The sequence below is a fragment of the Typopeltis vanoorti genome, chromosome 16 (genome assembly GCF_054136105.1).
Source record: "Typopeltis vanoorti isolate ZY-2024b chromosome 16, IOZ_Tvanoo_1.0, whole genome shotgun sequence".
Taxonomy (NCBI): Eukaryota; Metazoa; Arthropoda; class Arachnida; order Uropygi; family Thelyphonidae; genus Typopeltis; species Typopeltis vanoorti.
In genome coordinates, this window is record NC_143564.1 from 80,746,786 (window position 1) to 81,732,500 (window position 985,715).

The following is a 985,715-nucleotide window of genomic DNA, read 5'->3' on the forward strand; positions in this document are numbered from 1 at the left end:
TGAGAAATAAATGGTCTTGATAGCAACTCTTTTCTCCAGTATTTTTAACATTTTCCAATCTCTCATCTCTACCTTCAGTTTTGCACTATTTCACATCACTGAAAAGTGTAGTCTGTGCTTCCTTTCATCAAGAGTTTATAATGGAGGGTGAATCAATATAACTTATCCATAAACAATAGGATAATTAACAGTACTCGTGTTTCACCATGGTGTTCAGTCAAATGATCCAGTTTGACTTATCTTTGCAAGATAATTGTATTTTTTAAATAACATTATTAAAGTTTTTTGATTATGTAAAATGTTCAAGTATATAACTGCACTATTTCATTGGAAAAATAAGAATATAAATTGGTCTTTTTTTTTTATTACAGGTTACAGTGAAACAAATGAAAATAAATTGTATTAAATTAATTTTTTTTATGTTTAATGGTATTTGCTGAAGAATGGTGATCATTTGCAAATTATGTAAAATAATGATTTTTGACAATTCTTGACAATTTATTTCAAAATGAAGTCGCAACTGCCAGGTAAGCTTGAGATAAATAGTGCCTTCTGAATGCAGCACCAACGCATATTTTTTTAGACTATCTCGTGTGAACTAACTTTTAGCAGGAGCGAAACAGTCTGTGAAGGAATTAACTTGATTACATAAGATACTACATCCTGGTTTGTATTTTTTTTTTAAATGGCATTTGAATTTGAATTTTTTTTTTTTTTTTAAATGGCAATTATGCAAGTGATATATATTTTGAATGCATTTACAACTAGGCTGAAAATTCACTTATCTTTCGTATCCAAGTGGCAACTGGATTTCTTTTGCCCTGTTCTTAGGCAAAGAATGATTACAGTATTTAGTTCATGAAGCAGGAAATAGGAGATATATTTTAATTATCTCTGGTTTCAAAATGTAAATGTAACTTGAAGCAAAAGTTGGCAGCTGTTGAGCAAATTATTCTATGTATTACCTAGTATGAAACACAAGTTACAAAATGCCAGTGTCAGTTGGTTTGCAATAATTTATAGAATGTTCAACCTATCTGTCACATTGGAGGCAGATCTTCTAATAACAAATTCATGCAAAGTTTGCAGTAGAGGAAAAAACCTCCATCCCAGTATGACATTTGCTAACTCACCATTTGACTGAAAGGGCCCCAATAAAGTTTCCCAGTGTAATGGAAAAGATTCAAACCCAGGTCTTTCCGATCAACTAAATACCAACTGAGCCATGCAGGCTCTAGATAATAGTATAAGCCAGAAGAATACATTTTTACAACATAACCAAAGAAGAATTAAAGATACCAAGAAATTACATTCTTGGTTTAATCCTTAATCCAAGTGTAAGCAAACAGAAGTATCTTTAATTTATAGTATGACCAAGTAAAAATAATTTCAACATATCTAAGGAAGACGGCAAATGTCACATAGTAATCTTATAAGAAACTAGCAGAAGTTCCATGTGCTAAGATGTTATTAGCAAGTGTCAAATTTGTTCAGGACACAGACAAATGGTACCAATTTTGAAGTCCAAAATCTAGCAACATGGCCATATTTTGGACTTCTCAGCTAAGAAAGTTTCTTTTCAAAATGCTTTAAGAAGATAGTTAATGTAAGCCAATCTCAAACATATGCTGTATGCCACCAAATGCAGATTATCCTATAGAGGTTCACTGTAATAACTAAAAATAAATAATTTATTAAAACACTTAAGGAATTGAACAACGTAGTTACGGATATAAATTAAATTAAACTTTAATAAATATTTTCCGATATTTCGGCAACGTCACATTGCCATCTTCTAAAGGAACTTACAAAAAACGTTACTTGCACGTAGGCACTACAACACAGAAACTGGGAATGAAGATATTGTTCTCCTAACAGTCCAGATGGTGCCCTCTAGCGGGCTAAGTAGGTGTTCTTGGCCGTTGGGCTGAAGGTCTGCTGATGTAGGCCTCCCAAATTTGGGGCAGTCACATACAACCAAATTTGTTGAGGTTTGGAGAATTTCTTAGGGCTGAGGCTGATTCCATAAAGAGTCTTTCAAATTTGTATTTGCTACGGTGTATCACTGTAGCTTTCTTCCACCGTATTCTGTGGCGTGTATCCAGAGCATGGTCCACAAGTCCAGAATGACCGTATTTGTGAAAACGGATGTAGTCCTTGTGTTCCGAAATTCTGATATTTGCTGTCCTGCCTGTCTGGCCAAAGTAAGACAGTTTACAACTGCAAGGGACCTGGTAAACACCAGGTAGGTCTAGGGGAAGTGGTTGGTCTTTAGTGGAGCGGATAAGGGATGCCAATTTTCTATAAGGTTTGTAACAGGAGGTCAGGTCATGTTTTTTTTTTTAAGATTTTGGTAATCTTTTCTGAGGTGCCTCGGATGTAGGGAATGGTGATGGATTTAGAGTAATCTTTGTTGTGAAGGGGGGGGGGGATCTGTGGTTTGTAGGTTCTAATATTTTTTGGATTTTTTTTGGGGGGGGGGGTAGCCATTGGCTGAGAAAGTGTTGAGGATGTGATTTAGTTCAGTGTTTAGGGCCAAGTCGTTTGATCAGATTAGTTTAGCCCTGTTGTATAGTGTTTTCACTACTCCATATTGTTGTGAGGGGGGATGGTGGGATTGTTGGTGAATGTATCTGTCTGTATGGGTGGGTTTTCTGTAAACTGAGAGAACCAAGGCTCCATTAGGCTGGCAGGTGACTAGTGTGTCTAGGAAAGGGAGGCTGTTGTTTTCCTCTTTTTCCAGGGTGAACTTGATTCTGGGGTGTTGGTTGTTTAAGTGTGTTAAGAAGGAGAGAAGTGTTTCAGAGCCATGTGGCCAAATAGCGAACACATCATCAACGTAACGAAGCCATAGGGTTGGTTTTTGTGGGGCAGAGGCTAAGGCTTTTTCTTCAAAGGTCTCCATAAAGAAATTGGCCAAGGGTGGGGAGAGTGGTGAACCCATGGCTGTCCCTTCTATTTGTTTGTAGAATTTTCCCTGCCAAACGAAATAGCCTGAGTTCATTGTGAATACGGGGGGGGGGGGGGGGTATAGAGTTAAACGGCTTTAATCTGTTGGTAACTTCTACAGGCCAAGAAGTGACTCTCTTAAGGAGCTTGTAAAGTTTTCTAATTTGAGAGTTTGTGGGATTGTAATTGATAGGGAGGTAAGTGGCCCGATCTAATAGAAGAGCATTCAGCTTATCTGTGTAGTCCTTTTGGTTAAGTACTACAGTTGCATTTCCCTTATCCGCTTTGGTGATAACTAATTCTTTATTATTCTTCATTTCCTGTAGAGCTTTATATTCCTTGTTTGATATGTTGGTTTTTGGTGGTCTTGCTTTGGAAAGGACACAGGCTACATCCAGTCTTACCCTGTTGGCGACTTGATGTGGAAGGTGGCGGATTCCGCATTCGATCTGGATCATAATATCCTCACTAGGTATTTTATTGGGAGCAATCGCGAAGTCGTGTCCACGTGACAGCGTGCTGAGTGCTTCAGGCTGACTGAAGAAAGGTTGATTACCGTGTTGGTAGCAGGTTTTGGAAGGACGGTAGAGTTCTTTTTTAATTTCTCGAACTTTTTCATCTGTCGGCCTCGTATTTTTTTAAATTCTTTTTCGGCAGCAGTACATGAGACGTCATGTAAGATCGACCAAAGATCGTGGTTCAAAGTGCACGAAAGCTCATCTTCGACGGCACGAATAGCTTCGTTAATGTCCGCTAAGAGAGACCACGTGGCGGTGATTTGTTCGCGTAGCAAGCGCGGTTATATATTCGGAAAGCTTTTTGTGACACAAACCGGTGCTTAAATTTTACACAGTTCGGGATTACTTTATTATCCTGGCAGCGTTTCAGGAACGCTAGAGCTAATCCAAGCTAAATTTTCTCCCGACATCTCAGCCTTATTTCAGTTCACAATGAACTCAGGCTATTTCGTTTGGCAGGGAAAATTCTACAAACAAATAGAGGGGACAGCCATGGGTTCACCACTCTCCCCACCCTTGGCCAATTTCTTTATGGAGACCTTGGAAGAAAAAGCCTTAGCCTCTGCCCCACAAAAACCAACCGTATGGCTTCGCTACGTTGATGATGTGTTCGCTATTCGGCCACATGACTCTGAAACACTTCTCTCCTTCTTAACACACTTAAACAACCAACACCCCAGGATCAAATTCACTCTGGAAAAAGAGGAATAGGCAGAATCATTGAAAATGTCAACTGTGTTGTGAATGGAGAACCTGTGGAACAAGTAAAACATTTCAGCTACTTAGGCACAATTTTTACTGAAGATGGTAAACTAAATATAGAAATAGACAACAGAATCAGCAAAGCTGGTATGGTGGGAAGTCAATTGAATAAATTCATATGGAATAAGAAAGAAATTAGTCGGAACACTAAATTAGCTGTATACAAGACTGTGTTCAAACCAATTTTAACTTATGGATCTGAGAGCTGGGTCAGAAGTAAAACACTTGACCAAAGACTAGAGACCGCAGATATGAGAGTCCTGAGAAAGATTAGAGGCGTGAACAGATGGCATCAATGGCAATATCATATTAAAAATGAGGATATTAGGAAAGAACTTGACATTGTCAGCATCCAGGAATGCGTTAGCAGAGCTAATCTCAGATGGTATGGTCACTTAAATAGAATGGGAGAGGAAAGATTAGCAAAACAAGTGTTCTCTGCAAGGTTGGCAGGAAAACGACCCAGAGGAAGACCAAGATATAGGTGGATTGATACGGTACAAAGTGCCTTAGACGATAGAAATATAAGATCTGATAATGTTGGAGTCTTGACAAGTAACAGACTGATTTGGAGGAAAATTGTAGATAGGAAGTTAGTAATGATGTAATTTTTTCATGTAGTACTGTCATATCCTGTACACCCCTTGAGGGTACATGGCAGGAATTTGATGATGATGATGATGATGAATAATTCATCATCAATGACAGGAGTGAAATTGCTTATGATGGGATAAAATTTCAGCAAAAGCTCTATGGTTGTATATTTTTAATCTCAGATGCAGTTCCTCTTCTTCGTCTTAATATCTACAATGGCCAAAAATCCAACTTCACACATATGAACTTGGAAATGGTAAATTAAACCTTAGAGCTTTATCTATTAATCCAGTAAATTTATTCTGTATTTGTAGCCAAAATGATGATAATGTATTCTCATTGTATTTATTTTTTTAGGAAACTATCAGAAGCCAGTTCTAAAAGTTGTTCTTCTATTGACACCAGGCCCTTTAGCATAGATCTGTTGATACTGAAAGGGTATCTTATTCACTCAATATTAATGTCTAATTCAGGGAAATACTTTTCTAGATTCATTTGTAAGCTTTGTAAATGCTGCATGATTGTAATTTTCACAACATCATCAATTTGTTCATTTGAACTTGCGAACAATTCCTGAAGCGATGGAAACATGTCAAATTCTCCATTACCAACCCGCTTTTGCCATAACTTCATCTTTGCCAATGTGGCATTCACTTTATCTTGGATATGAAATATAGAAATTTCCTTGCCTTGTAAAGACAAATTAAGATTTAATATAGTAAATATATCTGCCAGGTATGCTGAGTAATGTTTTTTCAATTAAACATTTCCATCAAGATAAACTTGTAGTTCATTCCAAGGCTCAAACAAACGAGTAAGGACTTTTCCAAGAAAGCCAACGAACATCAGTATGAAAAGAAGTTGTGTATGATTACTTCCCATTTCTTTGCAAAGTTGAGAGAAAAGTTTGGCATTTAGAGATCTGATCTGATTTTCCCTTTCGGTCGTTTCTGATCATAGGTGACTCTGTGGGCAATGACCACAAAGTATTCCTGGTGAGATTTTTACAGGGTAGTTCACCCCCAACCCCTCCAATTTTTTCCGAGCTCAGGACCATGGCTGGGACATATTCACGACTGTAATCCATGTGTGTTCACGGGGCCGGTTTGCCTGTTCTAGGGAACGAAAATCCCGAGTTTCCGGGTGAACCCCCCCCCCCCCCAACCTCCGCATGAGACCGGCTAACTCACCTTTAGTCAAAAGAGATCAGATAAAGGTTCCTCACGTCACGGACGGGAATCGAACCTAGGGCTTTCCGACCAAAGGGTTTCGTCTATAGTGACTGAGCTACGTAGGCTGTTGGCATTTAGAGGATGGCCTTGAATATAATTTATCATTTTTACAGCTTCATCTAGAAGTTTTCTTAGGTTTGTAGACATGTGTAGCCAAAGCCTCCCTGTGTATGCAGCAGTGTGTCGCCTTTGCATCTGGTGCAACAGCTTGAATCCTTGAAAGAAGCCCATTTTTAAGATCCGACCATGGATTTTGCTCTGTCTGTGCTCGTTCAAACAGAACTTTTCCAATCAGGTTTGTTTTGATAGATAAATGTATTTATATTGTCGAATACTTCTTCTCCTGTTCTTTGTTTTGGCAAGGGTTGGCAAAATAAAAGGTTGTCATGAAGTTTTTGATTTTTTCATACCTAACAAGCACTAGAAGATTGGCAAAATTTGTAATGTCGGTGGATTCACTGACATGCAACCCATAATAGCAACTTATGTATATCAGATAACAATGTTTGTTTCATATTTTCAGCCATTTCAGTGATTCTTCGATGAACAGTACTATTTGCAAGGCAAATCGGATCAAAGACCTTTTTGCATTATCTCCGATCATAATATCTGCTATTATTTTTGCTGCAGGCTTGACCAAAGTTTCACCACTGCATCACTTTTTTGATATTAATAGCAACACATATGAAGCTTCTTTATATTTTTACCTCCTGACATGATTGACATCATTTTTTGAGATTCTTTTAATTTTTTTAGTTTATTTTGAAAAAATTTTACAGGTTTGTAAAATTTTTCACGTATTCATTATGTTTCAATTCAAACTGGCAATTTAGATTAGATGGTTTCACCTTCCTTTTTTAAAGTTTTAGCACAAATGACACAATGGAATAGGTTCCTCTCCATTTCCCATAAATGAAAATCCACATTTCAAGTAATTCATATCGTACTTACGAAAGTTTTTCATCTTCTTTCTAGTTGGTTCTTTAGAGATGTCAGACGACACACCCTTATCAATTTCATTTGATCCAGATACAATATCAATGTTTTCTTGTTGCTTACAGCTGCTTGTATCTGCTATATTGCTCTTTTGTGCATTTTATAAATCCAGTCCTTAACTAATGATCCATACTTAAGAATTTGAAAGCTAAAAAATTATAATATTTATTATAGGTATTGTAACTTATGTACATTATTAAAGCAATTATATCACTGTAAAAGTAGTACAAACCTATTAATTGTTATTTTAACTAACAATAAATTTTAATATGATCAAATAATGAAGCACATTGATTATTATCTGCATAACTGTCTTAATTACATCTACTAGTGATTCATGTAATTACTTTTTTTTTATCAATCGATATTGTACGCTCTTCGCATTGTTACAGGCTTGCAATATATGAAGCTGAACGAAGATTCACGAGTGATCGCCCACGAATTTGCAAACTATTAAATAATTTATTGAGAAATGTACACATTTAAAATAATTCTTTCTTTCCCTCATACACGCATAGCTGAAAATTGCCACGTACTCCCCCTTGAAGACCTTTCACATACCCTGGGGGGGGGGGGGCATGCGTGCCACACTTTGAGAAACACTTACCTAGGAGATATCCTGTTGGTCACATCTTAGATACTAGCAGTCTCTTGAAGTTTATAGTAAGTTTTTAATCAGGATACCAGGTATTCCTGATTTAATTTTCATTTGATATGGCATATGATCTGTCAATCTGGGTGCTGCTCTCCCTAAATTTCCATATTTGATGGTGGTGAGAGTTGCATGTAAATACCTCTTCCCCATGTTCATTTCTTTCTGTGCTGCATATATAAGGTTCTTCTGGGTGGAGGATAAGCTGGTTGAAAATTCCATGTCTGTTTTGTAAAGGAGGGAAACAACTGTATACCATTATATCTTATATATAATTTAATATAATCTTTTCTCCAGAAGATGATTGTTTGCCTGAGTTATAGTAACGATGTTAATCATTATTTTAACTATATAATTTTAACATTTATGGTAAAAACCATAAATGTTAAAATTATTTCTTCAAACAGAATCTGAAAGGCAACACAAACTACTTAAATATCTTCCTGCAGGCATACAGTAAAGCTATTGAGAAGTTTCTAAATATTGAAGCAACATTATCACTATTTCATGGACTTATTTGCCTCTGCTATCCATCATAAAAACAAACAAGACTTGGTGTTCTAGGATTAATATCTTAGAAGAATATCCATATTTATCAGTACAGAAGAGTTAAAATCTCATATGCCTATACCAAGAAACAGCAACACTAAGGGTGAAAATAGATGAATTTTTATGGAAAACTTCCTTCTGAATAAAGCATAAAAAATTAAGCAGTTTCTTTAATGGTTTCAATTAATAGAAGTTTACAAAAGAGTATGGCAATGATTTAATTTGCAATGTTGATGGCACTATTAATGCATAATATATAATTACAATACTACAAACAATCACTGCCTTAAATATAAAACATGACAAAAACATCTGAATACCTTTAGATGCCAGGTTTCTACTTTCTTTTTAATAAAGAAAATTGCAAGACTTTCATACATTCTCACAGAAAAAGAATTTTAAGAAAATATGTAATAATCAATGGTTGCAGCTGCAACATTTTTTGTTAATTCTAGATGAGGAGTTATCTCTGATTTGAGATTGCTGTAGACCCTAAAAATAACAACACAGAATCATTCCTAAATTTCATACATTACAAAACTGAATATAAAAGCAAGCACAAATATATCAGCTTTCATTTGACCTTTACACTTTGAATTTAATTTCTATTCATTCTAGAAGATGTATTTTATATAAAGAAGTTTTTGCAAAGCTGTTACCAAACTATTAAATTATTTTACATATCACCTTAAACATTAATTTTATTCATAAATCAAATATGCAAGAAAAGGGAACTAAGATCACGAGTTTCCATTAATATTTCTTCTTTTCTATCACCATCCATACATCAGCAAACTTCTAATTATCTAGGTGTATAGGAACTAATACTCTGATAACATTATCAAAATATTATGTACTGCAAATCATCACACATCAACCAAGAAATTTTTTTTCTTGAAAATTGGATACACAAAACAAAAATCTGTAAATGTGACACTTTTTTGTACTACAATTCATATATTCTGCCAATTTACATTCAGTGATAGTTATTAAATGCATTTATATTATCTCTCTATATGACCAATAAAACTCCAATACCTGATCAATGATCAACACTAGCATTATTAATAACATCCTACTAAATGCCAGGGTATGGCAAAGCACTTGTGTAGTGAGGAGTAAAATAAAAAATATATGTCAATGGTTTTTTTTGAAACTCTGTGATTAAATTTAATTTAATCTTAGAATTTAAATTACTTTAAATTCCAAGTTCTACAAAAAGGCCAGATTATGTAAATTAGTACAGTACAGTCGATTCCAGTTAATCAGGGCAACCATTATATTGAGACAAGCTTGAGAGAGAATATGCTTCTCTATTTGGGACACAATGCCATTTAATTGAGCCAGCCAGTAATCTCTACCACAAGGAGTGTTAGAAAACAGTCATGGATATGCCATACCACCAATACTGAAAATGGCATCCCATTAGATATGAACCACACCAGAAACTATGAAGAGTTTGCATCTGTTGATGGCAGTCTTCAATACTATAATGAAAATGAAGATTTTGAGGATGAAATTGCAGCAAAGCATCAGAGGGCATTTGAAAAACAAGAAAGTGATGTGTATGATACTCATGAGTTTGAACAATTGTGATTCAATTTCATGAAAGAAGGCAATAAGGCAGTGCTACATCTGCTAATTTTGTTTAATTGTGTCAACAAATCAAAAAGTCAAGCTATGATCATTTCGTACATCATTAACTGCTAAGTGCTGCATAATGTGACCAAATTAACTGGAATCCACTGTATTTAACAGTAAATCACAAACATCCTCTGTACAAAAAACAGATTCCCTAAAGCATCATGACAGCTTTATTAAAATAGCAAATGCTTATTAGATTCCTAGAAAAAGGTTGAAGTACCAGCTCCCAAAAGGGACCTAATCACATAGATCAGACATGTTCAAGCTAGGATAACGTAATAATGCTTCAGAGCTTTATTTATAAAGATTCTATAAGGTATTTACTTGTATGTAGAATTTGTTTTCAAACAGGATTCTATGCTTAGTCAAGATTGTATTGTTCTGCAAAGCAAGATTGTTCATGATACTTGATGCATAAACTACAGTTTGTAGACTGTCTTATATCGAAACCACGTTGTATACCGCATTCAACAAGGGTTACCTGTATTTATAATAGCTTTTAGAATATCATTTGGTATTTATCTTTTTTTTTTTTTAATATGTTAAATGAAATACTTCTTTTAACTTTATCAGATGCTTTTTTTTTCTTCGAAGTCAATAAGTGTAATGTGTTTCTAAATTGTATTCTCTTCTTTTCTCTATTTTTAATTTTAGGCCAAAAGCTGGTTCTATACACGATCATCCTTTTCTAAATCCATTTTGTTACTTCTAAAATAAAGCTTTCAGAATATTTTATTAGTTTGTTATTTAAAATTCTGCTATATATTTTGTAACAGGAATTTAAATACTTATACCTCTATAATTTTTAGGGAGCCTTCAAAGGAATGCGGAGAACCAAGAAGAATTTCTGACTTAATGTCCAATCCTCACCTTCTCCTGGTGCACCCTGTTAGGTATCTATCTGGATACTGAAGAGACGAGGATGGGCTGGCATTTTGGGATTTAGCGAACCAAATTGTATACTCACTGGCTTAAACCAAAATAAAAAATGATGGAACAACATGACAGAATTTCATGCTGGCTGGGGCGTCGGCCGGTTAAACAAGGCCCCCGTTGTTTTAGCCAGGGAACCATGGCGAACAGCGAAAAGTCAGCTACTGGAACAAATCTGAAAACACACCCCAACTCAACATCACCAGAGTTAAAGATTGGTACTATCAACATAAGAAGCTTGAATGGCAAAGAAATGGAGCTACCTGAGGAATTGGATAAGTACCAGATTGACATAATAGGGGTGACTGAAACAAAAAAGATAAAAACTGGCGAGATCTTCCTGAGCAATAAATACAAATTATTATATTCAGGCAATGACAATTAAAGAAAAGAAGGAGCAGCCATAGTATTCAATACAAAATAAGAGGCTAATCTTCTTAAATGGCAGGCAGTCTCAAGTAGAGTGATGTGGACAAATATGAGAATGGAGAACTCGACAATGAGACTTATTTGTGCCTATGGTCCCACAGAAGGTTCTGCTAAAGTAGAAGTGAAGGAATTTTTTTTAAGGCTTTAGAGAAAGCAACTGACACAATGAAAAAGGAAAAGTTAGTCCTTGTTGGGGATCTAAATAGTAGAGTAGGAAATGATTGTCAGACATACAAAAATATTTTGGGAAAATTTGGAGAAAAGAACAAAGCTAATAATAATAATAATGGCAAATACTGTTGGACTTCTGCTCAGGACATGGACTGGTTATTACTAACACCATGTTCGAACATAAAAATGTGCACAAATTCACACGGAGAGAAGAGGCAAGGAATAGGAAAAGTCTCATTGACTATATTCTTGATGATAGTGATGTTATCTCCCTGGTGCAGGACACCAGAGTGTACAGAGGATTTGAAATGAGAAGTGATCACTATTTAGTCTTGAGCAGGATGAAATTGAATTTCATATTGAAAAGAATAACATGTAAGAAAGTTTTAAAGCGAATAAAAGTTGAGCAGTTCTCAGATGTTAACTGTAGACTAAAATACAAAAAGATAATTGAAGAAAAAATAAAAGAGTTTGAGAACAGGAACCAAACCTTGGAGATTCAGTGGCAAGCCCTGAAAAAAACACTGATTGATTAAGTCAGAGAGGCATGTGGTGAGGTTGTGTCTAGGACACTGGAAGTTAAGGAGGCAGTGAAGGAAAAGAAAAAAGCATATAAAAAGTTCCTGGCAAATAAGTCAGCTTGTGCTCTTAGAGAATACAGAGATAAATGTAAGAAAGCTAAACACTGTGTACAACTGGCTATACAAAAGTCATGGGAGGACTTTGGCAAGAACACAGAAAATAAATATCAAGAAGATATTTGGAGGTTCTTCAACAACTGGAGGTTGTTGAAGAAGCTTAGGAATGGGGGAAAGAGCGCAGTAAAAGCAATTAGAGATGATAAAGGTGACATGTAAATGGGAGAAAACCATATCCTTGAACTATGGAGTAATTACTTCGAAAAATTGCTAAATGAAACAAGCAGTGATAGCACAGTGGTAAAAAAACACTCAACAGGCATACACATCCATACTTGAATTACAAAAAGCCATCAAAGGCTTGAAATGTCGAAAGGCAGCAGGAGTAGATGATATTCGACCACAAATGCTTAAGTATGGTGGTATAAAAGTCTTACAGTGGATGCACTGTATAGTTCAGAAGGCCTGGACAGAGAGAGACAAATTCCAGATGATTAGAGTAGAGCTCTCATAGTACCCAGATATAAAAAGGGAAATAAACTGAATGTGAGAATTACAGAGGTATTTGTAATTCTGAGTGTACCTACTGAGTGTTCCTGGTAAGATTTATTCAAGCATACTTGAGAAACGGTTGAGAAGGATTGTGGAAGAGAAGCTTGGTGAAGAACTAGCTGAATTCAGGCCAAATAGAGGCTGTCAGGATCAGATTTGTGCTTTACAACAAATAGTTGAGAAATCATGGGAATATAACAAAGCTCGGTATTTAAGTTTTGTAGATCTGGAAAAGGCATATGACAAGGTGCCAAGAGAGAGAGAGAGAGAGAGAAGCTATTCAATACGCTGCAGTTATATGGTGTCAATGGGGCATTATATCAAGCAATACTTAGTCTTTATTTGAGTTGTGAGTCAGAAGTTAGAATTGAAGAAAGTACAAGAAGGTGGTTTAATGTTAAATCTGGTGTCAGACAAGGATGTACGTTATGCTCTCTCTTATTCATTATCTATATGGATCACATTATGAAGGAAAGTGGTATTAAACCTGATATGAAAATTGGAGGTGTTAATCTCAGCTGTTTACTTTATACAGATGATGTTATACTTCTAAATAAATCTGCTACAAGTCTGCAAGATTCCCTGACTAAATTGAATAACTGTTGTAATAGATATGGTATGAAGGTCAGCACTAAAAAGACAATGAAAATAGGCAGAAACATTGAAAATATTAACTGCATTGTGAATGGAAAACTTATAGAACAAGTAAAAACATTTCAGCTACTTAGGCACGATTTTTAGTGAAGAATAAGCTAAATATGGAAATAGACAACAGAATCAACAAAGCTGGTATGGTAGGAAGTCAATTGAATAAATTTATATGGAATAAGAGAGAAATTAGCCAAAACACTAAATTAGCTGTATACAAGACGGTGTTCAAACCAATTTTAACTTATGGATCTGAGAGCTGGGTCAGAAGTAAAACACTTGACCAAAGACTAGAGACTGCAGATATGAGAGTCCTGAGAAAGATTAGAGGCATGAACAGATGGCATCAATGGCAATATCATATTAAAAACGAGGATATTAGGAAAGAACTTGATATTGTCAGCATCCAGGAATGCATTAGCAGAGCTAATCTCAGATGGTATGGTCACTTAAACAGAATAGGCGAGGAAAGATTAGCAAAACAAGTGTTCTCTGCCAGGTTGTCAGGAAAACGACCCAGAGGAAGACCAAGATATAGGTTGATTGATATGGTACAATGTGCCTTAGACGATAGAAATATAGGATCTGATAATGTTGGAGTCTTGACAAGTAACAGACTGATTTGGAGGAAAATTATAGATAGGAAGTTGGTAATGATGTAAATTTTTCATGTAGTACTATCATATCCTGTACACCCGTTGAGGGTACATGGCAGGAATTTGATGATGATGATAATATAATGTCCCATTGACACTATACAACTGTAACTTTTTTCTTGCCACCTTGTCATTTGACTTTTCCAGATCTACAAAACTTAATCACAGATCTTTGTTATATTCCCGTAATTTCTCAACTATCTGTTGTAAAGCAAAAATCTGATCCTGACAGCCCCTATTTTTTTCTGAATCCAGCTTGTTATTCACCAAGCTTTTCTTCCACAATCCACCATTTCTCATATACTTGTGTAAATCTTACCAGGAACACTTAGTAAGGAAATATCTCTATTATTTATTTATTTAGCGCATGACATGGCTGTCCAAACTCTGCCCGTGGTGCTATTTTGTGCGGTGTTGATTTTCATGAGTAAAAAAATAAAATAGCAAATTTGAATCGAATGCATATTAGATATTTTAATTATATCACAAATCGATAATCTCAATATTGGTTATTTTATTCAGTGTTTTTACATCACTATATACCCATGTGTTTTTCAAATATTAGATGTGTCAAAGAAGTGTTCTTACACTGATCTGTTCTAACGTGTAAGTTCCGGGCGCTCACAGGGAACGCAAGCATGCGGTTAGTTGTTTGTTCAGCTATTGAGATTGTGTCGCTACTGTCATCAAATTACTAGAATGCATTGTGATGCGGCCCTCGGATAACCTAAAGTTGGACATCCCCGGCGTATGATGTACAGGTCTTAGGATACATATTACATAAAATAACATAAAAACAATTGTAAAAATAATTAAAAGGGGTACAATAGGTTGAAATGATTAAGCATTAAAATTAAGAATCTGGAATCAGAGCTTAATCCTTAAATCTTGGATCCACTCCAGGGATTCTGGGGTCAGTTTATAAAAGTCCTCTTTAGTACCTGAGAATGAGTAGATAAGGCACTCATGCACAATGTGATTGATAGTCTGGATCTAGCTTCTGCATTCACAGTTTGGAGTATCGGACCAGTTCAATTTATGCAAGAGATGCTTACATCTCCCATATCCTGTCCTGTTCTGATCTGATTTAAAGTGGTCCATACATGTCTAGGGAGATCGAAGCCCTCCAGAAGAGATGTTGGATTTGAAATGGTAATTTGAAGATTAGGGGTACGCTGAAGCCAATACTTTCCCCATGACTCGCATAAGTCGAAGTCCCGGTCATTCATTTGTATTGCACTTCTCAGGCCTGGATTTCAGTCTTTGTGAGGTATAGAAGGAAATGTCTTGGTGGATTGGCAAGAAACTATTTCCAATTATTTATGTCCAAAATTTGCTTAAGGCTTGGTCTTGCAAAGCAAGGGAGGGACTATATTACTGAGAGTTGGGAGCCAGTAGCCAGGAGTAGATCTTAGAGCTCTAGAGATTATCCTCATAGTTTGATTCAGCTAGACATCAACTAAAGAAGCTCGTGCACTGTTCAGCCACACAGGAGCCCAATACTCTGCTGTAGAATAGACCAAAGACAGTGTGGTAGTATGCAGTGTTTGGCATCAGCACCCCAAGAAGTACAAGCGAGTTTATACATTATATTATTACGACTTTTTAATTTTCCAGCAATATTTTCTAGATGATATTTAAATGTCAAGCTTCTGTCTAGGGTAACTCCGAAGTATTTTGGATGATTGTTAAATTTCACCAGTTTTGGCCTGGATATTACTTAAATCAAAGGATGCTACTTGAGTTTTGTTCAGGTTAGGTTGCAATCGCCATCATCTAAAGTATTTACCAAGTACAATGAGATCTTCAGTTAAGATGTTCTCAGCTTTTTGGAATGTTGAGTTGCAATGGCAATATTGTCAGCATACATGAATCTCCATGATGTCTCTGGGATATCACTAATATACAAGTTAAAGAGCAATGTGGCAAGATTTGACCCATGAGGTAAGCCATTTTTTATTTTAAAGAATTTATTTTTGGATTCATTGAGAGATATTTGTATCCATCTGTCTGCTAGTATTTGATTAATTAGGTTGGCTAGTTTTGGTGATGGAATAGTTTCTAAGAATTATATAATAAGACCCTCTCTCTCCACACTGTGTCATAGGCAGCAGAAAGGTCCATGAATACCACTATTGCTTTCAACTGTTTTTCATAACCGTTGTCAAGGCCTGTACTTGATCGCAGCAACTTCTGTCAGGTTTGAAGACAACCTGTTCCTGGGGAGTTCTATTATGTATGCTTGAAGAAATTATGTTGTATATCATTCTTTCGAGAATTTTCAGGTAGATGCTTAAGGCGATAGGACGGTAGCTAGCTGAAGCAATTGTAGGGTCTTTGCCAGGTTTTAAGACTGCAATGATTTTAGATCTTTTAAAAACTGATGGAAGCATGCCAGAGTCCAGGATATTATTATACATAGCAGTAAGCCATTTAATAGTTTTTGATCCACAGTTCTTAATGAATTCAGGGTAGATGTTATCGAGTCCAACTGCCTTCTCAGTCCTCAATGAGATAACTGCCTGGGTAAGTTCCTGGGAAGTGAAAGCCTGAGATACTGGAAGATCTGTTTTAAGATTTTTTAGTTTTTGTTTCACCTCTCTTGTAGCTACTCTATCTTGAGGATATTTAATCACTGAAACTATATGTTTTGCAATGTGTTTTGGATCTAGTGGGCAGTTTACCAGAAGTTCTTGTATTAGGGTCAAGCTTCCTAATCAGGGAAGCTTGACCCTAATTCTTCCTAACCAAGCTTTCCTGCTGGAATAAGTAAAATTAAAATTGTTCATTGTCTTAATCCATTTGTCTTTTCTAGCATTGTCAAGAGACTTCAGTAGCTCAGTGGCTATTGTAGGGTTATTATTAGTAGAGGATGACAGCCTGGGATATAATCTTCCCTAAAACCTCTTCTCTTGGAATGGTTTGTTTGACAGCACCAATAATAATGCCAACAAATCTATTGTAATTGTTTATAGTGGGCTTTATAAATCTTATTAGTGTCAACCTGTTTCTTAAAAGAATCCCAGTCAGCTTTGAGAAAGTTCCACCTAGGTTTTAATACTGTTCTTATGATTGGAATATTTGGGCCTACTTTATAGATTATAGGTCGATGTTGGCTATTTGGAAAATTGTCTAATACTTTCCTAGAGATGAGAATGTGGCCGCCATTATCGTCCGCAGTACAGAAGCACAAATCAGGGTTATATATATATACATACCTCTTTCCCATCTAGAGGAGAGAAAGCTTGGTTTATCTTTGGTATCAAAGATCAGATAGAGGTTCTGGTTTTTCCATCCAGTTCATTAGTCACCACTCCCTGGAGGTGTCACAAAATAATAATAACCTATCCTTAATTCAATATAGGAATGAACTTCCATTCCTATCCACCCATTTCTGAAGTTTGCCTTTAAATAACCCATCCAATATGCAACAGAACTATTTCCTCGTTCTTTCACATTCCCTTGGGATTATAGCAGAACCGAGACTCAAATCTAGTCAAAGGCACTACCAGTTTCCAAGCACATACTTGTAATATATGAAGTGATTTACCATCTAATCTGACAACTGTATTTACATCACATTTCTTTAATGTCCTATGCATCTCCACTTCATCTACTTCTGTTTTTACATCTGCCCTTGTCACACCTATTGCTACATTACCAGGATGATACATTTTTGCAAAGTGACCACTCAGTAATTCAAATATTTTGTTTGCTTTTGGTTCACCTCCCTACCATCACTATGAACTAACCTATGTAAAACACTTCCTCAATTCTGAACATTTCTGGTATAGTGTACACAAAGTGTGGTAACCTTATGCCAACAAATATCCTTACATCTGCACTAACCCTCTCATTCTAATTTGCTACCTTAAGAAATAAATTCTGCATCCATTCACACACACTTTGTCAGTCACGTCTTATTAATAACATGAACTTTTGTCCAGATAATAACTAATTAATGTCAGAAAATATCTTTCTTGTTCCCAATGCTTCTGGCATTACTATACATAATGTGGTAGCTTCCTGGGCCCACAATTACCGTTACACTTCTACTGACCATCTCATTCCAATCTGCTATTTCAGGAACTAGATTTAGCATTTCTGTCCATTCACAACTTGCCTTATTGGTGCCTGCATCCTCTTTAACAGCTCTTGATTTTGCGTGTTCAATCTCACTTCGGTCAAGTCAACAGTACTTTTTCTGGACTACTAACGTCAAATCCAACAGCCCTATTATAAGTCTTTCATCCATGAAACTAACTCCACAACCAACTGCGTATCATTCCTTCAACTCAACCTCTCCATTGACTCATTTTAAATCATGGTTCTCTCCTTCTTAATTTGCCTCTTTCATAATAGCAACAGACTCACTATCTTTACTCTTCTCTTACGTCTACTGCCAGTAATTCATCTTCCCTCTATCAGATTTGTAAAAATAATCTGATAGAAGGAATATGAAATTTTTCACTTTTTTTTGATGACATCTCTAACATAATCTTCAATACCTGGGGAGCCCAATTTCATGACATTCATCAAGTACTTTTCTTATCATGGAATCTTCATACAGATTCTCACCTACCTTTCCTTTTTAGTCAATGCATTTCTTTCTCTCCTCAGCATACTATTCACCATGTTTTGCAATCTCTCAAAATGTCTTTTTCATTCTGTGATGGACTTGCATAAGTGCTTCCTTTTTCTCTCATTACAACTGACTTCATTCTTCCCATTGTCCATGTATCATTATCATCCTCCCCGCTCCTCTCCCACACTGATCACATCTTCCATTCATCCCTTCCTTCTTTAGTTTCACTTGATGATCCTCCACATGAAAGGTCACAAGAATTATAACACTACAGTGCCATATGTGGGCAAGTGAAATGTAGCCTGTGGATATGTTCCTTAAAGAGTGGGAGGTTGTACTCAATGGGAAAAACAGCATGAGAGAGATTGTTCCGAGGAGAAAATGCAGCTCCTATCACTTCATTTCTGACCACTTATTTTCCCATTCCGCAGAATGAAGGGTAGGCAATGCAAAGCCAGAAGTGAACAGCAGGTCATCTTCACATGGGTTCTAAACAATCAAGGTTTGAGTCAGCTGGTCAGTGCAGATTTCTTCCAAAGCCTTTTGGATATAGGTCTAATCATTAATGCTTCGAATATTTCCTCTCTCTCACAGAGAGATCTTCAGGAAGTACAATACAAAAGCTGTAACACACACACACACACACACACACACACACACACACACACACACACACACACACACACACACACACAAGGCAACACAAACTTAAGTGAAATGTGGATGAAAAACTAGAGTCCTAACTATGCATGGCATCAACATTGAAGGCCTTGTCTTGAAGTGAAAATTGACAGAAGAAATAACCTCATCAGATATATGACAAAGTCTCATATCTCATACAGCTTCATATGATTGAAGCTAATATGCTGATATAACATCTGCAGCAAGATAATCACACTAATGTTGTGACAAGAACTTGCTTCCAAGGATGATGAAATGAATCATGCAACTCCTCATCTGGTAAACCTTGTAGTTTGGAAGCATCGAGGCAGCTGTTAAGACCATTCAGGTGTGACATGCGGGCACCAAATCGTCTGCAAATGACCTAGATACTGGTCTGGGTGTTGTGCTTAGAAGAGCAGCCACCATACTGTGATCTATTGAGACTCATCCTCTTTAGGTCCTTAATGTGAGACAGGGGCATATTGCCAAGAGAGTATGACCTGATATTATAGTAGACCAAGAGAATCTAACTAAAAATAAAGATAACTAAGAGAGTATAACCTGATAAAGATAACAGGTTAGTTTTACGCTACTGATGACTAGTCATTGCGATAGTAATCCTGCTCAGTACGAGAGGAACCGCAGGTTCGGACACTTCCTTCCATCCAAAGCTACCATCCATAGGATTATGACTGAATGCTGCTAAGTCAGAATCCCATCTAGCAACTGCAATGATACCCTTTGCACCTCGCATGTTAAAAAGCAGCACTAGCTGGAGTTGCTTTTGTACTGTCACAGTGCGATCGCTCTGGTGATGAGGCCACTAGAATGGAAGCATCAAAGCAGCCGTTGAGACTATGCAGCAGCTGCTTCCTACATTTTGGTGCCCGCACGTCGCACCTGAAAGGTGTGACGTGTGGGCACCAAAAGAGAACAAATTCATATTAATCCTTTAATAAAGCAATAGTCATGGCCTAATCAGTATTTCATGCAAGTTTTATGGATTGTTCATAAATATACTAAGGCTAAGATCCTGGAGTACTACAGTTCCTAATTATAACAAAAGTTTAAGTGGGTTGAATATCTGCCATCCACATTTTTGAGATTTTTAGACCATTATTAATGTCGAAATTAGGATGGTTGATTAGAATTTCACAGATTTCTCTAAATTCGCATTCATAGCAGGTTTTGGAAAGTGTATGAAAATTAAAGTAGAAACTTCAAATTATCTTCTTTTTATTCCACTGATTTAACTCCTTTGGATGGGATGCTATCACAATGGAATCATTTCTTTTGGAATGCCCATCATAATATTGCAAAACTGCAGTGATCTCATCTCCCTCTCTACACATTTTTGTCAACTATGCCAAAATTTTCACAATATCTTTCACATCTCTAAAACCTCTTTCCACAAATAGTGAACCTCCTCCACATGGTCTGAGTGCAGTGATATCTCAGAACCTTAAATGATCTAAGAAATGGGCAGGTTTTATAGGCAAAGTTAGTTGAAAGATGCAACATGCAGAGATTTCTGAACAAGGGGGATAAAAAAAAGTAAAACCTGGCAATTTTTTAATTTTAAAATCTGGTTCTTTCATCAATTTAATGTTTAAAATTCTGGAATGTTGAGTGAAAGTGCTGAATCAATATTCAATATTAACGATTCTTGTAATAAGAACAGTCAGCTTCTATATTATAGAAAGTTGCTAACTTCTGTGATCCTTATGGGAAATAAATTACCAGGTATAGAAAAGTTTTGTTGAATGATGATAGGCTGCAAATCTGCAGCCTATCATCATTCATTCAGTCAGCTGATTAGCTCAGGGCAAAAAAATTGATGGTATGAAACATTGCCTTGCTTGGCAAGGAAAGAACTCTTGTTGTGGAATTCCATATCACAGTGTAAGAGATGAAGTGACAGTTTACAGCCAATAAAAAATCTTAACTGGGCATTAATCATTAACTCCTACTATGAAATAAGGGTTAAAATACAATTTTCATGAAACTATTCAGCATACAGCCTGTTCATATAGGTAATCAAATAGCTTTGAGAGCGCAAGTTAGTAAAACAGCTTTTAACCAAAAAATGGCATGCAAAACAACTTCTAGTAATAGCAGAGATCTTGTAACTTACTTGATAATAACCTGTATGGTATCCAGTCATATACCATGACATCAACATTGATGCCAAAGCTTCATCATCAGATATCCGTCCATCTTCAGGAGGAAAAATTGGAGGTGGTGGCAGTGGTGGTATTTTGGAAAACTATGGAAATAAATTATACAAAGAGAAAAGAACATGAATATAACTGGAAATAGAATTGCAGAAAGAATCACAAACACTGGATTACAATAGTGTAAGATGGTGTTTGCAATTCTTCCTTTAAATGTATAATTTGATATACTTTTGAAGAAAATTCAAATAATTTCATTAAACATCTTTTATAATTTGAGCAACTAGTTTCATCTTCTTAGAAGACTAAACATGAAAAGAGAAATAGAAATACACATTACAAAGGAACACAGTATAAATTAACTTGCAAACATACTGCTAACATCTGAAGGTATGGTATTGTTGGGCATGTTCATGTGGATGTGATCTTGTGTATACCAAGGCTGAATAGCTAAAGAGTGACAATATATCAGTACTAATGCTGCTTTCTGGTCACTATGCTTGAAAACAAAGATAGCTATCAAACTATCAACAAAAAAATTTTTTTTCTGTGTTTCGGCAGTGAACCTGAAAATGATGACTTGACTTGCTCATTTTCAGATAATGAAGGAAGTTGCCCATCAAAAGCAATTAACCTTCTCTTTTTATAATTTTCTTCTTACTTCTATTCCATAGCTTCTTTCTTTTCAAGTACCCTGTCTATACTTCCCATTTTCACTTTATGATCTTTTTCTCTCTGTGCCAACAAGAATTCCCCATCTTCTAGATTTTTTTTTTTCCCCCTGAGATAATGGTGCCAATAACTCCAAGGGTCCAAACTCTAGGAGTAGAAATTCTAGGATGTGAAGAGCTAGACAAGTGACCAAAGTTTTAAGAGACAGTAGGGCTAGTAAGATCAACTCTTTCATGCTAAACAATTTAGGGAAATATTTAGATATAGTTAAAGATATGAAAACCAGCGATAAACTATTACATGATTTTACGTTCTAAGGTAGCAACAATAAATTCTTGTAATAGTAGGAAGCCACATTGGAAAAGTAAAAATTGAAGAGTTTCAGTGGAATATATAGAAAGCAGTCACTGAACAAATAATGAGCTGGCAATTTGGAAATTAGGCAACCAAATTGTATTCTTTTTGGCATAAATCATAATGTAAAATGATGGTACAACATGACAGAATTTCGTGCCAGTTGGAGTGTCGCTGGTTAAATAAGGTCCCCATTGTTTTTGTCAATGGAACTAGCAGAACTGAATAAGTATCAGATCAACATAACCATGACAAACAAAAACAGGTGAGATCAAGTACAGAATGTTATGTTCAGGCAATAACAATCAGAGAAAAGAGGAAGTAGCTATAGTATTCAACACTAAACCCAAGGATAATCTTCCTGAATGGTAGGCAATATCAAGAAGAATGGTGTGGGCAAATATCAGAATATGAAACAGAACAATGAGAATTTGTGCTTATGGTCTCACAGAAGGTTCTACTAAGAAAGAAATGGGGGAATTTTCTGAGGTATCAGAGAAGGCAGCTGAGATGAAAAGAAGGAAAAGTTGGTCCTTGTTGGAGATCTAAACAATCTTTCTCAGAACTGAGTTCTAAGAAAGATTAGTGGAGTCAATACTAATCTTTGGCATCAATGGCAGTATCACATTAAAAATGAGGATATTAGGAAAGTACTTGTCATTGATACCATTCAGGAAAAGTTGGTCCTCTTTGGAGAAAAGAACAGCAGAGTAGGAAATGATTACCAGACACATAGAAATGTTTGAGGAAAATTTAGCAAAAAAGGAAAAATGTAATAATAATGGTAAATGCCTGTTGGATTTCTGCTCAGGACATCAATTAGTTATTACTAACACTATGTTCCAACATAAAAATATGCACAAATTCACATCAAGAGAAGATGTAAGGAATAAGAAAAATCTAATTGACTATGTTATAGTTGATAGCAATGTTTTCCTGCTAGTTCAGGACACTAGAGTATTCAGAGGATTTGAAATAAGAAGTGATCACTATTTAGTCTTGAGCAGGATAAAATTGAATTTCATATTGAAAAGAATAACATGTAAGAAAGTTTTAAAGAGAATAAAAGTTGACTCTCAGATGTGAACTGTAGACTCAAATACACAAAAATTATTAAAGAAAAAACAAGTTTGAAAACAAAAACCAAACCTTGGAGATTCAATGGCAAACCCTGAAGAAAACATGAATTAATTCAGCCAGAGAGGGCATGTAGAGAGTTTGTTTGTAAATATGGCAAAATCAGTAGATCCATGGTGAACTCAGGAAGAGGCAATCATGGAAAAGAAGATAGCACAGTTTGGAGAAGAGCTCATAACCATCTACAAAAAGGTAAATAAAACTGAATGTGAGAATTACAGAGGTATTTCCTTACTGAGCGTTCCTGGTAAGATTTATGCAAGGAGACTTGGGAAACAGTTAAGAAAAATTGTAGAAGGAAAGCTTGGTGAAAAACAAGTTGGATTCAGGCCAAACAGAGGTGTTGTCAGGATCAGATTTTCACTTGAAGGAAATAGTTGAGAAATCTTGGGAATGTAACAAGAATGTGTATTTAAGTTTTGTAGATATGGAAAAGCATATGACAAAGTGCAAAGAGGAAAGCTCTTTGAAATGCTACAGTTATATGGTGTAAATGGGACATTATATTGAGCAATACATAGTCTCTACGTAGGCTGTAAGTCAGAACTAAAGGAGGCACAGAAAGTTGGTTTGATGTTAAATCAGGTGTGCACATTATCTTCACTGTTATTATCTACATTGATCACATTATGGAAGAAAGTGGTATTAAATCTGAAATTAAAATTGCGATGTTAATCCTACCTTTTTAATTTATGCAAATGCTATACTTCTGAATAAACCCAGTACAAGTCTGGAAGATCCCCCCCCCCACCTGCTGAGTAAACTGAATAACTATTGCAATAAATCTGGTATAAAATTCAGCAATAAATATAGACAGAAACAGCAAATTCATCAACTGCATTCTGAATAAAACATTTCAACTATATTTAGGCAAAATTCTTAGTGAACATGGTAAATTAAATATGAAAATAAAATGAGTAAAGCTGTGATGGTAGGAAGTCAGTTGAATGAATTTATATGGGATAAGAAAGAAATTAGTCAAAACACTAAATTAACTGTATACAAGACAGTGTACAAATTAATTTTAATTTAATGATCTGAGAGCTGTTAGAAATAAAATGCTTGATCAAAGACTGGAGATCACAGATACGGGTTGTGAGAAAGATTAGTAGAGTGAACAGATGGTATCAATCGCAGTACCACATTAAAAATTAGGATGTTAGGAAAGAACTCTCTATTGATCATTCTGAAATATGTTCAGAGAGCTTAACTCAGGTTATATGGTCACTTAAACAGAATGGGAAAGGATTTGCAAAATAAGTATTCTTTGCCAGGTTGGCAGGAAAAGACTCAGAGGAAGATCAAGATGAAGATAAACTGATATAGTAAAGTTTCTAAAATGACAGAAAGATAAGTTCTGATAATGTTGGAGTCTTGACAGATAAATTAATTTGAAAAGGGAAACTGTTGATCAGAAGTTAGTAATGGTGCAACTTTTTTATGTAGTACTATCGTAATTATCCTGTACACCCACCCTCTTAGGATACATATTAGGAATTTGATGATGAGAAAACAGTCAGACATTCTTAAAATGGGGTGAAATCAGTAACTTAGTTAAACGTAATACATAATTTAACTTATGTAAATATTTTATTGGTGTAAAAATTTCCCTAGCCAATGCAGTTCTAACTTTTGTAAGTCCATATAAACAAGGAGGATACCCATGGTAGCACTAGAGTTTCTTGTTGGTTTTCTCATCCCATTTAGAGATGTTATCTATAACAGCATTTAATTTTCTAATTTGGAATGTCATCAGCAAGAGGACAATACGTAAAATAGTCAAACATCAAGTTAAATTTCGACAGTATTAATTTCAATCGTGAGCTACTAATGTGTTTCCTTTATCTACCTTTGTAATAATAAGTTTATTATTTCATATGAGAATGTAAAACCTTCATTTCTATGTAAAACAATTTGGGGAATAAGGTTTGGACTTGTAAAGTAGTTGTGCTATTTGGAACTGAAGCCAGTTAGCAACATCTGAAGAAATATCACAATGCTTTGTCAGCCAAAAAAAATTACGTTACTAAAATGACTTTTGGTGCTAATGTAGAAAGTGCATTTAATTCCTCAGTAGAAAGGGACTACCCTAAAATATTAACTGGATTTTTTTGGATCTCCAGTGGATGACAACTGATAATGGGTAGTCCTCTTTCTCCCACACTAGCTAATTACTTCATGAAATAATTTGAATGGATACTGAATAGCATCCTTCCTAAAACATCCATATAGTACAGATATGTTGATGTTTTCACACACGGGTTCTGTACATATCTACAAGAGTTTATCAACAAGATCACCACTTTTTTCCATTATATCCAGTTCACTCTTGAGTTAGAAGAGAACAATCAGATTGCCTTTTTAGATCTCCTGTTACTCCGTCAACCAAATGGTAACTTTCGTTTCGCAGTTTTTAGAACGGAAACACATACTGGACTTAACAGTTCAGTTCCATGATTGATACACTGAGAGCACTCTCTTTTGCTCCATAGAAATGCTGTTCTCTCAAGAAAGAAATCACATTATTTTTTACATTAAAGGTGTCTCAGAAGGTATAGCCAATCTACCCAGATCTGTTGACCTACAGATGTCTTTTTTCTATCGACAAGATATCTACTTTTCTAGGCTCAGCTGAAGATATCAGCAAAAAACATCCACATCCACTTCACTAACATTTCTGACCTTAATCCAATATAAAAGACATGTTCCCCCATTTAGACATTTTTACACTGCCTTGCGCAAGGCAGTGTTTGCATGAGTAAAACTACCAGTGGGAACCAGCTTCAGGGTATGTATGCTGCTTCCACATTGGACAGTCATATTTTCACAAAGCTTATACAGCATGTTAGTTGCAACTTTTTTGGTAGAGTTTCATGTGTGAAATGTCTTAATGATATCGAAAATCTCAAATGTAATTCGAACTGATTTCAAATTACACACACCTTTGTTTGCTTTAGAAAATTTGCTTTATATAAATTGTGTGCTTTCCATACTTAATGACTGCATTATAAATAGCTCTAAGAGGTATTTTCTGCAAATGAAAATTTGAAAGAACATGTTAGGGCAAATGCATTTAGTTAGATTCTGTATTTGGCACTACAATTAAACTGTTTCTGGTAGGGGACATGTTTTTCATTATGACGGTCCTTACAGCTGTCTCTGTACTGTATTTAGTGACAGAATAAAACTGTTTATTTTTCTTGCTTCTGCAATATAGTGTCTGTTGGAGATGGAATGTGTCCAGTTTTCTAAAAGAACAGACATCTATCCATTTCATCTATCCTTCAAAAATCAAATCCTATGTGTTATATGAAGTGAACTGCATTTGTTAATCTTCAACAAAACAATGGAATATGCAAGATATTCATTATTGATAAGACAGAAGAGCCCCCAAAAAAGTAAATAAACATAGGATTCGCAAAACTGTGGATAATTCCAGTGATTTCCAACAATAACTCCAATAACCACACATGAGCATCTATCTCCTCCAGCTGTCTATCCCAATTCTAGTATATTGAAATTAATACATAACTATATTCACTATGAATAATCCCCTCTCCTTTTCTAAGGTTCACTACCCCCAAATAATTACCAGATCATTTTTTTATTTTTAAATGAACATCCCATTCATGAGGTTGTCAACCTATGATATATTAAAACCATGGATAAGCAAAAAATACTAGCACTGTACTCTAGGAAATACATAAGAGGAAAAGCCAATCCAATACACACAGTGGAAGGAAGGAATGAAGAGAACAAATAATTTGTGAGTATGGAGTTGAACTGAGAAGAGATGTTGAATAGCTGGACATGCTTTCACAGATTCAGAAGAGTGAGAGAGTTGGTACTGAGAGAGTTATCAGTACCAATTCTAATGAACAACGTGAATGGAAATATTTGAAGAAAGAGCAAACAAGTCAGAGATGGTAATTTATCTACCTAATTGTTCTCTTCTACTGAGAAGAGTATTTTTTAGGGAGTTCTTAATTTCATGTGAGAATGGTTTAATGGATGTCATTTGTATAGTTAACAGATGTTCAGAGATAAATCAATTAATTTTTTGAATGGAAGTGATATTCTTAATATGTTTATGCCAAAATCAGAGTGCTCCTAAGAAGAGAAGAAAATATTCTATTTTTTTTTTCCTACTGAGATAAATGAAAGAACAGAGCATATCGGCTGCATATTTTGAGGACAAAGATCCATCAGCCACCACGATTGATGTGCATCCTGACAACAAAAAGCCAACTCAGTTGCATAAGTCAAGACCATATAAGTGGAGCTTACCCTTAAGCTAAACCTGACCAAATGCCTGACAACTTAGATTTGCAAAATTTTCCACAGCATCTGTCAAAAGGTGAGTAACAAACTAGAAGATTCCCTGATGATTGACAGAGATGCAATTCATACTGACAACAGTTTACTGGTTGAGAGGCTAAGTTAGCACAGACGTTGAGTGTTGCTGGTTTTTTCCTTCACCTTATAAACTAAAGTGAAATTGGATGCTAATTACTCCCAGTTCAATTTTCTCATAGCATACTCAATGGCTGAAGTAAACAGTTGCCTGACTCCTCTGTTTATTTCTTTTTCTTTTCCACTTAAATTTATTACTGCTGAACTTCTCTCATATGAGTTCTAAGAAAACTCATATAATGCCTTTTATTCCCTTATATATAGGCAAGGCCATTTTTAGCCATGTGACAGTTTTTAGTCCTACCTAAATTTTGGAAAGAGAGCAATGAATCAGATGGTTCAATCTCCACCAGCAGCCAATCGCAGATAACCGGCCCAAGACTAACACTCATTTTAAGTGGAATCCAGTGAAGAGATGGCTTACAAGTGCCATATCTCGTGGTCCCTAACCGTAACACTTTTTTTTTCTTTTTTTTTTTAATTATTCATTATGTGGAAGAATGCGAGTTCGTTGATTTATGGGACAAAAAAAAAATGGGAGTTTCTGTGGAAAAAACCCACTTGCTTATGCCAAAGATCGGCTTAACTCAGGAACCAGTCGAAAAAAGACTCTCTATTCAGCAATTAGAATTGAACCTAGGTCAATCTTCAGGCGGCCTAGTGCTGAAAAGTGCAAAACAAACTTTCACTGAGCTACGCAGGCTCTTGTAGCAGTGAGTTAATATGGTAATATAAATATCGCCTATTCCTATATATATGTTTTAAAGCTTCTTTTCTAAGGCTTGAAGGCTTTTTTTCTAAACTATGAAAGCCAAAGAAATTGGTATATTTTTTTTTGTTTTTTCTCCATTCTGAATATTTAATATAGCACTAAGTTCCTCAACAGACATAATATTTCATTTTACAATGAAATACCTTGGGGGCATGGTTCCCATGCTGCCAAGCATATCTCCAGGTTGCGGATAGGGGAATGGCTTCTGGATATAGAGGTTAGCTGCAAATAAACAGGAAAACCTGAGAATAATCAGGAGTGGACAATGGGATGGCATCTATCAACAGGAAGTGGTGAGATAGATGGTGGCATGGATATCTCTATACAAAGCAACACCCAATGATGGGGATGTGACATGGCGAGATGTAACCGCCATTCAATAAGTTACAGCCCGTTGGAAGTTGGAGTAGCAGCAACAATAAAACTTAATATCACATTTCAATAATTGCTAGGATTGTCCTAAATCTAGGATAAATCCTAACAATTATTGAAATGCAATCTGAAATTTACAAAGCTGTCACAACCAAGGAAAAGGCCCAAATGAGACATAGATAATCTAAAAAAAGAGGAAAATCATAGAAATTGTAAACAGCAAACTAATGAGAAGCATTAAAACTGGAGAGATGGAAAAGAAAAACAGAGGAAAAATGGACTCACTTGAAGGATGCAATCATTGAGGCTGCCAATTACTGCATAGGATAAAGGAACAAGCAAATAAAAAGCCATGGCCTACCCAGGACATTCTAGACACCTAATAGATGAAAGAAGAAAATACAAAATCTCCCTAAATGAAGAAAGCAAAGACAAATATAAACATATAAAAAATATATGATAATAGAAAGTAAAGAAGCAAAAGAACGATGGTATATAGAGAAATGTAAAGAAATAGAAGATCTAACAAAGACTGGGAGAATCGATAAAGCTTATAACATTATAAAAGGAATAAGCCAGCAAAACAAGAAGCACAATTATCAAAAATAAACAGGGGAACATACTTATAAATAAGGAAGAAATTTCAGAAAGATGGAAGGAGTACTTAGAAGATCTATATAGTGAAAAAGATCTAGATGCCAAGGCTATAGAAGATAACACAAGACTTGATGTGGAAGAAATTGATCCAACTATATTATAAGATGAATTTGAATGGGCACTAAGCGAATTGTCAGCCAACAAGGCACCAGGCATTGATAACATCCCCCCAGAATTAATAAAATATTCAGGAAATATAACTAAGTCACACCTTTTTCAAGATCATAAAGGATATATATGAAACGGGGATTATTCCCAAAGACTTTACACAATGCTCTATCATACCCATTCCTAAAGTAAATAATACAAAGAAGAGGTGAAAATCATTGAACAATAAGTTTAATATCACATGCTTCGAAAATACTACTAAAAACTATACAAAAAAGACTAACAAAGAAGGCTGAAGAGTATATTGGCAATGACCAGTTTGGATTCAGGAAACAGCAGGGTGTAAAAATAATCATAATTTAAAATTCTGAATACTTTGTCAAAAATGTAAAGCAGTTAAAAATTTATATACTTACTGGATTTGGATAGTTGTGTTACTTTCAGAAATTTTATTATGGTTTAAAATTATTAAGTGCTGTGTTTTGTAAAGACATTCTCGTAACACGAATGGAGACATGTCAGCCATTATACCCAACTTCTTGCTTGTCACTTTCATGGAGTGTGCATGCTCACCGAGGAGTTTGATGGGTGATTGACAGCTAACAGAGAGAGAGAGCGTTCAGTATCAAAGTAACAAAAACAATAAGAGAGCATTCAGTATCGAAGTAATTGAGAAAAAACAGGAGAGAGCTAATGGAAATTTAAGAACCCAGATGGAGAAATGCAGATGGATGATCTCTAAATAAACTTCTTAGGAAGTTTATTTAGTTGTATGTGACAGTGGGAGGAATATTAACAGAAAATTCTGAAAAAGGAATCGTAGAACTGTTAGTGTTTAAAGTCGAGGAGTTAAGACTGTAAATAAGTATTGATAAATAAAAGAAAATATTGCAATCGAAGTTCTATAGGAATGTTCGAGGAAACGCTGATTAGAAAATTTCATGTCTTAAGGATGCCGGATCTGTTATTTCTACTGGAAAAGGTGACGGAATTTAGCAACTTAGATAAAGCAGTAGAAGAAACCTTTTTTGCTGATACAAAAATTAACAAAATTGTTATACTTTAGAGTCAGGAGGAATAATATGTGCTACATAAGAATGATGAGAAAGGATTCTATGGAAAAGAAAAAGAGAATCTTATATCTTCAGAAAAGGGACTTAACAAAGAAACTGACTGAACATTTTCTTATTGTGTAAACAAGGTGTTTAGTCCAGTAGACATGATTAAGTATATGTGAAATAAACCAGTAATAGAATGAGTTGGAGAATGGGTGATCTCTAAAGTGTAAGTTTATTTTAAAAGGCCTTGAATCCAGTTAATTTTGTAGTTAGTTGTGTAATTTTATGAAGTGCATATATTGTTTTTGTTTTATTAAATGTGTATATTTTGTATTTGGTCTTGAGTCAGTAATTTTTCAGATTCTGAGAGAAACAGTTAAAAGTCATTGCACCAATCAGAATTGAACCCTTGTGCATATATAAAAACACTTGGAAATAGAAATAATCATTATAGAGAAAATCTCATAACAAATGAGGATTGATAATAATAATTAATTAATAAATAATCCCTCCATATAACAAATGGCTACAGAGATTTAATCTCTTTATAACAAGGGGACAAGAGAAGCCATCCTAGCTCCAAGAACAGTTATCAAAAGATGATTTGAGAAGAATCAATACTCTGATAGTCTTTCTCAACTTGGAGAAAGCATTCGATTATTTATAGTTAACAGATTGATAGTTAATAAATTAACTATTAGATTAATAGTTAATTTAATCTAAAATTAATACTTAATTTTAGATTAACTACTAATCTAAAATTAATAGTTAGCTTTTTATCCCCTTAATTTACTTATTGACAGTCTTAACTCTTCCACTTTATAAAATTCACAGTTCTACGATTCCCTTTTCGGAATCTACTATAAATTTTCCAATTAGAATTCGTTTCCTCGAATATTCCTTTTAAAACGATCTATAGCAATATTTTCTTTTATTTATCAATACTTATTCCGCTTTGAAACTTCATAGTTCCACGATTCCTTTTTTGGAATATACAATTGATTTTCCTCTGACTGTCACATAAAAAAAATCTCAAATTCCTCTAAATCTAAATATCTGCCGACCTGAGTTCTAATTACCTTCCAAATGCTCTCCTTGTCAGCTGTCAATCACACATCAAACTTCTCGGCGAGCATGCGCACTGCATGAAAGTGGCAAGCGAGAAACTAGATATAGGCTGACATGTTGCCTCCGTTAGCAACAAGAGAATGTCTTCATAAAACACAACTTAATATTTTAAAATACAATAAAATTATTTAAAGTAACACAACTATTCAAATCTGGCAAGTACATCAATGTTTTAACTTCTCAATAACGGTCAAGTGCCAAGTGCCAACAATGCATGTTATGAAACTAAAACTAATAAACAATACTAACATAAACAATATAAAAATATTCAGAATTTCAAATTATGATTATTTTTACAGATTCATTCAGCCAGAAAAGCATGTGGTTGCAGTTGTCTGCAAGGATAGAAAAATCACAACTCCATGGTGAACACAGGAAGAAAAAGAGGCAGTGAAGGACAAGAAGAAAGCATATCAAAAGTTCCTGGCAAATAAGTCAGTTTGTGCTCTTAAAGAATACAGAGACAAATGTAAGAAAGCTAAACACTAAACAAATGTAATGAGAAGACTTTGGTAAAAACATAGAAAATAAAGATGGTGGAAAGATATTCTTGAGGCTATTAAAAAAGCTCAGAAATGGAGGAAAGAGTGCTGTAAAAGGAATTAGAAATGATAAAGGTGACATGAAAACTGGAGAAAAAGATATCCTTGATGTATGGAGTAATTACTTCTAAAAATTGCTAAATGAAACAAGCAGTGACAGCACAGTGGTAAAAAACACATCAGGCATGCAATCAGGAATACATATCAATACATGAAGTACAAAAACCATCAAAAGTGTGAAATGTGGAAAGGCAGCTGGAATAGATGATATTCGACCAGAAATTCTCAAGTATGGAGGTATAAACATCTTACAGTGGCTGCACTGCATAGTTCAGAAAGCCTGGACAGAGGGACGAATCCCAGATGATTGGAGTAGAGCTCTCATGGTACCCATATATAAAAAGGGAAATAAAACTGAATGTGAAAATTACAGAGGTATTTCCCGACTGAGTGTTCCTGGTATGATTTATGCAGGGGAACCTTGGTGAAGAACAAGCTGGAATCAGGACAAATAGAAGCTGTCAGGATCAGATTTTCACTTTACGACAAATAGTTGAGAAATCACGGCAACATAACAAAGATCTGTATTTAAGTTTTGTAGATCTGGAAAAACTCATATGACAAGGTGGCAAAAGAAAAGCTATTCAAAACACTACAGTTGTATAGTATCAATGGGGCATTATATCATGTCTTTATTTGAGTTGTAAGTCAGCAGTTAGAACTTAAATACAGGGAGATAGTTTAGTGTTAAATCCGGTGTCAGACCAGGATGTACGTTATGCCCTCTATTATTCATTATATGGAACACATTATGAAGGAAAGTGATATTAAACCTGATATCAAAACTGGAGATGTTAAATCTCAGCTGTTCACTTTATGTGGATGATGTTATACTTCTAAATAAATCTGCTACAAGTCTGCAAGATTGCCTGACTAAATTGAATAACTGTTGTAACAGATTTAGTATGAAGGTCAGCAATAATAAGGCAAAGACAATGAAAATATCACCTGCATTGTGAATGGAGAACTTATAGAACAAGTAAAACATTTCAGCTACTTAAGCATGATTTTTAATGAAGATGGTAAATTAAATATGGAAATGACAACAGAATCAACAATGCTGTTATGGTAGGAAGTCAACCAAATAAATTTATGTGGAATAAGAGAGAAATTAGTCAAAATACTTAATTAGCTGTATACAAGAAAGTGTTCAAATCAATTTTAACTTATGGATCTAAGAGCTGGGTCAGAAGTAAAACACTTGACCAAAGACTACAGACCTCAGATACGAGAGTCCTGAGAAAGATTAGGGGCATGATCAGATGGCATCAATGACAATATCAAATGTGGATATTAGGAAAGAACCTGACATTGTTACTATGCAGGAATGTGTTAGACAAGCTAATCTCAGTTGGTATGGTCACTTTAAACAGAACAGGAGAGGAAAGATTAGCAAAACAAGTGATCTCAGATAGACTGGCAGGAAGAAGACACAGAGGAAGACCAAGATATAGGTGGATTGATATGGTAAAAAGTTCCTTAGAAGACAGAAATAAAATCTGATAATGTTGGAGTCTTGACAGGTAACAGACTGATTTGGAAGAAAACTGTAGACAGGAAGTTAGTAATGATGTAAATTTTTCATGTAGCACTATCATATCCTGTACACCCCTTGAGTATGCATGTCAGGAATTTGATGATGATAATAATCCTTTATAAATGATTGCAATTAATTTCATAATTGTTTATACTGAATATATAACATTTTTTTTTTTTTTTTTAAAAAGTTACTCAAAACTAATTTCATACATACAGATGGAAGAGAGAAATTTGCATTTATAGGTGGCACAGGGAGAGGACGAGGAGGTAGTGGTGGAATCTGAAACCAGTTGTGATAAGCAGATGGACCTGTAGTTCCTTTTTCTATGTTATGGTATCTCCTGTTCCGTCCTTGCTTAGTTTGTTTTTTACAAGGTGGACTATTTGTTCTGCTACTGTTTAAACTATAATCCTGCAACAAAGGTAAAAATATTGTAAATGAATATCAGTGTTTAAAAATAGAATTCTTATTAATGGATAGTATGAATCATTCACAATTATTCAACCTTTTTTAGATGTTCACAGCCTTAAGTTTTTAAAGAACTCTTCCATACATTCTTGTTGTAGGTTTAATGGAATAATTATCAGCACTGAAAAAGGATAAAAAATAATTTTAATACTTCCAATATTTCATCTCTGTCAGAGAGACATCTTCAGGGATTACAAAAAACTTTTTGTAACAACACACACACAAAAGCGATACAGCAGTGAGTGAAACTAAAGTCCTATCTAGGTGGTGCACCTTCTATGGGCATTTGCAGGTGGCCTAGGATGTAAAGAGAGATCTCTAATAATTAATGTTTCTAAATTTTGGGAAGTTTAATGCAACCGTATTTGTTTAAATTAGGTTCATTCCTGGGTGCCAATGCAGATTCAAAAAACAGTCTTTCTCTTTTGAATTTACTATAGTGGAGCATGTCATTTTTTCCCAGGAGATCCTGTGGATAGTATCCAAAACATGGTCTGCAGCCAGATTGACCATAATCGTGATTGCAGATGTAAGATCTGTATTCATCTAACTGGATGGATGCTGACCTGCCTGTCTGTCCAAAGTAAGTCAGTTTACAGGAACAAGGTACTCTATATACTCCAGGCACTGAGAGAGGAGGGGAGCTGGACTTTGGTGGAACGGATAAGAGTAGCAAGTTTACAGTAGGGCTTAAAAGCTGTATGGAGGTTGAACTTTTTTAATGATTCTCGTAGACAGGCTTATATGTTGGTTATGCATTTCTAAATCACTTAGGGAACTGAACAACCTAGATCCGAATATACATTAAATTATACTTTAATAAATATTTCCAATATTTCGGCAACGTCACGATGCCATTTTCAAAAGGAACTTACAAAAATGGCACGTGCACGCAGGCACGAAAATTACAGAAAATTGGCATCCCTTATCCGCTCCAGCAAAGACCAACCATTTCCCCTAGACCTACCTGGTGTATACCAGGTCCCTTGCAGTTGTAAACTGTCATACTTTGGCCAAACAGGCAGGACAGCGAATATCAGAATTTCTGAACACAAGGACTACATCCGGTTTCACAAGTACAGCCATTCTGGTCTTGCAGACCATGCTCTGGATACACGCCACAGAATACGGTGGAAGAAAGCTACAGTAATACACCGTAGCAAATACAAATTCGAAAGACTATTTATGGAATCAGCCTCAGCCCTAAGAAACTCCCCAAACCTCAACAAATTTGGTTGTATGCGACTGCCCCAAATTTGGGAGGCATACATCAGCAGACCTTCAGCCCAACGGCCAAGAACACCTACTTAGCCCGCTAGAGGGCACCATCAGGACTTCTAAGAGAACAATACCTTCATATCTTCATTCTCAGTTACTGTGTTGTAGTGCCTGTGTGCACGTGCCTTTTTTGTAAGTTCCTTTTGAAAATGGCAACGTGACGTTGCCGAAATATCGGAAATATTTATTAAAGTATAATTTAATTTATATTCGGATCTACGTTGTTCAATTCCTTAAGTGATTTAGAAATACTTTTTTTTTAATGATCTGGCTATTTTTTCTGATGTACCACAGATGTAAGGTATGGTGATGGCATTTCTGTAGTCCTTCTGAAGAGGTGGTCGGGGAATGGGGAAGGATTTGATTATTTTTTTAATCCTGTAATCATTGTAGCCATTGGAAAGGAAGGTGTTGTGTATGAGTGTGAATTCAGTTGAAAGGGCAGTTTCACTGAAACAAAGATTGTGGGCAATATTGGTTAGAGTTTTAATAATGCCATATTGCTGAGAGGGGTGGTGGTAGGAGAGTTTGTGAATGTATTTGCATGTATGAGTAGGTTTCCTATATACCAAGAAAGAAAGGTTATCATTAGGAAGGCATGTTACTAAGGTGTCCAAGGAAGAGTAAACTATTGTTATTTTCCTTTTCCATCGTAAACTGGATTCTTGGATGTAGACTATTGGGTGACTGAGGAAGGAATCTAATGTGTCTGGGCCATGAGGCCAAACAGAGAGCACATCATCTACATATCTTAGCCAGATATAATAAGGTTTTAGAGTGGAAGAGTCTATGGCTCGTTTTTCAAAATTTTCCATGTAAAAATTGGCAAGAGAGGTGAGGAGGGAACCCATGGCAGTTCCTTCTATCTGCTTGTGGATTTTGTTCTTCCAAGAAAAATAACCAGAGTTGATGACAAAAAGGAATATCAAGAAGGAAAAACGTTTTTTAAGCATGTTAAGGTGTCGGTTAAGGGAATATTGGTCAGCTTACTTTAGCTTATTTAAAGTAAGACTTTCAATTAAGTTTTTAAAGTGAGTAGAGTTTTTTTTACATAAGATGTGGTAAGACCAGTGGGGGGGGGGGGGGGTCAAAGAGTTAGCTAGCTGCTTTGACAATTTGTAGCAAGGTGCATTGGTGGCATCTACTATAGGTCTTAGGGAAGAATTAGGTTTATGGATTTCAGGTAAACTGTATATACGAGGGGGGGGGGGGTGAACTGAATGGTTTGAGTTTTTTTTTTGTAATGTAAGGAGGCCAGGAGGACACTTTTTTAAGAAGTTTTTTAATTTTTTAAACTCGAGTTGTTGTGGGATCGTGTTCAAGTGGTATGTAGGTAGCGCGATCACGGAGAATAATATCTATTTTCCGATTATATTCTGGGGCGTTAAGAACGACAGTGGCATTACCCTTATCAGCTCTGGTGATAACGATACTTTTTTCTTTCTGTAATTTTCTCAGGGCAGAGAGTTGTCTGGAAGATAAATTCATTCTTGGAGGTGACAGCCAGGAGAGAATGTTAGCTACATCAAGTCTAATGTTATTGGCTGTTTCTGGAGCTAAGTGACATATTCCGCATTCGATATTGTACATAACATCCAATACCGGAACTTCTTTAGGTGCGACAGCAAAATTGGGTCAGAGGATTAAGGCATTAACGGCATCTTCACTGAGTCGTTTTGACGATAGGTTGACTACTGTATGGAGCGGGTGAGCTTGAGGTGGCGGTTTAGATTTACAGAGGTTATTAAACTCTTTGATGTGCTTATTTTTTATTATTTGGAATTCTTTCTGAGAAGAAGCTTCTGATATGCCAAAGAGAATGGACCAAAGTTCAGGATTGAGTATAGCAGAGAGCTCTGATTGTAACGAGCCAATGGCGGCGTAGCGAGGCTGGTGTGAGTTGCAGTAATCTGTTCTCGTAATAGTGCCAGACTAGCACATTTGTATATCCAGAGGGCTTTATTTGATGTAAATTTGGTTTTAAGTCTAACACAGTTAGGAATAACTCTTGAGTCCTGACATCTTTTTAAAAAGGCCAGCCGATTTAATTGACTGGATAAGCGTAGTTTCGACTTACCGTATTGTTTGGCTGTGCATACTATTTCTTCACCATGAATGATCAGAATCCGTGTGTTGAGGCTTAAGTGCTGTGCAGAATTCATGTTGGAGGTTTAATGGAATAATTATCAGCACTGAGAAAGGATTAAAAATAATTTTAATACTTCCAATATTTCGTCTCTGTCAGACATCTTCAGGGATTACAAAAAACTTTTTGTAACAACACACACCCAAAAGCAATACAGTATGAGTGAAACTAAAGTCCTATCTAGGTGGTGTGCCCTCTATGGGCATTTGCAGGGGGCCTAGGATGTAAAGAGCGATCTCTAATAATTAACGTTTCCCAAATTTTGGGAAGTTTAATACAACAGTATTTGTTTAAATAAGGTTGATTCCTGAGTGCTGATGCAGATTCAAAAAACAGTCTTTCTCTTTTGAATTTATTAATAAATTCAGTGTGTTGGAAAGCTCCTCCTCTAGTGCCCGAATAGCTTTGTTTGCATCAGCTAGGAGAATGCACGTGGCAGTAATTTGTTCTCGTAGTAAGGCGAAGCTAGTGTGGTCATAAATTCGGAGAGCTTTCTGCAAAAAGAAACAGTGCTTAAATTTCACACAATTTGGGATTACCTGATTATCCCTGCAGCATTTCAGGAAGGTCAAACAATTCAGTTGTTTCCATAACTTCAGCTTCAGTTTACCATATTCAGTTTACTGAATCATGAACTTCGGACAATTCTATATGACATCTCGTGCACTTCAGCAGATAAAGAATTTGAGAAAATACGGAGTCGACATATCAAGAAATTTGATAATTTAAAAAAGAACTCTACCTCCAAACCAAAACTACCACTCAACACTGTAGTCAACCTTTCTTCCGTTATTTTGAAGCCTGAAGCACTCAATGCTCTTACACGTGGCCACGATTTCGCCACTGCTCCTAGAAAAATACCGGCCAAAGAAATAATGATCCAGATTGAAAGGGGTATCCGCCACCTTCCACACTACATCACCAACAATATTAGAATGGATGTAGCCTGTGTTCTCGCCAAAGCAAGACCACCAAAAATCAACAACAAAAATCCAATAGTGAATATAAGGCTCTAGAGGAGATGAAGAAAAACAAAGAAATAGTAATCACCAAAGCTGATAAGGGGAACGCCACGTGGTGCTCAACCAAACTGACTACACTGGTAAGCTTAATGCTTTATTATTAAATCGGGCTACTTACCTCCCTATTGAATACAATCCCACCAACTCACAAATTAAAAACTCCATAAGCTCCTTAAGAACGTCACTTCTTGGCCTGTGAAAGTTACTAACAAACTAAAACTTTTTAACACTAGAAACCCCCCCCCCATATATATGGGCTCCCAAAAATACATAAGCGAAATGTGCCATTACATCCCATAGTGGATGGCACTGATTCCCCCATGCACAAATTAGCCAAAGCACTCACACACTATACTCACCATCACACATAAAAATACTCAGCTCACTTCAAAGCCAGTGTAGAAAATCTTACACTCCAACATACTGACATAATGGTCAGTTTTGACGTCTCCTCCTTATTCACAAATGTCCCACTCAAGGAAACCTTAGAGCTCGTCCAAGCCAAATTTCCTCTCGATATCTCAGCCCTATTTTGTTTGGCAGGGAAAATTCTACAAACAGATAGAGGGGTCAGCCATGGGTTCACCACTCTCCCTAACCTTGCCCAACTTCTTTATGGAGACTTTTAAAGAGAAAGCCTTAAACTCTGCATCACAAAAACCCACTATTTGGTTTCGTTTACGTGGATGATGTGTTTGCTATTTGGCCACATGGCTCAGATACACTCCACTCCTTAACACACTTAAACAACCAACATTCCAGAATCAAATTCACAGTGGAAAAAGAGGAAAACAACAGCCTCCCTTTCCTAGACACAATAGTCATACAACAGTACCCATACAGGCAGGTACATTTACCAACACCCCCCCTCCTCACAACAATATGGAGTTATTGTTGTGAGGGGGGGTTGTATTAAGACACTATACAACAGAGCTAAACTAATCTGTTCAAATGATAGTGCCCTAACCACTAAACTAAATCACATCTTTAACACTTTCTCAGCCAATGGCTACAACTCCCATACTAAAACCAGTAAACCACAACCCCCTTCACAATAAAGATTACTCTAAACCCATCACCATTCCCTACATCCGGGGCACCTCAGAAAAAATTACTAAAATCCTAAAAAAACATGACGACCTCTTGTTACAGACCATAGAGAAAATTGGCATCCCTTATCTGCTCCAGTAAAGATCAACCACTTCCTCTAGACCTACCTGGTGTATACCAAGTCCCTTGCAGCTGTAGGATGTCCTACTTTGGCCAAACAGGCAGGACAACGAATATCAGAATTTCGGAACACAAAGACTACATCCGGTTTTACCAGTACAGCTATTCTGGGCTTGCAGACCATGCCTTGGATACACGCCACAGAATACGATGAGAGAAAGCCACAGTAATACAGAGCAGCAAGTTCAAATTTGAAAGATTATTCATAGAATCAGCCTCAGCCATAAGAAACATGCCAAACCTCGACAAATTTGGATGTCCCAAATTTGGGAGATGTACATCATGAGAACTTCAGCCCAACGGCCAAGAATACCTAATATAGCCCACTATGGGGCACCATCAGGACTTTAGGAAAAACAGTAGTTTCTCTTTTCAACCTCATTTTACTGTTTCTAGTGCCTGCATGCACGTGTTTTAATCTTATGTTCCCATTAAGATGGCAATGTGACATTGCCGAAATATAGGAAGTATATATTAAAGTTTATTTTTAATTTATATTACAGTATACATTGTGAATTCCTTAAGTTATTTCGTATGTGCAACCAACATATAAGCCTTTCTACAAGAATTTTTAAGGTGTTATGGCTCATAAAAGAAGAAATATTTTTAACCAATTCAAACATTAAATTAGCAAGGGGAGTCAATACACTCAGTATCATCATTTGAAGCTGAAGAATTGCAAGAGTTATATACTGTAATAAATTTAGTTTAATTCTTTATTCAAGTGTAAGCACACAAAATTTGTGGCTGAAGCATCTTCAGGACTGAGGCAACTGGTGGTAAAGGTGTCTTAGTATCCCCCATAATGCAAAACACATCTTCTTGCGGACATGCATAATACTATGCATTAAGGGAAGGGCCACTACCCAGAGGTGGTGATACTAAGGTGGAAGTAATGGAGAAGTCATATTTACCTAGAGTTGCCAAAAAGGTGTCTCACCTTATTACTCTGGATTAGAGAAAGATGTCAGAAGTTTTTTCCCCATTTGGTTAGACTATAATAAAATTAGTTCAATCCTTTATCCAAGTGTAACACAAGACAAGCGATGAGAGCTTAGTCCACCTTTACCACGATTTGCCTGTCCTGAAGATACTTCAGGTGCAAACTTTGATTACACTTAGATAAAGGATTAAATTAAATTTATTATAGTCTAACCAAGTGGGGAAAAAAAAGAAAAAACGGTGCAAACTTTGATTACACTTGGATAAAGGATTAAATTAAATTTATTATAGTCTAACCAAGTGGGGAAAAAAAGAAAAAACTTCCAACAAAAGTTATGTACTGTTATCTAGTTATTGCTTGAAGGCGAAGAAGTTTGCAAATCATTGCTTTACAGTGTTGCAAAACAGTGTTGAATGGAGATGAATTTTATTCCAGGGTCTTGCTGTATATGTATATACATGCACCTCCAGTTATTTGTAATGTGAATAAGTAAAAGTTCCTTATCAGTTAGAATAAAGCATTTCTGATACTAGTGGCCTAATTTCAGGACAAATATATACATACCTGATCATAGCAAAAAGTTTTATACTCCTCAGCAACTAGTTTCTTAATAATGTAGTCTGTGGTAAAAGGAGAGGGATACAAATCTAAGAATATGAATCCCTGGGAATTTTTTTTTATAATCCTTCTTGAATTTGATGTTTTTACTAGATGAGAAGTCAAAAGTAACTTAAGTTACTTTTGTCAATGTTTGAATTGGTTAAAAATATTTCTTTTATGAGCCATAACACCTTTAAAAAAAAAAAAAAATAGTGAAAGGTGAAAAATGAAAACCATAAAGAAAGCATATTCATGGACAGAAAATTGCAACCATTAAAGCAGTTTACCCGTTTTATGTTACATATATCTTCTAGATGATGGTTGTAAGAAAGTTACTGAAAATTAATATTAAAAGAGAAAGAATAAGAAAGACTATTTATATATAAAAGAACCAAAAAAAAAGTTACTAATACCAAATCAGAATATCCAGCTAGAAGTTTTAAGCATAAGCAAATCATAGGATGAGACATTTAATCATATTTATTTTGGAAGTTTACCTCATTATTAAGTTCTTGTCTAAAGTCTATGTCTTGATGAATTCTAGCACTTCTTCCTTGAGATGGCAGCAATTCCTCCAAATTTACATCTTCTTCATTTTCATAGCCAACATAATGAACTGTAGCTAGTCCGTCTGGTTCATTAATGTCTTTAATTAAAGCTTCATAAAACAGGCCATCTTCAGAAAACATGGCTTGACAAAAGTCACCAACTTTCCACTTAAAAAAAAAAAAATAATAATATTGTGAAAATCAGATAAGTTACAAACATAACATACATCAAAAATTAACTAGACGTGTTCTCTAGTAATAAAAACAAAATGATACCAATAACAGATTCCTACAAATGCCATAATCTCTTCACTAAAAACTCACTTCACATTCACTATACATCTATGGCAATTAACACAAAAATATGAAGTTCACCAACAGTCATTGCATTTATCACTTTCCAAACACTGATAACCATTCAGACTTCGTATTTCATGAAACTTGACCATCTGCAATCTACCTATCTGAATAGTGAGATCATCTTCCTGGACAACCTCAACATCCACAATTCCAACACTCCCAACCAAGTTGGATGAGAAGCAGAAGTCCTTGCAACAAGTAACAACCTAATGCAAATTGTACACCAACCTACTTGAATTCTTGATAACCCACTTCACTCCCCCAAATACTCAAGCTTTTTTTTTGACCAGTTCGTCCAGATACACCACAGTTCACCTTTCCTCTTGGTCTGAGATCAATTTTGTACAACTCTCCACTTTCACATAACACCCCTCCTCCAACCACTCCCAACAATGCATCCTCTTACACTACAAAAAAGAAAATTGGGATGACTTCTGGAATTTCTACTCCTCCTTTCCCTGATCTGACTATTGCAGCAGGTTACAGAAATTATTCTCACTGACATGAAGACCTTGATCCCCTCTTCAACTCATAATCCCCACCTGCTTTCCACGTCCTAGTTCAACCAAAAGTGTATCAAAGCAATTGAAAAAAAAAAAAAAAAAAAAAAGGGAGCTTATTGCATGTGGCTTGCATCAAGAACTCCAGCTTCATACTTTGACTATCCCAAAGCAAACAACATGCAAATCCAAATCTGATTTCATAAAGTCTAACAGCAAAAAAAAATTTCCTCCTGTCCAAATGGAAGACATTCTCGTCCTGTACTTCAACCTCTTTCTCATAACATCACTGTTACTTCACCCAAAGATAAAACTGACTTATTGGCATCTTCTTCTCAAACTCCTCCAGATATGACCAAAGGAAATCACCAGAAGTTTTTCACTGAAAAGAAATCAGAAAATTATTAAATAACTTGGATACTAGTCTTCTGGTCCTGATGGCATCTCACCAAATGTTCTCAAGTGTTTCAGAGTTAACACTCATCCTGCATCATTACTATAATCTCATAATCATGCTATTCCAAAAAAAGGGAGATAGCAGTCTACCAACCATCATCTCAGTCCTCTACAAAATAATGGAGAAAGTCATCATTTAGATTATACTTGGTCTTTCTCTATTGTCTTTCTTTGCAAGTTATTGTAGATGGCTTTGGGCTTCACCATCGATGCTACAGTGCCTAAAGGCTGTGTCCCATCACCTACTCTTTTTCTCATGTTTATAAATTATCTACTCACAATCACCACTAACCCAATCCTACAGATTCTCTTTTGTTTAAGAGGCTAATTTACACCCAACCAGCTCTTAACGATATACAAATGCCAAATATGCCCATGCTTAGAATACTGCTAACATTAGCTCGATGAGCCTCTCTTACAGATGCAGTGTTTCAGCAATGTCTATTCTATAGGTATTTCCAGTCGCTTCTCTAATGAACTGGGAACCATCAATCCTCCACTTTCTGTTGCCCTGCTAATACAAAAGCAGCAGCTGCCCAGCATCACCTTACAACTGCAAACACACCAAACCCTGCTTCTCTTCTATTCTATCCATCCGTGTTCGCTGAAAGTCTTCCTCAAGTATTCCAAAACAACTACAACCTGCAGCTCTTAAAAAACCATTTCCATCCTATTCTGTCGCACACATATCACTGATATGTTTATAGGTCCCTCGACTTCTTTAAAAATTTACTAAATAAAATGAGAATTGCACATCTATTCAGCTTTCCTGAACTTATTTCCATATCTTCTGAAATGAAAATGAGAAGTTCTGAAACAGGACTAACTGCTCATCAAAACTTTCAACAATTAGCTCTGATCAAGAGTATTTTAATAATAAGATGTGATACCTTTTCATTACTTGAAAATGGGAAATATATGACTTCTGCATTAATACCTTGGTTTCGCTTCTGGTCTAGTTCCCACTGATGATACCTCAAAGGTCAAAACCAGTCTGGGTAGCGGCCGTTAGCATTACACACACCCAAAAGGATGTGTGCTTTGCATTATGGGATATTAAGGAAAGTAATGAGAACTCAGTCCACTTTTGCTACGAGTTTCCCTAGTCCTGAAGATATTTCAGGCGCAAACTTTGTTTGCCTACACTTGGATAAAGGATTAAAATAAATATATAATTTATAGTCTAACCAAGTGAAAAAAAAAAAAAAAAAAAACTTCCAACAAATTTAACTTCTCATAGTTGACAGTGAAGGTTGGTGGAAACGGAACACCCATGTAAGTGATATGTTGGGTAGATTTCAGCAAAAAAATGAGAAAATTGGCAGACGGTATTTTTTATTTTATTTTTTTACTTGTTTATTAGGTCTTCAATACTGTCAGATCTAACATTAATGTCTTCTAGGGCACTATTAATTGCATTTATAGATACAGCTCGGTGTCCTCGTAGACAGGCTTATATGTTAGTTATGCATTACTAAATCACTTAAGGAATTGACAACGTAGATACGAATATAAATTAAATTACACTTTAATTTCCGATATTTCGGCAACATTGCAACCTCAACAAATTTGGTTGTATGAGAGTGCCCCAAATTTGGGAGGCTTACATCAGCAGACCTTCAGCCCAACGGCCAAGAACACCTACTTAGCCCGCCAGAGGGCACCATCAATACTTTTAGGAGAACAATAGCTTCATCACTTCATTCTCAGTTACTGTGTTGTAGTGCCTACGTGCATGTGCCTTTTTTTGTAAGTTCCTTTTAAAGATGGCAACGTGACGTTGCCGAAATATCGGAAATATTTATTAAAGTGTAATTTAATTTATATTCGTATCTACGTTATCAATTCCTTAAGTGATTTAGCTCAGTGTCTTGTCTGCCATTTTTAATCCAAACACTTGCTTTGCTCTTCATTCCATTCTCATTTTGTTTAAGTTACCATACTACTTTAGATCAGTTCCTCTTCAGCATTCTTAAAAGCTAGTAATGTCAAGTTGCCTTTATTATTTTCAAAATAGTTCTGCAAATAACATCATTATTCACTCCTTACTTCTCTCATGTGCAGTCTACAATCTACGATTTTACGATCACTTTAAAACTGATTTGAGCATAGGCTTACATGGTCAACTTTCAATATAGTAAACACCATCATAAACAAACAAAACAACAGTCATCTAAAATCCTATGGCATCAATGCTATTCCAAAACCAATATGCCACAGAATCAACCACTATAAAAGTAACTAATGATTTTGTCATTCACAAGTTAACTACAGTTAAATTTGACTATACATTGGAAATTTTTATTTTAATTAAGTCTATACCATAATTTTAATTATGGTATAGACATGACATTATACCATAAAATGTAGGACCCCCTTTTCCTGCAATGACTACAGCAATTCTATGGAGCATGCTTTCTGCAAGCGTGCAATAAACAATCAATGGGAATTTTGGACCATTCTTCTTGTATTCATCCCGCAAATTTTCAATAACGTTGAGATCAGGGCTCGGTGGAGGTAAGTCGAGTGTGGTGATGTATATCCATAAACCATGCAGTTACAGCAGAAGCCTTATGACATCTCTCTGAAAGAGACAATAGTCAGTTTCGTAGAAAGGGCCCAAAATAGGAAGAATTGCATTATCCAAAATGTTCAGATACCTCTTAGAGTTCAATGTTCATGGCACTACTAACAGTGAACCAGGAAACAGCACCATACCATCACACTGCCACCTCCGAATTTCACAGTTGGGGTTATGCACTCTGGTAAGACACTCCATCAGGCATCAGCTGCACCCACAACCTGTCCATCTACTCGGTAGAAGGTATAGCCTGATTCGTCGCTACATAACAAAGTTTTCCAAGCTTCCACGTCCCACTGTACAAACTCTTTGCACCACTAAAGACAATGCTGCATGTTTGTTCAGGTAATGTGAGGCTTGCATATTGTGGTCTTACCATGGAAACTCATGTTGTGAACCTTGGTTCTGAATGTTTTTGTCAGATTTGTGTTCCAGTTAATGCCCAGAACTCTGCATTCAACATGTCGACCAATAAATGATAGTTTTTACATATTATCCTTCACAGCACCCTATGGTCAAATTTGGTGAGTGTGGTGGATTGTCCAATGCAAATGCAGTTGACCTGGGATGTCTCAATTTGCCAAACAGATAAGCATGCAACATGTCATTTTATCACAATGCCTCTTTCAAACTCCATTAGTTCTTCTTGCAGCCATTTCACCCAGACACAGTTGCACCTACTTGGGAGTATCATATTCCTCCAATTTAAACAGCTACAAACACTTGACTCATTACATGGCATGATGCACCTTTCCCATGGGGGATGTCTGTTATGTTCTTTCCAAGCAATGTATATACAGAGCTTGACAGATTATATAAATCCTACTTGACAAACAAATTTACTCACCCAATAACCTTGTTGTTTTTTTAATGATATTAGAAATAAGCTAGAGACCAAACATGGAACTTTTTCAAGCCACTTCAGGCCTCCAAATAAGCAGGATGATGCTTTCACATGCTGCAATGACATTCATCTCCCAACAACAAATGGGAAAGGAATATGTTCAATTTTGTGTTTAGGTGGGAAAGAATTTCACTGTTCAGTGTGAGACTACCACATCGCTTAATGGATGCTGAAATGACTTGAGAAGAGTGATGTGTTTGGTCTCTACAGATACTGCTATGGCCACTGTTCATCAGAATTGGCATTCAATACCCCCCCCCCCCCCGTCCAAACACACACACACACACACACACACACACACACAGTGCATCACCAAACTTAACTTTCTCTACCTCTTTGTCGACTCCTTTCACTGCTACTCTCTGGAATAGTCTGCTATTTTATGTGTTTCCCAAAGAATACAATCCACAGCTCTTCAAGTCAAGTATGAACAAGTTTCTTCTTATCCGTCGACAGTACCTAGTGTAATATAGGTTAACTATCCTCTGTAGACATGCTCTCCCATATATAAAATTGATATATATCAGAGAGTAAATGTTTTTATATTTCTCTCACACATACACACACAAAATGGAAAATAAAAGATAACACAACTGTGATACATGGAGCAGTTAAGGGGAGAGAGAAGAAACCTGCTAATGTTTTCTTGGACATCTTGAGTTTAATCTTTGGGGGAAAATAGTATGAGGAAGGCTGTCCAAAGAAAAAGAGGCAGATAAAAGAGGAGAAACAAAAGTTGGTAAGTTTGACCATCAGATACTTGAGTCTTAACCAATTTCGAGTTAAGGGGAAAATGGTGGATAGTACCAATTGAAAACAACGAGGGAAAAGATATAGCACAGAAAAAAAAAGTCAATGAGAAAAATGATTGGAGTGAGACTGTAAAACATTATCTCTTTAATAAATTACCTCCTCAGTAGCGCAAGCATTTTTGTAGGGAAAGAAAAATTTTAACAGCACTTCTCCCAATGTGAGAAAAGCATTATAGGAATGGAATGAATTTGGGGTTTTCTGGAAGCTGAGAAGACTACAGTGTGGTGGTACCGGCCCAAGAAGAGATGAATTTGAATGGGGATCTGAGTATTATCAAAAGTGAAGCGGTACCTTAATTATGAAAAATAAGACAGGAACTATGATTTGGTAGAATTAAAGTTAACAAGTTTCCATCAGCCAACTAGGGAATGGAAAGAAGTTTAATGTTTAAGGCAGCAATTATATAGATTTTCAAAGCATAGAACAGCTGACTACCAAGATCAGCATGGAATAAACTAGATATTTTGAACAGCAGAATGCAGTCAATTCAAACTTCAAATATAAAAGCATATGCTGGTCAGCTGCAAGACAGAATAACTGGATGGATGGTCAGTTGTTAAGTAACTTCCTGTACATTTATACTTTTATCAATATGAGAGTACAAAGTGGATAACTAATGAACTCAGATCAATTCTTAAGATAAACCATACAAACAGCACTGTTAATGATACCTGAAATGCCCAAATGCAAATTTTTTTTTTCTATGGTAAGCACCATTGACAATCTTTCATCATCACACCTGTATCGCAAGCTCTCTAGACACCTAACACTGAAATCAGCATTATATAAATCCTTCTTTCCATTAAACACAGACCACAGATCCTACATCACTCTTTCTACATGTGTATTGATTCATTTCATTAACCATCATAGCGTGGTAGGAGACTTACAATCTTCACCTTCTTGCTTTTCAGTTTTTGCCCTTTCTCTCCTAACAACTCCTTTACATCCTCCCTCATAGAATACATCTCACCTTTCGAATCATTTGTGCCACCCAAGACAAATCAGTTCCTCCGTCTTATCTTTTTGCATTTGGATGGCATGACTAATATCAGGAATTTTTACACCAGGGAACATGATTTTGTCACACTTTCATTAAGTACTCCACTGATCGCTGAGGTTCCATTTGTAATTTTTTCCTTCACTTTTTTTTTTTGTTGTTGTTCGCTCGATCTTTATTACTACTTTGGACCACCTGCTTCTTTTTCTTCTTAGCCCTGGTAATTTCTTGCTGCTTCTGCCATTTTTCAATTTTGCACTTTGTCCTGTGAAGGATAACATTCAAGTGCACTATTTCTTTATTTCCATTTCACTCTCCTCTATTTCCACAGCTGCAATGTTCAACATTAATTCTGATATTTTCCAACCTACCATTTATATTGTCCACTCTACTAGCATTTGCTGCAATCATCTAACAGGCACTCACTTTTGAAACATTTAATACACTCTTATCCAGTTTCAATTTCCTTCCACATATCCTTTAATTTTCACAATGAATACATTTCACACACACTGCATACATTTCACACACAAAGGTCGTGGGTTCGAGTCCCACCAGACATGGATGTTTTGATTGTCTGTGAAAATGCTAGGGTGGTGCGCAGTAGATGGCATTGGTGTAGATAATGGTAGCAACAGTTCGCTGTAGTTGGTGGAGAGTGAGAGCTATCCACATTGAATGGTGAACTACATGGAGGTGTAAAAACATGGTTATATTTTTATATCCGCGTCAGCTGCAGCATTTGTAAAATTTGCTGTTATTTTAATTTTTCCTTAATTATTGTATATACATATATATGCTACCTAGAGCCAATTCTTTTTCCTTTATGTTTCTAACTCACTTATGCTGAATTGACGTTCCCCCCCCCTTCTGCCTTGCCTTAATCCTTATCGCAAATATGACCGGCTTCAAATTAATTGCCGCCAGCCACACATCTGTGACTTATTCAGTCCCTTAAGCTCTTCAAGCCTGGCAAATTTATTTATTTTTCGACTGCACTAGCCAGACTGAATTTCTGAGGGTGAGGGATTGAAATTTGAAATATCAGCAATGCAAGGGCTCGTAACTATAACAGATACTTCTATTTACCTTATTTAACACTTAAGCTAGTCGTGGCTATATCCCACCAGCACACAAGTTCGTAATTTTTTTTCGAGATAGTGCATTGGCAAGACTCAGATCAGTGTTTTGTTTAAAAAGTCATTTATTTTAATAATGATATAAATACATGTTAGACAAGTATTTAGTTATGGCTATCCTTCCTAGCTTACCTAAATCCTGATTATCACACTATTAAATATCATATACCATCATACATTCCAATACTATACATTACTCTATTATACAACACAGTATTATACATAATTAAGACAAACACTTATTTCATACCTTCACACAGTTGCACATATCCCTAGAAAAGGGTATCAATATATTACAGCTGCAATCTACTCACAGATCTTTCCTTACAAACAGTCTGTTTTTTGTAAGGAAAGTTCTGTTAGGATACCTCATACCTTTGTCTTGATTAGGATGCTTCTTGTTCTCACCTGAACATCACAGCTATTCATTCATCTTTAGTAGCAGCTCGAGCAATATCTTTCCTTTTCTTCTGTGGTCGACAACTGGATGCTTTTTCTTACAAATAAATTACTGGGGAGACTGAATGCTCCCCAGGAACAATCCATAACTGAGGTTTCACTCTCAAGACCTTTCCATTGGTTCCCAGCCACAGGTGCTGACGGCCGCAGAGAAGCATGGCAACTTTGGAACTTCTCAGAACACTCGAGAAGTCCGGGGATTCTCAGGCGAATCCTGGAGACCGAGTGAATGGCATCTCCTACTCACCAGGTCGTTTAAACAAACTTTCCATTCTTTGTCTTTTCCTCTGCAAATTTCGCACCTATCCTCAGGCATGCCGACGTCACTTTCACACTATTTTTCCAAGGTCTGTTCTTGATGGGTTTTTTTTCAACTTTCTGTGACATTTTCCTTCAGTGAGTTTCTTTTGTTCTCTACTAATCTGGGCAACTTGTCTGCTGACTCATTTCAAAGAATAATTCTTCTCCTTTGTTTTGAACATAATAGTTTTACAGGTAATATTAAGTCATTCATATATTATACATTACAACTGATTTTTCATTTATATTTTACATCACTTTACATTATAATTTATGTAATATTATGATTTGAGACCCTTGTAAAATCGAGTCTGGTAAGTAATGGAATAACTTCTTGTGTAGAGGCTTAAGTGCTGTGAGGACATTATGTTGGAGGTTTAATGGATTTTTTACAACACTCAAAAAGAATTAAAATAGAATTTAATACTTCCTATATTTCGTCCTAGTCACTAGGACATCTACAGGGATTACAAAAACAATTAATTTGTTTTTGTAATCCCTGTAGTTGTAATCAATCTAGTTGTTTCCCGCTCACAAGTCCGAAACAGTGAATTGTAAAATAAAGGATCAGGCAGCACTTTTTAACAAAAAATTAAAACACATTATTAAACACATAACATGCACACAAAAACTTACAATACTAAGCCCAATCACGTGGGTGACACTAAAGTCCTATCTAGGTGGAGCGCCCTCTAAGGGTGGTCGTAGGTGGCCTGGAATGTAAGGTGGGACCTCTGGTGATGAGTGTTTCCCAAATCTTCGGAAGCTTAATGCAACAGTATTTATTTAGATTTGGTTGGTTTCTGAGAGCTGCTGCTGCTTCTAAAAAAAGTCTCTCTTTCTTGAATTTGCTGTGGTGGAGCATGGTGGTTTTCTTCCATGATACTCTGTGGGTGGTGTCCATCACATGGTCAGCCAAGCCTGAATGGCCATAGTTGTGTTTAACGATGCACGACTTGTGTTCCTCCAGGCGGATGGATGCTGATCTGCCTGTCTGTCCAAAGTACGCAAGCTTACAGGAACAGGGTACTTTGTAAACTCCAGGCAGAGAGAGAGCTGATCTTTTGTAGACACTTGCTACCCTTATCCGGTCTATGAAAGATCAGCTCCCTCCTCTCTCTCTCTCTCTCTGCCTGGAGTTTTCCTTTTCCCGAATGTTGAAAGATTTCGATGTCTGAAAATTCCTGATCATTCATGAATACTTCCATGTTTAAAAATACATGGCTTGGTCACTGACATTTGCTACACAGATGTTAGTTAGGCGTTCTGGGTCTGACCTTATCGACGCATTCACAAATATTCTCCTCAGATTATTTCCACTATAAAATATTTATTCATGAAAAATGCTTAGAAAACTAAAATGACAAATTCCAGGAAGACACCTCGCGGCCTGACAGTTGAGAAACACTGATATAGAGGAAGCAATATTAAATTGTATACCTAAGATAAGGTGGTTCATCAGGTAGGAGTCAGATGAGTAAAATTAAATGTGAACTGCAGAAGAAGAAAATGCTGTGAAGAAAATAGGTGTCAGTTTAATGTTGAGAAATGTGAAGTTATGCATTTTGGAATAAATAGATTACAAGCTGTATACCACATTGATGGAACTCTACGCCAGAGTAAAATTATTCTGTCAGCTGCGTTATTGTAATATATTCTTTTCTATTCTTTATTACTAATTACGTGTCTTTACTCTATACACTGTTATTCTAATTAGCAGTGTGCGCTTTCTCTCTCGTAACCTTTCTCACTTACCCTACTGTATATTATGTTTATCCACCTTCCGTATTTACTAGTCATATGCCTATGAACACTAGAAAATTTATTTGTAAGACTGTGCCATCCAATATATCAATATTCGGCAATAGACTCAATAAAACGTCCAGTAGATCTCTCTCTCTCTTACTAGTGTAAATTCCTTCAACAAAGTTTACATAAACAGTCGTGGTTCTTAAGTAGTAAAACTGCACTTTTAATATCTAGTTGTTTCCCGCTCACAAGTCCGAAACAGTGAATTGTAAAATAAAGGATCAGGCAGCACTTTTTAACAAAAAATTAAAACACATTATTTACATTAATATGAAATATACATGAATCAAACGACAGGGAGATTGCTTTCTCTACCCATCTATAAAATCTTTAGCATAAAATTAGAATGCTTTTACTTCAACACTAAATAATCTCTTTAACTCCAAAACTTATTTACTCTCTGCTTACAAATTCAACTTATTAAACTTCTAGTTTACTCACAAAGAGGTTAGCTAACTCTCTGCTAAGTTATTTTTACAAATTTGATATCAACTTTTAACATGCCAATTGACTCTCTTATGGACACTTTTTATTACTATTAAACTAATTCTTAACAGTCCATATATAACATAACTCCTAGATTATAAGAGAAAATGTACAAAAAGGATGGAACTTACAGAAGCTGTGTCGTACATTCAGTCAAGAGTCTTACACTAAAGTCTTTCAGGTATTTCTTTCATCTGGAGTTTTAGGCTTCCTTCAGGAGTGTCTTGCTTCAGCGGTATCACGTCAGGATACTGGCAGGCTTTTGGACTGCAATCTGCGGTACTCAAATGGCATATGCATATGGGCAAATTCACCTCTGGATCCTACTTTGGGAACTGGTGTCTCTAACTGCCGACTGCAGATGACTGTAACTGCCGCCGACTGGCTCTCTTCGGTAACAGCGCTTTGCCTTGCTCTCTCAGCAACTGGATCTCAGCTCTCCTCTGTTGACAATTGGACCTGAACACTCTTCTCTCTACCACTGGACCTGGGCTGTCCTGCTTAGTAACTGGGGCCTTGCCTCTCCTCTTTCTCTGTCGCACTGCTCTGGTTCTGACTGCCTCTCCTCTGACGACAACTGGAAGCCACTTATGCTCGTCTCAGTCCCCTTTTATTTTCCTGTTCTCTGGACCATGCACTAAGGGTCGTAAACCCTGAAGAATTCGGCATGACTCTTTCATCTTCTTTTAAGTTCGACCTGCTCTTTGTTCTCCTCTGAGTACTCCTTTTTTTTTTTTTTTTTATCTTGCCGGTCAGCAGAAACTTGTCCGAACCTAGTGGCACTCTTAGATATTAACTTTAAAGGTGTTATGTGCCGAGCTCGCAAACAACTTTCTCATACACATAACTGTAAACAACTTTCTTGTGCTCTTACATATAGCTATATACAAAGTTCCGATGGCAAAGCATTGCCTTTGACATTAATATTTAGCAAAATATACATAGAAACAAATAAGGTTATTTACAGTTCTCATGAGACTTGACCTAAAAACTAAGGTAGCGCCCCCCTTAAGATTACTTGACTATTTATAAAGTCTTGATACATTCATGTCTGGATTACTGTGCTCAAGTCTGGTTCCCTAGGTTTCTTGGGGGATGAAGAAGCAGCAGAGAGGATTCAGAAGCAAGTGACCAAGATGGTGAGTGGCCTGTAGAATGTTCCCTATGAGGATAGATTGAGGAAGTGAAGTTGGTGGATAGGAGAAAAAGATGGGATACGACTATATTATTACTCTATATAATTCCCATTTTACACCATAACTGCAAAGTTTTGAACCACACCGCTTTCAATACCTTATCATATGTCTTTTCCAGATATACAAACATAAATACAAATCCATGCTAACTTTGTTATATTTTCATACATAAACTTGTCATCTTCCCACATTACAAGTGATCTGTATTCAGGGCTGCACTTACTTTTCCTGAGGTGGACAGGGCCCGAGATGCTAGAGTGCCCTTGGGCCCCACTCTAGTTGTTTGGGGCTTTTAAATTAGTCCTAATTTTTCAGGGTACCCAGCTACAGTTTCATGCATCTGTGCATAAGTATAGCCCTGTCTGTATTAAGTTTTGCTGATTTGGAAAAAGCATAAGTCAACAGACGAATCATAAGAGTTATAGCAAAATGGTTTGATGCACAATTAAATTTGTAATAAGCGGGGGAGAGAACCATTTTCATTATTATTCACCATCAATATGAATTATATTATGAAAGAAAGTGGCATTAAACTTGGTATCTACATTTGAGATACTCAACTCTTAAATAAAGAGAGTAGTGATAGCATTCAACACCAAACATGAAGATAAACTTCTGGAGTAGAAGGCAATTCCAAGTAGGTCAAATGTGGGCACACTTTAACATGAGAAAGTGAACAATGAAACATTTGTGCCCATGGTCATACAAAAGGTTCTTTTAAGGAAGAAGTGAAAGAATTTGAGTCATTACAACAGGTAAAGAAAATGGAAAAGGTAATTATGGGAGATCTAAATATCAGAGTAGGAAATGAATTCTGCCAGGCATATAAGAATATTTTCCAAAAATTTGGAGAAAAGGGAAAAGCTAATAATAATGGTAAGTATTTGGTGGATTTCTGTTCAGGAAAGACTATTCACTACTAACACTATGTTTCAACATAGAGATGTGCACAACTTAAGAAAAGACTCTGACTACATCATTGTTGGTAGCAATAAGTTCGTGCTGGTTTAAGATACCAGAATGTACAGAATTTTAAATTGGAAGTGATCATTACTTAATGGCTAAGCAAGATAAAAATGGATAGTGTGTATGGAGGTTTTAAAATGAATCCAAGTTGAGCAGCTTTCAGTATTGTGTATTTGTGACTCAAATACACAAACTTCACTGAAGAAAAAAATGAGTTTTAAAACGAGAACCAAACCTTGGATACAATGGTAAACCCTGAAGAAAACATAGCTTGATTCAGCCAGAGAGACATGTGCCAAAGTGTTTAAGTATAGAGAAATCAGATTCAGGAAGTTAAAAAGGAAGTCAAGGAAAAGAAGAAAGCATATGGAAAGTTCCTGGTATGTAAGTCAGTATGTGCTCTTAGGGAATACAGAGAAAAATGAAAAAAAGCAAAACACTGAGTAAAACAAATCATGGAAAGAGTTTGGTAAGGACACAGAAAATAAATATCAGGAAAGTGGCAAAATTTTCAGGATGCTATTGAAAAAGCTTAGAAATGGAGAAAAAAAAAAGTACTACAAAAGGAATCAAAGATAATAAAGGTGACATGAAAACTGAACATAAGGATATCCTAGAGTAATATGTCATTGCTAGTTTTGAAAGACTTAAATGAAACTAGAAGTGACAGAATCATACTAAAAATTTTTCAAGAGGAATGCAAAGAAGAGTACATGTCAATAATTGAGATAGAAAAAGCAATCAAAAACTTGAAATATAGAAAATATTATTATTATGGGTATCTCCATAGAGTCAGTAGACCCATCGCGGGAAACCCAAACTAGCAAAACAATATCTGTCATCTCTCTTACTGAATTCATTTACAGACGAAGAGCTCATAACTAAGTCAGGCAATGAATTCCACTCATTCACCACCCTCCAGGCAAAAAACCTTGTTCTGACACCTTTGTTAACCACACTCTTCTTTAATTTCCAGGGATGACCTCTTGTTCTTCCATCACTATCACACAGCTGAAACATTTCCCCTGCATCAATCCTATAAAAACCTTTCAGTAATTTAAATGTTTCTATCATATTCCCTCTTCTTCGCCTATCAACCAATCTCTGCAATCCACAAACTCTCAATCTATCAATGTAGGGAGCATTTTTTACATCACTCACCAACTTGGTCACTCTTCTCTGAACCCTCTCCACAGCCTCCTCATCTCCAAGGAATCCAGGTGACCAGACCTGAGCACAGTAATCCAAATGTGGAAGTATCAACGCTTAATAAAGGGAAATAATAACCTCTTTATCTCTGGATGTCAGTGTGTTCCTCAACAACCAAGACATTCGACTAGAAATGCTTAGGTATGCAGGTATAGAAGTTTTGCAGTGCCTACACTGCATAATTCTGAGGGCCTGGTCAGAAGGTCACATTCCAGATAACTGGAGTAAAGCCCTAATAGTTCCCATCTGTTAAAAGGGAATGAAATTGAATGCAAGAATTATTACAATGGAATTTCCCTGCAGAGTGTTCCTAGTAAGATTTATTCGAGTATACTTGAATAGAGATTGAGAAAGATTGTGAAAGAGAAATTTGAAAAAGCTGGTTCAGGACAAATAGAGGTTATCAGGATCAGATTTTCACTTTAAGACAAACAGTTGAGAAATCATGAGAATATGACAAGGATCAAGTTTTTCGAAAAAACACTACAATTTTAATGGGGTAAATGGAACATTATATACAATAAAAAAAAAAAAATCATCTAACGCCTTTTTATTCCCGTATACGGGGAGTAGGCGAGGCCATTTAGCCCTATCTAACTTTTGGAGACTGAGTGGGCAGTTCAATCTCCACTGGTACCAATCAGAGATAGATGGCCCAAGGCTATCACTAATTAAGCGGTACGCAGTGAAGAGAGACGGCTCAAATGTGCCGCCATCTCGTGGTCCCTAACCCTAACACAATATATTTAATGTCTGAAATAATGTGGGTTCTACGGTCGATTTTCTTGAGTTTACGGAACGAAAAACCCGAGTTTCCGGGAGGAAAAACCGGCTTGCCCGTGCCAGAGATCGACTAACTTGGAAACCGGTCGAAAAAAAGCTTAGAAAAATTTCCTCTAGTCGCCGACTAGACTCGAAACCAAGTCTTCCTTCGTGCGGCCAAGCGCCGTGGTGTGTAAACGCCACATCCACTGAGCTACACAGGCTCCTTATATACAATAATACATAGTCTATATTTAAATTTTAAGGCAGCAGTGAGATTTAAAGGAAATACAGGAAGATGATCTGATGTAAAATCAGGGTTAAGACAAATATACACATTATCTCCACTCTTAATCATCATCTATATGGCTCACACCATGAAAGAAAGTGGCATCAAAGATGATATTAGAATTGGATATGTTAAACTTAGCTCTGCTTCTTGCACATGATGATGTACTACTAACACATCTAGTGCAAATCTTCAGGATCCTCAAATTTGAATAACAGTTGAGACAAATTTGGCATGAAAGTCAACAATAAAAAGACCAAACTATGAAATTAGGCAGAAACATTGAACACATCAATTGCATTTTGAATGGAGAGCCTATACAACTATTAAAATGTGGAAATAGATAACAGAATAAGCAAAGCTGGTATGGTAGGTAGTCAGTTGATTAAATTTATATGGAATAAGAAAGATATTAGTCAAACCAGCTTTAAGCCATGGATCAGAGTTCAGTTAGAAATAAAGCTCATGATATCAAAGAGTAGAGATCACAGAGTTTGAAAAAAATTAGGAGAACAGATGGTATCAATGGAGAATCATTAAAAATGAAGATATTAGAAAGCAACTGGACATTGTGAACATTCAAGAAAGTGTAAGCAGAGTTGAGCTAAGGTGGAATTGGCCACTTAAATAGAATAGGTGAGGAAAGGTTAGCAAAACAGGTGTTTGATGCCAAGATGACAGAAAAGACACAGAAGAAGATGAAGGTCTAGATCAGTGGTCGCCAAAGTGGTCAATATCGACCCCCAGGAATCGATATAACATTGTTAGTGTTCGATTCGTTCAGGGGTCGATAGATAGCAAAATATAAGACATCATTGTACAGGTAATATTTAATTTGGTTAACTTGGATTACCTCCATCCTGAATGACAACGCAATTAAGAGTGAATCGTGGGAACAGTGACATGAATAGGACTTGTAAGATGGAGCAAGGTCATGAAAATAGTTACGGAGGCCAATCAAGTAGGCCAAAAGTGACGTATTTACCAATAAACGGATGTTGGTGATTCCTCCCGGCAGGAGCGAGATTGCAACATATGCGTGGTTCTTATTTGATTGAATACGTGTAAGTAAATAAGAACCACGCATATGTTTTTTTGCACATCGACATACAAGTGAGCGTTAATGTTCTAAAATTCATCAACATACATATTATAATTCAACGTTATTCATTCACGAACTAAACTTCTCTATGTTGAAGAGTTGAGCAGGACTGGTAGTAATACCAGTGATATTGATACCAGTAGTTTATTAATATCACTAGTGATAGTAGTAGTAATAGTAATATATACTATATTATACATACAATAAACACTGTAACTATAAAATAAACAATCAAAACTCACATAAGCATCTTTTTTTGCTTGTCCTATTATAATTACATAATAGTAAAATAGAGGGGGTCGATAAAAAGTCAAGAAACTCTTGAAGGGGTCGACGGTCAAAGAAGTTTGGTGACCCCTGGTCTAGATGGATTGATTCATTCAAAAGTGCCTTATAAGCAGGAAATGTTAGACACAACAATATTGGAGTGCTGACAAGCAATAGATTAATGTTAAAAATGAGCTAATTGAAATATGCAGCAGAAAATAGAGAAGGAAATGAAAATGACTAATAAATGTGAGAAGATCAGATCAAATATGTGTAATGACAGTAATGAGTAAGAATTTATTATAATGCTACATCATACTTTACAATTATTTGTGTTTGAATGAAATATTATTATAACCTAGCCCAAAATTGACTTCACCTGAGTAGCGGTATACCAGGGTTACTGAAATTTTTTTCAAAGGCATATGCAGGTACTGAGTTTGGGAAACACTGCCCTAGAGTAAGATTTCTGAATAATGTAAAATATATAATATAATAGAATTCACAAAAATCAAAATCTCTCAACTCACCATAACACTAATGTACTATAAGTTTAAGAAGAAAAGCCAAATGGCTATTTTTTTCTGGCGAAGTTGATAAATTAAGGGGATAAAAATCCCTTATTGTTTTTCAGCCAGTATGCGAAACTCTAAGATCGAAAACTACGATCTAAGCGTTTCATGCCGATGAACTATCGGCGAATCCAAGCGTAAATGACCACTTGGTAGTACCACACCAAGCCAACTCAATGCAAAGGTGGAGTGAGCTCCCTCAGTATTCTTGATATTTTCTCATAATGTAAAAACACACAGCTCCTAGGAGATGTAATACTGCTTTGCATTATGAGGAGAGGTCACTACCCAGACCTGTTTCAACCTTTTTTTGAGGTCTCATCAGTGAGTAGCTAGACCTAGATGATGTCAAGGTTTTAAGTGAAAAGAACTTACATACCTTCTCTATACGAATGCCACTATATGTGTGTGCCACTATATGTATTATAACATATTATAATTAAGAAGAAAAGCCAAACAGCTATTTTTTTCTGGCGAAGTTGATAAATTAAGGGGATAAAAATCCCTTATTGTTTTTCAGCCTTTATAGTCTTCGATCTTAGAGTTTCGCATACTGGCTTTTTGTATGTCTGACAATCATTTCCTACTCTGCTATTTAGATCCCCAACAAGAACCAACTTTTCCTTTTTCATTTGTCAATTGCCTTCTCTAAAGCCTCAAAAAATCCCACCACTTCTACCTTAGAACCTTCTGTGGGGGGACATTGGCACAGGTAAGTCTCATTGTCCAGTTCCCCATTCTGATATTTGCCCACATCACTCTACTTGATACTGCTTGTCAATCAAGAAGATTAGCCTCATATTTTGTGTTCAGTATTATAGCTTCTTTTCCCTGAATATAACATTTTGTATTTATTGCTCAGAAAAATCTCACCAGATTGTCTTTTTTGTTTCAGTCACTCCTATTATGTCGGTCTGGTACTTATCCAATTCTTTAGCTAGCTCCATTTCTTTGAAATTCAGAATTCTTATGTTGATAGTACTGATATTGAACTCAGGTGATGTTGAGTTGGGGTGTGTTTCAGGATTTGTTCCAGTAGCTGACTTTTTGCTGTTCGCCCTAGTTTCCTGGTGAAAACAATGGGGGCGAACTTAACTGAGCAACACCCCACCTTAGCATGAAAATCTGTCATGTTGTACTATCATTATATATTTTGGTTTAAGCCAATAAGAATTCAATTTGTTGAATTGGATTTAAACAGTATTGATGCGAACACAAATTGATAAGAAAACTATTTATTAACTTAAAAGCTAATATTTCGCTGGTATTATATCCAGCATCTTCAGAGCACACAAACAAAGTTTGTTGCAAATGCAAGACAACCACAATTCGTTGTAATAATGGGGCTAGTATAAGTAATTGCGGCATGCAACACAAGACTAAAGTCCTAATACGATGCCATCTAAGTTAAAAAAAAAATAGTAGTCCAAATAGTAGTCTTTGAAAGTTTTGAAAAATAGTAGTCCAAAGTTTGAAAAAATTAAAAATAAATATTAATTTGGTCTTTGTCTCCCAAATCTTTGGTAGATTTATACAGCCATACTTGTTAAGGTATGGAGTATGTTTTAAGGCTTCAGTTGATTCCAGGAACAACCTCTCCGACTTGTAGAAGCTTCTGTGCAGTACTCGTTTTTTTCCCAATTGATCCTGTGTGCTGGGATATCCAAAGCATGGTCTGCCAGACCTGACTTGCCATAACAAAAGTGTCAGATATATTTTTTGTGTTCACTGAGGCAGATGTCCACAGTTCTTCCTGTCTGTCCGTAGTAGGCTCGTTGACAAAAACAGGGCACTTCATACACTCCTGGATGTGATAAAGGAGTGAATTTGTCCTTAGGTGAACAGATGAGAGTTGCCAATTTCACATAAGGTTTAAATACAGTGCACAGTTGGTGTTTGTTAAGTATCCTGGATATCTTTTCAGGTGTGCCTTTAATTTATGAGTTGGTGATAGTTTTGTTACAGTCTTCTGTGGTAGATAGTGGGGGGGATATCTGGGTAGCATTAAGTATTTTATCTATCTTATGGGGATTATAACCATTGGTTAGGAAGGTGTGGTGCAAGTGAGAAAGTTCAGCAGTGTAACACATCTACCTCATTCAGATGTGTTATACACTGGGCTATTTATTGAAAGTTTTTTTTTCACTTAGTTATACCAAGAAATTATAATCTTGTTTTCATTCTTTATCCAAGTGTAAGCAAACTAAGTTTGCATGTGAAGCAACTTCACGATCCTGCTACTTGTATATAACAACTAATGACTCCACATTAATTGCCTCATAATGTCTACGCATTATGGGAAGGGCCACTACCCAGACCAGTTTTGACATTTGAGGTCTCACTCAGTGGGAGCCAGAACTTTCAACAACTAGCTCTAATCCAGTTTATTTTAGTAAAGAGGCATGACACCTTTTGACTACTTGTATATGGGCAATATGACTTCTGAATCACTTCAACCTTGGTATATTTTCTGGATCTGGCTCACACTGGTAACATTTGGGTTTACTTGCTTCCTGGGAAGGTGGTGGAGCAGTTCTGCTCAGTGGCAGGTTTTTGCCTGTTGCTGAATGGAACCACTGCTGAGTTTCCTGTCCTGGAACAATTCAGATCTCGAGTAACGAGTTTAGTAGTGATCCTTTAGGGTCAATAATTGAGATTTACAATGATCTTGTAGATCACTCAGTTTTTGGAGAGGTATCTCTGCATCAATAAAGGTCAAAAAGTCTGGGTAATGGCCCTTCCCATAATGTAGCATTATATGTGTAAAGATATGTGCCTTGCATTATGGGATAAGGCAATTGATGTTGCCTTATCCCATAAGTAGCCCAGCATAAGTATATACAAGTAGCCCAGTTGTAAAGTTACTTCACACACAATGTTTCTTACAACTGGATAAAGGATGAAACCAAGAATATAATTTCTTGGCATCTAACTTATTGGACAATTTAGTGCATTTAATTCTTGTAGACAGGCTTATCAGGTAATCCCAAATTGTGTAAAATTCACACATCGTTTTGTTTCACAAAAAGCTCTCCGTATCTATAACCACGCCAGCTACGCTTTGCTTCGGGAACAAATCGCCGCCACGCGGTTTCTCATAGTGGACATTAACAAAGCTATTCGTGCTTATGAAGAAGAGCTGTCGTGCACTTTAAATCACGAGCTTTGGTCAATTTTAAATGATGTCTAATGTACCACAGCAGACAAAGAATTTGAAAAAATATGAGGTCGACAGATCAAAAAATTCGAAAAATTAAAAAAGAACTCTACCGTCAATCCAAAAATTCCTACCAACACCGTAATCAACCTTTCTTCAGTCAACTTGAAGCCTGGAGCACTCAACACGCTTTCACCTGGCCACAACTTTGGCAATGCTCCTAGAAAAATACCTAGTGAGGATATTATGATCCAGATTGAACGTGGAATCGCCAACCTTCTGAATCAAATCACCAACAGTGTAAGACTGGATGTAGCTTGTGTACTTTCCAAAGCTAGACCACCAAAAACCAACATATCCAACAAGGAATATAAAGCTCTGCAGGAAATGAGGAATAATAAAGAAATAGTTATCACCAAAGCGGATAAGGGAAATACAACTGCAGTACTTAACCAAAAGGACTACACAGGTAAGCTTAATGCTGTTCTATTAGATCGGGTTACTTACCTCCCAATCGAATCCAATTGCAAGCTCCTTAAGAAAGCCACTTCTTGGCCTGTAGTAGAAGTTACCAACAAACAAAGTTTTTAACTGTAGACCCCCCCCAATATTTATGCACTCCCAAAAATACATAAAAAAATGTGCCATTACATCCCATAGTAGATGACATTGATTCTCCCACATACAAATTAGCTAAACATTTGGCCACTTCAAAGCCAGCACAGAAAACCTTACACTCCAGCATACTGACATAATGGTCAGCTTTGACGTCTCCTCCTTATTCACAAATGTCCCACTCAAGGAAACTTTAGAGCTAATCCAAGCTAAATTTTCTCCCCATATCTCAGCCCTATTTCAGTTCACAATGAACTCAGGCTATTTCATTTGGCAAGGAAAATTCTACAAACAAATAGAGGGGAAAGCCATGGGTTCACCAATCTCCCCACCCTTGGCCAATTTCTTTATGGAGACCTTTGAAGAAAAAGCCTTAAACTCAGCCCCACAAAAACCAACCATATGGCTCCGCTACGTTGATGATGTGTCCGCTATTTGGCCACATGGCTCTGAAACACTCCTCTCCTTCCTTACACACTTAAACAACCAACACTCCAGAATCAAGTTCACCCTGGAAAAAGAGGAAAACAACAGCCTCCCTTTCCTAGACACACTAGTCACCTGCCAGCCTGATGGAACCTTGGTTTTCTCAGTTTACAGAAAACCCACCCATACAGGCAGGTACATTCACCAACAATCCTCCCCTCCCTCACAACAATATGGAGTGGTGAAAACACTATACAACAGGGCTAAACTATTCTGTTCTAATGACAAGGCCCTAAACACTGAACTAAATCACATCCTCAACACTTTCTCAGCCAATAGCTACCCTCCCCAAAAAATATTGAAACCAACAAACCACAATCCCCCCCTCCTCCCCTCCACAACAAGGATTACTCTAAATCCATCACCATTCCCTACATCCGAAGCACATCTGAAAAAAAAATTACCAAAATCTTAAAAAAACATGCCGACCTCCTGTTACAGACCATACAGAAAATCAGCATCCCTTATCCACTCGACTAAAGACCAACCACTTCCCCTAGACCTACCTGGTGTATACCAGGTCCCTTGCTGTAAGCTGTCCTACTTTGGCCAAACAGGCAGGACAGCGAATATCAGAATTTCGGAACACAAGGACTACATCCGTTTTCACAAGTACAGCCACTCTGGTCTTGCAGACCATGCTCTGGATACACGCCACAGAGTAAGGTGGAAGAAAGCGACAGTAATACACCGTAGCAAATACAAATTCGAAAAAATATTCATGAAATCAGTCTCAGCCCTAAGATTCTAAACTTCAACAAATTTGGTTGTATGAGACTGCCCCAAATTTGGGAGGCTTACATCATCAGACCTTCAGCCCAACGGCCAAGAACACCTACTTAGCCCGCTAGGGGGGCACCATAAGGACTTTTAGGAGAACAATAGCTTCATCACTTCACTCTCAGTTTATATAGAACAGAATAGTTTAGCCCTGTTGTATAGTGTTTTCACCACTCCATATTGTTGTGAGGGAGGGGGGAATTGTTGGTGAATGTACCTGCCTGCATGGGTGGGTTTTCTGTAAACTGTGTTGTAGTGCCTACGTGCCTTTTTTTGCAAGTTCCTTTTGAAGATGGCAATGTGACATTGCCAAAATATCGGAAATATTTATTAAAGTGTAATTTAATTTATATTCTTATCTACGTTGTCAATTCCTTAAGTGATTTAGTAATTAAGGTAGTGCATTTAAATTAGCATTCTACCAATGTTATACAGTCAACTCTTGTGACAGCAATATTACAGTGGATGAATGCACTATAACAAATTACAAACAGTCCTATCCAAAGTCTCACATTGTGATAAATGAAATTACAGCATCATATATACTATAAAACAAACTGTATACGTTTGGTCCTCATTTGTTTCAGAGAGTTGACCATACTTCCCAAAATGAATCAAATACAACTCTTCAGGAATCTTTAAGCAAACTGAGTAGCTGCTGTAACAAATTTAATATGAAAAACAATAAAAAGTCCTATGATATAGGACAGAAACATGAGAGAAAAATGATCACTAGTGTAAAATAAAATCTCTCATGATATGACATCATAATTTATGTTCGTTTTTAAGTTTTTTTTTTTTTTGTTTTTTTTTGTCGTTGTTTAGGAGAATGTGCTTAGAATGATGTTACATTTTTTGACTGAAATAATCTTTTCTGTAAAAATATTGTATTGAACCTTTTTTAAAATAACGTGGTACGTGAAGTCATCATAAGGCTATTAAGTAATGTTAAATCAGTAAGTCTAAGATTAATGACATTTTCATCTATGGCAATTCCAAGAATTGCCATAGATGAAATTTCCAAAGATGCACAAAAGATAACATCATCATGCCCAAATGTCAATACATGACCATAGTTGCAACGGATGAAGAGTTCCAAAGAAGCATGAAGAATGATGTCAGCACGTCCAAAGGTTAATAGGTGACCACTGTTGAGAAATGAGCACAATGGAGGTCTGGGCCTATATATGGAAGTTCATCAGAAAGAATCTCATCTTAGGATTTTTTTGCTGTTCTCTTACCTGAGTTGCCATCACCGTTCACTGTCAGAAGTTGAAAGAGAAGTGTTATTTGTCTTAGGATTTTATATGTCTATTGTCTCAAAAGGAAGGAGCTGTATGCCATGTTAAGGATCCTATAAGAAAAGGCATAGTCAACAATTCTGACAAGAAATTTAGCAGGAAAACAGGAACCAGTCAGCAAGTAGAAAGAAAGACAAGAAGACTTACATGTAAACAAAAGGTTAATGTGAAAGACTGTCTGCTGATTAAGAACTGTAAGTAGTTGTAATGCTGAACAATGTATATCAAGTGTATGTTTGCGAGATATTGTATATTAATGGTGAATTAGGCATAACCAAGGTATGTCATATATTCAAGTAATGTTATGACAAATTGTGAGTTAGCCTAGAACTAAAGCTTAGAGTGGGAAGAATTGAGATTAGCAAGATAACTAACTATTTTGTGTATATACTGTATCATTCTGTAAATATTCCTTTAGACATAAATGATTTGTAAATAACACATCGGACTGAACCTATCAATGCACTATCCTAAAAAATTCGAACCTGCATAAGATAGAAGTTTATGATTTATATTTAAGCTATGACTAGTTTAAGAATAATATAAGCATGGAATAAGGACGATATCTGTTTGTCTTTGGTTTAATATCTTATTATCTCACACTCAACATATAGTCTAACTCGCACAGTCATTAAACAAATAAATTTGTTAAACTACAGAGCACGAGAAGTGGGATGTAATAGAAATAGATATATGGCAGCAGGTCCATAGCCAAGGCAGCTGACTATTAACAATAATTTAAAGAGAAAGCAAAGGCAGAGCATGGTAGTGGAAGTACGTAGTATAACAAAAAGCACAGTCAACAAGATTAAATATACTTTAACAACGGAGACCCTACAGAAAAGTATTTTCGGCTCCTTAGGTGCAATTTTCAGTAACAATGGCAAATCAAATATCATATCCATCTTACTTTTGTTTTAGGCTCAGAGGTGGTCTGTCATAGCCAAGTAATTTCTTAGAAATCTGACTATTAAAAACTTAATATAAGTTTGATTATGATGGGACAGTTAAGCCTACCTTCATTGTCTGATATGAGTAAAATTGCACACATTCTTCTGGTCAGGAGGCTTGCTTTGTGTTATGAAAAATCCTGCTATCCTGTATGAAATTATCTAACTCACTTTCACCTGAAAAGCCCTAATAAAGCTATACTGTAAAGAATTTGAATCCAGTTCTTTCCAACCAGAGTACTGTTAATATCAAGCAATGGAGTCTTCATAAAATCTGGAAATAGATAATACAATAGGCAAAGTTTGGATGCGGGAGCCAGCTGAATAAATTTGTATAGAATAAACAGTAAACTAGTAGTACGATGGGTGGTCTGAAAAGTTCTTGGCCTAACAATGAAAAAACGAATTTATAATTTCAAAATTATTTTTATTTTTCAACATAATCTCCCTTAAGACTCATACATTTATTCCAGCAATGCTCCAGCAACATTATCCCGTCCCAGTAGTGGTTCTCAGTAAGATCTGCAAAATGCCCATCTACAGCTGCAATCACCTCTTGATTAGAAGAAAAATGCTGACCAGTGAAGAAGGTTTAGTTTTTGAAGAGATAGAAGTCAGAAGGAACCAAATCTGGGGAATAAGGCAGATGTTCCAACAATTCATAGTGCAGATCCCTTAATTTTCCCATTGCCAAAACACCTTTGTGGGCAGATGAATTGTCCTGATGAAAGATGATTTTTTCTTCTGCAAACCGGGTCTTTTCTCGCGAATTTTTTCGTCTAGTCTGGTTAAAGGAGCTGTCTGAAGTAAAAATGTTTTTACTTCAGACAGCTGTATAAAACAAATGGATGCTTGTAACAGATGTACCAACTTAAAAAAAAAAAAAAAAAAAAAATCTTGTCGATAGAGTTACCATCTATGGTCGAGGCTGAGAACTTTTCACACCACCCTCATATACAGCACAGCATTCAAACGAATTTTAACTTATGGATCTGAGAGATAGATTAGAAATAAAACATTTCATCGAATACTAGTGATCACATCCATACACACAAAGGGTCTAAGAAAAAGCAGCAAGGTGCATAGAGATGGCATCAATGGTAAAATCACGTTAAAAATGAAGATATTAGAAAGGAAGATGAAATTGGTAGCATTCAAAACTATTCATGGAGAGCAAATAATCTAAGGTGGTAATAATCACTTGAACAGAAAGGGAGAAGAAAGGTTGTTTAGCAAAACAGGTTTCACATCAGGAGATGAGAAGAGATAAAGATCCAGAGGAAAACATCTCAGGGATTGATGCAGTTAGAAGCATCATATATAAGATTAAATGCTTCTGAAGATCTGACAATTAAGATTAGCTTTTGGAGAAAACTATTGATAGGAAGCTAGTAATGATGTAGACTCAATCCCATAGTATAATCAAATTATCCTGTACATTCCTTGAGAATATAAATAAGGAAATTGATGAAGTTTTTTTTAACCTAATGTCCTTATCTCACCAAAGCATGATGGCTTACATGAGCAAGAGATGAAATATGATTCAAGTGATAACAAGGTCTTTGGGTGAGTGCATAATGGCAGCTAATTTAAAATAGGATGTGAAAGTGGTCTGGACATTACTTTTTTTTTTTTTTTTTGAGGCTTCTGTTTAATTTTTCAGAAATGCACTAGATTAATGGCATGATCCAAACTTATTCGAATCAGATTTCTTTCGTGAGTACTCATTGTGTATATACAGTTAACCCTTGAAGAAAGCGGGTTTGAACTGCGCAGATCCACTTATGTTTTTTTGTTTGAATAAATATATTGGAAATTTTTTTGGAGATTTGTGACAATACGAAAAAACTCTCAGATGAACTGCATAGCATATAAATACCGAAAAAATTAAGAAAAAAGTTAGGTGTGTCATGAATCCTTAAAACATATGTAGATACCAGTCTATTTTATAATTTAATACCATAAAATATACACAAATCTATTATAAAAAGTTAAAATTTATCAAAACTTAAACACACAAACACTTAGACCAACCATACATGGCACCATTCACAGTCAAGAAATGTGAACATAAAGATGCAGTAATAAATCATAACTGCATAAAGTTAGCTGTTACTAATTAGTTAAATTAATTAGCATAAAATAAATTTTATAACCATTCATTAATTAGCGTATAGGCTAGGCTACCACTAAGTAATTGTATTGATCGCACTAGGCTACCAAAAGGCCTAGAATGAATCCTACCTTTAATCGTTACCCCTGTAAATAAATTTAATTTCTTTTTCACATATTTTCATTTTCAATGTCTAGTGTTAGTAATACGTAAAACCATCAACAGTGTTTTGTATCACATAAGACAATATTGAGGTAGGCACTGACAGACATATGATTCATCTTGTAAACTTACAGTACCAATAAATACAGTAAAGTATTTATTTTAAAGTAATGTATTTTCACTTCCTTGTGATTTTCTTTTCTCTAGCTTGCTTTATTGTAAAAATATTATTTCATGACACCTCCATTATATTATATAGTATATAATCCATACATGCCATACAAAATATGTATTAATCAACTATGTTATTGGTAAGGCTTTGTCAACAGTAGGCTATTAGTTAAGCTTTACATGGATTTTCGAACAACACGGGGGATCGGCACTCCTAACCCATACATTGTTCAGGGGATCAACTGCACTTGTAAAGCTTCCTTTTCATGCCCTCCCAACGAAAGGTGTCTCTTATCATTCATTAAGGTTATACCAAGTTCCTTGTTCTTGTGAAATTCTGGCAGATTAGAAGTTGCAAAATTATATGAATTAAACTGAATCTGAATCTAATATTGTAGTGAAAGTCATGCTATAGCTGACTTTCACTACAATTAACATTATAAACACTCATTATACTAAGCAGTCCTGGTCAAATCCTATAAACAATGCTATTCTTAAAAAAATAACAAACTGCCACAATTACGAAATATTACGAGTGTTCCTGTAAGTTTTCTATACAGAAAGTAAATTATGTATAGTGCTGGTCTGAAACTATTAGCACTACATAGAGGAATAAGTGGAAGAAAACCAAAACACTTCACTACAAAAAATTCTAATCTGAAAAACTAAAGAATATAGTGAGGTTCTTGTGAATATGCCTCTAAAATTCTCATTAACTTTTAATATAAATGAATGTATGTGATCTGTAAATTTAGGAATACTGCTTTTGGAATTAAAAGCAGAAGACAGAAATATCCACTACTAATTTTGACACTCATCTGCACTATATTTACTTTCCTCCTAGAAGCCTATTTACTAACTTTAAAAAATCAGCAGAAATATGCTACTAAAGCAAACACCAGGGCTCAACAAATACACTCATCCCTTGCAAGTAGCAGCAGACTGGAAAATTCCATTTAATAAACAAAGTTTTTAAGGAAAAAAAAAAAAAAATAGATGCTACACTAGTAATCACACAATGTAACTTTGACTTACTAAGAGATATTAAAAACTGGGATCTTTGGCAAGCAGTTTTTTTTTTTGTGGCAATAAATTCCTACCTTAGGCAGAATAGATAAGTATCTACGTCTCTTGGCATAGAAAATTGATTGGTTAAGTTGATATTTTGCAAGTTTACTACAGAAAAATGAAACCTATGAAATGATGATTCCCTGTTTAGTGATTTAGAACTACCACATTATTAAAAGGTAGATTGCTTTTTTAAGTGAAGTGCACGTTAAAAGACCTGCAATTGGGATTATTTAAGGTAATCATTTCAGGCAGAGCAATATTACAGTACTCAGGAGACTTTTTGCAGCAGCAGTATTATGCTGTTTTTATTTATTTGTTTTTACAAAATATCAAGAGTTCAACTGGGTGATAATTATTTGAAATACTATTTTTTTTCTTAAATAATTATATTAGATTTCTAAAATGCATTCATGTCATAAACCAAGAAACTAAAAAAACGATTTTCATCAAATCATCCAGCTTTTACCTTGTGGGTAATTTTCTGTAAAGTTCTTATAGAGAAATTCATAATTTTTATTCAAAAAACTATTGTGAGCTGTCCAACACTAGTCATTCAATCTCTCTCTCTCTCCTCCCTGCACACATCTCCTGCATATTAACCGCCCTACTGGCCGAGGTGGTCGAAATAGTCAGCCCATCCTAGCATTTTTCAAATCAAAACTACATCAACGTTCTAGTTGTTTTTCTTTTTATGAACAATATATGATATTCAATTGCATTACTCTGTTTCCGATTCTCAGACTTAGATTTATATCCAATGATATTTCAGCAGGCACTCTTCATCTTATTCTTAAAATTGCAACAGATGATTTTATTTGTAGGCTGCACATTACTATAATATTGTTATTTTGTTATGAGATTAATTGTATTATTTAATCTCTGTTTCTAACAATTTTTTTTTATTTTTTTATTTCCGAGTGTACCTATATATGTAGAAGGGTTCACTCCAATTGGTGCTATGACTTTAACTCTTTCTTTCAGAATCCAAAAAAAAAAATCACTGACTCAAGACTAAATACAAAATAAACACATTTAATAAAACAAAAACAATATATACACTTCAAACAAAATACACAATTACAAAATTAATTGGATCCAAAGGCCTTTTAAATAAATTTACAGTTAAGAGATCAGCCATTCTCTGACTCAATCTATTACTGATTTGTTTAACATATACTTCATCTCATTTTACTAGGTTAAACACTTTGTTTACACAATAACAAAATGTACATAGCCAGTTTCTCTGTTAAGGCCTCATGTAGCACACATTAATTCTTCTTGACACTGAAGTGTAGATATTCTGAATTCACCTAAGTATAAACACTTTCACTACATGCAATTCTTTCCAATCAGCATTTCTTCGAACATTCCTTTAGAACGTCATTAACAATATCTTTTTTTATTTATGAATACTTATTGACAGTCGTCCACCTTAAAACTCAATTCTACAATTCCCTTTTCGGAATCTGCTATTAATCTTCTAATTAGCGTTTTCTCAAACATTCCTTTAGAACGTCGATTGCAATATCTTCCTTTATTTACCAACACTTGCTGACAGCCTTAAATCTTTAAAAACTCATAACTCTACGATTCCCTTTATGGAATCTACTATTCATTTTCCTCCTAACCTAAATATCAGCCGGCCAGCGTTCTCTTTTCTTCCCGAACGCTCTCTTGTTGATTCTCGTTACCTCGATACTGAATGCTTTCTCTGTCAGCAGTTAATCGTCCATCAAACTCCTCGGCGAGCATGTGCACTTCATGGAAGTGGCAAGTGAGAAGCTAAGTATAATGGCTGACACGTTGCACGTTGTCTCTGTTAGCAACAAGAGAATGTCTGAAAGTAACACAGCTCTAAAAATCCAGTAAGTACATAAATTTTTAACTACTTTACATCTCATTTTGACAAAATAACATCAATAATGGGCACATCACAAGTGCCGACAATATGTATTATGAAACCAAAACTAATAATGTACTAATATAAACAATTTGTAAAAATATTCAGAATTTTAAATTATGATTATTTTTACAATATCCCATCTTTAACTGCTGTAGATATGCTGAAAATATATGAAGGATATTCTTTAAGGACTGATTCAAAATTTATGCTGATTTTGAACATTTAACTGCCCCCCCCCTCCTCTCTAATGGAATGAATTACATAACTACAACTATTTTCTACTGGTTTGAAAGTCTCCACAAATAATATTCAAAATCTATTACTTCATTTTATCATTCTGAAAAAGAAATAAGACAATAATATTGTCATATCTGTCGAAGCAGATAATTCCAAATTTCTTCAATCTAAAATCAGCTGTTTGGCTGTCTGCTGAAATTATTCTAAGTTTTAGAATCACTATACTATACTTCACCAATGTAAAATTGTATATGCATGCCACAAAAAAGAAAGTTCAATAATGCTAGTTCTTAAAATGTTTTTTTAAAAACACCATATAAAACTGACACTTTTTTTTTTGTGTTAACAAAAAATGTTAACACAAAAAACAGAGTACAGTGTTATTATCAAGTGATCCCTCCTGGGAGTCCAAAGACACCTACTCTACAACTCTCTGTCTCAACCACTTAAACCATCAACTACAACGAACCACAACTACCATCATCTACTCCAACGCCATCTACTGTCCACCACCACCACTAGTATTTTCACAGACAATCACAAACATCCATGCCCACAGCAAGATTCAAACCCGCAGCCTTTTGGCTGGAGAGTGGATAAGCTAACCGCTCGTCCAACCATGTTATGCTCTTCTTTTTCTTAAAAAATAGAAATCTAAATATTACTACTTTTGCTGGTTGCTATTTCTGAAATAATCTATGTCACAGAAACACTTGATAACAATTCTCTTAGCTGGAAGAAAAGAGAACATTTTCCCAGAAGTCACACTAAAGTGCCTCAGGCTGTAATGCAGAATACATCAATGTCCTATTTCATTTTCAGTTGTTGATTAGTTAATACAGTATTTATGCAAAATAATTTAATTTATAATAATCACACTCCCTTTTATTATTAAAAAATTATGCGACACCTCCAAGGAGTCCAAAGACCCAAGAGAAGCTATCTACTTTACAACGCTGTTGCCACCACTTAATACTACTAAATAATTAGGAATAATTTTATACAATTATCTTGAAGGAAAAAAAAAAAAAAAAGATTTGAATTCTTTAAGAAAAGGTGCATGTGTTACATAGCTGTTTAAATTTTTTGGATGGGTTATTTACCTATTCAACCTGCAGATATTTCAGAGAATTTATTTTCAAAATCGTTTGCAAGGCAATTGTTACAAATATATGAGCATGATCCCTAAATGTAAATCACTTGGGGAACATGCTCATACATTTTAGTGTAAAATAGTACTGAAGTATAGCTACTCAAACAATGCCACATATGTAAACTAGTAGAAAATGTCTTTAAAATGTGCAGTGATTTCTTCTTTGTACTAAAAAAAATAAAGATAATAGTAAGAAGAAAAATATGTACTATTTTCTTTTTCATCAGGTAAATTTGCAATGTTCTTTGTGTTTTGAAAAGTGCACATGATCACTTTATTGATATTTTTGCCAACAGAACATCCAATATAATTATAAGAGTACCATTTTACCATTTTTCTCCAACACGAGAAAAAGAAATAAGGCAATAATATTGTTGAATCTGTTGACCTTTATTGTAGGAGTTGAAACCTTTATGACCTCTTGACTTAAAAAAACGTTGAAAACAAGAAAGATTTGTTGAGTGCGCATTTCAATAAGAATTCTATTAATTAACTGTCATAAAAATACATGACTAAATTATCTGAGATATGTCCTATATGGAATTGATTTACATTTTGTTAGATTTGAAGTATTCCAATCACCCCCATTTTATTCTTTTGTATTTCATACTTTTCGCAGTATGTACTTCAAATTTCAGTATCTAAAACCATAACTTCATTTTACCCATCGAACAGCAAACTTTTTTAACAATGAACAATAACAGGTAATGTATTAGTAATAATGTACAATTTTAGCTTATCGCTATTCCCAAAACAACAATACTGGGACTCAGCAAGTAGTAGTTGGAATAATCAAATAGCAAAGAAATAGTGTGGATACAGACAAATATGAGAATAATTATTTCATTGCTATTTGAATATTCCGACCATTACTTACTATTCTTGGTGAGTCCCAGTAACGAGTTGTTTTGGGAAGCAATAAGTTAAAATTTTTACCAATACATTACCTGTTATTGTTCATTCTTAAAGTTATCTTTATATGACGAAAGTTAGATATGAAGGTTAATATTATTTTCCACCCTTAAAAGAAAAAGGAAGGAAGCTGAACTGCATGAAATAATTTTTCTGCATTTTTTTATACAGAATCTTATTTTTCTCCCCTTTGAATGTCTTAACATTTTTTTTTTACTTTGCTGTTTTGTAATAAAACAATTATTAGTGCTACTTTGAAAATTTCTAATCTGTAGCAGACACTCCTGAAAATTTAATAGAGTTTGACTATATTTATTAAAAACAATCTTATAATAGGCGAATTTCAAAAACCAGTTACATTAGATGGGATTGTGGTACACAGGATGTTTCAAAAATTAAGAAACGTCTCAATGATTTAGCCTATTATTCAGAAATCTTTGTTATATAATTAAGGCAACTTATATATAAGATGCCTTAATTATATTCCAAATATATATCTCACATAAGAAATTTGGAACCCATATCACATCAATTGCTGTGTGGAGAAGATGGTAAAATGTTCACATTATTATTATTATTTTTTTTTTTGTGAAATAATTTACTTTTCAATTTTAGCATGTTTCCCTCCCCTGATAAAAAAACTGAGATTTCTTGAAAAAATTTGAGTATCATGAGCATCTTCTGTTGAGGATTGCTTTGTAGGTATTCACAAAACTGCATGTTCTGATAGTAACTGTTTTTTTTTCCCCATTAGAAATAAAAATTTGATAACAGTAAGAGTTAATTTTTTTTATTCATTTTTCCAGAATGAATGAGAATAATTCCTAATTTACGCTCATGCATAGACCTACACTTTTTACCGTGTGTAGGCATTCGGAACCGAAATCCTATGGAATAGGTTGGTTACTCCTTATTCCTGGAGGTATCCTATGACTGGAGCCTGTGTATTCAGAGCCGGTTTGCCTGCTTATTGGATGAAAAACCCTGCTGCCCACACCCAAGACACTCCTTCCCCAGGCATATGGTTGCGAAGCACATAGCCACTAAGCTAACCGTGTGGACATGAGAAAATAGAATTTAAATTATTGTTATGTAACTATTATTATTATCACTATGCTGTTAATATAGAATACAATTTGCATTATGATAACACAATATAAGTTTTTTGATATAAATTGATATGCACATAAAAAGTCTCTTTATCCCACTTTTAGTAAAATATTACAACAATAATAATGTTATTTTGTATGTTCTATATTCTGAAAGTAGCCATATTTATTTTTTCCTTTCAAGTAAAAAAAAAAAAATTGAAACTGTGCTAGGATGAACAGCAGAAACTCATATATCCAGAAAACTTTGCTTTGCAAGAATTGTGACTAAGAGTGTTTTTATAAACACTGTTTCTAAAACAATAGAAATATCCCAATTTCATTCCTTTTTAGAAATTAGGACTCTTCCCCATGCAAAACTAATCAGTCAGCAAATATGCATTTCACAGATGAGATATGTGGTCCATAGTTATGCCTCTAAAGCAAATGTGAGGAGAGTGCAACAGTTTTCTTCAGTTAGAAAACTTGGGTTCAAAATTATGTAGTAATATGAGAACCTTCATAAGGGCTTTTCAACTGAAAATAAGTTAGTCTCATACTGAAATGGTTTTTCCTTACCAGGAAGTTATTACATTTTTCAGCAAATAGACAAAGCACTGGAAAATATCAAACGCACAATGTACTTGCCTCACAGTTGCTTCTCCATAATTCCAATCAAAACAAAATCACGGCCTTAGTTGTCTCATCATTTTCTTGATTGAAATAAGTAAGTTTGAGTAGCCAACTGGAGAGGGTCGCTGCTTTTATACTAAGTGGCTGCAGATTAGGATCTCAATACTGGCACAAATGCTTATGAAAATATTTAGAAAGGTAGATGAATTTGGTCCTGTAATTAGCATAGTGCAAGGCAAGGCCATCACCCAGTTTATTGGAGGCTTGAAAAAACATGTTTTGTCTTATCTCTGATGTTAATTACCATATATATAGCATTAACATATTATAGATTTCTAAACTTTTGTGGTTGTGGATTAAAAAAAAAGTATTTGCATGTAGAAGGCATGTGTCCTGATGGTCCTCCCTATATTTATTTTATTCCTTCAACAAAAAAGGCACTTCAAGAGGAACAATATATTATTCTGTATGTTATAAAAACAACTTGAACAAATTCCTCTTCAAGAGGAATTGGAATCAGTGCAGTCAGGCATCTTTCCATCAATATTCGTAATCTGGAAAAGGACTTTTGATGATCCTGAAGGGGAACATTTTTGTTTTCATACTGTTCCAAATTTATACATCTTGAACAATATAGAACACCCTAAAACAAGGGTGAACGCACTAAGCAGTTTTACATTCGGGACATCACATTGTCTCCTTTACGATTTTTTTTTAAGCAGACATAACATTTGCCTTTTTTTTGCCTTTTTTCTTTTTTTAAAGCTGTGGGTGATAGTTTCTGAGAAATGGTTCGAGTTACTAACGCTCAACAACAAAAGTCTGAAAGAAATGCCTGTTTTCCTGCTTGCTGTAGAAGGAGCATAAATTTGTAGTAATGCTTTTGTAATTTCTACTCTGTAATCTAGATATGTTATAGTACATTTGTTTTTTCTTCTTGTACAGCAGAAAACCGTTCCCAACAATAAAATCCAATACATGTCAAGACACATTTTAAATATTTATATGTTGTGTCCTCATTACAGAGTAAAATGATAGCTACTGACTGATCGTACCTGTAGACTCCACCCATAGTGTCATTGTATGCACTGAATAGCATAGCAATGAATTTGTCTTTCTTGAAACCATGATTATCTCTGGATTGTGCAGGGAAGACAGCAGAAAACCATCTTTTTGGTCTTTCCAACATAGTGCAAAGACATTCCCACTGATAAGCTCAGATATCTCCCTTGACAGTTTTCTTGATGCCAGTCTGGAGGCATGCCTCACCTTTTTGCATTTACATACAATAACCATAGTGGCAGCTCGTACATAAGCACTGACACTGCAGCACCCCCAAGGAAAAAATGAAAAAATTAAATTTTGTTTATGTTTATAAATAATAACAATGCTTACATTATATAAATGCAATACAACATGTTAAAGGTTACAGCTTATGTTTGACATTGATTGAATAGTTAATAATTGGAATTGTTCGATTAATGCTTTAGATTATGAAACAAATGCACTGCGATCTAATGCAGTGTCAGAATTATCACATCTGACCAATTGCAGCTAGACTCGCCGATATTCGTTTGCGCTTCTCATTGCACATTACAAGATTCCAACTATGTGGAATGATTCCAGTGTTGGAATCTGTGAGATATGAAACTTTTATTATTCGTGCACGTTCAGGTGAGAGTGAACTATTTTTTGTAAATCTTATTTTATTTTGTTAAAATAACATATAATTATTTATTTATTATAGATACAAGGCTGAATAATGATGCGTGTCACTGTTGAAAATATGAAAAAAAATTAGATTTTTTCAATTATCGTTACATGAAACAAATGCACTGCAATCTAACACAGTGTGAGAATTATCGTGCCAATTGCAGCTAGACTTGCCGATATTCATTTATAAGTTTTGTCATTGCATGTTACAAATGATTCTGACACTGCTCGTTTGGGCAGTATATCGTATGCTTGCACGTGTTATTTCTGTGAGATACGAAACTTTTATTATTGGCGTTTGTTCGTTGTGAGGGCGAAATATTTTTAATAAAGCAATTTTTTAATATGTAAATTTATTTATTAAATTGGTTACTGATTAGGAAAAAAAGAATTTTTTTTTTTATTTTGTATATGCAGCACCCGCACTTAAAATTTTCACCGGCCGCCACTGAATAACCGTTTACAATGTTGTAAAAGCAAATATGCAAGTTCAAGACCCATAGTAGTTACCATTGTAATTTGGTAACATTTCCAGTAAGAGGTCTAGTAACTCCATTACTACACGCATCGATAGTGGAAGATCCGAACAGTTATGATAAGTACACTCTGCTCTCCCATATAAGGTTTGAAATCCTAAAGATATCCACTTTGCACTTCTCAAAACATAAATTTGCCAAATATTTTGCTTTCTTTTGGGGAATATACTGCTTACATTTCAATGGCATAAAGCTTTCATCAATACATCTCTCTCAGGAATGTATAGTGATCTAAATTTTACTATTTTTCATCATAACATCATAAATTTCGTTGAGGACTGGACAAGGATGTGTTGCCTGATCATATTCCTCATTATTCTGAAAATGCAAATACTTCACAATAAGAAAGAATTGCTTTTTGGTCATAACATGACAAAACATTGGCATGTTCAGAATCTATTCTGCAGACCATACGCATAGAAATACATTTCGAGAGCGAGTTTTTTCGTGATACCATGCACAATTAAAAGGGCTATAAATGTAAGTAGCATGTTGATATCTATTGAGTTCCAAAGTGTACTGTGAGAATGCAGACTGTACCCAACTTGCTGATGTTGGCAAGGATAAATAGTTCTAGAAATAGATGGAAGAAGCCTAAAATTTGCTGTGTCTAAGACTTCAGTAATTACTGGCTTACCTATGAATGGAAACTGTGGACAAGCTGGTGTGCATTTAGTGACAATCACCCATCTTCTGCACGAAGACACGTCTAAACTAAAGACAAATCACTATCTTCAGAGCTGGAAAAGCTTGCCTCATCATCAGTATAAAGTAAGAGCTACTTGAAAGGTGAAGGCCCCAACTTTTTTTTTTCTTTATCCCTAATGGCACTGCTATTGTTTCTGCTATTTGCCATCTGAGAAACAAATTGCATCTTAGATACTTGCTAATGTTCCTTTCTGCTCAAGTAACAAGTTGTAAGCTAAGATTATTGAGAAAGAGGAAAGAACATGTCCCAGTAGACACACTAAAAAGTCTCAAACAGTAATCAAATATATGTAGAAATTTGTTGTGAGAGAGAGAGGAGAGGGGGTAGCCAAAGGCAAAATACAATTTTAATTCTATTATGAATATATTGGAAATGAAATTTCATTTTTGATACATGTACCTAAACATGTTTTGAATAATAAACTATAAGGAAATTATCATTACTTCAAAACTGCTGCACAAATATCTAACTTAACAGAAAAACACATACAGTTTACTTCATAACAGCCATTTATTTCAATCTGTAACAAGCAATTACAAATGCTGGAAACCAGCACTTCTGTAGCACTTCAAGAAGTTGAAGGGCTACAGATTACATTATAAAGATTATACATTAGGTGGTATGATTCAAGATATGTATATGACTAGTTCTATATATGTGACAATCACCCATCTTCTGCACGAAGACATGTCTAAACTATGTATATGACAAGATATGTATATGACTAGTTCTATATAAAATAAAATCATAAAAAGTGCGAACCTTCACACAATCTGTGATGTAATCTCTGAACTAAGATAATGAACAAAAAATTAACTTATTTGGAACAGATTTGGCTGAATATTTTTAAGAAGTGGATTTTCATTAAGTTATAAAATAATTGTTTGACAAAAATAATTATCTTGAATCAAGTTAATTGTTTTGCTAAGATAATTAGCAAAAAAATTTATATCAGTATTGGTCTTCCAAGGTGATAAAATATTTAAGTGAAGAAAGTATAAAAGGATCTCTTATTTTGCACTGGCATTAAAAATTATTATTATACCATAAAAGTGGAAAAAATAAATATAACTTGTAGTATTTAGTCTAATATAACTAAGATTCCAGTAAGACTCCAAGCAAATGCATTTCTTGCTATAGGTAACTGAACACAGCTACGCTGAACACGAGCTAATCTAGTTAAGTGTTCTCGTCGGCGTGAAGGATTATCACACCTAAAGACATAATGGCCAAACTGCATTTTTCATGTTCTTTCAACAGGTAGTACGAATCGTATCCAGGATTTGGTGGATGTATATATACATCTGGGCTGGTAGGGAGGTTAAGGCAATCGGGAAACCAACTTATGCATACTGCTGTTACCTATGGTATGCATACATACCACTCGTGCAGCCAAGCACAAGTGGTCAGTAAAATATTTCTTATCTATTTTCTACATATGTTTTATTTAGTTCTTTAAGATAAAATATTTTTTATGTTTTATACAGTATTTGATATCTTTTTCATAATATTTTTTATTTTTGTAAATAGTAAACCAATTGTGTTGTGCACAGTGTCTGATTTACCTAAACTTGTCTGACTTACGTTCAGATCACTTTATGAACTGTCGGTTGGAACTAACATGGTCGTAAGTCGACGACTACCTGTAATAATTATGGCTAACTGAAGAGATACATATGTAAATCCCTTCTAAACAATATGGAAACTAATTTCATACTTTCTATTTGTATTTTTCATTAATCCTGCATGTTAGATATAATGAAACAGTCCAGCATAAATGTTCTGTTTTACTAGCCATAAAGTTAAATTTTACCTAAGTGATGTATGATCTGTGAAATTTTTTCACACTGCAAGATTTTTTTAAAATGTAATAACAATACTCAGTATGAAATCATAAGGTGACAAAATAATCTAGTTTAATCCTTAGCTACTCAATGTTTAAAATGGCTGATTGCTATCAGCTACCAATTCTGAAGCGCATGGGACTAAGCAAATTAAGGACCAGTTAATGCTTTCTTTCAAAGTTATACAGTGAACAGCATTAAAGTATTGAGACAACTGTGTACAGTAAATTACTTCAATATAAACCAACATAATTCTGACATTTTGCATTTCACATTGAGGTAATCATTGAAGTATAAATATAAAGAGACTAGCTACGTTACAATCCACACAGTATGCCAAAGCCCAGTATTATCACGCTACCTCGGTCAACCATTAACATTACTTACCTGACCTCTGGTGGGGAAGAACATCAGTTACTGTTATTTATATGGCTAGAGATCATTATTAGTTAAGAGTAGTGGTGGCCAGATTAATATTTGAAATAAAAGCTGAAATTGTCCAGTCCTGGAGCTTGAAACAAAAGTTTTATGTGAGTTGAATGTGTGCTATCTATATTCTTGAGATTTTTAGGCTATCATTATTGCTGAGATTTAGGGTGATTGATTAGAATTTCATAGGCTTTAAAGTTGTGTTCATACAAAATTTTTGTATGAGGTAAGGATCGAGTTTCCATGTTATTTCAATGTAGAATGTCCAGGACATTATCAGAAAAGTTCAATTTTCCATAATTATTAAATTTAATATTTTGTTGTGTTCCTTCCAGATTGGAATCATGCATCCTGTTTCACTTATATATATATATGGCAAGTTGCAGTATACGTTGGATACTTTGGCATACTGTGATATAGCTTTTGTGTGCGTGCACGCATGCACTCCAGATCTTAACAAGAAAGTTGAAACATCAAGGTAATTATCTTCAAAATTGATCACAATGCTTGGAACAAATTAAAATACTCTAAGCATTCAGTAGAGATGAGTGGAATGATGATGATACAAAAAGATATGCTAAAGTTTAAAGCTTAGTGTGAGAAGTTCAAGAAGTCAGTTATGAAACATAATGCCAATATCTTCAGAATGGAAGGGAGAGGAGAGACAATCTTTGTTTTTTCCCCCTAAATTCACTGTAATGAGCCTTTCACTATAATAAACTACATATTTGGTCTTAAGGGTTTGCTATTAAAAAGTGCCTAGTATAAATAACATTTTTAAACCACACATGACAAAATCAAGAATTAAGTCAGGATTTTATCTGGATGCATATAGTAAAATTCATACATTAAGAGAAATATTTATATACCATTATTTGAAAAACTAACAATTAAAAAAAAAGCAATAAAAGGTATAACAGTATTTATTACCTTCAGTTTATTTTTTCCTTTCTTTATTGATTTTGGGATATTCTTTCCATTGACACTAACAAATTCTTTGTTGCGTTGTGCAATTTCCTCCTTCAAAAAAAATTCAATATCTTTCTTAAAATCTGATGACTGCAAACAACTTAATACAGCAAGTGATAATTCCATGTTAACAGTGAAACAAATAGTAGAAATGAATTAAATGTAAGATTAATAGCCCAAGTATTTTGTGTCTGGATATTACTGGGGATACAATATAACCTGTAATGTGTACACAACATAAAATCAAGTGTTAATGATTAAACTGTAAATCTGAAGTGTAGCCATTAAAACTAATATTTAATTCATTCCTAAGGATTTTTTTTTAATTCCATTAAATTTAAAAATATTTTGGTTTAACCAATAAGAATACAATTTGGTCGGCTAAATCCCAAATTGCTAGCCCATCCTCGTCCGTTCAGTATCCAAGTAAAACTGCATGTGAGAATTAAAGAGGTATTTGACTACTGAGTGTTCCTGGCAAGATTCAGAACAAGTCTATGAAGGCTAAACAATAGGTCATGGGTTTCACCAAAATATCAATGACATCAAGCACCTGCTGCAGAAACAAACCTTTGTTTCTGTTTGCAGGAAACTTATTTAAAACACAGTGAGGATCCTATCTTGAGGAATATCGCTCTTGTACATATGGACAGAAGTAAAGATGCTCCTTTCCATCATGTTCAGCTTAATACTGCTCTGGAAGCAGTAGCAATTTGCTTACCTGTGGGATTTCAAATCCCAGCATGCTCAATATATTTACCACTGGGTTCCGAATCAAATGAAACTGAATTATCTAATAATGCAACATCAGACCTACTCATAACGGGGGACTTTAATGGATATTAAAGTCCCCCGTGTGGAGTAGTGCCAACACAGATAGATAAGGTCATATTATCATCGAGCAAATGCACAACAACCATAACCTATCCTTTATTAAAAACACAGCCTTCTCCATAAGCCTGGTCTTTTATACTTTACGGTCTGCTCCCTTGCCATTTTTCTACTGACCACATGGGATGTTGATGAAAACATATGCAGAAACATGTTTTGGGGGTGCTTAAGGGTCAAAGCTGTATAACTGAGAGGAGACCTCCACATAGCCTTTAAAGGAATGCAGAGAACCGACCAGGGCTTCTGATCTAATGTTCAATCCTCACCTTCTCGTGGTGCACCCAGTTGGGTATCTACTTGGATACTGAACGAACGAGAATGGGCTGGCAATCTGGGATTCAGCCGACCAAATTGTATTCTTATTGGTTAAACCAAAATGAAAAATGATGGTACGACATGACAAAATTTCTTGTCGGCTGGGGCATTGCCCGGTTAAACAAGGCCCACGTTGTTTTTGCCAGGGAACCAGGGCGAACAGCGAAAAGTCAGCTACTGGAACAAATCTGAAAACAAACCGCAACACAACATCACCAGAGTTAAAGATCGGTACTATCAATGTAAGAAGCCTGAATGGCAAAGAAATGGAGCTAGCTGAGGAATTAGATAAGTACCAGATCGACATAATAGGGGTGACTGAAACAAAACAGACAAAAACTGGTGAGATCTTTCTGAGCAATAAATACAAAATGTTATATTCAGGCAATGAATATAACATTTTGTAATGTGGGCAAATATGAGAATGGGGAACTGGACAATGAGACTTATTTGTGCCTATGGTCCCACAGAAGGTTCTACTAAGGTAGAAGTTGAGGAATTTTTTGAGGCTTTAGAAAAAGCAACTGACACAATGAAAAAGGAAAAGTTAGTCCTTGTTGGGGATCTAAATAGCAGAGTAGAAAATGATTGTGAGACATACAAAAATATTTTGGGAAAATTTGGAGAAAAGAGCAAAGCTAATAATAATGGCAAATATCTGTTGGATTTCTGCTCAGCACATGGACTGGTTATTACTAACACCATGTTCCAACATAAAAATGTGCACAAATTCACATGGAGAGAAGAGGCAAGGAATAAGAAAAGTTTCATTGACTATGTTATTGTTGATAGTGATGTTTTCTCCCTGGTGCAGGACACCAGAGTGTACAGAGGATTTGAAATTGGAAGTGATCACTATTTAGTCTTGAGCAGTATAAAATTGAATTTCATATTGAAAAGAACGACATGAAAGAAAGTTTTAAAACGAATAAAAGTTGAGCAGCTCTCAGATATGAACTGTAGACTAAAATACACAAATATTATTGAAGAAAAAATCAGAGTTTGAGAACAGGAATCAAACCTTGGAGATTCAGTGGCAAACTCTGAAGAAAACATTGATTGATTCTGCCAGAGAGGCATGTGGTGAGGTTGTCTGCAAGGATACAAAAAAATCAGAACTCCCTGGTGGACACAGGAAGTTAAAGAGGCAGTGAAGGAAAAGAAGAAAGCATATCAAAAGTTCCTGGCAAATAAGTCAGCTTGTGCTCTTAGAGAATACAGAGACAAATGCAAGAATGTTAAACGCTGTGTAAAACTAGCTAAACAAAAGTCATGGGAGGACTTTGGCAAGAATATAGAAAATAAATATCAAGAAGGTGGAAAAAAATACTGGAGGTTGCTGAAGAAGCTTAGGAATGGAGGAAAGAGTACTGTAAAAGGAGTTAGAAATGATAAAGGTGACATGAAAACGGAAGAAAAAGATATCCTTGAAGTATATGGAGTAATTACTTTGAAAAACTGCTAAATGAAACAAGCAGTGATGACAGCACAGTGGTAAAAAACACTGACCAGGCATGCAGTTAGGAATCCATATCCATACTTGAAGTAGAAAAAGCCATCAAAGGCTTGAAATGTGGAAAGGGTGCAGGAGTAGATGATATTCGACTAAAAATGCTGAAATATGGTGGTATAAGTCTTACAGTGGCTGCACTGCATAGTTCAGAAAGCCTGGAGAGAGGGACGAATTCCCGATGATTGGAGTAGAGCTCTCATAGTACCCATATATAAAAAGGAAAATAAAACTGAATGTGAGAATTACAGGGGTATTTCCCTACTGAGTGTTCCTGGCAAGATCTATGCAAGTATACTTGAGAAACAGTTGAGAAGAATTGTGGAAGAAAAGCTTGGTGAAGAACAAGCTGGATTCAGGCCAAATAGAGGCCGTCAGGATCATATCTTCACTTTACGACAAATAGTCGAGAAAGCATGGGAATATAACAGAGATCTGTAGTTAAGTTTTGTCGATTTGGAAAAGGCATATGACAAGGTGCCAAGAGAGAAGCTATTCAATACGCTACAGTTATATGGTGTCAATGGGGCATTATATCAAGCAATACCTAGTCTTTATTTGAGTTGTAAGTCAGCAGTTAGAACTGAAGGAAGTAATGGAAGATGGTTTAATGTTAAATTTGGTGTGAGACAAGGATGTACATTATCCCCTCTATTATTCATTATCTATATGGATCACATTATGAAGGAAAGTGGTATTAAACATGATATCAAAATTGGAGATGTTAATGTCAGCTCTTTGCTTTATGCGGATGATGTTATACTTCTAAATAAATCCGCTACAAGTCTGCAGGATTCTCTGACTAAATTGAGTAGCTGTTGTAATAGATATGGTATGAAAGTCAGCAATAAAAAGACAAAGAAAATGAAAATAGGCAGAATCATTGAAAATGTCAACTGTATTGTGAATGGAGAACCTGTGGAACAAGTAAAACATTTCAGCTACTTAGGCACGATTTTTACTGAAGATGGTAAATTAAATATAGAAATAGACAACAGAATCAGCAAAGCTGGTATGGTAGGAAGTCAATTGAATAAATTCACATGGAATAAGAGAGAAATTAGTCAGAACACTAAATTAGCTGTATACAAGACAGTGTTCAAACCAGTTTGAAATTATGGATCTGAGAGCTGGGTCAGAAGTAAAACACTTGACCAAAGACTAGAGACTGCAGATATGAGAGTCCTGAGAAAGATTATAGGTGTGAACAGATGGCACCAATTGCAGTATCATATTAAAAATGAGGATATTAGGAAAGAACTTGACATTGTCAACATCCAGGAATGCGTTAGCAGAGCTAATCTCAGGTAGTATGGTCACTTAAACAGAATCGGCGAAGAAAGATTAGCAAAACAAGTGTTCTCTGCCAGGTTGGCAGCAAAACGAACCAGAGGAAGACCAAGATATAGGTGGATTGATACGGTACAAAGTGCCTTAGATGATAGAAATATAAGATCTGATAATCTTGGAGTCTTGACAAGTAATAGACTGATTTGGAGGAAAATTGTAGATAGGAAGTTAATAATGATGTAATTTTTTTCATTTAGTACTATCATATCCTGTACACCCCCCCCCCCCCTTGAGGGTACATGGCAGGAATTTGATGATGATGAAACATGTTTTCATCAGCATGTCGATGATTTTACAATTTACCGCTATTCCTGCAATATGAGGGTCATTAAAAGGCAACTTCAACAAGCCATTGACTGTATCTTCATGAGCTCTTTGTCATGGGTTAAAGTTATCTGCAGAAAAAAAAAAAAAAAAAAAACTATGTACACTTCTGGAAATGCACTCTTCACCCCAATCCTGATTTAAGAATGGGACAAACTATTATCTCCTTACTTTCAGATGCCAATTTTCTGGGACTCATTTTTGACAAAAAGCTAACTTTCTTTACACACATTCATCATCTTTGGGATAAGTGCTAAAAAACACTGAACATATTCTGCACTATCTTCTACAGATTGGGGTGCTGATCGATATTTATCATGCACTTTTATGTTGAAAGGCTTTATACACACAAAAGAAAACTCCTTCCAACCACACTTGGGGATGGAACACCGAGTTTTACCCTGGACACCATGAGCACCACAGCAAGCTTTGGGCCCATCCCCAGACCATGGGGTAAATCTTCTTATGACCTGTGGACATCCAAGAAAGGGGAGGGGGAAAATCCAGGTAGTCCTTTCACTATTTTGACTTCTGCTTTGGTAAGCCGAGCAGTCCTCGATAGTCTAGCAAGAATCAACCATCTTTTAACCATCTTTCAAAGTGCTGTGTACCTGCTGCAATATAAAGGAGCTCAAGTCTGGTCTTCATCTCCTACTATAGATCTAAAGTACACCTCATACACTTTTCTTGCTAAGTGTGATTACTGGTTTCACATATTTTAAATGCCATTTCACTGCAAACAGCAAAATGAAGCTCCACTGTTCATCCACTTAAACTGTCCAACATGAAAATATACTCCACAAAATCACTTTAAATGCATAGCACCAGTTAAAATTAAGATAATTATACATCGCATGACCACATGTAGAACTCTGATAGCTTGCTCTCACTCTTCAATGCAGTATAATCATGACATGCAAATGATATATGACTGAACAACAGTGCATGAGTAACCCTCACAGGCCTTGAACTGATCCATAATGTTGCAAAAATATAATTTTTGTGTTCATCATCAATCTCCAGATACGTACCCCTAAGAGGTGTTCAAGGCTAATATGACAGCACTGCATGATTAAGTTTATATTATATCTCCTAACAACAATTTTCCTCCAAATCAGTCTATTATTTATGAGAACTCCAAAATTGTCATATCTAACCTTTCATGCTTCTAAGGCACTTTAACTGAATCGATCCACCAAGACCTTGGTCTTCCTCTGGGTCTCTTTCCTGCTATCTTGGCAATAAATACTATTTTGCTAATCTTTCCTCACCCATTCTATTTAAGTGGCCATACCACCTTAGATTTGCTTTGCTGGCACATGCTTGAATGCTAATAATGTCAAGTTCCTTTCTAATATCTTTTTTTAATATGATTCTGCTATTGATGCTATTGGGTCACTCTCTTAATTTTTATCAGAACCTTCATATCTGTGGTCTTTGATCAAGTGCTTTATTTCTAAACCAACTCTTAGATACATAACTTAAAACTGGTTTGAACACTTGTGTACTGCTAGTTTGGTGTTTTGGCTAATTTCTCTCTTATTCCATATAAATTATTCAGCTGGCTACCAACCATACCAGCTTTGCTTATTCTGTTGCCTATTTCCAGAATTTAACCTACCATCTTCACTAAAGACGGACTAAATATCCGAAATATTTTTCTATAGAATCATCATTCAGAATGCAGCTGAAGTTTTCTATGCTCCTGCCTATATTCAGTTTTGGTCTTTTTATTGTTGATTTCATGCCATATTTGTTACAGCTGTTATTCAATTCAGCGAATCCTGGAGACTTGCACTAGATGTTCTCAGGAGCACATCTACATAAAACAAAGAGCTAAGTCTCACATCTCCAGTTCTAATATCAGGCCTAATGCCACTTTCTTTCATGTGATCCATATAGATGGATAAGTTTGGAGATGTGCATCCTTGTCTTACCCCTGATTTTACATTACCATCTCTTCCTTTATTTCTTTCAATTCTACTTGCTGACTGACAACTTAAATATATACTATGTATTGCTCTGTATAATATTCCATTCACTCCATATAACTGAAGTATTTTGAAAAGCTTTTTTCTTGGCACCTTACTGTATGCCTTTTCCAGATCTACTAAACAACAGATTCTTATCATATTCTCATGATTTCTCAACTATTTGTCGTTAAGTGAAAATCTGATCTTGACAACCTCTATATGGCCTAAACCAGGCTTGTTCTTCTCTAAGTTATCTTCCATAATCTTTCTCAACCTCTTTTCAAGTATGCTTGCATAAATCTTACTTAGATGATTACTATGAGAGCTCTGATTCAATCATCAGGAATTGGATCTTCTGATCAGGCCCTCTGAATTATGCAGTGCAATCACTGCAAAACTTTTATGGCTCCATACTTAAGCATTTCTGGTCGAAATGCATCTACTCCAGCTGCCTTTCTACATTTCAAGTTTTTGACAGCTTTTTTCCATCCCAAATATTGATATGTACTCCTCTTTGCATTCCTCTTGGAAATTTTTTTAGTATGGTTCTGTCACTGCTTAGTTCATTTAACAGTCTTTCAAAGTAATATAAACAAAGAATTTGTGTCAATGAAAAGAATATCCCAAAATCAATAAAGAAAGGGAAAAATAAACTGAAAGTAATAAATACTGTTATACCTTTTATTGCATTTTTTTTTATAATTGTTAGTTTTTCAAATAATGGTATATAAATATTTCTCTTAATGTATGAATTTTATCATATTCATCCAGAAAGATTACTCCAGACATCTAGGATATCCTTTTCTTCTTCAGTTTATGTCACCTTTATCTTTGATTCCTTTTACAGTACTTTTTCCTCCATTTCAGAGCTTTTTCAATAGCCTCCAGAACATTTTGCCACCTTCCTGATATTTACTTTCTATATTTTTTACCAAACTCATCCCATGACTTTTGTTTATCTACTTTTACACATAGCTTAGCTTGCTTACATTTTTTCATATTTTTTTAGGACACCTGCTGACTTATTTACTAGAAACTTTTGGTATGCTTTCTTTTCGGGGACTGCTTCTTTAACAGTCCAACATGGTGTTCTTATTTTTCTATCTTTGCAGACAACTTCACCACATACTTCGCTAGCTGAATCAACCAATGTATTCTTCAGAGTTTGCCACTGAGACTTCAAGGTTTGGTTCTTGTTTTCAATTTGTTTAATTTTTTCTTCAATATTTCTATAGTCATGTTTACAATTTACCCATAAAAGTTGTAACTTTAATTATTTTTAAAACTTTCTTACATAATGTTCTTTTCAATGTGACATCCATTGTTATCCTCTGTACACTAGTATCCTGAACCAGCATGAAGATATCACTATCAAAAAATTATGTACTCAATAAGGCTTTTCTTATTTCTTGTCTTCTCTTCTCTCCATGTGAACATCTTTATGTTGAAACATTGTTAGTAATGACTGTCAGTGTTTTGACCAGAAGTCCAATAAAGACTCACCATTATTATTAGCTTTTCTATTTTCTCCAAATAGCAAAGTTTTTCATATGTTTCATTCAAACATACCCCACCAGGCATATGTTCCTATATGCCTGTGGGATTTATTTCCTACCCTGCTTTAGATCTCCAACAAGGACCACTTTTTCCCATTTTCTTTACCTCAGCTGCCTGTTCTAATGACTCAAAAATTCTTCCACCTCTTCCATAGAACCATAAGCATAAAATTTCATTGTTCATCTCTCCATTTTGAAGTTTGCCCACATAACTAACTCTACTTGAAACTGCCTTTCAATCAAGAAGTTTATCTTCATGGTATTGAATGCTATTGTTACTCATTTCTTTACTTGATCATTATTGCCTGAAAATAACATCCTGTGCTTATTATTTAGTAAGATCTCTGGTTTCTGTCTTCTTCTCTCAGTAATACCAATTATGTCCTTGTGGTATTTTTCCAATTCTTCTGTAAGTTTTTGTGTTCAGTCCATTGTTAAATCAGCTACTTTTTCCTAATGACAAATTTCAGTATTTTATAGTAGTATTGAAATGCCCTGTGTAATAATAACCCTTATTTTTTTTTTTGTTTAGATTTCATGATTACATTATGAGTGAAGATGAATTGATAATTTCCCTTTCAAGGTAGATTCATCTGTTTTAAATTCCAAAACGTGCATCCTTAGGAATGTTATTACTGATCTTCAACTCAATACAAATAATCCTAATTTAGATAATAACTAAAGGTGTTTAATTATTATTTCCTATATTTTACCAAAATTAATTCTGCATCTTCAGGAATGTTTAATACCCAAATAGTGGTATTAAACATGTGCACAAAAGCACACTTCAGTAACAAAGATGAACAGGAGAGATGCAGGAACACCTCAAGTCCTATAATTATGCCATCAACTGGCTCTGGTTGGGTGTTCTAGCTGTTGGGTTGATTATCTGCAGATGAGAATTTCCCCATGAGAGGCAGTATGATACAATATTTGTTCAGACCAGGATTTCCAAACTGTGTTCTGCAGAAGGTGAAAATAAAAGTTCAGCTAGACACTCTCCTGGAATTTGTCATTTTAGTTTTCTAAACATTTTACATGAATAAATATTTTATAGTGGAAATATTCTGAGGAGAATAATATTCGTGAATATGTTGAAAAGCTCAATAGATTATATCCAAAATCTTGAGTGGACACGTTTGGGAATCCCACCAGAACACCTGAGCTTGGTGGCAGAGGATCGTAACCATTGGTTGATTCTCTTGCAGTTGTTGCCCCCACAACCCAATTAGGAAAGGTAGGCCTTGAAGATGTATGTATGTATGTCGAAAAGCTCAGACCCAGAAAGCCTAATAACATCTGTGTAGCAAATGTTGGTGACCAAGTCGTGTATTTTTAAACATGGGAGTATTCATGAATTATCGTTAATTTTCACACATCAAAATCTTTCAACATTTAGAAAAGGGAATACCACTGTTTATGACTGGTCATAAAAATTGCCTGCAAGAGGATTATAACAATGGACGGCATATCCTCTGTTCTCAAAACTGAAGAAAATGACATCTGTGTAGCAAATGTCAGTGAATATTTCTATGTTTAATGGAAATATTCATGAATATTTCTTCCCCAACAATTTGAAACTATAAAAAATCTTAGTCCACCAGAGAAAATTAATTTCCTCAGATAACACTGCACTCACACAAAAACACCTTTTTTTTGGGCAATGGTTATTCCTCCCACCAAATAAAAATAAGTTTAAAACCACATACCCTCCCCCCATAACAGATTACAGGAAATCAATTATATATTGAGTTTTATCCTTTATCCAAGTGTTAGCAAACAAAATTTGCACCTGAAGTACTTTCAGGACTGAGGCAACTCGTGGTAAAGGTGGTATAAGTTCTCATCGCTTTCCTTAATATTATGGGAATAATGCAAAGCACATCTCCTTGTGGACATGTATAATGCTATACATTAAGGAAAGGGTCACTGCCCAGATCAGTTTCGACCTTTATTGAGGTCTCATCAGTGGGAGCCAGACCCAGAAGTGGCAATACTAAGGTGGAAGTAATGGAGAAGTCATATTTACCTATATGAGTTGTCAACGATTGTCACACCCTATTATTACGATTCTCTGGATTAGAGATAAGTTTATGGAAGTTTTTTCACTTGGCTATGCTATGAATTATATATTGGGTTTTATCCTTTATCCAAGTGTTAGCAAACAAAGTTTGTGCCTGAAAATGATCAGATTACTGTTTTCATTCTCCTGATCCAAACATCTGTACTGAATTAATACTGAAATAATCCTTAACAAATGTGAACCTTCATTTCCCATTCCACTGCAAATCCCTGACCAGTATCCAAGGAATGTAAAAATAAAATAAAATAAAATAAAAACCTCTAAAGGCAGCACGTGTTCAATGGCTTAGAATAAAAATTCCAGCTTCTCATTCAGCTTATGCTACAGCCAGAAATGTGTAAAAAAAAAAAGGTTATCATTTCCAAACAGACTTCATAAGAATGAAATTCAACAAACTTGCCTCCTTGTCACAACTGGCAAACAAGTCTTCTGGTCTCTGACTAAGACTGTTAGGTAACTTCACACTTTCCTATTCCCACCTCTCCGGAATCCTGATGGTATCATGGTAACCTCACCCAAGGAAAAGGCAGAACTCTTAGCAGTGTTTTCCTCCAACTCTTGCTCAGACAGCTAAAGCAAGTCACCTCCCACCACTACAAACTGCCCACAGCATGCCTAATCTGAACTTTCACTAGAAAGAAATCAGGAAAAATCCTGATTAATATCAATACTAATAAGACTCCTAGTTCAGATGGTATTCCTCCGGTTGTGCTCAAAACTTTTGCCCCAGAATTAATACCCATCTTGTATCACCTAAATAAGATATTATATTATACTTGCATCTATCAAAAGCATGGAAGCAAGTCTTCATCCAGCCTGTATCTAAAAAGGGAGACAGAAGTCAGTCATCTATCTTTCCAAAACTCTCAGGAGAAGATTATCAAGCCAGCTTCTTCACGACTTGGAGACTCATCAGTTAATCAGTGATCACTGATATGAATTCTGCCACACTCATTCTACAGCTGACCACTAATCTCACCTAGTTTTGGACATCATGTCTGCCATAGAGGTCTCCTGAATATGACATGCAATGTGTCATGGTAGATAATATGCAATCATAAAATACTACAGCCCTACTGCTCATACCCAACACCTGGAGAAATATCAATGAATCAGTAACTATCAGGGGCAAATATTCCGGGTGTGCTAAGTGTGCGGTGCTCATCCACGAAATATCAGTATCACTGATTTTTTTTTTTTTTCATTTATTCCCCCAATTGTTTGCAGACTTAAAATTGAACACAATACAGGGTGTTCAAAAAGAATAGTAGTTAGTTTTTTTTTTTTTTTTTTAGTAGTTAGTTTTTCAAATAGAATAGCAGCTAGTAGTGGCATCTAGTGGTCGTCATATCAAACTCTGGGCCAAGGCCGTTCACATGGTTCGTGGTTGCAGAAATATACAATTTTCAAATCAGGACATTCTTTTTGAAACACCCTGTATACTAATGCTTCATTGCCCTCTTCATGAGGGTAATAAAGCATTAGTGTTTCATGAAGAGGGCCCTTTTCAACGCGTAAGCATTGAGTCCCATTCACATTAATAGCCCAGGTGTGCTTTCAAAACACATACACCTTTAAGCCATTCTAAAAGATGTAAAGAGGGAGCAGCAGATGAAATTCTTAGCTTTCTAGTATTTTTAAACTGCTGAGAAGGCATGGCTAGGTGAGCTAACATTTTGAGCTCACCCAGCATCTGTGATTGGTTATTGTTTCAACCAATCCAACTGAACATTGTCACTTGTCATGAGTTGAGTGCTTCCTGTATCCGAAGGCTGTATTACAAACAGCTGTTACACGTTTTCTGGAACTGAAAATTTGAAAATGGATGTTAAGAGAAAAAAAGCTAATTGTTTTTTTCTTTTGCTTGTGCAGTATAGCATCTGTTGAGGTTGCGAGATTTTTTTTTAACAGTATATAGAGACATTTTTATTCTAGTCTTCGGAAACAACAGACTAAAAAATATCTATTCTTGAATAAAAATGAATATTCTGTGTATTATAAGATGTTGCTGATCTACAATAAAATACCAGCATATGTGAGATTGATAAGACAGAAGAACCCCTGATACTAAAAAAAAAGACTAACGAATGTAGGATTCCCGAAAGTGTGGATAATTCTGATAATGATCGGATGTTATGTATACTGAGTCTCAGTAAACAAAATAAAATTCTTGGAAAATGGAGCAAAATATACACACCCAGAGAAATACACATAACATGTGTAACAAATTTTACGAAATGATTTGCTGCTCCATCAAACCATATTTATTCCCGCAATATTATGTCTCTCTCTTCATAAGTTTTTTTTTTTTTTTTATTACGCCATCATAAATTCACTTATGGTTAGACTTTATAGGATCATCTTTTTCTGATTTGTGCAGTTAGTTTGCTCTCTGTGTCTAGTGAGTCATTGAGTGAAGTGTGAATTGTAAATTTATAGTGAAACAAATTTAAACAGAAAATACATTTTTAAAGGTAAGTGTGTGTGATTTAATATTATTTTAAATGTTAGTTTTTATGATTTTTTTGCTTTTAAACTGAAATAATTTAATTTAGGATTAATTAAATAGTTGATTTTTAATAAAATATCCGGTCAATTTTTTTATATATGAAATTGTGCTAAAAACTTAATTCTGAATACTTTTCTTTCCCAAGAATTAAAGATCATTAAAATCGATGCAAAATGAAATTAACGTATTTATAGATTACATCGACAAATAATTACATCAAATAAAAAAAAAAGGCTACAAGTTGTTTATTAATGTAATTATTTAATTAAATCAATAATTATAAAATTTATTGATGTAATTATTTGTCTCCAAGCTTTTCCCCCCCTTCTGGAAAATTTTCTGCAGACGCACGACCATGCATACGGTCAAATTGACATAAAATTTGTAGTGGAGGTTGCATAAACTACACGACAGCACACCCAACCGAAATGTGCACGCGACGCCACTGATGACCATAATACAAATTTCACCAATCAAGATCCACAGAAGATGTCTTAGCCTGCATCACCTATTTCAGGACATGCCAAGGAAAGGTTTGGAGAAACTTGTGCTGTTGAACTTAGCAAACTGTTATCTTATGGTTTGCCTTCTTCCTTTTATAACCAGATTGCCAGTTTCTCCAGGGCTGTTCACTATATAATGGTGGAGGGTGTTCTCTTCAGATTTTCAAACTAATGCATGTATTAATTCTTAAGAGATTATTTCACACACTTTCTTCCTCATACATAAATGTATCTGCTCACTAACCTCAAGCCCAATTCAGTTTTGTTAATGATCGCACTCTCCACTCTTTCTACTTATATGACATACCTTGAGTGCTCAGCCATCTCACACTTCAAGATTTATAATGTGTCCTCAATATTGATCTTCACACTGTACTTCAGAGCAGCAATCTACCCACCTTTCATTACCTTTGATAATTCTCAACAATCAGGTCCAGATCTCTTCAGACTGCCTTTTAATTTGTCATATCACTTCTATAACATCCTCAGCTTCTCTTTCTGAGCACCTATTTCCTTTGAATACGTGTTCAAATTTAAAGTATCACTGATGTAAAAGAAGTCCAACCAGAAGACCATAGCATCAACTCTGTGCTGAGCTAGACCATGATTTTGGCTTTTCTCTTTTTTTAGAGAGAATGTAGAATTGATATTCTTGCAGCCATTTCTCAACAGAAAATCCTGTTTATCCAGAGTATAAGAGAAAACAACATGGAACCCAGCCAACACCTGTTTAGTCTTGAAGGAAGCTAACGTAGAGGAAAATTTATTGAAAGAAAGTGGGCACGAGTTATTTTTTAGGATCTTTGAAATTGGTTCAGATTCCAGCAAAGTACAGGAATGAGACTCTACATACAGAGCCAGAGTTCCTGGGATGCTTAAAGAACAAAACTAGACAACTGGGAGAAGACCTCCACATAGCCTTTTAAGTAATGCAGAAAACCAAACAGGGCTACTGACCTATTTGGTTTTCCGCATTCCAATGTTCACCTTCTTGTGGTGCACCCCTGTTGGATGTCTATTGCAACAATGAATGAATGAGGATGGGGCAGCAGCAATTAGTGCCATTGAAATTTTATTTTTATTGGCTTAAACTGTAATACAAAATGATAGTACAACATTTTGCCCAGTTAATTTGCCTAAATTGCACAGTTAAACACAGCCCCAGGTGTTTTCATAAGGGAACTAGGTCAAACAACAAAAAGTCAGCTACTGTAATAAATCCAAACATAATTCAAAATTGACATTATCAACATAAGATGCATCAATGGAAAAGAAATAGAACTAGAAGAATTGGATAGGTAATAGATCGATATAACAGGTGTTATTACCTAAACAAAGAAGGTAAAAATGAGCAAGATTTTTCTGAGCAGCAAATATGAGATGCTATATCCAAGCAATGACAATAAAGGAGATTTTATAATATGCAACACTAAATATGAGGATAATCTTCTTGAATAACTGACAATGTCAAGCAGCGTGATGTGGACAATGAGATGTAACTACCAATGATACTACACAAGGAAGAATTTTTAAAGAAATTAGAAAAGGCAGCTAACATAAAGAAAAATTCTTTGTTGGAGATCTAAGCAGCAGAATAGGAAATTAAAACCAGTAATGTTTTGGGAAAATTTGGGAAAAGGAACAAAGTAATAACAATGGTAAGTATCTACAGGATTTCTTTTCAGGGCATGGAATTATCACTAATACCATATTCAACATAAAGATGTGTACAAATTTACATGGAGAGAAGATGCAAGAAATAACAGTGATATTTTTGCACCTTATTCAGAACACAAAAGAATTGAAAACTAAATTGCCATTTTGTTTTGAACTGGATAAAGCTGAATATCATACTGAGAAGAAAAGAAAGTATCAAAACAAATTAAAGTTGAACAGCTTTCAAAAGCGAACTGTGGACCAGGGGGTGGCCAACCTATAGCACAATGGATCTCGATGATAATAAAAATTAAGTCTACTTATACAAAAAGTATTAACCAAAAACAGATTTGTAGGAAAAAAAACAACAACTAAACTTAGTCATTTTTATATTTTGTTTGCACATATCTTACACATTCACTTCTTTAAGGTATGACTTAACGCGAAATGTCTCGTTTGGAAAATTTCAAAATTGCACGACACACAATCCCTTATCTGCAGAATGTCACAGCGCAACCAACTGGAAATACGGATAATCCTTAGTTTTTGAATTAATCCATTTTTAGAAGGGACTCAACGGTCTGTTTTTTAACACTGAAGTCTATGGAAGACCACTGTGCACATCGTGATGCGTTAGCAGGCGCCTAGTATGTAGAGAAGACTAGCTTTGCGCTACTGGAATAATGGCGCCCACCGATTTTGAAATGGATATGCCTTTACCAGAGGAACTGAATGTACATAGGATATAAAGAAAATAGCTATAACACAAATCAGAAGCATTTTTGCTGGATGTCACCACATATAAAACATATTATTGAAGAACTTAAGAACTACCCTAACCTAACCATGCAATGTCTCTTGCAATTTTCCGGTAGTATACATGGTAGTCCATGGGGGTCTGCTGCGGTCTCCCGTACACTACCATGTTAAAGAACCGGCCGTTGAAAGGGAAGGAGTCCAATTAATCCATTATATTAATTCCCAAACCTGGAACAACCTGGAATTTTAGTAAGTTGCGTTATTCACACTAAAGTCTTTAAATTCGGTAAATTTGTGTATGGCCGTAATCGTGCAAGTAGTTATAAGTATCGAATTTAGTTTTACTGTATCCCTGAATAAGGTACGTACTGTACAGAGGCTTTTGCAGTCTTTGTAATTCTCAACAAATAGTGCAATTAGAGACAGCTGGACTAAAAACGGCACTAATTAATCACATTTCCCCCTCTCACAGAAACTAATGCTATATAGACTCAAACAAAACCATATGTTGCACTGAAACACAGTATCTAACTAAAAACTATTGTCCAATTTTTCAATTATGAAAAAATAAGTGTATATTTTATTGCATTTGAAATTCTCAATGTCATTATGACAGATCACAAAGGCTAACTTCAAATAAAATTCTACCAAGAATTGAAACATGCCATTTAATGAGTGTGTGAGTTCGCCTGCCATCTCAAATGCAAACAAGCAGCCATAAAATTCAACAAAGGGCTGAAACTTTGCGTGAGTTGAGCCTGCCATGAGCCAGCAGGTAATGAGAAGTTCCATCGAAACAATAAATGACACCCTGTCATGAATATGTTAAAACTAATTGTGAATGTTGTTATGCCAGTTGCAGATGTTATGGAATTTGATTGAAGAGAATTAGCATTTCAACTCAACACTTGTCGGTTGCCTTTGACTTTGGGTCGTGCAAACTTTTTACCGCACCAATCATATGCACATCTTCATAGCTACTCTCTCATGTAAAACAAAATTCAACTTGTATGTAAATGTAATAATTAAAAAAAAAAAGTTGAATAATTTATAAACACATAAAAGGATATCACCTGTAAATCGTTGATGTGTCACCTCTGGCACAAATACCATATGTTTGCCATCTAGGGATTACTGTATAAAGTGTTTAATGTTGAAAATTGTCTTTGTTTTCTGCTAGAAAAGCGCATTAAAAATCATAAGTGTGTTATTCTCAAGCTGAGCGGTTTATTTTCTAGTGGGTTACATACATATGTAATATGTTCTTTTTTGTAAAAGTTTATTTTTTTTTATAATGGCCACTAAAACTGCAACGAAAGAGAAAAACCACCCTACCTGTTTATTGGGGGGGGGGGGCAACATTGAAGAGGAAATTCATTTCTCTCGAAGAAAAAATTAAAATCTTGCATCGGTTGAAAATTGGAGAAAAACCAGGAATTGTTGCAAGGACTTCGAATTTAAATGGGTCAACAATTCAAACAATCAAACAAAATTAACATAAAATCTGACAAAGTGCTATTGCTGGGCCAACGATAAGTGCAAAGTGCATTGCTCGTGTACGCGATATTCTAATAGAAAAAAATGGAGAAACCTCTAATGATTTGGATAGAAGATTGCATCATCATCATCAAATTCCTGCCATGTACCTTCAAGGGGTGTACAGGATATGACAGTACTACATGAAAAAATTATATCATTATATTTCTATCGTCCAAGGCACTTTGTACCGTATCAAACCCAGAGGAAGACCACCTATATCTTGGTCTTCCCCTGGGTCGTTTTGCTGCCACCCTGGCAGAGAACACTTGTTTTGCTAATCTTTCCTCTCCCATTCTATTTAAGTGACCATACCACCTGAAATTAGCTCTGCTAACACATTCCTGGATGCTGACAATGTCAAGTTCTTTCCTAATATCCTCATTTTTAATATGATATTGCCATTGATGCCATCTGTTCACGATTATAATCTTTCTCAGGACTCTCATATCTGCAGTCTCTAGTCTTTGGTCAAGTGTTTTACTTCTGACCCAGCTCTCAGATCCATAAGTTAAAACTGGTTTGAACACTGTCTTCTATACAGTTAATTTAGTGTTCTGACTAATTTCTCTGTTATTCCATATGAATTTATTCAACTGACTTACCACCATACCAGCTTTGCTGATTCTGTTGTCTATTTCTATATTTAATTTACCATCTTCAGTAAAAATCGTGCATAAGTAGCTGAAATGTTTTACTTGTTCCACAGGTTCTCCATTCACAACACAGTTGACATTTTCAATTATTCTGCCAATTTTCATTGTCTTTGTCTTTTTATTGCTGACCTTCATACCATATCTATTACAACAGCTATTCAATTTAGTCAGAAAATCTTGCAGACTTGTAGCGGATTTATTTAGAAGTATAACATCATCTGCATAAAGCAAAGAGCTGACATTAACATCTCCAATTTTGATATCAGGTTTAATACCACTTTCCTTCATAATGTGATCCATATAGATAATGAATAACAGAGGGGATAACATACATCCTTGTCTCACACCAGATTTAACATTAAACCATCTTCCTGCACTTCCTTCAATTCTAACTGCTAACTTACAACTCAAATAAAGACTAAGTATTGCTTGATATAATGCCCCATTGACAGCATATAACTGCAGCGTATTGAATAGCTTCTCTCTTGGCACCTTATCATATGCCTTTACCAAATCGACAAAACTTAAACAGATCTTTGTTATATTCCCATGCTTTCTCGACTATTTGTCGTAAAGTAAAGATCTGATCCTGACAGCCTCTATTTGGCCTGAATCCAGCTTGTTCTTCAAGCTTTTCTTCCACAATTCTTCTCAACCGTTTCTCAAGTATACTTGCATAGATCTTGCCAGGAACACTCAGTAGGGAAATACCTCTGTAATTCTCACATTCAGTTTTATTTCCCTTTTTATATATAGGTACTATGAGAGCTCTACTCCAATCATCGGGAACTCGTCCCTCAGTCCAGGCTTTCTGAACTATGCAGTGCAGCCACTGTAAGACTCTTATACCACCATACTTCAGCATTTCTGGTCAAATATCATCTACTCCTGCTGCCTTTCCACATTTCAAGCCTTTGATGGCTTTTTCTACTTCAAGTATGGATATGTATTCCTGACTGCATGGCTGGTCAGTGTTTTTTTATCACTGTGCTGTCATCACTGCTTGTTTCATTTAGCAGTTTCTCAAAGTAATTACTCCATACTTCAAGGATATCTTTTTCTCTCATTTTCATGTCACCTTTATCATCTCTAACTCCTTTTACAGCACTCTTTCCTCCATTCCTAAGCTTCTTCAACAACCTCCAGAATATTTTCCACCTTCTTGATATTTATTTTCTATATTCTTGCCAAAGTCCTCCCATGACTTTTGTTTAGCTAGTTTAACACCCTGTTTAGCCTTCTTACATTTGTCTCTATATTCTGTAAGAGTAAAAGCTGACTTATTTGCCAGGAACTTTTGATATGCTTTCTTCTTTTCCTCCACTGCCTCTTTAACTTCCTGTGTCCACCAGGGAGTTCTGATATTTTGTATCCTTGCAGACAACCTCACCACATGCCTCTCTGGCAGAATCAATCAATGTTTTCTTCAGTTTGCCACTGAATCTCCAAGGTTTGATTCCTGTTCTCAAACTCTTTCATTTTCTTTTCAATAATCTTTCTGTATTTTAATCTACAGTTCACATCTGAGAGCTGCTCAACTTTTATTCACTTTAAAACTTTCTTACATGTCATTCTTTTCAATATGAAATTCAATTTTATACTGCTCAAGACTAAATAGTGATCACTTCCAATTTCAAATCCTCTGTACACTCTGGTGTCCTGCACCAGGGAGAAAATATCACTATCAACAATAACATAGTCAATGAGACTTTACTTATTCCTAGCGTCTTCTCTCCATGTGAATTTGTGCACATTTTTATGTTGGAACATGGTGTTAGTAATAACCAGTCCATGTCCTGAGCAGAAATCCAACAGATATTTGCCATTATTATTAGCTTTGCTCTTTTCTCCAAATTTTCCCAAAATATTTTTGTATGTCTCACAATCATTTCCTACTCTGCTATTTAGATCCCCAACATGGACCAACTTTTCCTTTTTCATTGTGTCAGTTGCTTTTTCTAAAGTGTCAAAACACTTCTACTTTAGTAGAACCTTCTGTGGGACCATAGGCACAAATAAGTCTCATTGTCCAGTTCCCCATTCTCACATTTGCCCACAATACTCTACTTGAGACTGACTGCCATTCAAGAAGATTAGCCTCGTATTTTGTGTTGAATACTATGGCTACTCCTTCTTTTCCTTGATTGTCATTGCCTGAATATAACATTTTGTATTTATTGCTCAGAAAGATCTCAACAGTTTTTGTCTTTTTTGTTTCAGTCACCCCTATTATGTCGATCTGGTACTTATCTAATTCCTCAGCTAGCTCCATTTCTTTGCCATTCAGGCTTCTTACGTTGATAGTACCGATCTTTAACTCTGGTGATGTTGTGTTGCGGTTTGTTTTCAGATTTGTTCCAGTAGCTGACTTTTCGCTGTTCGCCCTGGTTCCCTGGCGAAAACAAAGGGGGCCTTGTTTAACCGGGCGACGCCCCAGCCAGCATGAAATTTTGTCATGTTGTACCATCATTTTTTATTTTGGTTTAACCAATTAGAATACAATTTGGTCGGCTAAATCCCAAATTGGCAGCCTATCCTCGTTCGTTCAGTATCAAAGTAGATACCCAACATGGTGCACCACGAGAAGGTGAGGATTGGACATTAGGTCAGAATCCCTGGTCGGTTCTCCGCATTCCTTTAAAGGCTATGTGGAGGTCTCCTCTCAGTTATACAGCTATGACCCTTAAGCATTCAAAAGAAAATTCCTTTGATTGGTCATCTTATTAAGCAAAAAGCCCTCAAAGTTTATAAACATTTAAAAGACCTTGATCAAGATTCTTCAGAAAAAAATCTCTCAGCATGGATTTTGTGCCAGTAAGGGTTGGTTCGAAAACTTTAAAAAGCGGTTTTCTTTGTATAATCTTAAAATCCAGGGAGAATCAGCATCAGCAGATGTTGAAGCTGCTCAGAAATACCCAGCAGAACTTTTAAAATCATTGAAGAAAGTGGTTATAGTGCAGACCAGGTGTTCAACGAGGATGAATCTGGGTTATATTGGAAAAAAAAAAATGTCGAAACGCACCTATATTTCGAAAAATGAAAGATCAGCTCCTGGATTCAAAGTTTCCAAAGATAAAATTATTCGACTGTTTTGTAGTAATGCATCAGGTGATTACATGACAAAACCAATGTTTATTAACCTACCCGCAAATCCTTATGCGATGAAAGGCCTCGACAAGTCCATCCTACCTGTTTATTGACAGGCCAACAAAAAGGCACGAGTTACAACTAGCATGTTTGAAAATTGAATTTTCAAGTGTTTTGTACCCGATGTAGAAAGTTACACAAAGAAAAAGAATATTGACTTCAAAATTCTACTAACTTTAGACAATGCACCAGACCACACAAAATTTAAGCCATCCGAATATTAAAATAACTTTTTTGCTGACTAATACTACTTCACTTATTCAACCACTTGACCAAGGAATAATATCAACGTTTAAGTCATATTACATTCATCGAACATTGCAATTAATTTTGGAGAAAATGGAATCTAATTCAAACATGACGCTGCCTCAAGTGTGGAAAGTTTTCAATATTGAATTGTGTGAAAATTATTTCTCTGTCCATTAAGGAATTACAACCCTCTATGCTGAATGCTTGCTGGAAAAAAATTTGCCCTGAAGCCGTTCTGGAACAAAATTGCGTACCTCCAGTGGATGCTGAGCTAAGTCATATAATAAGCGTTGTACACATTTTTGGTGGAGAAGGCTTTTGCGATATGGTTGAAAATGAAATTAGTGAATTAAGTGATGGGGAAATAAGTTTAAATTAGGAGGAACTGGTACAATTAATAGATGACATCGAACCAAATGGTGGGGAAAGTTCTGCCGAAGATTCTGATTGTGATGAATCTGTTAAAGAATTCAATTTAAAGAAACTAGCAGAAGGATTGGACTTGGCAAGAAAGTTAGGAAGCTATTTTACGGATAATGATCCCTCAACGGAGCACTCTGAAAAATTCACGTGACAATTGGATATTTGTTTAGTTCCATATTATGAACTTAATAAAAACTTGCAACATAGTGGTACGCAAGGTCTTATTACTGACTTCTTGATAACTAAAACAGCCAAAGTATGCAATGAGAATTATATAAATGATGTCCAAGAGATTTCAAGTGATGATGGCGTCCAACCACTCTTAAATAAAGAACATCTGCGAAATGTTATTCTTGAAGACAGTGATGACGATTAAAAAATATGCACTTTATTTTATTTTGCCTAAAGTATTTTATGCATTATAAGCAATGAAGTTTACGTACAATTTATATTTTTATAAGTGTACACTATGTATTTTGTTTCATAGTTTATGTTTTCTTTACTTATATGAATTACCTGAATTAAATAAAAATATTTTTTTTTGTATATTTCAGTGTTGTTCATATAATTACAAAAAAAAAAAACTATTTCGGAATATAACTCTACTTTTTCAATGTGATCTAAGTCTCGCATAACGTGATTTATATAATGCAGCATTTCTATGGAACCTAACATCCACGTTATATGAGAGTTACCTGTACTTTCTCTTGCGTCTGCAGTATTGTAGCTGGTAGTGATTTATATTACGCAAACAAATCCCTTTTCCATTTTTTTCATAAGTTTTTGATTATGCCCATCATAAATGCAAATATGAAAGTCTGGAGTTCATAGGATCACGTATTCTTCACTCCATCCCCAGATACTAATAACACAAGTGCACACATATCACAGATGTAAATTATTCATAATCCATTTTACAGTACTGAAAGTATTTTTATTCACCCCTATTCTTTCTTTTCCTTATATTTATTATTCTTTACATCTTTTAGCAAATCAAGTATAGTAACTAATAATCAAATATATCATTCTCTTTAATTATTGTTTAATAACTATATTCTGAAAAGAACATTCCTTTTCACCAATCCCCTCCCCTTTCCTCAATGCAGGATTAGTTACAAATGAAGAAACTACATCAAGAATATCTTTTTCTCCAGTTTTCATGTCACCTTTATCATTTCTAATTCCTTTTACAGCACTATTTCCTACATTTCTGAGTTTCTTCAACAACGTCCAGAATAAAATTGCCAGTAAATTCGCTCGCTTTGACAGATGGCTGGGTTCATGGTGAGCAAGCTATGATCACCAACCTGAACATGTTAATAAGTAGTTTGATAGTGTCTATATTTTTAAATGAATGATGTGCAGTACTGTTTAGCATGAGAAGGTAGGTTTACAATATATTGAACCCATCAGTGTGCAAGATCAAGAACAAGAAAGGAGCATGTCCAGAAATGCTAATTTCTTTCTCTGTAGAAAATTTGACATCAAGTATAGGCTATTAATTTTTGTTAAGGTATGACAGAAGAGCAGCTGCTTAAGGATGTGGCCATTCAAAAATATCATCCACCTAGCATACATAGAATAATGGTTGAAGCTGGAAATAATGGGACAAATAATGATCTTCTGGATGCTCAAATTAGTAATCTGCTAAGGAAGGGAAGGAGGGGTGGGGGAGGCATGAAGAGAGGACTCTTCCATGTAGCAGTATCCACAATCAGCTGCTTATCCTTCATTTTAATATCATACTTATGCCAAATGGAAGCCTTTTGGCTCTGTACTTTAGTAATTAATTATGTACATACTGAGAGTTTACTTATTATAAATATAACTTTGACATCAGATGGCCAAGGTGTAAAGAGTTTTGCTATCTTTAGGCTTCTGCCTAGTCTCTGATAAGAACCAACAGTTTGAAACACTGTCAAGTCGGTGAAACCTAATTTAACCACTACTATAAGCAGAACATATAGCTTCTGATTAGAGCTTATGTTATCTAAATAGTAAACACTAAGGCAACTCTGATGCCAAAGGTTATATTATCATAAGCATTATAGTAATCGAAGCTTTCTTTCTAATTGAAATATATTTTTCTATATTTTTCCATAAAAGATGGACAGATCCATATCCTTCAATTTAATATCTTACTTATGCCAAACTGAAATCCTTTTGCTCTGTACTTCACTAAGTAATCTTTTTTTAATCATATATTTGTATCAATCTTATATCTACTGTACTATTGTAAAAGTTCGATGTTGCCAAAATATAAATTATCTAAAACATCAACTTTTTACAGTGGGAACACACCTATATTTTCTTGTACAAATGTACAGGTAACCCTCGTATAATGCGGATGTTAAGTTCCATAGAAACACCGTGTTATATAAATCACGTTATGCGAGACTGAAGGTTACAGAGAAAAAGTAGGGTTATGTTCCGAAATAGTTCTTTTAATTATATAAACAATGGCATACCCAACAAAAATATATTTTTATTTCTTGTAATTCATGTAAGTTAAGAAAACATAAACTATGAAACAAATACATAGTATAAACTTATAAAATTACAAATTGTACGTAACCTTCATTGCACATAATAAAGTGCATATTTTAATCATCATCAATCTCATCAAAACGAACATTCGTAGAAGTTCTTTATTTACGAGTGGTCAATGTCATCATCACTTGAAATCTCTTGGACATCATTTGTATAATTCTCATTGCATACTTCAGCTGGTTTAGTTATCAAGAAGTCATTAATAAGACCATGCTTACCACTATGCTGCAATTTGTTATTAAGTTCATAATAGGGAGCTAAAAAATTATCCAATTGTCTCATGAATTTTCCGAATGCTCCATTGAGATCATTATCCGTGAAATAACTTTCTTGCCAAGTCCAATCCTTCTGCTAATTTCTTTAAACTGAATTCTTTAATGGATTCATCGCAATCGAATTTTCGACAGAGCTTTTCCTGCCATTTGGGTCGACGTCATCTATTAATTGTACCAGTTCCTCCTGATTTAAACCTATTTCCCCATCAATTAATTCACTAATGTCGTTTTCAACCATATCGCAAGAGCCCTCTAAATGGCCATCACTATAAAAATAAAAGTTTTACATAAAAAAACATTACATATTGTATGTAACTCACCAGAAAATAAAGTGCTCAGCTTGAGATTAACACATTTGTGATTTTTTATTTTTTTAATGGGGAGCCTGTGTAGCTCAGTGGATGTGGTGTTTGCACACCACGGCGCTTGACCGCACAAAGGAAGACGTCTTGGTTTCGAATCTAGTCGTCGACTAGATGAAATTTTTCTAAGCCTTTTTTCGACTGGTTCCCGAGTTGGTCGATCTCTGGCACAGGCAAGCAGGTTGTTCTCTTGGGAACTCAGGTTTTTCGTCCCGTAAACTCAAGAAAATCGACCGCAGAACCCACATTATTTCAGACATTCAATATGAGTGTTAGGATTAGGAACCACGAGATGGCAGCACTTGTTGAGCCGTCTCTCTTCACTGCATGGCGCTTAATTAGTGATAGCCTTGGGCCAGCTATCTCTGATTGGGTACCAGTAAAGACTGAACTGCCCACTCAGTCTCCAAAAGTTGGATAGGGCTGAAACGGCCTCAACTACTCCCTATATATGGGAATAAAAAGGCGTTAGCTGATGGGGTTTTTTTTTTTTTGATTTTTAATGCGCTTTCCTGTAAGAAAACGTTCAACAATAAACACTTCATATGGTAAACAATTGACGCACATGCGTGCTAAAGAGTATTTCCCCTAATATAAATTCACTACTTATCACTACATGCGCGATATGGGCAAACACAAATTTAACGAAGATAAAATTAGATTTTTAAGTTGTGCGGTGAAAAATATATGAAAAGATAAAGGATTACTGCAATTTGTAGACAGCGTTACAGCGAAACCGCATTGTATAAGTATCGTGTTATACAAGGAACCTACCCTATATCCCGCCAGCTGCTGTAACTATTCATCAGTGCCCTGTATCGCTTCGAGGAGAATTCCAAAACACAGAATGGAGGAGAGCAAAACCCCTCAAGCGCTGGAATAAGAAAAAAGGTACGGAAGACACATGCAAGATAGGAAGAGACCCATGTGAGTCTATCTATTCATTAATTGTTTGTGAATTAAGAAAGAATTCATTCCCTATCAAACTGTTAAATTGTCTAGTTAAGGAGATAGCATTCAGAGTGTTAACATTACTCATAAATGCGTATAATCACTAATGAGTAAAGCATGAGTGCAGTTAATTTCCCTCGGAGAAAATATTGAGCTATTGAAGTTTTTTTGATTAATTATGTGTGTACTTATGATTGATTATGATAGAGTATGTTCTTGCTATCATATCATTAGAATGTTTGAAACTCAATGAGGTGGATTGTGTGATATGATTACCTAGATTATGATTAAGTGTTTGAAAGGAATGAGATTCTGAGAGATATATATTTGTATACATGTATGTTGTATTTTGATTGATACTAAATTAGGAATGTCAAGCACACCTGACAAATTCATGTTATGTGTATAATTTCCTGATAGTTGTAATATAAAGTATGCTTGTTGATATGCAAGTCTAAACTAAATTAGTGTGAAAGAATATACTAGAAAACAAGTTGAGTGATTGAGAAAGACTAAGAATTACCTTTCATAAATGAATCTTGTGATTTCATGTGATATGTACAATTATTAGACCAGAAATTAAACTTATTGTTATTGTTGATAAAAATAGTTGTCTGATTCAATCTTTTGCAATGCACTGATCCTAAAAACACTATTCGGACCTGATAATGGAACCCCAATGATTAGTAGTGATTTAAGATAAAAAGTGAGTAATTTTGCCATGACTGCAAACCTTGGCTAAGATAGGATAAGTGATTATTTGATCTACTAGGATATGAAAGCTTTCTTTTGCCTATAGGGGAATTTCAGAGATGCAGTCTTCAAACAAATAAATATCTGGAGATCCCAGGCATGAGAAAAAATACTTAAGGTAGAATAGGAAAGAAAATTACAAAATATTAAGTTATAGAAAATAAAAGGGTTTTTAAATAAATAAATAACATTATATTACAACGGCACAGCCGACATAGATAGAAAACCTAAATAGAAATGATAAGATAAAGATAATATTGTTAATAAGACATAAATATAAAAGAAAAAACCCCATTTACACTATGACAACCTAGATGTGGCTCTTACCTCTTTAGAAATACACCGCTCTCAATCACATAAAAGATATTATTTAAAATAAAGAGCCAACAGGCTTCATTTCGGTGATGTAAACATTATTTAAATTAAGGGGATATTAACGTGGGATTTAATATCTCCTTAATTTAAACACAAAAGATAGTTTCAATATAAAGATTTGGTTACATATTATTAATAAATGGGTAAAAATATCAATGTATCAGTATGGAGTCAATACTTCATTGTCTTACCTTTACACGATTAACTGCACGGTCATAAGCTTTAATTAATGCAGTGTCATCCCAAACATCTTCATGGTCAGCATCATGCTTTGTAGGAAAGATGAAAAAAAGTTAAAATATTTACAATTTACAGTAAAATATAATTAATATCTCATATACTTACTTTACAGTATGCAACTGCTTCAAAATGGTAGAAACATAAAACAAGAAATTCTGGTACCAAAGTAATGAAACTAACTAGATAAATTTAATTCACATATTATATATTTCACTTAAGGAGAGAAAGTGCCAGAAAACTGAAGCAATTAGAAGCAAAGGGAACATATGTCAGAATCACAAAAAATAAATTAAGAGTGATGACTTAAATTTCAGAAGCAAACTGATAAAGAGAATGTAAACTCAGTTATACAAGATAACTGGCTGAATGGAGTATCTCCCACTTTACAACCCAGATCAGTGGGTCTTAACCCTTTTAGTGATCGGCACCCCCCTTGAATCTAAAAATAAGTTCTCGCACCGCCTTGAAAAATGTGTTTATATTCCTTTATTTAGGAAATTACATCTATTGCAAGATAATTTATTTATTTAAAAATAAAGACATACATTTACACATACATACAATATTGTTTTATACATATACATAAAATATTGTTTTTATGTGCAAAAGTGATGAAAATCCCATTTCACACAGGTAGGTGGTGACAAATGGTAAAAGTGTCTGCAATGCTGCTTTTGCTAGCCATGGATAAGGTTCTAACTGTGTACACCAGAATTGTTCTAAGTCCAGTTTTTCAAATTCCATTCGAATACGTGCATTGGCTCGTATTTTAATAAGATCTTCTTTTATTAAATAGCTGTCGTCCATCGAATCTGGGTCAAAATTTAGAAACTTCTCTCACACCCCCAGGTTAGGAACCACTGACCTAGATGATGTAAATTCAAATTCCACCATGGCATTCATGTCTGCAAGTGTCTTTAGATAGTAGCTAATTTTCATCATTCAGATGTTTGACCTCATGGTTTAACCCAACAGGCTAGGACGTATATATATATATATATATATATATATATATATATTGTGTGTGTGTGTGTCCAGATAAATCTGGATACGATTCTGTAACACCTATTGCATAACATGGATAAGAAGTGCAAGTTGGCTCGCTATTTCATCCATCTCGGCCAGTACAGAGGTTAAGGATTATTTAATCCTCGACTCATTCATTGTATTAAAAATTAAGGATGCACCAAATATTTGATTTTGCTTTGGTATTTGGCCTTGGCCGAATTAAAAAAAAAAAAATTGGAAAAAGCCTCCCCTTAATTTTCATGACCAGATACAAAGGCTTGTCATTTGTGATAGGTACTTTCCTTGGTCCTTTTTATTTTGGCATATATTATGCAGTCTTAAAAACTGTTTACATTATGTAGTATTAAAATTTATCTTAAAATATTGGAAAATAGTAGTTTTGACCATGAATAATAAAAAAAAAATATTTGAAAATTTTAAGATTTATATGCAGATGCAAAATATACAAGGAATAAAATATGTGGATGATACAGAAAAAAAGGAATTACTGTATTTGCCAGCATATAAGATGCGCTTTTTTCTTTGAAAATAGGTCTGAAAAACAGGGTGCATCTTATACGCCGTTTTTTATTACTTTCATTTCTGGAAATTCTCTGTTCTGATTTACGTGATTTCTTTCTTACTTCCTTGTGGTGTGGGAGAGCATTTCCAGTTACGTTAGTTATGTATTCCAGTTACTGGAAGAGATTCTAGTATTCCAGTTATGGATAGATAACATTTGGTCTAGGCACTCTGGCGGACTGTCGAAGCCTGCCCTGCTAGTATGGGATCAGTTTGGTTCTCACAGAACAGAAGATGTTAAAAATAAACTGAAAACTCAGTTAGCTGTAATTCCTGGAGGTCTAACTAGTCAGCTTTAACTGTTAGATGTCTGTATTAATAAATCATTTAAAAGGGATTTATGAAGGAGAAGTGGAACACTGCATCCAGAAGACTGCTGGATGCAGTCTTCAGACTTTGAGGTTACGCCATCAGGAAGAAGCCTAGCATTTTGCAAGTTTGTGAGTGGGTCAAAGCTTCATGGGATGCTATGAAAACTGAGACAGTGGTTAAATCATTTAAGAAGTGTGGCATTAGTAATGCACTGAATGGTACAGAGGATAATTTGTTGTATGAGGACTCAGATTCTGATTTAGATAAGGTGTCAAGTGTCTCTTCATTTAGCTCTGGAGATGAATTTCGGGGGTTTGATGAAGAAGATTAAAAGGTGGGTACTCTTTCCTAGTTAGATTAGGTATTTGTTGAAAGTAGATCTACTTGTTACTTTATATTTGAAATATTCTAAATTCATTACAATATTCAGTGATGAAGTTTTTTTTTCCTAAAAAATGTGTACCAAAAAGGGAGTGCATCTTATACGCCGGCAAATATGGTATACGTATTGTTTCTGGAAAACTTTCCATGTTACTACACTAAATAAACATTAATTTTTATGCTATATTGCCTATTTTTGATTAGGAGTACCTTTTGTTTTTTTTAAATGTCATTGGCTTTTTAATCAATTTTTAGGGCACATTACTGATGTTTTAAAAACAGATACATGAACATATGGGAAGAATAATTTTGGACATACCATGTATGTCGGCGTATAAGACGAGGCCTAAATTTTAGGCTATTTTTAGGTTTTAAGCTTATGTCGGTTGTATACGATGACCCCCCCCCCCCAATTTCTTCTTTCTTGTATTAATGCAACGTTAGGTATTGTTGTTATATCCGTTATTTTTATATCTATGCGTATCTGTTTTTTTTTGCATAGCATAGATTCAGTATTTACACAAATTGCCGCAATTAAAAGTAATTAGCCCCAATTTTAATTAATTATTAATTTTGCATTTTTTTTAATTTTAGGATTATTAAATTGTTATCATTTAAAATCATGGAACCAGCAACAAAATGATGAAAGTATGAAGCTCGATTTAAAATAAGGGTAATTGAAAAGCAAACTAATAACTGTGCTGCTGCAAGAAAGAAGATATTTAAAAAAAACTGCCAAAGAAAAATGTGTGATGAGAATGGGGATCACCCGATGGCTGCAACTGGAAAATCATGTTGCAGAATGAGTATTTGAACAAAGGCAGAATGGTTATCTTGTTACAAGAAATATGATTAGAGCATATGCAAAATGGTCAAGATTGAATCCAGATGAAAGTATAGAATTTCAATCTACTTCAGGATGGTGTAATCATTTTATGAACAGACATAATAAGCAATAAAACAGTGGAGTCTAAAGGTAGTAAGAGTGTGCTAGTTCGAAGTACAGGTCATGAAAAAACAAGGTTCATGGTTGTGTTGGCATGTTTGGCCAATGGAACCAAGTTAAAACCAATGATCATCTTCAAACGTAAAACTAAACCTAAGATAAAATTTCCTTCGTTGTTTTTGTACATTTTCACAAAAAAGGATGGATAGACGAAAATGGTGTGAAATTATGGATAAATAATGTGTGGAACACGCGATCAGGTAGTATAATGAAGAAACAGTTTATTAGTATGGGATATGTTTTGTAGTCATTTAACCGAGAATTCTAAAAGTCTTCTAGAAAAAAAATAACACAAAAATTGCTGTTATACCAGGTGGTTTAACTTCTATATTGCAAACACTAGACGTCTGCTTGAACAAACCATTTAAAGATCACATGCGAGAAGAGTGGAATAATTGGATGTTGACTGGTGAAAAATCATTTACAAACAGTGAATCTATGCACGCTGCATCACTTGATATGTTGTGCAATTTTTTGATCAAAGCGTGGTATCTCTAATCTTATGGATGGTACGGAAGATGAGCTGTTGTGGGACACTGATGACAAAACTAAATCAATTCACCGGATTCGAACTGGGATCCATATGACTATCATTTAAACAATGAATCTGAAGAACTAATTTTCAACAGATGAAAAAATTAACATGAAAATTTAGATTAATAATTATTATTAGTTTTTTAAGACTTACATCTATTGTAATATTTTAAATAAATTTATGTAACAAAAAATTAATGCGATTTGTTTATAAACACTGTCTATTTTCTTATGTAACAATGTATTGTAACTACCTGAATGTTCATCCAAGAAATTAAGCTTCCCTTTTCATACTCACTGTATAAGATGACCCATGATTTCGAGGGATTTTCTGCAGTACTTGAGAGTCATCTTATATACCTTTGTAGGATGTTCCTGGTTGTCTTCTTATTGAGCAAGATCTGGCATATGGTGATATACATTTGCATTACTGCTTAAGTATGAATGAAAGGAAGGGGGTTGGAAATGTGGAGATGTTAGAGAATTGCAGGTGAGGCAAGGTGTTTTAAAATTTATATACCTCTTGCCTCAGCAATTCTCTCACATCTATCTGCACATTTCCAACCCCCCCCCTTTCCTTTCAGTCATACTTCAGCAGTAATGCAAATGTATATTGCCATATGCCACTCAATAAGAAGATAACCAGGAACATTCTAGTCCAAAATTATTCTTCCTCATGTCTAAAACATCAGTAATGCCCCAAAAATTGAGTAAAAAGCCAATTACATATATGGATGCCCAAGCATCCATATATTCACCTTTTACTGGTCCATTTTGATAAGGTTTCACTGGCCTGACAGCTGTTTTGAACTCAATGGTTCTCCTCAGAGACCAGGCAGAAACTTAAGAAATCAAAAACTCTCGTTCAGTACTAAGGAACTCGAAGTGTCGGAGAGGTGTATTTTTCGTAAGCAAACTCTCGGTTGGTGCATAAAGTATTTACTAAAATAAAGAACCAAAAGGCTTCAGAGAGAGAGGGGGGAGGGAAAGGTGGGAAATCTTCAAAATTGGCTTAAATTTTGAATTGGTCTGTGAATATCTTTCATATATTTTCACCATATCTATGGAGGTTAAACAATAGATATTATAACTATATACATCATACAAAAAAAAGTAAAGAAAAAATCAATTATTGCAATTTCAAAAAGAATAAGTTCCTGCTGAATTATCACTGGATATACATTTTTTATACATAAACACTGGATATACATGTTTAATATGAAAACAAGGCCTCACAATGGTAATGTCATTTTTTGTTCATAAAAGTAGAAACTAGTTTCTAAAACTGAAGCATAATGATCAATATAACTGGGGTATTTTCCAAGGAAACAAAACAAAAGCTCATATTTATTTTAATGAATGTGATGTTTAAAAAATACAAATCCTTAACATAATGATTTTCAAAGCAAACATTTGAAAATTATGCAAGAATAATAGCTACAGTAAATGAAAGAATAAATGCCGACCAACCAGCCTGGCATTTATGTCTGGTTAGCATATCTGCTCTCCAGCCAAAATGCTGTGGGTTCGAACCCCACCGTGGACATGGATGTTTGCGATTGTCTGTGGAAGTGGTGGTAGGCATGGTGTAGTTGCAGTTCGATGGACTATCTGGAGGTGTCATATAATAATAAATCTTCTGTTCATTGTATTGATCTGAAGAATAAAATACAGCAAATTTACTACTACCATTAAATAATTTCGTTGCAAAGAAGAATCTACTGCCATTACAGGATCAACTGTTTATTTTCAAGCATGTCAAATTAGTTTTTATATTCGGGAAGAAACAAATAAGTTGTGCAGCAAAAATCTGAAATTTTGAAAGACGAAGAAAATTCCAAGTAACTCAGTACACGTTACCTCAACTCAACCTTGTGTAGCTCCATGATAGAGCAACACAAGGTATTGCCATTAGTAGATTAACGACATTAGTTAATCCACTAATGGAAATACAATTGCTGTTAAGGGATTAACGGCAGCGAAGAGTAATTACGTGATAAAAGACGGAATGCTGATGAGGTTTTGATCCATGAAATCCTAAGGTGCTCTAGTATTTCATTCACATCAGCCAGTTGGGAGATTAAACCTCCAAACATCATGGTGGTTTTTTTTTTTTTTGGTTTTTTTTATGTTGGGCCCATATACGAGAGGTCTCCTTTCCCATCCTACTACCCATATACGATATATGGGTAGCGGGATGGGAAAGGAGAAACTTGTTGCTATTTGATTTAAAAGCCTGTATATTGTATTCCTTGAGAAATACATCAGGGGGAGGAAGACTTCCACAGTACAGCAATAGCAGGGATGAAGGAGAAAGAAAATAAAATTGTTCTGTGGGTTTCAAGGTGTACTGTGAAGGGATGTTGGGAGGTAACTGTACATGTTCCAATGGATTTAGTACAGATTGGGGAAATTATTGATGCTGTTTCAGATGAGCATTTTCCATGAAAATATTTGTAGAATATACAAATTGCAGAGACTAAACGTCTATGTGAAAGTGGGGGGAGTAAGTTGGTAAGAGATGACTCATTTATCAGTCTAATTGCTCTCCTTTGTATTGAGTCAAGCATTTTGAGGGAGCTTTTAGGAGTCCCACTCCAAATGTGGGAACAGTATTCGATAGCTGGGCGGATTTGATTTGTATAAGGTTAACAGATGTTTTGAAGTGAAGTAATGTCTTGAGCAAAGGAGAAAGCCTAGTTTTTTGGAAGCTGAGGATGGAATAGTTGTGATGTGTTTATGCCTGGAGAGGCCTGATGTCATGGTAATTCCGAGAAGAGAAATTTCATCTTGTCTGGGAATTTGACTGTTATCAAAAATAATACTGGGGGGAAATAGTTCTTTTTTGTGAAAAATAAGACAGAACGGGTTTTACTAGCTTTGAAGTTGACGAGGTTATCTGAGCCCCATCGGAAGATGTCTTGGAGGTCTCAATTAAGGGAAGTTGTGGTTGATGTTCTGAAGTGAGTTGTGTAGGGTAACACTAAAAGAAAGGAAAAGAAAGGATGTGTAGGGTAAGGTTTATCTAATGTTTAGTTGGATACCAGAAAAACCTCAACAGAAATGAGGATTGCTACCACAATGTATAAAGAATCAATCAGGAAAAAGATGAACTAGCAGAAGAATACTATTTGGGTATAACTGGTATTATGTTAATTTCTTTCTTTTAAGGGGCAACATCTGATGGGTTCAATCCTTAGTATATATTTGTTGCTAATAATCAATAAAGTTCAGTCTGAACTGAAAATAAATAAATCATGTAGCTCAAAATAATTAGGGTCAAGGAGATTTGACCATGATTTTTTTATTAAATTATTTTTAGTTGTTTTTAATTTTTTTTTAATTTTTAAATCATGTATTCATTGCAACCCAGGTTGGCTAAGTTGTTAGCAAATATGCTTTCCAATCAACAAATGGTGGGTTGAAATCTCACTGTGAGCATGAATGTTTGTAACTGTCATCAGGTGGTAGATGAATTTCACTGCGCAGTGAGAGACTCCGTAGTTACATTATCAAAGCCACTTGAAAAGTTCTATGTTGTCCCTAGAACAGGATTTCTGATATGTAAATCACACACACACACAAATATATATATATATATAATTTTAAAAAAAATCCTTGGTCCACTCGTGGTAATGTACGATGGGTGGGCTTTATCTTTCCTGGAACTCTTCACAGTTCAGTATCAATGATGGTCTTTAGCAGGATTTTGAATCCAGCCAAAAATCTGGATCAAAAGATCTGGATTCAAATCAAGCCACAATATAAAGAACCTTTATCAAGGCATTTCAACTGAAAACAAGTTATCTAGTTTCGTATACAGAGGTGGTAGGGTTTTTCCTCCTGGAAACTCAGGTTTTTCAATCCACTAGAGGCGAACTGGCCAGAACAATATATGCAATTTACAGGTATTATAACCTGGTCCAGTAGCCTTAGTTTCTTCAGTTGTAAATCCAAAAAACCTTTGTGTGAGATAACAAAAAAAAATTTTTTTTAATAAAAATAAAATAATTTTCACTGATTATGTCAGTGAAATTGAATTTGAAAGTGGAATTTGAAAAGAAGTAGTAACTATTAATTTCAAGACATACAACAGTATAGAGGAGACTAAAAAAAGGCACAGTTTCCAATAGGTGGATTTGTACTTTTCTGCCACCTTGGTCAAAGAAGTTTAGAAAAGTCAAGACTTTCAGATGCACTGAAGTTATCTGCAAAGATAAAACAATAAAAATGCCAAGGTGGATACCCTAAGAACCAGTCTACGGAAAGAAATAATAAAATTTGCCAGCCAGGTTGGCCAAGTGGTTAAACCAGCATACCCACTCTCCAACTCAGGATGCAGCTTCAAATTCTGCCGTGAACATTGATGTTTGTGTTTCGGTGGGATTTCATCACTCAGTGTAAGAGCATTGCTCTACAGGCCAGGAGTAGCTTGAAAAAGTGCCATGTTTGATCTCTAGAGCAGGATGTCCAAATCTAGGAAAAAAAATAATATTATATATTAATATAATTAACGGCTATTTTAGCCTGTTTTTGTTTAGGAGTGTCCCTTATATTTAATACATTGGCTAACATAACTCAAAAAGGGGTATATATATATATATTTTAGGGCATTATGGGCGAGTATAGAAGGCAATTATGGAAAAATAAAAAATGTGGAAAAATTTTGTACATACCAAACTGGGATCCCAGTTTCCACATAAGGATACCCTTCCCCTTCGTTTTCCCCCCCTCTCCCCACAACAAAATAATATATATATAAATATATATATATTATTAATAGTAACCCGGGTTTCCAAACTTATTTCACGTGTCCCAAGCACTCCCCCGTGTTCTTCCCCCCCCCCTTAAAAGCATGTTACTTTTAACATGTAAAAAAAGCACTGTTACTTATCAATGCATGAGCACAAATGCTTTGCTTTTTGCAGTATATTAAACTACGATCAGTGGCACTGGCACAAATTCAAATTGTATTACTCAGTTTCGACATGAATTTTGGTAAGCTGCTTCATAATTTTGTTAATGAATTTGTTTTCTGTTTTCATGAAATACTGCTTTCACTTATATATCACACATAACGAAAGATGGCCGTGTAGTGATACCGCCAATGCTCTAGCTCAAAAAGAAACCACCAACGCATGCTGTCAGCCTAACAGCAGTAAAACCGATGCTACCAATTCAACTCAACGTAAGCAAGAATACCAGAAACTGAATTTGGTGACTTGTGCGCAAACTTCAATATACTTGACAAGAATGGAAAGGAAAGCAGAAACTTTTAACTCTTGTCACTCTTATCCAATAAATCACAATGCAAGACACCGCACCATTTCAACGAATTTAGTCAATTCAAATAAAATTTTGTATTAAAAATAATTTTCCAAAACGCATTTAATTACCTTACTCCCTTTCCTCCAAACAATATCACCATCACAAGCCATGACAAATTACACCAAAGCAAAAGAAAAGAAACATTAACCAGAAATAGCACATGTACTGAATACAACAATGATAGTTACATCCCCCAAGTGGGAATAATTGGATTTCAATCCGCGGTTGTACAAAAATAAATATATTAAAAAAAAACAAAAAAAAAAAACACCGATTTCATATCATGAAATTTTTAGCACAAAAATTACACACACATACGATAGTTAGATAGATTCGATGCAACGGATTTATTTGACTATTTAACTTAAATAAATTTAATGACTATAAGTTGAGAGATACCAAAATAGAAAAAAATCAAAAAAAAAATTTTAAAAAAAATCAGCTAACGCCTTTTCATTCCCGTATTTCATTCCCGTAGTAGGCGAAATTAGTTTCGTCTCCTTAGAAGACTTCATCGGATGCATAACATGAAAAGATAAATACAAAAATATACTTTACAAAAGAACAACAGCCATAAATTAGGTTCCAAAAATACTGCTGATATTTGAAGGCGTTCTGGATGCCATTATAGTTGGCCACGTTTGAGCAACCATGATAAGGTGTACGACAAAATTGTAAAGCTGAAGAGTGACAATCAGATAGGTTATAGGTAGGATTAATATTAAGATTATTATTATTAACATTTGACCTCCATGGAGTCAGTGACTCATCTTGGGAGGTACACACTATTGCCCATTGCTCATCCAACCGGGCCTTAAACTGATTCAATGCGTCTACATACAGAACACACTCAGGCAATGCATTCCACTCACCAACCACTCTCCATGCAAAAAAATCTATCCCTCACTGACCGGATTAAGGACGATTTCTGTTGTTACTAAATTTTTTCTCTCCTGGTCATATCCGATATTAGGGTTCGCTTGTTATAATATATTTGTTACAATTTACAAATATATTTTAAAATATATTTGTAAATTGTTGAAATATCCAGACAATTATTTAGATAATCATTTTTAGATGAGCAGGAGAGAAAAAATTTAGTAACAAATACCAGCTGAAACGTTGTGGCATTGTGCATTGTCGTCTTGATAGTAACACAGGGCCGTTCCATAAAAATTCCATAGCATAGGCACTACCTGATTCTCCATAATATCAAGGTACTGAGCTGCCTTCATGGAACAATGCACAATGACCAGTGGTCCCAACTAAACTAGCTAAATGCACTACACACCATTACTCCTCCGCCCACCAAACATCTGTTGTAACAACACACTAAGATAACAATCACAGACTGGACCTGATTGTCCAGAATATCAAGGTACTGATCTGCCTTCATGGAACAATACACGACGACCAGTGATCCCCCACTAAACTAGCTGAACATGCTCCACACCATTACTCTTCCGCTCACCAAACTACTGTCATAACGACACACTGTTATAATAAGCACAGACTGGAAACAGTTGAACCTTGATTCATCACTCCAAAGTACCGCTTTCCACAAGTTGTCCAGTTCGCATGCTCTTTGCACCAGGCTAGACGAGTTGTCTTGTTCGCTGTTGTGATATTTGGCTTGTGTGCCACAGCTCTACTGTGGAAACCCAGTCACTGGAGTTATTTGAGTAGAGTATTAGCGCTCACCAAGTTGTTATTGGATCTGGAACTAATCACGGGTGGTCTGTACCGATTGCAACCGATTTTTGCGTGCCTCATATTTTAACATCCTCCTGTCCCTATCAGTCATTTTCGGATAACAGTGTAGACACACACACACACACACACACACACACACACACACACACACACACACACACACACACACACACACACACACACACACACACACACACACACACACACACACACACACACACACACACACACACACACACACACACACACACACACACACACACACACACACACACACACACACACACACACACACACACACACACACACATTCGGTCAGTTGCTGTCCCTGTTAGCAGAAAATGTTTTCCTACACTAGAGATGCCAGAACGTCTCCATTTGTTGACCATATCGCTAACCTTTTATTTTGGAAGGTCCAGTCAGGCAGTGGCACGTATGGACATGCCACCAATGTGACGGCCCAAGATGACACTTCTCTGGAAATCAATGAGTTCACGTCGTATTGCCAAACCATGTATATTCAACTGTGATGAAATATTGATACCTACTATCTCTACACCGTTTTTTATGTTATTAACAAACCTGGAATGTTCCAAAACTTCAAATACTAGGAGTATTCTTACAATTATTGATGTATTGCACACACACACACACACACGCGCTCGCGCGGGGTGTCCATAATTAAAGAGGAAAAGTTCAGAGCCGTGTACACTCTGGAACATGGGGTTTTGATTTTCAGAAAAAAATAAGTACAAAATTCGACCACCACCACCAAAGGAAAATTGGCGCTAGAAACGCGTAATATTTGAATAATCACACTGTGATTATTCAAATTATTTTATATAAATAAAGAAGACCGTAATGGAACGCGTCATTCCGATAAGACTGAGGTACTATGGACCTCACCTTCATGCTTTGCTATCAGCAACGCGGAAAGGCTAATGTTACGCCTCAAGAATTTCGCCGTTTGAAAGATAGGGGAAATGACGATAACAAATCTTTAAAAAATTATATTACGATTTGAAAATAGCGGTTAGAGGCCAGGATGAGAGCAGAAACGATTTAGTGCTGAACAATTTGCAACTATCATTGTGGAACACGGAATGAATAACGCAAACAAGACGACCAGCAATGTTTGAGCAATGAGTCTTTTAAATCCATGGGATCTTGGAATAATAATAATAATAATAATAATAATAATAATAATAATAATAATAATAATAATAATAATAATAATAATAATAATAATAATAATAATAATAATAATAATAATAATAATAATTATTATTATTATTATTATTATTATTATTATTATTATTATTATTATTATTATTATTATTATTATAAGACAACTGGGCATGCTATACTCAACTATGTGGAATATCCTACTTAAAATAGTGATGCCGAAACTCAACTGCGTTTGGCCCTCACGTTCTTATCTCGAATGGAGGGGAATAATGCATGGACATGGGAGAACTTCTGTAGTGACGAGGCACATTTTTATCTGAACGGTAGTGTTAGCTCACAATTGCCGCATTTGGACTGAGATTAACCCTCGTGTGTTCCATCAGACGCCAAGAAACTCACCGAAAGTCAGAGTGTGCTATGGTTTCACTGCATCGTTCATTATCGGTCAGTATATTTTCGAAGAAATTTGCACCACAGGACCAGTAACTTGTACTCTCTCTCTCTCTCTCTCTCTGCTATGAGGTACAGAAAAATTCTGCGCAACTTTGTTGTCTGCAAGTGCAGCAGCAGCAGCGAAGATCCATTGACTCTACCATACCGTAATTCGAAGGAAATGACTCTTGTGGTTGGTACAAATGATTTGAGTGGCGAGAAGTATTTAATGAGAGAGGATGTAAAGGAGTTGTAGAAAAGGCAAAACTGATCAGAGATAATGTGAGGATTGCAATTCGCCTTACAATCCTCACCTTATGATAGAGACAAACCGAAGGAGTGGGATTGATAGCCAATGAGTCTATACATAGATCATGCAGAAGAAATGAAGTAGGATTTGTAGATCTATGTCTTGTGTTGAAAAGAAGGATTTGTACAATGCTGATGGACTACATCTAAATGGTTCTCGTGTTATGCATCTAGAGAGAGAGAGAGCTTTGTTCACCGAACATGCTGAAGTGCAAATTCAGAGAAACGCAAGCAATTAGGAGCAAATGAGTTCGTGTTGTACACATTAAGTGAGTGAGTGTTAGAATCACCAAGTGATGAATTTAGTCTCTCAAGCAAAAATATACAATGGGTTAGTCAATTCAGAAAGTAAGGTGGGTAAGGGCATAAAGCAATGCCCTAGTTTATATACTAATGCCAGTAGTATCAGGAACAAGAGGGAGTAGATTTTGGCATTTACTGATGAAACTTTGCCAAACATTATAGGCATTGGCGAGTCTTGGCTATAGTTACACGAATAGATTGTGACGAGATTAGTATTTTTAGAGGAGATAGAGAAGTCAGGATATGGGGTCGATTACTGCTGATGATAGCGAGAGAATTGCAGCCAGAAATAATAGGATACAGATGGGAGGTGGCTATTCATTTCATGCAGCCTGGTGTAAGATTCAAGCCGGTAAGACAAAATATCGTCATTGTTATTAATATTTCATAACACCTCCATGGAGTCCAAGGGATCATCAAGGAAAGGCACCTAATCTACAAACCTCCGTCTTCACCACGAAATGTACCAACTAATGTACCAACTACACCAATTGCTACTCAATTATCATCTACACCAACGCCATCTACTGCTCACCAGTACAACCAGTATATTTTGTCAGCTAAAAAATCAGCTACCGCCTATAGGGAGTAGGCGGGGCCGATTACAATTTTTTTAACTTTTGGAGACTGAGTGGGAAGTACAGTCTCCACTGGTAGCCAATCAGAGAGATAGCTGACCCAGGCTATCACTAATTCATCGGTACGCAGTTCGTTCGAATTCTTTAGTTCGAATAAAGGAACTTATTCGAACTAAAGGAACCGAATAAGTTCCTTTAGTTTCGAACCCACACTATTAAAATAGTGTGGGTTCGACGGTCGATTTTCTTGAGTTTACGGGACGAAAAACCCGAGTTTCCGGGAGCAAAAACCCACTAACCCGTGCCAGAGATCGACTAACTCAGGAATCGGTCGAGAAAAAGGTTTAGAAAAATTTCCTCTAGTAGGCGACTAGATTTTAACCACCAAATCCTTTCTTCATGCAGTCAAGCGCCACTTCTACTAAGCTACACGGGGTTTCGTATAAAATCATTAGCTACTAGTTCACAAATCTCTGCGTGATGTTTAATTGCCGATATTTCATCAAATGTAGATAACAACACTTCATCTCTGATGCCGTCTTTAGCAAATTTGTGTCGCAATCAGTGGCGGCCCGTAGATAAGCACTGCAACACCCAAGGAAAAAAATGAAAAATTTTAATTGTGTTTGTGTTTATAAATAATAACAATGCTTACAACATTATATAAATCCAATACAACAAATTGCATTTATAATAGTTGTATTTATTTAGTTGTATATATATAGTTGTATATATATAGTTGCATTTATAATATTGCATTTATAATAGTTAATAATTGGAGTTGTTCGATTAACGCTTTAGATTACAAGATTGCGCTTGTGATTGTAAGAAACAAATACACTGCGATCTAACGCAATGTCGGCATTATCACGTTCGACCAATTGCAGCCACTCTCGACGATATTCGTTTGCGCTTGTGATTGCACGTTACAAGTCATTCCGATCTACTTAAACGAGCAGTGCATCGTATGCTTGGCGCGTTATTTCTGTGAGATAAGAAACTTTTATTATTGGTGTTTGTTCGTGGTGAGGGTGAAAGATTTTTAATAAAGCAATTTTTTAATATAAAAATTTATTTATTAATAAATTGGTTACTGATTGGGGGAAAATTTTTTTTTTTATTTATTTTTATTTTTTTTAAATTTGAAAATGCAGTACCCCCACTTACAATTTTTACCGGCCACCACTGCTCGCAATGTTACAGGCTGGACGCAAAAGAAAGGCCAGCACCCCCTGTCGCAACTGGAAGAATTGGATATATAATTCCAGATGAATATAAATCTCTAGAAATTGTTGAGAAGTTTTTATTATACGATAGTGGTGAAGATGATAAAGAGAGAATTTTAGTGTTTGGTACAAGAACTGGATTAGAATACCTTGAAAATAATAAGGATTGGTCATGGGACGGTACTTTTAAATGCAGCCCAAATACAATTTATCAGTTATCTCTACATATAGTACTATGAAGTATTGGCATCCCACGTCTTTTTGCTTTGCTTCATGGTAGGTTAGAGTTAACTTACAGCAGATTATTCAGTGCCTTAAAGGCTTACGTTCATCATTAGATCCCGAAACATTAATAGTTGACTTCCAAAAAGCAACTATCGACGATTCTTCTAACATATTTACATTAACAACTATAACAGGTTTTTTATTTCATAGTGCACAAAATATTTATCTAAATTCTTGGCATTGGTTTAAAGTTACGCTATCAAGCAGTTGCTGAATTCAACATGAAAATTAAATGCTTCTGAGCATTAGCATTTCTTCCAGTGAACGATGTTATTGATGGATTTGTTGAATTGACTGATGATGATGATTTGTCCCAAGAATTTCTTTCTTGCTTTGAAAAGCACTATATAGGAGTAGAACAGGACCGTACCTTGCGAAAACGAAGAATTGAGCCGATATTCCCTATAGAATTGTAAAACATTGTTGAATGAACTTATAATAATATACCGAGAACGAATATTATTATTATTATTATTATTATTATTATTATTTTAACGGTGTCTCCATGGAGTCAAAAGACTCATCGCGGAAGACCCGACATTGACACACTAACCATTATTTACACAATACCTGTCATACCTCTTCTTAAATTCATTCACAGTTAAAGCATTCACAACCAGTTCTGGCAAAGCATTCCACCCATTCACAACCCTCCAAGTAAAAAATCTAGTCCTAACTCCCTTGTTAACCACACTCTTACACAATCTCCAGGGATGGCCCCTCGTTCTCTCACATCCTGTATTGGTCTTAAGAATATCATCAGTATCAATCCTGTAAAATCCCTTTAACAATTTAAATACCTCTATCATATCTCCTCTCCTACGTCTATCAGCTAGTTTTTGGAGCCCACAGATCATCAATCTATCCTCATAGGGAACATCCCACAGACCTGCAACAATCTTTGTAACCCGCCTCTGAATCCTCTCTACCACTTCCGCCTCACCAAGAAATCCTGGCGACCAGATCTGTGCACAATAGTCCAAATGCGGCCTTATTAATGCCTTATAGAGTGGAATAATAACTTCCCTATCCCTGCTTGTTAGTGTGTTCCTCAACAACCATGTAATTTGATGTGATGTTTTGGCAATCTTAGCAATATGCTCTTTAAACTTAAGTTCTCTGTCCACAATAACTCCCAAGTCTCTTGTCTCATCAACTTCCTGCAGTTCAGTTCCGTTAATATAGTAAACAGCATGCGATGTCATCCTCCCGAAGTGCATCACCTTACACTTAGCCACGTTGAACTGACAGCCATTTACCTCAGTCCATAGCGTCAGCCTATTTAAGTCATCCTGTAAAATATCCACATCATTTGAATTGATTATCGCTCTTCCCAATTTTGCATCATCAGCAAACAAGTGGATATTTCCATTCAAGGTATTTCCAATATCATTGATGTACAAATTAAACAATAGAGGACCAAGAACTGAGCCCTGAGGTACACCACTAGTCACTTGCCTTTTCCTGGACTCAGCTCCTCCGTAAACCACTCTTTGATATCTGTCCGCCAGCCATCCTTTAATCCAAATCACCATCTTCGGATCCAAACCCATTTGCTCTAATTTATGTAACAGAGTTCCATGTGGAATCCTGTCAAAAGCCTTTGCAAAGTCAAGCAGTATCATTGAGTAAGGATTTCCTTTATCCAACTCCACTGTTACTTTATTATAGAACGTAAGTAAATTACTTAGGCAAGACCTACCTTTCACAAAACCATGTTGCCCCTTATAAAGTATCATATTGCTGTCCACCCAGTCCTGAATTCTAATTTTAACTAATTTCTCCAAAATCTTAACCACCACTCCAGATATATTGATTGGTCTATAATTTGCAACATCATTCTTAGAGCCTCCCTTGTGCAATGGAACTATTTTCCCCTCTTTCCACTCTATTGGCACTTTACCAGAACTGAGGCTTAAATTAAACATCCTGGTTAGAGGAGTCGCTAATTCTCTTGCACATTCTCGTAACGCATGGGCCGATATGCCATCTAACCCAATGGCAGTGTTAGCATTAAGGTTCTTTAATATATTAAGCACCTCAATTTCATCTATCTCTATACTCTCATCAGTCAATGGCACATCTGACACTGCACTATCACTACGAAGATGGTACACTTTTGCGAAATGATCACTAAGCAACTCAACTATTTGATTAGCTTCAGTAATTTCCTTACCATCAACACTTTTTAAAGTAATCTTTCCATGGATATTCTTCCTTTTACTAGCCACATAGCGAAAGAACTCTTTAGGGTTTCTTTTGGATTCATCAGCTAGCTTCCTCTCATAATTAGCTTTGGCTTTCCTTACCATACAGGTTACTCTCTTTGCCTGTACCTTATATTGCTCATTGGAACGCTCATCACCTTTTTCTTTATATGTCTTCCACAACCTTTTCTTTATCTGCAACTCTTGTTTAATAGTATTAGTCATCCATTTTATTCCTACTTCATTTCTCCTTCTGACTCTGGGAATATAGTCTGATACAGCTTTCTTCAAATACTCCTTGAGAATCTCCCACGCACCATCAACATCTCTCCCCTTGAATTTCTCATCCCATAATACAGCTGAAAGCTGACTTCTCAGCTTGCCATAATCACCAGCCTTGTAATTCCACATATACCCATTCTTAATAGAATATTCAGTACGTCTTTCAATCTCCCAGGTCAAGACCACATGATCGCTTTCCCCAAGTGGAGACATTGTAACTAAATTACTTATTGATATGTTCTCCGATGTTATGACCAGTATATACGAGAACCAGTATATACAGAATATATACGAGAACAGTATAAAAGGGTTCCATAGGGCAATGCAAAAGCTCCATTAGCAACATGCATCTAACTATCTGGAAACCCATAGCTAAGTTGATGAGGGAAGACAGTTTAGCGAAGTGTGATGCAGATCAAATAGACATAGCAGAAATGAAGAAAAAGTATAACGATGTTAATTCAAGACTTCAGCGACAAATACTTCGATATAATCCGCAGCAAAAATTTAATTATTTACGCAGCATTTCTTTTAATTTGCACAATTTTCAAATGACTTAGTAACACTGACATTCACCTTAATAAAGGTTTGCCTTTTTATTGGTTTTATGATGCCAATAATCATCCAGTGATTATTTAAAAAAAAAAAACAGTAAAATGTGTTACTGGGTAAATGTTTACTGCGAATTTTCCTAGAGTCATATTTTGTTTGTAAATTGCATGTGTTATGAACGCCGATTTTTCAGTATGCAGGATGAAAAACACGAGTTTCAGGAAGAAAAATCTCTCCCTACATCCCGTATGAGATCGGATAACTTACCTTCAATTGAAAAAAACCTGCAAAAATTATTCCCGTTAGACGATAATAACCGAACTTCACCGTTTTGCAATCGAATGGTGCATAGTACCGTCATTCTTCCAATTGCGATACGGAAGCGCTGAATGCCAGACGTATAGTTAATTGTTGCTATATGCCAGGTAATCTGGAAGGCAGGTATCACCAGATTACTATAATGAATACAGGTCGAGTGTTTATTATGGGGAAGTTCAACTAAGAAGTTATAGACTACCTACCTAGCTACCATCCGGGGTTACAGCCCGATCTGAGTATTAGCCTCCTTTACAACTTTTCTCCACAATCTTCTATCATTAACTAATCTTTCCCAGCCTTTCACTTTCATAATAGTCAAGTCTTGGATTACGTTGTCAATCCATATCTCTTTTTATTATTTTATTCTTATTTTTCTGCTTATTTCGTAATTTAATAATATCCTTTTTTCCATTCCAGGTCGATTGCCATTGAATACTGTTCTGAAGTTAAGTTTTTACCGGTTTGGTATCACAAAAAAAATAATTATGTGCTTGAGTTAGTATCCCAATGCACAACCCTCATTATCCAGGCTGAGATCTAGCTGAAGTGATTATTACTCAGAGGAACCAACTTCTGGCAGAGTTACGGTATTATAGACTAGAAAGAAGAAAAATGACATGGCAGGAAGGAAATAGAATTTATTCACCTACTTAAGTGATATTCATTTAACTCAGCATATTATGGGATGAGACTAGGAATAAGAGAGTATTCGATCTAGTCATATAATTAGAAGAGCTATCCATCACCAAGGTAATAACATTGCCACCAATTGATCAAAGTCACCATGCCATCTTCATGTGGGAGAGAGCAAAACATGAGAAATATTCTGTAAAAAAGAAGCAGTGGTTAAATTCAGCCGTGGTTCTCCTGGGGAACGTCCCTGGAACTTTTTTATGCACCAGACCTGGAACATTTTCTGTTTTGTGACTTTTCTCCCTTTATGGTAATTACGTCTAACGCGAAACAGACAGCAAAGGAAAGTTATTAAGACGTGCATATGATTGGTGCGGTATTAACAAAAGATCGAGCGACGGAAAGATAAAAGCATAGCCGCCAATTGAGTTCAAATTCTAACTCTCTTCAACCGAATTCCATATGTGAAACTGCCATAATAACATTCACTATATATATATTACGAATTTTAACATGTTCGGTTGAATTTTATTGCTGCTTTGCTGTAGGCGAACTCACACATATCTAATTAATAACAATCGTTTTTAGTTAAATACTGTGTTTTCCAGAGCAGTATATGGTTTTGGAGGAGTCTATCTAGCATAGTTTCTGTATGAGGGGGACATGTGATTCCTCAATTAGCATTTGTTTTTATCCCAGTTGTCTCTAATTTCACTATTTATTGGGAAATATATTACACAGACTGCTCATACCTTATTCACTGACATAATAAAAGTACTTGTTTTTTTTGCTTCTGCAGTATAGGGACTATTGGGGAGGACGTGTTGCTTAACCCGGGAGCAAGTTTCTATCGCATGGACATGAAGTGTTTAAGCTTTTTTTAATATGCGAGGTATACGCGAAACATTTTAATTTCTTTTTCGAAAAGTGAAATTAGGGGTGAGAGTTATATGCGATGGTGAGTTATAATCGAGTAAATACGGTATTTCAACTATGGATAAGTACATTGGTACTTTCTTTAAACGGAAAAATTGCTCAATGACAGTAATAAAACAAAAAGAGTTTGTAATATGTAGTTTCTGAAGAGAAAGAGATCTGCAACGAATCCACAGAAACACAGAATTCCTATAATTTGCAATGCGATAATATTAATATGCTGAACGAAAAGAAAGATTTGCTGACTTGCTTGACACTCGAACAGTGGATCGCATTCAAAAGTAAATACAGGGTGGTCATAAATTAACTTTCACTCTATGAAGGTATCTGAAGGTAAAACTTCAGATACCTTCAATGCCTTAAAGGTAAGGCATTAATTTTACCTCTCTGAAGGTAAAACTAATGCATGGAATGAAAGCACATTTTATATTGAGACTTTAAAAGGCATAGGGAGATGAATTCCACGAAAAAAAAAGATTTAGTACCAAAAGTCGTCGATAGGGAAAATTTTGGAGCTGGTGTAGCCGAAAGCAGTCAAATATTGGCAGTAAACGCAGGTAAAAAGGATAATCAAATAGTACTGTACATACGTGACAGCAGTGGCACCATTTCCACTTAAAAAGGGATTAGGAACGTTCAGGCAGTTATTCGAATGACGGATGAATTGTGCTCAATATGCATGCTACCTTGCCTCAGGATGCTTTACCTGTTAAGTTGATTTCCCTTAAACACTGCAACACTGTAGTGGCCCTTCGGTAATTTAGAAGGCTTCATAGCCTGCGTACAGGTCCTATGTCAGCTGTAGCACTAAGAGCTGTGATTAAGAAGTTTGAAGAAACTGGATCACTAGGAGTTAGACCTAGCAGAGGACGAAAAGCAGCACCAGAAGAGACAGTAACAGACGTTGTACTGCGGTGTTCGACAACACGAGCGGTTGGACCAGTACTGGTCCAACCGCTCGTGTCATAGCTCGCCAATCTGATATGCTTATGGTAGTCTGGAAAATCTTATGGAAAATGCTTCACTTCTATCAGTATAAGTTCAGTCGTGTGCAAGCACTAACTACTGCAGATTATGATAAGCGCATGACCTTCGCGCTAACGTTTCATGCCCGAATGGAGGTCGACAATGACTGGCCTTGGAGAATATTGCGGGGATCGAGGCTCATTTTTATCTGAATGGACCGGTCAACAATCACAACTGCAGAATTTAGGAATCTGAACATCCCCAAGCGATCCAGCAAATACCACTGCATTCTCCAAAAGTAACCATGTAGTGGGGCTTCACAGCCGATTTCATAATAGGACCATACTTTTTTGAGCGTATTACCCCTTCATGTCCAGTAACCTGCTCTATTACTGGAGAGATTTATCTATGAATGCTGGAAAAATGTGTTATGTTTGGAGTCCAAACAATCAAAGCCAATGTTTGTACTCCATAATTTTTATGCAGGAGTACTTCCACACATAGAACGTTCAGTACAACGCCTTTTACGCCATCATTTCAGTAATGAGAGGGTTATCTGTCAGTTCTTTCCAAAGGGAATTAACGCCTCGATCCCCGGACATCACTCCATGTGACATTTGGCTCTTGGGGATATTTGAAATCCGTTGTGTATGTTGGAGGCATTCCCAACTTGCATGTCTTGAATGAGAACATAAAACAGGCTGTTATGATCATCCAGTCAGACTCCTTATGCACAGCTGTAGAGTATGTCGCACACCGTTTGCAATTTGTTGTACACAAGAAAGGTCAGCACATTGAAAGTCGTGTATGTCGTCCAGGGGACCCTGATTCTGATGAATGAAACATTATTTCCTGAGAGTTCAATCACTACATTCATTTCTGTGTCTCTGTCAAGTTGTTGTTTTTATTCTTATTATCATTGTAACGCGTCACATATCCAGCTGGAAGGAGTGACGCGGCTCTCGCTTACACCGTCGAAATGTTATTATTCCATTTTATCAGCCTTTAATGTAATTATCCACTTGTTTTTAGCTCCACCAGCATAAAATTTTGTAAAATTTCCCATATAGGCGACTTTTGGTACCAAATCTTTCTTTTCCCGGGAACCATCTCCCCATGCCTTCAAAAAGTCTGAATATAAAATTTGGTCTCATTCCGATTGTTGGTTTTAGCTACAGATGCCTTCAAAGAGGGAAAGTTATTTTATGGCTACCCGGTACAATTGGTTATTTTGTAGGAAAATTTTTCTGTTTTGTGACTTTTCTCCCTTTATGCTAACATTATTCTGTTATTATTCAACCACTGTTTACAGCTTTGAATTTGTATATAAAGTCAATAGCAACAGTTGCCTGATTACGATCGCGTGATGAAAGGTACGGGGAGGTTTGTAGCTTCTCCAGAGAACCTCCAAAGGTAAATACAATTGGTTATTTTGTATAATGCCCCGGATCCTATTCGCTTAGAATTTAACCACTGAAAATGAGGAGCTACGAGGCAGGTGATTATGGGAGTCTAACAATGAAGCTTAAATCTTGATATGGCATTAAACACTACAGGGTAATTTTACTAGTTCATGAGATATACCTAAGAGTCATTTAGAGCAGTGCTTCCCAAACTTATGGAAATAAAGGCCCCTTTACAAAAAATTTAAATATTTCACGGTCCCATCCAAAAAAAAAAATCTTAATACAGACATATATCATTATAATATTTATTGTATTTATTTATATTCACTACAAAAATATTGTACATATTTATATTCACTACAAAACATACACAGCGAATATTGCAAAAATCAAATGCAATTATTACATTTTTAGCAACTACTTATACATTTGACATGAAACACTTAGTCTTAACACATTTTAAATTTGTTTTCATTATTTTACAGTCCAATTCAACAAAACTAACGGCCCACGAGGGGGCCGCGGCCCACAGTTTGGATAACGCTGATCTAGAGGAAGTAATATTAAATTGTTTACCTATGTTTTGGAGGGTTAATGAGGTAGTAGTTAGATGGATGAGTAATATCATTAATAAGAAGAAGCTATCTAAGCACACCAAAAGAAATCACAAAGAGTTCTTTCGTTGTGTGGCAAGTAGGAGGATGAATGACTATGGAAGATTCACCTTAATGAGTGATGATGGTCATGCAGAAACAGAAGCAGATAAAATAGTTGCGTTCCTGAGTGACCACTTTGCAAGAATATATCATCTTAGTGAGGTTAGTGCTTTAACATATGTGACAGTCAGTGACATAGGAACGGAAGTTGAAGAATTATATGTTCTTAGGAAAATTCAGCTGGAGATTAGCTAGGATATCAGCTAGGGTTTTGCGCGAATGTGAAAGGGAACGGGCAATACTTCTGACTAGGCTATTTAATTTAAATCTCAGCCCTAGTAGAGTTTCCAGAGAGTGGAAGGATTGCAAAATAATTCTCTTTCATAAAGTAGGTTCTAAGAGGGCAGTAACAAATTATGGACCAATCAGTATCTCAGTTATGGCAGTAAAAGTACTAGAAAAATTGGTCAAAAACAGAGTGATACCATATAGAGGTCAACATAATTAAAATTTAAATAACGAAACCACAGGCTTCGTTATTTAAAAAAGTTATTTAAAAAAGAAGTCAACATGGATCTGTGAAGGGTTGGTTAATCCTGAGTAATTTACTAACTTTTTATAATAGAGTTACAGCTGATTTGGAAAAAGGAAATTGCTATATGTTGATTTTACTGGATTTTTACAAAGGTATATGACAGAGTACTACATGGATAAGAGGGTGACTGCTATACAGATATCAAGAAGTGGTTTATGGAGGGGCAGAATCGAGTCAAAAACAGGTGATTAGTGTTGTGGTACAAGGTTCATGTTCTGGGACTATTGCTTCTTACATAAATGATATAGATAATAACCTGAAAGGAAATATTGAGTTGTTTGCTGATGATGTGAAATTACGTAGAGTAATAGTTAATCAAGACAACATAGGCAGCTTGCAGGATGAAGTAAATAGACTGTCAGCATCGGTAAAAGATACTGGATATCAGTTTAATCTCGAACAATGTAAAATTATGCAATTTTAGAAAATTAGATTACACGCTGTGTATCAGATTAATGGCAATGCTTTCCAGGAAACAGATGAATTTAGAGATTTAAGGCTGGTGGTAGACAGAGAGTTAAAGTTTAGATGACATATTCCTAAGGTTATTAAAATATCCTATAAGATTTTTTGGCTATTGTAGAACACGTTAACATGTAGAACGATAATGAAATTGTTTTCTCTTTATAAGGCCTTGATATGTCCACATCTGGATTACTGTGCTCAAGTCTGGTTTTCTGGGTTTCTTCAGGATGAGGAAGCAGTGGAGAGGATTCAGAGTTCAGTGATGAAAGTGGTGAGTGGTCTGTGAAATGTTCTATATGAGGATATATTAAGAGTGTGTGATTGCAGTAGTTATTGGATAGGAGAAAGAAAGGGGATATTATAGAAACATTTAGGTTACTTCAAGGGTTTTATAGGATTCATTCAGAGGAAATGTTTCAGCACCTGACTAGAGGGACCAGAGCAAGGGTTCATCCGTAGAAGGTGAATCAAAGTGTGGTTAGTAAGGATGTGAGGACTGAATTTTTTTGCTTGGATGTTTTGCTCAGTTGTGAATGGGAATAGGTTTCCCGATCAGTTCTGGGTGTTTTGTCTACTAACACTTTCATTGCCAAGCTGAAAATTGGAATTTCGTGTGGTGGCCAAATTTATTTAAATTTTTTATTTAGTTAGCGACGTCCACGCGATAACGCGTGATCGGCCGTTTGGTGAGAGCTCACATCACGCGAATCGTTCATTGCCAAGCTGAAAATTGGAATTTCGTGTGGTGGCCAAATTTTTTTTATTTTTTTATTTAGTTAGCGACGGAAACGCGATAACGCGTGATCTACCGTTTGGTGAGAACTCGCATCGGGCGATATTGCGTGATTGGCAATGAACATGTTAATGGGTTCAAGGAGAGGTATGATAGATTATGTGAATATATTTGGTCTCCCACAATGAGTTTTTGAATTCCATGGAGGTGCTCATGTAATAATAATAATAATAATATTTATTATTATGATTATGCAGGATGGAGTGCCATCTCACAGCGAATGAGGCCATCTGAAACGCTTGGTGTTATGATTATTATTATTATGTTAGACCTCCAGGAAGTCCAAAGGCTCATCGAAGGAGATTGTGCCAACAGCAATCGAACCAATTACCCCTTCCAACTACTAACCGCGCTGAGACTTACTTAACATTTTGCATGAGCCATTAGAAACGGAGGCTCTACCAATCGACCAACTTTTCCATGAATGATGTTTCAAATTTAGCCACCTTGAAAGACAGAATAACTCAGCATATGAAGATCAATACAGATCTGTTAGGTTCCGCTGTAGAAAATGCCATTCTCTGAATGCATTTCTTAGAAAATCTGAAAGACGGAAATATTGAATTATACCTGTAAGTTATACTAACACGAAAATTGATTTGTCGTGTTAGTGTTAAATTAATGTACCCTTACTGTTTAACTAATCCTATACCTCGCTTATCACGCCATATGTTTCGTGGTGGAAGAATTTTGTACAATTGTTTACCATCCGTAAATCAAAACCCCATGTTCCAGAGTGTATTTACACTTGTTTGGTCGAATTTCGTCCAATACATTTTTCGCTACAGGGCTCTGAACATCTTCTCTTTAATTATGGCCACCCGGCCATAATTATATATATATATATATATATATATATATATATGTATGTGTGTGTGTGTGTGTGTGTCTGTGTGTGTGTGTGTGTTAAAGATGCCCAGCTATTTTAAACCTGGTTTTACTCCATTTCTCCATAGCATAGCATTAATATGCTATTTTATGGGCTTTGCATTAAGGATAAATATTAAGAATAGTGATCAGAGCTTATTCTACCTTTACCACGAGTTGCCTAGACTTTTACTACTTTGCGGGTTACTTAAACTTGCACTACGTGCAGGCGCAAACTTGACTTATTTGTCTGATTGTTTACTTGGGAAATTGAGTAAAACCAGGGTTAAAATAGCTTGGCATCTTTAACATATATTATGCCCAAGTTAAAAAAACTTTCTCCATCTATCTCTCATCCTGAGATTTTTATTTAATAAGGTCAAAGCACCTTATGGTAACTTGATTTGGTAAAATACTTATAAGCTCTGTATCACTTAACCTTGGTATTTGTAAGCCTGGCTCCCACTGATGAGACCTCAATAAAGATCGAAACCGGTCTGGGTAGTGGCCCCTTGCCTTTAATGCATGGAATCATACATGCAAACTTGACTTATTTGTCTGTTTGCTTACTTGGGAAATGGAGTAAAACAAGGTTTAAAATAGCTTGGCATCATTAACATATATTATACCCAAGGTAAAATACTTTCTACACACACACACACACACACACACACACAGATATATATATATATATATATATATATATATATATATATATATATATATATATATATATATATATATATATATATATATATATATATATATATATATATATATATATATAAAGCTCTTTTCGGTGTGATAATTAAGTTCATCTGTAAAAAGTCACGCTCACATTGACCAGTAGAAATGAGGATACTGTAGATAGTGTTCATTAACTGCAGTAGTGCAGCAGGCATTTTCTTTTCTGTCAGGAATTCACGAAAACCTCTAACAATATGTCGTTCTGGAATTCCTAGCCTCTTACACAAACTCTCTACTTTAGTCTCACCGAAAGTAACATTCCTTTCAGCACCGTCTGGCCAACATTCTGGATACAGCACTTTTGTCCATTCTGGAATTTGTATCTCTTCTGCAGATAGAAGGCGATTTTCCATTCGTTGTCTCAAGCAATCATAACATTTTGTAGGATCAAGAGAACGATTCACATTTATTGATCGACTGGTTACCCTCTTGTCCAAAGTCACTCCTTTAAAGTTCAGATTTTCAACTGCTTGTACAGCTTCACGATAAAAAGTCCCCCATTGACTTTCCTTCCTTGATATAGTGCTATGAGCTTTTGTAGAGTGTAATATCCCTTGCTTTCAGTTCAACACTAAGCTCTGACAATTCTTGGAGACCATCTGACATCAATCCATGATCCAAAACAAAAATCAACACTAGTTATTTTCTTCAAAAGGCCTTCATGCATTACTCTTTCAGACTTGTCTCTGTTTTCATCTTGTTTTGCTGCTTTAAAATGAGCCACAAGTGCTTCATAATCTCTCCACACTGTGGAAACACTTCTAAAACTAGAAGCCACCCAACTTAAAACTCTTCCAATTTTGAAGATTTCCTTATCAAGTTCTTCAACTACTTTGCCTAGTTCTCTGACATTTTTGTTAACTGGTGATAGAGAACGGTAAAGTTTGCCAAGGAATGACTTGAAGTGGTTGATTTGTTCTGGGAAGTCTTTTTTTTACAACATCACCAATAGATAGCTCAAGTCTATGCTGGGTACAATGCCTAACCAAAATATGTGGATAACGTTCCTTAATCAAAGCGACTACTCCTTTTTTCATACCCAACATCACAGCTGCTCCATCACAGGAAATGGCAACAAGATGTTTCTTCAAAAATCATTATGAAACCCCAATTCATTAGGGGTATAAAGTTATAAAGCTATGAAAAATACCTTGTTCGGATATATTTTCTAATTCTACAATATCAATGAAAATATTTGTGTGTTGCTCCATATCAGGTAGCATTATGCATACATATATTGTTGATGTTGACAACTAGCTAATAGGGGTGCTTTCATCAATCAAAAGGCAAATCTCACAGTTTGACTATTATTTTTTTTTAAATATTTTTTCATTTCAGTTCCAATATGATTTGTTATATTGATATAATCACTTGTAGAATGTAGAATTCGACCCATGTCACTGCCATTCAATTCTTAGTCAATTTTGTTTGAAAGTTTTGAAAGCCTGGGTTTTCTCCGTAACTTTATATGCTATTCTGAAGATTCGATAAGTGACTTCTTTCTCATGTTCAAATGCTTTTGAATAAGCTACCTCCAGTTTTCGTTCTATTCCATAATTTTAGCGGCAGCAATGTGAGCTGAACTGTACTCATGATCGTGAATTTTTTTAAGCAGTGAAGTCATTTACTCTTTTTTATTCCTACGACAATGAGAAATTTGAATATTTTTCCATGACTTTGAAATATTCATACCGTACTTATTCCTTTCTACTTCCAAACTTGCGACTTCCTTACATATTTTACAACCGATGTTTTTATTCTCTACCAACTGCCATTCATTTTTGTTGCAAAAATCAGCTTTTAGGTGTAGAGTTCAACAGTCGGGCAGATCTCCTTAGGCGTCATTACTCGTCGTTGTAGCAACCGTAGTAGTGTTTTATCCCTCCAGTTTTTGTATCACTGTCAGTCTGGTTTGTTTTTTGCCCTATCACTACACTACTGTTCTCGAGTTTTAACTTTTTAGTTGCGGGAGCGAAAGAGGAAAATTATGTTATTTTACTATTCATCGCGTAAACGGGTGAAACTTCCATGAAACACGTTAACCTCACTTATCCACGTTGTGAAAGTGCGACTCTACTTGCGCAGAGAACATCTGCTTGCATGCTTGTTCACATAGAAGTTCCGCTTCCGGTAACTACCATAACTTCCGGCAGACTATCGATTCTATTGGATAACTTCGATCTTTGAGGGTCAGTGTCAACAACACAAGATGGCAGCACTAGATTGTTTGAACCAAAGATAACCCTTGATTTACATTGTCAACGACCATAACTGAGAAATTAAAATGGAGGCAGTCCTAGTTTTGAAATTATTATTATTATTTGTCACCTCCAAGGAATCCACAGACTCATCGAGGGAGGGCATCTACTCTACAACTCCATCTCCATCACTCACAATCCACCAACTGACCGCAACTACACCAACGCCATCTATCGCTGACCACCACTAGTATTTCCACAGACAATCACAAACATGCTCACTGCGGGATTCGAACCCGCAGCCTTTTGGCTGTGGAGGCAAATACGCTAGCCACCACTCGGCCAGCCAGGTTGGCAATACCTATGAAATATGTGTTTAGGGACCATTAAAGTTCTAAAAATTTACAGGAACGCGTTCCGGCTGAAAAAAAAAAGCTCTGTATATATATATATTTAAAAAATTATAATTATTATAGTTGTTGTTATTATTTGGCCTGTGTAGACTTGCAGAAGTAAAATTTACATCTTCTGTGCTTTGCCTCCCAAAGAAAGATATACCTAGTCTACTCGCCGACTAAATGAAGAGATAGAATAAAATGGATTAGCCTGCTCCCAATAAGGCAATAATATACTTTAGTTGATTTATTATTGTTATTAAAATTATTATTATTAGATATCATATTATATAAATATAATAGAGCCTGTGTAGTTCAGTGGATGTGGCGTTTGCATACCACGGCGCTTGACTGCATGAAGGAAGACTTTGTTTCGAATCGGGTCGTCGACCAGAGGATTTTTTCTAAGCTTTTTTTCGACCGGTTCCCGAGTTAGTCGATCTCTGTCACGGGCAAGTGGGTTTTTTCTCCCGGAAACTTGGGTTTTTCGTTCCTTAAACTCAAGAAAATCGACCGTAGAACCCATATTAATTCGGACATTAAATATATTGTGTTAGGGTTAGGGACCACGAGATGGCGGCATTTGTTGAGGTGTCTCTCTTTACTGCGTACCGCTTAATTAATTATAGCCTTGGGTGAGCCATCTCTGATTGGCTGGCAGTGGAGATTGAACTGCCCGCCCAGGTTCAAGATAGGACTAAATGGCCTTGCCTACTCCATATACGGGAATATAAAGGCGTTAGCTGATTTTTATTATTAATATTATATAAATATTGAACTGCACGCTCCGTCTCGAAAATTTAGATAAAGCTAATATGGAATCGCCTATTCTCTCTAATGGAATAAAAGGCGTTAACTGTTTTTTTTTTTTATTAATTAACTAAAATAAATATTATTAAGTAAACCCCATGCCTCTGAGACTCGGGAACATGACACACGACACTAGCACTATTTTCCAACAACTGCGATAATTACACCGGTTTACAAAGGCAGCGAAAGAAATAAAACCTGGAACTGCAGTCTTGTGGACAACCTACCAGTCATTTCCGAATTTTTGAAAAAACTCGCAGTAGACTACAGAACTACATACACTAATAAATTTTCCCAAAATCTAAACGGTTTTAGAAAAGAAAATGCCCTATCTCCTTATTAGCTTTTGACATACCACCAAAACTTTTTACCCACTGAACGAAATTCTGCTCACGTATCTATACTTAATCGGAATCAGAGGAATGCTATATACTTGGTATTTATATATGTATATACAGTTAAAATATTTTTATTACATTTTTATTACTAAAAAATCTGCTACAATTATTGAGTACTGTTGCATTTACTGTTCAATGGAAAATGCTGAGAACGTACATTTTTGAGAACTAGTTAAAGCGATTGTTTTTGCTACATCAGCACAAAACTCGATTTTTTTTATATTTTTTATTTTGTTCAGGTAGCGATTTTTCCGACGTCTCTCAAACCTTGTGCAGAACTTAACTCAGGAAGATATTAGATGGAGATGGTTTTGTAGTTTTGTTTTAGTATTATAGCGAGTCACTTGTCACTTTAACTGTTCATATGTATGCGCACAGATTCACACATATAAAGATATATTTAAGTGCTTTTTTTTTTTTTTTTTTTTTTTTTTTGTACCTAGCATGTAGGAGCGAGTAGACACGCTCATGAACCACTACGTTCGCGAGCTTTAATCTTTTTGGAGGAGGGGGTGAACAGGGTGTGTCCGTGTATTAATGTTCGAGAGAAATTCGTGACTTTTTTTTTTCTTTTCTTTCTTTCTTTCTTCTCCTTTTTCTTTTTCATTTTTTTGGTTAATTCTCTCTAATTTTTCATCTCATTAGACTACATATCGCCAATTTTCAGCTCTTTGCAAGTCCCTAGTTTACACTTATTGAATGGTCGTTTGTTGATCATGTCAGATATGTAAAAGATCCAAATGGCTTTTCCGTAGTAATTATTATCATAATTATATGCTTTGCAGTTTGTCGACCGTCGTATTGTTATCTGATGTGTTCTAGTTATTCTGCAGGTTGGAGTGAAGCAGTGTTTTACTATGTCTCTGCAGTGGCATTATTATTATTATTATTATTATTATTATTATTATTATTATTATTATTATTATTATTATTATTATTATTATTATTATTATTATTATTATTATTTCGTGATGCCTCCAATGAATCCAAAGACTCATCAAGGGAGGGCACCTACTATACAAATCTCTGTCTCCACCACTTAATTCACTGATTACACCAACCACTACACCCATCACCATCTACACCAACGCCATCTACTGCCCATCACCAGCACAACCACCACTATTACTTTTTGTCTGTAAATTGCGTGTGTTCTGAAGGCCGATTTGTCTGTTTCAGGGATGAAAATCCTCATACAGATAAACCGCGATTTGTGGTTTGTCTGTATGAGGATTTTCAGTGAAGTTTGTTCAGTAAAGTTTTGTGTGTCAAACGCGTTTATTAGGTCCATAAAAACGACCTATACGAATCTGTTTTTATCTAACTCGTCATTTCTTAGGTCTGTGAAATCTTCCAGGAGCACTGTTGTTCCTTTATTCCTTTGAAAACAATATTGTGTTTTGGGGAGGATGTGAAGAGTTTGCCATACATAATGCACTGCATAATTTGGAGGATTGTCGCCAATGTGGCCTTCTTTTTCTGTGTTTATGTATGAGAGTGATTACTTCAGTTTTTTAGTGTTTCATGTATGTACCTCATTTCGAAGACTTTATTCCATGGGGTGGAATACTTTAAGTATAACAGGACATAGATTAGTTGAATGTCTTTTGATATCTTTTTCTCTGATTCTGTTTGTACCTGTGCCTTGGTTATGATTGTTTGATGAACTGCAAGTGATATTTCTTCCTTCATACTGTTGAGAACGGCATTAACTGGATTGTCCGTGGTCCTAGTTGAAAATATTTTTGTGTGAGGGGGAGAATGTTTTTTGTCGTTTTTGGAGTGAGTTCACAAATTGCTAATTAAAGTTGTTTGCCAGCAATTTGTGGGATTTGGGATCGCAAGCAAAGCTATGTTTTATCGTTTCATAGGCAGTGTTGTTCGAGGTATATTGTAAAGCATTTCATTGATCAGGTGCCAGGTTTCCTTTAAGTCGCTGTGAGCTGTTGTTGATTTTTTGTATAATAGTTGCTTTTTGTGCTTCTGATCTGTATTGTTAGAGTATTATATTTTCTTTTTTATTTACCTTGTAATAGTGTATTGTTATGGGACCTCTTATGTTGTTTCCACCGGCACCTTTTCTTTGTATATCATTTTTCTTTTGTTGTTGTTATTTATGAACTCTGTCTGGTTTGCAAGCATCTTTTTATTTTTATTTTTGTTATTGTTTTGTTATATGTTTTATTAAATGTAAGTTGATGACTGGTATATATTGTATCACTAGAGTTTGAAGAAACTATCTGCATGCAGTAAATTTTTACCGATTTCGTCATTTACAATAGTTTCATTTATGATGTTATTATGCTGCTTTGTAGTCTCAGTAAGTTTTGTGGCTTTTGGTTTAGTATACAGCTGTGGTGCAGTGATATGATGGTCTGCTAATTTGCATGTTATTAGGGCTGTAGTATAGCCATTTAGAAGCGTTCGTATGTTTATGTGATCAATATAGGATGAGCTCATTCTGTTTTCGACTACCTCATCTCTAGTATACGGCCTCATAGATGAGGTTCAGTTATATAGTAATAGAAGGTCTAGGTACTGTGCTGTGTTGTTTATAATGTGTATATTTATGTCATCAATTATTATCAGGTATTCTGAGGCGGCTTCTTCTGTGACAGAAAAGCATCTGCTTAATTCATCAAGAAATTTTATTGTATGCTTAAATTTGGTAATTTGTAGATAGCGTTTATTATCAAGGAGATTTCTTGTTTGGTATGTTTTTCTTCAGTGGATATATTCTCGCGCATATTCTAACCGTTTATTCTTTTACTTCTAATTTTTGTTTTCTAATTATTACTATTCAATTAATCGTTTGATTTGTCTACAGTGTTTCTGTTGTTCAAAAGTTTGGCATTTGGTAACTGGTTGATTCTTCACTGTTGTAGATACTTCTGTTAATACTGAGATGTCTGTTTTCTATATCTTTCTTCAGATAAGCTTGGATGGTAAGCCAGTATTTTCTTATAGATCTAAAGATAGCATATGACACAGTACCAAGAAAAGAGATATGGAGGAGTCTAAGAGAAAAGAAAATACAAAAACTATGTTTGGCTGATACAGGAAATATACAGAAATGTGCAAGCAACAGTTAGGAGCTATTTGGGAATAACAGAGTTTTGAGGTAACAGTCGGTTTGCATTAGGGACCAGCACCACTGTCGGTGCCAGGTTATTTTGCGTCCTAGGCAAAGTTTAAAAGTGTGCCCTTATTTCACAAGTTGGATATTTTTTTAAAATGAAATTTTAAATATAAAAAGTAAAAATTATTTTGGCATGCTTTATTAATAATATACAAAGTAATGTACAATATGTATAATATATGAAAATCAAATTTTAATTTTTCTTGTCTTCAATTTTGCAAACTTTTCTACCATATCCTTTAAATCTAGTGTAGAAGCTAGTTCGTGTTCGATAGTAAAATGGTATGATGTGTGAGGGAAATGAGAATGCTTCGATTGCTGTGTGGAGTAAAAAGAAGAGATCAGGTGAGGCATGAACACATCAGATTATTGTAAAAGTGACTGCAAATACAAACAAAATACAAGAAGCGCGATTAACATGGTATGGACATGTAATAAGGCAAAATGAAAAATATATTGGATGAAGTATCATCATGATGGAAATATAAGGAGGAAGAAAAATAAGAGGAAGACCAAAGTCAATTTTCTTGAGTATCTCCTGGAAACTTAAGAAAATCGAGCTTCGAACCCAGACTGGGGTGAAAAGATTAGCAGCATTATATCACATTGGTGGAACCGTATTCCAGGAGATTGAAGAGGCTAGGGATTTGGAAGTGTTGGTGGAGAGGGAGTTGAAGTTTAGGGGTTACATCACAAAAGTGGCTAAATGAGCTCATCAAATCACTTGGTTGCTGAAAAATACTCTAACAAGCAGAGACAAACAGGTTATTGTTCCTCTGTATCGAGCCTTGATAAGACCTCATCTAGACGACTGTGCCCAGATTTGGGCGACGGGGTTTCTTCTGGATAGGGAGGAGGTGGAGAGGATCCAGAGGCGAGTGACCAAGATGATAGCAGGTCTATGGAATGAACCTTATGAGAACAGGTTGAAGATTTATATATATATATATATATATATAAGTTAGATAGGGCTAAAAACGGCCTCGCCTGCTCCCTGTATATACTGGAATAAAAAGGCGTTAGCTGATTTTTTTAATTTTATATATATATAATTATAAAATAAGAATATACTTTTGAGAATAGGACTGGTGATGGGAGGACTAGGGTCCATACATGGAAGCTGAGCAAGAGTGTGGTCATCAAGGGTGTTAGAGCTAAGTTTTTTAATTGGAGAGTAGTGAATGAGTTGAATAAGCTGCTAGAGTCTGTTGTGGGTGCCATGACTGTAAATGAGTTCAAGGCGAAGTATGATAGATACTGTGTGAATGTCGAATAGTTGTTCTTGACATGATGTTAGGGCCTCCCTCGATGAGTCTATGGACTCCTTGTTGTCCGTAATAATAATAATAATGTTATTATTATTATTACGGGCAACTTGTCTGTTTCCCTTCATCGGATCTTCATCAGCCATTTTCTGTCCACTTCTGGATGAAGTCCTCCATTCACTCATATCCTTAGCTTTTCTATCCTACTAAATAGATCGGATGCCGTTTATAATCAGTGATAATCTCCGGCCATCTGTCTCTGATTACTGGCAGATATTAAACTTCCCCTCATTCTCCAAGTTATATAGGGTTAATAAGACCTCGCCTATTCCCTATAAGGAATAAAAGGCGTTAAGGGACTTATTTGTTTTTTGTTTTTTAATCATGTAGACAAAATTGTGATAAACATATCTGTCAAAAGCACTATTAAAAGACAAATATACATGTCCTGCGCAGAACCCGTCGTCGTTAAATAGTGCATTACCATCGTACCTATTATTATTATTATTGCTGTTCATGTAACATCTACAGAGAGAATTCAATGATTTGTCGAGGGTGAGCCCTTTTTATTCACTCATAAACAACTACTCGGCATGAATTCCGATATATCTAATAATAACATCTGTTTTGGATTTCCCGAATACTGTGATTTGTCCTTTCTTAGTTACATTCGCTGTAAAACAATAATGGATTTTATTCTTTCTTTTAATAGCTTTTGAATCAAATGAAGTACTTTAAACTCTTTTCAGTTCGTTACTTTCATAATCCCTACCGTCATCTAAAGCGCTACCTATTCTTTCTGGTTACTGATTGAGTTTTATGAAGTGTACATGTCAAGCACTTGGTAGTTTTAATAGCAACTAGTGTAATGAAACTTAATCAGTTCTCGAAAGGCATTTAGTTTTCATAGCTGCTATGTAAAATTGCATGTTGTACATTTTCTCCGTAGTTTCGTATTTGTGTTTTTATTGATATGGCTGTTACTTTGTACAACTTATTCGAAGCCACGTTACTGTGTATTAATGCCATCGCAGTTTTGCATGAAGAAAGGTTTTTAGCCAAAGGTAACTGTATATAACTATATTGAAGGTTTAAAACCTTAGGTAATTACTCGAGCCACATGCGATTCTTGATTTCTGTTAAATGTCATCTCTTGTCTCCCCCCACCCAACCTTTTTAATTTAATGACTTAGATATATATGCGATATGAAGTTTCGATACATATTCCCCAAGTTATTACTAGCTTCTGTATGTGGAAAAGTAATATGGTGAACAAATTTTCTAGTTGTCGAGATCATTTATTAGTTTTGATGGAACATTTATTAATGCCCATCAAAAGTGAGACAAACCGGGTTTCTTAAATTCTGTTAGTAGCGGTTTTCAGGATAGAAATAAATCAGCCTTTGTGTCAGTTGCATAAGTACGATTCTTCTATACAACATACTTCTATTATGAGAAGTATGTTATGAAGACAACTACGACACTTTGCTGCAAGGATAGTCGTGGATATCCTTGACTATCCACGGGTCAAGGATAGTTAAAAGTTAAGGTATGTACAACGAAATTGAGATGCATTTGTGGTATTAAATAAGACCAGGGGTTTTGGTGTCACCAGGTTAACTCGTTGGAGCATTCCCTTAAGACATGGTGGTATGATATTGACTCATATTGCCTTATTGACAATTCACTCCTCACATATTTTGCCAGCCTGGTTGATCGAGTGGTTAACAACTCCGCTCTCCAGCCAAAAGGCTGCAGGTTTGAATCCCGCCGTGGGCATGGATGTTTGTGATTGTCTGTGAAAATGCTAGTGTGGGCAGATGGTGTTGGTGTAGATGATGTGGTTCACTGTGGTTGGAAGATTAAGAGCTGGAGAGTTGGTATCCTCCCTTGATGAGTCTTTGGACTCATTGGAGGTGTCAAGTAATAATAAATATTTCTTGCTTGCTTACTGGTGAGGCTTCTCCCATTTCCTCTACACTTATGATTTCACATTAGGATGAAATGCCTTGATTAACTGCTCACTGAATACCTCAACCATTAACATCATATTTCCATAATCATTCTTTCTTGCTACATATTGAAAAATCTCTGTTGGGTTTTGCCTGGCCTGATTTGATCATTTCTTCTTGTACTGCACTTTTATACCAACTGAGCCGTTCTTCTGGCCTGCTCTTTATACTCTTTGTGCAACTGATTTATTACCATCATTCAGCTTGTGCTGCCTTCAGAATGCCTTCTTCTAGGTTTCATGCTTAATCCTCTTGGTCATTCATTTGCCTCTTATTGTATTCATCCTTTTTGATCATCGGAATACATTCAAACATTGTTAAGTATTTTTGTCATTTTCCAAGCAGCGTTTATTTCTTTTCTACTCAACTCCTTGTTTCATATCAGTAGCTCCAAGCTGTCTCCTAAGATTCTCATAATCACTAGCCTTGTAATTCATCATGTATCCTTTCCTAAGAGAAGTCTTATGGCTAGCCACAACTAACTTGATCACTTCATGATTACTCTCACCAACTGGAGGGAAGTGCAACACCCCACTCACAATTGCATCCTTCGATGAAATAATCAGATCTAACACTCTCGATCCTCGCGTGTCGTCGTTACATATTTCATGGAGCTAAGAGCATATACACTTTCACTGATGTAAAATGTTGAAATGGAGGTGACACTATTTCCACTTCCATGATAATGACAGATTTTGCTTACATAACATAACAGTAAGATATGTACTGTTATTTTCAAACATATTGTTAGAGGTCATAATACCTATAACATAACAGTGCTCTGTGTGAGCAAGTGATTTAAGGAGAAAGAAATAATCTAAATAAACTTACTCGAAAAGCTGGGATTGTACTCATTAGGGAAAAACGATATCCAAAGAATGGAGGTAGGTGGAATGAAGGAAAATGATGAAATTGGAGTTGGACTGTGCACAGACAATGACCAGTGTCTTCTCTAGTTCTTACATGATTAGATCAAAGCAGAGGAAAGGTAGTAACTACTCCTGCTGAAGACAGTCCACAAAAGTAACTATAACAGTGGCTATGGGGTAAGGTGACTGGAGGGAGTCTATTAGAGAGGTGTCATGTGTTAGGTAGTTTGCTGTCTTCTGTATATATATTATAATCAACAATTCTTAGGGAGGTGTGGATGCACCACTACAATGTGAGAATGATGTTGTGAGGTTGGTTTGATTTGAGATTTATGAACTGCAAAGAATTGGGCCGGAGAGAACTGGTATTAAAAAAAAAAATTTAACTCCTTTATATAGGGAGTAGTCAAGGCCTTTTTACCCTGTCTAGCCTTTAGACTGAGTGGGCAGTGCAGTCTCCACTGGTAGCCAATTAGAGATAGCTGGCCAGACTCACTAATTATAAGCAACAACCAATGAAGAGACAAGCAAACAACTGCTGCCATCTCTTGGTACCTAATCCTCACAGGATATGTTACTATCTGAAAAATAACGGTCAGTGGTCAATTTTTCTTGAATTTATAGGATGGGAGAAAACTTGTCCGTGCCAGATATCGACCAACTTGGAAACTGGTCGAAGAAAGATTTAGAAAAATTTTTTTTAACCAGCAACTATACTTGAACGTAAGTCTATCTTTGGGCAACCTAGCACAGAGGATGCAAGCGTCACCTCCCCTGAGCAACACAGGCCTGAGAACTGGTGTTTAGAATAAAAAAAAGAGTGAAGGTTTTTTTTTTTTAGAGGCTGAGGATGCTCTTGATGGACATTAAGTTTATCCTGAGAAACATTACAAGTTGGTCTAAGAAAGGAAAATAAACTTGAAAGGATATCAGAAAATTGTAAAAAGGAATGAAGTAGTAACTTTCTTGAAGGTAATAAGACAAGACTGTGTTTTAATAGGATTGAAATTCACCTAGTTCTTCACGCTACATGAGAACATTTAAAGAGATCAATGATTTTAAGACTCTTTATTTTATTTTTTTTTTATCGTTAAGCTTTAAGAAATCCTCAAATGTTCTTCATTTGAGGATTTCTCAAATGAAGAACAGGATTAGCAAGTACTCTCATTAGTAAAACTGTGAATAGGATTTGAAGTCAGAAGAGAAGGCATTGATGTAAATGAGGAATATCATTTAATTAATAATTAAGAAATCTGAGTGGAATCTCTCCACACAGCAGTAGAAAAACAAGTATCGTCAAAACATTTGCCATAATTTATTCTTATTTTTTCTTTCATCTGATTTTCCGACTGTCTCACTTTCTTTGATAAAGGAATGTTATTGATTTCTATCTTATTATGTCCTTATCTGTCCCGTTAGGATCATTTGAGTCCCTTAATGAGGGGCTTATGACGAATTAATGCAGCTGGCTTGTCACTTCTCTGCATCCCCCTAAGGGCAAGTATTAATGACTGTAGATCTGTGTGTGTGTGTGTGTTCATGGGGCTGGTTTGCCTGTTCTGGGGGACGAAAAACCCAAGTTTCTTGCTGAAAGAATCCCCCTACTCTGTATGCGACTCGCTAACTCACCTTTAGTCAAAAAAAGAAAACAGATAAAGATTCCTCACGTCTTGAATGGGAATCGAGCCAGGTCTTTCCAACCAAAGGGCTTCGTCTATACTGACTGAGCTATGAAGGCTCGTTATTGATTTCTCACCACTTGATGTTTCCAAAATCATATTCAGATTTCTTATTAATTTGAATGCTTTATTTGTAATAAATTTGGATGACTTGAAAAATGCTACTTGAAATCTGGGATCTAATATAGAAATAGTTATATTTGAATAAGTATCAAATCTTCTGTTCATTTCTTCATGGAGAAAATTTTTTTCCGCCATTCTTACTCCCCCTCTCCAAAAAAAAAAAAAAAAGTATCACCTTTAGATATAAATTTTCAGCCTTAATAGCTGAGAGTATTGAACTTAAAGCAATATTTGCCCAATAAATTTATTAATGGTTTCATTCAAGACCACTGATTTGCGCTTGATGTATTTAAGTTGTCATTGGCAGAGATTTACCTCTTTTTTGCTCTTGTATTCACTGTAATATAGAAGGTAGTTTCACCTAGTAGTTACATTTTTGTGGCTGAATTTAATTCAGTTTGAATATCTTTTTAATTTTGAGCATGCAGGAGAAGAATGATTAAAAAGTCCTATTATTTTTCTCCATGCTGCTATTAAATTTCAAATCAGTATCTCTTCGTTAAGTCTTATTGCTAACTGCAATGAATAAAATGTAGAATACACTTAAATTTTCAGCATCATTGCATTCCTTAATGATAATTGCACCATTTTCTTGAACCATTATGTGAAGGTGTGAAATGTGTATATCCTATATTTGCAACATAAACTTTTCTTTGCCATCTGACTTTCCAGGAAAATTCTGATGGTTCAGAACTGCATGATTATGTTTGAAATTTGTATGAAGCTACCTGGAAAGCTAATGAAACTTTTTGGTTCATATACAGGTTGATCTGTATCTAATATATGAGAAGTATTTAGCATATGCAAGCTTATTTTAATAGTAATAACTAAGAATCATTTTTTTTTATTGTTAAACGTTTTCTACCAAGCAGATTGTACTGTGTAGCAAGTTTACTTATAGCCTCTTAAATCCTTCATTTTAAACTATTAAGTATGTCATGTTATCCATTGCATTAATTTCAGGTATGGCATTATGCAATGATTTTACAAGTTTGTCTAATTCCTTTCTTTGGATTGTAATAACATTTAGTTTCAGATTTTTTGCTTTTTCTTGCAGTCTGGGTTTATTTGCTAGCCTGGTTGGCCGAATGGTTAGGGTATCCGCTCTCCAGCCAAAAGGCTGTGGATTCAAATCCTGCCGTGGGAATGGATGTTTGTGATTGTCTGTGAAAATAATAGTGGTGATGGTGGTCAGTAGATGGTGTTGGTGTAGATGAGGCGGTTAGTGGATGAGGTTGAGTGGTGGAGATGAAGAGTTGTAAAGTAGGTGCCCCCCCCCCCCCCCCCCCCCCCCCCCGATGAGTCTTAGGACTTCCTGGAGGTGTCAAATAATAATAATCACAGTTTCACTATTCCATTTTACAAATTCATCATGTTTGTGCTTTACATGATTAAACATAGATGTTCGTGCATTTTTGCCTGTACCATCCCAAGATGTACTATTTGCATATTTTACATTTTGCAAATTTTGAATCTTCGCATAAATTGTAAGTTCCAAATATTATTATTATTCATATCCACAGCTGTACTCCTTTGTTATTTTAAGACTGCATATTATCATGCATATTACCTATAGAAAATGCAAAGCCTTTCTGTCACCTATAAGGAATAAGCTTTACCCAAGTCATTGCATTTGTTGTGACACATCTTAACAAGAAGTTTTATGCTTTGGCCTGCCAAATACTGAATCTCTCTTCTGATTAAGCTGAATATTTCATTCATTACTAATTAGTAGTTATATGCTTTTATTTCTCCACCCTGATAGTTCCTTTAAATAAATTATACCACTTCATTTAATTTATAACTGGGTGAATTAGCCTGATAATTGGCAAAATTCTTGATTGCAGGAAATGCTGACTCAAATCTTGCATACCGTCAAGTAAATGTTTGGTTGCCCTGTTGCCATCTCAACACCTATTGATTGGAATTACTGAAATGTGCATAAAAGTTAGGCAAATTGTTAGGTTAGATACTATAGCAAGTATGTTGAAAAATATTCACATTTAAAATACCAGATTCTTTTGTAGAAACCCTGTATTTGTTTTTGTGTGTGGTGAAATCTCACTTGTAGAAGTGTTAACTTAGCATTATAAGGACTAAGGATTAAATCTAACTTTAGTCTAGATAAGCGCTTCCCAAACTGTGGGCCGTGGCCCCCTTGGGGGCTGTAGGTTTTGTTGAGGGGGGGCCATGAAATAATGAAAACAAAGTTAAAATGTTTTAAGACTAAGTAGATTTTTTTTATTTTAAAAGAAATGTATTTAACTTTTATTATTTATTATTACTTTTTTGTTATTTTTTATATTTTAATGGAAAAATTCACACATTGGTGTTGGTTCACAAACTTTGCTTCCTGCGTATTTCGACGCTTAATGAATATTAGTAAATATTGCTTATTCATATGTTTCATTTCAAAGCAGTGGTTAATTGTATTTACTTCGAATGCTCTCCAGGGAAGCTCCAAATCTTGCTGTCCCTTTCACCAGGCATTCTTAATCAGGGACTATTGATATTGACTTATCAAAACTCATTTTATATTATCACTGTCATCCGAGCTAGTTTTCTGTTACCAATAAAAGTTTCGCATATACTTCACACATGAAAAAAAACTTAAACAAGTTCATGTGGGGAGATAGTAACTCGCTTGCAGTGGTAAACAACACGCCCTCCCTAACAGCCACTATACTGCAGAGGCAATAAAAACAAGTACTTTTATTATGCCAGTGAATAAGGTATGAGGAGTCTGTGTAATATATTTCTCAACAAATAGTGCAATTAGAGACAACTAGGATAAAAACACACTAATTAATGAATCACATGTCCCCTCATACAGAAACTATGCTGTATAGACTGAAACAAAACCACATGTGTTTTGTTTCATATCTTACTTTTTAGTTAGATACTGTGTTTGCCCATGCAAAAACATTTGCATGGGCAAACACAGTATCTAACTAAAAAGTATTGTTATTAATTAGATGTGTGTGAGTTCGATTTCCAAGGCAGCAATAAAATTCAACCAAATGTGTTAAAATTCGTAAAAGTGTTAAAACTAAGTAATATATATATATAATGAATGTTATGGCAGTTTCACATATGGAATTCGGTTGAAGAGAGTCAGCATTTCAACTCAATTGTCAGCTATGCTTTTATCTTTCGGTTGCGAGATCTTTTGTTAATACCACACCAATCATATGCACATTTTAATAACCTTCCTTTGCTGTCTGTTTCGCGTTAGGCTTAATTACCGTAAAGGGAGAAAAGTCACAAAAGAGAAAAATATTCCTGGTCTGGGGATTCCCTTATTCAGGTAATATTCACTAATTTCATGTTATCAGTCTGTGGTATTATTTGATCTATTCTACGTTAAAAAATTTAACCCTGAGATGGATAAGTGGCTGATAAAAAAAATTAAAAAAAATCCCGCGAACAATCAGAAGAAGCAGAAACAGACTAAAAAAAAAAGGACCGTATTTCATATTTTACCAGAACAGCCCGCATCGTCTTCAGAACCAAACGGTAAGAGGTAAATAAGAGGTAAAATGTAATATTTGCATTTGATTTTTGCAATATTCGCTGTGTATGTTTTGTATTGAATATAAATACAATAAATATTATAATAATATATCTCTCTATTACGATTTTTTTTCGAGGGGGGGGGGGGGCGTGAAATATTTTAATTTTTGCAAAGGGGGACCCCTGACATCCAGAAGTTTAGGAAGCACTGGTCTAGATCACACAATTTTTTATTCAAGCTACAGGAGGTCTCTAGTAAGCAGATGGTGGTCTTAGACAATTTATATGCCATCTGAAAGCTTTCACATCCATGTTAATATTCAAATTGTTAAAAAAAACTGTTGGAGAGCAGAGGTGCTATCCTCATGATGAACCAGGTTAGCAAATTATTATCACATGACACCTCCAAGGACTTGTTGCAGGAGGTCCCTCTAATCCACTATACACATCTCCCTGTATTCCTTATCTTTTTAGTTTTCTTAAATTCTAATTAACCACCCTCAATAATAATGGTCTATGCCTTAATATAACAAACACTTACAATAATAATGGTCTAATCCAAGGGTCGCCAAACTTCTTTGACCGTCGACTCCTTCAAGAGTTTCTTGACTTTTTATCGACCCCCCCCTCTATTTTACTATTACATAATTATAATAGGACAAGCAAAAAAGACACTTTTGTGAGTTTTTAGATTGTTTATTTTATAGTTACAGTGTTTATTGTATGTATAATATAGTATATATTATTATATTGGCTTACGTCAAAGGGATGCATTTTTGTTTTTGACATCCTTCTTAACATTACATATTTGATAGGATTGATAAATAATATGTAAAATATAAAATTTAATTTAGATAACAAAATAACAATAATACAATCTTCCTTATATATATGAAAATAAGACTTAAATAAAAGAGCCAATGGGCTTCACTTCGGCGATGTAACATTATTTAAATGAAGGGGATATTAAATCCCAGATTCGGCATGAAATTCTTTGATTCCGATCTTTGAGTTTCTTATTCGGCTTTGAAATAATGTGGGATTTAATATCCCCTTCATTTAAATAATGAAAATAAGACTTTTATTAATTTAGTATACAATTTACTAACGTTGTCAATGTGAAGAGTGTGCTTCGTGACTCTTGACAAGATTAGAAATGTTGAGTTCAAAATTAGTAAGTTTCAGCCTTAAATCGCCACGGAATTCTATATCTAGCTTATTTCTTTGTTTTGTTAAAATGGAATTAACATGACTGAAACCAGCTTCAACCATGTACGTGCCGGCAGGGCGGGAACCACCAACATCCATTTATTGGTAAATACGTCATTTTGGCCTACTTGATTGGCCTCCGTAACTATTTTCATGACCTTGCTCCATCTTACAAGTCCTATTCATGTCACTGTTCTCACGATTCACTTTTAATTGTGTTCTCATTCAGGATGGAGGTAATCCAAGTTAACCGAATTAAATATTACCCATACAATTATGTCTTATATTTTTCTATCGACACCTAACAATGTTATATTGACCACTTTGGCGACCACTGGTCTAATCAATAATTTAAGGTATTAAAAGATGTTAAAATAGGATATAGTTGATGTAAGGTTTTTTCCACTAGAGGTCAGGCCAGTTGGCATGCTGTTTGAATTGTAACGTAGCTTGTCTATTTATAAATATATATATATATATATATATATATGCTCTAGATGATGACCTTAATGTGAAATCAAAATGCCAGGATATTATTCTTGGCATGGTAGTAGTCTCCATAATTTTATCAAAATGTCTTCCTATTACTTAATCCTCCAACTACACACAATGATGTTACTACTATAGTTCGCCCACCGATTAGAGATCCTTCGACACTTCTGTGCAGGTCAAAAAAAGGAGAATCCATTCCGATAATAGGGTAATCAGTCCGTATTGTGGGATGAGTTGTTTATTATTACAGGTCGGGAAAATTAACTTCTCTTTTATGATTATCGTAGTTACTATGTTGCTTGTATAACAGTTGGAAAATTTTACCTATAAAGCACGTGATTTTGCGTGTTGGTGACCGATTTGTACATTCTTCATTTCTTTCTCTCCTTCAGCATGAATAGACTATTCTTGGCAAGACTCCAAGCAGAGACCTACAAACGGTGGGTGAACTATACCAACAATGCATAATGCTATCTATTGCCTGCCACACCACTACCAACAATAACATATTTTGTTCTCTTGGCCAATTTGCCTGTAAACTAATTTTTCTTTCTTGTATGTTTATTTGTGTTAAACAAGTTTCATGTACAGGTATCCTTAAATAACAAAAACAGAATATTTTTTTTATTAACCCCTGAAATATACCTGATGATAATGACTGAAATATATTAGAGATACTAACAGAGTTGTCCTTCTATTACAGTAGGATGGGGAAGAGATCAGACTAATCGGGGATTTGGAGAAGAACCAGGGATTAAAGGCCAACTTGTAAATTTAATTCACTCTGTTCGAACCGTGATGAGGAGTAAGTATTAAGCGATAAACGTTTACTCTAGCAATGTATTATGATATTGACTTCATAATTTTTTTATTTTTTTTTATTTTAAATAATTAAATGGAATTAATGGGCTCCTACAAAATATTCTATTTAAACTGTGATGTCAAAGAAATATTCAGTACCCTTTCTGCCTTAGTAACAATTTTGGAAGTTGGTTTCTGAAAGGAGGTTGATATCTTTTTAAATGTCCCATGTCTCTGTGCTTATCTGGCCAGGTAAGCACAGAGACATGGAATAAGTACAGAGAGCTGGCCACCCGGCTGGCCGAGTGGTTAGTGTATCTGCTCTCCAGCCAAAAGGCTGGGGGTTCAAATCCCACCGTGGGCATGGATGTTTGTGGAAATACTAGTGGTGGTGGTCGGCTGTAGATGGCGTTGGTGTGGTTGTGGTCAGTTGTTGATGAGTGGTGGAGTTGTAGAGCAGTGCCCTCCTTCAATGAGTCGTTGGACTCCCTGGAGGTGGCATGTAATAATAATTAATTTATAATGATTCCTTCTGCTGTGGCCTCTTTTGGAAAATGAAGTTGGAAACATTGAGATTCAGGAAACATAGGTGCTCAAGCACAGAAACTTTTTTCGAAGCCAAAAATTTCTCACAGCAGGTTGTATGTGTTATTTTGCTTCAGAATTCATCTTAATTTCCAGTCATATTTTTGAAGGCATGTGAAGACTCCTACATGAAATTGTTGATTTGTGAATTTTCAGAGACTGGAAAGTTGAAAATTCAATTTGAATGATTTCCCTTATGGTCAGTCAAATTATTGTTTTGACTACAGAGAATTGGACAATTTCTGTTGACTTGTTTTCATGATAACGAAAAACTCATTCATTTTTGGTTGCTTCATCGATTTAATAACTGGATCATTTTGTAGTTTTTCCTCTTTGTGCAGTGACCGTCTCTGTTTGTGTTGCTCTTCATGTAGTTTTTTTGGTGCAAACTTTCAGATTAACTTGAACTGTCGCTTCTGTCTACATTATCTGCCACCATTTTAACATTTGTCTCTGACAAATAATTTTCTTATCCTTTTTGTAATGATATCAACCTGGAGGGGGGGGGTGACCTAAATACTGCTTTCTCTATTCGAAAAATTTTTGTATAATCTAAAAGTTTGTGTGCTCTTGACATCAGCTTGTCTCTAAACATTTCTGTTTTTGGTTTCAGTATTTCATATTTACTCATTTCCCTTATTGAATATTCATCAAGTTTGTATATCCACATACTGCTAAATACTTTATATAATAAACTGAGTTCCCCCTAACTCCCACAAACAAAAGGCTGCGAAACCTACACCAGATCAATTCACTATGTGAGCTGAGATTAAGAGGAAAGTAATAATGTGATTATTCATTTTGAAACAGCTGGAGATTGCTCATAAAACGTTTTCCAAAGATTACAAAGCTATTCCTCAGAACCACGGTTAATGAAATAAAAGCTGAATGAAAGTAGCAGTTTTGGAAGATTTGTTATTATACGTGCACCTCCGTGGACTCCGAAGACTCATTTCAGGGGACCCTATCTATCCACACAATCTATCATACCTATCTTTTTCCTTCCATTAACAGACAGAGTACTTACAACTAACTCTGGCAACCCATTACACTCATTCAAAACTCTCCAAGCAAAAAATCTAGTCCTCACACTTTTATTAACCACACTTTTATTCAACTTCCAGGAATGATCCCTTGTTCTGGTTCCCCTTAGCCAAGTACTAAAACATTTCCCCTGCATCAATTCTATAAAACCCTTGTAGTAACTTAAATGCTTCTATCATATCCCCTCTTTTTTTCCTATCAACCAACTTGTGCAATCGCACACCCTCAATCTATCCTCATAGGGAACATTCTACAGACCTCTCTCCTCTAAATCCTCTCCACTGCTTCCTCATCCCCAAGAAACCCAGGCAATCAGACTTGAGCAGAGTAATCCAGATGTGGACATATCAAGGCCTTATAAAGAGGAATAACTTCCTTACCTCTACATATTAATGTGTTCTTCAATAGCCAAGTAATCTTATGGGCTTCCTTAATAACTTAGCAATATGTCATCTAAACTTTAACTCTGTCTACCACCACCCCTAAATCTCTAAATTCATCTGTTTCCTGGAAAGTATTGCCATTAATCTGATACACAGCTTGTAATCTAATTTTCTAAAAATGCATAACTTTACATTGTTCAAGATTAAACTGATATCCATTATCTTTTACCGATACTGACAGTCTATTTACTTCATCCTGCAAGCTGTCTACGTTGTCTTGATTAACTATTACTCTACATAATTTTACATTATCAGCAAACTCAATATTTCCTTTCAGTTATTTCCTATATCATTTATGTACAAATTAAACAGCAATGGTCCCAGCCCTTGAACCTTGTGGCACACCGCTAGTCGCCTGTTTTTGCCTCAATTTCCCACCCTCCATGTATTCCACTTTTTGATATCTGTCCAGCAGCCACACTCTTATCCACTTAACTAGTGTCATATTCATCTCCATTTATTCTAATTTGCATAACAGAGTTCCATGTAGTATTCTGTCAAATGCCTTTTGCAAAATCATTGTGTAGCCATTTCCCTTAATCCAACTCAGCTGGTACTCTGTTATAAAAGGCTAGTAAATTCAGGCATGACCGACCCTTCATAAAGCATGTTGATTCTCATATGGTATCATATTTTTATCTACCCATTCTTGAATTCTGTTTTTGACAAATTTTTCTAGTACTTTTACCACCATGCCTGAGATACTGATTGGTCTATAATTTGCTACTGCCATCTTATGCATGGGAATTATTTTGTCCTCTTTCCACTCTCTTGGAACTCTACCAGAACTGAGACTTAAAGAGCCTAGTCAGAGGAATTGCCAGTTCCCTTGCACATTCGTGCAGAACAGTAGCTGATATCTCATCTAATCTCTCATCTGAACTCTCCAAGCATACAATTCTTCCACCTCTGTCTGTCACATATGTTAAAGCAGTAACCTCACTTGGATGATATATTCTTGCAAAGTGGTTACTCAGTAACTCAACTATTTTATCTATTTCTGTCTCCTCAGTCATTTTTCCTCTTACTTGCCATGAAATCAGTACCGTCGATAGGGTGTGGCATAGTGGCAGCCTGCCTCACGGCGTGGCTTGATAAGGGTGCTTGTTTAGCCCTATTGCGGTAGGTGGCATCACTACGCTAACAATTCCTGTTAGCGTAGCAAGTGTGGAAAGAAGTTCTTCCAAGCTTAAACTGATTAAAAATTATTTGCAAACAGCAATGACCCAAGAAAGATTGGTTGATCTAGCAAGTATATCGATAGAGGCAGACAGAGCTTATAATTTAAATTTAGAAGTGCTTATAAACAGTTTCATTGTGCGATATCCCTGCAGAGCAAATATTTAATTAATATTATTATGTAATCGTTTTGCATTAATGTTTCTCTTGTAATAAAAACAATAGTATTTGGAGATATTTTATATTTTTGTCTTATAATCCATCAGGGATGATATTTAATTGTTTGCCTCAGGGCGCAATCTAATCTGGTGACGGCCCTGACATAATGAAAGAACTCTTTAAGATTTCCTTTGACCTTTTTGGCAGATTATTCTCATAATTTGATTTTGCTTTTCTTCCTTGAGCTTTGTACTGTTCATGAGCTTGTTGGTCCCTTTTCTCTTTATATACTCTCCACAGCATTTTCTTCTTCTGCAGTTCATGCCTAATGATATTACTCATTCATCTAACTCCTATCTGATTAACCCTCCTTGTCTTATGTATCTTCTTCTTTGAGTGCCATCTCCTATCGGAGGTCGGCGACCACCTTGGCAAATTTTGAGCGACTCTCAGCTATTCTGAGCAGTCTCTCAGAGTTCATACCAGTCCACTGTCTGATATCTGCCAGCCAAGATTTTCTTCGTCTTCCTTGTCCTCTTCTTCCATTTATCTTCCCTTTTATAATCAATTGAAGTATCTTATATTTTTCATTACGAAGTAGGTGACCAAGATATGCAGTTTTCCTTCTTTTTATGGTATCTAAAAGTTCACGTGATTTCCCCATTTGTTTCAGTACTTCCTGATTGGATGTTTTTGCTGTCCATGGGATTTTTAACATTCGTCTGTATAACCACATCTCAAAGGCTTCAAGTCTTTTTATTGATGTTGTTTTCAAGGTCCACGTTTCTGCACCGTACAGCAGTACAGACCATACATAGCATTTAACCATGCGTACTCTAAGCTCTAAGTTTAAACTGCGGTTACACAGTGTTGATTTCATCAAGAGAAAATTTTTTCTTGCCATTTCAATTCTCACTTTTATTTCCATTTCTGGATTGCAATCTTCATTTAACCAGCATCCGAGATATTTAAACTTTGCCACTCTTTCTATTTGTTTCTTGTTTAAAGAAAGTGCTAAATTAAGAATTGGTTTCTTACTTATGACCATGAATTTAGTTTTGGTGATATTTATTTTTAATCCCATTTTTTCACTCTCTGCATTTATTAGCTCCAAAAGATTTTGAAGAGCTGTATCATCGGCATATCGGATGTTACTGATGATTTCACCATTTACACTAATCCCTTCCTTTCTTCCTTCCAAGACTTTTTGAAATATGGCTTCTGAGTAGATGTTAAAAAGAAGAGGTGACAGCACACATCCTTGCCTTACTCCTCGTTTGATGTTAATGGAGTCTGTAATAATGTCATCAACTTGAACAGATGCCTTTTGGTTCCAATATAAGTTTTCAATGATCCTGATGTCTTTACCATCTAATCCAATTCTTTTTAATAGTACAATCATTTTAGCATGTTGGACTTTGTCAAATGCTTTCTCGAAGTCGATGAAGCAAATGAATATTACCTTGTTTTGGTCAGTACATTTTTGAAATAAGATCTGAGAACAGAAAAGGGCCTCTCTTGTTCCCAAGCCATTTCTAAAGCCGAATTGGGTATCGCTGATGGTGTTTTCACATTTTCTGTATATTCTTTTTTGAATTATTTTCAGAAACATTTTGAGAACGTGACTCATTAGGCTGATCATTTTATAGTTATTACAAGTTTTCGCATTTACTTTTTTAGGTAGCATGATGAAGGTCGACTGTAACCAGTCTTGAGGGATTATGCCTGTATCGTAGATCTTATTAAATAGCTTTACTAATATGTTAATGTTGTCACCTTCTAATAACTTTACTATTTCTGCCGGTATTCTATCTGGTCCTAGGGCTTTACCATTTTTAGCTGAGTTCAATGCACATTCTACCTCTGATTTTAGAATGCATGGACCTTCCATATGTTCATAAGTATTTTCTGGGTTCTGTCTGTCATCAGTAAAGAGTTCTTCTATATATTTCACCCATTCTTGTATTTTGTCATCCTTTTTGGATATAATTTCTCCCTTTTTGTTTCGAAGGATGCAGAATTGTTTTTTCTTATATATACCTGAGGTCTCTTTCATCTTTTTGTGTAGATTAAAATTGTCATGTTTTTCCTGTAGAATTTCTATTTCTTTACATTTTTCATTCATCCAGATTTCTTTTGCTTTTTTGATCTTGTGTTTAATAATTTTCTGAACCTCTGTATATTTTGTTGGATTATGATTTTTATATGATCTGCGTTGATCCATGAGAGAAAGAATTTCATCAGTCATCCAATCTTTCTTTTTTACTGCTCTATTAGGACATAAGATATTGGTACATTTCTCTATGAAGACAGATTTCAATTTGTCCCACGATTCATTAACCCTCATGATGTCATCATTCTTGATAAGTGCTAGCTCTTGATTCAGATCTTGACTCAATTTGCTTCTTATCTCTGTGTTTTTTAATTTTCCCAAATCAGACCTTTTTTGTTGATGTTTCTTAAGCATAGCTTTCAGTCTAAGTTGTAACTCTGCCACCAGTAGGTTATGATCAGAAGCAATATCTGCACTAGGATAGGTTTTTGTACTCTTTATAGAACTTCGAAATCGTTGATTAATTAGTAAGTAATCAATTTGGTTTCTGACTATATTCCCATTATTATCCTGTGGTGATCGCCAAGTATACAATCTTCGAGGTGGTAGCTTAAACCATGTGTTTGTGATTATTAGCTCCTCTTCCTGGCAGAATTGAAAAAGACTGTCACCTCTCTCATTTCTTGTGCCCAGTCCATGTTCGCCAACTACATCTCCACTTTTACCTTTCCCAATTTTAGCATTGAAATCACCCATGACTATGTTAATATCATGCTTTTTTGTATTTTTCATTAGTTCTTTTAATTGATCATAAAATTCTTCAATCTCGGTATCACTCTTGTCAGCAGTAGGGGCATAGACTTGTATAAGATTAACATCTAGTGGTTGTCTTTTCAGTTTTAATAACATCATCCTATCTGAGTAAGGGATGAAGCTCAACAGTGACTTATTGATCTCTTTGTTTATTATTATTCCAACTCTGTTTTGATGGTTTTTTTCACAACTTCCAGAGTAATACATTCTCATGTCATTGACTTGAGTTTTGCCTGATCCTGGCCACCTAACTTCACTCATTCCTAAAATTCCAATTTCAAGTCTTTTCATTTCTTGGATAGCATTTCTTAGCTTACCTGCTTCATATAAGGTTCTCACATTCCAGGTTCCTAGTTTTACTGAGCGCACCATGTTGAGCCCGGGGATTCTTTGCACCCTTGTCCCATTTAAGGGACGCCGGTAACTCGGAGCCATTTGTGTAGATTTGCTCGCCATGGTGGTTAGTCTGGAGAGAGAGTAGAGCAGTAGTTTCTCCATTTGCTTTCTGCTCTGCAGTATTACAGATGTACACAATAAACTGTATTGCCATCTGCAATTTTCTAATCACAAGCTTTACCGTCATCATGAGACTTCAACCTTGTGTCAGTACTGACAAAGCTGCTTCCCTTTGCCAGAGGATTGAATCCTTTATTTTTCCTTGTAACCCTAGGTAGGGGCACTAACTGGGTACTGACAGCCGGAGCCAGCTGAGCCCGGGTTGTTTATAGAGGTCTGCTCCTCTGAAGATTCTTCCGCACATTTCACTGTTGGGATACAAATCCTCTTCCACTGATTTGTCCGTTGTTCTTCACAGAGGTCCGTTAGCATCCTTGTAGGGAGTGTACCCTACGGAAGGTCCCAGGGAGCACGACGTGGACGTGGACTTGCCTCACTCCCCTATGTCTTATGTATACAATTTAATATTGTTTCCTGTAATGTCCCTTAAGTATATCCCATGCACTATTAACATCCTTACTCTGCAATGTGTTATGTCATGGCACAGATTTATGCTTCTTCCTAAGCTTGTCATAATCACCTGTCTTGTAGTTCCTCATATATCCTTTCTTGACAGAATATTCCTCATGTTTTGCAATTCCTCAACTGAAGACCACATGGTCACTTTCACAAATTGGAGGCAATATAGTCACTTTCATTATTAGTAGCTCTTCTGTCCCTATAAACAGGTCAAATGCTCTCCCACACCTAGTTTCTGTTATTACATGCTGCCTTAAGTAATTATCTCTTTAGGTGTATTAATTATATTTCCTTCCTGCCATGTGATTTTTCTAGTCTATATCTCTATAGTTGAAGTCCCCCCATAATAATTACTCGACTTGTACTCATTGTACTAATTTGGCTATATATGTCTTCCAGATCCTCTGTGAAACTCCCTGGCTTATTGCAACAATCAACTGTATATTTTTTCTTACTGACCTTATTCTCACACCAGACTGCTTCAAATGAACAGCCCCTCCTGCATATGTCCTATTCGTTTTGGCTGCAATTCATCCACTATCATCAGCAGTACCTGTTCTATCTTCCCTGAAAATACTAAACCCTTCACATTCCATCCCTGTAATTACATCATTTGCTGTTAGCCTAGTCTCACTAATGCCTATAACTTTTGTTGAGATTGCACTAACTGATGCCAAAAACTACTCCCTCTTGTTCCTAATACTTCTAGCATTAATATATACAAACTTCGGCATCCCTTTAGGCCCTCACCCACCTTTACTTTCTGAATTGACTGCCTTATTCAATATTTTTGCTTGAGAACTAGATTCCTCAGTTGGTCATTCTCACACTCACTCACTTCATGGGTGCCTTCACACAAACTCCCTTGCGGCCCCTAATTGCTTAAGTTTCCCTTAATTTGCACTTCAGCATGCTCTGTGAACAAAGCTCTCCCTCTAGACACCTAACACCAAAACCATTTAGATGCAATCCATCAGCATTGTACAAATCCTTCTTTCCATCAAACAGAGACCACACATATCCACAAATCCACCATCATTCTTTCTGCACAATCTACGTATAGACTCATTGGCTATCAACAGCATCCTCCTTAATTTGCCTCTATGATAGCTTGGTAGGAGACTTATAATCTTGCTTTTCAGTTTTGTCCTCTTCTAACAACTCCTTTCCATCCTGTTTCATAGAATACTTCTTGCCTCTTAAATCATTTGTATCAACCAAGACAATCATTTCCTTCAAACTTACCTGTTTGCTTTCTGATGGCATGGCTAATATCTTCAAGTTTTGCACCCAGAAAACACTATTTTGGCCCACTTTCATTAAGTACTCCTCTGATCATTGTCTCCATACATAAAATTTTCTCTTTAACTCGTTTTTCTTGTTGGTTTGGTCTTTATTATTCCTTTAGACCACCTGCTTCTTTCTCTTTTCAGCCCTTCTAATCTCTTGCTACTTCTTCAATTTTTAAGTTTTGCGCTTTGTCCTATGAAGGATACCATTCAAGTGTGCAATTTCTTTATTAATGTCCATTTCATTCTCCTCTATTTCCAGGATTGCACGTTTGGCATTAATAACATATATTTTCCATCCTACCATCAGTACTGTCCATTCTACTAATATTTGCTGCGTTCTCAGCACCTAACACACAAACACTCGATTTTGAAACACTTAATACTATCTCTCCAGTTTCAATTTCCTTCTGCATATCCTTTAATTTTCTTAACAAATACATTTCGCACATTACACTGAATAACATCCCGCAAATTCAGATTGCCAAACACGTGGTCTTTCTCACATTGTTGCCATGCTGACAATATCGTATTTAACAACAACAACAAAAAAAAAAAACATTTACTTAAAAACTAACTAGCTGGGTCAATTTCATACCCGTTTTAAAACAAAAGCTACAAGAAGTTAACCTAAAATACGAAATAGTTACTTATCTTTCGGGAGGAAAAATTCCGCTCTACACACACAATACGCCACCTGGCATAAATAGCAAATGGACTTTGAGCAACTGTTTCTTGTTTATTGTAGGTTTAGCAGAAATGGAAGGAATGATGGATGCTAATATTACTGAACTCCACCCTGGAAATATCTGTAGAAGAGTTAAGATATTGAAACTGCAAGAAAGAAAGTGACTGGAGAGTAAGAAAAGATGGTTAGTCAGTTAACCACAAACTGTCCTTTTGTGGATAGCATCAAGAATTGTTAGTTTTGGTGCACCACCCAAATGTAAGTACTATTCCATGGTTAGGTGGATTTGGGATTTTTACTGAGTTAGTAACTAATTCAGTATGGATACTTGCATTGATTATCATTGATGTCGTTTAGTGGAATGAACATATCTACAAATAATAAACTAAATTTATTTAGTTAATAAATTATGCCAGTATTTTTCTGGGCATGTGCACACAGGCACACTGGTAAGAATGCAAATACAAATTGAGTACAAATAGTAGGATTTTACATTCCTAACTGGCGCCTTCTGAAGGTGCAATGATGGAAGCTAGCTGAAGGTCCTATGATGATGGTCTCCCATATTTTAAGTAAAGTGAGGCAGTGGAGGATTCTAAGGGGTGTGATTGCGTAATATTACGAAGTCCTTGACTTTATGATATATAACATATAGCCTCTCCCACTCAAATACCATCCTCACCATCTCATGGTAGAACTTGTTCTCACAAAAGAGACTCTGATGACCGGGTATCAGTGGTATAACCAAAACATCTACACAAGAGTAAATGCTTGTGTATAAAATGCATGTCTGGATGTTGAGGTAGTAGTCCTACCACCCAAATAGGAACTGTGCAGGCTAACAACCTGCAAGTCTCCAAAAATTTAAATACTGTTTTCAAGTCAGATAAATGCAGAAATTGGACAGACTCCTTGGTATCGATAAAGCTTGGAAAATTAGGACACAAATTCGCCAATGGAATGTTAAAACATTCTATCAAAGAGGAAAACTAGTACAGCTAAGAAAGGAGATGGAAAAATATAAAATTTAATTATTGGGGTTAGCGAAGCAAGATGGAATGGTACTGGTAGAATAAATTTTCCCCGTGGGAATGTGTGTTTCTTTATTCAGGGATCCCTAATATAACTGATATACATTAATATGGATTTGGAATCCTTATGAGCAAAGGATTTAGTCAAGCAATGATTCTGTGGGAATCAATTTCAGAACGAATAATAACAGTAAATCTAAAAACTGAGTTTGGGAGGCTAAGAGTTGTTCATTGCTATGCCTGAACTGAGAATGCATCCTTTGAAGGAAGAGAAAGGTTTTATAGTCTGCATGATAAGACTTTGATCATGCATGGTAACAAGAGCATACTTCTCATTGGTGACTTCAATGCTAAAGTTGGTACAAATAAGGAAGGGGCTGGAGAATGTAATTGGCAAGCATGGTTTGTAAGGAAGAAATGTAAATGGTGAACTGTTGGTGGAACTGTATGGCAAATATAACTTTATAATAGGTGGTGCAATCTTCCAGCATAAGAGAATACATAAAATAACCTGGGTATCACCAGATGGCAAAATGCTGACTCAAATAGATCATATCGCTATCAGCCAAAGATGCAGGAAAATGATACTAGATGTCTGAAATAAAAAAAAAAAAAAAAGTGCTGATGTTGGCTCAGATCATCACCTAATAAAGGGATCTATGCAGTTATATATTTGAAAAAAATCACCATTTAAAACATTTAATAGATGGAAATTTGATATTGTTAAATTACAAAATGCTGAAATCTGCAATGAGTTTAAAATAAAGTTAAGAGAAAATATGGATATTAATTTTGAAGGAGGAGAGGATATATATAAGGAATGGTGATATAGAGACTAAATGGGAAAAAGGTAAAAGTCCTTAGTGATACAGCAGAACATGTTTTAGAATATGGTAAAAGAAAGAAGAATGGTTTTCGATGGAAACTTGGAAGCTAGTGGATGAAAGGGGAAAAAAGCTGAAATTATGTGCAAGAAATGTTCTCCAAAAGGAAAATGAATTTAAAGACAGGTGAATTTAAAGAGAAGTGCTAGAAAAGATAAAGCGCAATGGTTTGAAGAATAGCATTGAGGGCACAAGCTGCAGACAAACAAACAAAAAAAAAGCTGGAGCTTTTTTTTCCCCCCAAGCTATTTATGCAGTGCGAGGAATGCTTTGGAATGCTTCCACTGAGCTACACAGCAAAAAGCTGTGTAGCTCGGAAGTGACGTTTTTTTAAAAAGTGTACTCAGTTCGATTCTAGTCGCTGACTTAAAGAAATTTTGTAAGTCTTTCTTTGACCTGTACCAGAGTTATAAAGAGTTTTTAAATCTTCCATCTCGATCGGAACCTCTGGTTTTGCCAGTCTGGCTGGCTGAGTGGTTAGTGTATCTGCTCTCCAGCCAAAAGACTGCAGGTTCAGCCTTTTGGCTGGATACTAGTACTGGTGGTCGGCTGTAGATGGCATTGGTGTAGATGATGAAGGTAGTTGCGGTTGGTGAAGATGGAGAGTTATAGAGCAGGTACCCTCCCTCGATGAGTCCTTGGACTCCCTGGAGGTGTTATGTAATAATAATAAAATAATAATAATAATATTGAGTGAGAATTTTGAACATAAGGGGAAATGAAGGTCCTTGTTCTAGTATGGTTAATCTTTGTAACACAACTGTAACAGATAAATAGATAGGTATCTGGAGAGTGGAAACAGTATTCTATAGAATAAAAAATTCTTGCAGATCTTTCCACTTTGCATGGTTTTAGTGCGAAAGGATATATGAGATTGTGAATTGCTAAGGGGGGAGGATGTTTCTGTAGAGTACAAAACTTGTATTATATCATGATATGAATTACCAAGAGAAGTCATCTCAACAGTGTACCTGGAAGGAGAACTGATTAAGAAAAGATCGCCACTATCAGGCGAGTGAAGATGATAAGCAAAGTATTCTAGTTAGCAGATGAAGCATATGCTTGTCATCCTTCAAGAATCCCTTCATCTCTTAGTCAGTGGACTTGAGAAAAGGGAGACATTTGGAGATGTGGACAGTCACCAAATAAGGTGACATTACTATTAATGTAGTTGGATTGCAGAAAAAACAAAGTTCAAGATGAAGAAATTAGAAACAGTGACTTTCAGAATGGGAGTATGGTAGATGGATTCTAGTTAGATTTTCTTACACCATTTATAACGGTGAAAGAAAATCTTATGCCATGGAAAGTCAAAAGAAGATTAAAAACAGGTTTTTTCGAAAGGAATCATATGTTGGACAAATTAGGTGGATTGTTGTTATCAGTAATTTGGTGTTGGATCAAAATGATCAGGTTTGGATATAAGTGAGGGTGCACATCATGAAGTTCTCATTTATATCTAATTCTTTCTAAGCAATTTTTGCATCATCCTAACTTGCATTCATTTATCACAATGCACTCTATTTCATTTTCTCTGACTTCATATCATTACTCAAAACAGCACATACCTTATTCTTTAAAACTTGTCTCCATGCTGCTTTCCGTATTGCTGTCTTTCTCAGAAACTTGACAGCATATGTATTCTCACTTTTGTTCCACCCCTTGAACAAAAAAAGGATTATTTTAAATTATGTAGACTGTTTTGATTTAATAATTCTGCTGGAAACAAATGCAAAAAATCAGTAAAACAATGTTAAGCAAATAAGTAATTATATAAGTGAGAAATTATCTTGGTGTCGAGGCTTATATGTTGATTCTCCAGACCCAAACCACACACGGATCACAACCATCCATAGATGCTGAAAAATGTCACTTGGTAACCAGCAGATATGACCAACAAACTAAAACCCTACAATTCTGTTTTTATGGACTTCCAAAAATCCATAAAGAGGGTGTACTACTGGTAGTACCTCATCATATATCAAAAACTCTGCTCACTCTAAGTCCATATGACCATATTTAAGTCCAGTATACAAGACTTCATGCTCCATAATACTGACTTAATGGTCAGTTTTGATATCTTCTCCTTGTTCACAAATATCCCATTTAAAGACACCTTGACATTTATCCAAGCAGAATTTCCTCCTACTATCTCAGCCCCATTTCAATTCACTATGAACTTGGGGGCTATTTTGTTTGACAAGGAAAATTCTATAAACAAATTAAGGGTACAGCCATGGGGGCTCCCCTCTTTCTTCTCCCGTATATAACTTTTTCATGGAGATATCCCTTAAATGAAAGGAATGCCCTAAATTTTTTCTCCCTTAAACCCATTATTTGATTATGCTATGTGAAGATGTGTTTTCAGTTTGGCCACATGGCCAGGATACCTTACACTTTCCTATCCCATTTGAATAGCAAACATCCAAGGATCCAATTCATAACAGAAATTGAAAGGGATAACAGTCTGCCCTTCTTAGACACCTTAGTTACAAGACAACCAATCTCTGACATTTACAGCCCACAGAAAACACACACACACATGTAAATACATCCATCAACAGTCACATCCCCCCCCCCCATTAAGGAATTATAAAAACCTTAGTCCACTGAGCAAAATTAATTTGCTCAAATAACATTGCACTCAACACAGAGCTCACCCACATAAACACCTTTTTGGCCAATGGCTACACCTCCCACCAAATAAAAAGAATTTTAACATGTATACCTCCCCTCTCCTCCTTCAAACAGAGATTATAGCAAATCCATCACAATCCCCTGTATTCATGGTGTCTCAGAAAAGGTGTCCAAGATCTTTTTTGAATGAAGAAGAGAAATGGTGTGAAGATTATTAAGAGTATAGTTTTTCATCTAAATCTCTGAATTGCGATACATAAAACTACCTATGGGAATCTGTAGCTCATTTGGTATAGGTGAACCCTTTGTTTGGAAAGACCTTGGTTCACATCCTATCTAGAATGAAAAGAATTTCTATCAGTGATTTTTCAGCTGAGGGTGAGCTAGCCAGTTTCATATGAAGTTGTAGGGTTTTTCCTCCTGAAAACATGTTTTTTTCATCTGTGAATAGGCAAACCAGCCCTGTGAATATGCATATCTACAGACATAATATACTTTCCCTTAAATGAATGCATCAGAGGAATGGCTAGCCAGCTGCATTAAAATTACCTAAAATCTCTCATTAAGGGGCTAAATCTGGCTAAGGACAGAGGAGAGAATTGGATGGATAGAAAACATGCTTCACATGTGGTGAATGGGGGAGAAATGTACATCTTCAGATCACCAGCCCAACAGTAAACAGTGCTTGATCAAATCCATTAGGTAGTGCAGTTTTGTAGTGTTACTTTGTTACTCAAGTAGTTTCTCTACTCTTCTATTTCCTTGGGTTTCTTAATTAGGTCCTATAATTCCAAATTATAGGAGATAGTTTGTTTTCCTAACTTTATCCATAAGAAGCAATATCAAGGGGTGGTCAAGACCAAGATACACACAATCGCGTCTGATTATAATAGATCTGAAATTTATTAACTTTATATTTCCTTAGTATGGGGGGTATACATGTTAAAATTCACGTTGACAAATTATTCCTTAGAAATTGTGTAAATCTATCCCGTATGCTCAAAATCGCCTCGGACTTCATAATCAGGTCCAGCACTCCCTTACCTAGAGTTCTTCCATCTGTCACATGTTACTTGAGGAAGTTACCTTGCAACAGGCTCAATAAATGAGACTTCTTGTGTGATTTCATCATTATTCAAGCAGTGTTTGGATAGGACTTATTTTATTATAATGTATTTCTTTTGTTAAATATTGATAGTGTGAAAGTGGCCAAGAGTGAATGTATATTAAATAATTGTGTAGAGTGTAGGTACTATTAGCACATACTAATATTTGATAATTTGATATTACAGCAGAACAGTTCAGAAACCAAGAGAAATTTTAGATATATGAAGCAAGAAAATACTGAAGAGGAGTGTGTTGTGTGAAGGTGACATGAAAACTGGGGATAGGCATATTATCCTAAATGCCTGGAGTAATTACTTTGAAAGACTGTTAAACAAAATAAGCAGTGACAGAATCATACTAAAATATTTCCAAGAGGAATGGAAAGAGAAGTACATATCAATACTTGAGGTAGAAAAAGCCATCATAAACTTGAAATGTGGAAAAGCAGCTGGAGTAGTTGATATTCAACCAGAAATGCTTAAGTATAGAGGTATAAAAGTTTTGCAGTGGCTACACAACATAATTCAGAGAGCTTGGTCAGAAGGTTGAATTCCAGATGATTGGAGTAGAGCTCTAATAGTTCCCATCTATTTTAAAAAAAAAAAAAGCGACTAAAGCTGAATGTGAGAATTGCAGATGAATTTCTCTACTAATCATTCTGGGTAAGATTTATGCAGGTATGCTTGGAAAGAGGTTGAGAAAGATTGTGAAAGAGCAAGCTAGGTTCAGGCCAAATAGAGGTTGTCAAGATAAGATTTTCACTTTATGACAAATAGTTGAGAAATCAGGGGAATATAGCTAGGACTGTCCTTAGGTTTTATAGATCTGGAAAAGGCATATGACAAGGTGCCCAGAGAAAAGCTTTTCAAAACACTACAATTATATGGGGTAAATGGAACATTATATAGAACAATACATATTCTATATTTAAGTTGTAAGTTAGCAGTTAGTATTGCAGGAAATATAGGACAGTGGTTTGAAATAAAATCAGGGGTAAGACGAGGATGCATATCATCTCCACTCTTATTCATCATCTATATGGATCCCATTATGAAAGAAAGTAGCATTAGACCTGATATTAGAATTGGAGATGGCAAACTTAACTCTTTTGCTTTATGCAAAATTGTACTCCTAAACACATCTAGTGCTCCAGGATTGTCTGATTAAATTGAATTAACAGTGCAACAAATTTGGTATGAAAATCAGCAAAAATAAGACCAAAACTATGAAAATAGGCAGGAACATAGAAAACTTCATCTGCATTCTGAATGGTGATCCTATAGAACAAGTAAAATATTTCAGCTATTTAAGCACAGTTTTTAGTGCAGATGGCAAATTAAATCTGGAAATAGACAACAAAATTAGTAAAGTTGGTATGGTGGGTACCCAGATGAATAAATTTATATGTAATAAGAGAGAAATTAGCCAAAACACCAAACTAGCAGTATACAAGTGTTCAAACCAGTTTTAAGCCAGGATCTGAGAGTTGGGTTAGAAATAAAGCACTTGATCAATGACTAGAGACCACATATGAGAGTTCTGAGTAAAATTAACTGTGTAAACAGATAGTGTCAATGGCAGAATCATAATTAAAAATGAAGATATTAGAAAGGAACTTGATATTGTTAGTATTTAAAAATGTGTAAGAAGAGCTAATCTAAGGTGGTATGGCCACTTAAATAGAATGGATGAGGAAAGGTTAGTGAATCATGTTTGATGCCAAGATGGCAGGAAAGACACCCAGTAGAACACCAAGGTGTAGGTGTATTGATCCAATTAGAACTGCCTTTAGAAGCACAATATTAAAGTGCTGAAAAAGTAGTAGACTAATTTAGAGGAAAATTATGGATAGAAGATTAATAATAATGTAAACTTAAGCATGTAGTGCTGTCATAGTAGCTCAAACACCCCTTGAGGGTACATATATCAGGAAATTGATGAAGAGTATTGTAATAATATTTCAGTGAAGATTTTGGAACATGTTTAACTTTGGACAAAAGCAAGTGTGGACAGGCACCTGGATCTAACTGTTGCAATCTCTCCTGATGTCATGCAGTATCACATTCACTAGCCATGAGGAATGATGAGAAAAGTAAGGTAGAGTCAAGGCATAGCATTCAGAGAAGTAAATTCTAGTATAGAATAATTTGGATTTAGAATTTTCATTAAATTTAAAGAATGAAACTGAGGTTTTAGTTAAAAAGTGCATGGACCTAGTCTGTTAGCAAATGGTATATGCCAATGTTTTTCAATTACTGCTTACAGGGATTTGTTCAATTAAAGTAAAGTAACTGTTGATAATTCCTGCAGTGATTGGAGTAGAAAAAAAGCTAACCTGTACTTGCATTATGTTATGTGATAACTTATATTCTTCATTTTGGAATGGAGGTGATGTTTGTCTGTTTCTTGACTGCTAGAAGGTTGTTTTCTCAGTTATATTCTTTTCTCATGGTGAAGGCAGTGGATAGTTATTAATACTTTGAATGCAGAACAGGCAATTGGTGTAATTATCTGCTCTGTTTAGTTCACTTAGAACTGCTGAATTTTTGTAGTTTTTTAATGTGATATGATAACTTGACTTTCATAATTGTCATGAGTTAGTTTAAACTCTTTAGTTGCACTCATTACACAATTTATCTCCAATTGTTTGTACAGTTAAATTGAGACAGTGTGGAAGTGATTTAATATTTTATTTCTTGATATAATGAATTGTCCTTATGTCTTTTACATGATAACTGTAAATATTTGATTCAGTAATGCTTTTTTATTAAATTTAGAATAACTGACTTCAGTTATAATAGACAATAAGTTTTTTTGAATTGAGTTAATACTTGAGTTTGAGATCGCTAATGTTTCCATAAGAGACTAACTTGATTGGTGATTTGGTAAATACGATAGATGATTTGAATACCATAAGGGAAACATTCATTCATCTTCAAGGCCCACCTTTCCTAACTGGGTTGTGGGGGCAGCAGCTGCAAGAGGAACTTCACATGGTCACGATTCTTCGCCACTAAGCTCAGGTGTTCTGGTGGTACTCCCAAACGTGTTCACCCAAGGTTTTGGATATAATTTATCCAGCGAGTCCTTGGCCTTCCATGTGGCCTCCCACCCTCTGGCTTGGCAAGGAGGGCCTGCTGGGGGAGCCTCTCTTGTGGCATTCTGACCAGGTGCCCGTACCAACGTAACTGTGATCTGTCAACACGGAGAAGCAATGGTTAAGTATTGAGGGTTTCCCGAATTGCAGAGCTTCTGACTCTGTCGAGTCTTGTCAGCCCTGCAACCCCTCGAAGGAACCTCATTTCAGCCGCTTGGATTCGTGTCTGCATTCTTTCGGTCATTACCCAACTCTCATGATCATAGGGGAGGATGGGGACATAGACCTTATTGAAGACAGCCAGCTTTGCCTTCTAGCGTAATTCCCGCTTCAATACTAGCGAAGGGCCAAGCTCCCGCAATATTGCATTTGCTGAGCCAATCCGAGTATCTGGCTCTACATCCCACTTTCTATCACTTGTGAATATGGACTCCAAGGTATTTAAACTTCTCCACCTGCCTCAGTGGGACTCCACTCACATGTAGAGTGAAGATCGGTTGTCTTGAGACCGCAAATGTTTCAGTTTTGGCCACACCGATCTTCATTCTGGCTTCTGCACAAACAGCTGCAAACCTATCCAGGGTCTGCTGGAGGTCATCTGTGGAAGAGCTAAGCAGAACTAGGTCATCTGCAAAAAGCAGACGTCCAATGCTACATCTTCCAATTCTGACACACTCACTGCCTCGGCTGTGCCTATCAATCCAGTCCATAAATATTATGAAAAGGAGGGGTGACAGAACACACCCTTGGCAGAGGCCAATGGAGACTGTGAAAGGTTCAGACTTTGTGCTGTTTACCCTGACACAAAAATTCAGGCATTCATACAGGGACTTGATGGCAGCTAATAGTTGGTCATCCACTCCATACTCCTGTACTATTTGCCAAAGCTTATCCCGAGGAACCCGGTCATATGCCTTCTCCAAGTCTACAAAACGTGTAGACATTCTTGGCATATTCCCAAGATTTTTCAAAGACTTGCCTTAAAGTGAAGATTTGGTCAGTTGTGCTTCTACCAGGACAAAAGCCACATTGTTCTTCTTGGAACTTTGACTCAACTATGCTCCTGCACCTTCTTTCCAAACACCTAGCATATACTTCCCAGACAGGCTGAGCAGAGAGATGCCACAATAGTTGCTGCAATCTCTCTGGTCTCCCTTCTTGTAGACTGGCATTATTATGCATGTCTGCCATTGCTTTGATGCTTGCCCAGATATCCAAGCAGCCTGACACACTCGAGTCAGCCAGAGAACTCTGTCTCGATTTAAGGCTTTTAACATTTCGGGCCGAATTTCATCATTACCAGCAGCCTTGCCTGATTTTAGCGATTTTATTGCTAAATGGACCTCTTCTGCTGTGATACTAGTCATCACCCTGATCTGCAGCTCTTGGATGTCCACAACTGCTGGACCACCTGGGTTAAAAAGGCTCTCAAAGTATTCCCTCCATCTGTGGAGGATATCCTTCTCAGTTGTTAAAAGTGCACCATCAGAGGCCTTAATTGCCCTTGCTGTCACAATTTCCTCCCTCGAAGGCAGCAGATAGTCTGCCAGAATACTTTGTTTGCATTTGCATAGGATGAGTCTAATCTTTCTCCAAAGGATTCCCAAACCTTTTGCTTTGCTGTCTTTACTGCCTCAGCAGCAGCTTTTCGTGCCTCAGTGTACCGGAAACATCTCAGGTGACCTAATCCTAAGCCATGTTAGGTAGGCCTCCTTTTTTGCCTGGACAGCTTTTTGGACCTCTTGGTTCCACCAAGGTGTCCTTTTCTCACTGCCCGTCGCCACGCCAAGCCGTTTCTGCCGCATCATGAGCGTGCAAAGGCATTGACAGCAGTTCTGAACAGCTTCCACTCCTCAACATCTGCAGTATGCTTGGGAATCTCTTTGAACCTAGAGGAAATGTCATCTGCAAAATTCTTCCTCAGAGCCTCATTTTCCAGTGGCTCCCATTTCACGCTGTATAGCTGCTTAGGCCTACCAGCATTGATGGTAGCATCTGGTTTCTGAAGCCGTAGAGTGCAGACAACAAAGTCAGTTGACAGTTCTGCCCCTCTTCTCACACTAATGTCCAGCACTGAGGAAAATAGGTCTGCTGAGACTATAAAGAAGTTAATCGGAGACCTTTGTCCAAGTGTATCCCTGTACAGGTATACTTATGGACTTCTCGGTGCTGAAAGAAGGTATTCATTATGGACAAGCTGTTAGTACAGTAGAAGTCCAAGAATTTCAACCCATTTGCATTAAGGTCAGGGTCTCCGTTCCTCCCAACCACACCCCCTCCACGTCTGGTCATCTGTTCCATCAGGTGCATCGAAGTCGCCCATTAGCAGGACTGATTCCATGTCTGCTACCCTGTCAAAAGCAGCATCCACTTCCTCTAGGAAGGCAGAGTATTCTGACTCCAGATTAGGTGCATAGGCTTGCATCACAGCCAAGTCATGGTTTTTCATCTGTAGCCTTAACACACATACCCCCCCTTCAATGGGATCCACTCAGCAACACACTTTGACAGCCGGGGGCTTGTGAGTATCCCCACACCCACCTGAACAGACATTGTCAGGCACACACACCAGAGTAGTAGAGCTTCCATCCCTCATCCAGGTCGACAGTTCCAGAGCCTCTCCTCTTGATCGAAGAAAGGCCTCCTTTTTTGTTCTTGGTCGAAGAAAGGCCCGACTAAATCTAGTTGGTAGTGCTTGGCTTCCTCGACCAGTTCCTTCTCCTTCCCTGTCAGAGAGAAGAGGTTCCAGTTGTCTAAAGCCATAGTCTGGTGCCATTGTCATTGCCATTTCCGCCCTTTTGCAGAACTATTTCTTTGCGCTTCCCCTAAACACCTCCTCATACAGATAGTGGGCCCATTGATGGGGTTTCCTCTAGCTGAGTGCTGAGGAGTGGTGTCTAAGGGAGACTGTAACATATTTTTCGAATGGGTCCCTCTGCCTAAAACCCGAACATGTCCCTTGGTAACCAGCTTGGCAAACGATGCAGTATGACCATAGTTTGATGACTTGACCATGTTACAGTGTTTGGTAATGCCCTGTTAGCATTACCCTGTTTGCATAAGATGAAATGACACAGCAAAATAGAAAAGATTCACCCCTAGCCCTTGAATACTCTAATAGCATTCGGGGGGGGAGGAGCAAGAAGAGAAGAAAGAAACAAGGAAGAAAGAGGAGGGACCAGTCTACAGATAATATAACAGATGTATATTACATGAAGTAAGGAATGGTCCAGCATCAGATACCTCAGGTTTGCCGTGCCTGTACTCACTAAAGTGAGTCCCTGAGGAGTCTCATCATATAAAAAACAAACTTTGCATTTCATGTTTGGCAGCAGTTGATCTAATAGGTAAGTAATAACACTCCTACTGTTCATCTTATTCTATCTATACCAGATATCTTCAAACTCACTGTTGCAACATGAAACATTGTTCTGCCTTGGCTGGAATCAAATTTTCTGCTATCATTAGCCATGCGTCTTTCTTCTCCTTTCTGTCTGCCCTTTTTGACGGTACTGTATGTTTTACACTAACTCCAGTTGGTATATCTGTCTCATAAAGCCAGGTGTCACTCTCTTCAATCAGAGGGTGCAGCTTATTCCCCAAATCAACAATGTCAACTTTTGTTTCTGATATTCCTAGCATTTGTATAACATAAGTTACCTCCAGTCTGTTTCTTTGTATACTCACCTCTGTTGTTTGCTTATTTCAGTTGGACAGTCGAATTGATTGGCATATCTTTATTTAAATCTGGACCTGCTGAACACACAATTGTCCTTTCATCACACCTATCTTCCCTCACTCTGCATTTTCATATCATTATCATAATTACATACCTTAGTTATTCTTATGTGTAGATACTTATTCCTCCCAACACATGGTTTTCTGACTCTCCGTATATTGGTCTTGCACCAATAATTTCTCCAGACTTTTTTGATACCAAACACAAGTTCAAGCAGTCTTATATAAATCCATTCTTCCATCAAAATTGCTTCACACATACTCAGTTCCTTTTACATAGCATGCATATCAAATCATTTCCCGTCATCACCCCTCTTCTTAATTCATTGCTATCATGTCTTGATAACAGATTGACTTTTACTTTAATCCTCCCCCCCCATATGACTTTTTACATGCTTTATTTATCACTAGTTAATCATTTGTACCTACAACTACCACCAAAATATCAGTGATTGTTCTTAATTCATGTCTTTTAGCAAGTTGGTCTCTCTCCCCACCCCATATATACGAGGTCCCAAGACCTATCCTGTAGAGCTGGTAAAATTTCCTAAGTATTAAATCCATAACAGGTTGCTATTTCTCTACTCATGGCTTGTGTTCCCATTTGTCATGCAATTAAGTCTTAAGACCTATGACAACATTGCCATGTGTGGTTGGAAGGAAAGAATTTGTTTCTTGATAACTTGAGAGTTGTAATCATTAAACATGGGGAAGACTATTCCAAAGAGCAGAGGTGTTAGGATTGAAGGCCAGAGGATGAGAAGTTGGTTTGATTAGTTCAGAGTTGAACCATATATTGAGGCCAGCAGCTGCTCATGTTCATATATGATTAAAGTGGAGGGAGGGAGGGTTGCAGCCAGTTCATTATGGCAAAGTGACTGGAAGGGATCATCAAGTTAGTGAATTATTCACTTCTGAATAGTCAAGAATTTAGAGGGAAATCTTAGGTGCACCATCCCAAATGTGGGAACAATTTTCTAAGGTTGGGTGTGTTTCAGCTTTATGAAGTGTCAGGAGTTGAGCAGGAGAGTACTCTTTTGGAACACAAAGAATACTGGGACATTTTGGAGGCTAAAGAAGCCATGGTCATGTTCTTATGCCAGATTGGATGTGAAAGTTAATCCAAGAAGAGAAAAACTGATCCTGGTCGGTGAGAAGAATATTCTCAAAAAGTGAGGGGGGGGGGGAAATGACTGGGAAATGAAACATGATTGTTTTGGTGGCAATATAATTTACCAGGTTGTCCTCATCCCACTTAAGAATGATAAGATGGTCTGCATTTAAGACATTGGTTAAAGATCTTGAAGTGTGACTTCAAGGTCATTAGCAAAGCTATGAATAGGATTGAATGTTGAAGAGACATCGTTGATGTATTGGAGGAAGAGTAAGTGACAGCAATTCAGTCCTGGGGTACTCAGAATTAATTGAAAAATCTGAAAGGAAACCATCCTCCATGACCTACAGTCAGGGCCGGCGGGCATGCAGGCGCTGCGGCCGGGGCACTGTTCATAAGTTCATTTTTAAGAAACAATTTTTATCATGAAAACAAAAAATTCTTAGAATGATCAATATTAAAATAAATAAGGCTGGATACACCGAATAAAAAAAAAAAAAATTGTATATTGCCGCCTCTTTGATCAGTCGGCTGTTTATAATTTTGCAGCGAGAGTAGGCTAAATGCTTGCCTAAAGAATGTTGTGTCTACTGCAGTCTATCTAAAGTGAAATGTTGAACGGTTTTTATGTGTAGAAACGAATTTTCGTAGAAAACATTTGTTGCTAGTTAACCAGTCATATGGTATGTGTCTCAGTAGGCTACTGACAGTGTAGCGCAGTGCGGATTATTATTTCGTCTCTGTGTCGTGTTGTGTAATAATTTCTTGTGGGTATAAAATAGAAATGGAATCAAAAATTAAAAAAAAGTTATCCGTTGCACAAAATCATAAGTGTCATGCTGCGAAAGAAGCAGATGTTAAGAAACAAACTGGGGCTCTTAATAAATTTGTTAAAATATTAAAATATTCTGATGCAGATTGTAACCAACTCGATACATCAGAAATCAGAGTTGAAGAACTGTGCACATCATCCAGTTTGCATGAAAGTACTATTTCAACTATTGAACAAGATAACAAGATGCATGATTTAAGTGAAAAACAGGAGAAGATTTAGTTGTAGTTGACCATGAAACTAACACATTGTTAGTCTCTGTAAATTTAGAAGATCCAGGTGAATGGGGAAATATTGATGAAAAATTATGAGTTGTGTTAATTGAAATGGGGCCTGTTCAAAAGAAAAATATAATATATCCCATAGATACATATTATATTATATGAATATGGTCATTAATTTGGCGACACATATTATAATAGAAAAATGGAAAATGATGAGCTCATGCTAAGAACATGGCTCATTTATTCCGAAACTTTAAATTCTGTTTTTTGTAGAAGGTTATAACGATTGGAGAAATGTAAGTACAACTTTGCATAGACATGAGACTAGTTTAACTTGCATGAAAAATTTCTTAAAATGGAAGGAAGTTGATAAAAATTTAAAAAACAAAACTAGTATTCATTGCCAGACTCAATGGAAAAGAAACATTGGACGAGTGTTTTAGAACGCTCAATTGAAATTATAAAATTCCTTGGTAGCCAAAATTTAGCTTTTTGCGGATCATCTGATAAATTATATGAAAGGAATAACGGCAATTTTTTAAAATTAGTTGAACTGTTTGCGAAGTTTGATCCTGTTATGGAAAATCATGTTGAAAGGACCCTACAACGAAACAATAGAGTACACTATTTGAGTAAAGACAGTCAAAATGAAATATTGGAAACTTTAAGTGATGCAATCAGGGATACAATTTTATTATCAATTCGAAAATCTAAATGTTATTCCATAATTTTTGACTGCACACCTTATGTAAGTAAAACAGAACAAATGACCATTATTATTTGCTTTGTTTCCTGTGACAATGGAATTGTCAAGATCAGGGAAAACTTTTTAGGTTTTGCAGATATATCAGATTCCGCAGGACGTGGTTTATGTGCAACAATAATGGAACAACTGGAAAAATGGAACATTCCCATTGAAGACATGCAAGGTCAAGGATATGACAATGGGGCAAATATGAAAGGGGAAAAATATGGACTCCAAAATTTGCTTTCAAACAAAAATCCTCGAGCTTTTTACGTGCCATGTGCTGCTCATACTCTAAATTTAATCATTAACAATGCAGCCAAAGTGAATCAGATACAATTAGTTTCTTTGCAATTATTCGAGAAATATACAGTTTCTTTTCATTCTCTCACAAACGTTGGACAATCCTTTTAAAGGTTTGTAAGAGAATGAAATGTCCTTCATGCTGAGTTCGTAAAAAAATTAACATTGAAACAGCCGTCAGAAACATGATGGGAAAGTAAAATTAATGCAATCCGCCCTCTACGATATCAGTCAGGAGAAATTTACGATGCACTTTTTGAAATTTTAAATAATGAAAATTTTAATAAAGAAACTCAGCATGAAGCACAAACATTATGTACTAAAATAAAGGACTACAAATTTATTTGCTCTCTTATAACTGGGCATGATTTACTTAACAGAATAAACCCCATGAGTAAAATGCTTCAAGACAAAAATATGAACATTACACTTGCTTTAGAATCTATCAAAAACTTAAAAATATTCTTACAAGAGATCAGATACAAATTTTAAAGAAGTTCTAAAATGGCAAAAGAACTGAGTGAAGAGGTGGATGGAGAACAAGAATTTAAAACTGGTACAGAAGTCCGACGACAAAAGAAGACACGACAATTTGACTACGTGCATCATAACGAAACGCCACAATCGCCAGAAGATAAATTTAGAGTGAATGTGTTTTATAGCCTTCTAGATGTTGTAATGTGTTTGTTAATAGAATGTTTTGAACAACTAGAAACATATTATGATAATTTCAATTTCTTGTATAGATTACTATACAATTAATAATGAAGATTTACGAAAAAATTGTGACGATTTAGAGATTCTCTTGAAGGACGGTGACAATAAAGACGTAAATGCAATAGAACTATATGATGAGTTATGTGCTTTCCAGGATATTTTTCGGAAGGATAATTTAAATATTCAAAACTATTTTGATATTCTTAATTTTATTGTGTCCAATAATTTATCTTTCCCTAACTTTTCAGTTTCTTTAAGAATACTATTAACCTTACCTGTTAGTGTAGTGAGAGGTGAACATTCCTTTTCCAAGTTGAAATTGAATAAAACCTACTTAAGAACAAGTATGTCACAAAAAAGGCCTATTAGTTTGGCATTAATAGCTATTGAAAATGATATATGTCCGGAATCAGACGTTAAGACCATTATTTCTAATTTTATGAATATGAAATCAAAAACCCTAAAATTTTAATTAAAAAAAATTTCAAGTATGTTTATGTAATTTAATTTATTTTTTGTTATTCTGTAAAGATGTTATTTTTTGAATACTTATATTAAATGTTCTAATTATTTCTGAATTCTTTTCTTATTTTCTCATCTATCTTGAGTTTCTTTTATTTTCCTAAAAGATAGTTCCATTTACAAAAAATTATTAAACATTTTTTACAAATTACTAAGAATTTAGTAACTTGTAAAATGCAAGAATTTTTTAAACCTTAGTTCAAATAAATTTTAACTTTAATTAAAATTCATTTTAATTTTGTTAGCGATTTGGGTCGGTGAGAAGGCTACCCTGTATCATTATATTCAAAGATTAAAGTGAAGTGGCTTTATCAAAATTTGCCTTAACTTTTGAGAATTTTTTGAATATTTGGGTTTCTAACGATTATCCTGCCTAGTCAACAACCCCCGTTCGTTACATTTAGCGAACCAACGTGTGGCTGTTTTGGCAAAATTTATTTAAGAAATTTCAAATAATTTAAATTTTTATTATCATAAAAGAACCACACACTCTTGGATTGTTACAAGGGTGCTTAGATAGACATTGCATGCGGGCAGCAAAGACCCTAGCTCCGGCTCTGCCTACAGTGAATGACCAGAGAGGAGGCTGGCAATTTATTCACAAAGAGGAGGAATACCATAAGATGCTAGCTTGGTAAGAAGGCCACTATGTTAGACTCAGTCAAGCATGTCACGTAAACCTGGTTTTCGTGTAATATTTTGTTTAATGAAATGGCAGTCCCAAGTGTTAATGAATAAGCCTCTAAAGAATATGATGCTGATGTTGGAAGTTTTTTCCCACTTGGTTAGACTAATAAATTTAGTTTAATCCTTTATCCAAGTGTAAGCAAACAAAGTTTGCACCTGAAGTACAGGGTGCCATAAAATAACTCCCTCTTTGGAGGCATCTGTAGCTAAAACCAATAAATGGAATGAGACCAAATTTTATATTGAGACTTTTGAAGGCATGGGGAGATGATTTCTGCAAAAAAAAAAAAAAGATTTAGTACCAAAAGTCGCCTATAGGGGAAATTTTGGCACTGGTTGAGCTGAAAACAAGCAGATAATTACATTAAAGGCAGATAAAATGGAATAATAACATTTCAATGGTGTAAGCGACGGCCGCATCACTCATTCAGGCTGGTTGTGTTGCGCATTACATTGATGATAATAATAATAATAATAATTAAACTAAAACAACTTGCGAGAGACACAAATTAATGTAGTGATTGAACTCACAGGAAATAATGTTTTATTCATCAGAATCAGGGTCCCCTGGACCACATACACAATTTTCAATGTGTTGACCTTTCTTGTGTACAACAAATTGCATCCGGTATGCGACATGCTCTACAGCTGAGCGTAAGGAGTCGGATTGGATGTTCATAACAACCTGTTTTATGTTCTCTTACAAGACATGCAAGTTAGGAACGCCCCCAACATACACAACGGATTTCAAATACCCCCACAGACAAAAGTCACATGGAGTGATGTCCGGAGATCGAGGCGGCCATCCCGTCGGAAAGAACCTACTGATAAACTTCTCATTACTGAAATGCTGGCGTACTAACTCCTGGTGATCCAGTTTCTTCAAACTTCTTAATCATAGCGCTCAGTGCTACAGCTGACATAGGACCTGTATGCAGGTTATGAAGCCATCTAAATTCCTGAATGGTCGCTACGGCATTGTACTGTTTAACGTAAAACAACTTAACAAGTAAAGCATGCTGAGGCAAAGTAGGATGCATATTGGGCCCAATTCGTCAGTTATTCGAATAACTGCCTGAACATTCCCAATCCCTTTTTAAATGGAATTGGTGGTGCTGCTGTTATGTACGCACAGTAAAATTTGCATAATCTTTTACCTGTTTACTGCTAATATTTGACTGATTTCGGCTCTGCCAGCGCCAAAATTTCCCTTTTCGGCAACTTTTGGTACTAAATCTTTTTTTTTTTGCGGAATTCATCTCCCTATGCCTTCAAAAGTCTCAATATAAAATGTGGTCTCATTCCGTGTATTAGTTTTAGCTACTGATACCTCCAACGAGGGAAAGTTAATTTATCGCCACCCTGTATCTTAGGACTGAGGCAACTCATGGTAAAGTGAACAAACTCTCATTGCTCCTTGTCTTAGTATCTCCTATAATACAAATCACATCTTGCGAACAGGTATAATGCTATGCATTAAGGAAAGATGGTTTAGGTTTAGCAACAACCTTTCAGACTGTCAGACAACTTTGATACTCCAGGGGAAATCGTACATTGTCATTCTTCCCTTAATGCATAGCATTATACATGTCCGCAAGGAGATGTGCTTTGCATTACGGGAAATAATAAGACAAGAAGTGATGAGAGCTTGGTCCACCTTTACCACGAGTTGCTTCAGTCCTGAAGATACTTCAGGTGCAAACTTTGTTTGCTTACACTTGGATAAAGGATTAGACTAAATTCATTACATTCTAACCAAGTGGAAATAAAATTTCCAACATCTTTCTCTAAATCCAGATAATTTAATAATAAGTTGAAACACCTTTTGGCAACTTGTATAGGTAAATATGACTTCTCCATTGCTTCCACTTTAGTATCACCACCTCTGGGTCTGGCTCCCACTGATGAGACCTCAATAAAGGTCGAAACCGGTCTGGGTAGTGGCCCTTCTCTTAATGCATAGCATTATACATGGCCGCAAGGAGATGTGGTTTGCATTATGGGAGATACTAGGACAAGGAATGATGAGAGCTTGGTCCACCTTTACCACGAGTTGCCTCAGTCCTGAAGATACTTCAGGTGCCAACTTTGTTTGCATACACTTGGATAAAGGATTAAACTAAATTTATTATAATATGATGTTGAGGTTATTTTATCAGTTTGTGTGTACATTTTGACATTTATTCAGAAGATGACAATGCACGATTTCCCTTGGAGAATCAAGGTTGCCTGACAGTCTGAAAGGTTGTTGCTAAACCTGAACAACTACATCTGTTTCAAAATTGAGAATGGCTGTCTAGGGTAGATCTTCAAGAGAGGTTGTCATTGGTGTGTATTGTAACCTTTTGAATTAAATATAATCTCCTTTACATGCTTTTGCTTTTGTCTTTAGTATGTCTAAATTTAAAGTAAAAGTTCTTAAATTGGATGAATTTGACTAGATGATTTAATGAGAGCTTATTATAAATCAGAAAATATAAAATCACTTCAGCATCATGCTTCATAGGTTGGTGATTTATCATTTTTACTTGCAAGAATGAGCTTTTTATATTAAATGGATAAGAATCCTATATTGTTATATAGCCAGTAAGTGAAACTCAAGATCAATAAATTTATTAATTACAAATGAGCTCTTTAGTTTCATATATACACCAAGTTAGATATACAGAAATGTATAATTGACTCTTTTTTTTTTTTTTTTTTTTGTTCAAGTAATCGTAGAATTCTCTCTTGATAACAATGTTACTTTTCATTATAAAGAATACATAACTGCTTTCTTGAAAGTTAAATGTCCTTTTTCTTTTTCAGTACCTCTTGTGCTTCTCAATGTAATTACTATCTTTTTTAAGTTGATACTAGGATGAGAAATGAAGAGGTATATGTATATCCAAAGCATGACCATTTTTTTTTAAAATCTGAATTGTTATTGGTATGTAATATGTAACGAACTGCAAAATATGAATCTGTGTTTGTATATTGACATACACAATTAAATTTCATATAAATATTTATACTCATTTTGCCAAATTAATAAACAATTTCTTTCTAAAAATTGAAAATAATTGTTATATTCCTCTTCTGAAATGCCAAAAAATCAAAAATAATAATGAAGACTGCTGTTGACTCTGGAAAAGATGCACTGTAATGATTATTCTTCATTGGTGTATTGTGTGAATGGCAGAAGACGGATAATATTTAATATAAAGTTAATAAATCACAAAGTCATATTGTTAGTGAATAAAAATGCTGTTGAATAGTGTTACTGCCATTTAACTTCATAAATAAATTGTCCTGTACACTTAGTACAAGACAATTTTTACTAAGGCCAGACATCTGCCTTATCAAATCTAATAAAGCAGGATCCAATGGCAAAATGCTAAGCTACTACATATACATAGATCCATATATAAACATGAACATTTATATAAAGAAAGTGCTGAAGCCTTACTTCATAGACCTAATCTTAAATCAATTGTATTAAATAATTATCTGCTATATTTTAATTTAATTGAATTAATTTTAATTTCAGCCCAATAGTTTTAATCCATGAACCAGTGACTGTATATGTAGAGGAATTCCAATTTAAGCTAATGTGCACTATTGTTTTTTGAATTCAATTCCTTTTGTTGTTCAATAGTTGTGTTGATGTCTTATGATACATAAGACGAAATATTTACATATTTATTATTTACACATTTACATCATAAAAAAGTTATTTACTATGACATACCTGTTATGCATAATTCACTATTTACTCTATACCAACTTTGGAATTTGAGTATTCCAGTCTTATTTGTTCTGTTCTTTATTTCCATATTTAATTTGCTGTCTTCACTAAAAAGTGACTGAACAGCTGAAATGTTTTGTTTGTTCTATAGTCCTTCTGTTCAGGATGCAGCTCTCTGTGTGTTCCTGTCTATTTTCATAATTGTCTTTTTATGGCTAACTCCCATACCAAATTTCTGTGGCTTATTCAGTTTTTTGTTGTTGTGATCCCCAACCATGAGAGGTTGAAACCTATAGTAGGTTAGTACCATGAGTGAACTAAGGATTTTTTTTTTTTTTTTTTTAACCTGGAAACCTGCTCTAGAAGCGACAACATGGAACTTTTTCCAAACTATTGTAGGCCAACAGTAAGCCAGGTGGTGGTTTTACACCTGGAAATGAAATTCATCTCCCACCTGAAGATACTGTCCAACCATAGATCCGAGACTTTAGTTTGGCAACTTGCCAAGAAGAATCAGTTCATGTTGAAGGGGAAAAAGAAATAAGCTGATATATGAATTGGTCATCAACACCAAAATCACGTGCTTTATATGTAAAATTTTGCAGCTGTTATACAAGCAAAATAGTTACCACTTTAAAAACTATAATGTTCATAAAAGAAAAGTTAATTTTCCGACATGTAATAATAAACAACTCATCCCACAAGACTGTTTGATTACTCTTATCGGAATGAATTATCCTTCTTCTAACATGTGCAGAAGTGTCGAAGGGTCTCGTGTCTGTGTGTGGGGGGGATACAGTAGTCACAAATATCCATACCCAACAGGATTTAAACCAGCAGCCTTTTGGTTGGAAAGTGAATGTGCTAACTACTCAGTTTAGTTAAGAAATCTTGAAGACCGAGTGGAATTTGTTATAGGTGTAATATCTCATAATAGCTGAGATTTAATATCTTCAGTTTTGATACCATGTCTAATACTACTTTCTTACATGATGTAATTCATGCAGATAATGAATAACAGATTTTACATGAAACCATCTTCCTTTACCTCCTCGAGTTCTAATTGCTAACTTAAAATTTTTAAAGGAGTAGCAGCATCTATAGTATTCAAAAATAAATGAAACGGGGATAACCATAATGGTCAGCAATATTAAGCAATGACGTGAGCAAATATCAGAATGGAAAATTGGACAATGAGATTTACTTTTGCCTATGAACCCACAGAGTCTGCTAAGGAAAAAAAAGGAGGAGTTTTTTTTGAGACATTTGATAAGATAGCTGGTACAGAGGGGGGCAAAAAAAAAGCTTGTCCTTGTTAAAGATCTAAACAACAGAGTAAAAAATTATTACCAGACATAGGAATGTTTTGGGAAAATTTAGAGAAGAGCAAACTAATAATTTATGGATTTCTGTTTAGGACATAGTATAATGACTATGTTAGAACATTAAAATGACCACAAATTCATGTGGAGAGAAGAAATTAGTCATGTTGACTGTTATTGTTGATAGCGATATTTTCATTCTGGTTTAGGACATAAAAGTATACAGAGGATAGGAAATGAATTGTTATTGAAATGGTAAACATACTGAAAGATGTGTGATTTTTTATTTTTTTAAATGGCATTGAGCAGCTTTCAGAAGTGAACTGTTAACTCAATTGCACAAATATAATATAAGAGAAAATGAAATATAATTAAAGATGCCAAGAAATTATATTCTTAGTTTAATTCTTTATCCAAATGTAAGCAAAAAAAAAAGAAGTGAAAACAAGAACCAGATGTTGGAGATTCATTGACAAACTCTGAAAAAAACTGATCCAGCCAGAGAGGTTGGGGTGGGTGGGGGTGAACACACTTTGTGGCAGACTCAGGAAATTAGAGACAGACAGTCGAGGAAAAAAAGAATCAAAACTTCATGACAAGTTAAATTAGCTTGTACTCTGAGAGAATACAGAGAAATGTAATAAATCGAAACACTGTAAAACTAGGTAAGCAAAAGTCATGGGAAGACTTTAGTAAGAACATAGAAATTGCTGGAAAGGTGGCAAAAAATATTCTGGAGGCTATTGAAACAGCTTATAAATGGAGGAAACAGTACGTACTGTAAAAAGGAATAACATAAGTGTGTGAAAACTTAAAGGTATTTTAGATATCTGGAGGAATTATTTGGAAAGATAAGATGTGAAACAAGTAGTATAAAATGCCCAAAAGCAATGCAGACAGGATAATATTTCAATAAGGCAGAAAAGGCCATCAAATGTGAAAAAGCAAATGGAGTAGATGATATTTGACCAGAAATGCTGAAATGTGGAGTAGACTAGACTAGACTAGATAAGTATCCTAAATGGAAAATCTATAAACAAGTAAAGACATTTCAGCTATTTAAATGCAATGTTTAGTGGTGATATTAAATTAAATATGGAAGTAGACAGCACAATTTGCAAGGCTTGTATGGTGAATAAATTTATATGGAATAAAAGAAATTACTCAAAACACTAAACTAGCTATAAGCTATATGTGCAACAATGTCCAAACCAGCTGTAAGTTCTGGACATGAAGCTTGGTTAGGAATAAATACTTGAATGAAGACTGAAAACAACAGTTATGAGAGTTTTCAGAATGATTTGGGGAGGGAGTGAACAATGGATCATTTGCAGAATCATATTAAATGTAACTATTCAAATCATATATAATTTTACTTTTTGGCAATTCCTTCTGAATTAGGCAGTGTAGCTAGTAAAATATTTGTGCTACAGATTCAATTCATGTTGAAGGGGAGAAAGGAATAAGGCAATGTAAGAATTCGTCATCAACACATGAAATTATGCTTATACGTAAAATTTTCCAACTGTTGTACAAAAAAAAAATAGTTTAGACTTCGAAATCTAGAATTTTCATAAAAGTAAAGTGATTTTCCAACATATTGTAATAATAAACACTCATCCCAGAAATGCATGATTACCCTATTATTGGAATGGATTCACCTCTTTCTGACATGCGCAGAATTGTTGATGGGTTTCGTGTCTGTTGTCAGATAGTACCTCTGGTTGAATATTTCTAGTGAAATGTCTACTCCATCTGCCTTTCCACATTTCAGTTTTCTGGTGGCTTTTCCTGACTTCATTCCTCTTGAATATTTTCTACCATTATTCTGTCACTTGTTTAATTAAGTTTGCAGAGTAATTATTCTATTTACCTGAAATGTCATCTCAAATTCCTTTTTTATACTTTTTCATTAGCCTTGCTCATTCGGGTTTCAACAGTGCCATTTGGTCAGAAGGATCTGGGTTTGAATCTCGTCTAGGCTATGAAAAACCTTTATCTGGAACTTTTCAGTTGAAGGTTGAGTTGGCCAGTCTCATACAGAGGTGGAAAAGGTGCCCCCCCCCCTCCTGGAAACCTGGAACATTTTTTTGTTTTCACTCAGTTAAACTGTAAATTAAAGATGCCAAGAAATTACATTCTTGGTTTCATCCTTTAAGCAAACAAAGTTTGTAAGTGAGGTAACTTCACGACTGGGCTACTTGTCTATAGAGACTAATGACTTCACATCAATTGCCTTAGTATCCCATAATGTAAAGCACACCCAGTGAAGTGATGTGAAGTCATTAGTCTATATACAAATAGCCCAGTCATAAAGTTATTTCACATGCAAACTTTGTTTGCTTACACTTGGATATAATTTCTTGGCATCTTAAATTTTTAGTTTAATCGAGTGAAAAAAAAAATGTTCAACTAAAAGTATAGGCAACATGGTTTACTAAAGAAAGGTCATATTTTAGCAACTTTCTCACACTCTATACAATGTTACCATTGAACTAGACAAGCCAAGGGGAACGGATACACCATACTGTTGAATTTTGCTAAGGCATTTGACAGAATACAGCAAGTAGACTTGCATAAATTGTAGAATATGGGTTTGCGTTATAGAGTATTAGCGCTGACTTACGGATATCAAAAAGTGGTCTACGGGAGATGTAAGTCAGTCTGAGATTTAAGGTAACCAGTTGTGTACCACAAGGATCAGTGCTTGGTTCACTGTTTTTAATCTGTACATTAATGATATTGGGAAGGATTTGACAAGCGACATACAGCTATTTGCTGATGATACAAAGATAAGTAGGGTAATGAGGAATGCTGTTGATATGCAGTACTTGCAGAATGATTTGAATAGGCTGAAATTGTGGGTATGGGAAAATGGATATCAGTTCATTGTCAGTAAATGTAAAGTCATTCACTTTGACATGATTAGATATTCAATGTCATATTATATTAGTGGGATTATGTTAGAAAAAACTGAGGCTAGGGATCTTGGAGTCTTAGTATAAGTTAAAAATGAGTACATGGGATTGAAGTTCAGGGGCCATATAGCAAAGATTGCGAATACAATTTTTTTTGCAAAGATTGCAAAAAATAATTGCAATACTGAAACAAAGATTGACATGTAAAGATAAGGATAGCTGGTGCATGTAGTATGTGGCCTCCCTCAATGAGTCCCTGACTCCCTGGAAGTTTCTCTTAATAATAATAATAATAATTATTATTATTATTATTATTATTATGCATAGTGTGGCAGATCTGCAGCGAAATTTGTCACACCAGAATTAATTACGAACCAAAGTGGACAAAAGTGGATTAGCATACCAGGTACTCAACATCCTACACGGTTAGATGGAGAAAAATTGGTAAAAAGAATACCTTTCAAGAAAGTGAGATTTTTCTGTGAATCTATTTATGCTTTACAGAAAACTCCAACTTAAATGAGTACATGGATGTAAACTTCCAAACACATCTGAGAGACTAATTCTGTGTTGGGGGAAAAAAAACTGCCACGTTTTGTGTCCAGAGGGTTTTCAATGTTTGCTTGATGTTTTATTTTCTTGTTCAAATTTATCTTTTTATCTTTATCCTTGAAAATATCTTAATTAAAAAAGTACTGGATTGAAATATTAACCCCCCCCCTCTGTATTTTTAATAAATCATTAAAGTTCTTCATTAACATGTAAACTAATTTTCTAATCAAGAGCATTCAGACTGCTATATAGTATGTAAAATTAGCCAAGCAAAATCTTTACAAATTTTGCTTGGCTAATTTACTACATATATATAGTACATTTCTTCAGGAGAATTAGAAAAAGTGCATTACCATAACAAGAAAGAAGTCAAGAAGGTATTTTATCACATATCTGCTAAGTAAAGAATCTGAGTTCCCTTAGTGCCTCAGTAACTTTGCTCACTATACCAGAGGAAATACCTAACTTTTCCATTTATTAAGTAGTTAGGTCCAAACTGTGTGCATGGCACCCTGGTGCACAATTTGGGAACCACCGGGTTAAATAATTCATCAAATTGCATTGCAAAATAGTACTATACGAGGCCTTGTTTGCTTAAAGATATAGTATGCAAACTTATGAGCTTGAGATTTTTTATGAATGAGGAGCAGACTTATATATAATCTCAATTCTTCCCTTCCTCTTATGTTCATCATATAACATTTCAGAGGCTTTTCTGAAATTCTGAACAGTATTTAGTATAGGGAATTTCTGTTCGCTAATGTATTTCATTCATTTTCATTTGTTCTATGGAATGCTAGTCCAGTTTTTTTCTTTAACATTTTTGATGTTCTGATGAACACAAATTAGCTTGTTTATCCTATATAGCATAATATGTCATAAGAACAGTGGATTTTTGTTAACATCAGTTTTTTTGAGGATAAGAGGTTTCAAGGATGCAAAAAATCTTTACATTCTTAACGTCAAAAGTTCTCATTAGTGTCATATCTGAAGACTTTAATTTTGCTTTTGCTCCCAACAGTTATAAACAGAAAGGACTAGAAACTCTCAAGAGACTCAACACAATTTGCATTTAGACAGCAATATTATTTAAAGCAAAAGGCTTGCAAGAAATATATACAAACTTGAGTTTACATCACTTCAAAATTACTGTAAATATTGTGTTAAAAGAAATGAAGGAAACTGCACAGCTTTTTTGAATGCAAATGGATATTCTTTCAGAAATAACAGCTACTAAGCAATGCTAATACTTAATGTTTATCTGATTCCAATCTGACATGCCTGCAGCAACAGAACTAATAATCTAATCAAAGGCGTCATGAAACTATTAATGAGACTAATTCCAAAGAAAATTGTTCAGTGCCTTAGCCCCAAACACTTGTTCTGTGAATTTATGCTGCTCCAAAAATATGAGAAACAAGATACCTCTGTGGCCTGTTGTGACTACTAGAATTGTCCATCTCAAATCTCTCTAAATATCTAACAAACTCATTAGTCCACATATAACAATGTTTCTGGGGTAAAAAAAAAAAAAAAAAAAAAAATATTTAGCAGAAAAAAAATTATTAATAGCATTATTTAGGCCCTGCATCGAGTATAAATATAAATATGTTCAGTGTTTTCCCACAGAAGAACGAGTCTATTAAGTACTATTCTTGCATTACACTAAAATTGTCAGTGTAGGTCATTTCTGGTTTTTGCCAAGATATATGATCTTTGTTTGTACACAAAGCTAGTGCAGATTTACATTTACTTTTAAATGTTTAATCTCTAAAGGTACCCGTGGCATAAAATATAAAACGAAATTGCATGATAATCACAGTTTTTTAAGTTTAATAAGGATCTCTCTCTCTCTCTCTCAATCAGATGGTTTCATAGGTATTATTTGCTGCTTGTGAATTTTGTAGGCACAGTTTTTTCAGAAGATGGGAAGGTCCCTGAATGTAAAATTCTTGATTTTGCATAGAGGAGTGAAGACTGCTTATATTTCTTAAGTACCTTATATTTTCTCTTTTTATATATTGAATGTGAGTAACTGTTTCTCCATAGTCCTGATTATTGGAAGTTTCCTCAACAGGCAGTTGGAGGATATTCAACATGATCATATGCATGATCAAAATTTTTGCGTCCTCTTTTTAGATATGGAGATGTTTGACCAATAACTGTAATTAGAAGTAAACTAGGCTTTATTTGGTCATAAAAGACTATAAAGATCTGTTTTTGAGATAGTGTTAAACTTGCAGAAATTCTTGGAGATTTTTTTTCTCCATATCCTGTACCTTAGGATTTTGATGTGGTAGGATGTAGCATGGAAGTACCTTCTGGAATGCATGCAGTTTTCTCTACATAGAATAAATGAGTCTGTTTTGCTTAGAGACATCCAGAACAATATTTCAAAGTGGAGGACCAGTTTTTCAATTCCAGCATAATGTTTATAGGTTGTTTAGGTATCTTGTAATTTTTTTTTTTTCTTATGGATTGAGAGCCAGTTAAAATGTTGTCAATGCAGCAGTGCCATATTTTTGGTTTGAAATTGTAGTTATTCAGCACTTGCTTCTTAGAGGTGTGTAAATAAGCTTTCTTAAAAAATAATGCATCCATTGCTAAGCCTTCTTTCTGTTTGTAATATTTTTCTATAAACTGAAAAAAAATGTATTGTCTGTAAATTAGGCCGGAATGGTTCTTGCAAGATGTATGGTTTCTTCTCTGGAAACATTTGCTAAGTAGGATTGTTTAGGCTTCCTGGATGGTCTAATGGTTCTGTTAATGAATCCTGTGTTTTCAATGAAATGTTGATTATTTTGGACTCCGGAATCATTTTTTTTTTTTTCTTCCTATGTGTGGAGCTGTTACTGCCAGATGTGTAGAGAGAAAGAGATTAGAAGTAGATGAGTTTATCATCTCTATTGGCCATAGTGTATCTCTGTTTTATGTGTTTTTGGAACTTTATAAATTCCTGGATTTGTATCTTTGAAGGTAAGGCATTTAGTGATTTCTTCAAGTTATATTGTGCACATGTCATGTTGGAATCGAAAGAGCATTATATTAGCATTTGCTAAGGGATTTTTAATTTTTTATGAATATTCATCTGCATCCATAATAGCTGTGGAGTTTCCTTTATCAGCTTTTAACACATTTTTATTAGTATAATTTCTGAAGGGCTTTTTACTCCAGTTTGAATATATTTCTAGAAGACCATTTTGCTTTAAGTAAAATTGCTGCTGTCTAATGCAGATTAAGTTTTTCTCTTAATAGTCCTTTTCTCTGTCACAAAGTGATGCTAACTTTAGGAATAATGTTAGAGTTGAGGCAGAATTAAAATCTTGTTACGCCAAATAATATTCATGATATGTATATGCATGATCAAGATTTTTGCATCCTCTGAGAATTCCAGTCCTCTTTTTGGATATGGAGATGTTTGACCAATAACTGTAATTAGAAGTAAACTAGACTTTATTTGATCATAAAAGACTATAAAGATAATGAAACTCACTAGTTTTGCCACTAAAACTTGTTGCTACTTCCTGGTAAAATATAAACAAATACAATAAAGGAAAACTTCCTAAAACTAGATAGGAACCATTATAATATAAATGGAAGAAATCACATGAAACAAATGTGGGAGATGGCACTTGTCAGCTGTTGTTCAGTTGTATGCCAGATAGTTGACTGAAAAGTTGAAGTCTGATGTATGGAAAGATCTGATAAGTTATTTCCAAATGTCACACAGGATAAATCCTTTTATCTTGTGTGATATGTATTAAGTGTGCCTTGCAAAATGACAATTTTGGTAAATTCTTCTATGTTGTGAGCAGTATGAAAAGCCAGGTCCAAGTTGGCTTCTCTGTTGTTGACATCCCCACTCAAAACTTCTTGTGTAAAAAAAAAAAAAAAAAATACCACAAAAGCCTGGACTAATATAGAATCCAGGATGTTTGTAGGAATTGTTTTTAGGAGAATGAAGTAAACATGTTGTCAAAATAGGCTGAAAAGCCACCATTATTATTATTTTCGTGACACCTCCAAGGAGTCCGAAGACTCATCATGGGAGGACACCTCTTGTACAACTCTCCATCTACACCGAACCTCTACTACCAATCATCTACATCACCACGATCTACTGCCCATCACCACCACCATCACAGGCTAGTATTTTTTGTCTGTAAATTGCATGTGTTCTGAAGGGCCGATTTGTCTGTATGCGGGATGAAAAACCTGAGTTTCTGGGAGAAAAAACTCTGCTTCCTCCGTATGGTAGCAAATTTGTGATATTTTAAGCCAACTATCTATGATGTCATGAGCTTTGAGGAGACTGGCAATTTTGACTGTCTACCAGTGTAAGGGATGGAAATTGAAGAAGTCCTGTGATGAATGTTAGGATTTTTCTGTGGATATATTCCATACTCTTGTAGTCTGTTTTACATAGTCCAGACATCAAGAAGTTTTGAAATAACATTGAATGTGTTGGAGACATTAACAACAGAACAACTGATGCCTGGATTTTTATTTTTCAAAAGCACACCACAGCAATGAGTGGAATAAGAGTTCCATGCTTTAAGTAGCAAACAACTTTACTGCTTGTAACATAAAAAAATCTACCATGGCAATCTTTTCACGAGGCACACTTAATGGGAATGCAGGATTAATTCTGTGTGATATTTGGAAATCGCTTATCAGATCTTCCATACATCAGATTTCTGCTTTTAATTATTATTTAGTTATTATATTATTATTATTGAACAAGTTAGCTTGAACAGCTAACTTGTTCAAGGTGGTTTTGGTCAGTTTATGTTGTAATGGTTCCTAGATACTTTTAGTAATATTATCATAGTTCATGTTTGCCTTATTTGCATTATTGTTCATGCTGCATTTATTTTTATGTATTTTTTACCCAGAAGAAGCAACAAGTTTTAGTGGTGAAACTAATCTTGGTAGCTATGTCTTTATCTTGGTAGCTATGACCCAAATAAAAACCCCAGTTTATTTCTAATCCTGTAATTAAAAAGAAAAAGAACAGAAAAACACCAGATAAACTCAACCATTTGTGTAGCATATATTATGTAGGACAGAACAGTTTAAACTCAGAGCTTCGTGTATCAGACCTCATCGGAAATTTGTGTTTGGCATCAGAGAAAAGGGGATGGGGGTATCGGAACCAGCATACAAGAGATCATAATCAAGTACTTGAGCAACCAACAGATATCCTGTACTCATTATACTGCTTTGTTAAGAACTTCAAAGAAACTTCCAAAATGTTTACATATCCTGTCTCACTGTAACACACAAAATAAAACTAGGAGATTATCCCAATGCAAAGTCTAGTATGCAAACATAGTTAATGTGGGAAGGCCTACACAGTACCATTGTACTTTCCCTTGAATCTGACAGAGCACTCCCAAATGACTCTGGCACCCATTCTACTCATCTGCCACTTCGTAATTATTATTATTTGACACCCCCAGGGAGTTCAAAGCCTCGTTGAGGGAGAGTGTGCCAACAGCATCGAATGATTGACTTTTTGCATGAGCCATTAGCAGCAGAGGCTCTACCAATCGACCAACTTTTGCTGGCAAGGTTGGTCGATTCCCAAATGAAAAATATTGCCCCCTGCCCTTCCTACTAACCACATTTTCCAAGGTTGATCTGTTTAGTCATGTTCTAATAATAATAATTAGTCTGCATTAGTCCTATAAAACCCTATTATCATGTTTCTGTGATATCCCCTCATGTCTGCCTGCCAACTAGGGATTGCAATACCATTATACTGATAAATGGAGAAAAAAAATCCTTTAAAAAAATTACTTATAATTTTGTAGTTTTTACTGGTGTTTCAGTAAATCAAAAACATTTTTAGCGCATGTTGTAATAATTTTAACATTTCCTAATTTTGTAAAATATATTTCAATTTTGAATAAACCACTCGGATCGTCTCCTGACTTTATGACCACATGCCCTCAAATATTTCATGATTAATTCAACTGGCTAGTACAAGTAATAGTACTCCCATTTGTGTGTCATCTGCTATCTAGGAGGTTGGCTACCATGATGTGACTCATGATTGACTACGGACATAATTACATGTGGTGAGGACCCTGTCTCTTCCGCATATCATCATAAATATTCATGGCTGTAAACCAGTATGTATTCGCAGGGCTAGGTTTGCCTGTTTCCGGATGAAAAAAGACCCTCTACCTCTGTATGAGACTGACTATCTCACCTTTAGTCGAAAGAGACCAGATAAAGGTTCGTCATGGACTGGAATCGAATCAAGGTCTAGCTGCTTGTAAACTTAACACATTCATGCCATGCTGTCTCACTTGTTTTATTTCACGAGGGAACTCACTTGGCCTTATGACATATCCCTGTGGCATCTTGCAGGCACAATTTTTACAAATTGTTAACATATATGGCATGCCAAATTCAATTCATTTGTTGCAATAAAACCATTTTACTTAAAGCTGTGCAGTTTTTTTTTTTCAGAGGGAGATGTTTTTCACTACATAGGTTCATTTTCATTATAGTACTGAGCTACCAATATGTACAGTCACTTTTTTTATTATTCGTTAGTTTAAATATACCAAGCAAATATAGAATTCCCTGTAATTATTGGTTTCTAATATATTCTGAAACAGATTCCTGCCTTCCCCACCCCACATGTATTTGGCTTTGATGGAAGCATTTGTCTCTGCCCATCAGTTAAAGATATCAGTGTTTTTTAATATTTTGATAGCATATATTAACAAAATTATATTCCATGATTCTGTGTTCTGATTGATCATTGAGAGAGTGGTAAGTAATGTTTGTGTCAGATAGTGATAAGTCATAGATAAGAATAAAAATACTTCATTTGACTTAATGCTTCATAAAAAGAGTATTGTGTAAACATTGTTTGGCTTACACACTCTTTGTTTTGTAAGCACTTGCACAACTAAAGAGCCAACACAAAATTAATGTATTAAAAACTGGTAATAGCGCTTTATCAATTATTAAATTATCATTATCAAGACTGACTTGGATTCTCGATCAGGTACATCATATTTTAACAAAACAATTGACTTTTTTTCAAGAAGAAAAATAAGAGGAAAATTATTTTAAAATGACTTTTGATTGCCTAATGACCAGTCATCTAATAAGTGTCAAATCTGTGAGAACTTTTTTCCACTGCTGAATTAATTTGAAAAAAAAAAAGTCATTTTTAAGGGGACCACAGCTTCTATAACTGTTTTATATTTGATCGTTTTATTAAAAAGGATGCTAAATAAAGTTTGAATTATGTTTACATTTTCCTTATCTTTAAAGTTACTGTTTGTTTTGAAATAAGTTTATTTATAATTTATACTAATCATATTAATCTTTTTCTTTAGAATAATTGTTTTTGACATGTTTTGTTCCAATAAAATTTTTGTTTATTAATATTTGTCTTTCAATATAACACTTTTGGAAGATGTAAAATTATTAGTTATTTACCAGGATTTACGAAAAATTTTACAGACTTGCCTGTAATTGAAAATGTCTATAAATTTGCAATCCATACCACCAACCAATTTATGCCAAAAAATCTCCTTCCCCATAAGAAGCATTTCACAGACCAAACACCATCTTAGTCATTTGCATTTGGAAATTTCTCTTACCACCTACCAAGTTTACGTAGGATAAAGCACACAAGGTCTGTCATTACGGTAAGCTGAAATAGAAGTTTTCTAGGCAACTGAATAGATTGGCCTTTCTAAAATGCTGCTAGGATAATATCATCCCTGATTGTGTTAAATTGAAACACTGGTTTAATTTAAAAAAAAAAAAAAAAACTGCATATACAGATGGAATTTAAAAAAAAAAAAAAACTGCATATACAGATGGAATAGCTTTTCCCTCTTACCTGAACAGGTTGGCGCTACTCACATTCTACTTGCTGACACTAACAAAGCTATTTGTGCACTAGAAGAGGAGCTCTCAGCAATGCTGAAGACCCTTGGATGATCCTTTTAGACATCTCTAACACATCTGCCGCCAAAGAATTTCTAAAAAAAAAGTCGGCACATCAAGTAAACAGTGTAATAAACTTATCTTCCTTCCTATCCATATTGCCAACAATATCAGCCTGGATGTTGCCAATTTTCTAATTCAAGCAAACCATTCAAAAAGTAACCTCTCCTAAAAAATATTGAAAATCAAGAATAATAATAAAACCATAATTATGTAATCTGATAAGGGAAATGCTACATTTTAATGTGTAATCATAGTAGTTAATTACTATGATTACATACACTGTCGGTGCCAGGTTATTTTGTGCCGTAGGCAAAGTTTACAAGTGCGCCCCTTATTTCATAAACTAAAATGTTTCTAATTGACATTAAACAAAATAAAATAGTCTTTCAGGTTAAATTAATAGGACTTTTTTTTATTTTCTTTTTTAATTAATTTGAAAATTCTCTGTTATAATTCATTTACAAAAAAAAAAGTTATAAAATACCGAAATTTAATATTTTAAAATATTTAACTTAACTGAATTTTAAATAGCAGTAAGTTCAAATCATTTAGGTAAGGAACAAAAAAGAACCAAGAATTAAATAGTGTGAGGGATAAGGAAAAATAATTGATACCTAAATTATATATCACTATTTAATTTTGATATTTTAGTCAAGTATGAATAAAGCATAGCTTAAATTAAGGGGATATTAAATCCCACATAGTTTTAAAACCGAATAAGAAACTCAAAGATTGGAATTGGAGAGTTTCTTGCCGAATATAGTAAAACTATAAAGTATCGGCGACACTAGCGTTAGCCAATGCAAGTGACCCTAGTACGTAGTACAATACCGGACGACTCGTTGCAAAGGTGGGGGAAGTTCAGATCGCTATTCTTAGGTATTTTCCATAATGTGAAAACACATTTCCTAGGAAATGTATGCTGTTATTACATTATGGAGAGAGGTCACTACCCAGACCGGTTTCAGCCTTTTTTGAGGCTTCATCAGTGAGTAGCTAGACCTAATACCAAAGTGTATAGCGAAAAGAACTTATATACTCTGCGAACGAGTTTTCCAAATAGGTGCAACCATTAAGTTACTTAAGTATAAAGAGCTAATAAGCTTCATTTCGGCAATGAAAACATTACTTAAATTAAGGGGATATTAAATCCCACATAGTTTTAAAACCGAATAAGAAACTCAAAGATTGGAATCAGAGAGTTTCTTGCCGAATATAGTAAAACTATAAAGTATCGGCGACACTAGCGTTAGCCAATACAAGTGACCCTAGTACGTATATAAGCATAGCTTGAAGTTTTGCACCCTCGGCGATTGCCTAGTTTGCCTAAATGGTAGCGCCGGCCCTGATTACATGTTAAAACTTGCTGCTTCTTTTAGAAGACCTGTTCAACCTATCTTCCCATGATAGGTTGCGCTATCTTTTAATTATGATCCAACCATTATACAGATTAGATCATTTCAGATTCTATAAAAAGGTCACCTCTTGGCATGTTGAAATTATTTCATCTGCCTTCTATTTCCTCCTGCCCATTAAACACATCAAAATTATTCTTCTGTGGTCATACTGCCTTTTACTTGCCTTATTAGCAAGTCTTTGCTTGCCATATCTTACATCAGTGGCGCACCCAGAGGGGGGGAAAGGGGCCCAGCCACCCCACCCCCCAAAGAAAAGGAAAAAACACTAGAAAAAATTCCAAAAATCTTTTCCTAATTAAAATTCATTTTTTTTTTATTTATGTTGTGTGCTACTTATGAATTAGCGAATCACTGCAGATGCTCAGTTATAGGTCGTATGCGATGTGTAGTGTGTATTCGCAAAATGTCTACTCAACTCACCCCTCCCCAAAGGTTAAATCCTGAGCGCTCGGCCCCCTCCAACATTAAATCCTTAGTGCGCAACTGTCTTACATAGTCCCATTCAAAACTGTCAAGTGATCAGATTTCAGATATGATGCCACTATACTTCTTAGACAAAACACTACCTCTTATGCATAATTTTACCCCATGCTTAATTGTTGAACTATTTAGCCATTGATTCCTCTGCTCTGTTTAACATATATGTGGTAAATACCTCTTCTGTTATTCTAATTAATTATTTTTTTGTAGAAATCACTGCAAAATAGAGTAGTTGAGGGCTAGGAGTGAATCTTTCCCATTATAGTATGTTTGTTCCATCTCATGCAGTGGGAGTCTGCTTTCTCTTCCAAAAGGCAGGTTTGGAGGCTTTAAGGTGGCAGCCCCACCACCGAACTCACCCTGCGATTGGTTGATAGCCTATCCAGGGAAAATTTACAATTACTCGTGAAGCTCTGAAGATGAAAGATAGGGTGGATTTTATCAGAATTGATCCGGCTAATGGACAGGGACTTCTCTTTGAGAAATTAAAAATAGCTACTTGGAATGTCCGTGGAATTGCACACAAAATTGATGAGCTAAACCGAAACTAAAAATTAGAAACATTGATTTAGCAGCAATAACTGAGACGAAAAAGAAGGGATCTCAAATTCTGGAAGATTATGTCATGATCTTCTCCAGAATTCCAGAAGACAGATAGGCTTCATCTGGGGTTGCAGTTTGGATTAATAAAAAATAATCAAAGTTAAAATAAAAGTTATGAATCAAACATTCAATATTTTCGGAATTTATGCACCAGTAGATGGAAAAGAGGAACAGACAGAATAATTCTACGGAAAACTTCAGGAATGTATTGATGAAACAAATAAAAATGAAGCAACAATCTTGATGGGAGATTTCAATGCTAGAGTGGGAAATAACCCAAGAACAGGATGCATTGGATTCAGAGGGAGAATCAGTAATCAATAACAATGGAATTTTATTTAAGAGACTTCTGCATATTTAAGTCTAAAAATCAGGCATAAAAATATGCATAAGTACACATGGGAAGCAAGAGGAACTAAATCAATAACAGATTGCATTATTATTAACAACAAACTAAATAAAAATATCAAGGATACAAGGGTTTTTAGAGGAAGTGAAATTGATAGTGATTACATGGTTGAAAGCAGATTTGAATTCATAAAAAAGAACCACATATTCAAAAGAAAAAAAGATCATATACGAACATCTAATAAAGAGTTTAAAATTCACCTCCTAGAACAGGAGAGTATCAGAAACTGGCTGGAAAAATATAAAGGAAACCATATTAAAAGTAGAAGAAGAAAGTTTAGGATATAAATCAAGGAAAAACAAAAAATGGCTCATAACTTGGAATGATGACTTAAAGGAATTAATCGAATGGAAAAAACAGACTTTTAAAATCTATCTGCAGAGTAAAAACACTGCTGACTATACAGAATATAAGAAACTACAGGCTGAAGTCAGAAAGCTTTCCGGAAGTATATGCAGAGAAGATTGGATAAATATGTTAAATCATTAGAGCAGGATATCACTGGACCACAAAGATTAGGTTTTAAAATTTTCAGGCAAGTACAAACAGCAGAAAATGACAAATTAAAAAATCTAATTTCTAAAGTGGATTGAATAGAACACTATAAAACTATGCTGTATAGACTCAAGCAAAACCTTATGTTGCACCTAAACACAGTAACAAAAAATTTTGTCCAATTTTTCAATTACATGGAATAAGTGTTTGTTTTATTGCATTTGAAATTCTCAATGTCATAATGACAGATCATAAAGGCTAACTTCAAATAAAATTCTATCAAGAATTGAAACATGCCATATAATGAGTGTGCGAGTTTGCCTGCCAGCTCAAACGCAAACAATCAGCCATAAAATTCAACCAAGGGTTGAAACTGTGTGAGTTGAGCCTGCCGGTAGTGAGAAGTTCCTTCGGAATGATAAATGACACCCTGTCGTGAATGTGTTAAAACTAAGAAATATATAGTGAATGTTGTTGTGACAGTTTCAGATGTTATGGAATTCGGTTGAAGAGAATTAGCATTTCAACTCAACAATTGTCATTTGCCTTTGGATCGTACGATCTTTTGTTGATACCGTACCAATAATATGCATGCCTTCATAGCTGCTCTCTCTCATATAAAACAAAATTTAACTTGTACGTGTTGTAATAATTAAAAAAAAGTTGAATAATTTATAAGAGTATAAAAGGATATCACCTGTAAATCGTTGACATGCCAGCAAAATTTTCAGACGTACCACCTCTTGCATACTTGCCAGAGGTTCGCTATCTATGCCCTAAGGTGTTCCTTAACAAATAGCATTATACAAGATTTTGAGCATAATTATGGAAATGTGTGTTTAGGGAAAGACTTTCAGCATAAACTAGTCATTTATGTAGTGTAAGACACTCGGTATTTCTATATTAGTAGAAATTGTATTCATTGTATGCTGCATTTGTTACTGTGTGACTTTCTCGGTTTTAGCCCAACATTAAGGATTTATGATGAAGGTTATTTCCTTGATCATAAATTAGTAAATAATAATATTTTTTGGTTTACCGATCAAGTGTTGATCAATTTTATTAACTGAACCAACTAATTTCGCCATACTTATCTGTTGGCATCTTCAGGGCTTACATTTTTTTTTTTTTTTTTGTAATTATTCTAGTCAGTTTTTTACAGTTATTCTTGTCAGTTTGCAGTTACGCATAATTGTGAGATTGTTTAAACCTCTATGTAAGCCCTGAAGATGCCAACAGATTAAGTGTGGCAAAACTAGTTGGTTCAGTTAATAAAATTGATCAACACTTGATCGGTAAACCAAAAAATATTATTATTTATTAAGGATTTATGGTTTTGTTACGTCAGTATTAGAGAGAGGGGGGGGAGGTGGGCAGGGGAGTTGGAAGTCATTTAATGGCCAAATAACTAGAAGACATCCACATAGCCTTGACACTGAACAAGAAAGGATGGACTGAAAATTTCAGGCTTGGCCAACCTCTGTATTGGCTTAAATCATGAACAAAAAATACAATTTGATGGAATATCTCAGATGTTGCATTGCCCAGTTAAGTCAGTTTCTAGTACAAATTCAGACTTTGTTGGCATAATTGATATGAGACACCATAAACACTAAAGTGGAACTTGTAGAATAATTAAAAAAGTACCATGTTGACGTAACTGATGTAGTTGAAATAAATAAAACTGGCAAGATAATACTGCTAAATAATAACTAAGATGTTATTCAGGTAGTAGTTTTCAACACTCAACATGAAAACAAGCCTGAATGGCAGGCAGTTTCAAGTAGTGATGTGAACAGATTTCAAAATGGAGAATAAGATGATGAGAATTGTTTGTGCTTATGGCCCTGCTGAAGGTTGTACTAGTACAAATTCAGAGATTTAATAATCATTCTCCAGTTATTATTAAAGTTCTACTTTAATAATCGTTGGAGAAGAACTGACAGTACAGAGTAAATATTGGATATGTAAAAAATTGTTGGGAAAACAAATTTGTTAGAAAAAACTGCACAAGAACTAGTCATTATTGACACTTCATATAAACATAAAAATGTGGATTAACCCACATGGTGAGAACATGCAAGGAAGTAGAAAAGTGTTATTGACCATGTTATTATTGATATCTTCACTTGTGTTTAGAATGTACAGTAGATGTGAAATAGAAAGTGATCATTTTATTTTGTTGGTAATGTTTAATGCTTGATTTGTTATATCAAGGAGATTGGAATGTGTATTATACCCATCATTTTTGAAAGCTTATGGTCTGATTTTCCTGCTTTTGTTTGATCTGTTGCTATTTTTAGTTCTTTCTCATTGAAGTCTTCACAATTTATTGGTAGAGTGATGGTTACAAGCAGGTCTGCTATCTGGCTTGAATGTTGGAGATTATCAACATTCAGTAATTCTTGAAAGTAGTTGCTCCATTCTTTCATCAAGTTCAAATTTACTGAAAACTGTCTGCTGTTTTTGTCATGTGACAATCTTTCCATTTGTTGTTTTGTGATAACAAATATGGTTTATCATTTGAAAAGTGTTTCTAGTATCTCCAGTTTTACTATAATTTTCAAGTTCCTCACAGTATTTATTTGATTTTCTTTGTCTCTGAACATTAGTTCATTGACTTTGTTATTTAAAATATCTAGTTTATCTTTATTTCTTTCATTCCTGTTTAAGTGGTAGTTACCTTGCTTTATTTCTTTCATCTGTATATTTTTCAATTTCAGGGGGTAATCCATTTTTCTGAGTCTTTTTTTTTTTTGTTGTTGTTGTTTCTAAGAATTTTGTTGAATGCTATGTTTATTGCTTCAATGATACCCTTATACTTTTCATTAACTGGATCTTTAAGAATATTTTCCATATTGTCTTCTAATGTGCTGTGGAAAGATGCAACAATTTCTGGTTATTTAGTTTGTCCCAGTTGTATTGTTTCCTTGTAGGCCTGTTATTTTTAGAGGCTTTTTGTGAAAGTGTAATGTGGACACTGATTATTCTGTGGTAAAAATTTAGTTCAATGTGATGTAGTTTACAACATGTGATGTAGATGCAATAGATGTATTTGAAGAATTAAAAATTCCCTCAAAAATAATACAAGAGAAAAATTATCTGATTAAAAATTATTTGCAAACAGCAATGACCCAAGAAAAATTGGTCTAGCAACTATATTGATAGAGGCGGGCATAGCTTATAATTTATATTTAGAAGAGCTTATAAGCAGTTTTATTGTGCAATATCCCCGTAGAGCAAACATTTAATTAATATTATGTAATTGTTTTGCATTAACGTTTCTCTTGTAATAAAAACAAAATAGCAATTGGAGATTTTCTTATATTTTTGTCTTATAATCCATCGGGGCAATATTTAATTGTTTGCCTCGGGGCACAGTCTAATCTGACGATGGCCCTGTTGACACATCATCTTGCATTTGCTCTTCAGGTGCTAGCAGATCTTCACTGCTGAGAAGCTGAAATGGGACTGCCTAAGTTCAGCTACATCTTCTGGCTCCACTTCTAGCTCCAACTGCCTTGCCATCTCTACATTATTGTTATTGACTAGTAAAGGAACATGGTGACTAGTTTGATCATTTATGCATACTGTTAGTTTCTCTATGATTATCCGAACAAGATTATCCCTTTTCCTAATTAAAGTAGTGGTCACTGGAGTAGCACTTTTATTTTCGAGAATTTTTTGTTTGCTTTTAATCAGTGTTAACAGTGGTGGGGGAAGGCCTAGTCTTTGGCTAACCTCAGATTGTGATTGCTAATGAGTCCATGAGAAGAATGTTGTGTAGCTTATTGATGTATGGAGTGAATTTGATGGGTGGAAGGACTTAAATATGCCTGACAGATTACATTTAAATGCTTTTGGAGTTAGATGTTTGAAGAAAGTGTTGTTTATTGAGAGTTTGGAAGTGCGAAACTAGTGATATTAGGGAAGATGCATCTAGTGTAATTTGATCTTTGAATCTAATGTAATAAAGTAAGGAGGTGAGTGAAATTTTGTAAGCAGTGAAATAGTGCATTTATGTTGCATCCTTCAGAACAAATCAGGAGCTACAGTGACTGGAGAAATGATTGTAATGTTGTATATGAAGAGCAAGGAAGCAAAAATTGTGAGTATGCTGCCTTGGTATGATAGGACAGAGTTGAGAAGAGCTATGATTGTTAATGAGTCTGTGAGAAAATTGTGCAGCTTATCGATGTGCAGAATGAATTTGATAATGGAAGGACTTGCATATGTCTGAGAGATTACATTTAAATGGTTTGGGAGGAAGTGTTTATTGAGAATTTGGTAGTTCAAAACCAGGGAAACTAGAGATATTAGGGGGGATACAATTGGCCACCCTTATGATAAATGAGCATGTGTACAAAAATGATTATACAATGCTGAATGCGATTTCACATGTTTTCGATTCAAATAGGTTGGTAATAACTAAACAAAGGTAATTTTGTGTACAATGGAATGTTGAAATGCATGCACATGAATGCAAAAAGTATCAGGAATAAGGAAAAGAAGTTTTTAACATTGGTTAGCTTGACTTTGTCAGAAATTAGAAACATCAGTGAGACCTGGTTGACAGAAAATTATATAGCTCAGGGATAGAATGAAAAGAGTATTATATTTTCAGGGAGGATAGAGGGAATAGGACAGGAGGTGGAATATTGCTGATGATAGCTGAAGAATTACAACCATCAGGATTAGACGTTAGTGGATTTTAGGTCTGGGAAGATGGTTTATTTGAGGCTGGTGTGAGATATGGACCAATAGAACAAAATTATTGGGTACTGCTGTAGACCAGGGGTCCCCAAGAAGATGTGTAGATGTCCTGTAATTTTAGACCTATGCTTCCAGTAGGAGAGAGCGACCATGCAGTCTTGTTACAGGAAATTGTCAAACATGTGCAATTTTCTGGCAAGATAGTGTTGAACTATAAAGCTGGTAATTATGACAGAATTAGGAGTCATCTTGGAGCACTGCCATGGCTTGCGAGGCTAGGAAAGAATGTCAGTAGTGCATGGGAAGTAATCTGAGACTGCTTGAGAGAAGCAGTATCAGGCTGCATACCCAAGATCAGGATAAACCAAGTGGGAATTAAGTGGATGAATAGATATATAAAGTAAGAGCTGGAGAAAAAAAAAAATCTGTAGAGAGAATATAAAGAAGAGGGTGATCAGTATACTCATGAGCAATACATAGTGAAAGCAACAACAGAGACTACTATGGTAAGAAAGTCCAAATCAGATTATGAGAGAATTAGCACACCAAACTCCCCACACACACCAAAAAAAAAAAAAAAAAAGATTGTTATGTAGCAAGTAAGAAGATAAATGGCTATGGTAGGATGACTTTAAACAATGCTTATGGTAATGGTAGGAATGTGACAGATGCAAAAGAAGTTGCTGAGTAATCATTTTGCAAAGGTATATATCAGCAAGGTGGAGATTTTGCAGTTGACCATATCAGAATTGAGCTAAATCAACAGGAAGTTTTCAGCATATTAAAAAAAATATGAATGTGAGCACAGCGATGGGATGTCAACTTGTGTACTACGTAAATGCAAAAGAATTGGCATTGCCTCTAATGTTCAATCTAAGTCTCTGCTCTGGCAGTGTTCCAGGGGAGTGAAAAGAGAGTAAAATAGTTTCATTCCATAAAGGTGGCTTCAAGACAGAGGTAGCAAACCACAGACCAACTAATATATCAGGAGTGGTTGTTAAAGTATTGGAAAAGTTGGTTCAAGTTAAAATCCACCATTGAGTGGACAGGGATAGGATACTCTATAGTGGGTAGCACAGTTATGTAATAGGTAAGGCCTGTCTTAGTAATTTATTCACATTTTATAATAAAGTGACAGCAAAATTGGATAAAGGAAGTGAGTATACCATGATATTGCTGGACTTTGCAAAGGCATTATGACAGAATACCACGTGGAAAACTATTACAAATGGATATGAAGCTAGTAGTTTGGATTGGAGATAGCCGACAGACACCAGAGAGTGGTATATAGTGAAATGGAATTTAGAAGAATGAGGGCGACTAGTGGAGTACTTCCAGGTTCTGTACTAGGGTCACTACTCTTTAATTTGTATATCAGTGATGCAGGGAAAAATTTAAGGGATATTCAGTTGTTTTCTGGTGATGCAAGACTGGGGAGAGCATAGTTGATAAAGGTGATGTAGATATCCTGCAGGATTTAAATAAATTGGCATTGTGGGCAAAGGATAATAATTGCAAAATGCAAGGTTATGCACTTCAGATTGAAAAGGTTGCATATGGTGTATCATATTGATACTGGATTGTAGTAAATTGATGAGACTTGGGAATAATGGTAGACGGGGAGTTGAAGTTCAGAGGACATATTGCAAAAGTTGGTAAAATAGCTGAATGAATTACTTCGATATTGAAAAACATGCTAACAAGTAAAGATAGGGAAATTATTATCCCTCTTTATTAGGCCATGATTCGGCCACATCTCGACTACTATACAGAGATTTAGTCACCTGAGTTTCTTGGAGACTAGGTGGTGATAGAGAAGATTCAGAGAAGAGTGACTATACTGGTTACAGGTTTGTGGTATATTCCCTATGAAGATAGTATGAAGGTTTGTGGCTTACAAAGTTTAGTTGATTAGTGGAAAAGAGGGTACCTGATAGAAACTTTTAAGATATTTAAAGGGTTTTATAAAATTGCAAAGGAAATTTTACAACATGACAAATGGTCAGAGAACTAGGGCCATCCGTGGCAGTTGTTTAAGAGTGGTTAGTAGGAATGTGTGCAGACCAGATTGTGTGGATTGTACTGAATGAGTGGAATGGATTGTCAGAATTAGCTGAGAGTGCCCTGACAGTGAAGGAATTTAAAGAAAAGTATGATAGGTTTTGTGTGCATAATAATTCGTTTTTGTCTCCTACAGTGAACTCCAGACTTCGTGGAGATACCCTATAATAATAGTCCTACAACTTTTCAGTTTTATCTTCCATTATATTAAGTTTAATCGCAAAAAAAAATAGTAGAATAAAAAATGAAAGGAGTTTAATATTCATACAATTGCAGACTTGCGACATGATGCTACTACATGACACCTTTCATGTAGTAGCATCATGGTGCTAAAAAGCCATAACTGAAGCAAGTGACATAAATTCGGGATAAATGGCAATTCAAAAATGTCTCGAGTGTGACATGCCTTAAGTTGTGGTATACCTGTACCTCAATTAAACAATATTTGATCAAATATATCCAGATACCTACTCATTGCAGCTCTCACTCCAATATGAAAGGCAGTAATGTGGAGATGGTCCACCCTTTGCTGCTATAACAGCCTTCGGTTTACTGGGAAGGCTTTCCACTAGATTTTGGTGTATTGCTGAAGTAATTCCCCTTCATTCTTCCAGAAGATAGTGAGGTTGATCACTGAGAGTGGGTGATTTGGCTAACTTCTTAGTTGGCATTCCAATTCATCTTACAAGTGTGTGGTGAGGTTCATCCTGCAGGCCAGTCAAGTTCTTCAATACACACATCATTCCTGTATGACCTTGTTTTATGGATGGGAGCATTGTCCTGTTGATACAGGAAAGGACCTTCACCAAACTGTTGCTGTAAAGGTGGAAGCACAGAATTGTCCAGAATGAGTGGTCCATTAGACTATGTTAAAATTCTTGGTCAATGGAACTAATTCCCTTCTCACCCCAACACACTTTCAATCAGACTCCTGGGTGGTGAAGCACAATTCACTCCAGAGAACTTATTTCTACTACTACAGAATCCCAGGGTGCAGAACTTGACATCGTTCCAGGCTTGTGTGTGTGTGTGTGTGTGGCTGCACAGCAACCAATTGTGATGCTGGTGTTGCAGAAGCATTTTGGAACTCAGTAATGAGTGTTTCAGCTGAGAATCAATTTTTTTCACACTACATCAGTTTTGGTCTGATTTTGTGCCCTAGCAGGTCATGGGTGTGCTGCTGCGTTGCTCCTAGATGTTTACACTTCCAATCACTTTTTGTTGATCGGGGCAGCTGCAGCAAGGCACAAATTTCCCCGAGCCCTTACAGAGGTGGCATCCTATGATAGTGCCATGTCGAACATCATTGATTTCTATAGTGACTCATTTACTGTTCATGTTTCTTTGAAGACGAAGACTGCATGTGTGCTTTCTTTTATACCTACATGAGCCATGATGGTTTTGTAAATAGCTTTATCCACTAATAGAAAGGCGGGGGGGGGTCTAGATATTTTTGGTCAAGATAGTGTGTTGCCTAAGTTTAACTTCGCTAAATCATCTGTTTTCTGACTGCTTCATTTCAAAAAAAAAAATTCCTTTGTTTCCATGTTTTTAAAGAAACATGGTCACCCATGTTTCTTTAAAAACATGGAAACAAAGGAATTTTTTTTTTTACTCTTAAAAAAATATATCTTATCTATATACAGTTGATTCTTGAAAAATGCGGGGGTTATTAGGCGTCAACCCCATCCGTGCTGGAGAAAATCTGCTTATAACTTTTGACTTCCCAAAACTAAACTACTAATTGCCTAGTGTTGACTGGAAGCCTTACTGATTAACACATATTTTGTATATTGTGCGAGGGTGTGCTGAAAAGTGATGATCACCATTAAAGATTTGAGGTAGAATCTCAATTGAGGCGTTTATCAGAATTTTTCAGCTCCCCTCTCCTTATGTATTAAAGTAGGCTAGAGAAAAAATGTTAAGAAAATCAAGAAAGAAAAGACATTTCCGATCCTGTACTGTATTTATCAATAGCACATAAGTTTGTCATCTGCTTACAAGATGAATCGTCTGTCAGTACCTACATCATTCTTGTCTTATACAAAACTCCGTAAATGTTATAGTTATTACTAACAACAATGATAAGGAAATGTGAAAAAGAAATTCCTCCAATTGGCGAAAGTGATCATGCGGTATTGACTTGGAAGGTTGCAAAATTTGTGGATTTCTCTCTTAAGAAGGGATATATACGGAACTACATGTCAGGTAATTATAACAAGCTTCGGAGGCAGCATACAGCCGTCCCATGACATGAAAAATTGCAGGAGAAAGATGCCTGGGATATAATCAGCAGGTATCTGAGTTAAGCAATATCAATGTATTTCCATGGTCAGGAAGAATATAAGGTAGGTGTTAGATGGATGAGTAGTGACTTTATCTGCATAAAAAAATGTTATGGAGATTTTACGAGAAGAAAGGTGTTCAGTACACTTACGAGCAGTACAAAGCTCTTTCCTTACCAACATAGTAAGGAAAGCTAAATCAGATTATGAGAAGACCTTAGCCAAGCAGGTCAAAGGAAATTCCAAAGAATTCTGCTGCGTGGCAAGCAAAAGGAAGAATGACTTCGGAAGGGTAACCTTAGTGGGCTCTCATGGTATCGAGGTGACTGAGTCAGATGTAATAGTGGAGTTACGAATGACCACTTTTCAAAGCCTATCACCCGATTGAGGATATTTCTGTGTCTTCTGTAGCAATAACTGATATGAAAATTGAAGTTAATGAATCAGAGGATATTGCAGAATTTAAATGCAAACAACTGCTGTAGGCTTTAATGGAATATCAGCTCGGGTATTACGTGACTGTGCAAAGGAATTGTCAATTCCTCTTTGGCTATTTAACTTAAGTTTGAGCTTTGGTATGGTCCCTAGGGAGAAAGGTAAAATAGTTCATTTGCATAAAGGAGGCTCGAAGACGTAGCATATTACAGACCAAGCTCGGGAGTGGTGGTAAAAGTATTGGAAAATTGGTTAAAGACAGAATTCAGGAATGAGTGGATAAGAATATGATATTCTATGGGGCCAACATGGTTTTGTTCAAGTTCGGTATTGCCTTAGTAATTTATCAACTTTTTATAATAGTGACAGCTGACTTCGACAAGGGGAATGGCTAACTGCTGGATTTTTCTAAGACTGATAGGATATCCCATGGAATACTGTTATGCAAATTAGAACAAATGGGGATGGATATTAAACTGGTAATGTGGATAAGAGTGGATCATGGCCAGATACCAAAATATAGCATATGGAGGAGCGGAGTCCAGGATGAAGGAGGCGAACGGGTGGTGTGCCTCAAGGCTCTGCTTGGGCCATTATTGTTTAATTTATGCACAAATGACGTAGGAAATGACTTGAAGGGAGATATTCATTGTTTGCTGATGATGCAAAGTGGTGTAGCGCAATGATTAACCAAGCTGATGTAGAAAGCTTACAGGATAATTTAAATAAGCTGGCGATATCTGCAAAAGATAATGGATGTCAGTTCAATATGGGAGAGTGTAGTTATGCATTTTGGGATTAAAAAAAATAGAAGGTATGTACCATATTGATGGCAGAGTACTCCAAGAGATTGAAGCTAGGGACTTGTGGGTGTTAGTGGATAGAGTCGAAGTTCAGAGGACATATTGCTAAGGTTTCCAAGATAGCTCATAGGGTTACTTGGTTATTGAAGAACACACTAACATGCAGAGATAAAGAAATTATTTCTCTTTATAAGGCATTAATACGTCCACATCTGGATTAATGTGCTCAGATCTGGTTGCCTGGATTCCTTGGAGATGAAGTGGTAGAAAAGATTCAGAGGCAAGTGACCATGTTGGTGAGTGGTGTAAAGAATGTTCCCTACGTTGATAGATTGAGAGTTGTAGTTACAGAGTTTGGTTGATAGGCAGAGAAGAGTGGATATGAGAACCATTTAAGTTACTAAAAGGTTTTTATAAGATTGATGCAGGGGAAATATTTCAGCAGTGGGATAGTGGTGGAAGAACAAGAGGTCATCCCTGGAAATTAATAAGTGTTGTTTAGCGGGTGAGGATTAAAGAGTTTTTGCTGGGAGAGTGATGAATGAATGGAATGTGTTGCCCGACTCAGCTGTGAGTGCTTTGTCTATAAATGAGTTCGAGAATAGGTATGATTAGATTCTGTGGGGATAGTTTGGGTATCCCGCGATGAGTCTACTGGCTACACGGAGATACCCATGCAATAATATTTATTTACAGGTATAACTTCATGCATTGATAATGAAGAAGCAGCAATATGACTGCTTTCTGGTAGCATAGTGTAATCAATACAATTGCTTCATGCCAGCTTAGCCTATACACTAATGAAGGAGTTATAAAATGCTAAAAACCCTGAGAGCAATGGCGGTGGTAGCTATGCTTCCAATAGGGCCTCCCAAGCTGGACTGGTCAAAGGGGATGGTCCAGACTAAGAGAGACACCCTGGTCCTCCAGGTTGGGGATTGAGCATGAGGCAGACAACCTCATCTTGTAAAAACCTTACTTGTTAGGAACCAAGTACCAAATAAGCCTCAATATCGGACTGTACAAGATGGAACTTGCCCTGAGGCTTATTATAAAGGATTACGACTTGGAATGTGGAATGAAATGTCAGAAGCGTATATATATAGAGCACGGGCACTGTAAAAGCTAAGTGATGAACTTAAAAAATATAAAATGGACGTACTGGCAATTCAGGAGATTATTTGTTATTATATATCGTGGAAATAACACAGGAAGACATGAACTAGGAACAGGATTTATGATACAAAGAAGGCGATGGGACTCAAGTATTGAGGCTATCAATTAAAGACACTCAGTAAAATAAGATTGCTAACAAAAAAATTTTCAAAATAACTAATTAGTCCTGCTTCTAAATCTTTCTAGTAAAATAGGAAGAAAGAAATCTATAGACAATCAGAAATAATAGCCTACATGAAACTTCAAATGTTAATGGTATAAGGTTAATAAAGTTAGCAATATCCAAGAACCTGATAATAAGTAATACAACATTTATTAGGAGAGACATTCTTAAGCAAACGTGGACATCACTTAACAGAATAACTCACAACCAAATCGATCATATTTTAATAGAAAGATTTGGAAGCAGCATTCAAACTGTTTAGAAGCTATAGGGTGCTGACTGTGATTCAGATCATTATTTGGTAGGATCAGTAAGGAAAATTTTAATGAAAATTATTTCAATAAAAATAAACGTCCTAAACTCAATATTGGTAACCTGAAAAAACAATAACAACATTAAATTACTTTATGGAATGGAATTAAGTTGTGTATAAACAGAGCATCTGAAAAAAGTTTTAGGATTCCAAAATACTTCATACTATAATAAATGGTTTAATAATGGTGGGGATAGTATGCATAGGCAAATAGAAGAAATGAGTGGAAGAAGGGTTATTATTATTGGTGAGTTCAATCATGGTAACATTGACTGGAAGGAGGAGAGGGCACATGGGAGGAAGGAATTGGATTTTATGCAGTTATTAAGGGACAACTAACTGCGACATCATGTAGTGGAAAATACTAAGGGGAAGAGATTACTTGACCTAGTAATCGCATCTGAGAATGTGACTAAAGAACATGACCACGTTGCCACCAATTGGTGAAAGTGATCATGAGGTCATGACTTGGGAGGTGGCTAAAGGAGTGGAATTTACAATTAAGACAGGGTACGTGTGGAATTATCGGGCTGGTAAGTATGGCAAGCTTAGGAGTGTGCTTGGCGCAGTGCCATGGGATGTAAACCTGCAAGGGCTGGATGTTGATAGTGCATGGGAGGTGCTTAAGAACTGTTTGCAGGAGGCAATGGTTGACTGTATACCAAGAGTCTGAATAATAAATCAAATAGCGGTTAAATGAATGAATAACACTACTAAGCTTGAGCTGCAAAAAAAAGAAACAATTGTGGATGGAATTTAAGGAGAAAGGTGACCAGCAGGTGCAGGAACACAATAAAGCTCAGGCCAGAAAGGTAACAGGGTGGTAAGAAAAGTAAAATCGGGTTATGAAAGAAAATTGGCCATGCAGGCTAAAGAGAATTCCGAACAGTTTTTTCAATATGTAGCAAGTAAAAGGAAAAATGTTCATTGCAGAATGATTTTAAAAAATGCTGAAGGTAGGGAGGTAACCGAATCAGTCAATATAGTGGAATTACTAAGCGAGCACTTTGCAAGAGTATATCATCCTGGTGGTGACATTGCAGGAGGAGAAGAACCAACAGCTTACTGGAATTGTGATGAATGAAGTAGAGGTAAATAGTCTATTACAGAACCTCAATGTCAATACTTCTGTGGGATTGGATGGTATACCAGCTCGTGTCGTACGAGAAGCGGCTAAAGAATTGTCAGTGCCCTTGACCATTTTGTTTAATTTGAGCCTCGGGTCTGGGTCAGTCCCAAGGGGGTGGAAAGAGGGGGAAAATAGTTCTGCTGCATAAAGGTGGTTCCAAGGCTGCTGTTGAAAATTACCGGCAAATCAGCATAACAGGAATCGTTATCAAGGTCTTGGAGAAAATAGTTAAGAGGAAAATACAAGATTGGATAGATGAAAATGCGATACTGTATCGGGGACAGCATGGTTTTGTGAAGGGAAGGTCATGCCTCAGTAACTTGCTCACGTATTATAACACAGTGACGGCTGAACTGGTTAAGGGTAATAGGTTTACAGTGATTCTACTGGACCTTGCAAAGGCCTTTGACAGGATACCACAAAAAACAAATCAGCTAACGCCTTTTTATTCCCGTATACGGGGAGTAGGTGAGGCCATTTAGCCCTATCTAACTTTTGGAGACTGAGTGGGCAGTTCAATCTCCACTGGTACCAATCAGAGATAGATGGCCCAACGCTATCACTAATTAAGCAGTACACACAGTGAAGAGAGATGGCTCAAATGTGACGCGATCTCGTGGTCTCTAACCCTAACACAATATATTTAATGTCTGAAATAATGTGGGTTCTACGGTCGATTTTCTTGAGTTTACGGGACGAAAAACCCGAGTTTCCAGGAGGAAAAAGCCGCTTGCCCGTGCCAGAGATCGACTAACTCGGGAACCGGTCGAAAAAAGGCTTAGGAAAATTTCCTCTACTCGCCGACTAGACTCGAAACGAAGTCTTCCATCGTGCGGCCAAGCGCCATGGAGTGCAAACGCCACATCCACTGAGCTACACAGGCTCACATGGAATTCTAATCAGTAAAATGCAGCATATGGGGATGGATATAGGGTTGGTGAGATGGATAGGAGGGTGGTTGATGGAGAGATATCAGAGAGTGGTTTATTTAGGAGTAGAGTCCACAAGACAACCTGTGATTAGTGGTGTGCCACAAGGATCTGTTCTTGGACCACTGCTGTTTAATTTATTCATTAATGATATAGGGAATGATTTGAGACGAACAGTTCATTTGTTTGCGGATGATGCAAAGTTGGGTAGGGCAATAGTGAATGTAGATGATGTCAAAATTTTGCAGGATGATTTGGATAGATTGGAGGTCTAGGATAAGGAGAATGGATGTCAAATTAATGTGGCAAAATGTAAGGTTATACATTTTGGGGTGAAAAGATTAGCAGCAGTTTACTACATTGGTGGAACTGTACTCCAGAAAATTGATGAGGCACGAGATTTGGAGTGTTGGTGGATAAGGAGTTAAAGTTTAGGGGGCACATTGTGAAAGTGGCCAAATCAGCTCATCAAATCACTTGGTTGCTGAAGAATAATTATTATTATTATGATTTCAGGAGACTTCAGGAGTCCTTAGACTCATCGAGGGAGGCCCTAAACATCATGTCCACACAACTATGCGATTACATTCTCACAGTATCTATCATACCTTGCCTTGAACTCGTTCACCGTCATAGCACCCACAATAGACTCTGGCAGCTTATTCCACTCGTTTACCACTCTAAAAGTAAAGAACCCAGCTCTAACACCTCTGATAACCACACTCTTGTCCAGCTTCCATAGGAGTCCCCTAGTTCTCACATCACCAGTCATCTCAAAAATATCCTCTGAATTAATCCTATAGAATTCCTTTAGCAATTTGAATGTCTCAATCATATCTCCCGTTTTCCGCCTATCAACTAGTTTCTGCAACCCACATATCTTCAACCTGTTCTCATATGATTCATTCCATAGACCTGTTATCATCTTAGTCACTCGCCTCTTGATCCACTCCACCACCTCCCCATCAAGAAGGAACCGAGGTGACCAAATCTAGGCACAGTAGTCGAGATGAGGTCTTATCAAGGCTCGGTACAGGGGTACAATAACTTGCTTGTCTCTGCTCGTCAAGGTATTTTTCAACAACCAAGTGAGTTGATTAACTGATTTAGCTACTTTTGCAATGTGCTCCCTAAACTTCATCTCCCTATACACCAACATTCACAAGTCTCTAGCCTCATCATTCTCTTGGAGTAGAGTTCCACCAGTGTGGTATACTGCTGCTAATCTTTTCACCCCAAAATGCATAACCTTACATTTTGTCACATTAAATTGACATCCATTCTCCTTAGCCCAGAACTCCAATCTATCTAAGTCATCCTGCAAGACTTTGACATCTTCTGCATTCACTGTTTCCTTACCCAACTTTGCATCATCAGCGAACAAATGAATTTTTCCACTTAGATCCTTCCCTATATCGTTAATGAACAGATTAAACAGCAGTGGTCCAAGAACAGAACCCTGCAGCACACCATTAGTCACAGGCCGTCTTTTGGACTCTACTCCTGAATAAACTACTCTTTGATATCTCTCCATCAACCAACCACCTATCCATCTCACCAACCCTATATCCATTGCCATATGTTGTAGTTTACAGATTAGTATTCCATGTGGTATCCTGTCAAACGCCTTTGCCAGGTCCAGCAGTATCACTGTAAACCCATTTCCCTTCCAGTTCAGCCGTCACCTTGTTATAAAATTTGAGCAAGTTACTGAAGCATGATCTACCCTTCACAAAGCCATGCTGTCCCCCATACAGTATCTCATTTTCATCAATCCATTCTTGTATTTTTCCCTTGACTACTTTCTCCAAGACCTTGACAACGACTCCTGATATGCTGATCGGTCGGTAATTTGCAACCGTAGTCTTGGATCCTCCTTTATGCAGTGAAACTATTTTCCCCTCTTTCCACACCTTCGGGACTAAACCAGACCTGAGACTCAGATTAAACAACATGGTCAAGGGCACTGATAATTCCTTAGCCGCTTCTTATAAGACCCGTGCCGGTATACCATCCAATCCCACAAATGTGTTCACATTAAGGTTCTGTAATAGACTAGTCACCTCCACTTCATTCATCACTATTCCCGTATAAACTAATGGTTCCTTCATTTTTTCAATGTCACCACCTGGATGATATGCTTTTGCGAAGTGCGCGCTCAGTAACTCTACTATCTACTGATTCAGTGACCTCCTTACCATCGTCATTCCTTAAAATCATTTTGCCGTGTACAGTTTTTTCTTACTTGCAGCATATTGAAAGAACTGTTTGGGATTCTTTTTTGCTTGCATAGCTAATTTCCTTTCATAATACGCTTTTGCTTTTTTTACCACACTCGTTACCTTTCTGGCCTGCACTTTATACCGTTCGTGTGCCTGAAGGTCACCCCTTTCTTTAAATTCCCTCCACAGTTGTTTCTTTTTTTGAAGCTCAAGCTTAATGGTGTTATTCATCCATTTAACCCCTACTTGTTTTACTGTTCGGACCCTAGGGGTACAATCAGCCATAACCTCCTGTAAATGCTCCTTGACCACTTCCATGCTCTATCGACGTCCAGCCTTTGCAGTTGGACATGCCATGGCACTGATCCAAGCAATCTCCTAAGCTTGTCATACTTGCCAGCATGGTAATTCCACATACACCCTGTCTTAATCACAAATTGCACACCTTTAGCCACCTCCCAGGTCAAGACCTTATGATCACTCTCACCAATAGGTGGCAACATGGTCATATTCATTACAGTCAAATTTTGAGATGCAATTACCAGGTCAAGCACTCTCACACCCCTAGTATTTTTAATTACATGCTGTTTCAGATAGTTATCCCTTAATAATTGAATAAAATCCATTTCCTTCCTCATATGTGTCCTCTCCTCCTTCCAATCAATGTTACCACAATTGAAATCCCCCATAATAATTACCCTCCTTCCACTCATTTCATCAATTTCCCTATGCATACTATCTCCACCATCTATTCCATCACCTGGTCTATAGCAGCACCCAACTGTATATTTTATTCTGCCAGTCTCAATCTCACACCAAATAGAATCAAATGAGCTCCTTTCACTATCCTGCGATACAACTTCAATTCTCCTTGGCTGCAGTTCATCAGCTATCATCAACAATACCCCCCCCCCATTTCATTCTCTCTGTCCCTCCTAAACACACTATAACCTACACATTCTATCCCACTAACTATATCATCTTCCGTCAGCCATGTTTCATTAATGCCAATAACCTGTGGCCAGGAAAAGCCAATCAAGGCCAAAAATTCTTCCTTCTTGTTCGTAATACTCCTGGCATTAGTATACATGAAATGCAGTGATCCCTTAGTCTCACCCCTATATTGATGCGTTATTCTAAATGACCCATTCCCATTTTTTGTCCTTAGTGCTAGCTCGGGTACATTATATACATAATTCATAATCACTTTTATCAGCAAAAACAGTTAAGATTACCTGTTTCTCTTCCATATTGTTAGTGGTTAAATTCAGCCGGCGCCCGGCCTCGGAACTTTTTTTTTTTTTTGTATGCACCGGGCCCGGACACAGAACATTTTCTGTTTTGTGACTTTCCTCCATTTACGGTAATTATGCCTACATTATTGTGTTATTATTCAACAATTGTTTACAGTTTTGAATGGTATATAAAGTCAATATCAACAGTCGCCTCATTACGAACGCGTGATGAAAGTGACGAGGAGAATTGGAGTCATATAGCCTTCTTGCAAGATTGACAAGCAAACATTATTGCAGACTGGTAGCGATATTTTGTCTTTTCTGGTTGGCAAAGACAAAAAATCAGCAACAGTCAGTAACCAATAACAGAACAGCAGATTAGCAGTTGTTTATCAGAGCTCGTGATTGTGAGAAGCACAAAGAAAATCGCAATATTTTTATGTTTATGTAGGCCTACTATCTCAACTATGGATAAGTACATTAGTACCTGCTTTAAACGGAAAAATAGATCGGATGACAGTGATAATACAAAACGAGATTGTAAAGTAGTTTGTGTGTAGTTTCTGAAGAGAAAGAAGTCTGACGAATCCACAGAAACACAGGATTTCCATCAGTTGCAATGCGATAATATTAATATGTTGAACAAAAGGAAAGATTTCCCGCCTTGCTGGACAGTCGACTAGTGGATAACATTCAAAGAGAAATACACTAATTATTTTATCAGAACGGAGGTTTGGAGTGTATAACATGTAATGAGGTAAAGACCCTAGGCGCAAATTCTTCACTCAGGGTATCCACTTATCATCAGAGCAGATAAATGGATTAATACATATTAAAGGGGAAGGGTCTAAACCAGAGTTTCCCAAACTGTTTTCCACGGAAAGTGAATAAGTGTTCTATAAACAATTATCAAAATTAATACGAGTCTGGAATGGTTTTAAATGCTGCGACAAGTTCAAACATGTTTGAAAATCAGTTGCTCCTCATTGTGCGAGTGGATTGTGCTATTAAGGCCAGCGCGCACTGGCCTTGACACAGGAGCTGGCTGAGAGCCGCCCGCGGTTGTCGACACCTCCTAGCGCAAGTGAAGTACAGAGGTATTTATTCTAGGAAACGTGCGGTCACAAGCAAGGTCAAAGCGCGTATTACAGGCACGCCTGTAGTACGCGCTGTCGCATTTTTGCAATGCGATGCAGCCTCCTTCAGCGATAGTGTGCGCTTAGCTTTACACTGAATACGGGACCGATGACACTCGACTCTAACCAAGGTTTTCCGTTAAAATTTCAGGATTGTGAAGTGTTCAGTCGTAGGAAAAATTTGGGAAACGCTGATCTAAACAATGCCAACAAAAGCAACTCGGAAAGAAAATTTAAGAAAATAGAGATACCAAATCTCACAAAAGTGCAGAAGCAATTATTAGAAGTAAAAGTGAGAATTCATTGCGACACATTGTAGAATAACAGATCTCTTTAGCTCACTAAATCATGTGTTTCGCACTGCGTATCATATCGCACAGCATAATTGTCCTTTTAGATCATCCAAAATTAATTGATCTTCAGATTCTTAATGGGCTAGATGTGGAGTGTGCTTTACATAGTAATGTGACATGCACTGAGATAGTGAATCATTGCAAAACAAACGAAACACAAAATTGCGGACAGCATTATAAACCATAGAACCAAAATTTCTAATATTCTGCATGAAAATACATCCATATCTAACCAGACTTCTGATAGTGTACATACAGGGTGCAATACCTTGTAAATGGTGGTGATGTTACAACACTAATCTTTGATTTAATTCAACTAGAAAGCACCAAAGCAATTGGTATTAAGAACTCACTTATGAAGTGTCTTGAAAAGCACGTTCTGAAAAAAGAAATCCTGCAGGAAATTCCAATTGGATTATGTACGGATGGGGCCTGAGTTATACTAGGGAAACGAGCAGGTTTGGCAACATTGACGAAAGAAGATTTTCCAACAATTTTAACATGACACTATATTAATCATCGCTTATAACCTGAAAGATATTACGACAACAAATCATTTTGTGGTGTTTCTTGATGAGGTATATTCAACTTATGTCTCCAAAGAACTTACATGAACTAAGGAAATGTGAGGAACAGTTGTTCTGTAGTTTTACCAAAGTGGGAACGATGTTGTCAACTCGTCAGGTTGCATCAAGTTTTCGGGCTGTGAATTCTATTTGGAATAACTATGCATCATTGCACAGTTTCTATACTATGCACAGTTTCTATGCAGCTCATGATGGAAATCGAGATAGTAAAGAAAGAGCAACATTTCAAGGGCTAGCCTGTAAACTTGAAGAAATGTACTTCATAAACAATTTAGGAATAATGATGGATGCGTTATCTGAGCATGCTAGCCTCTCAGAATCTTTGCAAAAACCAACTCTAACGTTACCTAGAGCAACCAACTCCTGCACATAACAAGAAAAGTATTTAAAGATCACAAAGAGAGAGGAGGTATTACTGGAGTTCCCTTGAAAGTATTTGGGAATAGGAACAACACAATGGAAATAATTAAAGGACAATTTTTTGAGAGTATAATCACAAATTTGACAAGTCGGTGCATGACAGATAAGGACACAAAGTACTCAGAAATAATGAAAGTAGTTTTACCTGAGTACTGGCGGGATGATATTGCCGTGGACTATGGTGAACAAGAAATGAAAGATCTGTCTGATTTGTTTTCTCTGTGTTATCGTGAGGCCATTCAATCTTATAGGGATTTTAAGCATAGTGGAGGTAAGCATGTGTCAGCACCATGAAGAAACTTCTGAAGTGTGTTGAAACAATACCAGTGAGTAATGTATAGTGCGAGCGGGGGTTCAGCATTATGAACAATATTGTGACACCAACAAGAAATTCACTCATGGTTAAAAATGTCTCATTTTTGCTGACAGTAAATAGTTGTGGTCTACCAATTTCCCAGTGGGGTCCTCTTCCATATGTTAAACGCTGGATGTCCCAAGGAAGAAACATTGCCCTTGCTTATTGTAAAAGAGACTTTTTGCAGAGACAGACAATCGAAGGAAGCCTTGTGGAAATTATTGTAGACCTCTTGCAACTGTTAACTGAGAGTATGCTATGATATTTTTGTGCACTTTCCTGTGCATTTCACTAGTTATATAATATTTCACTAGTTAAAGTGTGATGGTTTTAACTCCACCAGAATAAATAAATAAATCAAATTTAAAAAAATCTTGCGACAATCTAGCAATAGCCTCACATTTATGATCCTTAATTTAAAGGTCCGGGAGCTTATTCGTTTGGAATTTAACTACTGCACATCGTCCCTCATTCTAAACAGGTCACTTCAAATAATTTGTAGTCATGGTAACTAGCTGCAAATGATATTCAACATATGGCTAATGGGATGTTGATGACATGTTATCCATTTGTCCACACGACTAGGATACATTAAAAGCGCTTATTGTACACCTCAACGTGTGCTCAACAAATAATAGCCAATGTACGAGGATCTGTTTCACCATTGAAAAGGGAAACAGTAACTGTCTGCTCTTCTCTGACATTAGTTATCAAGATACCAAACGGATCCTTACTCTTTTCAATATACAGAAAACAAACTCACACCGGTAGATCCACAACCTATTAGACTTCCACCCTTCCCAGATATATGGTGTTATTAAGGCCTTAACAAATTGAGCCAGGACCATAATAGCCTCTAGATGGAAATCATTCATATTTGGGACACATTTTTAGCAAACGGCTTTTCCTTTAATAGAATCAACAGAGCTCTCTGTATATCCACTCAACCAAACCTTCACCAGAATCCAGAACGCAAAAAAATTTATCGCCATTTCCTACATCCAGGGCATCTGAGAAAAAAAAATTGCTGGTATTCTGTTTTTGAGAGAAACTTGTCACATGAAATTAAGAATTATCAACACGTTAGCACAAGAAGATTATTTAATACACTGCCAGATATTTCAGTTTGAAAATAACAAACTATCATCAGTGGCTTGACAGGAAACAGTCTTTTACATGGTAGAATATAAACAATTGATCATTTAAAATTAGAACGAGCCACGTGATGTTACATCGCTAATCACGATATCATTTCACCGAAGAAATGTAAACATAAGAGTGTAGAAATAAATTACATGTATAAGTTCACAATGTCATACAACAAACTTAATTTATGAAATCCTATTAAATAAATCATTAAACAGATGTAGTATCTAGAATTTATTACAAAAAATAACAATGAATAAATAAATTAAATTAAAAAAAAATGGCTAATGCCTTTTTATTCCCGTATATATAGAGAGAGTAGGCGAAACCGTTTTTGGCCCTATCTAACTTTTGGAGACTGAGTGGGCAGTTCAATCTCCACTGGTACCCAATCAGAGATAGCTGGTCCAAGGCTATCACTAATTAAGCGGCATGCAGTGAAGAGTGACGGCTCAACAAGTGCCGCCATCTCGTGGTCCCTAACCCTAACACTCGTATTTAATGTTTGAAATAATGTGGGTTCTACGGTCGATTTTCTTTAGTTTACGGGACGAAAAACCCGAGTTTCCGGGAGAAAAACCCGCTTTCCCCTGCCAGAGATCGAATAACTCGGGATCCGGTCGAAAAAAGGCGTAGAAAATTTTCCTGTAGTCGCCGAAATCGAGTCTTCCTTCGTGCAGTCAAGCGCCACTGAGCTACACATTAAATAAAATAAAATAAATAAATAAATATCAATGTGTTATTCGGATCAAATTTTCTCATATTTTTGCCAAGGATATGCAGTCATTTCGGTTCAAGTTAGGGCGCTGAAGTAAAGCCTCAGCATTCTCTTTGAATAGGCGTTCAAATTTATATCGGCAACTGTATAGAGGGCGAGTTTTAGAGCAGATAATGTTGTAGTTTGTCTCTATTCCGTGTTGCGCCAATCCAGACTTTTCAGATTTGTTGTGAAGAATATAAGATTGATATTCTTGTATTCTTTTTTCTATAGAGCATGTGGTTTTTCCAAAGTAAGAAAGATGGTACTTACATGGAACTTGGTATACCAGGAAGAGACATAGTAGAGCGTTTATCTTTAGACGATGGGAAATAGGTCTATATTTTATTGATAGGAATATTTGCAACTGTTAGCTCATGTTTCTTCAGAAGTCTTGAAATTGGTTCTAAAATTCCGGAGATATATGGTATTGGAACTCAACATATAGATTCTCTGTTGTTTTGGTTTGGCTTGTAGAATTCGAACAGCTGTTGTGTGGTTCTTTCGGAGAAACCATTCAACTTAATGTAATGTTTGATAGTAGAAAGTTCTTTCTGTAACTGCTGGGAAGTTGAACAATTAGTTCTAGCTCGTCGAATTAAACATTTAATGATTCCTGTCTTTTGAAAAGGATGATAAGCAGTTTGTTTGAGAATGTAACGCCCAGTAAAAGTGAGGTTTCTGTAAACCCCACTTTTTATTACCTGATGGTTAAATTATCTGATGTTGAGCAGAAGAGAAGGATGTCTAAAAAGAATAATTTGTTATCTTTTTTCATTTTCCATGGTGAACTTGATACGAGGGTGTAAAGTATTGATTTTGGCTAAAATGGAAGGTAAGGAATCTCTGTTGTGAGGCCACACAGCAAAAATGTCGTCTATATATCTAACTCAGAATGAAGGGTGTGGATATATATATAGATGAAAAAAGGATGTCTTCTAAATGCTCCAAATAAAAGTTGGCTAGAGCAGGGGAAAGTGGACTTCCCATGGCAGTTCCTTCTATTTGCTTGTAAATAATCTTCTTGTGCTAACGTGTTGATAATTCTTAATTGCTGACATTATTAAAAAGTATAACATGGATAAGGTATAACTTCAGGCTTTACCCGCTACTATTATCCGTCGACCAAAAGATCTATCTCGACCATCTTACTGTCTACAGCATCCCTTGCCTCTGAAGTTTATGCCAATATCTGCCTGGAAGAACATAGAGAATATGTCTTTCATTCTCACTACAGTCGTTCTGGGATGGCAAACAATGCCATGGATATGGATCGTTGAATCCTTTGAAACAAAACTCTACAGAAATTGATTCTAATCAGAAAGACTAGTTCTGGAATCCGCCAAAGCACTAAGACATTCCCCAAACTTAACAAATTCGACTGCCAAAAATTGGAGACCACTATTTTGAGATCTTCAGCTTGTGCACATCACTGCACCCCCAGAGCACCAGTTAGAACTGTAGGAGCTCACTGTTACAGCTGTTTGTCTGCCTCTACTATGTGCATGCGTGCACGTGCTCAGTATATTTCTGTGCAAGTGATTTGCCTTGGTGTCTAAGGCAAATATTGGCTAAGTCTTAATTAGTCAAATAGATGTAGTTAGCTAATTATTAGTTCAGGGACTCATTTTAGTGAGTACGGGAGTGGCACACACCCAAGGTACCCGATGCTGGACCATGACTTAATTCATGTGATATACATCTGTAGACTTGTCCCTCCACTTTCTTTTCCTAATGATCCTTCCTCCATATGCTAATGGAGTATTCAAGGGCCAGGGAAGAATCTTTTCTATTATACTATTTCACTTCGTCTTATGGAGTGGAAGTCTGCCTTTTATACTAGGTATTTGTCTAATCAAATTGACTGAATCTCAATCCACCGATGGCAAAACTTTCCATATGTGTGAAAAGGGCCTCTGCAATCCTACCACTTCTTTTTTTGCAGTGACTTCACTCCAAAATGCTAATATATGTTATTGCAGTGGCGTAACTAGAGCTGTTGCCGCACGGGGCGATCCCTGAGTTTGTCGCCCCGTCTCAATACACACCAAAAATATTACAGAAAGTCAAAACGACGTATATGGAAATAAATTAAAACTCTATGTTTATTTTTGAAGTAAAACTTTAATTTCAACATTCTAAAATGATATTTTTCTTGTTTTTCTGTTAGTAAAATCGTCGATGACATTGGCGAAGTCTTTCCCTTTTTTCATAGTAATGTAGGTAATTCTTAATAAATTTTAATTTAGAAAAACTCCTCTCACATCTAGCAACACTTACAACAATTGTGAGGAAAGTTCGAAGTAGTATTACAATATTGGGAACTGAGTTCTCGAGAGTGTATTTTAGAATTAACTGCAAAAGTTCAAAAAGGTTCAAAGTGTCGCCTGGGTGTACGGCCCCCTCCGCACTCCCCTAGCTACGCCACTGTGCTATTGCCTTATAAAACGTGCATCTCATGCTGCATAAGTTGTTGCGCAGAATAACCAGAGCCGTATTCAGGGCTAAGGAAAAGGGTCCTGTTCGAGAAGTACATTACAGTCCCTAACAAAAGTCAATGATATTGTGAATGTGGAATACAGGAGGCATGGGAATTAATTTTACAGGGGAATTTTGCAAAGGAATAGTAAAGTTAAGGATGGTATGCTATGCTAAGGATGGTATGCTAGTTATTTATTTATGAGGCGACTCAAAGCATCATTGGGTAGCTACGATACTGAATACAGTTCAGGGAAGAGCTGTTGGTTATAAACCAGTTAATGGAAAATACTTTGTATTACACTTAAGCCTCATCCTACCAATGTGTCAATTGTAGTAGTTTGTGCACATCACACAGATAAGCCTGATAAAGAGAGTGAGGAATTCTAAGAAACCTACAGTTTTTGGACTACCCACCAAGGAGAGATGTATCTTAGGGAATTTTAATCCAAAAGTTGGAAAGAGTACGAGAGTTAGGCCTGAGTGTAGCATGTTTGGTCTGGATAAATGTAACACCTGTGGTGAAAGATTTTTAGAATTTGCCCAAGCTAACGATGAACCTATACTTGGACATCTAGCACTGATCGGCCAATGCATTACATTAATTACATCCTGGGTCGCGAATGGAGGAAGACAAGGGGGGGGGGGGTCGAGCACTGAAGATTTAATCTTCGAGGGGGGGGAGCACTCGTGATTTAATCTTGGTTGGGGCCGAAGTTGAGTAGACGATTTGAGAATGCACACTATATAAGAATGCATATGACCTATGATTGAGCATCTGTGATTGCCAATACATGATACCAGTGATCTCCTCTGGCCCGACTCGGGCAAACAAAGTAGCGCTCGGTCCGCAAGAGCACTACTTCGTTCACCTTGCTTTCACAGCGGCCGGGAATCCCGAGAGCTATAGGGTATTCCTACCTTATGTGGCCGCTAATTCATAAGTAGTGTAGAAATAGAAGACACGACACAACATAAATAAAAAAATGAATTTTAATTAGGAAAAGATTTTTGGAAATTATTCTAGTGTTTTTTCCTTTTTCTTTTTTTTTTTTGAGGGGGGGGTAGGGCCCCATGGCTCCCTCCCTGGGTGCGCCACTGAAGACAACCATCAACGATGTGTATACGTTTGTCCTGAAGCAGACGATGATACACACCATCACTTAGTAAAAGCAAAAATAAGACTATCCGAAAACTTCCAAGTCAGACACATCCAACTAGACTGGATGTCAGAGTAATCCCTAGCGGGTTCACAGGGGGAAACATCAACTCGGTTGGATGATCTTTTGGAAACTAGTGAGGAGACCTCACCTGAAGTGCTTAGAGAAGGTTATAATACAGGACCTAGCTAAGAAGTAACTGGGCCCCATTGACCTCAAGTCACAAGGCTTAGAACCGGAAAACGTCTGTATGTAAACTTCTCGGTAAACATCTGCAGGACAATGCCACTGCTGCCAGAAATACAGGCATGCGCAGAAGCTCTGTAGAGCACAGTACAAATGCGTAAAATGCGGAGACAATCACCCCTCTCATACATGTTCCAAATCAATCATTACTCCCGCTAAGTGCGCAAATTATGGCGGTCCGGCGAACTACAAAGGCTGCACACTCCACCCATCTAACCTGATGAAAGCGAGGGAAATAGAAGCCCCATCAACTCAGAAGCGTACAACACCTTCTGCAACAGAATGCCCCTCTGCGGACTACTACAACTATCGTACGCCTCAGTGGTTTCCTCGCGCACAAATCCGGCAGAACCCGTGCCAAGCAGTCAAAACTCTGCTGTTATTCTAGCCGCTACCTTAGGAGAGATGTTAACTGCTTTCAGCAAAACAAACCGCAACCAGAGTGATACAAACAAATTCCTTAAAAATACCCAAGTCATATTCTCAATGCGTAATGGATAATTAACGATTCCAGATTGCATTCTGAAATGCTAATGGTTTCAGCACTTTCGGTGCTAGGTTATTTTGTGCCCTAGGCAAAGTTTACAAGTGTTCCCCTTATTTCACAAGTGCGCCCCTTATTTCATAAATTAAATGTTTCTAATTGACATCAAACAAAATAAAATTGTCTTTCAGGTTAAATTAATAGGTAAATTAATATGGCTTTTTTATTTTATTTTTTAATTAATTTGAAAATTCTCTGTTATAATTCATTTACAAAAAAAGTTATAAAATACCGAAATTTAATATTTTAAAATGTTAACGTTTTAAAATATTTATCTTAACTGAATTTTAAATAGCGGTAAGTTCAAATCATTTAGGTAAGGAACAAAAAAGAACCAAAAGAAATAGTGTGATGTGTGAGGGATAAGGAAAAAGAATCGATACCTAAATAATATATCACTATTTAATTTTGATATTCTTAAAGTATGAATAAAGCATAGCTTGAAGTTTTGCGCCCCTTCATGGCTTGCGCCTTAGGTGGTTGCCTAGTTTGCCTAAATGGTAGCGTCGGCCCTGGGTCTCAGTAACAAACTCCTGGAGCTACAAGAATTTGCAGACCACTTAAGAATTGATAATCTTTGGCCCTGCGAAAACCCTAAACTTCGATATTATTCGCTACTCAGAAATGACAGACTCAATGCCAGAGGTGGCGCACAGCTATTTTTGTCAAGAAAAACATTCTTTATAACGAAATCAAGAAGAGCACTACAACAAATCTGGAAGAAACTGGTATTGAGATCCATACCAATAATGCAAGCAGCCTAAAAATATACTCAGTTTATAACCTTCCTGGCGAACCTCTCCTAACTTTCTTCTCTCTCAACTGCTCGATACTAATGAAGCAACAATTGTGGCAGGAGATCTCAACTCAAAACATTCCTTATGGAACAACAAAAGCTTCAATAATAATGGGATGATTCTGTACAACTTTGCTATACTAAGAAACATTGTCATTGCAGGTCCGGTTGAACCAACGCACTACGGACCGCAAGACAGACCTGATGTACTAGATATAGGGAAAGTTCTTTAAGAACACCTCTCATCAATTCCAGCTACAGGTGATTAACGATCTTAGTTCTGATCACAATCCAGTACTACTAAGCCTAGAAGGGAACCCTGAACTCATCCCCAGCCAGAGCTGCACAAGCTTCACTAAATTCAATGTCGCGCTCCGTACTCTTATAGGCTCAGTATCAATTATCTCCTCCTGTGAAGAAATTGACTCAGCGGTCAATGATCTAGAAAATACAATTCATGCTGGCTTGGCAGCAGCCTTCACCGTTGCTACCCCAGCTCAAGCAAACCTGCTTCCGGAAGATATTCTAACACTAATCCGTAATAAAAAAAAAGGAATCAGATGCCGTTATCACAACACATTATCTCTCCAAGAACTTCAAGAGCTAAATAGGGCAAAAAATTTAGTTCGCTATTCGCTGAAAGATCACAGGAACCAACAGTGGGTAAGAAAGCTATGTTCCTTAAAGGCCGAGGATAACCCGCTGTGGAAGTTGGCTAAAGCTCTCCGAACGGATCGTTCCAACATCCAGCCCATTCACGATCAACGATCAACATTAGTGGCATAAAGGGTGAACCAAATACTTTTCATATTCCAAGCTACCTAGTAAGGAAATGGTGAGTAGGGAAAAATTTATGAGTCAATTGCTCGCCCTGAGCGGGCTTGAAGATTAAATGTCAGAATTGGAGTTTAAGATAGCTTTTGGTCTTTTGTGTTTGAAGTAGTCCTTTGAGTCATAATTTGCAGCTAGTTGAACCAATTTGTTAGGATTCACAGATGCTTTTTCTAAGAACTTTGTTGCTATAGTCTGCATGTAAGTGTAAATATTGGGGACGTCTGTGTCCCAGTGGAGTTGCACATTTCGTACGAACCATGGTGCGTTAAGGATCATTCATAGACATTTGTTTTGTACACGTTGTAACTTGAGAATATTAGTATCAGCGGTGTGGCTCCGAGCCGGAGAAGCGCAAGTGAGTATACTACGAACCATCAGTTTATAGATAAGTAGTTTGATTCTGGTGTTCAGCATACTGTTCCTGTGATCAGAGGATAAAGCTGGGCAATGGCTTTTGATGCCTTTACACAAAGAGTCCTGATATGGCTGTTGAAAGTCAACCTCCTGTCCAGCAGTACACCAAGGATTATGGTCTCTGTTTGCCACGGGATATTTGTGTTGAGTAGGAAGATGTCCCCTTTAGGAAGCATCGATATTCTGGAGAATAGCATGGCTATGCTTTTCTTGGAATTCACTTTCAGTCTCCATGTGGCAAACCACCTTTCAATCAGCAGCATGTTTTCTTGCAGTTTCTTGATGGCAAGATGTGGCTGTAGAGATTTGGCTAATATCGCTGTATCATCCGCATAAAGGGCTTTGATAGATGGCAATGGATTGTGCGGGATATCATACATATATATAGAAAACAAAATCGGGGCCAGTAGGGATCCTTGTAGGACTCCAACCAAGATGCGTTTCTGCATAGATAGCACACCGCCGAACTGAACTTGCATACGCCTGTCTAAAAGATATGATTTAATTAAGTGAATCATTTCCAATGGTATTCCAGTTGAGACATTTTATATAGTTGTCCGAAATTCCCAATTTATTATTATTATTATTATTATTATTATTCCTGATACCTCCAAGGAGTCCGAAGACTCATCGTGGGAGGACATCTACAATTCTCTCTACACCTAACCTCTACTACGAATCATCTCCATCAACGCCATCTACCGCCCACTTCCAACACCACCACAACTAGTAATTTTTGTCTGTAAATTGCGTGTGTTCTGATGGGCCGATTTGTATGTATGCGGGATGAAAAACTCGAGTTTCCGGGAGAAAAAACCCTGCTACCTCCATATGAGATCGGCTAACTCACCTTCGATTGAAATCGACCAGATAAAGATTCCTCCCGTCGCGACGAGAATCGAACTTAGGCCTATTCCAATCGAAGGGCGCAATGTACCGTCGTTCTTCCAATTGCGCTACGGAGGCGCTTTAAATGCATTGGCAAATGCTTATCAAATGCTTATCAAATGCATTGGCTATGTCAAGGAAAACAGCCCCAGTGCATTGATGCCAACTGTATCCAATGGAGATGTATTCGACTCGTCTATATATTTGTTGTGTGGAATTGAACGGAACTCAAACTGCTCATTGGGAAGAAGGTTTCACTTTGGTGCAGAGGCTTGGAATCTGTTAAGAATAACTTTGTCTGTAATCTTACCCAGATTTGAGATGAGACTGATTGCTCTGTAACTTTGAGGCAGGTGCGGGTCTTTTCCAGTCTTGTGAATTGGAATTATATCTGCCACCTTCCAGCAGGAAGAGAAATGTTTGAAACGGAGGATGGAATTTATTATGCTGGTCAGATAAACTATAACTAAATGTGGTAGTAGTTTTATCACCTTGTTGGTGATACCGTCAGGTCCAGGAGCCTTTTTGTTTTTTAGTTTCTTGATTATATCATATATGTTTGCTGGTGATGTGGGTGCAATTAGATTGGAGCATGTTACAGAAGCTTTTAATGAATTTCTGACATGTCTGTGGATCTTGTAGATGTGATTGAAGTCTAGATGTTCATATGAGGATTATGGTTTTTGGTTTTGTGCAGATGTTGGTTGGGTGGCTGTCCCCACATTTTAGACATTTAAATTCAGCTTTACACATCTTCTGGGCGTGTACAAATTTTTGACATGTGTGGCACTGTCCTGTTGGAGCCCTTTTCCTTAAGGGTTCTAGGCCGATTTTCAGACCACAGATGGACTTTAGGTCATATATGTGATTATAAGCATGACCGATCTAGAGTGGCATCGGAGTCTTGTCTTTTATGATCATTTTGCTGACCTTAATAGGTGATAAGTCTTGTTGGTGTCGATCAGCAGCCACTTGTTCTATGGATACATCTTCAGATACTCCTCTAAATACTACCTTCAGGTTTTTCTCCGATCCAAGTGAAAAGGTGTGATACTGAATGCTTCTGGTACTCATTTCACCTGAAAGTTTACGGTAATCCATCATTGTGGTACTCTGAATCTTGATGCCGTCAGTGACTTTTTTTTGTATATTTGTAAGATATCTATAGAATGGAAATGATAGCTCTTAAAGACATCCATTTCTGTTTTTAACGCAAAATAATTGAAGATATCTTCTCTGTAGTGGATGAAGAGGAGTCTGAAACAGGACTGTCTTCCTCCATTCCATCCTCTTTTGGAGGCTCCGAGGCTGTGGTTTTGCGCTTCTTGCCCGTGCAGATCTCCGTGAAATCTGAATCTGAAGATCACCAAGTCCCGCCTTTCGTCCGCCAGAGTACTGTCGTCTTCCTCGTCATCATCATCCAATTGTTTATCCAAACCTTCCGCTATTGCTTCGGCTTTATCTGCAACAGTGTGAATGAGGCCTAGATCTCTTTGGAGAGGGGGAAGAGATTTGTTTTTGTTTTTGATCTTTCAGATTAGGTTCCATATGAGTGGTTGTCAGGAGAGATAGAGGACAATCTTTCTTACCAAAATTGACTTCTATGAGCTTTAAGGGAATCTCTCACTGCAGAGTTGAGTCTGTTTAAGATTCGTTTGTCTTGTGGTGCTCACTCGGGTATTGTGATATATCTTTCTTGCTTTCTTTTTCTCGCTGATCCGGTTCATGATATCACCTGGCAAGTGATTGGGTCTAAGGGTAGTTGTTGAAGTAGTAACTGCTGCACAGGCTGTGTTAATTTGTTGAGTCAGATCTTTTACAGTTGTTTCGATTTATTCTTTGGATTTTATAAGCGGATGGACCAATATATTTCGGGAGTACCTTGGTCAACCTTTCCCATGATATGAATGAGTTGGGTACACAGTTTTTCTTGGCTTCCCAACTGTAGTAGTATTGGATTGTGATCAGATGAAAGATCATTAAGTGTCAATATACTGTACTGGAGTCACATTCTGCAGTATGACTATGTCCAAGACATCAGCCCTGCCATATGTACTATGATGGGTAAGTTCAGTGGGATCTGCCGCAACCACGTTGTTGGATCCAGTATAACTGGCAAGTATGTCTCCATTTTTATTGGTAGTTCGACTATTCCAGGCAAGATGCTTGGCGTTTAAATCACCGGCAATGATGACAAGCTGTTTGATGTCCTGTATGGCGTCCAAATCCGAGGACAGTAATGTTTTTAGTGGAGGATTCTATGCTGCGAAGATTTTTAATCTACCAGATGAGGTTGTGAGAATCTCAATGCCAGTAACCTCTAGATTAGTATTAGATGGGATATTTATAGAGTGGTGACTGATGTAATTCTTGATGAAAATGGCAGAGCCGCCACTTCTGTGGGTCAGCCAATCCGTTCTGTACAGCTGATATCCCCAGAATTTGGGGTTGTCCGATGATCTCAGATGTGTTTCATTTAGCAAGAGTACATCCAGCTGATGTCTTTGAGTGAACACTTGAAGCTCCACGATTTTATTCTTGAGGCCGTTCGAGTTCCACGCTATGATCTGCAGTGATTCTGGATTTATTTTATTCCTGTTCATGAGTGAGTGCTGTGATGATGGCTTGTGTATCTTTTAGGAATCTGTTAGTAGAGGATGGTGAGGGGGTTGGATCTGCTAAAGTCTAGGTGCATATTTGCCAGAGAAAAGGTAATAATAGTTGAGAAGTTTGTGTATGGTGCTGGCTGATCCTGTCCAAGGGTTGTCTGTTTAGAACGGACAACTTCTGCGTATGTCCTTGCCTGTCATTTTTGAGTTGTTCTTTTGAAGACCTCTGGCTGTGGCAGATGGGCGTCTGCCATTTTTGCTGATCTTTGAGAGGCTGAGAAGCTCGGACCTCTGAAGTAGATCTGAAGTACATTAAATTGACATACATTCTCCTTAGCCCAGAACTCCAATCTATCTAAGTCATCCTGCAAGAAATTGACATCTTCTGCATTCACTATCGCCCTACCCAACTTTGCATCATCAGCAAACAAATGAACTGTACCACTTAGATACTTCCCTATATCGTTAATGAACAGATTAAACAGCAGTGGTCCAAGAACAGAACCCTGGGGCACACCACTAGTCGCAGGACTCCTGAATAAACTACTCTTCGATATCTCTCCATCAACCACCCACCGATCCATCTCACCAACCCTATATCCATTCCCATATGTTGTAGTTTACGGATTAGAATTCCATGTGGTATCCTGTCAAACGCTTTTGCCAGGTCCAGCAGTATCACTGTAAACCCATTTCCCTTATCCAGTTCTGCTATCACCTTGTTATAAAACGTGAGCAAGTTACTGAGGCATGATCTACCCTTCACGAAGTCATGCTGTCCCCCATACAGTATCTCATTTTCATCAATCCATTCCTGTATTTTTCCCTTGACTACTTTCTCCAAGACCTTGACAACGACTCCTGATATGCTGATCGGTCGGTAATTTGCCACCATAGTCTTGGACCCTCCTTTATGCAGTGAAACTATTTTTCTCTCTTTCCACGCCTTTTGGACTAAACCAGACCCGAGACACAGCTTAAACAACATGGTCAAGGGCACTGATAATTCCTTAGCCGCTTCATGCAAGACCTTGCCGGTATACCATCCAATCCCACAGATATATTCACATTAAGGTTCTGTAATAGACTAGTCACCTCCACTTCATTCATCACAATTCCGTATAAACTAATAGTTTCTTCATTTTTTCAATGTCACCACCTGGATGATATACTTTTGCAAAGTGCGCGCTCAGTAACTCCACTATATCGACTGGTTCAGTGACCTCTTTACCATTGTCATTCCTTAAAATCATTTTGCCATGTACAGTTTTTTTCTTGCTTGCAGCATATTGAAAGAACTGTTTGGGATTCTCTTTTGCTTGCATAGCTAGTTTCCTTTCATAATCGGCTTTTGCTGTTTTTACCACACTCGTTACCCTTCTGGCCTGCACTTTATATCGTCCGTGTGCCTGCAGGTCACCTCTTTCTTTAAATTCCCTCCACAGTTGTTTCTTTTTTTTCAGCTCAATCTTAATGGTGTTATTCATCCATTTAACCCCTACTTGTTTTACTATTCGGACCCTAGGTATACAATCAGCCATAACCTCCTGTAAATGGTCCTTGACCACTTCCCATTCTTTATTGACGTCCAGCACTTGCAGTTGTTCATGCCATGGCACTGATCCAAGCAATCTCCTAAGCTTGTCATACTTGCCAGCACGGTAATTCCACATATACCCTGTCTTAATCAAAAATTCCACACTTTTAGCCACCTCGCAGGTCAAGATCTCATGATCACTCTCACCAATAGGTGGCAACATGGTCATATTCATTACAGTCAAATTGTGAGATGCTATTACCAGGTTCAGCTCTCTCATACCCCTAGTATTTTCAATTACATGCCGTCTCAGATAGTTTTCCCTTAATAATTGAATAAAATCCATTTCATTCCTCACATGTGTCCTCTCCTCCTTCCAATCAATGTTACCATAGTTGAAATCCCCCATAATAATTACCCTCCTTCCACTCATTTCATCAATTTGGTTATGCATACTATCTCCACCATCTATTCCATCACCTGGTCTATAGCAGCACCCAACTGTATGCCTATAATATATGCCTGCAATAAATCGAATTATGCAATTGTCCAGCTCTACTCTCTTCTCAACCGGAGAAGCCAAGTTAGCACTGAAAACAAGCTACGGATTTACAAATCAATCATCAGACCCACTTTAACATACGGATCACTGGCTTAGGGTCACACTTCCCCCAGCATCATCAAAATACTACAAAAAATTCAAAATAAGTGTCTCTGTATGATTTATGATGCTTCGTGGTTTGTCAGGAACTCTCTCTCCTCCATCGAGATGCTAACTACCGGATATACCCACGTTTCTTCGCGAGACTTCCCCTACATATTTTACACAGGCGTTTATTCACCATAATCAACTCATTCCAGAGTCATCCAACTATGATGAGAACGACAGATGGAAACACAAGCGCCAGAAGTCAGTTCTGCTCCTCGGTACAAGCGCTCTCACACGGCCCTAAATTCGGTGAACCAAGTGCTTGATAATCATTTGTACATATAGCCAACTCCTTAGCGTTGAAGGGATAAAAATCATTCATCCATCTTTCCATAAAAGTTAACAGTTAAAAGTTGAGATAAAAACATGAAATTGGGATGGCAAAAAAAAAAAAAAAACGGGACGGGGGTTATGTAAGATACTATATTCATGAAAAAGACGATAAAAAAGTTTTATTACATAAGCATATTGAGCTTACCATTATTCTTCGGTGACAGAACTCATACAAAAAATTAGGTAGACGTAGAGTGGGACTGTATTTCACCACGATCGTGCCATAAATATTTCTCTGATGAAGCGGTCCTTTGCAGCAAAATTCGGTCTTTCAACACCTAATCATAAAACTTCTCAAACTCCATGAAACAATTTGGTCTTACAACTAACATAGCTCTCATTGTCTCAACATTTAATCTAGATTTCTCCTTTGATCACATCGTGTTCATAGCAGAAAATATTCTCTCAACAGGTGCTGTACTTTCTGGAAGACAAAGAATAAACTACAATATTACAAAAGTCTTGAAACTCTAGGCGTTTATTGCTCATTTAAGAAAAAAACTGTACCCATCTATCAGATACACGAATGTTTTCTTTATTCCATGTATCTAATTGTCTCACAGTTATAGATTTTATGAGGGTCCAATGACACGAGTTTCTTCTGTTCTGTGCATGTGATGAGTTCCTCGTTCAGGCTGTCCTATACAGGGTGTTCGGGATAAATTTGACAGTTTCGTAAGGAAAAAGAAAATCTTCTTTGTATCTATTAAATTTAATGAATTGACAAAAAAACATTACAGGCAGAGTTAATTACAATACTATCAACAAGATTTACTCAAAATAACCACCATTAGCATCGATCACAGCTTCAATTCTGCTTCGGAACCTCGAACAAGCTGATGCTACAGTCTCCCTGGGAAGGGCCGCAAAAACTGTTTTAATTTTATCCATTAACTGAGCTTTTGTATTACTGGAAGTGCGATTGGTGTCTTTTTCAACTGCGCCCCATACAAAATAATCCATGGGGTTAAGGTCTGGGGAGTTTGGAGGCCAAACATTTGGACTGGTGAAGTCGTAGAAATTTTCAGACAACCATTTTTGACTTTTCCCAGAGGTGTGGCAAGGGGCCGAATCCTGCTGCCATACATACGGCCTACCATTGGCTACCCTTGTTATCCAGGGCTTGACTACAGTTAGCAACTCCACGAACAAAGCCCGAATTCCAATGCCAGGGTTCTTCAACACCTGTTCCTGCAGATTTGCGAGGAATTCTGCTGTACGAACGCAATCAGATCGTCTGCTAGGGATCTTTCTTCTTGCTACATCCTCGTAGTCACCATTGCAAGTCTCTAGTTCATGCCTGATTGTTTTTACTGTATTCAGGGAGCATTGGGCAGCAGTCGTAATATCCTTATTTTGATGGCGGGCACGAATCATCATGATACAAGTTATTCTCTTCCATGATTCAGGTGGGTTCCAGCTATCCATCATTTCTGACATCTTGTATATGAATGAAGAAGGGTCCAAACTTTTAAATGAAGAGAAGTGTGTGTTAATACATGTAACTTACGGAAAAATATAATTAATTATAAATATGTGAAATTTATCCCGAACACCCTGTATTTGTTTTCATTTTTGTTTTCATTCAGATGTCTTCCTTAGCACCAGCTTGAACTTCTCAGTGTTTCCTAAACTGCTCTTCCACTTATTGACATATTCTAAGCTGTTTTCATAGAAATTCTGAACTACCTCAAAAAACTAGCCGCATTAATTTCTCCTGAATCTACTATCATTTCAGTTAGTAGATTCAAAAAACTACTATCAGTTTTTTTTTGACACAGTAATTACAAACACTTCACTTTTTCTGGACTCTAAACTGTTTACAAGATTTTTAATGTTCATGGCTACTTCTGTAGCTGATATATTATCTTTTTTCAATTAAGCTAATGTGCTTGGAACGTAGACACTTGTTCTCGTGCAAATGACAACCGCAATATCAAATAGGGATCTTCAAACAATTTTCTCAACATAATAGGGCATTTTCTTCAGAAAATAAAATAATAATAACAATAAAGGGTTTTAAAATGAATAAGCAGAAAGGGAATTGGCCCCAGTTGAGCATGGGGATATCACATCAAGTGAGTGGTATCAGTAGAACTAGCTGTAGATCCAGAAATGAGCTGCTGTGTTTGTATACAAAAGCTAGAAGTATAAGAAACAAGGCAGATGAAAGTGGCATTAATTACGTTCTGTTCACCAAAAGATTGTCAGAATAAGTGAGACATGGTTGGAAGAGGACGAAATCCTGACAGGAATAGAGGTTGAAGGGGTATGATGTGTTTCGTGAGGATAGAAGAGGTAAACAGGGAGGGGGTAGTGCTATTGATGATAGAGAGAGAGTTATGTCCATACAAAGTAGAGATGCAAGAGGGAAATAGTGCCAGTGGTTTTGAGGCAGTATGGTGTGAGATAGAGGTGAATGGAATCAAATACTTGGTTGGATGTTTGGATGTTGTTATAGACGAGGTAATGTGGATGGTGGTGGTAGTATAATCAAATTAGTCAAGCAAATAAGAAACGGCTGATCATTATGGGCGATTTTAATTATGGCAATATAGACTGGAATGATGAGATAGCAACTGGAAACAAAGAAAATGAGTTTCTTGAGTTTTTGAGGGATAACTACCTCAAACAGTATGTAACTGAGGTCAGGCGAGGATTGAGGGTATTGAATTTGGTCATCTCATCAGAGGATCTAATTATAAATGAGGTGTCAAATCACCCACCAATTGGTGAGAGTCACCATGAAGTGATTACCTAGGTGGTTGCTAGCAGTGTTAGGAACTCTGTGAGAAAAGGGTATGTGTGGCACTACAAGGGGGAGTGATTATGAAGAGCTCAGGAGACAGCTTGCAGGTGTAGCATGGAATGAGGAGTTAGCTGGAAAAGAGATCAATGCAGCTTGGGGGATTTTCAAAAACTATCTAGTAGATGCAGTGTTCAAGTGTATTCCAAGGGTGAGAAGGATAAATAAAGAGATTAAGCATGCGATACAGAGAAAGGGGGCATTGTGGAGGCAGCATAAGAGAAGTGGAAATAACCAATTCCATGAGGTGTACAAAGACCAAGCAAGGAGGTAACTTGGTTGGTGAGGGTAGCTAAAGAGCGGTATGAACAGCAGTTAGCTAATGAAGCCAAAAAAAAAAGAACCCTAAGGAGTTCATTCGATATGTAGCCAGCAAAAGAAAGATTGATTATGGAAGGATGATATTGATAGGAGAAAATTGTATAAAGACAGCTGTTGCAGAATGTGCGTTGGAGATACTTATTGAGCAATTCATAAAGGTCTTTCAATCTTGTGAATGTGACTTCATGGAGATATTGAGAGCAGTAGATGATGGGGAGGAAAGACTGACTGTAAGTGAGCAAGAGGTGAATGGGGCGTTGAGTAAACTAGATGTTAATAAGGTTGTGGGACTTGATAATATATCCCCATGTATTCTGAAGGAATGTGCCAGGGAGTTGACACCTGTCTTTGCATATTTTTTTTAACGTGAGTCTTGCACTCGGTCAAGTACCTAAAGAGTTGAAGGATGGCAAGATTGTGCCACTTCATAAAGGAGGTGATCGAACTCAAGCATCAAACTATAGGCCTATCTGTGTGTCAGGTGTTGTGGTTAAATTGTTGGAGAAGCTTGTGAGAACCAGGATCCAGACCGTCGACAACAATGGTATTATCTTTGATGGACAGCATGGATTTGCTGAAGGGAGGTCATGTTTTAGTAATCTACTTACTTATTACAATAAAGTGACTGCTTCCTTGGACAGAGGAGAAGGATACACAGTAATATACTTGGATTTCGCAAAGGCTTTTGATAGAGTACCTCATAAGTTGACAGTCAAACTAGAGCAGATGGGGTTGGGTATTAGATTAGTGCATTGGATTGGAGACTAGCTATCTGATAGGTATCAACAAGTTGTGTATGGGGGTGCGATATCTAGGAAAAGGAAAGTCACTAGTGGAGTGCCTCAGGGGTCTGTTTTAGGGCCATTACTATTTAACTTGTATATTAATGATATTGGCGAAGATTTGGATGGAGATATTCAGTTGTTTGCAGATGATGCAAAGTTGGGACGAACCATAAAGAGTAGTGAAGATGTTGTGGCCTTGCAAGAAGACTTGAATAAATTGAGTGATGGGCAAGCACATGGGGATGTGAGTTCAATGTTGCAAAATGTAAGGTTTTAAAATTTGGAACATAAAGATGGGATGCAGAATTTATGCTTGGTGAGAATATATTGTTGGAGGTAGAGGAAACAAGAGATCTAGGGGTGATAGTGGATAAGGATTTAAAATTTAGGGGACACATCGCCAAAATTGTGAAGACAACACAAACACTTCAATGATGCGGAGGACACTGACGTGTAGAAGTAGGGAGATTCTTGTTCCATTGTATAAGGCTTTGATTAGGCCACACATGGACTATTGTGCCCAGATTTGGTCACTGGGTTTTCAGAAGGATGAAGAGATGTTGGAAAGGGTCCAAAGGAGACTGACTAAGGTAGTTTCTGACCTCTGGAATATTGAGTATGAGGAAAGATTGAGAAGATGTAATTTGCAGAGTCTGGTGGACAGGACAAAGAGGGGAGATATGATAGATACCTACCAGTTGGTAAGGGGTTGTTATAGGATCAATGATGGAGAAGTTGTACAGAAAATTGTGGGAGATCGGGAGAGAACCAGAGGGTCATCCCTGGACTCTGTATAAAGAGGATGTGAGTAGGTGAGTGAAGAGGCAGGTATTTTTCGTGTAGAGTTGTAAATGATTGGAATGCCTTGCCTGAGAGTGTGGTGTCTGCAAAGAGTTTGAATGTGTTCAAGGCACAGTATGATGAGCTGTGTGTGTGATAAAAGGACCTCCTAGATGAGTCTTTGACTCCATGAGGTCTTGGGGTAATAATAATAATAATAATAATAATAATAATAATAATAATAATAATAATAACGAAGGCCATCAAACATGCTTATAATTTTGTGAATTGATGGACCAAAGCACAAAAATCGTATATTTCCGTATTCTAACAATTTAGCGTAATTGTTTCCTGCAAAGTCACAAAAGGTTTTCAGTTCTTCAACTCTGACTGTATATATATATACATATATATATACATATATATATACATATATATATATATATATATATATATATATATATATATATATATATATATATATGTAGAAAGTATTTTTACCTTGGGTATAAATATGTTAAAGATACCAAGCAATTTTAAACCTGGTTTTACTCCATTTCCCAAGTAAGCAAACAGACTAAAAGTCAAGTTTGCGCCTGTAATTGATGCAAGTCTAACTGATCCCACAGGTAGTGCAAGACCAGGGCAACGCGTGGTAAAGGTGGAACAAGCTCCGATCACTAATCTTAATATTTACCCTTAATGCCAAAAACACATCTCCAAGAAGGGGATGTATGAAATACATCCCAAATACTTACAAGCTCTGTATTACTAAATCTTGGTATTTCTAGCCTAGCTCCCACTGTCGAGACCTCAATAAAGGTCGAAACCCGTCTGGGTAGTGGCCCCTTGCCTTTAATACAAAACATCTTCTTGGAGATGTGTTTTGGCATTAAGGGTAAATATTAAGATTAGTGATCGGACTTGTTCCACCTTTACCACGAGTTGTCCTGGTCTTGCACTACCTGTGGGATCAATTAGACTTGCATCAATTGCAGGCGCAAACTTGACTTTTAGTCTGTTTGCTTACTTGGGAAATGGAGTAAAACCAGGTTTAAAATTGCTTGGTATCTTTAACATATATATATATATATAGAAGTACTTGGATACTTTCACTGCAAAAGATTCAATCTCAATTGATAAGTTTTAACTGAGGTTTGGCTATTGCATTACCCGGGGAAGTGGAGTTTCACTCTCTTATATTTCTTCCGAAATTTTGATCCCCGTTAAGTGGGGGGGGGGGCTTAGATTTCGGGGGTTTGCCCTGAGAGAGCATTTTGATTTTAAGGATGGCAAGTAGATTCCCAGGGTAACAGATGGCAATGCTATAGCTAATGAAGTTTTAACTTATTTTGTGGACTGGTTGGCTGAGTGGTTAGCGTATCCACTCTCCAGCCAAAAGGTGCGGGTTCGAATCCCGCCGTGGGCATGGATGTTGTGATTGTCTGTGAAAGTACTAGTGGTGGTAATCGGCGGTAGATGATGAAGGTTGGTGGAGTAGTGAGATGATGAGTTGTAGAGTAGCTGCCCTCCCTCGATGAGTCTTTGGACTCCCTGGAGGTGTGATGTAATAATAATAATAAATAGTCGACTGCATGGCTGCAGCAGAACTGACGCCTCGTCTGAGACGCGAAAGTGTTGCCAACATTTTTTTTTTTTAATTTTCTCTGAATAAATTACATACTGCATATTCGATATTTAGTATCGCACAATGTGACTCCATGGTTATACAAGTTACTGATATCCATGATACTGATATACGATTATAGGTTATGAATAATAATTTATGATTAACCAATATTAAAGTATATTCATAGTTTTTATACTGTCCCGTTCAAAACGATACATGTCAGCCTAGGTATTAGCCTTCCGACATATATCTCAGCTCCTTCTATAAACATTTACTTTCTATTTTTCGTTTTTGTTATTAAATTCTAGTTCTAGGCAAACATCAGAATAAATGTACATTTCATTTAGAAGATATAGCTTTTACATATAAATGGCAAGAAGCCACTTTTTTCTTTCTCTCTCTTAAATTTTTTATTTTTGTGAGTTATTATTAAATATATATATATATATATATATATATATATATATATATATATATATATATATATATATATATATATATATATATATATATATATATATATATATATATATATATATATATATATATATATATGTGTTTTTTAGGGGGTGGGGGGGAGAAAGACGGCGCTAATGTATAACGCCCGATTTCCTAATACTGTACATACGGAAGATGGCGACGTAAGCGTATATATTTTGTCCGTCATGTATAACAGAATGATTCTGTGGGTTGTAAGTAGTCCGGAATTATATATAACAAGAATCCCGAATATAAAATTGAACAGTTCCGATTCACATAATATACGATCACACAATGTTGTCTAAGGTAAGCCGCGCTTTTATATTCATTAATCAGAAAGGTACCGTTCCCTGTATAGTTCAATACATTAATTGTGAGACGTTAACATTAGTTGCTCTACTGTAGTACTCCTGCAATGTGTGTGTGGTCAGTGGCAGTGAATTGTTGATATTTTAAAACTGAATAATTTGTTTTCCTGGAATAGTATGTTTTAACCATAAGGGTGGTTATTTTTGTACTCCTTCCAGCTGGTTCGCTTCTGCGTGCCCGTTTAACCTCAATTTTAATACAAGTTTAAATTCATTCCGAGAGAGAGAGGAAGAGAAAACAATATTTTGTGGTATATGTATGTATTTTTCTGAATAATCTTAAAAGGGAAGAAGAAAGAAAAATCAGTTTTGTGACTTTTTCCTGATTTATTCGAGCAGTTGAATTGACAATCTTTTGAAAGCATGATTTCTATTAGACGGCAGGCATTTGAATCAATCTTAACTTTTAAGAGTGAGGATTTATATCTTTAACAACACGTTTGGGATCTTTGGTGTCATTTATGGCATTGGGAGATAGATTTTGTCATTGTTTGGCAAGCTAGTGGATGGTATTATTATTATTACATGTGAGTGCCTCCATGAAGTCCTTACTCATTGCAGGAATTCCGTTTCAGAACATTAATTATTAGTAACGATCATATTTTGCATTGCAATCATTCACTGACAAAATGCACACAACTGACTCTGGCAATCTAATCCAATCATTCACTACTCTCCAAGCAAAATATCTACTCCAGACTGCCTTACGAACCACAGTCTTACTCTGTTAACTGTAGTTTTCCTCGTATTATTCATGTAATGAAAGATTTCTGCCACATCAATCCTATAACCCCCCCCCCCCTTTCCACATCAGCTTATGTCTCTATCATATCCCTCCTTATCCACTGATCAACCAGCCTCTCTTCTCTCCTCATGTGGAGCATCACCCAAGCAGTAACCAAGATCACACTATCTTGGTTACTCGCCTCTGAATCTGCTCCACCATGTTAACATCTCCAGGAAACTCAGGCAACCAGATGAAGCCTTATCAAAGTCTCATAAAGAGAATAACTTGCTTATCTCTATGTGTCAGGGTGTTCTTCAGCAACCAGGTAATCCTGTGGGCTGTTGTAGCCACTTCTGAACTTCAACTCCCTCTCCACCAACACCCCCAAATTTGTCATACCATTTGATCAAGATCTTGTATTGAGTTAAGTAGGTACTGCTTAAAAAATGTGTGTGATGATAACAAATATAATAAAGAGGGACTGGGGAATGTAAGAATATATCAGCAGAACCAATCTGTTTTTAAAAAGCAGCCCTTAACTTGTCATTAAGCTGGATTTCTAGGTATTCTGTTTCCTTCTAGATATACAGTTTAATATTAAACTAGTTCATCCTAATTTACAGTGAATATGCATCGAAATAATTCAGATATACTTTATATATGCTGTTCATTTTGACTTTCTGCATTTTAAATAAATATATTAATTTTTAATTGTTTTTCCAATAAGCAAAGCATATTTTCACATAAAACATTTCCATTCACATGTAAAACACATGAAGTAGATTGATACAAATTGATGCATTATATACAGACAAAAAAAAAATTGATCTCGTGATGGAAAGTTCCCACTATCAGAACACCTTGATCATTGAACTTGTCCACTGTTTCTACTCTTGCCCAGTATTTTCCAAGGGAAAAAACCATTGCTTCCTTATGCATCTCAGAGAAGTAGCTTTTGGTTTTATCTCTCTCTGTAGTCTATGAAAAATCTTTTCTATATGAATGTGGTGCAAATCTTTCATTAGTTTATATGTATCAGTGATATTACTCTTCCTCTTCTTTTCCATCAGATTCTATAAATGGGATTCCCAATGTTGGTCTTTATAACCAGCATTCTAGACCTTTCCTGAAGTTGTAATCAAATTACATGACCAAATCTGCATGTAGTAGCCTATATACTTCTTGATCAGGACCTTATACAGTACATGTGTGTGGGTAGATTTTTTTTTTTTATGTGACCCACCTGCAGAAGGTTGTAAACTTATAGTGCATTAATACCATAGATGGGATAAGGGTTTCTTTTAAGTTTTTTATTTTTTTATTTATTTTACAGTGTGGTGTGCAAAAAATAAAAATACTATATAGCTACAACAATATATGTTATGCAGTAAATGGGTTTATTAACAAAGAAATATACGTTTTACACATGATGATATGTACATCCACAGCTATTGATGGAATCAAATCTTGGTCAAATAAAGCATTAACAATGATAGCTGCTCGAAAAATTGAGTGCCTCATCTTTCAAGATAGGTTTCATGACAGAGAACCTTTGCATGTGCTACAAAAGACCTTATCTTGAAAGATAAAGTCTTTTGTAGCACATGGCCGGCCTGGCTGGCTGAGTGGTTAGCATATCTGCTCTCCAGCCAAATGGCTGCGGGTTCGAATTCCACCAGGGGCATGGATGTTTCTGATTGTCTGTGAAAATACTAGTGGTGGTGGTGGTTGGTGGTAGATGGCATTGGTGTAGAAGATGATGAAGGCAGTTGGTGGAGTGGTGGAGACGGAGAGTTGTAGAGTAGGTGTCCTCCTTCGATAAGTTTTTGGACTCGTGGAGGTGTTATGTAATAATAATAATAATAGTCTTTTATAGTGCATGCGAAAGTTCTCTGTCATCTTAGAGGATAAGGGTTGGGACATCTGCTGGACATGTTGTGTAATTTTATCCCTTAGTCCTTCAAAGTTTGAAGGTGGGTCATGGTGGAATACTCATTCCTTTAACGTATCCCCAAAGTGATGTGAGATCAGGAGAACGTAAAGGATATGGGAATTCTATGAACCTCGAAATTGGCCTCCTGTGGGAGCTGTTCTAATAAATATGCTCTAAAACAACATGATGAGTGTCAGGTTGCTCCATCCTGTTTGAATACTTGTGCATGAAATGGAATATTTTTTGCATGGCATATCCTATGCAAATCCTGGGTGAATGGAACCAACACATTCGTTCAAGGTCATGGTTACACCACCTTCAATGAAGTAAGAGCCAATTATTCCATGGCCGGAAACCCCACACTATGTGGTGACCTTCTTGCTGTGAAGAGGTTAATCTTGGACAAATTCAGGTTAGTGTTTAATAGCAATGAATTATGCTGCCACGCAGCATAATTCATTGCTGTTAAACACTAACCAACCTGAATGATGTACAAAAAGGCACCCAGCTCCATAAGGATTCTCTGTAGTGACCACTGTTTGGCATTGACTGCGTTCCAGAGACTGTAACACTTGCTCCATGATTCTCATTTGTGTTACTAGTTCGTGGTCTCCCCCAAATGCCTGTTGCGTTGTGGCAGAACATTCTCAGTACATCAGAACCTCTTGATTAAGGCAATGGTGATGATGCTCAACAATAAACATCTTTTCTTCCAATATCAACACCATTGCTACAGCTAAATATAATGGCATAGACTCTACATATACTCTTCTATTAATGTGCATGCAGTCGAATGGCATATCTCATAGTTCGTATACTGACGGGCATGTTGAAGTTCAGTACTGTTTTTAATGCACCATACCATATATATTTTTATATAATCCAGAACCTACTCTAGAGACCAACATGGAACCTGTTCAGACTAATTCAGGTCTCCACTAAGCAGACAGTGATCTTGCACTGTCTGATGAAATTGATCTCCAACCTAAATGACAATTATTTAATCCTACAGCAGGCATTGAACCTGCAACCTGTTGGGTGGAGATGTTCCGTATGAATTATGGAACATACGGGATGTTCCATAATTCTTAATGCAGTTTTAAACTTTAATAGGTCCAACATTATAAAAGTTACAGCTTTATAGTATATAATAGCTTAAAGAGTGTGTAATTAAGTTTTATCTACAATGATTTGTTTCTTATTAGTGCTCAACATGACTGTCATCTTGTGTGATGCATGTAACTAGGTGATTTTTGAAGTTATGGAAAACGTTTAGTAGTTGCTGAGCAGTGACTGCATTGATTGCTTTTGTAATTTTGGTCTTAAGGACATCAAGAGAAGGTTTAGAAGCATACATGACTGTTTTGATGTGACTCCATACAAAAAAGTCCAACGGAGTCAGGTCAGGTGACCAAGGTGGCCATGCAAGAGCATCTCCTCTACTGATCCACCTGTCTGTGAAAGTGTCATTCAGAAACTTTCATACCTGTGTTGTATAGTGAGGGTGCCTCATCATTTTGGAAAATGGTTTTATTCATAAGATTTAATCTCTTTAATTTGGGAATAAAAAAATTCTGAAGCATTGCTAAATAAGATTCACCCCTGACAGTGGGCTCATAAAAAAAAGAATGGCCTGATAATACAATGCCTCCTAACCATGCACGACACATTAATTTTTTGGTGAGTCTCTTTTGTGTTGCCACATTTCCTTTAGGCTTCTCTATACCACAAATGCAGCAATTGTGATGGTTAACTTTCCCATAAGTGGAATGTTGTTTCATCTGAAAAAGTCAGCTTGTCAATAACATCTGTGCCATTTTCCATTTGCTTCTTCATCAATTGACAGAAATCCAACCTGGCATGATAATCCTCTTCTTCTAGCATTTGAACAGTTGTAATTTTGTAAGCATGTTTATGGAGTTGTCCGGTTAGAAATCTGTGCACTGTGGTTTTTGGTACATTTAACTCAGCAGCAGTATGTCGCACAGATTTCTTGGGACTCTTATCAAATGCCCTTTCAATTTCGACCACATTTGCTTCTCTTGATGAACGCCTCCATGATATGGGTTTGTCGTGAATTGATCCAGTTTCTTTGAATTTTTTCATCCCGTTATTAATTAAATTTCTATGGGGAGTCTCCTTGTTATAATGGACAGAGAATTTTTTTCTTAACTGCTGTTATGGACTTGAGTTTAGCAAGCCACAGGACACAATTGACTTTTTCTTCAACATTTGCCATCTTCAATTTGCCACCATTTAAAAAAATAAAATAAATAAATAAGAAAAATGTAATGAAATAATAATATTCATGCATCAAAAATTCTAATAGTTATACTTTCAAATGATATTTATTGTAACTCTGTATCTGTGAGACTTTTGAAGCATTTAAAGATCAAAATTGCACTAAGAATTATGGGACACCCTGTATTTATAACTGCACAAAATAAAGTAGAAATGAATAGGTGGCCTCCTTTATTGGCTAAAAGGTTTATACAGATTACCTAAAATTTTTTAAAATTAATAAACCATTCTGATCCTGTAGTAGACACTACTGATGCCTGTCTCAGTAGTGTCTACTACAGCAGAATCACTTAACCTCTCTTCACTAGCCATACCTTTCTTACATTAAAAATTATACATATTTTAAACTTTTTATTTAATTTCAAGTGGTTCTGATATGATATGCTTATTTTCACCAGTATCCCTGTGAATGATATTTTATTACTTATTTAAAAAAAAAAACCTGATTTCAGATATGCATATTTGCCATCCATGGAAATCACTTCCCTTGGAAGACTGCTGCCAGAAGTTTTTTAAAAAAAAGAAAAAGTAAAAAATCCCTCTGACAGCTTCTCTCAAGGTCAGATATAAGTATTTTTTCAAATCCAGGGAAGAATCAGAAATTCCAACAAATGGTTGTTGGAATGCAAAATGTTGAGAAGAAGATAAAAAAAAAAAAAAAGTCCTCATCCTCTTCTGGTTTCTGAATAGCAACACCTGTATTCAAAACAGCTCAGTTTGTAAAAAAAATTAATCCACATTGAAAAAAATTATAAAAATGCAGGAAAACTTGCATAAAAAAACTTGAACATAGAATTTTTTTCTCTGTATCATAGGTATTATTTGTCAGTACAAGATTGCAGAATGGTAATTAAACAATAGCAGACAATTCTAAAAGAGCACTACCTGAGTAGTTAATGTAATATAACTAAAAAAGGTCAATAATTGTGTGTGTGTGCGCACACACACACACACAAAACGAAGTTAGTACTTTTTAAATCTGGTAATCTTTCCTGTCCCCCAAAGGGGATAGATGTAGACCATCGGATCTGTTTAAGTTTGGACAATGAAGTCAAGTTTCACATCTTTCTTTATAAAGATGTTCTATGAGGAAATGACTTATATGAAGGCCTCTTTTTCTTGTTCCTATGAACTCTGCTTAGTGTCGAGAGCATGCTCTGCAAGTCCAGACTGTTCAGACTCGTGGTATTTAATACAGGATTTGTGTTCTTCTAGATGAATAAAAGCAGATCTTCCTGTTTGTCCAAATTAAGATAACTCACAAGAGCAAGGAATCTGGTATATGCTTGGATAACTGAGTAGCAAGAGACCTTAATATCATGCATTGTGATATCATAAAATATCAGTTTCCAAAAAGTTATTAGCATAGCAAACAATGCATATATAATTAACTGTCCTTTTATAAACAGTGTGAGGTGTCTAAGAAGCTAAATTACTTAAATGTGATAGGGCCATTGAACCTAAAAACAAAAAGATGCTCTTTTTTTTTTGATAGCTACATTCTTCACTGAGAATGCAGATGGTAGTTTCCATGTTCAGGCCTATTTTCATAGATTTTTCATTTAGGAGAGGTGAGAAAGGTGAAGATTTTTATGATGGGGTGAAAGGAAACAAAAATATTTAGTGGCTTTTTAAAAAATTTTGCTATGCATTCACTACTGCCATGCACCACATAAGGTATTGGCATGTGAGTTATTTCTTGTGTATTTGAAGAGGTAGAGATACTATAACTGTAAAAAGCTATTTTGGTGAAAGAATCCTTAAAACCATTAGATAAAAAGGTGGAATTAATATGTCGTAAATCTTTCTGTTAAAGTTCATCTGAAGAACATAAAGAATGAACAGGATGTACCCAATTCTTAATAGTTCCAGCCTTTTGATTAGGATAGTGATGAGATTCAGCATGGATATAACAGCCTGTATGAGTTTTCTTCTGAAAAACTGAAAAATGTAGGCTACCATCTGGTCGATGAAGAATTAGAAGATCTAAAAAGGCTAATTGTTTATTTACTTCTTCTCAGGTGAATTAGATCTTGTAATGGAATGCATTTAATTTAGAAAAATAACTGCTTGAACTCAGAGGAAGAGCCATTCCAAATTGCAAAAATATCATCCACATACCTGTATCAGTGTGTAGATCTAGGTGAAATGTCATCAAAAATACATTGTTCAAAGTGTTCCACAAAGAAGTTGGCAGTAGTAGGAGAAATAGGCTTTCCCATGACTGTTCCTTTGATTTGTTGATATAATTTGTTTTTAACACGTTCGCTGCCAACTACGAGCATACTCGTAGTTGGTAAACCAGCTACACAAGCCAGCTATGAGTATACTCTTATGACGCTTACCGCCGCAACGAGATTACTGTACTGACCATGAAGAAGTGAAAATGCTTGGCTTGTGGAGCTAGCATCAATACTGTGTATTCTATTACAGAACCAAATAATTTGACAATATCTGAAGAAAATTCTTCTTGAAGTAATTCAGTGGTGTTAGATAACGGAATATTAGCAAACAAGGATACATCTAAACTAATCATAATATCTGGAGCTTCCATATGAAGATTAGAAATTTTATTTTTAAAATCCAAAGTATTTTATGGCTGGCCTGGTTGGCTGAGTGGTTAGCATATCCGCTCTCCAGCCAAATGGCTGCGGGTTCAAATCCTGCCGTGGGCATGGATGTTTGTGATTGTCTGTGGAAATGCTAGTCATGGTGATGGGCGGTAGATAGCATTGGTGTTGTTGGTGGAGGCAGAGAGTTGTAGAGTAGGTGTCCTCCCTCGATGAGTCTTTGGACTCCCTGGAGGCATCACATAATAATAATAATAATTTTTTCACTAGAAACATCCATGAGATGCTTTTCTGGGAGGAGGGGGGAAAAAACAGCAGGTATTGGTTTTGATATGCAAAAGTATGCAATTAGCTTGGCATTGTTAAATACCCATGCAACTTTATTTTTTGAGGGAATCCCCTTGTTTTTTGTCAAATTGTCTGTTCAGTTGAATTCAAGTTCCCACAATTCTTAATTAGAACTAATTAAGTGGGAATTTGAATTTTAGGACAATGTGAGGAGTGTACATAAGAATTGACCCTCCTTCCTAATCAGTAAACTACTGACTGTCCATTAACATTTTATTAGTAGAAATAGTAAATAAAAAAAAAGAGATATTCATGACCCAAAGTGAATGTAATTGCAATAGTAAGAGTTTGGCCATGAGGACTTTATTTTTATTTTTTTTTATACTTACTCAGTACCGTATGTGGGCTAGGGGTTAGATAATCTGTAAACTGATAATCTAACCCCTTCAAAGAACATTCTCAAGCTGTATCAAGCCTTCTGTAAGCAGGTTAGTGGTGGTCCATGGTCCAGTAACCATGATCCTGTTACTGAAGTGCTCTGGGTGGATGATCATGATATTCATATACCACCTAAAGACATTCACAAACATCTAGGCCATAGGGGGGATTTGTAATTTATAGGCTGCTAATTGGAGAAAGAAAGAGAGAGGGTGCTATCCATCCAGCCTATCAGCAAACTAGGCATGATCAACTGAGAGTAAGAATTATAGAGTATTTAAATACTAGAAATATAGAATAAATATCAGTAGTAAAATTGAATGTGCTTATTGAAGAAAATACTTGGTGATGTAACAGTTGAATGGATATATGATGTATTTAAGGAATGTTTTTTATTTTATTTTTTTTATGTGGTTGTTTTAAATGTGGCATAGTATGATGAGAGAAATAAACAGTAGTGCTGTTAGCTCTGTACCAGTGAGCAGAGGCCACACACGCAATCCTTTTGTAGAATTATAAAAAAAAAAAAAAATTTTTAAATAAAAGGATATGTAGAGAAGACATGAAATAACAATTAGAAGAGGTTAATATTGTAAAAGAAATTGAAAATTATTAGAAGAAATGCTTAAGATTCACTTTTTTAATAAACCATCAGGAAAAGGAGATCTTGTATGCTTACAGAAAAGATAGAGTAATTAAAGTCTTGGAACAAGTCTTTATGATCCAAACTTTTGAAATGGCAGGAGCAAGCTATTCATCAGTATACTTTCAACTAACATCTGCTGAAAGGCTTGTCAGTTTACAGGATTTATTCTGACATGCAGATTTAACTGCCATCTGGAAAATAGATGCAAACTAGATTATTTCACTCTCCCTAGGAGGCAGTCATGTCCTACAGTCCTACTTATATTTTCCAGTCATGAATGTTTAAAGCTTGCATGTCTGTATGTATTATGTGTATCACCGAAGATAGTGTTGATGTGGAGGCTGAAATGCAGAATTACTGTTGATAAATTTTTATTCTACAGATGGTCGTTGGATCTGCAAGTCATTTACAGCAAACAGTGATTAACTTGTTGGTTTTTGAATACTGATTTTTCAACATAGTAGTACACATTCTTCTGAAGTAGTGGACCCAGATTCCATGTGTACCCTCAGTCTGGGAATTTTTCGCTAGAGACAAAGTGGTTTTAAGTTGTCAAAACCATCTCAAGACATTTATTAACATCCAAACTACAGTTATATTTGAATCCATAGCTAGTAGATTGGAAAACATGCTATCCACTTGGCCAATAAGGTGTACTTGATTTAAAAAAAATATCAGAAGTGATTAATCTTGCCATTTCTGAATATTTTCTAATTTTATTTTTACAAACATTTTTTCATATCCATACTTTACAATATGCTCTGCACAGTTTTTGTATATTTAAGTTTACTTTCCTTTTCCAGAAAATGAGACTTAACAAATAAGATGGTCCTTCTACTAAAACACGGGATGTAAAACTTTATCCAATGGAAGAAAAACGGGTAGCTGATTATTTTGTCATTGCTGGTCTGTCAGATAACCCATCACCTTTAGAAGAATTTTCTCAGGATGGCACAAGTCCAAAGAACACACATTCCCTGCTTCCAATCACTGATATTACCGTCATCATACGTAGTCAAGGAGAAATAATTCCTCGTGGCTATATATGTATTGAAATAACACCACTTGGGTTTCCCGCAGATCTTAATCATGGAAGTTTACGGAGTCCAAGTATATATTTGTGTTATCGACGAGGAAGAGATAAACCTCCTCTTGTTGACATTGGGTAATAAAATACTTTTTAATTATTTTATTCATTTTTCACACTGAATAAACAAAAATTTAGTTCAAAATTATTCTTGGTAATTTTATAGCTAAGCAAAAAAAAATTTTCGCGACTAATTAACAGTTACATTATTTGTCATGCTCGTATTATATCATATGCAATACAAATATTGTTTTGCATATATATATATATATATATATATATATACATATACACATACACACATACACACACGGTAGAATCCGCTTATTGTAATTGCAGATAATATTATCAATCAGCTGTTGTTATCAAAATCAGTTGGTCCCAAACACCATTTAAAATGAATTAAAAATAATCTGTCTATTATAATCAAAGTTCCAGTTATTGTTATCAAAATCCTCGAATGTTTTAGCCTTTTGTATCTCAGAATTCTAAGAAATAATGGTTAATCAGAAAAAAATTTGACAAAGAATATTTGTCAAAATCTGACTTTTGTTAATCTTTCTTTAATCTTATTCTTCCGTAAATCTTGTCTTCCAGGCAAATGCAGGAGGGTAATCTTAACCTTTTTCTAATCTCAATCTTATCATCATCATCATCATCATCATCAAATTTTTGCCATGTACCCTCAAGGGGTGTATAGGATATGATAGTACTACACGAAAAAAATATCATTACTAGCTTCCTATCTACAATTTTCCTCCAAATCAGTCTGTTACTTGTCAAGACTCCAACATTATCAGATCTTATATTTCTATTGTCTAAGGCACTTTGTACCGTATCAATCCACCTATATCTTGGTCTTCCTCTGGGTCGTTTTGCTGCCACCCTGGCAGAGAACACTTGTTTTGCTAATCTTTTTTCGCCCATTCTGTTTAAGTGACCATACCACCTGAGATTAGCTCTGCTAATGCATTCCTGGATGTTGACAATGTCAAGTTCTTTCCTAATATCCTCGTTTTTAATATGATATTGCCATTGATGCCATCTGTTCATGCCGATATTCTTTCTGAGGACTCTCATATCTGCGGTCTCTAGTCTTTGGTCAAGTGTTTTACTTCTGACCCAGCTCTCAGATCCATAAGTTAAAACTGGTTTGAACACTGTCTTGTATACAGCTAATTTAGTGTTTTGGCTAATTTCTCTCTTATTCCATATGAATTTATTCAATTGACTTCCCACCATACCAGCTTTGCTGATTCTGTTGTCTATTTCTATATTTAATTTACCATCTTCAGTAAAAATCATGCCTAAGTAGCTGAAACGTTTTACTTGTTCCACAGGTTCTCCATTCACAACACAGTCGACATTTTCAATTATTCTGCCTATTTTCATTGTCTTTGTCTTTTTATTGCTGACCTTCATGCCATATCTATTACAACAGTTATTCAATTTAGTCAGAGAATCTTGCAGACTTGTAGTGGATTTATTTAGAAGTATAACATCATCCGCATAAAGCAAAGAGCTGACATTAACATCTCCAATTTTATCATGTTTAATACCACTTTCCTTCATAATGTGATCCATTTAGATAATGAATAACAGAGGGGATAATGTACATCCTTGTCTCACACCAGATTTAACATAAAACCATCTTCCTGTACTTCCTTCAATTCTAACTACTGACTTACAACTCAAATAAAGACTATGTATTGCTTGATATAATGCCCCATTGACACCATATAACTTTAGCGTATTGAATAGCTTCTCTCTTGACACCTTGTCATATGCCTTTTTCCAAATCGACAAAACTTAAATACAGATCTTTGTTATATTCCCATGCTTTCTCGAGTATTTGTCGTAAAGTGAAGATCTGATACTGACAGCCTCTAATTGACCTGAATCCAGTTTGTTCTTCTTGCTGTTCTCAAACGTTTCTCAAGTATACTTGCATAGATCTTGCCAGGAACGCTCTGTAGAGAATACCTCTGTAATTCTCACATTCAGTTTTATTTCCCTTTTTATATATGGGTACTATGATAGCTCTACTCCAATCCTCAGGAATTCATCCCCTTGTCCAGGCTTTCTGAACTATGCAGTGCAGCCACTGTAAGACTCTTATACTACCATTCTTCAGCATTTCTGGTTTAATATTATCTACTCCTGCTGCCTTTCCACATTTCAAGCCTTTGATGACTTTTTCTACTTCAAGTATGGATATGTATTCCTGACTGCATGCCTGGTCAGTGTTTTTTTACCACTGTGCTGTCATCAGTGATTGTTTCATTTAGCAGTTTTTCAAAGTAATTACTCCTTACTTCAAGGATATCTTTTTCTCCCATTTTCATATCACACCTTTATCATCTGTAACTCCTTTTACAGCACTCTTTCCTCCATTCCTAAGCTTCTTCAACAAGCTCCAGAATCTTCTGTAAATCTTAAATCTTCGAGGCAAATGCAGGGGGGGGGGTATAAAAGCAGTCTAAATGTGATTTTTCGAGTTTATTTTCATGCTATCTTTCAGTAAGTGAATTTGACTTTAAAAGTGCTTGTTAAAACAGCCCTTAGCATTATGACAGAAGCGAGTAAAAAACATAAAGGTTTATCTTTTTAACAAAAGCAAAGAATTTTGGAGTGCTATGATAAGTTGCCCAAAATGAGTCAGCGTACTGCAGCTGTACATTTAAAACTTTCACAACCACTCGTGTAAGATCTTAACAAACAGATCAAACATTGAAATTTCAGCTCTTACTAATGAGAACATGGATCGGAAGAGAGCCTGATCTGGTAAGGATACTCAAGTTGAATCAGCATTAAAAATTTGGTTTAGTAATGTTCATGAAAAGATTGCTTTGATTAATGGGCCTTTAATGCATCAAAAAGCAGAACTTGCAAAAATAAAGGGCAAAGAAAATTTCACTGCAACTGATGGATGGTTTAACAGGTGGAAAAATCAAGAGAATATTGTGTAGAAGTGTATTCATGGTGAAGAAAAAAGTGCTGATTTTTTTATCAGCTGATGCGTGGATTAAGACTGAGTGGCCAAAACTTATTGCTGAATATTCTTCCAAGGATGTTTACAGTGCAGACGAAAGGACTCAATTTTCGTGCAGTGAAAATAGATTATTATTTGTTTAAAAATGAAAGTACTAAAATGATTTAAATCTTCAAAAGAGCAAGTGATTTGTTGTGCTAATATGAAAGGTGAGAAACGAGAGCTCCTAATGATTGGAAAAAGTAAAAATCCTCGGCACTAGCTTCAAGGTGTCAAAAGTTTGCCTGTTGACTTCTGTTCTAGTGCAACTGCTTGGAAGACTAATGACATTTTCAACAATTAGTTACTTAAGTGAGATCTTAAATTAAAGCGAAAAATTGTCTTGTTAGTAGACAACTGCACAGCACACACAAACAATTTATCATTAAAGAACATCAAAATCATTTCTTGCCTTTGAACACTACATTGTTAATTCAACCATGTGACCAAGGCATCATACGAGCTTTTAAAGCTTATTACCGCAGGGAATTTTAAGAATTATAGTTGAACTTGATTATATAAATGACCAACCTGATGCAAGTGCAATTGCAAAAAGATTTCCCTTCTTGATGCATTACATTTGGTAGCAGCATCATGGAACAAGTCTCAGAGAAGGCTATTGAAAACTGCTTCCAAAAAATGGATTTTTTAAGACAAACTCTGAAACTCCTTCTTCCAAAGAATCAGAGTATCTTACAAATGAAATTTTTGATAAAACCCCAGATGGTATGTCCAAAGAAGAATTTGAAAATTGGTTGGATATTGATAACATTGAAGTGGTGGCTACAATGACAGTATCTGAAATATGTAAAACTGCTGCCAATGAGAACTTTAAACTAATGTAAGAAAGTGAACCTAATGCAAGTGTATAGCAAATGTAGAAGAACATCACAACTAAGTATTCTATGAATACTTCGTTGCGATGCAACATAGAACAACAAACTTTGAAAGGCATTATGAGTATGAGCAATTTATTCATGAACTACAATACTGTATTCAAAGACAACACTAGATAAGTTCAAAAAACGACTGTCCCAAAGTGATCATAATAAGCAGTGTCTACTGTATATATTTATATATATATATGTATTATTGCGCTTCTACTCGGTTGTAATGGTACATTTTAAAGAATAAATATTTAATGACTTAAATCGTGATAAAATATGAAGTTTTAATGAAAATGATACAACTAGTTTCAGCCTTTTACAGCCTTCTTCAGGTACACTAAAAGTAGAACACAGTAATAAAAATTGAAGTTACAAAAAAACAAAAAACAAAAAAAGCTGAGAATTACAGCAAAAAATGCAATGCATAATTGACACAAAACCGTTGTATTTTTTATTTTTATTTTATTTTATTTTATTTATTTATTTTTTTTTTCAAGTTGTTCTACCGAACCGCGCTATTGTTTATATATATATATATCTTGTCTTGTTTGAAAATTTTCTTTCCTATCATATATGTTGAAGAAGTGCTTAAAGGTCAAAGCTGTATAACGGGGGGGGGAAGACCTCCACATTGCCTTTTAAGGAATGCCGAGAACTGACTGGGACTTCTGACCTAATGTCCATTCCTTGCCTTCTTGTGGTGCACCCCTTTTAGGTATCTACCTGGATTCTGAATGAATGAGGATGGGCTGACAATTTAGGATTTGGCCGACCAAATTGTATTATTATTGGCTTAAACCACAATGTAAAATGACAGTTTAACATGACAGAATTTCATGCCAACTGAGGCTTCACCCAGTTAAACAAGACCACTGTTGTTTTTGTTGGGAATCAGGGTGAATAGCAAAAAGTCAGCTACTGGAACAAATACCAGAACATGCCTCGACTCAACATCGACTGAGTTCAAGATTGGTACTATCAATATAAGAAGCATCAGTAGAAAAGGAACTAGCAGAAGAATTAGATAAGTACCAGATCGACATAGTAGGTGTGACTGAAACAAAGAAGACAAAAAAACAGGTGAGATCTTTCTAAGTGACAAATATAAAATGTTATATTGGGAAAAGAGGAAGTCGCTGTAGTATTCAACACACTAAATATGAGGATAATTTTCAGGCAATAGAAAGTAGAGTAATGTGGGCAAATATCAGAATGTGAAATTGGACAGTGAAACTTATTTCTGCTTCCCACAGAAGAAGGATTTTTTGAGGCATTAGAGAAGGCAGTGAAATGGAAATGAAAAAGAAAAAGTTGGTCCATGTTGGAGATCTAAACAGCAGAGTAGGAAATGTTATCAGACATTTAGAAATGTTTTGGAAAAATTTGGAGAAAAGCACAAAGCTAATAAAGCCTGCTAGATTTCTGTTCAGGACATGGATTAGTTATTACTAATATTATGTTCCAACATAAAAATGTGCACAAATTCACATGGAGAGGAGATGAAAGAAATAACAAAAGTCTCATTGACCGTTATAGTTGATAGCAATGTTTTCCCACTGGTTCAGGATGCAAGAGTATACAGAGGATTTGAAATAGGAAGTGATCACTATTTAGATTTGAGCATGATAAAATTGAATTTCATATTGAAAAGAAGAGTGTGTAAGGAAGTTTTAAAATGAATCAAGGTTGAGCAGCTTTCAGAGGTGAACTGAAATGCAGAAACGGCATTGAAGGAGAAAAAAATGAAAGAATTTGAAAACAAGAACCGATCCTTGGAGATTCAGTAGCAAATCTTGAAGAAAGCATTGATCAATTTAGCCAGACAGGTATGTGGTGAGGTTGTCTGTAAGGATAGAAAAATGAGAACTCCATGGTGGACTCAGGAAAAGTTAGAGGCAGTGAAGGAAAAGAAGAAAGCATTTGGAAAGTTCTTGGCAAATAAGTCAGTTTGTGCTCTAAGAGAATACAGAGAAAAATGTAAGAACATAAAAAATAAATATCAGGAAGGTAGCAAAATATTCTTTAGGCTATTGAAAAAACTTAGAAATGGAGGGAAAAGTACTGTAAAAGGAATCAGATGATAAAGGTGACATCAAAACTGAAGTTAAAAGATATTCTAAATGTCTGGAGTAATTACTTTGAAAGACTGCTAAATGAAATAAGCAGTGTCAGTATGATGGTAGAAAAGTCCCAACAGGAATGCAGTCTGGAATATACAGCCATACTTGAAGTAGGAAAAAAATCATCAAAAACCTGAAATGTGAAAAGGCAGATGGAGTAGATGAAATTTGGCCAGAAATGTTCAAATATGGAGTTATAAAAGTTTTGCAGTGGCTCCATTACATAATTCAGAAAGCCTGGTCAGAGAGCTAAATTCCAGATGATTGGCATTAAACTCTCACAGTACCCATCTATAAAAAAAGGGAAATGGAACTGAATGTGAGAATTACAGAGATTTGTATTTTAAGCGTTATTGATCTGAAAAAGGCATATGACAAGGTGCCAAGAGGAAAGCTGATCAAAATGTTATAGTTATATGGTATAAATGGAACATTACGTCAAGCAATACATAGTCTTGATTTAAGCTGTAAGTCAGAACTGAAGAAGGTACAGGAAGATGGTTTAAGGTAAAATCAGGTGTATGATAAGGGCACACATTATCTCCACTGTTATTCATTATCTATATGGATCACATTATGCAGGAAAGTGTTATTAAATCTAATATCAAAATTGATGTTATTCTTAGCTCTTTACTTTATGCAGATGATATACTTCTGAATAAATCCAGTACAAGTCCTGCAAGATTTCCTGACTAAATTGAATAACTGTTGTAATAAATTTGGTATGAAAATAAGCAGTAAAAGGACAAAGAGAGTGAAGATAGGAAGAAGCATTGAAAACATCAACTGTATCCTGAATGGTGAACTTATAGAACAAGTTAAACATTTCAGCTATTTAGGTGCAATTTTTTGTGAAGATGGTAAATTAAATATGGAAATAGAAAACAGATTAGTAAAGCTAGTATGCTGGGAAGTCAGCTGAATAAATTTTATGGAATAAAAAAGAAATTAGTCAAAACACTAAATTAGCTATATACAAGACATTGTTCAAACCAATTTTAACTTATTATTATTATTACTACGGGCTACTCCAGGGAGTCCTTAGACTCATCGAGGGAGGCCCTAAACATCATGTTCACACAACTGTTCAACATTCTCACAGTATTTATCATACCTTGCCTTGAACTCGCTCACTGTCATAGCACCCACAACAGACTCTGGCAGCTTATTCCACTCATTTACCACTCTAAAAGTAAAGAACCCAGCTCTAACACCCCTGCTAACCACGCTCTTGCCCAGCTTCCATGGGTGTCCCCTAGTTCTCCCACCACCAGTCCTGATCTCAAAAATATCCTCTGAATTAATCCTATAGAATCCTTTTAGCAATTTGAATGTCTCAATCATATCTCCCCTTTTCTGCCTATCAACTAGTTTCTGCAACCCACAAATCTTCAACCTGTTCTCATATGGTTCATTCCATAGACCTGCTATCATCTTAGTCACTCGCCTCTGGATCCTCTCCACCTCCTCCCCATCAAGATGGAACGAGGTGACCAAATCTGGGCACAGTAGTCGAGATGAAGTCTTATCAGGGCTTGGTACAGAGGTACAATAACTTGCTTGTCTCTGCTCGTCAAGGTATTTTTCAACAACCAAGTGAGTTGATGAGCTGATTTAGCTACTTTCGCAATGTGACCCCTAAACTTCATCTCCCTATCCACCAACACTCCCAAGTCCCTGTCTCGTCAATCTCTTGGAGTACAGTTCCACCAATGTCGTATACTGCTGCTAATCTTTTCACTCCGAAATGCATAACCTTACATTTTGTCACATTAAATTGACATCCATTCTCCTTAGTCCAGAACTCCAATTGATCTAAGTCATCTTGCAAGACTTTGACATCTTCTGCATTCACTATCGCCCTACCCAACTTTGCATCATCAGCGAACAAATGAACTGTCCCACTTAGACCCTTCCCTATATCGTTAATGAACAGATTAAACAGCAGTGGTCCAAGAACAGAACCCTGCGGCACACCACTAGTCACAGGCCCGTCTTTTGGACTCTACTCCTGAATAAACTACTCTTTGATATCTCTCCATCAGCCACCCAGCTATCCATCTCACCAACCCTATATCCATTCCCATATGTTGTAGTTTACAGATTAGAATTCCATGTGGTATCCTGTCAAATGCCTTTGCCAGGTCCAGCAGTATCACTGTAAACCCATTTCCCTTATCCAGTTCAGCCGTCACCTTGTTATAAAACTTGAGCAAGTTACTGAGACATGATCTACCCTTCACAAAGCCATGCTGTCCTCTGTACAGTATCTCATTTTCATCAATCCATTCCTGTATTTTTCCCTTGACTACTTTCTCCAAGACCTTGACAACGACTCCTGATATGCTGATCGGTCAGTAATTTGCAACCATATTCTTGGATCCTCCTTTGTGCAGTGAAACTATTTTCCCCTCTTTCCACGCCTTCGGGACTAAGCCAGACACGAGACTCAGATTAAACAACATGGTCAAGGGCACTGATAATTCCTTAGCCGCTTCTTATAAGACCCGTGCTGGTATACCATCCAATCCCACAGATGTATTCACATTAAGGTTCTGTGATAGACTAGTCACCTCCACTTCGTTCACCACAATTCCCGTATAAACTAATGGTTCCTTCATTTTTTCAACGTCACCACCTGGATGATATACTTTTGCAAAGTGCGTGCTCAGTAACTCCACTATATCGACTGGTTCAGTGAACTCTTTACCATTGTCATTCCTTAAAATCATTTTGCCATGTACAGTTTTTTTCTTGCTTGCAGCATATTGAAAGAACTGTTTGGGATTCTCTTTTGCTTGCATAGCTAGTTTCCTTTCATAATCGGCTTTTGCTGTTTTTACCACACTCGTTACCCTTCTGGCCTGCACTTTATACCGTTCGTGTGCCTGCAGGTCACCCCTTTCTTTAAATTCCCTCCATAGTTGTTTCTTTTTTTTCAGCTCAAGCTTAATGGTGTTATTCATCCATTTAACCCCTACTTGTTTCACTATTCGGACCTTAGGTATACAATCAGCCATAACCTCCTGTAAATGCTCTTTGACCACTTCCCATGCTCTATCGACATTCAGCCCTTGCAGTTGTACATGCCATGGCACTGATCCAAGCAATCTCCTAAGCTTGTCATACTTGCCAGCACGGTAATTCCACATATACCCTGTCTTAATCACAAATTGCACACCTTTAGCCACCTCCCAGGTCAATGATCACTTTATGATCATTGACCTGGGAGTGACAATGATCACTTTATGATCATTACAACCTTATGATCACTCTCACCAATAGGTGGCAACATGGTCATATTCATTACAGTCAAGTTTTGAGATGCAATTACCAGGTCAAGCACTCTCACACCCCTACTATTTTCAATTACATGCTGTTTCAGATAGTTATCCCTTAATAATTGAATAAAATACATTTCCTTCCTCACATGTGTCCTCTCATCCTTCCAATCAATGTTACCATAGTTGAAATCCCCCATAATAATTACCCTCCTTCCACTTATTTCATCAATTTGTTTATGCATACCATCTCCTCCATCTATTCCATCACCTGGTCTATAGCAGCACCCAACTGTATATTTTATTCTGCCAGTGTCAATCTCACACCAAATAGCCTCAAATGAGCTTCTTTCACTATCCTGCAATACTTCAATTCTCCTTGGCTGCAGTTCATCAGCTATCATCAATAACACCCCTTCCCCAATTTTATTCTCTCTGTCCCTCCTAAACACACTATAACCTACACATTCTATCCCACTAACTATATCATCTTCCGTCAGCCATGTTTCACTAATGAACCTGTTTCACTAATAACCTGTGGCCAGGAAGAGCCAATCAAGGCCAAAATTTCTTCCTTCTTGTTCCTAATACTCCTGGCATTAGTATACATGAATTGCAGTGATCCCTTTGTCCCACTCCTATCTTGATGCGTTATTCTAAATGTCCCATTCCCATTTTTTGTCCTTAGTGCTGGCTCAGGTACATTATATACATTTTTACACTCAACTGTCTCAATGATGTCTGGATATCCACTTCCTTGGTAGTTCTAGTTTCCCTGGTTCTGCACATCCATTTTCAATTCATTCAGCAACATTTTTTCCAGTCTCCGCACACCAAGTCCATTCAAATGCAGGCCATCCATCTTGTATAAGTCCTTTCGCCCATCAAACTCATTCCACACGTCCACAAATTCTACACCACACCGTCCGCATAACTTGCGCATAATGTCATTTGCGATTATGGCCCTCTTTCTAAACTCCTCTCTGTCATACCGCAGTAACAGACTCGCCATTCTAACTCTGTCACTCTTTTCTTTCGCTACCTTTAACAATACTTTCAAGTCCTCTCTCATAAAAAATTTAACACCTTTCAATTCATTCGTACCCGCCACAATTATTAATTCTTTCACCCTCTGTTTTTGCACTCTAATACTCTCACTTACATCCTTAAATTTCGCACCCGGTAAGTACGATTTAGTTACACTCCCATCTATTACTCCTCTTAATAATGAGTCACCATACAACATTCTTTCCTTCATTTCGGAAACTCTCCCACGCTGTTTATTTACGTTAGCCGAATCACTCTGGAAAGAGTTTTGCAGGTGCTCTAATTGCCGCTGCGCATTTTGTATCACTGCTCGCAACCTAGCGATCTCACTTCCTACAAATAATTCCTCATTTTTTTTATCATTCAAACCATTTTCTCTTTCTGTATAATTTCTCTCACTCTTTCTTAGATCACCGCTCACATTGCCATCTTGTACACCGCAATTCCCTATCAAACCACTATTTTCACTCGCATTCCGGCTTTCTTCAACCATAACTGTCTCACAACCTGACACATACTTCGACTTCTCACTTTGCATACACTTTCTACACATTCTCCCACCACTATCATTTTCAATCCAAACTCCAGCCTCATTCCACACACATCACATTGGACAAATTCTCTCACATTATAGTTTTTGAACAATGGTGTCGTATTTTTGGAGGCCATTATCTTACGTCGCATTGGCACCATATTCAAATCTATGAAACGTATCGTTAAATACTAAATTAATTAACGGAATTTACACCAAAATCACACAGACACAACAAGCTACCAAATTTAGACAATATTACGTTATGATTTTAACATATATTCTAATTTCCATTCAAAATTGTACTCAGCTTTCGGGAGCTCCCTGAAAACACGACCGTTCACCTGACCCTCTAGCGGCGATTTTATGGATCTGAGAGCTGGCTAAGAAATAAAATACTTCATCAAAGACTAGAGACCTCTGATATAAGAGGTCTGAGAAAGATTAGTGGAGTGAACAGATGGCATCATTGTCAGTATCACATTAAAAATGAGGATATTAGGAAAGAACTTGGCATTGTTATCATTCAGGAATGAGTTAGTAGAGCTAATCTCAGGTGGTATGGTTACTTAAACAGAATGGGAGAGAAAAGATTAGCAAAACAAGTGTTCTTTGCCAGGACAGGAAAAAGACCCAGATGAAGACCAAGATGTAGATTGATCGATATAATAAAAAGCACCTGACAAGATAGAAATATAAGATCTGATAATATTTGGAATCTTGACAGATGAAAGATTAATTTGAAGGAAAATTGTTGATATGAAGTTAGTAATGGTGTAACTTTTTCATGTTGTATTATAATTATCCTGTTCACTTCCTGAAGGTACATATCAGGAATTTGATTATGATCATATTTAAAAATATGACTATATTAAACAATTTACAGAAGAAAATTCTGCAAGAAGTAAAATTGTGATAATAAAATATTAGAACAAGCTTGAATATCCCAAAGGATTTTTTTTTCCTTCCAAAATTGGTGCTTAGTAGCATAATGAATATTGTAGAAAGTTTGCTTCATCAAGTATTCCTAAATTGAAAGAACCAGGGTTGTCAAATTTATTATAGTTTCTTCTGATCAAACATAGAGCAGTGTATGAATAGGAGTCATACACCTGAACAGTAATCTTTCTTATATAGTGAACCTCGGGTATCCATAACTATAAAGTAACACCTATGCCACAGTAAATAATTTTTTTAATATGACTTAATTGTGATAACAGAATATTAGAACAAGCTTGAATATCCAAAAGGATAGGAGGGTTTTTTTTTTTCAAAATGGGTGCATGTACATAGCAGCATAATAAATATTTGAGAAAGTTATACAGTTATGAACATTAATCTCTTTGACCACCAAATTTGGGGTACTGCTTTTACTCATAATTTAAATCATCTTGATTTGGTTGGACTCTCTAAATCCCTGAATTGTAGGACTGATTCTAGCTAATATATGTGAATTGTCATGTTGGTTTGTGTATCTACAATTTTCTGCATTAGTGGATTTTGATGTAACAGTAAATAAATAAAGACTTGAAAATTGCAGGCATGGATTTTAACAGAGGATTCAGAGATTCATTATTCAGGATTGATTCCTTTGAACATCCAGTCATACATTGCTTCTGTTCTAGCTAAAGAAAACTCATTTTCTACTAATAACATCTGAGTAGCATTTGATCCCTTCAATTTCTTTATTAATATGAACTTTTTGATTAATTCCTGAGAAATAAAATTTAAGAAAGCTTGTGCATTTCTATTTTTATTAAAATGGATTCAGGATCTAAACACCACTAGGTAGTTTTGATTGTAAATTAAATATAAAACATCCTTAATATGAAGGCATAACAAGAGTAAAAGCACACTTAAAGTAATATTTAGTAATGGATCACACACACACACACGAAAAGACGTTATTCAGTAATTTCTGGATTTGTGTTGAGGAAAACTATTTTCTTCAACACAGTGGAAACTCAATTTCATTATTATAATAAATTAGTTTAATCCTTTATCCAAGTGTGAGCAAACAAAGTTTGCGCCTGAAAGTATCCTCAGGACTGGGGTAAGGTAGTACAACATCGGGGAAATTGTTGCAAAGGTGGAGCAAGCTAACATCACTCCTATCTCAGTATCTCCTATAATGCAAAACACATCTTCTTGCTAGTTGAGGTCTCTTCAGTGGGAGCCAGGTCCAGAGTTTGAGATACCAGGCAGAAGCATTAGCAAGGTCATCTCTACCTATAGGAGTTGCCAAAGGATGTGCCACCTTTTTATTAAATTAGTCTGGATTTAGAGAAAGATGTTGAAAGTTTATTTTTCTCTTGGTTAGACTATAATAAATTTAGTAGCAAGACTTATACTTTGGTTAGACATAACTGGTAATTAGTTTACGGAATTAACAACGCATATAAAGTATATTAATTAAAGGTAACTTTAATGAATAACTTCTATATTTCGGCAATGTCACATTGCCATCTTCAGGAACATAAAGATATGGTATGTGCACTCAGGAACTAACACAAAGCAAATGAGGAAGAAAGCAAGAAACTAATATTGTTCCTAAAGTCCTAATGGTGCCCTCTTGCAGGCTAATTTGGTAGTCTTGGCAGTTGGGCTGAAGCTCTCATAATGACAGTCTCCCAAATTTGGGGCAGTTTCATGCACCCAAATTTGTTGAGGTTAGGAACGTTTTTTAGAGCTGCTGAAGATTCTTTGAATAATCTTTCGTATTTAAACTTGCTGTGATGAATTATTTTTGTTTTCTTCCAACGAATTTTATGGTGGGTATCCAAGGCATGGTCTGCCAGCCCAGAGCGGCTGGCAGACCATGCCTTTAATCACCCAGACACTTTAATCACATGCCAGCTTGATGGATCTTTGGTTTTCTCTGTTTACAGAAAACCCACCCACACTGGCAGATACATTCACCAGCAATCCCCCCTCCCTCACAACAATATGGGGTGATAAAAACACTATATAACAGGGCAAAATTAATCTGCTCAGATGACTAGGCCCTGACTATTGAACTAAACCACATCCTCAACACTTTCTTAGCCAATGGCTATAACCCCAAAAAAATCCAAAAAAATACTAAAACCTGTAAACCACAACCCCCCTCCCCCCCTCCACAATAAAAATTACACCAAGTCTATCACCATCCCCTACATCCAGGGCACCTCTGAGAAAATAACCAATATCCTCAAAAAATATGACCTTCCTGTTACAGACCATATAAAAAGTTGGCATCCCTTATCCGCTCTACCAAAGACCAACCACTTCCCCTAGACCTACCTGTCTAGGGGAAGTTAATTCCATATACCAGGTCCCTTGCAGCTGCAAATTGTCCTACTTTGGCCAAACAGGCAGAACAACAAATATCAGGATTTCAGAACACCAAGACTACATCCGGTTTCACCAGTACAGCCGCTCTGGGCTGGCAGACCATGCCTTGGATACCCACCATAAAATTCGTTGGAAGAAAACAAAAATAATTCATCGCAGCAAGTTTAAGTACGAAAGATTATTCAAAGAATCTTCAGCAGCTCTAAAAAACGTTCCTAACCTCAACAAATTTGGGTGCATGAAACTACCCCAAATTTGGGAGACTTTCATTATGAGAACTTCAGCCCAACTGCCAAGACTACAAAATTAGCCTGCAAGAGGGCACCATTAGGACTTTAGGAACAATATTAGTTTCTTGCTTTCTTCCTCATTTGCTTTGTGTTAGTTCCTGAGTGCACATACTTTATCTTTATGTTCCTGAAGATGGCAATGTGACATTGCCGAAATATAGAAGTTATTCATTAAAGTTACCTTTAATTAATATACTTTATATGCGTTGTTAATTCCGTAAACTAATTACCAGTTATGTCTAACCAACGTATAAGTCTTGCTACTAGAATCATGATCATCCACGGAGATGCAATCGCACGAAAGGCACGTCAATACGGCAAATTGAGGATGAAGATATCGAGGCAAATAAATCGTCTGACGTTCCTAAAACGCTGCCGGGATAACAAAGTGATCCCTAATTGTGTCAAATTGAAGCACCGTTTTACTTCCGAGAAAGCTCTACGCATTTATAACCGCACTAGCTTCACCCTGTTAAGAGAACAAATTACCGCGACGCGCGTTCTCCTTGCCGATGAAAACAAAACCTTACGGGCGCTAGAGGAAGAGCTGTCGAATACACTCGGCCTTGATCTATGGTCTATACTTCATGACATCTCATGCGCATCGGCAAGAAAGGAATTTGAAAAAATACGTAGTCGGCACGTGAAAAAATACAAAAACCTGACAAAGACTTCTACTTCCATACCTCAGCCACCACTCAACACTGTAGTCAACCTCTCGTCGGCAGTTTTAAAGCCTGAAGCACTCACAGCACTTTCACGTGGTCACAATTTCTCCCTAGCTCCTAAAAGGATACCTGCTGAATAAATCATGATCCAAATAGAGCGTGGAATTCGCAACCTGCCTAACCATATCGCCAACAACGTGAGACTGGATGTAGTCGGTGTTCTCACTAAAGCCAAACCTCCAAAATCCAACTTATCCAAAAACGAATATACAGCCCTACAAGAATTGAAAAACAACAAAAAGATAGTAATCACCAAAGCTGATAAGGGAAGCGCCACTGTGGTACTCAATCAAAAAGACTACAAAGGTAAGCTAAATTCTTTAGTACTAGACCATACTACTTACCTCCCTATTGAATATAATCCGACCAGCTCTCAGATTAGAACTATCCACAGACTCCTTAAGAAAGTCACTTCTTGGCCTGTGGAAGTCACCAACAAACTTAAACCTTATAACTCTAGACCCCCCCCCGATTATATGGACTCCCAAAAATACATAAACAAAATGTGCCATTGCGTCCCATAGTAGATGGCATTGATTCCCCCACATATAAATTAGCCAAACATTTAGCCAAAACGCTCACACACTACACTGGCAACACACCATCACACTTAAAAAAACTCAGCCCACTTTAAAGCCAGTATAGAAAACCTCACACTCCAACACACTGACATAATGGTCAGTTTTGACGTCTCCTCCCTATTCACTAATGTCCCACTCAAAGAAACCCTTGAGCTCATCCAAGCCAAGTTTCCTCCCGATATCTCAGCCCTATTTCAGTTCACAATGAACTCAGGCTATATCGTTTGGCAAGGAAAGTTCTACAAACAGATAGAGGGGACAGCCATGGGTTCACCACTTTCCCCACCCTTGGCCAATTTCTTTATGGAGACATTTGAAGAGAAAGCCTTAAACTCTGCCCCACAAAAACCCACTATTTGGCTTTGTTATGTGGATGATGTGTTTGCTATTTGGCCACATGGCTCAGACACACTTCACTCCTTCCTAGCACACTTAAACAACCAACACCCCAGAGTCCAGTTCACCTTAGAAAAAGAGGAAAACCACACACTCCCCTTCCTAGACACTTTAATCACCCGCCAGCTTGATGGATCTTTGGTTTTCTCTGTTTACAGAAAACCCACCCACACTGGCAGATACATTCACCAGCAATCCCCCCCCCCTCACAACAATATGGGGTGATAAAAACACTATATAACAGGGCAAAATTAATCTGCTCAGATGACAAGGCCCTGACTATTGAACTAAACCACATCCTCAACACTTTCTTAGCCAATGGCTGTAACCCCCAAAAAATCCAAAAAATACTAAAACCTGTAAACCACAACCCCCCTCCCCCCCTCCACAATAAAGATTACACCAAGTCTATCACCATCCCCTACATCCAGTGCACCTCTGAGAAAATAACCAATATCCTCAAAAAATATGACATTACATCCTGTTACACACCATATAAAAAGTTGGCATCCCTTATCCGCTCTACCAAAGACCAACCACTTCCCCTAGACCTACCTGGTGTATACCAGGTCCCTTGCAGCTGCAAATTGTCCTACTTTGGCCAAACAGGCAGAACAACAAATATCAGGATTTCAGAACACCAAGACTACATCCGGTTTCACCAGTACAGCCGCTCTGGGCTGGCAGACCATGCCTTGGATACCCACCATAAAATTCGTTGGAAGAAAACAAAAATAATTCATCGTAGCAAGTTTAAATGCGAAAGATTATTCAAAGAATCTTCAGCAGCTCTAAAAAACGTTCCTAACCTCAACAAATTTGGGTGCATGAAACTACCCCAAATTTGGGAGACTGTCATTATGAGAACTTCAGCCCAACTGCCAAGACTACCAAATTAGCCTGCAAGAGGGCACCATTAGGACTTTAGGAACAATATTAGTTTCTTGCTTTCTTCCTCATTTGCTTTGTGTTAGTTCCTGAGTGCACATACTTTATCTTTATGTTCCTGAAGATGGCAATGTGACATTGCCGAAATATAGAAGTTATTTATTAAAGTTACCTTTAATTAATATACTTTATATGCGTTGTTAATTCCGTAAACTAATTACCAGTTATATAATAAATTTAGTTTAATCCTTTATCCAAGTGTGAGCAAACAAAGTTTGCACCTGAAAGTATCTTCAGGACTGGAATAAGGTAGTACAACATCGGGCAACTCATTGCAAAGGTGCAGCAAGCTAACATCACTCCTATCTCAGTATCTCCCATAATGCAAAACAGATCTCTTTGCGGATATGTATAATGTTATGCAAGGGAAGGGCCACTACCCAGACTAGTTTTGACCTTTATTGAGGTCTCTTCAGTGGGAGCCAGGCCCAGAGTTGGAGATACCAGGCAGAAGCATTAGCAAGGTCATCTCTACCTATAGGAGTTGCCAAAGGGTGTGCCACCTTTTTATTAAATTACTCTGGATTTAGAGAAAGATGTTGAAAGTTTATTTTTCACTTGGTTAGACTATAATAAATTTAGTTTTGCAACTCCTATAGTAGCATGCTCCACCTTTGCAACGAGTTGCCTGATGTTGTACTACCTTACCCCAGTCCTGAAGATACTTTCAGGCGCAAACTTTGTTTGCTCACACTTGGATAAAGGATTAAACTAAATTTATTATACTCTAAACAAGTAAAAAAATAAACTTTCAACAATTTCATTATTCTCTGGTACATACATCCACAACTTTCTTTCCAGCAAGTTAATTTGCACTTTTCAACTTTATAAGAAAAGAAAAGGTGCTCTGTTGAGAAATTTCTAGATTCAGAAAGTCTAAAATGTGCCAGATCCCTTTCGTAAAATAGTAACAAAATCTCTTAAGACAGATGTTAGACATTTTTTGACACACCTTTAGGTTAAATGTGAAGAGCTTCATTTTCTCAGTCAGTTTCGATAATGCCATTTGGTCAGAAAGCCCTTTGTTTGAATCCTGCCCTAAGACACAAAAAACGTTTATCAGCATTTCAACTCAAGATGAGTTAACCAATCTAATATGCAGGTGGCAGAGTTTTTCATCCCACAAAACAGGCAAACTGGCCATGCAATATATACAAACATGGAGAGTAAGGGAATAAGGATTAACCATTCTGTTCTGCTGGCTTTGTCTATAAAAGCCTTCATAGTATGGTGTGGTGCAGGAATTTTAAAGTTTAGTGTGTTAACTTCTTCAGTGCAGTTCCATCACAGCTAACACTGAACTCATTATTTTTCATAGCATCTAATGCTACACAAATATCTCTTACTTTATATATACAGTGATCCCTCAAATGAAAAATAACCTTCAGTTATCTGTCTGGTACATTGCTCTAATCATGGTTGAATAATTAAGGTATTACTCTGTATAGCTTAATCGTTCCCATGCAGAAAGATTGTACACCAGTGCTATGCATTGTCAGAAGTTAAGGAGAAGCCTATGGACATTTCTTGACGAGTTGGAAATTGTAGGTGTTGGAACACTTTGTGAGGAAGGCTGTTCCAAAGAACAAATAGATGAATTGAAAGAGAAACAGGTTTGTGGGTTTGAAATTGGATTATAAAAGAATGTTTTTTTTTTTAGCTTCTACTTCTTATGTGTTAACAGGCTTAATGTAAAACCGAAGAATGATAACTGCCCATGCCTTTTTAATAAATTACTATCCACTAATGCCTTTTATTTCTAAATGATTTGACATATGGTACCACATATCAAATTAGCAACTTTGATCTGTTCTCCTATGGACAAACTCCATCCTCTAGCATATCATGGAGTGTATGATGTCCCTGTTACTGTGACTTGTCTTAATATGGACAGATAGGAAAATCAGTTAACATCCACCTTGGAGATTATAAGAAATACATTTGCTGCCATTCTTATGGCAAGTCTGGAGTGGCAGACCATGCTTTGGACCCCCTTCGCATTGGATTAGATGGAAGAACACCTGTGTGTGTTATATAGAAGTAATTACAGGTCATAAAGAGTCAACAATGGCTGTGATGCATTCTCCTACCTTAATAAGTATGGATGCATTAATTTGCCAAAGATTTGGGAGATTGCTTCCTAAGAGCAATCCCTACACAACAGCAATACACAGGTGTCTAAAAGCTAAGGATGAACTACATTTTTACCTGTATATGAAACAATTTTCATGGCTACAGCCAAATGTGGACAAAAATTTATTGCCAGTATGCTAATAAATTATATTACACAAAAAATGTGTTATAAATTTCGTACAAATTGCAATACATTTTTGGCAAAAGTTACAAATTTCCTGAGGGCCTAGTTAAGAAATTAACGTACAGTTCTTACAGAAAACTGTGTGGAGAAAAATTTCAGTATGGAATGTGTTCACCTCGAATTGTGCTGCAGCTCTCACAACGTCGTACCATGCTTAGCACCAAGTGATTCAGGAGTTCTTGAGGCAAACTGGCCAATTCCTCTTTAAAGCAAGGATAAGGTCTTGTTTGTTTTCTGGAGGGGAATTTTGATCAGCATTCCATCTCCCTATTGCATCCCACGTGTTCTCTGGGATTGAGATCTAGGGAGCATGCTGGCCACTTGATTCGATTAATATCCTTGGTCTATAGACTGCTCATGTATGATGTGTGTTATTTTATTGTCCATAAAAATGATTCTTCACCTGCATCCCCACGGGACAATTAAACATGACATTGAAGAACTTCGTTGCAATGTCGTTGACCAGTCATAGTCCCTTTTTCCAGTACTTGTAACTCGTTGGGTTCATTAAACATAATGCCTCCCCGATGCCATGATCCCAGCACCAGTGTATCTATCCCTTTCAAGAACATTCTTGTGATGATAAGCAGTGTTGCTTTCATGCCAGATCAAGTTTATCTAGAATCAGAGAAACACTAAAATGACTCTCATTTGTAAAGAGTACATTAACCCATTAGTGTCTTGTCCAATTTTTATGGACACATCACTGAAAACATTCTCTGTGATGAGCTGTGGATAAAGGACACAGGCTACAGGTCTTTGAGTGTATAGGCCTGCTTGTTTCAGATGTCTTGCCACAGTTTGTTGAGATATCTGCGTACCTGTGCTTGAATGGAATTGACTTGCAAGATGGCCTGCCATGATGCGTAGATTTTACTATTATAATAAAAAATCTGTCTTCATGCTATATGGTAGAGTGAGGGTGACCTCTTAGCAAACATGGAACACATTCTATTGGTTTGAAATGTTGCCCAGAGCCTGGATATAACACTATATGAGATTCCAAACTCTTTGGCAATATTCGTAATTCCGTGGCCTTCTTCATGCTTTCTAATAATTCTCTGTGTGAAATCATCTAGATGATGCTTGGAGACATTACAAGACATCCAAGTTTGAAACTTTTTCTTTCATAAAAAAGCGCTTCCTTCAAATACAATTCACTTAGCACAACTTTTTACCTTTTCTCCTGTTGAGTGCTACAACTTGACTTCTTTGCATGATTCAAAAATTTGGATGTGTACTCACTTTCTAATCAGTCGTCAGTTATTATTAAAAGCACATGTAAGACCACAGAAATAACTTTTTAATTAATAAGGTACAGATTTCATACTAAAACTAATAGTACATCTTCAGTGTCACATTCCTTTCCTATAAGTGTCACACAGTTATAGGAAAGGAATACAAGTGTGTGACACTGAAGATATACTATTAGTACATCTTCAGTAACGAACATTCGGTGGCTCACCTATTAAAATACAATTGTTGCTGCATGCTAGGAAATGATAGACAATGATAATCAATATTTAAGATAATTGTTTTTTTTTTAATTGATTACATAAAATAAGTCTCCCAGATCTTCAAGAGAGAGAGACAATCATTTCGATTTAAATTCAGTCGGTGTAAAGTAGCTTCACAACTTTCTTTAAAAAGGCGTTCATATTTGAACCTACATCTATGGAGGAGAATAGCTTTATCCCACTGGATAGTATGAGTAGTGTTCATACTGTGTTGTGCTAGACCAGACTTCTGAGGTTTGTTGTATTGAATATAATATTGATGTTCTTTAATTCTTTTTTCCACAGAACGGCCAGTTTGTCCAAAATAAGAAACATCGCATTCACATGGTATTTGGTAAACGCCAGCCAAAGATAGAGATGACAGCTTATCCTTTGTAGAAGACAATAAAGAGGAAGTTTTGTTGATAGGAACATATGTGGGAATCAATTGGTACTTTTTCAAAATTCTACCTATAGGTTCTGAGATTTCTGGAATGTAAGGGATTGGAACTCTGTGGACTGTTGAAGAAACCTTAGATATTGAAACATAAGATTCAATTATCTGTTGGATTTGATTGGGGTTGTAATTATTCGATTCCATTAACTTTTTAATGATGGAAAGTTCTTGTTATAAGATTACTAGAGAAGAGCAAACTTTATGTGCTCTATTAATTAGAGATTTAAGAATGCCAAATTTTTGAGATGTGTGGTGAGCAGACTTTTTATGAATGTATCTGCCAGTAAATGTGGACTTTAGAAAGACGCTTGTAGATAAGGTACCAGAAGAAGTTCGAGTAAGGAGGATGTCCAGGAATGGTAAAGTACCAGAATTCTCTTTTTCCATGATGAATTGAACACGTGGGTGAAGGCTATTTATCTGTTGTAGAAAAGTGGAAAGCTCATCTTCAGTATGTGACCAAATAGCAAAAACATCATTGACATAATGATACCAAAGAGATGGTTGAGGATGAATGGATGAAAACATAGTGTCTTCAAATTGTTTCAAAAAGTAGTTTGCCAAAGGCAGAGGGCTACCCATGGCAGTACTTTCAACTTGTTTGTAGATTTTGTTTTTCCAGCTGAAATAACCTGAATGGATAACAAATTCGAAAATCTTTGCGATATCTGGAGGGTAATCTTTACATAATAATTTGACTGTGTCGGCTAATGGGATATTGGTAAGAGAAACAATGTTGAAACTGACTAGCAACTCAGACTCTTTGATTTTTATATCCTTGATTTTTTTCAAGAAAATCTGTTGAATTTTTTATGTAGGATCTGGAATGTCCAGTGAGAGCACTTAAAGAATGTGACAAGACTTTTGCAATTCGATAGGTAGGAGAGTCAATGCAGTTCACGATAGGTCGCACTGGATAGCCTTCTTTATGGGTTTTCTGGAGTTCTTCCAAAGTAGGTGCATAATTTATCCACATAATTTGGGTCCCAACTGATAACCTCATCAAGTAATTTATTTAATTGTTTAATTTGTAGGATTATGCATAATCATTTGGTAGGTAGAGGTGTCTTCTAAAAGGCTGGATACTTTTGTCTCATAGTCAATCTTATTCATGATTACAATAGCTTTTCCTTTATCGGCCTTAGAAATAGATATGTTATTATCTCTCCTTAAAGAAGTTAGCCCTTTGATTTCAGCATTTGATAAGTTGCATGGAAGTAATTTGCTTTTAAATAACGAAGTCACAACTTCATAACGAAGTTTGTTAGCATTGTCGCTAGAAAGTCCTCACAGATTGCATTCTATATTATGTAAAAAATCAAGATATGGAATGCATGTTGGAATAACTGCAAAATCAAGGCCTTTTGCTAAAGCACTGGTTTTGACGTCGGATAGAAGGCGATCAGAAATATTAACAATCGATTTATTAGTAGAAGTGATGTCAGAGGTTAAGTTTTTCTTTTGCTTGTGATATAAAGAATTATGTTTTTGCATAAGTCTGAAAATTTCTTTCGTAAGAACGGATTAAAGATTGTTTTGATAAACAAAGAACAATATCTAGTAATTCATCATTAAGAATAGCTGAAATTTCTTCTTAGATTCCAAAATAGACTTAATATTAGAAGCTAATTCTTTTTAGGCAGTATGAAGTTGATTATGAAGTAAGGAAAAACTTGCACGAATGATTACATAAAATAATTTTATTTTATGTAATCAACAAAAAAAAAAAAAAAAAAAAATCTTAAATATTAATTATTATTTTCTATCATTTCCTAACTCGGCAACAATTGTATTTTAATAGGTGATCCACCGAATGTTCGTTACTTGTATTCCATTCCTATAACTGTTTGTGTGACACTGAAGATGTATTATTAGTTTTAGTATGAAATATCTGTACCTTTATTAATTAAAAAAAGTTATTACTGTGGTCTTACTTATTCTTTTAATAATTATACTATGCCACAGGTACCTCTAAAAATAAGTCGTCAGTTATACAAATTGCCACAAGCTGATTCGTTTGAATTTACTGTTGTAATCTTCAGAAATGGTGTTTATTCTTTGGACACCAGTGTACTTTTTCTTTTTGTTACAAAATTAGTGTGTGCTACATTAGAATTTTAGATTTTTTGTCCATTACAGTTTGAATTGTTTCGCTTACTCATTGTTGCATGTAAACTATGACATGTTTATTCTGAAGATGCTGGTTTGAAATCCAGCGAAATATAAGCCAGTTAATAAACAACTTTTTATAATTTATTTCATCTGATAGCAGAGAGATGCTATGGAAGAGCAGTGAGTGAGTGGTAAGAAAGTTATGAAAAAGTGGCTAGTGATCTGATGAAAGAAGCAACCAACAGTAGCATGAATAAGATGAACAATGAGAGCATAGTGAATGTGGTACCATTGTAGTAAGTGAACAACAGAGAGTAGTAAGACAAATTGAGATGCAATAGATGGTAGAACTGTAGAATTAAAGTAGAGTAATAAAAAAAAAAGCTAGTATGAAATATATGAATATTATTGAGGATATTAGGAAAGAATTTATAAGATTGAGATGAATTGATACTTGCATTGTGAGATAGGACATTTAGTGAGGTGATAAATGTATTTGGAAGTGTGAGAAGTAAGGTGACAGTGGTAAATGAGTCAGAGATGAATGATTGCAGTGGAAAGTTAGGGAGTGGTAAATGTGAAAATGAAGCAGTTGTCAAAGTATTTGTCTGAGAGGAGCAATAATAAAATCAGCGACCGAGGCCGTGGAGAGGAGAGAAAAATGCAGAGTAGTTGGCTGTGCTAGTAGGAACAAATTATTTGTGAGGAAGCATGAGTAAGATAGCATGGGATTTGCAAGTCCTGCTGGAGACATTGAAGTGGAAGAGTGTGAAAAGGACAATTGTGAGTTTCCAAGGTATGATAGAGCTGAGGAGAAGAGCAGTGATTTCAAATGGCATGATATCTGGAATTTGTGCAGGAAGACAGAACTTGACTAGGAAGATGTACAGGATGAGTTTGAAGGTAGGAGAGAGCTGTATTTTTGCAGATGGGCTTGTATTTGTAAGAGAGCAAGTGTGATGATGAGAGGAGTGTGTAGCCAGTCAGGGCAATGATAATTAGACAGTGGGGTTGTGAGTGTAAGATACCAGAATTGATGCAGGATGAAGGAAGACAAGAATGCAGGGATAGTCTCAATAGGATCAACATGGTTATTTTACTCAATCATTTGAGTCCTTTAATTGGGTAGGAAAGAGGGACCAGAGGAAAGCTAATTATTGTTATAAGACAGGTATCTTCATGGGGTTAAAAGACTCATCATGGGAGATCCATTTATTTTTACACTAGCCATCATTCACACAATACTTAACATAGTTCTCCTTAAACTCATTCGCTGATGAAGCACCAACAGCCACCTCTGGCAACCCATTCACCACCCTTCCAGCAAAAACTATTTCTAACAGCCTTGCTAACCACACTCTTATACAGTTCCTACTGGTGACCCCTTGTCCCTTCTTGTCATGTACTGAAAAAAGTCAATGTCAATCTTATAAAACCCTTTTAACATGTCCAAATCGGAAAGGTCAAGTCGCACATTTATCTTCCCAACGGAAATTTGGACAAATATTAGGACAATTGTTTTTAGTCAGATGCTGTGTTTGATGGTACAATGAACAGTTTTGTTTGAGTTGCCATATAGTTTGTGAGAGGAGACATGTTTCATTAGGTAGTGCAGTTTTTATCTGAGTTCTTTCTAATTTACACTATTTGTTGACAAATATATTACACAGACTTCAAATGTCTCTCTGCCTTATTCAATGATACAATAAAACTGCTTTTTCTTGAGTCTGCTGTATAGTGACTGTTAGTGATTTATATTTCATAAACAAATCTCTTTCCAACTATTCATAAAATTTTTATTTTTTTTTAAAATGAATTTATTTTTTAAATTACGCCCATCATAAATGCAAATATTGAAGTCTAGAGTTCATAGGATCGCATTCTTCACTCCATCCCCCAGATACTAATAACACAAGTGCACATATAATATCACAGATGTAAATTATTCATAATCCATTTTACAGTAATGAAAGTATTTTGATTCACGCATGTTCTTTCTCTTCCTTATTTTTGTCATTCTTTACATATTTTAGTAAATCAAGTATAGTAACTAATAATCAAAGATATCATTCTGTTTAATTATTGTTTTTTTAATATATTTATATTTTATATATAGACTTTTTATTAAGATATTCGAAGTGTGACACACAAAAAAAAAAGAGACTAACCCTATAGCTTGGGAACAGAGAGTGGGAGGGGAGAGACAAAGAGATGGTTATAGAGCATGTTCTAACCTGTCACCATGAGACAAGGTTCAACTCGATTGCTTTACTCAGTACGAGTGGATGCTTGTTCAAATATAGACGTTTTCTTACCCTCAGTTGGAAAATGTTGGAGTGCAAGAGTGAACAGCAAGTTGACATCAAGTTTCTTGTGAAACTGAAAAAATCTGCAATGGAAAAAGCTTCAGTTATTGACTGAGGCTTATGGTTAAGAGTGCATGTCTCGTGCACATGTTTTTGAATAGCACAAACAATGTTTGGAAGACAGAGAAAATGTGAAAGATTATGATCGCCCAGGCCACCCACGCACAGCAGTTACTGATGACAACATTAAAAAAGTGTGATATGTGATTTGAAAAGACAGAAGGTTGGGTGTTTGAGCTGTAGCTGAGAAAGTTCATTTGGACAAGAAAAGTGTTCGATGCATTTTAATGGAAGAAATGAACATGGGAAAGGTTTGTGCAAAAATGTTTTCAGATGATTCTTTGAACAAAAAGAATGTTGCAAGGGACTTTGTTTGGACCTTTTGCAATGCACCTACCCAGAAACCCAGATTTGTTGAATGTGGTAATTATTTGTGATGAAACTTGGATATTTATGTATGATCCTGGAAATCAAGTGACAATCAGTGCAGTGGAAGTCAGCAACATCCAAGACCAAAAAAAAGCATGCATGAGTTGTTCAAAGTTCAAGGCCATGTTGATTGTTTTCTTCGATATCCAGGGTATTGTACTGGCAGAGTGGGTTCCCAGCAGTCAGATGGTAAATCAGCAGTATTACAATGAAGTTTTGACGAAATTGCACGAACGTGTGAGAAGGAAACGACCAGAATTGTGGAGAAATCAGGGCCGGTTTTATCATTAGGCAATCGCTTAGGGGCGCACCAGATTTTGCTACATAGTTGGGGGAAAAATTACAACCTTCGAAAAAAATTAGTAAAATTAGTTAAATTGCATGTACAATCAATATAGATGAATTAATTCAAAACTTTGCCAAAGCAAAAGCCCGAAAGATTAATTTTTCATAATTTTTGTATTTAAGATGTAATAATTTTCTTGCTATACAGATATTAGGAGTCATCATTTGTGTACATTTTGATTAATAAATTTTTTTAATGTTCAAATGATATTATTTTTATAAATATCCACATGTGTAGGTGTACGTGTGAGTATGACAATATATATATGTATATATAGAGACAATGTATAGGGGCACCTAAATTTTCTTTGCCTAGGGGCTTCAGATACTCTCAGACCGGCCCTGGGAGAAATGGTTGGATTTTGCACCAAGACAACGTGCCAGCCCACAACGCTTTGTCTGTGAAGCAGATTTTAGCTAATCACAACATCACTGTACTTGAGCACCCACCCTGTTTGACATACCTGGCTCCCTGTGACTTCTTCCTCTTCCCAAAGATCAAGTCGGTGCTCAAAGGAACCCATTTTTTGTCAGTAGAAGATGTGAAAGCAAAAATGACGGAGATCCTCAACAGCCCTTCTGAAAATGATCTGCAGAATTGCTATGAATGTTGGCAGCATCGTATGCAGCTGTGTATCAACTCAGAAGGGAACTATTTTGAAGGAGATCATAGTAGATTTTTTAAATTTTCTAAATAAAAAGAGATACAGGCTTGGTCCCTTTTTTTTCTGTGTCAGACCTTGTAAAGTGCAGGCTAAAAAAGATGGCAAGTGTAGTGAGGAAGGAGAATTTTGCATATGAAAGGTTGGCTGAAGCAGTAAAGTAAAACTCTAAAGAATTCTAGTTACATCATTAGTAGTAGAAAGGGTGAATATGAAAGACTGACTTTGGTCTGGAGGTGAAACATATGTCTTATCTCCACTATATCTTCAGATGTACCATGAATATCTTGTTAGTGTATTCCATTTGTGTATGTATTGGGGGGGGGGATTAGGAGTATTGTTTGTTAACAAAATAGGAAAGACAGAAGACAGAGTTTAAGAATGGCAAGTGTTTAAAATATTAAGTAACCTTGCTGAGGTTGTGGGACTGGATGGGATATCATCATATATATTATGGGAATGTGCAAAAGAGTTTGCCGTTCCCTTGATTTGGTTGTTTCACAGAAGTCTGGCAAAAGGAACTGTCTTAGAAGGAGCAGAAGGAAGGGGAAAAAAAAATAATAGTGTCCAATTATAGGTCATTGTGTATATCTCATGTAGTGGCACAGGTGTTAAACAGGCTGATCAGAGACTGAATCCAAACCTGGATTGATGAGAATGGGAAATCTTTAGAGAGTGAGAGAGCAGAATGGCTTTAAGGAAAGGTTGGTTACATTATCAAATGACCACATTATAAAATGACCAAAATGACCATGTTGCCACCTATTGGTGAGAGTGATCTTGACCTGGGAGGTGTCTAAAGGTGTGGAATTTTCGATTAAGACAGGGTATATGTGGAATTACCGTTCTGGCAAGTACGACAAGCTTAGGAGATTGCTTGGATCAGTGCCATGACATGTAAAACTGCAAGGACTGAATGTCGATAGAGCATGGGAAGTGGTCAAGGAGCATTTACAGGAGGTTATGGCTGATTGTATACCTAAGGTCTGAATAGTAAAACAAGTAGGGGTTAAATGGATGAATAACACCATTAAGCTTGAGCTACAAAAAAAAGAAACAACTGTGGAGGAAATTTAAAGAGAAAGGTGACCTGCAGGCACCCAAACGGTATAAAGCGCAGGCCAGATGGGTAACGAGTGTGGTAAAAAAAGCAAAAGCAGATTATGAAAGGAAACTAGCTATGCAAGCTAAAGAGAATCCCAACCAGTTCTTTCAATATGCTGCAAGCAAAAAAAAAAACTACACGGCAGAATGATTTTAAGGAATGCCGAGGGTAAGGAGGTCACTGAATCAGTCGATATAGTGGAATTACTGAGCAAGCACTTTGCAAGAGTATATCATCCAGGTGGTGACATTGAAAAAATGAAGGAACCATTAGTTTATACGGGAATTGTGATGAATGAAGTGGAGGTGAATAGTCTATTACAGAACCTTAACGTGAATACATCTGTGGGATTAGATGGTATACCGGCACGGGTTTAGATGGTATACTTCTTACGTGAAGCTGCTAAAGAATTGTCAGTGCTCTCGACCATGTTGTTTAATCTGAGTCTCAGATCTAGTTTAGCCCCGAAGGTGTGGAAAGAGGGGAAAATAGATCCACTGCATAAAGGAGGATCCAAGACTACTGTTGCAAATTACCGACCGATCAGCATATCAGGAGTCGTTGTCAAGGTCTTGGAGAAAGTAGTCAAGGGAAAAATATAGGAATGGATTGATGAAAATGAGATACTGTATGGGGGACAGCATGGCTTTGTGAAGGGTAGATCATGCCTCAGTAACTTGCTGAAGTTGAACTTAGGGGTAATGGGTTTACAGTGATACTGCTGGACCTGGCTAAGGCATTTGACAGGATACCACATGGAATTCTAATCCGTAAACTGCAACATATGGACGGATATAGGGTTGGTGAGATGGATAGGTGGGTGGTTGATGGAGAGATATCAGAGAGTAGTTTATTCAGGAGTAGAGTCCAAAAGATGGCCTGTGACTAGTGGTGTGCCGCAGGGTTCTGTTCTTGGACCACTGCTGTTTAATTTGTTCATTAACGATATAGGGAAGGATCTAAGAGGAACAGTTCATTTGTTCGCTGATGATGCAAAGTTGGGTAGGGCAATAGTGAATGCAGAAGATGTCAAAATTTTTCAGGACGACTTGGATAGATTGGAGTTCTGGGCTAAGGAGAATGTATGTCAATTTAATGTGACAAAATGTAAGGTTATGCATTTTGGGATGAAAAGATTAGCAGCAGTATACTACATTGGTGGAACTGTACTCCAGGAGATTGATGAGGCCAGGAACTTGGGTGTGTTGGTGGATAGGGAGATGAAGTTTAGGGGGCACATTGCAAAAGTGGCTAAATCAGCTCATCAACTCACTTGGTTGTTGAAAAATATTTTAATGAGCAGAGACAAGCAAGTTATTGTTCCTCTGTACCGAGCCTTGATAAGACCTCATCTCGACTACTGTGCCCAGATTTGGTCACCTAGGCTTCTTCTTGATGGGGAGGAGGTGGAGAGGATCCAGAGGCGAGTGACCAAGATGATAGCAGGTCTATGGAATGAACCTTATAAGAACAGGTTGAAGATTTGTGGGTTGCAGAAATTGGTTGATAGGCAGAAAAGGGGAGATATGATTGAGACATTCAAATTGCTAAAGGGTTTCTATAGGATTAATTCAGAGGATATTTTTGAGAACAGGACTGGTAGTGAGAGAACTAGGGGACACCTATGGAAGCTGTGAAAGAGTGTGGTTAGCAAGGGTGTTAGAGCTGGGTTCTTTAATTTTAGAGTGGTAAATGAGTGGAATAAGCTGCCAGAGTCTGTTGTGGGTGCTATGACAGTGAGTGAGTTCAAGGTAAGGTATGATAGATACTGTGAGAATGTCGTATAGTTGTGTGGACATGATGTTTAGGGCCTCCCTCGATGAGTCTAAGGACTCCCTGGAGTCGCCCGTAATAATAATAGGGTGACTAATATGTTGAACAGAGGAGATATTTATATAGTGACTTATCTAGATTTTGCTAAAGTATTTGAGTACCACATGATAAACTACTTTTGAAATGACGAACTATTGTTGATAATTATTTGGTAGCTTGGTTTCAGGAATGGTTGACTGATAGGAGCCAGCAAGTTGTATATGATGGTGTTGGGTGCCAAAAAGGTAGGTGATGAATGGGGTACTATTCTCTTCTGGTAATTAGTTTACCGAATTAACAACGCATATAAAGTATATTAATTAAAGGTAACTTTAATGAATAACTTCTATATTTCGGCAACGTCACATTGCCATCTTCAGGAACATAAAGATATGGTATGTGCACGCAGGCACTAACACAAAGCAAATGAGGAAGAATAGCAGGTCATCTCTACCTATAGGAGTTGCCAAATGGTGTGCCACCCTTTTTTAATAAATTACTCTGGATTTAGAGAAAGATGTTGAAAGTTTATTTTTCACTTGGTTAGAGTATAATAAATTTAGTTTAATCCTTTATCCAAGTGTGAGCATGAGAACTTCAGCCCAACTGCCAAGACTACCAAATTAGCCCACAAGAGGGCACCATTAGGACTTTAGGAACAATATTAGTTTCTTGCTTTCTTCCTCATTTGCTTTGTGTTAGTGTCTGCGTGCACATACCATATCTTTATGTTCCTGAAGATGGCAATGTGACATTGCCGAAATATAGAAGTTATTCATTAAAGTTACCTTTAATTAATATACTTTATATGCGTTGTTAATTCCGTAAACTAATTACCAGTTATGTCTGACCAACGTATAAGCCTTGCTACTAGAAACTATTCTCTTCTGTTCTGGGACCATGGTTGTGTAATTTATATATCATTGATATAGTTCAGGGTATGAAAGGAAATGTTCAGTTTATTAAATTAAAAAGAGAAATATCAGGAAGTTCTGAAGTAATCTTGTTACAAGAGGATTTGAATAGGTTGCTGCTTTGGTCTGAAGAATGGCAATGCCATTTCATTGTTGTGAAGTGTAAAGATATGTGTTTTGGTCAGAGAAGATGGAATTAGGTTTATCATAATGGAGGCTCTTTGCTTCAGGAGGTGGAGGAGGCAAGGGATCTAGGTATCTTTGTGGTAGCCAACTGAAGTTCAGGGGACACATTACAAACATTGTAAAGATTACTCTGAAAATTGCCGCAATAATGCAAAGAATGCTGATATGCATAAGGCACTAATCAGTCATTTGTATTTCTGGGCACAGATCTGGTCAGAGCCATAGTTATTCACAGGCACATGAGGCTCAAGCTAAAGGGTGATGGGGCTGAAAAATTAGGCCCAATTTAAGGTCCCCAAACAATGAGGGAGAGGAACCAGAGAACTCTAACACTTTGGGCACCACCCTCCTCAGGAAAAGTATAGCCCTAGATCTAGTCACATGACTATTGTCAATAAGGAAATGTTGGAGAGAGTGCAGAGACAATAACTGAAACTGTCTAAGTCTTAGTTGTTGAATATTGACTAAGGACAGATTGAAGCTTGATGGATTAGAGGAAGGATGATATAATTGAGACGTATAAGTTGGTGAGAAGAGCCTATCAAATAGATACAGTAGAATTATTGCATAGGATAATTGGTGATGCAAGACTTCGAAGTCATTTCTGGGGACTGTACAAAGTTCACATGAGTAAGGAAGTGAAAAGGAGATTTTTTGCAGCTTGATGGAGTTTGAGTGGAATACATTGCTGGAGTGGTGGTGCCAATGCTGAATGTCTTCTAAGCAAGATATGATAGTTATTGTGGTCTGTGAGTGTTTGACCAATGGTGAGTCTTTGGTCTCCATGGAGACTAAGTAATACTAAAAAATACTCGAGGTATTTTTGCCACAAAAATTTTCTTTTTACTTTTCACTTCTGTCTGCCAGGTTGTCTGTTTTCCACAAACCCTCTTTTTTTGCAGAATAATGAGTCTAACTAGCAGGTTTTTTTTCTCCTGGAAACTTGTGTTTTTCATCCCACATAGACACAAATTGGCCTTCAGAGCACACACAATTTACAAACAAAAATACTGTTGTTGGTGATGAAGGACGGTAGATGGTGTTGATGGTAGTAGTGTTGTAGTAGGAGAATTAAGTAGTAGGAGGGTGAGATGTATTTAATGAAGTAGAGTGCCCTCTCACAATGAGTCCAATTATTACATGACACATATTATTATTATTATTACATAATGTAATAATAATAACTTTCTAAATAATTTGTACATTTCTTATCTCCTAGGTTTATGATCTTTTGTGCTATCTTTTCTTGGATTTCTTGGTTCTTTATTTTTAGTCCCCAGTGTAGGTATTTTTTAATATTATTTCCTTTTGTCTTTTTGCTTTTAATTTCTGTAGTAAGCAAGTATTTTTCACTCCCAGTTTTTGGTTTTCATAAAGCAAGCATCTCTTGCATACTTCAGAGCTTCATTATTAATTCATTATTAAAGCTGATAATGGCCCATGATATGGGCCATTATCAGCTTTTCATTCTTGCTGGTTCTACTTCACTGTAATTTTACTTTACTGTAACTATTTCTTTATGTATAAATTTGGTGTTGTGATGATTAGATTGTTAGCAACCCCCCCCCCCCCATATTATCCATGTGTTTATTTACTATTTTTGTCAGTTACATTCCCATATTTTTGGTCTTTCTCAATTTTGCATTGAAATTCCTTAACAGGATGATCTGCATTATTTTCGTAGGCTTTAAAAATTTTTTGACAGTAATGGGATTAGCATAATGCTTCATTTCTTTTTCTAACAAAATTCTTGTAAAAGCCTCTGTGTATTTCACCAGATTTCATTAATCTTTATTCTCATTGGCTCTATTTTTGTAAGTTTTAGTTCATCTGGAAAGGCAAACCAAAACTTGGAAACTTCTGGAATTATTATGTGAACTGCAGATTTCTGTAATTGGTTGTGTAATTACAGAAATTTTTTTCTTTTGCTTTCTTAATTACATTGAAAGAAATATATGTGCCACTGGATGTATTCTTTCATAGAGATTATAGTACTACAGATTTATAAATTTCGTAATTAGTTCTGGATATAAATTTGCAGTTGTTGTAAGATTTAGTCTGGTTTGTAATAATTCTTCAGTGTTGTGATTTTAAGTGTTAAATGGCCTTCTGAATATATTTTGGTTATTATCACAGTCTCCCCCTTTCTATCTAATATTTTCAGTGGGATGGTGATTTCTGTTGTTCTTGTCATACAATTATATTCCACTTGATTTTTTATGTTAGTATATATGCAAAGTTTAATGATTTTTAGTCTCTAATTTCATAACATTTCTCTAGGTAGTAGTGTGCTTCCTTGTCTTTATTTTTAGTAATATTTTTGTACTGTTTAGTTTTTCTTTCTGACTTTTATACATAAATTGTTTATTATATATTAACATTGCAATTTTTATAATTTCATGATTAAAATTTTAATTGAACTTGCTTATAATAAATTATTTTTGGCATATGTCGAGTGGTTAGTGTATCTGCTCTCCAGCCAAAAGGCTGCTGGTTCGAATCCCGCCATGGGCATGGATGTTTGTGATTGTCTGTGAAAGCACTAGTGGTGGTAGTCGGCAGTAGATGGCGCTGGTGTTAAATGATGAAGGTTGGTGGAGTAGTGAGACGAAGAGTTATAGAGTTGATGCCCTCCCTCGATGAGTCTTTAGACTCCCTGGAGGTGTGATATAATAATAATAATATTTTTTAATGATTATTTTTTGTACACGAATTTCATTCTTCTCTAAGTATCTGGGAAAACATTTGTCATGGACTTTTTAAAGTTGTCACATAAACAATTCACATAGGGATGATAGATGATCTGCATTGTAAGTTTCATTAATTCATTCCAGGGCACATTATTTTCAGATCACTTTTAAATTTTTGAATGCTGTGTTCAATTCTCTTTCTGTGAGGACTCTCATCTCTGAATCTTGCAGCTGTTTTTTCCTGGCAGTTTTTGAGTTTGTATATTTATCATTTATATCATCTTGTGCTATTGTACGGAGGCTGTTCAATAAGTTATAAGACTATATTTATACAGAAAATAGATTACCTTTAATCGTCATCATTTACATGGTCTTTTTCAAAGTAACTACCGTGAGACGCGATGCATTTTTCCCAATGTTGCGTCCACTTCTTAAACACATGTGAAAGTCCATTTTTTTGAGAGTTCTTTCAAAACTGCCTCAGCAGCTTTTACACATGCTTTGTTGCTTTCAAAATGGCCGCCTCTTACTGGTTTCTTGAGCTGAGGAAATGGCCAGAAATCGCACGGTGTGAGATCAGGACTATATGGAGGGTGTGGTAGGATATCTATGTTGTTCTTCTGCAAAACATCCACTACACAACCAGCAATATGTGGCCTTGCATTATTGTGGTGCAATAAGAAGCCATTCTTCAACAATGGATGCTTTCTTTTGACATGTTGTACCATTGTCCGTAAAACATCCGCATAGTATGAGCCGTTTACAATATTCCCGGGTTCTACACATGTTGGTAAACAATGCCTTCGTAGTCAAAAAACATGGTCATAACTTTACCAGCCGATTTTACAGTTTTTGCTTTCTTGGGGATAGGCGAAGACAGATGCTTCCATTCACTGCTTTGTTTTTTCATTGTAGGGTCATGGTGATACAACCAAGCTTCATCTGCTGTAATGATGCATTTTAAGAAGTTGTCGCCTTCTTATTCCAGTCTTTCTTTCCATTCTGTGCACACACACATCCACTCGATGCTGCATTTGCTCCGGTGTCAAGAGTTTGGGAATCCATCAGGTGCAAACACGTTTCAGTCCCAAATGTTCAGCCATGATTGAGTGAACACTTCCCACTCAATTCAGGACAATTATTCAGGACAACATGCAGCTGGTGTACTGTAATTCTGCGATCCTCCTTGATGATAATCGCTGCTATGTTGATCATTGTCTCTGTGATGGATGTTGAAGGTCTTCCTCACGTTCAAGATCTTCCACATTTTGCCTTCCTTCCTTAAAAGTTTTATGCCAGCGAAAAACACTTTCCCTCGACATTGCTTCATCGTGGAAAGCTTCGCGTATCATGTTAAAAGTGTCCGATGCCGATTTTTGCAAACGCACACAAAATTTAATCGCATAACGCTGTTCCAAGGACGCTTCCATTTCGACGACTGGTCGCGGCTCGCATGTGCGCCAAAACAAGCTTGCATTTAGTCACGTGACACTCTGGCACATCAGCCCGTATACGCCATCTATCAACCTCTTTTGTTAATACAGACAGCAACATTTCTTTATTCCACAGAAATTAATATTGTGATGAGTGGTTTCGCGACAGTAAAATTAGTCTTATTACTTATTGAACAGCCCTCGTACTTTTACACTCTCAGTTAGTTAGTGTAAGAGTGAAGTATTATTGGCATTGGGTTCATGGGTAGGCCACTCTGGATATACATGCAGTTAGCATGAATTAATAGTCATTTACATTTGATATATATTTATTCATCTGATTAAGCATATCTTTGTGCAAGTTTCCTGCTAACATAATTTCAGTTTTTATTCTGTTTTGAAATATCAGTTGCATTACTCCATAAGAGTATAGTTGTAATCATAATAATCATAAACCATCTCACTGCTCATGTTTGTAATCTTGCTTGTAGATCTGTTCAGGTCTACAGATTCATAACCTTCAATATGTAAAGGCATCTTCTATTAGCAGTCTTTTGAACACTAGGAAATCAGAATGATGTTTTTAGTCTATAGAAGTGATTATTTAGGTTAATTTTTAGACTTATATAGAAAATTGTATGTGCACTATCACTAATACTATCATCTTGCCATATTTCTTATGGATCTTCAACAGCATAATGTTTATATATCCCAATAATTATTCTGTGGGGCGAAGAAGATATTGGTATAATCTCTGAATAGTTTTTTTTTTTTCTTTTTCCCTTGGACCATTCACATTCCCTGTAGTGTTTGCACTCCAGTTTCTGTACTGGCTATTCATCATCATCAGTTGCATCAGTCTTAGGACTGGTAGCACAGCAGCAATTTCCTCCATTCCACTCTGCCATTGGTTTTCTTCTGGTGACTCCTCAAACTTTATGCTTTCTTTGACTTGGTGAACAAAGCTTTTCCTTGGTCTGCCTCTTCTTCTTTTCCCCTCTATTTTGCCTTCAGTTATTCTTTTCACAAGTCCATCATGCTGAAGTATATGTCCATACTACCTATCCCTTCTAATTTTGACCGATCTAAGTAGACTTCTTGTTTCGCTTATCTTTCTCAGGACTTGTTTGTTTGATTTTTTTTCTGTCCATTTTATTTTGTTCATGTGGCACCAGCACCACATTTCAAAAGCCTCCAATCTTCTTACGTCTTCTCTGCCTAGAATCCAGGTTTCACATCCATACAGTGCAATGTTCCATATCAATGTCTTTATTATTATTTTTTTTCAATTGTAGGTTGAGGTTTCCTGTTAAAATGCTTTTCATCTTGGAGAATTGGGCTTTTGCATTGTTTATTTTTGATCTTATGTCTTCTCTTGTTCTGCCATCTTCTGTTTATTTAAAGTTTTTTTTTTTCTTGTTTTATTTGTTTCCCGCTGATGTCTATATGCTCTATATTGATAGGGGTTTTGCCCTGTAACAAGGATTTTAGTCTTATCTGTGTTGATTTTCATTTTATATTTTTCAAGATTATTATTTAGTAATTCTAGTTTTGTTTTTAATGTTCTTCTGTTTTCTGCCACAAGGGCTTTGTCATGAGCAAATCACATACACATGACTTGCTCACCATTCATCTTTATGTTGCTATTTGTTTTATCTTTAGTTTCCTGAATGGTATTTTCAATATATAAATTAAAGAAAAGTGGTGAAAGTATGCATTCTTGTCTTACTCCACTCCTTATATTTATTATTTTCTGCTTATCATTGATTTTAATCAGTCCATTTTGATTTTTATAAATTTGATAAATTATTTTCCTATCAGTCAGGTCTATGCTGATATTAGTTAGACAATTTAGGAGTATTTGCTGGTTTACTTTATCAAACGCTTTTTCTAAATCAAAGAAGCAAATGTAAGTATTTTGGGTATAATCTCTGAACTGTTTTTTTTTTTTTTTCCCTTGGACCATTCACATTCCCTGTAGTGTTTGCACTGCAGTTTCTGTACTGGCTATTAGTAATGTTTAATTTTCCCACTAGTATTCTGTTTTGCTGTATGCTTCATCATCATTTTGGTGATTTTCATCCAGTTGTTGAATGTGGCCAAGATCCAGTTTCTTGCTGGGTAAAGCTATGATCTTGCCTAGCTCGTGTATATGATTACATTGGTGTGTTGTATGAGGGGCTTATATTTATTCGTTGACATGTCATAAGTCACTTATCAAGCAGAACAAATTTTTTTTTCCATTTGTTAGTAGGCCAGTGGAGGAATAATAAGTTCACTGAAACATGTCCATGTCAATACTTGTATAAGAAAACATACAGCAGAACCTAAACATTTGTGAAAGAATGATATGAGTGAATCTGTCATCTGTTAACCATATTGATCTCTTCTGGATAGTGTCAAACATTCTGAAGTGCACCACATCGAATATATAAACAGTATTCTTAGGTTGGACTGATTTGAGATTTATATAATGGTATCTTGAGCAGAAGATATACTAGTATTTTTTAGGCTGAAGAAACTGCTGAAATGTGTTTGAGGTCTAGAGGCACAGGAAGAGAAATCTGATCATGTTTAGCAATCTAGATATTACCAAGAGTAAGGGGAAGTGAAGTATGATTTTTCTTGTGAGAAACAGACCATGTTTTGATAGCATTGAAATTCACAAAAGTTATCTTTACTCTTCTGAAGGATAGCAAGCAGATAAGTGTTTAAGGCATTAGGAAGATCTCAAAGCCTCATGATTGTACACTATTAGATCTATCAAATGATGAAGAGGAATGGAGCATACTGTTATCAGCAGAGCCATGGATATGATTTCAGGTCAGCAAGAAATAATTTTATGTGCAGGAGAAAGAGCAGATAAAGTACAGAGCCCTGTGGTTTTCTTAGCATTTAGTGAGGAAATCTGAAGAGAGTAAGCCGCTAACCATGACACAGGAAATGACTATATAGGAAGCTGGCAACTCGGTTGCAAAGGATAGAACGCTGATCTTAAGATAGTTTGCTGAGCAGACCTGTGCAAACTGATCGCATGCCCTAAAAATGTGAACAATGACAATGAGTTTCTCCAAGTTTTTCCGTGACATGTCGAAAGAAGGGTATTAATAGCTAGGAAGTGGGCTGTGGATTGAGAGAGGTAAAATTCATATTGCTAGTCACCAGTAAGGTTAGATGGTGAACTTCTTGCAGGTGGCAAAGAAGTTGGCTGTTGACCTTTTCCAGTCATTTTTGGGAGAACTTAGAGAAATTTGGAACAGTACGCTGTTAGTTGATTTTTATTGTTATTCTTTCCTTTTTTGAATTAACTGTAGGATAGGTTAATTCTGAAGCAAATAAGTTAAGTACAAGAGATTCCATTAGAATCAGGTGACTTATTGGTATCTAACGGACGAATATTCAGGGGTGTGCTAGGTGTGCAGTGCTCATCCACCAAATTATATTTTTGCATTTATTCCCGTTAAAGACTTCCCTAATTGTTTCCAGACTTAGAGTGATTCCTAAAAGTAAACACAATATACTAATGCTTCATGAAGAGGACATTTTACAACGTGTAAACATTGCATCACATTCACATTAATAGCCTGGGTGTGCATTCAAAATACATACACCTTTGAAAAGATGGCGTAGTGGGTCAAATTCTTAGCATTCTAGTAGTTTTAAACTGCTCAGAAGGCAAGGCAGGGTGAGCTCCGAGACAGTAGCATCTAGAGGCTGTGATTGGTTATTGTTTCAACCAATCTAATTGAGCATTGTCATGAGTTGCTGTTTTTGTTTTCTGAGTTTCATCTGTTTTGCATGCATAAGTGTGAACTGACGTGGTAGGCAGGTTTTTATATATAACATAGACAAGTTTTTAATATATAATTTTAGATAAATTTATATAACTTTTTTTGCCCATATTTACAATGTGAAACAGTATTGTAGTTGAAGGAGTAAGCCTCCTCTCCTCTTCCACATTTTATGCCTTTTGAATAATTCAAATATACCAACCAAATATAGCATTCTCCATCATTGTTTTCTAATATACAATATCTTAAAACAAACACATTGTCCCCCATTCTGTGCAGATTTGGTTACAATTAACTGATAAATTAAAGTATTCAAAGTCTCCTACAATTAATTGCATTAGCCCAATTAAGGTGAGTGCTAATGTACTATACACTCCTAGAATTTTCATACATCGATAAAATGCAATCATGCAGTCACACTGACATGAATTTTGCAGCGTGGGTTACATAAGGCATGAGAGCACACTCAGTTGAAATGGGCACGTGATGCCACTGGTATCTAAGGTATTCAGAATTCTTCTGAGGTCTTGCTGATGATAGACTAAGGAATAGGCATGCATTGAGCAGCTGTTGGTAAAGTGAGGAGTAATTTGCTTCAGTTAACACTGAAGGAGAAGAATGGCAACATTCAAAGGTTAGCCTGGTCTTTGGATGTTATTACAGTGGTATTATTAAAGGTTCCCAATTGCCTTTGGGTGAATAGAATTTTAATTGCCATTTGAATATGAGACTATCTGAACTTGTGCCTTTCAAAATCAGATTTGGATTTTTTTTTTCCACTGTTGCCAGCTAAATTGCATTAACATATTTTTTCATTGTGGGTTTTCATGCAATATCATTTAATATTGGATCAGCCAATGCCTTTCATTCCCATATAGCAGTGGTGTTCAACCTTTTCTACTACGTGAGCTACTTTTCTATAAAAAGTTATTTGGCGATCTACTCTCTTATATAGATCATGTTCCCCCAACCTGATATCTGATTACGCACAAATAAACAACTAAAAAAAAAATACACAACTAAAAACTTTATTTGTGTATTTAAAAATTTATTTATCACTTTTAATTATTTTAATACAACAAAAAACAAATATGTTGGAATAAAATATTTATTTCTTTATTTTGGAAAACTAAAGTTAGAAAAAACAACAGATTGATTACAAACTCACAAGTTACAGGAAATGCTGGTTGATTAAAAAAAAAAAAAGTTAATGGGAAATTTAGCATTGTTTGGGCCTCGCAATATTTTCATAGTCAAGTTGATATGAAGAAGTGGCCAATCACAGACAATCATCCAAATGATCATTTGTAATTTGGTTTCTTAATTGATTTTTTATGACGTCCATATTTGAAAAAGTGGATTCTGATAAGTATGTCGATACAAAACACGACAGAATTTTTCGCGCAATATCAGTTAATATTGGGAATTTTTCATGTGCATACTTCCAAATGACTCATTGTTTATTGATTTTAAATGTAAACTATTCTGAATGTTTATTATCTCAATTTCTACTTCAGCCTGGTTTATATCAAACAGCCCACTAATTTTATTTGAAATTCCTGTGATGTTCAAGTTTTCTTGAAATGGATTATTGATAAAAGATACAATCATTTCAGTTTTATTAAAATCTTTAAATCTTGAATTTATTTCTTCCTCAACTAATTCTATTTCATGAATAAATTCTTTTAAATCATAGTGAAGCATTTCTTGATTTTGTTCAAAAAATTTTAATAAATGTGGGAGATGTCTAAATTTGTGGTCATTTATATTTTTCTTTAATAAAAGTAAGTATTGTTGGAAACTTTTTATTGAACTTAACATGTAAATTAAATTTTTATCTCTACCTTGTAACTCTAAATTTAAATTGCTTAATTTTACAGAAATCTACTAAAAATGATAAGTGTAACAACCATCTTTTATCACTCAATTGTGGATAAATATCTCCTTTTTCATCAAGAAAATGTTTTATATCGTTAATTAATACAAGAAATCTTTCTAAAAATTTACTTCTGCTGAGCCAGTGAACATTATTGTACAACAGAAGTTCACTATCATCATTTGCCTGTAATTTAAATAACCGCCGTTGCAGGGCTTTTCCTCGAACAGAATTTACAATTTTAAATGTGATATCCAAAACATCTTTTGTTTTTAATCTTTTACTACACAGTACTTGTTGGTGAATAATACAGTGGTACGTTAAAAAATCTGGATATTTGTCATCGTTTTCACATAATGAAATGAAGCCTGATTTATTACCTATCATTGCAGGATCACCATCAGTAGTAATAGACATAAGTTTAAAAAGCGGAAGTTTGTGTTGTTTCACAAATTCATCAAATGCCGAAAAAATGTCTTCTCCCCTAGTCCTTCCCAATAATGGTATAATTTTCAAAAGTTCTTCTTTACTTAAATAATCTTGAAATACCATGCAAATAAATACCATTAACTGAGCAATATCAGTGAAGTCGTTTGATTCATCAAATTGTAATGAAAACGCAACACACTGGTGAATGTCTGACATTAACCTGGCCTGGAAACTTTTCTCCGGCAATTGGAACTCTTCCTTTCGGCAATTTGAAACCTTGTCTGCGGCCTAGAAGTAGTCTCTCTCTAACAAAGTCTCGAACCGAGAAGCTCCTTTCTGGAAGCGGAGAAACTCCTCTCTTAAGCAACGTGGATCCGGGCAATCTCTCTGATGACGACTCTGGACCATGCAGCCTCCTCTCTGACAGCAATTCTGGAACCGGAACCCCTTCTGCTTACTTCAGTCCCTTTTTATTAGGCCTCCTCTGAGACCTCACATGAAGTTTGGCAACCCCCAAAGAATCAGTATGAATCTTTCATCTTAAGTTTCAAGTTCGGCACGCCTTTTGTTCTCCTCTGCTTTCTTTTGATTGTAAGTTGTTGACCATTGGAAAGTTGTTTGAATTCTTTCTGACTGACTTCGGAGATGTTTATACTTAGAGCCTGCAGGCCTTTCTCATACATACAAGTTTCAGTAACAATCTTTCTAATGCCGCCATGTACAGCTTCGGCGACAAAAACATTGCCTTTGTTTTTAACACTCTAACATATTCTTATTAAAGCAGTATATACAGTTAGCTTCCAAAGAGTTATTTACAAAAACATCTAATACAAATTATACCGAGACAAACAAAGACTATTTTGTTACAATATTCACATGGGACTTAACCTAAGTAAAAAATCGATGTAATGTGCTTTGGAATATTTAATATTTCAGCTACAATCAAGTTTTTACACTTTGCTTATAATCGTATTCACTCGGCTCGCTGTTTGACTTCCATTGATCCAAATTAATTAATTTACCTGACTTATAAGAAAATTACTGATTTGACAGTTTTAACGAAAAATAAATAAACAATACACTTAAAGCGAATTAAAAATAATACAAAACAATGATAAATAAAATGTTTTCAGTTTTAATTAAATTTGTAAGCAAAGAGGAATACACAAGAGATCGACCAAAAATCGCTCCGCGATCGACGGGTTGAACACCCCTGTTCTACAGGTTCTCCATTCACAATGCAACTGATATTTTCAATGCTTCTGCCTATTTTCATTATCTTTGTCTTGTTATTACTGACCTTCATATCATATCTATCACAACAGTTATTCAATTTAGTCAGGGAATCTTGCAGACTTGAAGCGGATTTATTTAGAAGTATAATATCATCCGCATAAAGCCAGGAGCTGACATTAACATCTCCAATTTTGATATCAGGTTTAATACCACTTTCCTTCGTAATGTAATCCATATAGATAATGTACATTATCACCCCGAATAACAGGGGTGATAATGTACATCCTTGTCTGACAGCAGATTTAACATTAAACCATCTCCCTGTACTTCCTTCAATTCTGACTGCTGACTTACAACTCAAATAAAGACTAAGTATTGCCTGATATAATGATCCACTGACACCATACAACTGTAGCGTTTTGAATAGTTTCTCTCTTGGCACCTTGTCATATGCTTTTTCCAGATCTTTTCAACTATTTGTCGTAAATCCCGCCGTGGGCATGGATGTTTGTGATTTCTGTGGAAAAACCAGTGTGTGGTGTTGGTGTAGTTGGTAGAGAGCTGTAGAGTAGGTGTCCTCCCTTGATGATTATGGACTCCCTGTAGGTGTCTAATAATAATAAAGTGAACATCTGATCCTGACAGCCTCTATTTGGCCTGAATCCAGCTTGTTCTTCACCAAGCTTCTCTTCCACAGTCCTTCTCAACTGTTTTTCAAGTATACTGGCATAAACCTTACTAAGAACACTCAGTAGAGAAATACCTCTGTAATTCTCACAATCAGTTTTATTTCCCTTTTTATATATGGGTACCATGAGAGCTCTACTCCAATCATCTGGAATTCTTCCTTCTGTCCAGGCCCTCTGAACTATGCACTGTAAAATTTTTATACCTCCATACTTGAGCATTTCTGGTCTAATATCATCTACTCCAGCTGCCTTTCCACATTTCACACTTTTGATGGCTTTTTCTACTTCAAGCATGGATATCTATTTCTGATTGCATGCCTGGTCAGTGTTTTTTATCACTGTGCTGTCATCACTGCTAGTTTCATTTAGCAATTTTTCAAAGTAATTACTCCATACTTCAAAGATATCTTTTTCTCCAGTTTTCATATCAGCTTTGTCATCTCTAATTCCTTTTACAGTACTCTTTCCTCCATTTCTGAGCTTCTTCAACAACCTCCAGAATATCTTGCCACCTTCTTGATATTTATTTTCTATGTTCTTACCAAAGTCTTCCCATGACTTTTGTTTAGCTAGTTTTACGCAGTGTTTAGCTTTCTTACATTTGTCTCTGTATTTTCTAAGAGCACAAGCTGACTTATTTGCCAGGAACTTTTGATGTGCTTTCTTCTTTTCCTTCACTGCCTCTTTAACTTCCTGTGTCCACCATGGAGTTCTAATTTTTCTATCCTTGCAGATAACTTCACCACATGCCTCTCTAGTTGAATCAACCAGGAATTTCTTCAAGGCTTGCCACTGAATCTCCAAGGTTTGGTTCCTGTTCTGAAACTCTTCCATTTTTTTTTTCAATAATCTTTGTGTATTTTAGTCTACAGTTCACATCTGAGAGCTGTTCAACTTTTATTCGCTGTAAAACTTTCTTACATATTATTCTTTTTGATATGAAATTCAAATTTTTTCTGCTTAAGACTAAATGGTAATACTTCTAATTTCAAATCCTGTTTTAATAATAATGGCAAGTATTTGCCATTATTATTAGCTTTGCTCTTTTCTCCAAATTTTCGCAAAATATTTTGGTATGTCTGACAATCATTTCCTACCCTGCTATTTAGATCCCCAACAAGGACCAATTTTTCATTGTGCCAGTTGCTTTTTGTAAAGCCTCAAAAATTCCTCCACTTCTACCTTAGGAGAACCTTCTGTGGGACCGTAGGCACAAATAAGTCTCATTGTCCAGTTCCCCATTCTGATATTTGCCCACATCACTCTACTTGAAATTGCCTACCATTCAAAAAGATTAGCCTCATATTTAGTGTTGAATACTATGGCTACTCCTTCTTTTCCTTGATTGTCATTGCCTGAATATAACATTTTGTATTTATTGCTCAGAAAGAGCTCACCAGTTGTGGTCTTTTTGTTTCATTCACCCCTATTATGTTGATCTGATACTTATCTAATTCATCAGTTAGCTCCATTTCTTTGCCATTCAGGCTTCTTATGTTGATAGTACTGATCTTCAATTCTGGTGATATTGAGTTGGGGTGTGTTTTAGGATTTGTTCCAGTAGCTGACTTTTCGCTGTTCGCCCTGGTTCCATGTCAAAAACAACTGAGGCTTTGTTTAACCAGGCGACGCCCCAGCTGGCATGAAATTCTATCATGTAGTACCATCATTTAATATTGTGGTTTAAGCAAATAAGAATACAATTTGGTCGGCTAAATCCCAAATTGCCAGCCCATCCATGTTCGTTCATTATCCAGGTAGATACCTAACAGGGTGCACCACAAGAAGGTGAGGATTGGACATTAGGTCAGAAGCCCTGGTTGGTTCTCCACTCAGTTATACAGCTTTGACCATTGTGCAACTTCTGATTTTGAAATTTGCCTAAATCACTAATTGAAATAACTTGTAATTCAAGAAGTTTGAGTACTCTAGCTTTTGCTTCATTTCTGTAATCACTGATGCCTGAATATAATATTATGCAATTTTTATTTAAAGTATCTTGCTTTTTTCAGTCATCTTTTTCTGGTAACACCAAATATGTTAGCATGGTATTTCTGTAACTCCGGTCCCTCCCCTTTTTTTTTCCAGTGAATTTTCGTTCATCGATAGTGCCTGTTTTGAGCTTGGGGTTATCAGCAGCTAATTTTTCACCATTCACTCCTATATTATTATTATTATTATTATTCCTGATACCTCCAAGGAGTCCGAAGACTCATCGCGGGAGGACACCTACATCTGTCTCTACACCTAACCTCTACTACGAATCATCTCCATCAACGCCATCTACCGCCCACCTCCAACACCACCACAACTAGTAATTTTTGTCTGTAAATTGCGTGTGTTCTGAAGGGCCGATTTGTATGTATGCGGGATGAAAAACCCGAGTTTCCGGGAGAAAAAACCCTGCTACCTCCGTATGAGATCGGCTAACTCACCTTCGATTGAAATCGACCAGATAAAGATTCTTCCCGTCGCGACGAGAATCGAACTTAGGCCTATTCCAATCGAAGGGCGCAATGTACCATCGTTCTTCCAATTGCGCTACGGAGGCGCTTCACTAACAAAAACGGGGGGGGGGGGGGAGTGGGACTTCTTTAATTTGGGTGGTTTCAATCATTAACATATTTCACCTTGTACTTTGAAGTGAAAGCTATACGATTGAGGCAGATACCTGAGGAACAAACAGGTTTTAGAAAAGATAAGGGTATCAGAGAACAGATCATAGAAAAATATAAAGAATTTATACCCCCATATGATAATGTTTCATAGATTACTCTAAAGCTTTTGACTGTGTTCAGCATGTAAAACTGTGGGAAATAATAAAAGTAACGAGTTTTCCTCAACTCATCAGGTTGTTAGCTGACTTGTACAGTGTTCAAGATACCACAGTAAGAAAAGGTGTTGGGTTAACTGATTGGCTTCAAGTTGGAAGGGGAATTAGGCAAGGTTGCCAACTTTCTCCTCATCTGTTTGGTATCTATGCTGACGATACCATGCGTGTAGCATTGGATGTGCTTAAGATAGGAATTAGGATAGGTGGTAGATTGATCAGTAATCTGAGGTTTGCTTATGATACAGTACTCCTTTCTAATGATAAGAACTAGGACAAATCCTTGACAAAGTTAATGAGATCAGTAAGAAGAGTGGACGTGAGCTCAATCCTAGCAAGATAAAGATTATGGTTCTCAAAGGAAATGCAGACAGGGAAGCTCCTGAGAAATAAGCATACCTTAATGGAGAAAGAATTGAGGAAGTCAGCAAGTTCGATCCTGGGATCCATTATTAATATGAGAATTGCTGTTCAGACACCAGAAGAAGAAGAATATTAGTAATGGCTAAAACAGTCTGATCCCTCCTTCCAGATTTTAGACAAGTCCCTATCTCCACAGCAACAAAGTTGAGGATTCTGGATGTAGCTCATCCATCACATCCATAAGTCAGTGTTGGAAACACTGACTTATGGATGTGAGATTTGGAACCTAATGAAGTCTGATCGGAAAAGGATAGGCTGCTTTTGAGATGTGGTGTTAAAGAAGACTGTTGAGGATATCATATACTGAAAGACAGACAAACATGTATGCTAGAAAGGATTGTTAGAACTTTTAAGGCATCTTAAGAATATTGACAGAAGAAAGTTGAAATACTTTGGATAGAAGTAGAACATCTCAACATAGTAATAGAATGTAAAGTTCCTGGGGAAAAGAGGAAGGGGGTAGACTATCAATGAGATGGATGGATGCATGTCTGGAATGACTGATCTTCAGAGTTGAAGTCTCCAGGAAAGTATACAATAGCACAACCTGGCAAGGACTGGTGTGGCACATCACCAAGGAACTCAATGTTCATATGGCATCTGAACATTCTGCTCCATCTCCATCTATTCACTGAGCATCTGATGATGTTCAGTGAATAGATGGAGATGGAGCAGAACAGTTATGTAATTTTTTGGATGATGAGGCAGGTGTATGTGATATGTTTATGCCAGAAGAAAAGTTTTGTCATAGAATTGCTTGTTGCCAGTATTATTCAGTATTAGTGTCATCAATTAATTTTGAAGTTTAACACTCTTAGCAGGAATGGTATCTATATGAAAGCAAGAACATACGCTCACATTTTCTAGGAATATGTCAACTCATAATATGAATGCAGGAAGGCTTTTCTGAACCCGCTACTTTAATGTTAATATAATATAACATGTCGTTCTGGTTGGCCGAGTGGTTAGCTTATCCTCTCTCCAGCCAAGAGGCTGCGGGTTCGAATCTTGCATAGTCACGGATGTTTGTGATTGTCTTTCACCTTCATACATTCATTCGTCCAAGTATAGATATGCTCTCCCAATTTGGACTGGATCACCATGAGAGTAGTAGATCCAAAAACCTCCCTCAATGGGAAAGGCCTTCACCTTGCAGCGGGTAGAAAAATAGGCTGTCATCATTCATAATATAACAAATGAATGAAACCTGTTGTCCTGCATGCATCTTTAGTATTGTTGGTTTATTTAGCTATTTGTGCTTTTTTAATTTTTTCTTTTTGCCGATGTTGTATTTTCAGCATTTCCTTGATAATTTATTTTAACACTAAAGTATGTTTACTATCGTAGTGTATTATATGAAGGTAAGGAAAGAGTCATGGCAGATAGTGAGGTGGTTCACACCACTCCATATGGACGTCCAGCTAATGTTAATAATAGTGGCTCAAGAACATTTCTTACATACAGAAGGGCTCCTGAGAATGCTCCATGTAATCAGCTTGTCGTTACAGATATACGTGTAATTCTAGCAAACAAAGTAAGTACTGTATGTTTTTTTTTCTGTTATCTCAAAATTTTATAGTTATGTAACAGTTTTTTTATTTATTTATTCATTTGTGTATTTTCTACTTGCTAATTATGTCTATTATACTACCAGTAGGCAGAGTTTGGGCTTCTGCCAAACTCTGCCTACTGTGAGTATACAGAACAAGGTGTACCATATCTCTTCAGACATGACTTTTTTCCAGTTTTCCAGTGTCTGGTCACGGTGTTCCTGACACTGCTGTAGACAAACTTTCTGGTTCTTCGCAGAAATCGATAATACAGGCATGGGACTGCCAGTACTGATCCTCCTCACTTCCCTTTGCATAGTTTGGTGAGATATGATTCAGGAAGTGAAGATTAATGCATGCACAAAGTTCTGTTTGTTTGTACAAGCCTTCTCAGTTGAAGGTAATCTCCTTCCTGAATAGACTGTCAAAGGACCACAGTTATTCCTGTGAGTTATTTTTCCACTGATTAAACACTTGGATATCTTACCTTTTGAGAAACCTGTCAGCTCTGCTGTTTTGAAAATCGTGACTCCAGCCAGATGGGTACCCACAAGTCCTTTATTGAACTCCAAAAGATCCTTTGTTTTTCTTGTTGTGATCAACAGTTTTAACAATTACTGACCAGCAGCCTTCTTAAATAGTTGCCTATAACATGTGACCAAGTATTTTGTATATATGCTGTTTAATTGACATTTATGTACATCTGTATGAAGGATTCTTCATTTGGTATGTGTATAAGTAAACTAGTCATGAAGATACTTCATGCACAAACTTTGTTTTCTTACACTTGGATAAAGGATTAAACCAAGAATATAATTTCTTGGCATCTTTAATTTTTAGTATAACCATGTGTAAAAACTTGCAACACACTAGAAAACCACCCCATCCTTATGTCATAAGGAAGAAATGTCTTTCCAATTTGTGTTCATACCAAAACTTGGTATAAGTGCAAATGTAAAGAATTTTGTAAAATTCTAATCAAGTACCCTATTCTCAACAATAATCATGGCCTAAACATCTCAAGAATATGGTTCACACACATTTAATCTACAATTTCTGTTTCAGATTCTCCAGCAATCCCCTCCTCCAAGACTCTAGCAATAATTTCAGATACTGTAATTTCTCCTGTAATGCATGTGTTTATTCATGTGTGATAAATAAATATGGGTATAAAAATCACAAAAATGCAAATTTGTGTTAGCTCATGATTTTTCACAAGATAGATATGCACAAAGCATATGAAAAATTGTGCAGTCATCTAATAAAAATCAGATGTTTTAGGAATACGTACTGCATTATAGGAGAAATGCAATTACTGATTAATTTCAGCTCTTAATTCAGATATTGTTTTGGCCACTTCAGTTTTTTTTTTTTTTTTTTAATTTAATTAGTTGATAGTGATCTCTAGCCATATAAATAATAGGACACTTGTGTTTAATGTATGTTTTCCACCATAGGTTAGGCTAATAGTTTTAATCAAACTATTAGTTGAATTAACAGTTGATCAAATTATTGATACTTGGGCATACTGTTTTCACTGCAATATAGCTTGTTTCTTTATTTTATATATACCGTATTTTTCCGTGTATAAGACGATACTTTTTTCTAAAATTTTTAGACCAAACATTTGGGGTCATCTTATACATGGGGATGGGGGTAACTGGTTGAGAGACCTGCAGTTGCCGTGGCAAAACTGCCAGTACCTTGTCTCTGTGAACAGGCTTCTGCCAATCACTAGCCTTTGTTAACTTTGTTGATTGATGTCATTCATGACCGATTCTGAATAAACCAATCAGAACTCTGAAAGCATTCATACGTCTGCAACTTGTTGGTGGGGTAAGTTAATGCATTAACAATATTTTGAACACTAGCCCTGAAAATAAAAAAACAATAAAGAAAATGATATGCCTGGAACTGAGAGTGATGCATAATTTCTTAGTATCTTAAAAATATTACCTAATTACTAAAGATACTTTGAATATTTTAAAAATATCAAATGCTTTCTGTTTTATGTTTAAAATATTGATTTCTTAATTTTGAGTTCGAAAAAGTAGGGTTCATCTTATACATGGGGCCAGGGCCGTTGCCAGATCAGATTGCGCCCTTAGGCAAACAATTAAATATCGCTCCCTGATCGATTACAAGACAAAAATATAAGAAAATCCCCAATTGCTATTTTGTTTTTATTACAAGAGAAACATTAATGCAAAACAATTACATAATAATATTAATTAAATGTTTGCTCTATGGGGATATCGCACAATAAAACTTTTATAAGCTCTTCTAAATTTAAATTATAAGCTTAGAGCAATATGGCTGAACGAGCTCCCTTGTTAAGCTGCACCGTGAGGCAGGCTGACTCTATGCTACACCCTATCGACGGTACTGCATGGGGCGTCTTATACATAGAAAAATACAGTATATATGTATGGTGTGTGCGTGTACTGCTGATGCTGATCTTAATATCAGTGTTAATCAAAATGGTAATTATCTTTTTTTTTTTATATTAAAGTTATTACTCTGACATGGTGGTTTTTTCATAATTTACCCATATTGAATCACTGTGTAGCCACGAAAAAAAAAAAAAAAACATCAGAAGATAACTTGTGCAGAGGTCCCCCCTCTTTGGCTACAATAACTTATCCTTTTTTTAAGCATTGGAAGTAACACTTTTTTTTTTTTTTTTTTACATGCCTGCCTGAACATTCATTGTGATTGCCTTAATGATTTGTTCGCCATTTCTTTTCCCACTATTTAAATGGGAATTTGAAGGCAACATTTATGAAAGCAATAATTTTCCTGTGATATTAACTCTTTTACACTGGACAATCACTTATTCCTTCATGGACATCATGATGGAAAATAGGTCAAACTGACTAGAATATTTTCTCATTCTTGGCAGAATTTAATTTTGCAACAATCAGCTCCTCTGCTATTAATGAAGCTGTGAATCATATTATAGAGTTTATAATCCAAGCAACAATAACTACAATATTCAAGTCAGTTTCTGCCTTTTCCCAAACCATTCTGGATTTCAGAATGTGAAGCAGCCAAGGAAGCCTAAATCAAAGCTTTGAGGTATTTTCTGGAGATATTATACTGTATGAAACTTGATTGCTTTCCAGCGTGCTCATGCCCGAACATGATATGTTTGCTGTCAGAGCTAAAAGGACTTGTGAATTCAATTAATGTATATCACCAGATCAACAAACATCAAGGAGGTTTGAGACAAAATCTGGAACTTGAGACTAAGATTTCTGCTTTTGTTTTAGAGAGAATTGACATCTCTCACAGGATCCTCTTGTTTGTGTTATCAGATGCATAACTGGAAGGTAAAAATCGGTATCCAGCTTGCAAATATTATACTGTACTTTTAGGTCCATCAAAAGTACAGTATAATATTTGTACTGTACTTTTGTACAGTAGTATTTTAGTATAGAATTATTCTTCCTTCAGTTTATTTCAGGTGCTTTAGGAACTGATATTGTAGCTGATAAGTTTGGATATTTTCTTACATTTTTCTGCTTTGAGAAACTGGAAATGTTAGATTAATCACTTACATGGTCTCAGGTGGTGGTGGTGTAGCTAGGATTTCAGTGCACATTCACGATTAACTACCTTAGTTATGAATGTAGTTAAAGCAGTTAGTTATGAATGGCAAAATATCTTCATCATAAAATTGGTAAAATATCCTGTCATTAATGCCCTTCTGACACTGACACCTTTGGCGACTGCCCCAATGCCAAAGTGCATGCCACTGTTCTCAGGCAACCTCTATACCACCGAGATAATAGAGTATTCAATCTGTCAACTATTTTAAATATTATTCATGCACACTTCCTGCAACATGAGGAGATAGGTTAATTTTTGACCCTATTTGACCTCCTCCCAACTATATAATTTCTTAATATCATGCAGAATTAAGAAAGTGCATGCTTTTGGAGGAAAGAAATTCAAATGCAGATGCTTGTTTCACAGAGTTTAATGACACACACACACACACACACACACACACACACACACACACACACACACACACACGCGAAGCAGAATAATTCTGCACTGTTCATATACTCATGAAATATCATGTGTAACTTCAGATGGTAACCAGAATCCACATTCTGCCTCATGTGCAACGACAAATGATTAACTACAGCAGTCGAGTGAATGCATATGTTAAATCACATAGATACAGAATAATGTATCTTGTAACTGACCCATTATTAACTCATTGCTGCTAATTTCTCTGCAGACGACAAAAGTTTTTTTCTTAAGCAAACTGTGGGGGTGATGGAACAATATGGATGTCATATTTGTCTTTGGTGCTTAGTTACATGGAAAACTACTTTTCCCAAAGTCAAATTTCAGTGATATTAAAAACTCATCTACTGCATTTTTGTATTAAATTTTCCTTGCAGTTTTAATTTTTTCTGTTATCTTGAAAAACTACTAGTTTTTGGAGTAGCAAAATGTTGGTAAGTTAATTTATATATATTAAGCGGCATTCAATCCTTCATTCCTAATTAATGTTAATCAGACCTTCTTAGAGTAGAAAGAAATCACATATATTTTTATTTTATTTTAGGGTGAGATACCTCCTCATGCATTCTGCATGATAAACAAAAATTTGAACAAAGGCATGGTAAGTATATAAAATTATAAAACTTTCATTAGTTTATAGTAGTCAGCATTCTTGTTATTACAAGAAAACCTTACTTCATACATTATAGCTTGAATCTTTTAATTCAGTGAAATAACTCAGTTGGTATTGATAGTAATGATTCCAACTAATCAGTAGGTATTGATTAGTTGGAAAGAAGTAAGTTTGAATCCTATCTAGGAAATACATTTATATGGCTTTTCAATTGAAATCGAATTAGCCAGTCTCCGACTGAAAAAGTAGTTTCCACTCCCTGGTAACTAGATTTTCATCACACATACACAAACTGGCTTGAATGTACATATAATTACCATAACTATATGCTAGCCTAATCATAGTTTATTGCTTCAGCCATAATTCTAAAATGACAATCGTTCATTGAAAAACATCGAGTAGGCTATATCATATTCGTAATTAAAAATATACCTATTTAGAAATACAGTAACCCCCCCCCCCCGAGTTACGTAAGTAATACGTTCCATAAACCTTTACGTAACTTGAATTTTACGTAAGTCGAATTTATAAATTGCTTAAGTGTAACTTTTCTTAAGTGTAACTTCATAAAAAACTGCAATATTCATTATTATTATGTGTATGTATATATACAGATATGTACAGTATATTATTTACACAGTATTATTTTATAAATGAAACATCATGCAGCAGTATTTACTCAGATATAAACTATAAAAGTATGAAAAATATATAAAAGAATATAAAAACAAACTGAAATAACACTTTTCAAATAAAAAATGTCTTGTGACAGCTAATTTTTACCTTTTTTTGTAGACCTTTGTTTTTTAGATTTATTACCAGTGCATTCGGTTTTACATTTCGAATCCATTTTAAGGGTAAATAAACAACGAACACTAACGGTGATAAACAAGTGACTAAACTAATCGCGCGAGGCATGGACTACTGATGGGTCAGGGAAAGGAGGAATTGTTTACGGAATCCTTATTTCTAATAGGTAAGTTTCAATTTAATGTTACGGCTTTTGCACACTTGCCCTCTGCTGCTCTCTGCGTTTACCGGTAACCTGTCATTGCCTGTTACTATTCATTACATTTGCTGTGAATGCCGAGTCTAGTTAACATTATGTCGTTGCATACTGCAATGCATGTCAAAGACGCAAAAGCCACAAACATGTTCATACACGCTAGTAGTTGTAATTTTCGAGATTTATTACGTAATTGCGAATTTACATAAGTTGCGTATTACGTAAGTCGGGGGGGGGGGTTACTGTATAACATTTCTAAATAGGCATTAAAAAAAAATCAACTAATGGCTTTCGTTCTACTATATGGAGTAAGCAAGGCTGTTTTAACCCTATCCAACTTTTGGAGACTGAGAGGGCAATTCGATCTCCACCGGTAGTCAATCACAGATAGCCAACCCAGGGCTATTACTAATTATACATGTTACCGATGAAGAGATGCAGCTGACAAGTGCTGCCATCTCGTGGTCCCTAATACTATGTTTTACTGTCTGAAAACAGTGTGGGTTCTACAGCCAATTTTCTTTGGATTATGGGATGAAAAACCTACTTGCCTGTGCCAGAGATCAACTAACCCAGGAACCAGTCAAAAAAAACAAAAAACTTAGTAATAGTTCCTCTAGTTGGCAACTGGAATAGAACTTGCTGTGTTCTTCCTTCGGGTGGTCTAGCACTGTAGGCAGCACACGTCACTTCCACTGAGCTACACAGGCACTCAAAGATACTGATTCCACTGACCTAATGCCAAAACCTGAATCGAACCAGGGACCTTTAGATAGGCATAATGAACAATAGGCTTTTGAACAAAAATTTGTTTTATTCTAAATAATATTTAAAAGGAAATACCTTTTTCAAAAAATAACTTGCCACCCTCCATTTTGGGTCTTAAATATTAATTCAAGTTAATTCACAACTTATAAACACACAAGTAAGTTTGTTAGCTTACTCACACACTTACATATGTGTGTGTGTGTGTGTGAGTAAGCTTCTGACCATAAAGAAACACTTTACAGTCAGTCATTGATGATTCAGTCTTGATATTCCATCTTTTACAAACATTCTCTGACTGAAATCATTGAAATGATAGTTTTCCTCAAGATATAGTTTATCATTTTGATATCACTGCATTGTGACTATAAATTTTTGTGCAAAGTAAGGAACTGTAATACTTTCTTCCATTTCTATAACCCTTGCTAATTATTTTACAAAAAAATTAGAACAATAGCTCTTCTCTTCTATCAATCCACATCTTTGTTTTCTTTAGGTGTGAGGTTAGGTCAATAACGTGTTTTTAGTCTCCTACCTTGGTTAAACATTTTGTTTCTCAGATAAAATGCTTGCAACATTTAGGAATTTAGAATAAAAATGTAATCAGAAATGAAACATCTCCCCCTTCCCAGGCTGCTCTGTTAGTGGGGAGGGAAGATTTTTTTTATTCCAGAATTCATAAATCCCACATGATGTGAAAGTACTTCATGTACTATATTTTTAGCTAGCCTGCTCACACTGGGGAATAAAAGTCTTAAAGGATTTAAAATTTTTCATTGACTTCATATTTTGATTATATTTCTATTTTTTGCTTCGCAAATTTTCTGTATATAATAACTCAGATTTCAGTAATATTAAACTTGTATGAGTACATTTTTTTTCCCTAATGTTCTATTTTACTTTTATTTGCTCTTCAACATAAGATTTCCCAAATCTCTTACACTGTGTGATTGCTGTTTACCGAAATTGCTTAAAAAATGATAGAGCATTAATTTTTTTTGTGTGTTTTCTGTTTCCTCTGACTTATTCTTTGCTTGATTTTAGGTTTGTAATTCCTTTCATGTTCATTCATAACTATTTTTAATGTGCATAGAGCCGTTGGTATAAATGAAGCCTTTTGGTTGGAAAGACCTGGGTTCAATTCCCATCCATGACACGAGACACCTTTATCTGGTCTCTCTTGACTAAAGGTGAGTTAGCTGGTCTCATACGGAGTAGGGAAGGTTTTCCCACCTGGAAACTCAGATTTTTCTTCCCTCAGAACAGTTAAACTGGCCCGTGAACACACATGGATCTACAGTCATAAAATACATACTTAATCCCTCACTAGAAGGACTCAGCCAGTCCTAAGGGATGGTGGAGGAATGAGGGGAATACTGCATGAATAAATAAATAGTGTGTGTGCATATATGCCGGAACCCTGCAAGGATAGTTAGTGCGAGGGGATATTGCAATTAATGCACTAAACCAGACTCTTCAGGAATGAGTTGAGGATTCATTTGCATTGGTCAGTTCTGCTTGGCAAAAAATGTATTGATATTAATAAGACTTCGTTGACAGATGATGTATGGATAGAATGTAAGGTGTCTTTCATTTTCAGGGAGGATAGACAGAACAGGATGGAAGGTGGTGAATTTGCTGATGATAATAGTAGCCAACAAGGGTAGAAATTTAGCAGATATGCAAGAATATCTGCTTTGTTGCTTTGTTCACCAAGTGATTACGTATACCTATTCCCCAGCTAATACCGTATTTACTCGAATATAACTCGCCTTTGCGTATATCACGCACCCCTGATTTTACCTTACGAAAAAAGAAATTAAATTTCGCATATGCCTCACACTTGAAAAAAAGTTCAAAACTTAAAGAAATAGATAGTGAATGTTATGGCATCTTCAGATGTTTTGGAATTTGGTTGAAGAAAATCAGCATTTCAACTCAACAATCGTCAGCTTGCCTTTGTCGTTGAGTCATGCGATCTTTTGTTAATACTGCACCAATCGTATGCATAGAGATGGAAGCAACCAGTAGAGAAATGTGGGAGTGAGAGCATTGATTTCTACTCGATATTTGACTGCACAGGGGTGGATTAAGATTAAGAGACTATCATTAGAAATGTTGCACAACTGGATTTTGAGAGCTTGGGACATGATTTCACCAGAAATAATTAATTTAGTTACAGAAGCATTGTCGCTAAACTTCAAATATATTGCATGATAAAGATGAGTTTAATAATCAATGTTAATAATCAATTAACATTGATTATTAAAATTTAAATGCATTAATTTTATAAAAATGTGAGCAATTATAAGTTATAATGAATACCGAGGATTTAATTAATTATATTTTGGGGCATGTGTTGAGGAAAGAAGATAAAATAATAGTAAAACATGCTCTAGATTGGAACCCACAGGATAAAAGAAGACTGGGAAGGCCAAAAAAAACATGGAAAAGATCAATACTGAAAGAAATAGCAAATATTAATAAAAACTGGAACCAAATAAAAGCAGAAGCAAAAAACAGAATCCACTGGAAAACAGTGGATTCATCAGAAAACCAGAAAAGAAACAGCTGATGAAATTAGTAAATACGGGCCAATCAGTCTCATAAATGTTGCTGGTAGGGTACTAGAAAAACTTCTGATAAACTGAATAATGCACTTTGTCTACCCAAGAGATCTATTAAGCAGCAATCAGTATGCATTTAGACCTTAATCAAGCACAGTAGATGCAATTATGGAGGTTAAAGAGTTCACAGAAGATGGTCTACAGCAAAAAAAAAGAAAACACATAATAAACAGTGTGAATCATGAAAATTATAATTATTAGACAAAAAAGGTCGATTTGCCTTTAAAAAAATGCTTTGCATTAAGAGTGCGTAGATTAAAAAAAAAACACTAACATTTATTATTATGTGACACCTCCAGGGAGTCCAAAGACTCATCGAGGGAGAATGTGCCAACAGCATCTAACCATTGATCCCCTTCCAACTACTAACCGCTCAAACTTGCTTAATTTTTTGCGCCATTTTAGAGCCATTAGTAGCAGAGACTCTACCAATCAACCAACCTTTGCTGGCAAGCTAAACTTTTTATTTTTATTTTATAAACCTAAAATTTAGCACTGCTAAACAACTTTGTGAGAGGTAGAAGAAAACATATAATAAACAGTATTATGACTCATGAAAATTATAATTATTAGACAAAAAAGGTCAATATGCCTTTAAAAAAATTCTTTGCATTAAGAGTGCTTAGAAAAAAAAAAAAAAAAAAAAAAAACACTTTAACATTTAGCAATGTTAAACAACTTCCAGTAAGAACTCAGTTCACCTCCTCAAGTCTTCTAATTTATTTACGTATGTAATACAAAAATCTGCATACCAGTAAATCCTTTATTTTAATGTCACATGGTGATCAGCATTCATTTTGTTAAAATCATGGAGACTACCACTGTGTTAAGGGTAATAACTTTAATTTCTTTGATGTTTTGACCTTCATATTAAGATCATTTGGAGTATGCATATAAACATACAGAGAAACAATTGACATTACAATTCCAAACAGTATGCCAGAGTAATTTGGTCAACCTGTCTATACTTGCCTCATTTCTGGCATTGTTAGACCATCACTGTTGTTGAGATTAGGGTGGTTGAATTTTTACAGCCTCTTTAAATTTTACATCACACCTGGTTTTGGTGTGATGTAAGGAACAGGTGCATTTCCAGTCAGTTCTCTGTGGAGTTTCCAGGACATGATCAGAAAGGCCAGATTTGCAATAGTTAGCATTAAAATTTAATGTGTTTAATGTGTTCCTAAACCAGTTTTGCCTATACAAGGCAAGTTACATGTGTGCTGAATGCAGTTACACTCTAGGGTGAGCTAGTGGAGGAAGGAGATTCTTGGCAAAGTTAAATAAGTTCTTTAATTTTGCAGTAAGTTTAAAGATGTCAGCATTAAGGTTGTATTCGTATAGTAGTCTGTTTATTTTATCCAATATTCCTTTAATATATGGAATGGCTACAGTTTTATTGTAATCTAGTTTATTTTTATTTTGAGATTAAAATAAACTTGTTAATTTAGGTGGCATAGTTAGGTGTCTAAAGTTTGGGTCATGAGGGGGGGGGGGGATAACAAAAACATCAACATATCTGAGCCAAACATTGGATTTTAAAGTCAAGTAATCTAAAGCATGTTGCTCAAAAGCTTCCATTTAAAAGTTGCCAATAGTGGTGATTCAATCAGTATTTAAAATAAGGTATGTACACTGGCTCACCACTATTGGCAACTTTTAAATGGACGCTTTTGAGCAACATGCTTTAGATTCCTTGACTTTAAAATCCAATGTTTGGCTCAGATATGTTGATGTTTTTGTTATCTCCCCCCCCCCCCCCATGACCCAAACTTTAGACATTAATGATACAGCAATAGTGGTATCATTAAAGGTTAATAAGAATGATTTCTGGCCATGTAAAACAGGATGTGGCTTTGATGTAATGTATCGTCACCGGAGGTTATGCCAATTTAATGGGTTGACCAAATTACTATTACTCTGGCATACTATTTGAATTGTGTGTGATGATGATAATCTTAATGTGAAGGACAAAATGTGAGGAAATTAAAGTTATTAATTACTCTTAGCATAATAGTAGCAGTGGCCATAATTTTACCAAAATGAATGCACACAATGATAGTTTTTGAATCCCTTATTTATCCTTAGTATTTACTTCATTTTATTAAGTTTTTAGGCATTTTGAAATTTGACATTCCTTTATGGAAGCTATTTTTGGGTATATTTAGAATAATTAGTCACTTAATTTTCTTTCTAAGGTTGGATCAGATGTGTACTTGTGTTACAAGAAATCAATGAATAGACCGTATTTACTCTCTTATAAACCAAGTAAGTGTTTTGCATAATTTTTAATTAATGGTTTAACTTTTATGTAATTCATTAGAAAATAAAATAATTGAATGGTCCTTTAGGATAATTCTACCCATAACACATTGGAAACCTGTAATATATTAGTATTGTGAATTGGTTAAGGCTAAGATAATCTGGGAATTATGCTCTTATGCTGGAATATTGTACTTCTCAATCACTGCAGAACTCTAGCAAACCGAGTAGCAGTCTCCCATGTTTCTGGAAATTTAAGTTCAGTGAAAATCATTTAATAGATTTGTGAAGACTTTCAAGAACAGCCATCATTTTTAATGGTACTTGTGACATAAAGTTATGCCAAGACTGGTGAACTCTGCAGACTTTCTGTTCAACAAGGTAAGCTACTAGCAAGGATTTTTCCTTTTTAAAACAATGCAGTGACTCAAAGATACTTCTTAACTTTGTTAAATTTAAAGAAACTATGAAATCATTTTGTGCTCACCTCATTTATGGCAATGCTAGCTATGTGCTTATATGAAACCAACTACAAGTCACCAAACGTGATCTCACTCTCAACATTCACTACATCTCTTTTCTTCAAGAGAATATATTCTCAATCTTAAACAGTAATAACCTTTTCAACTTAGTTTTAGACTTATCTAGGCAGTCTCTCCAACAATCTTATAATAAAAAACTTATTGTTTGCCACAAGTTTTGACTCACTTGCTCAAAAGCAAAAATCAACCAAGGTCAACCCTGAAAAAACAGATGGATTGTTCACATAATATGACCTCACTCATGAAGAAACTTCATCATCATCAAATTCCTGCCATGTACCCTCAAGGGGCATACAGGATATGATAATACTACATGAAAAATTTACATCATTACTAACTTCCTATCTACAATTTTCCTCCAAATCAGTCTGTTACTTGTCAAGACTCCAACATTATCAGATCTTATATTTCTATCGTCTAAGGCACATTGTACCGTATCAATCCACCTATATCTTGGTCTTCCTCCGGGTCGTTTTGCTGCCAACCTGGCAGAGAACACTTGTTTTGCTAATCTTTCCTCACCCATTCTGTTTAAGTGACCATACCACCTGAGATTAGCTCTGGTAACGCATTCCTGGATGCTGACAATATCAAGTTCTTTCCTAATATCCTTGTTTTTAATATGATATTGCCATTGTTGCCATCTGTTCACGCCTCTAATCTTTCTCAGGACTCTTATATCTGCAGTCTCTAGTCTTTCGTGAAGTGTTTTACTTCTGACCCAGCTCTCAGATCCATAAGTTAAAATTGGCTTCAATTTTAACTTATGGATACAGGTCTTGTATACAGGTAATTTATTGTTCCGACTAATTTCTCTCTTATTCCATATGAATTTATTCAATTGACTTCCTATCATACCAGCTTTGTTGATTCTGTTGTCTATTTCCATATTTAATTTACATCATCACTAAAAATCTTGCCCGAGTAGATGAAATGTTTTACTTGTTCCACAGGTTCTCCATTCACAACACAGTTGACATTTTCAACGATTCTGCCTATTTTCGTTGTCTTTGTCTTTTTATTACTGACCTTCATACCATATCTATTACAACAGTTATTCAGTTTAGTCAGGAAATCTTGCAGACTTGTAGCAGATTTATTTAGAAGTATAACATCATCCGCATAAAGCAAAGCGCTGACATTAACATCTCCAATTTTGATATCATGTTTAATACCACTTTCCTTCATAATGTGATCCATATAGATAATGAATAACAGAGGAGGGGATAATGTACATCCTTGTCTCATTCCAGATTTAATATTAAACCATCTTCCTGTACTTCCTTCAATTCTAACTGCTGACTTGCAACTCAAATACAGAATAAGTATTGCTTGATGTAATGCCTCATTGACACCATAATAACTGTAGCGTATTGAATAGCTTCTTTCTTGGCACCTTGTCATGTGCCTTTTCCAGATCAACAAAACCTAAATACAGATCTTTGTTATATTCCCAATATTTCTCCACTATTTGTCGTAAAGTGAAGATCTGATCTTGACAGTCTCTATTTGGCTTGAATCCAGCTTGTTCTTCACCAAACTTTCTTCCACAATTCTTCTCAACTGCTTCTCAAGTATACTGGCATAAATCTTACCAGGAACACTCAGTAGAGAATTACCTCTGTAATTCTCAAATTCAGTTTTATTTCCCTTTTATATATGGGTGCTATGAGCTCTACTCCAATCATTCTGAACTATACTTCAGCATTTCTGGTCGAATATCATCTACTCCTGCTGCCTTTCCACATTTAAAGCCTTTGATGGCTTTTTCTACTTCAAGTATGGATATGTATTCCTGACTGTATGTCTGTTGAGTGTTTTTTACCACTGTACTATCACTGCTTGTTTCATTTAGCAATTTTTCGAAGTAATTACTGCATACTTCAAGGATATCTTTTTCTCCAGTTTTCATGTCACCCTTATCATCTCTAACTCCTTTTACAGCACTCTTTCCTCCATTTCTAAGCTTCTTCAACAATCTCCAGAATATTTTGCGACCTTCTTGATATTTATTTTCTATGTTCTTGCCAAAGTCCTCCCATGACTTTTGTTTAGCTAGTTTTACGCAATGTTTTACTTTCTTACATTTGTCTCTGTATTTTCTAAGAGCACAAGCTGACTTATTTGCCAGGAATGTTTGAAGGAAGAACTGAAGAAACTTCAGTACTTGTGAAAGAATATGATTGTTATAGTGCCTAAAGAAAAAATACCTGGATTTCCTGCATAACATTGAGAGGAGCAGCCTAATCGCACTCTCAAAAGATGATGCTAATAAATTCCAAATAGTAATCTCCTTAGTACTACTTAGAGCTAAACTTCCTCTCCCAAACTTATCTTCAGCTTAAATCAAGGCCCTAAAATCACTGAAATATAACAACCAGCTCATCATAACTAAAGCAGAGGAAAAGCTGTAGTAATTATGGACACTATCAAGTACAACAGAAAAATTTCCCTTCTATTACAAGATCAGTCCATGGATGAAGACATCATCAGTTTCCTGATAAATACCCTCAGGCTACTCTGACAGCACTACATGATTAAGTTTACATTATTATTAATCTCCTATTAACAATTTTCTTCCACATTAGTCTAATTTCAGCACTCCAATATTGTCATATCTAACATTTTGTGCTGCTAAGTTCCTTCTGACTGAATCAATCCACCTTGGCATTAAACACCTCTTTTGCTAATATGATTCTGACATTGCCATATGTTCACTCTCCTAATCTTTTTTAGAACTAGCCTACCTCTCAGATTCATAACATAAAACTGTTGGGCTTTAACTGTATACTTTTAGTAGTATACACTGTCTTGTATACTGCTAGTTTTCTGTTTTGGTTAATTTCTTTCTTGTTCCTTATCAATTTATTCAGCTGGATGGATCCCCACAATACAAACTTTGCTTATTCTGATACTTGCCTTTACAGTAAAACCCCGCTTAACGCGAATTCGATATGCGCGATAATCAGTTAGCATGATTGAGTGGAATGATGCCATTTCCTGCTTTACATGAGTGATTAATCAGTTAATGCAATTTTTTTTACGTTATGCAAAGTTTTATGTTACATGAAATTTTTTGTTGCCAATCTGCAGCGAGTGGAAAAGCTGGAAGTCATTAAAAGACATGAAAATAGTGCTAGTAATATAATGATTATGCAAGACCTGGGATACAATGAGTCTATAGTTTGGACTATATTAAATAATAGCAAAGTATACAAAGAACAAGGAAAAGTTGCTATTGTTCTATAAGCATGCAGATCACCTGAAATAGAAGCCATTTACTGATCGAGATGGAGCGTCTTCTATCACTCTGGATTGAGGATTATAACCAAAAAAGAATACCTCTTAGTACAGGATATGTTCAGGCAAAAGCTCTCTATATTTTTACCTCATTGAAAGAGACCAAACATTCAAGAGGAATGTGAAAGCTTTACTGTGAGTTTAGAATTGTTTTGACCATTTTAAAAATCGAAGTGGACTACATAACATAAGAATAACTGGGGAATCTGCTAGTGCTGATAAAGATTCTGCAGCCAACTTTCCTGAAGAATTGCAAAGGATAATTCAGGAGGATGATTATGACAATCGACAAATATTCAATGTCGACAAAATTGGTCTCTTTTGGAAGTGTATGACAACAAAAACTTTCCTACTAAAACTGAAGCATCTCAACCAGAATATAAAGTATCTAAAGATCGTCTTATACTCATATTAGGAGGCAATGCAGAATGGGACCTTAAACTCAAGCCTATGTTAGTTTATTGTGCGCAAAATCCAAAATTTAATATTTTGAAGAAATCACCACAATTGGAAAAGAACTTGGATTTAATTTAATTCCTAGGTCTTCTTTTAATCTCTCGTACTTTCCACACAAGCTTTTGCGAAAAATTCATCAGAATTTCTGACAAAAATAAAAAATTTCAGCCTTCTGCATACAGACATCTTGATCTGCTTTGATATCCTATTTTGATATTTTATGTTATTTGATATCTTATTTACTGGTGTACCTCTGGCTGACACTCCAACTATTATCAGAAGAGCTCCAGACAATAGTTGAACTCTTCGACTTTGCCATGCACTCAGGCTATTTCGTCTGTAGAAATCAATTTTATAAACAGATTGAAGGAACCACTATGGGATACCCTTTTTCACCTGCACTTGCCAATATCTACTTAGATCATCTTGAGTAATCCCTGTTCTCTTCAGTACACAATCTCAACTTTCATTTTTGGGTATGATATGTGGATGATGTGTTTGTCATCTGGCCAGATTTATTTAGACGCATCTCTACCTACTTTTTAACCAAAATTAACAGCTCTCTCTCTCTCTCTCTCTCTCTCTCTCTCTCTCTCTCTCTCTCTCTCTCTCTCTCTCTCTCACTCACTCACTCACTCACTCACACACACACACCAACTTCACCATGGAAAATTATCCTTTCTGGACATCTTCCTTTTTGGAATACTTGCTACATACAACAGGATTCAGCATGTGATATATCTAAAAAAAAATAGACATCTTCAAATCTTTGTTCAGTAGAGCACATGTTATCTGCTCCAGTTCTCATTCTCTCCAGCAAGAATTGAGAACCATCAAGAAAGTTTAAATGCATTCTGGGCACAAGCCTATCCTTAAGAAACCTGAATGGCAAGTCCCTATCCCATACATCACAGCCATTTTGGAGATAATTGCAAAGATCATGAGAAGGTATATTTTAATTCCTACATTCTTCCCTTTCAACAAAATCTCCTCTTGATTACCATCCATGAAAGATAACAGCTCTCTCCCTCCCTGGTATTTACCAAGTTCATTGTGAGTGCCTCTGCTTTTACTTTGGACAAACAGGACATTCTGCCTAAAAACGATTACAGTAAAACCAGTCATCAGTCATATCAATAACAATAAACCTGAAAAATCTGGCCTTGCTTAGTATGGAGCAGACGCTGACTACAATATCCTCTGGTCCAATACTTGCCTTTTACATTGGTGCAGGTTTAGGTTTGAGCAGTTATTTAGAGTACTGAAACACTTCTACACTGCCCAAACTTTAATCGGATTGACTGTCTCTCTATTGCCAAGATTTGGGGATCTCATTCTCATAAATGGCAAGCAACAGTGCACTCCCCCCCCTTTTTTTTTCACTATAATGATATGTCATTCAATTAATTATCTAAATTTTGTTAATTTCAAATCACTTAAGATTACAATTAAAGCCAAAATTAAAAATATTTTATTTCGTAACCACCCATAATGTGGCACTCCAGCACGTGACTCAGCTCTGTAAAGAGGATTGACATTCTTTGTTCTAACCTCACCTTGTGATATGTGCACTAATGATGGCCAGTTAATTTCTGGTCAAAATATTTGCGATAATAAAGATATTATATAAATTATTTATTCTTGTGAATACATGTTTCTAATACACATCCATGATAGTGTGATTTAAGCTAATAGACTGTTGGCTGTAGACCACAGTATTACTACTAGCTAAGTCAGCAAAGGAGAAATAAATATGCTTTTAATTGGCTGAATGAATTTTTAACAGGTTGGCTTTAGGACAAGTATTGTTCTGTCACTCATTTTTTACATATTACTCTGATTTTCCCTGAGTTAATCTCATCTTCCCATTAACATGTTACATGCAGTAGTCTCTCACGACTGTCTAACGTGAACCACATAATCTCAATACGCTTATAGCATGGTTGTTCTTATCTGCATCATGTGTGATGGTGAGGGATTGGCTGGAAGGCAGGTTCTAATGGACAGTCACTTAAGACTTTCACAGATGACTCAGTGGTATTTGAACAGCTTTTTAGTTGTAAAATGGATGTTATCCAACCCATATAATCCTATATACATAGTCTGCTTTGTCTGTCAGTGCATGTGTTCTGTCAATTTTAGAAATAGAAAGTTTTTTTTTGCTTAATTACAAGGTTAATATATCTAGTAAATTTTATCAGATGAAAATTATATTCTTATTTGAATCCTTTACCTCTTATAATTGGTGGAAACCACACCCAGGATAATAATTTTCCACATATATATATATATATAGCTATATATATCTATGTAGAAAGTTTTTTAACTTGGGTATACTGTGTTAAAGATACCAAGCAATTTTATAAGCTAGGTTTTAATCCTTTTTTTCCCAAGTAAGCAAACAGACAAGTAAGTCAAGTTTGTGCCTGAACGTAGTTCAAGTCTGAGGCAACTCATGGTAAAGGTGGAGTAAGCTCTGATCACTTTCCTTAGTATTTCACCCTAATGCAAAGAACATCCCCTTACGGAGATGTATGATGCTATGCATTAAAGGCAAGGGCTACTACCCAGACCGGTTTTGACCTTTATTGAGGTCTCATCAGTGGGAGCCAGACCATAAAATGCCAAGGTTGAAGTAATGTAGAGCTTATAAATTTTACCTAAACAAGTTGCCACAAGGTGCTTTGATCTTATTAAAAAAAAAAAAAAAAAAATCTCAGGATGAAAGTAAGATGTAGAAAGTTTTTTAACTTGGGTATACTATGCTAAAGATACCAAGCAATTTTATAAGTTAGGTTTTAATCCTTTTTTCCCATGTAAGCAAGCAGACAAATATATTCAGTAAAATATTATATCACTGTTATTAAAATACACTGGATTGTAGATGGTTGTAGAAAGTTTTTATGCTTTGGTTAAGAGGTAAATTATACCAGACAAATATACCAGACAAATTTATTGGGGTCCCAGCCCTATTGAGACTTCAAAGGTGAAAACCAGTCTGTGTAGTGACTCATCCCATACTGCATTGCAGTCTTGAAAGGAAGTGTGCTATGCATTTTGGGATACTAAAGCAGTTGAAGCAAAGTCAACAGCCTCTTTACAAATAGCCTAGTCATGAAGATACTTTATGCACAAACTTTGTTTATGCTTGGATAAAGGATTAAAACATGTAATTTCTTGTTTGCTATAATTTTCTCTGTCTGTGTCTTATTTTGCATGAAACAAAAACCTGTTTCTGGTGGGGAATTGCTGTTTTCATACATGACCACCTAACTAAAGTTGAATTATCTATAAAAGCTCGTGTAGCAGACAGAATTTGAACTACGTCTTTCATTTGAGGACATTGTCACCAATTCCCTCTAATTTTTTCTGGCCTATGCAGTCATGAAAAAACATTTTGTGTACAAGTCTCAGATTCACTGTGTGTGTGTGTGTGTGTGTGTGTGTGTGTGTGTGTGTGTGTGTGTGTGTGTGTGTGTGTGTGTGTGTCTGTGTCTGTGTGTGTGATAAGTAATATTTCTCGTATTAATGTTGCTTTTTTTTTGTCTAGCTATAACCTGTAAAATTGCAAGTACTAAATTAATTTGCTTAAATTTGCATAGCTACAAAAATCCATCGCTGTTTGCATGAGTTCAAGTGACTACCTTCTAGACAGACGTTCTAGACAGATATGCCTCTATAACTTACTGACATCTGCATTAGTTTGCCCACACAGCACAGGCTAAAAGTAATAAATAGAATGTATTAAGTTGGAATAGATTAAAATAATGTTGAAGACATTACTAAATAAAATGACAAGTATGATTTATCATATAATTCATTTTTATGGTACATACAGAAATTACTAATTGTAATTATAAATTCTGAAAGGAAAATTTTTGTATGTGCAGTTACTAAGTGTTTGTGTGCTCCCTTTTTGACTGCTGTATATTCACATGCACAACTTGGAAGGAACATTGTCACTATTAACTGTATGCAGAGGTTCTGTCTGAATTAGAACATTTTTATTGCTTTGGTTTCATCGTTAGTAATAATCTACGAACTCAGTAGTAAACTTAACAAAGCAAAGCTTTGTTAAGTTTACTATTGAGCTTCGTGTCCAGATTTTTTTTTAAAAAACACGTTTAAATAGCCAGCATTCCTGAATACTCTTTAAAAAAAATAATAATAATAAATTAGAAAAAGCAATAGTTGTCTTTCATAGACATGTAGGTACTTTTTTTTTAATTGTTTAGAGAAATTCCCCCCTCCCATAAAAGGTGTGCATGTGTCTGTAATGTTTATATATATATATATATATATATATATTTATTTATTTATTTGTATTTTATATAATAAACACATCACATTGTTAACCCAACAGTATCAATATGTTGTTCTAGAACAATTTAATTTTGAATTCTGTCGATGAAGGACTTTTTTTCAACTAAATATCAGTTAGCTAGTTTCATACAGTGGTTGCAGAGATTTTCCTCCTGAAAACTTGGGTTTTTCATCCCTGAAGAAAGATAAACTGACTAGTGAATATGTACAGTTCAGACATACAAGCTTTAGTGCAACAGGGCAGTTAATTCCATTAGTGATTAGGTTTCTATGAAACCTAATTGATTGGCACCGACAGACTTTCTAGTTTAGCATGTTGATTAACAGAAGATGAGGCAATGAGAAATGATCAGTGGAAATAATTTTGTGTGTAAATGTATTCATATGAGATGAAGGATCCAAAGAGTAATATTATATATTACTGTTTGGATCCTTCATTTAGTTATGCATTTTTTGGGAAAAGTTCATGTTATTGAAAAGAATTGCACTGGTCCAGTATATAGCATTTGGTTAAGCAACTAAAATGAATAATCTGTTTATATCAGTGGGATCTGTAGTCATGTAATGCTTTGAGATTTCAGAATGCCCTCCCCAACCTGCTACAGTATTCTGCTATAGAAGGTAACCATATATCACATTTGCTGTTTCAAGCTCTTCATTTAATTAAGACAAAACTGCAATGAAGGGCACTATTACTTAATGCTGCTTTAAGTTAATGCAGATATATATACCTAAAGGTATATATATCTAATTTGGTAGTCCTACTTATTAACATTGAGATAACACCAAGCTGAGTAACATGAGGTTGCTATTTGGAAGCAGCCACTACTATTTAAATGAAACATGCAAGATATTACTTACCCTAAACTTTATCTTACTTTAAGTTAAGATTTGTGGAAGTTGTATATCAAATTTTGTGGTCCTTGCTATTACCATTGAGCTACACATGCAAAGAATTATTTTGGCAACCACAGAGATGGCATTTATATTATCCAACCAAGACTTTATGCTGCTGTAAATTTTGATAAGACAAAGTTGCACATGAAATTGGGATTGTAAATTTTACCATTTAGCTAAAATCAGCAAGATTTTGACCTTCCCTCCCATTTGAAGGATATCAGTATTTGTTCATTGAAAATTGTGGCTTTTTAAAAAAATTTTTTATTGGACTCCTATGGAATGGAGATGAAGATTGCATTTTTCCACTATTTTAAGAAGCTAAATTTTTTTTTTGTGTGTGTGCGTGTGTGTGTGTGTGTGTGTGTGGAATGTTTCAAAGCTTTTATCAAACTCCTTAAAAAGTGTCTGGGGTGCTTAAGGGTCAAAGCTGTATAACTGAGAGGAGACCTCCACATAGCCTTTAAAGGAATGCGGAGAACCGACCAGGGCTTCTGACCTAATGTCCAATCCTCACCTTCTCGTGGTGCACCCTGTTGGGTATCTACTTTGATACTGAACGCACGAGGATGGGCTGGCAATTTGGGATTTAGCCGACCAAATTGTATTCTTATTGGTTAAACCAAAATAAAAAATGATGGTACAACAGGACAAAATTTCATGCCGGCTGGGGCGTCGCCCGGTTAAACAAGGCCCCCGTTGTTTTCGCCAGGGAACCAGGGCGAACAGCGAAAAGTCAGCTACTGGAACAAATCTGAAAACAAACCCCAACTCAACATCACCAGAGTTAAAGATCGGTCCTATCAACGTAAGAAGCCTGAATGGCAAAGAAATGGAGCTAGCTGAGGAATTAGATAAGTACCAGATCGACATAATAGGGGTGACTGAAACAAAAAAGACCAAAACTGGTGAGATCTTTCTGAGCAATAAATACAAAATGTTATATTCAGACAATGACAATCAAGGAAAAGAAGGAGTAGCCATAGTATTCAACACAAAATACGAGGCTAATCTTCTTGAATGGCAGTCAGTCTCAAGTAGAGTAATGTGGGCAAATATGAGAATGGTGAACTGGACAATGAGACTTATTTGTGCCTATGGTCCCACAGAAGGTTCTACTAAGGTAGAAGTGGAGGAATTTTTTGAGGCTTTAGAAAAAGCAACTGACACAATGAAAAAGGAAAAGTTGGTCCTTGTTGGGGATCTAAATAGTAGAGTAGGAAATGATTGTGAGACATACAAAAATATTTTGGGAAAATTTGGAGAAAAGAGCAAAGCTAATAATAATGGCAAATATCTGTTGGATTTCTGCTCAGGACATGGACTGGTTATTACTAACACCATGTTCCAACATAAAAATGTGCACAAATTCACATGGAGAGAAGAGGCTAGGAATAAGAAAAGTCTCATTGACTATGTTATTGTTGATAGTGATGTTTTCTCCCTGGTGCAGGACACCAGAGTGTACAGAGGATTTGAAATTGGAAGTGATCACTATTTAGTCTTGAGCAGGATAAAATTGAATTTCATATTGAAAAGAATAACATGTAAGAAAGTTTTAAAGCGAATAAAAGTTGAGCAGCTCTCAGATGTGAACTGTAGACTAAAATACAGAAATATTATTGAAAAGAAAATGAAAGAGTTTGAGAATAGGAATCAAACCTTGGAGATTCAGTGGCAAACTCTGAAGGAAACATTGATTGATTCTGCCAGAGAGGCATGTGGTGAGGTTGTGTGCAAGGATAAAAAAATCAGAACTCCCTGGTGGACACAGGAAGTTAAAGAGGCAGTGAAGGAAAAGAAGAAAGCATATCAAAAGTTCCTGGCAAATAAGTCAGCTTTTATTCTTACAGAATACAGAGACAAATGTAAGAAAGCTAAACAGTGTGTAAAACTAGCTAAACAAAAGTCATGGGAGGACTTTGGCAAGAATATAGAAAATAAATATCAAGAAGGTGGCAAAATATTCTGGAGGTTGTTGAAGAAGCTTAGGAATGGAGGAAAAAGTGCTGTAAAAGGAATTAGAGATGATAAAGGTGAAATGAAAACAGGAGAAAAAGATATCCTTGAAGTATGGAGTAATTACTTTGAAAAACTGCTAAATGAAACAAGCAGTGATGACAGCACAGTGATAAAAAACACTGACCAGGCATGCAGTCAGGAATACATATCCATACTTGAAGTAGAAAAAGCCATCAAAGGCTTGAAATGTGGAAAGGCAGCAGGAGTAGATGATATTCGACCAGAAATGCTGAAGTATGGTGGTATAAGAGTCTTACAGTGGCTGCACTTCATAGTTCAGAAAGCCTGGACAGAGGGACTAATTCCCGATGATTGGAGTAGAGCTCTCATAGTACCCATATATAAAAAGAAAAATAAAACTGAATGTGAGAATTACAGAGGTATTTCCCTACTGAGTGTTCCTGGCAAGATCTATGCAAGTATACTTGAGAAACGGTTGAGAAAAATTGTGGAAGAAAAGCTTGGTGAAGAACAAGCTGGATTCAGGCCAAATAGAGGCTGTCAGGATCAGATCTTCACTTTACGACAAATAGTCGAGAAAGCATGGGAATATAACAAAGATCTGTATTTAAGTTTTGTCGATTTGGAAAAGGCATATGACAAGGTGCCAAGAGAGAAGCTATTCAATACGCTGCAGTTATATGGTGTCAATGGGGCATTATATCAAGCAATACTTAGTCTTTATTTGAGTTGTGAGTCAGCAGTTAGAATTGAAGGAAGTACAGGAAGATGGTTTAATGTTAAATCTGGTGTGAGACAAGGATGTACATTATCCCCTCTGTTATTCATTATCTATATGGATCACATTATGAAGGAATGTGGTATTAAACCTGATATCAAAATTGGAGATGTTAATGTCAGCACTTTGCTTTATGCTGATGATGTTATATTTCTAAATAAATCCGCTACAAGTCTGCAAGATTCTCTGACTAAATTGAATAGCTGTTGTAATAGATATGGTATGAAGGTCAGCAATAAAAAGACAAAGACAATGAAAATAGGCAGAATCATTGAAAATGTCAACTGTGTTGTGAATGGAGAACCTGTGGAACAAGTAAAACATTTCAGCTACTTAGGCACAATTTTTACTGAAGATGGTAAACTAAATATAGAAATAGACAACAGAATCAGCAAAGCTGGTATAGTGGGAAGTCAATTGAATAAATTCATATGGAATAAGAAAGAAATTAGTCGGAACACTAAATTAGCTGTGTACAAGACAGTGTTCAAACCAGTTTTAACTTATGGATCTGAGAGCTGGGTCAGAAGTAAAACACTTGACCAAAGACTAGAGACCGCAGATATGAGAGTCCTGAGAAAGATTAGAGGCGTGAACAGGTGGCATCAATGGCAATATCATATTAAAAATGAGGATATTAGGAAAGAACTTGACATTGTCAGCATCCAGGAATGCGTTAGCAGAACTAATCTCAGATGGTATGGTCACTTAAATAGAATGGGAGAGGAAAGATTAGCAAAACAAGTGTTTTCTGCCAGGTTGGCAGGAAAACGACCCAGAGGAAGACCAAGATATAGGTGGATTGATACGGTACAAAGTGCCTTAGACGATAGAAATATAAGATCTGATAATGTTGGAGTCTTGACAAGTAACAGACTGATTTGGAGGAAAATTGTAGATAGGAAGTTAGTAATGTAATTTTTTCATGTAGTACTGTCATATCCTGTACACCCCTTGAGGGTACATGGCAGGAATTTGATGATGATGATGATGATAAAAAGTGTCTTCCCTCCCTACAACCAAATCAAGTTGTATATACATCACCTTCCCTTGTTAAGGTCCAACTGATAAATTAAGATTATCTTCAGAAACATTACAGGATGGGAACAGTCTACAAACTACTCGACAAAATTTCTGATCCTGTCGGATTACCCCCCCCCCCTCTTCAGGTTATTGTTTTGGAATATGACCAAAGCATCTAAGGCTATGAGATCAGTGTGTATTATCTGCTAATTGTGTGTTATCAAGCCATCTGCGCTGTGCTGTTTCATGGAAGAAAAACCATGCCGCTTTCACATGAGAGGAGCTTTTGTAGGGACTTCCCACTTGAAAAATCCTTATAAATGTTCTCTACATGAGATTAGAAAGGTTTTTTTCAGCCAAAGGACATAGTCATTAATGCTGTGGAGTGCCCCCCCCCCCCCAAAAAAAAAATTATCTGCAATTGCTTGCTATAGTGAACTTTATGGAGAAAAGAAGAAAACTTGTGTAGATTAAGCAGGACGTAAAGTACAATTTTTTTTAAGAAACCATCTTCTGCTGTCATCTCATCCTCCAAACATGAGCCTAGATTTTCCACAAATTATGCATTTTGGTGCATCATCCTCAGAATGCTTTGTTGTATTTCCTGAATTTGAAGAATTCAGGAAATTATGAAAGTGTCCCCACATCTTTATGGTTCATACAGTGATTTTTGACTTAAAATGACTTATGGTGGGCTTGTCGGAATGGAATCTTTCAGAGGTCAAGGACTGTATACTTTGAAGCAAAAAAAAAAAAAAAAAAAAGAAAATTATCTTATTCTGTTTACCTTTTTTTTAGCAAAAAAAAAAAATCTACTGCTAATGAACACTTGTTTATAGTAATGACACTTTCATAATTAGGCAGGTGACATGCAAAGACAGGAACCTGCTATCCTTAGTGGAAATTATGATGTGAAGCGATTTATCTATAGAAGGCAGAGGCATGCCCATGAGATGGTTAATAAATTATTTTAATCATGTGAATTTTTCTAAAATCAGCTGTTGGTAATGTCCAGCTGCCTACCAGAAAAAAAAAATACTGCCAACTTTGAACAGCTAAAGGAACATTTGGAGGTTGTAGTCCTTGAGTGCTTCTTGAGGAGGGCTGTTGCAGAGTAATTGAGGGAGGATGTGGAAATGTTAGTCCACTGAGTTTTGTAGGCTGCACTATTGTCAGTGAATGATAACGAGCAGTTGCATCCACTTTTTTATTAGCTTTAAGCAGGGGTGAGAAATAATAGGAGCCAGTTCACTAGTTGGTTGTAGAACAGACATAGGATAGAGGTAGACTGTCTGTGAGAAAGTATTTCCATCGAGTTTGAGATGGGGGGGGGAGGTCATCACTTGATTTGTCCTCTTGTAAGGGCAAATCAAGTGATGAGCATTTTTGTTAGATTTTTAGTGCATCACTTCATATGTGATATGCATGAAATATTGGATTTTTTATCCTGCAAAGCATAAACTAGCTGGAGAAGACATAGAATTAACTGATATAATATATGAACATAGTAGTCTTAACTGCTTAAGCTTTCATTCTATTGTATTTAAAAGTTCACTGTTCTAAGTTTGGGCAGATTTAGGATTTGTAGAAGATAAAATCTGCTATTTGGTGTGAGGTGGGATCTAACAAGAACAAATACACATTGGGGTGTTGTTACAGACCTAGGATAGGTTGCTAGTTATGAAGGAATGCGTGATCAAATAAAGATGAGTGGAACGAGAGGATGGGGAAATCATTATACTTAATACATATATATATAATTAATATTCAACTATGCTTTGCTGCAATCATAATGGGGATATTGATTGGGTATCAGTGAAATCTCATAAGAAGAAAACTGAATTTATTGAGATGTTGCAAGACAACTTCCTTAAGCTGCATGTGACAGAAGGAACCTGAGGTCAAAGAGTGTGAGATCTGATTATAGTGTCACACGGGGGTTTCAGTTAAATAACTTTCTGCCTCTGATGGAACTCGCATTTCCTCCAGCAGTTGGTTATTAATTTTAAGAATCTGTGATGTAACTATTCTCTACCATATTTCCAAAGTTCTGTATTTATGCCATCTCAACCAGTTTGATTTTCTGTTTTTTGATACTTTTATTACTTCGTTTAGTTCTTCCAATTTTTTTGGTCAGTGTTGATTTCCTCATTATTATTTTTTGTTATTAAATTTGGGTCATAATCTAAATTCTTATAATGTTCTATTCCATTGTTTCTCTTGTACTATGATGATTTATGCTGTAACTCTTTCTTCATTGTTTAATTTTCTCAATATTTTGTAGGCTATTTCTTGTTTTCAATGTATGTGTTCAATTTTATTAATCTGTCCTAAGAATCTTGGTGAGCTTTCTGTACTATGGTTTTAGCTATATTTCTTCTGTTTTCTTTGTATGTTTTTTGAAGGAGTGATTTGTATGCCATTTGTTTTTCTCTTATTGCATTTTCTATATCTGCATTCCAGATTTTTAATGTCTTTCTTTTTAATATTTTATTTTTCTTTCCAAGTACTTCAGAGCCTGCTTTCTAGGTTATTTTTATTAAACTTTTCCATTCTTCTTTTATATCTTCACTGATTTGGGCTTCTTTTAGGTAATCTGTTAATCATGATTGATATAACATTCTAATGCTTTCTTCTTGTAATAGATATACTTTGTATTCTTGTTCTATTTTTTTTTATCTTATTTACTTCCTTTCTTTGTTTTGCTAGTATTTCTATTTTAGAGACTACTAAATAACGATCTGAAAAAATTTCACTTCCTCTGTAAACTGTACATCTCTCACACATGGACTACTTTTTGATTAGTAATGATATAATCAATTATAAATCTTGTTCCTCTGCCATTCCAAGTATATTTATTTATTTATATATATATATATATATTTTTTTTTTTTTTTTGAAAAAAGCATTGATTATTTTAAAATGATTGAAAGTACAGAAGTCTAATAGTTCTTGACTGTTGTTATTCATGCAAATTTCTGTATATTTTCCTAAGACATTTGGGATCGGATTATTTCCAACCATTAAGATCTCCTGCTAGTAATGTATAGTCATTTTTATTACATTTATTTAACTGTTTTTGTAGTTCTTCATAAAATTGTTCAGAATCCTCTTTCATATACCTTCTTCAGGGGCATATACTGCTATGATGTTTTTAATTTAACTGTTATAATTCAATCACTTACGAAATTGTACATTTGTATTCTATATTTCCATTTATTATCGATTAAAATGGCCACAGCACTAGAATCTCTTATATGTTGGTCTACTCCACTATGTAGCATAGTAAAACCATCTATATCTTGTGTTCCCTTTAATTTCTTTTTTGTTTCTGTTATTATTATTATTTGACACCTCCAGAGAGTCGAAAGACTCATTGAGGGAGGGCACCTACTTTACAACTCTCCATCTCCACCACTCAACCTCATCCACCAACTTCATCATCTACATCAATGTTTCTCAACGTGGGGCAATTTGAAAATGTACATATACATATTTATATTATACTTTTTCAGAACTTGGCTGACTATTATGCTAGAGGGGGGGGCATCAAAATCTTTGAGACGTTGAGGTGGGGCATGATTCAAAAAACATTGAGAAACACTGATCTACACCTAATGAATGGTGTAGATCAGTGTAGAAACACTGATCTACACCATTCATTAGGTAAGGTGTATTTGCTTGCAGGACATTTTTAACTTCATAGTTCATTTCAGGTGATTGTACTATCTACATTTATTGTTAGCTTATGGATTGTAGAAGCACCAGATGTATTGAATATATTCTGCACTGTTGTGAATGCATCTGTCAATTAGATCAGAATTATATCCTGTTGATAAGAGGGTGTCCCATAAGAATAATGGTACAAGCCATCTAAGAAAGCTTTAATTGCTCCCAATTTCTGTGTTGTTAATAGAGCAGAGAAATTGGCAGGAGAAATATTGTGAGATTGAGAAAGAGTACCTTGGAAAAGAATAAGCCAGGTTCAGGCCAAATAGAGGTTGTCAAGATCAGATTTTTACTTTAAGACAAATAGTTGAGAAATTGTGAGAAAATGACAAGGATCGGCACTTAAGTTTTGAAGATCTGGAAAAGGCATATTTTGCCCAGAGAAAAGCTTTTCAAAACACTTCAATTGTATGAGGTGAATGGAACATTATTTAAGTTGTCAGTCAGCAGTTAAAATTGATGCAAATACAGGAAGATGATTTGATGTAAAATCAGGGGTAGGACGAGGATGCTCATTTTCACCACTCTTATTCATAATTTATGTCACATTATGAAAGAAAGTGGCATTAGGCTTGATATTAGAATTGAACATGTCAAACTTAGCTCTTATCTTTTAGGAGTACAATCATCTTTATGCAGATAATTGTACTCCTAAACACAACTAGTGCAAGTCTCCAGGAATTTTCTAACTAAATTGAATAACAGTGTAACAAATTTGACAGGAAAATCAGCAGTAAAAAGACCAAACTATGAAAATTGGCAGGAACATAGAAAACTTCAGCCGCATTCTGAATGGAGATCCTATAGAACAGGTAAAATATTTCAGCTATTTGAGGCAAAGTTTTTAGTGCAGATGGCAAGTTAAATCTGGAAATAGACAACAGAATAAGCAAATAAATTAAATTATATTCTTGGTTTCATCCTTTATCCAAGTGTAAGCAAACAAAGTTTACATGTGAAGTCACTTCATGACTGGGCTACTTGTGTCTAGAGCCTGATGACTTCACATCAGTTGCCTTAGTATCTCATAATTCTACTTGTATATGGAAATAAGACTTCTGCATTACTTCAATCTTGGTATCACATTTGGGTCTGACTGCCACTGATGTGACCTCAATAAAGGTCACATCAGTGGCAGCCATCGGTCTGGATAGTGGCCCTTTTCATAATGCATAACATTATACATGTCCATAAGGATATGTGTTTTGCAATATGGGACTAAAACAATTGATACGAAGTCATCAGCCTCTAGATACATGTAGCCCAGTTGTGAAGTGATTTCACATGCAAACTTTGTTTGGTTACGCTTGGTTAAAGGATGAAGCCAAGAATATAATTTTTTGGCATCTTTAATTTATAGTATAACCAGGTGAAAAAAACTTTTAAGAATAAGCAAAGCTAGCATGGTGAGTACCCGTCTGAATAAATTTATATGGAATAAGAGAACAATTAGCCAAAACACCAAACTAGCAGTATACAAGACAATGTTCAAACAGTTTTAAGTTATGGATTCAAGAGCTGGATTAGAAATAAAGCACTGATCAAAGACTAGAGACTGGATATGAGGGTTCCAAGAAAAATTAAGAGTGAACAGATGGCATCAATGGCAGAATCATATTAAAAATGAAAATATTAGAAAGGAACTTGAGAATTGTTAGCATTGAAGAATGTGTAAGCAGAGGTAATCTAAGGTGTTACAGCCAATTAAATAGAATGGGTGAGGAAAGGTGAGCAAAACATGTTTGATGCCCAGATGACAGGAAAGAGACCCAGAGGAAGATCTAAATAGATTGATTTTGTCAGAAGTGTTCAAAAGTATGAAATGTTAAACATGACAATATTGGAGTGCTGATGAGTAATAGACTAATTTGGAGGAAATTGTGGATAGGAGATTAATAATAATGTAAACTTAATCATGTATTGTTGTCATAGTAGCCAGAACACACTCCTTGAGGGTACACATCAGGGAGTTGGTGAGAAATTAGTCGGTTTTCAATACGAAGAAAATTAAATGTTAAGGGGGAGAAAAAAACTTCTTTCCTTTCAGGGATTTAAACAAGAAATGTGGACAGAAACTTAAAAAAAAAAAGAAATCAGTACATTAAAACAGATGGATGGCTTAAAGATGGTTTAATAAAGAGAAAAAATTGTGGTTATAAACTTTTCTGTAAAAAAAGTTTTCCAAAGGTGGAGACAAATGTGAGCATAGTGGAAGTGTCATCTGTGTGCCTATAGACCTAACCAAGTGAATTAACTATGCATCTGAAAGGGAAATGTTTTGATAAGTCTTTAATATCTCCTAAAGGGATATTGTAAGCAGTGAAGCTACATCAGTGCTTTGCTTCTTACAGATTATTGGTAGCATTGCCACCCAGTTGGTTTAGATTTTTTTTTTTCTTTCTAATAAATGGGCGATGATCATTTGAAAGCTTGGCAGTGTTAATTATTTTAATACATATTTATCCTGTAATTATAAGTATTGTTAGATAATTAAGAACCTACTCTATGTCACCATATTAACTTTATGTACGTAATATTGTTGTAAAACTAATTTTTGTTCATTTACCTATCTATGCTGAAGTTAATTTTTTAATAGATAATATTAGTGAAATTGTTATATGTATTTTGTTTATTTTGACTGTGTAGTTAAGTCATGTTGTTTTAGCCATCTATTATTAAGTGATATCTTTTCAGAATATTTTTTTGTTATGGCACCGATACACACAAGAAAAATGGCAACCAAGACGATGTTGGCTGATATCAGCATGCAGGGTTTAGTTCAACGGATTTTGTGTTTGATGTATTCGTTGCTGAGAGTGAATGGTTTGTAGTACGAGAACCAGAACAGAGAAAATATTTGATGGAAATGTTTTGTAAATGAATATATGAAATGCGAGTTGTGAAAGAATGAAGTGACTGATGATAAGGATATAAGGTAGGATTGTCAAGGTGTTGTGAAGAAGGCAGTATTGGAAGCAATGAGTGATAGTGCACAAAATATGGTTAGGAGTTTGAAGGAAGTGGTTGAAAGTAATGTGGATGATGATATGCTAATGCGGAATGAGCATGCTTACGTGGACTCCATCACAGGACAAAACATGAGTGTGAGCGACTGGAGAAATAATTGGCGAGTGGTAAGGAAGGACAGTAGGAAAGAAAGAGTGAATGGAAAAAGCATAAAAGTGCAAGTGACTGGGAGAAAAGAGAGAGTATTGTATGGGGACTTGATGATAAGAGATGTACTTAATGAGAAAGTGACGAAAGCATGTTTTCCAGGTGTAAAGATAAAGGATTCTCGTGGAAAGGCTTAGAAGTTGGTTATGCATTTTTTACTAAATAATTTAAGGAAATTACAACGTCAACTTAGGATATACATTAAAATAAATTTTAATATACTTCAATATTTCGGCAACGTCACATTGCCATTTTCAAGAAACTTAAGAACAAGACGTGCACACAGGCACAACAAACAGTAAGTGAGGAAGAAGCAGGAAGCTATTATTTCTCCTAAAGTCCTGATGGTGCCCCTAGTGGGCAATGTTGATATTCTTGGGCGATTGGGCTGAAGGTCTTCTGATGTAGGTTTCCCAAATTTGAGGCAGTCTCATGCAGACAAATTTGTTGAGGTTTGGATTGTTTCTTAGGGCTGAAGCTGATTCCATGAAAAGTCTTTCATCTTTGTATTTACTATGGTGTATTATTGTGGCTTTCTTCCACCGTATTCTATGGCAGGTATCTAGCGCATGGTCCGCAAGACCAGAGTGGCTGTATTGGTGAAACCGGATGTAGTCCTTGTGTTCTGAAATTCTGATATTTGCTGTCCTGCCTGTTTGGCCAAAGTAGGACAGTTTACAGCTGCAAGGGACCTGGTATACACCAGGTAGGTCTAGGGGGAAAGGAGGTTGGTCTTTAGTAGAGCGGATAAGGGATGCCAATTTTTCATATGGTCTGTAACAAGAAGTTAAGTCATGTTTTTTTAGGATTTTTGTAATTTTTTCCGAGGTGCCTCGGTTATAGGGTATGGTGATGGATTTAGAGTTTCCGAGAACCTTGGAAGGTAAACCACAACCCCCCCTCCCCCCTCACAACAAGGATTACTCTGAATTCATCACCATACCCTATATCCGAGGCACCTCGAAAAAAATTACAAAAATCCTAAAAAAACATGACTTAACTTCTTGTTACAGACCATATAAAAAATTGGCATTCCTTATCCGCTCTACTAAAGACCCCCCCCCCCCCCAGAGACCTACCTAGTGTATACCAGGTTCCTTGCAGCTGTAAACTGTCCTACTTTGGCCAAACAGGCAGGACAGCAAATATCAAAATTTCAGAACAGAAGAACTACATCCGGTTTCACCAATACAGCTACTCTGGTCTTGCGGACCATGCACTGGATACCTGCCATAGAATGCGGTGGAAGGAAGCCACGATAATACACCGTAGTAAATACAAAGATGAAAGGCCTTTCATGGAATCAGCTTCAGCCCTAAGAAACAATCCAAACCTCAACAAATTTGTCTGCATGAGACTGTCTCAAATTTGGGAAACCTACATCAGAAGACCTTCACCCCAATCACCCAAGAATACCAACATTGCCTGCTAGGGGGCACCATCAGGACTTTAGGAGAAATAATAGCTTCCTGCTTCCTCCTCACTTACTGTTTGTTGTGCCTGCATGCACATGTCTTGTTCTTAAGTTTCTTGAAAATGGCAACGTGACGTTGTTGAAATATTGAAGTATAAAACTGAGAACTTTTATTGTTATAAGACCATGAGATTTAATGATTACAAATACAAAGAGCCAACAAGTTTCACTAGCCACTGTTTAGCATTTTCAAGGCTGTACTGGTGTGAAAACAAATGCATCACGTTACATGAAAACATACACTTTAGTAACTGTTCGGCCGTTACATTTGATAATTCACGTTTGATGACGTGCATGCATTCGAATGCTTCAGTCAGAATCCGCTACATGACCACGTGTTGTGTAGTTTTTTGCATATTGTAGTTCTGTTGAGCTGAGAGAATTGATGAGATATTTCCATATGTCTTTAAGAATAGCACCTTGATTTCTATTTAAATTATTGCCTGTGCATAGCACCACTGCTGCTTTTTTGAAAGTTCTGTGTCTGTAGTCATTCTCGATGTAAGGCATAGAACTGTTTTTCCAATCTATAACGTGATATGATGTTGAGAAATGATGAGCTAAACCAGATGTGATGATTCTATTGTGATTGACATCCCCCATGGGTTCTCCACTCTCCCCACCCTTAGCCAACTTTTATATGGAGACTTTTGAAGGGAAAGCCTTAAACTCTGCCCACAAAAACCAACCATTTGGCTTCGCTATGTTGATGTGTTCACTATTTGGCCACATGGCTCCGATGCACTCCTCTCCTTCCTAACACACTAAAACAACCAACACCCCAGAATCAAATTCACCCTGGAAGAAGAGAAAAACAACTGCCTTCCTCTCTTAGACACACTAGTCACCTGCCAGCCTGATGGAACCTTGGTTTTCTCAGTCTATAGAAAACCCACCCATGCAGGCTGATACATTCACCAACAATCCCACCACCCCTCCTCGCAACAATATGGAGTCATTAAGACACTACACAACAGGACTAAACTTATCTGTTCAAATGACAATGCCCTAACTACAGAACTAAACCACATTCTTAACACTTTCTCAGCCAATGGCTACTCCCCCCAAAAAATCCAAAAAATATTGAAACCAATAAACCCTTCCCCCCCTCACAACAAGGATTACTCTAAATCTATCACCATACCCTATATCCGAGGCGCCTCAGAAAAAATTACAAAAATCCTAAAAAAACATGACTTAACTTCTTGTTACAAACCATATAAAAAATTGGCATCCCTTATCCGCTCTACTAAAGACCAACCTCCCCCCCAGACCTACCTGGTGTATACCAGGTCCCTTGCAGCTGTAAACTATCCTACTTTGGCCAAACAGGCAGGACAGCAAATATCAGAATTTCAGAACACAAGGACTACATCTGGTTTCACCAATACTGCCTCTCTGGTCTTGCGGACCATACACTGGATACCTGCCATAGAATGCGGTGGAAGGAAGCCACGATAATACACCGTAGTAAATACAAAGATGAAAGGCTTTTCATGGAATCAGCTTCAGCCCTAAGAAACAATCCAAACCTCAACAAATTTGTCTGCATGAGACTGTCTCAAATTTGGGAAACCTACATCAGAAGACCTTCGCCCCAATCGCCCAAGAATACCAACATTGCCTGCTAGGGGGCACCATCAGGACTTTAGAAGAAATAATAGCTTCCTGCTTCTTCCTCACTTACTGTTTGTTGTGCCTGCATGCACATGTCTTGTTCTTAAGTTTCTTGAAAATGGCAACGTGACATTGCCGAAATATTGAAATATATTAAAATTTATTTTAATGTATATCCTAAGTTGACGTTATAATTTCCTTAAATTATTTAGTAAAAGATAAAGGATGTTAGTGATGCTGTATGCAGAAGAATGGAGTGAATGAGTTGATTGTATTGGCTGGCACAAATGATTTGAAAGGTGAGATATATGCAATGAGAGAAGATATGAAAGAGTTGTTAGTGGAAGCAAAAATGAAGATCAAGAAAGTAAAGAATGTGATTCTGCTGCCTCAGTATGATAGGACAGAACTGAGACGAAGGGCCATCATTCCCAATGAGTCAATGAGAAGATTGTGCAGGAGGAATGGTGTACAGTTTATTGATGTATAGTGTGAGTTTGATGGATAAAAGGACTTGTATATGCCCGATGGACTGCATTTGAATGGTTTTGGAGTTAGATTTTTGGAGAAAGTGTTGTTTAGTGAGAGTGTGTGGTAGTGCAAAACCAGGGAAATTAGAGATATTAGGGAGGATGAAATCTAGCGTGTGTCTGTTCACCGCCTGTGATAAATGATCATAGGTATAGTAATGATTATGCAGTGCTGAATGTGAATTACAAGTCTCCAATTTAAATAGTTGGTAATGACATTACACAAGGGTAACTATGGATACAAAGGGATGTTGAAATGTATGTACATGAATGCAAGAAGTATCAGGAATAAGGATGTGGAGTTTTTGGCATCGGTAAGCTCAACTTGAGCTTATCGATTTATGCATAAATTATAGGCATCACCGAGACTAAAAATGATATAGTGATATAGTTACAGGGATAGAATGTAAAGAGTATTATATTTTCAGGGAGGGTAGAAGGAACATGACAGCAGGTGAGGTATTGCTGATGATAACTCCAGAATTACAAGCAAAGAAATTAGAAGTTAAAGAGGATATTAGGTCTGAAGGAGATGGTCAATTTGAGGCTGTCTGGTGTGTGAGATAGAGGCAAATAGGACAAAATATGTGTTGTTGGGTGCTGCTATACACCGAGGGAGGGGGGGTTACAGAAAAATGTAGATACCATGTATCAGCAATTCAGCACAATGGGTGTAAGCTGAACAATTATTATTGGAGACTTTAACTATGGGGACATCGATTGGAGGGAGGAAAGAGGACATAGCAAGATCAAAGTGGGATTTATACAGTTGCTAAGAGATAGTTACATGAAACAACATTATAGAAGGTACAAGGGGGTTTGAGGGTGTTGGATTTGATTATAGCATCAGAAGGTGTATCATTAACCAAGATAGTCACTCCGCCTCCAATTGGAGTTCTCTGTCAAGAAGAGGGTTTATGGTCAGTTATAAGTTTGGTGATTATGAGAGACTCAGGAGTCATTCTGGAACAGCGACATGGCTTAAGAAGCTATAAGGAAAGAATGTCAGTAGTGCATGGCAAGTGTTCAGAGATTTCTTGATGGCAGCAGTTTCAGACTGCATACCCAAGGTCAGTGGGATCAACCAAGTTGGAATTAAGTGAATGAGTAGGGATATAAAGCAAGAGCTGCAAAAAAAAGAAAACATCGTGGAGGATATATAAAGGGAAAAAAAGTGATCAGCATACTCATGAGCAGTACAAAGTGCAAGCAAGATGGGCGACTACTATGGTAAGGAATGCCAAATCAGACTTCGAGAGAGAGAATTAGCCAAACAGGCCAAAGTAAACCCAAAAGAGTTTTTCATTATGTAGCAAGAGGAAAAATGGACTATAGTAGAATGACTTGAAACAGTGCTCATGGTAGGAAGGTGGCTAAACCAAAAGAAATAGTTGAATTGCTGAGTGATCATTTTGCAAAGGTATATCATCCAGGTGTGATTTTACAGTTGCTGATGTCAGAGATGCATATCAACATTGAGGTAGATGAACAGGAGGTGTTCAGCATATTTAAAAATACAAATATGAACACAGCAGTGGAACTGGATGGCACATCAGTCTGTGTACTACGTGAATATGCGAGAAAATTGGCATTGCCTCTGACAAAGTTGTTCAATCTAAGTCTCATCTCTGGCAGGGTTCCAAGGGAGTGGAAAGAGGATAAGATAGCACCATTGCATAAAGGTGGCTCCATGACAGAGGCAACAAACTACAGACCAATTAATATATCAGGAGTGATTGTTAAAGTATTTGAAAAGTTAGTGAAAGTTAAAATACAACAGTTTGTGGATAGGGATGCAATACTCTATAGTGGGCAGCATGGTTTTGTAAAAGGTAGGTCCTGTCTTAGTAACTTATTCACATTTTATAATAAAGTGAGAGAATTGGATAAAGGTAATGGCTACACCATTATACTACTAGACTTTGCCAAGGCATTTGACAGAATACCCCATGGAAAACTATTACGAAAACTGGAGAGGATGGGAATGGATGTGAGGCTAGTAGCATGGATAGGGGGATGGTTGACTGACAAACACGAGAGAGTAGTATATGGTGGAGTGAGGTCTAGATTGATGGTGAGTGGAGTACCTTAGGGATTGGTCCACTACTCTTTCATTTGTATATCAATGACATAGGAAAAGATTTAAGAGGGGGGCGGGGTATATTCAGTTGTTTGCTGATGATGCAAAACTGGAGAGAGCAATAGTTGATAAAGGTGATGTAGATATCCTGCAGGATGATTTAAATAAATTGGCATTGTGGGCAAAGGATAATGATTGTCAATTCAATGTTGCAAAATGTAAGGTTATGCACTTCGGGTTGAAAAGGTTGCATATGGTGTATCATATTGATATTGGTTTGCAGGAAATTGATGAGGCTAGGAACTTGGGGAAATGGTGGACAAAGAGACTACAGATTTGGTCACCTGAATTTCTTGGGGGGGGGGGGGGTGTCATAAATATTCAGAGAAGAGTGACCAAGATGGTGATTGGTGTGTGGAATACTCCCTACAAGGATAGGTTGAAGTTTTGTTGGTTACAAAGTTTAGTTGATAGGTGGAAAAGAGGGAACATGATAGAAACTATAAATAATAGTTTATTATAAAATTATTATAAATAATTTTTTATAATTTATTATAAATAATAGTTTATTATTAAAACTATAAATGAATAAACTAGAAATAAAAACTATAAACCATGATAGATAAAATTTAAGATATTAAAGAGGTGTTATAAAATTGATGCAAGTAAAATTTTTCAATATATGACAAATAGAGTACTAGGGGCCATCCTTGGAAGTTGTGTAAGAGTGTCGTCAGTAGTGCTATGTGGACCAGATTTTTTACATGGAGAGTTGGCAAGTGAGTGGAATGGATTGCCAGAATTGGTTATGAGTTCCCTGACAGTGAATGGATTCAAGGAGAGGTATGATAGGATTTGTGTGTATGATGGTTGATTTGGATCTCCTGTGATGAATCTCTGGACTCCATGGAGATGCTATAAATGATTTTAACATGAGTATTATTTTTTTTAATAATAATCTTAAAATCTCTTTTGTGACACTGTTTATTTTTTGAAAGAGGGTATAGTTATATCATATTTGTCACTAGTAAGTTGCAAAATTTGCATTGGACATGTCAGAATGAATAGTTGATTTTTTTTTTTTTTCTGTAAGCCTCTGTTTATATCAGTTCTATAAAAGTTTTTGAGAGATACAGTAGCAAAATATAAGTAGCCTATGATTTTTCTTCAGCATCATTTAGTAATATGAACAAATTTATTACAAATCATTTCATATCTTGATACACTAAGACCTCACATGCATTTATGGATATGTTTTTATAGATTTGTTACTCAGTGAAATCCCCAAATATTAAAAGATGCCATTTTTAATGTTGTACATATGCTAAACTACAAGTGTTTTTCATCCTAGCCATCTTAGGGAGATATCCTCTGGAAGATTACCAGAATTTCCCTCTCCTCCTGTCTGTACCTCTTTTCTGTCTCCCAATGGGAGCTACTATAGAATGTTGGCCCAGAAAAGCACAACAACCAAAACCTGTTTTTTCTACGTTTGTTCTTACATCGGATAGTGCTGAAAAAGTAAGCAAATAATTTTACTTAACATGTTGAATTGAATTGAATCTACCATTAGATAATGCTGTCCATTTCCTTGTACTAAATGAAATTACTTTGATTATGCATTACATTGTTTTCATTTCATTAATGTTGCTGTTATAACATATTATGTCTTGTATACAGTATTCAAGTTAAAGCTAAAAATTTTCATTCAAAGGCTGAATCTTAAGACATTCATTTGTCTTTTTCACCTAATGAGTATTTTTCTTATGCTGTGTTTATTGAGATCGTTTATTTTAGTGGCTTTTGTAACAACATCTTTGTGCTCCTCTTATGTGTTGTTGATTGATATACCTAGTTTGGCAATAAATACTATTACAACTTGAACAGTGCATAAACCTTTAATCTATCAGTAAATCATTTACAGCTTTCAGCACATACAAACCTCATGTATAATGTGCATATAGCAGCATGCAATGTTCGAAATGTTCCCCTTTTGCCTTTACATGCCTGAAGTCTGTGAGGCAACATATTAATGGTGACATTCACACCATCCAAAAGAAATGCTGTCACTACTCACTCTATATCCACTTTCAGGCTAGCAATGCTGGGGGATGTCGTTTCTTGCAGGCTACTCTCTCAAACTCTGACCACAATTTGAAGCCCAATGAATTCATAGATTGGGACTTCCAGGCAGCCAATCAGATGGTTGGGCACATTTGCCTCCAACCACTGTTATGTGGTCCTTGCCTGGCGTGCAGGTGCCGAGTCCTGTCGGAAGATTCACAGCCTACTGTGAAACAAGGTTTTGTTCAGGGACATTACCACAATGTCACGTATACTTACTGATGACTTGGGGGTGAGAGCCTTTGGCAGTGGTTTTGACCCCTTTTTCACAGAAATGAAACTTTCATACTCCCAATACCTCCACCCCCTCCCCCATTCACACCAAACCATCATTGATGCAGCATGATGACCTCTCTGAATCCTGGATGCTATGGCACATTCTGTGTGACCATCTGGGGCATATACTCAATTGTTTTGGTAGTTAAATAACTCTTGAATGGTGAAAATCTTCTCATCTGTGAAGAGGATATCTCTGTGTCTGTTTGTTTGTGCTGCTGGGGAAGTACCTTTTGATTTTATCACCCTATGTCAATAAATTGTGGTGTTAGGAAGTGTCCAGTAAAACAGTAATAGGCTTTCACCCCAGGTCATCATTCTTTGTGAAATGTTCATCTCTTGCAACATCACTTTCTGTGTTCTCACAGTATTACAGCTGAGACATACCTTCACAGTCCTCCCAAATTTGTGCATCCTAACACAGGATAGTGGACCTGTTCTTTGGCAGTCAGATGCACACTCTTTATCATTATAATGGTTAATAGTCTGATACACAAACATCCTACTGATCCTAAGTGTTTTTAGCATGTTGAAAATAACAGGTAGCTGCATTCATCTAATTTCTCCGTTATTCCGTATAAATTTATTCACTTGACTTCCTACCATACCAGCTTTCCTAATTCTGTTGTTAATTTTCATATTTAATTTGCCATCTTCATTAAAAATTGTACCTAAATAGCTGAAATGTATTACTTGTTCTCCATTTTGGATGCATTGATGATTTCAATGTTTTTGCCTATAGTCTTTGTCTTTTTATTGCAGATTTGTCATATCAAATTTATTATAACAGTTATTCAGTTTAGTCAGGGAATTTTGAAGAATTGTACTGGATTTATTTAGAAGTATAACTTTAAAGTAAAGAACTTAGATTAACATCTCCAGTTTTAACACAGTTTCCTTCATGATGAATAAGTTGAAGTAATGTACATTCTTGTCTCACACCTGATTTAAAACATCAAATCATAGTCCTGTATTTCCTTCAGTTTTATCTGCTGACTTACAACTCAAACACAGAGTAAGTATTGCTTGTTATATTCCTGGTAAGATTTATACAAAGTATACTTGAGAAACAGATAAGAAAAGTTGCAGAAACTAAGTTTGTTAAAACTACCTGGTTCATGCCAAATAGAGGTTGTCAGGATCAGATTTTCACTTTAAGGAAATAGTTGAGAAATCTTAGGAATGTAACAAGGATTTCTATTTAAGTTTTGTAGATCTGGAAAAAGCATATAACAAGGTGTCAAGAGGAAAGCTCTTCAAAACAGTACAGTTATGTCGTGTAAATGGAACATTATATCGGGCAAAAAGTGGTCTATATTTGAGTTGTAAATCAGCAGTTAGAATTGAAGGAAGTACAGGAAGATGGTTTGATATTAAATCAGGTATGGGACAAGGATGCACGTTATCTCCATTGTTACTCATTATCTGTATGGATCACATTATGAAGGATAGTGGTATTAAATCTGATATAAAAATTGGTAATATTAATCTTAGCTTTTACTTTATGCAGATGATGTTATACTTATGAATAAATCCAGTACAAGTCTACAAGATTCCCTGACTAAATTAAATATACTGTTGCAATAAATTTGGTATGAAAATCAGCAATAAAAAGACAAAGACAGTGAAAATAGACAGACACTGAAAACATCAACTGCATCTTGAATGGAGAACCTATAGAACAAGTAAAATATTTCAGTTAATGGCAAATTAAATTTGAAACAGGCAGTGGAATTGGTAAAGCTGGTGTGTTAGGAAGTCAACTGAGTAAATTTATATGGAATATTGGAGTATTTAGTCAAAACTCTAATCTGGCTGTATACAAGACAGTGTTCAAACCAATTTTAACTTATTCTGAGATCTGAGTTAGAAATAAAAAAACACTTGCTTAATGACTAGAGATCGTAGATATGAGAGTTCAGAGAAAGATTACTGGAGTGAACAGATGCCATCAATGGCAGTATTGCATTAAATATGAGGATATTAGGAAAGAACTTTACCATTGTTAGCATTCAAGAATGTGTTAGCAGAGATAATCTCAGATGGTGGTCACTTGAACAGAATGGGATAGGAACGATTAGCAAAACAAGTGTTCTCTGCCAGTTTGGTAGGAAAAATTCCCAGAGGAAGACTAAGATATAGTTGGATTAATGCAGTGAATGTGTTTTTGAAGACAGAAATATGAGATCTGATAATGTTGGAGTCTTGACAGATAAAAGATTGATATTGAGGAAAATTGTTGATTGGAAGTTGATTACTATCATAATATCTTGTACATCTCCTTGAGAATACATATTATTATTATTACATGACACCTCCATGGAGTCCAAAGACTCATCTAGGGAGGATATTCTCTGTCTCCACCACTCAATCCACCAACTACAATGAACCACAATTACCATCATCATCTACACCAATGCCATCTACTGCCTTCCACCACTAGTATTTTCACAGACAATCACAAACATCCATACCTACGGCAGGATTCAAATCCATAGATGCGCTAACCACTTGGCCAACCAGGCCAGCACATATCAGGAATTTGATGATGATGAACTGTAATGTTTTGAACGACTTTCCTCTTGGCACCTTGTGCTTTTTCCAGATCTACGAAACTTCAATACAGATCCTTCTTGTATTCCCATGGTTTTTCAACTATTTGTCTTAAAGTGAAAATCTGGTTCCGACAATCTCTATTTGGAATCCAGCTTGTTCTTCTCCAAGCTACCCTTCCATAATTTTCTTAACTTTTTCTTAAGTATATTGCATATTATCATCCTGGAAACATTCAGTAAGGAAATACCTCCATAATTCTCACATTGTGTTTTATTTGACTTCTTAGATGGGTACTATGAGTGCTCTGTTACAGTCATCTTGAATTTGACCCTCTGACAAGGCCCCCTGAATTATGCAGTGCAACTACCATACAACTTTCTTTTTGCATCTTGTCTTGCATCTCTTGTATCATTGATGTACAAATTAAACAGTAATCGACCAAGAGCCCTATGGTACTGCTATCTTGTATATTGCATATTATCATCCCAGGAACATTCAGTAAGGAAATACCTCCATAATTCTCACATTGTGTTTTATTTGACTTCTTAGATGGGTACTATGAGTGCTTTGTTACAGTCATCTGGAATTTGACCCTCTGACGAGGCCTCTTGAATTATGCAGTGCAAATACTATCATTGTATCATTGATGTACAAATTAAACAGTAACAGACCAAGAGCCCTATGGTACTGCTATCCACCTGACTTCTCCTGGATTCATTTCTCCCATATACTACTGTTTGATGTCTATCAGCTACCCTTTATTCAAATCACTTACTTTGTGTCCCTTCTTATCTACTCCATTTAAGGAAACAGTTACCTGTATATACTATTCTGTCAAAATGCCTGTTCAGTCTAGCAATATCACTTTGTAGCCATTTCCTTTATCCAACTGAAGCAAGCATCACTTTATTATAAAAAATAAATTACATATGGCAAGCCCTATCCTTGAAAAAGCCATGTTGACCTCCATAGAGACTGAAATTCTTGTGTATCCAGTCCTGAATTCTGTCGTCCCAACCTAGCTAACTGTTCCATTTATATTGGTTATTTATTCTTATCTTTTAAATTTCTGGTTTTTCTTGGTTAGTTGTTGATTGATGCTTATCTGAATATAAAGAAATTTATATTATACTGCACCACCCTAGATTCAGATTAGTCTAAATAATATAGAGGAATCAATCTCCAACTATACTTATATTATCACTTTAACTTCAGGCCGAGGTTATTACTAGTATTTAAGGCTTCCGCAAAGGTCCATCAATTTTATGAGTGCTGCAGTGAAAGAAAATCAGGCAAACACCAAGTTTAATTCAACAAAAGAAAACATTTAATGTGGGAAAGTACAATATATACATTTAAATATAACTATCTGCAAAATGTTATCCAATTAAAATATAAGAATTCACATTCAGACATTAATAACTTCTCAATTAGGTTTCAGGATAATGACTAACGTTAACAATTCTTAAAGCATTGGTATTTCTCTCTATCCAATTAGATGAATAATATCATAAATATATTAGCTCAGTTTAAAGTATTCATGATCCTCAAACCTAATTGAGAAGTTATTAATGTCTGAATGTGAATTCTTATAATATTTTAATTGGATAACCTTTTGCAGATAGTTATATTTAAATGTATATATAAATATAACTACGAAGTTAACTGTTATAGCTTCACATGTCACAGAAAGGACAACTCTTACCGGGTTACTGCTTCTACACATCGAATTCGCATAGGCATATTTGAAATTCTTGTTGACTTTTACTTTATGGCAACACAATTCTAAAGAAATCTTGCACTGTAATAACTGAATTTTAGACACAGAAATACACAAGTCTTGATGCACGAGGTTTTAGTTATCTACTAATTCCTTATTTTCTTCTATGTATTAACTTCGGTTCTGCACTATTCTTCCACAAACCATTTGGAAAATATTGTAGTATCAGAACTCCCATAGAAGTAATTCACGATGCCTATTAATTCCTGGTCCTTTCATAGTCAGTTGATGGCATATATCAACTCCCCTTCTGTTACACACCACCGGTCTCTTTGCTGTCTCTAAGCTTTCTCCTTTACTTACTTTTGTTTTCCAATCAACTACATTCCTTCTTCCTGCCAAAATCCGGTTCTAACCAGTTCAGCTTATATCCACTGGCTTCTCTGTTTATACACAGTAGCTCACATTCTCAGCACGAGCTAACTAAAATAAACTCTGTTTCTCCTTCACTAGCCAATCAAATCCAATCAGAAGAATTACATAAAATCACTCTTACATACAGAAATAAAAAGATATATCACAATTCATATAATATACGTTTAAATTTATATACAAACAGTTTCTTATAATAAATTTTACAGAGTAAACTAATTACAATGAATGACATATTTATATAGAGTCTTTTCATTATTATTACATATTCTAAGATTAAATAATTAATTAATAACAAACAAAACTCAAAGCATTTATATGAATAATATATTACAAGCAAGAGACTTACAACAAATAATATTTACAAGTCTTGCTTATGACATGGTGGATTATGTTAAATGCGAATGAAGTATTAAAACATATAACATATCTTCATTCACAATTTAACAAAAGCCTACTCTTTCTCTGAAAAATTTTTCTTTAAAGAAAAATTTTTCACTTAAGATCCATTGGTGGAGGAATCAGATTTCTCATCTCCTTTTTGAGTTCTTAAATAGTTCCTAGGTTGAACCAAGCCTGATTTGTTGTAATGGTTTATATTTTTATTTCTCTCTGTATTTCCTCTTAGATCCTTGCTGTTTCTATCATAAGGAAACATTTGTTCTCTGTGCGTATAGTGAGGTAATGTCTTTTCAGAGTAGAAACTCTGTTCTCTGTCACTAATACCTAGCCTCAGTTGTCTCACGTCTTGGTAATCTGTTCTTTTAGTCTTCCTTATGTGATCACTCATTCCCTTGTATTTCCATTGACTTCCCAAATTTTTAATTCTATTATGTAAGGTAGCTGGCAAAATTAACTTTAACTGTTAGTTGATTTTCAGTATCAACATCTGGCTTAGGTATGGATATTTGTTGCTGTGATGGCTCATCAGTATCTAGTAGTGTTTCAGTCTGATAAAGCAAATCAGAATTTACATCACCATCCTTTTTAGTTGATTTACTTACAGATGACTTTACTTTAGTAGGCAGTTCCAATCCATTTGGTGAATAAAACTCCTTTGTCTGTCACCTTGTTCCATCATATATATGATCACTATTTCTTCTGATACTTCTTTTCCTGTTCATTAGGGAGATTTCCCTGTTAGAAAAATTACAGGAGAATTGATACTTTGCTAAGAAATTTGTTCCTAATATAATGTGGGAGCTTAAGTTGGTTGTTGTGGGGACAACAAGCAAATCCTGCTAGACACATGGTCTAAATTCTGATAGGTAAATCCTTGCACGAACTTTCTCATAAGCTATGAAGCTTGAGTCCGAGAGAGTAGTAATTCTCACAGATTCTCTCAGTTTGATAATGTTCTTCCATAATTTGTGTTTTATACTTAGGAAATAGTCCTTTCTAATGGTTGAGGCATTGCATCCTGTATCCAATAAAATATCAAACTTAGAGTCTAGGATTTCTCCTCTAATTCTCATCAATTGTTCATTAGATCTTTGGTGTTTCTGAATTCTATTATATCTTCTGTGAGGTGTGTCCAAACTTTGAATCCCATTGTTGTTTGAGTAATTTCTTTTGTTATTAAAACTATTAAGCAAGATGTCCAACTTTATTGGAACTATAACATTTGGGAGGATCTCTATGTTCTCTCTCTGTCTGAGGTTGAGAGACAATGGGTATCTGTTGTTTAACATTTTGTAGTCCTTGTAACAACTTACTTAGATTTGCTAAAATGGGTTGATTTTGTCTTTCTACTTCTAGTTTGATTCTTTCATTAATCTTTGCTGTGGGGTTTTGGTCTTCTTTAGACTACAGTGATTGCTGTCAATTGTCTCATCACTTCATTAAGACTATCCATAATTGGTTGTGGTGCTTAAGGGGGGTGAAATAAAAAGACAAAGACAATGAAAATAGGCAGAATCGTTGAAAATGTCAACTGCATTGTGAACAGAGAACCTCTGGAACAAGTAAACCATTTCTGCTACTTAGGCATGATTTTTAGTGAAGATAGTAATTTAAATTTGGAAATAGACGACAAAATTAGTAAAGCTAGTATGGTAGGAAGCAATTGAATAAATTCATATGGAATAAGAGAGAAATTAGTTGGAACACTAAATTAGCTGTATACAAGACAGTGTTCAAACCAGTTTTAACTTATGGATCTGAAAGCTGGGTCAGAAGTAAAACACTTGACCAATGACTAGAGACTGCAGATATGAGAGTCCTGAGAAAGGTTAGAGGCGTGGACAGATGGCATCAATGGCAATATCATATTAAAAACGAGAATATTCGGAAAGAACTTGACATTGTCAGCATCCAGTAATGTGTTAGCAGAGCTAATCTCAGGTGGTATGGTCACTTAAACAGAATGGGCGAGGAAAGATTAGCAAAACAAGTGTTCTCTGCCAGGTTGGCAGCAAAACGACCCAGAGGAAGACCAAGATATAGGTGGATTGATACGGTACAAAGTGCCTTAGACGATAGAAATATAAGATCTGATAATGTTGGAGTCTTGACAAGTAACAGACTGATTTGGAGGAAAATTGTAGATAGGAAGTTAGTAATGATATAATTTTTTCATGTAGTACTATCATATCCTGTACACCCCTTGTGGGTACATGGCAGGAATTTGATGATGATAATTGGTTGTTGCAATTTCTTAACTTCCTGGTGAACTAAGCTTTGTACATCTTCCATGAACTTCTTGTTGGATTGTTCTTTATTCACAGTCATGTGATTAACACTGATAGGACTTTCTCCCATATTCTTTATTTTCTCCTCTTCTTCTTTATTCTTCCCTCCAACTTTAGACTGGTCCAAGGGATAATCAGTTTTATTCACAACATTTACAAGGCCTACATTGGATGAGGGACAAAAGTCTCCAATCACCTGTTCTCTTTCTTTGATAGCCTTAAAACATTCTTCTAAGGTGTTAATTCTCTTCTTGTAGGCAGTCTCTCTTAACTCTAATTTTACGCCGTGTCGAAACTGTTGGAATACAGCCCAATCTAAATGTGGTTTATCTTCATTAGACACATTTAGACTGTTGGAAAGAGTCAACATGCGATTGAAAAAATCTGTGACACTTTCTTTATCCTTTTGTGTGGCTCTCTATAGTTTCCTTAAGTTGAGACCAATACTTCTTAATCTAGAATACTGTGAAATCAAAACATCCTTAAATTTCTGACTCTAATGTTTCTTTAAGAATTGGGGATGAATATAAAAATGTTTTTGCCTTACCAGTTAATTTACTTCTCAGCAATATTAATAATTGAAAGTCAGTTCAGTTAGCTACTTTCATAAGCTTCTCAACAAAAGAAAAAAAATTAGTACATCATCTGATTCTTCTCCTGAAAATTGAAGAAAGACCTGTTGGAGGTTTACAGTATGGAAGAATTCACTATCTTCCATTCCCGTATTAGATGAAACAGTCATATTAATTTATCAGATACAAAACTTAATTTTATAATCTCAATTCTAAAATAACTTCTTTCTTTGCCTGATTCTGGTTCACAACCTGCTCACTGTGATTCACTTAAATTTACTATTAAGGTTTTAAAGATCACTTCTACTTATACTATTACCCCAAATTATTCAATTGCTTAATTTACGCTAGTGAATTCACATCCTGCTGACTGCGCCATTTTGTTGTGTCGTCCTACCTAGCTAACTGTTCCATTTATGTTGGTTATTTATTCTTATCTTTTAAATTTCCAGTTTTTCTTGGTTAGTTGTTGATTGATGCTCATCTGAATATAAAGAAATTTATATTATACTGTGCCACCCTAGATTCAGATTAGTCTAAATAATATAGAGGAATCAATCTTCCACTATACTTATGTTATCACTTTAACTTCAGGCTGAGATTATTACTAGTATTTAAGGCTTTCACAAAGGGAGCCTTAAATACTAGTAATAATACTAGTAAAAAGGTTATCCAATTAAAATATTATAAGAATTCACATTCAGACATTAATAACTTCTCAATTAGGTTTGAGGATCATGACTAATGTTAACAATTCTTAATTCTTAAAGCATTAGTATTTTTCTGACATATTTCTCTCTATCCAATTGGATGAATCATATCATAAATATATTAGCTCAGTTTAAAGTAGTCAGAACAATAACAATCCATAAATTATCAAATGTTCATTTATCAGTTCTTTTTGTTCAGTCAAACAAGTTGAAAATAGTTTTTAAAGGCTTAACTTTCTTATTGTCACAATAACTAATTTTATGACAAGCTACACTAAATTCCTTTTCAGTCAGCAAACATTTAATAGAATAACATGAGACTTATTATTTCGAGGTGAAAGTACTTCAGTACATCTAACATCCGACCAATGATTGACATAACACCACAGCTAACGTCAAAATATATCCGACGGAGTTAACTGTTATAGCTTCGCATGTTACAGAAAGGACAACTCTTACTGGATTAGTGCTTCTACACATCGAATTCGTGTAGGCACATTTGAAATTCTTGTTGACTTTTACTTTATCTCAACACAATTCTAAAAAAATCTTGCACTGTAATAACTGAATTATAGACACAGAAATACACAAGTCTTGATGCACTAGGTTTTAGTTATCTACTAATTCCTTATTTTCTTCTATGTATTAACTTCGGTTCTGCACTATTCTTCCACAAACCATTTGGAAAATATTGTAGTATCAGAACTCCCATAGAAGTATTTCACGATGCCTATTAATTCCCGGTCCTTTCATAGTCAATTGATGGTATATATCAACTCCCCTTCTGTTACACACCACCGGTCTCTTTGCTGTCTCTAAGCTTTCTCCTTTACTTACTTTTGTTTTCCAATCAACTACGTTCCTTCTTCCTGCCAAAATCCGGTTCTAACCAGTTCAGCTTATATCCACTGGCTTCTCTGTTTATACACAGTAGCTCACGTTCTCAGCATGAGCTAACTAAAATAAACTCCGTTTCTCCTTCAGTAGCCAATCAAATCCAATCAGAAGAATTACATAAAATCACTCTTACATACGGAAATAAAAAAATATATCACAATTCATATAATATACATTTAAATTTATATACAAACAGTTTCTTATAATAAATTTTACAGAGTAAACTAATTACAATGAATGACATATTTATATAGTCTTTTCATTATTATTACATATTCTAAGATTAAATAATTAATTAATAACAAACAAAACTCAAAGCATTTATATGAATAATATATTACAAGCAAGAGACTAACAACAAATAACATTTACAAGTCTTGCTTATGACATGGTGGATTATGTTAAATGGGAATGAAGTATTAAAACATATAAAATATCTTCATTCACAATTTAACATTACCTTGTACTAACTTGTCCAATACTCTAAGTACCACTACTGTGATGCTGATTAACTTTAATTTGCTACCTTTTAATTAATGCTCATTCATACAAATACATATCACATATGCTGCAGCAAAAACATTGTCATTATCGAATTCCTGACATATACCCTCAAGGGGTGTAGAGGATATGATAGTGCTACATGAAAAATTTACATCATTACTAACTTACTATCTACTATTTTCCTCCCAATCAATCTGTTACCTGTGAAGATTCTAACATTCTCAGATCTTATATTTTTGTCTTCTAAGGCACTTTTTACTGTATCAATCCATCTATATCTTGATCTTCCTCTAGGTCTTTTTCCTGGCAGAGAACACTGTTTTGCTAATCTTTGCTTACCCATTCCGTTTAAGTGACCGTACTACCTGAGATTAGCTCTCCCAACAAATTCCTGTATGCTAACAATGTCAAGTTGTTTCCTAATATCCTCGTTCTTAATATGATATTACCACTGATGCCATCTGTTCATGCCCCTAATCTTTCTCAGGACTCTCATATATGTGGTCCCTAGTCTTTGGTCAAGTGTTTTATTTCTAACTCAGATCTCAGATCCGTAAGTTAAAATTGGTTGTTTGAACACTGTCTTGTATACAGCTAATTTAATGTTTTGACTTATTTCTCTCTTGGAAGTTTTTTCTTTTGGTTATTCTATAAATTAAGGATGCAAAAAAATTATATTCTTCGTTTAATCCTTTACCAAAGTGTAAGCAAACAAAGTTTGTGCTTGAAGTAACTTCATGACTGGGCAACTCGTGTATAGAAGCTAATGATTTCACATCACCTACCTTAGTATCCCATAATGCAATGAACATATCTTTATGGACATGTATAATGCTATGCATTATGAGAAGGGCCACTAATCAGACTGACTTTGACCTTTATTGAGGTCTCCTCGGTGGGAGCCAGACCCAGAGGTGATACCAAGATTGAAGTAATGCAGAAGTCATATTTTCATATGAGTAGCCATATGGTATCACACCTTATTACTAAAATACTCTGGATTTAGACTCAATGTTGGAAGTTTTTTACTTGGTTATACTATAAATTAAAGATGCCAAGAAATAATATTTTAGTTTAATCTTTTATCCAAGTGTAAGCAAACAAAGTTTGCTCCTGAAGTAACTTCAGGACTGGGCAACTTGTATATGACTAGTGTGACACCAGATTTAATATCAAACCATCTTCCTATATCTTCTTCAATTCTAACTGCTGACTTAGAACTCAAATAAAAACTAAGTATTGCTTGAAATAATACCTTCATGGACACAATATAACTGTAGCATTTTGAATTGCTTTTCTATTGCAACCTTGTCATATGCCTTCTCCAGATTTACAAAACTTAAATACAGATCTTTGTTATATTACCATGATTTCTCAACTATTTGTTGTAAAGTGAAACTCTCATTCTGACAGCTTCTATCATCATCATCAAATTCCTGCCATGTACTCTCAAGGGGTGTACAGCAGTGCTTCCCAAACTGTGGGCCGCGGCCCCCTTGGGGACCGTAGGTTTTGTTGAGGGGGGCCGAAATAATGAAAACAAATTTAAAATGTTTTAAGACTAAGTAGATTTTTTTTATTTTAAAAGAAACATATTTAACTTTTATTATTTATTATTTCTTTTTTGTTATTTTTTATATTTTAATGGAAAAATTCACATGTTGGTGTTGGTTCACAAACTTTGCTTCCTGTGTATTTCGGCACTTAATGAATATTAGTAAATATTGCTTATTCATATGTTTCATTTCAAAGCAGTGGTTAATTGTATTTACTTCGAATGCTCTCCAGGGAAGCTCCAAATCTTCCTGTTCCTTTCATCACGCGTTCATAATCAGGGACTGTTGATATCGACTTTATATACATATCAAAACTCGTTTTATATTATCACTGTCATCCGAGCTAGTTTTCTGTTACCAATAAAAGTTTCGCATATACTTCACACATGAAAAAAAAAGCTTAAACAAGTTCATGTGGGGAGATAGTAACTTGCTTGCAGTGGTAAGCAACATGCCCTCCCTAACAGCCACTATACTGCAGAGGCAATAAAAACAAGTACTTTTATTATGCCAGTGAATAAGGTATGAGGAGTCTGTGTAATATATTTCTCAACAAATAGTGCAATTAGAGACAACTGGGATAAAAACACACTAATTAATGAATCACATGTCCCCTCATACAGAAACTATGCTTTATAGACTGAAACGAAACCATATGTTGCATGGGCAAACACAGTATCTAACTAAAAACTATTTATTAATTAGATGTGCGTGAGTTCAATTTCCCAAGGCAGCAATAAAATTCAAACGAACGTGTTAAAATTCGTAAAAGTGTTAAAACTAAGTAATATATATATATAATGAATGTTATGGCAGTTTCACATATGAAATTCGGTTGAAGAGAGTTAGCATTTCAACTCAATTGTCAGCTGTGCTTTTATCTTTCGGTTGCGCGATCTTTTGTTAATACTGCACCAATCATATGCACGTTTTAATAACCTGCCGTTGCTGTCTGTTTCGCGTTAGGCTTAATTACCTTAAAGGGAGAAAAGTCACAAAAGAGAAAAATGTTCCTGGTCCAGGGATTCCCTTATTCAGGTAATATTCACTAATTTCATGTTATCAGTCGGTGGTGTGCCAGTATCGGTAAGTGGTGATATTATTTGATCTATTCTATGTTAAAAAATTTAACCCAGAGATGTATAAGTGGCTGATAAAAAAAAAAAAAAAATTCCTGTGAACAATCAGAAGAAATAGAATCAGACTCTAAAAAAAAGGACAATATTTCATATTTTATCAGAACAGCCCTCATCGTCTTCAGAACCAAATGGTAAGAGGCAAAAAATGTAATATATGCGTTTGATTTTTGCAATATTCGCTGTGTATGTTTTGTATTGAATATAAATACAATAAATATTATAATAATATATCTCTCTATTACGATTTTTTTTCAAGGGGGGCCGTAAAATATTTTAATTTTTGCAAAGGGGACCCTGACATCCAGAAGTTTGGGAAGCACTGGTGTACAGGATATGATAGTACTACACGAAAAATTTACATAATTACTAACTTCCTATCTATAATTTTCTTCTAAATCAGTCTGTTACTTGTCAAGACTCCAACATTATCAGATCTTATATTCCTATCGTCTAAGGCACCTTGTACCGTATCAATCCAACTATATCTTGGTCTTCCTCTGGGTCGTTTTCCTGCCAACCTGGCAGAGAACACTTGTTTTGCTAATCTTTCCTTGCCCATTCTGTTTAAGTGACCATACCACCTGAGATTAGCTCTGCTAGCGCATTACTGGATACTGACAATGTCAAGTTCTTTCCTAATATTCTCATTTTTAATATGATATTGTCATTGATTCCATCTGTTCATGCCTCTAATCTTTCTCAGGACTCGCATATCTGCGGTCTCTAGTCTTTGGTCAAGAGTTTTACTTCTGACCCAGCTTTCAGATCCATAAGTTAAAACTGGTTTGAACACTGTTTTGTATACAGCTAATTTAGTGTTCCAACTAATTTCTCTCTTATTCCATATGAATTTATTCAATTGACTTCCCACCATACTAGCTTTACTAATTTTGTTGTCTATTTCCATATTTAATTTACTATCTTTACTAAAAATCATGCCTAAGTAGCAGAAATGTTTTGCTTGTTCCAGAGGTTCTCTTTTCACAACGCAGTTGACATTTTCAACGATTCTACCTATTTTCATTGTCTTTTTATTGCTGACCTTCATACCATATCTATTACAACAGTTATTCAATTTAGTCAGGAAATCTTGCAGACTTGTAGCAGATTTATTTAGAAGTACAACATCATCCGCATTAAGCAAAGTGCTAACATTAACATCTCCAATTATTAACCACAGATATGAGAGTCTTGAGAAAGATTAAAGGCATGAACAGATGGCATCAGTGGCAATATCATATTAAAAAACGAGGATATTAGGAAAGAACTTTACATTGTCAGCATCCAGGAATGTGTTAGCAGAGCAAATCTCAGGTGGTATGGTCACTTAAACAGAATGGGCGAGGAAAGATTAACAAAACAAGTGTGGCAGGAAAACGACCCAGAGGAAGACCAAGATATAGGTTGATTGATATGGTACAAAGTGCCTTAGCCGATAGAAATATAAGATCTGATAATGTTGGAATCTTGACAAGTAACAGACTGATTTGGAGTAAAATTGTAGATAGGAAGTTAGTAATTATGTAAATTTTTCATGTAGTACTATCATATCCTGTACACCCCTTGAGGGTACGTGTCAGGAATTTGATGATGATGTACATCCTTGTCTCACACCAGATTTAACAGTAAACCATCTTCCTGTACTTCCTTCAATTCTAACTGCTAACTTGCAACTCAAATAAAGACTAAATATTGCTTGATATAATGCCCCATTGATACCATATAACTGTAGCATGTTGAATAGCTTCTCTCTTGGCACCGTTTCATATGCCTTTTCCAGATCGATAAAACTTAAATACAGATCTTTGTTAAATTCCCATGCTTTCTCAACTATTTGTCGTAAAGTGAAGATCTGATCCTGACAGCCTGTATTTGGCCTGAATCCAGCTTGTTCTTCACCAAGCTTTTCTTCTACAATTCTTCTCAACCGTTTCTCAAGTATACTTGAATAAATCTTACCAGGAACACTCAGTTGAGAAATATCTCTGTAATTTTCACATTCAGTTCTCACATTCAATTCATGACAGCTTCTATTTGGCCCGAATCCAGCTTGTTCTTCACCAAGCTTCCCTTCCACGATCCTGTTCAACTGTCTCTCAATTATACTTGCATAAATCTTACCAGGAACACTCAGTAGGAAAATGCCTATGTAATTTTCACATTCAATTTTATTTCCATTTTTTTATATATATATGGGTACTATGAGAGCTCTATTCCAATCATCTGGAATTTGTCCCCCTGCCCAGGCCTTCTGAACTATGCTGTGCAGCCACTGTAAGACTTTTATACCACCATACTTCAGCATTTCTGGTCGAATATCATCTACTCCTGCTGTCTTTCCACATTTCAGCTTTTTCTACTTCAAGTATGGATATGTATTCCTGATTGCATGCCTGTCGAGTGTTTTTTTTACAACTGTGCTGTCACTGATTGTTTCGTTTAGCAATTGAAGTAATTACTCCATGCATCAAGAATATCTTTTTCACAAGTTTTCATGTCACCTTTATCATCTCACATGACTTGTGTTTAGCTAGTTCTATACAGTGTTTAGCTTTCTTACATTTGTTTCTGTATTCTCTAAGAGCACAGGCGTACTTATTCGCCAGGAACTTCTGATATGCTGTCTTCTTTTCCTTCATTGCCTCTTTAACTTCCTGTTTACATCATGGAGTTCTGATTTTTATATCCTTGCAGACAACCTCACCACATGCTTATCTGGCTAAATCAATGTTTTCTTCAGGACTTGCCACTGAATCTCCAAGGTTTGGTTCCTGTTCTCAAACTCCTTTATTTTTTCTTGACTTATGTTTGTGTATTTTAGTCTACAGTTTACATCTGAGAGCTGCTCAACTTTTATTCGCTTTAAAACTTTGTTACATGTACTTCTTTTCAATATGAAATTCAGTTTTACCCTGCTCAAGACTAAATGGTGATCACTTCCAATTTCAAGTCCTCTGTACACTTTAGTATCCTGCACCAATGAGAAAAGATCACTATCAACAATAACTTAGTCAATGAGATTTTTCTTATTCGTTGCCTCTTCTCTCCATGTGAATTTATGCACATTTTTATGTTGGAACATTATGTTAATAATAACCAATCAATGTCCTGAGCAGAAATCCAACAGATATTTGTCATTATTATTAGCTTTGCTGTTTTCTCCAAATTTTCCCAAAATATTTTTGTATGTCTGACAGTCATTTTATACATTGAAGTTTTGCTGATTTTCTACCCAGCATCTTTCTAAATTGAAGTTTTGGTGGTTTTCTACCCAGCACAAATATAATTGTGAGAAGCACACAGCACTGAACTAAATAAGTGAAACAGTCCAACTTCTAACTGAAACTGAAATAGATCTAAGGTCCTTACATGGTGCCCTCTGTGAGCCAGATAACCATGAAGTTAATTTGAAAAAGTCAGACTGTCTACTTTCAGAATGACTGTTTCCCAGATCTTTGGCAAATTAATGCAACCTTACTTGTGGAGGTTTTGGGGGTGGGGAATGCTTCAAAGCAGATGCTGATTCTAATCGTAGTCTCAATGTCTTCTTTCATTCAATCCTATGTGGAGTATCCAGAGCATGATGTGCTAGTTCTAACTTGCCATATAGATGATCATGGATGTAATTTTTGTGTTCTTCAAGGTGAATGTTGACTGATCTACCATTGTGTCCAAAGTAGGCTAAATTGCAAGCACAAGGAACTTTATACACTCCAGGAGAACAGATGAAAGTAGCTAGCTGAGTAAATGGTTTGAAAGTGGTACGAAGATCATACATGCAGAACTTTAGCTGTCTTTTCTAATGACTAGCATGGAATGTATCTATGATCTCTCACCCATGATGGCTAATAACATTCCTATTGATGTGGTCTGTATTCTTGTGAAATCCAAACTTCCCAAGAGTAACATTTCACATAAAGAAATATCAGCACTTAAAAAAGTTATATAGGAACAAAAAAATTATAACAAAAGCTGATGAAAATGCGACTATAATTATGGACCAAACAGATTATGACAGAAAAATGAATTATCTACTTAAGGACTCCTCTCCTTATCAGATAACCTATAAGTATCTTATCAGATACTTATAGATTTGCATCCTACCAAATATCAAAAGAAAAAAATGTATAAATTATTTAGAAAAGTTGCCTCTTGGCCTGAAGATATTATCAAAAAACTATTACCTTTTTAATGTTAAACCATCAGGACATAAGGTTCTTTCAAATTCATAGACCTAATTACCCCTTCGTCCAATAGTTGATAGCATACATAGCCCTTACCCGCAGACTGGCCAAACATTTATCCAAATCGCTTGCACATCTCCAGCAGGTATCTCTCCTTCTTTTATTAAAATTCCCTGCACTTTAAAACATTAATAAATATTTTACCTTGACATCACTTTACTGTTCACTAATGTACCTTTCACAGGGACCCTTCCCTTCATTAGCTACATTTTCCCTCTGATATAACAGAATTATTCAAATTCACTATTTGTTGTAGTTATTTCTTTTTGAAAGTAAAATATATGAATAGCTGGATGGAAATGCTATGGATTCCCTCATCTCTCTCTCTCTCTCTCTCTCTCTCTCTCCCTCCCCCCCCCCACCTCCCACACACACACTAGCCAACTTCTACATAGTACATTTTGAAAAGCAAGCGCTCAACACAAACCAGTACTCAAACTGTACTCAAACCAGTGGTCTGGATGCATTATGTTTGTGTGTTTACTATTTGACCTCATGGTCCAGACACACTGGATACATTTTTAGTGCATCTCAACAGCCAGCATTCTAAAATAAACTTCATGATACAACAAAAAAGTAAGAACTATCATCCCTTTCTAGATACACTAGTGCATCGGTTCCCAACCGGTGGTACGTATACCCCCCCCGGGGGGCATGTGCTGGGCCGTTCAGGGGTACACGAAAATAATCAGTAATGGCGGAAAAACAAGTAAAGTAAACAAAATGCAAATTAATAATAAATCAAAAGTGTTAAATACTTGATCATCATTATCAATACTTAACATGAAGCTATACTTATTTCTGTTACAGATATTGTAAAATTAAATCTGTGGTTTGTACTTTTAGTGTAGTAATTTTCTTTTCCCATCAGTTGCATTGTGTTGCTAGTTTGGGTCTTCTGCGATGAGTCTACTGACTCCATGGAAATACCCGTAATAATAATAATAATCTCACTACCTCATTTTCACTATTTTACATTAAGATAGTCACTGAACAAAAGTGTCAGTATTTAAAAACAGCTATTTTAAAAACAAGGGATACAATTTATAGAAATGGGTTTAAAAGGGGTACACAAGTGGAAAAAAGTTGGGAACTACTGCACTAGTGATATGATTTCTTAATGGCTCGTTATTTTCTATTTACAGAAAACCCACATATACAGGAAAGTATGTGTATGAGCAATCACATCATCATCCATCCCAACAGTATGGCATCCTCACACCACTCACTCAGCCATGACCCTTAAAACTGAGCTGCTCAGGAACTTTTGCAACACATTTTTAGCAAACAGCTACAACTGATAAAATGGGTAAAACACTGCATACACATCCCCATTCTTTTTGCAGCCAACAAAAGACCACAGCAAAATTATCCCCATTCTATATTAAAGGTACATCAAAAAAAGATAGCTAAACTCCTTTACAAATACACAGGGCACTATGTAAGGACATTAATTCTATTGCAGTTAAAATTTGAATTGTTTCTGCAATTGTTTAGTTCAGTGATGTGTGTGTGTGTGTGTGCGTGCGCATACCTTGTCACAGTCATAATTTGTGCTCTGAAGATGATGGAGAGAAAACCTGCAAAATATCAATAAGTTTAAATTAATTTGTTTTTTTCTCTTGGTGTTTACCGTGAAGTGTTATTATGAATTTCTTATGCCCAACATATTATTTTCACATATTATTGTGCTTCCCCCCCCCCCACCATGTTTTTGTTTATTGCTCAGAAAGATCTCACCAGTTTTTGTCTTTTTTGTTTCAGTCATCCCTATTATGTCGATCTGGTACTTATCTAATTCCTTAGCTAGCTCCATTTCTTTCCATTCAGGCTTCTTATGTTGATAGTACTGATCTTTAAATCTGGTGATGTTGAGTTGGGGTGTGTTTTCAGATTTGTTCCAGTAGCTGACATTTCGCTGTTTGCCCTGGTTCCCTGGCGAAAACAACAGGGGCCTTGTTTAACCGGGCGATGCCCCAGCCAGCATGAAATTTTGTCATGTTGTACCATCATGTTGTATATTGGTTTAAGCCAATAAGAATACAATTTGGTCCGCTAAATCCCAAATTGTCAGCCCATCCTCGTTCATTCAGTATCGAGGTAGATACCCAATGGGTGCACCACGAGAAGATGAGGATTGGACATTAGGTCAGAAGCCCTGGTCGGTTCTCTGCATTCCTTTAAAGGCTATGTGGAGGTCTCCTCTCAGTTATACAGCTTTGACCCTTAAGCACCCCTTGATGTAGGCATATGCCTTTTGTTAAACTTGTTGGCTTCAACCCTGTACCATAATGATTAAGACATAAATGTAATAGAATATGCACTAAAGTAGTTTCCAAAATTAAAATAGAAATAATAATAATTATTATTATTGCACAGGCACCTCCATGGAATCTTAAGACACATTGTGGGAGATCCAAGCTATCAACACAATATCTATCATACCTCTCCTTGAAATCAAACTTGTTCTGCCCCCTTAGGTCAAGTGCTGAAATATCTTCTCTGCATCAATTCTATAAAATCCTTTAAGTAACGTAAATGTTTCTATCATCCCCCCCCCCACTCCACCACCACCATTTTCCGCCTGTTGACTAACTTTTGCAATATCCACAAACCCTTAAACAATCCTCATAGTGAGAATTTCACAGACCACTCGCCTCTGGATCCTCCCACCACTTCATCCCCAAGAAACCTAGGTGATCAGACCTGAGCACAGTAATCCAGATGTTGCCATATCAAGACTATAAAGACGAATGATAACTCCCCTATCTCTGCTTGTTAGTGTGTTCTTCAATAACCAAGTAATACTGTGAAATACCCTGGATACTGTAGCGATATGTCCTCTAAACTTCAGCTCTTTATCTAAAACTACCCCCCAAATCCCTGGCTTCATCAATTTCTTAGAGTACAGTTTCCTCTTTGTGATACACAGATTGTAATCTTAATAATATCCTGATTACAATTTGTAATAGGGCAGTTTATCCATTGTGCACAGTGCATTGTCTGCTATAGTTTTAATTTCCATCTGTTCTTCTACAGCCTGTTGGCATGTTTTGCAGAATGAAAGATCCCAGTTCTGGGGAGTTAAAAACCTTGCCACCCATGTATGAGACAACTAACTCACGTTCATATTGGATATGGAGACTATCAACCAATAAGTGTAATTAGAGAAAAATGGATTTTATTCGTTCATGGATAACTACAAAGTTAATGAAACCTTTTTGCCACTAAAACCTGCGGTTTCTCTGGGTAAAAAATGCATGCAATAAAAGCAATAAATAAACAAACAGAAGAACTGCAATTTCCGGTCTGATGTCTTTATGTCTTAATTTACATTATGTGTTAGCAAGCTCCACAGATCTTTGTTCTTTTTTAACAATGTGATCAATTCTTTTTATAACAGCATTTTTATCCTGTAAAAACAGACAAATCAGCAAGTTTAACACTCTTTAAAATAAAAAGATTTGTTTCAACTGTCACCTTACCTAATGAAAAAAGTGTCAATCAACATCTCCAATTATAACTTGACAAAAACTGGAGCTAGTATATTAAAGAAAGGTTTTAACTTTGTAGTCATGCCTGAATACTTTCCTAAGGTCGATTTTATTTGCAATGTAGAAAAGGCCCTTTACTCACCCAAAAATGACATCAAACTGAAGACAGCAATTTATCTCACCCTCCAAAAACCAACATTACTATCTCAGAAAAAAGGGCAGTCTCTATCATGAGAGATAAAGAAAAACTTAATGACAAACTACAAACTCTACTTCAACAACCCTGTTTGCAACAGATCTTCACAGAAACTCATACACAAATTGCTATTCTCTAATCCTGCTTCACTGCAAAATCCTGGCATTCATTACAGGGCTTCAGTTTCCATTATTGGGGTAGCATTCAAGCCTATTTTCACTATATGATGTTTACTATATTCTTCTAAAAACCACAACCCCATCTCCAAATATCCTGTGGTCTATAATATTCCATGCTCATGTAGCCTTTCTTACACAAGCCAGACATCAAGAAGTTCTCAAATAAAAGAAATAACGCATTGTAGATGTAAGAACAGGTAAGACAACTCAGGCTTGGCTTTTCATTTTTTTCACACAAACCACAACAATGAGTGCAGTAAGAGCACTATGCCTTACAATGCCAGACAACTTTAGTGCTTCAAAATAAAATATTCTACTGTGGTCATCTTTTCACAAGGCACACTTAATAAGAATCAAGGATTAATCCTGTCTTAAATTTGGAAATTGCTTATCTGGTTTAATGCCACTTTCTTTCAAAATGTAATGCATACAGATGATGGACAAGAGTAGAAATAGTGTGCACTCTTGATTTAACATCAAACCATATTCTCAAATCTCTTTCAATTCTAATGGCTGCCTTATAACTTAAATACATCCTATGTATTTCTTAATGTAACATCCCATTTACATCATGTAATGGTAGTGTTCTGAATGGCTTTTCTCTCGGTACTCTGTCGTTTGCCTCTTCCATATTTATGAAACTTAAATACAGATCCTTGTTACATTCTCATGGCTTCCCCATTATTTGTATTAAGTCATTCTGATCTAAACAACCTTTATTTGGCCTCAAATGTGTTTGTTCTTCTCCAAGCATCTATTCTACAATGTTTCCTACCCTCTTTCTCAAGTGTGCTTAAATAAATCTTAACTGGAACTCTTAGAGGAAATTCCTCTGCAATTCTTATACTGTTTTATTTCACTTTTTCATAGATGAGTCCTAAGAGCTCTATTTCAATCATCACGAATCAAACTTCCACAGAATCCCTTTTGAATGATGTAACACAACCACTGTAAAACATTTAACATTTATACCTCCATATTTGAATATTTCTGATTGAATATCTACTCCTGCGACTTTTCCACATTTTTTTTTAATGTTTTCTCAAATAGTGATGTCCTTCTGATGGCATTTCTTTTGAATCATTCTGTCACTGCTTGTTTCATTTAACATTCTTTCAAAGTAAAAAAATATTAGGAATCGGAACCAGCTAGCAATGTAATACTGCCAGATGAATGATTAAGGGCATATATAACAAATGAAGAAATATAAACTTAATAGAATAACCCTTTGGGGCATAAAGATATCCTGCTTTTTTTTCCTTTATATATATATATATATATATATATATATATATTTTTTTTTTTTTTTTTCATATTTGTCTTCCAACAGAAACGAGAAAATTGCTGGCCTTGTACAGTCTTCCTGTACAAGACATTGCACATCTCTGTCTTAGTCTTTATCACAAACCTTTCTCATGTCTGCTATGTAGCAATATGACAATTTCTTTATGCATTTTTTTTATTCTCACATATTTATCAGAAGTTCCATATCTTCCAATGATTATCCATATTATATACATATAATAAAATTGAGATATACATGAAGGTTCCAAATTCTGTATTCTGTCTAATGCTATTCCTTAATCATGCTACCAGCCAAGACATATATATACGTCAAGGTTATCATGGATTCGAAGTGCATATTAAAATTGCAATACTATTGATATTACATTGAAATATATGATGGATACGAAACGTTTGAGGATGCGTATTTAACCCATAATGGCCTGTAAGGTGGTTAAAGCAAAAATATGATGTTCAGTACTTTCACCTGTTTCGCAAATTATTCATGTTATATCATTTCTCTTTCACTTTTAATCATATTTCTAAGTTTTACAAAATTTTTTTGCAGTACAGACAAATTCCTTTCCAATTTTCACATTTAGTGAGATTGATTTTCTTTGGAATTATGGTTACTGTAACTTCTTTGCAATTCCAGGTAACTTTTCAGTCGCTAGCAAGTACATCATTCCAGATAACTTGGAATTTATTAGCAGCAATTTTAGATGGATTAAGCATTTCTCTTGCTACTTGTCACTCTTCATATTCTCTATTACATTCATTTTTAGATCTCGGTTCTAGTGTAATATTTTAATCTATTATTATAGGAGGTTCCTCCATCACTATACTTTTGTCAGTTATTGTTTTTTCTCTCTCTGTCAACAATCTTATCTTCTCATTTTTTTTTTTTATCCCTCATACATATTCTTGCATCCTTCTTTAAAAACAATGTCACCAAAAGCAATTTTCCTTGTCACCTTTTAAAAACAATTTCCTAGCATGATTAATATTGCAGCCTTCAATACTTTTGCATACTGCCTGCATAATTTCTTTCTCACGTATTTATTAGAAGTTCCATATCTTAATCTTATCAAACATTAGCTTGTCTTTCTATCAGATGAATTTCTTTAATTTTCCGAGTCTCACCATTTTCAAATAGCATTTTAATTTTATGCCTTTGAGTTTCCAAGTTTTGTGAGATTGCTTTTCTTTGAAATTATGGTTATCATATTTCAAAGTTTCACAAAATTTTTTGGCAGTACAGACAAATTCCTCTCCAATTTTCACATTTAGTGAGATTGCTTTTCTTTGGAATTATGGTTACTATAACTTCTTTGCAATTCCAGGTATCTTTTCAGTCTCTAGCAAACACATCATTCCAGATAACACCTGGTCCCTTGCCAGCTTGTTATTCACTGCCCTGAAGTATTTCCATCTCCTTTCTATTGTATCTTCTAAACTTCCTTGTTCTCCACTTTCCAGTTTCTCATTCTCTAAAATTTGAAATTTAGTCTTTATTATAAGAGAAAAAGTTTCCTTTATTTCATCTATGTTTAAAACAGAGGTATCTTATCCTTATGTTTTGATTTTTAATTTTCTTATTCCTACACAGCTTTAATTTAAGTTAGCTATTACTAAGTAATGATCAGATCCTACAACAGCTCTTCACTTTGCTCTAACCTCTAAGAGGTAGCTTTTAAAAGCATGCTTAATTACAATGTTTGTTTTTATTGGCTTTTGTTTTTATCATCCAGTGATGTCCAAATCATTTTATGTATGTTTGAATAAGCTTCCTCTTATCGCAACGATTCATTTCACAAAATGCTATCAGTTAATAACCATTCTAATTTCTTTGATTATATGCCTCATTACCTACTGTTCCCTTATCTTCATTATTTCTTTCAGAGTTTAGCATTCATATCACCCATAAAAATAATCAAGTCATGCTTTCAGATTTCTATACACTTCTGCAACTTTTCATAAAAGATTTCCTTTTTTTCAAACTTCTCGTTGTCTGTTGATGAATGAATCTCTATGATGGTTAATTTAATGCATCTCAAATATAACCTAGACATCATTATTCAGTCACTTCATTCAGAAGACCTGGTCAGAAAGTTGAATTCCATATTTCAGTTTTCATGTCATCTTTATCATCTCTGATTCCTTTTACAGTACTCTTTCTTATATTTCTAAGTCTTTTCAATAGTTCTTTTTCCAGAACATTTTGCCACATTCCTAGTATTTATCTTTTATATTCTTACTAAAGTCTTCCCATGACTGATGTTTAGCTACTTTTATTATTATTATTATTATTATTATTGTTCCGGGTAACTCCAAGGAGTCGACAGACTCATCGAGGGAGGCCCTAACATCATGTCAAGAACAACTATTCACCATTGACACAGCATCTATCATACCTTGCCTTGAACTCATTCACGGTCGTAGCACCCACAACAGAGACTCTGGAAGCTTATTCCACTCATTCACCACTCTCCAAGTAAAAAACCTAGCTCTAACACCCTTGTCAACCACACTCTTGCCCAGCTTCCATGCATGGCCCCTAGTCCTCCCACCACCAGTCATATTTTCAAAAATATCTTCTGGATCAATCTTGTAGAAACCCTTTAGTAATTTGAATGTCTCAATCGTATCACCCCTCCTTCGCCTATCGTCCAATCTCTGCAACCCACAAATCTTCAACCTATTCTCATAAGGTTCATTCCACAGACCTTCTATCATCTTGGTCACTCGTCTCTGGATCCTCTCCACTTCCTCTCCATCACGAAGAAACCCTGGTGCCCATAACTGGGCACAGTAGTCCAGATGGGGTCTTACCAAGGCTCGATACAGAGGAACAACAACTTGTTTGTCTCTGCATGTTAAAGTATTTTTCAGAATCCAAGTGATTTGATGAGCTGATTTAGCCAGTTTTGCAATGTGCTCCCTAAACTTCAATTCCCTATACACCAACACTCCCAAATCCCTGGCCTCATCAATCTCCTGGAGTACGGTTCCACCAATGCGATATACTGCTGCTATTCTTTTCACCCCAAAGTGCATAACCTTACACTTTGCCACATTAAATTGACATCCATTTTTCCTAGCCCAGTCCTCCAAACTATCCAAATCATCCTATAACATTTTGACATCCTGTGCACTCACAATTGCTCTACCCAACTTTGCATCATCATAGCTTTTTACATAGCTTACCTCTAGTACAGTTTTCTCTGTATTCTTTGAGGATATTTGTTGATTTATTTAATAGTAACTTTTGGTATGCTTTCTTCTTTTCCAGGACTGCTGCTTTAAATTTCTTGTGCACACCATGGTGTTCTTATTTTTCTATCCTTGCACACTACTTCACCATATGCCTCCCTAGCTGAATCAATCAACATTTTCTTTATAATTTGCCAGTGAGACTCCATGGTTTGGTTCTTCTTTCATTTTTTTTTTCTTAAATGAAGTTTTTATAGTTGAGTCTACAGTTCATCTGTAAAAGCTGTTCAACTTTAATTCTTTTTAAAGCTTTCTTACATACTGTTCTTTTTGATGTAATATTCATTTTTATCCTACTTAAAATTGAGTGATTACTATTGATTTTAAATTCTCTATATATACTCTTGTATCCTGAACTTGCATGAAGATATCACTATCAATAATAATATAGTCAATGACACTTTTCTTATTCTTGCATCTGCTTTCCATATGAATGCGGTTTTTTTTTGGAATGCTGTGTTAGTTATGAAGCACAGTATCTTGAGCAGAAATCCAGCAGATAGCTAGCCCATCTCCATTTGTTCAGTACACAGCAGATACTTACAAATACCTTACCTGACATGGACCACACCATGTGAAGGTGAGGCTGCCTCTGCATTTCTTAAAGGTGATGAAAAAGTTTCTTCATAGATACCTGGCCCAGACCCATATCCCCCCCCCCCCCCCCCCCAAAATAACGATCTTATGGAAACAAAAAAGGTGTGCTTAAACTCAAATGGATAGAACACAAAGAAAAACTTTGTTATTGATTATAGTAATATCTTCACACCAATTTGTTGCATAGTATATGAGGTATATGATTTCCACATCTAGTTGCTTGCAGAGGTGAATTTAGACACAAATCACACTGGAGAAAAAAAGTAGGAACAAACTCTAAAGATAGAGTGGAAAAATCTGAGGAAAACACCGATTCGGTCAAGAAAATGTGTGAAGTTGTTTGCAAGAGATATAACACATTGATACACCTCAGCAGTTTAGATGTCAGAGCATATCATCAACATCAAATTCCTGATATGTATCTTCAAGGGATGTTCAGGATACTATGCTAATATTACATGAAAAATTTACATTATTACTAAATTTCTATCAACAATTTAAATCTAAATTATTCTGTTACCTGTCTCAGGATCCTGATATCGTTAAATCTTGTATTCTGATCTTCTAACACATTTCCAACTGCATCAATCGACCTAAACCTTAGTCTTCATGTGAATCTTTTTCCTGACATCCTAGCATCATATATCTCTTCACTAATTTTTCCTCTCCCATTCTATTTAAATAATTAAAACACATCAGATTACTTCTACTCACACATACTTTCATGCTAACATCGTTCTTTCCTACTATCTTCATTTTTAATATGCTTCTACCATTGATTTAATCTGTTCACTACCTTAATTTTTCTCAGAACTCTTATTTGTAATCAAATCTCTGACCAACTGTTTTACTCCTATAATAAAATTAGTTTAATCCTTTATCCAAGTGTGAGCAAACAAAGTTTGCACCTGAAAGTATCTTCAGGACTGGGGTAAGGTGGTACAACACCAGGGAAACTCATTGCAAAGGTGGAGCAAGCTGCCAACACTCCTATCTCAGTATCTCCTATATAATGCAAAACACATCTCCTTGCGGATATGTCTAATGTTATGCATTAAGGGAAGGGCCAGACTAGTTTCAACCTTTATTGAGGTCTCTTCAGTGGGAGCCAGGCCCAAGTGGAGATACCAGGCAGAAGCATTAGCAGGTCATCTCTACCTATAGGAGTTGCCAACTGGTGTACCACCCTTTTTTAATAAATTACTCTGGATTTAGAGAAAGATGTTGAAAGTTTATTTTTCACTTGGTTAGAGTATAATAAAATTAGTTAATCCTTTATCCAAGTGTGAGCAAACAAAGTTTACGCCTGAAAGTATCTTCAGGACTGGGGTAAGGTGGTACAACACCAGGACAACTCATTGCAAAGGTGGAGCAAGCTACCAACACTCCTATCTCAGTATCTCCTATAATGCAAAACACATCTCCTTACAGATATGTCTAATGTTCCCAGCTCTCAGATCCATGTGTTAAAATTGTTTTAAATGCCATTTTGTAAACAGCTTGTTAAGTGTTTTGAATAATTTTCCTTATTACACACTCATTCAGTTGATTCTCCACCATACCAGACTTGCTTATTCTGTTGTAATTTTCATATTTAATTTGCTGTCTTACTAAAAACTTTTACTTGTTCATAGGTTCTCCATTCAGAATGTAGTTGATGTTTTCAATGTTCCTGGCTATTTTCATCTCTTTTTATTGCTGATTTTCAATGGCTGTCATTCAATTTAATTTAGAAATTCTGTGGATATCAATTAGATTTATTTAGAAATATAACATTATTTGTAAAGAACTGAGAGCAACATTGCCAATTTTAATCATCATCAAATTTCTGACATGTACCCTCAAGGGGGTGTATACAGGATATGATAGTACTACATGAAAAATTTACATCATTACTAACTTCCTATCTACAATTTTCCTCCAAATCAGTCTGTTACTTGTCAAGACTTCAACATTATCAGATCTTATATTTCTGTCGACTAAGGCACTTTGTACCATATCAATCCACCTATATCTTGGTCTTCCTCTGGGTCGTTTTCCTGTCAACCTGGCAGAGAACACTTGCTTTACTAATCTTTCCTAGCCCATTCTGTTTAAGTGACCATACCACCTGAGATTAACTCTGCTAACGCATTCCTGGATGATGAAAATGTCTAGATCTTTCCTAATATCCTTGTTTTTAATATGATATTGCCATTGATGCCATCTGTTCAAGCTTCTAATCTTTCTCAAGGACTCTCATATCTGTGGTCTCTAGTCTTTGGTCAAGTGTTTTACTTCTGACACAGCTCTCAGACCCATAAGTTAAAACTGGTTTGAACACAGTCTTGTATACCGCTAATTTAGTGTTCTAATTTCTCTCTTATTCCATATGAATTTATTCAATTCACTTCCTGCCATACCAGCTTTGTTGATTCTGTTGTCTATTTCTATATTTAATTTACCATCTTCAGTAAAAATCGTGACTAAGTAGCTGAAATGTTTTACTTGTTCCACAGGTTCTCCGTTCACAATGCAGTTGACATTTTCAACGATTCTACCTATTTTCATTGTCTTTGTCTTTTTATTGCTGACCTTCATACCATATCTATTACAACAGTTATTCAATTTAGTCAGGGAATCTTGCAAACTTGTAGCAGATTTATTTAGAAGTATAACATCGTCCGCATAAAGCAAAGAGCATACATTAACATCTCCAATTCTGATAAAATGTTTAATTCCACTTTCCTTCATAATGTGATCCATATAGATAATGAATAACAGAGGGGATAATGTACATCTTTGTCTCACACCAGATTTAACATTAAACCATCTTCCTATCTGGTGATTTTGAGTTGGATTGTGTTTTCAGATTTGTTCCAGTAGCTGACTTTTTGCTGCTTGCCCTGGTTCCCTCGCGAAAACAATGGGGGCCTTGTTTAACCTGGCGGTGCCCCACCCGGCATGAAATTTTGTCGTGTTGTACCATCATTTTGCATTTTGGTTTAAGCCAATAAAAATACAATTTGGTCGGCTAAATCCCAATTTGCCAGCTCATCCTCGTTCGTTGGGTATCCAGGTAGATACCCAACAGGGTGCACCACGAGAAGGTGAGGATTGGACATTAGGTCAGAAGCCCTGGTTGGTTCCCCGCCTTCCTTTAAAGGCTATGTGGAGGTTTAACATTAAACCATCTTCCTATCTGGTGATGTTGAGTTGGATTGTGTTTTCAGATTTGTTCCAGTAGCTGACTTTTTGCTGCTTGCCCTGGTTCCCTCGCGAAAACAATGGGGGCCTTGTTTAACCTGACGGTGCCCCACCCGGCATGAAATTTTGTCGTGTTATACCATCATTTTGCATTTTGGTTTAAGCCAATAAAAATACAATTTGGTCGGATAAATCCCAAATTGCCAGCTCATCCTCGTTCGTTCGGTATCCAGGTAGATACCCAACAGTGTGCACCATGAGAAGGTGAGGATTGGACATAAGGTCAGAAGCCCTGGTTGGTTCCCCGCCTTCCTTTAAAGGCTATGTGGAGGTCTCCTCTTAGTTATACAGCTTTGACCCTTAAGCACCCCTTTGTAGATTATATAACCATGTAAACACATAAAAATGTAATATAAATTATAAAAAAATTATTTGAAACAATTCACAAAATTAGAATAATTTTTAACATCGTTCAAAATATTAGAATAATTTTTAACGTCATTCAAAATATTAGAATAATATGAAAATAAATGCACAAAAATTAGTCAAAGGGAAACAAAATGATAATTAGTACTCTATTGCATCCCCACCTCCCTAGCTTTTATGACCATTCATAAATGGTTGGGCCCAACAATTCAGTTTTTTTTTTTTTTTTATTTTTTTTTTTTATTTTTTTTATATATATATCAAAAGGCACCCATATGGTCTGCAGACTAGAAACAAGTTCATTTTTGTCTCTTGGGACAACTTCTTGAAGATGTTTCTTCATAATTCTCCACAAATTCTCAATGGCATTTCAATCTGGTGAGTTTGCCAACCAAGGTATTACATTGATTTGCCTTTCTTTGAGCTATTCAGTAATGGTCTTGGAAGTGTGACAAGAAGTTTTAAGAAATTTCTAATAATAATAATAAGAAAGATTTCTTTTTAAGAAATCTTGCTTAAAAAGGAAATCATCATCACATAAATCTTCCGATGCTGGTAACATAAAGTGCTCAAGTATTTCTTGATACACTTTGGAATTGACTCTTTTGTACATACACAGCCTACCTGGACCCTCTGCAATCATATAAGCCAATACCATGACAGAGGTTGCAAATTTCACCAAATGTTTCATGTGTTCTTTATCAAATGCTTTTTGCTTAAGACACCAAACATGTATCCCTTGATGTCCATGAGACACACAAAACATACTTTCATTGCTAAAAAGTACCTTTTTTTAGTCCTCTTGACCCCACAACAGTGCACTCTAGCTGCCTTTTGCTTGAAAGTCATAAGCAGCTTCATCTTATGCACATGTGATTTAAAACCCAATTTGTGAAGTCATCTCAATGTTGTAGATTTACACATTCACACCTAGTTCTTTCCATCTCCTGTGAAAATACCTTGCACTTCAGAAGCAGTTTTTCTTCACGATATTTTTCAAACTCTCACCTCTTGATGTAGTTATTACTTTTCGACCGCTATTGTAGCAATTATTTTGAAAACTCCGGTTATTAGAATACCGTCTCAACTCTACTCATGTTTGCTTGAAAACATTTCAATTTCTTAGCTATAAACTGTTGAGTTTGGCTTTCTCTACACAAAGAAAGCCAAACGAAACTTCTTAGCTTCTGCTATGTGACGCTCTCGACTCATGTTTAGCAATTAATTAACTGAAATTCATGCGCAAATGTTTCCTCACACACGAGTCAGTCCCACAGCTACTCAAATCTATGCTATTTCTCTCCTCAAAACCAATTGAAAAAATTTGGAATATTCCTTAATATTTTGAACCATATTCAAAATTATTCTAATTTTGCGAATATTTTCAAATAACAGTTTTCTTATAATTTATATTACATTTTTATGGTAATAATTATTTTCTATGTAATAAATTAGAATTACAAATCATTCAACACACATTTTCTTTGGTTATTCTAATTTTTAGATTCGGAGGTGTAAGAAGTGGAATAAAATGCAATCCGACATTACACCAGGAAGATCTAGATTATTTAGATTACATAGTTTTAATATTATCTAGATACTAAAATACTGATTATCAAAGAAATTGAGATGCATTGTATAAGACAGCTGAAAAATCTGACTTAAATATGAATTTAAAAAAAAGTCCCTAAATTGAACACCGACTTCAAAAGAGAAATTACAAGTTACCAACGTATGGCAGAAGAATTTTGCTTAGACTAATTTTTATACTTCAAATGAGACAAGGACATAGCACATTCACGAAAGCAAATACTGTTTTCAGAACATTGAATAATTTATTATTATTTTTACGTGACACCTCCACCGAGTCCAAGGACTCATTGTGGGAAGGCACACTACTCTACTTTGCTAATACATCTCATCCTCTCTACTACTAATTAATTCTCCAACTATGATACAATTACCATCAATGCCATCTGTTGCCCATCATCACCAACAACAGTATTTTTTGTCTGTAAATTGCATGTGTTCTAAAGGCCAATTTGTCTGTATGTGGGATGAAAAATTGGAGTTTCTGGAAGAAAAATATCCTGCTATCACCGTATGAGATCAGCTAACTCACCTTCAAACTAAAAAAGCCCATATAAAGATTCCCCCCGTCACAACGAGAATTGAACTCAGGTCTTTTCCAATCAAAGGGCGCAATGTTCCACTATTCTTCCAATTGCATTACGATGGCTTATGATATATGTATATGGAAATTATTCCAAATATAATAAAACCAAAATGAAAATCTTCGTTTGCAATGTGAACACCATATTATTATAGGGATCAGAGACAGAAATTTAATAAAACAGGTTGTGATCAGCCAAATTAGTTTGCACACAAAGCGTTTGCATAAAATCTGTAAAATATTTTGGCCACAACATATAAACCAATGACAAGTTATATAACCATAGAGCATAAAAGTATTACCTGTGAAATAGATGGAGATTGAAATACATTGAATATGTGCTGAGAATGGGCAGAAAAGAACTTAGTGGTGGGTAGTTTAGTACAGTTATATGGTAAATTAATACTGCTTTATTTTTTTAGTTCATGCTCTCTCTTTTTTTAGAATTCTGAGTTAAAAAAAACAATAGTATATCATAAATAGTGCTGAATTACATTTATGTAATCCTCATCACTTACTGTTAATTATGTTCTGAAAATGACACATAACAGATCATTAGATAATGGGACTCTTTGTATAATGGGATTATTTTTTTTTTTAACGTATAAAACAATCTAAAGGAGAAATAATTACTATTTGTGTAATCAAAAACAAGTAGTTAAAATTGACAGTTTATTGTTTATATGGAGTGAGCATACAACTTCAAGAAAAAACAGATCAGCAGTATGATGACAATAGGTAGGGTTGCCTGTCAGATCAGTAATTCTGGAGATCATGGTTTCAGTCTGGCTTTTCATTAAGTTAAATTAATCTTAAAGTTGTGGTATAAAAAAAAAAAAAAGCACCGTTTTCAAGAGGAAAATTCTATCTCCATACGATTTTCAATCACTGGCTAACTTGATTTCAGTTGAAAATCACTGATAAATGTTCTTTGTGTCTAGATCGTTTGAGCATTGGTCTCTTTCCAGCTAAAGGGCATTGTCAAAATCGATCAATGGAGGCTCTAGCAGATAAACTGGCTAGAAGAATAGACTCAAGTGACAGCTATAATACAATATGCACAGAGGATTTAACCATCCAATCAGAGCATTAGTAATGTTTCAAACATGCAAAGTTACTTGGATGTGACAGGCCATTGAACATAATGTGCAAGGTAAAATGAGAATCTCAACTTGTTTGTTTGTCTTTCTTTTGCAATTTTTGAAATAAAATTGCACTGTCACAAATAACGTTATCTTGATTTATTATTCAATTTTTGTAGTATAGTCATATAATGGATCATTTTCTCACAAATATTTTTGTGCTTAATTTTTTTTCTTTTTTGAAATGTCTATTATTCCTTTACTAAAAAGTTCTTTGTTATCTCCTGTTGTGATATCATAATTTTCTTTAGTTTCATGAGATATATTTTCCAGATCATTTGGTTATGACTATATGTTTGATTTTTGCAATGCTTCCATATTGATTTTATCTATTCAGTTGAATTTAGAACAATCGATTTTAATTGTTTTTCAGTTTGAATCTCAGTATGAACAACTCTTTGGATATAATTTTTTCAACTGCTATTCATTAATGATTAGAGGCCTCATCCCAAGCTTGGTCCACAAGTTCAACAAAATTAAAAATGCTACATTTCCAAAACTCTTCTATTTTAATTTGAATGTTTGTGCCTGTTTTGTCATTTAATTTTCTGAATGTGAGGTGTAAGCAATAAGCCTTTAAGACATCTGCTCTATGGGTTGCATGGAGCAGTAAAAATTATGATGTGGCAGTAAAAGAAACACTTAGGTTAGTATACACATCATCCAAGTTGGATATAAGCATTATCCAAAATGAAAGGAATCCTAAAATCTGATTTCTTCAGAGTCACAGAATCAAAATTTCAAGCACAAAATAGTTAATGAACCAATGCCAGAAAGCTTTTGTCACTATTGCTTTGCCTGCGATGTCCAAATTACTGGAAGTTTATTTTAAGCTGGAGCACTTCCACTTCTACAAATTTGTCACTGTTTGTATTGCCAATGAATCCAGTATTTTGGTAACTGAAATCCTGTTCTTTTTTAGATGTGTTCTTGATGGCATTCTTTTCCAGAAAAAGCCTATCATCGTCATTGAAAATTTGCTTTAGAACTGTATCTGTCCTCTTGACTAATTTCTTAAATTTGCCAAGATATACTTGTTTCTATAGAAATGGCACTAGCAAGTTAATCTTTACATGTTTAAAACTATATCATTTCTGGAGCTGAAATTGGTTCACGATGTGAAAATGTTTATGTTCTAGTTTTTTTTTTTCTCCATGAACATCTTCATGTAAACTTAGGCTTTCTTTGATAAGGCTTTACTTGCAGGCGTTTCTGTCCATGTTGCTAATCATCTTACTATTTCCATTTTTTCTCTTATGCATTAACTCAGTGGTACCCCCCCCCCCCACACACACACACCAAAGTCGCAAAAAATTATGTTGATCACAAATCCTGCATGTTGTACTCTATATTCCATCCCCATTTTTTAAATAAATTATAATACTGGAATTAATTCGCATAAAATATTATTTATTAGTATAATTTTCGCCTGAGTATCACAGGCATCTTCATTACTAGGTTGAACAATAACTGACAATTCCAAAAGGCGGCATCTAAGTAGCTAATGCAAGATACCTAAAAAAAGGTCATTAAATTTCCTAACTTACTAAAAAGAATAAAAAACTTACATAAAATAAAAATTAAATAATTAATTAAATAATATATACAATTAAAAAAAGTTAGTATTTTTTAAATCAGCTAATCTTTCCTATCTCCCACAAAGGGGATAGACGTAGACCACTGGATCTGTTTAAGTGAGGAGAGTGAAGTACAGTTTCACATGTTTCTTTATAAAGCCATTCCATGAGGAACCAACTTTTGTGAGGGACTCTTGTCTTGTTCCAATGAACTCTGTCTAGTGTTGATGTCATGCTCTACGAGTCCAGACTGTTCTGGTTCAAGATATTGAATATAAGACTTGTGTTCTTCTAGTCGAATGAAAGCAGATCTTACTGTTTATCCGAAATAAGATAACCCACAGGAGCAAGGAATCTGGTAGACACCTGGATAATTGAGATGTGGAAGCTTGTCCTTTGGAGAAGTGAGAAAGGTGGAGATTTTTCTGATGGGACGAAAGGCAACAAAAATATTTAGTGGTTTTAAAACTTTTGCTATGTATTCACTGATGCCTTGCACATAAGGGATAGGAATAAGAGTTTTTTTATGTATTTAAAGAGGTAGAGATACCAAAACTGCTCAAAGCTCTTTTGATGGAAGAGTAGTATGTTGTAGATCAGAATAGTATGTTGCAATTCTTTCTGTAATAGCTCATCTGAAAAACATAAGGAATGGGCCTGATGAACCAGTGTTTTAATAGTTCCAGTCTTTTGACTGGGATGGTATAATAAATTTAGTTTAATCCTTTATCCAAGTGTAAGCAAACAAGTTTTGCGCCTGAAAATATCTTCAGGACTGAGGTAAGGTTGTACATCCCTTGGCAACTCGTAGCAAAGGTGGACCAAGCTCTCATCACTCCTTGTCTCAGTATCTCCCATAATGCAAAGCAAATCTCCTTGCAGACATGTATACTGCTATGCATTAAGGAAAGGGCCACTACCCAGACCAGTTTCGACCTTTATTGAGGTCTCATCAGTGGGAGGCAGACCCAGAGTGGTGATACTAAGGCAGAAGCAATGGAGAGGTCATATTTACCTATACGAGTTGCCAACCGGTGTACCACCTTATTATTATATTACTCTGGATTTAGAGAAAGATGTTGGAAGTTTATTTTGCACTTGGTTAGACTATAATAAATTTAGTTTAATCCTTTATACAAGTGTAAGCAAACAAAGTTTGTGCCTGAAAATATCTTCAGGACTGAGGTAAGGTGGTACATCCCTTGGCAACTTGTAGCAAAGGTGGACCAAGCTCTCATCACTTCTTGTCTCAGTATCTCCCATAATGCAAAGCACATCTCCTTGCAGACATGTATACTGCTATGCATTAAGGGAAGGGCCACTACGAGTTGCCAAGGAATGTACCACCTTACCTCAGTCCTGAAGATATTTTTGGATAAAGGATTAAACTAAATTTATTATAGTCTAACCAAGTGCACAATAAACTTCCAAAGACTGGGATGGTGATGAGATTCAGCATGGATATAATGGCCTGTATGAGTCTTCTTCCTAAAAACTGAGAAATGTAGGTTACCATCTGGTTGGCTAAGAATTAAAAGATCTAAAAAGGCTAACTGCTTATTTACTTCTTCCTCTAGGTTGATTGGATCCTTGGATGAAGTGCATGTAATTTTCAGAGAAACTGTTATAATTCATAAGAAGAGCCATTCCAGATAGCAGAAATGTTATCTACATATCTGAACCAATGAGTAGGTCTAGGTGAAATGTCAAAAATATATTGTTCAAAGTGTTCCATAAAGAAGTTGGCGATAGCAGGAGAAATAGGATTTAACTTTGGATTGTTTTATTGATTTCTTAGCATGGTCTTAAACATCTTCAGAATTTGAATATTTTGTGAATGGTCATTTCTGGAATGCCAAGAGAATTTGTAGTGTCTGTTATTGTTCCCTGCATTTTTATGATGAATAAAGACTAGTTTCACATCATGTCCATAGCAGAGATTCCATTTAAACTCAAATATGTAAAGGTTTTGTAATAGTATGATCTGGTATTTTAAGTTCAGTGATGTGTGCAGTGCATTCATTGTTTCTACAAATTTTCAGAGTGCATGAATAACTTGTATTTGCAATACAGGCTCAGTTCATCAGTTTGAAAAATTTCCACAAATGCAAAAATTGTGAATATGGGGAATTGAATAAATAGAATGACCACCTATATTGAGTATAATAATGTTTCCTAAAAAAGTGAAATAGTATTTTCATATTTTTAACACTGTATATTTTGGTTTCATAAATCTAAAGGGTATTAAAATCATATATCCTATTAGAGTTGGCAGGTGTTTACTTATTTTAGGACATTAATTTATAATGTAAGGAATTTAATTATGTAACTGCAATTATTTTTACTCTTATATGTAGGTTTATGGTGCTGCTGTAACTTTCTATGAAAAATTTTCTGAACTCAAACTGTCTCCAACACAATGTACTCAGCTTGCCTATGTGACCTCAGATGATAAACAGAAGAAAGCTCTACATACAAATAAATCCATATGTATTTTGTCACGTTGGCCCTTTTTTGATACATTTGAGAAATTTCTTCGTTATTTGCATCGGATGTCTGTTACTGGACCTCATAAAGTTCCTCTGGAGAGGTAATTATTTTTAAGTGGAAACTAATTTTTTTGAAGATAGACATTATACAGAGTTCTCTGTTAATTTCTTCATCACTTAAAAATTGAGATTAGCTTTAGCATTTAGAGAATTAGTGGTGCAGTATCCTACAAATGTTTTGCTTGTTGGTATTGATGGATGCAATGCATTTCCATTAAATTTACATGTAAATTAAATACAAAAATTGTATGACATATATGGCATTGCACTTGTTTTAATTTTTGTACATTTCATTAACATATAGATTTCATGGAAGCAGCATGTTGCATCTATCAACAAACAACACTTGAGTGATATTTATACATGCTTCTACCAGTAATTGTCCGAGCACCTGTTATTTGAAGTTATGGAACATTTCAGGTTTGTTAATAACATAAAAACTGGTCTACAGATAGTAAGAAGCAGTAATTCATCACAACAGTTGAATACAGGTGGTATGGCAATATGACACGAGCTCAGTGACTTTGAGAGAGGTGTTCATCATGGACTGTCATATTCGTGGCATGTTCATATGTGCCATTGCTGCTCAACTGGAGCATCCAAAATTAATGGTGGTGATGTGATCAACAAATAGAGATGTTCTAGCATCACTAGTACAGGAAAACATCCAGGGAGGCTGCCAAAAATGACTGACAGGAACAGGTGGGTGTTAAAACAGGTGGCATACAAAAACTAGCTCAGGCCACCTGTGATGAGTTCCAGAGCACCAGTAACACAATGGTGAGCACTAATACTGTATGCTAGGTTTCCATGGAAGAGCAGAGGCACACAAGCCAAACATCACAGCAATGAATAAGGCAGTTCATCTGGCTGGTGCAAAGAGCATGTGAACCAGACAATTGATCAATGGAAAACAGTACTCTGGTGTGATGAATCAAGGTTCACCTGTTTCCAGTTTAATGCAGGGTGTGGGTGTGGAAAAAGCCTGGTGAACTGTTACCACAGTGTGTTGTACCTACAGTAAAGTTTGGTGATGGAGGAGTAGTGGTGTTGGGTGCAGTCAGCTGGTTTTGAGCGGGACCACTGTCATTGTCTATGGTTCCATGAAAGCAGCTCAGTACCTTGATATTCTGGATAATCAGGTGCTGCCTACACTGTGACACGGTCCTATGCCACAGAGCTGCAGCTGTTATGGAATGGTATGAAGAGATGGGTGTTAAATGCCTGCCCTGACCTGCTCAGAGTCCTGACCTCAATCCCATCGAACACCTAGGGGTGAATTGGAGCAGCAGTTGAGGGCAAGAGCAACATGTCCTCAATCTCGCTGAATTCAGTGCTGCTTTGATGGAGGAATGGAGACAAATTCCACCTGATGTCTGCTGCACATTGGTGGAAAGCCTCCCTCAAAGGATGCAGGAGGTGATCAAAACTAAAGGTGGACATACCTAATATTAGGTTTCTCCTGCTGGTATCAATTATGAATTGTTAATGTGTCCTGACAGTTATTGGTAGATAGCGTATATCATGCTATATTCCACTAGCATTTCATGCTATTGGAGTATAGCATGAAAGTTATGTACTTCCATTTTATTTTATTAAATTCTTTGATATCTGAATCAACCAGGTAGATCTAATAGAGATCTGGATAATTAAATATCTTGAGCTCATTGTGGTCATCAGAGGTTGTATGATCACTTCAGTATGTGTTCACATTGTTGCTGCATGAAAGGTATAAAGATTGTGAAATATCTTCATTGGTTTCTTTAAATCTTTTAAAAATGAAACAAAATTAAAATTGCAGTATAATATTGTGGTAAAATTTATGATATGGTATTATCAGGCCATGCTGCTACTAGTGTAGCAGAATGGCCTGATATCACTAGCCTTGCTATTCCAAAATAATTTACTCACAGAAAGTTTATCCATGAAAAAATCTCCAGTGCAATACAAATAATATCCAAGAAATGATATAATCAAAGGAAAAGAAAATGATACACACACACACACACACACACACACACACACACACACACACACACACACACACACACACACCATTCTCGACAGACAAGGTCATGTTTAAAATTATATTCATTCATTCTCAATTGAAATCTGTTTTCTATATGTGTGGGAGAGAGAGCAAGACAGATAGCCATATACCATTGTCTAAAGTAGTGGTAAAAGTTTTTGTTCATAGAATTTTATACGTGGGGGGGGGGTACCTTTTACGTCACTTCTTCAAGTTTACACTTTTAACATATAATATTTTAATTAGAAGGCAAGTGAGTTAGGAGTTTATTACTATTAATTCTGTAAACCAAACAGATTATTTAGAGAAATGTTTTTTTTGCATTCAAATGAAGGCTTAAGTTACAGAAGGAAAATAGTATGTGAAGGCTCCTTGTGAGCAATTTAAACCTTAATATAAAGGTTTATATTGCATAATTTTACACTATGAAAAATACAGGAAATTATACTATTAGCCCCAGTTCAAATCCAAGGCTGGGATGTTTGCTAATTTCTTTAAGAGAAATAGTGTAGGTTACTCTGCTAATTGGAGACCTCAGGGTTTGATATGGATCCATGTGTGGTCTCTAAAGCAAGTTGTTCCCAGATCACACTATCCTTTGGTTTATTTATGGTCTTGCTCTTCTCCCCCTCTTTTGCATGTGGATAGATGAATGCTGTTTATTGTAGGAAGCAGCATTTAGTTTATGAGCCTTTGACAGTCTCTTCTTGAAGAATAAAAGCTGTAGCTCAATAGTTCAATACTAAGAAACAGAACTTATTCTGTTTCTTAGTATATCTACTATTAAAACTTATTGAAAATCAGTGACTGGTCAAGGGAGAACCTCTTTTAGATCATAAGTACTTAAATCTTTCTCTTTGAAAACATTAGCTTTGAAGATGTGCTCATGGATCCACTGGTTGTCCATTCCACACAACACATGGGAAGAACCAGGAATTCAGATGCTTCCTAACCATACTTAATTTTCAGGAATGATCCTGAGTACTCCCCTCCTCCCAACTTTCATGAGTTGTAAAATCCCACTTGTGTCCTTACTGTAAGAGATCTCATTACCACCTTATGTTTCTCTCACATCACCTCTCTTTTATCTTACTCTCTTCAGACTTTGAAGACTGTGTTCTGTCAATCTGATGTCATATATGTGATTTCATAGGTCCACTGTTATCTAGGTTATCCCTGCTAGATCTTTTCATTTGTCTCATCTCCTCTGAACCAAATTGATTGTATCTGAGCACATCAGTCAAAATGTGTTCTTTGCTGTATTCATGATCTTATCTAATAACTGATTTTATTTGCTTGCTGTTGTGTGGGGTTCCTTTAAAGAAAGGATATCTGCTATTTAGTGATATCAGATTATCTTACATTATTTTTTTAGTAGTGTGCAGAAGATATGAAAGAAGAAATACATTCTCTCTTAAGAAAAGTTGTGCACAAATTATTTTTTTGTTTTAGAAGAAAAACAGGTATGAGCTAAGTAATTATATTTTAATGTACATTACTGAGAGCAGAAGAAATTGTACTTTAAGTTTGAAGTTTATTGTTTTAGTTTGTGTATTCTCATCAAATCCTGTGATCTTGAAGAGACTACAAGGAATTTTGCATGATGTTTATGTTTACAGAGTTCATCATCATCATCAAATTCCTGCCATGTACCCTCAAGGGTGTACAGGATATGATAGTACTACATGAAAAAAATTACATCATTACTAACTTCCTATCTACAATTTTCCTCCAAATCAGTCTATTACTTGTCAAGACTCCAACATTATCAGATCTTATATTTCTATCGTCTAAGGCACTTTGTACCGTATCAATCCACCTATATCTTGGTCTTCCTCTAGGTCGTTTTGCAGCCAACCTGGAAGTGAACACTTGTTTTGCTAATCTTTCCTCGCCCATTCTGTTTAAGTGACCATACCACCTGAGATTAGCTCTGCTAACGCATTCCTGGAAGCTAACAATGTAAAGTTCTTTCCTAATATCCTCGTTTTTAATATGATATTGCCATTGATGCTATCTGTTCATGCCTATAATCTTTCTCAGGACTCTCATATCTGTGGTCTCTAGTCTTTGGTCAAGTGTTTTACTTCTGACGCAACTCTCAGATCCATAAGTTAAAACTGGTTTGAACACTGTCTTGTATACAGCTAATTTAGTGTTCTGACTAATTTCTCTCTTATTCCATATGAATTTACTCAGTTGACTTCCCACCATACCAGCTTTGCTGATTCTGTTGTCTATTTCTATATTTAATTTACCATCTTCAGTAAAAATCATGCCTAAGTAGCTGAAATGTTCCACAGGTTCTCCATTCACAGCACAGTTGACATTTTCAATGATTCTGCCTATTTTCATTGTCTTTGTCTTTTTATTGCTGACCTTCATACCATATCTATTACAACAGTTATTCAATTTAGTCAGAGAATTTTGCAGACTTGTAGCGGATTTATTTAGAAGTATATCATCCACATAAAGCAAAGAGCATACATTAACATCTCCAATTTCGATATCATTTTTAATACCACTTTCCTTCATAATGTGATCCATATAGATAATGAATAACAGAGGGGATAATGTACATCCTTGTCTCACACCAGATTTAACATTAAACCATCTTCCTGTACTTCCTTCAGTTCTAACTGCTGACTTACAACTCAAATAAAGACTAAGTATTGCTTGATATAATGCCCCATTGACACCACATAACTGCAGCGTATTGAATAGCTTCTCTCTTGGCACCTTGTCATATGCCTTCTCCAAATCGACAAAACTTAAATACAGATCTTTGTTATATTCCCATGCTTTCTCGACTATTTGTCGTAAAGTGAAGATCTGATCCTGACAGCCTCTATTTGGCCTGAATCCAGCTTGTTCTTCACCAAGCTTTTCTTCCACAATTCTTCTCAACCGTTTCTCAAGTATACTTGCATAGATCTTGCCAGGAATACTCAGTAGGGAAATACCTCTGTAATTCTCACATTCAGTTTTATTTCCCTTTTTATATATGGGTACTATGAGAGCTCTACTACAATCATCCGGAATTCGTCTCTCTGTTCAGGCTTTCTGAACTATGCGGTGCAGCCACTGTAAGACTTATACCACCATACTTCAGCATTTCTGGTCGAATATCATCTTCTCCTGGTGCCTTTCCACATTTCAAGCCTTTGATCCCTTTTTCTACTTCAAGTATGGATGTGTATTACTGACTGCATGCCTGGTCAGTGTTTTTTTACAACTGTGCTGTCATCACTGCTTGTTTCATTTAGCAGTTTTTCAAAGTAATTATTCCATACTTCAAGGATATCTTTTTCTCCTGTTTTCATGTCACCTTTATCATCTCTAACTCCTTTTACAGCACTCTTTCCTCCATTCCTAAGTTTCTTCAACAACCTCCAGAATATTTTGCCACCTTCTTGATATTTATTTTCTATATTCTTGCCAAAGTCCTCCCATGACTTCTGTTTAGCTAGTTTTACACAGCGCTTAGCATTCTTGCATTTGTCTCTGTATTCTCTAAGAGCACAAGCTGACTTATTTGACGGAACTTTTGATATGCTTTCTTCTTTTCCTTCACTGCCTCTTTAACTTCCTCTGTCCACCAGGGAGTTCTGATTTTTTTATCCTTGCAGACAACCTCACCACATGCCTCTCTGGCAGAATCAATCAATGCTTTCTTCAGAGTTTGCCACTGAATCTCCAAGGTTTGATTCCTGTTCTCAAACTCTTTAATTTTTTCTTCAATAATCTTCGTGTATTTTAGTCTACAGTTTATATCTGAGAGCTGCTCAACTTTAAAACTTTCTTACATGTTATTCTTTTCAGTATGAAATTCAATTTTATCCTGCTCAAGACCAAATAGTGATCACTTCCAATTTCAAATTCACTTCTAATTCCTCTGTACACTCTGGTGTCCTGCACCATTGAGAAAACATCACTATCAACAATAACATAGTCAATGAGACTTTTCTTATTCCTAGCCTCTTCTCTCTATGTGAATTTGTGCACATTTTTATGTTGGAACATGGTGTTAGTAATAACCAGTCCATGTCCTGAGCAGAAATCCAACAGATATTTGCCATTATTATTAGCTTTGCTCTTTTCTCCAAATTTTCCCAAAATATTTTTGTATGTCTCGCAATCATTTCCTACTCTGCTATTTAGATCCCCAACAGGGACCAACTTTTCCTTTTTCATTGTGTCAGTTGCTTTTTCTAAAGCCTCAAAAAATTCCTCCACTTCTACCTTAGTAGAACCTTCTGTGGGACCATAAGCACAAATAAGTCTCATTGTCCAGTTCCCCATTCTCATATTTGCCCACATTACTCTACTTGAGACTGACTGCCATTCAAGAAGATTAGCCTCATATTTTGTGTTGAATACTATGGCTACTCGTTCTTTTCCTTGATTGTCATTGCCTGAATATAACATTTTGTATTTATTGCGCAGAAAGATCTCACCAGTTTTGGTCTTTTTTGTTTCAGTCACCCCTATTATGTCGATCTGGTACTTTAATTCCTCAGCTAGCTCCATTTCTTTGCCATTCAGGCTTCTTACGTTAATAGTACCGATTTTTAACTCTGGTGATGTTGAGTTGGGGTTTGTTTTCAGATTTGTTCCAGTAGCTGACTTTTTTGCTGTTCGCCCTGGTTCCCTGGCGAAAACAACGGGGGCCTGGTTTAACCGGGCAATGCCCCAACCAGCATGAACTTTTTTCAAAAACGGATTATCCTTTTTTAATTCATCCGTAAACACACAGTTTCTTTTTTGGGGTTAAATTAATTCAATGAAGTAAAAAAAATCACAAACAACACGCCGAAAAGAAACACCGACTTGCAATCTAAACTCAACTAAGATTGCACATGCTCAACAATGACTTGCGACACAGCGTACAGGCCAGAGTCAAAGTGGGGTATTCGTGTTGCCTAATCGGCATTTTCTGAAGCTGCACTTTTTGTACTGCATGTATATTCTGCACTTTGAAATTTTTACCAAATAACCGGGACAAAATGACAAACTGGCCGGGACCATACTTTCAAACCGGGATGTATGGTAAGCCTATTAATGATGATTTCCAGATGGGGCGTAGTTTGTTATGGAAGGCTAGAGCCAGATGTTTACGTTTACTAATATTTTCTGTATTGCTGATGTATGATCCAAGATGTTGAAGGTTCTTTTCTCTTTCTAAGGGTTGTTAATATGAAGTATAAAATTTTCATAACCTATTGAGAATACTTTGGACTTTTGGATGTTGATCTGCAGACTGATAAGTTTAGCCTTTTTGAGTATGAGTCCTTATATCAGAGTCCTCAACAAACCCCAGCCTGTTTCAGAAACAATTTCTCCATCAACATTTAGCAAGATCAAAATGCAGAAACATCTGAGAGAACTGCAATTATCCTATCTTTCCTCATATATTTTACAGGTGATAATCTTATTGGGAAAATGTTACTACCCTTTACCCAGAAAAGTTTAGAAGTTTGGTAGATAGGCTTATACATTGGTTGTTACTCTCAGAACTGTTATTCTTCAGGAAATAACAACATATACTCAAGTATTAATTACAGTAACTTTACTACTTTCCTATATTTTGACAACATTACACTGCCATCATCAGGATCACAAAAACAATGTGTATGCAGGCACTAATGGGCAAATGAGGCTTAAGAAATTCAACCATAGTCAGACCTAGAGTCCTAATTGGTGTCCCTAGTGGGTAGATTGGATGGTATTGATTGTTGGGCTGAAGATTTGAGGATGAGTGCTCCCCAAATTTGGGGCAGTCTCATGCACCAAATTTGTTTTGAGGTTTTGCTAAGTTTTTCAAGTCTGAGGCAGATTTGAGGAATAGCCTCTCATATTTGTATTTGCTGCAGTGTAAGGGTGGCCTTCTTCCAGCATATCCTGTGATGGGTGTCTACAGCATGGTTAGCAAGTCCTGAGGAGCTGTAAGATGTTGAAACCAGAAATAATTCTTGTGTTCAGAAATTCTGATGACTATCCTGCCTGTTTGGCCGTAGTAGGACAGTTTGCAACTGCAGGGACGTGGTAGATATTTTACCTGAGGAAGAAGTGATTCACTGTCAATAAGTTCCCCAAAAAGTATAATCAAAGATTGACAAAAGCACAGCTTCACCAATCTGGGAGCCAAATGATTCCACCCTTCTTAACACCTTCCTCCAATGGAATTGCCATGGATTCTGCCAAAAGTGATATCCAGGATCCCTTAAAGAAACATAACTCTGTGCTTTGGCATGCAAGAGCCCTATCTGAAACAAAATAGACCATGAACTTGCCTAGAGAGTAGCCACCATCTTTGTGAGCAACTATTTCCTCATTCCAAAATAGTCCCATTCAGTACTAACATAGATTAACATCTATCTACCTTGTATAGCCACTGCATACTAAACTAATCTAATGCAGAAATGCATCCCCCCCTCTTAATTGTATGTTATCTGGTCAGTTTTTTTTTTTTTTTTTTTGCTGGATTAAAAATCAGTATTTCCATGAGAAATAATCTAGTTTCCTCCACATGAAATTCATCTTCATTTGAGAAAACCCCACATAAAACTTCTTGCATAATGGCAAGAATTGAACCAGGTATAGATGCTTAGAAGTTATTGCTCATGTTGATGTTTAATGGAGAAAAATAATTAACTAGTTCATTTTTAGTGAATTGTTATCTTTAGACATGTTTTCTCCATTAAACCTCAACATAAGAATTGTACCCAACTCTTTTCAAATCAACTGGCACATATGTTGTTATGGCATTTTCTGTGTTAAAGAGCCACATTTTTTTATCATACAGTTTTTGTTTATAGTTACACATTTATTTTGACCTTCAAATGCATGTTTGTATTCGCAATTTGATACTTTTTTTTTATTTAACATAATTCGTACATTTTTTCCCACTGAATCACAACTGCTTCTCAACCTATGGATTGCAACTCAATGTTGGGTCATGGAATGATTTCAGATGGATTACATCAATCCCTCGATTAGTGTGCCTGATGCGTTCTTTAAAACAGGGGCATTAATCGAAAATGCACTAATCGAATATAATAACCTATGGGAAAATGTATAATTCGTTCCTCAGATTTCTTTTTTGACCCTTAATTTTTTTAATAAAAGAATTAGGGTATGTCTCAGGACCTAGTTAAAGGAAAACCATGAAGCTGAAAGACAATAAAACATATTCAGAATATAAATTTATTATTCTGCTTCTTAACAAAGAATTGAGCTAATGTAGTTTGCAAGCATTCTGTTTCTTTTTTTTTTTTTCATACAACTGACGTATGGCCCTATTGCCTCTTCTGCAAATTTTACTGGTTCTCTCTCTTCACCAGGGTCAGTCTCTAAGCATTGCTGCTTAAAATCTTCGATTGTACAAAAACTATTTTCAAATTGTTTCTGTGAAACCTCTTTGGGCTTGTCAGTGATTAAATTTTCTTCATATTCTTTAGGATCTTCCCGCTGTTCATCTGAATTGAGCAGGTCGGAATCACTCAGCTTCTCAGAATGAGATTTAATTAACTTAGATTCATTTGAAAAGCCTCTAAAATCATTTGCACAATGTGGAAGAATGTGCTTCCAAACGGCTCGCATATTGCTAGCAGTAATTTCATTCAACTTTGCGACCTTGATAACCAAGCTGAGATTTCTCTGATTTGGCTAGAAAAGTCTTGGAAGGCATTCACTTCCAAAAAAAAGGCCGGTTTCATCGACATTAAATATTTGTTGATCACATTAGTCTCCTTCTTACACAAATTCTTTTACTCATGATTAAAGGTTAGGAAAATAATTTAAAATAAAAAAGTAAGGAAAACAGTTGCATATGATCAGCAAAATGCTATGTAAAGCAGATGACATAAATTTTGGCTGTAAATTTGGAACATAGTGTACATGGAAATAGTGTAGTATGCCATTAAAATATAACTTTGTAATATGTTTCAAATCGGTAACTAAATTATTTCATCCTGGTGAGTGATTTTTTTAAATAGTTCAAAAATCTAGCCATAAAAAATGTATAGATTGAAAATTTTTAAAATCTGTAACATTTATTTTAAACATGTATATAGGCACACTAATCGAATTTGAGTATCGAAAAAAAATGACTCGCTAATCAGGGGTGCATTAATCGAGGGATTGCTGTACTATTTTATCTCCATGAACATTAACATAATGAGTATTTTATTAGCTGTAAGGAAATATTGTTAGATAACTGAAACAGAAAAACAAAATAATAAAAAAACATTCTGTTCATAACTACATGTAACTTTATTTCTAATTGGTACTCGATTCAGCCTGCTATAGAGAACAGGGGGGGGAGCAGCTTATTTTTCTAGAGGAGTGGAGCATACCTCCAGCTAAACTGGTTTGAGTCTGATTGAACAGGTGCTTCTCAAGCTTACTTGTTTGTTCTGTTGAGTATAGTTTATCATCACATGTTACTTGTTAGTACAGTAGCTGTCATAGTGGCACTGTGTTTTTAGATTTCAATGCCTGTTTAATAATTTGATTGCAATCAATGGTAGGATCATCGAATGGAAAAAAAGAGAAAATATTCAGAGGAATTGCAGTTTGCTTTACCTCATTAGTTACCAATGGAAAGGAAATACAGCAATGTGGAATATGTTCGCGGTTTTAGCTAATGTGTCATTTAAGGGAAATAAACTAATGCAACAATTCAGAACAAAGCACAGTTCTTTAGCTGACTGTTGTACAGATTATTTTAAGAGAAAATCTGAAACCATAAACAAAATAGAACTTGATAGGTCTGGATTATACTATCTCCCCCCCCCCCCCCAAAAAAAAAGAAAAAAAAATTCCACAAACATTGTTGCTGTCTGAGTGACATATTTAGTTGCTTAGTGAATTGCAAATGCTAAAAACCACACATGTAGTAGCAGGGGAACTAATACTAATCTGACTTGTGCTAAAGATATTTTTGCCATTGTGATTGAAAATGGCCTGCTTAAATAAACTACAGTTTGTCAAACTACCCAGTAAGTGGAGGATTCACAATGAGGCGCATGGTATTTTAACATATGCTGTTGATGGAATAAAAACTTGCCCATGGGATGTTTTAACTTTCAGCTGGAAATGCCAGCTAGATGTTGCTGATCTAGCTGAGCTTATCATTTACACTCTGTACTTACTCTTGTTTTCTCCACTAGACAACAACATATCTAAAGATAATAAATAACTAAATTTATTTAGCATATTGGATTATTAAACCAATATTTCAACTTTGTCACCAAGGTATCTTCATTGGCACAAAGAAATATACAAAGCATGTGCACATAGTCATGCCAACAGGAAGGCAGACATAAACTCTGAAGCATCATCTTCCAGAATAATGCCATGTCTAAAACCTGTTCAAGTTTATATTTCTTCTCCTCTCTGTGCTTCTTGAGTTGTGCAGGGATAGACCTTAGCAGCCTCATGATCAGTTAAGCAGACTTGCCTGTAATCTTTACATTATGAGTGAATAACCCTCTTGAATATCTGGAACCAGCTTTTGCTGACAATGAAAATGGTCTCCACAGTGCTGCTTAAATCTGTAAAGAACAAGTTCTATAATAGAAATCATACTAATGCTAGCAGGCAAATTTTTCTTGTGCTGGTCTACGATCCAAATGAACAGTGCATTCTCCATTTTAACGTTACTATCACATACATAAGCCGCGTATTTAGCAGTAAGAATTTCACCAGTTTGCACTGCCTCTGTGATCTCAGTTTCTTCTTTCCTTATGTATGGTAAGGTGCTTTTGTTGATACCAAAAATGTCAAAGGTGTCACATAAGTGACATGCCTTAGGCTGCATAAGTGATCTCTTCTCAACCTTTATCTAGAATATGCACTTTCTCATTCAAAGTCATCAGTTTCTTGTCTATCATTAGATGCACTTTATGTAGAACCTATAGGTGTTCACATGAGCACAGTAGTATTTTAAGCACAAGTAGCCTTAACACTCACTGCAAGACTTGAAGACGCATGATTTCGTGACTGCCAGTGCATTCCATGAATATGGAGAGCCTACTGTAGTTCTCAGTCATCCCAAACATTAAAATCATCTGCAATTAGTGCCTTAAACACTGATCTCCATACTGTCCTTCAGTGGGGCAAGGATAATCTGGTCATCTTCAATGGTGGGATTGAAGATGACCAGATTATCCAACCCCTTTTCTCTCACAAAAGAGATCTCAGCTCACCTTCTATTTCCTCAGTAATACAGACAGATCAGAACTTTCTCCTTGGACTGGCCTTTACACATCACATAAGTAGCTTCCTTAGCCTCTTAAAAAAAAACAACAAAACAAAACAAGTAGACATTCTTTTCTGCTGAAGCTGTTTTAGACCCAACCAGCTAATAAACATATAAATCCCAAATCCCCCATTCTTAGAATGCTGTTCACATATTTGGGGGTGGTGCACTTAAATCTCTCTCTCTAAAAGTTCTTGATGTTCAAGAACTCCCTAAAAATTCAGAAGAGAGAAATTCAACTCATGACCCTTCCCTCACAGGGTCACTTCACCTTGTATCTCTCAGATGCATTGTTTCAGCTTTGTTTCTTCTGTACTTCCATGGTCACTGCTCCAGTGAATTGACAAACATTATTCTTCCACTTACTGTTAGGCTTTTTAAAACAAGAGTAACTGCCCAACATCCTTTTACAGTATGCAAATATACCTGCTTCTCCTCTTTCTCATTTATTCCATCTACCTCTGTCCTCTGGAACAGCCTTTCCCATGATTTGTTTCCCAATTACTTCAACCTCCCACTCTTTATGAAAAATGTCATTCGATTTCTTTCTCAATTCTTATCTGCACCTCACATGGCACCGAGTGTTACTGGTTCTTGTATCTTTCATGTGCCGGATAAATAAAATTTTTAAAATTTTTTCCCACTTGGTTAGACTATAATAAATTTAGTTTAATCCTTTATCCAAGTGTAAGCAAACAAAGTTTTCGCCCTAAGTATCTTCAGGACTGAGGGCAACTCGTGGTAAAGGTGGACCAAGCTCTCATCACTCCTTGTCTCAGTATCTGCCATAATGCAAAGCACATCTCCTTGTGGACATGTATAATGCTATGCATTAAGGGAAGGGCCACTACCCAGACCGGTTTCGACCTGTATTGAGGTCTCATCAGTGGGAGCCAGATCCAGAAGTTGTGATACTAAGGCAGAAGCAATGGAGAAGTCATATTTACCTATATGACTTGCCAAAAGGTGTACCACCTTATTATTAAATTATTCTGGATTTAGAGAATGATGTTGGAAGTTTTTTCCACTTAGTTAGACTATAATAAATTTAGTTTAATCCTTTATCCAAGTGTAAGCAAGCAAAGTTTGCACCTGAAGTATCTTCAGGACTGAGGCAACTCGTGGTAAAGGTGGACCAAGCTCTCATCACTCCTTGTCTCAGTATCTCCCATTATACAAAGCACATCTCCTTGCAGACATGTATAATGCTATGCATTAAGGGAATGGCCACTACCCAGACCAGTTTCGACCTTTATTGAGGTCTCGTCAGTGGGAGCCAGACCCAGAAGTGGTGATGCTAAGGCAGAAGCAATGGAGAAGTTATATTTACCTATACTAGTTGCCAAAAGGTGTACCACCTTATGGTACACCTTTTGGCAACTAGCTCTGGGTCTTCTGGGTCTGGCTCCCACTGACGAGACCTCAATGAATGTTGAAACCAGTCTGGGTAGTGGCCCTTCCCTTAATGCATAGCATGTCTGCAAGGAGATGTGCTTTGCATTATGGGAAATACTGAGATAAGGAGTGATGAGAGCTTGGTCCACCTTTACCACGAATTATCTCAGTCCTGAAGATACTTCAGGCGCAAACTTTGTTTGCTTACACTTGGATAAAGGATTAAACTAAATTTATTAATATGATAAATAAAATCCTAACTGGCACTGTGAGTGCAATAATAGAATTTTGCTGATTTCAATGTGTCGATTTTTGTGATGTGATGCAGTGGAATTTATTTAGGTGTGGAGAATATCGTATTGCTGTGGCAGATTGCAAAAATAGTCTCTCTGATATATATTTGCTTTTGTATAAGAGGAAGGGCTCTCCCCATTGTTTACCATTCCAGAACTGCTGGAGTGCAGATAATGGACATCATTTCTGTGCTCTTCTAGAGCGATATTAGCTGAAGTATGCAAGTTTGCAGGAGCAAGGGACATCAGGATGGTCTAGACGACGGAGACGATCTTTTGGTGATTGGATAAGGATAGCTAATTTTTCATATAGTTTGAAGGAGGTTGAAGGATTTATAAATGTTGGCTTCATCACACCAGCAATATTGGATGTGTGCATGGGGGGGGGGTATAGATTCTTTTTTCTATTTTTGCTATAATTTACAGCGTGGGTATTTATTTTGGGGCAACGTCATGGCTGAGACTGAGGGTGTCAATAACTTTTTTCTCAAATCTAATCTTTAAAAGTACCTGTGGCATAACGATAAAAAAAGATTACTATAGTAATAAACTTGAATGAAAAGCATATATATTTCCAAGATAACTGGTTTATAATAATAAACTTGAATAAAAAGCATATTTATATATTTCCAAGATAACTGGTTAATTACAGTATGTTCTAGAGGTAAGTGGGACTTATTTTCCTGACTAAATTATTATTTTTTTTAAATTAAGGCCCACTCTATTTCAAAAAAAAAAAAAAATTATCTTATGTTGAATCACTGCACTTAATAGCTATGCCAGAACTAGAATATTATCATCAAGATTACTAGATCACTCTGATTGAAAAATGCCGGTCTACTCAGATATCAATCTGCATACCACCTAATTAATAATGAGCCTAATCAAATGCAAATAAAAAAAAACAGCTATCAAAAAATAAAATTATTAGATGGTGTATTCTGGCATCCTGAAATTTTCCAAAAACTTAAACCATATAATCCTAGCCTCCCAGAATTTATGGTTTACCAAAAATGCACAAACAGAACAAACACAACCTTTAGACCTATAGTGGATAGTATGGATTGTCCTACTTATCAAATGGCCATTCCTTTTAGCCCAAGAACCCTCTTATTACAGGCCACATTTCTTCAAATGTTAAAACTTTTGTGTTTTAACATTTGCATTTCAAATCATTTTGCTTGTCAAGTATGATCCTTCCTATATATAGCCTTCCTATTCACTCAATCTTTAAAAGCATTATTTAAAGATTTATTCACTTTTACCTTGCATTCTATTTTACTTGGCAGAAAAAAAAATTGAAAATACAGCCATCAACTCTCCCATGTTCAAACCCATAATATGGCTACACTACATTTGGCTCTATGTCAGAGCTATGTATGCTAAAAATGAAGATGTTAGAAACTGAACATTATCATTCAAAAAGATGTAATCTAATTCTGTCACTTGAACAGAATGGTTGAGAAAAGTTTAGCAAAATAGGTGTTTGATCCAAGAATGGTGAAAAAAAAGATCCAGAGAAAATTAAGAAGTGGATTAAGTTCATAGTGCTTTAGAGACCAAAATATAAGATTTAGCAAATAACAGATTAATAGAGAAGAAAATTGTTGATAGAAAAGTAATAATGTATCGTTAATTATCTGGTACCATGATAGAATCACAGGAATCATTTGTGGATATAAAATGCAGAATTACTGATGATAATGTTTTCAGTTTCTCATTTCTCTACTCAGTCTTTTATTTTTAATTGCTTTTAATTGCTCTGAATTAGTTCTTACAGTTTAGCTTTGATCTCTTGATCAATAATACTTGAAAAAATCTCTTGATCAAAGACTGGAGAGCAGATATGAGAGTCCTAAGAAAGATTAAGGGACTGAACACATGGCATCGATGACAGCATCATATTAAAAACGAGGACATAAGGAAAGAACTAGCCATTGTTAGCATTCAGGAATGTGTTAGGAGAGGTAATCTCAGGCGGTATGTCAATAAAACAGAATGGGAGAGGAAAGATTAGTCAAACAAGTACTCTTTCAGGATGGTGAGAAAAAGACCCAGAGGAAGACCAAGATGTAGGTGGATTGATACAGTAAAAAGTGCCTTAGAAGACAGAAATATAATATTGGAATGTTGACAGTTAACAGATTGATTTGCAGGAAAATTGTTGTTAGGAAGTTATTAATGATATAACTTTTCATGGAGTACTATCATAATATCCCCCCCCCCCCGAGGGTATGTGTCAGGAATTTGATGATGAGCTTTACTTTGGTGATTCTTCTCTCCATTCCCAATTGTTAAAGGAAAAAAAAACTTCTGAAAAGGCTACACTTTTGTCTTTGTGTGTGTGTCTGTGTCTCATTATTCATGTAATTATCAAATTTATGAGTATTACAGTGTATGGTTACAAGAAGTTACAAGATGGCAGGGAAGAAATATTTTTAGGAAACTTCTTCCAGATTTAGTTCAGATTGATTTCATTATTTAGTTTTAAATAAATTAATTTGAAACACAATCAAGAATATATTGTATAGTATTTTATGTTTTCTTTGTTTTTCTTTAAATGTATGTTTCTCTATGCAAATACAAAGAGTATCATAAGTCAACATTTGAAAATTTAATGAACAAATTCTTTGAAATTAGCATTGTCATGCAGTTTATTTAACACGTTGACTGCCGTATGAATCAAATACGATTCACACAATATTTTTCCAATGCGTTGCGTGAATCATATTTGATTCGCATAAAGATTTTTCTTTAAGGCTGCGTAGTTCACCTATGATTCATATCTAAATGAACCGCTTGTGGGTAATGGAAATTTGGGTCCTGGTAAACAGGTTTATATAGTTAGCTCAGTAGAATTTCAACTACATGTACAACAGGTGGCCTATTACAGAAGTAAAAAAATTGTAAAATTGTAAAAATTGTAAAACAAAAAGAAGTTGGCCTGGGGATCACAAATTTTTTTAACATTACGGCAGTCAATGTGTTAATAATGACAATAAAAAAGTTTCTTTATGGAAAATTTCATTTACATTGGGTCTTTTGAGATGTGAAGAAGCATGTTTTCAATTTATCTGAAGAATAAATGTTTTCTTTCAGATATATTTCACACTTCATGTTAGATATTCCATTTCCGTCCCCCCAGAGACCAAGGATTCTTATTCAGGTATTGTAATCATTCAAATGTTGGATGTGCTTGCATATGCTAAAGGCCAAAGATGTTCACTTTAAATCACGTTTCAATTTTCATAATACTTTTTATTATCTTTTCATTTTTTTAAATGATTCATTTCTCTACTTTTTCATGCTTTCTCATATTTTTTGCTCAGTAGTGCAGTCAGCTTTAATTAAAGCTGCTGTTATAATTTTAGGCTACCAGAAAATCTTTTCTGAAGTCCTTTCCATTAGTACAGTAATAAAGCTATAGGGCATTCACTAGAGCAGATTTTTCAAATGTGAGAAAAAAATATCAGAAAATATGAGGAAAAAAATTAGAAAATTTTCAAATATGAGAAAAAATATTTGTTATATATTTTGCTCAGTGTACAGTCAGCTTTAATTAAAGCTGCTGTTATAATTTTAGGCTACCAGAAAATCTTTTCTGAAGTCCTTTCCATTAGTACAGTAATAAAGCTATAGGGCATTCACTAGAGCAGACCAGTCTTTTGGAGCCTGCAAGTTTGGTGTAGTGATTATTATTAGACCTGCCCCCATGGAGGCAGAAAACTCTCCATGGGAGTCCCACACTAGCAATTATTCACACAATGCTTGTCATACCCATCCTTAAACTTATTTACTGACTAAGCACTCTTGATCACCTCTGGCAACCTGTATAACTTTTTTACCACTGTAAGCAAAAAATTCATTTCTTAACCACACTCTTAACAACTTCCAAGGGGGGGGGGGGTGACCCATTGCTCTTTTCCAGTCATGTTTTGAAATATTTCTTTAGTATCTACTTAATAAAATCCCTTTAGTAACTTCTGTTTCTATTGTATCCACCTCTTTTCTGTACATCAGTCCTTTTGTAAGCCGAATTTAACCAACAAACCTTCAATCCACAAACTAGTCACCATTTTGGTCACTTACCTCTGGATCCTCTCCACCACTTTCACATCTTTAAGAAACCCAGGGAACTCAATATGTACACGTGTGGTCATATGATTGCATTGTAAAGAAGGATAATAACTTCCTTGTGACTGCTTGAAAAAGTATTTCTGTAGTCTAAGTGATTCTTTTGCCCACTTTTGCAAATGTCTTCTGAACCTCAATTCATATTTTCCTACCAGTGCCAAGAGTATCCCATGAGGCTGACTAACTTCCAGTCATATGCATATGTTGTGATAATGGTACCCTCCATTCCTATTTTTTATTTGATTACTTTGCAATGCTCCAACAGTCCAAACTTCGAAATCATCCATCACCAGTGAATTAAACTCCCTCCTTGACATTTTCCAGTGGAAAAAGTGGAAAAACTCACAAAGAGGATTCACAAATATATATTTGTGAACCCTCTGCAATCCAGCTATTTATTTGACCTTTAAGCCAATTAAATTTGATGAGTTAAATTGCTAGGATAGTTTGTGATACAGTCACTTGCTTATTATCTCATTGGGTATCCTAGCAATTTTTTTAAGAAGCAGTAAAATTTCATGGAAATTTTACGGCTTCTTAAAGGCAAAGTAGAATTGGTAGAACATAGAATCCATAAGGCATGAAAAGAAGCTTGGAGATCTCTTCCACAGATACCCCACCACAAGAAGCTGAGTTGCCTTTAAACTTGCTCATGCATGATAAACCCACAGAGCCAAAACACTTCGATCCAGTTTACCTCTTCTATAACATGGTTCTTCAACCAATGCCTGAAGTCCAGAACAAAATCCAGAAAATGAAGGGCAGATATACCATTCATGTACTTTAGTTTTTGTAACAATAATAGATGTACATTCATTGATCTAAAAGTAATCGCTGATACACTAGGGGATTGCTTTGCCAAAATTTTGGCAATATCTTGTTATACCTCAAGTTTCTTGTCCTAAAAAAATATAGCAGAAAAACATCAAATTCTTCTCTTTCTTGAAACAGCCCTAGAGAAACTGAAAGCTGATTTGTGTCAATGTTGACTAAGTGCCCTAGAATCAGATGGCATCCGTTATATGGTCAAACATCCCTCATTGTCTATTGATCAGCTGCTCTATCTTTACAACAGTTCCTTACCAGTTGAATCCTTACCTGTTCTGCAGGCAGGTAAGGATTCAACAAATGATCATCTAGTTCTGACCAGATGCAAAAGCAGTTTTTCCCAAAACCTTGGGAAAAACTGGTTTTGTGGTTTCTAGAAAAAGTAACCTTTTTTTTTAAGATGTATCCTGACTTGATACATATATAATTAAATACATATAAAAATTATTCAACATTGCAACATTTTATCAGGCTGGAAACATCCATTAGGATGCTTTTTTAATACACAACTAACTTAGTATTTGTTTTCTTGGTCTTGGAGAAAGCATATGTCACAGCTTCAAGCATATGTGTGCACAACTTTGGAATTTCCTTTTTTGACCAAATCTGCCAGTTTTTTGTGCCCCCCCCCCCTTCTTTAAGAGGAGGCACTACTACAAGGCTTTGTGTTAAGTGTCATGCTATTTGTTGTCAAACTTTCAATTAATTAAAAAAAAAAACTTCCTGAAACTCTAAGCACTGTCTTCTTGCGTTGATGAGTTTATGATCTTTTGACATTTGCAAAAAAAGCCATTACATCTTTCTGTTTGGAACATCTGCATATTGATTTTTCACCACAGATTGTTTGCATGTATTTTTGCAAAACATTCCTCATCCTGATCCAAAATTAAGACTAATATAAATGATAGACCCACTTGTGATAGAAGCAAAGTTTCCTCCCTGTATGGAAACTGACATAGGTGTCCTAGAACAATGAACATCCTTTACAGCCTCTCTCACCTCTTGAGGTGCAACAGTGTTCATAGCTACACCTATACTGAGTACTTAAGACTTGATTATAGGTCTCTAGTCTATGTATCTACAAGTGCTAGTACATTTTGGTAGTTGGATCTTATTGACCATCAAGGAATTAGAACTATAGTTGATGCATTTTGAACATCACCTAATTGTTAGTCTTTAGGTTAAAGTAAATGAACCATTACTCTTCTTTTGACAGCAACAGCTGCCTTTGCAGTATGCATTTAAAATGTAATTCCTGTCAGAGCATCCCACATGAACAAGTTTTTTTTTTTTTTTAATCCACATTAGCCAAACTGATAATGTCAGGCTGCCATATACATAACATTAGACAATACTGCAAGCATGCCACAAAATATCTTTCCACCGTTACATGCCCACAGTCTGTCATGTAGTTTTTTTGTCGGCCATTTAAGGAAACACTACACCCTATCTTCTAACATCTAATCTTTGCCTTCTCACATTACACAGCATTAGCTTACATAGCATTATCTGCCTGGATACCTACTAACACTGTGAGGATAAGCTTGCAGTTTTAGGATTTGCCAACCAAAATTGTGTTCTCTATTGCCTTAAACCAAAAGATAATGAAATTCATGCTGGCAGTAGTAGAAAAGTCTTCTACTGGAACAAGCTAATGCAGCATTAGCAGAAATCAGGATAAGCACCATTAATGTAAGAATTACATTAATGGTGATTAGGGAAAGGAGCAGCTTTATAGCATTCGATACCAAGTAAAAATAATCTTCTCTAATGGCAGGCATTTTCGTATAGAGACAGAGATGAGTAGACATCAAATGAGGATTAGGATAATGAGACTTATTTGCCTATGGTTCCACAAAAGATTTTATTAAGGAAGAAGTGTGATCTGGCAAAGTTCCAGTAGGAATCATACTGATTCTTTGCTAGTTTTTTCAGTCATTAAAGAAAGGCAGTCGGCATTAATTGGAGATCTAAACAGGAGAGTTTGAAATGAATACTAGATGTATAAAAATTCTTTGAGAAGAGGCAAAACTGATAATAATGGCAAAGTACCAGCAGGATTCCTATTCAGAGTGTCAGTCATTACTAATATAAGTCATCACTGTGTTCTTACATATAGATGTGCACAAGTTCATGTGGAGAGAAGAAATAAGTTATTGATGATAGTGATATCTTAATGTTTATTCAAGACATGAGTCTACAGAGGATTTGAAATCAGGTTGGGGATGGGGAGAGGAATCACCATTTAGTAGCAGGATAAAGAGAATTTCGTACTGAAAAAATATATATATGTAAGACAGTTTTCAGCCAGTCACCTTTCAGAGGTGAACTAAACTTAAACATGCAAATGTTATTTAAGAAAAAAAATGAGTTTGAAAACAATCAGACCTTCAAAGGGAACCATGTGACAAAGTCATTTTGCATGGATAGAAAAATAAGATCCCCATGATAGACTCAAGACATTAAACAGGCTGTCATGCAAAAAAAGATTGTTTCAAAAATTCTTAGCAAGAAATTCAGCACATGAAATACAAAGAACAAGTAAGAAAGCAAAGCAGTATGTAAAAGTAGTTGAAAAGAAGTCAAAGGAAGACTTCAGTTAGAATATGAAAAGTAATTATCAGGAAGATGGCAAAATGTTCTGGAGGCTCTTGATAAAGTTAAGAAATGGATGAAAGAGTAGTATAAAAGGAATCGAATGAAAAGGTGACTTGAGTCTGGAGTAATTAATTTGAAATATTGCTAAATGAAAGAAGAAAATGACAGAATAGTTACAGAAAGCATTTAAGAGGAATGCTTTCAGGAGCACATGAGGTTGAAAAAGTCATCAAAATGTGGAAAGGCAGCTGAAGGGAATGATATCAGACATGCTCAAACATGGCCAGGATGTTATTGCTTAGAGGATTCAAATTCTGGATGATTGAATAAAGTTACATTTTTTTATGTGGCTTCCACCCATGAAAGATCTTTTTTGTAAAACTTATAGTACATTCATTCCATGGATGGGCTAAGTATTTTTCTATTTTTTTTTTTTTATTAATTTTACATATTTTTTGTGGTTTTTATTTATCTTTATCTTAAAAGTTATAATAAAGACAGTAAAAAGAAAATTTTGAAAATTACTTTAGATACCAAATGATTAGAACTTTTTCAAGCCACTTGTAGGCTTTCAGTAACTAGGCAGTGGTCTCACACCAGGCAATGAAATTCCTCTCCCACCTAATGACAATCAGGCATCTGTGCCCACAGTGGGATTTGAACCCACAGTCTCTTGTTTGGAGAGCAGATATGCCATTTGGATTACCAGACTGACACTGTAGCCATCATCATAGCACCCATTTCTTTAAAAAGAGAAATAAAACAATGTGAAATTACAGAGAAATTTCCCTACTGAGATTTATGCAGGCATACTTTAGCCAAATAGCAATTATCAGATCAGATTTTCTATTTAAGACAATAGTTGAAAAACATGATGTAACAAGGATCTGTATTTAGATCGTGACCCTAGCGTGGCATACCAGGATGCACTGTCTTTCTCTCTTATTCATCATCTGTATAGATCACATTATGAAGGAAAGTAACATTAAATCTGATATCAAAATTGGAGATGTTAATCTCAGTTACTTTATGCTGTTGATGTTATATTCCTGTTGTTGTTGTTATAAACAGGGTCTGAGTTTATAGGATTCATAAACTGAATTGAATAACTGCTATAACACATCTGGTAAAAATTAGCAATAATATTAAGAAAGACTATGAAAATAGACAGGAATGTTGAAAATGTGATCTTCATTCTGAAAAAGTAAGGTGATAGATATATAAATGTTTGCAATAAAAACTAAAGACAAATAGATTTACAGCCTCATGCCAATTTATTTGTCACATTTCTGTAATGTATGCTATTATTACTACTTTTTTGTTTATAGTTTATTTTTTACAATATTTTTAACTTTTCTCCTCACAGACCCCACCCCAAAGTACATGCAATATCAGAAATTTATATACTTTATGAACTTGCTGTGAATAATAGTTTAATTCCTTCAGGAATTAAACTGTTATTAATTATGCTCATTTAAGATCTCTCTCTCACACACACACACACACACACAGTTGAGATTAACACGTTCGTTGCCAAGCTGAAAAGTGGAATTTCGTGTGGTGGCCAAATTTTTTTTTACTTGACAGCGACGTCCACGCGGCAACGCGTGATCGGCCGAGCGGTGAGAACTCGCATCACGCGATATCGTGTGATTGGCAATGAATGTGTTGAAGACAAAAGATTGTCACAGTTTCACTTTCTTTAGTGACAGTGGTGGCATTACCAGCACTTGATAATATAAGGGAGGGACCCTTAAAAGATATTTGAAAATTGAGTTACTTGAATAAGAATTTCAAATTCCTGATATGTATCCTCTAGGGCAAGGTTTCTCAAACTTTTTCTATAACTAAACACTTAACAAATCCTGAAATTTTTACGGAACACCTTGGTTGTTTTGTAATGTATTAATTAAAAATTAATTGATAATTTAGCTGATTTTTATTATTAATTAATTAAATATCAATTAAAGTTTAATTTAATTGATGTTTTAATTAATTTAATTTATTTAATTAAAGCATCAATAAACCATCATCATTAAATTAATTTGTGCTGATTTTCATTGACATATCCTATTCTGATCACCAAATATATTTATAATATTATTATAAGTACGTTCGAGTGAATGCAGACTTTTTTTCCTGTGTGCTGGTAGTTTTCCCCTCCTTTTGTACATCTTGGAGATTTTTGTAGGCTTGAGGTGGATGACTCGCTATCTGTTCTGTCGCAAACACCTTCAATAAGAGATTTCTTAAGACCAAAATTAAACAAAGTGCCTTGTCTCTTATTCATATTAGAATTTAAATCCGTATTCCTATTACTTTTAAAAAAATCACGGCACTTCGGTTTCAGAACAAGCACTTACCCACTGCAATACAAACTTATGAAGAAAGTATTCAGCATTACTAGATCTGAGAACCAGATACAGACTACCTTGAGCTTCAATTTCAGTGGAAAAATTTTCTTAATACTTCCTTACTGATTGGTCACTGACATTTGCAACACAGATGTTATTTCGTTCAGTTTTGAGAACACACCCCCCATTGTTGTAATCGGCTTGCAGGCAATTTTTATGATCGGTCATGAATGGCAGTATTCTCTTTCCCGATTGTTGAAAGATTTCGATGTGTGAAAATTGATGATAATTCATGAATATTTCCATGTTTAAAAATATGCTGCTTGGTCACTGACATTTGCTACACAGATGTCATTTCCTTCAGTTTTGAGAACAGAGGTTATGCCACCATTGTTATAATCCGCTTGCAGGCAATTTTTATGACCTGTCATAAACAGTGGTATTCCCTTTCCCAAATGTTGAAAGATTTCGATGTGTGAAAATTAATGATACACAGATTTTATTAGGCGTTCTGGGTCTGAGCTTTTCGACATATTCACGAATATTATTCTCCTCAGAATATTTATACTATAAAGTATTTATTCATGAAAAATGCTTGGAAAACAAAAATGACAAATTCCAGAACTTCTCGCAGAACACCTATCCACCTTCCATGGAACACAGTTTGAGAAACCCTGCTCTAGGGATGTACACACTCATAACAACAGGGTAGTAATTTGTAGTTCCTTATTGCTGCAAGTAAAAAAAGAAAAAGAAAAAAACAGCAACAAGGAAATCATTTGAGCCTTGTTGACCAAGTTGGTAATTCTTCCACTTTCCAGTCATTAGGCTGCTTGTTGCATGATGTTTGGGAACACCTTTAGGTGGGAGCTAGGTGTCCTCTTCATTGTGAGACATTATCATGCTTATTGGAGATGTGAATTGGCTTCAAAGAAAAGTGTCATGTTTGGTTTTTTTAGAGCAGGTTTTGTGAATATCTAACCCACAGTACTAATGTATGATTATTTATAGCCTTTTGTGGTTGGTATTCATATTATTAAAAAAATGCTTATCATAACATCTGTTTATCGTAATTATAGTATTTTAACACAGTAGGTGAACTGCTGATTAGAAAACACACCAGGGATTATCTCAAAGGCAAAATCAATCAAATGTGAATGTTTTCAGTAGTTGGAGAATGTAATTCTGGTTTCTGTGTATGCACTCTCTGAAATTGAAGTAGATCAATATTTTTTAATCAGTATTTGAATAATTACTTCGGCTTTATCATTTAGTTATTTTTCTCGATAAATTGCTGAAATTAATCTTTTCATTTACTTTAGTTAGCAGATGATACAGTCTCTCTGGCTCAACCTGAAGATACTCCACTTCCTTTAAGGTAAATTTTGATCCTTATTTCGAATATATTTTTAAAATGAGAAAAATACATTTTCCAGGCTTTCCTGTCCCCAGATGTTCACACAGTTTATGCATAGGAAATTTTAACTGAAGAAGTATTTACAGCAAATTGCTATTATAGTAGCAAACACTTTTAAATATTCTACCAAAACGTATTCTCTATAGGTGCAGAAACATTTCTGTGTACCATGAGAAGGTGTCTGCAAAAATGGAAAGAATCATGTGAAGTTATGCTTTTTATATACAGTACAGGTTTTACAAAGGTGCATAGTGTGTGTTCGTGCATACGTAATTAAAAAGGAGCATGTAATATTTCTGTAGCAAACACACACCACTATAAGAAAGTTGCTCACTATAACTATTGAAAAGTGCTTACCATAGGCACTCTGCTGTTCTGAAAAAAATCACTACAGCAAATTGTCATATAACAAACTGTCCCTACAGAAGTCATTATCCATATACAAGTAGTAAAACAGTGTATGACTATTAAAATACACTGGATCAGAGATAGATGTAGAAGCAATTGATGTGAAGTCAGTAGTTTATATACAAGTAGTCTAGTCGTGAAGATGCTTCACATGCAAACTTTGTTTGCTTACAGTTGGCTAAAGGATTAAACAAGAATATGATTTCTTGGAGTATAACTTGTAACCAAGTGAAAAAAACTTTATATAGAACTATTTCTTGTTCAGAGTATTTTAATCATAAGGTGATGTACCATTTTATTTATGTTTGGATAATATGACTTCTGCATTCATTCAATTTTGGTATCCTTCTGGGTCTAGTTTCCATTGATGAGACCTCAGTAAAGGTCAGACTCTTCTGGGTATGGTTTTCACTGATAACACCTCAGATTTTGGCAAGATAAGTACTTTGGTTTTCTTTCCTTTGTTTTTCACTTTGATATTTTAATTTTATTTTACTGGTGCTAGTAGTAGTGGTTTTTGTCTCCACTAGTACTGTTTTTTTTTTTTCAAAGTAACTATTAAGATCGCTGATAGTGCAATTAACATCTACATTATGGGATTACTTTTGGCTGTATCATGGCCGCCATTTTATAGTAGCCTGACTATTGCATTTGCTGGTGGTGTAGAATTGTTTCTATATCATGGGATTATTTAATTTTCATTCTTACAACTGAAAGTTTTTTTTTTCTCTTATAGTCAATTGCAGAGGTTTTTTTCTGAGATAATGGTACCAATTCCTCCAAGAGTGCAAACTCTAGGAATTGGAATTCTTGGATGGGAAGAAGCGAGACAGATGACTAAGGTTTTAAAAGAGATAGTTGGGGCTGGTAAGATTTATTCTTTCATGCCCGTATGGTGGAGAGAAATATTTAATTGTAGTTAAAAATGTGGAAACAAGGGATAAACTATTACATGTTTTTACATTTGAAGGTAGCTCAGTAATTCCTGTAATGGTGGGAAGTCAGGTTAAAACAGTAAAAATTTGAGATAATTCCAATGGAATATATAGAGAACAATAATGAAATTCTTATTCAGACATTATCGAAATGGGGTAAAATCATTAACACATGAAAGGGTATATCTGGTGAAGATCCAAACTGGTTTTGTGTTGAGGTCACCTTCATAGTGGATATGAAGATGCTCACACCAAATTTTGTCAACATCAGTAAATTATGGTTAACTATTCCCAGAGTACAGAGGCAGTATCTGCATCGTTCATATGATCACTTGGGTGGCAACTGCCACAAATGTCTCAACTGTATAGAGATCAGACATATCACTAATCAGTGTCTCACACCCAGTCAGTAATGTGGAAGTTTTGAACATCGCATTGACACCTGTTTTTTCAGAACATTCACAGAAAAAGTTGGGGCTCTGGTAGAGGCATAAAAAGCTTTCCTGGATCTTCCAGGAACAAACAAACAAACAAACTATACTTGGTAAAATCACAAAGTGTGACCAAATCAGCCAGAAATTAGTCTCAAAATTCCAGAACTGCAGGAGCCACTTTTCCATTCAAATATGGTTGAAATAATGTTAGTTGAAATTATCAATAATGAACCTAATATAATAACTGAACAGATACAAGATGAAATGCAAACAAATGAAACTGTTATACAAGGAGAAACTGGAGAAGAAACATAAAAGCAAGTAAGACAGCTGAAAGAACTTAATATGCAGACAACATCATCAAAAAGAGAAGCTGAATTAATAAAATAAATTGAGGATAAACTAAAAAAAAACAACTTAAAATACATTAAAAAAGGAACTAAATCTAAAAGAAAAAGAAATAATAAAAAATGTAAAGGTGGAGAAACTTGTGGATATTGAAATGAAGAATCTTCAAGATCAGAAGAGTTTATGGACTATAATAAACCATCTCATGCTAATAAAAAGAAAGCAAGAGATACAATTAAAGAAAAATAATAAAGTTTACTGATTCATAGTTTTCTCAGTACAGTTATCATCTATGCAAAAGGAAAATAACTAGCTTTCAAATCAAGAATGATAGGCATGAAATTGAAATAATGAAAAGCAACTGTAAAAAAACTGAAACCAATTTACAAGAGGCATTCTATACAATTGCTCCTTCACAGATTGATGGAGTTTCATTCATAATCTAGAAGTTAGACTTACCAGTGACACTTCACTAATCATATCATCTCCTTTCAAAATTGCCTCATTATGTGTATGAGGATTCCACAGGCAAGTTAAGCAAGAGCTATATGGAAACTTATGCTATGCCGTAACATCAGGTTTTTGTTTCTCTAAGAAACATACTTCTGCAGATATAAAGATATAAAAACTTTAACGAATAAATATCCACTTCTTATTGGAGCTTTGGAAGATTTAACAGGACTAGAGTAGGCGTTCTTATTCTTCCCCATCCCCCCTCCTTTGATCATTCTGTAATATCCAAAGGGATGCAGAAGGGAGAATCGTAACAATAGACTGGAAATACTCATCATCATCAAATTCCTCACATGTACCCTCAAGGGGGGGGGGGGGGTACATGTGAGGAATTTGATATGATATGAATGTGAGGTACAGGATATGATAGTACTACATGAAAAATTTACATCATTACTACTTCCTATCTACAAATTTCATCCAAATCAGTCTGTTACTTATCAAGATGCCAACATTATCAGATCTTATATTTCTATCATCTAAGGCACTTTGTACCGTATCAATCCACCTAATTCTTGGTCTTCCTCTGGGTTGTTTTCCTGCCAGCCTGGCAGAGAACACTTGTTTTGCTAATATTTCCTTGCCCATTCTGTTTAAGTGACCATACCACCTGAGATTAGCTCTGCTAACACATTCCTGGATGCTGTCAATGTCAAGTTCTTTCCTGATATCCTTGTTTTTAATATGATATTGCCATATGATATGGATGAAATAATGTTAGTTGAAATTATCAATAATTAACCTAATATAATAACTGAACAGATACAAGATGAAATGCAAACAAATGAAACTGTTATACAAGGAGAAACTGGAGAAGAAACATAAAAGCAAGTAAGATGTCATCTGTTCATGCCTCTAATCTTTCTCAAGACTCTCATATCTGTGGTCTCTAGTCTTTGGTCAAGTGTTTTACTTCTGATCCATCTCTCAGATCCATAAGTTAAAACTGGTTTGAACACTGTCTTGTATACAGCTACTTTAGTGTTCTGACTAATTTCCCTCTTATTCCATATGAATTTATTCAATTGACTTCCTACCATACCAGCTTTGTTGATTCTGTTGTCTATTTCCATATTTAATTTACCATCTTCACTAAGAACAGCCTAAGTAGCTGAAATGTTTTACTTGTTCCACAGGTTCTCCATTCACAACACAGTTTACATTTTCAACAATTCTACCTATTTTCATTGTCTGTCTTTTTATTGCTGACCTTCATACCATATCTATTACAACAGTTATTCAATTTAGTCAGGGAATCTTGCAAACTTATAGCGGATTTATTTAGAAGTATAACATCGTCCGCATAAACCAAAGAGCATACATTAACATCTCCAATTCTGATAAAATGTTTAATTCCACTTTCCTTCATAATGTGATCCATATAGATAATGAATAACAGAGGGGATAATGTACATCTTTGTCTCACACCAGATTTAACATTAAACCATCTTCCTGTACTTTCTTCAATTCTAACTGCTGACTTGCAACTCAAATAAAGACTAAATATTGCTTGATATAATGCCCCATTGACACCATATAACTGTAGCGTATTGAATTGCTTCTCTATTGGCACCTTGTCATATGCCTTTTCCATATCGACAAAACTTAAATACAGATCTTTGTTATATTCCCATTCTTTCTCAACTATTTGTCGTAAAGTGAAGATCTGATCCTGATAGCCTCTGTTTGGCCTGAATCCAGCTTGTTCTTCACTAAGCTTTTCTTCCACAATTCTTCTCAACTGTTTCTCACGTATGCTGCCATAAATCTTGCCAGGAACACTCAGTAGGGAAATACCTCTGTAATTCTCACATTTAGTTTTATTTCCCTTTTTATATGTGGGTACTATTAGAGCTCTACTCCAATCATCAGGCATTCATCCCTCTGTCCAAACCTTCTGAACTATGTAGTGTAGCCACTGTAAGACTTTTATATCGCCATATTCAGCATTTCTGGTCGAATATCATGTACTCTTGCTGCCTTTCCACATTTCATGCCTTTGATGGCTTTTTCTACTTCAAGTATGGATATGTATTCCTGACTGTATGCCTGTTGAGTGTTTTTTACCACTATGCTATCACTGCTTGTTTCATTTAGCAATTTTTCGAAGTAATTACTCCATACTTCAAGGATATCTTTTTCTCCCGTTTTCATGTCACCTTTATCATCTCTAACTCCTTTTACAGCACTCTTTCCTCCATTTCTAAGCTTCTTCAACAACCTCCAGAATATCTAACCACCTTCTTGATATTTATTTTCTATGTCCTTGCCAAAGTCCTCCCATGAAAACTTTAGCTAGTTTTACAGAGTGTTTAGCTTTCTTACATTTGTCTCTGTATTCTCTAAGAGCACAAGCTGACTTATTTGCCAGGAACTTTTGATATGCTTCCTTCTTTAACTTCCTGTGTCTACCATGGAGTTCTGATTTTTCTATCCTTGCATACAACCTCACCACATGCCTCTCTGGCTGAATCAATCAGGGTTTTCTTCAAGGACTAAATAGTGATCACTTCCAGTTTCAAATTCTCTGTACACTCTAGTGTCCTGCACCAGGGAGAAAACATCACTATCAACAATAACATAGTTAATGAAACTTTTCTTATTACTTGCCTCTTCTCTCCATGTGAATATGTGAACATTTTTATGTTGGAACATTTGGTTAGTAATAATCAGTCCATGTCCTGTGTAGAAATCCAACAGGTATTTGCTATTATTATTAGCTTTGCTCTTTTCTCCAAATTTTCCCAAAATATTTTTGTATGTCTGACAATCATTTCCTACTCTGCTATTTAGATCCCCCAACAAGGACCGACTTTTCCTTTTTCATTGTATCAGTTGCTTTCTCTAAAGCTTCAAATTCCTCTCCTTCTTCCTTAGAAGAACTTTCTGTTGGACCATAGGCACAAATAAGTTTCATTGTCCAGTTCTCCATTCTGATATTTGCCCACATCAATCTACTTGAAATTGCCTGCCATTCAAGAAGATTTACCCTCGTATTTAGTGTTGAATACTATGGCTACTCGTTCTTTTCCTTGATTGTCTTGGATATGTTATAAGGTTTATAAATATGTATGCTCCATCCAGTGGAACAGTTACACAAAAAATCTTTCAGGAATTGCAGCCGTATTTATATGGTGCTCACTACATCACAGCATCTGGAGACAGGAATTGTATTGAAAACCCCACATGAGACAAAATAGGAGGACTCTCCAGGAAAAGTGGGATGTGCCCAGTTAAAAATATGTCTCGATAATATTCAACTAGTAGACATATGGAGGATTCACAGTTCTAATCTCCAGACTTAAACTTACATTAATCAAGGTATTTGTACCCATCTTGATGAAATTTATATCTTTTCTTTTCTTATAAATAGGATATAATATCTTGACATCAACATATCAGATCATAACCCAGTTATACTTAAATTCTGCGACAAGTAGAGATCAGTTCTGGACCATGGAGACTTCCACCAAATTTTCTGTTGATCTTTTCAACCAAATTCCAGACTCTCTGTTTAAACTGGAATAATGTTACCTTGAACTGGGATATGTGGTTAAAATTCAAACAAGCAGTAAAATAGAATATAATTGAATGTAGAAAGGAACAAGTTTTCCTGAAAAGAAAAAAGTTGAAAGACCTGTATAAAGAGAGATTCTGGTTCATAGCAAACCAGTGCAGTGGTATAAAATGTAGCAACAACATTAGAAACATTAACATGGAGAACCTGTGTAGCTCAGTGGATGTGGCTTTGCACACCACGGCGCTTAACCGCACGAAGGAAGACTTGCTTTCTAATCTAGTCGGTGACTAGAGGAAATTTTTCTAAGCCTTTTTTTGACTGGTTCCTGAGTTAGTCGATCTCTGGCACGGGCAAGCGGGTTTTTTGTCCTGTGAACTTAAGAAAATCGACCGTAGAACCCACATTATTTCAGACATTAAATACATTGTGATAGGGATAGAGACCACGAGATGGCGGCACATGTTGAGCCGTCTCTCTTCACTGTGCGACGCTTAATTAGTGATAGCCTTGGGCCATCTATCTCTGGTTGGATACCAGTGGAGATTGAACTGCCCACTCAGTCTCCAAAAATTAGATAAGGCTAAATGGCCTCACCTATTCCCTATACAGGAATAAAAAGGCGATAGCGGACATGGAGATAGAAGTGAAAAGGCAGAAACGAGTAGATGAAAGAAATTTTAAATAAGAATATAGCAGCACTCAGCAGATGATCCTTCAAATGCATTTTTCAGTAGACAATTCACTAAATTTCACAAAGAAAGGACTATCACTCAAATCTGCATTGATGGTGAAGGCATGTCCACCACTGAAGACATCCTTGACTCCTTTCAAAAGCACTATAAAATATTTGTTTGAAGACCATAGTACTGGAAAATTATCACTCTGGGAACATTAATGCCTTTGTTGTTCATATCCAAGATGGGCTTGACAGACCCATTGCAGCATCTGAAGTTATCCCAGCCTATAAAGAATGCCAAACAAGAAAATCCCCAGGGCCTCATGGTCTGGGGATAGAACTTTACCATGAGGCCTGTGATTTTATTCTTCCCATTCTAATTATACTGTTTAATTCTTTTCTCTTGTCAGGACACGTACCAAATCATTTGGTACGTGTCCTGACATCCATTTCTATGAAGATGGAGGTTACGTTACAGTCATGAACAAGTTGGGAACATGGATGAAACCAGCCTTTTCTGGAAAAAAATGCCAAACAGAACTTACGTATCAAAAATGCAAAAAACTGTTGGTGGGTTCAAAGCAGCAAAGGATCGCATAACAATCCTATTTTGTTCGAACGCTTTAAGAGATTGAATGTTAAAACTACTGCTCATAAATCGATCATTAAGACCACGGCCAATGACAGGTGTAGATTTTCAAAAATTGTCAGTTCATTGGATGGCCAACAAAAAAGCTTGGGTGACCATTGATATTTTCACTGAGTGGTTCCACAAATATTTTGTCCCAGAAGTTAGAAGCTATTCGAATGAAAAGGGTCTTGAATTGGGGTGCTTAAGGGTCAAAGTTGCATAACTGAGAGGAGACCTCCACATAGCCTTTAAAGGAATACAGAGAACCGACCAGCACTTCTGACCTAATGTCCAATCCTCATCTTCTCGTGGTGCACCCTGTTGGGTATCTACCTCGATACTGAACGAACGAGGATGGGCTGACAATTTGGGATTTAGCCGACCAAATTGTATTCTTATTGGCTTACACCAATATACACCATGATGGTACAACATGACAAAATTTCATGCTGGCTGGGGCGTCGCCCGGTTAAACAAGCCCCCCCCGTTGTTTTCACCAGGGAACCAGGGCAAACAGCGAAATGTCAGCTACTGGAACAGATCTGAAAACACACCCCAACTCAACATCACCAGAGTTAAAGATCAGTACTATCAACATAAGAAGCCTGAATGGCAAAGAAATGGAGCTAGCTAAGGAATTAGATAAGTACCAGATCGACATAATAGGGGTGACTGAAACAAAAAAGACAAAAACTGGTGGAATCTTTCTGAGCAATAAATACAAAATGTTATATTCAGGCAATGACAATCAAGGAAAAGGAGTAGCCATAGTATTCAACAAAAAATACGAGACTAATCTTCTTCAATGGCAGTCAGTCTCAAGTAGAGTAATGTGGGCAAATATGAGAATGGGGAATTGGGCAATGAGACTTATTTGTGCCTATGGTCCCACAGAAGGTTCTACTAAGGTAGAAGTGGAGGAATTTTTTGATGCTTTAGAAAAAGCAGCTGACACAATGAAAAAGGAAAAGTTGGTCCTTGTTGGAAATCTAAATAGCAGAGTAGGAAATGATTGTGGGACATACAAAAATATTTTGGGAAAATTTGGAGAAAAGAGCAAAGCTAATAATAATGGCAAATATCTGTTGGATTTCTGCTCAGGGCATAGACTGGCTATTACTAACACCATGTTCCAACATAAAAATGTGCACAAATTCACATGGAGAGAAGAGGCTTGGAATAAGAAGTCTCATTGACTATGTTATTGTTGATAGTGATGTTTTCTCCCTGGTGCAGGACACCAGAGTATACAGAGGATTTGAAATTGGAAGTGATCACTATTTACTCTTGAGCAGGATAAAATTGCATTTCATATTGAAAAGAATAACATGTAAGAAAGTTTTAAAGCGAATAAAAGTTGAGCAGCTCTCAGATGTGAATTGTAGACTAAAATACACAAAGATTATTGAAAAAAAAAATGAAAGAGTTTGAGAACAGGAATCAAACCTTGGAGATTCAGTGGCAAACTCTGAAGAAAACATTGATTGATTCTGCCAGAGAGGCATGTGGTGAGGTTGTCTGCAAGGATAAAAAAATCAGAACTCCCTGGTGGACACAGGAAGTTAAAGAGGCAGTGAAGGAAAAGAAGAAAGCATATCAAAAGTTCCCGTCAAATAAGTCAGCTTGTGCTCTTAGAGAATATAGAGACAAATGCAAGAATGCTAAACACTGTGTAAAACTAGCTAAACAAAAGTCATGGGAGGACTTTGGTAAGAATATAGAAAACAAATATCAAGAAGGTGGCAAAATATTCTGGAGGTTGTTGAAGAAGCTTAGGAATGGAGGAAAGAGTGCTGTAAAAGGAGTTAGAGATGATAAAGGTGACATGAAAACAGGAGAAAAAGATATCCTTGAAATATCGAGTAATTACTTTGAAAAACTGCTAAATGAAACAAGTAGTGATGACAGCACAGTGGTAAAAAACACTGACCAGGCATGTAGTTAGGAATACATATCCATACTTGAAGTAGAAAAAGCCGTCAAAGGCTTGAAATGTGGAAAGGCACCAGGAGTAGATGATATTCGAACAGAAATGCTGAAGTATGGTGGTATAAGAGTCTTACAGTGGCTGCACTGCTAGTTCAGAAAGCCTGGACCGAGGGACGAATTCCCGATGATTGGAGTAGAGCTCTCATAGTACCCATATATAAAAAGGGAAATAAAACTGAATGTGAGAATTACAGAGGTATTTTCCTACTGAGTGTTCCTGGCAAGATCTATGCAAGTATACTTGAGAAACGGTTGAGAAGTATTGTGTAAGGAAAGCTTGGTGAAGAACAAGCTGGATTCAGGCCAAATAGATGCTGTCAGGATCAGATCTTCACTTTACGACAAATACTTGAGAAAGCATGGGAATATAACAAAGATCTGTATTTAAGTTTTGTCGATTTGGAAAAGGCATATGACAAGGTGCCAGTAGAGAAGCTATTCAATACGCTGCAGTTATATGGTGTCAATGGGACATTATATCAAGCAATACTTAGTCTTTATTTATTATTATTATTATTATTATTATTATTATTATTTAGGCCTCCAAGGAGTCAAAAGACTCATCGACGGAGGTCCTTCCTAAGACATAGTCTGTCAAGACTCATCGAGGGGAGGTCCCCCCCTCCCTGAGAAACACAAAGTCTATCATACCACTGTTTAAACTCACTGAACGTTCTCGCTCCCACCACTCCATCAGGCAATGCGTTCCACGGCTCAACCACCCTCCACACAAAGAAACCACTCCTTACCCTCTTGCTCACAGTTTTCTTTCGTAACTTCCAGGGATGGCCTCTTGTCATCACTCCTTGAGTTGTAAATCAGCAGTTTGAATTGTAGGAAGTACAGGAAGATGGTTTAATGTTAAATCTGGTGTGAGACAAGGATGTACATTATCCCCTCTGTTATTCATTATCTATATGGATCACATTATGAAGGAAAGTGGTATTAAACATGATATCAAAATTGGAGATGTTAATGTATGCTCTTTGCTTTATGCGGATGATGTTATACTTCTAAATAAATCCGCTACAAGTCTGCAGGATTCTCTGACTAAATTGAATAGCTGTTGTAATAGATATGGTATGAAGGTCAGCAATAAAAAGACAAAGATGATGAAAATAGGCGGAATCATTGAAAATGTCAACTGTGTTGTGAATGGAGAACCTGTGGAACAAGTAAAATATTTCAGCTACTTAGGAACGATTTTTAGTGAAGATGGTAAATTAAATATAGAAATAGACAACACAATCAGCAAAGCTGGTATGGTGGGAAGTCAATTGAATAAATTCATATGGAATAAGAGAGAAATTAGTCAGAACACTAAATTAGCTGTATACAACACAGTGTTCAAACCAGTTTTAACTTATGGATCTGAGAGCTGGGTCAGAAGTAAAACACTTGACCAAAGACTAGAGACCGCAGATATGAGACTCCTGAGAAAGATTATAGGCGTGAACAGATGGCATCAATGGCAATATCATTTTAAAAACGAGGATATTAGGAAAGAATTTGACATTGTCAGCATCCAGGAATGCATTAGCAGAGCTAATCTCAGGTGGTATGGTCACTTAAACAGAATGGGTGATGAAAGATTAGCAAAAAAAGTGTTCTCTGCCAGGTTGGCAGCAAAACGACCCAGAGGAAGACCAAGATATGGGTGGATTGATACAGTACAAAGTGCCTTAGACGATAGAAATATAAAATGTGATAATGTTGGAGTCTTGACAAGTAACAGACTGATTTGGAGGAAAATTGTAGATAGGAAGTTAGTAATGATGTAGTGTTTTCATGTAGTACTATCATATCCTGTACACCCCTTGAGGGTACATGGCAGGAATTTGATGATGGGTCTTGAATTTAAAGTGCTTTTGATTCTTGATAATGCACCCTGTCATCCTGCCATAGACACCCAAATGTGCAATTTTTTTTTTCTGGCGTCCAATACCACATCATTGCTACAACCTATAGATCAGGGTATAATTGCAAATTTTAAAACATGTTATGTCCGACGAACATTTCAGTACGTTTTGAACAAGCTAAATGATGATGAAACACTGTCGGTTATGGATGATGAAATTTTCAATTATGGATTGTATTGATCAGGTTCGATTATCATTATCTGAATTGAGACCAGAAACTATGAATGCATACTGAAAAGCTATTTGGCCCACATGTGTTAAAGAGAATGCTCCTGTTCCCTTCAATCATACTGCAGAATTACCCGATATAATAAGTTTGGCATGTGAAAGTTTGGCGGAGAAGGATTCGATTATCTTACGTCGGCAGATATCGAAGAATTGTTAATTGATAAACCTCTTAGCGAAGACGAAATAGTGGAGATTGTTTCTGAGACTCCTGAAAGCGAAGAAGAAGAAGATAACGATCAAGATAATGCTACTTTTACTGCTGATATAATTAAAGAAGATCTTAAACTGGCCAGTAATTTAGGCAATTATTTGGCCCGATATGATCTAAATGAAGAACATGCTGGGAAGTTTTCACGTGAGCTTAAGTTGTTAATGTCTTCATACAGAGAATTATATCGTGACTTATCTAAAGCATCATCACAGTGATTAATAACTGAGTTCATGCCTAAAACTACTGAAACAACCAGTAGTACTTTTGTTCAAGACATGACGAGAAGAATTCCACAAGTTGAGGCAGAAGTCGATGACGATAATACCATATCTAGTAGTTCCACTGATATTACAGCCTCACGAAAATGAAAGCTTTCGCGTTTATTGTCAGAAACTGATAGCGAATAACATAATTTTTTTATAGAATCCTTAGCAAACAACTGAAATGCATATGTTTTTTTTTAAAGTTATTAAAATTCATTATATGTATATGTGTTCTCCATGAAATGTAAGAAAAAATCTTATGATCCTAACGAATCTAATGTTTGTTTTTTCATTATTTTGTTTATATTTCAGGTTTGGAACCAATCTTCATTTTTTCTATGGAGTCAGTAGTTCTTTTTACTCGAATTCTATTTACGCGTAATTTTTAGGAACGTATCTATCGCATAAAAAGAGGTTTAGGCGTATTGTTAAAGTCAGACGATTTTTGTATTTAGAAAGAAGCATTCTAGGAAATATCAAATTTTGGCTAGATGGTGCAGACTAGTAGTTCTTAACCTGTTAGTAGTCGCGGTCCCCTAAGTATCCTAAATATTTTTGCGGCCCTCTAGTTTGTAGTAACGTAATAATAATAATAATTAAACTTTTACTTGCTAGTGGTTTTACTTGCAGATTATAATAACAAAAAAAAAATCAGAAAACAGAAATCAACTTTACTTAAATGTATTTTAATGAGACTTCTGTCGTTGATCACAATGTACTAATTTGTCTGTTCTTGCTTCAGTTGTGTTACTCAATGCTATTTGCATGCAGGAGTCTATTTAGAGTTGATTTCATTCTTTCGTTTTAATATTTACAATTGTGGAAATCCCTTTTCACATAAATATGTAGAAACAAAAGGCAACAAATTTTGAATGGGAATTGTAAACAGTTGCAGATATTCTCTTTGGATATGTAACCAGTGGACCAAAATTTTCTTCTTGAAAATGGAGATCAGATTTCAATCCGTTGTCAATTCCAGTAATGTGTCATCGTCCGTTGGTGATAAATTTATATTTTCACAGTTATTATATGGATTGATTCGCAGTGTTTGCCAGCAGCGAGACTTGTGGCGCCTCCACAAAAGAAACTACTGAATTAAACTGCATAATTCAGATTACTAATACAAAACAATACAACTTTGAAACAAAGTAAAATAAAGAACAAAAAATAATTATTTTGAGAGGTTTCAAAATTTTAAGCACTAGAAACGTTCTATAAATTTTCCACAGTCCCCCCCGGTTAAAAAATCACTGGTATACACTATCCACATTATGCAGTATTTACCAGCGGGAGATAAGTCTATTTTTACTATGATAGTTTTTTTTTTTTTTTTAAAAAAATGGTTCTATCCTCTTAGTTCAATGCGGTCTTATGATCATTTGCAGGGATAACTGGAGAGCAATCCCAAGCAGAGAAGGCCAACTCAAGGTGGTTAACTCAGATAAGGCTAACCACCTGGGTAGTATCAGTAATCTTTGCGCTTTAGTTTCATTTGATCTTTTTGGTTGTTCATCTGCATGAGACTGAAAAGAAAAACTGATAACCTTTAGCTATATGATGATATAAAAGAGCTGAGGCTTTTTTTTCTTTCTCTATCTCTCATACTATCTATCTGTCTTTTCTTTCTCTTAATACTATCAGGCTCTCTTGCACTCCTATACTAACTACTTTAGGCCTGTGATGAACATCCTTTACTTTTTCACCTGAATTAAGGTTAGGCTCCCATTAATGGAGCCTGACCAAAAACTGATCTACAAGAGTAATCTTATAGATCAGTTTTTGGAGAGGTATCCCTGCATTTAAATGTACCTCAGTAAAGGTCAAAACTGGTCTAGGTAGTGGTCCTTCCTATAATGCATAACAGTATACACTTCCTAAAGGAAGTTTGCTTTGTATTATGGGATACTGAGGTAATCGATGAGAAGTCAAAGCCTCTATATACAGGTGGTCTAGTTGTGAAGATATTTCATGTGTAAGCTTTCTTTGCTTACACTTAGGGATAGGATTAAATAAGAGTATAATTTCTTGGCAAGTATAATTCAAATAACTTTTCTTTCTTTCCTTCTTGCCCCAGTCTTTACTATTTTACTTTTCTTTATCTCTTGCAGAGGGAGTTTGCCTTCTTTCCCAGGTATTTGCCTTACCTAGTAGGCTAAACAAACAAGAAGAAAGCAATGACAAATCACTGCTGTATATATATTTTGCCAAGAAACTCTTATAAACTGAGGCTTAAGTTATTATTGCTTATTGGAAGTTTTTTCCCACTTGGTTAGACTATAATAAATTTAGTTTAATCCATTATCCAAGTGTAAGCAAACAAAGTTTGCACCTGAAGTATCTTCAGGACTGAGGCAACTCATGGTAAAGGTGGACCACGCTCTCATCACTACTTTTCTTAGTATCTCCCATAATGCAAAACACATCTCCTTGCGGACATGTATAATGCTATGCATTAAGGGAAGGGCCACTACCCAGATTAAACTAAATTTATTAAGGCAATTTGGGATTTAGCCGACCAAATTGTATTCTTATTGGTTAAACCAAAATAAAAAATGATGGTACAACATGACAAAATTTCATGCCGGCTGGGGCGTCGCCCGGTTAAACAAGGCCCCCGTTGTTTTCGCCAGGGAACCAGGGCGAACAGCGAAAAGTCAGCTACTGGAACAAATCTGAAAACAAACCCCAACTCAACATCACCAGAGTTAAAGATCGGTACTATCAATGTAAGAAGCCTGAATGGCAAAGAAATGGAGCTAGCTGAGGAATTAGATAAGTACCAGATCGACATAATAGGGGTGACTGAAACAAAAAAGACCAAAACTGGTGAGATCTTTCTGAGCAATAAATACAAAATGTTATATTCAGGCAATGACAATCAAGGAAAAGAAGGAGTAGCCATAGTATTCAACACAAAATACGAGGCTAATCTTCTTGAATGGCAGTCAGTCTCAAGTAGAGTAATGTGGGCAAATATGAGAATGGGGAACTGGACAATGAGACTTATTTGTGCCTATGGTCCCACAGAAGGTTCTACTAAGGTAGAAGTGGAGGAATTTTTTGATGCTTTAGAAAAAGCAACTGACACAATGAAAAAGGAAAAGTTGGTCCTTGTTGGGGATCTAAATAGTAGAGTAGGAAATGATTGTGAGACATACAAAAATATTTTGGGAAAATTTGGAGAAAAGAGCAAAGCTAATAATAATGGCAAATATCTGTTGGATTTCTGCTCAGGACATGGACTGGTTATTACTAACACCATGTTCCAACATAAAAATGTGCACAAATTCACATGGAGAGAAGAGGCTAGGAATAAGAAAAGTCTCATTGACTATGTTATTGTTGATAGTGATGTTTTCTCCCTGGTGCAGGACACCAGAGTGTACAGAGGATTTGAAATTGGAAGTGATCACTATTTAGTCTTGAGCAGGATAAAATTGAATTTCATATTGAAAAGAATAACATGTAAGAAAGTTTTAAAGCGAATAAAAGTTGAGCAGCTCTCAGATGTGAACTGTAGACTAAAATACAGAAATATTATTGAAAAGAAAATGAAAGAGTTTGAGAACAGGAATCAAACCTTGGAGATTCAGTGGCAAACTCTGAAGGAAACATTGATTGATTCTGCCAGAGAGGCATGTGGTGAGGTTGTGTGCAAGGATAAAAAAATCAGAACTCCCTGGTGGACACAGGAAGTTAAAGAGGCAGTGAAGGAAAAGAAGAAAGCATATCAAAAGTTCCTGGCAAATAAGGCAGCTGTTACTCTTACAGAATACAGAGACAAATGTAAGAAAGCTAAACAGTGTGTAAAACTAGCTAAACAAAAGTCATGGGAGGACTTTGGCAAGAATATAGAAAATAAATATCAAGAAGGTGGCAAAATATTCTGGAGGTTGTTGAAGAAGCTTAGGAATGGAGGAAAGAGTGCTGTAAAAGGAATTAGAGATGATAAAGGTGAAATGAAAACAGGAGAAAAAGATATCCTTGAAGTATGGAGTAATTACTTTGAAAAACTGCTAAATGAAACAAGCAGTGATGACAGCACAGTGATAAAAAACACTGACCAGGCATGCAGTCAGGAATACATATCCATACTTGAAGTAGAAAAAGCCATCAAAGGCTTGAAATGTGGAAAGGCAGCAGGAGTAGATGATATTCGACCAGAAATGCTGAAGTATGGTGGTATAAGAGTCTTACAGTGGCTGCACTGCATAGTTCAGAAAGCCTGGACAGAGGGACGAATTCCCAATGATTGGAGTAGAGCTCTCATAGTACCCATATATAAAAAGGGAAATAAAACTGAATGTGAGAATTACAGAGGTATTTCCCTACTGAGTGTTCCTGGCAAGATCTATGCAAGTATACTTGAGAAACGGTTGAGAAGAATTGTGGAAGAAAAGCTTGGTGAAGAACAAGCTGGATTCAGGCCAAATAGAGGCTGTCAGGATCAGATCTTCACTTTACGACAAATAGTCGAGAAAGCATGGGAATATAACAAAGATCTGTATTTAAGTTTTGTCGATTTGGAAAAGGCATATGACAAGGTGCCAAGAGAGAAGCTATTCAATACGCTGCAGTTATATGGTGTCAATGGGGCATTATATCAAGCAATACTTAGTCTTTATTTGAGTTGTGAGTCAGCAGTTAGAATTGAAGGAAGTACAGGAAGATGGTTTAATGTTAAATCTGGTGTGAGACAAGGATGTACATTATCCCCCCTGTTATTCATTATCTATATGGATCACATTATGAAGGAATGTGGTATTAAACCTGATATCAAAATTGGAGATGTTAATGTCAGCTCTTTGCTTTATGCGGATGATGTTATACTTCTAAATAAATCCGCTACAAGTCTGCAAGATTCTCTGACTAAATTGAATAGCTGTTGTAATAGATATGGTATGAAGGTCAGCAATAAAAAGACAAAGACAATGAAAATAGGCAGAATCATTGAAAATGTCAACTGTGTTGTGAATGGAGAACCTGTGGAACAAGTAAAACATTTCAGCTACTTAGGCACAATTTTTACTGAAGATGGTAAACTAAATATAGAAATAGACAACAGAATCAGCAAAGCTGGTATCGTGGGAAGTCAATTGAATAAATTCATATGGAATAAGAAAGAAATTAGTCGGAACACTAAATTAGCTGTATACAAGACTGTGTTCAAACCAATTTTAACTTATGGATCTGAGAGCTGGGTCAGAAGTAAAACACTTGACCAAAGACTAGAGACCGCAGATATGAGAGTCCTGAGAAAGATTAGAGGCGTGAACAGATGGCATCAATGGCAATATCATATTAAAAATGAGGATATTAGGAAAGAACTTGACATTGTCAGCATCCAGGAATGCGTTAGCAGAGCTAATCTCAGATGGTATGGTCACTTAAATAGAATGGGAGAGGAAAGATTAGCAAAACAAGTGTTCTCTGCCAGGTTGGCAGGAAAACGACCCAGAGGAAGACCAAGATATAGGTGGATTGATACGGTACAAAGTGCCTTAGACGATAGAAATATAAGATCTGATAATGTTGGAGTCTTGACAAGTAACAGACTGATTTGGAGGAAAATTGTAGATAGGAAGTTAGTAATGATGTAATTTTTTCATGTAGTACTGTCATATCCTGTACACCCCTTGAGGGTACATGGCAGGAATTTGATGATGATGATGATGATGATGATGATATTATTAAAGTTATTATTGTTATTATTATGTGACACCTCCAGAGAGTCCAAAGACTCATCGAGGGAGGGCAAATACTTCACAACTCTCTGTCTCTACCACTCAGTCCACCAACTACAATGAACCACAACTACTTTCATCATCTACACCAGTGGCATCTACCGCTGACCATCAGCACCACTATTATTATTGTGATATAGTGCTGGAAGATGGAACACCCATGCAGAGCAGAATTTCCAATGAAGTTAACAAGAATGAAGCTGGATCAGTGCCTACTGGAAGTTCAACTTCTGATAGAGTTAATCTCAGAAGAAGAAGATGTCACCGCTTTATTGATTTACATAAAATAGGAACATGGAATCTAAGAAGCATGTATCAAGGAAAACTGGAACTAGTAAAGAAAAATTAGAAGAATTTGAGTTAAAATTTTAGGAATCAGTGAACTGAGATGGACAGGAATTGATGCCAATGATTTCATATTATATTACTCTGGACATGAAAATCTTTGAACAAATGAAGTAACATTCATAGTTAGAAGAGAATACATTTTTGGTTACAGCCCAGTGTAGGATAGAATAATTCTAATCAGAATAAAGGCATATCCAGTGAATGTTACATTAATACAGGTATATGAACCCACTACAGATTCAAGTGAAGATGAAGCCGAAGAATTTTACAGTATATTGCAACAAGTATCATACAGTATTGATAAAAAAACAGATTTTCTCTTGATATTAGGTGATTGGAATGCAAAGGGAGGGAGAGAAAAAGAAGAATGTGGCATCATTGGAAAATTTGGTTTAGGACTGTGGAATGAAGCAGGAGAAAGGATGTTTGCAATAGTTGCTTTATTGCACAGCATAAAAGAAGATTGTACACATGGACTTCACCTAATGGAGAATACAGAAATCAGATTGATAATACTGTTGCCAGTAGAAGGTGGAGAAGTGCTATCTAAGCATTAAAAACTACTAGTGCAGACTGTGGGACAGATCATGAATTATTGATAGCTGAAGTTAAATTGAAACTAAGGGCTATGAAGAAAAGGACAGTATCTAATTTGACTTAAATCCTATAAATGAAGCATTTAAAGTAAAAGTCAGATAGAAATTAAAAAGTTTTGAAGAAGACAGGAGGAGGAGAATTAGAACTATGGGAAGAAACAAAATGTACAGTCATAGAAGCAGCAAAGAAGACTCTTAAGTAAAGCAACAAGAAAGAGTCTACATGGTTGTCAGAAGAAGAAGCTATTCAAATAGCAGAGGAAAAAAGAAAAATGAAACTTCAGAGAAACAAAGAAAGGGTTAGACAACTGAGTGTAGTTTCCAAAGACATGCTAGGAAAGCTAAGAAAAAACATCTAAACAAAAGGTGCAAGGAAATTGAAGAAAATAGTATTATGAGTACAACAAGAGATTTTTTTAGAAAAATAAATGATGTTACAGTGAAGTTTATCCCTAGATTTGGAGTTGTAATAAGTAATTTAGGAAAATGTCTGATAGAAGAAGCAATTGGGGAAAAAAAAAAAAAAAGGATGGAAAAGAGTATGTAGAGGATTTGTACAAGAAAGATAATAATATCGAAGGAGAATTTGTTCAGGAACCCATAATAAGGAAAAGTGAAGTGATATCAGCAATGGAACAGCTGCTAAGAGGAAAAGCTCCTGACGCTGATGAGCTGTCAGGGGAATTATTGAAAGCAGCTTTGGATGAAGTAGTGAATATATTAACTGAAATTTGTCAACAGGTTTGGAAGAATATATATTCGCCTAGAGATGGGAAAACATCAGTATTTATCCCAATTCAAAAAAAAAAAAAAAATTCTGGAGATTGTTAGAATTATAGAACCATTGCTTTAATTTCACATACAAGTAAAGTTATGCTGAAAGTGATCCAACAAAGGCTGGAGCCGTATGTGAATAGAGAAATGCCACAAGAACAGGCAGGCTTTAAGAGAGGTAGAGGAACTAGAGACGAAATAGCAAACATGAGATGGTTTATGGAAAGAATAAGAGAATTTCAAAAGGAAGTATTCATCTGTTTTATTGATTATAAGAAAGCGTTTGATTGTGTGGATACAACAGACTGTGGATTGTAATGAGATAAATTGGAATAAGTTGAATTCTCTTGATTCTATTTATTTATTTGTATGGCATGAATAAAAAAACATGCAGTACAATACACTGTCATTTTAAAAACGTAAAATTAAGTCATTTTAAAAACCAATAAAATTAAAAGGTTACATCCATATCTGTCAAATAGTTCATAGCTTCAGGTGTAGCTCTTAAAAAGTCCAATTTGTCTCCTGGATATGCTCTAAGATAACATTGGGTCACAATATGGTCCACAGTTTGTCTTTGATCTCCACAATCACAATGTGGAGATGGTCATTTACCCCATTTAAAATGCATGTCCACACACACACACCATGACCAGTTCGTATTCTGTTAAGCTGAGTCCAGGATTTTCATGGGAGGGGTGAGCAAGCATAAAAACTTTCTTGTAATTTGTTGAGAGAAAATTTTGTGATATCATCTGTCTGGCTCTTCCACTGTTCTTGCTACTTTTGCTTCAGGATGAAGTAGTGGTTGGGCTAATTGTAGTGGTGGATGTCTCAATCTCAATCGTCGTTCACTTAAGTCTGGGAGATCTAAGTGTATTGGTAGGGCTGTGTTCTCCAAGATTTTCTTATACTCCTGTAAGAGAGCTTTAGTCCTGCGCAGACTTGCTGGAACAATGTTGCTAAGAGCTTTAAGCCAGTGTGTGTGGACGTTGATTTAATTGTGCCAGAAATTAGTCTCATTGTTTAGTTGTTTATCAACAAGTTTAACACGTGTGCTATTTAGCCACACTGGTGAGCAATATTCGGCAACAGAGAAAACTAGACCAAGAGCTGTAATCCATAGATTGTCGGCTGTTGCTCCTTGTCGTGCTTATTAGTTTTTGTATTATGTTATTACGGGTTCTTAACTTAGCAGAAACATTTGTTAGATGTTGCTTGTAAGAGGGCGTGCGGTCCAGAGTCACTCCAAAGTACTTTGGAAACTTATTCTCTCTTAGTAAGCATCCATCAAAGCAGATATGCAAAGTGACATCTGCCATGTGATTATTAAAGTGAAAGCTTGATACTTCTGTTTTGTCAGGATTGAGCTGGATCCTCCATTTTTTGTAATATTCACCTATTGTTTTCAGATCTTGTGTAAGTACCTCTTCAGCTTGACTCATGTTTTTGTGTCGAACGGCAATTACGGTGTCATCAACATAACAGAACTTGCGTGAGATGGTAGCGGGCAAGTCATGTGTATAGGTTATAAAGTAAGGGCACCAATACTGACCCTTGTGGAAGACAATTATTAAGTTTTCATTGTCAGGACATTTTATTTCCTAATAGAACTTGAAAGAAACGTTCTGTGAGCATGAAGGAAATTAGGTGCGCAGCCGTTTACATGGGACAATGCTAAGAAATTTGTATATAAGACCTTCAACGCCATACTGTATCATAGGCTGCTGTTAGGTCCAAGAAGGCAGCTGATGTTTTTTCTTGCTTCTGGAATCCAGCTTTCATGTATGATGTTAAAGTGAGCACTTGATCACAACAACCACGTTTTTCTCTAAAACCAGCTTGTTCATTCGGGTCATGCTGCATGATTGGTATGGACAATCTGTTGTACAGAAGGCATTCTAACATTTTATAGGTGCAACTCAATAAAGCAATAGGTCTGTAAATTTTTGCTTCCTGGGGCAGTTTTCCAGTTTAACAATATTCTCTTGATAAGTGAGCTGTATGACAATCAAGAAGCTTCATTAAAAACAGTCTTTGGAGAAACAGTGTTTGAGTAGAAAAAGGGGTGCAGCAGGGTTGTATACTGTCTCTCCATCTTTTTAATATTTATAGTGAATATATTATGAGACTGGCTAATTAGAACAAAATGCAGCTGGAATTAAGACTGGTGGCAGAAAAATAATTTAAGATATGCAGATGATACAACCCTCATATCGGAAACTAAGGAAGATCTGGAGTAGTTGATTCTATTGGTTAAGAGGGAAAGCAGCACTTAATTTAAACATCAGCAAAACAAAATTAATTGTCAAAGCAGTGGTATTTCCATTAGTGATGTATGGATGTGAAAACTGGATTATTAAGAAGAAAGACAGAAAGCGGATTGATTCATTTGAATTATGGGTGTGGAGGAGCCTTTACGAATGCCATGGACCTCAAGAATGACCAATAGGCAGGTTTTAGATAGTATAAAGAGAGAATGCTCCCTGGAGGCAACAGAAGTTGATGTTCTTTGGACATATTATGCAAGCTGATGAATCGTTGGAAAAGACAGTTATGTTGTGGAAGATTGAGGTAATGAGAAGAAGAGGAAAACCACAAAAGAGTTGGATGGAGCATAAAAGAACTTACCAACTTGAACTTACAATTGCTGAAAGAAAGGACAAGAAGACCAGTGGGGTCGAGAGCCTTTGTTTACAGGATCACCAAGAATCAAAAATGACTGAATGGCACATTACAACACCAACATCATCATTCAAATTATATTCTGTATTGGCTTTACAAAAAAAAAAAAAAAAAAAAAAAAAAAAAAAAAGCGCACACACACACACACACTGTAAAAACCTCATTTTATGAACTTAAGTCATTCCAGAAGGCTGTTCATATAACGAAAAGTTCATAATGCGAAACTATTTTTATCATAGTAATTAATGTAAAATAATCTCTTCCACATGAAAAATTTTCACCTATTATCATAATTAAAATAAAATAAGAATATATGAACTTTACCTTTACTGAAGATATATGGGGAGGAGGAGGGACAAAATTATTGTTTTGAAGGTGTCATCCTCCATAAAAATGTCGGGTAACTGCCCCTCCGGTGTCACTGCTATTTTTAATAATAGTACACATTGTCAATTTTGCCATGTTATAATCTTTAGGAAGTTCAGAAATAAGAGTTCCATTTTCCCATTTAGCTGTAAGCTCTTTCTTGAGTTCAATAAGATATGCAGATGATACAAGTCTGGGTGCTCTCTTTTTCTATTTATTTTCATCACTACACTTTTTAGGAGCATATTAACTAATTATTAAATAAAGACAACAAAACTGGAGAAAAAAAAAATTTTGATTTAGAGAGTAAATTTATCAAAATTACAATACATACTAAAGAGTGGATTCACACCACTTGAATAGAACCAAATGCACTGACGCGAACCAATCAACAACTGCGGAGATAATGCTGGCTCACGTGAGCGTCGGCGCATTTGTAAAACGAACAGCATTTGCCAATTGATACAATTATTTTTCAGTGGAAAAGTTCGTAAAACGATTTGTTTGTATAAGGAGGTTTTACTATATATATATATATATATATATATATATATATATATATATATATAGTCCCCCCCCCTTCTTTTTTTTCATGGGAACTGAGGTGAATAGTTAAGCCAGCTGCTATGACAAACTCCTCAACTTCAGAAGTGAAGATTAGCACCACTATAAGAAGTAACAAGAAAAGAAGTGAAACTGGCATAAGAATTGGAGAATGCACACCAGCAAAGTAGGTTAGTTACCAAGACAAAGAAAATACTGAAATAGGCAAGATGCTACTTAATAGTAAACAAAACATGGGATTGTTACCTACAGGTAGTGGTGATAGAGAAAGAAAAGAGTAGCTATAGCATTCAGCTAAACATAAAGATGAACTTGAATTGCAGGCACTTTCAAGTGGAAGGGGGGGGGGTGCCTGGTCAAAATTCAGAATGAGGAATACCCCTCTGATTGGTTGGTGGAAGAGTTTTTAGTCATTAAGTAGGCAGCCAACATAAAAATGAAAAGTTGGTTCTTATTAGATATCTAAACAGAAGAGGAGGGGGAGGAAGAATACCAGACAAATGTTTTGGAAAATGGAGAAAAGAGCAAAGCTAAGAGTAATAATAAGGTAAGTTAAGTACTAGCTGAATTTCTGTTCAGGAGAGCGACTAGTCACAACAAATATCATGTCCTATCACAAATTCATATGGAGAAAAGGACTCAAAAAATACAAATAGTCTTGACCGTGTTATTGTTGATGGTAATATGTTCACATGGGCTCAGGATTCAAGAGTATGCGGTGGACCCTCGGTTGTCGAACAACTCTCATCTCGAACAAATCAGTTCCCAAACATATTTTCAGAACAAAAAATGCACTGGTTCCCGAACAAGCAAACCGGCAACCACGTGCTCCACAGGCTGAGATTACGGGGGGAGAGAGAGCATCCGTTACACCATAGCCTCTGCTTAGTGGAATTTCTGGAGAATTAATTTAAGACACCTATTGTATGTTATTATTATTATAAGGTGCCTCCATGGAGTCAAAAGACTCATCATGGGAGACCCAACATTGCTTACTAACCATTATTCACATAATACCTGTCATATTTCTCCTTAAACTCATTCACATTCTTGATTTTATTCATATTTTGTGGGTTTTTTTTATAAATTATTATTAAATAAGCCACTGTGGGGGCGAAGAAGGATAGTGATAGCAGCAAAGCGAAAAGAAAAGTTGTTAGAACCATGATAGAGGTGAAGAAATAAATCGTATATAAACATGAAAATGGCATTCGTGTCCCGGATCTTGCTATGTAGTTCAGTATGGTGAAATCAACAATCTGTACAATACTCAAAAATAAAGAGCCAATCAATTTTCGTCTATATTTTATCTATTTATTGTGTTTATTCTTTTTGTGTAACATTTTCATTGTTTTTGTATGCAATTTTATGCATGAAGTACTGTTATAAAGGTTTAAATAAACAATCTTCTGGGGTTCGGGAACGAATTGATCCATTTTACATTAATTTTTTATGGGAAAATGGTTTCAATTTTCAAACAAATCGGTTTCCAAACAGCTTTTAGGAACGAATTATGTTCGACAACAGAGGTTTCACTGTATATCAACAATTTCCTGATATGTACCCTCAAAGAGTGTACAGGCTACTATGACAGTACTATATGATTGTCTGTATCATTAATTGCCTTTCAACTTGACTTCAAATTAGTCTGTTACTTGTCAGCACTCCTTTACTGTCGTGTTTAACATGGTTTTGTTCCCTAGCTGGCCTGGCTGGCCGAGTGGTTAGCATATCTGCTCTCCAGCCAAAAGACTGCTGGTTCGAATCCCGATGTGGGCATGGATGTTTGTCAGTGTGGATTGAATAATGGAGACAGTGGTAGAGCAGGTGCCCTCCAGTGAATCCTTGGACTCACTGGAGGTGTCAAATAATAATAATAAAATAATAATAATTTTCCATAGATCTCTCTCTCATCTCTGGTCTCTAATCTTTCATCAAGTGCGTTAGTTCTAACCCAAACTCTCAGATCCATAACTTAACATGTTTGGGGCTTAATGGAGTGAAGTAACATTGAGAAAAGAGTTAACGTTAAAAAAAAATTAAGAAAAATTTAATATTTAATTCTTTATCTGTATTTCATCTGTCACTGAGATATTGTCAGGGAGTACAATATGAAACTTGTAATGCACACACAAAGGCAGCACAAAACTAAGTGGAATACATGGACGAAAGACTAGAATTCATCCTAGTCCACAAACAGTTGACCTCTGTGGACAATTGTTGGTGGACTAGGATGTAACCTGGGCTCTCGAAGTATTAGTGTTTTCCATATTTTGGGAAATTTAATCAACCATATTTATTTAAATAAGGCTTATTTCTGAGAACAGCTGCAGATTCCAAAAATAGTTTCTCTTCTAAATTTAGGCAATGGAGCATGTGGTCTTTTCCAATTGATTCTCTGAGCCAAATCTAAAAGCATGGTCCTCAAAGCCGGATTGACCATATTCATGACTGCAGATATATTGTTTTCTTCGATGTGGATGTCGGCTGATCTTCCTGTCTGTCCATAGGATTAAAAGTATTATTTAATTCTTCTAATATTTTATCTCACTCACTGAGACATCATCAGGGAGTACAATATGAGACTTGTAATGCACACAACACAGAACTAAGTAGAACATGTGGACAAAAGACTATTGACAGACAGGAGTCCTAACTAGGTGGGGTGTCCTCTGTGGACAACTGTTGGCAGCCTAGGATATAAACTGGGATACCTGCTTTGCTTATTCTGTTGTCTCTTTTCATATTTAATTTGCCATCTTCGCTAAAAACTTACCTAAATATATATATATATATATGGCTTGAGCAACTGATGTTTTCTATACTCCTACCTATTTTCATAGTTTTGATGTTTTATTGTTGATGTTCATACCAAATTTGTTACAGCTGCTATTCACTTGAGAAGCCCGGAGACTTGCACCACATTTGTTTAAGAGTACATCAACTTACATAAAGCAAACAGCTAAGTTTAATCAATTCAATTCTAATATCAGGTTCAATGCCACTTTCTTTCACGATGTAATTCATATAGATGGTGAATAAGAGTTGAGTTAGCGCTCATGCTTGTCTTACAATTTATTTTAAGTCAAACCATCTTCCTGTATTTCCTTCAATTCTGACTGCAGACTTACAACTTTTTACAATGTAGACTGTATTATTTTGTATAATGTTCCTTCTTCTCCATATTTTACCCCATTTTAAAAGCTTCTCTGTGTGTTGTATATCTTTACAAAATCTACAATTAAGTATAGATCCATCTCGTGTTCTTACAATTTCTCAACTATTTATTGAGAAATCTCAGTTTCTTCTTCTTCCACAATTTTTCATACATACAACATTTTACATACAACTTACTTGGAACACTTAGGAGAGAAATTCATCTGTAATTCTCAATTCAGGGTTATTTCCCATTTTATAGATGGGAACTATGACAGCTCTAGTCCAATCATCTGTAATTACTTTCTGATCAAGCCTTCTGAATTATGCAATGTAAACCCTGCAAACTTTTTAGACCTCTGTATTTAAGCATTTTTGGGCGAATATCATCTACTCCAGCTGCCTTTCAACATTTCAGGTTTTTGTCAGCTTTTTCTGCTTCAAATATTGATATGTACTCCTGCTTGCATTCTTCTGGAATATTTCCTGCTGCTGTTCTGTCATAGATCATTTCATTTATCATTCTTTCAAAATAATTACTCCAGATATCTAGAATATCCTTATCTTCACTTTTCATGTTACGTTTATCATCTTTGATTCCTTTTCCAGTACTGTTTCTTTCATATTTAAGCTTACTCTAGTCATGTATGTGTTGGACATGTCATGTATCAGCACATACATGACTGACTGACTGTCTTCAGTGTGTTCTTGTACTTTATATCCAAAATCCTCCACACAATAAAGAAATTTTAGTTTTTGAATTGCTCTGCAACATTATTAACCATGAAGCACCAATATCATTCACATATGAAAATTATAGTAAACCTTTCATTGAAAGACAGTTTACCAAATGCAATTCATCAAAAAGGCAATTTGTCGAATAAACATTTGAAGAACAATTTTTATGAATGGCAGTTCATTGAAAAGCAATTTATCGAATAAACAATTCGTTTAATAATGGTTCATCACATGACAATTAGTCACAAATGCAATTAATGAAAAAAAAATTCACTGATAATTTTTAGATGAATTCTTTCATAATTCATCGAAAGATTAATTTTCTTGAAAACTGTTGTAAAGTGTTTGATAAAAATATCTAACGTCACCCAAGATATGTAAGTGGTCATTGAGACATAATTATTTTGTTGTTTTTTACAACATAATTCTGTAAGCGTACTTGATACTTCATTGTGTAGATAGTGATTTATCTCTAGACAAAAAAAGTTCTTTCTACATAATTTTTTCACAACAGTGATCAGATTGAAATCAAAACTGACAAATTTTAATATAGATCTTAACTGTAAAATTTCACTAAATTTCATCCAGCTAGAGCGACATTATTAATATCAATTTTAAATTTCTTTACCAAAATTTTCCAATAAAAGTGATCCAGTTGGAACTAAAACTGAACCACACAGACTTTTTGTACGTTTTACAAATTCTGATGTTTATGTGTATTCCACTAGTCAGAGTTTTTGCAATATAAAATATCGACATGTCTGTTTGTATCTCCTTCTATAGTTGCACTGAAAGCTGGAACTATTTTGACAAATTTTTGTAAGATTCAAATACCAAATCAGAATAAAATTCATCCCCTATAACAGTGTGTGCGTGCATGCAAGCATGCACAAAGATGTTGCATACTAATACTACTAGTATTACTACTAATAATAATAGAACCCTTTAGCTAGAAAGACCTGAGATTGAATCCCTTGCATGATGCAAAGAATTTTTATCCTCTTCAACTGAAGATGAGTTATCCAGTCTCATATGGGGATGGCAGGGTTTTACCCCCAGAAATGCGGGTGTTTCATCCTGCAAATCTGGTCCCCATGAACACTCATACAAGGGTGTGCTGAAAAGTTGTGATAATCACAATGAAGGAATAATTGAGTTGGAGCCATGTAACTTACACATTATTCTACATATTCCCCACGAAGTGTTATACACTTGTTACAGTGTTGCTGCATCATTTGCAATTCTCTGAGAAAAAAAAAGTTTCCCTTGTTGCACAAACCAGTCCTCAGCAGTAGATATGACTTCATCATCTGTGGTAAATTTTGTTCCTTTTAAGTGTTTCTTTAAATTTGGGAATAGGAAATAGTCAGATGGGACCAGGTCTCGCAAATAGGCTGGGTGAGGTAGACATTGAAAAGCCCAAGTTGTGTATTATCTGTTGAGTTTCGTGAAGGTGTGTCATCCTGCATTAACAACATGTCTGCTCAGTTTCCTGCAGAGTTTTTCCTTCACTACTTCAATTCCTTCACAGCTGTTGAATAACTACTGCATTAACAATTTCACCTTTTTTGAGATACTTGGTAAGGATTGAACCATCCATATCCCAAAATACAGTGGCAAGAACCTTCCCTACTCACTTTTGTGTTCAGAACTTCTTTGGTCATGGATAACTTTTGTGTCTCCACTCCATTGACTGTTGTTTGGTCTCTGAGAAATAGTGATGAAGCCATGTTTCATTGACAGTCACAATATGAACCAAAAAATTTGCACCTGATTTCTCAAAATGACTCAAAATCCCTTGAAATTATAACACATGTTCGGCATTCAAATATTTGGGGGACCCACTTCGCTGAGAGCTTCTGGATGTCCAGATGGAGGATAATGACCCAACTTGATACCTGGATATCCCCAGAGTCATTGCAATGTTTTTGGCTGGTATCTATCACCAAGGATCATAGCATGCACTGCATTGATGTTTTCAGGTATGATTGCTGTGGAAGGTCTTCCTGACCTGGGTGACATCTGTTGTCCCAGGATGCCCAGTTGTAAACTTGGCCACCCATCTTGTAATTGTTGGATATGCTGGGACACTGCATATCCAACAATTCCTAAAGTCTCACACAAAGTTTGGTGAATCTGAGTTGCAGAATTTTCTTGCAGCATGAAAACCTGGATGATGGCCCACCTCTGTGTCTTTGAATTTCTTCAAAATCTCTGACATGTCTTTATATATATATTCTGAAAGAAAAAGAACAAATTATTACAATTTAATGAAACATGGGGGGGGGGGTTTAAAGGGTTTTAAGATATGTTCTTTCTTGTAGTTATATCGTTGCTTTAATATAATTTTTGTTCTAGGTGTTTACTAGAACTCCCCCCCCCCCAGCATCTGTAGTTATAAAACACTTACTGGATAAAGAAAACAATGGGAAACTTGTTCTCTAATTATTCCCTGGTAAAATACCATTCCTACCTCACCAACCACTTGGTTGATGAGAGAAGAGAATAAGGGGGAATAATAATTATAATAATAATTAAGATTTTTTACATACTGTATTTACTTGAATATAACTCTTCCCCCTGATTTTACTTTATGAAAAAATAAATTAAAAAGTTTTGCATATACCTCACACACAAAAAAAAATTGTAAACGCGTTCATGTTGGGGTTATAGTAACCAACTCGCCATTGTAAACAATACGCCCTCCCAACGGCCACTGTACTGCAGACACAAGAAAAACAAGTAGTTTTATTGTATCACTGAATGAGGTACAGAGATATTTGTAGTCTGTGTCAACAGATAGTGCAATTAGAGAACTGGGATAAAAACAGCACTGACTAATGAATCACATGTACCCTCCCACAGAAAATGTGCTGTATAGACTCGAGCAAAACCATATGTTGTACCGCCAAACACTGAATATAACTAAAAACTGTTGTCCAAACATTTGTTCAAATTTTCAATTACATGAAATATATGTGTGAGCCTGTGTAGCTCAGTGGATGTGGTGTTTGCACACCACGGCGCTTGGCTGTACGAAGGAAGACTTGGTTTCAAGTCTAGTCGGCGACTAGAGGAAATTTTTCTAAGCCTTTTTCAACCGGTTCCCGAGTTAGTCGATCTCTGGCATGGACAAGCGGGTTTTTCCTCCCGTAAACTTGAGAAAATCGACCGTGGAACCCACATTATTTCAGACATTAAATATATTGTGTTAGGGACCACGAGATGGCGGCACATTTGAGCCGTCTCTCTTCACTGTGAACCGCTTAATTAGTAATAGCCTTGGGCCATCTATCTCTGATTGGTACCAGTGGAGATTGAACTGCCCACTCAGTCTCCAAAAGTTAGATAGGGGTAAATGGCCTTGCTTACTCCCCGTATACGGGAAGGAAAGGGCGTTAGCTGATTTTTTTTTTTTTTTTTTTTTTTTTTTTTTAAATATATGTGGGTTCGTTTGAAATTTTTGATGTCGGAGACAGATCACATAGGCTAGCTTCAAATAAAATTCTACTGCAGATTGTAACTAACATGCCGATAATGTGTGTGTGAGTCTAACGCATGCAGTTAAGTAGCATTAAAATTCAAAGTGTTGAAACTTTGTGTCAGTTGAAGCCCGCCCATGCGATATGGAAGTGGTAATGAGAAGTCCTGTTGGAATGATAAATGGGCGAAACCACCTCGACGTGAACATGTTAAAACTAAGAAATTATAGTGAATGTTGTTATGGCAGTTTCAGATATTTTGGAATCCGGTTAAAAGGAATCAGTATTTCAACTCAACAATTGTCAGCTTGCCTTTGTCATTCAGTTGTGCAATCTTTTGTTAATACCACACCAATGATATGCACGTGCTTCATAGCTGCTCTATCTCTACCAATCTACCAATCTCTCTTTTGCACTCTGCTTTTGCTTCTCATTAGTTGTTCGTGAAAGATTGTTCATTATATATCTCAAGTCTTGTAAATTACTGGTAATTTTTGCTTGAAATATGGAGAAATGTTCAAGTTACAGTGCTGGTTTTAAACTCAAAGATCTTATGATTCCGAAATGACAAAAGAATGAGCAAGAACGAAATTGTGTTTTGAGTTAATTACAGAAGCATTGTCGCTAAACATTCAAATATATTGCGTGATGAAGGTGAGTGGCCAATTCCATAAATAACTTTGATAATTAAAATTTAAATACATTCATTTTATAAATAATGTGAGCAATTATAAATTATAATGAATTCTGGGGATTTAATTATAAATGACAATTTAGTTTTTGCCTAAAAATTTTAGTTTCCAAAAATCCCTGCATTATCTCGCACCACAATTTTTTAACTTTTGGGGGAAAAAAAAGTGCAAATTATATTCAAGTAAATATGATAATCTTAACAAATTGTGTAATACACACATGAAATACATGAAGCGCATATACTGACTGAAAAGGAATATCCCTCAAAAAAAAAAAATTTGCCCCCACAATTTACATACCACATATAAAGGGAATATCATTGCTAATCTTCAGTTACATCACAAGTTTTTTGATAAATACACTTCACATGTCTCATAATTAATTTTTTGAAGTATTCATTTGATGATTTATAGTTAGTGAATTGATTTTTTGATGAGTTGTTGGTTTTCGACGAATTGCCTTTCAATAAAATTGTGTTTTCGATAAATTGCCTTTTGGTAAATTGTCATTCGATAAATTGTTTTTGTAAATTTTCTGGATACCTTCATATATGCTATAAATAATTTATATCTATTCTGCATCATTTAATGTTATTAGTATTTCACAGTACAGTATTCTTTACAATAAAATATATTTCATATTAACCACTCATTTGGCCAGGTGGATGAAATGTACATTTTATGCTTCTTATCAAGATTATTGCAGTGGCATCTGAATGGACACTTTATATTCTTTGATAAACATGTAAACAATATAATAACTCGTATTACAGTTAAAGCAATGTGCATTTTGCTTGAACAAATGTTTAAAAAAAATAGTGGTATTCTACTCCTGGAGATTGTGTGGGCAACAGATTTAGGTATATATTTGGATAAGAAGTTAGTACAGGAAGAGATATGAAAATGGTAAAGAAAACACAAGGAATAGCTACACAATGGCAGTCTGAAAAGTTCTCGGCCTAACAATGAAAAAAATGAATTTATAATTTCAAAATTATTTTTATTTTTCAACATAATCTCCCTTAAGACGAATAGATTTATTCCAGTGATGCTCCAGCGCCATTATCCCATCCCTGTAATGGTTCTCAGTAAGATCCGCAAAATACTCCTCTACAGCTGCAATTGCCTCTTGATTTGAAGAAAAATGCTGACCAGCGAGGAAGAGTTTTAGTTTTGGGAAGAGATAGAAGTCAGACGGAGCCAAATATGGAGAATAGGGTTGATGGTCCAACAATTCATAGTGCAGATCTCTTAATTTTCCCATTGCCAACCTTTGTGGCCAGGTGCATTGTCCTGATGAAAGATGATTTTTTTTCTTCTGCAAACCAGGTCTTTTCTCATGAATTTTTTTTTGTCTAGTCTGGTTAAAAGATCGGAATAATATTCCCTGGTTATTGTTTTATCCTTTTCAAGATAATTAATAAATAAAATGCCTTTAGCATCCCAAAACACCGATGCCATGATCTTTCCTGCTGATGGAACTGACTTCGTTTTCTTTGGCACTGAACAACTGGCTTCTGTCTGCTGTTTGGATTCTGGTGTGTAATGGTGAATCCAAGTCTCATCCATAGTAATAAATCGACACACAAAATCAGTTTTATTCTTGTTAAAATGCTCTAAGCACTGTTCAGAGATTTTCATGCAAGTGTGTTTTTGATCTGCTGTGAGTAAGGCACCCATCTTTTCCAAGCTTTTTCATTTGCAATTCTTCATGCAAAATATATCCTACACATTCTTTTGAAATGCAGCAATTTCACTCACTTTGACTCTCAGGTCATCCAATTCCATATTGTGCACTTGATCAATGATTTCTGGTGTTGTTACACTTTTTGGACATCCTTCAGACATGGATCATCTTCAAGGCTGGTATGGCTGCATTTAAACTCTGCAGCCCATTTCTTAATTGTCTAAAACGAAGGAGAAGAGTGCCCATAACAAATGAATTTGTTTTGCCGTTAAACCTTCTTTTACAAAGAATTTTATAACCGCACAATACTCAATTTTATCCATTTCAAGGGATGCAGACAACACTTTTGCTTCAGACAGCTGTATAAAACAAACTATTTCATAAAATGACTTGCAATTTCACGTGGATGCTTATGATAGATGTACCAACTTAGGAAAAAAAAAATCTTGCCAATAGTGTTGCCATCTATGGTCGAGGCTGAGAACTTTTTAGACCACCTTCGTAGTATTGAGGAGGATATCGATAAGAAGGAATAATAAAATGCTTCATCATTGTAAAGTTTCAATATGACCAATCTTGGATTATTGTTTTTAAATGTAGTTGTTTAGATATTTTAAGGTAATGGAGAGTGCAGAGGGCAGGTAACCAAGTTTCATGTGATAGTGTTATACACAAAAGGTTATTCAGTCTATACTACACTAATACCATGGATGTGCAGAAAGTTGAAAAGAGAGAAGCTTGTTAAGATTGAATTTGAAGATGTAGATTATACTATTCCTTTTGCATTTCCTCAAGAGTACATTCTGCAGATCCAGACAACACTGGAAGGAATGAATTGAGAAGGGGGGGGGTGCTGGTCTGTTCTCTGAATTGAACTGTTAAGTAGAATTGAAGAGCTGCTGTGCATGTTTTAGAAGATCTGGAAGAGACTGGGAAATTCCAGTGTCATTTGTAATGAATGGTAGTCATTGAAATACAGGTAACGCTCGTATAACGCTGATGTTAGGTTCCATAGAAATGGCGCGTTATATAAATCGCGTTATACGAGACATAAATCACATAGAAAAAGTAGGGTTAGGTTCCGAAATCATTTTTTTTTTTTTTTAAATTATATGAATAACAATGACATCATCATCAAATTCCTGCCATGTACCCTTAAGGGGTGTACAGGATATGACAGTACTACATGAAAAAATTACATCATTACTAACTTCCTATCTACAATTTTCCTCCAATGACATATCAACCAAAATGAATAATAACAAAAACAATATTTTTATTTAATTCAGGTAATTCATGTAAGTTAAGAAAACATAAACTATGACAAAAACGTAGTATAAAATTATAAAAATTACAAATTGTACATAAATTTCATTGCACATAATGCATAAATGTTTTAGACACAATAAAATAAAGCACACATTTTAATTGTCATCACTGGCTTCAGAAATAACATTTCATAGATGTTCTTTAAGTGGCCGGAGGTCGTCACCACTTGAAATCTCTTAGACATCATTTGTACAATTCTCATTGCATACTTCGGCTGGTTTAGTCATTAAGAAGTCAGTAATAAGACTTCGCTTTCCACTATGTTGCAAATTTTTATTAAGTTCATAATATGGCGCTAAACAAATATCCAGTTGTCTCATGAATTTTCCCGAGCGCTCCATTGAGGGATCATTATCCATAAAATAACTTCCTAACCTTCTTGCCAAGTTCAATCCTTCTGCTAATTTCTTTAAACTGAATTCTTTAACAGATTCATCACAATCAGAATCTTCAGCAGAACTTTCCCCGTCATTTGGTTCAACGCCATCTATTAATTGTACCAGTTCCTCCTCATTTAAATCTGTTTCTCCATCAATTAATTCACTAATTTCATTTTCAACCACATCGCAAAAGCCCTCTCCACCAAAAATGTGTGCGACATTTTTTATACGACGTAGCTCGGCATCCACTGGAGGTAAAAAATTTTGTTCCATTATGGCTTCAGGCAATATTTTTTTCCACAAGCATTCAGTGTAGAGGGTTGTAATTCCTTAATGGACAGAGAAATAATTTTTACACAATTCAGTATTGAAAACTCTTTCCATGCTAACGGCAGTGTCATGTTTGGATTAGATTCCAGTTTTTCCAAAATTAATTGAAATGTTCGGCAAATATAATATGACTTTAATGTTGATATTATTCTTTGTTTGAGTGGTTGAATAAGTGAAGTAGTATTAGGCAGCAAAAAAGTTATTTTAATATTCGGATGGCTTAAATTGTTCGGTGGTCTGGTACGTTATCTAAAATTAGTAGAATTTTGAAGTCCATATTCTTTTTCTTTGTGTAACTTTCTACATCGGGTACAAAACACTTGAGAAACCAATTTTCAAACATGCTAGCTGTAATCCATGTTTTTTTGTTGGCCCACCAATAAACAGGTAGGATGGACTTGTCAAGCCCTTTCATCGCACGACGATTTGCAGATCGGTTAATAAAAATTGGTTTTGTCATGTAATCACCTGATGCATTACTACAAAACAGTAGAGTAATTCTATCTTTGGAAAATTTGAATCCAGGAGCTGATCTTTCAACTTTTGAAATATAGGTGCGTTTCGGCATTTTTTTTGCAATATAACCCAGATTCATCTGCATTGAACACCTGGTCTTCACTGTAACCACCTTCTTTAATGATTTTTAAAAGTTCTGCTGGGTATTTCTGGGCAACTTCAACATCTGCTGATGCTGATTCTCCCTGGATTTTAAGATTATACAAAGAAAACTGTTTTTTAAAGTTTTCGAACCAACCCTTACTGGCAGAAAATCTGTGCTAAGAGATTTCTTCTGAAGAATCTTGATCAAGTTCTTTTAAATGTTTATAAACTTTGAGAGCTTTTTGCTTAATAAGGTGTCCATTCAAAGAAATTTTCTTTTGAGTGCAATCTTTATCCAAATCATTTGAGATTTCTCAATTTTTTTTCTATTAGAATATCGCGACCACAAGTAACGCACTTTGTACTTGCCGTTGACCCAGCAATAACACTTTCTCAGATTTTATGTTCATTTTGTTTGATTGTTCGAATTGTTGATTCATTTAAATTCAGAGTCCTTGAAACAACTCCTGGTTTTTCTCCAATTTTCAACCGATCCAAGATTTTAATTTTTTCTTTGAGAAAAATGAATTTCCTCTTCAATGTTGATTTTTTCCCTTTCGTTGCAGTTTTAGTGGCAAGTACAATAAAAATAAACTTTTACATTAAAAAAAAAGCATTACATATGTATGTAACTCACCAGAAAATAAACTGCTCAGCTTGAGAATAACACACTTATGATTTTAAATGCGCTTTCCTGGCAGAAAACAAAGACAATTTTCAACAATAAACACTTTATACAGTAAATCCTAGATGGCGAACCTATGACACTCGTGCCAGAGGTGGCACGTCTGAGAATTTTGTTGGCACGTCAACGATTTACAGGTGATATCCTTTTATACGCTTATAAATTATTCAAGTTTTTTTTTTTTTAATTGTTACAATACGTACAAGCTGAATTTTGTTTTACACAAGACAGCAGCTATAAAGACTTGCATATGACTGGTGCGGTATTAACAAAAGATTGCGCGACCCAAGGACAAAAGCAACGGACAAGTGTTGAGTTGAAATGCTAATTCTCTTCAATTGAATTCCATAACATCTGAAACTGTCATAACAATATTCACTATTAGTTTTAACACATTCACAACAGGGTGTCATTTATCATTCCGATGGAACTTCTCATTACTGACTGGCTTAACTCACACAAACGTTTCAACCCTTGGTTGAATTTTATGGCTTCTTGTTTGCGTTTGAGGTAGCAGGCGAACTCACACATTCATTATATGGTATGTTTCAATTCTTGGTAGTCTTTTATTTTAAGTTAGCCTTTGTGATCTGTCATAATGATATCGAGAATTTCAAATGCAATAAAAAAACACTTATTTCATAATTGAAAAATTGGACAATAGTTTTTAGTTAGATATTGTGTTTCGGTGCAACATATGATTTTGCTTAAGTCTATACAGCGTAGTTTCTGTGAGAGGGGACATGTGATTTATTAGTTAGTGCCGTTTTTATTCCATCTGTCTCTAATTGCACTATTTGTTGAGAATGACACGGACTGCAAAAGCCTCTCTACAGTACCTTATTCAGTGATACAATAAAACTAAATTTGATACTTATAACTACTTGTGCTATACGGGCAGACGCAAATTTAACGAAGATAAAATTTGATTTTTAAGTCCCACGGTGAAAAATATGAAAAAAAAAAAATAAAAAATAAAGGGTTACTAGAAATTGTAGACTACATTATATTGAAACCGCATCGAACAAGGGATACCACAATTTTTAGACCACGTTATATCGAAACCGCGTTGTATAAGTACCACGTTATACGAGGGTTACCTGTATTTACAAAATGTAAGTTGCAGAAACTGAACCTCTGAAAGAGTGGAGTGAACTGAGGAGAGATAATCCGTTAATGAACCTGATTTTTCTTCTGTGCTGGGAAGTATTTTTAGGGAGCGATTAGGAACACCATTCCTTACATAATGGCTATTTAATATTATATAGATGAATAACTTGAATCTGATATGTTGGTTAAGGGTAGATTAAGTGAATGTGTATTGCATTAGCTTGTAAATAAGGACATGGTAAGAACATGAGTTAGCAAAGGGATTTTATAGGATAGATACTGAATTTTTTGCCATATATGGCAGGAATGAGAACAGTGACCATCCCTTGAGGTTGTAGTTAGGATGATGCAAGAGTTAGATTTTTTTTTCATAGTGAGAAGCTAGTGAATAGATTGTTTTGCCAGAAGTTATAATGCATCATCAGTGAGTGAATTTTCTATACAAAATCCATTTTAATGTATGCTGAGTTATGGAACTCATTGGAGACAGCAAAATAGTCGACTCACTTTATCAAACTCACAGAGACCGCAGAATAGTTCATTATGGTAAATTGCCCACTCTGGCATTTTAATTCAAAAATGTTTCATCTTCCCATGTTTGAAATTGGTTAGTTTTAATATTGTTCTAATTACAAATGTTAATCATGTTATCATTATACAGTGATTACATTTATATTATTCAGTGATATTCGGAACTTGATTTGCTACTTAGTTAACTGAGAGTATGATTACATAGCACGGTAACTATACCATCCTCAGTTATTCTATTTAAAATAAATAAAAAAATCTCTTTTTTACATATTATGTGCTAATAAAGTGGTATTCAAGATTAATGATTAGTGTGTTTAAGGAAATATGCAAAGAGATTATCATTATACATTGATTACATTTAGACAATATGATGCAAAAAAGAAATGGTACTAAATAATTATAACAGTGTATGTTATGGAGTTCACTTATGTCAAAGTTCAGTACAGCTTTCTTTGCCATATTAATCATACCATATTATTCAATTGTACATCCTCAGAATCAAAAAAATAAAATAATGAAAGAAAATGTGTTGAATGATTTGCAATTCTAATTCATTGCAAAGAAAATAATTATTACCACATACAAACTAGCATAATCTAAATGTACTTACTTTTTAGATTATATAACTCTGTAAACACATAAAAATGTAATATAAATTATAAGAAAACTTATTTGAAAACATTCAAAATTAGAATAATTTTTATTATCATCATTATCAAATTCCTGACATGTGCCCTCAAGGGGTAAACAGGATATTATGATAGTACTACATGAAAAACCTACATCATTACTAACTTCCTATCCACAATTCTTCAAATCAATCTACTATCTGACAGGATTCCAACATTATCAAATGTTATATTTCTGTCTTTTAAGGCACTTCTTACTATATCAGTCTACCTATATCTTTGTCCTCTGGGTCTTTTTCCTGACAGCCTGGCAGTGAACACTTGTTTTGCTAATCTTTCCTCTTCCATTCTGTTTAAGTGACCATACCACCTTGAGATTAGCTCTGCTAACACATTCCTGGATGCTGACAATGTCAAGTTCTTTCCTAATATCCTAGTTTGTAATATGATATTGCCATTGATGCCATCTGTTCATGCCTCTAATCTTTCTCAAGACTCTCATATCTGAGGTCTCTAGTCTTTGGTCAAGTGTTTTATTTCTAACCAAACTCTCAGATCCATAAGTTAAAATTGATTTGAATACTGTCTTGTATACAGCTAATTTAGTGTTTTGACTAATTTCTCTCTTATTCCTGCCAAAATATAAATTTATTCAGTTGATTTCCTGCCATACTGGCTATGTTGATTCTGTTGTCTATTTCCATTTAATTTACCATATTCACTAAAAATTGTCCTAAGGAGCTGAAATGTTTAACTTGTTGTAGGTTTTCCATTCACTTTGCAGTTGATATTTTCAATGTTTCTGCTTATTTTATTGTCTTTGTCTTGTTATTGCTGATTTTCATACCAAATTTAATACAATTATTCAATTTAGTCAGATAATCTTGCCGAGTTGTACTGGATTTATTTACTTGAGCATTTCAAAAGTATAACATTTGCATAAAGTAAAGAGCTGAGATTAACATCTCCAATTTTGATATTAGGTTTAATACTTTTCCTTCATAATGTGATCCATATAGATAATGAATAACAGAGGGGGTAATGTACATCCTTGTCTGACACCAGATTTAACATTAAACCATCTTCCTATACTTCCTTCAATTCTAAATGCTGACTTACAACTCAGATAGAGACTAAGTATTGCTTGATATACGATGCCCCATTAACACTGTATAACTGTAGCATTTTGAATAGATTTTCTCTTGGCACACCTTGTCATATGCCTTTTGCAGCTCTACAAAACTTTGATACAGATATTTGTTACATTTCCAAGATTTCTCAGCTATTTGTCATAAAGTGAAAATCTGATTCTGACAGTGACTATTTGATTTGAATCCAGCTTGTTCTTCACGAAGATTCCCTTCCACAATTCTTCTCAACAGTTTCTCAAGTATACTTGCATAAATTTTACCAAGAACACTTAGTAGGGAAATACCTCTGTAATTCTCACATTGTTTTATTTCCCTTTTTATATATGGATACTATGAGAGCTCTACTCCAATCATCTGGAATTCATCCCTCTGTCCAGTCCTTCTGAACTGTGCAGTTCAGCCACTGCGAGACTTTTATACCTCAATACTTGAGCATTTCTGGTCAAATATCATCTACTCTTGCTGCCTTTCCACATTCCAGGCTGTTTGATTGCTTTCCTACTTCAAGAATGTATGCCTAATTACATGCCTTTTGAATGTTTTTTACCACTGCGCTGTCATTGTTTCATTTAGCAATTTTTCAAAGTAATTAATCTACACATCAAGGATATCTTTTTCTCTAGTTTTCATGTCATCTCTAATTAATTTTGCAGCACTCTTATCTCTATTTCAGAGCTTTTTTGACAGCTTCCAGAATATCTTGCCACCTTCCTGATATTTATTTTCTATGTTCTTACCAAAGTCTTCTCATGACTTTTGTTTAGCTAGTTTTACATAATGTTTAGCTTTCTTACATTTGTCTCTGTATTCTCTAAGATAACAAGCTGAATTATTCACCAAGAATTTTTGATATGCTTTCTTCTTTTCCTTCACTGTCTCTTTAATTTCCTGTGGCCACCTTGGAGTTCTGATTTTTCTATCTTTGCAGACAATCTCACCACATGAGTCTGGCTGAATCAACGAATGTTTTATTCAGGGCTTGCCACTGAATCTCCAAGGTTTGGTTCCTGTTCTCAAAGTCTTTCATTTTTTCTTGAATAATGTTTGTGTATTTTAGTGTGCAGTTGACATCTGAGAGCTGCTCAACTTTTATTCGCTTTAGAACTTTCTTACATGTTCTTCTTTTCAGTATGAAATTCAACTTTATCCTGCTCAAGACTAAATGGTGATCATTTCCAATTTCAAATCCTCTGTACAGTCTGGTGTCCTGTACCAGTGAGAAAACATCACTATCAACAATAACATAGTCATTGAGATGCGTGGATAGGCTTATGTGTTCGTCAGACATTTTTGTAATAGATTTCACAGTTTGATACGAACGCAGATGATTAAGAAAATAACTATTTATTAACTATTGGTTCCTGTTCTCAAAGTCTTTTATTTTTTCTTGAATAATGTTTGTGTATTTTAGTGTGCAGTTGACATCTGAGAGCTAATATTTCACTGGTATTATATCCAGCATCTTCAGAGCACACAACACAAAGTTTTTTACAAATGTAAAACAACCACAATCCTGTGTAACAGTGGGGCTAGTAAAAGTAATTGCAGCCTGCAACACGACTGAAATCCTAATATGGCACCATCTGGGTTATTAAAAAAAAAAAAAAAAAAAAATCAAAGTTTTGAAATAGTAGTCCAAATTATAGTCTTAGAAAGTTTGAAAAAATGAAATAAAAAAGTAATAAATATTAATTTGGTCTTAAGATGACTGTCTCCCAAATCTTTGGTAGATTTATACAGCCATACTTTCTAAGACTACTATTTGGACTACTATTTGAAAACTTAGTTTTTTTTTTTTTTTTTTTTTACTAGGACTTTTTTATTAGAACTTTAGTCTTGTCTTGCACGCTGCAATTACTTTTACTAGCCCCCACTCACCAGATTGTGGTTGTTTTGCATTTGTAACAAACTTTGTGTTGTGTGCTCTGAAGATGCTGGATATAATATCATCATCTTCAGAAGTGAAATATTAGCTTTTAAGTTAATAAATAGTTATTTTCTTATTCCTTGCCTCTTCTCTCCATGTGAATTTGTGTACTTTTTTATGTTAGTACATTGTGTTAATAATAACCAGTTCATGTCCTGAACAGAAAATCAACAGGTATTTGTCATTATTATTAGCTTTGCTCTTTTCTCCAAATTTTCGAAAAATATTTTTGTATATCTGACAATCATTTCCTACTTTGCTTTTGGATTTCCAACAAGGATCAACTTTTCCTTTTTCATTGTGTCAGTTGCTTTCTCTAAAGCCTCAAAAAATTCTGTGATACCCATAGGCAAAAATAAGTCTCATTGTCCAGTTTCACATTCTGATATTTGTCCACATCACTGTACTTGATATTGCCTGTCATTCAAGAAGATTATCCTCATATTTAGTGTTGAATTCTATAGCTACTCCTTTTCCATGATTTGTTATTACAAAAATAACAAAAATAACTTAGTTATTGCATGAATATAACATTTTGTATTTATTACTTAGAAAGATCTCACCAGTTTTTGTCTTTTTTATTTCAGTCACACCCTATTATGTCGGTACTTATCCTGTTCCTCAGCTTGCTCCATTTCTTTGCCATTCAGGCTTCTTATGTTGATAGTACCGATCTTGAACTCTGGTGATGTTATGTTGGGATGTATTTCAGGATTTGTTCCAGTAGCTGACTTTTCACTGTTCACCCTGGTTCCCTGGTGAAAATAACAGGGGCTTTGTTTAACTGGGCAATGCCCCAGCTGGCATGAAATTCTGTTATGTTGTATCATCGTTTTATATTTTTTGTTAAGCCAATAAGAATACAATTTAGTTGGCTAAATCCCAAATACCAAAGATTTTAGCATGGTTCAAAATATTAGAATATTCCAAATTTTTCTGATTGGTTTTGATTAGAGCATAGAAGTAACACCTATTTCAGTAGCTTTGGGACTGACGTGTGTGAGTAATTGTTTGCACGTTGATTTCAGTTGATCATTTGCTAAACATGGGTCAAACGAGTGACATATCAGAAGCTAAGAAGTTTTGTATGGTGTCTCTATATAAAGAAGGCCAACCTTAGCAGTTTAAAGCTAAGGAACTGAAATGTACTCAAGCAAGCGTGAGTATAGTATTGAGACAGTATTCTAATAAATGGAGTTTTCAAAATAATCACTGCAATAGCAGTCAAAAGGTGAGAATAGATTGAAGAATATTGTGAAGAAAAACTGCTTCCGAAGTATAAGGTATTTTCACAGGAGATGGAAAGAACTAAGTGTGAATGTGTCAAAATCTATAACATTGAGATGACTTCACAACTTCAGTTTTAAATCGTGTGTATCTAAGACAAAATCACTTATGACTTCCAAGCAAAATGCAGCTAGAGTGCAATGGTGTAAGCAAAGACTGTTGTGGGTTCTAAGGACTGGGAAAAGGTACTTTTTAGTGATGAAATTAGTCTTGTGTGTCCCATGATCATCAAGGGATACATGTTTGGCATCTTAAACAAGAAGCATTTAATAAGGAGTGCATGAAAACGTTTGGTGAAATTTGCAATCTCTATTATGGTATGGGCTTGTATGATCGCAGGGGATTCATGTAGGATGTATTGTGTACGAAAGAGTCAATTCCAAAGTGTACCAAGAAATTCTTGAGCACTTTGTGTGATCAGCATTGAAGATTTACGTGATGGTGATTTCCTTTTTCAGCGAGATTCAGCTTCTTTTCACACTTCCAAGACCACTACTAGATGGCTCAAAAAAGGCAAATCAATGTAATTCCTTGGCTGACTATCTCACCATATTTAAATCTGATTGAGAATTTGTGGGAATTATGAAGAAATGTCTTCAAGAAGTTGCCCCAAGAGACAAAAGTGAACTTGTTTCTGGTCAACAGATCATATGAGCAGGTTGTGATTTAAAAAAAAATAAAGACTGTGAACTGCAAGTAAATAATATGCCCAACGTTTAAGTAGTCAAGTCATGTTTCCACAATATGTTTTGTTTTAATAAGTATTGGTTTGATCCCTGAAGTTGGCTGTGTAACCTGGATGAAATATTCAGTTTTATTTAAACACAGGTTATCAGAATCTTAGCAGGTATTGTCTTTTTTTAAATTAACATGATCAGTTATGGATGATACTATATTGAAATGTAATACTGGAGTTTGTTGTTATGCTTGTGTCAGGACAAAATTACACAGCCAAAATTACACGAGGAAGAAATTACAAGGATGAAATTACATATAGATAAAAATAGATATATGATGAATTTTATATTTATTTTCAGATAAGAGTTCTGTTAATTTTGTAATACTTTATAAGACCTACCTGTTGACTTTAATTCGATTAAAATATTATTGGTATTTTGTTGTCAAATTAAACACATAAACTTTCTTAATATTGCAAAAATTACTTTTATTTTAAAAAATAATAGAAAACAAACACTAAGTCATATAAGCTATACAATGTAAAAATTCCAATCATCTATTAGAGTCATAATTTTGTACAATATTTAAAATACGTTGTTTTAATGAAATGTACCTATGACCTCCTAGGTTTCGTTGACCAGTTAAATGCTGCAAATAGTTTGTATGTTGTAAAGATAATTCTTTAACAATGTTATCCAAAAATTTCCAAACAGTTGGATGGGAACATTGAAAGAGAGACTGAAGTCCATAGTGTTATACTTCGATACAATTTGTAGTTCTAGCTATATGGTTGGCTGCAGAGTGTCTGTGGTTCCAAGTAGAAATATTGAAGAGGTTGTCCATAAGTGCCGTTCCTGAGCTGTTGACCTTGAATATATGTACGTTCAAAGTAAAGGAGAACTTGCTCGATTTGTTCATTATATTCGTCTAAATTAGAGAACAGATCAGCAACTTCTAAAAATGTTTCTAACACTTCTTCTTCTGGTAAAAATGCAAGTGATTGTAATATTTTAATGTGTACTGCAAATGACTGATTGGATTCATATAGAGATTTTAGTCCACATTCATTTACTTTGCGTATAATAGATTGTGATAAATGGAAAAAGCAGCCACCAATTTCGATGTTTTCAAACACGGCACGGAAAGCATTCATTGCTGCTGTTTCAAAATCGGTCAAAATTTTTCACGGTCAAGCTTGAGGAATTTTCTCCAGTAACATGTTCAGCATCTTCACGTATATTTCTTCCTTTTTCCCTGGTGACATGTTCAATAGAGCCAGTAGACAAGGAAAAGCGATGCCTGAATCATATTGGACATGGATACTGTATAATTGATAATATGTTTCTGGAACCAATTTAAATGTACCATCTGCTAGCTAAAAATCGTTAACTACAAGTTGATCTAGAAGAGTCTTGTGACCAATTAGTATTATACGTTCTGGATCTTCTGCCCTGGAATCATGAATAATCCATTTAGAGTATTTCTCTGGTATTTCAAAGTTTTTGTTATCTGGATTTGAAGGAACATTTGCGATTGTTTTAGCTTTGGATCTATTTAATCGCCTTGTCATGGAGCTCTTCTTCGGTAGGCACATTTTTAATCCGTCTGATACAGTCACTAAATTGTTAGCTATAATTGCACGAGCCGTTGCGCCTGGATTCGACATTTTTCTTTTCATTTGATTTGCAAGTTGATGAGCTTCAGATTCAAAAGTGCTATTAACATGACAGTGTTCTGAAGACTCACGGATAATCTTGTTGTCTCTGGTATGGAGCAGCGATCGACAATGTAAAGTTCTAAACTTTGCACAACGCCAATGAATAGTTCCGATAGCAGTTTCACGGTGACGAACAAACTCGAATCCTTTGTAAATTATAATTTGACCACCTTTATTACTAACGCCGTACTCAAAATCAGCCATGAGTAAATTAAAAATTAATTTAAAAAATTAATCACGAAATTTATTAACTCGCACGTTATACACTAGTTGTATTACGAGTCACTAAACTAGAACTGAAGAATGTAAGACAAAAATTTACTTATATACCTTCACCCAAACAATTCTTAGAAATTCTTGAGCAGTTCATGGTGATTAACAATTGTCGATTAGTGATTTACCCCTTGCTGGTTATAAATTTTGTACAATTTTTGGTAAATTTTGTTTTATGTGTAATTTCTTACTTGTGTATTTTTTCCTTTTAATTTTTTTCTTAGTGTAATTTTCGTGCTTTTGAAATTACTTGCGTAAATATTTTCCTATTTTTCTTTTTAATTTTTTTCGTAATTACTTAATTTCTTTTTAATCATTTAATTTCTTATATGTGTAATTTTTTGAAATTACGAAATTTTTTTAAAAAAATTTCTTATATGTGTAATTTTTTCTTTGTGTAATTTCGTCCTTCTGTAATTTTATCATGTAACCTGTTAAGCTAAGGATTCCTTTAGCCAAGAAAATATTGTGATGTCCTTTTCTTTTTTCTTTATTAATCGTTGAATTTTCTTGCGCCTACAGAAAATTGCAGATATTTCCTTCTTGGGATTATTCCTAACTAATTTATAAAGCAGATGATTTCTTACTACTGGTTAAGAGGTGAATTGATTTTCTTAATCTTATGAAGTATGAATTTTCTCTTTAATTTTTTGTATGAATAAGTGTTTCAGAAATATCAAAAAGAAAGTGGAAGACGGCTATAGAGCGCCCACTTTGAATGTAGCATTTCTTGAAATTGTTGAAGGAACTTGACTGATTGTTGTTATTGGAATATAATTATTTATTGATTCTGAATATCTGTCAGAATAGATATTCCACAAACTAAGAGTTTGTGGAATATCTATTCTGTTCTTGCATATAGTGTTTAGTTATTTGGCTAAAGCAATTTTTTTTTCTTATGATATGCCAGTTCATTTAATTTCATAAGCGCCTCCGTAGCGCAATTGGAAGAACGACGGTGCATTGCGCCCTTCGATTGGAATAGTTCGATTCTCGTCGTGACGGGAGGAATCTTTATCTGGACGATTTCAATCGAAGGTGAGTTAGCCGATCTCATACGGAGGTAGCAGGGTTTTTTCTCCCGGAAACTCGGGTTTTTCATCCCGCATTCAGACAAATCAGCCCTTCAGAACACACGCAATTTACAGACAAAAAATACTAGTTGTGGTGGAGGTGGGTGGTAGATGCCGTTGATGGAGATGATTCGTAGTAGAGGTTTGGTGTAGTGGTTGAGACAGTTGTAGGTGTCCTTCCGCGATGAGTCTTCGGACTCCTTGGAGGTGTCAGGAATAATAATAATAATAAGATTCATTTGAAAGCCTGAATCTGATTTAATGAACAATCATGTTATATACATCTAAAGATAAAACCTAGCGAAAAAAGGAATTCCAAATTTTCTTTATATTGGTTCATAATGCTTTAATTACATAAGTATCTGTAATTTTATCATTTTTTTTCCCCCAGTGGTTAGTGTATTGATAAGTTCTTGCAAACTCTTATTTATACATCAGACAACATCATCATCAAATTCCTTCCATGTACCCTCACGGGGTATACAGGATATGATAGTACTACATGAAAAATTTACATCATTACTAACTTTCTATCTACAATTTTTCTCCAAATCAGTCTGTTACTTGTCAAGACTTCAACATTATCAGATCTTATATTTCTGTCATCTAAGGCACTTTGTACCGTATCAATCCACCTATATCTTGGTCTTCCTCTTTTCTTTTTAAATCTTCAACTGTTGCTTACACAACATACTTTTATATTTGTAGTCTGGCACATTGAAATATCTGTTCATAGAGATTGACATCCATGATATATATATATATATGTATAACTCAGAGCAGATGCGAGTAATTTGAAAAACCCTAAGGAAAAGAAGCTGAAAAACACGAAAACCTAAAATAACCTCATAAAGAGATATAATATTGGAACATGACCTATTAATCAAGTATTAGAGAAACAGAAGCAAAAAATAGTTGCAGCTAAAATAAGAAGCACACTGCACGCATTGAACAGTATAAGCAAAATTCGATGTTTCGCATGAATCAGCACCAATTTTACAAGAAAATTGATTGCTGCAGGAATGGTAATCTTAAAGAAAATATAAATATAAATTCTACAGACAAAGAAAATACACTTAAATTTTGGCAAAACCTATGGGACAACCCTAAGAGGCACAAGAATAAGGCAAAGTGAATTGAACAAATTACGAACAAATCTCAAGAATAAAAAATGGACCAACTGAAAAGGTTCAAAAGCAAGCTAAAAGGATAAAAAAATTGGTCAACACCCGCGAATGATGAATTACATGGCTACTGGTTGAAATATCTGACTGGCTTACACGAAAGACTTGCTAACCAATTTAATGATATTTTAGAAGGATGAAGCAAGGAGGAGTGGCTCACAGTAGAGAAAGCATTTTTGATCATAAAGGATAAAGAAAAAGGTCCAAAGCCAGAAAACTTCTGACCAATAACCTGCCCGCCAACAACTTTTAAGCTACTCATAGGCATACTAGCTGACAAAATATACAGCTATCTTAAAGCAAATTCTCTTTTTCCAATTGAACAAAAAGGTAGCAGCAAAAATTCAGGAGGCACAAAAGACCAATTGCTGATTGATAAAATGATTCTGAAAAATTGCAAATGTAGAAAAACCAATCTCCATATGGCTTGGATAGATTATAAAAAAAACGTTTGATTCAGTGCCGTATAATTGGATTTTAAAATGCACAGAACTATTCGGTATTAATGAAAACGTACAAACATTTTTGCAAACCAGCATGAAAAATTGGAAAACAACGTTGGTTCTGAATAGAGAAGAAATTGGGGAGGTAAAAGGTAAACATAAAAAGGGTATCTTTCAAGGAGACTCATTATCTCCTTTATTGTTTATTTTGTCATTGATCCCCCTTAACTAGAATTTTAGATAAAACTGCTCATAGTTATCAAACTTCACAAAAAAGTGCAAAGATATCTCACCTTTTATACATGGACGATCTGAAGCTGTATGCAAAATCAGAGAATGAACTCTGATCATTGCTTAAGACTGTGTACATATTCAGTCAAGATATATCAATGGATTTTGGCTTAGATAAATGCTCAATTGCTGGAATAACAAGAGGAAAGTTTGACGATCTGAATGAAGTCGAGCTGCTCAATGGTGAAAAGATAAAGGCTATAAAATTCAAAGATAGCTACAAATATTTAGGAATTTTAGAAGCATCAGAAATTCTGCACAATAAGATCAAAGAAAAAACTAGAGCAGAATACATAAGGCGACTAAGAAAACTCCTCAAGTCAATGCTTAATGCTGGAAATTTGATAAAAGCAATTAACACCTGGGACATACCTGTTCTGAAATATTCAGCAGGCATTGTTGAATAGACCCAGCTAGAGGTGGAGAATTTAGATCGAAAAACTCGAAAATTAATAATAATGCACCGTGCCCTCAATCCTTGCAGTGACATTGATAGCCTTTACCTATCATGTAAAAAAAGGAGGCAGAGGATTATTACAAGTAAAGCAAGATGTTGAAGAAGAAAAACGAAATCTGAATGATTACAAGCAGAAATATTTCTAATTGAGGTAAGGAAAGAGGGTTTATTTAAACCCATGGAGACAAAATTGGAGTACAAGACCAACCAAGTAAAAGTGAGTACTGAAAGATGGAAAAATAAGGCACTGCATGGAAAGTACCTTCACAGCATAGAGGACAGCGCTGACAGCAACTTGATCTGACAATGGTTGAGAAATGGAGCACTAAAGAAAGAAACAGAGTTGGTAATTTTTGCAGCTTAAGAACAGGCCATTAAAACCAACGTTAGGAAGGCAAAAATACAAAAAATTCAAGAAGACAGTAAATGCAGATTGTGCAAAGAAAAGGAAGAAATGGTAGACCACATTATAAGTGGGTGCAGCAAAATCGCACAAATTGAGTGCCGTAAAAGGCATGATAATCTAGCTAAGATAATTCACTGGCATTTATGTAAAAAGTACGGGTTTAAAGTATCTAAAGACTATCGGAAGCATAAAGTTGACCAAAAGGTGATTGAGAATGAAAAAGCTAAAATATTCTGGGAGTTCCAAAATCCAGACTGCAAAAGCTTGGAGTATGATATACCTGACATAACAGTGGTTGAAAAAAGTGAAAACAAGGGTGTTCGGTTTATCAAAATATCAGTACCAGGAGATAGCTGAATTGATGAAAAGGAAAGTGAAAAAATTACAAAGTATCATGAGTTGCAAGTCGAAGTTGAACGAATTTGGCAAAAGAAAATGAAAGTTGTTCCCACAATAATAGGTGCTTTAGGCACCATCCCCAAAACTTTGAAAAAACATCTAGAAGCACTTGAGTTAGATGGATTAAAAACTTTAATCCATCTAACTCGAGTGCGGTCAAACAAAGTGGTCTTTTGCAGCTGCCAAAAACTTGGCAGCTGCAAAAGACCGCTTTGTTCGGCACAGCATTCATATTCAGAAGGTATTTCCACAACTCAAAAGGCCTTTGGGGGGGCTTGAATTAGTGGAATATAACCAGCCTTTCACTTAAGGCTGAGGAAGCAAATCAAGCTTAGATGAACATTATATATATATGTATATATATATATATATATATATATATATTTATTTATGTATAGACACAAATCCATTCTTTTTCTAAATATGTGTCAAAATAAATCTCTTCTACTATGTAAAATTAACAAATTAAAATCACATATTTTAGTTTAGGCATTGGCGTTTATTTTATTATAAACTCCAATATAGAAACTGTGGCCCTGAGGAAAAATAACATCAGCAGGATGGAAGTAGCAGAGATGAGAATGCTTAGGTGGATGTGCGGCGTGACCAGAAAGGATCGTCTGAGAAGGTTAGGTTAGGTTAGGGAGGAAGTGTGGGCGGCCAAAGAAGAGATGGAGGGAGCTGGTAGAAGAGGACTTGAGGATGAAGAACTTGGATGTGGTGACAGCCCAAGACAGGAGGATATGGAGGAGACTCATCATCAACAGTGACCCCACTTAAGTGGGAGAAGCTGCAGAAGAAGAAGAAGATTGGAGTTTATTTTATTTTTATTTTGTGTGTGTGTGTTCTTCCACCTTCTCACAGACAGGATTGAAATAGCTACATGTGTGAAATACAGCTATGTAGTATGTATGTATTTATGTACACTACTTTGAAAGAAGTCAATGAGGGATATCCCCACGGGCAAGGTGCATCATGCCATGTAACGAGTCACGTATTATAGCCAGTATAAATTGGAGGAATGTGATGTTCCCAAGTCAATGCAACTGTGTCTGAGTGAAATGACTGTGAGAAGGGAACTGATAGAGTTTGAAAGAGGCATTGTGATAGGATGCCTCTCTGTTCAACAAATTGTTGACAGATTAGGCCATACCAAATCAACAATCAGTGATATCATACTAAGTGAAAGTGCAGGGAGTCAACTGCAATTGCTACCCATATTGGACAACTCACTGAATGTGACCGTAGGGTGTTATGAAGGATAATATGTAAGAACTGTCATTCATCAGCTGATGTTGAATCAGAGTTCTAAACATTGACTGGAACACGAATCTACACAAAAACATTCAGAGCAAGGATTCACAACATGGGTTTCCATGGAACGAAGCATGTGGAATGTGGAAGCTTGGAAAGGCATTATGGAGCATTGAATCATGTTGCACCCTCTACTGTGCAGGTAAATGGGTGTGGGAGTGGTGGATGCCCAATGAACATCACTTACCAGAATGCATAACCCAAACTGAAATTTGAAGTTGGTCTTGTTTTTTTCTAGTTTGGCTTCAGACCGCTGTTTGTGGTGCCATGAACATTCAACTCCAAGAACTATCTGAACATTCTGGACAATGTAATGCTTCATACTTTGTGGCAATTTGGAACTGATCATTGTTCCCTTTCAGCAAGACAGTGCACTGTGTCATAAGGCTACTTCTGCTGTAACTGCATGGTTTGTGGACATAAACATCACCACCCTTGACTGGCCTACACAGAGTCCTGATCTCAACTGCTATTGAGCATCTGTGGGATGAACTGAAGCATCAGGTGAGGTTAAGGGCTGCATGCCCCATAACAGTCCAGTACCTCATTACATGCCTACAGGAGGAATTGTCTAAAATTTCCATTGATTGCGATTGTACGCTTGTGGAAAGTATGCCTCATAGGATTGCAGTGAAAGGAGGTCCTATATATCTTATAAGGTGGGTACCATGTCTGTTTGTTCCTTGCACTGTGGTGTCTGTTGACTTCTTTCCAAGCTGTATATGTCTGATCTGTAACATAAAGTTCAGGTTTTTTTTTTCTTTGTTCTTTTTCTTTTTTTTTTTTTTTTTTTTAAACGGTGAAATAATTTTCATTTACTGGATAATTTTTTTTTTTTTTGGGTGGGGAGGGGAAGAGTGGCTGTCCTGTAGGCATCCTTAAGTTGACCTGCATGCATTGTGTATCCTGTGCAACAGGTGTGTCATGCTTGTAATTCAGCAAGAACCGTTTATTTTTTAAATTATTCATTTTGGCAGAGAGCTAATTTCTCCATCAATTTCCTGATATGTACCCTTGGGAAGGTGTTCAGGCTATTATGACAGCACTACATGATGGGAATTATTAGAGCTCTATTCCAGTCATCTGGAATTCAACCTTCTGACCAGGCCATCTGAATTATGCAGTGTAGCCACTGCCAAACTTTTCTATATTTGAACATTTTTGGTTGAATGTCATCTACTCCAACTGCCTTTCCACATTTGAAGTTTTTGATGCTTTTGTATCTCAAGTATTGATATGTACTTATGTTGAAAATTTTATACTATGGTTCTGTCATCACTTGTTTCCTTTGTCTTTCGAAGTAATTACTCCAGACATCTGGGATATCATTATCTTCAATTTTCACATGACCATCATCCTTTTTACATTTCTTTCCTTTTACCACCTATATTTTGCCACCCTTCTGATATTTACTGTCAATATTCTTACTGAAGTCTTCCCATGATGCTTTTGTATCTCTTTAATTTAGCTACTTTCACATGTGGCTTAGTTCTCTTACATTTTTCTGTGTATTCTTTTAGGGCACCTGCACCTTGTTTTCTAGGAATTTTTGATATGCATTCTTCTTTTCCAGGACTGCTGCTTTAACTTTATGTGTTCACTGTGGTGTTCTTATTTTTCTATCCTTGCAGATAACTTCACCACATACATGCCTCCCTAGATGAATCAATGAACATTTTCCTCAGTTTGCCACCGAGACTCCAAGGTTTGGTTCTTGTTTTCAAACTGTTTTATTCTTAGTTGATAGTTGAGTCTACAGTTTATCTGTAAAAGCTGCTCAACTTTAATTCTTTTAAAAAAAAATTACATACCATTCTGTTTTTTTTTTTCAGTGTGATATTCAGTTTTATATCACATTGAAAAGAATGGTGTGTAAAAATGTTTTGAAAAGCTAATTTCTGTTTACATGTTTTCTGTTTGTATGTAAGATGATTGTAGTATTTTAGTGATAATTTTTATAAAAGTTGCACCAAACCATTTTCACGATTAATTTCTGCTGCTGATAATGGTATCTAATATTTATTTGATCTTGTCAACTTTTGGAAGGTATGTGTGTGTGTATACGGGAGGGAGGCTGATTTTGCTCTGCAGAAGTCATTCATTTACTTGATAAATATACTTCGAAGTTTATGCCTATCTCTTCTTAAAATCAAAAATTTAATTTGAAGTTAAAATTAATTTTATGTAGTTATCATTCTTTTTTTTTTAATTCTCTGTATTTTCTTTTATATATATATATATATATAGTGGGGCATCTTTCATTCAGCTGTTAAGAAATCTAGGTCCTGACAATTGCCTGAAAATATTGTTATATGCTTTAACAGAGCAAAAAATCCTTTTCCATTCATTACGTCCAGATGTACTCACAAGTGTTGCAGAAGCTGCTGTTACAGTAAGTAATTTATCTGTTTCTGATTAAGTTTCAGCCTAATAGCATGCATTACTAAATAAGACATACACGGAATTAAAAGTGCCGTTATGTCTAGTTGAATGGATGTCTTTTTTTATACTTAACAGCAGTTTTTAAGTTGATTATACAGTGCTTTGCTTGTTTAATGAATGCAACAAAAGTGAATTATTTTAATATCAACCCTACACATAAGAGGTTAAAAAACCTGCAACACAAGTGCTGTGTGTGTGTGTATATATATGTGTGGGGACAATGACCAGCGAGAAAGCTGTTGCATTTCTTAAACAGTTGGTTCATAGTCCTTCGGGAAAATGGTAGGAAGGTTTTTTACAGTCATAACCAAAACCATTATCAAAGACAATGGGAATGAAGAAGGAGAAGTTGGTTAATTTTCAGCTGAATTTTGTATAGATGCAGATTAGAAGATGCTTGTGATTTGACATGTTTAAGGAAAATGAAGGAATTTAGAATTTATTTCCAGCTCCATTCCTTTAATCATCATCATCATCATCAAATTCCTGCCATGTACCCTCAAGGGGTGTACAGGAAATGACAGTACTACACGAAAAATTACATCATTACTAACTTCCTATCTACAATTTTCCTCCAAATCAGTCTGTTACTTGTCAAGACTCCAACATTATCAGATCTTATATTTCTATCGTCTAAGGCACTTTGTACCGTATCAATCCACCTATATCTTGGTCTTCCTCTGGGTCGTTTTCCTGCCAACCTGGCAGAGAACACTTGTTTTGCTAATCTTTCCTCTCCCATTCTATTTAAGTGACCATACCATCTGAGATTAGCTCTGCTAACGCATTCCTGGATGCTGACAATGTCAAGTTCTTTCCTAATATCCTCATTTTTAATATGATATTGCCATTGATGCCATCTGTTCACGCCTCTAATCTTTCTCAGGACTCTCATATCTGCGGTCTCTAGTCTTTGGTCAAGTGTTTTACTTCTGACCCAGCTCTCAGATCCATAAGTTAAAATTGGTTTGAACACAGTCTTGTATACAGCTAATTTAGTGTTCCGACTAATTTCTTTCTTATTCCATATGAATTTATTCAATTGACTTCCCACGATACCAGCTTTGCTGATTCTGTTGTCTATTTCTATATTTAGTTTACCATCTTCAGTAAAAATTGTGCCTAAGTAGCTGAAATGTTTTACTTGTTCCACAGGTTCTCCATTCACAACACAGTTGACATTTTCAATGATTCTGCCTATTTTCATTGTCTTTGTCTTTTTATTGCTGACCTTCATACCATATCTATTACAACAGCTATTCAATTTAGTCAGAGAATCTTGCAGACTTGTAGCGGATTTATTTAGAAGTATAACATCATCCGCATAAAGCAAAGAGCTGACATTAACATCTCCAATTTTGATATCAGGTTTAATACCACATTCCTTCATACTGTGATCCATATAGATAATGAATAACAGAGGGGATAATGTACATCCTTGTCTCACACCAGATTTAACATTAAACCATCTTCCTGTACTTCCTTCAATTCTAACTGCTGACTCACAACTCAAATAAAGACTAAGTATTGATTGATATAATGCCCCATTGACACCATATAACTGCAGCGTATTGAATAGCTTCTCTCTTGGCACCTTGTCATATGCCTTTTCCAAATCGACAAAACTTAAATACAGATCTTTGTTATATTCCCATGCTTTCTCGACTATTTGTCGTAAAGTGAAGATCTGATCCTGACAGCCTCTATTTGGCCTGAATCCAGCTTGTTCTTCACCAAGCTTTTTTTCCACAATTCTTCTCAACCGTTTCTCAAGTATACTTGCATAGATCTTGCCAGGAACACTCAGTAGGGAAATACCTCTGTAATTCTCACATTCAGTTTTATTTCCCTTTTTATATATGGGTACTATGAGAGCTCTACTCCAATCATCGGGAATTCGTCCCTCTGTCCAGGCTTTCTGAACTATGCAGTGCAGCCACTGTAAGACTCTTATACCACCATACTTCAGCATTTCTGGTCGAATATCATCTACTCCTGCTGCCTTTCCACATTTCAAGCCTTTGATGGCTTTTTCTACTTCAAGTATGGATATGTATTCCTGACTGCATGCCTGGTCAGTGTTTTTTATCACTGTGCTGTCATCACTGCTTGTTTCATTTAGCAGTTTTTCAAAGTAATTACTCCATACTTCAAGAATATCTTTTTCTCCTGTTTTCATTTCACCTTTATCATCTCTAATTCCTTTTACAGCACTCTTTCCTCCATTCCTAAGCTTCTTCAACAACCTCCAGAATATTTTGCCACCTTCTTGATATTTATTTTCTATATTCTTGCCAAAGTCCTCCCATGACTTTTGTTTAGCTAGTTTTACACACTGTTTAGCTTTCTTACATTTGTCTCTGTATTCTGTAAGAGTAAAAGCTGACTTATTTGGCAGGAATTTTTGATATGCTTTCTTCTTTTCCTTCACTGCCTCTTTAACTTCCTGTGTCCACCAGGGAGTTCTGATTTTTTTATCTTTGCACACAACTTCACCACATGCCTCTCTGGCAGAATCAATCAATGTTTCCTTCAGAGATTGCCACTGAATCTCCAAGGTTTGATTCCTGTTCTCAAACTCTTTCATTTTCTTTTCAATAATATTTCTGTATTTTAGTCTACAGTTTACATCTGAGAGCTGCTCAACTTTTATTCGCTTTAAAACTTTCTTACATGTTATTCTTTTCAATATGAAATTCAATTTTATCCTGCTCAAGACTAAATAGTGATCACTTCCAATTTCAAATCCTCTGTACACTCTGGTGTCCTGCACCAGGGAGAAAACATCACTATCAACAATAACATAGTCAATGAGACTTTTCTTATTCCTAGCCTCTTCTCTCCATGTGAATTTGTGCACATTTTTATGTTGGAACATGGTGTTAGTAATAACCAGTCCATGTCCTGAGCAGAAATCCAACAGATATTTGCCATTATTATTAGCTTTGCTCTTTTCTCCAAATTTTCCCAAAATATTTTTGTATGTCTCACAATCATTTCCTACTCTACTATTTAGATCCCCAACAAGGACCAACTTTTCCTTTTTCATTGTGTCAGTTGCTTTTTCTAAAGCCTCAAAAAATTCCTCCAATTCTACCTTAGTAGAACCTTCTGTGGGACCATAGGCACAAATAAGTCTCATTGTCCAGTTCCCCATTCTCATATTTGCCCACATTACTCTACTTGAGACTGACTGCCATTCAAGAAGATTAGCCTCGTATTTTGTGTTGAATACTATGGCTACTCCTTCTTTTCCTTGATTGTTATTGCCTGAATATAACATTTTGTATTTATTGCTCAGAAAGATCTCACCAGTTTTGGTCTTTTTTGTTTCAGTCACCCCTATTATGTCGATCTGGTACTTATCTAATTCCTCAGCTAGCTCCATTTCTTTGCCATTCAGGCTTCTTACATTGATAGTACCGATCTTTAACTCTGGTGATGTTGAGTTGGGGTTTGTTTTCAGATTTGTTCCAGTAGCTGACTTTTCGCTGTTCGCCCTGGTTCCCTGGCGAAAACAACGGGGGCCTTGTTTAACCGGGCGACGCCCCAGCCGGCATGAAATTTTGTCATGTTGTACCATCATTTTTTATTTTGGTTTAACCAATAAGAATACAATTTGGTCGGCTAAATCCCAAATTGCCAGCCCATCCTCGTGCGTTCAGTATCAAAGTAGATACCCAACAGGGTGCACCACGAGAAGGTGAGGATTGGACATTAGGTCAGAAGCCCTGGTCGGTTCTCCGCATTCCTTTAAAGGCTATGTGGAGGTCTCCTCTCAGTTATACAGCTTTGACCCTTAAGCACCCCTAATCATATTTTCATAATTGATCAGGTTCCAAAAAAAACAATTGGAGCATTTCAAAAACTATTTTAACATAGGCAAAGTAGATATTATGTTAGACATTATTTCAAAGTCGAATGTTTATAGAAACTATGAAAGTTTTGTAAAATTGAGCAGCTGAGGATTGTATTCTCGTAATCTGTCAATTTTACGAAACTTTCATAGTTTCTACAAACATTTGGCTTTGAAATAATGTTGGATCTTCCTCTGTAATTTTACATAGCTGAAATGAAGCCATATGGTTCTTTTTTAGTAATGACTATCTTAACAGCTCCATTCTAATATAAATTTAACTCTTGAACGTGAAAACTGCAAGACATTTAACTTTCCTTGACATTCTCTTAGTAGTCTCTCAAGATAAGACTTAATTTTTTAGGTGTATACAGAAAACCCACCAACACAGATTGCTACATTCTTCCTTCCTCTCATCACCATCCCTTACAGAATTTAGGAATGCACTTCTTAATTTAACAGCAAATAGAAGAACCAGCAAAATATACATACCATGTTGGAATTCAAATACCTGCCAACCACATGAAATAGTGAATATGACATGAAGTGGAAAAGAAGCATTGTATTGGATGTACTGCCAATAAACATATCCTATCTGCCATTACACAATTGATCCTTGCTGTTTGTGTGATACCTGGCTGTTGTGATGTAATTCATGTAATTGCAAATCATAGAATACAGTGTATGCTCTACTACGGTGTTATGAAGTGAACAACCAATGAACATCAGAAAAAAATGTAGTTGTAGAGGTGAGAGAGATATTGAAAAAAAGTGACAAATATAGGAAAAGAGGGAGTGTTCCCTTTAAGAAATATCAAGAAAATAAATGTGAGGCATGAATGAATATTGATTTTCTTCAGATTCCTTATTTATGTTCCTGTTGAAGTTAGTGTATCTTCATTGTTTGGTTTTGATTGGAAAGAAAGCCATTCTTTGTGTTTATGGAAAACTGACAGGGTTGCAAGTAAAAACACAGAAACATTCTAGTGTGTTGTATCCTGTTTCAGTGGTGGATAGTTCAACCTCATGAAATGAACTGCTAATGTTTTTGGTGTTTGCTTTAAATAGAAACTGAATATTCTTGCAGTAAGGCATGAATTGTCATTTTCTAGAGTAATCGTGTGCAAGGAAATTTGTTGCTGATAGTCTCTTGTGACATATAAGACTGTGGGTGTTAAGTATCCAAATAGGTTTATTATAGTACATTCTTTAGAACTTCAAGAACTATGATCAAGATAACAGTTTAAGAAAGTTTTTCATGGATGAACAGGAAAAGGAAAACTAAAATTTCATTTAACACGTTCATTGCCAAGCTGAAAATTGGAATTTCGTGTGGTGGCCAAATTTTTTTTTACTTGATAGCGACGTCCACGCGGTAACCCGTGATCGGCCGTTAGGTGAGAACTCGCAGCACGTGATATCGCGTGATTGGCAATGAACGTGTTAACTGGAATGGAACTTCCATTAACTCCTTCCTACTTATTTCTGTTGTGTTTATTTGGTTCTCTGACTGAATAGATGTTAACTTATGCCTCTTCTGAACATTTGGTAAACTAAGTCAACACATTTCACCCAATGGCTTTGAATGTGTTTGAGTGAGTGAGGGAATAAAAAAAAGTCATTATGTTTATAACACATAAGGATAGAACACATAAGGATAGAACCTGTAAACTAAGGGAAAACATATTTACATTAATTGTTACATTGCAACAAGATAAAGTTGTAACTTAACATATTCAACAAGCAAGAGTCCAAAGGTGTGGTCATCCTTCCTTACATTCACAGTGTCACAGACAAAATCTCTCATTTGCTTTGAAGTCACATGTAAAACAACTGAATTTTAATACAGATACCTGATATCTGTATTAATGAAGCTGCTCTACTGAATTATATACTAGCTTCCAAATATACTATAACATATACTAGCTTCCAAATATTACTGAATCAAGATTTCAAGCCTTTCAGAGTACTTGAGAAGTAGTCTTGTACTGTTTTATGAAAATGGCCCTCTCTGAATTAATTATCACAGTGTTCTACTATATCTGTACAAGACAGTCTAAGTATATCTTCAGTAAAAGTATCAGAAAATTTTTTTCTCAAGTGTTTTAAGCACTTTAGATATGATATGCTTATCCTCAGAATTTATTCTGCTTGGGGTTCTCTCAGACAGGATATCAAAAGGTAAGATTCTGTTCTTCATTCATTTTCAATTAACAAACAAACCTTATGAACTTTTGACTCAAAGGAAACTAACTCCGAGAAGGTTCAGTAGAGAATTTGTAAGATGGCTTAAGAATGTCAACCCCATGCAAAGAAATAACTCCAGTTGAATAATTACAACAATAACCATGGAAAGAGAGTTGCCTGCCAATACAGAAAATTTCTGCTGAAATTTTCTGTATCGGCAGGTAACTCCTGGTTAAAATATACCATTCAATATTATTTCATTATCCAAACACTGAATATCATCCTTGAATCCTCCCCCCCCTTAAAAGTGCCAAGTAATCACTGAAATGTGTGTTCTGGTATCAAAAAGTATCTTGCAAGACAGGCCTGCAATTTTGGCAACCATTAAATTTAAAGATTCTGAATATGCTAGATTCAGTGTTGAATATGCTAGATTAAGACCAACTGACCGCAACTACACCAACACCATCTGCCCCTGACCATCACCACTACTATTTTCACAGACAATCATATATGCATCTTAACATCCAAATTAGCCCAATAACTCATTAAACCCATTAAGTGATTGAGTCTTCACAAAATATACAACATAAAATCAGTATAGTTTAGCGATGCAAGCACTAGTGTATTCTTCACAACATCGCATCTCCAAACTACATAAAAAACTCTCTAATTATACAGCTTACCTTCAGTTACATAAGTCAACAAGTGACATAAAGGTGGTTTTTACTCAATCGTACAAAATCTCCAGACTCTTATAGCCTCCAAACCCCACCCCCCTCCCAAGAAACTGGGGTGGGGATCTCTACAAGATTCACTGTTTGTATGATATTTGCTATGTTGGCCAAACAGGATATTCTGGAGAGATCCATATCAGAGCATTTTAATTATGCAAAAAGACAAACACAAGTCCAGATTAGCTTTTCACCCAATTAACAGCCATCCAGTACTTTGGGTGAGGGGAAAAAAACAGAAATGCCTTACATAAAGATAATTGTTTGGTCAGGAAAACTCAGGAGGCTTTCAAAATGCGCTATGCACTTCAATTTAGTGCAATAAAAATCATGACTTGATCCTGTACCAGGTTTAGTCATCACCAAACCTGGCATCTGCAGATCTGGGCTATGTCACACATTATAATACAAAATGTGACTACACTAACTACTACACCTGCTTTCACTCATTCATCATTTATTTGAATTTTTTCATCCATTGTATTCTTTCAAAGCTTAATGTGATATATTCCTTCTCTAGCTTTAATTTTTTTGTAAACATAAGAAGCTTTTGACAAAGCTAGAGATCCAAACTTAAGTTGAATAAGCATTTTATGCTTATTCACATCATGTGGTCATTAACACGTTCGCTGCCACGCTACTTTGGCATAGTCTGTTCCCGTACGCTGAGCAATTTCACTTCTTCAAGGTCAGTACGGTAATCTCGTTGCCGGTGGTAAGCGTCATGCGCGTATACTCGTAGTTGGCTTGTTCAGAGCACACACCACCTCTGAGTATACACAGTTTTACTGCTAGCTCCACAAGCCAAGCATTTTTACTTCTTCAAGGTCAGTACGGTAATCTCGTTGCCAACGGTAAGTGTCATACGAGTTTACTCGTAGCTGGCTTGTGTAGCTCATACGAACTATGAGTATACTCGTAGTTGGCAGCAAACGTGTTAAACTAGAAGTTAGGAAATTTCTGTTACCAGTTTCCTGCAGTATATATGAAAGAAACTTCCATTACTTAAATCTATTAGTTGCAAAGTGGCTATTCACTCAATAAACTTACTTCCTTTCTAGTCTCTGCAAAGGACAGCCTCCACCCCACCCTTCACACACACCTTTAGTCTTTCCTGGCATTTGGTGCTTATTAAAAAGAATACACCAGTGCCAGTTTGTTGAAGTATGATAGAAAACAAGAAAAGAGGGTTCTTGTTGTAGATCTAAATGGGAATAGGAAACAGATACTAGATTTTCAAAAATGGTTGGATAAAAATCTTGAGAAAAGTAAGTACCTACTGGATATCTGTTCAGGACATGGACTAGTAATTACAAACACCATATAAAAATAAAGTTAGATGCACAAATTTGCATGGAGCGAAGACTTAGTCTTGATAATTATTTTTCATTGTAATATCTTCTTATTGGCTTAGGGGACAAAAGTATATAGGATTTTTTAAATTAAGTGATCACCATTTAGTTTATATAGAGATATAGAGTATGGAGAGAAAGTTGTCCATCTGTGTCATGCAGACTGCAGACAAGAGTATCCAAAAAGAACATTCAGGTAGATTATTATGTCTACACAAATACTAGGAGTATCAAAAACAAAGGGGTATAGTTTATTGCCTTGGTCAGTATGTTGGGACCTCAGATTGTAGGCATTAGTGAGACCTAGCTATCAGAATCAGACATGGTAACTAGTATTGAGTATAAAGGGTACATTATTTTTAGGTAGGATAGACAGGTAAGGAGGGGAGGTTTGCTGCTAATGATACTGGGCAACTTGAATCTAGGTAGTGTTTAGACGTATGATTCTAGTGCTGGTAACAGTATTTCATGTCTCTCTTATTTTATATATGAAGTGTGACAATTTAATTCCTGGAATGGAATCTAACAAGATCAGTTACATAGTGGGGTGTTGTTACAGCCCTGGTGGATCAGTTGCTAGTGATGAAGAAATGCCATCACTAAATAGAGATGATGAGTGCAAAGAGACTAATCATAATGGAATACTTGAATTATCCAAATATTGATTGGGTAGCAGTAAAATCTCATGAGAAAAATAAAACTGACTTTATTGAGCTATTGCGAGACAATTTCCTCAAGCAGCATGTGACACGAGGTCAAAGAGTGTTAGATTTGATTATAGTTTCAGAGGGTGTTTCACTTAAAGATAATTACTAAATAATAAAAACTAAATTAATAAAAACTATTCTGCCTCTGGTTGGTGAGAGTGATCATGTAGTAGTCATTTGGGATGTGACTAAGTTTATGAATGTTCCATTCAGAAAAGGTTACATTCTGAACCTCTACAAAGCAGGAAATTATGACCAACTGAGAAGTATACTGAGTTCAGTGGAATGGGTCCTGTTGATGGATGGGAAGAATATCGACAGTACATGGGAAGCATTTAAACAATACTTAAACGATGCGATGTCAGAGTGTGTCCTAAGAGTTCAAAGAATAAATAGGATAAGAGTCAAATGGATGTGTAAACTTATTAAGCAAGAGATGCCTAAGAAACAGATGATGTGGAAGGAATACCATGCACATAAGGAAGATGTCTGATTTGAAAATTATAAGCAACAGGCTAGAATAATCACAACTGTTGTATGGAAAGCTAAGTCTGAGTATGAAAAGAAACTGGCTCTGCAAATTAAAGACAATTCACACAAATTCTTTTGATATGCTGCATGTAAAAGAAAGAATGAATATGAAAGAATAACTACTTTGAATGCATATGGTGTTGAGGGTCACAGATGCAGAAGAGGTTGTTCAACTAATGAGTGTCCAGTTTGCTAAAAGCTATCAAATTGGTGTATGCAACATTGAGTTAATTGCATTTCTTCACTAAATGAAGAAACTCAGGTGTATGAAAAACAGGTATTAGAGCTGTTTTAGAGGGTTTATCAAGGGAAGGTCATGTTTTAGCAACTTGCTCACATTCCATAATGTTACCTTTCTTTTAAGCTTACATGGTGATCCGAATGCATTTTTGAAAATTATGGAGGCAATTACTGTGTTTGAATAAAAACTTTAGTTTAATATAACTAAAATCTACATTCGACGTTTCGACCTTTATGTCAAGGCCATCTTCTGGAGCATACAACTATACACAGAAAACAAGCTACACTACAATCAAACTGTTTTGTTAAAGATACTGACTAACCACTACAACAATTGTTGGCCTGACCTCTGGTGAAAAAAAGAAGTCAGGCCAACTTATTGATCCACTCAATAAGATGGTTCACCACTACCAACCATCTTATTGAGTGGGATAAGAGTCATATGTCCTATATAGAAGAGAACTACCATTCCAGAACTTTCAAGGAAACTGCTATCGTCGTCCATTCAACAGGAAACCTAAATAAGAATCGAGGTCTAATCCTACCGGATATTTGAAAACTTTAATTCACTAAACACTAAAGAAATGAACTTTCACGCCAATTACATTATGTCTCTCAACCAATAAATCATGTACCCGCGACACGCGTATTGTCTCATGCACAGTACTAATTTTGTATGAATTAGAACTGTCAGTTAAAACCTAGTCTGTTACTTTCATATCGCTTACCAATTGTATCCCTAAAGATGCCGATAGCAAAAAATCGGCATCTTCAGGGATACAATCGGTGAAACTAGTTGGATAATAAATATTACTCACTTGATTAACATTCCTAAAAATGAGTTATAGTTTCTAACGTAAGTAGTCAAGAAAAAAAGTCACAATGGGGTGAAGTTGTTTTCATGGATAAAAATATCTGAATTTCTTTGTGGATCCAGAAATTTAAAGAGTCCTTGAAAAGAAGAAAGCGTGTCAAAAGTTCATAGCAACTAAGTAACAGGTGGGCCTCAAGAGAATATAGATAAAAATTCAAGAAAGTGAAGCTGTGTATGAAATTAGAAAAATGTCATAGGAATACTGGTAATAATATAGATAAATATCCTGAAGATGGCAAAATGTCTGGAAGTTTTGAAAAAAAATTAAAAATAGAGGAAAGAATTACTGTAGAAGGAAATCTGATAAAGCTGATTTTCATAAACTGATATTCTGAATGTCTAGAGTAATTATGTTGGATTATTGAATGAGATAAGCAGTGACAAAACAATATGCTTTTGAGCATTTTCTACTAGTGGAAAATTTTTGTATTTTGGTTCCACATATATATATTTTTTATATCTATTCTAGCTGTCTTTCCATATTTCTACTACGTGAAATGTAGAAAGATGCCAGAGCAGATATTAAATGGAAAATATTCACATATGGAAGTATAATAGTTTTATAGTGGCTACACTGCATATTAGTGTATATAAAAAGGGAAATAAAATTATGAGAATTAGCGGAATTTTCCTCTGCTGAGTTCCAGGTAAGATTAATGCAACCATACTTGAGAGGACACTGAAGTTGCATTAGAGAAACTTTGAAGAACCAGCTATATGTGATAAATTGTGAAAAATGTATCACATTATACGTGGAGATACTTAACGCCTTTATACTTTAATCAGGGTATGGTGGGAAGTCAGTTGAATAAGAGAAAAATTTATCACATTATACCTGGAGATACTTAACACCGATAAAAGTTATCAGATTGTCGTTACTTTAAGACAGATAGTGAAAGGCATGGGAATATAACAAGGATCTGTATTTAAATTGTGTAGATCTTGAAAAGAAGTAAGGTGCAAGAGGTAGACTGTTCAAACATTACAATAATATGGTGTAAATGGGACACTATGCTATACTGTTAAGTTGTATGTCAGCTGTTAGAACTGAATGATGTACTAAAAGATGGTTTGATGTAAAATCAGGTGCAGAATGGTGTATGCTCACTTTGGTGTTATTTATCTGTATGGTTTATGTTATGAGGGAAAAAGGTATTACAACTGATATCAAAATTTGAAATATTCAGCTCAGCTTTATTTTTTATGCAAATGATGTTATACTTCTAAATAAATCAATTATAACTCTTCTGAATAATCCCTTAATTAAATTGAATAATTGCAGTAAAAAAAATCTGTGAAAATAGGCTGGAATGTGGAAAAGAAAAATGACTTTCTCATCGGAGAACATCTTCCACCATTTTAACAAAGAGGGTATGGTGGGAAGTCAGTTGAATAAGAGAAAAATTTATCACATTATACCTGGAGATACTTAACACCTTCATACTTTAATCATCCTTAAAACATTTAGTTAGCCTAAATTCTGTGTATCAGAAATTTAGCTAGACTTATGCTCTTTAAATTTCAGATCACTTTCTGATTATACTGATGGGATTTTGCTCCAGGGAACTAACAAGACTAGGATTTCAGAGTAATAGTATGTGCAGAATTAAAATTCATGAGTCAGATTGTTAAAAAAAAAATGGACTAACAATAAGATTGATGTGTAATGATAAGTAATTTTTTTTCTTTACAAGATATTATGGCAATTATAGATATTGGAGGTTGCAGAACCTGTGATATAGTGGTATCTAACTATTTGCCATTGAATTGGATTTCAAGTGACAGTGATTGGTGCTGTGTTATCCATATCCATTTATTTTTTATTTATTTATTGTGAAGTGGGATCTGAAGAAAACTTATAATAAACTGCACCGTATAAAAAGTATGTTCTCGGAATTCATCATTTTTTTTATGAGATGTCTTACATTTTAACTTTAATAGTACCTATGACTGTTCTGCTATGAAAAATAGAACATTGGTTGTTTGAGATTGCATTCTTGTGGCAGTTTTTTTAACTGAGGAACTCAAGTTCTGAAATAGATAGTACAGAAAATGTGATATCTTTGTTCAAATTTTAGATTTATTCATCATACAAGAAAATTTGCTTTTAAAAGTATGATACTGGTGTGACAGAAATTAGAAGTAAAATGGAAGTTGTGCTTGTTAAACAATTATAGTTCATGGCAGTAGGTATTTGTATTAACTGCAGGAGCATAAGCAATTTGTTTGCTTTATAAATTCATTATTTCAAATAATATCAGAGTCCTCCACGGAGTCAAGGTCTCATCAAGGGAGGCCATTCATCACCCATACCATCTGTTATACACACTAGATTTACTTACTACTTCAACAGGCAAACTGTTCCACTTCTCCCTGCTCTCTGAGAGCAAAATCTAGCTCTCACCCCTTTTGTAATGGCAACTTAATATACATATACCCATGTCCTCTCCCATCTTCCGTATAATGAAAAATTATATCAAACAATATCCTATAATATACTTTCAGATGTTCCTAGACTTCTATCATATCACCCCTCACTCTCTCTTTTATTCATCAATGTCTGCAGTCCACATATTCTCTATTCCCAAAACATCTAGAGTTACCAAAACATCTTTGTAACCCTTCTTTGCACGTTTTTAGCTGTTCTTTCTGGGTTCCAGAGAACAACTTCTCTAGAACCCAGGAGATCAAATCTGCATACAGTAGTCCATTGGAAATCTCTGATTTGAAAATTTAAAATAAGGTCATACATATTTGCAACAATTAGTGTATTAATTTTTTCGAAATAACATTTAAAACATAACATGAAATAAATTTGTAATGAATGATTTCTGAAAGAAATATTTCAGATTGTATGAATTAAGCTTATGTCAGATGTTTGGCAGTAATATTCAGAATATATATTCACTCCAAGTTGACATTTTATCAACCTTTGTCATAATTCGTGATACAAATAAATGACAAAATGCTTTACATATTGAAGTCTTTGAGTAAAAACTAATGCCCATGTATTTTTCTCCCCTCCCTCCACCTGCAGCTCATCTTTCCATTTCACTGGCAATGCCCATATATTCCGCTTTGTCCAATAGGGCTTTCCGATGTGTTGAGTGCTCCTTTACCATTTATTGTAGGTAAGTAGTACCTCATTTTAAATGGGGAAGGTAATAATTATTTTAATATCTTAATAATAATATTCTCTTAAATTATTGGAGACCTCCAGGGGGTCAAGGATTCATTGAAAGCGGTCATATAATAGCATTGCACTGACTGTCATGCCTTGTCTTAAGCTCATTCATATAAACAGACTCACCACTTTAATGGGGAAAACTGTTCTACTCGCTCTCTGCCAGAGAAAAATCTAGCTCTGTAACCCTTTGTTAACTACATACAAACTGCACTTCTGTGGATGTCCCTGCTCATTGACCTACACTGAAATTTATCAAATTCCTTTTCTGCCTATTTCAATCAAATAATCTGCTGCTGTTCATCATAAGGAACATCTAAACTAAAGCAATCTGGATTTGCTGAATAACCATCTTCTCAAAACACTGAAGAACAGTATCCTATAAAGGCTCTTTATGAGAAATCATTATTGTAATGTTTTTTATTATTTTTTTTTTATAAAAAAACATTCTTAGAACACTTCAGCACAGTTTGGATGATACTATTCTACCATTGCATATGCATTACTGCCATATTTTCATTTTTTGATTTGCTTGTATCTTGCTAAGTATTTGAATTGTATATCGACGATGCCCTTGATACTTGGGTGAAAATTTTATGTAAATAAATCTCTGAGGTTTCCGTTGTTATTATTAACCATGCTTGCTTACATTTCAGTTAAAAAAAGTGTGTTTAAAAAATAGTAATAATGGTCATTATTAGTTAGTAGTATTGGTAATTCTGCTCGGTTAGCCTAGTGGCTGTGCGCTTCGCAACCATATGCCTGGGGAAGGAGTGTCCTAGGATCGATTCCCATCGGTGATGTGAGGAGCTCAAGGATCTCCCTCAGCCATAGCCAAGTTTGCCGGTCTTGGGTGTGGACAGTAGGGTTTTTTCCCCAGTTTATCCTGGGGTTTTTCATCCTGCAAAGCAGGGAAACCAGCCTCGGGAACTCAACACTACAGATATAGGATACACCAGGGCTTAGGGCTTGACCACCTTATCCTGTGAACGGTTTGAGGTCCGATGATTAATAAACCCTCGATACCGCAAGATAAAAGTGGGATAAGGAAGATGAGATAGTATTGGTAAATATTGAACTATTATTATTCACAAACCAAACATAAAATTGGTTTATAGAAGAAATGCTAATTAAAGAGAAAAAGAAAACAAACTTAAATATCATAAGGATGTCAATAATAATTCATGTACAATTCATTCTTACTGTGGAAAACTTGGGGAAACTAAACAATTTTATAATAGGTTTTGTTACATTTTTTTCATTTTACACGAATTATGGACTCTACAACCATATTATAAATAATTATTTTAATTTCCAGACGTTTCGACTTTCATATTAAGGTCATCATCTGGAGTATACACACATACGTACAGAGACAAGCTAAATTACATTTCACATAGTATGCTAAAGAGACAATGATTTGATCAACTGTTATTCTACTGGCCTGACCTCCAGTGAAAATAAAATAAAATTACAATAAATGAAATAAAATAAATTAACTATATCAAAGCTATATTCTTTTAAGACAACATCAGAGAAACATTCTTTCATATAGATAGTTTTGTTACAGTAAAAATGATGTCCTATTTTAACATGACAATTGTTATATTAGATTTAGGATCCTGGATTACCTGTGGTCTTATTTATAATCAACTCTTAAGGAGAAAGGTTAAGTGGGTAGAATACGTGTCTTTCATATTCTTGGGATTTTTAGACCATCATTAAGATTAAGGTTAATCTTAATGATGTTAAGGTTAGGGTGATTGATAAGAATCTCACAGGCCTCCTTAAATTTATGTTCATACCATGTTTTGGTGTGATGTAAACAACAAATACTTTTCCAGTCAATTCTATGTAAAGTGTTCAGGGCATGATCAGAAAGACCAGCTTGACCATAATTATTATATTTAATGTGTCGTTTATGTTCCTTTTTTCTTATGGGAATTGTGCATCCTGTTTTGACAGGGCACAAATAGTCAGTTTTGATATCTCTGCCCTCTTCACAGATATCTCAATCAGTGACACAATCCTTCTATTACAGGACAAATTCCCTCCCAATATCACAGCGCTCTTTGCACATGTGACAATCAGGTAAGCAGCAGGTTGGGGGGGGGGGAAATTGCAGTCAAGGTATTTGTTTAGCTACCCCTGAGACAAAAGAGGGCAAGTGCAGAAATGATCATGAAATGCCAAGTACAGTTTTCCAGGTTTCAAATGTGAATGGTGGGCTGGTAATTACACAAGGGTGTGGACCCAAGGGAATGACAAAATACATGTACATGAATGCTAAAAGTATCCAAACTAAAGGGAGGAGCTTTTTTTGGCATCAGTCAGCTATACTTGTCTAAAATTTATTAACATCAATAAGACCTAGTTGACAGAATATGATAGTTAAAGGCATAGAATGTAAGAGGTATTGTATTTTGAAGGAGAATACAAGGAATAGGACAAGTGAAGAGGATATTATTGATGATAGATGAAGAACTTCGACCAACAAAAATAGATGCTAAGGATGATTTTAGGTTTGAGAGAAATGATTAATTTCAAGCAATCTGGTGTGAGATAAAGGCTAACAGGACAAAATGTATTGTTTGTTGCTGCAATAAATCAGAAGTACATAGAAAGATGCCATGCATTGACAGATTAGCACAATGAGCGCAGGCTGAGCAATTATTATGGGGACTTCACTATGAATGACACAGATTGGAGAGAGGAAATGGAATTTATATAGATCAGGGATGGCCAATCTACAGTTCATGTGCCAAAAGTGGCACATTGGACCCCAATGATGATAATAAAAAAGTAAGCCTATTTATGCAAAAAGTATTAATCAAAAACTGATTTGTAGGAAAAAAAACAACTAAAACTTAGTAATTATTTTTAGCAATTTTATTGTTTTGTGCAAAAGATGTGGAACAGTGGTCTGTTGCAGGTTTTTGTCAGTTAGTTTACAATTGATGCTTGTGTGCTATAGAGTTGTGCTTTATTTGCCCTTTGTGAGCATTTGCAGTTTTGTACTTTTATTCAAAAATTAAGCCTTGTTTTTCATTCATTTACCCATTACAGTTCTTATTTATAGTGAATTCATCATGAAAACTGTTGTGCATTGTTTTTATATCAAATCAATATATCATGTCTATGTTAACATATTTTTAGAGGGAGTTGTTAAGGATACAAGAATTGTATGGCACATCTGAACTTGTACATGAAAAATTGCTGCATGGAACGTTCAAGGTTGGCCACCTCTAATATAGTTACCAAAGGATAATTATCTGAAACAGCATGTGATGGAAGAGACCAGGGATTTGAGTGTCAGATGTAGTAATAGCATCAGAAAATGTATCCATAACCAAAAAATCCACTCTGCCGCTGATTAGGGAAAGTGACCACACACTATTGTTCTGCAAAATTACTAAACATCCGGAATTCTCAGTCAAGAAAGGATATATGTGAACAACAAAGCTGGTGATTATCACAAACTTCGGATGTAGCTTGGAATAATCCATGGCATAAGAAACTATGAGAAAATGGCCAGAATTGTTTGGGGAAAATAGTGTCCAACTACATGGTCAGGAGGCTAAACCAAGTGGAAATTAAATAGATGCATTATAAAGTAGGAGATGCAAAAAAATTATGGAGGAATTATAAAGAAAAAGGCAATCAGCATGCCCATGAGCAGTACAAATCACAGGCAAGAAGAGTGACCAATATAGTAAAGAGAGCTAAATATTAGATTGAGAGAAATTTACTAAATAGGCAGAAGGAAATCCTAGATTTTTTTTTTTCTTTCACTGTTTAGCAAGTAAGAGAAAGAGTGATTAGGAAAGTGAGTAGGAAAGTGACAAAGGCAAAAGAAAAATAGTTAGTTACTATGTGATCACTTTACAAGGGTGTATCATCCACACAGAGATATTTCAAATGCTAATGCATTAGACATGCAAAAATTGACACAAACTGAAGGTGCTCAGTATGTTTAAAAAATACCGATGTAAATACAGTAGTAGGATTGGATGGTGTGTTACAAGAATGTGTAAGAGACCAAGTCAAAGAGACCTTTGACCAAGTTGTTTAATGCAAATCTCAGCTCTGGCAAGGTTCCAAGGGAGTGGAACGAGAACAAGATAGTTCAGTAGATACATTACATAAAGGAGGCTCTGTGATAGAAGTAGCAATTTACAGACCAATTAGTATCTCAGGAGTGGTGATTAAAATAGTTAAAAATTGGTTAAAGGTAGAATTCAGGAATGGGTAGATAGGGATATGATAATATATTGTGGTAGCATGGCATTTTGAAAGATAGGTCCTGTGTTAAAATTTACTCAAATTTTATAACACTCGCAGCTGAAGTGGATAAGAGAAATGGCCACACTTTGATACTACTTGAGTTTGCAAAGGCATCAAAACAATACCACGTGGGAAAAATATTACATCAGTTGGAGGAAGCTGGTGATATGACAGGGGAATTGCTGACAGACAGACATCAGAATATATATGGTGGTGTGGAATCTGAGAATGAGGATGGTTAGTAAAAAGTTCCTCAAGGTTCCATATTAGTGTCACTACTGTTTAATTTGTATATTATTAGTATAAGAAATGATTTCATGAGGAGTATTCAGCTATTTAGCTGACAATGTAAGACTGCAGAGGGCAATAGCCAATAAAGGTTATGCTGATATCCTATGGGATTTAAAAATGGCATTGTTCATCAACTGATGAAGTATAATGGTTGTCAATTTAATGTGGAAAAGTGTAAGGTTGTGCATTGGATGAAGAAATGCAGTACATATTTGTATATCATACTGATGATACTGGATCATAGGAAATTAACGAGGTTAGAGATCTGGAAGTGATGGTGGAGTTCAGAGGGCATACCGCAAAAGTTGGCAAAATAGTTCAAAGGATTACTTGGATTGTTGATCACATTGACAAATAGACACATGGAGGTTATTATCCATTTTATAAGGCTATGATATGGCTGCATCTTGACTAGTGTGAAAAGATTTCATCTCCTGGGTTTCTTGGGGATGAGGAGGTGGAGTGGATCCAGAGATTAATGAGCAATCTGGTAACTTATGTTCAGAATGCACTGTATAAAGACAAACTGAAAGTGAGTGGGCTGCAAAGTGTAGTTAATAGGCAGAAAAGAGAGGACGTGATAAAAATTAGAAGTTATAAGATTGATACTAAAGAAGTTTTTCAGTACATGGTGAGTAGGGAGAGACCCCCCCCTCCTCCCGAATTGTTTAAGAGTGTGGATAGTAAGGGTGTACCAAATATATTAGAGAGCTATGATTAGGTAGTGAATAATGGTTAACGTGGTTTTTCCTGTCATGAGTCTTCCAGCCCCATATTTATTTATTCTTATGACAAAAGGAATACAGAACAGTTACAGTTCAATGTCCAGTCTGGAAAGCCAATCCAAGGCCTCATCTGTCACCCTGTGGATGTCCTGTAGGCCACCACCATGAAATTGGTGCCTTGGGCAGTCGTTCACAATATGAGTAATCATCTGAGCCACAGGAGAACAATCACAATAAGGGTTGTCTAACAGCCCCCATTTATGTAGTAGGTAGCCACATCTGTCCTGGTTAGTTCTGATCCTGTTGATTGATGACCAAATCATCCTAGGAAGAGCAAAACCAGGCTGCAGAGCACTGGGATCTTCTACCTGGAAGCCATTTGTTGGGAGATTGTTGGACCAGTATTCTCTCCACATGTCAGGTGTTGATGGCAGGGCAGCTGAAGAGAGTTCGTCCATGGACCAGAAAGGCTTTCTAGATTTTAGGCGAAGACTAGGTGGATTTATGAGAGTCTGGTGCAGGGGCAGGAGTGGGTTGCTCATTGCTCGAAGCTTGTCTTCTCCGTATGTTTGGTGGAGCAATGTTAGATAGGACAGACAGCCAGGAGAGAGGGGGTGCTTTTCACTGTCCCACTAATTGTGCGCATGGTAGAGTTTAGCTGGTTGTCTATAATGTTAGTGTGTGCACTTCTTTCTCAGACAAGGGCACAATATTCTGCTTCAGAGAATGTAAGGGCTAGTGCAGACGACCTTAGGACTTCTGCGCCACAACCCCCAGGTTGTTACAGCAAGCCTTGAAATGATATTGTTTCTCGTTTTAATTTTGTTGGACAGGTTGGTGATGTGCCTTTTATAGGTTAGGCTTCTGTCCAGGCTCACTCCAAGGTCTTTCAGGTGAGGCTCCTGTTCTACCATTTTCCCACAGAAAGAAAGGTTGAGGTGTCGATTTGCCTCTGCATTGTTCAGGTGAAATACTGTGGACACAGTTTTTGTTGGATTTGACTTCAAGTTCCACTGCTTGAAGTACTCTTCCAAGATGTTCAGGTCTGTGTTCAAGGTTGATTCCAGGTTGGCAAAGGAGGTAGATTGATGCAGGATCGCTGTCATCAGCGTAATACTTTCTTGAGCTGGTATGTGGTACGTCATACATGTAGATGTTAAAAAGTAAAGGGGATAACACAGAGCCCTGTGGGAGACCATTGTGAAGAAATCTGGGCCTGCTCTTTTTTCTGCCAATATGGACCCAGATCTTTCTGTTGGAGAGAATGGATTCAAAAAGCTGGAAATTTTTTTGCATAGATAAATAGAATATTGGATTAGTTCTGAAGTGTAACTCTGTAGTACAAATTGAAAGAAACCATCGGGAAGAGAGGACTTTGTTAACAAGGTTATGATTCTTCTGATATCTTTCTTATAAAAGAAAACAGACACATATACCTCCTGTGGTTTTTTTCACAGGTGGTGATTGCCTTAGATTTTTTATTTATCTTTTTTTATGCAAAGAGGATCTGCAGAGAATGATATGTGAAGAATGATACTGGGAGGTCAAGCTTTATTTTCAGGTGTTGTTGAATCAATGTCATCATGATAAGAAAGAGGGGAGAGTACAAATTAGCACAAGTTATATGAAATGACCTTTGTAAGGGACCTTGGCATGAATGCTCTTTGTACAGGAAATGAATTTCTCTATTTGGTTCTTTCGGTGTCAGTTTTTAATTTGCTGATGGGTATTTTTGCATGCATCAGTGTAGGCTGTAGTCCTTGTCTTAAACCACTTTATACTTCTCACTCTTCTTTTTCACTTCTTCCAGCAACTCTGTCATATTTTCTCTCATTGCATATTTCTTACTTTTAAATTGTTTGTGCCTGCCCAAACAATCGACTCTTACTTCTCCTCTATGCAAACCAACAGCTTCACTAACATCCTTGATCTTCTGACCTGGGAAACATGCTTTTGTTACATTCTTAAGTGCCTCTTATCATAGAATCCTTTTACATAAATACAGTGCCCTCTCCTTTCTCACAGTTTTTTTTTTGCTCTCTCTCATAGCCTTCGCATTCACTTTTTCTTTCATTCTTTTCCCTGCTGTGCCATATACCAAACATTTCCCAAGTTACAGAAAAGTATTGAAAAATTTATTTCAAAAGTATTTAATTTGATTTCCTACACTTTTGCTAATTTCCATATCTGATTAAAAAATTCAGCATTAGTTCGAGAACAGCGCCCTCTAACGACATAATGTCCAAACAAGGTATAAAGCACTACATTATGTATTGCTGGTTTGGAAAGAAGCAAAAATAATCATAATATCAAAGAATGCAACTCACTGAATGTTAGAATTTCAAGAGAATATCTTATTCTCATTATATGGAAGACCTTTTGTAGAATGTTGATAAACAGAGTTAAAAAATTAAATAGATTAGGACATGCAGAAGTTAATTATAGAATAGTTAGAAATATGGAGTATCACATTTTTACTTTATGGAATATAATTGAACAGAGTATAGTTTAAAACCTCCATATACCTTATTTTTATAGATTTTGGTTTGCTTTTGAGAGTGCTGTTAGAGACATTTCAAATAATTGTTATAAATCATAAAATTCCTGAAATTTGCAATAATAATAATGATAATAAAAAGATAGCTGTGTTTTTGCATTACAGGCATCAGAATGGTTTTAGGTAAAGTTATGTAATGGTGATTACTTTTCAAAGGAGTTAAGAGTTAGATAATGAAATACGTTACAAGTAGGAGAAGAATATAATGGAATTTCACATCAGAGCAGTTAGAAGTTCTGGACTATGCAAATGACAGATTTAATATCAAAACAGTCTGATATGTAAGCAAGATCAGAAGCATAATAGATGAACAGCTGAAAAAGTTAAATTTAAAATAATTATTTATTAATTAAAAGCTTTTATAAAACTGAACAAGAAATGTCAAAAAGAATTTAACTAACTAGCACAGAGCAGAAGAAGTTAAGAATTTTATGTACTAGAAAGCTAATGATAATGAAGTAGGACTGAACAGAGAATCCAGTATGAGATTCTTGCATCAATTCCAAAATGTTATAATTTTGAAATGTTTAATACAAACTATGGACAAAAAATCTGATAATATTGACTACCACAGGACACTATAGTCTTTTGTAATTCAGATATTTATTTGTTTATATATTATTATTATTTATTTATTTATTAATTTAATTTTTTTTGTGACTCCCACCCATGAAAGATTGTAAATCTGCAGTACATTTCTACTGTGATGGACTAAGGAATCAGGATTTTTTTTTCTATTTTTACTGGCATATATTTCTTTGTATCTTTTTTATTTTATTTTATTATTATTATTATTATTATTATTATTATTATTATTATTTGCATAATCCAGAAATCCTGCACTAGAGGCTAAACATGGAACTTTCTCAAACCAATTTAGGCCTACAATAAGTGAGATGATGGTCTCACACCAGGTAATGAAATTCATCTCCCACCTTGTAGAAAATTGCAAACGTCCATGCCAACAGTGAGATTCTAGCCTTCAGCCTTTTGAATAAACTAACTACTCAGTCAACAGGCTAGCAAATTCCTGCTCAAAACTAGTTTTAAGGAGGAATTTTTTTTTCTCTCAAGAGATATCATAATTTTTTTCATTTTTTAAAATTGTTATATATATTTATACCTTTTATGTTGTTATGCAGTTTTGTATCCTTCTACATGTGCATGAAGATTGATAACCAATTAAAAAAATATTTCAGTAATGAAATTCATTCATCTGACATATTTGCACAGGAGCAGTCATATGCTATATACATATGAAGTTCTAACAGTCCCTCAATCTACTGAGCTATTCAGGGATCGTAACTGAAGGATCACTGTTTTTGATGGTCTTATATTATTCATTAGATGTTACTCTATGTTTAATGCATCTGCTCTAGCTGTGTTTCAGTATTTCCAGTTTTCAATAGCTATTAGTACCTTGTAAATGAATGACTGTTCTTGGATTTTCTCTATCACTGTATGGGGTGTTACAAAATATCGTATACAACTTTGCAGGAGAACAGAGAATAACTCAGAAAATGTACAAAAGCTGAGTGACTGTCATAATGTAGTGAAACACGTCAATTTTTGATCATGTAACTATTACCAAAACACCATTCAATTAATGCTGGGGTCCCACAAGGTTCAGTTCTCTCACTGATCCTCTTCCTTCTATATATCAACGACCTACTTCAGTTGACCTCTAACCCAATACACAGTTTTGCAGACTACAGCACATTACACTCCTCCCTCTCATTTGACAAACTCTACTCTGCACAACTCGCTCCAACCCACAGAACATCAACCACCACTGCCCTTAATTCTGACCTCCAAGCCATCCACCAATGGAGCTCAGATAACCTCGTAGTAAAATACTAGTAAAACCCAGTTCTGTCTTATTTCTCGCAAAAAAGAACCATTTCCCCCCAAACATTGTTCTTGACAACACTCAAATTCCCAGACAAGATGAGATTTCTTTTCTCAGAATTACCCTGACATCAAGCCTCTCCTGGCATAAACACATCACAACCATTGCATCCTCAGCTTCCAAAAAAACTAGGTTTTTGCTCAATATGCTACTTCACCTCTAAACAGCTATTAGCATTATACAAATCACAAATCCGCCCAGCTATTGAATACTGCTCTCATGTTTGGAGTTGGGCTCCTAAAAGCTCCATCAAAATACTTGACTCAATAGAGAGGAGAGCAATTAGACTGATAAATGACCCTTCTCTCACCAACTCGCTCTCCTCACTTTCACACAGACGCTTGGTCTCTGCAATTTGTGTATTCTGTAAATATTTCCATGGGAAATGTTCATCGGAAACAGCATCAGTAATTCCCCCACTCTGTACTAAGCCCATCAGAACACATACAGCTGCTGCCCAACATCCTTTCACAGTACACCTTGAAACCCACAGAACAAGTTTCTTTTCCTCCTCCTTCATCCCTGCTACTGAGGTACTGTGGAATAGTCTTTCCCCCTTGACATATTTCCCAAGGAATACAACATACAGGCTTTTAAATCAAATGTAAACAAGTTTCTCCTTTCCCAACCCACTACCGATGTACGGTACTAATGTAGTATAGATTGTCCAGCCAACCATCTCACATATGGGCCCAACATTAAAAAAAAAAAAAAAAATGACACCACCAAATGGTGTGATATGGCACACCATTTGAAAATGCAACTTCCAATGGTGCAGAACGGGCATGTTGTGTGTTTTGGTTTGAGAAAATGAAGTCTGCAACATAAGTTCAGAGGAATTTCTGCATGCAATACAGCAAAGAACCTCCTAGAAGGCACACGATCATGGCACAAGAATTTTGTGGAAACAAGTTGTTCTGTTCATCATCCCAGGTCAATGGGAAAGTTGATGCTGTTGTTGAAGTTCAGGAAAGTTTCCAGAGAAGCCTTGGAAAGTCAACTAGATGGGCATCTCATCAAATTGGAATTTCGCATGTGACTGTGTGGTGTGTTTTACGACAGCATCTACAATTAAGGTCCTACAAATTTACTCTTGTACAACATTTGAAGAAAGATGATAAGAAGATATGCCAGGATTTCTGTACAGAAATGATCAGTTGGATAGAACAAAATAAGGACTTTTTGGACACTATTGTTTTCAGTGACGAGTGTACTTTTCACATAAGTGGGGAAGTGAAAATCCACATGGCATTGTAGAATATGTTCATGGCACCCCAAAGGCCAACGTTTTTTGCACTATAAGCAAGAAGAAAGTGTATGGACCCTTCTTTTTTTTTTTGGGATCTACTGCTACTGGTGGTATGTATCTGGACACGTATGACCACAATGAATGCTTATATTTCCAGCAAGATGGAGCACCTCCTTGTTACTTGACAGACGTAAGGCCATACCTTGACACCCATTTTCCAGGCAGATAGATTAGTAGGCGGGCATTTGTAGCATGGCCCCACATTCCTCTGCCCTTACACTGTTAGATTTTTTCTTGTGGGGTTTGCAAAAGATAGTGTTTTATCACCACTACCAGCTAATTTGGATGAGCTGCATTCCAGAATTACTGCTGCCATTGCTGAAATTACACCAGATATGCTCTGCTGCATGTAGCAGAAAATTGATTACAAATGGGATGTCTGCAGAATTACTGGAGGCAGTCATATTAAATTTTAACTGTCTGTGTTGAAACTTCAAGTGTTACACTACATTTGCATGGTAATAAAAATTGTTCATCTATCACTATTTACCTTCTATGAGGTGTGGCTATTAAATAACGAGACTGGTTGCAAAAATGTGGTTTATTATTACAATTGTACAACGTAATTGTTATCCCCTTCAACATACTCCTCTCCTCTATTTATACATCATTGTTCAAAGCAGTGTTGCCAGTCTTCAGGTGTTATTTGCTTCAGTAGTGCTGCCGTTTTCTCCTTTATCTCATCCACTGAATGAAAATGGGTGCCCTTCAATGGGGATTTCAACTTTGGAAAAAGATAAACATTGCATGGAGCTAAGTCCGGCGAGTAAGGTGGATGGTCCAACACTGGGATCTTCTTATCAGCCAGATACTGCTTTACAGACAGTGCACTGTGGGCTGGAGCATTGTCCTGATGGAGAATCCAAGCATTGTTCTTCCACAGATCGGGTCTCTTCTTCCCCACTCATTCTCCCAGCTTGGCTAGAACCTCAAGGTAATAATGTTGGTTAACTCTCTGATCCCACAAGGAATTTGAGATTAATGCACTGTTTGAGTTTAAGTTAGACATTATTCCAACAAAGTGACTTCACGTGTTTCTTTTATAACTGCCTACAGACTAACTACGAGCGACAGCGAACAATGCTTATCTCATCTGCTTCTAGAACCCTTCAAGGTCATTCATGGTGCAAGCTCATTCCACTGCTACGAGTGCACGATTCACAGCGCACCTTGTCTCATTATTTAATAGCCACACGTTGTATTGTCATTCAAAGTTGTATACCCCCTTTTGAAGCACCTTGTATAATTGGTGATCTTATTGAATTATTTAATAATTTTTTAGGTACATATTCAAATCATATATCAAAAATATCGGTATTACGACTCAGTAACATTTTTGAATACTTCTTTTCACAGAATATGTTTTTGGATCACAAACTACCATTGTCTTTCTTGAAAGTCATGCACCTTGTGAACATCCTTGGAGAAGAACCTAGTTTGTTCTTCTACAAGTTTCTATTCAACAATGTTTTAGTCTCTTAAGTATGCTTACATAAATATTACCTGGAACACTTGTAAAAAAATTAATTTGTAATTCTTGCCTTCAGGTATTAATCTTTTTGTAGATTGGAAATAAGGTCTACTTCAATCATCTGGAATTCAACCAATTCTAATCATGCTTTCTGACTAATGCAATGTAGCCATTGCAAAACTTTTATACCTCCATATTTGAACATTTCTGATCTAAAATCATCTACTCCCACTGCCTTTCCTCTTGTTTCAGGCTTTTAATCGTTTTTTCTATCTTAAGTACTGATCTACTCCTGTTTACATTCCTTGTGAATATTTTTTATTACTGTTTGGTTACTAATAGTTTCATTTAACAGTCTTTCAATGTAATTACTTTTAGACATCTAGAATACCTTTATATTTGAATCCTTCTACTGTACACTCTTTTGCTCATTGCTAAGATTTTTCCAATAGCCTTCTGAAAATCTAGAATACCTTTATATTTGAATCCTTCTACTGTACACTCTTTTGCTCATTGCTAAGATTTTTCCAATAGCCTTCTGAAAACGTTGTCACCTTCCTGGTATTTATCTTTAATGTTCTTACAAAAGTCTTTCTATGAGTTTTGATTAGCTATTATTACACCCAGCTTACATTTTCCTCTGTATTCTTTTTGGGCATCTGCTGTCTTATTTTCTAGGAAATTTTGGTACGCTTCTTTTTCAGGAATACTTCTTTAAACTTGTCTACCTTGGTGTTCTTATTTTTCTATCCTTACAGACATCTTCACCACATCCTCCCTAACTGAATCAGTCATTCAGTGTTTTCTTCAGAGTTTCACAGAGTCTCCCAGATTTGGTTCTTGTTTTTGAACTGTTTCATTTTTCTTGAATAATGTTTGTTCAGTTGAGCCTACAGTTCACCTGTAAAAGTTGTTCAACTTTAATTATTTTTAAAACTTTTTTTATATAAAAAATGTGTTAAAATAGTGATATTTATTTTTATCCTACTTAAAACTATGTTATGATCACCTCCAGTTTCACATCTTCCGAATACTCTTGTCTGAACCAGCATGAATATATCACTATTAATGCATTTTTGAAAATTATGGAGACAACTACCGTGTTTGAATAAAAACTTTAGTTTAATATAAATAAAATCTACAATTCGACGTTTTGACCTTTATGTCAAGGTCATCTTCTGGAGCGTACAAATATACACAAGAAACAAGCTATACTACAATCAAACTGGTTCGTTAAAGACACTGACCAACCATTACCACAATTGTTGGACTGACTTCTGGCGGGGGAAAAAAAAAAATTAAAAATAAAAAATTATACATCAACGCTAGAGTCCTATTATTTGTGTTGTCTACTATATACATATATTAACACCATTCCAGCCAGTTGGAGTGGGATGGTTTCTAATACTAGCAGATTGGCTAGAGTCCTGACTTATGTTGAATCTTTCATATTAGGAAGGCTGAATGTGTGCTATCCAGATCCTTGGAATTTTCATGCCATCTTTGTTATTGATATTTGGGTGGTTTATCAGGATTTCACAGGATTCCTTAAATTTTCTTTCATACTAGGTTTTTGTGCGAAAGAAAATTTTTAGAAGTAATGATTTTAGAACTAAAAATCATTAGTGACACATTCATAAATAATGGCTATAACAAAAATACTGTCAATAAAATACTCTATAAAACTACAACAAAAACGAATCTAGATTACAGTAAAACCATAACCATCCCATACATTAAAGGGTAATCAGAAAAATTCAACAGAATCCTACAACATTATAACCTCAATGCCACCTTTAAACTACCCACTAAACTTAAAACCATATTCAGCTCCTCTAAGGATCCTCTCCTCCCATTAGCACATCCTGGAGTCTATTGCATCCGCTGCACCTGTAACTTACCGTACATTGGTGAAACAGGATGGACAATCCCTATACGCAAGAAAGAACACATTAGACACATTAAATATAACCATTATGGTGAAGCAGGCCTCTCAGACCACGCACTTAACACCTTACACCAAATCAACTGGAAAAGCACCTGCTCCTTGCACCGCACAAAAACCTGGTACGAAAGAAAATTTAAGGAATCCTGTGAAATCCTGATAAACCACCCAAATATCAATAACAAAGATGGCATGAAAATTCCAAGGATCTGGATAGCACACATTCAGCCTTCCTAATATGAAAGATTCAACATAAGTCAGGACTCTAGCCAATCCGCTAGTATTAGAAATCATCCCACTCCAACTGGCTGGAATGATGTTAATATATGTATATAGTAGACAACACAAATAATAGGACTGTAGCGTTGATGTATAATTTTTTATTTATTTTTTTCCCCACCAGAGATCAGTCCAACAATTGTGGTAACGGTTGGTCAGTGTCTTTAACGAGCCAGTTTGATTGTAGTATAGCTTTCTTGTGTATATTTGTACGCTCCAGAAGATGACCTTGACATAAAGGTCGAATTGTAGATTTTAGTTATATTAAACTAAAGTTTTTATTCAAACACGGTAGTTGTCTCCATAATTTTCAAAAATGCATTTGGATCACCGTGCAAGCCTAAAAGAAAGGATATCACTATTAACAATAATGTAGTCAATGAGGTTTTTCTTATTTTTTGCGTCTCCTGCCCACATGAACTTGTGCACATCGTCATGTTGGAGCATAGTGTTAGTTATGACCAGGCTGTTTCCCCGAGCAGAAAACAGCAGTTACCATTACTATTAGCCTTATTCTTTTCTCCAAATTTTCCAAAAACGTTTTTATATGCATGGTGTGATTCATTTACTACTCTGCTCTTTAGATCTTCAGCAAGGACCACCTTTTCCATGCTTTTTATTCAACTGCGTGCTCTGACTCAAAAAAATTCCACCTCTTCTTCCTTATGAGAACCTTCTATGAGACCATAGACACAAATAAGTTTCATTGTCCATTTCCCCATTTTGAAGTTTACCAACAACTCTGTTTGAAATTGTCTTTCATTCAAGAAGTTTATCTTCATGTTTGGTGTTGAATGCTGTCATTACTCCTTCTGTTCCTTGATTGTTGCTGCTTGAATATAATATTCTATACTTATTATTTAGTAGGATCTCATCTGTTTTAGTTTCTGTCTCAGTAATGGTAGTTATGTCCATGTACTTTTCTAGTTCTGCAAGTTTGATTTTCCTTTCCATTGATACTTCTCATGTTGATGGTTTCTATTTCAATTCTTTTGATGTTGGGTTTGTTCTTATTCACTGATTATGGCTTGACAGTTTTCAGAAAAGCACGACCCATACCATGCACATGAAGTGTTGGATGATGGCACTTTCTAATAAACAGAAAGAAAGAAATTGGAAATTCATTTAGAATAGCAATTTTTTTTTTTTTTTTTCCCACTTTGAATAGATTTTTTATATGGAGTGGTTGATGAATGAAATGCATTGCTAGAATGGCATCATGACTGTGGGGAATAATTTGAAGGTTCAGTATGATAGACAAATTGCTATAAGTAGGTCTCCTGTAGCAAGTCTATCCTTCATGGATGTTACTATAATAATATGTAACAAGAAATTATATTCTTGTTTAATCCTTTATCAAGGCTGTATCCTGGGCAGAAAACCAGCAGGTACCATTACTATTAGCCTTGTACTTTTCTCCAAATTTTCCAAAAACGTTTCTGTGTGCCTGGTGGAATTCATTTACTACTCTGCTCTTAGATCTCCATAAATTGCCAAGCCCTAATAACTAAAAAAAAAAAATTCCCCCACTTCTTCGTTAGGAGAACCTTCTATGGGACCATAGAAGGTTGTGCAATGTGTGCACCAACTGTGATGAGTCTCCAAACTCCATGGAGATGCCATAAATAATAAATAAATCCAAATGCAAAGTTTGTGCATGAAATATCTTCACAACAAGACTACTTATAAACCTGAGTTTATAAGTAGGCTGTTGAGTTCCCATCAATTGCTTCAGTATCTCATAATGCAAAAACATCATGGGAAGAGCCACTACTTAGACTAGTTTTGACCTCAATAAAGGTTAAAACTGATGACAAAGAAGGTGAAGTCTTCTCATCAGTGACATTATCTTATTATTAAGTAAATATCCAACAAGTAGCCCAGTTGTGAAGATGTTCATGCACAAACCTTTCTTGTTTAATCCTTTATCCAAGTGCATATAATTGCTTGTCAGTTATAATGAAATTCATATGCATCAGAGCATATGTTTCCTTTTTTTTTTTTTTTTTATGTTACACAGCATGCATAGGGATTGCCAGCCTATAGGAAATCAGTGCAACATGGGTAGGTGTCAAGAAATGATTCATATAATTTTGCACCACTGAGATGAAGCCTTTTGACTCTTTATTTTAGTAAATACTTTATGCACCAACTGAGAGTTCACTTATGAAAAATACACCTCTCCAGCCTTTGAGTTGCTTAGTACTGAATGAGAGTTTTTGCTCTCTTAAGGTTTCTGCCTGGTCTCTGCAAAGAACCAACTAGTTCGAAACAGCTGTCAGGCCAGTGAAACCTTATCAGAATGGACCAATAGAAGACGAATATATGGACACTTTGGGCAAGCGATCATGTCTCCTATAAGGCCCCTTGGGCAATCATAAATGCCAGCGAGTCTATTCCCATATGCTCTCCGGTCAAATTTCTTAAAACTTTCATAGTTTGCATTCTGCTTTGAAATTCTGGATTTAATATCCACTTAATTTATATAATTTTGCATCACTGAAATGAAGCCTTTTGGCTTTTTATTTTAGTAAATATAATCTGATTCTTTTTGAAGAGCTGTAGACTGTAGTCTTTGGAGAATACTTTATTGAGAAGGCTGTTCCACAGAATCGGTGTAGATGAAATAAAGATGAACAGGAGTAGCAGGTTTGATGAGGCAGCATATCTGCTGCAAAAAAACGAGTAGTTGTTGGTCATGTTGCTGCATGGCTAGTAGGAAATGATGGAGGGGAGGCATGATAATACCAATTCTGTTGATCAGTGATCATGGATTTCCCTTTAGAAGAGATACAATGCAGGAGAGATTCTGTAAGAGTGAGAGAAGGGGGTGTCAATTAGCTGGAGAAGTGTCAAGAATTTTTAGAAAGGTCTTAGGTGCAACACCAAAAATGTGAACAGTATGCTGTGGTTTAGCAGATTTGTGTTTTGTATTGTGTTATTAATAGACAGGTTGAAAAAGTTTTTGGCAAGTCCCAGATGCTCTAAATGATGTAGTTGTGCCAGGAGACTATGATTGTTGTAATTTGGAGTTTGGTCAAGTACAAGAGACCTAGTTGTGAATGTCTTACATCATTTAAGGTGTCTATGCCACAAATGTTGAAGTTAATGTGGAAGTGTTTTTTTGTAAATATGGTATTGACCCTGCATATACACCTTGCTCTTTTTCTCTTCAGAAAGTACTTTTCAGACAAACTGGACTTTCTGTGGGGAAAATATTGCAAGAACACTAGTTATACATCATTAATAAGAATCTGAGAAATTAGTCTAAATGCAGCATGGAATTGATGTGATTGTGCATCTGGAGTAGCAGTAGTGCATTCTAAACCACAGAATCTTCTGTGGTTTAGAATGCACTGCTGCTACTCCAGATTTGAACATTTATTTAAAGAGTTCTGAAGCCCTGCTGCATCATCCTAATTTTAATTGAAACAGCTGCCTCTCCTTGTCAGAAATCTGGGAAAGTCTCATTCTTATTAGACATCAGTATCCCCCCCCCCCATTCTATATATCAGTTACTGCATCTCACCCACATTAGATTCTTTTTATACCATCATGTAGCTAGTGCTTTTTTAAAATAATCCATTGTTAATGTTTTGTCATGTATATATTAGCTTATCTGCCTTTGAAGATGATCTGGTATCTTCTGGTTGAAATATCTGACAAATAACTTCAATTTTTACTTTACTTTATATATCTATATTACTTTACTTATTTAATTTTTTACTTTAATTTATTTCATTTATCCTTGTGTCTGTGTGTAGACATTTCTCATCATTATGGCACAAGTGTCATTTAAACAATACAGTTCTTCATAAAGGAGAGGCTCTATAACAAATATAGTAAATTATAGGCGAATTAGTATGTCAGGAATTGTGGTCAGGATATTGGAGATTTTGGTAAAAGGCAGAATTGAGGACTCATAATGAACAGGAATATGATACTTTATAGGGGGAATCATGGATTTTGAAGGGTAGGTTTAAAATAATCTGCTTGCTTTTCTTAAGAAACTGATGCTAGAGTTTGATAAAGAAAATGGCTACACATTGATACTGCTGGCTTTTGCAAAGGCATTCAGCAGGAAACTACATACAGGTCTATTATATAAATTGAATGATATATAAATGAGGATGGATATGAAGATAGTAATTTTGGATATGAAACTGGCTGAGGGATAGCCCTTAATGAGTAGTATATGTGGGAATTAAATCCAGGAGAAGATGAATGACTGGTGATTTAATGGAGGGCTCAGTACTTTGTCTTCTTATGTTAAATTTTTATATCAACGGTAGAGAAAATTATTTCAGATAAACTATTCAGTTTAGCTATTACTCTTTCTAAACTTTGCTTCATAGGCAATGAAAATGACAGAGATATCATATTTATCATGCTGTGTTTATATATGGAAGTTATACAAAATATACAGTGACTTAATGGAGTAGTTCTGATTTTTTTTAAGCTTTTCTGTACCATGTCTGTGCTTTGTAGATGTTAATTGATATGAAGCTAAAAGTATTATGATAATAAAAATCTCGGAGTTTCATTTCTCATTTAGGTGTCGATTCACGATATTTTGATTTATATGATCCTCCTGATGATGTAACCTGTGTTGACCTTGATACCAATTCTATTCATCTGTAAGTATTTTGTTTTTAAGAACAAAAAATTGAGATAAGATAGCTTGTAGATATGTTGCTGCTCTGAGAGTATGATATGTCTTTATTATATTGAATTCTTAGTTTAAAGAAAAACTAAGAATATCAAAATATAAAGTAGCTAATTCAGGATTCAATTGATTTTGCATAATATAAGAATGTAGTCTTTTCACTCTGGTATCAGTCTACAAGTAACATGCTACTATAATTCTAAACTGATTTTTTTTTGTGGAAAGGGGAGGGGTTATTATGCTCTCAATAGGTGCACTAGTAGATTCATAATTTTTCTGATTGGGGATTTCATTATCCCTCATTTTCTGTCTTATAAAGCATTTCTCATTTCACTATTAAATGGGCTGCTTTTTTAACAACAAAAAAATTCCCTCCCAGCCATTTCACCCCTTCCCTTCATATCCTGTAAATTATATATTTAGTTTAATCCTTTATCCAAGTGTAAGCAAACAAAATTTGCGCCTGAAGTATCTTCAGGACTGGGGCAACCCGTGGCAAAGGTGGACTAAGTTCTCATCACTTTCCTTATCCCATAATGCAAAGCACATCTCCTTGCAGACATGTATAATGCTATGCATTATGGGAAGGGTCACTATCCAGACCGGTTTCGACCTTTATTGAAGTCTCTTCAGTGGGAGCCAGACCCAGAGGTGATACCAAGGTTGAAGCAATGCAGAACTCATATTTTCATATGCCAGTTGGCAAAAGGTGTCACACCTTATTATTAAATTACTCTGGATTAGAGAAAGATGTTGGAGTTTTTTCCCACTTGGTTAGACTATAAATTGCAAACTTTGTTTGCTTACACTTGGATAAAGAATTAAACTAAATATATAAATTATAGTCTAACCAAGTGGGAAAAAACTTCCAAATCTTCCTCTTTTTGGCAACTGGCATATGGAAATGTGGCTTCCGCATTGCTTCCACCTTGGTATCACCTCTGAGTCTGGCTCCCATTGAAGAGACCTCAATAAAGGTTGAAACCGGTCTGGGTAGTGACCCTTCCCATAATGCATAGCATTATATATGTCTGCAAGGGGATGTGCTTTGCATTATGGGATACTAAGGAAAGTGATGAGAACTTAGTACACCTTTGCCATGAGTTGCCCCAGTCAGAGAAGTTACTTCAGGCACAAACTTTGTTTCTTACACTCGGATAAAGGATTAAACTAAATATATAATTTATAGTCTAACGAAGTGGAAAAAAACTTCCAACATCTTCCTTTCCTGGTTTTGCTAATGTTTAATTTTCTCTTCTGTTTAAGTGACTCTGCCATCTTACACTATCTTTGCATACACATTCCTGAATATTAACATATTCACACAAGGCATGGACTAATTTTTTCAAAAACAAACTATCATACTATTTAAGATAATTTCTAGTAGCACTTTTCTTGAAAACATGAGCAGGTCATCTTTGTGCACTTGAAAATAAATAGGATATTTTTAATACATTTACTTGTTTTTCACTTTCAGAAGACTAGAAAAAAAGTGGTCTTGCAAAATATAGTGAATAATGTTTACCTCCTTTCCATTGATACATGCATCATGTAAAACATTTTTACATGCATGTATTTTAAATGCAGTTCAGTTTCTTAATAGTATTTCAAAATAAATGATAAAAATTTATTATCTATATTATTCAATACCAAATAAGAGGATAATCTTGAATGGGTTTAACTTTAATAGTCTAACCAAGTCTATTTAGAGCTGTTGCACAAACTGAATAAGAATTCAGCAATAGGGACTGATGGAATATCATCACGTGTGCTAAAAGAGTGTTCAGCTGAACTAGTTATCCCTTTAACCAGGCTATATAATTTGAATCTCAGAAAAGGGAAGATTCTGCAGGAATGGAAATAATATATGGTAATCGCATTGCACAAGGGTGGTGTAAAGACCGATGTATCCAACTATCGACCAATCAATATCTCAGGAGTGGTGGTGAAGATTTTGGAAAACTTGGTTAGGGTTCGCATTCAGAAATGGGTTGACAGTGAATCTCTATTCTGTTATGAATAGCATGGGTTTACTAAGGGAAAGTTATGTTTTAGCAACTTGCTCATTCTATAATAATGTTACCATTGAATTAGACCAGGGGAATGGAACCATGATACTTTTGGATTTTGCTAAGGGTTATGACAGAATATAGCATGGAAGACTGTTGCATAAATTGGAGAATATGGGTTTGGATTATAAAATATTAGCATGGATAAGAGGATGGCTGACTGACAGATATGAGAAAGTCATATATATGAGAGTTGTGAGTAATGTAAATTGTGCAAGATTTAAGGTAGCTAGTGGTGTACCACGGTGATCAGTCCTTCGTACCACTGTTATTCAATTTGTACAATAATGATATTAGGAAGCGTTTGACAGTCAACATACATCTATATGCTGATGATTCAAAGATAGGTAGGATAATCAGGAATGCTGCTAATATGCAGTACTTGCAGAATGATTTGAATAGGCTGGAATTGTGAGCATGGGAAATGGATGTCATTTCGATATCAGTAAATGCAAAGTCATGCACTTTGGCATGATTAGATATTCAATATTGTATTATATTGGTGGGATTATGCTAGAGGAAACTGATCAGGCTAGTGATCTTGCAGTGTTCAGGGGCCATGTAGCAGTGATTGCAAATACAACTCAAAAGATAATTGGAATGCTGAAACAAACTTTCATATGCAAAGATAAGGATGTGATTTTGCCTCTTTACAAGGCCTTGATAAGACCTGACTTGGACTAATGTGCTCAGGTCTGATCTCTGGTTTCCATTGTGATTCTGATACAGTGGAGAGACAGATTGAGAATTTGTAGATTGCAGACACTAGCAAACAGGAGAAAGACGGGTGATATGATTGAGACTTTCAAACTTCTGAAAGGGTCATACAGGATTTCAGTTATGGAATTTTTTATTTTATGGAGGGTGGGGAAAGGACAAGAGGACATCCTTAGAAGTCAAGAATGAATGCTGCTAAGAAGAGGGTGAGGACTAGATTTTTCTTTCATAATGTGGTGCTTGATTGGAATGGATTGCTATTAGATGTTGTAAGTGCAAGCAATGTGAATGAATTCAAAATAAGTATGATAGCTGGTGCATGTAATATGTGTCTCTGTTAATAATAATAATAATATTTATTATTATTATTATTTATTCTGTATAAGTAACATTTAGACATAGTCAAAAACTAATTTAGAAAGATTAACTACAGATATTTTGATTCATGTAACAGTGGTCATTGTCAGTGTAATACATTTGGTAATCAAAGAATTAAACAACAGTGAAGATATATGGGAAATGGAGTTTCTCCTGATATGCAGTTGCGAGACAGCCAGTTAAAAACCCAATATGATCTTTTGAAGTGTGTGCATGCATGCATGCATCAAGTGCATCCAGATTAACTAAAACTACATGATCTAATCAAGAGTTAAGTTTATCTCATTAACTTTTGGTGGGGATTACTGATTAATGAGTAGGTTTTACGTTCTCATTAGATATATCTATTTTGCATTTATAATCAGAAGATTCAGAAATAGCAGTAATTTTGCTTTGCCTGCTTTAGTTATAAAATTTTTTTAATACCATGTAGGGCTTCAATTCTGAATATGGAATATCTGAAAGTGAAAGTTTAGGATTATGAATAATTTTGGCTACTTCAAAACATAATTGATTTTTATCATTTGTCATGCGAAAGGTTCAATATTATGCATAATATCTAAATAAGGAAAATGTTTTGGTATAATAGAAAATATATGGCCTCTAGTAAGACCATTTTGCCAAGATTTATCTGAAACTACGTCAAATTTATGTGAAACTAAGTCATTCTTTTGTATGAAATCAATTTACGGCACTCTAAAAGAGAACTTTCTTATATTATCCATTAAATTTCTACTTTGGATTCAGAGCTACCTGTCAGTACAGAGGATTTGAAATTGGAAGTGATCACCATTTAGTCTTGAGCAGGATAGAATTGAATTTCATATTGAAAAGAAGAAGAACATATAAGAAAGTTTTAAAGCGAATAAAAGTTTAGCAGCTCTCATATGTGAAATGTAGACTAAAATACACAAACATTATTCAAGAAAAAATGAAAGAGTTGGAGAACAGGAACCAAACCTCGGAGATTCATTGACAAGCCCTGAAGAAATCACAGATTGATTCAGCTAGAGAGGCATATAGTGAGGTTGTCTGCAAGGATAGAAAAATCAGAACTCCATGGTGGAGACAGGAAGTGAAGAGGCAATGAAGGAAAAGAAGAAAGCATATCAAAAGTTCTTGGCAAATAAGTCAGCTTGTGCTCTTAGAGAATACAGAGACAAATGCAAGAAAGCTACACACTTAGTAAAACTAGCTAAACAAAAGTAATGCGAAGACTTTTGTAAGAACATAGAAAATATTTTGGGAAAATTTGGAGAAAAGAGCAAAGCTAATAATAATGGCAAATATCTGTTGGATTTCTGCTCCATGGACTGGTTATTACTAACACCATATTCCAATATAAAAATGTTCACAAATTCACATGGAGAGAAAAAGCAAGGAATAAGAAAAGTCATTGACTATGTTATTGTTGATAGTGATGTTTTCTCCCTGGTGCAGAACACAAGCATGTAAAGAGGATATGAAATTGGAAGTGATCACTATTTAGTCTTGAGCAGGATAAAATTGAATTTCAAAATGAAAAGAATAATATGTAAGAAAGTTTTAAAGCGAATAAAAGTTCAGCAGATCTCAGATGTGAACTTTAGACTAAAATATACAAAGATTATTGAAGAAAAAATGAGAGTTTGAGAACTGGAACCAAACCTTGGAGATTCAGTGGCAAGCCTTGAAGAAAATCCTGATTGATTCAGCTAGAGAGGCATATGGTGAAGTTATCTGTAAGGTTAGAAAAATTAGAACTCCATGGTGGACTCAGGAAGTTAAAGAGGCAGTGAAGGAAAAGAAGAAAGCATATCAAAAGTTCCTGGCAAATAAGTCAGCTTGTGCTCTTAGAAAATACAGAGACAAATGTAAGAAAGCTAAACAGTGTGTAAAACTAGCTGAACAAAAGTCATGGGAGGACTTTGGCAAGAATATAGGAAATAAATATCAAGAAGGTGTCAAAATATTCTGGAGGTTGTTGAAGAAGCTTAGGAATGGAGGAAAGAGTGCTGTAAAAGGAGTTAGAGATGATAAAGGTGACATGAAAATGAGAAAAAAAGATATCCTTGAAGTATGGAGTGATTACTTCGAAAAATTGCTAAATGAAACAAGCAGTGATAGCACAGTAGTAAAAAACACTCAGCAGGCATACAGTCAGGAATACCCATCCATACTTGAAGTAGAAAAAGCCATCCAAAACCTGAATGGAAAGGCAGCAGGAGTGGATGATGTTCGACCAGAAATGCTCAAATATGGAGGTATAAATCTCTTACAGTGGCTGCACTGCATAGTGCAGAAGGCCTGAACAGAGGGACAAATTCCAGACGATTGGAGTATAGCTCTCATAGTACCCCATATATAAAAAGAGAAATAAAACTGAATGTGAGAATTTCAGAGGTATTTTTCTATCAAGTGTTCTTGGTAAGATTTATGCAAGTATACTTGAGAAATGGTCGAGAAGGATTGTGGAAGAAAAGCTTGGTGAAGAACAAGCTGGTACCAAAGATTGATGCCAAATAGAGGCTGTCAGGATCAGATCTTCACTTTATAACAGATAGTTGAGAAATCATGGGAATATAACAAAGATCTGTATTTAAGTTTTGTCAATCTGGAAAAGGCATACGACAAGGTGCTAAGAGAGAAGCTATTCAATACGCTACAGTTATATGGTGTCAATGGGGCATTATATCAACCAATACTTAGTCTTTATTTGAGTTGTAAGTCAGCAGTAAGAATTGAAGGAAGTACAGGAAGATGGTTTAATGTTAAATCTGGTGTGAGGCAAGGATGTACATTATCTCCTCTGTTATTCATTATCTATATGGATCACATTATGAAGGAAAGTGGTATTAAACATGATATCAGATGTTATCATGTTTAATACCACTAAACATGATAACATCTAATATAATATGAAGATGTTAATGTCAGCTCTTTGCTTTATGTGGACAATGTTATATTTCTAAATAAATCCTCTACAAGTCTGCAAGATTCCCTGACTAAATAGAATAACTGTTGCAATAGATATGGTATGAAGGTCAGCAATAACAAGACAAAGACAATGAAAATAGGCAGAAGCATTGAAAAAATCAACTGCATTGTGTGAATGCAGAATTGTAGAACAAGTGAAACATTTCAGCTACTTAGGCACGATTTTTAGTGAAGATGGTAAATTAACTATTTTATTTTTATTATAAGTAGGATCTCAACGGAATAGATTTATAGGGAATAAGAGAGAAATTAGTCAACACACTAAATTAGCTGTATACAAGACAGTGTTCAAACCAACTTTAGCTTATTGATCTGAAAGCTGGGCCAGAAGTAAAACACTTGACCAAAGACTAGAGATCACAGATATGAGAGTCCTCAGAAAGATTAGCGGCATGAACAGATGGCATCAATGGCAATATCATATTACAAACTAGGATATTAGGAAAGAACTTGACATTGTCAACATCCAGGAATGTGTTAGCAGAGCTAATCTCAGGTGGTATGGTCACTTAAATAGAATGGGCGAGGAAAGATTAGCAAAATAAGTGTTCTCTGCCAGGTTTGCAGGATAAAGACCCAGAAGAAGACCAAGGTATAGGTGGATTGATACGGTAAAAAGTGCTGTAGAAGATAGAAATAGAAGATCTGATGATTTTGGAATCTTGACAGGTAACAGACTGATTTGGAGGAAAATTGTAGATAGGAAGTTAGTAATGATGTAAGTTTTTCATGTAGTACTATCATATCCTATATACCCCTCCCCCTGAGGGTACATGGCAGAAATTTGATGATGATAAACTGAACATCACAATGATGAATTCAATGACCCTACAGCAACATATATAAAGTTCCAACAAGCTTTCTTGTGAAAATTAGATAATTAATCTTTGAAACCATCCACTAACAGTGGATGTAGTAAACATTGAATGCCCTACTCATCTCATCTTCCTACAAGATCTCCAAAAAAGCAAAAATGTTACTAAAGCAGACAACAATATCACTGTTATTTCTGACTCATCTGATTATAAATGTCAAATGCATATATTGTACCATCATTTTTTTATTTTGGTTTAACCAATAAGAATACAATTTGGTCGGCCAAATCCCAAATTGCCAGCCCATCCTCGTTCATTCAGTATCGAAGTAGATAACCAACAGGTTGCACCACGAGAAGGTGAGGATTGGACATTAGGTCAGAAGCCCTGTTCGGTTCTCTGCATTGTTTTAAAGGCTATGTGGAGGTCTCATCTTAGTTATACAGCTTTGACCCTTACAACATGAAAAATTTCATGCCGACTGGGGCATCGCCCGGTTAAACGAGTCCCCCGTTGTTTTTGCCAGGGAACCAGGGCGAACAGCGGAAAGTCAGCTACTGGAACAAATCTGAAAACACACCCCAACTCAACATCACCAGAGTTAAAGATCAGTACTATCAACATAAGAAGCCTGAATTGCAAAGAAATGGAGCTAGCTGAAGAATTAGATAAGTACCAGATCGACATAATAGGGGTGACTGAAACAAAAAAGACAAAAACTGGTGAGATCTTTCTGAGCAATAAATACAAAATGTTATATTCAGGCAATGACAATCAAGGAAAAGAAGGAGTAGCCATAGTATTCAACACAAAATACGAGGCTAATCTTCTTGAATGGCAGTCAGTCTCAAGTAGAGTAATGTGGTCAAATATGAGAATGGGGAACTGGACAATGAGACTTATTTGTGCTTATGGTCCCACAGAAGGTTCTAATAAGATAGAAGTGGAGGAATTGTTTGAGGCTTTAGAAAAAGCAACTGACACAATGAAAAAGGAAAAGTTGGTCCTTGTTGGAGATCTAAATAGCAGAGTAGGAAATGATTGTGAGACATCCAGAAATATTTTGGGAAAATTTGGAGAAAAGAGCAAAGCCAATAATAGTGGCAAATACCTGTTGGATTTCTGCTCAGGACATGGATTGGTTATTACTAACACCATGTTCCACCATAAAAATGTGCACAAATTCACATGGAGAGAAGAGGCAAGGAATGAGAAAAGTCTCATTGACCATTATATTTTTGATAGTGATGTTTTCTCACTGGTGCAGGACACCAGAGTGTACAGAGGATTTGAAATTGGAAATGATCGCTTGAGCAGGATAAAATTGAATTTCATATTGAAAATAATTACATGTAAGAAAGTTTTAAAGCAAATAAAAGTTGAGCAGCTCTCAGATGTGAACTGTAGACTAAAATACACAAGCATTATTGAAGAAAAAATGAAAGAGTTTGAGAACAGAAATCAAACCTTGGAGATTCAGTGGCAAGCATTGAAGAAAGCCCTGATTGATTCAGCTAGAGAGGCATGTGGTGAAGTTGTCTGCATGGATAGAAAAATTAGAACTCCATGGTGGAAACAGGAAGTTAAAGAGGCAGTGAAAGAAAAGAAGAAATCATATCAAAAGTTCCTGGCAAATAGTCAGCTTGTGCTTTTAGAGAATACAGAGACAAATGTAAGAAAGCCTAAATACTGTGTAAAACTAGCTAAACAAAAGTCATGGGAGGACTTTGGCAAGAATATAGAAAATAAATATCAAGAAGGTGTCAAAATATTCTGGAGGTAGTTGAAGAAGCTTAAGAATGGAGAAAAGAGTGCTGTAAAAGGAGTTAGAGATGATAAAGGTGGCATGAAAACGGGAGAAAAAGATATCCTTGAAGTATGGAGTAATTACTTTGAAAGGTGATTTGCCAGGCATGCGGTCAGGAATACATATCCATACTTGAAGTAGAAAAAGCCATCAAATGCTTGAAATGTGGAAAGGCAGCAGGAGTAGATGATATTCGACCAGAAATGCTGAAGTATGGTGGTATAAGAGTCTTACAGTGGCTGCACTGCATAGTTCAGAAAGCCTGGACAGAGGGACAAATTCCCCAATGATTGGAGTAGAGCTCTCATACACATATATAAAAAGGGAAATAAAACTGAATGTGAGAATTACAGAGGTATTTCCCTACTTCCCTGGCAAGATCTATACAAGTATACTTGAGAAATGGTTGAGAAGAATTGTGGAAAAAAAGCTTCGTGAAGAACAAGCTGTATTCAGGCCAAATAGAGGCTGTTCAGATCAGATCTTAACTTTACGACAAATAGTCGAGAAAGCAAGGGAATATAACAAAGATCTGTATTTAAGTTTTGTCGATTTGGAAATGGCATATGACAAGGTGCCAAGAGAGAAGCTATTCAATACACAACAGTTATATGGTGTCAATGGGGCATTATATCAAGCAATACTTAGTCTTTATTTGAGTTGTAAGTCAGCAGTTAGAATTGAAGGAAGTACAGGAAGATGGTTTAATGTTAAATCTGTGAGGCACGGATGTACATTATCCACTCTGTTATTCATTATCTATATGGATCACATTATGAAGGAAAGTGGTATTAAACATGATATCAAAATTGGAGATGTTAATGTCAGATCTTTGCTTTATGCAGATGATGTTATACTTCTAAATAAATCTGCTACAAGTCTGCAAGATTCTCTGACTAAATTGAATAGCTGTTGTAATAGATATGGTATAAAGGTCAGCATTAAAAAGACAAACACAATGAAAATAGGCAGAATAATTGAAAATGACAACTGTGTTGTGAATGGAGAACCTGTGGAACAAGTAAAACATTTCAGCTACTTAGGCACGATTTTTACTGAAGATGCTAAATTAAATATAGAAATAGACAGCAGAATCAGCAAAGCTGGTAAGGTGGGAAGTCAATTGAATAAATTCATATGGAATAAGAGAGAAATTAGTCAGAACAATAAATTAGCTGTATACAAGACAGTGTTCAAACCAGTTTTAACTTATGGATCTGAGTGCTGGGTCAGAAGTAAAACACTTGACCATAGACTAGAGACCGCAGATATGAGAGTCCTGAGAAAGGTTAGAGGTGTGAACAGATGGCATCAATGGCAATATCATATTAAAAATGAGGATATTAGGAATGAACTTGACATTCTCAGCATCCAGGAATGCGTTAGCAGAGCTAATCTCAGGTGGTATGGTCACTTGAACAGAATTGGTGAAGAAATATTAGCTAAAGAAGTGTTCTCTGCAGTTGGCAGCAAAACGACCCATATTAAAACCAAGGTATAGGTGGATTGATACGGTACAAAGTGCCTTAGACGATAAAAATATAAAATCTGATAATATTGGAGTCTTGACAAGTAACAGACTTATTTGAAGGAAAATTATAGATAGGAAGTTAGTAATGATGTAGTTTTTTTCATGTAGTACTATCATATCCTGTACACCCCTTGAGGGTACATGGCAGGAATTTGATGATGAATGCATATATTGCTACGAGATTGTAAAACCTACTCGTTGATCAACAGAGACTTCACTAAGTGTCAACTAAATAAACTTAATTTTTAATTAGATGAATTTTTATCCTGATACAGTTCAAAAACTAAACATACTGTACAAGACCAACTAGAATTTATGGTTTACCCAAGTTGCATAAACCAGGATCCAGTTCCCCTTCAATGTGAATTCAGGTGTTGATTTCAGCACCTGTGTTAAGCGTAACTTCTAACGAATGGCAACAATTTTGCGATATAGATTTTGTACCATATGAAATAAACAACCTGTTATAGTTGTTGATGCAAATATGTTAGAAAAAACATTGATGGTTGCTTTCTCAAAGTCAACTGTTAATGTTTCAGGGTCTAATGATGAATGTGAGTCCTTTAAGACACTGAATAATCTGCTATAAGTTAATTCTGATTTCCCAGGAAGCAAAGCAAAAAGCCGCAATGAAATTCTTAGGAGGCTTATGCAAGTCCCAAGCCTGGATAAAGGAGGAGGGTTGGTCAGATGAGTGTCGATGCTCTGACCATAAAGAAAAAACATGATTGTTATCTGATGCATATACGATTAGCTGCTACATTCCTCCTTGGACGTTGCCCGGATCAACAAGGTCCGCAATACCAATCAAGCGATCGGGGGTTGGATCGAAAAGTGGGATACTGAAAGGAAACAGAAACTGAAACTAACAGAACTATTATCAGTAGGAACATGGAATGTACGGATACTTTGGATGGCAGGAAAACTAGAATTACTTTGTGAGGAAATGAAGAGATAGCACTGTGATATACTTGGACTGGCGGAGTTGCGATAGACATCAGCAGGAAAGATAAATAGATGTGAAGTCATGGTCATGGCATGATACCAAGCATGAAGCAAGAGTTGGTTTCCTTCTTAACAAAAAAGCTACTAAAGCACTCTCAGGTTACAAACCAGTAAATGAACGAATAATAGCAGCAAGATTTCAAGCAAAACCATTTAATATATCAATAGTCCAGATATATGCACCCACATCTGACAGCACAGATGAAGATATTGACTTACTTTACAAAGATCTGACATAGACAATAGAAACAATACCAAAACAAGATGTACTAATTATTGAAGGAGATTGGAATGCCAAAGTCAGACTATATAATGATAGTTGGGAAAGAGTCATGGAAAAATATGATTTTGGAGAAAGAAATGAATGAGGTGAAAAAATGTTAGAATTTGCTGTGGACCACGATATGATGATCTGTAACACAAGATTCCAGCAAAAGGAGTCTGGAAAATGGACATGCTGATCAAATGATAGGAAAACCAAGAACATGATTGATATGATTAAAAGAAGATAGATAACATCATTACAGCAGTTTCGAACTTTTCAAAGAGCGGATATAAACTCAGATCATAGTTTAGTGGTTGCAAACATCAAGTTGAAATTAAAAAATAAAAATTAACCCATCATCAGAAATGAAGAGAGCAAGAACAAGTGAAGCAGAAATAAGAAGAAGGTGCAGAACAGTGTTAGAGGAGAAACTTAAAAGTGTGGATTAAGAAAAAAATTCGAATCTAAGAGTGAAAGGAATAATGAAGGAGATAGAAGATGCAGTTGAAGAAACAGTACCAGAAGAAGAGAAGATCAAAAAGAAATGGATTAGATAAGAAACACTGAAGTTAGTATGGGAGAAAAGAATGTTGAGGATAAGAAGAAATACATCAGAACAAATAGGGAGTAATATAGAAGAAAGTGTAATGAGTTGAAAAAAGCAGTCAGCCTGATAAGATGAAATGGTTATAAGTCCAGTGCAATAATATAGAACAGTACTATGGAGAGCATAAAACTAGGGAGGTGTACAAAATGATTAGAACCATTAATAGAAGGTGGCAACCAAAACAGAATACAGTTAAAGACGAAAAAGGCAAAGTATTGATGAATAAAGATAAAATTGTACAGTGATGGACAAGATACTGTAGTGAGTTATATGAAAAAAGCTAGATTTAGATAGCGTTGGGAAACTGACTGAACAATTGAAGCACATATCACCACTAGGTAATGAGTATGATATGGAATCGTTCGATTGGAGCATGTTGATACAGGCGACGTCCAAACTGGTATGTTGTAGCTGTTGATCGTATATGCATCAGATAACAATCGTGTTTTTTCTTTATGGTCAAAGCATCGACACTCATCTGATCGACCCTCCTAGTTTATCCAGGCTTGCGACTGGCATGAGACCCCCAAGGATTCCATGGCAGCTTTTTGCTTTGCTTCCTGTCAAATCAGAATTAATTTACAGCAGATTATTCAGTGCCTTAAAGGGCTTACGTTCATCATTAGATTCCGAAACATTAATGGTTGACTTTGAGAAAGCAACTATCAACATTTTTTCTAACATATTTACATCAACTATAACAGATTGTTTATTTCATATGGTACAAAATCTATATCGCAAAATTGTTGCCATTGGTTTGAAGTTGATGCTATCAAACAGATGCTGAATTCAACACGAAAATTAAATACTTCACAGCATTAGCATTTTTTCCAATGAGCGATGTTACTGATGAATTTGTTGAATTGATGATCTGCAGCAAAAAGTTAATTATTTATGCAGTATCGCTTTTAATTTGCTCAATTTTTAAATGATTTCATTATGTTATGTATCACTGACATTCACCTTAATAAAAGTTGGCCTTTTTAATGAATTTATAATACCTTTATCATTGATTATTTACAAAAAAAAATGCAAAATGTCTTATGGCGAAAATGTCTTACAGCATGAATGTTTACGGCAAAATGTTGCAGTGAATTTTCCTACAGCAAAAATGTTGATGCCTAATTTTCTTGGAACCTTTCTGAACACCAATCCTACATTTTCTCCAAGAAATGGAACAAATCAGATTTAGCAGAACATGGGATTACTAATACTAGCCACATGATTCTTCAGAACATTGCCAAATTACTACATAGATATTCCTAAAAATATGAGCATCTCTTTAAAGAATATTCTGAAGCTTTTTTTACATGTTGTTCCCACTCATCAAAGGTTATTAACCTTTAGCACATATTGTACCGGGGGTGGCAAAGGATTTTTTTTTTTTTTGCCATTTTTTTTGTGATTTCTTAATTTATTTTTATATAGTACAGAAACCTTGCTGAAGAGACCAAACATCGGACTTTTTCAATCCACTTCAGGTCTCCAATAAGTGGGGTGATAGTCCTACATTGGGCAATGAAATTCATCTCCTACCTAAAGGCAATCACAAACATTCATGCCCACAATGGGATTTGAACCTGTGACCTACTGGTTGGAGAGTGAATGCATTCACCACTTGGCCAACCAGGCTGACCACAAAAGAACACCCAGCAGCAGCACCTGGTGTTCCCAGATGGTCACTCTCCCAAGCATTAACCAAGCTCAGTGCTGCTTAATTTTGTCCGATGAGAACTGGTGTTGTCAGCATTGCCCAAATCTCAACCTTAATGATAGACATACCATGCCAAAAAATCTGGGAAATTATTATTATTATTATTATTTCCCAAGACCTCATGGAGTCAAAGATCTGGGAGGTCCTTTTATCACACACACATCTCATCATACCGTGTCTTAAACACACTCAAACTCCTTGCAAACACCACACTCTCAGGCAAGGCATTCCAATCATTCACAACCCTGCACGAAAAAAACCTGTGTCTCACTCCCCTACTCACGCCCTCTTTATACAGTTTCCAGGGATGACCTCTGGTTCTCCCCTGATCTCCCCCTATTCTCTGTGGAACTTCTCCACCATTGATCTTATAACAACCCCTTACCAACTTGTAGGTCTCTATCATATCTCCCCTCTTCCTTCTCTCCACCAGACTCTGCAAATTACATCTTCTCAATTTTTCCTCATACTCAATATTCCAGAGGTCAGAAACTACCTTAGTCAGTCTCCTTTGGACCCTTTCCAACATCTCTTCATCCTTCTGAAAACCCAGTGACTAAATCTGGGCACAATAGTCCATGTGTGGCCTAATCAAAGCCTTATACAATGGAACAAGAATCTCCCTACTGCTACGCGTCAGTGTCCTCTGCATCATTCCCAGAAGTCTTTGTGTTGTCTTCACAATTTTGGCAATGTGTCCCCTAAATTTTAGATCCTTATCCACTATCACCCCCAGATCTCTTATTTCCTCTACCTCCAACAATATATTCTCACCAAGCATAAATTCTGCACCCCATCTTTGTTTTCCAAATTTTAAAACCTTACATTTTGCAACATTCAACTCACATCCCCATTTGCTTGCCCAATCACTCAATTTATTCAAGTCTTCTTGCAAGGCCACAACATCTTCACTACTCTTTATGGTTCATCTCAACTTTGCATCATCTGCAAACAACTGAATATCTCCATCCAAATCTTCGCCAATATCATTAATATATAAGTTAAATAGTAATGGCCCTAAAACAGACCCCTGAGGCACTCCACTAGTGACTTTCCTTTTCCTAGATATCGCACCCCCATACACAACTTGTTGATACCTATCAGATAGCCAATCTCCAATCCAATGCACTAATCTAATATCCAACCCCATCTGCTCTAGTTTGACTGTCAACTTATGAGGTACTCTATCAAAAGCCTTTGCGAAATCCAAGTATATTACTGTGTATCCTTCTCCTCTGTCCAAGGAAGCAGTCACTTTATTGTAATAAGTAAGTAGATTACTAAAACATGACCTCCCTTTAGCAAATCCATGCTGTCCATCAAAGATTATACCATTGTTGTCAACCCAACTCTGGATCCTAGTTCTCATAAGCTTCTCCAACAACTTAACCACAACACCTGACACACAGATAGGCCTATAGTTTGATGCTTGAGTTCGATCACCTCCTTTATGAAGTGGCACAATCTTGCCATCCTTCCACTCTTTAGGAACTTGACCAAGTGCAAGACTCGTATTAAAAAAATATGTCAAGGCAGGTGTCAACTCTCTGGCACATTCCTTCAGAATACACGGTGATATATTATCAAGTCCCACAGCCTTATTTACACCTAGTTTACTCAACTCCCCAAACACCTCTTGCTTACTTACAGTCAGTCTCTCCTCCCCATCATCAACTGCTCTCAATCTCTCCATGAAGTCACATTCACAAGATTGAAAGATCTTTATGAACTGCTCCTTAAGTATCTCCACCACACATTCTGCAACAGCTGTCCTTATACCATTTCCTCCAATCAATGTCATCCTTCCATAATCAATCTTTCTTTTGCTTGCTACATATCGAAAGAACTCCCTGGGATTCTTTTTGGCTTCATTGGCTAACTGCTGTTCATACCTCTCTTTAGCTACTCTCACCAACCAAGTCACCCTCCTTGCATGGTCTTTGTAGACCTCATGAAAATGGTTACTTCCACTTCTCTTATGCTGCCTCCACAATGCCCTTTTTCTCTGTATCGCATGCTTAATCTCTTTATTCATCCATCTCACACCTACCTTATTTAACCTTCTCACCTTTGGAATACATTTAGACATTGCATCTACTAAATAGTTTTTGAAAATCCCCCAAGCTTCCATGCTACACCCGCAAACTGTCTCCTGAGCTCTTCATAATTCCCCCCCCTCCCTTGTAGTTCCACATATACCCTTTTTTCACAGGGGTCCTTGCACTGCTGGCAACCACCCAGGTAATCATCTCATGGTCACTTTCACCAATTGGTGGATGATTTGGCACCTCATTTATAATTACATCCTCTGATGAAATGACCAAATCCAAGACCCTTAATCCTCGTGTGCCCTCGGTTACATACTGTCTGAGGTAGTTATCCCTCAAAAACTCAAGAAACTCATTTTCTTTACTTCCAGTTGCTATCTCTTCATTCCAGTCTATATTGCCATAATTAAAATCACCCATAATGATCATCCTTTTCTTGTTTGCTTGGCTTATTTGACTATACATTTCACTATCACCACCATCCACATTACCAGGTCTATTACAACATCCCACCAAGTATTTGATTCTATTCACCTCTATCTCACACCATACTGCCTCATAACCACTGGCCCTATTTCTCTCTTGCATCTCTACCTTGTATGGACATAACTCTTTCTCTATCATCAATAGCACTCCCCCTCCCTTTTTACCCCTTTTATCCTCACAAAACATATCATACCCTTCCATCTCTATTCCTGTCAGGATGTTGTCCTCATCTAACCATGTCTCACTTATTCCGACAATCTTTGGGTGAACAGATGCAATTAGTGCAACCATTTCATCCGCCTTGTTTCTTATACTTCTAGCATTAGTATACAAACACGACAGCTCATTTCTGGATCTACAGCTAGTTCCACTGATACTACCACTCACTCGATGTGATCTCTCCGTGCTGGACTGGGGCCATTTCCCTTTCTGCTTCTTCATTTTAAAACCCTTTTCCATTTCATCTGTTTCCTCTTGATCCCTGGTCATCCCTTTTCTTTCCTGCCTACACATGCTCTCACCTCCTCTTGGAGCATCCATCTTTCTCACGCTGTGTACCCCTGTCCATCCTGTGCCTCCCCGTTTTCCTGCTCCTCTTGCACACCCATTCTCTCATTTTCTATACTCATACCACTCACTTCCCCATTCATTTCCACTTCTTCAATCTCTCCTGTCTTACTCTCCTGCTCTTCTACATCACTCCCCTCTCGATCTGATTCATTCTCTCTATTCACTTCTCTACCTTCCAGCAGCAGTCTCTCCACGCGAACTCACACCATAACCACTCAAATGTAGTCCATCGCTCCCATACAGCTCACTTCGTCCCTCAAACTCATTCCACACATTAACAAACTGTACTCCCATCTCCTCACACATTTCAGCCAGAATATCATTCATAATCCTTGCTCTCCGCCTCATTTCACCACAATCATACCTAGGCAACACGCTGATTACCCTTCCTGTCACACTATTCTCTTGTATCTTTCCAAGCAGCCTCCTGACATTCATTCTGACATGCTCTTTGTTCTCTCTCAACTCATTTGTACCAATTAATACAATTAACTCTTTTGCTTGCTCACGCCTCATATCCAATGCCTCAATCACTCTACTCATTTTACCGCCTGGAAAACATACCTTGTGCATTTTATCCTCTAGCACACCTTTAATAATGGAGTTGCGTACAACGCCACTCGCTCATCTTTCGTTAAATCTTTCATGCCATTATTAATTATACTGTTCAATTAAGTGTTTATTGCATATATACATATGCTTCAAAACAATTTTTTTTGTAATCACACGCACTTGATCCTAATAGCATCAGCTTTTTACCTGGCTGTCTTGCATCTGCATATAAGGAGAGATTCCATTCTCCATATGCTCATTTTAGAAATTATGGACTTTATAACTGTGCTATAAATAACTATTTTAATTTCCTGATGTTTCAACTTTCATATTAAGGTCATCATCTGGAGTATATACAAATATACAAGGACAAGCTGAGTTACATTTACACAGTAAGCTAAAGAAACAATGATTTGATCACCGGTTATTTTACTGGCATGACCTCTAAGTGAAAAAAAAAAATAAATACAGATAAAATTTCAAATTAATTAATTATTTAGAAATTACATCAAAGCTAAATTCTATTTATGATAACATGAGAAAAACATTCTTTCTTATAGATAGTTTTCTTACAGTAACAATGATGTCCTATTTTTAGCATTACAATTGTTTTATTAGATATAGGATTCTGAATTATCTACAGTCCAGTTTATAGTTGACTCTCAGGGAGAAAGGTTCTGTGGGTAGAATATGTGCCTTCCATATGCTTGGGATTTTTAGACCATCATTATTGTTCAGATTGGGGTAGTTGATAAGAATCCCATAGGCTTCCTTAAATTTGCTTTCATACCATGTTTTGGTGTGATGTAAACAGCTGGTGCTTTTCCAGTCAATTCTATGTAAAGTTTTCAGGGCATTATCAGAAAGGCCGACTTCACCATAGTTATTATATTTAATGTGTCATTTACGTTCCTTTTGTCTGATAGGAATTGTGCGTCTTGTTTCCCATATATATGGTATATTACAGGTGCAATAAATATGGTATACTCCAGGGTGAGCCAGTGGAGGGAGTGAGTCTTTGGATGAGTTGAGTAAGCGTTTTAATTTTGCAGGAGATTTAAAGGTGGCTTTGTGGTTGTATTTCTGTAATATTCTGTTTATTTTATTCTGATGTCCCTTTAATGTAAGAAATGTTATAGTTGTATTGTAGTATGGTTTATCTTTGTCTTTTATTGAGGTCTTGTAGAGAATTTTATTAATAGTGTTTTGGCTGTAATCATTTTTTAGAAAAATATTGCTGGTAACTTTAAATTCGTTTTTCAGCACTTGTTCATTAGAGCAGATCTTCAAAGCCCTGTTTTTTAGAGTATTAATGATGCCTAGTTTTTGTTTTGGGTGGTGGTAATAGTTTGTGTATATATTGGCCAGTATGTGTCGGTTTCCAGTAAACAGTGAAGGAAAGACTGCCAGAAGGAAGATGTGTGACAAGTGTATCTAGAAACGGAAGTGCGTTCTGTTTTTCAATCTCAGTTGTGAATTGTATTTGTTTGTGTTGTTTGTTTAGGTGATCAAGGAATGTGTCTAGCATCTGGCGGCCATGGCGCCAGATCTCGAAAACATCGTCAACATATCTAAGCCAGACTTTTGGTTTTAAAGGAGAGGAATCTAGAGCATGTTGCTCAAAATGTTCCATAGCAATGGGGGGGGGGGGATAATGGCGAGCCCATGGCTGTGCCTTCTTTTTGTAGGTAGAAAGCGTTTTGTCATACAAAATAACCAGAATGTAATACATGCACAAAGAGCGCCGTGATATCTGGAGGGAATTTGTTTTGTAAAAGATGGATTGTGTCATTGATTGGAACATTCGTAAAGAGGACAGAGATGATGTTCATTGCCACTTCATATCTATTATCCTTCTCTTAGCAGCAACCCAATTGCATCTACATCAGTCACAGTCCATCTTTAATGCCTACATTACACTCTTCTTAGCCCATTTTATCACAAAGGTGGCACTTGTGCTGTTATGTAATATGGCATTGCTTGCCAGAGAATGCCAAATCTTCCATCCACTCTCTAAATTCTGAAAACTATTCTGACCTCTTCACCTTCCTCTCCATGAAGTTCAACCATCTGCTATCTAGCTATGTAAACAGTGAAGTCATCTTCCTAGGTGACCTTAATGTTCACAACTCCAACCAAATTCTATTTTCCAATAGTACTTATCAAGCTGGACGTGATGCAGAAATTTTTGCTATGAGCAATGACCTAATAACACAAATTGTACATATACCTATCTGAATTCCTGATAATGCCTCCACTTTTCCAATACCTTGATCTTTTTTCAAATAATTTTCCTTCCAGATACACCATAGAGGTCACCTCTCCTCTTGGCAACTCTGATCGCAATCTGTGCACTTTTGTACTCTGACAGAATCCTCATCCACTACAACCAACCTTGTATCCTTTGGCACTACACTATAAACCCTAAGTGGGATTACCTTTGAACAACTATTTTTCCTTTCCATGGCTTGACTATTTTTGCTTCTACTCTTTCTGACCCAGAAACCTGCAACACATTCACAAGTTGTAGAAAGGCCTCACCTCCAGTTTTATTCCAAATTCTCATCCACTTTTCAAGTTCTGGTTCAACAGAAGAAATATGAAAGCAGTTGAAGAAGGAAAAAAAAAAACTCGGCTTGCTTCATGTGATTTGCAATAAGAACTCCATCATCGTACTCAGCCTGTGCTGAAGCATCCAAGAAATGTAAAACAATAATCAGAAAATCCAATTCGCCTCTTTTCCAAAAGGAAGTCTTCTGGTCTCTCGCAAAGGCCATTAGGTAGTTTATGCTCATGTGCTTCTAAACCCCCCCTCCCTCTCTCTCTCTCCCACTGTTACAGCACCCAAAAATAAAGCTGACCATCATTCATCATTCTTTTCTGACAATCCTGCATAAATAACAAAGACTGATCACTTGCTTTCATGCAAGTAACAGAGAACTATATGCCTCCTGTGGTCTTTTGGCAAAAAGACATAAGAAGAATATTAAATAACCTGGACACTAGAAGGCTCCTTTTCCTGATATATCTCTCATATTGTATACTCAAATGTTGTGCTCATGGACTAACTTGTCTGCAGTAATTTCTTTATACTCAGCTGACACTTATTCAAACAGGTGGAAATAAGCATATATCTAACTACTTCTAAAAAAAATATATAAAAGCTTTCCAACTGTCAACTAATTGCCATCACCTCAATTCTCTGCAGAATAATGGAAAAAAAGTTATCAGCAGTCAACTTGTTTTCCATCTGGAGGTTCACCAGTTAATCTGCAACCACCAGTATGGTTTCTGTCAGTCTAGAGCCACAGCTGGTCTCTTGGCTTACATCACTCACCACTAGACACATGGCATGGAAAGGTTTGGAGAAACATATGCTCTTGCCCTTGACATTTATAAGATGTTTGCTTGTGTGTTTGGCATTGAAGCCTGCTTTGCAAACTCCCTTCTTTTGGTCTACATACTGCTCTCTGTCACAACTCATTTTAAAGGTGGAGTAAGCTACATGCACTTTGCCTCTTTAAACTGATTTTTGGAAAGTGGCGAAGTGCTTATGGCTTTCTCTACCTTTACTGTGAGTTTGCTGCTATTATACAGCCTTAGTCCCCTTGCGTATCATTTCTTGGCCTTTATATATGCAATATATATATATATATATATGTATATATGTATATTAGGGTTACCAAGTAATTTTATAAACTTGGTTATTTTACTCCTAATCCCAAGTAAGCAAAAGTTAAGTTTGCGCCTGAAACGTAGTTCAAGTCTAAAGGTGGTGCGACACACCACTCTGGTGTGTGTTGCACCATGGAGTAAAATAACCAAGTTTATAAAATTATTTGGGAACCCTAATATACATTATTCCCAAGGTAAAAAAAAAACTTTTATATATATATATATATATATATATATATATAAAAGAGAGAGAGTGAGTGGCTTGTGATGTAAAATGCATTTTGTTGATTGCAGTAAGAAAAAGTCTGACAAACTGCATTATGGGATACTGAGGAATTTGATGTGATGTCAACATTTTTATACAAGTAGACTAGTTGTGAACACTCCTCATATGATATTTCATTTGATTGTGCTTAGGTGAAGAATATATACAGGTGGTGGAACACACCACCCTGGTGTGTTGCACCACCTTTAGACTTGAACTACGTTTCAGGTGCAAACTTAACTGTTTGCTTACTTTGCACCACCTTTAGACTTGAACTACGTTTCAGGCGCACACTTAACTGTTTGCTTACTTGGGATTAGGAGTAAAATAACCAAGTTTATAAAATTACTTGGTAACCTTAATATACATTATTCCCAAGGTAAAAAAACTTATATATAAATAAAAGAGAGAGAGTGAGTGAGTGGCTTGTGATGTAAAATGCATTTTGTTGATTGCAGTAAGAAAAAGTCTGACAAACTGCATTATGGGATACTGAGGAATTTGATGTGATGTCAACATCTAGTATACAAGTAGACTAGTTGTGAACACTCCTCACATGATATTTGATTTGTTTATGCTTAGGTGAAGAATATATACAAAAAAAAAAAAAAAAAAAAATCTTTTTTTACATCTTCTTCTTCTTCTGCAGCTTCTCCCACTTAAGTGGGGTCACTGTTTGTTATGAGTCTCCTCCACACCTTCCTGTCTTGGGCTGTCACCACATCCAAGTTCTTCATCTTCAAGTCCTCTTCTACCAGCTCCCTCCATCTCTTCTTTGGCCGCCCACGCTTCCGCCTTCCTTGCACATCCATCTGCATGACCCTTCTTCCCACATATTCGTCCTCCCTCCTCATCACATGACCAAACCATCTCAACCTTGCCTCCTGTATTTTCGCTCCTAAGTTCGTAACTTTCACTGTTCCCCTGACATAGTCATTTCTCAGATGATCCTTTCTGGTCACACCGCACATCCACCTAAGCATTCTCATCTCTGCTACTTCCATCCTGCTAATGTTATTTTTCCTCAGGGCCACAGTTTCTATAGCATATGTCATAGCTGGCCTCACTACTGTCCTATAAATTTTGCCTTTCAGATTGATCGGCACCCTCTTATCACATAACACTCCAGCCATCTCTCTCCAGTTCCTCCAACCTGCTTGTATCCTGCATTCCACTTCCTTCTCACCTCCTCCATCTTCTTCCACTGTCGAACCTAAGTATCTAAAGTCTCTCACCTTCCTGATGACATTTCCTTCCAGCTCCAGGTCTGTCTCCTGGCCACCGCCCACTGCGCAACACATATACTCTGTCTTACTTCTGCTCAGTCTCATACCTCTCTCTTCCAGTACTTTTCTCCATCTTTCCAGTTTAGTTTCCGCTTCTTCTCTTGAATCTACACACAGCAAGATGTCATCTGCATACAACATTGTCCAAGGTGCATCTTCTCTCACCACCTCTGTTACCACCTCCATCACAATATTAAACAGAAACGGACTTAATGCTGACCCTTGATGCAAGCCAACTGTTACTTGAAAACTTTCTGTCTGTCCCAAACAGGTCCGAACACTTGTCTTCACATTTCTGTACATTTCCTGCACCAACCTGACATATTTCTCCGGCACCTTCTTCTCCCTCAGACACCTCCAGACTTCTTGCCTTGGCACTCTATCGTATGCTTTCTCCAGATCAATAAATACCAGATGTAGCTCCCTTTGTTTCTCTCGATATTTTTCCATCATCTGTCGTAACCCAAAGATAGCATCTGTTGTTGATCTACCAGGCATGAAGCCAAATTGTTCCTTTGCAATCTCCACCTCCTCCCTCAATCTACCATCAATTTTTACATGAGACTCCCAAATTGGTACCATGAGTGGGCTAAAAATTTTTTTCTTCTTCTGTTTTTATTCATCATCATGCATATCAAGGATTTAGGCCTAGCATGGCCTGTTCCGGCCTTAGAAGTCATCGTTGAATCATTTAAGAGGACATCCTGGTTTTCTTTTTCTAATGGCTTGTACTTTAATTTAATTTAATTTTTTTATTTTTTATTTTATTTATTTTATTAATTTTATATATTTTTTGTAGTTTTATTTATTTTTTTATGTAATCTGGTAACCCTGCTCTAGGGACCAAACATGGAATTTTTACAAGCCACTGTAGGCCTCCAATAAGTGGAGCATTAGTCTCACATAAGATGGTGAATTCATCTCTCACCTTAATAAAATCATAAATACTCATACTCACGGTGGGATTTTGACTCTATATTCTTTTGGTGGGAGAGTGGGTATGCTAATCACTTGGCAAATCAGGCTATCAAATATTCTTTGAAATATGAATATTGCTACTCTCAACATTAAAAAAAACACCTTATTGATTGATTTGTAGAAATCAGCTTCTTTCTGTAATTAGCATTTTCAAAAATAGAATTCTGTCTTTTTAGAAGAACATTACTTTTGTGGTTTTCTTTACTATTGAGACATTTCACAAACAAATTTTATACAAATTCTACTGGGGGGGGGGGGGATGGAACTAGCATTCCATAAATATGGATGAATTTATAAAATAATAATATAAAAAAACACCCATCCATTGTGAAAGGGATGTGATATAAGATCAAGTGAGTTCATGCACCTAACATGCAGTATGTGGTATATGACGTCACTAATATTTTAATCATGTCAGATTTTTTCTGATAGTGTTTTTAACATCATTTTGCCATTATTACTGTGACCTGTCCTCCAATCTCTTAACAACTGCTTTGTATCTCACTCAGATCTCACATTCATATGAACATTAAAAGTGCATTCAGCATTTTTTGACGAGCTTTCTGTTTTGACTGATTTTCACATGTGGCATATAAAATTTAATTCAGCTGACTTTTGCATACTTGCTGTATGCTATTATCTCTGTTACTTATATATAATGTTCTAATATCATCATATATGTTTCCGATTGTGAAATTTTTTTCTCTTGACACTTTATGATATGCTTTGCTGAGGTCAACAAATATATCCTTCCTTATTTACTTGATTTCTTGACTTTGTCATAAAATAAAATCCTGGTCTTGGCTACTACTATTTTGCCTAAATGTAGATTGTTTTTTCTCCATTTTCTCCTTCAGCTTCCATAAATCTTTCTTGTGATGCCTAGTAGAGAAATTCCCATGTAATTCTTATGTTTTATTTTCCTTTTATAAGTTACACTCATTTATAAATTATCAAACTCCTAATATGTATTTTCAGAGGATGTACAGAATATTATGCTAGCACTAAATGAAAAGTTCATCATTACTAACTTTCTGTTGACAAATTTCCTCCAAATTAATCTGTTATCTATCATGATTTCAATATTGTCACATTTCATATTTTGATCTTCTAAGACATTACTTACGCTATCAATTGACCTAGATCTTGATCTTTCCCTTGGTCTTTTCCATGCCGTCTTGCCAAAAAAACTCTTTCTTAAAAAGATTACTATCCCATTCTGTTTGTGATAGTGCCACTTTAAATTATTTCTGCTTACTGATTCCTGAATGCTAACAATATCACATTTCTTCTTAATATCCTAATTTTTAATATGGTTCTAATTTTTTTTCAGAACTCTCATATCTTAGTCTTTGAACTATTTTACTTCTAACCCAGCTTTCAGATCCATAGGTTCAAATTGGTTTGAACACTGGGCTTGTTTATATAGCTAATTTAATGTTTTGGTTAATTTCTCTCTTATTCCATATAAATGTATTCATTTGACTTTTTACCTTATCAGCTTTGCTAATTCTTTTGTCTACTGTCATGTTTAATTTGCCATCCTAACTAAAAATCATAATGGAACAGCTGAAATGATTTACTTCTATAAGTTCTCCATTCAGGATACTTTTGATGTTTTAATGTTCTTGGATATTTTCATACTTTCTCTTTTTATTCCTGATTTTTATGCTGAATTTATTACAGCAGATGTTCAGTTTAGTTAGAGGAAACTTGCAGACTTGTACTAGATATTTGTAAGTATTACATTATTTACATAAAATGAAGAACTGAGATTAATATCTCTGATTTTGATATTTTACTTCATAATGTGAACCATTCAAATATAGACTATTTTACCCCACATAATATACCATTTACACCATATAATTGCAGTGTTTTCAACAGCTTTTCTGTTGGTATTGTCATATTCCTTCTCCAGATCTATAATACTCAAATATAGATCCTTGTTATATTCCCATAATTCCCATAAAGTGAAAATCTGATCCTGGCAACCTCTATTTGGCCTGCACCTAGCCAGCACTTCTCTGAATTTCCTTTGCACAATTTTTCTCTGCCTATTCTTAAGTATGTTTGCTTAAACATGCCTAGAATGTTCTTAGGAAATTCCTTCCTAATTCTCACATTCTGTTTTATTATTAAATAACTTACATGACTAACATGCACAGAAAAAATACAAAATTCATTAAAACTAATATATTTTATCCACTGTCGCATGGATATCATTGAGGAGAAAAAAAATCACTTAATTGCATTCCAGACATGAATCACAAGATTATGTAGTATGTGATTTCCAGCTTGTATCTTGGTCTCATGTGAAAGGGAGAGGAAAATGCACTATTTGTTCAAAGGAATAAGTTGGAGAGTTTATTAACTAGAATTAAATAATCTTTATTAACTAATTAGTCAGTATTTAAAAAAGTGTGTGTGAACAAATAATGGTAATCATTTCTGAGAATTGAACTTAGAAAGTGGCATGTACATTCAAAGCTGTGAAGGTTTGGGTGATTCGCACATTTCAATGAACAGACAATGAAATCCGAATCTGGTGGAATGAAGAATCTCAGTCTGGTTCCAAAGAACTCTAGCTAAAGGCAGAAAGCAAGGCTATATTTGTCAGATTCTAAACATGCAATCTAGGCCTGTGCTTGGATTCCAATCTTAGCAAAACAGTCAATCTATCCAAAGTAACAAAGCCAATGTGAACTTGATAAACACTTGGTAAGGGGAGAGAGGTGGTATTTTGTCTTTGGCAGATGGTTAAAATAGAAGTCATCTTCCAAGCTGTTTTGAAGCAAGTATGTAGATTGTAATTGCAAAGAATCTCTTCTATTTGTTTAGAAATGAATTCTTTTTGCAAGAAATTGAAGTCTAGCCAATGGATGATAACTGTCACTTTTAGTTTCATTGTAATCTTTATTCACCAATTGATTTTTGTTTTGTTTAATTTATCTAACAGAAGAAATCAGACAAGCAGATTGCACAAGCTTGACAATACAAGACTTGGCAATACTATCTTCTTTGATGGATGTATCTGCTAGTAAAGAAAGGTTTTCTATAAATAGAAAATTCAATACTACCTGTAGGGTTATGGGTTATTTAGTTATCCAAAAAGACAAGACTGTTTTTGGATTCATGTTCAGTAGTGGTAATGGGTCTACAAGGAGTATTCAGAAATAGTTATTCTGTCTCTGAGTTGGACCAAACTGTGTAGATGTCAACATCAAAATAAAGCCAGATATGAGGTTGAGGGAAAATGGTATGGATGAGCTGGTTTTCTAGATAAAATAATCAGCCAAAGCAAGTGGAATGGGACTTCCTGTCACTGTTTCTTCAATTTGTTTGAACAACTTATTTCACCACATAAATTAGTCTGTGTTGATGGTGAGTTTACACAAGTTTACAATGTCTTCAGGGAAATCAAAGTCTCTTGAAGTGGTATGTTGGTGAATAGGAAAACTACATGAAAGGAAACCATTATTTTGTTATGTCCATGTGATATTGGATGAAATATATTGGAACTATTAATAAATTCTGTATAATTTTTCTACACATTACCGATGTAAATTTTTTAACAATATGTCTAGTATGCATTCCTTTAAACTGCTGATCCCATTCATCTACTTCAGTCATCTGGAATTCAATCCAATGACCAAGCAATCTAAATTGTGCAGTATAGCCACAATAAAACTTATGTCTCTATATTTGAGTACTATGTGCTCAAAACAAAACAAAATGAATATCACTACCCCAACTGCCTCTCCAAATTTCAGGCTTTTCTACCACTGTTCTTTCACTTCTCGGTCTGTCTTCTGACTTTCTTCTCACATCTTTCATTAGGTGTGATATATGAATTTTACTTAGGCCAGTCATGACTGGTTCCCTATCTGCTTTCAAAGTGTGTATATTTTTACCTGGTGCATTTCTTTGTTCATTATATACTGGACTTTTTTTTAAAAAATATCAGGACATTCTTTCTCCTTCATTGGAATATTGCATCTTCACTTTCATACTGATTGTTTGATTATTTCATATTTCATTGTGATGTGGAAACACCAGAGAGGGTCCAAAGATGAATAACCAAAGTGATATCAACACTCTGGAGTATTGGTTATGAAGAGTGTTTGAGAGAATGTGGGGAAAAGAGGAATATGATAGGGACCTTCAAGTTAGTTAAGAGATTCTATCAGATTAATACAGAAGAAATTATTAAAAGAGAAGATGGGAAGAACAAGAGACCATCTCTGTAAGTTGTATAATAATGGGGTGAAGAAGAATGTGAGGAGTAGATTTTTTACATGGAGGGTTGTTAGTGAGTGGAATGCATTGCCTGAGTGCATTATGAATGCAGGTAGTGTAAATAAATTCAAAGCTCATTATGATAGACATGTTGCTGGTTGAGTGCGCCTCCCACGATGAGTCTGACTCAACAGAGGTTACCAAAATAATAATAATAATATTAGTCTAGTTTTTGAGAATCATATGATTTAGTGTAGAAACTTTTCTTCTTTGTCTTTCATCATTACTTCACATGAATTTAATTACTTTCTTTAAATTTAATAACTGCTTAATAAATTATATTCTGGATGCAGCTGCTTTTCCAACAGTACCTTATGGATGTAAGAACCTAAAGAAGTCAGATTGGAAAAGGATAGCTGCTTTTGAGATGTGATGATATGGAAGGCTGTTGAGGATATCATGTACTGAAAGGTGGACAAATGGATGAGTGCTAGAAAGAATCAGTAGCACTTTAAGGCTTCTTAAGGATATTGACAAAAGAAAGTTGAAATACACTGCTCAAAACAATTAGGGGATATTTTAGTTTATCGGATAATTATAAATTTCTGCACCTAATTATAACTATTGAGTACTTTATACATGATTTTTATATTAATTAAAAAACTTTATACTAAATTTCTTACTTATGGATAAGGTGTAATTGATGAGATATTGTTTAAATAATCGATATTTATTACAAACTATACATTTTAGCATGAAATAATTTTAACAAGAATAACAACAACGACAGCCAAAAATGCTTTTGTTAATTTTTAATAGGGCATATGGTCTCCATTAACAGCCAAAACAGTAATACATTTTGATTGCATGGACCGGATAAGATGATCAAAGTTCTTGTGGGATATTTCCCCACTCTTCTGCGAGAGCAATTTCAAGTTCTTGAAGCGATCGTGGTGGCACCATTCGAGCAGAAATGCACCTACCTAAAGCATCTCAGGCATGTTCAATTGGATTACAGTCCGGTGAACAGGCAGGCCAGTTCATTCGTTCAATACCTTCTTCCTCAAACTACTCTTGTACCAAATTTGCACGGTGTGGACAAGCATTGCCATCCATAAAAATGAATTCTTCGCCCATTGCGGCAGCATATGGACGAACTATATACGTTCCAAAATCTCATCGCGATACCTTTTGGACTGTTAAGGAATCGTATCTGATAAAATGGAGATCAGTATGGCTACCAATACTTATTCCAGCCCATACCATCAAACTCCCACCTTGATGTTGGAGTCTTTCATGAACAAACTGTGGATTATTTCTTGTTCCACTTTCATGCCATATCAAGATACATCAGTTATCTGGTTGCAGACTGAACCTGGGCTCATCACTAAAAAGTACACAAGCCCAATCCTCATTGTCCAATTGCAGTGTTCCTGTGTCCAAATTCTTCAGGCTCTTTTGTGATTTACAGTGTGGAATGCAAACCATTGGTCTTCAAGCACATAAACCCATGGCATAAAGACAATTTCGAACATTTCCTGTCTCCAGAAAGCAATTCCAAAGTCACGAAATTTCACTTTGAGATACACGACATGCTTGAGCGACAACTTACTGCATTTGTCCAGCTTGTAATTAACCAATGGCTCTCCAAGCCATGGATTCTGAGATATCATGTTGCTCTGCCATTTTTGACAAAATAATGGGTGGTAGGTGACACAAGTTTACAATTGAAGTGATAATTATTCACTGTGGAGGTGAGCGCAACAAGCCACACATTTATACCCCCCCCCCCCTCACATGCTAATATGGAAAACATATTTCAACAAGTCTTAACATGATTTTGTACACAGCTCATGTTCTACACTGTTGTATATTTAGAATATTTTAAAATAAATGTATTACATTTGTAAATTATTTTTATAACTTTATAATTTACAAGAAAACCAAAATATCCCATAATTGTTTAGAGCAGTATATTTTGGACACATTGAAAGGATGACTTTTCAAGACATTAATAGAAGGTAAAATTCCTAGAAAAAGAGGAGGGAGTAGAACCTCATTGAGATGGAGTGTCTGGAGCAGTGCCGTATTTAGGTATATCCCACCCCTAGGCCCGCAGAAAGTGCCCCCCCCCCCATGTTGATTTACATGCATAACCTATTTATATCGTAAATTCGTAATATAAATATAATTACAAAAATGAGAGCCCGGAAATTTCTGCCGCCCCCTCAAAATTTAGGTATAGGCCTGGGCCTATGCCTAAATAAGCCACTGGTCTGGAGTGACTAATCTTCAGAGAGTTGAAGGCTCCAGAAAAGCATACAACTAGACCACTTGGCAAGGACTAATGTGGCACATCATGAACTATGGAATGACCATACAGCATCTGATGTTCAGTGAATAGATGATGATATAGTAACTCCCCATTCAGTCCCATTAGATTACTGTTGTATAGTGTGAGGTTTGTTTTCTTTCTCTTCTTCTTCCTTTCCAGTAATAGGCCTAGTGGCCTCTTACAGTCTCTTCTCATCTTTTCAAAGTCCGTCCTCTATTCCCTCTCCCTTGAGGTTGATATCTCTGGAGAGTTTCCTTCACTCATTCTTTGTTTTCATTTTCTTTGATGATAAAAATTTATTTTTTTTCCTTATGTGATTTGTTATCTGTTTTTACATATCTCAAGAGAATTCTATTCTACTTATCTTCTCCATAACTTATTTAGGGAGTGTTCAGAGAAAGTTCAGGGTTTCTTCATATAATTTTCTTTGTTTCATCATTTCTGGTTTGTTCTCCATAACTCACTAGCATTATTTAATATATTATAATACAGCTATATTGCCTGCTTCAGTTTAGGAGTGCCCCTGTTTAAATGTCATTGGCTATTTACTCATGGGTTCTTAGGGCATTATGAGTGTAGATGTACTAAAAAGTATATGTAGCTTAAGGAATAGAAATTGCACATACCTTTTTCTGGGTGTTGTGGCTTTTCCTCTGTCTGCGATGTCGAGAACTGCAGAGTGTGTGTGTGGTGTGTGTGTGGGGGGTAGGCAGTTACCACACACACACTCTGCAGTTCTCGACATCGCAGACAGAGGAAAAGCCACAACACCCAGAAAAAGGTATGTGCAATTTCTATTCCTTAAGCTACATATACTTTTTAGTACATCTACACTCATAATGCCCTAAGAACCCATGAGTAAATAGCCAATGACATTTAAACAGGGGCACTCCTAAACTGAAGCAGGCAATATAGCTGTATTATAATAGTTTATAATGAGGAGTAACATGGGAGTTTTCCCAGAAATAATATACATTATTTAATAGGTTATTTGTTACTAAATAAAATAATGGGATCTTCCAAACTTCTGCCTTATTTGGAACATCTTATTGTTATAAGTAAATTAATAATTTCTGATTAATTTACTAAGTTAACCTGTTTCTATCTTCTAATCTTTAGTTAATAACAATTTTTGATCTCACTACTCTAATAATCACCTGTATTAAAACTATTATATCAGTGACATGGACAGTATAATTTCTGTTAGTTAAAATAGTTTATTTTATTAAACCTCCTCTTAGTTTGGGCATCTCCAGAGCCATTTTTGATTCTTCCTTTTTATAAAGGATTTTCATTATATGGAATCTGTTTCTGGCAAATTCCGTTGGCCCATAGTTAGTCACTAAATGATCCAAGTAGTAATAGGTAGGTCATATTGCAAGAAGTAACACTTAAATGGATAAAGAGAATATCTGAAGGGTACTTCAGAGATCTGTACAAAGACCCAAGAGAGATGTTGGAAGGATGAGATTAAAAAGATGGCTGGAGCTCACTCACATACAAAAGCTAAAGATAAAGAAGAGTGGAAAACTTTGGGGAAGTCTTTTGTCCAGAAGTGGACAAAAAGTGGCAGATGATGAAGTACTGATTCACAATTTTCCTTGTAGAATTGGATCTTCTCAATGTAAAAATTTCTGCTTTTCTAGTTAATCCATTTTGAGGAAGTGATAACAGTGTGCTCCATTTAATTTTTTTTTAAAAATATCAATTTCACACATGAAAGAGCCACAAACTGTTATGACAGTGACATTGATGAGAAAGTAGTTAATGCCCAAGAGGGAACTTGTGTTTCTTGAACAACTGACAATCATTAGACCTTGAGAAAGCTACTATGGACAAGGTTCTTACAAAGAATAGAAGGAAATGAAATGGAAGACTATAATAGCAAGGTAAATTCAAGTTGAATACAGGTTGGTTAGCAGCTTATAGAGGAAATGGATGATGGTGGTCTTTGTCCAGAAGTGCAATACTTCTAATGCACCCTATTTAGAACACTCCCCCCACTTTTTTTTGTTCCTTGCAGAATTGTTCCATGAGGAACCTTCTCAATATAAAAAGAAAACTGTAACAAGAACATACATATATAGAAACCGCATAAGGTAACGCAGAAACAACCTTTCTGTCAGAGTGACCGCAGAGTCTGTGAGATGTCAGTCACCTGTTAAGTGGATTTGTCCTCTTCTAGATAGCATTAAGCACTTTTAAGAAGATTTTGTGCACCATTTCAAATTCAAAAACAGTGTTCTAAAGTTTGAGTGCATTAGAGGCATTGTACAGGTGAGAAGTTTCATGAAAAGAAAAAGGATACTAAGTTTTTTGTACTAGATGTGTAAGGGAAAGCTGATCTTGGCTGGAAAACTAACAGGATTTTTTTCCTAGGATTGTTTTGGGTAGCACTGAATGCCTCATTGGATTATGGCAAAATCATTATGGAATATATTTAAGCTTAGCACATTAAAGCACTAGAAGGGACAGGTAAAGTAACTATCATCATCAAAACAATGGACAAGATTTGATATTAGCAAAAGGAGGTTATTAATGCATATTAAGAAGGGGTCAAGTAAATGCACAGAATGCAGGTGAATGACCTGAGAGAAAACTGGCTGCTCAGTTATTAAGGATAGAAGACAGGTCATAAGATGGTGGCCTGATAAATAGTCATCTATGCTAGACATTGTCAAATGCCCTGGAAATTTCTATGCAGTGATCACTCGAATTTCTCCAAACATTTTCATGGCTTATATCCAAAGGTAGGTGATACTGGCTTGTATCTACGGTGAAGCAGGAGTAACATATACCATATTGGGGATCATTAATTATTTGGTTGACCTTTACTGTTCTTGAGAGGATGAAGGTAAGGGCAATGGAGAGACTTTTTTTTTTTTTGTGGTTATCTCCATGTAGCTTTGTTTCCATGCTGTCAGATAGGAATGAAAGTATGTAAGGATAATATAGGGTAGTTGTTAATTCCGGATCATACATCTCGGTAATTGAAGGAGGGAACAAGATTTATTAGTATTCAGATGGTTTTGGATTCTTCTTGTATTAATATAAATGACAAAGGTAATGACATCTCTTTGCTATTTATACAAGAGCAGAAGAATGACTGGTGGGTCAGTTTCATCTTTGGGTGATGTTACACTGATCATTTGAGAGAGAAAGAAGTGGAAAACTCAGAAGAGCAGAAGTTGAGCTGATTAACCTTGTAGCCTTGCCAAGTGAGAAGGCAGCTTGACTGTGAGCAAAAATTCTGCATTAAAAGACTTGATTTAGTGTTCCGTTTGCGAAATGTATGCATCGAGGAGAGCGGTTAGAGTCTGGTTAAACAGTGATTATGGAGTGAATGTGTGCAAAAAGTGTAAAGAATGTTTCAGGTCATGTGAATGATATTGTCGAAAGTGAGAATCTAGATAGCAGCGATATTCGAGGTATGAATGAGGATATTTGCAAGGTAGTACCTGATTGCTGTGAGAGTGGAGTGAATGAAGTTAAGCATACAGAACGATTGAATGAATCATCGGAAAATAAAAATAACGACAATGATGTAATGAGTGAAATAGCTCTATTACGCAGAACGATACATAGTGTAAACTAGCAACTGGAAACATTGGCAAAAATCTTTAACAAGCATACTGACTAATAATCGGCAAAAGTATGATAGAAAAAATAAAGGTATGATAGTCAGTGTAAACAAAATGAAAGAGCGTGTATTGTATGGAGATTCCCTAGTAAGAGGTGTGTTAGTTGAGAGTTCAACAAAATCGTACAACCCGGTGCGACCATAAAGAATGTAAGAGAGTCAATTAGGATGCAAAAACAGTGGGTGAAGGAATTGATAGTGGTAGTGGGTACAAATGATTTGAAAGGAAATAAAAAGACTATGAGTGAGGATGTGAAGGAATTGCTTGAGGTAGCAAAAGAAAAGAGTGAGAGAGTTAGAATGGTGAGTCTGTTGCCACGGCATGATAGTGAAGAGTATAGAAGAGGGGCCATAATTGCTAATGACTTTGTGTGAATTATGTTTGATGAGTGGTGTGGAATGAGTTCGATGGGCGAAAGGATTTATATAAAAATGGATGGATTACATCTGAATGGATTTGGTATACGGAGACTTGAAAAGGTGTTGTTGAATGTGGTGGAAGTGAAGTTACAGAACCAGGGAAACGAGTTATTAAGGGGGGGGTAGATTTGCAGATTTTAGGGAGACAGTTGAGTGTGTGAATGTGTGTAATATGCCTAAGCGAGTAGGAAAGACCACGAATGAGAATGGGATAGTTAGTATAAGGCATCAAAATAGGGATGGGACAAATCAGCTTCTTCAATTCATGTATACAAATGCCAGAAGTATTAGGAACAAGAGGGAGAATTTTTGGCCTTGGTTGGCACTTCCAGACCACAGATTATTGGCATCAGTGAAACATGGCTGACAGAAGATAACACAGCTAGTGGGATTGAATGTGAGGGGTATGGTGTGTTCAGGAGTGACAGGGAGAATAAAATGGGGGGGGGAGTGTTATTGATGATAGCTGATGAGCTACAACCAAGAAGAATAGAAGTGGAACTGCAGGATAGAGAAAAGAGCACATTTGAGGCTATTTGGTGTGAGATTGAAATTAGCAGAACTAAATATACAGTTAGGTGCTGCTATAGACCAAGTGATGGAATAGATGGTGGAGATAGTATGCATAAGCAAATGGAAGAAATGGGTGGAAGGAGGGTAATTATTATGGGTGATTTCAACTATGGTAACATTGATTGGAAAGAGGAGAGGACACATGTGAGGAAGGAATTGGATTTTATGCGGTTATTAAGGGATAACTATCTGCGACAGCATGTAATGGAAAATATTAGGGGTCAGAGAGTGCTTGACTGGTAATTGCATCTGTAACGAATATGACCATGTTGCCACCAATTGGTGAGAGTGATCATAGGGTTTTGACTTGGGAGGTGGCTAAAGGTGTGGATTTTACAATTAAGACGGGGTACATGTGGAATTATCAGGCTGGTAAGTATGACAAGATTAGGAGATTGATTGATTTAGTGTCATGGCATGCACTACTGCAAGGGCTAGAAGTTGATAGTGCATGGGAGGTGGTAAAGAAGTGTTTGCATGAAGCAATGGCTGACTGTATACCTTGAGTCCGAATAATAAATCAAGTGGGGATTAAATGGATGAATAACACCATTAAGCTTGAGCTGCAAAAAAAGAAACAACTATGGAGGGAATTTAAGGAGATAGGTTACCTGCAGGCACATGAACAGTATAAAGCGCAGGCCAGAAGGGTAACAAGTGTGGTAAGAAAAGCAAAAAAGGATTACGAAAGAACATTGGCCATGCAGGCTAAAGAGAATCCTAAACAGTTTTTTCGATATGTTGCAAGTAAAAAAGCAGCTGATATAGTAGAATTACTGAGTGAGTACTTTGCAAGAGTATATCATCCTGGTGGTGACATTGCAAAATGGAAGAACCAACAGCTTATACGGAAATTGGGTGAATGAAGTGGAGGTGAATAGTCTATTACAAAACCTCAATGTCAATTCATCTGCAGGATTGGATGTTATACTAGCTCATGTCGTACGACAAGTGGCTAAAGAATTGTCAGTGCCTTTGACCATTTTGTTTAATTTGAGTCTCGGGTCTGGGTTAGTCCCGAGGGGGTGGAAAGAGGGGAAAATTGTTCCACTGCATAAAGGAGGTTCCAAGACTTCTGTTGTAAATTACTGACCGATTAGCATATCAGGAATCGTTGTCAAGGTCTTGGAGAAATAGTAAAGAGAAGAATACAGGACTGGATAGATGAAAATGGGATACTGTATGGGGGACAACATGGCTTTGTGAAGGGTAGATCATGCCTCAGTAACTTGCTCATGTTTTATAACACAGTGATAGCTGAACTGGATAGGGTAATGGGTTTACAGTGATTCTACTGGACCTTGATAAGGCCTTTGACAGGATACCACATGTTACTCTAATCAGTAAATTGGAGCAGATGGGGATGGATAGGAGGGTGGTTGATGGAGAGATACCAGAGAGTGGTTTATTCAGGAGTGGAGTCCAAAAGACAGCTTGTGACTAGTGGTGTGCCGCAGGGTTCTGTTCTTGGACCACTACTCTTCAATTTGTTCATTAACGATATAGGAAAGGATCTGAGAGGAAGTGTTCACTTGTTTGCTGATGATGCAAAGTTGGGTAGAGCAATTGTGAGTGCACAGGATGTCAAAATTTTGCAGGATGATTTGGATAGCTTGGAGGACTGGGCTAGGGAAAATGGATGTCAATTTAATGTGGCAAAGTGTATGCATTTTGGAGATGAAACGATTAGCAGAAGTATATCACATTGGTGGAACTGTGCTCCAGGAGATTGATGAGGACAGGGATTTGGGAGTGTTGGTGGATAGAGAGTTGAAGTTTAGGGGGAACATTGCAAAAGTGGCCAAAACAGCTCATCAAAATCACTTGGTTGCTGAAAAATACTTTAACAAGCAGAGACAAACAAGTTATTGTTCCTCTGTATCGAGCCTTGATAAGACCCCATCTAGACTACTGTGCCCAGATATGGGTGCCAGGGTTTCTTCTTGATGGGGAGGAGGTGGAGAATATCCAGAGATGAGTGACCAAGATGATAGCAGGTCTGTGGAATGAATCTTATGAAAACATGTTGAAGATTTGTGGGTTGCAAAAATTGGTTGATAGGCAGAAAAAGGGGTGATATGATTGAGACATTCAAATTACTGAAGGGTTTCTGTAGGATTAATCCAGAAGATATTTTTGAGAATAGGATAGGTGGTGGGAGGACTAAGGGCCATACATGGAAGCTGGGCAAGAATGTGGTTAGCAGGGGTGTTTGAACCAGGTTTTTTACTTGGAGAGTGGTGAACGAGTGGAATAAGCTGCCAGAGTCTGTTGTGGGTGCTATGACCGTGAATGAGTTCAAGGCGAGGTATGATAGATACTGTGTGAATGTCGAATAATTGCTGTTGACATGATGTTAGGGCCTCCCTATGAGTCTGTCGACTCCTTGGAGTTGCCCAAGATAATAAACCAATCCTTCAACAGTGATAAGTGACCTTTAATGGGCAGGCAAATGCACGATATACATTCTTTCCCTGTCTAGTCATCCTGCCTTCCCGTTATCTCACCAGTTTCTACAAAAAAGTCTCTGGTAGATGCAGCAAGCATCCTGCTGCAAAAATATATCTTCCTAGTTGAAGTAAATGCCAACTAGACCACTAGGTAGTAGTTGGCATTTTGAACTTTGTTGCCTTGTGAAATACCACCACCCATCTTAATGGAGGCCTAAAGTGGCATTCACCATGTTTGGTCTCCAGATCAGGGATTCTGGTTTCTGTTCCCCCCCTCCCCCAATGCAGTGAGAGTAATACCCTTCAAGGCCATGATATACATACTTAGAGACCCATAACCTCCTTAATTTTGAGCGAACATCAGCTAAAATGGTGGAGCTGCAGGGTGGCTGGTGGTTAGTGCATTGGCTCAAACTTGTCAGTAAGAATCAGGAGGCTTTCCAATAAACTGGTGCATAACCCTGCTGCTACTATTCTGCCAGGTTGCCTGGAGAAGGAGTCTGATTAATGGTGTGTGAGAGGCACTCTTGAGGCCATGTTATGGCAAGGAGACTGGCCATTTTCTGTACAGATGTGATGTCTAAGAGTATCTTTTCTCACTGCACATCCTCACTCTGTCCTTCCATCTATGAAGAAACTAATGATGAACCTTACAAAAAAATGGCAATGTACTCCAACAAAACGGAATTATACTCATTAACCAACTCCAATAAAAAATACACACCACAGCCAATCACTATACATAAAAACCATGCCAAAATCTCCTCATTAAAAACTCACTTTCATTTTCATTTCACTAACATCTGTGGCATTAACACCAACATAAATTACATTCCCCATCACCTGCAGTCATCCAGACCAGACCTGCTCTTGACAGAAACACAAATAGCATCTACATCCACTGTTGTCCACCTTGAATGTCCAAATTACACACTACACAATTCCATTCTTCTAGGTCGGCACCTGTGCCTTTAAGATCAGACGTTGCATTCCAGAGGGGCTAATCTAGATTCTCTGCTTTCAACCTCCTTTGGCTTAAGGTTTCCTTATTGTTCTCCAAACTCTGATAACTACTCAGGACTCTTCACATTCCTTTCCATGAAAGTTGACTATCTGCAGTCAAGTCATTCAAATAGCGAGGTCATTTTCCTTAGTGACCGCTATGCTCATACTTCTAACTGGCTCTCCTTTTCCAACATTACCAACCAACCAATCTGGATGAAAAGTGGAAATCTTTGCCATAAGCAATGACCTAACACAAATCATTCATCTACCTACATGCATTCCTGATAATCCTCTTCACTCACCCAGTACTTGGGATCTCTGATAAATTTAGTTTAATCCTTTATCCCAGTGAGAGCAAACAAAGTTTGCACCTGAAAATATCTTCAGAACTGAATATAGTGTTGTACTATCTTACCTGGGTAAGTAGTACAACACCAGGCAACTCGTAGCGTTGCTCCACCTTTGCTACGAGTTGCCTGGTGTTGTACTACTTACCCAGGTAAGATAGTACAACACTATATTCAGTCCTGAAGATATTTTCAGGTGCAAACTTTGTTTGCTCTCACTGGGATAATGGATTAAACTAAATTTATCATAGTCTAACCTAGTGAAAATAAACTTTCAACTTGGGATCTCTTTTTAACCAATTCTCTCTCTCTCCAAATACACTGTACAATCTGACCCTCTCTTTGAGCCTCACCACCTCCCCTTCCCCCTCTCAGCATCTTAGACAACAATCTTGTACAAGTCGTCTCTCTTAAAGAATGCCCTTCCTCAAGCCACTCTTGACCTTGCATTTTCTGGCACTACAAAGTTGCCAAATGGGATGACCTCTGGAATTTCAATTTCTCCTTTCCATGGTCAGAGTATTTCTTCAGCTCATGTGACCCTAACACCTGCTCTGAATGAGTCACAGAAATTATCCTCACTAGTGCATGAAGGCCTCCAATCCCATTCTGCTCAGAAACCTCGTCTGCTTTTCAAGTTGAAGAAGAAAAAAAAATTCTGCTTACCACAGATGGCTTGCATCAAGAACTCTTACTTCATACTTTCCCTTCATACCAAAGCATGCAACAAATGCCAAGCAGTCATCAGTAGATCTAAGTCAGATTTAATAAAGGCCAACAGTAGAAAACTTGTCTTCTGTTCAAATAGAAACCATGTCTTCTGGTCCCTTGCTAAGGCCATTGGATCAACTTCTGTTCACCTGCACTTCCACCTCTGTGTCAACCTGATGGCACTACTGTTCCTTCACCCAAAGATAAAGCTGATCTCCTAGCATCACTCTTTTCCTCAAACTTCTGCATTGATGAGCAAGAAAAATTGCCACCAACCATATCAGAATCCATGTACTGTATGCCACCTGTAGTTTTTCTACAAAATGACATAAGAAAATTACTAAATAACTTGGACACTAAAAAATCTATTGGTCCTGATGATATCTCTCCATTTGTTCTCAGACATTCTGTTCCAGATCTAATACCTGTAATGTATAGTCTCTACAATCTATTATACATAGCTGGTACTGGTACTTATCCCAATGTGTGAGTGCAATCTCATATCCAGCCTATTTCAAAAAAAAAAAAAAATGAGATAGAAGTCTTCCATCAAACTATTGACCAGTTGCCATCACTTCAGTCCTCTCCAAAATAATGGAGAAAGTAATCAATAGACAACTTCATCACTACCTAAAAGGCCCATCATTTAATCAGCAACCACCAGTATGGATTCTGCCATTCAAGACCCACTACTGATCCCTTAGCTTACATCACCCACCACTGGATGTGTGCAGTGGAAAGGTTTGGTGAAACTTGTGCTGTTGCTTTTGACATTTCTAGAGCTTTTCATCGTAACTGGCATTGAGGCCTGTTAAACTGACCAATTACAGAGGGGTGCCTACCAATGTAATTGGTTAGTATAGCAGGCCTACCAAAGAGAGGAAACCATTGTTAATAGCTTCCTCTCTTTGAGCTTCACCACCAATGCAGGAGTACCTTGGAGCTCTATCCTATAACTTACCCTCTTTCTCATGTACATAAATGACCTACTCTTAATTACCACTAATCCTATCCATGCTTTGCAGACAATAGTACTCTCCGTTCATTGTACTCATTTGACAAACCATGTAGTGCACAGATATCCCAAGCATCAAGATCATCTACAACTATACCATAAACACTGATCTACATACTATCTTTCAATGGAGGCAAGGATAATCTGGTCACATTCGCTACCACCAGAACACAGTCTTGCGTCTTCTCTCACAAAAGAAATCGCTGCTCACATTCTATTATCCCCAGTAATAAACAAATAATTAGACAAGATCAGTTCTCTTTGCTTGAACTAACATTCACTTCCAGCCCCTCCTGGTACAAACATATCACAGCAATAGCATATTCAGCATCCACAGAAACTAGGCATTCTCTTACATTTGAGATGCTATTTTACACCCAACCAACTCTTAACTATATACCAATCCCAAATCTCCCCATGCTTAGAATACTGCTCACATGTTTGGAATGGAGAACTCCTCTAAAAATTCTGGACATTGTCTTGAGGAGAGCAATTCAGCTCATAGACAATCTCTCTCTCTTACAGATTCACTTTGAACTTTATCTCACAAATGTAATGTCTCAGCAGTGTCTATTCTACAGGTACTTCAATGGTCATTACTCCACTGAACTGTCAATCATCATTTCTCCACTTTCTGTTGCCCCTGTTAATACAAGAGCAGTAGATACTCAGCACCTCTTTACTATGCAACTGCAAACACACTGAACCTCCTTTTCTTTTCCTCTGGAACAGCTTACTGGAAGAAGTGTTTCCAATCAGTTACAACCTGCAATTCTTGAAAGAAAAAAAAAAGTCAGTAAATTTCTGACTCCTCCCTGCACCCCAGACCCAGCACTGATGTACTTTTAGGTTCTTCACCCTCTTGTGTATGGGATCAGTAAAAAAAATAAAATAAAGTGGAACGGGAACAAAGACCTTTATTCCAGCAAGGATCGTTTCAGTTATTCTTATAGGATAGGTGTTTGGAATAGAAGAGCAAAAAGAAAATCAGATCTTGTGAACAAGGAATAGAAAGGGTGTTTCATAATATAAACAATACCAAGAGAGGAACCAGTAGATTTATAACTTATTAATATTTTGCTGGATTTTTTTACCCAGCATCTTCAGAGCAGAAATTATAACTGTGACATGCACACAGCACTGAATTAAATAATTGTAGAAAATAACAATTCAAATTGTAACTGAAACAGAACTAAGGTATTTAGATCATTTCTTATGGAAAGGAAAAATATACAAACAACTGAATGGATTGCAATGGGTTCTCCCCCAGTTAATTTCTATATGAAACATTTTTAAACTAATCACTCAACACAGCTTCTTAAACCAATAGTTTGGCTGTGCTATATTGATGGTGTGTTTGCTGTTTGGCCTCATGGTCAGACACATTGAATTTTAGCTCATCTTAACAGCCTACATCCTAAAATAAACTTCATCATAGAATGAGTAAAAGTATCCTCCCCTTTCTAGTTACGTTAGTGGCATGTCTTCCTAATGGCTCATTATTCTTTTCCATTCACAGAAAACCCACTCATGTAAGAAGGTATATACATAAGCAATGACACCAACACTGAACCAAAGTTATTTGTTCAAATGACACAGCCCTTGAAACTGAGCTCGGGTACCTTCATTTTTAGCCATTGGTTACAGCCCCTACTGCATGCAATCCCCATCCCCTCCTGCAACCAACACACAAGATGACAGCAAAATTATTTCCATCCTTATAAGGATACATCAGAAAAAATAGCCCAAGTTTTCTGCAAATATGATCTCTATGCCACTTTCAAACCTCTCATTCACCTAGCTTTATCAATTCTCCTGGGATCACTTTCATCCTTTATACACTCGCCTAGAGTGTAAGAAGTTCCTTATGCTTGCAGTTTAGTATACTTTGGACACACTGGTAGATCAGTTAACATCTGCTTTGATGAACACAAAAGTCACATCTGCAATCATCTGTATGGCAAATTGGGATTGGCATGTCATGCTCTGGATGCTCTTTCACATAAGAATAAATGAAAGAAGACATTGGTATTACGTGAGGGGGGGGGTGCCTATAGGTCTAAGAGACTATTTTTAAAATCAGCATCTGCTATGAAGCACTCCTCTGACCTTGACAAGTATGGTTGCATTAATTTGCAAGGATCTGGGAGGCAGTCATTCTGAGACCAGATAGCCTAACTTCTCCAAATTAACTTTATGGTTACCTGACCCACAGAGGGCATTAGGTAAGGACATTAGTTATGTTTAGTTCTGTTTCTGTTATAATTTGAATTCTTTCCACAATATGCTTGTCATCACAGTTATATTTGTGCTATAAAGATGCTAGGTAGATAACCAGCAAAACATCAGTAAGTTCAGTAAATTATAACCTCTCTTCATAACACTTCATGGTATAATCTCTTGATTATACCATGAAGTGTTATGAATAATAGACACCTAAGCCTTTCCATATGTAAAAAAACAGAAATCATTAGTACCATCCCATTTGACACTGTTATAGTATCAAAGGACATCAGACAGAATGGCTTAGTGGAGTTCTCTAGAACAGAAAATATAAAGTTATGGACTGTTACCGAGAGGAGAGCCGATATCTACCTTTTGGAAGGAGGTTAAGAAAAGATCCAGGTGATGGAAGGATTATATGGTATTCTGGTGGGTGAATGGAGGGATAATTTTTATTAAATCATACTTGAGCATTATTGCAAGCTTGATCATTGAAATTCCAGAAACTAATTCATTTGTACATTTTGAACTCACCTAGGAAGATGACATCTGTTTGGTTGATTAGATTGCAAATAATTTTATGTGAAATTTTATGCAAATAATTCCAACCATGAAAGGTTTATTTGTAAACCTATAGTATATTTGTTCTGTGAGTGGGTTGAGGATTATTTTTATTTTTTATTGATATTATATATATATATATATTTTATATAGTCCAAAACTCCTGCTCTAGAGATCAAACATGGAACTTTTTCAAGCCTCCAGTAAAAGTGGGACAGTGGTCTCACACTGGGTGATGAAATTCACCTTCCAGCTAAATTTTAGATAGTTGTCCCCTCATTCGAATTCAGACCTCTACAGCCTGTTGGTTAAAGACTGGATTGGCTTATCACTCAGCCAAGAAGGCTGACAATTAATTATATATTTCTGTTATTCCTTGCTATATAAGGTTGCGGATGTCCCAGATCGGCTAAAGTAAGATATACCAGAGATGTGACATTGATAAACAGGGAATTCCTTTGGAGAAAGCTTATCTTCTACATAACCCAAAAATGAAGACTACCAGACAAGTTGAATTGCAACATTAAGTCAACCAGTCTGTGTGATCTGGAAATGTTTAATGGAGGGTAAAAAATTACTAACTATATAAAGAAACTGTATTTTCTCTCTTGCTTGATAGATCATCATGTCTAATTTAACTATAACCCAGGTATTGGTGAAGTCAGAACACTGGCTCCTACAGATGTAAAAATTTTCTCGACAGATTTATGTGTGATATCGAAAATAATGTAGGAGCCAACTCATGTCTTAAATATGAAGCGGGCACTGTTGCAGCCAGTATCTACATATGGAACTGTGATAAACTTGGTATCTGTTGATACTATAAAATGACATATCTTACCCTAGTTGGAGGAAACGCTAAGTAGACTCTGTAGATTGGGGCCACTGCATATCTGTGTCTTTAAGATATAGTTTTTCACCAGATTAAAGGGATCCCCCCCCCACACACACAATGATTATACACCCTCTGTCCAAAAAGAAACCAAACTTTTCGAAACTAGTGGCACCACCTGTTGTATCTTTTTGTTGTCGAAAGTGGCAATGTTCATTAGTGTTGTGTCAACTATTTATGACATTTTTTCATTAGAAGCCGAGTTATAGTGCCAACAGTGACAGTGTGTTTTGACAAATGGTTGGAAAATGAGTTTCAAACAGAGAACTGCGATTGACTTTTGTGTTAAACTTGGTAAATGTTTTACCAAAATGAATCAAATGCTTCAAAAAGCATATGGTAATGAATGCTTATCCCGTACACAAGTTTACGAGTGGTTTAAGCAATTTCAAAGTGGTAGTGAGACACTTGAGGACAACGAAAAGCTGGGCCATCCAAAAACTTGGCTGAGTGAAGTTATCATCCAAAATGTGCGTGATTTCGTCAAAGAAAATCCGAAATCGTCCATGAGATTGATTGAAGATGAATTGGGGATTCCAAAATCAACTGTGCACAACATTTTGACCGAGAGTGTAGGCCTTCGTAAATTGAATTCGCAATTTGTTCCCCACAAGTTGACTGATGACCAAAAATGTACCGAATTGAACACTGCAAAGACTCAAACTTCCTTGAAATGATCGTTACTGGTGACAAAACGTGGTGTTTTGAGTATGAGCCCAAAACAAAGTGCCATAGTGTTAAGTGGAGACCACCAGAAGAGTGGCATCCAGAAAAAAAGTCGTTTTGAGAAGTCGAAAGTAAAGACAACATTGATTCCAAGGGCATTATCCACAAAGAATTCATTCCGCCTGGCCAAACGGTTAATGGTGAGTTTTATCTCGAAGTTTTGAAGTGATTGATAGCGAGAATTCGTTGCGTACGACATGAATATCATGATGCAGCTGGTCACTTTTGCACGATAATGGACCATCTCATAATGAAGGTTTATTTTCTTGATCCTGAGAATTAGTAATAATATTTTTGGTTTACAGATCAAGTGTTGATCAATTTTATTAACTTAATCAACTAGTTTCGCCAACTTTAACTGTTGGCGTCTTCAGGGCACTTACATATAGGCTGAAACAATCTCACAATTATGTGTAACTATAAACTGACAAGAATAACTGTAAAAAAACTGACTAGAATAATTCAAATAAAATAGTATCGAACATGCGTAAAACACGTATCGCGTGTACAAGATTAGCTAGCTGTTGCTAAGGAAATTTTTTTAGTTTGTATTAAAGTTCATTTCTTTTGTTTTTAAAGATTTGATTAGGGTTTTCCATATCTCTGGGAGTATTAGGCCTTGATTTCTGTTAAGGTTGACAGCAGAACGGGCGACTGTGGCTGCTTCTTTGAAAATTCTTGAATGGTAATCTTCCTCTAAGTAAGGGGAACAACAATTGTCCCACTCGATGACATGGTTAGTTGTAGAGAAATGAGACGATAGGCCAGAAACGTCCTGTCTGTTGTTTTTGACATAACCAATATGCTCTTTTTGCCTGATTTCAAGGCTTCTCGAAGTCTGTCCGATGTAACTAGAGCCACACGAGCATGGAATATTATAAACTCCAGCATATTTATAGAAAGGGTGGTTGTGTTTTGGAGATCTTAGTAGTTTACAAATAGATTCTGTTGGTTAAAATGTTACTCTTATTTTGTGTTGTTTGAGGAGGCTGGCAAGCTTGTAGGAGATGCCACTTACAAACGGAATTGCAATAGTTTTTATATATTGAATATCTTCTTGTTCTTTTTGTGGTGGTTCAGAGAAAAGGACTTTATTGACTAGTCTTCTTGGATAGCCATTCAAGTACAGATTGTTGGAAATTAATGCTAACTCATCTTGAAGGATCTTGTTTTCTGTTGTGATGCAAATCGCTCTCTTCTTTAACATGTGTACAATGCTGAGTTTATGTGAGATGTGGTGAGATGAGCTGAAATGTAGGTAGCGACCTGTATTGGTCGGTTTTCTGTACACCGATATATTTGTATTGCCATCAATTTGTTTTTTGATTAAGATGTCTAAAAATGGTAGTTGTTTTTCTCTTTCAAGTTCCAGAGTAAATTTAATAGAATGATGGAAGGAGTTGATCTTTTTGAGAAAATCATATAGGTCATCTTTGTTGTTGTTCCACACAATGAAGATATCGTCCACATATCTGAACCAAATTTTAGGTTTGGGAATAATTTGGGATAGGATTTTATTTTCTAAGTCTTCCATAAAGAGGTCAGCACACTGGGGAGCACAGGGAGCCCACTCTCACCTTCATGTCAATTTTTTACAGTTATTCTTGTCAGTTTTATAGTTACACATAATTGTGAGATTGTTTCAGCCTATATGTAAGTGCCCTGAAGACGCCAACATTAAAGTTGGTGAAACTAGTTGGTTAAGTTAATAAAATTGATCAACACTTGATCTGTAAACCAAAAATATTATTACTAATGGACCATCTCATCGTTCGAACATTGTGAGACAGTTTTTGAGCAAAAACCAAGTTTGTGTGTTGGATCACTCACCGTATTCACCTAATTTAGCACACTGTGGCTTCTTTCTCTTCTCCCGACTTCATTTGCTGATGAAAGGAAAGTGATATGACACCATTGAAAACATTCAAGCAGCAGTAATCATGACTCTCAACAGTATCCCAAAAACCGATATAAAAAAACTCGTTTAACGAATTAATTGGCAATGCCAAACATCGAAACTGAGGGAGAGTATATTGATTAAATAAATGATTTGAATAATTATAATTGGTCTGTGTTTTATTTTGTATCAAAAAGTTTAGTTTCTTTTTGGACAGAGTGTGTAGAATTAGAGAAAAAAAAATCAATTAAAAACTTATTGGTATCTGCTTTGCCAACATTAATGTTCTCAGTAGCAACATGAACGATATGTACTACCACTTAATGGACAACCTTTCTGTTTCTAAATGGAACCTCAAACAGCAGCCATGTTCCGTTTCAGCTACTTGAAACATCACAAAGATAGTAAATACTTGTGAATACCTCACTTCTGACATCTGATGCTTGAAGCTATTTAACTTTTTTTTTAACCCAGAATTTCCTTATCCAATTGTGCTGCATTCATATGCTGTCTTTATTGCTATCTAAATTTTGATAATCACTCCAACCTCTCTAAAGATTGATTTTTATGATTTTAATCAGTGTGGTTTGATTTATTTATTGATTTCAGTGACTATAACTTATACTGGATCGGTTTTTCCAACCATCCTGATCAGGCTGGAAAAAGAATGAAATGCTTGAGGTGGTTTCAATTGCCAGACAAGCCATATGTAATCTTTAGGCCAGTGCCTCATGGTAACACTCAGGTATTCAGGAGGCTTCTCAATCAACCAAGCAAATATTTCTCTTTACTTGACTTTTCCTGATTTTTATTTAAGATGATTTGAAATCAAGAGCAACATGGAATTTATCCAGAATTTAACCAAACTCCTCTGCAAACTGTGGTTTCAGCACTCAGGCATATCACAGTTTGCAGAAGAGCTTTGTTAAATTCTGCATATATTCCATGATATTCCTGATTTCGACTCATCTTAAATGAAAACCATAAAGTCAACAAAGAGGAATATATTCTTCTTCTTCTTCTGCCTTTCATGGAATATAGGCCATGTGGCCTGTTCCGGTCTCATGCCATCTCTTTCTTGGTCTTCCGATTCTTCTTTTCCCACTTATTTTGTATCTGTATACTATTTCTGGTAGTCTGCTGTTGTCCATTCGATTTAAATGTTCTAGCCATTTTTGTTTATACTGTCTTATGTAGTAATTAATTGGTTTGATTTTTAGGGATTGTAAGATTTCTTCATTTGTTTTGTGGTTCCACTTGGTATATCCAGCTGTTTTTCTGAGGAACTTCATTTCTGCTGTTTGAATTCGTTTTTCATCTTTCCTTTTCATGGTCCATGTTTCGCTTCCGTATAGTAGAGTTGGTTTTGACAAGACATTATATAGTCTGATTCTAGTGTGTTTTTGTACCAGGGATGGCTTAAATATACTATTTATTATGCCATTTACTTTGACAAAGTTTGATATTTTAGTGTCTATGTCTTTTTCTTCTTCGTATGATCGATCACGAAGAATCAGAATATATTACTCCCTGCAAAAGCAAATTTCCTAGCCTTCTAGGTTCATTTCAAGAAATATGCACAGCAGATGCCTATCTCAAAGATAACATTTGTGCTACCTTTGAGATAGGGTGATGTCAGATGCAAAAACATTTTTCCCTTTGAGATAGGTGAACATTCTCTGACATGGTATATCACATTGAACTTTTTAACTTCATAATATATCATGGATAGAGAATGTTAACTTTAGAATATCCTCATTTTTAATCTTCTTTGCCTTATTCTGGCAAATTCATTTGATCCTCTAACTATTCTAATGCAACAATCATGTAGAACTTTTTTTCAGTTTATTTTCTTTAAATATTGATATTCTCCAGTGCTATTTTACTAATATTGAATTTGTTTTCCTTGGAGATGTCAATTTTCACAATACCAAATGGCTTTCCTTTTCCAACAGCAGTTCAGCACTTAGAGATGTCAGAACATCTACTTGTTGTTATTGTGAATGGCAACAGCAGGTGAAGATGCTTTGATTCAGGTAGAGATGTCAAATCATTAATAATTGCTGTTATATATTCAGTTCCATTCATAATTGTAGATTAGATACATACCCTTATGCATTTTGAATAGGATTTAAATAGGCATTTTGGATATTTTTATTCTTTGTTTTAATTAATATATTAGCAGTTTATTTTCTGAACTTAGTTGGAGCTTGTCGAGGGTTTTCACTGAACTTAAGGATAATACACTCATACTAAAAGGAGAGAAAGATTTAATGCCAGGCTACCCAATCACCAAGCAGGCACACATGGATGTCCACTATCTGGCAAGAATGTAGGAATTGTAATATTGTACCAACCAGGTATATCTTCCTTATGATTAGACTCTAAGCTTCCAAATCAGCGAAAGCATGTGAACTCATCTTTCAGACTTAGCATCCTGAATTCTTTGCAGTGCTTGATCAAACCAGCAGTTGTGGCTCTGCCCACTAAACGTGATGGTAGTGGTGAGCTCAAAAATAAAGACTGTGAATGCCAAACACCCAAATGAGCTAACTGTAAGGAACATCCAGCATGCCCCCGAAAATGTCAGTGGTAGGAAGAATGAGAACAAGAGTTTAAAGAACAAAACAAAGCAGAGCATTCCATATCAGTAGACAAAGAGGATGTGTACAACATCTAATTGGAAACTCTTATGCTGGGAAGGTAGGAATTTTTTTAAAAAAGTAATTAAGTAGATATTAATATGCACGAGTGTCTCATAATTACATCATGTGTCTTAGTCTTCTTCTTACTAGAGAAGATTAATGGGAAATATCTCACTTCTCCAGAGGATACAACACTAAATTAGAATCTTTAATTAATTAAAACAAGCATGCACTTGCCAGAAATACAGGAAATGCCTCTAGACCTAGTAATAGGTAAACTTGGATACCTCTGTGTACAGAAAAATCCAGACTGGGTATTACATTCAGCTGGGTGTTAAAATACCCAGGTGAATCTGGTGGTGTCTTGAACATTTTTCCTGAGGAGAAAAACACAAACACTGGTAGTAGACAGTGTTTGGGTTTAGACTGACAAAAGCCAAACCTCACAAAATTGGAAGCAGATCCACACAAACACCTTCTTACAGGAATTGTTGCAGATTCTGCCAGGACAGGGATGATATCAAGGCTCTCCTGCAGAAATGTTAACCATTGTACTTTTTTCTCATCAAGAGACAGATTGCATAAGCCTTCATGGTTGCATATGGAAGAATAACGTCCTTGTTTCAAAGAGCTGGACTTGGATCCATGCTGAATATGAGAACCAAGACTTCTCGTGGTTCTCATGTTCAGTTTCTTTGCTTCTCAGCATTGAATACAAGAAATGACAGCCTTATATTTAAAATATTATCTTGAATGTTCTGTAATACTATACAAGCATACATTTTACTAACTAAAATGTGGCTTAATAGCAAGGTATGCTATAATGTTTACTTCAGGAAATTTTTGTTTCTGTATCAATCTATATGGAATATATGTATCAATAATTAACTGTTGTATGTCCTCAGTTGCATAGTCATAGAAACATTTTTAATGATATATTCACTTAGGGTTTAGGAACCATGAGATGACAGTAGTTGCCTATCATATTCTTCTTTTCCTGGATATCCAATAAATCATTGATAACTATGGATCAGCTATCTGTGATTGGTTAAGGGCAGAGACTGCTGCCTTCCAATTTTCAAAAATCTGAACAGCCTCACCTACTTGCTCCCTTTAGGACATTAGTGGATCCAGTACATATGCATCAGTAAACACAACCTAATTGTGTTGAATTTTTTCTTGACAATTATTCATAAGACTATAACACTTTTTTATAAAATCTTTATCAAGTAGCTTTATTTTTATCCTCCTACATGTTTCGCCAATCTGTTTCTATTGGCATCCTCAGGGAATACAAATCAGTAAGCACAAAATGAAGGTTACAGACTAGGTTATAACCGATGGTTCTAAATCATACAAAAATTGGTATTGTATGATTTAGAACCATCGGTTATAACCTAGTCTGTAACCTTCATTTTGTGCTTACTGATTTGTATTCCCTGAGGATGCCAATAGAAACAGATTGGCGAAACATGTAGGAGGATAAAAATAAAGCTACTTGATAAAGATTTTATAAAAAAGTGTTATAGTCTTACAACCTAATTGTGTTTACTGATGCATATGTACTGCTCTGTTTTATTGTAACATTGAAAATTAATCTTGTTGAAAAATAACTTTTAGCATTTTGTTCTGTTTTGTAGGGCAGAAGATAAACAAGGACTTACTGTGAAGCTTTTGCCTAAGGTTTGTAAGTTTTGAGTTTCACTGAAATTGATTGCTTTTGGAAATGTATTAGTTTCATAAATTGGATTTAGAATATTAACCACCTTATTTCAAAGCTTATGCATACTGTATAGTGAACCTGTCAATGTTTCTCTTTTGTTGTAAACCTATAATACATTAGCATTAGTGCCATTGATGGGTAAAGGTTAGATAATCTGGAAACGCTGTTCTAGAGAGCAAACATGGAACTTTTTAAGCCGCCTTAGGCTTCCAGTAAGCAGGGGGATTAGTCTAGCTCAGAGGTTGGCAAACTGTGGCTCGCAAGCTACATGCTGCTCTTTGGCTACGTATATGTGGCTCTGAAGTAAAATTGAAAATAAAAATAAAACTATCATAGTTTCATTTATAAAATTTTTAAAGGTTTTTATTCACATAATGGTGAATTCATTTGTTTTATAGGTCTCACAAAACTTCGTGGCACTAAGATGCGTGATGTCAGGGAGGGGAAAGCGAGAGTGGTGGGGGTGTACAGAGGGAGTGGCGGGCATGGTTGAGCACATGGTAGGCAGGGCAGCCAAACAAAGTGACTAATTAGAATTAGGTTTTAGGGTGCCTCGACATCTGAGGTCATTTGCAGAGCAATAAAGTGACTAATAAGTGAGCACACGGGCACCCTGTACTGGGCAAGGCAACGTTGGCAATGGTGAAATATGAAAGCGGTGTCCGTGTCACTTTGCTGTTTCTGCAATTAGTATTCTCTTTTGGCTGGGTGCATTCACAAACTGCATTAAGGTGATAAAGGCTTTCTGGCAATTATTATTATTATTGTAAAGGCAATTATTTTAAATATATATATAAAATATTGGTTTTATTATAATTAGATACGTTGAAGGTCGCAATTTACTGCGGCGGATTTTATTTCACGTGCAACTGTTACAATCAAACGTGTTACCGGTGAGATTTATTTTTATTATATTTTCGAATTATTGTCATTTATTATTTTGAATAATCACTTAGTTCTTTTTATTTTCTTTTTATATAATGTATTTATATAACGTGTTAAATAAAATATATTGTTTAGGGTGCTTTTCAACATGGCTACAAAGAAAAAACTAAGAAAAACAACAGATGAGCATTGTGACTTTAAAACTGAATGGACTGAATCTTTCATGTTTATCTTGAACTTAGATGACCTTCCAACCCGTCTTATTTGCCAAGAAAACTGTAGCACAACAAAAAGTGAAATTTGGAGAGACACTTCATGACAAAACATGTCTCATTTGCCAGAAAATATCCTGTCGGTGACATGAGAAAGAGAGCAATTGAAGAACTTCTGAAAAATGTTGAAAAATCAAGTTCTGTATTTAATTATTGGAGAGAGTCTGCCAGTGATGTTAATATTGCAAGCTTCGTAGTGAGTCAGGAGATCGCTAAGAGAGGAAAACCATTCACAGATGGTGAATACATAAAATGTTGTTTGTTAATGCATCTGAAGAACTTTTTTGGAATTTCAAAAACAAAGCAGAGATTTTAAATAAAATTAAAAACATACCGTTATCTGCCAAAACAGTAACAGATAGGACATTGAATTGGCTTCAATTTTATCAATTGCTGTAGATGAGCCTTGTGACATCAAGGACACAGCCCAAGTTTCCCTTTTTGTGTTGTATGTATCATCTGAGGGTCCGAGAGAAGAACTTCTGGGATTATTGCCACTCAAGGGCCAAACGTGTGGAGAGGACATAGCAAATGTCGTCCTTGAATGCATGGAAAAAAAAATCACATCCCACTCAATAAAATTATGCCAATTGCAACTGATGGTGCAAAAAATATGACGGGGGCAAAAAAGGATTTTGTTTCAATTTTAAAAGGAAAAATTAATCATGAAGTGATTACTTTCCATTGTATATTCCATTAGGAAGCACTTTGTGCACAAACATTTACAGAAGAAATTAGTAAAATTATGGAATTGGTAATTAAGATTACCAACACCATTATAGCAAGGGGACCTAACGATCGAAAATTTAAAGAGTTGCTAAGTGAAATGGAGAGCAAGTATTCAGATCTTCTCCAGTACAACAGGGTTCGATGGCTTTCCAGAGGCAACATGTTAAAGCGTTTTGCATCTTGCATAAATGAAATTAAACTATTCCTCGACAACAAGGATGTTCAATATCCAGAATTAATAGAAGATCAATGGTTGCAAAAATTGTACTTTATGGTGGATGTTACATCACAACTGAATCAGCTCAATCGTAAATAAATTACAAGGCAAGGGAAATACTGCTTTTTCAATGCTAGAGGAAGTTATTTCATTTGAAAAGAAATTGATTCTGTTCGCTTAAGATTTAGAGAGGAACTTTAGTTCATTTCCCAAACTTGTCTCAATATCACCGAGAAAACAATACCCTCATTAACAAAGATTATTTCAAGACAGCAGTTTTAAACATGAAAGAATCTTTTCTTCAAAGGTTTCAGGAATTCAGAAATAATAAAGCGACTCTAGCTTTTATTACAAATCCTATTAATGCCAATGTGAAGGAATTAAAGTTTTCTCCATTTGATATTGACACGGCTAATTTTGAAATACAATTGCTGGACTTGACAAGCAAAGACTTATGGAACTCCAAATTTGTACATCTTGGTACTGAAATAGAAGAACTGGAAAAAGAAAAATGCAGTCTGATTTCACAATGCAAGCAGACTGCTATAAAAGAACTACAGAAGGCAGATTCAATGATTTTCAATACTTGGAATAGTCTTCCGGACTTATATCATGAGTTGAAAAAATTTGCATTTGGTGTTCTCAGTATCTTCGGATCTACATATTTATGTGAGCAATCGTTTTCTAACATGAATTTCATTAAATGTAAATTGAGGACCGAAATTACTGATGCCAACTTGGAATCGTGCCTTAAATTAAAAACGACTAGTTACAAACCGGACATACAGAAACTTTGTAAGGAAATGCAAGCTCATTGCTCACACTGATTAAAACCAATGAGAGCAATTTTTTGTGTGATTTTTTTCTTCATTTAATAAAGATATAATTAATATTATAACTTATGTATTACTATAAATTTACTATAATATTAACTTTAAATTTTCCTTATTTGTGAAAATATATTTATGGCTCTCGAATAATTTTTAAATTGTTGTGAGGGGGACAGGTTTGTCTCTTCTGTCTCAAAAGTTTGCCAACCCTTGGTCTAGCTGTTGAGAAATCATCTCTGTTGAATGGTTGAGTGGTAGTTGTACCTTTTGAAAAATACCACAAATGTGATGAAAAGCCTGTAGTACAATTAGTTAGATATATATAAAACTGTTTTTGGATAAGTATTTATAGATAGGCTTATAATTTTGTTTTGATGAATTTTGTTGCCATTTCTCATAGCAAAAATGATATGATAAAGGTTAAAGATCCTAAATACTAAATTCATTGAATTACATTCAGCCAATGCGCAATTAGTACTATCATGGACTCCCTGTTATACTGAAGAAACAAAAGCACTATCAGAAACCAAAAAAAACTGCATTTAATAAACATTAAATGCAGTTTTTTTAAAACTAATATAGCCTGCTAATAATCAATGACCTGCTCCATTTGACCACCAATCCACTAAATGACAGTACAGTACAGTACAGTGCTTTCCTCCTTCTCAATTGACAAACCTTGCATCAAACACACCACTGCAACCCACAGAACGACAACTGCTGTAAACCTAAATTTTGGATCTCCAAACCATTCTTTGATTGGATTAGGATAACTGTTGATTTCAATGCATGCAAAATACAATTCTGCCTTATTTCCAACGAAAAAGATTCATATTCTCCCAGCCTTACCTTTGACAATACCCAAATCTCTAGGCAGGATTAGATTTTTCTCCTTGGGATTACCTTGACATCAAGACTCTCCTGGCATAAACACATTACAACCATTGCCTCCTCAGTATCCAAAAAATTTGGATTCCTCTTTTGTTCCAAGTATTACTTTACCTCTGAATAGCTATTAACCCTGTACAAATCACAAATTCACTCATCCATCAAGTACTATCCACACATCTGGAGTGGTTCTCCAAGTAGCTCCACTAATAATACTCACTCAATGCAGTACAGAAGAGAGCAGTCAGACTGATAAATGATTCATCTCTTACCAACTCACTCCACCCACTCTCTCACAAGCATTTAGTATCTACTGCATGCATTTTCTACAGATATTTCCAAGGTAAATGTTCATCAGAACTAGCATCAGCAATTCTCTCTTTCTGAAAGTAGACAAAAGAATTAACAAAGCTAATAGGTGGGAAGTCAACTGAATAAATTTATAAATATAAAATTTATATTTATATCCATATTTTCTTATATGGAGTAAGAGAGAAATTAGCCGAAACACCCAACTAGCTGTCTGCAAGACTGTGTTCAAACCAATTTTAATTTATGGATCTTAGAGCTTGGTTAGAAATAAGACTTGATCAATGACTACAATATGAACGTTCTGAAAAAAATTAGTGGAGCATATTAAAAATGAAGATATTTGGAAGTAACTGGACATTGTTAACATTCACGAATGTGTGAGCAGTGCTAATCTGAGGTGGTGTGGTCACTTAAACAGAATAGATATGGAGAGTTCAATGAAGTGTTTTTTTCCCCAGGATGGCAGGAAAAAGAATCAGAGGATGATCAAGTGAGAAGTGCTTTAGAAGACTGAAATATAAGATTTGAAAGGATGGGACTCCTGACAGATAACTGATTAATTTGGAGAATGAAATTAACTTTTCATGCAGTACTCTCATAATATCCTGAACATCTCCTGAGAGTATACCAGGAAGTTAATGATTAGCTATAAAGATAAGAATTTTTGAACTATTATCATAATTTTTCTATTTATAAATTTCATACTCCCGCTAGTTTGTCTACGAGGTGGTATGAAAAAGTTTCGAGACTAGCTATAAAAACGAGACTAGTTTATAAAAAATTACTTTATTTATCTACTTTTACACACTACCACCTTCAAAATAGTCCCCTTGCATAGCAATACAGCGCTCCCAGCGTTCCTGCCACTTCTGGAATGTGTCCTGGAAGTCTTCTTTTCGAAGCGCGTCAAGCACCTTCTGCAATTTGTGCGATCTCCACAGTGGTGTCAAAAAGTCAACCTCTGAGCTGGATCTTCATCTGCGGGAAGGGGCGAAGTCCGCAGGAGCCAAATCTGGAGAGTAGGGTGGGTGCAGAAGTGAAATCATGTTGTTTCCGGCGAGAAACTCGTGTGAGGAGAGCTTGGTGACAGGGTGCATTGTCGTTGTGGAGCATCCAGTTTTTCATGTGCAACAGATCCGGTCATTTTCACCTAATATCCTCCCTCAGATGCCTTAAAACATGGCAGTAGAACTCGCTATTGACGGTCTGGCCCCTGGGGACGAATTCTCAATGCACAATGCCGCAAATGTTGAATGGCGCATTTTCAAATCACACGTGAGGATTGCCTGGACTGCTCCTTATGACACACCAACAATGTCAGCAGTGTTGTGGAGTGTTCTCTGACGATTCTCATGCACAAGTTGCCAAATGGTTTTGACATTTTGGGGGAGTTGAGCTTGTTGAAGGTCCTCCTGATCTCTCGTCATCTTCCAGTGATGTTTTTGCGCTCTTGAAGCGCACATGCAACTCAAAACACCTCAAACAACTCATTGCAGCATTACAGTAAACTTTCTGAATTATGTCAAACATCTCTGTGGCAGATATGCCCAGTTTTATGCAGAATTTCACGTTCGCTCTTTGTTCTAATTTGTTGTCCATGATGAAATTGCCGACGTGGTAACGCACGTGGTCAGAATAGCACCAGTTGCACAGCTCCCGATGTACACAGGATGATGTCTTTTGGCACACTGACTTACGAAGGGCGGTGCTCACTGTGACTGTGCTTGCAGCCTTGTGCTGCCATCTGTTGGCATGTTACAAAACTAGTCTCAACTTTTTGATACCACCTCGTGTATTCATTTCATTTAACATCCCATCAGTTTAACTCATCTTCAGAGAAGATTTCTGTATCAATACTTGTTGGTCCTGTCAAGTTTTATGCATCGAATTATTCTGTTGTCAGTGATCAAAACTTGTTTTATTTGCAAAATTATTTTTAGATAACAATGATTTATGGGGGCATGTGTTTAGTTTTTATTTTATTTTTTATTTGTTTTTGCATTTCTAGTTATTGCTTACATCCATACCACTCATCAGTCAAATATCATTGGTGATGTAAGAAAGGTATATTTACTGATTGACTTCAATTTGTGATCAAACTTCGTAAACAGTAAATATACTTGAAAGTACAATTAGTAAATTTATTGCACTTTGGTCAGGAAGATATTTATTTCCCACTAATATAGAAAGAACTTTTATAAGAATGTTTCTAGATAAGAAACTAGATAAAGGTAAGTTATCTACTTTCATTTCACAAATCATGGATTTTCTGCCAGTATCTTGAACTTTCATCCTGCAAATAGCAAATAAGCCACAGAGCTAATTTGTTTGTTCAGGAAGATGAATCTTCATCTTCCTGTGTAAAATTGCTGTAAAAATATGACTGTTCATCAGGATTAAATAAATTATGTCTATTGCAATAAGTCATATTGAAAGTGATTGACATTTTTGGCAACAGCCTGTTTCTTGTTCTCACACACATTACCTATAATGTGACAATGCAATGTGTGCGAACAGGTGATTAGAAAGAGAAGTCGAAAGAAGGTGATTAAATCTGCTAATGTGTTTCTTGAAGATTTAGAAGTAATATGGGTCACTATAATGTATCCATACACGGATTCTTCTTCAAGTGTCATCCCTTAGAAGGAGGTTGGCAACCATATCATGGAACTTTTTTTTTCTTTCTTTTGCTGCTCTGGAACATTTATGGTAATTCAAGCCAGTCCAGTCCTTAATGTCTTCAAAACCACATTCTCCTGGGTCTACCTCTCCCTCTTTTTCGATCCAGTTTCCCTTCTAATATTAATTTCTGAATGCCTTCTTGTCTAGTTAGATGTCCAAAATATTTAAGTTTTCGTTCTTTAATTATTTTTGTTAATGTTCTTTTCATTTTTGCTTTCTTTAAAACATCTTCATTTCTCATTTTCTCTGTCCATGATATTTTCAACATTCTTCGGATAGTCCACATTTCGAAGGCTTCTAATTTTTTCTCTGCTTCTTTATTTAGAGTCCGTGTTTCACTGTTGTAGAGAAGACTTGACCAGATATAGCATTTCATTAATCTTTTTCTTGTGTCTATATTAATGTCTCTGGATGTTAGAACAATTTTCATATCAATAAAGGCTTTTCTTACTATCTCTTTCTTTTTATTTCTTTAAGGGAATTTCCTCCATCTGTAAACATTTGTCCCAAATATATAAAAGACTGAACCTGATCAATTTTCTTTTTGTTAACTGTTATGTTTAATTTCTTATTTATTGGTTCTTTTGATATAACTGAACTAATGCTCTTGCACTTTGTTTTCTTTAAGTTAATAATTAATCCCATGTCTAAGCTTCTGTTGTAAATTTCTGTGATTAAGTTTTGAAGATCATCTTCAGATTCAGCTATAAGGACTGTATCATCTGCATACCTGAAGTTGTTGAAGTTCCTACCCCTGACGTTTACACCCTTCGATTATGAAATATCTTTAAAAACTTGCTCACCATATATATTATACAGTAAGGTGATAAGACACATCCTTGTCTTACTCCTTTTTTTTTTTTTTATTTCAAAGTTGTCAGAATATGCATTTTTATATCTTATTGAGGCTTTGATACCAGTATATATATTTGTAATTATACGTAAATCTTTTCTTTTAACCCATTATTCTGTGAGATATGTATTAATTTCTTGTGATCTATTGAATCAAATGCTTTGGTGTAATGAATAAAACAAAGATATATGCTTTTATATACACGGATTGGGAAGTAGGAAAAAACCTGAGATAAAAAGGAAGATGAATCTATTGAGCTGTCACAAGTCAACTTTTGCAAGTTTTGAAAGAAGAAAGTTGAGGTGAAAGAGAATTAGATTTGATCATAGCATCAGAAGGCATCTCAGTTACGGATGTGGCTGTTGTGCAATCAGTTGGAGACAGTGATCATGGTATACTGATCTGGGAAGTAGCTAATTATATTGATACTAGGGGGACTCCATCCCCCTGACGCCTACGGCACCCAACCCCCCCATGTTCCGGACTGGTACGCCGGTTCTCCTTGAACTACAGCCTAATGGTGAGCTTACCACCATTAAGTAGTAGTGATCAGAACCTTGAGAGACTAACCCTGAAGGGTAGCTCTCCACTAAGTTCTGGTAAACTGCTGCCCCCAAATAACACTTGTCAGCTAAATAGCTGACAAGTGTTATTTGGGCGAGTAGGTCTGACATGCAACCTTCACTCCAGTTCATCCCAAAGATGTTCAGTAGGGTTGAGGTTGGAGCTTTGTCCTGACCAGTTTAGTTGTTCCACCTTCATATCTTCAAACCATGGAGTTAGGACCCTTGCTTTGGGAGCAAGTGTGTTATCATGCTGATACAGAAAAGGACCTAGTGTGGGAAGAACGGAAGTGTCCAAAATGTCATAGCAGGCATCATTTAAATATCCGGACATAGAAACCAATGGGCCCAGTCCAAACCAGGAAAAACAGCCCCAGACCATTGTGCTACCACCTCCAAATTTCACGGTTGATATAAGACATTCCAGTACATATCGTTCACCAGGCATCCACCAAGTCCAGTCATATTTGTTGAATTGCCAGATAGTGTATCCCGATTTATCATTTCACAGTCCGACTGATGGTTTAGATGATGGTTTAGATATGCAGTGGTAAATGTATTTGGTATTATATTTGTGACTTTTCTGCATCTGTACTGTGATTAATTTTCCTAAGTAAGGCAATTTTAAGAGTGCCTTAATTAGTATATACCCAGACAAGGAAGATGATATTTTCTTAGATGAGTGAGCCTCCATAGCTCAGTTGGTGTCAGTGATGCCCTTTGGTTGGATAGATTTTGGTTTGAATCCCATCTAGGACACAGAAAATGTTTATTAACAGAGACCTCAAGAGAATTACTGATTGAGGGAAGCCACACATCACCATAACAGCTGTCATATCTTATCTTAAACTAATTCATGTTAGATGCACTCACCACTTCAAGAGGCAAGTTGTTCTACTCTCTCACTATTCTTTGAGAGCAAAATCTAGCTCTCATCCCCTCCTTAATCATATACACTACTTCCATGGATGTCTCCTGGTCTTCTTCCCTCCTTCTATCTTATTAACACACTTTCATTTATAGGTCCAAGTCATATGCCCTTTCTTTGTCCTGTTTACTAGTATTAGCAGTTTACTCTGTCTGTCCTCAATCAACATTTGACAAGCTCAGTAACATCCTTATACCTCTTCTTTCTACATTTCTGTAGCTTCTTCATCTTCTGGAAACCCAGAAGACATAATCTGCACCTAGTAGTCCAGGTGTGCAGTCATATTACAGCTTTGTAAAGAAGCAAATGACTTCCTTATCCTTATACATCATTTTAGCATCAGTTATCCTCTGAGTTGTATTTGCATTCTTTGTTATCTTTGAACTTCAACTTCCTCTTCACCATAACTGCAAGATCCTTAGCCTAATCAGTTTCTCCAAGCATGATCCCACTAATATAATTTGCCTTTGGACATCTCATTACACACTAAAATGCCTGACTTCACTAACATTTACTAATATTGAAATGACAACCATTATCATCTGACCACAGTTCTAGCTTTTTGAAGTCATTTTGTAAGTGCTGCATATCAGTAGCATTCATGATTGCCTTGCCTATCTTTGTATTGTGAACAAACAATTGAACGCCTCCTCTCAGGTCCTTTCCAATATTATTAAAGTGATCAGTGGAACACCACTGATCACTTTAAATTTGGCAGATTTATCCCCAATCCCATACATGTTTTTATACCAGTCTATCAGCGACCAGTTTATTCAAGTAAAAGTTTATATTCCATCCTGTATTCTCCAGTTTATGCAACAGCTTTTCATGTAGTATCCTGTCAAAAGCTGTAGCAAAGTCTAACAATATCACAGGAACAATTTGCTCATTATAAAATATGAGCAAATTGTTCCAGACATGACCTTCCTTTAGTAAACCCATTTTGTTTTTTGCAGAGTGCAGCTTGTCTGTCAACCAGTGTCCATTACTTATCTAAAATCTTCACTGCCATTCCATTGATATTGAGAGGTCAGTAGCTAGACACATCAGTTTTTCCACCACTTACTACAATGGGACTGGTGTCCATCTTTCCATTTCTGTGGGATGAGCTGACTCAAGTTGCATAGTGAGGTCAAGGACCTAAGTTCAACCAAACATTCTTTTAGCATATTTTCACCTATTTCTATTGGTGAATTTTTATTCAGGTGTTCTAGTACCTCTTCTTTCACCAATAGAAACAGGTGAAAATATGCTAAAGGAATGTTTGGTTGAACTTAGGTCCTTGATCTCACTATGCAACTTGAGTCAGTTCATCCCACAGAAATGGAAAGATGGACACCAGTTGAGTGTAGTGGCAGCACTATGTTTCTTATGTGCACAAAGTTAAGTTATTCTTGCATTCTTTCTTTTATTTGCTTCATAATGATAAAATTCTTTGAGATTACCTTAACCCTACATGACAATTTCTTTTCATGCTCACTTTGATTTTTGTCAGTACTCTTTTCTGGGTTTCACTTTATATATTTTACAATTCCTCTTATCCCCATGATAGTCCTTCTACACCTGGATTTCTTGTTTAATAAAGTCATACATCCATTTCACTCCCACCCTGTTCTTTGAACTAGAAGAACACGTTCAACCACTGCATCATTTAAATATCTTCTTACAGCTTCTCATGCACTACTGATATCCTTAAGGACCGAACTTAGTGTTCTCCTGAGCTTGTAAAAAATATTCTGAATGTAATTCAGCATATACTTATTTACTTTCCAGGTCAGTGACAAAACTGTTACACCCTTAACTGAGATCTCTTCTGATGCAATGAGTAAATCTGTCACATTCTGACCTGGAGTTCTGTCTTTCACTTGCCGCTCGAGAAAGTTGTCTTCCAACAGCTGAATAAATTCTTCATTGTGATCAGGGGTTTTCTCAGCTAATCAATCAGTATTTGGATTATTTAAGTCACCCATAATGATTACTCATTTAATACCTAGTAGGTTAATTTGTGATTCCTTCCATCATCTTCAGGAATTGAATTGCCAGGCCTGTTAATAACACTTCACTATGTATTTCATCTTTTAACTTCCATCCACTTCATGGTAGATAGCTTCAAATTCAGTGAGGCATGGAATATTATCACTATTTTTTCTTTTACGAGTTTCTGTCCTAACAGAATTCAAACCATCCATCATTAATAGTATCCACTCTTCTGTCTTTGCTGAAAATCTTTACCTTTTACATTTTCAATTACTACTTCAGACTCTGAGAGCCAGATTTCCCTAATGCCAACAATTTTCAGCCACAACCTATTCACCAAACCAATAAACTCAACACCTTTGTTCCTGATGATCCTGGTGTGTGAACACACGTGTGTGTGTGTAAACATAAGTTACCTATTGGCTTTTTCATATACTTACATCTGCAGTTTTTTTGGTGTCCAGTTATATAGCTTTTCCTTTACCCTTCTCTGCACATGCTCAAAAAATATCAGAGCCCAATGTAGGTTCACTTGTTCACCAGATTTATAATCATGCTCATTAACATTCATATTGTTATCACATTTCTATACCTTAGTTCCACATGCATACACATTCATCAACATTCTTTCCATGATGATCTAGTTCCCATTAACTCTGCATTAGTTGTCCCTCTAACAAATTATTTCTCAATGTTCCTGTTGCCTAATCCACGTGCAGGCTATCCTTATAAAAATCCTTTTCATCATCAGTCTCATTCCACACATCAAAAACTCCTGCACATTTCTTCTAGATTATAAATTAAAGATGCCAAGAAATTATATTCTTGGTTTAATCCTTTATCCAAGTGTAAGCAAACAAAGTTTGTGGGTGAAGTAACTTCATGACTGGGCAACTCACATATAGAGGCTAAAAACTTCACATCACTTGCCTTAGTATCCGATAATGCAAAGCACATATCCTTAGACATGCATAATGCTGTGCATTATGGGAGATATAAAATAAAACAGTGTTTTATTTTATATTTAATGTTTATGTTTATTGAATCTAATGTTAACAGCATTTAATGTTTTTTTTAAATATATATATATTGCATTTTCATGCCAAATTTATTACAGTTGTTATTCGGTTTAATAATAAAGAATCCTGGATTTTCCCTAGATTTGTTTTAGTTTACATCATCTGCATAAAGAGCTAAGTTTGATATCTCTGATTCTGATAGCAGTTTTAATGCCATTATTTCATGTGATCCATGTATATAATAAGAGTGGACATAAAGTGCAGCTTTGTTTCACACCTGATTTTACATCAGAATAGCTTATACTTCATTTTCTAGTTGCTGACTTACAACTTAAATACAGACTATGTATTTCCCTCTGTTCACTCCATATAACTTTTGTATACTGAACTGCTTTTCTTTTTTTCTTGGCCCTTTATCATATATATGCTTTTTTCAGTTCTCTGAAACTTAAATGCAGATCCTTGATTATATTTCAATGATTTTTCACCTGTTTGTCATATAGTGAAAATCTGCGCTTGACAACACCTATTTGGCCTGAACTCAGATTTTTGTGATTTCTCTTCTACAGTTTCTTAGCCTCTTCATGTATGGTTGCATAAATCTCAACATAGAACACTTAGTAGAAAATTCCTTTGTAATTGCATTACATTTCCATTTTTATAATAGGTGGGAACTATAAGAACTCTACTCCAATCATCAGGAATTTGACCTTCTGACTGTGCTTCTGAATTATTCAGTGTAGCTGCTTTAAAACATTTATACTTTTCCAGCATAGTCAACAATTAGAATGCTTCTGTTCAAATATCTACTATAGCTGGCCTTCCACATTTCAGGCTTTTGACAGCATTTTCTGCTTTCAAGTATTAATGTATTCCTGATTGCATTCCTCTTAAATATTTTCTGTGTGACACTAGTTGTAATATGTGAACACCAATATGGAGTCCATGTATGCTGAATAATATATTCACTATACATGAACATTATTGTTTACTCGATATATTATTAAATTCATCTCTCACAGAAGTGACACAAATCACAGTTTCAGAAATGGTTTCAGAAGAATGAAACCAGGTGAGCTCATGCCTGTAGCTCTGGCTATTTCTACTTCATAACTATGCATTATCCTGTTGTTGATTGTCCATTGAACTACCTTAGCATAGTTAATACTCAGTTGTTCAGAATGGTAATATAATATTTAATGTTCATTTTTAGAGTCAATATATGAAGATTTTATTGGTTCAGCAGGGGTGACATTTGCACACCATCATAACACCACTACTACTATCACCTGATGGGATATGTGCAACTAAATAACATTATCTGGGCATTGTTTGATATATAATGTGTCATTATTCATCACTACAACAAACAATTACATGGCATTTGGTTGCTCTACAGCTTATGTAGCCTGAGTTCCTTTAATAAAGCGGATTCACTGATTTACAATGAGAGGAGCACAAAAGCCTTAAAATTTTTTATACTTCTTTATTGGTTTTGTCATTTGTTTCTCAGACTGCTTTTCACTCTCACATTTCATCTTTTAATAGCATTATCTGCACTTCATCTTGAATGCAATCAATATACAATAGCACACCCTGCCGTACAAGGGAATGTGTTTTTCATTCCCTTGTTACTATATTTTGTTGTTCCACATGTTTGCCACTGCATTTAGTATTAAAGAAAAAAGGAGGGGTTTTTATAAGTACACAAACTATCTTTTTACATGAACACCAATATTTTTACAATGTATAAAATTGATTTGTAGTGTAGTATTAGAATTAATAGTTTATATTCATGCCTAGTAGATTTTTACTTTGCTCTTTAATATAATCCGATATTAATTTTTAGAGACCAGCAAGGATTCTGAGAAATAGTCTTCATGCCCTTTATGAGAAAATTCATTGGCTTCCTTCAACTCGTTCTCATTCTTCTAAAGGAGCAACTTCCATTATAACACCAATTGATCATGATTTTAAAGTCAAGAAAAAAGAAGTAAGTGGTTAGTTGGTTTGGTAGTTGTTTTTAAAATATATTTGTAGTACTAGCAATAACATTATTAGCAGACTTTATTTTTTAGCAATATCAGTAATGTATAGTGAGTTATCTGATATTAATCTTTCCAAACTCATGCCTGCCATCCAAAAAAGTAATTAATATTGTATGCTTTTTTATTTTTTGCATGATCCCGACTTGTTGGATAGTCATAAATCTATAGTAAATTAATGCTGTGAATAGGATAAGAATTTTTTGTGTTTTTATTTAATATTGATATTATTGATTATTTTATACATACAGTGGAAATCCAGGCTTTTGACAGCATTTTCTGCTTTCAAGTATCCAGTTTGATCTCTAGAAATCCAGTTCTAGAGATCAAACATGGAACAATTTCAAGATAATTCAGGCCACTAGTATGTGGCCAATGATCTTGCATCTGGCTGTGATATTCATATCACACTTCAACACAATCACATGCATCCATGGCTTTGATGGTATTCGAACACACAACCTGTTGGTTGGAGAGTTGGTGCTTTTAACTATTTGCCCATTTCCTGATTAATTAAATATCAAACATCAGAAAAGTCTAATATTTAGGATTTAGATGTTTTTTGTAATTTGACATTTAACTGACCAAATTGTATTCTAATCGGCTTAAACCACAATATAAAATGATGGTACAACATAACAGAATTTCATGCCAGCTGGGGTGTCACCCAGTTAAACAAGGCCACTGTTATTTTCACCAGGGAACCAGGGCAAACAGCAGAAAGTCAGCTGCTGGAACAAATCCTGAAACACATCCCAACTCGACATCACCAGAGTTCAAGATCGGTACTATCAACATAAGAAGCCTGAATAGCAAAGAAATGGAGCTAGCTGAGGAACTGGATAAGTACCAGATCGACATAATAGGGATGACTGAAACAAAAAAGATAAAAACTGGTGAGATCTTTCTGAGCAATAAATACAAAATGTTATATTCATGCAATAACAAGCCATGGAAAAAGTGTAGCTATAGTATTCAACACTAAATATGAGGATAATCTTCTTGAATGACAGGCAATATGTGGACAAATATCAGAATGCGAAACTGGACAACGAGACTTATTTTTGCTTATGTGTCCCACAGAATTTTTTGAGGCTTTAGAGAAAGCAACTGATACAATGAAAAAGGAAAAGTTGATCCTTGTTGTAGATGTAAAAGCAAAGTAGGAAATGATTGTTAGACATACAAAAATATTTTCGGAAAATTTGGAGAAAAGAGCAAAGCTAATAATAATGACAAATACCTGTTGGTTTTCTGCTCAGGACATGAACTGATTATTATTAACACAATGTTCTAACATAAAGTGCACAAATTCACATGGAGGGAAATGCAAGAAATAAGAAAAGTCTCATTGACCATGTTGTTGTTGATAGTGATGTTTTCTCACTGGTGCAGGACACTGGACTCTACAGAGGATTTGAAATTGGAAGTGATCACCATTTAGTCTTGAGCAGGATAAAATTGAATTTCATATTGAAAAGAAGAATGTGGAAGAAATTTTTAAAGCGAGTAAACAGTTCACATCTGAGCAGCTCTCAGATGTGAACTATAGACTAAAATACACAAACATTATTCAAGAAAAAATGAAAGTTTAAGAACAGGATCCAAACCTTGGAGATTCGATAGCATTGATTTAGCCAGAAACACATGTGGTGAGTTATCTGCAAAATTAGGAAAATCAGAACTCCATGGTGAACACAGGAAGCTAAAGAGGCAGTGAAGGAAAAGAAGAAAACATATTCAAAGTTCCTGGTGTTAAATCTTGAATGAAAGGGTAAAATATTCTGGAGGTTGTTGAAGAAGCTTAGAAATGGAGGAAAAAGTGCTGTAAAAGGAGTTAGAGATGATAAAGGTGACATTAAAATGGGAGAAAAAGATATCCTTGAAGTATGGAGTAATTACTTCGAAAAATTGCTAAATGAAACAAGCAGTGATAGATAGCACAGTGGTAAAAAACACTCAACAGGCATACAGTCAGGAATACATATCAATTTTACTTCAATATATTTTACTTCAAGTAAAATATATTGAAGTAAAATACATCTATTTTACTTCAAGTATATATACATATACTTGAAGTAAAAAAAAAAAGCCATCGAAGGCTTGAAATGTGGAAAGGCAGCAGGAGGAGATGATATTCAACCAGAAATGCTGAAGTATGTGGTATAAAAGTCTTTGCAATGGCTACACTGAATAGTTCAGAAGGCCTGGACAGAGGGATGAATTCCTGATGATTGGAGTAGAGCTCTCATAGTACCCATATATAAAAAGGGAAATAAAACTGAATGTGAGAATTGCAGAGGTATTTCCCTACTGAGTGTTCCTGGCGAGATTTGTGCAAGTATACTTGAGAAACGGTTGAGAAGAATTGTGGAAGAAAAGTTGGTGAAGAACAAGCTGGATTCAGGCCAAATAGAGGCTGTCAAGATCAGATCTTCACTTTACGACAAATAGTTGAGAAAGCATGGGAATATAACAAAGATCTGTATTTAAGTTTTGTCAATCTGGAAAAGGCATATGACAAGGTGCCAAGCAAGAAGCTAATCAATGGTGTCAGTGGGAAATTATATCAAGCAATATTTAGTCTTTATTTGAGTTGTAAGTCAGTAGTTAGAATTGAAGGAAGTACAGGAAGATGATTTAATGTTAAATCTGGTGTGAGGCAAGGATGTACATTATCCCCTCTGTTATTCATTATCTATATGGATCACATTATGAAAGAAAGTGGTATTAAACATGATATCAGAATTGGAGATGTTAATGTCAGCTCTTTGATTTATGCAGATGATGTTATACTTCTAAATAAATCCACTACAAGTTTGCAAGATTCCCTGATTAAATTGAATAACTGTTGTAATAGATATGGTATGAAGGTCAGCAATAAAAAGACAGAGACAATGAAAATAGGTAGAATCGTTGAAAATGTCAACAGTGTTGTGAATGGAGAACAAGCAAAACATTTCAGCTACTTAGGCACGATTTTTAGTGAAGATGGTAAATTAAATATGGAAATAGACAACAGAATCAGCAAAGCTGGTATGGGGAAGTCAATTAAATAAATTCGTATGGAATAAGAGAGAAATTAGTCAGAACACTAAATTAGCTGTATACAAGACAGTGTTCAAACAGTTTTAACTTATGGATCTGAGAGCTGGGTCAGAAGTAAAACACTTGACCAAAGACTAGAGACATCAGATATGAGAGTCCTGAGAAAGATTAGAGGTGTGAACAGATGGCATCAATGGCACTATCATATTAAAAACAAGGATATTAGGATAAAGAACTTGACATTGTCAGTATCCATGGGCGAGAAAAGATTAGCAAAACAAGTGTTTTCTGCCAAGTTGCCAGGAAAACGACCTAGAGAAAGACCAAGATATAGGTGGATTGATACGCTACAAAGTACCTTAGACGATAGAAATATAAAATCTGATAATGTTGGAGTCTTGACAATTAACAGACTGATTTGGAGGAAAATTGTAGATAGGAAGTTAGTAATGATGTAAATTTTTCATGTAGTACTATCATATCCTGTACACTCCTTGAGGGTACATGTCAGGAATTTGATGATGATGAAACAAAAATTCCTGGAGAAAATGCTTGTATATGGGTATAAGTGAAATTGTTGACAGAAGTAACGAAATAATCATTTAATTGTAAATTCTCCTATATATTATATTGTTAAGTGTCCTTGTAAAACTGATGAGTTGATAAATGAAAGTTATGTTAACATGAGAAAGTTAGATCTAAGTATACAACGAGATAATCGGCTTAAAGAAATGAACCTAGGCAGTCACATACACAAGGTCCATGTTGCACGCGTAAAGAATGCAACGAGGAGAGAACGATACCGAGTGCAAGAATTTTAGGTACCGGCCGGAAAGGAGTGACATAAGAGCTCAGCAAGGATATAGAGCTTGGCGATGCCAATTCGGGGCTCTTTTTTTTCGGGATTTCTGTTCTAGTCATTCCTGGAGAAGTTGCGTGAGAGCGGTTGAAAAGAACGATGTCCAGTGGAAGCTATGCAGCCAGATAGCGATCCAGTGCGGGCATAATCATCGGTACAGCGAAAAGGCCAGTGCAAACCGATCGACATGCGGAACCACGTGGACTAAACCCGGCAGAGCAGATTTGCCCACATCGGAAAAGGTGATTCGTGATCGTGATCACTAGTTTGTCCTACCTGAAGAGAACTGACCGTAAGAGAGGGTAACAAGCCGTGTGAATTTTTCGGAAGATCAAGAGAAAAGGCAAGAGAGATCCCAATGCTCGGTAATGTAGAAACTTCTCAATTCCTTTGTATGCAAGAAACAGTTAGTGTGCAATATTGTGTGGATATGCTCAGTGATTGAACTTACAAAACTGAACCAGTACTTTAGTATCTAATCAACTGGTAGATTGTCTTAGCTCTGAGTAAGAATTCATGTACAGTGTGGTAATGAATTGCTAAAGTATGTTATAGCCTGATAGTTCTTGAATCTAGAATAAGATAAATGCTTGTGCAAGAATGTTAGTTGAATAGGATCAAGTCAGAAATTTAACTGGTAGTAGATTTTGTCTCGTGTTGTTTATGACTAGGAGTATTAAAGTTATGTCTGGTTAATCGTATTCAATTTTGTAGGAGAGATTTAGTTTTGTTAAATGATCTTAATATTTCTGTATCGTATTAGAGTAATGAATAAACCTTTCTTTTTCTTATCTAACAAATTGCCTGATCTGTGAACTCAATGCACCACTCATAAAAATAGAACCAGTGTGAGTTAAATTGTGGGGATAGCTACGGCTGCAGTAAGAGTAAAGATATATGAAGTTTTTTTTGTAATTGGGAATTTTAATTGCTTGATTATCGAATAGTGTGTCATTCTGAGTGTTAACTTCCTGACAAGGAAGATTCTCCTGTCTAAGAATTTGGATGACGCAGCTTTAACAAACAAATTTTTCCATATTCTGACACAGAGTTAATTCCAGATTTGTATCAAAGAAATTTGGCACTAGCTGTGGGCAATTTCTTTGTCTACCAAGTTTTGCACATGTGAGCAATTTAAGTAGTGGCCACAGAGCGGAAAGGGTGAAAGCAAGTGCGAGAAATCTTATCAAGTAATAGGGATATTCACTAAAGATATCAATCGTAAGTTTTAACAATAACAATTTATAAACACCCACACACACACAAGGTAAGATTATAAAATAAAGAGAAATTTAACACTAGTGAATAAGTCAGCTTGTGTACTCTTAGAGAATACAGAGACAAATGCAAGAAAGCTAAAAACTGTGTAAAACTAACTAAACAAAAGTCATGGGAAGATTTTTGTTTAGCTTTCTTATATTTGGCCACCTTCCTGATATTTATTTATAGAAAATAGAAATCAGGAAGGTGTCCAAATATTCTGGAGGCTGTTGAACAAGCTCAGAAATGGAGGTAAGAGTGATGTAAAAGAAATTAGAGATGATAAAGGTGACATGAAAACTGGAGAAAAAGATATCCTTGATGGATGGAGTAATTACTTCGAAAAATTGCTAAATGAAACAAGCAGTGACAGCACAGTGATAAAAAAAAACACTCAACAGGCATGCAATCAATAATACATATTCATACTTGAAGTAGAAAAAAAATAAAAACCATCAAAATCCTAAATGTGGAAAGACAGCAGGAGTGGACGATATTCGACCAGAAGTCCTGGACAGAGGGACAAATTCCAGATGATTGGAGTAGAGCTCTCATAGTACCCACATATAAAATGGGAGATAGAACTGAATGTGAGAATTGCAAAGCTATTTCCCTACTGAATGTTCCTGATAAAATTTATACAAATATTCTTGAGAAACGGTTGAGGAGGATTGTGGATGGAAGACTTGGTGAAGAACAAGCTGGATTCAGGCCAAATAGAAGCTGTCAGGATCAGATTTTCACTTTACGAGAAATAGTCAAGAATTCGTGGGAATATAACAAAGTGATGTATTTAAATTTTATAGACCTGCAAAAGGAATATGGCGAGGTGCCAAGAGAAAAGCTATTCAAAACGCTACAGTTATATGTGTTAATGTGGCATTATATCATACAATACTTAGTCTTTATTTGAGTTGTAAATCAGCAGTTAGAATTGATGGAAGTACAGAAAGATGGTTTGATGTTAAATCTGGTGTCAGACAAGGATGTATATTATTTCCCTCTGTTATTCATTATCTGTATGAATCACATTATGAAGAAAAGCAGTATTAAACTTGATATCAAAATTGGAGTTGGTAATCTCTAGTCTTTACTTTATGCAGATGATGTTATACTTTTAAATAAATTCAGTACAAACTTGCAAGATTACCTGACTAAATTGAATAACTGTTGAAATAGATTTAGCATGAAGGTCAGCAATAACAAGACTAAGACAATGAAAATAGTCAGAAACATTGAAAACATCAATTGCATTATGAATGGAGAACGTATAGAACAAGTAAAACATTTCAGCTACTTAAGTGCAATTTTTAGTGAAGATGGTAAATTAAACATGGAAATATACAATAGAAGCAACAATGCCGCTATGATAGGAAGTTCACTGAATAAATTTATATGGAATAAGAGAGAAATTAGTTAAAACACTAAATTAGCTGTATACAAGAAGGCAGTGTTCAAACCAGTTTTAACTTGGATTTGAGAGCTGGGTTAGAAATAAAAACACTTGACCAAAGACTAAAGACTACAGATATGAGAGTCCGGAGAAAGATTAGAGGCATAAACAGATGGCATCAATGGCAATATCATATTAAAAATGAGGATATTAGGAAAGAACTTTACATTGTTAGCCTCCAGAAATGTGTTAGCAGAAATCTCAGGTGGTATGGTCACTTAAACAGAATGGGAAAGGAAAGATTAGCAAAACAAGTGTTCTTGGCAGGGAAAAGACCTTTAGGAAGACCAAGATGTAGGTAGATTGATACAGTAAAAAGTCTTAAGACAGAAATATAATATCTGATAATGTTGAAGTCTTGACAGATAGTAGATTGATTAAGTTCCTTTCCAGTATCTTCATTTGTAATGATTCTACCATTGATGCCATCTGTTCACTCCTCTAATTTTTCTCAGAACTCTTATATTTGCAGTCTCTAGTCTTTAATCAAGTGCTTTATTTCTAACTCAACTCTCAGATCCATAACTTAAAACTGGTTTAAACACTGTCTTGTATACTGCTAGTTTGTTGTTTTGTACACTCTTGTATTCTCAACCAGCATGAGGATATCACTATCAACAATGACATAGTCAATGAGGTGTTTCTTATTTCTTGTGTCTTCTCTCCATGTGCACTCGTGCACATCTTTGTTGGAACATGGTGTTTGTGATGACTAGTTCATATCCTGAACAGAAATCCAGCATATAAGCAGATACTTATCCGTTAATATTAGCTTTGCCCTTTTCTCTAAATTTTCCTAAAACTTTCCTGTATGCTTCATAGGCTTCATTTTCTACTCTGTTGTTTCCTTCGCCAAGAAGTACTACTTTTCCCAATTTCTTTATTTAGCTGCCTGCTCTAGTGATTCAAAAAATTCTCCCCATTTCTTCCTTAGGAAAATCTTTTGTTGGACCATAGGCACAAATATAATAATGTAACTTTATTGAAACTTCCTTCCACTCAAGAAGTTTATCTTCATGTTTGGTCTTGAATGCTATTGCTACTCCTTGTTTCCCTTGATTGTTATTGCCTAAATAGAACATCCAATACTTATTATTTACCTGTTTCACCTGATTTTGTCTTCTTTGTCTCAGTAATGCCAATTATGTTCATATGGTACTCTTCCAATTCTTCTGCAAGTTCAGTTTCCGTTCCATTAATGATTTTATCTTCAATTCTTGTGATGTTGGGTTTATTCTTCTTCTAGATGTTGAGTTGGAGTTGATTCTAATAGTTGGCTTTTCACTGTTCGCCCTGATGAACCATGGGGCCTTGTTTAATTGAGCAATGCCCCAGCAGGCATGATGTTGCACTATCATATGTATTTGTGGTTTAAGCCAGTAGAGAGTACAATTAGGTTGGCATAGTCGTCAATTGCCAGCCATTCTTGTTCATTCAATACCCAGTAGATACCTGCTAATGGGGTGTACTGCCTGAAGGTGAGAATTGAACATTAGGTCAGAAGTCCTAGTTATGTGTCTTTGACCATTAAGTTACCCGCCAATACAACCTTAGTTTAAAAAAAAAAAAAAAATTAGAATTTACATTCTTTTGTGTCTATGATTGATATTATTATTACGGGCAGCTCCAAGGAGTCCTTAGACTCATCGAGAGAGGCCCAACATCATGTCATGAACAACTCTTCAACATTCACACAATATCTATCATACTTCACCTTGAACTCATTTACAGTCATGGCACCCACAACAGACTCTGGCAGCTTATTCCACTCATTTACCACTCTCCAAGTAAAAAACCTAGCTCTAACACCCTTGCTAACCACACTCTTACCAAACTTCCATGGATGGCCCCTAGTCCTCCCACCACCAGTCCTATTCTCAAAAATGTCTTCTGAATTAATCTTATAGAAACCCTTCAGTAATTTGAATGTTTCAAACATACACCCCTTTTTCGCCTATCAGCCAAATTCTGCAGCCCACAAGTCTTTGACCTGTTCTCATAAAGTTCATTCCATAGTCCTGCTATCATCTTGGTTACTCGTCTCTGGATCCTCTCCACCTCCTCCCCATTGAGAAGAAACCCTGGTGCCCATATCTGGACACAGTAGTCTAGATGGGGGTTTTATCAAGGCTCGATACAGAGGAACAATAAGCTGTTTGTCTCTGCTTGTTCAAGTATTTTTCAGCAACTCAGTGATTTGATGAACTGATTTAGCCACTTTTGCAATGTGCCCCCTAAACTTCAACTCCCTATCCACCAACACTCCCAAATCTTTAGCCTCATCAATCTCCTGGAGTACGGTTCTGCCAATGTGATTATTCTTTGCCACATTAAATTGACATCCATTTTCCTTAGCCCAGTCCTCCAAACTTTCCAAATCATCTTGCAAAATTTTGACATCCTATGCACTCACAATTGCTCTACCCAACTTTGCATCATCAGCAAACAAGTGAACACTTCCTCTCAGATCCTTTCCTGTATCGTTAATGAACAAATTGAAAAGTAGTGGTCCAAGAACAGAACCCTGTGGCACACCACTAGTCACAGGCCGTCTTTTGGACTCTACTCCTGAATAAACCACTCTGTGATATCTCTACATTAACCACCCTCCTATCCATCCCCATATGCTGCAGTTTACTGATTAGAATTCCATGTGGTATCCTGTCAAAGGCCTTATCAAGGTCCAGTAGAATCACTGTAAACCCATTACCCTATCCAGTTCAGCCGTCACTGTGTTATAAAACGTGAGCAAGTTACTGAGGCATGATCTACCCTTCACAAAGCCATATTGTCCCCCATACAGTATCCCATTTTCATCTATCCAGTCCTGTATTCTTCTCTTGACTAATTTCTCCAAGACCTTGACAACGATTCCTGATATGCTAATCGGTCAGTAATTTACAACAGCAGTCTTGGAACCTCCTTTATGCAGTGGAACAATTTTCCCCTCTTTCCACCCCCTCGGGACTAACCCAGACCCGAGACTCAAATTAAACAAAATGGTCAAAGGCACTGACAATTCTTTAGCCACTTGTCGTACGACACGAGCTAGTATAACATCCAATCCTGCAGATGAATTGACATTGAGGTTTTGTAATAGACTATTCACCTCCACTTCATTCACCCAATTTCCGTATAAGCTGTTGGTTCTTCCATTTTGCAATGTCACCACCAGGATGATATACTCTTGCAAAGTACTCACTCAGTAATTCTACTATATCAACTCATTCAGTTACCTCCCTACCATCGGCATTCTTTAAAATCATTCTGCCATATACATTTTTTCTTTTACTTGCAACATATCGAAAAAACTGTTTGGGATTCTCTTTAGCCTGCATGGCTAATGTTCTTTCATAATCTGCTTTTGCTTTTCTTACCACACTTGTTCCCATTCTGTCCTGGGCTTTATACCGTTCATGTGCCTGCAGGTCACCTTTCTCCTTAACACGTTGACCGCCGTATGAATCAAATACGATTCACACTACATTTGTTCAATGCGTTGCGTGAATCATATTTGATTCGCATAAAGATTTTTCTTTCAGGCCGTGTAGTTCACCCGTGATTCGTATCTAAATGAAATGCTTATGGGTAATGGAAATGTGGGGCCTGGTAAACAGGTTTATATGGTTAGCACAGTAGAATTTCAACTACACGACCTATTATAGGGGTTTTATTTTTACCTGATTTAGGCCAATTTCTAATGTTGAATAAAACAATAACAATGGTGCTAAATATTTATTTATAATATATGTCATTAGAAATGTTACAAATCATAAATTTTTCTTCTAAACAATTGAAAAACTAATAAACAAAAAAATGTCAAATAATAGACAAATTGATATGAAAAAAATAATTAGGTGAAATTATTACAATTACAAACTACAGTTATGCACAATAGTAAAACAACGAACACAGTAAAATTTTTTGCACTGAACACATTTCCACCGTGTTTGTGTCGCCTTAGATGTTGCATATTTTCTATTATGTTCTTCGGTTAACTTTTTGTAGCAAGATGTACATCTTCTCCTATTACTGGTACCAACCTCTTCTAAAATATGTTTTTCCTTGTCTGAAGTCGAAGCGACATTATTTTCCTTTGGTGTAATTCCTAATAACTCTTTTGCGATTTTTTCTCTAAATTCTGTGATGCTAATGTTTTTATCAGTAACTCGCTTATATACTATAAAAGCGTTCACCACAGCAGAACCTAAAAGAATTTCAACTGCGAGTTTTCGATACCATTTCACACTTCTTTGAAGACAAGAAGCATAGGCTTTTATCTGATCAGATAGATCAATAAAACTTTTGCTTTTGTTATAGTCCATAATAGCTTCCGGCTTTTGCACTTCATTACCATTTCTTGCTGTAAGGGATTTCATTTTGTTTGTGTGTTTTGTTGATAACATAAGCACTTCACGTTTATCGCACCATTTTATTACCACCACCCCTGTGTCACTTTCTTTACCAATTATTTCACCCTTTTTCAATTTCTTCTGGGTAACATCCTGTGGAATTCCCTTTCGATTTTTTCTCAAAGTGCCTACAAGGTGTGTTTGTCTATTCAAAAGTTTGTGCGCTAATTCAATACTGGTATAATAATTATCTACAAATATTGTGCGTCCATGGTCAAGAAGATTCTCACAAAGTCCCATAACAATTGAAGTTGGAACACTATTAGTAGCATTGGTCTTTTCTGCGCCGCAGTATATCTTGAAATCATATGTATATCCATCTTCAATACACAATTTGAATAGTTTTATGCCAAATTTGTGTCGTTTATTCTTGATGTACTGTCGAAAGGCAATACGACCTCGGAAAGGAACTAAAGTTTCATCAACGCAAATATTACTCGAAGGCGTCATTATTTTCTGGAAATTTTTTCTTATATGATTTATGAGAGGTGTAATTTTATAAAGTCTTTCAGAAGTATTTCCACCCTCGTTGTCTGTGAAGTGCCAGTTACTGAGAAGAAGATCGAACCGATTCCTTGACATAACTTGTTTGATTTCTGTAGAATAGAGGATGTTATTCGACCAATAACACTCTAATTTTGGCATCTGCACTAAACCGAACCAAATTTGCAGACCCAAAAATATCTTCATTTCATTGGGATTTGTGTTTTTCCACTTTCTTATCCTTGCTTTTGGTAAACTTCTCTTACTGAGTTTTTGAAGAGCGTATCTGTTAGTTTCTTGCACCATTAGGTCCAGCAGTCCTTCATCAACAAACATAAAAAAGAAGTCTACAGGCTGTTTATCATGCGTTTCTTCAATAACATTTTGTTTTATTCCAAAATTATTATCCACAAACTGAAAATGTTTTAGTTTATCACCTGTAATTTCATTCCATTGTAGGTCGGTTGAATTCACATTTCCAAGTATTTCATCTGAGGAATTTCTTATAACATCATCAATTGTTTGGTCTACAGAATGAGCAGCAGTAAACTGAGATGTACTAGGAGCGAAAACTTCGGTATTACCAGTTGTAGATACTTTTATTCTCTTCCTAGCAATGAGAGAATCAGAATCTGAAGACACAGAACTAAGATCACTTCCGTAGTAACTTTCCGTAGCATATTCATATGGTTCGTCATCAGATAGAACTTCATTTATCAAGGCTTCTAAATGACGTTGCTCTTTTTCGTAGTCTCCCATATTAGGGCAATTTATAACAATATTTATCACTATAACAAATTTATTCCACCGGACAAAACACTCAACACATAACTGTTCGTAAGCGTCATATATATCCAAGTTTGACCTTGTGTGAAGTGCGAATCACGTGTGCACCGCTCGGCCCAGCAGTAAAAAAAATTCTTCTCAGGCCGCGCGGTGCACACGTGATTCGCACTTAAAAAATCTATTTAGCTGCATGAAATAAATAAAAAATCATAAAATATGATTATTTTATGTTACTTTAAGCAAATTGTAAAACAAAAAGAAGTTGGCCTGGGGATCAAAAAATTTTTTAACATTACGGCAGTCAACGTGTTAAATTCCCTCCACAGTTGTTTCTTTTTTTGCAGTTCAAGCTTCATGGTGTTATTCATCCATTTAATCCCTACTTGATTTATTATTCGAACTCTAGGTATACAGTCAGCCATTGCTTCCTGCAAACACTTCTTAACCACCTCCCATGCACTATCAACATCCAGCCCTTGCAGTTTTCATGCCATGGCACTTAACCAATCAAACTCTTAAGCTTGTCATACTTACCAGCCCGATAATTCCACATGTACCCTGTCTTAATTGTAAATTCCACACCTTTAGCCACCTCCCAAGTTAAGACCCTATGATCACTCTCACTAATTGGTGGCAACGTGGTCATATTCGTTACAGTTAGATCCTCAGATGCAATTACTAGGTCAAGCACTCTCTGACCCCTAGTATTTTCCATTACATTCTGTCACAGATAGTTATCCCTTAATAACCGCATAAAATCCAATTCCTTCCTCCCATGTGTTCTCTCCTCCCTCCATGCTACCATAGTTGAAATCTCCCATAATAATTACCCTTCTTCCACTCATTTCTTCTATTTGCTTGTGCATACTATCTCCACCATCTTTTCCATCACCTAGTCTATAGCAGCACCCAATTGTATATTTTGTTCTGCTAGCCTCAATCTCACACAAAATGGCCTCAAATGTGCTCTTTTCTCTATCCTGCAATTCAACTTCTATTCTCCTTGGCTGCAGCTCATCAGCTATCATCAATAATACTCTTCCCCCATTTTATTCTCCCTGTCATTTCTGAACACACTATACCCCTCACATTCAATCCCACTAGCTATATCATCTTCAGTCAGCCATGTTTCACTAATGCCAATAACCTGTGGTCTGGAAGTGCCAACCGAGGCCAAAAATTCTTCCTTGTTCGTAATACTCCTAGCATTAGTATACATGAATTGCAGACCTCCGTTGGCCCCATTCCTACCTTGATGCCTTATACTAACTATCCCATTCTGATTTGTTGTCCTTATTCGCTCGGGCATATTATACTCATTCACACACTCAACTGCCTCCCTAAGGTCTGCATATCTACTATCTCCCCCCCCCCCCCTTAATAAATCTAGTTTCCCTGATTCTGCACATCCACTTCATTCAACAACACTTTTTCAAGTCTTCTTACACCGAATCCTTTCAAATGCAAACCATCCATCTACTCACTCCACACGTCCACAAATTCAACACCACTCGTCATGCATAACCCACGCATAAAGTTATTTGCAATTTTGGCCCTCCTTCTAAACTCTTCACTGTCATACCACGGAAAAGACTATCATCCTAACTCTCTCACTCTTTTCTTTTGCTACCTCAAGCAATTTATTCAAGTCCTTTATCATTTCCATTTCATCTCCTTTCAAATCATTCATACCTGCCACAACTATCATTTCTTTCACTCTTTGCTTTTGCTCCCTAATAGACTCACTTACATCCTTAATGGTCGCACCAGGTTGGTACGATTTTGTCAAATTCTCTACTATCACACCTCATACTAACGAATCTTCATACAGCACTCACTCCTTCATTTTGTTTACGTTCACAATCATACTCTTATTTTTTCTATCCTACTTTTTTTATTGGCTAGTACACTCAGTAGATATTTATGCATATCTACTGAGTTATTTATGCATATCTCCAGCTGCCGCTTTGCTCTATGTATTGCTCTTCTCAACAGTGTGATCTCACTCGTTGCATCTATCTCATCTTTTTTATTATCTGTTAAACCATTAATTTGCTCTGTATTAATACCTTCATTCACACTTTCTACATTCACGCCCTCACAGTTCACTGGTACACCCTTGCTATTTCTTATCATATCGCTATTTTCTATAATCTGAAATTTGACAAAAATATCACACTCACGACCTGAAACGCACTTTAATTCCTCATTTTCTTTACATTTTCTGCACACATTCACTCCACTATCATCATCTAACCATACTCCAACCACTCTCTGCAACACATACATTTCGCAGATAGTACACTTAATAATCTCCTTTATGTTACCGTTATTGAACAAAGATGGCGAACCATTATTACTAGCCCCCATTTTTCTTCTTACCGAAGCCATGTGCTATCGTATCTTATTGAATTAATAATTGAAACAACACCAAAATACACAAACAGACACACTAAGATACGAAAAGCAAACAAAACTACGTAATATTCAAGCAAAATTGTCAATGATAACTTAAAATAACACTTATCTTATCAGGAGCGCTCAACAAACATTACGTACCGTGAGTCCCTCTAGCGGCCGAATCTCTAATTATTATTAAATATATATTAATAATTAAAAATGTCAGCTTTATTCTCGTTGGAAAATTTGTAGAATAAGTAAAATATTTCAGCTAGTTAGGTGCACTTTTTACAGATGATTACAAATATAGATATAGAGTGAATGGAATAAGCAAAGCTGGTATTATTGTGGGCCAGTTGAATGAATTTATTATGTAATTTAAAAAAAATAAATAAAATAAATAGCTGTACAAAAGACAGCGCTCAAACCAATTTTAACTTATAGATCTGAAAGTTGGGTTAGGACAAAAATGTGATCAAAGACCATAATTATGAGAATTTTGAGAAAAGTTAGTGGTCAGATTGGCATGAATTGCAGAAATTATATGAAAAATGAAGACATTAAGAAGGAACTTGACATTGTTAGCATGCAAGAACATGTGACAAAGATAATCTAAAGTGATATGGTATCTAAAAGGTTAGTTTAGCAAAAAAAAAAAAAAAAAATCTGTAATCCAAGAATGGCAAGAAAAAGACTCAGTGAAAGACCAAGATTTAGGTGGATTAATGACGTTTGAAGATCGAAATATAAGATAGTATAGTAGTCTTGACTAATAACAGACTAATCTGGAGAGAAATTGTTGATAGGAAATCAGTAGTCATATAAACTTAATCCTGTAACTATCACGCTATGCTGATTGTCAACTGACAATCAGCATAGCGTGTGTAGTAGGTAGTATATGCTATGCTGATTGTCAGTTGACAATCAGCATAGCATATACTACCATAATAACAAACTATAACAGACTGTGCTCTATATAACAAACTACTGAAAAAGTTCTTACTAAATGCTGCACTATAACTGCACAATTCTTACGAAATGCTGCACTAAAACTGCACAATAGATTCACTATACAAACTATCCACTATAGCAATAATTTCATACTAAATTTGCTATTGGTGAGAAGAAGTGACTATTCCCCCCACCAAGTATGTTGAGAATTTGTTGAATGATTGTATTGTCCTTCACATTTTATCATCTATGTCATCAGGAATTAAGAAAGACTCTACACAATGAGTCATTATAGTCACATAAAGGCGTGTGGGAATTAATACCAACTTACAAGTGATTAGTGTGTCTACTCTCTGTTCAGTTGACTAGGTTTGAATCCCACTGCAGGCACGAATCTGACCACTGCCGTCATTGAAAGCTTGAAGTGGCTTTAAAAAATTACCATGATTGGTATCTGGAGCAGGGAAGTTGCATTATTTGATCTTTAACTGTTTATAATATTTATAAGAAGAGCCATGATCAGTTCGTTCTATTTTTTTTTTTTTTTTTAATGTTGAATGAATACATGTTTATAACTAAAAATTAAAATATAAATAAATATTATCATCATAATTGATTCAGGTTGATAAGTGGCTCATATCATAAAGTAGGAGAGGCAATTTATGATAACTGTTAAGAAGCAGTATATGTTGAATTCATACCTGGTATCTTAACATGAGTGTTCCTTTCATGGAGGAGGGACAAAAATGCTAATTATAATATAAAGTCAAAGTGCTAGAATTTCACTTCTCATGCAAGTTACTCCCATACTCATCTAGGTCACCATTTCTTCCAGATTAACAAGGAATCATCAGAATAACATGGAGAGCAGGGACACATTTACTTTTTTTTTTTTAGAAGAAGCCATTCAGCAAGAACTTTAATAGAAAACACTTTGCTATCAGGTTACATCCAAAAAGCCAGGCTGGTTGGCTGAGTGGTTAGTGTATTTGCTCTCCAGCCAAGATGCTGCAGGTTCAAATCCTTCCAAGGGCATGGATGTTTGTAATTGTCCTACTAACTGTTTATCATATGCTCTGCTATAGCATGTATCTTGATGCACTGTGTCCTAAGGGTACATAAATCTATCCCATGGCAGCAACATCCTTAAAAAATGCAACCCCCCCCCCACATCTTATTATTATCAAGGATTAGGTATTTGCCAGTTTCAACTTCACTGGTCTTTCCATCTTGCAGCTGGTCTTCTCTCTCTCCCCATTCTTTTTAGTTTATTTACATCTACTTCCTTGCTAATTGATATCGTTCTATTTCTCTCTATGTTCCTTGATCTTTTTATTTACATTATAAATACCCAGTTCTCTTTTAATATCTTCATTATTTATATGGTCTAATTTTGTTCATTCTTTAATTGCTTTTAAAAATCTCATTTCTGCTGCCTGTATTTTAATTTGATCTTTTTTTTCTAACAATCCACATTTCTGAACCATATAATGGACTGGCCATTGCTTTGCTAAATTTAAGTTGGTGTTCTCATGTTTTTTTTTTATACAGTGTTCTTTTAATTGTTCTACAGATTTCCTGAAATTTCTTTACATTTTTTAATCTATATCTTTGTCTTGGAGATGTCATTATGCAACCTAAATAAACCGTGTCACCTGTTCTATTATTTTATCTTTTACGGCTATTTTTTTTTTTTTTAATCTAATATGATATCCACCTTTTAAATGCAAAATAACTTTTTTTGTGTGTGAAATTGTTAAACTGTACTATCAGCATATTTTGTTCATTCATAAACTGATTTTTGAAGGTCATCTTCATTGTCTTGTAATATAATTTGATCATCGGCATGTAACAGTATATTAATAAATGTTCTTCGGTTAATTTGGATTTCCATATTTTAATAATTTGATTAATATATAGTGAATAGAGTTGGAGATAAACTATCCATGTCTTTCACCTTGATTAATTTCAGTCTCTTCTGTTAATTTATTACCTAATTATAACATTATTTTGGTGTCTTTATATAAACCTTGTGTAGCATGTAACAGATAATCTTGTATTTTTTTCATTATATTCCATAGTTTTTCTATATATATTTTGTCAAAAGCTTTCTCATAATCTATAAAGGCCAAATGAGTGTTCAAATTAAATTTCCACATTTTTTTCAATAATTTGTTTTAAAACATAAATATTGTCTGTATGTGATCTTCCATGTCTGAAACCATTTTGTTTTTCTTAGAGTAGATTGTTTGAAATATTTTCAAGTATTTTATTCAGAATTTTACTGTATATTTTGTAACCTATATTTAATAAACTTATTCCTCTGTAATTTCCACAGTCATCTCTATCTCTATTCTTAAATATAGATATAACTATATTTAAGCTTTTGACCTATCTGATGGAACTTCACATTTCCCCCAACAGAGATAATAACAGTTATTTGTACTTCCAAACCTCTGTATTTAAATCATCTAATCCTGTCGAAATGTTATTTTTTTTATGCCTTTATTGCTTTTATTTTTTCCAGTCTAATTGGTTCTATATGAGTACTGATTTCTTCATTGCTAATTTCTATTACTAAATTTGAATTATACCATAAATTCTGAATATTCTCTCCATTGTTTCTCTTGTATTATGTTGATTTGTGCTGTATCTCTTTCTTCATTGTTAAATTTCCTTTATACTTTTTAGGCATTGTCTTGTCTTCTCTCTGTATCTTCTTCTATTTTTTTAATTAATCTCCCAAGAATCTTGGTGCGCTTTCTTTACTATGGTTTTAACTATGTTTCTTTCAGCAATTTGTAGGCATTGTCCCAAAAATCTTGGTGAGCTGTCTTTGCTATAGTTTTAACTACGTTTCTTTTGGCATCTGGTATATTTCTTCTATTTTCTTCATTTGTTTTTGAAGGAATGATTTATATGCTACTTGTTTTTCTTTTATTGCATTTTCTATATCTGTGTTCTAAATTTTTAATATTTTTCTTTTTAATAATTTATTTTTATTAAAGTTTTCCATTATTTTATATCTTCTGTTAATCATAATTGATTGAAATAGCATTCTAATGATTTCTTCTTGTAATATATGTACAACGTATATATATTACAAGAAGGGTCAGCATTAAGTCTGTTTAACATTGTGATGGAGGTGGTGACGGAGGAGGTGAGAGAAGATACACCTTGAACAATGTTGTATGCAGATGACATCTTGCTGTGTGCAGATTCAAGAGAAGAAGCGGGAACTAAACTGGAAAGATGGAGAAAAGTACTGGAAGAGAGAGAGGTATGAGACTGAGCAGAAGTAAGACAGAGTATATGTGTTGCACAGTGGGTGGCGGCTAGGAGACAGATCTGGAACTGGAAGGAAATGTCATCAGGAAGGTGAGAGACTTTAGATACTTAGGTTCAACCCTTCTTGTAATATATATACGTTGTATATATATTACAAGAAGAAATCATTAGGATGCTATATCAATGTGGGATGCAGGATACAAGCGGGTTGGAGGAACTGGAGGGAGATGGCTGGAGTGTTATGCAATAAGAGGGTGCCGATCAATCTGAAAGGCAAAATCTATAGGACAGTAGTGAGGCCAGCTATGACGTATGCTATAGAAACTGTGGCCCTGAGGAAAAATGACATCAGCAGGATGGAAGTAGCAGAGATGAGAATGCTTAGGTGGATGTGCAGTGTGACCAGAAAGGATCATCTGAGAAATGACTATGTGAGGGGAACAGTTAAAGTTATGAACTTAGGAGTGAAGATACAGGAGGCAAGGTTGAGATGGTTTGGTCATGTGATGAGGAGGGAGGACAAATATGTGGGAAGAAGGGTCATGCAGATGGATGTGCAAGGAAGGAGGAAGTGTGGGCAGCCAAAGAAGAGATGGCAGGAGCTGGTAGAAGAGGACTTGAGGATGAAGAACGTGGATGTGGTGACAGCCCAAGACAGGAGGATGTGGAGGAGACTCATCATCAACAGTGATCCCACTTAAGTGGGAGAAGCTGCAGAAGAAGAAGAAGAAGAATATATATACGTTATATTAGATATACATGGAATTGCTGACTTTTCAGCCTCATTTTACATGCATTCAAAATATAATATCTTATTTTCTTTGCATAATTGAAACTTTTTTTTATTATCATATCATTCACTATGAAGTTATTCTATCACAGTGATCTCCATTGAATGTAATAAAGAAGTTTTATTTTCAACCTGGAGATAGTATCTTATGCAATCAATTTAATAAGTGAATTCCTTTGTAGACTGCTTGCCAGAAGTTGATTAGCACGAAGATACTCTTAAAGATATGTTTCACTGCTTGATTCTAAAATATAAAGAAATTGCAATCCATGGCAACAAGCAGCACTGTTTATCTCATAAACTTAAGTGGCATCCACAGATTTATTTTGAATAACTTGCGAGTCCTCACCATTCTTATCAAAATCAAAGATACCATTAAACAAAAAAAAAAAAAAAAAAATTTAAGAAGAATGATTTTATTTGTTTTCCTGCCAACTGTGATACAAAATAAGACAAATTTCTATTCTTCTTATTCTCCTAATACTCTCTAACTCTTAAGTAGTTATGCAGTTGTAGCGTAGTATTGGCACAAGCTTATTTTCACAATTCACAACATGAATTGGCTTAATGTATAATGTTCAAGTACATATATTTGAATGTTTTATGTGATGAAAAGGCTTTTTCATAGAGTTCTTTAAAAAAACAGTTATCTTGGGAAATACAAGAGACTGGATTGCATTATGGACATAGGTAAAAATTAGTCAGGCTCCGTTTCTAACGTTGGCCATTTTCTGTTGTTTTCATAAATTTCATTATTTTTCTTTCTGTTGAGTTATTTTTATGGATAATTTATATAAATTCACCTTTAATTATGGACAATGCATGAAATGAAAATTACACTTGCTTTAAGATGTGCTTTCCAAGAATAATGACATAAGGAATGTTATGAAGACAAAATTATATTGTGTAATGTATAAAAAAATATCCTGGGCTGTTGACTAACTCTGGATGACTTCAAAATTTTTGAGGCCCTTTTAAAGTGAGACATTTAGCTTCCATGAGTCATTCATTTTTCATAAAAAATGTTTTTCAGCTGCTTTCCAAAGAAATTTCAAAATATATAGATTCTAAAATATTTGAATGCCTGAATGCCTTTTTAATACAGCTTATTATAAAGCAAATTCAAAATGGCATGAAATGTAAAGAATTTGCTTCATTTATTGCTGATGCCATTAAACAAAAATTAGTTCAGCAAATCAAAGCCTCCAATAGTGAGTCTTCTTCTACAAATATTTCAATTGAGAAAAAAAAAAAAAAAATTAACTGATAGCAAAATTTAAAGAGAAATATTCCAGGTCTTACAAATTATTGCACATAATTTTAATTTGGGTGTTTAAAATTCTTTTAAAGATGTTCCCTTTGTTGCTGAAATGAAACTTGTGTGTGTGTGCACATAGCTGTTACCACAATTCATACTACGGTTGAGTAAAATTTTTTTTTGTAACTAATAGATTTAAGTAGTATTTCTGAGTCCTGCTTATCAGTAACAATAAATAGAAAGGTTTTTCATTCAAAAGTGGTGTGAGGTAGTGTGCAGTAGCTCAGCACATAGTGGATATTCCCTCATTATAATAAAGTAATTTATTCAATTGTGTGCTGTTTTGATTGAGTGCTTATGGAGAAAAGCTCATGTTAAGCTTATCAGTAATTATAAAACTGATTTATGTGTGTGTGTGTAGAGAGAGAGAAGTACCATATTTTTCAATAGATAACGCGTGCGTTATCTATACAAAAAAAAGGTCTAAATTCGTTAAAAATGAACATGTGCTGTATACATTTGAAAGGTATGAGAGGTAATTCATTTTAAAAATTTTATGGAATTTACAGCTGTGTTTAAAAAAAAAAAAAAAAAAAAAAACTTTTTTTTTTTTTTATTATCCCAACGTTTCGATCTTCACATCAAGATCATCATCTGGAGCGTACATAAATATACAGTACCTAAACAAACAACACAAACGCATACAGTTCACAATTGAAAAACACAACACACTTCCATTTCTAGATACACTTGTCACACGTCTTCCCTCGGGCAATCTTTCCTTCACTGTTTACCGAAAACCGGCACATACGGGACAATATATACACATAAACTCTTACCACCACCCAATACAAAAACTAGGTGTAATCAACACACTAAAAAACAGAGCTCAGACAATCTGTTCCAGTGAACAGGCACTGAAAGACGAATTTAAAATTATCAGTAATAACTTAAAAAAAAACGGATACAGCCAAAACACTATTAACAAAATTCTCTACAAAACCGCAATAAAAAACAAACAAATCAGACTACAGTAAAACTATAACCATTCCCTACATTAAAGGAATATCAGACAAAATAAACAGAGTACTACAAAAGTACAACCTCAAAGCCACCTTTAAACCTCCTGCAAAATTAAAAAGCTTACTCAACTCATCCAAAGACCCACTCCCTCCACTAGCCCACTCTGGAGTATACCGGATTTATTGTACTTGCAACATACCATATATAGGAGAAACAGGATGCACTATTCCTATTAGACAAAAGGAACTTTTAACGACACATTAAATATAATAATTATGGTGAAGCTGGCCTTTCTGATCATGCCCTGAATACCTTACACAGAATTGACTGGGAAACCACCAGCTGTCTACATCACACTAAAACACGGTATGAACGGAAATTCAAGGAAGCCTGTGAGATTATTATCAACCACCCCAACCTGAACAATAATGATGGTCTAAAAATCCCAAACATATGGAAGGTATATATTCGACCTTCCTCACCAAGAACAACTATAAACAGGACTGTAGAAAATCCAGTATTGTAAATCAAAAATAAAAATTGTAATACTAAAAATAGGACACCAATTGTTTCTGAAAGAAAACCATCTTTAATTCAGAATGCATTTTGCTAAAAAAAAAAAAAAAAAAAAAATAATAATAATAATAATGGTAATGATTTTTTGTGTGTACTTGTGAGAAAGGGAACATAACAAATTTTCCCTTTTTTAGCACCACCTAGAACTAGAAATTCAGGAAGCCTTCCTTCGTTTTATGGCTCTGGTATTAAAAGGTTTTCCAGGTTACCTTCTTCCAATTACAAGAGCTCCAACTATAGGTGCAACCGATCCAAGCTCCCTGTTTGACTTTCAAGGTATAGCTCATAGCTGATGTTAGTTAATCTCAGTCTGTTAATTATGGACAAATATTAAATTTTCTCAATAACTGTAAGCATTTTATGTTATTACCATGTACATATGTCATATATTGTGTATTGCCACCTTCATTTCGTTAGTCTTCTGTCTTTAGTGTTTGTCTAAAAGTGAAATCTACAGTTAGGACTAACTTTTAAAAAGCAGATTTAAGTTTTTCAGAATATCAGTTCTAAATGATTTCCAAATTAGGAAACTAACATTTCTTTCTATGCAGTTAATGAAAAATCCAAATTTTCTGCAGTGATTATTAAGACTAGTTGGCTGAAGAGCTTCCATAGCTCATTTGGTAATGATGCCTTTTCACTGGAAAGAGTTAGGTTCAATTCTCTTCCAGAATGTAAAGATTCTTCATAAGAGCTTTGCAACTAAAGGCGAGTTAGCCAGTTTCACAATGGTGACAAGGTGTTCTATCCTGGAAACAAGGGATTTTCATTCTGAAAAATTGTCCTGACAATGCATACAAGTAATACTCATTGTGGCTATAGGATTAAATGCCCAATCATAGCATTCATTTTCTATAAAGTCCAAGTTTTTACTTTGATGTTAATTAGATATAATTAGAATATATAATGTTTTGCAAGATGCAAGTGTGTATGTGTGTGTGTGGGGAGTGAAACCATCTTCATATAAGACTAGCTAATTCACATTGAATGAAAATCTTGGACTTGTGACTTTTTTTTAAGTATTAGATTAAAATTAAGAAAATTATTTTCTTGATGCAGTTTTTATAATTGGAGCATATTTATAGGCATTCTTTGCAAAGAAGTTGTCTCCCTGTGTTTCTCACTCTAGTCACCAGCATTTAGGTAAGCCTTGATCCATCTTTTCCCTAAAAATAGAGAAAAGGCAGCCTTATCTATTTCTCCTCACCTCAGTACTCTCAACAGTGATTGGAGAAGGAGAACCACCTTTGCTACTGGAGACTTGTCAGTTAATTATTGATCACCTGTATAGATTCTGTCATTCTCATTCTACAACAGGCCTCCTATCTAGCTTTACCCACCTTTCGGCACAGGCCGTGGAAAGATTTGGAGGAACTCGTGAATGGCCTTAATATTTCCAATGCATTTGATTATGTTTGCAAAGAATGACCAATTTCTTCTCTGGTCATTCTTTGCATGTCGTGGTGGATGGCTTCCTCTCATCAGATTTCTTTATCAGTGCTGGAGAACCCAGGGTTCTCTACTCTTGCCCATGCTCTTTATTCTGTAGAATAATGACCTTCTCCCTCTAACATCAAATCCTATCCATAATTTTGCTGATGACATAGTCTCCATTTTTTTCTTCATTTGAGAAACCTTGTTGTAGGCAAATGAGTCAAGCCTCAAGATCTTTTATTATTACTATTATTATTATGTGACACCTCCAGGGAGTCCAAAGACTCATCGAGGGAGAGTGTGCCAACAGCATCGAACAATTAATCCCTTTCCAACTACTAACCATGCTCAAACTTGCTTAACTTTTAGTAGCAGAGGCTCTACCAATCAACCAACCTTTGCTGGCCTTCCTAAAACAATGTCTTTAACACTGACCTCACTCTTCTTTAGTGGGGTGAAGATAATCTAGTAAATTTCAATAGTGTCAAAACATAGTACAAGAGTCCTCGAGTTACATCGGAGATCCATTCCTATGGACCGACGTAAGGCAATTTTCGATGCGAGGTTGAGGCAGTCTCATGCAGACAAATTTGTTGAGGTTTGGATTGTTTCTTAGGGATGAAGCTGATTCCATGAAAAGCCTTTTGTATTTGAATTTACTACAGTGTATTATCATGGCTTTCTTCCACCGTATTCTATGGCAGGTATCCAGCGCATGGTCTGCAAAACCAGAGTGGCTGTATTGGTGAAACCAGATGTAGTCTTGTGTGTGTGTTCTGAAATTCTGATATTAGCTGTCCTGCCAGTTTGGCCAAAGTAGGACAGCTTACAGCTGCAAGGGACCTGGTATACACCAGGTAGGTCTAGGGGTGGGCGGGGTGGTCTTTAGTTGAGTGGATAAGGGATGCCAATTTTTTATATGGTCTGTAACAAGAAGTTAAGTCCTGTTTTTTTTAGGATTTTTGCAATTTTTTCCAATGTGCCTCGGATATAGGGTATGGTAATGGATTTAGAGTAATCCTTGTTGTGAGGGGGGGGGGGGGGGGAGTATTGGTTTCAATATTTTTTTTGGCGGGGTAGCCATTGGCTGAGAAAGTGTTGAGAATGTGGTTTAGTTCTGTGGTTAGGGCATTGACCTTTGAACAGATAAGTTTGGCCCTGTTGTGTAGTGTCTTAATGACTCCATATTGTTGTGAGGGGAGAGGGAATTGCTGGTGAATGTATCTGCCTGTATGGGTGGGTTTTCTATAGACTGAGAAAACCAAGGTTCCATCAGGCTGGCGGGTGACTAGTGTGTCTAAGAAAGGGAGGCAGTTGTTTTTTTCTTCTTCCAGGGTGAATTTGATTCTGGGGGTGTTGGTTGTTTAAGTGTGTTAGGAAGGAGAGGAATGCATTCGGAGCCATGTGGCCAAATAGCGAACACATCATCAACATGGCGAAGCCATATGGTTTGTTTTTGTGGAGCAGAATTTGAGGCTTTCTCTTCAAAAGTCTCCATATAAAAGTTGGCCAAGGGTGGGGAGAGTGGAGAACCCATGGCTGTTCCCAGGAATCACACAAAGCCAGGCAACAATTAGGGGAGGTTTTAATGGGAATGAAGGTGCCTGCCCCTCCTCGATGAGTCCTTGGACTCCCTGGAGGTGTCGAATAATAATAATAAATGCAAAAATATAATATCAGTAATATTCATATTCCGTGAATGTGCACTGCACACCTAGCACACTCTGAATATTCGTTCCTGGGTACATCCATGATTAACTCTTTTAAACACACTGAGCAAAACAGTTTTGAATGGTATCATTGCATATTTCTCACCATTTATCAGTCATAAACTCTATTGACTGTAAAAGATTAACTTTTGTGTTAACCTCCTAAGCAATTGTCAAGAACCAGTAAAATAAATTTCTGTTGTAATTACATATCCCAACTCATTAGCCAGTTCTTAAAATTCTTCAGATGTCATCCACACATTTTTGTTTGCATGTTACTGAAATGTAAACTCTCCATTCTAATCCTTATAAAGCATCGAGGCCTGGCTTTTTTTTAAGTAACTAACAGGTTTCGTTTACTACTTCCCAACATATTTGAACAGCATAAAGCTGTTAAATGATGTATTGCTGTCATTAATCCAAACATTGTAGTGTTTTATAACACAAGGAACCACCCAATGTAGCATAATAAAATAGACCTGTTTCATCAGCAATGCAGATGTCATTAGCACTAAATTTTTTGAAGGAAGATTACATAATTTTTCTGACACTCAATATGGTAGAGGTTACTAGTTGGTCTACTTAAGCAGTATTATGTTCCCAAATAACCAAAGCCAATCCTTGTTATATTCTCATTTTGTTTACAAGGTAGGTTCCAAAAGTTTCCAGCATGATATACAAAATTTGCATCAATTTTAAAATGCTATGTGTGACAGATAGCACCATCTATAGGGAGGTTAGTGTACCTGTTTCAACTGTCTACCTGTGTCATTCAGTTGGCTCATTTGACTAACACGTGGCACACTAAGTGGCTGTAATGCTAAAATTTAAGTACTGTGCTGTAATAAAGTTTATCACCAAAGAAGGGCTTTCTACAAGTGCTATCAAACAGCAATTGGATGGTGTTTATGGGAAAGCTTCTCCTTCATGTTCCACTGTGAATGAATGGGCTAAATAGTTTTGCCTAGGAAGAGAGAACATCGATGATGATCCTTGTGGTCGGCCTATGGAAGTGATGACTGAGGCATATGTCTCTCTTATTGAGGAAGAACTTCTCAATGACAGACAGCTGAAGTTCAAAGAAATATTTCAACTTTCTATGACAACTGTCTTTTACATCATTCACGAGAATCTTCACATGACAAAGGTCAGTGCAGGGCACCCACCTTTGTGGGTGCTGCCCTGACTTCTCTTTTCAATTCAGGAGCATCATGTGATCTGTTCCTGCAAGTTTTTAGAGCTTTGCTAAGAGAATCAGAGAGGTGTTGAAATTCCATTGTCACTGGAGGATGAAACCATGGTCCTTTATTATGGAATTCTCTTGATTGACTTCAAGGAAAGGAATGCCACCATGAATGAAGAATATTATACTTTGCTCCTGCACGATTAGCGTGATGTCATAAAGGAGAACAGATGAGGACTGCTGAGTCATGGTATTTGCCTGCTTCACAACAATTCTCCAATCCATATAGCTATTGTTGCAAAGGCTGAAGTGAAGGACTGTGGCCTCCAGGAGATTGAACACCCACCCCATAGCACAGATCTAGCATCCAGTGACTACTTTGTGTTCTCGAAATTGAAGAAAGACCTTAGAGGATGAAAATTTGCAGATGACAATGAGGTGAAAGATGTAGCTTTAGGCCATTTTACTGACATAAGTACAGAATTTTCTAGGGCATCGAAATGTTAATTCAAAGATGTGATAAGTATGAAGTAATGGGAGATTATGTTGAAAAGTGACACAGTTGTTTTCTTTATATCACCTCTAAAAATTAGTCAGGCCAGAAACTTATGGAACCACCTTCATATGCTCATCCAGACTGGTAACAATAAAATGGCTACCCCCAATTAACCGATGCAACAGTTAATTGGGGCAGTACTACAGCATAATCCCACCACAGTACTACAGCATCTACTGTAGTACTGTGGTGGGATTATGATTTTTGCAACTTTTATTCATTTTTTATCTGGTCCAAAAATCCTGCTATAAAACTAGCTGCTTTTTTCAAGCCAGTTTAGGCTTCTAATAAGCAAGGTGTTGATCTCACACTGGGCAATGAATTTCTTCTACTACCTAAAGCCAGTCACATCCTGTTGGTTGGAGAGCTGATACACTAACTGCTCAATCAGGCTGGCTGATGGGGTGTATTTCAGTTGTCGTTCTCACCTTAACATATTTGTTTCTTTTTGTATAAATATGCACATTGTTAAGGGGAATTTTCACCAAATTCTCTTTATCGTATGCCACTTATGTCTAATAGGGGTATGGAACAAGAACCATACTATCATACGAAGCTTTGACATTACATGCTGCTTCTAAATAATACTAAATAATGTAACTGCTATATAATAGTTGAACTTGTTAACATATTTTTTTTCATTATCGATCACACAGATAACCACTTCATATTTTAATTAGGTTAGATTTTGTATAAACAGTCTTCTTATAGTCTAACCAAGTAAAAAAAACTTCCATCTTTCTCTAATACAGAGTAATTTAATAATAAGGTGTGACACCTTTTGGCAACTGGCATATGGAAACATGACTTCTGCATTGCTTCAACCTTGGTATCATCTCTGGATCTGGCTTCCACTGAAGAGACCTCAATCAAGGTCGAAACTGGTCTGGGCAGTGACCCTTCCCATAATGCATAGCATTATACATTTCCACAAAGAGATGTGCTTTGCATTATGGGATACTAAAGAAAGTGATGAGAACTCAGTCCACCTTTGCCATGAGTTGCTCCAATCCTGAAGATACTTCAAGCGCAAACTTTGTTTGCTTACACTTGGAACCAAGTGAAAAAAAAGCTTGCAAAAATGCAACCATTTGTACTTGTGGTCTATTTTTGTCATTCATGCATTATGTTATGTGAAAGAGTTTGTCTAAACTTTGTTGCTTGCTGCATTTTAAATATATGAAGCTCTTTAGTCTTTCTTTCTAAAAGATTTCATTAATTTTTGTAATGCATAGATTGAACTATCACTACATAATCTGATTTCTGTCATTTGTTTTACTATAAAAATCAAGACATATCTTGTTTCTGACTACAAACTTCAGATGTGATCAATACCTAATTGACCACTGATGCCTGATTGACATTGTACACTATATAGTATTCAGTGTATATAATGTTTTTGTCATGCACAATAACTATACATCATTGTTGGATCTTACACTCAAGAGCCTGACATTTTGACAATAGAAATAAATTCATATATGACTTAGAAGTTATCAGAATATAATACTCTATTTCTGCAACAGTCTGCTTATGAATGTTAAATGAAAACGTTTCATTTTGGAAATCAAGTGTTGAAAATCTTGGCATCCAGAAAACAAGTCTGGGGATTTTTTTTTTTTTTTTTTTCTGTTGAGATTTTTGCTCTTTGGCAGGAGGAGGATTTGGGAGTAATTATTTTTTTATAGTTTAACCACCAAAATGCTATACTTATTCAGGCTTAGTTCCATATTTAAAGTTTCAAAAGGTAAAGAGAAGAAGATGCAATAGGAGAATAATGGTCTCTTGAACATGTTACCCACAGAGAGCATCGGGTCTCCAAACCATAACGTGGCATCGACAGTGCTCTCCTATACACACACAACACATACCACTACACGTCCTCCCTCTTGGCAGTGTGATTATTTGCCAGTTTTTTGCATTTTATGCATTTTTAGGAGGAAGCCTCCTAAAAACGCATTACCATGTGGTTTGGTCCTGTACACTAAATGGCAGCCACTCTGCAAAACTTCTTTACTGCCGTACGTTTGAAGATGGGAGAGGTACTGGTAATGTTTGGCATGCCATTGATGGGTATCACCCACATTGCATATAGAAAGATGGCAGTGGTTAGGGGGAACAGAATTACTCCAATAATATATTTTATATGGAAATTTATTATTTATGCTGAAATTCTGAATGAAATTTTTAACACCAATTCACATTAGAAAACAAAATGCATATATATATATTTTATATAGGTTTTATGAAAAGCAGAGATAAAGCTTACCACAGATTTTACGTTCTCATGATGAAAACTCAGATGTTTATTCGTTTTATTGAAGAGCGTTCATTTGTATCAGACAAGGATGCTAGTCTGGCTTTTTTTGATGAATGTACAGAGAAAGTTGATACAATAGATAGTAGTGAACGACTATTGGAAGTTGATGAATCTCAGAAAAGTGACAGAACAGTTTTTATTGCTCCACCTGAGCCAGTTGGACTTCCTCTGAGGACAGATTATACATATGAAGAATTTGGAACCTTAAAGCCTTGCCTCTTTCATAAACATCCATCTAAAAGTGTGCTTAGTGTTATTGCACAAGCTAGTCCTCCACCTAGTAGTCCAATGGCTAGGAGAACCAAACAGGAGATAAAGTTAGCTCAGAAGGTAAGTTGTAAAACTTTAAACATATTGAAAAATTTTATTGTTTTAATATGTTAAAAAATTATGAACGTTTTGAAAACAGGAAGAAAAATGTTACACATTCCATTTGAGAAAGCACTGTTGCTAACCTGGTACGTGGAGGAAAAACTTCCTCTGTTGAGGTGGTAGAGCAATGTTTGGAAAAACCATTTTACTAGATGCAAATGATGAAAGTATGCTATCTGAAAACAAGTAGTATCTGTTTTCAGATAGCATATGTCTCTGTGACAGACCTAATCAAATGCCCTGAATACGTCAAGAGCAACCACCATATGAGTTTCTCTAAACCTTTCCATGGCTTGTTGGCAATGAAGGGCTAGATAAGAAGTGGATGTAGTGTGGTGAAATCCATATTGCTGATCTCTAAATAGCTGGTGAAGAAGTTGACTGATGACCTTCTTCATGGTAGACAGTAGACAATACGCTGTTGGCTGACATATCTTTTCCCCTTTTAAATAGGCTGAATGTAAGCTTTTTTTTTTTTTCCATTTTGTAGAGAAGATGCCACTCGAGTTGGAAAGATTGCAGATGTGATAAAGATTTGGTTTAATTCTGGAGAGGTTTTAGTGCAGTAGATGGAGAGGATAGCACCAGACCAGATGAATGGCATCTAGGTTATTCAGAATTTCTTGGATTAATTTCTGATGAAATACTAAGGGTGGTATGGAGCAAACGATTCTTGTTAAAGTGGATAATGTTTTCATACTGGTCATCTGTACAAGAGTTGGAGAAGAGATACAATGGTACCATATGGATGTGAGAGCAGTGGAAACATGGAAGAAAAAATTCCTGATGACCTCTATGCAGAGGACAAAATGTTGAATGTTATTTTCATAGTCCATAAATTCTTCACGATGAGTCATAATTCATGAGAGTTGATCCACAGGCAATGCAGCCACTGATCTTGAGGCACTTGCAATATGCTGTTATTTTTTTTTCATGGAGTGACTTTGCACAGTTGTTGGAGCACAATGGCTTGAATAATGATCAAGTATTTTGAATGAAATGAAGGCTTTCATTCCAGTGTGAATTATTTCTGTTATTCTGTCTGAGAAGGTGTTTAGATCGGGGAAACAGAAAAATACTAGATGTACCGTGGAAAGGAGGAATAAAAGTCATGGAAGTCATCCATGAAATTTGGTCTGAATTGCCAAGAAGGGAACTGATGAAGAAGGAAAGCTTGTTAAAAAGTGATATGGGGTGAACAGGTTGGTGAAGGTATTCTGGTGGATGAATAGCCCAGCTGTGTTGAATGATTGCTACTGGCAAATACCTCAGCATCCCTCCCCACTTTATCAGTGGAATTAAAGAAATTACAGATGTCAAACATCATCTATAATATGATTGTAACTTTCAGTTGAAATACATGTGCACACACGCATATGCATAATTAATCAATTTTTTTTTCCCCCATCTTTGTATTTCATAGTTTGTTTTTCTTTGCTGTCATTTAAACTCCAATTTGAGTTGTGATGAAATCCCCCAAGGAAGATTATTTCACTATTTGGATATTTCGAATACAGAAAATTCAGCTTTAGAGATAGTCGAATGAGTGAAAGTGATTATCAGAGATTGGAGAGTGATAAAGACAGCAAATGGATGCAGCAAAGTTTGGTATGGAGATTAAACTAGAGTAGATCAAATGAGAGGAAAAGATTCATCATCATAATAAATTTCCTGATATCTACCCTTAAGAATGTACAAGATACTATGATGGTACTATATGATTAAGTTTACATTGTTATTAACCTACTATAAATAGTTTTCCTCCAAGAACTGTTTATTAATCTTTTATAATCTGTTACTCATCAGCACTTGTCCAATATTGTTTGCATGTCCATATCACTGCACACACATTCTTGAATTCCAACAATGTCGAGTGTTCCTTCCTGATATCTTCCTTTTTTATATGATTTTGCGACTGATGCCATTTGTTCAGGCTACTGTTTTTCTCAGAACTCTCCTATCTATAGCCTCTAATCTTTGATCAAGTCCTTTATTTCTAACCCAAATCCCAGGTTCATAACTTAAAACTAGTTTGAAAAGTGTCTTATATATTACTAGTTTAGTGTTTAGGCTAATTTCTCTTATTCCATTCCATATAAATTTATTAAACTGGCTCCCCACTTTAGTACCTTTGCTTATTTTGTTATCTATTTCCATACTTAATTTTCCATCTTCACTTAAAAACTGCCTGAGTAGCTGAAATCTTTTACTTGTTCTATAGGTTTTTTCATTGAGAATGCACCTGAAGTTTTCTGTATTCCTACATCCTACTTATTTTCACAGTTCTGATCTTTTATTGCTGATTTTCATGCCACATTTGCCATGGCTGTTATGCAGTTTAGTTACAGAATCCTGGAGACTTGCACTGGACATGTTTAGGAATACATTATCATCTATAATCCAATTCTAATGTCAAATTAATACACTTTCTTCCATAATGCAATTTCTGTAGATGACGCATAATAGTGGCAATAATAAGCACCATTGTCTCACACCTATAAGGTTAATGAAAGCATAAATCTTACCTCGAACCTTCCTCTGTAATTTTCACATTGTTATATTCCCCTTTTTTTAGATGGAAACTATGGCTCTGCTGCAATCATGAATTCTGAATTATTCAGTATAACCTAACCACTGCAAAACTTTTATACTTCTATATTTGGGCATTTGTGATGCAGTATTATCTACTCCAACCGTGCAACATTTAAGGCTTCTGATAGCTTTTTTTCTACCTCAAGTATTGATATGTATTCCTGCTTACATTCCTCATGAATATTTTCTGCTACTGTTTTGTTACTGCTTGTTTTGTTTACCAGTGTCTTTCAAATGATTATTGTAGACATCTAGAATATTCTTATCAATTTTCATATCATCTTTGATTCTTTTACTGTAATCCTTCCTCCATTTCTAAGCTTTATCAATAGCTGCCAGAACATTTTGCCATCTTTCTAATATTTATCTTCTATATTTATATCAGTCATCCCATGAATTATGCATAGCTACTTGTACACTTCACTCTTTAACATTTTCCTCAGTATTAGAGCATCTGCTGACTTATTTGCTAAGAACTTTCACTATGCTTTCTTCTTTTCCAGGACTGGTTCTTCCTTAATGTCTCATGTCCACCATTGCATTCTTATTTTTCTATCCTTGAAGACCACTTCACTGTAATCAGTGCATTCTTCATTATTTGCCACTGAGACTCCCAAGTTTGATTCTTGTTTTCAAATTGTTATCTTTCTTGAATAGTGTTTCTATAGTGAGTCTACAGTTTACTTGTAAAAGCTGCTCAAGTTTAATTCTTTTTAAAAGTTTCTTAAATATTGTTCTTTTCAATGTGATATTCATTTTAATCTTACTTAAAACTAAGGAATGATCACTTCCAATTTCAAAATTTCTGTATGTTTGTGTTCTGAACCACCATGAAGATATCACTATCAAAAATGACATAGTCAATGTGGCATACCTTATTTCTTGTGTCTTCTCTCCAGATAAATTTGGTGCATATCTTTTTGTTGAAATATTATGTCAGTAATGACTAATCCACATCCTGAGCAGAAATCCAGTAGATACAGACCATAATTAATAGCCTTACCCTTTTCTCCAAATTTTTCCAAAACATTTCTGCATTCCTAGTGGGATTCATTTCCTATTCTGCTATTCAGATCTCCAACAATGACCACTTTTTTCATTGTCTTTGTCAGCTGCCTTCTCTAATGACTCAAAAAATTCCTCCACTTCTTTCTTAGGAAAACCTTCTGTGGCACCATCACCCCAAATGAGTATCATTGTCCATCTTTCCATTTAGAAATTAGCCCACTTATCTACTTGAATATCCTTGCTACTCCTTTAATTGATTGTTATTGCCCAAATATAATATATTATTTGTCTTATTGATGCCAAATAAAGTCCATGTTGTACTTTTCTAGTTCAGTTGCAAGTTCAGTATTCTTTCCTTTTGATACTGCTTATGTTGATGGTTCTTAAGTTTTTCTGATGTTGGATTTGTTCTTCTAGATGTTGTTAGTTTGTTCCAGTAGCAGAGTTTTTCTTGATTCTCTGATAAAAACTTGTCATAGAGGGAAACTTTGTTTAATTTGGCAATGCCCCAGCCAACCTGAAATCTTATTGTGTTATATCATTTTATTTATTTCTGGTTTAAGCCAGTAAGTGGTTATAGTTTGGTTGGCTAAGTTCCAAATTGCAGCACATCCTCATTTGTTCAGTAACCACTAGATAACTACTAAACACATCATGTAAGGGTGAAGATTGGGCATTAAGCTAGAATTCCCAGTCATTTTCTGCATTCCTTAAAGGTGATGTGGCAGTCTCCCAGTTATCTGGCATTGATGCTAAAGCAACCCTGGATGGAGTGATTCAAAGATTTGTATTCTGTGATGTGGAATGTCACATATACCAAATGCAAATGCTTCCCCCCCCCCCCCCCCCACAGGACAGAAGATGTAGGGTGTAAGAACGTTTGAGATTGGCAGTAATTATTGCTCACTAAGGTTCCTTTAGAAGCAGTTTTTTTTTTTTTTTTGACGGTACGTATGACGTATCAAACACCTTTATTAACATTGACATGTGCCATATGAGTGCAGTACATTTAGAAATTAATAATTATTATTATTAAGAGAGACCATATCGAAGGAGGCAACGTACTCCCCCATACCAGCTTTCTTACTTGTTTTTGAATTCATTCCCACTACTTGCGCACACAACATCCAGTGGCAGTCCATTCCAATCACACACCATTCTATGAGAGAAAAATCTAGCTCTCACTCCCTTCTTGATGGCATTCATTCTCAACTTCCAAGAATGCCCTCTTGTCATTTTATCACTCTCCATAAAATGAAAAATTCTATCTGCTCATATTTACTTGAATATAGTTCAGCCTTGCATATATCTTGCACCCCTGATTTTACTTTACAAAAAAAAAAGAAATTAAAAAAAGTTTAGCATATACCTTCACACAAAAAAAAGTTTAAACACGTTCATGTCGAGGCAATAGTAACTCTCTCCTTACAATAAACAGCACATCCTCCCCAACAGCCACTATACTGCAGATGCAAGAAAAACAAGTAGTGTATTGTATCACTGAATAAGGTACAGAGACATTTGTAGTCCATGTAATATATTTCTCAACAAATAGTGCAATTAGAGACAAGTGAGATAAAAATGGCACTAACTAATGAATCACGTCTCCTCTCACAGAAACTATGCTGTATAGAGACTCAAGTAAAACCATATGTTGCACCGGCAAACACAGTATTTAACTAAAAACTATTGTCCAATTTTTCAATTACATGAAATAAGTGTGTGTTTGATTGCATTTGAAATTTTCGATGTCATTAAGACATCACAAAAGCAGAAGCTGCACGCAAATCATTCAGCAGCAATATCATTCAGCCCAGTTGGTTGAAACTTTATGTGAATTAGCCCCCCTGTGTGACACAGAAGTGGTACACAAATGGTAATGAGAAGTTCCATTGGAACAATAAATGGGCAAAACACCACCCCTTCATGAACGAGTTAAAACTAAGAAATATATAGGGGATGTTGTTATTGCGGTTTCAGATATTATGGAATTCGCTTAAAGAGAATTAGCATTTCAACTAAACAATTGTTGGCTTGCTTTGTCATTGGGTTGCACGATCTTTTGTTAATACCACATCAATTGCATGCACATCTTCATAACTGCTCTATCTCTACTGACCTACCATTGCTGTTTGTTTCGCGCTCTGCTTTCAGTTCTCATTAGTCATTCGTGAAGGATTATTCATTACATATCTCAAGTCTTGTAGATTACTGGTAATTTTTGCTTGAAATAATGGGAAAGAAGATGACGCAATTTGGGTAGATAACTTTGACGATACACACGAGGAAACCACTCTTGAGGCCAGAAGTAGCGATAGGGAATAGGAAATTCATGGTAAGTCATTCCCAATTTCAGTTTTTTCCCTAAAAACATTAGTTTCCAAAATCCTCACATATATCTCGACCATTATTTTTTAGCTTTAATTTTGTGGAAAAAAGTGTGAGTTATATTCAAGTAACATTCAGCCTGTGTAACCCTTTCAGAAATTTCTCAATCATATCACCCCTCTTTATCTTGTTTGCTAGTGTCTACAAATTTTCAGTCTATCTTCATAAGCAGTATTCCACTATCCTGACATCATTTTTAACAATCTCCTTTGCACTCTCTACATCAGGGGTGTTCAACCCCGTCGATCGCTGAATGATTTTTGGTCGATCTCTTGTGTTTTCCTCCTTACTTACAAATTTAATTAAAACTGAAAACATAATATTTTATTTATCATTATTTTGTATTATTTTTAATTCACTTTAAGTGTATTGCTATTGTTTATTTATTTTCCGTTAAAATTGTCAAATCAATAATTTTCTTATAAGTCCGGGTAATTGAATTAATTTGGATCAGTGGAAGTCAAACAGGAACCGAGTGAATACGATTATAAGCAAAGTGTAAAAACTTGATTGTAGCTTAAATATTAAATATTCCAAAGCACATTGCATCGATTTTTTACTAAGTCCCATGTGAATATTGTAAAAAAATAAACTTTGTTTGTCTTGGTATAGTTTGTATTAGATGTTTTTGTAAATAACTCTTTTGAAGCTAACTATATATGTTGCTTTAATAAGAATTTGTTAGAGTGTTAAAAACAAAGGCAATGTTTTTGTCTCCGAAGCTGTACATGGCGACATTAGAAAGATTGTTATTGAAACTTGTATGTACGAGAAAGGTTTTCAGGCTCTAAGTGTAAACATCTCCAAAGTCAGTCAGAAAGAGTTCAAACAACTTTCCGATGGCCGGCAACTTGCAATCAAAAGAAAGCGGAGAAGAACAAAACGTGTGCTGAACTTGAAACTTAAGATGAAAGACTCATACCGATTCTTTGGGGGTTGCCAAACTTCATGCGAGGTCTCAGAGGAGGCTTAATAAAAAGGGACTGAAGCAAGCAGAAGAGGTCCCGGTTCCAGAATTGCTGTCATAGAGGAGGCTGCCTGGTCCAGAGTCACCGTCAGAGAGACTGGCAGGATCCATGTTGCTTGAAAGAGGAGTTTCCCACTTCCAGAAAGGAGATTCTCGGTTCAAGACATCGCTAGAGAGATACTACTTCTAGGCCACAGACAAGGTTTCAAATTGCCGAAAGGAAGAGTTCCAATTGCTGGAAACGTTTCCAGGCCAGGTTAATGTCAGACATTCACCAGTGTGTTATGTTTTCATTACAATTTGACGAATCAAATGACTTCGCTGATATTGCTCAGTTAATGGTATTTATTCGCATGGTATTCAAGTAAAGAACTTTTGAAAATTATGCCTATTGGGAAGGACTAGGGGAGAAGACATTTTTTTGGCATTTAATGAATTTGTGAAACAACACAAATTTCCGCTTTTTAAACTTGTGTCTATTACTACTGATGGTGCTCCTGCAATGATAGGTAATAAATCAGGCTTCATTTCATTATGTATAAACGATGACAAATATCCAGATTTTTTAACGTACCACTGTATAATTCACCAACAAGTACTGTGTAGTAAAACATTAAACAGCAAAGATGTTTTGGATATTACATTTAAAATTGTAAATACTGTTTGAGGAAAAGTCCTGCAATGGTGGTTATTTAAATTACAGGAAGATGATGATAGGGAACTTTTGTTGTATAATAATGTTCGCTGGCTCAGCAGAAGTCAATTTTTAGAAATATTTCTTGTATTAATTAATGATATAAAAATTTTTCTTGATGAAAAAGGAGATATTTATCCACAATTGAGTGATAAAAGATGGTTGTTACACTTATCAATTTTAGTAGATTTCTGTACGAAAATAAGCAATTTAAATTTAGAGTTACAAGGTAGAGATAAAAATCTAATTGACATGTTACGTTCAATAAAAACTTTCCAACAATACTTACTTTTATTAAAGAAAAATATAAATGACTACGAATTTAGACATCTCCCATATTTATTAAAATTTTTTGAACAAAATCAAGAAATGCTTCATTATGATTTAAAAGTGAAATATTTATTCGTGAAATAGAATTAGTTGAGGAAGAAATAAATTCAAGATTTTAAGATTTTAATAAAACTGAAATGATTGTATCTTTTATCAATAATCCATTTCAAGAAAACTTGAACATCACAGAAATTTCAAATAAAATTAGTGGGCTGTTTGATATAAACCAAGCTGAAGTAGAACTTGAGATAATAAGCATTCAGAATAGTTTACATTTAAAATAAATAAACAATGAGGTCATTTGGAAGTATGCACATGAAAAATTCCCAATATTAACTGATATTGCGCAAAAAGTTCGGTCGTGTTTCGGATTGACATACTTGTCAGAATCCGCTTTTTTAAATATGACCGTCATAAAAATCAATTAAGAAACCAAATTACAAATGATTATTTGGATGATTGTCTGTGATTGGCCACTTCTTCATATCAACTTGACTATGAAAACATTGTGAGGTCCAAACAATGCCAAATTTCACATTAACTTTTTTTTTTTTTTTTAATCAACCAGCATTTCCTGTAACTTCTGAGTTTGTAATCAATCTGTTGTTTTTTCTAACTTTGGTTTTCCGAAATAGAGAAATAAATATTTTATTTCAATTTTTTTTTTTTTTTTTTTTGTTGTATTAAAATAATTAAAAGTGATAAATAAATTTTTAAATACACAAAGTTTTTAGTTGTGTATTTTTTTTAGTTGTTTATTTGTGCGTAATCAGATATCAGGTTGGGGGAATGTGATCTATGTAAGAGAGTAGATCTCCGAATAACTTTTTTGTAGAAATGTAGCTCATGTAGTAAAAAAGGTTGAACACCACTGCTCTACATTATATCAGAATCAGCACAGAAGCCAGGAGACCAGACCTACACCGATTTGTCCAAAGAAGTCTTAATAAACCCTTGTAAATAGGCAAAATGACTTCCTTATCTTTACATATCAAGGTTTGCTTCAGCATTGCAATTATCCTCTGAATTGTATTTACAATCTTGCTATATGACTCTTGAATTTCAATTTCCTGTTTACTAATACTCCTAGATCCCTGGTCTGATCAGTTTCTTCTAACATAATCCCACCAATATAATATAATATAACATTGGATATCTAATCAAACCGGAGTGTATGATTCTAACGTTGAACTAACAACCATTTTCACGCCCATAATTCCAGCCTATTCAAATCATTCTGTAAGTACTGCATATTATCTGCATTCCTGATCACCCTGTCTATCTTTGCATCATCGGCAAATAGCTGTCTGTCACCTGTCAGATCTTTCCCCAATGTCATTAATGTATAGATTGCATAACGATGGACCAAGGACTGATCCTTGAGGCACACCTTGCAGACTGATATCCCCTCCATATACTACTTTAATATCTATCAATCTGACATCTTCTTATCCACACCAATATTTTATAATACAATCCCATGTTCAATCTAAAATTCAATTTAAAATATAATCCCATTTATGCAACAATCTTTCATGTATTCTGTCAAAAGACTTAGCAAAATCCAAAAATATCATGGTATATCCATTCTTTCATTGGTAACATTATTATAGAATGCAAGCAAGTTGCTAAAACATAACCTTCCCTTAGTAAATCCATGGTATTCATTGCAAAGTAGAGATTCTCTGTCAACCTATTTCTAGATTGTATGTGCAGTAATATACCTGAAAGACACAAAATGTACACTAATATACTACAAAACACTAATTTTCTAAGGGAAAAAATACAAAACTGATAAAAAACCAATTTTACACAAGTGCTAAATACACCAACCACTCACAATGTAGTCTTGAGCCCCAAATATTGAGTAAATTTTTATCTAGTTCATCACATTTATCTAGTAATCAGCTTTGTTATTTAATGAAATTTACATTTATCACTACTTCTCTTAAGAAATTTGCTATCTAGAACTTTTTATATTTGTTATATACATTTTTCTAATTTTTTTAAATTTATATTTGTAGAACAAATTTACGCTTTGAAGACCTGTGTGTTATATAGTTATAATTTGTTGTCCTTATTCCAAAAATATTATCACACTATGAAGTAAAAATTTCAATAAATAATGTTTTAGTTTTTTTTTTCATATTCTTTTAATTTTCAGTTTTTCCTGCTAGCAAAGAATGAGTACTGGAATCTTCTGTTTAAAAAAAAAAAAAGCACCTATTATAAATAATAGATTTGGTTTTGTATAACTGAAAAGTAGTGGTACATTTCATTTTTCTGTTGACAGCACACTATTCCTCATTTGACATACTAGTCGTTGGACACTTTTGTCTCCTTATTGTTCTTCATTGGGATAAGGATCATCTTGTTAATGTTACTAAAACACATTCCTGCCTAATTTCTCACAAGAAAGATTTCACATCACTTCCTTTTTAACTTTTGATAATATCCATAATATCCAGATCTCCAGATATAGATATATATTCTTGGACTGAGTGACAACCTCCAGCCTTCCCTTACACAAACATGTTTCACCTATAGCTTCTCCTACATGAAGTAGTGTTTGGTGTATTTTTATGCCCAAGACATTACTTCTGGCTTGTGTACGTCTAACACTATATAAATCCCACATCTTTCCAACCATAGAATACTGCTTGTACATTTGGGGTAGTACACTCGAACCTCTCTAAGATTACTAAATACTGAAGAAGTTGTTCAAGAAACACACTAGGTTCCTATTACCCATACAAGACACTAATGTGCTATAAGTCTTTCAGCTTTTTATGTTTGGGTGTTATATATAAAAAAAATTCCTTATGACATGATTGTGGGAGTGGGCTCAGAAAAGTGTGCACTTTGACATAAATACTAACCAAATCCACTTTTTGATTGGAAAATAAGGCAGGTGACTTTTTTACATGTAATTGTGGAAGTTACAAAAATTGAAATAAGCCATATAAAATTCTAGAAAGCTAGGCAATTACAATTTTTATGGGAGTTTTTCATTGTTTTAAATATGTGAGATTATTTACTATTACTATTATTACGGGCAACTCCAGGGAGTCATTAGACTCATCGAGGGAGGCCCCAAATCATATTCATCACAACTATTTGACATTCATACAGTATCCATCATACCTCGCCTTAAACTCATTCACTGTCACAGCATCCACCACAGACTGAGGGAGCGCATTCCACTCATTCACTACTCTAAAAGTAAAGAACCCAGCTCTAACACCCTTACTAACCACACTTTTGCCCAGTTTCCATGGATGTCCCCTAGTCCTCCCACAACCAGCCCTGTTCTCAAAAATATCTTCTGAATTAATTTTATAGAAACCCTTCAGTAATTTGAATGTGTCAATCATATCTCCCCTTCTCCGCCTATCAACCAATTTTTGCAACCCACAAATCCTCAACCTGTTCTCATACGGTTCATTCCACAGACCTGCTATCATCTTGGTCACTCGCCTCTGGATCCTCTCCACCTCCTCCCCATCAAGAAGAAACCTAGGTGACCAAATCTGAGCACAGTAGTCTAGATGGGGTCTTATCAAGGCTCGATACAGAGGAACAATAACCTGCTTGTCTCTGCTTGTCAACGTATTCTTCAGCAACCAAGTGATTTGATGAGCTGTTTTGGTCACTTTTGCAATGTGTCCCCTAAATTTCAATTCCTTATCTACCAACACTCCTAAATCTCGTGCCTCATCAATTTCCTGGAGCACGGTTCCACCAATGCAGTAAACTGCCGCCAATCTTTTCACCCCAAAATGCATAACCTTACATTTTGCCACATTAAACTGACATCCATTCTCCTTAGCCCAGACCTCCAATCTATCCAAATCATCCTGCAAAATTTTGATGTCATCTGCATTCACTATTGCCCTACCCAACTTCGCATCATCCGCAAACAAATGAACTGTTCCTCTCAGATCATTTCCTATATCATTTATGAACAAATTAAACAGCAGTGGTCCAAGAACAGATCCTTGTGGCACACCACTAGTCACAGGCCGTCTTGTGGACTCTACTCCCGAGTAAACCACTCTCTGATATCCCTCCATCAACCACCCTCCTATCCATCTCACCAACCCTATGTCCATTCCCATATGCTGCAATTTACTGATTAGAATTCCATGTGGAATCCTGTCAAAGGCCTTGGCAAGGTCCAGTAGAATCACCGTAAACCCATTACCCTTATCCAGTTCAGCCGTCACTGTGTTATAATACGTGAGCAAGTTACTGAGGCATGACCTACCCTTCACAAAACCATGCTGTCCCCGATACAGTATCCCATTTTCTTCTATCCAATCTTGTATTTTCCTCTTGACTATTTTCTCTAAGACCTTGACAATGATTCCTGATTTGCTAATCGGTCGGTATTTACAACAGCAGGCTTGGAACCGCCTTTATGCAGTGGAACTATTTTCCCCTCTTTCCACCCGCTTGGGACTAACCCAGTCCCGAGACTCAAATTAAACAAAATGGTCAAGGGTACTGACAATTCTTTAGCTGCTTCTCGTACAACACGAGCTGGTATACCATCCAATCCCACAGATGTATTGACATTGAGGTTATGCAATAGACTACTCACCTCCACTTCATTAACCACAATTCCCGTATAATCTACTGGTTTATTCGTTTCTGCAATGTCACCACCTGGATGATATACTTTTGCAAAGTGCTCACTCAGTAACTCAACTATCTCAACTGATTCAGTTACCTCCCTACCATCGGCATTCTTTAAAATCAATCTGCCATGTACATTTTTCCTTTTACTTGCTACATATCTAAAAAACTGTTTAGGATTCTCTTTAGCCTGCATGGCCAATGTTCTTTCGTAATCTTTTTTGCTTTTCTTACCACACTCGTCACCCTTCTGGCCTGCGCTTTATACCGTTCATGTGCCTGCCGGTCACCCTTCTCCTTAAATTCCCTCCATAGTTGTTTCTTTTTTTGCAACTCAAGCTTAATGGTGTTATTCATCCATTTAACCCCTACTTGATTTATTATTCGGACTCTAGGTATACAGTCAGCCATTGCTTCATGCAAGCACTTCTTAACTACCTCCCATACACTATCAACTTCTAGTCCTTGCAGTTGTACATGCCATGGCACTGAACCAATCAAACTCCTAAGCTTGTCATACTTTCTGAACCCATAATTCCACATGTACCCTGTCTTAATTGAAAATTCTGCACCTTTAGCCACCTCCCAAGTTAAGACCCTATGATCACTCTCACCGATTGGTGGCAATGTGGTCATATTTGTTACAGCCAAATCTTCAGATGTAATTACTAGGTCAAGCACTCGCTGACCCCTAGTATTTTCCATTACGTACTGTCGCAGATAGTTATCCCTTAATAACCGCATAAAATCCAGTTCCTTCCTCCCGTGTGTCCTCTCCTCACTCCAATCAATGCGACCATAGTTGAAATCTCCCATAATAATCGCCCTCCTTCCACCCATTTCTTCTATTTGCTTGTGCATACTGTCACCACCATCTTTTCCATCACCTGGTCTATAGCAGCACCCAATTGTATATTTAGTTCTGCTAGCCACAATCTCACACCAAATGGCCTCAAATGTGCTCTTTTCTCTATCCTGCAATTCAACTTCTATTCTCCTTGGCTGGAGCTCATCAGCTATCATCAACAATACTCCTCCCCCCATTTTATTCTCTCTGTCATTCCTGAACACACTATACCCATCACATTCAATCCCACTAGTTATATCATCTACAGTCAGCCATGTTTCACTAATACCTATAACCTGTGGTCTGGAAGTCCAACCATGGCCAAAAACTCTTCCTTCTTGTTCCTAATACTCCTAGTATTAGTGTACATGAATTTAAGACCCCCATTAGCCCCAACCCTACCTTGATGCCTTATATTAACTATCCCACTCAGATTTGTTGTCCTTATTTGCTCTGGCATATTATATTCATTCTTACATTCAACTGCCTCCATAAGGATCTAGTTTAGTGAGGTAGCAACACTTTCTCAAGTCTTCTTACACCGTAACCATTCAAATGCAAGCCATCCATCTTATATAGATCCTTTCGCCCATCAAACTCACTCCACACATCCACAAATTCCACACCACTCGTCATACATAACCCACGCATAAAGTCATTTGCAATTATAGCCCTCCTTTTAAACATTTCACTGTCATACCGTGGCAAAAGACTAATCATTCTAACTCTCTCACTCTTTTCTTTTGCTACCTCAAACAATTCCTTCAGGTCTTCTATCATTTTCATTTTATCTCCTTTCAAATCATTCGTACCTGCCACAACACTCATTTCTTTCACCCTTTCCTTTTGCTCTCTAATAGACGCAGTTACGTCCTTTATGGTCGCACCAGGTTGGTACGATTTTGTCAAATCCTCTACTAACACACCTCATACTAACGAGTCTCCATACAGCACTCTGTCCTTCATTTTGTTCATGTTCACATTCATACGTCTATTTTTCCTGTCATACCTTTTATTATTGGTTGGTTCATTCAGTCTACTTTTGTTCATGCACTCTAGCTGCTGTTTTGCTCTTTGTATCGCACTATTCAACAACGCGATCTCACTCAATGCATCTATCTCATCTTTTTTGTTCTCTGAGAAACCATTTATACTATCATTCACACTTTTTACATTCACACTCTCACAATTTTCATGTACAACCTTGCCTTTTCTTGTCATATCCCTATTTCCTTCATTCTGAAGGTTGACAAAAATATCACACTCACGATCCGAAATACACTTCAATTCCGCATTCTCCCTATTTTCTACACACATTCAATCCTTTATTATCATCTGACCACACTCCGACTGCACTCCGCAAAGCGTACATTTCACAGCTAGTACACTGACTCATTTCTTTTATGCTACCGTTCTTTGATAACGATGGTGAACCTTCATTACTGGCCTCCATTTTCCTTCGCACAGGTGCCATAGTTATCTGTAACGTGTTTTGTCAAATTATACGTTATAACACACCAAAAATAGACGCACTAAAATACGCAAGGCAAACAAAACAAAACTACACAATATTAAGTAATTTGTATCGATAACTGAAAATGATACTTATCTTATCTGGAGCTTGCACGAACATTACACATTACGAATTCATCTAGCGGCGACTTCCCGACATAGATTATGTTATAAAACACTTTAGTACACTAACCACGCTAATAAAGCTCCAATAATATACCAAAATTAAACACTTAAGTCCATTAAATTGAATCCAAAACACCAATAATTCAACAAAAAACACAAATCTCTCAGGAGCTCTCCGATAACACGTCCGTTCACCAGCTAGCCTCGACACCAGAAAACAATTTAAGGAATATTATGATGCTATTCTATGCCATTTAATCTGAACCAGACTGATTGTGTGTTCATTTGTTTGTTCTTAAAAATGTCTTCTATAGTGGCAAATAAAGTTTTTGAGAAGTTGATTTGCAGTTTCAGTATATTAAACTGTTGATTAACTGTTCTTTTTCTTTTTTTTTTTTTCCCAACTGTGAGGAAGCTAGTGTTGCCTTAGAGAAATATTAGCTATAGTCTTTAATAAATATTATGAAGTAATCTAATAACTAATTTCATCATCATATTCCTGATATTTTCCCTCAGAATGTGTACAGGATGATTACGATAATACTGCATGAAAAAGTTACGATTACTAAATTCTGATCAGCAGTTTCCCTCCAAATTAATCTGTTATCTATCAAGATATCAAAACTATCAGATCGTATTTCTGTCTTCTAAGACACTTTTTTTGCTGTATCACTCCATCTGCATCTTGATCTTCCTCTAGGTCTTTTTCCTAGCAAAGAACACTTGTTTTGCTAATCTTTCCTCTACCTCTCTCACATTCTGTTTAAGTGACCATACTACTTAAGATTAGTTCTATTAACACATTCTTGAATGCTAATTAACAATGGCAAGTTCTTTCCTAACATCACTTTTAATGTGATACTGCACTGATGCCATCTTTTCATTCTAATCTTTCTCAGAACTCTCATATCTGTGGTCTCCAGTCTTTGATCAAATGTTATATTTCTAACCCAGCTCTCAGATCCATAAGTTAAAATTGGTTTCAACATGGTTTAAATAGATAATGTTTTAATTCTTCTATAGGTTCATCATTCAGAATACAGTTGATGTTTTCCATGTTTCTGCCTATTGTCTTTGTCTTGTTATTGTCGATTTTCATACCACATTTATTGCAACAGTTATTCAATGTAGTCAGCGAATATTGCAGACTTGTACTGGATTTAAATAGAAGTATAACATCATCAGCATAAAGTAAAGAGCTGAGATTAACATTAACAGTTTTAATATCTGATTTAATACTACATTTCTTTCATAATGTGATCCAATGGAGATAATATGCGTCCTTGTTATACACCTGATTTAACATCAGACCATATCCTGTACCTTCATCAATTCTGACTGCTGACTTACAGCTTAAATAGAGACTTTGTAGTGCTTGATAATTTGCCCTAGTTACACCATATAACTTACTAGAACATTTTAAATTGCTTTCTGCTACATCTTGTCACATGCCAAGATTTCTCTGAATCTGGATTCAGAGAAATCTTGGCATGTTTTCTCTGAATCCAGATTCAGCAAAAACTTAGATCCAGATTCTGAATCCATTCTTTCTTCATCAAGCTTCCCTTCCACAATTTTTCTTAGCTGTTTCTCAAGAATACTTGCATAAATCTTTCTCAGTAGGGAAATACCTCTGTAATTCTCACATTCAGTTTTATTTCCTTTATATATATATGGATACTGTGAGATGTCTGCTGCAGTCATCCACAATTCAACCCTGGACCAGGTTTTCTGAATTATGCAATGCAGTGCAGCGACTGTAAAACTTTTAACCTCTTTATTTGAGCGTTTCTGGTCATATTTCATCTACTCCAGCTGCCTTTCCACGTTTCAAGTTTTTGATGAATTTTTCTACTTCAAGTACTGATATGTATTTCTGATTACATTTCTGTTGGTAGTTGTTTGCCACCATGCTGATGCTGCTAGTGTTTCATTTAGTATCTTTCAAAGTAATTACTCCAGACTTTTAGAATATCTTTATCTTCAGTTTTCGTGTCACCTTTATCATCTCTGATTCCTTTTACGGTACTCTTTCCTCCATTTGTGAGCTTTTCAATAGCTTCTAGAATATTTTGCCACTTTCCTGATTATTTATTTTCTATGTTCTTACCAAAACCTTTCCATAAGTTTTGTTCTGAGTTTTCCATAGTGCTTTGCTTTCTTACATTTTTTGCTGTATTCTCTAAGAGCACAAGCTGACTTACTTGCTAGAAACTTTTGATCTTCTTTTTCTTGACTGCATCTTTAATTTCCTGTGTCCACCATGGAGTTCTGATTTTTCTGTCCTTACAGACAACTTCACCATGTCTGTCTGGCTGAATCAGTCAATGTTTTCTTCAGAGTTTGCTTCTGAATCTCCAGGGTTTCTTCGTTTTAAATTCTTTCATTTTTTCTTGAACGATGTTTGTGTTTATAAATATAGTTCACATCTTTGATTTGTTTTAGAACTTTCTTATGCACTCTTCTTTTCAATATGAAATTCAATTTTATCTTGCCTTAAAACAAAATAGTAATCGATTCCTATTTCAAATCTCTGTATACTCTTGTGTCCTGAACCAGTTGAGAAAACATATCAACTACAACACAGTCAGTGAGCCTTTTCTTATTTCTTGCATCTTCTCTCCGTATGAATTTGTGCACATTTTTGTGTTGGAAGATGGTGTTAGTAATGACTAATCTGTGTCCTGAACAGAAATCTATCAGATACTTACCATTATTATTAGTTCTTTTCTCCAACTTTTCCCAAAACATTTCTATATGTCTGGTAATCATTTCCTACTCTGCTGTTTAGATCTCCATCAAGGACCAACTTTTGTTTTTTCATTGTGCCACCTGCCTTCTCTATTGCCTCAAAAAATTCCTTAATTTCTTCCTTGGGTCCATATGCCAATATAAGTCTTTGTCCAGTTCTCCATTCTGATATTTGCATACATTATTCTACTTGATATTGCCCACCATTCAAGAAGATTATCCTTGCATTTAGTGTTGAGTACTATAGCTGCTCCTTCCTTTCCCTAATGTTCTTGCCTGAATATAATATTTTGTTTATGTTGCTTAGAAAGATTTCACCTGTTTTTGTCTTCTTTGTTTCAGTTATGCATGTTATGTTGATCTGGTACTTATCCATTTCTTCTGCTAGTTCAATTTTTTTCCTTTGATGCTTCTTATGTTGATACCAACGATCTTGATGATGTTGAGTTGGGATGTCTTTTGAGAATAAATAAATATCTTATGGTTTTATTACACACACACACGCACGCACACACACACACACACACACACACACGTCCACTTCATTTTTATGAAATATGGATAGGAAGGTTGTGTGGTGCTTCAATGTAGGGAAATAAGCTTATCTCCCCCCCCCCCCCCCAAAAAAAAGCTTATAATTTAAGGATAACTTAATTTCCAGATAAAATCTTATGTTCTGGAGGCTATTGAAAAAGCCTAAAAATGGATGAAACAGTACTGGACAAGGAATTGACATAGAAACTGAAGAGAAAGATATTCTAAATTTCTGAAGTAATAACTTTGAATATTGCTAAATGAAGCAAGAAATGACAGAATGGTGATTGAAAATATTCAAAAGAATACATTTGTACTTGAAGTAAAAAAAATTAGTTATCAGAAATCTGAAATATGAGGAATCTGCCTCCCACCAACGAGACCTCAATAAAGGTCAAATTGGTCTGGTTAGTGGTCCTTTCCTTAATGCATAGCATTATACGTGTCTGCAAGGAGATGTGCTTTGCATTATGGGAGATACTGAGACAAGGAGTGATGGCAGCTTGGTCCACCTTTACCACGAGTTGCCTCAGTCCTGAAGATACTTCAGGCACAAACTTTGTTTGCTTACACTTAGATAAAGGATTAAACTAAATTTATTATAGTCTAACCAAGTGGTAAAAAAAAAAAAAAACCAACATCTTTCTCTAAATCCAGAGTAATTTAATAATAAGGTGGTACACCTTTAAGCAACTCTTATAGGTAAATATGACTTCTCCATTGCTTTTGCCTTTGTATTACCACTTCTGGGTCTACTTCCCACTGATGAGACCTCAATAAAGGTCGAAACTGGTCTTGCCTTTGTGTACTGCTGTAATCTTTGATATAATGCAGCATGACCTTTGCTGTCCTTGCACCATTAAAATCATAAAACAACATCATTCAGTCCCCCCCCCCCCCCCACACACACACACTCTCACACATTTTCCAGAAGTAGAAATCGTTTTGTAAACTTTAGACAGTAATGACCCTTTTGTGTACATGCCAAAAGTTGCAAATGGGATATCATTTATTTGCTTACTAATATGTTAATAGTTTAATTCTGTAGTACTTTAGAAGTACTTTAACGTACTTCTGAAGAACAAACAGATGCTTCCTCAAAAAGTGCCTTCTTGTAGAATCGTACATAAAATCAGTATTGTTATTTTTACATGACACATTTAAGGACAGACACTCTATTCTATGAACTGCTGTCTACATTACTCATTTCTCCATTTATGCATAATGCCACTACTACTGTCTACACATTACGCTATCTCCTACGCTAATAATATTTGTGTCAAAGTTGTGTGTGTTTCTTGGCTGATTTGTCTGTATGTGGGAAGGAAATGGGAGCCTCTACAGTTCAGTCAATATAGACGAAGTCCTTTGGTCGAAAACACCTGGGTTCAATTCCCATCCATGATGTGGGTAACCTTTATCTAGTCTCTTTCAACTAAAGGTGAGTTAGCTGGTCTTATACAGAGGTAGGGGATTTTTTCACCCGGAAACTTGGGTTTTTTGTCCTCCAGAACAGGCAAACTGGCCCATGAACACACGCATCTAAAGACATGGGACGCACAGGGAGGCATAGACCAACCACCTTAAAGCTCTGTGAACACACACGGATTTACAGACATGAATACTTACAACAATACGTGGAAGAGATAGGATCCTCACCACATGTTATTATGCCTATAGTGAACTGCTAGTTACATCAAGGTAGCCAACCTCCTAAATAGGAGATGACACATAATGGGATGGAAAACAAGTGTTCAAGAAGAAAAACTCTGCTATTTTTGTAGGAGATTGGCTAAATTAACTTCAATTGATAAAGTCCATATAAAGGTTGCTCACAATGCAAATTGAATTTGGCTCTTTTTAAATCAGTGTATAATATCTAGTAATTCTACCAGTTGTACTATAGAGATGTCAGTTATGTTTCTAAGAATTTAAAGGTGACTAATGAAATTATGAATAGACCAGGCTTACTATTAAAAATGAATACATGAAAATTGTCTTCTAAATGTGCTTCAAATAGTGGACATTTGTTTATAAGAATCTGAGATGTATTGTCATATAGCTTGGCCCTTCAATGAGTTTACACATGAACTTGGATGGTTCATGCCCATCATACTATTTATATTTTGTGAATTTGCAAAATAATCAGTTCACAAATTTGCGAATTTTGCATATTGATTATCTCTCACTCGTGAGTAAATTAATCAGCTAACACCTTTTTATTCCCATATATATGGAGTAGGCGAGACCGTTTTTAGCCCTATCTAACTTTTGGAGACTCAGTGGGCAGTTCAATCTCCACTGGTACCCAATCAGAGATAGCTGGCCCAAGGCTATCACTAATTAAACAGCATGCAGTGAAGAGAGATGGCTCGAAAAGTGTCGCAATCTCGTGGTCCATAACCCTAACACTTGTATTTAATGTCTGAAATAATGTGGGTTTTACGGTCGATTTTCTTGAGTTTACGGGACGAAAAACCCAAGTTTCCAGGAGGAAAACCCACTTGCCCATGCCAGAGAGATCGACTAACTCGGAAACCAGTCGAAAAAAGGCTTAGAAAAATTTTCTCTAGTCACCAACTAGACTCAAAACCAAGTCTTCCTTTGTGCAGCCAAGTGCCCTGGCGTTCAAACGTCACATCCACTGAGCTACACAGAGTAAATTAATTTGACTGAAAATATGAGAACATAGTTGGGAAAACCATATACTACCTGCTTCTAATATGTTTTTCTTTTGTTTTAATTTGATGCGTACAAATTTGAATTGTCCTCATTTTCTATGTGGCATATTCATATTTGCATTCCTTTGGAAAAAAACTTGGTTCAAATCCTGACTAGGATAAAAGAGATGCTTATTTGACTTTTCTCTTCTTAGGAACACTACCCAAGTAGTATTTCTAAAATTGAAATAAATATGATTATTAAATAGAAAATGAAAGTCATTTGTATCCATGATCCCACTTGAAGGCACTAGCAGTAAAGAAAGTAGAGGATTTCTTAGTCATTAAATAAATTAGCTGACTAATTATAAAACAAACTTGATTTTTCATGATTTTAGCTGATATATCACAATTATAGTGTGGAGACCCATTGCATTTCCATTTGCAGATCATCGGTTTGCATGTTTCATGTCCTGTTCTGATCTGGTTAAGTGTAAACCATTGTCTTAGAAGGTCTAGCCCTTTAGTCTTGTGGTTGTGAGACTAAAGGACACTATTCCTGATACCAATATGTACTTGTGTGTCACAATCAGGAATAGTAACCCAAGTTTGAGATATGTTTTCCTTCTAGTAAAGTTTCCAGACATATTAAAGCCTTATGCAACATTTACAAAACAGTTCTCCAATCAGCTCTTTTAGATTTGTGTTTGAGTATCTGTGTGGGAGATGTCTTTATGTATAGGCAAGTCTCTTTTCTCAATAATTTTGCATCATAGGTGGCTTAAAGCACTTTGTATTGGAAGAGGAGCAGTATTACAAATTGGAAGCCAATAAGTTGCTATTAATCTCATTGTTTCAGAGATCTCATGGCTTGGTTGAAATAAACATCAATCTTGGAGGTGGCAGAACAGTTAAGCCACACTGGGGCATAGTATTCTGTGGAAGAGACTAATGCCAAAGCTGTTGTGTGTAACATGCTGTTATCTGCACCCCACTTGCCTGTTAATTAAAATATTACTGAGTTTTTTTTTTATTTGCCAGCAGTCTTTGTCAAATGATCTTTGAAAGTCTAGATTCACTCATGGATCTGTCTAGATTCACTCCACGATACTTCAGGGATCTATTGTATTTCACCATACTGTTCCTTAAACACAGAGTTATCAAATCTTGATAAGTCCTGTTGGTGATGACTTCTTGCAACTTGCAAGAAGGTGCACTGAGTTGTGATTGCAATCTCTCATCTACATATATATTTCCATGAGACTTTGGTGTGGATGTCATAGGGGTAGAGACTGAAAATACAAAATTAATGACAGAAAATCTCACGTAAAAAGATTTTTTAATAGTATAATTTTTGCCTATGTCACAGGCATCTTCACTACATGTTAAGCTCAAATTAAACAATAACTGACAATTCCAAAAAGCACCACCTAAGTAGCTACTGTAAGATAACTAAAAAGGTCAATAAAATTTCCTAAAAAAAAAAAAACTATATATTCAATCAAAAGTTAGGAAAGATTAGCTAATTTGTAAAGTACTATCGCCCATAAAGGGGATAGATGTAAACCATCGGATCTGTTTGAGTTAGGAGAGAGAGAGGAGTAAAGTTTCACATGTTTCTTATAAAGCCGTTCTATGAGGAACGTTTTATGTCTACTCACGATATTCACTTACTTAGAGACTGAAAAGTAATGGAACTATCACAGATTTTTGTGTAAGACCATTTCTTAAGCTTATGGAATTTTGGATTCACTAGAATATACCTGAATCTGTCTTATCTGACAGCATATTATTTACAAGATTCAGGATCTTAGGATTAAATACTCTTGTCATACAGTGTCATAAATTGCGAAGATCCACAAAAACAGATTGTCTTTAGCCTTTTATCAAAATTATTTTCAATAAGTGGCCAAAGTTAACATCTGATTACAGTATATTCTGTTAGTCCTAAATTCAGCCTGCTGATTTAGGGTATTTTGCTATGGATAATTAGAAAAATTATATTGTACAGCAGTCTTTCAAGAATCTTAAGCAGTTGCCTAAAATCCAGTAGGTTGATAGCTTATAGCAGGAGATGGGGCTTTTTCTGGTTTTGTAATAGCTATTATTTTTGATCTCCCAAACTGTGTTGGCACTACTCTTTTCTCTAAGATATCAAACATATTAGTCAGTCATTTAATGACATTCAGACCACAGTTCTTTATGAATTCTGAATAGATGCCTCTATGCTAGCACCTTCTGCTTTCCCAGTAGAGAATCAGTAGTTTATGCAAGATTTGAAAGCTTTTGAAAGAAGGAATAAGTGAAGGAACATATTTCTCTTGGATTTCAGCCTTACCTTCTCCCCTTTCCTTGCAGTGCATTTATTATGTGAATGAGTCATGGTATGTTTTGCAGTGTTTCACAAACCAAAAATTCACAAACAAGGTACAACTTTGTTTGTGAATGTTTGCCCTATTGTAGATAGTATAAACAGTCCTACATATAAACTAGCTAAACATTTAGCCAAACCACTAGCCACTTGCAAACAATTCTCCCTCTTTTGTTAAAAATTCTACCCACCTAAAAAGTATTTTAGAAAACTACACCTTAAATAAATAGTTCAGACCTAATGGTGAGTTTTGATATCACCTCATTATTCACTAATGTACCATTGTGTGAAACACTTAACTTACAAAATTCACAATTTCCCCCTAATATATTTCAGCTAATTTACAGCACAGGCAGGTTATTTTACATGGAAAGGGAAAATATACAAACAATTAGATGGGACAGCTATGGGATCCCCCTTAGCCAATTCTACATAGAACATCTGGAAAAGTTGGCTATCAACACAGTCACTCTCAAACCTAGTCTGGTTATGCTATGCTGATGATGTGTTTGCTATTTGGCCACATGGCCTAGACACATTGAATACATTTTTAGTGCATCTAAATAGCCAGCACCCTAAAATACACTTTACAGAAACCAATGACTTCTAGTTCCATTGTAAAGTGTATTTAGACAAGGACACACTGATCACACGTCTTCCAGAAGGTTCCTTATCATTTTCAGTTTATAGAAAACCCACACATACAGGGAGATATTTACACAAACAATCACACCATCACCCTTCTCAACAGTATAGTATCTTAAAAACACTAACTCATAGAGCTAGAGCAATCTGTTCCAATGACATTGCTCTCACTGCTGAACTTTCTCACCAGCTGTACGGCTGCTTCTTCCTACGCCGCACCATTCAGGTGTGACGTGCAGGCACCAAATCGTCCCCAGACAACCTAGGTGACACTAGGTACTGGTCTGGGTGTCATGCTTAGAAGAACAGCCACCCAGACCAGTACCTAGTGTCACCTAGGTTGTCAGCGGATGATTTGGTGCCCTCACGTCACACCTGAATGGTGCGGCGTAGGAAGAAGCAGCCGTATAGTCTCAACGGCTGCCTTGATGCTTCCATTCTAGTGGCCTCATTGCCAGAGCGATTGCACCATGATGGTACGAAAGCAACTCCGGCTAGCGCTGCCTTTTAACGCACGAGGCACAAACGGTATCGTTGCAGTGGCTAGATGGGATTCTGACTTAGAGGCGTTCAGTCATAATCCCACGGATGGTAGCTTCGCACCACTGGTCACTTGACCGTACCAAGTGTCTGAACCTGTGGTTCCTCTCGTACTGAGCAGAATTACTATCGCAACGACTAGTCATCAATAGGGTAAAACTAACCTGTAATCTTTATCATCAGGTTAGACTCTCTTACAGTATACAATTGCATCAACATTGAGTTTCATCACTCACACTAGTACTCACTTATAGTATACAATTGCATCAACCTTGAGGTTCATCACCCCAACTTTACCTATTATAAAATCAGTTCAGACTCCTTGGCAATGTGTCCCTGTCTCGCATTAAAGCCCTAAAGGCATCCTTAATTATGTAATGTACATGAACCTAAAGTCGTTCAGTTCATGCAATTACCACAGTATGACTAATAGCCATACTTGCCACTATTATTAATTCTACAGACCTGTGTTATTCGTGCTGTCACTAATGTCAGGACAAACGCCAGCTTGGGCCAGGCCACTAGAATTTTCTCTGAATAACTCTGAGTTAAATCCTTCTTTCCCCACTTGATTGCAAGTTCATTTCCTTGACCTAACTTATTGACTACCTTACGTACTAACTTAAAACTAGTAACTAAATTCCCCTTATCCCTATCTAGGAACTTATATATTTCCTTATTCAATCAAAATATCACCATCTTCATTTTATATATTCATTCAGAGTCATTCTATATATTCATTCAGAGTCATTCTATATATTCATTCAGAGTCTTTCATAATTAAATGTGTCTACTCAGCGAGTTCCACAATCCAATGAGAAACTCAATGCCACTGAGGTTGATTCCCTACATTATATGATCATAGGGGAGCAGTAAGAGTCTTTAGGGCACTCTCACCTCCTCCCAACTCAAGACAATGGAAGTCAGATAGCTAAATTCCCTATGAAAAAGCTCGTGTGCGTAGGTGCACGGGTGGGATGGCAATTCCCCACCTTCCTAACCAATGGGTATAATTCCCATAAGATAGATAAAATACTAAATGCTACCCAGAAATCCCCCCACCCCACTATCTACCACATAAGACTACAACTATCACCATCCTGTACATTAAAGGCACACCTGAAAATATATCTAGGGTGCTTAACAAACACCAACTGCGCACCGTATTTAAACCTTATGTGAAATTGGCAACTCTCATCCGTTCACCTAAGGACAGATTCACTCATTTATCATATCCAGGAGTCTATGAAGTGCCCTGTTCTTGTCATCTAGCCTACTACGGACAGACAGGAAGAACTGTGGACATCCACCTCAGTGAATACAAAAATTATATCTGGCACTTTCGCTATGGCAAATTCGGGTCTGGCAGACCATGCTTTGGATACCCCAGCACACAGGATCAATTGGAAAAAAAACAAAAGTACTGCACAGAAGCTTCTACAAGTCAGAGAGGTTGTTCCTGGAATCAACTGGAGCCTTAAAACATACTCCAAACCTTAAGAAGTATGGCTGTATAAATCTGCCAAAGATTTGGGAGACAGTCATTCTAAAACCAAATTAATATTTATTTATTTTAATTTTTTTTTTTTTTTTCAAAAGTTTCAAGGACTACTATTTGGTCTACTATATATTTTTTTCAAAACTTGGAACTAGTTTTTTTGTTTTTTTTTAAACTTAGATGCCGCTGCATTAGGACTTTAGTCTTGTGTTGCACGCTGCAATTACTTATACTAGCCCCACTGTTACACTGAATTGTGGTTTTCTCACATTCGTAACAAACTTTGTGTGCTCTGAAGATGCTGGATATAATACAAGCGTAATATTAGCTTTTAAGTTAATAAATAGTTATTTTTTTATCAATCTGTGTTCGCATCAATACCGTTTAAATCCAATTCAACATATGTGATGAACACATAGGCCTATCCATGCCTTTTTACTTTATGCTTGCTTGAATCTGGTTCGAAAGTATAATCAAAAATGTTTATGGGCATAAGTCAAGGGATGACAGTACTATAAAAGATGGAAAGCATCTTAAAGCTTTTAGTAGATGGGTTGAAATCTTGATGTGCATGTGTGTGTTGCTGGAAAGATAGTAGAAAATCAAAGTTATATTGTTAGTTACTTGTTTTACTAGTATTGCAACATCTCAGTGTTTCTAAAATATAAGATGTGTTCAGTGATGGCTTACATACTAGTTAATTTAATGTGTAATGCGCGTGCATGTGTGCGTGTAGTCTGTTTATAAGATGAAATGAAGAATGTTTTTGGTTCTGGATTGTGTTGGAGAATAATTCAGGTATCCAGTTGCATTTTATGGCTCTGTTGTAATGGATTTATCTATTATTCCAAGCATTTATGCTTGAAATATGGTATTTTTGCATTCAGAATTTTAAATGTGTTTTAGAAGTATATATGTCTTTTATATGTTCATGTTTTTACTGTCCTGCTTGACCTTTTTTTTTTTTTTCTGGATTGTTGGATTGGCATTAAGAGTCATTATTTGTGAATGCAGCAAGATATTGATTTTATTGTTAATTTGCTATTCCAAACTGCACTACCCTGTGAATTGAAGTTCTTTTTCGTTTTCTGTTTTAAAAGCCAAAGATAGAAATTGCAGTGAAATTATATTTAACTGAGTAAAGCATTATGTTTGTGGCTTAAACATGCAATTTTAAATTGTGTAAGATTATGAAAAATTGCGTATTTTTTAAGTTATATAGTGTTGTATTTTGCTTTTTTCTTCCTTTGCATACCTTTATGGAAATTTTGTTTAATACTGTCAAATTTGCATGAATTTGCAGTTCAGGTAAACATTTATTTTCCATAATTTTTCTCATTTGCTATCTTATTAGCAATATGCTAAGTAACATCATGAAGATTCCCACATGCTCATGCTTTATTCAGTATTACTTAAGAGACCTCTGTTTACTGCAGGACTAGATAATTAGTGGTTTATTAATAACTATAAATGAATGTAGTAATAAAAAGTATATTAAGAAAACTGGCTTACTATGGATTTTCTTTAATAGGAAGCCTGAACTGCTGTACTACAGTCCTGCTTTATGAAATTCTTTCTAGCTAAGGATTACTGAAGTCCTATTATCATTCTGCTTTAACAAAGGTGCCTAAAGTCCTGTAATTGCTGTGGATCTACTTTAATAATAATGCCTAAAGTCCTGTTTTTGTTGATTCATACTGTTGTGAGGGAAGCATAGGACCTGGTAGTTATTCCATGATTTTGGCTGTCACAGATATTTGGTTATGGCAGTATCTGCATTGGAGGGATCCAAATTCTTTAAGTTTATGGCCATAATTTTTATTGATGCAAGATTTAATTAAAAAAAAAAGACTACTTTTGAATGCAAAATCATTAATAGGACTTCAGAACTGCTATTAAGTCCTTTATAGGTCTCCAGAGTAATGCAGTATTCTTAAAAACATGACTTTGGGCTCACCCTGTAAAAAGAATTCATCTTAGGCCAGTTTTTTTTTATTCATTATTTTAATTTTTATTATTTCATTTATATCTATTAATTAACTGTAATACCTGTTCTTCTAATAAAAGAAGAGGAGTGGGCATGTTTGGTGTGCAAGAAACTAGGTGGTGAGGTAATATAGTAAAAGAACTGGGAGATGGTCACAAGCTATTGTATAGTGGAGCATCAAAAGATGGGAAGAAATGGAGTGGGAATTATATTGTGTAAAGACTGTGTGGTGGAAGATTAATAGAAATGATAGAATTATGTGTGTGAAATTAAACTATGAAGATTATATAGATAATTTAATTAGCGTGTATGCCATGCAGGTTGGATGTACAGATGAAGAAAAGGATGCATTCTGGACACAAATGGATGAAGTAGTGCAAGGATTGAAGAAAGAGGAACATGTGTTATTGGGGGTGATCTAAATGGACATGTAGGTAAGAAAAATGAACAGTGTGAGAGAATACATTGGAGGTCATGGGATACGATACGTGAAGTGAATCAGGAAGAGTTAAGAATAATAGATTTTGCAGTTGCATTTGAAATGGTTCTAGTGAATACTTTCTTTAGCAAGAGGGCAGACATCTGATCATGTACAAGAGTGGAGGCATAACATCTCAAATTGACTATGATGTATTTGAGGTAATCCCTGGAGACCACTTCACAACATTAACTGTAATGGACTTTCTTCTCAAAAGAGTGAAAATAACAAGAACACAAGGAGTGCACACTACGTCCTCCTTCACTGAAGGAGGAAGTAGTGAAGAATAGATTTAAAGAGATGGTACTTCATCATTGTCTGAGCAATTTAAGTATAAGCCTTTTCTGTCATGTTCCTGCTCTGAGGTGAAGTTGATCTTTCCATCTTAATCTTGGATGTCCATGGTCTCTTCTTCCTGTAGGTTTATATTCTAGTGATGGTTTAGGAATCCTATTGTTATTCATCCTTTCTGTGTGGTGTAGCCAATTTTGCTGATCTTCTTCTATTTCTTGTATAATGTTTTTTGTATCTAATCATTCTCTTATTTCTCTGTTTTTCTTTTTATCTAATCTAGTGAGTCCAGGAGAGGTCTTAGAAACTTCATCTGTGCTGATTCCATTCTTTGTCTGATTCTTTGTTTTAGAATCCAAGTTTCACTTCCAAATTTGAGAGATGTTTTAGAGGTCATATTATGTAATCTTAATTGAGTTTTCTTTAGTCATTTGTTTTCCAAAATTTCTTTTATTATGCCATTCATTCTATTATAAATTTGTGGTCTTGCTTCCAATTATGAATAATCAGTATTGTATTGAGAGATTATATTTCTTAATCTATGGATTTTGTAACTTGTTCTATTATTTTATTAAGAATAATTTTGACTTTTTGAATGGTGTCTCCACACATTGTCATAGCTTTTGTTTTTGTTTCAGAGATTTTTTATTTAATATTTTTTTTTTTGCTATTTCATTTAAATGGTTAGTTGCAATTTGGAATTTATCTTCTGAATTTGAAATTAGTACTTGATCATCTGCATAAAGTATTGTATTTAGCTGTATATTATTTGTTAGTTTCATTCCATCTTTGACAGTTGTTTTCCATTCTTTTAGGATTCTGCTTATATAAATGTTGAATAGGATTGAGGATAAGCCACAGCCTTGCCTTACTCCTTTATTTATAGTTATAGGTTCTAATAATGTTCCATCTGCAAATTTGATGCAAATTTTTGTTTCTCTGTGTAGACGTTTTATTGCTTTAATTAATTGAGGTGGTATTTTATCATCTTGTAATATCTTCCAGAGTAGATTTCTGTTCAAGTTATCATAGGCCTTTTCATAGTCAATAAATAAAATAAAAGTGGACAGGTTAAATTCTTTTATTTTTTCTATGATCTATTGCATTGTGAAAGAGGCATCGGTGCATTCTCTCCTGCTTCTAAAACCACACTGTTCTTCTTCTAAATAATTTTCTGCTTATTTAATTAGTCTGTTCTTTAAGATTTTTGCATATAGCTTAGATGGTGTTATTAAGAGAGTAATGCCTCTGTAATTTCCAGATTTGTCCTTGGGACCTTTTTTGTAAATATTTATTACTACTCCAGTTTCCCATTCTTTTGGGATCTTTTGATATGTCCAGATATTATAGCTGGCTTGGTTGGCCGAGTGTTTAGCATATCCACTCTCCAGCCAAGAGACAAGACAATCACAAACCTCCTGCCAAGGGCATGGAGGTTTGTGATTGTCCTAGTAACCAGTTACCATATGTACCATGTGACCTGTGTCCTGGTGCACTGTGACCTTTGAGACATAAAAAAAATAAATAAAATAAAAATCATGTAATAAAAGTTCCTTTAATCAAGGCAAAAGCAGGTGACTAATGGTGTGCCACAAAGTTCAGTGCTTGACCATTGCTGTTTAATTTATACATAAATGATACAGGAAATAACCTGAAAGGAAATTTTCATTTGTTTGCTGATGATGTGAAATTAGATAGAGTAATTTCGTCCTGCAAGCTCTCCACATAATCAAGATGATGTGGAGAGCTTGCAGGACGATTTAAATAGGCTGTTAGTATGGACAAAAGGATGTCAAAAAATGTAAAGTTATGCACTTTGGGATAAATAGATTACAAGCTGTTTATCACATTGATGGCACTGTACTCCAGGAAATAGATAAAGCTAGAGAGTTAAAGTTTAGAGGATGTATTGCTGAGGTAGCCCATAGGATTATTTGGCTATTGAAGAACATTAACAAGTAGAGATGAGGAAGTTGTTATTCCTCTTTATAAGGCCTTGGTATGCCCACATCTGGATTACTGTGCTGAAGTCTGCTCTCCTGGCTTTCTTGGGGGATATGGAAGCGGTGAAGAAAATTCAGATGTGTGTGGCCTGTGGAATGTGCCCTATGAGGATAGATTGAAGGTGTGTGGATTGCAGAAGTTGGTTGATTGGAGAAAAAGAGGGGATATGATAAAAACATTTAAGTTGCTAGGATTTTATGGGATATAGGACAGATGCAGGGGAAATGTTTCAGCATCTGTCTAGCAGGACCAGAACAAGGGATCATCCTTGGAAGTTGAATAAAGGTGTGGTCAGTAAGGGTGTGAGGACTAGATTTTTTGCTTGGGAGTTGTGAATCAGTGGAATGGGTTACCAGAGTTAGTTAATGGGTTCAAGGAGAGGTATGATAGATTGGGTGTCCTGTGATGAGTCTTCGGACTCCATGGAGATGCCCATATAATAATTATTATTATTATTGAAGAATTTAAATAGGTTTTCTTTTAAGCTATTGTCTGCATATTTAAAGAGCTCACCTCATATTCCATCCATGCCCAGGCTTTTTCTATTTCTTGAGTTTTTAAATTCTTTTTCTAATTCTTCCATTACTATTTCTTCTGTACTTTCCTGTATATTGATATCTTCAATTTCGTGAGTTTTGTCATTGTTTGCTATTTCTTGTTTTTCATTCTACAATATTTTATAGTGTTCTATCCATTCCTGTTTGGAAATAAGATTATTTCTTAATTGGTCATTTTCTGCTGTTTGTAGTTGCCTGAAAATTTTAAAACCTATTCTTTGTGGTCCAGTGATATCCTGCTCTAATGACTTAACATATTTACTCCAGTCTTCTCCATGTAGATGATACTTAAGGAGATAAAAAGAGATTTCAGTGATGTCCAGCAATGGTGGCAACACAGTGCAGACACAATCAGAAAATGTGCCAAGCAGATACTGGGAGAAACATCAGGAAAGATAAGAGAAAACAAGGAAAGCTGCTAGTGCTAGTGAAGAAATGTACAAGCAGTGATACAAAGGAAGAAAACAGTAAAAAAGTATGGGATGCCTCTCAGAGGTATGAAAATTGCAAACTCTATGGATAAAAGAAGGAAGAAACAAGAAAAGCAGTGACACAAGCAAATGCAAAGGCATATAAAAATTTGTATAATGAATTAGAAATGACCGAAGGAGGTTTACAGATTGGCTAAATATCGGAGTAAAGCAATGAAAGATATCTCTAAAGTGAAGCAGATTAAGAGAGCAGATGGAATTAAAATAAGAAAATTAGAAGGTATTCAGATCAGGTGGAAGGAATATTTTGAGAAGTTGAATGAGGAAAAGGGGAGCTGTCTGAGGAAGAGGTACTACCAAATGAAGGAATGACTAGGGAAATTGACAGAGGGGAAGTGGTGAGAAAAATGGCCAAAATGAAGAATGGAAAGGCAGTTGGACCAGATGAAATACTAGTGGAGGTCTGGAAAGTGTTAGGAGATGAAGGCATTGAATTCATATGGAATCTGTTGAAGGAGATCTATAGTCAAGAGGTAATTCTTGAGGAATGAGACAGAATGTGGTAGTACCCATATATAAGGGAAAGGGAGATATACAGGACTGTAGTAATTATAGAGGAATCAAACTTATGTCTCATATGATGAAGTTATTTGAAAGAATCATAGATGGAAGGTTGAGAGAAGAAGTTAATATTGGAAAAGAACACTTTGGTTTTATGCCTCAAAGAGGGACTATAGATGCAGTTTATTCTGAGGCAGATGATCAAAAAATACATGGAAGGACAAAGGCTGCTACATGTCGTTTTTATAGATCTAGAGAAGGCATATGACACAGTACCCAGAAAAGAGATATGGAGGAGTTTAAAATAAAATAAAGTACCAGAAAAATATGTTAGATTGATGCAGGAAATGTACAGAAATGTGCAAGCAACAGTTTGGAGCTGTTTGGGAATAACAGTTTTGAGGTAACAGTTGATTTACATTAGGGATTAGCACTCAGTCCTTTTTTGTTTAATTTAGTAATAGATACTTTGACAGAGCAAGTCAGAGATGGAGAGAGAGAACACATATACACATGATATTGTGCTGTATGTGAAACGAGAGGAAGTGGAACAAAAGCTAATAAGATGGAACAGAGTATTAGAAGAAAGAGGACTAAGAGTTAGCAGAAGAAAAACTGAATATGTGGTGTGTGGTCAAAATGTTGACATTGAGAAATATGTGGTGTTGAATGGAAAGGTCATCAAGAAAGATAAATTCAAATATCTGGGTTTTGGTAGTGGATAGTAAAAGTGAAGTGGAAAGGGAAGTCAATAACAGAATTCAGGCAGGATGGGAGAATTGGAAAGAAATGTCAAGAAATTTGTGTGATAGAAAAGGTCCAGTGAAATTGAAAGGAAAAATATAAAGCACAGTAGTGAGACCTACAATGTTATATGGATTTGGAGACACTACCTATGAAGAAGTCCAATGAAAGCAAGATTAGTACTACAGAAATGAGGATGCTTCAATGACTGTGTGGAGTAACAAGGAAAGACCAGGTGAAGAATGAACACATCAAAGGTGCTGTAAAAGTGACTGCAATTACAATAAAATACAAGAGGCATGATTATGATGATATGGACATGTAATGAGTTGAAATGAAAAATATGATGGATGAAGTATCATGATGATGGAAATAAGAAGAGGAAGACCAAATAAGAGGTGGAAAGATAATGTAGAAGAATCTGAAGGAGAATAACCTGAACAAAGATGCATTCTACAATACAAACCAGTGGAGAAGACTCATCAGAAACAGCGACCCCATATGGGACCAGCTGAAGAAGAAGAAGAATTAACTGTAGTCAAATCTCCCAGTTAGAACAGTTTTCCTCCACTTTTTCAAGATTTTCAAATTTTTTATGAACACCCACTTTTAAACACTGTAATAAACAATGGAGAATTTGTTCATGTTGGAGGCTTAATGGATTTTTTACAACACTCAGAAAGAATTAAAATAGAATTTAATACTTCCTATATTTTGTCCTAGTCACTAGGACATCTACGGGGATTACAAAAACAATTAATGTAACATGCACACAAATGTTAAAACAATACTAAGCCCAACCACGTGGGTGACACTAAAGTCCTATCTAGGTGGAGCACCCTCTAAGGGTGGTAGTAGGTGGCCTGGAATGTAAGGTGGGACCTCTGGTGATGAGTGTTTCCCAAATCTTTGGAAGCTTAATGCAACCGTATTTATTAAGATTTGGTTGGTTCCTGAGAGCTGCTGCTGCTGCTTCTAAGAAAAGTCTCTTTCTTGAATTTACTGTGGTGGAGCATGGTGGTTTTCTTCCATGATACCCTGTGGGTGGTGTCCAAAGTGTAAACACAACTATGGCCATTCAGGCTTAGCTGACCATGTTTTGGACACCACCCACAGGGTATCATGGAAGAAAACCACCATGCTTCACCACAGCAAATTCAAGAAAGAGAGACTTTCTTAGAAGCAGCAGCAGCTCTCAGGAACCAACCAAATCTTAATAAATATGGTTGCATTAAGCTTCCGAAGATTTGGGAAACACTCATCACCAGAGGTCCCACCTTACGTTCCAGGCCGCCTACTACCACCCTTAGAGGGCACTCCACCTAGATAGGACTTTAGTGTCACCCACGTGGTTGGGCTTAGTATTGTTTTAACATTTGTGTGCATGTTACATTAATTGTCGAAATATAGGAAGTATTAAATTCTATTTTAATTCTTTTTGAGTGTTGTAAAAAATCCATTAAGCCTCCAACATGATGTCCTCACAGCACTTAAGCCTCTACACACGAATGGAGGAGTTGCTTGAGAGATTTCTGATTTCATAGATCTTTTGCCCAAGTATCAAAGAAATTAGTATAAAATTCAGATAAAATAAGCATAAGTTGCAAAATGAAGATTCAGCAGATTTCTGAACAGAAATCTGAAGATTTGTTCAGATTTAGGCCTCCTTATTCTTTAGCAACATATAACTGAAGGTTTCTATCTAGCTGCTGAAGAATAAAGAGGTAAAAAAAAAATACAGCAAGCCTCTTATAGTTCAGGAGCAAATTATATTTGAGGATGAACAGAGTTGAACAGATTTGATGAAAGCTTGAGCTTCAGAATGGAACCCAGCCATACTGTAAAAATATTGTCCACATTTCTGTACCATAAGGGTGGTCTACAATGGATGTCCTTGAGCAGTAGCTGTTCAGCTCATTCCATGTAGTGGTTCGTGAAGATAGGAGAATAAGAACAATATATAGGACTCAGCTTTCTGGTAAAACTTTTTAGAAGTGAAGGAGCCAGAATGCATGAGAGAACCAGCATATCTGTGGGAAAACCTTGTTGGAGCAACATGCTTCAACAAGGTTTTCAAGGTTCCTGTACAGGAACGTTTATGGAGAGAGAGAGAGAATAGAGATAAAAATAGAAATCTGCATGTTGTCCCACTGGATACAAAAAACAGCATGCAGTTAACTTGTGTCTGTACACAAATGCCTGGAGTATGCAGTAACAAAAGGGTAGAGTTTGTTGCCTTGGTGAAAACATGGGGCCTTGAATTGTAGTCATTAGTGGGCCCTGGCTATCAGAGGTAGATATACTAACTGGTATTGAGTGTAAAAGATATGGTAAATTGAGGAAGAATGTGCAGGTTTCTGCACAAGATAGATAGTAGAGGAGGCTTACTGTTAATGATATCAGATGATTTATGTCTAGTCAGGATAGCAAACTATGACTGCAGTAGTAGTAAAAAAATTTTCATGTGGCAATGAGTTTGAAACCATCTAGTGTGAGGTAGAGTTGAATAAAATCAAATACATGGTGGGTTGTTGTTACAAACCTGCTGGATCATTTGCTAGTGATGATGAAATGCATTACCAAATAAACATGAGTGCAAAATGGGTAATCATTATGGGTAATTTATCAAAACATTGATTGAGTAGTGGTGAAATCTCATGAGAAGAAATGAAACCAAAATATTGAGCCACTGCAAGATAACCTCCTCATTCAGCATGCAACAGAAGGAATTCAAGTTCAAAGAGTATCAGATCTGATTATAGGGTCTCAGTTAAAGATGTAACTGTTCTTGCTCTGGCTGGTGACACTGATTATGTTGTGCTGACTTAGGAAGGGGCTAAGTTTATAATTGCCCCATTTAGAAAAGGTTACATCTTGATCTACAAAGCAGGAAATTATGACCAGCTGTGGAGGATGCTAGGTTCTGACCTTGGCATCAGTTGCTAGATGTGTCAGTGCATGGGAAGCATTTAGAAAATACTTAAATGATATGGTAAATTTGCAGTATACACATGCAATATCAGAATGTGTCCCTAGAGTTTGAAGAATGAATAGGTAGAAGAGAGATGCATGTGTAATCTTATTAAGCAAAAGATTCTTAAAAAAAAAAAAAGGTGATGGGGAAGAAATGCTATGCTCATAAGGATGATATCAGTCATGAACATTATTAGGAGCAGACTAGAAGAGTTATAAATGTTATATGGAAAACTAAGTCTGATTATGAAAAGAAATTGGATCTGCAATCTAAAAACAACCCAAAATTCTGTAGTTCTGTTGCAAGTAAAAGAAAGAAAGAAAGAAATAATGTGAAAGAATATCACTACTGAATGTAGATTGTACATGGGTGAACAGAAGCAGAGAAGAGTGCCTATTTTGATACAGGCTGTCACTATGATATATGCAACATCGATATCACTGGATGAAGAAACTCAGATGAGGAGGAGGTGCTAGAGCTGATGGGATATGCATATATACTAAAGGTGTGTTCTTCTGAACTTGTTTCCTTGACCACATTATTTAATTTCAGGTGCAGCACAGAGAAGATCAGTATCTCTGGAGTGGTGGTGAAAGTTTAGCTAAGCAGGACAAAGTTTTTTTTGTTATGTAGCAAATAACAGGAAATAATGAATTTAATCGCTGATGGTTGGAAGGTAACAGAGGCAAAATAAATAGTTGAGTTGCTGAGTGATTACTTTGCCAAGGTGTATCATCCATGTGGATATTTTGTAGTTGCTAATGTGATACTCATGTCAAAATTGACATAAGTGTCAATTGAACAGGAGGAGCTCTGCATATTAAAATATCAATCTGAATGCAGCAGTGGGACTGATTGGCATGTCAGTCTATGTACTAGGTCAGTGCTTCCCACACTTCTGGATGTCAGGGCCCCCTTTGGAAAAATTAAATTATTTCACACCCCTCAAAAAAAAATTGTAATATAGGCATATTATTATAATATTTATTATATTTATATTCAATACAAAACATACACAGCAAATATTGCAAAAATCAAATGCAAATATTACATTTTTAGCATCTTACATACACATTTGACATGGCACATTATCTCATATTTTTATATAGATAGAGATATTGTTATTGTACATTTGCAGTACAAGCACATGAAGCGTAAAATGATTAGTAATAAAGAAAGAATTAAAAACATAAAAGAAGTTTAATAACAATTTAATGTGATGGATGTGTTTCAATACTGCTACACCAATATCAGGTGAAATATTTGAAACTGTAATTTTATTCTTAGATTTCTACTTTGAAATGAAACTTATATGAATAAGCATATATTTACTAATATTCATTATGTGCCGAAATACACAGGAAGCAAAATTTGTGAACCCGCACCAATGTGTGATTTTTTCCATTAAAATATAAAAAATAACAAAAAAAAATAATAAAAATTAAATACATTTCTTTTAAGATAAAAAAAATCTACTTAGTCTTAAAAGATTTTTAATTTGTTTTCATTATTTCACAGTTTCCCTCAACAAAACCTTAGGCCCCCAAGGGGCCGCGGCCCACAGTTTGGGAAGCTCTGTACTAGGTGAATGTGCAAGAGAATTGGCATTGCTTCTGATGAAGTTAAGAGGCAATGCCAATTCTCTTTCATATTCACTTAGTACATGGACTGACATGCCATCCAGTTCCACTGTTGTATTGACATTGATATTTTGTGAGAATGGAGAGGGTAAGAGTTCTATTACGTAAAGGTAACTCCAAGACAGAAGTAGCAAATTACAAATCACTTAATATCTCACAAGTGGTGGTTAAAGCATTGGAAATGTTGGTTAAAGGTGAAGCATGGCTTTATAAAATGGAGGTCCTTAGTAATTTACTCACCTTTTATAATAGTGATAGCAAAAGTTAGGTAAGAGAAATAGCTACACCATGATCTGCTGGAGTTTGCAAAGGCATTTGACAGAATACCTTTTAGCCCTTTGACAGAAGACATTTGACCACAAGGGAAAACTATTACAAAAGTTAGACCAAACGGTAATGGACATGAAGCTAGTAGCATGAATAGGGATGGCAGACAGAATAACACCAGTGAGCAGTATATAGTGGAGTAGAATCTAGGAGAATGAGGGTGACCAGTGGAGTACTTCAGGATTCTGTATTGAGGCTACTATTTAATTTGTATATCAGTGATATAGGGAAAAATTTAAGTGGGAATATTTAGCTGGTTGCTGATGCTGCAAAGCTGGGGAGGGCAGTAGTTGATAAAGGTGATGTATATATCCTGCCGGATGATTTAAATAAATTGGCATTGTGGATGTGTGGAAAGGCTTATGTGTTCGCAGGTACATGTTAATTTATTTTAAATTAACCAGCACAGCATTCTCTGCTAGTATTGATAACAGCACAGAATGATAAGAAAATAATTGATATTTATTAACTTATTTGCTAATATTTGCTAGTATTATATCCTGCATCTTCAGAGCACAAAAACAATTCATATGCTGGATATAATACAGTGAAATATCAACAAATAAGTGAATAAATATCAATTATTTTCTTATTACCAAATATTTGTAGTTTTGCATACTGTGACACTTTTTGTGCTCTGAAGATGTTGGATATAATACCAATGAAATATCAGCAAATAAGATAATAAATAATTATTTTCTTATCATTTTGTGTTTGTCATGAATACCGTGAAAATAAATTAACATGGCATTGCGGGCAAAGGATAATGATTGTTAATTTAATGTTGCAAATTGAAAGGTTATGTACTTCAGGTTAAAAGGTTACATATCACATTAATGGTACTGAATTGCAGAAAATTGATGAGGCTAGGGACTTGAGGACAATGTGGACAATGAGTTGAAGTTCAGAGGGCATATTTCAAAAGTTGAATTACTCCGGTGTTGAAAACATGCTAACAAGTAGAGATAGGGGAGTTATTATTCCTCTTTATAAGACTATGAATCGGCTGCATCTTGACTACTGTGCACACATTGATAGCCCAGGTTTCTTGAGGATCAGAAAATGGTGGAGAGGATTCAGAATGAGTAACCAAGCTGGTGACAGGTCTGTGGAACGCTTCCTTTGAGGATAGGTTGAAAGTGTGTGGGTTGCAAAGTTTAACTTATAGGCAAAAAATAGAAGACATGATAGAAACTTTTAAGATATTAAAGGGTTTCTAAGATTGACTCAAAGGAAATTTTTCAATACATGACAAATAGAGAACTAGGGGTTGCCCGTGGAAGTTGTGTAAGCGTATGGATAGATGTGAGTGCCCTACCCTGAAGTGAATGAATTTTAGAAGCGGTATGATAGGTTTTGTGTGTATAAAAGTTAGTGTGGGTCTTCAACAATGAGTCTCTAGACTTCATGGAGATACCCATATAATAAAAATGATAATAATTTTAGAAAAGTTGGTTAGAGATCACTTACAAAATCAGTTGACAGAGAATCTATACCTTGCAATAAAAAACAAAGGGTACGACTAAGGGATGGTCGTGTTTGAGTTACTTGCTTACATTTTATGTCACTGTTGAATTAAAGAGAGAAATGGAGACACTATGATACTTTTGGTTTTGCTGAAAATTTTGAAATTCAGCATAAAAAGCTCTTACATAGGTTGAAAGATATGGGATTGTATTATAAATTATGTTTGAATAACAGAATGGCTGAGCGACAGATATCAAATAGCGGTATATGGGGCGGGGGGGGGGGGGGGGGTTCTACAAGATTTAAGATTACTTAAATCTTGTAGAACCAGGGGTCAGGGATCAGTCATTGGTCCATTGTTATTGTCTTTTACATTAATGATATTGAGAATGATTTAACAGATGATATACATTATTTGCTGATGATGCAAAGATAGTAAGGGTAATCTTGGAAGTTTTTTCCCACTTGGTTAGACTATAATAAATTTAGTTTAATCCTTTATCCAAGTGTAAGCAAACAAAGTTTGCACCTGAAGTATCTTCAGGATTGAGGCAACTCGTGGTAAAGGTGGACCAAGCTCTCATCACTACTTGCTTAGTATCTCCCATAGCCCAAAACACATCTCCTTGCAGACATGTATAAGAGTATGCATTAAGGGAAGGGCCACTATCCAGACCGGTTTCGACCTTTATTGAGGTCTCGTCAGTGGGAGCCAGACCCAGAGGTGGTTGATACTAAGGTGGAAGTAATGGAGAAGTCATATTTACCTGTACGAGTTGCCAAAAGGTGTCTCACCTTATTATTAAATCACTCTGGATTTAGAGAAAGATGTTGGAAGTTTTTTCCCACTTGGTTAGACTATAATAAATTTAGTTTAATCCTTTATCCAAGTGTAAGCAAACAAAGTTTGCCCCTGAAGTATCTTCAGGACTGAGGCAACTCATGGTAAAAGTGGACCAAGCTATCATCACTGCTTGCTTAGTATCTCCCATAATGCAAAGCAAATCTCCTTGCAGACATGTATAATGCTATGCATTAAGAGAAGGGCCACTACCCAGACCAGTTTCAACCTTTATTGAGGTCTTGTCAGTGGGAGCTAGACTCAGAGGTGGTGATACTAAGGTGGAAGTAATGGAGAAGTTATATTTGAAACCAGTCTGGGTAGTGGCCCTTCCCTTAATCCATAGCATTATACATGTCTGCAAGGAGATTTGCTTTGCATTATGGGAGATACTAAGCAAGTAGTGATGAGAGCTTGGTCCACCTTTACCATGAGTTGCCTCAGTCCTGAAGATACTTCAGGCACAAACTTTGTTTGTTTACACTTGGATAAAGGATTAAACTAAATTTATTATAGGCAGGGTAATCAGGAATGCAAATGACATGCAGCACTTGAGGAATGATATGAATAGGCTGGAATTGTGAGCATATGAAAATGTCTGTCAATTCCATGCTAGTAAATGTAGTTATTATTATCAGATCTCCGTGGAGTCAGCTGATTCATCGTATGAGATCCCACTCTCACATGCCCAGCCCATCATCCTTGATTTAAATGCATTCACTGTCTCTTCACACTCCATACAAAAAATCTTCTCACACTCTTGCTCACACCCTCCTTATGCAGATTCCAGAGATGGCCTCTCTCTCTCCACCTCATTTCCAGGTATTCTGTGAAAAATCTTGTCAACATTAATCTACTAATTGTCCCTTACCAGCTTATATCTCTTGATCATGCCCCATACTCCTGCTATCCACTAGGCTCTGTGTAATGTGCATTCTCTCAATCTGTCCTCATATTCCAGAGACCAGAAACGGACTGTCAGTTGTCTTTGAACCTCTCTAACAACTCAGGGTCCTTTTTGAAAAACAGGCAACAAAATCTCTGCACAATAATCCATATGCGTCCTGATCAAAGCTTTGTACAATGGAATCATAACATTTATACTTCTGTATGTCAGTGTTCTCCATCATTGTCATAATCCACTGTGTTGTCCTCACAATTTTTGCAAAATCCTCATGCCCCCCCCATTAAACAACTTTTTTTTAAGTCATTTGCAAACCTTTGTGTGTTACTGGAGATTTTTTGGAGTCTTCCACTGAGTCCCAAATAAATATTTGATTTTTGTTTTCAGACTCATTTTTTCTTGAATATGAAAAAAAAACCTTTGGAGACTTTTTCAAGTATTTGTCTTAAGTCCACAGTTCACCTCTGCAAGCTGCTCAGCTTTGATTTTTTATTTTTATTTTACTTTTATACACATATTTCTTTTCAGTATGAAAGTCATTTTTATCCTGCTCAAAACTAAATGGCAGTCACTTCCTATTTCAGACCCCCCCACACTTGCGTTATGTCCTGAACCCTGAAGATTTCTCTATCTACAGTGGCATAGACAGGGAGAATTTCATTTCTCGTGTCTTCCCTATGTATGAATTTATGCACATCTTTGTTGAAATATAGTGATCACTAATCCAGTAGCGGCCTGTGAAGTTTTTGTTGAAATCACAACTTATGAAATCATAAGTTGTGATGTTATAATGCTGAACTAGACAAGAAGAATATTAAGACAAAAAAAAGATTATACATACATTCTTTTACTTCATGTGTATGTCTGTGAAAAATCCACAATAGTCAGATATGAGTAATCAACCTACTCACTTCTGGATGGTATTTGATCTACTTATTTACTGTCAAAACATTTAGCTACTCTTAAAAACATACTGGATGTACAAATTCATCTTAAAAAAAAAAATGATTTGGTTCGGAATCTTTGAGTGAAAAATCTCTTTCAGAAAAACCTTGGGTAATCTTTGTTCACATTTGTAATTACCAGTTGTTCCAGTTAATAAAGATCTTATTCACATTGAGAATGTTTTTACAAGATGTAAGTCAAATTGGCAAGTCTTTAATATAATATCAACAATACAACCCAGCAGTGGACTCTCCACTTTTCTGCTCATTGCCTGATCTGTTTATGGAGAATCAACTGTATCTTGGGATGATCTTAAATTATGGTTTTATGGAAAGTAGTATTTTCATCACGTAGAAAATGTGGTGAAATAGTGAAAAAATTCTTCATAATTTTCGTACTTTTCAACTCTGACACCAAAAGATCAGATTTATGAATTGCATATTTACACTCTCTCTCTCCTGGTAGTGAAAGAAAATTTAATTACACTTGATACTAGTCTGCTAAATCTTTCCATTATTAAAAGAACATGTAAGACCACAGTAATAACTTATTAATTAATAAGGTACAAATATTTCATACTAAAACTAATACTACATCTTCAGTGTCACACAAACAGTTATAGGAATAGAATATAAGTAACAAATATTCGGTGGATCACCTATTAAAATACAATTGTTGCTGCGTGCTAGGAAATGATAGAAAATAATAATTAATTAATATTTAAGATAATTGGTGTTTTTATTGATTACATAAAATAAAAATCTCCAGGATCTTCAAGAGAGAGAGAGAGAGAGAATCATTTCGATTTAAATTCGGTAGGTGTAAAATAGCTTCACAACTTTCTTTAGAAAGGCGTCCATATTTGAACCTGCATCTATGGAGGAGAATAGCTTTATCCCACTGGATATTATAAGTAATGTTAATACTGTGTTGTGCTAGACCAGACGACTGATGTTTGTTGTATTCAATATAATATTAATGTTCTTTAATTCTTTTTTTCCACAGACTGGCCAGTTTGTCCAAAATAAGAACCATCGCATTCACATGGTATTTGGTAAATGCCAGCCAAAGATAGAGATGACAGTTTACCCTTTGTAGAAGGCAATAAAGAGGAAATTTTGTTGATAGGAACATACGTAGGAATCAATTGGTACTTTTTCAAAATTCTACCTATAGGTTCTGTGATTCCCGGAATGTAAGGGATTGGAACTCTGCAGACTGTTGAAGAAACCTTAGGTATTGAAACATAAGATTCAATTATCTGTTGGATTTGATTGGGGTTGTAATTATTCGATTCCATTAACTTTTTAATGATGAAAAGTTCTTGTTGTAAGATTACTGGAGAAGAGCAAACTTTGTGCTCTATTAATTAGAGATTTAAGAATGCCAAATTTTTGAGATGTGTGGTGAGCAGACTTTTTATGAATGTATCTGCCAGTAAATGTGGGCTTTCGAAAGATGCTTGTAGATAAGGTACCAGAAGAAGTTCGAGTAAGCAGGATGTCCAAAAATGGTTAAAGTACCAGAATTTTCTTTTTCAATGATGAATTGAATACGTGGGTGAAGGCTATTTATCTGTTGTAGAAAAGTGGAAAGCTTATCTTCAGTATGTGACCAAATAGTAAAAACATCATCGACATAAAGATACCAAAGAGATGGTCGAGGATGAATGGATGAAAGCATAGTGTCTTCGAATTGTTTCAAAAAGTAGTTTGCCAAAGGCGGAGGCAGAGGGCTACCCATGGCAATACCTTCAACTTGTTTGTAGATTTTGTTTTTCCAGCTGAAATAACCTGAATGGATAACAAATTCAAAAATCTTTGCGATATCTGGAGGGTAATCTTCACATAATAATTTGACTCTGTCGGCTAATGGAATATTGGTAAGAGGCGAACCTGACTAGCAACTCAGACTCTTTGATTTTTATATCCTTGATTTTTTCAAGAAAATCTGTTGAATTTTTTTATGTAGGATCTGGAATGTCCAGTGAGAGCACTTAAAGAACATGACAAGACTTTTGCAATTCCGGTGGGAGAATCAATGCAATTCACAATAGGTCGCACTGGATAACCTTCTTTATGGGTTTTCGGGAGTCCATATAGACGGGGAGTTCTTCCAAAGTAGGTGCGTAATTTATCCACGTAATTTGGGTTCCAAATGATAACCTCATCAAGTAATTTATTTAATTGTTTAATTTGTGAATTTGTAGGATTATGCGTGATCTCTTGGTAGGTAGAAGTGTCTTCTAAAAGGCTGAATACTTTTGTCTCATAGTCAGTCTTATTCATGATTATAATAGCTTTTCCTTTTAGAAATAGATATGTTATTATCTCTCCTTAAAGAAGTTAGCCCTTTGATTTCAGCATTTGATACCAATACCTAAGGTTTCTTCAACAGTCCGCAGAGTTCCAATCCCTTACATTCCAGGAATCTCGGAACCTATAGGTAGAATTTTGAAAAAGTACCAATTGATTCCCACATATGTTCCTATCAACCAAATTTCCTCTTTATTGCCTTCTACAAAGGATAAACTGTCATCTCTATCTTTGGCTGGTATTTACCAAATACCATGTGAATGCAATGTTTCTTATTTTGGACAAACTGGTGTTCTGTGGTAAAAAGAATTAAAGAACATCAATATTATATTGAATACAACAAACCTCAGAAGTCTGGTCTAGCACAACACAGTATTAACACTACACATAATATCCAGTGGGATAAAGCTATTCTCCTCCATAGATGCAGGTTCAAATATGAACGCCTTTTAAAGAAAGTTGTGAAGCTATTTTACACTGACCGAATTTAAATCGAAATTATTGTCTCTCTCTCTCTCTCTCTCTCTCTCTCTCGAAGATCTGGGAGGCTTTTATTTCATGTAATCAATAAAAAAAAACAATTGTATTTTAATAGGTGATCCACTGAATGTTCGTTACTTGTATTCCATTCCTATAACTGTTTGTTTGACACTGAAGATGTACTATTAGTTTTAGTATGAAATATTTGTACCTTATTAATAATGAGTTATTACTGTGGTCTTACATGTTCTTTTAATAATTATACTATGCCACGGGTACCTCTAAAAATTAAAATCTTTCCGTTATCGTAGCCAAAAATTTTACCACATAACCAATTCAGTGCAGTTGCTGTTTATAAGTTGTTATATGAATCAGAATCACAACATTCTAACAAAAATAATAAATATGCGGATTTTAATTTCCCACTGTACCTTAGGGGTGTTTCCACTCATGTTGGTTCTTTGATAAAAGAATTAAATTCCTAAGTCACAAGCAATCCAGAAAATAACAGGTGCTTTTAAAATGACCCTAATCGTGGTTGCAATATCTTATTTAGAAATAAATTTCCAGGCATTTTGTTTCATAGAATTGAAATATAGTGCCTCTGTAGTGCAGTTGCAATTATCAGGACAGTGAATTTATCCTTTAGTTAGAAATGCTTGGGTTGTAATCTAGTTGACATAGGAAACCTTAAGGATGCCTTACATGAAAATAAATTCACTGGTCTGATATACAGGTTGAAGAGTTTTCCTTCTTTGGACCATGGTGTCTCATTTCCTTTTCACTCATCTTTGGAAACATCACATCCCATACACAACAAATTGCCAGCTTCTCACCCAGTCATCCATGTAACAAACCTATCAAATAATTACCATCTCTGAGCTTCTCAGTTTCAGCAGTTGCTTGTCATGTAGTGTCTTGTCAAATGTCTTTGAGATATCCTGTCATATGCAAAATACAATTTTCTTGTATCTCAGCAGTCAATGTATCCCTGCGTATCCCTGTGTATCCCTGAAATGCCACTAAATTTATTGTAAATGTCAAGAGTAAATTTCTTAACATTATTGTCTTCTTTTCATTTGAAGTCATAATCCTTTGTTTCCTTTCGAATTTCCTTTTTTGATTGCTATTTGCAGTCTCTAATTTGATCTCGTGTTTTGCTGCTCTTCCTTCAGCACTTCTGATTTCTAAAATAAGAGAAATTCAGGTTTAAAAAAAAAAGAAAAAAAAGAAAGAAAGAAACTTAAATACTTTTGACCTCTTTAAGTATTAGATTTCTAATGCTGCACAATATCTGCTGAATTTTTTCGAAAGGAGGTTAGGCAAAATTTAGTCCCATGCTGCTTAAACTTCAGCCTTCTTTATTTACACCATAATGTTCTTGTTAGGAGAGGTTTTCAAATAGAGATTCTATATAGTTTTAATTGTTTTCAATTTTTTCAAAATGCTATACATTTTGAGAGGGCTATATCCATTAAGTTATTTATTGTCAATGAAGTTGGAATTTCCAGATGGAATTTCCAACTTCATTGACAACGAAAGTAACGAAAAAGTAACATTGGTAACGAAAGTCCATCTGGGCGAAAATAATTTTCTGAATAACATTTCAGTCACTCAGACGTTATTAGCATGTCACTGATTAAGTGAAATGGTAGAAATGTGCTGAAAGACTTCAGTAATCATTCTTAAGATTGATTTAATAGTTCAGAATTAGTTGAAATGTCACTAAATTTATTGTAAATGTCAAGAGTAAATTTCTTAACATTATTGTCTTCTTTTCATTTGAAGTCATAATCCTTTGTTTCCTTTCGAATTTCCTTTTTTGATTGCTATTTGCAGTCTCTAATTTGATCTCGTGTTTTGCTGCTCTTCCTTCAGCACTTCTGATGCATAAGCACATTACATTGAGCTCACTGTTGAAAGCATTTATGAATCTATTTTTCTATCATACCATATATTCATATGTTAAGAGTATGTCTATAAAAAAAATTAACATTTTGAAATCCTGAAACCTAATTTAAGAAGTTGATATAATGCAGGCATCCTTTTGCTAGAGCACTTAGCAGTCTGCAAAATTTTGTGCACTTGCAATCTGCTTATAACTTCAAGTTGCTATTTGAAAAGCTGCCATAGCTCAGCTAGTACCAGGAATGCCCTTTGGTTAGTAAGACATGTATTTAAATCTAGGCTAAGATGCAAAGAACCTTCTTAGTGGCATTTTTCATCTGAAGTTGCGGTAATGCTGAGGGTTTTCGTCTCAGAAACTGAGGTTTTATCATCTTGCATAAGATATAGCCAGAGAAACACGTAATTAAGTCATAATATACTGGTTGCATAGTTGTAGTTTGTCAGGGGGACTCTAAAATATGTAAAATATCTGTAAGATAGCAAAATCAAGATTGTTGGACCACCATCTCCAAAGCATATCAACTGAAAATGAGAACCAAATATTAGTATTGTAGAAGGTTTAAAAAAAAAATCCTAAGAAGTCATGCAACATCCCACAAAAAGTATCTGTATGTTTAAATATCAGTATCTGTTGCATTGATTCGTGTTGAAGATTTTGATGGTCTCATATGGAAGTGTTATGGTTTCCTCTCAGTACATGAATCACATTCTTTGATGTCAGTCATCTCAAAAAAGAATCTTTGCCTTAAGTTTCTCGAATGTTGTCAGCAGTACAGTAGTGTGCATCCACTACTAGTCAGTTGATATTATAGTTTGTGAATAATCTAATAGACTAACAGACAGGAGGTTGAAATCATAACTATGAAACTAAACCAGACTGTAGGCTCCTGTTTTTTAATATTTTTATTTCTCATCCAAGGCAGTTGAGTCTCCTGGTTAGGGGCTTTAGGCAATTTATTGCAGCCAGCTTGCCATTCCTCTTCTATATCCTTCTGGGGGGTAAGTATTTTATGTCTGCAGAACTGTGTGTTCATGGCACTGGTTTGCCTATTTAGAGGGGAAAAGAAACCTCCCCCCTATCTCTGTACAAGACAGGCTAACTTGCCTGATAACTGAACTATGGAGATTCTTGCTCCCACTTATAAGCAGAATACCAATATGTCAGCGAGAGTAATCAGTATACATTACTGATTGTTCAATTCTAACTGAAGGAAGTACAGGAAGATGGTTTAATGTTAAATCTGGTGTGAGACAAGGATGTACATTATCCCCCCTGTTATTCATTATCCATATGGATCACATTATGAAGGAAAGTGGTATTAAAATGATATCAAAATTGGAGATGTTAATGTCAGCTCTTTGCTTTATGCGGACGATGTTGTACTTCTAAATAAATCCGCTACAAGTCTGCAAGATTCCCTGACTAAATTGAATAACTATTGTAATAGATATAGTATGAAGGTCAGCAATAAAAAGACAAAGACAATGAAAATGTCAACTGTGTTGTGAATGGAGAACCCGTGGAACAAGTGAAACATTTCAGCTACTTAGGCACGATTTTTAGTGAAGATGGTAAATTAAATATGGAAATAGACAACAGAATCAGCAAAGCTGGTATAGGGAAGTCAATTAAATAAATTCATATGGAATAAGAGAGAAATTAGTCGGAACACTAAATTAGCTGTATACAAGACAGTGTTCAAACCAATTTTAACTTATGGATCTGAGAGCTGGGTCAGAAGTAAAACACTTTACCAAAGACTAGAGACCACAGATATGAGAGTCCTGAGAAAGATTAGAGGTGTGAACAGATGGCATCAATGGCAATATCGTATTAAAAACTAGGATATTAGGAAAGAACTTGACATTGTCAAGTTCGCAATGTCAAGTTCTGAACTTGATATTGTGAACAATATCAAGCAGAGCCAATCTCAGGTGGTATGGTCACTTAAATAGAATGGGCAAGGAAGGATTAGCAAAACAAGTATTCTCTGCCAGGTTGGCAGGAAAACGATCCAGAGGAAGACCAAGATATAGGTGGATTGATACGGTACAAAGTGCCTTAGATGATAGAAATATAAAATCTGATAATGTTGGAGTCTTGACAAGTAACAGGCTGATTTGGAGGAAAATTGTAGATAGGCAGTTAGTAATAATGTAAATTTTTCATGTAGTACTATCATATTCTGTACACCTCTTGAGGGCACATGCCAGGAATTTGATGATGATGATTATCCTTAGTCTGCCCACAATCCTGATGAATGTATAATAGGTTTCTACACTTCAGGTGGGATTCACATAAAGATATGTACTTCTGAAGATGCCAGTATAAACAATGTAATATGAAGAAATGCTAGCATTTCCTGCTAAATGTAATACAGTTAATCTGATTTGCATATGTGTTGTTCTCATTACTCTGTGAGTAAAATGTGAAGGTTAAGCAATAGATATTATTTGGCTTAAGTGATGAAGTACAGTATCAAATATTTGCTTAAACTAATAGTTTAAATCAAACTTATTCCATAGTTTATATCTCAGTGTAAGTGGTGTGCCATCCATGGCTCCAGACTGCCTGAAGAGAAAGTGGCATGATTTCTATTCTAGTTGCCAACGACTAGATCTTTTACTAAGCCTTTTTTCGATCAGTTCCCAAGTTAGTTGAGCTCTAGCATGAGCAAGCGGGATTTTTCTCCCAGAAACTGAGCATTTTTTCATTCCATAAACTCAAGAAAATTAACTATATATAATCAGTTTTATTTATATAAAATTAACTGTATATAATAAGTTTTATATTCAAAATTCATTCATTGTTTTTTTCTCTTCATCACACCTCTCATTCTCCATCTTGGTGGTATCTCTTGCTCATTTCTCTACAGTTATATAGAGTATATTTACTAAAGCAGTACTGAATATCAACTGAAAAGCTGACAAAGAATATGTTTGGTTGTTGCATATTGACAATGACATTGTATTGTCATTTAATGTCAGTATGAGACATGTAACAATATTTCTTCAGACTAGTTAGGATGGGATAATTTTTTGCTAATATTTACTGTTATACTATACTCAAAGTAAAACTTTTCTTTGATTCTGTGGGTCTGGTTTTCTTTGGTTAACTGTATTTGTATAAAGCTTAGCACATTTTGTTTTCATGTAATATTTATGTATTTTAGTCTGCATTTCCCATGTGAAAAGTTGCGAAATTTATTTAAAATTTTTATACTTTTTTCTTATTTTTGTGTGTTTTGCTCATTTTTATCCTATTCAGAACAAGATAGTTATAGACATTATGTGGTATTTAATTTTATATTGTTGGAAAATATTATAATATATATTTAATATTTTTAACAGAAATGTAAATTTAGTTACATTTCTTATAGGTTGCAAGGGAACAATCTGAAACACCAATGATGTGGGCAAAGTAAGTCTCCCAGGAGCTTTAATATTTTTATTAATCTGGGGATATATGTCAGAGGTGGTTCACTTTTCATAGGTCTGGTTTAAAACCAAAAAGATATTGGTTTGCTACAAGTAAGCAGTAAACAAAACTACATTTCACTGACATATTTAAAACAGCTATATTAGCAGTTCTCAATTTATATAGGCATTACCATTTCTACTGGCATATTATCATTATTATTTTTTTTTTCGTGTGTGTGTGTGTGTGTGTGGCAAGGGTGTGGGGAGAAGGGGACATCTTCAAGTAATCTCAAACTCGTTTTTTCATATTATAGTTCATAGGAACAACTTCAGGAGAAGATCAAAATAAGTATATTTCTGTTGTATTTGCATGGAACATTAAAACAGCATACTGACTTTTAAGTAACTATATTATCATGATTTGAACCTTTCTTTCCCTGTTTAAAAAAAATTAAGACATTTACTTGTTCCTAATACTCATTACAACATACTCAATTTCTCTAACTCTGTATGTCTCATGTCCCAAAGAAAGAACAATGATCTTTGACATTGTATCTAATTCCTTGGATATAACAGACTTCACATACCACATAAACTTTTCTTCAACTGTGGCAAAATATATATGCCCTGAATATATCCAAATGACCAGCTAGTAACTTAATCAAACAGGAAAGAATATGAACCACTGATGAAATTATTGTAACAAGAGCCAATGAGGACTAGTTTTATACAAGTATACTGACTCTTGTAATTTTCAATATAATACTTTATTATTACTATTTTATTATAAAATATAAAATTAATAGAAAATCCTCTAATTTGCCATTCACTCCATGATTTCTGCACCACTGCCATGTATTTATGAAATTGAGTTCTAGTTACTGCCTCTCTAAAAAAAAAAAAAAAAAAATTAATAACTGTACTTCTTTTGTCAGGTTCATACACACCTGTTCATTAAAAAAAAAATTATGCTGTGTGCCTAAGAACAATGGTATATTAGTTTTGACATTTTTCACTCAATTTTATTGCAGTTTTCACATTTTGCCACCTCCGTATTTCAACTGCTGTGGTAAATTCTAAATAGAAAATAAAAATATAGTAGTGAGGTCTCTCCCCCATTTAATTATTACATAGAATTCTTTGAGCAAAAATTTAAACTCTCAGAAGTCTCATTCATGCCTGCATAGCTCAGTGTAAGTGGTGTGCCATCCATGGCTCCAGATGGCCCGAAGAAAAAGTGGCATGATTTCTATTCTAGTTGCTAATGACAGGATCTTTTACTAAGCCTTTTTTTGACCAGTTCCCAAGTTAGTTGATCTCTAGCATGGGCAAGCGGGTTTTTTCTCCCAGAAACTCAGCATTTTTTTTCATTCCATGAACTCAATAAAATTAACTGTAGAACTATTTTCAGATAGTAAACATAGTATTAGGATTAGGGACCACGAGATAGTGGCACTTCTCTCTTCACTGGATGGCATGTATAATTAGTGATAGTCTTGAGCCAGCTATCTCTGATTGGCTACCAGTGGAGATTGAACTGTTTCCTCAGTCTCCAAAAGTTAGATAGTGCTAAGACGACCTCACCTACTTCCTATATAGGAATAAAAGGCAGCATTAGCTGATAGCTGAGAAGTCTCTCATTCAGGAATGCCAAGAACATTATGGTTAAACATTGAGCTCCAAGGGATTTCTGATGCTGTTGGTTTGTTAAATTTTCATTTTTTTAAGAAAAGGTTTTTTATTTAATGGTCACTTAAAGAGTCAAAGCTAATTATTTGGCAGGAGTCCTCTACATGGCAATTAAATAAGACACAGAATAGATGACAACTTCTTGCCCATCATACATTCATGGCTGTCTCACGCTGCTCACTGTTATTAGATATCCACTTGTATACTGAACAAAAAAGAATGAGCTTGTGATTTGGAAGTTTCCAAGGACATTATGGCTTAGCAACAAGTGCATATGATACAACAGTCAATATCAGTTGTATTCTCTTTGCCTTAAACTTAAAACAGAATGATGGTATAGTATAATAAAAATCTTATGCATGTACCCCAGGCATTTCCTAGTTACAAAGGTCCCTGCTGTTTTTATCAGGAATCATTAGACATCCAGGGAATCAGACACCCACACCAGCTGTCATACCTTATCTTAAACTCATTCATACTATATGCACTCACTACTTCAACAGGCAAAGTCTTCCACTCACAGTCCTTTGAGAGAAAAATCTAACTCTCACTCCTTTCTTAATTGTACACAGAATTAATTTCCATAGATGCTCCCTTGTTCTCTCCCCTCCTTCCATATAATGAAAAATTTTGTCAACCAGTATCCTGTAATGCTCTCTCAAAAGTTTATAGACCTCTATCATATCATCTCTCTTTCTCCTGTCCATTAGTATCTGCAGCACAGATACTCTCAATTTGTCCTCATAATCTACATTCCATAATCCTGATATCATCTTTGTTACTCTTCTTTGCAGCCTTTCCACAGCTTTGGAATCTAGGAGTCCAAATCCACACACAATAGTCCAGGTGTGGTCATACCGAGGCCTTATAATTTATTATTACCAAGGCCTTCCACATCCTTACATGTCATTGTTTATTTCAACATCACAATTATCTTCTGAATTGTATTAGCAGTTTTTGTTATGTGAAGTTTAAACATCAACTTTCTATCCACCACAATTCCAAGATCTCTAGCCTCATCAGTTACTCCAAGTATAATCCCATCAGTATAAATATGCTGTTCTATAGCTTATATGGCAAAGTGCATAACTGTATACTTCGTGACATTGAATTGATATCCATTATAGTTTGCACACTTCCAGCCTATTCAAATCATCCTGTAAATGCTGTATATCAGCAGCATCTTTGATTGCATGGTCTGTCTTACATTATCAACTAACATTTGAAAATTTCCTCTCAGGTCCTTCCCATCCCTGGGGCATGCCATTAGTCAGATTAAATCTGGCAGATTCACATGTCCTATGTATCATTTTCTGATACTATCCATCAGCCACCCACTTATTCCAGTCCCATATTCTCTAGGTTTTGCAACTGTCTTTAATGTCATATTCTTTGAGATGCCTTAGCAAAGTTCAACAGTATGGTAGTATATCCATATCATTTATTCAGTTCATCTGTAACATTATTATAAAATATGAGCAAATTGTTCAGGCATGTCCTCCCTTTAGTAAACCCGCGTTGTTCCTTGCAAAGTATATCTTGTATGTCCAACCAGTCTGTATGTGAGTTCCTACCATCTTCTCTAATATCTTCACAGTCACTCCAGGGATATTGTTAGGTCAATAGTTATACATCAGTTTTCTCAGTCCTTGTACAATGGAGTTGTCATGCATTCCATTCCTATGGGATCTTTCCTGAGCTAAGACTCAAATTATACAAACATGTCAAGGGCCTAGTCTGGCTGGATGAACATTCCTTTAGCATATGCTACTGATATTCCATCCATCGTTATTGTCAAATTCTTATCCAGGTTATGCGACAGCTCTAGAATCTCTCTTCTCATGAACATCTATATCTTCACCCAACATGTATTCTTCTGCATTCATTCTTTCTTTAACTTGCAGCATAATGATAAAATTCTTTTGGTTGCCTTTTGCCTGTACAACTTATTTCTTTTCATACTCCAACTTAGTTTTCCATACAATACTTGTAACTTTTCTGCTTTATGCTTTATATATTTCATAACTCTTATTCTGCCAATATTCCTTTCAGTCATATTCTCATTATGGATCTCTTGTTCAATAAGATTGCACATTATTTCACTCCCACCTATTTGTTCTTTGAACTCTAGGAACACATTCAGATACTACATCATTTAAGCATCTTTTCAAAGCTTCCCATGCACTGCTAATATCCTTCGTATTTAGTAACTGATTCCACGAAACCAAAGATGGTATTCTCCTGAGTTTCATAATTTCCTGATTTGTAGTTTAGTATGTAACCTATCCTGATTAGAACATCCATATAATTACTTCTGAGGTTAGTATGGCATGATCATTATCACTAAACTACAAGTGATAATGCTTCTTTCTTGTGCTGCTTGAGAAAGTTATCTCAACTGCTCAGTAAATTCCCTTCATACTTATTGTGAGTTTTCTCTGCTACCCAATCATTATATATATAAAAAAAAAAAAGAAGCATATTTTAATTTTGCAGAAAAACTTAAAAAGGTAGGGAATTAGATTTTCACTTACTGATAATTCTTAGAAATAAATTAGTAGATAAGGCTAAGACATTCTTAAATTCTTTGCCCATCTTGCAAGACATGTTAGATTATACTAAATTTAAAAGTACATTAATAGCAGAATATTCTAAAGTATGAGATGTAAGTCTGAATTTGTGGAAGTAAATGCTACACATATCAACATCTATGCATAAATGCATTCGGGGAAACAAGGATACCATATCGGATTGCTACAATAAATTAAGTATTGCTAATAGGTTAAGTGTCTCAAAATATGAAAGGTCACACCTAGAATGGTCTATATTCCATTAGTTCAGAGTAGGCTTAAGGGACAATTTGAAAGAGGTGGCCTACAAGAAAAAGATTGAGTCTAGATCAGTGGTCGCCAAAGTGGTCGATATCGACCCCCAGGGGTCGATATAACATTGTTAGGGGTCGATTGGGGGTCAACAGAAAAATATAAGACATCATTGTACGGGTAATATTTAATTCGGTTAACTTGGATTACCTCTATCCTGAATGACAACGCAATTAAGAGTGAATCGTGGGAACAGTGACATGAATAGGACTTACAAGATGGAGCAAGGTCATGAAAATAGTTATGGAGGCCAATCAAGTAGGCCAAAATGACATATTTACCAATAAATGGATGTTGGTGGTTCCTGCCCGGCCGGTGCAACGGGAGCGAGATTGCAACACGCGCGCAGTTGCTTATTTACTTATACTTACACGCATTTGATCCCAGCATACATATTACATCAACATACATATTACGTAATATTAAAATGACGTAATAGTAAAATAGAGGGGGTCGATAAAAAGTCAAGAAACTCTTGAAGGGGTCGACGGTCAAAAAAGTTTGGCGACCCCTGGTCTAGATGAATGTTACCAACTTGTTAGAGAAAGGCAAGAAAGACTTGGAGACATTCATCAGCTCTCAATTCCCAAACAGGTCCATGCTTTAGAACAAAGTAGTGTTACTGCAAGTAACATGAATTGTAAAGAGAAAAAAAGACTCAGAAAAATAAGTCAACCAAAAATGAGAGAAATAGTGAGAAGTATGTTGAAAATTCTAATTGCGACAGAGATGTTAGCTTGATGCTAATTCTAAAACTAAATCAGTAAATTTTCTAGAACTAGAATCACTAAAACAATACATTAGGCGCAAGAATTAGAGAAATAACAAAGACCAATACTAGAAGGGTGAGAAAGAATATTCATGATTACGAAAACTTTATACACATCTCTTTATTACAAGGATATCCTCTCTGTCTTCTATTTCTAACTTTTCTTATTTCTGTCCAGCCTTCATATCTTTAATACACAAACTCCACAGTTTTCTCCTGCTGTGTTCCTTTTTCTACCTCATAGACAGCTGAATCCCTAGCAACTTTCAGTAACATTCTTTTTGCTTCCACGCATGCCCGAAAACGTAACTGAGAAATTTCTGCTTAAATCCATCATTGTGTGTCGCGATTTGATTTTCAGTATTGAGCATTGAAATGATGAAGTTCCTTCTTCACAGTACAGAAAAGTTTATTTTGCAAGAACTACCAGAATTTATAACAATTCTTTATTTCTCAATCTTTTATGCACCTAGGTAAGTTCATTTAATTATTCACACAATGTGAATTACACCAGTAACTTTCACTTCACTCATAATTGAAACATTTCATAAATGTTTATTTAGATAAACGTGGTGCCAACATTATAAAACTTTTGAAAGCTCCTACAAAATTACAATTAAGTTGTAATATCTAATTTAAACAAAGTTATTTCACATCTAAGCAAGACTTCAGTAGCCAAAGATGAAAAAATATCTCAAAAAAGTCTTACTTGAAACATACAAAAAGAAACATACATTTAACTAACAACTTTGTAAATACTGCATTACTAATTTCTTAACTTTGATTCATTTAATACTTGTGGGATATCTGAATTTTTCTACAGATATCCTACAGTTCGATATAACACTGAATTTGAAGCCATCAGTGTGAAGTGGAATACAACAAGATGAAATAAATGGTGGGGTATTGTTACAGGTCTAGTGGGTCAGTTGCTGGTGAAGATGAAATGCATTGTCCTATTGACAATGCATAATTATCATGGGAGACATTGTTAAGGAGATAATGAATGTACTAATGAGAGTGAAGATAGTGTTCTTTTATTCACTCTCATTAGTACATTCATTATCTCCTTAACAATGGATAAGAAAACATGGAAACAATGAAATAGACTGTGAAGAATTTTAATGAAGCAAGAAAATCTTTTCGCTAGTTATTAGTTTTCAAAAGATAATTATCAGTAACAGATACAGTAGTTGAATTTTTTTTAATGTTGAGAACATTAAAAAAAATTCAGCTCCGAGGATAGCATTCATTGTATATCCATCTGTGTCATTTAGTTTTACAGTATTGTTTAATATGTTTTAATATTGATTGGATAGCATTGAATTCCCTCAGAAGAAACAAGTTGAATTTATTGAGGCTGTTGAAAGACAACTTCCTCAATTAGCGTATGCGTGTTACTGGATGGAACTCATGGTCAGAGGGTGATTTCATTTAAAGACTCAAGTGTTTTGCTGCCAGGTTGATGGGTGACTGATGCACTGACCTGAGAAGTGGCTAAATGCTGCACTTAGACAAGTGATCCTCCCTTTCCAACAACTTGCTTGATAGGGAGTATCACTTGTCTAAGTGCATCATGGATGGTGGGTGGAAAAGACCAAGGGCAAAAATTATCCACAACTACTGTATCTGTGATCCAGATTATTTTAATAATTTGGATATGATATACCCTTTTTTGCTACTTGTATATGAATAATATGACTCATGAATTAATTCTACCTGGCTAGCACTGATAGACCACAATAAAGTTCAAAACCAGTCTGGTTAATAACTTCCAATAATGCATAGCAATGTACATGCCCAAAAGGAAGTGTGCCTTGCACACTTCCAAATGTAATTTCTAGCCAAGCATTATAATTTACACTTCTATATAATACTTCTTTGTAAGGGATGTATGTATTGCTAAAATATATTTAAAATCATGTTTGTACTAAATTAGTATTGAGAATTCCATTTATTAAACAAATACCTTTGCAGAAATGTAGTGCTTGATGTAATATACTTTTTGATCTTCATATAATATATTGTATCTGTGGTAATTAAAAGTATTTATCTGTTGCTTCAGACTAGAATTTTTACACAAAAAAGCCTTTTGATGATTGTCATGCTATGGTATTGAAATTTTAAATTGTATACTGCACTTCGTAAGTTTTTTTCTGTGAGTTCATGCAGGATCATATGCAAACAGTGTATAGATTTCCTTATGAACAATTTCTGTCTTGATTCTTTAAAGTATTTGGGTTAAGTGTTCATAATTTATATAACACACACACATGCAATAGTGTTGTCAACTAGGGATAACCTTGTTTCTTTTTTATATTGATTTTACAAATATTTTAAATTGTTTTTAATTCATATTCTGTCTGTATATATTTTTGTATATATTTGTGTATTTGATGTTGACATAGTAAAACATTAGGTATATTTTTATATTTTTATATTTTATATTTTATATTTTTATTCTATGCATAACAGATATGGGAACAAAAATTAGTAAAAAAAACTTTGTAAATGTGTCATTCTATTTATTATAGTAATGTTCCAGCAGTATGTAAGAATCACAATCTTAAAATTAGGTTTATTTTTTATGTAAAATGAAATCAAAAGACTTAATTTACTTTAATATGACTTAATGTCTAATGAATTTGAGAATACAGTAATCTTCCCTTATCTGCAGGTTCGCTTTCCGTGGTTTCAGTTACACACAGTCAACCCCGGTCTGAAAATGTTAAATTGAAAATTCCAGAAATAAACAATTCATATGTTTTAAATTGCACGTTGTTCTGAGTAGCATGATGAAATCTTGCATGACATGAATTACTCATTTGTCCAACATATCCACCCTGTATTAATCACTTAGTAGTTGTCTTGCCTATCAGACTGACTGTCATGGTATCACAGTGCTTGTGTTCAATTAACCCTTATAGTATTTTATTACTTTTATTGCAGATATTGTTATGATTGTTCTATTTTATTATTGTAGTTATTGTTGTTAATCTCTTACTGTGCCTAATTTATAAATTAAACTTTATCATAGGTATGTATACATAGGGAAAAACATAGTATATATAGGGTTTGGTACTATCCTCAGAGGGTCTTCGAACATATCCCTCACGGGTAAGGGAGGACTACTGTATATTATTTTTGTTTTTTTGTCATATTTTAGTATAATATAGACAAAACCGTACCTTTTGAGGAAATTACAATAGTAACTTTATTAATTACTATAATAAAGTTATGGTAATTATATTAATTACCATAACTTTAATTGGTTATTGTAATTAATATTCGGTATGCATTGTAATTTCCTCAAACATACAATTTTGGGCCTTTCCACCAGAATTAATGTAGACAGGAATATAATAGTTAAAACATGAACTTGTTTGCATCCTCAGAACAGTTGATTACAAGTATCCCACTATAATGTAAAAAAAGTCATGTTTGATCTCTTAGCTATATTTGATCATTATTGAGCAGCTCTTATTAGTAAAAAATCTGAACTCTTGAAAATATTGTGACCCAATCTAACAAGTCCAATCTGGCTCAACATGGTGTTGACTGAACATAGAATTCTATGAAAGAGTACCTAGATAATCCATAAAACCTGTTTAGGGAAAATGCTTGTTTGAGAAGAGCTCTGAATCATTTACATTGTCCTAACTTGGAATGATAAATTATCTTTAAAAGATATATGAAATTCAGATGTTTCTCTCTCGGGAAAAAATGTTTGGAAGAAGGTAGGGTGTCTCATTTTTTTAAGCTTTGCAACATTATGCATTTTGCTTGTAAATCAGGCATTTTAGTCTACTCAAAAAGATTCCAACAGCCCATGCAGTACTTGCAGTTAGTCAGTTGTTGGTTTTAAAACCATCTACTTCAGTTTTATCACTGAGAATGAAATGAGTTATTCATCCCAAAATAGAGTTTAGCAATAAACATTTCTGCACCATATGTAGTGCAAAATTATACCAAAAGCAATGATACATAACCATATTTTTCTAAAAATGCAGATTTGGATAGCAGTAAAGTGCTATATTTAACAATGCATTATATTCTGGGCTTCATCCATCTTTTACACTGACAGAAGTAAACTTATAATTTTTAACTGTTGGCAACTTTAGGATTTTGCTGTTTGTATATTAAGAGCAGTTGACTTTACCACAGGTTACTATATGTGGCTGTATTTTCTAGAAAGTAGAAATACACAGGATATTATAAAAAAAAAAAAAAAAAAAAAAAAAAACAGTTATTGTTAATAACAGGCCTTGTAGTTATTCAGAATATGTTTAAGAAGTAAGATGTTTCGATCTTTATCAGTAGAAGTAAGAATTAAGACTAATATTAAAGTCATTATGTAGTATGAAAAGTTTCATTTTTTTTTCTCCCCAGGTTTTCGTTTTATTTTTGTGTAAGCTGAATAACACTTCCATTCCAAATTTTTAGGAATAAATTCCTCAGCAAATGCTTGATCATATATGAAATATTAAGTTTAATCACTTTTGCAATCTTCTCCTTTTTTCCCACATTTTTTTGAGTGAGTTTTTAATGTGAATGACTCAATTTACTGGTCTCTAGCCATTTCTAAAAGATGTATTTAAAAAAATGAAAAAGTCCTCCCATTCATAATGTAAGTCCTAGATAAATAAAAAAAAAATCTTTCTTTTATTTATTTATTTTAGTTGTCTTGTGCGGTATTGCTTCAGTTTGTGGTTTATTCATCTTCCTGCATATACTATCTACTGTTCTTCTAAAGCCAAAGTTTTGAGAATAGCATATAAAGTATTGATTCACATGCAGTCTCTTAAACTTCACCCTCCTGATGAGGCAAGTATATTCAGTGTCTATCTTTCATTTTATTGTCAAGTAGTGAAAAATTTTTCTTATTTACAAATTTATACAATTAATAACAAAGAATGCATTATTTTTAAACTAACATATAGATATTAGTAAATGTTCATCTTATCAGATGTTTTCCAGACAATGTAGTAATGTTTTTAATTGGCTGCTTAATGGAATTGTAAAAATGATCTTTATCAGTTGACTTGATTTGATAAATATAGTATTAATACCTTGGTGTTAAACATGTATGTGGAATAACTTTTTTTTTATAAACATATTAATTAAAACTGTAATACAGTGGTGCTAAGTAGAATAGTTGATACGGTTGTTTATCTGATATTTAAAATAACAGATTTGAACTATATGAAAATTATGCATATAATGAAATAATTTTCTTATTTAAGTAAGAAAAAAAAGCAGCAAAGGTTATACCTTGACATCTTAACAATAATATAGGTATCCTAATCTCCAGAGTGAACATTTGTGCACATAAGAAATGTAACATGGCAGTGTGAGGTAAACTAACAAGACTTTTCAGATCCCTAGCATCCCATGCAAAGGCCCTATACAGAGACAGTACTACAGTAATGGTACACACCCTTCTACCTAGATTAGCAACTGATAAACTACAAAACATAATCTCAGAACTAGAAGAATAGTTCACAAACTGGAATATCGATGTCAGTGTACACAAGCACTACAACTGCTGTTCACCAGAAGGCAAAGTTGTCACGTTTGGCATCCCCATTCCATGGTGACCAGTAGCCAATTACTTAGGGATACAACTAGATAATGGACTTCACGACTCATGTTGGTCATGTGTGCTTGAAAGCAAACAGGACAGCAGTACCCATTACTCAACCAATGTAGCCAGCTAAGCACAGAACTTAAACTACACCTGCACAACTAATTAGGCCAACCCTGATGTATAGCTGGATTATCCCTGGTCACGCAGAATATTTTGGATTATCTGCTGGTCACACCACTGTGTGACTAGCAGATAATCTGAGTAGCAGTTATGCATTATAGTTTGTAATAAATGCCCAGCTTCACCAAGAAGCTGATATCCCTAAGTTAAAAACTTACCTATGTAAAAAGGCTGCAGAATTCTTTGCAAATGCCACCATCCATCATAACCCCATTAATCCCCCAGACTGTAGACTGTATAAAGCATGACCCTGCAAAACCCAGGTGTTCCATAGCTGTATTGAATGAAATAAGTTTTTTAAACTCATTTCCCCAAGTCCAAAATGAATAAACCAAACAAGGATCAATAAAAATCCCAAGTCTGTTGTGGTCTACAATGAATCAGACAGATATTTTAAGAGCCTATTGCTAGTAGTCCACAATGGGTGAGCCAAATGCTCAACTTGCGGATGACTGAATATACGATGAATCGATATTGGATGACTTGAATCCGGTTAAGAGTCGAGACCTATGACTGTAGTAGTACTACTAACAGTATTTCATGTGGCAGTGAGTTTAAAGCCATCTGGTGTGAGGTGGAATCTAACAAGATCAATTACATAGTGGGTTGTTGTTACAGACCTGGTGGATCAGTTGCTAGTGATGAAGAAATGCATCACCAAATAGACAAGATGAGCGTGAAAAGATTAATCATAATGGAAGACTTTAATTGTCCAAATATTGATTGGGTAGCAGTAGAATCTCATGAGAAGAATGAAAATGCATTTATTGAGCTGTTGTGGGACAGCTTCCTCAAGCAGCATGTGACAAAAGGAACTTGAGGTCAAAGACTGTTAGATTTCATTATAGTGTCAGAGAGCATTTCAGTTAAAGATGTAACTATTGTGCCTCTGGTTGGTGACAGATCATACAGTACTCACTTGGGAAGTGACTAAGTTTATAAAGGTTACATTCTGAACAACAAAGCAGGAAATTATGATCAACTGAGGAGTATACTAAGTTCAGTGGAATGGGATTGGTTGATGGATGGGAAGAAATCGACAGTGCATGGGAAACATTTAAACAATACTTAAATGATGCAATATCAGAGTGTTTCCTGAGGGTTCGAAGAATAAATAGGGTAGGAGTCAAACAGATGTGTAATCTTATTAAGCAACAGATTCGTAGGAAAAGGATGATGTGCATTATGAAAATTATAAGCAGCAGGTTAGAATAGTCACAACTGTTGTACAGAAAGCAAAGTCTGAGTATGAAAAGAAACTGGCTCTGTGTGCTAAAGACAACCTACAAGAATTTTATTGATATGCTGCAAGTAAAAGAAAGAATGAATATGAAAGAATAACTCTTCTAAATGCAAATGGCACAAGGGTTACAGATGCAGAAGAGGTTGTTCAACTAATGAGTGCCCATTTTGTTGGAAGCTATCAACCTGGTGTACGCGACATTGAGCTCACTGCTACCATTTCAGTGAATGAAGAAATTCAGGTGTATAAGGATGAGGTATTAGAGCTGTTGCACAAACTGAATAAGAATTCAGCAATAGGGACTGATGGGGTATCAGCATGTGTGCTAAAAGAGTGTTCAGCTGAACTAGCTATTCCTTTGACCAGGCTGTTTATACATTTTTGAAAAATTGGTCAGGGCTCACATTCAGAAATGGGTTGATAGTGATTCTCTACTTTGCAATGAGCAACATGGGTTTACTAACTTACTCGCATTCTATAACAATGGCACCATTGAACTAGACAAATGAAATGGATACACCGTGATACTTTTGGATTTTACAAAGGCTTTTGACAAAATGGAGCATGGTAGACTGTTGCATAAATTGGAGAATATGGGTTTGGATTATAGAATATTAGCATGGATATTATTGGATACCATGGATAGCATGGAATATTAGGATGGCTAACTGACAGATATCAAAAAGTGGTATATGGGGGATGTGAGTCTGCAAGATTTAAGGTAACCAGTGGTGTACTTCAAGGATCACTGCTTGATCCACTGTTATTCAATTTATACATTAATGATATTGGGAAGGATTTGACAAGCAACATACAGCTGTTTGCTGATGATGCAAAGATATGTAGTGTAATTAAGAATGCTGCTGATTGCAACACTTACAAAATGATTTGAATAGACTGGAATTGTGAGCATGGGAAATGGATGTCATTTCAATATCAGTAAATGCAAAGTCATGCATTATGCTTGAAGAAACTGATGAGGCTCAGGAACTTGGAGTGTTAGTAGATAGGAAGTTGAAGTTCAGGAGGTGGGGGGGGGGCATGTAACAAAGAGTGCAAATACAACTCAAAAGATAATTGCAATGCTAAAACGAATGTTCATATGTAAAGATAAGGATGCCATTTTGCCTCTTTAGAAGGCCTTGATAAGACCTCACTTGGATTATTGTGCGCAGGTCTAGTCTCCTGGTTTTCGTTGTAATTCTGATACAATGCAGAGAGTGCAAAAAAGTGTGTTAAAAATGATATCAGAATTGTGGAATGCTGATTAAAGACGGATTGAGAATTTGTAGACTGCAGACACTAGCAAACAGGAAAGAGGGGGTGATATGATTGAGACTTACAAACTTCTGAAAGGATCATACAAGATTTCAATTTATGGAGGGTGGGGAAAAGACAAGAGGGCATCCTTGGAAGCTGAGAATGAATGCTGCTAAGAAGGAGGTGAGGGCTAGATTTTTTTTCTCATAGGGTTGTGAGTGATTGGAATGGATTGCCATTGGATGTTGTGAGTGCAAGCAGTATGAATGAATTCAAGAATAAGTATGATAGCTGGTGCATGTAGTATGTGGCCTCCCTCGATGAGTCGCTGACTTCCTGGAGGTCTCTCTTAATAATAATAATAATCACCCTTAATCCAACATATTCTTGCAAATCCAACAAAGGAATGAGGAACCAGATGTTTAATCAGTTCATCATACCTTAGCCTGGTTATGAAAATACATCATTTGCAAACTTGTTTACAACCAAAGTATGTAACCAAGAACTGAATTTCTTTTCAAGTATATTTCAAGTAAAGTATTTCATTTATTTCATGATAAAGATATGCTGGTCAGGAAAATTATCAATCACTTTATGTTAATCATAATGTGCAGAAACCTTCTTCTCCTTCTTGCACATTTTGGGCAGGAAGATGTTAAATAATTAACAAAAAATATGGATATTCTTGTTAATTAAGTGTAGATCAGATAAGTATTTTGTAATTGTATAGTTTTATTTATTTAACGGTATCTTTAGTATATTATCATAACATATTTCAGCAATTTTATTTTATTCTTATTTTTTTTTTTTTAATAAACTGTAGGTGTGTTACAGAGTTTTAATGCTACTTTGTGGACTTTACAGTCAGCCTGTATTAGCAGTTAAAGTACTATTTGAAATGAAGAATCATGGTGTTCAACCAAATGCTATTACTTATGGATATTATAACAAGGTATCTAAACAAAATTATTGTTTTTACAGTTGGCTTTTAATTGAGCATACAGATTTTATTGCAGGAGGTTTTACATATCACAGTCCTAGGATATAGGACTGCAAATGTAAATACTCCATCACCCATGGATTATATAGCAGCTATAGATGCTTGCTTTTGCAATCTGATTTCTTCCTGGAAAATTGCTGTTATGCAGGCCATCATACATTGAACCATGATTTTCCATTGGCTCAGTGTTATGAATAAATTCTACATTTCTAGAAATGCAATGGAGACTATATATCACACAGTGATGCATAGGCTCCATATTACACCAAAATAGCCACCAAAGAAAATATAGCACTTAAATGATGAAAAAAGAAAAAAAAAATTTTTATTTAATTGCCCAAAAGTGATCAAGGATTTAATATTTAGAATTTCTTCTAAATTTAGGAGTTTTCTTTCATCTTTTCTTTTCTAGATACATTTCTCTGTTTTGCAACCTTGTTGTCATATTTAAAAAAAAAATAAAAAAAAAAGTTTTTTTTATTTTTATTTATTTTTTTATTTATTATTATTTTTTTTTTATATTGAGCCCATGCACAAGAGGTTGTTTGTTCAACCTATATAGTACATTAGTACCATATATGGATAGTGGGTTATGAAAGGAGGAATTTGATTTAAAAGACTGTATATTGTATTCCTTGGTAAATACATCAGGGAGAAGACTGTTCCACAATACAACAATAGCAGGGATGAAAGAGGAGGAAAAGAAACTTGTTCGGTAGGTTTCAAGGTGCACTGTGAAGGGATGTTGAGCAGCAGCTGCACATGTTCCAACGAGCTTAGTACTAAGTGGGTGAATTATTGATGCTATTTCAGATGAACATTTCCCATGGAAATATTAATAGAATACACATATTGCAGAAACTAAATGTCTGTGCGAAAGTGGGAGGAGTGAGTCAGTAAGAGGTGGGGCATTAATAAGTCTAATTGCTCTCCTCTATATTGAGTCAAGCATTTTGAGGGATTTTGTAAGGCCCCACTCCAAATGTGAGAGCAGTATTCAATAGCTGGGTAGATTTGTGATTGTTATAAAGTTTACAGCTCTTCAGAGGTGAAGTAACTTCTTGAGTGATAGAGAAATCCTAGTTATTTAGAAGCTGAGGATGCAATGGTTGCGATTTGTATATGCCAGGAGAGGCTTGATGTCAGTGTAATTTCAAGAAGAGAAATCTCATCTTGTCTGGAAATTTGGGTTTGGTCAAAAGTAATACTGGGAGAAAATAGTTCTTTGTGAGAAATAAATGAGAGAAATAAAGACAGAAATGGGTTTTATTAGCATTGAAGTTGATGAGGTTATCTTAATCTCCATTGGAGGATGACTTAGAGATCAGAATTGAGGGCAGTGGTGGTTGATGTTCTGTAGGTTGAGGTGAGTTGTGTAGAGTAAGGTTTATCGAGTGAAAGGGAGGAGTGCAGTTTGCTGTTATCTGCAAAACTGTATTTGGTCGGAGGTCAACTGAAGTAATTCATTGATATATAGTAGGAATAGGGTTGGTGAGAGGACAGAACCTTGTGGAACCCCGGTATTAGTTGAATGGCAAGAGAATAAGGAACCATCCACCATCACACATAGTGTGCATCCAGACAGAATGCTGGCAGTCCAACTGCAGAAGTCCTGAGACAGACCAAATGATTGACCAAACAAATTGTAGCATCACCTTGAATTTTTGTTATGATAGCCATTCCCCAGCAGCTGAGACCTTTGTTTCCACTGTCTAATGTATTGCCATTCTGGTTCTTCCTCATATTGAAAACAGACAATTTTTTGTTAGCATTGTAGCTTGGTTTAATAACATCTGAATGATTGGAGTTTGGTAACTGATCTAGGCAATTTTTTAGCTTTGAGAATAAATTTTAAGCTTGTCCAGATAGCAACACTGTTAGCGAACATAAAAATAAAGCTGACATTCTTAGTGTCGCTATTTTATTCTGACTCCTGCATAGATAATGAAGTCAAATCATTATATGACTCTGTTCTTGGCAAAAACACAAGAATTCTGTAGTAACACCTGTCCTCTGTTGTCTCTTTGTACTCAACTAAGTTTTTTTTCTGCTTTTCTTTGTGAGGCAACTGTTTGTGGTCTAGGGGATTTCCCATTATAGTACTGCCCTATTTGTTTTTATTTTTATACTATACTTTTTTCAATATTTTTCAATCTACTTCTCATGAGTTTTTTACTATCTTATCTTCCAAACCATCACTGGGATCCAATGTCTTGCCACCATGTTCAGTGCTACCCGTGGACATCTGGGATGGGGAATTCTGGTAGTCTCACACTTCTCTAATCTCTGCTCTCCTGAGTGCAGTCATTACTTTCCAGAGAGTGAGGATCTATGTGTACCTCTGTAGTAGCAGGTGAGGGAGGGCGCTTGTACTGACTGAATTATACTCCCTTTGAGAATAAATCATTTTTCATCTTGTTTTTATCATGGGCCCTTCAGCAATCCACGACCATGTTCAGGAATTGTAGAAACATTAAGATAAAATCAAAATAAGAAACAGAAAACATCAGAAACTGCAATATATATTGCCTTTCTTAATCCTGCATTCAACCAGGAACGACCACTTGGGAGGGGGGCGAGGGGGATGTCATCCTTCATCCAGAAGGAAAGGTTGGCAGGATGTCCAAAATCAGTAAAGAACCTCTGTTCCTCTATTCTTATTGAAGCAGCAATAGTGACACAATCTAAAAAATTACTTTGTGCAATATCTGTCAGGGAAATACTGATTACAGTTACCTCTCACAAAACCTTAAACTTTTCTACAGGTGTAGTATCAGAGTGGTACCTCCTTGATGTTCTAAGTAAGGAAATCTGCTCTGAACTGAAGGACTGGGGACCTGGTTCCCATCAGGAACATCATCCTTACCTTCAACATACCAAAACTACCAGTGTCTGTCAAAGCAGGTTATCTGTGCTACCAGTAAGGCTTTATATCGCACACCCTTTTGTGCTGCTTTAGGTGTCAATGATATGGTCATTCTGAAAATACCTGTTGTGGTCTGCAATCTCTGCCCAGTGTGACATGAAAGATCATCAGACCAAAGACTGAGCAAAACACTAAAATGCTTTGTGAAGGAGATAACTTAGCTTACTCCCAAACATGATAAATATGGCAGGATGAAAAGGAGAACCAAAGAATAAAAAACTAAGCAGAGCATCTCCAGTCAACATAGCAAATATAGCAACCTCTAGTGGTAAACTTTTCTACACTGAGAAGGGAACTATAAAATGTGTAGACATCATAGTACAAATTCTACTAAATACACTTCCATCATGACATTCCTACATAATGTAGCTTTTCTTTCTGAAGCCTACCCAAATTTTTGACCCCCCTCCTGTTATCTACCAGCAGCACTTTCAAGCTTATAAATGAATACTCTGAATATATGCATGTTTACACTGTTAGTTCAAAATCAGAGGATCATGTAGGTTCTTTTGATGTCTTCCCAACAGCATAATATCTGCTCGGATCCTACTAGAACGAAATAACTTTACTGCTGAGTTATATGTGATAGAGCTTGTATTAAAATACATATGACTGCATTGCTACCAAAGGCCTCAATATATTCAGATTCACAAAGTTCTCTACAAGCCAGAGCTGAAGATTCACCCAGGGCTCTCTTAATATCTTCCATAAAAATGATAATATCCTCTATTATTTATGGAAGCTACTCTCGAATTTCAAACTACATTGGGATTAAAGGAAATGTGGCTATAGACACTGCAACTAGATGAACTCATTTCTCAAGCTTCCACCATCTGCCTGTCCCATACACTGATTACAGGTAGATCATAAGACAGACTTTTTATCTCAGTAGCAGTCATCATGGAACAGGGAGACCAATAGTAAGCTCTCTTTCAGTCAAGCCTGAAATTAAATTGTGGTCTGCCTGGTCCATTCAATGACTGTAAAGAGGAAGTTGTTCTTGTCTCTGCATAGATCATAGTCATCTTACACACTTCTTCCTATTGAAGGGTGATGACATGCTTGTGTGTGTTGTGTTACACCAGACAGACAGACAGATTACCCATCATTAATATTTTAATCTGCTGACTGTGTATTTTATTTAAATACTACACAGTCATTATTTTAATCACACTTGTAATCTGTCTGAACCCTATACACTCACAGACGTTATCAGATTTATTAAGTGTTACCCCAGTAAATTTTTAGAGAGTATCAATGTATACCATCATATATAAATTATTATATAGTCTTTAGTGTAATCAATTGTATATATACGAGGTCTGGCTATTAAATAATGAGACTGGTTGCAAAAATGTGGTTTATTATTACAATTGTAATAATTAATAATAATTGTAATAGTTATTACAATAATCCCCTTCAATTATTACAATATTACAATAGTTATTACAATAATCCCTTTTCTCCTTTACCTCATCCACTGACTGAAAATGGGTACCCTTCAATGCAGATTTCAACTTTGGAAAAAGGTAAAACTCAAATGGAGCTAAGTCCGGCGAGTAAGGTGGATGGTCCAACACTGGGATCTTATCAGTCAGATAAGATCAGATACTGCTTTACAGACAGTGCACTGTGGGCTGGAGCATTGTCCTGATGGAGAAGATTTTAACATGCTGATATGTTTTTTTTAACACTTAGGTTCTTTAATCAATGTTTTATGAATTATTCTAAATTTTTTATACTCCTTTTTATATTTGCTTTCTACATGCCTTTTACATTTAGTTTTCTACACTGGTTTTCTTATCTGTTTATGCTTTTTTATTTATTATTTTTTATACTGGTGTAGCATGGCCATATCCAGCCTTGCTCCATTAAATTCAAAAACTAACCAACACTTATACCAAAACATGGAGGTAAGCATATAACCAATCTATTTCGGGGGGTGGATAAATACCTGCTTCCTAACTACCAACCAATTTCTCATCGCCTCAGTCCTCTTCAATATTTGGAAAAGTCTTCATCATTCAAATTCTACACTACTTAAAGCCCCACCAGTTAATCAATGGGGTAATCTAGATCTATTGCAGATCCCTTAGTCTACATCACACACCACTGGACAGTACGGTTAGCCTAGTGGCTTTGCACTTCGCAACCATATGCCTAGGGAAGGATTGTCCTAGGTTTGATTCCCTTTGACGACACGAGGAGCTTAAGGATCTTCCTCAGCCATCACCAAGTTAGCCGGTCTTGGGCATGGACAGCAGGGTTTTTTCACCAGTTTATCTGTGGTTTTTCATCCCGCAAGCAGGCAAACCTGCCCTTTGAACACACACAGATTACAGTCAGGAATACTGACCAAGCCATAGGCCTGATTCATCAGCTATGCTGGTCCCCAGCCCGGATAAAATTTGGGGGGATTGAGATGGTGCGTACCTTTCCGTAAAAGGGACTCACGGCCGTTGTATCATCATACAGAACTAACTAACCACTGGACACATACCATAGTCTACCTGATACTCTCTGTAATTGGATAGTCTTCTTTCTTTGGTCATTCACTGCATGTCATAGCAGACAGCACCCTTTGTTTAAGCTTCGACACCAGTACAGTAATTCCTCAGGGCTCCATTCTGTCACCTGTCCTCTTTTTTATATATACACGAATAGTATCCTCTTATTCACCACCACTCTTATTGACAGATTTTCCAGTGATAGTGCTCTCCATTCATCCTGCTTCAAGGTAATCTGCAGCCAATGCCCTAAATGCTGATTTGCATATCATCCTGCAATGGGGGGCAAGGATATCCTGGTCACCTTCCATGCCACCAAAATAGATTTCTACCTTTTCTCTTACAAAAAGAATTACTGAAGGTGAGATGGCTTGCCTTCCTCAGCTGCCCAACATCCCTTTTCAGTACAACTGTCAAAATCTTGACCCTGCTTCACAGGGTCAAGATTTTGGTTAATTTATTCTTTTCTTTTCCTTTGAGAATATAAAATATTTTAGGACTCTCTATGCTCAGATTCACTTTTCTCTTTTTGGAACTTTGTGAGGGGGCCAAATATATTTCTCCAGTTGGTGAAAGTTATCATGTGGGTGGAGGCCAGTCATATCAGGACTTTCGTGAGTAAGGGTTATATCCCAAGTTCCAAAGGAGTGGAAAGATATCAAAATTGTTCAGCTTCGTAAAGGGAATGATAAGATTAAGGCTTTGAATTATAGGCCAATCTGCTTGTCTGGAGTTGTGGTCAAGGTCATTCTGCAGTTGACAGCAGTAGAATTCTCTTTTTAATGGATAACATGGGTTTGCTAAAGGAAGATGATGTTTTAGCACACTGTTTATTTATTATAACAAGGTGATAAATATATTGGACAAAGGGGATGCATATACAGTAGTATATTTAGATTTTACAAAGGCTTTTGATAGATTGCTATATGACAAAGTAGTAGTTAAATTGGAACAGATGGGGTTGGATTGGAGATTGGCTGACTGATAGGTATCAGCAGGTGTATATAGAGAAGTGATATCCCTGAAGAGGAAAGTCACTAGGTGGCATGCTCTAGGGGCTGTTTTGCAGCCACTGTTGTTTAATTTTTATATAAATGACATTGAAAAGGGCTTAAATGATGATATACAGTTTGCAGATGATGCAAAGTTGGAGAGAGTTTTAGAAACAGAACAGATGTTGAGGGCTTTGCAAGAAGAACTAAACAGACTGTCTGAATGGGCGAGTGTATAGAGATGTCAGTTTAATGTAGCAAAGTGTAAGGTTTTAAAATTTGGGAAGTAAAGATGGAATGCAGAGTATAGGATTGGTGGGGATATTTTAGAAGAGATGGAGGAGATGAAAGATCTGGGGTGATTTGGGATAGGGATTTGAAATACAAAATACAATTATTGCTACAAAATGAATTATATAAAATACTATTGAGTGGTATTGTATTACAAACAAGAAAAAACAGTCTTTAGATAAATATATAAAAATTTAAGAACAGCAATAATAAAACAGTGTTGTGTCCCAATTTATGATTATTATTCCAATTAGAGAAATTCTGCTTATCTATGTTCAACTATTATCTATGCATGAGATATCACCCAAAAATACAAACATTTAAGTTATTTCTCCCCTTAGTGTCCCTAATATTTATATTATACTGCGCCTTTTGGGACATTTAGTTTGAGATATTAAATACAAAAACAAGGAGAAAGTACTAAAATATGTCTGAATGTGAAACAATATTGCAGTCATGACACTTTATCTCATTTTATAACACATTAATTTCCAGCGTGATTAGGTTCGTACGTTTTTCAAGTGGTGCATTGGGCAGCAATTTCAGACAACTGTTTTATTCAATGAATAAAGGCTTATTAAACTCATTAGTATGGTACAATTCTATTTCTAATATAATTCAATTCAATACTAAGAAAACATTTACAAAATTAACATTAGCTTATCACAAGTTATTTGGCTATGATCCCATGTGGGTATTACGATCATGCTGCCATAACAAATTCAACACATCCAATCATATGTATAATTCTAGATCTAATTAACACCTTAGTTAACCCTATATTACTCGGAATGTATGCTATATGCTGTAGCACATGGACATATGTAATCAATTCACTCTATTTAACTATCCAAAACTATGTAGATTAAATTATCCTTTCACTGTACTAACACATAACTTTGACATTTAAAACTTTCCTATAAGTTACAATACACATGCATAAATCTCAGGACACATGATTACTTATATAATATTAACAAGCATACTTTCATTATAATCTGTCATGTACTAAAGTCCTAGTATAAATTTCCTCAGTCTCTTCAACAGTTCAGTAATAGAATAATGATTACAATTACAGACGATTTTCAGTTAACATGAGATTTTTACAGTACCCTTTTCTCTTGAGTTTTCTATATTGGCCTCTACTCTTTTCCGATTGTACTATCCTGGTATGATCTCTCCTATAATCTGTCACTCCTTAGTTCTTTTGGCAATAAGCTGTGCTTACGCGATCTTAACCTTTCGTTCTTGAATTAAGGACACTCTTTGAATCATCTATACAATGGCTATGAAACTCATCACGTGGACACAGACTTCTTTACAGATTTTCTTTTCACTGGACGATGAAACACTTAGACAATACCTTTGGCTAAATGGCATTCCTTGTTTCTTACCATAGGAAATAAGGAATCGAGATCCCACTCACTTTTGTTTCCTTGTTGTGACGACGGAGATAACTCCAATCCTGCCACTCAGGAAAAACCACGTGAAACCTATACGAAGGAGCTCGTGAAGAAACTATCTGGGAAAAAAGCCCCTTTTGGGGGGGGGGGGGGGTTTCTAACCCTTTTATACCTTGGCACCTAACGGCACCTTCTTTAATTTCTTTTCTCCGCCCCTTACTTGATTCGACTTCACCGACCAATTAGGGTGGCGTTTTTCTGCCAAACATCCTTTGGTCGGCGAGCCCGTGATGATGTCTCAAATCTGGGAATTGACCCTGAGCGATAGTCTATTGTTTTTCTTTTGCTAGCCTCTAAATTAATCCCCCTTCCAAATATTTAAGAATTTACTTAATATTTTAATCTCTAGCCTCTCACATACAATTTATTATTACTAATCTTTTCTGTTTTACTTAGCTAATTGTTTTATATCACAACTGTAATATTTTCCTTCTTTTATTATTTAGTTCTTCAAACACTTTTTTTTTTATATATTTTGCTTGGATGCAAGAATATTTTTCTTTCTTTTAAATAATTCATCTATTAGCTTTTATACAGGGGTTTTATTTTATTATCTCTTCATGTTACACCATGATAACTGGGAATTCTACATTCTTAAGGTATCAGGGTGTAACAACAGGAACTTTAAGTTATACTGGCTGCAGCCCTTATTGATGAGCTGATGCTGGTGGTCTCACACCAGATGACAAAATTAATTTCAAACCTTAAAGACATTGACAAAAGAATTCATGACCATAGTGAGATTTCAACCCAGCCTGCTGGCTGGAAAGAGGATGTTCTAACTATTCAACAAAAAAGGCTGGCAAAATTAGGAAGCAAAAATGGGATATTGGTGTCTGTTGAAGATGAAATCCCCAACCACTGAACTATAGAGGCAGCACTATTTGTTATTTGTTTGTGTGTGTGTGTGTGTGTGTGTGTGTTATCATTTTGTGATGAAAAGACATGAAAGACAATGATGAGTGGGTTGCTGCTGCTAGAGGTTGCATCTTTCATAGGTCTCTCCCCCTCTCAAGTACATAATTTAGTGAACATATAGTATCCAGAAGTCAGTGCATATTTATATGCATAATCATGATAAAATACCATTTTACTGATGGTAAAATAACATCAGGCTACTTGCTATAAGCAGTTGATTAAAATTCATCAAAAACATACTGTTAGTGATATGAATTGAATTTGGTGACATTTCTGAAACTTAGATTTGTATTCATCATTTAATTATTTAAAGAGTTTTAAACCCACATTTTGCTGTATCTTAATTTATACTATTCACATTTTATATCTGGATATTATATTAGAACATTTTAAATAATACTTTCAGTATCTGTGAAGAAACACTCATTATGATTTGCCTGTATGCAGTGTGCCCATTAAATAATGATTTTTTTAAATTAACTTACTGTAAGTAAAATTGGACAAAAGTGTATCCTTTTAACTGCAAAAATGTGGTCTTTCTAATGAACATTTGTGATAGCCTCATTAGTTCTTACAAAGACATTGTTTGAGTGAAACTGTTAGTGCCCCATGCCAAAAGTTTGCAAAATGAACAAGCCCTGATGCAATTTATTTTAAACTAAAAAAATCTACCTCAGAAACATTTAATGATCTCAAAACAGTGTATGATGTGGATGACTGCCTATCACATGCACACATTTTTGACTAGTTCATGATTTCTAGGTGGTAAGAATTCACTGGAAGATGATCCATGACCAGAAATACCCAGAGGAGTGAAAGAGAATCTTATGTAGGTGCTGACAATTTCAAGCAGACAGTCTTCAGAAAGCATTATGGATGGTGATTGAACATATAGATGGCAGTGTTCCCTGTATAGATGGCACCAAAAATTGGGATGCATTCTGATTAGTTGTAAATTTCAGGTCAAATTTTATTTGCATTAATTGCTAATTCATTGGTATAATGTAAGGTCAATGGACATTTATAATCTTAGGGTTGGTTCTAATGGTCAGACTTTCTCATAAGCATGATTTTATTTCATTATTTGCCAAATCAAGGGTGAAACATTTTCAGTTCTCAGTACATCAGTTTGTTGTATAATGTGTAATGCAGGTTTCACTTGTTGGAGTTTGCAGACTCTTTTTTTTTGGGGGGGGGGTTGTTTTATTTATTTAGGTAGTCAGGAATGTAGTTGGGACAATAATAATTTAATGGTGGATTCATTGTGTGTGTGTGTGCTTCTGAAGATATTATCTAATTTCAATATAATTTGAAGTTCATATGCTTAAATTGATTTTAAAGCTTTATAGATGTTAAGAACATAGGAAAACATTAATCTTAAAAGTGCAGTCTCTTTATTTTGGAAGAACTGCAATTTTTGCGCTTCCCCTTGTTTTTTCTAATGTATTTGTGTGATTAATTAGCTGTATGAGTATAATTGATTAAAGGTATCTTAAGTTTTATATCTTGATTTTTAGGGGATGTTGAAAACTTATAAGCATTTATAAACTGTTATAATAAAAGATTTCTATCTTATAAAAAATAAGGATGGTTGGATTTGTAACATCAGTAGTTTTCTACATCAGCCAGATCATGTTAGTTATGAGTATAATTGATTAAAGGTATCTTAAGTTTTATATCTTGATTTTTAGGGGATGTTGAAAACTTATAAGCATTTATAAACTGTTATAATAAAAGATTTCTATCTTATAAAAAATAAGGATGGTTGGATTTGTAACATCAGTAGTTTTCTACATCAGCCAGATCATGTTAGTGTAGTTGCTTGATCTGATTAGTCTTAAATATCAGACATTAATAGTTCTCCTTTTCATATCCATTGTGAAAAATAAGGTTAGTTATGATAATGCCATCTAATGATGTTTGTATATTTCATTTTGCAATTCACCTCTGAAAGCTGCTTGATTTTGATTATATTTAAAACTTTCTTGCATACTTTTCCTTTCAGTATGATATTTAATTTCATCATGCTCAAAACTAAATGGCAATCACTTTCATATTTCAAATCATCTGTATCCCGAATCATCATGAAGATATTGCTATTGCCAGAACATTATAAAACTTTTGTCTTACTCCAATTGAATTTCTGCACATCGTTATATTTGAACATGGTTTTATTTTTGACTAGGCCATGACATGAACAGAAATCCCCACAGGATTTCTGTTCATTTATCATTATTATTATATAGTATATTAAACAGATAGGTCTCAATTAGTGCAGATAATGAATTCCATGAAGTGGTCGCATTATTCAAATTCACACTCTTCGAACTTATATTTAAAATATGTTAATTGATTCCATATGCAGTGAAAAATTTTAAACATAAGTTTTTATGTTATTAATGAAATATTACACTAAAAGATAAAAAGCATATACTTATAATTTAAATTTATTGTTAACAAAGTCACAGAGTAGTTATAGAAAGCAAAATTAAAAAAAAAAAATTGTAAATATCACGCTGACAAAAACATTTTTATTGTCTTTTGAAATATTTTAGCAGTGTAAATTGAACTGTTTTTCTTTCTTAGAAATGTAAGTTTCTAAGAAAGTAAGTTTCCTGGAAGGCATCCTTTTCCAGAATAAACTGGTTTCTTTCTTGTTAAATATTTGATGATCAGTGTAGTCACCATCTTCAATTATTATTATTTTTTTTTTAAATCAGGATATTTAGATTCTGCGTCCTTATTTGCACTGGCCACTTCACTGGTAATTTTAATATTATGCAGCTGAACTAGATTTTTAAATTGATCAAACTAACCAACACTAAACATTTTTTCAACTTCATTATTATTATTATTTTTACTTTCACTCTCTTAAACAAATTTAAAACTTTTGTCTGAATGGGTGCTATGCTAAGGAGAATGCGTTTTTGACTGCAGTCCTCAATTCATACAATTAAAAGATGTCTGTCATTGTAATGCTATTCCTTGTAGTTGTTTGCAAACTGCAAAAAGCTGATGCAACTTTACCTTTTTCTTTTATTTCCCCTGTGTGTTTTGAAATATTTTGTACCATAGATTCAGGCATTCTGACATCTTGTCCTATTTTCAAGGTGCTATGTTAATTTCGATCAATCACACCAAATTTCTACTTTAATGTGATAACAAGCCTCTTCTTTTTTGTGCTCATAGTGTTTTTATCTGAAGGAATCTTCCTTTTGTCCATTTTGTTAAGGGTACCTCTTAAAACGATTAAAACAAATCTTGAGAACTAATATACAGTCTGAAGTAGCAGTTTCTAAAACCCTAACAGTAACCCGGTAGCCTCAACTGCACATGCACCAGCCTTACATTAACTGAATTTTGGTTTGCATTAAATGAGACCCAGTATCGTTGTGCAATTCTCAATATGTATCAATGAGTATTGCATTACTCAAACTCACATTAATCATGATCTGGCTGTATATTATATTTTGTATAGTATGCTTATAATTTGTTAATGACAGCTTCTTTTTCCAAGGAGGATTTCGCCTATATCTTCATGGCCATCTATTTGTTGAGCTCAGCCAGCTGCAAAGAAATGTCATGGTTATATTTGGAAAAAACTAAGAAATGTAATAATAAGAGTTACACAGTTTTTTTGATGATTCAAAATAATGAAATAATTTAGACTGTCATGTTACAGAAATTGATTGATTGATTGAATTATGCTCACGCGTAGACCCACACTTCACTGTGTAAGCATTCAAAACCGAAACCCTATGGATTAACGCTATTGGTTAATCTTTATTCCAGGAGTGTCTTATGTCTGTAGATATGTATGTTCACAGGACCGTTTGCCTGTTCTGAGGGATGAAAAACCTGAGATTCTGGATGAAAAAATCCTCTACCTTCGTATAAGACAGGCTAACTCATCAATTTCGAAAGGGACCAGATAAAGGTTCCTCACATCATGGATGGGAATTGAACCCAGGTCTTTCCAACCAAAGGGCTTTGTCTATACCAACTGAGCTACGGAGGCTCTACAGAAATTGATAAACATAAATAAACATCGATACATTGTAGTTAATAATCTTATGGCTTCATTGGGACTTTGTTACCATGCCACAAATATGCGCAATAACATTAAAAAGCATTCTTAGTCAGTTTACACATTATCAGCAAAGTATTAGCTTCTGAACTATTATACTGGAATGTCTGTGCATTTGTAGTGTAGCATAGCATAGTCTTGGTTTCAAAGTTCACTTTGCTTGATGAAAGCCTCGATCACTTTTTGATCGAGGCCTTCACATGTAATGAATCATTATTTCTCCTTGGTATTATTGATGATACTGTGTGATAGAATGATCTGTCTTGTCTCTTTAAATGCCTCATAATATGTTACTATGAATCAAATGCACATGTTGTGCCAATTCAACTGTTTTCCTACTGCTGCTGCAGCATGTGATTTAAGTTTTTTGATAATGTTGGGCATTACTCAGTAGATTTTCACCAGTATTTGATCTATGTATGCTTTTCTACAGTTACATGTGATCTTGAATATTGCTGCATGCTATGTGGAAGGAGTGAGTCCTCAGATAGTTGGACTAATAACTGGTGTTTCATGGGATGTTTAAATTTGACTCATAGGTATTTTCTTTTAGAATGCTAGCATTATTTTTTTTTTAAATCATGCACTTCTAGAGTGCATGATTTAAAAAAAAATTTCAGTACTTGTTGATGTTTGTTTTCTGCTTCTGCAAAATTAGTATAAGCACAATGCTGCTCTATTGGAAATTCATTATAACAAACTATTCCTGTGATCCCTAAAAAAAAGTTTACTATTCTGAGAGAAGAGTTTAAGCATGACAGGTGTCACTTTTATGCACCACTATACATACAAATAGTCAAGAAAATAACAATGCAAAATTTGGAAGACTAATTTTAATATACACTATTTACCAATAATTGTCCAGACACCTCTGTTATTTGAAGTTATATAACATTCCAGGTTTGTCAATAACATAAAACTGCTGTACAGATAGTACGAAGCAGTGTTTCATAGTTGAATACAGGTAGTATGGCAACACGACATGAACTCAGTGACTTAGAGAGAGGTGTTATCGTGGTCAACTGGAGCATCCAAAATCAACGGTTGGAGATATGATCAACAAATGGAGATGTTATACCATCACTAGTGCATGAAAATGCCCAGGCCAGCCGCTGAAAATGACTGACAGGGACAGGAGGGTGTTAAAATAGATGGCATGTAAAAACAGGCTACAATCAGCACAGACAATCCTTAATGAGTTCCAGAGTCCCAGTAACACAATGGTGAGCACTAATACTGTATACAAAGAATTCTACCTGTGAACAAGGTGACTCATCTGGCCTGGTGCAAAGAGTGGGTGAACTGAACAATTGACCAGTGGAAAATGGTACTCTTAAGCAATGAATCAAGGTTCAGCTGTTTCCATTTTGATGGCAGGGTGTGGGTGTGGAGACAGCCTGGTGAAGGCTTGTTACCACAGCGTGTTGTACTCACAGTAAAGTTTTGTGATGGAGGAGTAATGGTGTGGGGTGCATTCAGCTGGTTTGGAGTGGGACCACTGGTCATTGTCTGTGGTTCCATGAAGGCAGCTCAGTACCTTGATATTCTGAATAATCAGGATATCAAGGTTACTGCCTACACTGTGGAGTTTTTATGGAATGGACCTGTGTTACTATCAAGACGACAATGCCACATGCCACTAAGCTGCAGCTGTTATAGAATGGTATGAAGAGAGGAGTGTTAAATTAGCTTTAAGAACATAAGAGCCTTAGCCTGCACAGAGTCCTACCTCATCGAACGCCTGTGGGGCAAATTGGAATGGCAATTGAGGTCCAGAGTAGCATATCCTCGATCTGTCACTGAACTCAGCGCTGCTTGCTGCAGGAATGGAGACAAATTCCACCTAATGTCTACCACACACGCACTGGTGGGAAGCCTTCCTCAAAGGATGCAGGAGGTAATCAAAGCCAAAGATGGACATACCCAGTATCACAATTCGCCTGCTGGTATCAATTGTAAATTGCTAAAGTGTTCAGACAATTATTGGTAGGTAGTGTATATCTCTTGTCTTGTCAGGTGTCATCTCCTTCAAGGAGGTTGACTACCACCTGAGCTTCCACCCTGTATGGTTTTGTGCTTTTCTCCTACATTCTTCATAAGACAAAAAAGATCCAGTCCTTAATATTTTCCATCTGATTTGTTCTTTGTCATCCTTTTCGTCTTTTTCCTTATATCATTCCTTCTAAAAGTGTTTTTTATAGGGATTCATGCCTTGATATGAATCTTAGTATGTGACCAAGGTAAAAAGGTGGTTTTCCTTTTCTTAATGATTTTCAACAGAGTCCTATCTTCTCCAATCATCTCTAATATCTTCAAATTAGTTTTTTTGGCCATCTGTGGGACTCTAAGGATTCTTCTGAGGATCCATTCACATTTCAAAGGCTTTTAGTTTATTTTCACAATATTTTGATATTGTTCAAGTTTCTGCTCCATATAACAGTGTTGACTATACATAGCATTTGAACAGCCTAATTCTTGGTTTGGTGTCAATTTCCCTTGAGGTCAGAACGTTTTTCATGCTAATGAAGGTTGATCTAGCAATTTGTATTCTTCTTACTATTTCCTTATCATGCTTTCCATTCTCTGTAATTAGTTGACCCAAATATATGACTTTCTATTTGATCTAAAGTATTTCCTCTGATCTTATATTTATATTGGTATTTTCCCTTTTTCTCTTGTTACCAGCGTGGTTTGATTTATTTTGAAGTTGAAATTAAGTCCATATTTTTCACTTAGTTTCAGCGTCTCTTCTAGTAAGTTTTGAAGATCTCTTTTTATTTTCAGTTAGCAGTACCATATCATCTGCTTATCTTAAGTTGTCTGTATTTCTGCCTATGCTGACTCTCTTAAATTCTGCTAATTGTGAAGATATTTTCAGTATAGAAGTTTATCAATATAGGAGAAAGAACACAACCTTGTCTGACACCCTTCTTTACTGGGAATTCCTCTGAGGTTTCTCCTGATATATTTATTGAGGCAGTTTGCTCCCAATATAGATTTATCAGTAATCTGGTAACTTTACTATCTACTCCTAATTTGTTGATGCATTCTATTAGTTCTTTATGTTTTATGTTGTCAAAGGCCTTTGTGTGGTCAATTAAACATAAGTAGACTTCTTTCTGCTTCTCCAGATATCTTTCTGTAATAGTTCTATTACAGAAAGATATCAGTAATGTTAGAACTGTTACAAAAATATCCATTAGGATATTTCTGTAATAGAATATTACAAAAATATTATTAGGATGTTTCCACTGGCATTTTCAATCATATTCTTGCTGTCTTATGAGATATGTATTAAAAAAAAAGGGTTTTGATGAAATTAGTGTTGTGGCTCTATAATAAAATTCATTATAGAGTTTATTTAATGTAAACTAATGGTTTAAACCAATTGCATTTTGGTTTAAACCACTAGTTTACATTAAATCCCATTATTTGAAATAAAGGTTGTGATTTATGCACATTTTTATGATGTGACTTGTTAAAGACAGGTATGTGGTTGATTTTAGTTTGGAATATAGGCATTCTAAAACTTGATAGTCTAGTATATTTGTTTGTTTGTTTGCTATATATATATATATATATTGTCTGTTATAGGCAGTACTTGAAAGCAAATGGCCATCAGCAGATTCAAGTGCTACAATAATGTGGAAAAAACTAAGGAATGTAATAATAGGAGTTGCACAGTTTCGCCAAGGCATTAAGAAGAAAGCAAGGAGATCACTGTCTCTTTGCTCTGAGCTAGACTATGATCGTGTTAGTGGAACAAGTACTGAAAATAGTGCTCATGAAGATTTCCCCATTATTGTTAAAGGGCAAACAGAATTTGTTTCAGATCTTATAAAAGTTGATGATCAGAGCAGCTCAGGTAATATATTCATGACACATCTTTTAATAGTTTAGCCATAGTTAAGAAATTAAAAATTAAGTTGAATTAAAAACATTTAATAAAATTTGTAACTAATTCTCAAATTTGCTGCAACCTTAATTTGTACAATAGGATAAAATATTTATGATAATCGTTACGCACACAGTTAATTTCCTTATGGAAATAATTTTTTATTAAAGACAAAACACTAAATAAAAGATTGACAGCAAATTATACTTGCAAGAAATTATATTCTTGTTTAATCATTTATCCAAGTGTAAGCAAACAATCTTGTATGTGAAGTATCTCTGACTGAGCTACTTGTATATAGAGGCTGGTGACTTCACATCAATTGCCTTAGCATTCCATAAAGCAAAGCACACATAATGCAAAGTGTGTGTGCTTTATTTCATATTTCAGAAGTGCATAATACTATGCATTAGGGAAGGAAATCAGTACCTAGATCGGTTTCAGCCTTTATTGAGGTGCTGTCAAAGTGCAGAGGTATCTCTCTCTCTCTCTCTCCAAAATCCACTTGGAATGATCTGCAAGGTCACTCCAAGATAGGAAACTTGGTGGTTGCTCTATCTCTGATCCAGAGTATCAAAATACTCTGGATCAGAGATAGCTGTTAAAAATTTCTTTTTCACTTGTTTCAAAAGAAAATTATACTTGCCAAGAAATTATATTCTTCTGTAATCCTCTACCCAAGTTAAGCAAAAGAAGTTTTTTGTGTGTGAAGTATCGTCATGACTAGGCCACTTATATATAGAGGCTTATGACTTTGTATCAATTGCCTTAATATCCCACAACACAAAGCACACCTCAGAAGTGCATACTGCCATTAAGATAGGGATAAGAAGCATGATCACAGAAATATGACTTCTGCATTAATTCACCATTGGTATCTTCCCGGGGTCTGTGTCCCACTGATGAGACCTCAATGAAGGTTGAAACCAATCTGGATAGTGATTTCTCCCTGAATGCATAATTTATTATGCAATTCTAAAAGGATATGCTCTTTGCATTATGGAATGCCAAGACATTTCATATGAATTCATCAGCTTCTATATACAAGTAGCCTAATTGTGAAGATACTTCACACACAAACTTCATTTGCTTACATTCAGATAAAGGATTAAACAAGAACGTAATTTCTTGACAAGTAAAATTTGCTTTCAAACCAAGTAAAAAAAAAAAAAGTTTCGATGATTTTGACAGCAACTTTGTTTTGCTTGATTAAATTAATTTATTTTTTACTTGTTATTTAATGCTAAATAGACTTATTGATATTCAGCATGCCTAATATCTAATAGCTATATTAAAAGATGTTTATAAGAATGCAGTTGCAGCAGTTAGAATATGTGATGATTTTGGGAAATAGTTTAGAACAAACAGAGGTACTAGACAGGGGGACCCAATATCACTAAGCATTTCATTGCACTTTTAGAAAGAGCAATGGATAAAATGAAGGAAGATGCGAAAGGAATATCAGTACATGGGATGAGAATTAATAATCTGAGATTTGCAGATGACATTGTTATTATTGAAGAAGATGAAAGAGAACTACAAAAACATTGAAATTGTTAAATGAGGAAGGGAAGAGATTTGGACTTGTTAGTTATGAACTTGGAAAAAAACAAAGACAATGGTATTTGGTGAGAAGAACATGAAACAAAAGATACAAGTGGATGGAATTAATATAGAAAATGTAGAACATTTCACATATTTGAGAAGTAAAATGACATATGATTTGGACTGTAAAAAAGAAATAAAGATCAGGATTGCAAAGGGAAGAACAAATCTGAAGGCCATGGATAACATCTGGAAAAGTAAAGTGATCAGCCTGCAAACAAAACTAAGAGTACTGGAAACATTCATCTTTAGTGGTGTAATGTATGGATCTGAAACATGGGTAATAAATAAGGAATCAAGCAAAAGAATCTTGGCATTTAAAAGAACTTTTTACAGGAAGTTTCCAAGAATAGGATGGATACAGAAAATGACATATGAACAGCTCTTATCAGAAGATACAACCAAAGGAGAATCTAATGCAGAAGATTATACAATGGAAGCTGCCATTATTTGGACACATCTGCAGAATGAGTGAAGACCAGAAGATAAAGACATTCATTAGATATATGAAGAGCCAAAGGCTTCGATTAGGTATTTGCTTACGCTTGGAATCGCCAAACTTTATATAGTTTCTACTATATTTGGCATGAAACAAAGACAATGTAAATCCCTTAACTTAAACATGTCATATATCGCCGAATTGAAGCCTTTGGCTCTTCATATATCTAATAATTTATTAGGACACCTCTCAGCTATACTCATAGACGGGTTGTAAGTTCTGTTCGCTGCAAACTTGGTATTAACTAAGTCTACCTGCTCACTGATGAGACCTCAATAAAGGCTGAAACCTGTCTGGGTAGTGACCTTCTCTCATAATGTAGAACAGTAATACAGCTCCTAGGAGCTAAGTTCACATTATGGGTAAATATCAAGAATAGTGATCGGAGCTTGCTCCACCTTTGACATGAGTTGCCTCAGCTTGCACTACCTTAAGGGTCCGTTGCTGCAGTATCCAGGTATTTGCTTATGCTTGGAATCGCGAAACTTTATATAGTTTCTACTATATTTGGCATGAAACTCTTTGAGTTTTTTATTTGGCTAAGAAACGATATGGGATATAATATCCCTTAACTTAAACATAAAATAAAGACATTCACGTTTGGTATCATGGATGGTGGAAACAGAAGAGATAGACCATACAGAGAATGGATAGACAACAAAAAGGACTGGTGTGGAATGGGGTTTACAGAAACTGCGACACTGCACTGGACAAAGAAAGATGGAAGATAGTGAAGAAGGCATCGGACACCAACGGGCAGTGAGCTCATTGTTTGTGATGATGCCTGCAGAACTTTCAAGATAAGTATTGCTGTAACTGAATAAATTTCTGTAAACATCAGGTAATTTTTTAATAATTGTAATTTTCAAATAGAGATTTGTAGTAGAGGAAAATCTCGCTTAACGTGATTAATTAATCCATCAATTAATGCGCAGTAAGAAAAATCACATTATGTGAATACCATAAACAATAGGAATCATTATAATTCACCCACCAGTTAGTGTAAATTTGGGAAAAAAAATTATAGTATAAGCTTTATTAGAGGATAAAATCATCAAAGTTAATAAAATCAATTGTGGCCGTATTCGCCGCGAAAAGATGAAAGTCCGGCAGTCCACAGAAGGCCTGTTCCTGTGAACCTACGAAGCACTAAAGAATCGAAAAGGGAAAATAAGTAAACTTTGTTCGTGTTATACTGAATAGGAATGAAAGATTTGTGTCACGTTAATATGTTATAGAAGAAGAACATTAATGATCTAGGATAGGATTGTATTGCTAGGACTTTAGAAGAATATTGATTTTACCTTACTATCTGTCGTTGTGTTAATGTTCGCCTTTATATTGAATGAAATTAAGGATATGTTTAGAGTAAAGAATTGACATAATATAAAGAGATTGTGAAAGATATGAATGTTATCTTGTGTAGTCTGATAGAGCTACGGAGTCTTAGATTGATTGTGATAATAGTACAAGGTTAATGCATTAGCGAAGGTTAATATAATTCATACTTTAGGAAGCTACTGTATATTATTTTTTTTAGTATAATAGTAGTGTTTGAATTTTATATACCTTGTCTGAAACTCCCTCAAGATGGGATTTTAATTTATGTTATCATCTACATTTAATTTATGTGTATCAACTTTTGAGTATAATAAACCTTGCTTTTGATTCTAACAAAGACTTTCTGTGATTTCTGGAATCCGATGCACCGCTTATAAAATATTAATGCGAACCTATGGGGGGATATTAAAAGGGATATTTGAAAAGAGTAAATTTTGGCCACATCTGCAGAGTTGATAGGTATCATTAAGTACTGTCCAGAGATTACCTCTTGGTTGTTAATGTTTAATAATCTAATAGCGCTAAGTGGTGCAGCGAAACAAATAAATTTCTTGGCGTTTTACGAGAGGAAAATCTTAGACACTCTGATACTCTGGTACTGCCTCTATCTCGAGGAAATTCCATTGTCCCTCAGAGGTACCACATGCTACCCAATAGTGTATTACAGAGATAAAGCAACAAAGGTTGAAAATAAGTGTGAACAAGAATAGGATACAACATAAATGGCGGTAGGATATTGATAGAATAAGGTTAATATAGAAGAAGGTTTAGGTTAGAAAAGATTGAATAGAATACAACCCTTGTACAATATAAAAAATAAGAAATCGATATAACATAAATGGCACAGCCGACAGGATGTGGGTTATATAACTGAAATAAGTGCTTTATATAAAACACAGTAAGCAGGTTTCGGATTCCAAACAGAAATTCTTAACAAAGGCAAAGGTTGATTTAATATTTGTGTAAACTTAGAGGCAAATATGTCTAACCCTATGAGTAGCTCAATAATGGAGGACAACGAGTTTTTTAGATGTATTAACCCCCAACAAGTGTTCCCCCGGTTCTCAGGCGAGGATTCTGATGATGTCATTTTGTTTTTCTCATACATAGAAGAACTAAGAAAAGTTGGAAGATGGACTGACTTTCAGTTACTGGTCTTGCTCCGAAGTAAACTGATAGGGAAGGCAAAAACCTTCCTATACTCCTCTCCCATTCTAAGAGAAACCCTGGAGTATTCAAAGTTTAAAACAGTCCTAATTTCCCAATTCTCTAAACTAGGAAGTTTGGGGCCTAATTTATGGAAACTCCAGAGGTGCACTCAGAAGGACAGGGAGAGTGTATCTGATTTTCAGAACAGATTACTAACGGTGGCCAGTACCCTGAGTGTCCGCAATGAAGAGAAACCTCATTTGGACTGGGCCATTTTCCAACAATTCAGGCAAGAGGTAAGAAAGGAATTTAAGGAAACTGCCTTCAACAAAAAAGTGACTAACTTGGATGAATGCTACAATGCAGTCAGAGAAAGGGAGCAGACACTTGGAGACATACATCCCACATCTGCTGCCGGTCTTGTAAACTTGGTTGAGCAAGAATGCTGCCCAACAATGAACCAAGATAAAGAAAAATCCAAGACAAGAAAGGGAAACGAGGGCAATAATAGTGAGACAGTGAACAAGTTGACTGAAATCCTGCCTGAGACTTGTAAGATCAGGGATATTGTAAAACAGGAAGTGGAACTGCTCCAGAAACCTGTCATAGAGCGAATTAACGAAGTAATGAAAAGATTAGAGTCATTATCAGTGAAGGCCCCAGAACCAAATATCTCTGAGGCGGTCGAAACTAAATGTATAATTAGAGAAGAGGTCGAGAGACTACAAAGGCCCCTTCTTGACCGACTGGAAGCGGTAATGGAAAAATTTTCAACCATTACCTCCCAAGAAAAGTTGGTACTGCCGTCAGAGCACAGGGTCAATGATCAAGGAAATGGAAAAGAACCCCCCAGATGTTATAGATACGAGAGAATTGGGCACATAGCTCGCAATGGCTTCAAAGGCAGGGGACGCTTTAATAGAGGTCATGATGATGAACCTAGATCGTATACTTATGCTAATAGAACTTGGAAGAAGGGACAAGGAATAAAAGGGCAGTCGTATGAAATGATAGTGAAAACCAGTGTGCTTGGAGAGCATTGCAATGCCTTACTTGACACTGGAGCGCAAACCTCCATTTCTGAAGACTATTTTAAAAAGTTAGAACCCCATATTAAGGACAAGATCACTTACCTCAAAGGATCCGTGAGAATATTTGGGTGTACAGCCTCAGCATCTCGCGCATCTAAATCTGTAAATCTTAATGTGTATCTGCCTGAGTTCAGAATGTGTGTTTGGCAAGAGTTTCTGGTCTTGTCAGGATCTTCTCTCCCACACATAAAGCTGATTCTGGGCAATGATTTTTTGATGAGATACAACTTTAAGTGTGATTATGCAAGAAAAGAAGTATATCTCCTTGGTAGAAGGCAAAACATAACCAGGGAAATTGAATCAAAGTTGCATAAGAGCAGAAGAAACTCACCTAGAATCCGATCTGTTAACAGGAGCCTTAAAACCCAGGTGAATAAGTCTAAAGGTGAGCCAGCAGGTGACTACTCAAGCATGAAGGAGCACACTTTGTCAGCAGAGACAAGCCCTCGTGTGAATCAGGTATCCTTGGTAGCACAAACTTCACAGGGAAATTCATTTGGCACTGGGAGCCTAGAAGTAGACACAGTTAAGCCTAATGTCCCAAGAGTAAGTCACAGTAGAGCTAGGAAGAAGAAACGGAGGAAAATGAGAGAACCTAGTCCCCATCCTGATAAAGAACTTAGCAGGACTAAATGCCTCAAATTTACAAGGCAATATTTTGACAAACAGAACACCTCCAAAGGGTTGAAACAGGAGGGAACACAGATAGTAGTGAGTGAGAAAGAGGAAACTGAGAAAAATAAGACACTAAGTGAAATGCAAACTATCTCTGGGGCACACGTTATTTCGAGAGTAAGAGAAACCCACAAAAAGAAGATATGAGATGCCATTAAAAGAGAGACACCCCCCCGCTTTTTGAACAGTAAGGAGGAACACTTGAGAGGAAGAAAATTTTTTGAAAAAATTTTTATTGGAAGGGGAGGCCTATGTTAGATTGTGATAGAGTGGAAATTTATGAATTCCTATCTTATCACAGGCTAACATGCTTTTCCAAACAAAAGAATGAGATAAATACAGTAAATTGCCTCGAAGTGTAAAATAAGTAATATGTATATATATATATCAAGTGTGTTCTGTTATGAAAAGGTTAAATAAGTATGTATTTTGTGCCATTCACGAATGTGGTTAATTTAGTATTGACAGTGTAAAACATTAGCAGAGCATTATAAAATATGTATAAAAGAATTATTAAATGTAAGCACAAATTCAACAGTTGGGGAGGAGTCAAGTCCAAAGGTTACGAGTTGTAACGTGAGAGAGTGGCTCACCCATGTAAACAATGACGTCAGCGTACGTGCAATAAGCAGGGCAGAGAATGGACGCCGTGACGTAATAGCAAGTGTGAGTCGGCCGGACATCGAAAGGGGCTAGAATCGCTGAGAAGAAGAGGGGAAATATAAGGGTCATGCAACCCTGTAACAAGGCTTTTTTTTCCTTTGATCTCCTGTGTGTTCATCTCTCGTGGCGGCGTGGGGTGCGAGTGCCTCGATGTTGGACGGATCCCGATAGGCAGTCGCGGGTCTTGGTGGCTGTATTCGCCACGAAAAGATGCAAGTTCGGCAGTCCACAGAAGGCCTGTTCCTGTGAACCTATGAAGCACTAAAGAATCAAAAAGGGAAGATAAGTAAACTTTGTTTGTGTTATACTGAATAGGAATGAAAGATTTGTACGTTAATATGTTATAGAAGAAGAACATTAATGATCTAGGATAGGATTGTATTGCTAGGACTTTAGAAGAATATTGATTTTACCTTACTATCTGTCGTTGTGTTAATGCTCGCCTTTATATTGAATGAAATTAAAGATATGTTTAGAGTAAAGAACTTTCATAATATAAAGAGATTGTGAAAGATATGAATGTTATCTTGTGTAGTCTGACAGAGCTACGGAGTCCTAGATTGATTGTGATAATAGTACATGGTTAATGCATTAGCGAAGGTTAATATAATTCATACTTTAGGAAGCTACTGTATAATAGTAGTGTTTGAATTTTATATACCTTGTCTCGAAACTCCCTCAAGATGGGATTTTAATTTATGTTATTATGCGTATCAACTTTTGAGTATAATAAACCTTGCTTTTGATTCTAACAAAGACTTTCTGTGATTTCTGGAATCCGATGCACTGCTTATAAAATATTAATGTGAACCTATGCGGGATATTAAAAGGGATATTTGAAAAGAGTAAATTTTGGCTACGTCTACAGAGTTGATAGGTATCATTAAGTACTGTCCAGAGATTACCTCGTTGGTTGTTAATGTTTAATAATCTAATAGCGCTAAGTGGCGCAGCGAAACAAATAAATTTCTTGGTGTTTTACGAGAGGAAAATCTTAGACACTCTGATACTCTGTACTGCCTCTATCTCGAGGAAATTCCATTGTCCCTCAGAGGTACCACGTGCTACCCGATAGTGTATTACAGAGATAAAGCAACAAAGGTTGAAAATAAGTGTGAACAAGAATAGGATACAACATAAATGGCGATAGGATATTGATAGAATAAGGTAATATAGAAGAAGGTTTAGGTTAGAAAAGATTGAATTGAATACAACCCTTGTACAATATAAAAAACAAGAAATCGATACAACAACGCCAGGCAGTGGCATAGTTGAGTGTTTATCTTTAGAAGAGGGGAAATAATTGGATATTTTGTTAATAGGGATATAAGTGGCTGTTAAATTACATTTCTTCAAAATTCTTGAAATTGTTTCTGAAATTCGGGAAATACAGTCATATCCCGACTTACACTACCCCAACTTATGTGAATCTGGAGTTACGCGGTTTAACATATGTACGGATTCCCATCCCGCTTCACGCCTCACCACTAGTCGTATCTTTCCGGCACTGGCCACATTCGCCAGTGTCGCACATGCTGTAAACAAGCACTGACATGTTTCACACAGTCTCCATTCGTACACGATTTTTATAGTCTACGAACCTTGCGATTGTTTAATGTTCTTGATAAAAATTTTATGACATAAAAAATAATAATGTCGTCTAAAGGAAGCAAGTCCGCTTCTTCTACAGCTAGCAAGAAAAGAAAAACATTGACTTTGGAAACAAAACTCAACATTATTAAGGATTTTGAAGGCGGAATGAAAATTTGTGAGCTAGCAAAGAAGTTTGATCTACAGGAATCCACAGTAAGAACAATCATAAAAGAAAGGTTTATAGATTTTGGAGGACATAGATTCTAACGAGGAACGAATTGTAGCCACAAGGTAAGAAATAAAAAAAATCATTAGCTTGCTACGAAGAAATTTTGCGTGACAAGAAAAAGACATTATGCCGTCAGACGAATCTATTAGATTTTATGAAACCATTGACATCGAAATAACTTTCTTTTTTTTATATACGAAAAACTACAATTATGATTATATTTCTTAAAAAATATAGGTGTTTGTGTAAACCTTTGTCCCAATTAACTAATATTTTGTATGTTTGTATGCAAAATTAAACCAGAGTTATGCAAATTCGACTTACGCGCTTTTGGTTGGTACCACCTGCCACGTAACTTTGGGGTATGACTGTATATGGAATTGGAACTCGCTGTATTAATTCTTTGTTGTTCTGGATTGGATTGTAGGAATCAAACAGATGTTGTGTAGTCTTTTCGGAGAAGCCATTTAATTTCATGTAATGTTTGATAGTCGAAAGTTCTTTCTGTAATTCGTGGGGAGTTGAGCAGTTAGTTCTAGCTCATTGAATTAAACATTTTGTTGTTTGAGAATGTAACATCCTGTAAAAGTAGGTTCTCTGTAAACTGTTGTCAAAATATCTGAAGGTGAGCAGATGAGAAGGATGTCTAAAAAAGATTACTTGTTGTCTTTTTCAACCTCCATGGTAAACTTGCTCCGTGGGTGTAAAGAATTGATTTTGGCTAAAAAGGAAGGTAAGGAAGCTGTTGTGAGGCCACACCAAAAAAATGTCATCTATATATCTAACCCAAAAGGTAAGTTGAGGTTATATAGATAATGAAAAAAGGATGTCTTCTAGATGTTCCAAATAAAAGTTGGCTAGAGCACGTGAAAGTGGACTTCCCATTTTTAATTTGTTTAATTTCTTAAACAAATTAAAAAAAAAAAAAATCTCACTACAACCTACTGATCTTATGGTGAGCTTCGATGTAGAATCTCTATTCACCAGTGTACCTCTGTTATATCGTATATAATATACCTTTTATAAGTCTTATTATGTTTTTAATATCCTTTATACTTAACTTATACTTATCCCTATCTCTTTCTAAGTAAATCTTCTTAAATCAAAATCTCGGCTGGCTCACCATTGTTAAATTGTGAAATCTTTCCAATATCTTTCTTCTACAATATTTCTCTATAATATAAACTTTATCTCCTTAACTCAAAATAATCTCTAGGCCGAATTACTAATAAGAGTAATCAGTGCTGAGACAAAGGAACCTATTCCTTTGTCTCAGCACTGGTTCTAATTCCTTATTCGGATTCAGGGAAAATTTATTTTTTATCTGCGCCACCCCTAATCCTAGATTAACAAAGCTTGTATGACCAAGGAACCAGAACACAGTTAGCATTCAATCTTATTAAACTATAATTCTCTTTTCTGCAGTCGTAGCCTATCTATTATCTGAACTCCCGCTATGGTTCGTAAATTTTATGAGCAAGTGCAATAGAACAAAATTTAGGCAATGCAGCCGTTAAACTCAAAACAAAACATTTAATTCAAAAGACATATCATACACTTTATAATACTAAACTGAATAGACATTCTAAAATAGACATGAATGAAATGAATGAGCACTTAGTTTACAATTTCTTAATCTCTCTCATGGATTGCATTCAAAGAATCTCACTCATGATAACTAAATATTCACTTGATATATCACTCTTAACCTTCAATTCTATGTACATTATTTAACAGACCTGTTCAATTTTTTTCTCCACATGCTCTCAACCAAATTATCTCATACAAAACACACATTATATCTCTATCCTTTAGGAAATACGTTCTAGACACCACAGGCTGTTTCACTATATCCTATACAGAATTCTCAATTTTACTCAATAAAATAATGAAACAATTACTAGAGTCTATCCTAGTATTCACAAACATTCTTCTTAAACAATTTCACTTGTAAGAGAGCATAAACTGTACATTACCAATTGCTGGGTTGCTACTTGGCCTCATCACTAATTTCGTCTGGATATTCACCTTTGATTTCAAGTTCACTCTGCATATTCTAAGGTATTCTTCACGGATTCTCTCTGCATTTTACATCAGGATATCTCTGCAAGCATCTGTGCTTTTCATCTGCTGGGCTGACCGCTGACTGGTAGACTTGTCTCAAAAACCTTGTCAAACGAAGGGGATACCACGTGGAGGCTCCACGCACATCAGCACGATGCACGAGATCCAGGACCTACGAGACCATCTGAGAGCACGGGAACCAGAGAACAGGAGCAAGGCCAGATTTTCGGCACTGCATGCCCTTTTAAACTGCGTGCCAACCGTTCATACTACGTCATCCATTTTCTCCTTCCAATATCTTTAGCGTCATCCCACATCACCAAGTACACAGCGCCCCACACGGGATCCTCATGCAATCTACGGAGGAGTGTAGGAGGGGGGGGGGGGCAGCGTGCTTACAAAAGATATACCTGTACTACGTTGCATGTGTTATAGACTTCAGCCATTTTCGCATAATAGGATTATCTCTCTTTTCCAGCAATTGTTAAGTACTTACAAAACAGTAAGGTTTAAGCAACTTAATACTTCATAAAACTTTACAATATAAGACAACATTTAAAACTGAAGGATTTATTAACATTTTAGTAACATTTGGTTAATTTACAAGTGCTCAGTAAGTCTGATATATCAATATTTATTTCCAAAGTGTAAGGCCCATGTTAAGTCTGTATGAAACGTAAATTACTGTAATTCAAGTTTCATTTAGACTTAACACCTCTCAAAGAGTTACACATTCTCACTTACTGAGAGCTGATGACCCTCCCATATGTGAAAAATGCAACACACATCTCACTATTCATCATATTCTGGTAGATTGTCAAAAATTTACACGAGAGAGGAATGAAATGTTCACCTATCTAACCAAGCCATATACACTCAGGGAAATGCTAGCAGTCTCAGGCAAATTGCATGATGTTTTTAATTTTTTAGAAAGAATTAATTTGTACAAATACGTTTGACCGTAAATTTGTTTATATGTAAATACTTTTTTTTGCTTAACTTAACTTTTATACCTATGTATTATTCATTAGGTTAAATCTGACCAATTATGTATTATCATGGGCCTTGATCGTGTATATTTGTATCACCCTGCTGTAATTTTGTTAATGTGTAAATACCATAATGCTAAACTTAAATTTTATGCATCAATGCTGTATAATAATTCCTTTCTGACTCTTTAAGTATTAGTATAATAATGTTTGTTGTAATCTTACTAGATGTAGACACTGCTTGACTTGTTTTGTATATACATATGTTAACCTATAGTTATCTATTTATGTACTGCTGAAACCTCTGCAGTAATTTTGTTTATATGTAGATACTCCATCACTTAACATACATTTTGTGTATGTATCTTATTTACTACTTTATTTTTTGAATAATCATGTAGTGCTGTAGGACATCTTGCCTATTTGTATCTTAAATTCTGTTTCTACTGCATTGCTAAATTTAATTTTCATCCATGCATATTATATAATAATCCCTTTTTGCCTATTTTTGTGCTGTTATAAAGGCGTCTATTATAATTTTACATATATGTAGATACAGCATTTCTTGGCTTAGTGTTTCATATATTATGTATTAACTTATATTGTTAACTATTTTTGCACTACTGTAATAACCTCGAACCTGGTTGTTGCTGTGCCCTCTGCAACAGTTCTGTTTACCTAGAGATGCTGCTTTACGAAACTAGATTCTTGTACAGACATATTGTTAACAATTTTCTGTAAATGCTAATGTTGTAACCTTTAGTATGACTCAGTATGACCTTTGTAGTTTTTGTGCCAAATAAACTATAAACCAACAAAAAACCTCTCAGAGAGGCTTTACATTTACTTGTTGACATCTTGTGAGAATTCAGAGTGCATCACGATTTCGTGATGCACTCTGGATATTTCTTGTTTCAAAACAAATTCTACAACCAAGTGGAAGGAATGGCCACGGGAAGTCCACTTTCACCTACTCTTGCACTTTTATTTGGAATATCTAGAAGACATCCTTTTTTCAATGTGGCCTCACAACAGAGGTTCCTTACCTTCCTTTTTAGCCAAAATCAATTCTTTACACCCTTGTATCAAGTTTACCATGGAGATTGAAAAAGACAACAAGCTATCCTTTTTAGACATCCTTCTCATCCGCTCGCCTTCAGGTATTCTGACGACAACAGTTTACAGAAAATCCACTTTTACTGGACGTACATTCTCAGACAATCTACCCATCATCCTTATCAAAAAAACAGGAATCATAAAATGTTTAATTCGATGAGCTAGAACTAATTGCTCAACTCCCCAGGAATTACAGAAAGAACTTTCAACTATCAAACATTACATGATATTGAATGGCTTCTTTAAAAAGACTACACTATCTGTTCGATTTTTACGATCCAATCCAGAACAACAAAGAATCAATACGTCGAGATTGTTGAGCGTAAAGATAAACACTCATGTATGTCGCTGCCTAGTGTATATCAAGTTCTGTGTGTCGTATTTTGGACAAACCGGGCGCTCTATAGAAAAAAAGAATGCAAGAACATCAATCGTGTATTCTTCACAACAAATCCGATAAGTCTGGATTGGCACAACACTGGAAAGAGACAAGCCACAACATTGGTCCAGGACTGTCCTTCTACACAGATGTCGCTATAAATTCGAACGCTTATTCAAAGATAGTGCTGAGGCCTTACTTCAACGCCCTAACTTGAATCGAAATGATTGCCTATCCTTGTCAAAAATATGGGAAAGTTTTTATTTGGATAATACAGTAAGTTTTTTTTTTTTTTTTTTTCCAATTGCAACCTTCTAATTCTTACATTAGTCTAATGTTATCTTTAATTGAATGATCACTTTCCTGTTCTCTGCACAATGTCTTCACAGGAACCATGTTCATCCACATGGATACCTATATAGAAAATTGACCAGGCTGACCGGAACATCTTGCAAAATTTAATTCTGATGCCATCAATCAAACACCCATCGATGAAGCGGTAAAATATATAACAGAATGCATTGTCCAGGCAGCAACAGCCTCTATCCCAAAAACGTCATCTTGGTTTCCAATCTATCCAAAGCCTTGGTGGAACCCAGAGTGTCAGATAGTCAAAAAAGATCAACACAGAGCTTGGGGCATATTTCATAGATACCTCACCACTTCAAACTTGATAGCTTTCAAGCATGCTCAAGCCAAAGCACGTTATGTAAGACATCAGTGTCAAAAACAATCATGGATTCAATTTACTACATCAATTAATCAAATGACCAGTCCAAAAATTGTATGGGATAAAATTTGGAAAATGAAAGGCAGATATAGAACTATTTGTTTGTCTATCTTAGACCATAATGGAAGTGTTATTGCTGATCCCAAAGCTATTGCAGATACTTTGGGAGAAACGTTTGCTAGAATCTCAGCAACAGCTTCATATTCTCCTGAATTTTTAATACTGAAAGAGCAGCAAGAGAAACAAAGCTTAATTTTTCTACCAACATTTTTCAGCCATATAATCATTTGTTAAGGAAGAACTAAAAAGAGCTCTCCTGCAATCTCACTCTAGTGCAGTAGAGCCTGATGACATCCATTATGAAATGATAAAACGTTTACCATCATCTTCTATAGATCTTCTTTTATTATACAATAGAATACTTCCAGAGGAAGAGTTTCCAAATTCTTAGCATAAGTCAATTGTCATTGCTATTCCAAAACCAGGAAAAGATCCAACACAAGCAAATAATTACCGACCCATTGCTCTGACCAGCTGTCTTTGTAAGATACTAGAGAAAATGGTTAATGCCAGACTTCTCTGTTATTTAGAAAGCAACAATCTTCTCTCCACTACACAATGTGGTTCCTGTAGACATCGATCAACTTTAGACCATTTTTGGTTCATTTAGAAACTTGTATAAGAGATGCATTTCTGAAGCAAGAACATCTTGTCAGTTTTTTTTGACATGGAAAAAGCTTGTTACGCAGCCTGGAGATATGGCATATTAAAAGACCTCTATAACCTAGATCTCAAAGGACACTTCCCTATATTTATTAAAAACTTTCTGTCCAGGCGACCTTTCCAAGTCAGAGTGGGAAATATGCTATCTCGACCATATCATCAAGAACAGTGTGTTTCTCAAGGCTCTGTCTTAAGTGTGACCCTTTTTGCTATTAAAATTAATTCAATCATTGAACAGCTTCCTTCCACTGTAAACAATGCTCTATGTGTTGAGGACTTCACAATTTACTGTCACTCACGTCACATGAGGATAATTGAAAGACAACTTCAAGTAATTGATCATGTCTCTCTGTGGGCTCTTAACACGTTCGCTGCCAACTACGAGTATACTCGTAGTTGGTAAACCAGCCACACAAGCCAGCTACGAGTATACTCGTATGACGCTTACCGCCGGCAACGAGATTACTGTAGTGACCTTGAAGGAGTGAAAATGCTTGGCTTGTGAAGCTAGCATCAAACTGTGTATTCTCATAGATGGTATATGCTCTGCACAAGCCAACTAAGAGTATACTCGTATGATGCTTACCGCCGGCAACGAGATTACCGTACTGACCTTGAAAGTGAAATTACTCGGTGTACGGGAACAGACCATGCCGAAGTAGCGTGGCAGCGAACGTGTTAATAATGGATTTAGGTTTTCAACAGAAAAAGGTGTCTGTGTACACTTCTTTTGAAAACGCACTCATCACTCAAATCCTGAACTAAGAATCTGTTATTCCAGTAGCTACAGAAACCAAGTTCTTGAGACTCATCTTTGGCAGAAAACTTGCATTCTACCACACATTCATCAACTAAGAGAAAAGTGCAAAAGAACTTTGAACCTCCTTCCCACTCTATCCTCTACTGAGTGGTGTTAGATCATGAATAAGGACCTTTTCATCAAAAGGATCATTCATTCAAGATTTAACAAGAATACAATAATAACTAAGAAATACTTGTACTGTTAGTAAAGAAATAAATTATTAATAGCGAACATCATTAATAGAGACCCTTAAAATGAAGTACAAAAAAAAAAGGAGGAATTTGTCTGTCTAGATAGAAATATTGTTGCTTGAAAACACTAGTAAGAAATAATACTCTATGCAAAATGCAAACAAAGGTGCGTTTGTTTGCATTGTGAAACGTGTGACTTACCCATGATAAGTGCAACATCCGAAGTGAAGGCATTCATGGAAAGCGAATTGAACTCGCATTCCCTGAAAAGAGCGCTCTTGAGGAGAAGAGTTGTGACTGAACAACTTAAGGACCAATAGGAAGGTGGCGTGAGTAAACTTCTGCAACAAAAAAGAGGGTGCAAGAAGCATTTTTGAAAATTATGGAGACAACTACTGTGTTTGAATAAAAACTTTAGTTTAATATAACTAAAATCTACATTCGACGTTTCGACCTTTATGTCAAGGTCACCTTCTGGAGCATACAACTATACACAGGAAACAAGCTATACTACAATCAAACTGGTTTGTTAAAGACACTGACCAACCGCTACAACAATTGTTGGCCTGACCTCTGGTGAGAAAAATAAAAAATAAATAAAAAATAAAATATAATAAAAATTAAAATAAAATAAAATTATACATCAACGCTAGAGTCCTATTATTAGTGTTGTCTACTATATACATATATTAACATCATTCCAGCCAGTTGGTATGGAATGGTTTCCAATACTAGCTGAGGATTGGCTAGAGTCCTGACTTACGCTGGATCTTTCATATTAGGTAGGCTGAATGTGTGCCATCCAGATCCTTGGAATTTTCATGCCATCTTTGTTGTTGATATTTGGGTGGTTTATCAGGATTTCGCAGGATTCCTTATGATAAATCACCCAAATATCAACAACAAAGATGGCATGAAAATTCCCAGGATCTGGATGGCACACATTCAGCCTACCTAATACGAAAGATCCAGCATAAGTCAGGACTCTAGCCAATCCTTAGCTAGTATTAGAAGCCATTCCATACCAACTGGCTGGAATGATGTTAATATATGTATATAGTAGACAACACTAATAATAGGACTCTAGCGTTGATGTATAATTTTATTTTAATTTTAATTTAATTTTATTTTTATTTTTTATTATTTTTTTATTGTTTTATTTATTTTTATTTATTTATTTTATTTTTCTCACCAGAGGTCAGGCCAACAATTGTTGTAGCAGTTGGTCAGTGTCTTTAACAAACCAGTTTGATTGTAGTATAGCTTGTTTCCTGTGTATAGTTGTATGCTCCAGAAGATGACCTTGACATAAAGGTCGAAACGTCGAATGTAGATTTTAGTTATATTAAACTAAAGTTTTTATTCAAACATGGTAGTTGTCTCCATAATTTTCAAAAATGCATTTGGATCACCGTGTAAGCCTAAAAGAAAGGGCGCAAGAAGGGATAATAAATGCAGGTTTCAACCCCCCATTTTTTCTGTTCCTGTTTTCGTTCAGACCCACGATGCTAACCAGCGGAAGGGAATTCTACGACTTTGGACAGCAAGTTTCTCCCCGTTGCTGACTGTCGAGTATCGGGTGAGATGACGGCGTTCACCGACTCAGGCCTTCCGTAGAAGTGCTACCAGAATGAGACAACGGAAAATTCCTCTAGGGAGACAGGCAGTCTGACGATAGTGACTGGCGAGATGAGCGTTTGCCCAGCAGAGTGCAGAACATGGTTGTACATGATGAGCGAAGTGACCTCCACATGAATGCAACACACTGAAGCAGTAAAGTATCTAACAGTAAAGGACGGACAAAGGGGACACGGTAACCTCATGTGGCAGTGGTAATGTACAGAATTTTCTTATTTTATTAACAATTAGCATTAGAGGAAAAGGGTGAATCAATTTCTAGTTGGAAGAAAAATGGACAATTGCCTAGAGAACCTTTTGAATAACTTATATGCATTGTAACTTATTAGCTCCATTGGACTGGTAATCAGAGGACCTAAGTTCTTGTGTGAGACCTAATTAATATGGTGGGGTCTGTGTTAGCATTTGGTGTTGAAATTGTAAACTTGTATTTTCCCATTCTAAATGTGTTTCAATTGACCAGAGGATATGAGTTGTATGTTCATTAACTAGAGTGTTCATTTATGATTGTGATAAGCTTTTGACATGTTTAAACCTAGTTGTAAACTCATTGGATCTTTATTGTTTTATTAAGCCTGAGTTTTGCTTGAGCACGAGACTAATTTACCACTCATAAAAGTTTGAACCTATGCATAAGGGGAAGGTAAAGAACAATTAGAAGGGATAGGGCCATGACTGCAAACTGAGATCTCTACAGACGCTATATATATTTAACGAATTTAGGTAGCTGTTAGAACTCTGGGAAAGTTTCTCTGAACAAGAATTCTTCTGTCCCAGGACTCTGACTGGCGCAGCTGGAACAAAAAAAAATTGTCAGAGTTTGAAAAGGAGACAGCCCCAGAGAGATAGACTGGAGATCTCATTCTTAGTAAGCACAAGAGGGGATAATAGTAAAATAAATTTAAAGAAAAACCATGACATAACATTGGGGTGCTGATCGATCTTCATTGCTCCATCTTTATCATGCACTTATGGGTCCCAATTCTATGGTTCTGCAAGACAGAGTAACGTACGATGGTTGGATTCCATCCATCATAGGTTATACGGATAGCTACTATCAGGTATACAGATAGCTACTGGTGCCTTTCATACATCATCCACTCAAAGTCTCTGTGTTGAAGCAAATGAACTGGCTCTATCACTTCAAAAACAGTTATCTCTTAATTACACCCTAAAAATAAAATCTCTCCCAGATCACCCTACATGGAATAGCATCTTCTCTCTCTGCATTGGGAAGCTCAATATCACACACATCAAACTGCTATACATCCTTTTGGTATGCGTGTTAAAGAAACTGTGCAAGCTGTTAGTATAAATGTTGACAACATTAGCTACTAAACATAAGCATTCCTCCATGGCAGGTTTGCACATCATCCTGCAACCTCTAACTTTAGATTTCTGTAGCTTTGTCAGCTACAGAAATCTTATACCCCATCATAAATTTACCTGCAATTGTTTAATGCACACAGAGCAGCACACACTGATTTCTTACCCATCTATACTGATGGTTCAAGAACTAATACCTCTGTTGGCTGTGCTGTTGTGTTTCCTGACATTATTATCTCAAATCAGATCCCACCAGACTGCAGTAATTATACAGCAGAGTTACATACCATTCAGCTTGCACTTGTGCATATAAAAGAAAACTGCTACCAAAAGTGTATAATTTATGCAGACTCATTGAGCTCTTTACAGGCTATCTCCTTTCCTATGTATAATCTACATCCAGTACTTTATGAGGTGCTACACCTATTTCACAAATTGAAAATCCTTAATTTTGGTGTTCAGTTCTGCTGGATTCCCAGCCACATCGAAATTAAAGGAAATGATGCTGCAGATGCAGTTGCATATACAGACAGCTTATAAGATCAAAGCTAATTGCTCAGTGGGAGTCAACATGGCAAGAAGCATTAACAAACAAATTATATAACATTAAACTGAGAGCCGATAACATTTACTGAGAGCTGATGACTCTCCCATATGTGAAAAATGCAACACACATCTTACTGTTCATCATATTCTGATAGACTGTCAAAAATTTTCACGAGAGAGGAATGAAATTTTCACCTATCTAACCAAGCCATATACACTCAGGGAAATGTTAGCAGACTCGGGCAAATTTCATGATGTTTTTAATTTTTTAGAAAGAATTAATTTGTACAAACACATTTGACCGTAAATTTGTTTATATGTAAATACTTTTTTTTGCTTAACTTAACTTTTATACCTATGTATTATTCATTAGGTTAAATCTGACCAATTATGTATTACCGTAGGCCTTGATCTTGTATATTTGTATCACCTTGCTGTAATTTTGCTAATATGTAAATACTATAACGCTAAACTTAAATTTTATGCATATATGCTGTATAATAATTCCTTTCTAACTCTTTAAGTATTAGTATAATAATGTTTGTTGTAATCTTATTATATGTAGATACTGCTTTCCTTGACTTGTTTTGTATGTACATATGTTAACCTGTACTATTATCTATTTATGTACTGCTGAAACTTCTGCAGTAATTTTGTTTATATGTAGATACTGCATTGTTTAACATAAATTTTATGTATGCATCTTATTTACTACTTTATTTTTCGAATAATCATGTAGTGCTGTAGGACACCTTGTCTATTTGTGTACCTTCTAGTAATTCTGTTTATATGTATTGCTAAATTCAGTTTATGCTACATTGCTAAATTTAATTTTCATCCATGCATATAATAATACCTTTTAGCCTATTTTTGTACTGCTATAAAGGCATCTATTATAATTTTACATATATGTAGATACAGCATTTCTTGGCTTAGTGTTTCATATATTATGTATTAACTTATATTGTTAACTATTTTTGCACTACTGTAATAACCTCTAACCTGGTGTGTTGCTATGCCCTCTGCAGCAGTTCTGTTTATCTATTGATGCTATTTTGTGGAACTAGATTCTTGTACAGACATATTATTTACACTTTTCTGTAAATGCTAATGTTGTAACCTTTAGTATGGCACAGTATGACCTTTGTAGTTTTTGGGGCAAATAAACTATAAACCAACCAACCAACCCTTTCAAAATTAATTTCGGATTTGTCGATTTTGCTTGCAAATATTTCAAACTTGAGTATCAAAAGAAAAGGAATATGGAGATTTTAATGAATGCCATTTGCTAGATCTTGATTTTTTCCCTCTTGTGTAACCTTGGCACAACTGCTTGCAGAATCAAGTCTTAAATAAGAGAAGAATTTAATGAAATGGGGAATGGGTGTTTGCCTACCAATAACAATTGTTTTTATGATATGTTTAATTAAAAAAAATAAAAAAAAATGTTTGAATCAGAAGCCTGAAAAAACAGTGGTCCAGCCAAGGATATTAAACGTGTATTATAGAAATCACAAGAGTTACCATGCTTGCACTTTTATTATGCTGACAATAACAAGGATGAGATTCAACTATGGAGCAACAAGGATTGTTGCTCCATAGTTGAAGAAATCATTGCCGTTGATTTTTGGTATGAATTATCTGGAGGATAACATTCACAGTGAACTTAAACCATTAGTGGTGATGTCTGGTATTCTGGCAGGCACGTGAACAATTAGGGAGAGAGAAAGATCATTGGTGATATCAGATGAATTAGCATTACTTCCCAATGGAAAAGGAAAATAATTGGAGTTATACATATTCAATTTGTCATTAGGAAAGTTGGGTTAAAGAAAAAGCTGTCTGTAAGCAGTCAAAAAAAAGTTGAAGTGCCTGCCATAGTATATGCCCTATGTGGGGGGAAAAAGAAAAAAGTGTCCAGACACTCCATTCTGCAACAAAAATGTAACATTACAATTGATCGCATGCGCCAGACCTTTAAAACTACGGGTGATCTCCTCAGTGGTCATACAGTACTGTATATCGTCTACTCATGAGGCATGGCCACACGTTGAGTTTATTGACTTCCAACAAAGTGTATTATAGGGTGCCATATCAGCAACTTGTCCGTGCATGCAATTGCAGAAAAATTGAAAACTCACGGTCAACTGTTCAAGACATTATTAGTAAATGGAAATATGAGGGCCTTATAGCTACCAATGAACATTCAGGAAAACCACATAAATTGACATAAAGGGATAAGAGAGAGCTCTGAAATGTGTCTTCCATGAGTGCCATCATTCCTCTGTACAAATCATCACCAATGAATTGCAGGAGTCAACAGAGGTGAGTGTGTGCATGAAGACCATTCATAAGGAACTGCAAACATTGAATTTCCATGGCCGAGCTGATGCATGTAAGCCGTTAATAACTCATACAAATGTAAATGACTTGCTTGGTGCAAAAAACATCATCACTTCACTCTAGACCACCGGAAACGAGTGTACGGAGTGACAAATCACGCTACACTATTTTAAAATCTGATTGTCGTTGCTGGGCATATACCAGGTGAACAATATCTGCCAGCATTTGTCATCCCAACTGTACACCCAAATCCACAAACCATGGCGAAATGGAGCGTGCTTTATGGCACAACACGTCATGCTGAAACAAGAATGACCCATATCCATAAAACTGATAAAATGCAGGGAGTTAAAACATTAAAACAACATGTGCAACATCTCTGTCAGAACTGACCACTGCTTTGCAGGAGAAGTGGAAAAATATACTGGTGGCTAGTCATCAGCATCTTATTGAATGTGTGCCAAGGAGAGTGCATAACGTAATTGTGGCCAAAAGTGGGGCCAACTCCTTATTTATTTTGCAATAAATGCAGTATTGTATAAATAGTACTGGTGTCCGGACACCTTTTTTCCACATAGGGCATTTGAGATAAAGGCAAAAAAAGTGTAATTGGGACAGTTGAGTAGTAATTGAAGAAGCTAAAATTGAGTTTGTTTGGAAATATGTGATACAGAAGATTGGAGATGTAAGTGAATCATTCAGGTTTGAACTGAGTGAAGTGGGTCTAGGGTTTTGAGAGGTTTGCTTTTTTCTTTTGTTAATCTGTATGAGATCAGCTACATTGCCCAGTGTAAAATCACTGCCATGAGAAGCCTGAAAAAATGTCTGGTTTCTAGAGCAGGATTTCTGGATTATGTTAAAAAATAAAATACAAACAAATACATAAAATTAATAAAAATAGGGAAAAAAATGATTACCCTACCTAAGTAACTATAGGTTGCAGAAAACCTTTTGTTGGTGGGAATCTTAAAAAAATATTCAAAGTTTGTTTTGCGTGACTTTTCATGGTTTTTAGTTGAAATGTGAAGGGATAATAAAATATATAGTAAACAGAATCAGTATACATTGAAAATTTCTCCTAACTTTCAGTAAATCATGGCTTCATCACTGCATCTGTGCTGGCTCACCTTGCAGCTGCCTAAAGTGTTACCAGTAGATTTGGTCCACTATACCCAGCATGGTGAACCTATGGCATTCGTGCCAGAGGTGGCACGTACGAAAATTTTGATGGCATGTCAATGATTTACAGGCGATATCATTTTATATGCTTTTAAATTATTCTTTTTATTTTTTAATTGTTACAATAAGTACAAGTTAAATTTAGTTTTACATGAAAGAAACTAACCAACAAATACATAGCCCACTGTAGGAACAAGGCCCAGCAGCTGAAAACTACAGCTGATATTAAGAACCTCTAGCCAGTGGCTGAGGGACATAATGACATGACTCAGCTGATAGAAAACAATTGTGTTTAGTCGACAAAACTTTTCAATCACTGATATAAAAACTTTTCATTATTTAAAAGCTTATTAATTATCACAAGTTTGTAATCTTTAATATTTTTAGCATACGAAAAGTCACCAGTTGTAACTTTGCCAAATCCCATAACATCTCAACATATGATATTCGCCCCATGCATCTGCAAGTAGGCAGAAATAAGCAGCGGTTTGTGCACGAACCGCTGCTTATTTCTGTGCATATTTCTGTTTATTTGTGTGCAAAACACAGTGCACTATGTTTTGTTTTTGTTGTAAGTGTGAATTATAAAGGGAATTTAATTTAGGCACATAATAAAATGTTGATTTTTAAAACTGTAAAAAATGCATTTGATTTTAGTTTTGACTAAATATGTTACAGTTCTACTTACCATAGCTAGTAAAAATAAAAACAAATTATCACAGTCAAGCAGCAGAGAGTTCCAAAGTTTGGTGGACTGAAGAGTATGGCATGATTAACAAAAACAATAAAGTAATATGTGTTTTATGTTCCGAGACAGTTTTGTGCAGAACGTCATCAGTAAAACGGCATTATGGGACAAACCATAAATCGTTCCTTGAGAAAAGCAAGGACGAACAGAAAAAATTTATTGCTCGGGTAATTAAGAATAGAAATATTCAGTCAACAACTCTAATGAAATTTATCGACAGTCATTCTAATATAACTGCTGCTAGTGTTTTTGCCTCAAATGTAATTGCCAAACAAGGGAAACCTTTTGGTGATGTGGAATATTATTATTATGTGACACCTCCATGGAGTCCAAAGACTCATCAAAGGAGGGCACCTAATCTACAACTCTATCTACACCAACGGCATCTACCACCCACCACCATTTCAACAGACAATCACAAACATCCATGCCATTGACAGGATTTGGACCCTAGCCTTTTGGCTGGAGAGCGAATACACTAATCACTAAAATGCGCACCAGTTCTCTTTGAAGATTTTGAAAACAAGGAAAAAATTATTCAAAGAATAAAATATATACCTTTGGCTAGAAACATGGTGAAAGATAGAATCTTAGAAAAGAAAAATAGATATAAAATCTTCCAGTTTAATTTCTCTTTGTCTTGACGAGAGTACTGGCATAATTGGATCAGCTCGTTTAGCAATTTTTATTCGTATTGTGTTGGGAATAATATCAAAGAAGAATCGATCAGTTTAGCATCATTAGTAACAACAACAAAAAAAAAAAATAGATATTTGCGATGCAGGTTGTAAATGCACTTGCTGAAAGAGAAATAGATCTTTCCAAAATTGTGTAACTACTGATGGTGCTCCAGTATTATTATTATGTGACACCTCCCAGGAGTCCAAAGACTCATCAAGAGAGAATATGCCAACACCATCAAATGATTGTACCCCTTCTAACTACTAACCCGCTCAAACTGGCTTAACTTTTTGTCATTAGTAGCAGAGGCTCTACCAATTGACCAACCTTTGCTGGCTTTTGACTAGAGAGGAAATTGGTTTTGTCAATTTATTTACCAAATGCATTGGACATTCAGTTCTGGGTTTTCATTGCATTATACATCAGCAGGTTTTATGCAGAAAGGCTAGTTTCAAGCCACTGGCTTGTTATTATTGAATTATTAAATGAGGTTAAACTCGGTGTAAAGTGGTTTACTTATGTACAACAACGTCCGATGGGTGTCGTGGAAAAGTTCTTCAAATATTCCTTAAGTGTTTAGATAAAGTTACTTTTTTTTTACATAATGAGAAAGTCATTGTAAAATATAATCAATTAATGGATGTCGAATGGCTTTCGAAATTGATGTTTTTTTTACTGATTTGTGCTTGCATTTAAATGAATTAAATGTTAAACTGCAAGGTGTTAACAAGACAGTTATTGTCATGTTTGATTTAATGAAAGCATTGGAAGCTAAATTATAAATTTTCAATCATGACGTTATTTCCAATACCTTTTCCAAATACAAACAATTCTTTGCAGATCTAGAATCTCATGGAAAAACAAACAAACAAACAGATCAATTTGCAGAAACATCAAAATTTATTTTACATCCAGACACAACATCAGCAGATAAACTCAATTTGGAGATGGCTGAATTTGAAAGATATAGAAATGCAATTAATCTATTTTCAATCCAGTTCTATATGGAAACAAAAGTTTGTCGATTTGAGAAATGGCTTGGAAATAATTGAAAATGATTGATTATTGAGCGTAATTAAAATGAAAGCAGAGTAGGAAATAATGAAAACTTATAATGCCATTCCCGAAACCTTTAGATGTTTAAAAAAAAACTAACAAGGCTATATTATCAATTTTATCCTCTATATATGCTTGTGAGTCATTATTTTCTGAAATGAATTTTATAAAAGACTGTTTAAGAAATAGAATGACTGATGAATCTAGTTCGGCATGTGTATTACTAAAAGTGACAAAATATGAACCTGATATAATGCATTTGGCATCCAATGTATAACAGCAAAAATCTCATTAATAAATAATTAATATTGATTTGTATAAGACAATGTGTATGTCAAGTTATCAGTTCATCTTTATGAAATTCTATGTTAATTTTTAAACTTGACTCAATAAAATTCTACAATAATTAATTTTCTATTAATTTTTTCCCTATTAAAAACTGCCCAGCACGTCACCAACTCGATAAATATTATTTGTAAATTTTTGGCACGAGCAGATAAAAAGGTTCATCACCACTGCACTATACTATCTCATTCTTTGAAATAATCATTTTAAGTTGTATTCTCAAAAAAGAAGAAATGTGCTTAGTACAACAGAGGCTTTTCTCTGTCAGATGTGGATGCCACACCTTCACACCTGCATTGAATAAATGCTGCTGTACAAATCCCATATCTGTCCAATCTTCGCAGTTCTATTAATGATGATTCACTGAAATCACTTTCTCGTGAATGTTCTGTTTTTGATTATATCTCTTCTATAGATATTTTCATGCACAATGTTGTGTTGAACTGGCCAACATCATTCCTCCACTCTCTCCCAGGTAAGCACATGAATAGCTGCTAGTCAACATCTGTTTACAATCCAGCTTCAAACTTATTGAATGAGCTTCATTTCCTCATTTTTATTCAATCTGCCTCTGTAGATTGACATAACCTGTCTTACTCTCTTTTTCAGATGGGGAGACTGGGATATACTCTGTCCCTTTCATTCTTTTAGAGAAACTTGTGCCATAGTTACATTACTTATTTACACAAAAACCCAAGGCATAGATATGTTTAGAATTCTTTATGAAGGAATCTGATTTTTTTATATTATCTTTCAGTGCAGGGAGGCGATGGACAAATCCAGCTCACAATCTATCAAAAACCAACAGACACTTGACGTTACCTGCACTTCAAATCGTCTCACCATATTGTGCAAAAACTCAGCATAATACATATACTTAAAAATACAGCGACCAATATTATCTCAGAAGAAAAAGATCTCCTTGATTGAACTCCTTCATATCTTAAACACACACTAGTAAACAACGGTTACCCAAAAAATATAATCATAAAGATTCTTCATAGAAACCCTCCATAGCAGCAACCTCCTGTTGCGCAATATACATTTCAATCGTCATCTCTTATGCATGCTCAGTGTCAACAAAAATAGCCAAACTCCTTAAGTCTTTCCACGTCAGTTGCTCTCAAACCTGTCAAAACTATACGCCACATTTTAAGATCTCCTAATGACATTAATACCTTCTTCAAATACGCAGGTGTATGCAACATCTCATGTTCCTGTGGATTAAATTACATAGGCCAAACGTCAAGAAGCTTGGAAATTCGAAAAAAAAAAACATATAGGAGACAGTAAACAACAACAGAAGAGATACTTCAGGATTAGCCCATCACTTCTCGATCTCTAACCTTTCAACGTAGAAACTTCAATGAAGCCGCTGTTGTACTCCACTCTGGAGAAAATCTAAACAGAAATCAAGGAATGATTCTGAAAGACATCTGGAAAAGCCTAATAAATTCACTCAGCTTACCAGAATTTCATTTCACTAAAAACTATATAACGCGCTCAATAAACAATGACTGAGACACCACGTTCCATGCTTATGATGTTACGTATCAGTTTTAATTTATTTGACTGTGTTACTCCATTCTTCTTTTTTACTAGCAAACATTAGTGTGTACCATTATACTTGTCCTGAAGAAGCCAGACCGAATAGCTGGTGAAACTTGTTGACAATTTGTGCATATCATTTATTAATATTTGGTTGACGAATAAAACCAAGAAAAAGCTCAAGTTTTAAGTAATAACCTGTCCCTCATTTTTCAACATTCAAGAAACATATCAGCAGAATCCTTACCTTACAGCATGCCTATCCACAGCACTGTTGTCCTATAGTATTTTAAACCATTTGTGTGAGTTTGATATCAATAAATATAAATCCCCAAATGGTTTGATTTCCTAAAGGGATTAGGCAGAACCCTTTTAAGCCCTGCCTAGCTTTTGGAAATCAACAGACAACTAGTCCCCCCCCACACACACCTTCCAGCTATCATTATTAGTTAATTCCATTGCTATCAGCAATTCTAGAGGAATCAAGGTAAGATACTGCAAAAGCAACTGTCACCATCTTATGATCTTAAAACCCTAAATCTAAATCATAAACTAACACTCGTTAGTGTGAGTTCTGGTTCTTTTTGAGTTGCATAGTTAATAACCCCAGTTTCCAGAAAATCTTACCTACACCAAGAATCAACTAACTCAGAAACCAGCTGGAATAATGCCTCAAAAAAAGTTCCTCTAGTCAGCAACTGGAATCCAGTTTATGGCAGTGTTTCTTCTGACTGTCATATGTTATGATATGAAAAACATGTATAAAACATGAACTCACTATTATACTAGTTTCGTTAAGTCCAGTTGTTTTATATCTATTAGCTCGGGGGAGATATATATATATATATATATATATATATATATATATATATTTTTTTTTTTTTTTTTTTTTTTCAAGGCTACTAACAAGCCCACCATTGTTGGAGGTGTAAGCAGAGGATTTGGTTACTGCAAAACCACCATACTTTACTGAAGTGTGGTGTTGTGAACATCAGTTCCATTAGTGATTTAGATTACAAAATTTAGCCCTGTTACCATTAGGGTGTTCAATCATCTTGGTTATATAAAGAGTATCCCCCCAGATTAAGTTAGAATATCTATTATTAACTAGAGTCATTTCATTGCCCAGTGTGAGACAGTGGTCTCACACTGGGCAATGAAATTAATCTCTAAAGACTGCCACAAATATCCATGCTTGCAACCTGTTGATTGGAAAACTTAAACCTTGGCCAACCCCTACCAGCAAACCAAGCTGGGAATAAAGTTTTTCCTGTTTCTTTAACACATTTTACTACTTAAATTTCAGTTCTCAACCCCTCATGACATATATATATACACACACACACACACACACACACACTATGGGGATCTGCCCCCTTACATCTTATGCAACCTACAGCAACCCCCCCCTCCCGTGTTCCAGACTAGTAGGCCCCGGTTCTCCTTGAATTCTGATGACTCGACACTCGGGGTAGCCCTGAGTTTCAAAATGTTTCAAATAACTTGACAAAATCATTACAGCCTACATCCGTTTCCAATTTCAGCTTATCATTTTATAGTATAGAGTATATGTATGTATATATATACAGGGTGTTCGGGATAAATTTGACATATTTATAATTAATTATATTTTTCCGTAAGTTACATGTATTAACACACACTTCTCTTCATTTAAAAGTTTGGACCCTTCTTCATTCATATACAAGATGTCAGAAAGGATGGATAGCTGGAACCCACCTGAATCATGGAAGAGAATAACTTGTATCATGATGATTCGTGCCCGCCATCAAAATAAGGATATTACGACTGCTGCCCAATGCTCCCTGAATACAGTAAAAACAATCAGGCATGAACTAGAGACTTGCAATGGTGACTACGAGGATGTAGCAAGAAGAAAGATCCCTAGCAGACGATCTGATTGCGTTCGTACAGCAGAATTCCTCGCAAATCTGCAGGAACAGGTGTTGAAGAACCCTGGCATTGGAATTCGGGCTTTGTTCGTGGAGTTGCTAACTGTAGTCAAGCCCTGGATAACAAGGGTAGCCAATGGTAGGCCGTATGTATGGCAGCAGGATTCGGCCCCTTGCCACACCTCTGGGAAAAGTCAAAAATGGTTGTCTGAAAATTTCTACGACTTCACCAGTCCAAATGTTTGGCCTCCAAACTCCCCAGACCTTAACCCCATGGATTATTTTGTATGGGGCGCAGTTGAAAAAGACACCAATCGCACTTCCAGTAATACAAAAGCCCAGTTAATGGATAAAATTAAAACAGTTTTTGCGGCCCTTCCCAGGGAGACTGTAGCATCAGCTTGTTCGAGGTTCCGAAGCAGAATTGAAGCTGTGATCGATGCTAATGGTGGTTATTTTGAGTAAATCTTGTTGATAGTATTGTAATTAACTCTGCCTGTAATGTTTTTTTGTCAATTCATTAAATTTAATAGATACAAAGAAGATTTTCTTTTTCCTTACGAAACTGTCAAATTTATCCCGAACACCCTGTATATATATTACAATACAGATTATTACCTGATCTAAAGTTTAACCATGAAAATACAAGCAGAATTTTTGCTTCAAAAATTAAAATATTTTAGATTATTGCATTTTTATAAATATCTTAATTTCTCTTAATACTTTTAGGTGGGCATAGTGATGGAGGTTATTGCTCTATAAATCAGGAGGATGGACAGAAGCTCTCTCCTCATCTTGAGAATACAACAAAATCTTACTTGACTGAGAAAAGTAGTAGTGAAGAAGATTGGCCAAACTCAAATTCCTCTGGCAAAGAGATTCAAAGTAAGTTTTTCTAACATATTGAGATAGTCACCTTAACTGTGTGACAATGATAAACATATTTCTCTAATATTAATTTAGTTGACAAGCTTAGGTGTTGAACATTATTCATGTCTTATTTTAGCAGTATTACATCACCAGATAAAAGTAAATTATATAAAAAATGTTTGTTATTATTATTATTATTACCCAAGACCCCATGGAGTTAAAGACTCATCTGGGAGGTCCTTTTATCATGCACACACACAGCTCATCATACCTTGCTTTAAACACACTCAAATTCTCTGCAGACACCACACTCTCAGGCAAGGCATTCCAATCATTCACAACTCTGCATGAACAAAACCTGCTTCTCACTCCCCTACTGACCTCTGGTTCTCCCCCTCCCCCGATCTCCCCACTATTTTCTGTAGAACCTCGCCAACATTGATCCTATAATGACCCCTTACTAACTTGTAGGTCTCTATCATATCTCCCCTCCTCCTTCTGTCCGCCAGACTCTGCAAATTGCATCTTCTCAATCTTTCCTCATATTCGACATTCCAGAGGTTAGACACTACCTTAGTCAGTCGCCTCTGTAAACCAGGTGACCAAATCTGGGCACAATAGTCCATGTGTGGCCTAATCAAAGCCTTATACAATGGAACAAGAATCTTCCTACTTCTACAAGTCAGTGTCCTCCACATCATTCCCAGAAGCCTTTGTGTTGTCTTCACAATTTTGGCAATGTGTCCCCTAAATTTCAGATCTTTTTCCACTATCACCCTCAGACCTCTTATTTCCTCCACCTCTGACAATGTATCCTCACCAAGCATAAATTCTGCATCCCATCTTTGTTTCCCAAATGTTAAAACCTTACATTTTGCAACACTGAACTCACATCCCCATTCCCGTATCCAATCACTCAATTTATTCAAGTCTTCTTGTAAGGCCTCACCATCTTCATGGTTCGTCCCAGCTTTGCATCATCTGCAAACAACTGAATATCTCCATCCAAATCTTCACCAATATCATTAATATACAAGTTAAACAGTAATTAACTGGCTTATATTTTGTTTGATTTCAAATCAGCATCTTCAGAGCAAAATAGCATGCTACAGTTTACACACAACAATGAGCAGGTGAAACAATTCAAATTCAGTTAGGACTTTACAACTTATGTTCATTATAAATTTTTTCACTTACTCATTGTCCCATGTAAACTGTAACACATCATTTTGCTCTGAAGATACTGGTTTGAAATCCAGCAAAATATAAGCCAGTTTAATAAACATCCTTTTTATAATTTATTCTGTTCGGTGTTGTAATACCATTAAAATTCAAATAAATTATGATTAACATTAATTTGTTTAACAGAAAACAAAACACTGAGTTAAAAGGACAGAAAAGCTACTTTTTTTCATCCAGGGTATGGCAAAGAAATTAGAGGATTTTGGAATAGAAATAACTCAGATAAAGATGATGTATAAAGCCCATATAAGGATTCCCCTTGTTATGATGAGAATCGAACCCACGTCTTTTCCACTCGAAGGGCGCCATGTTCCGCTATGCTTCCAGTTGCGCTATACCTGTACACTAGTGAATAAATCGTTACAAAATTTTCATTTTCATGCTAATTAATTTAACTGATAAGTTAATTTTATGCAGTTATGATTTAATACTGCATCTTTACGTTTGTTTATTTTTCTCTCAACTGCAAATGGCATCGTGAACGGTCTGTAAGCTTTTGTGTATATGCAAGCAAGTTTTGATAAATTTTAACTTTTTATAATAAATTTGTGTAAATTTTATGGTAGGTAGTAAATAATAAAATAGACTAGTATCTACATATCTTTTATGCATTCATAACATACCTAACTTTTTCTTAATTTTTTTCAATATTCTAGGCTAGGCAGTGTGAGTTTTTTCAAATTGTCGTGAATCTCCAAAAAAATTTTCCAATATATTTGTTCAAAAACATACACATATAAGTGATCCCATGCAGTTCAAACCTACATTCTTCAACTGTATAATAAAATATTCTATTTGGCTATTCTTTGATTAGTAATCTATTTTATTAGTGAAATAAAGTATATTAGAAAGCATTTTATATATCTTTACAAAATACTTTATAAAGATATACAAAAATGTCTCTATAATGGTTTCTAGCCTATGCTATTACACACCATCGTGATCTGAGATGCATCCTTCCCACAGTAAAATCTCTCATAACTGGCACCCAATTAACTAGCAATACCAAAACAATGGCACTTTCGAAGATCCAAATTTAAACCTGAAATTTAAGTCCATGAGATGAGAAAAATATGCAATGGGCTCGCATTCTGGCAACACTGTCATATCTGCAACTGAGTCGAGTGGGGCACGTGACTCCCGAACATATGCTTCACACAATACTCCCACCGGCTCATTGGCTAAGAGAGATCATGTGGGTTGTTTTGTATATTGTGCAGCCAGAACCCATGCCAACAAATTGCATTCATTTATTAAATACGCTCCTAGCCCATGTGGTGTTGCTACTACTACTCCTGTGAAACGTAAGAGAAATATTCTCACTCTCAAGTTAAAATGCATATTGCTGGAGATAATGGAGAGAGGTGTCAGCAGAATGAAATTAATGGAGGAATATAAAGTTGGAAGTTCAACTTTGTATGATATAAAGAAACAAGGTGGTCAACTCCAGAGATTCATGATGCAAACAGAATACAAAAGCTGCAGAAAATTGGAAACTGTATACCAATCCTGGTGTGAAGAATTAGACCAAGATCAATCCTGGTGTGAAGAATTAGTTTGCCCTGAAAAGATCAGAGGGAGCTTGCATTTCTGGACCAATGCTGCAAGAAAAAGTGAAGGAATTGCATTGAAAAGTGAAGATGCAAGGCGAGTGTGGATTTTCCATTGGGTGGCTTAACCGATTCAAAGAAAGGCATGGAATCCGTAAGTTAGGTGTGTCTGGTGAACAGAGGAGTGCCAATGAAGTGTCTGCAAATGAGTTTATCGAGGAGTTTCAGAAAATTGTGTATGAAAATAATATGACTGCGGAACAGATATATAATGCGGATGAGACTGGATTGTTATGGAAGTGTCTTCCCACGTTGACTTTGGCTTGTGCAATGGAAAGTCTCACCGAAGGGCTTTAAGCAGAACAAGGACCGCGTAACTGTGTTGGTATGTGCAAATGCTGCAGGTAAAATGCACAAAATAAAATTGTCAGTGGTAGGCAAGTACCGGAATCTACTGTGCTTTAAAAATGTGAAAAATCTGCCTATCCATTATCAGGCACAAAAGAACGCATGGATGGATTGTGATATATTCAAAGAATGGTTTCATAGTGTATTCGTGTCCAGTGTGAAGGAGCATTTAAGGGAAAAGGGTTTGCCACCAGACAGAAAAGTAATTCTTTTGTTGGACAATTGCCATGCCCATTCCCCAGCTGAAGACTTAAATGTGGAAAACATTTGTGTTATGTTTCTGTTGCCCAACGTAACAAGCCTTATCCAACCAGTGGACCAAGGAGTCATTGAGAATATAAAGATGAACTACTGCTCCCTTTTTATGCGTCAGTGTGTGAACTTTGAAGATAGTGTCCAAGAATTTCAGAAACAGTTCACATTGAAAGACACCATATTTACTTTGTCTCTTCCCTGGAAGAATGTAAAGAACATTGCTTTACATTGCTGTTGGCATAAATTGTGGTGAATGATCATGCTTGAAAATGACGAATCAAGTGATGAAGATTTTTGTGGTTTTAAAACACGTCCCATGTCCGACATCTTGGATTTAGTAACATTTGGAGAAGGTTACTGTTAGTGAAGAGAAGGTGTAGGCTTGGGTGGATGTAGACAATTCCATTCCCATAACTCTCTCTCTCTCTCTCGATGACGATGAAATAATCGAACATGTACTCGGAAAGGAGAAAGATGTGAGAAGGAGGATGAAGATGAGGACGATGGCACGCTGACCAAGAAAGTTACATGGAAGGAAGCTGACGAAGGATTGCAGACTTTCATAAGATTTGCTGAGCAATGTTCATCTATGTCAGCACATGATGTTATGAAATTTCATTGTATACACAGTGAATTTTTAAAGCTCTGGCGACAATCTTGTAAGCAGGCAGACAATCAAAGTTATGTTATGCTGTCACACTAAGATTTTCACAACAACTTTCATGTGATAATATGTACTATTATTTTTAAATGCTGCTTAAATTTGATTTTGTGAAATATAAAATTATGTGTATGCATTTTAAATTTTAAAAAATCCACACAATTTTTGATGTTATTTATTTAATTATGGCCGGCAGATAAAAAATACAACCAACAAACTTCACATGCTGCAATTTCTACAGATGGCATCACAAAACATGAACAGGTAAGTTCTCGAAATATATATTCAATTATCTGGCAAAATCTCGTATCCGGAATTGGCGAAGTCCCGTTGTTGCCAGTTAAGAGAGATTCTACTGTGTATGATATACTACTGGTGTTACTGCAGTTTCTGTTAGATGTTCTTCACTTTTGCTATGATCCTATACTGTTGTTTGCTTAGATAGTTACAAAGTCGGAGAGCTTGCACTTTGCTGAATATTCTATTCCTGGTGATATGTCCTAAAACATCTGTTCAGCACTGATGATGTGAACCATTGCTCCATCTTACTGCAACCATAAATGAAAGTGTGAAGTATTTGATGTTTCCACATTAAGTCCATCCATCTATTCATTGGACATCAACAGATGCCATATGATCACTAAGATGCACGGTCATGTGCCACACCAGTCCTCACCAGTTAGTACTGTTGGATGCTTTTCCCGAGGTTTCACCTTTCTGAAGATCACTCATTCCAAACACTCCATCCATCCATCTCATTGATGGTTGTCCCTTCCTCTTTTTCCAGGAACTTTACTTTTTATAACTGTTTGGGAAAAGTTCTCCTTCCATCCTTCTAGCATTCTGAAGTATTTCAACTTTCTTCTGTCAGTATCCTTAAGGAAGCTAAAGTCAGCAGTCAAAATATTAAAACCCTAGGTCTTCCTAAGCAGTCAAGCTAGTCTAATTATATATATATATATACAGGGTGTTCGGGATAAATTTGACAGTTTCGTAAGGAAAAAGAAAATCTTCTTTGTATCTATTAAATTTAATGAATTGACAAAAAAACATTACAGGCAGAGTTAATTACAATACTATCAACAAGATTTACTCAAAATAACCACCATTAGCATCGATCACAGCTTCAATTCTGCTTCGGAACCTCGAACAAGCTGATGCTACAGTCTCCCTGGGAAGGGCCGCAAAAACTGTTTTAATTTTATCCATTAACTGGGCTTTTGTATTACTGGAAGTGCGATTGGTGTCTTTTTCAACTGCGCCCCATACAAAATAATCCATGGGGTTAAGGTCTGGGGAGTTTGGAGGCCAAACATTTGGACTGGTGAAGTCGTAGAAATTTTCAGACAACCATTTTTGACTTTTCCCAGAGGTGTGGCAAGGGGCCGAATCCTGCTGCCATACATACGGCCTACCATTGGCTACCCTTGTTATCCAGGGCTTGACTACAGTTAGCAACTCCACGAACAAAGCCCGAATTCCAATGCCAGGGTTCTTCAACACCTGTTCCTGCAGATTTGCGAGGAATTCTGCTGTACGAACGCAATCAGATCGTCTGCTAGGGATCTTTCTTCTTGCTACATCCTCGTAGTCACCATTGCAAGTCTCTAGTTCATGCCTGATTGTTTTTACTGTATTCAGGGAGCATTGGGCAGCAGTCGTAATATCCTTATTTTGATGGCGGGCACGAATCATCATGATACAAGTTATTCTCTTCCATGATTCAGGTGGGTTCCAGCTATCCATCCTTTCTGACATCTTGTATATGAATGAAGAAGGGTCCAAACTTTTAAATGAAGAGAAGTGTGTGTTAATACATGTAACTTACGGAAAAATATAATTAATTATAAATATGTCAAATTTATCCCGAACACCCTGTATATATATATATATATTACCTGGTGTGGTAATATATATATAAATATTACCAGCTCTAGAAACCAAACATGGAACTTTTTCAGGACACTTCAGGCTTCCATTAAGCAGGGCAATGAAATCCATTGCCCACCTAAAAACAATCGCAAACACCCATACCCATAGCAGCAGGATTCAAACCCACAGTCGGTCGGATAGAGAGCAGATATGCTAACCACTTGACCAACCAGGCTAGCTAAATGAAAATGAAGGCAAAATGACCTATTAGAGATTTGGCCTTTCTTTTTATAACATCCACTATAAATGTGTACTTTGGAAAATAATTCTAGTATAGGAATTGAAACAGTGAGGTTTTGGTAGTTTAGTTATTTTTTCCATACTCCATTGTTTTAATTTTCTCTGTACATACAACAGACCAGTTAAAATTTCATTAGTGTCAGGGTCTGCATACTTCTTACTTCTTAATTTTCCTGTTTTTTAATAGGAAAATTTCATAATTTTACAGTTGTATCAGGATTTTTCAGTATTGGATAATTTTAGTTGGGAGATGAGTTTCATTGCCTACTTTATGATCAGTGTCACATGTTTTTGGGGGCCTGGATGGCTTTAAAAAATTCCCTGTTTGGTCTCTACATTAGGGGGTTTCCAGCTTATGTAAACATTTTAATAAATAAGCTTTGCACATGCAGAGTTGTCAGATATCTGTATTAAAATTCAGATATCTAAAAAATTAAAAAATATAAACATGAATTAACATTTAATAATAAGCTATTATTTTGTATAATTGTTAGTTGAATGTTTTTTCTCTCTCTCTCTCTCTTTTTTTTTGTTAGCTAAACATATGTCGCAAACAAGCCATTTTGAGGTGCTATTTTTATTTCAATTGCTGAATTCTTGCCTAGATATGAAATATGCATGTAATTGTAATTTTGTATGCACTATTCAGTGTCGAAGTGTTGGTACTGTTTGTATCAAGGCTATTTGTTATGTTGTCACTGACAAGAGAAGCAAAGGTTGTCATTGTATTATTGGAAGTAATCAAGCAAACTTATCTTAATGCATAAATGATTGTGAAATAAAGAATTGTTATAATTTCTGTTACTTTCATTACGAAATGATAATCAAATAAATTTTCCTGCACTATGGAGAGAACTTTACGTCATTTCAAGTACTGCACTGAAAGCAGTAATGGTGGCACAAAGTAGTGGACCATAGCACACTTGCATTTCTGACCATGTGCAGGCATGAAAAGAATATTATGGCATGTTGCTAACTGTTTCAAAAGTAGGAAAAGAACACATCAGGAGAAAAAATTGAGGAATTTCTGTATCTGCAATATATGAGAACTAAAGAGAAATTAGAAGATAAAAGTGGAAGACTGAGAGAGGATATCCTTATATAAAGAGATAAGTGTGAAGTTTATTGTAGTCATTAATCCATATAGGCTTTACAGTTAAAGCTGAAAGGAATTTTATTGCTCTCCAGTTCACATAGAAATGAGCCCAAGCCCAGTAAAGTTTACTTTATTGGGCTTGGGCTCACTAAGTAAAACCATAACAAAACCATATCAACTGTTATTGAAACAGTTGATATGGTTTTAGTTATTTCTTCAGAAGCTTTCATATAGAAGACAAAGTTGTTATGAAGTGATAAAACCGTTAAGATTTTTAGTAGTTATTTCTTTAGTGAAGTATGCTGATACAGTAGAAAGTATTGTTCAGAAGTGAACAAATTTATTCAATGTTTAAATAAGTTTAAGCAAATTTAGTAGTTTATTCAATGGAGTTTGCTGTTGCTTTCATATAGATAATGAATCAAGTCATTGAAGTGTCTTGAATGAAGGCAAGTATTCCATGATTTGAGATGCAAGAAGAGTTAGACTTATGTTGCTGCCATGTAGAGAATAGTTTTTGTGTTACTCTTTCTCCTTTGTGAATTCAAGAAGGAATAAAAGTTTTGTCCATAAAGGACAATAACTGTTAGTGTTTGATAATTGAAGAGAAGCTATGTAGCTACAGATTTTCATTGTTTAAAGTTGTAGGTTGGAGAATATATTGGTACTTGTGTAGTTAAGGTGCTGATTTTATAAGCCGTTTCTTAATTGGTTTAATGAGTTCATGGGTTAATTTAGAAGAGAAGATATTTATATAATATCCTGGATACGAATTTATTTGCAAGATTAATTATGAGTTCAGTATCAGGTTTCTTCTCTTTATTTTGCATTAAGATTTAAACCATTCAGAGTGGAGTGACTAATTTACTGAGGGTGTAATTGACAACAATATGTGGGGGAGGGGGCTAGAAAGTTCTGCTAAACACCTAAAAATGATAGAACAAAAATGATATTAAAGCAACCGATGTAACCACAAGAAAGAACATACAGGAATATAAGAACATAAGTTACCTTCATAACTTTACTACTAGTATTGTTCTTTCTTGTGGTTATGTCAGTTACTTTAATGTCATTTTTGTCTAGGTGTTTATCAGAACTTTCCAGACCCCACCTATCCACACACAGTACTAATACAGTAACACACATACAGTACTAATGTATTATACGTTTACAATCTTTTGTTAATGGGAATCATAAGAAAGAAATTAAATATATATATATATATATATATATATATATATATATATATATATATATTAATCCAAAGTATACTTTCCATTCACAAAAATTGGTAACCTAAAATGCATATAGCATTAGATTATGTCGGATTAGAACTCATAGCCTTGGTTTTTGGAAAGCAAAGATGTTATCCACCTGGCCATCCAGGTTGATATGTATTTTCTACTTAAGTATTGTTTTCAGAAGTTGTCTTATCGTTTGTTACTTATGAAGTAGCTTGATTGCAACCAGTGTTAAGGAACAGTTTCCCCACTATGATACCATTTTTGCAGATGTCCTCCATTTATTGTGATTCAAAATTGAAGATAGAATACTCTAAGAACATGAATACTCAAAAAGCAATATGATAACAAACTTGTACCTGGAAATTGCTGCTCATATACCTATAGACTATTTTGTATTTGGAGAGATCAGAGAGTTGAAAAACATAGCAATTGTAGATGCTAGGGCAGTTCGATGTGAAATCCTTTGCCTCCCTGAGTAGTCCAGTTGTGACAATACTTCACACATTCTTCTGTTTGCTTAACCATACAGTTGTTTAATCGCAATGCTTCAATCTTAAGCTCAGTATATAGTGGAGGGGGAAAAAAAGTTTTAGTAGGTGTAACTGTTCATTTTTCAGTTTTGATCACTTGATTTCTCAAATTGTTGATTATTAAAATATTGAACATCCTTCTTTTATGATTCTTATTTATGAATATTTTCTGTTAGAAGTTAAGTTTCAAGGATTACCTAATGGTCTTTTCCCTAATTTTATTTATTTTTTTAAAGTTTCCATTATAAATCAAAGTTTCCATTTCAAAACAAAGAGACAGTGTTGCAACACTGTCTCTTTGTTTTCCCAAAACAGTCAGCAGAGGATGCCTCCAGAATTTCTCAGGTGCATTTATTATGGTATTCGTTGTTTTGTAGATGTTCATAAATCTTATTGTTATTTTTATATTTACATTTTATTTCTAAGTATTATTGTGAGTATACAGTGTTGTCAATGAGTATACATTGTTGTCAATCCACTCTGTTGGAACTGCAACAGAGCTAAATGCAGCCAAGCACGTGCAAGACTAGTACTAAGAAAAATTAGAAGAGTGAGTAGTATCTAAATTTATATACGCTTGAATGGTAATTATTAAACAGCCACAAAGTAGTCAACAGAAATGGTGTGCAAAGCCTTCTTTTTTCATTATATAAAACACCAACTGTTGGCTGTAACTGCATATGTGTTATTTCTAGAGAAGTGGGTGGAGGGTAAAAAAGGATACATTAATAGTTTTCATGATATTGGTCTTTTTACTTACTAGGATCTACTAAATTTGGTACACAGCTTTCTGTTATTTTAACTTAAAAATGTGAGGTTGATTTGGATCATTACGGTTCTTTGGGCACCCATATTCATGGTTTTATGTTATGATAACATTGCCTTTCCATCCTGTTGTTAAATTGTGATTAATAACGTTCTTAAGATAATTTATTCCTTCATAATTTAACAAGCAATGACCCTATAAAAGAAATTGCTTGCAATAGTGTCTAAATTATATATGTGAACAAAATCAGGATATTTTAAGCAAAGAGAAAATAACTGTAAAAATGTATAAGAAAAGATTATTATCCCATTATATAAATAGGATACTTGAGCTAGTGGAATTGGCTGTGAATTTCTAGGAAAAGAACGTTTAAGAATGTATAATTGAAATAGTATAATATTCCTGAAATTTAGATAGACAAAGTATGGCTAAATGACTCACGTTTTGTTAGCGAGAATTAGGGCTTAATCCAAGGCCAAAGCACAGGATTAAAAGAAGTTGCTGCAAGCATATCGTGTGCACACAGCACACGATATGCTTGTGCGGTTCCAGAGTGGGAGGGGAATCTCTGTCCCGATTCCCGGCAGAAGAGAACGGAGAGCGCCATGTATCTATAGGAAAGGTTATATATCGCAAACCCGAGGAGAATATCATTATTCCGGAAGAGACAAGGTAAACTGCGGAAAAGCTCAGAGTCTATGTAGAATGCTTCACATCGGAGGAGTTACTTTATCCCAAGTATCTCCCTGAAAAAGGGGCATGACCTACTTGAACGAGTGGGCATATACATGATCGAGAAATCCCAAATACTTACCCTAGCAAGAAGAAATTATTTCGAGAATCCAGACACGAGTAAAGAAAGGAACAAGCGCGGGAACCCACTGTAAAACGGTATCGTGAAACTTTCTTGTTAATTAATGTGAATGAATGATATGTAATTCAAAATCTGAGGACTTAAACAGAGATAGAACAGGACTGTAGCATATTATAAACTGTGAAAGGAGATGAGTGTAAATTTAAGAGTTTTAAACTAAGGATGTGTGTCTATATGAAGCTAATGCATGTTAACTAGATTTTATTAGAGAGGAATTTGAAGAATTTATGTGTGATATAGTTTGGAGCAGCACAATTGTCAATCCTATATGGGTTACGTGACTTAACGATCACATTTGCTGATAATATTTGCACAATGTTTTGTATTGAATTGAATTTTACCAAGTTTCCATGCACTGTATAAATGTTAGTATGTTGAATAAACCTTTTGCTTCTAATTCAGTTGTCTATATCCACTATCCGATGCACCACTTGTTAAATATACAAACCTAGGCGGAATATTTAAGTAGTGAATTTATGGTCACAATTGCAAAGTTGTTAGTCATTGAGGTATATCTGAGTATCCTCTTCTTGTTTAAGATTTCCTGTTTTAAACTAATTGTCCTAAGTGACGCAGCGTTAACAAATAAATGTCTTAGGACCTTAAGAGAAGAAGAACCTCAGTAGCTGTGTTGCATTTGGATTTGGCTCAACTCCGAGGCAATTCCTTTGTACTTAGACAGCACCACGTGACACCATAGGGCAAACATAGCGTATAGAGCATAATTAACAAAGTAATTAATGAAAAGGGGACACAAAACTGTGGAATGCTCTAGCATGTTGAACTGATATTAATCTCCTCATGTAACCTTTCTCTTCAAATTCTCCTTCAATGGCTACAACAGCAATCTTGCCTATTTCATTGTTAAATCACAGCAGTTCTTTCAATGCATACAGTTCTGGCAAATTAAATAAGTTCACAACTTAACAATAATGAAAGGTAATAAGATTCTGTAACAGATGAGGATAACAGAGGACTCTCACTCTTCTAAACAAGGAAATGTTAATTCTGCCAAATACAGACACATTTCCCAAATAGCTATATGTCATATTGATATTGGATTAGTGGGTTATATTAAAAACATTATTCCCAGTCTAATATACACAAACTGGATAGGATTGGAAACATTGTGGTCAGTCCACTCTGTTGGAACTGCAACCAAGCACATGCAAGAGCTAAAGCAGCCAAGCACATGCAAGTCTAGTACTAAGAAAAATTAGATGAGTGAGTAGATGGCATTATTGGTAGAACCATTTTAAAAATTAAGGTATTAGGAAAGAACTCAGCATTATGAATATTCAAGAATGTGCAAACAGAGCTAATATAACATGGTAATATCATATCAAAATGGAAGAAGAAAAAAAGTAATAAAACTAGTGTTGGAGGCATAAATGTCAGGAACAACTGAGAAGAAGACCAAGATGTATATGAAACGATGCAGTCAGAAGTGATGATAGAGAAATACAGTCTTGTCAAATCAAGAGACCAGACAGGTAAATAGGCTACCTTTTTAGAAGAAAATTTTCGATGGTAAACTGCTAATGATATTGTAAGTTGCTGGCCTGGTTGACTGATGGTTAGCGTACCTGTTTCTAGTCAACAGGCTGCAGGTTTGAATCCTACCATTGACTTGGATGTGATTGTCTTTAGGTGGGAGATGAATTTCATCATCTGGTGTGAGACCACCTCCTCACTTATTGGAGGCCTGAAGTGGCATTAAAAAGTTTCATGTTTGGTCTCTAGATCAGAGTTTGAATAAATTAATAATACAAAATATATATATATATATATATATATAACTCTTGATACAACTATAGATTTCCAAATAACCTTTCATGTGTTGGAGCAACATTTAAAAAAAAAAGCGTTGCACTGTCATGTTATATGATATGTTCTGTGAGGATATATATTAGAAAATTGCAATGATAGTGGAAAATTTCCATTCTTTAATTCTAATAGTTGATTTATCAGTGTATTCAAAATATTGAATATTACAGCTCCAGTGATCTACTGCACACGAGATGGCAGATCAGAATGTCTTTCTAAATGAGGTACAGCATGATATGTCGTGCTGGCTGAGACATCACCCAATTAAAAAAAAGAAGCCCTTCCACACAAACACAAACAACTAAGAAAAATTGTGGGAGGGATGCTCGGGTGAAGGACAAGCTGGATTCAGGCTAAATAGAGGTTGTCAGAATCATATTTTCACTTTAAGACAAATGATTGAGAAATCTTGGGAATATTACAAGTATTTCTGTTTGTTTTGTTGATCTTGAAAAGGCATGTGACAAAGTGCCAAGAGGAAAGCTATTGAAAATGCTCCAGTTATATAATAAATTTAGTTGAATTGTTTATCCAAGTGTAAGCAAACAAAGTTTGCACCTGAAGTATCTTCAGAACTGAGGCAACTCATGGTAAAGGTGGACCAAGCTCTCATCACTCCTTGTCTTAGTATCTCCCATAATGCAAAGCACATCTCCTTGCAGACATGTATGATGCTAAGGGAAGGGCCACTGCCCAGACTGGTTTCAACCTTTATTGAGGTCTCGTCAGTGGAAGTCAGACCCAGAGGTGGTGATACCAAGGTGGAAGCAATGGAGAAGTCGTATTTACCTATACGAGTTGCCAAAAGGTGTCTCACTTTCTTATTAAATTACTCTGGATTTAGAGAAAGATGTTGGTAGTTTTTTTCCCACTTGGTTAAACTATAATAAATTTAGTTTAATCCTTTATCCAAGTGTAAGCAAACAAAGTTTGCACCTGAAGTATCTTCAGGACTGAGGCAACTTGTGGTAGTGGACCAAGCTCTCATCACTCCTTGTCTTGGAAAAAACTTCCAACATCTTTCTCTAAACCCAGAGTAATTTAATAATAAGGCAAGACATCTTTTGGCAACTCGTATAGGTAAATATGACTTCTCCATTGCTTTCACCACCTCTGGGTCTGGCTCCCACTGACGAGACCTCAATAAAGGTCGATACCAGTCTGGGCAGTGGCCCTTCCATAGACATATAATGCATAGCATTATACATGTCTGCAAGGAAATGTGCTTTGCACTATGGGAGATATTAAGACAAGGAGTGATGAGAGCTTGATCCACCTTTACCACAAGTTGCCTCAGTCCTGAAGATATTTCTGGCACAAACTTTGTTTGCTTACACTTGGATAAAGGATTAAACTAAATTTATTATAGTCCAACCAAGTGAGAAAAAACTTATAGCTGCAGTTATATGGTGTAAATGTGACATTATATCAAGCTATACATAGTCTCTATTTAAGCTGTAAGTCAACGGTGCACATTATAAAGGAAAGTGGCAAAATAAATTAAAGATGCCAAAAAATTATGTTCTTGGTTTAATCCTTTGTTCAGGTGTAATCAAACACAGTCTGCATGTGAAATAAATTTACTATATATATATATATATATATATATATATATATATATATATAGAGGCTAATGACTTCACATCACTTGCCTTAGTATCCCATAATGCAAAGCACATACCCTTACAGACATTTTTGACTGCAAATAAATTTAACTTCCATTAATGCCCCCATGTTCTCTCTTCATTTTCCATATAACAAAAAATTTCATTAGTTGATATCCTATAACACCCATTCAAAAGTTTATAGACCTCTGTCATATCACCCCTCTTCTCCTGTTAATCAGAGTCTGCAATCCTCATACTCGCAATCTGTCCTCATAATCTAAATCCCATAATCCAGATGTAATCTTTGTAACTCTTCTTCACATTCTTTTCACAGTTTCTTTATCCCCTTGGAACCTGGGAGACCAAATCTGTGCACAATAATCCAGGAGGGATCTTATCAAAGCTTTGATGATGACAAATGGTTGAGCAACCATGAGAATATAATTTGTATTTAAGCTGTTATAGATCTGGAAAAAATGACAAAGTACCAAGAGAAAAATGTTCATTCTGATATTTTCATTTGTTATGATAATAATCATAACAAATGTTGCGAAATTTTAAGGGTAAATGGAAATTATACTGATAAATATATATAGTCTGTGTTTAAGTTATAAATTAGAATTGAGGGAAGTATATGAGGGTATTTTGATGTAAAATCAGGTGTGACACAAGGGTACATTCTATCTCAACTTATTTATCACCTATATGGATAACACTATTACCTCAATTTTACTTTTCAATCTGAAAAGTAAAATCTATAGGACAGTAGTGAGGCCAGCTATGACGTATGCTATAGAAACTGTGGCCCTGAGGAAAAATAACATCAGCAGGATGGAAGTAGCAGAGATGAGAATGCTTAGGTGGATGTGCGGTGTGACCAGAAAGGATCGTCTGAGAAATGACTGTGCGAGGGGAACAGTGAAAGTTATGAACTTAGGAGCGAAGATACAGGAGGCAAGGTTGAGATGGTTTGGTCATGTGATGAGGAGGGAGGACGAATATGTGGGAAGAAGGGTCATGCAGATGGATGTGCAAGGAAGGAGGAAGTGTGGGCGGCCAAAGAAGAGATGAAGGGAGCTGGTAGAAGAGGACTTGAGGATGAAGAACTTGGATGCGTTGACAGTCCAAGACAGGAGGATGTGAAGGAGACTCATCATCAACAGTGACCCCACTTAAGTGGGAGAAGCTGCAGAAGAAGAAGAAGAAGAAGATATGGATAACACTATGAATAAAAGTAGTATTAAACCTGATATCAGAATTGGAGATGTCAGACTTAGCTCTCTGCTTTATGCAGATGATATTGTACTCATAAATCTATGCAAGTCTCGAAGATTCTTTAACTAAGTAGAATAATAATCATAACAAATGTTGCGAAATTTTGCATAAAAATTAGCAGTAAAGAGACCCAAACTATGAAAATAGCCAGGAACATGAAAGTAAAATATTTTGCTTTTTAGGCAGAATTTTTATTGAAGATGGCAAATAGATAATAGAATAAGCAAAACTGGCATGGTAGGTTGCCAGTGAAATAAATTTATATAGAATAAGAGAAAAATTGGAACTTTAACAGCATTATAAGGTAGTGGTCAAAGCAATTTTAACTTGTTGATCTGAGAGTTGAGTTAAAAATAGTTGATCAAACACTACAGATATGAGAGTTCTTAGAGGAATTAGGGAATGAACAGATGGCATCATTGGCAAAATCATATTAAAAATGAAGACTCTAGGAAGGAATTTGATCTTGTTATTATTCAAGAATATGTGAGCAGAACTAATCTTAGTCAGCATGTTCACTTAAACAAAATGGGAGAGGAAAGGTTAGCAAAACTGGTATTTGATGTCAGGATGTCAGAAAAAACTCATAGAAAGGCCTGCATCTAGGTGAGTTGATACAATGAGAACTGCCCTGGTAGACAGTAATGTAAGATCTAACAATATTGTCATGATGACTAATGATTGACTAATTTGGGTGCTGACCAGTGTTGAGCTATAAGGCTAAATTTTTCTAAATTTTTGTTAAATTTTTCTGAAATTTGTGAGTCCCTTGTTCGTATTGTTTACTTTTTTATTTAAAAAAAAAAAAAAACTTAATTTTTTAAAATATATTAAGCAACAAACTCATATGGTAACCTAACAAAGTGATTTTATTAAATAAAATATTATAGTTACTGTTACTACCATTTTACAAATAAGAATTCACTTTGATAATCACATAAATAAATAGGACTATAAAAATAAATAGGACTATAAAATAAATAGGTACTGTTGATTATCACTTGAAGTATAAAAACAAAAGAGAAATATAAGGTATTTCGATATTATTGTGTTTAGATAATATTTATTATTTATAGATTGTTTGTCATAAAAATTTCTATCGCAAACAAAACAAATTTATTTTGTTTATAAAAAATGTGGACTATTGCATGTCCGATTATAAAAGATTTTATTCTTATTATATTTTGATAGTTAAAAATGTTTTTCTTATGTAACAAATTAACACATATTTCATGTTTAGATCATGAAATATTTGTTTAAAAATGATGGCCTTTACAGGTTGATTGTCCCCTCATACTTTTTGATTGGCATTTGTACACAAGCTGTATTAATGAGTTTTTGTGTGAAATATGGCTTGTTTTTTTGTTCGACGATGTGAGCCCTTTGTTAAAATTTCCATAGCTCACCACTGGTGCTGACAAGTGGTACACTATGGGGCAAAATTGTTGACATGAAATTAGTAATAATGTGTACTATGCAGTATATTGTTAGGAATGTGATGGTGGTGGTGGTGGTGTCTGTTTACAAATGTTAAATGTATCAGAAATGGGGAGGACAGATATTATTGTTGCATTAATTGAGTTCATTTGTCCAAAACTTGGAATAATCATTCCAATTTTTGGGTATTATTCCCTTATAGGAATGGAAATTGGAAGGCTATATATATATTTTTTTTTGTGTGATAAGAAGTGCTGTTAATAATAGCAGAGCACTTATTTCTTGCACATGGTGGAAATGTAAGCGAGAAATAGTAGCAGTCCTGAGGCAATATGTTGAGGTGTGAAGTAGAAATTTACAGGTTGAAGTTTGAATTATTCTTTAATCAGTTTAAAATAGTAATCAGAATGTAGAGAGAGTGCAACAGAGAAATGTATTGACAAAAACTGTCTTAGCAAACAAGACAAGAATGATCATTATGAGGGTTTGAATTATAATAAAAAAATATGAATGAAAAAATGGCAATCTTCAGCATGCAAATTAGCATCTTAAAGTTTTGCAGGACAACTACTTTCAACAGTATTTAATGGAAAGCACAAGAGGATCGAGCATCTTGGATTTGATCATCTCATTAGAAAATTATGTGAGATTTTGAAAACTCTCTCTCTCTCCATTTGGTGAGAGCAACCGCATATTGGCCAGCCATATGAGGGTTTCTGTAAAGAAATGATATACTCAAGAGAATGAGGAATTAGGTGGAAAGGAGAGCACTAATGCCATTTAAGCATATTAATCAAGAACTCTAACAGTATTGATGTCAGTGTATTTTGAAAGTCAGAAGATTAAATAGATATAAAATGGACGAAATGAGAGATTAAGTATACATTCTGGAACAAGAAAGCATAACATAAAGAGAATAGTAGTAATCATTTGTATAAGAAGTATAAAGAGCAGGCTAGGAATGTGACTTGGTAAGTATAGCCCAAGTACAACATGATTGGCAATTGACTAATCAAGCTAAGGAAAATCTCAATTCTTTCAGAATATGTCAACTAGAAGAAAGAATGACTGTAGAAGGTTGATATTAGTTGATGAAAAGTGGTAGACTGATACCACTGCAGAGGATACATTAGAAGTATTTATTCTATTCTATTCCCTCAGCCATACGTCTTGGGGGAGGGGTAGCTATATGCTACCATACTAGGGAAATGATTATGACCAAGGTGGTTTCCCCATTGCCTTCCTTGCTGTACTATATCTTGTGACTGAAGCATGTGTTCAGGCTACAGACACAGGGCCAGTTTGCCTGCTTGCAGGATGGAAAACCCCGGATAAACTAGTGGGAAAAACCCTGCTGTCCACGCTCAAGACCTGCTAACTTGGCTATGGCTGAAGAAGATCCTTAAGCTCCTCACATCATTGATGGGAATCAAACCTAGGACACTCTTCCCCAGGCATATGGTTGCAAAGCACATAGCCACTAGGCTAACCACACAGACAGTATATAATTAGGGAGTAAAAATTTATCGATTTCTAACTGAAAATGAATCCTTCTATATTCTATAAGAAGAAGAATGCATCTAATGAAAGCCAACAAATTAGAAACATGTGGGAAATCCACATGTTCTAGCGAAGAGTTTCTGAGCTGCTGTCAAAAAAAGTAAAAAAACTGCACCTAATGAAGTTCGAATTTTTGAAGATGTAGTGAATAATTCGGATAATGATTTCAATCAGGTATTTTATTTACAGAGCAGTTCCTCATCTGATGAGGAAGATATTTCACAAAGTAAGGTTTCTGAATTTTCACTTTCGAACGAATGGAATCTGGTCCTGAACCTGTACTGCCATGTTACTTACCAGATTCCATTTGTTACAGTAGAGAAGATGAAGATGAGCTACTTTTACCACTCGATGCAGAAAATCCATCTGCAGTGTACTGTGCATTTCTAAATGATACTTAATGGCATTTATGGTAAGAGAAACTAACAGATATGCAGATCAGTGCTTGTCTACAACTCAGAATTGTGAAACTCAAGGTAGACAAGTGAATTCCAAGAATTAAACTTATTAAGAACAAAATTATTTATGTATATATCATACTACAATGTAAAAAACAGCAATCATTAGTAAATAAAAGAATTATCCAAAAATAAAGTGAAAAAAAAAATATATATATATATATAAAAAAAGAAATACATAAGCATAATAAATCGTACAAGATGATTTCTTCCTCCATCAACCCACATGTATTCCTGCTACACCCTCATGAATCACTCGATCAGCATTATTAGATCACAGGATAAGCTCTTTCCTATAGTTATTTACTGAGGTAGCAATGTATACAGTTGCTGTTTCTTATTAGTTAGCAATTTATATTTCACAAATCCCTTTCCATCTATTCATAAGTTTTTTTTGGTTTTTTTTATGTCCATTATAAATGCATATTGAAAGTCTAGAGTTTTTCTAGGATCACATATTCTTCAATCCACCCTGAAGACAATTATAACACAAGCACACATATAATATCATAGATGTAAATTATTCAAAATCCATTTTACAGTACTGAAAGTATTTTTATTCATGCCTATTCTTTCTCTTTCTTATATTTGCCATTCTGCTATGCTAGTAAATCAAGTATAGTAACTAATAATCAAATATATCATTCTCTTTACTTATTGTTTTTTAATATATTCTTAAAAGAATATTCTTCTTTAAACCCCCCCCCCATGTAGGATTAGTTACAATCAAAGAAACCAATCCCAGATGGGGAAGGGGGGGGGATTAAAAAAGAATATTCTTTTCAGAAAGAATAGTGGCATGCCCGACAATATGCAGGAATGAAATTGTCAATAATTCCACTTCGCCAGATGGTTAGGTTCATGGTGAGAGAGCTATGATCCCTGATGTGAATGCGTTGAAGAGAATTTTACCAACTAAAATTAATTTGTCCATCAGAATTGATATTTTCAAGATATTTCTCTATTGAAGACACAGATTTAACATTGAAAGAAGTAAAAGACAGGAAGATTCCAGGATTAATTAACATTTAATCCAAGTATTTCATACTCATAAGAGTATATATTTATAACAATGCTTCACGGTATAAACAATATGTGTACGAGGGTGGTCTGAAAAGTTCTCGGCCTAACAATGAAAAAGCGAATTTATAATTTCAAAATTATTTTTCAGCATAATATCCCTTGAGACTAATACATTTATTCCAGCAATGCTCTAGCGCCATTATCCCATCCCTGGAGTCGTTCTCAGTAAGATCTGCAAAATACCCCTCTACAGCTGCAATCACTTCTTGATTCGAAGAAAAACGCCGACCAGCAAGGAAGAGTTTTAGTTTTGGGAAGAGATGGAGGTCAGAGGGAGCTGAAACTGGGGAATAGGGTGGATGTTCCAACAATTCATAGTGCAGATCCCTTAATTTTCCCATTCCCAAAACACTCTTGTGGGCAGGTGCATTGGCCTGATGAAAGATGATTTTTTTTCTTCTGCAAACCAGGTCTTTTCTTGTGAATTTTTTTTTTCATCTAGTCTGGTTAAAAGATCAGAATAATATACCCCGGTTATTGTTTTACCCTTTTCAAGATAATTAATAACAAAATGCCTTTAGCATTCCAAAACACCAATGCCATGACCTTTCCTGCTGATGGAACTAACTTTGTCTTCTTTGGTGCTGAACAACCAGCTTCTGTCCACTGTTTTGACTGCTCATCCATAGTAATAAATCGACAAACAAAATCAATTTTATTCTTGTTAAAATGCTCCAAGCACTGTTCAGAAATTTTCATGCGAGAGTGTGTTTGATCTGCTGTGAGCAAGCATGGCACCTATCTTGTGCAAAGCTTTTGCATATGCAATTCTTTATGCAAAATATATCATACACGTTCTTTTGAAATGCTTATAGTCTCAGCAGTTTCACGCACTTTGATTCGCCGGTCATCCAATACCATATCATTCACTTAATCAGTGATTTCTGGTGGTGTTACACTTTTTGGATGTCCTTCATGTGGATCATCTTCAAGGCTGGTATGGCATGTTTAAACTCAGCAGCCCATTTCTTAATTGGCGAAAATGAAGGAGAAGAGTGCCATACACTTTTATGAACTTCAACTGAATTTCTTTTGGCATTAAACCTTCTTTTACAAAGAATTTTATAACGGCACTGAAAACAATAAAGTTAATAAATTAATTGTAAGACATTTATTTCCAATCATATGGTCTTACCTGAAAATCAACAGTATGGAGACCTCTGCTTATCAAATACACCCTCTCCCAATCCTCTTTGCACAGAAAAAATGCAAAAATTAGTTTTTTGGAAGGTGTTTCATAACATTCAGTAATTTGGCTTTTGGATATACTCTGCATAGTGAATAATGCATTTCTTTAAGGTAAATCTTGAGACATTTGGTTCAAAGAATATACCCAAAATTATTTCAGATTCAGTTATGTGTAATAAATTTAGTTTAATTCTTTATCCAAGTGTGAGCAATAATGTGAAAGTATCTTCAGGACTGGGGTAAAGTGGTACAACACTGGACAACTTGTTGCAAAGGTGGAGCAAGCTAACATCACTACTATCTCCCATAATGCAAAACACATATCCTTGCGGATATGTCTAATGTTATGCATTAAGGGAAGGGCCACTACCCAGACTAGTTTCGACCTTTATTGAGGTCTATTCAGTGGAGATACAAGGCAGAAGCATTAGCAAGGTAATCTCTACCTATAGGAGTTGCCAAAGGGTGTGCCACCTTTTTATTAAATTACTCTGGATTTAGAGAAAAATGTTGAAAGTTTATTTTTCACTTGGTTAGACTATAATAAATTTAGTTTAATCCTTTATCTAAGTGTGAGCAAACAAAGTTTGCGCCTGAAAGTATCTTCAGGACTGGGATAAGGTGGTACAACACCAGGAAACTCGTTGTAAAGGTGGAGCAAGCTAACATCACTCCTATCTCAGTATCTCCCATAATGCAAAACACATATCCTTGCGGATATGTCTAATGTTATGCATTAAGGGCCATTACCCAGACCTTTATTGAGGTCTTTTCAGTGGGAGCCAAACCCAAAGGCGCAAACTTTGTTTGCTCACACTTGGATAAAGGATTAAACTAAATTTATCATAGTCTAACCAAGTGAAAAATAAACTTTCAACATCTTTCTCTAAATCCAGAGTAATTTATTAAAAAGGTGGCACACCGTTTGGCAACTCCTATAGGTAGAGATGACCTTGCTAATGCTTCTGCCTAGTATCTCCACTTGGGCCTAGCTCCCACTGAAGAGACCTCAATAAAGGTCGAAACTAGTCTGGGTAGTGGCCCTTCCCTTAATGCATAACATTAGACATATCTGCAATGATATGTGTTTTGCATTATGGGAGATACTGAGATAGGAGCGATGTTAGCTTGCTTCACCTTTGCAATGAGTTGCTCAGTGTTGTACCACCTTACCCCAGTCCTGAAGATACTTTCAGGTGCAAACGTTGTTTGATCACACTTGGATAAAGGATTAAACTAAATTTATTATAGTCTAACCAAGTGAAAAATAAACTGTCAGCATTTTTCATCATTTATGTGGAAATATTGGGTTGCAAGGTTGTTTGGTTGCCATAGCTTTAGAATTTAGTTTACACAAGATGGGCATCTTTAAAATTATGATATAGGATAATCTCTGCCAGAGGTGAATAATAATTAAGTCTAATTCTCTTCAGATCAAAGGCTGATAGATCAAGAATGGCTATAATGATGATAATTTTCATTAAATTAGGATGTATAGTATGTACTAATTGAAAGCTATGCCAGTACTCACATATCACCTTTATTTGGATGAATTTGACAATTTTTTTTGGTGCCCCACACATTCTTACAACTACAGTATACAAGAAACCAACATTCACAGGTCTTTATATTCTTAAAGAATCAGCCCATCATCCATGTCGAAAAACAGGAATTATAAAATGCCTCATCAGAAGAGCCAAAACTAATTCTTCTACTTTTGATTATCTACAGAAAGAACTTTCTACTATCCAACAACACATGAAACTCAGTGGCTTTTCTGAAAAAAGTACTCAACGTCTTCTCAATTCTTATAATCCTCCACAAAGCTCAACTTTATCTCTTCCTGGAGTTTATCAAATTCCATGCAACTGTGATCTCTCTTATTTTGGACAAACTGGACATTCTCTTGAAAAAAGAGTCCAAGAACATCGATCATCCATTCTTCACAACAAACCTGAAAAGTCTGGATTGGCTCAACACGGGATTGAAACTGACCACAGCATCCTTTGGTCCAGGAATCGCCTCTTACATAGATCCCGTTATAGGTTCGAATGTTTGTTCAAGGAAAGCGTGGAGGCCTTGCTCCATCGCCCCAACCTGAATCATAATGACTGTATATCTATATCAAAAATCTTGGAAAGTCTAATCAAGATTACTCATTAATTTTTTTTTTTTTAATAGCAAATTCTATCATGTTTCTACTTCAAAATATTCCGTTTCATACTTAGTGATATAACATCACGTGGCGTGTTCTAATTTTAACGATGTATTGTTAGTATTCTAGCTTGTATTTTTTAAACTGTTCTTGTAATACCACTGACGATGGTCTGCTATTTCCAGACCGAAATATTTGGTTAAATAAATATCTTTCTTGTGATTACGTGATTATATCATTCTTGGTTAACAACGGCCTCAGATAACGACGTACTTGGTTAATGATGAGTGGCTAGAAGAAAAAAATCTCTTGGTTAATGACACAGGCTTTGGTTAATGACTCTCGATTATGTGAACCTCTATCCGATCTAAAAAACCGGAATTTTCCGATTGCACTCAGCCATGCGCGGGAAGACATTGTCGAATAGAGAAGAGCCGCGCGACATAGCTGTGATGTTTGACCCATCATAGCCAGCTGTTTACGTTTTCCGTTTATTGTTTCTTTTCTTGTAGTGTACTGTGCTTTATTTTAAAATTTGTGGTTATAAATGCATTTTATGACGAAAATGAGTATTTAAGCATTTATTTTTTATGTGTTGGTTCATATGGACAATAAATCGGCGGGTGCATGTCACTGTTCATTCGCCATCAAAAGGCAAAATCAAATCTCATCTGTATAATAATCATTGTATCTATAAGCTGCTAATCAGTGTAAGTTACGGTAAGTACTGTATCTAATATCGTCACCTTACAAGCAAAATGCACTAAATTAAAAATTGCAGGTTTCGAATTTAACTGTTAACTTTCATTTCAAAAAGCTTTTTTTTTTTTTTTTTTTTTTGAACTTTTACTTTTATTTTCAGGTGACAATGTGTTTTTGTATCCCTTGTCTTAGTGTTGTACAATTTGTAATAATACCGTATTTTGCATATTTTTTTTAATAGAGTGAATTTTTTTACTGTGTGACAAAATGGGTCCCAAAAAGAAAGCTAGTGAAGGGGAAAAAAACAGAAAAATTTTCTCTATTGAACAGAAGAAAGAAATAATAGCAAAACATCATGAAGGTGTGAAAGTTATGCAGCTAGCTCGAATATATGAAACCAGTCATTCTACAATATCAACCATTTTGGCTAAGAAAGAACTTATGGTAGCTAAGGTTGCTAAGGAAACTTCACGGTTGAATGCCAGAGGGCTTCTTTTTGAGCAAATGGAAAATCTATTACTAATTTGGATCAAAGAAAGAGAAATGGCAGGCGATACTATATCTCAAAATGCAATCTGTCAGAAAGCTAACAGATTTATCAAGATTCGAAAAAGAAGACTTCGGGATCCAGTTCTGAGGTAGATGATGATGATTTCAAAGGTAGCAGAGGTTGGTTTGACAACTTTAGAAAAAGAACAGGAATTCATAGTGTGGTCAGACACGGAGAGGCAGCTAGTGCTGACAAAGCAGCAGCAGATAAATTTCTCAATAGCGTTACAAGAATTATAGAAGAAGGAGAATACCTACCTCAACAAGTCTTCAATTGTGATGAGACTGGGTTATTTTGGAAGATTTGAAAAAGAAGACTTCGGGATCAAGTTCTGAGGTAGATGATGATGATTTCAAAGGTAGCAAAGGTTGATAAATGTCCCAACAGGACATTTATCACAAAAGAAGAAAAAACACTTTCTGGGCATAAACATGAATGATAGGTTAACATTGCTTTTAGCAGCAAATGCAAGTGGAGACTGCAAGGTAAAACCAATGTTAATCTACCACTCAGAGAATCCCCGAGCATTCAAAAAGTTTAATGTCTCTAAATCCAATCTCGGTGTTTTGTGGAAGTCTAACAGCAAAACCTGGGTCACAAAAATAGAATTTAGAGACTGGATTCGCAGAGTGTTTGGACCAACTATCAAAGCCTATCTTGAGCAAAACCATCTGCCTCTAAAAGCCATTTTAACCTTGGATAATGCACCTGGCCATCCAACGGGCATACAAGAAGAGCTACCAGAGGAATTAGATTTATCGAGGTGATTTTTCTTCCTCCCAAGACTACATCTCTGATTCAACCTATGGATCAGCTGATAATTGCAAATTTTAAAAAACTTTACACAAGGGCACTTTTTATCCGGTGCGTGTGTGAGGCTACCAACATAACCCTAACAAAATTTTGGAACGAAGAATTCAACATTGTCATAGCAATTAGGCTAATTGTAAAGGCTTGGCAAGAAGTAACAATGAAATGTCTCAAAGCAGCATGGAGGAAACTGTGTCCTTCCTTTCGTAATGAAGAAACTTCATATGAAGGACACAAATTGGTAAAGGATATTGTGGACTGCTCATGATCTTAACTTGGAAGTAGAGGAAGAAGATGTTGAAGAATTATTGGAGATTCATGACCGAGAACTGACTACTGACGAGCTAAAAGAACTTTTCAAGCAGCAATGTGAAGAAAAGGAAATGGGAATTTCATCTGAAGATGAGGATGGAGAGAAAGAACAAATTACGACTGCTAAAATCAAAAATGTTTTGGCAAAGTGGGAGGAAGTTCAAAATGTTGCTATGAAATGGAATCCAAACAAATCTGAGGCTATCAGAATTGAAGATCTATTTAATGAAAAGTCCATGCAGTTTTTTCAGAAACATTTTAAAAAAGAGGCAGAAGCAAACAACTCTAGACATGTTTTTTTACAGGTTCATTTGTCAAGAAACTCCGAAGTGAGCCCAATTGTCCTTCTGGTGAAGACTGATAATTAAAAATTGTTTTCATGAACAATTCATTTTATTAATGTTAATTTTTTTGTAGCAAATACATATACTGTATAATAAATAAATGATATTTATCATATTTTTATAACATTTTAAATGAGTTTTATCTGCATTTTTAATATGTACTATGGTTGTGGGGAGGAGCCGGAACAAATTAATCGATTTTCAATTAAATCTTATGGGGAATTGCGCCTTGGATAATGATGGTTTTGGTTAACGACGGCAATCCTGGAACGGATTACCGTCGTTAACCAAGGCACCACTGTATATTGATGAAAGATATATATATCTTGCTGTAGTATTCATATTACAAATGAATTGTGCTAGGAATGCAAACAATTCCTAGCACAATTCTCTCTCTCTCTGCTTCATTGGCATGCTTTGTTACTGTATCTGAATCTCACTAAACATTTACTGAGTGATGTAGAATAAAGTCGGGCACATAGAACTACATCTTTCCATGCTCCTGCGATTGAGAATTGCTGCCTTGTCCTCATAGATGTATTCTAACTGAATGCATCTGTTCTCATGCAGAAGCAGTGTCAAGAAATTTCTCCAGTTTTCAGAGCTGAAGGATTATTAGGCAGGTGTTTATAGAATGTCCACTGTGTGTGTGTGTGTGTGTGTGTGTGTGTGTGTGTGTGTGTGTGTGTGTGTGTGTGCGCTTCATAAAAAGATGATAAACAGATATTGCATAGGTTACAACAGCCTCTGATGCAGGTGGGTGTTCCTTCTAGTGCTTGTGTGAGGAAATGAGCATTTTAATGTATTTTAAGTTCATTATTGTTCTAAATGAAATTTTACAATATGAAAGTAATAACTGCCTATGGAAATATATTTACTCTTCCCTGTTTTCTTTTTCTAATGATTCCAAAAAAAAGAGGAGCGCCCATTGAGGAATTTACGCTTTGGAGAAGTGGACTTTTCTGCTTCTGATGCATTTCGAAGTAGAGTCAGAAGCATTGTTCGCAGTTCTGCTACCAGCTTAGGAAGTCTGAAACATTTAAATGACTCAACTGGTAAGTTTTCAGTCTTGAAGTTTTAATTACAAAACTTTTTATAAGAATAGACAGACAGAATAGATTTAAGGATAAGTGCAATATAACTTACCATAATGTAGGATTTCTTAAACTTCATTTTGTGACCTATTATTGATTTATGTAGAATTATTCATCATCCACACCATTAATTTTATGTGCTAACTATTTCAAAGCTAATGAGTCTGAAGTATGAATTTGTTTTCTTTTTTTCTCTCCTTATTCTGGCTTGTAAAGAAGAAAAAATAAAGTTCTAAAAATACCAAGCAGTGTATATGAAAGTAGTTTTCTCTCATCTTAGTTCTCTGATTATACTTTGTAAAGTATGTTGGTATTCAAACTTCTATAATTATTAAACACTTATTGTACCATTTTAGTTGGAATTGCATACCAGCTGCGGTATATTTCCAAATAACATATACTAGTTTTATGCTGATATTTCACTAAATACACCTTTCGTTTTATTAAAATGAACAGAAAAGAAAATATGATCAGATTTAATATTAATTGTCTGATATGTGTCAACTAAAATCACCTGAGGCAGAATGATACATATTAAGTACATTGAATTTGATTATGTTTCACACTCAGTGAACTAGTTGCTCATACAAACACAATGAGTACTGTTAGAATTCAAAGACAACTTCATTAATATAAACACGGAGGTCAACAGAATTTTAGATTGGTTTTAGTTGCACCACCTCAAATATAAGAGCAGGATTTCAAGGTTAGATGGATATGAGATTTGTACAGAGTAAGTAATTGCACAGATGTAAAGTAATGTAGGTACTATGGACTTGATGTGGCAAATGCTATATGTGGTAGATACTATAGACTTATGTGATTATGCCAGTAAAGACTAGGAATAACTTGAAGGCTTGAACAACTATGAGACTGTTCTCACTAACTTCAAACCCTTTTCAGAATGTTTAATGTTAATGAGAGCAGGTCATGTATATGGGTAAAATAAGAGAACAGTAAGGAACATCTACATTAATAGAAAAATTGCTAAAGAGGAAACCCCTTTTTGCCATTACAAATAGTGAACTGCCTCAGAAGTCCTCAGTGCTAAACTCTATTAGAGGTGGGTGATATAGATGAAGAGATCTGCTGTGGAACTTGACTGGTGAAATCCATATTGGTAGTCACTGATTTGTTAACGCTTGTCTAGGTATTCAAGTTCATTATCGATGACTTTCTGTATTAGTTTAAACAACACTGAGGTGAGCAGAATAGGTTGATAGTTTGAAGATAGATACATCAACTTTTTTTTTTTTTTTTTGAATTGACTATATATGGATTTGCTACCATGCTGTAGGGTGTACACCAGCTGAATATAATATCATATATAGATGATAAAGAACAGGTATTAGTTCAGGAGCACATCTCTTGTGCACAGTTGGCAGGATTCCATTAGGACGAGAAGCCTTTTTTTTTTTTTTTTTTTTTAGTGTCCAGGTTGTTCGAGATTCTTCTGATATCTTTCTGGCAGAAGGTCCCAGGAGGCATATTGATGCATTGATCCAAGTAAAGATAGAAGTGATTTGCCTTCATCATCCATTCTGGAGTTAGAAGAATGATTCCAAATGATGAGCTTTATTTTTAGGTGGTATTGCATTTCTACCATCTGGGCAATAAAATGGAAGACATACAGATGGAGAAATGCTGGGACAAGGAGACAATTATCACAGTCATAAGTGGTGAGTTTTCTACATTTAGGCCTTTCAAAGTCAAACCTAGTTCTGTTAATGATATGTAAAAATAATCATACTTTATAATTATGAATCTTTTTACAATTTGCTCTTATATAGTAGAATTTTATTGGTTTCAGTTTTGTAACCATGTATGATCGGCACTTGCCATGTGCCTGATAAGAATTTGATATTTATGTTAAAGAAATAAATGTAAAGTATGTAAAAACTGTTGTACTTTCTTGATATCTGATAGTTGTAATAATTTCAATGTTCTTTATTATAATTCACATTTGTTAAGTACACTGTGATATGTTGTTCATCCTAAAGACATTCCCTTTTTGCCAACAACAATAACATGTCAGCTATTACTAACTTCTTGTTTGCTTTTTAGTTAAACAAGTATTCATACTCTCCAAAGAGATTGATGGGTGATTGACAGCTGACAAAGCATGCAGTACCTGGGTAACGGGGAAACAAAAGAAGGAATGGAAGTTTGAGAATGCAGACCAGAGAATTTCATTTTAGCTAGTTTTTGAAAACATTGCATTTAGAATAATTTAATAGAGGATTCTGAAAAGGGAATTTTAGCAAAGTGAATCCTCTCAGTGAAAGAGTGAATGAACATGAATGGAAAAATATATGCTATATAAGGAAACACTACATAGTCCCATGGAAGTTAAGTTTATATTTTGAGAAAATGATTAATAAAGAACTGAATCTAATGAACATTTATTGTATGTAGGAATACATTGTGAAAAACAAAATATTCAGTCAGTTCAATGACAGATGACTTTATCCTCTAATGATACAGATCTCAAAAATATAGTTTTATTCAGGAAGACCTTGGATCCAGATAGTTATTAATTTAAATATATTTACCATCTATACAGGATGATTCAGAATTCTTGGGCCAAACTTTAAGGGGTGATAGAACACACCCAAACAAGCACTTTTTGTCATGCAATGCATGGTCCGAACTCAAGCAGTGAAGCGCTAGGGGTTAGCAACTACTGTGTCAGGAAATGAAGAAACACATGAATGACAGAGGAGATTTGAAACAATTGCAGAAATTGCAGAACAAAAATTAAAGAATTTTATTGAACAAATTACAGAAACTGCTCAAAAGAGCGACCAACATTAATGCAGGCTTCACACCTTCGATGTAGTGATTGGCGAAAACGCCAGGCATTTCTCATACACCGGCAATAGAAATCCTGGTAATAAAGTCCTCATTGGAATCAATGGGGCTATCGTAGATCAGGCTTTTCATATGGCCCCATAGGGAATGGTCCAGACATGAGAGATCGGGCGATCGTCGCGGCCAAGCGACGGGACCACCCCGACCAATCCATCGTCCTGGAAATGTTGCATCCAACGCGTTCTGCACATCCACGCCGAAATGGGGTGATGCTCCATCGTGATGGAACCACATACATGTTTGAATGTTTGCTGGAACAGGGTTCAGTATTTCTGACAATACCTCTTGTAAAAATACGAGATACGTTCTCCCATTCAGTCATGCTGGCAGAAGGTATGGGCCAATCGAATGGTCATGTACGATTCCAGCCCAAAGATTTATGGAGAAATGCCACTGGTACGAATGTTGACATGTGGTGTTTGGATTTCTGCTCACCCACACATGATAATTGTGGATATTAAAAGGTGCATTCGTCAGTGGATAAGATGTGCATGAAAGTCTGGCTGCACTGCAGTCTGCTGCAGGAACCACTGTGCAAAATCCACACGAGGACGGTAATCTGCAGGTGTCAAGGCAATTTGCATGGTAGGGGAGTAATCGTTCATCTCGTAGAACTCGCCACACCGTCGATTGGGGCACATGTACGGCATGGGAACTTGCTTGCATGCTACATTCGGGACAATCTGCAACCCTACGTAGAATTTCCTCTGTAACACATGCCGTCCTTACACACCTTGCATGCCACTGACAAAGGAGCCCATTTCACTGAGATACCGATGCAATCGCTGAAAGGTTTTACGATCAGGCACGCGTCTGGTCAGAAAGCGCTCTTGGTACAGTCTTTGGGCTTCCCTCGTATTCTCGTCTGCAGCTCCATAAATGAGATGCATGTCAGCCTTCTCCTGATTTGTGAAAGAATCCATCCTTTTTGCACTCCACAGTAGAAATAATGGCGACTGCAAAAACCAGCGCTTATAAGTGTTCACTGGAAAGCGCCCTCTAGCACTTCACCACCTGAGTTCGGACTATGCATTGTATGACAAAGTGCTTGTTTAGGTGTGTTCTATCACCCCTTAAAGTTTGGCCCAAGAGTTCTGAATCACCCTACATATAGTTTTATTCAGTTTCATTAAATATATATATGTTTTTTAATTTGATTTGAGTTAATTCATGTATTCTGAAAATAATGAAGTTAAAATTTATTGCACCAATTGAATCGAACTCTTGTAAATTTACTTAACACTCAGTGTAAAAAAAAAGTCTCTTTAAAGCGATAAACAAATTGCAACAGTCTCATTACAGAGATATAAACAGATGAACTTGCAAATGATTCAGGAGTATAGATTCTGAATGAAGCTGGAGTTTTTATCTCAAGCTACTTACCATCAGATTTCTTTTCTTGGACCACCCAGGTATGCATTTTGGAAAATCATGGCTTGGATATAGGATTTGAATTAGCTTGAGATAAAAAGAGTGAGAAATAAAGACCTTCATTCCAACATAGATAACTTCTATAAGATCACAAGTATCTGGATTTGGAAATGGAAACAGTTTGCTGACAGTGGAAAGGGAGAGTAAAAATCTTAGATCTTCCCACTTGGCATTATAGTGCCAAAGTACACGAGATCATTAATGTCTGAGAGAATGACATTCCACTAGAAATGGAACTTGAATGACATTGTGATCTGAGTTACCAAGAGGATTGGTCACCTCAACAGTGTACCTGGTTAAGGAAATATCCAGAGTGTTGAGTGAGTGGAGAGGATTGTCATGAATTCTAGTTGGGAAATGAATGATATGCTTTTAGTTATTGCTCACAGAAGATACCTCCACTTTTTTTTTTTAGCTTAGTCAGTAAAGTTGGAGTATGGGAATCAGTTGATGACTTTGCACTCACCAAGGAAGATTACCTCATTGTTATGGGATTTGGATTACAAAAAAATCTTCCTTTAAGGATAAGACTTCAAAGAGTTCAGAATGATTTTCAAAATTGGGGGAATGACAGAGACATTAGATGAATGAGACATAATGAGGTTGGGAGATCTTAAGGCACAGAGGATCAGGAAGGAGAGATTCAATATAAGGCATCCTCTGTTAAGGAATGTCAGATCATACAAAAGCATAGGTACCATCCTCATGACAGAAGGAATAATACAAGTTTGGACATTTAAGATGGGCAGTACTGGTTGTGGCAGATTTGGGATTAAGTGAAAAACAGAAAATGGTTTGGATATCTTTAGGTGATGGTGCATGTCATTAAGATTGCTGTTTATACCATGAATGTTGGTATGTAGAAAAAAAAATTTTATTATAAAATTTTCAAAAAAAAGTTTTTATTTTTGGGGGTGGTTTGTTTTATCTACAGTTGACTGTTTATTTAGGTTTACTGATTAATATTTCAGAGGTAAAAAGAAATTAAAAAAAAAAAAGCAAGAGAACATACTGTGGGAGGAGATACTGTCTTTTGACATCTCCCATACAAAGATCGTCCAATCTCCCTAACTTAACATGGCCTTAACACTGCCTCTTGCATGCTGTTACACCTGCTTTGGGGTTCTGTAGCATTATGATTATGGCTCAGCTCATTAGGAAGTCCCAAAACATATTGCCATTGAGTTCAGTCCTATACGGTATCTGGCAGGCAGACTGTAGAACTGCTTTTCTGCTGTACCCTTCAAGATGAGGGTAGTTCTGGATAAATGGCAATATGACAATAGTCACTTCAGGTTCCCCCACAAGGAAGGCGGTGGTGGTGATGTTTCACTGAGCAGTGAAGATCATCTGCTACCTAGTATGTCTAGTTGGCATTTACTCCAGCTCGGAGGGTGTCCTTTTAACAGCTATTTTCTTTTACTGAGTTACCATGTGAAGATGTTTTGTGTGCACACCTTTTTGTTTGCCCACAAAAGATCAAATAAGAATGAAAACAAGAATGGGAATATTATTTCTTCTCAAATTTAATTTGCTTTCCTTCCTGGTAAAAGAACTTGTCACTCAGAGACATTGATAATCTTATGTTGCCTTCTCTTATGTATTTTATGGGAAGCTTTAATGAACATAATACCATGCAGGTTAGCATAATTGAACATGCTGGAATAAGCCAGATTGTTGAACAAATGTTTGAAAATAATGACCTTGTTCCTCTGAATAATGGAAGCAGTACTTTTTCATATAGGCTGTCCATTTCTTATTCTAAAGTAGATCTCACAATCTGTTCCATATCACTTTTCCTCATTTTCTTTATTTCATGTGAGAAGAAGAAAACAACATATCAGGGAAAAACAGTTAACCCTCATGGATGTCTTGGTCAATCATTAAACAGGCTGACTGGAGTATATTTTCACAGCTTACAGAATTTAATTCAGCTGTTTTCAGTCAGTGTAACTAGGGATTGCATTACTGGTAAATCAGTTTACCTGGTAAATTCGATAAAAATAGGTTGATATGAAATAATTTCCTTGAAGCTAAATATTTATATATATATACTTTCACATATATTTTTATATATTAAAGACACCGAAACTTCAAATGATTTAAATTAAACCTTTAAAGTAGTTCATCATCATCAAATTCTTAACATGTGCAAATTTCTCAAAGAGTGTACAGGATATGATAGTACTACATGAAAAACTAACATCATTACTAATTTCCTATCTACAATTTTCCTCTAAATTAATCTGTTACCTGTCAGGACTCCGACATTATCAGATCTTATATTTTTGTCTTCTAAGGCACTTTTTACTGTATCAATCTGCCTATATCTTGACATTCCTCTTGGTCTTTTTCCTGTCTGCCAGGCAGAGACCACTTGTTTTGCTAATCTTTCCTCTCCATTCAGTTTAAGTGACTGTACCACCTGAGATTAGCTCTGCTGTGAGGGAGTCTGTGAAGTGCCCTGTTCATGTCAGCAAGCTTACTACGGACAGACAGGAAGAACTGTGGACATCCCCCTTCAGTGGACACAAAAAATATATTCGGCACTTTCGCTATGGCAAGTTGGATCTGGCAGACCATGCTTTGGATACCCCTGCACACAGGGTCAATTGGGAAAAAAAAAAGTACTGCATAGAAGCTTCTACAAGTCAGAGAGGTTGTTCCTGGAATCAACAGAAGCCTTAAAACATATTCCAAAAGTAGGGCTGTATAAATCTACCAAAGATTTGGGAGACAGTCATCCTAAGACCAAATTATTATTATTTTATTTATTTTATTTTTTTTTTCAAAATTTTGGACTACTATTTTTCAAAACTTTCAAAGACTACCAATTGGACTAGCATTTTTTTAAACTTAGATGGTGCCTAAATAGGACTTCATTCTTGTGTTGCACGCTGCAATTACTTATGCTAGTCTCATTGTTACACCGGATTGTGGTTGTCTCGCTGTTGTAACAAACTTTGTTTGTATGAAGATGATGGATATATACCAGCGAAATATTAGCTTTTAAGTTAATAAATAGTTATTTTCTTTTCAATCTGTGTTCGCATCAATACCGTTAAAATCCAATTCAACATGTGTGACGAACACATAATAAGTCTTTCCACACAGTTAAATGTTTTACTTGTTCTATAGTTTTTCTATTCACACTGCAGTTGATGTTTTCAATGCTTGTGCCTATTTTCATTGTCTTTGTCTTGTTAATGCTGACCTTCATACCACATTTATTACAACAGTTATTCAGTTTAGTTAGGGAAATTTGTAGACTTTTATCAGATTTATTTAAAAGTATAAGAGTATCTGCATAAAGTAAACAGCTGAGATTAACATCTCCAATTTTAATATCAGGTTTAATACCACTTTCCTTCATAATGTGATCCATATAGATAATGAATAACAGAGAGAATAATGTACATCCTTGTTTGACTCTAGATTTAACATTAAACCATCTTCCTCTACTTTTCTTTATTAGAGTTGTAAGTCAGCACTTAGAACAGAAGGACTTACAACTCTAATAAAGACTAAGTATTGCTTGATATAATGCTCCATTGACACCATATAACTGTAGCATTTTCTCAATAGCTTCTCTCTCTCTTGGCATTTTCATATGCCTTTTCCAGATCTACAAAACTTAAATACAGATCTTTGTTATATTCCCATGATTTCTCAACTATCTGTAGTAAAGTGAAAATCTGATCCTGACAACCTCTATTTGCCCTGAATCCAGCTTGTTCTTCACCAAGCTTCTCTTCCACAATCCTTCTCAACCGTTTCTCAAGTATACTTGCATATATCTTACTAGGAATACTCAGTAGAGAAATACCTCTGTAATTCTCACATTCGGTGTTATTTCCCTTTTGATGTATGGGTGTTATGAGAGCTCTACTCCAATCATTTGGAATTTGTCCCTCTGTCCAGGCTTTCTCAACTATGCAGTGCAGCCACTGTAAGACTTTTATACTTCCATACTTGAGCATTTCTGGTCAAATCATCTACTCCTGCTGCCTTTCAATATTTCAGGCTTTTGATCGCTATTTCAAGTGTGGATATGTATTCCTCACTGCATGCCTGTTGAGTGTTTCTTACCACTGTGCTGTCATCACTGATTGTTTCATTTAGCAATATTTCAAAGTAATTACTCCATACTTCAAGGATATCTTTTTCTCCTGTTTTCATGTCACCCTTTATCTCTAATTCCTTTTTACAGCACTCTTTCCTCCATTTCTGAGCTTCTTTAACAAACTCCAGAATATCTTGCGACCTTCTTGATTTATTTTCTATGTTCTTGCCAAAGTCCTCCCATGACTTTTGTTTAGCAAGTTTTACACAGTGTTTAGCATTCTTGCATTTGTCTCTGTATTCTCTAAGAGCAAAAGCTGACTTATTTGCCAGGAAATTTTGATATGCTTTCTTCTTTTCCTTCACTGCCTCTTTAACTTCCTGTGTCCACCATGGAGTTCTGATTTTTCTCTCCTTGCAGACAACCTCACCACATGCCTCTCTGGCTGAATCAATTAGGGTTTTCTTCATTGCTTGCATCTGAATCTCCAAGGTTTGGTTCCTGTTCTCAAACTCTTTCATTTTTTTCTTCAATTATCTTTGTGTATTTTAGTCTACAGTTCACATCTGAGAGCTGCTCAACTTTTATTCGCTTTAAAACTTACATGTTATTCTTTTCAATATGAAATTCAATTTTATCCTGCACAAGACTAAATAGTGATCGCTTCCAGTTTCAAATCCTCTGTACACTCTGGTGTCCTGCACCAGGGAGAAAACATCACTATCAACAATAACATAGTCAATGAGACTTTTTTTATTCCTTGCCTCTTCTCTGCATGTGAATTTGTGCACATTTTTATGTTGGAACATGGTGTTATTAATAACCAGTCCATGTCCTGAGCAGAAATCCAACAGGTATTTGACATTATTATTAGCTTTGCTCTTTTCTCCAAATTTTCCCAAAATATTTTTGTATGCCTGACAATCATTTCCTACTCTACTATTTAGATCCCCAACTAACTTTTCCTTTTTCATTGCGTCAGTTGCTTTCTCTAAAGCCTCAAAAAATTTCCTCCACTTCTACCTTAGTAGAACCTTCTGTGGGACCATATTCACAAATGTCTCATTGCCCAATTCCCCATTCTGATATTTGCCCACACCACTCTACTTGAGAGTGCCTGCCATTCAAGAAGACTAGCTTCATATTTAGTGTTGAATACTATGGCTACTCCTTCTTTTCCTTGATTGTCATTGCCTGAATATAACATTTTGTATTTATTGCTCAGAAAGATCTCACCAGTTTTTGTCTTTTTTGTTTCAGTCACCCATATTATGTCGATCTTGTACTTATCCAATTCCTCAGCTAGCTTCATTTCTTTGCCATTCAGGCTTCTTATGTTGATAGTACCAATCTTGAACTCTGATGTGGAGTTGCGGTAAGTTTTAGGATTTGTTCCAGTAGCTGACTTTTCACTGTTTGCCCTGGTTCCTGGCGAAAACAACAGGAGCCTTGTTTAACTGGGTGATGTCCCAGCTGGCATGAAATTCTGTCATGTTGTACCATCATTTTTTATTTTGGTTTAAGCCAATAAGAATACAGTTTGGTCGGCTAAATCCCAAATTGCCAGCCCATCCTCAATACTACAGCTAGCCAGTAATCACATTACACGTCTACAACAAACATGCTTGCGTGATAATGAATAAGAACAATAAGTCATCTCTGTCACGCGAAATGTGTAACCATAGCTACTAGTTGATTTACAACGTTTTTTATGTTCCTTTCAATTTGCATGTACTAGCTTTCATATCTCCGTAACGCCTTGAAAAAGCCAGACAGTTTGCTGGTGAAACTGGTAGGTTTTTAATAAATGTTTTATTGTAAACTGGTCTGTATTAATAAAATTGTATTTCTATTATAAAACGACCAAATATGTATAGTTTAAAAAGTTCCATGTTTGTTCTCCAAGTTTTCCAGATTATGTGAAATAATTGAATAAAAAAAATATTAAAAATCCTCAGCCTGCACACAGTACTACTTTACTATAGTTTTACAACCTTTCGTGGGTGGGAGTTACATAAAAAAAAGTTCCAACTGGAAATCAGTGTATTTACACAAAATGTTCGACATTGGTTATCTGTTGGATTTGTTTTTTTTTTAGAGAGAACCATGTTATTTGAAAAATGTTCCTAAACATATATCATGCTATGGTGAAAATATGTTATTAAACTAATTACTACATGTACAGTTATTACAATTATTTTTAAGCCATGGTACAATAGTGGTAAGCATTATGATTCCAATGCAACCATACCAATAAATCCAACATTAAAGGTGGAATTTAACCTAATCCAAGATCAGAAGCAAAACTAGTTCTGAGATTGGATATTCAGAAGTATAGAAAATTATTCTTACACGATCAGCAATTGAAAAATCATTGTTTAAAACATAATTCTACCTTATCAGAAAAAAAAGAGATACGAAGACCCATGGTTGTAAAAATTATTATGATGACATTAATACCATATCAACTATAAACAATGAGACCATAGGATTTGTGTGTGCGTCCACACACAGAGTACTGTTAACCTTTTCAGAATTAAAGAAACTGCTGAGAAAGTAAATATGGGATCATGGACTAATTTGTTGTGTCCATGTCCAAAATGGAGTAAAAATTATGAGCATAAGTATTCTAGAGTTAATGTGCCAGGTAACTATTTCTCATGTAGTGGTTGGTGCACAGTAAAAGATGTGAAATGTTGAAACCTTAATATAATGTGAATTGGACAAACTAATATATAAATTTAAATATTACACTATTCACCATGCTAGACTTCTTTGTCTTATGGAGCATCATTTCAAGACATCATTTTAGTCTTTTGAATGATTTAAACTATAATCATTCAAAGAATTTTTATATTGACTGAGATATATGTAATCTATATGTGAATAATCATCCTTTTTCCTCTGAGAACAGGATATAGTTGATAATTTTGCTAAAAAGTATATTACTGATATAAAATTTAATAACGTAATCCTTATTTGTTGTGAATTGAAATTAGATTTATTTAATTAGATCTGACATTAATTTCACCATTTTAATAAATCTTATTCTAGTGGACAGTCCAGCTGGTGTACTGATGACTACATGTACTACACTGCTGGATGACTCAGTTTTTGATGATGAAGATACAAATCAGATTGACAACAGACGCAGGCATAAGAGTGCAGGTGATCCCAGTCGCAGAGGAGCTCGTCACTGGAGGGTTAGACATTGCAGTGGACCATCTTCTGAAGCACTGGAAGTAGAAAATCACTCATCTTTTAACAGGTCATATAGTTTTGGAAATGATGTTCAAATCATTCGTAAAATTAGAGATGCACGAGAAATGAGCCACAAACCTGAAAATGGAAGAAATGGAAATCATTTGAACTTTCCAGTAATGAAAAGCATGTCTCCTAAAAAGCAGGAAGAGAATGGTTCAATTTCGAAAGCTTTTGGTCTCAGCAGATGTGATGAAGAATCAGAAACAGAGTTGGAAGCAGAGACAGTCTCAGATACACTGAATTCACATCTTTTGCCACTTCCAAGATCACCCAACATACCAATAAAGAGACATCATGGTACTGCTTCTGATGCTCACATGACATTAGATGAAAATGACCTGCTAGGACCATTTTCATTAGATAGCAGCTTAAGTGGGAGCCCAAGTGTTAGTAGTGCTAGTGCAAGTGCTAATAATACTCCTCATGACAAGGATTTTCTCTCTTCAACTTTAAGCCCTCTAAAGGAAGCAGTACTGAATTGGGATTTATTTACAGGAAGTGGACTGCCACGAATGGCTTCTACCCTTTCTTATAACTTAGGTTTGGGTAATGCAGTAGATGAAATTCAAAATACAACTGTTTCCCAAGATAAAACTTGGGAAGAGGAAGGAGCAAAAGTTATTCGTAGCTCCACATTTCATAATGACTCCAACCATGATTCTAATAATCTTCCTGCCAATATAGATTATCTTGAAGATGACATGATATATTTAAATATTAATTCCAATAAAAAATCATTATCGAGATCATCAACATTGCCAGTCCCTCCTCGCTCTAAAGTTGATACTAAAATTCCTGGGACCAGGACACCAGGAAGGCCATTCTCTGTTAGTTCCTCATCATTTGGGCTTTCTCGTTTTACTTCTAGACATTCAGAAGTGTTGTTTGATAGTTTAAAATCAGCTGCAAATTCTGTTGCTAATAAAATCAGTGAATTTCGGCAGTCTCTATCAGCATCTACAACTCCCACTAAAGGTAATTCTGATGTGCTAATGTTAACATTGAACATTTTTTTTGCCTGTGTATAACATTTAAAGATTAATTTAAAGGAAACAGTCCTCATGGTTCATTTTTTTATTCAATCCTAAATGGATTGAACTTCATTACACTTACCTGTGATGGAGATTAATCAGAATGTACTAGAGTTATTCTGCATATCAAGCTTTAATATTAAGAAACCATATACTTTCATAAACTGATATTTCATCATAATTTTCCCAAATAATTTTGAACATATCTTTAAGTCAAATACAGGTAGTCCCTGGGTTATGAATAAGATACGCTCCTGAGAACATCTTTAAGTCGGATTTGTAACTCGGATCCCTAATGAACAGTGCATATGCAGTAATAATAATAGCAATACTATAATGGCTCATATGTGGCAATAATAAGTGTAATACTATAATAATAAGTTACAGAAATTGTGCTCTTTCTTTTAATTTAAACAAACAGAACACAAAAACAAACTCATACAAAATGTTTAGATAGAAGATAGGAGAAATTTCAGAAAAGAATGTTAATGGTTATGGCAGCTGATGTTCTCACTAATTGCATCATAAACCTTTGTAAACCACTAAAAGTTAGGATCTTGCTCAAGTTTAGCAAATCCTGCTTCAGTGAGAAAAAGCTTCAGCTAATTCTTTTGTCATAAACTTTCTTGGCTCTGGATCTTCAGATTCCTTGTGTTCTTGTGCTTCTATCAGCCTCTTCTCTATCTCCATAAGGTCTTCACTGGTTAATTCTTCTTCAATCTTCAAACATGGCAAGTGTGACCCAGGCCCTTAAATTGACTTCCAAATAACAGGAAGAGCTGCTTAATAATGCGCTGAAGTGCAGGTTTGTTTACATGTGTGAAAGAAACTGGTTCGCAAATTATTAATTATCCTTATAGGAGCCTTAGGAGCCCATTCATAAGTACGGAACACCGTAAGTCAAGTCACCCATAACCCAGGGACCGCCTGTATTTATTTGATGAAACAATAAAACAACATGAGTATCCCTACAAAATAGTATTACTTTAGTATCCCTACAAAATAGTATTAACCACTTAGAGAATTTGACATATTGTTATGCACACACACATATATATATATATATATATATATATATATAAAATTTATATAGAGAGTAGATGCAACAGCTGTGTTCAAATATGCTGATCTGTGGCAGTTTCTTTAACGGCACATCTCTGATTGTTATATGTATAAAATTTCTCTACTATTAGGACATAAATCATAGATCTAAAGAAGCAGTTATCAAAATAATGTAGAACCTTAAACAACATCTAAAATAAAGTGTTGCTGATGACATGGATCTCTCTCTCTCTATCTATCTCTATGCGTGCATGTGTGTTTTACAGATAGATATATATGAAGTTAGCAGTTTATGCACTACAAATTCTGAGCAATGCAAGAGCCTCCATAGCTCAGTTGGTATAGATGAATGAACCCCTTTGGTCGGAAAGACCTGGATTTGATTCCCTTCAGTGACATGAGGAACCTTTATCTGTTCTCTTTCAACAAAAGGTGAGTTATCCAGTCTCATACGGAGGTGGGGGATTTTTCAGCCGGAAACTCAGGTTTTTTCGTCCCCAGAACAGGCAAACCAGTCCCGTGAACACACATGGATTACAGTCAGGAATACTTAAGACCCAGCCATAGGTCTGATTCGTCAGCTATGCCAGTCTTGAGCCCGGATAAAATTAGGGAGGATTGAGATGGTGTCGTACTTCCCTGTAAAAGGGGCCTCACGACCGTTGTATCATCATACAAAATAATAATAATAAACTGAGCAATTCAAAGGAAATAAATTAACAGCCTCTATGTGCAACTGCTTATATACTTTGCTTATGATTAAAACAAGAATTTAATTTCTTCTCAATTTCTTGATATGTGCTCCCAAGAGGTGTACAGGATACCATGACAGTACTACATTATTAAGTTTATATTATTATTAATCTCTTATCAAAAGTCTTCCTCCAAATCACTGTATTGCCTCTCAGCACTTCAATATTGCCATAATGATATTTCAGTCTTCTAGGATGTTTCTCACAACCAGTCCACCTTGATCTTGGTTTACCTCTGAATCTTTTCCTGCCATCTTGGCACCAAACACTTGCTTTGTTAATCTTTCTACTCCCATTCTATTTAAGTGACCATTTTACCTTAGATTAGCTCTGCTCACACATTCTTGAATGCTGACAGTATCAAGTTCCTAATATCATCATTTTTAATATGACTATTGATGCATTCATTCATTCATGCCTGTTTTCTCAGAACTCAAGTCTGTGGTCTCTAGTCTTTGAGCAAGTACTTTATTTTTAACCCAGCTCTCAGATTTACTTGAAATTGGTTTGAACACTGCCTTGTATACTGCTGATTTAGTGTTTTGACTAATTTCTCTCTTATTTATCTATTTATTTATTATTAAAATTACTCCCCACCATACCAGCTTTGCTTATTCTGTTGTCTGTTTCCATATTTAATTTGACATTGTTACTAAAAACTATGTCTAAATAGCTGAAATATTTTACTTGTTCTTTAGGTTCTCCATTGAGAATGCATTTGTAGATTTCTACGTTTCTGCCTATTTTCATAGTTTCGGTCTTTTTGTTGCAGATTTTTATGCCAATGTTGCAGTTGTTCATAATCCTGGAAACTTGCACTGGATTTGTATAAGAGTACATTATCTGCCTAAAGCAATGAGCTAAGTTTGATATCTCCAATTCTAACATCAGGTGCAATGTCACTTCTTTTCATAATACAGTTCATATACGAGGGGGGGGGGAGTTCTGATAAACACCTAGAACAAAAATGATATTAAAGCAGCTAATATAACCACAAGAAAGAACATACTAGTAGCAGAGTTATGAAGCTAACTTATGTTCTTATATTTTCTTATCTCCTCATGTTCTTTCTTTTGGTTATATGAGTTGCTTTAATGTCACTTTTGTGACGTTAAAGCAATTCTAATAATAATAATAATAATAAACAATAAAGATTTCTAGGTGTTTATCAGAACTTTCCAGCCCCCCCCCCCCCCCCGATGATAAAAGTGAAGATAGCATGCACCCTTGTCTTACTTTTGATTTTACATCAAACCAACTTTCTGTGTTTCCTTTGATATTAACTGCTGACTTACATACAGACTGTATTAAATATCAACAATGTTCCATCAACACCATATAACTGTGGCATTTTGAAAATCTTTTCTCTGGGTACCTTGTAGGCCATTTCCAGAAACACAAAACTTAAAGATCTTTGTTTCTCAACTCTATGTCTTAAAGTGAAAATCTGATCTGGACAACTTCTGTTTGGCATGAATCTAGTTTGTTCTTCTCCAAGCTTCCATTTGAAAAGTTTTCTTAGCATTTTCTCAAGTATACTTACATAAATCTTTCTAGGAACACTCATTAGGGAAATACCTCTGTAATTCTCGCATTCAGTTTTATTTCACTTTTTATAGATGAGTACTATGAGAGTTCTACTCAAACCACCTGGAATTAGACCATCTGACCATTCCTTCTGAATTATGTAGCATAGCCATCGTAAAACTTTTTTACCTCCATATTTGAGCATTTCTACTCAAGAAATGCTCAAATATGTCATCTACTCCAGCTGCCTTTCCACATTTCAGGCTTTTGATATCAACTTCAAGTATTGATAGGTACTCCTGTTTGTTCTGTGACTACCTGTTTTGTTTAAGTCTTTCAAATTTCTTTCAATTATGCTTTCATAAATCTTACTTGGAACCTCAGTAGAGAAACTCCTTAATTCTCATTTTGGTTTTATTTTCCTTTTTACCGATAGGTACTATAAGAACTTTATTCCAATCATCTGGAATTTGACTCTCTGACTAGGCCCTCTGAATTATACAGTGTGGCCACTGTAAAAACTTTTAGATTTTTCATTTCTGGCTCAAATATAAATATCTCAAATATCTATCAGCTGCCTTTCCACATTTCAAGCTTTTTGATAACTTTTTCTACTTCAAGTATTGATATGTACGCCTGTTTGCTCCTACTGAATATTTCTTCTACTGTTCTGTCACTGCTTGTTTCATTTATCTTTCCAAGTAACTACTCCAGACATCTAGAATATTCTTATCTTTGGTTGTCATGTCACCTTTGATTCCTTTAACAGAACTCTTTCCTTCATTTCTAAGCATTTTTCAATAGCTTCCAGAACATTTTGCTACCTTCCCGTTATTTATTTGCTATTGTTGCTTTTGTCTTTCATCCAACCTTATATTTCCTAGTTGTTGGTTGACCCCACATTCAAACATAAAGAAAATTTTTATTATACTGCACCACTCTATGTTTGAAATCACACAGTTATTGTGAAGGAATCAAGCATCAAATAGCACAATAGCTACGTGAACTTATTACAGGCTGAAATTTTCTTACTTATACATAGGGTTTCCTGCAAGATTCGTATTTTAATGAGCGGCAATGAAACTGAAATTAAGCAAGCACGAGAATCAAGTTAAACAAGATATTTAATTCTCTCACAAAATTATTCTTACATAAGAAACAAGAACTCTATTTAGATCAATACAATTAGAAAATAATTTATACATTCAATAAAGTATTTGGTTCTACTCAGCTGAGTGCATCATTTACTGCTAGAACTTATATATAAGGCTTTCACAATTCTCATCCGTTAGGATTTCAACTTAGTTTCACCTTAAACAACAACAACAACAATATTCAGCAAAACACTTAAAAAGTAATTCTTTTTAGTCTCATAGAATAATCACAAACTTCAATTTTATCAAACACTTAGCTGGCATCATCAATATCTATCAGAGGATTAAAATAGTTCTTAAAAGGCTCAGTTTTGCATTTACATATACATTGTGAGATAACACATTCAAACACGAACTAATTCTTCAATGAAGTTTCTCACATTAGTTTCACAAGGAAAATGTTTTATAATATCACTCATTCAGGCTTGACTAGCTGGCTCCAGCAACACAAAATTTGACCAAGTTCTCCGAACACAAGCAACACTATCACACGTGAGTTATAGAATAGATATTCTTACCGGTATGATCATCATAGCTTGCACATTATGGAAAACTCTTGCAACACTTTTGGCACTCTATAATCTTCCACTATAGGCAACACAAAACATAGTATCCCTGAGTTCAATAACTTATTTGTTATGACTGGAAAATGTATTTTCTTGCTCGTAATAACTTATCTTACGATAATCTCAATCATATTTTTATCCTTTCACTCAGGTAAATTCCTTTACAAGGTGACAGGAAACTATAAATAAATATGAGCTCAAAGTTAGATTCATTAAAATCAGAACAAGTTTCCAAATCTTTGTTACGTCGTACGATCCCTGGTTAGATCACATCTCACGACCTTCCTACACTCTCTCCAATTTCCTTCTCATTCCTTCTTCCGATATCTCATAAATCCTCTCTCTCTTTCCCGCCCAAACTTGTTTTTCTCCGCTATTTCAGTTTACAACGAAATTTTCACATGATTGTTGCACAGTTCCCAACGCTAAGGCACGCGCTATCTCAAAATAACATAGTTTTCTGACAGCAGCCAATCAAATCACATTAGCAGAGTCCCTTAGAAATGCTTTCACTTTCAGTAACAACAAATAAAATATGCATATATTACTCGCTTAGGATACATTTACAAGTTAATATAAAGAATTTATATAAGATAAATAACTAACAAAAATTACAATTATTATTTCAATGAACAAAAAACAGTAAGTGTTAAAATTACAATTTATTTAGGAGCAAACTTAGCTCAGGAAATCTAATTCATGTTAAATCATGAATGAAGTGTTAATAATCATAAAATTCTTCATTCACAATTTAACAAAGGCTTATTTTTCCTCTGAAAAATTTTTCACACAAGACTCATGAGTGGAGAAAATAGACTTATCTCCTTTTCAAGGTCTTAAATAATATCTAGTTTGAATATAATCTAATTTATTACTACAGTCAGTATTTTTGTATCTCTCTACAATTTTAGTTAGATTCATTCGGCTTTCATTACTGGGACTAGTTTGTCCCTTATTTTTGTAGTATGGGGATGTATCATCGGAGCAGAGTCCCTCATTTCTGTCTCTAGCCTTGTGTCTTGATTGTCTCATGACTGGGTTTTTCAATCTAATGGTACTTCTTCTGGGATCTGCCATTCCCTGAAAATTCCTTTTCCTTCCCTATACATTCTCCAAAGAATCTTCTAAGTAGGATAGTCTGTCAGACTTGTCCTTTCCCTCCATTCTTCTTCTTGCCTTATTAGATCTTGGATGTAAACTAATTGCTTTAGCAAAGTTGATTCCAATTATCAGTTGATCTGTTTTGCCAACTTCTAATTCAGGTGTAGATATTTGCTCTTGTAATGTTAAGTCTGTGGTAGGTTTAGCTTGAGGTTGATTAGGTTTATCAGAATTTGAGTCATTGAAATCTTCAATTGACTCATTACTAGTTGATTGTATTTTACTTGTAGGTTGTATCACATTCGTCTTACCATGCCTTTTTGTTAGTTGTGCTTTCATCCAATATTTGTAGGTGTATTATTTCTCCAGATATTTCTTCTTCTGTTCCTTATGGATATCTCACCCTTAGAAAAGTCACATGAGACGCAATAATTTTTCATAAAGTTAGTTCCCAAAATGATGTGAGAACTCAAGTTGGGTGTTGATGGAATAATCAGTTGATCCTGCCAAACAAATAACCCAAAATTTGGTAGAAAAATCCTTATACGAGCTTTCTTATATGCCATAAAAGTAGTCAGAGAGAGTAATAATTCTCACTGGTCTTCTCAATTTAATAATATTTTTCCATATTCTGTGCTTTATATGTATGAGGGCTTCTACTGATAGTTGAAGCATTGCAACCTGTATCTAGTAAGATATTACATTGATACCCTTGGATATTTCCTCTGATTTTCATAATTGATTCATTCATCTTAAAATAGTTATCAAGATTACTATGTACTTTGTGAGGAATCTGTCCAAAATTCAAATCCCATCCATTGTTTGAGTATGTTCCTTTAGTATCGAAACAATTCCTAGCAATATGCCCAGTCCTGTGGCATCGAAAGCATCTTGGAGGATCCTTATAGTTGGAGAAAAACTCTTTCTTTGCTTGAGGTTGAGAGGTAATGGGCATCTGTAGATTGAGTCTTTCTAATTCATGCACCACTTTGTCCAGATTTGCTAATATAGGTTGAGTTGGAGAAAAACTCTTTCTTTGCTTGAGGTTGAGAGGTAATGGGCATCTGTAGATTGAGTCTTTCTAATTCATGCACCACTTTGTCCAGATTTGCTAATATAGGTTGATTCTGTTTTTTTACTTCTTGTTCCACCATTTTGTTGATTCCATCTGTTGTAGGGTTGTGGTTTTCATGAAAGGTGTAGTAATAACTACCAGCTGCTTCATTACTTCATCAATGCAATCTATTACTGGTTGATGTAATCGTTTTACTTCATGATGAATTAAGATTTTTATTTCTTGCATTAAACTGTCCTTGTTGGATAGTTCTTCACTCTCAACTATATGATTAACATTTAAGGAATTTTCTCCATTATTCTTCTTTTTTCCCTTTTCACTTTTATTTTCCTTTCCAGTCTCAGATTGGTTTAAGGAATAATCAGTCTTATTTATAATGCTCACATGACCTACTTTAGATAAGGGACAAAAGTCTCCTATCGTTTGTTCTTTTTCCTTGACAACTTTGAAACATTCTTCTAAGGTGTTAATTTTCTTCTTGTAGGCAGTCCCCTCAATTCTGGTCTGACACCTAGGAGAAACTGCTGGAAAACAGCCTAATCCAAATGAGGTTTATCTTCATTAGACACGTTCAAGCTGTTAGAAAGAGTCAAGATGCGATTATAAAACTCTGTAACACTTTCTTTATCCTTTTGTGTGATCCTCTGTAGTTTCCACAAGTTGGGTCCAATACTTCTCAATTTAGAGAACTGAAATTAAGACATCTTTAAACTTCTGATATTCTAATGCTTCCTTAAGCACTGGAGATGAATATAAAAATGTCCTTGCCTTACCAGTCAACTTACTTCGTAGTAATATTAGTCATTGAAAATCAATCGTTTGCTAATTCTCTAAGCTTTTCAACGAAGGAAAAAAAAGATAGTACATCATGTGATTCTTCCCCTAAAAACTGAGGAAAGACTTGTTGGGGATTTACAGTACGGAAGCATTCACTATCCTCCATTCCTGTGCTAGATGCATGAGTCATATCTGTTTATCGGTTACTCTATAATTCATTCAATCATGAATGTCAAGACTATTTAAAATTTACTTTTCCTTGCCTAATTGTTTCACAACCAACTCATCATGATTCAATTAAATTTACTATTAAAGTTTTTAGGAATTAATTCCTAGTAGGCTATTGTGTCAACAAAATTTATTTCTCAATTATCGTTAGTGAATCAAAACCCTGTCGACTGCACCATTTTGTTGCTTTCGTCTTTTATTCAACTTTATATTTGCTAGTTGTTGGTTGACCCCACATTCAAACATAAAGAAAATTTTTATTATACTGCGCCACTCTATGTTTGAAATCACACAGTTATTGTGAATCAAGGAATCAAGCATCAAATAGCACAACAGCTACGTGAACTTATTACGGGCCGAAATTTTCTTACTTATACATAGTTTCCCGCAAGATTCATATTTTAATGAGCGGTGCAATCAAACTGAAATTAGGCAAGCACAAGAATCAAGTTTAACAAAATATTTAATTCTCTCACAAAATTATTCTTGCATAAGAAACAAGAACTCTATTAAGATCAATACAATTAGAAAAAATAATTTATACATCCAATAAAGTATTTGATTCTACTCAGCTGAGTGCATCATTTACTGCTAGAACTTATATATAAGGCTTTCACAATTCTCATCCGTTAGGCTTTCAACTTAGTTTCACCTTAAACAACAACAATATTCAGCAAAACACTTAAAAAGTAATTCTTTTTAGTCTCATAGAATAATCACAAACTTCAATTTTATCAAACACTTAGCTGGCATCATCAATATCTATCAGAGGATTAAAATAGTTCTTAAAAGGCTCAGTCTTGCATTTACATATACATTGTGAGATAACACATTCAAACACAAACTAATTCTTCAATGAAGTTTCTCACATTAGTTTCACAAGGAAAATGTTTTATAATATCACTCATTCAGGCTTAACTAGCTGGCTCCAGCAACATGAAATTTGACCAAGTTCTCTGGACACAAGCAACACTATCACACGGGAGTTATAGAATAGATATTCTTACCAGTATGATCATCATAGCTTGCACATTATGGAAAACTCTTACAACACTTCTAGGCACTCAATAATCTTCCACTATAGGCAACACAAAACTTATAGTATCCCTGAGTTCAATAACTTATTTGTTATGACTGGAAGATGTATATTCTTGCTCGTAATAAGTTCTCTTACGATAATCTCGATCATATTTTTATCCTTTCACTCAGGTAAATTCCTTTACAAGGTGACAGAAAACTCATCATCATCAAATTCCTGACATGTACCCTCAAGGGGTGTACAGGATATGATAGTACTACATGCAAAATTTACATCATTACTAACTTCCTATCTACAATTTTCCTCAAAATCAGTCTGTTACTTGTCAAGATTCCAACATTATTAGATCTTATATTTCTATCGTCTAAGGCACTTTGTACCGTATCAATCCACCTATATCTTGGTCTTCCTCTGGGTCGTTTTCCTGCCAACCTGGCAGAGAACACTTGTTTTGCTAATCTTTCCCCTGCCCATTCTGCTTAAGTGACCATACCACCTGAGATTAGCTCTGCTAACGCATTCCTGGATGCTGGCAATGTCATATTCTTTCCTAATATCCTCGTTTTTAATATGATATTGCCATCTGTTAACGCCTCTAATCTTTCTGAGGATTCTCATATCTGCATTTCTAGTCTTTGGTCAAGTGTTTTACTTCTGACCTAGCTCTCAGATCCAATAAGTTAAAACTGGTTTGAACACTGTCTTGTATACAGCTAATTTAGTGTTCCGACTAATTTCTCTCTTATTCCACATGAATTTATTCAGTTGACTTCCCACCATACCAGCTTTGCTGATTCTGTTGTCTATTTCTATATTTAATTTACCATCTTCAGTAAAAATCGTGCCTAAGTAGCTGAAATGTTTTACTTGTTCCACAGGTTCTCCATTCACAACACAGTTGACATTTTCAATGATTCTGCCTATTTTCATTTTCTTTGTCTTTTATTGCTGACCTTCATACCATATCTATTACAACAGTATTCAATTTAGTAAGGGAATCTTGCAAACTTGTAGCAGATTTATTTAGAAGTATAACATCATCCGCATAAAGCAAAGAGCTGACATTATCATCTCCAATTCTGATATCATGTTTAATACCACTTTCCTTCATAATGTGATCCATATAGATAATGAATAACAGAGGGAATAATGTACATCCTTGTCTCACACCAGATTTAACATAAAACCATCTTCCTGTACTTCCTTCAATTCTAACTGCTGACTTACAACTCAAATAAAGATTAAGTATTCCTTGATATAATGTCCCACTGACACCATATAACTGTAGCGTATTGATTAGCTTCTCTCTTGGCACCTTGTCATATGCCTTTTCCAGATCGACAAAACATAAATGCAGATCTTTGTTATATTCCCATGCTTTCTCAACTATTTGTCGTAAAGTGAAGATCTGATCCTGACAGCCTCTATTTGGCCTGAATCCAGCTTGTTCTTCACCAAGCTTTTCTTCCACAATTCTTCTCAACCGTTTCTCAAGTATACTTGCATAGATTTTGCCAGGAACACTCAGTAGAGAAATACCTCTGTAATTCTCACATTCAGTTTTATTTCCCTTTTTATATATGGGTACTATTAGAGCTCTACTCCAATCATCGGGAATTCGTCCCTCTGTCCAGGCTTTCTGAACTATGCAGTGCAGCCACTGTAAGACTCTTATACCACCATACTCCAGCATTTCTGGTCGAATATCATCTACTCCTGCTGCCTTTCCACATTTCAAGCCTTTGATGGCTTTTTCTACTTCAAGTATGGATATGTATTCCTGACTGCATGCCTGGTCAGTGTTTTTTATCACTGTGCTGTCATCACTGCTTGTTTCATTTAGCAGTTTTTCAAAGTAATTACTCCATACTTCAAGGATATCTTTTTCTTCTGTTTTCATGTCACCTTTATCATCTCTAACTCCTTTTACAGCACTCTTTCCTCCATTTCTAACATTCTTCAACAACCTCCAGTCTTACCACCTTCTTGATATTTATTTTCTATGTTCTTGCCAAAGTCCTCCCATGACTTTTGTTTAGCTAGTTTTACACAGTGTTTTGCTTTCTTACATTTGTCTCTGTATTCTCTAAGAGCAAAAGCTGACTTATTTGCCAGGAAATTTTGATATGCTTTCTTTTCCTTCACTGCCTCTATAACTTCCTGTGTCCACCATGTACTTCTGATTTTTCTATCCTTTGCAGATAACCTCACCACATGCCTTTCTGGCTGACTCAATCAAGGTTTTCTTCAAGATTTCCACTGAATCTCCAAGGTTTGGTTCCTGTTCTCAAACTCTTTCATTTTTTCTTCAATAATCTTTGTGTATTTTCAACCATTTCTCAAGTATACTTGCATAGATCTTTTAGGTGACAGGAAACTATAAATAAATATGAGTTCGAAGTAAGATTCATTAAAATCGGAACAAGTTTACAAATTTTTGTTACATCGTACGATCCCAGGTTAGATCACATCTCATGACTTTCCCACACTCTCTCCAATTTCCTTCTCGTTCCTTCTTCCTATATTTCATAAATCCTCTCTCTCTTTCCCTCCCAAACTTTCTCCGCTCTTTCAGTTTACAACGAAATTTTCATGTGATCGTTGTACAGTTCCCAACACTAAGGCACGTGCTGTCTCAAAATAACATAGTTTTCTGACAGCAGCCAATCAAATCACATTAGCAGAATCCCTTAGAAATACTTTCACTTTCAGTAACTACAAATAAAATGCATATATTACAGTTCGCTTAGGATACATTTACAAGTTAATATAAGGAATTTATATAAGATAAATAAATAAAAAAAATTACAATTATTATTTCAATGAACAAAAAACAGTAAGTGTTTAAATTACAATTTATTTAATAGCAAACTTAGCTCAGGAAATGCAATTCATGTTAAATCATGAATGAAGTATTAATAATCATAAAATTCTTCGTTCACAATTTAACACTATGTTTTTGCCAATTTCTTCCCATGACTTTGTTTAGCTACTTTTACACATAGGTCCTCTTACATTTTTCTCTGTATTCTTTTAGGATATCTACCAACTTATTTTCAAACTTTCAGTATGCTTTCTTCTTTTTCAGGACTGCTTCTTTTAATTCTTGTCTACTATGGTGTTCTTATTTTTTTTTTTCCCTGCAGGAAACTTCACATCTCTCCATAGAATGAATCAGTCAATGTTTTCTTCAGTTTGCCACTCTGAGCCTCCAATGTTTGGTTCTTGTTCTTGAAGCATTTCATTTTTCTTGAATGCTGTTTGCATAGTTGAGTCTACAGTTCTTCTGTAAAAGCTGCTCAACTTTAATTCTTTTAAAACTTTCTTACTTGTTCTTTTCAGTGTGATATTCATTTTTATCCTACTTAAAAATTAAGTTTTGATCACTTCCAATTTCAAATCTTTTGTATATTGAACCATTGATTATGTTATTGTCAATGGTTCAAGATAACATTAATATCAGCAATAACATAGTCAATGTTATTGCTGATAGTGTTAAAGATATCACTATTAGCAATAACATAGTCAATGATCTTCTTCCTCACACATTAGATGTAGTATCTGTTCCGACCGAGACTTCATCTTCTTTAATAGTATCTTTTAATCTTTTTCTAGGTCTTCCTGTTCTTCTCTTATTCTTTGGTTTCAAATTATAGATTTCTTTTATTATTCTATCTTCACTTCTTTCCACGTGTTCAATCCATTTTATTCTTCAGGTTGCTACCCAATTGTTTATTGCTTATATTTCACACTGTTTTCTTATTATATCTGTATTTTTTATTTTATCTAATCTAGTTTTATTTACTTAATATATTCATTTCACTTCTGTTTAACATTTGTCTTGTTTTCCTAGTGTCTGGTCTTGTTTCTACATTATATGTCATAATAGGCCTGATTACTGCTTTATAAATTCTGGTTTTTGTCTCTAAGATGTTTATTTTTCCATATTGTTTCATTCAAGCATCCTGATATTCTTGCAGCTTTTGCAACTTGTTCTTTGACTTCTAGATGTGGCCTTCCTTCCCAGTTCAGTTATATACCTAAATAATTGTAATTCGTTATTTGTTCAATAATAGTACCTTCCAATTCTAATTTGCATCTTTGTGGTTCTTGTGATATTGTCATACATTTTGTTTTAGTTTTTGATGTCTCTTCATATTATACAATTTTGCTGCTTTGTTAAATGTATGTAGTAATATTGTAGCTGAGTTTCATTTTCTGCAATTAATATTACATCATCTGCATAACATATAGTTCTTATTATTCTATTGTTTATTTTCACTCCTGTATTTTGTATTTTATTAACTTTTTGTATTATTTCATCCATTATTATATTGAATATTGTTGGACTTAAAAGAGTCTCCTTGTATAATGCCATTGCTAATTTGTATCTCTTTACTTATTTTTCCTTGTGTTTTTATTATACAGCTATTATTATCATATATTGCTTTAATTATTTGTATTATGTTTTCTGCTACTTTTGTTCTCTGCAATATTTCTATTACATCTTGAATTAATATTCTGTCAAATGCTTTTTCCAGGTCTATAAAGCATATAAATAGTTGTATTCTATTGTTTTCTCTATCAATTGTCTGATTATGAATATTGCATCTGAACATGATCTATCTTCTCTGAAACCTTGTTGTTCATCTAATAGATTAAATTCGTTTGTTATTTTATTATTTAGAATTCTTGTTAGTACTTTTAATGAGGTATTTAATAAATTTGTCCCTCTATAATTTTCTGTTTTTTTTTAATCTCCTTTTTTAAATATTTGTATTGTTATACTTTTCTTCCATTTTACTGGTATGTTTTGTATTTATTATTTGGTTGTATAATATATTTAAATTCTGAATTATAATTTCTTTACCATTTTTTAATAATTCATTATTGATATTATCTAGACCTGATGATTTTCTATTTTTTAATTGCATTTTGAATGTTATTTCAATTTTTGTTTCTGTTGTATTTATTTCTTCTTCTTGATTTGTTTGTTTATCTAGTTCTACTTTTGTTTCAACTGTTTGTTTATAAAGATTTTTAAAATAATTTTCTAATTCTTCTATTTCTACTTTTAATATTAGGATATATTCTGCTTCTTCCTTCTTTTGTGTATTAATAAATCTCCACATTTGTTTCTGTATACCATAGAAATTATGTTCAAGTTCTTTCGTATATGATTCCCAAAATTGATTTTTGCTTTCTATTTTCTTTTGATTAACTTTATTTCTTATTTCTTTATATTCGTTTCAATTATCTGTTGTTTTCATTTGTAGCTATTTTTGATATTTTTCTTTCTTTTCTTTTCTTTATTTTTGTTAGCATTTTTATTTCTTCATTAAACCATAGAGTCCATCTTGATTTTGTTATTCTTTTCTTTATCCCTAATACTTCTGTTGCTATTTCAGTTAAATTTGTTTTAAAAATCTTCCAGTTATCTTCTACATGTTGTTCACTGCTTAATGGGTTATCTTGAAACTTTTGTTTTAATCTATTGTAGTATAATGTTTTTATACTTTCTTCTTTTAATAATTCCACTTTAAATTTTATTTCAGCATTGTGTTGGTTTTCTTTAGATTTTATTTTCACCCATTTCTTGTAAAGTCTTACATATTAACATGATCACTTCCAATTTCTGCTGATGCTAACACTCTAACATCTATTTCTGATGGGTGTATTACTTTGTTACATATAATATAATCTATTATTGATTTCTGTCCTCTTGTGTTTCCAAAAGTTATTTTATGCTAATAAAGCATATTCATTATTTTTAACTTATGTGCACAGAATTGTATCAATGTTCCTCCATTATTGTTTATTGTTTATTCATTAAATCTTTACATGATTCCATTTATTGGTATATTTCCTTTTCTTGCATTTAAGTCTCCCATTATAATTAATTTTTCATTTGGTTTTATTTCTTGTATTATTTGTTGTAAGTCCTCATAAAAAGCTTCTGTTTTTATCCGACCTGTTAATATTCTTTCATTTATATATTTATATTCTTCTATATTTTCGTTTAACTCTTTATATATTACTATTCCTACTCTGGCTTCAGCCCTTTTGTTTTTTTTACTCCACTGTATATAAATATATAGTCTTATATGTTCATTGTTCCATTTCCTTTTTTTTTTTTTTTTTTTTTGTTTCTGTCATGGTGCATATTTTAATGTTTCTTTTGGCTATTTCTTTATAAGTTCTTCCTCTTTTCCATTAATTGCTCTTACATTCCATGTTGCTAGTTTTATTATTCCATATCGTTTTCTTTTCCTTTTTTGTTTCCGATCGATATCCAATTTTTCCATCCGATTCATGTTTGTCTTGGTTTCTCAAGCAATATTGTTTTACATCTAATGACGGGTTGCTGGCCCAATCACCAGACGCCTCCCACGTTAGCCAAGAATATTGATGTTAGCCTTCATGCCTAAGGTGGCCCTGCTAGAAGATCAAGCTTCCGACATACTTCACCTACACCACTCCACCACGATGAGGTGTGAGTAGGATTTAGAGAGGATAGTCAATGATGCTTCTCTTATTTCTTGTATCTTTTCTCCATGCGAACTCATTCACATCTTTACATTTGAACAAGTTATTGGTAATGACCACTTCATATCCTAAGCAGAAATTCAGCAGGTACTTACCATTATTATTAGTCTTCCCATTTCACCAAATTTTTCCAAAATGTTTTTGTATGCTTATTTGGATTCATTTTGTACTCTGCTGTTTAAATCTCCAGCAAGGACCATCTTGACAATTTTCTTTGTCAGCTGCCTCTACTGATAACACAAATTCCCACATTTCTTCCTTAGATGGACCTTCTGTGAGGCCATAGGCACAAATAAGTTTCCTTGTCTATTTTTCCAATTTGAAGTTTCCCACACAAGTTGCCTTGAAAAGCCTTGCAATCAAGATATTTATCTTCATGTTTGGTGATGAATGCTATTGCTACTCCTTCCTTACCTTGATCGTTATTGCCCCAATATAGCATTACATACTTATTATTTAGAAGGATATTATCTGTTCGTCTTCTTTGTCTCGGTAACACTCATTATTTTTACATGGTACTTTTCCAATTCTTCTGCATGTTCAATTTTCTTTTCGTCGATACTCGCCAAATTGATGGTTTTGATCTTCAGTTCTTCTGATCTTGGGGAGTTTGTTCTCATGGCAGAAGAATTGATGGAAAATTCCAGTTTGGCTTCTAGATGTTATGTTGTTTTAGTAGCTGACTTTTCACTGTTCTTCCTTATTCCTTGATGAAACAGTGGAGACCTTGTTTAACCAAGCAATGGATGAATCAGCATGAAATCTCTATAGCAAGAAGTCAGCATTAATTATACTTTGTAATTACTTAAACCAGAAATAAACGTGTTGTACCATCATGTTTATATCTGGTTTAAGCCAATACTGAGTACAGATAGGTCAGCTAGGTTCCAAATTTTCATTTGTTCAGTACCTAGTTGAATAACTTGGTATGATGCACTGGTTGAAAAGTTTAGCTTTATTTTTTGGTTTTATTTCACTGCACAGGAATTTTTTCAGTTTGACAAAAGCCATTCAGCCTAGCTTAATTCTCCTATTTATTTCTTCATAAAGGCTTTTTCCTAAGGTAATCCAGCTTTCAGATTCATAAATTAAAACTAGCTTCAATATACTATCTTGTATGGTTTAGTGTTAATTCTCTTCCTTATTCCATATAATTGTATTTAGTTGACTCGCTGCCATATCATTTTTACCAATCTGTTATCTACTTCCATATTTCATTGCTTCTCTTGTTTATTCTTCCATATTTCATTGAATGTAGAAAGTGTGAATGATGGTATTAATACAGAGCAAATTAATGGTTTAACAGAAAATAAAAAAGATGAGATAGATGCTATGAGTGACATCGTGTTGTTGAGCGAAGCAATACAAAGAGCAAAGCAGCAGCTAGAGCGTATGAACAAAAGTCTACTGAGTGTACCAACCAATTATAAAAAAAGTATGATAGGAAAAATAAGGGTATGAGTGTGCACTTAAACAAAATGAAGGCGAGAGTGCTGTATGGAGATTATTTAGTACGAGGTGTGTAGTAGAGGATTTGACAAAATCGTACCAATCTGGTATGAAAATCAAGGACGTAACTGAGTCTATTAGAGAGCAAAAGGAAAGGGTGAAAGAAATGATTGTTGTGGCAGGTACGAATGATTTGAAAGGAGATAAAATGGAAATGATACAGGACCTGAATGAATTGTTTGAGGTAGCAAAAGAAAAGAGTGAGAGAGTTAGGATGATTAGTCTTTTGCCACGGTATGACAGTGAAATGTTTAAAAGGAGGGCCATAATTGCAAATGACTTTATGCATATGTTATGCATGACGAGTGGTGTGGAATTTGTGGACGTGTGGAGTGAGTTCGACGGGCGAAAGGATCTATATAAGATGGATGGCTTGCATTTGAATGGATTCAGTGTAAGGAGACTTGAAAAAGTGTTGTTGAATGAAGTGGATGTGCAGAATCAGGGAAACTAGATTTATTAAGGGGGGGAGGAGGAGATATGCAGACCTTAGGGAGGCACTTGAGTGTATGAGTGAGTATAATATACCTGAGCGAATAAGGACAACAAATCAGAATTGGATAGTATAAGGCATAAAGGTAGGGATGAGGCTAATGGGGGTCTTAAATTCATGTACACTAATGCTAGGAGTATTAGGAACAAGAAGGAAGAATTTTTTGCCATGATTGGCACTTCCAGACCACAGGTTATTGGCATTAGTGAAACATAGCTGACTGTAGATGATATAGCTAGTGGGGTTGAATGTGATGGGTATAATGTGTTCAGGAATGACAGAGAGAATAAAATGGGGGGAGGAGTATTGTTGATGATAGCTGATGAGCTGCAGCCAAGGAGAATAGAAGTTGAATTGCAGGATAGAGAAAAGAGCACATTTGAGGCCATTTGGTGTGAGATTGAGGCTAGCAGAACAAAATATACAATTGGGTGCTTCTATAGACCAGGTGATAGAAAAGATGGTGGAGATAGTATGCACAAGCAAATAGAAGAAATGAGTGGAAGGAGGGTAATTATTATGGGAGATTTCAACTATGGTCGCATAGATTGGAGTGAGGGGAGGACACACGGGTGGAAGGAATTGGATTTTATGCGGTTATTAAGGGATAACTATCTGCGACAGCATGTAATGGAAAATACTAGGGGTCAGAGAGTGCTTGACCTGGTAATTGCATCTGAGGATTTGGCTGTAACAAATATGACCACATTCTCACCAATTGGTGAGAGTGATCATAGGGTCTTGACTTGGAAGGTGGCTGAAGGTGTGGAATTTACAATTAAGACAGGGTATATGTGGAATTATCGGGCTGGTAAGTATGACAAGTTTAGGAGTTTGATTAGTTCAGTGCCATGGCATATACAACTGCAAGGGCTAGAAGTTGATAGTGCATGGGAGGCAGTTAAGAAGTGTTTGAAGGAGGCAATGGCTGACTGTATACCTAGAGTCCGAATAATAAATCAAGTAGGGGTTAAATGGATGAATAATACCATTAAGCTTGAGCTGCAAAAAAAAGAAACAACTATGGGGGGAATTTAAGAAGAAAGGTGACTGGCAGGCACATGAACGGTATAAAGCGCAGGCCAGAAGGGTAACGAGTGTGATAAGAAAAGCAAAAAAGGATTATGAAAGAACATTAGCCTAAAGAGAATCCTAAACAGTTTTTTCAATATGTTGCAAGTAAAAGAAAAAATGTATATGGCAGAATGATTTTAAAGAATGCTGATGGTAGGGAGGTAACTGAATCAGTTGATATAGTTCAGTTACTGAGTGAGCACTTTGCAAGAATATATCATCCAGGTGGTGACATTGCAGAAATGAATGAACCAATAGATTATACTTGAATTGTGGTGAATGAAGTGGAGGTGAGTAGTCTATTGCATAATCTCAATGTCAATACATCTGTGGGATTGGATGGTATACCAGCTCATGTCGTACGTGAAGTGGCTAAAGAATTGTCAGTACCCTTGACCATTTTGTTTAATTTGAGTCTCTGGTCTAGGTCAGTCCCGAGGGGGTGGAAAGAGGGGAAAATAGTTCCACTGCATAAAGGTGGTTCCAAGACTGCTGTTGTAAATTACTGACTGATTAGAATATCAGGAATCATTGTCAAGGTCTTAGAGAAATTAGTCAAGAAAAGAATACAGGATTGGATAGATGAAAATGGAATATTGTATGGGGGAACAACATGGTTTTGTGAAGGATAGATCATGCTTCAGTAATTTGCTCACGTTTTATAACACAGTGACGGCTGAACCGGATAAGGGTAATGGGTTTACTGTGATTCTATTGGACCTTGCAAAGGCCTTTGACAGGATACCACATGGAACTCTAATCAGTAAACTGGAGTAGATGGGGGACGGATATAGGGTTGGTGAGATGGATAGGAGGGTGGTTGATGGGGAGATACCAGAAAGTGGTTTATTCAGGAGTCGAGTCCAAAAGATGGATTGTGACGTGGTGTGCCGCAGGGCTCTGTTCTTGGACCACTACTTTTCAATTTGTTCATCAATGATATAGGAAAGGATTTGAGAGGAAGTGTTCACTTGTTTGCTGATGATGCAAAGTTGGGTAGAGCAATTGTGATTGCACAGGATGTCAAAATTTTACAAGATGATTTGGATAGTTTGGAAGACTGGGATAGGGAAAATGGATGTCAATTTAATGTGGCAAAGTGTAAGGTTATGCATTTTGGGGTGAAAAGAATAGCAGTAGTATATCACATTGGTGGAACAGTACTCCAGGGGATTGATGAGGCCAGGGATTTGGGAGTGTTGGTGGATAGGGAATTGAAGTTTAGGGGGCACATTGCAAAAGTGGCTAAATCAGCTTATCAAATCACTTGGCTTCTGAAAAATAGTTTAACAAGCAGAGACAAACAAGTTATTGTTCCTCTATATCGAGCCTTGATAAGACCCCGTCTAGACTACTGTGCTCAGATATGGGTGCCAGGGTTTCTTCTTGGTGGGGAGGAAGTGGAGAGGATCCAGGGACGAGTGACCAAGATGATAGCAGGTCTGTGGAATGAACCTTATGAGAACAGGTTGAAGATTTGTGGGGGTTGCAAAAATTGCTCGATAGGTGGAAAAGGGGTGATATGATTGAGACATTCAAATTACTGAAGGGTTTCTATAAGATTAATCCAGAAGATATTTTTGAGAATAGGACTGGTGGTGGGAGGACTAGGGGCCATACATGGAAGCTGGGCAAGAATGTGGTTAGCAGGGGTGTTAGAGCTAGGTTTTTTACTTGGAGAGTGGTGAATGAGTGGAATAAGCTGCCAGAGTCTGTTTGGGGTACTATGACCGTGAATGAGTTCAAGGCGAGATATGATAGATACTGTGTGAATGTCGAATAGTTGTTCTTGATATGATGTTAAGGCCTCCCTCGATGAGTCTGTAGACTCCTTGGAGTTGCCCGGAATAATAATAATAATATTTAATTTGCCATCGTCACTAAAAATTGTATCATAAATAGCTGATATGGTTTCCATGTTTCATAGGTTTTCCACTGAGAATGCAGTTGTGAAATCCTCTTTGTTCTTTCTTATTTTGACTATTCCAATAGTTTATCTTTTTTATTATTAATTTTCATACCATATTTGTTACATCAGTTATTTAATTTAGTTCAATCCAGCCTAAGTCTGCCATATTCTTTATTTAAGAGTATAACATCATAAAGCAAAGAACTGAAAATAGCATATCTGATTTTGATATCTGTTTAAATGTCCTTTCTTTTATCATGTGATTCACGCACATGATGAATAACAATGGAGATAATGTGCACCCTTGTCTCACATCTGACTTTATATCAAACAATCTTCCTATTCATCCTTCCATTCCTTGTATCGCTTGCTATAATGTCCCATTTACATCATATAATTGTAGAATGCTTAAGGGTCAAAGCTGTGTAACTGGGAGGTGACATCTACTTTTAAGGCATGCAGAGAACTGACTGGAGTTTCTGACCAAATGTACAATTCTCACATTCTCATGGTGCACCCTCTTTGGGTATCTACTTGGATACTGAAGGAACAAGGATGGGCTGGCAATTTAAGATTTTGCTGACTAAATTCTATTCTTATTGGTTTAAAGCATAGTGCAAAATGGTGATACAATGTGACAGAAATACATGCTAGTATTACCGTGTTAAACAAGGGCCCTATTGTTTTCCTCAGCAAACTAGGGCAAAAAGTACAAAGTCAGCTATTAGAATAGATCTCAGAACACATCCCAGCTCAACATCAGCAGAGCCGTTCATGATTCTTACTAACAACATAAGAGGCATCAATGGAAAATAAATGGAACATGCAGGATTGGATAAATACCAAGTTGACATAATAGGTGTGACTGAAACAACAAAGACAAAAACAGGTGGGATCTTTCCAACAGATACAAAATGTTATATGCAGGCAATAACAATTTTGTATTTAGTGTTGAGTAGCTGTAGTCTTCAACACTAAATACAAGAATAATCTTCTTGAATGGCAGGTAATATCAAGTAGAGTGATGTGAACAGTCAGAATGGGGAACGGTATACAAGTTCTACTAAGGAAAAAATGTAGGAATCGTTTTGAGGCATTAGAGAAGGCAACTGACACAGTGAAAAAAGAAAAGTTGGCCCTTGTTCGAGATCTAAAGAGTAGAATAGTAAAATGATTACCAGACATAAAAATGTTTTGGAAAAATTTGGAGAAAAGCACAAAGCTAATAATAATGGTAAGTACCTGGTAGAATTTTGCTCGGGACATGGACTTGCTATTACAAACTCCATGGTACAACATAAATACGTGCAAAAATTCTCATGAAGAGAAGATAAAAGAAATAAGAATAGTCTCATTGACTCTGTGATAGTTGATAGCGATGTTTTCTCAGACACAAGAGTATACAGAGAATTTGAAATAGGAAGCTATTTAGTTTTTATCAGGAAATTGAATTTCATATTGAAAAGAAGAGTGTGTAAGAAAGTTTTAAATTGAATCAAAGTTGAGAGCAGCTTTCAGATGTGAACTGTAGACTCAAATACACAAATATCATTGAAGAAAAAATGAAACAGTTTGAAAACAAGAACCAAGCTTTGGAGATTCACACGTACCTAGACATACATACATACTTACTTACTGTTGGACAAGGAAAGTAACAGGAAACCACTTTGTCCTGAATTGTTCTGTAGTGAAGTAGCATAGCTATCTACAAATTATTAAGTTGAGGAGAAAAGAATAAGAACACACACCAAGTTGCCAGCAATAACTGTTCATTTGTATACTGTGAGGAAAACATTTCACAGTGCAAACTTTGGTTTGCTGTTACTTTATCAAATGCAAGATGAATGCTTATGTTTTTTGCATCTCAGTTTCCTTTGTATGTACATATTTGTTTCAAGTTGTAAGCATTCTGTATTAATTTTAAGAAACTAGTATTTCATATTCCAAACAAAAGTACAATTCTGATAACTTTTTTGTTTAATTTTTTTTCAGAAATTTCATTTTCTGTATATATGATAAATTAACAGTTTTATGAAATTCATGACATGAAACAGTTGTATTGTGAAGACAAAATTCATGTATCCAACACACCATTTGAGCACAGGAAAGCCTCATTCTAGGTAGCCTCTATCATGTGGAAAACTCCACTCTCTAAAAATGCTGCTGTTTCTTAAGGTATTAAGATAACATGGAATTCGTTGTAGTTGTTCTGGCATCTTTCTAAACAACCATCACTAACTAGTTGCAGAAACTTACACGATAACCTAATTTTTTATACTCAACATCAGTATTTATTATTATTAGTAGTAGTATTACGTGACACTTCCAGGGAGTCCAAAGACTCATCGAGGGAGGGCACCTACTCTACAGCTCTGTCTCCACCACTCAATCCAACTACGACTATACCAATGCTATCTACCGCCTACTACTAATACTAGTAATTTTCTATTTAATTAAGAATGTTAAAGGAATACTATTTTACAAAAAAGAAAAGAAAAGCACGTGAGAATGCTGGTTATATCAAAAATTTTCCATATTACTCGATGACTTGATGAATGTCTGCAATGAAAAATTTACTCATGTAATGCGAATGCCTTGTTCACTAAAATGCTTAAATAGCAAGTACAGAACTACTGTGTAATGAATAACAATTTGCACAGGAGATTGGAAACTTGAAGAACCAAAGTTTCATATCTGCCATCTTGATAGGAGACAGACTATCCCACTTTCATTCGAAAAGCCTCTATAAATTATTAATTATATGAAGAGCCAAAGGCTTCAATTCGGCAACATAAACTTATTTGAGTTAAGGGATATTACATCCCATATTGTTTTATAGCCAAATAAGAAACTCAAAGAGTTTCATGCCGAATATAGTAAATATATAAAGTTCGGCGAGTCCAAGCGGTATTTGCTTACACTTGAACTCGCCGAACTTTATATATTTACTATATTTGGCATGAAACTCTGAGTTTCTTATTCGGCTATGAAACAATATGGGATGTAATATAACTTAACTTAAATAAGCCTCTATAAATGTTTCTTATATTATAATATATGAACTCAGACATTTCTGAATAAAGAAGACATCAGTCGTTCTTTACATTATCAGGAAGATGTCAAGAGAAAACAAATTTGTATATATATTTTTATTTCTATAATAAATTTAGTTTAATCCTTTATCCAAGTGTAAGCAAACAAAGTTTACGCCTGAATTATCTTCAGGACTGAGGCAACTTGTGGTAAAGGTGGACCAAGCTCTCATCACTCTTTATCTCAGTATCTCCCATAATGCAAAACATCTCCTTGCAGGACATGTATAATGCTATGCATTAAGGGAAGGGCTACTACCCAGACCATTTTCGACCTTTATTGAGGTCTCATCAGTGGGAGCCAGACCCAGAAGTGGTGATAACTTCTGGGTCTGGCTCCCACTGACAAGACCTCAGTAAAGGTCGAAAGTAGTCTGGGTAGTGACCCTTCCCTTAATGCATAGCATTATACATGTCTGCAAGGAGATACGCTTTGCATCATGGGAGATACTGAGACAAGGAGTGATGAGAGCTTGGTCCACCTTTACCACGAGTTGCCTCAATCCTGAAGATACTTAAAGTGCAAACTTTGTTTGCTTACACTTGGATAAAGGATTAAACTAAATTTATTATAGTCTAACCAAGTGAAAAAAAAAAAAAACAATTATTTCAGAACTGTTTCATTGATTATTTGGGCTAGTGTTTTACTGGTTAAATAATTAACAGGACTTGCCTAAATTAAGCTTGATTTATTTAAATTAGAGTAATTAATTATTCTTTTTGACCCCACATATGGAAGATCACAAAGCCTATAAAACACAATAGTGTCATGTTTGGGCAAGTAAAGAGAAGGAAGTAATCTATTAATGTATTTTTTTTTTTTTAAGTGGTGGGATTGTACTTAATGGGAAATATGGTTTGGAGGAGATTATTCCAGAGAAAAGAGGTAGATAGAATGAAAGAAGATGATAATGGGTTTTGACAATGGATGCTCTAGTTCTTGCATGATGTGAAGGAATAATGGTGGTCAGTTCATAGAAGCAATTTTTATCAAAGCGCCTATGAGAGAGAGGAGTCACCTATTAATGTTTTGAAATAAAAGAAAAAGTTTTTTAGTTGTTGAGGAGGCTATTGATGTAACACATGTTTGTGCCAGAATAAGGTGGATGTGACAGTCAGCCCAAGAAGAGAAACTGTTCTCGATTGGAAATAGGAATGTTATCAGAAGTTACAGGGAGTAAAGTAGGATCTTTCTTCTTAAGACAGCAATGTGTTTTACAAGTCTTAAAATCACTAGTTTTTCACCATACTTGAGAATGGTGAGGAGAATAGTATTTAAAACATTGATTATGGAAGACCCTGAAGCATGAAGAATCACTTGAGTACTATTAGGTTTTTTTTTTTCAAATGAAGAAGAGCAATGAGAATACTGTCATCACCAAAACTGAAGTGGATTTGAAATCAGAGAAAGGTCATTCATATGAAGAAGGAAAGGTGAGAGTCCCTGAACCCTGAGGTACTCCAGCATTGATGTAGCAGAGTAATGAGAGAAAGTCATCATCCGTGACATGCAATGAACAACCAGAGAGGAAACTGGTGATCCAATCATAAAGGCAGGAGGAAGATCACAAGTTTGTCCAGAAGACTTTGATGCCAGACAAGATCAAATGTCCTTTGAAATATCAAGAGCAACTACATGGTTTTCTCTAAATTTTTCCAATGTCAAAAGGTGGGTAAGGTTAACGAGGAGATCTGCCATAAAACAAGAACGACAGAATTCGTATTGGTGATTGGTAATTAATTCATGGGTCTCCTGCTAATAAAGAAGCCAGTTGTTGATGACCATCTTCATTACTTTTGAGAGTACTACTGAGGTGCAAGCAATGAAGTAATCGTTTGATGGCTGACTTGTCTCCCTTTTTGCTACTAACTGGATTATCCAGTTAGTAACGAAGGCTTGCTTTGCTGTTAGGTGGATGCCAGATGAATATGATAGCTTATATAAGGTGAAACAAAACGGGTGTTAATTCTGGGGGACAACCAGGAGACATCAGGATTCTCTTATGTCCTTATGTGGAAGATCAGAGGAAGCATGGAGTGGTTTGTGTAGTGCAGGAGGTGATTGGCCTTGGTCATCTAAACAAGAGTTAGAGGAAATGACTGATGTCAAATATTTTTCTTGGGTGAAATTATTATAATGCCATCAATAAATGTGGAAACAAGGAAGGAAGAAGTCATGCCCAACAGCCTTAGCAAGGTTCAGAAGGCTCTGTTGCCAGTGGAGCAGGAGGCAAGCTTATTTCATTTCATTCTTAAGAAGTCTGCTTTGGAATTATTGCTAACTTTTTTAACATCTCTTTCAGGCTATAGCATAAGCTGAAAAAGAATCAGAGTTTGAAATTTAAGCCATTGAACATATGTTGCATGTTTTATCATGGACTGCAGAGGCACATTTTTCAGAGAACCACTCTTGGATAAGGGTGGGTGTTGTAGTGGATTGCAGTGGGGAATGAAAGTACTCATTCCACCGAGGATTATTTCAGTTATTAGTGCAATGCAGATGTTTGGATCAGACGAGCAAATAATTTAACTATGGAAAAGAGGCATAAAAATTCAGAAGTCACATCTTTTGGCACTATTGAGTATGAGACTGAGATTGGCTTGGAAGAGAACTGTTTATAGAAAAGGAGACTGATAAATTATGATTAGAGCTGCTAAGAGGAGAGCAGACATCCATGGTGTATTTGGAGAGAGCTAGTTAAGAAAAGGTGTAGTGTTGGAAGAATGAAGATTGTCTGGTATTTTGGTTGATAGGTTAGCTATTTTGATCTGTGAAGTTAGAGAAGGGAAGCCAGTTTGTATTATGGATGTTAAGGTCTCCTAGGTAGACTAGTCTCACAATTTAAATTATTCGATCGTATGAAATCAACTTCTGGTGATGACTTGTCAGAATTAAGGTAGAAGTAAAGGGAATATACAGAAGCTATAAATTGAGGTAAGGAAATCTTGAGCCAGAGCAGAAGAAAAATTGGATTCCAGGATGGATAGACTTTCCAACAGTTATCTCATTTCACCAAAGAACATTTTCTTTCTACTTTTTCACACGTCATACAAATGTAGTTGAAAATTTGAAGTGGCCTATAGTTGTGGAGAATACCAGTTAGGAATGGCAGGATGGGTTTTGATGTCTGTAAGTGGTGATGTATATCATTAAAAGTTTGTATTGATGCTTTGGATGTAATGAAATAGATGTAGAAGTGTTTTTTATTAGAAGTTTGGAGGTTTTTTTTTTTTTTTGTACATTTTTATTATTTGTTACAGTTTTTGTTATATTTTTTTAATTTTTTATTGCATAGCTTTCATAATTACTGACTACACATGACTATCATATTTTTTGCATTGTTGCTATTTTAGGAATGTATAATTCACTCCCAAAGCCATTTGAAATGGAAAAACTATTGTTGTATGATGATGATGATCGTAGCAGTAGTACTGATGGTCGGCGGGTCAGTGTTGATTATCTTGCCAGTGGTTGCCGCAATGATGATAATAGTTTTGAAACCACAGGACTAGATCATACTATGCGTGATTCAAACTGGAATAGAAAAGATTATAGTAGCAGTAGCTTGCCACATGTTGGTAAGTTCATCTCTTATTTTGAATATCTTGAGATAATAATAATTGAAAATATTGTATGGAGAGATTTATACATTTCCAGCTGTGCTATTACACTAGTCAGCATTTTTTTTTTATTATCAAAATTAATTTAGTTGATTCTAATGCAATTTTAGTTGTTGAATCCAAATATACCACACACACACACACACACACACACACACGTTCATATAAATTTTTATTTTTAGAGGAACCTGTGGCATAGTATAATTATTAAAAACAACACGTAAGTCCACATAATAACTTTAATTAATAAATAAGGTAGATATTTCGTACTAAAACTAATATTACATCTTCAGTGTTACAAATAACACAGGAATCGAATACAAGTAACAAACATTCGGTGGATCACCTATTAAAATACAATGTTGTTGCAAGCTAGGAAATGAAAGAAATTAATAAATAATTAATATTTAAGATAATTAGTTTTTTAATGATTACATAAAATAAAAGTCTCCCAGATCTTCGAGAGAGAGAGAGAGAGGCAATCATTTCGATTTAAATTCAGTCGGTGTAAAAAAGCTTAACAACTTCCTTTAAAGAGGCATTCATATTTGAACCTGCATCTATGCAGGAGAATAACTTTATCCCACTGGATATTATGGGTAGTGGTAATACTGTGTTATGCTAGACCAGACTTCTGAGGTTTGTTGTAATCAATATAATATTGATGTTCTTTAATTCTTTTTTCGACAGAATGGCCAGTTTTTCCAAAATAAGAAACATCGCATTCACAAGGAATTTGGTAAATGCCAGCCAAAGACAGAGATGACAGTTTATCTTTTGTAGAAGGCAATAAGGAAGAAATTTTGTTGATAGGAATATAAGTGGGAATCAATTGGTACTTTTTTAAAATTCTACCTATAGGTTCTGAGATTCCTGGAATGTAGGGGATTGGAACTCTGCGAACTATTGAAGAAACCTTAGGTATTGAAACATAAGATTCAATTATCTGTTGGATTTGATTAGGGTGGTAATTATTACATTTCATTAACTTTTTAATGATGGAAAGTTCTTCTTATAAGATTTCTGGAGAAGAGCAAACTTTATGTGCCCTATTAATTAGAGATTTAAGAATGCCAAATTTTTGAGATGTATGGTGAGCAGACTGTTTATGAATGTATCTGCCAGTAAATGTGGGCTTTCGAAACACGCTTGTAGATAAGGTACCAGAAGAAGTTCAAGTAAGCAGGATGTCCAAAAATGATAAAGTACTAGAATTTTCCTTTTCCATGGTGAATTGGATACGAGGATGAAAGCTATTTATCTGTTGTAGAAAGCTCATCTTCAGTATGTGACCAAACAGCAAAAACATCATCGACATAACAATACCAAAGAGATGGTTGAGGGTGAATGGATGAAAACACAATCTCTTCGAATTGTTACAAAAAATAGTTAGCCAAAGGTGTAGACAAAGGACTACCCATGGCAGTACCTTCAACTTGTTTTTCCAACTAAAATAACCTGAATGGATAGCAAATTCGAAAATCTTTGTGATATCTGGAGGGTAATCTTCATATAATAAATCCCATTAGCCAACACAGTCAATTTATTATATGAAGATTACCCTCCAGATATCGCAAAAGATTTTCGAATTTGTTAGAAACTGAAAAAAGATTGACAAATCTTTTTTCAAAATGGGGATGTGAATTCAATGTTGCAAAATGTAAGGTTTTAAAATTTGGAAAACAAAGATGGGATGCAGAATTTATGCTTGGTGAGAATATATTGTTGGAAGTAGAGGAAATAAGAGATCTGGAGGTGATAGTGGATAAGGATCTAAAATTTAGGGAACACATCGCCAAAATTGTGAAGACAACACAAAGGCTTCTGGGAATGATGTGGAGGACACTGACGTGTAGAAGTAAGAAGATTCTTGTTCCATTGTATAAGGCTTTGATTAGGCCACACATGGACTATTGTGCCCAGATTTGGTCACTCGGTTTCCAGAAGGATGAAGAGATGTTGGAAAGGGTCGAAACGAGACTGACTAAGGTTGTTTCTGACCTCTGGAATGTCGAGTATGAGGAAAGATTGAGAAGATGTAATTTGCACAGTCTAGTGGACAGGAGGAAGAGGGGGAGATATGATAGAGACCTAAAGTTGGTAAGGGGTTGCTATAGGATCAATGCTGGAGAAGTTTTACAGAGAATAGTGGGAGATCAGGGGAGAACCAGAGGTCATCCCTGGAAACTTATAAAGAGGGTGTGAGTACGGGAGTGAGAGGCAGGTTTTTTTTCATGCAGAGTTGTGAATGATTGGAATGCCTTGCCTGAGAATGTGGTGTCTGCAAAGAGTTTGAATGTGTTTAAAACACGGTATGATGAGCTGTGTGTATGATGAAAGGACCTCCCAGGTGAGTCTTTGACTCCATGAGGTCTTCGGGTGGTAATAATAAAATAGAACCTTGAATGACAAATTCCAGGCTTTAACTTGTATACAGGTTCTTAAAAATCAAAGCCGTATTACTGAGAGGAGACTTCCACATAGCCTATAAAGGAATGCGGAGCACCAACCAGGACTTCTGACCTAATGTCCAATCCTCACCTTCTCGTGGTGCACCCTGTTGGTTATCTACTTGGATACTGAACGAATGAGGATGGGCTGGCAATTTGGGATTTAGCCAACCAAATTGTATTCTTATTGGTTAAACCAAAATAAAAAATGATGGTACAACATGACAAAATTTCATGTCGGCTGGGGCGTCGCCTGGTTAAACAGGGCTCCTGTTGTTTTTGCCAGGGAACCAGGGCAAACAGTGAAAAGTCAGCTACTGGAACAAATCCTAAAACTTACCGCAACTCCATATCAGAGTTCAAGATTGGTACTATCAACATAAGAAGCCTGAATGGCAAAGAAATGGAGCTAGCTGAGGAATTGGATAAGTACAAGATTGACATAATATGTGTGACTGAAACAAAAAAGACAAAAACTAGCGAGATCTTTCTGACCAATAAATGCAAAATGTTATATTCAGGCAATGACAATCAAGGAAATGGAGTAGCCATAGCATTCAACACAAAATACGAGGCTAATCTTCTTGAATGGCAGTCAGTCTCAAGTAGAGTAATGTGGGCAAATATGAGAATGGGGAACTGGACAATGAGACTTATTTGTGGCCACAGAAGGTTCTACTAAGGTAGAAGTGGAGGAATTTTTTGACGCTTTAGAAAAAGCAACTGACACAATGAAAAAGGAAAAGTTAGTCCTTGTTGGGGATCTAAATAGCAGAGTAGGAAATGATTGTGAGACATACAAAAATATTTTGGGAAACTTTGGAGAAAAGAGCAAAGTTAATAATAATGGCAAATACCTGTTGGATTTCTGCTCAGGACATCGACTGGTTATTACTAACACCATGTTCCAACATGAAAATGTGCACAAATTCACATGAAGAGAAGAGGCAAGGAATAAGAAAAGTCTCATTGACTATGTTATTGTTGATAGTGATATTTTCTCCCTGGTACAGGACACCAGAGTGCACAGAGGATTTGAAATTGGAAACGATCACTATTTAGTCTTGAGCAGGATAAAATTGATTTTCATATTGAAACGAATAACGTGTAAGAAAGTTTTAAAGCGAATAAAAGTTGAGCAGCTCTCAGAAGTGAACTATAGACTAAAATACACAGATTATTGAAGAAAAAATGAAAGAGTTTGACAACAGGAATCAAACGTTGGAGATTCAGTGGCAAGCCTTGAAGAAAACCCTGATTGATTCAGCTAGAGAGGCATGTGGTGAAGTTGTCTGCAAGGATAGAAAAATTAGAACTCCATGGTGGACACAGGAAGTTAGAGGCAGTGAAGGAAAAGAAGAAAGCATATCAAAAGTTCCTGGCAAATAAGTCAACTTGTGCTCTTAGAGAATACAGAGACAAATGCAAGAAAGCTAATCACTGTGTAAAACTTGCTAAACAAAAGTCATGGGAGGACTTTGGCAAGAATATAGAAAATAAATATCAAGAAGGTGGCAAAATATTCTGGAGGTTGTTGAAGATGCTTAGGAAAGAGTGCTGTAAAAGGAGTTAGAGATGATAAAGGTGACATGAAAATGGGAGAAAAAGATATCCTTGAAGTATGGAGTAATTGCTTCGAAAAATTGCTAAATGAAACAAGCAGTGATACAAAAAACCTTGACCAGGCATGCAGTCAGGAATACATATCCATACTTGAAGTAGAAAAAGCCATCAAAGGCTTAAAATGTGGAAAGGCAGCAGGAGTAGATGATATTCAACCAGAAATGCTGAAGTATGGTGGTTTAAAAGTCTTACATTGGCTGCACTGCATAGTTGAGAAAGCCTGGACAGAGGGACGAATTCCCGATGATTGGAGTAGAGCTCTAATAGTACCCATATATAAAAAGGGAAATAAAACTGAATGTGAGAATTACAGAGGTATTTCCCTACTGAGTGTTCCTGGCAAGATCTATGCAAGTATACTTGAGAAACGGTTGAGAAGAATTGCAGGGGAAAAGCTTGGTGAAGAACAAGCTGGATTCAGGCCAAATAGAGGCTGTCAGGATCAGATCTTCACTTTATGACAAATAGTTGAGAAAGCATGGGAATATAACAAAGATCTGCATTTAAGTTTTGTTGATCTGGAAAAGGCATATGACAAGGTGCCAAGAGAGAAGCTATTCAATAAGCTACAGTTATATGGTGTCAGTGGGGAATTATATCAAGCAATACTTAGTCTTTATTTGAGTTGTAAGTCAGCAGTTAAAATTGAAGGAAGTAGAAGAAGATGGTTTAATGTTAAATCTGGTGCGAGTCAAGGATGTACATTATCCCCACTGTTATTCATTATCTATATGGATCACATTATGAAGGAAAGTGGTATTAAACATTATATCAGAATTGAAGATATTAATGTCAGCTCTTTGCTTTATGCGGATGATGTTATACTTCTAAATAAATCTGCTACAAGTTTGCAAGATATCCTGACTAAATTGAATACTGTTGTAATAGATATGGTATGAAGGTCAGCAAAAATATTCAGCTACTTAGGCACAATTTTTACTGAAGATGGCAAATCAAATATGGAAATAGACAACTGAACCAACAAAGCTGGTATGGTAGGTTGTCAATTGAATAAATTCATATGGAATAAGAGAGAAATTAGTCGGAACACTAAATTACAAGACAGTGTTCAAACCAGTTTTAACTTATGGATCTGAGAGCTGGGTCAGAATTAAAACACTTGACCAAAGACTAGAGACCGCAGATATGAGAGTCCTGAGAAAGATGAAAGGTGTGAACAGATGGCATCAATGGCAATATCATATTAAAAATGAGGATATTAGGAAAGAACTTCAATAATAAATTTAGTTTAATCCTTTATCCAAGTGTGTGCAAACAAAGTTTCTGCCTGAAAGTGTCTTCAGGACTGGAGTAAAGTGGTACAACACTGGGCAACTCCCTGCAAAGGTGGGGCAAGCTACCAACAGTCCTTTCTCAGTATCTCCCATAAGGCAAAACACATCTCTTTGCGGATATGTATAATGTTATGCATTAACGGAATGACCACTACCCAGACTAGTTTCGACCTTTATTGAGGTCTCTTCAGTGGGAGCCAGGCCCAGACGTGGAGATACAAGGCAGAAGCAAATGCAGGTCATCTTTACCTATAGGAGTTGCCAAATGGTGTGCCACCTTTTTATTAAATTACTCTAGATTTAGAGAAAGATGTTGAAAGTTTATTTTTCACTTGGTTAGACTATAATAAATTTAGTTTAATCCTTTATCCAAGTGTGTGCAAACAAAGTTTGCGCCTGAAAGTATCATCAGGACTGGAGTAAAGTGGTACAACACCGGGCAACTCCCTGGAAAGGTGGAGCAAGCTACCAACACTCCTATCTCAGTATCTCCCATAATGTAAAACACATCTCCTTGCAAATATGTATAATGTTATGCATTAAGGGAAGTGCCACTACCCAGACTAGTTTTGACCTTTATTGAGGTCTCTTCGGTGTTTGGCAACTCCTATAGGTAAAGATGACCAGCCATTGCTTCTGCCTTGTACCTCCACCTCTGGGCCTGGCTCCCACTGAAGAGACCTCAATAAAGGTCGAAACTAGTCTGGATAGTTGCCCTTCCCTTAATGCATAACATTATACATTTCCGCAAGGAGATGTGTTTTGCATTATGAGAGATACTGAGATAGGAGTGTTGGGAGTTTGCTCCACCTTTGCAGGGAGTTGCCTGGTGTTGTACCACTTTACTCCAGTCGTAAAGATATTTTCAGGCGCAAACTTTGTTTGCACACACTTGGATAAAGGTTTAAACTAAATTTATTATAGTATAAGAAAGAACTTGACATTGTCAGCATCCAGGAATGCTTTAACAGAACTAATCTCAGGTGTTATGGTCACTTAAGCAGAATGGGCGAGGAAAGATTAGCAAAACAAGTGTTCTCTGCCAGGTTGGCAGGAAAACGACCCAGAGTAAGACCAAGATATAGGTGGATTGATACGGTACAAAGTACCTTAGACGATAGAAATATAAGATCTAATAATGTTGGAGTCTTGACAAGTAACAGACTGATTTGGAGGAAAATTGTAGATAGGAAGTTAGTAATGATGTAATTTTTTTCATGGGTACAAGGCAGGAATATGATGATGATGATGAACTTGTATACATTTTTTTTTTATTTATACTAGATGTATAAATGCCTTGCTGTCTATGTGACTAACAGCATCATTGGGAGGTTGCTTAACACAAGTGAAGAAACCAAGAAATAATTTAATGTTTTTCAATAGCAGTTAATATTTATAAGTTGAAAAGACTGGAACAATAGTTTAATCACTAGTATTATTAGACGTTATGTGCGTTCTCTACATTGTGTCAACTCTGCATGAGTTTGCTGGCATAGGAGAAGTCTTTAATATTACACATGCTAATTAATGACTTCCAGATGTAGTGAAGAATCATTCCTTGATTTCTATGTAGTGTGCCTTTTGAATGAATGACCTTGGAGGATTCCTTGAGATGGTAAATTGGCAAGCATCCTCCGTGCCCTACTTAGAAGAGAATTACTTTGACAGGTTGCTCAAGGAGTCCTCCGAGGCCATTAATTCAAAAGGCACGCTAAACAGAAATCAAGGAATGATTTTTCACTACATCTGAGTCTGCTTTTTTCTTCGCTTGTTTTCAACATCACCTATATCTTCTTTGTTGCTGATTTTGAAACTTCTTCCAGTCTTACCTATGTAAATCTTTTCACAACAACACAGAATCTTGTATATGCCCAGATATATAAAAAGGGAAATAAAACTGAATGTGAGAATTACAGTGGTATTTCTCTACTGATTGTTACTGGTAAGATTTATGCCTGTGTACTCGAGAATACAGTTGAGAAAGATTATGGAAGAGAAGTTTGGTGAAGAACAAGCTGGATTCAGGCCATATAGAGGCTCTCAGGATCATATTTTCACTTTACTACAGATGGTTGAGGAATCATAGGAATATATCAAAGATCTGTATTTAAGTTTTGTAGATCTGGAAAAGGTATATGACAAGGCACCAAGAGAGAAGCTATTCAAACTGCTACAATTATATGGTGTCAATGGAGTATTATATCAAGCAATACTTAATCTTTATTTGAGTTGTAAGTCAGCAGTTAGATTTGAAGGAAGTACAGGAAGATGGTTTAATGTTAAATGTGGTATCAGACAAGGATGCAGATTACCCCCTCTCTTATTGATTATCTATATGATTCACATTATGAAGGAAAGTGGTATTGAACCTGATATCAAAATTGGAGGTGTTAATCTTTGCTCTTTGCTTTATGTGAATGATGTTATACTTCTAAATAAATCCACTACAAGTCTGCAAGATTCCATGACTAAATTGAATAACTGTTGTAATAGATATGGTATGAAGATCAGCATTATATAGACAAAGACAATGAAAATAGGCAGCAGCATTGAAAATATCAACTGCATCGTGAATGGACAACCTATAGAACAAGTCAGGGGCGCGCCGGCCATATGTGCAGTGTGTGCGATGCACACGGGCGCCAGGATAGTAAAGGCACCAAAGAGGAGGAAATAATTTTAAAAAACATTTTTTTAAGGGATTTTTTTATTGGAGAATGGGGGATAGGAGCGCCAACTAAAGTTTTGCACACAGGTGCCGGACACTACTGGCGTGCTACTGGATATAGGGGCACCAACTAAGTTTTGCACACTGGTGCTGGACACTACTGGCGCACTCCTGGAACAAGTAAAACATTTCAGCTACTTAGGCATGATTTTTAGTGAAGATGATAAATTAAATATGGAAATAAACAACAGAATCAACAAAGCTGGTATGGTTGGAAGTCAACTGAATGAATTTATTTGGAATAAGAGAGAAGTTAGTCAAAACACTAAATTGCATACAAGACAGTGTTCAAGCCAATTTTAACTTATGGATCTGACAGCTAGGTCAGAAGTAAAACACTTCTCCAAAGACTAGAGACTGCAGATATAGGGGAGTCCTGAGAAAGATTTAGGAGCATGAACAGATGAACATCAATGGCGATATCATATTAAAAACGAGGATATTGGGAAAGAACTTGACATTGTCAGCATCCAGAATGCCTTACCAGAGCTAATCTTAGATGGTATGGTCACTTAAATAGAATGGGAGAGGAAAGATTAGCCAAACACGTGTTCTCTGCCAGGTTGACATGAAAAAGACACAGAGGAAGACCAAGATATAGGTGGATTGGAAAGTAAAAAATGCCTTAGAAGACAGAAATATAAGATCTGATAATGTTGGAGTCTTGACAGGTAACAGACTGATTCAGAGGAAAATTGTAGATAGGAAGTTAGTAATGATGTAAATTTTTCATGTAGTACTATCATATCCTGTACACCCCTTGAGGGCACAAGGCAGGAATTTGATGATGATGAAATATGGGGGGGGGGATCCCTGTTTTTTTCTGAAACAATGGCACTATCCATCTTGTAATCTGCCCTATAATCAAATCCCGGTATTGTTTTTTGACCACATAATATTGTGCTATTTGTTTATAAAAAATAATAATAATAATAAAACTGTTCATTCCAAGTTCAGTCATAAAATTGGAATTTTATATTTCAGTACCTTTCTGACCTTTTCTATTTACTCAATATCCCTTTAGTTTGACATTTGTGTATTTTAATTTGTTGTCCTCTAAGTTTTATGTATGTTTCCTATCAGTGTCCTTTGTGTATACTTTCAACATAAATCATTCATATGTGGGCCCATCAAATGGTTAATATAGTGTACAGTTTTGACCAGATTGCATGTCATATAGATGTGATATAGTTGTTGTTTGTCACTGAAAGTCCATGAAGACTCACCATCATGCCACACTTCATTAATTATGATAGTACATTATATGATAACTAATAATTAAGGAATTGACAGTGTACACTAGAAATATAAATTAAATAAACTTTAATATATACTTTCCGATATTTCGGCAAACGTCACGTTGCCATCTTCTTGGGAGCTTATAACAAAGACAAGTGCACAGAAGTACTACATAACAGTAAATGAGAACAGAAGCTAGGAAGCTAACATTTCCCTAAAGTCCTGATGGTGCCCCCTGGTGGGCTATATTGGGCTATATTTATTTTGATCAATTAATAAAGAACTTGGCGTCCAAACCTAAACTACAAACCAACACTGTAGTTAACCTTTCCTCAGTTATCTTGAAGCCTGAAACACTCAACGCTCTGTCACGTGGTCACAACTTCGCCATTGCTCCTAAGAAATTACCGGCTGAGGAATTAATGATCCAAATCGAACGTGGGATTCGCCACCTTCCAAACCACATCGCCAACGATATCAGATTGGATGTAGCCTGTGTTCTCACAAAAGCAAAGCCTCCAAAATCCAACTTATCCATTAGTGAATACAAGTCACTACAAGAATTGAAGAGAAAAAAAGAAATCGTGATCACCAAAGCGGATAAGGGGAACGCCACTGTGGTACTCAATCTTAATGACTACACAGGTAAGCTATTAGATCGATCCACTTACCTCCCTATTGAATATAATCCCACCAACTCTCAAATTAGAAAACTCCATAGGCTCCTTAAGAAGGTCACTTCTTGGCCTGTGGAGATTTCCAACAGACTGAAACCCTATAACTCTAGACCCCCCCCCCCCCCACCACGCATATATGGGCTCCCAAAAATACATAAAGAAAATGTGCCATTACATCCCATAGTGGATGGCATTGATTCCCCCACTTACAAACTAGCCAAGCATTTAGCCAAAGCGCTCTCACACTATACTGGCAACACACCATCACACATAAAAAACTCAGCCCACTTCAAAGCCAGTATAGAAAACCTTACACTCCAACATAATGACATAATGGTTTTGACGTCTCCTCCTTATTCACGAATGTCTCCCTCAAAGAAACCTTAGAGCTAATCCAAGCTAAATTTCCTCCCAATATCTCAGCCCTATTTCAATTTACAATGTACTCAGGCTATTTCATTTGGCAGGAAAAATTCTACAAACAGATAGAGGGGACAGCCATGGGTTCACCACTTTCCCCACCCTTGGCTAACTTCTTTATGGAGACTTTTGAAGAGAAATCCTTAAACTCAGCCCCACAAAAACTTACCATATGGCTTCACTATGTTGATGATGTGTTCACTATTTGGCCACATGGCCTGGATTCACTCCTCTCCTTCCTAACACACTTAAACAACCAACACCCTAGAATCAAGTTCACCCTGGAAAAAGAGGAAAACAATAACCTCCCCTTCCTAGACGCACTAGTCACCCGCCAACCTGATGGAACCTTGGTTTTCTCAGTTTATAGAAAACCCACCCATACAGGCAGGATACATTCACTAACAATCCTATCACCCCCCCCTCACAACAATATGGAGTTATTAAGACACTATTCAACAGGGCAAAAATAATCTGTTCAAATGATCAAGCCCTAACCGCTGAACTAAATCACATCCGTGACACTTTTTCAGCCAATGGCTACCCCCCCCCCCCCCACAAAAGAATCCAAAAAATACTTAACCCAGTTATCCACAACCCACCATCCCCTCCCCTTCACAAAAAAAAGATTACTCTAAATCCATCACCATTCCCTACATCCGAGGCACCTCGGAAAAAATCAACAAAATTTTAAAAAAACATGACTTGACCACCTGTTACAGACCACATAGAAAATTGGCATCCCTTATCCGCTCCACTAAAAACCAACCACTTCCCCCAGACCTACCTGGTGTATACCAGGTCCCTTGCAGTTGTAAACTGTCTTACTTTGGCCAGACAGGCAGGACAGCAAATATCAGAATCTCAGAACACAAGGATTACATCCGATTTCACAAGTACAGCCACTCTGGGCTTGCAGACCATGCTCTGGATACTTGCCACAGAATAAGATGGAAGAGAGCCACAATAATACACCGCAGCAAGTTCAAATATGAAAGACTATTCATGGAATCAGCCTCAGCCCTTAGGAACATGCCAAACCTCAACAAATTTGGATGCATGAGACTGCCCCAAATTTGTGAAACATTTATCAGAAGAACTTCAGCCCAAAGGTCAAGAACTACCAATATAGCCCTCCAGGGGGCACCATCAGGACTGTAGGAAATCGTTAGCTTCCTAGCTTCTGTTCTCATTTGCTGTTATGTAGTACTTGTGTGCACTTGTCTTTGTTATAAGTTCCCAAGAAGATGGCAACATGATGTTTGCCGAAATATCGGAAAGTATATATTAAAGTTAATTTAATTTATATTTCTAGTGTACGCTGTCAGTTCCTTAATTATTAGTTATCATGTATAACCAGCATATAAACCTCTCAACATGGATAGTACATTATAAGATGCAAATGATTCATACTAAAGCAAAATTGACTACAGGATTGGTTTGTTATGATGAATACTTTGCTGTAGTGATTTCTTTAAGCATAATATTGCACCTATAGAACTTTGTTTGTGACTTTTCAGTATTTGTTATAGTGGTATTTGCTATAATGCGAGTTGACTGTAGTGTCATTAGTAATGGCTGAATTTCTATATAATACACCACTGTTTACTTTCTAGGTGTTGATCTGTTTTTAGCAAAATAAATAATAATAGACTTTTTTTTAAGATTAATTATTGCTTGATTTTACTAAATCCAGTTTAAAAAAAGATATGTTTTATTAATAGGAAGTGTTTCTGGATATTCTTCCCAAATATTTGAGACAATCGAGAGTCATTGTGATACTTCATCAGAAAAGTCAACTCCTAAAATAGCACTTGAGATTAGCATGACATCTTGTTCACGATGTTATACCTGCTCTTCGCTTCTTTATGATGAAGAAATCATGGAAGGCTGGTCAGCTGATGACTCAAATCTTAACACGCAGTAAGTTATTTTTACTCTTAATATTCTCAGAATTAATTGCTTGATATATAACAATCAGATGAGAGAATTACATTATTTAATGATAGCAGGTTTGTATAATTGCTGTTGACTTGTTCAGATTAAAATCAGCAACAATATTTTATTTAATGTGAGAATCACAAATCAGGTGGATAAATCTCTGTTTTTACTCTACTGATCATTGTTTGCCACCTGTTTATCTTTAATGATAACGTAGGCCCAACATATTCTCTTAAAAAATAACGAATTAATAGATTTAACTTTAATTAATTTTTATATTTCATTTAATAATCTTGTTATGTAGCCTTTCTTAGGTGTGCCTGATAGACTTAAATTATTTCTAGGTTTGCATGGATAACACATGTCATGTATTCATTTATACTAAAGAAAAAAAAAAATCAAACCTGATGCTTTATTGGAATTTTAACTTTTTGACAGCTAGTTTCCATCATTCATAACTATATAACTATGTAATTGTTTGTGTTCTTCCCCAACAAGAATATTTGTGCAAGCCTTGGTACAGATGATTTCTTTTCGAGCAAGGGCCTGTTAGGTTTAACAGAAGATCTTTAAGAGAAAGCATTGAAAACCTCAGAAGAAGTTGTGAGATATTTCAAAGTTACTTACCATTTATGCATCTAGGCAGCAATGATTATCTCTTTAATTGTAAAAAGGCTTTCATCTGACGTTTCCCTATATATAACGTCTTATTCATGTTGGATGGGACCTCCCAGTGATGGTATTGCCACTTTGCATTTTTATTCTTTTTCTGTGCTTTTCTTTCCATATTCTAAGCTCTTCTCCCGAGTTTTACTATATTGTCTGGTATTCTCACACTAGTTTGGGCTCTGCTTCAGAAAGATTGGTGGTCATGGCTGTCCCAGTCAGGAGCTGTCCCTCTTAGTGGACTTGCCTGCAAGGTACAGTGTTGCAGTAAGTCTCCTTCCTTGTGGTCTATGGAAGGGGTTCAAGGCTTGCTGTGGTGCCAGCATAAGTCGGGAGTAGTCTTCTCTCTCAACCATAGTCATTGTTTCTGGAGAGTGGGCAACTATGTATAGCTCTGTGGTGATGGTGACTGAGGAACTCTGCTGATCCACCTTCCTCCTGAGAATGAATAATTTTTCATCTCCTTGTTTATCAGTATCCTCAGCAACCTCCAATCAATTAAAGAAACTATTGGAACATTAGCAAAAATAAGAAACAGGGAAAAAATCAGACAGCAGTAATACACTATTTTTCTTAATCTTACTCTCAACTGGAGAACATTCATTGGGAAAAATGTCACTTTTCTACATCCAGAAGGGTTTGAAAGGGTTGACAAGATGTTCAAAACAACTGAAGAAACTCCACTCAGGAGTTGCTCTCTCTCTCTCTCTCTTGTTGAAGCAGCAGCAGCAATGACACAATCTAAAAAACTACTACTTCCTGCAACCTCTTTTAAGGGAATACCAATCACAGTCAACATTAAACTTATGGAAGCATAATCTTGAAGTAGTAGCTCCTTGATGTTCTGGATAAGGATATCTGCTCTAAATTGAAGGACCAAGGAGTGAGATCTATAAGAAGAAGAATACTCATATGTAAGGATAAGCATCTGGTTCCCACCAGAAATGTCAACCATTCAGTCAATACACTGAAATCCACCACCACCATCTGTAAAAGTGGGTTATTTCAACTGCCTAGTTATGTTCTATATCTCAAACCCTTTGCACAGTTGAAAATATAAGAAGCGTGGGCATTTTCAGACTGCCTGTTGTGACTCTGCTATCTGTTCCCATTGTGCTTGGAAAAATCATGAAAACAAAGAAAGTGAATGCAAAAACACTGAATTGCCACAGTTGTAAGAGAGATCACCTAACCTATTTCCTATCAAGCCAAAGTTGGAAGAATGAAAAGGAGAGAGGAGATGCTCTGCTCACTCTTAATTTTTTCTATCAGGAGGCAAAGAGGCTTTATGGCACAAAAGTAGCAACATCTAGTGGTAAACCCTCTTATGGTGAGAAGGCAACTGTAAATAAAGCATCGATAACCTTAAGTTAATGTCAGTCTCACCTTATCACAATTACAGCATCACTAAATAGTAGCAATGAGATGATCTCACTCTCAATGATATACCAAAATGGTTTTACTAAATGACAATCCTCTAATAAAAAAAATATAATAGAATGTGTTCTGCAGAGAATCAAGGACATGCCTCCAGTCCATTAATAGATAGAATGCATATCTCCATTCCTACACAAGAAAATAAAAGAATTAATATACCTGGTGACCTAGAGAGAGTCCAATTTGACATCTTGGATATTTTTCCTGAGGAAAAAGAATGGATACTGACCATCCTGACTGGGATGGTCAGTATCCATTCTCCATAAAAAGAAAAAAAAAATTCAAGGCCATTGAAAACAAGACATCATAGCATAAACAACTAGATGACACCAACAAAAATAATGAAAACATTAATACAATGGAATTGCAGTGGATTCTGTCAAAACATTAGCAATATCAATACTCTCTTGCAGAAGTATAAAAACCCAATGTTCTTTTGTCTGCATGAAACATACCTGAAGCTTAGTGATGATTCAGGCATTATGAAATAATGCCATCATTTTAAGGACAGGATTTGGGGGTGGACCTGTCCACAGAGGAGTCACTATTCTTGTGAACAACCTTATCTCCTTTCACTAAGTCCCACTTAATACAAACATAGAGGCCATCCGACTCTCGGTCAGATCTCTTATAACAGTATGTTGCATCTACTTGCCTTCTGGGGCAGGTATTTCTTAGGATTACCTTGATGACATTATATTATAATTAATCATCTTTACTTTTAATGCAAGATTTAAACAGATGTGACACTGTGGGATAGTGCCTGAACTAACATCAGAATGGTTGTAAAGCAAATGCTCAACAACAGAAATCTCTTCCTCTTGAACGCAGGAAGCAATAATCCCTTCTTCCATATGCCTGCCCAAGCATTCACTGCCATTGACTTTAGTGTCTTCCCATTTTTAAGTGAGGAGCTGATGACAGCTTATTCAGAAGTGATCATATTTCCCTCATGATATCAAATTTTTTGCATGAGCAGTCGTGTACTACAGTATGAGTATCACAATGAAATATTGAGTGTGCTGACTGGCTCACTTTCTCTTCCTTAGCAAAATTCGATTCTGAGATGGTCAGCTCATCTTCTATCATTGATGCAGCGAATCATGACAGAGTGCATTACAATAAACTACCACAATTGCAATTCCTAAAACATCTGGTTGATTTCCATATTTCCTTAAACCATGATGCAAATGATCATGGACAATTATAAAAAGGTGTATTTTGTAGTTTTATTCTTATATAGTGTGACATTATGCATTATTAAAACTAATCTGGTTGGCTGAATGGAATAGCATATCTGATCTCTAACCAACAGCTTAGTTCCAATTCCAAAGCAGACATGGATATTTGTCAGTGTCTTAAGTGGTAGATTAATTTCATCACTTTATGTGAGGTGATCACCTTGTTTATTTATTGGAAGCCTGAAAGTAGGGTTTCCTCTGATTCTGTAACCTTTAGGCCATCATAGTACTAACACTAATGCACCAGTGGTGGGACATGGATACCTTTGAGTGGCTAAGTTGTCAAGTACCCTCCCTTCTGGGATTAGTAGCCCGAGTAAGTTTTGTTCCCTTTCAGCTAAACAGAATAAGGACCCTCTCTTGCATTGGGGGACCATCCAACACAGTTCCTATAAAAGAACTTCTTGACTTGGGGTAGTGATATTTCTGTCATCCCTGCAATGCCTGCAAAACAACTTTTGTCACCTTCATGAGTAGACTAGCTACTGGATCAACAATGAATTCCAGAATGAACTTGATGCAGTTGCAACTATCATCATGAAGAATATGTTTGTCCCTTTTGCAGTAAGTGCCTTATTACTCCAGCATGTCTCTATAAGCATTAGCAAACAAAACACTCTGCCACCACTGTGAACCTGTATTCAACTTCAGATGTTCGTACAACATCCATTATTCAAAATATCTTGGTCCACCCAGGACCATCATCTCAGAGATGCTTTGTCTGTCCTGAATGCCATAGTGCCTTTAATGTTAAAGTTGAAATTTGTACTGAATATGCAAAGGCTCATAGGACTGTTGAAGAGGAATAATCTTGTCTTTCATGAATTCTCATCAGCTACACATGGTATGGTCCATATTAATGAAGTTTTGGCAGATGTTCTAATGGGCAAACAAAAGCAGCAATTTGATTGCATTTTAAATTACCATCCTACAGAGATTTAATCATAGATAGACAGACATCTCTGGGAAAATATCTCACTAGAATAAGTAATACCTCTTGTTCCATGATTGCCATTTTCTTGTCAGGAGAGAAACAGGACTAGTATTTCATCCCCATCCCTTCTTCCACTTCAACAATGTCTTACATCATCTCCATACCAACCTCCTTTCATTCAATAAAGTCACAGGATTTAAAAAAAAATTAGAATGCCATTTGGTGAAATATCTATTACAACTAAGCTGAATCATTACTATGTGATGGAATATGCTAGGGACAATTTCCTCTTTCCTAGTTAGTAGAATATCATCCTGCATCATCTTTTCAGTACAATCAGAAAGAGAGAAAGCAAATTTATGGCCAAATGCAGGCATTATGTAAGAACAGAAGCGTTTCATGTTAGAACAATACTAAATGGAGCATCTCTTCCTCCTCCTAGTGAGATGCACAAAGAATCTGTCCACTTCTGGAGGGATGGCTTTTCCTTTCCACCACCACCATATCTACCTCCTGATTAGCCCTTATTTCTATCTCAAGGTCCTTTCCAGAAGCAGAACTTTCCTGTCCATCTTCTTTTAATAAAATAGTCTTCACTTCCAGCCACTTTATCAGCTGTGGGACCAGACTGCTTTACTGCTGCCAAGCCTCAGTAGATCCATCTACCTATCTTGCAAGATTAATTGATTTACATCTGTTTACTGAATATATACTATCACACATCTTCAGTCAAGTATAGTGTTCATTCCAAAGACAAGATGTATCTGCACCTTCCAATTACTCTCCAATTATAGTTACTCCTGTTCTCTTAATCCAAATGCCGACATTGCTTCTCTTTATGGCATTCATCCCTTGATCTCCAGAAGGCCATTAATAGTGTTTTCCCTCAAACTACACTTTGATAACTTTCTATTGTAGGATGTCAATATTGTTCAATTTTGAGAGATTTACTTGACAAATTCCCTAACCATTGCTTCAGATGGGTGTGCTTAATGGAAAGACTCCAGTTACGACTATCTCAGTTGATCAAAGGAAATCAGCTCGCATCCTTTCCAGCACTTAGAGCTATATGTCAAGGAGGCCCTCTGTCTCGTGTTTTCTTCAGTTATCAGTAAGTTTCTTCACTCTCTTCTAAGCCATGTTGGCTACTCACTTGACATGACCCGAATTAATGCTATGGCATTCACTGATGAGTTTATACTCTCTACTAGACAAGGCTTAAAGGAACTCCTTGCCAGTCAAGGTTTTTCAAGTTTAAGCCTAAATATCAATGCAACAAAGTAGAATTTGCTTTTTCTTGTCTCCTCAGGTTGAGACAAGAAATTGAATGTGAGTTTTACATGCATGGCATGTCTTTGTATTCTATCTCAGCTCTGGAGGAGTGGAGATACCTTGTGTTCTCTGACAGGCCACTTCTCTTTCCCATCCACTCTAGAATACTTTCTCTCTTCTGTTCTCTTAACTACCATATGTTAGTCCTATGCAAAGTCTCTCTCAGTACTCTCCCAGATAGATGTAGCCTCTCACTCAGCAGTCCATCTTCAGTATACATCTTCCTCATGATGTACCATTAGAATAAACAAGGAGGTTTTGGTATTCAATTGTTGCAACAATTCTTGCCTAGATTACATCCATCCAGATTAAAGAAATTTCCCTCTCTCCTAGTACTTCGTGTATTAAGAATGATTGACATACCTAGATGAGTGCTTAATGGAAAGACTCCAGTTACAACTGTCTCAGCTGATCAAAGGAGATGGGCTTTAATGCTGTACTATTCATTTGACAGAACTGCATTACAGTAATCTAAACATGTTTTCTCTCATCTTGAATGGATCAGGAATAGGACCTGTCTCTTGGATTGAAATATATAGATTTACTCAAGAAACAGTGATCTGCGAACTCAAGCTCATGCATTTCAAGGTTAAAGTAATGACAAGAACTGCTGAGTGGATTATCAGATCATAAAAACTTTAGTACATATTGGTCAATATTGTTATTGTTCCATAGAGCATGTGTTAGAAGGCTTGTGAGAATTATAGATAATGGGTTACAGAATAAAGTTTAGATAACAGCAGTAGAATCTTACTATTGGACCTGTGACTGAGGAAACCTGACCATATAGTAAAGAGAGATGAACTAGTCTTTATTGATGCACAGAGTTACGGGTGCTTGGATGACCACTTACTACTTTCCATCATGAGAAAGCTGCATATTATGCTGAAAACCAACACTTTGTGCATCTACTTCAGGAAGAACATCACATTGTACTAAAATTTTCCTCTGGAACTGTATAATTTAGAGGTGTATGGTGTCAACAAAGTTATGTGGACTTACTAACCTTTGGATTCTCTTGGGTGATTTCAAGATGCTTTCTTTGCATACCATGCAGGTCACTGGTGTGGAGAACTTAATAAAAGTTAACTTTTATTAAAAGAGAATTTAACTTTTATTAAAAAAGAACTTAATAAAACTTAATTCCACAAGAATTAATAAAAGAATGACTTCTTGATTCCCAAAATTTTTCCAGCAAGGAAGGAATGATCACTTTGAATTCTTATGCAAACAAAAGCAGTCTGCCAGCTTGATTGGCTAAGTGATTAGCTTAGCTGCTCTTCAACCAACAGGTTGCGATTTCAAATTGTGACATAAGCATGGGTATTGTAATTATCTTTAATTGGGGATGAATTTCATTGCCTGTTGAGAGATCATTACGCTCTTATTGAATGCATAAAGTGGCTTGAAAAAGTTTTATTTGGTCTCTAGATCAAGATTTCTGAATTATAAAAAAATTGTAAAAACCTTAACCCACCTACAGCATGATTGTATTATAACTTTTCCAGGGTTGTAGTCACATAAATGTAGAATGATTTAACAAGGAAATTACATAATAATAACATTCAAATTTTAGTTACAGTGAGGAAAAAAATTATTTCAAATGGGGGAGAGTATTTTATCAAGCATTCTTTACATTAGTGGACTTATCATTATTTTTGCAGACACAAGCTAAAATTGTTCAGAATAGAATTTTTGATTGACAACAGCATAGTGTGCTGTTGTCAATCAAACATAGTGTGCTATTATCTATAGTGTGGTTCCTTCAGCTTTTTCCTTTCTACTTTCTGGTCTCCCATGTTAGAGAATGTTTTTGGCCCTCTCTGACTTAAAGATTTACTTGTGCCATTCAGTTATATTTGTCTGCTCTCCAAATTCTGAAAATCACCTGACTTCTGATTTTCTCTCTGAAGCTTAACTATCTATAGTCTTCCCAGTCTGGTACAATGAATGAATTTTGTTATATGTGAAATATTGGTAATATATTGTGTATGCTTATATATATACATATATTCTATTCCATCCGTGCAATTAGCCTAATGGCTGTACACTTTGCAACCATATGCATGGGGAAGGAGTGTCCTAGGTTCAATTCCTGTCGACGACATGAGGAGCTTAAGTATCTTCCTCAGACATAGCCAAGTTAGCCAGTCTTGAGCATGGACAGCAGCCCCCCCCCCCCCCCCAGTTTATCTGGGGTTTTTCATCCTGCAATAGACAAACCGGCCCCGTGAACACATGGATACAGTCATGAATATCGCCCTTAGGGGATGCAGCAGAGAAGTGGTGAACCGGCTGCATTAATATGCAGTAATCCCTCAGGAGGGGATTCAACTCGTCCTGGACGGATGAGAAGGATAGGATTCTATTCACTCAGTACTGTAGTTACTACTCTATTACTCATGTCCTTATTTCCTTAATGAAAGTTCAGAATACAGTGCTTCAGTCAAGTGTTATGTTCATTCTGTAGTTTGGAGGAAAAAAGCCTGAAAAAGTTTTGAAAATATAGGTACATTTAATTTTTTTTTAATTTAGTAATAAGCCTCTCCTTTTCCCACTTGTACACCAAACAAAAATTGCTATATTGCACACTGGCTTGGATTGAGGTTTCTGAAAGATTGGTTTTAAAACTCATCATCATCATCAAATTCCTGCCATGAACCCACAAGGGGTACAGGATGTGATAGTACTACATGAAAAAATTATATCATTACTAACTTCCTATCTACAATTTTCCTCCAAATCAGTCTGTTACTTGTCAAGACTCCAACATTATCAGATCTTATATTTCTGTTGTCTAGGGCACTTTGTACCGTATCAATCCACCTATATCTTGGTCTTCCTCTGGGTCGTTTTCCTGCCAACCTGGCAATCCTCATTTTTAATATGATATTGCCATTGATGTCATCTGTTCATGCCTCTAATCTTTCTCAGGACTCTCATATCTGCGGTCTCTAGTCTTTGGTCAAGTGTTTTACTTCTGACCCAGCTCTCAGATCCATAAGTTAAAACTGGTTTGAACACTGTCTTGTATACAGCTAATTTAGTGTTCCGACTAATTTCTCTCTTATTCCACATGAATTTATTCAATTGACTTCCCACCATACCAGCTTTGCTGATTCTGTTGTCTATTTCCATATTTAATTTACCATCTTCAGTAAAAATCATGCCTAAGTAGCTGAAATGTTTTACTTGCTCCACAGGTTCTCCATTCACAACATAGTTGACATTTTCAATGATTCTGCCTATTTTCATTGTCTTTGTCTTTTATTGCTGACCTTCATACCATATCTATTACAACAGTATTCAATTTAGTAAGGGAATCTTGCAAACTTGTAGCAGATTTATTTAGAAGTATAACATCATCCGCATAAAGCAAAGAGCTGACATTAACATCTCCAATTTTGATATCATGTTTAATACCACTTTCCTTCATAATGTGATCCATATAGATAATGAATAACATCCTTGTCTCACACCAGATTTAACATTAAACCATCTTCCTGTACTTCCTTCAATTCTAACTGCTGACTTACAACTCAAATAAAGACTAAGTATTGCTTGATATAATGCCCCATTGACACCATATAACTGCAGCGTATTGAATAGCTTCTCTCTTGGCACCTTATCATATGCCTTTTCCAAATCGACAAAACTTAAATACAGATCTTTGTTATATTCCCATGCTTTCTCGACTATTTGTCGTAAAGTGAATATCTGATCCTGACAGCCTCTGTTTGGCCTGAATCCATCTTGTTCTTCACCAAGCTTTTCTTCCACAATTCTTCTCAACCGTTTCTCAAGTATACTTGCATAGATTTTGCCAGGAACACTCAGTAGGGAAATACCTCTGTAATTCTCACATTCAGTTTTATTTCCCTTTTTATATATGGATACTATGAGAGCTCTACTCCAATCATCGGGAATTCGTCCCTCTGTCCAGGCTTTCTGAACTATGCAGTGCAGCCACTGTAAGACTCTTATACCACCATACTTGAGCATTTCTGGTCGAATATCATCTACTCCGAATGATATAATCACGTAATCACAAGAAAGATATTTATTTAACCAAATATTTCGGTCTGGAAATAGCAGACCATCGTCGGTGGTATTACAAGAACAGTTTAAAAAATATACAAGCTAGAATACTAACAATAGATCGTTGAAATTAGAACATGCCGCGTGATGTTATATCACTAAGTATGAAACGAAATATTTTGAAGTAGAAACATGATTGAATTTGCTATTAAAAAAAAAAAAAAAAAAAAAAAAAAAAAAAAAAAAAAAAAAAAAATTAATGGGTAATCTTGATTAGGCTTTCCCAGATTTTGTGGAGGCCTTGCTCCATCATCCCAACCTGAATCGTAATGACTGCATATCTATATCAAAAATCTGGGAAAGCCTAATCAAGATTACCCATTAATTTTTTTTTTTTTTTTTTTTTTTTTTTTTTTTTTTTTTTTTTTTTTAATAGCAAATTCAATCATGTTTCTACTTCAAAATATTTCGTTTCATACTTAGTGATATAACATCACGCGGCATGTTCTAATTTCAACGATCTATTGTTAGTATTCTAGCTTGTATATTTTTTAAACTGTTCTTGTAATACCACCGACGATGGTCTGCTATTTCCAGACCGAAATATTTGGTTAAATAAATATCTTTCTTGTGATTACGTGATTATATCATTCAGTCTTATGTCGCAAGTATCCTTAAAACAACAAATTCATCTACTCCAGCTGCCTTTCCACATTTCAAGTCTTTGATGGCTCTTTCTACTTCAAGTATGGATATGTATTCCTGCCTGCATGCCTGGTCAGTGTTTTTTACCACTGTGCTGTCATCACTGCTTGTTTCATTTAGCAGTTTTTCAAAGTAATTACTCCATGCTTCAAGGATATCTTTTATTCCAGTTTTCATGTCACCTTTATCATCTCTAACTCCTTTTACAGCACTCTTTCCTCTATTCTAAGCTTCTTCAACAACCTTCAGAATATTTTGCCACCTTCTTGATATTTATTTTCTATATTCTTGCCAAAGTCCTCCCATGACTTTTGTTTAGCTAGTTTTACACAGTGTTTAGCATTCTTGCATTTGTCTCTATATTCTCTAAGAGTACAAGCTGACTTATTTGACAGGAACTTTTGATATGCTTTCTTCTTTTCTTTCACTGCCTCTTTAACTTCCTGTGTCCACCAGGGAGTTCTGGTTTTTCTATCCTTGCAGACAACCTCACCACATGCCTCTCTGGCTGAATCAATCAGTGTTTTTTTGAAGGCTTGCCACTGAATCTCCAAGGTTTGGTTCCTGTTCTCAAACTCTTTCATTTTTTCTTGAATAATCTTTGTGTATTTTAGTCTACAGTTCACATCTGAGAGCTGCTCAACTTTTATTCGCTTTAAAACTTTCTTACATGTTATTCTTTTCAATATGAAATTCAATTTTATCCTGCTCAAGACCAAATAGTGATCACTTCCAATTTCAAATCCTCTGTACACTCTGGTGTCCTGCACCAGGGAGAAAACATCACTATCAACAATAACATAGTCAATGAGACACTTTTTGTTAAACAGGCAAAAATTCCTTATTTTAACATGTATAGTTATTTTTTCTGAAAATTTCAACTGTTAGTTCTTAAAATTTATGCATCAGTTTGTGGCATTATCCATCTGACATGTTACATAATTAAATGTTAGAATGACGTGACATTTTATATCAGGCCGAAATGAATTGGCAGGTATTTTATTGTTATATTGTTATGCATTATAATATTACTTAATACAGTGAAAGTTAATTGGGAATGTTTATTGACATTTCAACAGTTATGTTGTTACTCAGACAAAAGTTAAAAAAAAAAAAAAACAATCATGTTGATTAATAGAAATGAAATGAACGTATATTCAATTCATTTAACAAATATCCATAATCATTTGCAAATCAGGGTACTTTTGTTGAGCAGCAATGGAAATCACCAGGCCTGAATGTTTATCAGAAGTCTGAAATACTGTATGTTGAAGTAACACTCTACATTTAATGATGAAGAAAATTATGAAATGACCATTTGCATATATCTGATTTCCTTATTACTATAATGTATCATTACAGTTATTTTTAATATGCAGAGATGTTCATATTGAGAAGTGTACATTATATTTTAGGTGTACCTTTTGTCATGCCAAATTTGTACCACTGTTGACAATAATGATCAGGGTAAGTATTAGAATTGTAGGTGTATATAAATTGCTATTGTGTCATTAAGATCTATTATATTAGTCATAGTAAAAAAAAAAAAAATGATTTGAACACATGTGCAGTTAGTCAATTATAATTACTATATAATTTTTTAATTCATTTGTAAATTATCATCACACAATTATCCTAGTTTATTCTACTTTTTCAATTACTTTTTATTTTTATTTTTTAATATTTAATCTTAATTTTCACATAATCCAAAAACTCTGCTTCAGAGACTAAACATGGAACTTTTTTTTAAACACTTCAGGCCTTCAATGATAGGACATTGTTACCTGGTGAAGAAATTTAGCTTCCACATTTGTTGGGAGATGAATTTGATTGCACAAATATCCACAACTCTGATAGGAGTTTGACCCACAGTCAGTTAATTGGAAAGTGCAAGTATACTAAAGACTCAGCCAACTAGAGACTAACATATACTATCACTTGTTGATATCTTTTAAGAGAAAAAGTAAAATTATCCTCCCCTTTCAGATTCAGCAATGCACAGGATCCAGTGTGCATGTAGTTAGGCATATTTTGGCTACACAGCAGTTAAACATTTCAGGAACATAGGAATTCATCTGGTTCCTGCATCAATAAATATCATCCATTTAATATGGTTACTATACGATCTAACACATCTAGAAAGTGGATTCTAGGCATGCATATTGTATGTAGCTTAAGAATCCTCCAACAGATAAACTTTTGAACCATTTATTATTATTAAGAGAGAGATCTCCAGGGAGTCAGGGACTGGTTGAGAGAAACCACATACTACACGCACCAGCTGTCATACTTGTTCTTGAATTCATTCACACTACTTGCACACACAACATCCAATGCCAGTCCACTCAAATCACACACCACTCTATTAGAGAAAAATCTAGATCTTACATGGTTCTTGATGGCATTCATTCTCAGCTTCCAATGATGCCCTCTGGTCCTTTTTTCACCCTCCATAAAATAAAAAATTCCATCTATTGAAATTCTGTATAACCCTTTCAGAAATTTTTAAGTCTCAATCATATCACCCCTCTTTCACCTTTTGCTAGCCTCTGCAATCTACAAATTCTCAGTCTGTTTTCATAATCAGTATTCCACAAAACTGATATCATTTTTAACACTCTCCACTGTATCAGACTTGCAACAGAAACCAGGAGACTAGACCTGCACACAGTAGTCCAAATGAGGTCTTATCATGGCTTTGTAAAGAGACAAAATGGCATCTTTAATCTTTACATGTCAAAGTTCGTTTCAGAATAACAGTGGACCAAGAACTGATCCTTGTGGCACACCACTGGTTATCTTAAATCTTGCAGACTCACATCTTCCATATATCACTTTTTGATATCTTTCAGTCAGACCGCCTTTTCTCCATGCCAATATTTTTTGCAATCTAATCCCATATTCTCTAATTTATTCAACAGTCTTCCATGCTGATTCTCCTCTTTGTTGTGAAAGGCATATGGAGTATAGTTATTCTTTCAGAGAATAAGTTCTGGATGCTATATAGGTTGAACATGATCGCAGAACACCCAACACAAGAAAACCTTAATATAAGAGGACTATAGAGATGTGTTTAATGTAGTTCCACTATAAAATTTATTTTTATTTTTTTTTATCATCTGTATATTATACTTATTATATGTAAAAAAAAAAAAAAAAAAAAAAAAAAAAAAAAAAAAAAAATTTATTTTGTTAATTTATATTTGTGTATAATTTTTTATTTATTTATTATTATTATTATATCCACCAGAGGTTAAACTAAGGTAAATGATTAACAAATCGTTTAGATTTATCTTACTCTTGTATAGTTCATTAGCTTGTATCCTGTGCATATGTTGTTTTCCTGATGATGACCTCAATACAGGTCGAAATGTTGAGTGTTATGAAAATAACACTGGATGCCGTTGTCAGCATTCATTGTGAAGAGTTTATGTAGATAAAAACATGCATCTTTGGAGTACTTGGATTTCAGTAGCACTGAAGAGACTTCCAGATGAATTTTATTGGAGTCCTCACTGAGGGGAGGGGGGGGGAATAATTTTAGTTCTGCATTAAAGAGAAAATCTAGGTACAGTACTTTCTTTGGAACTATAGCAAATTCATGTCCTTTGGATAAAATACGAATTACACTTTCATTTAAAGAGTGTATTGAATTGTAGCAAGGTCATCTTTACCTATTCTCTAAATCCAGAGTAATTTAATAAAAAAAGGTGGCAAACCTTTTGGCAACTCCTATAGGTAAAGATGACCTTGCTACTTTTTCTGCCTGGTATCTCCAACTCTGGGCCTGGCTCCCACTGAAGAGACCTCAGTAAAGGTCAAAACTAGTTTGGGTAGTGGCCAATCCCTTAATGCATAGCAGTATACATATCCACAAGGAGATGTGTTTTGCATTATGGGAGATACTGGGATAGGATTGTTGGTAGCTTGCTCCACCTTTGCTATGTGTTGCCTTGGTGTTGTACTACTTACCCAGGTAAGATAGTACAACACTATATTCAGTCCCGATGATATTTTCAGGTGCAAACTTTGTTTGCTCTCACTGGGATAAAGGATTAAACTAAATTTATTATAAGTGAAAGTGATGGCAATTCAGACACCTATTCAGATGACTGAAGATTAAAAGGATTTGATAATGGCATTTTTTTCCAACCTTTTTTTGCATGGATTTGTTAAAAGAGTCACGACGAGTCATAAATAATTAATCGGTTTAGGACATTAAAGTGTCTCAGTTCTCTCAACTGTAAGTTTAGAATATTTGAAAAAATATTCTAAACTTACAGTTCATTTGAAAAAATTTCTGTTTTTCTGTATAATTATTTTTATTTTATAGAAAACTTTCTTAAAAATAATAGTTAAATTTCTGTTTTATGCTATACCTTTTTTTTAATTTTGTTAATACTCTGCGTACATTTTTTCAACTGTTATACAAGCAAAATAGTTACACTTTAAAAACTACAATGTTCGTAAAAGAAAAGCTATTCCGACTTGTAATAATAAACAGACACATTCCAGAAGACAGATTAATTATCCTATTATCGGAATGGATTCTCCTTTTTCTGACATGCGCAGAAGTGTCGAGGGACCTTTAATTGGTGGGCGAACTATATAAACTAGCTAAACATTTAGCCACTTGCACAAACAATTCTTCCTCTTTTGTTAAAAATTCTACCCACCTAAAAAGTATTTTAGAAAACTGCACCTTTAATAGTTCAGGCCTAATGGTGAGTTTTGATATCACATCATTATTCACTAATGTACCATTGACTGAAACACTTAACTTACTCTTCTTCTTCTTCTTCCTAACATGGAATATAGGCCATGTGGCCTGTTCTGGTCTCATGCCATCTCTTTCTTGGTCTTCCGATTCTTCTTTTTCCACTTATTTTGTATCTGTATAATATTTTTGGTAGTCTGCTGTTGTCCATTTGATTTAAATGTTCTAGCCATTTTTGTTTATACTGTCTTATGTAGTAATAAATTGGTTTGATTTTTAGGGATTGTAAGATTTCATTTGTTTTGTGGTCCCACTTGGTATATCCAGCTGTTTTTCTGAGGAACTTCATTTCTGCTGTTTGAATTCGTTTTTCATCTTTCCTTTTCATGGTCCATGTTTCGCTTCCATATAGTAGAATTGGTTTTGACAAGACATTATATAGTCTGATTCTAGTGTGTTTTTGTACCAGGGATGGCTTAAATATACTATTTATTATGCCATTTACTTTGACAAAGTTTGATATTTTAGTGTCTATGTCTTTTTCTTCTTCGTATGATAGATCACATCCCAAGTATCTGAAAGTGTTTACTTGTTCTAGTATTTTATTATCTATCACTATTTTACTTCTTATTGGGTTTTCTCCTTTGATTGCCATTATTTTGGTTTTTTCTTTGGATATTGTCATATTATATTGCTTTGAGATATCATTTAATGATTTTAATGATCTTTGTAAGTCATCTTCTGATGTAGCTAATACTATTTGATCATCTGCAAATAGTAGTGTATCTATCTTCATTTGCGGGGTCATTTGTGTACCAAATGGGTTATGCTGTTTCCAGATTGTTAATATTTCATTTATATATATATTGAAAAGCAGAGGTGAGAGGGTACATCCTTGTCGTACTCCTCTTGATATATCTTTCCATTCTGAGGTGTGTTCTGATTTAACTGCTATTTTATTTCCTGTATATATTTCTTGAATAGATTGTAAAAGTTGGTTTGGTATGTTTAAATTGGTTAATATTTTAAACAATTTTTGTCGACTAATTTTGTCAAAAACTTTTTCATAATCAATAAACGCCACATGTGTTTCTTTTTGAAATTCTCTTCTCTTTTCTATTAATAATTTTAAAGTAAAAATTGGATCTGTGCAGGATCGACCTTTTCGGAAGCCATTTTGTTCTTCTAGTAATTTGTTTTCTACAATGCTGCTTAGTTTCTCTTTTAATATTCCTGCATATATTTTATATCCTATATTCAGCAGGCTAATTCCCCTATAATTATTGCAATTGTCTTTATTTCCTTTTTTATAGATTGGGATGACCAGTGCTTTTTTCCAAGAGTTAGGGGTTTTTCCGGACATCCAAACCATATTAAAAAATTTCAAAAGTCTTTCATTAAATTTTTCACCTGCATTTTTGTATAGTTCTATATTTATATTGTCTTCTCCTGGCGTTTTCCTATTTTTCATCTTCTTTATTATATTTTTCAGTTCTAACATTGTGATATTTTCTATTAGGTCATTCTTTGTCTTATAAAATTTTAATTCATTGTTCTCGTCTGTCCAGAGATTTTGGAAATAGGTCACCCATTTTTCTAAATCTATCGTTTGTATTTTTATCTTTTCTTTTATTTCTTTATTCATGTATTTTATTACTTTATAGGTTTTGGGTTGTGGCTTAAATAAATCCTTTTCTAGTTCTGTTACGAAATTGTTCCATCTTTCTCTATGTTTTTTCCTTACTTCTCGTTTTGCAATTGCACTATTTCTTTTATACTCTATTTCTGCTTCTTTTGTTTTGGAATTTAGCCATTTCTGGTAACTGTCCTTTTTGGTTTTTATTATATTTTCTATTTCTTTGTTCCAGTCTCGTAGTCCTCTTTTTCTAATCCATTTGTGCTTTATTCCTAAGGTTTCTGTTGCTGCTTTTGTGAGAATTTGTTTCAAATTTTCCCATGCATCTTATATGTCGCTTGATTCATGTGTGGTTTCTGTTTTTAAGTTTGTGCATTTTTGATATTGTAGTCTAACTTGAGGATCCTGTAATGAAGAAATTTTGTAGCTTGGCTGGTAAGAATTTTCAATTCTATGTGTTTTTAGCCACTTTGGTTTAAAACGAATTTTTGCGGATACCATATAATGATCAGAGTTTAATTCAAAGCCTCGATATGCTCTTATATCTAAAATTAACTCCGCTAATTTAAAATTTGTGATAACGTAGTCAATTACCGATTTGTATCCTCTGGCTGACCAAGTATATTTATGTATTTCCTTGTGTTTAAACATTGAATTCATTATTCTCATATTATTATAAATGACAAAATCGTGCAATCTGCGACCATTTTGATTACATGTATCTTCGCCAAATTTACCTATGTTTGTTTTGTATTTTTTGTTTCCTATTCTGGCATTTAAATCTCCTGCTAGCAGTAAATAGTCAGTTTTGTTTGTTTTATCTATGGCATTCTGTAATTCTTTATAAAATATATTACTGTCTTCTTCTTTTCCCTCTTCTGATGCATATGCACCAATTATTGTTATGTGGCCTCTTAATGTCTTGAGTCTAATTTCTATTAGTCTTTCATTCAAATAGTTGTAATATACAATATTGTTCTTTAGGGATTTATGTACCATAATCATTATACCTGGTTTTGCCCTTTCTTCTTTGTTTACCCCACTGTAGATTTGTATATAGTTGTTTGTTTCTTTTGTACCTTTTTGTTTTTTCTTTGTTTCTGTTACTATACATATCTTTATGTTAGCTTGGTTTAGTTGTTTATCAAGTTCTTCTTCTTTGTGTGCAATGCTTCTCACATTCCATGTTGCAATCTTCGTTATGCGTTCCTTTTTCCAATTTTGTTTACCGTTTCCTGGGTTGTGGTCTTTTCCCTGACAGTCCGTCCGGCTTTTCTTTGCATGAAACTTGAAAGTATTTTGAATTTCCCCAGGGCAGGTTACTAACCTGTCGCTGGGTAAGTCCTGTGGTAGGGCTGCTACCTAACGCCTCTGGACAGGCAGATCTAAATTCACACTTAACTTACTAAATTCACAATTTTCCCCCTGATATATTTCAACTATTTAAATTCATAGTACAGGCAGGTTATTTTACATGGAAAGGGAAAATATACAAACAATTGGATGGGACAGCTATGGGATCCCCCCCTTAGCCAACTTCTACATAGAACATCTGGAAAAGCTAGCTATCAATACAGCTACTCTCAAACCTAGTCTCTGGCTATGCTATGTTGATGATGTGTTTGCTATTTGGCCACATGGCCAGCACATTGAATACATTTTTAGTGCATCTAAATAGCCAGCACCCTAAAATCCACTTTACAATGGAACTAGAAGCCAATGACTGCCTGCTCTACCTGGACACACTGATCACACGTCTTCCAGAAGGTTCCTTATCATTTTCAGTTTATAGAAAACCTACACATATAGGGAGATATTTACACAAACAATCGCCCTTCACAACAATATGGTATCTTAAAAACACTAACCCATAGGGCTAGAACAATCTGTTCCAATGACATTGTTCTCACTGCTGAACTTTCTCACCTGCACCACACCTTCCTAACCAATGGCTATAATCCCCATAAGATAAAATACTAAATGCTACCCAGAAATCCCCCCCCCCCCCCTCTCTACCACAGAAAACTACAACAAACTATCACCATCCCGTACATTAAAGGCACATCTTAAAAGATATCTAGAGTGCTTAACAAACACCAACTGTGCACTGCGCATTTAAACCTTATGTGAAATTGGCAACTCTCATCTGTTCACCTAAGGACAGATTTACTCCTTTATCACATCCAGGAGTCTATGAAGTGCCCCGTTCTTGTCATCGAGCCTAATATGGACAGACAGGAAGAACTGTGTACATCTGCCTCAGTGAACACAAAAAATATATCCGGCACTTTCGCTATGGCAAGTCGGGTCTGGCAGACGATGCTTTGGGTACCCCAGCACACAGGATCTATTGGAAAAAAACAAAAGTACTGCAATTTTATTTTTTTAAAAAGTTTCAAGGACTACTATATTTTTTTTCAAAACTTTGGACTACTGTTTTTTTTAAAATTTTTTTTATAACTTGCCACCTTTGCTATGAGTTGGATTGGTGTTGTACTACTTACCCAGGTAAGATAGTACAACACTATATTCAGTCCTGAAGATATTTTCAGGTGCAAACTTTGTTTGCTCTCACTGGGATAAAGGATTAAACTAAATTTATTATAGTCTAACCTAGTGAAAAATAAACTTTCAACATCTTTCTCTAAATCCAGAGTAATTTAATAAAAAAAAGGTGGCAAATCTTTTGGCAACTCCTATAGGTAAAGATGACCTTGCTACTTTTTCTGCCTGGTATCTCCAACTCTGGGCCTGGCTCCCACTGAAGAGACCTCAGTAAAGGTCAAAACTAGTTTGGGTAGTGGCCAATCCCTTAATGCATAACAGTATACATATCCACAAGGAGATGTGTTTTGCATTATGGGAGATACTGGGATAGGAGTGTTGGTAGCTTGCTCCACCTTTGCTACGAGTTGCCTTGGTGTTGTACTACTTACCCAGGTAAGATAGTACAACACTATATTCAGTCCCGATGATATTTTCAGGTGCAAACTTTGTTTCCTCTCACTGGAATAAACGATTAAACTAAATTTATTATAGTCTAACCTAGTGAAAAATAAACTTTCAACAACTTTCACTTAAACTGATCACCAAAGGTTCGCATAATTCTTCGATAATTCCGTCTCTGTCCCAATACATATTTTCCAATGAGGTGACATGAAAGCAATATTTTCCCTAGTTTTGAACTTTCGATACTTTCAATTGCCTGTTCTGAAAGCTTAAAAAGTTTCGACATGTCAATATCTCCAGTTACATTGCGATAGCGAATGAAACTTTTCACTTCTTCCCAAACATACTCGATAGCTTTAATATCGCAATGATATGGTAGTAGCCTCAAAGCTAGAAATCCATGCTCTTTGAGCATCGTGTCGAATTTAAATAGTTTAGTTGTGGGCAAGTTTCTTTTGACCAAATTAAGCAATTCAATTTTTCGCATATCTGGGCAATGAGAAATGTTATTTGCAGAGAGCCAATCCATAAGAACTTGCTTCTTATTAGACCAATTTGGAACTTTGTTTAATCGAATAGAGTGATATGAAGTGTTATCAATTATAACAATAGCATATTTAGGAAGGTTTGGAATCAGTTTTTCTTCTGCCCACTTTTCGAAGATTGTAGAATTCATTTGCCTATGGTAATTGGCTTTGTATAGTAAGTTTGATTTCGGTAAAATACCCATTTCTCCACCTGCACACAAAATTATTATGTGCCACAAGGCATTTCCGGTTTGTAGCACTCCACATTCTTCTTTAGGCTGCTAACATTTTCCCTAAGTTAAATTACTATCAATCCAAGTTTCATCTAGATACACAATCGGTCTTTTCTCCTCCCTGAAACATCATATTGCTCTCAAATACTGTGTTCTAGATAAAACAATGTCACTTCACTCCATGATAAGTTTCCTTTTATTCTGGGACTTTTTAAAACAAAATCCGATTTCATGAAGTATTTTCTTTAAAGTTTCTCTTTTTCAACAAAAATTAATTTTTTCTTTAAGTGCAGGAATCAATTTCAGAACAGTTGGCATTCTTTTCTCGACCACGTAAAATTCGTGAATAGTTCTTATAACGTCTACATCAAAATCATTCAAAGCTATGGTTTCGATGGTTTTCTTTACTCTGGTGCTTTTTTTTAGATTTAAATTTTGGCTTACCTTCACCTTTTGATTCCCTACGAATTCTTTTAACAGTCGACCCCTATCGCCCGCAATTGCACTTGCACGTTTTATGACTTGAGAAAGGGGAACAAGGAGACGATTCTTTTTTGCAGAATGTCAGCACATTATTCAATATTCTTTTACAAGAACTACTGAAAAGTTTAACAACAGAACTTGTTGACTGTACTGGATCCATCATACAAATTAATAATAAAAAAATAATGCAAAAAAGCGACAACAAAAATCAAGCCAGTACTAGTACAGCGACAGACAAGAAAGCACGTGATTTCGCATGTTGGCGACCAATTCGTACATCCTTCATTTCTTTCTTCCCTTCAGCATGAATCGACTATTCTTGGCAAAATGCCAATGAGAGATCTACAAACAGTGGGCGAACTATATCTAGGACTGTTTATACTATCTACAATAGGGCGTAAAGGTGTACCTTGTTTGTGGATTTTTGGAGCTCAATATATTCTTGGTGTTTTAATGTAAAAGGGTTTGAGTTTGTTTCTTTTGGCCAGGAAGTGATTTTGTTCAATAGCTTGCACACCTTATTCTTTTGTGAGTTGGTGGGATCTCGATCTAAAATTTGATATGTTGCCCGGTCTTGGAGAAATGTGTGCATTTTGATTTCATATTCCGTTGTATCCATTACTACAGTTGTGTTTACTTTGTCTGATTTGGTTATTGTAATGTGGTTATTATTGCATAGCTTTTAGAGCCATTATTTCTTTATGTGGGATATTATTTTTGGGAGACTTAGAATGGATTGGGATATTGGCCACGTCTAACCTAATATTATTGGCTATTGCTGGACGCAGGTCATATATTCCACGTTCAACAGAAGCCATTATTTTGGTTTTTGGAACTTCTTTAGGAGTAACGGCAAAATTGTGTCCACGACTTAATGCACTCGTGGCTTCTTTAGTTAAGGTTAACGATGATAAGTTTACAATGACGCCATCTTGAAGTAATTGCAGCCGCTGCGTAGCACTGCATTGCTGGAGGAATTCAAATTTCTTCTGGTGCTTGTTTTTAACTTTAACGAATTCTTTATTGGCTGTAAAGTCGGAGATTCTCTCCAGGATATCCCATAGCTCCGGGTTCAAAATGTCAGATAGTATGTTACTTAGTGCACTGATGGATGAATTTATTTTTGAAAGTTCTTGGCGAGTAGCGTATATATGTTCCTGTAACAGTGCTAAACTCGCTCGTTTATAAATATGTTGGGCTTTGGCGGAGTGAAACTTGTTCTTAATTTTTATACAGTTTGGTATCAAATTGGTATCTCAGCACCTTTTTAAGATGGTTAACCTGTTCAGTTGCCACGCCAATTTTACTTTCCACTTACTGTATTGTTGTGCCTTGTGTACGATATTATCTCTGGGAAGAATATTTAAACGCGTGGATAGGCTTATGTGTTCGTCACACATGTTGAATTGGATTTAAACAGTATTGTTGCAACCACAGATTGATAAGAAAATAACTATTTATTAACTTAAAAACTAATATTTCGCTTGTATTATATCCATCATCTTCAGAGCACACGAACAAAGTTTATTACAAATGCGAGACACCCACAATTCGGTGTAACAGTGGGGCTAGTATAAGTAATTGCAGTGTGCAACACGAGACTAAAGTCCTAATACGGTGCCATCTAAGTTATAAAAAATAAATAAATATCCTGCACTTTCGTTATGACAAGTCGGGTCTGGGAGACCATGCTTTGGATACCTCAGCACATAGGATCAATTGGAAAAAAACAAAAGTACTGCATAGAAGCTTCTGTGCAGTACTTACAAGTCGGAGAGGTTGTTCCTGGAATCAACAGAAGCCTTAAAACATACTCCAAACCTTAACAAGTATGGCTGTATAAATCTACCAAAGATTTGGGAGACAGTCATCCTAAGACCAAATTAATATTCATTTATTTTTATTTTATTTTTTTCAAAACTTTGGGCTACTGTTTTTTTTTTTTTTTTTTATAACTTAAATGGTGCTGTATTAGGACTTTAGCCTTGTGTTGCATGCTGCAATTACTTATGCTAGTCCCACTGTTACACCGAATTGTGGTTGTCTCACATTTGTAACAAACTTTGTTTGTGTGCTCTGAAAATGCTGGATATAATACCCATGAACTATTAGCTTTTAAGTTAATAGTTATTTTCTTATCAATCTGTGTTTGCATCAATACCGTTTAAACCCAATTCAACATGTGTGATAAACACATAAGCTTATCCACACGTTTAAAGAGTGTATTATTGAAATCCTACCTTCATGGAGGTGCAAAAATCAACAACAATCAGCTTACCATCCCTCTCAGAAGACTAGAATTATTAAAAGTTTATTACATCATGCTCACACTATATGAAGCTTGACAGCTTTTCAGATCATGCCACACAATGTATTTTGATGCCTATAACCCTAGCTCAAATAATAAAGAAACAGTACTTAGAATCCCTATTCCATACATGGCTGGCATTTCAGAACCAATCTCAAAAATTCTTAATTGCCGGCAAAGGTTGCTCGATTGGTAGAGCCTCTGCTACTAATGGCACGGTTAGTAGTTGGAAGGGGACCAATCGTTCGATGCTGTTGGCACACTCTCCCTCGATGAGTCTTTGGACTCCCTGGAGGTGTCAAATAATAATAATAATAATAAATGTAATTCAATGATATAATCTGTTTATTCCATTTAACTTTGTTCGTGGTTTCCATTGTCTAAAGATAAACATTCCCCTCTGTCTACTGAATTCCACATGATTGTTACCTCCATTATTTTGGCCAAACTGGATGTTCAGTGAAGAAAAGAATACAAGAACAGTGCTACATCATTAATGGGAAACCTGAGAAATCTGGCTTTGCACAACATGGAATAACTACTGGCCGTAATATCTTATAGTCTGAAACACAGTTACTCTGTCAGTATCACCATAAATTTGAACATTTCCTTAAAGAAAATGCCAAATCCTTGCTCCATCATCCAAACTTGATGAAATGACTGCTTCTCATATTGAAAAATATGGGAAATCCTTATTCCATTTGCACATAATTAGTTTTTTTTTAAATAATTAATAATATAATTAAGTAATAGCTTGTTTTCTGTTACCTAATGCCACTGAACATGATTTGTAATTTTCAGATCGAATATATGTCTTTATTAAGTCATTATTTGTGTTATTGTTTGAAGTTTAAGAAGTGTTATGGCACAAGGATTCTTAAAACATCAGAAACACTGTCATTCTCAGACAGCTTATCATGGCTCTACCATCTGTGACCAATGAGGCAGTAAAGATCATGAGAACAAAGATTGAGAGTGCAAAACACCAAAATAACCAGTTGTGAGAGAGATAATCCAGCCAACTCCTGTATATGCCACAGGTGACAGGATGAAGAGAAGATACAATAAATTAAGTTTGAGTGGAGCATCTCTACCTGGTGACAAACAAGATGCATAATACAGAAATAGTAAAAACATGCAGCTATTATGCTGGGAAGACAATTCTGAAGAAAGTGTCAGTAGTCCTTAACCTGTATGTCTGTTCCACCTTCTCACAGTTACAGAAACTACAACATTCCTAAATGATATGATATGCTTACCATCTCTTTAGAGTGTATCAGAAAGAAATATTGATATGAACGCACTCCTGATGATATACCAAAAATTGTTTCACTAAATGAGAATCTGCTAGTTAAAAACAACACACTGCATGAAACACATGCAGCAAAAAATGAAATGTGTGTAGATTCATTAATAGATGGGATGGATATCCTCCCCCCCCCCCCCCCAACACACAATTCTAGTTCCCTAGAATTGTGTGTTGGGGGGGGGGGGGGGGATATCCATCTAGTTCCCTAGAGGGAGTCCAATTTGACAGTGCCTTGGTTATTTAGACATGGACTCACTTATCATCATTGTGCCTCATGCTACATAAGACTAAGATCTACTTCTTCCAAATACCTATCTCCTGAGCCACCAGTTTGGCTTCTCTTCAGCTCTTTCAACTAGCCAGTCTTCTTTCCTTTTCTGTCTTTTTTGCCACGTCAGTCTAGGCTTTTCCATTTTCTTTCGATGTCAAAGCCACTTTAGGAATTTCTTCTGTCCATTCTCAGTATATGTCCAATCCATTTCCATCTCTGTCTTTTTTTTTTTTATTTCATCAGTGATGCTTTTTTTTGCACAGTCAGCTTACATCAGTCATAATTTGTTATATGTTAGGGCCAAAATTTTTTAATATTTTATGCATACATTTTGGTTGAAAATGAATCAGAAACATGGTCAGCTTCCATGTTTCTGATTCATTTAATAATATTGCTTTAAGATTCCTATTAAAGATCTTTATTTTGATTTTATTATGGTGTTGATTTCCATATATTATTTAATTTTCTGAAAGCAGCATTAGCTTTTATCAGGCTTTGCATTCTATCCCTGTTAGTTCCACCTTCAGTATCTGAATTTGCTCCCAAGTATGTAAAATTCTTAACTTCTTCAGTAACATGCTGATTGATTTTGATCTCTTTGTGGCATTTACTATTTAGCTTGAGGCCTTCTGTTTCAGTCATATTTATTTTATGAACAACCATTTCAGCTGTTTTATACAAGTGTCTCAGTTTTGTTTGTATATTGTTGTATTTTGATGATATCAAGACTATGTTATCAGCATAATCTAGATCTAACTGTGGCAAGAATTCCATTTAATCCTCTTCTTGCACCTGTAACTTTTCTCATAATCCAATCGATGACTATATTAAACAATAACCCAGACATTACACAACCCTGCCTTACACCAGATCTTATCTCAAACCATTCAGATGCTATTTGCTGTGCAGTGACACAAATTTTCCTTCCATTATGCATTTCTTTGATTATTCTCTAGTATTGCTGAAAATTCTATAACTTTTAATAATTCACCATAATGTTTTTCTTTCTATACCGTCAAATGCTTGAGTAAAATCTATAAAATTTAATTATAATGGGCTTCTAAATTCTATGCTTTGTTTAGTGATGTTCTATAAAGTAAAAATGCGATGCACAGTACTCCCACCTGTTCTAAAACCAACTTTCATGCCTTAATATCTCCTCTACTTCATTTTTAATCCTATTTATCAATATTCTACAAAAACGTTTAGCAGTTACTGAGCTAATTCCCCTCCAAATCTCACATATAGTGAGGTCACCTTTATTATGAATTATAATTATCATTGCTTCTTTCCACTGTTTAGGTATCTTTTCAGTCTCTAGTGCATTGTTAAAGATCAGTTTCAGTTTATCAACAGTAGCAGTTTGTTGTGAAGGGGAAAAGAACAGTGCTTGGTTATCAGACAAGATCTAGAGACTCATAGAAGAAAGGCACAAAGTTAAAATGATGTTTGGAAATGTTCAATCCCAGAGATCTAAAGAAATTCATTTCAGCAATTATATAGAGAAAGACAAGCTTGTTAAAAGATCTTCTAGAGATGATAAAAGAAGTTATGTGGACCATTTGGCAGGAGAAGTGCAAACAGCTGCAACATCAGGGCACATTGAAAGACAGTATGAGATGACAAGAAAAATATGCTCTGAAAAAAAAAGAAGCAAGTAAATGCTATAAGTGATAGTTTGCTGCTAACTGAAGAAGATAAGATTGTTAGAATATGGAAAGAACACTTTGAAATTCTAAATGTAGTTAGCAATATAAAGGACATGATTAGAAGTTCAATAATTGAAGAACCACCCAACATAAATTTAAATATAAAATCAGAACCTTTATCTAAAAATGAAATAATGAATGTAATAGAGAAAATGAAAAGTGGAAAGGCTTCAGGCAATGATAATATATCAATACAAAAAGACTAGCCATCAGCAATTCTCCAAAAAGCAAAACATCTAAGGCTATTCTAAACAAGATCTTGCATCAGAAGCTAGATGAGATTGGCAAAAATAAATGATGAAAGCATTTCAACAATGGAACTGTTGTATATTTTGTCAAAACATTGATGACATTAAGGCTCTCCTCTTGGGGCACACGCGACTGGGGAACACCACAGGAACCAAAACCAGAAACGTTGAAAGGGTCAAAAAGAGAGAGTCTCGAGTCCTATGAGTTCGTTTTTAAACTCTTCTATAGCGACCTCTTCCATACTCCAAGCTTGTCTATGACGCTTTCCTATTTGCTGTCACCTCCTCACTGAACAAGGATCGCTCTCTTCGGGGAATGCAAAATTCGAGCGCCTTCCACAAATGCCTGCTCATCGTTCGTTATGTCATCTTTGATGGTCAAACTGCAACCTTTGAACTTTCGTTCGCACGACAATACGCAATTTCTTTACATGGCATAGTTTAATATTGATGTTTTTGAAAGTTTAATATTTCCATTTATTTTAGACAATGCTTTAAACATAGTACAATCTAATACTTATTTCCTTCTTTGATTTCATTTTAATTTAGGATTCAATTTCTTCCTTTATATTTTAATTCCCTTCTTAAGCAAAGTTAACATCTGCATTTTCACATATTATGTCTGTTTTGCCAAGAATACAAGTGTGCTTTTGCTTGATATTGTTGTTCTTGTTAAATCTTGAATGGTGCAGTTCTATTCTTGATAGAACCATCATTCAAGATCTAACAACTGTATTGCCCATCAAGCCATAAGAATTTCAACTTGAGCATTTCGAAATTCACCAATCCCTAGAGTCTTCTTTGTTACACAAAGAGTCTTACTGTCTCTGTTACACAATACCAAAATAAAATCCCTGGCAGGCAATCCCATGTTTTTTGCCCACTATGGGAGAATCTGTACAGCACTTTTCAGAATGCCACATGACCCTTTGGTTTGCAAATGAAAGCACTCTTAGAAACTCTAGATATTAAGTTAGACAGTACTGCATGGACCCCATCAAGTACATAACCACCATGGCATTCATATATACAAGGGGGATACCCAAAAATAACCATAATAATTTTTTTTTTTTTTAAATTTTATTAAAGTTTTTAATACCACATTCTAGTCTCCTTCAGAGTACTCTCCATGTTAGTCAATGCACTCATCCCAATGCTTTTCCACTACTGGAATACAATTTATGGCCTCTAGCGACTTTTCTTTCACTTCATTCACATCAATGAATTGCTGCCCTTTCGTGGTTTTCTTTATCCATGGAAATATAAAAAATAAAAAAAAAATAAAAAAAGTCACATGGAGAGAGAGATGGGGTGAGTAGGGAGGGTGGGGAACAACTGCCATGTTGTTTTTCATGAAGAACTGTTCGATAGAGAAGGCCATGTGGGCTGGGGCATTCTCATGATGTAGCAACCAATCTCTACCACTCCACATTTCTCGCTGTTTTCTTCACACACTATCACGCAATCTTCTCAAAATGTTGAGATAATAATGTTGGTTCACTGTCTGTCCAAGAAGGAACAAATTCTTTGTGTACAATTCCATTCACATCAAAAAAAAAAGAAATCAATATTGTCTCAATGTCTTCTTGGGTCTCAGTGAATTTGCATGTTTCCATTAGCTTGATACTTGTATTGTTTCTGGATCATAACTGTAGTATCAAGACTCATCCCTGGTCACAACTTTTGAAAGAAAGTTCTGGTCATTAAGAACTTGCTTCCTCAAATCACAGCAAACATTCACATGATTATTTTTATCTTCTGTGAGCAAACCACTCTAGACCTGCATTTTATCTAAAGCATTATCCTTAAAGGCTTGCCAAAGCATAACAATAGTTTCAGCTGCAGTTTTACCCAAAAGAAAATAAAATTTCACACAGACTTTCTGTTCCTTGTGGTCAGTCATCACCAAATTGCCAAACTTACTTGTAAGCACTAACAAAATAGTAGCCAGAACAATGAACCAGTTCACATAGGATGATGGCATTTGCCAGACTGGTGTGGAAAACTGCACACTCACAATGCCTAGCAGCATCTGTAGCTAAAAAGTGCCAATTTCAGATTCCCATTATTTTTGGTACCCCCTCGTATATATATTGCTATGCAGCTTTTTTTTTCCAGGTTATCAAAGCAGTTTCTACACCAGCTCTTTCTAATCCATAGAATGGAATACATTGATTTTGTGTTTGTTTACACAGAATGTTCAAAATCAGAGGCTCTATTGGGATCTCCTGCTCTCTTTCCAGACAGTATGATCTGCTCATATTCCACCAGAAGGTAACAACTTTATACTATTTACCAGTATTAGATCATATACCAGTATATGATCTAATACTGGTTGAAAATCATATACCAGTATTTGATTTTCAATCTTTTTCATAACATGGCACACCTAGACTAATTATTAAAATTCTATGGCACACTAAAAATATATTCTTTTAATTTTTTTTTGATGATCTGGCAAAAAATAGGCATAATTTTGATTGATTTACACACACACAAGAAGATGGAAGACCAGACACTAATAAAGAAATGCGCAAATTACGACATTATTTCTTTCAATTAATTTGTTTTCATAAATCTCGTGGCACTTCGGTTGAAAATTGGTGCTATATACCGTAGATGTTACTTTAAACTACATAAGATTGCAGTGCTATCAAAGGTGCATAGATTCACTCAGCTCTCTACAGGCAATAACAAGTCTAGAGCTGCAGAAACATACAGCTCTCTCTTATCCATCTTGTCCTCTCTCTCTCTCTCCATTATGGAAACTACATTTGGACGTGCACATCTGTTGAATCCCAAGCCAAGTTGGAATTAAAGGAAACGAGGCTGCATATACTGCAGCTGGGTCAGCTCATTTCTCAGGTTCCACTAACTGCCTGTCCCCTACACTGATTACAAACAGATTTTAAATGCACTTTCATCCCAATGGCAGTCATCATGGAATAGAGAGACTATTAAGTTCCATCAAATCAAGCCTGTAATCAAATTGTGGCAAGCTAGTCTACACATAGGTTATAACCATCTTGATGCACTCCTACTTATTAATGATGGCAATGTGTGATTTTTTTTTGTGGTACTGGTTTCATTATCCACCATCATTCATATTTTAATCGACTACCCATGTGTCATCCATCAAGTGGTTTTTTTTTTAATGTTTATAGAATCTCAGTATTTATCACTATATAGATCATGTCCATATTATATACAGCATATTACTTTTAAGGAAATTGATGTGGTCGTTAGCCTCTATGTGCAAGTAACCTATTCATGAAGGTACTTTATGTGCAAACTTTGTTTCATTATAATTGGATAAAGGATTAAACAAGAATATAATTTCTTTGCAAGTTTAAATTATAATCTAGTGAAAAAACTTTTACTATTTTTATTTATGGAATGGAGTTGATATATACAGGTATCCCTTGATATATGCGGTTTTGATTAGTGCACAAAAAATTATTGTGACCATAAACTTGATATATGCAGTATCAAATTTGATTAGTGCAGCCCAAAAAAGATTGAAAATAAGCAAAGCGTTAGACTTGATCAATGCAACCACCGTGGGCATGGATGTTTGTGATTGTGTGTGAAAATACTAGTGGTGGTGGTGGTTGGCAGTAGATGGTGTTGGTGTGATGTCGAACATAGTAGTAGTTGGTGGAGATGGAAAGTTGTAGAGTAGGTGCCCTCCCTCGATGAGTCTGGACTCCCTGGAGGTGCTATGTAATAATTTTTTGGAGAAGTCGCCGCTAGAGGGATTCGTAGTGTGTAGTGTCCGTGAAAGCTCCTGATAAGATAAGCGTTATTTTCAGTTATCGTTGATACATTTACTTTAATATTGCGTAGTTTTGTTTGCCTTGCGTATCTATCTTAGTGCGTCTGTTTGTGTGTTTTTGGTGTTTTTAATTTATAATTTGATAAAATACGTTACTAATAAGTATGGCTGCAGTACGAAGGAAAATGGTGGCTAGTAATGATGGTTCGCCATCTTCTTTCAAGAACGGTAACGTAAAGGAGATGATTCAGTGTACTGTCTGCGAAATGTGCGGTCAGAGTGTGGTTAGATGATAATAAAGGAGTGAATGTGTGTAGGAAATGTAAGGAGAATGAGGAATTGAAGTGTATTTCGGATCACGAGTGTGATATTTTTGTCAAACTTCAGAATGAAGAAAATAGGGATATGACAAGAAATGGCGAGGTTATACCAGAGAATTGTGAGAGTGTGAATGATAGTATTAATGGTTTTACAGAGAATAAAAAAGATGAGATAGATGCAATGAGTGAGATCGCGTTATTGAATGGTGCGATACAAAGGGCAAAACAGCAGCTAGAGCGTATGAGCAAAAGTTGACTGAATGAACCAGCCAATAATAAAAAGTATGACAGGAAAAATAGGCATATGAGTGAAACATGAACAAAATGAAGGATAGAGTGCTGTATGGAGACTCGTTAGTATGGGCTGTGTTAGTAGAGGATTTGACAAAATCATACCAACCTGGTGCGACCATAACGGATGTAACTCAGTCTATTAGAGAGCAAAAGGAAAGGGTGAAAGAAATGATTGTTGTGGCAGGTACGAATGATTTGAAAGGAGATAAAATGGAAATCATAGAAGACCTGAATGAATTGTTTGAGGTAGCAAAAGAAAAGAGTGAGAGAGTTAGAATGATTAGTCTTTTGCCACGGTATGACAGTGAAATGTTTAAAAGGAGGGCCATAATTGCGAATGACTTTATGCGTTGGTTATGTATGATGAGTGGTGTGGAATTTGTGGAATGAGTTCGATGGGCGAAAGGATCTATATAAGATGGATGGCTTGCATTTGAAGGTTATGGTGTAAGGAGACTTGAGAAAGTGTTGCTGAATGTAGTGGATGTGCAAATTCAGGGAAACTAGATTTATTAAGGGGGGAGGGTAGATATACAGTCCTTAGGGAGGCAGTTGAATGTACGAATGAATATAATATGCCTGAGCGAATAAGGACAACAAATCAGAGTGGGATAGTTAATATAAGGCATCAAGGTAGGGTTGGAGCTAATGGGGGTCTTAAATTCATGTACACTAATGCTAGGAGTATTAGGAACAAGAAGGAAGAGTTTTTGGCCATGGTTGGCACTTCCAGACCACAGGTTATTGGTATTAGTGAATCATGGCTGACTGTAGATGATATAGCTAGTGGGATTGAATGTGATGGATATAGTGTGTTCAGGAATGATAGGGAGAATAAAATGGGGGGAGGAGTATTGTTGATGATAGCTGATGAGCTACACCCAAGGAGAATAGAAGTTGAATTGCAGGATAGAGAAAAGAGCATATTTGAGACCATTTGGTGTGAGATTGAGGCTAGCAGAACAAAATATACAATTGGGTGCTTCTATAGACCAGGTGATGGAAAAGATGGTGGAGATGATATGCACAAGCAAATAGAAGAAATGAGTGGAAGGAGGGTAATTATTATGGGAGATTTCAACTATGGTCGCATAGATTGGAGTGAGGGTAGGACACACGGGAGGAAGGAATTGGATTTTATGCGGTTATTAAGGGATAACTATCTGCGACAGCATGTAATGGAAAATACTAGGGGATCAGAGAGTGCTTGACCTGGTAATTGCATCTGAGGATTTGGCTGTAACAAATATGACCACATTGTCACCAATTGGTGAGAGTGATCATAGGGTCTTGACTTGGGAGGTGTCTAAAGGTGTGGAATTTTCAATTAAGACAGGGTACATGTGGAATTATCGGGCTGGAAAGTATAATAAGCTTAGGAGTTTGATTGGTTCAGTGCCATGGCATGTACAACTGCAAGGACTAGAAGTTGATAGTGCATGGGAGGCAGTTAAGAAATGTTTGCATGAAGCAGTGGCTGACTGTGTACCTAGAGTCCGAATAATAAATCAAGTAGGGGTTAAATGGATGAATAACACCATTAAGCTTGAGCTGCAAAAAAAGAAACAACTATGGAGGAAATTTAAGGAAAAAGGTGACCGGCAGGCACATGAACGGTATAAAGCGCAGGCCAGAAGGGTGACGAGTGTGGTAAGAAAAGCAAAAAAGGATTACGAAAGAACATTGGCCATGCAGGCTAAAGAGAATCCTAAACAGTTTTTTAGATATGTAGCAAGTAAAAGGAAAAATGTACATGGCAGAATGATTTTAAAGAATGCCGATGGTAGGGAGGTAACTGAATCAGTTGATATAGTTGAGTTACTGAGTGAGCACTTTGCAAGTATATATCAACCAGGTGGTGACATTGCAGAAACAAATAAACCAGTAGATTATACGGGAATTGTGGTTAATGAAGTGGAGGTGAGTAGTCTATTGCATAACCTCAGTGTCAATACATCCGTGGGATTGGATGGTATACCAGCTCGTGTCGTACGAGAAGCAGCTAAAGAATTGTCAGTACCCTTGACCATTTTGTTTAATTTGAGTCTCTGGTCTAGGTCAGTCCCGAGGGGGTGGAAAGAGGGGAAAATAGTTCCACTGCATAAAGGTGGTTCCAAGACTGCTGTTGTAAATTACCGACTGATTAGAATATCAGGAATCATTGTCAAGGTCTTAGAGAAATTAGTCAAGAAAAGAATACAGGATTGGATAGATGAAAATGGGATATTGTATGTGGGACAACATGGTTTTGTGAAGGGTAGATCATGCATCAGTAACTTGCTCACGTTTTATAACACAGTGGCGGCTGAACTGGATAGGGGTAATGGGTTTACAGTGATACTACTGGACCTTGCCAAGACCTTTGACAGGATACCACATGGAACCCTAATCAGTAAACTGGAGCAGATGGGGATAGATATAGGGTTGGTGGTATGGATAGGAGGATGGTTTATTCAGGAGTGGAGTCTGAAAGATGGCTTGTGACTAGTGGTGTGCCGCAGGGCTCTGTTCTTGGACCACTGCTTTTCAATTTGTTAATCAATGATATAGAAAAGGATTTGGGAGGAAGTGTTCACTTGTTTGCTGATGATGCAAAGTTGGGTAGAGCAATTGTGAGTGCACAGGATGTCAAAATTTTACAGGATGATTTGGATAGTTTGGAGGACTGGGCTAGAAAAAATGGATGTCAGTTTAATGTGGCAAAGTGTAAGATTATGCACTTTGGGGTGAAAAGAATAGCAGCAGTATATCGCATTGGTGGAACCGTACTCCAGGAGATTGATGAGGCCAGGGATTTGGGAGTGTTGGTGGATAGGGAATTGAAGTTTAGGAGGCACATTGCAAAAGTGACTAAATCAGCTCATCAAATCACTTGGCTTCTGAAAAATACTTTAACATGCAGAGACAAACAAGTTCTTGTTCCTCTGTATCAAGCCTTGATAAGACCTCATCTAGACTACTGTGCCCAGTTATGGGCACCAGGGTTTCTTCGTGATGGGGAGGAAGTGGAGAGGATCCAGAGACGAGTGACCAAGATGATAGTAGGTCTGTGGAATGAACTTTATGAGAATAGGTTGAAGATTTGTGGGTTGCAGAGATTGGACGATAGGCGAAGGAGGGGTGATATGATAGAGACATTCAAATTACTGAAGGGTTTCTATAAGATTGATCCAGAAGATATTTTTGAAAATATGACTGGTGGTGGGAGGACTAGGGGCTATGCACGGAAGCTGGGCAAGAGCATGGTTGACAAGGGTGTTAGAGCTAGGTTTTTTACTTGGAGAGTGGTGAATGAGTGGAATATGCTTCCAGAGTCTGTTGTGGGTGCTACGACCGTGAATGAGTTCAAGGCAAGGTATGATAGATACTGTGTCAATGTCTAATAGTTGTTCTTGACATGATGTTAGGGCCTCCCTCGATGAGTCTTTCGACTCCTTGTAGTTGCCCAGAACAACAATAATAATAATAATAATAATAAACCGATCAGATCACGTGGTACGAGTCATGCTCCAACATTAGTAACTCGCTCTCAACCTCAGTTTCAGTGCTTCAATTATCATGTAATTTTCTAATTATGTCAAGCATTACCCTTCGTAACCATGGCCTTGAAAAAGAGTAATAAACGAAAACTTATTACTTTGGATTACTAAAATTGGCATTATTAAAAGGTTTGATAATGGAGAAAGCAAAGCAAACATCGGAAGAGCTCTAGGCTTTGGTGAATCAACTACATGAGCCATTTTAAATAAAGTGACTGAATACTGCATACAAGGCAAAGTCGCATCTGCATCTTTGAGTATGCAGTGTACTAGGAATAGAAGCCCATTAATGATCAAAATGGAAGATTTACTATTTCTTTGGCTAGAAGATTGTAATCAGAAGCGTATTCCCATTGACAGCAATAATCTTAGGCTCAAGGCTTTAAGCTTTTTTTCTACAGTTAAAGAAAACAAATATCAAGATGTGACTGCAACATTTTCTGCAAGCAAAGGCTGGTTAGAAAATTTCAAATCTCGATCCGAAATGAAAATTGTAAAATTAACAGGCAAAGCAGCAAGTACTGATAAAGATGTTGCAGCCAGATATCCAGCTGAATTAAAGAAAATAATCGAAGAAAATGGGTACGACGATCGTCAAGTATTCAACATAGACGAAACTGGTCTATTTTGTAAGAAAATGCCAACAAAAACATTTTTAGCATGAAAAGAATGAACCACATTGTTATCAATAATATTCTTTTGATTGGAAGTGTTCTTGGCTTTGTGAATGTCGATTCAGAAAATATTCAGGAATTATTGGAATGACATTTGAAAGACCTAAGTAACGAAGATCTTCTTGGTATCGAACATCAACAGGCATACGAAGAGGAAGAAGAAAAGGAAAGTGAAGAAATGGAAGATATATCTAAAGAAATCACTATCAAAGAACTTGAAGAATTGTTTAGGACAATTGAGAAGGCAAAAGAACTTATACTAGAGATAGATCTGAATGTAGATGAACATTCGTCACGGTTTAGATAAACAAATCGATTGTTATCGCAAAATCATGGGGGAGAAAAAAAAAGCTACCACTGTTCAATTTACATTAGATGAGTTTTTTTTATAAAAAAATAAATATTTAGATAAGTTTTTATGTAACAAATATGTATAAAAAATATATAAATACATGTCACCTTAAAAAATAAATGATGTTTAAATTTTTATATTTTGCAGGATTTATTATAATTATTCCCATTAATTCTTAACATTGAATAATGCAGTGTCCATCGAGGATTAATTATCCGCATGTATCAAGGGATACCTATATAGGCTTTTAATACTTGGTCGGTTTTGTTTTTTTATGAACTTCTTTAGACTTGCTTTTATACACCTTTTTACATCTTTTGTACACCATTTTCCATCCTTTCTATACCTGTTTAAGCTGTTGCTTTATTTATTAAGCAATTAATACTTTTGCACACTGCTATGATCTATATTGGTGCATCATGACCTTAATTGTCTTTTGCACCACTAAGTCCTAAATCAAACTTCTTTGCCAAACTGTTTGTTTACAACATAGTAAAAGATTAAAACTAGAATATAATTTCTTGTCAAGTATAGTATAGTATAGAATGTATTTTTAATCTTCTTCTTTATTATTATTGTTACGTTATGAGGAAGATTTCACTATTCCTCATTCTCACTATTAAATATGAACTAAGTTTCGCTGAATGTAACTAAATATTTCAAAGATTGTCACCAGTCATTTGTAATTCTGAGTTATAAGAAAACTAGGCTGACCTGCACTTCCCCTCCGTTTTATTTTATAAGGATTCCTTTATAGAGAAAAAAAATAGTTTCCATCCTGCCACTGTTCAATTCATGCAATTCATCAGACTAACATATGATCAGACCCTTATTGTGCCACTATCAACCAATGCATTCATCTTCTTTCACTCATGTATCACCTCAGTGAGTGTACTAGTGATGTATCAGGTTTGCCAAAATGACTGGGAAACCATAGTGGCATAAAATGCTTCTAGTAACTGCATTTTCAAGTAAAATGAGTTAAAATAGATCTGTTGAAAGAAGCTACAAAGAAATGTGAGAGAGTAAAAATTGTAGGTTTACTACCCAGACATGACTACCGAGTTAAGGAGGAGGGCAATGATAGCAAATGATTCCTCATGCAAGCTGTGTAGAAGAAATGGGTGCATGTTTTTAGATGTGCTTAGTGTGTTTGATGACAGACTTGTATAAGAGAGACGGCCTGCACTTGAATTCATTTGGCATCAAGGGCCTGAAAAAATTACTAATTGCTATGAGACCTAATGCAGAGAGTCAGGGAAATTAGATTATCAAGGGAGGAATGGGAAAAATGTGTGTGAAACTTCAGCTACGATATGCAAACGTGATAAAGATATGAATGTCTTCGAACGTGGTTGTGTATATGGTGAGGGGTAAAAAAATCTGCTTGGAGTTTGAACGTTTTGGGTATGTCTGGGGAGGGATAAGAGACTAGGCCAAATTCTAATTATAATTCACATCTAATTATATGAGTAGGCTAGGTTGTAATTTGCTATGTCTATACACCGATGCCAGGAGCATTAGAAATAAATGGTTAAGTTCGTTGCTTTATTGAATACGATGTGGTATAAGATTGTTGGCATTAGTAAAACCTGGCTATTGGAATCATATATGGTAACTGGGATCGAATGTAATAGGTATTCTATTTTTATGAATGACAGAAGAGATAAGAGAGAGGAAGGGGAGTACTACTAATGATATCAGATGACTTAGGTCCAGTTAGGGTAGAAATGCAAAAAAGCAATGATAGTAACAGTGCTCCATATAACGGTGAGTTCAAGGCTAACAGAATGAAATATATATGGTGGGTGTTGCCACAGAAGAATTGGTTCCTCAGTTGCAGGAGACGAAGAAATGCATCATCAATTTAGCTTTATGGATGATCATTATGGGTGACTTGAATTATGGATTGGGTAGGATAGAAATCTCATGATAAGAATGAAGAGTAATTTAATGAATTGTTGTGAGAAAACTTTCTCAAGAAGCATATGAAAGAAGGAACTCAAGGTCAAAGCGTGTTGGATTTGCTCATAGCGTCAGAAAGGGTTTCTGTTAAGACTATGGCTATTTTACCACCAATTGGTGACAGCGATTGTGCTGTGTTTTCTGAGAAGTATCTAATTGTATTGATGTTCCCATTAGAACAGGTTACATGCTTCTTCAAAGCTGGAAATTATGATCAACTTATTCTTGTGTAGAGGCTTAAGTGCTGTGAGGACATTATGTTGGAGGTTTAATAGATTTTTTACAACACTCAAAAAGAATTAAAATAGAATTTAATACTTCCTATATTTCGTCCTAGTCACTAGGACATCTACAGGGATTACAAAGACAATTAATGTAACATGCACACAACAACTTACAATACTAAGCCCAACAACGTGGGTGACAATAAAGTCCTATCTAGGTGGAGTGCCCTCTAAGGGCAGTTGTAGGTGGCCTGGAATGTAAGGTGGGACCTCTGGTGATGACTGTTTCCCAAATCTTCGGAAGCTTAATGCAACCGTATTTGTTAAGATTTGGTTGGTTTTTGAGAGCTGCTGCTGCTTCTAAGAAAAGTCTCTCTTTCTTGAATTTGCTGTGGTGGAGCATGGTGGTTTTCTTCCATGATACTCTGTGGGTGGTGTCCAAAACATGGTCAGCCAAGCCTGAATGGCCATAGTTGTGTTTAACGATGTACGACTTGTGTTCCTCCAGGCGGATGGATGCTGATCTGCCTGTCTGTCCAAAGTACGCAAGCTTACAGGAACAGGGTACTTTGTAAACTCCAGGCAGAGAGAGAGGAGGGAGCTGATCTTTCGTAGAATGGATAAGGGTAGCCAGTTTGCGGTAGGGCTTATATGCTGTGTGTAGGTTATACTTTTTTAGCATCTTGGCTATTTTTTCCGAAGTGCCACGGATGTAGGGTATGGTGATGGCATTTTTAAATTCTTGTTGACGAGAGGGACGGGGAATGGGGGAGAAATTGATTATTTTTTTGATGCTGTGTTCGCTGTAGCCTTTGGAGAGGAAAGTTCTGTGTATGTGGTTAAGCTCAGTAGTGAGGGCGGTTCCACTGGAACAAAGATTGTGGGCTCTCTTGGTAAGGGTTTTAATGATGCCATATTGTTGTGAGGGGTGGTGGTGGGAGAGTTTGTGAATGTATCTGCCTGTGTGTGTGGGTTTTCTGTATACAGTGAAGGCAAGTGTATCATTAGGCAGGCGCATGACTAAGGTGTCTAGGAAGGGTAAGCAATTGTTCTTTTCCTTTTCCTTTTCCATAGTAAACTGGATTCTTGGATGTAGGCTATTGAGATGACCAAGGAAGGAATCTAACGTGTCTGGGCCATGAGGCCAAATAGAGAACACATCATCTACATATCTTAGCCAGATAGAAGGTTTGAGTGGGGCTGAGTCTATGGCTCGTTTTTCAAAATCTTCCATATAGAAATTGGCAAGGGGGGGTGAGAGGGGGGAGCCCATGGCAGTTCCCTCTATCTGCTTGTAGATTTTGTTATTCCAAGCGAAATACCCAGAGTTGATGGCAAAGGAAAAGAGATCTAAGATGTCAGAGGGAAAAACGTTTTCTAAGAGAGATAAAATGTCAGTTAAGGGAATATTGGTAAACAAGGAGGAGATATCAAAGCTTACTAATATGTCTGTATTATTCAAGGTTAAATTTTCTGTGAGGGCTTTAAAGTGGGTCGAGTTTTTTATATAGGAAGCTGAATTTCCGGTGAGGGGGGACAGAGAGTTGGCCAGCGATTTAGACAGTCTGTAACAAGGTGCATTGGTGGCATCTACTATAGGCCTGATTTGGGAATTAGGTTTGTGGATTTTTGGTAAACCGTATATTCGGGGGGGGGGGACGGGAGCGGAAAGGTTTAAGTTTTTTCGTGACGTCGGGGGGCCAGGAGGTTACTTTTTTTAAGTAAGATTTTTAATTTCTTAACTTGCGTTTTTGTGGGGTCGTGTTCTAGCGGGATGTAGGTAGCGCGATTGCGGAGGATAATGTTCATTTTACGATTGTATTCACTGGTATTAAGGACAACTGTGGCATTACCTTTATCATTTTACAATCGTAAAATGAACATTATCCTCCGCGATCGCGCTACCTACATCACCACAGCAAATTCAAGAAAGAGAGACTTTTCTTAGAAGCAGCAGCAGCTCTCAAAAACCAACCAAATCTTAACAAATACAGTTGCATTAAGCTTCCGAAGATTTGGGAAACAGTCATCACCAGAGGTCCCACCTTACATTCCAGGCCACCTACAACTGCCCTTAGAGGGTGCTCCACCTAGATAGGACTTTATTGTCACCCACGTTGTTGGGCTTAGTATTGTAAGTTGTTATGTGCATGTTACATTAATTGTCTTTGTAATCCCCGTAGATGTCCTAGTGACTAGGACGAAATATAGGAAGTATTAAATTCTATTTTAATTCTTTTTGAGTGTTGTAAAAAATCCATTAAACCTCCAACATAATATGATCAACTTAGGAGAATAATACAGGAATATGATCATAATATGATCAGCTCAGGAATGATAATACAGGAATGGAAGGCATGTATGCTAGTTCCATTGTACAAGGGTGGTACAAAAACTGATGTGTCTAACTACTGACTTATCAATATATCTCTGGTGTGTTGTGAAGATTTTAAAGAAGTTGATAAGAACTCGCATACAGAAATGGGTAGATAAACCAGCTATACCCTACAAGGAGCAGCATAGGTTTACTGAAGGAAGGTCATGTTTGAGTGCTTTGTTTATATTTTATAATAATATTACGGCTGAGTTGGATAAAGGGAATGGATACGCTATGATAATGTTGGATTTTGCTAAGACATTTGATAGGATACCACATGAAAGGCTGTTGCATAAACTGGAGAATATGGGATTGAATATAAACTTTTGATTTGGATCAGTGGATGGTTGAAAGATAGATATTAAAAAGTGGTATATGTTGGGTGTGAATCTGCTAGATTTAAGGTTACTAGTGGTATATATAAGGGTTTAGTCCTTGGGTGATTGTTGTTCAATTTATACATTAATAAAGTTCATTAGTAAGGATCTAACAGGAGATATGCAATTGTTTGCCAATGATGCAAAGATAGGCAGGACAGTCAGAGATGCTACTGATATCCAGCATTTACAAAATGATTTTAATAGGCTGGAAATTTGGGCAAAAGAAAATGGCTTTCAGTTTAATGTTAGTAAGCATAAAGTTAAACACTTTCGTGTGATGAGATTTCCAGCAGCATATTATATTAGTGGGGGATCATACTACAAGAAACTAATGAGGCTAGGGATCTTGGCTTAATGGTAGATAGCAATTCGAAGGTCAAAGATCACATAGCAGAAGTTTCAAATACAACTCAAGATAATTGCGATATTGAAGCAAACCTTGGCATGTAAGGAAGTCGTTTTGCCTCTTTATAACGACTTGATACGAATCACACTTGGATTATTGTGTGCATATTCGATCTCCGTGGTTCCAAGAGCTGTGGAAAGGGTACAGCGATTATACCTGGATTATAGAATTTTAGATTATGAAGACATATTGTGAATATGTGAATTGCAGATTCTGGTTAACAGGAGAAAGAGGGATGATGTGATAGAAGTATATGAACTTTTGAATGGATGTTATAGGATATCATCTGATGAAATTTTTCGTTATATGGAAGGAGAGGAGGGAACATGGGGGGGGGGGGGGAGCATCCATGGTAGTTAAATTTATTTGCGGTCAAGACGGGTGAGAGCTGGGTTTTTCTCTCACAAAGCAATCAGTGAATGGAATAGTTTGCCTTTAGGGGGATAGTGAGTGTATCTAGTATGAATGAATTTAGCAGAAGATATGACAGTTGGTTTGGGTTATTTATAGCCTCTCTCGATTGAGCCCTTGACTCCCTAGAAGTCTCAGATACTACTACTAATAATAATATGCCTGGTGGGATCTCCTTGAGATCTCCAACAATGACCACTTCCTGTTTTTCCATATATTTCCCATATTTTCCCACCGTATTTTCATAGTAAGCAGATAATGATGTCAAGTCTACTTAGAAAATTTCACTGAATGCATCTGTTAGCTTCAAGAGTTAACCACGCTACCAGCCGAGACGTCTATAGATCCAGGTTATGGATGTGAAGTGCATATTAAAATTGTAATACCATTGATATTACATTGAAATATATGATGGATACGAAGTGTATGAGGATGCGTATTTTATCCATAATGGCTGGTAAGGTGGTTAAAGAAGACAAAATAATAAAAAATTGTCAGTACTTTTGCAGTAACTAAAATAATAAATTACGGTCAGTGAATTGCAGGAGTATCTCAAGTTGTTAGGTTAGAGCTTCGCGACTTCTTGTTCACTTTGTCTTTGCAGTATTTTCTTGTTTTTGCTATCACATCTACCAATTAGTTGTGTAATCTTTAAAGGTACCTGTTACATAATTATAAATAACGAATTGCATGATAACCACAGCAATTAACTTGAATGAAAGTAACAGATATTTCATGCTGAAAGTAACAGTACATCATCAGTGTGTGTAAACAAGCAAATCAAAGAACAGGAATGCAAGGTACATAACAATCGGTTTACCAATTAAAACCAGTTGCTGCAAGCTAGAAATTCATATATTATTAAATAATATTAAAAACTATTTTAGATGTTTACATAAAATAAGAATCTCCCAAACATGAGAGAGAGAGAGAAGAGAATCGTTTCAGTTTGTGCAGAGGTAAAAGGGCTTCGCAACTTTCTTTGAAATGACGTTCATATTTAAAACTGTTTCTATGGAGAAGACGAGCTTCATCCTACCAGATACTGTGTTTATTGTCAATACTCTGCTGTTCCAGGCCACACGTTTGAGGTCTCACTTATTCAGTATAATACTGATGTTCATTAATTCTTTTAACACATAATGGCCTTTCTGACCAAAGTATGTCAAATTACTTTCATAAGGATGGTAAATGACTTGGTACAAGACTTCATGCTTAATTAAGTGCTGATAACAGCGTAAAAATACATATCAGGTAGCCGATAAACATGAATAAAACCGATAATGAAAAAAATCACATAATAGGGGTGACTGAAACAAAAAAGACCAAAACTGGTGAGATCTTTCTGAGCAATAAATACAAAATGTTATATTCAGGCAATGACAATCAAGGAAAAGAAAGAGTAGCCATAGTATTCAACACAAAATACGAGACTAAACTTCTTGAATGGCAGTCAGTCTCAAGTAGAGTAATGTGGGCAAATATGAGAATGGGGAACTAGACAATGAGACTTATTTGTGCCTATGATCCCACAGAAGGTTCTACTAAGGTAGAAGTGGAGGAATTTTTTGATGCTTCAGAAAAAGCAACTGACACAATGAAAAAGGAAAAGTTGGTCCTTGTTGGGGATCTAAATAGCAGAGTAGGAAATGATTGTGAGACATACAAAAATATTTTGGGAAAATTTGGAGAAAAGAGCAAAGCTAATAATAATGGCAAATATCTGTTGGATTTCTGCTCAGGACATGGACTGGTTATTACTAACACCATGTTCCAACATAAAAATGTGCACAAATTCACATGGAGAGAAGAGGCAAGGAATAAGAAAAGTCTCATTGACTGTGTTATTGTTGATAGTGATGTTTTCTCCCTGGTGCAGGACACCAGATTGTACAAAGGATTTGAAATTGGAAGCAATCACTATTTAGTCTTGAGCAGGATAAAATTGAATTTCATATTGAAAAGAATAACATGTAAGAAAGTTTTAAAGCGAATAAAAGTTGAGCAGCTCTCAGATGTGAACTGTAGACTAAAATACAGAAAGATTATTGAAAAGAAAATGAAAGAGTTTGAGAATAGGAATCAAACCTTGGAGATTCAGTGGCAAACTCTGAAGGAAACATTGATTGATTCTGCCAGAGAGGCATGTGGTGAAGTTGTGTGCAAGGATAAAAAAATCAGAACTCCCTGGTGGACACAGGAAGTTAAAGAGGCAGTGAAGGAAAAGAAGAAAGCATATCAAAAGTTCCTGGCAAATAAGTCAGCTTTTACTCTTACAGAATACAGAGACAAATGTAAGAAAGCTAAACCATGTGTAAAACTAGCTAAACAAAAGTTATGGGAGGACTTTGGCAAGAACATAGAAAATAAATATCAAGAAGGTGGTAAAATATTCTGGAGGTTGTTGAAGAAGCTTAGGAATGGAGGAAAGAGTGCTGTAAAAGGAGTTAGAGATGATAAAGGTGACATGAAAACAGGAGAAAACGATATCCTTGAAGTATGGAGTAATTACTTTGAAAAAATGCTAAATGAAACAAGCAGTGATGACAGCACAGTGATAAAAAAACACTGACCAGGCATGCAGTCAGGAATACATATCCATACTTGAAGTAGAAAAAGCCATCAAAGGCTTGAAATGTGGAAAGGCAGCAGGAGTAGATAATATTCGACCAGAAATGCTGAAGTATGGTGGTATAAAAGTCTTACAGTGGCTGCCCTGCATAGTTGAGAAAGCCTGGACAGAGGGACGAATTCCCGATGATTGGAGTAGAGCTCTCATAGTACCCATATATAAAAAGCGAAATAAAACTGAATGTGAGAATTACAGAGGTATTTCCCTACTGAGTGTTCCTGGCAAGATCTATGCAAGTATACTTGAGAAACGGTTGAGAAGAATTGTGGAAGAAAAGCTTGGTGAAGAACAAGCTGGATTCAGACCAAATAGAGGCTGTGGATCAGATCTTCACTTTACGACAAATAGTCGAGAAAGCATGGGAATATAACAAAGATCTGTATTTAAGTTTTGTCGATTTGGAAAAGGCATATGACAAGGTGCCAAGAGAGAAGCTATTCAATATGCTGCAATTATATGGTGTCAATGGGGCATTATATCAAACAATACTTAGTCTTTATTTGAGTTGTAAGTCAGCAGTTAGAATTGAAGGAAGTACAGGATGATGGTTTAATGTTAAATCTGGTGTGAGACAAGGATGTACATTATCCCCTCTGTTATTCATTATCTATATTTATCACATTATGAAGGAAAATGGTATTAAACCTGATATCAAAATTGGAGATGTTAATGTCAGCTCTTTGCTTTATGCAGATGATGTTATACTTCTAAATAAATTCACTACAAGTATGCAAGATTCTCTGACTAAATTCAATTGCTGTTGTAATAGATATGGTATGAAGGTCAGCAATAAAAAGACAAAGACAATGAAAATAGGCGGAATCATTGAAAATGTCAACTGTGTTGTGAATGGAGAACCTGTGGAACAAGTAAAACATTTCAGCTACTTAGGCACGATTTTTACTGAAGATGGTAAATTAAATATAGAAATAGACAACAGAATCAGCAAAGCTGGTATGGTGGGAAGTCAATTGAATAAATTCATATGGAATAAGAGAGAAATTAGTCGGAACACTAAATTAGCTGTATACAAGACAGTGTTCATACCAGTTTTAACTTATGGATCTGAGAGCTGGGTCAGAAGTAAAACACTTGACCAAAGACTAGAGACCACAGATATGAGAGTCTTGAGAAAGATTAGAGGCGTGAACAGATGGCATCAATGGCAATATCATATTAAAAATGAGGATATTAGGAAAGAACTTGACATTGTCAGCATCCAGGAATGCGTTAGCAGAGCTAATCTCAGGTTGTATGGTCACTTAAACAGAATGGGCGAGGAAAGATTAGCAAGGCAAGTTTTCTCTGCCAAGTTGGCAGGAAAATGACCCAGAGGAAGTCCAAGATATAGGTGGATTGATACGGTACAAAGTGCTTTAGACGATAGAAATATAAGATCTGATAATGTTGGAGTCTTGACAAGTAACAGACTGATTTGGAGGAAAATTGTAGATAGGAAGTTAGTAATGATGTAATTTTTTCATGTAGTACTGTCATATCTTGTACACCCCTTGAGGGTATATGGCAGGAAATGATGATGATGAAAAAAATCAATAAGAAAAAAGATGAATTTTAAAGAACTGAAAATAAAGAGAAAAAAAATGAATTAATGTACCTCTTATACACATGGAAAGCCAGGTGCTGGCCATTTCATTTTAAAACATCAGATGTAAATATTAGAAAACTGAGCCTGCTTTGTGGTATTTATGAAATATCTATTAAGAGGAGTTTGGTTGTTTTGAGAGTGTTGGGCTAATTTTGAGAGGACAAGAGTAATTTATTGTGTTTAATTGTCATGAGGGGGGGGGAAGGAGTAAGTAAATAGGATCTTAATGTGTGTTTATGGCACAGCACATTAAGTGGTTCTTATCACGAGATTGAGCAACGTAATTTGATTTCATTTTCTTGGAAATAAGCAAAGGTTGAACTTCTCAGTTTCAAAAGCATGTTTTGATTGTATTGCTTGTAAGGATATTTCAGTAGTGGGATTTTTGTTGTTGTTGGTATGTTTTTTGTTTTAGTTTTTTCTTTGTGGTGGAAAGTAAGTATTCTGGCAAAGACTTTGAGAACCAATAGTAGATTCAATATAAATGTATAAATGTTCATTGTATGTTATGTAATATGTTATTTTTTATTAAAGTTTGATAATATATAAGTTACCAAGAATTGAATTTAAACATTCATATCCTAGCAGAAGGATTCTGAAACTGAAAATTCATTCCTCTCCAACAAAGGTTGTTTGAATTATTTCTTAGAATAAGTGTTTCTGGTATTTTTCTGGACTTTTATGTGACAAGGACAGCCTAATTCTACAAATACTCAGCAACGGCAGTTTTTTGCAATTATAAGTTTGTATTTTTCATAGACAGCAGCATTGGAATGGTGCAAAGCATTAATTGATCTAGAGAAAAGTAACTTGTTCAGCAGAAAACAACTACCGTATATTATCGCGTATAATGCGATCCACACATAATGCGAACTAGAAATTTTGTTTGAAAACTAGCCCTAAAATGCCATGTCCACGTATAATGCGATCTGTTAATCTTGTTCCATAACATTATAAATAATACAATACGAATTAACGAAAGAAATATTTATTTAAAAACAAAATGTCAAAATACAATACGAATTAACGAAAGAAATATTTATTTTAAAACAAAATGTCAAAATCCTTTAAATTCTTCTTCATCTTTTGAGTCGTCAAACATTTCATTTATAAATTCATCTCTAGGGATTACGCCATCAGTGTAGCAGTTGTCGTCATCCTCGCTTTCGTATATGACGTGATCTTCGGTTCATCCATTGAATTACTTATTCCACATTTAAGAAATGAGCGTTGAATCATTTCAGATGGTATCGAATTCCCATACTTCTTTAACCCAGCTGGTGACTAGGGTGATCTCAGGCTTCTGAAAATTCCCACCCTTTGTCATCTTCACCAACCCAGATGACATCCATTCTCTCCATTTTTCACATAAGTGATCTTTAAATTCAAGCTGACATCAAGTGGCTGCAAAACTGAAGTTAGACCACCTGGTATGACTGCTAGGTCTGTACGTAGCTCACGTGCTTTCTCTTTGCTTGCCTCTGTTAAATGCGTCCGGAACATATCCCAGACTAGCATGCTTTGTTGACATAACAAGCTACCTGGACGTATGTTCCGTACTTGATCCAGCCACATTTGTACACCTCTTCATCCATCCAACCTTTCTGATTGGCGTGAACAATTATACAGGAAGTTAAAGAGGCAGTGAAGGAAAAGAAGAAAGCATATCAAAAGTTCCCTGCAAATAAGTCAACTTTTACTCTTACAGAATACAGAGACAAATGTAAGAAAGCTAAACCGTGTGTAAAACTAGCTAAACAAAAGTCATGGGAGGACTTTGGCAAGAATATAGAAAATAAATATCAAGAAGGTGGCAAAATATGGAAATTTAATATGCTTCGGAATTTTCTTCCTTTTAAATATTATTGTTGGCTTTAATTTGGTTCCGTCTGCCATGCATGCTAGAACAACGGTAAAATGCGTTTTTTCCTGTCCCGTTGTTTTTATGAAGACACCCTTTTCACCAACTGAGTTTACTGTTCTATTCCCAGGCATATCAAAGTACATGGGCATCTCATCCATATTGCCAATTTGGGAAAGTTCATATCCGTGACACTTCCGTAATTTTATGATAAATTTATGGAAGGACTGTACTTTTTCTTCAAGCTGCTTTGGTAACTTTTGCGCAATTTTTGTTCAGTGTCGTAATGTTAATGCTTTGCGTTCCATAAATCTGTTGCACCACCCAGGCGAAGTAAGAAAAGATGAAATACCTGGTGTGTCCTTGAATTTACCATTCTTGAGTTGTAGAGCTTGAAAACGAATTGCATTTCTTGTTACTATAATGCCATCTTGTGGTTGCGTCAAAATCCATTCATTTAGCTCTTCGAGTTCTGGAAAGGATGCTACATCTCCACGACAGGCACGTTTCATTTTGGGGATTTTTTCAAGATTGTCTTTTTTGCTTACACCACAGTCTAATATTACTCTCTGCTACACCAAATTCTCTCATAGCAAACACTGTTATTATAATCTTCTGCAAACTGCACGACACGCAATTTAAATCCGGCTTCAAAAGATGAACGCTTACGTTTCTGTTGGCTCATTTTCAGGCTGGGTTTGTTTAACGAATAATATTTAAAATGAACTGTGGTTAAACCGATATACCTAACTGTGCTCTATCATTCGGCGAGGCGACGGAGAGCGCATGCGCAGATACGATGCGCGCTCGGTCGCCGAATGCGAGTGGGTCAAGTAGATTTGGTTGCCTAGGCATTAGGTAGTATATATTGTGTGTGCAAGTCTAATAAGATGTTATATTTTTTAGGATACGCATATAATGCGAACCCCTAACTTTAAGTAGTATTTTTTACCATAAATTTTTCGCATTATATACGATAATATACGGTAGTTATCTAGAAAATGTTTTTGAAGAATTTCCATGAAATCTTCTGCAGCTTCAAAATCAGATGACTTCTTGTTTCTCCTTGCTATATCATGTTTGACGATACATGACACTGCTGAATCTGCAAATTATTCAATTTCGAACTTTCAAAATGTAAGATATTTCAGTAACCTCCATGGAGTCAATAGACTCATCATGGGAGGCCCACTCAACCAGCAACATGTTTATCATAATGAACTTTAAAGTTATTCATACTCCCTGCATTCACAATGCACTCTCACAATGCATTCCTTTCACCAGCAACTCTCCAAGATATCAATCAGTTGATATTTTCACTGTTTCTGCCTATTTTCATTGTCTTTGTCTTTTTAATGCTGACGTCCATACCGTATCTATTATAACAGTTATTCAATTTAGTCATGGAATCTTGCAGACTTGTAGCAGATTAATTTAGAAGTATAACATCATCCGCATAAAGCAAAGAACTGAGATTAACACCTCCAATTTTGATATCAGGTTCAACACCACTTTCCTTCATAATGTGAATCATATAGATAATGAATAAGAGAGGGGGTAATGTACATCCTTGTCTCACACCAGATTTAACATTAAACCATCTTCTTGTACTTCCTTCAATTCTAACTGCTGACTTACAACTCAAATAAAGACAAAGTATTGCTTGATATAATGCCCCATTAACACAATATAACTGTAGCGTATTGAATAGCTTCTCTCTTGGCACCTTGTCATATGCCTTTTCCAGATCGACAAAACTTAAATACAGATCTTTGTTAAATCCCCATGATTACTCAACTGTTTGTCGTAAAGTGAAGATCTGAAACTGACAGCCTCTATTTGGCCTGAATCCAGCTTGTTCTTCACCAAGCGTCTCTTCCATAATCTTTCTCAACCGTTTCTCAAGTATACTTGTATATATCTTACCAGGAACATTCAGTAATGAAATGCCTCTGTAATTCTCACATTCAGTTTTATTTCCCTTTTTATATATGGGTACTATGAGAGCCCTATTCCAATATCTGGAATGTCCCTCTGTCCAGGCTTTTTGAACTATGCAGTGCAACCACTGTATGACTTTTATACCTCCATACTTCAGCATTTCTGGTCGAATATCATCCATTTCTGAGCTTCTTCAACAAATCTTCTCCAGAATATCTTGCTGCTTTCTTGATATTTATTTTATATTTTTGCTAATGTCCTTTTGACTTTTGTTTAGCCAGTTTTACACAGTGATTAGCTTTCTTACATTTGTCCCTGTATTCTTTAAGAGCACAAACTGACTTATTTGCAAGGAACTTTTGATATGCTTTCTTCTTTTCCTTCACTGCCTCTTTAACTTTCTGTGTCTGCCATGAAGTTCTAATTTTTCTATCCTTGCAGACAACCTCACCACATGCCTCTTTGGCAGAATCAATCAATGTTTTCTTCAGAGTTTGCCACTGAATCTCCAAGGTTTGATTCCTGTTCTCAAACTCTTTCATTTTTTTTTCAATAATCTTTGTGTATTTTAGTCTACAGTTCACATCTGAGAGTTGCTCAACGTTTATTTGCTTTAAAACTTTCTTACATGTCATTCATTTCAATATGAAATTCAATTTTATCCTGCTCAAGACTAAATAGTTATTGCTTCCAATTTCAAATCCTTTGTACACTCTGGTGTCCTGCACCAGGGAGAAAACATCACTATCAACAATAACATAGTCAATTAGACTTTTCTTATTCCTTGCCTCTTCTCTCCATGTGAATTTGTGCACATTTTTGTGTTGGAACATGGTGTTAGTAATAACCAGTCCTTGCCCTGAGCAGAAATCCAACAAATATTTGCCATTATTATTAGCTTTGCTCTTTTCTCCAAATTTTTCCAAAATATTTTTGTATGTCTCACAATCATTTCCTACTCTGCTATTTAGATCCCCCAGCAAGGACCAACTTTTCCTTTTTCATTGTGTCAGTTGCTTTTTCCAAAGCCTCAAAAAATTCCTCCTCTTCTATCTTAGTAGAACCTTCTGTGTGACCATAGGCACAAATAAGTCTCATTGTCCAGTTCCCCATTCTCATATTTTCCCACATCACTCTTCTTCAGACTGCCTGCCTTTCAAGAAAATTAGCTTCGTATTTAGTGTTGAATACTATGGATAATATACTCTCCTTCTTTTCCTTGATTGTTAAACCTGAATATAACATTTTGTATTTATTGCTCAGAAAGATGTTGCCAGTTTTTGTCTTAGTCACCCCTATTATGTCAATCTGGTACTTCAGATCGACAATTCCATTCCTCAGCTGGCTTCATTTCTTTGCCATTCAGGCTTCTTATGTTGAAAGTACCAATCTTTAACTCTGGTGATGTTGAATTGGGGTTTGTTTTCAGATTTGTTCTAGTAGCTGACTTTTCGCTGTTTGTTCTGGTTCCCCTGGCGAAAACAACAAGGTTCTTGTTTAACTGGGCGACGCTCCAGCCAGCATGAAATTCTGTCATGTTGTACCATCATTTGAAATTTTGGTTTAAGCCAATAAGAATACAATTTGGTCGGCTAAATCTTAAATTGGCAGCCCATCATCGCCTGTTCAGTCTCCAGGTAGATACCTAACAGGGTGCACCACGAGAAGGTGATGATTGGACATTATGTCAGAAGCCCTGGTTAGTTCTCTGCATTCCTTTGAAGGCTATGTGGAGGTCTCCTCTCAGTTATACAGCTTTGACCCTTAAGCAACCCATTAAAAAAAAAGTAAAAAATTAAAAAAAAAATGCATGTTGCAGAAATTAAATGTCTTTGTTAAAGAGAGTGGAGTGAACTGGCAAGAGATGAGTTATTAATCTAATTGCCCTGCTGAGGTTATAATAAATTTAGTTTAATCCTTTATCCAAGTGTAAGCAAACAAAGTTTGTACCTGAAGTATCTTCAGGACTAAGAGAACTTGTGGTAAGGGTGGACCGAGCTCTCATCACTTCATGTGTTAGTATCTCCCATAATGCAAGGCACATCTCCTTGTAGACATGTATAATGCTATGCATTAAGGGAAGCGCCCCTAACCAGACCAGTTTCGACCTTTATTGAGGTTTCGTCAATGGGAGCCAGACCCAGAGGTGGGAATAGTAAGGTGGAAGCAATGGAGAAGTCATATTTACCTATACAACTTGCCAAAAGGTGTCTCACCTTATTATTAAAATACTCTGGATTTAGAGAAAGATTTTGGAAGTTTTTTTTTTCCACTTAATTAGACTATAATAAATTTAGTTTATTCCTTTATGAAAGTGTAAGCAAACAAAGTTTGCACATGAAGTATCTTCAGGACTGAGGCAGCTCGTGGTAAAGGTGGACCAAGCTCTCATCACTTCTTGTCTTAGTATCTCCCATAATGCAAAGCACATCTCCTTGCGGACATGTATGATGCTATGCATTAATGGAAGGGCCACTTCTCCATTGCTTCCACCTTAGTATCACCACCTCTGGGTCTGGCTCCCACTGACGGGACCTCAATGAAGGTCGAAACTGGTCTGGGTAGTGGCCCTTCCCTTAATGCATAGCATTATGCATGTCCACAAGGAGATGTGCTTTGCATTATGGATGATACTAATAGGAGGAGTGATGAGAGCTTGGTCCTCCTTTATCACAAGTTGTCTTGGTCCTGAAGATACTTCAGGTGCAAACTTTATTTGCTTACAATTGGATAAAGGATTAAACTAAATTTATTATAGTCTAACCTAGTGGAAGAAAAAAACTTCCAACGCCCTTCTTAGGAACTCTGAATTTAAGCGACTCCTCACTAATGATCCCCTATAACGAAACCGGTATAAATCTAGAACTATGAAAAGCATGACAACAGCTGCCAAAGGAAACCTAAGGTGATCATAGGACTATAAAGGGTCATAACTGTACTGTATATCTAACATGTGGGGATAAATCAAAGAAATGAGACATTATTAAATTAAAATAGCCTTGATTTGCTATCTCTGCCTTAACCACCACATTTTCCCTACAACAACAACAACAAAAAAGTCTTTAAAATCTTGTTTTGGAGAAATCTACATGTAAAACCTACCAAAGATGTGTTCTGCTTTTTTTTTTTCCCAGTCCATTTTGTGACAATGTTATGCCAAGACACTATGATCCTATTACCAAATGAATATATTTATAAATGTGAAAACAAGTGGCATCACATGCCAATTTAGGTTGAGTGTAGCTTATTCAACCTGTGCTACAAAATTCACATCAATTTGACTGTATGATTGCATTTTTATTGATGTATTAAAGTTTTAAGAATGCATAGCACATCAGCACTTATCTTAATTAGTCCAATGCAATTAATTTTAGGATAGCTTTGAATACTAAAGTATTTGATTAATTGTCACAAAATTTGATAAATTAAATTGATAAATTTAATTTATCAATTAATATAATTTTAATTATGGAAAGCATAAAGGTAAAATTAACAATAGTTATGCTTCATGGCGAGATTAGATTATCATTGGCAAATGCTAGAGTGAGATGCGGATAATTGAATTTTGATGTGATTTTTAAATACAGCAACATAATATGCACAGAAATTGGGAAAAGTAATCACTTGGGAAATTGTTATTTTTCTAGATTGAACCAAAGATTGAACAAAAGATCTCCTTGATTTTTATGCATAGCATAAAAATCAAGGAGTTCTTTTATATTAAATCTGGTCTGAGATTTTAAAGCATCTTGATACATGGACCTAGGATATGATAGATATTATGCTATTCACCACAACAATAACACCCACATACGATGCTAACATGTGCATATAATTGTTGAATGTATTATATTATTGAATGTTGTGATTGCCTCTAAATTTTTAATGTCTTTTGTATATTTCTTTGAAAAGCATAATGTATGCAAAAGCTGGGAAATAATAAATAAACATCAGTTTTTGGTTTAGCATGATTATTTTTGTTAATTGTATTTATTTTTCCATTTTCACGTTAATACCAACATTCCTGCAACAAACGTAAGTGCAATTCTAGATAAAAACAGTAGTGATATTTGAGAATAATATACTCTTCATTTTCTTTCAAATTATGAAAATAATTAGCTATTTTTATCCTTTCATCCATAATTATTTTTTGTTGTTTCATATATTCATAATCATAAAAATTTTATTTTTTGGGAACTCATCCATATGTAATGTTTTATTGGGTGGTGGTAGGGTCTGTTTTTACCTTTTGTAGATAGTTCATTATATATATATAATTTGGCACTTTGAGGATGTGGTCTTGAAAACAAAAAATCTGTAATTGATGGGTTAACCCATGACTTCACATGGCACATGCCATTCTAACTAGAGTAAAATGTGTGAAGACATCATGCATGATTAACTTGTTTATGTTAGTGTTCCTCTGACAGGATAATTAATTTCATCAGGTATGCAGTTATACCACTATCAAAACTGAATGAGTTGTCCATGCCTAACATTAGTTAGTTACATAGGTGAGTAAACCAAATTCTAGAATGTTTACAGAATAATTTTCACTCGGATTAATTCATCATAGCTTCAACTAATTTCTGCAGAATATTAGCAATGAGCTTTGAGTGCCTCCAGACTGTACATTTGTTTTTATGCATAGTTTGTGTGTGTGTATATGAGAATTATAGTGAGCTTTGTTTGTTTCAACATTATACACTTGAAACAAACATAGTGATCTTTGTTTCAAATGTATAATGTTGTTCTGAATGATGCTAACCATCAAAATTAAAGTTATTTCTCACTTGGGTAACTGGACAAAATTTTTACAGTATGCAGTGAGATCTGTTTTATTTAAAAACTGGACGTGGGATCCAGTTGCATTTTATACTATCATTAGAAAATATTGCTAATAGTGAAATTTGTTCATTTCAGGATTCGAGAAATGAAGGATCCAATGAATCTTTGCTTACTCCTGCTCATTCTTCTGAAAGTGTAAGAAGTGTGCCTATAAACTCTCAGCTACAATATTCAGATGGACCTGTTTTACAGAATATGCCTACTCCTCCTCCTGTTCAAACACAGATACTTGGAGAAAGGAATTGTGCTAAAAATAATGGCAATAACTCAAGTAATGAGGCTTTTATTTTATTTGAAGATAGTCCAGATAATGTAAGTTTAGCCAGTGATTCAGGGACTCCTTATGGAAGTCCATGGAAACAGAGTCATTCAAATCATTCCAGTTCTAGTGGAGTGGGATCTACATCAAGTCAGCTGCATTTGTCTTTGTCCCTGATGTCACCTCCAAACAAGTCTGATGATCTCATTAAACTAGAAAGCCCAGTAAACTGTGCTCCTTATAATATTTTGGTTAGTATATATTTTTTTTTATATTATATAGTTTAGTAAAAACTATGTATATCCAGAAATATCTCATAGAGGCATCAGTGAACTTGTGATATTTATGTTGTAGCAGATCAATAATGTGCAGTTTGAGTATATTTTTGCTCTTGATGTCTTGATGATGTCAGAGTTCTCTATTTAATTATTTGGGGAAAAATAGCTTGCATATTGTTTTGTGTGCCTCCTTCACTTTGGCATCATCATCAAATTCCTGACATGTACCCTCAAGGGGTGTACAGGATATGATAGTACTACATGAAAAATTTACGTCATTACTAACTTCCTATCTACAATTTTCCTCCAAATCAGTCTGTTACTTGTCAAGACTCCAACATTATCAACTCTTATATTTCTATCATCTAAGGCATTTTGTACCGTATCAATCCACCTATATCTTGGTCTTCCTCTGGGTTGTTTTCCTGCTAACCTGGCAGAGAAAACTTGCTTTGCTAATCTTTCCTCGCCCATTCTGTTTAAGTGACCATACCACCTGAGATTAGCTCTGCTAATGCATTCCTAGATGCTGACAATGTCAAGTTCTTTCCTAATATCCTCATTTTTAATATGATATTGCCATTGATGCCATCTGTTCACGCCTTTAATCTTTCTCAGGACTCTCATATCTGCAGTCTCTAGTCTTTGGTCAAGTGTTTTACTTCTGACCCAGCTCTCAGATCCATAAGTTAAAACTGGTTTGAACACTGTCTTGTATATAGCTAATTTAGTGTTCCAACTAATTTCTCTCTTATTCCATATGAATTTATTCAATTGACTGCCTACCATACCAGCTTTGTTGATTCTGTTGTCTATTTCCATATTTAATTTACCATCTTCACTAAAAATCGTGCCTAAGTAGCCGAAATGTTTTACTTGTTCCACAGGTTCCCCATTCACAATGCAGTTGACATTTTCAACAATTCTACATATTTTCATTGTCTTTGTCTTTTTAATGCTGACCTTCATACCATATCTATTACAACAGTTATTCAGTTTAGACAGGGAATCTTGCAAACTTGTAGTGGATTTATTTAGAAGTATAACATCGTCCGCATAAAGCAAAGAGCTGACATTAACATCTCCAATTCTGATATCATGTTTAATACCACTTTCCTTCATAATGTGATCCATATAGATAATGATTAACAGAGGGGATAATGTGCATCCTTGTCTCACACCAGATTTAACATAAAACCATCTTCCTGTACTTCCTTCAATTCTAACTGCTGACTTACAACTCAAATAAAGACTAAGTATTGTTTGATATAATGCCCCATTGACACCATATAACTGTAGCATATTGAATAGCTTCTCTCTCTCTTGGCAACTTATCATATGCCTTTTCCAGATCAACAAAACTTAAATACAGATCATTGTTATATTCCCATGCTTTCTCAATTATTTGTCATAAAGCGAAGATCTGAAACCGACAGCCTCTATTTGGCCTGAATCCAGCTTGTTCTTCACCCAGCTTTTCTTCCACAAGTCTTCTCAACCGTTTCTCAAGTATACTTGCATATATCTTACCAGGAACATTCAGTAATGAAATTGAACATTGAAATTGAACAGGAACATTCAGTAATGAAATTCCTCTGTAATTCTCACATTCAGTTTTATTTCCCTTTTTATATATGGGTGCTATGAGAGCTGTACTTCAATCATCAGGAATTTGCTCCTCTGTCCAAGCCTTCTGAACTATGCAGTGCAGCCACTGTAAGACTTTTATACCACCATACTTCAGCATTTCTGGTCGAATATCATCTACTCCTGCTGCCTTTCCACATTTCAATCCTTTGATGGCTTTTTCTATTTCAAGTATGGATATCTATTCCTGACTGTCTGACTGTTGAGTGTTTTAACTTCCTGTGTGCACCATGGAGTTCTGATTTTTCTATCCTTGCAGACAACCTCACCACATGCCTCTCTGGCTGAATCAGTCAAGGTTTTCTGTAATGCTTGCCACTGAATCTCCAAGTTTTGGTTCCTGTTCTCAAACTCTCATTTTTTCTTCAATAATCTTTGTGTATTTTAGTCTACAGTTCACATCTGAGAGCTGCTCAACTTTTATTCGCTTTAAAACTTTTTTACATGTTATTCTTTTCAATATGAAATTCAGTTTTATCCTGTTCAAGACAAAATGGTGATCACTTCCAGTTTCAAATCCTCTGTACACTCTGGTGTCCTGCACCAGGGAGAAAACATCACTATCAACAAAAACATAGTCAATGAGACTTGTCTTATTCTTTGCCTCTTCTCTCCATGTGAATTTGTGCACATTTTTATGTTGGAACATGGCGTTAGTAATAACCATTCCATGTCCTGAGCAGAAATCTAACAGATATTTGACATTATTATTAGCTTTGCTCTTTTCTCCAAATTTTCCCAAAATATTTTTGTATGTCTCACAATCATTTCCTACTCGGCTATTTAGATCCCCAACAAGAACCAACTTTTCCTTTTTCATTTTGTCAGTTGCTTTTTCTAAAGCATCAAAAAATTCCTCCACTTCTACCTTAGTAGAACCTTCTGTGTGACCATAGGCACAAATAAGTCTCATTGTCCAATTCCCTATTCTGATATTTGCCCACATCACTCTACTTGAGACTGCCTGCCATTCAAGAAGACTAGCCTCGTATTTTGTGTTGAATACTATGGCTACTCCTTTTCCTTTATTGTCATTTCCTGAGTGTAACATTTTGTATTTATTGCTCAGAAAGATCTCACCCGTTTTTGCCTTTTTTGCTTCAGTCATCCCTATTATGTCGATCTGGTACTTATCTAATTCTTCAGCTAGCTCCATTTCTTTGCCATTTAGGCTTCTTATGTTGATAGTACCAATCTTGAACTCTGATGTGGAGTTGCAGTAAGTTTTAGGATATGTTCCAGTAGCTGACTTTTCACTGTTTGTCCTGGTTCCCTGGCAAAAACAACAGAAGCCTTGTTTAACCGGGCGATGTCCCAGCTGGCATGAAATTCTGTCATGTTGTACCATCATTTTTTATTTTGGTTTAAGCCAATAAGAATACAATTTGGTCAGTTAAATCCCAAATTGCCAGCCCATCCTCGTTCGTTCATTATCCAGGTAGATACCCAACAGGGTGCACCACGAGAAGGTGAGGATTGGACATTAGGTCAGAAGCCCTGGTCGGTTCTCTGCATTCCTTTAAAGGCTATGTGGAGGCTCCTCTCAGTTATACAGCTTTGACCCTTAAGTACCCCTTATTTGCTAAATGTTGCCTGCTCTGGAGTTGAAAGAAATTTCAAATGTGAAAATTTGAGAATATATGATTTTTATTTTAACTTAGAGCCTTGTTTTTATATCACATTGTATTATTAGTGAACTCTCACTAGAGGAAACTGAAACGGATACTAGGAATTGTGGATAAATTACTGTAATGAATTTCTCCAACATCTTTCAAACAACTCGAAGATGTTCTTCAAGAAGAATGGTACAAAATTTCACAAACTACTGAAAACTTATTTGGTTCCATTCCAAGAAGAATCCAGGCTATACTGAAGGCAAAAAGGTGGTCCAACACCATACTCATAAAGAAAAGTATATACAGTATGTTTCACAAGCGTGTGCATTATTTTGTCCAACCCCTGCAACCTTTCAGTGTGTGTTGGCTTTCTATAAAAATATGGTGAACCATTTGAATGGTGTGTAACTTGATGTATCTAGGTGTAGAAAATTATTAGTTTTGTTTGTCAAATGCACCTCCGAATGTTGGCTGTGTAAATGCATTAATGTACAGGTAACCCTCATATAACGCAGATGTTAGGTTCCATAGAAATCCGTTATATAAATCACATTATACAAGACTTAGATCACATGGAAAAAGTAGGGTTACGTTCCGAAATTGTTTTTTTTTTTACATTATATAAACAACAATGACATCCAACAAAAACAATATTTTTATTTAATTCATGTAAGTTAAGAAAACATAAACTATGAAACAAATACGTAGTATAAAATTATAAAAATTACAAATTGTACATAAATTTCGTTGCACATAATGCATAAATGTTTTAGACACAATAAAATAAAGCACATATTTTAATCGTCATCACTGTCTTCAGAAATAACATTTCGTAGATGTTCTTTAAGTGGCCGGAGGTCATCACCACTTGAAATCCCTTGGACATCATTTGTATAATTCTCATTGCATACTTCGGCTGGTTTAGTCATCAAGAAGTCAGTAATAAGACTTTGCTTTAAACTATGCTGCAATTTTTTATTAAGTTCATAATATGGCACTAAACAAATATCCAATTATCTCGTGAATTTTTCCGAGCTCTCCATTGAGGGATCATTATCCGTAAAATAACTTTCTTGCCAAGTTCAATCCTTCTGCTAATTTCTTTAAACTGAATTCTTTAACGGATTCATCACAATCAGAATCTTTGGCAGAACTTTCCCGGCCATTTGGTTCAACGTCATCTATTAATTGTACCAGTTCCTCCTTATTTAAATCTGTTTCCCCATCAATTAATTCACTAAATTCATTTTCGATCATATCGCAAAAGCCCTCTCCACCAAAAATGTGTGCGACATTTATTATATGACGTAGCTCAACATGCCATCCATTGGAGGTACGAAATTTTGTTCCAGAACAGCTTCAAGCCCTATTTTTTCCCATAAGCATTCAGTGTAGAGGGTTGTAATTCCTTAATGGACAGAGAAATAATTTTTACACAATTCAGTATTGAAAACTCTTTCCATGCTTGAGGCAGTATCATGTTTGGATTAGATTCCAGTTTTTTAAAATTAATTGAAATGTTCGGCGAATATAATATGACTTTGATGTTGATATTATTCCTTGGTCGAGTGATTAAATAAGTGAAGTAGTATTAGGCAGCAAAAAAGTTATTTTAATATTCGGATGTTTAAATTTGTTGGGTGGCCTGGTGCGTTATCTAAAATTAGTAGACTTTTGAAGTCCATATTCTTTTTCTTTGTGTAACTTTCTACAATGGGTACAAAACACTTGAAAAACCAATTTTCAAACATGCTAACTGTAACCCATGTTTTTTGTTGGCCCACCAATAAACAGGTACGATTGACTTGTTGAGCCCTTTCATCGCACGAGGATTTGCAGATCGGTTAATAAACATTGGTTTTGTCATGTAATCACCTGATGCATTACTACAAAACAGTAGAGTAATTCTATCTTTGGAAACTTTGAATCCAGGAGCTGATCTTTCATTTTTCGAAATATAGGTGCGTTTTGTCATTTTTTTCCAATATAACCCAGATTCATCCGCACTGAACACCTGGTCTGCACTGTAACCACCTTTAATGATTTTTAAAAGTTCTGCTGGGTATTTCTGGGTAGCTTCAACATCTGCTGATGCTGATTCTCTCTGGATTTTAAGATTATACAAAGAAAACCGCTATTTAAAGTTTTCGAACCAACCCTTACTGGCACAAAACCCGTGCTGAGAGATTTCTTCTGAAGAATCTTGATCGAGTTCTTTTAAATGTTTATAAACTTTGAGAGCTTTTTGTTTAATAAGGTGTCCATCCAAAGGAATTTTCTTTTGAGTGCAATCTTCTATCGAAATCATTAGAGATTTCTCCATTTTTTCTATTAGAATATCGCGAACACGAGCAACGTGCTTTGCACTTACCGTTGACTAGCAATAACACTTTCTTGGATTTTATGTTCAATTTGTTTGATTGTTCGAATTGTTGATTCATTTAAATTCAGAGTCCTTGCAACAACTCCTGATTTTTCTCCAATTTTCAACCGATCCAAGATTTTAATTTTTTCTTTGAGAGAAATGAATTTCATCTTCAATGTTGATTTTTTCCCTTTCGTTGCAGTTTTAGTGGCCATTAGAATAAAAATAAACTTTTACATAAAAAAAACATTACATATGTATGTAACTCACCAGAAAATAAACTAATCAGCTTGAGAATAACACACTTATGATTTTAAATGCACTTTCCTGGCAGAAAACGAAGACAATTTTTAACAATAAACACTTCATACAGTAAACCCTAGATGGCGAACCTATGGCACTCGTGCCAGAGGTGGCACATCTGAGAATTTTGCTGGCATGTCAACGATTTACAGGTGATATCCTTTTATATGCTTATAAATTATTCAAGTTTTTTTTTAATTGTTACAATACGTATAAACTGAATTTTGTTTTACACAAGACAACAGCTATAAAGACATGCATATAATTGGTGCGGTATTAACAAAAGATCCCATGACCCAAAGACAAAAACAACCGACAAGTGTTGAGTTGAAATGCTAATTCTCTTCAATCGAATTCCATAGCATCTGAAACTGTCATAACAACATTCACTATTAGTTTTAACACATTCACAACAGGGTGACATTTATTGTTCCGATGGAACTTCTCATTACTGACTGGCTCAACTCACAAACGTTTCAATCCTTGGTTGAATTTTATGGTTTCTTGCCAGGCGAACTCTCACATTCATTATATAGCATGTTTCAATTCTTGGTAGTCTTTTTTTTAAGTTAGCCTTTGTGATCTGTCATAATGACATCGAGAATTTCAAATGCAATAAAACAAACACTTATTTCGTAATTGAAAAATTGGACAAGAGTTTTCAATTAGATACTGTGTTTGGGTGCAACATATGGTTTTGCTTAAATCTATACAGCATAGTTACTGTGAGAGGGGACATGTGATTTATTAGTTAGCGCCATTTTTGTAAATCTGTCTCTAATTGCACTGTTTGTTGAGAATGACACAGACTGTAAAAGACTCTGTACAGTACCTTATTCAGTGATACAATAAAACTAAATTCGATACTTATAACTACTTGCGCGATATGGGCAGACACAATTTTAACGAAGATAAAATTTGATTTTTTAAGTCCCGTAGTGAAAAATATGCAAAAATAAATAAAGGGTTACCAGAAATTGTAGACCCTGTTATATTGAAATCGCGTTGAACAAGGGATACTACAATTTGTAGACCACTTTGTATAAGTACTGCGTTATACGAGGGTTACCTGTATATAATGTGTCTGGACCATGGGGCATATCTGCATAGCACAGCTAGCCTACTGGTTTTAATAGCTGTGTTGAGTACTTGGTCTTTTCTTTCATATATATATATATATATATATATTTTGAAGACACGAAAGAGGGATTCTGGCGCCCATGGTGCCCCCCCCCCCCCGAGTTTCGGACTGGTAGGCCAGTTCTCCTTGAATTCCGATGACTCGAATTTTGAAGACTCGACACTCAGGGTAGCCCCTGAGTTTCAAAGCATTTCAAAAAACGCGACATAAAAAGGCTTATCATTTTATATATATAGGGTAGAGACATATATATATATATATATATATATATATATATATATATATATATATATATATATATAGTTAGGAGTAGGCACTGCCATCTCATCCAGTTGCTTGTGTGTGTGTGTGTGTGCACACTTTTTTTCCCATGTGAAATAACTTGTGTGTAAATTTTAATAATTCACCTGTCTGGAAGAAAATAGGACCTTATAAAATCAATGATCTCTCTCTCTCTCCCTCTCTTAATGAGAGAGAGAGAGATCATTGTCGATTACATTAGACTTAATGTAATCAACAATGATTACATTAAGTCTAATGTAATCAATCAACAACAATTAGAATACATTAGCAAATAGTTACAATATAAGGGCTAATTATATTGCATGAATTTCAAGGATTCGGTTTTTAATATAGTTTTAAAATAATTTTTTACATAGGAGGGGATGGTACCTTCTGTGTGGAGTTCGTATTTATCAGGTACTCTGGCTCTCTTTTTGTGGTGAGCTTTAGAAGAATTTGTGTAGTAATTGCTTCCCAAAATTACTCTTCAGTTTCAGTATTTTGCCAGAATAGAAGATTTGTGGTGGGTTAATTTATGAATCCAGATTTATTTCCCAAGTATGCAGTTCTGCACTAGAGCTTTAATTATCATTATTTTTCACTTTGTCTTATTTTACCATCTTCTGATGTTCATTCTAATGGTGTTGCTGATGAATTAGTTATGCTGATAAATTATTGAACAAACAGAAAAGAAAATGGAACACAGCTTGTTTTACTGCTTCTCTTGATAACTATTTGCATGGCACAGTTTTACCATTTCTTAGTTTGTATGTGTAGTATAATAATAGGAAATGATCATTCCATCTACATCATTAGGCAAAATTTTAGGGTTATGTTCTGGTCTTTCCTGAATAGGAGGCTGTTTTCCCCCCCCCACACACACGTTTTTCACCACCTTCTTTTCTTTTTCCTGGAAACCTTCAAACTGCCTGAATGCATGATCAGAATCTTGCTGAGGCAATTCTAGTGAGCTGTTACATATCAGCCATGAGTGTTGTACTTACTGCATTAACTCATTTTGTCTCATTTAAAATAATCATCAACTTTGTGATATGTACCCTAATGAGGTGTATAAGATACTCTGACAGTACTGCATGATTAAGTTTACATTATTACTTGCTTCCTATGTGTAATTTTCTTTGAAATTAACTTGTTCTCATTTATTAGATCACATAGTATGGATACATCTGGCATTTTGGTCTTCTAGAGTGCTAGAAGACTTTTAGATATTGGTTATTCTCTAGGTTTGCTCCTGCCTTCCTCCACAAAACATCTGTTTTGTTAACCTTTTCATTTTATGTTTAAGTGAACAAACTGCCTCAGATTAACTCTGAATGCTAAAAATATCAACTTCATATATCACTTTTAGCATGATTCCAAAATTCCTGTCATCTGCTCACTTCCCTAATTTCTCTCAGGCATATGTGTTCGCTCTCTGATCAACTGTTTTATTCCTAACTTAACTTTCATCCATAAGTTAAAAATGGTATGAACTTAATGTTTTGACTAATTTCTCTCCACTATTCCATTCTATATGATTTATTCAACTGGTTACCCACCATGCTAGCTTTCATTTTATTATGTATTTCATTGTGTTATCTATTAATAAAATATGGCAAATTTCATTTGCCATCTTTTATTAAAGGGGGGGCTGTGTGCTTAAGGGTCAAAGCTGTATAACTGAGAGGAGACCTCCACATAGCCTTTAAAGGAATGTGGAGAACTGACCAGGGCTTCGAACCTAATATCCAATCCTCACCTTCTCGTGATGCACCCTGTTTGGTATATACCTGGATACTGAATGAATGAGGATGGGGGTTGGCAATTTTGGATTTTGCCGACCAAATTGTATTCTTATTAGCTTAAACCAAAATAAAAAATGATGGTACAAAATGACAGAATTTCATGCTAGCTGGGGCTTCGCCTGGTTAAACAAGGCTTCCGTTGTTTTTGCCATGGAAACAGGCAAAACAGGGTGAACAACGAAAAGTCAGACTACTAGAACAAATCCTGAAACACATCCCAACTGAACATCACCTGAGTTCAAGATCAGTACTATCAACATAAGAAGCCTGAATGGCAAAGAAATGGAGCTAGCTGAGAAATTGGATAAGTACCAGATCGACATAATAGGGGTGACTAAAACAAAAAAGACAAAAACTGGTGAGATCTTTCTGAGCAATAAATGCAAAATGTTATATTCAGTCAATGACAATCAAGGAAAAGAAGGAGTAGCCATAGTATTCAACACAAAATACGAGGCTAATCTTCTTGAATGGCAGTCAGTCTCAAGTAGAGTAATGTGGGCAAATATGAGAATGGGGAACTGGACAATGAGACTTATTCGTGCCTATGGTCCCACAGAAGGTTCTACTAAGGTAGAAGTGGAGGAATTTTTTGATGCTTTAGAAAAAGCAACTGACAAAATGAAAAAGGAAAAGTTGGTACTTGTTGGGGATCTAAATAGCAGAGTAGGAAATGATTGTGAGATATATAAAAATATTTTGGGAAAATTTGGAGAAAAGAGTGAAGCTAATAATAATGGCAAATATCTGTTGGATTTCTGCTCAAACATAGACTGGTTATTACTAACACCATGTTCCAACATAAAAATGTGCACAAATTCACATGGAGAGAAGAGGCAAGGAATAAGAAAAGTCTCATTGACTATGTTATTGTCGACAGTGATGTATTCTCCCTGGTGCAGGACACAAGAGTGTACAGAGGATTTGAAACTGGAAGTGATCACCATTTAGTCTTGAACAGGATAAAATTGAATTTCATATTGAAAAGAATAACATGTAAGAAAGTTTTAAAGCGAATAAAAGTTGAGCAGCTCTCAGATGTGAACTGTAGACTAAAATACACAAAGATTATTGAAGAAAAAATGAAAGAGTTTGAGAGCAGGAACCAAACTTTGGAGAATCAGTGACAGCCCTGAAGAAAACACTAATTCATTCAGCCAGAGAGGCATGTGCTGAGGTTGTCTGCAAGCATAGAAAAATCAGAACTTCATGGCGGACACAGAAAGTTAAAGAAGCAGTGAAGGAAAAGAAGAAAGCATATCAAAAGTTCCTGGCAAATAAGACATCTTGTGCTCTTAGGGAATACAGAGACAAATGTAAGAAAGCTAAACACTGTGTAAAATTAGCTAAACAAAATTCATTGGAAGACTTTGGTAAGAACTTAGAAAATAAATATCAAGAGGGTGGTGGTGGCAAGATATTCTGGAAGTTGTTGAAGAAGCTCAGAAATGGACGAACAAGTACTGTAAAAAGAAGTAGAGATGAAAAAGATGACATGAAAACTGGAGAAAAAGATATCCTTGAAGTAAGGAGTAATTACTTTGAAAGGCTGTTAAATGAAACAAGCAGTGATGACAGCATAGTGGTAAAACTCTGACCAGGGATGCAGTCAGGAATACATATCCTTGAAGTAGAAAAAGACATCAAAGGCTTGAAATGTGGAAAGGCAGCAGGAGTAGATGATATTCAACCAGAAATGCTGAAGTATGGAGGTATAAGAGTCTTACATTGGTTGCGCTGTGTAGTTTAGAAGTCCATGACGGTGCGACAAATTCCAGATGTTTGGAGTAGCTCTCTTATAGTACCCATATATAAAAAGGTAGATAAAACTGAATGTGAGAATTACAGAGGTTTTACTATACTGAGTGTTCCTGGTAAGATTTACGCCAGTATACTTGAAAAATGGTTGAGAAGGATTGTTGAAGAAAAACTTGGTAAAGAACCAACTGGATTCAGGCCAAATTGATGCTGTCAGGATCAGATTTTCACTTTATGACAAATAGTTAAAAAATCATGGGAATATAACAAAGATCTGTATTTAAGTTTTGTAGATCTGGAAAAGGCATATGACAAGGTGCCAAGGAGAAGCTATTCAAACTGCTACAATTATATGGTGTCAATGGAGTATTATATCAAGCAATAGTTAATTTTTATTTGAGTTGTAAGTCAGCAGTTAGAAATGAAGTTCAGGAAGATGGTTTGCTATTTAAATCTGGTTTCAGGCAAGGATATACATTATCACCTCTGTTATTCATTATCTATATGGATCACATTATCAAGGAAAGCGATATTAAAACTTTTACTAAAATTGGAGATGATAATCTGAGCTCTTTGCTTTATGTAGACTATGTTATACTTCTAAATAAATCTGCTTGAAGTCTGCAAGATTACCTGACTAAATTGAATAACTGTTAATAGATATGGTATGGAGGTCAGCAGTAACAAGACAAAGACAACGAAAATAGGCAGAAACATTGAAAATATCAACCATTGGGAATGGAGAATCTATAGAACAAGTAAAACATTTCAGCTGCTTAGGCTTGATTTTTAGTGAAGGAGGTAAAATACTAAATTCACTGTATACAAGAGAGTGTTCAAACCAATTTTAACTTATGAATCTGAGAGCTGGGTCAGAAGTAAAACACTTGACCAAAGACTAGAGACCGCAGGTATGAGAGTCCTGAGAAAGATTAGAGGCATGAACATATGGCATCAATGGCAATATCATATTAAAAATGAGGATATTAGGAAATAATTTGACATTGTCAGCATCTGAGAATGCTTTAGCAGAGCTAATCTCAGATGGTATGGGCACTTAAACAGAATGGGAGAGGAAAGATTATCAAAATAAGTGTTCTCTGTAGGTGGATTGATACAGGAAAAAGTTCAGTAGAAGATAGATCTGATAATGTTGGAGTCTTGTCAGGTAACAGACATTATTTGGAGAAAAATTGGAGATACCAAGTTAGTAATGATGTAAATTTTTCATGTAGTTCTCTCATATTCTGTACATCCCTCGAGAGTACATGGCATGAATTTGATGATGATCTTTTCTTAACATAGTACCTAAAATATTTTGCATGTTCTTGAAGTTCTCCATTGAGACTGTATTTGATGTTTTCCATGCTCCTGAATATTTTCATAGTTTGTCTTTTCATTGTTGATTTTTCATATAAATTTGCTGAAGGGGTTATTTATTTTACTAAGAGGCATGATGATTTATATAGGAGTTTAACAACATCTGGATAAGTCTGGGGGTAGGGGTTATACATTAGCTGTTCATAGCTGTATTTTTTTAAGAAAATAAAATAAAACATTTCAAATATTTCAGCAAAGTTAAAATGCCATCATCAGAGGACAAAATATGTGATCCCCTTGTGGGCTAAAGACAGAGGATGAGTGCTTCCCAAATTTGGGACAGTTTCAAGCAGCTGAGTTTGTTATAGTTAATGGAGTGGAGAAGGTATGCTAAATTTTATATAGTCCATAAGCCGTCGAAGAGGTTTTTTATATTATTTTTTATTTTTAAGGCTTACTCTCAGTTGACATGATTCACCTTCATTACTTAGTGTTGTGCCTATATGTACATAGATTATATTTTTGTTTCCTGATGATGACAATTGACTTTGCTGAAATATTGGAAGTATTAATTAAATTTATTTTAGTTAATATATTAATCTGCATTGTAATTTCCTTTAAAAATATGGTTATCATCTGCATAAAAGAACAGGCTTGAATATTTCAGAATTTGATATCAGTTTGATTCTACCTTCTTTCATAAAGATTGCTTAAATGATGAATAACAGGAGACAATGCACCCTTGTCTCAAACCTGTGCTTACTTTAAACAATCTTTCAATGCAGTCTTCTATTCTAAAAGCTGACTTACAACTCACATGCTGGCTGTAATTTGTGCTGTATAATGTTTCTCTATGTATCATATATTTGTAATTATAATTTTGAACAGATTTCTCTAGGTACTTGATGTGTACCAGATCTACAAACCTAAATACAGATGCTCCTTATTATAGTATTAAAGTAAATTTATCTTTCCCAAGTTTACCTCAATTCCATAGCATATTCTCAAATATGTTAGAATAAATCTTACTTGAAACACTCAATTGGGAAGTTCCTTTGCAATTTTTGTTTTATTTCCCTTTTCTTTTAGAGAAAGATACTATGAGAGCTCTACTCCAATCATCCAGAATTCTCTTGATTGCATTCCACTTGAATAATTTTACCATCTCTCAATGGTTTATAAATTTAAAGATACCAAGAAATTATATACTTGGTTTAATCCTTTATCTAAGTGTAAGCAAACGAAGTTTGCACCTGAAGTATTTTCAGGACTTGTGCAACTAGTTGTAAAGGTGGTATGACTTCACATTGCTTGCCTTAGTATCCCATAATGCAAAGCACATCTCATTGCAGACATGTATAATGCTATGCATTATGGGAAGGGTCATTACCCAGACTGATTTCAATCTTTATTGAGGTTTCTTCAGTGGGAGCCAGACCCAAATGTGATACTAAAGTTGAAGTAATGCAGAAGTCATATTTCCATATACGAGTTGCCAAGTATATAATTTCTTGGTATCTTTAATTTATAGTATAACCAAGTGAAAAAACTTCTAACATCCTTCCCTAATCCAGAGTAATTTAATAATAAGGTGAGACACCTTTTGGCAACTTGTATATAGAAACATGACTTTTGCATTACTTCAACCTTAGTATCACCTTTTGGTCTGGCTCCCCCTGAAGAGACTTCAATAAAAGTCAAAACCGGTCTGGGTAGTAACCCTTCCCATAATGCATAGCATTATATGCTGGCCTGGTTGGCCAAATGGATAACGTATCTGCTCTCCAGCCCAAAGGCTGTGGGTTCAAATCCTGCCGTGGGTATGGATGTTTGTGATTGTCTGTGGAAATACCAGTGGTGGTAGATGGCGTTGGTGTACTTGCAGTCAGTTGGTGATTGAATGGTGGAGACGAAGTTGTTGTGTAGGTGTCCTTCCTCGATGAGTCCTTGGACTGCCTGGAAGTGTCAAATAATAATTATAATTATTATTATTATAGCATTATATACATGTCTGCAAGGAGATGCACTTAATATTATGGAATACTAAGGCAAGTTATGTGAAGTCATACCACCTTTACCACAAGTCACCCCAGTCCTGAAAATACTTCAGGTGCAAACTTTGTTTGCTTACACTTGGATAAAGGATTAAACCAAGTATATAATTTCTTGGTATCTTTAATTTATAATTTATCCCATAATGCATAGCATTATACATGTCTGCAAGGAGATGTGTTTTGCATTATGGGATACTAAGGCAAGTGCTGTGAAGTCATACTACGAGTTGCCCCAGTCCTGAAAATACACTGCTCAAAACAATTAGTGGATATTTTAGTTTCTGTCGGATAATTATAAAATTCTGCAAATAATTGTAACTATTGGGTACTTTATACATGAATAAATATTTCTTACTTATGGATAGGGTGTAATTGATGAGATATTTTAAATAATCGATATTTTACTTATTACTAAATCACTTAAGGAATTGACAATGTAGATACAATTATAAATTAAATTACACTTTAATAAATATTTCTGATATTTCTCAGTGGGGAAATATCCCCACTGAGAATGAATCCTAAGTTACTGTGTTGCCGAAATATTGGAAATATTTATTAAAGTGTAATTTAATTTATATTTGTATCTACGTTGTCAATTCTTTAAGTGATTTAGTAATGCATAACCAACATATAAGCCTGTCTACGATAATCGATATTTATTACAAATTTAACAAATTATACATTTTAGTGTAAAATAGTTTTAACAAGAATAGGCAAAAATGCTTTTGTTAATTTTTAATAGGGTGTATGGTCTCCATTAACAGCCAAAACAGCGGTACATCTTGATTGCATGGACCGGATAAGTGATCAAACAGTTCTTGTGGGATATTTCCCCACTGTTCTGTGAGAGCAATTTCGAGCTCTTGAAGTGATCGTGGTGACACCAGTCAAGCAGAAACAAAGTCACGAAATCAGATAGAACATGGATTTATGTGGGAATTAAAACTTGAGTTTCTGGTGTGTGTGTGTGTGTGTGTGTGTGAGAGAGAGAGAGAGAGACAGAGAAGGGGAGGAATTCCTGCTTACCTCCATAAGACCTGCTAGCTCATCTTCACATGAAAAGGCCCTTATAAAGATCCTCTCATCATGTCAACATCTAACCTACATCTTTTACAATTGAACAGCGTGTGTCCCAAAGTTCTTTTGTGTTGTTTATGGTGGTGTCATTTTATGTCACGTTTATCATCTTTGATTTTTTCTGTGGTACTTTTTCCTACATTTCTAAGCTTTTTCAATATCCAGTATAACATTTTTATTTCATGGAGACTACAACCGTGTTAGAAATAATTATTTAAATTTCCAACATTTTGACCTTCATATTAAGGTCATCATCTGTAGTATACATACACACACACACACACACACACACACATATATACAGGGTGTTCGGGATAAATTTGACATATTTATAATTAATTATATTTTTCCGTAAGTTACATGTATTAACACACACTTCTCTTCATTTAAAAGTTTGGACCCTTCTTCATTCACATACAAGATGTCAGAAAGGATGGATAGCTGGAACCCACCTGAATCATGGAAGAGAATAACTTGTATCATGATGATTCGTGCCCGCCATCAAAATAAGGATATTACGACTGCTGCCCAATGCTCCCTGAATACAGTAAAAACAATCAGGCATGAACTAGAGACTTGCAATGGTGACTACGAGGATGTAGCAAGAAGAAAGATCCCTAGCAGACGATCTGATTGCGTTCGTACAGCAGAATTCCTCGCAAATCTGCAGGAACAGGTGTTGAAGAACCCTGGCATTGGAATTCGGGCTTTGTTCGTGGAGTTGCTAACTGTAGTCAAGCCCTGGATAACAAGGGTAGCCAATGGTAGGCCGTATGTATGGCAGCAGGATTCGGCCCCTTGCCACACCTCTGGGAAAAGTCAAAAATGGTTGTCTGAAAATTTCTACGACTTCACCAGTCCAAATGTTTGGCCTCCAAACTCCCCAGACCTTAACCCCATGGATTATTTTGTATGGGGCGCAGTTGAAAAAGACACCAATCGCACTTCCAGTAATACAAAAGCCCAGTTAATGGATAAAATTAAAACAGTTTTTGCGGCCCTTCCCAGGGAGACTGTAGCATCAGCTTGTTCGAGGTTCCGAAGCAGAATTGAAGCTGTGATCGATGCTAATGGTGGTTATTTTGAGTAAATCTTGTTGATAGTATTGTAATTAACTCTGCCTGTAATGTTTTTTTGTCAATTCATTAAATTTAATAGATACAAAGAAGATTTTCTTTTTCCTTACGAAACTGTCAAATTTATCCCGAACACCCTGTATATATATATACAGAGACAAGACAAGCTAGATTACATTTCACACAGTATGCCAAAGAGACAATGATTTGATCAATGGTTATTCTACTGGAATGATCTCTAGTGAAAAACAAAAAAAATAAATAAATAGATAAATAAATAAAATAACTACAGCAGCATCTCACTAATCCAAACCTCTTTAGTCCGAACCCTCCAGTAATCCGAACTGTGGTTTGAAAGGGAAAAAAAAGTTTTATTTATTACGTATTATTATTTTGTATACAATTCTTTTTAATTAATAATTATTATTTTAACTATTATTATTTATTTTATTATTATTACAGTACAGTGTGTTTTTTTATACTATCGATTGTACGGTCATACTGTAGGCCTATTTTGATTTATTGTGTGCATTTGCTTTTGCTTTTTTATACTGTACAGTACATACTGTATTGTCGGCATGAATCACCGCTGTCGAGTGTCATGAAAAAACTGTAGCCTTCTAGAATTTATGAAGATAACTACGGTGATACAAAAAAGCGGAAATTCAAAATGTGCATAATTTGGTTAGAATTATAAATCCAAATGTAGAAATTTCACAAACAGATGTTACGGAATGGATTACAGGTAGAACCGAAAGTGAATTCGAAATCAAATCAGATGCTGAAATTATAAATATGATGCTACAGAATGAATTAGCAGATGATGATGATGATAAAGAATTCGAAGAAAAAAAAAAGTAAAACATGAGCAGTTGATGTTTTTAATGTGTATAGTAAGCAGAATGATACACCATTCCCCAAAATTTTATTGCTAATGCAGCTCCGAGAAGAAGCATTTGAAAAAAAGTTTAGCTTCCAAGAAGCAAAAGAAAATCAGTAACTTTTTTAACAAAGAAATTTAAAAAAATATTTTTTTTGTGTTATTTTGTGAAACTTTTTTTTTTGTGTTGTGTATAAGAAAGTGATATATTTTATGCAAATTAAGTTATGTACTGAGCTATGCAATTTGATTAAATCAGAATCCTCAACAATCCAGATACATACAAACTAAATTTTTTATTAAAATAAACTTGTGTACTGTATTATTTTTTAAGTTTCATATTACAGGACAGCATTTTTTCTATCAGTTAATTCATTTATTTACCGAATTAAATTGATGTATCATTAGAATCTGATTATTTTTGTCTTAAACACTAGTTATTGTTGCCTCTTGGGGGAAAATTCGCTAATTCGAACGAGCTTGGTTTTTATTAGTTCAGATTAGCGAGATACCACTGTACATCAAAGCTATATTCTATTTATGACAACACCTGTGAAAAATTTCATATAGATAGTTTTATTACAGCAAAAGTGATGTTCTAAATTAACATGAGAGTTATGTTAGAGTTAAGATCCTGGATTACCTATATTCTAGTGGTAAGACTTATACGTTGGTTAGACATAACTGGTAATTAATTTACGGAATTAACAACGCATATAAAGTAAATTAATTAAAGATAACTTTAATGAATCACTTCTATATTTCGACAATGTCACATTGTCATCTTCAGGAATATAAAGATATGGTATGTGCACTAAAGGAACTAACAAAGCAAATGAGGAAGAAATTAAGACACTAATTTTGTTCCTAAAGTCCTAATGGTGCCCTCTTGCGGGCTAATTAGTTCTGCCAAACAGGCAGAACAACAAATATCAGGATTTCAGAACACCAAGACTACATCCGGTTTCACCAGTACAGCCGCTCTGGGCTGGCAGACCATGCCTTAGATACCCACCATAAAATTCGTTGGAAGAAGACAAAAATAATCCATCGCAGCAAGTTTAAATACGAAAGATTATTCAAAGAATCTTCAGCAGCTCTAAAAAACTTTCCTAACCTCAACAAATTTGGGTGCATGAAACTGCCCCAAATTTGGGAGACCTTCATTATGAGAACTTCAGCCCAATGGATTACCTATAATCCTATTTACAATTGACTCTAAGGCAGAAAGGTTATGCAGGCAGATTATGTGCCTTCCATATTCCTGGGATTTTTAGACCATCATTATTGTTAAGATCAGGGTGGTTGATAAGAATTTCACAGGCCTCTTAAATTTATGTTCATACCACTTTTTGGTGTGATGTAAACAATAGGTGACTTTTCAGTCAGTTCTATGTATTCAGGGCATGATCAGAAAGGCTGGCTTTACCATAGTTTTTAAATTTAATGTGTTGTTTATGTTCCTTTTTTCAGATAGGAATCGTGCATCCTGTTCCCCCTATATAGGGCAAATTACAGGCGCAATGAATGTGGTATACTCCAGGGCCATCAGAGGAAGTGGATCCTTGGATGAATTGAGTAAGTTCTTTAATTTTGCAGGAGGTTTAAAGGTAGCTTTAAGATTGTATTTCTGTAGTATTCTGTTTTAAACCTCTCTTTACCTCTTTTTAAACCAAGAAATTATATTTACCACCTTTAAACCTCCTGCAAAATCAAAGAACTTACTCAACTCATCCAAGGATCCACTTCCTCAGCTGGAAAAACAAAGAAGTCTTACGTGAAGTAAAAGTGAGCCGAGTAATGAAGATGACCATCATAGAAAGAAAGATGAAATTCCTGGGGCACATATGGAGACATGACAAATGGATTATAAACATATTAAAAGCCTTTCCTTTTGTGAAAAGAATGAAATGAAAGCTGATCACCTGTACACATTGATCAGCATTTATTTCAGACAAATTATGTAGACTAAAACCATGTTAAAAATAATTATTTTAATTTCCCGACATTTTGACCTTCATATTAAGGTCAAAGTGGAGTACACACACACACACACACAATGTTACTTTTCAAACAGTAATTAGACAGAAAAATTAGAAGGAAAGATACCAGTGAAAAGAATAAGACTTATACATTCTTGGAGGTGTTGTTTAGATTAATTGGAAGAGAGTGTAATCTACCAAAGAGGATAGCCAGGGACTGTCCCTTAGAATGATGATGGTGGTCATATGCATAAATATGCATTTAGGTCATATCCTAAATACTTTAACAAAATCACAGTATATACACATTCCCCTCACTATTTTAGCATGAAATGTGTTGAGATTGCTGAATCAAGAGTGCCCTTATCAAATGCATATCGACTTCCATAATTAATGCTGTCCTCATTTCCTAATTCTCTTTGCACATGCCCTTACTAATAAACAAACACAGTATTAAATACTTGTCTTTGGAAAAATCCAAACATAAGTGTTTTATACTATAATAGTTATTGCTTAGAAGATTAGCAAATAATCTAGCTGATGGTCCCCACCAGCAGAGTTGGTAGTAAATACTTTATCAGAAAAACTCTTTTCCAGGATGGCCTTACCTATCCATCCAGTGTATGTGGAGCATCATAGTACATAAAAATCATGTTTTCCGTGATATCTTTCTGATATACAACCATTTCCATCTTAATGAACTTCTAAGGACAAAGAATAACTTGTCATAGTGGCAAATTTCTTCTTCTTTCTCATCCGTCAGATGAAAGGCTAAGTTCCCCATGCGCAAATCTTTGCCATCTGGTTCTATTTCTGTCATCTCTCTGAAGCTCAATAATTGCAACCTTTCCTTCAAAGACTGTTAGATAAATACTTTTTGGTCTACCTCTTGATCATCTTCCTCCATTTATTCCATTCAAGACTATATTTGATAATCTTTGAAAGGATTTTTCTCTGGAGGTGCCCAAAACCATCTTAATTGCTTTTTAAGAATTATAACTATGATGTCTTATTTTTCTTAAGCATTTCATTTTGAATGCTTTGATTTTCTGTATTTCTTTCTGATTGAGTGCCAGGTCTTGGCACCATATGTTGCTTTAGGTATAACAATGGTTTTATAGAGTTGTAATTTGAGGCACTTTGAAATGCTGTTATATTTTGGGTGGACAGGTTGTTTATTTGTTTGTTTGTTTTAATACTCAGTATCGTTCAAAAGCATTATTAATGCCCTAATTGCATATGAGGAAATTGCAGCCAAAGCTTCCTTGTTCACTGAGATTTACCTTATGTTTAGCATGAGGGATTTCATATGATGTAGTGTATTCAGTGTGCCCATTGCCAAAGGTAAATGGTTTATGGTATGAAAGTGAGAGTGGAGAGAAGGTATGTCAAAAATTTTTTGTGTGTGAGTGAAAGAAATGAGAGTTCTGTGGAAAGCAGAAGAATGGAGTAACTAATATTAATGATGTGGGGCAGATAATGAAAGTGTTGTAGAGAATGTGGAAGGAGTGAACAATAGTGGATGAAATATAAATGAGAGTAGGAAAGAAGTAGCTGATGTTGTGTGGATGACAAGGTGACAATAATGAGAGAAATAGCTCAGAGTCTTTCACAGGACCAAACATGAGCTAGAGTGACTAGAGAACTGATTGGTGTGTGGAAGCATGAGGACAAATGGAAGAAAAAATTAATTGGAAAGTTATGAAAGTGTGAGAAACTGGAAGAAAGGAGAAGGTGTTGTTTGGAGTTGCGATGATAAGAGGTGTACTTAATGAGAAAGTGACAAAAGCAGGTGTGAAGATTGAGGATGCTATTTTGCAGAACGCTGAAATGAAAGAATTGTTTTGACTGGCATGAACTGGCATGAAAAAAAGAAGAGTGGGACATTAAAGATCATGAGTCTTACTGCCTTGGTATGATAGTACTGATTTGAGGGGCCATAAATATTGTGCAGAAGATTGATATGCAGTTTATAGATGTATGGATTAAATGTGATGAACAAAAGGACTTGTGGTATGGTGCAAAAAAAAAAGTACTGAACTTAGATACCTCTTTAAATACATGTGCTATTAGATATGCAATTTGACTGCATGCACATTAATAGAAAAGTGCATGTAGAGTTTACACCATTACATTATTTAGCTGTAGCAATGGAAGAAAAGACATTTATTGATGAGTACTATTTTCATTCATACTGAGTTGGTACAGCAAATGGTCCAAGCCTATAACATGTTGGTGAGCAGTCAGTTTGTTCATCATTTCCTCAAGTGTGCCCCACACAATAGTGTCATCATTGCCTTAATCAAGAGGTTCTGACATACTGGGAGTGCTTTGTTGCAATGCAAAGGGCATTCTGGGAGACATGAACTTTTAACACAAATGAGAATCACAGCATGTGCTGGAGCAAGTGTTAACACTCCAAAATGCAATCCGTGGCAATCAGCAATAAAACTTGGGATACTGAGGCAGTCACTACAGAGAATCCTTAAGTAGTTGGGTGCCTTTTTGTATGTCATCCAGGTGGATCAGTGTTTAACAGCAATGGATTATGCTGCATAATGCTATGGGCACGTGCTGGCAAATGTCTATGAAGATCCATCCTTCCTCCATAATGTCTGGTTCTTGGACAAAGCACATTTCCATCTAAGTGGTCATGTAAACAGACTAACAAACAGGTTTCTTGAGACCTGAATATGTCCAAGAGAAACCTCTTCACAATGAGGTCACATGGCGTGCAGTTTCTGGCCATGGCATAATTGGGCCTTACTTCATTGAAGAGGGTGGTGTAACTATGACATTGAATAGTGAACACTGCATCAAGAACGTGTTGGTTCTGTTCACCCAGGATTTGCATAGGATGTGTCATGCATAAAACATTCCATTTCATGCACAGGTATTCCAACAGGATGGAGCAACCTGTCACATATCACGTGGTTCTATTGCCTATTTATCAGAACACTTCCCCTGCCTCATTTTGAGGTTCATGGAATTCCCATATCCTTCACATTTTCTTTATCTCACATCACTTGATGCCTTCATTTTGGGTATGTTGAAGGAATGGGTATTTCATCATGACCTGCCTTCAAACCTTGATGAACTAAGAGATAAAATTGCACAATATATCAAACAGATGTCTCAACCCTTGTTCTCCAAGATGACAGAGAACCTTTGCATGTGCTATGAAATCCGCCTTGAAAGACGAAGTGCCCATTTAATCTGTCATTGTTAATCCTTCATTTTGAGCAAGATTCCACTGATATTTGTGGATGTACATATCATCATGTGTAAACAAATATTTCTTTGTTAATAAACCTGTTTACTCCATAACATATATCATTGTAGTTATTCAGCACCATACTGTATATGCCTAATGAACTGCATTTGAACGGTTTTGGAGCTAGATGTTTAGCAAGAGGTTGGAAATACACAATCGGGGAAACTAGAAGTACTACAGGAGGAGAAGGAGTTCGGGGTGGGGGGGGCAGTCAATTGTGGATTCAGCCACCACTAGGATAAATCAAAGTGCATGTGTACAAAAACAGTTATGCGGTGCCAAATTAAGTTTTACAAGTTTCGAATCTGAATGGGTTGGTAATAGCATTATGCAAGGTAACTGTGGATTCAAGAGGATATTGAAATGCATGTACATGAATTCCAGAAGTATCATAAATAAAGGAGAGAAGTTTTCGAGATTGGTTGATTAAGAAAGATTTTAGGGGGTAGCCATTGGCTAAGAAAGTGTTGAGAATGTAGTTTAGTTCTGTGGTTAGGGCATTGTCATTTGAACAGATAAGTTTAGCCCTGTTGTGTAGTGTCTTAATGACTCCATATTGTTGTGAGGGGGGTTGGTAGGATTGTTGGTGAATGTATCTGCCTGTATGGGTGGGTTTTCTGTAAACTTAGAAAACCAAGGTTCCATTAGGCTGGCAGGTGATTAGTGTGTCTAAGAAAGGAAGGCAGTTGTTTTTTTCCTCTTCCAGGGTGAATTTGATTCTGGGTGTTGGTTGTTTAAGTGTGTTCGGAAGGAGAGGAGTGCATCGGAGCCATGTGGCCAAATAGCGAACACATCATCAACATGGCAAAGCCATATAGTTGGTTTTTATGGGGCAGAGTTTAGGGCTTTCTCTTCAAAAGTCTCCATATAAAAGTTGGCCAAGGGTGGGGAGAGTGTAGAACCCATGGCTGTCCCCTCTATTTGTTTGTAGAATTTTCCTTGCCAAACAAAATAGCCTGAGTTCATTGTGAACTGAAATAGGGCTGTGATATCAGGAGGAAATTTCACTTGGATTAGCTCTAAGGATTCTTTGAGACATCAAAACTGACTATTACATTACGTCAGCGTGTTTGAGTGTAAAGTTTTCTGTGCTGGCTTTGAAGTGGGCTGAGTTTTTTATGTGTGAAGGTGTGTTACCAGTATAGCGTGTGAGGGCTTTGGCCAAATGTTTAGCTAGTTTGTATGTGGGGGAATCAATACCATCCACTATGGGACGTAATGGCACATTTACTTTATGTGTTTTTGGGAGTCCATAAATACGGGGGGGGGGGGTATAGTGACTTCTACAGGCCTTAAGAAGTGATCTTCTTAAGGAGCCTGTGGAGTTTTCTAATTTGTGAGTTGGTGGGATTGTACTCGATAGGCAGGTAAGTAGCCCGATCTAACAATAGAGCATTCAGCTTACCTGCATAATCCTTTTGGTTAAGCAATACTGTGGCGTTCCCTGTATCCGCTTTGGTGATTATTATTTCCTTGTTTTTCTTTAATTCTTGCAGAGATTTCATTTCCTTATTGGGCATGTTGGTTTTTGGTGGTTTTGCTTTGGTCAGAACACAAGCCACATCCAGTCTAATATCATTGGTGACGTGGTTTGGAAGGTGTTGTATCCCCTGTTCAATTTGTATCATAATGTCTTCAGTGGGTATTCTTCTGAACGCAATAGCAAAGTTGCGGTCACGTGAGAGAGCGTCGAGTGCTTCAGGTTTCAAACTAATTGATGAAAGGTTGACTACCATGTCAGTTCACAATAAACTCAGGCTATTTTGTTTGGCTTGGCCAACTTTTATATTGAGACTTTTGAAGAGAAAGCCTTAAACTCTGCCCACAAAAACCAACCATATGGCTTCACTATGTTTATGATGTGTTCGCTATTTGGCCACATGGCTCTGTTGCACTCCTCTCCTTCCTAACACACTTAAACAACCAACACCCCAGAATTAAGTTCACCCTGGAAGAAGAAAAAGCAACTGCCTTCCTTTCTTAGGACACACTAGTCACCCACCAGCCTGATGGAACCTTGGTTTCTCAGTTGATAGAAAACCCACCCATACAGGCAGATATATTCACTAACAATCCCATCACCCCCCCCCTCACAACAATATGGAGTCATTAAGACCCTGCACAACAGGGCTAAACTTATCTGTTCAAATGACAATGCCCTAACCACATTCTCAACACTTTCTTAGCCAATGGCTACCCCCACCCCCCCCAAAAAAAAAAAAAAAAAAAATCCAAAAAATATTAAAACGAATAAACCACAATTCCCTTCGCAACAAGGATTAGTCTAAATCCATCACCATTCCCTATATCCGAGGCACCTCGGAAAAAATTACAAAAATCCTAAAAAAACGTGACTTAACTTCTTGTTACAGACCTTATAATAAAAAATTGACATGCCTTATCTGCTCCACTAAAGACCAACCCCCCCAGACCTACCTGGTGTATACCAAGTCCCTTGTAGCTGTAAGCTGTCCTACTTTGGCCAAACAGGCAGGACAGTTAATATTAGAATTTCAAAACACAAGGACTACATCTGGTTTCACTAATACAGCCACTCTGGTCTTGCAGACCATGCGTTGGATTCCTGCCATAGAATACGCTGGAAGAAACCCACGGTAATACACCATAGTAAATTCAAATACGAAAGGCTATTCATGGAACCTAAGAAACAATCCAAACCTAAACAAATTTGGTTGCATGAGACTGCTCCAAATTTGGGAAACCTACATTAGAAGACCTTCAGCCCAATCGGCCAAGAATACCAACATTGAACGCTAGGGGGCACCATCAGGACTTTTAGGAGAAATAATAGCTTCCTGCTTTGTTCCTCATTTACTGTGTGTTGTGCTCGTGTGCACGTCTTGTATTTAAGTTCCTATGATAATGTCAACGTGACATTGCCGAAATATTGGAAGTGTATTAAAATTTATTTTAATGTATATTCTATAGTATGTTGTAATTTCTTTAAGCTATTTAGTAAGAATGTATAACCAACTTCTAAGCCTTTCCACGAGAATATTCTTAATTGCTGCTTTAGACTAGTAGGTCCACAAGAAGATGTGGATACCATGCTTTGGCAGATTAGCACAGTGAGGGCATGCAGACTATGTGGAGAGATTGGAGGGAGGAATGGGGGACATGGCAAGGTGGAAGTAGGATTTATATAGTTGCTAAGGGATAATTACCTGAAACAATAAGGGGACCAGAGGTTTTTAGAATGCAGGATTTGGTAATAGTATCAGATCTATCCATGAAGATAGACACTCTGCCTCCAGTTTGGGAAAGCGACCATGCAGTCTTGTTCTGGGAGAATGATAAATATAGAAATTCTCTCTCAAGAAAGGATTCATACTGAAATATTAAGCTGGTAATTATGAAAGACTTAGGAGGCAACTTGGAATGGTGCCATGGCTCAAGAAGCTATAAGTAAAGCATGTTAGTAGTGTATGGGAAGTGATTAGGGATTGTTTGAGAGAAGCAGTATCACTTCATACCCTCAATCACAAGGATAAATCAAGTGGTGGTTAAATAGATGTGTAGAGATGCAAAGTAGAAGTTGCAAAAAAAAAAAAAAAAAAATGGAAAACGTTGCACAGAGAATGTAAAAAAAAAAAGTGATTAGTAGTTCTGAGATGGTAGTGTGATGAATTGCTTAGAGGAGAGGTAACTTCTACAGTGTGTCTAGAAGGAGAACTAGTTTAAAAAAAAATTATATATATTTGCCGGCAAAGATTGGTCGATTGATAGAGCCTCTGCTACTAATATCTCAGTTAAGTAAGTTTGAGTGCGGTTAGTAGTTGAAAGGGGACCAATTGTTCGATGCTGTTGGCACACCCTCCCTCGATGAGTCTTTGGACTCCCTGGAGGTGTGAAATAATAATAATATATATATATTCTATAATATTGAATGACTTGAACCTAGGTTAAAATAAAAAACTTTATTTGCACGACTAGTTGCTTCTAAAACTGGACGACTTCTTCAGGTGCACATCAAATAAATACCATAATAACTGAAAAGGAACTGTATTTTAAAAAACAAAACTAAAAGACATCTCAAACAAACTCTAGTTGTATTATTGTGCACATGTGTGCTTATGAGATCTCGAACATGGCAATATTGAATAGTAGAACTGTGAGAGTCCAGTAGGCTGTAGCTTAGGTTGTTGTTAATATGGATGGGGTTGAGTATTATTGCTTTAGATTCTATAATTTTTCTCTCTATCTCGTCACAACAATGGTGAATATTGTCAGTTCTATCCCAGAGTACCTGATTGTGAAGAAGTATAACAGATTGGAATTATATTGTGTTATTTAGATTTTTTTAAATGAATTATAAATCAAAATTTAGTATTATACAGTGCAGCTGAAATTAACTTGAATATTTCACTGAACAAAGTGTAAGAGTGGGTCCAAAGGTTTGGTACGTGTTAGTGTAAGCGCCTGAGGCTGCATAATACTAGGAACAGGTGTGCGTAATAACAGTTCCGTGATTCCTACCACAGAAAAAGTGCTGACTAATCGGAGATCGAGACTAGCCGCACAGGAGGAGATAGGGGGCACTATGTGATGAATAATATAAGTGATTGCAGGAGGAGGAGGAAGAAAGCTTTTTTCCCCGGGATTCGAGGTCGTGAGGAGGTCCAATCGAGGTAGTGGTTTCCAGGCAGAACAGTGGGCGAGGATGCATGGCAGCGGGAAGTTTGAATCGGGCAGTCCATGAAACTACGGATGGAATTCCAGCACGACGCAGCTAACGCTTTCATTACAAGCGGGTGCTATGTCATAGATCTTCCTGTAAAGTCCTCAGATGACAAAGGTAGCCATTGAGCAGATAGAGGATAGCCACTTAGCGGGAATTTAACACCACACGTGATCCAAACAAGGAATCGAACCTCGGGTACTTCCACAACAGTATTAACCAGCAGACCCATTCCGTAATCGAGTGAAGGTAATGTAAACGTTTGTTATTTATGTTTTGGGAGCCTATTTGTATGAAGAAATTTAGATGCAAGAAGTATGAAATGTCAGGATAATGTTAACTAGTGAACTCTTAAGTGATTGTCCCAGTAGGCTATAACCAGATATCGAGATTGTTTAAATGAGTTTAACAGAATTGTAGAGAGAGGAATTATGAGCCATAAATTAATGATAATTTAACTTAGTGTCTCCAGATTTATAGAGGGAATTGTTAGATGAGTGAAGTTTGTTAATGAAGATTAAGTTTAGCAATTTACTAGATTAAAATTTTGCATGCATTAGGCAGCCCTTGAAAGAATCAAGTTTCCTAACTTAGCTTTTATGTATGATAGTAATCTTAGCAAGAGTGAACTTATATAATTGTATAGTGTATTTAAAGTTGTAAAATAAACATGTATTTTTACCCCAAACTGAGTCTTGCCTGACTAAGAGTGTCAACTCACCACTCTAAAATTACGAATTTGTCGCGGGATGTTAAGGTTAAGTTGAGAGGTTTTGCCATGCCATGACTGTCTGAAGGAGTTAGCAGGTATTTATATTTTTGGGTTATTGGAATTGTCTCCCTGAATAGTGCATTTTATTATTATAGGGAATAGACTGGCACAGTCATTAAAAAATATAAATGTGTTTATGCCTAAAAAGGAGATAGGACCAAAAATCCAGGCCAGTACTTAGAGCAACTGCATAGTAAGTTTGATAGATACGATTTAAGTGAATTTGCATAAATAACGACACAACAATAGAACTGATATTATGGCATAGAAAACTGCCTTTAGAAATAGTGGTATCTTTGTTATGTCATTGATGAGGGTTAAACAATAATTTGTCTATAGTCTTCTTTGAGTAGCCATTAAGTAAGAATTTACTTTGAAGTTTATTTTTTAAGTTCCTGTTCATCCAAAAGAAGAGACCAGGCTCGGTGACCCAGGGTAGAGATGGTACCTAACTTCTGCAGAGGATAATGGTGTGAGTCAGCATGAAGGTATCTCTCTGTATGAGTTGGTTTCCTATAAATGGAGAACTTGAGTTGTTCTGTCGACCAGGTAAGTTTAATATCTAAGAAAGAGAGCCATCAACCTCTAACTCAGATGTGAACTTGATATTAGGATGAATATTATTCAGGTGTTCTGGATACTCTCCGAGTATCCAGACCATGTTCCCAGATTAAGAAAATGTTGTCTATGTAGCAAAACCACACCTTAGGTTTTAAGTAGAAGATGAAATGGCTTTCTCCTCAAAGTTCTCTAGGTAAATGTTGGCTATGGAGATAAAGGGTTGCCCATAGCTAATCGTGAATTCTGCTTGTATATGGAGTCTTCAAATTTGAAATAGCCTGAGGAGATGCAGTGTGTCAGTAAGGTGAAGATTTTCTTCGTGACTTTGTTCTTTAAAAGAGCAAGTACCTCTTCGGTAGGAACATTTGTGAATAAAGATACTATGTGAAAGCTAGCCATAATATCTGATTTTGTGATTGTAAAGTCCTTAAGCTTGGAAATAAAGTCTGGAGTTTTTAGTAAAGGAAATTCCTAAAATTCACAAAGAAAATATTCCTCTTCGCTCCATAGTTCGAAGGTATTGATTCTCCAACTTACAACCTTTCAAAATTTCTCGCCTCCTCTCTTAAATGTTTCACGGGAAAATCATTTTATTTTCCTTTATTCCTTTCTGAACTTACAATCAAAAATAAAAAAATTATATATCACTTAATATCATTTAAAGCATGGCAAAAATGAGAGAAATAATGTTTCAAAAAAAGGTAATTTGTTAATAAATTAAGCAATGTATGTTGCAAGTTTTTTCACTTGGTTATACTATAAATTAAAGATGCAAAGATATTATATTCTTGGTTTAATCCTTTATCCAAGTGTAAGCAACAGTTGGCACCTGAAATAACTTCAGAACTGGGCAACTCATATATAGAGACATTTAGCAGAAAAACTGTAATGATTACTTAGATATTGAAAATCACACTAACAGGTAGAGAGGAAGATTATTGTCCCACTTTACAAGCTTATAATTATGCCTCATCTTGATTACTGTGCACATATTTGGCCACCTGGATTTGTTCTTAATTGGGAGCTGCTGGAGAGAACTCAGAGATGAGTGACCAAGCTGGTGACAGGTCTGTGGAACGCTTCCTCTGAGGACAGATTGAAGGGAAGAGACATGATTGAAATTTAAGTTATTAAAGGGTATATTATATCTTATTATATAAGAGTGACATGAAAGAAATTTTTTAATGCATGACAAATAGAGAACTAGAGGTCATCCTTGGAAGTTGTGTAGAAGTGAGGTTAATAAGGGTGTGTCTGTGTGGACTGGATTTTTTGCTTGGAGAGCTTCTCCTTGTGATTATGCTGATGCACTGATGATGACGACCAGTTAGTATCTAGTTGAAATATTTGCAGTAATAAAATTACTATATTCTTGTGAACATGTGCATACAATAAATGAAATAGTTAAGACAAATTTGCTGTTTCATCAGTGACACATTGTAGATAAGTTTTAAACAACATTTTTTTATATAAATGTATTAATGCGTCAATTAAAACAGGTTACATGCTGAACTACAAAGGTGGAAATTACGATCAACTTAGAATACTATCTTTGCTCCCATGGTATCAGTTACTGAATAGGAAAAATGTCAGCAATACTTGCAAATCTTTGAAAAAGTGCTTAAATGAGGCAGTATCTGAATGCATCCCTAGTGTTTGAAGAATAAATAGTTTGGGAGTGAAGTAAGAGATTCACAAGATGATTCACAAAGACTATAAACTTAGGCCAGAAAAGTAACGAGTATTGTGCAGAAAGCTAAATTAGAGTATGAAGAGAAATTGACCATGCAAGCTAAAGGCAATCCAAAAGAATTTTATCGTTATGCCACAAGCAAAAGAAAGAATGAATGTGAAAGAATAACTTTGTTGAATGCAGATATAATGAGATTGTTCAGTTAATGAATGCTCACTTTGCTAATATATATCAACCAGGTGTATGTAACATGGTGCACTGTGCTACTGCTACATTGGATGAAGAGTTAGAAGTTCATGAAAATGAGGTTGAAAAGCTTCTGCATGACTTGGATAAGAATTGGTCAATAGGGATAGATGGAATATCAACCTGTTTGTTAAAGGAGTGTTCAGCTAAATTGGCTAGGCCTTTCACATGTTTGTATAACTTAAGTCTCGGCTCAGGGATGATACCTCAGGAATGGAAGGAATATATTATTGTTCCATTGTACAAGGGTGGTGCAAAATATGATGTATCTAACTACCAACCTATCAGTATCTCTGGTGTGGTAGTGAAGATTTTAGAGAAGTTGGTAAGAACTCGCATACAGAAATGGGTAGACAAACATTCTATACTCTGCATGGAGCAGTACGGGTTTACTAAAGGAAGGTCATGTTTTAGCAATTTGCTCATATTTTCTAACAATGTTACAGCCAAGTTGGATAAAGGGAATGGAATACACTATGATAATGTTGGATTTTTCTAAAGCATTTGATAGGATACCACACAAACGGTAGTTGCATAAGCTGGAGAATATGGGATTGGAATATAAACTCTTGACTTGAATCAGGAGATGGTTGACAGGCAGATATCAAAAAGTAGTATATGTTGGGTGTGAATCTGCCAGATTTAAGGTGACCACTGGTGTACCTCAGGATTAGTCCTTGAGCTATTATTGTTCAATCTATACATTAATGACATTAGGCAGGGTCAAAAGTTAGATGTGCAGTTGTTTGCTAATGATGCTACTGATATTCAGCACTTACAAAATGATTTGAATAAGCAAAAATTTGGGCAAACAAAATGGCTGTCAGTTTCATGTTAGTAAGTGTAAAGTTATGCACTTTGGCTTGATTGGATTTTCCAGCGGATATTATATTAGCGCAGTTATGCTACAAGAAACTAAGGGATCTTGGTGTATTAGTGGATAGGAATTTGAAGTTAAAAGGTCACATTCCAAAAGTTGCAAATATGACTCAGAGGATAATTGCAATGTTGAGGCGAACCTGTAAGGTTTAGGAAGTCATTTTGCCTCTTTATAAGGTTTTGATAAGACCACATCTGGATTATTGTGCACAGATTTGGTCTCCTGGGTTATAATAGGATAAAGAAACTGTGGAAAGGGTGCAAAGAAGATTACAAAGACTATATCCGGATTATGACAACAGATTGTGAGTATGTGAATTACAGACTCTGGCTAATGGGAGAAAGAGGGGGTGGGATATGATGGACTATAAACTTTTGAATGGATGTCATAGGATATCATTGATGAAATTTCTTTGTTATATGGAAGGTGAGGAAAGAACACTGGGGGTGGAGGCATCCATGGAAGTTAGTTTGTTCACAGTCAAGAAAGGGTTAAGAGCTAGGTTTTCTCTTAGAGAGTAGTGAGTGAGTGTGGAATAGTTTGCCTTTAGGGGTAGTGAGTACATCTAGTGTGAAGGAATTTAACAGAAGATATGACAGTTGGTTTGTCCTTGACTCCCTGGAAGTCTCTGATAATAATAATATTTCATGTTCAGTTTAGTCCATTAGCCAGTTCCAGTTGGCTGCCATTGTGAACAGTCTGGTTTATAAACCTAATGTGTGGTTTTATAATTTGTGGGTTTTTTTGCATTAGATGGGTCAGCCAGTTATAGAAATCCCCATCTTCCTAGGTGAGAGCATCTCTCTTAGTCTATTCTCTATTCTTTGACCTGTCCAGCATGAGGAGCCATACTGGTATCCACATTACCACAGCCTAGTTCTGTGAGTCATTAGAACATACAAGCCCTTCCACCATGATAAGGTGGAGATACTATCATAGGGATTTACTGCATGATATTATTTTTATTAATATCATTCCCACACAAAAGAGACAAGGTCTATAGCAAATAAACACTATGCATGGGCTAAATTTATTGTTATATTTATTATGTGCAAAATTATAAGCATTTATGATAATAGAACAGTAAAGATGCAGGAAAAGTTTCTCCTGTATGTGCATGCTACTTAGATGTTGTAATCCCATCTAGGATTCAAAGGACATTATAAGGGCTTTTGTATTACAAATTTGTTAGCTGGTCTCATATTGAAGTGACAGGATTTTTCATCCTGCAAAACAGGCAAACCAGTTGAAAGAACAAACTCTATGAAAAGACAGAATATAGTATTTTCACAACCTTTATTTAAGTTGCTTCACCCATAAATTCAGCTAACAGCATGCCACTTTATGCTATTTAGATTGTTATTTCTTTTCTATTCATTTTTGTTTCATTGTTCTATCACTCGAGCTGCTTTCTATTTTGTTGTGATGTTGGCCATGATACTTTCAGAAAATCCAAAAATTGTCAAACTGTATTTTATATATGATATATATCCATGTGAAAACTATTGCATGACAGTTCTATGGGTAATATTTGTTTCACCAGTACTTTATGTTGCAGGTCAGCAGCATAAAAAAGCTGACTGCTTTCACTACAGTGTTAGTTTATAAACAGCCAGTGTACTGGGTATCAGCTGGTTTGAGCTACATTATTATATGTAAATTGCTATGGAAGTCTCAAGCATATGCCAACAGTGATATTATTTCAAAGTTGCAAGATTGACTTATCTTGGAAATACATTGTTACTCATATAGTTTAATATAATGGTAGATTACCATGTTTTAGCTGGTAAGGTTCTAAAATTGCTTGTATCCATTCATTGTGTTTTCATAATTTTGTGAGCCACATATATAGCATATTTTGTTTGAGCATGAAGGTATTTTGATTTAAAATATATGAAATACATATGTGATATGGATTAAAACAGTTATATATATTTTTTTGCTGATAGGATCCATCTTCTGTCAACAGTATGGAAGTGAGTGAAATGACCACTTATGCAGATGTAAAATTTTTAAAAAATGATAGTCATATTGCTAAAAAAGATTGTAAATGGGAACGTGCTGAGTCATGTCCATCATATAATTCTGTTGGTAGTTTATTAGATGATGCAGATGTCCCCACTGCCAGTTCTGCACCTTCAAAACCATCTCATTATGTTCAAGGATCTTTATCAGCACATTCCTCAGGAGTTGATTTGCGACGTTTAGGAACAAATGATTTATTACACACATTGGAGCCAATCACAGTGCCTTACTTAAGTCCATTAGTATTAAGGAAAGAAGTAGAAAATGTTCTTGAGCATGAGGGGGATAATTGTCTTGCTAAATCAGATTTTGTTGATCAGCATCCAATAATTTATTGGAATCTGGTAAGTTTACAGCTTTCATCTCATATTTCAATTGTAAACTTAATAAAGTTTTAAGAAAATATCAATGCTATATTATTTCCGTGCTGTTGTTGTACTTTGTCAACAAAAATTAGAGCTTTTTGTTTAAATATTAAACAGTAAGCAACATGCATGATAAGGAATTTGTAGAATATCTAATTCAAACTTTCAGTCTGAATCAAGGTTTTATCAAGGTTAATTTCAAAGGTAGTTTGCACTAACTTACACACAGCACATAGTAATGGAAACTATAAGAATTCTGGTATTTAACCATTACATTGAGCCTGAAATGTAGTGAGAAAGAGGTGAGGAAGAGGGATTCTAAACTGGACAGTTAGAATAAATAATTAACTACAATAAAAAAAAGCAAGCTTTTTTTTCTGCATATCAATTTAGTGTCGTGTGTGTATGGAGGGTATAATGAACACTGTCACCATGCATGACAGTAGTAGCATAATAGTTTAGCTAGGCGTCATTTTTTATTTTGTTATAATAAAATTGTTGCCTAACTGATCAAAATCCTATATATATATATATTCTTACTTTTTTTCATGTGCACCTGATGGAGGCTGATACAGGCTGAAAGTGGTGTCGTACTAATAAACTTTGTTTTCATTTCTCTCAGTTCTAGTCATTCAATCCCTTTATAAAAATGTACAACAGCCGAGTAAATCATTCTTCACACACACACACACACACACACATATATATATATATATATATATATATATATATATATATATATATATATATGTATTGCCTTAGGGATTGTTGGTTAATCCACAGTGCTTCACAGTATAAGCAACACCAATAGGAAGAAATATAATCAGTTTGTTGGATGTATAGTCTCCATGCCACTGTCAAACATCTCATTCAATTAGCTAATTCACCCTCTTGCACATCCCAGAGTATATAAAAATCCTTGCGCTTGAAGTTTAGGCTGCTTTGTATACAGACTGGAATATCTGTTAATATCACCTGGATGAAATTTACATGTGCATTCATCTGTATGTCTTGACTTGCAAACCATTCTTTGGATATTCCTTCATACAGGAATAAATGGAAGAAGACATCTTTGCTACATAGAATTCACTATAGATTTGAGAGACTATTTTAGCATTAGTAATGAAGTACTCCTCTCTCTCTCTCTTTCTCACACACACACACACACACACACACACACACACACACACACACACACACACACAGCAAGTATGGTTGCATTAATTTGCCAAAGATATGGGAGATAGTCATTCTGAGACCAAACACAACCTGACTTCACCAAATTAACTTAGTGGTATTTGGCCCATAGAGAACACCTTATTAGAACAGTAGTAGGTCTTTCAGTTAAAATTTGAAATTGTTTCTACAACTATGTTCAATTGCTCATGATCTGTTGTTCATTCAAACTGGTGAAATACTGTTATGAATGATTAATCTAAGATTCCACCACAGATTCCTTCCAGGAGGGATAAAGATAAACACTACAAGGCTACTTCTTAATACACAATCTGCATAGTTTAAGATCTATATCCAGGTTTTCCAAACTGTGTTCCATGGAAGGTGAATAAGTTTTCTGCGAGAAGTTTTCCTGGAATTTGTCATTTTAGTTTTCTAAGCATTTTTCATGAATAAATATTTTATAGTGGAAATATTCTGAGGAGAATAATATTCGTGAATGTGTTGAAAAGCTCAGACCCAGAATGCCTAATAATATCTGTGTAGCAAATGTTAGTGACCAAGCGGCATATTTTTAAACATGGAAATATTCATGAATTATCGTTAATTTTCACACATCGAAATCTTTCAACAATCGAGAAAGAGAATACCGCTGTTTATGACCGATCATAAAAATTGCCTGCGAGTCGATTACAACAATGGGCGGCATATCCTCTGTTCTTAAAACTAAAAGAAATAACATCTGTGTTGCAAATATTAGTGACCAATCAGCAAGGAAGTATAAAGAAAATTTTTCCACTAAAACTGAAGATCAAGGTGGTCTGTGTCCGGTTCTCAAATCTAGTAATACTGAATACTTTCTTCATAAGTTCGTATTGTAGGGTGAAAGTTTCGAAACCGTAGTGCAGTGATTTTTTAAAAGTAATAGGCCTGCAGATTTAAATTTTAATATGAATTAGCAAGGAAGTATAAAAAAATTTTTTTCACTAAAACTTTTTTTTTTTTTTAAATCAGCTAACGCCTTTTTATTCCCGTATACGGGGAATAGGCGAGGCCATTTAGCCCTATCTAACTTTTGGAGACTGAGTGGGCAGTTCAATCTCCACTGGTACCAATCAGAGATAGATGGCCCAAGGCTATCACTAATTAAGCAGTACACAGTGAAGAGAGACGGCTCAAATGTGCCGCCATCTCGTGGTCTCTAACCCTAACACAATATATTTGATGTCTGAAATAATGTGGGTTCTACGGTCGATTTTCTTGAGTTTACAGGACGAAAAACCCGAGTTTCCAGGAGGAAAAACCTGCTTGCCCGTGCCAGAGATCGACTAACTCGGGAACCGGTCGAAAAAAGGCTTAGAAAAATTTCCTCTAGTCGCCGACTAGACTTGAAACCAAGTCTTCCTTCGTGCGGCCAAGCACTAAAAATGACAAGGGACTTTGTTTAATTTTGGTATTAAGAAATCTCTTATTGAAGGTGTTTGTGACGCAACAGATAGTGAGTTATCCACCACCAGCCTACAAAGCGATCTCCAGGATGTACAAAAGGAAGGAAAAACTACCAGCACAGAGGAGAAAAAGTCTGTATTCACTCGTAAGTACTTATAATAATATTATAAATTTTTGGTGATCAGAATGAGATATGTCAATGAAAATCAGCACAAATAATTTAATGATGTTTATGTTTAATTGATGTTTAATTAATAATTAATTATCAATTATTAATAAAAAATCAGCTAAATTAACAATTAATTAATACATTGCAAAATAACCAAGGTGTTCCATGAAAATTTCAGGATTTGTGAAGTGTTCCGTTGTAGGAAAAGTTTGGAAAACGTTGAGCTATATAATGCTTAGACATGACTATTTGGTGATCATAGGCACCTTGCATTTTAATTACAGTTCATCATTCTTCAAGTGTCAACTTTTAGAAAATAATTCCCTTAAAAGCATCAGTGTTTCCAGCTAGAGTGTACAGTGCAGTGAGAGTTCCAAACCAAGCGTTTCCCTTCTTACTAGCATATACTGCTAAGCTTGGTTCCCACACACCAGTTTGATATTTGCAATCTCCTTCCTCTTTTTCACCTCACCTTTTGATTAAAACATTGCACTGAACTGTTTATGACTGTAACAAAAATTGGCTTCTGGCTCACTTGAAGATACGTGTTTCCTGGAAATATGGAGACTGGAAAGTTGAAGTTGCATTAAAGCAAATGCCCTGTATTGTGTGTGTGTGGGATGGAAGGAATGCAGTTACAATGTATGCTTTAATAGTTATATACAGGAAGTCCTCGAGTTACGGATCATCTGACTTATGCCATTCCGTACTTAACAAACGGGTTCCCCATAAGGATAATTAATAATTAAATTCTTAAATTACTAATTCAGGAACTAGTTTCCTTGGGAACTGTACCCTCAATTCTGTGATTATTTTCATGGCTTCACAGAAGAAGACATCGCTGAAGCCAGAAAAACTGTGGTGGATAGTGGCAATGCACTGCAATTGGACATCAATGAAAATTATGTCATTGACTTACTAGAGTCCCATTCACAAGAATTAACCAATGAAGACTATGGAGATAGAGAAGTAGCTGATAGAAACACAAGAACATGAAGAATCATAAGATCCAGAGCCAAGAAAGCTTATGACAAAAGAATTAGCTGAAGCCTTTCGTTTCATTGAAGCAGGATTTACTAAGCTTGAGGAGCAAGATCCTAACATTGAGCGGTTTACAAAGGTTTACCGTGCAGTTAGTGAGAACATCAGTTAGTTGGAACACCAGGTCAATCCTCTCTAGCATCAGAATCTGATCCTAATGTCTCCAGCACCCACTCCATTCTCTCTAGCACCATCTCCATCATCATCTTCTGATTAATGTTCGCCTACCTTCTTGCCTCAGAAATACCCCTTTCAGTAAGCTAGACATTGATGCAACCTTTAATATTCTTTTTGAAATTTCTCCTATCTCCTGTCTAAACTTTTTGTATGAGTTTGTTTTTATGTTCTGTTTGTTTGAATTAAAAGAAAGAGCACAATAATTTCTGTAATTTATTATTACAGTACAGGGGTATTATTATTACACTGTATTATTATTGCCACATATGAGCCATTATAGTATTATTATTATTACGGGCGACTCCAGGGAGTCCTTAGATTCATCGAGGAAGGCCCAAAACATGTCCACACAACTATACGACATTCTCACAGTATCTATCATACCTTACCTTGAACTCTCTCACCATCATAGCACCCATAACAGACTCTGGCAGCTTATTCCACTCATTTACCACTCTAAAAGTAAAGAACCCAGCTCTAACACCCCTGCTAACCACACTCTTGCCCAGCTTCCATAGGTGTCCCCTAGTTCTCCCACCACCAGTCCTGATCTCAAAAATATCCTCTGAATTAATCCTATAGAAACCCTTTAGCAATTTGAATATATCTCCCCTTTTCTGCCTATCAACTAATTTCTGCAACCCACAAATCTTCAACCTGTTCTCATATAGTTCATTCCATAGACCTGCTATCATCTTAGTCACTTGCCTCTGGATCCTCTCCACATCCTTTCCATCAAGAAGGAACCTAGGTGACCAAATCTGGGCACAGTAGTCGAGATGAGGTCTTATCAAGGCTCGGTACAGAGGTACAATAACTTGCTTGTCTCTGCTCGTCAAGGTATTTTTCAACAACCAAGTGAGTTGATGAGCTGATTTAGCTACTTTTGCAATATGTCCCCCTAAACTTCATCTCCCTATCCACCAACACTCCCAAGTCCCTGGCCTCATCAATCTCCTGGAGTACAGTTCCACCAGTGTTGAATACTGCTGCTAATCTTTTCACCCCAAAATGCATAACCTTACATTTTGTCACATTAAATTGACATCCATTCTCCTTAGCCCAGAACTCCAATCTATCCAAGTCATCCTGCAAGATTTTGACATCTTCTGCATTCACTATCGCCCTACCCAACTTTGCATCATCAGCGAACAAATGAACTGTTCCTTTTAGATCCTTCCCTATATCGTTAATGAACAGATTAAACAGCAGTGGTCCAAGAACAGAACCCTGCGGCACACCACTAATCACAGGCCGTCTTTTGGACTCTATTCCTGAATAAACTACTCTTTGATATCTCTCCATCAACCACCCCACCGATCCATCTCACCAACCCTATATCCATTCCCATATGTTGTAGTTTACGGATTAGAATTCCATGTGGTATCCTGTCAAACGCCTTTGCCAGGTCCAGCAGTATCACTGTAAACCCATTACCCTTATAAAGTTCAGCCGTCACCTTGTTATAAAACTTGAGCAAGTTACTGAGGCATGATCTACCCTTCACAAAGCCATGATGCCCCCTGTACAGTATCTCATTTTCATCAATCCATTCTTGTATTTTTCCCTTGACTACTGTCTCCAAGACCTTGAAAATGACTCCTGATATGCTGATCGGTCAGTAATTTGCAACCATGGTCTTGGATCCTCCTTTATGCAGTGAAACTATTTTCCCTTCTTTCCACACTTTCGGGACTAAACCAGACCCGAGACTCAGATTAACCAACATGGTCAAGGGCGCTGATAATTCCTTAGCTGCTTGACGCAAGACCCGTGCCAGTATACCATCCAATCCCACGGATGTATTCACATTAAGGTTCTGTAATAGACTATTCACCTCCACTTCATTCATCACAATTCCCGTATAAACTAATGGTTCCTTCAATTTTTCAATGTCACCACCTGGATGATATACTTTTGCAAAGTGCTCACTCAGAACTCCTCTATATCGACTGATTCAGTGACCTCCTTACCATCGTCATTCCTTAAAATTATTTTGCCGTGTACAGTTTTTTTCTTGCTTGCAGCATATTGAAAGAACTGTTTGGAATTCTCTTTAGCTTGCATAGCTAGTTTCCTTTCATAATCCACTTTTGCTTTTTTTACCACACTCGTTACTCTTCTGGCCTGCACTTTATACCATTCGTGTGCCTGCAGGTCACCCCTTTCTTTAAATTCCCTCCACAGTTGTTTCTTTTTTTGCAGCTCAAGCTTAATGGTGTTATTCATCCATTTAACCCCTACTTGTTTTACTATTCGAACCCTAGATATACAATCAGCCATAACCTCCTGTAAATGTTCCTTGACCACTTCCCATGCTCTATCGACATCCAGCCCTTGCAGTTGTACATGCCATGGCACTGATCCAAGCAATCTCCTAAGCTTGTCATACCTGCCAGCATGGTAATTCCACATATACCCTGTCTGAATCGAAAATCCTACTCCTTTAGCCACCTCCCAGGTCAAGACCTTGTGATCACTCTCACCAATAGGTGGCAACATGGTCATATTCATTACCGTCAAATTCTGAGATGCTATTACCAGGTCAAGCACTCTCACACCCCTAGTATTTTCAATTACATGCTGTCTCAGATAGTTATCCCTTAATAATTGAATAAAATCCATTTCCTTCCTCACATGTGTCCTCTCCTCCTTCCAATCAATGTTACTATAGTTGAAATCCCCAATAATAATTACCCTCCTTCCACTCATTTCATCAATTTGTTTATGCATACTATCTCCACCATCTATTCCATCACCTGGTCTATAGCAGCACCCAACTGTGTATTTTATTCTGCCAGTCTCAATCTCACACCAAATAGCCTCAAATGAGCTCTTTTCACTATCCTACGATGCAACTTCAATTCTCCTTGACTGCAGTTCATCAGCTATCATCAATAACACCCCTCCCCCCATTTTATTCTCTCTGTCCCTCCTAAACACACTATAACCTACACATTCTATCCCACTAACTATATCATCTTCCGTCAGCCATGTTTCACTAATGCTAATAACATGTGGCCAGGAAGAGCCAATCAAGGCCAAAAATTCTTCCTTCTTGTTTCTAATACTCCTGGCATTAGTATACATGAAATGCAGTGATCCCTTTGTCCCACCCCTATCTTGTTGCATTATTCTAAATATCCCATTCCCATTTTTTGTCCTTAGTACTGGCTCGGGTACATTATATACATTCTTACACCCAACTGTCTCACTGATGTCCGCATATCCACTACCCCCGTCCTTGGTAGTTCTAGTTTCACTGGTTCTGCACATACATTTTCACTTCATTCAGCAACACTTTTTCCAGTCTCCACACACCAAATCCATTCAAATGCAGGCCATCTATCTTGTATAAATCCTTTCGCCCATTAAACTCATTCCACACCACACCATCTGCATAACCTGCGCATAATGTCATTTGCGATTTTGGCCCTCCTTCTAAACTCCTCTCTGTCATACCACGGCAACAGACTCACCATTCTAACTCTGTCACTCTTTTCTTTCGCTACCTTTAACAATACTTTCAAGTCCTCTCTCATAAAAAATTTATCACCTTTCAATTCATTCGTACCTGCCACAATTATTAATTCTTTCACCCTCTGTTTTTGCGCTCTAATACTCTCACTTACATCCTTAAATTTCGTGCCCAGTAAGTATGATTTAGTTAAACTCCCATCTATCACTCCTCTTAATAATGAGTCACCATACAACACTCTTTCCTTCATTACAGAAACTCTCCTATGCTTTCGCTTATTTTTCCTTTCAAACACTTGTTTATTTCCGTTAGCCGAGGCACTCTGGAAAGAGTTTTACAGGTGCTCTAATTGCCGCTGTGCATTTTGTATCACTGCGCACAACCTAGCCATCTCACTTCCTACAAATAAGTCCTCATTTTTTTTATCATTTAGACCATTTTCTCTCTCTCTCTGTATAGTTGCTTTCCTCTTTCTTTGATCACCGCTCTCATTGCCATCTTGTACATCGCAATTCCATCAAGCCACTATTTTCACTCACATTCTGGCTTTCTTCAACCATAACTATCTCACAACCTGACACATACTTACTGTATATGTGCTGTTCGTCAGGGATCTGAGTTACATACAAATCCGACCTAAAGACATTCTCAGGAATGTATCTCGTCCGTAACCTGGGGACTGTGTGTGTGTGTGTGTGTGTTGTTTTTATTTTTTATTTTTTTTACGAGTTGTGCCTAGTTTATATTTTGATCCCATTCATGGAAGGTTGATAACCAGTAATTTAATAATAATACTTAGCTAAGCATTAAATAATCAAAGACTCTCACTCAAGAGATGAAACATGGAACTTTTTTAATGCAACAAGCATAAAAACAACAAGTTATGACTCACATTGGACAATAGGTCTTCATTCTTATAGCATCATGGGCATCTTTTAGCATCTGAATGCCTTCTAGGTGAAATATTTTTTTTTTTTTTTCCAGTAATATGACTAGAATGCAGAAGTGAATGCTGCATTTCATTAGAAAACAGTGTTCCAGAGGTCAATTTGTTCTCTGGGTTAGCAACTTACTATCAAGAAGTAAAATGTGTATGATTTTTATGTGTTCTGTGTGTTCAACTAATTCTCTGATTTTTCTTCAGAATATTTATATGTAATATATAATGATTTGCAGACACCACAGCATAGATTATTATACATGGTTGCCTCTTATTTTTTTAGTGATAGTGATCCACTACTTCCACTGCATCTTATCGCAAGCTTTTTATTCAATGAAATAGAATGTCTTGCTCTCTCTTTTGCCTTAATTCTGATATAAATTTATCTTAATTTAAAGTTATTATGGAATAACTTACACTGAATGTCTTGCTCTCTCTTTTGCCTTAATTCTGATATAGATTTATCTTAATTTAAAGTTATTGTGGAATAACTTACACTGGGAGGAAAAAACTACCCAGTAGAATTTTCAGCCACATTTTGTGACCACCATTTGCATTGCACCTAGGAAAAAGAGATAAAACAAATTAGAATAACAGTCGAAATTAAAGTACATCTGATATTAATTGCAGGAGGATACTTCCATCTATAAACTATTGGAATTCAAGGAAACAAACAATAATTATCAAAAATTAAATCCCTTGACACAGAAATGAAGAATATAGCATGGCTAGCCAGACCTGACCTGTCAGACTTCTAGAGCAGAATATAATTTTGATGTCCTTCTAATGGAATCAGAGCAAAGCACAAATCTGCCCATAATAAGAAAGGCAATGTGAGCAAGGAATTCTATAAATTCCAGAATTGGAGTAGAGGATATTTATCTTTCAAGCAGTCTGGGAACTTCTGGACCAGGTGGAAAGAAACATGACAGTTAATCCAGAAAATAGTCTCACAACTCATTCTGATGCATGCTTGGCATGTGGAATGGAAATCTTAGAGAGGGATTAAGATGATGGCTATAATTATTAATTACTCTGTCACTTAGTTCAGTGGTGTAGCTACTGGAGATGAAGGTAGCTCTGATAAAGGACAGTTTATTTTTCAAAAGAGAATCATTGGAACATAAAATGTGGGCACAATGTACTAAAGTTTTAATAAAAGATGAATGATAATGATGTGATGCAACATCATTATATGTATATGTTACTTTTCTATATGCAGAAAATTGTAGACTAACATAAGGTTGTCATAAGATAAGAATGTCCAGAAATGGGAGGTACTGGTCTTTTACTTCCAGGATATATTTAATTCTTGGATGGAGTGGAGTAGTTTTCTCCAGAAATTCATAAAGCTCAGACAAGGAAGAATTCTAGGTGACAAATGCATCATCGATTTGGAGCCAAATAGAGGGCTTTGGTGAAAAGATGTTAAGAATATATTATTCAATTCATTTTAGAAATTATGGACTTTACAACCATGCTATAAATGACTCTTTTAATTTCCCAACGTTTCAATCTTCATATTAAGATCATCATCTGGAGTATATACAAATATACAAGGACAAGCTGAACATTACATGCAGTAAGCTAGAGAAACAATGATTTGATCACAGGTTATTCTACTGGAATGACCTCTAGTGGAAAAAAAAAAATATATATATATTAAAAATATATATAAAAAAATTAAAAATTAATTAATTATTTAGAAACTACATCAAGCTATATTCTATTTAAGATAACATGAGAAAAACATTCTTTCTTATAGATAATCTTTCAGTAACAATGATGTCCTATTTTTAACATTACAATTGTTATTTTAGATTTAGGATTCTGGATTACTTACAGTCCTGTTTATAGTTAATTCTTGGAGAGAAAGGTTCCATGGGTAGAATATGTTCCTTCCATATGCTTGGGATTTTTAGACCATCATTATTGTTCAGATTGGGGTGGTTGATAACAATCTCACAGGCTTTCTCAAATTTGCATTCATACCATGTTTTGGTGTGATGTAAACAACTGGTGATTTTCCAGTCAATTCTATGTAAAGTGTTCAGGGCATGATCAGAAAGGCCAGCTTCACCATAGTTATTATATTTAATGTGTCATTTATGTTCCTTTTGTCTGATCGGAATTGTGCGTCCTGTTTCCCCTATATATGGTATATTACAGGTGCAATAAATGCGGTATACTCCAGGGTGGGCTAATGGAGGGAGTGGGTATTTGGATGAGTTGAGTAAGCTTTTTAATTTTGCAGGAGGTTTAAAGGTTTCTTTGAGGTTGTATTTTTGTAGTATTCTGTTTATTTTATTTGATGTCCCTTTAATGTAAGGAATGGTTATAGTTTTATTGTAGTCTGGTTTATTATTATTATTATTATTATTATGCGACACCTCCAGGGAATCCAAAGACTCATCGAGGGAGAGTGTGCCAACAGCATCGAACGATTGACCCCTTCCAACTACTAACATGCTCAAACTTGCTTACCTTTTTGCTGAGCCTTAGAGCCTCTGCTACTAATGGCTAATCAACCAACTTTTGCTGGCAATTATCTTTGTTTTTTATTGAGGTCTTGTAGAGAATTTTGTTAATAGTGTTTTGACTGTAACCATTTTTTATGAAAGTATTGCTGATAACTTTAAATTTGTCTTTCAGAGCTTGTTCACTGGAGCAGATCTTCAAAGCCCTGTTTTTTAGAGTATTAATGACACCTAGTTTTTGTGGTGGGTGGTGGTAGGAGTTTATTTGTATATGTTATCTAGAAACGGAAGTGTGTTCTACAAGACCTCAATAAAAAAACAGATAAACCAGACCACAATAAAACTATAACTATTCCTTGCATTAAAAGGACATCAGATAAAATAAATAGAATACTACAAAAATACAACCTTAAAGCCACCTTTAAACCTCCTTCAAAATTAAAAAGCTTACTCAACTCATCCAAAGACCCACTCCCTCCACTGGCCCACCCTGGAGTATACCGTATTTATTGCACCTGTAGTATACCATATATAGGGGAAACAGGAATCCCAATTCCGATCATACAAAAGGAACATAAGCGACACATTAAATATAATTAAATATAATAACTATGATGAGGCTGGCCTTTCCAATCATGCCCTGAACACTTTACATAGAATTGACTGGAAAAGCACCAGTTGTCTACATCACACCAAAACATGGTATGAACACAAATTTAAGTAAGCCTGTGAGATTCTTATCAACCACCCCAATCTGAACAATAATGACGGTCTAAAAATTCCAAGCATATGGAAGGCACATATTCTACCCATGGAACCTTTCTCTCTAAGAGTTAACTATAAACAGGACTGTAGGTAATCCAGAATCCTAAATCTAAAATAACAATTGTAATAATGTTAAAAATAGGACATCATTGTTACTGAAAGAAGACTATAAGAAAAAATGTTTTTCTCATGTTATCTTAAATAGGATTTAGCTTGATGTAGTTTCTAAATAATTAATTTGTAATTTTTTTTTTTTTCACTAGAGGTCATGCCAGTAGAATAACCGGTGATCAAATCATTGTTTCTCTAGCTTACTGTGTGTAATGTAACTCAGCTTGTCCTTGTATATTTGTATATACTCCAGATAATGATCTTAATATGAAAATCAAAACGTCGGAAATTAAAAGAGTTATTTATAACACAGTTGTAAAGTCCATAATTTCTAAAATGAATGCTGATCACTGTGCAACACTAAAAGAAAGGAATATATTATTCAAAATATTCCACTTATATAATATCAGGCCAAAGTCAGAGAAATCCTGCTATTATTGCAGTTTCTTCAGTCTGTTTAAAGTTTATAAGCTTATTTTTCAAGAAAAATGACCTGTGGCTATATCAAAGTTGAATAATTTTTACAGTGTCAGGAGGGAATCAGTACATAATCATTTCAGTATATCAGTTTGTCTTGGAACCTGAACTTTTAACAAAGGATGAAGAAGAGGAGAGAATTTTTATAGATGTTTTGAAAGTTTTTAAGTCAGACAGCCAATGCAATTTACAACAGGTCTCAAACGAACATTTTCATTTCAACTTTTCTAACAGTGCAGGTTGAAATGAGCTTTACATGCAGATTGAAGGAACTGCAATGGGGTGCTCCTATTTCTCTGACTTTGGCCAATTATTGCATGGCATAATTGGGCAGAATAAAGTGTGTGTAGGTTGGATTTTAGTCATTGATTAAAGTAACTTTTTTGAACCTCTTTTCAGCCACTACTGAAACAGTTGATTGTTCTCTGGGAATTAAATAGGATTTTTCTCCTGAACAGAATTCTGATTTTTAACTCTATGAAATCAGAAAAAACTTACCATGGAATACCATTTATTTAAGTTAACGGATATTACATCCCATATTGTTTCATAGCCGAATAAGTAGGGTATATGTAAGTTCTATTTGCTACAAACTTGGTATTTTTAGGTCTACCTACTCAATGATGAGACCTCAATAAAGGTTGAAACTGGTCTGGGTAGTGACCTTCTCTCACTCATAATGTAGAACAATAATACAGCTCCTAGGAGCTGGGTTTCACATTATGGGGAAATATCAAGAATAGTGATCGGAGCTTGCTCCACCCTTACCATGAGTTGTCTCAGTGTTGCGCTCCCTAAAGGGTCAGTTGTAACACTATCCAGGTATTTGCTTACGCTTGGACTCGCCGAACTTTATATATTTACTATATTCGGCTATGAAACAATATGGGATGTAATATCCCTTAACTTAAATAAGTTTATATGCTGCTGAATTGAAGCCTTTGGCTCTTCATATAATTAATAATGGAATACCATGTTATATTAAAAATATATATACTAGTTGGAATTAGGCATACAAAATGATGGCAGTTGTCTTCTGTATTATCTTGTTGCTTTTGTTCATCCATGATAGCTAGAGATCACATTCAGCTTGTGATAACGAAGGTCAAAACCAGCTATGAACTACTTTACAAAAAGTTAGGACTAAAGGAGGTGGTGAAGAGGATTCGGAGATGAGTGACCAAGATGATGACAGTTCTGTGGAATACTCCCTATGATGATAGGTTGAAGGTTTGTGAGTTACAAAATTTAGTTGATAAGCGGAAAAGAGAGGACATGATAGAAACTCTTAAGATATTAAAGAAGTTTTATAAAATTCATGCAAATGAACTTTTTCAATATATGAAAATGTGTGCAAGAGTGTGGTTAGTAGGGGATCAAAATCAGACCAGATTTTTTGCATGGAGAGTAGTGAGTGGAATGGATTCAAGGAGAGATATGATAGGATTTGTGTTTATCATATGGGTCTCCCACAGTGAGTCTCTGAACTCCATAGAGATGTTGTAAAAATAATCATAATTTAAAATTATGAAAGTTTTTACAAATTGTTTATGTTAATATATTATTAGTTTTGGTTTCATAACATGTACATTGGCACTTGCGATGTGCCTGCTATTGATATTATTATTATTATTGTCAAAATGAAATGCAAGCCATTTGAAATTGATATACTTACTAGAGTCTGATAATTATGTTACCTTCAATCCTTTTTTATTGTAATTTAAAATTATTAAAGTGTTGTGTGTTTTGAAAAGACATTCTTGTTAATGGAAGTTTAAGAGAGAGAGCTAATGGAAGTTTAAGAACACAGACTGGAGAAATTTTATTCTTATGAAGTTTATAAGTTTTATGTGACAGTCGGAAGAATATTAAAGAAGATTCTGAAAAGGAATTGTAGAACTGTGAGTCTTTAAACTGGAGGAGTTGAGACTGTCAACAAGTATTTAGTAAATAAAAGAAGATATTGCAGTCAATGTTCTAATTGACTGTTTGAGGAAATGCTGATTGGAAAATTTCATCCGTCTTAAGGACGCTGGATCTGTTTGTGATTTCTACTGGAAAAGGCAATGGAATTAGCTCAGATTAGATATGTTGTTTATGAAGTTGTAGAAGAAACTTTTTTCTCTGGTACAGTAAATTTTGCGTCATATAGAACTGCAAGAGGTAAGAAGTATTTATAACATCAGTGAGTCAGTGAGGAATAATATTTTGTGTTATATAAGGGTGATAAGAAAGAATCCTATGGAAAAGAAGAAGAGAATTTTATATATTCAAAAAAGACCCTAACAAGGAAACTGACTATGAACATTTTTGTTGTTGTGAAAACAAGGTGTTTAGTCTGGTGGACATGATTAAGTATATGTTAAACAATCCAGTAATAGAATGAGTCAGAGAATGGGCGATTTTAATATTTTTGGATAAGAAAATCTCTAAAGTGTAGATTTCTTTTAGAAGGCCTTGGATCCAGTATTTTGTAGTTAGGTAATTTTATTTAAAGTGTATATATTGTTTTAATTTTATTAAATGTGTATTTTTTTGTATTTGGTCTTGAGTTAATGATTTTCCAGATTCTAAAAGAAAACAGATAAAAGTCATTTCACCAATTGAAATTGAACCCTTGCGTAATAATAAACACTCAGAATAACAAATCATTATAGAGACAATCTCTAATCTCAAAACAATGCCATATATAATAATAATAAAAAGTATGCACTTATTCCCTTTGATGGATTAAAAAGTCACAGAGGATCTACTTCATTTATTTATATTTATCTTATTCCTTTATTTTGATTCTGTATATATTCTAGAGAATGCTTTTACTTTTTTCAAAAACAAAAAAAAAAAAAAAAACTTACTTATATAGTAACTTAGGCAATTTTCTCTAGGTGTGGTTCTTTAAACGAATAAATGTCCCTAGTCATTTACCAGGACTCTGTCTTTTTGCCAGTACTATTACTAAAGGGAAACAGGTAAACAGTTATGACTATGATATTATTATTATTGATTTATTGAGATCCACTTCAGTTTATTAAGTTCCTTATTATGCATTAAAAAAAGTTTCTTTGTTTTGTCCTTTTGATAGCACAAAAGTGCTAAAAAAGAAAATACAAAGCAGTAATATAATATTTTAGTGTGCAAGGAAAGGATGGGTGAATTGCTGGATAGGGAGTTGAAGTTTAGAATTATCCAGAAATTGGCTGTCATAATATGAAGGATGCTGACAAGTAGGGATAATAGAATGGATAATTTCTCTAGGATAAGACTCTTTTTCAGGACTTTGGAACATTAAGCACATTCTTTCAAATCTGTTGAGGACAGATCTTTGAATAACGTGTTCTGCAAAGTTTAGCGAAGAGGGAGCGAAGAGGTGATTGAGACATACAAGTTAGTGAGTTGAGCTTGTCAGACAGGAAATGTTATATGGTAGTATATTATGGGAAAACAAACTATTTCGAAACCATATAAAGTGATTGGATAAGGAAATGAAAAGTGGATTCTTGGCATGAAGTGTAATTAATGAGTGGATTGCATAGCCAGAATAAGTGGCAGTTCCCTCATTGTACATGTTCAAGGCAAAGTGAAAAATGTGGTGAGTCTTCTGACTTGGTGACCATGAAATAATGTTAATATTAAAAACCTCCATGCGAGCTAACTTAAGGTATTCATACAGGTTTTTCTGACTGAAAATAATGAAAGAACACTTAAATAAAGAGCCAATAGGCTTCACTTTAAATTCACTTCAATTTAAATAATGAAAGAACAGCTTGAATTAAAAAGTCATGGAATGATAATACTTTTATTTTGATTCTGTATATATTCAAGGGAATGCTTTTACTGTTTTTCAAATGTGGAAAAAAAAAAAAAAACTAAAAGTCAGCAAACTATTGTTGTTTATAGGCACTTACCTCACTTCTTTCAAAAATCTTCAATAGCCAACTTCTCCTTCTCCATCTTGGATGCATAAAGCTAATTACTAACCAACAGTATAGATTTTGTCACTTTTGATTCACAGTTAGTCTCCCAGCCATCACAAACTCACCTTTAGACTCAATCCATAGAAAGATTTGAAGAAACTCACATATTGCTCTTGTCATTTCCAGGACATTTGATAGGATCTGACACAGGCCTACTCACTAAACTATAATCATAGCCAGTCTTCTGTCCTTTTCAGTTGGGGTGCCACTTTCCTTTCTGGTTATTTTCTATACATTATAGTAGTGGATTACCTCAGGGCTTTGTACTTTCACCTGCCCTCTTCTTCCTTTACATAAATGAATTCTCTAGCAGACTGACTCCAGAGTTTGGTTCTTAAGAAAATAACATACTTTGTCAAGTATTTGGGAAAAGGAAGTATTTTGTATGAAATGCTATGGTTATCAGTTAGGGATATCTTTTGTTTAACTGAAATCACAATTTTTAGACACTGATTTTATTGCATTGTGACAAACATTTTTTCATTACATCTTTTGTCTAATGACTGAGTAAAGTATATCAACAAATTGTCCTAACAGAAATTGAAAAAATAACTTATTAAACTATCTAAAACATGAACAGTTGGAATGATGATTAAATCATTCCAGTCAGACCAAAGCTGAGACACTGACAAGTGGAAAATATGCTAAAAGAAAATTAGTAGCATTCAAACTGAAATGTTCATGGAAAATAAACACATAGAGGACAGAATTCAGAACAATTAGATGATAACCATGGAGGGGGGGGGGAAGTTAGTGCTCAATGGACAGTTGAAAGTATTACTGCCCATAGGAACAGACAATACATCATTTTAACAAAATTACATTCCTACTGCAGAATACTATATTTGGAATGTTTTTTTTTAAATTCATTGCAGCAGATAAAATCTTATTGTGATGTTTTATTTTAAACATTGAAGAAATCTCCAAAATCATTTTTTCTCTAAAACTAGATTGATTTTAAATTAATCTAATCAGGTATTAAAGGATTTCTGGTTTAAGGTTGTTTTGAATATGGATGTTATTTGACGCTCCTGTAAGTAGCTGTTTTATTTATTTATTGAGTTTTTTTTTTAGATATGGTATTTTTTTAGTATATTATTCTGGTTTTTAGTGAATTTATAATATTGAGAGCATTTCTTAACATATTTGTAGACATATTGTTAAATTAAGATAGTTTTTAAAAGTGATACAAAAAACCTGGCAGAACAACACTGATGTCAAAGCAAGGGATAATGCAGTTTCTGAGAACCTTTGCTCCACTCATCAAATCCATTATATTGATGCCACAAATGAAGAAAAATTGAAATTTCCACATTAAAAGAAATTCTTAGATTAATGATTAGAGAATTAGAAAGAGTCAGGAAATGTTTACTAAAAATCCATCAGGATGAGAAAAATAAGGAGAACCGTATCAGGCTGAAAAGTGCAGAATTTGGTAAGTTATAACAAATAATAACAAAAATAATAGCATAAGTCAATGAGAATGTAATAAGAAAAAAAAGTAATATGAATATGGTGATATGCTTATTAAATGTGTGCTTAACAAGGTGACGAATGTAGTAGAGAAACAGATTAAAAAAAAAAAAAAAGATAGTACTTATAGGCACAAATGATTTAAGTAGTGATAAATGTAGTATAAGAGAGGATGTGAAAAAGATTGCCAGAGGAAACCAGAAGGGAAAGTGTGAGAGAGAGACAGTTTATTACTGAAATATGATAGTACTAGTTAAGAAGGTCTATGATAGCAAATAATTCAATGCACAGATTACATAAAGAAATGGGGTGTGAGGTTTTTGGATGTGTGGAGTGACTTTGATGGTAGAAAAGACTTGTATACGAAGGGATGGCCTATTCACAAATGGATTTGGCATCAGAAGAAATTATTTACTGGAGGTGAAACCTAATGCAGCAAGTAAGAGAAACTGACTCAGTGTTCCTCCCATGAAGAAATGCATCATCATGGGAGGAACATTGAGAAGGTGGGTATTAGATCAGGTAAGGAATGCAAACATGATAATATACAAATGTCAGTAAGCATGGTTATAAATCTAGTGAAAAGGGGGGGGGGTATTTTTATGCTTTGGGTTTTTGAATGTTGTGTCTTGGTGCAGAAAAGAAAAAGTTGCTCATCCAGGCCAAGCAGACTGCTGTTGTAAGTATATATATTAAAAAAAAAGCCAGAGGGTAACCTGTTATGTTTATACAGAAATGCCAGGAAATCGGAAACATGGGGAGGGATTATTGCTTAGAATATGTTTTGGCCTAATTATTGGCATTAGTGAAACTTGGCTCTCAGAGTCAATGTAGTAACTGGAATTGAGTGTCAAGAATATAGTATTTTTAGGAAGGACAGAAGACAAAGGGTGGGGATGTACTATTAATGATATCAAGTGATTTGAGTTCAATTAGGGTAGAACTCATGAAAACAATAGTGTCCTGTGTAACAATTAGTTTGAGGCTATCTGATGTGAAATGGAAGCTAACAGAATGAAATATGTTGTGGAGGTGATGCTACAGACTAAGAAATTCAGTTGCTCAAGGCAAAGAAATGCATCATCATATTATCTTGATGGGTACTAAATGAGTAATCAACATTTATTGGATAGAAAGAAAACTGATAAGAATGAAGGAGAATTTATTGAGCTGTTGCAATGTCAACTTTCTTGAGCAAAATGTGAAAAAAGCAACTCAAGGCCAAAGAGTGTCAAATTTGATTATAGCATCAGAAGGTGTCTCAGTTAAGTACGTGACTGCTTTGCTGACCTGTGAAGTCGCTAAGTATATGAATGTTCCAATCAGAACAGGTCACATGCTTGACTACAAAGCTGGAAATTATGACAAATTCAGGAAAGTACAGTGTCCAGTCCCATGGTATCAGTTGCTGAGCGAGGAGGGTAAGTTTTGAGAAGATGCTTAAATTATGTGGTGTATGGATGTGTAATTTTATTAAGTAAGCGATCCATAAGAAGAGGATGATGTGGAAGGAATATCATGAGAGTAAGAGTGAGATAAGCTAGGAATGTGTAAAGTGCAGCCCAGAAAAGATAAGTATTGTATGGAAAGCTGAATCAGAGCGTAAAAAGAAATTGGCTGTGCAGGATAAGGCTATGAATTTTCTTGTTATGCTGTAAGAAAAACAAAGAATGAATATTGAATAATACTAATTTACTGAAAGCAGACAGTACTCTTACATCAGAAACAGATGTGATTGTTCAAATAATGAGTGTTCTTTACTGTCTTGCTCAACTTGGTATATGTAATGTATCCCGCAGTGTTGTTACCACTACATCAGATGAAGAGATAGTGGTGCATGAGGAGATTCTGAAGGTATTGTATTACCTGATTATATACATGTTTGTATAATTTGAGTCTCAGCTCAAGAAAGATACCATAGGATAAACATCAATCCCCTGTTGCCGATATATGAAGACCTTCCATATATAAATATGAATCGCCTTAAATCCCGACAGCCTTCACCAATACTGGCTGAAGAACTAATAAATAGCAATTTCAATGTTAATTCTAAATGGCTAGAAACTATGAAAGAAAAATCACCACCAGACTTAAAAACAAGTATATCCTTCCCAACCAAAATCTGAAAGGGATCGTCATCTATGGAAAAGCCTAAATAGGATATCCACAGGACATGGTATCTGCTCAGACAGCTTACACAAGTGGGGAAGATCACCTACACCCCCAATACAACTGTGGGGCCATAAACCAAACCATCTGGCACATTGTGGAGGACTGCAGCATAAAAGCCTACCCTGGTGACCTTCAGCTCTTGATTTGCTATCTGGACTAGACTTAAAATTTTAAACTTTTTTCTTTTCTTTTTTTTTTTTTTACCAATTATTTGTATATGTGCAATACTTGTCTCATTTTTATTGTCTGCACAAATATATAATTATATATTCTGTCATGTGTCTTTATTATGCCACATGCTAAATAAATAAATACCATAGGAATGGAAAGAATGTATGATAATCCTATTGCACAAAGATGTTGTAAAGACTGATGTGTCTAACTATTGACCTATCAGTATCTCTAGAATGAATGTGAAGATTTTAGAAATGGATCAAGAGGTAAGTTGTACTCTGCAAAAACAGCGTGTTTTTACTGAAGGGACATTGTGTTAGCAATTTGCTTTCATTTTATAATTTTATGGCTGAGTCAGATAAAAGGAATAGATACATTTTAATGCTTGCTTGGCAGACCACAGCTATTGTTTTTATTGGAGAATATGGGATTGTAATATAAACTATTGACTTGTATTAGTGTTTGGCTGAGGATAGATACCAGAAAATGGTATTTGAGGGGAGGGGAGTCTACCAGATTTAAAGTGATATGGTGTGCCATGTGTCAGTCTTTGGACCATTTTTGTTGAGTCTCTATATTAATGACATTGGAAAAAGACCTGACAAGAGATGTTGAGTTGTTTACTGATCATGCAAAGAAAAGCAGAACAGTCAAGGATGTTATTGAAGTACGTTACTTTCAGTAGGTTAGAGGCATGGGGAGATTATAATGGCTCTCAAGTCAATGTTAATAAGTTCAAGTATATGTACTGTGTCATGATGAGATATCCAACAGTATACTATATTGGTGAGCTTGTGCTTGTAGAAACTGATGAGTCTAGGGATCTTGGTGTTACAGTAGATATTAATTTAAAGTGCATTACTAAATCACTTAAGGAATCAAACAACGTAGATACGAATATAAATTAAATTACACTTTAATAAATATTTCTGATATTTCGGCAACATCACGTTGCCATTTTCAAAAGGAACTTACAAAAAAAAAGTCACGTGCATGTAGGCAATACAACACAATAACTGAGAATGAAGAGATGAAGCTATTGCTCTCCTAAAAGTCCTGATGGTGCCCTCTAGCTGGCTAAGTAGGTGTTCTTGGCCATTGGGCTGAAGGTCTGCTGATGTAAGCCTCCCAAATTTGGGGCAGTCACATACAACCAAATTTGTTGAGGTTTGGAGAGTTTCTTAGGGCTGAGGCTGATTCCATAAATAGTCTTTCGAATTTGTATTTGCTAAGGTGTATTACTGTAGTTTTCTTCCACCGTATTTTGTGGCATGTATCCAGAGCATGGTCTGCAAGACCAGAATGGCTGTACTTGTGAAAGCGGATGTAGTCCTTGTGTTCAGAAATTCTGATATTCGCTGTCCTGCCTGTTTGGCCAACGTAAGACAGTTTACAACTGCAAGGGACCTGGTATACACCAGGTAGGTCTAGGGGAAGTGGTTGGTTTTTGGTAGAGCGGATAAAGGATGCCAATTTTCTGTAAGGCCTATAACAGGAGGTGGTCAGGTCATTTTTTTAAAGATTTTGGTAATTTTTTCCGAGGTGCCTCGGATGTAGGGAATGGTGATGGATTTAGAGTAAACCTTGTTGGGGAGGGGGCGAGGTGATGTGGTTTGTAGGTTTTAAGATTTTTTGGATTTTTTTGAGGGGGTAGCCATTGGCTGAGAAAGTGTTGAGGATGTGATTTAGTTCAGTGTTTAGGGCTATGTCGTTAGAACAGATTAGTTTAGCCCTGTTGTATAGTGTTTTCACCACTCCATATTGTTGTGAGGGGGGGGGGGGGATTGTTGGTGAATGTATCTGCATGTGTGGGTGGGTTTTCTATAAACTGAGAAAACCAAGGTTCCATCGGGCTGGTGGGTGACTAGTGTGTCTAGGAAAGGGAGGCTGTTGTTTTCCTCTTTTTCCAGGGTGAACTTGATTCTGGGGTGTTGGTTGTTTAGGTGTGTTAAGAAGGAGAGGAGTGTTTCAGAGCCATGTGGCCAAATAGTGAACACATCATCAATGTAGCAAAGCCATATGGTTGGTTTTTGTGGGGCACAGGCTAAGGCTTTTCCTTCAAAGGTCTCCATAAAGAAATTGGCCAAGGGTGGGGAGAGTGGTGAACCCATGGCTGTCCCCTCTATTTGTTTATAGAATTTTCCCTGCCAAACGAAATAGCCTGAGTTCATTGTGAATTGAAATAGGGCTGAGATATCGGGAGAAAATTTAGCTTGGATTAGCTCTAAAGTTTCCTTGAGTGGGACATTTGTGAATAAGGAGGAGACGTCAAAGCTGATAATTATGTCAGCATGTTGGAGTGTAAGGTTTTCTGTGCTGGCTTTGAAGTGGGCTGAGTTTTTTATGTGTGATGGTGTGTTGCCAGTATAGTGTGAGAGAGCTTTGGCCAAATGTTTAGCTAGTTTGTATGTGGGGGGAATCAATGCCATCCACTATGGGAAGTAATGGCACATTTTCCGTATGTATTTTTGTGAGTCCATAAATACGGGGGGAGGGGGGGGAGTTAAATGGTTTTAATTTGTTAGTGATTTCCACCGGCCAAGACGTGACCTTCTTAAGGAGCCTGTGGAGTTTCTAATTTGTGAGTTGGTGGGATTTTATTCGATAGGGAGGTAAGAAGCCCGATCTAATAGAAGAGCATTAAGCTTACCTGTGTAGTCCTTTTGGTTAAGTACTACAGTTGCATTTCCCTTATCTGCTTTGGTGATAACTAATTCTTTATTATTCCTCATTTCCTGTTGAGTTTTATATTCCTTGTTGGATATGTTGGTTTTTGGTGGTCTTGCTTTGGAGAGGACACAAGCTGCATCCAGTCTTACACTGTTGGCGATTTGATGTGGAAGTTGGCGGATTCCGCGTTCAATCTGGATCATAATATCCTCACTAGGTATTTTTCTGGGAACAATGGCGAAGTTGTAGCCACATGAAAGCGCGTTGAGTGCTTCAGGCTTCAGGGTGACTGAAGAAAGGTTAATTACGGTGTTGGTAGCAAGTTTTGGATTGACGGTAGAGTTCTTATTTAATTTTTCGAATTTTTTCATCGGTCGGCTTCATATTTTTTCAAATTCTTTGCCTGCAGCGGTACACGAGACGTCATGTAAAATAGACCAAAGTTCGTGATTTAAAGTGCACAAAAGCTCATCTTCGGCGGCACAAATAGCTTCGTTAATCTCTGCTAAGAGAAACTGCGTGGCGGTGATTTGTTCACGAAGCAATGCGTAGCTAGCCCCCCTCCACAACAAGGATTACTCTAAATCCATCACCATTCCCTACATCCGAGGCACCTCGAAAAAAATTACCAAAATCTTAAAAAAACATGACCTGACCTCCTGTTATAGGCCTTACAGAAAATTGGCATCCTTTATCCGCTCCACCAAAATCCAACTGCTTTCCCTAGACCTACCTGGTGTATACCAGGTCCCTTGCAGTTGTAAACTGTCTTACGTTGGCCAAACAGGCAGGACAGCGAATATCAGAATTTCTGAACACAAGGACTACACCGCTTTCACAAGTACAGCCATTCTGGTCTTGCAGACCATGCTCTGGATACATGCCACAAAATACAGTGGAAGAAAGCTACAGTAATACACCTTAGCAAATACAAATTCGAAAGACTATTTATGGAATCAGCCTCAGCTCTAAGAAACTCTCCAAACCTCAACAAATTTGATTGTATGCGACTGCCCCAAATTTGAGAGGCTTACATCAGCAGACCTTCAGCCCAACATCCAAGAACGCCTACTTAGCCTTCTAGAGGGCACCATCAGGACTTTTAGGAGAACAATAGCTTCATCTCTTCATTCTCAGTTACTGTGTTGTATTGCCTGTATGCACGTGCCTTTTTTTTGTAAGTTCCTTTTGAAAATGGCAACGTGACGTTGTCGAAATATCGGAAATATTTATTAAAGTGTAATTTAATTTATATTCGTATCTACGTTGTTCAATTCCTTAAGTGATTTAGTAACGCATAACCAATGTATAAGCCTGTCTACGATAATTTAAAGTTCATAGGTCACATAGTAACAAAAATTGCAAATACAACCCAGAAGATAATTGTGATGTAGAAGTAAGCATTCACATATAAGGATAAGTAAGGAAGTCATTTTGCCTCTCTACAAGGCCTTGATATAACCACACCTGGACTATTGTGCACATATATGATCTCCTAGGGCATTGGTTCTTAACCTTTTCGAAATAACGGAACACTTTTGATTATAAGAAAAATTTGGGCAGCACCAAAAGCATTAGGGTCATAAAACTAACAATAAAAATATGCATGGAGTTGCTCTTTATAAAAATGGAACTTATTTTAATGCTATACTTGAGCTTGTCGGCTTTCAGCAATATCAGGTCTAATATGTTATATAGCTACCCTCATCTTCTTCTCTATATTAGTAAGTCTTTCACGCGTTTTAGTTTTTATATGGGATAATGTTGAGAAACTGAGCTCACACAAATATGGTGTTGAAAACTGTAACAAAATTTTCAGTGTCCTCGTGGAGAGAGTTGGGTATTCAGCTTGGACAAAAATCCAAAATTCCTGAAGAGTTATTTCAGAGAATTTCATTTTTAGAGTACGATCCATTGGCAAGGTAACTAATTTTTCTTCTTCTTGTAACGAAAATTCACAACTCGATGTACTAACTATGCCAAATGAATTTCGTATCAAGTCATAATTGTGTGTATTTAAGGAAGGAAAGTAACTTGAAATATTTTCTTCCAATATTGTTAATAACGGAAATAATTCCCTAATTCCCTCGAGATTTTTATTCAGAGTAGCCAATTATACTCAGAACTGTGTCATGTGATATCTTTCACCGGCGGAACACTTGTAACCAGTTCGTGGAACACCAGTTAAGAATCACTGTCCTAGGGTGTAAGTTGATAAAGAAGTATTGGAATGGCTGCAAATAAGAGTTACAAAAATATCAGGATTATGGAATGTAGATCAAGAGGACAGAAAGAAAGTATGACTGTTCTCACATACTGGTGGGTTATGAATCCTAGTTTACAGTATCATAAAATAAATTTCATAGTTGGAAAAATGCAAACTACATGTACGAAGTGGTAGATGGCCTTCATCAACCACTAAAACACCGCTGCATTGCTTATTGGAGGTCTGATTAGCTGTTGCCATGCTTGGATCCCAGACCAGAGTTTCTGGTTTCTACTCCCCCCCCCCCCCCTAATCTTTCAAAATGCAGTGTGAATGATGTCCCTCATGGACATGCCAAACATTGTAGAACTCCAGTACTTCTCATGATTGAGGATACAGCTGTTAAGTAACTCTGCAAAGTTAGTTGCCAGATAGTTTGTGTGAGACTGAACCTGATCAACTAGGGCTTTTGCTAGAGAGCAGAAGGTGCTACAAGTGGTGATTTTTGGTGCCAAAATATGAGTTCTTTTTGAAGTATTTATGGTAGTTAACTGATTTTGTGCTTAATTGCATAGTTTTTAAGCTTTTATTTTTGTTATATTGTATGCTGTAATGTATGTCATGGCACTGATTCATAAAACCATGGCAGGCCATTTTAACATGCATGATTTTGTTCACTGCAGCATGTATGAAATGTATGCTTTTTTGTGAAACAAGACATTTATTGAAGGAGAATGAAACTGGTGAGAGGGTTTGCATAAAAACGTTTCAAGAACGGATACAGAAGTGTAAGGAAGGTAAGAAGAATGATGGGTAAGAAGTGACAGCAAGAATGAAATGGTGGAAAATGATGAGAATGATCAGATAGTAATGGAAAAGAAGTTCACTTATGTGTAGTTATCCACAGAACAAAATGTGAAATTAATGGTTGGAAAAATGACTGGCAGATGGTATGACACGGAGGCAATGGTAGAGAAAGCAGAGTGTGAAAGAGCAAAAGCATTCGAATTAAAGATTAAATTGTGTATAATGATTCGTTGTTAAGAGGTGCTCTTGAGAAGAGTGTGAAAAATTGTGTTTTCCTGTTGCCAAGTTATGGATGTTGGTAATGCTGTAAGGACGCAGAGAGTGAAGGTGAAATAGATGTTTATTTTGGCTGGTACAAATGATTTAGCAGTGACTAGTATAGTATGTAAAAGGAAGGAGTATATGTGAAAAAGAAAAGTGAGAAAATAAAAGTTATGTTGCCCCTAGTATGATAGATGTGTACTGAAATGTAGAGCTATAATCACGAAGGAGTTAGTATGTAGAAGGAATGGCATGGAATTTGGTTGTCCAGAGTGAGTTTGATGAAAGGAAGGAAGGAAGGATTTATATAAGGTGGATGATTTAATTTGGAGTCAAGAGTCTAGAGAAAGCGTTGTTCAGTGAGAATTCAGAAGCGTAGAGTCAGGGATACTAGAATGTCTTGGGGGGGGGGGGGGGTGCAAGTGAGTGTGGGTCCAGGCATCCTAGAGGTTTATAAGTGGAAGAGATCACGTGATGCCTAATGTAGCTCCCGGGTACTTAACTTTAGTGGACAATAACACAAGGTGTTGGGGAAGGGGATATTACTGTTTTTGGCATTGGTTAGCTCAAATTGGTTCAAAGTTATAGGCATTAATGAAACTTGGTTGACTGAGCATGATATAGGCATAGGAATATAATGTAAAGAATATAGTATCTGCAAAGATGGAGAGGTTTTGCTAATGATAGCAAAAGAATTGAAGCCGAAAAGAGTAGAAGTACATCAGGAAGACAGGGATGTAGAGGGAAGTCCGTCTCTTGGTGTGAGATATAGGCCAACAAGATGAAATATGTAATTGGTTGCTGCTATAATTCAATAAGAGAGAATAATAATATTATTATTATCACTATTATAAGACACCTCCAGGGAGTTCAAAGACTCATCGAGGGAAGGCACCTAGTCTACAACTCTGTCTCCACCACTCAATCCACTAACCACTACGAACCACAACTATCATCATCAACTTGAACGGCATCTACCACCACCACTAATATTTTCACAACAATCACAAACATCCATGCCCATGGTGGAATTCAAACCCACAGCCTTTTGGCTGGAGAGTGGATGCATCACCTCTCGGCCAATGTCATACAGATGACATGAATTGGCAAATTAGCATGATGAGTGCAGGTTGAGTATTATAGGGATTCAGCTACATGGACATAGATTAGGAGGAGAAATCGTCACAGGGGGAAGGAAATTGAATTTATACAGCTGCTGAGAGATAATTACCTAAGACAGCATGTAATGGAGGGGACACAAAGTTCGAGAGTGCTGGATCTATTCATAGCATCAGAGAACTAACAGTAACCAATATAGCTACATGGCCTCTGCTTGGGGAGAAATGATCATATAGTGTTGGCCTAAGAGACTGCCACCAGGCATGCAGAATTTTCTCTTAAGGGATATATGTGGAATTGCAAAACAGGTGATTATGACAAGTTTGAGAAGTAAGTTTTCATCAGTAATTTCATCATAAATTTTTTACAATTACCATTACATTGCAATTGACTGACCAGAGAAAAGAGATTAAAGAAATGATATACCTAGAATATTGCAGAACCTCAATGCAAACACAACCATCGGATTAGATAGCATATCTGCCATATATTATAAGATTGTGCAACAGAATTATTAGCTCCTCTGGCTAAGTTGTTTAATTTAAACCTCAATATACTGTGAAGGTGCCAATGAATGGAAAGAGGACAAAATAGTCCCACTGTATAACGGGAGGCACCAAGACATAAGTATCAAATTGTGGACAAAATTATAAAAGTGCTAGTTAAGCTGTTCAAGACATTGGTAAAAGACAAAATTCAGGACTGGGTGTATAGCAATATGATTCTTTATTAAGGGACAACATGGTTTTGTGAAGGATAGGTTTTGCCTTAGTAATTTGCTTACTTTTTATAATATAAGTGGAGACGGATAAGGAAAATGACTACTCAGTGATAATATTGCTTGGCTTTGTAAAGGCATTTGACATGATTCCACATAGAATTCTGTTTCATAAATTGGAGCAAATGGGGACGGATATAAATCTGATTTGAATTAGAGGGTGGCTGATTGACAGATATCAAAGAATGGTTTATGGAGGAATTGAGTCCAGGAGAAATCAGATAACTTGCAGTGCACCACATGGCTTAGTTCTTGGTCTTTTGTTGTTTAATAATTGTGTATCAATGATGTAGGAAATGATTTGATGAGAAATATTTAGTTGTTTGCTGATGATGCAAAACTGGGAATAGTAAATGAAGGTGATGTAGAATCCTGCAGGATGACTTAGAGTAGTAGTATGGGCAAAGGTAAGTGGCTGTTTAATGTTGCCAAGTGTAAGGTACTTTAAAAAGAAGAGAGTTCTATCAATATAGTACAAGCTGTGTAATATATTGATAGATATAGCACATATTGATGAAACTGAACTGCAAGAACCTGATGAGGCCAGGGACTTGGAGATGATTGTGGACAGGGATTGAAGTTTAAAGAGCACATTGCAAAGGTAGCCAAAACAACACATCAGATGATATGGTTGTTGAAGAACACACTAACAAGCAGGGATAGAGAAGTATTGTTCTCCTTTATAAGTCTTAATAAGACCACATCTGTACTACTGCATACAGATTTGGTCACCTGGATTCTGTGAGGATGAAGAAATGGTAGAGAGGATCCAGAGGTAAGTGACAGCAGGTCTGTGGCCTTCAAAAACTACTTGATGGGGGGGGGGATACTATAAAATCTTTTCAATGATTTTATAGGATTGACACTGAAGACTTTTTTCAGTGTATGGCAGGGAGGATGAGAACGAGGGATCACCCATGGATATTGTTAAGAGGGTGGTTAGCAAGTGTGTTAGGACTAAATTTTTTGCTTTGAGAGTGCTCTGAATAGGTTGCCACAAGTTGTTAGGAATGCTTTGTCAGTGAATGAGTTGAAGGAGAGGTGTGATAGGTATTTTGTGAATGATGAGTCTTTTGACTCCATGGAGATATCCATTGTATCTACATTATACAAATATAGTATCTCATATACATTGCCAGGTTGCATCTTGAAAGAGGTTATGAAATGATGTGCGTGGGGCAACATCTAAGAGTATCTTCTCTCACTCCACGCAACCCTGCTCTTTTTCTTTGTCATACTGGCATGAGGGTAACCTAAATAAATATAGTGTCACTGCAGTGAAATAACAAACCTCCCACAAAAAATCCCCCCCCAAAAAAACTTACAAATAATTTTTTTTTCCACATTCACTTTGCCATTTACTTCATAACAACACTAACCTAAATGGTGTGCATCTCTACCTACCTGCAGACATCCAAATTTGTTCTCTGTTTTTGACTGAACTACAAATCTCTGCAGCAGCAATGAGAGCTCATCTTATCTATACGAACAACATCCTGCCTGATTATTTTTTTTACCACATACTTGTGCTTTTGTGTGATCTGATATTCCTTGCTGGAGTATACCTAATCTTGAATCTCCCATTTTTTACATTCTGTGGGTTAATGCTCTTTGCCTCATTCACTGCTGTCTCTACCTTTCCCCTACTCCTATAAATCATTCTGACCTCTAATTTCTTATCCTTAAAGCTTGATTTCATGCAGTCCCATATACAGATTATAGACAATTTATAAGATCATCTCTAATTACCCAATAGCAATCATCATGGCTGGAAGCACTCACAAACAAATTGCATGAGATTAAGCATTGGTGATTTAGTTGACATAGAAACAGAAGAGAGAAAGTAGTTCTTGCTAGGCTCCACATAGGTCACAGTCATATTACATATTTTTATTTACTGAGGGCGAATGACCTCTGTGTGCAAAAAATGTAACAGCATCTCGCCATTTATCATATTCTGGTGAAATGCCAGTACTTCACGAGAGAATGAAATATTTACTTATCTGGCTGAGTCATATACAAGGTGATCAAAATTAAAGTATCCCTGTTTAAAGCTTTGTGGAGCCCCATCAAATGATCCAAATGCTACAAAACTTTGTAGGAATACATTGTGCATCATGCAGAAGCGATATCAGAGGTGGGGAGGGAATAGCTTGAAAATTCACCACTTGGGACATTGTAAACACTAGATACATGGAGTTTGCATATCACACAACTTGGCAGGTGCCAGGAAAGTTTAAAAAGATGGACACCGGATTTTTCCCTTCATTCTGGGTGTTAATACTCTCCACAGTGATGGCACTAACCTTGTCCCAGTGTGCTTTGCTCATGAAGCTGCACTACCTAAACAATTGCAATGCTGTTGCTGCACTCCATGAATTTCATCTCCTGAACAAATGCAGATGAAGTCCACCATCTCCATGTGCTCTATGACAAATGATTAGTTGTTTTGAAGAAACAGGATTGTTAAGCATTAGACTTGGCAGAGGTCACAAACCAATCAGTTCACAACAAGTGAATGAAGCCGTTACTGCCATTGTGGAGCAGGCTGTGAATAACAGCGTTAGTTCCTGCAATGTACGTGCTGTCAAGACATATGATGTGTCTTACATAACTGTGTGGAAAATTCTGCAGAAGATTCAAGATAACCCTGACACAGGAGTTAAGCCCACAGGACTTTGAAAGTCAACTGATGTTCGCTTTAACATTCCTTGGTCAAGTGGAGTTGGATGCTAATGTGGCCATGGATGATTTTGTGGGTAGATAGGGCTCACTTTCACCTGAATGGAGCTATATATATCCACAGTTGTCATGTATGGGTTATGCAATACTCGCATGCTTACCCATTTCTTGGGCAAGTGCTCATGTCTTCTATGTGGTTTGCCCTAGGACAACTTGTGAATGTCAGCATTTGAAATAATGCTGAATTTAATATCCACTTGATTTATATAATATTTTCACTGAACTGAAAAATTTTTGCTCTTTATTTTAGAAAATACTTTATGCACTGACTGAGAGTTCGATTACAAAAAATACACCTCTCTGACACTTCAAGTTCCTTCCTTAGTACTAAACGAATTTTTGCTCTCTTAAGGTTTCTGCCTGGTCTCTGAGGAGGACCAAAACAGTTAGAAACAGCTGTCAGACCAGTGAAACCTTATCGAAATGGACCAATAAAAGGCAAATATGTGGACACTTGGGCAAGTGCTCATGTATTCTAGGGCAACTTGTGAATGCCAGCGAGTGTATTCCCATAAGCTCTCTAGTCAACTTTTTTTTATGAAACTTTCATAGTTTCTACATTTAGCTTTGAAATAATGCTCGATTTAATATCCCTGATTTATATAATTATTATTATTATGTGACACCTCAAGGAGTCCAAAGACTCATCAAGGGAGGCATCTACTCTACAACTCTCCATCTCCATTAATTACATGAAACTGCAATTACCACCATCTACACCAATACCATCTATTCCCCACCACCACCATCACCACTAGTATCTTCACAATCACAAACATCCATGACCACAGTGGGATTCAAACCTGCAACCTTTAGGATGGAGAGAAGATGTGCTAACCACTCGACCAACCAAGGCGGCAATATTGTTATAAAATATGAGCAAATTGCTAAAACATGACCTTCCTTTAGTAAACCCACGCTGTTCCTTACAGAGTAGAGCTTGTCTGTCTTTCTACCCATTTCCGTATACGAGTTCTTACCAACTTCTCCAAAATCTTCATTGTCACACCAGAGATACTGATAGGACAGTAGTTAGATGCATCAGTTTTTGCACCACCCTTGTACAAGAACTATCATATATGCCTTCCATTCCTGTAGTATCATTACTGAGCTGAGACTTAAGTTATACGAGCATGCAAAAGGCCTAGCCAATTCAGCTGAATATTCCTTTATCATACATGCTGATATTCTATCTGTCCCTATTGCCAAATTCTTATCCAGGTTATAAAACAGCTCTTCAACCTCATTCTGATGTACCTTCGTCTCTTCATCCAATGTAGTAGCAGCACTGGGCACCATGTTACATACACCTAGTTGATATATCTTAGGAAAGAGAGCACTCATTAATTGAACAATCTCATTAGTTTCCAACACCAGAGTACTATCTGCATTCAGTTATTTTTCCACATTTATTCTTTCTTTTTTTTTTTGCTTGTGGCATAATAACAATAAAATTCTTATCGATTGCCTTTAGCCTGCATAGCCAATTTCTTTTCATACTCCGATTTAGCTTTCTGGACAATACTTGTTACTGTTTTGGCCTCTCGTGTGACTCTTATTGTCACAGTATTCTTTCCACATCATCCTCTTTTTATGCATCTCTTGCTTAATAAGGTTGCACATCTCCATTTCACTCCCACCCTATTTATTCTTCGAACTCTAGGGATACATTCAGATACTACCTCATTTAAGCACTTTTTCATAGATTACTATGCATTGCTGATATCTTTTTCATTTAGTAACTGAATACCATGTGACCAAAGATAGTATTCTCCTAAGTTGAACATAATTTCCAGCTTTATAGTTCACCATGCAACCCGTTCTAATTGGAACATTAATATATTAGATACCTCCCAAAAAAGCACAGCATGATCACTGTCACCAACTGGTGGTAAAATAGTCATATTCTTAACAGAGATCCCTTTTGACGATATGCACAAATCTAACTCTCTTTGACCTTGAGTTCCTTCTTCCACATGCTGCTTGAGAAAGTTGTCTCACAATAATTCAATAAATTCCTCTTCTTTCTTATCATGAGATTCCTCATCTACCCAATCAAGGTTTAGATAATTAAAGTCCACCCATAATGATCGCTTGTTTAGTACCCATGAGGTTGAATTGGCAATGCATTTCTTCATCCCCTGCAGCTGAGCCACCAGGTCTATAGCAACATCCACCATATATTTCATTCTGTTAACCTCCACTTCACACCAGATAGCCTCAAATGGGACATCATTACCATCATTGTTTTCTTGCATTTCTATCCTAACTGGACTTTTATATCATCTGATACCTAAGGGTAAGCAAACAAAGTTGGCTTTCCCTACAAATATTTTAATTTATACACCTTTTCTCTACTTATATATGAGAAATATGTGACTTCTACATTAATTTGCATTTAGTTTCTTTCTTTCTGGGGCAATGACCATCCCCCCCCTTGCATTATGAAATGCTAAGGCAACTGATGTGAAGTCATCAGCTTTTATATACAAGTAGTCTAGTCATGAAAATGCTTCACACTCAAACTTTGTTGCTTACACTTGGATAAAGGATTAAACAATAATATATTTTCTTGGCAAGTATAATTTACTTTCTAACAAGTGAAAAAAACCTTCTACAACTTTAAGTGATGTTGCAATTTACAGTTTGGATGACAAAAGAGGTGGAAGCACAGAAGAACAAAAGTAGAAGTAGCACCCAATGGCTTTTGTTAAGGGACCAGAAGGTGTGGCTGCCATTGACACAGGTGACCGGTATCTACATTTAGCTCTATCAAAGTTGGACTTAGCCATTTTAATGCTTTTTTTGCAGGTAAAAACTAGAGTTTTGTCCGAAGTCACTTATAAGCTGTTTTCTGCTCTTGGACTTCCCTGGTACATTCTGAAAAACTGTGGCTTGGATAATGGGTGGAAATTTTAAACAGTGTGGAATGATGAAAACCCTTATTCCAGCATTCATCATTTCTGCAGCTAAATCATAATAACTATCTTGATTTGAAGAACAGAAACAGTCTGACCATGGGAAATAAGAGTAAAAGTCACTGACATCTTTCCACTTGGTTGTGTTGTAGCCACTATGTAAGGTTGTGAATAGTAGAGCAATGAATGCTTCACAAGAGATGAATCTTGAATGAAATTGTGATATGAATTAACAAGAGGAGTATTCATCTTGACAGTGTACCTGGAAGGAGAACTTGTTAAGAAAAGATTCATTGTATTGCAGGTGTAGATGGTGTTGTTGGGGGATCTTGTTTGGGAAATCAGTGATTTGTTTTAAATAGTTTACTTACAGCAAATATCTCTGCTTCTCTTCCGGCTTGGTCTGTGTGATTCAAAAAAGGGAGCCAGTTTGAATTGTAAACTTTAAAGTCACCTAGTAAAAAAAATGATTTTGCTATTAGGAAATTTTGATTATATGAAATCTAGCTTTACAAATAAGAAGTAAAGAGTTCAGAATGATTTTCAGAAGTGTGGTACCAGTAGAGATAGTAGATTAATAAGAGGTAGGAAAATCTTAAACCACAGAAGGTGAAAAAGAGAAGATTCAAGAATAGGCATTCTCTGGTAAGAAATGATAGTTTATTTAACAGTATTAATTCACAACACAAAATATAAGAAGATAATTATTATTTATTTGTTTATTATTTATTATTATTTATTTATTTATTTATTGTAAGTGATAGGTGGCATATTAGTTAATGTTGGATAATTTTCAGGTCTCGTGTTTACATTATTAGTTTGTGCAAAAGTTGAATTATCATATATTTTCGCGTATAATCCAAACTAGAAATTTTGTTTGAAAACTAGCCCTAAAATGCCATGACCAGGGCATCCACGTATAATGCGATCTGTTAATCTTTTTCCATAATATTATAAATAATACAATACGAATTCACGAAAGAAATATTTATTTTAAAACAAAATGTCAAAATCCTTTAAATTCTTCATCTTTTGAGTCACCAAACATTTCATTTATAAATTCATCTGTAGGGATTGCGTCATCAGTGTAGCAGTTGTCGTCATTGTCTTCATGCTCTCCATTTTGTTGTGCTTCATCCTCGCTTTCATATATGACGTGATCCTCGGATCCATCCATTGAATTACTTATTCCACATTTAAGAAATGAGCGTTGAATCATTTCAGATGGTATCGAATCCCATGCTTCTTTAACCCAACTGGTGACAAGGGTGATCTCAGGCTTCTGAAAATTCCCACCCTTTGTTATCTTCACTAAACCAGATGACATCCATTCTCTCCATTTTTCACGTAAGTAATCTTTAAATGGCTTATTCAAGCTGACATCAAGCGGCTGCAAAACGGAAGTTAGACCACCCAGTATGACTGCTAGGTCTGTACGTAGCTCATGTGCTTTCTCTTTGCTTGCCTCCATTAAATGCGCCCAGAACATATCCCAGAATAGCATGTTTTGTTGACATAACAAGCTACCTGGAGATATGTTCCATACTCGATCCAGCCACAATTGTACACCTTCTTCATCCATCCAACCTTTCTAATTGGCACGAACAATTACACCTGGTGGAAATTTTATATGCTTCGAATTTTCTTCCTTTTAAATATCACTGTTTGCTTTAATTTGGTTCCGTCTGCCATGCATGCTAGAACAACGGTAAAATGCATTTTTTCATGTCCCATTGTTTTTTTGAAGACACCCTTTTCACCAACTGAGTTTACTCAGTTGGTGAAAAGGGTGTCTTTTCACCAAAGTACATGGGCGTCTCATCCATATTGCCAATTTGGGAAAGTTCATATCCGTGACACTTCCGTAATTTTATGATAAATTTATGGAAGGATTGCACTTTTTCTTCAAGCTGCTTTGGTAACTTCTGCACAATTTTTGTTCGGTGTCGTAATGTTAATGCTTTGTGTTCCATAAATGTGTTGCACCACCCAGGCGAAGCAAGAAAAGATGAAATACCTGGTGTGTCCTTGAATTTACCATTCTTGAGTTGTAGAGCTCGAAAACGAATTGCATTTCTTATTACTATAATGCCATCTTGTCGTTGCATCAAAATCCATTCATTTAGCTCTTCTTCAAGTTCTGGAGGAAAGGATGCTACATATCCACGATGGGCACATTTTGTTTTGGGGATTTTTTCAAGACTGTCTTTTTGCTTACACTCTCTGCTACACCAAACTCTCTCATAGCAACACCGTTATTATGTTCTTCTGCAAACTGCACGACACGCAATTTAAATCCTGCTTCAAAAGATGAACGTTTACGTTTCTGTTGGCTCATTTTTAGGCTAGGTTTGTTTAATGAATAATATTTAAAATGAACTGTGGTTAAACCTATATACCTAACTGTGCTCTGTCATTAGCACTACTTACATTACTGGCTTTATGCACAGATACGATTCATGCTCGGTCGCCGAATGCAAGTGGGTCAAGTAGATTTGGTTGCATAGGCATTAGGTAGTATATATTGTGTGTGCAAATCTAATAAGATGCATGAGATAACAACATGAATTTTCATGATGGCGGCTCGCATGTTAGTTTTTTGTGTATTATTGATGGTGAATTGTGAATTTGATTGATATGTTTTTTAGCGATTTATGCTTATTCATTAGTAATAGTAGTTAATTTGCTTACTACCATAAACAGACACTTTATTTTTCCATAGTGGTTTATCCAGGTAAGTCAATTGAAATTACAAGGGCGATATGCTAGGCCTACTGCCGCTAGTATCACCATTATTTCATATCTTGTAATCATAAGCGACTGTCTATTTGCTATCGTGACAAGGGCAAGGCATGTCCTGCTAAATTTCAAAGAACTTCTGGCTATCTTCAAGCATGTAGGCAATCTACTGCACACTAAATGGCCAGGTAAAGTCGTAATTCATTAAATAAAAGAGGTTGATTCAGAAGACCCTCAACTCTCTGAACTTCTTCCCAGTATCCATCAAGATAGCACCAGCATAATAGAAACAACTGCTGATAACAATTCCATTGCAGATCACGGTGATTATCAGGAGGTTTGTGCTCGCAAAAAACGCAAAACTGCAGCCTCTGAACCATCCAAAGCAGATCGAATGGAAGAAGGCGGACCTGACCCGGACTTTCCTACCTCCTCAAGGGAAAAGATACCTCCGATTATTCTGCGAGTAAAGAAAACATGGATGTCCCTAATGACTATGATGTCCAATTTAAAGATTTCATACAGTCAAGCAAAGAATGTCACAGAAGGTATTAAAATAGAGCCCTACTCAGTGATGGATTATCGAAGGTTGTCTGGTGAATTGGATGCCAAAGGATCCTAGTGAAAAGGTATGATATACAGTATCATACCTTTTCACTAGGATCAAAAATAAATCTCAAGGTAGTAATCAGAGGTGTCTCAGAAGACGTATCCATAGAAGAAGTGGTTGCGGATCTACACCACCAGGACCTACCACCTGAGGTCAGTAGAATGACCAAAAAAGACAAGACTCCAATGCCACTGGTTCTAATTGAGATCAGTCAAGCTTATAAGCACATATATGATATGACATCCACCTGTGGACTAAAAATTACTATAGAACCACTAAGAAAAAGAGCTTCAACAGGGCAGTGCCACAGATATCAAAGATTTGGCCACGCCCAGAAGATGTGCAGGGCTGAATTCAGATGTCTAAAATGAGGGGTCGTCCACCCAACAGATACATGCACTAAACCAAAATCTACCCCAGCTAAATGTGCCAATTGTGGCAGTCCTCACACTGCCAATTAAAAGGATGTGCTCACAATCCAAGAAATAGAAAATTAGAAGCAGAAACATTTTCTTCCTCACTCAGCACACCTATTTCAGACTACTTCACAGTTTCCTGAAGTTCAATATAAAACATCGGACGCCCTTCAGACGAAGCCAGAGGTTCCCAAAAGAGTAACTCCACAACAATCTAGGACATATGCGGATGTAACTTGTCCTAAACAGTCATCCCATGAACAGACAACACCACACACAAATCTGACAGCTGTCATTACCTCTTCTCTCACAAATATGCTGTTGGATTTTAGCAGATCCAACCCCTCACAAAGTTCTACTAACAGATTTCTAAAGGACACACAATCCATTATTTCAGCGCTCACTAATGAACAGTAACAAATTAAAACCAGAATCTCTAGGGATCATTGCATGGAGTGCGAACGGCCTGAGGATTGAGATTTTAGAACTTCAAAATTTCATCCAAAGACATCAGCCAGATGTCCTTTTACTAAATGAGACACACCTAAGACCTTCAGACAACCCCAAAATTTGTGGATACCAACTGTACAGAGCTGATAGACTATCCCACAGAGGAGGGGGCACAGCAATTTTCATTAAAAATTTCATCTCTCATCACTCCATAAACATCCCTCTTACCACCAACCTCGAGGTCACCGGCATTGAGATTCTCACAAGTTCTGTTGGCAAATTAAAAATCTTCGCAGCATATCAAAAAAATCATTACTGTTCTTGGATTTGAACTCCTTATTCGATACTGGAGAGCCTATCATTGTGTCAGGTGATTTAAATGCCAAGCATTCAACCTGGAATAGCCGTTCCACCAACAAAAATGGACAGATACTACAAAACTGTGCTGGTTTCGATAACCTTCATGTAATAGGTCCCGCTGACCCCACCCATCACAACACTTATGGTCGGGCTGATGTGTTGGACATAGCCATATTGCAGCACATCAGACTCCAATACAATTTAATGACAGATTAACGATCTGTCATCAGACCATAACCCAATACAGTTAAAATTGGGAAACCTTGAAAAATTATCCCCCCCCCTCCTCCCTCACTCATTCATTCCTTGGGAAAGGCTCTCCAAGGTACTTGCAAAATATATTGGTCCTGTTCCCATCATTAAATCAAAAGAGGAAATTGAAACAGCTGTTATAAATATCTAACAGAACAGATTAAAGCAGCCTGTGCAGCAGTTACTATCCCTGCAACTACCCGCAAATCCAACCACTTGCCAGAAGATAGTATGAATCTGATTAGAGATAAAAATAAGGCAAGAAAAAGATACCATGACACCAGGGCACCACAAGACAAATGGATCTTGAACAGGTTCACCTCTGCAGTGAGAGATGCCCTCGCAGCTCATAGAACTCAACTCTGGGAAGAAAAACGGATCTCCATCTCTACTGATAACCACTCCATATGGAATCTCATCCGAAAGATTAAAAACAGAAATAAACCTCTCCCCCCTTCCCCTCCAAACAGATTCAGGTCTCATCCCCACTGATGCTGATAAAGCTGAAGCAATAGCAAATCATCTTGAAAAACAATGTAAACCTGCATGCAATCACCTCGATTTTAACCATATATACAAGATCCAATGTAACGTCAGATATTCACTCAATTCTGCTCTCATGTTTTCCAATCAAATTGCGCTCACCTCACCTGCTGAAATATATGCTATTATTAAAAAGTTCAAGAACAAAAAGGCTCCTGGACCTGATGGTATCTCTAACAAAGTAATAAAGCTTCTCTCACGTAGAGCTATTGTCCATCTGACAAATATAATTAACTCCATCCTTCACTACAAACATTTCCCTTCCTACTGGAAACTGGCAGACATAATACCGTTCCATAAACCTAGAAAAGATCCCAGATTGCCTCAAAATTATAGACCAATCAGCCTCATCTCAAATCTCGGTAGAATTGCCGAGAAGGTAATTCTTACCAGACTCCAAGATTCAATACACAGATTAGTGGAACACATTATCACGGGTTTTAACTGGCGTCAATGCACTGGGGCTGTTTTCCTTGACATAGCCAGTACATTTGACAAGGTTTGGCATTATGGTTTGCTATACAAACTGATATGTATAGCAAACCAATTGGAATCATTCATCTTATAAAGGCATACCTCTATGATAGGCGCATACAAGTCAGGATGTGTGGGGTAGTCTTGACACAAAAACGCATCTTGGCTGGAGTTCTACAAGGATCCTTACTAGCACCAATCCTATTCTCCTTATGCTTGTATGATATACTGCACAACCCATTATCTTTAATTAAAGCTCTGTATGCTGATGATGCAGTGATATTGGCCAGATCTTTAAAGCCTCACCTAGCCATCAAGAAACTGCAAGAAAACCTACTGCTAATCGAACAATATTTCTCCAAATGGCGACTCCAAGTGAATCCCCTGAAGAGCGTAGCCATCCTATTCTCTTGAAGATCAGTGCTTCCTAAAGAAGATATTCTCCTTTTCAACACTAAAATTCCGTGGAAAACTGAGATCAAATATTGTGGTGTAATATTGGACAGAAAGCTGACTTTCAGTTCCCATATCAAGACTCTCTGTGCAAACACATCAAAAACCATAGCCCAGCTCTACCCGCTAATTAACAGAAACAGTAAGCTGAGCACCAGAATTAAACTTCTCATATACAAACTGATGGTTCATCCAATTCTCACCGGCCTGGAGTCATACTTCAAATACTATTCTCAAATTACAACGTATCCAGAATAAATGTCTCAGAATGATCCTGGGTGCCCCATGGTTCATCCGAACTGTCCAGCTACATTGGGACACAAATGTCCCTTATATTTACACTTTCATGCAGACTGTAGCAATCAAATTCTTCTCAAAAGCATCTGTGCACCCTAACATACTGATCCAACTGGCTGCAGATTATGACACAATTGATTATTTCAAACATAAAAGACCTAAAGCCATCCTAAACTTCAACATTGAAGGACTAATCTCCTAGCCCACTCAGGGCGAGCAATTAGCTCATAAACTTTCTCCACTCACAGTTTCTCTCAAGATAGCTGGGAATATGAAAAACTTTTGCTTCACCCCTTATGTCAGTAAAGTTGATAGTTGATAATAAGATGTTATATTTTTTAGGATCCGCATATAATGCAAACCCCTAACTTTAAGTAGTATTTTTTACCATAAATGTTTCGCATTATACGCGATAATATACGGTATATTGATGGTATATGTGTGATCAGACATTCTTAAGATAAATGAAGTCATTAATGTAGTGTGATTTTTCATTGATTGGAGTTTCGTATATGCATCGAGTTAGGCTTAATTTACACGTGTATGGCTACCATTGTATTGCTGGTAAAGGCATAACAGTTTAGGTGCTAGTTGCACCTAATTTGTTATTGGTTAATTTTTAAAAAAAATTGTTACTAGATTATGAAGAAGGAAGCTCAGCAAATCTGTTTAAGAAGGAATAATCACCATGTCAATGTATTAACTGTATTTACTTTTTACTGAAACTTTTGTAGATGTGACTTTAGTATGTGAAGGTAAGAGACTTAAAGCACACAAAATAGTGCATTTTTGGAAATTATGGAGACAACTACCGTGTTTGAATAAAAACTTTAGTTTACTATTACTAAAATTTTACAATTCGACGTTTCGACCTTTATGTCAAGGTCATCTTCTGGAGCATACAAATATACACAAGAAACAAGCTATACTACAATCATACTGGTTAGTTAAAGACACTGACTAACCGCTACCACAATTGTTGGCCTGACCTCTGGTGAAAAAAAAAAAAAAAAATACATCAACGCTAGAGTCCTATTATTTGTGTTGTCTATTATATACATATATTAACATCATTCCAGCCAGTTTGAGTGGAATGGTTTCTAATACTAGCGGATTGGCTAGTCTTGACTTATGCTGAATCTTTCATATTATGTTGGCTGAATGTGTGCCATCCAGATCCTTGGAATTTTCATACCATCTTTATTGTTGATATTTGGGTGGTTTATCAGGATTTCGCAGGATTCTTTAAATTTTCTTTCGTACCATGTTTTTGTGCGGTGTAAGGAGCAGGTGCTTTTCCAGTAAGATTTGGTGTAAGGTGTTAAGTGCATGGTCTGAGAGGCCTGCTTCACCATAATGGTTATATTTAATGTGGCTAATGTGTTCTTTCTTGCGTATAGGGATTGTCCGTCCTGTTTCACCAATGTACGGTAAGTTACAGGTGCAGCGGATGCAATAGACTCCAGGATGTGCTAATGGGAGGAGAGGATCCTTAGAGGAGCTGAATATGGTTTTAAGTTTAGTGGATGGTTTAAAGGTGGCATTGAGGTTATAATGTTGTAGGATTCTGTTGATTTTTTCTGATAACCCTTTAATGTATGGTATGGCTATGGTTGTACTGTAATCTAGATTCGTTTTTGTTGTGGTTTTATAGAGTATTTCATTTTTTTTATTTATATTTTTATAGAGTATTGGTTAGAGCAAATAGTTGTGAGCTCTGTTTATAAGGGTGTTTATGACTCCATATTTTTGTGCTGGGTGGTGGTATGAATTCGCATGTATGTATTGGCCCGTGTGTGTCGGTTTTCGGTAGACCGTGAAGGATAGACTGCTTGAAGGAAGACGTGTAACTAGTGTGTTTAGGAACGGGAGCGACTTTTGGTTTTCAATTTCGATGGTAAATTGTATGCGTTCGTGTTGTTTGTTTAGGTGGCTGAGGAATGTGTTTAGCGTTTGTCGCCCGTGCGGCCAGATCGCGAACACGTCGTCAACGTATCTGAGCCAGATTGTTGGTCGAAGCGTGGCGGAATCAAGAGCCCTTTGCTCAAAGGTTTCCATGTAGAAGTTCGCGATTGGGGGGATAATGGTGAGCCCATGGCTGTACCTTCCTTTTGTAGGTAGAATTTGTTTTGCCACACGAAGTAACCGGACTTTAGTACGTGGGCAAAGAGGGCCGTAATGTCGGGTGGAAATTTGTTCTGTAGTAGGAGAATTGTGTCATTGATGGGGACATTAGTGAAAAGGGCAGAAACGTCAAAACTGACTAATAAGTCGTCTTTGTCGAGTGTTATGTTTTTGATTATGTTTATAAAGTGTTGTGTGTTTTTTATGTAGGAGGGGGGAATGACCTACCAACTCCTTGAGTGTTGCCGCTAATTTCTTGGCTAGGTGGTAATTGGGACTGTCTATTCCTTCCACTATTGGTCGAAGGGGCACATTTTGTTTGTGTATTTTCGGAACCCCATATATTCTGGGGGGGGGGGGGGGTAGTGGCGTTTGAGTTTTTTAACTGTGTCTGGTGGCCAAGAAGTGACGGACATTAGTAGTTTTTCTGTTTTGTCCTTTATCCTGCGAAATCCTGATAAACCACCCAAATATCAACAATAAAGATGGTATGAAAATTCCAAGGATCTGGATGGCACACATTCAGCCAACATAATATGAAAGATTCAGCATAAGTCAGGACTTTAGCCAATCCGCTAGTATTAGAAACCATTCCACTCAAACTGGCTGGAATGATGTTAATATATGTATATAATAGACAACACAAATAATAGGACTCTAGCGTTGATGTATTTTTTTTTTTTCACCAGAGGTCAGGCCAACAATTGTGGTAGCGGTTAAATAGTGTCTTTAACGAACCAGTATGATTGTAGTATAGCTTGTTTCTTGTGTATATTTGTACGCTCCAGAAGATGACCTTGACATAAAGGTCTAAAAGTCGAATTGTAAAATTTTAGTAATAGTAAACTAAAGTTTTTATTCAAACACTGTAGTTGTCTCCATAATTTCCAAAAATGCATTCAGATCACCGTGCAAGCCTAAAAGAAAGGCACACAAAATAGTGCTGTCTGCTTGCAGTTCTTTCTTTTATGGCATATTTCTTGAAAACTCGTGTGAACATCCAGTTGTTATTCTCAGAGGTATAAAATACACAGCTTTAAAAATTATAATAGATTTTATGTACAAGGGTGAAGTGATCATTTCGCAGGACCAACTTGCTGCCTTACTTAGTGCTGCTAAAAGTCTGAATGTTGAGATCTGTACTGAGGTTGCACATTGGGATACTTCCAATATTGATATTCAGGAGAAGAGTGAGCATGACTCAAGTAACCAGGTCTTGTTACTTGCTGAGGGATAACCGAAAAAAAAAAAAAAACAGCACAGAATTTGCCACCATTAATTAAGAGGAAAAGAAGATGACCTCGGAGTAGATATGTTCGTGGTCTAACAGTAAAGGCATGAAGACCAATGTGTCATCAAAAATAAATGAATTAGACATACCAGAAGATACCAACAGGCCAATAAAGTCATTCACAAGTGAAGGAAGGTCAGAACTGTCAGGAACTGATTATCCATTAAGTGAGATTTCTGTTTCTCATTCAAATATATATATATATATATATATATATATATATATATATATATATATATATATATATATATATATATATATATATATATATATCCTGGTTCAACTCAGAACTTATTTCCATCTGTATAGAGTTCAATGTTGGTAAAAGGATCACGACAAAGTGAAGATACAATGATAGAAATGGACAAATCACAGACGGTGACAACATCTTTTGACAGTTTGCTCCAAGATCCAATGTTAATCCCAGTAATAAATACAACGCCTATTCTTAATGCTGTTGAGTTAATCGAAACTCACTCAAATAACATAGAATCAGGGCCAAGTGGAGATGGCCAAATATTAGTTCCTTGTTCTGTGTCACCTGCATTATCTACTTCTTGTCAAGTTGCACAAAATATGATAAAAGATATTGAACCTGGTGTCTCACTCGTATTACCTGGAGCTGCTGTTTCGCCTTTTGTCAGTTCTTCACATCAAGATAGTAGTTCCATGATTATGTCTTGGGATACATCCAGGCCTATTGCTGTTATGCCAAGCATTCATAAACATGATCAGCAGCTTCCACTACAAGATCAGAATATCACTTAGAAGAAGATACATGAATCAATTAATTATCCTTGTCAGAACATCAGTGTGAGGTCTGCCGCAGATGCTGCACAACCAAAAATAACCAAAGACATAATATAAAACTACATGAAAATGTCAGACGTGAATCTTCGTGTTATCATATATTGGATGGATCCAAACAGGAAAGCAGAGTTGATGATGATGAGGCAAGAGATGAACTGTATGCAAAATTAAAAGAATTACGGACATATGTGGAAGAGTGTAAAAGAGTAGAAGGAAAGATGTAACAAATGATTCAAGAGTGGCTCTCTATGGAGATTTCATTATTAGAGGTGTGGTGAATGAGAAGGTGCATAAGGTTTGTTTTCCTGGTGGTAGAATGGAGAGAGTGATTGAAGTGTTGGACATGAGGAATGAGAGAGCACAAGAGTTGGTGGCTGTAGTATGGACAAATGATTTGGACGGGAACAAGGAAAATGCCAGATATAAGGAGATTGTTAAGGAGAGTAAAAGATAACAGTGTGTTGCCAAGGTATGATATTTATGAATGGAGGAGACAAGCAAAGATTATGAATGATATGTTAGTGCAGTTATGTGAGAAGAATGGAGTGCATTTTGTGAATGTGTGGGAGGAATTTGAGAGACAGATGGAATTGTATAAAGAAGATGGACTGCATTTAAATGGTTTTGGTGTGAGTCAGCTGGAGAGATTATTGTTGGCAGGAGAGGTAATGACTGTAATGAATAGAACTGAGGTGGTGCGAGGTGATATGAAAGAGCAAAAAAGCAGGGTAGGGAGAAGTGTTTGCTCACTTGCAAATGGAGAGGTGAATATCATGAATGAAGTAAATGAGAGAGTGGAAGCACAACACAAACAGGGAAATGGGGAGAGTCAGGTTGGACAGGGAGACACTTTATGAAACATGTGAATGCAGGATTCAGAGGTGAATGTGTGAGCAGGCAAACACAGATAGGATGGCCCAGGATGGGAGTGGAGAGTGGGTGTGAGGAAAGTTGCAGAATTGGTGGGAATATAGAGGAAGTGACTGGGGAAGGTATTGAAGAATCACACCGGAAAAATGACATTCATAGGACTTGTAGAACCAGTAATGATTTCTTATGTTTATTTACTAATGCTAGAAGTACAGTCATACACCGACTTACGTGAATCTGGAGTTACGCGGTTTCTTATATGTACGTATTCCCATCCTGCTTCACGCCTCACCACTAGTCTTATCTTTCCAGCGCTGGCCGCATTCGCAAGTAATCCAAGAGCTCTAAAAAATAAATCTAAAGTTGGCTTGCCAGTGATTTGGAAGTAAAATTCTAAAGCTTGGGTGACGGCTTCTAATTTTGAAGACTGGTTTGGTCACCACTTCATACCTGAAGTTGAACGTTATTGCCAGTTTAAAAAAAATTCCGTTTCAAGTTTTGCTCATTATTGATAATGCACCTGTTCACTCTCCTGCAACTTTAATTGATTTTGATCCATGTGTAAAAGTTGTTTTCTTGCTTCCAAATACAACCAGCTTACTTCAACCGATGGACCAAGGAGTTATCGAAGCTTTCAAAGCATACTACACACAGTGTTCGTTTGCAAGTCTGAATGAAGCTATGAGGCAAAATGAACAACTGTCTGTTAAAGAGTTTTGGAAACAGTTTAATGTTTTAGATGCTGTAAGGATTATCGGAGATTCTTGGGGTGAAATTTCCCAAAAAAACCTTGAATGGTGTCTGGAAAAAACTTTGTCCATCCTTTTTTAAATGCAAAACGGAAATGTTGTCAGAAACTGATCAAGTTGCTGAGGCAATAGAAGAAGTTGTCAACCTTGCAAGGTAATTAGATTTAGAAGTCGTGGGGTGAAATTTCCCAAAAAAACCTTGAATGGTGTCTGGAAAAAACTTTGTCCATCCTTTTTTAAATGCGAAACGGAAATGTTGTCAGAAACTGATCAAGTTGCTGAGGCAATAGAAGAAGTTGTCAACCTTGCAAGATAATTAGATTTAGAAGTCGACAGTGAAGATGTCAGCAAGCTGTTATAACAAGGAGCTTACAATCGACGAGCTCATAGAGATGCATGAGCAAAGCGCTACTGAAGAGACCGAAACTTCTGATCCAGTTCTACCAGAAAAGCACATGACAATTGCAAAATTAACAGAAGGTCTCAGCTTAATTAAGAAAGGTTTACAGATTTTGGAGGACATAGATTCGAACGAGGAATGAATTGTAGACACAAGGCAAGGAATAAAAAAACATTGGCTTGCTATGAAGAAATTTTGCGTGACAAGAAAAAGACATTATGCCGTCAGACGAATCTGTTTTGGAAACAGTTCTTTTTTTTTTATGTATGAAAAACTACAATTATGATTATATTTCTTAAAAAATATAGGTGTTTTTGTAAACCTTTGGTCCCAATTAACTAATATTTTGTATGTTTGTATATATAAATTACATGCAAAATTATACCCCGAGTTACGCGAATTCGACTTTTGCGCTTTTTGTTGGTCCCACCTACCTCATAACTTTGGGGTAGGACTGTATTTGAAATAAGGGGAATGAAATTGTTGCTTTGCTTAAGTTTATTCACCCCAAAATTGTTGGTAATATCAAGATATCTCTATTCCTGACAGGAATAGAGATGAATGGATATGATATTTTTCATGAAGACAGACAGGGAAGAAAGTGAAGAGGAGTACAGCAATCCCTCGATTAATGTGCCCCCGATTAGGGCGTCATTTTTTTCTATACCAAAATTCGATTAGTGCACCTATATACATCTTAAAAATATAAATGTTACAGATTTTAAAAATTTTTGATCTATACATTTTTTATGGCTAACTATTTTAAAAAATCACTCACCAGGATGAAATAATTTAGTTACCGATTTGAAACATTTTACAGAGTTATTTTTTAATAGCATACTACACTATTTCCATGTATGCTATGTTCCAAATTTACTACCAAAATTTATGTCATCTGCTTTACATAGCATTTTGCTGATCATATCTCGTGCAATTGTTTACCGTACCTTTTTATTTTAAATTATTTTCCTAACCTTTAATCATGAGTAAAAGAATTAGTGAGCAAAAAACAGAAGTGTGAAAATGATTCGAAAAGTAATCTGATTGGAAGAAAAACTTGAAATAATAAAGAAAAATGAACAAGGCGAGTCCAGAGAAAAGATAGGACAAGAACACAAAAATGGATGAATCAACTGCTGAATACAAAGAGAAAGGTAAGGGTGCTTGAAGTTCATCATGCATGCACTGAAAAAGTATTATAATGATTGAATTAGAGAGACTTCTTTTTATGTGGATCGAGGATTGTAACCAAAAATGGATCACTAAATACTGGCCTTATTAAATCAAATGGATCGTCTCTTTGTAACCTGGAAAGAAAGGGCTATCAATGATGTAAAAGAAGATGAATTCCACGTTAGTGCTGGGTAATTTGAGCGTTTCAAAAAGAGTAATAGCTACATAATGTTCTAATCACAGGTGAAGCTGCAAGTGCAGATAAGGAGATATCCAGAGATTTTGAAGAAAATTGTGTAAGAAGGGGACTTTTGTGATCAACAAATATTTAATGTCGATAAAACCAGCCTTTTTTTGGAAGCAAATGATTTTTCTAACCAAATCAGAGAAATCTCAGCCTGGTTATATAAAGTCACAAAGTCGAATGAAATTACTGCTAGCAATATGCAAACCATTTGGAAGCACATTCTTCCACATTGTGCAAATGATTTTAGAGTCTTTTCAAATGAATCTAGGTTAATTAAATCTCATTCTGAGAAGTTGAGTGAATCCGACCTGCTAAATTTAGATGTATTGCAGGAAGATCCTGTAGAATATGAGGAAAATTTAATAACTGACAAGCCCAAAGAACCTTGGTCATTTTATAGAGTGCATAGTAACTTCATAGACGCCTTTTGTTTTGAATAGAATAAATGATATAACAAACCCTGTGTTATAGAATTTTGTCATTTTCATAATAATCATATGATAAGTGGAAAAGAAAGGGGGGGGGAATTATTTCATCTAATTTATTTGCATTTACTAACTGAATTTTCAATTCCAGTAAATGGAAAATTTATTTTAATGATTACATGATTTATTTGCAGATTCCTGAATCATGGCAAAATGGAGACAGCCGGAATGTGGTTGTTTACTGCTTATGGGATAATGTGAAACTTCATGAGGAAATTGGCCAGCCTATGTATATAATATGGTCTCAGGAAGGTGATAATTTTTTGTGCAGTTTTTTGTTTGGTTTGTTGGTTTATGTTATACTATACAAGAAATTGTTATTATTTTTATGCATATTGTATTCAGAAAAAGCGGAACAAAAGTTTGCAATGAATCAATTTTTTTTTTGTGTGTATACATTTTAGCAGAAAGCATTGATTAAGTACATCTTGCTCTCAGTTTCTTTTCGTATCCTACTCTTTCTTTGATTAAATTATTATCATGCCATATAACCAGGGGGATGCACTGATAAATTTTTGACAGCTGGCTTGCTATATAAAAAAAAAAATCTTGGCAGGTACTTTCCTGAGAATTATGACCATCCACCAATTCCATTATCGGTAACCATCCTCTTAACTTTGCCTATGCTGCTACTTCTTAGGGCAATGACCTTATTAAGTTCGTGATAATTCTGGAGATGTGAAATCTTTGTCAGACATGAAGCATGGGAATGTCATTACCTTGAGAAGCAGCCCAGACAAAACTAAACAGTTTGTTCAAATATAATATTCCTGTAAAATTGCTAGCAGAAATAATCACTACACAGGCCACTGTTTTGGGAAGGAGAAAAGAACCACAAAGTGTGTCAAAATTAGCATGTGTATAATTAGTTGGATCTTCTGTGTCACCATGTATAAGCGCATTGCCCAAATGTGACTAGCCAATGAGGATTGAAGTGTATGCTGCTCTAGTTTATAGCAATTGTTGGTCAGCTCATGCAAGCTGGCTACAGCTCACCATTGTACATAACTTTCAATTACCATGATCTCCCACCCCCTCCCTCTTGAAAATGAAATGGAGTGATTTGTAAAAAAAGAAATTAAATTGCAGATCAGAGTTTTAAAGCATCAGACTAATTAAATGTCTGATGCTTTAAGTACTTGTATATAAATGTTAATGTTTTTCTTCTTTCTAAGCTTTCACTCATTCATTTTTACTCTCCCATTTGTTATGGTCATGTGGCACATCACTTATAATTCTAAAAAAAATTGTCTTTTGTTTATTTTTTTTATATTGATCCATACATGAGAAGGAGGACTTATAAGCATCAGTAACGTGTGGGGGACAGGAATAAGAAGTTTCTTGACAATTTTTTAAGGAGTTACAAGTTGTAGACGTTTGGAAATACTTAATGCAGAAGGATGAAAATAAATGAAGGAATAAAAGAGGAAGAGGAGAAACAGGTTTGGTGTGTTTGCATTAAAAGGATGCTGGGCGACTGTGCCTTTGTATTAACAGGTGCATCAGAAAGTGGACGAATGATAGTTGATTGCCAGTTAGTGAAGCAATGACTACTGAACTACCTATAGAATACGCACAGAAGTGAAAACATTACATCTGTGAGATAGAGGTTGAACTAAATCTGAAAGAGAGAGAGGGAACGTCTATGAGCCAAATTACTCTCCTCTGAACAGCATCAAGAATTTTTATTAGAGATTGTTTTAGGTGCATGTAAGCAGTATTCTAAGGATAGTTGAATTTGGCATCTCTATAAAGTTGGTTGGGGATAAAATAGCATCTTGAATGAAAGAGAATGTCTAGTTTTTGGATGCTGGGGAAGCTATTGATGTGATGTGTTTATGCCAAGTGAGACTAGAGTTAAATGTAAGTCCAAGCAGAGAGAGAGAGAGATCTCATTTGCCAGAGAAAAGGCAAGACTATATTTTGGTGGCTTTGAAGATGACCAGATTGTTCTTGTCCCCTCCACTGAGACATAGATCAGCATTTAAGGCACTGGTTGTATACGATCTCGGCACTTGAGATGTCTTTGCACTGCATGGTTTGTCAAATGACCTAGGATGAATGGAGAGTACTGTTTCAATATTGGAATACCGTCAGTTGGTATAATAATGACACCAAACTATAAAAACAGAGGAGAATACATGTTAAAACTTATTTATTTGTTGGATTTTCTCCCGAGTTTCATAAGTATTTTCAGAAATTAAATAACAGAAAAGTCTAAAAAAAGCACCATATGAGTAGCTAATGTAAGACAACTAAAACAATCAGTATTTTCCTAACTGAAAAAATCGATTATGTGTGTCTAAAGTTAGTACTTTTTAAATGTGCTAATCTTTCCTATCTCCCATAAAGAGGATAGATGTAGACCAAGCAGTGAAACAAGATGAGTATTTGTAAGCATTAATAAATTGTGTTAATATGACAGATTTTTTTCTGATAGTATCAAGGGTGACTAGAGGTAAAATGCAAATAATTTCCAATGTTAGTGGGTTTGTGATATGCTTTTGTACTGATAGGATGAGCAGATCTAATAAGTGAAAATTAAAAAGGTGATAGATTTATTTTCCAATAATTAGATACATAACTACTTAACAATATCCATTAAAAATTACAAGAATATTTATAAAAAAAAATAACAATTTTACTTACACATGAGTTTCAGGGAATAAATTTTTGTTTGTAGCAATTTCTGCTGTGTGTTCTGTTTTGGCAATCCCTTTGAATACTCCAACAGTAGTCGGCCATCATGTGAGAATCCCATCTTCCTTGGTACCGATCTTCCATAGTTTTCAAGTCTTGATGAAATCTTTCAGGGTGCTTAAGGGTCAAAGCTGTATAACTGAGAGGAGACCTCCACATAGCCTTTAAAGGAATGCGGAGAACCAACCAGGGCTTCTGACCTAATGTCCAATCCTCACCTTCTCGTGGTGCACCCTGTTGGGTATCTACTTGGATACTGAACGAACGAGGATTGGCTGGCAATTTGGGATTTAGCCGACCAAATTGCATTCTTATTGGTTAAACCAAAATAAAAAATGATGGTACAACATGACAAAATTTCATTCCGGCTGCGGCGTCGCCCGGTTAAACAAGGCCCCCGTTGTTTTTGCCAGGGAACCAGGGCGAACAGCGAAAAGTCAGCTACTGGAACAAATCTGAAAACAAACCCCAACTCAACATCACCAGAGTTAAAGATTGGTACTACAAAGAAATGGAGCTAGCTGAGGAATTAGATAAGTACCAGATCGACATAATAGGGGTGACTGAAACAAAAAAGACCAAAACTGGTGAGATCTTTCTGAGCAATAAATACAAAATGTTATATTCAGCCAATGACAATCAAGGAAAAGAAGGAGTAGCCATAGTATTCAACACAAAATACGAGGCTAATCTTCTTGAATGGCAGTCAGTCTCAAGTAGAGTAATGTGGGCAAATATGAGAATGGGGAACTGGACAATGAGACTTATTTGTGCCTATGGTCCCACAGAAGGTTCTACCTTCTATGGTCCCACAAAAAATTCCTCCACTTCTACTAAGATAGAAGTGGATGAATTTTTTGAGGCTTTAGAAAAAGCAACTGACACAATGAAAAAGGAAAAATTGATCATTGTTGGGGATCTAAATAGCATAGTAGGAAATGATTGTGACACATACAAAAATATTTGGGGAAAATTTGGAGAAAAGAGCAAAGCTAATAATAATGGCAAATATCTGTTGGATTTCTGCTCAGGACATGGACTGGTTATTACTAACACCATGTTCCAACACAAAAATGTGCACAAATTCACATGGAGAGAAGAGGCTATTAATAAGAAAATTCTCATTGACTATGTTATTGTTGATAGTGATGTTTTCTCCCTGGTGCAGGACACCAGAGTGTACAGAGGATTTGAAATTGTAAGTGATCACTATTTAGTCTTGAGCAGGATAAAATTGAATTTCATATTGAAAAGAATAACGTGGAAGAAAGTTTTAATGCGAATAAAAGTTAAGCAGCTCTCAGATGTGAACTGCGGACTGAAATACACAAAGCTTATTGAAGAAAAAAATGAAAGAGTTTGATAACAGGAATCAAACCTTGGAGATTCAGTGGCAAACTCTGAAGAAAACATTGATTCTGCCAGAGAGGCATGTGGTGAGGTCGTCTGCAAGGATAAAAAAATCAGAACTCCATGGTGGACACAGGAAGTTACAGAGGCGGTGAAGGAAAAGAAGAAAGCATATCAAAAGTTCCTGGCAAATAAGTCAACTTGTGCTCTTAGAGAATACAGAGATAAATTCAAGAATGCTAAACACTGTGTAAAACTAGCTAAACAAAAGTCATGGGAGGACTTTGGCAAGAATATAGAAAATAAATATCAAGAATGTGGCAAAATATTCTGGAGGTTGTTGAAGAAGCTTAGGAGGAAAGAGTGCTGTAAAAGGAGTTAGAGATGATAAAGGTGACATGAAAACGGGAGAAAAAGATATCCTTGAAGTATGGAGTAATTACTTTGAAAAACTGCTAAATAAAACAAGCAGTGATGACAGCACAGTGGTAAAAAACACTGACCAGGCATGCAGTCAGGAATACATATCCATACTTGAAGTAGAAAAAGCCATCAAAGGCTTGAAATGTGGAAAGGCAGCAGGAGTAGATGATATTCGACCAGAAATGCTGAAGTATGGTGGTATAAGAGTCTTACAGTGGCTGCACTGTATAGTTCAGAAAGCATGGACAGAGGGGCATAGTTCAGAAAGCATGGACAGAGGGACGAATTCCCGATGATTGGAGTAGAGCTCTCATAGTACCCACACGTATTATAACACAGTGACGGCTGAACTGGATAAGGGTAATGGGTTTACAGTGATTCTACTGGACCTTGTAAGGCCTTTGACAGGATACCACATGGAATTCTAATCAGTAAATTGCAGCATATGGGAATGGACATAGGGTTGGTGAGATGGATAGGAGGGTGGTTGACGGAGAGATATCAGAGAGTGGTTTACTCAGGAGTAGAGTCCACAAGACGGCCTGTGACTAGTGGTGTGCCACAAGGATCTGTTCTTGGACCACTGCTGTTTAATTTGTTCATAAATGATATAGGAAAGGATCTGAGAGGAACAGTTCATTTGTTTGCGGATGATGCGAAGTTGGGTAGGGCAATAATGAATGCAGATGACGTCAAAATTTTGCAGGATAGATTGTAGGTCTGGGCTAGAGAGAATGGATGTCATTTTAATGTGGCAAAATGTAAGGTTATGCATTTTGGGGTGAAAAGATTGAAGGCAGTTTACTGCATTGGTGGAACCGTGCTCCAGGAAATTGATGAGGCACGAGATTTAGGAGTGTTGGTGGATAAGGAATTGAAATTTAGGGGACACATTGCAAAAGTGGCCAAATCACTTGGTTGCTGAAGAATACGTTGACAAGCAGAGACAAGCAGGTTATTGTTCCTCTGTATCGAGCCTTGATAAGACTCCATCTCGACTACTGTGCTCAGATTTGGTCACCTAGGTTTCTTCTTGATGGGGAGGAGGTGGAGAGGATCCAGAGGCGAGTGACCAAGATGATAGCAGGTTTGTGGAATGAACCATATGAGAACAGGTTGAGGATTTGTGGGTTGCAAAAATTGGTTGATAGGCGGAGGAGGGGAGATATGATTGAGACATTCAAATTACTGAAGGGTTTCTATAAAATTAATTCAGAAGATATTTTTGAGAACAGAGCTGGTTGTGGGAGGACTAGGGGAAATCCATGGAAACTGGGCAAAAGTGTGGTTAGTAAAGGTGTTAGAGCTAGGTTCTTTACTTTTAGAGTAGTGAATGAGTGGAATGCGCTCCCTGAGTCTGTGGTGGATGCTGTGACAGTGAATGAGTTTAAGGCAAGGTATGATAGATACTGTATGAATGTCGAATAGTTGTGATGAATATGTTTTGGGGCCTCCCTCGATGAGTCTAATGACTCCCTGGAGTTGCCCGTAATAATAGTAATAATATAAAAAGGGAAATAAAACTGAATGTGAGAATTACAGAGGTATTTCCCTAGTGAGTGTTCCTGGCAAGATCTAAGCAAGTATACTTGAGAAACGGTTGAGAAGAATTGTGGAAGAAAAGCTTGGTGAAGAACAAGCTGGATTCAGGCCAAATAGAGGCTGTGGATCAGATCTTCACTTTACGACAAATAGTCGAGAAAGCATGGGAATATAACAAAGATCTGTATTTAAGTTTTGTCGATTTGGAAAAGGCATATGACAAGGTGCCAAGAGAGAAGCTATTCAATACGCTGCAGTTATATGGTGTGAATGGGGCATTATATCAAGCAATACTTAGTCTTTATTTGAGTTGTAAGTCAGCAGTTAGAATTGAAGGAAGTACAGGGAGATGGTTTAATGTTAAATATGGTGCAAGACAAGGATGTACATTATCCCCTCTGTTATTCATTATCTATATGGATCACATTATGAAGGAAAGTGGTATTAAACATGATATCAAAATTGGAGATGTTAATGTCAGCTCTTTGCTTTATGTGGATGATGTTATACTTCTAAATAAATCCGCTACAAGTCTGCAAGATTCTCTAACTAAATTGAATAGCTGTTGTAATAGATATGGTATGAAGGTCAGCAATAAAAAGACAAAGACAATGAAAATAGGCAGAATCATTGAAAATGTTAACTGTGTTGTGAATGGATAACCTGTGGAACAAGGGAAACATTTCAGCTACTTAGGCACGATTTTTACTAAAGATGGTAAATTAAATATAGAAATAGACAACAGAATCAGCAAAGCTGGTTTGGTGGGTAGTCAATTGAATAAATTCATTTGGAATAAGAGAGAAATTAGTCAGAACACTAAATTAGCTGTATACAAGACAGTGTTTAAACCACTTTTAACTTATGGATCTGAGAGCTGGGTCAGAAGTAAAACACTTGACCAAAGACTACAGACCACATGTATGAGAGTCCTGAGAAAGATTATTGGCATGAACAGATGGCATCAATGGCAATATCATATTAAAAACGAAGATAATAGGAAAGAACTTGACATTGTCAGCATCCAGGAATGCGTTTGTAGAGCCAATCTCAGGTGGTATGGTATGGTCACTTAAACAGAATGGGCGAGGAAAGATTAGCAAAACAAGTGTTCTCTGCCAGGTTGGCAGCAAAACGACCCAGAGGAAGACCAAGATATAGGTGGATTGATATGGTACAAAGTGCCTTAGACGATAGAAATATAAGATCTGATAATGTTGGAGTCTTGACAAGTAACAGACTGATTTGGAGGAAAATTGTAGATAGGAAGTTAGTAATGATGTAATTTTTTTCTTGTAGTACTATCATATCCTATACACTCCTTGAGGGTACATGGCAGGAATTTGATGATGATGAAATCCCTCGCCTTGTTCATCGCTTACAGCATCTAAATTCTCGGGAAATCTATCAAGATGACTGTATAGGAAATGAAGCTTTATGCTCATGTTGCAACCTAGGTGCTGGAAATTTTCAAGCATTGTTTCCACTAGATCTTTGTAATTGCATGCTTTTTTGTTTCCAAGAAAATTATTCGAAACCATCGTAAATGAAGTCCAGGCCTCTTTCTCAATTTCGTTCATAGAGTTGATGAAATTTGGGTCTCTCATTAAAGTTCTAATTTGCGGTCCATCAAATACACCGGCTTTAATTTTTTCATAACTAAGTCGTGGAAATTTTTCACATGTATTGGAAACAGTCACCTTGTAAATCTAAAGTTTTAACATACTGCTTCATAAGACCTAGTTTGATGTGTAGAGGTGGAAAAATGATTTTTTCTCTGTCGATTAAAGGTTGGTTTATAACATTCTGTTCTCCAACATTTATGGATATTCTAAGAGGCCAATGTTTCTGACTCCAGTGTTGGTTTCTAGCTCGACTATCCCAGAAGCATAAAAAACACGGAAACTTTGTATATCTTCTTTGAAAGCCAAGTAAAAAGTTCACAATTTTAAGATCCACACAGATGATCCAGTTATGGTCTGTATATTTTAATAACTTCAGAACCTTTTTAATGTCCTCATATGTTTCCTTTAAGTGGACGGAATAGCCAATAGGAATTGAGCCATATACATTCCCATTGTGTAGTAAGACACGCTTGAGACTTCTGCTTGAACTGTCGATAAATAAACGCCACTCATTTGGATGATATTGTACAACACTCATTTCAGTTAGTGAACCTGACACATTGTTACAGTAAACAAACCCACACTTGTGTTTAAAATATTGTACAAGATTACTTTCCCTGCTACTATAAAAAGTTATCTTCGTATCTTGCTCCAGTAAGTTTTTTCATTTAATCTTGAAGCTAACAATTCCGATGATTCCTTTGATAGGCCCAAATCTCTTACTAAGTCATTCAATTCCGCTTGAGTAAAACGTTGCGGTTCAGAACTAGAAATTAAATTTTCATTGTCTAAATCAACATCCGGGTCTTGCTCAAGAACATCCGTCATATCCCGATCATGCTCGTTCTCAAGTAAAGGAAGTCCTTTATAAATTGGCACAGCTATTTCATTGGAATGAGCAACTGGCCGAATTGCTGAATAGAGATTTGGATACACAATTTTTTTCTTATTCTTATTATAATCAGAAGTCTGAACTAAACAAAAATAGCAATCATCTACGTGATTTTTCGGTTCACGCGAAATCATTGGAATGCCAAAAGCTAATTTTTGACGTTTTCCCTTGATCCACTGTCGTAAGTTTTCTACACATGACTTACACACTTTATTTGGAGCCCATGAATTGTCCTGATCTGCAAGTTTTACTTCAAAGTATGCAAAGTACACTTTCTTAACGAAATCAGTGATATTTGTCCTTTGACTGGGAACAGTAAAGCTGCCACAAATATAGCAGAAGGAATCTACACTATTGACACATTTTCGAGTAGTAGACATGATGTATTTTCTTCACTGCCGACTAACATGCAATTAACAAGACAAAAAAAAACCAGCGACTTTATTGAAACGTTATAAGCGCTCATCATACTTTCACAATCGTTGATTGACTGATTTTGATCGTTCTTTGTCTGCTATGACGCATATAGCATTCATTTGTTTTAGGCAGTTGTCATCGCCTACTTTTCATCACCTAAATGCATTAGGTCGGTTATCGGCCTCTCTCGCAAAGCACCAGTACGTGCCATTGCAGGTTCTTACGCATTTATTCGTTTACTAACAAGCGAGAGCAGTGAGCGCTCTGATTCTGATCTGCACACCGCTTTGAATAATAGGCTATATCTTCGGGAATTTTTCGAGTTTTTCGATAAAAAGTTAGGAACAGATTTTTAAAAGTACATACTTTCAGAAAATAATATTAAAAAATCGATTTTGTTTGATCCTCTAAATAATACTGCCTGCTTAAAACTATCAAAAACTTACAAATTAGCAAAAAGAAAATGCCATAGAGGAAAAACCTGACGTGATAGAGAAAAATGGGTTTGATATTTGAAATTAGTGCACCCAAATTAGAAAAAAACAAGTGTCACATCATAATCAGCAGGGAAAAAAATTTTTTTTGTTGGCCAGTGTAATTAGTTGTGAGATAATTTAATAAGAGAACTTTACCTATACAAGTTGCTACAAGGTGTTTTTATTTTGAATAAGAATCTCCGGAGAAACTTATTTACATCTATATCTCCTCCAGAGATTCTTATTCAAAATAAAAGCAACTTGTATAGGTAAAGTTGATAAGGCTCTGTATTACTAAAACCTTGATATTTAGGGTTTAGCTACTCACTGAGGAGACCTCAAAAAAGGTTGAAACCGGTCTGGGTAGTGACCCCACCCATAATGTATTGCAGTATACATCTCTTAGTGAGATGTGCTTTACATTATGGAAAATACTAAGAATAGTGATCAGAGCTTTACCCACCTTTACAATGAGTTGCCCTGGTGTTGCACCACCTTTAGACTTGAACTACGTTTCAGGTGCAAACTTAACTGTTTGCTTACTTGGGATTAGGAGTAAAATAACCAAGTTTATAAAATTACTTGGTAATCCTAATATACATTATTCCCAAGGTAAAAAAAAAAAACTTATTTACATATATATATATATCCAAAACAAGAAATTTGGAACCCATATCACATCAATGTTGAGTGTTGGCAAATGAAAATAGTGGGGGTCCTATTTAACTGGGCAGTGCCCTAGCCTGCATGAAACCTCATCATGTTGTACCATCATATGCATCTGTGGTTTAAGCCAACAGATGCATATGATGTAATAACAACAGATACAATTTGGTCAGCTAAGTCCCAAATTGCCAACCCATCCTTGTTCATTCAGTACCTAGTAGATACCTACTAACATGTTGCACCGCATGAAGGAGGATTGGATGTTAGGTCAGAAGCCCTATCAATTCTCTGCATAGTGTGTGGTCTCCTCCTAGTTATTTGGCTTTGTCTCTTAAGCAAATGAAACTTAAATGAAATTTAAGTTTTGTTTCTGTATGAAAGGATGCATAAAAGAAGATAGATTTAAGAATATTAGAATGTAGCTAAATATGCTACAGAAAATTATAGACTAAACCTAGAATGAAAGACATCTGGAGAGAATTGGTGGGGGGGGGTGTGTCACAAATTACAAAATAGGATAAACATGAAGGTATTGACCCAAAAAGAATGCAAGACTGAGATAATGATTTTGAGATGCTGGAATTGCAAGGAAACATCTAATCCATAAAAGAAGATAAATTTCAATCAGAGGAAAATATATACAGGTAGTTCTCTTTACGAATTCCCGCTTTGCGAATTTTTTGCCTCAGAATTTTTATTTTAATTTGTATACAGTGAAGGTGATTAGGGCCATGCATGGAGAATTACACAGTATGTAGTGATGTAACGATCAGTTGGAACGAGCCTCAGTCACTCACAAGGCTTGGTGACTCGAGTTTGTTATTTGTACTTTTCTTCAATTACACCTGCTTTTTTATTTTGCGTTCTTTTTAACTATAACCCTTTCACTTTTCCTTCCAACAATGTCAAAAAGAAGCAACAGTGCAAAACCAAGTAAAAGAAAATAAGCAAAAAGAAACAAAGAAAAACATTAGAGAAAAAATACAAAATTATTATCAGCCATCCAAGCAGCTAGAACTGTTAAAGCTCTTTCTGAAAAATTTTCTCTTGTTGCTTCTACAGTTTGCACCATTTAAAAGGATAAAGAAAAATATTTGAAAGAAGTAAAAAATGCACAATCTATACAATCTGCATAGTTGCATAATAAAGAAACAGGCAGCATAATTCCTCATATGGAAAAGCTGTTAACTGCTTGGATAAGTGACCAAATTCAATGATTCCCTGGAAGTATCATGTAATAATAATCATTAAACGTGCCTATTAACTAAGCAACGATTTGTATTAAAGCAGTAGTCATTTTTAAAATGCTGAAAGACCAAAAAGTGGATGACTGCAAAGAGACTTTTGCTGCAAGTAGTGGGTGATTTGACCACTATAAAAAGTGAACTGGTTGGCATAACATTAAAGAACAAGGTGAAGCTGCAAGTGCCGATAGTGAGGCTGCAAAATCTTATCCAGAAGAAAAAAACAAATAAGATAACAAATATGAAACTCCAACTTAGTTTTTCACTTTGAAAGGCCTAAAAAAAGCATTTAAACTTCTCAAAAAAGCTCAAGCAATCGTTGAATCACAAGATTCAGACTTTGAACAATTTAGTGAATTTTCCTGTGAAATAAATAATGTTTCTGCATACTGTTGAGCTATTTTAAACAAAAAGAAGCGAAAGTCAACGAAGCAGATGACACTTGAGGCCTTCTTTGAAAAAAAAGATGCACCAAAGCTTCCTCATATATCTCCTACATTGCACCGGTGATATAGAAATGAGCTAATTATTTTTTTAAAGAATCTTTTTTTAATTTAAAATTTTTTCTTATGTTATTTTTTAAATATGTAAATCTTTGGAAAGTAAAGTCTTTTCTTATCATTTAATATTCATTTAAAATTTTTATATTCCTTCTTACAAACATAACTCTCGCTTATAGCATTATTTCTAAGGCAAATAAACTCCTGCTTTACGAATGGTCATCAGGGACCACTTAATTCGTAAAGGCAGGAACTAGCTGTACTGCATCTGAAAAGCACTTACAGTGTACCTTTAATTGACAACCACAGACTTAACTCAGTTGATTCAAGTTCAACACTGTATTGCAGTGCAGATAATTGGCACCCTAGCAGTATTAAGTTTTTGTAACATGATATTAATAAAGCTTTTTTTGCATTCAGTATTATTTTCAAGTTCTTATACACAATATCAAAATACATTATTTGCTAATCAAATGTAGATTGTTGATTATCAAATACATTTCTTTACAAAATAAGTGATATGCTATACTTTTGTTTTAGTAAACAGCAAGTGTAGCATATTTGGTAGACCTTACTTTAATAGATATTATATTTGTATAGGCAAATTATACGTTAATAACTTTATAAAATTTGTAATTGTGCAAATAGTCTTTTAAATGATTCATCAGTCTGAATTTTCTCTGTGTTTCATTTTAGCACACCAGTCTCCACTTGTCCATGCCTTGGTGACTGATGAGAGAAAAGCATCTAAAAAGTTGGTATCCAATCCATTTTGATTTACAAACATGTCTTGTATAATAATTATAATGTACTCATTAACCCTGTTTTTATTCTCATGTCATTCATGTTGATTGTATTGGATTTCTTTGGATCTGCATAAACCATTAACCATCCAAACCATGTGTCTCAGATCAAAAATATCAGCTTCAACCTTGAAAATACTTCCCAGATGGAAGTGTGTAATCCCCACTTCTCTTTTGGATGTATTTTGCATTTTAGTATATCCCTCTGTAAACTGTAGTGAGGAAAATTTTTAATTTTCCTTTTTCTTAGATTAGATAGAGCAAGTTAATATATATTAAAAATAGATTAACTTGCTAACTTAAAATTAGCCTCATTGTTTTCAATTTAAAAAGTTTCCAAAATTCTTGAGTATAAACTTGAAAACTGCTTATCTTCTCAAAATGTGAGCATTATAATGGAGAAAATTTGAAATTCTGATACACTTTGTGAGAGATCAGAAGTCCAGAAAAATGTGCCATCTAAGAACACTTTTAAAGAAATATACAATTTTTATAAATAAATGTAATTAAGATCTAGCCAAACTGCACACAATTAGGCTATTTGATTAGATCTAAATTATTTTGATCTAGTATAAAATAAACTTGACAGGGAGAGGTTGTACAGGGTGTTCGGGATAAATTTGACATATTTATAATTAATTATATTTTTCCGTAAGTTACATGTATTAACACACACTTCTCTTCATTTAAAAGTTTGGACCCTTCTTCATTCATATACAAGATGTCAGAAAGGATGGATAGCTGGAACCCACCTGAATCATGGAAGAGAATAACTTGTATCATGATGATTCGTGCCCGCCATCAAAATAAGGATATTACGACTGCTGCCCAATGCTCCCTGAATACAGTAAAAACAATCAGGCATGAACTAGAGACTTGCAATGGTGACTACGAGGATGTAGCAAGAAGAAAGATCCCTAGCAGACGATCTGATTGCGTTCGTACAGCAGAATTCCTCGCAAATCTGCAGGAACAGGTGTTGAAGAACCCTGGCATTGGAATTCGGGCTTTGTTCGTGGAGTTGCTAACTGTAGTCAAGCCCTGGATAACAAGGGTAGCCAATGGTAGGCCGTATGTATGGCAGCAGGATTCGGCCCCTTGCCACACCTCTGGGAAAAGTCAAAAATGGTTGTCTGAAAATTTCTACGACTTCACCAGTCCAAATGTTTGGCCTCCAAACTCCCCAGACCTTAACCCCATGGATTATTTTGTATGGGGCGCAGTTGAAAAAGTTGAAGTTGAAATTACTCCTATACATACCAAGCCATTCCATTCCTATGTTTACCATTCTAATGTGTGCATTCATTACTGCTTCAGAATCCACTCCCCTTACACTTTGTCTCTCTGATTTTTTGATATATAAGAATCTCTTTTCTCCAGAAAAATGTGTTTAATTCATAAAATGTTATAGTACCTTGATAAAATGTATATTAAGACTTAGGTGCTGGTTCAAATTCATAAGATTTATTAAAATGAAGCACAAAAAAAAATTAAACACAGGTTTAATAGTTCCGGTATTTCATCTCTGTCACAGAGACATCTTCTAGGATACAGTATAAAAATTGTAATAACACAATAAGCGGAGAATCTTAGGGTAGAAGTGCTAAAAGGGGCACACTCTGTATGGGTGCAGTAGCTAGACTTGGCTATTGGGCGAGAGGTATAAGAATTAACGTTTCCCGAATCTGAGAAGTTTAACACACCCATATTTATTTAGATTTGGTTGATTTTATAAATCTGCTGCCGATTCCAAAAAGTCAAGTTTGTTTCTGCTGCTGTGTGAAGTATAGTATTTGTTTTCCCTATTTGATTCTGTGCATCAGTTAAACTTGACTGACCATAGTTGTCACAGCTGATGTATTTCTTGTATTCTTCAAGGTGTTGGTAGATCTCCCATTTTGTCCATAATATGAGAAGTTGCAGGAATAAGGAACTTTATATACTCTTGGAACAGATGAGGAGATGAGTTGATTTTTAGAAGAGTGGATAAAGGCAGCCAGATTCATGTGACATTTGAAAGCAGTGCAGAGATTGTCTCTTTAAAATTCTAGCAGTTTTTTCATAGTTGTCCTAGATATAGAGAATATTAATAGCATCACTGTAATATATATGTTGAGAAGGATAGGATGGGATGGGAAGGAACAAACTGTATGGTTAATTATTTTTTTTAATCAAAGTTAAAAAAATTCACTGAAAACTCCATTATTCACTGTACCCTACTGTCTAGTGGCATTGTAGCCATTGGACAGTAAGATACAGTGAATAATGCAGAGTTCAGCTGTTGAGGGAAGCCATGTTGGTATAGAGTTGGAGGCTTTGTTAACAAGAATTTTTATGATACCATGTAGTTGTATCATAAAATTAAGGAGTAGTGTATCATGTTGTATCATGTCAATTAAGGAGTAATGTCAAAAAACTCTGATACAGTACTATTTAATTCTGAATTTTGGATTAAAGATTGGAAATGGGTGTAATTTTTAACATATGAAGTATGGACAGTAAGTGCATGATGGGGGGGGGGGGAATAATGTTTAGCTCTTTGGCTACTTTAAAGAGGAGGGGAAGTTTATGTAAATCTTATGGGGAGGACAGGAACTAAAAATTTTTCTTAACTAATTCAGGAACCAAGATGCAACATTTTTAAGAGATTCTTGAGTTTTGTATGTGGTGCATTCTTTGATCATTCATTAATTCTGAATTCACAACCATTTTTCAATTGTATTTTCTAGTATTGAGAACCATAGTAATGTGATACTTATCAGCTCTAGTAATTATTATATTTTTGTACATTTCTATACTGAGGTGAAATCAATAATGAAATATTTTCCATCTACAAGTAGCAGAAGGATAAATTATCATATTATTAAACTATGCTGGATCATGTAGAGTTGTAGAAAATGTAGAGGCTGTGACTTCCTATCAATTGTCACTATGTGAAGTTAACAGCATCTATACATGCAGACTGTTTGCTTATGCTTGGGTAAAGGATAAAAACAAAAATATTATTTTTTGTCTTGTTTATTTTGTAATTAAGTGTGCATTTACTATGTCTGTTATTCCAAATCATATATGCTTTTCTTGCTACTGTTTTTTTTTCATTAAACATGTCCTTTTCCTTTGGATATTTCTGTGTGTTTGTATTTTTATGAGAAAATTGTTTAGTCACCAATGTGGAGGAGCAAGGTCTCTTTTAGTTCTATACCTCTCCTTTCTAGCTGATCCTATTGATAGCTATACTGCTGCAGCATAGCTATCAGATGTATTGGTACTTGCATGCTCCTCTCCACAAGGTGGAAACACAGTTAAGGAAATCATATAAGTAAATTTTATTATCAGTGGCAGAAAAAATGAGAATCTTCCACTCTACAAAATGTGAATTTTTTAAGATGTATTTAATTCCATGCAGTTGGTTAGATGGTTAAAATGGAGAAAAAAATCAATGTATAGCAAGGGTGGCCACAACATGGCTCGCGAGCTGCATGCGGCTTGCATCCACTCGTCATGCGGCTCTTCACGATCTACAAGAAAAAAATAAACAAAAAGAGACGAGGAGACAACAAACAAGAGAAACAAAATTTTTAAAAAAAAGAGAGAGAGAAACAAGGTTAATAAAAATTACTACAATAAAAAAGTTTACTTTGAACAATTAGAATTTTAAAGTCGAAGCACGATAATTATAGTTACTTATTTACTAGTAGAGACCTTCTTTGCATCCATTTTCTTAGTAAGCTCCTTAAAATTAAGTGTGTAATTAGTCAAAGCAGTTCTTACAAGCTCATTACAACCATGCCATGTGCACACTCACTCTCATACCATCACATCGGTCAAAGGTTGCGGCTCTTCTAAGTCTTATCAGAATTATTTTGGCTCCAGAAAGACATATAGTTGGCCACCCCTGGTGTATGGTAATGTATTTCTATACTATGCTATATATAAACTCTGAACTTTGGGTCCTAGTTGCTGGTATAACTTAAGTGATGGAGATGAGGCATAATTTGTAGTACCTTAACATAAATAATGCTCTAAGAGAAGTACAGTAACTTACAAATTGTTTGAATTGAAATGATGCAGTTCTAAAGGAAGTTATTTAATATATATATATATATATATTAAGGATACCAAGTAATTTTATAAACTTGGTTTTTTTACTCCTTCTCCCAAGTAAGCAAAACAGTTAAGTTTGCGTCTGAACCTAGTTCAAGTCTAAAGGTGGGTAAAGCTCTGATTACTATTCTTAGTATTTCCCATAATGTAAAACACATCTCACTAAAAGTTGTATACTATTATACATTATGGGTGGGGGGGGGGGGTCACTACCCAGACCGGTTTCAACCTTTTTTTGAGGTCTACTCAGTGTGAGTAGCTATACCCTGAAATACCAAGATTTTTAGTAATACAGAGCCTTATCAACTTTACCTATACAAGTTGCTACGAGGTGCTTTTACTTTGAATAAGAAACTCTGGATGAGATAAAGATGTGAAAAGTTTTTGAAACCGGTCTGGGTAGTGATCCCCCACCCATAATGTATAACAGTATACATCTCTTAGTGAGGGGTGTTTTACATTATGAGAAATACTAAGAATAGTGATCAGATCTTTACCCACTTTTACACCGAGTTGCCCTGGTGTTGCACTACCTTTAGACTTGAACATAGTTCAAGTCTAAAGGTAGTGCAACACCAGGGCAACTCTTAAAACTTAACTGTTTTGTTTACATGGGAGAAGGAGTAAAATAAAAAAACCAAGTTTATAAAATTACTTGGTATCCTTAATATATATTATCCCCAAGGTAAAAACTTTTCACACACACACACACACACACACACACACACACACACACACACACACACACATATATATATATATATATATATATATATATATATATATATGAAAGAATGATCATTAACTCGGTTAACATACATTTTTTTTTAGTCATTCAATTATTTTTAAAATATATATAATATAACTTATGGATCCGAGAGTTGGGTTAAAAATAAAATACTTCATCAAAGACTAGAGGCCTCTGATATGAGAATTCTGAGAAAAATTAGTGGAGTGAGCAGATGGCATCAACAGCAGTATCACATTAAAAATGAGAATATTAAGAAAGAACTTGCTATTGTTGGCATTCAGGAATGTGTTAGTAGAGCTAATCTTAGGTGGTATGGTCACTTAAACAGAATGGAAGAGGAGAGATTAGCAAAACAAGTGTTCTTTGCCAGGATGGCAAGGAAAAGACCCAGAGGAAAACCAAGATGTAGATGGATTGATACTATAAAAAGCACTTTAAAGGACAGACATATCAGATCTGATATTGTTGAAGCCTTTACAGATAACAGATTAATTTGGAGGAAAATTATTGATCGGAAGTTAGTAGTAATGTTATAACTTTCTCATGTAGTATTTTATAATTATCCTGTACACTCCCTGAGGGTACATATCAGGAATTTGATGATGATGATATATGATAAGCTCATCAAAATATATAAATATCATAATTCAATTAATTGACAAACAGTAAAACTGAGAATGAGAATCCAAGTGCACTTCACACAATAAAGTTGGTTATTATAAGATTTTTCTCTCTTTTTTTTTTTATTTTTTTAAATAGATTATTTCTTGAACTAATGCCTATTTTGGTACAGGTGGTAAAATTCACTGCTTGGTATTACTGCAGTGGTTGCTAATTCAAATCATGCATAAGGCATGCACTTGCAAAAGCCTGTTCTTTGACCATATTATAGCTTCTTGAATTTATAACATTTGTCTTTAAGAAAATCTGTTTTGACTCCAAGATTATCTTAAAAAAATTTAAAATGAACAGTCTAATATTGTGACTAGTTCTTAATCCAAAGCTTCTGTTCCTAATCATTTTTTTTTTAATTTTAGGAAAAAAAACTTTTTTTTTCCCTAGTGAACTGAATATTTTGATCAGAAAAGATTTTTAAAAATTGTATTCCTTAACCAAGAAAAGGCAGAGAGAAATGCTGCTTTGAGAAACTGAAGCTCCTGATATTCTTTCTAAATAGCATACATACTGCTTTATCTTAAGCATAAGTTGCCTTGGTATGCATCACTTTTCTGAAATATTTTATACTTTCGACCAACAAATGTCACATTGCCAGACTGCAGTTTTTTCCACCTCTTCCTTAGATAAATATATAAAAATATATTTTTTATTAGTACGATTTTAACCAAAAATGTCATGTGCATCATTAATATAAACTACTATAAAAGCAGGAACAGTAATACAATTGTAAATGACAGAAAGTTCAATGTGAATGTGGCATTATTAGCTTGAGTAGGGTAGCACAGTCCTAACAAGGCTCAAAATAGCAAAGCTACCTATCAAAAAAAAAAAAAAAGAAAGAAATGAATTAACATTGAGCATGATATTATTTCTCATATTGGAGAAGCTTTGTTCAGTTCAGAATGATGTGGCAATGTTTAACATATAATCTATCAGCCAATAAACTCATAATTACTGATTATTATGTGTGGAGTGATTTCAACTTCCTCCTTCTCCCATGTGCAGCACCTGTTTGTGGTAAAGAGCACCTCCCAGTGATGGTACTGGCCCTTTTCATTCTTGTTCTTTTGCTGTGCTTCCTTTTCCATCTTCTTCTCTGTATTTCTCCTGATTCTTTACTATCCTGTCTTCCAGACCAGCACTGTGATTTAACAACTTGATAGCATGTTTGCTGTGCAGGGCAACATCTGAAAAGGGGAGAGCCTGGTAATCTCACACTACTTTGTCCTCTGCTTTGGCAAGATGGGCTGTCCTGGATACCCTACTTTGGCTTGTTTGCCTGCAAAGGTCAACAGTGCTGCAGTAAGTTACCTTCATCAAGATCCAGAGATGGGGCCCAAGGCTTGTTGTGGTGCCAGTATTACATCCAGGGTAGCCCTTTTGTTCCACTCCTGAGCACAACGAATGCTTGCCATAATGTGCATCCATGTGTGGCTCCATGGTGGATGGGGAGTTCTAGAGCTGAATTACACTCCTCCTGAGAATGAATACTTTTTTATCATTTTGTTTATCAAGGGTCCTCAACAAACGCCACCCATATTCAGAAACCATATAAACATCAACAGAAAACTAAAATAAGAAATAGAACACATCAGAAACTTCAACAAATACATCACTTTTCTTCATTCAACAGGAGAATGTCCACGTGAAAAAATGTCACCTGTCTTCATCCTGAGTTTTGAAGGTTGTCAAGATCTCCAAAATCTGTAAAACTCCATTCAGGAGATATTCTTATTGATGGATCAACAGTGACATAATCTGAAAAATTGCTTCTCATAGAAAGGCTTATATGTTGGCTATTGATAACTATTATTTTTGAGGAAATTACAATGTGTGCTGAATATTAATTATAGGAGATATTCTTATTGATGGAGTAACAGTGACATAATCTGAAAATTGCTTCTCATAAAAAGGCTTATACGTCGGCTATTGATAACTATTATATTTGAGGAAATTACAATGTGTGCTGAATATTAATTATAATAACTTTAATCAATACTTCAGTGAAGTCAAATTGCCATCATCAGGGAACATAGATATGTGCTTCCAGTGTCAACACTTGGTAAATGAGGCTGAAGAAAGGCAACAAAAGTTGGGCCTAGTGGTCTTAGCCATTGGGCTGAAAATCTGAGGATGAACACTTCCCAAATTTGGGGCAGTTTTATGCACCCAAATTTGTTAAGGTTTGGATAGTTTCTTAGGTATGAGGCAGATTTCAGGAACAGCTTTTTGTATTTGTATTTGCTAAGGTAGAGTCCCCTTCCTCCAGCATGTTTTGTAGTGGATGTCCAAAAGCATGGTGCAAGTCCAGTGTGGTCATAATGATGGAACAGGATGCAATCCATGTGTTCCAAAATTCTGATGTTGGCTGTCCTGCCTGTTTGGCCATAGTGGGATAGCTTGCAACTGCAAGGAACTTGGTAATGGCTGTCATGTTTACTGAATGTGGTTGGTCTTTGGTGGAGCATATAAGCGATGCTATCTCTTTACTCTTTGGGATTTTTGTTAATTTTTCAGATGTGCCATGTATATATGCAGTAGTGATAGATTTTGTGTAATCTCTGTTCTGGGTATGTGTGTGGGGGAGGGTATAGTGTTTTTAATATTTTTTGAATTTTTTGCAGTGGTGATAGATTTTGTGTAATCTCTGTTCTGGGTATGTGTGTGGGGGAGGGTATAGTGTTTTTAATATTTTTTGAATTGTAGCCATTTTCTTAGCCAGTGGCTAAGAAAGTGTTGAGAATTTGGTCTAGTTCAGTAGCTAGGACACTGTTATCAGAATTGATTAATTTTGCTCTGTTATATAGGGTTTTTATAATCCCATATTGTTGGGTGGGGAGGGTGACTGTTGGCAAATGTATCTACCAGCAGATACAGGAGAAGCCAGGGATCCATCAGGCTGGCATGTATTCAGAGTGTCTAGGAAAGGAAGCCTAGTTGTTGTTTCCTTTTCTAAGGTGAACCAGATCCTGGATGTTTATTGTTTAGATGTGTTAAGAAAATGTTGAGAGTATTCAGGCCAAATGGCGAACACATCATCCACTTAGCATAGCCAGATAGTGGGTTTATGTGGGCACAGAATTTAAGGCTTTCTCTTTGAAAAATGGAAGTAGATGGCCAGGGGTGGAGAAAGCGGAGAACCCATGACTGTCCCCTCAGTTTATGGAATTTCCCTTGTCAAACAAAATAGCCAGAGTCCATGAACTGAAACGGGGCTGAGATATCCAGGAAGGATCCAAAATCTCCAATAAACTATCATCTAGTTTATTGGAGATTTGGTATGCTGTCTGTGCAAAATCTTGTGCAGGCAGCGTCAGAGAAAACTTAACTCTACTGTTTTATGATTTTTTGGAGAAAAAAAAATGAACATTTTTTCAGAATACAATCTTACATCTGCAAATATCATTCTGCAACTTCATCTAGACTAGATGGAAGCCTCTGTTAGAGATGCTTTCCTAAAATTAGTTTTCTTTGATATGGAAAAAATATGTGACACAATGTTTGGAATATTGAAAGACCCACTTTGAATCTTCCCCTCCCTCTCTCCATCAGGAATTTTTTATTCAACCAAATCTTTCCAAGTCCAAATGGGAACTGCTCTATCCCAACAGTATACTCATGAGGAGGGAGTTCTTGAAGGTTCTGTTTTGTCACTCTTTTTGCAATAATAGTTAGCTTGATAACTGTACAGTTTCCTCAAACTGTAAGTAATACCCTCTCTGCAGATGATTTTACCATCTTCTCTCATTCATGTAATATGAGGGTCATGGAAAGACAGCTGCAAGAAGCCATTGAACATCTTTCAAATAGGGACTTGCAAATGGGTTCAGATTTTCACAGCAGAAGTTGTGTGCATTTTTTCTGCACAGAAGTGGTCTTTATCCTGACTTAGACTTGGACAAAACTTTAATTCAAGTGGCACTAGAAGCAAATTTTTGGGACTCGTATTTGACAACAAACAGTTTCCTCTCTCACATATGTTAAGAGATAAGTGCTGTAAAGCAATGAACATCCTTTGCACCCTGTCTTCCACCTCCTGGGGTGCTGACAGATGTCCTTTGCTCTCTCTGTATTGTGCACTTATAAGTGTTGTGTACTTATTGTGCACTTGATTATGGTTCCCAAGTCTATGCCTCTGTGGTGCGCATACCCTGCGATTGCTAGACCTTATTCACCACCAAGCCATAAAAATAGCAACTGGAATACTTTATCAATCCCTAGCCTCTACATCGAGGCAAATGAACCGCCTTTGTCACTTTGATGTCAACAGCTTTCTCTATTATATGCTACGAAAATAAAATCTCTACCAGGCCATCCCACGTGGCCAATTATTTCGCCACAATGGGAGAATCTGTACTACACCTATCAGACTTCTATATGACCCTTTGGTTTGCAAATAAAAGCTCTTGATATTGGAGTAGATAACATAGCACAGATTCCACCAATACACTTCCACCATGGGATTCATGCATACAGCCATACACTTTCTGCAAATCAACCAAATTTTCCACCCCTCCTTTTGTCTACTGGCAGCTGTTTACACTTATGGTTCAAAATCAGAGGCTCTAACGGGATCTTCTACTGTCTTCCCAGACAGTACAGCATCTGCTCAGATTCCACTAGAACGTACCAACCTTGACTGCTGATTTATGACTCTTGCATTAAAGTATGCAGCAATCCCTCGATTAGTGCACCTAATGCGTTCTTTAAAACAGCCACATTAATCGAAAATGCACTAATCGAATATGATAACCTATGGGAAAAAATCGTTCCTCAAATTTCTTTTGTGACCCTTAATTTTTTTTATAAAAGAATTAAGGTATGTCTCAGGGCCTAGTTAAAGGAAAACCATGAAGCTGAAAGACAATAAAACATATTCAGAATATAAATTTTATTATTCTGCTTCTTAACAAAGAATTGATCTAAAGTAGTTTGGCGGGCATTTTGTTTCTTTTTTTCATACAACCGACGGTATGGCCCTATTTCCTCTTCTACTCTTCTGCAAATTTTACTGCTTCTCTCTTCATCAGGGTCAGCCTCTAAGCATTGCTGCTTAAAAACTTCGATTGTATGAAAAATATTTTCAAATTGTTTCTGTGAAATCTCTTTTGGCTGACTATCAGTGGTTAAATTTTCTTCATATTTAGCAGGTCGAAATCATTCAATTCTTCAGAATGAGATTTAATGAACTCTTGGACGTTATTATTGAAGAGGAGAAAGAAATGAAGGACGTACGAATTAGTCGCCAACACGCAAAATCACATGCTTTATAGATAAAATTTCCCAACTGTTATACATGCAAAATAGTTACCACTTTAAAAACTTTACAATGATCATAAAAGAGAAGTTAATTTTCCAACGTGTAATAATAAACAACTCATCCCAGAAGAAGGATTGATTACCCTATTATTGGAATGGATTCTCCTTTTTGTGACATGCGCAGAGGTGTCGAAGGGTCTTGAGTCTGTGGGCATACTATAGCATCATCATCATCATACGTATCAAGGATTTAGGCCTAGTATGGCCTGTTCCGGCCTTAGAAGTCATCGTTGAATCGTTTAAGAGGACGTCCTGGTTTTCTTTTTCCTAATGGCTTGTACTTTAAGGCTTGTTTTGGTAATCTTTCTGTTTTCATATCAATCTTTCTGTTCTGCATACTATAGCAGACGACAGAAATTTTGGCGGTAAAAATTTGGAACAAATGTACATGGAAGTAGTGTAGTATGCCATTAAAAATTACTTTATAAAATGTTTTAAATCGGTAACTAAATTATTTCATTCTGCTGAGTGATTTTTTAAAATAGTTAGCCATAAAAATGTATATATAGAAAATTTATAAAATCTGTGACATTTATTTTTAAGATGTATATAGGCACACTAATCGAATTTGGGTATTGAAAAAAAATGGCGCACTAATCGGGGCGCACTGACCGAGGTCTTACTGTATAAGATTGCATTGCCACCAAAGGAGCATAAGCTGTACAGATTCACAGCATTGCCTAAGATGATAAGAAGGCTAGAGCTACAGAACATCCAATCCAAATTCAATGTGTCCTCTCTGTCATAGAAGCTGTACTTGGATGTATGCTTCTGTTGGATTCCAAGCTACATTGGAATTAAGAGAAATGAAGTTGCTGATACTGCAACTAGGTTAGCTCATTTCTCAAGCTTCCAACATTTTTTTGTACCCTACACTGATTACAGGCAGATCATAATACAAAAATTTTTATCCAGCGCAGTCATCATGGAATAGAGAGACCAGTAATAAGCTCTATCAAATCAAGTGTGAAATTAAATTGTGCCAGTGTCCAGTCTGTGCATTGTCCATAAAGAGGAAGTTGTTCTTACTCAGTTCTGCATAGGTCATGATCATTTCACACACCTCTTCCTACTGAAGAGTAGTGGCATGCCTTTGTGAGTTCTGAGGTACCAGACTAACCATTGGTCATATTTTAATTGTCTATCCTCATTTTGTCAATGAACACGGTCACTATTTTAATCATATTCATAATCTATGTAAGCTCTATACACAGATTGTTTTTAAATCTTTAAGAAAATATTTTTCACCATATATAGACTGTTTCTATTATTTTTATTTATCCAATGTTTTTGTACATGGGCTTTTAATACCTGGTTATTTTTATTCGTGTTTTACAAATCTTTTTTATACTCATGCATTCTTATCTGAACCCATTTATGCTTTGGTTTATTTATCAAGTTATGTATACCTGGCATACTGCTTTAATCTATATTAACACAGTATGGTCCTTGTACCATAAAACTCTAAACATAAATAAGCAAGCATACTGTTGATATTCAATGTATTTCTCATATTTTAGGTATTTGCTGTTTTAAGGATACTTGTGACATAAGACTGAATGATAAATGCACGTAAACAGAAGAAAGATATTTAATTAACCAAATAATTAATATAGGTTCGAACGTTTGTTCAAGGAAAGCGTGGAGGCCTTACTCCATCATCTCAACCTGAATCGTAATGACTGTATATCTATATCAAAAATCTGGGAAAGTCTAATCACGATTACTCATTATTTTTATTTTTATTTTTTTTCAATCATGTCTCTACTTCAAAATGTTCCATTTTTTACTTAATACTTAGTGATATAACATCACGCGCCGTGTTCTATTTTTAACGATCTATTGTTAGTATTCTAGCTTGTATTTTTTAAAACTGTTCTTGTAATACCACTGAAGATGGTCTACTATTTCCAGACCGAAATATTTGTTTAATTAAATATCTTTCTTGTGTTTACATGCATTTATCATTCATATTTTAGGTAGTTTATTCTTTATTGAACCCAAGAAAGAGGAAAGCTCACAGCCTAAGAGTTAAAAGCTCTAAGTATCTTGGTTGTGTGCTGTGAATCCCTGAAAGTATAAGAGCCACAGGATTAACTTTTTTTTCTTCTTTTTCTTGAGTGGTTTGGAAATAGAGTAGCTCCATATTTATTTATAACATTGTTAATGCAATTATCACTGAAAGCATTCAGGGATAATTCCATTAGTATTCTGTCAAATCTTCTTCTGCAGCTTGTCCCACTTAAGTAGAGTCGCTGTTTGTAGTGAGTCTCCTCCAAATCCTCCTGTCTTGAACTGTAAACCACATCCAAGTTCTTCATCCTCAAGTCCTCCTCCTCCATCTCTTCTTTGGCCACCCGTGCTTCCTCCTTCCCTACACATTCATCTGCATGACTTTCTTCCCACATAAATGACCAAACCATCTCAACCTTGCCTCCTGTATCTTTGCTCCTAAGTTCATAACTTTCAACCTTTCCCTTACATAGTCATTTCTCAGACGATCCTTTCTAGTCACATTGCACATCACCTGAGCATTCTCATCTCTGCTACCTCCATCCTGCTGATGTTATTTTTCCTCAAGGCCACAGTTTCCATAGCATATGTCATAGTTGGTCTCACTACTGTCCTATAGATTTTGCCTTTTAGATTGATCGGCACCCTCTTATCGCATAGCACTCCAGCCATCTCTCTCCATCCTCTTCCACTGTTGAACCTAAGTATCTAAAGTCCCTAACCTTCCTGATGACATTCCTGATAACATAACTGATGGTGGCCAGCTTCAGATCTGTCTCCTGGCCACCATCCACTTTGCAACACATATACTCTGTCTTACTTCTGCTCAGTCTGATATCTCTCTCTTCCAGTACTTTCCTCCATTTTTCCAGTTTAGCTGCCACTCGTTCTCTTGATTCTGCACACAGCATGATGTCATCCGCATACAACATAGTCCAAGGTACATCTTCTCTCACATCCTGTGTCACAATATTAATCAGGAAAGGACTTAATGCTTACCCTTGATGAAAGCCAACTGTCACTTTAAAAATTTCTCTCTCTCTCCCAGGCAGGTCTGAACTCTTGTCTTCACATTTCTGTACACCTCCTGCACCAACTTGACATATTTCTCAGGTACCTTCTTCTCCCTCAGACACCTCCAGACTTCTTGCCTTGGCATTCTATCGTACGCTTTCTCCAGATCAATAAATACAGATGTAGCTCCCGTTGCTTCTTTCGAAACTTTTCCATCATCTGCCATAACACAATGATAACATCTGTCATAATGATAGTTATTATTTGGTCCTTTTTCTCTGAAATTAATACATAATATTGGATTTATTGGATCATGGTTCTGATAAACATTTATACATAATCGTCGGCTAGTTTCGCCAGCTGTGTCTGTTCGGCTTTATCAAGACGAGAAAGGTTATACTAAATAGCATTTAATATTAGTATAACCTTTCTCGTCTTGATAAAGCCGGACAGACACAGCTGGCGAAACTAGCCGACGATTATGTATAAATGTTTATCAGAACCATGATCCAATAAATCCAATATTATGTATAAATTTCAGATAGCATCTGTCATCGATTGACCAGTCATGAAGCCAAATTGCTCCTTTGCAATCTCCACCTCCTTCCTCAGTCTTCCATCAAGAACCCTTTCTAGGATTTTCGTTGTGTGGGACATCAACTCTATTCCTCTGTAATTCTTACAGTCTTGTGCATCCCCTTTATCCTTGTAGATAGGTACAAGAGTACTTTCCCTCCATTCCCCTGGTATATTTTCCTGTTGACAAACTTTTATTAACAGGTCCCACAGCAGGTCAATTCCCTCTTCCCCCAGCGCCTTCCATGCCTCCACTGGGATCCTATTAAGGCCCACTGATTTTCCATTCTTCATCCTCTTTATGGCCTCCTTCACTTCCACTCTACTAATGTTCTGCACCATCCCCTCATAAGGCCATCTTCTCTGTGAGTCCTTGCATTTTCTTCATTCAAAAGCCCTTCAAAATATATTTTCCATCTGTTTCTTATATCCGCATCCCTCCTTAATACCCTTCCTCCAGAGTCTTTGATCTGCCTCGCATGTAAGATGTCCTTTGATGCCTTATTTCTACATTTTGCAATCGATAAATTTTTCTCTGTCCTTCCCTTTGTTTTTAATCGAACATAAAGATCTTGGTATCCATGGCCTTCGCCTACACAACAACTCTCTTGAATTCTCGCTTTTTGTCTCTGTACTCCTCTCTGTCCTCTTTCACTCTTGACTCGTCCCACTTCTGCTTTGCCTTCCTCATAGCCATCACTGTTTGTTGTACATTATTATTCCACTACCACCCTTACTTCTGCTCTCTAGTCTTTCCAGATGTTTCACCAAGCACTTCAATATGGTATTCTGTCAAATGCCTTTGCAAAATCCAGCAGCAGCATCGTGTAGCCTTTCCCTTTATTCAGCTCATTTGTCACACTATTATAAAAAAGTTGGCCAGTTACTTAGACATGACTGGCCCTTCACAAAGCCATGCTGCCCCTCATAGAGTATCATATTCTTATCCACCCATTTCTGACTTTTTTTTTTTGACCAACTTTTCCAGTACTTTCCACCACTCCTGAGATACTAATTAGTCCATAATTTTCTACCACTGACTTAGATAATCCTTTATGCAAAGGAATTATTTTGCTCTCCTTCCACTCTCTTGGGACTCTGCCAGAACTGAGACTTAAACAGCCTAGTCCAAAGGCATAGCCAGTTCCCCTGCACATTCTCATATAATGCAAGCCGATATCCCATCCAGTTCCACAGATGTATTTGCATTCAGATTCTGCAATATGCAAAGTACTTACAATTCTTCAACCTCTATTCTCACATCAGTCTGTGTCATCTCTGTCATAAAAAAATTTTCACCTAGATGATATATCTATGCAGAATGATCACTCAGTAGCTCAACAATTTTGTTAGCCTGTTACCCTTCTGCCATCAGCACTCATTAAAGTTATCCTTCGATAGTCATTCTATCTCCTACTTGTCACATAATGAAAAAAAATTCTTTGGGATTTCCTTTTGCCCGTTCACCTAATTTCTTCTCATAATCTGATTTTGCCTTCCTTACCATGCTGGTAACCCCTTTTTTTGCCTGATGATTATATTGTTCATGAGTAAGTTGGTCACCTTTTCCCTTTATATACCATCCACAGCATTTTTTTTTTTCCAGCTCATGTTTAATGACAGTAGTCATTCATCTAACTCCTACCTGATTTAACTCCTGACCTTGGGTATACGGTGTTATAATGCTTCCTCCAGATACCTCTTGACTATCTACCATGCACTGTAAATATCCTTCCCATGCAGATTTTATGCCATGGTACTTCATATGGGCGACACCCCAGCTGGCATGAAATTTTGTATTTTAGTTTAAGCCAATAAGAATACAAATTGGTCGGCCAAATCCCAAAATTGCCAGCCCATCCTCATTCGTTCAGTATCCAGGTAGATACCCAACAGGGTGCACCACGAGAAGATGAGGATTGGACATTAGGTCAGAAGCTCTGTTCGTTTCTCCGCATTCCTGTTAAGGCTATGTGGAGGTCTCTCAGTTATACTGCTCTGACCCTTAAGCAGGTGTAAACCTGTAATACAATATTACCATGTACTAATGTATTACATGTTTACAGCTCAGTTAGATAATTAAGAAATCCTTCTTAGAAAATATGATTTTTTTTATAAGCCCACTCCTTTCAGTAAACAGTGGTCTCTTCATACTAGATAGCGAAATTCATTTACTGCTTTAAAGACATTCACATCATCCTTGCTTGCAGTTGGTTGGATAGTGAAAGCACTCTACACAGCCAATCAGACCAGCAAGAAGCAATGTAAAAAATTTTTCCAAGCCTTCAACATATGTCTATATAAGTGAACAAATTGTTGCACCTTACAGTGAATATCTAAACCATTTGCTTCTCTTGAATAAAAATGATTTTATTTCATGTGCAAATTGTGAAATTTATTTGCACGGCAAGATCACATTAATTCTTTGTTTTATTTTTTAAATCTCACAGTCTGATGCGACAAATCTTATCAAGAATTAGATGCAATGATCTTCTTTCGCCAATTAACATGATGATTAATGAACGAAGGAAACGACACTCATCCAAAGGAATTAAAGAACGCTATCATAGTATATATAGAGAAATACTTTTCCTGTCTTTGATTGCCTTGGGAAGAGATAACATTGACATATGTAAGTATTTATTTACATTTTATATATATGACAGAATGATCATTAACTCAGTTAACATACATAGTTTTATAAAAATATATATATATATATATATATATATGGCATAATAGATTTACTTCGTTGAGAGACATATTTTTTAAAAAGATTAAATGACTGAAAGCTGAGAGATAAAAAGTAAAAAATACTGTTTTAATTCAACACAACTAGGTTCATCTTCAAGAAGACTTTTTCGAGTGCACAATAAGAACAACCAACAAAAAATTGTGAAAGAATAAAAAGTCCAGACATCAAAGCATTAGCGTAAAAAGTCCAAACATTAAAGCATTAGCTTATGAACATTTGAAGCTGTTCTCTGTATCTCCTCATTGTTGGGCATGCGTATGCATTAAAAATCTCGTGAACACCAAAGTTGGATGGCAGCGCAATGGCAGTCTGAGAGATTATAACTGAGGTTGTTAAGATGCTTTGGATTAATGATGATTTCTTTAGATTCCACAATTCTTCTTTCTAGTTCATCATAGCAACAAAAGATATTGTCAGATTTGTCCCATAAAACTGAATGAACGAATAACCATTTTGTTGAAAAGTACAATAGTAAGAAGAACCTGATGCTCTTTGTTAATATTTTCTACACACAAGAGTGAGCAAGCACGTTTGCCTAGCATAGAGATAATACCAAGTTTTTGCGTAGAGGTGCGTAGTGATGGGACTGTGCATAGAGATATTTGTAAGTAACAACTCCTTTGGAATGGATTTCGGTGTTTTTGTTTCGAAGCTTATATTTCGAATATTCAAAGCTCTAAAACAAAAACAAGAAAAATCATTGACATCTAAGTTCAAACTCTGTCCTGAGAAGATTGTTATTAACAAATCCAGTTACAACCTTTCCAGTGCTGAAAAGAATATTATTAGTAAGGGCTTTAATTTCATGTTGTCACCGAAATCCATCCCAAACAAGCTGTTACTTACTAAAATTGAAAAGGCAAACATGCTTGCTCACTCCTGTGTGAAGAAGAAGATATTAACAAAGAGCTTGTTTTTTTCTTACTACTTTTCAACGAAATGGTTATTCAAAGCAAACAATTAAAAAGTTACTTTTTAATCCACCTCCTCGTCATACTGAAGATACAAATAGTGAAAAAGGCAACATTTCCCAACCATATATCAACTCTGTTTCACCAAAACTGGCCAAAGTTCTTAAGAAATGCAACATCTGGACTTATTTCCCTCCTCTTCGGAAACTCTGTTCCTTGCTATGTAGGCCCAAACAAAGACATGACAACCTTAAATATCCTGGCGTTTACTGAATTTAGTACAACTGCAATAAACCTTATTTTGGCCAGATGGAGAAATCCATCGAATTACATCTTGAAGAACATAAAAGAGTTGTCACACATGGCAGAACAAGAGCTAGTGCTCTGTCGAACCATGTTCTGAATTCTGCTAACACTAATGAGGAAAACTTCGTTCATCCAGTTTTATGGGACAAATCTGAAAATATCTTTCTATGCTATGATGAACTAGAAAGAAGAATTGTGGAATCTTAAGAAATCATCCTTAATCAAATGCATCTTAACAACAACCTCAGTTATAATCTCTCAGGCTGCCATCCAACTTTGGTGTTCACGAGATTTTGAACACATGCGCACGCCCAACAATGAGGAGATACAGAGAACAGCTTCAAATGTTCATGTGCTAATGCTTCAATGTTTAGACTTTTTATGCTAACACTTTCATGTTTAGACATTTTGTTCTTTCACAATTTTTTGTTGATTGTTCTCTCTTATTGTGTACCTGAAGAAGTCTTCTTGAAGACGAACCTAGTCGTACTGAATTAAAACAATATTTTTTACTTTTTATCTCTCGGCTTTCAGTCATTTAATTTTTTTTTTAAATATCTATACATACATACATATATATATATATATATATATGTATATATATATATAGATAGATAGATAGATATAGATATAATGTCATTATCACTGAATGTAGTGTATGCTTAATCCTTACTTATATAAATTGTATCAAATGCCACAGTTATAACATTTACATTAGATAACAGTGGTTCTATCTGCATATATATGTTAAATTAGCAGTGTCAATATCAATAACTTTTAAGTTGTTCAAATTATAAATATTTGAATCAATCTTCTCAGGTATTCTAAGCATTACAAAGGTAGAAATTCAGTGAAATCTTACCTCTTGTTTATAATGTCATTGCATTTCATTAAACAAAAATAATGTCTTATGGAATGTTTTTTGTGCAGCTTATGTTGACAGAATCGTGATTAAGTTTCTGTTCATAATTTATTAAATCAAAAACAACTGGGTGTTGATTTAAACTTAGTCACTTTGAAAATATACATATTTCAAAATTTTAGGAATTGGATGTGCTAAATGGCATAGCTCTGTAGCTCAGTCAGTATTGGTGATTTCCTTTGGTTAGAAAGATAAAAGACCTGAGTTCAAATCCCAAACAGCATGTGAAAAACCTTTGTAGGTTTCTTCTAAAGGTGAGTTGGCTAGTCTCATATCAAGGTAGCAGAATTTCTTTTCCTTCTAGAAACTCAGCTTTTCATCTGACCGAAAAGACAAAACCAGTTAATACACACATGCGCTAAGAAGAACAGCAAAGTTGTGAACAAGAAGGCCTGTCCTGCTAAGGAGGTCATTGAAAATGAATTAACCTCTAAAACTGCAAAGTTAAAGCAGATTTTTAGAAAGACAGTGTGAGAATTGCAGAAAATCTAGTAGTGTTTGAATGTACATAGGGAAAAAAAGAAAATTAGGCAGTGGAATAGGAAACAAAGCACAGAATCAAGTAAGTTAGTAAGTAACAAAAATCAGGTAAGTAACATTGATTGTAAAACAAAGGATATTATTTGGTATGATGACTATCATAAAACATGCTGTTGATGAGTGGGTTATAACTTCAAGTTTTCTTGGTGCAAAAATTAAAAATATAGCACATCCAGTTCCTAAACAAAAAAGGAAAGTAAACGAGATTGTAATTGTAGTAGATACTAACGACTTAACTAGCAATAAGCTCAGTATGATCGAGGATATGAAAGGGTTGTTGGCAGAAGTAAGAGTGATAGAGTGAAAATCGTAAGTATATTACCTCAATATGATAAAAATTGTGAGTCTCCATAGCTCAGTGGGTATAGACAAAGCCCTTTGGTCGGAAAGACCTGGGCTCGATTCCCATCCATGATGCGAGGAACCTTTATCTGGTCTCTTTCGACTAAAGGTGAGTTAGCCAGTCTCATATGGAGGTAGATGTTTTTTTTCTCCCAAAAACTCTGGTTTTTCGTTCCCAGGCAAAACGGCCAGTAGAACACATGCAATTTGCAGACAAGAATACTTGGAGGCATAGGGGTAATTACCTTATTCTCGTATTACAGTTAAGAAATCCAAGGATACTTGGAAGGCTGTGGGTACTTAAGTGCCTGTTAGAGCCACTGATGGATGGATGATAAAAATTAATTAAGGAGGGCTATGATGGTGAACGATTTGGTGCGTAGGCTCTAGAAGAAATGGATGCAGGTTTTTGGATGTGTGAAGTGAGTTCAAGGGAAAGGTTCGATTTGTATAAGAGGAATGACTTACACTTGTATGTATTTAGTATCAGGAGTCTTGAAAAACTAATAATTGATATGAGACCTAACACAGAGAGTCAGGAAAACTAAATTATAATGACAGGAATGGTGAGAACCTGTTTGTAAGAGTGACAATGTTATGTAACTGTGTTAATGATGAGAATGGGCATTATCATGGAAATCATTGTGAAAAGAGAACGATTTTGATTTTGTGCTCATCCGATTCAGACCCATCAGACATGTTCAAAGATCTCTTCATATATAAAGCACCAGGAGAACTGATATCTGGAGTTGGTCTAACTGTGTCACACAGACTACAGACAAGAGTATACAAAAGAACATACAGGTAGCTTATTATGTCTGTACACAAATTCTAGGAGCATCAAGAAAAAAAGGTGGTCAAATATTTTGGGACCTAAGATTGTAGGCATTATGCAGATCTGGCTATCAGAATCAGACATGTTAACTGGTATCGAGTGTAAAGTGTATAATATTTTTAGGAAGAATAAACTATCCTGTTTATTCTACCTATAGGATAAGATAGGAGAGGAGGAGGTGTGTTGCTAATAATATTGGATGACTTTAATTCAGTTAGTGTAGAGAGTTATGATTGTAATACTAGTAACTGTTTTCCATGTGGCAGTGAGTTTGAAGCCAAATTATGTGAGGTGGAATCTGACAAGATCAAATACATAGTTCTGTATTGTTACAGACCTGATGGATCGGTTCTAGTGATGAAGAAATGCATCACCAAATAAAGATGACGTATACCAAAAGAGTAATCATGATGTGGGACTTTAATTATCCAAACATTTTACTGCTAACCAGATTGGTTAGCAGTAAAATCACATGAGAAGGATAAAACTGAATTTATTGAGCTGTTGCAAGACAACTTTCTCAAGCAGCATGTAACTATTCTGCTTCTGGTTGATGACAGTGACCATGTGGTACTCACTTTGGAAGTGGCTAAGTTTATGAATGTTCCATTCCAAAAAAATGTAAATTTTTTTGGAATGGAACCATATTTCCTGCTTTGTAGTTCAGCATTACATGCTGAACTACAAAGCAGGAAATTATGACTAATTAAGTAGTATATTCGGTTCAGTGCAATGGTATCAGTTGCTGGATGGGAAGAATAGTGATAGTGCATGAGAAGCATTTAAAAAATACTTACCCTATTTTCATCTTATAATACCCACTTTTTTTGTGCATAAATTTATCTGAAAATTAGTACACATCCTATAAGCCAAATGAGTGTTATAAACCAGTGCATCTTATGGTGTGTGTTTTATATATATATATATATATATATATATATATATATATATATTAGGGTTACCAAGTAATTTTATAAATGTGGTTATTTTACTCCTAAGAGATATATGTGTGTGTGTGTGTGTGTGTGTGTGTGTGCAGTTACAGTGCATCATTGCTTGTCGATAATGCGGGATCAGGTTGAATAGTTGTACAGTCGTTAACGATCATGCATTTAAACTAGTAATCAATACATTATTATATTTACATTTTTTTTATAACCCATGGATTTCATGTAGCACAGACATAGTGATACAATTGCATTTAAGTGTAGTGGCATTGAGTATGCAAAAAAGAATGGCAATAGGGCAGCAGAGCAGTACTTTGGGCCTCCCTCTAGAAAACAAGACAATTTTGAACTTTCACAGATAGCTAATATGGATGAAGTACCTCTGACTTTTGATGTGCCTTTGAACAAGACTGTTGACTCCAAAGATTAAAAAAAGTATTGCTAAAACTTCTGGTCACGAAAAAACCCACTATACTGTTGTTTTGTCTTGCTGTGTGGATGGAAAAAATTTGCCACCTTTTTTGATTGTTAAAGAAAAGCAATGCCCAAAGAGAAACTTCCCAAAGGCATTTACATTCATATTCATACAAAAGGATGGATGGATGAGGAAGGGATGAAGTTATGGATAAAGAAGGTATGGTTAGAACGTCCTGGCAGAAAATACATGTATTAAAATTTAAAATTAAAAAAAAAAAATATTAACATGAAAAATGCGATGCATCCAATACAACGGTGTGTCTTATTAGGCAAAAAATATGGTAAATGACAGTATCAGAATTTGTCCCGAGAGTTCAAAGAAAAAATAGGGCAGGAGTGAAATGGATGTATAATCTTATCAAGCGAGAGATTCATAAGAAAAGGATGGTGTGGAAGGAATATCATGTGAATAAGGATGATATCTATTATGAAAATTATAAGCCGCAAGGCCAAAGAGTCACAGCTGTTATATGTAAAGCTAAGTCTGAGTATGAAAAGAAATTGGCTCCACAAGCTGATGACAACCCCAAAGAATTTCGGGGATATCAGCACAGATACTAAAAGAGTGTTCAGCTGAATAGGCTATATAATTTGAACCTCAGAACAGGGAAGATTCCAAGGGGAAGTAGAAAATGATAATCCATTGCACAAGGGTGGTGAAAGACCTGTGCAGCAATCCCTTGATTAATGTGCCTAATGCCTTCTTAAAAAAAGGTGCATTAATCAAAAATGCACTAATCGAATATAATAACCTATGGGGAAAAGTATAATTCATTCCTCAAATTTCTTTTTTTACCCTTAATTTTTTTTTATAAAAGAATTAGAGTATATCTCAAGGCCTAGTTAAAGGAAAACCATGATGCTGAAAGACAATAAAACATATTCATAATATAAATTTATTATTCTACTTCTTAACAAATAGTTGAGCTAACATAGTTTGGTGGCATTTTGTTTCTTTTTTTCATGCAACTGACAGTATGGCCTTATTGCCTCTTCTACTACTTCTCTCTTCATCAGGGTCAGCCTCTAAGCATTGCTGCTGAAAAATTTCGATTCTACAAAAATATTTTGCAATTGTTTCTGTGGAATCTCTTTGGGTTTGTCAGTGATTAAATTTTTCATAATCTTCAGCATCTTCCTGCTGTGCATCTAAATTTAGCAGGTCAGAATCCAATCTCAAAATCAGAATGAGATTTAATTAACTTAGATTAATTTGAAAAGCCTCTGAAATCATTTGCACAATGTGGAGGAATGTGTTTTCAAATGGCTCGCTATTGCTAGCAGTAATTTCATTCGACTTTGTGACTTTATAACCAGACTGAGATTTCTCTAATTGAGCCAGAAAAGTCTTGGAAGGCATTCTCTTCCAAAAATGGCTGGTTTCATTGACAAATTTTTTCATTTGTCGATGAAAAAATTATTGTGACCAACAAATTAAATATTTGTTAATCAAAGTAGCACCCTTCTTCCACGATTTTCTTCAGAATCTCTGGATAATTTGCGGTCACTTCCTTATCTGCACTTGCAGTTCGCCTGTGATTAGAACATTATGTAGGCTATTTCTCTTTATGAAACGCTCAAACCACCTAACACTAGCGTGGAATTCTTCTTCTTTTCCACCATTGCCCTTTTTTCAAGGTTGCAAAGAGACTTAATGCTTTTGATTTAATAAGGTCAGTGCTCATTGGGATCCATTTTTGGTTACAATCTTCGATCCGTGCAGAAAGAAATCTCTTTCTAATTCAATCATTATAATTTCGAGTGGTCTGCATGCATGATGAACTTGAAGCAGCCTTACCTTTCTCTTTGTATTCAACACCTTTGTTTAAAATTGCTTGTATAGTTGATTCATCCATTTTTGTGTTCTTGTCCTATCTTTGCTCTGGACTCGCCTTGTTCATTTTTCTTTATTATTTCAAGTTTTTCTTCCACTGAAGATTACTTTTCAAATCTTTTTCGCACTCCCACTTTTTTGCTCACCAATTCTTTTACTGATGATTAAAGGTTGGGAAAATACTTTAAACTAAAAAAATTAGAAAACAATTGCAAAGGAGGCACAAGATATGATCATCAAAATGCTATGTAATTAGCAGACGGCTTAAATTTTGATGGTAAATTTGGAACATAGTATACATGGAAATAGTGTAGTACTGTATGCCATTAAAAAATAACTTGGTAAAATGTTTTAAATCGGTAACTAAATTATTTCATCCTGGTGAGTGATTTTTTTAAAATATAAGCAATAAAAACTGTATAGATAAAAAATTTTTAAAATCTGTAACATATATTTTTAAGATGTATATAGGCGCACTAATCAAATTTGGGTATAGGAAAAAAAAAATGATGCACTATTCGGAGGCACATTAATCGTGGGATTGCTGTATATCTAACTATTGACCAATCAGTATCTCAGGAAGGTGGTGAAGATTTTGAAAAGTTGATTAGATCTTGCATACAGAAATGGGTTGACAGAGAATCTCTACTCTGTAACAAACATGATGGTTTTACTAAGGAAAGGTCATGTTTTAGCACTTGCTCACATTCTATAATAATGTCACCATTGAGCTAAACAAGGGGAATGGATAACCATGATACTTTTGGATTTTGCTCAACCTTTTGAAAGAATACGGCATGGAAGTCTGTTGAATAAATTCGAGAATATGGGATTGGAATATAAAATATCAGCATGGGTAAGAGAATGACTGACTGACAGATATCAAAAAAATGGTATATGAGAAATGTGAGTCTGCAAGATATTAAGGAACTAGTGGTGTACTACAAGGATCAGTCATTGGTCAACTGTTATTCAGTCCGTACATTGGGAAGGATTTGAAAGGCGACATACGAGGATAGTCTTAAAAGTTCTTGGCCTAACGATGAAAAAACGAATTTATAATTTCAAATTTATTTTTATTTTTCAACATAATCTCTCTTAAGAACTAATACATTTATTCCAGCGATGCTGCAATGCCATTATCCCATCCCTGTAGTGGTCCTCACTAAGATCTGTAAAATATCCCTCTACAGCTGCAATCACCTTTTGATTCGAAGAAAAATTCTGACCAGTGAGGAAGAGTTTTGGGAAGGGATGGAAGTCATAGGGAGCCAAATCTGGGGAATAGAGTAGATGTTCCAACAATTCATAATGCAGATCCCTTAATTTTCCATTGCCAAAACACTTTTGTGGGCAGGTGCATTGTCCTGATGAAAGATGATTTTTTTCTTCTACAAACTGGGTCTTTTCTTACGAATTTTTTCGTTTAGTCTGGTTAAAAGATTGGAATAATATTCCCTGGTTATTGTTTTACCCTTTTCAAGATAAGTAATAAACAAAATGCCTTTAGCATCCCAAAACACCGATGTCATGACCTCTCCTGCTGATAAAACCACTTTGTCTTCTTTGGCACTGAACAACCAGCTTCTGCCCACTGTTTTGACTGCTGTTTGGATTCTGGTGTGTAATGGTGAATCCAAATCATATCCATAGTAATAAATTGACTCACAAAATCAGTTGTATTCTTGTTAAAACATTCCAAGCACTGTTCAGAGATTTTCATGCCTGTGCGTTTTTGATCTGCTGTGAGCAAGCGTGGCACCCATCTTTTGCAAAACTTATTCATTTGCAATTCTTCATGCAAAATATATCCTACATGTTCTTTTGAAATGCCTATATTCTCAGCAATTTCATGCACTTTGACTCGCCGGTCATCCAATACCATATCGTGCACTTGATCAATGATTTCTGGTGTTGTTACACTTTTTCGACTTCCTTTATGTGGATCATCTTCAAGGCTGGTTCGGCCACATTTAAACACACCACCAGTAATGGTAGACTCCAAAAAAAGAAGGGTTCATACACTTTCTTCTTGCTTATGACACAAAAAATGTTAGCCTTTAGAGTGCCGCAAATGTGTTCTATGATGCTGTGTGGATTTTGCTTCCCCAAATTCTGCAGTTGTGAGTGTTTACTTACATGAAAAGTGCACTCGTCACTGAAAATGATCATGTCCAAAAGATGTCCTAATTTTGTTCTATCCTACTGATCATTTCTGTACATAAATCCTAGTCTATCATCTTTCTTCAAATGTTGTACGAGGGTAAATTTGTATGGCCTTAAATGCAGATGCTGTCATAAAACATGCCACACAGTCACATGTGGAATTCCAATTTGACGAGACACCCATCTGGTTGACTTTCCAGGGCTTCTCTGGAAACTTTCCCAAACTTCTTCTACAACAGCATCGGCAGCATGTAACCTTCCTGTTGACCTTGGATGATGTACAGAACAGTCCCTTTCCACAAAATTCTTGTACCACATGTAGATTGTGCACTACTAGGAGATTCTTTGCAATATTGCAAGCAGAAATTCCTCTGAACTTGTGTCGCAGACTCATCATCATCATCATCATCAAATTCCTGCCATGTACCCTCAAGGGGTGTACAGGATATGACAGTACTACATGAAAAAATTACATCATTACTAACTTCCTATCTACAATTTTCCTCCAAATCAGTCTGTTACTTGTCAAGACTCCAACATTATCAGATCTTATATTTCTATCGTCTAAGGCACTTTGTACCGTATCAATCCACCTATATCTTGGTCTTCCTCTGGGTCGTTTTCCTGCCAACCTGGCAGAGAACACTTGTTTTGCTAATCTTTCCTCTCCCATTCTATTTAAGTGACCATACCATCTGAGATTAGCTCTGCTAACGCATTCCTGGATGCTGACAATGTCAGACTTCGTTTTCTCAAACTAAAACACACAACATGCTCACTCTGCACCATTGAAAGTTGACATTTTATCTACACACACACATGCTTTTATAGAATAGTAGACTGTGGATTGAATTAATTGACTCATCATGACAGTAACACAGTTTGTATGAAGCTATATTTACTCAGTAGGATAAGCTGTTAATCTTAACATGTTGAGAAGATGAAGATTTACTCCAGAAAAATATTGCATAAATCAGGAACTAATTTTCATAAAAAATGAAGGAAGCTGAGAGGTTGCATACTTGGATTAACCTGTTACAGAGAGATATAGATTTTTATTTGTGTAAAATATTTTACTTAGTTTGTCATTTAAGGATTTTTATTGCATTTTATAATTTTTAAGATAAAAACTGAGACAGTAAAATAACTTTCATACTTCTAGAAGTTTTATTGTAGTCTCCTTTAACAAACTTATATGGTTTTATTTCTCATCTTCATCTAAAGAAAACTGAAGTGAAATCTCATTGGTCTGAAGAAGAGATTATTTGTCTTCACTGATACAGTGATGTAGAGGGAAAGTAGGGATTCTTATTTCTTTTGCATTGAAGAATTTTATTACTAAAAGTTAATTTATAATAAATTAGTTGCATTAAGAACTACATAAGTTGGAGAAGCAACAAGAAGGACCCTTACTAGGAATTTCTGGTCTGTGAAATATTCTGCAGTCTTACATACAGAGTTGCTAAACATTTTGCTAAATTACCAGCCTCTTTCACTGATAATTCTTATTCATTTGTAAAAAATTCTGTTCACCTAAAAAAGGGTATCTCAAAAGTCATATTTTAAAAAGTTCAGACATACTTATTAGTTTCAATATTACTTCACTCATCAGTAATGTACAATTAACCAAGATCCTTGATTTGTTAAAGTCATGTTTGAATTATTCAAGTTTATGGTACTTGCTGGTTTTTTCACATGGAAAGGAAAAATATACGAACAGCTAGCTGAGACAGCCATTGGGTCCCTGCCTCTCTTCCCCTTTGGCCAATTTCTATATAGAACACTTATAAACCAAACACTCAATATAGCCACTCTCGAAATAGTGGTTTGGCTGTGATATGCTGATGTTGTGTTTGGCCACATGGTTCATACACTTTGGATACATCTTTAGTGTATTTAAATAGCCAGTACCTTAAAATCCCCTTCACAAAGGAAAAGGAATCTAATAACTGTCTACACTTTCCCTGACACATGCCTTCCAAATGGTTCATTATCTTTTTCTATTTATAGAAAACTTACATATAATGGAAAATATGCACAAACAATCGCACTATCATTGAGCTCAACAATATGATATTCTAAAAACATTAACTCACAGAAACAGATCTATCTGTTCTGATGCTAATTCTCTTACCATACTTGTCTACCTTTGCCACACTTTTTTAGCCAATGGCTATAATCCTTATCCCCCAAAAAATAGAAAAAATACTAAATGTTCCCTCCCCCATCCCTTCTCTCACCTAATCCACTAGTCCACAACAAAATTACTACTATCCTATACATTCAGAACACATCTGAAAAGATATCCAGAGTGCTTAATAAATATCAGTTCCTCACCATATTTAAACCATATATTAAGTTGGCAACCCTTCACCTAAGAACAAACTCTCTTCTTTATTGCATCCAAGAATATATAATGTAACCTGTTTTACTACGGACAAACAGGAAGATCTGTTGACATCTGCCTTGGAAAACATAAAAAAAAAATTCACAGGTCGGTACTAAAGAGACCATGCCACCATGGCTTGGATACCCCTTCAGACATGATCAGATGGAGACAAAAGAGCTACACAAAAATTATAAATCAGAAAGACTGTTTTTGAAATCATGAGCAACTTTAAAACACCCCCCCCCTCAACAAGGATGACTATATCAATTTGCCAAAAAATTGAGAGACAAGCATTTTAAGGTCAAATTAATACTTTTTAATTCTATCTTTATCCAACAGTAGATAGTACCAATTAGGACTTGAGCTTTTTTTGCTATCCATTAGAATAAACTGTTCCCACTATTAAATAATTGTTGCTGTTTGCATACTGTGGCAAATTATTTTGATGCTGGGTATAACATCAGCAAATAAGTAAATATATATTCTTTTCTTATTATTCTTGTGTTGTGGATTAAATTTTTTTGGAACTTAATACATTTTTATTTTAGTTTCAGTTGTAAATTGTTGACAGGCAGGACAGCGTGAATGAATGTTATCTGCTTTGTCCCTGTCGGATATGTATTTTGAATTTAGTAGTTATGTGAAGTGTTATACGTGTTCATTAGACTCCATCAGTTCCTCTTGCAGAATTCTTATTCAGTTTGTGCAACAGCATTAGTACTTCCTCCTCATACACATGAGTTTCTTCATATGGTAAAGAGGTAGTGGTGAGTTCAGTGTTGCATATACTAGGTTGATAGCTTTTATCAAAATGGCTACTCATTAGTTGAATAATCTCTTCTGCATCAGTCACCCACATACTCTCTACATTCAGTAGAGTTATTCTTTGAAATTCATTCTTTCTTTTACTTGCAGCATAACAATAGAATTCTGTTGGATTATCTTTAACTTGCAGAGCCAGTTTGTTTGTTTTTTCATACTGAAACTTAGCTTTCTATACAATGCTTGTGACTCTTCTGGCCTGCTGCTTATAATTATCATAACTGACATTGTCCTTATGCACAGAGCATTCCTTCTGCATCATCTTTTTCTTATGAATCTCTTGTTTAATTAGATTACACATCCATTTCACTCCTACTCTATTTATTCTTTGAACTCTAGTTACAGGTTCTGATGTCACATCATTTAAGTATTTTTGAAACATTTCCATTCACTGTCAATATCCTTCCCATCCAACAATGGATACCATGTGAAAAACCAGCATACTCTTTAGGTGATCATAATTCACTGCTTTGTAGTTCTTGCATGTAATCTTTTTTGAATGAAACATTCATAAATTTAGCCACTTCCCAAGTGATCACTGTCACCAACCTGAGACAAAATAATTGCATCTTTTACTAAAACCCCCTCTGATACTATAATTCTATCTAACACTCTTTGACCACAAGTTCTAGCTGTCACATGCTACTTGAGGAAGTTGTCTCACAATAGCTCAATAAATGCAGTTTCATTCTCTGCATGTGATTTGACAGTGCAGAGACTGCATGATGTGAAATCGCATCAGAAGGTTAAGCAGTTTAAAGTGATGCATTTTATCGTCACTACCAACCAATCAACCAGTTCTGTAACAATGCCTCACTATATATTTATTCTTGTTAGACTCCACCTCACATCAGATAGCTTCAAACTCTGCCACATGCAAAACTGTTACTAGTATTGCATTTATAGGTCTCAGCCCTAACTGGATTCAAGTCATCTGCTCAGTCTATACCAACTGAGCCTCCATAGCTCAGTTGGTATAGACAGAGCTCTTTGGTTCAAAAAATTTGGGTTCAATTCCTGTCCATGACGTGATGAAAACCTTTATCTGGTTTCTTTCGACTAAAGGTGAGTTAGTCAGTCTCATTCGGAAGTAGAGGATTTTTCCTTCCCTCCAAACAGGCAAATCAGCCCCATGAACAAATCCAGATTTACAGTCATAAGATAGATATACTTAATCCCTCCTTAGTAATACTCAACCTGCCCCATAAAGGGATGGAGAGAAAGAGGGGGGGGACTCCATATGGATAAATAAAATCTGATATCATTAGCAGCACATCCCTCCTCTCCCATCATTTCTAAAAATACTATACCCTTTGCACTCGATAGTAATTAGCATGTCTTTTTCTGATAGCCAGGTCTCACTAATGCCTACAGTATGAGGTCCCAGTATATTAACAAAGGCAACAAATGCTATTCCTTTGTTTCTGATATTTCTTGCATTCGTGTACAGACATAATTCACCTGCATGCTTTTTTGTCTGTGGCCTGCTTGACGCATTTCAACAACTTGCAGATCTCTTCTTATCTGGTTCCTTACTTATGCAGTAAGTAAGGAACTCTATAAGAACTTATCTGCCTAACATTGTTGCTCTTACACACAGAATTTCATGATTCCTCCCAGCATAACTCAGTTTCCCTGACTCTCTGTATTAGTTCTCATATCAGTTAATTTTTCAAGACTCCTGATGCCATGCTCATTGAACTACAGGCTATCCCTCTTGTACAAATCCATTCTTCCATCAAACTCACTCCACACATCGAAAAACTGACATCCATTCCTTCTACACATCCTGCACATTGAATCCTTTGCTGTCGTATCCCTTCTTCTTAATTCATTTTTATCATATCGAGGTAATATAATTATGATTTTCACTTTCTCACTCTTCTCTCTCACCTCTTCCAACAACTTTTTCATGTCCCCCTCTCATACTGAATTTATTACTAGTTAAGTCATTGGTACCTACAAGAATTATGACCTCTTTTCTTTTCTGTTTTTCAATTGCACTATATTTTTAATTTTTGCTCTTGGATCAGCTAACGCCTTTTATTCCCTTATAGGGAGTAGGCGAGGCTTTATACTCTATTTAGCTTTTGGAGACCGAGTGGACAATTCAATCTCCACCGGTAGCCAATCAGAGATAACTGGCCCATGTCTATCACTAATTATAGCAGCCGCTGATGAAGAGACTGGCAAACAAGTGCTGCTATCTCTTGGTACCTAATCCTAAGATGATATGTCACTGCCTGAAATAATGTGGGTACTACGGCCGATTTTCTTGAGTTTATGGGATGAAAAACCAGAGTTTCCAGGAGGAAAAACCCACTTGCCCGTGCCTTGGATTTATGCTTGAAATCAGCATATGATCTACAGAACACTCCTTTTTTTAAAAAAATATTTCTGGCAATTTGCCTATAAGAAACTGCCAGAAATTTGAGAAACTATTATTCTTGCTGCAACCAACACTAAAATGAGCCATCCTAAACTGAACCTAGAGCTGATGTGATCAGGACATTATGACCCTTATTATTTTGTGGTTTTAGTTAGTTTTGTATTGTGTAATTGGAAGTAGAATCTTGATAATAAGTATTTTCTTCAAAAGTTTTATGATAAGCGATTAAAACTTAAATATTGCATACTAATAGATAATATTAGAAACATTAATTGAATAAAAATTAGGTATCCTTAAGGAAATCAAAGCACATGGATTATGACTCCCTTTAGGAATGAATCATACTTTAAAAAATCCCGTATGATATATACATATGCATGCATATATATATATATATATATATCTGTTTATATAATATTAGTTTAACACAGTTTACCATTTTCTTCCCATTTCATTTTAGATGCTTTTGATCAACAATATCGAGAAACGTTCAAAGGACTCTCTAACAAACAACTGTCATGGATGGTTAAATGTGATAAACCTCCCTCTCGTGGAGCTAATTTTTGCCATCGTTATTTCAAAGAGTTGCAGCTAAGGCCTGTTTGAATCATCATGTATGATGTGTTAATGTGTTTACTTCAGAAAAGTTCGAGCAGCTTCTAATTTCGAGTTGAAATGGAATTGTTACATCATGATATATCACGTAATGAAGGCTATAGGAAGTTCATTGTGCACAACCATAAGATTTCTTTTTGCTGTCATTTTCAGTTTTGCAACTCTTTCCCTTTTCTTATAAATGTAGGCATCAGGAGGGCTGTGCTATCATATCCTGCCAATTTTCATATTATTCAGTTTTCACTCAGAATAGAAGAAATGTAATTAAAATATTACATCAGATTATGTGATTTTCAAAATAATAATATTATTCATTTATACTGAAAATGTTAGCAACTTATCTTGTATTTGGGATAAATTGAAATTTCAAGTCTATCATGATATGGTAAATGTTGAAGTGTTATGAACATTTGTTAGTCTTGTACACGTTTACACCAAAGAGAATTTAGATTTAGATTTTGCTGTAAATTGTTATTACCCATGCTCACTGTTATGCCGTTTCACTCAATAAAGAAAGGACATTCATTTAATAATTTCCTGCCTATTGTATAAAACTTACCCTATTCTACTGTAATCAGTACCAAAGTATTGCCCATTTGGAACAGCAGCAGTAGTCTCATATTACAAGAAGTTCCTTAAATTTATGCTAAGCGGGGAATGTTGAACATGCTTTGTACAGAGATTTTGTGTGTGTGTGTGTGTGTGTGTGTGTGTGTGTGTGTGTGTGTGTGTGTGGAGATGAGGAGGAGGAGGGGGGGGTTGTATAGATATTGGATGGTTATTAGCTCCAAATATATTTCTTTATGTATATTTTTTATGTTCTGCTGTATGAAATGTGTTTAGAGATATGGAAACTCAGGCTTAACATATATTATGCATTTATAATTTGCTTTATTATCTAATAATTTGCTAAAATGTTTCATGTTTAATCAGTGAAATATTAAAAAATTTCCTCAGCATTTGCAGTTGTTACCAATATTACTTTGTCTAGATTCTAGTATTACTAATATTTTGGCAAATGGCATTCAGTGTGTTATAAATTAACATTGTGTAATCTAATTGTTAACCCAAATTTTTAATAGTTAACTTTTTTTTTTGAAGGAGTCAAGTTTATTATATATCATGAGATTCTGCTTGCTGTGCTTATATGTAAATAAACTGTATATGTACATGAAATTAGTTAAGGGTTTCATAGAGGCATGAAAAATGCATTATGTATTTTGAAACCAGTTGCATATATAGCCCTTTAATTATGAAAATTGTAATATATTTAAATATGTAACAAATTATGAAATGTTTGCTTAGATTTTAGATAAAGTGCATAGCCCTTGTTTTCATTTAGAGTTGTGCACTGTTGTATAGTAAGACATTTTTTAAATAGGAGAAAATTAATTTGGGATGGGGAGGGAGAGATCTTCATGTATGTACAGCAGTGTAAATTCAGTAGTTCTGTTAATAAGGTGAGCAGCCTCCAGCGAAATAGTAGTTCTATATTAATAAAAATATATTAAAAATAACTCCGGATAAAGGAATGAGATGTTTGTATATTTGTTGAGTGAAAATGATTTCGCAAACTGTAAATAATAAAAAAAAAAAAACATGCACATAAAATGTGAATTCCTTATTCTCTTATTGTATTAAATACTAACAATAAATTAATCTTACTGTACATAACGTTAAAATAATATTACCAGTACCATTTCATTAGTTTATTTCATGTCATTTTCCTTGTAAAATTGTATCCTTTTGAATGATGTCTGTGATATGGAATATTAAGTTGCTCATTGTGTTTTTTAACATGGACAGAATTTCATCAAAGACATGAGTTTTAGTTAATAAATAGTTAATATTGGAATTAAACTGAAATTCATTAAAAGTAAACCTATAACAGCTTCCATCACCAACACAGAGATTTACAGTATAAGTAACATCCCAAATCCAGAATGCTTGGTACTAGTTTCTGGTTTTGGAGTAATATATATATATATATATATATATATATATATATATATATATATAATAAGCTAAAAATTAAGAGATATATTAAATGCAGATAAATTAATACATTTTCCACTTTAGCAGAATTCTAGGAATCTGTTATTGATAAAAAAAAACAAAAAAAAAACTAATAATGAAACTTGATTTGTGTGGTCTGTCATAGTACATTGTGTACCTCCAAGAGAGTACCTAATATGAAATGAAAATAGTGAAAAAAAACAGGCATAAAAGCTTATGAATTTCCTGTTATAGAATCCTTAAGTGTTCCTAACACCTGAGTGTGCAGTTGGAGGCAATTTGGCCTGTATTTTAAGAAATACTGGTTTTTTTTTGCGCAGTTCTGGATTTGGAATTTTGTATATGTATTATTAATCTAATTTTAATATAATTTTAATATTATATTGTGGATATATATATATATATATATATATATATATATATATATATATATATATATATATATATATTACTGTGTGGCTCTAAAGCCTTGCTGCATAATGTATATTCATTTCTACAGAAACCTTTCTGATTTGTTAATTTACTGTGAAAGTGGTAATATGTGTCTATTAATATATCAAGTTTATTGACAGCTAGAACCATTAAATCACACAATATGCGAGCCCCTGGATGGTTTGGATAGACAAGATTTTTAAAAAGAATGGTCATCAGGATATCATGTATTACTTTGTTTATTCTGTGCTCACTCCTAGAAAGGGGGTGGGGGATTTAATGCTTTAACAATTTGAATTGTTCTTTTTTTAAAGGAAAAAAAACACTTTACTCTATGAATTGCATGATACTCAGATTTTCATTTTTGTCCTCCTTCAGGGAAAGCATTGTTCTGTTTCTAGTGTATACTCATACATTTTCCCGCAAGAGAATTTGGTGTTTATATGTTACTGTGCTGAAGATATTGTTTACATTATGTAGTAAATCCCTCAATTATACTACCTCAATTGGGAGAGCAATGTACCTATAGGATGACTGAAATGTTGGATAACTCAAAGTATTTACATGGTGCTGCACCAGAAGTCATCTGACACACTAGCCCATTAAAGAGTTCATTTGAAAGTTGGATAATTGAGAGATCACTTTGATGAAAGCAACTGAAATCACCTTGCCCACATCTGAAAATTTTGTCATAAATATAGCAATGTCTTGTGTGTGTGTGGGGGGGGGGGGGTATTTAAAAAAAAAACTTCAAGAAATAAAACGGTATCCACATAATTGACTCTTTTGCACTTTTTCTTACTCAAAACAAACAGTAAAAAAAAGAGGATCTCTACACCCTCCCTTCCACCACCAAGATATTGTTCACTTTCCTTGTTTTGTAGAACCATGAAGCTTTGCCACAAATTGTAATATGTTAAATTGATTAATGACTGGGACACACAGTAAATTACACAGCTGCATGGAGCTTATTCAGGTAAGACTAGATAAAGTTGAAAAACTTCAAAATTTCCAAGATACAACAAAGTGACCATTGTTGTACAGCTTCTATAGAGAGAAAACAAGTGACATAAGAAGATATTGAATAAAGAAGTGAAGTAAGGTATACAGAAAGTGTGATATGCTCATGGACAATGAGCTTTGAATGTAAGCTGCAGCTGACAAAAGGAAGAACAAAAGATTGTGAGTGTACATATTGAAGTAAGTGAGACTGACAGTAAGAAAGTGTGCATCAGATGGTAAGATAGGATATGAAACTAACTAAGAAAGAGATGCAAATAGCAGACTTAAATGGCAGGAAGAAAAGATTCAAGACATGAAAGCAGAGTTGGTGAAAATGAAGTTAGAGAATGAAGCATATGCAAAGCAAAATGAGAATTGTAGATATGCATGGAAGAGTGAGAAAGAAGGAAAGTGATCATGATTTGAGAGTGGCTGCATTATGGAGGTTTGATTATTAGAAGTGGTGAATGAGAAGGTGCACAAAATGTTTTCCTGGAAGTAGGAGCAGAGTGATTGAGGCACATGTAGTAATAGTAGGAACATGTAACCATGGTTGGGAATAAGAATGGATATCAGGTGGTTGTTGGGGAGAATCAAAGATAACAGTGCTGTAAGAAAGGTATTTAGTGTGTTGCCCAGGTATGACAGTGGCATCTTCACTCAAAGATAAGAATGGTATGCTAGCAAAATTGTCTGAGGAGAAAGGAATGATTTTTGTGAGAATGTGGAATGAATTTGAGTGATGGATGAAACTGTATAAGTAAAGCCACTGTTTTTAAATAGTTGTGGCATGAGTTAACTGACGATCTGAGGAAGTAAGAGGTGATGTGGACGTGACAACAGCAAAGTAGGATAAGAGAGAGAGATTGAAGGATCAGTGAAGAGAAGGAGAGAGAGCAGGAACACAGGATAGAAACAGGGACAAGGAGACACTGTGAGAAGTGTGGATGCAAAAGTGAATGTGTGAATAAACAAAGGATTGAGATGCATAGAATGTGGGGGGAGGCAGGGAGCATTTGGGTCTGGGTAGTGTTGTAAGATCAACAATAATAGAAATGGCCAGTAGGAGGTATGGAGAAGTCACATCTTAGAAGTGGTATGAGTGGGATTTTTATAGAACCAGAAATTATTATTATTACCCCAAGACTTCATGGAGTCAAAGACTCATCTGGGAGGTCCTTTTATCTCACACACACACACACACAGCTCATCATACGGTGCCTTGAACACATTCAAACTCCTTGCAGACAACACACTCTCAGGCAAGGCATTCCAATCATTTACAACTCTGCATGAAAAAACCTGTTCCCTACTCACACCCTCTTTATACAGTTTCCAGGGATGACCTCTGGTTCTCCCACTATTTTCTGTAGAACTTCTCCAGCATTGATCCTATAACAACCCCTTACCAACTTGTAGGTCTATCATATCTCCCCCTCTTGTCCACCAGACTCTGCAAATTACATCTTCTCAATCTTTCCTCATACTCGGCATTCCAGAGGTCAGAAACTACCTTAGTCAATTGCCTTTGGATCCTTTCCAACATTTCTTCATCTTTCTGAAAACCTGGTGACCAAATCTGGACACAATAGTCCAGGTGTAGTCTAACCAAAGCCTTATACAACGGAACAAGAATCTCCCTACTTCTACACGTCAGTGTCCTCTGCATCATTCCCAGAAGCCTTTGTGTTGTCTTCACAATTTTGGCTATGTGTCCACTAAATTTCAGATCCTTATCCACTATCACCCCAGATCTCTTATTTCTTCCACCTCCAAAAATGTATCCTCACTAAGCATAAATTCTGCATCCCATCTTTGTTTTCCAAATTTTAAAACCTTACATTTTGCAACATTGAACTCACATCTCCATTTCCGTGCCCAATCACTCAATTTATTCAGGTCTTCTTGTAAGGCCACAACATCTTCACTACTCTTCATGGTTCGTCCCAACTTTGCATCATCTGCAAACAACTGAATATCTCCATCTAAATCTTCACCTATATCGTTAATATACAAGTTTAACAGTAATGGCACCAAAACAGACCCCTGAGGCACTCCACTAGTGACTTTCCATTTCCTGGATATCATTCCCCCATGCATAACTTGTTGATACCTATCAGATAGCCAGTCTCCAATCCAATGCACTAATCTAATATCCAACCCCATCTTCTTTAGTTTGACTATCAATTTATCATGAGGTAATCTATCAAAAGCCTTTGCAAAATCTAAGTATATTACTGTGTATCCTTCTCCTCTGTTCAAGGAAGCAGTCACTTTATTGTAATAAGTAAGTAGATTACTAACTTATTACATTATTAACTTATAACTTAAAACATGACCTCCCTTTAGCAAATCCGTGCTGTCAATCAAAGATAATACCATTGTTGTCAACCCAACTCTGTATCCTAGTTCTCACAAGCTTCTCCAACAACTTAACCACAACACCTGACACACAGATAGACATATGGTTTGAAATGTATAGGCAAATTATAATGATCTTTGTGTTATTTTAATTTTAGTCATATAGATTAGTTATAGAATACAAGTTTATATAATTTTGAAGAAAAGGAGATGTTTTATGATAAATTACAGAAACACAGAAAATGCTCGAGTTCGATCACCTCCTTTATGAAGTGGCTCAATCTTACACTCCTTAGGGACTTGACCGAGTGCAAGACTTGTATTCAAAAAATATGTCAAGACAGGTGCCAACTCCCTGACACATTCCTTCAAAATGAGCTATTATGTTTATGAATGCCAGAAATAAGAGGAATGATATTGTTGCATCAATAGATCATTCACCCCACAATTGTCAGAATAAGTGAGGATGATATCCTGACAGGAATAGAAATGGACAAAGTATGATGTTCATAGACAGAGCACAAAAGGAGGAGTGATGATGTGTGAAATAGAGGTGAACAGGATGAAATATTTAGTTGGATTATGTTGCTGTCCATCTTATAGTGTTGTAGGGCAGTGAGAATGAAATGTATAAGCAAATTATAATGATCTTTGTGTTATTTTAATTTTAGTCATATAGATTAGTTATAGAATACAAGTTTTTGTAATTTTGAAGAAAAGGAGATGTTTTATGATAAATTACAGAAACACAGAAAGTGCTACTGCACCATGACATGATTAATGTTATGGGTAACATGAATGCTAAAGTTGGCAAAAGAAAGAAAGAATGATAAGAGAGAGCAGTAAGTAACGAAACGTGCTCATTACTTACTGGTAACATTTCGGGAAATGGATAATCTTGTGATAGGAGGAAGCCTATTTAAACATAAAGATATACATAAAATTACCAGGATAACACCAGTGGCAAAAACAATCATATCGATGATAATTTTAAGAGTTAACTCTTAGATGTTAAAGTAAGGCAAGGAGCTGATCTGACCTTTACTTAATGACCCAAACGTAAATTAGAACTGCATAGGAGTAAAATAAAAAATCAAACCAAATGGATAATCTATATCCATTTGGTTTGATCTATATCCGCTTGGTGTCGCACGGATTAGATCGTCGGCGGCTTGTCGAGAGCTCCTGGAAAGATCAGTATTATTTTGTGTTAACATTAGATATTTTACCAGAATTTTAAGTAGTATTGTTTGCTTTTTGTTTCTTGGTGTGTCTGTGCAATTTTTGCGTGTTTTCTGTTATTTTAATTATTATTTTTAAGAAAAGATAGCGTACACATGGCACCGATAAAGAAAAAAATGGCGGCCAGGTCGCCATGCTTGCTTAAGAGTTTTGATGTAAAAGAATTTATGCAATGTGCTGTCTGTGAGATGTATGCCTTGCGAAGAGCGGTAGGAGTCTGGTTAGAAAGTGATAGTGGAGTTAATATGTGTAGAAAGTGTAAAGAGAATGAGGACTTCAAGCGTGTTTCGTGTATCGAGACTGATATCGTTAACGGTAGTCAGAATGTAGAAAATGGCGGTGTACTAGAGAATTGCGTGGTAGTGCCAGATATGTGTGATAGCGTCGCTGAAAGTGTAAATGAAGGTAGAAACACCGAAGGAATGGATGATTTGATCGATAATGAAAATGGTGAGTTAAATGCGAGTAGCGAAATTGCCCGTTTACATGGCGCGATACACAGAGCCAAACGACAACTGGAGCGTATGCAAAAATGTGTGTTGAACGTACCGACAAATAACCGGCGGAAGTCTGTGACGGCAAAAAATAGAATGTACGTAAACGTCAATAAAATGAAGGAGCGAGTGCTGTATGGGGATTCGCTATTAAGAGGCGTAATAATTGAGAGTTTAACGAAGTCGTACCAGCCGGGTGCGAACATAAAGGACGTCAGCGAATCTATTCGACTGCAAAAACAGAGGGTGAAAGAGATGATAATAGTGGCAGGAACGAATGATTTGAAAGAGGACAAAATGGAAATGATAGAGGATGTGAGGGAGTTGTTTGAGGTAGCAAAAGAGAAGAGTGAGAGAGTTAGGATGGTGAGTATCTTACCGCGGTATGACAGCGAAGTGTTTAGAAGGAGGGCCATAATTGCCAATGACTTTATGCGTGGGTTATGCATGGAGAGTGGTGTGGAATTTGTGGATGTGTGGAATGAGTTCGATGGGCGAAAGGACTTATATAAGATGGATGGGTTACATTTGAATGGAGTTGGTGTACGGAGACTTGAAAGAGTGTTGATGAATGATGTGGAAGTGGATGTACAGACTCAGGGAAACTAGATTTCTTAAGAGGGGGGGAGTAGATATGCAGACTTTAGGGGGGGCAATTAAGTGTATGAATGACTATATTACGCCCGGGCGAGTACGACGGACAACAAATCAGAATGGGATAATTAGTATAAGGAATCAAAGTAGGGATGGGACAAATGGGCTTCTGCGATTCATGTACACTAATGCCAGGAGTATTAGGAACAAGAAGGAAGAGTTTTTGGCCATGGTTGGCACTTCCAGGCCACAGGTTGTCGGTATTAGTGAAACATGGCTGACAGAAGATGATAAAGCTAGTGGGATTGAATGCGATGGGTATAGCGTGTTCAGGAGTGACAGGGTGAATAAAAAGGGGGGAGGAGTGTTATTGATGATAGCTGATGAGCTTCAGCCAAGGAGTATAGAAGTTGAACTGCAGGATGGGGAAAAAAGCACATTTGAGGCTGTTTGGTGTGAGATACAATCTAGCAGAACAAAATATACAATTGGGTGCTGCTATAGACCGGGTGATGGAGTGGATGGTGGGAATAGTATGCATAAGCAAATAGAAGAAATGAATGGAAGGAGGGTAATTATTATGGGTGATTTCAATTATGGTAACATTGACTGGAAAGAGGAGAGGGCACATGGGAGGAAGGAATTGGATTTTATGCAGTTATTAAGGGACAACTATCTACGGCAACATGTATTGGAAAATACCAGGGGGCAGAGAGTGCTGGACCTAGTAATTGCAACTGAGAATGTAGCTGTAACGAACATGACCATGTTGCCACCAATTGGTGAGAGTGACCATAAGGTCATGACTTGGGAGGTGGCTAAAGGAGTCGAATTTACAATTAAGACAGGGTATATGTGGAATTACCGGGCTGGTAAGTATGACAAGCTTAGGTGTGTGCTTGGCTCAATGCCATGGCATGTAAAACTGCAAGGGCTGGATGTTGATGGTGCATGGGAGGTGGTTAAGAACTGTTTGCAGGAGGCAATGGTTGACTGTATACCAAGAGTCCGAATAATAAATCAGGTAGGGGTTAAATGGATGAATAACACTATTAAGCTTGAGCTGCAAAAAAAGAAACAATTGTGGAGGGAATTTAAGGAGAAGGGTGACCATCAGGTGCATGAACAGTATAAAGCTCAGGCCAGGATGGTAACTAGGGTGGTAAGAAAAGCAAAAGCAGATTACGAAAGGAAATTGGCCATGCAGGCTAAAGAGAATCCCAAACAGTTTTTTCAATATGTTGCAAGTAAAAGGAAAAATGCTCATGGTAGAATGATCTTAAAAAATGCTGAGGGTAGGGAGGTAACTGAATCAGTCGATGTTGTGGAATTACTGAGCGAGCACTTTGCAAGAGTATATCATCCAGGTGGTGGCTTTGCGGAAATGGAGGAACCAACAGCTTATACTGGAATTGTGATGAATGAGGTAGAGGTAACTAGTCTATTACAGAACCTCAATGTCAATACATCTGTGGGATTGGATGGTATACCAGCTCGTGTCGTACGTGAAGCGGCCAAAGAATTGTCAGTGCCCTTGACCATTATGTTTAATTTGAGCCTCAGGACTGGGTCAGTCCCAAGGGGGTGGAAAGAGGGTAAAATAGTTCCACTGCACAAAGGTGGTTCCAAGGCTGCTGTTGAAAATTACCGGCCAATCAGCATAACAGGAATCATTATCAAGGTCTTAGAGAAAATAGTCAAGAGGAAAATACAAGATTGGATAGAAGAAAATGGGATACTGTATCGGGGACAGCATGGTTTTGTGAAGGGTAGGTCATGCCTCAGTAACTTGCTCACGTATTATAACACAGTGACGGCTGAACTGGATAAGGGTAATGGGTTTACAGTGATTCTGCTGGACCTTGCTAAGGCCTTTAACAGGATACCACATGGAATTCTAATCAGTAAATTGCAGCATATGGGAATGGACATAGGGTTGGTGAGATGGATAGGAGGGTGGTTGACGGAGAGATATCAGAGAGTGGTTTACTCAGGAGTAGAGTCCACTAGACGGCCTGTGACTAGTGGTGTACCACAAGGATCTGTTCTTGGACCACTGCTGTTTAATTTGTTCATAAATGATATAGGAAATGATCTGAGAGGAACAGTTCATTTGTTTGCGGATGATGCGAAGTTGGGTAGGGCAATAGTGAATGCAGATGACGTCAAAATTTTGCAGGATGATTTGGATAGATTGGAGGTCTGGGCTAGGGAGAATGGATATCAATTTAATGTGGCAAAATGTAAGGTTATGCATTTTGGGGTGAAAAGATGGGAGGCAGTTTACTGCATTGGTGGAACCGTGCTCCAGGAAATTGATGAGGCACGAGATTTAGGAGTGTTGGTGGATAAGGAATTGAAATTTAGAGGACACATTGCAAAAGTGGCCAAATCAGCTCATCAAATCACTTGGTTGCTGAAGAATACGTTGACAAGCAGGTTATTGTTCCTCTGTATCGAGCCTTGATAAGACCTCATCTCGACTACTGTGCTCAGATTTGGTCACCTAGGTTTCTTCTTGATGGGGAGGAGGTGGAGAGGATCCAGAGGCGAGTGACCAAGATGATAGCAGGTCTGTGGAATGAACCGTATGAGAACAGGTTGAGGAATTGTGGGTTGCAAAAATTGGTTGATAGGCGGAGGAGGGGAGATATGATTGAGACATTCAAATTACTGAAGGGTTTCTATAAAATTAATTCAGAAGATATTTTTGAGAACAGGGCTGGTTGTGGGAGGACTAGGGGACATCCATGGAAACTGAGCAAAAGTGTGGTTAGTAAAGGTGTTAGAGCTGTGTTCTTTACTTTTAGAGTAGTGAATGAGTGGAATGCGCTCCCTGAGTCTGTGGTGGATGCTGTGACAGTGAATGAGTTTAAGGCGAGGTATGATAGATACTGTATGAATGTCGAATAGTTGTGATGAAAATGATTTGGGGCCTCCTTCGATGAGTCTAATGACTCCCTGGAGTTGCCCGTAATAATAATAATATCTAAATTAAAAATGAATGAAATAAAGGACAACTTTTTTTATTATATTAAAAATCAATTTCAAATTTTGGAAAGTAAGGAAGTATCATAGAAAGCTCAGAAGACATGATTGGAAGACAATGGAAAAATTTTAGCATGGTACATATATGATGAGGTGGTGTGTGTATTTTGTTCTCAAAGTCTTCAGTGTTAAGTTAGCTGGGGGAGAGCGGGTTACATTGCAGTACCGTTAATCTGTTTAGATTTTTCTTGCCAAGTAAAGTAACCTGTATGCATAGTAAATTTTAATAATTCAAAGATATAATGGGGGGGAATAGACTTTCTTAAATTAAGAGTGTTAGTGTTACATTATTAAATAAGGTGACATTAAAACTAACCATTATGTCTGAATTTTTATGAATATGATTTTTAACCAGTGATTTGAAATGGACAGAATTTTTATTTTTTTTTATAAAAGCAGAATTACCAGTAAAGGGGCATGTGACTTAGCTAGCTGTTGAGCAGGTTTACAATTAGGACGGATACTATCATAGGGGAATATCAGATTTATGGATTTTAGATATTCCAATATATACAGGATGGTTTAACATGAACAAGATTTATTTATTAAAAGAGATCAATGCAGTTCACAAAGGCAATTCAGCTATATCCTCCACTACATTATCATTCTACCATTTTCACTGACAGATAACATCCATAATCATTCTTTCTTTCTTCTGTTAGCTATGTACCAAAAGAGCTCCCTGGAATTTTTTCTGGTCTCATTAGCTGACTGTTACTCATACTACACTTATTTTACACTTACTTAGTGAAACACTTTCCTCATCTTCTCTTTGTGCTCCTCAAGCAACTGATTAATACCCCTCATCATGTGTTGCTTTCTGCTTCAGCACTTCATGCCCCATCTTTTCATTCATCCATTTCATACCCACCTTACCTTTCTGATATGTAGAAACATAAGGTGAAGTGGCAAGGATTGATGGTGAGTGAGAAGATGTGGGAATTGAGTAAATGTGATGTTAATAAGACTCTATGATACACTGGTTTCCATAACTTAAAGAAAAAGGAGAAAAATCGTGATAACTCAGAGTAAAGGGAAAAAGAAAAAAAAATCTGAAAGTCGGGTACATTATGTAAAAGGTGATGCTGAGTATGATTATCATATACAAATGAGTGATGCTGTCAGCAGTATATGCAAATTAGCCACAGCATAAAAGTGGACATTTTGAAGTGGTTTACAATTTTGGATGACAACATAATTTTTTATATAGCAGAAATCTTGGGAATGGCTTCAAGATATAATTAACCGATGAATGCAGGTGACTTTGGCAAGCCTCATCGTATGACTAGAGGCTTGCCAAAGTCGAACGAAGGTAGCCAGGTGGTTGAATGCGAGTTGTTCTAGTGCACAGACTACAGAACCAACAGTTGCAAACAGCGTCCCAGAGATGCAGTGGCGTATCTAGGGGACGGTCTGCCCCTGACAGCACTTTGAACAGTTTTGAACTTTTGCAGTTTATTCTAATATATAGTCTTGAGAACTCAGTTCCAAATATTGTAATACTACTGCAAATTTTCCTTGCAATTGCTATAAGTGTAGCTAGTTGTGAAAGGAGTTTTTCTAAATTAAAATTGATAAAGAATTATCTACGTTACTATGAAATAGATTTTGCCAATGTCATCGATGATTTTGCTAACAGAAAAGCAAGAAAAGACATTTTAGAATGATGGAATTAAAGTTTTACTTCTGAAATAAACAGTGTTTTCATTTATTTCCCTATATGTCGTTTTGACTTTTTGTAGTATTTTTTTTCTGTGTGTGTGTGTATTGCGAGGGATGGCAAAAGCTCTAGCTATGCCACTGAGTGGAGGAAGGTCCATGGGCTACAAATGCAGTGAGTGAACAATATCTCTGATTATCTTCTCTCCAAAACAGTAGTCTACCCTGAATCAGCTATGATCTGACATCGTGTCAGCTACAGGAACTTTGTTATCTGCTTGCACTATGCAGAAGGCTTTGCAAAGGTTGTTTGTATTTTAGGTGACTGGTAGTCTAAGTGCCCATGCCACAGGAGAGAATATTTGAAATGGGCCAGGCTCCATATCAACTGGACCCAAGACCAATGGAGTCTATTGTTTACAGACAAGTCTATATTTGCTATATAGATATAAATAGAGCGATACCAGGCATGCCCTGATTTGGAGAGTATCAGGAACACCATCATTCCTCAAATATCCATGAAAAAGACACTTATGGTTGAGGTGGTGTAATGGTTTGGGGGAGACATCTAGTTGGGTAGATGTATCGACCAGTATGTGCGTCCTAGCTGAACCATGAATGTTACAACTCATGCATGCAAGGTCCTGTCCTATACCCCTATGTTCATCTGTATGCTGGTGCGAATAACAGGCATTTATGCTCATCCTCATCAAGCGAAGCTAGTGAATCAATATCTTCAAGAAAAGACTATTGTACTTATGCACTGGCTAGTAAGGTCTCTAGCCTTAATCCTTTTGAGCATGTCTGGATGCTCAGTAGAATTGTTGCTCCCCAAACCTTGAGAGAAGTAAGAGCAATGGTTATTTCTATTTGAGCTCCTGGGCCACTATAAACTGTGAAACATCATTGTGAGTACTGTGAATTGTCTTCATGTGCCCATTTGTTACTGAATTAAATATTTACAATATTTGTGGGTGCAAGATGTGTTGCAGACAACTTTTCATCTGAGTTGCATGTATGCACAAAATTTTTGCTTTTGGAATTTCTAATTAATTTACAGTGAATAATTTTTGATTGTACCATAAATGACGCATTATATGATAAATTATAACTTATTTTATTTAGTAATATTTACAATGTCTCCAGAGTAATATTACTCTAACCCATTCCAACTTAGTGCGCTAAGTAATTACTCGTAGCCTTTGCCATGTAGGCGAACTGACGCTGAAGTCAGTAAGTCAGAGGCATATATTTGTGTAGAGCGTTTACTGTCTAGACCAATGGTTCTTAACCGGTGTTCCGCCAGTGCATGCCAATCTTGCTTCAAAAATTAAAGATTATTTCAAGAGATTGTTGAACATGCAAGTAAAATATTTTGAAAAGACTGAAAATTTCCGATAAGACACAACTTGCATCATATAAAGTAGCTGAATTAATTGCTTTAAAATTAAAACCACACACCATAACAGAGTCTTATTTTACCAGCATGTGAAATAGTAAACATGTTTACTATTTCACAACATGCTGGTAAAATAAGACTGCTATAGTTATCTTATTTTAGTGACGAAGCAAAAAAGAAATTATGAAAATTCCTCATTCGGACGATACAGTAAAAAATAAAATTAAAGATATGTCAGATGATACTGAGAAAACAGTTACCAATAAACTTTCCAAACAACATTTTATTTTACAAATTGACGAGTCCACTGACATTAGCGGTAAAGCTCATTTACTAGGATTCATTCGCCACTTTAATGAAAACGAAATAGTGAATCAATTTCTATGTTGCAGAGAACTTACACAACGTACAACAGGACAAGATATTTTTCTGATGTAATAGATTTTCTAAATCTATAATCTATTACGTCAAATTTAGAAAATTTTAAAATTTCACCGGTGCGCTATCAATAGTAGGTCCTATAAAAGGATTTGTTACCCTTTCAAATCAAATAAAGCCAAATATTATATATACACACTGTTTTTGGAACAGAGAATCCCTAGTTTCAAAACATTATCGGCAGTATTACAACCTGAGCCAAGTTGTAAATATCGTAAATTACATCAACCTTTAAAAGCACGCCTTTTTAAAAAACGTTGCATATTTATGGAAGTAAAGTACGAATCTTGGCTTTTGCACACTGAAATAAGATGATTTTCCAGGGGCAAAGTACTGTTCCTAATTTTAGAACTTAAGAATGAATTATTGACCATTTGCAAAATGAAGGTACAGATGCTTTTGTAAAATGTCTTCAAAATGATATTTGGTGTGCTAAAATGACATATTTAGCTGATATTTTAAATTACTTAAATAGCGTTAATACAAGCATTCAAGGGGGAAATGAAAATATTTTGACATCCACTGACAAATTGCCAGCTTTTCAGAAAAAAAGTGTCTTTTTGAAAAAATACAGTAGATACATTTCCTTCGATCCATAATAAAATGTCGAGAGAATTATTCCGTTATAACAGAACATTTAACAATGTTGGAAGAAAAGATTTCAAGTTACTTTCCTTACTTAAATACAATTATGACTGGATACAAAATCGATTTGGCACAGTTAATACATCGAGTTGTGATTTGTGTGAGCTCGGTTTCTCAATATTAACCAATATAAAAACAAAAGCATGAAAGACTTACTTATCAATAGACCTGATATTGCTTATCAGATCTTTTGATAAGCAATAGACTTACATTATTATTATTCCTGACACCTCATTGCTTATCAATAGACCTGATAAGCAATATCAGGTCTAATATGTGATATAAGGGTAGCTATATCACATATTAGACCTGATATTGCTGAAATCTGCTAAAGCTAACAAGCTCAAGTATCATATTAAAATAAGTTCAATTTTTATAAAAGGCAAGTTCATGCATATTTTTATTGTTAGTTTTATGACCCTAATGCTTTTGGTGTTCCCGAAATTTTTCTTATAATCAAAAGTGTTTCGTGACCTCGGAAAGGTTAAGAACCACTGGTCTAGACAGTAGTTACTTCAACTCGTGCAAACAGTGATGGTGATAAATTTTTGTAGCTATGCGGATTTAAACAAATTGATTTAGGGTTTGTGGCTTGGGACTAGAAACGCGTGCACGGAATGTGTTTCAAGTGCTTGTTGGGCCAGCAACAATGAGAGAATATTGGTTGCAGAACATACAATTGGTGGAAATATCTTAGAGAAGGTGGAGGAGATGATGCATCTCAGGTTTGATGGTGGATAAAGACCTAAAATTTTGGGGATGCTTTGCTAATATTCTGTAGACAGCACAACAAATTATTGCAATGCTGCAGATATATTGACAGGAAAGTAAAGATGCATGGTAATACCTATCTGGGAATCGGCCAACTGACAATATTCCAACATAGGCAAAAGTCTTTTCAAAGAAAAGCAGTAGGAAAGAATCAACTGAACGAAAAAAAGGGTTCTAGAAGTTTGAATTACAGAGGGAATATAGCCACTACAATTACTTCCATTTTACTTTCATTTCATCTTCATTCATTATAAGATTTATAGGCAGAGCTTAGTGGAATCACCTCATATGTAATAATCATACGGATTCCTGCATAATATTTCAAAATTATAGTAAATGCTTTAGCGCCTTTAGAAATTATCAAAATGCTACTGCCGACAGAGCTGAGGTGGTGGAGGATTATTTTGAAACTGAACTGCCATGGCCAGCACGATCATCAGATTTAAATCCGATCTGGCATGTTGAGGATGCCATTGGGTTTCGCATTGCACGTTGACAGCAACCACCTCAGTCACTTGGGGAGCATAAACCCCTCTGGTGCAAGAAAGGGAATTGTTATTACAAAATCTTATAGACATTCTTAATTGAGCATGGTTCACCGCTGTAGACCGTTTTTAGTTGTTAGAGGGGATCACACACCATCCTGATATTCGAGCATATTGTGTTGACTTCTGTAATGTAATCTTTTTGGTAATTATTATATATATATATATATATATATATACTCCTATGTAACATCCCTTATACCTGTCTAATGATTCTCGCTTCTAATTTCTTGTTATTCTTTATACACCAAATTTTGTCCGGCTTCATTTCAAACCACCAATTTTGTCAAACAGTGTACTTGTAATCTTCTGTAATGCATTAATAATCTCTCTGAAGGATATCATGTCTATTCTCTGATGAGACTTTGTGAGATGTCATTATATATATATATATAGTAAGTATTTTTAACTTGGGTATAATTATTGTCTAGTCTTGCATCACTTGCAGGCGCAAACTTGACATTTTTGTCTGTTTGCTTACTTGGGAAAAATGGAGTAAAACCAGGTTTTAAAATTGCTTGGTATCTTTAACATATATATATATATATATATATATATATATATATATATATATATATATATATATATATATATATATATATATATATATATAATGGAAATTATATATATACATGAAAACTACGAAGAGCAAGCAAGGAGGTGACTCGCTTGGTAAGGATAACAAAAGTGGAGATGAGCAGCAGTTAGCAAATGAAGCTAAAAGAAATCCTAGGGAATTTTTTTCAATATGTCGCAGAATGAGTATGGGAGAATGATGTTGGTCAGTGATTGATAATGGAAAAATTATAAACTCTGAGAAGAGTATAGTGTAAGTGTTTAATGAGCAGTTCATTAAAGTATTCTAACTTTGTGATTGCAACAGAATGCAGAACTCAGAGCAGTGATGAAGTAACCAAGCATGGTGAGTGAGCAAGAGGTATATTAGGAATTGAGTAAACCTGATGCCAACACGACCATGAGACTTGATAATATATCACCACGAGTCTTGAGGGAATGTTCCAGGGAGTTACAAAATTTACAACAGCTTCAACTTACATTTTAACATGAGCCTAAGAGTGGTCTAAGTTCCTATGGAGTAGAGATGTGATAAAATTGTTCCACTATTTTAATAGAATTAAAACTTTTGGCATAGTGCTTTGTATATTAGTGTTTTAGGCATATGGGAACTATGTCTTTTAACCTGTAGAGTTTGCCACTTATTGTTCGGAGTTTGTTGTGTAGATGGTTTATGTGGCTATCCCAGTTCATATCTGCATCGAAGTAAATTCCAAGGTATCGTATTGTTTCAACCTGAGTGATTGTAGTGGTTTTGCTGTTCTGTGTGTTTTTTATGTTGGAAAGTGGATGTTGGATGGTTATATATTTGTTATTAACGGGTCGAGTCAGTGGGTTTCTGAATATCATTAAATTTGTCTTTTCTGAATTTAGGTGTATGGAGTTTTTCGTGAGCCAGTCTATGATCAGATTTATGTCATGTTGCATATTTGTTTGGGATATGCTTGCGTTATTATGGATGGATATTATTGCTATCGTCTGCGTATTGGAATATCTTACCTTTGAGTGGTAGCTGATTAATATCGCGCGTGTAAATGTTGAATAGAGTTGGGGAGAGTACAGCTCCCTGTGGTACTCCACAGGTTACTGGTAGCTCTCTACTTCGGTTTGATCCGATACGTGTGATATGCTTTCTATTTTGGAGGTAGTTTGTAAACCACCTGTGCAGAGGCCCCTTCTATTCCAACATGCCTCAGCTTTTCTAACAAGGTTTGATGTGTTAGTGTATCAAATGCTTTAGTTAGATTAATAAAGACTACCATGGCACTTTTGTTTTTGTCTAAGGCGGTATTAATTACGTCTGTAAAGTCTTCCAAGAGAGATGTTGTTCCCTTATTTTTATGAAAACCATATTGTGTTTTGGGGATAATATGAAGGTCTCTGTATATGCTGTGAGTTTCTTCAGTATGATCTGCTCCATAATTTGATTGATAATTGGTAATGTTGCTATGGGTCTCTAATTGCTGATTAAATTTCTTTTTCCATGTTTGTATATGGGTGTGATTATGGCGGTCTTTAGCATACTTGGTATCTGTCCTGTTTTAAATATTTTATTTATTAATTTTAGTAGGATAGGACTTAAACTAGTTGCATGTTGCTTTAGGTCTTATATCATTAATTCCTGGGCCTTTGTTTGGTTTGATTTGATGCTTTGCAGAGAGAAGTTCTGCTTCTTTTATGGTTGGGAACCATAATGTCTGTTTTGATTGTGGTCCAAGTGGAGGGTCACGTTTTGTGATTGGGGGGGGGGGGTATTTCTGTGCAGTTCTTGGATGGAGTCTGCAAAGTATTGGTTAAAGTCACTTGCTAGTTGTTGGATAGGTTTTGCATCTTTCATGAAGCTGTGTTTTATGGTTGCGGAGGCGGTGGTGTTGGGAACACAATCTATCATCTCATTGATCAGATGCCAGGTTTGGTTCATGTTGTTTTGTGCAGAGGTTAGTTTGTCTCTGTAGTAGCTTCTTTTTGCATTTCTGATTTGTGTTGTAAGGCGATTTCTTGTTATCTTATATTCAGTTTTTAAAGTTGTGTTATTTGGATATCGCTTTAATTCTTTCCATAAAGTGTCCTTTCTGTGTATTTCTAGGATTACTTGGATAACATAAAACGTAATCCAATGATTTTGTGTTGTTTTTGAACGAATTCTGACTTTCTTTGTAGCTTTCTTATATATTTCCTCCAGTATGAGTTTAATGTTGTTGTATAAGATATCTGCTGAATCTGATGCCAGGTGTTCCCAGTCTGTTTTTCTTATTTCGTGGTTGACTATTTCTTCGTCTATTGTTGTTTTCTGTCGCTTTTCTTTTGTGGGACATTGCATGGATATTGTCTTGGTGTGCAGGTTTACAGCGGTGAAGTAATGGTCTGCTGCTTTGAACTTTATGACTGATGCAGTGTAACTGTTTGGTGGTGCTCGGACGTTCATATGATCTAGACAGGAGGCAGGGATAGTATTTCTGAATATTTCTTCTCTAGTACATGTTGTTATTGTTGGTATTAGATTATACATGGATAGCGTGTCTAGGTATTGTACAATGTTGGTCTGATTTTCGTTTGCAATATTTATGTTTATGTCTCCAATTATCATTAGGTATTCGGTTGAGCATTTTCTTGGCGTGAAAGCCAGCAATTGAGTTCGTGCAAGAATTTTATCATGCTTAGGTTTGGTCGCCTGTAAATAGCATTTAGTATCATGGGATGCTGTCTATTGGTGTATTAGTGATTTTGAAGCAAAGGGTTTCGGCATGCTCAAACTGATAGGCCGTTTCTTTTGCTATTAATTTTTGTTTGATAAATATTAATATTCCACCCCCTCTTTTTGTTTGGCGACATGATCTATGTTGTTGGAAGCCTGGAATTTGGATAGCAGTCGCTTCGTCATTAGTTATGGATACTTCTATTAGAATCAATATATCAATAATATCAGTGTAATTCCTCAAATAAGTCTGTAACAATAACCAATGTTTTCGGATGCTTCTGATGTTAATACGCAAGATTGAAATACCTCTCGCTTGTTCTGTGTGTTGTTTCCATGCATCAAGCTATTCGAAAGTACAATTACTGATGTATTCTGGTGTAATTACATCTATCTGATGGTTCACATTCATTTTGTTGTGTTGAGATCTTCTTATTGAACTAAGTGAGTCTTTTGTTTCACTCTGGCAACCTATCTATATCTTCCGAGCTTTTTATTTGTATAGACTTTGAAGTCTGTGACTTTCTCAAGAATATTTTGCCGTCTTTGATCCGTAAAAATTGATACGTTTTTCTGTTTTTTTTTCCTTTTCTTGCTTGGTTCAAAAGATTCTGATTTAAAAGTGTTAAATACTCAGATAGAAAGATTGGCGTATTGTCTTGCAATGCATTTAAATCCCTGACAACTGGTTTTTTCAGTCTGCTGGCTTTTATGAGATTGCCTCTTGTAGCCTTGCTTGTTCGTTTAAAACTTCGTATTGCAGTTTCAGGAAATTAAATTCTTGACGGAGTTCTCATGTGTATTTTATTAATTTGTGCTGCCTGTCAGTTAGTGTGTAATGCCGGTTTTAATGTCTTTTACCGTTTGTAAGACTTCTTCGACTTTTGAATTATTAAATTTAACAAACTCTTTATATTCGCTAATTTTTTTTTTTTTGTTATTTGTTTATTCTGTTTATCAAATAGTTCTTGGACAAGATCTACCAAGCTGGCTTTTATATTTTCTAAACCTATTTCTAGTAATAAATTTACGGAACTCAAATTATAAGACTCACCGGTATTTTTTTTTTTTTTTTTTTTTGTCTGTTCAGTTCATCGTCCGATTCTGCCTCCGGAGTAATCAGTTGCGTCGTGGGTGGCGGCTTTTCTTTGTTTTCTCTGCAGTATATAGGCATTTCCATTCCTCTCGCTTGGCATTGGATTTGTGCTGCCATGTTGTTTCTGAAAGTCCGGAACATGTAAAGTGAAGATTCCTAAGGAATCTTCACTTTACATTGCAGCTTATATGACATCCGTCGGACGATAATTCCTTCAGGCACTTGTTGCACTTCGTGCTCTGGATTTTTGTTTCCCTGGCACACTATTTCTTTTAGGACTATCCCTGCAAATAATGTTCTTAGTGTCCAAGCGTTTCTCTTCATGGAATCCAATTACTGGAAGTAATTGTTTCATAAATCAACACTGTTTTTTTTTAAACATTAAACAATAATACATTATGAAATTTCATCCAAACTCGGATTTGGGTGGAATTGTACACCAACAGTAATAATAAAATAAATAAATCTACCTTTTATTATATGACACTTCCAAGGGATTACTCATCATGATCAGGTACTCTATTTTACAAAACCTTTCATCTCCACTACTTAAACCTCTATCTACACACAATGGCAATATCCACACTCACATAAAACCATATACTTTTCTTGTAACTAGCTTTTCTTGATAACGTGGGAGTAATTTACATTCGATTGCAAATTATGCAGGAGTTGGAGGAGATGAATGTTGCAATGACAGTTTGTTTATTTCTGGGTGATACTGCTACCATACCATCGGAATCAGGGCTGTCCCGTGTGGATGCGCAGGTTGCGCCCCACAACAAGGCACAACCTAATCAGGAGGCTCGCCATTTCAAGATGATAAATAAAAAATTATATTTTATTGGAGCGCTGAAATATAACTCTGAACAAAGGCGCCTCTTGCCCACGGGGCGGCACTGATCGAAATGCACATACTACAAAATGCAGAAGTTGCGCTCAATGACCATGTCAAGGAATCAAAAAAGCTCGACCCTTCTTTGAACAACGAGAGGCAAATTTCCTACATTTAGTTTTATCGAAATCAATTTTTTTAAAAAAAGCTGTAATGTAGGCAGAGTGCAAAGTTGGAGGTTTGGTGTCGAGCCTTTTGTCGTATACTGAATTTTTTATTGGATTGCCTTCATACATTTGTTGGAAAACTCTGGTTTGGACGATGGTTGGGAATTTTAAATGAAATGGGAGATAGTGGACTTTGCTCCAGCTGGAATTATTTCTGTTATTCGATCAGATCACGTTTTTGGATCAAAAGAAAGGAAACTTAAACCATGGAAAGGCGCGATAGAAGTTACGGAGGTCATCCTATTTGACACTATTGTAATGCCAAAGGACGCGAGAATGAAAATGAATGGCTGTAAATTGTTTCATAGTGAAGAAAACTTGGAAGAGGTGTGGTCTGTTACCAAGAAGAGAATGACATATAAAATATATTTAGAAGATGAACTTAAGAAATGTTCAAATGCGGTCTTCGACGCTTTCTTCCTGATTTATGTCACGTGTAAACTTACACTTTACCGTGCAGGAGTTCGAAACCAAATCCGACGGAATAGGGTGGTCAAAATCCTTATTCTCGTAGTGTCGTATATTGTGATGTTCTTCTGGCCGGTATGCTTGCCTGTTTTGAAGGACGAAAAACCTGACCATTTCATTGAAAACAGATGAAGGTTCCTGACGTCATAGACGGTATTCGAACCGTCATTCGAACCAAAGGGCTTGTCTCCACGACCTTAGCTATGGAGGTTCTGTGTGGTGGCAGGTTTGTAAATATTATCCAGCATTCTGCTGGGAAAATGGACATTTTTTGTTAGATCAGTAATTATTATTATTATTATTTGACACCTCCAGGGAGTCCAAAGACTCATCGAGGGAGAGTGTGCCAACAGCATCGAACGATTGGTTTCCCTTCCAACTACTAACCGCGCTCAAACTTACTTAATTGAGCCATTAATAGCAGAGGCTCTATCAATTGATCAACCTTTGCCGGTAAATGAATCGATGTTTCGACATGTCTTCTGGCCTTCTCAGTGGAATTTAAATTGGTAAGCCTATTTGAAGTGTACCTGTTGAAAACCAAGGAAGGTAACCTCTTTAGTGTGTGTGTGTGTGTGTGTGTGTGTGTGTGTGTGTGTGTGTGTGTGTGTGTGTGTGTGTGTGTGTGTGTGTGTGTGTGTGTGTGTGTGTGCGTGCGTGCGTGCGTGCATGCGTGCTCCAGAAATAAAGTCAATAAAAATAACACATGAATTCTACAAAATGCAATAAGAAAATTATGAGCGCTGATCAAAAAATATAAGAAATCTAGATTTTTCCATTCTTTTAACATTCTTTTAAATGTAATGTTACAAGATCCTGTGTAAATTGTAATTTGCACATCTGAGTTTAGTATAACAATAATTCTGCAGTCGCCAGTTGCGGTGAACAATAGTTCTGACATCACCAGCTGAGGCAGAAAATAATTCTTAGGATCACAGAGGATTCAATTGGAACAAGTGATCGGACTCGAATGCATTAAGTGTTAGTGCACATCCGTATGTTACTATTATGTTATTAAAATAATATAATACTAGCAGTAACGCTAACAGTGATTAAACAGTACAAAGAACGGACAAAACGCACGTATAATATGCACGTAGTTTTCTCTATTCTTTGTGCTTGTTAATTTTTTACGGATCCGCAGAATAACTGTATCTTTATGTAGTCTTAAAGAGTTAAGTAAAAAGTAGATGTCAATGCATTTGTGCGGATATTGGCTGTCTGTCGATTTCCAAAAGTCAATTAAGGATATAAAATTAACTATAAATAAAAATTAAATTAAAGATGCCAAGAAATTATATTTTTATTTAATTCTTTATCCAAGTAAGCAAAAACAAAGTTTCCCAGTGAAGTAGTTTAGTGGATTAACCACCTAAACCGCCTTGACGTGTAATACACGTCAGTAATTATATGGATACAAGGTGTCCATATAATTACTAGTAGGATTTCTGAGAGAAGTGATCCAAATAAAAACAGCAGTCAAGTAATTTTAAGTGCTGTAATGGTGTTTCATAGTTCTATCGTCTTTTTCTCTATTCATGAATACCATTTAAATTAAAAGGGAATATACATGGGGAATCAGATACCTTCATCCCCAAACATAGTATCAAACTGAATGCAGATCACTGCATTTTACATTAATCCAAACGTACATAAATACATTAATCCAAATACTATCATTTCGTTATTTTATTATTTAAAAAAAAAAAAAGTCATGCATACGCATTAATTTATTCGTGCATTTGAAGAATTAAACATTAAGATTAATGTATAAAATATAGCACATTTCTTTTTTACTTAATACTATAATTATTATACCAGTATTTTAAAAATAAGGAAAGAGGGCGCAATAAAAATGTTTATAGCAGACGAGATGCTTGCAATTTGAGTGTTAGTATATTAAGCTACTCCTCTATTAATTGTTTATATTATTTTCAGTGCTGAATATTTCCAACTAAGCTTCTCAAAAGTTTCGTCATGTTTTCTGGTCGTATTAACCACATATAAGCAGGTAAGTTGCATAAATAAAGCAATATTGCGACAGCAATTAAAGTAAAAATAGCAGGTTATTCGACGTTTAGTGAGCCGTTTCTGAACACAGAATTTTTATAAAGTTTATAAGATCCGTCTATATGCAATATGTTCATTATTTCTAAATACTATGTGATAAAATTATTATTATTATTTTATTATCCACACAGTTGATATACAGTCAAAACAAGATATCATGCAAACAGCAATTTGACTGGTAATACAGAGCAATTCAGATTCTACCCAAGAATCTAAGAACAATCTGTCAGGTAGCGTCGTAAAATATGGACTGTTCCAAGTAATGCATTTGTTGTAGATCATATGTTGTCACTTCGTTCATGTTTAATTCTTGTAAATAGTTGGATAGCCTTTTGAAATTGCACTAATGCACCGATAACTATTGGGATGACTTTGATGTGTTTAACCCACAGCCGGCCGACTTCGATTGCCAGATCTCGATATTTAGTGATTTTTTTCCCAATTCTTTGTTGATGTCGTAATCGGTGGTTACTGCAACGGCAATAATCCAAACCTGTATATATTCGATAATAGTGATGTCAGGTCTGTTGTGTTCCAAATGCCGATCAGTTTGTATGCTCAAGTCCCAGAGAAGTTTTGCTGTTTCGTTTTCCAATACTGTCTCTATTTTATGCTGCCACCAGTTATAAGAATTAGGAAAACGATATCGATATTTTTTGCATACATGCCAATGAATTATTTTGGCCACTTGATCATGGCAGTATTTATACTCAGCTTGAGCTATTTTGCTGCAGGCGCTGATTGGAT

General features: G+C 35.7%; 3 protein-coding genes across 5 annotated transcripts; 2 read left to right on the forward strand and 1 right to left on the reverse strand.

Moving 5' to 3' along the window:
* Positions 1 to 8,395: 8,395 nt before the first annotated feature.
* Positions 8,396 to 118,788, reverse strand: Smn (survival motor neuron). The gene is made up of 7 exons (XM_090406383.1): positions 118,661 to 118,788; positions 109,393 to 109,470; positions 82,457 to 82,546; positions 42,343 to 42,561; positions 34,372 to 34,569; positions 21,306 to 21,437; positions 8,396 to 8,744 (listed from the first exon to the last, which is right to left on the reverse strand). Exons 1-7 carry the CDS (start codon positions 118,700 to 118,702, stop codon positions 8,670 to 8,672), a joined length of 834 nt encoding a protein of 277 aa, XP_090262509.1. The 5' UTR covers positions 118,703 to 118,788; the 3' UTR covers positions 8,396 to 8,669.
* Positions 118,789 to 145,038: 26,250 nt separating this feature from the next.
* Positions 145,039 to 184,829, forward strand: LOC150098161 (immediate early response 3-interacting protein 1). Of its 2 annotated transcripts, none has more exons than XM_090406413.1 (3): positions 145,039 to 145,318; positions 154,858 to 154,956; positions 184,627 to 184,829. In XM_090406413.1, exons 1-3 carry the CDS (start codon positions 145,228 to 145,230, stop codon positions 184,680 to 184,682), a joined length of 246 nt encoding a protein of 81 aa, XP_090262539.1. In that variant the 5' UTR covers positions 145,039 to 145,227; the 3' UTR covers positions 184,683 to 184,829. The 2 variants fall into 2 exon arrangements, with proteins under 2 accessions (XP_090262539.1, XP_090262537.1); XM_090406411.1 differs by having other exon boundaries at positions 145,040 to 145,318; positions 154,855 to 154,956.
* Positions 184,830 to 243,463: 58,634 nt separating this feature from the next.
* Crag (DENN domain-containing protein Crag) lies at positions 243,464 to 962,168 on the forward strand. Of its 2 annotated transcripts, none has more exons than XM_090406570.1 (33): positions 243,464 to 243,602; positions 253,371 to 253,732; positions 301,774 to 301,960; positions 306,562 to 306,618; positions 313,227 to 313,296; positions 340,548 to 340,717; positions 378,501 to 378,733; positions 395,773 to 395,839; positions 403,910 to 403,965; positions 457,353 to 457,497; positions 471,066 to 471,159; positions 490,538 to 490,619; positions 541,712 to 541,754; positions 555,799 to 555,942; positions 578,716 to 578,857; positions 585,704 to 586,113; positions 636,491 to 636,531; positions 646,550 to 646,694; positions 650,964 to 651,092; positions 667,919 to 668,189; positions 698,108 to 698,263; positions 725,272 to 725,409; positions 736,868 to 738,052; positions 765,367 to 765,591; positions 777,790 to 777,988; positions 789,775 to 789,826; positions 832,430 to 832,864; positions 866,275 to 866,694; positions 881,861 to 881,944; positions 915,147 to 915,264; positions 927,544 to 927,601; positions 944,556 to 944,737; positions 960,201 to 962,168. In XM_090406570.1, the coding sequence occupies exons 2-33, from the start codon at positions 253,434 to 253,436 to the stop codon at positions 960,344 to 960,346; spliced, it is 6,183 nt and encodes a 2,060-aa protein (XP_090262696.1). In that variant the 5' UTR covers positions 243,464 to 243,602; positions 253,371 to 253,433; the 3' UTR covers positions 960,347 to 962,168. The 2 variants fall into 2 exon arrangements, with proteins under 2 accessions (XP_090262696.1, XP_090262697.1); XM_090406571.1 differs by lacking the exon at positions 243,464 to 243,602 and adding an exon at positions 244,567 to 244,716.
* The last annotated feature ends 23,547 nt before the right edge of the window (positions 962,169 to 985,715 follow it).

What these genes read in the sequence shown, in the direction of transcription:
- Crag (XM_090406570.1), top strand. Translation starts at nt 253,434, where the DNA reads ATGGAAGAAAAACGGGTAGCTGATTATTTTGTCATTGCTGGTCTGTCA. An exon ending in AAAATTTGAACAAAGGCATG is followed by an intron (nt 306,619 to 313,226) that starts GTAAGTATATAA and finishes TTTCTTTCTAAG; the next exon opens with GTTGGATCAGATGTGTACTT. An exon ending in AAGAGATAACATTGACATAT is followed by an intron (nt 944,738 to 960,200) that starts GTAAGTATTTAT and finishes ATTTCATTTTAG; the next exon opens with ATGCTTTTGATCAACAATAT.
- LOC150098161 (XM_090406411.1), top strand. Translation starts at nt 145,228, where the DNA reads ATGGCTGTTACTTTGTACAACTTATTCGAAGCCACGTTACTGTGTATT. An exon ending in AGAAAGGTTTTTAGCCAAAG is followed by an intron (nt 145,319 to 154,854) that starts GTAACTGTATAT and finishes CTTCTATTACAG; the next exon opens with TAGGATGGGGAAGAGATCAG. An exon ending in TGTTCGAACCGTGATGAGGA is followed by an intron (nt 154,957 to 184,626) that starts GTAAGTATTAAG and finishes TTTCTTTTTCAG; the next exon opens with TACCTCTTGTGCTTCTCAAT.
- Smn (XM_090406383.1), bottom strand. Translation starts at nt 118,702, where the DNA reads ATGGCTTGTGATGGTGATATTGTTTGGAGGAAAGGGAGTAAG. An exon ending in GACAAGAACTTAATAATGAG is followed by an intron (nt 34,570 to 42,342) that starts GTAAACTTCCAA and finishes CCTTTGTTGCAG; the next exon opens with GATTATAGTTTAAACAGTAG. An exon ending in ACCATACAGGTTATTATCAA is followed by an intron (nt 8,745 to 21,305) that starts GTAAGTTACAAG and finishes TGTTATTTTTAG; the next exon opens with GGTCTACAGCAATCTCAAAT.